We start from the raw sequence: 1,036,837 nt of genomic DNA on the forward strand, positions 1-1,036,837 counted from the left end.
ATGGCATGACATATTCTTCCACTCACATTGTGTTCTTGAGTGCCTGATTCAATGAAGTGAGAAACTTGTTTTAAATAAAAGTCTGTTTTGAAACCAAGTTTGCAACAGATGTGAATGTCACTTAGAGAGTCATGTGGATTTAAAAAGTCATTTCAAGTTGAACACATTGGCACAAACCTCTATTCCAGCTACTCAAGGGTTTGAGGGAGTATGACTTCAAGTTGGAAGACAACCTCAGCAACTTAGCAAGACCCTGTCTCAACACGAAATAAAAAAGGTTCTTGGGGTGTAGGTCAGTGGTAGAGCACTTGTTTGTACTAGGCCCTGAATTCAATCTCGAGTACTATGAAACAAAACAAAACAAATTATTTGCAGCAAAATATTGTGATGTGAAACAATTTTTAAAAAGATATATTTTCATTATTTTCTCCAATATCTTCCTGTTTGGTTATCTATTTCTTGGTATGTGTAAAAGTGCTGAAAGTTTGTAAGGTTTACATTTGGTAGTATGGCCATTTTGACAATATTAATTCTGACTAAATATCCAAGAACATGAAAGATGTTTCCATCTTCTAAGGTTTTATTTAATACCTTTCTTTAGTGTTTTGTATTTTTCATTATACAGGACTTTCACCTCTTTTGTTAGATCAACTCTTCAGTATTTTATTTTATTTTTTTCTCTTTCAGAGAATTCATCACGTATGAATGGAAATGCATTAGGTTTATGATTGTTGATTTTATATCCTTCAACTTTGCTGTATTCATTATGAATTCTAGAAGTTTTCTGGTGCCATTTTGTGGATCCTCTAAATAAAGAATCATGTCGTGGGCACATATTGATAGTTTGAGTTCTTCTTTTCCCTTTAAATCCTTTTAACTTCTTTGGTGTGTCTAATTGCTGTGACTAGAGTTTCCTGGACAGTGTTGAATGGAAGTGGTGAAAGAGGACATCACCATTGTGTTCCAGTCTTTAGAGGGAATGCATTCAATTTTTCTCCTTTTCATATCATGTTGGCTGTGGGCTTAGCATTGATATGCTTACAATGTTGAGGTACTTTCCTAGTATCTGTACTTTTTTCTTGTGTTTTCAGCATGAAGGGGTGCTGCATTTAATTTAATGCTTTCTTTGGCATCTATTGAGATGATCATATGATTCTCAACTTTAAATCTGTTGATGTGATAAATTACATTTATTGATTTTCAGATGTTAAACCAACATTATATCCCCAAGATGAAACCCAGATGTTTATTGTGCACTGTGTTTTTAATGTTTTTGTATGTGATTTGCCAGAATATTGTTAAGAATTTTTCATGTATGTTCATCAGGGCTATTGGGTCTGAAGTTTTCATTCCTTGATGAGTCTTTACTGGTTTTAGTGTCAGGGTGATAATCACTTCATAGAATGAGTTTGGAAAGGTTCCCTCCATTTCTTGTTTCATGGAATACTTCGTGGTGTATTGGAAGTAGTTCTTCTTTGAAGTCTTGTAGATCTTGGTTGAGAATTCTTCTGGTCCCAAGCTTTTCTTGGTTGCTAGGTTTCTTATGTCCTCTTCTATTTGATTGCTTCAAACTGATTTGTTTAAATTGTGTCTGTCCCCCTGATTTAATTTGGGTGGATCAAATATCTCTAGAAATGTGTTTATGTCTTTGGGTTTTTCTATTTTGTTGGAGTATAGATTTTCAAAGTTGCTACTAATTATGTTTTTTATTTCAATAAGTATCTGTTGTGATATTTTCTTCTTTATGACAGGTGAGAGTAATTTGATTTTTTTCTCTCCTCTTTTTTGGTAATGCTATGTTTTATCAATTTTGTTAATTTTTTGAAAGAACTGTTTGTGTTGTCAATTTTTCTATTGTTTATTTCAATTTCACTGATTTTATGTCTGATTGCAATTATTTCTTGTCTTCTCTTACTTTGTGTATTGATTTGTTCTTTTCTTTCTAGTGCTTAGGGTATAATGTTAGGTCATTTATTTGTTGACTCTTTATTCTTTTTTTGAGTGAGCTCAATGCAGTGAATTTTCCTCTTAGTTCTGCTTTCATAGTGTTCCAGAAATTTTGATATATTGCATCTGTGTTGTCCTTTACCTCTAAGAATTTTTTTTTTTTTTATCTCCGCTCTGATGTCTTCTGCCATCCATGTATCATTCAGTAGTGTATTATTTAGTCTTTGTGTGTTGGAGTAGTTTCTACTGTTTATTTTATTATTGATTTCTAATTTCATTCCAGTATAATCTGATAGAATACAAGATAGCATCTCTATTTTTTGGTATTTGGAAAGAGTTGCTTTGTTCCATGACATGTGGCATATTTTAGAGAAGGTTCCATGTGCCATGTATTCGCTCATTGATGGATAGAATATTGTATGTATGTCTGTTATGTCTAAATTACTTATTGTGTTATTAGGTTGTATCTTTTCTTTGTTCAGTTTTTGTTTAGAACATCTATCCAGTGGTGAGAAAGGTGTGTTAAAAACACCCAGTGTTATTGTGTTGTTTTCTGTTCGATTCCTAAAATTGAGACAGGTTTGTTTGATATACATACATGCTCCCTTGTTTGGGGCATAAATATTCACAATTGTTATGTGTTGTTGATTTAAGTTTTCCTTAAGGAGTATGAAATATCCATCCTTATTCCTTCTGACTAACGTTGCCTTGAAGTTCTCTTTATCTGATATGAGGATGGAATCCTCTGCTTTTTACTGACTCTCTGTGCATGATATATGTTTTCCCATCCTTTTACATTCAGTCTGTGGATGTCTTTTTCTATGAGATGAGTCTCTTTTTGGCCATTTTTTAAAGTCCAATCTGCCAGTCTGTGTCTTCTGATTAATGAGTTTAGGCCATTAACATGCAGGGTTATGATTGAGGTAAGATTTGTATCCCAGTACATTTTGTCCAATTTTTGGTTTTTAACTTATTCCATTTCTCCTTGATTGACTTTTTCTTTAGTGCACTTCCTCCCCTTTCTGACTTTACCTGTTGTTTTTCAGTTCCTCCTCATGGAATATTGTGCATAGAATGTTCTGTAGTGCAGACTATTTGTAAATTCTTTTAACTTTTGTTTCTCATGGAAGGTTTTTATTTTGTCATCAAATCTGATGGCTAGTTTGGCTAGAAATAAGATTCTTGGTTTATATCCATGTTCTTCCAGAACTTGTTATATGTTTTTCCAGGGCCTCCTAGCTTTTAGAGACTGTGCTGAGATATCTGATGATATCCATGTTGGTTTCCTCATATACATAATCTGATGCTTTTCTCTTGCAGCCTTTAAAATTCTATCTTTATTTTTTTATGATTATATTTTCATTATAATGTGCCTTCACATGGCTCTGTTGCAATTTTTACATTTGGTGTCTGATAAGTCCCTTGCATTTGATTTTCCATTGCATTCTCCAGGATTGGAAATTTTCTAATACAATTACATTGAATACATTGCTATTTCCTTTGGTTTGATATTCTATGCATTCTAAAGGGGACTTCTTGTTAAGAAAATAGAATTAAAGTGTTTTTGTGTCAGCTTTTCTTTTTAGTGAGTGAATTGTGATGGTTTATCATAATGGTTAATCTGAGAAATCCAACATGCTTGACAAATATCTTTAAAATAAACGAGACAAGAAGAATGGATTTCTAATGAGTAATAAGTAATAGGTACTCCCACCAATTGCATTCTTTGAGATTTTCGCTATGGATTATTCTAATATAAATATGAATTAAATGTACAGTTTCCTCAATTCAGATGTTGAAATATTCCTTACAAGTATTTTCATTAGGCTCTGTGGATTAGTGATATATTTTGAGGGATTCTAAACCCTTTGAAGCAATGTGTCCTTTTTTGCCCTTTAATGAATATATAACAGAGATTGACTCTCTGAGTCTCAGGAAATGTGCATCTCTTAGAATTCTTTTCAAAATAAAATCTTTTACTTAGTCCATCAGTTCAAGCTATGTTAACTGAACATTAGTGCTTTTATGTTTTAGAAGTGTATTATATCATTTGAGGGTTTTACTACATTTTTAAAAAGAAAACATTTATAACTCTAAAGGATTAAATATAATCTTTCAAGAAGCTAAAATAAGAATATTGCCAGAAATCTAATTTGCATAAAATCATCCCATGATTCTTTGCTAGTTTCATTTGAAAATAAAGCAGATTCTCCAACTCGATACTATCTGCTATGTGGCAAATACTGTGCTAGTTGGACATCTGTAGTTGGATAGCCCGCTGGGAAGTGGATATGAATACAGATGCCTCTTTGCTGGATTATTTCCTGTGTTGAGTCCATTTGCTACATTTCTTTATTGTGAATCCAAAATGAACAATCATCTTGAATTCAGTTTATTTTTCTAGTAAAGAAAATTTGACATTGATGCACTTGAATTGTCAATAACTGCTGCTAGAAAAATAAGAATATTTCTGTCACTGAAGGTTGACAGCATTTATTGATGTTTCAACTCCTGATTCTCTAAACAGTGGGTCAGAGCTAGGAGTAGTGTAACCTGTAGTGGAAGTAATTTTGCTGGTTTGTGTTTGGAATCTGCACTTCCTTTGTTGAGAGGCAGTGGCATTGCAAAAGAAGTTCCTGAGGTCTTTTTCCAAGCAGAGAACACCATTTGGACGGCCACGTTGACAGTTTCTCAGGGCAGGACAGGGCTGTGGTGTCCCTCTTTTGCTTGTAACTGACTGGTTTTAGATCCACTTGGAAAGAGGATTGGGTATGGAAACTCTGTGGTAAGTGTCTGTGAATGGTCTTTATGTGTGTGGATTCTTTGTGATTTCATGGAAGTGTCTGTGTGGGGAGATCTCTTAAATCTGTGTGAGGTTTCTGTGAAGGTAGGTTTAAGGATACTCTGCAAAAATTTCTGTGAGGTCTCTGTTCTGGTGAGATATCTTTATGGGTTGTGTATGTAGGAGGAGGTACCTGTGGAAGAAGGAGGCCTTTGTAAGTCTTGGAGGAGGAGTTCTCTGTGAATGTAGGAGTTCTCTGTGAATGATTTGTCACATCTCTGCCATAGGGAGAGGTCTTTGTGTATTGTCTCTGGGTGAGTTCTCTATTTAAGAACGGTGTGGAAAACCTATACAATCACTGTGGAAGGTTCTCTGGGTCTGTGGGGCAATATGAGATCCTGTGGGAATTACTCTGAAAATTCCTCCTGAGAGTTCACTATATTTCCAGCTGGTAACTTGTGGGGGGTCACTCTATGGTGCCTCTAAACAAGTTTCTATGTGAGGTCTCTCAATGCATGTTCTGTGCCAGTGGTAACCTGGGGTGAAGTCTCAGTGAACCAGGATGCATGCACATACACAGGGGTAATGCCATCATTGATGTGTACCAAATTTCTGCTTGGAGGGTGTTGCAGCATTTTTTCTCAGAGATTTTTTGCTTGAGCCCATAGATATGTGACTTCTTGAGTCACACTTCCTGGACTCATCAAGTTACTTTCAAAATCCTCCTTTTCATCTTCGAAACCTTTACTGAGGAACTTCTTGAATTCCAGTGTAGATACTCTGGGTCCCTCTCTATGTCTTGTCTGGGGCCTTAGGGGATCTTTCAGAGCATGTGGATGTCACCTTTTGCACACCTTTTCTGCTTTCAGAAACAAGTTCAGCAGGCTGGGCAACCAGGAGGGGTCAAGCTTATCTTCTGTTTGGCACCAACAGCACTAACTCGGGAATTTGCCCTGAGGCTGTGTGAAGTCCTAGAATGCTGGAAATTTGTAGGGAGAGCTTGGATGGTGTTTATCAGTTATGAACCTGTCTTGGCTGTGTTTCTCTGTTTGCTTCTGGATCTTGGTGCTGTAAGAATCCCCAGGAAGTTTGGGGGCAGACTTGGAAGTCAGGGAGAGGCAACTGTCCTGACGATAGTTGAGAGTGGATTGGCTCTTTTCTTCCTGAGACTTTGGAAGTAAAGAGAATAAAACCTTCCTGTGTTTCTGTTTTTTTGCTGGGGCCATTTCATACACTGATTTTCAGTTGGGATGAGAGGCCATACCTCTTCTTGGGATTTATGGGAAAGTGTTCTATGGGTCCTCTTCTGGGGTAAAGAAGAAAGTAGTAGGTTTTGGAGAGAGGATGTAAGGTGGGTGTTGTTCTGGACCTGAGCCACAGATGGGGGCAATGTTTGTGTTTAGAATTGGGTTTAGGCCACACAGTTGGATAAATGCTGGTCCTGTGAAATATGTGGAGATTCTTCAGCCTGAGATTGGACTGGAGAAGGGTCAGAGACTTTGTAAAATGTAACACATTTAGATCATGCAGAGAGAAAAACCTCTTAGAAGTGAGGCAGTAATCACGAGGGACTCAGTGTGCAGAGAGGGGAGGCCCCAGAAGAGCTGCCTGCATTTATGCTGTAAGGGTCCTCTAAGACCTTGTGGTAAGAGAAGTGCTGAGAATCATGAAAGTACTCTGGTTTCCCTTTTGTTCCAGAAGGATTTTGCCATGGTGTCTATTTGCCACCCAGTAACTTCAGCATTTTCATCAGAGAATCCAGGTAGTGGTCTGGGATCATTGGGTTGAAAGAAGATACAGTGTTAGCATTTTTCATCCACATTTTTGTTCTGCTCTTCTGGTGATCAGCATCTCCAGCAGTTTCTGGACATCAGAGTTGATGAACGAGAGGTCCACATCCTCTACTTGCTGGTATATGTGTACTCTGCTGAGAGTGGGGTCTGGTATACATTATAAAATGTATGACAGGCATTATAGGATATTTTAATAGAACTATAGTCCTCTCATTGTGCTGTTAAAACTTAAATGGATTACTTTATCCATTTGAGGACTTAGTGACAATTAACTTTTTTTCTTTTTTTTGTAGAAGGGATTGAACACAGGCATTCTAAACCACTGAACCACATCCACAGACCTTTCCATTATTTTTCATTTGTTTTGAGACAGATTCTCTCTAAGATGCTTAGGACCTCACTGGGTTGCTGAGACTGACTTTGAACTTGCAATTCTCCTGTTTTAGCCTCTCAAACTGCTCGGATTAAGGATCAGTGCCACTGCTGGTGCTGATAATTAACTTTAAAAATATCTTGGAAGAAAAATTGCAACAATTTAAACAATTTAATCCTATTTGTACAATTTTGCCAACTTAATTTTGATTCATTGAATGATATTTTACAGTGTGAAGTTCACTTTAGAACATGGAGACAAGCAGTTTGCTTAATCACGGCCAGATTTTAAGATGTGAATTTGACCTGCAATTTTGAAGGACTCATGTGTGAGCTACATTTTACTTGTGACATTTCCTTTTATGAAAATGTTGTTGATTGCATGTGCAATGTGCCCCAAAGTTTCATGTGTTAGGTACTTGGTTCCCTATTGGTTGGTCTGTCGGGAAGTGGTGGAAATTTTAGGAGGTTGGGCCCACTTGGAGGTCAGTCACTGGAGATGTGCTTTCCCTAAGTTGTTCTTGGGTACTTTATCACAGCAATAGAAAGCTGAATAATTTTGAAAAAACATGTTTGACAGCATGGATTTTTGAGTGAGCTGTGGGGGCAGAAATGTGAATTTCTTGATATATCATAAAATTGATTTAATCCTCCACTATGTAATGTTTGTGTACCATACTTAGTTTAGGAAAAAAGGTAGAGATAATAACAATTTTAATTCATGAAATATTTTTTAAAATTGTGTACTACAGTTATATATATTTTTTGATTCATTGTACACAAATTGGGTATACCAATTGTTTTTCTGTACACTATGTAGAGTCACAGTATTTGTGTAATTATACATGTCCATAGGGTAATGACGTTTATCTATTTCTGTTATTTTTCCTTGCCCTAACCTCCAACCCACCTTTCATTTTCCTGTAAACAATCCATCCTTCCTCTATTCTTACCTCCCTCCTACTTCCCATTAATTCTCATCATCCGCTTATTATAGAAATCATTTGGCCATTTGTTTTTTGGGATTGGCTTATCTCACTTAGCATGATATTCTGCAACTCCATCCATTTACTTTCAAATGCCATTTTATTCTACTTTATGTCTGAATAATATTTCATTGTGTTAATGTTCCACAGGTTCTTTATTCATTCATCTATTGAAGGACATCTAGGTTGATTCCACAATCTAACTATTGTGAATTGAGCTTCTGTAAACATTGATGTGTTTTCATCACTGTAGTATCTGATTTTGAGTATTTTGTGTAGGCCAAGGAGTGGGATAGCTGGGTCAAATGGTGATTCCATTCCAAGTTTCCTAAAGAATCTCCACACTGCTTTACAGAGTGGCTGCACTACTTTGCAAGCCCACCAGCAATGTATGAGTATGCCTTTCTCCCCACATCCTCACCAACACGTATTGTTTTTTGTAATCATTTTTTTTTTTAGATATTGATAGACCTTTATTTTATTCATTTATTTACATGTGGTACTGAGAATCAAACCCAGTGCCTCACACATGCTAGGCAAGTGCGCTACCACTGAGCCACAACCACAGCCTCCAGATTATTCGTTTTTTCTTTTTTTTTAATTTTAATTAAAAACCATAAATTTATATAGGGCAATGTTGTTTGATTCATTTTGTTATTTTTTTCCCTTCCCCCCCTCCAACCCCTCTTTTCCCTCTATACATTCCTTTCTTCCTCATTCTTACCACCCTCCTTATCCCTAACCCTAAACCTAACCCTAACCCTAACACTAACCCCACCTACCCCCCCCCCGTATGTCCTCATCCGCTTATCAGCGAGATCATTCGTCCTTTAGTTTTTTGAGATTGGCTTATCTCACTTAGCATGATATCCTCCAATTTCATCCATTTGCCTGCGAATGCCATAATTTTGTCGTTCCTCATGGTGGAGTAATATTCCATTGTATATATATGCCACAGTTTCTTTATCCATTCATCAACTGAAGGGCATCTGGTTTGGTTCCACAATCTGGCTATAGGGAATTGAGCAGCTATGAACATTGATGTGGCTGTATCTCTGTAGTATGCTGATTTTAACTCCTCTGGGTATAGGCCAAGGAGTGCGATAGCTGGGTCAAATGGTGGTTCCATTCCAAGCTTTCTGAGGAATCTCCATAGTGCTTTCCAGAGTGGCTGCACTAGTTTGCAACCCCACCAGCAATGTATGAGTATACCTTTTTCCCCACATCCTCGCCAACACCTATTGTTGCTTATGTTCTTGATAATCGCCATTCTAATTGGGGTGAGATGAAATTTTAAGGTAGTTTTGATTTGCATTTCTCTTATTACTAGAGATGTTGAACATTTTTTCATATATCTGTTGATTGCTTGTACATCTTCTTCTGTGAAGTGTCTGTTCATTTCCTTAGCCCATTTGTTGATTGGATTATTTGTATTCTTGGTGTAGAGTTTTTTGAGTTCTTTATAGATTCGGGATATCAGCACTCTATCTGAATTATGATTGGCAAAGATATTCTCCCACTCTGTAGGCTCTCTCTTCACATTACTGATAGTTTCCTTTGCTGAGAGAAAGCTTTTTAGTTTGAATCTATCCCAGTTGTTGATTCTGCTTTTATATCTTGGGCTATGGGAGTCCTGTTAAGGAAGTCTACACCTAAGCCAACAAGTTGAAGGTTTGGACCTACTTTTTCTTCTATAAGATGCAGGGTCTCTGGTCTGATTCCAAGGTCCTTGATCCATTGTGAGTTGAGTTTTGTGCAGGGTGAGAGATAGGGTTTTAATTTCATTCTGTTGCATATGGTTTTCCAGTTTTCCCAGCACCATTTGTTGAAGAGGCTATCTTTTCTCCATTGCATATTTTTGGCCCCTTTGTCTAGTATGAGAAAATTGTATTTATTTGGGTTTGTGTCCGTGTCCTCTATTCTGTACCATTGATCTACCAGTCTATATTGGTACCAATACCATGCCGTTTTTGTTACTATTGCTTTGTAATAGAGTTGAAGATCTGGTATTGCGATACCCCCTGCTTCACTCTTTCTACTGAGGATTGCTTTAGCTATTCTGGGTTTCTTATTCTTCCAGAAGAATTTCATAATTTCTTGCTCTATTTCTGTAAGGTACATCATTGGGATTTTAATTGGAATTGCATTGAATCTATATAGCACTTTTGGTAGTATGGCCATTTTGACAATATTTATTCTGCCTCTCAATGAACATGGGAGATCTTTCCAACTTCTACGGTTTTCTTTAATTTCTTTCTTTAGTGTTCTGTAGTTCTCATTGTACAGGTCTTTCACATCTTTTGTGAGATTGATTCCCAAGTATTTTTTTTTTTTTTGATGCTATTGTGAATGGGGTAGTTTTCCTAATTTCTGTTTCTGAAGATTCATCACTTATGTATAAAAATGCATTGGATTTATGAGCATTGATCTTGTAACCTGCTACTTTACTGAATTCACTTATGAGTTCTAAGAGTTTTCTGGTGGAATTTCCAGGTTCCTCTAAATATATAATCATGTCATCAGCGAACAGGAATAGTTTGAGTTCCTCTTTTCCAATTCGTATCCCTTTAATTTCTTTGGTTTGTCTAATTGCTCTGGCTAGAGTCTCAAGAACAATGTTGAATAGAAGTGGTGAAAGATGGCATCCCTGCCTTGTTCCAGTCTTTAGGGGGAATGCTTTCAGTTTTTCACTATTTATAATGATATTAGCCATGGGCTTAGCGTAGATGGCCTTCACAATGTTAAGGAATGTTCCCACTACCCCAATTTTTTCTAGTGTTTTGAGCATGAAGGGATGCTGTATTTTATCGAATGCTTTTTCTGCATGTATTGAAATAATCATGTGATTCTTAACTTTTAGTTCGTTGATATGGTGAATGACATTTATTGATTTCCGGATGTTGAACCAACATTGCATCCCTGGGATAAAATCCACTTGATCTTGGTGCACTATCTTTTTAATATATTTTGTATGCCATTTGCTAAAATTTTGTTGAGAATTTTTGCGTCGATATTCATTAAGGATATTGGTCTGAAATTTTCTTTCCTCGATGTATCTCTGTCTGGTTTAGGTATCAGGGTGATATTGGCTTCATAGAATGAGTTTGGGAGGGTTCCCTCCTCTTCTATTTTATGGAATACTTTGAGAAGTATTGGAATAATCTCTTCTTTAAAGGTTTTGTAGAACTCGGCTGAGAACCCATCTGGCCCTGGACTTCTCTTTGTTGGTAGGCTTTTGATGACCTCTTCTATTTCATTGCTTGAAATTGATTTATTTAAGTTGTGTATGTCTTCCTCGTTTAGTTTAGGTAATTTATATGTCTCTAGAAACTTGTTGATGTCTTCGAGGTTTTCTGTTTTGTTGGAGTAGAGATTTTCAAAATAGCTTCTAATTATATTTTGTATTTCACTTGTGTCTGTTGTGATATTTCCTTGTTCATTCCAAATTTTAGTAATCTGAGTTTTCTGCCTTTTTCTCTTTGTTGGAATGGCTAAGGGTTTATCTATTTTGTTTTTTTTTTTCAAAGAACCAGCTCTTTATTTTGTTAATTTTTCCGATTGCTTCTTTTGTTTCAATTGCGTTGATTTTGGCTCTGATTTTAACTATTTCCTGTCTTCTACTACTTTTGGTGTTGGTCTGCTCTTCTTTTTCTAGGGCATTGAACTGTAGTGTTAAGTCGTTTATTTGTTGATTTCTACTTCTTTTGTTGAATGCTTTCCATGAAATAAATCTTCCTCTAAATAGTTCTTTCATAGTGTCCCAGAGATTTTGATATAATGTGTCTTTGTTTTCATTTACTTCTAAGAATTTTTAAATTTCCCTCCTGATGTCTTCTGTTATCCATTCATCATATAATAGTGTATTATTTAATCTCCAAGTATTGGAGAAATTTCTGTTTTTTATTCTGTCATTTATATCTAATTCCAGTCCATTATGATCTGACAGAGTACAAGGTAGTATCTCTATCTTCTTGTATTTGCTAACAGTAGCTTTCTGGCATAAAACATGTTCTATTTTAGAGAAGGATCCATGTACTGCTGAGAAGAAAGTGTGTTCCTTCTTTGTTGGATGGTATATTCTATATAAGTCGGTTAAGTCTAAATTGTTGATTGTGTTGTTGAGATCTATGGTTTCTTTATTCAATTTTTGTTTGGATGATCTATCCAGCGGTGAGAGAGGTGTGTTAAAATCACCTAGTATTATTGCACTGTCGTCTATTTGATTTCTGGAATTGAGAAGGATTTGTTTGAGGTACATGGATGAGCCAATGTTCAGGACATAGATATTTATGATTGTTATGTCGTGCTGATTTATGCTTCCCTTAAGCAGTATGTAATGTCCTTCTTTATCCCTTCTGACTAGTTTTGGCTTAAAGTCCACATTATCTGAAATGAGGATGGATATTCCAGCTTTTTTGCTGTGTCCGTGTGTATGGTATGTTTTTTCCCATCCTTTCACCTTTAGTCTATGGATATCTCTTTCTATGAGATGGGTCTCTTACAGGCAGCATATTGTTGGACTTTTCTTTTTAATCCAATCTGCCAGTCTATGTCTTTTGATTGATGAGTTCAGGCCATTAACATTCACAGTTATTATTGTGATATGATTTGTATTCCTAGTCATTGGACTCATTTTTGTTTTTTGACATGATTTGGTTTCTTCTTCATTTGGCTATTCCTTTAGGCTAGTTCCTCCCGTTGCTGATTTACATCATTGTTTTTCATCTCTTCCTCATGGAATATTTTGCTGAGAATGTTCTGTAATTCCAGCTTTCTTTTAGTAAATTCCATTAGCTTTTGTTTATCGTGGAAGGATTTTATCTCATCGTCAAATCTGAAAGTAAGTTTTGCTGGGTATAAAATTCTTGGTTGGCATCCATTTTCTTTCAGGGCTTGGTAAATGTTGTTCCAGGCCCTTCTAGCTTTTAGGGTCTGGACTGAAAAATCTGCTAATATTCTTATTGATTTTCCCCTGAATGTAATCTGATTCTTTTCTCTCGCGGCCTTTCAAATTCTGTCTTTATTTTGAATGTTAGGTATTTTCATAATAATGTGCCTTGGTGTAGGTCTGTTGTAATTTTGCATATTTCGAGTCCTATAAGCCTCTTGTACTTGGTTTTCCATTTCATTCTTCAGATTTGGAAAATTTTCTGATATTATTTCATTGAATAGATTGTTCATTCCTTTGGTTTGTTTCTCTAAGCCTTCCTCAATTCTAGTTATTCTTAAATTTGGCCTCTTCATGTTATCCCATAATACTTGTAGATTCTGTTCATAATTTCTTACCATCTTCTCTGTTTGGTCAACCTTGTTTTCAAGATTAAATATTTTATCTTCAATATCTGAGGTTCTGTCTTCCAGGTGATCTATCCTACTGTTTATGCTTTCTATGGCGTTTTTAACTTGGTTTATTGTTTCCTTCATTGCAAGGATTTCCATTTGGTTTTTCTTTTTTTTTTTTAAGTATCTCTAACTCTTTATTGAAATGCTCTTTTGCTTCCATTATTTGCTCTTTTAACTGTTGATTAGTGCGTTTAATGCCCGCATTTGTTCTTTCATCTCCTTGTTTGCTTCCCTGATTGTTTTAATTATGTACATTCTGAACTCCCTTTTGGACATTTCTTCTGCTGTGCTGTCATTGGGTTTTATTGATATAGTATCTAGGTGTGTTTCGGACATTTTCTTCCCTTGTTTTCTCATATTGGTCAGATGTCAATGGGACTCTGTGATATTGTAGATTTCCTCTATTGGCTTATAGTGACCCTGTAGATTTCCAGTGTATCACCTACCAGCCTTCAGTAGTCTCAATTCTTGGATTAACTTGATAATGTAGTGCTTCTGAAGAATGCTGCCCCTTGACCACTACTGGTTCCAGGGAGAGAGACCTGGAGAGATCTCTTGCTGCCCAGCCCTGGTCCCAGAGGCTGCTTGCAGGTCGGAGGTCTCCACTGGCTTGGATACTTGTGGCTGGCTCTGTGTAGATAGGCTCTAACTGGGTGGTCTGCCCCGAGAAGCTAGCCTAGAGAAGCGCTTCCTGCCGGAGAATCTGGGCTGCTTGTGGAAGTCCCTGGCGCCCTGTGCTGGTTTCTGAAGCAACCTGCTGGCGGGCAGGAGCTGGCAGCAGGGCAGGCCGGAGCTGGTCACGCTGCTTCTGTGCAGAAGGGCTCACACTGGGGGGGACTGTTCCGAGATGCTGGAGGATCTGTCCCTGTGGGTGGAGCCCACTGCCAGACTGCACAGAGGTGCCTGGGGGAGACACTATCTGCCCTGTCCTACTCTAATAAGCCACTTGAATCCTGGCCTGCCACCCAGCTGAGCTTCGCTGGGTGGGGGAGACTCACCCCGTGGTTCTATCTTAGTCTGAGTCTCTCAATGCCTCCCATTCTTGATTCCTGAGTTCTGGGGTGACTGGAGAGGCAGTCACCCTCTAGTCTGCCATCTTGGATCACCCTGTGGTAAAAGCCTGCAGCTGGAAGGGGACAATGCTGCCTGGAGAGGTCTCTGGCTGCCCAGCCCTGGTCCCAGAAGCTGCTTGTGTGTCGAAAATCTCCGCTGGCTTGGGGACTTGTGGCTGGCTCTGCATCAAGAGGCTCTCATTGGGCGGTCTGCCCCGGGAAGCTAGCCTAGAGAGGTGCTTCCCACTGGAGGGGGCTGGGCTGCTTGGGGGAGTCCCTGGCGCCCTGTGCTGGTCTCTGAAGCAACCTGTGGGCCGGACTGGCAGTGGGGCGGGACGGAGCTGGCCGCACTGCTTCCTGTTTTTTGTAATCTTGATAATAGACATTCAATCTGTGGTGAGATGAAATATTAGGTTGGTTTTGATTTGCATTTCTGTTGTTACTAGAGATGTTGAACATTTTGTCATATATCTGGTGATTGCTTGGAGATATTCTGTGAAGTGTCTGCTCATTTCCTTTGCCCATTTATTGATTGGGTTCTTTGTATTCTTGGTTTAAAAATTTTTGAGTTCCGTATAAATTCTGAAAGTTAGTGTTCTATCTGGAGTGTGCTAATGATTTTCTCCCACTCTCTAGGCTCTCTCTTCACATTGTTGTTTCCTTTGCTGAGAAAAATATTTATTGCTTCCTGATTTTATGTCTTGTGCTTTGGGAGTCATGTTAAGGACATCTGGTCCTAAGCCAAAATGATGAAGATTCAGGCCTACTTTTTCTTCTTTTAAGTGCAGCTTCTGGAACCTTGATATCCTTTGAGTGGGTTTTTCTCTGTGTCCTCTATTCTGTACCATTGATCTACCTGTCTGTTTTGGTGCCAATAACATACTGTTTTTGTTGCTAGCACTCTATATTATCATTGAAGTTCTGGTATTATGATAACCCCCTGCTTGAAATATTTTTGCAAAAAATTCTTTTCCTAAATTTTTAATGACAGTTTTTTTCTCTAATGATTGAATTTTTTCAATAAAAACAAATTGAAGGACTCATTATATGTTAAAGTAGATGTTGCCATATCAGATGTACAAATAGAAGATCATGTGTGAAAGGAGCATCATAAAAGTTACCAGATACAAACAAAGAAACTCGTTTGGTGCAATGTTTACATATCCACAGTAAATCTGCTCATTTTTTTATCCTTTGGAGCCTCCAAACATTGGCAGTAAGAGAGTTTTTGTAAACACAGCAACAACATAAAGCCAAAGTAGTGTGATATAATTGAACACTATGGAGGTAGAATTATAATGTGGATATTTTAGAGTTGGTTTCTGGAATGTCCTACAAAATCCCAGGAGGAAAATCCATGGTTCCAAGGGTGATGCTCTTGAGATCTGATATAAGCCATGAGTGATGAGGGACTGTGGGAAGTCTTTAGGTTATTAGTGTGTCCTCTGTGGGAATTTTAATACTCCATTCTCTTCCTCTCTCTCTTTCTTCCTGCTTTGAGACTAGTACTCTTGGTTGGCCATCCTTTGTCTCCATGATGAGTTGCCTGCCACAATAGCCTAAAACAATAGATTTGATCAATCGTGGACTCCAAAACTGTGAGCCAGAATCCCCCTTATCTCTTTATTGGTTGATTACACCAGGAATTTATTATAGTGGTAGAACATTGTCTAATTCCCTGGGCACCAATGTTCCCAGGAGATACATAAGTATGCTGCTGTGTTAAAAAGCTTTGTAGTTTGGCTGCAACACTAGAGTTCTGAATTCCGCAAGGGGCTATCACACTGTGGAAGCTGGGACTGCACTTCCAGTTTTAAGTATGTCAAGATTCTTGTCAGTGTGATCCTCGAATTACCCTTTTGTCTTTTGCTACTGTATAGTCTGTGAAGTCTTAGGACAATTCTTTGTAGTGCCCTGAACTTTAAGTATATAGAGCAGTGGCTTTCATTGTGGCATTATGTACATTCAAATAACATGCTTCAACCATATTCACTCCTATGATCATCTAACCCCATTCTCCTTTCCCTTCTCTGGTAAGTCTCCACGCTACTTGCATGTCTTTTTTCACCCCTAGATTTCATAATACTTGTGTTTATATGTCTAGCTTATTTTCCTTAACATTATGATCTCTAGGGCATCTACTTTTCAATGAATGACATGATTTTATTGTTCATTATGGCTTGATAATACTCTGTTCTGTGTGTGTTTGCGTGTGAGTGTGTGTGTGCATCTTTTATGCAAAATAAAAACATTTACATTGAGGTTGATGATCAAATGGTGCATACTTGTTCCTGTCAATTTGATCTTTTCTCTTCTGATGCTTTTGAATATTCCATCTTTTTTTCGTTCTTAGAAGTTTGATGGATTACTATATTGATAATGTATGATTATTTACTTTATCTAATTTTTGTGTCTACTCCTCTAGTGGAATTTGCTTTTACATATTTGCTGATGATTTTCTTTTCCTTATTCTTCTGGATATAGTATTCCTTTTTGTATTATCCTATTTTTTTCATTCCTGTGACACAATACATGAGAAAAAATCTTGAAGTAAGAAAGATTTGTTTTGATTCAAGTTTACAGAGGTTTCATTCTGTGTTTGTCCATCTCCATTACTTTGTGTCTAAGGTAACGCAGAATATCATGGCAGCTGGGTGTGGAAGAGTATAGTTTCTCACCTCCTGGTAGCTGGAAAGCAGAGAAAGTGACGAGAAGGGGCTGGTGACAAGATATACTTGCCAAGGTAGTGCTCCCAAGGACCCACGTCCTTCAACTGGATCCCACTTCCTACAGTTTCCATCACCTCCCAATAGTTCATTTATATTATGAAGTCATCAATCCATGTCAAATGTCAGAGTCCTCATAAATCAATCATTACCTAAATGCCCACCTCGGAACACTACTGCATTGGGGATCAAACTATCCCAGTATGAGCCTTTCAGGGACTTTATGGATCCAAACCATAACAAGCATATTCAGTGAAGATGGTTTAGTGGTCATGTATTCCCTTAATTTACTCTTATCCAAGGTCTTTATGTCTCCTGTTTTCTTGAAGATTAACACTGATTGGGTATAGCAGTCTTGTTTGGCACTTGACTCCTTTACCAGAATACTTTGTTCTTTTTAAATATCACCAGTCAAAATGGATTATGGCCAATAATAAGGACCTAATTTTACCTTAATTACTTCTTTGAAGTCCTGATTTCCTAATAAAAATCACATTGTGAAATATTGGTGGTTTAGACCACATATGAATTAGAGGGCACATGACTTAATCATAATAGGCAGGTATACAAAGTTTGCTTGTCTCTGCTGAGCATCACGGAACTCAGGGCTACCATATTGTTTGTAGCTGTGTGCTCATGGGCATGGTGAGGAGGGTAGGGTAGCACCCTTTGTTACCCCAGTAAGTGATGATATGTGATCTCATGCATTAGTCATTTAGTAAACAGCCCAATGACCACTAAGGACAACTTGTCAAGGGGTTGATTGCTTGATAAAAATGACTGGTCTTGTGTACAGTATTAGTAGTCATACATAACATATAAATGCAAAATCCAAAGTGGATGTGAAGAATGTCCTCCTTGAAGGTAAAAACACTGATTTAATTCATTCACAAGGTCAATCTGATGTTTCTAGTGATGTTGTGAGAGTAGCTGATATTTTAAGTATGTGATTAGTTTGGAGACATGGTCTTAAACACACATTGCCTCTCATCTTGCTACAGTAGGCCACCCCCAGCATCAGTCTTCCTAAAAGGATATGATGAAGTCTCAGTGGGTCTTGTCAACACTATTGAATAAAACAGGGTTATTTTGAATTTTCCTGCTGGTTGGCCAAGATGGAATCCAAGTTCAGTGTAGGTCCATGTCTGTGCGGAAGAAAGCAGGAAGAATAATATGATTGTTTGTCATAAGTAAAATGCTTCTGATTAAAACTTCTTTCCTCAATACTGAGATTGTGGCCTTCTTAAGTTCTGCATGAAACTTTACTTACTATGAAGAAATTGAAGTCATAAAATCAGTTTGAAATTTTTAACTTTTAGTTTTATTTTTGTATATTTTTTACTTGCCCAAGGCAAAACAAAGAAAATACATCACACATTGATTTGGGAATATGAAATGTTTTGTTTATTTGGAGGTTTCATAAAGTATAAATTGAAGGATTGTTCCTATAAAACAGCATCTCCTGGGCACCAGCACAGCTCCAGGAACCATGTGTTATATGCAGCTGACATGACGAAAAAAGTGTTGGAATCTGTGTGTGCATATCAAGCACAAGGAACATCCTTGTCTTCCTCATTGTTAGTGAGCAAGTGGTAGAGGTACCTCCCAGGCCCAGAGAGTCCAGGTCCCTGTGATTCCTGGTCCACAGTGAAGACAAGCAACCTCCATATGATTCTGAAGTCAGGGACTGTGCAGTTATTCTCTCCAAGCATAAAGTGATGACCGCACCTGTGGCTGCTCCTCTATATGACATGTTTAGACATGGTATAGTTGTATTTGAATAACTCAGAATGGCCTGTGACTTAATAAGACTCCTGCCAAGAACTTATAGACTCTGATGGGAACCAGCAGGACCCTGATAGAGTCCTGCTCCTTGTCAGATGACTTCATCTGCCAGGTGACTAGTCATACCAATGTTAAACTAATCACAACCGCAAGAAATGAGACATGGTCATGGGGACCTTTGAAGTAACTTTATTATTGTCCCACTAACAAGGAACTTTCCCTGAGGGTCACAGTAGAGCCATTAGTCACAGAGGCTTTTATTTGTATTAAGTATGTACAGTCCCTTTTGTATAATGTGCTGTGGTTTATACAATGTATATTCTTGACCTTCTTTATCTGGAGTCTTCCTCCATGGATTTGCCTAACTTCAAATGAAAAATTTTAAGAATAATTTGTCTGTATTGAGCACACATAGACTTTTTCCCTTTCTATTATTCCCAAAATGATACCGTATAATTATTATTTATCTGGGCCACAGCCCTTGGGAGAGTTGAGGGGGCAGGGAATGGGCCCTCCTAGAACATCTGAAGTAACATTCCTGTGCAGTGTGACTGTGGGCCTTGAACTGGGAAGTACCCTGATTAGAGGTCTCTTGAGGCAGTAACTGAGGCTAAATTCTGACCTTCTTGGAGGTGCTCTCTCTCTATCATGTGCGGTTCTCGGGGTGCAGTGAATATACTGGGAGAGGGGGCCTGAGGCCACATGTGTAACTGATTACTGGTAGCTTGGGGTCCAAGTGCTAATGGTGGCCCACAGGTGTCATTAACCAAACTCAGTTCCTACCATTTTGCATGAATTAAATTGTCATGTCCTTAGGATTCAGGTATGGGAATAAGAGGCTTGCCCTGAATCACATAGGGGTGTTTGGAGAGCAGGGATATGATGGAGAGTACTTGAGCCTGCCAGCATGGCCTTTTTTCATTATGGACCCTGTGGACTGTAGTCAGGACTCCTGATCATACAGATATGCCCATGAGACCCTTGGCAGGGACTAGTGTTTCCCTAATGACTTTAAATGAAGCAAACACATAAGCCCCTCACACAGGGAGCAGCTCCTGGGGCAGGTGTTGTTATTTGTTCCCCTCCTTCCATGGTATAATCCAGAGTTCCCTGTGGAAGAGAAAAGCCTCCTGTTTGTGGGGACCACGTATGCTTTCAAGATGAGTGATGCCTGACTTCTACTTAGTAAAGCATAAGAAATGTCCCATTGCCCTCACGAACAATAGTCATGAACAAAGAGAAAGAGCCATTTCATACACCCTTTCATCAGCTTCTTGTGAACATCTGAGCATGGAAAGCCCCTCATGCAAAGGAGAACTGTGCAAGGAGTTGCTTCTGCCTTTGAGAGGGAAATGTTTAGTGTGACATCCACACCCAAGGAAGTGCCAGCACTGTGCAGGTGTCCTTGAGGCATCTGCTGTCAGAGGATGGAAGGGAGAAACTAGTGATTCACTGGTCTGTGGTGTTGAACTCTCCTTGGTTGTAGAGGAAAAAGAAACATTTTTCAATAACCCTGAAATCTATGGCAATACTAATAGAGGTGTGAGTGTATGGGGTAGAGAATCTTTTTAAGAAGACAATATGCCTTCCATCTGTATATTTCTGATTGTGAGAATTTTTTATTAGAGAACATGAGTTTGCAATGCATTATTGGGAGAAAATTCTAAGAAATCATCTTCATTACACATAAGTTTAGTAATGTGGTACTAATTATTTCAGGGAATATTTTAGAAAAGTATATATTAATTTAAAATCAAGAGTGAAATCCCATGGACATCATTAGATAAATAATAATAAAGTAGGATAAAGTACATTTATTTTGTTTATATTTTATAATTTTTTATTTTATTCATGAAATTTGGTATGTTTAACAAGACAATGACATAAGAATGTTCATCTTGCTCACACTCCTTGTCACCACCATAATTCAATAAGTTATAGTATTTTAATATTCTTTTGATTAACAAACATAATAACTACAAAGCAAAGCAAGTTAACATTTAATTGTTGGGAAAGACAGTGAACATTCCCAGTTTGGCCTTGGGATATCTACAGAGTCCTATCATCTGTCATGGCAAGGTGACTTGAAACCCCCAGTTCTCATTCTCTACTGATGTTATCTGGTTCCATTATATGAATGTTATTCTGCTAACAGGAGAAGATCATCCTGTGTATAGGATGCAGTAGAACAACTCATTTACATTATAGAATGTGGGCTTTCAACCTCAACAGAATCCAGGGCCCCATGACATCATGGGGCGGTCAGGTCAGGAAAGACCCATATGATTCAGGGCATGGCAAGATATAAAGTGATCACCTTTACCGCCACCCATGATGTGACGAATGTAGAAGGGCCTTAGGCCCCTGGGTTATTGGCAGACTTTCACTCCTCATCCCACTCAATAACCATGGCCACTACTGGGCTGATGAAGAAGGGAGCCAAATGGAACTAGGATGATCCCCAGCAGAGATTATATAAAAAAGCAAATTCAATAGCCCAGGTACAATCTCCGGGCACCTCTCTACCAGTGTGGTTAAATGTCACCTGTCCAGAGATGACATGAAGGACAAGAATTAAAAATGTACTTCAAGAATTTTGTTCAGTGATGTAGAAAGTAGCTGAAACTAGTAGATTCAGCCAGCCCTTTATAACAGCAGTTTTTGGGAGTGTGAAATGACCTACCACAGGTGAGTCCACTGTCTAAAACTTTACTGAACATAAGGTGAACTGGTGAACCTACATAGGTGAGTTGGCGACCTATTTCATCATCATCATTCTCCTATAGCACACAGCCCTAAATGGCATGTGTAGTACAGCAATGCAGAGTTCTCACCAACAGCTTGTTGAACAGGCACCTTTACCTATTCCTCATCATCCCAGGTGGCTCCCCAGTGCCATTGATCTCACAACCCTAAGGAGAAATATCTCCCTACCTGAAAATTGTTGATGTACAGATGGGTTGAACATGGGTGAAGTCAAGTATGTGTACTGATTTAGTAATACAACCTGTTATCCATACTATCGGGCATGAGACAGGAGAAAATTTGAGCAGGCAGAAGACAGAATTATGCAGTATGGCTTGTAGTACCTGTGAGCTGCTCACTGGATATTTGTACTAACAATTGGATGGTTTAGCATGGCCTTACATTGTAGATGGCACATTCGCAATTGGCTTTACTGGAAGAAACTTTCTTAGAAGCCAGCATGTGACAAAAAATGTGACATGAAACTGGAAAAATTGATTGACACCCTCACCTTTGTCCCTATAAATATGAAGCTGGATGCTTTGAGTATGTGCAGGCTCTGGCCAGGACGCAGGCAGTCAACCAGATGAAAAAGGTACAGAAAAAGAAATTTATAAACTGTAAAAATGGAATGGAACAGGCTAAAGGGACAGAATTTTTCTAAAATATCATGAGTTGCTTTTGGTTACATCCCAGTGACAGGTATGTTTCTTCCCCAGACCTGTCCCCTAAGGAACATTCAGGAACAAATACACTGAACTGTCCAACTAGTGTGGGATTGGCAGATTGATCATATTATCCTTTTGCCTGATAATAAAGGACACAAACATGCCTTAACCTGTGTAGCTTTCGCTAGGAATAGAGCTATTCAATCCAGCACTTTCAAAGGTCTTGAGAAGCTAATGTAATGTATGGGTGTCCACACTGTGTTGTCAGTGTCAGAACACGCATTTCCCAGAAAATGGTGTTCAGCATTGGTCCCAAGGACATGATAAGTCATGAAACTTCCATCTTCCATATAACCCTGAGGCAGCAAGCAGGTTTGGTTGAGAGAGAAAGTCTTCTTTAAGCATTAGTTATTGGCCATATTAGGAAAAAACTGTCTGGCCAGCCAGACTGGAATCTTCCTAGAAATATATGTATCATATGCCAAAATTCATTCTACTGTCATATATATTTCAAAAGAACAAACAAAAAAAGAAATGTTATTAAATGTAAATAGTCATAAGTCTGGGATTCTTGTCCTATCAGGACCTGGTAACTGTGGCCCCTGCCCCAACCATGCATGTCCAAGCTTTGCATCCAGATGGTATACTCCCAGAGTTGATATGAAGAAAAATAGCTCTGCTGTTTTGTACCCAGTAAGCATTAAATCCAGGATAGGGGACAATTTATTGGTGGTTCAAGTGATTTGGCCCCCAGACATGGGTTGACTATTTCTTGCCACAGTTTGAGGAATCTTCAGCCCTCTTAACTGGATCCCTGGGAGTCTTGTTAGACTCTGAACCTGTGACCTTGGCCTAATGGGTTTAATAAAATATTCAGGGAAGTGAACTTAGACTCCTAGTGTGGCATGTCATTCACGATTCATTTTTTATTATTATTTTTTTAATTTTTTAAATTTGTATATAGACACTCTGCCTTTACTTTATTTATTTGGAAGAATAACAGACCCAGTATAGGTAAAGAAATCCTTAGCAGATAGAGCAAAGCAGTTGGTATCACAATAACAGACCTTCAATTATGCTACAGAGTAATAGTAACAAAACCAGCATGGTAATGGCATCATTTCCCACGTGAACCAGAACTGATCACATCTTAGATCTTAGATGAAACTTTCACAGATTTGAAAGAATGGAAATCACACAAAACACTTATATGGCCTGATATTAAGTTAGAAATCACCAAGAGAAAGATAACATTGAATTCCTTAAACACTGTTGGGGGTGTTTGCCGGCACCCCCGCCAACATTACTCTCTCCAAGATGGCACCTGGCACGGTGCCACAATGAGTGTGCAGCACAATGCTAATAAACAGGAAGCATGTCTGATTGGCTGTTGATTCCTTTCCTGGTCCGTGCTGAGCTCGTGACCAGTGAATGCATCCATCTCCTTACCTTGAAGCCCATGCATCTTACACATGAACACTCACGTGCATTTACTTTGATTGACTTATGCTTTGCTTCTGCTTATCTGTTTATTTTTACTTAAAACATATATATGAAAGTGAACAAAGAATAAAGAGAGAGACCTTTACTGTGTGTGTGTGTGTGTGTGTGTGTGTGTGTGTGTGTGTGTGTGTGTGTTTATTTATCGTCCCTGGATGATGATAAGTGGTGCTGAAACCCAGGAAACAAAGAAACAAAGCAGAGATAAATCAGGTAAAATTATAAAAGAAAAATTCTGGCCAGATAAAGTTCGCAGGGATTTGCGACCCAGACAAAGTTCACAGGGATTTGTGACTAAAACAAAGTTCACAGGATTGCGACTGAGACTCGTGTCTATTGTAATGTTAGTGTGTGTGCTTTTGCTTTTGCTATTGTTATTAGGGTGATTCATTTTTGGGTGCTGATAGATTTATGTAGCTGTATTTAAAAATAGGTACTGAAATGTCACGGGCACAAATGGAGGGGCCTTCGAGGGATCTTCTTAAATCTAATGGGATGCCCCTAAAAACAAAAACAGCAAGGCTCTTTCCAAGAATGGTAGAGGAAATAGCACCATGGTTTTTTGATGAAGGGCTGTTAAACGTTCCTCAGTGGGATCAATTGGGAGAAGATTTAAAGGCGGCTGATATAACAAGTCCATTACCATCGGGAACATTAGCCATCTGGACTTTAATTAGGGGGTGCTTAACAACTCCACGGCCCTGCTGTAGAGAGGCCCTTAGAGAAGGGGAGGAGGCTCTGGGGAAATTAAAAGAAGAACCATCCAAGGCATCAGAAAGAGGGACTATAGAGAAAGAGGAAGAATCAGAGAAAGGGGAGGATTCAGATGAGGATGAGGACCATAAAGAATTGACAAAAACCTTGCTATCAAAGAATCAATGGGAAAAGATTTAGTAAAAAAAAGAAAAACTCTTACTAAACCCACACCTCATGCTCCCCCGCCTTACAATCCTCAATATCGTGGGAGTATGCCAGTGTGTCATTGCACAAAAACTATATCAAATGAATGGGATACCCTGAGACAAGGGGCAGTTTTCCCAGTTTTTGAAGACCAAAATACCTGTAGGTATCATCAACCATTGGATTTTAAAATAATAAAACAACTTAAGGAGGCCGTTATGTCATATGGCCCCCAAGCAGCTTTTACTCTCTCATTGGTAGAATCTGTAGGAGGAATGAATCTTACCCCAGATGATTGGGGCAATGTAGCAAGAGCTATGCTGTCAGGAGGACAATACTTAGTATGGAAAACAGCATGGCAAGAATATTCCGCTGATACTGCCCATCATAATGCTACGGCAGGTAATCCAGCATAGAATTTAGAAATGCTTATGGGAACAGGACAGTTTACAGGATAGCAGACACAGCTTAATTATGATCCTGCACTATATATGCAAATTGCTGCAACAGCTACTAAAGCATGGAGAACTATTCAAAGAAGTGGGGATGTACAGGGGCAGCTTTCAAAAGTCCTACAAGGAACAAATGAGCCGTATGCTGATTTTGTAGCGCGACTGCTGCAAACAGCAGGTTGCATATTTGGGGATGTGGACCAAGCTATGCCCTTAATAAAACAATTAGCCTATGAACAAGCTAACAAGTGGTGTAAGGAGGCTATTTGCCCCTGGAAAAGTAAGGATTTAAGTACTTATATTAAATGATAGAAATAAATCCTCAATAAAATTTGCTCTTTATGAGTTTAAAATTACCATTACAGACAAGTTTAACCTGGAGAATAGCAGCTTTATAAATTCCCTGCTTTAAAAACTTGTGTACCTGAAAAATATGAACACATTTAATATACAACTAGTGACCATTTCACAATTACCTTGACACTTTTATCTTACCAAATTTAGTTTTTAGAGAAAAATGTAGACTCTGTAACATAGTACAATAATCTAACAGTTGTTTAACCATAATTGTATAAACCCCTAATTTTTAAGACTAATTGTTCTAAAGAATAAAACTTAATGGACATAAATTAATAGTAAATTAGTGTTTCTAAGAAATCCTTGTTATTTTACCATGTAGATTAAACTTTTGTTTATATCAGAACATTAATATTTCACCTTAGGAAAAACCTTAAACAGCTTTAGTTGTCTCACATACATATAACCAACTTAGTTACACACAAACTTGTTGAAACTTGCCCTTTACTTACACAGACTTTCTTAGTACTTACTTAGACCCTCATGTATTTCATCACACAAGAACTTTCTTACCCAGAAACATTTCCTTTTTCCTTTTACTAAATATATTTCCATACCCAGAACCTTTTATTTTCTCTTTCCTATTTGTTGACCCCTTTTTGTTCACATTCTGAAACAACTCTTATGAAAAATTTCTGAATTTAGATAAATTACTTTATTTTAATAAGATTAAATATTTTGTTGTTTATAGTACTCTAATTGAAACACAGTTGAAACTTTTGGGACCCTTTGTATATAGAATTGCACTTGTTAGGACCTTACTCTTAGTAACCTTGTTTTTAGTTTAGTGATGACACAAAGCAAGTTTAAACCCTTTTATTTACCAACCTATGAAAACACCAATAATGTTCAAGTATGATACCCCATGGAATTTAAGGAGTTAAAAGTACTCGATGCTATTTAATAATTAGCATTTTAACTTTGTAAATTAATCCGATGTCTCTACAAACACATTTGAGTAATCCCATACATGTTAACTCTAATTCACTTATTCTGTAAAAACCAAGATATCAGACAAGTGTCCTGAACAGTATTTGCTATCTCTTCCCTGTTGAAGAAAAGTCCTAGAAACAATTGATATTAGACATTTTATTAACATCAATATTTTATTAGCTTGACCACCTAGAGACTTGCGAGTTATTTTCAAAAACATTTTACTTTTATTAGTTTACCCAAGTTGAACCTTTTTAAATCACGTGAATTGAGAGTATCTGGATCCATTTTTAAATTTTAATTTTAGGAGCACTCAGTTTTGATACAGACAAAACATGACATTAGACAGCACGACATACAATAGGGTGTATGTAAAATTTGTTACTTTTTACACTGAGATAAAGAATTTCAAATGTAAATGTATTTCTAAACATTAGAGTCTGACTTGTTTAAAGGTTAATATTGTGAAACATGAATACATTTTACCACTTAAGTTAAAAGCTCTCTCAGTCTTTCTTTAATTCATGTTTTAGATATAATGTTAAATTGTTTTAACTAGGGTTCATATAGACTCAGGAAACAATATATGTAAACTTCTTAAAATGACATTTAAGAAACAAGCAAAGATCAACATCAGAATAGAACACTTAAGATTCGTAAAGAGCCACATCTTACCTGAGATAAGGCTCTGCCTCCCACCTCACTGTGTGTAGAATAGCTCCAAAATAAGCCAGACTTCAGCTTATTTAAAGTTTATAGTCAAAAGATTGGTTTTTGTTGTAAAAGTACTGTGATCTCAAATAGGGGATACAATGTGGTTCTCAGTCAAAATTCAAGATAGCTATTATACAAGCAGAATATATTTTTACTCTTGCTAATTTCATTTTGTAAAACTGTTACCTTTAATGTTTTGCAGAAGTAGCTGCTTCAAGAACACACAACCTAGGTAACTTGTGATAATAAGCCATCACCTATAGAACAGATAGTGGTAACTTCCAGTACTAATACAGACTCCAGTTAGATAAAAGGGTAAATAACTGTAAAGTTATAGACATTGAAGTTAAAGCCCAGTACTCTTACTTTATGACTGTGAGACTGGCTTGCTGGATAATTAAGATCAAACTTAGAGATTGGAGTTAAATACAGAGGTCAAGAAAAGTCCATATTTGGGTCTTGCCCTCAACGTCAGCCTGAACCCAGGGAATAAGAGAACTTCTCTAAGGAGTGTTGCAACTCTGGGTCACACAACTTCCTGATCAAGGAAATTGTTGAGACTAGAGGATGAAAAATCACCCAGTGCATCTGCTGCAGAGGAGGGTCATGGAAAAAGGGAAACATCCCTTAATGCTTCCAAAGGAAGTCACCTCATCAAGAGACCCTGCCTAACCAAAGTCACTGGTGGAACTAGGAAGCCGCTCTTAAGTTCTCTATGAGTGACCCCTGTGGGAACTCAGCTGACTCTTTAACAAGACAGGAACCCGGTCAATTTGACCAGCTTGATCTTAGATACCCAGCAAAACAGTTAAAACCAAAGTATAGCCATTCTTGGGCATTTAAAAGAAATAAAAGTTAAATGTGACTTAAGATGTACACTTGTACTAGCCCACTAGAATAAAGACTGGAAGCTACAAATGAAAGAAAGATTCTTCAGCAAATGTGCCTGATAACTATCAAGAGAAACTGCCAGAATCAGAAGTTTTAGTCAGTTTAAGACCTTCCTAAGCTACACAGGTATGATTATCTAGCCCTAAGTAACAGAAGTATAGAGATCTCTACTAAACACAGGTTATACCAATAAAGGGATATTTTACAAAATCAGGTGACATTAAGTAGCTTAACTATATTTTCTGGGGACATCAATGACATTAAGAGTTAAATGTTGTGTTTACATTCCTGATAACCTGGACAATGTTAAAGTCCCCAAATAAAGGCCTTGTCCTCTCCAGCCTTTGCTAGGCCTAGTTATGGGAACAATTTCTCAGTTCTTCCACCTCCTGGTGAGAGATTGACTTCTGTCATTTTCATGATACTCAGTGGCATGTTTCAGATGCTGCAACATTTACTTTGTACTAATCTCATTTCAGTACTCATGACTTTTTGTTCTTCTATCATAGAAGCACCCACCCCCAAATGACTTTACAACCTGCTCTTCCCCAACCAGGCTTCTTCCTGGGACCCCTCGATTGACCCGATTTTTAGAAAAGGAACTCCAAGCTGCTTGCCCCATACCACCCACTTCCAGCTCGAAGAAGTCGAAGCAGTCATCGACTTCCTTCCCCAGCAGCATGGAGTTCCTAAGATTAGAGGGGGGAATGAAGCCAGAATTGGGGACAGGTAGTTAGTGTAGAAATAGGGAATCGGGACAATTCGAGGAAATGGAGGCCATGAAGCCATCTGCCTCTGGAAGTTGGAGACTGCCCCTGGAAGAATGGAATGTGAAGGATCTCCGGAGGCCATTGATTACCAAATTTACCTGCCCTTATCAAGGACTGCTGGCAAGGAGCTGCTAATTAATGCCCCCTGGGCCCTTGCCTTCCTGAATCACCTTGGCCCTCCCCCTGCCCACGGCTTCTCACTTAATGCAAAACCAGGCCTAGTCACTAGGTAGGAAGGAGAGATAAGCAGGGAGAGAACTGGAGAACAAAAGAGAATTTAACCTATAAAAGATGTAGGGTGCGCTCACTTCTTGGGACTTTAGAACATCAGCCATGGCCCCCTTCTCCCTGCTGGGAGAAGTCTGTATTATTAGCTTTAAATAAAACCTGCTTAATATGCTTAAAAAAATAAGCACTTATATTAAAGTATGTAGAGATATTAATGAAAATGTTATACAGGGCCAAGTTATGGTGGCAGCCATAACTCAGGGATTACAATCTACATTTAAAGGGGGAGGACCCATGGGACCTTGCTTTTATTGTAAACAACAAGGATATTTTAAAAGAGATTGTCCTCAATTACCAAATCCCAATCGGCCCCCTATGAGGCAAAAACCCCAACTATGCCCCAGATGTAAAAAAGGTAACCACTGGGCATCTGAGTGTAGATCCATACTAGATATAGATGGAAATACCCTTCCCCATCAAGGCCAGACAAAAAATGGGAATCGGGGCCCAACTCCCTGGGGCCCAAAACAAATATACCGGGTGATTCAACAATTGGCCAGGACTCATTATCCTCTAATAAGCCAAGAAGGACCACAAAAGGACGCACAGGATTGGACCTCTGTGCCACTGCCAGAGCAATATTAACTTCTGAGATGGGAGTACAACCTCTTCCTACAGACTTAAAGGGCCCTCTACCCCCTGAGATGGTAGGACTTCTATTGGGAAGAAGCTCTAGTGCACTTAAAGGACTTATAGTTGTCCCTGGAGTTATTGATCCAGATTTTACAGGAGAAATTAAAGTTCTTGCATCCTCCCCACAAGGAATAATTACTATAACACTTGGGGATCGCATAGCCCAACTCCTGATTGTCCCCAGCTGCCATAATAATTATCCATCTGCCATGACAATTTGTGGAGATGCAGGCCTAGGATCTACTGGGGTCTATTTAGCTTGCCTTACTATGGATTTAAAACAAAGACCAATGAAGAATTTGTCAATTAAAAATAAAAAATTCTCTGGACTCCTTGATACAGGCGCTGATACTAGTATTATTACTTTTAAAGATTGGCCAAAAGACTGGCCTCTAGATGAAACAGAACAAACATTAAGGGGACTGGGCATTGCTACAAGTCCAAAAAGGAGTAGTGCCCTATTATCCTGGGAAAAATTCAGAAGGCCAACAGGGAACATTTCAACCTTATGTTTTAGAACACCTGCCTGTCAATTTATGGGGCAGGGATGTTCTTACACAAATGGAATTAAAACTTACAACAGAAGGTCATTATGGATCAGGATCTCAGACTATCAAGCTAAAACAGGGACATATATGGGGTAAGGGGCTTGGTCGCCATAATCAGGGAATTATTTAACCCATTAAAATCCAAAGTAATCAAGGTCACAAGGGCCTGGGTTTTTCTTAGGGGCCACTGGACAACAAAAGATTAAAATAACTTGGAAATCTGATTCACCAGTTTGGGCTGCTCAGTGGCCCCTTACCCAGGAAAAACTCAAAGCGGCCCAAGAATTGGTGCAGGAACAATTAGCAGTGGGACACATTAAATCCTCTACCTCTCCATGGAATACTCCTATTTTTGTCATTAAAAAGAAATCAGGGAAATGGCGACTTCTACATGATCTTAGAGCTATTAATGCTATAATGCAACCCATGGGTCCAGTTCAATTGGGCCTTCCAGTTCTCACAGCCTTACCTAGGGGCTGGCCTACTTTAATTGTAGATATCAAAGATTGTTTTTTCTCTATTCCATTACATCCTACTGATAGTGAGAGGTTTGCATTTACTCTTCCATCCTTAAACCATCTGGACATGATCAACGGTTTGAATGGGTAGTATTGCCACAGGGTATGGCTAATAGTCCTACTGTGTGTCAGATCTATGTTGACCAAGCTTTAAAACCAATTCAACAATTGTATTATAAGCTAATTATTTATCACTACATGGATGATATATTGGTATGTCATCCTGAAGACAATAAGTTAAAGAATGTCTATTCTCAGATGGTTAAACAACTTAAATCTTGGGGGCTTATTATTGCTCCAGAAAAGGTACAATTTGGCAATACTCAGGAATTTTTGGAAACTCTGTTAAATAAAACTATATTTAAACCCCTAAAAACAACTATTAGAATAGATCATCTAAAAACTTTAAATGACTTTCAAAAACTGTTAGGAGATATAAATTGGATCCGAACTTACCTACGGCTATCTACAGGGGAGTTACTTCCTCTACTTAATATCCTTCAAGGAGATCCTCATCCTACATCTCCCAGAGTACTTACTCCTGAGGCACACCAAGTTCTAAAGCTATTACAACAAAAACTTGACCTAGCACAGGTGGACAGGATTGATCTAGAAAAGCCATTACAATTTATTGTTATTCCAGATATAAAATTACCTACTGGAGTATTCTGGCAAAAAGGGCCTTTATTTTGGGTTCATTTAGCTTGCTCCCCTGATAAAACATTGTTACCATATCCTGAAGCCGTAGCTCAACTAATATTAAAGGAACTAAAATCCTCTATTAATGTATTTGGATTTCTTCCAACTACCATTATAACTCCTAATGACAAAAAACAGCTTTTGTGGCTTTATAATTCCTCAGATTCATGGACTATTATTAAATGTTCCACCCAAGCTATATTTGATAACCATTTTCCTAAGCATCTATATCTTCAATTTTGTATCAATAATCATATAATCTTTCCAAAAGCTAGTAGACATCAGCCTATTCCGATGGCTCCTGTGGTATTCACTGATGGCTCAAAGACCAGAGCTATTAGCTACCAGGGTAAAGTTCAAACTTTTATTTTCCCAGTCACTTCTGCTCAACATACTGAAATTCTAGTTGCTATTGAGGCTTTTAAATTGTTCTCTGACACCCCAATTAACATATATTCAGACAGTCTTTATGTGGTTCAAGTTCTTTCTAATCTAGAATGTGCAGGACTTATTGCTCTCACCTCTACCATCTCTGGTCCTTTACGGACTTTACAACAATTGATATGGGATCGCAGGGACCCCTTCTTTATTGGATATCTTAGAGCCCATACTAATCTGCCTGGACCCTTAACTGAGGGAAATAGTCTAGCAGATACAGCTACTAGAGATATACATATTTTTTCTGCCGTGGAAGCTGCTCAAAAGTTCCATCAGCAGTTTCATGTTAATTCCACTACTCTAAAACTCAAGTTTAACATTACTAAAGATGCTGCCCAGGCTATTGTTAAATCTTGTGGCCAATATGCGGTCCTCCATCATCCCCCCTCTATAGGTGTTAATCCAAAAGGACTTTTATCTAGTCATTTGTGGCAAATGGATGTTACTCATGTCCCAGAATTTGGTAATCTTAAATTCGTTCATGTGTCTGTGGACACTCACTCAGGAATTATATTTGCATCTCTCCATAGAGGAGAAAAAACTAGAGATGTGATCACCCATTGTCTTCAGGCCTTCTCAAATTGGGGCATACCTAATCAAATCAAAACTGATAATGGCCCAGCATATACCTCAACTTCTTTTAAACAATTCCTTACAAAATTTGACATCACCCTTACTACAGGAATACCTTTTAATCCTCAAGGTCAAGGCATTGTTGAACGTGCCCATCTCACCCTCAAAAACACACTTTATAAACAAAAAGGGGGAATTGGGGACACCTTCCGGTCCCCAAAGGACAAAATTTGTTTCCCTCTTATTATAAATTTTTTAACCTTGGATAATGAGTGTTGGTCTGCTGCAGAGTGGCATGCTAACCCTGTAAAAAGCAATGGGACCACCGTAAAATGGAAAGATGTTCTTGATGGACAATGGCATGGCCCGGATCCAGTTCTTTACTAGAGCCGAGGCTCTGTTTGTGTTTTCCCACAGGATAAGCCAATGCCAATCCGGGTGCCTGAAAGACTGGTGCGAGGGCTAACGACTATACCACAAATGGAAGAAGTAAGGACAGAAGATGAAAAAACATCAGAGACATGTGATCATTTTGACTTGCCTTATTGGTATGGTGACTAGTCAACAGTTTTGGGGGCTATTAAAGACATTCCCCTACCCACTCCCTCTAACTAACACTTCCTCGGTGTACCCAGCCATATTTTCTACCAATGATTCAGCCAGATTGCCCTATGTTCCTTATGATAAGACACAAGCAACTGTGAAATGGATGTTTGTCTTTGAGTTATTATGAACTCTGTATTTTCAGATTTCTGGTTACCTACATAATCCTTGCATTTACCTAGCTAATTATACTGATGGACACTTAATCAGTAAAGATACTAGGACCCCATCACAAATGCCCTCCTTTTTAAAAGGTAAAGGTATAAATGATGGATGAGGAGAAGGAAGCATATTACAAAGTATTGCACCAAGATTGGACTATAATAACTTGTTATCAAATAAATTTTCCTTTTATATGTGAGGATAGGCCACCTCAATGTCCACCTATTTGGCAGTCCTGTGTAGATTGATATTATCCAAAGTGCCTCACCCAAATATCATTTTCTTACTGAGGACCAGGAAAAGAACAAAATAAAACCTGGCATGGAACTAATTTTACAACAACAAATTATGACACCCTAACTGGCCCTTCTAATCCTTTTACTTTGTGGACAGTATGTGGATCATTAGCCTGTTTCAAAATTGCCCCCATGGCATTTCTTTTAAGGGGACAAGTAAGATACTCTAATTATTCATATAATTATACATATTATAGTAATGGCAATACAACATGGGAGGATAATGTAAAAGAAAACTGGAATAATCAAGATGGAAAATATCGTACCTATCCACCTACCCTGGTGTGTGTGTCCCCACCTTTTATGTTTCTTCTCACATCCAATGTAACCAACTCTACAACACTAAATTGTTCATATTATTCTTGTGTTTTAGCTCAATGTTGGAACACGTCTACCCATACCCTGGTGGTGATTTTACGGGTACCAAGATACGTGCCTGTTCTAGTGGATGTCAGTTCCCTCTCTAATACTCTCATAAATAGACAAAAAAGAGATTTTGGTATAACAGCTGCAATTATTACAACAATAGCTATGTCAGCTGCTGCTCCTGCAACTGCTGCTGTTGCCCTTGCCACTACAGTTCCTACAGCTCAAGCTTTAAATACACTCTCTTCTGCTACTTCAGAAGCATTACTTACTCAAGATCAGATAAGTACCCACTTGCATACAGGAATTCTGTTACTAAATCAAAAGATAGATCTACTCCAAGAACAGTTAGATATTGTAGAGCAAATCATTTCTATGTGGTGCTCTTATCATTCTATTGCCCTCTGTGTTACTACAGCTCCTTATAACAATTTATCTCTTGCTGCTAATATTTCCAAACAACTATCTTCTCTATTATTGGGTAATTGGACCCATAAATTTGACAATTTAACCACACAATTACAACACCAAATCACTACAATTAATCGTACAAAAGTAGACATCCCAACCCTGGCATTTACTGTTCATACACTATCCAAACAGGTTCTAGGATGGGTCCAACAAAATTGGCTGCAGACTGCTATCTTAAGAGTGATATTATTAGCAGCAAGTATTTGGATTTACAACATGATTAGACAAACCTTCCAATTACAAAGACGTCAAGCTACTGTGATTAAACAGGCATTTGCAGCTCTAACTACAGAAAATACCCCTCATATATGTCTTAATATGCTGGATCGGTAGTCAAAGATGGATAAGATTGGTGGGAACACATACCAACCTAAGACAGGGTCCTGATGCCTGGAAGTCAGGATTCCGATGATGGGAAAGAATGATGTTCACCAAGGACAACCTAAGACAGGCACGATCCCAAGCCATGTAATTAAATAAATAAGGGGGAGATGATGGGGGTGTTTGCCGGCACCCCCGCAACATTGCTCTCTCCAAGATGGTGCCTCGCATGGTGCCACAATGAGTCTGCAGCACAATGCTAATAAACAGGAAGTGCATCTGATTGGCTGTTGATTCCTTTCCTGATCCATGCTGAGCTCGTGACCAGTGCATGCATCCATCTCCTTTCCTTGAAGCCCATGCATCTTACACATGAACACTCACGTGCACTTACTTTGATTGACTTATGCTTTGCTTCTGCTTATCAGTTTATTTTTACTTAAAAGATATATATGAAAGCGAACAAAGAATAAAGAGAGAGACCTTTACTGTGTGTGTGTGTGTGTGTGTGTGTGTGTGTGTGTGTGTGTGTGTGTGTTTCTTTATCATCACTGGATGGCAATAAAACACATTAACCAGTTACAAAGATAACTCAAGAAAGATAACCGAATTAATAAAAAGACAACTCAAAAATTATTACAAGAGGTGTTCAAGAAAACAATGAAGACCAAAAAAATTAAGCCCAATGCAAGCAGAAAGAAAGAAACAGATAAGAACAGATACATAAAATTGAAAACAGTAGAGAAATATCAATACAACCAAGAGGCACTTCTTTTAAAATAGCAATATACTGACAAATCTCTAAAAAGACAAGAAAAAAATACCAGAAAGATGATTTAATTTACCAGTAATGTGAAGGAAAAGCTGTTATGGTTGAGATATAAGGAGTCCTGCAAAACTCATGTGTGAGACAATGAAGAGTTAGAGGAAAATTTTGGATTATAAGAGCCTTAATGTAATCAGTGCATTAATCCCCTGGTAGGGACTCAGGTGGCATCTCCTTAGGAGGACAGATTTAGAAGTGCCAGTCCTTCCTCAAGAATTTCCTATTCCAGTTAGAGAATGAAGGAGATATCTCTGTCTTGTAGCCCTGGCTGGGGCTGTTTGAGGCAGGAGAGGGCATCAGGGACACTCCCCTCTTCAGCCTTGGGTGGGAAGAGTTTGCATGTAAGGTTCTTCCAGTCTTAGAGAAGTGCAGGCTGCCTCTCAGGTTTTGAGAGATGCTAAGGCTTGGACATATGTCATGTGTCAGTACTCAGATTTCAGGGTGGTGAAATAACTAAGAAACATTCTGCAGGTGGGATGCAATCATGCTTGTCATGGCACCTCAATGTCCATGGCCACCTGTCTCAATATGCCAGCAAGAGACAAGCAATGGTGAAGGGCTGGAAAGGAGTTTTAATCAGTGTGGCCACACCAGGAAGAATAGGGGTAGGGGTACAATGACCAAAGATCTGCTTCAAGGCATTGACAGGAAACTTGAGATTTTACACAAAAGGCTGCAAAGTGTACAAGGGTTGAATGTGGGATTTCAGATCCAGCAAAGTAGTTCATCTTGTCAGGCTATGTTCTGGTTGCTCATTATCTCAGTACTGGTTCTATGTAGTGGAGTAGTCCTTATTAGATAAGGAGAGCCATCAGTACAAATGGGATAATTGCCTCAGCTTAGTGTGGCAGTCTCAGTTCCAATGTGGGGTAATTGCTCCCATTTAGTGGAACGATCTGTCTGTAAGGCCCTGCTGCTCCTAGAACCCAAACTGTCTGCAGGTTTAGGACAGTGACAGGAGTCTTGTAGGAGCCACTGAATGGGTCTGGAATAGGAGGTTATGAAAGCTCACAGTTGAATGTCCCTGCAAATCTTGAAATTTACTCTTATATTGGTGTCCTCAGTTGTCAAGTGTGACAAGACAGGGTAGCTAAATTTAGGACTCTAAAACCTTATAGCTTTTGTACACAACTGAACCAGGATCTTGTCCAAAGTCTAAGATGATAAAAACCAAATTGAAAGCAGAGATGACAGGCTCTATCCTGCTTGAAGTTACTGTTTGGACATTGAAATTGAAAGGCCTGAGTGAAGAGTCTGTGCTTTTAGCAAAAGTGGTTTCTAATTCTCTGTTTTAATTACCCACATACCCATCTTTGTATAAATTCATGCTTTAATTTCTCCATGGTGAATATCTAGGAGTAGGGTAGTGAACAATATGGTAGTTCCATGCTTACATTTTAGAGAAATTGCTGAACTGTTTTTGAAAGTATTTGTACCACTTTAATCTGGCCACAGAGTGTTAGAGTTCTTGTCCCTCCATATTCTTACCATGAATCTTTACTGTCAATTTTTTAAATTAGATCTATTTTAATAAGTATCATACGTGGACATATCTTAGTGTGCTATTCATTTGTGTTTACTTATCGACTGAGTGTGTTTTTATGTGCTTAATTACCATTCATATATTGTCTTCTAAAATTTGTATGTCTACTGAGTTGGGCACAGTGGCATATACGATAGTGCTATCAGTTTGGTTGGCAGAAGTATCATGAGTTCAAATCCAGCCTCAGCAAGGGTGAGGTCTTCAAATGACATACAAAATAGGGCTGGGGATGTGGTCCATGTTCCATTGCCCCTGAGTTCTATCCCAAGTTCCCTCCCCTCCTAAATTTAGGTCTGTTTAAGTAATTTACCTTATTTTTAATTAGAATTTTATTGTTTCTACAAAATGGTAAGTTTTCTTTGTACATTTAGATATGAGTTTATTTTCAGGTATCTGTGTTGTGAGATGTTTCCTCCAGTTCCTGGTGTGCCTTTTACATTCCTAGTAGTGGGGCTTTTGAAATTTTGCATTCTCATGCTGATTTCATTGAATACACTTTCATCACTACATAAAGAAGTACAAACCCAACTTTATCTATAATGCTACTATGTAACACAACTCAGAACAAGTTTATAGTACTGAATGTACAATAAGAGAGAGGAAAAAGCAATGTACAGGTTTCCAAGGTATCCTGCAGGACCACCGGAATGGCAGTCATGATCTTGCAGAGCTGGCTCAAAAGTTACTCACCAATTTCAGGGAATAAGGAAAAAGTGGGTCAGGGGTGTGTAGCAACTAATGGGTGGGGGGCAACCCTAGAGGTGGGAAGAGTATTCAAGAACCAGGGAAAAGACGAGGCTTAACAGGAATGGGGCTTGTTCCCCCTTCCTGTGGACATAGCCCAGCAACAGCAAGGGTATAACGAGGTGGGCCAGACTGGCTCAGGTCATCTGTGAAAAGTCTGGGTCACACTGCCACCTGGAAGCTTGCTGGACCCTGCGGATTCTGCTACTGAACAGACAGTAATGGGTGAGCTTTCTAACCAGAAAACTGCAGGGCACCTCAATGGGCACATCCCTGAACCATCAGCACTTCTGCATACAGAACCTGCCTGTAGATGAAAGGCCACAACTGCTGCTTTTGAAGCCAGCCCAAGGGAAGGGTCCTTTCCTGCCAACCCTCCTTTAGCTAGGAAAGTGACAGCCCTGAGCTGGGTGGAACATTCGATGGGTTTTGGTGGGTCTGTTTATCTGGAGCTGTTAAAATGGAGTGGTTTCTGTGATGGCAGTGTCCTGCTGAGCAGGACTGTCTGCTCATGGGGGACCTGTGTCTTGTAAAGCAGACCTCCTCCCCCTCTGTGGTGGTGACCTATGCCACATAGGAGGTGGCAGCAGCATTCTCCTGGGAGGGCTGAATCCCTTGTGTGGTGGGTGGACTAGACTAGGGGGCCAACACAGCAGTAGCAGTGACCTCCTGGCCATCCATTTATCCTCCATCCATGTGCTTCAATGGCTTCTCAGTTTCATTTGGATTCTCAAACTCCACACATGCATAGCCTTTGTATAGATGAGGATGCACCCTTTCTACAGGCATGTCAATCATTTTAATTTTTCCAAAGGTGGAAAATATCTCCATGTTGTTATCCTTGGTCATATTCCTAGTGAGATTTCCAACATGCATTTTGAGTTTAGGAGAAGTTTAAAAGACAGCCTTTTGCTGTCCTTTTCATCTTTTAGGTGGTTTGACTTTTGGAGCAGGATCACCACCTTTGACATGTCTGCACCCAGAAGGGCTGGGAGATATAGAGGAGCTCCTGGAATGGGAGCTGCAGGTTGTGCTAGAGATTCCAGAACCTGGATGCAGAGGAGGCGCTGGAGACATTGTTGGAGTCTGTGCTGCTTCTGGATCCTGAGCTGGAGGTGAAACTCCACTGAGACATGTTACTGCTACTGCTTCCACTGGAAGCACTATGCCTCTTCCTAGGCTTATCCCTGCCAAGGTCCTTCACACTCATGTTCTTGGTGGTTCCTTTGTCTTTAAAGTGGTCCTTGCTTTCGGTAGGAGGGGAATCCCTAGTGCTGGACCTTTTATTATTTTTTTGACTCCTATCAAGATCTTCTATTTCATTACTGATAAATCCATTCTCCCCTTGAGGAGTTCATAGCAGCAATGGTGGCCTCACTTTCTTCAACTCTCACTTCTAACTTGAGTCTGAGAAAGGATTCCTGATGGGTTGCCAATTACACTGAAGAGCAGCAACTTCTAGCTGACACCACCTCCTCCAGCTCTCCTCAGCTGCTCCCTTATGGTGTATTCTTAAAATAATTTGATTTAATTTCTTTTAATTTCTTTTTATTTATTGCTAATGGATAGCATTCATTTTTTTCTCTGACAAAAATAGTCACTCCCTACCTCAACCAAGGTCATGAGGACTTTTTCCTGTTTCATCATGTGAACTTTATAGTTCTAGATTAGATAAATGTCCTAGATTAAACTTAGGCCTGTCACATATTTGAAATAATTTTTGTATGTTCTGTTATTTTTCTGCTGATGCTGTAGCACGTGATCACACACAAGTTGGGTCCTTACAACAGACATTTTCACCCTCAGAGTTCCAGAGGAGCAAAGCCTAAATCAAGGTGTTGTCAGGTCCCTGCTTTCTCAGCCAGCTCTGAGGGAGAGTCCTCTCCAGCCTATTTCAGCTGCTGGGCTGAAGGTTTTCTGGTCTTCTGGGAGCATAACCCTAGGCTTCCCTCACTTCTTTCCTTGGCTATCTCCTGTGTTCCTCCTCTCTCATATGTATCTTCCTCTCATCTTGTAAAGACACATGTCATTGAATACAGAGCCTGCTCAATTAATCCACTAAAATCTCATTTGAAATCCTCAAATTTATTACCTTGTGGTGGTCTTTTAACCAAGAACATGGTCTTTTCTTACAGATACTTGTACATGTTAATTGGGGTCCAGCTATAAGGCTTAAGGGCAGAGCTAATAAAGAGGCAAGCATATAAGATGGGAAAGAGTGAAAAGTGGCTTCTGTGGGAAACAAGTCCAGTTTATTATATCTTTCAGGTTCATATCATGTTACCTAGGTTACATATTACAGTTACCTTCTTGCATGTGCAGGTCACATATCTTTCTTAGACCTCAGATTCCACTAGTCTTAAAAGTCATTATTAAAAAATAATTTCTTCAGGCCTCAAGGACAGAGGATTTGCAGAGTATCTCTAAGCCATTCAAGCAGAGTACCTGTTATCCTGAGGAGTGTGCTCAACTTGAAGGATATTTGTTCCTCTGTACATTGACTGACCTGAAATCCATGCAGATGCTGAAGCCTATGACTTAGATGTCCATCTTGGCAGATCACAATCCAACATCTTACACATGATGTGAGATGAAATTTGTAGAATATTATTTTCCACTTGGATAGTCACTTCCATTGTTCTGTTGAAAAACCATTCATTCCCCATTGAATCATCTTAGAAAATCATCTTTTTGAAAATCAGATGACCATTTGTATGTGGATCTGTTTCTGAGCTGTCTCTTTAGTTGCACTGGTCTGTATGCCAACCTCAATGCTGATATCCTAAGACTGATTACTCTAACTTTTGTTATCCTTTCATCCCTGAGATCAGGTAATATAAATAAATCCTTAGGTCTTCCACAAAAATTATTTTGGCCATTCTAGGTCATTTGAAGTCCCATGTACATTTTACAATCAGCTTGTTAATTTCCACAAAAAAGTCTGCTGGGATTTTGATCAAGATTGTATTAGTTTTATAAGTCCATTTGGGTACAAAGGACAGAAAGATGTTCTTGGTCTCAGGAATTTCAGTTTAAGAGTAACTACTAATGAATCTTTTCCCTCTAGTTGTAAGAAATTAGTGATATGAAGATTAAATGAAATCAACCAATACACTGTTGTGGGTCAGGTGAGAATTCAGTTGTAGAACATCCTGGCTGCAGACAGAGAAGTGTTTTTCCCAGTCTGTTTCCAGGGAAGGGTAAAGAAGGCTGCATCCTGGCTGGTTGTGTAACCCAAGATGGCTGATTCTTGGAGAACAGAGTCTCCAGGCAGTGGGAAATCTTCTAGAAGATGACAGATAAGGGAGAGTTTTCTTATGTGAGCTGGTTCACATGAGAAGGAGCAGGTTCACGGGTTGATGGGACATGAGTCACATGAGAGGATGAGTGGACTTTGCTCTTCACAGAGAAGTTGAAAGACCAGGTCCTTGTGGATTCTGGGAGGCTCCAGGAAAGAGATGTCTCCCACAAGAAAGGCAGTGGGTAGGCTGTCTATCAATTATTTTTTCTTAGCATATAGAATATATAAAAACTCAAAAGAGCACATAAAAAAACAAACCAATAAAGTGGGAAAATAATCTGAAAAAATACTTTTTTGAAGAAATACAAATGACCAATAAACATATGAAAAAATGCTCAATATCATTTGTCATCATGAAAACACAAGTCAAAATTATGATTTTTGATTTTTTTCAGGTTAGAATAGCTATCATATCAAAATTAATACCGACTAAGATATGGATAAAAAGGAATACATATACACTGCTTTTGAGAATGTAATTTAGTATATTTTCTTTGGAAATAGATAGAATGCTTGTCAAAAACTGAAAATAGAACTTTCCTATGACTCAGCTGTCCCAGATCTAAGTGTTTATCTGAGGGAAATTAAGTCTGCCTTTAGAGATGTTTGCATACCTATGATGATTGTGACACTGTTCACAAAGCTAAGGTACAGAATCAACCTAGGTGTCCATAAGCAGGGGAATGGAGAAAAAAATATGGTTATGCATATCCGGGTGTGTGTTAGCATGTACACATGTATACATATACATGTATATAGGTGTATGTCTATGTATGTATGCATATATACTTTATATATGTATATATGTTTATACATGCATACTTTATATACATATGTACATATTTTCAATGTTATTTATAAGTACATATATATTCTTCATATATATAAATATATATATATAGATGTATACATACATATATATGACAGACTATTATTGGACCATAAAGAAGAAGGAAGTCCTATCATTTCCAGGAAAGTGGATGGAACTGAGGTTATTGTGTTAAATGAAATGACACAGAGAGACATGAAGACAAGGGCTGCATGTTCTCTCTCAAATGTGGAAACTTAAAAGAAAGATTTGAAAGTAGAAGAAGGTTGCTAGGGATTGGAAAAGGTGCTGGGGGAGGTGGTGTGAGGGCCATGTATGCATGTGTGGAAATATCCCACTGAGTTCCCTTTCTCTATACAATTATTATTTTGTAGTAATTACAATAAAAATAAATAGAGGAAATGTGACTCCTCCAAAGAATGTTAAAATAAAATCTCAGCTCAGGGAGAAACTAAAGCATCCTTTCTACACTGTATGTCCTTATGAACTATATTCATGAACAAAGAGAAATAGAACAAGTTTCTAGAGTCTGAATACATGAGAGACTTTCAGGAGCTTGCTGTTAACCATTTAACACAAAAAGCCCCTCATGCCAATGAGAACTGTGCAGGGACTCCTCCTGCTCTTTTTCAGATGGTGAAAGTCACCACACCCTGGGAGGTGCCAGCACTCTGAAGGTGTCCTTGGCTGAATTTGATGAAAGACATTAGGTGACATAAAAGAGATGTTACCACATAACAGAGGGGACAGGTGTGTGTGAAATATCACTCCCCACAATGGAAAAGGAAAACACTTTGATGAACCTGAAATCTTTGGCTGCATTCCAAAGGTCAGTAGAGTACAGAGAAAATGTTCATCAAATGTATTTTCTCCTAACTGCACCACTGGGAACCACTTGGGGGAGCTACAGTTGCAGCACTACTGACTGTATCCTAGGGTCACCTTGCCCCTTCAGTTTGCTCTTTCTGCCTTTTAAAACTACTGTGAGTAGATGACCCCAGTGTCAGCTGTGTCACTTCTCCTGCTGGTTTTATGCCCTTAATTGGATTTCCACCTGCACCTATTCTTCTAGGATCAAAGTTTGGAGTTTCTGATCTGCTAACAATATCATATTGCACCCTGTTGGACAATTTTCATTGTATTTTGTGAACTAGAGAGGTAAACAGAGCCAGGAGCTCCTAGGAGTTCAAGTCCACAAGAACAAAGACAAAATTTATGAAGGGTTCATATGCCATAATTTACATACAGTTTAAGCATCCCCAATCTGAAAACCAAAATAGAAAATGATCCCAAATCTGATATTTTGTGAACATCATAGCAGTGCTCAAATACTTTTTGATTTTGGTACTTTTAACTTTTACCTTTTTGAATTAGGGATACTCAACCAGTAAAATGTGTTTTAGTATTTCAAAATTGAAAATTATGAACTGTGAAACAATTCTTGTCTCAAGCATTTCTAGTAAGTTACTCCACTATGCATTTTTGCCAAACAATTATTGTTTTACATTAATGTCTGTGTCATTTATTTTGTTTTTAGTGAATTAAAAGCTAAAAGTGATTTTGTTTTAAAAGAGAACAATTGAGCAAATGAATGTGATTTTTAAAATAAAAGTTCAATTTTATTAATTTTATTTGTTATGTGTTTTTTTTATTTTTAAATCATAGGCATTAAAAAGAGAATCAGAATTCTGTGATGTAAAAGAATGGATTTTACATGATGATTACAGAATTGGAGGCTCAGGGCCACCCGTGAATGGGTTGTGTCACATTTCCTTGTAATAATGAGAGGAATGCACAACCATCCCCAGGCTGTGGAGGACACTGCATTGTGAACTCATTTCAAACAGTCATGCACTGCTTTCCTGGAATATCCCTGGACTTGACAAGGTAGGCATAAAAGCTATAAGACATCTAACTTCCTTTTTGGGGCAGTGGCATTACCAGCGATTGAACCTTGGGCTGGCTTGCCACAGAGCCACATATCCATTTTTTTTTTTTTTTTTTACTTTTTTATTCTTTATATTTTATTTTCATTAGGGTCTAAAAATTTGTTTCTCATCCTGAAATTCCAGAGACTGGCCGTGAATTTGTGATCCTCCTGTCTCAGTTTCCTGATTGGTCAAATATAGCCATGCTTCAGAATGCCTAGCTCATCTAAATAACTTTACACTGGGAAATTACAAAGTCTATATTGAATTCAAGCAGTTTGATTTTGATGATTGTAGAAGATAGTGTCGGTATCTACATTAAAATTTTTGGTCACTGTCTCAAAGATTTGAAAATATGAACAGGCGCTGGGGAGAGAGCTCAGTCAGTAGAGTGGTTGCCTTCTAAGCACAAAGCCCTGGGTTCTATCCCCAGCACCCCCCCAAAAAATATGAATAAATGGTGCTAATTGTTAAACTGATATAAATTTGCCCCAAGCCAGCCTCCATACTTGTGTCATAAAATTTGTCCCAAAGTGGCTTCCATATAGGTGAACTGTAATCTATCTTGATATGCAAATAAGGTGTAAACTATCTAACTATAAGAATTCCCTTGTAATCAAGCAACTATTTCTTAGCCAATCACAGCAGGACAGCTTCAGGCAATCCTGTGCTGACGACTGATCTGACCATGTGCCTTGTGGTCAAACGTGCTGACTGCAGCCAATTAGATGGTTTCCAGATGGAGTTTCCTCTTTTCTGACTGAGTGTAATCTGCAGAGGTGAGGTGGTTAATGGTCTTTAGTCCCATGTGCAACCTAGTACTAGAACCATTTCTTTTTTTTTTTTTTAACTGCAAGCTTTTCCTAATCATCTGATTTAGTTTTTCTTAAAACAATTCCAATCTATGAACCAACTGTGAGAACCTGCCTAAGTTCCGTCTGATATTTGGGGATCAGAGACCATTTTCTTACCATCTTTGAGCCATCTAGGAGAAAGCTGAAGTCCCCAGTAACACTGAAGAGGTTGACTTGGGAATAAGTGCTTTCTCACCACAGAGTATAAAGGTAGAATATAGCTCAAGAGCCCTGAGGTTTAGAAAGAAATGGTGACAGCAAGGGTTCTACCCAATGAGAGCTGAAAACTGTGATGACAAGCCAGGAGAGTTACAGGAGCAGGACCCTGGAAAATGCAGGAAATGCCTATGAAATATTCCCTCTGATCACATGTCCATTCCAGAGAGCATCCTTGTGGGTTCAGGGAAGAACAGCATCCATCAAGTGATATTTTCTTGCTCTTTGAATCTCAGGGTAGCTGCTGGACTTGAAGTAGTCAGAAGACATGATCATTAGGCTGGTAGGGTTGAGAAGATAGATAAATCAAGTGGCGATTGAAAATTCTACATCCTGCTTGCTGGCCTGGCTGTACAAGATTTCAGCAAGCCTGGCTGTTCCTGGGAGAAAGTTCATGTTTAAATGCAATGTCCTGTTTTGACTATTAACCTGATATTGGCAATGTAATTACTGTAACCAGGCTTCATTTGAGTCTGGAGTGAACCAGTGGATTTTTCTTATTTAAACATAAGATGGTAAGCTATAGGGACCCTGGATTTCACCCCAGGGTTGGAGAGACAGCACCAAGTAGCAGGTGTGCATAGGCAGTGTGGAGAGAACAGACACAGTTTGAAGAACTGCATGAGTGCAACTCATTAACCATGAGAGTAGCAGTAACTGGGAGTAGAGAAGACAGTTCTTTAACACCAAATTAAATTGGTAGATACCCACTAAATATCATGTTCAAAGAAGGGACTAGAAAAATTGCTTGAAAGAATATTCATTTTCTTCTCAGAATTGTAAGTCTCTAGTAGATATTAAACATTAACTTTTGTCCTAGAAAAGTAATTGGTTAATTCTGGAAACAATATATGACAATTTTGTGTAGTTTTAGGTGGGAAGTAAGAGTTAAGTTGTTCAAACATGTAGTAAAAATAAAAACCGTGGTAACATCAAAATCATCATGTTTTTGGTAATAATAAGGAAACAAAAATAAAAATAATGATAAAATCATTCAGTAGGAATTATGTAGTGTTGTAATATTGTAACTCATTTTCCCTTCACTACAGCATTATTAGCATTCATTCTAATTTTAGGAATTAATGTTTGGACATACTGAGTGAATTGCCTATGTCATAGACTTGGAATGTGGAAAGTTTCTCTCACTCCAGGGACCACAGTGTACAAAATAAATTCATACATCCCTTGAAGTTTTTCTTGATGTTTCACATAGGTATGTAAAGTGTCTGTAGCAACAGATTATCCATGCATATAAATAGGTGTTGGAATGGTCTTCCTTGAAGTGTTTCTGTGGGTCACTGAACTAATAGATGTCTCTCACTTAAGATGTTGTTGATAAAATTTGTAGTGATTGTGACAACATCAGGGAGCAGATGGCAGCAATTTCAAGTATTGGAAAAAAGGGGAAGAAGAGCTGCAGACATAATGAGAGTGGATGAGGGTGGGAAATCTAAACTACAAACCTGTTCAGGACTTCAGGGCTGTGCCAGCCATGATTCCTAGTTTAGCATTTTCTAATCCCCATTCACTGTGGCTGCCACAGCATTTTATTACTTTCTGGATGTTAGTTTCACCTGTGTGGTTTGCATAACTGTGGTTCCATGTGTGTGAGAAACATGGGCCACATGTTTATGGGGAGATGGTCTGTTCTGGGTATGACAGCTCAGTCTAGGGATGGGCACTCTGATAAACCTCTGAGTAATCACAGAGACCTCCACCTGTTTGCAAAACACAGCAATCCACATTTGCCCTTGAAATAATTACAATTGATTGTGTAACAGTAGCATGATTATGAATGTGATTGACCTTAGGGAACACAGGGAGAAGCCATTGGGACTGTCGGGAGTGTGATGTGTCACTGCTAATGTGATGAGAAGGACAGATAGTGTAGCTGTGTCTGGGGAAGCTTGGAGCCATTCTTTTCTGTGACAATTCTTTACAAGTAAAAATGCTTAGAATTGTCAATCACATTATCATCTACAAAGGGAATTTTTCTTACAGATAACATTGTAGAATGCTTCCTGGTTTTTGGTCTGTTTTGAGTTTTTTTCATTTGCAATAGTGCTTTTTCCCTTGGAGAATGAAGATAACATCATATATTTGGAACACAGTCACATTGGATTGGTGTCTATTCAATGTCCTCATATTAACCTGAATGTCTTTAAAATCTGTTTCGTTATGGGTTCATATATGTTGGTGCTGGGTTAAGATGTCAAAAACTTTTGTGGTACCCATTTCAACCCACAACAAATCACAAATTTCTCTATTCTTTAAATGTTTTCAAATATTACAGAGTTCACTCTTGCTGGTTGCTTTAATGACTAAGTTACTATTTGTTCTAATTGTTCTTGCAGTTAGTAAGAATCTTTTTCTTTCCTGTATTTCTTCTATTTTTTCTTTTTAATTTTCCATCAATGAGTTTGCTAAGAAATAATTGCCCATTTTGTTCTTAATCTTCTTGGTCTCTGTAATGTGTACTTTTCTTCTTTTTTCCCTTTGCATTTTCATAAACTTTCAATGTTTCCACATTGAGATACTACATCTCTATCCTGGGAGTTCATGTTGTTGATTTTTATCTTTTCCATCTCACAAATCCCCTAAACCATTATTTGATCTTGGCAACACTCTAAACACATAAATAGAGAAACATGAGTGAAGTGTCACAGTGAAACGATAGACAAATCAGCACTGAAAGTCATGCAGCATGTTCTTTATTATCATCTCCTCTTGTGATGTTGATTAAGTAAGAAGCATTTTAAAACTCTCAGATCATCAATGCAGATACATATACATATATGTATCAAATACATAGAAATATATGACATTCACAACTGCACTATTTAGTTTTTTTTTTTTTTTTTTTTTTTTTTTTTGCATGTCACCTCTCAGCAGCATCTTGTTTGCATGCCATCCTGCATCAACCTGTCTTCTTGGACCTCTGGAAATGATTCATCTTCACCTAATAAGAGACACTTCTGAGGAGAGACAAGCTAGAGGCAGAAGAGGCCAGGGTGCTCATTCCCTGAGCTCTGTGGTATTGTTTGGAGACAACCCTGGCAGGGACAGATTTCTGAGCCCACAGCTGAGGTGGCAGTATTTCTTCCATGGTGGCCTCATGCCAAGATCCAGGAGCATGTCTCTCCCTGTCACACCTGGATGTGCAGCCTCCGTATAGGTGGTCCATCATTGTACTCCTCATCTTTGCCCACAGCTCTGTGTGAGGTCCCTGCCTCAAAAACCTTTCATCACCTGCCCTGTGCATGCCATGTATGCCAAGGTGGGGAATTTCTAACTTAAAATTTGGATAGAGCCCTCCTTTTTTCCCCCTAAGATCCTTGGAAGGAAAATAGATAGTCTGTGAGAAAGCACTCACCATTCAGCCAAATGTGAAAATGGCTCATCAAAAATGATGTCCATTCAGAAAGTAGTTCTCCATGGGTCATTCTACACATTTCTACGATGTTCAACTTACATGGAGATAAAAATGTTTTATTTGTTCAGTTAGAGCACCAGCATTTATTGAGCAATTCAAAAGGTGAGGCATTGAGACTTATGGCAAGAATGCACGATGACTTCTGTACCGAGGTGACTTTGCAAACCTAGCGAATGCACAGCCTGGGTTTGGGCTCAAGGGTGAGAAAAGGCAATGATTTCTCAGACCTCAGCAATTTCTCAGCAATTCAGATGGGAATTGCTACTGAAGGAATTAATGGGACAGTTGGTGGAAGCAAATTGACCACCAGACTCTATGTAAAAGCCATGCTTTCTTGTCCATTATTTAAGGATTATCTTTGTAAGGAAGATTTTTAACACCAGCAGAGGAGGAGCTCACTGTTTTCCAGAATTGCATGTCAGTGTATTTGAAGAAATCATGCCAATGATTTCTGCAGAGGCAGGTCCTCAGAGAAAAACCTGGGAGAGACTCTCGACATGGTGGCCTTTGCCCTTTTCATCAAAACCAAACAAGTTCCTGCAGCTCCTTATGAATGTGAAGAAAAATGGTGGAAATGCTGCCAGCAGCTATTCATGAACCAGACCAGCATCCGTAGACATGTGGCAACAAAACCTGCTGATGAAATTTATCACCAGACTACTTTAATTTTAAAGCAACTGGCTACAACATTGAGTACCTCAAACAGTATCACATCTGTGGACAAAGAGAACCCTCTAAAAGAGTACCTTACTCATAGCCACAAGGTGGCTGCTTGGCTCCCTGATGCAAGCTGCTTTAGCCCTGCTGAGCTGGAAAGTGACCTGCACAGTGAAGAAAGGGAGATACTACTTTATTACTGCTACTGTGACCTAGAGGATACCCAGTGGATCTGTGCCTGGCAGACAACTCTGTGTCAGCACTTGCACCACACATGCAAGATGGGAATTGCTACTGAAGGAATCAATGGGACAGTTGGTGGAAGCAATTTGACCACCAGACTCTATGTAGAAGCCACGCTTTCTTGTCCATTATTTAAGGATTATCTTTGTAAGGAAGATTTTTAACACCAGCAGAGGAGGAGCTCACTGTTTTCCAGAATTGCATGTCAGTGTATTTGAAGAAATCATGCCCATGTGGTTCAGCCCCAATAAGATCTCCTACAAGAAGCCTGGAATCCATTTATCCCCAGGTGAATTTCATAAAGAAGTAGAAAAGTTTTTATCTCAGCCAGATCTAAAACAAAGTGATACTTTTCTACTAGACTGCAGAAACTTCTATGAAAGCAAAATAGGTCTAATGCAGGGCTGCTTAGCCCCAGACATCAGGAAATTCAGTTACTTTCCTAGCTTTGTTGACAAAAATGTAGAACTTTTCAGAGAGAAGAGGGTGCTGATGTACTGAACTGGGGGCATCATTTGTGAGCATGGTTCAGCCTACCTGAAGGCCAAGGGAGTGTGTAAGGATGTGATCTAGCACAAGGCTAGTATCCAGAAGTACCTGGAAGAGTTTCCCAATTGTTTTTATAAGGGCAAGTCACTTTTTTTTTACAAGGGTTATGCCCTGTGCTACAACAGTGATGTGTTATCAGAATGTTCATACTGTGGAGCACAGTGGGACCAGCATAAATTCTGCCCCGCTTCCAAGTGCCACCATCTTGTTTTTACCTGTCCTGCATGTCAAGGACAAGGATTCACAGCCTGTTGTGTCACATGTCAAGACAAAGGGGACAGACAGGCTTCAGGACCTACACAGGACACTTTTAAAGAGGAATGTGAGTGCACAGCCTGACGGCCATGCATCCCGAGGGAACTTTCACAGCATGAACAGCTCTCTGTGAACCCTGCACCAAAGCCCAGTGTTGGAGAGGATGGGCCTTTGCTTTTGTAAGTGGAGCCTTTTTCATTACCCAAGTCTTCTCAGAGTCAGTGGGTGCCATGTATAAGAGAAGGTCAAGGCTGCAGAAAAGAAAATCAGAAACTTCATTGTCAGTCATTGCCATCATGGCAAACTGGTCACCATGTTGACCACTTACATTTCACATTTTGATCAATTACTGAAGTATTCTAATTCAGGAGATGAAAGAGCATGGTAAAATGTATGCCCCAAAGTTTTTGAGGGATAGAGTCTTGAGCCTGGTGATTGTGTCACTCATGCCTTCTCTCACTGTGCCACAGGCTATTAGTAGTCATTGCCCTTGTCAGCAAACCTGTCTATCCTGGTGCAAATCTATGAATTGTGGCCCTCAATATGGATTCCTAAATCAGGCCACTTAGGTCATCTGCCACTTTCCCCTCCCCCTTCCCCTGCTTCTGTCTCTTCTCTGACTGCCTGAGAAGCTCTGTATACTGGGATTTGGCCCACCTCCTGCTTTTGTAAAATTTAATGGAAAAAGACCTGCCCATTTCTTCTCAGGAACTGTGGCACAATTGAGTAGTTTCAGCAGAGTCCATGTGGCCCACACAGTCTAAAATACTTATTGTCTGGCCCTTTAAAGGAAAGTTTTCCATTCCATGGTCTACAGCAGCAGCTTATCTGATAGAGAATGCCCTTATACACGTGGCCCACCTTCATATTTTTCTGATTTGATTTCTCCCTCATTGGCCTCTTCCCTCCAACACTTACTCCTCTAGCTTTTAAGTGTTCTCTCTGAGAGATCCAAATAAGCTCAATGACACTGTAAAACTTGCTTCTTAAAAAGTTCATTTGGCAGTACCACTGTGGCTGTCCAGGCTTCTGGTCAGCATATCAGGCACTCGTCCCTGTCACATGAGTCCCAAGAAACACAGAGCCACACATCAACCAACTGATTTAATATTATGTTGCAGTTTCTAGTGATACAGAATGCAGCTGCAATTGTGTTTCAAGGAGAAGCCAAGTGGGGATGGCCATCCCTGCAGCATGGTGCTGCTCCTGGCCCCATTTACAGCCCCAGTAGATGCTCTTTATAGTGGTGAGGCCCTGGCTCCAACTCTGGTTTCCCTGCACTGCCACATCATTACATTTTAGTGCACAGATTTTTCCTTCTTCATCAGAACCCTCCTAGTCTGTGTTCATTAGCTCTTTGGGTTTCTCCTTCATCACAAGATTTGCTGAATACTTAATGAAAATAACTCCCCAAAGCAACAAACAAAAATACAAGTTTAACTGGCACTGTGGCTTAACCTTTTTGCCAACTCCCAAAGATGCCATGTAAAAAAGAGTCGTAGGGTCCAGTAGAAATACTGGATGATTATTTTAAGAATAATCATCTTTGTATAGCTTGGCCAGGGTTTCCCAGTTCTTTAATATCTATGTTTTCTGCACTGTTATCCTTCAGAGACTTCATTGCATGAGAGCAGCAGTGATTTGTCTAATAAGTGATGAGACAGGTAGTTTAAGACTGTAAGATTGTCCATGATAAACATCATATCCACATCCACAGTGGACTGGAAAGTCATCCCCCCCCCATTGTTCACCCTCACATGAGCCAATTGCCCACTATTCTGTAGAGAAAGGTGTTTTCAAGTATTTAGCCATAAATTTTCACATCTGTTATAAGATTGGCCTTCGAAAAGGAAAAATTTATTTCTGCTCCAGTATTCAATTTTACATACATCTCAAATGTTCATAAGTAACTCAGGAATATGCCCAGGTTTCTGAAGCTTCAAATTTCACCATTGCCCTTCCCCCCATATCCAGCAACAGGGATTAATGTTTTTTTGTTTCCTGGAAGAGCTCTGTATTTTCAGTCTGTATTTCTTAATGGGAATATTGTGTCTCTGATTCAGTAATCAATTTTTCAACTTTCCTCTTGAGGTTTTTAAAATTTAAAAAAATGTTAATAGTTTTTAACTGTTCTTTTTGCTAAATAACTAAGATGAAATTTGTAATAAAGTATTTTATAATGCTTGCAAAAAAAACAATGAATGGAAAGGCAAATGTTATGTGGACTTATCCTCCAGGATGCCTTATCTATATAAGGTCCATACCTTTATTCAAACCTAAGTATCACCTCTGTCAGAGTGCTCTTCATTGACTTATTCCACTTGTAGTCATGGGCTGAATTTCATGGCTCTAGCTAGTGTGGCTTTGTGGATTATTACAGAATGAAATACTTCCGTACTTGTTAGTAAGGAGTCCTGAGAATCCCCTTGCTGCCTGCCTGTCCTTGCTTCTCCTGTGACACTATCTACACCTCTCTATTTTCCCAGCAGTAGAAGACTTTTTGGTCGACTCCAGCTATATGAACAGAGGATCCATTGTTCTTGGCTGCACTCTGTCCTGTTCTGGTGTTTACATTTTTTAATATCATCTAATGGATCCTGCTCTTATTTAAGGTTTTGACATTTTGGAGTTCATCATAGAGTTTTCTTGATAATTTGAATTTTGGAAAAGTGTACATTCATTATCTTTATTACTACTTTTTGACATCCCTTAAGTTTTCATTCAATCTTCAATTTCTTTTAATGTGGAACTGTCCCTTCTGTACACATTCTGGAATTCAGTTTTCAAACTGTTAAAGCTGTTTTGTCATCAAACATTAAAATAATGAGAATGGTGTCAGGTGCTGCTGGATAGCATGACAGACTTACATGATGGCCCTGTCTTCCAGGGAGATGACCAAGGTTGCCATGAGGGATGGCAGAGTCCATCTTCTCTTCTTCTCTGCAGAAAGGTGTGTTCCATGGCTCAAATCAGTGTGGCTATGTGGATTATTAGAATATTGAAATACTTCCATACTTAATACTGAGGAGTTCTGAGTAGCCCCCTGCTGTCATCCTGTCCCTGCTTCTCTTCTCACACTTGTGCTGTCATAACAAAGCGCCCTGACAGATGTGCTTGAATAATAGAATTTTATTGTTTCACAGTTCTGAGGATTGTAAGGCTGACAATTCAGATGTCATTAGGAAGTGTTCTTCTGAGAGTCCTCTCCCTGGTTTGTGTATACTGTCTTCTCCTATGTCCTCACATGGTTCTTCCTGTTATGTACCTTTTTCCTAATCTCCTTTTTTTCATGTGCATATAGATAGTGAGTATATATATATATATATATATATATATATATATATATATATAGTCACATATTAGTTGTATAAATTAATGGGTTTCTTTGTGTCTATTCCATACATGCATGCATCATGCTTTGACCTTTCTTTCCTTTCTACCCTTGGTTACCTCCCCTCACCACACTACCAGCTTTCTTGTCCCTAATGGTCCTTCTTTTTGGATTTATTTTGAGGTTTATATTTTCCACATAAGAGAGAAATCATGCAATACTTTCCTTACTGTTTCTGAATTATTTCATTTTACACAATCCAGTTCTATCTGTTTTCCTGCAAATGACAGAATTTCATTTTTCCTTTCCTGATCATTACCCCATCATGTATACCTACTATATTTGCCTTATTTATGCAACTGTTAGCTGGCCCCTCAACTGAGTTCATATCTTACCTATTGTGAATAGTGTCATAAAAAACATGGTCATTCGAGTGTCTTTAGTTTTTGGTGATTTCACTTCATTTGAAAAAATACCCAGTACTGGTACACCTGGGCCATATTCTAGTGCTATTTTAATTTTTGGATGAACATTCTTACTGTTTTCTATAGATTTTGTACTATTACACCTTCTTACCAAAATTGCATGTGGTTCAATTTACTCCACATCCGTATCAGTGATTGTTTGTTACTTTCTGTTTTTATAATAACCATTTCAACTGGACTAACCATTTTACCCAAGTGGGTAAGGTGTAATCTCAGTGTACATTTGATTTGCATTTCCATGATAGCTAAAGATGTTGAGCATTTTCACATATATTTACTGGCATTTTGCTTTTCTTTTTTTGAGAAATGTCTGTTCAGGTCATTTATCCACTTTTTTATTATATTGCTTTTTTTTGGTTGTAAAAGTTTTCCTATATTCTGGATATTCATCCTCTGCCAGATGAATAGATGGCAAAAATTATCTCTCCCATTTTCTTTCTTTTCTCTTTATTCATCTGATTGTATTCTTAGATGTGCAGAGGTTTTTAATTTAATGCAATCATGCTTGCTCATTCTTGTTTTGATTTCCTGAGCTGTTGGAGTACTAACTTGGAAATCATTGCTTTCTCCAGGATCTTGAAGTGTTTCCCTGTGTTCTCTCTTGTAGTTCTAAAGGATTCTGTCTTACATTAAGGTCTCTTTAATCTTGAGTTAATTTTTGTACAGTGAAAGTTAGGGATTTAGTTTCAATGTTCTCTATTGGAATATCCTGTATTTCCAGCACCGTTGATTGAAGATGGCTGTTATTTTTACAATAATTCAGCACCTTTGTTGATAATCATTTTCAGTGTGAATTTATTTTGGGTTCTCTGTTTTGTTCTATTAATCTACTCGCCTCTCTTTAAGACAATATTATACAGTTTTTATAACTGTGGCTCTCAGGTATAATTTGAAATCAGATATTGTGGTGCTCCTAGCATTGTTCTTTCTTTTGCTGAAAATTGCTTTAGGTAGTCTGGGTACTTTTTCATATTCACTTTCTCTTGCCTAATTTCCTAAAATTTCTGGTACTATGTTGATAAGTGTGGTGAGAGTGGGAATCTTTGTCTTGTTCCTGATGTTATAGGAATTGCTTTCACCTTTTCTCAGTTTATTATGATGTATCACCTTCACTATGTTGAGACATGGTTCTATTATATGTAATTCATTCCGGCTTTTCATCATAAAGAGATGCTGACTTGTATGGGTGCCAGGAGGGTACTGGGGATTGAACTCAGGGGCACTCAACCACTGAGCCACATCCCCAGGCCTATTTTGTATTTTATTTGAGACAGTGTTTCACTGAGTTGCTTAGCACCTTACTTTTGCTGAAGCTGGTTTGAACTCTGCATCCTCCTGCCTTGGCCTCTGGAGATGCTGGGATTCCAGGTGTGCACCACCATGCCTGGCTGAGATGCTGATTTTTATCAAATGATTTTTTGCATCTACTGCAATAATCATGGGATTTTTATCTTTGATTTTATTTATAGGCTTATTACATTTATTGATTTATCTTTTTGAACCATTCTTGCATCCTTGGAAGGCAACAAACTTGGTCATTGCATATCATTCTTTTAATATGCTCTTAATTAAATATGAAAGCATTTTATCAAAGATTTTTATATATATGTTTATCAGAGATATTGATCTATAGCTCTTCTTGTGTTGTGCCTTTCCAGATTTTGTTAGCAAGGTAATGCCATTTTCACAGAATGAGTTTAAAATCTTCTTTTCCCTATTTTTGAATTAGTTTTAGCAGCACTGGTGTTGGTGTTTAAAAATGTGGTAAAATTCAGTAATGATTCCATGTGGTCCTAGGATTATGCTTCTTGTTCTTCTTTTTTAATCAGAAGACTTTTTATTACTGTTTCAAGCTCAATAATTGACTTTGATTTATTATTTATTTTGTATCCTCTTGTTTCAATTTTGGTAAGTGATATGTATCCAGAAACTTTTCCATTTCTTCTAGATTTTTTAATTTATTTGGCATAGGGTGTTTCAAAATTTTCCCTAATGATCCTTTAAATTTTATTGTTTCTGGCTTAAGACTTCTTTTTTAAGTCTCCTTTTGTTTATTTGGGCCTTCTCTTTCTTTCTTTTTAACAGTTTAGCTAAGGATTTGTCATTATCATTTTTTCAAAAACCCAACTCTTGAAGACACCAATATGGTGGAGAGTGACTATATCTCATGTTGCTCCAGAGCTCAGGATTCAAGAAGAGGAGGTATTGAGAGACTTGGGACCAACTCAGAGCCACTGGGTCTCTCCCACTGGGCAAGGATCAGCTTGGAACACAGACAACTTCTTGGAGCAGAGCCAGGCAGCAAGAGACTTCTGCAAACAGCCAGACTCTTCCTTCTGTTCACAGCCAGGGTCTCTCTGACTGCAGGACCAGTCTCCTGGCAGCTTCTCAGACCAGGACCACCTAGTGAGAGACTGCCACACACAACAAGGCTACCTGGCCTGGGCGGCAGGCCGGACACACACCCAGACCAGCCATGCCCCAGGCTGCAGTCTAGTTTCCCATGGGCAGATAATGGGTCAACAAGTGGAGGCACCTCTGCCTGCTAACAGGGAATATACCTCACCAGATAGCCACCACCCTTAGAGGGACAGCTTTCTTGTAGAGCCCTGCATTATCAAGTTCCTTCAGCAAGAATTCAGTCTACTGAAGGCTAGGAGGTGTTATATAGAAAATCTACAGGGATGCTATAAGCCAATAGAGAAGATCTGCAATATATCAGAGTTCCACTGATACCTGACCAATATGAGAAAACAAGGGAAGAAAATGTCCCAAATAAACCTAGATGCTATATCAATAAAACACAGTGAGAGCATGAAGAAGAAATGTCAGAAAGGGAGTTCAGAATGTACATAATTAAAATGATCAGGGAAGCAAACGAGGACATGAAAGAGAAAATGCAGCATTGAAGGGTGAGATGAAAGAGCTAATGCAGGCATTGAATGATCACACCAATTGAAGTTAAAAGAGCAAATATGGGAAGCAAAAGATCATTTCAATAAAGAGTTAGAGATACTGAAAAAAAACAAGCAGAAATCCTTGAAATGAAGGAAACAATAAACCAAATAAAAAACTCCATAGAAAGCATAACCAATAGCATAGAACAACTGGAATACAGAATCTCAGACATTGAAGACAAAATATTTAATCTTGAAAACAAAGTTGACCAAACAGAGACGATGGTAAGAAATCATGAATAGAATCTACAAGAATTATGGGATATCATGAAAAGACCAAATTTAAGGATTACTTGGATTGAGGAAGGCTTAGAGAAACAAACCAAAGGAATGAACAATCTATTCAATAAAAGAATATTAGGAAATTTCCCTTACCTGAAGAACGAAATGGAAAATCAAGTGCGAGAGGCTTATAGGATTCCAAATATACAAAAATACAACAGACCCACACCAAAGCACATTATAATGAAAATACCTAACATACAAAATAAAACAGAATTTTAAAGGCTGTGAGAGAAAAGAATCAAATTACATTCCAGGAGAAACCAATACGAATATCAGCAGAATTTTCAATCCAGAACCTAAAATTTGGAAAGGCCTGGAACAATATTTACCATTCCCTGAAAGAAAACACATGCCAACCAAGAATCTTATTTCCAGCAAAACTTACCTTCAGATTTGCCAACAAAATAAATTCCTTCCATGATAAACAAAAGGTAAAAGATTTACAAAAAGAAAGCCAGGATTACAGAACATTCTCAGCAAAATATTTCATGAGGAAGAGATGAAAAACATGATGCAAATCAGCAAAGGGAGGAACTAGCCTAAAGGAATAGTCAAATAAAGGAGAAACCAAGTCATGTAAAAAATGAGCCAAGTGACTGGGAGTATAAATCATATCTCAATAATAACTCTGAATGTTAATGGCCTGAAGTCATCAATCTAAAGACATAGACTGGCAGATTGGATTAAAAAGAAAGATCCAACAATATGCTGCCTGCAAGAGATTCATTTCATAGAAAGAGAAACCCACAGACTAAAGGTGAAAGAATGGGAAAAAACATACCATGCAAATGGACACAGCAAAAAAGCCATAGTATCCATCCTCATTCAGATAATGTGAACTTCAAGCCAAAGTTAGTCAGAAAGGATAATAAAGGATATTTCATACTGCTTCAGGGAAGCATAAATCAGCAAGACAGAACAATCATGAATATCTATGCCCCAAACAGTTGCTCATCCATGTATGTCAAACAAATACTTCTCAATTCCAGAAATCAAATAGACCACAACACAATAATACTAGGGAATTTTAACACACCTCTCTCACCACTGGATAGATCTTCCAAACAAAAATTGAACAAAGTAACCATATATCTTAATAACACAATCAATAATATAGACTTAACATACATATATGGAATATACCATCCAACAAAGTGCGAATAAACATTCTTCTCAGCAGCACATGGAGCCTTCTCTAAATTAGACCATATTTTATGCTACAAAGCTACTGTTAGCAAATACAAGAAGATAGAGACACTACCTTGTATTCTATCAGATCATTATGGATCAGAATTAGAAATAAATGATAGAATAAAAAACAGAAACTACTCCAAGACCTGGAGTCAAATAATACACTATTTTATCATAAATGGATAACAGAAGACATCAGGAGGGAAACAAAAAAATTCTAAAAAGTAAATGAGAACAAAGACACATCATATCAAAATATCTGGGACACTATGAAAGCAGAGGAAAATTTATTTCATGAAGTGTAATCAATAAAAGAAGGAAAAGTCTACAAAAATGTGACTTAACACTATAGCTCAAAGCCCTAAAAAAAGAGCAGAGCAACACCAAAAGTAGTAAAAGAGAGGAAACAGTTAAAATCAGAGCTGAAATCAATGAAATTGAAACAAAAGAAACAATTCAAAAAATTGACAAAACAAAAAGTTGGTTCTTTGAAAAAATAAACAAAATTGATAAACCCTTAGCCACATTTACAAAGAGAAAGAGGGACAAAACTCAAATTACTAAAATTCGGAATGAACAAGGAAATATCACAACAGACATGAGTGAAATATAAAACAATTAGAAGCTATTTTGAAAATCTATACTCCAACAAAATAGAAAATCTCAAAGACATTAAGAGGTTTCTAGAGACATATGAATTACCTAAACTGAACCAGGAGGACTTGCACAATTTAAATAGATCAATTTCAAGTAATGAAATAGAAGAAGTCATCAAAAGCCTACCAACAAAGAAAAGTCCAGGACCAGATGGGTTCTCAGTCAGGTTCTATAAAACCTTTAAAGAAGAGCTCATTCCAATACTCCTCAAAGTATTACATGAAACACAAGAGGAGGGGACCTACCCAAACTCATTCTATGAAGCCAATATCACACTGAAACCTGAACCAGACAGAGACACATCGAGGAAAGAAAATTTCAGACCAATATCCTTAATCAACATTGATGCAAAAAGTCTCAAGTGCGTTTTCTCCCAGCGATACAAGGTTGGTTCAACATCCAGAAATCAATAAATGTAATTCACCATTTCAACAGACATAAAGTTAAGAATTACATGATTATTTTGATAGATGCAGAAAAAGTATTTGATAAAACACAGCATCCCTTCATGCTCAAAACACTAGAAAAAAAAAGGAATATGGGAATATTCCTTAACTTTGTAAAGGCTATCTATGCTGAACCCAATGCCAATATCATTCTAAATGGTGAAAAACTGAAATCATTCCCCCTAAAAACTGGAACAAGACAGTGATGCCCTCTTTCACCAGTTCTATTCACCGATGTCTTTGAAACTCTTTCCAGAGCAATTAGACAGACCAAGGAAATTAAAGGGATATGAATAGGAAAGAAGAACTCAAACTATCCCTATTTGCTGATGACATGATTCTATATTTACAGGAACGAGTAATTTCACCAGAAAGCTTTTAGAACTCATAAGTGAATTCAGTAAAGTATCAGGATACAAGATCAATGTTCATAAATCTAATACAATTTTATACATAAGTGATGAAACTTCAGAAAGAGAAGATAGGAAAACTACCCCCTTCACAATAGACTTGAAAAAAAACAAAATACTTGGGAATCAATCTAACAAAAGAGGTGAAAGACCTCTATAATGATAAGTACAGAATGCTAATAAAAGAAATTAAAGAAAACCTTAGACGATGGAAAGATCTCCCATGTTCTTGGATAGGCAGAATTAATATTGTCAAAATGGCCATACTACCAAATGCGCTATACAGCTTCAGTGCAATTCCAATTAAAATCCCAATGATGTATCTCACAGATAGAGCAAGCAATCATGAATTTAATTTGGAAGAATAGGAAACCCAGAATAGGTAAAGCAATCCTCAGCAGGAAGAGTGAAGCAGGGAGTATCACAATACCAGAACTGCAACTGTACTACAAAGCAATACTAACAAAATGGCATGGTATTGGTACCAAAACAGACTGGTAGATCAATGGCACAGAATAGCAGACATGGACACACACCCAAATAAATACAATTTTCTCATACTAGAAAAAGGTGCCAAAAATATGCAATAGAGGAAAGATAGCCTCTTCAACAAATGGTGCTGGGAAAACTGGAAATCCATTATGCAACAGAATGATGCTAAAACCCTATCTCTCACCCCTGCACAAAACTCAATTCAAAGTGGATCAAAGATATCAGAATCAGACCAGAGACACTTTATTTTATAGAAGGAAAAGTAGGCCCAAATCTTCAACATGTCGGCTTAGGATCAGACTTACATGACAGGACTCCCATAGCACAAGAAATAAAAGCAAGAATCAATAACTGGGATGGATTCAAACTAAAAACCTTTCTCTCAGGAAAGGACACTATTAGCAAAGTGAAGAGAGAGCCTACCAAGTGGGAGAAAATCTTTGTCACTCACACTTCAGATAGAGCACTAATTTCCAGAATATTTAAAGAACTCAAAGAAATCTACAAAAGGATACAAATATTCCAATCAAAAAATATTCTAAGGAAATGAACAGACACTTCACAGAAGATGATCAACAAGCAATCAACAGATATTTGAAAACATGTTCAACATCTCTAGTAATAGGAGAAATGCAAATCAAAACTAACCTAAGATACCATCTCACACCAATTAGAATGGCGATCATCAACAATACAAGCATCAATAGGTGATGGTGAGGATGTGGGGAAAAGGTACACTCATATATTCCTGGTGGGGTTGCAAATTAGTGCTGCCAATCTGGAAAGCAGTATGGAGATTCCTCAGAAATCTTGGAATGGACCCACCATTTGACCCAGCTATCCCACTCCTTGGCCTATGCCCAGAGGACTTAAAATAAGCATACTACAGTGATACAGCCATATCAATGTCTATGGCTGCTCAATTCACAATAGTCAGATTGTGGAACCAACTTAGATGTCTTTCAACTGATGAATGGATAAAGAAACTGTGGTATAGATATATAATGGAATATTACTCAGCCATAAATAATAATAAAATTATGGCATTTGCAGGCAAATGGATGAAATTGGAGAACATCATGCTAAGTGAGATAAGCCAATCTCAAAAAACCAAAGGACGAATAATCTCACTGATATGTGGATGATGACATGTAATGGGGGGTCAGAGGGGTGCAAGAATGGAGGAAGGAGGGACTGTATAGATGGAAAAGAGGGGTGAGAGGGGTGGGGGGAAGGAAAAATAACAGAATGGATCAAACACCATTACCCTATGTCAATGTATGATTACACAAATAGTACACATTTACTTCATGTACAACCAGAGAAACAAGATGTATTCCATTTGTTTATAAGAAAAATAAATTTAAAAAATAAATAAATGGGGATAAAAAACAAAAATAAATTCCAACTCTTTGTTTTATGGATGCTTTGTATTAGTCTTTATTTTATTTTATTTTTTGTGATTTAAAAATTTTTTTATTTTGATTCATTGTACACAAATGGAGCACAACTGTTGTTTCTCTGTACATGAAGTAGAGTTGCACCATTTGTGTAATCATACATGTACATAGGGTAATGACATTTGTCTCATTCGGTTGTTTTTCCTTTTCCCACTCCCTCCCACCCTGTGTTTTTGTCTGATATTCCCCAACTGCATCCATTTACTTGGTAATGCCGTAATTTTATTTTTCCTAATGGTTGAGTAATATTCCATTGTATATGTATTATACAGTTTCTTATCCTATTCATCAACTCAAGGGCATCTACATTGATTCCACAATCTATTGATTGTGAATTGAGCAGCTATTAACATTGTTGTGGCTGTATCTCTGTAGTATGCTGATTTTAAGTCCTTTGAGTATTGACCATGGAGTGGGTTAGCTTGGTCAAATGGTGGTTCCATTTACAAGTTCTTTAAGGACTCTCCATATAGCTTTCCAGAGTGGCAGCACTAATTTGCAACTCGACTAGCAATATATTAGTGTACTTTTCCCCCACATCCTCACCAACACCTATTGTTGCTTGTATTGTTGATGATCACCATTCTAATTGGGGTGAGATGGAATCTTAGAGTAGTTTTGATTTGAATTTCTCTTATTACTAGAGATGTTGAAATTTCTTTCATATATCTGTTATTGCTTATAGATCTTCTGTGAAGTGTCTGCTCATTTCTTTGTCTCATATATTGATTTTTTTTGTATTATTTGTGTAAAGTTTTGTGTTTTTTATACATTGTAAAGATTAGTGTTCAATTAAAAAAAAAAGAAAAAAAAAGATTAGTGCTCTATCTGAAGTATGTATTTCAAAGTTTTTCTCCCATTCTGGAGGTTCTCTCCTCACATTGTTGATCATTGCCCTTCCTGAGAAAAGACTTATTAATGTGAATCTATCCCAATTATTGATTCCTGCTTTCATTTCTTGTGCTTTGGAAGTCATTTTAAGGAAGTCTGGTCCTAAGTCAACATGATGCAGATTTGGACCTAATTTTCCTTCTATAAGTTGCAGAATCTCTGGTCTGAATACAAGGTCCTCAATGTTTTTTGAGTTGAGTTTTGTGCAGGGTGAGAGATCAGATTTTATTTTCATTTTGCTGCATATGTATTTCCAGTTTTCCCAGTACCAGTTGTTGAAGAGGCTATCTTTTCTCCATTGTATGTTTTTGGCACCTTTATATAGTATGAGAAGTGTATTTATATGGGTTTGTCTCTGTGTCCTCTATTCTGTACCTCTGATCCACCTGCCTATTTTGGTGCCAGTACCATGCTGTTTTTATTTTCTATTGCTCTGTATTATTGTTGAAGTTCTAGTATTGTGATAGCCCCCTCTTCATTCTTCCTGCTAAGGATTTCTTTAGGAATTCTGGGTCTCTTATTCTTCCAAATGAATTTCATGATCGCTTGCTCTATTTGTATGAGTTACAACATTGAGATTTTAATTGGAATTGCATTGAATTTGTATAGTACTTTTGGTAGCGTGACCATTTTGACAATATTAATTCTGCTTATCCAAGAACATGGGAGATCTTTCCATCTTCTAAGGTTTCCTTTAATTTGTTTTTTAGTGTTCTTTCATTCTCATTGTAGAGGTCTTTCACCTTTTCTGTTAGATTGATTCCTAAGTTTTTATTTTTTGTTTTTTGAGGTTAATGTGAATGGCATAGTTTTCCTAATTTCTCTTTCAATGGATTCTTCACATATGAATAAAATATGCTTTCAATTTATGAGAATTGATTTTAAATCCTGCAACTTTACTGAATTCATTTATGAGTTCTAGAAATTTTCTGGTGGAATTTTTCAGCTCCTCTAAATATAGAATCATGTCATCAGCAAATAGGTATAGTTTGAGTTCTTCTTTTCCTCTTTGTATCCTTTTAAATTATTTGGTCTGTCTAATTGCTCTGGCTAGAATTTCAAGGGCAGTGTTGAACAGAAGTGGTGAAAGAGGGCATTCCTGCCTTTTTCCTGTTTCTAGGAATAATGTTTTCAGTTTTTCTCCATTTAGAATGATGTTGGCCATGGACTTACTATTGATAGCCATTACAATGTTGAGGAATGTTCCTACTATCACTATTTTTTCTAGTGATTTGAGCATGAAGGGTGCTTTATTTTTTCAAATACTTTTTCTGCTACTATTGAAATAATCATGTGATTCTTTACTTTAATTCTATTGATGCAGTGAATTTCATTTATTATTTCTGGATGTTGACCCCACCTTTTATCCCTGGAATAAAACCCACTTGATGGTGGTGCACTATGTTTTTAATATGTTTTTGTATGCAATTTGCTAAAATTGCTAAGAATATTTGCATGCATGTTTAGTATTTTTATTAGGCCCAATGGATTAGGAATATATTTTGAAAGGATTCTAAACCCTTTAAAGCAATGTGTCCTTTTTCGCCCTTTAATGAATATATAACAGAGCTTGACTGTCTGAGTATTAGGAAATGTGCATCTCTTAGAATTCTTTTCAAAATTAAATCTTCTATTTAGTCCATCAATTTAAGATATGTTAACTGAAAATTAATGTATTTATGTTTTCAATGTGTGTATTATCATTTGAGAGCTTTACCACATTTTTAAGAAAACATTATAATATAAAGGATTAGATATAGTCTTCCATGAGGCTAACATAAGAATAACGCCAGAAATCTCATTTGCAAAAAATCTTCGCATGATTCTTTGCTAGTTTCATTTGAAAATAAAACAGATTCTCCAACTTGATACTATCTCCTATGTGGTGAATACTGTGCTAGTTGGACATTCATAGTTGGCTAGTCCCCGGGGAAGTGGATGTGAGTACAAATGCCTCTTTTCTGGTTTATTTCCTGAGTTGAGTCCATTTCCTACATTTCTTTATTGTGGATCCAAAGTGGACAACCATCTTGAATTCAGTTCTTTTTTCTAGGAAAAGAAAATGTGACATTGATGCATTTGATTTGTCAACAACTGATGCTGGAAAAATAAGAATATTTCTTTCACTGAAGGTTTGCAGCATTTATTGATGTTTCAACTCCTGATTCTCTAAACAGTGGGTCAGAGCTAGGAGTAGTGTAACCTGTAGAGGAAGCAATTTTGCTGGTCTGTGTTTGGAATCTGCATTTCTTTTGTTGAGAGACAGTGGTATTGCAAAAGAAGTTCCTGAGGTCATTTTCCAAGCAGAGAACACCATTTGGAAGGCCATGTTGACAGTGTCTCAGGGTTTAGGGGGAAGAACAGGGCTGTGGTGTCCCTCTTTTTCTTGTAATTGACTGGTTTTAGATCCACTTGGGAAAAAGAATGGGTATAGAATCTCTGTGGGAAGTCTGTTAATGGTCTTTATGTGTGTGGATTCTTTGTGAATTCTTGGAAGTGTCTGTGTGGGGGATCTCTTAAATCTGTGTGAGGTCTCTGAAGCTAGGTTTAAGGATTATCTGCAAGAATCTTCTGTGTGGTCTCTGATCTGGTGAGATATCTTTGTGTACTGTCTTTGTAAGTTGTGTATGTAGGAGGAGGTCCATGTGGAAGAAGGAGGCCTTTGTAAGTCTTGGAGGAGGAGTTTTCTGTGAATGATTTGTCACATCTCTGCCGTAGGGGGAGGTCTTTGTGTGTTGTCTCTGGGTGAGTTTTCTATTTAAGAATGGTGTGGAAAACCTATACAATCTCTGTGGGAGGTTCTCTGGGTCTGTGGGGCAATATGAGGTCCTGTGGGAATGACTCTGTAAGGTCCTACTGAGAGATCACTATACTGCACCTGGTAACTTGTGGGAGGTCACTCTATGGTGCCTCTGCACAAGTTTCTAAGTGAGGTCTCTTAATGCATGTTCTGTGCCAGTGGTAAATTGGGGAGAAGTCTCAGTGAGCCAGGATGCATGCACATACACAGGGGTAATGCCATCATTCATGTGTACCAAATTTCTGCTTAGAGCGTGTTGTAGCATTTTTTCCCAGAGGTTTTTTGCTTGAGCCCATAGATATGTCACTTCCTGAGTCACACTTCCTGGACTTATCAAGTCATTTTCAAAATCCTCCTTTTCATCTTCAGAACTTTTACTGAGGATCTTCTTGAATTCCAGTGTAGATACTCTGGGTCCCTCTCTAAGTCTTGCTCTGGGGCCTTAGGGGATCTTTCAGAGCATGTGGATGTCACCTTTTGCACACCTTTTCTGCTTTCAGAAGCAATTTCAGCAGGCTGGGCAATCAGGAAGGACCAAGCTTATCTTCTGTTTGGCACCCACACACTAACTTGGGAATTTGCCCTGAGGCTGTGTGAAGTCCTGGGATGCTGGAAATCTGCAGGGAGAGCTTGGCTGGTGCTTATCAGTTATGAACCTGTCTTGGCTGTGTTTCTCTGTTTGCTTCTGGATCTTGGTGCTGTAAGAATCTCCAGGAAGTTTGGGGGCAGACTTGGAAGTCAGGGAGAGGCAACTGCCCTGAGGATACTTGAGAGTGGATTGGCTCTTTTCTTCCTGAGACTTTTGAAGTGAAGAGGGTAAAACCTTCCTGTGTTTCTGTTTTTTTGCTGGGGCTATTTCATACACTGATTTTCAGTTTGGATGAGACGCCATACCTCCTCCTGGGATGTATGGAAAAGTGTTCTATGGGTCCTATCCTGGAGTGGAGTAGAAAGTGGTAGGTTTTGGAGAGAGGATGTAAGGTGGGTGTTGTTCTGGACCTGAGCCAAAGATGGGGGCAATGTTTGTGTTTAGAATTGGGATTAGGCCAAACAGTTGGATAAGTGCTGGTCCTGTGAAATCTTTGGAGATTCTTCAGCCTGAGAATTAACTGGTGAGGTGTCAGAGGTATCAGAGACTTTGTTAAATGTAAAAGGATTAGATCATGCAGAGGAAGACTTCTTAGAAGCCCAGGCAGTACTTGCGAGGGACCTGGTGTGTAGAGGGCAGACCCCAGAACAGCTGCCTGCATTTATACTTTAAGGCTCCTCCAAGACCTTGTGGTAAGAGAAGTGCTGAGAATCATGAAGCTACTCTGGTTTCCCTTTTGTTCAAGAAGGGTTTTACCATGGTGTCTCTCTTACCACCCAGTAACTTCAGCATTTTCATCAGATAATCCAGGTAGTGGTCTGGGGTCATTGGGTAGAAAGAGGATACATTCTCAGCACTTTATGTCCACATTTTTTTCTGCTTTTTGGTGATTAGCATTTCTGGACATCAGGGTTGATGAATCCTCTACTTGCTGGTATATGGGGCTCTGCTGAGAGTGGGGTCTGGTCTACTTTATAAAATGTATGACAGGCATTATAGGCTATTTTAATAAAACTATAATCCCCTCATTGTGCTGTTAAAACTTAAATAGATTACTTTATATATTTGGGTATCTAGTGACAATTAACTTTTTTTTTTTTGTAGAAAGGATTGAACACAGGCATTCTTAACCACCGAACCACATTCACAGCCCTTTACATTATTTTTCTTTTGTTTTGAAACAGATTCTCTCTAAGATGCTTAGGACCTCACTGGGATGCTGAGACTGACTTTGAACTTGCAATTCTACTGTCTTAGCCTCTCAAACTGCTTGGATTAAGGATGAGTGGCAATGCTCGTGGTGACAATGAACTTTAAAAATACCTTGGAAGAAAAATTGCAATGATTTAAACAATTTAAACCTATTTGTACAATTTTGCCAACTTAATTTTGATTCATTGAATGATATTTTACAGTGTACAGTTCACTTTGGAACATGGAGACAAGCAGTTTGCTTAATCAAGGCCAGATTTTAAGATGTGAAGTTGACCTGCAATTTTGAAGGACTCATGTGTGAGCTACATTTTACTTGTGACATTTCCTTTTATGAAAATGTTATTGATTACATGTGCAATGTCCCCCAAAGATTCATGTATTGGGTACTTGGTTCCCTATTGATGGGTCTGTTGGGAAATGGTGGAGATTTTAGGAGGTTGGGTCCACTTGGAGCTCGGTCACTGGGGATGTGCTTTTCCTAAGTTGTGCTTGGGTACTTTATCACAGCAATAGAAAGCTGAATAATTAAAAAAAAAAAAAAAACATGTTTGACAGCATGGATTTTTGGGTGAGCTATGAGGGCAGAAAGAGAATTTCTTGATATATCATAAAATTGATTTAATCCTCCACTATGTAATGTTTGTGTACCATACCTAGTTTAGGAAAAAAGGTAGAGATAATAACAATTTTAATTCTTGAAATACTTTTTAAAAATTGTATACTACAGTTATATATATATTTTTATTCATTGTACACAAATTGGTATACCAATTGTTTTTCTGTACACCAAGTAGAGTCACAATATTTATGTAATCATACATGTCCATAGGGTAATGACGTTTATCTATTTCTGTTATTTTTCCTTCCCCTAACCACCAACCCACCTTTCATTTTCCTCTGCACAATCCATCCTTCCTCTATTCTTACCTCCCTCCTACTTCCCATTAATTCTCATCATCCGCTTATTATAGAAATCATTTGGCCATTTGTTTTTTGGGATTGGCTTATCTCACTTAGCATGATATTTTGCAACTCCATCCATTTACTTTCAAAAGGCATTTTATTCTTCTTTATGTCTGAATAATACTCCATTGTGGTAATATGCCGCAGGTTCTTTATCCATTCATCTATTGAAGGGCATCTTGGTTGATTCCACAATCTAACTATTGTGAATTGAGCTTCTGTAAACATTGATGTGGTTTCATCACTGTAGTATGCTGATTTTGAGTAATTTGTGTAGGCCAAGGAGTGGGATAGCTGGGTCAAATGGTGGTTCCATTCCAAGTTTTCTAAGGAATCTCCGCATTGCTTTCCAGAGTGGCTGCACTACTTTGCAAGCCCACCAGCAATGTATGAGTGTGCCTTTCTCCCCACATCCTCACTAACACCTATTGTTTATTGTAATCTAGATAATAGACATTCAAATTGTGGTGAGATTAAATATTAGGTTGGTTTTGATTTGCATTTCTCTTGTTACTAGAGATGTTGAACATTTTGTCATATATCTGTTGATTGCTTGGAGATATTCTGTGAAGTGTCTGCTCATTTCCTTTGTCCTTTTATTGATTGGGTTCTTTGTATTCTTGATGTAAAGGTTTTTGAGTTCTTTATAGATTCTGGAAGTTAGTGCTCTATCTGGAGTGTGTGCTAAAGATTTTCTCCCACTCTATGGCTCTCTCTTCACATTGTTGTTTCCTTTGCTGAGAAAAATATTTATTGGTTCCTGCTTTTATTTCTTGTGCTTTGGGAGTCATGTTATGGACATCTGGTCCTAACCAACATGATGAAGATTCAGGCCTACTTTTTCTTCTTTTAGGTGCAGGTTCTGGATCCTTGATATCCTTTGAGTTGAGTTTTGTGCAGGATAAAAGATAGGAGTTTAGTTTCATTTTGCTGCTAATGAATCTCCAGTTTTCCCAACACAATTTGTTGAAGAGCCTATATTTTCTCTATTGCATGTTTTTGGCACCCTAGTGTAGTATGAGAAAACTGTATTTATGTGGGTTTGTCTCTGTGTCCTCTATTCTGTACCATTGATCTACCTGTCTATTTTGGTGCCAATAACATGCTGTTTTTGTTACGAGCACTCTGTATTATCATTGAAGGTCTGTTATATATGATACCCCCCGCTTGAAATATTTTTGCAAGAAATTCTTTCCATGAATTTTTAATGGCAGGTTTTTTTTTTCTATAATGATCAAATTTTTTCAATAAAAACAAATTGAAGAGCTCATTATATGTTAAAGTAGATGTTGCCAGATACAGATGTAGAAATAGAAGCTCATGTGTAAAAGGAGCATCATAAAAGAGACCAGAAACAAAGAAACTAGTTTGTCACAAAGTTCACACATCCATGATGAATCTGCTTATTTTTCATCCTTTGAAGCCCTCAAACATTGGCAGTAAGAAGGTTTTTGTAATCACAGCAATAGCATTAAGCCAAAGTAGTGTGATATAATTGTACACTATGGAGGTACAATTATAATTTGGATATTTTAGAGTTGGTTTCTGGAATGTCCTACAAAACCCCAGGAGGAAAATCCATGGTTTCAAGGGTGGTGCTCTTGGGATCTGATATAAGCCATGAACGATCAGGGACAATGGGAAGTCTTTAGATTATTAATGTGTCCTCTTGGTGGGAATTTTAATACCCCATTCTCTGCCTCTCTCTCTTTCTTCCTGCTTTGAGACTAGTACTTTTGGTTGGCCATCCTTTCTATCCATGATGAGTTGCCTGCCCAATGGGCCTAAAACAATAGGTTGATCAATCATGGACTTCAAAACTGTGATCCAGAATCCCCCTTATCTCTTTATTGGTTGATTACACCAGGAATTTATTACAGTGGTAGAACGTTGTCTAATTCTCTGGGCACCAGTATTCCCAGGAGATACATCAATATGCTGCTGTGTTAAAAAGCTTTGTAGTTTGGCTGCAACACTAGAGTTCTGAATTCTGCAAGGGGCTCTCACAGTGTGGAAGATGGGACTGCACTTCTAGTTCTAAGTATGTCAAGAATGATTCTTATCAGTGTGATACTTGAATTACCCTTGTGGCTTTTGATACTGCATAGTCTGTGAAGTTTTAGAACAATTCTTTGTAGTACACTGCACTTTAAATATATAGAGCAGTGGCTTTCATTGTGGCATTATGTGCATTCAAATAACATGCTTCAACCATATTCACTCCTATGATCCTCTAACCCCATTCTCCTTTCCATTCTCTGGTAAGTCTCCATGCTACTTGCATGTCTTTTTTCACCCCTAGATTTCATGATACTTGTGTTTATATGTCTAGCTTATTTTCCTTAACATTATGATTTCTAGTACATTTACTTTTCAAAGAATGACATGATTTTATTGTTATTTGTGGCTTGATAATACTCTGCATTGTGTGTGTTTGTGTGTGTGTGTGTGTGTGTCTATTTTTTTGTCTTTATATATTCATCATTGTCTTTTTCTATTCATCCATGAACATACATACCTGGTCTGATCCCATAACTTGTGTATTGTGAATTTTGTTGCAGTTCATAAGAAACAATAAATTCGTAGAGAGTATCTGACTTTAACTCTTTGATGGAATGGTATATCTGGATCATAAGTAGTAGTATATTTAGTATCCTAAGGAACCATTATCCTGATTTCCATATGGCTGTACTAATTTAAATTCCCACAATAGTGTGAGTCTTCCATTTCCCCCGCATTCTCACCAACATTCATTTCTTTTTTTCTTTTCTTTCTTTTGTATTCTTGATGATTGCCTTTCTGACTGAATGAGATGGAATCTCACTTAGCTTTGATTTCCATTTCCCTGATGGCTAAATTTGTTGAACCTTTTTTCATGTAATTATTATTCATTTGTACTTCTTTTGAGAAGTATCTGTTCAGTTAATTTGCCCAATTAGTGATTGGGTTGTTTGATTAATTTGGTGTTAAATTTTTGAGTTCTTTATATATTCTGGATATTCATTCTCTTCTCAATAGTGGCTGGCAATGATTCTTTTCCACTTCTATATACTGTCTGTGGAAAGCGCTTCCTTGTCTGTGCAGAAGCTTTTTAAATCAAAGCAGTCTCCTTTGTTGATTCTTGTTTTATTTCTTGAGCAAAAACTAGAGTTCTATTTGGGAGGACATTGACTGTTTCAATGTCTCAAAGTATTTCCCCCATTTGTTCTTCTAGTCATTTCAAAGTTTCTGGTATTTTGTTAAGGTTTTGATCCATTTTGAGTTGACAGGTGAGAGATAAGGATGTAGTTTCCCTCTTCTACATGCAGATATTTAGTTTTCCCAGCAGATTTTGTTAAAGGGGCTACCTTTTCTCCCACATGTGTTTTTGTCATTTTTGTCAGAAATCAGATGACTGTAGTTGTGTAGGTTAGGTTCTGTGTCATCTATTCCACTCTGTTGGTCTACCTGTCTTATTTTATGCTAGGAACATGCTGTTTTTGTTACTATGTCTCTGAAGTATATTTTGAATTGAGTATTGTGAAGTCTCCAGCATTGCTCTGTGTGCTTCGGATTGCTTTTGCTGTCCTGCATCTTTTGGTCTTCCATTTGAGGATTTTTTGTAATTCTGTAAAGAATGTTGTTAGTTGGATGAAGCCTTAATTTAACTCAGTCATGAATTATTAATAACAATGATATTTCTGAAAGTTCAATTCATAAAAGAATGAAGAGAGATGTGCTACTTCAGCACTCTGGCTTCAGGGTCTGCTCCCACATTCACTTTTTCCAGGAGTTTTGGGCTTGAGTGCAATCCCGATCCATGGACCCCTGGGCTCCAGCTGAATATTCCCTTCCTGCTTACCCAATCTGGCCTTGGGCCTCTGAGCTGTATGGCTCACCCTGTTAGGGCCCACCACATTCCTTCCAGTCCCCCACCAACAGCAAATGTCCTGAACTCACCACCCACATGCTCTGTGTCTTGGCATGGGTGCTGTTCTGGAAGTTGGGGAGAAGAGGACTGGTGTTCACCAACACCATGGCCCAGCTGGACTGATGTCATGGTGAGGTCATGTGGTTCATGTTGATGTCACTCTTCATTATGGACTTAGTCACAGTAGTCCTGCAGCTGATGCAATGTGTTCTGGTCAGAACTTGACTCCTATGCCACAGCTGGTCAACCCTGAAAAGGAGCAGTCCCTGGAGTTGGAAGCTCTGCTTTCTTGGATCCTGAGTCTGAACAGACAGAGGAACCAGTGGTCAGTGGTCTGAGTTATCTCCCTGATACATGAGGCCACAAGGAGAGGGGTTCCTCTGAAGCTCTCCTTCCAGCAGGACCTGAAGCTGCAACTCCAGGTGCTTGCATATGGAGAAGTGTTCCATGTGGTCCCATCAGTGTAGAAGAATTTGGCATGTCACATGGTGGACAAGACCCATCATTTTCTGGTCAGTGTAGTGTCCTAATCAGTGGGCTCTGGACAATGACTGTATAATGTGCAGGTCACCCTACTTCATGTATAGCTAGAGATATACATAGAAGAAAGAGAAGATATCCAGATGAGGTGGTCCATCTTCCACATCCCAAAAATGACCACCAAGATCTGAGCACCAAACCCATGGACATAAAGGAAGCAGAATCTATAGATGAACAAATGGTTCATTTTTATGGGCTCTTCAGATTTCTGCTATGAATGGTGCTTCTGGTTACATTTTGGGGCATCCTGGCTTTGGTATCCAGTGGGAAAAATAATAAGTTTGGTACACACTTTTGCACCACTGCATACCTAGCAAACTGCTTCCCTCTTCAGTACACCTATACCTTGGGTCATTCAGTTTCCATGTTGCTCCAATCCTCTTGAATGTGTAATGTCAGCAGACATGCTTGTTAAAGAGTGACTGTCACTAGAGTGACATGTTTTGACACTTTAATGAGATTGGTATTCTTCCAGTAATATTGGAAAGGCTTTTGTGACACTGATCTCTGGCACATGGGTGAGTGGGTGCATGCCCTCCAGAGGCCTCATTAACCCTTCAATGTGTATGTCAGGGTAATAGAACCATCAGGAGCAAGACCCTATGGGGAAGCCAAAACCAAAGGACATTTTTTCCTTTGCAAATTTTGAGGAAGAGGTTCAAAAACTACATGTTGAATTTCACTTTCAAATGCACATTAAAAAATTATTAGGTGTTCCAGGAATCAAAAAGAAATTTTAAAATGACTTTTTAGCCATGCTATTTTTTTGTGGGTGTGGTATCAATGATTGAGCTCAGAGGCACTCAAGCACTGAGCCACATCTCCTATTTTGTATTTTATTTAGAGACAGGCTCTCACTGAGTTGCTTTGTGTCTTACAAGTGCTGAGGCTGACTTTGAAGACTTGATCTTGCTGCCTGAGCCTTTTGAGCCACTGGGATTACAGACATGCACCACCATGCCAGAATTGCATTTGAATGTGAACCATTGTAAAGTTTCAACCTTTGTTTTAGCAATGTAGTCCACCTGCCAAAAATAAGAAAGAATGAAGAACATGTGGCAAAAATACTGTACTAATACAGAATTCATTGTGCTGATTTTAGTTGAGTTTTAGGCAAAGTTATCAAGAAAAGCCAGTTTACAACATTCTCAAAGACTTATTTAATACTAATTGGAATAGTAACATAGTGTATGACCTACAAGGAATAGAAATTTACAAAGAGTTCATTTGACTTTGACTTAGTCAATGAAGTGGTAGATTACTTTATTAGAAATATTTCCAGTCACTATTAAATAAGAGGATATTGTCAACACTTTCCACAGTGTCCTTATATTTTACTGTAACTAATTTCTAAGGATATAAATTAGTCACAAACTAAACCTTCAGAGATGAATTTCTGAAGCACAAAATGCACTTGTAGTCCTATGTACCACACGCAGGGAGACCATGGATATAACACAATAACCTATTTGCTGTGTACATTTAGCTAATTAAAATCCAATCTCTGCTTTAGTCTCCTTGGTCTGTGAAACAGGCACAAAAGCTGCTGCTGATTCATGGATTTTCGTTTTTGTTTTTTTACTGAATGTATGTGCTCAGAAGAGCAAGTGACATAGGATAATTGTGCAATAAAAATGAGCTCTCATTGTTATTGTCATTTCTGTTTTAATAACTACTGATTATTTTGGTATATTGTGTGTAAATACCCAGGATTTTGTATTTAAAGAATTCACAAGCATTATCAATTTGTTAATCATAATATAGCTGATCTCTAGCTAAATAAATATGTACCTTTTACCCCAAACTATTTCAAAAAATCTTCAGCTGCACATGAAATGATTTTCTTTTGAAATAGTTGTGTATCCTGTATACTCTAATATATGTGTGCCTTTTAAGTGCTCATATATGTACATTGAATTCCAACATTTTTTTTTTTATTTGAAAGGAAAACTGTGATGTCATGGTAAATACCTTCAGCTTAAATGTGCATCTGGAAGTGGACTAATGTTAATACTACAATCAAGTAGTTGAGTAAATCTCAATAATATTCCTAGAAAGTGACGTAGTGTTACTCCAGGCACAGACCACACAGACACAGATGTATGTTGCATCCATTAAACCCGTATGCCAATGTCACAAATGAATGTAGATAGTGATTGGTGCTCAAGCAGTGGTTCACTGGCCAAGATAAAATCAATCATCTGCTTTGAAGAGTGGTCTTCATGTATGGAGACCCCTACCTGGCTTCTTTGGAGAAGTTAAAATATTGTTTATAATTTTGAGGTAACCATGGTCTCCTACTCTCCATTGTGGCTCCCTTAAAAGAGCATGAACCATGGTGACAAGCCCTGGTTGAGAAGAGTATTAGAGACCATGGACAGGAGTGCTGGACACATGCATGGCACCATTTAGAAGGGCTCTGGTAGATGAGGTAGGGCATTGCAGTGTGTGGACCAGGGGAATAAGCCAATCAGATCATACATTAGGCACAAGTTAGTCCTCTTTAGCAATGCTTAGAATGTACTGAGGAGCTAGAAATATTGGGATGAATTGACAGATTACTGGAGGAGTCTGATTGAAAGATTGAAGTGGGACACAGTATGAGTGCAGAGGAAGAGATTGACAGAGAAGGATTTACAAGGAAATGGATGAAGAAGGAAGAAGTAAATAGATGCAGTGAGTGAGAATTATTTGAGGAAGACCCCAAAATTTAGAGACTGAAAAAATAGCAGAAAGAAGCCTGAGTCAGCCACTGATTACAGAGAAAGGTGAGTACATAGCTCCAGGGCAAAACCCTGTGCATTGTTCTGTGGTTTTGACCTCACCAAGAGAGAAACTCCATTAGGACCTAGATCAAAGAGCTTGTCTGGGGCTCCAAATATTTGATATGATGGAGTTGACCCACAGTTGGGTTTTCCTTCCCCTCCGATGAGGGCTAAGACTTGCCCAACCATTTACATTTGAACAGTCTTGGAGCACTCTGGAGGTACCAAAGGCCTCTTGGAGGAAGAGGCTGTGTAAGGCCTGAAGGAGGTGATCCCTGCAAACCATGTTCCTGTCCCCTGCATTCTTAACTCAGGAAATCATCATCTGGTTAACCTCCTCTCCTACTCCCTCTCTGAGTATCTCCATGCCTTAGAACCCCATGGTCTCAGGCTCAGTCTTCTTTGACATTATCCTCAAGCAGTTAGTCTTTGATTTGTTCTGCTTGTCCCATGGCTTAGTCAGCTCAGGATGCTATGTTATGAGTGACTTAAGCAACAGTCATTTAATTCTCATCTTGATAGATGTTTTAAGTGAAGATTAGAGGACTAGTATGGCTGGGTTCTGTTGAAGACTCTCATTCTGAATTTTAGATGGCAGCATTTTTCTTTTATCTTCACATAGTGAAGAGAGTGGGGAAGAAATTTACCTTGTTTATAAGGGCTCATCACATTCCTGAGATCTCCACTTTCATGACTGAAGCCCCAATGTCCTAACACCATCACAGTAGGGATTAAGTGTTCAGTATTTAAAGTTATGGTCAAGACTTTTATTCCATAGCACTCCAGCTACTAGGAATATAAGTAGACAATCCCATAGATGAAGGGCTGAGGAATGGATAACACTCAAAATTCTAAAGATTGATGTTACAATTTATACTTGGTTCAGCCTTTCCTGACTTGTATCTTGGAAACAAGGACTCAAAGGAAGACGTGGACGATGACTTGAGTGAGTGACATGTCCTGCACACACCACACCTAGCACCATGGAGCTACACAAAGACAGATGGATGCTAGCAAGAGGCTTTTAAATGAAATTGTTTCAAGATTACAAATGTATCTCTACAGTTTTGTTCAGAATCCTGTGTGTTCAGGAGTTTTCCTGTTTTTTGCTTCAGATGACCCCCAAATTGTTAAGTGTTGACTTTTCTATTGGTTCATACAAATTACACAGAATAATGGGCTTCCTTGTGGTATATGTATGTCACATAATTTGATAAGTTTAAATTATGAGTACCGCATTTTCCTCTCTTCCCCTCATTCCCTTCCTCTACCTTACTGCTCTCCATTCTATTTTTATGAGATCCCTATTTTTCTTAGTAAGTTCTGCCTTTGAGTCAAAACATGATTCTTGACTTTCTGACTATACCTCATTTTGTCTAACACTATGTTGTCTAGTTCCATCCATTTTCCTGCACATGACATACTTACGTGATTCTGTATGACTGAGTAAAACTCCATCATGTCAATATATCACATTTTGTTTATCCATTCATCTATATTGACTGATATCTACTGGTTCCATGATTTGGTAATTCATACAATAATTCACAATTCACAATAATGAATTGTGTTGTTAAGCATGGACAAGCATGAGTCACTGTTATATGCTGACCTTAGTTCTTTGGATAAATGCTGAGGAGTCAGTGGCATAGCTGGATCACATGGTTGTTTCATTCCTAGTCTTGTGAAAAATCTCCATAATGATTTTCCTTGTGGCCCTATTATTTATATTCACACAGCATATGAATGTCCCCCATTCTGCCAGCACTTTTTGTTATTTGTAATTTTGATGACTGTCTTTATAAGTGTAGTGAAATGAAATCTCAGTGTAGTTTTTATTTACATTTCCCTGAGGACTATAGTTGTCAAACATTTCTTAAATAAATTTTTTTACCATTTTTACTTCTTTTTGAGAAATGTGTGTTTAACTTTTTTTGCCCTTTAGTGGATGGGTTTTTTGATAGGGATTTTTTTGAGTTCTTTATATATTCTAAATATAAATCATCTGCCAGAAGAACAGCTGGCAAAGATTTTCTTCCATTCAGTAGATGCTGTTCTTGTGCTGTGACTTGTTTCCTTTGCTGTGAAGAACCTTTTAATTTTGATGCCATCTAACTCATTGCTATTGCTTATTGAACTATGGAAGTCCTATTAAGGAAGTCATTGCCTACAGTATATGTTGGAGCTTTTCCTTTTTTTCTCTTCTACCATTTGCAGATTTTCTGATGTTATTCTTTGGTGTAGAGTGAGAGATAGGAATCTATTTTCAATCTTTTATATATATGCAATTTCCCCAGCATCTCTTGTTAAAGAGGCTGTCCAATGTAACTTTTAGGTACCTCTATCAACCAGACAGCTGTAGTTGTGCATTTGCTTCTGTGTGCTCTGTTCTGTTCTATTGGTCTACATGTGTATATTTTGCCAGTACAAAACTGATTTCATTAGTATGACTCTAAAGTATAATTGAAAGTCAGGCATTGTGATACCTCCAGTTTTCAACTTTTTGCTCAGATTTGCTTTGAACATCCAGAGTCTTTTTTCCTTCTGTATAAATGTAAGTATTATTTTTCTGGTTTTGAAAAAATTAGCATTGGTATTTTGATGGCAATTGCATTGTAACTGCAGATTAATTTTGATAATATGACCATTTTGTCAATATTAAATCACTCTAACCATGAACATGGGAGATCTCTTTGTCTGTTGGTGTGTTCTTCAATTTGATTTATCTTTTCAGTGTCTTGTAAATTTTCCTCATAAAAGTCTTCCAACTTTTTCATTGAAATTTGTTGCTAACTCTTTTGTGTTCTTCGCTATTGTGAATAAAACACTTTTTCTTAATTTATTTCTCAGCATATTTGCTTTTCCTATACTAGTATACAGGAAAGTAATTGATTTGTACATGTTGATTTTGAATGCTTGTACTCTGATGAAGTTGTTAATCATCTTTTGAAGTTCATCAGTGGAGCTTTTTGGATATTCTATGTTTAGAATAATATCATCTGAAGACAGAGGCAATTTGACTTCTTTCATTTTATTTGAATCCTTTTATTTCTCTTTCTTGGCTAATTGCTGTGGCTAAAGTTTCAAGGACAATATTGAACAGGAGTGGTGAGATTAAGCATACTTGCCTAGTTCCTTATTTTAGAGAAAATCTTTTCAGGTTTTCACTGTTCCTTTCAATGTTGGCCTGGGGTTTCTCATATATGGCTTTTATTACGTTAAGGCAAGTTCCTTCTATGCCTGGTTCCTTCTATGCCTGGTTCCTTCAGCATTTTTATCATGGATAGCCATTAAAATTTATCAGAGGATTATTTTGCATCCATTGAAATTCATCCATGAGTATCTTTATGTGGTGGATTATGTTTATTGATTTGCATATGTTGAATAATCCTTGCACCCTTGAATTGAAACTATCTTGATCACAACATACACTCTTAATATGTTGATGAATTTGGCTTGCTGATATTTTAAGGATCTAAAATAGAGAGAAATAACACAAAGACCTCAACATACGCTACTCCCATGTTTGCTTTGGTTACTAAAGAGCACCAAAATGTTAGAAGAGTAAATGAACTTCAAAATCCACTTGGAAGTATATTCAACATTTCACAACAACCTGATATCCCAGAACAATTGGTCAAAAGAAGGCAGTGCTGTAAGTATACACTCATGTAAAGGTGGAAGAGAAACTCATTCCAATAGATATGCCAATCTCAATATGAGTATAAGTGATATCAAAGAAGAGTTCATGTCCATGGAGGTTTGTAGTTTCATTGTCTTGAAGTATTCTTATTTGTGTTATGTATGAAGGTAATTATAATGGGTTCATAAAATGAGTTTGGAAGTCCTTTTTAACTTTTTGTTTCATGTAATAATTTTAGAAATGTTGACATTTGTTTTTTAATGCCAGGTAGGATTCAATTGAGAATCTGTCTGGTTCCAGGCTTCTCATTGTTGGAAGTCTTTCTTTTATTGTGCCATACTCATTGCTTGTTATTTCACTGCTTAGGTTTTTCTGTATCCTCCTGGTTCAATTCTGGTATGTTGAATGTGACAATATGTATTTTTCCTGCATTTTTTAATTTACTTTCCATTTATTGGAATATGTGCATTCAAATTAATCTCTAATGATACTCTGAATTTCTCAATTGTCTTCCTTAATATCTCCATTTCTGTCCCTCATTTTATTCATTTGTGTCTTCTTTCTCTTTCTTTTGTCATATTGACTAAGAAATTATTGAACTTATATATCTTTCTCAGGTAATCAATTCTTCATTATATCGTTTCTTTGTATGATTTTTTATTCTCCATTTTTTAAATCATATATTTCTTTGATTGCAGCTCTGAAATTTAAGAATGGTTTGTTCTTATTCATAGAAGAGCTCAAGATACATGAGTAGCTAATTTATTTGGAATCTTCCCAATTTTTAAATGTGGGTAGTCATAGCTATAAACTTTCCATTTATAACTGCCTTCACTGTGTCCTAGAGATTTTGGTACATTGTATTTATAGTCTCTTTAATTCTTATAAATTTTCAGTTTCTTCTCAGAATCCTTTGTTGATCCACTCATCATTAAAATGTGTATTGTTCAATCGGCATGTCTTTGTGTATTTTCCGTGGTTTATTTTTCCTTGCTGTTTATTTTTAATTTCATCCCATTATCATAGAAATAGGAGACATAATTATTTTACATTTTTCAGTGTTTCTTACACTTGCTTTGTTTCCTAAAATATCTACTTTTGAGAAAGCTGAAAGGAATGTGTATTCAGCTGTTGTTGGATGAAATATCCAAAGACCACTAAGGACAACTTGTCAAGGTGCTGATTGCTTCATAAAAATGACTGGTCTTGGGTACAGTGTTAGTAGTCATACATAAAGTACAAATCCAAAATCCAAAGTGGATGTACAGAATGTCCTTCCTCGAAGGTAAAACACTGATTTAATTCATCCACGAGGCCAATCTGATATTTCTAGTGATATTGTGAGAATAATTGATATTTTAAGTATATGATCAGCTTGGAGACATAGTATAAGCTTAAACACACATTGCCTCTCATCTTGCTACAGTAGGCCACCCCCACCATCAATCTTCCTAAAAGGATGTTGGTGAAGTCTCAGTGGGTCTTGTCAACACTGTTGAATAAAATGGGGTCAATTTGCATTTTCTGACTGGTTGGCTAAGATGGAATCCATGTTCAGTGTAGGTCCAGGACTGTGGGGAATGAGAGCAGCAAAAATGATGTGATAGGTTTGTCTTAAGTAAAATGTGTCTGATTAAAACTTCTTCCCTCAATAATGAGATTGTGGCCTTCTTATATTCTGCATTAAAATTTACTTACTATTAAGAAATTGAAGTCATAAAATCAGTTAGAAGCTTTTCACTTTTTGTTTTATTTCTGAATATTTTTACTTTTTACTTGCCCAAGGCAAAACAAAGACAATACATCACATATTTATTTTGGAATATCAAATGTTTTGTTTAATTAGAGGCTCCATAAAGTATAAAATTGAACGTTGTTCCTATAAAACAGCATCTCCTGGGCACCAGTGCAGCTCGCAGAACCATGTGGTACAGGCAGCTGATATGAAGAAGAAAGTGTTGAAATCTGTGTGTGCATATCAAGCACAAGGAGCATCCTTGTCTTCCTCATTGTTAGTGAGCAAGTGGTAGAGGTACCTCCCAGGCCCAGAGAGTCCAGGTCCCTGTGGATCCTGGTCCACAGTGAAGATGAGAATCCTCCATACAGAAGGTCTGAAGTGTGGGACTCTGCAGTTATTCCATCCAAGCATCAAGTGATGACCACAGCTGTGTCTGCCCCTCTATAGGACTTGCTTTCGACATGGTCTCGTTGTATTGAACAACTCAGAATGGCCTGTGACTTAAGAAGATTCCTGCCAAGAACTTATAGAATCTGATGGGAACAATGAGGACCCTGATAGAATCTGCTCCATGTCATGGGACTTCAACTTCCAGGTGACTAGTCATCTCAATGGTAAACTAATCACAACTGCAAGAAATGAGGCATTGCCATGGGGACATTTGAAGTACCTTTATTATTATCCCACTAACAAGGAATTTTCCCTGAGGGTCACAATAGAGCCATTAGGCACAGAGGCTTTTATTTGTATTAAGTATGAGCAGTCCCTTTTGTATAAAGTGCTGTGGTTTATACAATATATATTCTTGACATTCTTTATCTGGAGTCTTCATCCATGGATTCAACTAATCTCAAATGAAAAATTTTAAGAATAATTTGTCTGTATTGAATACACATAGACTTTTTCCCTTTCTATTATTCCCTAAATGGTACCGCATAATTATTTTTTATCTGGGCCCACAGCCCTTGGGAGACTTGAGGGGGCAGGGCATGGGGCCTCCTAGAACATCTGAAGTAACATTCCTCCTGTGCAGTGTGACTGTGGGCCTTGGACTTGGGAGGATCCTGATTTGGGGTCTCTTGAGGCAGTGAATGTGACTAAATTCTAACCTTCTTGGAGGTGCCCTTTCTCTGTCATGTGGGGTGCTCAGGGTGCAGTGACTATACTGGGAGAGGGGGCCTGAGGCCACATGTGTAACTGATTTACTGGTAACCTGGAGTCCAGGTGCTAAAGGTGGCCCACAGGTATCACTAACCAGACTCAGTTCCCACCATTTTGCATGAATTAAATTGTTATGTCCTTAGGATTCAGGTATGGGAATAAGAGGCTGGCCCTGAAACATAGGGGTGTTTGGATAGCGGGGAGATGATGGGGAGTGCTTGAGCCTGCCAGCATAGCCTTTTTTTCATTATGGACCCTATGGCATGTAGTCAGGACTCCTAATCCTGCAGATTTGCCCATGGGACCCTTGGCAGGGACTAGTGTTTCCCTACTGACTTTAAATGCAGCAAACACAAGCACCTCACACAGGGAGCAGCTCCTGGGGCAGGTGTTGTTATTTGTTCCCCACCTTCCATGCTATAATCCAGAGCTCCCTGTGTAAGAGAAAAACTTCCTGTTTGTGGGGACCACATATGCTTTCAAGATGAGTGATGCCTGACTTCTACTTAGTAAAGCATAAGAAATGTCCCATTGCCTTCATGAACAATAGTCATGAACAAAGAGAAGGAGCCATCTCATGCACCCTTTTATCAGCTTCTTGTGAACACCTGAGCATGGAAAGCCACTCATGCAAAGGAGAACTGTGCAAGGACTCCTTTCTGCCCTTGGGAGGGAAATGTTGAATGTGTCATCCACACCCAGGGAAGTGCCAGCACTGTGCAGGTGTCCATGGGGGCATCTGATGTCAGAGGATGGAAGGGAGAAACTGCTGTTCCACTGGGCTGTGGTGTTCAGCTCTTCTTTGTTGTAGAGGTAAAAGAAACACTTTTCAATAACCCTGAAATCTATGGCAATATTAAAAGTGGTGTGAGTGTACAGGGTAGAGAATCTTTTTAAGAAGACAATATGCCTTCCATCTGTATAATTCTGATTGTGAGAAATTTTCTTCAGAGAACCTGAGCCTGCAATATATTATTGGAAGAAAATTCTAAGAAATTATGTTCATTACACATATAAGTTTAGTAATGTGTGACTAATTAATAATATTTCAGGGAATATTTATAAAAGTATGTAGTAATTTGAAATCCCATTTCCTCTCTCTCCCAGAAGACTGTGATGAGCTCCAGGCCCGAAACTTGGAGCTCTGTTCTGAGGGATGAGAGCACAAGAGCAGAGTTTTGGTGCAGAGAGGGTCTGACAGTTCCCTTGCTGAAGCCAGGGCTTATGGGCCCTGACTGTACTTCCACCTTAATGGCTGAGGGATTCTTGGTAATTGTGTGTTTTCTGCCCTGCACTGTACAATTCCTAGCAGCAGAAAGCTATTTCTCTTTTAAATTAATACTTATTCCAATTTAACCACAGTGCCTGGTGCGTAGCACTTCCACAACATGGGTATATTAGTGTTCGTGTGTGTGTGTGTGTATGTGTGCATGCATGAATGTGTGACAGAGAGGGAAAAGAGAAAGAGAGAAAGGTGGTCCCAAGTTTGAGACCAGTCTCAACATCTTACTGTGAGACCCTGTTTCAAAGTAAAAAACTAATAGCCCTGGGGGAATACCCTATCGCTCTGTGGTAAAGAGTCATCAAGTTGAATCCCCAGCCCCCCACAGATATATGAGGGGTTATACTCTCCCAACTCTGAACTCAGGGCCAGCACACTAGGCCTCTCCCCAACTTTCCTGAGCTCATCTTCTCCGTGAAGCCACTATGACCCATGGTGCTTCTATACACTACTCTCCCCAGCTGCCCAAATTTCAAGGGAGGGGGAAAGAAAGGGGAAGGCAAGTTGAGAAAACTTCAGGAATGGCTTGTGTAGGGTGACCCCATACTGGCAAGTCTTGAGAGTTTTCTATTATTTGTGTATGTGATAACCAAATGATAAATACATAATACAATGAGGAATTGGGTGAGGGTGCTACTCATGTCAGTTTTACCTCTCTGCCTGTCTAGAATACACTGTGAGGAAGAGCATAAGCTGACCCCTTCCCAATGCCCCACCATGGGAAATACAGAAGACCATACCTCAGATTAGAAAGATCCTGTGTTCAGAAGCAATAGACATCTCAGTAAGAAGATGCTCTTAGCACACAACGATATGGTCATGACGAAATCTTTTCCTCCATGTGGAATGAGATGTTTTTTGGGGAAAAGATTGCCAAGAGGAAAGAAATGAGAAGCATGATGGTATTCATCAGACAACAAATTTCTCTGAAGACAACAGTGTGACAGTGAAATGGTGTCCTGATGTCCTAGGCCTATGCTGGTAGGGGCACGTGAGTGGTGTAGACACCCTAGGAGGCAAACTCTGATTGCTATCCCTGTCGCTCATCCATCTCTTCTTGATAGGAAGGCTGAGTCCCTTGGGGTGAGCTCGGTGACCACAGGCCAAAATTACGCAGCACTCTCCTTTGCTCTAGGGGGAGCAACTCTTGTGGCAACAGGAATAACTACCAACCAGGGTCAGGAGTTTCTGTTTATGCAAATTATCCTTGGAGGGAGAAGTTTCATGCTGAAGCCCCACTTTCTGTTCTTGGATCCATTAAACAATGGTTATGTGTATCTGGGCATCAGCAGTTACCCTCACCCCCGACTGCTGTCTGTAAACTTTATGCTTGCTACTGACATAAGGATTGGGAAATGACTAATGACAATTTACATTTTTCTAGTAATGTGCCTTCCCTTTATCTTTATTGGGGAATATACTCTTCAAAAAAGTTACTTATCCTGTTCCTAACGCGCCTCTGACAGAAACTGTCTAGAGTGAGCCTAGGTGGACATGTCCCCATAATGTCTCCTGTGCAGGGGGTACATCCACCAGCATGGCAAGGCTTCCCTCCTGAAAACCATCTTTCTTGGATGCCTGACCTGGGCCACACACAGTCCTCTCTCTTGTCAGTTGGAACAAACCTTTTGCTATTGTTCTTCTATGGGTTCTGCAAGTTTGGGATCTTGGGCTTCTGAAGTTCCTGGCTGCTCTTTTTGATGTTTGAGAGATCACACATTGCCTGAGGTGTTGATGGGCTGCTGCTGGTTATGTACAGGATGGTGGACAGAGTTTCTGGGAAGCCAGGATGTCAGGGATGCAGTCCTGAAGGAACACATCAGTGGCAAAGCTTTGAAGGATGATGCCAGTGGCCATATCTTGAGGTTGGCTTTCTGACTCAGCTTCTGTTCTTAGGCAGGAGTATTCTGGGAGGGGGATGGGGATTTTACTTTTCCCAGAACTTCTGAGATTCACATGAACGATTTGAGAGTTGGACATTCTGCTGGTTCTCATAGTGACTACCTTGTCAGGGGCTTCTCATCTGTCTCTCCCTGTTGTCTTCAGCCTTTGAAGTTTGGAAGTTTTCATTGTCCTAGTGTTGTCATGCTGTGATATGGTTCTTGTGAGCCCACACCCTACTCTCCAATTGCTTGTGCCTCCCTTTTCTGGGCTTGGATTTGATTCCCAGGTGCCCCTTCAAGATCCCAGGACAATATTGCTGTGCCAGATTTTACCCACAAGGACTTATGTGGGGGCCCTGAAAGGGCAGGCTACCCACTTATCCATTTGGAAGACCTCTGTGGGCCCACAGTTTTCATGAATTGGAATCCTGCTGAGGGACTCAAGTGAGGGGCCAGGGAGAGGATTCTGCATGGTGATACCTTTCTGAGTGTGTTCTCACAGGACACTGATGTTGTGGACAAAGGAGTTAGCACTGGAATAACAGGAGGCTGATAAGGGAAAGGAAGACTATGGAAGGACTGAGGCTTAGACTTCCTCAACACGAAGAGATTTATGTACTTGAGGACCTTGAGATTTAGGTCCCACCTGTGCCTCATACAGAGACTTTTCATATGTGCTATTGGCACCTGCTGAGTTTCAGCATCCAGGAGGTAGAGCTCCTGGGAGGTGTTCCTGCAGGTTTCCCAATTTTCATAGATGGTCCTTCCCCAGGTTCCATGTGTTTGAATTTTCAGGTAGAACAGACAGATGGTATGTTGCAAGTCTTTAATTACAACTACTGACAGGAATCATGCCCTCTTTGTTCTCCTCCAACTTCCTTCTTAAATGTACATGCAAGATATGTATATGTGTCTTGTCTGGTTCTTTTGATGAATCATTTCCTGTGTATTTCTTGAAGGTCTCATCAAGTCCCTTCCTATTTTTTTTCTCAGAGATGACCTTTAGAAACTTCATTGGGAAACTCTTCTAGGATCATCTCAGACTGTACTCCAGATCGTAGCCTGAGTATTTCCTCATCTGGAGAATTTCTGGGTTCCCCATCCTTCTGGCTGCTGTCATCTGGATGTGGGGCTCTAGAAAGATCCATAATTGTCCTTTGCCATATCAGTGCTTGGCAGTTTTATCCTGGGCTCCCCTGGGTCTGAAGAGAGCTGGATCTTGTGGAATACTCCACACTAGTGCAGAGTGATCCTCTTCTCATGGGTGTTACTTCAGATTTTTCCATTGTTCATTGCTGATAAAATGCCTTGGCAGTCTGGCAGTGGACTTGTTTCTGGGAGGCCATGTGCTGGCTGTGAGTTATCTAAAGATTTCTTGGGTTATTTTGATCACACAGGGAAAAATTCCCATGATTTTTAATTGATTTTTCAAAAGGTGGTATTCTAAGTGTTAAAAAGTAGTTAGTACAGAACATTGTATCTCCATCTTGGGTTGTAGGACATAAATGGAACAGATACTATCCAGAGGGGAATGGCTGACATTATGTAAATAGTGTTTGATGACCCTGGTTCTGAATCTGAGCCAGTGTTGGGGACTGAGACCAGGATAAGGTTGGAGTCAAAGATTGAGGTTTGAGGACATGGTGGAGCAAGGACTGGGAGAAAAGTGTCATGCATTTTAGTCTGAGCTTGTACTGGTATGGAATTAGAGAGTCCATTGCATAAAATAGCATGCCTAGTGGGGATCCCTATAGAAGGCTCCAGAGCATTGCTGTTTAGAAGGCCCCACAAAAGCAGGCTACATTTTACTGTAAGCGGTCTTCCAAGACTTTAGTTTTTTTTTTTTTTTTTTTTTTTTTTTTTTTAAGAAAGCTGCTGAGGAACAGAAAGCTCTTGGTGCTTGCCTTTTTTGTTCTAGAAGGCTTGTGGGGTGGACATGTCCTGCTCCCTGCCCAATGACTTTTCTGTGGTCCCCAGTGAATTAAGGGGTCATCTGATTTCTTTTTTATTCTCAAATTACAAATTTTCAGTTCTGCTCTCTTGCTGACCAGAGTCTATAGCAGTTTCTGGACTGCAGAGTTAATGAAAGAGGTACCTTCAGCCTCTACCTGCAATTGTGTATTTTTTACACAGAATGAGTCCTTTGGTGGTGGGGAACATGATGCCTCTTGGATTCACTGTGTGAGGAGTTGGAGAGAGATGAGACTTTGGTAGCCATCTTCCAGTAGGAGAGAAATGAATTGGGATAGGTGGAGAACATGGCCTGAGATTGCTGTGAGAGGATAAGGCAATGGGACAGAGGATGGCAATGGACCAGAAGAAGGTGATGAAACTGGAGAAAGTTATGCTACTGGAGAATGCTGATAGGATAGGAGAAGGTGAAAGGACAAAAGATGGTGATAGGAAAATGTTATGGTTTGCATGTGAGGTGTCCCCCAAATCTCCTGAGTGAGCCAGTGCAAGACAGTTCAGAGGAGAAATGATTGGGTTGTGAGATTCCTATCCCAATCAGTGAATTAATCCCCTGATAGGGTCTAACTGAATAAATGATAAATGAAATGGTAGGGTGTGGCTATAGGTGTGGTTCATTGGTGGCATGGCTATGGAGTATATATTTTATATCTAAAGAATAGACTCTGCTTCCTTCTCACTATGTGAGCTGCTTCCCTCTTCCACCATGATTGTCTGCCTCACCTCAAGCCTTGAGGAATGGAGCAGACCTTCCATGGACTAAGACCTCTGAAACTATGAGCCCTGAAATAAACTTTTTTCTTGTTCACAGTTGTTCTGGATGGTTCCTTTAGGCAAAACATTGAGAAATCAGACTAAAATAGTAACTCTTGTATTTTAAAAAATATCTTAAAAACTTCTAGTTAAGTCTTCAATTAGTTCAGTATTTTTTCCATTCCATTTAGTTTTTTTTCTGATTATTTTAATCTCAATGTTTTTATCCATAATTCCATGGAACTGACTTTTTTAATGATGGAAAGGGCAGTGATGAAAGAAACAGAAATTGTTACAGCATTTATTTCTGACATTAAATGAAACAGACACTATGCACACCACTGTAATTTCATGATTCTCATACATGTTAAACTGTACTCCTAGTTTTAGTTGCTAAAATGCATAAGAATCACCTGCAAAATGAACTTCTCATGAGGTGGTTTATGTGCTCAGTTGCAGCAGAGCAGAATGTCTGAGATTTTAAAGAACTTGTCCTGGTCATGAATCACAGCTCATCTCTGTGAACTACTTTTGAAATGAAGACTGTGCTTGGAAGACTAGCACCTGCTGTGGACATGATTCTAAAACTGGTTTCCTTGAAGTACTCCATTAGATGGAAGGAAGTAGGAAACAAGCTCAATGAAGCATGAGTTACTGGTGGTTAGGTACTTAATTTCAGCTTCTTCTCCTGAGCTCTATAAGGGAACAAGATGCATGCTCCAGAGGAAAAGCTCTGGCACAGACCTCTGCTCTTGGGGCCTGAGGCTCATGATGTGGGTTTGGGTCAACTGAACACTTGGCTCATGGTCATATGCTCAGGTCCCCACTGCCCCTGACTCATGAGGCAAGGACAGAATCTGGAGAGGATTCTGAGTAAATAATAGGGAAAAGAGTAGCTGGAATACACAGGCATTCTCTGGATGTGAGAATAGTAATGGGATAGTCATTGAGGGTGCATCTCTGAAGGCACTGGATTTCTAGTATTACAACAATGGAATGGAAATAAAGTGAAATGACAGTAAGGAATAGGGTCAAGTTAACTGACCCAAGATGCAGTGGTGTATCACAAACCCCTTTGGAAACCAGGAACTCTCTGAGATGAGCTAGAAAGAAACCCATGGAAACCATGCACAACCTTCCCCACAGCATGGATCTGCCAATCCTTTGTGGTGTCCTCTTAATGAGCAGGAGCCCTACCAAGTCACCCTTCCACTTCGTGGATCTGTATCCTTGTTACAAACCTTTGGGGGCTGACTTTGAAGTCTCAGGCCCCTGGGGAAAGAACATTGCAGTTAGAACCTACTGAGCCCCTAGTAGATTATGGGTGATAGTTAATATTGTATATATTATGGCAGGGTTGGTGTAAGAGAAAGAGGACTCAGGGCACAGAAAAATCCAGGTCATCACTGTACATTTGACCCCTGACTGGGGACAGGGAAGGAGGAGTTAGTTGGGCAGTGGTCTAGTGCATGGGCTGCCTGGAGGTGGCTCTCAGGGTGCATCAAATTCCTGTGTCTGGTTTCACTGCCTTACCCTGACCTCTGAGGCCTCAGTGCTGTGGCTCCCAGCCATGCCCACTGCCACAGGTCCTCTGCATGTGGTCTCTGCCAGCCTGAGCAGCCTGAACAGAGATGACCAGTACCTCATTGGAGTAGCTCAAATCCTCTTGGAATCTCTGGCCACAGAAAGCAAGAATGGTCACCACAGCCTCCAATGGCCCAGATGTTTGAGGTGAAAATGGCTGATAGGAAGTGGTCTCAGTCAGCAAAGCTGGGCTCTGCCAGAACACTAGGATCAGGCCCTAATGAACTTGATGGCAAACCAGATGCACAGTTCCTTCACTCCCCAGGCCTCTCCACCCATGCTCTGTAGCTACTCAATGGAGTAAAACAGGATCCCACAAGCTCAGCAGCCTCTGCCCATTAGCCCCTCCAAATCTGCTGAAGACATCATTCTCTTGCCTCCAGAACCCAGCACCAGGCCAGGCTGATTCTCTACTCAGGCTACAATTGCCTTCAAAGGAGAAGTACAGGTCATCTGTGGCTCCTCAGTTTCCAATTCCCATAGAATCCATTCATGTACTCATTAGTACTTGTGGGCATGTTCCCAGACCACCCTTTAGGCCTTTGTGGGTCCCCACCTTCCACTGAAGTTGTCATGGGAGGACTATGTTTATGTATAAATATCACTAAACTGGGAGTCAAAGCTAGAATTCCCTAGTCCTGGCTACTTCACCAATTGTTAACTCATCTCTTCTGTAATTAAAGAGGTAAAGACAGGCAGCCTCATTCAACATAATGTCAGGAAGTGAATCTTTCCTACCAAAGGGTTACATCCTCTCTAGCCTGTGTCATTACTAAAGAGGCTTCTCCAGGCCTGTGACCTGGGAGCCAGTGCAGGGTGTGCAGGACTGGAGCCAGGGTGAAATCATGATGTTTTCTCCCCCGAGTTTGGTCGCTGGTACTGGGAGTTCAAGGACTTCCCATTGAGGACAACATTTGTGGTATCACCTTGTTACTCTGCCTCTTTCTTTGGAACTACTTCAATCCTCCACATCCCTAGCTATTCCCACTGTCCCCCAAATGTCAGATGGATATTGTATGCATATTTGTGCCATCAATGTTGGTGGAAGACAGGGTTGATGGGTGGTGTGCTGCATGTGACACAGCCTTGAGAGGCCATCTTGCAGTTCCCTTGCAGTCTGAACTGCAATTCCATTCTGGCCACTGGTGTAGTAATTTTTATCCCAGCTCTAGATGAAGAAGGCAGGAGCAAAAGAAGATGACATGCCCAAGTCATTCAGCCTGAGTTAAAAGGAGCTGGTAAGGCCCATCTCCATGTTAGCATCTGTAAGGCAGGGTTTCAAAGTACCTCTGTTGCTACCAAGGTATCTAGCAACCAAGACTCTTTGACCACCTATAATTCAAGGCCAGGAAACCTCCCATCTCCCCAATCTCCCTGGGCCCTTTTTGTGTCATGAGAAGCTAGTAAGTCCCGTGGTAACCCTGTACACCAGTCCCTACATCCCACAAAGGTAAGTGTGGAGGGAAAAGCTGATTCAGACGTTAGGAGGAGGGTCCTCGTGGGATTGTCCCATCTTTTAGAATCCCAAGACCAGTATATTATTTCTGTAATGAATAATGAAGTCATGAATTTATAATGTATAATGAAGGAATGTGGTGTAGGGGTAGGTACTCAATGCTTCTGTTACCTCCCTGCATGTCCAGTCTCTTCTAGAATCCATTGTCATGAAAAACAGATATGACCTCATTCCCTATGATACACCACAACAGACAGAAGCCTCTCTAATTATTCCAAGCAATATAATAAAGCAGTTGTCATCTCACTTAGGAAGAAGTCATTATTAAACAAAGAACAGGCTCACATGGGGACAGTTTTTCTCAGTATGGTCTCAGTTATGGAGAAAACTTTGTCCCAGCAGGGCAGGAGTGAGAAACATGTTGATTTTGACCAGAGAACAAAAGTATCAGAAGAGCATAGTATCTTGGATAGTAGATATTGTGGCCAGGGATACCTGATTACCCTGAACCTGCTCTGGCCAGAGCTGCAGACACTTATGGTGGTTTTTTCTGTTCATTGTATGGTGGTGGCCCCTGGAGCTTACCTGGTGACCACACGCCATAGCTTCCATTACTCTCCTTTGGTCCAGGCAGGGAGGAAACCTGGAATAACGGGATTGCCTCCCACAGGTGCCTGGGGTTCCTCTTAGAGTACATTTTTCTTGGAGGCAGAAATGTCATGATGAAACTTCATTTTCTGTTCTATGATCCTTCCAAATGTGGTCATGAGTGCCTGGGATTCTGATGCCCTTTTGTCTGTAAAGAGTCAGCTTGTGACTGACCCTTGACTTTGGGTAGAAATTGATGGTGTCATGATTTTGGGTAGGAAGTTGGCCTGCCCTTTGCATTTCCTGGGGAAAACACACTGCATAAAGTTCTTTATTCTGTCCCAAAATGCCTGTTTGAAGTAGCCTTGGAGGACTTGTCCCACACAGTGTCTATGACTTTTGTTACAGGGACAGAGAGGCTCATTTCTCCAGCACAGGAGGGCCACTCTCCTGAAAACCTTTGTTTCTGGGATTGTGACCTGGGCCATGCACTCTCCCCTCTCTGGCCAGTTGGCCTAACCTATTTCCCTTGCACCTCTCTGAGTCCTGGGGTTGAAGGATCTGGGGCTCCTGCAGGGCCTGGCTGCTCTCTTCCCTGGTTAACAGTCTGTATAGCCCCTGGGATGTTGATACACTGCTAGTGGACATGCAGAGGGAGCTGGAGAGTCTCTCCTGGGAAGCTAGGATGTCTGTAGCCAAGAGTACCTCAGAGGCACTGTCCTCACGAAACATGTGAGTGGCATAGTCTTGCAGGATAACACCAGTCGCCAGAGCCTGAGGCTGGTTCTGTGGCTCAGTGTGTGCTTTCAGGAATGAGTATCCCTGGTCCTGGGAAATAGAAATTCTAAAGGGGGAGGGGCTCTTACTGGTTCCCCAAGATTCTAAATTCCCTAGATTAATATGAACATTTGGGGATTTTGATGTCTTCCTTATTTCCATGGAGACTGCCCAGTCAGAACACTCTTCATCATCCTCAAGTTCTCTGATTTCTTCAGTTTTTAAAAACTGGGATCCTACCCCAACTGATGTCAGACTGTGGCATGATCCTTGTGAACTCACCCCTCTAGTCTGCAATGGCTCTTGTCTGCCTTTTTCAAGGTTGAGACTTGGTTCCAGTGTGTCTCTTCCAGAATTGAGAAGAGCATCACTGTTCCAATTTCTTCCCACAAGAATTTAACTCTGAGGCTGAGAGATCAGGCTGCCCTTATGTGTAGGTGATGGAGATTCTGAAAGCCCACAGATGTCACCAAATGGATTTGTGCTCAGGGACTCAAGTGAGGTGCCAGAGAGAGGTGGGAACTGAAGGTTTTGCAACCTTCTGGAATCCTGGACCTTTGTGAATGGGTTTTCCCAGGACATTGGTATCATGGGCAATGGAGTCATCCCTGGAGTTACAGGAGGCTGAGGAGGGAAGGGGAGGATATGGAAGTGGTGAAGCCTCACAGTGTTTCATCTTGAATCGATTCATGTTCTTGAGGACCTTGAGGGGTATGCCCTACCTGTGCATCACTCTTAAACTTGTAACATGTCCCTCCAGCACATACCAAGTGTCAGCATCAAAGAGGGAGAGCTCCTGGGAGGTTTTTGTGTAGGCTTCCTTACCTTTTAAGGATGGTCCATCCCCAGTTTCCTTGTGGGTATTTGAATTTCCAGGTGGGGCAGAGACATGATAAGTTCTACACCTGGAAAGACCAAACTGCACAAGAATCATGCCCCCTTGAAACGTTTCTGGCCTCTCTGAATCATATCCCTGTATAACACAGCTGCTGTCATCTGTAAACATGGAGTTCCAGGAAGACCCACAATTATTCTTTGCCTGACCTCTTTATGGGACTCTGTCCCAGGACTCCTTCAGATTCAGATATGGGTAGACATTGGGTGGTTGTCCAAATGGATGTTGCATGAAGCTCCTTTGAAGATGCTGCTCCAGTTTCTCCTCAGTTCAAGGCTGAGGAAATCCACTGGGGTCTTTTTCATGGGCTTATGGTTACAGGATGTCCTGTTCTCAAAAGTGAGATGACTGAAGGTCTTCTGAGACTTTTGGACCAAATAAGGTAAAGGCTGTCTCTGTTGTAGTTGTTTACTCAAAAGGTGATATTTTAGGTGTTGACAAGAAGAACGGCAAAGCAGATGGGTACCCTCTTGACTTGTAGGACCTGAAAATTCATGGGCAGTGTTCAGGGGAAAGTGGGATGGCATGCTTGGGAGAGAGGATGTGAGTTGGTCCTGATTCTTGATCTGAGCCAGTGATGGGGACTGGGACCAGATCAATGTTGGAGTCACAGGCTGGAATTGGACAGCAGAGTGGACAAGAATTGGGAGAAATAGAGTCATCTGGGCGGATCCAGCACCTAAACTGAAATGGAATTAGAAAGTTTGCAGGAAAAGTCTTCAGAGGTTCCAGACATGCTGACAGCAGCCACAAGGGACTTGCTATGAAGAAAGGGAAGGACCCTAAAGAACTGGTTGCATTTCTTCTGCAAGTGGTCCCCCAGGCCTTTGTTGTAAAAGGTGCTGAGGAAAAGAAAGCTGCTCTGGATTGTCTGTTGTGTCCTAGGGTTGTGGGATAGTGATGTCCTGTTCCTTTCCCAGTGACTTTACTGTACTTCCTGGAGAATTCAGGGGGTGGTCTGTTTCATCTTTTGTCTTTCCATTACCAGTGTTCTGTTCTTATGTCTTGCTGATCAGTATTTCCAGCAGTTTGGGGATATCAGGTTTACTGAAAGAGGTAACTTCAGCTGCTGCCTGTGAGAGTAGGTGATTTTCCCAGGATGTGTCTTCGGGTGGGTGTGAAACATGGTCTCTCTGGGCTCAGTTTTTGGATCAGTGGAGAGACACCAGACTGTGGTAGCCATCTGCCACCATGAGAGAGATGAGATGGGATAGGTGGAGGTGACATGGCTTGACATTGCAGGGACAGGAGAAGGCAATGTGACAGGAGAAGGTGATGGGACAGGAGAAGGGAAGGGAACAGGGAAAAGGGGATGGGAAGTAGAAGGGGATATGACAGGAGAAGGCAGTGTAACAGGAGATGGCATTGGCTCAGAAGCAGGCAACAAGCAGTTGGGTGATGAGGAGCTCTGTGGTGTGGTTTCCCATGAGAGTGTCATTGAGTCACATTGAGGAGGAGTCAGGCTTTGATCCAGCAGACATAGAGGGCAGGCCATGGGATCAGAATGGTGAGATGGTAGATAGAAATTCATGAGGTTGTGGTGAATTTTGTTCCAGAGGAATCACAGACTCTGGTGACTGAGAGGCACTCAGGTATGAGTGTGACCCAACAGACACAGAGGAAGTCATTAGGTCTGATGAGGAGGTGGCAGGCAGAAGCAGAGATTGTCTGCTCAGTGAAGCAAGGGAAGCCAAGGGGAGGAAGGCAGTCTACAGCATCCTGCACAGGCAGTGTTCATGATTGGTGGGCTGTAGCTGACTCTGGTTTGTACTTTTCATCTGCGTCATGTCCTTGTAAGACATTGTGAAAGGTACTGTCTTCACAAAGATTGCCTAGGTGGCTGTATGACATAAGAGGCCCAGGCTGTAGCTGGATCAGATGGGGCCAGGAAGTAGGGCAGGTGGGGAAAGGGTAGACACCTATGGTCCATGGCCCCTCACTGCCCCATGCCCCGAGTTTACAAAGCCTTTACTCTCCCATATCCCAGAGGTTTACCCACATCCTGCTCAAACTGAGGGCTTCCTCTGACCCATGAGGTTTTTTTGATGCTGGATCATATCATAGGCAGCAGTCAGAAGAATACAGGAAGTGGAAAGTTACTTATCTTTGTAAAAGTAAAACCAGAGCTTCAGTCTATTCCACTTCCTTCCAGCAACGAGTGTAACCTGAAAATGGAGATCTGGTTATTGTGGAGAGTGATGGTTAGTGGAATGTACACAGGGGGAAGAATGTGGGAGAGTAGTTTCTGGAGGGCAAGCACCAGTGTTCAAAACTTCCTGACGTGTGATACATATTGGAAGGCACGCAGAAAGGTAGTTCTTGGTCATTTGCTTCCACTTCCACTAGTGCCACTGTACTCATAACCACTCTGTGGGGAGAAAAATTGGACCATCTCAAAGAGGAATTAGTGTTAGGGAAGTGAGAGCTTGTCCACACTTTGACCAGGAAGTTCCACCTTCAAATCCAGACAGCATGGCTCCATGATGGCCCATATTGTCATAATGGACATCACCCTTCCCTGGCCTACCACAGCTTCATTCTGAGAACAGAACCTGAGAAGTGTCTCTGATATGATGATTTCCTTCTCAGCATCCTTCATCTCTTGTCTCTTCAGCTGACATTCTCTGGGATATGGCTCTGGATTCTTGGGATAGGGGACAGCAAGACACCTCTCGGTTGAAAGAGCAGGGACTTACCTTTCACAATGCCACTCTTCTTCCTGTTCCTGCTCTGCCCCTTCTTCACCTTTGGATGCTGACCAACAAGAATGAAAAAGAGGCTGGTGCCCTATTGTTCCTCTGCTTTCCTAGTCCAGCTGTAGACATTCCATGTTTCTGAACAGCATAATTTTCTACAGTGAGCTAATGAAGACTCTTTTATCCACTCAGCTTTAATAAAGTGGCAAAATACTTCATTTTTCTTCTTTTGAAAATAAAGGGGTACTTTCTCCTTTATCTGAACCAGGGATGTCCTCAGTCACTGCTCCTCCACTCAGGATCAGACTCATTTCCACAGGCTCTTCTAGGCTGCCAGGCACGGTTCTCTTCCCTGAGGCCAGAGTTGACTCCAACTAGTGATGGAGGCCCTCAGGGCTCAGCAAAGCCCTCACATCAGTCAAACTCAGAGGAAAGAGTTGTTTCTGAAGACACCTTCCAGAAGAAGGTGACCAATGGGCCAGTCCTTAAGCCTGACCTTCTTTACAGGTTCCCAACTCTCAGGAGTCCAGACCTCAGAAACTGAGGCCCAATGTGTGTTCTTCTCTTGATCCTGCAGCTCACCACTTGGATGGTCTGAGAACTTCTGATAGAAGACCTAGTGCAAACTCCCTCCCTGCCCTGCCCCACCTGTCCCAGAATGATGCTCTGATCTGTCTTGAGATTTCTGTTTTCTGAAGTGTCTCTATTTATTTTGGAAAAGTGGAAAGAAGAGTACAGAAGAGAGAATCTATTTTTCTGTTGGGTCTGGCCTGAGGGTTTCTTGACTTGGGTTTTTCCCTTTTCCTTGGTATTGGGAAAGATGGATTACCCTGGAGGCAGGGTAACAGGAGGATAAAGAGCCCCAGTCCACACACAAAGCCAAGGATCATATCCATTGCCCAGGTGGTGAATCTGGGGTTCAGCCATGAGGCACTAATGGTATTCAGAGGAAAGAGAGAATTCTCCATAAACTAAATTGCACTGTCCATTATGGACAAATGAGTCCTGACAGCTCTCTTCAGCAAAGGGGAATAGGGCCCAGTCCTGTATCACAGGGCTCTGCTCTCTCATCACAAAGGGATCCTGACAGCAGGGAGGGTCAAGAAGAAGAGGCTTCACCACACCACACCACACCCTCCAATCCAGCATGTCCTCCACCCTCCTGGGTCTTCAAGGTCCCTACTTCCAACTCTACCCATTCACCTTGCCCTAGGAGACCTTAATTCATTTCCTGTTGTTTCTGCCTAGCACCCAATTGGCTAAACTGATGTGGGCCTGTTTCTGGGTAATACTTGCTAATACTTCATTGCATTCCTTATCTACTTTAATGACAGGTTTAGGTCTGTAGTTGTCTCCTAATTTTTGTCTGTTTTTTGTTATTTCTTTAGTGCTGGCTGAAACAATGAGTCAGAAAATAGTTTTTTAGCTTTTATCTTTTGGAAGAGATTAACCAGGAACGTATCTTGAGCTGGTGGGATAACATTAGTGGTTCAGAATCTTTGATAAATTGCAGTTCTATTGAGATTGATCATTTTTTGTGTGTTAAATCTGGCATATTTGTTTTGCAAGAAATCAATAGATTCCATGCAGTTTCTTGAATTTAAGAACATTGAGTTGTTTGTGAGTTTCCTCGACTATCTTTTAAGGTCTATGCTATTAGTATTGATGCTACACTTTTAATTTCCAATCTTCATCATTTATATATTTTTTCTTTGATATGTTGTCTAGAGAGTCATAGATTGTAGTGTTTTTGAAAATATTTTTCTTTTATTCATTTTTATGCAATGCTGAGCATCAAATCCAATACCTCACACTTGTTAGGCAAGTGTTCTACCACTGAGGTACATCCACAGCCCTTATATTAATTTTTATTTGGCAAAAATCACATTTATATGGCATAATAGGCCTAATGTAATGTTTTGATACATTATTTCACAGAAATTACTATATGCTATCTATTGCTTCACATACTTATTTTTTGTTAGAAAATTTCAGTCTACATTTTAGCAATTTTGAAATATACAATATTTATAATTATCCACATACACATCTTTGTGTAAATTCATGCTTTCATTTCTCCATGGTAAATATCTAAGAGTAGGATAGAGAACAAAATGGTAGTTCCATGCTTATATTTTAGAGAAATTGCTGTTTTTGAAAGTGTTTGTATCATTTTAATCAGACAGTAGAGTGTGAGAGTTCTAGACTTTCCATATTCTTACCATGAATCTTTACTGTCAACTCTTATTAATTAGATCTATTTTAATAAGTATCATATGTGGACATATCTTAGTGTGCTATTCATTTGTGTTTATTTATTGACTGAGTGTGTTTTTAATGTGCTTAGTGACCATTCATATATTGTCTTTTAAATTTTGTATGTCTACTGAGTTGAGCACAGTGGCATATGCTATAGTGCCAGCAGTTTGGTAGGCAGGAGTATCATAAGTTTAAACCTAGCCTCAGCAAGAGCCAGGAACTAATGAACTTAGTGAGAATCTGTCTTCAAATAAAATACAAAATAGGGCTGGGGATGTGGTTCATGTTCCATTGCCCCTGAGTTCCATCCCAAGTACCCTCCCCTCCTAAATTCAGGTCTGTTTTACCTAATTTTTAAGTAGAGTTTTATTGTATCTACAAAATGGTAAGTATGCTTTGTGCATTTAGACATGAGTATATTGTCAGGTATCTGTATTGTGAGATGTTTCCTCCAGTTACAGTTTTGCCTTTTACATTCCTAGCAGTGGTTTTTTTCTTAAATTTTGCATTCTCATGCTAGTTTCATTGGATACATTTTCATCACTACATAAAAAAGTACAATCCCAAATTTATCTAAAATGATACTATGTAACACAACTCAAAACAAGTTTATAGTACTGAATGTACAATAAGAGAGAGGAAAAAGCAATGTACACATCTCCAAGGTATCCTGCAGGACCACCATGATGGCAGTCATGATCATGCAGAGCTGGCTCAAAACTTGCTCATCAATTTCAGAGAAGAAGGGAAATGTCAGGCAGGGATGCATAGCAACTAACAGGTGGGCGACAACCCTAGAGGGTGGAAGAGTATTCAAGAACCAGGGAAAATACTAGGCTTAACAGGAATGGGGCTTGGTCCCCTTCCTGTGGATATAGCCCAGCAAGAGCAAGGGTATAACCAGGTGTTCCAGACTGGCTCAGGTCATCTCTGAATAGTCTGGGACACACTGCCACCTGGAAGCTTGCTGGACCCTTATGGCTCTGCCACTGAACAGACAGTAATAGGTGATCTTTCTAACCAGAAAACTGCAGGGCACCTCAATGGGCTCATTCCTGGACCATCAGCACTTCTGCAGCCAGAACCTGCCTGTAGATGAAAGGCCACAACTGCTGCCTTTGAAGCCAACCCAAGTGAGGGGTCCTTTCCTGCAAACACCCTTTAGCTAGGAAAGTGACAGCCCTGACCTGGGTGGAAAATAAGGTATAGATGAGTTTTGGTGGGTCTGTTTATCTGGAACAGTTAGAATGGAGTGGTTTTCTTGATGGCAGTGTCCTGCAGAGCAGGACTGTCTGCTCATGAGGGACCTCTGTCTTGTAAAGTGAATATTCTCCTCTTTGGGGGTGACCTATGCCACATAGGAGGAGGCAGCCACATTCTCCTGGGAGGGATGAATCACTGGGGTGGTGGGTGGCCTAGATCAGGGGGCCAAGACAGCAGTAGCAGTGACCTCCTGGCCATCTATTTGTCCTCCATCCATGTGCTTCTCAGCTTCATCTGGATTCTCAAACTCCACACATGCATAGCCTTTGTATAGATGAGGATGCACCCTTTCTACAGGCATGTCAATCATTTTAATTTTTCCGACGGTAGAAAATATCTCCATGTTGTTATTTTTGGTCACATTCTTGGTGAGGCTTCCAACATGCACTTTGGATTTAGGGGAAGGACTCTGCCTTTTGCTGTCCTTTTCATCTTTTATGTGGTTTGACTTTTGGAGGAGGATTGCAACCCCTGCCCTGTCAGCACCCAGAAGGACTGGGGAATCTAGAGGAGCTGCTGGAATGGGAGTTTCAGGATGTGCTGGAGCTTCCCCAGCTACTGGATGCAGAGGAGGTTCTGGAGACACTGCTGGAGCCTGTGATGCTTCTGGATCCTGAGCTGGAGGTGGATCTGCACAGAGTATTGGTGCTACTACTGCTTCCAATGGAAGCACTACACCTCTTCCTAGACTTATCCCTGCCATGGTCCTTCTCACTCATGTCCTTGGTGGTCCCTTTGTCTTTAGAGTGGTCCTTGCTTTTGGTAGGAGGGGGATCTCTAGTGCTGGACCTTTTATTATTATTTTTTTTACTGCTATGAAACTCTTCTTTTTCACTCCTGATAAATCCATTCTCCCCTTGAGGACTTCAGAACAGAAATGGTGGCCTCAGTTATCTCAACTCTCACTTCTAACTTGAGTCTGAGAAAGGTCCCCTGGTGGGTTGCCAATTACACTAAAGAGCAGCAACTTCTAGCTGACACCACCTCCTCCTGCTCTCTTCAGGTGCTCCCTCATGGTGTATTCTTAAAATAATTTGTTTTAATTTCTTTTTATTTATTTTGATTTATTGCTAATGAATAGCATTCATTTTTTCTCTCACAAAAAAATGTCACTCCCTAACTCAACCAAGGTCATGAGGACTTTTTTCTGTTTCATCATGTGGACTTTATAGTTCTAGATTAGATAACTGTCCTAGGTTAAACTTAGGCCTGTCACACATTTGAATTAATTTTTGAGTGTTCTGTTATTTTTCTGCTGATGTTCACACACAAGTTTGCTCCTTACAACAGACATTTTCAACCTCAAGTTTCCAGGGGACCAAAGCCCAAATCAAGGTGTTGTCAGGTCCCTACTTCCCCAGCCAGCTCTGAGGGAGAGTCCTCTCAACCTCTTTCAGCTGTTGGGCTGCAGGTGTTCTGGGCTTATGGCAGCATAACCATAGGCTTCCCTCACTTCTTTCCTTGGCTATGTCCTGTGTTTCTCCTTTCTCATCTGTATCTCCCTTTCATCTTGTAAAGACACTCATCAATAAATATAGAGCCTGTCCAAATAATCCACTACAATATCATTTGAAATCCTTGAATTTAATACCTTGTGATGGCCCCTTAATCAAGCACAAGGTCTTTTCTTACAGATGTTGTACAGGTTAATTGGAGTTCAGCTATAAGGCTTAAGGGCGGAGCTAATAAAGAGGCAAGCATAAAAGATGGCAAAGAGCAAAAAGTGGCTTCCATGGGAAAACAGTCCATTTTATTATCTATTCCATGGTCATATCGTGTTACCTAGGTAACATGTTATAGTTAGCTTCATGCATGTGCAAATCACATATCTTGCTTACACCACAGATTTCACTACTCCCAAAGGTTATTATTAAAAAATAATGTCTCCAGGCCTCAAGGACAGAGGATTTGCAGAATATTTCTAAGCCATTCAACTGAGTACCTTTTGTCCTGAGGAGTGTGCTCTATTTGAAGGATTTTCACTCCTCTGTACATTGACTGACCTGAAATCCATGCAGCTGCTGAAACCTAATACTTAGATGTCATTTAGGCAGATCAGAATCCAACCTCTTACACATGATGGGAGATGAAATGTGTAGGTCATTATTTTTTCTATTTGGACTGTCACTTCTATTGTTCTGTTGAAAAACTATTCATTCCCCATTGAATCATCTTAGAATCTTTTTTGAAAATCAGATGACCATTTGTATGTGGATCTGATCTGAGCTGTCTCTTTATTTCCACTGGCCTGTATGCCAACCTTCATGCTGATATCCTATGACTGATTACTCTAACTTTTGTTATTCTTTCATCCCTGTGATCAGGTAATATAAATTCTCAGGTCTTCCACAAAACTTATTTTGGCCATTCTAGGTCATTTGAAGTCCCACATACATTTTATAATCAGTTTGTTAATTTCTAAAAAAAAAATTCTGCTGGGATTTTGATCAAGATTGTATTAGATTTCTAAGTCCATTTGTGTAGAAAGGATAGAAAGATATCCTTGGTCTCAGGAATTTCAGTTTAACAGTAACCACTGACCAATCTTTTTCCTCTGGCTGTATGAAATTAGTGATATAAATGAAATCAACCAATATGCTGTTGGGGTCAGGTGAGGATTCATTTGTAGAACATCCTGGCTGCAGACAGAGAAGGGTTGCTCCCAGTCTGTGTCCAAGGAAGGGTGAAGAAAGGCTGCATCCTGGCTGGTGGTTGATTCTTAGAGAACAGGGTCTCCAGGCAATGGAAAATCTTCTAGAAGATGAGAGGTAGGGAGATTTTCCTCATGTGTGCTGGTTCACATGAGAAGGAGCAGGTTCACAGGTTGATGGGACATGAGTCACATGAGAGGATGAGTGGACTTGGTTCTTCACAGCGAAGTTGAAAGACCAGGTCCTTGATGATTCTGGGGAGGTTCCAGGAAAGAGGTGTCTCCCAGAAGAGAGGCTGTGGGTAGGCTGTCTATCAATTATTTTTTCTCATCATATAAAATATATAAAAACTCAAACCACTTAAAAAAAACAAATAAACCAGTAAAGTGGGAAAACGATCTGAATAAACACTTTCTTGAAGAAATACAAATAACCAATAAACATATGAAAAATGCTCAATATCATTATCCATCAAGAAAACACAAATTAAAATTATGAGATTTGATTGTATTCAGTTGAGAATAGCTAACACATCAAAATTAATGAATACTGACTGAGATATGGATAAAAAGGAACACGTATACATTGTGGGAGTGTAATTTAGTATATTTAATTTGGGAATAGGTTGGAGGCTTGTCAAAAACCTGAAAATATAACTTTCCTATGACTCAGCTGTCCCAGATCTAAGTGTTGATCTGAGGGAAATTAAGCCTGCCCATAGAGATGTCTGAATACCTATGATGATTGTGGCACTGTTCACAATAGCTAAGGTACAGAATCAAATTAGGTGTCCATCAGCAGGGGAATGGAGAAAAAAATATGGTTACACATATGTGGGTGTGAGTGAGCATGTATATATGTATACATATAAACATATATAGGTGTATGTCTATGTATGTATGCATATATACTTTATAAATTTATATACATGTATACTTTATATACATATGTACATATTTTCAATGTTATTTATGTGTACATGTATCTTATTCATATACATAAATATATATATATGTATACATACATATATATGACAGATTATTATTGGACCATAAAGAAGAATGAAGTTCTATTATTTCCAGGAAAGTGGATGGAACTGAGGTTATTGTGTTAAATGAAATGACACAGAGAGACATGAAGACAAGAGCTGCATGTTCTCCATCAAATGTGGAAACAAAGAGAAAGATTTGAAAGTAGAAGAAGGTTGCTAGGGTTTGGAAAATGTGCTGGGAGAGGGGGTGTGAGGGCCACATATGCATGTGTGGAAATATCCCAGTGAGTTTCCTTTCTTTATACAATTATTATGTGATAGTAATTACCATAAAAATAAATAGAGGAAATGTGATTCCTCTAAAAAATATTAAAATAAAATCTTGGCTCAGGAAGAAGCTAAAACATCCTTTCTACACTATATGTCCTTATGAACTGTATTAATGAACAAAGAGAAATAGACCACTTTTCTAGAGTCCAGATACTGATAGCACTTTCAGGAGCTTGCTGTTAACCCTTTACCACAAAAAGCCCCTCATGCCAATGAGAACTGTGCAGGGACTCCTCCTGCCCTTTAGGAGATGGTGAAAGTCACCCACACCCAGGGAGGTGCCAGCACTCTGAAGGTGTCCTTGGCTGAATTTGATGAAAGACATTGGGTGACATAAAAGTTACTTCTTAAGAGAGGCAAGGGGTGTGTGTGAAATGCCCCTACCTGCAATGGAAAAGGAAAATGCTTTGATAAAGCTGAAATCTTTGGCTGCATTCAAAAGGTCAGTAGGGTACAGAGAAAATGTTTGTCAAATATATTTTCTGCCAACTGCCACCACTGAGAACCACCTGAGGGAGCTACAGTTGGAGCATTGCTGACTGTACCCTGGGGTAACCTTTCCCCTCTGGCTTGCTCTTACTGCCTTTTAAAGCTACTGTGAGTAGATGATCCCACTCTCAGTTGTGTCTCTTATCCTGCTGGTTTATGCCCTTCATTGGATTTCCATCTGCACCTATTCCTCTAGGATCCAAGTTTGGAGTTTTTGATCTGCTAACAATATCATATATTGCATCCTGTTGGACAATTCTTATTATATTTTATGAACAAGAGGAAAACAGAGCCAGGAGCTCCTAGGAGTTCAAGTCCACAAGAATGAAGACTAAAACTATGAACTGTTCATATGCCATAATTTACATACAGTTTAAGCATACCCATTCTGAAAACAAAAATAGAAAATGATTCCAAACCTGATATTTTGTGAACATCATACCAGTGCTCAAAAACTTTTAGATTTTGAACTTTTTAACTTTTACCTTTCTGAATTAGGAATGTTCAAATGGTAAAATGTGTTTAAGTATTCCAAAATTAAAAATTCTGAAGTGTGAAATGATTCTTGTCTCAAGCATTTCTAAAAAGTTACTCCACTATGCATTTTTGCCAAAATAGTTATTTGTTTCACATTAATGACTGTGTCACTTATTTTCTGTTTTAGTGAATTAAAAGCTAAAAGTGATTTTGTTTCAAAAGAGAAAAATCAAGCAAATGAATGCAATTTTTAAAATAGAAGTTTGATTTTATTAATTTTATTTGTTATGAGTTTTTTATTTTTAAATCATAGGCATAAAACAGAGAATCAGAAGTTAATTCTGTGATGTAAAAGAATGGATTTTGCATGATGATTACAGAATTGGAGGCCCAGGCCCAGGGCCACCTGTGAATGGGTTGTGTCACATTTCCTTGTAATGATGAGAGGAATGCATGACTTTCCCCAGGCTAGGGAGGACACTGCATCATGTACTCAGTCATGCACTGCTGTCCTGGCATATCCCATGGACTTGTCACGGTAGGCATAAAACCTAGAAGATATTTAACTTCCTTTGTGGGGCAGTGTCATTACCAGAGATTGAACATTGGGGTGCTTTGCCACTGAGCCACATCTACAGTTTTTAAATTTTTTATATTTTATTTTTATTAGGGTCTCCCAAATTTATTTCTGGTCCTGAAGTTCCGGAGACTGGCCTTGAATTCATGATCCTCCTGTCACAGTTTCCTGATTGGTCGAATATAGCCATGCTCCAGAATGCTCAGCTCCTCTAAATAACTTTACACTGAGAAATTACGAAGTCTATATTGAATTCAAGCAATTCGATTTTGCTGATTGTAGAAGATAATGTCAGTGTCTACATTTTGGTCACTTTCTCAAACATTTAAAAATATGAAGAAATGGTGCTGATTGTTAAACTGAAATAAATTGCCCCAAGCCAGTCTCCATACTTGGGTGATAATGTTTGTCCCAAAGTAGTCTCCAACTATGGTGAATTGTAATCTCTCTTGATATGTAAATAAGGTGTAAACAATCTAACTATAAGAATTCCCTTGTAATCAAGCAACTATGTCTTAGCCAATCACAGCAGGACAGCTTCAGGCAATCCTGTGCTGAGGACTGATCTGACCATGTACCTGTGGTCAAACATGCTGACTGCAGCCAATCAGATGGTTTCTAGATGTAGCTTCCTCTTTTCTGACTAAGTGTAATCTGCAGTGGTGAGGTGGTTAATGGTCTTTAGTCCCAAGTGCAACCTGGTACTGGAAACGTTTCTTTCTTTCTTTTTTTTCACTGCAAGCTTTTCCTAATCATCTGTTTTAGTTTTTCTTAAAACAGTTCCAATCTATGAAACAACTGTGAGAACCTGCCTATGTTCTTTCTGATATTTGGGGATCAGAGACCATTTTCTTACCATCTTTGAGCCATCTAGGAGAAAACTGAAGTCCCCTGTAACACTGAAGTGGCTGACTTGGTGTCTCGTCCAGCGAGTACAATGAAGACTTGGCTCTCAGATGAAATTTTAAGGTCTTTATTTTTATGGGAGAGCTTCTGAGTCAAGTGCCTGGTTCTTCTTCCTCCTCCACCACCGCCATCTTCTTCTTCTTCTTCCTCTCACCGCACAGCTCTCTCTCTCCTTCTGTTCTCTCGTGCAGCTGCTGCTTCTCTCTTCTTCTTCTCTCGTCACGCTGCCGCTGCCTCTCTTCTTCTTCTCTCATCATGCAGCTACTGCTTGCCTGCCTCTGCCGCGCAAAGTACACAGCTTTATGGGATATAACAGCCAATCACCTTAATGGGTCAGGCGTTTGGCTCGTGGAGACTTAATGGTGGGTAATGAGGACATGTACTGATCACGAGCTAAGCACAGATGCGGAGGAGATCAGTCAGCCAATAGAATACACTTCCTTAAAGTTGTTTTTCTTTGCAGTTGAGCTTCTTGGTACCATCTTAGGGTGAGGCCAGCTACCACTGCGAGCCCTAGAGGACAGCAGTCTCCAACATCTCCCCCTTTCTGTTTTATTAATGGACTTAGGATCAGGTCATCATGATAGCTCATGTGGCGAGCACCATCCTTACCCGTCATCGGAATTCTGACCTCCAGGCATCAGAACCCTGTCTTAGGTTGGTATGGGCCTCCATGAGCCTATCTGTGACTCTGGATCCCCGGGATTGTGCCTGTCTTAGGTTGCATACCAGCAGAACATATTCTTACCCGTCATTGGTATCTCACCCATCTTGGGATGAGGACCTGTCTTAAGTTGATATATGTCTCTATTTGCTTACCCGTCATTGGCTACCGATCCAGCATATTTAGCCACACCTGGGGAGATGTGTCAGTTTCAAGCGCCATAAGTGCCATTTTGATGGTCTGACATTCTCCCTGTTGTTGGCATCTTACATGCATAAGACATCAGATCATTAGTCCAAATCCCAGTACCATAAGTATTCCAAGAGCCATGATGCCTGCCCATGCTTTGGTCTCTAATCCTAATTGAGTGGTAAGGTTATCAAGAGTATAAGACCAGGTATGCCAGCCTTTAAGTGGGCATCGATAACCTTTTGTGTTTGTAAGGCTGAGATGGCTCTTTCAGCTATATTATTGACAGCTTGGGCTATTGGTATTGTAGTAGCTAATGCTGTCACTGCTGCCGCAGCTGCAGCAGCAGACACAGCCACTGCTGTAACCACTGCTGCTGTATGCCAAAGTCTCTTTTGTTTCTAGATAAAATCATAGGCAGCTCTTCATCAGTTATGGTGACTGGTAGAAGCAAGAAAGTAGGAACACACATAATCACTGCAACAGAAAACTGGGAGGCATTCCAACATTGTGAAAGGAAACAAGTTATGTTAGCATCAGAACAATTTAGGATGGTAGTACCATGGTTAGTTAATAGAAACATGAAAGGGGGTGACACACAAACTGGAGTGGGAGGAAAGGTTATGTTTCTATTACAGGTAAGAGACTGAGTAGCAGATAGAAAAGAAGAATTGTCCCAATTAGAGGAGTTCCACTGGCACAATTTATGTTCCACTCCCAGAAGGCTGAAAAATGACTGTATATTAGTATATCCTTTTGTGTTAGAAAGCAGAAGCCAGTTATCATAAGGATTGACACGTTTCATTACTAACTGAACATCATTCTGGTAAAGAAAAAGATATAGCATTAAAAGAATGGTCCGTGAATCAAAGGGAATTGCAGGCAATCCTGTCGAAGCATTGGTACTAAAAATAGGTGGAAGAATAGAAGAGGTATTAGTTAATGGTAAAGGATGATGACGTCTTAGATGTAGGTCTTGTTAATCTCTCTGGGATCCAGACTGGTGTTTTTTCACCCTGCGGGAAAACACATAAGGAGCCTCAACTTCAGAATAACACTGGATTCGGGCCTCTCCATTGTCCATTGAGTACATCCTTCCATTGTACAAGGACCTTTGGAGCCGCTGTAGGATTTTTGTGTCTATCTGTGGCTCTTTTTCCATCTTTGTCCAAATTTAGAAAATTTAAAGTAAATAATGCTATGTTTAGTTTATCTTTAGGAGACCTGTATGTGTCTCCTATTCCCCCTTTTTGTTTATTTAAAACAGCCTTTAGTGTTTGATTGGCTCTTTCAATGATTCCTTGTCCCATAGGATTGTATGGAATTCCAGTGGAATGGGAAATATCAAAGGTACTTAAGAAATTTTTAAATGATGCAGAAATCTATGCAGGCCCATTGTTTGTCTTATATTGTTTGGGCCTTCCCTAAGTCGCAAAGGCCTGTAAGCAATGTGATCTTACGTCTTTTATTTTTTCTCCACTATGTAATGAAGCAAATATAACCTCTGAGTAGGTATCAATAGTTACATGAACAAATTTGAGATTTCCAAACTCTGGAATATGTGTTACATCCATTTGCCATAGATGGTTGGGCAATAGGCCTGTTGGATTAATGCTATTATTAGGTGAATTTATGTATGTTACACAATTATTACAATTTTTTACAATGGTTCAGGCTTGTTCTTTGGTTATATTGAATTTTATTTGTAAGGTTTTAGAATTTACATGAAACTTACTATGGAAGTTTTGTGCTTCTTCTATTATAGAAAAAACATGAGGATCCCTTGTGGCTAGATCAGCTATATTATTGTCCTGTGTTAATGGACCTGGCAAGTCTGTGTGAGCTCTTAAATGTTCTATGTAGAATGACTCTGTTCTACTCCAAATGAGTTTTTGTAATGCTAAGAGTATGTTGGATATGGTGGAATTTTTGTTGATTAAACAGGCATCTTCCTGTTGTTGAACTGCATTAACAGCGTAATGGCTATCCGACAGAATATTTACAGGAACTTTATGAAAATCTTTTAATGTTTGTTCTACTGTTAATAATTCTATTTGCTGTGCAGAAGCCTTTGGAAAAAGAAATGTTTGTACCTTGTCTTTATGATAATATGCTCCAGTACCATTATTGGAACCATCAGTAAATACTACCACTGCTTGTCTTATAGGTTCCCTTTTTGTAATTTTTATTTGAATCACTGGATTTCTTAGATAAAATTGTATATATGGATGTTTTGGATAATGATTGTCAAATTGGGCAGCAGTTGTGAACATAAGAATTGCCCAATCATTGTTATTATTGCTTAAGTAAGAAATTTGTTCTGAATTATATGGGGTTATTATCTTGTCTGGAGTTTTTCCAAATACTATGATGGCTGATTTTAATGCCTTGAATATTATTTGTGCCATTGCTTCAGAATAAGAAACTATTGTTTTTCCTGGAGAGTAGGATAAATGTATCCACATTAAAGGTCCTTGTTGCCAGAGAATTCCTGTAGGGACTAATTTATTTGGAAGTACTATGAGTGATAGAGATGCTGACAGATCTATACGATCAAACTGTGCCTCGTTTAGTCTTTTTTTTTACTACATCTAGGGTTTTTCTAGCTTCCTCTGTAAGTTTTCTAGGTGAAGAAGGATGGGCATCTCCCTTTAAGATATTAAATAATGGTCCTAAATCTTGAGTAGTTAATCTAAGGTAAGGCCTTATCCAATTAATATCACCTAATAACTTTTGAAAATCATTTAAGGTATTAAGATGGTCAAGTCTAAGAGAAGTTTTTAGGGGTATAATGATTGTGCTGTTTATTTTAGCACCTAAAAATTCTTGAACTTGTTGTCTTTGTATCTTTTCAGGTGCTATAATAAGTCCTCTTGTCTTTAAATGACTGATTAGATCAGTAAATACCTTATCTAGTATTGTTTGTTCTGGGTGGCAAATTAATACATCATCCATATAATGGTATATAATTATATCTGGGTACTTATTTCTGATTTGTATTAAAGCACTATTTATGTAAATTTGACATATGGTTGGACTATTGGCCATCCCTTGGGGTAGGACTTTCCATTCATATCTGGCATCAGGCTGTCCATGATTAATGGAGGGGACCATAAAAGCAAACTTTTATATGTCGTCAGGGTGGAGAGGAATAGAGAAAAAACAATCCTTTATATCTAATATTATTGATTTCCAGTCCTTTGGTAATATTGGTAAGACTGGTAGGCCCAATTGAATTGGCCCCATGGATTGCTTATGGCATTGATGGCTCTTAGGTCATGTAATAATCTCCATTTACCTGATTTCTTTTTTATAACAAATATGGGGGTATTCCAAGGTGATGTGGAGGGCCTTATATGCCCTGCCTCTAATTGTTCTTGTACTAATTCCTGGGCCGCTTCAAGTTTTTCTGTATTTAGGGGCCACTGAGGGACCCAGACTGGTTTTTCTATATTCCACTTTATTTTAATTATTTCATCAGTGGCCCCGAGGAAAAACCCAATCCCTGTCTATCTCCTTTTTGTTTAATTGATATTGGTTCCGTTATGCCTTGTTCATTGATTCCTAAGCCCTTTCCCCACTTGTGCCCTTGTTTTTTCATTATGTTTTGTGCTTGTTCACTGTATTTTCCTTCTGTGGTTATTTTCATCCCCATTTGATTTAAAATATCTCTACCCCACAGTGTCAATGGGATTTGTTCTAAGACATGGTTGGAAAAGTCCTTGACCTTCTGGGCTTTTCCATTGTAGCCACATGGAGCTCTTTTTTGGTTCTGTGGCAATACCTAATCCTCTCAATGTTTGATTTGCCTTTTGTGTGGGCCAATCCTTTGGCCAGTCTTTTTCTGCTATGATACTTGTGTCTGCTCCTGTATCTAAAAATCCATTTATAATTTTTCCTTTTACAATTAATTCTAACATAGGTCTGTTTTTTAATTCCATAGTAAGGCAGGCCAAATTGATACCTGTAGATCCCATATCCTTATCTCCCCTAAAACGTTGTTGTGACAGGAATGAGCCATGAAGACTTGGTAGTATACAAAGCTGAACTATTCGGTCTCCCGGAGAAATGGAAATAATGCCCTGAGGTGATGAAGCAAGCACTTTAATTTCTCCTGTATAAACTTGATCTATGACTCATGGAACTATCATTAATCCTTTGAGTGCACTGGAGCTTCTGCCTAATAATAGTCCCATGGTGTTTTCAGGTAGGGGACCTTTAAAGTCAACAGGTATGACTTGTACTCCCATTTCTGGCATTAGTATTGCTCTGGTGGTAGAACAGAGGTCCAGTCCTGCACTTCCTGGTGTGGCTCTCCTTGGTCTGTTACTGGATAATGTGTCCTGGCCACTTTTTGAATCACCCCATATATTTGTGCCGGGCCCTGGGGTTGTGAGCCCCATCCCTCGTTTTTTGAGCTTCCACGAGGAGGGATAGGGTTACCATCTACATCTATCATAGATCTACATTCACTAGCCCAATGATATCCCTTTCTACATCTTGGGCATATTCCAGGTTTAGGCCTTCTCTGGGGTCTGTCTTGCTGTTTTAACTGGGGACATTGTTTTTCAAAGTGTACTTGTTGTTTACAATAGAAACATGATTCTGGAGGTACTCCTCTCTTAAAGTTTGGCTTTTGCATTCCTTGTGTTCTTTTTTCCTGTTCCTCTTTTATCTCCTCTAAAATGTCTTCTCATTTTTCTAGTGTATCTTTAAACGTTGGCCTCGGGTTAGTTAAGCACCCACGAATCAATGTCCAAATTGCGCTTGTGCCCACCGGCAATGGTTCTACTTTCTCCCTCTTTCTTAGATCCTCTCCTAAGTGATCCCACTGTGGTATATTTAAGAATCCCTCATCTAAAAACCATGGTGCAGCTTTCTCTATTGTTCTGAGGAAAAGCCTCGCAGTCTTTGTTTTTAGAGGTGTTCCATTTGCTTTTAATATGTCTCTAAGCGGACCCTCCATTCTGATCCATAATGTTTCACCACCCATTTTCTAAAGCTTTAAATCCTAACCACACTACAATGCTAAGCCACACTAAAACAACTAAAAACAATAGTGCTCTGCAACAATACAATACAACCAAAGACATGAACTCTTGACAAACAACATACACACAAAATCTTATTATTTTAATACCTGGCCAGTCCGCCGGGGGTTACTTTACCCAGCTCCCTGTCCACCGGGAGTTACTTTACCCAGTTCCCTGTACTTAGGCCCTCTCTGCCTGGGGTTACTTTACACAGCTCCCTGTATCTGGGGTTACTTTACCCAGCTTCCTGTACCTGGGGGTTACTTTACCCAGCTTCCTGTATACTGCTTTAACCTTTCTTAACTTATTTTACTTGACTTGTTTAGTTTTAACAGCTGTTTTACCTGGATATTACTTACCTCTTTTGTGACGGTGCGAGGGGTCCCGGGTTTCGGCACCACTCATCTCATCCAGCGAGTACAATGAAGACGGCTCTCAGATGAAGTTTTAAGGTCTTTATTTTCATGGGAGAGCTTCTGAGCTGAGTGCCTTGGTCTTCTTCCTCCTCCACTGCTGCTGTCTTCTTCTTCTTCTTCCTCTCACCGTGCAGCTCTCTCTCTCCTTTTCTCTCATGCAGCTGCTGCTTCTCTCTTCTTCTCTCATTGCGCCACCGCTGCCTCTCTTCTTCTTCTCTCATCATGCAGCTGCTGCCTGCCTGCCTCTGCCGTGCAAAGTACACAGCTTTATGGGATATAACAGCCAATCACTTTAATGGGTCAGGCGTTTGGCTCGTGGAGACTTAATGGTGGGTAATGAGGTCATGTACTGATCATGAGCTAAGCACAGACACGGAGGAGATCAGTCAGCCAATAGAAAGCACTTCCTTGGAGTTGTTTTTCTTTGCAGTTGGGCTTCTCAGCGCCATCTTAGTGCGAGGCCAGCTACCACTGCGGGCCCTACAGGGCAGCGGTCTCCAACACTTGGGAATAAGTGCTTTCCCACCAGAGGGTCCAAAGTTAGACTATAGCTCAAAAGCTCTGAGTTTGGGAAAGAGATGGTGACAGCAAGAGTCTCACCCATGAGAGTTGAAAACTGTGAGGACAAGCCAGGAGATGTACAGGAGCAGGGCCCTGGAAAATGCAGGGAATGTCCATGAAATGTCCCCTCTGATCACATGTCCATTCCAGAGATCATCCTTGTGGACTCATGGAAGAGCAGCATCCATCATGTGATATTTTCTTGCTCTTTTAATCTCAGGGTAGCTGCTGGACTTGAAGTGGTCAGAAGATAGATCACTAGGCTAGTCTGGTTGAAGATATATATCAAATGCCAATCAAAAAGCCTACATCCTGCTTGCTGGCCTGGCTGTATAGGATTTCAGCAAGCCTGGCTGTTACTGGGAGAAAGTTCATGTCTCAGTGCTGTGTCCTGTTTTGACTGTTAACCTAGGATTGGCAATGTAATTACTCTAACCCGTCTTCATTTGGTGTCTGGAGAGAACCAGTGGATTTTTCTTATTTAAATATAAGATGGTAAGCTAAAGGAACCCTGGATTTCACCCAAGGCCTGGAGAGACAGCACCAAGGAGCACGGGTGCATAGACAGTTTGGAGAGAAGAGAGTCAGTTTGAAAAACTGCATGAGGGCAGCTCATTACCCATGAATGCAGCAGTAATTGGACATAGAGAAGACAGTTCTTTAACAACAAATTAAATTGGTAGAAACCCACTAAATATCATGTTCAAAGAAGGGAGTAGTAGAAAAATTATTTGAAAGAATATTCATTTTCTTCTCAGAACTGTAATTCTCTAGTAGGTATTAAACATGATCTTTTGTCCTAGAAAATTAATTGGTTAATTCTGGAAACAATATATGACAATTGTGTGTAGTTTTAGGTAGCAAGTAAAAGTTGAGTTGGCAATCATACAGTAAAAATATAAAGTGGTAACAACAAAATCATCATATTTTTGGTAATAAGAAGGAAGCAAAAACAAAAACAATGATAAAATCATTCAGTAGGAATTATGCAATGTTGTAATATTGTAACTCATTTTCCCTTCACTACAACATTAGTAGAATTCATTCTCATTTTAAGGATTAACATTTGGAGATCCTGAGTGAATTGCCTATGTCATAGACCTGGAATGTGGAAAGTTTCTCTCACTCCCGGGACCACATTGTACAAAATAAATTCATACACCTTTTGAAGTTTTTCTTGATGTTAGACATATGTATGTAAAGTGTTTGTAGCAATAGATTATCCAGGAATATAAAGAGGTGGTGGAATGGTCTTCCTTGCAGTGTTTCAAGAAGATCCCTGAACTGATAGATGTCTGTCACTTAAGATGTTGTTGATAAAATTTGTAGTGATTGTGACAATATCAGGGAGCAGATGGCAGCAATTTCAAGTACTGGACAAAGGAGGAAGGAAGAGCTGCAGACATAATGAGGGTGGATGAGGGTGGGAAATCTAAAACACAAACCTGTTCAGGACTGCGGTGCTGTGCCAGCCATGATTCCTAGAGGAGAGTTTAGCATTTTCTAATCCCCATTCACTGTGACTGGCACAGCATTTTATCACTTTCTGGTTGGTAGTTTCACCTGTGTGGTTTGCATAAGTGTGGTTCCATGTGTGTGAGAAGCATGGGTCACATGTTTATGGGGAGATGGGCTGTTCTGGGTATGACAGCTCAGTCTAGGGAGGAGCACACTGGGAAACCTCTGAGTAACCACAGAGACCTCCACCTGTTTGCAAAACACAGCAATCCACATTGGCCCTGGAAATAATTACAATTTATTGTATAACAGAAGCATGATTATGAATGTGGCTGACATTAGCGAACACCAGGGGAAGCCATTGGGACTGTCTGGAGTGTGATGTGTCACTGTTAATATGATGAGAAGGACAGATAGTGTAGCTGTGTCTGGGGAAGCTTGGAGTAATTTTTTTTTTCTGTGACAATTCTTTAGGAGTAAGAGTGTTTAAAATTGTCAATCACTTTATAGTCTATGAAGGAGATTATTCTTACAGATAACATTGTAGAATTCTTCCCTATTTTTGGTCTGTTTTGAGTTTTTTTTTCATTTGCAACAGTGCTTTTTCCCTTGGAGTATGACAAATGTATCACATAGTTGGAGCACAGTCCATTGAATTGGGATCTATTCAATGTCTTCATATTAACTTGAATGTTTTCAAAATCTGTTTCTTTATGGGTTCATATATGTTGGTACTGGGTTAAGATGTCACAGTCTTTTGGGGGATGCATTTCAACCCATAACGAATCACAAATTTGTCTATGCTTTAAATGTTTTCAAATATTACAGAGATCCCTCTTGCTGGTTGCTCTAATGACTAAGTAACTACTTTTTTCTGATTGTTCCTGATGTCAGTAAGAATCTTTTTCTTTCCTGTATTTCTTCTTTTTTTTTTTCTTTTTAATTTTCATCAGTGAGTTTGCTAAGAAATAATTGCTTATTTCAGTTCTTAATCTTCTTGGTCCCTGCAATGTATACTTTTCTTCTTTTTTAGCTTTTCATTTTCATAAGCTTTCAATGTTCCACACTAGATACTACTCAGTCCTGGTAGTTCATGTTGTTGATTTTTATCTTTTCGACCTCACGATTCCTCTTAACCATTATCTCACCTTGGCAACACTCTAAACACATAAATAGAGAAACATAAGTAATGTGTTCAACTAAAGAGATAGACAAATCATCACTGAATGTTATGCAGCATGCTCTTTATTAACATCTTCTCTTCTGATATTGGTTAAGTGAGAAGCATTTTAAAACTCTCAGATCTTCAATGCAGATACATATACATATATGTATCAGATACATATACATATATGACATTCACAACTCTGCACTATTTAGTTCTTTTTGCATGTCATCCCTCAGCAGCATCCTGTATGCATGCCATTCTGCATCAGCATGTCTTCTTGGACTTCTGGCAATGATTCACCTTTACCCAATGAGAGACACTTCTGGGGGAAGGCAAGCTAGAGGGGGAAAAGTCTAGGTTGCTCATTCCCTGAGCTCTGTGCTATTGCTTGGAGACAACCCCAGCAAGGACTGATTTCTGAGCCCATGGCTGAGGTGGGAGCAGTTCTTCAATGATGGCCTCATGCCAAGATCCAGGAGTATTTCTCTCCCTGTCACACCTGGATGTGCAGCCTCCTTTTAGGTGGTCCATCAGTGGACTCCTCATCTTTGCCCACAGCTCTGTGTGAGGTCCCTGCCTCAAAAACCCTTCATCAACCACCCTGTGTGTGTCATGTATTCCAAGGTGAGGGATTTCCTGACCTAAATTTTGAAAAGTCCTCCTTTTTTCCCCCTATGAACCTTCGAATGAAAATAGACTGTCTGTGAGAAAGCACTCACCTTTCAGTCAAATGTGAAAATGACTCATCAAAAATATTAATTTCCCTTCAGATAATAGTTCTTCATGGTCATTCTACACTTTTCTAGGATGTTCAAGTTACATGGAGATAAAGATGTTCAGTTAGAGCAGCAGCATTTATTGAGCACTCCAGAAGGCAAGGCATTCAGACATATGGTAACAATGCAGGATGACTTCCAGAGCGAGGTGATGTCGCAAGCCTAGTGAACACGCAGCATGGGTGTTGGCTTAAGGGAGGGGAAAGGCAAACATTGCCAGGCAGAGGCAGGTCCTCACAGAAAAACCTGGAAAAGACTTTGGACAGGTGGGACTTCCCCCTTTTCATCAAAACCAAACAAGTTTCTTCATCTCCTTATGAATGTAAAAAAAAATGGTGGAAATGCTGTCATCAGCTATTCATGAACAAAACCAGCATCCATAGACATGTAGCAACAAAACCTGCTGATGAAATTTGTCACCAGACTTTTTATTTTAAAGGAAATGGCCACAATATTGAGTACCTCAAAGAGTATCACATCTGTGGACAAAGAGAACCCTCTAAGAGAGTACCTTACTTGTAGCCACAAGGTGTCTGCTTGGCTTCCTGATACAAGCTGCTTTAGCCCTGATGAGCTGGAAAGTGGCCTGGGCAGTGAAGAAGGGGAGATGCTACTTTATTACTGCTACTGTGATCTAGAGAATCCCCAGTGGATCTGTGCCTTGCAGACAACTCTGGGTCAGCACTTGCACCTCACAGGCAAGATTGGAATTGCTACTGAAGGAATCAATGGGACAGTTGGTGGAAGCAAATGGACCACCAGACTCTATGTAGAAGCCATGCTTTCTTGTCCATTACTTAAGGATAATCTTTATAAGGAAGATTTTAACACCAGCAAAGGAGGAGCTTGCTGTTTTCCAAAATTGCATGTTGGTGTATTTGAAGAAACCATGCCCATGTGGATCAGCCCCAATAAGATCTCCTACAAAAAGCCTGGAATCCATTTATCCCCAGGTGAATTTCAAAAAGAAGTAGAAAAGTTTTTATCTCAGCAAGATATAAAACAAAGATATAAAACTACTGGAATGCAGAAACTCCTATGAAAGCAAAATAAGTCTATGTCAAGGCTGCTTAGACCAAGACATCAGGAAATCCAGTTACTTTCCTAGTTATGTTGATGAAAATCTAGAACTTTTCAGAGAGAAGAGGGTGCTGATGTACTGCACTGGGGACATCCATTGTGAGCGTGGCTCAGCCTACCTGAAGGCCAAGGGAGTGTGTAAGAAAGTGTTCCAGCTCAAGGGTAGTATCCAGAAGTACCTGGAAAAGTTTCCCAATGGTTTTTTATAAGGGTAAGTTCTTTGTTTTGGACAAGGATTATGCCCTGTGCTACAACAGTGACATGTTATCAGAATGTTGATACTGTAGAGCACAGTGGGACCAGTATAAATTCTGCTGTACTCCCCAGTGCCACCATCTTGTTTTGAACTGTCCTGCATGTCAAGGACAAGGATTCACAGCCTGTTGTGTCACATGTCAAGACAAAGGGGAAGACAGGCTCCAGGACCTACACAGGATGGTTTTAAAGAGGAATGTGAGTGCACAGCCTGACGGTCATGCATCCGGAGAGAATTTTCTCAGCATGTGCAACTCTCTGTGAATCCCACACCAAAGCCCAGTGTTGGAGAGATTGAGCCTTTTCTTGTGTAAGTTGTGACTTTAGCATTCCCCAAGCCTTCTCAGAGTCAGTGGGTGCCATGTATAAGAGAAGATCAAGGCTGCAGAAAAGAAAATCAGAAACTTCATTGTCAGTCATTGCCATCATGGCAAACTGGTCACCAATTTGACCACCTAAACTTCATAGGGGGAGGACATAGAGAGTCAAATTTTGATCAATTACTGAAGTACTCTAATTCAGGACATGATAGAGCATGGTAAAATGTATGGCATCCCAATGTTTTTGAGGGATAGAGTCTTGAGCCTGGTGATTGTGTCACTCATGCCTTCTCTCACTGCCACAGGCTATTAGTAGTCATTGCCCTTGTCAGCAAACTTGACCATCCTGGTGCAACTCTGTGAATTGTGGCCCTCAATATAGATTCATAAACCAGGCCACTTCGGTCATCTGCCACTTTCCCCTTCCCATTCCCCTGCATCTGTCTCTTTTCTGGCTGCCTGAGAAGTTCTGTATACTGAGATTTGGTCCACCTCATGCTTTTGTAAAATTTAGTGGAAAAAGACCTACCCATTTCTTCCCATAGGATCTTTGGCACAATTGAGTAGTTTCAGCAGAGTCCATGTGGCCCACACAGTCTAAAATACTTATTGCCTGGTTCTTTACAGGAAAGTTTACCATTCCATGGTCTAGAGCAGCAGCTCATCTGATATAGGACGCCCTTATACACGTGGTCCACCTTCATATTTTTCTGATTTGGTTTCTGTAAGAGATTTCTCCCTCCTAGGCCTGTTCCCTCCAACACTTAATCTTCTAGCTTTTAAGTGTTCTCTCTGAGAGATCCAAATAAGCTCAATGGCCCTTTACAACTTGCTTTCTTAAGAAGATCATTTGGCAGTATAACTGTGGCTGTCCAGGCTTCTGGTCAGCATGCTAGGCACTTGTCCCTGTCACATGGGTCCCAAGAAACACAGAGCCACACATCATACAACAGATTTAGTATTATGTTGCAGTTTCCAGTGATGCAGAATGCAGCTGCAATTGTGTTTCAAGGAGAAGCCAAGTGGGGATGGCCATCCCTGCAGCATGGTGCCATTCATGGGCCCATTGCACCACTACTCTTCACAGTGGTGAGGCTCTGACTCCACTTCTAGTTCCCCTGCACTGTCCACATCATTACAGTTTAGTGCCCAGATTTTTCCTTCTTCATCAGAACCCTCCTAATCTGTGTTCATTAGCTCTTTGGGCTTGTCCGTTATCACAAGATTTGCTGAATTCCTAGAAAATAACTCTCCAAAGCAACTAACAAAAATACAAGTTTAACTGGCACTGTGGTATGTTAAAAGACACAAGGGCACTGTGGCTTATCCTTTTTGCCAACTCCCAAATATGCCATGTTTGGCATTGGCAGGGTCCAGTGGAAATACCAAAGTTACATTTTAAAGGTAATCATCTTTGCATAGCTTGGCCAGAATTTCCCAGTTCTTTCATATCTAGGTTTTCTACACTGTTGTCCTTCAGAGCCTTCATTTCCATGCATAAGAGCAGCAGTGATTTGTCTAATAAGTGATGAGACAGTTAGTTTAAGTCTGTAAGCATGACCATGATAAACATCATATCCACAGTGGACTGGAAAGTCACCCCTCCAGTGTTTGGCCTCATACGAGCCATATGCCCACTATTCTGTATAGAAAGGTGTTTTCAAGTATTTAGCCATAAGTTTTCACATCTGCCATATGATTGGCCTTTGAAGAGGAAAAACTTACTTCTGCTCCAGTATTCAATTGTACATACATCTCAAATGTTCATAAGTAATTCAGGCATATGTTTGTTGCCCAGGAGGGTGTTTTAAAGCTTGAAATTTCATCATTTCCCTCCCCCCATATCCCACAAAATAAATTTAGTGGTTTTTTTTGTTTGTTTGTTTGTTTGTTTGTTTTTTTGTTTGTTTTTTTTTTTTTTTTTTTTTTTTGATTCCTGGAAGAGCTCTGTGGCTTCAGTCTCTATTTCTTAAGGGGAATATTGTGGCTCTGATGCAGTAATCAATTTGGCAACTTTACTCTTGAGGTTTTTAAATTTTAAAGGAGGGTTAATAGTGCTTATCTGTTCTTTTTTCCAAATAGCTAAGATGATGTTAGTAATAAAGTACTTTATAATACTTGCATTAGAAAAAAAAAAAAAACGAAGAATAAAAAAGAAAGCAAAAAGAATTGAAAGGCAAATGTTATGTGGACTTATCCTCCGGGATGCCATATCTATACAGGACCTGTACTTTTATTCAAACCTAAGCATCACCTCTGTCAAAGTGCTCTGGAGTGACTTATTCCTCCTATAGTCATGGGCTGGGTTCCCTGGCTCCAACAAGTGTGGCTTTTTTGCTTATTATAGAATTGAAGTAGTTCCATACGTGTTGGTGAGGAGTCCAGAGAATCCCCTTGCTGCCTGCCTGTCCCTGCTTCTCCTCTGACACCATCTACACCTCTCTGTTCTCCTAGCAATTGAAGCCTTCTTGGTAAATTCCAGCTCCATGAACAGAGGATCCATTGTTATTGGCTGCAGTCTGTGCTCTTCTGGTGTTTACAATTTTTAATATCATCTAATGGATCCTGCTCTTATTATGGTTTTGACATTTTGGAGTTCATCATAGAGTTTTCTTGTTAATTTGGATTTTGGACAGTTGTACATTCATTATCTTGATTACTATTTTTTGCAAACCCTTAAGTTTTCATTCAATCTTCACTTTCTTTGATGTGGAACTGTCCCTTCTGTACCCATTCTGGCATTCAGTTTTCAAACTGTTAAGACTGTTTTGTCATCAAACATTAAAATATTGAGAATGGTGTCACGTGATGCTGGATAGTGTAGACTTACATGAGGGCCCCGTCTTCTAGGGAAAGAACATAGGTTGCCATGAGGGATGGCAGAGTCCACTTTCTCTTCTTCTCTGCATAGTGGTGTGTTCCATGGCTCAAATTGGTTTGGCTGTGTAGATTATTAGAATATTGAAATACTTCCATACTGAATACTGAGGAGTCCTGTGTAGCCCCCTGCTCTCATCCTGTCCCTGCTTCTCCTCTCACACTTGGGCTATCATAACAAAGTGCCCTGACAGATTTGCTTGAACAACAGAATTTTATTGTTTCACAGTTCTGAGGATTGTAAGGCTGACAATTCAGATGTGATTAGAAAGTGTTCTTCTGAGAGTTCTCTCCCTGGATTGTGCATGCTGTCTTCTCCTATGTCCTCACATGGTTCTTCTTGTTGTGTACCTTTTTCCTAATCTCCTTTTTCATGTGCATATATATAGAGTGAGTATATAAATAGTCACATATTACTTGTATAAATTAATGGGTTTCCTTGTGTCTATTCCATACATGCATGTATCATGCATTGACCTTCCTTTACTTTCTACCCTTGGTTACTCTCCCCTCACCCCACTACCTGCTTTGTCCTCCCTAATGGTCCTTCTTTCTGTATTTCTTTTGAGGTTTTTATTTTCCACATAAGAGAGAAAACATGCAATAATTGCCTTACTGTTTCTGAATTATTTCATTTTACACAATCCAGTTCTATCTGTTTTCCTGCAAATGACAGAATTTCATTTTTTCTTTCCTGAACATTATCCCATCATGTACACATACTATATTTTCCTTATTGATGCATCTGTTAGCTGGCCCCTCAACTGAGTTCATATCTTACCTGTTTTGAATAGTGTCATAAAAAACATGGTCATTCAAATGTCTTTATTTTTTGGTGATTTTATTTCATTTGAATAAATACCCACTAGGGGTATACCTGGGTCATATACTAGTGCTACTTTAATTTTTGGATGAACATTCTTACTGTTTTCTATAGATTTTGTACTATTACACCTTTTTACCAAAATTGCCTTTGGTTCCATTTACTCTACATCCTTATCAGTGTTCCTTTATTGGTTACTTTCTGTTTTTATAATATCCACTCCAACTGGATCAATCATTTTACCCAAGTGGGTAAGGTGTAATCTCAGCATAGATCTGGTTTGCATTTCTGTGATAGCTAAAGATGCTGAGCATTTTCACATATATTTACTGGCGTTCTACATTTATTCTTTTTCTGGGGGGAAATGTCTGTTCAGGTCATTTATCCACTTTTTTATTATATTGCTCCTTTCTGGTTGTAAAGTTTTTCCTATATTCTGGATATTCATCCTCTGTCAGATGAATAGAGGGCAAAAATTGTCGCCCTTTCTTTTTCTTTTCTCTTTAGTTATCTGATTGTATTCTTAGATATGCAGAAGGTTTTTAATTTGATGCAATCGTGCTTGTTCATTCCTGTTTTGATTTTCTGAGCTGTTGGAGTACTAACTTGGAAATCATTGCTTTCACCATGATCTTGAAGTGTTTCCCTGTGTTCTCTCTTCTAATTCTAAAGGATTCTGTCTTACATTAATTTCTCTTTAATCTTGAGTTAATTTTTGTACAGTGAAAGTTAGGGATTTAGTTTCAATGTTCTCTATTGGAATATCCTGTATTTCCAGCACTGTTGATTGAAGATGGCTGTTCTTTTTACAATATTTTGGCACTTTTGTTGATAGTCATTTTCAGTGTGTATTTATTTTGGGTTCTCTGTTTTGTTCTATTAATCTACCTGCCTCTCTTTATGACAAAATTATACAATTTTTATAACTGTGGCTTTCAGGTATAATTTGAAATCAGATATTGTGGTGCTCCTAGCATTGTTCTTTCTTTTGCTGAAAATTGCTTTAGGTAGTCTGGGTACTTTTTCATATTCACTTTCTCTTGCCTAATTTCCTAAAATTTCTGGTACTATGTTGATAAGTGTGGTGAGAGTGGGGATTTTTGTCTTGTTCCTGATGTTATAGGAATTGCTTTCAGCTTTTCTCAGTTTATTATGACGGATAGCCTTCACTATGTTGAGACATGGTTCTATTATATGTAATTTATTCAGGCTTTTCATCATAAAGAGATGCTGATTTGTATGGGTGCCAGGAGGGTACTGGGGATTGAACTCAGGGGCACTCAACCACTGAGTCACATCCCCAGGCCTATTTTGTATTTTATTTGAGACAGGGCTTCACTGAGTTGCTTAGCACCTTACTTTTGCTGAAGCTGGTTTGAACTCTGCATCCTCCTGCCTTGGCCTCTGAAGATGCTGGGGTTACAGTTGTGCACCACTATGCCTAGCCGAGATGCTGATTTTTATGAAAGGATTTTTTGCATCTATTGTGATAAACATGTGATTTTTATCTTTGATTTTATTTATATGCTTGTTACATTTATTCATTTGTATTTGTTGAACCATTCTTGCATCCTTCAAAGGCAACAAACCTGGTCATTGCATATTATTATTTTAATGTGCTTTTAAATTTCATCTGAAAGCGTTTTCTCAAAGATTTTTATACATATGCTTATTAGAGATATTGATCTATAGCTCTTTTTGTATTGTGCCCTTACAGGATTTTTTTAGCAAGGTAATACCATTTTCACAGTACGAGTTTGAAGTCTTGTTTTCCCTGTTTTATGAATTAGTTTGAGCAGCATTAGTTCTTTTAAAATTTGGTAAAATTCAACAATGATTTCATGTGGTCCTAGGACCATGCTTCTTCTTTTTCTTTTTTTAATCAGAAGACCTTTTTTTTACTCCTTCAATCTCAATATTTGACTTTGATCTATTAAGGTCTATTAAAGTAATTTTGTATCCTCTTGTTTCAATTTTGGTAAGTGATATGTATCCAGAAACTTTTCCATTTCTTCTAGATTTTCTAATTTATTTTGCATAGGGTGTTTCAAAATTTTCCTTAATGATTCTTTGAATTTCATTGTTTCTGGCTTAAAACTTATTTTTTAAGTCTTATTTTGTTTAATTGGGCCTTCTGTCTTTTGGCTTTTTCCAGTTTAGCTACGGATTTGTCATTATTATTGTTTCAAAAATCCAACTCTTGGAGAGACCAAGCTGATGGACTAAAGAGTGACTGTAACTCATGTTGCTCCAGAACTCAGGATTCATGAAAAGGAGGCATTGAGAGACTCAGGACCAACTCAGAGTCACTGAGTAAGCCTCTCCCACTGGGTAAGGATCGGCTCAGACTTCAGGCAGCTTCTCAGAGCAGGGTGGGGCAGTGAGACGCTTCCATGAATAGCCAGTCTCCCCTATCCTTGCATAGCCAGGCTCCCTCTGGTCGCAGGCTGGTCCACAGGCAGCTTCTCAGAGCAGGACAGCCCAGTGAGAGGCTTCTGCATGCAACTAGGCTCCCATGGCCTTGGTGACAGGCCAGACATAGGCCAAGACAAGCCATGCCCCAGCCCATAGTCTAGTTCCCCTTTGGCAGATCATAGATCAACATGTGGAGGTGCCTCTGTCTTTTAGCAGGGCATATACCCCACCTGAAGGACACCACTCCTAGAGGGGCAGCATACTTGTGGAGCACTGCATTATCAACTTCCTCCAAGACTTCAGGCTACTGAAGGCTAGGAGGTGATATGCTGGAAATCTACAGGGATAATATTAGTCAATAGAGGAAATATGCACTATCTCAGAGTTCCAATGATACCTGACCAACATGAGAAAACAAGGGAAGAAAATGGACCAAACAAACCTAAATGCTATATCAATAAAGCCCAATGACAGCATGGCAGAAGAAATGTCAGAAAGGTAGCTCAGAATGCACATAATGAAAATGATCAGGGGAGCAAATGAGGACCTGAAAGAGCAAATGCAGGCATTGAATGATGAGATGAAAGAGCAAATGCAGGCATTTGCTCTCACTCCAGGGACCACAGTGTACAAAAAAAAAATTCATACACCTCTTGAAGTTTATTTGATGTTGGACATAGGTATATAAAGTGTTCCTAGCAAAAGATCATGACAGGAATATGAAAGGGTGGTGGGATGGTCATGCTTGCAATGTTTCTTGAGGATTCCTGAGCTGATAGATGTCTGTTTGGTCAAGTGGTTGTTGGCAAGAAATGGTAGAGGTTGTGAATGCATCAGGGAGCAGGTGGCAGCAATTTCAAGTACTGACCAAAATGGGGAAGGAAGAAATGCAGACATAATGAGAGTGAATGAGGGTGAGAAAAGCTAGTGCACAAAAATGTTCAGGACTGCAGGGCTGTGCCAGCTATGTTTCCTAAAGGAAGGCTTAGCATTTTCTAATCCCCATTCACAGTGGTTGGCACAGCAGCATTATTTGAGACCTTTCTGAATGTTAATTTCACCTGTGTGGTTTGCATAACTGTGGTACCATGGGTGTGAAAAGCATGGACCACATGTTTACAGGGAGACGGGCTGTTCTGCATATGACAACTCAGCCCAGGCACCCTACCAAATTTGAGTAATCACAGAGTCCTCCACCTCTTTGTAAAATGCAGCAATCCACATTGGCCCCAGAAATAATTACAGCAATTGATCCCATTACAAGAATGTGACCAACCTTAGGGAACACAGGGGAAGCCATTGGGACTGTCTGGAGCAGAATGTGTCATACTGTTAAGGTGGTGAGGACAAAAATTGTAACTGGTGAAGCTTGGAGGAATTTCTTTCTGGGGAAGTTCTTCAGAAGTTCCAATGCTTAAGATTTTCAACAGCATTGTAGTCTATGAATGGGAATTGTTCTTAGAGATAACATTGTAGAAGGCCTCATTGTTTTTGTTCCTTTTTGATTTTCCTTATTTGCAAAAGTACTTTTTCCCTTGGAATATGAAGATGGAATCACATATTTTACCACTCTACAATGTGTTCTGGTGTGTCTGATTTCAGTAAAGTGATTTCAAAACCTGTGTTAAATAAAAGTCTGTTTCAAAACCAGATTTGCAATAGATTCTCAAATCACTTGGAGAGTCTTTCATCTGTGGATTTAAAGAGTCACTTCAAGCAGGGCAGGGGGATACAAATGCTTAATCCCAACTACTTAGGAGTCTGAGGGAGGATGACTGCAAGTTGGAAGCCAGACTCAGCAACTTAGCAGATCTGTTGCAAAATGAAACAAAGAAGGGGCTTTGGGTGTGGCTCAGTGGTAGAACACTTGCTTCTACTAGGCCCCAGATTGAATCTCTAGTACTGTGAAACAAAATAGAACAAATTACTTCATTTTCAGCAAAATGCTTTGATGTGAAAAATTTTAAAAACAAAGGAGATGTATTTTTTGTTTTTCTCTATGTTTTATTTTGTGGTTATCTATTTCTTGATATGTATAAAATGTTGAAATATTTATAAGATTTACAGTAGGGAAAGATCTTTAGTAACACAGCAACATCAATGTTTATAGCAGCTCAGTTCACAATAGCTAGATTGTGGAACCAACCTAGAGGCCCTTCAACAGATGAATGGATAAAGAAACTCTGGTATATATATATACACAATGGAATACTATTCAGCCATAAAGAGGAAGAATATTATGGCATTTGCAAATGAATGGATGGAATTGGGGAATATAATGCTAAGTGAACTAAGCCAAGCCCAAAATACCAAAGGCTGAAGGTTTTCCCTGATAAGTGGAGAATGTGAAAATGATGGGGGAACTTTAGAATATGTAGAACGAAATGAGAGGGAGGGGGTATGAAAAATTGTGGAATGAGACAGACATCATTACCCCATGTACATGTATGATTACACAAATGGTATGAATCTACATTGTGTACAACCATAGAAATGAAATGATGTACCCCATATGTGTACAATGAATCAAAATTCAGTCTGTAAAAAATTAAAAGCTAAATAAAAAAAATACAGGTGGCCAATATCTGTAATGTAAATATTTTTGTTATGGATTGAACCCCCTCGATTACTTCTTCTGGTTTAATTTCTGGGTTTCTGCCTTGAAAACTGGACACAGAAATCACCTTGGTGACATGTGATGGATGAATGTGCAATTACTGATGGGAATGTTGCTTAAATGCAAACTGTTCATTTGTTTTGCACAGTTTATTGAACTATGAATTGCTACTAGGGACAAAGTGTTCAGCATGTCATAGTAATGAACTGTTTGTTTATGAACATTTCTCTGATTTTAGACTTTACAACTACCTGTAATGTTTGAGGAGTAATCACTTAATTTATCATTTTAAAAATGAATTTGAAAAGGATACACTATTCTCAGTAAATCATTTTCTGTATAGGAGTTTTCTTAATTTGTTTCCTGTTGCATTGATGACCTGAACTAACAATGTGTAAGTTCCACTATAAACAACCGTATAGTCCAATGGAGAGTAGTAGAGGACATTCATGATCGTATTGCTTCATTTTTTTATTTGATAACATTATAAGGGCTTAGGGTATAAATAATAATAGGTATAAATTTGTAACTATGTTGAAGGTGACTTCTTTTTGGTCAAAGTTTGCATGCATTTTTTTATGGTTTGTTCTGTTTAGTTATCCATGACAGCACAATGCATTTTGATTCATTGTACATCAATGGAGTAAAACTTTTTATTTCTCTGGTAAATATGTAGAGTCACACCGTGGTGTAATCATACATGTACATAGGTTAATAATGTTTGTCTCATTCCACATGTTTCTTTTCCCCTGTTCCCTCTCTTCCCCTCATTTCCCTTTACACATCCAAATTCCTCCTTTCTTCCCTTACCTCCCTGCTCCCCCATTATATATTGCCATCCACTTACCAGAGAAAACATTTGATCTTTGGGTTTTGGTGACTGGTTTATCTCACTTCCATGATATTCTCCAACTCCATCCATTTACCTGAAAATGCCATAATTTTATTCTTTATGAATGAGTAATATTCCACTGTGTGTATAAACCACAGTTTCTTTATCCATTCATCTATTGAAGGACATGTAGGTTGGTTCCACAATCTAGGTATTGTGAATTGAGCTGCTATAAACATTGATGTGGCTGCATGATTGTAGTATGTAGTATATTTTAAGCTTTTTGGGTATAGGTTTAGGAGTGGGATAACTGGGTCAAATGATGGTTTCATTCCATGTTTTCTAGGAAAACTCCATAATGCTTTCCAGAATGACTGCACCAATTTGCAATCCCACCTCCAATATGTGAGTATACTTTTCTCCCCACATCCTTGCCAATACCTTTTGTTGTTTGTATTCTTGATGATAGCCAGTATAATTGGAGTGAGATGAAATCTTAGGGTAGTTTAATTGGCATTCTCTAATTACTAGAGATGTTGAACATTTTTTCAAATATTTGTTGACCAATTGTGTATCTTCTGTGAAATGTCTGCTCAGTTCCTTAGTTCATTTATTAATTGGGTTATTTGTATATTTGCTGTTAAGTTTTTTGAGTTTTTATAATTTTGGAGCTTAGTGCTGTATCTGAAGTGCATTGGTAAAGATTTTCTCTCACTCTGTAGGGTCTCTTTCACATTTTTGGTTGTCTTCTTTGCTGAGACAAAGCTTTTTAGCTTGAACCTATCCTATTTATTGATTCCTGCTTTCATTTCTTGTGCTTTGGGAGTCTTGTTAAGGAAGTCTGGACCTTGCGGACATGATGAAGATTTGGGCCTACTTTTTCTTCTATTAGGTGCAGTCTCAAGTGTCTAATTCCTAGGTCTTTGATCCCTTTTGCGTTTTGTGCAGGGTGAGAGATAGGAGTTTAATTTCATTTTATTGCATAAATATTTACAGTTTTCCCATCACTATTTGTTGAAGAGGCTATTTTTTTCTCCATTGTATGATTTTGTCTCCTTTGTCAAGTATGAGATAACTTTATTTATGTGGGTTTGTCTCTGTTTTTTATGTTCTGTACCATTGGTCTACCTGCCTATTTTGGTGCAAATACCATGCTGTTTTTATTACTATTGCTCTATAGTATAGTTTAATCTGGTATTGTGATACCTCCTGCTTCACTCTGCCTGCTATGGATTTCTTTGAGTATTCTGGGTCTCTTATTATTCCAAATGAATTCGTAATTGCTTTCTCTATATCTATGAGGTTCATCATTGGAATTTTAATTGAAATTGAATTGAATCTGTACAGTGTCTTTGATAGTACGACTGTTTTAACAGTATTAATTCTGCCTATCCAAGAATATGGGAGATATTTCCCTCTTCTAAGGTTTTATTTAATTTCTTTTCTTTTTTTTTTTTTTTTAGTGTTCTGTAGTTTTCTTTGTACAGATCTTTCATCTATTTTGTTAGATCAATTCTCAAGATTTTTTTTTTGATGCTATTATGAATGGAGTAGTTTTCCTAATTTCTCTTTCAGGGGACTCATCACTTATGAATAGAAATCCATTCAATTTGTGAATGTTGATTTTATATCCTGCTACTCTGCTGAATTCATTTATTAGTTCAAGAAGCTTTCTGGTGCAATTTTTGGATCCTCTAATTATAGAATCATGTCATTGGCAAATACTGATAGTTTAAGTTCTTCTTTTGCTATTTGTAACCCTTTGATTTCTTTGGTGTGTCTAATTTCTTTGGCTAGTTTTTCCAGTATGATCTTGAATAGAAGTGGTGAAAGAGGGCATCCCTGCTTGTTCTAGTTTTTAGAGGCAATGCTTTCAGATTTTCTCCATTTAGAATGATGTTGGCCAGGGGCTTAGCATAGATAACCCTTACAATGGTGACGTATGTTCTTACTATCTCTATTTTTTCCCAGTGTGTTGAGCATGAATCGGTGCTGTATTTTATCAAATGCTTTTTCTGCAACTGCTGAAATAATCCCATTTCTTTAGTCTATTACTGTGGTGAATTACATTTATTGATTTCTGAATGTTGCATCCCTGGGATGAAACCCATTGTTCATGCTGCACTACCTTTTTAATGTGTTTTTTGTATGTGGAATCCTGCTTGTTCATTCTCATTCTGATTTCCTGATCTGTTGGAGTACTTACTTGGAAATCATTGCTTTTGCCATGATCTTGAAGTGTTTCCCTATGTTCTCTCTAGTACTTCTAAAGGACCTTGTCTTAAATTAAGTTCTCTTTAATCTTGAGTTGATTTTTGTACAGTGAGAGATAGGGATCTAGTTTCAATGTTCTCCATGGGAATATCCAGTTTTTCTAGCACCGTTTATTGAAGACGGCCGTTCTTTTTCCAATACTTTGGCACCCTTGTTGATAGTTGCGGTATGTATTTATTTTGGGTTCTCAGTTCTGTTCTATTAGTCTACCAGCCTCTCTTTATGACAATATTATACTTTTTTTATAACTCTGGCTCTCAGGTATAATTTGAAATCAAGTATTGTGGTGCTCCTAGCATTGTTCTTTTTGGTAAAAATTGCTTTAACTCTTCTCAGTCATTTTTCTTATTCACTTTCTCTTGCCTAATTACTCTTGCTAAAATTTCTGATACTATGTTGATTAGGGTGGTGACAGTGGGGATCTTTGTCTTATTTCTGATGTTATAGGAATTGCTTTCAGCTTTTCTCAGTTTAGTATGATGTATAGCCTTCACTATGTTGAGACATGGTTCTACTATATGTAATTTGTTCAGGCTTTTCATCATAAAGAGATGCTGATTTTTATGATGAGGTAGGATGGTACTGGATATTGAACTCAGGGGCACTCAATCACTGAGCCACATCGCCAGGCCTATTTTGTATTTGATTTGAGACAGGTCTTCACGGAGTTGCTTAGTGCCTTACTTTTGCTGAAATTGGTTTGAACTCTGAATTCTACTGCCTCAGCCTCTGAAGATGTGGGGATTACAGTTGTGCACCACCACACCTGGCTGAGATGCTGATTTTTTTTATTGTAAACAAATGGGATACATGGTATTTCTCTGTATATGTAGTAAAGGCATAAGATTTGTGCAATCATAAATTTACATAGGGTAATGTTGTTTGATTCATTCTGTTATTTTTCCTTTTCCCCCACCCCTCTTTTCCTTCTCTACAGTCCTTCCTTCCTCCATTCTGTCCCCCCTCCCTAACCCTAAACCTAACCCTAACCCTAACACTAAACCCTCTCGCACCCCATTATGTGTCATCATCCACTTATCAGCGAGATCATTCATCCTTTGGTTTTTTGAGATTGGCTTATCTCACTTAGCATGATATTCTCCAATTTCATCCATTTGCCTGCAGATGCCATAATTTTATCATTCCTTCTGGCTGAGTAATATTCCATTGTTTATATATATATATATATATATATATATATATATATATATATCACTTTTTTTAATCCATTCATCAATTGAAGGACATCTAGGTTAGTTCCACAGTCTAGCTATTGTGATTTGAGCAGCTATTATCATTGATGTGGCTATATCTCTGTAGTATGCCTTTTTTAAGTCCTTTGGGTATAGGCCACGGTGTAGGATAGCTGGGTCTAATGGTGGTTCCATTCCAAGCTTTCTGAGTAATCTCCACACTGCTTTCCAGAGTGGCTACACTAATTTGCAACCCCACCAGCAATGTATGAGTGTATCTTTTTCCCCTCATCCTCACCAACACCTATTGTTGCTTGTGTTCTTGATAATCGCCATTCTAATTGGGGTGAAATGGAATCTTAGGGTAGTTTTGATTTGCATTTCTCTTATTACTAGAGATGTTGAACATTTTTTCATATATCTGTTAATTGCTTGTAGATCATCTGTGAAGTGTCTGTTCATTTCCTTATCCCATTTGTTGATTGGATTATTTGTATTCTTGGTATATAGTTTTTGAGTTCTTTATATATTCTGGAAATTATTTCTCTTCCAGAAGTATGAGTGGCAAAGATTTTCTCCCACTCTGTAGGCTATGAGATGCTGATTTTTATGAAAGAAGTTCTTGCATCTATTGTGGTAATCATGGGATTTTTATCATTTATTTTATTTATATGCTTATTACATTCATTTGTATTTGTTGAACCATTCGTCCATCCTTGGATTGCAACAGACTTGATCATGTCATTTTATCTTTTGTGTTTGTTACATTTATTGATTTGTCTTTTTTGAACCATTCTTACATCTTTGGAAGGCAACATACTTGGTCATTGCCTATAGTCCCTTTAATGTGTTACTAAATTAAATTTGAAAGCATTTCATTGAAGATTTTTATACCTATGTTTATCAGAGATATTGATCTATGCCTTTTTTTCTGTTGTGCCCTTTACAGGTTTTGTTAGCAGGGTAATACCATTTTCACAGAATGAGTTTGAATGCTTGTTTTCTCTGTTTTATGAATTAGTTTGAGCAACATAGGTGTTAGTCCTTTAAAAATTTGGTAAACTTCAGCAGTGATTCAATGTGGTCCTAGGATCATGCTTCTTCTCCTTCTTTTTTTTTTAAATCAGAAGACTTTTTATTACTGCTTCAATACCAATACTTTTCTTGATCTACTAAGGTATTTTGTATCATCTTCGTTCAATTTTGGTAATTCATATGTAATCAGAAACTTTTCCATTTCTTCTAGATTTTCTAATGTAATTGGTAGAGAATGTTTCAAAATTTATCCTAATGATCTTTGAATTTCACAGTATGTGGCTTAAGACTACTTTTTAAAGTCTAATTTTGATTTTTTGGGCCTTCTCTCTTTTCCTTTTTGTTAGGTTAGCTAAGGATTGTCAATATTATTATTTGAAAAACCCAACTCTTTGGTTTTTGGATGCATGTATTATTATTTACTTTATTTTATTTTTTGGGATTTTTTTTATTTTTTATTTTGATTCATTGTATACAAATGGAGCACAACTGTTGATTCTCTGGTTGTACATGAAATAGAGTAGCATCATTTGTGTAATCACACATGTATGTAGGGTAATGATGTTTTCTCCTTCTGTTATTTTTCCTTCCCCATCCCCTCACACCCTCATTTTTCTCTGTACAATCCATCCTTCCTCCATTCTTGCCTTCCTCCCACCCCCCCCATCATGTATCATCATCCAGTTATCAGAAGTATCATTTGGACTTTCAGTTTTTGGGATTGGCTTATCTCACTTAGCATGATATTCTCCAACTCCATCCATTTACCAGCAGATGCCATAATTTTATTCTTCTTTATGACTGAGTAATATTCCATTGTGTATATATACCACATTTTCTATATGCATTCATCAACTGAAGGGAATCTATGTTTGTTCCACAATCTAGCTATTTTGAATTCAGCAGCTGTGAACATTGATGTGGTTGCATCACTATAATATGCTGATTTTAAGTTCTTCTAGTATTGACCATGGAGTGGGATAACTTGTCAAATGGTGGTTCCATTCCAAGTTTTCTAAGGAATCTCTACACTGCTTCCCAGAGTGGCTGCACTAATTTGCAACCCCATTAACAATGTATGAGTGTACCCTTTCCCCCACATCCTCGCCAACACCTATTGTTGCTTGTATTCTTGATAATAGACATTCTAACTGCGGTGAGATGGAATCTTAGTACAGTTTTGGTATGCATTTCTCTTATTACTAGAGATGTTGAACATTTTTTCACATATCAGTTGATTTCCAGTAGATCTTCTGTGAAGTGTCTGCTCATTTCCTTGACCCACTTATTGATTGGATTATTTGTATTCTTGGTGTAAAGTTTTTGTGTTCTTACAGATTCTGGACATTAGTGGTCTAATTGAAAAATGTGTGGCAAACATTTCCTCCCACTCTTTCTCCTCTCTTTATTGATTGTTTCCTTTGCTTAGAAAAACCTGTTTAGTTTGAATCTACCCAATTATTGATTCTTGCTTTTATTTCTTGTGCTTTGGGAGTCATGTTAGGGAAGTCTCATACTAAGCCAACATGATGCGGATTTGGACCTACTTTTTCTTCTATAAGGTGCAGGTTCTCTGGTCTGATTCTGAGGTCCTTGTTCCCTTTTGAGTGGAGTTTTGTGTAGGGTGAGAGATAGGAGTTAATTTCATTTTGCTGCTATGAATTTCCAGTTTTCCAAGTATCATTTGTTGAAAAGGCCATCTTTTTTCCTTTGTATGTTTTTGGCATCTTTGTGTAGTTTCAGAAAACTGTATTTATGTGAGTTTGTCTCTGTGTCCTCTATTCTGTGCCACTGATCTACCTATTTTGATGCCAATACCATGACATTTTTATTACTATTACTCTAGTATCTGTAGTATCGTTGAAGTTCTGTTATTGTGATAGCCCCTGATTCACTCTTCTTCCTAAGGATTTCTTTAGGTATTCTGGGTATCTTATTATTCCAAATTAATTTCATAATTGCTTTCTCTATTTCTGTGAGGTACATCATTGGGATTTTAATTGGAATTGCATTGAATTTGTATAGCACTTTTGGTAGTATGTCCATTTTGGCAATATTAATTCTGCCTATCCAAGACCATGGGAGATCTTTCCTTCTTCTAAAGTTTTCTTTAATTTCTTTCTTTATTGTTCTGTAGTTCTCATTATAGAGGTCTTTCACCTCTTTTGTTAGATTGATTCCCAAGTCCTTTTTTTTTTGAGGCTAATATGAATGGGGTAGTTTTCCTACTTTCTCTTCCTGAGGATTCATGAATTATGAATAAAAAATGCTTTAAATTTATGAGAATTGATTTTATATCCTGCTACTTTACTGAATTCATTTATTAGTTCTAAAAGTTTTCTGGTGGAATTTTTCAGCTCCTCTAAATATAGAATCATGTCATCAGCAAATAGGGATATTTTGAGTTCTTATTTTCCTCTTTGTATCCCTTTAAATTCTTTGATCTGTCTAATTGCTCTGGCTAGAGTTTCGAGAACAGTGTTGAAAAGAAGTGGTGAAAGAGGGCATTCTTGCCTTGTTCCAGTTTTTAGGGGTAATGTTTTCAGTTTTTCTCCATTTAGAATAATGATGGCCATGGGCTTAGCATAGATAGCCATTACAATGTTGAGGAATATTCCTCCTCGTTGTATTTTTTCTAGTGTTTTGAGCATGAAGGGGTGCTGTATTTTATCAAGTACCTTTTCTGCATCTGTTCAAATAATCATGTGATTCTTAACTTTAAGTCTGTTGTTGTAGTGAATTACATTGATTGATTTTTCAGGTGTTGAACCAACCTTACATTCTTGGGATAACACCCACTTTATCCAGGTGCACTATCTTTTTAATATTTTTTTATGTGATTTGCTAAAATTGTTAAGAAGTTTTTCATTTATGGTCATTAAGGATATAGTCTGAAATTTTTTTTTCCTTGATGTGTCTTTGTCTGGTTTTGGTATGAGGGTTGTATTATTCTTTTATTCTGTACTTTATTTCTCTCTGATCTTTACTATTTCTTTCCTTCCAATTATTTTGGATATCGTTTGTTCTTGGTTTTATAAGACATTATGATGAATCATGATATTATTGATCTGAATTCTTTTTGTTTATATAGGCATTTATCCCTACAAACTTGCCTCTTAGCACTGCTTTCCCTGTTCTGGTATGTTGTGGTTCCATTTCTTTGAAATTGTATGCTGGGTGCAGTGCTGCATGCCTGTAATGCCAGTGGCTCAGGAGGTTGAAACTGGATTATCACCAGTTCACAGCCAGCCTCAGCAAAAGCAAGGACCTAAGCTACTCCATGTGATCCTTCTCAGAAAAATACATAATAGGGTTGGGGTTGAGTCTCATGGTCCATTGTCCCTCAGTTCAATCCTTGGTACACACACAAAAAAAGACAAGAACAAATTTTAATATTTTCCCTCTAATTTTATCCATGATTTAGAAGAAAGTAGTTTGTCCACTGTTGATTTAGTAGTGTGTTGCTCCGGTTCCATGTGTTTGGAAATTTCTGCAGCTATTTCTAGCTTCTTTTCATTGTCATCAGATAAAATACAAGATATTATTTCATTTCAAAAAATTTGTTAGTGGTCGGGTTGTGGCTCAGTGGTGGAGCACTTTCCTAGCATGTGTGAGGAACTCTGTTCAATACTCAGCACCACATAAAAAAATAAAGATCTTTTCTCTATCTATAAATAATAAAATATACTAAAATTTTAAAAATTGTGAGGAATTGCTCAATTGCCTAATATATGGTCCATTGTGGAAAAAACTATTTTTTATGCTGAAGAAAATAATATGTATTTTCAACTGTTGGATGGAATGATTTATAGATGTTCATGTTCATTTTTATGTCCATTTGATCTGTAGTGTAATGTAAATCTGATGTTTCTGTGTTGATTTTTTGGGGGTGTCTAGATTATGTATTTCTTGTGTCCTCTCTTTCCATTTGTCTCTAATCATGTTTGTTTTTTAAAATTGGGTCCTTCAAGACTCATTGCTTATGCATTTTAAAAAATTATATGTTTGTGATGAATTGTTCCCTTGATCAATATATAGTGACCATATTTTTCCTTCTGATTTTGTTTGTTTTATTTTTCCCTCTGTTTTGCAATTATAAGTATATCTTCTCCTTTTTGCTTTTGGATTCTCTTTGCTTGGAACATAACTTTCAATCTGTTTGCTTTAATTGTGTGTATGTCTTTGCACATAGGTTAAGTTTCTTGGTCAGCTATTCTTGGATCCTGCTTTTAATCCATTTAGTCAATCTACCTCTTTCATATGGAAAACTAAAAACATTTACACTCAGGGTGATTCTTTAAAGGTATGTTGTTCTTCCTGTCATCTTGGTTTTTTTCCTTGTATTGGTTTTGAATATTCCATGTTATTTTTTTCTTTTTCTTTTATTCATCTTAGAAGTTTGATGGTTTACTATATTGATAATTATGATCCTTTAGTCTTTCCCATTTGCATGTTTACTCCACTAGGGAAGTTTACTTTTTCACATTTACTGATGATTTGATCTTTCATTGTCTTCTGGATTCCCTTTTGCATTATTGTGGCTTTTCATCACTGTGACAAAATACCTGAGGAAAACAAAGAAATGTTTATTTTGCCTCATGGTTACAGAGGTTTCCTTTGTGGTTGGCCAGCTCCATTACTTTGTGCCTAAGATGAAGCAGAACATCATTGGAGATGGACTTGGCAGATGAAAGTTGATTAACTCCTGTCAACTGGGAAACAGAGAAAGGGACAGAAAGGGACTGATGACAAGATATAGTCCCCAAGGTAGTGCCCCCAAGGACCCACTCCCTTCAACTAGATCCCATTTTCTACAGTTGCTACCACCTCTGAGTAATACATTCATATTATGAAGCAATCAGTGGATTAATACACTTAGGAGGTCAGAGTCCCCATGATTTAATCACTTCCTAAAAGCCACACCCCCGAATAACACTGCATTGAGGATCAAGCTGTCAGAGTATAAGCCTTTCTGGAGTATGCTAGATCCAAACCTTAACAAGTGTGTTCAGTGGTGCTGATCAAGTGGTCATGCATTACTTTAGTTTATTCTCATCCAAGGTCTTTATCTCTCCTCCTTTTCTTAAAGACTAACACTGCTAGGTATAACAGACTTCTCTGACACTCCACTCCTTTACCAAGACTACTTTCTTCTTTTTAAAGATCACCAGTCAGAATGGACTATAGTCAGTCATAAGGACCTCATTTTACTTATTTCCTTTCTCTAAAATACTTTTTTAGTTGTAGGTGGACACAATACCTTTATTTTACTCATTTATTTTTTTGTGGTGCTGAGAATTTAACACAGTGCCTCACTCATGCCAGGCAGGTTCTCTACCACAGAACCACAACCCCAGTCCCCTTAATTATTTCTTTAAAAGACCACTTACCAAATAAAGTCACATTCTTGAGTAATGGTAGTTGAGACCACATATGAATTTTGGGGCACATAACTCAACCATAATAGGAAGGCATGGAGAGTTTGGTTGTCTCTGGTGAGAAGCAGGGACCTCAGAGTCACCACAGTGTTTGTAGCAGGGGTCTTCATGGGGCCCGTGGATGAGGGTGGGGTGGCATGTCTGGAAAATCTCTGCTTTTATTTCCCTGGAAAATGACAATAAGTGACCTCATTCATCAATCAGTTAGTAAACTGCCCAAGGACAACCAGGGTCTTGGAGACTTGTCAAGTGTGTTTGCTTGCTTGATAAAAGTGAGTGGTGTTCTGTACATTATTAGTAGTCATATGTAGTGTATAAATTCAGAAACCAAAGTGGTTGTGCAAAATATTATGAATTATGAATGCATGTGATATAACCTACAAAACAGATCTATTGTGATGACTTTCTTTGAAGGAAAAAACTGATTTAATTCATGTATGGCGCCAATCTGATGTTTATAGTGATATTGTGATAGTAACCAATACTTCAAATACGTGATCAGCTTGGAGACATTGCTAGAAGGTAAAACATGCATTGCTTCCCATCTCTCTACATTAGGCCACCCCACCAACATCAGTTATCCCAAAAGGATGTGGTGAAGCCTCAGTGGGTCTTTTCAACACTGTAGCATAAAATGGGTTCATTTTGCATTTTCCTACCAGATGGCCAAGACAGAATCCAAGGTCACTGTGGGTCCAGGTCTGTGGGGAATGAGAGCAGCAATAATGATGTGTTTGTCTTAAGAAGCATGTGTCTGATTAAAAGTTCTGTCCTCAGTTCTGAGACTGTGCCCTTCTTAAATTTGCCTTAAAATATACTTACTTTTAGGAAATTGAAGGCATAAAATCAGTTTTTTTTAATTTTTTTATTCATTTATTTTTTTAATTGTAAACAAATGGGATACATGTTGTTTCTCTGTTTGTACATGGAGTAAAGGCATACCATTTGTGTAATCATAAATTTACATACGGTAATGTTGTTTGATTCATTCTGTTTGATATTTTTAACTTCTGGCTTTATTTTAAATATTTTTACTTCTTTACTTGACCAAGGCAAAACAAAGAAAATACATCACACCTTGATTTGGGAATATCAAGTGTTTTGTTTATTTAGAGGTTCCATAAAAGTATCAAGTTAAAGATTGTTCCTATAAAGCAAAGTCTCCTGGGCCCCAGGGAAGCTCCAGAAACTAGGCGGTACAGGCAGGAGGCATGAGGGAGAAAGTGTTGGAAGCTATGTGTGCATATCAAGCAGAAGGGGCATCCTTGTATTCCTCATTGTTAGTGAGCCGGTGGTAGAGATACCTTCCTGGGCATTGGCAGTCCAGGTCCCTGTGGATCCTGGGGTCCACAGTTAGAGGATTATCCTTCATGCAGAAGGTCTGAAGGGATGTTCTCAGTCAGGGTTTCCTTCTAAGCAGAGGGGTGATGACTCCAGCTGTGAGTGCCCCTCAATTGTGGGGGCACATTGTTTAGTTATAATTGAAGAAGCCAGAATGGCCTTGTGGTTAGTAAGGTTCCTGCCAAGAACCTACAGACTGTGATGGGAACAAGAAGGACTCTGATAGAATCCTGCACCATGTAGGAGGACTTCATCTGCTAATTGCCTAGTGACACCAATTGTAAACTAATTACAACTGCAGCAAATGAGGCATTGCTGAGAGGACCTTGGAAACACATTTATTATCATGCCAGTAGCAAGAAACTTGCCCTGAAGGTCATAGTAGAGCCATTAGAAACAGAAGCTTTTATTTGAATTAAATATGAGAATTACCTTTTATACAATGTGCTGTGGTTTATATAATATAGAGTTAACCTTTTCTATCTGCCATCCTCATTCATGGGTTGAACTAACCTGATATAAAAAATATTGAGAAAGAATAATGTGTCTACATTGAAGACATATGCAGATATTCCCCCTCGCCATTATTCCCTAAACTGTATTGTGTAATAATTACATGTAACACAGCCCATGGGTGTCATGAGGTGGCAGGGCACAAGGCCTCCCAGAGCATCTGCAGTTCCACACACTGGAAATACTCCTGTGCAGTGTGACTGTGGCCCTTGGGCTGGGGAGCATCCTGATTTGGGGTCTCTTGAGGCAGTGAACTGAGACTAAATTCCAACATGCTTGAAGTTTCCCTCTCTCTGTCAGGTGGGGTGCTCAGGGTGCAGTAAATATAACTGGGAGAGGGGTCCTGACTGGCACAGCTGTAACTGATTCACTGATAGTGAGCCTGGGGCCGAGGTGCTAATGGCAGCCCACAGGTATCATTTGCCAGACAAAGTTCCCACCATTTTGCATGAATGAAGTAAATTGCCATGTCCTTTTTATTCAGGTATGGAAATAAGAGGCTTGCTCTGAATCCCACGTGGTGTTGTTGGGGGTGGTGTGGGGGTGATAGTGCTTGAACCTGTCAGCATGTCCTGTCTTCCAGACTTACTATGGGTTTATGGACCATCTGGAGTGTGTCAGTACTCCTGATCCTCCAGATATGCTTATGATATGCTTATTCATGAATTTTAGTAAGTTTAAGAAGATAAAGACACCAGAATGTTCACCTTGCTCACACTCATGGTCATCATCACATTTCAGTAAGTTATGGAAATTTAATATTATTTTGATTAATGAGCATAACAACTTCATGTGGATTTGTTATCTTATTAGCAACTGCAGACAGAAAATGTTGTATTTTATAATGTTTTCAATGTTCCTAATTAGATCTTTCATTCTTTCAGGTTTGTATTTTTTCATTCAAGTTATTACTTGACTCCTTGTCTCATCCTCATAACCACTGTTCATAATTCCATGGAAACTGCTTTAGTTCCTTGTGAAAATGACAAGTGAGAAGTGCTGGTTGCTGGTGGTTCTCAGTCAGCAAACCTGAGCTCTCACAGGACACTAGGTTCAGCTGGTCCTGATGACAAAGCAGGTTCCCATGTCTTTCACTCCCCAGGACTCTCCATCCACCTCTGTGGCTACTCAGTAGAGTAAAATAGGATCCCAGAGGTCAGTATTCTCTGTACAGTGGCCTGTTGAAATCTGCTGGATACATCACCCTCCTGCCTCCAGAGGCAGCACTAGCCCAATGTACCAGGGGGGTTCTGGGTTCAGGGAAATGGCCTCTTAAGAGTGGGTCCTGCTGCTTGCATCTGTGGCCCTATTTTCCCACTCTGCTTAGAAATCATTCGTGTACTCACCAGTACTTGTGGGCATATTCCAAGTGCCTGATTATGGCCCACAGCTTCCCATGACCCTGTACTTGGTTGAAGGGGGAGTGACAATAAACAAATACTTAAATACCATAGATAGCAGTGAGCAAGGTAGGTGCATGAACTAGGAAGAAAGACCTTGTCCTTCTGGGGCTCATGGGAGATCTTTGGGATGGGCATTAAAGGAGAAGTCCATTGGGAAGGAAAGGATCCCTGTAGATTTGGGGTGTGGGCATTCCAAGCACAGGGAAGTCAAGCAGGATTTCTGGGAAGGAACAGCATGCAGAATGGCTCAAGGAAACCCATAGCTTGGATGGAGTGCCATGGAGGAGGGACGTAGATTGAGGCCCCAGAGGCCCCATGAACCACACCTTGTAGTATTTGGGGCACTGAGTGTGGACCTGAGTTTATTATAAAAAAGGTGGACTGTGTAAGAGGATTTTGAGGAATTACTGGCTCACATTGCTTTCTCTGTTAGGATATGGGGTCTCATTGAACAGGAAAATAATCATGGGGTAGTCCAGGGAAAGATGCTGACTTATTGATGAGGAGGGTGTTGCAGGGTGTCCATGGAATGTCTCACCCACTTTTGTTCCTGACATTCCAAACTGCTTCCAGATATGGGAGACTGAGCCATTTCCTCTGTCTCCCCAGAAGACTGTAATGTGCTCCAGGCCTGCACCTGTGGAGCAATGTCCTGAAGGATTAGGACAGAGGGCAGAGTCTCACTGCAGAGAGAGTCTGACTATTTTCTTGTTGAAGTCCAGGATTATGAGCCCTTATATTTGCAGTTGGATGGCTGAGGGGTTATTAATAATTTTGTGTTTTCTGCACTGCAATGTGTAGTTCATAGTGACAGAAAATTATTTACCTTTCAATAAAAACTTATTCCACTCTACTGTGTGTGTTGTGTAGCAGTTTCTCAAATTATGTTTTTTTCTTTGTATGTGTGTGAGAAAGAGGGAGGAATGGTGAGGGAAGAGAGACAGAGAGACAGACTAACTTCATACTTTATCTTAGTGGAAACTTCTCTTTTTCTTTCCAGTTTCTCACTTTACACTTGTAATTCCATAAATTCCTCACCTCATAAATTCCTCATAAATTTCTGCATATTTTGTTTGTGTGGATGGCTAGGATAATGGTTGCGTGCACAACACCTGGGAGGTACAGTGAGTCTAGATGCCTCTTTGCTAGTTTATTTCATTCCTAGTGTCCATTTGCTATAGGTATTTATCATGTTTCCAATGTAGTCAACCATCCTGCATTCAGTTCTTGTCTCCAAGGAATGTCTTTTTAAAAAATGACATTCATACATTTGACAAGATAATAACTAAAATTGGACAAATGGGTAATTTCTCTCACTGGAGGCTGGCAGCATTTTACTTGAGTTGTAGTTTGTAATTCTGTAAATGTGGGTGAGAACTGAGTGTGGTGTAAACATGTATAAAAAGTAATTTTGCAGGTCTTCACTTGGAATCTGCTAGTTTTCTGTTTAGAGGCAGTGACATTACAAAAGTGCAGAAGTTCCTGAGGATTTTTCCTAAGCTGGAAACACCATTTGGGAGGTCATGTTGACAGTGTCTCAGTTTCTCAGATTTTTGTTGGCAGGAAAAGGCTGGTTGTGTCCTTCTTGTACTTCTAGGGGGCTAGGTGGTTTCAGGTCCCCTTGGAAGGAGGAATAGATAGATGTAGGGTCTCTGTGGGATGTAAGTCTCTGTGTGTCAAGTCTCCATGGGAACTTTGTGAGGTGTCTGTTTGACATCTGTGTGATCTCTCAAAATCTATGTGAAGTGTGTATGAGGTCTCTTTTTGAAGACTGTTTGTGAGGTCTCTGTTTCTGTGTGGTGTCTGTGTACTATGTCTTAGTCTCTGTGAAAAGTTCTTTGTGAGGAATCTGTTGTACATCTTTGTGGAGATTGTTTCTCCAATATCTGGAACACTTTGGGAAGTCTCAGGTGTCACTGCATGAGGATCATGTGGCAGTGATAGGTTGTAGTAGTGTTAGGTGTCTCTCTGTACAAGTCAGTTTCAGAGTTCTCTGTGGGAAGTCTATGTCAGGGGTTCTTTGAGGACCCTGAAGTTGTATTGTATCTGAGGGAGGTTCTTGTGTTTCTGTGACTACTGTGTTGGAGGTTCTGTGCTGGTCTCTGGGACAGTCACCACTCTGGGTCCTCAAAGCTCTCCGTGGATTGGTCTCACTTGTGTCTGACAGAGAATTCTGTGAGAATCTGTTGTGAGGGGTTTCATTGTGTTTCTGTGGGGTGTCCTGGTTGTTGACAATACTGCCCCTTGTAGATGACAGGAATTAGAAAGCAGAGGGCACAATGTCTTCTTCCCTAATGCTTCTGGCTGTCCATCACTGTCGCTATGTGTGTCATTATCTCCTCCAGATCCCTGTGTCCATGTTTAGTTCTTCTGCACCAGAAATCTGCCACTTTGTGTCTTGGAGGACACAGCAGGGTCAGATTCAAGGACCCAACTCTCTTGTAGTCCACTTGGTTTCTGGGCCTATTCTTGATGCTAGGCCCACACTGGGGTCTTCTCTTGTTAATGAAGGGACAGGACCTCATTCAGGAATGACCTATAGTACCTGATACTGCACCAGGAGTGGGTGTCTGAACCCAAATATGCATTATTGTCTGGCATGAGAGCAGTTTCTCACCCATGTTATCTGCCTTGGTGGCACCTCCTGCCTGAGACTCTCCATCAGGGAACAAACAGGGAAGAGGGGGTGGTGTCATCATGAGTGGCCCATCCCTTATGTTTCCTTTGTCATTTTCCAGGCTGGTGTTCTTCCCATTCACCAGAGCTGTATGTGAAACTCATGCTACTCTGCCTGCTTTCCTGTCTCCATACTTTCCATTTCTCCACATCCTACTTGCTGCATACAGTGCCACACTGTGTAGATGGTTATGTCTTTATTTTCAGTGATTGAACCAGGGGAACTGAACCACTGATTTACAACTCCAGCCCTGTATTATATTTTTATTTAGAGGCATGGTCTCTGTAAACTGCTTAGGGCCCCAATAACTTTCTGAGGATGACTTTGAACTTGTACTCCTACTACCTCAACTGGGATTGATTACATGTGTGCACCCACCACCTTGCTAATATGGAGATCGTGATTGCATGCATACATGTGCCCACAGACACCAAGTCTCTCTAACCATCTCTAAATTCAAGGCCAGGAAACCACCTTCTATCCAACTTTCATGGGCCCATTTTGTGGCATGGGAAGGTACTAAGTCCCATGGTAACCCTGCACACCAGTCCCTAAACCCACAAAGTTGAGGGTGGAGGGAAAGTCTGATTCAGACCTTAGGGGGTGGGATCCTCATAGGATTGTCCCATTTTGAAGAATCCCAAATGCATTGTATTATTTCTGTAATGATAAAATATCATGAATCCTTAAGGTATAATGAGAGGATCTGATAAATACATAGGTACTCAATGCTCCTGTGACCTCTGTGCATGTTCAGGGTCTTCTAGAATCCATTTTAATTTATAACAATCATGACCTTATTACGTATGACTCAGCACAACAGAAGCCTTTCTGGTAATAAAAAACAGTATTGTTATAAAGCAATTGTCACCTCATTTAGGGCAAAGCCATTATCGCAAAAGGATGGGCTCACACAGGGACAATTTTATCAGTATGATCACAGTTATGGGGACTTTGCCCCAGCAGGACAGGAGTAAGAAACATGTTGATGTTGAATAGACAAGGAACGTCTCTGCAGAGCACAGTGTCTTGGACAGTGGATATTGTGGCCCAAGATACACACCATCCTGTGCCTATGCTGGCAGGAGCTGGCCAGAGTTGCAGAGTCCTTCTGCAGAAAAGCCTGATTGTTGTCCTTTCTGATCCACCTGTTCATAGGATGGCTGTGGACCCTGTGGCTGGCCTGGTGACCAGAGTCAAAGTGCCTATCACTCTCATTTTGTCCAGGGAGGCAAGACCCCTGGAATAATGGGACTGCTTACCTTCAGGGGGGCCTGAGTTTTCTCTTTGAGCATGTTTTTCTTTGAGGCAGAAGGGTCGTAATGAAAGCCCATTTTCTGCTCTATGAGCCATCCAACAGTGTTCTTGAGTACTTGTGCTTCTGATGCCCTGTTTTCTGTAAAGAGTCAGCTTGGGACTGAACGTCGACTTTGGGTAGAAGTTGATGGGGTCATGATTTTAGGTAGGGAGTTGTCCTGTCCTTTGCCTTTCCAAGGGAATACATACTGAAGAAAGTTATTTATTTTGTTCCCACAGTGCGTCTTTGAAGGAGTCTGAGAGGACTTCTCCCCCATAGTATTTTGTACATGCATTACAGTGTCAGAGGGACCAATTTCCCCAGCACAAGAGGGCCTCTCTACTGCAAACCTCTGTTTATGGCCTTGTGACCTGGGCCATACACTCTCTGCTCTCTGGGCAGTTGCTCTAAAGTTACTTGTCTTGCACTTCCGTGGATCCTAGAATTGAGAGCTCTGGGGCTCCTGCAGGCCCTGGCTGCTCTCTTCACTGGTTACAAGTCCATACAGCTCCTGTGAAGTTAGTACTCTGCTACTGGACATGCAGAGGGAGCTGGACAGTCTCTTCTGGGAGGCTAGGATGTCTGCAGCCAAGAGTAAATCAGAGGCACAGTCCTCATGAAACATTTCAGTGGCATAGACTTGTAGGATGACACCAATAACTAGAACTTGAGTCTTGATCTGTGGCTCAGAGTGTGCTTTCAGGAATGAATATCTTTGGTCCTGGGAAATAGATTTACTAAAGGGGAGGAGCTCTTACTGGTTCCCCAAGATTCTGAATTCCTCCGATTAATGTGAACATTTGGGGAGTTTGATGTCTCCCTGATTTCCATGGAGACTGCCCAGTTAGATCTCTCCTCATCATCCTCTAGCTCTCTGATTTCTGAGAGGTCAGGCTGCCCTCCTATGTAGTTGATGGAGCATCTGAGAAACCACAGATATCACCAAATGGATTTGTGCTCAGGGACTCAAGTGAGGGGCCAGGGTGGAAAATGAAATTTTTGCAACCTCCTTGATCCTGGACCTTTGTGTGTATCATGGGCATTGGAGACAACTCTGGAGTTACAGGAGGCTGAGAAGCAAAGGGGAGACTGTGGAAGTGATCAGGCCTCAGAGTGTTTCATCTTCAACAGATTCATGTGTTTGAGTACCTTGAGTGGTAGGCCTCACTTGTGCCTCACTCTTTGACTTATAACATGTGCCTCCAGCATCTGCCAAATGTCAGCATCAAGAAGGACAATCTCCTGGGAGGTGTTCCTGAAGGCTTCCATCCTCACCTTTTAAGGATGGTCTGTACACAGTTTCCTCAATGATGCATGAATTTCCAGATGGGGCCAAGACATAATTTCCATGCCTGGAATGACCAAACCCCACAGGAGTCATGCCCTCTTGGAACATTTCTGCAATCTGTGAACTATTCAGGGCTGTTGTCATCTGTAAACATGGAGGTCCAGGAAGACCCACAATTATTCTTTGCCTGACCTGTTTTTGGGACTCTGTCCCAGGACTCCTTCATATTCAGATATGCATAGATGTTGTATGGTAGTCCAAATGGGCATTTCATGAAGCTACTTTGAAGGTACAACTCCAAATTCCCCTGGGGTCTTGTTGATGGGCTTATGGTTACAGGAAGCCATTCTAAAAAGTGAGATGACTGAACGTGTTCTGTGACTTTTGAAGCAAATAAGGAAAGACCTCTCTATGTTGTAGTTGTTTCCTCAAAAAGTGATATTCTATGGCCATACTACCAAAAGTGCTATACAGATTCAATGCAATTCCAATTAAAATCCCAATGACATACTTTACAGAAATTGAGCAAGCAATCAGGAAATTCATCTGGAAGAATAAGAAACCCAGAATAGCTAAAGCAATCCTCAGTAGAAAGAGCAAAGCAGGGGGTATCGCAATACCAGATCTCTAACACTACTACAAAGCAATAGTAATAAAAACAGTATTGGTACCAAAATAGACAGGTATATCAATGGTACAGAATAGAGGACACTGACACAAACCCAAATAAATACAATTTTCTCATATTAGACAAAGGTGCCAAAAATATGCAATGGAGAAATGATAGCATTTTCAACAAATGGTGCTGGGAAAACTGGAAAACCATGTGCAACAGAATGAAACTAAACCCCTATCACTTGCTTCACAAAACTCAAATCAAAATGGATCAAGGACCTTGGAATCAGACCAGAGACCCTGCATCTTATAGAAGACAAAGTAGGTCCAAATCTTCAACTTGTTGGCTTAGAATCAGACTTCATTAACAGGACTCCCATAGCAGAAGAAATAAAAGCAAGAATCAATAACCGGGACAGATTCAAACTAAACAGCTTTCTCTCAGCAAAAGAAACTATCATCAATGCAAAGAGAGAGCCTACAGAGTGGGAGAATATCTTTGCCACTCATATTTCAGGTAGAGCAGATAGTTATTTATACTTCAGATAGTTACTCATACTTCAGATAGTTATTTATATATATCCAGAATATATAAATAACTCAAAAAACTCTACATGAAGAATACAAATAACCCAATCACCAAATGGGCTAAGGATATAACAGACACTTCACAGAAAAAGATCTACAAGCAATCAACAAACATATGAAAAAATGTTCACATCTTTAGTAATAAGAGAAATGCAATTCAAAACTACCTAAGATTTCATCTCACCCCAATTAGAATGGTGATTATCAAGAACACAAGCAGCAATAGGTTTTGGAGAGGATGTGGGGAGAAAGGTATACTCACACATTGCTGGTGGGGCTGCAAATTAGTGCAGCCACTCTGGAAAGCAGTGTGGAGATTCCTTAGAAAACTTGGAATGGACCCACCATTTGACCAGCTATACCACTCCTCAACCTATACCCAAAGGACTTAAAATCAGCGTACTACAGAGATACAGCCACATCAATGTTCATAGCTGCTCAAATCACAATAGACAGACTGTGGAACCAACCTAGATGTCCTTCAATTGATGAATGGATAAAGAAACTGTGGTATATACATATACAATGGAATATTACTCAGCTATTAAGAATAATAAAATTATAGCATTTGCAGGTAAATGGATGAAATTGGAGAACATCATGCTAAGTGAGATAAGCTAATCTCCAAAATCCAAATGATGAATGATCTCACTGTTAAATGGATGATGACACATTATGGGGGGTGGAAGGGGTGCAAGAATGGAGGAAGGAGAGACTGTATAGAGGGAAAGGAGGGGTGGGGGGAGAAAAAATAACAGAATGATGCAGACATCATTACCCTATGTAAATGTATGATTACACAAATGGTAAGTTGTTACTCCATATACAAACAGAAACAACACGTATCCCATTTGTTTACAATAAAAATAAATTTTAAAAAAGTAATATTCTAGTATTGATAAGAAAAAGAGGAAAGCAAATATTTCCCTTGTTGACTTGTAGTGCCTGAAAATTCGCAATCGGTGTTCAGGGGCAGGTGGAATGGCATGTTTGGGAGAGAGGATGTCAGATGGTCCAGATTCTGGGTTTGAGCCAGTTATGGGGACTGGGACCAGGTCAATGTTGAAGTTACCAGCTGGAATCGGACAGCAGGTTGGAGCAAGTACTGGGAGAAATAGAGTTGTTTGGGTGGAGCCAGCAAATAAACTGGAATGGAATTAGGAAGTTTGCAGGAAAAGTCTGCAGAGGGTCCAGATATGTTGAGAGTAGCCACATGGGACTTGCTGAGCAGAACGGAGAGGCCCCCAAAAAACTGGCTGCATTTCTCCTGTAAATGGTCCCCCCAGGCCCTTGGTGTAAAAGGTTGAAAGGAAAAGAAATTTGCTCTGGATTGCCTTGTGTGTCACAGGGTTGTGGGATGGGATGTCCTGTTCCCTGTCCAGTGACTTTACTGTGACTCCCAGAGAATTCAAGGGGTGGTATGATTCATATTTTGTCTTCCCATTACAAATGTTCTGTTCTTCTGTCTTGCAATCAGGATTTCCAGCCATTTTCAGATATCAGGTTTAATAAAACATGTACCTTTATCCTCTGCTTGTGATTGTAGGTGGTTTGCAAGGATGAATCCTCTGGTGGGTGGGAAACATGGTCTCTCTGGGCTCAGTTTTTGGGTCATGGGAGAGACACCAGACTGTGGCAGCCATCTGCCACCATGAGAGGGATGTGATGGGATAGGTGGAAGAACCATTCCCTGAGATTGCAGGGACAGGAGAAGGCAATGGGACAGGAGAAAGGGGATGGGATGTAGAAGGGGATGTTGCAGGAGAGGGCAGTGGAACAGGAAATGATATTGTCTCAGAAGCAGGCAACAAGCAATGGGGTGATGAAGAGCTCTTTGGGGTGTTTCCCCATGAGAGTGTCATTGAATCACATTGAGAAGGATTCATACTGTGGTCTGGCAGAGATGGGGGGCAAGCCATGGGATCAGAAGGATGAGATGAGAGAGAGGAGTTCAGTAGGCTGTAGTAAATTTCATTCCAGAGGAAACAGACTCTGGTGACTGAGAGGCATCAGGGGTGAGTGTGACCCAACAGACACGGAGCATGTCATTATGTTTGGTGAGGAAATGGAAGTCAGAAGTCGAGGGTGCTTGCACAAAAAAGCTGGGGAATTCAAAGGGAAGAACACAGTGTCCAGAGCATCCTTCATAGACAGTGACCATGTTTGGTGGACTATAGCTGACCTTAATTTGCAATTTCATCTGGGTCATTTCCTCGTAAGACATGGTGAAAGCTGCTGTCCTCATGAAGCTTCCCTAGGTGGCTGCAAGAGACAAAAGGCATAGGCAGGCTATAGCCAGGAGTAGTTGGGGCCAGAAAGTAGGGTAGGTTGGTCAGGGGTGGGAAACTGTTGTCCGTGGCACATCACTGTACCACACCCTGAGTTTATAAAGCCTTTACTCTCCCATATCCAAGAGCTGTAGTAGCCACAACCTGGCCAAACTGAGGACTTTCCCTAACCCATGAGGGCTTTGTGATGTTGGATTATATCATAGGCAGCTGTCAGAAGGATACAGGAAGAAGTGGAAAGTTACTTACCTTTGTAAAAGTGAAACCAGAGCTTCTGTCTCTTCCACTACCTTCCAGCAATCCCTGTAACCTGAAAATGGAGACTGGGTTATTGTGAGTTAGGGTGAGTGGAATGTCTATGTGATGCAGACTGTGTGAGAGGTAATCTCTGGAGGGCAAGCACCACTGTTCAAGGCCTCCTGACATGTGACAGAGATCACATGGCACAAATAATGGCAGCTCTTGGTCATTTTCTTCCGCTTCCACTAGCCCCACTGTACTCACAGACACTCTGTGGGGAGAAATATTGGACCATCTCAAAGAGCAATGGGTCTTAAGAAAGTGAGAGCTTGTATTACACTTTGATCAGGAAGTTCCACCTCCAAGTTCAGACAGCATGACTCCAGAACAGCCCACACCATCCTACTAGACATCACCCATTCCTGGCCCACCACAACTTCATTCTGAGCACAGAATCTAAGAAGTGTCTCTGGTGTGATGATTTCCTTCCCAGTATCCTTCCTCTCTTATCTCTGCAGCTGACATTTTCTGGGACATGGCTCCAGTCTCATGGGACAGATTACAACAAGTCACTTCTGAGTTTGAAGGGCAGGGTCTTACCTTTCTGAATGCCACTCTTCTTCCTGTTCTTGCTCTGTCCCTTCTTCACCTTTGGATGCTGACCAACAAGAATGAAAAAGGCTGGTGCCCTATTGTCCCTCTGCTTTCCTAGTCCATCTGTAGACTTTTCATGTTTCTGAACAGCGTAACTTTCTACAGTTAAATGGTGAAGACCCTTTTATTCATAGAATGTTAATAAAGTGGCAAATTACTTCTTTTTTCTTCTTTGGAAAACACAAAAGGGGATTTTTCTCTCTAAACTGCATCATGGATGTAATCAGTCACTGCTCCTCCACTCAGGATCAGACTCATTTCCACAGGCTCTTCTAGGCTGTCAGGCAGGGTTCTGCTCCCTGAGGCCAGAGGTGACTCCAACCTGTGATGGAGGCCCTCAGGGCTCAGCACAGTCCTCACATCAGTCAAACACAAAGGTGAGACTTTTTTCCCAAGACACCTTCCAGGAGAAGCTGACTGATGGACCAGTCCTCAAGCCTGTCCTTCTCCACAGGTTCCCAACTCTCTCAGGAATCCAGACCTTAAACAATGAATTACAATGTATGGTTTTCTCTGGGACCTGCAGTTCCACTTTGATGGTTTGAGAGCTTCAGATAGGAGAAGACCTTGTGCAGACTTCCAGCCCTGCCCTGCCCAGTATGATGCTCTGTTCTGTCCTGAGATTTCTATTTTTTGAATTGTCTGTACTTATTTTGGTAAAGTGGAAAGAAGAGTAGACAATAGAGAATCTATTTTTCTAGTGGGTCTGGCCTGAGGGTTTCTTACTTTGGATTTTTCCTTTTTCCTTGGTGGTGGAAAGGATAGATTACCCTGGAGGTAGGGCAATAGAAGAGAAAGAGCCCCAGTACACACACAAAGCCAAGAATTATATCAATTAACCAGTTGGTGAAACTGGGCTTCAGCCATGAAGCACTAATGCTATTCAGAGGAAAGAGAGGATTCTCCATACTCTAAATTGCACTGTCTGGTTTGGACAAATGAGTCCTGAGAAGTCTATTAAGAAATGGGGAGTAGGGCCCAGGCCTGCATCACAGGGCTGTGCTGTCTCATCACAAAGGGATCCTGAGAGCAGGGTAGGAGCAAGAAGAAGAGGCTTCACCACACCCCTACCCCACCCTCAAGTCCAGCATGTCCTTCACCCTCCTGGGCCTTCAAGATCCCTCCTTCCATCTGCACCTGCCTGCCCTGCCCCAGGAGGCCTTAATTCATATCCTGTTGTTTCTGCCTGGCACCCAGACATGATCTGCTTCCTTGTAGATCTCTGCTTAGTTCCATGAATACCACACTTTTTGGATATTGGGTTGTTCCTGTAATTGTTATTTTATAGGGATTATTATTTTCAGGTTCTCCTCTCTCTGCATTTCCTGATTTCTCACATATTTTCTTTCCTTCACTCAACTCAGACATAGAACTGAATCTGTTCTCTCTTACTTAGTTTTGTGCATTTTGAATAAAATTTCTTAATGATTTTTTTCTAGTAAATTTTATTATCTTCATGTCTCTGGGTCTTGAACAATACAAGAAAAAACCAAATTAAATATACCATTATTCCAAATCCAGAAGAACAGGTATAGAAAATGAAAGAAACCTTCAAGAAAAATTTTGTATGATCTAGTATATTTTCTTCAACATCACTGATTATACAATTGGAGAAGAATTTTTTCAGATTTTCTGTATACACACACACAAGCAGACATAAATCCATTTATCCATGTATGATACTCATATGAAATATGGATCCTATGATGTGTGTAGGAATGACTGTTTGTTTTGATTTATTAAAGGGGAAACATTGAATCTGGTGGTTTGTTTTATGTCAAATTTTGTAATTTCCTATCACTTGTTTTTCAAGAGCTTTTTTCCCCCTTCTTCCTTTATCTCTGAGTCTCTTCTTCCACATATTAGGTAGCCTTGCTGATGGGGAAGTCCAGGTGAAGAGTACCACTTACTGGAAAGCTCTCTGCTCTGAACTTCTGTGTTGGCTCTGTTCCTCTACTATATGCCAATTGGCTAAACTGATGTAGGTATGTTTTTGGGTAATATTTGGTAATACTTCATTGCATTTCTTTTCTACTTTCCTGAGAGATTTAAGTTTGTAGTTGTTTTGTAATCTTTGTTTGTTTTTGTTATTTCTTTAGTACTGGTCCAAAATAATGAGCTAGAAAGTAGTTCTTTTGCTTTTATCTTTTGGAGGATATTAACTAGGACCCTTTCTTGAACTGGTGGGCTGGACATATCAGTTTATTATCTTTGAAACATTACAGTTCTATTTAGATTGATGATTTTTTGTGTTAAATCTGCCATGTTTGTTTTGCAAGAAATCAATAGGTTTCATGCAGTTTCTTGAATGTAAGAATGTCAAATTGTTTGTGGTATTCCTTGGCTATCTTTGTAATGTCTATGGAGTCAGTATTGATGCCATCCTTTTAATTTCCAATCTTCATCATTTATATGTATTTTTGATATATTGTCTAGAGAGTCATGGATGATAGTGTTTTTGAAAAAAGTTTTAATGTGTTCTTTTTTGTGCAGTGCAGAGCATCAAACCCAGTGCCTCACATTTGCTAGGCAAGTGTTCTACCACTGAGCTACATTCACATCCATCATTTTTACTTGACAAATAATCAAACATATTTATATGCCATAATAGGCCTAATGTAATGTTTTGATACATTATGTCAGGTTGATTTCTATTTGCTATCTATTGCTTCACATACTTATTTGTTAGAAAATTTAAGTCTATGTTGTAGCAATTTTGAAATATACAATACAACATTAACTATCATCCCTATATTAATCAACATTTTGTCTCTGTGAATGAATTACGTGACAAGAACAATTTAGAGGGAGAAAGTTTATTTTAGATTCTACCATCTCCATGCTGGGCCCAGGTGAGGTAGAACATCACTGGAAGGACATGGCAGAGGAAAGCTCCTCAGTTAATGGTTGACAAATATCATAGACAGGCAAAGTGGCACACACCTGCAATTCTAGTGGCTCCACATGATGAGGCAGTAGGATAGAAGGAGTGCAAGATCAAAGCCAGCATCAGAAACTTAGCAGTACCCTAAGTAGCTTAGCAAAAACTTTTCTCAAAATAAAACATAGAAGTGCTAAGGATGCAGTTCAGTGGTTAAGTGCCTCTGGGTTCAATCCCTGCTAAAAAAAAATACACATAAAAATAAATGCAGAGAGTGGGAGACAGAGAGACAGAAAGAGAGAGAGAGACACACGTACCTACACACCCACAGCCAGACACAAATCTTTTTTAATTTTACATTATGCTCTCAAAAGGTACACCTCCAGTGACCTACTTTCTGCAGCCACATCCACCTGTCTGTATTTAGAGACTGTGCTCCATTATAATTACTAATTCATCTAAAAGAGTAGTCCATATATGTTTGCATATCTCATAATGCAGTCTTCTCACCCCTCAATATATCTGCATTACCTAACACATGTGCTTCTGGAGGGGCATTCCTAGATCCAGACCACAATAACCACCATTGTATACTGGACTTTAAAAAATGACTTCCCCATCCTGTTATTTCCTCCATTTGAATATAATATGTGCATGTTCCTTGTTAGTGCTCCTTAGTTTATTTTGCATTTACCCTGCAAAATAGTCTTTTATAGTTTCCATTATAGGGGCTTTCATCTCTTTTGGTAGATTGATTCCCAATAATTTTATTTTTTTGAGGCCATGGTGAATGGCGTAATGTTCCTAATTTCTCTTTCAGAGGATTCATCACTTATGAATAGAAATGCATTAGATTTAATACTGTTGATTTTATATCCCGCTGCTTTTCTGAATTAATTTATGAATTCTAGAAGTTTTCTGATGGAATTTTTTGGAACCTCGAAATACAGAATCATGTAATTGATAAATAGTGATAGTTTGGGTTTTTCTTTTCCCTTAGTATCCCTTTAATTTCTTTGGTGTGTCTATTTACTTTGGCTACAGTTTCCCAGACACTTTTGAATAGAAGTGGTGAAAGAGGACATCCCTGTCTTATTCCAGTTTTTGAGGGTATGCTTTCAGTTTTTCTCCATTTCATGTGCTGTTGACTGTGGGCTTATCATAGATAGTCTTTACAATGTTGAGGTATGTTACTAGTATCCATATTTATTCTAGTGTTTTGAGTATGAAGGGGCACTGTTTTTTTTTTTTTTTTAACTTTTCCTGTATCTATTGAGTTGATCATATGATTATAGGGCTATTGGGTCTGAAGTTTTGTTTCCTTGATGTATCTTTGACTGTTTTTGGTATCAGTGTGATAGTCGCTTCATAGAATGAATTTGGAAGGATCCCTCCTTTTGTATTTCATGGAATACTTTGTGGAGTATTGGAATAAGGTCTTCTTTGAAGTCTTGTAGATGTCATTTGAGAATCCTTCTGGTCCCAGGCTTTTCTTGTTCTGGTAGGCCTTGATGGCTTCTTCTATTTCATTGCTTGAAATTGATCTGCTTAAATTGTGTATGCCCCTGATTTAGTTTGGGTGAATTGTATGTATGTGTCTAGAAATCTGTTGATGTCTTTTAGATTTTCTATATTGTTGGAGTATAGATTTTCAAAATAGCTTCTAATTTTGTTTTTCAGTAGTGTCTGTCATGATGTTTTCTTTTTTATCATGATTTTAGTCATTTGAGTTTTCTCTATCCTCTTTGTTGGTGTGGCTAAAGTTTTATTAATCTTTTTTATTTTTTCTAAGAACTAACTTTTTGTTTTGTTAAGTTTTCCAATTGTTTCTTTGTTTCAATTTCACTGATTTCAGCTCTGATTTTAATTATTTTCTGTCTTCTATTACTTTGTATGTTGATCTGTTCTTCTCTTTCTAGGGTTTGAGATGTAATGTTAGGTCATTTATTTGTTGATTCTTTATTCTTTTTTTGAATGAGTTCAGTGCAATGAATTTTCCTCTTACCCCTGCTTTCATAGTGTACCAGAGATTTTGATATGTTGCATCAGTTCTGTCTTTTATCTCTAAGGATTGTTCTTATCTACTCCCTGATGTCTTCTGCTATTCTTGAATCATTCAGCAGTGTATTATTTAGTCTCCAGGCACTGGAGTAGTTTCTAATATGCAGGGGTCCAGCCCCAGCAGGGGTCATTGTCTTCACAGGTGATGGAGTAGGCATCAGTGAGGTGGAGAACAAAGCAACACAAACTCAAGGAATGGATGCTAAGTTCTAAATTTTATTTTTCCCAGCCAGCTTTTTATACATTAAAAGGTTGACAGTTACACATGTTTTTCCAGAACAGAAAAATGTTATGAGGAAAAATAACAAAAATATCTTGTATAATCATTACTAGACCAGTCAATGAAGTATTCTAATTATTTTTAGTAATTGCTTACACATGATAACCTATAACTAAGCAATAAGACATATTAATATTGCTTAACTAATCATAAAGTTTAAAGCAAGTTCAGCAGGGTTGAGTAAATGTCAGTTGTGTGGCTACTGCTGTGGTTAATAAGTGCTAGGCAGTTTAAGCTAGCAATAATGTGACATCATCTTCTACTGTGTGAACTTAACATTGAGGAACTTTTTTTCTCCGGGGGATAGGTGGCCAATAATATTTACAGCATTTAGTAAGTCCTAATCTTTAAGAAATGGAATATCTTGCACTCTTGTATGTATACTTTCAAGCCAGATTATAACATTATTTACATCTAAATATCCCATGTGAGGTATAGGAGGGTCTAAATCGAGGGGCTTAAGAGGCATCCCTCTGTAAGGATGTCATGGCTTTCCATTAATTAAATAAGCATTGTCATAAGGTATTTTAATGGTAGGAACTCTATTTTCTTTATTTCTTCTGTCCCTGTTAATCATTCCTGATGGGGTTGGAGTTATTTGCCTACATACTTCAGGTCATCTGAGAGTAGTAAACAGGGGGATTGGTGGCTAGAATCCATTTCTGTATTTTCTCATAACATTCTTGGTTACACAAATTTTCATTACAAAGGACTAAATCTGAAATCACTGGTCCATTAGAAGTCTGTTTCTTATGTTTAAACTCTGGTTCTGTTAAGACCCTGTTTTCAGGGAAAACACATAAAATATTTATAGTAAACATACACATATTAAGCAAACAAGGAAGGAAAGTCCGCAACCCCATTCCCAACATGATGAGACTTTGCAAACACCTTTATTACTCAGCAGAATCCTTGTCAATCACTAAGGGGAATTGTAGGTGGTGTAACACTAATATTTATTTTATCATTGATTTCTAATTTCTTTCCAGAGAATGAGATGAAACTCCTGACACTGAAAACATTTATAACATCAAATCGACCTGACTAGAGAAGAACTTCTTCAATCTTACCATAATTACACTGACAAAAATTCATTTCAAAAAGGGATTCTAAAAGCTTCTAGAATTTTAAAGGCATGTTCATGTTCACAGAAAAAATAATCAGATTAACATCCCATTTCTCAACAGAAACCCAAATGTCTGAGAGGGCTTGAAACAATGTATTTATAGTATTGAATAAAATAACAGCCAAACAAGACCCATTGTACCAAATAAACAATCAGAATTGTACTATCAGAATTGAAGAAAAAATAAAAACCTTTCAAGGTGAGCATAAATGAAAGGAATTTATTATTACTATGCCAGCATTGCAGAAGACACTTAGAAGAATGTTACACATAGAAGAAGATCAAAAACAACCAAGAGATATTGGATGAATATGCAATAATTAGCATAGAAGCAAACATTAAATGTAAATCAAAATGAAAAAAAGTAACACATTTCTCTGTATAATAACATTGAATATAAAAGGTCTCATTTCTCCAAATAATAGGCATAGATCATAAGACTGGACTAAAATAGGAAGACCCAATTATTGTTGTCTGCAAGAAACCCACCTATGGTCAAAGATATTCGTAAGTAAAAGAATGAAACTAATACTTCAAGTTGAGTTTTGCTCAGGGTAAGAGATAGGGGTTTAGTTTCATTCTGTTGCATATGAATTTCTAGTTTTCCCAGCACATTGGTTGAAGAGGCTATCTTTTCTCTTTTGCATTTTTTTGGCACCTTTATCTAGTATGAGAAAATTGTATTTATTTGGTTATGTGTCTGTGTCCTCTATTCTGTACCATTGATTGACCTGTCTATTTTGGTACCAATACCATGCCATTTTTGTTACTATTGTTTTGTAGTATAGTTGAAGTTCTGGTATTGCAATAACCCATGCTTCACTCTTCCCGCTAAGGATTTCTTTAGCTATTTTGGCTTTCTTATTCTTCCAGATGAATTTCATGATTGCTTGCTCTATTTCTGTAAGGTACGTCATTGGGATTTTAATTGGAATTGCATTGAATCTGTATAGCACTTTTGGCAATATGGCCATTTTAGCAATATTAATTCTGACATAGGTGACAAAAACTTGAGCAGGAGAAAAGACAGCCCCTTTAACAAACAATGCTGGGAAAACTAAATATCCACACATAGAAGATGACAGCTAGATCCCTATCTCTCACCTGTCAACTCAAAATGAAACAATAAAATGACCTCCTAATTAGAACTCCAGTTTTTGCTGAGGAAATAAAAGCAAGAATCAACTAATGAGGCTGCATTGATTTAAAAAGCTCCTGCACATACAAGGAAGTAATTTCCACAGACGGGCTAGAAAAGTGGAAAAATTATTGCCAGCCAAACTTGAACAGAGAATGAATATCCAGAATATATATAGAACTCAAAAAAATTAACACCAGAAAATCAAAGCAACTCAATTAATAAATGGGCAAATCAACTGAACAGATACTTCTTGAAAGAAATACAAATGGACAATAATTATATAAAAAACAGTTCAACAAATGAATCCATCAGGGAAATGCAAATCAAAACTATACTGAGATTCCATATCACCCAGTCAGAATGGCAATCATCAGGAATACAAAAGAAAAATAAAAAACAAAAAATAATCCTGGTGAGGATATGAAGGAAATGGAACACTTGCACACTGTTGTTGTGTATTTAAGTTAGTACAGCCATATGAAAACCCAGATATTGGTTCCTTAGAATACTAAATATAATACTATTTATGATACAGGAGTACCATTCCTTGAGAGAATTGAAGTCAGATACAATCCTAGAGTTTATTATTTTTTTATGAACTGCAGCACAATTCACAATAGATGAGTTATGGAATCAGACCTGGTATTTCTCTTCATGGATGAATGCATAAAGACAATATCACATGTGCACACACAGAGATACACAAACACATAGAGTGGAGTATTATCCAGCCATACAGAACAAAATATCATGTCATTCATAGGAAAGTAGATGGATTGGAGAACATAATGGTAAGCAAAATAAGTAGACACATGAATCCAACTATTATAAAATCTAGGAGTGAAAAAATTACATTCAAGTAGCAAGAAGACTTATTAGAGAATACAAAGGAGAATGGGGATGGAAAATCATGGGGGTGAATATGATTAAAGTATGGTATTTGCATGTACAAATATGCCACAATGAAAGCCACTGCTCAACATTAAAATGCAGTGGTGATTCTTTCAAACAAGAATGCACTTCTAAGAATCACCCTAAGACTTCACAGACTATACAGGACCAAAAGCCACAATGACAGGAGTAAACTCTGGGTAATTCAAGGATCACATTGCATATCACCCTTGACATACTTAGATTTGGAAGTACAGTTCCAGCTCGCACACTTGCTGAATACAGTACTCTGGTGTTGCAGCTGAACTACAGAGCTATTTAGCTTATTAGCATATTGATGTAACTTTTGAGAACACTGGAGTCCAAGGTATTAGTCAATGTTCCAACACTATAACAAACACCTGATTTAGTGAACCAATAAAGAGAAAAGCGGGGTTCTGGCTCACAGTGTTGGCGTTCATGACTGATCAGATCTATTGTTTTTAGATCCCTGGTGGCAGACAACTCATCATAGAAAAAGGCTATAACTAAGCAAAACTACTTGTATCAAAGTCAGAAGAAAAGAGAGGCAGGAATGAGGTATTAAAATTCCCATTTAAAGGGCACCTTCATAAACCAAAAGTCTTCTCACTGGCCCCAATCTCTCATGGGTTACATCAGATGCCAACAGCACCACCTGGGGAAACACAGCATAACCTCATGGGGTTTTGAAGGACATTCCAGATCCCAACTCTAAAATATCCAAAATATAATTCTACCTGATAGTGTACAATTAATTATAGCATACTACTTTTGGTTAATGTTGTTGCAGTGTTTACAAAAACCCTCTTCTTACCAATGTTTGGGTCGTGAAAGGAAGTAAAATGAGTAGATTTATTGTGAATATGTGAGCTTTGTGCCAACCCCATTTGCTTGATAGGTTTTGGTCCCTTTTATGCTGTCCCTTTTTCATATAAGCTTCCATTTCTATATCTTTATCTGACAGCATCTACTTTAATATGTAATGAGCACTTCCATTTGTTTTTATTGAAATAATGTGAGCATTGTAGAAACAAATGTATCTGCCATTAAAAATTCAGGGAAAGAATGTCTTTTAAAAATCTTTCAAGAATTAAAATGGTATGTCTTTACGCCATGTACAAACAGAGAAACAACATGTATCCCATTTGTTTACAATAAAAAAAAAAGAATTAAAATTGTTGTAGTCTCCACCTTTTTTCTTAAATTAGATATGGTACACACACATTACACAATGGATACTGAAATCAAGTTTATTATATATCCAGAAACTCACATTTCTGCAATTGGAACTCACCTGCTAATCCAAACTGTCAAACATGATTCTTTTCTGAATTATTCAGCTTTCTATTGCTGTGATAACATACCTGAAAACAACTTAGGAAAGGTACAACGCCAGTGACTCACATCCAAGTGGGTCCAACCTCCTAAATTCCCCCTCCCCAAAGAGCCACCAATTGGGAACTAAGAACCCAATACATGAATCTTTTGGGGACATTCAACATGCAATCTATAACATTTTCCTAAAAAAAAATGCCACATATAAAATGTAGCTCACACATGAGTTCTTCAAAATATCAAGTCAACTTCATACCTTAAAATCTGGCCCTGATTTAGAAAACTGCTTGTCCTCAGGTTCCTAAGTGAACTACACACTTTGTAAAACATCAAGCAATGCATCTGAATAAAGTTGGCAAAATTGTACCAATAGGTTTAAATTTTTTAAATCTTGGCACTTTTTCTTCCAAGATTGTTTCTTTGTAAAAATAATTGTCCCCAGGAACAGTAGCACTCACATTTAATCTCAGCTGCTTGGGAGGCTAAGACAGAAGAATTACAAGTTCAAAGCCAGCCTCAGCAATACAGTGAGGTCCTAAGCATCATAGTGAGAATCTGTGTCAAAACAAAAATAAATAAGTAGAAAGGGCTTGGGATATAGCTCAGTAGTTAAGAACGTGATATTCAATCTCTTCTTTCAAAAAAAATTACTTTTCAATGGGTACCTAAATAAAATAATCAATTTAAGTACTTTATGGCATAGTGAGGGAACTATAGTTCTATTAAAATAGCCTATCATACATTTTATAAAATAGACCAGCCCCCACACTCAGCAGAGTCCCCACAAAGCAGCTAATAGCAGCTGTGTGCCTCTCATCAACTCCCATGTCCAGATACTACTGGAGATGCATATCACCAAAAGAGCAGGACTAAAAGTGGGGAAGGAAAATGCTAAGAATGTGTCCTCTTTCAAACTAATGACCCCAGACCACCACCCAGATTCTCTGGGCAAAATGTTGAAGTAACTAGGTGGCAAGAGAGACACCATGGCAGTAACCTTCTGGAACACAAAAAGCTGACTCTCCTTGCCAATTTCCTGCATCCCAGGAATTGAAACCATCTCAGGGAAAACTCTCAAGGAAGTGCTATTGGTCCCAGACAAAAGATAAGCATGGTCCCTTTCTGGCCACCCAGCCTGCTGGACTTCCTATGAAAGCAGAAAATGTGTGCAGAAGGTGACCTCCAGATGCTCTGATAGTTCCCCTAAGGAAGGACCCAGAAGATCCACTTCAGAATTAAAAATGCACCTTACTAATGATTCTGGAAGATAAAATGGATGATTCAGAATGTGATGATGAGTACAGGAAGTGTGACACAAGAACTGACATATCTACGGGCTCAAACAAGAAACTTCTGGAAAAAATATCTTATAAGTCCATCTAAGCAGACAGTTGGTACAGAACAAAGATGGCATTACCCCTGTGTATATTTGTGAATCCTGGTTTGCTGAGACATTTCCAAAAAAACCTCTGGAACAGAACATACATTGAGAGATCTCACGTAGAAACTTGTGTAGAGGCACCATACAGTGACTTCCCACCAGTAACCAGGTAGCAGTACAGTGAACTCTCAGGGAAACCTTACACAGTAATTCCCACAAGACCTCATATTGTCCAGCAGACCCAGAGAACCTCCCACAGGGATTTTATACATTTTCCACAGTTCTTGCATAGATAACTCACCCAGAGACAATACACAAAGACCTCCCTCCATGACAGAGATGTGACAGAGTCCATTCACAGAGAACTCCTACAGTGCCTCCAAGGCTTACAAAGGCCTCAGTCTTCCGCAGAGACCTCCTCCTACATACACAATCCACAAAGAAAGTACATAAAGATATTTCACCACAACAGAGACCTCACAGAGATTTTTTGTAGAGAATCCTTAAACTTAGCTTCACAGAGACATCACACAGATTTCAACACACCCCCACACAAGGACTTCATAGAATTCCCAATAGATATACTGCACCCATTTCTCTTTCCTTGTGGATCTGAAACCACTTATTCAACTTGAAGCACAAGAGTGACACCACCAACCTTGTCTTGCCCCCAGAACCAAATGGTCTTCCAAATGGTGGTCTCTGCTTGGGAAAGGTCCTTGGGTACTTCTGTTGTGTTGCAGTGTCTCTGCCTCTGAACAAAAGAAATGTAGATTCCAAATACAGACCAGCAAAATTCCTTCCTCTACGGGTTTACCAAACTCTTATCTCTGACCCACAGTTTAGAGAATCACAAGTTTTAAATGTGAATAAGTGCTGCCAACCTTCAGTGACAGAAATCAACTTATTTGTCCAGCTTTAGTCATTGAAAAATTAAATGTACCAATGTCACATTTTCTTTCTCTGGAAAAAAGAACTGATTTCAAGGTGGTTGTCCACTTTGGAACCACAATAAAGACCTGTAGATAATGGACCCTAGGAATGAAATAAACCAGCAAAGAGGCATCTGGACTCACATCCACCTCCAGGGGACTGTCCAATAAGCACATCATCCTGCATTTAGCACATAGTGTCAAGTTTGGAGAATCTGCTTTATTTACTAATGCAACTGGCTAAGAATCATGGGAAGATTTCATACAAATGAGATTTCTGGCAATATTCTTATTTTGGCCTCTTGGAAGACTATATTTAATCCTTCATACTTATGAGGTTTTATTCTTAAAAATGTGGTAAAGCCCTCAACAGACTTCCAAAACATAAAAACATTAATGTTCAGTTAACATAGCTTAACTATGGAATAATTAGAAGATTTCATTTTGAAATGAATTCTAGGAGATGCACATTTTCTAATACTCAGACAATCAAGCTCTGTTATATATTCCATATAGAGCAAAAAAGGACATGTTGCTTCAAAGGGTTTAGAATCCTTCAAAATATATCACTAAACCATAGAGCTTAATGAAACTACTAGTAAGGAATATTTCACTATCTGAATTGAGAAAACTATACATTTAATTCATATTTATATTAGAATAATCAATAATGAAAATCTCAAAGGATGCAATTGATGGGACTACACATTTCTTATCACTCATAAGCAATCCGTTGTTCTTGTCACATTTATATTAAAGGCATCTGTGAAGCATGTAATCACTGGTTGGGTCTCTCAGATTATCCATTATGATAAAAGCACCACAATTCTCTCACTAAAAAGAAAGGCTAAAACAAGATCTCTTTCAGTCTATTTGCTTCAACAAGAAATCCCCATCAGAAGTCACAGAGATATAAACCAAAGGAATGACAATACAATAATTAAAGTCAACAAAGGGAGGAATGTTACTAAAGGAAAAGTCAATCAATGGAGACACCAAGTCAAGTTAAAAACCAAAAATAAGCAAAAATCAAAGGGAACACAAATCATATCTCAAAAATAACTCTTAAATTTAATGGCCTAAACTCATCAATCAAAAGACACAGACACACAGATTGGATTTTAAAAACACAACCCAACAATATGCTGCATTCAAGAGACTCATCTCATAGAAAAAGATTTTCACAAACAAAAAGTAAAATGATTGGGGAAAAAAACATATCATTCACATAGACTCAGTGAAAAAGCAGGGGTTTCCATTGTTGTGTCAGATAAAGATAACTTCAAGTCAAAGTTAATCTGAAGGGATAAGGAAGGACATTTCATGCTGCTTAAGAGAACCATAAATCAACAACACATAACACTTGTAGATATATATGCCCCCCAAAATGGAACATGTGTGTACATCAAAAAAACCTGTCTCAATTTCAGAAATTGAACACACCACAACACAATAATATGGGGGGAATTTAACATACCTTTCTCACCACTGCATAGATCTTCCGAACAAAAACCAAAGAAGCCACAGAACCTAATAACACAATTAATAATTTAGAATTAACAATCATATATAGATTATTCTATCCATCAATGGGTGAATATGGAGCACATGGATCCTTCTGTGAAAAAGACTATATGTTATGGCACAAAGCAAATCTTTGTAAATACAAAAAGATAGAGATACTATCTTGTATCTATCAGATCTTAATGCAAGGCTTCAGGCATTTTTCTGCTATTACATCACTTCCATAATCTTGTATCTCTGATCCTTCTTCAATATCTGTGAGCATCAATTTTCCCCCAGTTCTGGAAAGTTATGATTATAGTTTCTCATTTTTTTCTTTAATACTGTCTGAATGTTCAAGGGTGTCCAAATGATGTTCAAGCTCAGACATTCTTTCCTCTACTTAATCTAATTGTATTGGAGACACTTTCAATTTAATTTTTTTTAATAAAAAGTGTCCCACGGCATTTATATTCATCTGGTAATAACATAAGGGTAATCAAAACAATATGAACAAATGTTTTAGAACTATATTCCCAGCAAAGGACACAAAAAAATTGTAGCCTTCTCTGTAACTTCTCACTTCATTCATCATTTCTAGTTGGAGAGACTTTGTAGCAGAGTAATATTATCTCCTTTTAGCATGATCTGACCCAGTTGTTTTCTTGACTTCGTTTTAGAATGAATCTCTTCTTCATCATCTAATACAAGGTTCATGTATTCATCAAAACCAGTAATACAGTCCTCTATCCACATATTCACTTGCTCATAGAGCCACACCTGAATCCAGGATCTATTTTGCAGGTATCTGAAGATGAGGTTGATGGGCTGCACCATCACCTTCTGGACCTTCTGGCCTTGGCCTCGGTACACCATGGTGGAATCTCACAAAGACCACACCAACCAGCACATTACCTCAGATAGCAACTTCCAGAATTGAGAACCGGAAGCCTAATTTTTTTATTTTATTGATTTTGTCTGTCATTTCTAAGATTTCTGTTTAGTTCTTTTTCAATTTCTCTATATGTTCATTGAATTTGTCATTTATATCCCGTACTGACTTCCTTAATTCATAGCTATTTTATTGAATCATCTTATAATCCATTAATTTTTCCAAAATCTTTGTTTTGACTATTTCATCATCTTTCATATTTTTGGAATAACAAACCTTAAGAGTTTTCTGATTACACTGTTTTTTGATACCTTTTATATTCTTACATTGGGATGGGTTTCTATTCCACCTTTATATGTGTGTATTCTTAGGGCACAGCCTTCTTTTGGCCAAGCATTCTGGGATATAAGGTTGTTGTGAAATGTTGAATACATTTCCAAGTGGATTTTGTAGTATATTTACTCTGCTAACTTTCTGGGGCTGATTAGTAACCAAAGTGAACATTCAAAGTGGTGTCACATGTCACTTGAGGATTCCACTTTCTCTGTAGACTTCATTGGATCTTTCAAGTATATCAGACCATTTTCTTCCTAGTAAGTGTCCATGATTGCTCTTCTAGATTTGGTCACTCTGTGTATTCCAAGAGTGTATGGGAGTAACCTATGTTGAGGTCTTCATGTTATTTCTCTCTGCTCTTGCTGTAGGAGCAGATGTCCAGGGGTGAGTTGAGCCTTCTTCCCAGCTGTTCCTACTTGGGCCATGGCTGTCAATTTGGGGTTCCCTTCCCATTTCTTTGTGTTGAAGTATTGCTGAAGTTTGAGCATAATTATGTGTGGAACACAGTTCACAATCTCTTAGGTGGTTTGGTGTGTAACTCAGCCACAGAGCATAGCTCCACCAATTTGAAGTATCACATTTGATACAGAACAAGTACATAAAAGGGAGAAAAAATAACAGCAAGAATTAGAGTAACAATCTGAAACATTCAAGTATATACCAGGTGTCGATTATAATATGTACAATACTAATAATCAGAAAATGAGAAATGGTGTCAGAAATTGAAACAGCATCAAAAAAATCAGTGAACTATATTTAGCATTAAGGCAAACATTAAATGTCAGCTCCAAAATCCACAGTACTAATAACTGCAAAATCATGAATGGTGGAAGCAAGATTATATAAACCAAATATTTTAAAAGGTACCAAAATACAATTCATTAAGAAGGAATGAAATGGAAAAGGAAGGCAAAAGCAAGGTCAGAATATTCCAAAGGTGAAACAGATAAAGAGGAGAGTTAGAAAGTGAAGGCCACAATAAAGGGTGGCTTTACAAAAGTTTGAAAGTGAAACAAAATACATTGGCAGAGAACTAGAGTATTTAACTGTTAGAGGCAGAAGTTGTGAAAATTAAGCAGGGAGTAAAAATTAATAAGCCACTAACCCTCAAAATACAAAAAAAAGTAAATGAATAATAAAATGAGAAAAATGACAGAAAAGACAAAAATCTCTTAAATATACATAACATGCACCAATCAACATATAAAATTTTAAAAAACTTAAAATTTATAATAAAAATGAAACATTTAAATATTTCTCACCTTTTCTGTGCACCTCTATAAGGTAGCATGGAATGGGAAGTACTGTTGTCTGCTGGAGTGTGGTTGGGACAGACTAGATTGATGCATCCCCAGGTTGGGACTGACATGGAGTTCTAAACAGAAAGCTATGGTGATTGAGATCTACCTCTGTGTAATTTTGGGGTGGAGTCTCCTACATAGATATTAGCTCAACACATGCCTAGGGTCCTAGCTGATTATCATCTTTGGTGCCACCTGGATCTCATGTGACTCCTGAGAATTATAATAGCCAGGAAGGGTAACCAACTGTCCTGGGTGGAGTAAGCACAAAAGAACTCATGCACTCCACAACCAGCTATGACCTTCCAAGTTTCAGTCCTTAAATGCAAGCATGTTCCCCTTGTTTGACTTCCAAACCCATCCTCAGGTGACTGTGCAAGCCAACAGACTTAAAGAAAAGCTAGTTGCACTCCACTGCATATCTCAATCCCCTAAGATGCAGTCTTCTTTGTGCATGTTTCAATGGCTTTCTGCCAGGTGCACCTTCCTTTATTGCAACAAATGGAATTTTTTAATTTAATGACTAGAATGTATTACAAGAAATGTCTTCTTAAAGAATCATGCTACCTTGCTATATTAATGCTTGTACCACCAAGTCCACCCAGAGTGCAAAAATAGAAAACAATGAAAATTTTGCATTAAAATACAGAAAAAAGTGACACAAATATACCCAAACATATTTGACTTTTGGCATTTTGTGAAAAAAATCTCTAATAAAACTTAAGAGTATAAACTTGATCCCTCATTGTGCTACAGCCATAACGTGCCTTATCCCTTAGATAAAGGAGGTCTGCAGTGTGCAGACAAGTGGAAAACCTGGCCTCATATATAGCCTTACCTAATACTTTCTGTTTGCTTCTTAAATGAACTTTTTTGTGAATGAGTTTAAATTTTATTTCAGTCTTTGATGTCTTGTTCCACTACCATGAACAACACAGCACTCAGCTTAGTTGTGGCATATAGTAGCTTATCTATACGTATCTGTATTGAATTTGTTAGAAAAATTCTTTTAGATGTGTAGAGAAGTACATATTTGCTCATATTAATGATTTTTCTACAAATTAAAAAATATTAGGGGATTAAGTACTTTTAAAGGTCAATTGACCTCTTCAAAAAATGATAGAATTTGACAGTAATGTGGATTTATTACTTTATGCATCAGACCAGTGAAAACACAATCTATATTCTATACTCTCCAAAAAAGAACAAATATCATCATGATCAAATGGAATGTAACTAAAAAGACACACAATCTCATAATGGACTATGTGTTTAGAAACACTAGTGGCAAGTTAGTGAAGATATAACTGAGGTCACTAGAGTCATATGAAATACTCTGGTTCAAGTTTGTCCATAGCACTGTGCTTTTAAGGAGGGTTTCTTGGACTGAACATAAGCATCAACTAAGAAAAAGATTGGGCAGTTACCTGCTCCAGCCCCAAACAAATCCAAACAAATTTCTACAAGGAAACCTTGGGTACAAGTTTGTCTGTCTCAGATATCAAAAGCAGAATCTCCAAATGTGTTGATAGAGTAAAAGAGATTTTACCATTCAGTTTCACATGTCCTAGAGAAATGTCTAAATCATTTTCAATTTGCTTATTCCTTTGAAGGTGCCAGGGGCTGATTAGTTTCTGATTATTATTCTATTAAAGAGCTTTCTTTGTTCATTATTTCTTTATTATTATTTGTGTTTCTGCCCCCATGATGACATTTACTATTGTTCATATTCTGAATACTGTATGCAGTCTAACAGGTGAAGAGAATTAAAGTGAGTGTAGTTTTAATCGTCATGATCAAAGTTATCTCACTAATGATCTCTAAGGCATTGTTTCCCTTGAAACATTCCCTCATGTAAGGGCTTTCTAATAGAAATGATGTCATTGCATGGCTCATTCAGAACACTCTCAGCTTTATTCATTCTGCACAATATCAACATGGTGTCATTATAGTGTGTTGGCATTATATTAATATTCTACTCTCTCTCCTCTGCTATGCTTTTAAATGACAGACTTGCAGACTGCATGGTATCAGATTACATGTTTTTGTAGCACTTTATATGAAGCTTTCCAGAATTTGAAAATAAAATTAGCAATTATTTTAAAGCACAAGAGTATCTGTAAGCTTGTACTAGAAAAAATACTTATAATAATAAAAAGAATACAAAGATAGTAATCCAGATCGCCCATGGCATGTTGGTAAAATTCAGCAATGATTCCATGTTGTCCTAGGATCATGCATCTTTTTCTTTATTATTTCAGAAGACTTTTTATTACTGCTTCAAACTCAATATTTGTCTTTGATCTATTAAGGTATTTTGTATCCTCTTGGTTCAATTTGGTATGTCATATGGATCCAGAAACTTTTTCATTCCTTGTAGATTTTGTAATTTATTCAGTATAGAGTAATTCAAAATTTTTCTTAATGATCTTTTGAATTTCATTGTATCTGGCTTAAGACTTCCTTTTTACGTCTAATTTTGTTTATTTGGACCTTTTCTCTTTTTCTTTTTGTCAGTTTTGCTAAGGATTTGTCAGTAATATTGTTTCAAGAAACCAACTCTTTGTTTTATGGATGCTTTGTATTAGTCTTTTTTTCATTTTATTTTGAATGAATTAAAAATTATTTTGATTCTTTGTACACAAATGCGGGATAACTCTTGTTTCTCTGTACATGAAGTACAGTTGCACGACTTGTGTAATCATACATGTACATTGGGTAATGATGTTTGTCTCATTCAGTTATTTTTCCTTCCCCCACCCACTTCCACTCCTTTTTTTCCTTTGATAATCCCAAACTGCATCCATTTACCAGCTAATGCCATAATTTAATTTTTCTTTATGGCTGCATAATCGTCCATTGTGTATATATACCAGTTTCTTATTCCATCCATCAACTAAAGGGCATCTGCATTGGTTCCACAATTTATCTATTGTGAATTAAGCAGCTGTGAACATTGATGTGGCTGCATCATTCTAGTATGCTGATTTTTAGTCCTTCAAGTATTGGCCATTGAGTGGGATAGCTTGGTCAAATGGTTGTTCAATTCCAAGTTTAGTAAGGAAATCCCACACTGCTTTCCAGAATGGCTGCACTAATTTGCAACCCCACCACCAAGGTATGAGTGTATTTTTCCCTCCACATCCTCACCAACACCTATTGTTGCTTGTGTTCTTGATAATTGCCATTCTAATTGGGGTGAGATGGAATCTTAGAGTAGTTTTGATTTGCATTTCTCTTATTGCTACAGATGTTGAACATTCTTTCATATATCTGTTGATTGCTTAAAGATCTTCTTCTGTGAAGTATCTGCTCATTCCTTGGCCCATTTATTGATTGTTTCTTGTACTCTTGGTGTAAATTTTGTGTTCTTTATAGATTCAGAAGATTAGTGCTGTATCTGAAGTATATATGGCAAACAATTTCCCCACTCTGGAGGCTCTTTCCTCTCATTGTTGATAGTTGGCTTTCCTGAGAAAAGACTTTTTAGTTTGAATCTATCCCAATTATTGATTCCTGCTTTCATTTCGTGTGCTTTGGGAGTCATTTTTAAAAAGTCTGGTCCTAAGACAACATGATGCAGATTTGGTCCTACATTTTTCCTGTATAAGTTGCAAGATCTCTAATCTGAATCCAAGGTCCTTGATCCTTTTTGATTTGAGTTTTGTGCAGGGTGAGAGATCAGAGTTTATTTTCATTTTGCTGCATAAGGATTTCCAGTTTTCCCAGCACCATTTGTTGAAGAAGCTATGTTTTTTCCATTGTATGTTTTTGGCACCTTTGTATAGTATGAGAAAAGTGTATTTATGTGGGTTTGTCTCAGTGTCCTCTATTCTGTACCATTGATTGACCTGTCTATTTTGGTACCAGTACCATTTCTATTACTCTGTAGAATTGTTGACGTTCTGGTATTATGATACTCCCTGTTTCACTCTCCCTACTAAGGATTTCTTTAGGTATTCTGGGTCTCTTATTCATTCAAATGAATTTCATGATTGCTTGTTCTATTTCTAAAAGATTCATCATTGGGATTGTAATTGGAATTGCATAGAATTTGTATAGCACTTTAGCAGTATGGCCATTTTGACAATATCAATTCTGCCTATCCAAGAACATGGAAGATCGTCCCATCTTCTGAAGTTTTCTTTAATTACTTTTTTTTTTTTTTTTTTTTTTTTTTTGGTGGTGCTGGGGATTGAACCCAGGGCCTTATACTTGCAAGGCAAGCATTCTAACTGAGCTATATCCCTAGCCCAAGTTTTCTTTAATTTCTTTCCTTAGTGTTCTGTAGTTCTCACTGTAGAGGTCTTTCACCTCTTTTGTTAGATTGATACCTAAGTATCTTTTTTGAGGCTACTGTGAATGGGGTAGTTTTCCTAATTTCTCTCTCAGTGGATTCATCACTTATGAATAAAAATGCTTTAGATTTATGAGCATTGATTTTATATCCTGCTACTCTACTGAATTTATTGATGAGTTCTAGAAGTTTTCTGGTGGAATTTTTCAGCTCCTCTAAATATAGAATCATGTCATCAGCAAATAGGGATAGTTTGAGTTCTTATTTTCCTATTTGTATCCCTTTAAATTATTTGGTCTGTCTAATTATTCTGGCTAGAGTTTCAAGGACAGTGTTGAATAGAAGTGGTGAAAGAGGGCATCCCTAACTTCTTCCAGATTTTAGGGGTAATATTTTCAGTTTTTCTCCATTTAGAATCCTATTGTTCATGGGCTTAGCATAGATAGTCATTACAAAGTTGAGGAATGTTCCTATTATCTCTATTTTTTTCTAGTGCTTTGTGAATGAAGTGGGCTATATTTTTTCAAATACTTTTTCTGTATCTACTCAAATAATCATATGATACTCAACTTTAAGTCTGATGATGTAGTGAATTACATTTATTGATTTCTGGATGTTGAACCATCCTTGCATCCCTTGGATAAAACCCAATTGATTGTGCTGTACTATATTTTCCCACCCCTCTTTTCCCTCTATACAGTCCTTCCTTCCTCCATTCTTGCCACCCTCCTTAACCCCAATCCTAAACCTAACCCTAACCCTAATGCTAACTCCTCCCACCCCCCATTATGTGTCCTCTTCTGCTTATCAGTGAGATCATTCATCCTTTAGTTTTTTGAGACTGGCTAATCTCGCTTAGCATGAAATTCTCCAGTTTCATCCATTTGCCTGCAAATGCCATAATTTATCATTCTTTATGGTGGAGTAATATTCCATTGTATATATATGCCACAGTTTCTTTATCTTTTCATCAACTGAAGGACATCTAGGTTGGTTCCACAATCTGGCTATGGTGAATTGAGCAGCTATAAACATTGGTGTGGCTGTATCTCTGTAGTATGCTGATTTTAAGTGTTCTGGGTATGGGCCAAAGAGTGAAATAGCTTGGTCAAATGGTGGTTCCATTCCCAGCATTCTGAGGAATCTCCATACTGCTTTCCAGAGTGGATTAATTTACAAACCCACCAGCAATGGATGAATGTACCTTTTTCCCCATATCCTCACCAACACCTATTGTTGCTCGTATTCTTGATAATCACCATTCTAATTGGGGTGAGATGGAATATTAGAGTAGTTTTGATTTGCATTTACCTTATTACTAGAGAGGTTGAACACTTTTTTTTCAAATATCTGTTGATTGCTTGTAGATCTTCTTCTGTGAAGTCTCTGTTCATTTCCTTGGCCCATTTGTTGATTGGATAATTTGTATTCCAAGTGTAGTTTTTTGAGTTCTAAATATGTTCTGGAAATTAGCACTCTATCTGAAGTATGAGTGGCAAAGATATTCTCCCAAACTCTAGGCTCTCACTTCACATTACTGATAGTTTCCTTTGCTAAGAGAAAGCTTTCTAGTTTGAATCTATCCCAGTTGTTGATTCTTGCTTTTATTTCTTGTGCTATGGGAGTCCTGATAAGGAAGTCTGATCCTAAGCCAACAAGGTGAAGATTTGGACCTACTTTTTCTTCTGTAAGATGCAGGGTCTCTGGTCTGATTCTGAGGTCCTTGATCCATTGTGAGTTGAGTTTTGTTCAGGGTGAGAGATAGGGGTTTAATTTCATTCTGTTGCATATGGTTTTCCAGTTTTCCCATTACCATTTGTTGAAGAGGCTATCATTTCTCCATTGCATATTTTTGCCCCTTTAGTCTAGTATGAGAAAATTGTATTTACTTGGGTCGGAGTCCATGTCCTCTATTCTGTACCATTCATCTACCTGTCTATTTTGGTACCAATACCATGTCATTTTTGTTACTATTGCTTTGTAGTATAGTTGATGATCTGGTACTGCGATACCCTCTGCTTTGCTCTTTCTACTGAGGATTGTTTTAGCTATTCTGAGTTTCTTATTCTTCCACATGAATTTCAAAATTGCTTCCTTATTTCTGTGAGGTACATCTTTGGGATTTTAATTGGAATTGCATTGAATCTGTATAGCACTTTAGGTAGTATGGCCATTTTGACAATATTAATTCTCCCTATCCAAGTACATGGGAGATCTTTCCATCTTCCAAGGTTTTCTTTAATTTCTTTCTTTAGTGTTCTGTAGTTCCCATCGTAGAGGTCTTTCACCTCTTTTGTGAGATTGATTCCCAAGTATTTTATTTTTTTTTTTTGATGTTATTGTAAATGGGGTAGTTTTCCTAATTTCTCTTTCTGAAGATTTATCACTTATGTATAAAAATGCATTCAATTTATGAGCATTGATCTTGTAACCTGCTACTTTACTGAATTCAATTATGAGCTCTAAAAGTTTTCTGGTGGATTTTCCAGGTTCCTCTAAATATATAATCATGTCATCAGTGAATGGGTATAGTTTGAGTTCTTCTTTTCCAATTCATATCCCTTTAATTTCCTTGGCCTGTCTAATTGCTCTGGCTAGAGTTTCAAGGACGATGTTGAATAGAAGTGGTGAAAGAGGGCATCCCTGCCTTGTTCCAGTTTTTTGGGGGAATGCTTTCAGGTTTTCACCATTTAGAATGCTGATGGCCATGGGCTTACCATACATGACCTTTACAATGTTAAGGAATATTCCCACTACCCCAATTTTTTTCTAGTGTTTTGAGCATGAAGGGATGCTGTATTTTATCAAATACTTTTCTGCATCTATTGAAATAATCATGTGATTCTTAATTTTAAGTCTGTTGATATGGTGAATGACGTTTATTGATTTCCAGATGTTGAACCAACCTTGCATCCTGGGATAAAACCCACTTGATCGTGATGCATTATCATTTTAATATATTTTTGTATGCAATTTGCTAAAATTTTCTTGAGAATTTTTGTTTCGATGCTCATGAAGGATGTTGGTCTGAAATTTTCTTTCCTTGATGTGGTTCTCTCTGGTTTAGGTATCAGGGTGATATTGGATTCATAGAATGAGTTTGCGAGGGTTCCCTCCTCTTCTATTTCATGGAATACTTTGAGGAGTATTGGAATGAGCTCTTCTTTAAATGTTTTGTAGAACTTGGCTGAGAACCCATCTGGATCCAGACTATTATTTGTATATTTTGTATTTCAGTCGTGTGTGTTGTGAACGTTTCTTGTTCGCTCCGAATTTTAGTAATTTTGAGTTTTCTCCTTCTTTCTCTTTGTTAGTGTGACTAAGGGTTCCTCAATTTTGTTTATTTTTTCAAACAACCAACTATTTTGTAAATTTTTTCGATTGTTTCATTTGTTTCAATTTTGTTGACTCAGCTCTGATTTTAACTATTTACTGTCTTCTACTACTTTTGGTGTTGGTCTGCTCTTCGTTTTCTAGGGCTTTCAGCTGTAGTGTTAAGTCGTTTATTTGTTGATTTCCACTTCTTTTGTTGAATGCACCCCATGAAATAAATTTTCCTCTAATTACTGCTTTCATAGTGTCCCAGAGATTTTGGTATGATGTACTTTTCTTCTCGTTTACTTCTAAGAATTTTTTTAATTCCCTCCTGGTGTCTTCTGTTATCCATTCATCATATAATAGTGTATTATTTAATCTTCAGGTATTTGAGAAGTTTCTGTTTTTTATTTTGTCATTTATTTCTAATTTCAATCCATTATGATCTGATAAAATACAAGGTTTCTCTATCTTCTTGTATTTGCTACCGTTAGCTTTGTGGCATAAAATATGGTCTATTTTAGAGAAGGATCCATGTGCTGCTGAGAAGAAAGTGTACTCATTCTTTGTTGGATGGTATATTCTATATATGTCCTTTAAGTGTAAATTGTTGATTGTGTTATTGAGATCTATGGTTTCTTTATTCAGTTTTTGTTTGGAAGGTCTATTCAGTGGTGAGAGAGGTGTGCTAAATCACATAGTATTATTGTGTTGTGGTCTATTTGATTTCTGGAATTAAGAAAAATTTGTTTGACATACATGGATGAGCATGTTCAGGGCATAGATATTTATGACTGTTATGTCTTGTTGATTTTGCTTCCCTTAAGCAGAATGTAATGTCCTTCTTTATCGCTTCTGACAAGTTTTGGCTCGAAGTCCACATTATCTGAAATGAGGATGGATACTCCAGCTTTTTTGCTGTGTCCATGCCATGTGCATGGTATGTTTTTCCCCATCCTTTCACCTTTAGTCTATTTGTATCTCTTTCTATGAGATGAGTCTCCTGCAGGCAGCATATTGTTGGATTTTTCTTTTTAATTCGATCTGCCAGTCTATGTCTTGATTGCTGAGTTCAGGCCTTTAACATTCAGCGTTATTATTGTGATATGATTTGTAATCCCAGTCATTTGACTCATTTTTGGTTTTTGACATGATTTGGTTTCTCCTTTATTTGGCTATTCCTTTAGGCTAGTTCTTCCCGTTGCTGATTTGCATCATTGTTTTTCATCTCTTCTTCATGGAATATTTTGCTGAGAATGTTCTGTAATGCTGGCTCTCTTTTTTTATATTCCTTTAGCTTTTGTTTATCATGGAAGGATCTTATTTTGTCGTCAAATCTGAAAGTAAGTTTTTCTGGGTATAAGATTCTTTGTTGGCATCCATTTTCTTTCAGGGCTTGGTAAATGTGTTCCAGGCCCCTCTAACTTTTAGGGTCTGGATTGAAAAATCTGCTGATATTCTTATTGGTTTCCCCCTGAATGTAATTTGATTCTTTTCTCTCGCGGCCTTTAAAATTCTGCATTTATTTTGTATGTTAGGTATTTTCATACTAATGTGACTTGTTGTTGTTCTGTTGTAATTTTGTGTATTTGGAGTCCTATAGGCCTCTTGTACTTGGTTTTCCATTTCATTCTTCAGATTTGGAAAATTTTCTGATATTATTTCATTAAATAAATTGTTCATTCCTTTGGTTTGTTTCTCTAAGCCTTCCTCAATCCCAATATTTCTTAAATTTGGCCTTTTCATGATTTTCCATAATTCTTGTAGATTCTGTTCATGATTTCTTACCATCTTCTCAGTTTGTTCAACTTTGGTTTCAAGGTTAAATATTTTTGTCGTCACTGTCTGAGCTTCTGTCTTCCAGGTGTTCTATCCTATTGGTTTTGCTTTCTATAGAGTTTTTAAGTTGGTTTATTGTTTTCTTCATTTCAAGTATTTCTGTTTGTTTTTTCTCAGTATCTCTAACTCTTTATTGAAATGATCTCTTGCTTCCTGTATTTGCTCTTTTAACTGTTGATTGGTGTGATCATTTAATCCCTGCATTTGCTCTTTCATCTCCTCCTTCAATGCCTGCATTTGCTCTTTCATCTCCTCATTTGCTTCCTTGATTGTTTTAATTATGTACAATCTGAACTCCCTTTCTGACATTTCTTCTGCTGTGCTGTCATTGGGTTTTATTGATATTGCATCTAGGTTTTTTGGGACATTTTCTTCCCTTGTTTTCACATATTGGTCAGATATCAGTGGTACTCTGAGATATTGCAGATTTCTTCTATTGCTTATAATGTCCCTGTAGATTTCCAGTATGTCACCTCCCAGCCTTCAGTAGCCTGAAATCTTGGAGGGACTTGATGATGCAGTGTTTCTGAAGAAAGCTGCCCCTAGCCCGTTACTGGTTCCAGGGCATGGAGCTGGCTCTGTATGGACAGGTTCTCACTGGGCTGTCTGCTCCAAGAAGCTGGCCTTGGAAGGACCCTGCCATTGGAGGGAGCAGGACTGCTTGAAGAAGTCTCTGGCTGCCCTGCCCTGGTCCCAGAGGCTGTCTGTGGGACAGATCTCACCGCTGGCTCTGGGACTTGGAGCTGGCTCTGTGCATAAAAGCTCTCCCTGGGTGGCATGCTCCAAGAAGCAGGTCATGGAAGTAGCCCACTGCCAGAGGGAGAAGGGCTGCCTGGGAAAGACTCTAGCTGTCCTGCCCTGCTCTGAGAAGCTGCCCCTTTCCAGGCCTGCCACCCGGGCTGAGTTTCACCAGGTGTGGGAGACTCACCCTGAGGTTCTATGTTAGTCTGAGTCTCTCAATGCCTCCCCTTCTTGAATACTGGGTTCTGGAGTGACAGGAGATGCAGTCACCCTCTAGTCCACCATCTTGGATCATGCCTGCACTATGTTTTTAGTATGCTTTTGTATGTAGTTTGCTAAAATAGTTAAGAATTTTTGCATCTATCTTGATTAAGGATATTGGTCTGAAATTTTCTTTCCTTGATATGTCTTTATCTGGTTTTGGTATCAGGGTTGCATTATTCTTTTAGTCTCTAATTTATTTATTTTTTCTCTGAATTTTACTATTTCTTTCCTTCCAAGAATTTTGGATATGGTTTGTTCTTGTTTTTGTAAGACATTATGATAAATCATGATATTATAGCTTTGTATTCTTTTTGTTTATACCGGCATTTATTTTTGCAAACTTGCCTCTCCGCATTGCTTTCCCCTTTCTGGTATTCCATTTCTTTGAAATTTTAATCTGGGCACAGTGGTGCATGCCTATAACACCAGCGGTTCAGGAGGCTGAAACTGAATGATCACATGTTCAAAGCCAGTCTCAGCAAAAGCAAAGTCCTAAGCTTCTCTGTGAGACCATTATCAGAAAAATACAGAATAGGGTTGGGGTGTGACTCAGTGGTACACTGTACCTCAGTTAAATCCTTGGTACCAAAAAAAAAAAAAAGAAAGAATGAATTTTAATATTTCCCCCATAATTTCATTCATGACATGGAGGAAAGTAGTGTGTACACTGTTCATTTAGTAGTGTGTTGCTCAGGTTCCACATGTTTGTGAAATTTCTGCCATTATTTCTAGCTTCTTTTCATTGTGATCAGATAAAATACAAGGTATCATTTTATTTCAAAAATTTTGTCAGTGTTTGGTTGTGGCTCAATGATGGAGCACTTGCCTAGCATGTGTGAAGCAATCAGTTCAATACTCAGCACCACATTAAAAATATAAATAAAGGCATTTTGTGTATCTACAACCAACAAAATGTATTGAAATTTAAAAAATGTTATGAATTGCTCAATTGCTTAATATATGGTCTATTTTGCAAAATATTTTCTATACTGAATGAAATAACATGTAATTTCAACTGCTGTGTGGAATACTTTGTAGATTTTGTTATGTCCATTTGATCTGTAGTACAATGTAAATATGATGCTTGTTTATTTTGGGGGGGGGTGCTTGGATTATGTATTTATTGTGGCCTATCTATTTATATTTAATCATGTTTGTTTTTTAAAATTGGGTGCTTCAAGACTTATTGCTTGTGCACTTTTAAAACATATCTTTGTGATGAATTGTCTCCTTGATCAATATGTAGTGACCTTCTTTTTCCTTCTGATTTTATTTTAAAGTCTATTTTGCGATTATATCTATTCCTCTTTGCTTTTGGATTCCCTTTGCTTAGAACATAACTTTCTATCTGTTTGCTTTCAGTGTGTGTATGTCTTTGCACATGTTAAGTTTCTTGGGGAAGCTATTGTTGGATCTTATTTTTTAATCCACTTAGCCAATCTGCCTCTTTCATATGGAAAATTAAAAACATTTACATTCAGTGTGATTCTTGAAAGGTATGTTGTTATTCCTGTCATTGTGCTTTTTATTCTTGTAGTGGTTTTGAATATTCCATGTTTTTTCTTTGTTTTATTCATCTTAAAAATTTGATTGTTTACTATATTGATAATTAAGATTCTTTACTCTTTCTTATTTGCATGTTTATGTCACTAGTGAGATTTACTTTTTCATGTTTACAGATGATTTGATCTTTCTTCCTCTTCTGGATATTTCCTTTTTCAATATTTTGGCTTTTCATCACTGTGACAATATACCTGAGAAAAAACAAAGAAAGATTTATTTTGTCTCATGGTTACAGAGGTTTCCTTCAGTGTTTGGTGAACTCCATTACTTTGTGCATAAGCTGAAGTCGAGCATCATGGGAGATGAACTTGGCAGAGGAAAGTTGCTTACCTCCTGTGAGCTGAGAAGCAGAGAATGGGAAAGAAAGGAACTTGTGACAAGATTCAGAACCCAAGGTATTGCCCCCAAGGTCCTTCTCCCTTCAGCTGTATCCCACTTCCAACAGTTTCCACCACCTCTGAGTAATACATTCATATTATAAAGCCATCAATTGATAAATCCTCTTAGGAGGTCAGAGTCCTCATGATTTATTTTTTTCCTAGGAGCCCCACCTCTGAATACTACTGCACTGGGGATCAAGATTTCAGAGTATGAGTCTTTCTGGGGCATACTTTATCCAAACCATAACAAGGGTCTTCAGTGATGCTGATCAAGTGTTCATGCATTCCTTTAATTTATTCTCATCCAAGGTATTTATCTCTCCTTCTTTTCTTGAAGACTATCATTGCTGGGTATAACACTCCACTCCACTCTTTGACACTCCACTCCCTTACCCAGACTACTTTCTTCTTTATAAAGATCACCAGTCAGAATGGACTATGGTCAGTCATAAGGACCTCTAAAATGAGGTCCTTCTTTTTCTTAAATCCATTTTTAGTTGTAGGTGGACATGATACCTTTATTTAATTAATTTATTTTTTTGTAGTGCTGAGCATTGAACACAGTGCCTCACACATGCCAGTCAGGCTATCTGCCATTGAGCCACAACTCCAGACCCCTTAATTAATTCTTAAATGGCCCAATTACCACATAAAGTCACATTCTTGAGTAGTGATTGTTGAGACCACGTATGAATTTTGGGGCACATAACCATAGTAGGCAGGTGTGGAGAGTTTGGTTGTCTCTGGTGAGCAGCAGTGACATCAGGGTCACCACTATGTTTGTAGCAGGGGTGGTCCTGGGGCCTGTGTATGAGGGTGGGGTGGCATGGCTGGAGAATCTCTGTTTTTGTTTCCCCAGAAAATGTCAATAAGTGGCCTCCTTCATGAGTCAGTTAGTAAGCAACCTGAGAACTACCAATGTCTCTGAGACTTGTCAAGTGTTTGACTGCTTGATAAAAATGATGATGCTGTGTACATTATTAGTAATCATATGTAGAGTATAAATTCAAAATCCAAGGGGTTGTGCAAAATATTATGAATTTGAATCCCTGTGATATAACCTAGAAAACAGAACTAGTGTGATGACCCTCCTTGAAGGTAAGATACTGATTTAATCCATCCATGAGGCTAATATGATGTTTAAAGTGATGTTGTGAGAGTAATCAATACTTTAAATATGTGATCTGCTTGGCAACATTGCTAGAATGTAAATACGCATTGCTGCACATCACTCTATATTAGTGGGATTGTCAACAATGTTCTATAGGGAATGAGAACAGCAAGAATGATGTGATATGTTTGTCTTAATTAAAATGTGTCTGATTAAAATTCTGTCCTCAGTTCGGAGACTGCCCGTCCTAAATTTTGCATTAAAATTCACTTACTTTTAAGAAGTTGAATGCATAACATCAGTTTGAATGTTTTAACATTCTGCTTATTTTAAATATCTTTACTTCTTTACTTGGCCAAGGCAAAACAAAGAAAATATATCACACCTTGATTTGGGAATATCAAGTGTTTTGTTTGTTTAGAGGTTCCATAAAAGTATCAAGTTGAAGATTGTTCCTATAAAGTTGTATCTCCTGGGCCCCAGGGAAGCTCCAGGAATCATGCAGTATAGGCAGGTGGCATGAGGAAGAAAATGTTTGAATCTTTGTGTGAAAATTGAGCAGAAGGGGCATCCTTTCCTTCCTCATTGTTAGTGAGCATGTTATAGAGATACCTCCCTAGCCGTTGGCAGTCCAGTCTCTGTGGATCCTGGGATTCAGAGTAAGGGGAGCATCCTTCATGCAGAAGGTCTGAAGCATCATTCTCTGTCAGGTATTCCCTCTAAGCAGAGTGTGATGACCCCAGCTGTGGGTGCCCCTCAACAGTGGGGGCACATTTTCTAGTTATAATTGAAGAAGCTAAAATGGCCTTGTGGTTTTTAAGGTTCCTGCCAACAACCTACAGACTATGGTGGGAATTAGCTGAATCCTGTTAGAATCCTGCTCCATGTAGGAGGACTTCATCTGCTAATTGACTAGTGAAACAAATGGTAAACTATTTACAACTGCATCAAATGAGGCAGTGCTGAGAGGACCTTGGAAACAAAGTTATTATCACACCAGTAGCTAGGAACTTGCCCTTACGGTCATAGCAGAGACATTAGGAACAGAAGCTTTTATTTGAATTAAATACAAAACGTCCCATTTGTACAACATCTGTGGTTTATATAATATAGAGTTAAACTTCTTTATCTGCAGTCCTCATCCACAGTTTAACTAACCTCAAATCAAAAATATTGAGAAAGAATAAGGTGTCTATATTGAACACATATACAGAATTTTCTCCTTGCTAATATTCCCTAAAGAGTACTGTGTAATAACTACTTACCTGGCCCATGGGCAACATGCAGGGGCAGGGCACAAGGCCTCCAAGAGCATCTGCAGTTCCACACACTGGGAATACTCCTGTGAAGTGTGATTGTGGCCCTTGGGCTGGGGACCATCCTGATTTGGGGTCTCTTGAGACAGTGACCTAAGACTAATTTCCAATATGCTTGAAGTTTCCCTCTCTCTGTCCCGGTGGGGTGCTCAGGGTGCAGTGAATATACCTGGGAGAGGGGTCCTGACTGGCACAACTGTAGCTGATTCACTGATAGTGAGCCTGGGGCCCAGGTGCTAATGGCAGCCCACAGGTATCCTTTGCCAGACACAGTTCCCACCATTTTGCATGAATGAAGTAAATTGTTATGTCCTTAGGATTCAGGTATGGAAATAAGAGGCTTGCTCTGAATCACACAGTGGTGTTGCTTGGGGTGGGGTGGGGAATGATAGGGAGTGCTTGAACCTGTCAGCATGTCCTGTTTTCCAGACTCACTATGGGTTTATGGACCAACTGGAGTGTGGTCAGTACTCCTGATCCTCCAGATATGCTCATGATGCCCTAGGAAGGGACTAGTGTTTCCCTATTGACTTTAAAAGCAGCAAAGTCTTAAGCCCTTCACACAGTAGTCATTTCAAGCACCATTTCATCAGGTTACTATGAACACCTGAGCATGGAAAACCCCTCATGCAAAAAGAACATGCAACTACTACTCCTGCCCTTGGGAGGAAAATGTTGAGTGTGTCATCCACAGCCAGGGAGGTGCCAGCACTGTGCAGGTGTCCTTGTGGGAGTCTGACATCAGAGGACAGAAGGGAGAATCTGCTGTTCCACTGGGCTGTGGTGTTGAACTCTCCTTTATTGTAAAGGAATAAGAAATATTTTTCAATAAACCTGAACTCTATGGTAATATTAAAAGAGGTGGAAGTGTGCAGGGTAGAGAATCTTTTTCAGAAGACAATATGCCTTCCCTCTGTACAATTCTGATTATGAGAATTTTTTATTAGAGAACCTGAACCCACAATGCATTATTGGAAGAAACTTAGAATAAATCATTTTCATTACACATATAAGATAAGTAATACGTTACTAATATTATTTCAGCTAATATTTTGGAAAGTACACAGGAAATTTAAGTCAAGAGTTGAATCCCATTGGCATTATTAGGTAAATGTTAATAAAATAGGATAAAATGTATTTAGATTGTTTGCATTTTCCCATGATCATTTTATTCATGAATTTTAGTAAGGTTAATAAGATGAAGACATCAGAATGTTCACCTTGCTCACACTCATGGTCGTCATCATATTTCAGTAAGTTATGGAAATTTAATATTATTTTGATTAATGAGCATAACAACTTCACGTGGGTTTCTTATCTTATTAGCAACTGCAGATAGAAAATGTTGTGTTTTGTAATGTTTTAAATGTTCCTAATTAGGTCTTTCATTCTTTCAGGTTTGTATTTTTTCATTCAAGTTATTACTTGACTCCTTGTCTCATCCTCAAAACCACTGTTCATAATTCCATTGAAACTGCTTTCCTTCCTCATGAAAATGACAAGTGAGAAGTGCTGGTTGCTGGCGGTTCTCAGTCAGCAAAGCTGGGCTCTGGCAGGCTCAGCTTGTCCTGATGACAAAGCAGGTTCCCATGTCTTTCACTCTCCAGGCCTCTCCATCCATCTCTGGCTGCTCAGTGGAGTAAAATGAGATCCCACAAGTTCAGCAACCTCTGTAAAGTGGTCCCTTCAAATCTGCTGCAGACATCACTCTTCTGCCTCCAGAGCCAGCACTAGCCCAAGGTGCCATGGGGGTTCTGGATTTAGGGAAATAACCTCTTAGAGTGGCTCATTCTGCTTGCATCTGTGGCCTATGTTCCCACACCCCATAGAATTTATTCATGTACTCACCAGTACTTGTGGGCATATCCCAAGTGCCTGATTATGGCCCACAACTTCCCATGACATTGTACTTGGAGGAAGGGGAAGTGACAATGAATACATACTTAAATACCATAGATAGCAGTGGGCCAGGCAGGCGCATGGACTAGGAAGAACAGACTTGTTCCTCCTGGGGACCATTGGAGATCTTTGGGATGGGCATTCAAGGAGAAGTCCTTTGAGAATGAAAGGATCCCTGTAGATTTGGGGTGTGCAAATTCAAAGCACAGGGAAGTCAAGCAGGATTTCTGGGAAGAAACAGCATGCAGAATGATCCAAGGAAACCCACAGCATAGATGGAGTTCCATGGGCAAGGGGCATAGTGAGATTGAGGCTGAGAGGCCCCATGACCACACCTTTTTAAACTTTGGGCACTGAGTGTGAACCTGAGGTTACTATAACAAGGTGGACTGCTTCGGAGAATTTTGAGGTCAGTGGCTCACATTCCTTTCTCTGTTGGGATATGGAGTCTCTGTGAACAGGAAAAAAGCATGGGGAAGTTCAGGGAAAGTTGCTGGGCTATTGATGAGGAGGGTGTTGCAGGGTGTCCGTGAGGTTTGTCACCCACTGTGTTTCTTACATTCCAATATGCTTCCAGATATGGGAGACTGAGCCACTTCCTCTGTCTCCCCAGAAGACTGTAATGTGCTCCAGTTCTGCACCTGAGGAGCACTGTTCTGAAGAATGAGGACAGAGGGTAGAGTCTCAGTGCAGTGAGAGTCTGACTGTTCCCTTTTTATAGCCTGGGATTATGAGCCCTCATATATTTAGCTGGATGGCTGAGGGGTTACTAATAATTTTGTGTTTTCTGCTGTGCACTGTAGAATTCATAGTGACAGAAAATTATTTCTCTTTTAAATAAAAACTTATTCCACTCTTACTGTGTGTGGTGTGTAGCAGTCTATCAAATTATGGGGTTTTTTTTTTTTTTTTTTTTTTTTGGTATGTGCATGTGAGAGAGAAAGAGGAAGGAATGGGGAGGGAAGAGAGACAGATAGACTAACTTCATACCTTATCTTACTGGAACCTTCTCTTTTTCTATTGCAGTTTCTCACTTTACACTTGTAATTCCATAAACTCCTCACCATCTTTTCGGCTTATTTTGTTTGTGTGGATGGCTAGGATAATGGTTGTGTGCACAATCCCTTGGAGATACAGTGATTCTAGATGCCTCTTTGCTGGTTAATTTCATTCCTAGTGTCCATTTGCTATAGGTCTTTATCATGTTTCCAAAGTAGTCAACCATTCTGAGTTCAGTTCTTGTCTCCAAGGAATTTTTTTTAAATGACATTCATACATTTGTCAAGATAATAACTAAAATTGGACAAATAGTAAATCTCTCTCACTGGAGGCTGGCAGAATTTATTCAAGTTATAAATTGTGATTCTCTAACTGTGGGTGAGAACTGAGTGTAGTGTAAACCTGTATGAAAAGGAATTTTGCAGGTCTTCACTTGGAATCTGTTAGTTTTCTGTTCAGAGGGAGTGGCTTTACAAAAGTGCAGAAGTTCCTGAGAATTTTTCCAAGCTGAAAACACCATTTGGGAGGTTATCTTAACAGTGTATCAGTGTCTCAGGTTTTTAGTGGCAGGGAAAAGCTGGTGTACTTATCTACCAAGAAGTACACATTATTTTACTTCAAGGTAGCTAAGAGGTTTCAGGTCCACTGGGAAGGAGGAATAAATGTAGGGTATCTGTGGGATGTAAGACTCTGTGTGTCCAGTCTCCATGGGAACTTTGTGAGGTGTCTGTGTGACATCTGTGTGATCTTTAAAAATCTATGTGAAGTGTTTTTGAGGTCTCTTTTTACAGACTATCTGTGAGGTCTGTGTGTTTCTTTGTGGTGTCTGTGTACTATGTCTTACTATCTGTGATGAGTTCTTTGTGAGGAATCTGTTTTACATCTTTGTGGAGATTGTTTCTCCAATATCTGGAACTCTGTGGGAGGTCTCTGTGAGGGATCACTGCATGAGGACCATGTGGCAGCGATAGGTTGTGGTAGTGTTAGGTGTATCTTTGTAAGTGTCTGTGTTAGAATTCTCTGTGGGAAGTCTGTGTCAGGGGTTCCTTGAGGACCCTGAACTTGTGTTATATCTGAGGGAGTTTCTTATTTTTCTATGACTACTGTGTTGGAGAATCTTTACTGGTATCTGGGGCAGTCATGTAGTTGGGTCTTTGGAGAGCTATGTGGGAGGGTCTCACTTGTGTCTGACATAGGAGTCTGTGAGAATCCGTTGTGAGGGGGGTCTCATGTTTCTGTGGAGTCTCCTTGTTGTTGACATTACTGCCCCTCATAGATGACAGGGGTTAGAAAGCAGAGGCACAATGTCTTCTTCCCTAATGCTTCTGGCTGTCCATTACTGTCACTATGTGTGTCATTATCTCCTCCAGATCCCTGGGTCCATGTTTAGCTCTTCTGCACCAGAAATCTGCCACTTTGTGTCTTGGAGTACACAGATTCAAGGACCCAACTCTCTTGCAGTCCATCTGATTTCTGGGCTTATTCTTGATGCTAGGGACACCCTGGGGTCTTCTCAGATTAATGAAGGGACAGGATCTGGTTCAGGAGAGACCTATAGGCCCTGCTTCTCCACCAGGGGTGGCTGTCTGAACCCACATATTCATTACTGTCTGGAATGAGAGCAGTTCCTTGCCCATGTCATCTGCCTTGATGGCACCTCCTGCCTAAGACTCTCCATCAGGGAACAAACAGGGCAGAGGGGGCGTTGTCATCATGAGTGGCACATCCCCTTATGTTTTCTATGTAATTTTCCAGGCTGGTGTTCTTACCATTCACCACAGCCTGTATGTGAAGCTCATGCTCCTCTGTCTGCTTTCCTTGCACCATCCTTTCAGTTCTCCACATCCCACTCTCTGCCCAGAGTGCCCCACTGTAAAGTTTTATCTTTATTTTCAGTGATTGACACAGGGGAAATTAACCACTGATTCACAACTCCAGCCCTGTATTATAGTTTTATTTAGAGACATGGTTCCCTAAACTGTTTAGGACCCCAATAATTTTCTGAAGATGACTTTGAACTTCTAGTTGTCCTGCCTCAGCTGGGATTGATTATGTGTGTGCACCACCTTGCAAATATGGAGATTGTGATTGCATGCATACATATGCCCACAGACAACAAGTCTCTTTAACCACCTCTAAATTCAAGGCCAGGAAACCACCATCTCTCCAACTTTCATGGGCCCATTTTGGGGCATGGGAATCTACTAAGTCCCATGCTAACCCTGTACATCAGTCCCTATAACCAACAAAGTTGAGGGTGGAGGGAAAGTCTGATTCTGACCTTAGGGAATGGGGTCCTCATGGGATTGTCCAATCTTGAAGAATCCCATATGCAACATACTATTTTTGTAATGACAAAATATCATGAATTCTTAAGATATAATTAGGGGATGTGACAAAAGTGTAGGTACTCAATCCTCCTGTAACCTCCTTGCATATCTAGTGCTTTCTAGAATCCATTTTAATTTAGAACAAACATGACCTCATTTCCTATGACCCAGCACAACATAGAGAACACTTTCTGGTAATAAAAAGCAGTATTATTATAAAGCAGTTGTCACCACATTTATGACAAAACCATGATCATCAAAGGGTGGGCTCACACGGGGATAATTATTTTTGGTATGGTCTCAGTATGTGGAAAACTTTGTCCCAGCAGGACAGGAGTAAGAAACATGTTGATATTGACCAGACAAGAAATGTCTCTGCAGAGCACAGTGTCTTGGAGAGTGGACATTGTGGCCTGAGGTACCTGCCACCCTGTGCCTATGCTGGCAGGGGCTGGCCAGTGTTGCAGTCTCTTTTAGCAGCAAGACCTGATTGTTGTCATTTCTGATCCACCTGTTCATAGGATGGCTGTGGCCCCAGGGGCTGTCCCCATGACCAGAAGTGATAGCTTCCATCACTCTTGTTTTGTCCAGGGAGGTGAAACCCCTGGAATAATGGGACTGCCTACTTTCAGGGGCCTGGGTTTCCTCTTTGAGCATGTTTTTCTTTGGAGGCAGAAGGGCCATGATGAAAGCCCCTTTTCTGCTCATTGAGCCATCCAACAGTGTTCATGAGTACTTGTGCTTCTGATGCCATGTTCTCTGTAAAAAGCCGGCTGTGACTGACCATTGACTTTGGGTAGAAGTTTGTGGGGTCATGATTTTGGGTAGGGAGTTGTCCTGTCCTTTGCCTTTCCAGGGGAGTATATACTGAAGAGAGTTCTTCATTTTGTCCCCAAAGTGCATCTTTGAAGGAGCCTGAGAGGACTTCTCCCCCACAGTATCTTTTACCTCCATTACAGGGACAGAGGAGCCAATTTCCCCAACACAGGAGGGCCCCTCTTCTGCAAAACTCTGCTTCTGGCCTTGTGACCTGTGCCATACACTCTCCCCTCTCTGGGCAGTTGACATAAACTTATTTGTCTTGCATTTCCTTGGATTCTAGAATTGAGGGCTCTGGGGCTCCTGCAGGTCTTGGCTGCTCTTTTGTTGAAGAAGACAAAAGTCAAAGGCCAGAACTAATCAAGGTGGGAAGGAGTTCTCATAAGAAACTACCGACCCCCCATTAAGCTGGAACCCCTCAAAGGACCTCAAAGGAGTTGTTTTCAGCTTCCATGCACACATACTCACACTACTCTTCTACTCCTGCTACGCCCCTGGGTTCTGCTCAAACTGCCCACAGGATCATTCATGTGCTTCCATCTGCCAAACACCTCCATGACAAACCTGCTGCCACCCACCTGGCTCTCTCTTCAGTTCTAGGAGCTGGAGTCTCAGGCCCCTTCTCCCCAGTTGCTGAGATGGCTTCCAGTGGCCTCTAGGACTTTGATGTCTCCCACTCCTGCCCCCACTCTTCTTTTTGATACCAGGGTTTGAACCTAGGGAACACTTAACTACTGTCACATCTCCTGCTCTTTTTTGTACTTTATGCCGGGATGGGGTCTTGCTGAGTTGCTTAGTGCCTCCGTAAGTTGCTGAGGCTGGCTTTGAAATCGTGATCCTTCTGCCTCAGCCTTTCAAGCCACTGGGATTTACAGGTGTACACCATGGTGTGCCCAGCTCTGTTTTCCCCTTCCTTTCCCCCAGCTCTCTCTCCTGCCACCCTCATTGGCTCCTGTAGCTTCACTTGTCATTTTTTTCCTTCAAGATAATTTATTATAAAGAATCAAGTAGATAAGCAGTAGGTCTTCATCAGGGGTGCACGTCATAATAAACTGTGGGTGCTATCAAAATTCACAAATAGTTGGTTTGCCCCAAGGAAGTCCAGGATGTAATTTAGATGCATATTTTTATGCAGCTCTAAATGTGATTCCACTTATTGTTCATGTTGATAATTACTCCAGAGAATCAAAAGGTTCATTTTAAGTGTCAGATCCAATATCACTTACCTTATATCTTTGAATGTATTATTTAAACTTGCATTTTCCTCAACTGTAAGATAGGAGTAAAGGACACCTACTTAAAATTTTTAAATTTACTTTTATTTTTTTATTCATTTTACACAAATGGGTACAACTTTTCATTTCTCTGGTTGTACATGAAGTAGAGTTACACCATTTGTGTAATGATACATATACATAGGGTAATAATGTTTCCCCAGAATGTAAATTCAAACCATTCACTCTCTGTGAATTTCATCTCAATTAAAAAAATAATTGTTTTTCACCCTCATCTCCAGAGTCATTGTGGCTGCTCCTTCACATGAGGTGTCCTTATGCTCTGGAACCTTCCTCCCTACCTGCAGGGGGAGCTGAGTCAGTGGTTTCCTTCCCTCTGCTCCCAGTGCCTTCTAAATGGGGAAATATTGTCCCTGGGGGTGCTGGTGAATGGGTCCTTACAGAACAAGAAATCCTACTGTTTTAGCATGCAAAACACAGATCTACATGCATTATGTGGACAGGCCATTTCATGGGGGCAGGACAATTAGGAAGAAAGGTTATCAAAAAAGACTCCTTGAGGGAAGATAATAAAACCTGAGAAACCCTGCTCTCCATGTTTCCACTGGGATGAGAACACTTGCCAGAGCATTTGTCCAAAACCAAATGTGCTCCCCCTCCTCAAGGTGCTCCCTATCACCAAACCCACGTATCCCATGTTCTTGTGTTATCTTTCAAAAAATGTTTTTTAGATATTGATAGACCTTTATTTTTTTATTTATTTTATTCATTTATTTTTACCTGGTGTTGAGGATCATGCTAGGTTTACCAAGTGCTCTGCCACTGAACCACAACCCCAGCCTCATGTTCTTGTGTTCTTGTCACAACCAATGTCACTGTCAGTTCCCCAACACCCAGGCTAATCCATCAGCTTTACTGGCATATTTCTTGACCTTTCTCTATTTCTCTCAAGTTGTGTCCACCCCTCTCCCTGGTATGGCTCCAGCTACCCAGCCTGTGTTGGGGTCTTGCTGTGTCCCACCTGGACTCCTGCAGTGACCTTCTAGCTCCATTTCACACTCTTCTCATCTAGTTCCCACTCTGCTGCTGTAGAGAATGTGTTAAAATGCAAACTGATTATTTCATTTTCATATTTTCCAAGTTCTATTATTGTTTTCTTAAAATATAAGTTGTCTAGAACACAATACATGTATTCAATTGTGGTTTTTTTTTTTTTTTTCAGATTAGTTTCCTGCATACATCTACAGTGCTGTTCTACCCCAACACAAGGAACTCTATGCTTTCTCTGAAATTCACCCTATGCTTTCATAAATATCTGTCTTTTTTTGGTACTAAGCATTTTTCTCAAAATCCCCTTTTATAACTCTTTTCACATGAACTCTTAACCTCACTTGAAGGTGCAAATGTTACCCTTCTGTTGAGTATTTCCTCATGTGATTCCTGTGCCTCTATAGCACAATGGACATGTCTCTAACAATGAAAGTATCCACCTGCCTGGTGTTCAGCTGCCTACATCTAGTCTGAATTTGAAGGGCCAGGATACTTATCAAACCCACACAGGCTTTAAGAAAAATAGTTTATTTGCAAGGCATCATGCTGGTGCTTGAAGCATCAGTAGTGAAGGAACAAGGGTTGCCTTGATGAAGTATAAAACCTGGTGAAGACAACAGTTGTTCAAAGATTGTTTTGGTAATTGCTACAAAGGAAAAGTAGGGGATGCTGAACAAGATCAGGGAAATACAACTGCACTCAAGGGATGGAGAACTTCCCTGGAAAGAAGAGCTTTAGATAAAAGCCAGAGGGAAATAGCCAAGTGAAGGACAAGAAATGTATTTAAAGTGGAGGGAATGTGAGGTAAGGATGTTCTGTGATAACAGAGTAAGATAGGGACTAGCATAACAAAGCAAACAAGACAATACACAAACAAGATAGTGGGCCTGCAGGTGAGAGGAGACAGTGTGAGATGACACTACTGAACATGTATATGAGAAGCCACTCAGTTCATCTGAAGGGGAATTGTCATGTTGCTCCTCTGCATACTCCCTAGGCTGCACAGATAGACTACTGACTGGGTATGTCTATGTAGCAATGCTTTTGCACTTTTGGTCTTATCACCTGAAATAGAGACTCAGAAGTTTTTCCCCCCTGTAATAAAAGGGGGACCAGAAATTTCAATAAAAATAGATGGAGGGTTCCCTCCTCTTCTATTTTATGGAATACTTTGAGAAGTATTGGAATGAGCTCTTCTTTAAAGGTTTTGTAGAACTCGGCTGGGAACCCATCTGGTCCCGGACTTTTCTTTGTTGGTAGGCTTTTGATGACTTCTTCTATTTCAGAACTTGAAATTGGTCTATTTAAATTGTGTATGTCCTCCTCGTTCAGTTTAGGCAATTCATATGTCTCTGGAAACCTGTTGATGTCTTTGAAATTTTCTATTTTGTTGGAGTATAGATTTTCAAAATAGCTTCTAATTATGTTTTGTATTTCAATCTGTGTTGTGATATTTCCTTGTTAATTCCGAATTTTAGTGATTTTGGTTTTCTCTCATCTTCTCTTTGTTAGTGTGGCTAAAAGTTTATCAATTTTGTTTATTTTTTCGAAGAACCAACTATTTACTTTGTCAATTTTTTGTATTGTTTCTTTTGTTTCAATTTTATTGATTTCAGCTCTGAGTTTAACTATTTCCTGTCTTCTACTACTTTTGGTGCTGTTCTGTTCTTCTTTTTCTAGGGCTTTGAGCTGTAGTGTTAGGTCATTTATTTGTTGAGTTTTACTTCTTTTATTAAATGCACTCCATGAAATAAATTTCCCTCTAAGTACTGCTTTCATAGTGTCCCAGATATTTTGATATGATATTTCTTTCTTCTCATTTACCTCTAAGAATTTTTTTAATTTCCTTCCTAATATCTTCTGATATCCATTCATCATACAATAGCATATTGTTTCATCTCCAGATGTTGGAATAGTTTCTATGTTTTACTCTTTCATTTATTTCTAACTTCAATCCATTATGATCTGATGGAATACAAGGTAGTGTCTCTATCTTCTTGCATTTGCTAACATTAGCTTTGTGGCATAATATATGGTCTATTTTAGAGAAGGATCCATGTGCTGCTGAGAAGAAAGTGTATTCGCTTTTGGTTGGATGGTATATTCTATAAATATCCGTTAAGTCTAAATTATTGATTGTGTTATTGAGATCTATGGTTTCTTTGTTCAATTGTTGTCTGGAAGATCTGTCCACTGGTGAGAGAGGCGTGTTAAAATCACCTAGTATTATTGTGTTATGGTCTATTTGGTTTCTGAAATTGAGAAGGATTTGTTTGACATACATGGATGAGCCACTGTTTGGAGCATAGATGTTTATGATTGTTATATCTTGCTGATTTATGCTTCCCTTAAGCAGTATGAAATGACCTTCTTTATCCCTTCTGACTAACTTTGGCTTGAAGTCCACATTGTCTGAAATGAGGATGGATACTCCAGCATTTTTGCTAAGTCCATGTGCATGGTATTTTTCCCCATCCTTTCACTTTTAGTCTATGGCTATCTTTTTCTATGAGGTGAGTCTCTTGTAGGCAACATATTGTTGGATCTTTCTTTTTAATCCAATCTGCCAGTCTATGTCTTTTGATTGATGAATTCAGGCCATTAACATTCAGGGTTATTATTGAGCTATGATTTGGTTTCCTGGTCATTTGGTTCATTTTTTAAATTTTATTTATTTATTTATTTGACACAACTTGGTTCCTCCTTTATTTGTCAATTCCTTTAGGATAATTCCTCCCTTTGCTTATTTGCTTCTTTGTTTTTCATCCCTTCCTCATGGAATATTTTGCTGAGAATGTTCTGTAATGCTGGCTTTCTTTTTGTAAATTCTTTTAGCTTTTGTTTATCATGGAAGGATTTTATTTCATCGTCAAATTTGAAGGTAAGTTTTGCTAGGTATAAGATTCTTGGTTGGCATCCATTTTCTTTCAGGGCTTGAAAAATGTTGTTCCAGCTTCTAGCTTTTAGGGTTTGGATTGAAAAATCTGCTGATATCCGTATTGGTTTCCCCCTGAATGTAATTTGGTTCTTTTCTCTTACAGCCTTTAAAATTCTGTCTTTATTTTGTATGTCAGGTATTTTCATTATAATGTGCCTTGGTGTGGGTCTGTTGTAATTTTGTGTATTTGGAGTCCTATAAGCCTCTTGAACTTGATTTTTCATTTCATTCTTCAGATTTGGGAAATTTTCTGATATTATTTCATTGAATAGATTGCTCATTCCTTTGGTTTGTTTCTCTAGGCCTTCCTCAATCCCAATAATTCTTAAATTTGGCCTTTTCATGATATCCCATAGTTCTTGTAGATTCTGTTCATAATTTCTTATCATCTTCTCTGTTTGTTCAACTTTGTTTTCAAGGTTAAATACTTTGTCTTCAATGTCTGTGGTTCTGTCCTCCAGGTGTTCTATCCTACTGGATATGCTTTCTATGGAGTTCTTAATTTGGTTTATTGTTTCCTTCATGTCAAGGATTTCTGTTTCTTTTTTTTTTTTTCAATATCTCTTACTCTTTATTGAAATGATCTTTTGCTTCCCATATTTGCTCTTTTTATTGTCGATTGGTACGATCATTCAATGCCTGCATTTGCTCTTTCATCTCATCATTCAGTGTGTACATTTGCTCTTTCATCTCCTCATTTGCTCCCCTGATCATTTTAATTATGTACATTCTGAACTCCTTTTCTGTCATTTCTTCTGCCATGCTGTCATTGGGATTTATTGATGTAACATCTAGATTTGTTTGCGTCATTTTCTTTCTTTGTTTTCTCATATTGTTCAGGTATCAGTGGACCTCAGAGATATTGCAGATTTCCTCTATTGACTTACAATGTCCCTGAAGATTTCTATATATATCCCCTTTTAGCCTTCAGTAGGCTGAAGTCTTGGAGGATGTTGATAATGCGGTGCTCCACAAGGAAGCTGCCTCTCTTGGAGTGGTGGCCTTCTGGTGGGGTATATTCCCTGCTAGTGGGCAGAGGTGCCTCCACTTGTTGACCAATGGTCATCCAAAGGGGAACTAGGCTGCGGGCTAAGGCAAGGCCTGTTTGGGCCTGTGTCTCTGGTTTTACCGTCCTTTTCTAACAAAGAAAAAATGGATCAGAAAGTCCAAAATATGTACTATTTGGTTTTTAAAGAAAACTTTTTGCCAAGTACACATTTATTTAGAATGAAAGAAAGTATATGTACAGTCATGACTAGGTGTATAACCTAATCAGTAACAATGACGTTTTGTCCTAGTTCATATGACAAAAGTGTCAATGAGGAGAACTTTTGATCCTTCTTAGGTGGAGGATCCTTGACAGCACATGATAGTCATGTCATAAAGAGGTCAAGTTAAGCACCCTGTACTATGTGCTCTTCACTGCTCAAAGGAAGGCAAGTGTGTGAGTGTGTGAACTGGAATAAAACCTGATGTAGTTCTGTTTTTTTTTTTTTTTTTTTTTTTTTGAACCAGAAGTATTGAACCAAGGGGTACTTAACCAACTGAGTTAAGTATCCAGTTCTTTTTATTTTTTTATTTTGAGACAGGATCTTGCTAAATTACTTAGAGCTAAGTTGCTGAGGTTGCCTTTGAACTTGGGTTCTCCTGCCTGGACTCCAAGACCACTGAAGATAATTCTTAAAGTTGTTGATGAATCTAAAATTTCTGATTTTTTGCATCAGAGAAATGTATTTATTGTCCAGACAGTAATTGGGTGATGGGAGTAAGAGGCTCTGCTCCTCACAGTCATTCAGGAACCTGGGCTGAAGGTGGTTCCTCTGTGCTCAGCTTCCCAGTTCATCCAGGATGTCAGCATCTCACTGGGAAAAGGAGGAGAGAGACTGGCAAGTCAACTATGGGAGATTTTTATGGGCCAGGGCTGGAAGTGATACTTATCACTTCCACTTCCATGTCAGTGGCTAGAACTCAGTCACATTGGCACAGCTAACTGTAAGGAAGCCTGGGTAATGTAGTCTACCTGTGGGTCAAGAAAGAGGAAGGAAGGACACAAGACACCCACCAGCTCAGGGGTCCTGGATAAGCCACATCTTCTGAACACTAATCAAATGAATTAGTTGGACCATTCTTTTACATATAGCATCTAAGAGTAGAGAACCAGGAGATCCCTCAGGTGACTACCAACAACATCTACACTAGAAAGATTTCTATCCTGGGTCAGATATCGTCTGTCTCCATGGAGTGCAGCCCCTAGCCTACATCAATACTCATGCCTGGATAATCAAGGATGAGACACAGGTGGTTTACTTGATAGAAGACAGATTGGAAACAATTTAAAGTCAATGTGATGGAGGTTGCTAAGTGGAGGTGGGTATGCAAAGAGGCCAAGTCCAGGGAGGCTTCCAGGGAAGGGGACATTGGACTGCATGGTGACTGCATTAGCTAAGAGAGGTATGCAGTCAGAAAAAGAGAACAGGCAGGGTCCGGTGCTCCAGTATTTCAAATAAAGTCTGGAAGCACTGACAGGCTGGGAGTTGAAGTCCAGATTTGAGGAGCTAGAGAAGTGGCCAAAAGTTCTCAGGGCCTTCTGACTCCCACTAGGGACCTGATTTTATTCCATAGGCAAAAGGGAGTCACTGTGTGGATTAGTTTTTAGAAGTAAACGTGTTAAGTATTGAGTGAATCATATTCCCTTTTATATTAGAACAGTGCTAAAGCTGTATTTTGAGAAAATGAATTTTTACATTTTTTCAACTATAAAACTAACACATGCAAAAGAATAATTTTAAAAAATTACACATAAGGAAACTGGAAATGTGGCTCAGTGTTAGAGCACTGGCCTTGGCATGTGTGAGGCACTGGGTTCAATTCTCAGCACCACACATAAATAGATAAATAAAATAACGGTCCATTGACAGTTTGAAAAATATATTTTTTAAATCACACATAAACTCATGCAGAGATAATTGTTAACATGTTGGAATACATTCTTCTGTATTTTTTTGTAACCATATTTTAAAATAGCTAAGATTGCATGGTACATAGTACTTTTTAAAAACTTTTACTTAAAACTTTGCTGATGCCAAAATTTATTAAAATAAAATGTGTATTTTATTAAAATCTATATTAATTAAATACATACTATGCCCATTTCCCATTTCTCTGAAATGAAGCCAATAAGAAGCTTCTTACCTGGTTACATTCTTCTGCCCTCCCCTACCCTGGTCTGTTTTCAACACAGAAGCCAAAGTAATTCTGTGAAAGCATACAGAAAAGTATAAGTAACAATAGGAAAAAAAGTTCCTCCAGGCATAGTTTTGCACGCCTATCATCTCAGAAGCTCAGCAGGCTGAGGTAGGAGGATCACAATTTCAAGAATAGCTTTGGCAACTTAGAAGACCTTGTTTCAAAATAAAATATTTTTTTAAATGTTGGAAATATGGCTCAGTAGTAAAATGTTCCCAGGTTCAATCCCTGGTACAAAAAAAAAAAAAAAAAAAAAATGAGAGCAGGGGGTGTTACCAGCATACTCATCACCTAGAATCCCACATTTTGGTGTATTATGTTTCTAGTTTTTTTGTTCTTTTCCTGTGAATATTTTAAATACCTTAGGTAAGAATAAATAGAGTATTTTTTTCATTTTCCTTTAGCATAGGCCCCAATATGTTAGTCAGTTTTTCATTGTTGAAACAAATACCCAAGATAATCAACTAGTAAAGAGGATACATTCATTATGTCGCATAGTTTCAAAAGTTTCAGTCCATGGTCAGTTGGTCTCATAACTTTGGGGCTTGTGGGAAAAGCACATAGCAAAACAAAGCTGGTCACCTCACAGTTGGATGTGAAAGAGAAAGAGGCCAAGGTCCCTCAATCCCCTCCCAGGGCATACCCCACACTGATCAAAGACCTCCTATTGGACCCCACCTCTTGAAGGTTCCATCATCTCCCAATAGTACCAAACTGGGGACTAAGCCTTTAACTCACTTTTGGGGTAACATTTAAGACCTAAACCTTTGGGAGAACAATTAAGACCCAAACTATAGCACCCAACTTTTATCAGGATTCATTTATATAAATAAAGTATTTCCTAAAGCATATGTTATTCATAGTCATGCAAATAACTTTGTGTCTCCCACTCCAGGTCAACAGACACCATTGGAGAACAGTGGAATTGGTCTAAATTGCTTAAATGCTGTTGTATTTTGAACTGTATTTTGTTGTTATGTGTTAAACTTGTATTAAGATATAGCATTTTAAATATAATATTTGTTGTCATGTTTGCTCTACGGATGTTACTGAAGTCTCATCCATTAAGTCAAGCAATGCCTTCTTGAAGAAATCTCAAGAGAAACATTCTCTTATTGCTAAAAATGTTTTGCTTCCCCTTATAGAGAACACAATTCTTTAAAAAAGAATCTTATTGTCAAACACACTTCCTTCTTTTTGTTAAACACTAGGAAATTAGAGTTGAAGTTACAGGTTCCTTCTAGCCATGTAGAACTTACCAGGACACATATTTGTAGCCTAGATTTTTATTTGGGCTTCTCTTAGTCTATTCTTATTTTTCTCTTCTCCCTAATCTTTTAGTATATAGATGCACCCTTTGTGTGTGTGTGTGTGTGTGTGTGTGTGTGTGTGTGTGCATGTGCATGCATGCACAGTACCCACCCCGTCCTTTCCAAGACCCCCAACAGATGCCCAAAAGCACAGATAGCACCAAACACTATGTATACTATATTGTATCCCCATGCACCCTGCAACATTACCACATGGTACCAGAGTTCATTTGAAGGTGATTTCTTTGCCTAATTACTCTTATGCTTTAGGGTCACTAATAAGTAAGGCAAATTTACTTGAAAACAAGCCCTGGGATACCTCAATAGTTGATCTGTTAATCAATAAGGCTACTAAGCCTGCTAAGTGACTAATGGGTTGGTGTGCTGGACAAAGGGATGAGTCACATTGTAGGTAGAATGGAGCAAGATGTTGTGTGATTTCAACACAGTACTCAGAAGGGTGTGCAATTTAAAACTTATCTATTATTTACTTTTAGAATTTTCCATTGCATATTTTCAGACAGGTTGACTGTAAGTGAAATTGCAGAAAATATAGTCATAAATTATTATATATATGTATAGATGAGTACATATGTTTGTACATATAATTAAAGAATGCTATATTTATAAGTACATACATAATTTAAGCAATTATGATCATTAAGCAATTATGTCATTGCTATATATACATATATATGCACACATATATTTATATTCACAGGTTTATATAAAATAATAAACATGCATCTATTTCTACAATACTCTTTTACATGGCATTGTAATTTTTATATGAGTTTTTTTCTTTGTCTTTGTTCTAATTAGTTATATGTGACACTAGAATGCATTATGAAATATCATACATAAACGAAGTATAACCTCTCATTCGGTGGTACATGTTACAAAGGTCATATAATCATAAATGACCATACGGTAATAATGTCTGAATCATTCTACTGTCATTCCTACCCCATGCCTCCTCCCCTCTCTTCACTCCTCATTGTTTAGTCAAAAATATCTCTATTCCCACCAACACTGTGAATTAGCATTCACATATCAGAGAAAACATTCAGTGAATGAGAAGTTATACTCCATTTATGTATAATGTGTCAAAATGCATACCATTGGTATGTACAACAAATTAGAACAAAAAAAAATTATATTTAAAAAATTTTTCAATATATGCATTTGAAACCGGTGGGAGGGGTGGGGGGGAGGGGAAAAATAACAGAATGAATCAAACAACATTGCCCTATGTAAATTTATGATTACACAAATGGTATGCCTTGACTCTATGTACAAATAGAGAAACAAGTATCCCATTTGTGTACAATAATAAAAAAAATAAAAAAAGATTATTTGAATAAGATACTTCCACTTCTTTTTGCAACTTATATTCTATTGTTTTCCAGAAGAAGGAATAATACAAGCTTTTCAGAGGAGGGATCATAATAGGTAAAAATGTATCCATTTTTAAATTTGATAATTTGTTACTCTTCAAAAAGTAAAAGGCATGCTGTAATCATTTAGGTACTGAATTACTAAAAAGCCATCAAAGTGTTTAGAAAACAATATGAATAATTTTCTTAATTTTTATCTGAGCAAACATGGACATTTAATTAATGTGACTCAAACTTTACTCTTCAAAAGTTTCTATCAAAAAACAAGGAGCTGAGCAACTAGTTCTATCACAACTAATATCTTAGAATGTGACTTCATATAGGCATTTTCTGAAAAGGAAGGATCACAATCATAGCTGGGCTGAAAAATTAAGTTACCTCTATTTTTGGTGAACTTAAGGAACAACTTTACTCCCTATTGCACTTTTTTATTTCTTAATACATATGATTATACCATGTATTTTAATTATTTGATTTATCAATTTGACATAAGTTATTAAAATAACACATAAGATAAGAAAAGAAAAAAATATTTTTTTAAAATATGCATTTGAATCCAGAGTGGAGGCTTATTATCAAAAAAGATAATTATCTCTACTTTGGCAGCTTTTGCAGGCAACTGAAATGTCTTTTAGGTGTTATTCAATTACATTCACCCCTTTTAATTCTTGCTTTATCATGTTCATCTTGCTACTGAGTGCCCAGCTGTGTAACTTGTAGTTTATGTAAGGTCAGTTCTCTTTCTTTGATCAGAGCAAATAAATTTCAGAGAAACTGGTAAATTCACAAATCACCACTCCCTTCTTCTTTCCAACACTATAATATAATTTGCTGAACTAAAATCGAGATGTTTCTATGAAAAGAAGTGAACAAATATATGTTCTGAAGAAACAGCTATTGTTCTGTTTCTATTTTTACCTCTTTAGTAGAATTTTTCCTAAAAATAATTTTTATTTTTAAATTTTCTTCTAGAAATAATAATATCTATTTGTAAATCATTATTGAGCCCCAAATAATTTTTTTAAGTAATTAACATTTAAAACTGTATTGTTAGAAATAAAATAATAAATTGTTAGTATTCATTTTTTTCCATTTTTATGATTAGTTTTGATTACACTCAGGATTTTAAAAATTCTATGCACATTGAGGTTAATACAAAGGTATAATGAAAAACATTTTTTAAAAAAGTAATGAAAATAAAGTAGCATGCCTTTGAGACTATATGCTCACACACAAGACAATTGAAAGTTTGGCTTAGTGGATTCACACATTGTAATGAGCAGCAACTCATTAACAAGATGTCTTTTGATCTCATTATTTTCCCCAAACTGCACAAATTCTCATCTTCTCTTTGTGGATAATGATTCTGCCAAGGGCCACATGGCCATCTTGTGGGGATCAAATAAGATGCTTGGAGAAGTTCAAAATAGAATTTCCAGATTGTTAAAAATTAAGTCCCATTTAAATAAATAAATGATCCAAGAGGCTACAATCATGTGTCAGCTTGTTTATTTGATGGTTTTAAACAGGAACTTTAAGAGGATGAAAAGCTGTGAATACAAGTGACTCTGAAGAGGTAAATTCTACATTACCTGTGGCCTTTTATTTTAAAATAAAAAAGGAAGGATTCACAAGCAAGTTACCAAAAAATATTATTTAAATCTATATGAATTTTGTATCTTGTAAACAAAACACTGACTTCATATCTGTTTACTTAAAAGAATAAAGAGTTTTCTTTTATTGAAATATTTGTTAAAGTTGTTCCTAGGACTACTAGTTAGAACCTTGAGTCTAGCATATTTGTCAGAGAGAACCATGACAGAGAAGAGTGTGTTTACCTATGCGAAGGTGATTTTCTTTAGTAACCTGGTGCTTCCCTGCTAATGACACCCTCACAGATTGTTCCAGTACTAATACAAAAATAGTAAATGCCTATGCAGATTGTCTTAAACTCAGGAGCATATCTGATGCCCCCCAAAATGTATCTTTCAAATGAAAATAAAAGGTAGACTGTACTAACACTACAAAGTAAAACAGAAGTTCAACTTTCCACAACATGTATGTTCTGACTAACTGGCCCTCAAAATTTCTTAGATAAGTACTGGGGATATAGCTCAGTTGGTAGACCGAATGCCTCACATGCACAAGGCCTTGTGTTCAATCTCCAGCACCAGGAGGGAAATTCCTGAGATACCTGATTTATAAAGATGAAATAATAAATCACTTATAGAATAAAAGGTTGTTTTTTGTTTGTTTGTTTGTTTTGGCTCAGAGTTTTGGAGGTTCCAGTCCATGAAAAATTGGCCCTATTATTTTGGGCCTGGGGTGAGGCACTACATCATGGTAAGAGTACATGGTAGAGCAAAATCAGTTATATCCCAAGGCAGGGAGCAAAGAGGAAGAGGAAGAAGTGGGGTCCTGTAATTCCCTTCAGAGTAACACCCCATGACCTTAGTACTTCTCACTATGCTCCTCCTTCTAAAGATTCATAGCACCTCCCAATAGCACCATCCTGGGGACCAAGTTTATAACACAAGGGCCTTTGGGAAATATTCCAGATCCAAACCATAGCACTATACTAAATGTGAAAACTTTTATGAAGTATAAGAAGTGTAGAAGTGGAAGCTATCACTTTTTTAAAATAGGTAGAAAATAAGATATTTTAAATAAGTGGAAAATGTTAATTCCAAAAGACAAATATTTTAAGATGATCTTGTAAGATATTACATATAGATATTAATGAATGTCACATTATTGGAGAAGCAATATTAATCTTCAAGTCCACTGGTTGCCCCTTTAGGCCTACCCTATTCATTTTCCCCATACCACCCTTCCTCTCTCCTGATTCATCCCCATTTCTCCTTTTCTAACCATTCCAGAGGCCAGAGATCCTACCCACAGGAAGAAACTGAAATATGCTTGTTCTTAATTATGCAGAATAATCTACCTTTTTAATTCAAGTACCTTCTCCAAGGCAACACACACATACACACACAGAAATCAACCTGTGGTCAGTGGGCCCACCTCCACACTGTTAGTGCTGCAAGAAGAAAGAGGATGGTCTGGCCCATGTGTTTTCTGTAATATGGTGGCTTGCATCAATTGATGGTCTACTATTGCTTCTTATGTTTTGGTTACAAATAACCAAATGACAGAAGTTTCAGTGCCCTCTCTGGAGAGTGCTAAGGATGATCTGGTCATAAGCAGAGCCATAAAGACCATTCAGAGGGGAAGCAGGGCACAGTGTCACCTAGTGTGTGTTATCAGTTGTGTGCCCTTCACTGTGTGTCACTTGGAGGAAAAGAGCAGGCCCTCTGCCAGTGCTGAGTGGCACTGGAGCAAGGACCTTCACAATTGATCTTCACTGACAGATCTAACGACAGGTCTCCAAATCAGCTCTGTGTGTGTCAGGCAGGATGGACAAACACAGGAGATGATATGAATCTGTATGCAGATATGTACAGCAGGCTCTATGAGTGGGGATGCCCAAGCCATTGTATACATCAGAGCAGATAAGAGTGGGCCCTGATGGGAGAAATATCAGAAGTATTATACAAGTACATAAAGAAAACCCTTACATGAGTGCCTACTGTATGCAAGAACTAGCTCTTTCAATATTCGATAGTTCTCAGGAAAGAATGTAAATGTGGATTCATACACCATAATCTAAATATTTGAAAGTTCTAAATCAAGCTAATAGCTAGAAAATAAAACATGCTTTGTCCCTCTATCTTGATGAATTATTTTTCCTAACAACCTAAGTTCAGTTTCACATGCCCAAGACATTTTGTATTTCTGACAATCCTTTTTTCTTCCACCATCAGCTCTATTCTGCACCAGAAGTCAACTTGTGGGTGCTCTGTCTAAATGTCCCAGTCTGCATACCCAGTCTTTGCACTGGCTCCCTGTCTTCAGCTTGGGAATACGTGTTCTAGGGATGCCTCTGACCCTAAACTGGGGAGACTGGTACAGAATATAGATGCAGAATCAGGGGCTGTTTGGGGAAGAAATGTCCATATTCTGGGCATGGTTTAGAGAGTTATGAACCCCCTGTGGGTACTTTCCCTGACCACCGTACACCACCCACATGGAAGGTATGGCTGGAGGAGTGGTGGAATGGGGGCTGTAAATCCCCAGGCAGGGAAGAATCCCTAATGCCTGGGTTCATGAGTGATACTGCTAAGGACAGACACAGTAAAGCTACAATAAGAGGAGTCAATTTATCTGAGAAGCTTTCAATCACAAACTGGTTTCTGTTCCTTCCAGATAATATAAGCCATATTAATAGGTACAAAATTTACCTTAATATTCCAGAGTGACACACTGTGCCACAGTAAGTGATGGAATTTATCTTCTAGACCATGGAATGATAAGTGGCAAAAAAGTTGACATTTTATAGAGATGGACAGTACATTAAATGTATGTTGGGGCTCTTCCTCTTCTCTTCCTTTCCTTTCTAAACAATAAACTCCAACTTCCCTTAGGTAGAGTCAAGCAAAGTAAGCAAAGTCTGCCTGAGTGGGGAAGAGGGAGTAAAATGTGGTGTCCTCACAGCCCATGTACTGAGGAGGGTGAGAATATTCCCACAGGGATCTGGCCTGGCTTGGGCTTCAGGGCCTGTGTGGACCAGGAAAGCATTTCCACAGGGAGCTGGCAGGGCAGTGGGAGCAATGGAATGCTGGGTACAGCTTGGGGAATTGATCCAAAGTGTCAGTATGCTAAGGATAATGGAAACCAGAATTCTCACCACTAGAGATGTGGAGAGGGGGAAAAAGGACTGAATGAACAATGTTGTTTGTTTGCAATTAAAGATATCAATATTTTCAACACAGAGAGATAGTTATAGAAATAAAGATGTAACATATGATTACACAATGGGTGTGATTCTAGATCATATACATCCAGATGAATGAGAAGTCATACTCCATTAATATATGATGTGTCAAAATGCATTCTACTGTCATATATAATTAGAACAAAAATGTTTTCATCAGAAAAAATAGTTGGGAATAAAGGTCAATAACAAAATGTAAAAAAAAATCAATAAATCAAAATGAAAGATGTAAATGTAGAGGTGTATACATGTGTATGGATGTTCTGTATGGGGGACAGCAATAACCCCAATAACAATGAGCACACTTGGGGCCCATATCTTGATTTCTAAATCCCATTTTCTATTATGAAGAAGCAAGACACCTTGGAACCATGGCTTATTCCAGAGTTGAGGCAGGAAATGTACAAAATGATCCTGGGATCTCTTCTTGTGCCAGAAGGCTGGAAAGTGCTCAAAGAATGAGAGGAACTGCCAAAGGGAGAGAGCCAGCTTGATGGGGTTCTTACTGACCAGATCTTGGACATTTTCCAGTGTTCACATAAATCATGATAGTAACATTATATAACCCATAGTGTAAAATTGCAATCTACAGGAATGTCTTGTTGCAAATTAGAAAATAAGAGAGTAATTTTAAAGTTTCATGGAATAGGATACTTACATAGTATGAAAGATTTTCCTCCCCATATATTAATTATTAACTAAATGAGAAAAAAATAACTTTAGAGCAGAGAAGTTGGCAGGTACCACATTAATCAAGTAACTATAGTAAACATAACCAGTATCAAGACTAACTGAAACATACCCCATAAAAAATAAAGAAATATAGCATAACTTTTACATTCCTGTGAAGAGTCATGGTTGAAGTTAAACCATTAGGAAACATAAGACCAACCTAAACTGGAGGACATTCTACTAAAAAGCCCATAATCTCCAAAGTCAAGGTTATGAGAATCAAGGCAAAACTGTGAAATTATTCAAGACTGAAGAAACCTTAATAGATGAACAGCTGCTATCAATGCAAGACATTAGGCTGATTTATTTTGCTAAAGAACATCTTTAAGACAATCAGCAAAAGGTAAAGGAGGGTTGAGAATGAGATGGTAGTCATGGGAGGGACAACATGTGGGCAAATCCCTTGCAAATGACTGAGGAAAAAATAGTAGTGTGCTGTACCTAGTTTTCCTTTAAGTGAAATTGTCTCACATTTTTAAACCAAACTAAGAGAAATACATTACAAAAGAGTGACAGCAATGTGGCACACTTAAAACAATGGGAAAGAATAAGTGGATCAAAGCTCCCAAAGATGGTGAAAGGATAGTATTTCTAGATATGTCAGCATAGTTAACAGCACATCTCCTCATGGGAAAAGGGACAGGGACTGTTCATATTTTACATAGTTTTAAATAGGGAATTATAATAGTAGGGCTTATCACTACTTTTCTTTTAAAAGGGAGAAATACAGTTATAATATAAAAGAAGTGGACAAAGGTGAACAGACAGGGAAAATAATAAATCATTTTCATCTCATAGGGAAAAGCAAGCAAGAGGCAGAGGATGATATATATGGAATAGATGGTAAGTGGGCAGTATTCACTGGAGGACAAATCTAACAAAGGAAGAAGAAGTCCTCAGGATTAGGAGTAGAAATAAAAAGAACTCTTTCAGTACTCAGGAGAGACTCCATGGGTCAGCCAGAGTTTGGATGGGGGAGGGCAGGCAGGGGATATAACCTGGCAGGACAGAGGGGTGGTTTGCACTCTTGTGCCCACAGAAGTAAGATGAGCCAAGGGCAGAGGCAACCAAATTTGATCCAATCAAATGAGTGAGTCAGAGTCACATTGGAACCTATTCCTCCCCTGGTTGCTAGTCTGTGGGACTCTCTCATTGTGTTAATGGACTGTCATGAGGTGAACCACCGGAAATGGAAGTAAACAGTAATTACAGGCAGGACCACAGTGGGATCCTGGGAGAAACTCAGTAACAATTTGTCTGTCAGGTGAAGGAAGAAAAGGGAAGGCTTTGACTACTTGATCCCATGTGCTTCAGAGAGCTAGTGGGTTCTATTGGTGTGCTCTTCACAGACTGATGAGGCATGGAGTTGCCAATGCAGATGATTCCATATGTTCTAATTCCTGGACTCAAGATCTCTACAGAAGTCAAAATAAAGCTGCTCCTGGGACCCAAGTGAGGTTGTCCTGAGTTTTGAGCAATGCAGGAAACACTGCTTAAGTGGCTGCCCTCCCTCCTAATCCCAGAGTGTGAGGCCAACAGAGGACAGAGTTGACTCCTGGACATGTTGCTCAGTGGTGGAAGTGGCTGAATTACTTCACCTTTTTAGTCACACCCTATTCATTGCAGCTGTGTGTATAATCTTGATATGCACAGCTTCTATTTGTAGCTTTAATCTGAACTTCCAGAAGTTCCCTAAGCTGATGTTTTCAGTGAGGCATGCCATTACCATTAGAATAAGTAAAGCTGCCTTTCTCAAACAGGAAAATCTTCTGTTTTTCCTAAATTAGAAAACTATTTACACCTCATTTATGGTGTGGAAAGAGATCCCACAAAGCAAGAGCAATTTTCTACTAAACATCTACCATTATCTGTGAAAATTCTGACCTGCTGGGATACACACAAATTTATTCACAGATCCCATCTTAACACTAAGAAAATTGAGAAGTGTGCCAAGATCTCTCAAATGTATCTCTCTTCTGTCAACATTTTTGACCTGGAATATTAGCCATTTACACGTGATTTTGTGTAACTGAAAAGTTCAAAGCACACTGGCAATCGTGACCCACTGTATATCTATGCAGTATCAGCGTAGAATGGTCAGGGTTCTCTCCACATTTGCACACAGTATTTGTTAGCTGCAAAGAGCATTCATGCAAAACCTCCTAAGAGAGAGGGAGAAAGTTGTTTTGAAAGCATTTATAAAGCTATATTCCATTTTACACAGACATGAGCACACATTTACTGGTTAGAACTGATAAGTGAATTCAGCAAAATTTCAGGATACAAAATCAACATGCAAAAATCAGTTGTCAATATATACTAATAATAACCTGTCAAAATTAAGAAAACAATACCATTTACAACAACATTGAGAAAAATTAAATTCTTAGCAATAAATTTAACCAAGGATATGAAAATCCTTTACACTAAACTATAAAATATTGCTGAAAGAAATTTAAAAAAAACACTAGTAAGTGGAAAGACAGCCTTGCTGATGACCTGAAAGATTTAATATTCTTACGATATCAATGCAGCCCAAAGTTGTTTACAGATTTTTTTCAGTCTCTACCAAAATCCCACTGACATTTATTTTTGCAGGCAAAAACATAAATTCACCCCAAAATTTAGAAGAAATATCAAGGGACCCTGAAAATTACCAAAACAATCATGAAAAAAAGGGCTAAGTCAGAGGCCTCATACTTCCTGATTTCAAAATCTACAACAAAGTTAGTGTAATCAAAACAATGTAGTTTTGCTGACTTAAGACATCTTGACTCATGGAACAAACAAACTAACAAAAAAAAAAAGATTCAGAAATAAATTCCAACATACACAGTCAAATGATTTTCTACAAAGGTGCTTATATGTTTCAATGAGGAAAGGACCTTTTTAATCCAACAAATATCTACATGAAAAAGAATGAAGTTGGACCTTTACCTTTTACCATATTGATTAATAATTAATTGGTAATTAATAACTCAAAATCACAGACATAAACTTTATCACACTGAATTTTACAATTTTCCTCCAGAGCACTGTTGAACAATTTAACAACTATTTTTTTAACATGACACTGAAAATACAGGCAATACAGAAAAATATTGGTGAACTGTGTTATATCAAAATTTAAAACTTCTGTGCATCAAAGGACACAATGAACAGAATGAAAAGGAAGCCCACAGAATGAGAGAAATTATTTGTAAATCATGGATCTGATAAGGGATTAATATCCAGAATATTTAAATATCTTCTACAACAACAACAAAAACTAGCCCAGCTAGGCAAAGAACTTGAGTAAACGTTTCTCCAGAGAATATACATGAATCACCAACAAGCACATAAAGAGAGGGTCAACATCTCTAATCATTAAGAAGATGTGAATCAAAACCATAAGGAGATTCTACCTCAAATAAATTAGGAAGACTACTAAATTTTTTTAAAAATATTAAATAAAAAAGCAGAACAGAAAATAACCAGTGCTGGTGAAGATATGGAGTAATTGGGAGTCTTAGGTTCTTTGGATGGGAATGTAAAATGGCACAGTCTCTATGGAAAGAGTATGATGGTTCCAAAAAAATTAAAAACACAATTATCACATGATCCAGAAATTCTACTTCTGGATAAATACCGAAAATAAGTGAACGTAGTCTCAAAGAGATATTTGAACTTCCATGCTTATAACAGCATTATTTACAATAGGCAAGATGTAGAAGCACACAAGTATCCATCAACAGATGAATGAATAAGGAAAATTTGGCATATGTATCCAATGGAGTAGAATTCAATCTTTGAAGGGAAGGAAATTCTGACACATGCTGCCATATGAAAAGGTTTTGAGGACATTGTGCTAAATGAAGAAGCCATATACAAATGGACAAGAACTAGATGGTTCTCCTTGTATGGGGTATCTAGAACAGTCAAATTCATAGAGACAGAAAGTGGGGAAGGGAGAATTCTTGCTGAATGGACACAGATTGAGTTTGGGATGATAAAAAAGTTCTGGAATTGAATAGAAGTTATGGTTGCACCATGTGAACATGATCAATGCCACTGAACTTACACACTTAACAGTGGGTAAGGTAGCAAATTTTGTTATGTGTATTTGATCACACTAAAAATTAAATTAAAATAAAAATTGTATTCCTTTTTAGCTAGGATTCCTTAACATGATTTTGTCTGAGGTTGGTGTGAATAACAAAACCAATGACCAGCAACGTGACACCCAAAGTTCCCATCTTAATTAACCCTTGAATTGAGACTAAGCAGAACAACTCTTACTCTTCTACTTCTGCATTTTTGAAACTACAGGAAAGGAGATTTTGACTCAATTGGAACCATTAACATACCAAAACCAAAATCTAAATCCACACAAAGATTGATGGAACAAAAGATGAGATACATCAAAACAAAGTAAATAAAGGCAAAACACTTAAGAAATCCGACAATGAATAAAGCTAAATGGCAAGTAGCCAGAAGAGTATAAAGAAGGCTTGGAATTCCCCTAGGTTTCTCTAGCACTGGGCCTCAGTCCCCAGGGGTGATAGAGACCTCCCACATGGATTCCCACCTTGGTAAGCAGGTTGGTTTGTAGCCCTTAAAATCAGGTCCACATAAGGGTGGATTCCAGGCGGAAAGTGGAGACCTTGGGTGCAGTCCACCACCCGCCTGCCAGGACGCTCAGGCAGTGTGCATGCAAGTAGGAGGAGAGTGCAGGCTGGCTCAGCAGGGTGCAGCCTATAAGGACGCAGCAGCACTTCCTGTGCTAGCAGCGGCCTGACCCTAACTGCCACCTGTTCCCACCTCTCTCTCTAAACCCTCCCATCATGGGTAGGTCACTCAGCGATCACCGCTCCCTCTGCTGGCCACCACCTCCAGCAAGATAGGGCCGCCATTGTCAGGAAACATTAAGGAGGAGGTGGCAGCCACCGCAAGAGGGACTGGTGTTTAGGCTTCTGCACAGTTAGAAGGAGCACCAAACCGATGGGAGGTTTTGTCAGCCAAAAGGCTGGTAATCTAGTACAGATTCCAAGAACTGCTACTTCAAGTGGGCAGTATGTCCTTCCCCTTCAAAATTTGCAAAATCACCAAATACTTTCAGTTGCACCAGGATCAGATTCATCAAATGGAGCAATGTCCAATGTTCAATATCAAGTAATTCCACAGATTTGTCTGTTGTAATTTTGTATATTTGGAGTACTATAAGCCTCTTGTACTTGGTTTTCCATTTCATTCTTCAGATTTGGAGAATTTTCTGATATTATTTCATTGAATAGATTGTTCATTCCTTTGGTTTGTTTCTCTAAGCCTTCCTCAATCAAAATAATTCTTAAATTTGGCCTTTTCATGATTTCCCATAATTCTTGTAGATTCTGTTCATGATTTCTTACCATCTTCTCTGTTTGGTCAACTTTGTTTTCAAGATTAAATATTTTGTCTTCAATGTCTGAGGTTCTGTCTTCCAGATGTTCTACCCTATTGGTTATGCTTTCTATGAAGTTTTTAACTTGATTTATTGTTTCCTTCATTTCAAGGATTTCTGTTTTTTTTTTTTCAGTATCTCTAACTCTTTATTGAAATGATCTCTTGCTTCCTGTATTTGCTCTTTTAACTGTTGATTGGTGTGATCATTTAATGCCTGCATTTGCTCTTTCATCTCCTCATTTGCTGCCATGATTGTTTTAATTATGTACATGCTGAACTCCCTTTCTGGCATTTCTTCTGCTGTGCTGTCATTGGGTTTTATTGATATAGTATCTAGGTTTGTTTGGGACATTTTCTTCCCTTGTTTTCTCATATTGGTCAGATGTCAGTGGGACTCTGAGATATTGCAGATTTCCTCTATTGGCTTATAGGGTCCCTGTAGATTTCTAGTGTATCACCTCCCAGCCTTCAGTAGCCTGAAGTCTTTTAGGAACTTGATAATGCAGTGCTTCTGAAGAAAGCTGCCCTTAGCCCACTACTGGTTCCAGGGCTTGGAGCTAGCTTTGTGTGGAAAGGCTCTCACTGGGGGGCCTGCTCCAAGAAGCTGGCCCTGTGGGAGGAGCCCATCCCCAGAGTGAGCAGGGCAACCTGGGGAAGCCTCTAGCTGCCCTGCCCTGCTCTGATAAGCCGCCCCTATCCAGGCCTGCTGCCCAGGCCAAGCTTCACCCAGTGGGGGAGACTCACCCCGTGGCTCTATTTTAGTCTGAGTTTCGCAATGCCTCCCCTTCTTTAATCCTGGGTTCTGGAGTGATTGGAGATGCAGTCACCCTCTAGTCCACCATCTTGGATCACCCTGTGGAAAGAGCCTGTGGCTGGAGGGGGCAGGACCACCTAGAGAAGTCTCTGGCTGCCCTGCCCTAGTCCCAGAGGCTGCCTACAGGTTGGAGCACTTCGTTGGCTTGGGGACTTGTGGCTGGCTCTGTGTAGAAAGGCTCTCACTGGGCAGTCTGCTCCACGAAGTTAGACTTGAAAGGTGCCTCCCACCGGAGGGGGCCGGGCTGCTTGGGGAGGTCCCTGGCTGCCCTGTCCTGGTCCCTGAAGCGGCCTGTGAGCAGAGCTCACTGTGCTGGCTCCAGGACTCGGAGCTGGTTCTGTGCAGAAAGGCTCTCAGTGGGGGGCCTGCTCTGAGAAGCTGGAGAAGCTGGCCATGTGGCTCCACACATTTGTCAACACGTGGTCAGCAGGTTGAGATTGGTTTCACAGGCTTTTCAGATAATGGTGGTATAAATCAAGAAAGCAGTCAAATTCAGATCATTCCTGGCTCCAATCAAACCTTACTTGCCTCTGGAACACCTCCTGCTAATATCCAGAATCTCATACCACAGAATGGTCAGGTTCAGGTTCTGAGAGTTGCAATTGCTGGTTCATCTTTCCCTGACCAAAGTCAAGTAGTTGCAAATGTGCCTCTTGGTCTTCCAGGAAGTATTACCTTGGTACCAATCAATGTTGTCAATCTAGATCCTTTGGGACTCTGGGAAGTTCTCAGACAGTGACTGCAGGCATTAGTGCTGATGGATATTTGGTAAACACAGGACAAGCTGTGGATATTTCAGACAATTCAGAAAGGACTGGTTAGCAGGTTTCTCCTGATATTAATGAAACTAATACTGACACAGATTTATTTGTGCCAAAATCCTCTTCATCATTGTTGCCTGTTACAATAGAGAGTACAGGTTTATTACAACAAAACACAAACAGCTTGACTACTTCTAGTGAAGTCCATTCTTCAGATCTTCAGGGAAATTATGTCCAGTCAACTTTTTCTGAAGAGTTTCACGCTCAGAATATTTAGTCCAGGCTGCAGATGTTACACAGGCCATGCACTTAAAGGAACCCAAACTTGCCAATTCTGTACCTCCTTGTGATATCTTGGAATTCAACCAGTCTGATGTAACATTGTGTACCTGTACCTCCCATTAAGTTCTCTCTGAGAAAACTGAAATGTGAAGTACCCAGCCAGGCTCTGATGCCTGTGGCAAGACTCAGTGTTTACAAATCAAATCTGAAAATATTGGTTCTAAATTGCCTTGGAGCATGACTTTGAAGGAACCACTAAAAAAAAAATTTACAGATCAAATTTTAGACTGCAACTCTTCCTCCTGGTTTGCCTTTTTTCTTCTTTGGATGCCACCAAAGTCTTCTGTTGTCTATATTTTATTTCATGCCCTGGAAGCTGAGCATTTATCATATAGTACAGACAAGCTTTTACTCAAGTGCTGTTTAGCAATGCATATTTTTAACCGTTAGTTTTTAATTTGGGGTGAGAGGGGAGGAACACCAATGTCCTAGCTGTTACAATTCTTCAGTGAAGATATTGCAAGTTGTTTTCACTACTGTACACTTGACCTGCACATGTAAGAAAAAGGTGGAATGTTTTAAACACCATATTCAACTCAGGGTACTTGCCAATCTGAAATAAAGTGGGATGGGGAAGTGTGTCCTTCAGATCCAGGATACTAAAGTCCCTTTCATTGCAGTGAGTGAAAGGCAGATCCTCTTGAGAAGCCAAAAAGAAGAGCCAGTTAACTTGGTGAGCATGGATTCTGAGCAAGGGAAGCAAGTTGCTTCATGCATACATCTCCCTGTGGAGATATTCCTGCTGATATTCATGTTTGTGGGCTAGGGTGCACTCTTCCCCTGGATGAGGCTAGAAATTATCTGCCTGTAGTTACTTCCCCACATTAGTTTCTGATTGACAATTCCATTAGATGTCTTTGCCTTCAGTCTTGTTTCAGTTGAGTTTACCTAAACTCCATTCTACCTCTGTGGGCTTACTTCTACTCTGATCAATTATGTTTGCCTAATAGTTTAATACTCAACAGATTAGCTTACAGTTTTCATATTCTCAGCGGGGGACATCTTGGTGTTGCTTCTGTTTTCCTATTAGTGTAATAAATCCATTGAAAAGTCATGTTTTGTTACGTATATGTGGGAATCACCTTTTATAGCGTTGCTTTTTAAATGGAACCTATGTTCCTTGAACTTTGAATTTTGTAGAAAAACTTGAGGATACAAATATTAAGATCACATTTTTAAAAAAATAAGCAAATATGGAACAATGTAAAATCCACGTGTATTTTTAAGATAAAATAGGAGGTTTAAAAGAATTATTGAGCGTGTAACAGCCTTTTGGTGCTCTTGGCCCAACTTGACTGGTGAGGGAGTCTCTTCTTTATTAAGGTTAATGTCCATGGAGAGAAAATCTTGACAAATTCTTGCTTAATAACAAAAATGGGTTCCTTATTAATATTTGTACTCATTGTAAATGTAATAGTGTGTAATGATTCTCTTTTTATAAACAGTAAAAATTACATTTTATGTCCTTTGCAAACATGGGAAATATCCTTGTACCTGAGGTACAGATTGGATGTGCTAGTAACTCCCTCAAGATTTCAAAAAGGGTTTCTTTTTCTCACAAAGCTTTCTTGACTTTTATTAAGCTTTCTATCTTCTTCAAACTTTAAAATTTTCACATCAGAAATATCCAGTGTCTTCAAACACATATAAGTATTTTAATGTAATAACTTTGCTTAAATTCCCTGACAGTACCTGCTGATTGAGAAAACACACAATGACCAATATTAACTAAAATGAATTCATACTGCTTTTAAGGATATATACACACTAGTTCCTACAGCATCAACATCCATTTAAAACATAGAATACACATGTGCAAGACAGTTGCAGCCATATCCTGCTAAGTTTCTAAAGATGACCTGTAATTTTGGAAACCACAAAGGGTCCATGGTCTACAGGTGGGAAGATCCCTACTCTGCCATGGGGGAGAGTTGGCAAAGGACACATAATGGGTCATCCCACAGGAATAGGCTGTCCCATTTCAGAACCTAGCAGATGTCTTCAGGGAGAAGTACAGGGGAAGCAGAGAAAGGAGCACGAAGTACAAGCTCCAGGGGCACTCACATTGCTAAAATGCACCAGCGTTAGCTCTCTGGGAAAATGGCTGCAGCTGCTACTTTATAGGCTACCAATTGTTGAGCATTAACACAGCCCCATCATCTTCACATAATAACACTCTTTCCTATCTCTATCAGCTAGCTTTAGATGCACAACTAACCATCACAGAATTTAGTAGCTTAAAACAACAACCATGTTGGGCACTACCAGTAGTACATACCTGTAATCCCACTTTCTCAGGAGGCTGAGGCAGGTGGATGCAAGTTCAAACCAGCCTCAGCATCTTAGTGAGACCCTAAGCAACTTAATGAGACCTTATCTCAAAATAAATTTTAAGGGCTGGGGATAGACCAAGTGGCAACGTGCTTCTGGGTTCAATACCCAATACAAAAGAAAAAATGTATTTCGTTATCAGTCCATGGATTCCTGTTTTGAGCTAAGCTCACAGAGGCAGCTGGTCTCTATTTCACATGATGGTAGGGACACTTGCTTGTGTATTTGCAATCAACATTCAATGGTCTCATTCATGTCTGGTAGGTGGCAGAGCCAATGGGGAAAACCAGGTCATGTCACTGTCATCTAGCATGGTTGGTGTGGATCCTTCATGGGAATGAAGCAGTGAGAGGCAATAGCCAATTTACACTTACTTCTCAAGCCTCTGCTTAATTCACATTTACCAATACCACACTGGCCAAGTCACATGTCCACACCCAGATTCAAGGGGGAGAATGCATAGACCTCCTTTTCTTTATCTTGGTACTAGGATTGAACTCAGGGGCCCTTCACCACTTAGCCTCATCATCAGCCCTATTTTTTGTATTTTATTTAGAGACAGGGTCTCACTGAGTTTCTTAGCACCTTGCCTTTGCTGAGGCTGACTTTGAAGTCATAATCCTCCTGTCGCAGCCTCCCCTAGAGTTCATTTCTTGACCATGAAGTTGCAAAACTTACATTGCAAGGAGTATCAACATGAATGCAAAGACTGTTTCAAAGCTTGCAATCTACCAAAGTGCCTATCTCAGCACAATGCCACATCCAAAAGAAACATAATCCTAACCCTCAAAGAAACACTTTAAACTACAAAACATGGCAAGAACATCTCCTAGAACCTCTTTCATCCATTTATATCCCTGAAGTCCCTAACTTCAAGGCAATTGCAAGAGCCTTCATTCCATCTTATCCCAAATTCACAGTCCCTAAGGACTCCCTTATTCCATGTCCCATCCCAATTCCCACTTGCCTCCTACCTTTCACATTGCTTTCTGATTTTACCCTTCTTCCCCACTGACAACTCCCTTCCATTCATGAACCTAATCAGAATCACAAATAGCCAGCAGCAGAGAAATGTAGACAAAATCCTTCAGAGGGCTCAGGAGGACTGGATGTGTAACCATATTGGTTTGCATATAGCCAGTGAATTCAGAAATTCTAAATGACAAATCAACCCCTCTCTTTCTCCCTCTCTACATCTCTCCTTGTCCCTCTCTGTATTTTCTCCTCTGTCTCACTCACTCTCCTCCTCACTCTATATTTCTCCATATATATATATATATATATATATATATATATATATATATATATAACTCACTTCTCCCTTCTTCTCATTTGAGCATTGTCTTCTTAAGTATTTGTTACATTAATAAAAAATATACAGCTGTAATCTGAGCATTTGTAATTTTGAGTATGTTACAAAAAGATGTTTACATTGATTAACAAGAATGAAAATACCTAAAGGAGAAAGGAAACAGGGGTAGCAGAAACCATCCAACTGCACAGTCCCACCTACATATGAGGTTGCCTGAGGTCTCTGAAGTTGGTGGAGTCCTTGAGGCCACTGGAACTGCACATTGCCCTCTCCTTCCCAAGGGTTCTACTGGTTCATTTTCTTACTCATTTTTTAGTAAATGTAGCCCAAAACCATGCTCTCTAGAGAAAGTGTGACTTTGTCCCCTTTCATCTCTCTTTTTCTAAATTATTCAGCAACTGTTCACTGTAGTCCTGGACACTCAGGAATAGTGCAGGGTTTGTAGCATCTCTGACTTCATTAACTTCATTCTTCCTTAGATTGCCATGAGACAAGAGCTCTGTAAATTGCCTAGGCAAACATAATTCTCCCTGTATGTGCATGCATGCAGCAGATTGAACTCATGGTCTTCCATGTGTGAGGGAGCTCTCTACCAGTGAATCTTGCATTTTATCATTGTATAAGGGCTATCATTCCTTGGGTGCTCACCTTGTTCCAAGCACTGACACTTTGCTTGGTCAAGAAATTTGCCAAGGCCACACAATTCAGATGTCTTTTGATGAAGTCTGTTTCAAATAATTTTAGAAAAACACAAATTCAAATGAGTTACTAAATATTTAACCTTTAAAAAGAGAGAGATTCTGCAGTGCCTACATATATTTTAGAAATTTTACAAATGCAACTTGAGTTTTCTTTCCTGATTATAAATTAATGATACTTCATTAATAAAATTTGGAAAATCAAGAAAAGCACAAAGATAAACTTTAAATTCTGGAGTCAATCCATTTAGTTTTTCATTCTCCTTACTTCACTAAGTATTCTTCCTTAAAGACCTTCCTTTGTCTTCCAAAGCATAGGGTTTTATTTCTTTTTTAAGTAACTGTGTTTTGTTTCATTCTTAATCCATTTTGTTGATCTTTAGGACTTTTCATTTGATGCCATTTTAAGTATAGCTTACTTTTTAATCATTTCCTTAAGACAGAATCTTCGGAATGTTAAATCAAAGACCAAGAGCATGGGGGTTCTTAAGTCTATTTCTAAAATCTGTGAGCCCTGTTCATTGCCAGTCCTGCCTGGGGTCCAGGTGACACTCACAGATGGTGGAAGGGAATGCAATTTATGAAAAGAAAGTAAGATGCAGAATGTGGGAATGATGGCTTCTCTGGGGATCCTCATTCTCTTACCTTTTCACCTTGCTGGCTAGTGATTTCTCTGTCCCTTTCACAATCCTCCTCATTTCCATCTAACAGAAGTTCAATGTCTTCTGAAGCATGCTGTGGAATTTCAAAGGTGTGTTCCATCACACACTAGCAAAGCTAGGGTAAACCAGCACAATATTTGTCACTTATTGACTCCTGTGCTCAGAGGTTTTAGTTCATAGAAGGTTGACTCCATTTCTCAGGGCTCAAGGTGAGACTGATATTTTTGGATGTCAGAAGTTTTGCTATAGCAGAAATCCAGTATTTATTGGTAATATATTTTATTCTATTTTTAGAGTTCTTAATTCAAGTTTCAAGAGATTTGTGATCTTACTTTTTATTGACCACTATTAAAATGTACCTTCCAGTCAAACTGTAAATGCAATTCTGTTTAGACTTTGAAACTGAAAACCATTTTGCCAGGGAAGAAGCACTATTTGACAGTCATTATTCTAAGACTTTATTGCTTCCCATTCTGTATGCTAAATTCTCAATGTTCAGCTTTTGGTTTTTAACTTCACAGCTTCTAAAACTCAGCAGGCAATTTTATGTTAGAATCCTAATTTGGAGATGGAAAATTAAATTAAGATTGGTTCTGTTACATCACACTCAAAATAAACTAAGCTTTTATATTTGAGTCTTTTCTACAAATGCAATTTGTCAGTTAAATGACAATATTTTTTATAAGGAACAAAAAATTTAAAGTTTCCTTTTACAATGCAAGCAGACAAAACAGAACAAACAACACCAGTGATATACTAGTAAAACACACTAAGTACAACAAAAGATGAAGAAACTACAAGGAGAAACTAGAATGGAAAATAGACTACAGGGATGATATGGGTCAATTAACATGAAGAACTTTTTATTCTGGCCTAAATAATTAGTTGCTTTTGACATCATTTTGCTTTCCCTTTGCTAAACTTCATTTTTTTCTCAAAGTCAGCAATACCTTCTCTATCTGTCCTGTCTAGGAGACTGGAAGATAAAGGTCTGTAAAAGAATGGAAAGAGCTAGAAAGATCAGAATGTTCAGAAAAAAAGAGGACTGAATTTTTAAAAAGTGACTAAATTCAGACTCATTTGTCCATCTTAAGATTAACATGTTATATATAAAAGCCATCAAACCTCCCCATCCTCACACCTCTACCTCCACCCCCAGATATCATTTCATTTTTAGGCAGATTCCTGCCTGCCTCTTAAACCTCCCTCAAATCCCACCGACATCCCAGCTTAAATCCTCCTCTCCCAAGATCCCAATGTTACACAGTAAACCACTTTTCTATCCAAACAGAATAGATAAAAATACATTCAGAGCAACTGTTTCTTCTCTTTGAGGATCTGGTAGATCTTTGTGTCTACATATTGAGGTTTTGGGAATTAAACTGGTCACTTACTTGCATCACTGGAAATGTGTGACTGTTGAACCAATGTATTAAAATCTTTTATTTCTAATGAGCACCTAGATAAATCCACATTGATTTATAAAAGATCTATCTTAATTATATTCAGGGTGGTTTTTAAATGATGAATGCTACTTCTGAAGTATTGCTTAGATTTTTAAGAATATAATAATCATTACTTTTCATCAATCATGTTATTCAGAATTTTAATTCATAAGTTTTTGCTTCATAGTAAATTATAATACATTTGGTAAGAGATTAATTAGCTTATACTTTTGCTCTCAAATAATTTGGGATTAATCTATGGAATTATAATTCTTGATAGATTCTAACTAGTTGAAGTAAAATAAAAATAAAAAATACATGATAAGAGGTGATCCAAGATGGCAGAATAGAGGGTGACTGCATCTCCTGTTGCTCCAGAACCCAGGATTGAAGAAAGGAATGCTTTGACAGACTCAGACTAAAATAGAGCCAGGGGGTGAGTCTCCCCCACTAGGTGAAGCTTGGCCCGGGCACCAGAGCAGTGTCTCAGAGCAGGGCAGGTAAGCTAGATTCTTCCCCAGGTAGCCTGCTCCCTCCAGACACTGGCTCTTTTCATGGGGTGATCCAAGATGGCAAAGTAGAGGTTGACTGCATCTCCTGTAACTCCAGAACCCAGGATTCAAATGGGGAGGCATTGAGAGACTCAGGCTAAAATAGAGTCATGGGGTGAGTCTCCCCCACAAGGTGAAGCTCGGCCCAGGCAACAGGCCTGGATAGGGGCTATATCTCAGAGCAGGGCAGGGCAGCTAGAGTCTGCAAAGGTAGCCCTGCTCCCTCTGGCAGTGGGCTCCTCCCACATGGCCAGCTTCTCGGAGCAGGCTCCCCAGTGAAAGCCTTTCTTCACAGAAACAGCTCCAAGTCCTGGAGCCAGTGGTGAGCTCCAGCCTGCAGGCAGCTTCACAGAATGGGACAAGGCAGTCAGGGCTTCCCCAAGCAGCCCTGCTCCCTCAGGTGGCAGGCTCCATTCACGGCCACTTTTTCAGAGCAGACCACCCAGTGAGAGTCTTTCCACACAGAGCCAGCTCCATGCCCTGGAAGCAATAGCAGGCTAGGGGCAGCTTTCTTTGAAAACACTGCATTATCATGTTCCTCCAAGACTTCAGGCTACTGAAGGTTGAGAGGTGATACACTGGAAATGCACAGGGACACTATAAGCCAATAGAGGAAATCTGCAATATCTCAGAGTCCCACTGACATCTGACCAATATGAGAAAACAAGGGAAGAAAATGTCCCGAACAAACCTAGATACTATATCAATAAAACCCAGTGAGAGCACAGCCAAAGACATGTCAGAAAGGGAATTCAGAATGTACATAACTAAAACAATCAGGGAAGCAAATGAGGAGATGAAAGAGCAAATGCAGGCATTGAAGGAGGAGATGAAAGAGCAAATGCAGGCATTAAATGATCACACCAATCAACAGTTAAAAGAGCAAATATGGAAAGCAAGAGATCATTTCAATAAAGAGTTAGAGACATTGAAAAAAAACAAACAAACAGAAATCCTTCAAATGAAGGAAACAATAAACCAAGTTAAAAACTCCATAGAATGCATAACCTATATGATAGAACACCTGGAAGTCAGAACCTCAGATATTGATGACAAAATATTTAATCTTGAAAACAAAGTTGACCAAAGAGAGAAGATGGTAAGAAATCATGAACAGAATCTACAAGAATTATGGGATATCATAAAAAGGCCAAATTTAAGAATTATCGGGATTGAGGAAGGCTTAGAGAAACAAACCAAAGGAATGAACAATCTATTCAATGAAATAATATCAGAAAATTTCCCAAATCTGAAGAATGAAATGGAAAGCCAAGTACAAGAGGCTTATAGGACTCCAAATACACAAAATTACAACAGACCCACACCAAGGCACATTATTATGAAAACACCTAACATACAAAATAAATGCAGAATTTTAAAGGCCGCAAGAGAAAAGAATCAAATTACATTCAGGGGGAAATCAATAAGAATACCAGCAGATGTTTCAATCCACACCCTAAAAGCTAGAAGGGCTCGGAACAACATTTACCAAGCCCTGAAAGAAAACAGATGCCAACAAAGAATCTTATACCCAGAAAAACTTACTTTCAGATTTGTCGATGAAATAAGATCCTTCCATGATAAACAAATCTAAAGGAATTTACAAAAAGAAAGCTGGCATTACAGAACATTCTCAGCAAAATATTCCATGAAGAAGCGATGAAAAACAATGATGCAAATCAGCAATGGGAGCAACTAGCCTAAAGGAATAGCCAAATAAAGGAGAAACCAAATCTTGACAAAAAACAAAAATGAGTCAAATGACTGGGAATACAAATCATATCACAATAATAAACCTGGAAGTTAATGGCCTGAACTCAGCAATCAAAAGACATATACTGACAGATTGGATTAAAAAGAAAAATCCAACAATATGCTGCCTGCAAGAGACTCATCTCATAGAAAGTGATACCCATAGACTAAACTTGAAAGGATGGGAAAAAACATACCATGCACATGGACACAGCAAAAAAGCTGGAGAATCCATCCTCATTTCAGATAATGTGGACTTCAAGCCAAAACTAGTCAGAAGGGATAAAGAAGGATAATTCATACTGCTTAAGGGAAGCAAAATCAGCAAGACTTAACAATCATGAATATCTATGCCCGAAATTTGGCTCATCCATGTATGTCAAACAAATCCTTCTTAATTCCAGAAATCAAATACACCACAGCACAATAATACTAGGCAATTTTAACACACATCTCTCATCATTGGATAGATCCTCCAAAAAAAAAAATTTAATAATGAAACCATAGATCTCGATAACACAATCAACAATTTAGACTTAACGTACATATATAGAATATACCATCCAACAAAGAACGAATACACTTTCTTCTCAGCAGCACATGGATCCTTCCCTAAAATAGACCATATTTTATGCCACAAAGCTACTGTGAGCAAACAGAGGAAGTTAGAGATACCACCTGGTATTCTATCAGATCATAATGGACTGAAATTAGAAATAAATGACAGAATAAAAAAACAGAAACTTCTCCAATACCTGGAGATTAAATAATATGCTATTTTATGATGAATAGATAACAGAAGACATGAGGAGGGAATTAAAAAATTCTTATAAGTAAACGAGAACAAAGACACATGATATCAAAATCTCTGGGACACTGTGAAAGCAGTTGAGGAAGAATTATTTCATTGAGTGCATTCAACAAAAGAAGTAGAAATCAACAAACGACTTAACACTACAGCTCAAAGCCCTAGAAAATGAAGAGCAGACCAAAACCAAAAGTAGTAGAAGACAGGAAATAGTTAAAATCAGAGCTGAAATCAATGAAATAGAAACAAATGAAACAATCAAAAAAATTAACAAAATAAATAGTTGGTTCTTTGAAAAAGTAAACAAAATTGAAAAACCCTTAGCCACACTAACGAAGAGAAAGAGAGAGAAAACTCAAATTACTAAAATTCGGAATGAACAAGGCAACTTCACAACAGACACAAGTGAAATACAAAATATAATTAGAAGCTATTTTGAAAATCTATACTCCAAGAAGACAGAAAACCTCGAAGACTTCAACAAGTTTCTAGAGACATATGAATTACCTAAACTGAATGAGGAGGGTATACACAACTTAAATAAATCAATTTCAAGCGATGAAATAGAAGAGATCATCAAAATCCTACTAACAAAGAAATGCCCAGGACCAGATGGGTTCTCAGCCGAGTCCTACAAAAACTTTAAAGAAGATGTCATTCCAATACTCCTCAAAGCATTCCATGAAATAGAAGAGGAGGGAACCCTCCCAAACACATTCTATGAATCCAATATCACCCTGATACCTAAACCAGACAGAGCCACATCAAGGAAAGAAAATTTCAGACCAATATCCTTCATGAACATCAACGGAAAAATTCTCAACAAAATTTTAACAAATTGCATACAAAAATATATTAAAAAGATAGTGTACCACGATCAAGTGAGTTTTATCCCAGGGATGCAAAGTTGGTTCAATATCTGGAAATCAGTGAATGTCATTCACCATATCAACAGACTTACAGTTAAGAATCACATGATTATTTCAATAGATGCAGAAAAAGCACTCAATAAAATACAGCATCCCCTCATGCTCAAAACACTAGAAAAAAAATGGGGTAGTGGGAATATTCCTTAACATTGTAAAGGCCATCTATGCTAAGCCCATGGCCAATATCATTCTAAATGGTGAAAAACTGAGAGCATTCCCCCTGGAATAGGCAGGGATGCCCTCTTTCACCACTTCTATTCAACATCGTCCTTGAAACTCTAGCCAGAGCAATAAGACAGACCAAGGAAATTAAAGGCATATGAATTGGAAAAGAAGAACTCAAACTATCCCTGTTTGCTGATGACATGATTATATATTTAAAGGAACCTGGAAATTCCACCAGAAAACTCTAAGAACTCATAAGTGAATTAAGTAAAGTAGCAGGTTTCAAGACCAAAGCTCATAAATCCAATGCATTTTTATACATAAGTGATGAATCTTCAGAAAGAGAAATTAGGAAAACTACCCCATTCACAATAGTATCGAAAAAAATAAAATACTTGGGAATCAATCTCACAAAAGAGGTGTAAGACTACTACAATGAGAACTAAAGAACACTAAAGAAAGAAATTAAAGAAAACCTTAGAAGATGGAAAGATCTCCCATGTTCTTGGATAGGCAGAATTAATATTGTCAAAATGGCCACACTACCAAAAGTGCTATACAGATTCAATGCAATTCCAATTAAAATCCCAATGATGTACCTTACAGAAATAGAGCAAGCAATTATGAAATTCATCTGCAAGAATAAGAAACCCAAAATAGCTAAAACAATCCTCAGTAGAAAGAGCGAAGCGGGGGGTATCATAATGCCAGATCATCAACTCTATTACAAAGCAATAGTAACAAAAACAGCATGGTATTGGTACCAAAGTACACAGGTAGATCAATGGTACAGAATAGAGGACATAGACACAAACCCAAATCAATACAATTTTCTCATACTAGACATAGGGGCCAAAAATATGCAATGAAGAAAAGATAGCCTCTTCGACAAATGGTGCTGGGAAAACTGGAAAACCATATGCAACAGAAAGAAATTAAACCCCTATCTCTCACCCTGCACAAAACTCAACTCAAAATGGATCAAGGACCTTGAAATCAGACCAGAGATCCTGCATCGTATAGATGGAAATGTAGGTACAAATCTTCACCTTGTTGGCTTAGCATCAGTCTTCCTTAACAGGACTCCCATAGCTCAAGAAATAAAAGCAAGAATCAACAACTGGGATAGATTCAAACTAAAAAGCTTTCTCTCAGCAAAGGAAACTATCAGTAATGTGAAGAGAGAGCCTACAGAGTGGGAGAATATCTTTGCCACTCATACTTCAGATAGAGCGATAATTTCCAGAATCTATAAAGAACTCAAAAAACTCTACACCAAGAATATAAACAATCCAATCAACAAATGGGCTAAGGAAATGAACAGACACTTTGCAGAAGAAGATGTACAAACAATCAACAGATATATGAAAAAATATTCAACATTTCTAATAATAAGGGAAATACAAATCAAAACTACCCTAAGATTCCATCTCACCCCAATTAGCATGGTGATTATCAAGAACACAAGCAACAATAGGTGTTGACGAGAAGTGGGGAAAAAGGTACACTCATATATTGCTGGTGGGGTTGCAAATTAGTGCAGCCACTCTGCAAAGCAGTATGGAGATTCCTCAGAAACTTGGAATGGAACCACCATTTGACTCAGCTATCCCACTCCTTGGCCTATACCCAAAGGACTTAAAATCAGTATACTACAGAGATACAGCACATCAATGTTCATTGCTGCTCAATTCATCATAGCCAGTTTGTGGAACCAACCTAGATTTCTTTCTATTGATGAAAGGATAAGGAAACTGTGGCATATATATACAATGGAATATTACTCTGCCTTAAAGAATGATAAAATTATGGCATTTACAGGCAAATGGATGAAATTGGAGAATATCATGCTAAGTGAGATAAGAAAATCTCAAAAAACTAAAGGATGAATGATGTTGCTGATAAGTGGATGAGGACATATAATGGGGGGTGGGAGCGGTTAGCATTAGGGTTAGGGTTAGGTTTAGGATCAGGGTTAAGAAGGGTGGTAAGAATGGAGGAAGTAAGGACTGTATAGAGGGAAAAGAGAGGTGGGAGGGGTGGGGGGAAGGGGAAAATAACAGAATGTATCAAGCAACAGTACCCTATGTAAATTTATGATTACACAAATGGTATGCCTTGATTCCATGTACAAATAGAGAAACCACATGTATCCCATTTGTTTACAATAAATAAAAAAGTCAAAAAAAATACGTGTTAACTTTTCTCATTTCAATGTGCCTGGAATAAAGCTCACAGCCATCTAACATACTTAAATTATACAAAACTTGCTGGAAAATTATATGAAGTCAATATATTTGTCAACACTATTTCTTAATATATAATCAGGACGGAATGATCTCAGTTTGACACAAAAAATGTATTTTATCATTAAAATATTAGCAGATACTTTATGTACAGTAACACTTGATAAATGTCTAAATTTTGGTTTATTATCATATTTAAAACATACCTTCTAAAGCACAAAAAGAAAAACTACTGTGGTAAAAGATATCAACTGGTTATATGTGTTAGAATAGTATCAGTGCATAAATAACAGAAGCATTCACCAGTATTCTATTTAAATAGTACTGTTTCTGTGAAATAATTTTTTTTAATTTTACAGGTATGTTATAACCATAATATTACCATCAAAACATGTAAACTGCAGTTTACTGCTGTTTATAGACAAGAAAAACTATCTTAATAATATAGTTTTAATGTTGTTCTCTAACTTCATCTGTTTATCAGAAAATGTCATAATTTCATTCTTTAAATCTGTGTAATATTCTATCACATGTACCTCATTTTCTTAATCAATTCATCTGTTGAAGGGCATCCATGTTGGTTCCACATTTTAGCTTTTTATAAGCAGGTAGAGGGGAGTGAAGGGAAGGGGAGTGTGGGGGTAGGAAGGATAGTAGAGTAAAACAGATATTGTTACCTCATGTACATATATGACTGCATGACTGATGTGATCCTACAATATGTATAATCAGAAAAATGAGAAATTACAGTCATGTATGAGCTATCAAAATGTATAAATGCATTCTACTATCAGGTAAAACAAAGTAGAACAAAAATTTAAAAATTGTTTTAGTGGAGAATCAAAAAGTAAATACCTATGATACATTTATTACAGGCCCTTGATGGCTTTTATAAAAAACTATACATAGCTAACACTAAGGAGCAAATATCTGGGCCTCTTCTGGAGACATTGTACTTGTTGGTTTTAACAGTGAACTTTCCCCAGCTTGTGCAGCATCTGCATCCTGCATCCTTTCTCTTGAATGGTTCTGTCCTTTGCTGCATCTCTGCACTGAGTTGTCTCAATGGTGCGACTTAACTACCTGCAGACAGCCATGGTCTGCACTCACAATGCCTAATGTGTTGCTGTGATGAATTATTTATTGCAACCAGGGTCTAAAAGAATTGCTGGGGCCAGGCAACCAAAGAAGGAATGGAGCAGAAAAATGAGAAAAAAGATGTTCGTAAATGGAGTCACTCCATCTGTGGGGCATCCAAAGGATGTTGATGTCGCAGGCAACCAAAAAAACATATGTGTATTTATAAATTCAGATGACAGGACTGGCATTGAAAGTTTTGAACCTCAGATCTAGGGGTAGATCCTGGAGCTCATGGTTCTCCTGAAATCACAACTAAATGTGTATCTGTGGATGTTTTTCTGGGGTGAGTTCATAGCCTCCATGTGGCTTATTTCTTGAATGACATTGTCAAAATTATATGCCATATTTGTAGCATTAGATGTGCTTGCAGGTTAACCTTTGTGCAAACTGGTGGAAAAAAATACATGCATTTCTAAACAGTTTAGGGGCTGGGACTGTAACTCAGTGGTAGAGTGCTTGCCTGGCATGTGTGAGGCACTGGGTTCAGTTCTCAGCACATATAAAAAGATAAAATAAAGGTCCATTGACAACTTTAAAAAAATTATAAAAAACAGTTTAAAGGGATATTTGAGTTTCTTGATATTAGAATTCCATTATGCATATGCAAAAATTCACATATAACATAATATGCATATTATATATTTGGCAAATATTATTTGTGGCATTCTAAAGTTGGAAATACAAATCATGGTCTCCTATAAATCAAGAAATGTATTTTTTAAGACATCAAGGTATACTGTCAGTCAATGCCAGTTTTGCCTCCATGCTCAGTGGCTATTTAAAGCCAGGAATTTACCCACTGTATTGGATCATATGTTTGAAATGCTCTTCACTGACTTTGTCTTCATTGACTGAAGTTCTAGCAGTGCTTTGCAGGCATGCACATGAACCAAGGATACTAGGTCTTCAGTATCCGGAAGCTCCCCTTCCTTTGGGTTTTTCATGGAACAAAACCCACATGCAAGAAGAAGCCCAAGCTCAGGAAGGAAACAGAACAATTTATGTATATGTAAATATTCTAACATCTGAAAATATCTGAAATTATTCTGCTCTTAAGTATTTCAGATAATGAATATTCAACCTATATGCATTCCTGAAGCCCTGTTGGCACATAGTGGCATTGTTTGGTATTGGCACTGAGTATAGCTGCTACTTGATGCTCACCTGAGTAAGTACCATGAGGCATACCAGGCAGAGTTCTGTAGGGCCTGCTGCTCTCCCTGGTTCCTGGAGCTCTGTCACAATGGTCAGGTCTCCCCAGTTCAGATTATCCCTCACGAGTTCTTAGCTGGGACTTACAGAAGTCAACAAAAGGATTTGTTGAGAATGACTAATCCCACACCCTGGAATGCAAACTATGCATGGTTTATGACACATAATTATGTATAATAAACTATAAATGACATACAGTGGTTTTTGATATCAGGTTCCAATTCCTCCTCACTAAAGAACTTTTAAAACCCCTTCATCAGTGTGGCTAAGGAAGTAACTCAGACCCTCCTATCTGATTCAATTTCTATGTGTCCACACTGCTTTTCCCCCATCCATCTCACTGGAGATATCTGCTTGACACACAGGGTCAGAAGCCTAAAGAGAGAAGCCACATTATGTCCCTATTATCAAGAATCCAACTATCATTATGGAAGAGGGAAAATGTATGACCATCAAAAACATGAATGAATATGGTAAGCTTCTATTTGATGAGTAGTATAGACTAGCAATAACCGTATGACACAGGAGACTGCGCATTTTATTCTGGCACATGAAAATTTCTTATTTTTCATCAAGAAGGAAAGTTTAACAAAGGAAAGTTGGGAGTGCTTTCATGATAGATTTCAGCCTGTTCTCCTTCCACCTCCACCATTTTAGTTTTGTTTTAATTATAGGGAGATGTAGTCTATGCTTCTCACTCACTCATCTCTCTGAAGAATTAATTGTCTTTTGATGCAGAGATGTAATCTCTGAAGGAGAAAAGTTTAACTTATTTAGCCAGAAGCCTTTTTCTCCTGGAATATCAGACTAAACTTGGAACCACTCTTCATAAGGCATCATGACACTTCCTGTATTATATTTTTAAATGTCTCCTTCTCAGAAAGTTCTAGGTCCATCCTTGGGTCACCAAGTGCTCCATTTTGTATAAAATATATTATCCAGTGATAGTAAACAATACTCTGTCAGGTGTACCCACAAAATAGGAAACTTTTGCCTCTATTTCTACAATTATTTCAAAGATTCAGGAGGTATTCTTCATGTTTGACTAAGCAACTTCAGGACTGTGGTGCCTGACTAACTTGAAGTAAAATAGTACAATAAAAATGAGTAGAGTCATGTTTTGTCTCTTCAGTCTGTTATCTGTTTTGTGTTTCTTGCAGGCAGACTGAGGGAAGGGAGATGAGATTGAAGAAGACCTCAGAAATAAATGCCTGTACAAAGAGGAATACCTTCATTGTCCAAACCTCCACATTCCTGAGTTGGGGAGGATGTAGGACATGAGGGTAGAGCTGCCATATTTGGATCACAGTTTTGGTGCTGCAAGAAGAGACTTGGGTGTGGATGTAATGTGAGCTCAAGTCCAGGCCCTTTTTGCCCACCAAGGACACAGATGTGCAACCTTCATGTTGGAAGTAAATCAGTCATTTCAGAAATATGAATATTTACAGTGGAGACTAATTGATACTCACTTCTTTCCCTGATGCACATTGCTGACTTTGCCCTAGATTCCACATATTTCATATAATGTTAGTTTCCCTTTCACTCTTTGGAACTTGTTCTTTATTACTAAAAATATTGTCCCTTTGGTCTCCAGGTTCCAGTGAGTGAAGCACACATCCTCTACCTCAGGGTTTCCAGCTCCTTAGGATAAGAAATACCCAACAGTAGGGACATTCTCCATGTCTTCCATAAACCTGTTACATTTCCCACTGTCACATCTCTCCCTATCTCCTAGTCTGTCTAAATAATCACAAGTCTTTGCTCTTTTCCTTCAGGGGTTGGAGGAATAGTTTCATTGCCCTACTCTGTGATCCTGCTCACCCTCACCTGGGTTCTTGCAGCAGAAACCTTTGATAAAAAGAGCCTCCCCTTAGGCCTGGGACTACCTGGAGCCATGATTTCTCCAGTTCTGCTTGGATAAACATTTCTCTTACATGATTTATGCTCAGCTGTGGTGTGTGTCTGGGAAATAAGCAAGAGGGAAACAGATGGATCTTCCACAAAGCTCAAAACCATGAAAATGAACTTTTGTATCATAGTCCTATGGAGAAAATTTAATAAATATGCAATCCCCACCATTTGGATCTCTATACCCTAATAAATTAGTACTTCTAATTTTTTTGAGAAACTGGTGTTAATTTTTCATACCCTTATTTCCATTTTGCTTATGTGTCTGCAGAACAGCTCAAGACTACTTGGTGGTTGTTCCTAATAGATATGGAAAATAAAAAATTCTCAAGATAATGTGGCCTGGGGAAGGAAATGAAAAAGAAGGTCATGCACTGACAGCCTTCATCTCTCAAGGCAAATGTTTCCCAATGCCAACCAGGAGGTGATTTATCACCACTAAAGTGACAGTCTCTAGGAGGCATTAATCTCCTTTGAAGTAGGCCTTTTCAAGATGCTGCCCACAAACAGCATCCCTGTGAGCATCCACAAAAAAAAAAAAAAAAAAAAACATGAATATTCATATAAAACATTAACCATGGATGTCCCTAGATGGTAACACAATTACACGTGGTTTTTATTTTTTTGTACATTTCCATATTGTTCCATTTTTATTTTACAATGAGCATGTAACATATCTTCCACTCCAATTGATAAAGCTACCCAAATTATTTCTATTAGACTGATAAATTTTGTATAACATGATATTATGATTTGCAATAGGCTAATGTTAGATAAATGCTATGCAATGAAAGTTAAATGTTATGTTTTAAAATTCTCAACTATTTGCATGAGAATTACACTGTAATATGTACTCATTTCTGAGACTATTGGAAGGTCTGATAAGCCTCATTCTGGAGATGGAGACTATGTATCACTATGATGAACATAAAGCAACCAAATTGTTTTTGAACATTGAATAACAGCAGAATTTATTAAAGTCTGGAAAAAAATCCCAATTTTAAATCTTCATTTCTCACAGTCACAAGTGATTAGTTAATTCTCATAGTTTGAGGACTTTTCTGGTCTGGAAGCTACTGGGTTATGTTTTTTTTTTAGAAACACATAATTTGAAAATAAAAATGACCCTGTTGATTTTCATTTAGGTAGCAGTTTTGGAATCTAAATAGTTTAAGATGAAAATTTATCCATAAACACTATGTCTTAATTTTAATATGATTATAACTTCCAAATTTACTTTTAATATACAAAGAAGCTGAATACTAGCTTGATACCAAATGGAGCAGAAAATTTGCTCATCTTGACAAGAAAAAAGAGTTGGGGAACCTACTCAATTTTATATTGTAAAAAATGACAGCAAATTGCCTCTTGTATGAATTACTTAATTTGGACGTGTTGAGCCCTATTGTTTGGGCTCATTGGTTTGATATACATTCTGGACTTTTAGTTGTATGTGGGCAAACTTGCCATGTGTTTGGGACAACCTGAAGAGTTATGGAGCCACACATAGCCTCCTCCAATTCCTCCCTTCAAAAAAATTATGTTTTCCATCAGTGAACTATTAAATAACTATCAAATCACAGATAATTATATCTTCAGTTTCCAAAGTTATTTTTAAATTAAAATATATTTTGATAGTTATGTCTTAATTGTAGATATTAAGGACAGTAAGATAATTCAATACATGTACGCACATGCAATGATCAAATACAGCCTCCTTTACCCTCTCCACCACATCCCAATGTCTAGTAAAGGAGAGTGTATTTCTTTAACAAACCTTATCCTTTGGATTTAGAGTGACTCTCTCAATGTCATGGGCTCACTGTCCTCACAGACAATAATTACCTGATTGAATTCAGACTCAATATTTGAATTCAGAATTAAATATTTCCTTTCTTTTTCTCCTAGCAGATATGCTTCACAACTAGAGAGAACACTTAAGTCATTTAAGCCTTAACAGGTTTTTGTTACTTTGTCCATCATCCTTGAGAAGTGCTCAAAGGACAGAAGAATCAGGGTCTGTCTTCTCTCCCAAACTGCCTTCTGTTGGGGCTCCTCAAGGATCAGGCAGACAGAAACCATCTTATCTTTTCTTCCCATATCTTCTTCCCAGATGATTGTTTAAGTTCCCCCAAAATCCTTCGTGCTGCTGTCTCCCAAATGCATGCCTTCACTGAGATCTTTCCACTGAGAAATAAATCAACAGGTCCAACTTCTATAGAGACATCATCCTAGACCACTGTGCTTGTGTTTTAGTTAGATTTTTGCAGCTGTGACTAAAAAAACCCTGACAAGAACAATTTTAAAGGGGGAAAAGTTTATTTGGGGGCTCACTGTTTCAGATGTATCAATCCAAAGAAATCCAGCTCCATTCCTCAGGGTTTCAGATAAGACAGAACATTGTGGCAGAAGAGTGTGTGGGAAGGACACACTCATGAATTTCCAAGGCAGATGAGATTTTCCTGGTCTCCCATAACCCATTTGACTATTTTATAGACAAAAGCTCTTTATCCTGTGCACTTGAGCAGATCCCATCATAAGCCTCTTTCCAGTTTTCCCTGTGCCCTATAGAGGAAAGGACTCTTGCTCTCTTGATATTTTTCTAGCATTTTATTCATAATATCTATGAATTGCTAACTATATGTAATGTACTATAATAAAAACTTAGATTTTAGAACCTGATAGAACCTTGTTTCCATCTTCTCTCCAGTGTGGTAGGAGGCTTGATACAAAACTTGACAAAGATGCATTAGAAGCAACAGTCACATATCTTTTGGAGTTGCATAGGGACAAGGCTAGGATTCAGGATCTCTCCTCAGCTCCATCTGCTGACTCAAGTGCACAGGCAGGTAGTCCCACTTGCTAGCCCTGGGGAGGCTTGACCTCGCCAGCACCACAGCACTGCTCCAGGGGCACAGATGGCTGTACAGAGCCTTCCTGTGTACAGAACCTTAGAAATGCAATGCTCACTCTTCCTGACATTGACCAAAAGTAGAGGAAGGAACTTCCAGAGCCACAGGGAAACTCTCTTTTGTCATGTGTACTGAGGTTGCCAGTAGCAGCAGTCATTATGCGCCTCCAGCATGGCCAGGATCAAAGGGTGAGCCCATTCCCAAGGGCCTTGTGAGTGGTAGTGCTGGGAGGAAATGACAACAGTTGCAGACATTGCCTTGCAGCTCAGTGGACTGGTCTTGTCACTCTTTGCCTGGGTTTGGCTTTGGGAAAACTCTGTTTATATTTGTTTAAATTCCCAGTCTGTAAAATGGAGATAATAATGTAACTGCATCTGGGGTTGCTGTGAGGGTTGAAAGACTGAATTCATAGAGTGGTGTGAAGATCAGCCCAGGCCTGGACAGGTACTCCATCCCTGAGACATGGGAGATAGAGGGACCAGCATACTACAGCTACAACACTACTGCAGTGCCTATGGTACTGTTGCTTTGGCAACTCCTTCGTGGCAAAAACACAGAATGCTATTATACAAGTTCTGGGCAGCTTGCTATTAAAAAATTTGGTGAAAAAAATTTCAGATGAACATTGTCAGAATATATTGTTGGCATATAGTAAATCAAGTGCATCTACCAAGTCCAGTCATTGATTGAAACTCCTGGGCTCCATGTTAAATTCTTAGCTGTGATCATGTCAGTGGATGGGTATACCTCCTTTCCCTGAAGAGGGAATGCTGAGGTCAGCTCTGCTTAGTGGTGACACTGAGCATGTATGACATCAGCAGTGTCTTCGTCCTCTCTCAACGCTGATGTTCTTTGACATAGGAGTGACCAGTCAGGAACCGGGCCTGATAGATTCTGAAGGACTTAAGTAGAGACTGCCAGCTGTACTTCTCTTCAGGTCCCCAGCAGTTTCCAGTTCCCCACAGAAGGCTTCTCTACCCAAGAAGATCCTGGTGTTTTCAAGGTGGAAAAATTTCTGTACTTAATTTTATTCTTTCCCACAAAAAGTACTAAATGGAGAAGGTTGTCGCTAAACTAACTTCTGCATGCTAATCATTTCCAGCATTGAAAGGATGCCACGCTGTCCTCCAGGGACCTTCAACTGTGCCACTTGGAGGGGAAAGACAGTCTCTTGGGAGATGTATGTGCAAGGGTGCTGAAGGAGTAGTGGGAATCATGGGCAAAGCGGGGCTTCCCTGGATAGGGGGCAGGATGACAAGTGTTAGTACTCTCTAGACTCTCAGGTATTTGCCAGGTGAATGAACAAACACTGACCACAGGGAGTGTACTGAGTAGAAGCACTTAGTGGGTGTTCAGAAGAGTTCTTCCTATATTGCTCAATCCTGTAGTAAGGGGTTTAGAAAAGGGAAGAGAAATGGGACTAGGAGGGTTCTGATTCCTGCTATGAAGTTGCCTTGGTGAAGCTTGGAGAAGGAAGGACAGTGGTCACCATGGATTAGTGAGTAGGGGACCAAGCCACAGATCTCCCTCTTGGTGAATGGTCCTTTAGGGGAAGATGAACTTCTGGCCAGTTAGCAGAGGAGGCCTGTGGGTGGGAGAGGTATACCTTGGCCTTGAACACGGAACAGAAAGAAGGGAGGGCATTCCAGGCTGGAGCAAAATCTGGAAGCTGGAGTGAATGTGATCTTGCAGAGTGCAGAAGACCTTGACCAATTTGGAACCAGAAGGAACTATTAAGGAAAGAAAATGGAAGTTCTTACAGAAGAGGATGGTTAGGGTCAGGCTGAGGTTGCTCCCCAAGTGGGTCACTGCCTCAGCAAGCCAGAACATGTGCATCATTCTTTGCTGATGCTGATAAAAGTCAAGTCATGCTCTTGGTGGGGAAGAAAAAGCAGAATTTAGCGTGCATCATTACAAGTCAGGCAGACTGCCCAGGCATCACACATGCTGATGATAGGCCAGTAACACTGATGAGTGAGTGCACTGACATGTGTCCCCAAGGTCATAGGACAGAGCAGGGCAGGGCCAGGACCCAGGTTGAGTCCCAAGCCAAAGGGATCTCTGTAGAATCAACACTTCATTTAACCAGTTCCTCAGGAGCATGTGTGAGCCTCACACACACAGAGACAGGAAAGGTGAAGGAAGTAGACCCTCTCAGTTCAAGCATGCCTCTTCACTGTCTGGAGGTCATGGTTCTAAATGTCAGATACAGAGTAGCTCAGCTTTTGCCTGGAAAGAATTTAACCCTTCAGGTTTGGGTTGTGAATAAACCTATCTTCTGAAGATGAATTTTTGTCTTCCCCTTGGATTTCAGTGATGTGGGTGTAAATTTTTATGCTTTTGGAGACACATTTTCCTTTCTGCTCAGTAAAGGATCTAATGAGACTGGCAACCTGGCTCTATGGGACTATGATGGTTTGAACCAACAGGTGGGGGTGGACTGAGGTGCTGTGTATGGTTCAGCAGGGATGGGAAATGGCAATGGAAGTCAGGAAGCAAAGAGGAATTCTAATGTAGGGGTCCTGGACAGGGTGGAGGTGGACCAAGTTCAGGGGGAAATCCCTGGGAAGGTTCAGGGGCTGGTGTTCCTGGAGGAACTGCAACTCCCCCTTCTCCCAGCAGGTGATTCACCACCAGGTTTTTTTGGCTTGGTACCTGAGGGATTGATGTGATTTAGGATGTCCTTAGAATAGACTATCAGGAACATTTTCTTCTGATGACTGGTGTGTCATGACTGGCTCACTCTGAACTTTTCTCAGGAGGGTGTAGAAGGGCACCTTTGCTTTCAGGGTCAAGTGTCAAGGGCGTGGCCATTTGGAGGGTAAAATCCAGGGCATCGTGGCAAGTGTTCCCAGTAGTGTACAGGACTGGGGTTCCTGGGATAGACCTGGACAGCATACATCAGAAAGAGAAATGACACTGGGCTACTGTGATTCAGGTCTACATCCTCTCTGATATTGGCCTGATGGGGCCATTACAGGAAGTTTCTGCCTCTTTCTGGCTGAAGAGTCTTTGGTGACTGTATATTTTCAAACCTGTTTCCTTTTCTGTACTCATGAGGCACTCATATTACTCACTGACTGGGATTGTTATAATATGTTATGGGGTGACACAGGTAGAGCTGTAGGCAGCCTGCCTGGCAAAACTCAGCAATACTATATTTTGATGTGGCTGATGATGACACAATTTGTGGCACATGTTGTCAAAAGGCTTTTAGTCCTGCTGAGGACTATGGTGTGGAGGGTTTGATTTAGCTTCGACAGAAGCTGTGACTATGGGATCTTGTTTTGGATGGGCTGAAGTGGCCCCCAAAATGGTGAGGAGGATCTTATGTGGGGTGTGGAAAAGTTTCACCTGCCTACCAGTCACCCTGTAGGGCAATACCCTTGGTGGTCTGGTATGAATTGGTGCAACATTCCCCAAAAGAGAGACAACCAGCTGGCCTCCAAATTCTGGAAGAGAGAACTTGGCAGAGGCAAGTCCCTCATTCCCATTCTGTTTTTCCCACTCATAATGACTCCCCTCCTCCCTTCTAATATTTTGGATTTTATTGGCAACTGACCTTGTAAATGGCATCCCTGTTTAATCTACATGATGTCACATCCCATGCCATCCTGATTCTGTTCAACTTATTATGTGTCCACCCAGGCCTGTACATCCTTGTACCACTGTAGTGCTGGGCCACAAAGTAAAATGTGCTCTACCCAGGGCACAGCCTCTTGCCTTCCCTGGAACACAAGATAGTATCTCTGTGGGGATAGAAGTCTGCAGCAAAATAGCTATGTGGTCATAGGCCCCATGTGGTCTTACTGACCTAACTGCCACCTGGTTGGTGATAGGAAGACTTTCTCCTGTTTTCCACCAATCCTTACAGTGAGGCCTTCCTATTCACCTATACTCCACACTACGCATTTCCCACTCTCCAGGGTTGGCCAGTCTCTAGGGACAAAGAGCCACCTATGCCCTAAAATTGCAAGTTAATATTCTTTGCCAAACCTCCTTTAATGACTGTTTCTCCTGTAGATACATAGGACATACTGGAAGATTCCAGATAATGGTCCTTTGTCAGTTTAAGACAACGTCAATGGGGGACAGTATTCAGTCTCTCAACTGTCCAAGGTGTCACATTCTCAATACAGATTCTTTTTTTTTTTTTTCAATACAGATTCTTAATGTTTGATGTAATAAAGTGTGTGCACGTACATTGATAGAAGTGAACACATGATGTCACCTTCAATGGGTTGAAAATATGCTGGCTTTGGCTTTCAAAAGAAGGCTGCTGAAGGACAGAGTGAGAGCTCAGGCTCAACCCCTGTGTTCTGATGAACTGCTGAACTGTCAGCCTTGCTGAGGTGTCCCTGCTGGGCCACACCTGGGTTGGAGTGGATCTGTGAAGGAAATAACTTCTGACAGGGTCCCAGAGCTGTCCCACAGTTTAGTAAGCAACTGGAAATCACCCAGACTTTGGAAAAGGCTTCCAGGCCAATTGTCTTCAGAGGTCTGTGGATTTTCAGCTGGATTCTGGGTCCCACAGGAGGGTGTCATCAAGGACTGTCCAGAACTCTGGTCTCAGGGATAGCTCTTTGATTCTTTGGGCCCCGTATTGTCCCTGGCCCTTCTTCTGGGCCTGTGTTTGTCCCTTCTTATGGTGTCACCACTGCTACTTTGCCTTCTTGTTAGACTTTCCCAGAGTGCTCCTCCTCACCTGGCTGACTCAGCACAGGGTAAAACACAGGTGTGGCACAATTCATGTCACCAAGAGGACTGTGCCCTTTTATACAAAAGCAGGTGCAAGTCCATCTGTTCTCTAGGAGCGTCCAGCTGGCTCTAAACAAAAAATCCCAGATGATCAGCTGGATAGAGACTGTTAGAAAAGTCATTATTGACAAGAGGTTGGCTAAGAGTTTGAAGACAGAGGACAAGGAAAATATGACAGATCCTTTTTATGACCTACTTCCTGTGTGTGCTCCAGTGTCCACTGCATTGGATACTTTCACATCAGTCAAAGGAAGATTTTCAAACATCAACCATTAACAACTTCTCAATTATCCTTCTATTGTTTATCATTAAGAAGAGCTAGGTTCTCCTTTCATGGCACAAATAAGTAGTCAAAGCTTATGCCTCCCCTGATAAAGCTAAGAGTCTGAGCTCTGCCACTGAGACTCTTCTACCCGGAACCACTTGTGTTGTCTTCAACTCCAGCCCAGCCCCTGTGGCTGCAGGATTATGGCAGACTCTAACTATTCTATGCCATTCATGCTTCATCTGTGGAACTGCTGTTATCACTACTAGGTAGTGAGTGGCAATATTTGGAAGTATGAGACACTTAGCTTGAGGCCTGGTACATTGTAGATGCCCAATAAGGGGGAAATAACATTTATTGCAGTGATTTGGGAGTAATAATTCAGTATGTAATGACCTCCAAGAAGAAAGCTTTACTTAGATGTCACCTAATCTGAGAAGCTGTCCCTGGCCCCCTGGTCTGTGTGAGAGGCCCTCTAGGGCATCCTCAGGTTTGTACTTTGCTGGTCCACTTCCCTGCTTGTCTCAAGGGTATTTTTCTGCTTAGGACTTGGCCTTGGATGCCCAGAGAAGCTCTGTTTTACTGACCTGTATGTTCTTGTTGGTAATAAAAACAGGGAGACACATCAGATAGCAACAAAGGGTATTTTTCAACTGTGACCTCAGGGTAAGCAGGAAGGACCTGGTTGGCTTAGGGGCCATTGTTGGGGTGAGAGTGAAGATAAAAATTTCTGATTCACCAGAAATTTTACCTCATTCAGGCCAAGTGGGTTGACACAGAAGAGCACGAACACATAAGCGAGGTTTTAATGGACTTGGGGGAGGGGTTACATTGATGAGAAAGGGAACAGCCCTGAATGAGAGAGACAGAATGAGCCAGGCTTCCAGTGAGTGGCTGGTTGGAAGGGCTGGCATTTTCATGTAATGCTTTAAAGGAGATTCCTCCATGTGGACAGTTCTTGTGATATCTCCTGGGTCATCCTAAGTCCAGTTGATCAACACCTATTTATGGTTGATCTGATGAAGAATGGAAGGCTATAAAATGACATATTCCATGCATTTTTAAGGTAGAAGAGTTGGAAAAGATTTATAGTAACATTATAAATTAAGGCTTTAGAGTTTATCTGCCATTTTGTTTCCCATTCTGCTCTCTTACACTCTCATTCCTCCTAAGAGATTTTATCCTTATCATTATTAAGGGGAAAACTTGAGAGTTAATGGGTTAAAGAGACATACAAGGCAGCCAAGTGTTGCCTGTTTTACATGAAATGGCTCATTGTGACAACTTCATCTTTCTTGCTCTTTGACAACAGTAGGATTTCTCATGTTAAATCTGATATCATATTGAACAATAGTAGGTTCAGGAGTATTACACTTTCTTTCTCCCAGTAGTTTCTCATTGCTTTGTTCTAGGTAGGCTAAGTAGATGTCTCTTTTGAAATCCTACCAATTTATTTTTTTGTTCCCAAGTTTGTGAATAATCTCTGCATTTACAATATCCATGCCAGTTATATGAGTGAACAAAGTTAATACCCTTTGGAAACCAACCAATCATGTTTATCCACAGTACCACTGAGATTATTGTAAGTACCCACTACTTCTGGTTGAAGAATGTTGGTTCCACTCCTTTTATTGATGCTGAGATGCTGCCAGGTTATTCCACTCTCTCATAGTTTTATGGACCAAGAAAGCATTTATAATCTTACCACTTTACAAAGACAATTTTATTATTTGCATCAAATCTAATCATATGCCTTTGTATTATCACCATTATTGTCATTTCAGATAATACTTGTGTGGCCACTTTTTTTGCTTATGTACAAAATCCTCCCCAAAACTACTATCTGGAAGTTATATAAACAAGTCATAACCAGTGTACACTGGATTCTCTACCATTTAAAGCATTTGGAGTACTACCTTACCTTGCTAAAGATTATTGTTAGAAATTTCCTGGGTGCTTTTCCCACAATCAAACACAAGGAGCAACCTGTTAGACATTGCCAGACAGCAGTGTGTCACATTCCACATTTCTAAGAAATATACCTAATCCCAGTGTCCTGTTTATACGACAGTTATTTTCAAACATCAACAATTTGAAATGTAACCCATTCCTAAATAAAAAATGACAAACTACTTCAAGAAAATACTTTCATGAATGTGTTTCTTATATTACATGCCCCTTATGTACATACTGGTGTTTCATTGAACATTTAGGAAAAGTGACTTTTGCAGTAGTTTGTCATTTTCACAATAAAGTTTTAAATATTTCAAATGATCTAATTGCTCACCAATTACCTTTCTCAAAAGAATAACACTGTACAAATATAATATTTACTTCAAAATTAACCACAAGTGGTCAATTATTTGCTCAATTTAATGTACAAAACACCTCTACAAAATAATACGTAGGACATACTGACATACTCCGCTAATATCAACCACTACTTATCTTGAGGAGTATACCCCAGGGCAACTGGTGGAGTTTAAGTGTGCACAAACTCCTCCCTGCTTAGATCATAAGAAATCAAATGCCCTTCTATTTTCACAGTATTAGTGTTACCACATGGTAGGTATAGCTGTTTGTTATGATGGTTTAGATATTGGGCATTCCTCACAAGTTCATATATGAGACCATGCAAGAAAATTTATAGGTGAAATGATTTGGTTATATGATAATCAAGGATTTATTCCCTTGCTAGGGATAAACTGGGCTAACTGTAGGCAGATAGGGTATGGCTCGAGGAGGTGGTTCATTGGGGGTGTACCTTGAGAAGTGGAGCTCTTTCTGCTTCCTGGTTGTCATGATCTGAGCTGCCTTCCTCCATCACATCTTTCCACCCTGATATTCTGCCTCTCCTGAGTTAATATAGGAGTCTATCTATGAACTGAGACCTCTAAAATCATAGCATCAAGTAAAATTGATAATCCGCCTCTAAAATTGTTGTCAGTTCTTTTGGTCACAGTGATAGAAAATCTTAATGACACACTAATCCAGGGAACAAGAGATCTTACTACACCTATTACTTCCATGGGAATTCATCCTCTAGCACGTTTATGCCAATGTGTCCTGAGGTCATGCTTTTTTCTAAAAGATTGTCATTTGTTCAGGGCCAACATGTCAAAAGACAAACCAGTTCCCTGCAAAGTGTTTTGGTTATAAATGCACTCCCAGTTTAATGCACCATATTAAGCCCTGTCTATGTTTCTGGGAAGAACCCCAAACATTTGTTCCTTGGATAGAAGTTAAAGCCCTGTAAGATCCTGGGAAGCAAAGAGCAATTTTGTGATAGAAGACCCAGAGGGTATGTTTATCTCTTTATATCTTTCTTTCCTTCTGAATAGCAGCAGGAAGTATAAAAAACCATATGAGGAATCTGTATGGAATTTATTTTGTTTGTTTTAACGGTAAGATCTGAATAAAAATGATAAGTTTGCTTTGGGACACAAGTGTGAGTGGGGAGAAATTTGCTTCTATGATATTATATCAGTAACTGTTGCATTCTCTGCTTTTATGGCATATGTTTTATAAAACTGCTTCCACCTGTGAATCATTTAGCCACAGGGTTATCTACAGGCACATTCTTTAGTTTTAGCTGGCTATAAAGTTTGTTCAATAATGTCCACACATTGGTATTTTAGAGGGGCTCAGTTCAGGAATAACGTAGCTAGATTTAGAGTTTGACATCCCTGCAAATGTTTGATGTCAGGAGTGTCTAACAATGATGATTATGAACCAGTGATGATTCCTGACTTCTAAAATCATCTGGAGTTGGTGGAAGGACCTGGACCTCCACATGCTGTCCCAAGGTTAATTGGTAGGTCTTGTTCTCTACCAAAGGAATCATGGCCATTGTTTTTAAATAGTTTGGTAACCCCTGACACATAGGATCTAGTTGTTTGGAGAAATGAGTTACTAGTCTTGGGATGGACTCCACATTTGGGGTTTAGACCCCTAACGTTAAACCCAGTCTTTTGCATATGACTTCATTTACCCATATGATGGCACATTTGTCTTTGGGTATACTTTCCTTTTGGACATTCAAGGCTGAGCAGATGGTGCTTTTCTACCATGAAGTTCAGTCAAGGCTCCTCAGCAGTTACTTTTTAGGGTCTCCAATTACAAATAAATAAGATTTTAATTCTTAGTAATCTTATATTTGAATGAACACCCAGGAAGGAGACTATCCTTTTAACTTTTTCACATATAAATTTTTTACTCCTTTTTACATAAAATAATTTATAAAAACACATTTAAGTAACTCAAATATATTGTCTTTTATAGACTGTAAGAAGTCAAGAATACTTGAATTTATAATTAGCAATGAATGTTTCAATATTTTAACTTACAAGCTGGGCTGAGGTCTGCAAGGCCAGTGTTGCAGCAAGTGGTGGGGCTGCTGGGCATGAAGGGGCCATGCTACTGGGTCTCAGCCTCTGGTTTTGCTCCACTCTCTGGCTGCAGCACCCACCTCAACCAGGATGGTGAAACTGGCTGCCATGGTGTGGCGCTGCCTCCTGGAGAAGGGTTCCATGCTGCTCCTTTTCTTTGGGCTCTGGCTGGTCTGCATTCTCAGAAGCACCTTGAAGCAGGAGGAGAGTACAGTGAGAGATAACAATCTCCTCCAGACTCAGGACCACAACCAGTCCATTCCATGGAAAGTACAATTTAACTTGGGCAATAGCAGCCAACCAAGCATTCAGTTCCAGAACTTCTTTCAAAGGAAGGACCTCATCATGGATGATCTAGGGTTTGTCTGTGAAAGGAAGAATCTACTGACCCATGGCTGCTGTGATGTCAAGCATCCCCAGCACAAAGCAGTACTGCTGCAATAGCTACCTGGCCAATGGCTGCTGCAGCACCTATGATTACTGCATGTCCTGGGCCAGCAGCCCAGCAGGAACTCTTCCTGAAGCATGACTCAACAAGGCCCTTGTGGCATTCCAGAACCTCTTCATGGCTGTGGAAGATCACTTCCAATTGTGCTTGGCTAAGACCAGGAAGTCTTCCCAGAGTGTGCAGTGTGAGAATACCTAATGGAACCTCATAGCCAAGTCCTGCTAGGGAGAGAGTCTACTCAAGCTCTTCCCCATATGATGGCCTGCTGCAGCCTGAGCACTGAGTCACTGCCAGAAGATGCACCACCTGGAACCAGACTTAAGGGTCCAGGCCAGTCCTGGACAAGTTGGTGTGGGGACAAATTGCCTGTTACAACTTCCATGCTGTCCACTGGCTTCACCCACCACCTGGGCTGTAACTCTTCTATAAAGTGGACTGGAACCTCTGACTGGGCCCAGGCAGGAAAGATCTGCAGGCTGAGCTGGGAGTGTTGTTGTCATCCCTGGGAGAGTCAGTCCCAGCACCCACACATGGACCAGGAACTTGTGTTTGTTAGGTGCCATGTGTTCACTGCTATTTTGATCTGGGCTCTTCTGTGTAAAATGGCTTTTTAGATTCCTTTGGAATAGTAGGAAAAACAATGTGTATGCAGGAAAATGCTTTACCATTCTAGGTGAATATATTCAAGGAAATTTTGAAGACATATTTTAACTTACAAATGACTCAGTTGTTTACCCCTTACATAGTTGTCAGATTTTAAACTATATGATAAGTACTATTACAAATATTTATCTTACTTACATTTAATGTATTTTTAATAGTTGATTGTAGATTACCCATGGAAATCAAGATATCAGTCATTTTCAGTTACTTCATTGAGAGAATATAGTAAGAGTCATCATACCTAAAATACAGAAAACTATAGACATTGCATCTCTCAAACACCCAACAAAGAAAAATACAGCTTTGGTTGGCCAGTCACCCAGGCAAAAATGTGTGCTACCAATTCTGAAAATACCTTTATTTTTAGTACAAGTGGAGATTCAGAAGAGAAAAAAATACAAAAACCTGTAGGCACTCCCTATAATTGCAAGTGGAGGATTATTTTAAAATTCTTTATAAGAATTATAAAGAATTATATTATTATTTTAAAATTCATTTTAAGAAATTCTTTAAAGTAGGCATGTGAATCACCCACCATGCCACACATGACATATCACTCCTCCAGTGTGATAACAATCTGGGTTCCTGGACCCCTGTGGACATTTGGACCCTGTCACTTCATGAAGAAATTATGTTCCAGGTAGTACAAGAGGAGCCCAGTTCTTCTAAAGTAGAGACAATCAGTCTTCTCATTGCCAGTGTGGCCATGGAGTCTGACATATTTTTGTAATCTTATGTATCCTGACTGAGGGCCATAATATCCTCCAAATAAGGGCCTTTTGTCCATTTTCTTTGTTTTTGCAGTAGAGATCTAGTTGTGAATGGTGAGGAAGAGCCAGGTGTGCCAGAACCAGAAAGGAGAAAGAAAAGATGAGCATATTCCAAGGAAGAAAGAACCCATGAGCTTGTATGGTGAAGAGTTCAACTCCATCAGGTGTCAGGGACATCAACAATCACCCTACTGCCAATGAATCTGCATGGTTCAGAAATTTCCCAGCAGCTGTTAAGGGAATAAGCTGGTGAACTGGGCTTCTGCCTTTTATCCTTGTCAGTGAGGGAGGTTAAGTGAGTGAGCAGAGCAAATATAGGATGCATTGCCAGCAGTGTGGGTAAAACTAGTGTGGTCTGTGTAGACCAGAGGCTAACCCCGTCCTCCTGAGTCTGGATGAAATAATCAAGTTGGTGTGGTTAGTGTTAGACTTTGCCTAAAGTAGGCTTTCACAAATATGATGGGAGCCTCAAGGAGCACTAGACCAAGAAGCTGAAAGAGGCACCCCCATCTTGAAAGAGGCTTCCTGGCCTGGTCTGTCCTACTGGCCACCACACTGGTAGAGCTCCCTCCCACACTTCCAGGAACTCCTACTGCTGCCATCCACAGCTGGTACTCCATGTCTGTAGCTTCATTTGGCTGACATTTACTCAGGGCCATAACAGTGACTGCTTTCATGTGCACTCTTTAGATTTAGCCCTTCCTTACCAATTCACAGGCTTGGAAACAGAAGCAGAACTGCACATGGGGTAGAGCCCAAAATTCCAGCACTCTTCTAACAATATTTTCCTTAACTTGGATATTGTCTACTAGTGACAGGTCCCTTTGCACAGTTGAAAAGGATTGATATCAGTATGTTCTTGTTTGGCTTTTTCTCCCAAATTTTCAACTGGTACTGGTACTACTTTTTCTGAGAGTAGAACCCAAAGTCATTAAGTCTATTCAGGTCCTGGATAGCCTGAGGTGGTCACCAGCCACCATGGATGGATGAATCCAGCATTTCCCAGGCCAGATGTGCCGTGCCTCAGGACAGGTTTATGCTGATGCCTTTCTTAGGTTCTTATCCTTGCTGCCAGATTGCCCATTGACCTCTCAGTGGCCCCAAGTGACACAGAATCTGTGTTATCCTGTGTTCTTTCCTGGTCTTGGTCCCACAATGCCTAAATTAAGGCAGTGGTCCAGACTGATCAGGGCAATGGCAGAAGTCTATTACTGTTGTCCATCTGGCAGAATCATTGAGAAATGAATTGCAGGTCAAGATTTTGTAATAGAAGATTACAGTCCTCTCTTGGTCTAGCAACAAAATCATTTACTATGACCTAAAATGGAGCATCAAAGCAGCTCATGCAGTGGAGGACCTGAGGTGGTGCTGCACCAATCATGGGCCAGACATAACCATGAACTGGCTGCAGTTTGGCTCTATGGGGCCACAGAGGGTGGAGCCTTTCTGAGTGCACGTGACCCTAGAGGAGACAGGCAGCTTCTCCATACCTGGAATGGCATACTGGGACAAGCCATGCTGAAGTGGTCTTGGGCACTGCTGGAATTTCATCCCTCAGTGGTGTTTTCTCCCTTTAGAGTGGCACAGGACACGTGACAAGTTCCCTTGGGTTTCACTGAGGTGCCTGCAAACACTGAGAGAGGGTAACAATGGGGATGAATATCTGAGAGTCTGTCTCATTGGAGGGGGTGTCTTGGCCAGAGCCCATTGTTGGTTGTGGGTGGCTCCTGGCTGGAAATGAGGACCTGTGTGTTCCTTGTGTACACACTTGCTGTTGGTACAGACTGAATAATACCTGACTGTGTTGATGGTAATTTGTTTTACTTTTCCATGTCATAAGGAAAAGCAAGTCTCGTTTTATGTCTAATTCATGGATTGCCCAGTTGCCTGCTGTGTGTCTTCAGTACACACAACTGTATGTGCAGTGGTCCCCCACTCCCACTCTGTGCTCTGCAGTGGAGTATCTGATACATCTCTTTGTGAGGGTTATTAACCATGGGCTCTTCTTTCCCAAATTGCTTGATGCTGATCTCATTGGCTCTTGAAAGCCACCAATGTGCTACTGAATGCCTTCCTGTAGGGATTTCCCAAAGGTCTCTGTGCAATGCATAGTAACAGACACCATTGTCCAACCCCAGGGAGTTTCCACCCCCACGAGCACTACCTGCAGAGAGGGATGAGGTGGGACCAAGCAGAGGAAGCTTCCAGAGTGGCTGCCAGGCCCCTGCAGGCATCTTTAACTCTGCAGTGAGACTGAAGTACTAGGCTAGGCCAGGCCTAATAGGTGGGTAGCCAAGCCCCTCTTAGCTCCTCTGTCTTGACAGCAGGCTGGAGTTATCCCATTTTACAGAAATAGAAGCAAATTCAGAAACTACCAAGGGCTTCAGTGAGTTCCTCATGGCTCCATGAGAAAAATCTGGATGAAGACCTAGGTCTTGAGGACAGGTCTCCACTTGTCACCCTTCATATGGGGAATGAAGAGAAGTGGGAAGGAGGCTGGAATGCTTAGGATCTGGGAGAATTATTCTCTACTCTGAGAGGCCCTTTCTTATAGCCCCTCAACCCTACAGAGGCACTGGCTCCTTATGGCACACCCAACCCCTTTTGTTCTTCCCCACAATCTGGGACTCAGTTTTCCAGGGAGGAGAAATGACTGCCTCCCCATTTGGATGTTTAGGGCAAGGGACAAGTGCACACATGCTCAGAAGGTAATCACTATCATGATTATGAGGACACCTGGGTCAGAGGCAGGGCTCTTCTGCCATCCTTGGCTGTCCCAACCTAGACCACCTCATCTTCTTGGTTCCTCCTTTCTCCATCTCCACAGCCACTGTGTTGAGTCACTGAGGACACCAACCCTCCTTGATGATCCCCAGAGCCCCTAGCTGACTCTACGTGCAGTGTCAGTGAGTCCTGGGCCTTCCTCTGAGGACGATTTCAGTGTCTCCTCATGGCAAATGCAAGCTGGTCCAGTGATCCAGGCAGCCATCTGGCTGTGCCACAGCTATGTCTTCAGAAGACACTGCAGGCAGATGACAGGGCTGCTTCTGCATCCCTGCCATTGCTTCCAGGCCTGAGTCTAGCACACTCGAGACCTCTTTCCACCTGACCTTGCCTTCACTGGGCAGCTTCAGTTTTCCTGTGTCTATGGAATAGCATACAGCTTTTTTCCATTACTAAAAGTAGGTTGGGGTTGGTGACTAAGACCTCTTGCACAAAGGTGGACTGGAGGGGCTGTTCATAAATTGTGGTGACAAAGATGAAGGACATGCTTACAATCTGTAGTGACAGAGATGATGGAGATTGAGAAAGGCCCTGTGAACACCTTACCTGACCCAATTCATGGGGAAAATATACTCTTTGTCATTGCTGATTTGCCTACCTGCAGGAACCTCTTGTTCTGAGATTGGGACTGCATCTTTTTCTGGCTCCAGTGTTCCTAGAAGAAAACAAAAAAGAAACAAGGAGATAACTTTGAGCCCATCCAATGAAACAGGATTATATGTTTTAGGACTCTTCAAATTCTTTGTGGAAAGGGCTAGGAACAGAAGGAAGAAATGAACAAAGAAACTAAACAAGTAGCTTGTCTCTTTCTAAGAATGATTACCTAACACCAGTGGTCAGTGTGCCAACACTGGAACGTCCTGTCCTGCTACCCTCATGAGAAGGCTGTGAGATGTCCTTGCCATGGAAGCAGATGGCAGGCAGAAGTGTTGAGACAAGTGATGTGCACATGGGAGCCTCCATTCTTAGAAAGGTGTTATGAAAACATTAATGCTCAATATATTTCATCTCCATTAGGACTGATATTCTGCATAGAAAACCCAATCTTGACCTTGGTTAGGGATTGCATATCAAACACAGAGTCCTGCTCAGAGAGGAGAATCCAGGCGGCATTGTGAGAGCCAGACTTGTTTTTCTAGGCTGCCTTTGGACCTCCACAGGCCCCAGTCCACTCTATAAATGCTTCACCTCCTGTTCTTGTCCAGTGAGTGAGAGCCTACTTTGTGCGAGGCTCAGTGCTAAGCGCAGAGGAACAACATGGGCATGGCCCCTGTACCCCTGCCACTGCACTCTAGCAATGCCTCAGCTTCCTTTCTGGGTTAGGGGATGCTGGACCTGCCCTGCTGGAAACACACCGGTGCCTTCTTTTGACAGCCTTGCTACCACTTCAGGGTGATCTCACACTTGCCTTCTCCAGGCTGTATACACCTAATCTCTGAGTCACGTCCTATAAGAGGGTCATTTCTTGCTGTCTTTTAACACTCTTTTCTTGTGTAGATCCTGTTCTTCAGACCTGAACTGCCTCTTTGACCCCATCAAGAAAACCTTTGCACCCCATCCTTATTCTCTAAGATCCGATCACATGACTCATTGTCTTGCTGGCTACACCATGGGCTCTATGTGGCAGATTTGTCTTGAACCACCTGAGTGTTCACTTTGTGTGTTCCAGAGACAGTGTTGGATAGCCAGTGCACAGCATCTGTCAGTTGAGTGAGCATGTGAGGGGTCACAGTCAGCCTCTTGAGGAAGTGCTTCTTTCAGTGGTCAGTCACACTGTTCTGTGTCCCACAGATGAGGCTCTTTATTCAAATGGCTGTGACCTCAGGATGGTTTTGCATTCATGTCTGTTTCTCTCACTGCATAGTGAGCTCTGCAATGGGCCTGGCAGGAAGCAGGCTTTGTGTGTCTGTGGAATCTGTTATGCTATCTGCTCATTTGTACCTCAGCACCTGTCAGGGTATCTGGCACACAGCAGGCAGGCAGCAGACACTGAAGTGAGTCGATTAGGCCCTTTTCATGCCTGTAGTCAGCACACACACACACACACACACACACACACACACACACACACAAACACACCATTTGAGCTTCTCACAGTGACAGACTTAAGAAATGGCACTCATGTTTTCTCTCCTGTACTGCCTTCAAAAGGACAGAAGCCAGATCTTTCTTGATGAATGTAATTTGGACACCCTTTACTTAGGTAACTCTGCCTTATAAAGTATATTAAAATTTATATATTTCCCTGGAAAAGATAAAAATTCTCCTTGTTGTAGAATTCCAACTATAGTTGTTCTGATTTTTAATTCACTGTAAGTATTAATTTGCATGACAACAATCGTGCATCTTAACATATTGCTATACTCAGATTATCAGATGAAGAATGTTTGATCAATGTCATTATTAAAGGGGTGAGTGATAATTTTGAAATGACAATGAGTTTTGAAGGTTGTTTACTTGATCAACAAAACCTACTGAGTGCTCCCTATGAGCAAAGCATAATTTTTCAGGCTCTGGGGAAGAAACAAATACCCAGATCTAAGCAAACACTTATGGAACATTTACTGAGGGCAGGCTCTCTGCTAGTAGAGAAAGAGAGCCTGGTGACAGGGGAAGGCCACAGCCTCCTAGGAGCTCTCAGAGACCTTAGTGGGAAGAGTCCTTAGTGAGCAGAGGACACATTTTTGGTTATGAGCTGCATGCCTGAGAATTGTCAAAGTGACATGGACAGAGTGGAAAGGGCACATGGATGGTAGAGCAGAGCCTTCCACAGATGGCATCACTGTATATTAGTCATCTATTGCTTTGTGTCCATTTACTGACCAACTTAACTGCTTAGAACAAGATTTCAGTCAGCAGGCACCAAAGCAGAAACAGCACAGAAGGGCATATCAGAAGAAAGCTGCTCAGCTCATGGCTGCCAGGAAGCAGAAAAAGAGAAGTAGGAACAGGTGACAAGGATACCTTCCAGGGCTCACCCCCAGTGACTTATTCCTCCAGCAAAGTCCCACCAACTCCCAGTAGTTCATTCAGCTCTGTATTGATTAATCCATTGATGAGATTGGGCCTTCATGATTCAATCGCTTTCCAAAAACCCCACCTCTGATTACTGCTGGACTGGGGACAAGACTTCAACACAAGAGACTTTGGGGACATGCCAGATCCAAATCACAAGTAACCAACATGTTCATTCACACCTGAGGGTCAGGAATAGTGGTGGCCTACCTGGCTGATTCTGCCCCAGATTTTCTCATGAGGCTGAGGTCAATTGAACCCTCCCTTGAGTTGTGTGGTCAGGTTTCCACTGCCCACTGGCCTCTCCTCAGGGTTGGCTGAGTATCCTCAAGACACTGTAACTGGCAAAACACAGAGGTAATGATCCAATTGTGCGGAAAAGGGGTGGATCACAGTGTCCTTTATAACCTGATCTGGAAAGTGACATAGTCAATTTACCATGTGCTATATTGTATTGGTCACACTGACCATCTTAGTAAAACAAGGGTGAAGATTACACAGAGGTGAGACAGACTCCAGGAGATAGGAACTATTGAATCAGTGTGGCTCTCTGGCTATCACACCCTCCTCTGACTGAGGAGAGAAGAAATGCAGAAGGGCCCACCATGTGGGATACAGTCACTGCCCAGTGATAGTGAGATCTGGCCACATCCCTGGGCAGCGCTCATTTACATGGCTGCAGTATCCTTGCCTAGGCTTCCTGGATAACTAATCATTCAGATGGCTTACAAACCTGTGTTCACTACCTGAGATTCATAATGTTACAATACATACAGTATAATATAATATAGTAATATATAATAATATTAATATAGTTACATTAAACATATTATTATCATAATAAATTGAAATTTGAGAGCTTTAAAAGCCAGTATGACCCAACCACTTCTCAGTATTTATTCAAGAGAATTAAGTACTGCAGGCCCACATTTAGCACCACAATTCACAATAGCCAAGTTATGCAATCAGCCTGTGTCCATCAACAGATGAATGGTTAAAGAAAATATGGTGTATATACACAATGGAATTTTATTCAGCCATCAAGAATGAAATTGCAGCATTTTCAGGAAAATGGATGGAATGTGAGAGCATATGTTGAGTAAAATAAGCCAGAGTCAGAAAATGTAGTGTTCTATATTTATTCTGGGCACCAGGGGAAGGACAGGGAGTGCAAGAGGAAGAACCAGGGAATAAAATTGTCCAATTTTTGTGTTGTTCTGTCATGCACATGTACACATAGGTAAGGAAGAATCATTATATAATGTCCCAGTTTAAAAAAAGAGGGGGGGGGATCCTCGAGGTCACTTATTTATTACCCATGATTCTTTCTCTTTTCTCTCTCCTCCAGGCCCCCAGGAGAGCGCAAAAGTACAATGCCAAGTGTGGCCCAGCACCTGATGTGGTGAAGAGGCCTAAAGCTGCCCAACAAGGAGTGGGGGTTGTGCACACTGGTCACCCGAGGCCTGCAGGGTCTGGAGGGGCTGCAACATATTGTGCCAAGCTCCACAGGAACCAGCAGGTCCAGGGCTGGTGACTAAGACTGACGTGGTCCAACAAATCCAAAGAAAGGACAAGGAGGACACAGGTGGGCAGGAGCACTGATGGCAGCTGAGTCCCTAGTTGCTGTACCATTCCAAAAGCCCAGGACAGTCCTTCTGTGAAGTCTGAGTCTGGCCCCCACCCACTAGCCCCGTGGGTTGTTGTCTGGGTGGATTTAAACAATCAAGTCACTCAAACTGGGGAATCATGGCAGAAGGTGGATTTGATCCCAGTGAATGTGTTTGCTGTCATGAACATGCAAGGAGAAGACTGGTCAATGTGTACCATGATTCTGGTGATAGTGGCATTAGCATTACTATGATCTTCAAGGCCTGACAGGTTATTGTGGTTATCTTGTTCTTGTTGAGACATCCTGACTGAAAAGGATTCAATTTCTTTGGAAAGCTAACCAGTCCTCTTAATGGGCAGGATCCACCAGCTCCTCCTGTGGACTAACTCTGTGACACAGGAAGTGGAAATAGTTAGCAACTTGCAAGGCCAAAATAACTTTTAACCTCATTAGAATTATTTCTCATTTTGCATCTGCAATATGGGATGGTACTGTTTTCACAAACTTCTAGAAGTTTTACTTGCAAACTTATTTTTGCTTCCTGTCTTATCACCATCCCCATTTACAGTATATTTGAGTAAATGATTATATTTAAAAAGGTACATAGGGCTTCTTTGGTTGTCCTAAACATTTAACATTCCACTCATTCTGTTTGTGTGACCACAATTTTTGGGTGATTTGTGAACTTGTTGAAAGAAATTTGAGTTTTCTGCATTTAAAATTATAAATGGTTTCCACAGGTTTTTAAGGTGTTTGTTTTCATAAGATATTTATGAAGTTATTTGGGGTTATCTGGGATTATATGAAAGAAGATGAGAATCACACTGTGTTTACATTTACTTTGGTAGTTTATTAGTGGGTGGCAGCTTTCTCTAGTTCTTGGGACTTTAGCAAATCTTGGAATATTTTACAAATTAGAGCTGAAATCTGTATCATTTATTGCAGTCAACTTATGTGGCTAGAATAGGAGAAGTGAATTTGTTATTTTAATATTATTTTTTACTTCCATTAAAAATGTCTAATGCTAAGAATGTTGTGCTTTTTGCAGTGCTGTGCATTGAACCCAGGGCCACTGAGCTATCTCCCCAGCTGATCATACTTTACATAAACATGACTAATCAATGTGGTAGGTGATTTATGACATTTGCCATCCACTACACCTTAGTCATACAAGGTTCATGAAAGGAGGGTTCATTCTTTCCATTTTTGCCAGGAATAATCTATCCAGGAATAACAAGATATAATTTATATATAATCCAGTATTGACTTCTTGCATTCCTCCTTGTGCTTCTGGGTTTTGTGCTCAATTTTTTGAAATAATATAACCTACTTTTAATTACTTTTGCTGACAAGGGGTAATGTTAACACAGGTAAGTTAAATCTTGGATAAATGAACACCACAGAGTAAAGATTTGTCTTGCAGTGGCCCACTGGAAGCCTTCCCAGCTCTATCCACAGCTAGTAAAGTATTTAAAGCAGAAAAGTCTGGAATGGTAAATATGAGCTAACTGCCTGTTGCATTCCTTTATCTGTCCATACTCCTTGAACATTGGAGGCTCACCCACATATCCTAAGGTCTCTTACCTAACTTTCTAGAAAACCATTCCTGGGGGAGATGCATGTATATCCACTGAGTCTGTAGTTCACAAATGAGAATTGGCTTCTGTTGAAGAAGTGGCCAAATTATGGTCAAAATAGTCTAATATTAGAGACCTGAAAAATGTGAATTTGTAATCCTCATTTTTTTTTATTTTTGCCACATACACTTAATTGGCATTGTATCTAAATACATTAGCCTTTTCTATATAAATCTTCTATTAAGTTAGTAATAGAAGTTCTTAGTGAAATATTTAGTCTTGTGTTTATTATGGGCCACGTTATATGGACAATGACAAAAGAGATTCCATTTTACCCTAAGACTCCATGTCATGTAGGAAATGCTTTTCCCATGAGAAAACTCCACCTCTGTACCCATCAACAATTGCCTAGCATAGCATGTTTGGCAACACAAAATGACAATTCTTATACAATGCAATAATTTTCTCCTCCTGGGGTTCCATTTTTCTTGGGCAGTATACCCTAACATTAGTTGAAATGTTAGTAATCATTTTCTGATTGTCATAGCAACAGTCACTTATGATTAATGTTCTGATATGCTTTAGTTATGGTATTAAAGGTGTACTCTAATCCTTGGAGGGGGTCAAAAGGTGCAGATTTGCAGCCTGCCCCTCTGTTCCACCAGCTGGTGAATCCAGACCACCAGTTGCTGAATAAATATGGTTCCATCTCCACCTTTAAGATCAACTCAGTGATTTATTGTGATCTCACCATAACAGGTTTTTGCTTTCAAAATTTCTCTGCACTACTGAAAAGTGAGTGTACTGCACATAAAACATTCTTGTTAACCTAACTTATTAGTGATTTATATTATTATATTTAATTCTTAAGGCATCAACATGTGACCTTTAAATTGAGCACATTCTCAAATCATTACTTACCTTGTAAATAGTCATTTGAATTATGACTATAATCCTTTTATAATAATCTGCATAAAAATATGAAGCTTACATTTTCATTACTTTGGACTCTTTTTTTTAATTTTTATTGTAAACAAATGGAATACATGTTGTTTCTCTGTTTGCACATGGCATAAAGGCATACCATTTGTGTAATCATAAATTTACATAGAGTAATGTTGTTTGATTCATTCTGTTATTTTTCCCTTCCCCCCACCCCTCCCACCCCTCCTTTCCCTCTATACAGAGCTTCCTTCCTCCATACTTGCCCCCCTCCCTAACCCTAACTCTAACCCGAACACTAACCCTTCCCTCCCCCCATTATGTGTCATCATCCACTTATTAGTGATATCAAGAATGATAAAATTATGGCATTTGCAGGCAAATGGATGAAATTGGAGAATATCATGCTAAGTGAGATAAGCCAATCTCAAAAAGCCAAAGGACGAATGATATCGCTAATAAGTGGATGATACTTTGGACTCTTAATCTGCAAATGCTATTAAGAGTTTATTTTGAGGGTTGGGGAAGTAAGTCAGTGGTAGAATGCTTGCCAAACATGTACAAGGTCCTGAGTTTAATTCTCAGCACCATCAAAAGAAAAAAAAAGAGTGTATTGTGTTTTAGAGTCATTTAATGATCATTTTGATTTTGATTTTCATGGCACTGTTTATAGTAAAAGATTTTATCATATCTATCTAAGCATTGTGAGTCATATTTTACAACTTGCAGAGACTTTCTATAATATAGCCATGGAATAACTGTACTCCATGGTTACTGTTATAACCTCTGTGTTATGTGATATGATACTATATATGGAATTACAAACATTTTAAAATTTCAAAGAAACATTGAAAATCTATTGCTCCAAATGAAAGTCTGTCACTCTAAATGAATATGTGCTCAAATTTGTCCAGTTCAGTTTAAGACATGGAATAGCAACTTGAAGAAGGTAAAATGAAGATATTTTACAATTAATGGGTTAAACTTTGTTATTGTAATCTTAGGATTAGTCTTACGATATTTCTAAATGAAAAATTTTATGTATTTGTTACCATGTCTGATGATTACTTTACTAAAAGCAAAAGTAGTCATGTGATGTAGTAAATGTAAATTGTTGTTTTTAAATGTTTAAATCATGTCAAACAAATTATGTATGTGCCATCCAGGGTTTATTGTTAATCTTTTAGTGAGTACTTGGACTGGGATAAAGAGCTTGTACTGTGCACATTTTATTGATGAATAAATAGAAAATGTTAGTCATACACACACACACACACACACAGTATAGAATATCTGCATTGGACAGGACATTTAGCCTCACAGGGACCTTACTCACTTTGTAAAATGGACCCACTATATCTGGCTGCAGCAGCAAACAGCTATTCTCTATAAGCAGCTGAATGTACTTCACAATTAATTAGTTCAGCCAGTCCTTCAACCACCAAACAGTCACCCAGTTGCTTAAGCTTGTCAACAAATGCAGACCAGAGATGAGCAGAAGAAACAGAGACTGTTGTCCTGGGCTGAGAAGAAAGCTGCTGGCAAAGGGGATGTCCCCATGAAGAGACTGTCCTTCGAGCAGAGGTCAATACTGTCACCACTTTGGTGGAAAAACAAGAAGTCTCAGCTGGTGGTGACTGAACATGATGTGGATCCAATCAAGCTGGTTGTCTTCCTGCCTGCCCTGTGTCACAAGATGTGAGTCCCTTTACTGCATCATCGAGGAGAAGGCCAGGCTGGGATGTATGGTTCACTGGAAGACATACATCATGGTTGCCTTCACACAGGGTAACTCAGAAGACAAAGGAGCTCTGGCTCAGCTGGTAGAAGCTATCAGAACCAACTCCTATGACATGTGATGAGAGCCTTCACCACTGGGAAGGCAGCATCCCGGGTCCAAAATCCATGATTCACTTTGCCAAGTTGGAAAATGCAAAGAACTCACATGTATGCTGTTGGGTTTCTGTATATAAAATGAACAAATTGTCCTTCATCCAGTGGGTGAGGGAAGCTATTTCCTAATAACTGATGTTTAAATTGTGAAGGTTATGCAGCATTTGAGTTAATCATTTGCTGTATCCTATTGGGTGACACACTTCGCTAATATAAATTAACTAATAACTGAATTTAACATTTTTCTTTCAAGTGGATTTGATTGTGGTGGGAAACAATAACCTATGGGGTGTTTCCTTGCATTAATTGCTCAGAGTCATGCTGGCCACTTGGTGTTTGCTTGGGTTTCATCTGTAAATGAATCTTTCCTCCCTGGATAAGAGAGAATTCACTATTACACAGGGTCCTTCTCCTTTATCTTGGCTTTGCATCACATCATGGTCAGATAAGAGTAAATTGTGGAGACTGAAATATTAGATCTCTAAGTAAACAGGGAAGATAAGTTGTTTCTAATCAGATACTATCTACAGTAAGAGAGCTCATCAGAGATGAGAGGCAGTGACGTTGAGGACAGAGTCAGAGTGGAGGTTGTAAGGTGGTGTTTCCTTCCCTTCAGCATCATCTTATCAGCACAAAGTACATAGTCTCAGGAGAAAGTGGTTCAGGTATTATGGGCCCCTCCTCCACCACATGCCAGGTGGAGAATTCATGTAAATTGTAGGGAAAATGTTCATTAGTTGTTCATCATGGTGACCAAAATACCTTAGAGTAGGAAAACTTTTTCTTGGCTCATGGTTTCAGAGGTTTTAGTGCCTGGTCAGCTGATTCCATAGCTCTCGGCCCAAGGTGAGGTGGCACATTATGGGAGAAGGGTGTAACAGAGAAAAGTACCTTAGCTCATGGCAGCCAGAAAGCAGAGTGACACAAAATACTAACTATAAATGCCTCCCCCAGTGTCCTAATTCCTCCAGCTACAACTTAACCTGCCTATAATTACTACCCAGTAGAGCAATCCTTTTGAACTAATTATCTATCAAAAGGATTAATCCATGCGTGAGGTTATACCTCTTATAATGTAATCATTTCCCCTCTGAACACTCCTGCATTACATCACATGAGTTTTTGGGGGGAACCTCATATTCAAATCCTAACAGAAGCCTTTCTTGTATCAGGGTGTCACTTCCTACATAATCCTCCAGCTCTGGCTCCCAAGGACACTATTATCACAAAGCCCCAGTAAATGATTTGTTTGATCTTTAGTGGCAATTTCAAATGTTTATAAAATAAAGGTCTGTTTACCTGTAACTTGGGCTCCAGTGGTGCATCTGGCCAGTAAGCCATTTTCCACTTCTCACACCGTGGCAGTAGCCTCTTGGGGCCTTTGTCTGCACCAAAGAAAGACAACCCCTCTGACCAGACAGCCCATTGTGGGAGGTGGAAAGGGCCTTTCTATGAAGTAAAATACAAATAATAAATAATAAAAGGATCCCCAGGTAGGCTCAGGACTTGGAAGCAAGCAAGGTCTACATGTCACCTGCCACAGCCCTCACCAGGCCCCCTGTGCAGGGTCCACTAAGTAGCCATGGCTCAAACCTCTAGTGTTGCTGCATCCTCAACCCAGCTCACCTATTTCCCTGCCACTCATTTTTCTGAGGAAGGAAAACTATTTGATATTTAGGAGTTCTATATATTTTCTGGATATTAATCTCTTGATCACATATATGGTTTGCAAATATTTTCCCTGTTCTTTGGGTTGCCTTTTGACTTTGTCAACAAGTTTTGTTTTGTTTTGATGTGAGGGATTCAACCCAGGGACACTTGATTAACTAGCTGGTTTTAACCAGCAAACTGGGGGAAGGGAGGTTAGGAGAGTACAGAAATGGTCAGCTGCTTTGGGAGTTGATCACTTCCAAAGTGGACCTAATTGGACTGGCCCCTGGTCCACCAACTTCAAGGGCTGGAACTCTTCACCTGCATTGCTGGGAGGCTCATGAGAGAGTCAGCTGAAGAAGTGAAGTGGCCAGCCTAACTCACAGCAATGTGAAGTCCACTGGTCAGTACATGACACACACTGGCATGCACAGAGAACCTGAAGACCTCTTTTAGAGACTCACCCTTAACAAAGGTAGCCAAGGACCCCCCAGGCACTTTAGGAAATCTGCCTTAATATGAAAGACAGAAACCAGACAAATAAATTTAGGAATTCAAAAAAGACAGGGACTAGAATATAATTTTTTTTAAAAAATCATATCTTTAGTGTTTCATGAGACAAGAACACTCTACATTTATCTTTCACTAATAGATATTAAAACTGAGAACAGAAATTAAAAAGTTGAATGGAAGAGTCAGATAATAAAGTGATGATATCCCAAAATGTATGACAATGACAAAAGATGTAGGAGAAAAATAGTAAGAGAATTCAATGATTATTCCAGAGGGTCCAATAAGAAAATAATAAACATTTAAGAAATTTAGAGTAGAGAAAATATAGGGGAGAAAATGATGAGACAATTTCAAGATTTAACAGGATGGAAAGTTTCCAATTGGAAAGGACTCATTCAGTGTTCAATCCAGTAAGTGAAAAGGGCTCTGGGAAGGCACATGAGCATGAACTTTCAGAAAACAGAGAAAGAATAGGTATTTGTTTGGTTTTGGAGTGCTGGGGATGAATCCATGGACTGCATATCAGTAAATGCTCCACCACTGAGCTGCACCCCAAATTCAAGAATAAATTTTTAAATCCACTAAATAAATAACAGGTAACAAAAAGGATTTTAAAAAAGTAGAATAGCAACAACAGATGTTACAAAAACAATGGCACAGTCCTATAAAATTCAGATGGAACATAATCCCCAAAATAAATGCTATCATTTGTTCTAAGCATTGTGTTCCCTCCAACTTCTAATGTTTCCTTCATTCCCAAAGTGATAATGTTAGGAGGTGAGGAATTTGGAAGGTGGTTAGGTCATGAGGGTGGGATCTTCTTCTCATAACCCTGATTCTTTGCACAAAATGCATGATTTACTACTGTTTGTCATAAGCCTTATACAACATCCAGCTTTTGAAAGTATTTACATACATAAAACAGAATGGAGGAGGAAAGAAGAAAGAAAAGGAGGAGAGAGGGTATGATAGATAATCTTGGTTTTCAACTTAACTGGATTGAGAGACACCTAGAACATTAGGAAAACACACTTCTGGCCATTCCTGTGAGGGTATCTCCAGAGATGATTTGCATGTGGGTAAGCAAATGGGAGGGAGATCTAGCCTGAATTTGGGCAGCCCCTACCAATATGCTAGGGAACCAGATGTCATGAAATGCAAAAGGGGAAGCCTGCCATTGTGCACAAGCCTGATTCTTCTTGAGCAGGTGCATCAGGCCTCAGCTTCATCAAATGCTTAATGTGAACTCATAACAACAATTCTCCAGGAACTTTATAGGAAGGCCTTCAGGCTCAAACATGGGCTTCACCATTGTCCCTCTTGTTCTGAGGCTTGGACTGAGCAGCTTCTGTCTTCTCTGGCTCTCTACCTACAGATGGCCGCTGTGCAACAACCCAGTCTCAGACCGCATGAGTCAATAATAAACACTTTTTTATAATTACACAGACATTTTATGGTCCTGTTGCTCTAGTGAATCCTGATTAATATAGAGAGAAAAGGGGAAGAAAAGGAGGAGAGAGAGGGACCTGATTAATGAGCTCATATTAGGCTATTTATGTTCCTAATAGTTTAGTGAATTCCCTTTCTCAAGAGCATTCACATTTTAAAAGGTGTCAAGAAACACCATTTATACTTTAGCCCACAGAAATGAATCAGGCCTGTAATGAGTAAATGGGGTCTATATGTGGTACCACATAATCTGGGAAGATTACCCAACATTGAAAGTCACAAGCAGAATGTAAAGATGCTGGCTAACTGGAGAAGAGAAAGTGAGAGAATAGCACAGTAAAGATTGCTTTCTTGGAGCAGAAGATGTAACTTGGTAGTAGAGTGTTTACCTGGTGTGTGCAAGGCCCCAGGTTAAAACCCCATTACTGCAGGAGAGAGAGAGAGAGAGAGAGAGAGAGAGAGAGAGAGAGAGAGAGAGAGAGAGAGAGAGAGAGAGAGAGAAATTGTTTTGTTAACCACAGATCCCTAGAGACTCTGAGTCTGCTGTAGATAAGATTGAGATAATGTGTCTGAGCACGAGCTTGAGAAGAACCTAGCCTGGCCAGGGAAGAGATGAGGTGCAAGCAGGAATAAAGTTGGAAACTATGTCTTGTGTTTTATTAGTTTTGGTGTGGTAGGTACCTATCAGGAAAGATGGGGACATTCAAACTGAGAAGACCAGCTCAAACATGGAACCCTGCCTGAGGATAATTCTGAGTCCTTGGCGAATATGCATCTTCTGCAAAGGACCAGGGTATGAGAAGTATGCTCAGATGTTGTTTGTGGCAGTGTTTATGGGTATCTCCTCATGGAAAGTAACAGTGACTAAGCCTGTTTATACTGCAGTTGTTTCACTTCTGGTACTGTCTCTTAGAGCAATAAATTTGAAATATAGAGAGATTTACCCATGGCATCATTATTTATAATGTGAAGGAATAAGAAAATCCCTGCTTTACATATTGGCTTCTCTTCCTGTGGGCATTTTATATCACATTGTAACTATAAATAAATAAATAATTATATATATATATATATAGACATAATTTTTGTTTATGAGAAATTTTATATGGTATAAAAATATTTATAAAGACTATGTCAACATGGAAATATTGTGTTATAATTTTAGTGCAAAAGTAAAACTTTACCTGTTATTATCACAACCTAAATTTTAAAAACTACAGCAATTTCTCCTTATCTATGGAAGTCAGGATCTAAGACTCCCAGTGGTTGACTGAAAACAGTAACTGTATCAATCACTTTTGTATTCCTATAACAAAACACCAGAGATAATCAACTTAAAAAGAGGAAACATTTATTTTGTTTCACAGTTTTGAGGGTTTTAGTCCCTGGTCAATGGGTCTATTGGTTTTAGGCCTGTGGTGGGCAGGACACCAAGGTGGGAGTGCATGGCAGAGAAGGGTGCTCACTTCATGGTTATGGGGAAAGAGAGGGAGAGGGAGGGAGAGAAAAGAAGGATCCAGGGTCCTGATATTCCCTACAAAGGCACACCCCTATAATCAAAATTCTTTCCCCTAAGATCTACCACCTAAATAGTGTCACTATGGTGACTAAGTCTGCAACAGGTGGCCTTTGGAACACATTCAAAATCCAAATTAGAGTAATAACTAATAAGAAAATAAAACAATTATAACAATATACTATAATAAAAATCACATGAATGTGATCTCACCTTTAAAATATCTTTTTTTAAAAATTTCACCACTTCACTTAAGGACACACTTAATGGCTTCTTTATAGCATATCCAAATTGTTAGCATGACTAATCTTGCCCTTTGGGGCTATTAAGTCAAAAATGGTTATATGAACATACACTGATACTATGACTGGTCATCCATATAGCATCTAAGTGATTAACAGGCAGGTAGCATGGTTGTTCTGGACAAAGGGTGATTCCTGCCCCAAGTAGGGATGGAGCAGCTGGAGCAAGAATTCATCACATTGTTCAGAATGGCATGCAATTTAAAACTTAGGAATTGATTATTTCTAGAATTTTCCATGTAATAGTTTTGGCCCATGGTTGGCTGTATGTAATTGTAACAAAAGCAATCTAGGCAAAGGGAGGAATATGATACATAACATGATAAAAAAGAAAACTGAAAACAATACATGAAATATTAACAGCAGTAGGAATATAAATAACATATCACCTTTTTATATTTATTTTGTTCCAATTTTATGTAATGAATATTTATTGCTTTTGTGGTAGATAAAATAAATGCTTGCAAAACAAATGTCTATAGCATCAATAGATTTGTATCTTTAAAATCAAGTCAGGAATATACACCCTCTTTAAAGGTATCCCGCAATTTTAAGGGCCTTTTAATATTTTTAACTATTTTGGTTTCCTAGCACCTATATCAAATATTGAATTTTTTTTAAAAATTGGTTAAAAAATTCAATGATTATACCTTCCTACAGAGTGATTGTAGGTCTCAAGTTAAAGTATGAATTCTCTGCTAGAGGTCTCAAGTATATTCCAAGTGTTTCAAGAAGTCAGGATACCATTTTTTAAAGTGATTTGATAAAGATTTTTATTGGATTTCCTCCAAAGTACATATCAGTCATAAACAACAAACCCAGCTGTCATTCAAACCAAAATACATCAAACCCAAAGGTCACACAGTATATTATTTATGTATTTTTCACTCCCACCTATGCAGATGAGTTCAAAAAACACTTATACCCTGCCTTGCAAACACAGGAATTTCACTGATTATCAGGAAGGATTTTGAAAGCTGATATTTTGAGAAAAGCTCAAAGCCATTCAATTTCTGGTAACTAATACTGTCCAGAAACACAAGATGGTGCTTTAGCTACAGCAAAAGTGGTTAAATACCATGGATGTTGGGGAACTGTGGATTGGTGGGAAAGAATCAGCCACACCCATGTTTGGCATTATTGATAGAAATAATAGCTCCCACCCTGATTCTATGCTATTTAAAAAAATAGGTTCTTAATTTATTACTAGGTGGCTTTAATATGGTAACAAATAGAACATCAAAATTATATAAAAGTAAATCTGCAAACAGGTATTTTTACACTGCTGTTCTGGTCAACATTATTTTCTCCTTATGAACATTGTTTAAAAGGAGGGGAATAAGTCATGTCTTAAATCATAGAAAAAGTTTTGTACTATAAATCCCAAAGAAGATATTTCTCACTGCACTTTTTTGAATGGTTTGATTTGTCTCATTCATGGGCAAGAAACACATGGTTCCTTATAGACTGATTCAATTGAAAAATACTTAATTCAAGATCTCAAGGGTGAAGGTAATTTAGAGGTGCTCAAGCAGCACTCTTGTTTTCACTGTTGGAAAACAATTTTCCTGAACAAACTTAGTACAGTGATGTGGTAACTTATGTAGCAATGTTCAGGTGGGCATTGGCTGGATTGTTCTTGGCAAAGATTCCTTTTCTCTTGACACAACACTGAGGTCTAGCACATGTTAACTTGGTCCTGGAGAAACCCAGCAATTAGCAGAGTATGGAGCAGGCCTCAAGGAAACTTCCAGATGGGGAAAGGAGCATGTGGTCACCTCTCCATGTAAGTGGGACAGCAGAAGTCCGGCAAGACCTGGACCTACTTTCTTTTCCTGCCACCATGACCAGGCACCAGAAGGTATCTGGGGGAGCTACTTCAGGACCCTATAATGCCCTGTAGACTGCCGGTGAACTCCTTTAGGACCTCAGCACCCCCATCCCACTTGATGCCTGCACTGCAGCTCCCCATCTACCAATGCATTCAAGAGCCAGTGCAACCATCTTGTATTATCCCTGAAGTGGAAGCCACCATCTGTACGTGGGGCAGCTCCTATCCTGAGACACTAGGAGACTAAAAGCTCATTGTCAGGTAAGGTATTAAAAACCTGAAGGGTCACTATAAGTCTTAATGGGGGGCACTTCAATACCTCAAATCCATACTGCTAGAGGGGAAGTTACATGAACAACATGAAAAAACAAGGGAAGATAGTGTCCCAAACAAACCAAGATGCTATATTAATAGAATCCAGTGACAGCATGGTAGAGGAAATGTTAGAAAAAGAGTTCAGGATGTACATAATTAAAATGCACTGCCAAGCAAAATATGAGATAAGAGAGCAAATGCTGGCAATGAATGATCACTCCACCTGTTTACAGTTAAGAGCAAAAGCAGAAAGCAAAAGATCATTGCAATAAAGAAATAGAGATTCTGAAAAAAAAAAAAAACAGAAATCCTAGAAATGAAGAAAACAATAAACCAAATTAAAAACTCGATAGAAAGCATCACCAATAGACTAGATCATTTGGAAAACTGAACCTCAGACAAAGAAGACAAAATATTTAATCTTGAAAATAAAGTTGACCAAACAGATAAGATGGTAAGAATCATAAATGGAACTGCCAAAAATTATGGAATATCATGAAAAAAATAAATTTAAGAATTATTGGGATTGTGGAAGACACAGAGTTACAGACCAAAGGGATAAACACTCTATTCAAAAAAATAATATCAAAATTTCCCAAACCTGAAGAATTAAATGGAAAATAAAATACAAGAGGTTTATAGGAAAAAAAATGTACAAAATTACAACAGAGCCACAGGAAGGCACATTATAATGAAAATGCCTAACACAAAATAAAGATAGAATTTTAAAGGAAGCAAGAGAAAAGCAACAGATTACATATGGGGGAAACCAATACAGATATCAGCAGATTTCTCAGACCAGACCATAAAAGTTAGAAGGACATGGAACAACATATTTCAAGCTCTGAAAGAACATGAATGCCAAACAAAAATCTTAATAGAATCTTAACAGCAAAACTTACCTTCAAATTTGATGATGAAATAAAATCCTTCCATTATAAACAAAATTTAAAAGAATTTACAAATAGAAAGCCTGCACCACAGAACATTCTCAGCAAAATATTCTATGAGGAGCAAGTGAAAAACAACAATGCAGGTCAGCAAAGGAACTACCCTTAAGGAAAAGCCAATCAAAGGAGAAACCAAGTCAAGTTAAAAATCAAAAATAAGCCAAAATGACCAGGAATATAAATCATATCTCAACAATAAGTTAAAAACAAAAATAAGCCAAAATGACCAGAAATACAAATCATATCTCAATAATAACCCTAAATGTTAATTGTCTAAACTCATCAATCAAAAGGCATAGACTGGCAGATTGGATTAAAAAACAAGACCTAAAAATATGTTGCCTTCAAGAGAATCATCTCATAGAAAAAGACACCCACAAACTAAAAGTGAAAGGATGGGGGAAAATATACCACACACACATAGTCAGGAAAAGTCGGGATTTCCATCCTTATATCAAATAAAGTGAATTTCAAGTCAACGTTAGTCAGAAGGGATAAAGAAGGACATTTCATATTTCTTAAGGGAAGCATAAATCAGCAACATAAATAATTATGCCCCAAACAACAGCACATTCATGTATATCAAACAAATCCTTCTCAATTCCTTGAACCACATAGACCACAAATCAATAATACTGGGTGACTTTAACACACCTCTGTCACCACTGGATAGGTCTTCCAAACAAAACTGAATATAGAAACCATAGAACTCAATAATGCAATGAATAATTTAGACTTAACAGATACATATAGAATATTCCATCCATCAACAAGTGAATACACTTTCTTCTCAGCAGCACATGCATCCTTCTCTAAAACAGACCATATGTTATGCCACAAAGCAGCCTTTAGTAAATAAAAAATAAACTAGAGACACTACCTTGTATTCTATCAGATCATCATAGAATGAAGTCAGAAATCAATGATAAAATAAAAAAGAGAAACTACTCCAATACCTGGGAACTAAATAATACACTATTGAATGACGCACGGATAACAGAAGACACCAGGGAGGAGATTTAAAAATTCATAGTGGTAAACAAGAACAATGATACAACATATCAAAATCTCTGGGACACTATGAAAGCAGTACTAAGACAAAAATTCATTGTACAGAGTGCATTCAGTAAAAGAATAAGAAGTCAACAATAAATGACCTAGCATTACATTTCAAAGTCCTAGTAAAAGAATAACAGATAAAACAGTAAAAAAAGTAGCAGAAGACAGGAAGTAATTAAAATATGAGCCAAAATTAATTAAATTGAAACAAAATTCAAAAAATTGACAAAATAAAAAGTTGGTTCTTTGAAAAATTAAACAAAATTGATAAACCCTTAGCCACACTAATGAAGAGGAGAGAAAAAACTCACATTACTAAAATTCATGACAAAAAAGGAAATATCATGAGAAACACAATTGAAATATATAAAATAAATAGAAGCTATTTTGAAAATCTGTACTCCAACAAGATAGAAAATCTCAAAGATGTCAACAAATTTCTAGACACATATGATCCTCCCAAACTGAATCAGGAAGACATATACAATTTAAGTAGATCAATTTCAAGCAGTGAAATAGAACCAGACATCAAAAGCCTACCAACAAAGAAAACCCCAGGATCAGATGGATTCTCAGTTGAGTTCTACAAGACTTTCAAAGAAGAACTAATACCAATACTCCTCAAAGTATTTCATAAAATAGAAAAGGAGAGAAACCTTCCATATTTGTTCTATGAGGCTAGTATCACCCTGGTATCAAAGCCAGACAAAGAAGTTTCAGGAAAGAAATTTCAGACCTGTATCCCTGATGATCATAGACACAAAAATCATTGACAAAATTCTGACAAATTACATACAAAAACATATTAAAAAGATAGTGCACCATGATCAAGTAGGGTTCATCCCAGGGATGCAAGATTGGTTTAACATCTGGAAATCAATAAACGTAATCCATCACCTCAATAAAGTTAAAGTTAAGAATCATATGATTATTTCAATAGATGCAGGAAAAGCATTTGATAAAATATAGCACCCCTTCATGCTCAAAATGTGAGAACAAACAGGGATAGTAGGAACATACCTCAACATTGTAAAGGCTATGCAAAGCCCACAGTCAACATCATTCTAAATGGAGGAAAACGGAAAGCATTCCCCCTGAAAACTGGAACATGGCAGGGATTCCCTCTTTCACCACTTCTATTCGACATCACCCTTGAAACACTAGCCAGAGCAATTAGACAGAATAAAGAAATTAAAGGAATACAAATAGGAAAAGAGGAATTCAAGGTGTCACTACTTGCCAATGACATAATTCTATATTTAAAGGTTCCAAAAAACTCCACCAGAAAACTTCTAGAATTAACAAATAAATTACATAAGGTAGCAGGATATAAAATCAATATGAATAAATCTAATGAAAGTGATGAATCTTCTGAAAGAGAAATTAGGAAAACTACTCCACTCAAAATAGCCTCAAAAATATCAATTTAATGAAAGAGGTGAAAGACCTTTACAATGAGAACTACAGAACACTAAAGAAAGAAATTAAAGAAAACCTTAGAAGATGGAAAGATCACCCATGTTCTTGGGTGGGCAGAATTAATATTGTCAAAATGGTAATACTATCAAAGGTGCTATACAGATTCAATGCAATTCCAATTAAAATCCCAATGATGTTTCTCATAGAAATAGAGAAAGCAATCATGATATTCATTTGGAAGAATAAGAAACCCAGAATAGCCAAAGCAATCCTTAGCAGGAAGAGTGATGCAAGAGGTATCACAATACCAGACCTTCAACTATACTACAGAGCAATAGTAGCAAAAATGTCATGGTATTGGCACCAAAATAGACAGGAAGACTGATGGTACAGAAGACACAGAATCAAACCCACATAAATACAGTTTTCTCATACCAGACAAAGGTGCAAAAAACATACAATGGGGAAAAGACAGCCTGTTCAACAAATGGTGCTGGGAAAACTGGAATTCCATATGCAGCAGAATGAAACTTAACCCCTATCTCTCACCCTACACAAAACTCAACTCAAAATGGATCAAGGATCTTGGGATCAGACCAGAGACCCTGCACCTTATAGAAGAAAAATTAGGGCCAAATCTTCATCATATCAATTTAGGGTCAGACTTCCTTAATATGACTCCCAAAGCACAACAAATAAAAGAAGGAATCAATAATTGGGATATATTCAAACTAAAAAGCTTTTTCTCAGTAAAGGAAACTATCAGCAATATGAAGAGAGAGCCTAAAGAGTGGGAGAAAATCTTTGCCACACATACTTCAGAGAGAGCACTAATCTCCAGAATCTATAAGGGACTCAAAAAAGTACACCAAAAATTACAAATAACCCAATCAATAAATGGGCTAAGGAACTGGGAAGACAGTTAACAGAAGATATATAAGTTATCAACAAATATATAAAAAAGTGTCTAACATCTCTATTAATCAGAGAGAAGCAAATCAAAAACACTCTAATATTTCCTCTTGCTCAAATTAGAATGACTATTATCAAGAATACAAGCAACAATAGGTGTTGGCATGGATGTGGGGAAAAAGGCACACTCATACATTGCTGGTGGAGTTGCAAATTGGTGTAGCCACTCTGGAAAGCAGTATGGAGATTCCTCAGAAAACTTGGAATGGACCTACCATTTGAGCCAGTTATCCCACTCCTGATTTATACCCAAAGGACTTAAAATCATCATAGTACAGTAACACAGCCACATCAATGTTTATAGCAGGTCAATTCACAATAGCTACAATGTGGAACCAATATAGATGCCTTTCAGTTGATGACTGGATAGGGAAACTGTGGTATATATACACAATGGAATATTATTCAGTCAAAAAGAAAAACATAATTATGGCATTTGCAGGTAAATGGATGAGTTGGAGATTATCATGCTAAGTGAAATAAGCCAATCCCCAAAACCAAAGGCCAAATATTTTCTCTGGATGACCATATTTGAACAAACTTGAAGCACAAATATCATTTAAAATGGAGGCCTATTTCCTAAATTTCTATAGAAAACTACGGTTTTAAAATTAGAATAAAGTTCAATTTTTATTTTAGTTTTAATTGATAAATAATAATTATGTGTAATTACAGAGTACAGTATAACATTTTGATCTACTTGTATGTTATAGAAGATTAAATCAAGCTAGTTAACATTTCTATCACCTCACTAAATTGTCCTTTTGGACTGAGAGGTTTAAAATTTTTTAAATCTATTTTAGCAATTCTGAAATACAGAAGACATTATCATTACCTGTGGTCAACATGAAGTAAAACACATCACTAAAGTTATTTCTACAATTCAACTGAAACTTTGCACCCTTTGATCAACATCTCTTCTTTGCTATTCTTTCTACCTCCCCACAGCATCTGGTAAACACCTTTCTGTTTTCGACTTCTATGAGTTCAACTGTTTTAGAATCCACATATAAGTGAGATCATATAATATTTGTCTTTCTATTCCTGGTTTACCTCACTTAACATAATGTTTTTCAGTTGCAAGTGACAGAATTCCCTTTCTAAGTCTATAGAGTATTCCATCACATATATGTACTACATTTTCTACATGCACTTATAGATTGATGGACACTTAGGTTGCTTTCACATATTGATTGTTGTCAACAGTAATAAGGAATAAAATATAAATTTTAGCATTAAAATGAATAGAAGTCTTCCTCACATATAAGAACAGTCTAGGACACAGGACTTCAACAACAAAAATGAGTATCCCCTCTAAGAATCTTAAAATTTGTTCATAATATTTGTCAACTAGCAGTACCACAGAGAATTGTGGCACTTTTGTACCATCAAAAGCTGCACAGAAGTCAAAGAGTAGAGAGTGGTGGGCACACACACATATACTTTGTCTGAGGAGGGCATCAGATGAGTGGAGACCAGGCCAACGTTGTATAAAAGGGCACATTACAGGTTTTCCTGTTTACCAGTCAGCCTCTCAGTAGTGACTGAGATTCCTCGGTCTTCAAAGTGGCTGTGACTCATTGGATCTTTCAGTCCTTCTGGTGGGAACCATCAGGATGCCATCCTCAGTCATGGGAATTATCCCTGTGGTTTTCTGAGATATGGTAAAATACTTTGAGTTTGGCAACTTCTAGGAGATGACAGGAATTCACTACAATAATGGTATTTTTCCTTCTGGAAAGAATGGACCTTTTGAAAATCATTGGCCTCTGAATCTATCTTCTTTAGAACATGGGAAAGAGCATTTCCCTTTATCAACACAAACCAAGAGTTCTCCCTTTTATTGAGAACTTCCCATGTGCTGGTCACATATCACACACTTGCCATGAATTTTCTCACTTAATCCTCCCAACCTGCCTGGGAAACTAGTATCATTATCTAGATGAGCAGATGGGAAAACTGAGGCCTTGAGAAATGAAGTGGTCAAACCAGTGATGTGTTGGTAAACTGGCACATGAAATAAGATAACCCTGAAGAGCAGAGTATGAGAATTTTCTTGGTATACTACTTCCTTCCTGGCTGGTCTGAAGGTACTAAGCTCTCACCACTGGCTCACAAAATTCATACATATTTAACCATTTGCTCTCTCAGGCTGAGAGTCAGCTCTAGGATGACCCTTACTAGGATATGAAGGTACTTCTGAATAATCACCGGTCCATACCTATTTCCAAAAGTGAAGTTCATTGAGGGCAAAGTCAGTTTTTAGAGCAGTTCTCCGCTGATGTAGGCTTAGATTCATCAGTTCATATAACAAATACATATTCTGCTCACCTGAGAACCAAGGCCAATAGGATTTTATTTCCTAAGAAAGATTTTGCCTAATGAAAGAGTGATGAATTCCCCTGCCTCATGGACAGCATCCCATGGCCAGGTGTAAAGATGTAGGTATCTGCAAAGTACAGGAGCAGAGCATACCCCTAAGAAGACCTTTGTCCTCACATGTGCCTATTCCACCTAAAAACCTACCTTCAAGGTAGTCTTTTCCACTGCACCCTCTTAGTGTCATCTCCCAGTGTCTCTAGATAATCACAAGTTCCTTGAGAGGACACAAAATCAACCCTCTAAGCCCCAGCTCAGCGCCTTGCACAAACTACATCCTCACAAAACAAAGTTCAAACACTCACCAAAGGTCCCTCAAAGTGCATACACTCATTTTAACAAACACATTTTCAGTTTTGACAGGACCCCAGATGGTCTAACTTTTCTAGCTAAGAAGTACCACACACATAAAAATGTCACTTTATTGTAATTAGAGGCTGATCAAAGCCTATGGAGACAATCCTGGCCATAAGAGAGTTTGGGTAGAGGTGATTTTTACCAGTGTCTTCAATTTCCTTGCCCAGGGTGACCCTGGGGCCCAGATATTCTTTCCTGAGAACTACCTCACAGTCATTGTTAATCCTCTGATCAAAGTCAAAATATTCCTCATTGCATAAATTGGAAGTTGTTCTGGGACTTGGAAGAAGGCCAGTTCAATAAGGACAAAAACGTTGGGAGAAGAGTAGAACTCTAGATCCTGTGCCAGTCATTAGTTTTTATGAGCTTTCTATAAGGACTGCTCTGCACTTTAAGAGCCTTCACTGTTGTCTGTAGAGCTCATGCGGAAGCTGTGCTGATGTTCAGAAGAGAACCTGGGTGAAGCACTGGGTGGATGGAACCACAATGCCCCATATTGACTCGAACCTTAGTGTGCCTGTTTCTACAGCAGTGCCTGGCTTGTTGGATATTGGGGGCCAATCTATTTCACATCTTGTCCTACAGAGATATCACATTCCTTCTCTTGCTCAAATGACACAGCTGAGTCCTCTGTGTTCTGGTGACAGTATCTACAGTAGAGTCCAAGGGTGCAGAGCTGAGCTTACAGAAACCAAAGGATATGATTTGGGAAAAGTCAATGAAGCCCACATACCACGTGGACTCTATTGTCTGGTAAGAGTGACAGTACTTCCAGATGGAAACTGGCCATAGCTCCAGCCATGCTAACTGCCCCAACCCCCCATCATTTCATTTGCCTTATAATTTAGCAGGCAGAAATATGAGAAAGACAGTTATTAGAAGCATCCTCCATATTAAGTCTTCCTGGGATTTAGCAAATAGAATGGAGCAAAAGGTGTGGCTGACACTTCCTCAGGAAAGTGCCAGACTGGATGAAGAGACATGCCAAATCAGGCAGGAAGGAAAACATAGCTCGGATTGAGTCATTTGTCACAAGAAAAACCCTTTATCAAGGCCTGTTCCTGTCAGGAAAACCAATAGGGTACACAACTGGCCACAGGTTTTCCTGGTGCAGGCCAACAGACCCTAGACCCCAGTGGTTATTTCAAGTAATTTTATGGGCATTTGGTTTCCTGTCCCCAAAGTATCCAAAGGAATATCATTCCCCCCACATCCCAACCTACACCAACCATGCTGTGGCTTCATTAAAGGTGGCACCGTGGAGACAACCTACCTGCCCCACAGGACCAGTCTGCTAGCCCTGTGTAGCCTCCAAACCAGCCCAAGTGAGGGGCTGAAATATCTGTGCCCTTCAACTCCCATTCCACCATTCTCTCACCCACACAACCCATGGAAGTGTAGGCTGGCCTGTCCTTCTGAACTGAACTTCTTCACAATCAGCCCCTTCCTCTCTAACATCACTTACTTGCCTTCATTCTTCCTCCAGGCTCTCCTCAACCTCAAAGGCTGGGGATGATGCAATATGCAGGTTCATCCACTGCTCTTCCTGGAATCCCATCCTTGCTCAGCACTTGTAGGCTAACCATCACTGCCTTCTCTGGCCTGAGGGTGGTGCCTGTTCAAGGGAACTTCAGTGCTCAATCCAGGAATGCTGCCACACTTACTCACACTGGAACAGGTTGGTCACTCTACCTCCAGAATCCCTATTACAACACAACCTTGTCCTTGTAAGCTGAGACAATGACAGGCCTAACATTCAAAGCATACATTTTGGCACCTACCTCAATGCCATCACTGGTTGGTCGCAGTCACGGAGCGAGCTGGCGGGTGAGCCAGGCCACCTACATCATGGAGGTAGGCAGCGGGCAGCTAACCCGCCCAGCCAGCAGGCCAAGGACAGACATCATTACTGAGTGACCCCACCTGACCCCTGCACCTAGGTTAGTGCCATCACTGGTTGGTCGCAGTCACCGAGTGAGCAGGCTGGTGAACCAGGCTGCTTGCATTGCTGAGGTAGCAGGTGGACACCGATCCCACCTGCCTTGCGGAGCTAGGTGGTGGGTAGCCAACCCCCCCAACCACCAGGCCAAAGACAGATGCCATCACTGAACAACCCTGCCCAACCACCACTCAGAGGTTTGTCGTCATCATGGAGTTAGCCAGAGGCTTCTTTATATGCTGGTGCAGGCATTTTGAATTACTCCTGAGGGTGTCGTCATCATCAATGGAAGGGCAACTCCCTTCCTGAGACACCTACAGGAGGCTAGAAGACCTTTGACAAGACCCAGGAGCCAAGAAGAGGAGGTATTGAGAGACTTGGGACCAACTCAGAGCCATCGGGAAATATACCCCACCTGAAGGCCACCCCATAGGCCAGCTTCCTAGTGGAACACCGCATTATCAAGCTTTTCCAAGACTTCAAGCTACTGAAGGCTAAGAGATGAGTTGTTGGAAATCTATAGAGACAATATTAGTCAATAGAGGAAATATGCAATATCCCAGAGTTTCAGTACTAGAGGGGTAGGTATCTGAACAATATGAGAAAACAAGGGAAGAAAATGTCCCAAACAAACCTAGATAGTATAGCAAAAAAAAATCCAATGACAGCATGACAGAAGAAATGTCAGAAAGGGAGTTCAGAATGTACATAATCAAAACAATCAGAGAAGCAAACGAGGAGTTGAAAGAGAAATGCAGTCATTGAAGGATGAGATGAAAGGGCAAATGCAGGCATTGAATGATCACACCAATCGACAGTTAAAAGAGCAAATACAGGAAGCAAGAGATCATTTCAATAAAGAGTTAGAGATATCAAAAAAAAAAAAACAGAAATCATTGAAATGAAGGAAATAATAAACCAAATTAAAAACTCCATAAAAAGCATAACCAGTAGGATAGAACACCTGGAAGACAGAACCTCAGATATGGAAGACAAAAGCATACCTTTCAGATGCCAGCCCCCTACCTTTGCACTTTTAATAGACTTACTTATTTTTGTTTGTTTGTTTGTTTTTCCTGTCCCATGAAGCTTCCTAATAGTAGCCTGACCAAACTCTTGGAGTAATAAGAATTAAAGGAGAGAAATACAGTTGAGTCATCATGTTGACAGGCTCCATAGCACAGATTCCATATCAGCAGATTCAAACAACCTAGGGCAAAAACATTTGGGAAAAAAATTGGATCTGTAGTGAACATGAACAGAATTTTTTTATTCTGTTATTCCCTAAACTATTTGTACTGTATTTGGTAGTGTAAGTAATCTTTTTTGGGGGGAAGTGGGTGCTGGGGATTGAACACAGGGACACTAAATCACTGAGCCATATCCTAGCCCATTTTATATTTTATTTAGAGACATGATCTTTCTAAGTTGCTTATAGCCTTTCTACGTTGCTGAGGCTGCTTTGAACTCATGATACTCCTGCCTCAGCCTCCCAAGTCACTGGGATTAAGGCATGTGCCACCATGCTCAATGGTAAGTAATCTAGATATGATACACTGAAAGTACACAGAAAAATGTACATAGATCATACGAAAATGTTACCCTATGTTATAGAGGAGAATGAAGCTTCTGGAGCTATTTGTATGGGGGTGGTTCTCACATTGAGGGATGATTCTATTTAGAAAGTCTTATATGTTGGAAGGTATTCAAAACTCCCTATCATAGACTTTGTGTTGTTCAAAATGTAGGTATGATTTTAACCATCTTGTTGAACTTACCCATTTTCTGTTATGCTAAGGAAAAAAATGCTACACACTGAAACTAGCAAGAGAACAGTGTGGATGCTTTTCCAACTTATTTGCTGTGGATTGAGCACCGTGTTCTGTCCCACAGTTCTAATACCCACTCATAGCAGAATGGTCACATCATGTGAGTAAGTGTCCTTTAACTCACCCCAAAATATATGCTGATGTGGGTGACCCATGTCTGAGACACTGGTCTATTATAAAGTGCCAGTACTGGGAAAAGAAAATACAAGAACATATATCACATGTTGCTTCACACAGAAATTTCCTCTTAAATTTTAATATCAAACATACAACCAAAAATCAGGGCAGAGCAGGGAAAAAAGAAAGGGTGGTAGAGTTCAGATCTTCAATGTCCCCCAAAGGCCCACAGGTTAAAGGTATTGGCCTCAGTTTGTTGCTATTGGTAGGTGGTAGCACCTTTAAGATGTGGACCTAATGGAAGAAAATTAGTTTGATTTGAGGTATACCTTTGTAAGGGTTATTGGGACCTTGAAAATTTATCTCATTGCTTCTTGGTTGCCATGATATGACCAGACTTTCTCTAACATATACTCAAGTCATGAGGTCAAGCAGTCATGAACTGAAATCTCTGCAACTGTAAGTCAAAAAAATCTTTTCTCATTTTTTTTAATTTATTTATTTTGATTCATTGTAACCAAATGAGGTAAGTCAATTTCTGGTTGTACATGAGGAAGTCATACCATTTGTGTAATTATACATGCTCATAGGGTTATGATGTTTGTCTCTATCTATTATTTTTCCCCTCCCATCACCCCTTCCACCACTCTTTTCTTTATACAATCCATCCTTCCTCCAGTCTTGTCTTCCTCCCATGCCCCATTATGTATCATCATCCACTTATCAGTGAGATCATTCGGCCTGTGGTTTGTTGGGATTGGCTTATCTCACTTAGCATAAAATCTCCAACTCCATCCATTTACCTGCAAATGACATAATTTTATTCTTCTTTATGGTTGAATAATATTTCATTGGGTATATATGCCACAGTTTCTTTATCCATTCATCAATTGAAGAGCATCAAGGTTGGTTCCACAATATAGCTACTGTGAATTGAGCAGCTATGAACATTGATGTGGCTGCATCACTGTAGTATGCTGATTTTAAGTCCTTAGGGCATAAACCGAGGAGTGGAATAGCTGGGTCAAATGATGGTTCCATTCCAAGTTTTCTAAGGAATCTCCACTCTGCTTTCCCGAGTGGCTGCACTAGTTTGCATCCCCACCAGCAATGAATGAGTGTATCTTTTTTCTCACATCCTCTCCAACACCTATTGTTGCTCGTATTGTTGATAATCGCCATTCTAATTGGGGTGAGATGAAATCTTAGGGTAGTTTTGATTTGCATTTCTTTTATTACTAGATATGTTGAACATTATTTCATATATCTGTTGATTGCTTGTAGATCTTCTGTGAAGTGTCTGCTCATTTCCTTAGCCCATTTTTTGATGGGGTTATTTGTATTCTTGGTGTAAAGTTTTTGAGTACTTTGTAGATTCTGGAGATTAGTGCTCTCTCTAAAGTATGTGTGGCAAAGATTTTCTCCCACTCTGTAGGCTCTCTCTTCACATTGCTGATAGTTTCTTTGGCTTAGAGAAGATTTTTTAGTTTTAATCTATCCCAATTATTGATTCCTTCTTTTATTTCTTGTGCTTTGGGAGTCATGTTAAGGAAGTCTGAACCTAAGCTGACATGATGAAGGTTTGGACCTATTTTTCTTCTATAAGGTGCAGGGTCTGTGCTCTTATTCCAAGGTCCTTGATTCATTTTGAGTTGAGTTTTGTGCAGGGTGAGATATAGGAGCTTAATTTCATTCTGCTGCATATGGATTTACAGTTTTCCAACCTCATTTGTTGAACAGACTATCTTTTCTCCATTGTATATTTTTGGCACCTTTGTCTCATATGAGAAAACTGTAATTATTTGGGTTTGTGTCCGTGTCCTCTATTCTGTACCATTGAACTACCTGCCTATTTTGGTTGCAATACCATGCTGTTTTTGTTACTATTACTCTGTAGTATGAGAAATGCAAATTAAAACTACCCTAAGATTCCATCTCACTCCAAATAGAATGGTGATTATCAAGAATACAAGCAAACATAGGTGTTGGCAAGGATGTGAGGAAAAGGTACACACATACATTGCTGGTGGTGTTGCAAAGTAGTGCAGCCACTCTGGAAAGCAAGGTGGAGATTCCTTAGAAAACTTGGAATGGAACCACCATTTGACCCAGCTGCCCCACTCCTTGGTTTATGCCCTAAGGACTTAAAATCAGCATACTACAGTGATGCAGCCACATCAAGGTTCATAGTTGCTCAATTCACAGTAGCTATATTGTGGAACCAACCTTGATGCTCTTCAATTGATGAATGGATAAAGAAACTGTGGTATATTACTCAGACATAAAGATGGAATGTTACTCAGTCATAAAAAAGAATAAAATTGTGGCATTTGCAGGTCAATGGATGGAATTGGAGAATATCATGCTAAGTGAGATAAGCTAATCCCAACAAACCAAAGGCCAAATGATCTCTCTGATAAGTAGCTGATGATACATAATATGGGGTGGGAGGATGATAAGAATGGAGGAAGGATGGAATGAATAGAAGAAAAAGAGGGGTGGGGATCGGGGGAATGAAAAATAACAGAATAAGACAAACAACATTACCCTATGCATATGTATGATTACACAAATGGTGCAACTCTACTTCATGTACAACCAGAGAAGATTTGTACCCCATTTGTGTACAATGAATCAAAATAAATAAATGAAACAAAAAACAAAAAAAAATCCCAAAAAATGAAAAAGAAGATGAACTTTTTAATCTGATCCATAAGTAATTATGAGTACAACTATCAACAGGGCTTTCAAATGAAGAATATTATTCAACTCTACATGGATTTACAGGACTGAGAGAATTGCATTCTACTGTAGTAATTGTTCTTTACTAAGACTGACTTCCCTTTCAAAAAGTGACTGACCTTGAAATTTGTTTTCCCTGTGTGATTGTTGGTGCTGTGGAAAATCTGAGCAAAATCCTTAATGTAACCACTGGGTGTGCTGTAGCAAATGTTCACATGACCTTTCTTTCATCAGTCATTTGGACATTCAAAATAAGTGACAAATTATTATCCCATTGGTTCCCTTTATTAACAGAGAGCTCTTTGGGGTACAACCAATGATCAATAGCAATGTTCTACATAATGGGAGTACTAAATCCTAGACACATATCTTTTTTTCAAACAGTGAACTTCTGAATAAAGAAAAGTCACATAATTTTTGTTTACTGTTTAACTATGGGAATTAAAGAAGTGGAAAGAACTGCAGAAGTGCCAGATCCAAATAGATTCAACTCCCTGCCTCCAGGCACATCACTGAAATCACTGAGGATAGATGCTTATTCGACCTATTTTTAGAGAATGAAACAGACACAGAATACACAGGCTCCCTTGTTAGCTTGCTTAGAAAAAAAAATTCTAGGTTAAGTCTAGATTAAGTCTTTCTCTCTTCATTATACTTCCATACAATAAGCAATTATTAGTTGCTCAAAATACTGAATGAGTTTCCCCTCAGGAAACTCTTAACAATGAAAGCTGATAAATTTATGAATTTCCCAATTTGTCCCTGGATGAACTAAATCTTTATTTTTAATACTTTGTGAATATTGCTTCTCTTAATTAACTTGCAAAGCCCTTAATATTTAAAATGCTGCCTCCCCCCTTTTATAGTCATAGGAATGCTTGTTTGTCCTCTAGTCTTCAGCATCTAAGGAATGAGAAACAAGTAAGAAAACAGAAGAGAAAGGCATGGACCACTCACAAATAAGTCTATTTTACATCTTCACTAAGAAAACCCAATTCTTTGCCTGAGAGACAATCTCCCTGCTAAAACCTATACTAGTTTCAAAGTAGAAATCCTTGCAATTCTAATTCTTCACTATGTGCAACCAACATAGTTACCTTTGAGATTCTCACTTGACTCAGGATGCAAAGCTAGGCCACCATCCTGAAGGCACTTTCCTTCACAGGAGCTGAATATTAACAGTTGGAATTCATGGCACTAAAACTTGGCCTAAGACATTCATAGGTAAAAATTTAAAACATGGAAATTATATATTGGCTATTTAAATTCCAGGTTGTAAATGCTGGAAGCTGGGAAGTGGTTATTTATAGATTGTCAGTGTGATTTACTATAGCAATGTTTATTAAACATCTGCATCTTCTGGAAACAAAACAAAAATAAAACCAAAGTTATTACACACTAAAGTTTCTATAGGAATTTGACAGTTCCATCTCAATTTTTCTCCAAGGCTTCAAATATACAGCTTTATCTTGAATTCCTTCCGGTTGTAGAATATTGATTAACTTCAGTTGTAGGAGTCTGTTTTAAAGCACAAACATCACTTCTTTAGACTCCTATGGGTCAGAGAAAAGTCAAATAATGTTAAAAATTAATTTTCTTGACTATGGTATAGGAACCATAATTAGCAGTAAATCCTTTGCTCTATTTGCATTTGCTAAAATTTCCTTACTTACTCTGCATTCTAATTATAGAGCTTAATCTACAGAATTCACAAAAAGTAGTGAGGCAGAAAGCAGAAGACAATGCCTTCCACTGCCTGAATTTACTGCTCTGGAGTTCTATAGCGAAGCAGTTGGAACAGAGTCTATTTGTGAGGGCATTAGCAAGTAAACAGTGTCTGAGAGAAGACACATGGAGCCAAACAGCCATGTTAATGGAAAGTGATATTGAGTTCACTAACTCAGATAAGGGGATGTTTTCTACAAAGCACAGGGACTATAAGAGAAATAAATGCATGATAGCCCATGTTAAAATTAATTATAGAGCTGTACTTGTGAATTTAATTAAAACTTTCATACACTGGGCACATTCAGGAAGGATGTGATTTTAATGGCTTCATTTGAATGAAAGCAGCAGTAGAAGAAGGTATGATTCAAACAGTATCAGACAATCATAAGAGAAATATTTTTAATAAGAAAGTGTGTTCATTCTCAGGTAGCAAGTCATTTTTTAGTTTAATAAAAGACAACAAATTGCCCTTTCCCTGGAGGTATTTCATCTCTCTACTTATTGCATTATGATTTCTGACTCAAATACTCCTCTCCACTCTGCTACATTGTACTTATACTACTTAATTTATAATTTCTTTCATCAAATTAATATCAGATCCATTTTCTCTCTCTCTCTCTCTCTCTCTCTCTCTCTCTCTCTCTCTCTCTGTGTGTGTGTGTGTGTGTGTGTGTGTGTGTGCGTGTGTGTGTGTGTGTGTGTGAGACACTGGGATTTAAACCCCATGGTGCTCTACCACTGAGTTCATCCCCATCTATTTTATTCTTTTAGATAGGATCTCACTAAATTGTTGAGGCTGACCTCAACTTGTGATCCTACTGCTGCTCTTCTGAGTCCTAGAATTAAAAGTGTGTGCCACCATGCTCAACTCCTATCTATTTTATGTCATAAGATCCAAAGTCCATTTGTCTTTGCTTTGGTCTTTAGGTTTACTTTCAAAATCATAATTAATTATTTTATTTGCTTTATAAATGCACTAATATCCTTTGTTGGAAAACAGTACTTTCCTGACCTGACCTGTTTGTGTCACTCAGCACAAGCACTAATAAGAAATTAACAAAGCTGGGGGCACCTCTGTTTATTTCAAATGTAATGAAATATCAAGAAAATATTGACTATTAATAATGATGATATTTACTTGAGTAGCACAGATATCATTGTCATTCATTTTGCATTTTTCATAGATAAGAACTTCAGCACAATTGCCACTTCCTCCTTGGGGATTTCCTGATTCTTCCAGATAAAATCACGTTTTCCTTCTGAGTTGACAGAGCCTTTACATGTACATGCTTCAGTGTTTTTTTTTTTTTTTTTTTTTAATTTTCACCCTCAAATCATTTTTATGGAATGCTTGTGTCCTACTACACTATAATAAGTTTGAAATTCAGTCTGATATTTGTCATACTGCAGCACAGGGCATAAACATTCATTGAATGAATCAATATTTCTCTACTCCTAATCCCTAACCTGGACAAAGCTCCTTTTAAAAAGAATGTAAACTTAAATATATCACAAATGGAAAAGATGTATGTGAGTGAATACATAAATAAGTGTACACACATGCATGTTAAGCTTGGTTTTATGTATCATCACAGTCTGGTACAAGTAATGACAGTGCTGGATTAGTTAGTTTGACTACCATCCATTTAAGAATACACCAAAAGGTGTTTGCTGTACTTGTGGGATGGTCTCCAAGCACTAGTGGAAATGAATCAGCACCACAGAATTAGATTCCCTTGAAATCTTTCTCTTGCTTCAGATGTTCTCATCCTGAGATGAAGTAAAAATATTTTGTTTTTGTGTTTAATCCAACATTTTATGGTTCAGAAGCTTCCTCACAGCTTGGATTCTGAAATACATGGGAATGTCTGTGGCTGGTCTGACCATCTTGACAGTGGTTCTTAAATATTTGTAAGGACCACTATCCGTAAGGAACACTGTCACATAGGGAACTTGTGCCAACCTTCTCTGCCCCACATTCTGTCCCAATGTGACTGAAAGTATGACCAAGAAACAGTCACTACTGTAAGAATCTCAGATGATTTTAAAGCAGAGGGTTCCAGAACACTATGAGGAAAATACTGCTGTGTCTTGGAACAGCTCTCTCTTGCACATTGAATTTCCTAATGCACTGGGTACACAGCTGTTAATGGACAACGAATAGCAGCAGACCATAAAACAAAGCTGGAAAGATCATACCTCCAATATACTGCAGGGAGTGGGTCAGTCTATAGGACAAATAGGTCAAAACTTGAAATGTTACACAGGAAAAGCCATGTTAACTTATAGCACTTATCCTCTTTCATCCATCATATAAATCTTGGTGACAAGAGAGCATGGGTCTAAAAATATATTGACCAATCCTTCATTTATTAATTCATGCTTTTCCTTTAAGGTGATGAAATGATGGGCATTATCTAGGGGCAATATTAAGCCCTTATTACTGTAAAGAGAGTAGCTGAGGGCCAAGTTGGATGCTTTGGAGATACAATGAATAGATTTCAAACTGCATTTGTAGCCATCATGTGCAATACAATGTAAGAAAAAATGAGTTTAATTAATTTAAGGCTATCCATCTGGCAGGCTGGAATGCATGTCATAGAAATGAACAAATCAAATAATTGAACAAGAAGTTTCACAGAAGGAATCAAAGTATTAGTTTATCTTACTTATTCATTTGTTGTAAAGATCATAGCTGGTAATGATGAAATCATAAATTAGCAGTGCTACGAATGTAAAGTGGTCTTTGAGTTGATTAATCATGAGCATCCAGGGACTTTCCAAAGGACTGATATAGTGGTCCTGCTAAAGTAAACACCAGGTCCCTAGTCATAACCCAAGGTCTGTTCTCCCAAAGTAGGATAAGCTTAATAATTCTTTCAGAAGCATCTTAACATTTTTCTTTCACCAGCATTCTCTTGCAGTTAACTGTTGCTGTATAAAATGGTCACAAAATAAAATGCACAGAGCAGTCATCAGGGTTTTGACTAGGAACTTGATAAGAGGATCTATCTACTTTGCTTTAGTTTTCAAAACCTTTCTTTTCTATTATGAGCTGCAAAGGGTTGGCCCAGGACCAAATGGGGCTATATAAGTAAGGCTTTCAACTGCTGCTATTGAATGAAATGTTGTCCACTTCTGTCCAAAAGTACTTGGAAAAACTGACAACTTTCAGTTTCACATAGTTAAGAGCTAATCCAGGGGACATCAGAGATTCAGTTATCTAGAGAGAATCTTCTTATGGACATGAATCCTTCTATACCAAACTTTATACCCACAAGTTTTGCTTTATGTGTAAAAAAAATAAAGCACATAAAGAAAAGATCCATGCTGCATCCTTCTCATTGTTTCTCGCATGTGACCTTCTGCTGAGTGCTCTTGGATACTGGTGAGAAGTGAAAAAAAATGGGTTTTTTTATAAAAAAAAAAAAAAAACAGAGGTACATTTAAAAAAATCAACATTTAAAAAATCTTAAGCTAAACAAACAGGGGATCAAAGATTGGGCAATAGAACAGAGATCCTGAGCATAATAGAAAAAAAAGTAGGCTAAATCTTTATCATGTCAGCTTAGGACCTGACTTCCTTAACAAGACTCCTAAATGGCAAGAAGTCAAATCAAGAATCAATAAATGGGATGGATTCAAACTAAAAAGCTTCTCCTCAGCAAAGGAAACAATCAATAATGTGAAAAGATGGCCTACAGAATGGGTGCAAATCTTTACTCACCCACTTCAAATACAGCACTAATCTCTGGAATATATAAAGAACTCCAAAAAAACTTAACACCAAAATAATAAATAAATAAATAACCCAATCCATGATTGGCTAAGGAACTTAACAGACATTTTGCAGAAGAAGAAATACATTGGTCAGAAAACATATGAAAAAACTTTCATCATCTCTAACAATTAGAAAAATGAAAATCAAAACTATTCTAAGATTTTGTCTTATTCAAGTCAGAATGGCAAATATCAGAATAAAAGAAATAAGTGTTGGTGAGGATGTGGGGGAAAAGGTACATTCATACATTGCTGGTGGTACTGCAAATTAGTGCACCCACTCTGGAAAAGATTGTGGAGATTCTTCAGAAAACTTGGAATGGAATCACCATTCAACCCAACTATCCCATTTTTTCTGTTTGTACACAACAGACTTAAAATCAGCATACTACAGTGAGGCAGTCATGTCAATGTTCATAGCAGCTCAATTCATAATAACTAAACTATGGAAAAAAAACCAGATGCCCTTCAACAAAGGAATGCATAAAAAATGTGGTACATATACACAATGGAATATTACTCAGCTTTAAAGAATGAAATTGTAGCATTTCCAGTAAAATGGATAGAGTCAAAGAATATCACCCTAGGTGAAATAAGTCAAGCCCCAAAAAGCAAAGGTCAAATGTTTTGTCTGATAAGTGAATGCTAATCCATAATGGGGGATGGGGTATGGAAGAATGAAGAAACTTTGGATTGTGGCAGAGGGAAGTGAGGGGAGTTGAGGGGAGAGGGTTTGTGGATGGGAAGGATGGGGGAATGAGGTGGACATTATGACCCTATGTACATGTATGATTACACTATTGGTATGAATCAGCACCATGAGCAGCCACAGCAAGAAGTTGTGCTCCATTTGTGTACAATGCGTGAAAATGTCATGTATGATTAATTAGAACAAGCTAAAAAGTAAAAAATATATAGTTGTCACTTATGAGTACTCAAAGCCAGACACCTTTGATGGCAATCAAGAACGGAAGGAAACGTGAGGGTTCCATGCCCTACTACTCAGTTACAATCATAATGACAGACACAATTAAAGCACCTGGATAGACAGAGACTGAATCTTTAAGAATTTCCCTGTAATTTGCTGCTTAATGAGTAATTTGCTCCTACTCCAGGATATAAATATAAACTTATAGTTGTAATTATAATGAGAAAGGAAGGTAAATATTTGTATGTTAATTATAAGGGCTCCAAAGAGATTAATTGTATGTATAAGACTGCCTAAAGGTAACTTGAAGGCTGTTTTTTTTTCTCTTCTTGAGTGAATACAATGTTAAATGTTTGTTGCACAGAAAATAGTAAAATGAAGCTTTTAGCAACAAATGCTCAGCTACTTTACTAATTCACTGCTTGGTAGTTTGATGGAGCAGACTGTAATGACTGTAACTGTGGAACGGGCATGGCATTCCATCACACAGGCCATTTCTGGGTCTAGCACTTTCCCCAGGCACCTGGGGTCTCTCATGGATGAAGACTTTCACTAAAGAAGTATAACATTCTCCAATTAATTGTGCGGCCTGTGAATTGCCACTGACATGGCATGAAATTAGCAGAGCTGACATCACTCAATTAAGCAGCCAACAGAAAATCACATGAAAGCAATGTATGCAGAAACTGTAAATTAGGATTCATAAACTAAACTCAAAATGGATTAAGGACCTCGGAATCAGACCAGAGACCCTGCATATTACAGAAGAAAAAGTAGGTCCAGATCTTCAACATGTTAGCTTAGGACCAGGCTTCCTCAACAGGACTCCCATAGCACAAGAAATAAAGAAGGATTCAATAACTGGGATAAATTCAAACTAAAAAGCTTTCTCTCAGCAAAGGAAACTATCAACAATGCGAACAGAGAGTCTACAGAGTGGGAGAAAATCTTTGCCACTCATACTTCAGATAGAGCACTAATTTCCAGAATGTATAAGGAACTCAAAAACTCTACACCAAGAATGCAAATAATCCAATCGACAAATGGGCTAAGGAAATGAACAGACACTTCACAGAAGAAGATCTACAAGCAATCAACAAACATATGGAAAAATGTTCAACATCTCTAGTAATAAGAGAATTGCAAATCAAAACCACCCTAAGATTCCATCTCACCTCAATTAGAATGGCAATTATCAAGAAAACAAGCAACAATAGGTGTTGGAGAGGATGTGGGGAGAAAGGTACATTCATACATTGCTGGTGGGGCTGCAAATTAGTGCAGCCACTCTGGAAAGCAGTGTGGAGATTCCTTAGAAAACTTGGAATGGAGCCACCATTTGACCCAGCTATCCCACTCCTTGACCTATACCCAAAGGACTTAAAATCAGCATACTACAGAGGTACAGCCACATCAATGTTCATAGCTGCTCAATTCACAATAGCCAGTTTGTGGAACCAAACTAGATGTCCTTCAATTGATGAATGGATAAAGAAACTGTGATATATATATACAATGGAATATTACTCCACCATAAAGAATGATAAAATTATGGCATTTGCAGGCAAATGGATGAAATTGGAGAATATCATGCTAAGTGAGATAAGCCAATCTCAAAAAACCAAAGGACGAATGATATCGCTAATAAGTAGATGATGACACAGAATGGGGGGTGGGAGGGTATAGTGTTAGGGTTAGAGTTAGGATTAGGGAGGGGGGCAACAATGGAGGAAGGAAGGACTGTATAGAGGGAAAAGAGGGGTGGGAGGGGTGGGGGGAAGGGAAAAATAACAGAATAAATCAAACAACATTACCCTATGAAATTTATGATTACACTAATGGTATGCCGTTATGCCATGTACAAACAGAGAAACAACATGTATCCCATTTGTTTACAATAAAATAAATAAATAAACGAATAAAAAATAAAAATTAGCCATAAATTTAAGTGAGAAAAAAAAAAACAAAAAACTAGGATTCATAGCTGTGTAGTTCCCCTCCTCCATAGAAGCATTTTAACTTACCTGGGATTTTTTTTAACCTTTAAAATGAGAGGTTAAGAAGGGATGAACTCTAAGATTCTTCGCAATTCTTGAAATTGTTTACACTCTTCAGTTTGAACAATCTTGTGCATCAAATCCATTCAAAGAGATAGGAACAGAAAGTGAATACTTACATACTAAATCATGTTTCTAAATTACTCACAATTTTGTTTAAGAAATAAGTGCTTAGAGAAAAAAAAATGGACTCAATATAGAAAAACAAAAATCTCCAGTTTGGGAACTAGTAAATTTGTTAGAGGAGGAGGAAAAAAATTCAAAGCAAAGAGTACTACAGGGTCTAAGTGTAGTGTATACATTTATTTTTGCTAGCTTAATTTGACATATTTATGATGATACTTAAAAGTATATTTTGTCAGAATTACAAAATATGTTATAAAGACTTTATTGTATCTTTTCTATTACTTAGTCTTGTTTGAAAAGTGGCCAGGAGCTGCAAGGTTTAATTTGAAAACCAAATTGTTTACCACAAAAGTGTGATTAGCTGTGCTCAAATATAAAAATATGTCCTTGTCAAAGTTATTTTAAAATATTTAATAACTCTCAGGATACACCTGCCCAACTAATACTACTACTGTTGAAATACATGGCAAAAAACATATTCATTCCAGTAAATATTTTTAACTGAGTGCTAGAAATACATTCTGTGTTATCCAGACTTGAGAAGAAGAGAACATTTTCTACTTGTCAGAAGACAATGCTAATGGAAAATATTTACAGCTGGGAATAACCAAGCAAGAGCAGGAAGCCGGCATGGAAATTGGTGCAGAGACCTAGCAGTCGCCAAAATGGAGAAGCGTAATTCACTACAAAGGTTTATAATATGCCATTTCTGTACATCACTGGAAGATAATAGTATCACTGTTATCAGATGCCATACTATGTCATCAGGGGAAAAATCTAAGTGCTGCTGTATCACTTTCAGCTCATCCAGTTTTTCATATACCAGAGCCACAAACTAAACTAGGGTTCAGTTAGTTAGGACCTAAGCAACTTAGTTAAACCCTGTTTAAAATTTTCAGAAAGGGCTTGGGATGTGGCTCACTGGTTAAGGAACCCAGGATCAATCCCTAGTACAAAATTACACACAATGTAAAATTTAGTATTTCAACCATTTTAAGTATAAAATTCAGTGGCACTAAGTATACTCAAATAATTGTAGAACCATTACCAACTTCTATCTCCAGAAATTTTCATCATTCTAAATTTCAACCATTCTAATTCTGTATCCATTAAATACTAACTCCTCATTTCCTCCAGCCCATGTCCTGTAAACACATTTCTGCTCTCTGTCTGTGAATGTGAACACTCCAGGTACCTTACATAAACAGAATCACACAGTCTTTAACTTTTTGTGACTGGTTTACTTCAGTTATCATAATGTTCTAAAGGTTTGTCTATGCTGCAGCAAGTGTCAGAATATCCATCCTTTCCATTGGGTGAAAACCATAATGTGTTCATCTATCAAAGGACACACAGTTCACGTTATATTTTGACTGCAGTGATTAATGCAGCTATGAACATGTGTGTACAAATAGCTCTTCAAGTCCCTGCTTTTATTTCTTTAGGACATATACCTGAAAAGACATTTCTGTAATTAAAAAAAGCAGTCTATATTGGTAGGCCCTAGTGTAGAACTTTTTTCATCATGTGCACACCTGAAAATCAGATTTCATGCTGCCAGAGTAATAAGTTCAATAGATTGTGTTAGCCAAATCACAAAATTAACCAAGAGACTTCTTGGCTAATGGCCTCATCCAGTGTAGTCCTCAAGTCATGAGAGAAAACAACATTTTAGAATCCAAAAATCTGTTTTGATTTGTTTCTCTATATTCTGCTTAGTTTCTCTCTTAATTTATGGATATTTCATTAGGGCTAATTCATTTACCTTAGTTTAATTTGATTTGTTATTTGTTCAGAGCTCCAGTTAAATTGTTCTAAGTTCTTCACGTACTATCCCTAAAATTAGTGGTGCAACATCTGAAAGAGAAATGATTGCTGAGCACCCTTGATTGAACTAAACAATGTAAAAGTCAATCCAGTGGTCAGTAATTAAAGACATTTTTGAGAATTTACAATTTTATAAATCATAGAACACATGGCATTTTAAAAATCATGAGCAGTGTCCTTTATGTCTTGTGTTGGGAAAAGTACCTGAAAATCAATGAAGAGTGCTATAGTGTACATAAACAGATCTAAAATTTTGACCTTTTAAACTGTGAACTTGTTAGTGGTGCTCATTAACCATTCACACTTTCCCAGTAATGAATTTCTTTCTCCACATAATACATTATACTTTTACTTATATAACTATGTTTAACTTCATCTAAATTTAGGTGCTGCTGTTCTTTATGTCAACTATAAAATGAAAATGTCCACAGGAAAAGAACTGTTTATTTATGTTGCATTCCTTTGGTAAAATCTTGTCTGTAATGGCAGAATTTCCTTGAGGGTACAATACCATGACTGTGGAGGGCATCGGACATTTCAGACTAACTACAAGGTTATAGAAACTCAGCCTCACCACTGGCAAGTTCAGGCATGGTGAGTGTCCTTCCTTGAGGGGACATCAACAAACTTGACTTAATATAGTTTAGAGAACCAGGACTGTACCCTGAAGTTCCAGTTAGAAAAATATAACAATTTTGAGTTTTAGGGAGAAGTTGTGAGACAAGAGTTAGATGTTGTTTGGAAATTCAAATGAATAAGGTCACTGAAGTCTAAACACCTTCCAGCAATTAGGACATCCAGAAGCTAAGCCTGTTCCCCCTCAGGATCCCAAGCAGGTGTGTGTAATCTGGCCTCAGGTGTGGGCTGGGGCAGCACTCAGGTGCTGCAACTCTGTGAGGGAGGGTGACAGGCCTGTGGTACTATGTGGGTTAGATGTACTGTGATGGCCCCTGGTGTGCTTCAGCCAAAAGCAGCAGAGGACCAAGTAGGGGCACAAAGCTGTGGATGGGATGGACACTGGACAACTCATAAATTTCACAGCCCTGGAGATTGTTTCAATTATATTCTTTAAAAACAGGTCCTAAAGATGGGGTTGGGTACAGTTTCCCATTGGTATTTATGGTGCTTGGTTCCATAAATCTCTGGGATGTTCAAGTCATTTATGTAAAATAGCATAGTACTTGCATATAATATACATCTTAGTGTATATTTTAAATTATCTCAGATGATTTACAACACTAATACAATGCAAATGCTGTGTGACTAGTTGTTACTAGTTTATTTAGAAAATATTGACAAGAAAAAATTCTGTACTTTTTTGGGACAGATGCAATATTTTCCTAATGTTTTTGGTCTTCAGTTGGTTGAATTCATAAATTTGGATGCTGTGGAAATGAAGAGATGACTGCATAGGGAAACAGACTATTTCCTTAGTCTCAGGTGATAGCAGCTTGATAACTCTTACTCCTTATCAAATACAAGGAAAAAAAGAGTACATGAAGAAACTCATACCCAAGTGTTACCAACAGTCTTGCTATTACATGACTCCCAGGATTCCTGCATTCTCACATGGGCTGGATGAGGCAGCAGGTGCCCCTGGACACTTGGGTCTCTGAATAATCCCTTAGGAAGGAGAATGTGAATGGGTGCTTTCCCCTGGAACCATCCACAGAAACTAGTACAATGAGGGGCAGCCCATCACTCTATCCTTGACTAGGGGGTTATTGCCAAAGACCATAAAGATTATTCAAGGGAACAGAATTTAAGAAATCTAACCCTCTAAGAGAAAGTTGTGTAACAGGACTATCTGAGGCTCCAAAGTTCTAAGGATTCCAGCTTGGACCAGAGAGAGATTCAGGAGTCAGGAGCGATTTGAACTGCAGAATAGGAGATTGTACTCTGATGGTAAATGGGAGGTATGCTCCTTCACAACCACCTGACCACATCATCCACAAGATAACTGTAGCATAAAGTTCTTTGTGTTTTCAAGTAGGAATCACTTATTCACAGAGGAGGTTGCAGGCCAGTTGAGCTACCTGTGGGCATTACAGAGCAGTAGCAAGTAGTAAGGAGGAAACATGAATGAGGAAAGGGCCTACCACCTTCTCCTGGATTAAGACACCAGCTATCGCCAGAAACATAGGTAAAAAGATTTTAAAAATGTGGTCAAGTATATGTCTTGGTTCAGCTTTTCTTAAAATAGAATTAGAATCACAAACTGGTGACTGAATACTAGTTGGTCAACATTATATTAAAATTAATTTACAACAAATAAAATTCAAAGATTTAATCAAAGAAATCAAGATTTTTTTTCCTTTTAGAGAGGAAAGGAAGATACAAGACCTTGTTATATGTAACTGAAACTGGTATGGGAATGCCTTCTGGACATATGCTCTGTGCCAGGACTCACCTGTACTCACCTGGGTGATCCTTAGGGGCCCCATGTGGGCAGTTATTTCTGAGACATTCAGGACCAGACCCCTCCCTTAACAAATCATAAAAGAAAAATCTTGGCCTTTTTTGAGAGCAGATTGCTCACTGTCAGGCATCTATCATCCGCCATTTGCCTGCCTCTTGCCTGTCCATCGTCTGCCTTACTCCTATCCATCACCCAACGCTCGAGGTTCACGTCCGGATCATCCGACAACAGTCAGCAAACTGATCGCCTACTGCCAGTGGAGCACCAGCTGCCTGCTGTTGCCTGGAAGTTCACTGTTACAGTACCTGCAGGTTTGATTACACGTGGCTGCCACCATTTTGGACAACAGCCAGGCCCTGTAGGACTCCTAGCTGGACTGACGGAGCCCCGTCTCCAGGATCACTCAGCCCAACCTGTCATTTCCTGCCTCTGGGGCCCTCACATCGACTGACTGCTCCCTGCCATAAGGACCCCCAGACCAACTGACTGCGCCCTATCACCGGAACCCCAGACTGACTGATTGCACCCGACCTCCAGGATCCCACAACCACACCAAATTCACTGGACTCCCAGGACCCCAGCCAGACCAAACGCACCCCGTCTCCAGGACTTCCAGCTGACCACGTCCACCCCTGAGCTGCAGTTCCCCATTTGCCAACACATTTCGAAGCCAGAGCAGCCATTTTGGACAATCCTGGAAGCCATAGCTCTGATCTTGGGAGGGGCAAATCCCATCCTGCGATGCCTGCTGGAGGCTTGAAGCTCATTGTCAGGTACCTCTCATACATCAGGCTACTGAACACTGGGAGGTTTCATAAGTATATGACTGTTATACAGTAGATTTTCTTTTTTCTCCTTTTTAAAAAAAATTAAGCTTTTATTTCTTTACTTTTCTTGCTCTCTTTTCCTTTTGTTTACCTGTTCCCTCAGAGTCTCTTTCTCCCTTTTTCCCATGCTAACATCTGATTTCTTTTGATTACACTCTCACCCTTTCTATTTTCTAGATCTTTTGTATATGCTTTTCTTATCCCATTAACAGCCACACTCTGCATCCCTCTGCATCCTCTTTGTCCACCATTAGAAACTGCAGACCTTATTGCAAATCTGTTTGTTTTACCGAAGATAATATTTGAATACATTTTGTTTATTATGACAATTTTGTTATTGTCCTCATAGGGGCTATTTGGTCTAGGACTGCATAGTGTCTGATTTGGGCACTACTAATATTGATCTCCCCTTAAAGAAAGGGTTTTGGAAACCTATAGGGCCACTATAAGCCTATCGGGGGAAATCTGCAATACCCCAGATCTGCACTGCTAGAGGGGAAGATACATGAACAACATGAAAAAACAAGGGAAGAAAATGATCCAAACAAATCTAGATTCTATAGTAATAGAATCCAGTGACAGTATGTTAGAAGAAATATCAGAAAAGGACTTCAGATTATACATGATTAAGGTGATTCATGAAGAACAGAATGAGATAAGAGAGCAAATAAAGGCAATGAATGATAATACCAATAAACTGAAAGAGCACCTGCAGGAAGCAAAAGATCATTTCAACAAAGAGATAGAGATTCTCAAAAAAAAATGGAAATCCTTGAAATGAAGGAAACAATAAACCAAATAAAAAAGTCAATGGAAAGCATCACCAATAGACTAGACCACTTGGAAGACAGAACCTCAGACAATGAAGACAAAATATTTAATCTTAAAAATAAAGTTGCCCAAACAGAGAAGATGATAAGAAATCATGAACAGAATCTCCAAGAACTATGGGACATCATGAAAAGACCAAATTTAAGAATTATTGGGATCAAGGAAGGCACAGAGATACAAACCAAAGGAATGAACAACCTATTCAATGTAATAATATCAGAAATTTCCCAAACCTGAAGAATGAAATGGAAAATCAAACAAGAGGCTTACAGAACACCAAATGCACAGAATCACAACAGATCCACACCAAGACACATTATAATGAAAATTCCTAACATTCAAAATAAAGATAGGATTTTGAAGGCTGCAAGAGAAAAGCATCAGATTACATATAGGGGGAGGCCAATACAAATAGCAACCAACTTCTCAACCCAGACTCTAAAAGCTAGAAGTGCCAGGACCAACATATTTCAAGCTCTGAAAGAACATGGTTGACAACCAAGAATCCTATACCCAGCAAAACTAACCTTCAGATTTGAAGATGAAATAAAATCCTTCCATAATAAACAAAAGTTAAAAAAATTTACAAATAGAAAGCCTGTGCTACAGAATGTTCTCAACAAAATATTCCATGAGGAGGAAATGAAAAACAACAATGTACATCAGCAAAGGGTGGAACTACCTTAGAGAAAAAGCACTCAAAGGAGAAACCAAGCCAATATAAAAATCAAAAATAAGACAAATGACTGGGAATACAAATCATTTCTCAATAATAACCCTGAATGTTAATGGCCTAAACTCATCAATCAAAAGTCATAGACTGGTAGAATGGATTAAAAATAAAGACCCAAAAATATGCTGCCTGCAAGAGACTCATCTCATAGAAAAAGACATCCACAGACTAAAGGTGAAAGGATGGGAAAAAACCTACCATGCACATGGACTCAGTAAAAAAGCAGGGGTTTCCATCCTTGTATCAGATAAAGTGGACTTCAAGCCAAAGTTAGTCAGAAGGGATAAAAAGGACATTGCATACTGCTTAAGGGAACCATAAATCAGGAAGACATAATGATAGTAAATATTTATGCCCCAAACAATGGTGCATCCCTGTACATCAAGCAAATCCTTCTCAATTTCAAGAATCACGTAGACCACAAGACAATAATTCTGGGTGACTTTAACACACACGCTGTCACCACTAGATAGATCTTCCAAACAAAATCCAACCAAAGAACCATAGAAATCAATAACACAATCAATAACCTAGACTTAATAAAAATTTATAGAATATTCCATCCATCAACAAGGGGATACACTTTCTTCTCAGCAGCACATGGAACCTTCTCGAAAATAGACCATGTGTTATGCCACAAAGCAGCCATTAGGAAATGAAAAAAAAATAGAGATAATGCCTTGTGTTCTATCAGATCATAATGGACTGAGAGTAGAAATCAATGACAAAATAAAAAAGGGAAATTACTCCAACACTTGGAGACTAAATAATATGCTATTGAATGAAACATGGATAACAAAAAACATCAGGGAGGTGATTAAAAAATTCTTAGAGGTCAATGAGAACGATGATACAACATATCAAAATCTCTGGGACACTATGAAAGCAGTGCTAAGAGGGAAATTCATTGCATGGAGCACATTCCAGAAAAGTATGAAAAGTCAACAACTAAATGACCTAACATTAAAGCGCAAAGCCCTAGAAAAAGAAGAACAGAATAACAGCAAAAGTAGTAAAGACAGGAAATAATTAAAATCAGAGCTGAAATCAATGAAATTGAAACAAAAGAAACTATTCAAAAAATTGACAAAACAAAAAGAAAAATCTTGAGGGTTGTGACTCTAATACTATGGCATGCTGGCAGCATTTCAAATACTGCAGTCTTAAAGCAATGGTGAAATGTGACAAGCTGATGGTGGTACTGTGTTTTCAGTCAATGAGCACAGAGCAACAGAGCAAGGGAACCTGTAAATTTTACTCCCAGGAGTCCGTGCAACAGGGTGGTAAGGACTCAGACACATTTGTACTTGATTCAGCCTCTGCCAACTCTGCCACTACTGCATATGTGCCCTGGGACAAGTTTCTGAGTTTCTGAATCCTTAAGCTATGATTTATCAAGCACCGACAATGTACATACATTAACTACTTTAACCCTTACTTCTTCCCCATGAAATACACTTTATCCACATATTCCCATTTCACAGATGCAAATTAGTGCATAGAGGTAAAAAAAAAAACTTATTTAAATTTGTACTTCTTCAAAGTAGAAACCTGGAAGGTGAGAATCTAAAGGTATGTCCCTTAGTATTCTCTGACTGCTTCCTCCATCAAATGGCGTTTTTCTCCACCGTCTTCTAAAATAAAATCCTTTTTATACATATTTCCAAAAGAATCCCCAAATAAACCATTAGACTCAATTAAATAAACTATTAGAAATGGGGGTTAATGCAGAAGCTAGAGTAATCACATGAAGTCCAGGTTAGGAGATCTATTTATTCAACCTACCCTTAACTGCCAGTCTATTCAGTTATCATGTAGAAACCTGAAGGACAGAAGTTAATTGGTAAGTGGAAATGACATGCCCATTATACATCTGTGTGCATATATATCCTGTTTCAAACATGACAGAGCATGTGCCAGGTTAGAAGATGTCAGGATGTAGTTCTTATATAAGACAAATGTAAAATTCACATATTTAAATAATATTCAGGAAGAAATATCAGTATGACTTCCTCCTTGTAGTTTCAAGAACTGTGACTTTGAAACAGGACTTTGAATTATGCATTCAGAACTTAAAATGTTTTCTTCAAACAAGTCACACTTTGCCATAGTGGGGGAAATTCTATCTCCTACATAAACTGGCAAAGGTGGGGACCTAGAGTTAATGTCAACTTGCCTCCAACCCCATACCATAGGCACCTCTTAGAAAATAGGGCTTTCAACAATCTTTCCCTCTTTTTGTTTCATGATGACTTCAGAAATATTTCCCATCTTTATTACCATTTTCTTCTTGATAATACTAAAATTGTTTAAATATAACAGAATGGCTACAAAATGATACTTTATGCTTCATTTGTAAAATGTATTTTAGTTAAAATGAGTTATGGAGACGGGGTCACAGTGTTTCAGGATTAAAACAATTATATTTCCCTATAACTAGTATTTAATAATAGAAAACCTACCATTTGCTATTTTGCCCAGTTATTCATAACTCTTTAATTATTTTCCAATAATCACAACTTCTGTACTTTCAATGTATCACAATGGCTGAGACAGAAATATTATTATGATTAATACAGTTGTTCTCAAACTTATGAAAGATTTATAGCAATTTTAGGAACAATAGTAATATAATTAATCATGGTAAAACCGATGGTGCTTATATACTAATTTCTGCCTAACATGTAACTGAGATAAATTATTCCTTTGAGAAGTGATGAAAATGCAGGTATTTTCATTTATATAAATGAATTTATCATGAGTAAGATATGGTGAGAAATGTCTACTACTCAAGTTAATATACATTAACTTGAGAGTATATTGCCATGGGGCTCTGTATGAAACCTAATATTACAGATCTTTAGCACCCATCCTTTCTTAATAGATGCTGCATCAAAATGTTTCACTCTCAAAAGAGTGTGTATTTTAGGATAGGGAAAATAAGAAGTTGCTTTGCTTTTAGAATAAAATAAATGTGCAAAATTACATAAGGTAGCAGGATATAAAATCAATATGAATAAATCTAATGAAAGTGATGAATCTTCTGAAAGAGAAATTAGGAAAACTACTCCACTCAAAATAGCCTCAAAAATATCAATTTAATGAAAGAGGTGAAAGACCTTTACAATGAGAACTACAGAACACTAAAGAAAGAAATTAAAGAAAACCTTAGAAGATGGAAAGATCACCCATGTTCTTGGGTGGGCAGAATTAATATTGTCAAAATGGTAATACTATCAAAGGTGCTATACAGATTCAATGCAATTCCAATTAAAATCCCAATGATGTTTCTCATAGAAATAGAGAAAGCAATCATGATATTCATTTGGAAGAATAAGAAACCCAGAATAGCCAAAGCAATCCTTAGCAGGAAGAGTGATGCAAGAGGTATCACAATACCAGACCTTCAACTATACTACAGAGCAATAGTAGCAAAAATGTCATGGTATTGGCACCAAAATAGACAGGAAGACTGATGGTACAGAAGACACAGAATCAAACCCACATAAATACAGTTTTCTCATACCAGACAAAGGTGCAAAAAACATACAATGGGGAAAAGACAGCCTGTTCAACAAATGGTGCTGGGAAAACTGGAATTCCATATGCAGCAGAATGAAACTTAACCCCTATCTCTCACCCTACACAAACTCAACTCAAAATGGATCAAGGATCTTGGGATCAGACCAGAGACCCTGCACCTTATAGAAGAAAAATTAGGGCCAAATCTTCATCATATCAATTTAGGGTCAGACTTCCTTAATATGACTCCCAAAGCACAACAAATAAAAGAAGGAATCAATAATTGGGATATATTCAAACTAAAAAGCTTTTTCTCAGTAAAGGAAACTATCAGCAATATGAAGAGAGAGCCTAAAGAGTGGGAGAAAATCTTTGCCACACATACTTCAGAGAGAGCACTAATCTCCAGAATCTATAAGGGACTCAAAAAAGTACACCAAAAATTACAAATAACCCAATCAATAAATGGGCTAAGGAACTGGGAAGACAGTTAACAGAAGATATATAAGTTATCAACAAATATATAAAAAAGTGTCTAACATCTCTATTAATCAGAGAGAAGCAAATCAAAACACTCTAATATTTCCTCTTGCTCAAATTAGAATGACTATTATCAAGAATACAAGCAACAATAGGTGTTGGCATGGATGTGGGGAAAAAGGCACACTCATACATTGCTGGTGGAGTTGCAAATTGGTGTAGCCACTCTGGAAAGCAGTATGGAGATTCCTCAGAAAACTTGGAATGGACCTACCATTTGAGCCAGTTATCCCACTCCTGATTTATACCCAAAGGACTTAAAATCATCATAGTACAGTAACACAGCCACATCAATGTTTATAGCAGGTCAATTCACAATAGCTACAATGTGGAACCAATATAGATGCCTTTCAGTTGATGACTGGATAGGGAAACTGTGGTATATATACACAATGGAATATTATTCAGTCAAAAAGAAAACATAATTATGGCATTTGCAGGTAAATGGATGAGTTGGAGATATCATGCTAAGTGAAATAAGCCAATCCCCAAAACCAAAGGCCAAATATTTTCTCTGGATGACCATATTTGAACAAACTTGAAGCACAAATATCATTTAAAATGGAGGCCTATTCCTAAATTTCTATAGAAAACTACGGTTTTAAATTAGAATAAAGTTCAATTTTTATTTTAGTTTTAATTGATAAATAATAATTATGTGTAATTACAGAGTACAGTATAACATTTTGATCTACTTGTATGTTTAGAAGATTAAATCAAGCTAGTTAACATTTCTATCACCTCACTAAATTGTCCTTTTGGACTGAGAGGTTTAAAATTTTTTAAATCTATTTTAGCAATTCTGAAATACAGAAGACATTATCATTACCTGTGGTCAACATGAAGTAAAACACATCACTAAAGTTATTTCTACAATTCAACTGAAACTTTGCACCCTTTGATCAACATCTCTTCTTTGCTATTCTTCTACCTCCCCACAGCATCTGGTAACACCTTTCTGTTTTCGACTCTATGAGTCACTGTTTTTAGAATCCACATATAAGTGAGATCATATAATATTTGTCTTTCTAGTCCTGTTTACCTCACTTAACATAATGTTTTTCAGTTGCAGTGACAGAATTCCCTTTCTAAGTCTATAGAGTATTCCATCACATATATGTACTACATTTCTACATGCACTTATAGATTGATGGACACTTAGGTTTGCTTTCACATATTGATTGTTGTCAACAGTAATAGGAATAACAATATAAATTTTAGCATTAAAATGATAGAGTCTCCTCACATATAAGAACAGTCTAGGACACAGGACTTCACAACAAAAATGAGTATCCCCTCTAAGAATCTTAAATTTGTTCATATCTTTGTCAACTAAGCAGTACCACAGAGAATTGTGGCACTTTTTGTACCATCAAAAGCTGCACAGAAGTCAAGAGTAGAGAGTGGTGGGCACACACACATATACTTTGTCTGAGGAGGGCATCAGATGAGTGGAGACCAGGCCAACGTTGTATAAAGGGCACATTACAGGTTTTTCCTGTTTACCAGTCAGCCTCTCAGTAGTGACTGAGATTCCTCGGTCTTCAAAGTGGCTGTGACTCATTGGATCTTTCAGTCCTTCTGGTGGGAACCATCAGGATGCCATCCTCAGTCATGGGAATTATCCCTGTGGTTTTCTGAGATATGGTAAAATACTTTGAGTTTGGCAACTTCTAGGAGATGACAGGAATTCACTACAATAATGGTATTTTCCTTCTGGAAAGAATGGACCTTTGAAATCATTGGCCTCTGAATCTATCTTCTTAGAACATGGGAAAGAGCATTTCCCTTTATCAACACAAACCAAGAGTTCTCCCTTTTATTGAGAACTTCCCATGTGCTGGTCACATATCACACACTTGCCATGAATTTTCTCACTTAATCCTCCCAACCTGCCTGGGAACCTAGTATCATTATCTAGATGAGCAGATGGGAAAACTGAGGCCTTGAGAAATGAAGTGGTCAAACCAGTGATGTGTTGGTAAACTGGCACATGAAAATAAGATAACCCTGAAGAGCAGAGTATGAAATTTTCTTGGTATACTACTTCCTTCCTGGCTGGTCTGAAGGTACTAAGCTCTCACCACTGGCTCACAAAATCATACATATTTAACCATTTGCTCTCTCAGGCTGAGAGTCAGCTCTAGGATGACCCTTACTAGATATGAAGGTACTTCTGAATAATCACCGGTCCATACCTATTTCCAAAAGTGAAGTTCATTGAGGGCAAAGTCAGTTTTTAGAGCAGTTCTCCGCTGATGGTAGGCTTAGATTCATCAGTTCATATAACAAATACATATTCTGCTCACCTGAGAACCAAGGCCAATAGGATTTTATTTCCTAAGAAAGATTTTGCCTAATGAAAGAGTGATGAATTCCCCTGCCTCATGGACAGCATCCCATGGCCAGGTGTAAAGATGTAGGTATCTGCAAAGTACAGGAGCAGAGCATACCCCTAAGAAGACCTTTGTCCTCACATGTGCCTATTCCACCTAAAAACCTACCTTCAGGTAGTCTTTTCCACTGCACCCTCTTAGTGTCATCTCCCAGTGTCTCTAGATAATCACAAGTTCCTTGAGAGGACACAAAAATCAACCCTCTAAGCCCCAGCTCAGCGCCTTGCACAAACTACATCCTCACAAAACAAAGTTCAACACTCCACCAAAGGTCCCTCAAAGTGCATACACTCATTTTAACAAACACATTTTCAGTTTTGACAGGACCCCAGATGGTCTAACTTTTCTAGCTAAGAAGTAACCACACACATAAAAATGTCACTTTATTGTAATTAGAGGCTGATCAAAGCCTATGGAGACATCCTGGCCATAAGAGAGTTTGGGTAGAGGTGATTTTTACCAGTGTCTTCAATTTCCTTGCCCAGGGTGACCTGGGGCCCAGATATTCTTTCCTGAGAACTACCTCACAGTCATTGTTAATCCTCTGATCAAAGTCAAAATATTCCTCATTGCATAATTGGAAGTTGTTCTGGGACTTGGAAGAAGGCCAGTTCAATAAGGACAAAAACGTTGGGAGAAGAGTAGAACTCTAGATCCTGTGCCAGTCATTAGTTTTTATGAGCTTTCTATAAGGACTGCTCTGCACTTTAAGAGCCTTCACTGTTGTCTGTAGAGCTCATGCGGAAGCTGTGCTGATGTTCAGAAGAGAACCTGGGTGAAGCACTGGGTGGATGGAACCACAATGCCCCATATTGACTCGAACCTTAGTGTGCCTGTTTCTACAGCAGTGCCTGGCTTGTTGGATATTGGGGGCCAATCTATTTCACATCTTGTCCTACAGAGATATCACATTCCTTCTCTTGCTCAAATGACACAGCTGAGTCCTCTGTGTTCTGGTGACAGTATCTACAGTAGAGTCCAAGGGTGCAGAGCTGAGCTTACAGAAACCAAAGGATATGATTTGGGAAAAGTCAATGAAGCCCACATACCACGTGGACTCTATTGTCTGGTAAGAGTGACAGTACTTCCAGATGGAAACTGGCCATAGCTCCAGCCATGCTAACTGCCCCAACCCCCCATCATTTCATTTGCCTTATAATTTAGCAGGCAGAAATATGAGAAAGACAGTTATTAGAAGCATCCTCCATATTAAGTCTTCCTGGGATTTAGCAAATAGAATGGAGCAAAGGTGTGGCTGACACTTCCTCAGGAAGTGCCAGACTGGATGAAGAGACATGCCAAATCAGGCAGGAAGGAAAACATAGCTCGGATTGAGTCATTTGTCACAAGAAAAACCCTTTATCAAGGCCTGTTCCTGTCAGGAAAACCAATAGGGTACACACTGGCCACAGGTTTTCCTGGTGCAGGCCAACAGACCCTAGACCCAGTGGTTATTTCAAGTAATTTTATGGGCATTTGGTTTCCTGTCCCCAAAGTATCCAAAGGAATATCATTCCCCCCACATCCCAACCTACCCAACCATGCTGTGGCTTCATTAAAGGTGGCACCGTGGAGACAACCTACCTGCCCCACAGGACCAGTCTGCTAGCCCTGTGTAGCCTCCAAACCAGCCCAAGTGAGGGGCTGAAATATCTGTGCCCTTCAACTCCCATTCCACCATTCTCTCACCCACACAACCCATGGAAGTGTAGGCTGGCCTGTCCTTCTGAACTGAACTTCTTCACAATCAGCCCCTTCCTCTCTAACATCACTTACTTGCCTTCATTCTTCCTCCAGGCTCTCCTCAACCTCAAAGGCTGGGGATGATGCAATATGCAGGTTCATCCACTGCTCTTCCTGGAATCCCATCCTTGCTCAGCACTTGTAGGCTAACCATCACTGCCTTCTCTGGCCTGAGGGTGGTGCCTGTTCAAGGGAACTCAGTGCTCAATCCAGGAATGCTGCCACACTTACTCACACTGGAACAGGTTGGTCACTCTACCTCCAGAATCCCTATTACAACACAACCTTGTCCTTGTAAGCTGAGACAATGACAGGCCTAACATTCAAAGCATACATTTTGGCACCTACCTCAATGCCATCACTGGTTGGTCGCAGTCACGGAGCGAGCTGGGCGGGTGAGCCAGGCCACCTACATCATGGAGGTAGGCAGCGGGCAGCTAACCCGCCCAGCCAGCAGGCCAAGGACAGACATCATTACTGAGTGACCCCACCTGACCCCTGCACCTAGGTTAGTGCCATCACTGGTTGGTCGCAGTCACCGAGTGAGCAGGCTGGTGAACCAGGCTGCTTGCATTGCTGAGGTAGCAGGTGGACACCGATCCCACCTGCCTTGCGGAGCTAGGTGGTGGGTAGCCAACCCCCCCAACCACCAGGCCAAAGACAGATGCCATCACTGAACAACCCTGCCCAACCACCACTCAGAGGTTTGTCGTCATCATGGAGTTAGCCAGAGGCTTCTTTATATGCTGGTGCAGGCATTTTGAATTACTCCTGAGGGTGTCGTCATCATCAATGGAAGGGCAACTCCCTTCCTGAGACACCTACAGGAGGCTAGAAGACCTTTGACAAGACCCAGGAGCCAAGAAGAGGAGGTATTGAGAGACTTGGGACCAACTCAGAGCCATCGGGAAATATACCCCACCTGAAGGCCACCCCATAGGCCAGCTTCCTAGTGGAACACCGCATTATCAAGCTTTTCCAAGACTTCAAGCTACTGAAGGCTAAGAGATGAGTTGTTGGAAATCTATAGAGACAATATTAGTCAATAGAGGAAATATGCAATATCCCAGAGTTTCAGTACTAGAGGGGTAGGTATCTGAACAATATGAGAAAACAAGGGAAGAAAATGTCCCAAACAAACCTAGATAGTATAGCAAAAAAAAATCCAATGACAGCATGACAGAAGAAATGTCAGAAAGGGAGTTCAGAATGTACATAATCAAAACAATCAGAGAAGCAAACGAGGAGTTGAAAGAGAAATGCAGTCATTGAAGGATGAGATGAAAGGGCAAATGCAGGCATTGAATGATCACACCAATCGACAGTTAAAAGAGCAAATACAGGAAGCAAGAGATCATTTCAATAAAGAGTTAGAGATATCAAAAAAAAAAAAACAGAAATCATTGAAATGAAGGAAATAATAAACCAAATTAAAAACTCCATAAAAAGCATAACCAGTAGGATAGAACACCTGGAAGACAGAACCTCAGATATGGAAGACAAAAGCATACCTTTCAGATGCCAGCCCCCTACCTTTGCACTTTTAATAGACTTACTTATTTTTGTTTGTTTGTTGTTTTTCCTGTCCCATGAAGCTTCCTATAGTAGCCTGACAAACTCTTGGAGTAATAAGAATTAAAGGAGAGAAATACAGTTGAGTCATCATGTTGACAGGCTCCATAGCACAGATTCCATATCAGCAGATTCAAACAACCTAGGGCAAAACATTTGGGAAAAAAATTGGATCTGTAGTGAACATGAACAGAATTTTTTTATTCTGTTATTCCCTAAACTATTTGTACTGTATTTGGTAGTGTAAGTAATCTTTTTTGGGGGGAAGTGGGTGCTGGGGATTGAACACAGGGACACTAAATCACTGAGCCATATCCTAGCCCATTTTATATTTTATTTAGAGACATGATCTTTCTAAGTTGCTTATAGCCTTTCTACGTTGCTGAGGCTGCTTTGAACTCATGATACTCCTGCCTCAGCCTCCCAAGTCACTGGGATTAAGGCATGTGCCACCATGCTCAATGGTAAGTAATCTAGATATGATACACTGAAAGTACACAGAAAAATGTACATAGATCATACGAAAATGTTACCCTATGTTATAGAGGAGAATGAAGCTTCTGGAGCTATTTGTATGGGGGTGGTTCTCACATTGAGGGATGATTCTATTTAGAAAGTCTTATATGTTGGAAGGTATTCAAAACTCCCTATCATAGACTTTGTGTTGTTCAAAATGTAGGTATGATTTTAACCATCTTGTTGAACTTACCCATTTTCTGTTATGCTAAGGAAAAAAATGCTACACACTGAAACTAGCAAGAGAACAGTGTGGATGCTTTTCCAACTTATTTGCTGTGGATTGAGCACCGTGTTCTGTCCCACAGTTCTAATACCCACTCATAGCAGAATGGTCACATCATGTGAGTAAGTGTCCTTTAACTCACCCCAAAATATATGCTGATGTGGGTGACCCATGTCTGAGACACTGGTCTATTATAAAGTGCCAGTACTGGGAAAAGAAAATACAAGAACATATATCACATGTTGCTTCACACAGAAATTTCCTCTTAAATTTTAATATCAAACATACAACCAAAAATCAGGGCAGAGCAGGGAAAAAAGAAAGGGTGGTAGAGTTCAGATCTTCAATGTCCCCCAAAGGCCCACAGGTTAAAGGTATTGGCCTCAGTTTGTTGCTATTGGTAGGTGGTAGCACCTTTAAGATGTGGACCTAATGGAAGAAAATTAGTTTGATTTGAGGTATACCTTTGTAAGGGTTATTGGGACCTTGAAAATTTATCTCATTGCTTCTTGGTTGCCATGATATGACCAGACTTTCTCTAACATATACTCAAGTCATGAGGTCAAGCAGTCATGAACTGAAATCTCTGCAACTGTAAGTCAAAAAAATCTTTTCTCATTTTTTTTTAATTTATTTATTTTGATTCATTGTAACCAAATGAGGTAAGTCAATTTCTGGTTGTACATGAGGAAGTCATACCATTTGTGTAATTATACATGCTCATAGGGTTATGATGTTTGTCTCTATCTATTATTTTTCCCCTCCCATCACCCCTTCCACCACTCTTTTCTTTATACAATCCATCCTTCCTCCAGTCTTGTCTTCCTCCCATGCCCCATTATGTATCATCATCCACTTATCAGTGAGATCATTCGGCCTGTGGTTTGTTGGGATTGGCTTATCTCACTTAGCATAAAATCTCCAACTCCATCCATTTACCTGCAAATGACATAATTTTATTCTTCTTTATGGTTGAATAATATTTCATTGGGTATATATGCCACAGTTTCTTTATCCATTCATCAATTGAAGAGCATCAAGGTTGGTTCCACAATATAGCTACTGTGAATTGAGCAGCTATGAACATTGATGTGGCTGCATCACTGTAGTATGCTGATTTTAAGTCCTTAGGGCATAAACCGAGGAGTGGAATAGCTGGGTCAAATGATGGTTCCATTCCAAGTTTTCTAAGGAATCTCCACTCTGCTTTCCCGAGTGGCTGCACTAGTTTGCATCCCCACCAGCAATGAATGAGTGTATCTTTTTTCTCACATCCTCTCCAACACCTATTGTTGCTCGTATTGTTGATAATCGCCATTCTAATTGGGGTGAGATGAAATCTTAGGGTAGTTTTGATTTGCATTTCTTTTATTACTAGATATGTTGAACATTATTTCATATATCTGTTGATTGCTTGTAGATCTTCTGTGAAGTGTCTGCTCATTTCCTTAGCCCATTTTTTGATGGGGTTATTTGTATTCTTGGTGTAAAGTTTTTTGAGTACTTTGTAGATTCTGGAGATTAGTGCTCTCTCTAAAGTATGTGTGGCAAAGATTTTCTCCCACTCTGTAGGCTCTCTCTTCACATTGCTGATAGTTTCTTTGGCTTAGAGAAGATTTTTTAGTTTTAATCTATCCCAATTATTGATTCCTTCTTTTATTTCTTGTGCTTTGGGAGTCATGTTAAGGAAGTCTGAACCTAAGCTGACATGATGAAGGTTTGGACCTATTTTTCTTCTATAAGGTGCAGGGTCTGTGCTCTTATTCCAAGGTCCTTGATTCATTTTGAGTTGAGTTTTGTGCAGGGTGAGATATAGGAGCTTAATTTCATTCTGCTGCATATGGATTTACAGTTTTCCAACCTCATTTGTTGAACAGACTATCTTTTCTCCATTGTATATTTTTGGCACCTTTGTCTCATATGAGAAAACTGTAATTATTTGGGTTTGTGTCCGTGTCCTCTATTCTGTACCATTGAACTACCTGCCTATTTTGGTTGCAATACCATGCTGTTTTTGTTACTATTACTCTGTAGTATGAGAAATGCAAATTAAAACTACCCTAAGATTCCATCTCACTCCAAATAGAATGGTGATTATCAAGAATACAAGCAAACATAGGTGTTGGCAAGGATGTGAGGAAAAAGGTACACACATACATTGCTGGTGGTGTTGCAAAGTAGTGCAGCCACTCTGGAAAGCAAGGTGGAGATTCCTTAGAAAACTTGGAATGGAACCACCATTTGACCCAGCTGCCCCACTCCTTGGTTTATGCCCTAAGGACTTAAAATCAGCATACTACAGTGATGCAGCCACATCAAGGTTCATAGTTGCTCAATTCACAGTAGCTATATTGTGGAACCAACCTTGATGCTCTTCAATTGATGAATGGATAAAGAAACTGTGGTATATTACTCAGACATAAAGATGGAATGTTACTCAGTCATAAAAAAGAATAAAATTGTGGCATTTGCAGGTCAATGGATGGAATTGGAGAATATCATGCTAAGTGAGATAAGCTAATCCCAACAAACCAAAGGCCAAATGATCTCTCTGATAAGTAGCTGATGATACATAATATGGGGTGGGAGGATGATAAGAATGGAGGAAGGATGGAATGAATAGAAGAAAAAGAGGGGTGGGGATCGGGGGAATGAAAAATAACAGAATAAGACAAACAACATTACCCTATGCATATGTATGATTACACAAATGGTGCAACTCTACTTCATGTACAACCAGAGAAGATTTGTACCCCATTTGTGTACAATGAATCAAAATAAATAAATGAAACAAAAAACAAAAAAAAATCCCAAAAAATGAAAAAGAAGATGAACTTTTTAATCTGATCCATAAGTAATTATGAGTACAACTATCAACAGGGCTTTCAAATGAAGAATATTATTCAACTCTACATGGATTTACAGGACTGAGAGAATTGCATTCTACTGTAGTAATTGTTCTTTACTAAGACTGACTTCCCTTTCAAAAAGTGACTGACCTTGAAATTTGTTTTCCCTGTGTGATTGTTGGTGTTGTGGAAAATCTGAGCAAAATCCTTAATGTAACCACTGGGTATGCTGTAGCAAATGTTCACATGACCTTTCTTTCATCAGTCATTTGGACATTCAAAATAAGTGACAAATTATTATCCCATTGGTTCCCTTTATTAACAGAGAGCTCTTTGGGGTACAACCAATGATCAATAGCAATGTTCTACATAATGGGAGTACTAAATCCTAGACACATATCTTTTTTTCAAACAGTGAACTTCTGAATAAAGAAAAGTCACATAATTTTTGTTTACTGTTTAACTATGGGAATTAAAGAAGTGGAAAGAACTGCAGAAGTGCCAGATCCAAATAGATTCAACTCCCTGCCTCCAGGCACATCACTGAAATCACTGAGGATAGATGCTTATTCGACCTATTTTTAGAGAATGAAACAGACACAGAATACACAGGCTCCCTTGTTAGCTTGCTTAGAAAAAAAAATTCTAGGTTAAGTCTAGATTAAGTCTTTCTCTCTTCATTATACTTCCATACAATAAGCAATTATTAGTTGCTCAAAATACTGAATGAGTTTCCCCTCAGGAAACTCTTAACAATGAAAGCTGATAAATTTATGAATTTCCCAATTTGTCCCTGGATGAACTAAATCTTTATTTTTTAATACTTTGTGAATATTGCTTCTCTTAATTAACTTGCAAAGCCCTTAATATTTAAAATGCTGCCTCCCCCCTTTTATAGTCATAGGAATGCTTGTTTGTCCTCTAGTCTTCAGCATCTAAGGAATGAGAAACAAGTAAGAAAACAGAAGAGAAAGGCATGGACCACTCACAAATAAGTCTATTTTACATCTTCACTAAGAAAACCCAATTCTTTGCCTGAGAGACAATCTCCCTGCTAAAACCTATACTAGTTTCAAAGTAGAAATCCTTGCAATTCTAATTCTTCACTATGTGCAAACCAACATAGTTACCTTTGAGATTCTCACTTGACTCAGGATGCAAAGCTAGGCCACCATCCTGAAGGCACTTTCCTTCACAGGAGCTGAATATTAACAGTTGGAATTCATGGCACTAAAACTTGGCCTAAGACATTCATAGGTAAAAATTTAAAACATGGAAATTATATATTGGCTATTTAAATTCCAGGTTGTAAATGCTGGAAGCTGGGAAGTGGTTATTTATAGATTGTCAGTGTGATTTACTATAGCAATGTTTTATTAAACATCTGCATCTTCTGGAAACAAAACAAAAATAAAACCAAAGTTATTACACACTAAAGTTTCTATAGGAATTTGACAGTTCCATCTCAATTTTTCTCCAAGGCTTCAAATATACAGCTTTTATCTTGAATTCCTTCCGGTTGTAGAATATTGATTAACTTCAGTTGTAGGAGTCTGTTTTAAAGCACAAACATCACTTCTTTAGACTCCTATGGGTCAGAGAAAAGTCAAATAATGTTAAAAATTAATTTTCTTGACTATGGTATAGGAACCATAATTAGCAGTAAATCCTTTTGCTCTATTTGCATTTGCTAAAATTTCCTTACTTACTCTGCATTCTAATTATAGAGCTTAATCTACAGAATTCACAAAAAGTAGTGAGGCAGAAAGCAGAAGACAATGCCTTCCACTGCCTGAATTTACTGCTCTGGAGTTCTATAGCGAAGCAGTTGGAACAGAGTCTATTTGTGAGGGCATTAGCAAGTAAACAGTGTCTGAGAGAAGACACATGGAGCCAACAGCCATGTTAATGGAAAGTGATATTGAGTTCACTAACTCAGATAAGGGGATGTTTTCTACAAAGCACAGGGACTATAAGAGAAATAAATGCATGATAGCCCATGTTAAAATTAATTATAGAGCTGTACTTGTGAATTTAATTAAAACTTTCATACACTGGGCACATTCAGGAAGGATGTGATTTTAATGGCTTCATTTGAATGAAAGCAGCAGTAGAAGAAGGTATGATTCAAACAGTATCAGACAATCATAAGAGAAATATTTTAATAAGAAAGTGTGTTCATTCTCAGGTAGCAAGTCATTTTTTAGTTTAATAAAGACAACAAATTGCCCTTTCCCTGGAGGTATTTCATCTCTCTACTTATTGCATTATGATTTCTGACTCAAATACTCCTCTCCACTCTGCTACATTGTACTTATACTACTTAATTTATAATTTCTTTCATCAAATTAATATCAGATCCATTTCTCTCTCTCTCTCTCTCTCTCTCTCTCTCTCTCTCTCTCTCTCTCTGTGTGTGTGTGTGTGTGTGTGTGTGTGTGTGCGTGTGTGTGTGTGTGTGTGTGAGACACTGGGATTTAAACCCCATGGTGCTCTACCACTGAGTTCATCCCCATCTATTTTATTCTTTTAGATAGGATCTCACTAAATTGTTGAGGCTGACCTCAACTTGTGATCCTACTGCTGCTCTTCTGAGTCCCTAGAATTAAAAGTGTGTGCCACCATGCTCAACTCCTATCTATTTTATGTCATAAGATCCAAAGTCCATTTGTCTTTGCTTTGGTCTTTAGGTTTACTTTCAAAATCATAATTAATTATTTTTATTTGCTTTATAAATGCACTAATATCCTTTGTTGGAAAACAGTACTTTCCTGACCTGACCTGTTTGTGTCACTCAGCACAAGCACTAATAAGAAATTAACAAAGCTGGGGGCACCTCTGTTTATTTCAAATGTAATGAAATATCAAGAAAATATTGACTATTAATAATGATGATATTTACTTGAGTAGCACAGATATCATTGTCATTCATTTTGCATTTTTCATAGATAAGAACTTCAGCACAATTGCCACTTCCTCCTTGGGGATTTCCTGATTCTTCCAGATAAATCACCGTTTTCCTTCTGAGTTGACAGAGCCTTTACATGTACATGCTTCAGTGTTTTTTTTTTTTTTTTTTTTTTAATTTTCACCCTCAAATCATTTTATGGAATGCTTGTGTCCTACTACACTATAATAAGTTTGAAATTCAGTCTGATATTTGTCATACTGCAGCACAGGGCATAAACATTCATTGAATGAATCATATTTCTCTACTCCTAATCCCTAACCTGGACAAAGCTCCTTTAAAAGAATGTAAACTTAAATATATCACAAATGGAAAAGATGTATGTGAGTGAATACATAAATAAGTGTACACACATGCATGTTAAGCTTGGTTTTATGTATCATCACAGTCTGGTACAAGTAATGACAGTGCTGGATTAGTTAGTTTGACTACCATCCATTTAAGAATACACCAAAAGGTGTTTGCTGTACTTGTGGGATGGTCTCCAAGCACTAGTGGAAATGAATCAGCACCACAGAATTAGATTCCCTTGAAATCTTTCTCTTGCTTCAGATGTTCTCTCCTGAGATGAAGTAAAAATATTTTTGTTTTTGTGTTTAATCCAACATTTTATGGTTCAGAAGCTTCCTCACAGCTTGGATTCTGAAATACATGGGAATGTCTGTGGCTGGTCTGACCATCTTGACAGTGGTTCTTAAATATTTGTAAGGACCACTATCCGTAAGGAACACTGTCACATAGGGAACTTGTGCCAACCTTCTCTGCCCCACATTCTGTCCCAATGTGACTGAAAGTATGACCAAGAAACAGTCACTACTGTAAGAATCTCAGATGATTTTAAAGCAGAGGGTTCCAGAACACTATGAGGAAAATACTGCTGTGTCTTGGAACAGCTCTCTCTTGCACATTGAATTTCCTAATGCACTGGGTACACAGCTGTTAATGGACAACGAATAGCAGCAGACCATAAAACAAAGCTGGAAAGATCATACCTCCAATATACTGCAGGGAGTGGGTCAGTCTATAGGACAAATAGGTCAAAACTTGAAATGTTACACAGGAAAAGCCATGTTAACTTATAGCACTTATCCTCTTTCATCCATCATATAAATCTTGGTGACAAGAGAGCATGGGTCTAAAAATATATTGACCAATCCTTCATTTATTAATTCATGCTTTTCCTTTAAGGTGATGAAATGATGGGCATTATCTAGGGGCAATATTAAGCCCTTATTACTGTAAAGAGAGTAGCTGAGGGCCAAGTTGGATGCTTTGGAGAATACAATGAATAGATTTCAAACTGCATTTGTAGCCATCATGTGCAATACAATGTAAGAAAAAATGAGTTTAATTAATTTAAGGCTATCCATCTGGCAGGCTGGAATGCATGTCATAGAAATGAACAAATCAAATAATTGAACAAGAAGTTTCACAGAAGGAATCAAAGTATTAGTTTATCTTACTTATTCATTTGTTGTAAAGATCATAGCTGGTAATGATGAAATCATAAATTAGCAGTGCTACAGAATGTAAAGTGGTCTTTGAGTTGATTAATCATGAGCATCCAGGGACTTTCCAAAGGACTGATATAGTGGTCCTGCTAAAGTAAACACCAGGTCCCTAGTCATAACCCAAGGTCTGTTCTCCCAAAGTAGGATAAGCTTAATAATTCTTTCAGAAGCATCTTAACATTTTTCTTTCACCAGCATTCTCTTGCAGTTAACTGTTGCTGTATAAAATGGTCACAAAATAAAATGCACAGAGCAGTCATCAGGGTTTTGACTAGGAACTTGATAAGAGGATCTATCTACTTTGCTTTAGTTTTCAAAACCTTTCTTTTCTATTATGAGCTGCAAAGGGTTGGCCCAGGACCAAATGGGGCTATATAAGTAAGGCTTTCAACTGCTGCTATTGAATGAAATGTTGTCCACTTCTGTCCAAAAGTACTTGGAAAAACTGACAACTTTCAGTTTCACATAGTTAAGAGCTAATCCAGGGGACATCAGAGATTCAGTTATCTAGAGAGAATCTTCTTATGGACATGAATCCTTCTATACCAAACTTTATACCCACAAGTTTTGCTTTATGTGTAAAAAAAATAAAGCACATAAAGAAAAGATCCATGCTGCATCCTTCTCATTGTTTCTCGCATGTGACCTTCTGCTGAGTGCTCTTGGATACTGGTGAGAAGTGACAAAAATGGGTTTTTTTATAAAAAAAAAAAAAACAGAGGTACATTTAAAAAAATCAACATTTAAAAAATCTTAAGCTAAACAAACAGGGGATCAAAGATTGGGCAATAGAACAGAGATCCTGAGCATAATAGAAAAAAAAGTAGGCTAAATCTTTATCATGTCAGCTTAGGACCTGACTTCCTTAACAAGACTCCTAAATGGCAAGAAGTCAAATCAAGAATCAATAAATGGGATGGATTCAAACTAAAAAGCTTCTCCTCAGCAAAGGAAACAATCAATAATGTGAAAAGATGGCCTACAGAATGGGTGCAAATCTTTACTCACCCACTTCAAATACAGCACTAATCTCTGGAATATATAAAGAACTCAAAAAACTTAACACCAAAATAAATAAATAAATAAATAACCCAATCCATGATTTGGCTAAGGAACTTAACAGACATTTTGCAGAAGAAGAAATACAATTGGTCAGAAAACATATGAAAAAACTTTCATCATCTCTAACAATTAGAAAAATGAAAATCAAAACTATTCTAAGATTTTGTCTTATTCAAGTCAGAATGGCAAATATCAAGAATAAAAGAAATAAGTGTTGGTGAGGATGTGGGGGAAAAGGTACATTCATACATTGCTGGTGGTACTGCAAATTAGTGCACCCACTCTGGAAAAGATTGTGGAGATTCTTCAGAAAACTTGGAATGGAATCACCATTCAACCCAACTATCCCATTTTTCTGTTTGTACACAACAGACTTAAAATCAGCATACTACAGTGAGGCAGTCATGTCAATGTTCATAGCAGCTCAATTCATAATAACTAAACTATGGAAAAAAACCAGATGCCCTTCAACAAAGGAATGCATAAAAAATGTGGTACATATACACAATGGAATATTACTCAGCTTTAAAGAATGAAATTGTAGCATTTCCAGTAAAATGGATAGAGTCAAAGAATATCACCCTAGGTGAAATAAGTCAAGCCCCAAAAAGCAAAGGTCAAATGTTTTGTCTGATAAGTGAATGCTAATCCATAATGGGGGATGGGGTATGGAAGAATGAAGAAACTTTGGATTGTGCAGAGGGAAGTGAGGGGAGTTGAGGGGAGAGGGTTTGTGGATGGGAAGGATGGGGGAATGAGGTGGACATTATGACCCTATGTACATGTATGATTACACTATTGGTATGAATCAGCACCATGAGCAGCCACAGCAAGAAGTTGTGCTCCATTTGTGTACAATGCGTGAAAATGTCATGTATGATTAATTAGAACAAGCTAAAAAGTAAAAAATATATAGTTGTCACTTTATGAGTACTCAAAGCCAGACACCTTTGATGGCAATCAAGAACGGAAGGAAACGTGAGGTTCCATGCCCTACTACTCAGTTACAATCATAATGACAGACACAATTAAAGCACCTGGATAGACAGAGACTGAATCTTTAAGAATTTCCCTGTAATTTGCTGCTTAATGAGTAATTTGCTCCTACTCCAGGATATAAATATAAACTTATATTTGTAATTATAATGAGAAAGGAAGGTAAATATTTGTATGTTAATTATAAGGGCTCCAAAGAGATTAATTGTATGTATAAGACTGCCTAAAGGTAACTTGAAGGCTGTTTTTTTTCTTCTTCTTGAGTGAATACAATGTTAAATGTTTGTTGCACAGAAAATAGTAAAATGAAGCTTTTAGCAACAAATGCTCAGCTACTTTACTAATTCACTGCTTGGTAGTTTGATGGAGCAGACTGTAATGACTGTAACTGTGGAACGGGCATGGCATTCCATCACACAGGCCATTTCTGGGTCTAGCACTTTCCCCAGGCACCTGGGGTCTCTCATGGATGAAGACTTTCACTAAAGAAGTATAACATTCTCCAATTAATTGTGCGGCCTGTGAATTGCCACTGACATGGCATGAAATTAGCAGAGCTGACATCACTCAATTAAGCAGCCAACAGAAAATCACATGAAAGCAATGTATGCAGAAACTGTAAATTAGGATTCATAAACTAAACTCAAAATGGATTAAGGACCTCGGAATCAGACCAGAGACCCTGCATATTACAGAAGAAAAAGTAGGTCCAGATCTTCAACATGTTAGCTTAGGACCAGGCTTCCTCAACAGGACTCCCATAGCACAAGAAATAAAAGAAGGATTCAATAACTGGGATAAATTCAAACTAAAAAGCTTTCTCTCAGCAAAGGAAACTATCAACAATGCGAACAGAGAGTCTACAGAGTGGGAGAAAATCTTTGCCACTCATACTTCAGATAGAGCACTAATTTCCAGAATGTATAAGGAACTCAAAAACTCTACACCAAGAATGCAAATAATCCAATCGACAAATGGGCTAAGGAAATGAACAGACACTTCACAGAAGAAGATCTACAAGCAATCAACAAACATATGGAAAAATGTTCAACATCTCTAGTAATAAGAGAATTGCAAATCAAAACCACCCTAAGATTCCATCTCACCTCAATTAGAATGGCAATTATCAAGAAAACAAGCAACAATAGGTGTTGGAGAGGATGTGGGGAGAAAGGTACATTCATACATTGCTGGTGGGGCTGCAAATTAGTGCAGCCACTCTGGAAAGCAGTGTGGAGATTCCTTAGAAAACTTGGAATGGAGCCACCATTTGACCCAGCTATCCCACTCCTTGACCTATACCCAAAGGACTTAAAATCAGCATACTACAGAGGTACAGCCACATCAATGTTCATAGCTGCTCAATTCACAATAGCCAGTTTGTGGAACCAAACTAGATGTCCTTCAATTGATGAATGGATAAAGAAACTGTGATATATATACAATGGAATATTACTCCACCATAAAGAATGATAAAATTATGGCATTTGCAGGCAAATGGATGAAATTGGAGAATATCATGCTAAGTGAGATAAGCCAATCTCAAAAAACCAAAGGACGAATGATATCGCTAATAAGTAGATGATGACACAGAATGGGGGGTGGGAGGGTATAGTGTTAGGGTTAGAGTTAGGATTAGGGAGGGGGGCAACAATGGAGGAAGGAAGGACTGTATAGAGGGAAAAGAGGGGTGGGAGGGGTGGGGGGAAGGGAAAAATAACAGAATAAATCAAACAACATTACCCTATGAAATTTATGATTACACTAATGGTATGCCGTTATGCCATGTACAAACAGAGAAACAACATGTATCCCATTTGTTTACAATAAAATAAATAAATAAACGAATAAAAAATAAAAATATAGCCATAAATTTAAGTGAGAAAAAAAAAAACAAAAAACTAGGATTCATAGCTGTGTAGTTCCCCTCCTCCATAGAAGCATTTTAACTTACCTGGGATTTTTTTTAACCTTTAAAATGAGAGGTTAAGAAGGGATGAACTCTAAGATTCTTCGCAATTCTTGAAATTGTTTACACTCTTCAGTTTGAACAATCTTGTGCATCAAATCCATTCAAAGAGATAGGAACAGAAAGTGAATACTTACATACTAAATCATGTTTCTAAATTACTCACAATTTTGTTTAAGAAATAAGTGCTTAGAGAAAAAAAAATGGACTCAATATAGAAAAACAAAAATCTCCAGTTTGGGAACTAGTAAATTTGTTAGAGGAGGAGGAAAAAAATTCAAAGCAAAGAGTACTACAGGGTCTAAGTGTAGTGTATACATTTATTTTTGCTAGCTTAATTTGACATATTTATGATGATACTTAAAAGTATATTTTGTCAGAATTACAAAATATGTTATAAAGACTTTATTGTATCTTTTCTATTACTTAGTCTTGTTTGAAAAGTGGCCAGGAGCTGCAAGGTTTAATTTGAAAACCAAATTGTTTACCACAAAAGTGTGATTAGCTGTGCTCAAATATAAAAATATGTCCTTGTCAAAGTTATTTTAAAATATTTAATAACTCTCAGGATACACCTGCCCAACTAATACTACTACTGTTGAAATACATGGCAAAAAACATATTCATTCCAGTAAATATTTTTAACTGAGTGCTAGAAATACATTCTGTGTTATCCAGACTTGAGAAGAAGAGAACATTTTCTACTTGTCAGAAGACAATGCTAATGGAAAATATTTACAGCTGGGAATAACCAAGCAAGAGCAGGAAGCCGGCATGGAAATTGGTGCAGAGACCTAGCAGTCGCCAAAATGGAGAAGCGTAATTCACTACAAAGGTTTATAATATGCCATTTCTGTACATCACTGGAAGATAATAGTATCACTGTTATCAGATGCCATACTATGTCATCAGGGGAAAAATCTAAGTGCTGCTGTATCACTTTCAGCTCATCCAGTTTTTCATATACCAGAGCCACAAACTAAACTAGGGTTCAGTTAGTTAGGACCTAAGCAACTTAGTTAAACCCTGTTTAAAATTTTCAGAAAGGGCTTGGGATGTGGCTCACTGGTTAAGGAACCCAGGATCAATCCCTAGTACAAAATTACACACAATGTAAAATTTAGTATTTCAACCATTTTAAGTATAAAATTCAGTGGCACTAAGTATACTCAAATAATTGTAGAACCATTACCAACTTCTATCTCCAGAAATTTTCATCATTCTAAATTTCAACCATTCTAATTCTGTATCCATTAAATACTAACTCCTCATTTCCTCCAGCCCATGTCCTGTAAACACATTTCTGCTCTCTGTCTGTGAATGTGAACACTCCAGGTACCTTACATAAACAGAATCACACAGTCTTTAACTTTTTGTGACTGGTTTACTTCAGTTATCATAATGTTCTAAAGGTTTGTCTATGCTGCAGCAAGTGTCAGAATATCCATCCTTTCCATTGGGTGAAAACCATAATGTGTTCATCTATCAAAGGACACACAGTTCACGTTATATTTTGACTGCAGTGATTAATGCAGCTATGAACATGTGTGTACAAATAGCTCTTCAAGTCCCTGCTTTTATTTCTTTAGGACATATACCTGAAAAGACATTTCTGTAATTAAAAAAAGCAGGTCTATATTGGTAGGCCCTAGTGTAGAACTTTTTTCATCATGTGCACACCTGAAAATCAGATTTCATGCTGCCAGAGTAATAAGTTCAATAGATTGTGTTAGCCAAATCACAAAATTAACCAAGAGACTTCTTGGCTAATGGCCTCATCCAGTGTAGTCCTCAAGTCATGAGAGAAAACAACATTTTAGAATCCAAAAATCTGTTTTGATTTGTTTCTCTATATTCTGCTTAGTTTCTCTCTTAATTTATGGATATTTCATTAGGGCTAATTCATTTACCTTAGTTTAATTTGATTTGTTATTTGTTCAGAGCTCCAGTTAAATTGTTCTAAGTTCTTCACGTACTATCCCTAAAATTAGTGGTGCAACATCTGAAAGAGAAATGATTGCTGAGCACCCTTGATTGAACTAAACAATGTAAAAGTCAATCCAGTGGTCAGTAATTAAAGACATTTTTGAGAATTTACAATTTTATAAATCATAGAACACATGGCATTTTAAAAATCATGAGCAGTGTCCTTTATGTCTTGTGTTGGGAAAAGTACCTGAAAATCAATGAAGAGTGCTATAGTGTACATAAACAGATCTAAAATTTTGACCTTTTAAACTGTGAACTTGTTAGTGGTGCTCATTAACCATTCACACTTTCCCAGTAATGAATTTCTTTCTCCACATAATACATTATACTTTTACTTATATATGTTTAACTTCATCTAAATTTAGGTGCTGCTGTTCTTTATGTCAACTATAAAATGAAAATGTCCACAGGAAAAGAACTGTTTATTTATGTTGCATTCCTTTGGTAAAATCTTGTCTGTAATGGCAGAATTTCCTTGAGGGTACAATACCATGACTGTGGAGGGCATCGGACATTTCAGACTAACTACAAGGTTATAGAAACTCAGCCTCACCACTGGCAAGTTCAGGCATGGTGAGTGTCCTTCCTTGAGGGGACATCAACAAACTTGACTTAATATAGTTTAGAGAACCAGGACTGTACCCTGAAGTTCCAGTTAGAAAAATATAACAATTTTGAGTTTTAGGGAGAAGTTGTGAGACAAGAGTTAGATGTTGTTTGGAAATTCAAATGAATAAGGTCACTGAAGTCTAAACACCTTCCAGCAATTAGGACATCCAGAAGCTAAGCCTGTTCCCCCTCAGGATCCCAAGCAGGTGTGTGTTAATCTGGCCTCAGGTGTGGGCTGGGGCAGCACTCAGGTGCTGCAACTCTGTGAGGGAGGGTGACAGGCCTGTGGTACTATGTGGGTTAGATGTACTGTGATGGCCCCTGGTGTGCTTCAGCCAAAAGCAGCAGAGGACCAAGTAGGGGCACAAAGCTGTGGATGGGATGGACACTGGACAACTCATAAATTTCACAGCCCTGGAGATTGTTTCAATTATATTCTTTAAAAACAGGTCCTAAAGATGGGGTTGGGTACAGTTTCCCATTGGTATTTATGGTGCTTGGTTCCATAAATCTCTGGGATGTTCAAGTCATTTATGTAAAATAGCATAGTACTTGCATATAATATACATCTTAGTGTATATTTTAAATTATCTCAGATGATTTACAACACTAATACAATGCAAATGCTGTGTGACTAGTTGTTACTAGTTTATTTAGAAAATATTGACAAGAAAAAATTCTGTACTTTTTTGGGACAGATGCAATATTTTCCTAATGTTTTTGGTCTTCAGTTGGTTGAATTCATAAATTTGGATGCTGTGGAAATGAAGAGATGACTGCATAGGGAAACAGACTATTTCCTTAGTCTCAGGTGATAGCAGCTTGATAACTCTTACTCCTTATCAAATACAAGGAAAAAAAGAGTACATGAAGAAACTCATACCCAAGTGTTACCAACAGTCTTGCTATTACATGACTCCCAGGATTCCTGCATTCTCACATGGGCTGGATGAGGCAGCAGGTGCCCCTGGACACTTGGGTCTCTGAATAATCCCTTAGGAAGGAGAATGTGAATGGGTGCTTTCCCCCTGGAACCATCCACAGAAACTAGTACAATGAGGGGCAGCCCATCACTCTATCCTTGACTAGGGGGTTATTGCCAAAGACCATAAAGATTATTCAAGGGAACAGAATTTAAGAAATCTAACCCTCTAAGAGAAAGTTGTGTAACAGGACTATCTGAGGCTCCAAAGTTCTAAGGATTCCAGCTTGGACCAGAGAGAGATTCAGGAGTCAGGAGCGATTTGAACTGCAGAATAGGAGATTGTACTCTGATGGTAAATGGGAGGTATGCTCCTTCACAACCACCTGACCACATCATCCACAAGATAACTGTAGCATAAAGTTCTTTGTGTTTTCAAGTAGGAATCACTTATTCACAGAGGAGGTTGCAGGCCAGTTGAGCTACCTGTGGGCATTACAGAGCAGTAGCAAGTATGTAGTAAGGAGGAAACATGAATGAGGAAAGGGCCTACCACCTTCTCCTGGATTAAGACACCAGCTATCGCCAGAAACATAGGTAAAAAGATTTTAAAAATGTGGTCAAGTATATGTCTTGGTTCAGCTTTTCTTAAAATAGAATTAGAATCACAAACTGGTGACTGAATACTAGTTGGTCAACATTATATTAAAATTAATTTACAACAAATAAATTCAAAGATTTAATCAAAGAAATCAAGATTTTTTTTCCTTTTAGAGAGGAAAGGAAGATACAAGACCTTGTTATATGTAACTGAAACTGGTATGGGAATGCCTTCTGGACATATGCTCTGTGCCAGGACTCACCTGTACTCACCTGGGTGATCCTTAGGGGCCCCATGTGGGCAGTTATTTCTGAGACATTCAGGACCAGACCCCTCCCTTAACAAATCATAAAAGAAAAATCTTGGCCTTTTTTGAGAGCAGATTGCTCACTGTCAGGCATCTATCATCCGCCATTTGCCTGCCTCTTGCCTGTCCATCGTCTGCCTTACTCCTATCCATCACCCAACGCTCGAGGTTCACGTCCGGATCATCCGACAACAGTCAGCAAACTGATCGCCTACTGCCAGTGGAGCACCAGCTGCCTGCTGTTGCCTGGAAGTTCACTGTTACAGTACCTGCAGGTTTGATTACACGTGGCTGCCACCATTTTGGACAACAGCCAGGCCCTGTAGGACTCCTAGCTGGACTGACGGAGCCCCGTCTCCAGGATCACTCAGCCCAACCTGTCATTTCCTGCCTCTGGGGCCCTCACATCGACTGACTGCTCCCTGCCATAAGGACCCCCAGACCAACTGACTGCGCCCTATCACCGGAACCCCAGACTGACTGATTGCACCCGACCTCCAGGATCCCACAACCACACCAAATTCACTGGACTCCCAGGACCCCAGCCAGACCAAACGCACCCCGTCTCCAGGACTTCCAGCTGACCACGTCCACCCCTGAGCTGCAGTTCCCCATTTGCCAACACATTTCGAAGCCAGAGCAGCCATTTTGGACAATCCTGGAAGCCATAGCTCTGATCTTGGGAGGGGCAAATCCCATCCTGCGATGCCTGCTGGAGGCTTGAAGCTCATTGTCAGGTACCTCTCATACATCAGGCTACTGAACACTGGGAGGTTTCATAAGTATATGACTGTTATACAGTAGATTTTCTTTTTTCTCCTTTTTAAAAAAAAATTAAGCTTTTATTTCTTTACTTTTCTTGCTCTCTTTTCCTTTTGTTTACCTGTTCCCTCAGAGTCTCTTTCTCCCTTTTTCCCATGCTAACATCTGATTTCTTTTGATTACACTCTCACCCTTTCTATTTTCTAGATCTTTTGTATATGCTTTTCTTATCCCATTAACAGCCACACTCTGCATCCCTCTGCATCCTCTTTGTCCACCATTAGAAACTGCAGACCTTATTGCAAATCTGTTTGTTTTACCGAAGATAATATTTGAATACATTTTGTTTATTATGACAATTTTGTTATTGTCCTCATAGGGGCTATTTGGTCTAGGACTGCATAGTGTCTGATTTGGGCACTACTAATATTGATCTCCCCTTAAAGAAAGGGTTTTGGAAACCTATAGGGCCACTATAAGCCTATCGGGGGAAATCTGCAATACCCCAGATCTGCACTGCTAGAGGGGAAGATACATGAACAACATGAAAAAACAAGGGAAGAAAATGATCCAAACAAATCTAGATTCTATAGTAATAGAATCCAGTGACAGTATGTTAGAAGAAATATCAGAAAAGGACTTCAGATTATACATGATTAAGGTGATTCATGAAGAACAGAATGAGATAAGAGAGCAAATAAAGGCAATGAATGATAATACCAATAAACTGAAAGAGCACCTGCAGGAAGCAAAAGATCATTTCAACAAAGAGATAGAGATTCTCAAAAAAAAATGGAAATCCTTGAAATGAAGGAAACAATAAACCAAATAAAAAAGTCAATGGAAAGCATCACCAATAGACTAGACCACTTGGAAGACAGAACCTCAGACAATGAAGACAAAATATTTAATCTTAAAAATAAAGTTGCCCAAACAGAGAAGATGATAAGAAATCATGAACAGAATCTCCAAGAACTATGGGACATCATGAAAAGACCAAATTTAAGAATTATTGGGATCAAGGAAGGCACAGAGATACAAACCAAAGGAATGAACAACCTATTCAATGTAATAATATCAGAAATTTCCCAAACCTGAAGAATGAAATGGAAAATCAAATACAAGAGGCTTACAGAACACCAAATGCACAGAATCACAACAGATCCACACCAAGACACATTATAATGAAAATTCCTAACATTCAAAATAAAGATAGGATTTTGAAGGCTGCAAGAGAAAAGCATCAGATTACATATAGGGGGAGGCCAATACAAATAGCAACCAACTTCTCAACCCAGACTCTAAAAGCTAGAAGTGCCAGGACCAACATATTTCAAGCTCTGAAAGAACATGGTTGACAACCAAGAATCCTATACCCAGCAAAACTAACCTTCAGATTTGAAGATGAAATAAAATCCTTCCATAATAAACAAAAGTTAAAAAAATTTACAAATAGAAAGCCTGTGCTACAGAATGTTCTCAACAAAATATTCCATGAGGAGGAAATGAAAAACAACAATGTACATCAGCAAAGGGTGGAACTACCTTAGAGAAAAAGCACTCAAAGGAGAAACCAAGCCAATATAAAAATCAAAAATAAGACAAATGACTGGGAATACAAATCATTTCTCAATAATAACCCTGAATGTTAATGGCCTAAACTCATCAATCAAAAGTCATAGACTGGTAGAATGGATTAAAAATAAAGACCCAAAAATATGCTGCCTGCAAGAGACTCATCTCATAGAAAAAGACATCCACAGACTAAAGGTGAAAGGATGGGAAAAAACCTACCATGCACATGGACTCAGTAAAAAAGCAGGGGTTTCCATCCTTGTATCAGATAAAGTGGACTTCAAGCCAAAGTTAGTCAGAAGGGATAAAAAAAGGACATTGCATACTGCTTAAGGGAACCATAAATCAGGAAGACATAATGATAGTAAATATTTATGCCCCAAACAATGGTGCATCCCTGTACATCAAGCAAATCCTTCTCAATTTCAAGAATCACGTAGACCACAAGACAATAATTCTGGGTGACTTTAACACACCGCTGTCACCACTAGATAGATCTTCCAAACAAAATCCAACCAAAGAAACCATAGAAATCAATAACACAATCAATAACCTAGACTTAATAAAAATTTATAGAATATTCCATCCATCAACAAGGGGATACACTTTCTTCTCAGCAGCACATGGAACCTTCTCGAAAATAGACCATGTGTTATGCCACAAAGCAGCCATTAGGAAATGAAAAAAAAAATAGAGATAATGCCTTGTGTTCTATCAGATCATAATGGACTGAGAGTAGAAATCAATGACAAAATAAAAAAGGGAAATTACTCCAACACTTGGAGACTAAATAATATGCTATTGAATGAAACATGGATAACAAAAAACATCAGGGAGGTGATTAAAAAATTCTTAGAGGTCAATGAGAACGATGATACAACATATCAAAATCTCTGGGACACTATGAAAGCAGTGCTAAGAGGGAAATTCATTGCATGGAGCACATTCCAGAAAAGTATGAAAAGTCAACAACTAAATGACCTAACATTAAAGCGCAAAGCCCTAGAAAAAGAAGAACAGAATAACAGCAAAAGTAGTAAAAGACAGGAAATAATTAAAATCAGAGCTGAAATCAATGAAATTGAAACAAAAGAAACTATTCAAAAAATTGACAAAACAAAAAGAAAAATCTTGAGGGTTGTGACTCTAATACTATGGCATGCTGGCAGCATTTCAAATACTGCAGTCTTAAAGCAATGGTGAAATGTGACAAGCTGATGGTGGTACTGTGTTTTCAGTCAATGAGCACAGAGCAAGGGGAACCTGTAAATTTTACTCCCAGGAGTCCGTGCAACAGGGTGGTAAGGACTCAGACACATTTGTACTTGATTCAGCCTCTGCCAACTACTGCATATGTGCCCTGGGACAAGTTTCTGAGTTTCTGAATCCTTAAGCTATGATTTATCAAGCACCGACAATGTACATACATTAACTACTTTAACCCTTACTTCTTCCCCATGAAATACACTTTATCCACATATTCCCATTTCACAGATGCAAATTAGTGCATAGAGGTAAAAAAAAAACTTATTTAAATTTGTACTTCTTCAAAGTAGAAACCTGGAAGGTGAGAATCTAAAGGTATGTCCCTTAGTATTCTCTGACTGCTTCCTCCATCAAATGGCGTTTTTCTCCACCGTCTTCTAAAATAAAATCCTTTTTATACATATTTCCAAAAGAATCCCCAAATAAACCATTAGACTCAATTAAATAAACTATTAGAAATGGGGGTTAATGCAGAAGCTAGAGTAATCACATGAAGTCCAGGTTAGGAGATCTATTTATTCAACCTACCCTTAACTGCCAGTCTATTCAGTTATCATGTAGAAACCTGAAGGACAGAAGTTAATTGGTAAGTGGAAATGACATGCCCATTATACATCTGTGTGCATATATATCCTGTTTCAAACATGACAGAGCATGTGCCAGGTTAGAAGATGTCAGGATGTAGTTCTTATATAAGACAAATGTAAAATTCACATATTTAAAATAATATTCAGGAAGAAATATCAGTATGACTTCCTCCTTGTAGTTTCAAGAACTGTGACTTTGAAACAGGACTTTGAATTATGCATTCAGAACTTAAAATGTTTTCTTCAAACAAGTCACACTTTGCCATAGTGGGGGAAATTCTATCTCCTACATAAACTGGCAAAGGTGGGGACCTAGAGTTAATGTCAACTTGCCTCCAACCCCATACCATAGGCACCTCTTAGAAAATAGGGCTTTCAACAATCTTTCCCTCTTTTTGTTTCATGATGACTTCAGAAATATTTCCCATCTTTATTACAATTTTCTTCTTGATAATACTAAAATTGTTTAAATATAACAGAATGGCTACAAAATGATACTTTATGCTTCATTTGTAAAATGTATTTTAGTTAAAATGAGTTATGGAGACGGGGTCACAGTGTTTCAGGATTAAAACAATTATATTTCCCTATAACTAGTATTTAAATAATAGAAAACCTACCATTTGCTATTTTGCCCAGTTATTCATAACTCTTTAATTATTTTCCAATAATCACAACTTCTGTACTTTCAATGTATCACAATGGCTGAGACAGAAATATTATTATGATTAATACAGTTGTTCTCAAACTTATGAAAGATTTATAGCAATTTTAGGAACAATAGTAAATATAATTAATCATGGTAAAACCGATGGTGCTTATATACTAATTTCTGCCTAACATGTAACTGAGATAAATTATTCCTTTGAGAAGTGATGAAAATGCAGGTATTTTCATTTATATAAATGAATTTATCCATGAGTAAGATATGGTGAGAAATGTCTACTACTCAAGTTAATATACATTAACTTGAGAGTATATTGCCATGGGGCTCTGTATGAAACCTAATATTACAGATCTTTAGCACCCATCCTTTCTTAATAGATGCTGCATCAAAATGTTTCACTCTCAAAAGAGTGTGTATTTTAGGATAGGGAAAATAAGAAGTTGCTTTGCTTTTAGAATAAAATAAATGTGCAGGCTTTATAAAACTTTTTAAAGAAAAGAAGTTTTCATATTTTTTATAGTCCAGACAAGGGCCAAATGATTTAATACTCAGAAATAAAAAAACTATTAGTCAATGATTTGTGAGACATTTATAGGACATTAAAACTGAAGATCATGTCAGTTTTTAGTCATTATTTCCTATATGCAAAAGAATTCCAGGAATTAGTATGAGCTGAACAGATTTTACTTTTCCACCTTCTCCAACTATTTTTGAAGAAGGACACACTCTCTCTCTCTCTCAGGCCTTGATAGTCTTTATGACCAATGCATGAATTTGAGTTGGCTGACTCAGATTGCTGTGGGTAGAGGAAAAGAAGGCTAACAAGCCTATACAGGAGCGAGTTCACAATTTGGTTGAATTAGGTTCTACCAGTAAAAAATAAGTAATTACATCTAGAAATCCACACCTGAGGCTGTGCTTGCCTTTCCCTCTCTCATTCCTTTTTTCACTTCTCCACTGTTTCTCCTTTTAAATTGAGGGCCTCCTGTGGGACATGGGGAGGCACAACTGAAAGATCAACTACTCACCAATGAACATTTCTGGGCCTGAAATGACTGAGAAAAGGGAGCATCTGACAGACCTACTGGGCAGGCTTAAATAATGAAACATGCTTACCACACATCAGTAACACTCCAGCAACTTATCTGTGAAAATATCATGTTTTAGCTATTCTGTTTAAAAGCACTACTTTTAAAATATAGACTTGAATTTGGGTGTGAAGACCTGAATTATTAAAAGTTTTAAGAATTTCTGATAAATATGACAGTTTGTAACACATGATTACTCAGGCCTAAATTTTAAAGGTGTTATTTATTCTAAGAATGAGATATTGGCAAGTTTGCCTTATGGCAAATATAATCTATATTTAAAAAAAAGCAAAGACAAAAGTGTTGCATACTGTGAAGTTAGCCCTTTGAAGAAGATTGTGTAGTAAATAATCATGTAAAATCTGACAGTACTTATGGATATTTAGCCTATACTTATATCAAGGCCATATGATATTGTAGATAATCACTTCGACTGCATAATTTTTTAACCTCTGTGACTATCTAAGAGATATAAGTAGAAAAATATGAATTAATCCATCAGAAATAGACCTTTAGAGGATAAATTTACATTTAACTAAAGTCACAAAAATAACTGGATTACTAACTTTAAACAATTCCTCACAGACTGCTTGCTACATGACACAGAGATCCAATACATTCCCAGAATTTATAATAAATCACTCTAAAATCTTCAGTTTGAATATTCTGTCATGGGGGACCTTATTTTTGCTTAGGTTTAGATTTTAATTGAGTTATATTACTATCATAATAAAAAGACAGACCATTGGTACCAAAAAAATCAGTTATCTACATAAACATCAATGTGAAGAACATCTAGGGAAAAATTATGAGTTGAGAGAAAGAAAGTGGAGAGAAAAAATTAAAATATAGGAAACATGGAGGAAGAAAAGAGAGAAAGGGGTCTTACAAAAAGTAAAGAAAGGTATAGAGAACTAGAATGAAAGGGAAAAGAGCATTCAGAATGATGAGAGCAATTAAATGAAGAGTGAAAAAAGAAAAAAGGATAAAGAACATGTGACAAGGTATAAAGAAGATGAAATGTTGAAGACTGCAAACCAGTGGTGTGTACAGTTATGAAAGGGACACACTTCATTCTGGAGCTGAACTGGAAGAAAAAATATGTGGAGGAAGAAGAAATCAGCATATGTGCACATATTTGGATATCGATTTGCCTCTTCTATATTGCTATCACCCCAGGTTTTATCTTCATTCTCGATGCTGCTGCTTCTCACTCTATAACTCCCAGTAGCCTCATTTGAACCCACAGCTTTTGTTCCAGAAGTGTTGAAGACATATGGAATGTGGAATTAAGATTCCTCCACAGGAGCATGCCCACCTACCAGGGCACACCTCCCTTAATGGAGCCCTGAACTTGGCATGTGCACAGTTGAACTCACTGTCTTTACTCCTTACATGGGCTCCAGTTCCTCCTCCACTCCACATTTTGGTGAAAGGTGCTGTCTTCACTAACTTGCCCACCCCAGGAGCCAGGCTCTCTCTCTATTGTTTGTTCTTCCTCCAAATGTCTAATAAAATTTACTTTTCAAGTGTTTCTCAGATTTCCCCCTCTCTTCACTCAACTGGTCTTCCTGAATAGAGGACTTCCTCACCTCACTCAGCTCAACTTCCTACCATAAAATCTGGAACATGTTCCTACCTGCTTAAAGGACACCAGCAGATTTCAGGACCCAGTCCAGCCTCCTCTCATGACAAGGTATGACTTTCAAGACCTTCCTGGGCAATCTCTCCTCCTTCACTACCTACCATGACCTCCCTCCCACTTCATGAAAGTATTTGTTTCAAAACCACAGAGAAAAGTAACAAGACCCATGTATTTCCTCTGTTTTGCAGATTATCCTATCATTTTTGTACCATCTGTATTTTTAAGTTGGTCATTTTTATATAGATTGAAGATTTTGTTGCTAAGTATGGTTTTACTTGTTTTTACAGAACAAAAATTTTTAAGTATGGAAAGTAAGAATTGCTTAGTATAGCCAGATCTGTTTATCAATCCCCTCAAATGACCCCTTGGGTAGACAGGTTCATATTATAACATTTAACTTGAACTCTAACTTGTCCTTGTGTTGATGCTCTGCTGTTTTTCTTTGGGGCTGTTCTTTGAGATTCTCTGTTTTCAAGGGGTAATGTGCTGATTAGCCAACACTCTGTCATGAGGCCTGCACAAGACATGGGTTCATCTTCCTTATAAAATAATAAAGAAAGTGCTTTCTTATACCTTTTGGAACCCCAAATATACTAGCATGTTGTAATAATTACTACAAATTCCCCAGCAGGAAAATTACTTCTAAGATTTTTAGAGTTTTTTTTTTTTTTTTTGTATTATAAGGCATATAATTCTTATACTATTTTGACATAATATATTTTATATATTTATACAAACCAAAGGCATTTACTCCTAAATTTCTGTCCCAAAACCTTGAATACTACATTATGAAAAATATTAACAATTACACGGTCACAGATGTGTCCTGGTCATCAACACCAACTCAGTAACTGAATATTTTCCCACATAAATCAACCTGGCAAACAATGGAAGAAAACTACATTTTTGGCAACAGCTGGGGACTCACCTTTTCTTCATTAGCAACACAACTCCAAGAAATATAACAATGGACAGCAAGGTGCTGGCAATTTTAACCATGTGGTCTATTTGTTTCTCATGTTCTGGGACTGGTTTTGGAGTGGTAGCTCCTAAAGGTGAAAGAAAATGAAACAGGAGAGAGAGTGGGTAAGGGAAAGAAGATGTTGCATTTAACTTTTTTTCTATATTTAACAGAGTAATAAGATTTATCAGAGCCAGCAGAGGAATGAGTTTGATTTTTAAAAAATACAGCTTTCATATGCACTGAAAGGACTGTAATTGTTCACATTGTTATTCAATATTTTACTAAATCACAGCTCACCCATGTCTGATCCTTTTATAACAGACTTTTCTCAAACATACTTTTCAAATATTTTTATTATTTTTCTTGAATCCTGCTTTTTCATTTAAAAACTTGCTAACAACACAATAGCTATTCCTAAGTCTTTATCCACATTTGATTTGCTGGAATTTTTTGCTCAATTATTTTTCATAAATGAAGCAATAATTCCATAATATATTAGCCCAAATGTGTGGAAAAGAAAGATGAGCTCATTTACCATACATTTTACCAGCAATAATTTCCCCCTTGCCTTTGGAAATCAAAATCTACATCACATCTTGTAGGCAAAAGACTCCTTCTGAGCAATTTATTCACAAAGTGGGAAGCAGTTGTTGATCACACCATGGAGACCCACATTTCATATCCGTTTCAATGAGATAACCAAGTACTTAAGAGTGGCAGCCACATCTCAGCTCTCCTGGCTTCTCATTTCCAACACATCATTTGTCCTGTTTTAGGTACAATATGATGGAATGTTAAATCCATGTTTGACAAAACATCCATTTCCTCTGCTAAATGAGTTCACCATGAAAATATTAGGAACGCAATGTTGAATTTACTAAACAGAAATCATTTTTTCAGGGCTTCTCCTTTTTGAACCATGATGGGACAGTGCTTGGTGCCTGAGTTACTATGCTACCTCATACTAGGTAGACAAAAGTATTTCATGTACAAACTTCTCACCTTAGGATTTTCTTTGGGATTTTGTTGGTAAAGAAAAATGATTAAGAATGAATGAGGGGAAAGATCTCCCATGTTCTTGAATAGGCAGAATTAATATTGTCAAAATGGCCATACTATCAAAAGTGCTATACAGATTCAAAGCAATTCCAATTAAAAATCCCAATGATGTACCTTACAGAAATAGAGCAAGCAATCATGAAATTCATCTGGAAAAATAAGAAACCCAGAATAGCTAAAGCAATCCTTAGCAGGAAGACTGAAGCAGGGGGTATCGCAATACCAGATCTTCAACTCTACTACAAAGCAATAGTAAGAAAAGCGGCAGGGTATTGGCACCAAAATACACAGGTAGATCAATGGTACAGAATAGAAGACATGGACACAAACCCAAATAATACAATTTTCTAATACTAGACAAAGGGACTAAAAATATGCAATGGAGAAAAGACAGCCTGTTCAACAAATGGTGCTGGAAAAACTGGAAATCCATATGCAACAGAATGAAACTAAACCCCTATCTCTCACCCTGCACAAAAATCAACTCACAATTGATCAAATATCTTGAAATCAGACCAGAGACCCTGCATCTTATAGAAGAAAGAGTAGGTCCAAATCTTCAACTTGTTGGCTTAGGATCAGACTTCCTTAACAGGAATCCCATAGCCCAAGAAATAAAAGCAAGAATCAACAACTGGGATAGATTCAAACTAAAAAACTTTCTCTCAGAAAAGGAAACTATCAGCAATGTGAAGAGAGATCCTACAGAGTGGGGGAATATCTTTGTCACTCATACTTCAGATACAGCACTAATTTCCAGAATATATAAAGAACTCAAAAAACTCTACATGAAGCATACAATTAACCCAGTCAACAAATGGGCTAAGAATGTGAACAGACACTTCACAGAAGAAGATCTACAAGCAATCAACAAACATATGAAAAAATGTTCAACATCTTTAGTAATAAGAAAAATGCAAATCAAAACTACACTAAAATTCCATCTCACCCCAATTAAAATGGCGATTATCAAGAATACAAGCAACAATAGGTGTTGGAGAGGATGTGGGGAAAAAGGCACACTCATACATTACTGGTGGGGCTACAAGTTAGTCCAGCCACTCTAGAAACAGTGTGGAGATTCCTTAGAAAACTTGGAATGGACCAACCATTTGACCCAGCTATCTCACTCCTCGGCCTATAGCCAAAGGACTTAAAATCAGCATACTACAGAGATACAGCCACATCAATGTTCATAGCTGCTCAATTCACAATAGCCAGATTGTGGAAACAACCTAGATGTCCTTCAATTGATGAATGGATAAGGAAACTGTGATATATATATTACTCAGCTATAAAGAATAATAAAATTTGCAGACATTTGGCATTTGCAGACAAATGGATGAAATTGGAGAATATCAAGCTAAGTGAGATAAGCCAATCTCAAAAATCCAAAAGACAAATGATCTCACTGATAAGGGGATGATGACACATAATGTGTGGTGGGAGGGGGCAAAGAATGGAGGAAGGAGGGACTGTAAAGAGGGAAAAGAGGGGTGTGGGGGGAGGAAAAATAATAGAATTAATCAAACATTATCCTATGTAAATGTATGATTATACAAATGGTATGCTGTTACTCCATGTACAAACAGAAACAACATGTATCCCATTTGTTTACAATAAAAATAAATTAAAGAAAAAAGAATGAATCAGGGGCTGTGATTGTGGTTCAGTGGTAGGGCAATTGCCAAGCATGTGTGAGGCACTGGGTTTGATTCTCAGCACCACATATAGATAAAGGTCCATCAACAAGTAAAAATATATAGAATTTTTTTTAAATCAGTTTTTTTTTAATCAGTTTTTCCTCTCCTTCTATTGGGGTTTCCACTTAGGAATTCTTCATTTCTGACAACTGAATTCTCACCACATCTATGCCTTCATGCACAGCAAACTGGACAAATTCTAATGTGAGTCATGGCTGAGAAATAGGGAGTGTCTAGCTACAACTGTCCATGTGGGCCTTCATTCCTTTGGGAACATGCAGATCACACTTCTTCCAGAAAACTCTCATATTAAGATTTTTTTCAAGAAATCTTGCATCCTAAACATGGCTATGGCCTGACCTGAGAAAACTGGTCAAGATCAGGTGAGAGACCTTCCACGTGAAAGATCCAAGGCCATGTTTATCTGAAATTCTACCACAGAGGCACACTTTAAAGAAGGGATAGTCATAATGACAGCACACCTTAAGTAAAAACACTTCTGGATAAACTTTCAGGTAATTTTTATTGCTGATGAGGTCAAGAGATGTCCTGCTATTTTGGTTGAATAAATATCCCTTAACTAGTTGTCTAGTTAGATGTTGAAAATATTAAAGTTAATTATTTTTATGGCCATTATACACCTGAAATATCAAAAAAAAAAAAAAGAAAAGAAAAAACCATGGGAATATACGAACAGATGGCCATCCTGGATTAAACAATTATGTTAAATAAATTGCTAAGAAAAATCTAAAAGTGAAATGAGTATGTGATCAAAAAAGAATTAAAAATTTAAAGGAATCTGGTAAAGGAAATACTTTGAATTCTGAAATGGAAAAAGTCAAATGATTTTCAAGTTTGATTTTGCATCCAATTTAAGAGCATACATTTTTGTAAAAATAGCATAGGTTTTATTCTTCCAAATGTTCACATACTGGAAATCATTTCATTTATCTCACTAAGTTAGCATTTACCAGTTATCCAAACATATTTTTTAATACATAAATTATTTATGATTTTTTTATTTCCTTTTCATTTTTCTGATAACTAAATTATTTTAGGAAATGCAAAGGTTGGGAAAGAAAATGTTTAGAAAAGCTTTAGTTAAAAATTTTTAAACATTAAAAAATAGTAAGATACAACCTCTACATCATAAATACCTAGTAACAGTGAGTATGTACTGTTAATAGTCACATTTGCTACTGTTCAGTGAATAACTGGTTATCTCTATTGAGCATTGTACCTATGCTCATGATTCTTCTACTTTGGGAAAAAGAGGGGTGGATACCCTTGCCTTTTTTTCCCTGTTGGGACACAAGAAAGCATATTATTATGCAGCCATTGTAAGCTCCATATTATCATTCTTTAGGACTTACTATTAACTCATTTTCATTTGCAAGTCAAGAAAATAAGATGTTCTCTCTCTGCATTGCTCAATTTCAACATGGTTAATAGCAATCATTTGCAAAATGGCACACTGATTCAAAAAAATGAGGAAGCTCACTTGTGACCACCTTCTGGTGGGTTTGGGTGTTTCAGATTAGGCTTTCTCTGGAAAAAGAACAACATAACCTCAAAGTGGAGATGAAATAAGACACATGTCTCAGACAATTGGGTGAGCATGTCCTTGGCTCTGGGCTCCCATTGGATACAAACAGTGCTTGCCTTTCGCATGTGAGCTCTATAACTCTTGCCCTTCCTAAATTGGTCATGTCCTTCATTTCTTTGGAAACATGTGCCTCTGGTTAGGAGCTGTCAATAAACTTTAAACAATGTGTGACAAAGTACAATTGTAACTGATAATCATTCCTTTTCTTTTTTATCTCTCCTCACCCCCATCCACATCTATGAATTTAACAGCACAATTTACAAACTGTTTGGCAAAAGAGTTGTTTTGTGGGCTGGAGATGTAGCTCAGTAGGTAGAGTGCTTGCCTTGCATGCACAAGTCCTTAGGTTCAATCCCTAGCACCACAAAAAAAGAGTTGTTTTGTAATATTTTCCCTCTACCTTGTTATTTTCTTGCTAGGTTTCTAATGGAGTAAACTTTTATACTTTTTTCTGTATAAATTCTAATTTTTTATTCAAAGGCAATTTTTCCTTTTGCGTGTGTTTTATTTAGAGAATACTGTGCATAATTTCATTTATAGTGAATAAACCTTAATATGTGCATTTAAGAGTAAGCATTGACTAATAAGCTTGACCATATTAACAAAGATGATGTACGTGTTAAAATATTACAGAGACTAGAGATGAGGCTTTTGAGATATGGTGCACACTCCTTGCAGATGCCCAATATTGACTTATAGTACCAGCTCTGGGTACTTGTTTTAATGACCAAGCAATGGAGTTCAATCAACTCTCTCATTTAAAGTTTCAGTTATGACATCTGGTATGAATTTAAAAAGTTCAGAAGAAAGGGAATTATTATCCAATGTAGAATTTTGTTGGTTTTCAAAATGGCTGGAAACAAGTCAGTTTTGGCCCAGTGCTCAATGTTAAACAAGGGCAGCAAGCTGGGCCTAGAACAAGATGTACTCAGGAACTAATTTGAAGTCTAGACCTGATGTTGACTACACAACACACACAAATTCTCCAAGAAGTCTGAACAGGACAAGTCCAGAAGGCCATAAGGGGCATGACTGGTGCCTGGAACTGCTGACAATGTGGCCCATATTATTCTGAGTGGTCTTACCTGGAGAGAGCAGACATATTCTCAGAGGCCATGTCAGAAGAGTCAAGTGGACATCTGGCATCAAGGTACCATTGGGAACCCTTGCATAACAATGATTAATGCCAGTCTGACCCTGAATGTGGAAGAAAACTTCAGCAATGATATTCATTTATTTGGCAAGTGTTTTCTGAGGACCTAACAATGTGTCATGCATGATTTTGGGAATATAGCAGTGAGCAAATGGACAAAACAAAGCCCTGTATCCTCCTGGAACTCATGTTCTTATGGAGAAAGACAGACATGAATATAAACAAATAGTGTAGACAGTATGTGAACCGATGCTCTGCACTCTCCTTGACTGAAGAGAGGCACTGGGAGAACTGGGATGTGGTGGTTGGTAAGATGAGAATCAGAGAAGGAATCACTGAGAAAAAATCACTGGATTGAGACCTGAAAGAGGAAAAGGGTGACTCAGGATGAAGCCTCAGAGGGAATGGTAAGAAATACTTCTGAGGTGCAAGATGAGGCTGAAACACTGAGAAGGACTGTAGTGGAGAGATCTGGGAAAGTGGTGGAACATGATGTTGGGGGTAACCTCTGGAGATTGCAGCAAGAATTCTGCTTTTTCTCTGCTTGAGATGGGAGCTACAGGAAAATTCTCAGTAGAGGAAGAAGGTGATCTGGCTTATATTTAAGAGGTTCACCCTGGCACCAGGTGGCACAGCAGACTATATGGGATCCATGGTGGTAAAATGGACATTAATTTTAAGAATATCACAATAACTCAAGCACAAATCTAGGATGGCTGGAACATAATGGTGGCAGTTGTGTTGGGGAGATGAGGTCCAACTTGAGATATCTTTTGATGATGGAGCCACAGCTCACTGACCTAGATGAAGAGAGCTTCAGAGTAATATCCACTTGTACTTGGTAGTAGCTGAATGAGAGACAAAGGTACCATTTACTGAAGCAATTAGCGAGTGTAGGAAGAACAGGTTTGGATGGTGGGTGGGGAAATCAGGAATTTAGTTTTTAGACCATTCAAGTTTGAGATATTGACATCCAAAGGAGATATTAAATAGGTAGTTGAATATACAGGGGAGAGATCTGAGTTTGGGACAAATTTTTAAGTTGCCATAAAATACAAGAAGATGGTGTTTAAAGCCATGAGCCTGCATGAGGACAATTAGGAAGTGAACAAAGAACAAAAGGGTGAGTCATGAGGAGGGGCCAGTCAGCTGAGGGAGGAGGGAAACTGGCCAGGAGGAGGAGGTGAACATAGACAAAGAGGGGCCCTCCCTGGGGAGCAGCCAGGAGGCATGCAAGGGATTGATGGAGATTTTTAAATTAAGATGGAAGAAGTAACAGCATATTTGAATGTAAATTCTAAGGATCCAGCAGATCAAAGATTGGTCATACAGGAGAAAAAAGTACATGACTATGGGAGCAAGGTCCTAGAAGGGGCAGGAAGCTAGACCACAGCATTCCAGCAGGTAGAGAAAATGCCCTGGACCAGGGGCAGATGGATCATGTAGATGAGCAACAGCAATGACAGCTGACAGGCACCAGAATTTGCAGGCAACTTGACACAGTTGTCTGGGAACAGAACATTCCAATGATCCCTTGTGATGCTTTTATTGTTCTACTGGAAAAAGTAGCAAGAGCATGAGGGGAAATGGGAGGTGAAGAAGTGGAGGAAATTCAAGGTGGGAGGAGAAGTCTGAACAGCCAGGTGTGAATACACAAGGCTGGACTCTGGGATCTATGGAATTTCAAGTAGCTGAACTTGAATACAAAGCACATAGAAGGACACAGAAAGGAGTAGGAGTTTATAGGTGGTAAGGAAACAGACAGATGGCAGAAAATAAGAGCTGAGCTATTGGGCTATTGGCTCTTAAGGATGCAGTGAGGTCTGTCTTGAGGTCTTCAAAGTTGACAATGAGAGGGAGATATAAGGGTTGGGGACAGGGGCCCTGGCTTGTCCAGGAAGCTCTTTGACATATATTCATGACTCATAGCAAGGGTGAAGGAGAGAATGAAGAGAGAAAAAAAGGCAGAGTGTGAGACCTACTTGAAGTTGCATTCTTGTGGTGAGAGGGATTTGACCAGTGGCCATTTCCTGAAACATCCAGATGTTACCCATTACCACCTACATACATTGGTCACAGTACTGAACTTATGCAGAAAGATCCTGTTCATATGACTCAGCCTTCAAAGGAACACCCTCTATTAAGTTCCTTGCATGCTCAAGGTATTACAACTAGGCTCTGCAGGGCTATTAGGGAGAAAGAAGACTACACCACTTATCCTGCAGGCAGCTTGCCACCAAACACAATATAAGAAGCCATGCAAGTGTCAAAGGTGAGCTACAGAGCCAGACTGGGGAAACATGAAAGAAAATTTGGAAAGGCTTCTTTTCAGAGGTTGCAATGAGCTGACCTGAAGGATTTCCAAAGAATGGTGGAAAAGATGCCCCATAAGACCAGAGAGAGAAGTGTTTGTAATTATATACTAGCTTTGCTTTCTGGAACCTGGGCACAGGTCTGGGAGTAGTGGAGAAGCAGACTTGGAACTTGGACTTAGTGGTGTGATGGCTTTTACCCACTTGATAGAACAGTCCATATTAAATTTAATAAATGAGGAACCACAAAAAGTAATGGGGTCATGACTTGAGGAGAATTCACAGGCTCACTGAGGAAGCATAAGAAGGGAATTCAGGAAGTACTGGGAAGGAAACTGCCCTGTCAGGCTGGGAGCCTCTAAATTCTAAGGAGAGAGAGTGCCTGAGACTACAAGGACACAGACTTCCTGGGGCACAAACAGCTATATATAGATAGTGACACCCACACATGCTACTTGGGTCTTACATTTCAGGGACTCAGGGAAAGGTAGTGCTGTCTGTGGGACCATGTGCCTGGCCTCATCCTGGGAATAAGCATGTTTGGGTTCAGTGTTTGAATTGAACCCAAGCAACAAATTATGCAGTTCTCACTATATGCCTAAGGAATGACAAACCAGGTGTCATACTACCACTCCTGGTGTTTGAGGGAGAAATACAGAAAGAGTTGGGGTAAGAGAAAGGGAACCACTGGAAAAAAAAACAACTGAGACTGAGAAACATGGTGAGAGGATGAAAGAACAGATAAAAGCAGAGAATAAAATGGAAACTGTGGACATATGGAAGAATTCAGATTCACCAGGCATTTTTCAAATAGTACTGGCCCCTACAGATACTCTAAAATTTAACTGAGCAGACCTCAGTCACTTGTAACAGCATTTTTATGAAATTATGGGTTTGGTCATCTATTTTAATTAATTTTCATAATTTTACTTTTATCCTTTACCTTTGCAGAGGTCTTTCTCTTATTTATCTTATAAACAGCAGTCATATGGTTTTAGAGATTATGAGACAATTCATTCACATCTTGTTACTTAGAGATGTGGAATTCCTTACAGTCTTATTTAGTTTTATTCAGCTGTACCTTAACATTACACATAATCACAGATGATTGCCAAGATTTTAAATTACACATCACTGTTTTTCTTCCTGGGAATGTAAATTTAATCACTACTCCTGGAATAATCTGCATTCACACTTTATGTATTATTTGTAACTTGATTATACTTTTAAATTTATAACTCTTCCTTTGTCTCCCATTTCCACTATAGGACATACAGAGCCATGTTTGGCTTATAAGTACTTATCAGAAATATAGCTACACATGTAACACTGAAAGACTGAATTGTTTGAGGTATATAAACATATTATCTCTAAAAATGAATCTAATTTTTTGTTTTTGTTCTGATTTCTTATAATTCATTGTTCTTATTTATTGATTTGGTTGATACCCATGAATAAGATGATCTAGCAAAGACTTATCACTTGCTATTTAGACATTAAAATTCCAAGGGAATTATTACTGCTATTACTATACTGATGAAAGATTTTCTTTTCCATTTGAGTTTCTCAATCATGGTCAAGTAATAAAATGAGTAAAGAAGTTGTCAATACTAAGTTATAAACTGTGTGTACCTTTCCTATAAAACAGATAATCAGTAAGGGGGATCTGGGCAGTTGCTTCTAAAATTGTTGATTTTTGAGAATGAGTTAGTTAAGAGTGGACATTTCCAACAATTTATCTGAAACTAAACTTTGAAGCATTAAAATCACTATCCACTGTCCCTCAAATTTTCTTCCAGAATTTGTGCTTTAGAGCACAGTCTAGTGCATGCTTAGCTTCTAAAAACTAATTGTGTGGGAGAAAGGATATGACAACTGAAGAAAGTACTAACTGCTTGAAAACCTCCTTGGAATCTTTTCTATGCCCTCAAATTTGTCATTCATTCTCTTATCAAGAAGTAAGAACACATAATAAATTCCACATGCTTGCTAGAAGTGTAAATATTTCTAAGGCTCCAATAATGTGCAAGGAGTCCAGCAAACTGCATTTGGATATGGGAGATAATGTTCATGTGGCCTAAGAGCTATACACATGTGGCCCCTGATATGTAATGAAGATTGGGGGAGGGGGCTTAAGAGAGAGTAGGGATCCTGATATCTTCAGGTTCTCATTTAGTAAACATGCAATATTTCCTCAATGAAGTGCTTTAATAAATAAACCTTACATGAATTGAGGCAATCTGTTTAATCTATTTTGGGATATAGAGTTGCTGATTATAAGAATCGTTTGGGAAGGTACTGAAGCACACACATGGGTAGCTTTCCTACAAATTCCAGATCAAAGATCTGGGTTAGGTGTGAGGAATTTATATTTAACATCTTAGGTGATTCCCTACACAACATGAAGAGAAACACAAACATAGAGGCATTGCTCCTAAATATCTCTGTTGACGTTTTTCAGACTATGGCAAAAAAAGGGGGATAAATTTTCTCAACTATTACTTTTAAAAGACCTCTTGATATAATAATATTGTGATTTGTCAGTTACGTAATTTCTACCATTGCACTATTTGAACAGGCCATTATTTACAGTTAAGAAGCAAACCTGGTGGAATCAAAGTCTAGTTTATGATTAGACTCAGTATATACTGATTAAATGATACTATCATTTTATCAGTATACTAGCTTTAAAGTATGCTGATCAATTTTCTAAATGATTACTTAGGAAGGAAGAAAGTTTTTTGAACAACTATCATATGCTAAGAATCTCATGGAACTTTCATTTAATATACCATGAAGTATGTAAATACTGGTTTATAAATAAGGAAACTGAAGTCAGAAGATGTCAGGGTCAAAAGCTCATCCTAAATTGCTAGGAAGTAATACGGGTACTTTCTCCATCCCACAGGTCTCACTATGAAACCAAATCCTACTCAAGTTTCATTTTAACAGTACCTTTTTAGATTAATTAGGAAAACTGGAAATACATCTTTATGAACTTTGAAATCCTGTCAACTGATGTCATTGCTATTGCAAGTCCAGCAAATTTCACTTCCATATCACATTAGGCTAGAAAGGAGCATACAAACAGACCAAACATACAATGAAAATATGCAGTGGAGTTGTACTTAATGCATGAATATAAAGGCCAACCAACGATATCAATTAATTTAATATAAGCACAGGTCTGTATCAAAGGTCTGAAACATCATAAACAGGCCTTAAGCAAAGGTGGAAATGTAGAGGGGAAACAAAGCTGATAAAAATAAGCAGGAAGTGGGCATGATGATGCATCTATAGTTCATCTGACCTGTTAGTTGGTTGACAGACTGCAGCAGGGATGATGTGAACATAAAGTGTAAGCTGAGCCATGATTATCACAGCTAAGGCAAAGGAGAATTTCCAGGTCAGCATGCATGAAGGGCAAAAGAAAGCCAAGAAGAATCCTCATCAATATATCATATCACCTCAACTTTGTTCAAACAACAATAAAATGAAAAGAAAAAAGACAAGGAAAAAATCATAGCAAGGTGTTGCATATTTTGAATTCTTTTAAACAAGTGATAGGCAGTAGGATTTCTAACTGATACAGTTCCAAATTTTGGCTGAGATCTTTGATAGATCAACTGAAGAAAAAAGTAAAACAAATAGTCTTATACTAAGCTGAATACTAAACTGTTTCCAACTGCAATCCACTGTGATGTAGAGAGATTTGCTGCTAATTCTGATGACAAAACATCAGGCTTTTAATTTATGAGGTTATTTAAAATGTGTGGCTTAAGTCGTAATATTTTCTCTTCTTGCTAAAATCACCTTTGTGAAGACTATTTTCCAATTTCACTAAAAATGATTTTATGTAAAGAAAATTTTCTGATAACTACATTGTATGCAAATTTCAATTTAGGAACATTTGTTTTTTCACATTAAGAGAATAAAGAATGTTTCTCAAAGCATTAGTTAAAGACAGAATAGAAATTCATAATTGCCTTTGCTATAACTGTCATGGTTAACATGAGACTGAAGAAATGATTAAGATTTTCCAAGTGGACTTGTGCTGGCTTCTTGATTTGCCTGCACACCTCTATAGTTGTGTATAAGTGGTTAACATTTATGACACACAGATACTGAAAATATAGGAAATTAAACTGTTAATTCTAACATGATACAGCTGGAAAAGGATGCAAAGAAAAAATATTGGGAAATTATGGACAAGCTTACATGAAAGATTACTCATTTACATGGGAATGCCTGGGCACTATTAAAAATGTGGCAGCAATTAAGGAAAATAGATCAGCTACCATCTGCAGACAATTAAACCCAAAATTGCTGCTGTATAATTTTTTGAAGTATCCCTCTGCATCATCCAAACAGTGTTGCTTCTTATAACTACACAAGTGCAGCAATTGAGTTAAAAAAATGGTGAAACCGTGAGATAAGTCTTTTGCTTGTTATTAGTGAATTCATTCTAGTTTTGCTAAGTGAGATGAACAAACTGTTTCATCATAGAATAAAGAGCTCCAAATGCATTACCAAGATATTTTCTAGAAATGATATATGCTGCAATTTTGCATATGGATATACTTTGCACATGGAAAAATGTGTTTTCTAAGACTTGTTACAAAGTTGGGAGCAATTCCAAGGTCTGTATCTGTAATATTTTCTCTTGGTCACAGATTATTGTTGTTAAACTCATACGCCTCCTGTATGTATTACTTATAGGAAGATCTGATCTATTCTACTTTTGAGAAAAATGATATTTTATTGAAAAACAGAGCTCTTTTCTATCATCCGAAAAGGTAAATGATATGAACAAAAAGTTTTTTGAAAATCACTATAGTGGTCGGCCAGGCGTCCACAAATCATAAAGAACTTAAACCACAATCCAAGGCTAAACATTACAATGTGTGTTAGGAAGAATTTTTATGTAATCTCTACATTCCTCTTTGTAAAGTGTTTATTTGCAAATATTGTTTTTAGTTCAACCAAAATGCTTGATTGCATTACAAATTAATTTAAAATGATTCAGTAGGCCCAACTCTTGCTTTTACAAATGAAGTTTTATTGGGTCAGGTGCAGCAATAAATGCCTGTAATTCCAAAAAACTGAAAGGCTCAGGCCATCGAATCTAAAGTTTGAGTCAGTTAGCAAGACTCTATCTCAAAATAAAAATAAAAAGAGCTGGGGATGTGGCTCTATGGTAAAGTGCCCCTGGACTCCATCACCAGTCTGGAGGAAAAAAAATATTAAAACAATTCTAGAGTTAATTATTTAGTTGTTGCTTATGACTGCTTTGTTTAGTAAGGCAGAACTCAGTAGTTCTGACAAGGAGTCTATGAATATGACATCTTATTTATTTATTTATTTACTTATTTTTGATGTGCTGGATAGTCACCCTCAGGCTTTGTACATCCCTAGTAAAAAATAGTTATTATCTGGTCATTGACATAAAAATGTACTAATTTCTTCCTAGAAATATCAATAAGAATGTATTATAAAAGAGAATAGCATAAATTTGAAAATGAAGTCAGACATTTCAGTCTTATATTTTGAAGACAACATTTGATGGTGATACATTTAGGGTCTTCTTAGGTATGGTACTCTGCATGGAAGAGTAAATAATGCATTCAACAGGTCACATATCTGAAGTTCCATTTCAGTTGCATGTGGTGGGATCTTTTGGAATTAACTGAGTTGGCATTTACCAAACTCTGTTTTGCAAGACCCTGGTATTCTTTGAAAAACATGTTTGGGTCAAACATGTGGGTGGCATAGAACTTTTTAGGTTTCTTCTTTTTAGGAACCTCTCAGGGGTCTTACTATACTCCTGATATACATTATGCCAACTATTTAAGGAAAGAAAACATTTTTTCTCCATGAAATTCTGAATGCTGCATGTACCTGTTTCCATTTCTAAATTTACAAACTAAGCAATACCAGAGCAGCATATATGAGTGGCCTCACTATATAATTTGTTTCCTTGGGCATTGAATATGAGTAATTAAAAGAAATCTTAATTAGCTTTCATTTCAACATTCTTCTCAGTTCTTTTATTGGTACTCTTTTATTCTGTAGCATTATGGCCTAGAAATGATGTCCTTAGAACAAAAGCATGAAAAGGAAAACAATCTGGAGAAGCATCTCCAAGAGACTAGTGATTAAAAAAAAGAAATATTCAGATTTCTGAATATGAGTAGAAATTTTATCAGAACAGTAGAAATCCTTCAAAATTTCCTCAAGGTTTCCAGGATAGTATATACCCCCTCAGTACAAATTTGAGTGAAATAAAATACTAAGCTTAGAGTAAAGCTTTTTTTTTTTTTTTTTCATAAAATTTATCCTAAAGTAAATAAAACATGGAAAGAGTAGCCTGTTTCCATGGTAAGGTTTGTAATCTGACATCTATTATTTTTTTTAAATGTAGCATGTGTTTACATGTAGATTTTCTTCTGACTTCTAGCTACACTGCTGCTAGCCAAATCATAGCAAGAAAAGAACAAATTGAAGATAGAATCCCTTCCCTCTGCATATCAAAAACAACAAATGAACAAGCAAACGAAAAAACTCCAAGCTTTCATCAACTCAAAATCTTCAAAAGTTGAGATTTTATATATACATACTTGAAATTTGTACAGATTAGTCTATACCTAACCAATAGTAAGCATTTAAATAAATTTAAATTAAGCAGGTAAGAGGAAAGCATCAATGGTTACTGTCAAGGAGAGACATAGGTGGCACATTATGGAAAATATTATCTAATAGAAGATTAATGTATATAGTTTAAATTGTCATTATTATTAGAATGAATATGCCCCACAATACAAAGGATCTAATTTACTAATAAGACTGACTTTGATTTTTACACATACCCTGTCAGTTTAGAGTTGGCCATCCATAAAAACTTTCCAAAATTCAAATAAAAAGAGTTTCCACCCAACCACTTACTGTAAGGTAGCCATAATTTATATAAAAGTTAAAGAAAGCGTATACAGTTATTACTAAGAAAGAGTTGCACTCAATGGTCATTAAAGTTATTCAACTATAAAAATGTGAACTTAATTTTTAAAAATTTTTGGAGAACCTAAGAATAGTTAAAAGCTTTTGTAGCCACTCCACGGTATGAATTAGGCTGGGAGGATGACATCCAAACACTCATACCCTATTGTATAACATCTTCATCTTTTAACTCCAAAGAGAACATTCTGTTATGACTTTGTCTATAGTCAACAAACTGTGGTCAGATGTATCAAATCTAGACATACAAATTAAAGGAGCATACATAAAATCATAGTCAATCCTCCAAACATGAAGATATGTAATAACACATAGTTTTTCCATGAGACTATGTTTGAGATGATGAGTGTCAAAATGTGTCTTTGGAATATGATTAAAATAGTCATAATTTTAAAATTATAAATATTGTGAGATATATTTTTGACAGACCCTTACTTGAAATTACAAACTATTTCTTTATGAAAGCAAATCCACCTCCATACTTTCTCTATAAAGTTATTTGTTTCATGAGAACACTGAAATATTTGTGCACTTTAGGAAAAGTGGTTTAAGAAAGCGGTTCAATATCTGAAAACTCAGTTAAGCCACCATGCTGTCAGCAATATATGGCAAAACACACAGAATGTGTTAAATCTTAAATTTCAAACATTTTTATTTCATGGTACTAATAGAGTTAGTAAAGCTACCTATTTCAATGTTTACACTAAAGAGTCAAGATGGACAGCCTCCTGTGCTGCAAAAACAATTTTTAGTATAAAGAAGGGAAAATTTTCTCATTTTAAAGGTTGTGAAGCATTATGCTGTGCTGCAAAGGGGGAAATGCTAAATCTGTTCATGTTGAACTTCACAAAATAGCACAAAATGGGTTGTTTTACCTGGAGGGAGATTATCTCCCAAGGTTTCCTACTGTATTATGACTTTATGAAACAGAAATGACAGCATTAGGCAGCAAATCTTAAAATCTCCTTCCCTATTTCCCTCAAAGATGGTATGTGGATAGAGTCTGTTCCTGTGTAAATGTTTGAAAATGACTCAGAAAATATGAGTGGGGAATATTTAGTCAATCAGGTCATTTGACTGCCTAATCATTCTTTGTTGAATTGAAAAACAAATTACAATATTGATGAAATCTAGCTGATGGAAAAAAATGATCCAAATCATCATCTAATTCAATGTATTGTGGAAACAGCAAACTTGCCAGGTTTCCATATTTACTAGTGTGCTATTTATATAATTACTTAACTATCTGAATCAGCATGATAATAAATAGTTCATTGTTTTCACAGTATATTGGGAAATGACTCAATTCTAATAAAGGGGAGGTCAGAAGCACAAACTACATGATAGTATAACTGGTCAGAGTTTCTACTGGGTGAAAAACCATAAAATACAGTGAAAGTAACCGTGGGGTAGGAGTTGGAATGCTTGGTATCAAGCTTTGACCCACAGACTATTAGCTGAGTGACCCGGTAAGTCCACTCATCTCCAAATACAGACATTTTCTTCATCTTAATAATAAGAGTAGAACTACCTGTCTCCTTTTGTGCATTAGTGGTGAATAAATAAATGAGAATGCATGTATGAAGGTGATTTCAAAACTTCCCACTGTAATGTTAAACACAAAGCATTATAAATTAGGCACCTTGGGACTAGATTTATATTTCAGATTGTAAGTTTAAGAGGAATAAAATAATGCAATATTTCAAAAGTACTGATCTCAAGCACAGGTTATGAGTTGCAGTCCTAAGATCCTAGATGGATATCTGGTTCAAGGGTTTTTCTAACACTATGACACCTAAGAGCAGCTCATGAAGCATACTAACTATAGTTTCATTTACTACTAATTTATTCCTATAAATAAAGGTATTCATCAATATGATATACAAAATTGAAATGATATATCAATATGATATACAATATGATATACAGAATTGAAAATTTTAAGAGCAACAAAAATAGATTCTCAAAAATAGACAATTTAGTCCATGAGGACAAATTACTAATGAGATGAATAGCTTCCATAATGCCTGCACATAACATGCCAACAATAAACATTTGTTAACACTAAATGCAAAAGTCATGTATATTCATGAAGCAAGAATGCAATGAAGATTGGATGTCCATGGCACATTCAAACTGTTTCCTGACAGTTAAACAATAACAAAATTGATAATTTTATCCAACAGCACTTATCCAGCATGAGCTGATGTGGATCTTGTGCCACAGACTCAGTGATGCCTTCTTCTCATTATTTCTAAGTTAAATCAAACAGAACATTTTCATACTCATGGTTACTCTGGTGATCTGAAAAAGAATATTTAACTATAAGGGTTAATTTCTAGTGCCTCACTTTAATATGACAATTTATATTTCTCAAACCATTTTCTCATGCAATTCCAAATGTAATATTTATCACCTTAATATTGATGAGAGATTAATGCTCATGTCCAAGTACATGCATCTGTACCTTCTTCTTTAGGAGGTGTTGTGTGGGCAGCACATGGTGACTCCCCCTGTCTATAATTCATCCTTGATCACATTTCTCAGAATTTTCACCAGGCCCTGGAAACAGAAGTTCTAGGATAACATCACCTGGCTACTGGTACTCAAGCATCATGAGTGAAAAAAGTCCATGCAGACTTGACTTTATAGTGCTATTATAATCAAATCACTGCTGAAAAATAGCAGGTGTTTCGTGATGGCATGCACATGCAGCTGTTTGGGAGGTGAGGAACAAGGAATTTGGAGACAGGCTGGACAACACAGCAAGAATTCATCTCATTAAAGAAGGGGGTAGCAGAAAAGATTCCACGTGCTTCAAGCCTGTAGCAAGGGCAGCAAATGGCAGGAAAAAGTCTATCCCAGATTCTGCTCCTCTCTTTCTCCTTAAGAACTAAATGCTTAAGCTGCTAGGAATGCAGAATATCTTATAACTCTCTGGGCACAAAGTGAGCTGGGAAAAGGAGAATGGAAAAACATCTGGAAATCCAAGATGGCAGACTAGAGGGTGACTGCATCTCCCATTACTCCAGAACTCAGGATTAAAGAAGGTGAGGTAGTGAGAGACTCAGACCACATAGAGTGGCGGGGTGCATCTCTCCCACTGGGTGAAGCTCAGCCCGGGGAGCAGGCCTGGACAGGGGGCAGCTTCTCAGAGCAGGGCAGGGCAGCAAGAGTCTTCCCCAAGCAGCCCTGCTCTTTCTGGCAGTATGTGTGATCCACAGACAGCTTCTAGGAGCAGGCCCACCAGGTGAGAGCTTTTCCACACGGAGCCAATCCCAAGCCCCAGACCCAGCAGCTGGCCTGGCATGCAGGTGACTTCTTGGACCAGGGCAGGTCAGCGAGAGACTACCCCAAGCAGCCCTGCTCTTTCTGGCAGTAGGTGTGATCCACAGACAGCTTCTAGGAGCAGGCCCACCAGGTGAGAGCTTTTCCACACAGAGCCAATCCCAAGCCCCAGACCCAGCAGCTGGCCCTGGCATGCAGGTGGCTTCTTGGACCAGGGCAGGTCAGTGAGAAACTACCCCAAGCAGCTCTGCTCCCTCCCATGGCAGGCGGGTCCACAGTCAGCTTCTGGGAGCAGGCCCACCCAGTGGGAGCTTATCCACACAGAACCAACCCCAATCCCTGGACCTAGCGGTGGGCCCCGGCCCGGCCCACAGTCGGCTTCAGGGACCAAGACAGGACAGGGAGAGGCTTTCCCCAAGCAGCCTGGCTCCCTCAGGCAGGGGCAGGCCCGGTCTATAGCCAGCTTCTAGGAGCAGGACCGCCCAGTGAGAGGATTTCCATGCAGAATCTGCCCCCAGCCGTGGACCTAGTAGCAGGCTAGTGGCAGTTTTCTTCAGAAGCACTGCATTATCAAGTTCCTCCAAGACTTCAGGCTACTGAAGGCTGAGAGGTGATATACTGGAAATCTACAGGAACACTATAAGCCAATAGAGGAAATCTGCAATATCTCAGAGTCCCACTAATATCTGACCAATATGAGAAAAGAAGGGAAGAAAATGTCCCAAACAAACCTAGATACTATATCAATAAAACCCAATGACAGCACAGCAGAAGAAATGCCAGAAAGGGAGTTCAGAATGTACATAATTAAAACAATTAGGGAAACAAACGGGGAGATGGAAGAGCAAATGCAGGCATTAAATGATTGCACCAATCAACAGTTAAAAGAGCAAATATGGGAAGCGAAAGATCATGTCAATAAAGAGTAAGAGATACTGAAAAAAAAAAAAAACAGAAATCGTTGAAATGAAGGAAACAATAAACCAAGTTAAAAGCTCCATAGAAAGCATAACCAATAGGATAGAACACCTGGAAGACAGAACCTCAGACATCGAAGATGAAATATTTAATCTTGAAAACAAAATTGACCAAACAGAAAAGATGGTAAGAAATCATGAACAGAATCTGCAAGAATTATGGGATATCATAAAAAGGCCAAATTTAAGAATTATTGGGATTGAGGAAGGCTTAGAGAAACAAACCAAAGGAATGAACATTCTATTCAATAAAATAATATCAGAAAATTCTCCAAATCTGAAGAATGAAATGGAAAACCAGGTACAAGAGGCTTATAGGACTGCAAATATACAAAATTAAAACAGACCCACACCAAGGCACATTATTATGAAAATAACTAACATATAAAATAAATGCAGAATTTTAAAGGCCGCAAGAGAAAAGAATCAAATTACATTCAGGGGGAAACCAATAAGGATATCAGCAGATTTTTCAATCCATACCCTAAAAGGTAGAAGGGCCTGGAACAACAATTACCAAGCCCTGAAAGAAAACACATGCCAACCAACACTTATGCCCAGCAAAACTTACTTTCAGATTTGATGACAAAATAAAATTCTTCCATGACAAAAAAAAGCTAAAAGTATTTGCAAAAGAAAGCCAGAATTACAGAACATTCTGAGCAAAATATTCCATGAGAAAGAGATGAAAAACAATGATGCAAATCAGGAATGGGGGGAACTAGCCTAAAGGAATGGCCAAATAAAGGAGAAACAAAAATGAGTCAAATGACTGGGAATACAAATCATATCATAATAATAAACCTGAATGTTAATGGCCTGAACTCATCAATCAAAAGACATAGACTGGCAGATTGGAATAAAAAGAAAAATCCAACAATATGCTGCCTGCAAGAGACTCATCTCATAGAAAGAGATACCCACAGACTAAAGGTGAAAGGATGGGAAAAAACATACCATGCACACGGACACAGCAAAAAAGCTGGAGTATCCATCCTCATTTCAGATAATGTGGACTTCAAGCCAAAACTAGTCAGAAGGGATAAAGAAGGACATTACATACTGCTTAAGGGAAGCATAAATCAGCAAGACATAACAATCATAAATATCTATGCCCCAAACATTGGCTCATCCATGTACGTCAGATAAATCCTTCTCAATTCCATAAATCAAATAGACCAAAACACAATAATACTAGGTGATTTTAACACACCTCTCTCACCACTGGATAGATCTTCCAAACAAAAACATAACAAAGAAAACATAGTCCTCAATAGTACAATAAATAATTTAGACTTAATGAACATATATAGAATGTACCATCCAACGAAGAACGAATACACTTTCTTCTCAGCAGCACATGGATCCTTCCCCAAAATAGACCATATTTTATGCCACAAAGCTACTGTTAGCAAATACAAGAAGATAGAGATACTGCATTGTATTCATTCAGATCATAATGGATTGAAATTAGAAATAAATGACAGAATAAAAAACAGAAAATTCTCCAATACGTGGAGATTAAATAATATGCTACTATATGATGAAAGGATAATAGAAGGGATCAGGAGGGAAATAAAAAAATTCTTAGAAATAAATGAAAACAAAGACACATTATATCAAAATCTCTGGGACACTATGAAAGAACTACTTAGAGGAAGATTTATTTCATGGAAAGCATTCAACAAAAGAAGTAGAAATCAACAAATAAATGACTTAACACTACAGCTCAAAGCCCTAGAAAAAGAAGAGCAGACCAAAACCAAAAGTAGTAGAAGACAGGAAATAGTTAAAATCAGAGCTGAAATCAACGAAATTGAAACAAACAAAAAAAAAAACAAATAAAAAATTAACAAAATAAATAGTTTGTTCTTTCAAAAAATAAACAAAATTGATAAACCCATAGCCACACTAGTAAAGAGAAAGAGAGAAAACTCAAATTACTAAAATCTGGAATGAACAAGGAAATATCACTATAGACACGAGTGAAATACAAAACCTAATTACAAGCTATTTTAAAAATCTATACTCCAACAAAACAGAAAACCTCAAAGACATCAACAAGTTTCTAGAGACAAATGAATTACCTAAACTGAACCAGGAGGACATACACAACTTAAATAAATCAATTTCAAGCAATGAAATAGAAGAGGTCATCAAAAGCCTACCAACAAAGAAAAGTCCAGGACCAGATGGGTTCTCAGTCAAGTTCTACAAAATCTTTAAAGAAGAGCTCATTCCAATACTCCTCAAAGTTTCCATGAAATAGAAGAGGAGGGAACCCTCCCAAACTCATTCTATGAATCCAATATCCCCCTGATACCTAAATGAGACAGAGACATATTGAGCAAATAATATTTCAGATCAATATCCTTAATGAACCTCTACGCAAAAATTCTCAACAAAATTTTAGCAAATAGCATACAAAAATATATTAAAAAGATAGTTTACAATGATCAAGTGGGATTTATCCCAGGGATGCAAGGTTGGTTCAACATCCAGAAATCAATAAATATCATTCACCATATCAATAGACTTAAAGTTAAGAATCACATGATTAATTCAATAGATAAAGAAAAAGCATTCGATAAAATGCAGCATCCTTTCCTGCTCAAAAGTCTAGAAAAAATAGGGATAGTGGGAAAATTCATTAACATTGTAAAGGCCATCTTTGCTAAGCCCATGGCCAATACGATTCTAAAAGGTGAAAAACTGAAAGCATTTCCCCTAGAAAGTGGAACAAGGCCAGGGATGCCCTCTTTCTCCACTTCTATTCAACATTATCCTTGAAACTCTAGCCAGAGCAATTAGAAAAACCAAAGAAATTAAAGGGATACGAATTGGAAAAGAAGAACTCAAACTATACCTGTTCGCTGATGACATGATTATATATTTAGAGGAACCTGTAAATTCCACCAGGAAACTTTTAGAACTCATAAGTGAATTCAGTAAAGTGGCAGGTTCCAAGATCAATGCTCATAAATCCACTGCATTTTCATACATAAGTGATGAATCTTCAGAAAGAGAAGTTAGGAGAACTACCCCATTCACAATAGCCTCAAAAAAATTAAATATGTGGGAATCAGAGCTCCGGGTCCGCTTGGCCACTTGGTTCCCTGCCATCTCTACCTCTGCCGCCGCCGCCACCATGCTCTTGGTCCGCGTCCCGCTGGCCACCATCGCAGACCAGCAGCAGCTGCAGCTCTCGCCGCTGAAGGGGCTCAGCCTGGCCGACAAGGAGAACACCCCTCCACCCCCACCCCCACCCACCCCCGGCCCTCAGCGGGACCCGCGTCCTGGCCAGCAAGACTGCGCGGAGAATCTTCCAGGAGCCCATGGAGCCCAAAACTAAAGTACCTGCCCCCAGCGTGGAGGATGAACCACTACTAAGAGAGAACCCCCACCGCTTTGTCATCTTTCCTATCGAATACCATGATATTTGGCAGATGTACAAGAAAGCTGAGGCTTCCTTTTGGACAGCCGAGGAGGTGGATCTTTCCAAGGACATTCAGCATTGGGAAGCCCTGAAGCCTGAGGAACGATATTTTATATCGCATGTTCTGGCTTTCTTTGCAGCAAGTGATGGCATAGTAAATGAAAATTTGGTGGAGCGATTTAGCCAAGAAGTTCAAATTACAGAAGCCCGCTGTTTCTATGGCTTCCAAATTGCCATGGAAAACATACATTCTGAAATGTATAGTCTCCTTATTGACACTTACATTAAAGATCCTAAAGAAAGGGAATTTCTCTTCAATGCTATTGAAACTCTGCCTTGTGTGAAGAAGAAAGCGGACTGGGCCTTGCGTTGGATTGGGGACAAAGAGGCTACCTACGGAGAACGGGTTGTAGCCTTTGCCGCTGTGGAAGGAATCTTCTTTTCTGGTTCTTTTGCGTCAATATTCTGGCTCAAGAAACGAGGACTGATGCCTGGCCTCACATTTTCCAATGAACTTATTAGCAGAGATGAGGGTTTACACTGTGACTTCGCCTGCCTGATGTTCAAACACCTGGTACACAAACCATCAGAGCAGAGGGTGAAAGAAATAATCATCAATGCTGTCAGGATAGAACAGGAGTTCCTTACAGAGGCCTTGCCTGTGAAGCTCATCGGGATGAATTGCACTTTGATGAAGCAATACATTGAATTCGTGGCGGACAGGCTCATGCTGGAGCTGGGTTTCAACAAGGTTTTCAGAGTAGAAAATCCATTTGACTTTATGGAGAATATTTCACTGGACGGGAAGACTAACTTCTTTGAAAAAAGAGTAGGCGAGTATCAGAGGATGGGAGCGATGTCAAATCCAACAGAGAATTCTTTCACCTTGGATGCTGACTTCTAAATGAACGGAAGATGTGCTTTTATTTGGCTGGTTTTTTTTTTTTTTTTTTTTTTTCTTATTACCCCTAACCCTGCAAAAAAAATCAGCTAAAATGCATCGGCCAGCTACACCATTGTCCACGTGTTCCTTAATGGCATCTAAAAACTGTGTAGCTACCTCAGATGATCCCAGCTTCAAAGTGAGGGAACCCTCAAGCAAGCCTGACCCAGTAGAATTAAGCATCAGTTACAATCATCAGGCATTTAAAAGAACAATATCACTGCTACAAAGCAGAATTAAGTATATTTAACTTGTTTGTAAATAAAACTGGCACTTTACACACAAATGAACATTATACTGTCAAGGGGGAAGCCTGATTTGTTTGGTTTGCACCAAATGCAAAGTGTTGTATTTACCACTCATGAGGGCCAATTCAAAATTCAGTAAGCAACTAGAGTTAAACTTCTGTTGACTAAGCATGTAATTTGTTTTGTTTTGTTTAATGAATTGAAATATTTAATCAATTTTTAAGTCAGTTCCTGTGCATACCTAGACTTTAGTCTGCTGGTGCCAATAGAAGACAATTTGTATTTTACTCTGTACTTCAGGTAAGGTGTCGTGGCAATTGCTGCTCAACTGAGATATATCTTTCAGGGCAAGGAGCTTCTAACTTAAGTCCCTGGGAACAGGCATGTTGTGGGTGAGTGCTAGTGACCAAGTGACTTGTGAGAAGCGGTATCGTTTCTCAAAATTGTACTTTCTTCAATTTATAGTTGGTGTGGAAAGACTTAAAAGGTGTGTGTAGGTGGGATTTAAGATAGTATTATGACTTTTCAGATCTTCCTTAGACAAAGTGACCTGCCTCAGCTTTCTTAAGTGGTGAAACCAGAACTGAAATTGACTCTCCTAAAAGTTCTGTTTATTCTAACTTTGTAAGTAGGTACTGTTGAGACTTCATTTTAACACGTCTCTTATTTAGAAAATATTTTTTACTCTGTGTCCCTTTAGGTTTTACTTATTTGTATTTGGGGAAAAAAATCATCCAGTATTATCTTGAAAGTTAATAATTGTAAGACATTGCTCACTAATTCTAACATTTGCCTAAATATGAGCATAACCTGGTGAATTCCTTAACCAGTAGAAAATTGGTGATATGATCTTATTAATGCATCTTCCATTTAAATGTTAATTTTAGTTAGAGGTGTAAATAAACTAACAGCCAGTTTAGACTGATCTACCTTTTGTGTGAAAAAAAAGCCAAGATGTTACACAGAAGATGGTGCATGACTTGTGTTGATCTCTGGCCCTGTTTGTTAACTGGTTGGATTGTATATTGGCTGACCATTCATCTGTTTCCTTCCTTTGTTGTACAGTCTTTTTCAATTCTTATAATATGGGACTTGTGTCTTGTAAATTATTGTTGCCTAAGGTTATGTGGTCCTTACCCCTTGTGCGACACTAAAGTGAACCCTTTGCTTTGCACTGCCAGGTACAGATATAAGTTGGGAACTGATTTTAGGATTCTACCTCCCATCAGCTCAGTAATGTGAGAATTCACTTCTTTCAGCTCAGACTGTTTCCTAATCTGTTTAAAGGGAAACTAGCATAAAGCATTTCAGTGTTGACTACCACTGAATACTTCACAGATGTTAAATGATTGAAACGAAACTGTTCTGTCAGTTCCTTGATTGGCAAAATTCGCGTTTTAGCTGAGGAAGAAAAAGCATTTTTCATAAAGGCTTGCGAGTTTGTTTGCTTTGTATCTGTTCTGGGGAAGACACCTCCCTTGTGCTCACTCGGGCACAGGGGGCATAGGAGGCACAAGTACACCTGAGAGTTGATGCCAGCTGCAGCTGCACCGTGTGTGGGATTTGGGAACCAGGACTGAGTATTACTTTCTGACAGCTGTGGGCTGGCCACTTCTGGGTCCCTGCCTTCCCATCTCAACAGTGGGGCTGGCTCTGCTCCCCATCATTCAGCTGACCTGTGTGGGCTTCTGTGGGGATTCTGGTCTGTACCTGACAGTTCTACCCACCTTCCTGAAGCCTTTGAGAACAAACACCTCCTGTCTGTTCCCGAAATAAAAACCAGTCCTTACTTGCATACTGCAAAAAAAAAAAAATGTAGGAATCAATCTATCAAAAGAGGTGAAAGAACTCTTCAATGAGAACTATAGAACACTAAAGAAAGAAATTAAAGAAAATCTTAGATGGAAAGATCTCCCATGTTCTTGAATATGCAGAATTAATATTGTGAAAATGGCCATACTACCTAAAGTGCTATACAGATTCAATGCAATTGCAATTAAAATCCCAGAAATAGAGCAAGCAATTATGAAAATCATCTGGAAGAGTAAGAAATCCAGAATAGCTAAAGCAATCCTTAGCAGGAAGACTGAAGCAGGGTTATCGCAATACCAGATCATCAACTCTACTACAAAGCAATAGTAACAAAAATGGCATGGTATTGGTACCAAAATACACAGGTAGATCAATGATACTGAATAGAGCACATGGACACAAACCCAAATAAATACAATTTTCTAATAATAGACAAAGGGGCCAAAAATATGCAATGGAGAAAAGACAGCCTGTTCAACAAATGGTGCTGGGAAAACTGGAAATCCATATGGAACAGAATGCAATTAAACCCCTATTTCTCACCCTGCACAAAAGTCAATTCACAATGGATCAAGGACCTTGAAATCAGATCAGAGACCCTTCATCTTATAGAAGAAAATGTAGGTACAAATCTTCAAAATGTCGGCTTAGGATCAGACTTCCTCAACAGGACTTCCATAGCACAAGAAATAAAAGCAAGAATCAACAACTGGGATAGATTCAAAATAAAAAGCTTTCTCTCAGCAAAGGAAAGTATCAGTAATGTGAAGAGAGAGCCTACAGAGTGGGAGAAAATCTTTGCCACTCATACTTCAGATAGAGCACTAATTTCCAGAATGTATAAAGAACTCAAAACACTCTACACCAAGAATGCAAATAATCCAATCAACAAATGGGCTAAGGAAATTAACAGACACTTCATAGAAGAAGATGAATAAGCAATCAACAAACATATGAAAAAATGTTCAACATCTTCAGTAATAAGAAAAATGCAAATCAAAACTACACTAAGATTCCATCTCACCCCAATTAGAATGGTGATTATCAAGAACACAAGCAACAATAGGTGTTGGGGAGGATGTGGTATTTGCTGGTGGGGCTGCAAATTAGTGCAGCCACTCTGGAAAGCAGTGTGGAGATTCCTCAGAAACCTTCAATAGAACCACCATTTGACCCAGCTCTCCCACTCCTTGGCCTATACCCAAAGGACTTACAGAGATTCAGCCACATCAATGTTCATAGCTGCTCAATTCACAATAGCCAGATTGTGGAACCAACCTAAATGTCCTTTAATTGATGAATGGATAAAGAAACTGTGGTATATATATATATATATATATATATATATATATATATATATATATATATATATATATACACACACACACACACACACAATGGAATATTGCTCCACCATAAAGAACGATAAAATTATGGCATTTGCAGGCAAATGGATGAAATTGAAGAATATCTTGCTAAGTGAGATAAGCCAATCTCAAAAAACCAAGGGACAAATGATCTCGCTGATAAGTGGATGATGACACATAATGGGTGGCGGGAGGGGTTAGTCTTAGGGTTAGGCTTAGGGTTAGGCTTAGGTTTATGGTTAGGGAGGGGGGCAAGAGTGGAGGAAGGAAGGTCTGTATAGAGTAAAAAGAGGGGTGGGAGGGGTGGGGGAACTGAAAAATAACAGAATGAATCAAACAACTTTACCCTATGTAAATTTATGATTACACAAATGGTATGCCTTACTCCATGTACAAACAGAGAAGCAACATGTATCCTATTTGTTTACAATTAAAAAAAGAAGGGGGGAGCATACATAAATATTTTACTCCCTCATATATGAAGACTCTCTAAACAGACTTTTACTAGGTATGGTGCACTTTGGTCTAAACAGATATGATATATACAGACTTCATGTAAAAATTAATATTGTAGAACAATTTTTAAAAAGATAAGCATTGAAACTGCTTGGAACACATCAATATGGATTGTAATTATAAAAAGTATCTACATGAAATAGTGTTAACTGACATAAATCCTAAAACTTCTGTACATATATATGCATGCATATACATATGATGCAGATATACGCACAGAATTATTTCAATGAAGTTATATTGCAAAAAGTTTTGAAACATAGTCTAAGGTAAATTTTAAGAGACGTAAGTCAGAAGATATTCCCACAATTTCAACCTACCTTTAGTGGCCACTCGGAAACAGTCAATTTTAGCTTCCTGTATTAAAAAAAGAGGGGGGAAATTATTATTCATGCTTTATTTAAAACAACAGAATTATCTGCAGTTGGAGTTGAATGACACCAATTAGCAAAGACCTCACTATTTCAGGTATGGCTTTTATCACACTTACTCAGTGAACCATGCTCATATACATTTTCTGGCTCCAGTGCAGATGGTGTTGGGGAACACTGCAGCACTGCAGGGAGGATTCTATACCCAAGATTTTTCCTTTCACTGGCAAAAGTTAGGTGGCCAGTGGTACCTAGACCTGGTGTGCCATGAGGGAGGGCATCAACGGAAGAATCTGGAAAATGTTTCCTTCTGTCTAATGAGACATAAAATTTTATCAGAGCTCTAGATGGTTGGAACATGAAAGGGAATGAATTTCAGATGTGGAACTCAATGATAGTTTTTACTTTGTTCCATCTCATATTCCTAAAGTTTTTTTTATCTTAAAGACAAAAAGACATTTAATTTAGTCATAGGGGTAGGAAGCATAAAGTCTTGTGGAATTAAATAAATGGGACAGAATATGCTGAAAAGACAGATGTTGTGGAGCTCACAAAACTTCAAATGAGCTGGATCCACATGTTGTAGTTACACTGTTTTCCTGTAAAATAGCAAGATAAGCAGAATGTCTAGCCAACTTTTGGTAATAAGAAAATCTGAAAATAAAATCCATCATTGTAGGAACTACACTTTACAAAATAAAAACAAAAAAGAATGAATATATTAATATATTCATTTCTTGCCATAAATTTCTCTAGATGAAAATTTTAAAGAAGGAAAAAAATTGTTTACAATAAAAGCACACAAACACATGACTTCATTTATTTACTACCATCTTACTTAACTTATATTCACATTAATAAACTAAAATAACACTGGTAAAAATGATCTATAAGATTTACCCCACTGGCTCTACTAGAAGCTTGGAAATAAATTTTGTAGCTTTTATGGGGGAAGAGGAGAGTGTTCCAGTATCTATTGCATGTCTTGTAACCAACAGTAAAAGGCTGAGCAGCTTGGAGACTGTCTGCTAGAAATTCTACACCAAAGTAGCACTGTGAGTTCAGCATGGATGCATTCTGGAAGTGAATTGGCACTGGGCACCATTTCAACACCTCTGTTGTCTTTTTAGTTCTTCGAGGACACTTTTCTTCAACTATTTGATAGACACTAGAAAAAAAAAAGGGAGTATCATAAGTAATATCTTTAAACTAATCTAATCTGGTCTGCCTTCAACTGTAGGGAAGAACACAACATATCTAAAATAAGAAACACACTAAACACAGTCAATAATAAGTGCTCAGTACTTAAGGGCCACTCACTTGATGCTCATTCATTAAAAGAGAGAGGAAGAGTGCTTGTACTCTCTCTCAGAACTCTCTTACCCCAAATAACCCAAAATAATTTACTGAGAGAAGCAAAACTCACCATAATTTAAAACATTTAGAAACTGCTGTTTGTAAGCAAGACACTATTGTAATCCATTTCTCACACAGACCTCATGGTGATTTCTAAGCTTATTAATAATAAAATTATATTAACAGTAGGTTTATAAGAAAGATAATGCATTATTCTCTTCAGTGGCATCTGTATGACCACAAGTGAAGGTTTAACAAATCACAAATGAAATTCACAGTGATTCATTCATCTTTGCTAAGGTTTATGGCTTAGCATTCCTTTGTCCTTGACCATATTCAGTCAGTTGGAAAGAGATGATGTGAGAAAAAGAATGAGGGGCTGGAATTTCAAAAGTCAAGCTTTAAAGTTCCATGTGTCTTGAGAGAGGAAACCATGAGCAGGTCACTTGAATCACATATAAAGAATTGATGGGAAAGCACCCTTCAACAATATCTGCAAGGATGATGTTCCCCTGAAAAGCAGAACCCTTGTGCCTTTTTCTTACAGTACAGAAAAGCACCCTGATTCCCTACAAAAGTGATGTGATTCAAGAGTTGCCGAGTACAGTCAACCATTAATGCCAAGAGAGAAACTTAGGAGTGGGAGCTCATTCCCACCTCCCTGGGGAAAACCTCATTGTGGCTTGCGCTTCCCACACCCACACATGTGGTGCTCCAATTTCCATCATGGCCACTGTTCTTAAGTATGAAGGATCCAGAGGCAGAGGTAGGTTACATGGTATGTCATAAGTACTGAACTGAGAGGCACTTGTGTGGCCCATGCCCATGCCAACCTCCATCAGGCAAAGCAGGGGCTCTAAATCAGGGATCCTCTCTTCCCCCTCAAGACATCCAGGCAGATCTTTGATCTCAAATCCTCAGGAGGCTGAGGCAGGATGGTCCCAAGTTTGAGGCCAGTCTCAGCATCTTTGTGAGACCATGTTTCAAAGTAAACAACTAACAGCCCTGGTGTAATACCCTATACCACCATGGTAAAGAGTTATTGGTTCAATCCCCATCAACCCCCCAGAGATATGAGGGATTACTCTCCAACCTCTGAACTGAGGACCAGCACACTAAGCTCCTCCCCAAATTTCTGTGCCCATCTTCTTTTATGTGAATCCACCAGGTCCAACAGTGCTTCTATACACCTGTCTCTGAAGCTGCTGAAATTTCAAGGGAGAGGGAAAGAAATGGGAAGGCAGGCTGAGACAGATATTGCAATGTAGTCTTTCTAGGGTGGCCTCATACTGCCACTTCTCAAGAGTTTTCTATTATTTGTATAGGTGATGACCAAATGATGAATACATAATACATTGAGGGAATCTGGGGTGAGGGTGGTCTTCAATGTCACTTTCATCTCTCAGCCTGTCCTCTCCCTTCTAGACACCACTGTGAGGAATAGCAGATGCCAACCCCTTCCCAAAGTCTCAACACGGCACAGACAGAAAACAGTACCTCAGATGAGAAAGAGCATGTGTTCAGAACAAACAGACGTCTCAGTAGCACAGCACGATATGGTTATGACAAAATTTTTTCCTCCATGTGGAATGAGATGTTTGTTTTGGGGAAAAGATTGCCAAATGGAAAGAAATGAGAAACATGATGTATTCATCAGACAACAAACTTCTCTGAAGGAAACAGTGTCTGTGACAGTGAGATGGTGGCCTGCTCTCCTAGGCCTATGCTGGCAGGGGCTGTGAGTGGTATAGACACCATAGGAGGCAACGTCTGATTGCTGTCCCTGACACTCATTCATCTCATCTTGATAGGAAGGCTGTGTCCCTTGGGGTCAGCTCAGTGATCACAGGCCAAAATTACACATCACTCTTCTATGCTCTAGGGATAGGAACTCTTGTGGTAATAGGAATATCTACCAACCAGGGTCTGGATTTCCTGTTTGAGCAAATTATCCTTGGAGGTAGAAAGTTCATGCTGAAACTCCTCTTTCTGCTCTTGGATCCATGCAACAATGGTTATGAGTATCTGGACATCAACAATTACCCCCACCCCCACTGCCTTCTATAAACTTTGTGCTTGCTACTGACATGAGGATTGGAAAATGGCCAAAGATAAATTAACTTTTTCTAGTGATGTCTCTTCCCTTTACCTTTATTGGGGAATTTACTCTTCAAAAATTTACTTATCCTGTTTCTAAAGTGCCTCTGAAGGTGCCTGTTCTTTGTCTAGAGGGAGCCTTGGAGGGCATGTCCCCATAGTATCTGCTATTTCCCTACCTGTGTAGGGGGGAAAATCCACCAGCATGGTAAGGCTTCCCTCCTGAAAACCATCCTTCTTTGATGCCTGATCTGGGCTACACACAAAGTCAGTTGGACCAAAGTTTTTGCTATTGTTCTTCTATGGGTCCTGCAAGTTTGGAATCTTGGGCTTCTACAGTTCCTGGCTGCTGCTTTTGATGGTTAAGATATCACACATCCCCTGGGATGTTGACAAGATGCTGCTGGATGTTCAGGATGATGGACAGAGTTTCCTGGGAAGCCAGGATGTCAGGGGTACAGTCCTGAAGGAACACATCAGTGGCACAACCTTGAAGGATGATGCCAGTGGCCATATCTTGAGACTGGTTGTCTGACTCCAAATCTGTTCTCAAGCAGGAGTTTTCTGCTAAGGGGGAGGGGATTTTACTTTTCCCAGAACTTCCCAGATTCCCATGAACAGTTTGAGAATTGGACATCCTGCTGGTTCTCATAGGGACTACATTGTCAAGGGCTTCTCAGCTTTCTTTATCTCCCTGGTGTCTTCTTGCTTTGAAGTTTGGAAGTCTTCATTGACCTAGTGTTGTCATGCTGTGACATGGGTCTTGTGAGCCCACACTCTACTCTCCAGTTGCTCATGCCTCCCTCTTCTGCACCTGGATTTGGCTCCCAGGTGCCCCTCCCAGATCCCAGGACAATATTGCTCTGCTAGGTTTTGCCCACAAGGACCTATGTGGGGACACTGAAAGGGCAGGCTACCCCCCTATGCTGTTGGAAGACCTCTGAGGGCCCACAGTTTTCACCAGATGTAGTCTTGCTGAGGGACTTAAGTGAGGAACCAAGGAGAGGATACTGCAGGGAGATACCTTTCAGAGTGTGTTTTCACAGGACACTGATATTGTGGACAATGGAGTTAGCCCTGGAATTACAGGAGGCTGATGAGGGAAGGGCAGACTATGGAAGGACTAAAGGCTTAGTCTTTCTCAACTTGAAGAGGTTTATGTACATGAGGACCTTGAGATTTAGGTCCCGCCTGTGCCTCAAACAGAGACTTTTAATTTGTGGCTTTGGCACCTGCTGAGTTTCAGCATCCCTGAGGGAGAGCTCCTGGGAGGTGTTCCTGCAGATTTCCCAAATTTTCATAGATGGTCCATCCCCAGGCTCCATGTGTTTGAATTTTCAGGCAGGACAGACAGATGGTATGTTGCAAGACTGGAATTACAACACCCCACAGAATTATGTCCTCTTTGGTCTGCTCCAACTTCCTTCTTGAATGTACATGCAAGATATGTGTATGTTTCTTGTCTGGATATCTTGGTGAATCATTTCCTATGTATTTCTTGAGGGTCTCATCAAGTCCCTTCTGACTTTGTCTCAGGGATGACTTGTAGAATCTTCTTTGGGAAAGTCTTCTAGGATCATCCTTAGACTGCCCCAGATCATTGCCTGAGTATTTCCCCACCTGGCAAATTTCTGGGTTCCCTGTCCTTCTGGCTGCTGTCATCTGGATTGTAGAGCTCTAGAAAGATCCAAAATTGTCCTTTGTCATATCAGTGCTTGGCAGTTTTATCCTGGGCTCTCTTGGGTCTTAAGATAGCTGGATCTTGTGGAATTCTCCACACTAGTGCTGAGGGATCCTCTTCTCATGGGTGTTACTTCAGTTTCTTCCATTGTTCATGGCTGATAAAATGCCCTTTCAGTCTGGAAGTGGACTTGTCTTTCTGGGAGGCCATGTGCTGGCTGTGAGTTATCTAAAGATTTCCTGGGTTAAACCCTCATTCTTTTTAGTTGATTTTTCAAATGGTGATGTCCTAAGTGTTAAAAAGCAGTTAGAACAGAACATTGTATTCCCATCTTGGGTTTAAGGGCACAAAATGCAACAGATACTATTCAGAGGTGAATGGCTGACAGTATGTGAAGAGACAGTGTTTGATGGCCCTGCTTCTGAATCTGAGCCAGTGCTGGGGACTGAGACCAGGATAAAGTTGGAGTCAAAGGTTGAGGTTTGACAACATGGTGGTAGCAAGGGCTGGGAGAAAAGTGTCATGCACTTTAGTCTGAGCTTGTACTGGTATAGAATTAGAGAGTCCATTGCATAAAATGGGATGCCTGGTGGTGATTCCTATAGAAGGCTCCAGAGCATTGCTCTTCAAAAGGCCCCACAAAAGCTGGCTACATTTTTTCGTGGTGTTCCAAGACCTTGTTTTTTCTTTTTTCTTTTTTTCTTTTTTTTTCCTTTTAAGAAAGCTGCTGAGGAACAATGCTGCTGTTACTTGCCTCTTTTGTTCTAGAAGGCTTGTGGGGTGGTCGTGTCCTGCTCCCTGCCAAATGACTTTTCTGTGCCCTCCAGTGAATGAGGGGGTCATCTGATCCCTTTTTTATTCTCAATTTACAAATTTTAAGTTCTCCTCTCTTGCTGACCAGTGCCTACAGCAGTTTCAGGACAGCAGAGTTAATGAAAGAGGTACCTTCAGCCTCTATTTTCAATCATGGTTTGTTTACCCAGAATGAGTCCTTTGTTGGTGGGGAACATGATCTCTCTTGGATTCACTGTGTGAGGAGTTGGAGAGGGATGAGACTTTGGCAGGCATATTCCACTAGAAGAGGGATGAAATGGTATAGATGGAGAGAACATGGCCTGAGATTTCTGGGAGAGAAGGCAATGGGACAGAAGATGGCAATGGAACAGAAGAAGGTGATGAATCAGGTGCAATTTATGGAACAGCAGAATGATGGGATCAGAGAAGGTGATGGGACAAAAGATGGTGATAGGAAAATATTATCATTTGTATGTGAGGTGTCTCACAAAAGCTCATGTGTGAGCCATTTCAAGAAGGTTCAGAGAATGATTGGGTTGTGAGATTCCTATTCCAATCAGTGAATTCATCCCCTGATAGGGACTAACTGAATAAATGATAAATGAAGGGGTAGGGTGTGACTAGAGGGAGTGATTCATTGGTGGAATGGCTATGGAGTATATATTAGTATCTGAATAATAGACTCGCTACTTCCTGCTCACCATGTGAGATGCATCCCTCTGGCAAACTCTTCCACCATGATTGTCTGCTTCACCTCAAGCCTTGTGGAATGGAGCAGGCCTTCTATGGACTAAGACCTCTGAAACTATGAGCCCTGAAATAAACTTTTTTCTTCTTCGCAATTGTTCCAGTTTGTTCGTTTAGGCACAGCAATGAGAAATCAAACTAAAATAGTAACCTTGTATTTTATAAAATATCTTAAAAGCTTATTAAGTCTTCAATTATTTCAGCATTTTTTCCATTCCAGTTAGTTTTTTCTGATTATTTTAATCTCAATTATTTTATCCATAATTCCATGGAAATGACTTTCTTTAAAGATGGAAAGGACAGAGGAAAGAAACAGAAATTGTTACAATATTTACTTCTGATATTAAATGAAACAGACACTATGCACACCATTGGAATGATTCTTTTACATGATTCTTATACATGTTAACCTGTACTCCTAGTTTTGGTTGCTCAAATGCATAAGAATCACCTGAAAATGAACTTCCCATCAGATAGTATGTGTGCTCAGTTGCAGTGGAGCACCTTGGCTGATATTTTAAAGAACTTGTCCTGATCATGAATCACAGCTTAACTCCATTGTCCATGATCTTCCTTTGAAATGAAGCCTTTGCTTGGAAGGCTAGTACCTGCTGCAGCTATGACTCTGAAGTGGTTTCCTTGAAATACTCCATTAGATGGAAGGAAGTTGGAAACAAGTTCAATGAAGCATGAGTTATTGGTGGTAGTTACTTAATTACAGCTTCTTCTACTGTGTTCTGTAAGGCATCAGGATGCACATACCAGAGAAAATGCTCTGTCACAGAGCTACCAGGAGGGGCCTGAGGCTTATGATGGTGGGCCTCGGTCAGCTGGACACTCGTGCCTCATGATCACATACTCAGGTTTACTGCTTCTGGCTCATAAGGCAAGGACAGAGTCTGGGGAGGAGGCTGAGTAAATAATATGTAAATCAATAGCTGGAATACATAGGCATTCTCTGGAGGGAAATGGTAATGGTAGAGTCACTGATGATGCATCTCTGAAGGCACTGGATTTCTAGTACTATAAAAATGGAATGCTAATAAAGTGAAATGACAGTAAGAATAAGGTAAAATTAACTGGCACAAGATGCAGAAGTGTATCAAAAACCCCTGAAGAAACCAGGAACTCTTCAAGGTGAGATAGAAAGAAACCCAAGGAAACCATCACAACCATCCCAACAGGAGGCGTCTGTCAGCCCTTTGTGTTGTCTACTTCTAAAAGAGCAGGAGCTCTACTAAGTCCTGCACATCCTGTGTCTGTGTCCTCATTCACAATCCCTTGGGTACTGACTTTTGACTCTCAGGCCCCTGAGGAAAGAAAAGTGCAGTTGAATGTACTGAGTCCCTGATAGATTACATGCTATGGCAAAGCTGGTGTCAGAGAAAGAGAACTCAAGGCACAGAAGAATCCATGTCACCACAACATTTTGTCTCCTGACTGGAGCAGGACAGAGAAGGAGGAGCACCTGTACAGTGGCCTATGATATGGACTACCAGGAGGTGGTTGGTACACTGCTATTGCACATGCATAGGGAGGTGGACAGTCTCTCCTGGGAATCTAGGATGTTTGCAGTTAAGGGCACTTCAGAGGCATAGTCCTGATAAAACATGTGAGTGGCATAGTCTTGCAGAATGACACCAGTAGCCAGAACTTGAGGCTGGTTCTGTGACTCAGTGTGTGCTTTCAGGAATGAGTATCCCTGGCCTTGGGAAATAGAACTTCTAAAGGGGAAGGGACTCTTACTGGTCCCCCAAGATTATAAATTCCCCAGATTAATATTAACATTTGGGGAGTTTGATGTCTTCCTGATTTCCATGGAGACTGCCCAGTCAGAACACTCCTCATCATCCTCTATCTTTCTGATATCTTCATCTTTTAAAAACTGGGACTCTACCCCAAGTGATGGCAGACCATGGCCTAAGCCTTGGGAGCTCACACCTCCACTCAACAGTGGCTCATGTCTGCCCATTTCTAGGCTGAGTCTTGGTTCCAGGGTATCTCTTCCAGAACCCAGGAGAGCATCCCTGTGCCAGCTTCTTCCCACAAGAATGTAACTATGGGGCTGAGAGGTCAGGATGCACTCTTGTATAGTTGATTGAGCATCTGAGAACACACAAATATCACCAAATGGATTGGTTCTCAGGGACTCAAGTGAGGTGCCAGGGTGGGAACTGATGTTTTTGCAACTTCCTGGAATCCTGAATCTTTCTGAATTGATTTTCCCATGGCATTGGTATCATGAGCAATGGAGGCACCCTGGAGTTACAGGAGGCTGAGGAGGAAAGGGGAGACTGGAAGTGGTGAAGCCTCAGAATATTTCATCTTGAACAGATTCATGTGCTTGAGTACCTCAAGTGGTAGGCCTAACCGGTGCCTCACTCTTTGACTTGTAACACGTGCCTCCAGCATCTGCCAAGTGTCAGCATCTAGAGCTCCTGGGAGGTGTTCCTGAAGGCTTCCTTCCTCACCTTTTAAGGATGGTCCATCCCCAGTTTCCTTGTGGGTGCTTGAATTTCCAGTTGGGGCAGAGACATGATAATTTCCATACCTGGAATGACCAAACCCCACAGGAATCATGCCCTCTTGAAACATTTATAGCCTCTGTGAACCATTCTCCTGGACAGCATGGCTGCTATTATCTGTAAACTCAGAGGTGTGGGAAGACCCAAAATTATTCTTTGCATGACCTGTTTTTGGGACTCTGTCTGAGGATTCCTTCAGAATCAGATATGCATAGATGTGTGGTAGTCCAAATGGGCACTGCATGAAGTTCCTTTGAAGGTGCTACTCCAGTTTCTCTTGGAGCTTGGGGCTCATGAGTTACCCTATGGTCTTGTTGATGGGTTTATGGTTACAGGAGGCCATTCTAAAAAGTGAGATGACTGAAGGTGTTCTGAGACTTTAGAACCAAATAAGGAAAACCTCCCTATTTTGAAGTTGTTTCCTTAAAAAGTGATATTCTAGAGTTGACAAGAAAAAGTGGAAAGCAAATGGGTCCTCTGTTGACTTGCAGGTCCTGAAAATTCACAGGCAGTGTTCAGGGAAAGGTGGAATGGCACATTTGGGAGAGAGGATATAAGATGGTCCTGGTTCTGGATCTGAGCCAGTGATGGGTACTGGGACCAGGTCAATGTTAGAGTCACAGGCTGGAATTGGATAGCAGGGTGGAGCAAAAACTGGGAGGAATAGATTAATCTGGGTGGAGCCAGCAACTAAACTGGAATGGAATTAAGAAGTCTGCAGGAAAAGTCTGCAGAGGGTCTGGACATGCTGAGAGTAGCCACATTGGACATGCTGTACAGAATGGGGAGGCCCTTAAAGAGTTGGCTGCACCTTTTCTGTAAATAGTCCCCCAGGCCCTTGGTTTAAAAGGTTCTAAGGAAAATAAAGTTGCTTTGGATTGACTTGTGTGTCCCAGGGTTGTGGGATGGTGATGTCCTGCTCCCTGTCCAGTGACTTTACTGTGCCTCCCTGAGAATTCAGGGGGTGACCTGATTCATCATTTGTGTTCCCATTACAAATGTTCTGTTCTTCTGTCTTGCTAATCAGTATTTCCGGCCATTTTCGGATATCAGGTTTAATGAAAGATGTACCTTTATTCTCTGATTGTGATTGTAGGTGGTTTGCAAGAATGAGTCCTCTGGTGGGTGGGAAACATGATCTCTCTGGGCTCAGTTTTTGTGTCATGGGAGAGACACCAGACTGTGGCAGCCATCTACCACCATGAGAGGGATGAGAAGGGATAGGTAGAGGAAGCATGGCCTGAGATTTCAGGGACAGGAGAAGGCAATGTGACAGGAGAAGGCATTGGGACAGGAGGAAGCCATGGGACAGGAGGAGATGATGTGACAAGAGGACACCATTGGGCAGGAGAAGGGAATGGGCCAGGAGAAAGGGGATAAGAAGTAGAAGGCAAGGTAACAGGAGAATAAAATTTCTTCATGATTTTTTCTAGTAAATTTTATTATCTTTGTGTCTCTGGGTCTTAAACAACACAACAAAAATAACTAAATTAAATATACCATTATTTCAAATCCAGAGGAACAGGTATAGAAAATGAAAGAAGCCTTCAAGGAAAATTGTGAATATTTCTAGCACATTTTCTTCAACATCACTGATTTTACAATTGGCGAAGAAATTTTTGGATTTTCTGTATACACACACATATACAGATATAAACTCATTTATTCATGTATGATATGTATATCTAATATGCATCCTATGATGTGTGTAGGAATTACTTTTTGTTTTGATTTAACAAAGGGAAACATTGAATCTGACAGTTTCTGTTTTATGTCAAATTTTGTAATTTCCTATCCCTTATTTTCCAAGAGGTTTTCTTTCCCCTTCTCCTTCCTTTCTCTCTGAGTCTCTTCTTCAATGTGTTAGGTAGCCTTGTTGATGGGGATACCCAGGTCAAGAGCACCACTTACTGGAAAGATCTCTGCTCCATGCTGCTGTTTTGGCTCTATTCCTTTACTATATGCCTGTTAGCTAAACTAATGCAGGTATGTTTCTGGGTAATATTTGGTAGTACTTTATTGCATTTCTTGTCTACTTTCCTGACAGATTTACATTTGTTGTTGTCTTGTAATCCTTGTTCATTTTTGTTAAGTTTTTAGTGCTGGCTGAAAACAATGAGTTAGAAATTAGCTCCTTTGCTTTTATCCTTTGGAAGTGATTAACCAGGATTCATTCTTGAACTGATGAGATGGACATATTGTTTCACTATCTTTGTTATGTTACAGTTTTATCCAGATTGATTTTTTTGTGTTAAATCTTCCATATTTGTTTTGCAAGAAATCAATAGATTTCATGCAGTTTCTTAAATTTAATAACATAAAATTGTTTGTGGTATTCCTTGACTATCTTTGTAATATCTATGGAATCAGTATTGATGACACCCTTTTATTTTCCAATCTTCATCATTTATATATGCTTTTTGATATATTGTCTTGAGTCATGGATTATAGTGTTTTTGAAAGTACTCATATTTTATTCATTTATGCAGTGCTGAGCATTAAACCCAGTGCCTCACACTTGCTAGGCAAATGTTCTACCACTGAGCTACATCCACATCCATAATTTTTAATTGACAAATAATCTATGATATTTATATGCCATAATAGGCCTAATGTAATGTTTTGATACATTATGTCAGATCAATCACTACATGCTACCTATTGCTTAACATACTTTTTTCTTTGTTAGAAAATTTGTCTACATTTTAGCAATTTTGAAATATACAATACAATATTAACTATCATCCATATTTATCAGCATTTTGTCTCTGTGAATGGAACACCTGACAAGAACAACTTTGAGGAAGAAGGATTTTTTTAGGTTCTGTCATGTCCATGCTGGGTCCAGGTGAGGTAGAACATCATTGGAAGGGCATCACAAAGGAAAGCTGCTCAATCATGGCAGACAAATGTCATAGAAAGACAGGCAAGGTGGCACACACCTGTAATTCCAGTGGCTCCACAGGATGAAGCAGTAGGGTAGAAGGACTGCAAGTTCCAAGCCAGCCTCAGAAACTTACCAGGGCTCTAAGTAATGTAGTGAGACCCTGTCTCAAAAATAATACATAGAAGTCCTGAAGATGTAGTTCAGTGATTAAGTGCCCCTGGTTTCAATCCCCACTACAAAAATATACACATAAAAATAAATGCAGAGAGAGGGAGACACAGAGGAGAGAGATAGAGAGACAGAGAGAAAAAGAGAGAACGAGAGAGACACACTAACTACACACCCACAGCCAGACGCAATGTTTTTTAATGTTACATTATGCCCACAAAAGGTACACCTCCAGTGACCTACTTTCTCTAGCCACATCCACCTGTCTGCAGTTAGATGTGGTCCATTCAAATTACTAATTCATCTAAAAGAGTAGTCCAAATGTAAGTTTGCATATGTCATAATCCGGTCTTCTCACCCCTCAATATATCTGCATTACCAAACACATGTGATTTTGGAGGGACATTCTTAGATCCAGACCACAATAACCATCATTCTATACTGGACTTTTAAAAATGACTTCTCCATCCTGTTATTTCCTCCATTTGAATATAATATGTGTATGTTCTTTGTTAGTGCTGCTTAGTGTAGTTTGCATTTACCATGCTTGGTGAAGGAAGATGTCACTCGCCCTTTGAATAGAACTCAGTGTTTTAGTGAATCTGGGCTCTGAAAAGATAAATCACCAGTTTCCTCATTTTCCCCACTCTGGTGGGACAGGAGTCTGGAGGCAGCTATAAGTGGATATTTTTTGCTCTCATGTGGAAGAGTAGTAGGTGCTGGTGTTAGTGTGTGTCCCTCCTTCCTTTCTGAAGGCTAGAGCAGGCTTTAGTCTGGTATTTCATTTATGTTGGGTCTTTTAGGATGTGACAAAATTTCAGCAGGTTATGCTCTTGTAAAATAGTTTCTCCTAAGGTTGAAACTTTTCAAGAAGATCAGAATGCTTTGGTTACCCTGGGAGAACCTGATTGAGATCCTGGAGGTAAAACTCACCAATGTATGAGAAGCCCTGTGTGACTGGGTCAGCTCATCCACTCTGTGCTTCCATCTATTGTTCAATTTTAATTCAGGTGTTTCTAGTTCAATACTGCTTCCCAAAGATGTTTCTGCTAGTGGGTTTCCACTCCAAGAAGGTATAAATCTCTGTATGCCTTTCTTTTGCACCAATTCGAGGGAATAGTGGGTTTCTCCTGGGAATTAGTTTTTTGATAAATCCAAGAATTGTTGATTTTTCAGTTTGTTTAGCTTTTTATACAGTATGGGGACAGAGTGACTTCTAAGATGCTTACATGGTGGACCTGAAGGAGGTCCCCCAACCTGATTTGTGCATTGTTTATTCCATCTTCTGATGCTTTTAGGCATATCTGGTACATATGAGGGTAGTGTAGTACATTGCCACACTGATGACGCAAATGAACTGTCCCAAAATATATCCAGACCATTGTGTGTGTCCTTGTTGCAATGGGTTCAAGCTTGGCAATATGATTTGTTTTCTCAAATGGGCCTTTATTGAGTTAATATAATAGAGGATAGAATGGAGTTTGCACATTGACCTTGATCTTCTTGAAATAGCTATCATCTATGGAAGCTCCTTCTGATGCAGTGAAGGATGAATGATCCTCAGGTCTCTACCTTCCAAGACCCCACTCTACTCACCCTTGGAAAGCCATACATATGTGTGTGAAGCTATTCTAGACCCTCCAGGTTCAGTAAACTTATCAACTGTAGATTCATGTATCGCTCAAGAAAAACTAGCTCCAGAAACAACAACCAAATCCAAGAACCAGGAGTTTTAAAATATGGTGTTAGTTATGCAGCAACAGTCAACTAATACCTCCAATATTGACAATTTCAGTAGGATTTAAAATAGTCATGTGTAGTACTAAAATACTTATGATTGTTCATGTATTCTCATGTTAAGATTTTACTCTACTTAAATTCTTTTGAAAAAGAAGTTGCATTATTTGCATTGTTTTATATCTAAATATTAGATTTCCATGTAAATTATGGAGATCATTTTTATCATAAATTAACATTTATGTTTCAGTAAGTAGAACATCTTCCAACTCCTTTTACCCTGCTCTGGAATTACTAGGAACCTCAGTATTGAGAGCAAGGGATGGATACAGAGCTCTACAGGCTCCTCTTGGGCACCATGAGGAGCCCAGTACAGAAGAAGCAGCCCCATCCCCACCATGTTGATAGGTATGTCCCAAATCCATCTGCTGTTATTCCAAGAGCCATCTATTTCAGTAGGAAGGAATGGTGGTAAGAACTAATAAGAACTTACTGTATATGTTATCCTAGGTGATGAATAGTCATTTGCTATATAGAGGTATAGGATATAGGATACACATATGTGAATTTTCATTATTATGTAAACTTCAGGTACTAATAACATTCACTTCAGAAAGTCAAAATGGATCTTTCTTAATAGCCCACAGTGTTCACCCTCAGATGTCAGTGTCCTATGATAGTTCTTCCTCATGCACTAGAGTTGGTTGTCCTACGTTCTTAACTGAAGATAGCTCTATTCTAGGTGCTTTGGCTTGTTTTTTCCCCTCTGTCTTTCTGTATTTTTCATTTTGGCTTTGTCTTTTTGTCTGTTTCTTTCTTTTCCTGCTCCTCATGTCTACTGCATTCACTGCTAAAGGTATGAATATTCTGAGTTCTGAATGAGAATTTTCACTAGTGAGTTCCTGATATATAACACTTTCACCAATATGTTTTCCATGTCTCCTGCTTTTATAAGAGTGTCACTCATTTTAGCCCAGCTTGGCTACAGTCATTCCTTCCCTTTCTCCATACCTGTCTGCCAGCTCTTTAATGCCTTAATGATGGAGCATGGGAAATAGTATTTTAAGAGACCTCCTAAAAATGTCATATATTGACACAATGAACTTTTACTCAGCCATAAAAAAATAATGAAATTATGTCATTTGCTGGTAAATGGATTAAACTGTAGATTATCATGCTAGGTGAAACAATCCTAAAAAACCAAAGGTCAAATGTTCTCTCTTATATGTGAATACTACTAACACATGATAAGGGGAGGGGAGAGAAGTTCTTTGGATTAGACAAAAGGGAATGAAAGGAAGTGAGAAGGGATGGGAATGGTAAAGACAGTAAATTAATTGGACATTACTTTCTTATATTAATTTGTGAATACATGAGCAGTATAACTCTATACCATGTACAACCACAAGAATAATATGTCAAAATTCATTCTACTGTCATGTATAACTAAAAAGAACATTTGTTTCTTAAATAAATGGTCTTCTGAGAGCCCTGAAAAACAATCTCTCCTAATTCTTCTTCACTGATCTCCTGCAAATTCTTTGTCATTCAGGATCATTTTTCTGGTTTAATTGTCTTTGTATATGACTGAGTTTCTCCTAGATGGTGAATTTTGGGGGATTTAAAAAATATGTTATATATTTATATATAAGTCTAAACAAATGTGTACAAACACACAAAAACTCACACACATGCATATATATATATATATATATATATATATATATTTATGATTGGCATATTGAACCACTTACAGTTGACCTGTTGAACCACATGCTCTGTTCTTTCTAGTACTTTTTATATTTTTATTGAGAAATGTCCTACTGAATTCCTGAGGGCCTTGATACTTTTCTGAGACTGACTTCAAACTTGTGATCCCCTAGCCTTATTCTATGTAGTGCTCCACCACCAGTGCACCTGGCTGAAATCATATGTTTTAATCATTCAGCTCAGTTCTGTGCACACCAGGGTCATTTCTCACATGGGACATCTACCTTGTGTGCCTGAATGCAATTATTCTTAATACTATCAAATTAATGTTCAATAATTTTCTCTTGAACTGTTTCAAGTATATCACAATTGGATTTTTATTGCAACATGTATGTAAAATAAAACATCCTTTTAACTGTCCATAGTATATAATTAAATGGCATTAAATAGTTTCACAATGTTGTGCACTATGAATATTCTCCATTTCCTGAACTTTTACAGTTTGCCCAACAGAACTCGCATACTGTTAAACAAGAATATCCCATTCCTCCTCTTCTCGAACTGTTGATAACCTCTCCTCCACTTACTGTCTCTATTGAATTGCCTGCTGTAAGGAACTGATATGTGAAATCATAACTTTTTTTCTGGTTTAACACTTGGAATATTTTTCCTATTCACCCACATTATTGCAGTTTTAAGAGCTTCATTAATTTTCAAGAGTGAATGAACCAATTGGCATGGATGTGCAACATATTGCATAATTTTTCATCTGTTTATCTAGGGAATTTCAGGTTGTTTACACTACTTGGCTAATGTGAATAAAGGTGCCATGAACATCGGTGTGCATGTGTTGGTTTTAGTCTCTCCTTCCAGTTCTCTTGGGAATATACCTAGAAGTGGATTTCACCAATCATGTAATAATTCCACATTCAACGTTGGGAGGAACTATCATACTGTTTTGCATAGTAGTTGCATAAATTCCCACCAAAAAATGTTTAGGGTTTCATTTTCTCCATATCAATATTTATTTCCCATTTATCTTAAAAATATCTGTTGTAATGCATGTAAGGTGATATCACCGAGGGGATGATTTGCTTTTCCTCATGACAGTGCTGTTTTTCCTATGATTATTGAATGTTTGTACATCTTCTTTGGGAAAATGTCTATTACTTGTTCTTTGTCCATTTTCAAATTAGAATGCTTCCTTTTTGAGATATAGAAACTCAATAATAATTCCTCATCAAATTTGAATTGCAAATATTTTCTCTCATTCTGTTGATTTCCTCATTATTTATTTAATTTTAATTTTAACTGGTTCATTAGGAACATTTGACTTGCCATAAACTGAACATGCTGAACATATTTGTTATTAAATCTGTTTTTTTTTATTTTTTTATATTACCTCTGAAGCACTTCTCAATATACAGTTCTACCATGTTAAGTATATTAAAAATGTGTAATGGATCTCCTGAACATTTTCATCTTGAAAATTAAAATCTTTCTCATGAAATACACCCTCCCTTGTCTCTGTGCATGGTTTTCTTTACTTAGCTAATACTTTTTTCTACAACCTTTTGAAACTGGGCTTGCAAAGCAAGTTCACATTCAATTTTGGGGAAAGGCAGTGGACATTCCAGGTTTGGCCTCTGGGATATCTACACAGTCATGGTGACATGGAACCATGAACTGTTCTCCTTCTCTACAAATGTTATCTGGTTCCATTATATCAATGATATTCTGCTAAAAGGAGAAGATCATTCTGTGTATAGGATGCAGTGTAACAACTCATTTACATACTAGGAGATGGATTTCCAACCTCAGCAGAATTCAGGGCCCCCTGAAATTTGTCGGACGGTCAGGTCAGGTAAGAAACATTTGATTCCACACATGTCAATAGATAAAGTGAACAACTTTACCATCACCATGATGTGAAGAATGTAGAAGGGTCTTCAGGCCTCTGGATTATTAGCAGCCTTTCACTCCTAATCCCACTCAGTATCCATGCCCACTAATTGACTGCTGAAGAAGGGAGCCAAAAGGAGCAAGGATGCTCCCAAGCAGAGTATATTTGAAAAAGCTGATTCGATAGCCCAGGTACAATCTCTGTGAACCTCTCTACTAGGGCTTCCAATGTGGAAAAATGTCACCTGTCCAGCAATGACATGCTGAAAAGAAGAACAAGAATGTAAAAAGCACTTTGAGAATTTTTTCCATAGGTATGGAAAGGAACTGAAACTAGTAGATACAGCCCTTTATAACATCAGTTCTTAGGAGTGTGAAATGACCTACCATAGGTGAGCCACTGCCCAAAACTTTGCTAAACATAAGGTGAACTGGCTTACCTACATAGGTGAGTTGACGACCTTTTTCACCACCATCAGTTTCTATAGCACAGAGTCCTAAATAAATGGCATGTGTATTACAGCAATGCAGAGTTCTCATCAACAGCTTGTTGAACAGGTTCCTTTATATATTCCTCATCAGCCCAGGAGGCTGCCCCAGTGCCATTGATCTCACAAGCCTAAGGAGGAATATCTCCCTACCTGAAAATTGGTGTGAGAGATGAGTTGAGCATAGGTGAAGCCAAGTATATGTACTCATTTTGCAATACAATCTGTTATCAATATTATCTGGCATGAGACAGAAGAAAATATGAGCAGAGAGAAGACAGAATTATGCAGTATGGCTTGTAATACCTGTGAGCTGGTCACTGGATATTTGTGCTAACAATTGGATGTTTTACCATGGCCTTACATTGTAGATGGCACAGTCACAAGTGGAATTGGTCTTTACTGGGAGAACCTTCCTTGGAAGCCAACATGTGACAAAAACTGTGACATGAAACTGGAAAAAATGATTGATACCCTCACCTTTGTCCCTGGAAACATGAAGCTGGATGCTTTGACTATGTGCAGGCTCTGACATGGATGCAGGTAGTGAACCAGATCAAAAACGTACAGAAAAAGCAATTTATAAAGTGTAAAAATAAAATGGAACAGGGCTAAAGGGACAGAATTTTTTCTAAAATATCATGACTTGCTCTTGGTCACACCCCAGTGACAGGTGTGCTCCTGCCCCCAGCTTTGTCCTCTAAGAGGCATTCAGGAACAAATACACTGAACTGTCCAACTAGTGTGGGATTGGTAGGTAGATCATATTTTCCTTTTGCTTGATAATAAAGGACACAAATATGCCTTAACCTGTGTATCTTTCCCTAGAAAGAGAGCTATTCAATCCGCCACTTTAAAAGATCTTGAGATGCTAATGTAATGTATGGGTATGAACATTGTGTTGTCAGTGTCAGGACCCCCATTTCCCACACCATGCGATCAGCATTGGTTCCAAGGACATGATACATCATGAAACTTCCATCTGCCATATAACCCTAAGGTAGCAACCAGGATTGGTAGAGAGAGAAAGTCTTCTTTAAGCATTAGATATTGGCCATATTAGGAAAACCCACATTGGCCAGCTGGACTGGATTTTTTAGAGAACTATATGTATAATATGCCAAAATACACTTTACTGTCATGTATATCTCAAAAGAACAAATAACAAAAGAAACATTATTAAATGTAAATGGTCATAAGTCTTGGATGCTTATCCTATGAGCACCTGGGAAATGTGGTCCCTGCCCCAAGCATCCATGTCCAAAATATGCATCCAGATGTTAGTCTCCCAGAGTTGATACAAAGACAAAGAGCTTTGCTGTTTTGCACTCAGTAAGCATTAAATCCAAGATAGGGGACATTTATTGCAAGTTCAGGTGATTTGGACCCCAGAGACAAATTGGCTATTTCTTGCCACAGTTTGAGGAAACTTCAGCCCTCCTAACTGGATCCCTGTGGGTCTTGTTAGGCTCTGGACTTGTGATCATGCCCTAATGGGTTAATTAAAACATTCAAGGAAGTGAACTTAACCTCCTAGTATGGCATCTCATTCATGATTCCTTTTTATTTTTATTTTTATTTTTTTGTTGTTGTTGTGTATTGACACACTGCCTTTACTGCATTTATTTGATAGAATAACGGACACAGCGAAGCTAAAGCAATCATTAGCAGATAGAGCAAAGCAGTTGATATCACAATACCAGGCCTTAAATTATACTACAGAGCAATAGTACCAAAAACAGCATGGTAATGGCACCATTACCCAAGTAAACCAGAACAGATAACATCTTAGGTCTTAGATCAAATGTATGCAAATTTGAAAGAATGGAAATTATGTAAAACACTTATATGGCTTGATAAAAAGGTAGAAAACACCAAGAGAAAGATAGCATTGAATTCCTTAAACACATTAACCAATTCAATTCCCATAGTCCATGAGTCTAAGAGAAATGCTCATGGATATTTAGAAAATATTTTGAAGTAAATATAATATCAAACTCTGGATTATAGATGAAAGCAGTACATAGAAGAAAATTTGTAGCACTGAAATGCCCACATTACAAAAAAGAAAATCAACTAATATAAAGATAACTCAAGAAAGATATCTGAATTAATTAATAAAATGTTAACTCAAAAAAGATCACTACAGGTAAACAGACAAGGAAGACCAAAAAAAAAGCCCAATACAAGCAGAAAGAAAGAAACAGATAAGAACAAATATGTAAAATTGGAAAGAGAAGAGAAATATCAATGCAACCAAGAGGCACTTCTTTTAAAATAGCAATATACTCATACATCTCTCTAAAGACAAGAAAAAATACTAGAAAGATGATTTAATTTACCAATAATGTGAAGGAAAAACTGGTATGTTGAGATATGAGGAGTCCTGCAAAACTCATGTGTGAGACAATGAAGATTTAGAGGAAAAGTTTGGGTTATGAGAGCCTTAATGTAATCAGTGCATTAATCCCCTGATAGGGACTCAGGTGGCATCTCCTCTGAAGGACAGACTTAGAAGTGTCAGTCCTTCCTCAGGAATTTTCTATTCCAGTTAGAGAATGAAGGCTCCATCTCTCTCTTGCAGCCCTGGATGAGACTGAGGCAGGAGAGGGCATCAGGGACCCTCCCCTCTTCAACCTCGAGTTGGAAGAGGTTGCATCTAAGGTGCTTCCTGTTCTAGAGAAGTGCAGGCTGCCTCTCAGGTTTTGAGAGATGCTCAGGCTTGGACATATGTCATTTATCAGTATTCAGATTTCAGGGTGGTGAGATAACTGAGAAGCATCCTGCAGGTGGGATGCAGTGATGCTTGTCATTGGCATCTCAATGACCATGGCCACCTGTCCCAATATACCAATAAAAGAGACAAGCAATGGTGAAGGGCTGGAAAGGAGTTTCAATCAGTGTGGCCACACCAGGAAGAACAGGGGTAGGGGTTCAGTGACCAAAGATCTGCTTCAAGGCATTGACAGAAACCTTGAGGTTTTAGAGTAAAGGTTGCAATGTCAAGTGTGCAGGGTTTGAATCGGTGTTTTCATACCTGGAAAAGTAGTTCATCTTGTCAGGCTATGTTCTGATTGCTCATTGTCTCAGAACTGGTTCTATGAGGTGCCTCTGGAGAAGTCCTTATCACATAAGGTAAACCATCAGTACACACGGCATAATTGCTCCAGCTTATTGTGGCAGCCTCAGTTCCAATGGGGGGGGGGCGGTAATTGTTCTCATTTAATGGAATGATCTGTCTGTGTGGCCCTGCTGCTCCTAGAACCTAAACTGAGTGCAGGTTTAGGAGAGTGACAGTAGACTTGTAGCAGCCACTTAATGGGTCTGGAACAGGAGGTTATAAAAGCTGGAGTTGAATGTCCCTGCAAATCTTGAAACTTACTCTTATATTGGTGTCCTCAGTTGTCAAATGGGACAAGACACGTTAGCTAAATTTAAGAATGAGGACTTGGTCCAAAGTCTTAGATGATAAAAACCTAATTGAAAGTAGAGATGGCAAACTTTATCCTGCTTGAAGTTCTTCTTTAGATATTGAAAGTCCTGTGTGAAGAGTCCATGCTTTTAGCAAAAGTGGTATCTAATTCTCTGTTATAATTACCCACATACCCATCTTTGTATAAATGTATGCTTTCATTTCTCCATGGTAAATATCTAGGAGTAGGACAGTGAATAATATGGTAGTTCCATGCTTACATTTTAGAGAAATGGCTGAAATGTTTTTGAAAGTATTTGTACCATTATAATCTGGCTGCAGTGTGTGAGTTCTATTTCCTCTGTATTCTTATGATGTGTCTGTATTGTTAGGTCTTTTTAATTTGATCTATTTTAATAAGTACCATATATGGACATCTTTTATCATGCTATTCATTTGCATTTCCTTATTGACTGAATGTGCTTTTCTGTGCTTAATGATCATTCATATGTTGTCTTTTAAAATTTGTATTTCTATTTAGTTGGGCACAGTGTCATATGCTATAATGCCAGCAGTTTGGGAGGCAGGAGAATCATGAGTTCAAAGCCAGCCTCAGCAAGAGCCAGGCACACTAATTAAGTCAATAAGACCCTTTCATCAAATAAAATATAAAATAGGGCTGGGGATGTGGTCCATGTTCATGTGTCCCAGAGTTCTATCCCAAGTACCCTCCCCTCCTAAATTTAGGTCTGTTTAAATAATTTACCTAATTTTTAATCAGAATTTTTTTTCTTCAAAATGGTAAATTTGTTTTGTACATGTAGGTATGAGTTCACTCTCAGGTATCTGTATTGTGAGATGTTTCCTCCAGTTACTGACTTGCCTTTTACATTCCTAGTATTGGCTTTTTTTTAAATGTGCATTCTCTTGTTAGATTTATTCAATACATTTTCATTACTACATAACAAAGTGCAAACACAACCTCATCTAAACTGCTACTATGTAACAGAACTCAAAACAAAGTTTATAATACTGACTGTACAATAAGAAAGAGGAAAAAGTAATGTACATATCTCCAATGTATCCTGCAGGACCACCATGATGGCAGTCATGATCTTGCAGAGCTGGGTCAAAACTTGCTCACCATTTTCACAGAATAAGAGAAATGTGGGGCAGGGGTGTGTGGGAGAGTGTAGAAAGAAAGAAACATTTTTAGCATCTACCAGGTGGGGAAACATCCTTAGAGGTTGGAATAGTATTCAAGGAGCAGGGAAAAGGCCAGGCTTCACCAGAATGGGGCTTTTGGTTCTGTATAGTCTGTGAAGTCTTATGATGATTCTTAGAAGTGCCTTCTTTTTTTGAAAGAATCATCACTGCATTTTAATTATGTTAAGCAGTGGCTTTCATTGTGGTGTATTTGTACATTCAAATAACATACTTTTATCATATTCACCATCATGATTTCCCATCCTCATTCTCCTTTGTGGTCTCTAATAAGTCTTCCCGCTACTTGCATGTCTTTTTTAACCCATAAATTTCATAATACTTGTTTTCATGTGTCTAGGTTATTTTGCTTAACATTATGATCTCCAATCCATCTACTACCCTATGAATGACATGATATTTTGTCCTGTGTGGCTGGATAATATGCCACTCAATGTGTGTTCCAATGTCTTGAAATATTTTCCTCAGGTTTTCTTCTAGTCATTCAAAGTTTCAGGTATTTTGTTAAGTTATTCATCCATTTTGAGTTGGCAGGTGAAAGATAGGGATCTAGTTTCCATCTTCTACATGCAGGTATTTAGTTATCCCAGCATTGTTTGTTAAAGGGCTGTCTTTTCTCCTGCTTGAGTTTTTGTCACCTTTGTCAGAAATCAGATGGCTGCAGTTGTTTAGGTTATGCTCTGTGTCATCTATTCCACTCCATTGGCCTACTTGTTTGCTTTTATGCTAGGACCATGCTGCTTTTGTTACTATTGCTCTGCAGTGCATTTTGAATTGAGTATTGTGAAGTCTCTGGCATTGCTCTGTTTACTCAGGGTTATTTTGCTGTCCGGGGTCTTTTGATCTTCCTTTTGAGAATTTTTTTTTTTGTAGTTCTGTAAGAATGTTGTTAGTTTGATGATACATTCATTGAACTCAGTTATGAATTATTAATAACAATTATATTGCAGAAATTTTGATCAATGAAAGAAGGAAGGGAGATGTGCTAGTCAGCCACTCTGGCAATAGGGTGTGCTCCTGTCTTTGCTTTTCCCAGGAGTGCAGGGCTTGGGGTGCATTCCTGGTCTATGGTTGCCTGGCTCAAGCTGGGTATTACCTTCCTGTTCACCCAACCTGGCCTTGGGCCTCTGAAATCTGTGCCTCAACCTGTTTGGGCCCACCACATTCCCTCCAGCCCACGGCTACCAGCAGATGTCCTGAGCTTGCCACCCCCAAGCTCTGTGTCCTGGCATGGGAGCTACTCCAGAAAGTTAGGTCAAAGTGGGCCAGTTATGCACCACCACCATGTCCCAGCTGGACTGGTGGCTTGGTGAGGTCCAGTGGTTCATGTTGATGTCACTCTTCATCATGTCGCTAGTCATGTTGGGCCTGTACCTGTCACAATGGGCACTGGCCAGGATGTGACTCCTGCAGCCATGACCAGTCAAGCCTGAAGAGGAGCAGTGCCTGGAGTTAGAAGCTCTGCTTTCTTAGATCCTGAGTCTGAAGAGCTGCAGAAATGTATGGCAGGTGGTTTGGGTAATCTCCCTGAACAATGTGGCCAAAAGAAGTGGGTTCCTTCCGATGTCTCAGCTCCTGGTACTTGGAGTTGGTGAGGTCTCCAGCATAGTCCAGTCAGCCTAGGAGAAGGTGGTGGCCTGTCACATGGTGGGCAAGACAATTCAGTTTGTGGTCAGTGCAATGTCCTCAAGCTGTGGGCTCTGGACACAATCTGTATGATGTACAGCTCTCATTGGTTCATCTATAGCTGGATTTTCACATGAAAGCAAAAAGAGAAGACATCCAGATTAAGTGGTCCTAAATCCACAGGCCAAAAAATACCATCAATATCTGAGCACCTAGCCCATGGATATAAAGGAAGCCGAGTCTACAAAGCACTTCATCTACTGCTCAGGAATCTGATTCTCCTAACACTCCAAGGGCTCATGAACTAAAATAACTGGTGAAGAACATCCCTGCCTGATTGATATATGATCCTGGTGCTTTAGGCAGTATTAACCCCATGTGCGTTGCCCAGCTGAATGATCCTGCCCTGAGGTTCACTAGCACCCTAACCAAAAGCACTACTCAACTCACTTGGGAGGAAGAGTTCACCTTCGAGCTGAACACCAAGGACTAGCAGTTCTCAGAAAATCTGCTGGCATGACCACTATCTCTCTGGACTTGTTCAAGAAGCAGCCTTCTGGGCTACAGAGCTTCTCACTGTTCAGTGGGCTCACCATCATGAGTGTGAAGTTCAGCTGAGTCATAGCAGAGTTTCTTACATAGAACCCAGTGAATTGAAATTCAGGGAAACCCCTCCCCCTGTTGCTGCTCTCAAGATAGAAAAGGACTGCATAGTCATGCCATGTGGTACTGTGGCCAACACTGTCACTGCTGTGAAGACCAAGACTCTCTATGAAATGGGGAGGTGCCCCAGCTAAGCTCTGAGGCTCCCTTAAAGATGCCCATCTAGGTGAAAGTCATTGAGAAGGACATCTCTATCCAGGCCATCTCATGCCACGGTACACCTGTCAGCAAGACGTTCTCTTCTTCAGGTACGGAATTTCTCATGCTGAATGCCTTTGATCAGGTCACTGAAATTGCCATCTGGTAACTCACTGAATCTTCAAAGCTGAAACTCAAGTCACCATGGAATAAGAGCACTATCATCACTTCAGGGATCTCCAAGACCTCATGCTCTGGACCATAATGCTGCCCTCATGCAGAAGTATGCACCCTCCACGGACAATGCCTCCCAGGATGCTCTGTCTGGCCTGTGTTCCAGAGAGGCAACTGTGCTCTCGGTCCCACCAGTGGGAGATGAGCCAGCCTGCGTCCCATCTGCCCTGGAAACCCAGGAGAATAAACTGGACCCCAAGGAATTGGAGAAGCATCCCCTGGCCACAGCATGTGGTGGGCCAACCCTGCTTGAGATCAATGGGGATGAGCTGTCTGAGAGCTCCCTGAGCATCTCACAGCATGGGTTTTCCGAAAAGCTGCAGGAGTAATTTTAAAGAGGGTTGCCATGATACTTTTCTGCTGTTGACATCCTCATGAAACCCAGGTGTGAGTCAGTCACCCATTGACCTTGTGTTCCTGCAGCAACACCAGCGCACCTGGAAGAATGGGGCCACCCTCACTGCTGCTGAACAAGAAAATGCTGTCCAGGCATTGGGGCAAAGAGTGTCATGAGTGCCAAGAACGGGGCCCCTCTGGACTCCTGCACATAGGCCACCTCCTTCCTGTGGAAGAGGGGAACACAGGAATGCACCTCACCAGGATTGGAGCAGGAGTGCAGCTGCTCCCATATGCCCAATCTTCCAGTTTGGTTTTCCCTCAAAAGTGTTTTGATGGGAAAGAACGATGTGAGTCTCCACCAGGAAGCATTCACCAAAGAGAACTGACAAAGCCCAGTTTGCCACCAGAATCCCAGCGGGACCTTTATCCCCTCACTAAACATTGAGGCAATGGTTAGGAGAAGAGTTCCTTGAAAGAGAACTACCCTAATCAATGGGCCTAGGAAAGAGAGTTGGAGATTCTATTTTACCCATGCATCCTCTAGCATAGTTGTTTGGGGCCCAGCCCTGCACCATGTCCATAGGAGGCATGCCCCTCTGAACTGTCACTGTTGAAAAGAATGGAGGGGGACACCTCCTAATTTGTGACTTAGAATTAAAAAGTACACCTGGCCTTGAGGACAGGGAGGTGGAACACAGCTTGATTTTTGGTAAAGAATTATGATAGAAGTGATGAAAGCTTTGAGAAATGCTGATGTGGACCTTTCATCTCCTCTGCACACATCAGAAGCTCAGAACAACAGGGAACTGTTGATGTGCATTTCCTCTCCATGTGGTGCACTTACTAGTCTACACTGGGAACCAGTCCCAGGAAATTGGGTGCAATTAGTGACAGTGGTAAACACACACACACACACACACACACAAACGCATAAGTTTTTTGCCAAATATTGTCTACAGCCAAAAGAAAGTGCTTGTAGGGGTGCTGGAAGAAATTATTTTGCATCTCAGGTACCTGTTTTTGGAATAGGCATTTATTAACAAATTGTTCAAACATGGGAAATTCTATTAATTCGCTCTTTAGATTTCCGCTGTGACTGGTGCTCCTGGGCACATTTTGGGGCATCCTGGTTTTGGTTTCTAGTGGGAAAAATAATAAACTTGGCACACATTTTTAAACCCCTGATTACCTAGAAAACTGCTTCCTTCATCAGTATGCCTATACCTGGGTCATTCAGTTTCCTTGTTCTTTCACTCCTCTTGAATGTGTAATGCCAGCAGACATGCTTGTTAAACAGTGACTGTCACTGTAATGACATGTTTTTACCCTTTAATGAGATTGGTATTCTTCCAGTATGATTGGAAAGGCAGTTGTGACCCTGATCTCTGGCAGATGGGTGAGTGGGTTCATGTCTTCCAGAGGCTTCATTAACCCTTCAATGTTTATTTCAGGGTAAAAGAGTCATCAAGGGGCAAGACCCCTTGGGAAAGCCAAAACTGAAGAACATTTTTTCATTCCTATATTTGAGGAAGAGATTCAAAAACTAAAGAGGGAATTTCACTTTCAAATGCACATTACAAAATTCCTAGGTCTTCCAGGGAATTATCAAGTGATTTTAAAATGAATTTTAGCCACACAATTTTTGGGGCCTGGTATCAAAGTTTGAACTCAGGGGCACTCAACCACTGAACCACATCACCAGCCCTATTTTTTATTTTATGTAGAGACAGGATCTCACTGAGTTGCTTAGGGACCTCACTCACCCTGAGGCTGATATTGAATTCTCAATCCTCCTGCCTCAGACTCCTGATTAACTGGGATTACAGGCCTACACCACCAGTGCCTAGATTGCAGTTTGAATGGGAACCATTGTAATGTTCTGTGATATATTAATATCAAGTTAGTCCTCCCTTTAAAAACTAAGAAAGAATGAGGGACATGTGGCAAAAATACTGTACTGAAGCAGAATTCCTTATAGTGACTTGAGTTTTAGGGAAAGGTATCACAACATCTCTGAATTTAATTATCATTAATAGGAATAGTAACATAGTCTATGACCTAAATGGAATGGAAATTTACAAAGATATCATTGACTTTAACTCAATCACTCAAGTGGTGTTTAACTATGTTAGAAATGTTTCCAGTCACTGTTAAATAAGAGGTTATTGTCAAAATTTTCCAGCATGTCCTTGAGTCTTACTATAACTCATTTCTAAGTATATAATAAGTCAAAACTAAGACTTAAGAGATGAATTTAAGAAGCACAAAGGGCATGTGTAGTACTACTACCTCCACTGGGAGACCCTGAAGATAACATTATAACCTATTACTGTGTATATTTAGCTAATTAAAATCCAATCTCTGCTTAGTCTCCTGTATTGTGAAACAGGCAGAAAAGCTGCCCTTGATTCATGGCTTCTTTTTTTTCTGAGTGTATATACATAGAATAGCAACTGACACATGATAATTGCTCAATAAAAATGAGCTCTGATTGTTATTGTCATTTGCTATTATAATAACTACTTATTATTTTGGTATACTCTGTATAAATGCCCACGATTTTGTGCTCAAAGAAGTCATAAGCAATATCAAACATTTGTTAATCAAAATACAGCCAATGTCTGGCAAATTATATACATAACTTTAACTCCAAACTATTTAAAAAATTCTTTATCTGCACATTAAATGATTTGTTTTTGAAATCAGAGATGTATCTTATATACTCTAACATCTTTGTGTGTTTTAAGTTCTAATATTTGTATATTGAATTCCAACTTTTTTATTTGAAAGGGAACCAATGATGTCATGGTAAAGACCTTCATCTTAAATGTGAACCTGGAAGTGGACTGATTTTAAAAATACATTTGAGTAGTTGAGTGAATCTCAATACTATTCCTAGAAAGTGTTATGGAGTTCCCTCAGGCATAGAGCACACAGACAGAGATGTATGTCTCATCTGTTAAACCTTTATGCCATTGCCACAAATAAAAGTAAGTAGTGGATTGGTGCTCAACAGTGGTTCATGGCAAAGATAAAATCAAACCATCTGCTTAGGAGAGTGATTTTCCATGAATGGAGAAACGTCTAACGGGCTACCTTTGGAGAATGAGCTTGCTCATTAGCTTTCTGTCCTGGCCCCCAAGTATAGAATTACTAGTTTGCAGGAAGGAAAACGCAATTCAGTATGAAGGCACCACTGAGTACAGATCTCATAAAGTTTGGAAACACCTTGAGGGTAAATTTTTAACACTTTCTTCTTTGTTTATATCTTCAACTCATTCCTAATTAAAATAATAACCTGAGAGGAAGTAAAGAATTATAAATATTTGTTTATAACACAGATATGTACTTGCGACCCTCAGTACCCCCCCACAACTTGTGTAACTGGGAAAAAGAATAGAGATGACAACAACCAGGATTGACACATCTGATTAAGATTTTTTACAGGAACTTAATGAAGCTCAAAAACATAAAAGAAAATACATATGGACTCACTCTTTTTGAATGAGGCAATATTCTGTATTCATTCACTCCCCTACAATACTCATGGCATGCTTCAGGGTTCAGTCTAAAAACCCTGACTGAGAAAATATGTTGAGAAAAAAAGAAAAGATTGATAGGGAGAGATAGAAGTTGTTCTCTACCTTAGTCTCGTGTTAGTCAGCTTTCCATTTCTAATTCCAATATCAAGATAGAACTTATGAAGAGCACAAATTTTTTAGCTCTCAGTTTTAGAGATTCCATTGCTTTGGGACTTTTGAAGAGGTAGGAGCAAGCAGTAGAACAAAATTATTTACCTCCTGGCTGAAAATAAAAGAGATAGGACAGACCAGAATCTCACAGTGTCTTTGAGCACACCCCAATGAGAAGAAGAGTCCAGTATGCCACCCACCCTGTCTTTCAGGGCACATTCAATGCCCAAAACTTCATGCTAGGCTCCAGCTTTTCAGAATGTACCACCTGGGGGACCAGATTTTAACACCTGGACCTTTGGATGACTTTTAAGATCCAAACTGTAGCAGTCACCAAGTCATCTTTATCTCTATATAGATTGTGTCACACCTTACACAGTGCCCTACACACTTCCTTGTGTCTCCCTGTGCTTTTTTTTCATACCTCTATCCTGGTACCTATCTTGTAACACTACTTGCTTAACATTTCTGCAGACATTGTGGTAGTAATCTGTGAATTTCTTGTTATAGGAAAGCCTTGTATGGGTCAGTCATTTTCTCACTGCATGAACTTTCTCTAAACCTGATGTTCTGTTCCCCAGATATACACCCATGTACTTCCAACCCATTGTCCACCATGCTTCAGGTCATTGTTGCTCCCCTGGTTGCCTTAATGCAAGAAGTTGAGTTGTTTGAGTATGTAGTGAACAGACAAACTTACGTGGGAGTATTATTTGATATCAGGCAATGCACAAGGCATTAGAGAACCATTTGAAAACTTCTCCCAGGAGTGAAAACAAAGAAAAATGAAACAAACTAAAACAGAAACTGAGAAAGAGTTTTAAAAAAAATGTATATATTTTTGAGGTAGCTATGGCCTCCTACTCTTCATTGTGACACTCTTAAATGACCATGAACCAAGGTGAGAAGAGCATTAGAGGCCATGGACAGGAAGTAAAGGACACATGCACAGAGGCATTTAGAAGGGCTCTGTAGATGGGTTGGGCATTTCAGTGTGTGAACCAGGGGAATAAGTCAATCAAACCATACGTTAGACAGAAGTTAGTCTGCTTTAGCAATGCTTAGGATGTACTGAGGAGCCTGGAAGTGCTGGGATGAATTGACAGATTACTGCAGGAGTCTGGTTGAATGACTGAAGTGGGACACACAGTAGGAATGCCAAGGAAGAGATGCATTTCACCATGAAGAATTACAAATAATGAATGAGGAAGGAAGAAGTAATGGATACAATGACTGAAAATCATCTGAGGAAGTTCCCAAAATTTGGATGATGAAAAAATAGCAGAAAGAAGCCTGCAGCAGCAACTGATTACAGAGAAAGGTGACTACAGAGCTCCAGGGTAAAACTATCTGCATTGGTCTGTGGTTTTTGACCCTACCAAAAGAGAAACTCCAGTAGGACCGAGATCAAAGAGCTCTGGCACTCCAAATCTTTGATATGATGGAGGTGACCCACATTTGGGTTTCCCTTCCCCTCTTTGGAGGACTAAGTCTTGCCCAATCATTACATTTGAAGAGTCCTGAGTGCCTTGTTACCAAAGGCTTCTTGAAGGGAGAGGTTGGGTAAGGCCTGAATTAGGGGGTCACTGCAGATCATATTTCTGCCCCTTGCATTGATAACACAGGAAATCAGCACCTTGCTAACATCCTCTTCTCCCTCTCTGAGTATGTCGATACTTTAGAACCAGGTGGGCTCAAGCTGAGGCTTTTTGATGTTATCTTCTAGCAGTTAGTCTTTGATTTGGTGTGCTTACCTTATGACTTATTCAGCTCAGGATGCTATGTCATGAGTGACTTAAGCAACAGACAGTTCTTTCTCACCTTCTAGAGGCTGTATGTGGAAGATGAGGGCTAGCCTGACTACATTCTTGTGAGGGACTCTCATCCTAAATTTTAAGATGGGCAGCTTTTTCCTCATATGTCACAGAGTAAAGTGAGAGGGGAAGAAATTTTCCTTGCTCATAAGGGTTCAGTACATTGAATCCATACCACCCCAAGATATTTAATCCATAGCACCCAAGTTAATAGGAATGGAAGTAGACAATCCCACAAAGGGATGAGGAATGGATAATACTGAAAATTCTGAAGATTCATGTTTCAATTTGTACTTGGTTCAGGTTTTTCCTGACTGATATCTTGGAAAAAAGGACTCAAGGAAACATTTGGATGATGATTTGTGTGACTGACATGTCCTGAACACATCTTTCACCAAGGGTCAGCACACAGGCAGATGTATGCTAGCAATAGTCTTTAAAGTGAAATTGTTTCAAGATAACAGAAAGCATCTTTGTAGGTATGTTCAGGATCCTGTGTGCTCAGGAGTTTTCCTGTGTTTTGTATTAGATGACACCAATTTGGTTAAGTGTTGACTTTTTTTATTGGTACATGAAAATTACACAGAATAATTGGCTTCATTGTGGGATATTTGTATGTGTACATTGCATAATTTGACAAGTTTAAATTCTCAGTAACTTCATTTCCTACCTTCCACCCATTCCCTTCCTCTACTTTATTGCTCTACATTCTATTTTCATAAGATCTCTTTTTTTCTTGCTATGTTCCTCATTTGAGACAAAACATGGTTCTGGACTTTCTGAGTCTACCTTATTTTCTCTAACACAATGTTCTCTGGTTCCATACATTTTCCTGCACATTACATAATTGTGTGATTCTTTATGGCTGAATAATTATCCATCGTATCTGTTAGTCACATTTTCTTTATCCGTTCATCTATTGAATGACACCTATACTGGTTCCATGACTTGGTAATTCATACAATAATTCAAAATTCACAATAGTGAATTGTGCTACTAATCGTGGACAGGCATGTGTCACTCTTATATGCTGAACTTAGTTCTTTGGATAAATACTGAGGAGTCAGTGGTATAACTGAATCATATTGTGGTCTTGTGAGGAATCTCCATAATGATTTTCCTAGTGACTATACTAATTTCCTTTTCTACCAACAGTGTCTGAGTATTCTTTTGTCTCCCGTTATTTCAGCATTTATTGTTACTTGTATTTTTGATGACTGTCTATGTGTAGTGAAATGAAATCTCAGTGTAGGTTTGATTTACATTTCCCTGAGGACTATAGTTGTCAAACCTTTCTTAAATAGAATTTTTGACCATTTGTACATCTTATTTTCAGAAATTTGTGTTTAATATTTTTCGCCCATTCATTGAATGGGTTTTTTGATATGGAGGTTTTGAGTTCATTATATATTCTAGACATAAATCCTCTGCCAGAAGAATAGCTGGCACAGATCTAATCCATTGTGTAGATTTGTCCTCATGCTATGAATAGTTTCCTTGAAGAAGCTTTTTAGTTTGATGCCATCTAACTTATTGCTATTGTTTACTGAATTGTAGAAGTTCTATTAAGGAAGTCATTGCCTACACTGTATATTGGAGCTTTTCCTTTTTTTCTCTTCTACCAGTTGAAGAGTCTGATCTTATTCCTAGGTTTTTGGTTCAATTGAATTGACTTTTGTGCATAGTGAGAGATAGGTATCTATTTTCAATCTTTTATATATGTCCAATTTTCCCAGCATTCCTTATTAAGGAGGTTGTCCAATATAACTTTTTGGCACCTATGTCAACAACATAACTGTACCTGTGGATTTGTTTCTGTGTCTTTTATTCTGTTTCATTTGTCTACATGTCTATATTTATGCCAGTATATCAGCTCTATTCATTAATTTTTTTTTCTGTTATCACCTTCTTTTTTAAATTTTTTTTATTGTAAACAAATGGGATACATGTTGTTTCTCTGTTTGTACATGGCGTAAAGGCATACCATTTGTGTAATCATAAATTTACATAGAGTAATGTTGTTTGATTCATTCTGTTATTTTTTCCCTTCCCCCCACCCCTCCCACCCCTCTTTACCCTCTATACAGTCCTTCCTTCCTCCATACTTGCCCCCCTCCCTAACCCTAACTCTAACCCTAACACTAACCCTTCCCTCCCCCCCATTATGTGTCATCCTCCACTATTAGCGATATCATTTGTCCTTTGGCTTTTTGAGATTGGCTTATCTCACTTAGCATGATATTCTCCAATTTCATCCATTTGCCTGCAAATGCCATAATTTTATCATTCTTTATGGCTGAGTAATATTCCATTGTATATATATACCACAGTTTCTTTATCCACTCATCAATTGAAGGGCATCTAGATTGGTTCCACAGTCTGGCTATTGTGAATTGAGCAGCTATGAACATTGATGTGGCTGTATTTCTGTAGTATGCAGATTTTAAGTCCTTTGGGTATAGGCCAAGGAGTGGGATAGCTGGGTCAAATGGAGGGTCCATTCGGAGTTTTCTAAGGAATCTCCACACTGCTTTCCAGAGTGGCTGCACTAATTTGCAGCCCCACCAGCAATGTATGAGTGTACCTTTCTCCCCACATCCTCGCCAACACCTGTTGTTGCTCGTATTCTTGATAATCGCCATTCTAATTGGGGTGAGATGGAATCTTAGGGTGGTTTTGATTTGCATTTCTCTTATTACTAGAGATGTTGAACATTTTTCCATATGTTTGTTGATTGCTTGTAGATCTTCTTCTGTGAAGTGTCTATTCATTTCCTTAGCCCATTTGTCGACTGGATTATTTGAATTCTTGGAGTAGAGTTTTTTGAGTTCTTTATAGATTCTGAAGATTAGTGCTCTATCTGAAGTATGATTGGCAAAGATATTCTCCCACTCTGTAGGCTCTTTCTTCGCATTGCTGATAGTTTCCTTTGCTGAGAGAAAGCTTTTTAGTTTGAATCTATCCCAGTGGTTGATTCTAGCTTTTATTTCTTGTGCTATGGGAGTCCTGTTAAGGAAGTCTGATCCTAGACCAACAAGGTGAAGATTTGGACCTACTTTTTCTTCTATAATCTGCAGGGTCTCTGGTCTGATTCCGAGGTCCTTAATCCATTTTGAGTTTAGTTTCGTGCATGGTGAGAGATATGGGTTTAGTTTCATTCTGTTGCATATGGATTTCCAATTCTCCCAGCACCATTTGTTGAAGAGGCTATCTTTTCTCCATTGCATATTTTTGGCACCTTTGTCTAGTATGAGAAAATTGTATTTATTTGGGTTTGTGTCCATGTCCTCTATTCTGTACCATTAATCTACCTTTCTATTTTGGTACCAATACCATGCCGTTTTTGTTACTATTGCTTTGTAGTAGAGTTGAAGATCTGGTATTGCAATACCCCCTGTTTCACTCTTCCTGCTAAGGATTGCTTTAGCTATTCTGGGTTTCTTATTCTTCCAGATGAATTTCATAATTGCTTGCTCTATTTCTGTAAGGTACGTCATTGGGATTTTAATTGGAATTGCATTGAATTTGTATAGCACTTTAGGTAGTATGGCCATTTTGACAATATTAATTCTTCCTATCCAAGAACATGGAAGATCTTTCCATCTTCTAAGGTGTTCTTTAATTTCTTTCTTTAGTGTTGTAAGTTCTCATTGTAGAGGTCTTTCACCTCTTTTGTGAGATTGATTCCCAAGTATTTTATTTTTTTCGAGGCTATAGTGAATGGGGTAGTTTTCCTAATTTCTCTTTCTGAAGATTCATCACTTATGTATAAAAATGTGTTGGATTTATGGGCATTGATCTTGTAACCTGCTACTTTACTGAATTCACTTATGAGTTCTAAGAGTTTTCTGGTGGAATTTCCAGGTTCCTCTAAATATATAATCATGTCATCAGGGAACAGGGATAGTTTGAGTTCTTCTTTTCCAATTCGTATCCCTTTAATTTCTTTGGTTTGTCTAATTGCTCTGGCCAGAGTCTCAAGAACGATGTTGAATAGAAGTGGTGAAAGAGGGCATCCCTGCCTTGTTCCAGTTTTTAGGGGGAATGCTTTCAGTTTTTCACCATTTAGAATGATATACCCCTTCATGCTCAAAACACTAGAAAATAGGGATAGTGGGAACATTCCTTAACATTGTAAAGGCCATTTATGCTAAGCCCATGGCTAATATTCATTTCATTAATTTGACTGTAGTATAATTGACAGTCAGGCATTGTGGATACCTCTAGCTATCATCTTTTTACTCAGATTTGCTTTGACCATCCAGGGCCTTTTTTCCTTCTGTATAAATGTTAGTATTTTTTTTCTGTTTTTGAAAAGAATATCATTGGTATTTTGATGGCAATTGCATTGGATCCTCAGACTTATTTTTATAATATGACCATTATATAATATTAAATCTCCCTAACCATGGACATGGGAGATCTCTCCATCTGTTACTGTCTTCTTCAATTTGATTTATTTTTTGTGTTTTGTAAATTTTCCTGATGATCATCTTTCATCTTTTTGGTTAAATTTGTTGCTAGATATTTTTGTTCTAGGAAGCTATTGTTATTACAAATTTTTTTCCTAATTTCTTTCTGAGCAAAACCACTCTAGTTATAGGAAAGTGATTGATGTCTATAAGTGGATTTTGCATCCTGATACTGTGCTGAAATTTTTAATTGTCTTTAGAAGTTTACTGGTGGAACTGTTTGGATCTTCTAAGTTCAGAATAATATCATCTGCAGATAGAGGCAATTCAACTTTTTTTTCATTTCTATTTGATTCCTTTTGTTTCTTTTTCTTGGCTAATTGCTGTGGCTAATGTTTGAGGAAAAATATTGAATAGGAGTGATGAGAGTAGACAGACTTGCCTAGCTCCTGATTTTAGAGAAAATCTCTTTAGGTATTCGCTGTTCCTTTCAATGTTGGCATTGGGTTTCTCATACTTGACCTTTATTATGTTTAGGCAAGTTTCTTCTACGCCTGGTACCTTCAGTAATTTTATCAAGAATGCATATTAAATGTTGTCAAAGGATTTTTTTTGCATGTGTTGAGATTTATCCTTGAGTCTTTTTAAGTGGTGGATTATGTTTCTTGATTTCCATAAGTTGAAACATCCTTGGACCCTTGAATTGAAACCATCTTGATCACAATGTACAATGTTCTTAGTGTGTTGATGAATTTGATTTGACTTGCTGATATTTTAAGGATTTTTGAATCCATATTCATCGAGGTTTGTAGTTTATTTGCCTTGAAGTGTTCTTATTTGGGTTTCACATCAGGTTTATTATAGTGGCTTCATAAAATGAGTTTGGAAGTGTTTTCTCTCTTTCTGTTTAATGTAATAATTTTAGGAATGTTGGCATTTGTTCCTTTAAGCACAGGTGGGATTCAACTGAGAATCTATCTGGTCCCAGGCTTTTCACTGTTGGAAGTCTTTTTATTACTCTGCCAAACTCATTGCTTGCCATTTTTCTGCTTAGGTTTTCCTGTATCCTCTTGGTTCAATTGTGGTAGGCTGTAGGTGATGAAAATGTCTACTTTTCCTGGATTTTTTCAATTTATTTCGATTTATTGGAATATATGCTTTCAAATTAATCTCCAATGATACTCTGAATGTCTTGAGTGTCTTCCTTAATAACTCCATTTCTATGTCCCATTTTATTGATTTGAGACTTCCTTTTCTTTTAATATATTAGCTAAGAAATCACAATCTTACATATTAGTTTGAGAGAATCAATTCTGCATTCTAAAATATCTATTTTGGAGAAAGCTGAAAAATGTGTATTCAACTATTGTTGGATGAAAGATTCTGTAATATCTGTTAAATCCATTTGAGTTAGTTTGATTTAGCTCTGTAGTACCTTTGTTGATTTTGTGTGTGGATGACCTATGTATTGCTGAGAGACTTATATTGAAATCACCTGACCAAATTGTATTGTGGACTATGAACCTTTATGTTGCATAGTGTTTTATGAGATTAGGTGCACCAGAGTTTGGGGCATACATATTAATCATCCTTTTGTTTCTTGTTGGATTTCTCCCTTCATCAGGATGTGGTGACCTTTTCGTCCTCTAACTAATTTTGCTTGAAATTGGTTTGTTAGGTATAAATAAGCATTCATCTGGCTTTCAGGTTTAATTTACATGAAATGTCAGTTTTCATTCTTTTACTTGTGAATACCTTTGACCATGTGTGGATTTCTTGCAGGTAACAATAATTGGGTCTTGTTTTTTAGTCCAGTCTTCTGATCTATGTCTATTATTTGGAGAAATGAGACATTTTATATTCAATGTTATTATAGAGAGAAATGTGTTCCTTCTTGTCATATTGATCTATATTTAATGATTGCTTCTATACTAATTGTCACGTGTTCATCCACACTTCTAATGTAATTTCTTCTCATCCAATATCTCTTGGTGTTTTTTAATGTTCTTCTATGAGTAGAATTCTTCTAAGTGTCTTTTGCAATGCTGGCATAGTAATAATGAATTCATTTCATTTATGCTCAAATTGAAAGGTTTTTTATTTCTTCTTCAAATCTGGTAGTACAATTCTGATGGTTCATTGAGTACAATGGTCTTGGTTGGCTGTTATTGTTTTGCAAGACTTGGAATACATTGTTGCAAGCCCTCCTGGACATTAGGGTTTCTGTTGAGAAATGGGATGTTAATCTGATTGTGTTTTCTGTAAACGTGAACTGGCTTTTAAAATTCTAGAAGCTTTTCAAATCCCTTCTTTGAACTGAATTTTTTTCATTGTAATTATAGTAGAATTTGAAGAAGTTGTTTTCTAGTCAGGTCTATTTGATGTTCTGAATGTTTGCAGTGTCAGGAAGTTCATCTCATTCCAAAGATTTCAGGCATTTTTGTGCTCTTATATCACTGTCATAATCCTGTATCTCTGATCCTACATTAATGTCTGTGAGCATTAATTTTGTCTCAGAGTTCTTGTAAATTATTATTATAGTTTCCCATGTTTCTCTTTAATGCACTCTGAGTGTTCAAGGATGTCCAACTGATGTTGAAGCTCAGAAATTCTGCCTTCTACTTAATCGAATGTATTGGAAACACTTTCAACTTAATTTTTTTTTATTGTACACAAATGGGATACATGTTTCTCTGTTTGTACATGGAGTCAAGACATACCGTTTGTGTAAACATAAATTTACATAGGGTAATGTTGTTTGATTCATTCTTTTAATTTTTTCCTTCCTCCCACCCCTCTTCTCCCTCTATACAGTCCTTCCTTCCTCCATTCTTCCACCGACCTTAACCCTAACGCTAAACCTAACCCTAACCCTAACACTAACCCCTCCCACCCCTCATTATATGTCCTTATCTGCTTATCAGTGAGATAATTCATCCTTTAGTTTTTTGAGATTGGCTTATCTCACTTAGCATGATATTCTCCAATTTCATCCATTTGCATGCAAATGCCATAATTTTATTATTCTTTATGGTGGAGTGATATTCCATTGTATATATATGCCACAGTTTCTTTATCCATTCATCAATTGAAGGACATCTAGGTTGGTTCCACAATCTGGCTATGGTGAATTGAGCAGCAATGAACACTGATGTGGCTGTATCTCTGTAGTATGCTGATTTTAAGTCCTTTGGTCAAATGGTGTTTCCATTCCAAGCTTTCTGAGGAATCTCCATACTGCTTTCCAGAGTGACTGCACTAATTTGCAACCCAACCAGTAATGTATGAGTGTACCTTTTTTCTCACATCCTCGCCAACACCTATTGTTGCTTGTGTTCTTCATGATCGCCATTCTAATCGGGGTGAGATGGAATCTTAGGGTAGTTTTGATCTGCATTTCTCTTATTACAAGAGATGTTGAACATTTTTTCATATATCTGTTGATTGCTTGTACATCTTCTACTGTGAAGTGTCTGCTCATTTCCTTAGCCCATTTCTTGATTGGATTATTTGTATTCTTGATGTAGAGTTTTTTGAGTTTTTTATACATTCTGGAAATTAGTGCTCTATCTGAAGTATGAGCGGCAAATATTTTCTCCCACTCTGTATGCTCTCTCTTCACATTACTGATAGTTTCCTTTGCTGCGAGAAAGCTTTTTAGTTTGAATCTATCAGAGTCACTGATTTTGCTTTTATTTCTCGTGCTTTGGGAGTCCTCTTAAGGAAGTCTGATCCTAAGCCAACAAGTTGAAGATTTGGATGTATCCATCTTATGGATTTTTCTTCCATAAGTTGCAGGGTCTCCGGTCTGATTCCGAGATCTCTAATCCATTTTGAGTTTCATTTTGTGCAGGGTGAGAGATAGGAGTTTAATTTCATTCTGTTGCATATGGATTTCCAGTTTTCCCAGCACCATTTGTTGAAGAGGCTATCTTTTCTCCATTGCATGTTTTTGGCACCTTTGTCTAGTATGAGAAAATTTTATTTATTTGGGTTTGTGTCCATGTCCTCTATTCTGTATCATTGATCTACCTGTCTATTTTGGTACCAATACCATGCCATTTTTGTTACTATTGCTTTGTAGTAGAGTTGAAGATCTGGTATTGCAATACCCCCTGCTTCGCTCTTTCTACTGAGAAAGAGCTATTCTGGGTTTTTTATTCTTCCAGATGAATTTCATGATTGCTTGCTCTATTTCTGTGAGGTACATCATTGGGATTTTAATTGGGATTGCATTGAATCTGTATAGAACTTTAGGTAGTATGGCCATTTTGACAATATTAATTCTGTCTATCCAAGAACATGGGAGATCTTTCCATCTTCTAATGTTTTCTTTAATTTCTTTCTTTAGTGTTCTGTAGTTCTCATTGTAAAGGTCTTTCACCTCTTTTGTGAGATTGATTCCCAAGTATTTTATTTTTTTCAATGCTATTGTGAATGGGGTAGTTTTCCTAATTTCTCTTTCTGAAGATTCATCGCTTATGTATAAAAATGCATTGGACTGAATTCACTTATGAGTTCTAAAAGTTTTCTGGTGGAATTTCCAGGTTCCTCTAAATATATAATCATGTCATCAGCAAACAGGGATAGTTTGTCAACTCAATTTTTGATTTGATTGATTTTTGTCTGTCATTTCCCAGATTTCTGTTTTGTTCTTTTACAATTTGTCTATATGTTCATTGAATTTGTCATTTATATCCTGTACTGACTTCCTTAATTCATAGCTATTTTATTGACACATCTTAGAATCCATTAATTTTCAAAAAATTTTGTTTTCAATATTTTTACCCAGTATTTCATCCTCTGATATCTTTGCGATCTTCTGTTGGTGAATTGCAGACTTTAAGAGTTTTCTGATTACACTTTGTTTTTATATCTCTTATATTCTTATATTGAGATTGGCATATCCATTGTGATGGGTTTCTATTCCACATTTATATGAGTGAATTCTTAGGGCACAGTCTTCTTTTGGCCAAGCATTCTGGGATATTGGTTTGTTGTGAAATATTGAATACATTTCCAAGTGGATTTTGTAGTATATTTGCTCTGCTAACTTCCTAGTGCTGATTAGTAACCAAAGCAAACATTCAAAGTGGTGTTGTATGTCACAGCTTAAGGATTCCACTTTCTCTGTAGATTTCATTGGATCTTTATAATAGATCAGACAATTTTGTTCCTTGTAACTGTCCATGATTGCTCTTCTAGATTTTGTCACTCTGTATATTCCAAGAGTTTATGGGAGTAACCTATGTTGAGCTCTTTGTGTTATTTCTCTTTGCTGTTGCTGTAGTAGCAGAGGTCCAGGGTTGAGTTGAGCCTTCTTCCCATGGGCCATGGTTGTCAGTTTGGGGTTCCCTTCCCATTTCTTTGTGTTAAACTAGTTTGAGCATAATTATGTGTGGAACAAGGTTCAAAACCTCTTAGGTGGTTTGGTGTGTAACTCAGCCACAGAGCCTAGTTCCACCAATTTGGACTGTCACATTTGATACCCAGGAACTACAGAAAATGGGGAATAAATAACAGCAACAATAAGAGTGAACATTCTGCAACATTCAAGTAAATGCCAAGTGTCAATTATGATATGTACAATATTAATAATCAGAAAATGAGAAATGATGGTGTCTGAAATTGAAACAGCAACAAAAAACAACAGTGACCTATATTTAGCATTAAAGTAATCACTAAGTGTCAGCTGCAAAATCCACAGTACTAATAACTGCAAAATCATGAATGGTGGGAGCGAGATTATATAAACTAAATATTTTTAAGAGATGGTAAAATATGACTCATTAAAAAGGAATAAAATGAGAAAGGAAGGCAAAAGAAATGTTAGAATATTCCAAAGATGAAACAGATAAAGAGGGTTAGAAAGTGAAGGTCACAATAAAGGGGGGCTTTAAAAAAATTTGAAGTGAAACAAAATACATTGGCAGAGAACCAGAATACTTAACTGTTGGAGAAGCTGTGAAAATTATGTAGAGAGTAAAAAGAAATAAAACACTAACCCTCAAAAAAATTAGTAAATGGATAATAAAATGAGAGAAATGACAGAAAAGACAAAAATCTCTTTAAACATGCATAACATGAACCAATCAGCATATACAAGCAAAACAAAAACTAAAAATTCATAATGCAAAATGAAACATTTTAAATGTCTCTCACATTCTCTATGCCCCTGCATAAGATACTATGGAATGGTAAGTACTGTTGTCTGCTACAGTGTGGTTGGAACAGACTAAAATGATGCATCCTCATGTTGGGGATGACATGGAATTCTAATGGAAAGCTTTGGTGGCTTATATCTAACTCTGTGTGTAAGTTTTGGGTGGAGTGTACTACATAGATATGAGCTCAACACACCCCTAGGGGCCTGGCCGATTGTCATCTCTGGTGCCCATCTGAATCTCATGTGACTCCTGAGAATTCTACTTGGCAGGCAGGGTAACAAACTGTCCTGTGTGGAGGAAACACAGCAGTTCTCATGCACTCCACAATGAGCTATGACCTTCCAAGTTTCAGTCCTTGAACGCAATCATTTTCCCCTTGTTTGGCTTCCAAACCCACCCTCAGCTGATTGTGCAAGTCAACAGACTTAAAGCAAAGCTAGTTGCATTCCACTACATATCTCAATCCCCTCAGATGCAGTCTTCCTTGTGCATGTTTCAATGACTTTCTGCCAGGTGCACCTTCCATTACTGCTACAAGTGGAATTTTTAATTTAATGCCTAGAATGTATTATAAGAAATATCCTCTTAAAGAATCATGCTACCTTGTTATATTAATGCTTCTACCACCACATCCACCCACAGGGCAAACACAGAAAACATGAAAAGGTTGCATTAAAATACAGAAAACTAAATAGTGACACAAATACACCCAAACACATTTGACTTTTGACATTTTGGGACAAACATCTCTAATAAAACATAAGAATATAACGTTGATCCCTCAATGTGCTACAGCCATAACATGCTTTATCTCTTAGATAGAGGAGCTTTAGGAGGTGTGTGGTGTGCAGAAAAGTGGAAAACCAGGCTTCTTATATAGCCTTACTTAATACTTTCTGTTTGCTTCTTAAATGAGCTTTGTCTGTTTCTTTCATATACCTGTGTTTTCATTTTAAAATGGACACGAGCAAAATTGGTCAAATTCTCAAGTTGATACACATGAATAGGATTAAGACAGAAATATCAATAAAGCTATGGAGCAAACTCCCTAATTTGGTCTTACTCTAATCAACTGAGGAGATGTCTTTAGCTCAGAGTTGCCTAGGTTATTACAGTTTTTATTCTCCATGAAACGAATAATCTAAATGAGATTTGTGGATGAGTTGAAATTTTATTTCAGTCTCTGATGTCCTGTTCAACTACCACTAACAACACAGCACTCAGCTTAGTTGTGGCATATAGTAGCTGATCTATACATATCTGTATTAAATTACTTAAAAAACTTTTAGATGTGTAGAGAAGTACATATTTGCTCATATTAATAATTTTTCTATAAATTAAAAAATATTAGGGGATTAGGTCCCTTTATAGGTCAATTGATCTCTTCAAAAAATGATAGAATTCCACAGTACCATAGATTTATTACTTTATGCATCAGACCAGTGAAAACACAATCTATATTCTACACTCTCCAAAACAGAACAAATATCATTATGAACAAATGGAATGTAACTAAAAAGGCACACCATCTCATAATGGACCATGTGTTCAGAAACACTAGTGACAATTTAGTGGAGATATAACTGAGGTCAGTATAGCCATGTGAAATACTCTGGTTCAAGTTTGTCCATAGATCTGTGCTTTTAAGGAGGGTTTCTTGGACTGAACATAAGCATCAACTAAGGAAAAGATTGGGCAGTTTCCTGCTCCAGCCCCAAACAAATCCAAACAAATGTCTATAAGGAAACCTCGGGTACAAGTTTGTCTGTCTCAGATATCAAAAGCAGAATCTCCAAATGTGTTGATATAGTGAAAGAGATTTTACCACTCAGTTTCTCATGTCCTACAGAAATGTCTAAATCATTTTCAATTTGCTTATTCCTTTGAAGGTGCTGGGGGCTGATTAGTTTCTGATTATCATTCTCTTAAATAGCTTCCAGTGTTCATTATTTCTTTATTGCTATTTGTTTTTCTGCCCCCATGATGACTTTTCTATTGTTCATATTCTGAATACTGTGTGCAGTCTAACAGGTGAAGAGAATTAAAGTGAGTGTAGTTTTAATCCTCATGACCAAAGTTATATTGCTAATGATCTCTAAGGCATTGTTTACCATGAAACATTCCCTCATATAAGGGCTTTCAAATAAAAACAATGTCACTGCATGGCTCTTTCAGAACACTCAGCTTTATTCATTCTGTGCAATATCAACACGGTAGCATTATAGTGTGTTGACCTTATATTAACATTCTACTCTCTCCTTTGCCATGGTTTTAAATGACACACTTGCATTTTTATGTTAAGTCAGCACACCGCATGGTATCAGATTACATGTTTTCGTACCACTTTATATGAAGCCTTCCAGAATTTGAATATAAAATCTTGTTTTGTTCCATTTTGTTTTTGCAGTGCTGGGGATTGAACCTAGGGCCTTGTGCTTGACATGCAAGCACTCCATGAACTGTGCTATATTGCCAGCCCCTGAATATAAAATCTTAATTAACAAGTATTTTACCAGCACTAGAATATTTTATGCTTGTAAATGAAAAAATACTTATAATAATAAAGAGAACACAAATATAGTAATCCAGATATCCCATGGCATGTTCTTGAAGGGAATCTTTTAAAACTATCAAGTTATACTTTATACAAGTTTGTAATTCACAGTTTCTGCCACCAGATCATGTGTACTAATGAGTCTGTAAGGATGTCCTAAGCCCCAGTGTAACACTTCTTTGTGATGGCTGACTCTTAAACAGCAATTAAATTATTTTCCAACTTCCTTGAGTCTTTCCCTGGCATCCAGCTTCACCTGGACAGCCTTCTCTGGCCACTCAACTGTGCCAGAGGCCACACAGTATAAAATCACACCTGCTGAAGGTGTCTGGTGATGCAGACAATATGCAGTGGATCAAAGAGCGCACAGTCTTCCTTCCAGATAGATTAATCATAGTGCAAATGATTAATTTTGGCATCAAAATCTAGTCCTCTGTCTGGGTTTGTTCTTAACACATGGACCCTCATTGTGCAAGTGACAGCTGAAGACAGAGCTTTTATCAATAACTTGAGTATGGATTAAACAGTTCTATCCTGGAGAGAATCCTTACTCCCTCCATCAGGATATAATGGCAGAAAATTTGATTCAGATCTAACAAGCTTAAGTGGAAAATGAGAATTACTTTACGTATTAGTTATGGCTCTTTTTCAATAAGAGCAGTGTACTAGTTTCCTTGGGTGGTCATAGCAAAGTACCACAGACTGAGGGCTTATGCCACAGAAGTTTTTGTCTCAAATTTCCCCTTATTGTAAGGAACACAATCACGTTGGATTAAGGCCTATTCAATGTCCTTATATTAACTTGAATGTCTTCAAGATCTGTTTCTTTATGGCATCATATATGTTGGTTCTGGGATAAGATATCACAATATTTTGGGGAACACATTTCAACCCAAAACAAATCACAAATTTCTCTAATCTTTAAATGTTGTCAAATATTACAAAGTTCCTTCTTGACAGTTGCTCTAATGACTAATTAACTATTTGTTCTAGTTGATCTTGCTGACAACATAAGTAAGAATCTTTTTCTTTCCTGTATTTCTTCTTTCTTTTCTTTTTCATTTTCCATCAATGAGTTTGCTAAGAAATAATTGACCATTTCTGTTCTTAATCTTCTTGGTATCTGTAATGTGTACTTTCCTTCTTTTTTTCCTGTTGCATTTCCATAAACTGTCAATGTTTCCACACTAGATACTACTTCTCAGTCCTGAGAGTTCATGTTGTTGATTTTTATCTTTTCCATCTCACAAATCCTCTTAACAATTATCTGACTGTGGCAACACTCTAAACACATAAATAGTGAAATGGAAGTAAAATTTCACAGTAAAAAGATAGACAAATCAGCACTGAATGTCATGCAGAATGTTCTTTACTAACATCTCCTGTTGTGATGTTGGTTAAATGAGAAGCATTTTAAAACTCTCAGATCATTAATGCAGATACATATACATATATGTATAAGATACATATACATATATGACATTCACAACATTTTGCAATATTTTGTCTTTTTTTGCATGTCACCTCTCAGCAGCATCTTGTGTGCATGCCATCCTGCATCATCCTGTCTTCTTGGATCTCTGACAATGATTCACCTTCACCTAATGAGAGACACTTCTGAGGGGAAGAAAGCTAGAGGGGGAAGAGGCCACAGTGCTCATTCCCTCAGTTCTGTGGTATTACTTGGAGACAGCCCTGGCAGGGACTGAGTCTGAGCCCACTGCTGTGGTGGCAGCAGTTCTTCCATCATGGCCTCACGCCAAGGTCCAGGAGCATGTCTGTCCCTGTCACACTTGGATGTGCAGCCTCCTTTTAGGTGGTCCATCAGTGGACTCCTCATCTTTACCTTCAACTCATTGTGAGGTCCCTGCCTCAAAAGCCCTTCATCAACCCTCTGTGTGTGCCATGTCTTCCAATGTTGGGGACTTCTGACTTAAAATTTGAATATAGTCCTCCTTTTTTTTCCCTACGAACCTTGGAAGAAAAATAGTCTGTGAGAAAGCACTCACCTATTAGCCAAATCTGAAAATGGCTCATCAAAAATGATTTCATTCAGAAAATAGTTCTTCATGGGTCATTCTACACTTTTCTAGGATGTTCAAGTTACATGGAGATAAAGATGTTTTATTTGTTCAGTTAGAGCACCAACATTTATTGAGCAACCCGGAAGGTGAGGCTTTGAGACCTATGGTAAGAATGCAGAATGACTTCTGTAGCAAGGTGACTTCACAAACCTAGCAAACACACAGCCTGGGTGTGGCCTCAAGGGTGAGGAAAGGCAACCATTGTCAGGCAGAGACAGGTCCTCAAAGAAAAACCTGGGAAAGACTCTGGACTGGCGGGCCTTTGCCCTCTTTGTCAAAACCAAACAAGTTCCTGCATCTCCTTATGAATGTAAAAAACATGGTGGAAATGCTGTCAGCAGCTATTCATGAACCAGACCAGCATCCATAGAAATGTGGCAACACAACATGCTGATGAAATTTATCACCAGACTGCTTTTATTTTAAAGCAAATGGCTGCAACATTGAGTACCTCAAAGAGTATCACATCTGTGGACAAAAAGAACCCTCTAAAAAAGTACATTATTCATAGCCACAAGGTGTCTGCTTGGCTCCCTGATACAAGCTGTTTTAGCCCTGATGAGTTGAAAAGTGATCTGGGCAGTGATGAAGGGGAGGTGCTACTTTATTACTGCTACTGTGACCTGGAGAATCCTCAGTGGATCTGTGCCTGGCAGACAACTGTGTGTTAGCACTTGCACCTCACAGGCAACATTGGAATTGCTACTGAAGGAATCAATGAGACAGTTGGTGGAAACAAATCGATCACCAGTCTCTATGTAGAAATCATACTTCCTTGTCCATTATATAAGGATTATCTTTGTAAGGAAGATTTTAAGACCAGCAGAGGAGGAGCTCACTGTTTTCCAGAATTGTGTATTAGTGTATTTGAAGAAATCATGCCCATGGAGATCAGCCCCAATAAGATCTCCTACAAGAAGCCTGTAAACCATTTATCCCCAGGTGAATTTCATAAAGAAGTAGAAAAGTTTTTATCTCAGCAAGATCAAAAACAAAGTGATACTATTCTACTGGACTGCAGAAACTCCTATGAAAGCAAAATAAGTCTATTGCAGGGCTGCTTAGCCCAAGATATCAGGAAATTCAGTTACTTTTCTAGCTATGTTGATGAAAATCTAGAAATTTTCAGAGAGAAGAGGATGCTGATATACTGCACTGGTGACATTCATTGTGAGCGTGACTCAGCCTACCTGAAGGCCAAGGGAGTGTGTAAGAAAGTGTTCCAGCTCAAGGGTAGTATCCACAAGTACCTGGAAGAGTTTTCCAATGGTTTTTTATAAGGGGAAGTTGTTTGGTTTTGACAAGGATTATGCCCTGTGCTACAACAGCGACATGTTATCAGAATGTTCATACTGTGGAGCACAGTGGGACCAGTATAAACTCTGCTCCTCTCCCAAGTGCCACCATTTTGTTTTGACCTGTCCTGCATGTCAAGGACAAGGATTCACAACCTTCTGTGTCACATGTCAAGACAAAGGGGGCAGACAGGCTTTAGGACCTGCACAGGAGAGTTTTAAAGAGGAACATGAGTGCATAGCTCAATGGCAATGCATCCCAAGGGAAATTTCACAGCACGCACAGCTCTCTGTGAACCCTGCACCAAAGCCCAGTGTTGGAGAGGATGGGCCTTTGCTTGTGTAAGTGGTGACTTTAGCATTCCCAAGCCTTCTCAGTGTCAGTGGGCACCATGTATAAGAGAAGGTCAAGGCTGCAGAAAAGGAAATCAGAAATGTCATTGTCAGTCATAACGATCATGGCAAACTTGTCACCATGTTGACTGCCTATACTTCACAGGGGGAGGAGAGAGAGAGTCAAATTTTGATCAATTACTGAAGTATTCTAATTTAGAAAATGATAGAGCATGGTAAACTGTATGGAATCCCAAAGCTTTTGAGGGACAGAGTCTTGAGCCTGGTGATTGTGTCACTCATGCCTTCTCTTTGCTGGACCACAGGCTATTAGTAGTCATTGCCCTTGTCAGCAAACCTGTCCATCCTGGTGCAAATCTGTGAATTGTGGCCCTCAATATGGATTCCTAAACCAGGCCACTTAGGTTATCCACCACTTTTCACTTCCCCTTCCCCTTCCCCTTCCCCTGCCTCTGTCTCTTCTCTGACTGCCTGAGAAGCTCTGTATACTGGGATTTGGCCCACCTCCTGCTTGTGTAAAATTTGGTGGAAAAGACTTACCCATTTCTTCCCACACAATCTGTGGCACAATTAAGTAGTTTCAGCAGAGTCCATGTGGCCCACACAGTCTAAAATACTTATTGCCTGGCCCTTTACAGGAAAGTTTACCATCCCCTGGTCTAGAGCAGCAGCTTATCTGATAGAGAATGCCCTTAAAGTCATGGCCCTCCTTCATATTTTACTGATTTGGTTTCTGTAAGAGATTTCCACCTCATAGGCTTGTTCCCTCCAACACTTACTCTTCTAGCTTTTAAGTGTTTTCTCTGGGAGATCCAAATAAGCTCAATGGCCCTGTACAACTTGCTTTCTTAAGAAGATCATTTGGCAGTACCACTGTGCCTGCCCAGTCTTCAGGTCAGCATGCCAGGCATTTGTCCCTGTCACATGGGACAGAGCCACATATTGACCAACAGATTTAATATTATGTTGCAGTTTCCAGTGATGCAGAATGCAGCTGCAATTGTGTTTCAAGGAGAAGCCGAGTGGGGTGGCCATCCCTGCAGCATGGTGCCACTCCTGGGTCCATTTACAGCCCCAGTAGATGCTCTTCATAGTGGTGAGGCCCTGGATCCACCTCTAGTTACACTGTATTGTCCAGATCATTACAGTTTAATGCACAGATTTTTCCTTCTTCATCAGAAGCCTCCTAGTCTGTGTTCATTAGCTCTTTGGTCTTGTCCTTCATCACAAGATTTGCTGAATCCCTAATGAAAATAACTCCCCAAAGCAACAAACAAAAATACAAGTTTAAATGGCACTGTGGTATGTTAAAAGGCACAAGGGCACTGTGGCTTTGCATTTTTATCAACTCCCAAAGATGCCATGTTGTTAAAAAGGAGGGGTGGGGTCCAGTAGAAATACCAAAATTATGTTTTAAGAATAATCATCTTTGCATAGCTTGGCCAGGATTTCCCAGTTCTTTCATATCTAGGTTTTCTGCACTGTTGTCCTTCAGAGGCTTCATTTCCATGCATGAGAGCAGCAGTGATTTGCCTAATAAGTGATGAGACAGGTAGTTTATGTCTGTAAGCTTGGCCATGATAAGCATCATATCCACAGTGGACTGGAAAGTCACCTCTCCAGGGTTAGGCCTCACATGAGCCATTTACCCACTATACAGTATATGAAGGTGTTTTCAAATATTTAGCCATAAGTTTTCACATCTGTCATAAGATTGGCCTTCAAAGAGGAAAAACTTATTTCTGGTCCAGTATTCAATTGTATATACAACTCAAATGTTCATAAGTAATTCAGGAATATGTTTGTTGCCCAGGAGGTTTTCTGAAGCTTGAAATTTCACCATTACCCTTCACCCCAATACCCAGCAAAAGGAATTTAGTTTTTTTTTTTTTTTTTTTGTTTCCTGGCAGAGCTCTGTAGCTTCAGTCTATATTTCTTAAGGGGAATATTGTGGCTCTGATCCAGTAATCAAATTGGCAACTTTATTCTTGAAGTTTTTAAAATTTAAAGGAGGCTAATAGTTTTTTCCTGTTCTTTTGCTAAATAGCTAAGATGAAATTTGTAATAAAGGATTTTATAATACTTGCAAAAAAAAAGAATGGAAAGGCAAATGTTATGTGGACTTATCCTCCAGGATGTCTTATCTATACAGAGCCCATACCTTTATTCAAACCTAAGCATCACCTCTGTCAGAGTGCTCTGGAATGACTTATTCCACCTGTAGTCATGGGCTGGATTCCATGGCTCCAGCCAGTGTGGCTTTGTGGATTATTACAGTATTGAATTGTTGGGGGCTGTGCCATGTTGACAGCACCAGAATGGCACCTGATCACATTGGCAGCGAGGAGGTTAATTGACATAAGCACACTCAGGTGATTTATCATTCATGCACACAATGTATGTGCATGTGTTCTCAAGCACTCCTAATTGTGCCTGCTCGGACATCTAGCATCTTGCTTAATCTTTGCATAAGAGGCATGGCCCTGCTCTCCACCTCCTGGAGGTGATATAAGCATAGGCAGAGTGAGACAGCACAACACAGCAGCTAGCAGTAATAGGGCAAGAAGAAAGAAAAGACAACACGCAGCAGCAACTAGCAGAAAGAAGCAGTGCAGCAGCTAGTAGGGAAAAGCAGCAGCTAGTAGAAAGAAGCACAGCAGCAGCTAGCAGAAGACACAGCAGCTAGTAGAAAGAAGCGGCACAGCAGCTAGCAATACAGCAGCTAGCAGATAGAAGAAGCACAGCAGCTAGCAGATAGAAACAGCAGCTAGCAGAAAGCGAAGGAAGGCAGATCGCAGAGCGGAGAACAGAGACGCATCACTAAAGCACCTTAGGTAGACACACACTTAGTTCACAGGATGCAGGATGCACCAGTAAGAAGCAGCAGACCTTAAGTAAGGCATAGCAAGTCTCTCTTCCTCTAAGCAAAGCCTGTCCTTCTCTCAAAGTCTCTCTCTTAAGCAAAGTCTCTTTCTCTCTGATAAGCAAAAGTCTCTTTCTCTCTCCTCTCAAAGTAAGTAAACCTCATTTCCTCTATCCTCTATAAACAAGCAAGCAAGGAAGCAGCCCAGAGATAGAAGTGGCTCAGTTTCCAGTCCACCACCCATAAGACCTGTGCAAATTGTTGCTGCAAGTGGTGACAAATTTGGTACCACAAAGAGCCAGTGACATTGAATTACTTCCATACTTGTTGATAAGGAGTCCTGAGAATCCCCTTGCTGCCTGCCTGTCCCTGCTTCTCCTCTAACAATATCTACACCTCCCTATTCTCCTAGCAGCTGAAGCATTTTCAGTCAACTACACCTCCATGAACAGAGGGTCCATAGTTATTGGCTGCAGTCTGTGCTGTTCTGGTGTTTACATTTTTTAATGTCATCTAATGGATCCTGTTCCTATTTAAGGTTTTGACATTTTGGAGTTCATCATAGAGTTTTCTTGTTAATTTGGATTTTTGACAGTTGTACATTCATTATCTTAATTACTATTTTTTGGCATCCCTTAAGTTTTCATCCAATCTTCATCTTCTTTTATGTAGAACTGTCCCTTCTGTACCCATTCTGGCATTCAGTTTACAAGCTGTCAAAGCTGTTTTGTCATCAAACATTAAAATATATAGAATGGTGTCAGGTGCTGCTGGATAGTGTGACACACTTACATGAGGGCCCTGTCTTCCAGATACAGGACAAATGTAGCCATTAAGGACGGCAGAGTCCAACTTCTCTTCTTCTCTGCAGAAAGGTGTTTTCCATGGCTCAAATCAGTGTGGCTGTGTGGATTGTTACAATATTGAAAAACTTCCATGTTGAATGCTGAGGAGTCCTGAGTAGCCCCCTGCTGTCATCCTGTCCCTGCTTCTCCTCTCACACTTGTGCTGTCAATACAAAGTGCCCAGACAGATTTGCTTGAACAATAGAAATTTATTGTTTCACAGTTCTGAGGATTGTAAAGCTGACAATTCAGATGTCATTAGGAAGTGTTCTTCTGAGAGTTCTCCCACTAGATTGTGTATGCTGTCTTCTCCTATGTCCTCACATGGTTCTTCCTGTTTTGTACCTTTTTTCTAATCTCCTGTTTTCCATGTGCATATATAGAGAGTATATATATTGTTACACATTAGTTGTATAAATTAATGGGTTTCTTTGTGTCTATTCCATACATTCATGTATCATGCATTGACCTTCCTTTCCTTTGTACCCTCACCCCACTACCTGTTTTATTGTCCCTAATGGTCCTTCTTTCGGATTTCTTTTGTGGTTTTTATTTTCCACATAAGAGAGAAATTATGTAATACATTCCTTACTGTTTCTGATTTATTTCATTTTACACAATCCAGTTCTATCCATTTTCCTGCAAATGACAGGATTTCATTTTTCCTTTCCTGATCATTACCCCATCATGTATACATACTATATTTGCCTTATTCATGCATCTGTTATCTGGTCCCTCAACTGAGTTCTTATCTTACCTAATTTGAATAGTGTCATAAAAAACATGGTCATTCAAGTGTCTTTATTTTTTGGTGATTTCACTTCATTTGAATAAATACCCAGTAGTGGTATACCTGGGTCGTATTCTAGTGCTATTTTAATTTTTGAATGAACATTCTTACTGTTTTCTCTTGATTTTGTACTATTACACCTTCTTACCAAAATTGCCTTTGGTTCCATTTACTCCACATCCTTATCACTGTTTTGTGGGTTACTTTCTGGTTTTATAATAGCCACTCCAACTGGACTATCCATTTTACCCAAGTGGGTAAGGTGCAATCTCATTGTAGATTTGATTTGCATTTCTGTGATCTCTAGAGACATTCAGCATTTTCACATATATTTACTGGCATTTTGCATTTCTTTTTTTGAGAAATATCTGTTCAGGTCATTTATCCAGTTTTTTATTATATTGCTTCTTTCTGGTTGTATAGGTTTTCCTATATTCTGGATATTTATCCTCTGTCAGATGAATATATGGCAAAAATTGTCTCCCCTTCTCTTTCTTTTCTCTTTATTCATCTGATTGTATTCTTAGATGTGCAGAATGTTTTTAATTTGATGCTATCGTGATTGTTCATTCTTGTTTGGATTTCCTGAGCTGTTGGATTACTAACTTGGAAATCATTGCTTTCACCATGATCTTGAACTGTTTCCCTTTGTTCTCTCTAGTACTTCTAAAGGATCCTGTCTTACATTAAGGTCTCTTTAATCTTGAGTTGATTTTTGCACAGTGAGAGATAGGGATATCGTTTCAATGTTCTCCATTGGAATATCCTGTTTTTCCAGTGCCATTTATTGAAGGTGGCTATTCCTATCCCAATGCTTTGGTACCTTTGTTGATAGTCATTTTCAGTGTGTATTTATTTTGGTTTCTCTGTTCTGTTCTGATTGCCTACCTGCCTGTCTTTATGACAATATTATGCTGTTTTTATAACTGTGGCTCTCAGGTATAATTTGAAATTAGATATTATGGTGCTCCTAGCATTGTTCTTTTTTTTCCTGTAAATTGCTTTAGCTATTCTGGGTCCTTTTTCATATTCACTTTCTCTTGCCTAATGTGCTAAAATTTCTAGTACTATGTTGATAAGTGTGGTGAGAGTGGGGATATTTATCTTGTTTCTGATCTCATAGGAATTACTTTCAGCTTTTCTCAGTTTAGTATGATGTATACACTTCACTATGTTGAGATATGGTTCTATTATATGTAATTTATTCAGGCCTTTCATCATAAAGAGATGCTGATTTGTAGGGGGCCAGGAGGGTACTGGGGATTGAACTCAGGGGCACTCAACAACTGAGCCACATCCCCAGGCATGTTTTGTATTTTATTTGAGACAGAGTTTCATTGAGTTGCTTAGCTCCTTGCTTTTGCTGAAGCTTGTTTAAACTCTGCATCCTCCTGCATCAGCCTCCCAAAATGCTGATATTGCAGTTGTGCACCACAATGCCTGGCCAAAATGTTGATTTTTATCAAAGAATTTTTTGCATCTATTGTGATAAGAATTTTTAATGCAATTCCAATTAAAATCCCAATGATGTACCTCACAGAAATAGAGCAAGCAATCATGAAATTCATCTGGAAGAATAAAAAACCCAGAATAGCTCTTTCTCAGTAGAAAGAGCGAAGCAGGGGGTATTGCAATACCAGATCTTCAACTCTACTACAAAGCAATACTAAAGAAAATGGCAAGGTATTGGTACCAAAATAGACAGGTAGATCAATGGTACAGAATAAAGGACATGGACACAAACCCAAATAAATACAATTTTCTCATAATAGACAAAGGTGCCAAAAATATGCAATGGAGAAAAGATAGCCTCTTCAACAAATGGTGCTGGGAAAACTGGAAATCCATATGCAGCAGAATGAAACTAAACCCCTATCTCTCACCCTGCAAAACTCAACTCAAAATGCATCAAAGACCTCAGAAACACACTAGAAGAAAAGTAGAAGAAAAAGTAGGTCCAAATCTTCCACATGTCAGCTTAGGATCAGACTTCCTTAACAGGACTCCCATAGCACAAGACATAAAAGCAAGAATCAATGACTGTGATAGATTCAAACTAAAAAGCTTTCTCTCAGCAAAGGAAACTATCAGCAATGCGAAGAAAGAGCCTACAGAGTGGGAGAATATCTTTGCCACTCATACTTCAGATAGAGCGCTAATTTCCAGAATCTATAAAGAACTCAAAAAACTCTACACCAAGAATACAAATAATCCAATAAACAAATGGTCTAAGGAAATGAACAGACACTTCACAGAGGATGATCTACCAGCAATCAACAGATATATGAAAAAATGTTCAACATCTCTAGTAATAAGAGAAATGAAAATCAAAACTCCAGTAAGATTCCATCTCATACCAATTAGAATGGTGATTATCAATAATACAAGCAACAATAGGTGTTGGTGAGGATATGGGGAAAAAGGTACACTCATACATTGCTGGTGGGGTTGCAAATTAGTGCAGCCACTCTGGAAAGCAGTATGGAGATTCCTCAGAAACCTTGGAATGAAACCACCATTTGACCCAACTCTCCCACTCCTTGGATTATACCCAAAGGCCTTAAAATCAGCATACTATAGAGATGCAGCCACATCAATATTCAATTCACAATAGCCAGATTGTGGAAACACCCTAGATGTCCTTCAATTGATGAATGGATAAAGAAACTGTGATATATATATATCATATATATATATATATCTATATATATATATATCACAATTGGATATTACTCAGTCATAAAGAAAAATAAAATTATGGCATTTGCAGGCAAATGGATGAAATTGGAGAATATCATGCTAAGTGAGATAAGCCAATCTCAAAAAACCAAAGGAAGAATGATCTCGCTGATAAGCGGATGATGACACATAATGGGGGGGTGGGAGGTGGGCAAGAACAGAGGAAGGAAGGACTGTATAGCAAGAAGAGAGGTGTGGAAGGGGTGTGGGGGGAGGAAAAAATAACAGAATGAATCAAACACCATTACCCTATGTAAATGTATGATTACACATATGGTATGCCATTACTTCATGTACAACCAGACCAACAACATGTATCCCATTTGTTTACAATAAAAATAAATTTAAAAAAATAAATGGGGATAAAAAAAGACAAATAAACATCCAACTCTTTGTTTTATGGATGCTTTGTATTAGTCTTCATTTTATTTTACTTTTTATGATTTTAAAAATTTTTTATTTTGATTCATTGTACACAAATTGAGCACAACTGTTGTTTCTCTGATTGTATGTGAAGAGTTTGCAACATTTGTGTAATCATACATGTACATAGGGTAATGATGTTTGTGTCATTCAGTTATTTTTCCCTCTCCCACTCCCTCCCACCCCTTTTTTTCCTCTGATATTTCCCAACTGCATCCATTTAAGAGATAATTCCATAATTTTATTTTTCCTTATGGTTGAGTAATATTCCTTTGTGTATGTATAACACAGTTTCTTATTCCATTCATCAACTGAAGGGCATCTACATTGGTTCCACAAATATCTATTGTGAATTGGGCAGCTATGAACATTGATGTGGCTGCATCACTGTAGTATGCTGATTTTAAGTCCTTCAAGTATTGATCATGGAGTTGGATAACTTGGTCAAATTGTGGGTCCATGCCAAGTTTTCTAAGCAATTCCACACTTCTTTCCAGAGTGGCTGCACTAATTTGCAACCCCATCAGCAATGTATGAGTGTACTTTTTCCCCCACATTCTCAACCAACACCTATTTTTGCTTTTATTCTTGATAATCGCCATTCTATTTGGGGTGAGATGCAAACTTAGAGTTGTTTTGATTTGCATTTCTCTTATTACTAGAGATGTTGAACATTATTCATATATCTGTTGATTGCTTATAGATCTTCTTCTGTGAAGTCTCTGCTGATTTCCTTGGTCTATTTATTGATTGGTTTTGTTGTATTCTTGGTGTAAAGTTTTGTGTTCTTTATAGGTTCTAAAGATTAGTGCTCTATCTGAAGTATGTGTGCCAAAGATTTTCTCCCACTCTGGAGGCTCTTTCCTCACATTGTTGATAGCTGCATTTCCTGAGAAAAGTCTTTTAGTGTGAATCTATCCCATTATTGATTCTTGCTTTCATTTCTTGTGCTTTGGGAGTCATTTTAAAGAAGTCTGGTCCTAAGTGAACATGATGCAGATTTGGACCTATTTTTTTTCTGTAAATTATAGGATCTCTCATCTGAATCCAAGGTCCTCAATCCTTTTTGAGTTGAGTTTTGCACAGGGTGAGAGATCAGAGTTCATTTTCATTTTGCTACATATGGATTTCCAGTTTTCCCAGCACCATTTGTTGAAGAGGCTATCTTTACTCCATTGTATGTTTTTGGCATCTTTGTATAGTATGAGAAAAGTGTATTTTTGTGGGTTTGTCTCTGTGTCCTCTATTCTGTACCATTGATTGACCTGTCTATTTTGGTGCCAATACCATTTCTATTGCTCTGTAGAATTGTTGAAGTTCTGGTATTGTTATACCCCCTGTTTCACTCTTCCTGCTAAGGATTTCTTTATGTGTTCTGGGTCTCTTCTTCTTTTTTTTTTTTTATTGTAAACAAATGGGATACATGTTGTTTCTTTATTTGTACATGGCATAAAAGCGTACCATTTGTGTAATCATAAGTTTACATAGGGTAATGTTGTATGATTCATTCTGTTATTTTTCCCTTCCCCCCACCCCTCCCATTCCTCTTCTCCCTCTCTATAGTCCTTCCTTCCTCCATTCTTGCCCCCTCCCTAACCCTAACTCTAACCCTAACACTAACCCCTCCCTCCCCCCATTATGTGTCATCTCCACTTATTAGCGATATCATTTCTCCTTTGGTTTTTTGAGATTGGCTTATCTCACTTAGCATGATATTCTCCAATTTCATCCATTTGCCTGCAAGTCAAGTGGTGGTTCCATTCAAAGTTTTCTAAGGAATCTCCACACTCCTTTCCAGAGTGGCTGCACTAATTTGCAAACCCACCAGCAATGTATGAGTGTACATTTCTCCCAACATCCTTGCCAACACCTGCTGTTGCTTGTATTCTTGATAATCGTCATTCTAATTGGAGTGAGATGGAATCTTAGGGTGGTTTTGATTTGCATTTCTCTTATTACTAGAGATGTTGAACATTTTTCCATATGTTTGTTGATTCCTTGTAGATCTTCTTCTTTGAAGTGTCTGTTCATTTTCTTAGCCCATTTGCCAATTGGTTTATTTGTATTCTTGGTGTGGAGTTTTTTGAGTTCTTTATAGATTCTGGAGATTAGTGCTCTATCTGAAGTATGATTGGCAAAGATATTCTCCCACTCTGTAGGCTCTTTCTTCGCATTGCTGATAGTTTCCTTGGCTGAGAGAAACATTTTTAGTTTGAATCTATCTCAGTTATTGATTCTTGCTTTTACTTCTTATGCTATGGGAGTCCTGTTGAGGAAGTCTGGTCACAAGCCAACATGTCGAAGGTCTGGTCTTACTTTCTCTTCTATAATCTGCAGGGTCTCTAGTCTGATTCTGAGGTCCTTAATCCATTTTGAGTTTAGTTTCATGCATGGTGAGAGATATGGTTTTAGTTTCATTCTGTTGCATATGGATTTCCAATTCTCCCAGCACCATTTGTTGAAGAGGCTATCTTTTCACCATTGCATATATTTGGCCCCTTTGTCTAGTATGAGAAAATTGTATTTATTTGGATTTGTGTCCATGTCCTCCATTCTGTACCATTGATCTACCTCCTGATTTTGGTACCAATACCATGCCATTTTTGTTACTATTGCTTTGTAATAGAGTTGAAGATCTGATATTGCGATACCCCCTGCTGCACTCTTTCTGCTAAGGATTGCTTTAGCTATTCTGGGTTTCTTATTCTTCCACATGAATTTCATAATTGCTTGCTCTATTTCTGTAAGGTATGTCATTGGGATTTTAATTTGAATTGCATTGAATCTGTATAGAACTTTAGGTAGTATGGCCATTTTGACAATATTAATTCTTCCTATCCAAGAACATGGGAGATCTTTCCATCTTCTAAGATTTTCTTCAATTTCTTTCTTTAGTGTTCTATAGTTCTCATTGCAGAGGTCTTTCACCTCTTTTGTGAGATTGATTCCCAAGTATTTTATTTTTTTGGATGCTATTGTGAATGGGGTAGTTTTCCTAATTATTCTTTCCAAAGATTCATCACTTATGTATAAAAAGGCATTAGATTTATGTGCATTGATATTATATCCTGCTACTTTACTTAATTCACTTATGAGTTCTTAAAGTTTTCTGGTGGAATTTCCTGGTTCCTCTAAGTATATAATCATATCATCAGCGAACAGGGATAGTTTGAGTTCTTCTTTTCCTATTTGTATCCCTTAAATTTCCTTGGTCTGTCTAATTGCTCTGGCTAGAGTTTTGAGGATAATGTTGAATAGAAGTGGTGAAAGAGGGCATCCCTGCCTTGCTCCAGTTTTTAGGGGGAATGCTTTCAGTTTTTCACCATTTAGAATGATATTAGCCATGGGCTTAGCATAGATGGCCTTTACAATGTTAAGGAATGTTCCCACTATCCCTATTTTGTCTAGTGTTTTGAGCATGAAGGGGTGCTGTATTTTATCAAATGCTTTTTCTGCATCTATTGAAATAATCCTGTGATTCTTGACTTTAAGTCTATAGATATGGTGAATTACATTTATTGATTTCCTGATGCTGAACCAACCTTGAATCCCTGGGATGAAACCCACTTGATCATGGTGCACTATCTTTTTAATATGTTTTTGTATGCGATTTGCTAAAGTTTTGTTGAGAATTTTTGCATCCATGTTCATTAAGGATATTGGTCTGAAATTTTCTTTCCTTGATGTGCCTCTGTCTGGTTTAGCTATCAGGGTGATATTGGCTTCATAAAATGAGTTTGGGAGGGTTCCCTCCTCTTGTATTTTATGGAATACTTTGAGAAGTATTGGAATGAGCTCTTCTTTAAAGGTTTTGTAGAACTCGGCTGAGAACCCATCTGGTCCCGGACTTTTCTTTGTTGGTAGGCTTTTGATGACTTCTTCTACTTCATTACTTGAAATTGGTGTATTTAAATTTTGTATGTCCTCCTTGTTCAGTTTAGGCAATTTATGAATGGTCTCTAGAAACCTGTTGATGTCTTCAAAATTTTCTACTTTTTGGAATATAGATTTTCAAAATACCTTCTAATTATGCTTCGTATTTCAATTGTATCTGTTGTGATATTTCCTTGTTCATTCCGAATTTTAGTGATTTCGGTTTTCTTTCGTCTTCTCTTTGTTAGTGTGGCTAAAGGTTTATCAATTTTGTTTATTTTTTTGAAGAACCACCTATTTATTTTGTCAATTTTTTTATTGTTTCTTTTCTTTCAATGTCGTTGATTTCAGCTTGGAGTTAACTATTTCCTGTCTTCTACTACTTTTGGTGCTGGTCTGTTCTTCGTTTTCTAGGGCTTTGAGCTGTAGGATTGGTCATTTATTTGTTGAGTTTTACTTCTTTTATTAAATGTGCTCCATCAAATAAATTTTCCTCTAAGTACTGCTTTCATAGTGTCCCAGAGATTTTGATATGACGTTTCTTTGTTCTCATTTACCTGTAAGCATTTTTTAATCTCCTTCCTAATATCTTCTGTTATCCATTCATTGTATAATAGCATATTGTTTAATCTCCAGGTGTTGGAGTAGTTTCTGTTTTTTACTCTTTCATTTATTTCTAACTTCAATCCATTATGATCTGATCAAATACAAGATAGCGTCTCTATCTTCTTGTATTTGCTAACATTAGCTTTGTGGCATAATATATGGTCTATTTTAGAGAAGGATTCTTATTCTTCCAAATGAATTTCATGACTTCTTGTTCTATTTCTTTCTTTCTTTCTTTCTTTCTTTTTCTTTTTTTAACAGTGTTGGGGATCAAACCCAGGGCTTTGTGCATGCAAGGCAAGCACTCTACCAACTGAGCTATCTCCCCAACCCTGCTTGCTCTATTCCTATGAGTTACATCATTTGGATTTTAATTGGAATTGCATTGAATTTGTATAGCACTTTTGGTAGTATGGCCATTTTGACAATATCAATTCTGCCTATCCAAGAACATGGGAGATCTTTCCATCTTCTAAGGTTTACTTTAATTTCTTTTTTTAGTGTTCTGTAGTACTCATTTACTTGTGGAGGTCTTTCACCTCTTTGTTAGATTGATTCCTAAGTTGTTTTTTTTTTTGTTTGTTTGTTTGTTTGTTTGTTTTTGAAGCTAATGTGAATGGGGTAGTTTTCCTAATTTCTCTTTCAGTGCATTCATAACATATGAATAAAATTGCTTTAGATTTATGAGAATTGATTTTAAATCCTGCTATTTTACTGAATTCATTTATGAGTTCTAGAAGTTTTCTGGTGGAATATTTCAGCTCCTCTAAATATAGAATCATGTCATCAGCAAATAGGTAAAGTTTGAGTTCTTCTTTCCTCTTTGTAGCCCTTTAAATTCTTTGCTCTGTCTAATTGTTCTGGCTAGATTTTCAAGGAAAGTGTTGAACAGAAGTGGTGAAAGAGGGCATCCTTGCTTGTTTCAGGTTTTAGGGATTAATTTTCAGGTTTTTTTTTTTCCATTTAGAATGATGTTGGCCATGGACTTAGCTGAGATAGCCATTACAATGTTGAGGGATGTTCCTATTATCCCTATTTTTTCCAGTGATTTGAGCCTGAAGGGTGCTGTATTTTTCCAAATACTTTTTCTGCATCTATTGAAATAATCATATGATTCTTAACTTTAAGCCTGTTGATGTGGTGAATTACATTTATTCATTTCCAGATGTTGAACCAACATTTCATCCCTGGGATAAAACCCACTTGATCATGGTGCACCATCTTTTCAATATGGTTTTGTATGCAATTTGCTAAAATTGTTAAAAACATTTGCATGCATGTTGATTAAGGATATTAGTCTGAAGTTTTCTTTCGATGACATGTCTATGTCTGGTTTTGTTGTCAGGGTTGTATTATTCTTTTTTTCTCTAATTTATTTATTTTTTCACTGAATTTTACTATTTATTTCCTTCCAAGAATTTTGGATTTGGTTTGTTCTTCTTTTTGTAAGACATTATGATGAATCATGATATTGTTCATTTGAATTCTTTTTGTTTAGGCATTTATTGCTAAAAACTTGCCTCTTCTCATTGCTTTCCCCTTTCTGGTATGTTGTTACATTTCTTTGAAATTTTAATCTGGACACAGTGGTGCATGCCTGTAACACCAGTGACTAAGCAGGCTGAAACTGAAGGATCACATGTTCAAAGCCAACCTCAGGAAAAGCAAGGCCCAAGCTTCTCTGTGAGACCCTCTCAGAAAAATGCAGAACAGTTTTGGGGGTGGGACTCAGTGGTCCATTGTCCCTCAGTTCAATCAATCCTTGGTACCAAAAAAAAAAAAAAAAAAAAAAAAAAAAAAAAAAAAAAAAAAAAGCATGCACGATACATGCATATATGGATGGAATGGACACAAGGAAACCCATTAATTTATACAACTAATATGTGACTGTATATATACTCACTCTCTCCATATATGCACTTGAGAAAAAGGAGATTAGGAAAAAGGTACACAACAGGAAGAATGATGTGAGGACAAAGGAGAAGACAGCATACACAATCCAGGGAGATAATTCTCAGAAGAACACTTCCTAATGACATCTTAATTGTCAAACTTACAATCCTCAGAACAGTGAAACAATAAAATTCTGTTTTTCAAGCAAATCTGTCAAGGTGCTTTGTTATGACAGCCCAAGTGTGAGAGGAGAAACAGGGACAGGATAATAGCAGGGACTCCTACTCAGGACTCCTCAGTATTCAGTAGGGAAGTATTTCAATATTCTAATAATCCACATAGCCACACTGATTTGAGCCATGGAATACACATTTCTGAGAGTAGGAAGAATGATGTGATAGGTTTGTCTTAAGTAAAATGTGTCTGATTAAAATTCTGCCCTCAGTTCTGAGACTGTGCCCTTCTTAATTTTTGCATTAAAATTTACTTACTTTTAAGAAGTTGAATACATCAAATCCATTTGAATGTTTTTATCCTGACCTACATCCTCTGTTCTGGAGCAGTCACAATCAAGGAGTCATGTATTACAGGCAGAATGGGGATCGAAGAAGTCCTGCATGCTGTGTGAACAGGTTCCTGTACATGTCTCATCTACCTTCTATCCCTTCCACCTGTCCACCTGTGGCAACTCCCTTTCTTACCCTCTTGTGTCCTTTATTCTTCTAGCCTTCCAGGTATCTCTCTCTGCCATTTTCACTTGGTGTCTGTCCCCAAGCCCCAGTAAACCTGGTATCTTTAACTCTGTAGATCTACCTGGTGCTCCTTTCTCCTGGTCTACCTTTTGTTTCTCACTAACCCCTTGTGTTCCTGGTGTCCCTGCACTTGTTTATCAGGTATTCTTGCTTCTGTGGTATAGACAGTGTATGACCAGCCCCTGATCTGGGAGACCCTCCTTCCCCTTTACATCTGGTTGGGGGGTGAATCCTTCCTCCTGCTACTGCTCTTTTTTTAAGGCCAAGATATTTGTATATGGTTCAGAGAAAAGGAGTTCCTCAAGGAAGCAGAGGCAAATCATAGTCTATACCTGGGAAGAGAAGAAAGAGAGTGTGAGTGACCTTAGGAGGAAATGACTCCAAGTCTGAAAGACTTCTAGAATAAATAGGAAATAGGGATGATCCCATCCTGGTCTGCACCATGGAGTTGTTAAATCCCAACCACCAGCTTCACACAGGTTTACAAATGTATGTCTGTGTGTGTACGCACACACACACACACACACACACACACACACACACACACACACACAAACACACAAACACACACACACACAATGCTAAGAATCTAAACTATGAAGCTACAACAAGATTGTAGACCCAGCCCACCTTGTTGACAAAGTGCTCATTAATGCAGCTCAGGAGACGGATCTGGGTATAAATCATCCTTTCTTGGCTGCTGCTCCAGTCCTTCCTCTCCCAAGTTGGCAGAAGACTGTCCAGTGGACAAGTGGGAGGGATTCCATGTGGCAAAGTTTGTAGACCCCAAGCTGTACATATGGATGGCTTCAGGTGTGATCTCATTGGGTGACTAAGTCTTGGGCACCTTGATCTCTGGCACCTTAGGTTTGCCTGCTAAAAATCAGGCAGGTCATGCCTTAGGCATTGTCTTTCTGGAGGTGCACACCGGGACAGGGAAGACAAGAGCAGTGCATGAATGGGGGATCCAACTTCATTTCAAACAAATGGTAGAAGGCAGGGTTCAGGGACCTAGACTTGTCTGCCCAAATCCAGGACAACCCGACATGAGGACCCAAGGAAGGTGACAGTGCATGAGGTGGAACATCTAGTACAGTCATGTGGGAGGACATTTGGAGACACTGGTGGTCCATGCACTATCCCCAAGGACCCAAGTCCTGCAAAACTGGTGTATTGGTTCTTTGGAAAGGTAGGGAAAGAAAGGAGCCAAGTACTTGGCCACATCACTACACAGTTAAAAAAAATTTAGGAGGGACCTTAGGTCCTAAGGGGCCCTTCTGCTTGAAAGATTGAATTCTCCATACTGAAGGAAAAGTTCTTATTTCGGACAGCAACCTCCCTTGGCCCTTGACACCCCTTGGTGTCAAGTCTCAATTTCCACAAATCTTGGTAGGGTTTGGGTAAGAGAGGCACACGCTGAGATGAGAATCATGTTAGGCATACCAGGCAGGTGCTAGCTCAATTCCAAGGAGGAGCTGGTGGCAGGGATATGGAGTTGTATCCTGCAGTGGACTGGGCCAGCCCAAGGAGGGAGCTACTATAAAGGAAGAACCACATTTCTGGGGAAACACTATATCAAGTAGCACCTGAGGAAAATCAGATCTGAGTCACCAGGCAGGACCCCTAGGTGACTCTTGTTCCAGTTCTCTCCTGTTCTTGCCAGAAACTGCACAGATCAGGGAACTGCCAGAAGCTGGTCAGGGATTTGAGACATATCAGGGAACACCATGACAAATTCAGGGATATTGATGCTGGTGCTATGAGCCCTGGGATAATCACCCAAAAGACAGAGGCACAGGAGAAATCATGTGAACATGGAAGCTTAATTGAGAACATTAGGTTGCTTCCACTGAGGGCTGTTTCTTTTACTTCATTTTACTTGTTAGAATTAGAATGGCAGGGATTACTTAGAGCCATGCTGATATACACCGGAGATGTGGTGCTAAACTGCTCCATGCCCTCCCCACTGCCATCCTCTTCTGAAATATCAGGTTAAAGTAGTGACCATTTTCATGACCTTTGATAGTTCTCACTCCAAAGAAGTGACTGTTTCCAGGCAGGTGTGAGGCTAGTGGCCTCTGCAGAGCCCACAAACAGAAGGAGAACTTGAGGCTGAACTGGTTACTCCTACCCAAACTGACCCTGAACCTCAAGGCAGAGTTGGAATCAGGAACATTGAGGTTGGAGTTTGTGGTACAGTTGCAGAGAGAATGCCTGGACCTCAAGCTAGAGGGAGCTGCAATTGAGAAAGCTAGATGCCTCAGAATCAACACACAGATAGGCGACAGAACCTAACAGATCCCACTGTGCAATACATAATCCTGCACCACTTGGATCTGGGCCCTGAAACTCACATTTCTGGAGTCTCATCGATGATCAAAGATGCTTGTGCACTGCCATTCCTGGAAACTCTTTCAAAGGCTCTCCTCTGTGGGGGGTCTTTCAGTCATGTCCCACATGGATGAGAAAAGGGTTAACTGATGGAGGAGGATGTTGGCTGCATATCACTCCATTACCCCCAAACTTATCTACTCAATAAACTCACAAGAGCCAATACTCTTTTTAAATGAGAGGGGGCATGACAGGTCTGGCCATGCCAGCTCTGGCCTCTAACAACAACAACTTGGAGTAGTTCAACTCCCTTTTATTTATAGACACTCAGGTAAAGGGAGAAAGACCAGGAGGAGATTCTTCTGTGATGGACAGGATAGGGTGGAGTTAGGGGAGCCATTTTCTTAGGGGGGATATTCCATAAGGAGACAGGCAACCACTCCCACACAGTGCCACATGCTTCCTGGATATCCGGGACAGGTTTCTGTGGCTGTTAGTTCCTGGAAGACAGGCCTCTGCATCCCATGACTCAACTTATTCTGATACTGCTAAATAAGAATGGCTTCCCACACTCCTCCAGGATATGGTGGGCTCCAGCTGGTACTGGCACCAAACCAGTGTACTGGAATTCATCATGAGTAATCGGGGACCACAACATCACACTGTGTTCTCAACTTACCTGGACCAATACACTCTCCTACCTTTGTTGCATCTGCACCATCATGTTCAAGTCAAAAGTATTGGCACTGGGGCCCTGGGACAATATACCTTATACCGAATATTAACATTAAGGGCTTCATTGGACTGTATGATTTTACTTGAATTATTCAATGGTGCGGGTTTTATGTGGTGAATGTCTTTATTCTCCAAAGTTCTAACCTCCAATGTGATGGCATTTAGAGATTGGTTTTAGTTTTTAGGAGGGTTAGACAAGATCCTAGGGTGAGGCTTTATGAGGGCATTAGTGGTCTTGGTAGGAGATGAAGAACACCCTGAAGGGACGCTGGTGATGTGAGGACACAGGCCTGCCTTCTTCTGGGACTCCTGACTCCAGAACAGTGAGAAATGAATATCTGGGGTTTCATCCACTGAGTCTATAGCATCTGGTATGGCAGCCCAAGTTAACTGAGATGGTACACAAAATGGCCTGGGAGCATGATTACAGAGTGGGGCAAAGATGAACATACCCATCCAGAATCCAAAGACAGTGAACTTCTCCATGAGTGCCCCTTTACCACAGGGGTTCAGGACAATGTGTGTGGGTATCTGTAGAGCTTTTGTCTTGGGGCCAGCATCACCAAGATGTCTTCTGTGCCATGAACAATCAGGTTGATGCTGGAATCTGAAATGACTGGGGGAGGGACCATAATATGTAGTCAGACAGCGAACTCCAAATCCTGCCTTACTTTATCTCAGATACCTGATCTGACCTTGAAATAGTGGGGTCTAGGTGGGCAAATTGTGGAGATTCTGGAGGGGCAAGGCCTTGGTGCCAGGCCTTGGTGGCCCCAATAGTTCCAGGTTGCCCCACTGACTGAGGCAGGCACAGTAGTCCTCAGGACAAAAGCTGCTGTGAGGAAGGGGCAGGATGCTCCACACCCCCACAGAAGACCCCTAGGACCCGCCAGATGAGAGGTCCCTGAGTGTGGCCAATATTCTGAATATGAGGAGGCTCTCCTGGCCTCAGTTCTGGCCCACATGTTTCAAAGGTGAACAGATCAGCCACACACAGTTTTCCAGGTTAAGCAGACAGCACCAGAGGTTTATGCTGGTAGATGGGTGCGGTTGCCCATGGTGGCAGGGGCACATCCCTGAGCAGTTGGTGTGTTGGCACAGGGGCAGAGGGAAAAAGGGGCAAGCCTCTGAAGAGAGACATGGGAGCACCAGGATTGAAATTCATGTCTGCTTTTGCGATGCAGATGCTGTGGATGCAAAGCCAAAAGGAGAATGGAGGAGGGGAAATGTCAGCAGGATTGAGGCCCCCTAGTTCCTTAGTTAGTGGGAATCTTAGGACAAATGGGAATAGATCAGGGCTCTGTGTGCAAGGATATCGGGTAATTTGCAAATGTTCTTGAGTGAATTTCATGCCATGTTACTCTTGTCATAGGAATACCAAGAGAAAGAAACTGTGGTATATATGTACAATGGAATATTACTCAGCCATAAAGAATGATAAAATTATGGCATTTGCAGGCAAATGGATGAAATTGGAGAATATCATGCTGAGATAAGCTAATCTCAAAAAACCAAAGGTCGAATGATATCACTAATAAGTGGATGAGGACACATAAAGGGGAGAGGGAGGGATTAGTGTTAGGGTTAGAGTTAGGGTTAGGGAGGGGGGCAAGAATGGAGGAAGGAAGGACTGTATAGAGAGAAAAGAGGGGTGGGAGGGGTGGGGGGAAGGAAAAAAATAACAGAATGAATCAAACAACATTACCCTATGTAAATTTATGATTACACAAATGGTATGCCTTTATGCCATGTACAGAGAAACAAGATGTATCCCCATTTGTTTACAATAAAAATAAACAAATAAAATTTAAAAAAGAGAGAAAATTTGTTTCCAGTACACTAGGATTACCTGAACACTTTCTGTTGAATGTAACACCTCAGCTTTCTCTGCCTCAGAGACTCCCCTTGAACAGCATTTACAGACAATCCATCAGCATCCTATGTGACTCCCTAGAAATGGATCAATTTGAGTGTGCTCAGTGGCACCGTGCCCCTCGGCACGCTCTCCAGGATAGTTGTGGGCATTCCAAGGTCATTTTTGAAGGTGACAGTTTCCAAAGATTATTGATCCATCACTTCCTCAGCCTTCCTTTTGCTGACACCTCCTTGTATACCCCTCCATTTCTTTCCTAGGCTCACACAAACAATAAAGCACCTGAATAAACTCTCTCCCTGGCTAGGGCCTGAGGAACCCTGAAGTTTATCATTCCTAGAATGTGGTGCTTCTCCCAGCACTTCCTGCAGCACTCCCTAATAGAGGGACAGAATCTGTCCAGCCCTATCCCCAGTGTTCACTGGTTCCTACCATGCATGACACAAGAAGCTCTGTTCCCAGGGGAAAGGGCTGTGTGATAGTCATTGAGTTCCCAGAGATCCTGCCATGATCTGCAAAGGCTGCTGAGGCTTATGAAAGGTGATGTTATGATGAGTGACACAGCTTTCAGAGATTTTCACAGCCACTGGTCATATTATTGGGCCTGGGTATTGGAGTCATTCTGAGGTCCTTTTCCTTTGAGCTCCCAATGATGGGAAGGAAAGTGTCACAGAGAACCAGGTATGAGCCAACTGACACTTGTGGCAAGGTTGTCTGGAGGCCATCCCTGTTCAGTAGGATGTCATACATAGTGTAAGTCAAGGATTTCAAGGACCACAACACTTCATCACTTGAATATATTATTCAGGACACTTGCCTAACTCAAATCAGAATACAAATAGGGACCCTTCCTAACTGTGTGCTATTCTCCTTTTTCACTTGAAAAGAACACAGTTGTCTTCATATCTGATTCTGAAACTGAGGGATACCCCACATATGTTCATTTCTCATGGATTACCGATTAAGGAAGATGAGTAGAGTCTTCCTGCCAACATAAAATGAAGGATTGAGGCTATACCACAGTGAGTGGCCAACACCAAGCAGCTCTGAGAGTCCTGTTCTTTCCTTGAAAGTAATAATAATTCAGAAGATCTCATGGAGGTCCAAATATAGGTTGGTTGAGTTTCCCTGGTTCCCTGCCCTTCAGGAATCAAGGACACCTACTCTCTGTACTGAAGGAGTTTTCCTGGGCAGGGGTTTGGTGAGAGCCCTGGGCTGTGGCACTTGGAGTGCCCTGCAGCCTCTCCCACAGTGTATCACATTGCAGATGCAGTCAGTAATGACCCTACTAGGCAGTTTACTAGCCGAGAACATTTTGCTCCACTTCCCACTTATAATCTGAGACCTTAGAGTCAAACCCCTCAGAATGATATCACAGGCAGATTCCAGCTGTCTGAAGAATGGGCACAGGCTCATCCTCTATTTTCCTGGGAGCCCTAACTGATCACCACACTGACCCTGTCTCTGACTCCCTAAAAATACCTCGAAACTACCTGTGTCCATTCTACAAGGAATCAATCCCTTGACCTCTCTCCTTCTGCTGACCCAGTGTACTTCCCTCGAGCTGTCTGATCTGGGTATTAGGAACTGTCTTCCCCACGAGCAATATCAGTCTTCCCTGGGCTTCCACAGTCACATCAAGTGTGTCATCTAGTGGTCTTTCCTTCCTCTACTTCTCTCACACAGAGGATTGCTCCTTTCAAATTCCCAAGGATTTTCAGGGTGAATGGCAGTCAGAGAACAAGTCCCTGACCCTCCAAGCTCCTCTTCTTCTAAAGGCCAGGACACTGGAAGCAGAGTCTCACAGTCTCCTAAGTGGGAAATTTCAACAACAGGACCCAGACAGTGACCTGGATGTAGCAGATTCTCAGGGTACTGGGCAGAGTTTAAATGTAAACCCCAGCGGAATGATGGGTCAATACATTATTCATGGGGAGAAGGAAAAGTGGTAGCAGGCCTGGGTGGGACTGGGCAGATATTCAATGAAGAGCTTTGACTGGTAGGGAGGAACTTCAAGTTCCCTTCAAATAATATAGTGGTGCCACAAGTGGTGTGTGACGCTGGAACATTTTTAAATAATTTCTCAGATTCACAGAGGGTGGGTGACAAATGCCACTCTATTGCAATACCTCATCAATTGTCTTTGCTTCCCCTGCTGAGCATGAGTAGTGAGCTGTGGCTCTCACCAGTCACACAATCATGAGTATAAACAGTCATCACTCTGAACTGTAGGATGTGGCTTGCATTTTATGGATATAGTGCTTTTTCATCCAATCATATCTCAAAAACACACACTTGGGTGTTCATGATATATTTACCACCTTATTAAAAACCTTTTTAAAGTAATGGGACAAAACAGGATACTCAGATACTGAAAATAGGCTTCTTTGGCTCTTTCACTTGTCATATCAGCTTATTATTTCCTACAGTCTTCATTCATGTCACTGGTATTAGACCTAGAGGGTTTCTCTCTTTCTTATTTTTTTCTTGACCTAGTGATATGAAATACAATGTGGTAAACTGTCTTCTCCTATTTCCACATTTTTTTTTAAAATAATGGTTAACTATAATAAATGGCAGAGACCATACTTTCAAAGCAAGCTTTATGTGCTAGACCAAGATTGAATTTGAGGCCCTTGCATACTCTTAGGCAGCACTTTACCACTGAAATTCATCTCTAAGCCCATATAATCAGATTCACAGAAGAATGACAGAAACAAGCCTATTCATCAATGACTTGGTAGATGAAACCCTAATCCAACACCATCAATCATCTTTGTTTGCTTCCCTGCTGGGCAGAACAGGTGAGCCATGGCTCTCAACTACCATATTAATTATAAACAATAATGAGTATAAACAACCTCTACTCTAAACTATAGGGTGTGGCTTGCATTTTATGTATATAGTGGTTTTTGCACCTCATCACATCTGCAAAACTCACACTTGAGTGTTCATGAGATATTCAGCACCTTATTATAAAACTTTTTAAATGAATGGTCTGGGAAAACATGCTATCCAGACACTAAAAATGGGATTCTTTGGTTCTTCTTCTTTCACTTTTCATGAGAGCTGATTATTTCCCACAGATTTCATTCGTGTAATTGTTATTAATTAGAATTGTTAGGTTTATGTTTTTGAACAAGTGATATAAAATGGATATAAAATGTGCAGTGTGGAAAAACTGTCTTTTCTCTTAATTCCACAATTGTTTCTTTCTTCTTTTTCTTTAAATAATACTTTACTGTAATGAATGATGAAGACAAGATGTCCAATGCAAAATTCTTTTGGTAGGCCAATATCCAATTCAGGTCCATTGCATACTCTCTGTAAGTACCTTACCACTGAGCTACACTCCTAATCCTATGCAATCAGTTTTGTACCAATTCACAAGGCAGATGCACACATAATCTTACTAGCCCAAATTCAATTTGTATAGAATTGCCATGGAAAGGAGCTGTTAAATGGCCTTGTGCCCTATCATCTGTCCATTGCTGTTGTAAAGTCCACTGCTAACATTGTTCACAGATATATGTATGTACACACACACACTCACCCCCCCCACACACACACACACACATTTCTGAACATGAATGTTTACCTAATCAGGGAACTTTGGAAGAATGGTAAAGGCCCTGTCTGCCTCCTGCATACAGGTTAGATCTGCACATTGGGGGCAATTAGCAGTGTCATATATGACACAATATCTACCCCATTATTCTTTGGAAGGAAGTGATACTAATTACCCAAGTCCCAGAAAGAGCATCCAGGGATTTTTTTCCCCATATATTGCAAGGTTCAATGAATCCATGGTACAATTTTAAAAGTTCCAACTAAAATCATGCCATGTAGTAGAAAAGGAAGAACATTAACTCGCTCTGTCTACAGAAATTGGTCCACATTGGAAAGTCCTCAAGAACATATAAGGAAAGTTTTCAAAGAAAGCAGTTGAGCTTCCGTATTTATTGGAGGTCTCTACGTATGTAATAATAGCTGAGTACTGTAAATCCAGCAGGCAAATTCAAGGAATGGGGGATTTAGAGTGTTACCCAGACCTAATTCTTTGCCAGAATAGAACCTATCAATGGATGGAGTATGAGAAAGGCACACACTGATGTTTGGACCAGTGAACAAGAATCAAAGGGACGAGGGGCAAAGGGGGTCAAAACAATGGTCCTAAATAAGGAGCCTCAGCTTCAGGGTAGAGAGCTTGCAACGCTGCAGCCAGGGCAGGCTCCAGGGCAGGCACGGCAGGTTTGTAATAGTGAACATCATGGAGGTCATTTCAGGTAAAGTCACTGGAAGAAGGAGCAGCCTGAGGCTCCCCCAGGAGGAGCTGCCTTGCAGAGGATACTTCACAGACGCCAGCGCACTTCCATCCTGTCCTGCAGGCGCTCCGCGCTTCCAGCCAGCAGGCCCCCCACATGCGCTCGCCCAACACCAGAGGCGCTATGGCGCTAGCAGGCCGCTGTCCAACTATCTAGATTCCCTTGCGACCGGCAGGTGCGAGCGCTGATGGAGGTTTCCCAATGGCGGGAGCGGCTCCCTTGGCGGCTCCCTTGGTGGTAGCCCAGAGGTACTGAACCCACATGGCTCTCCCGTCCTGAGTCTGTCGCTGGTCTTCCATCTCCGCGGCGGGCCTCCCCGCTGTGTGTTCGCACCAGCGACACAGCCTGTGGCCTGTTCTCACCTGAAAGTGGGCGGCGCCCAAACCAGGCCCTGCGAGGCCCCGCTGGCCTCCTGTCCTGGAAGCGAGCATATTTGGAGTGTGTGAACTTGCATGTGAAGGTAATATAAGATTTTTTGTATACTGGGGGATATTTGCCTATTCCTATGTAGTGGGTAACTGTAGAGATGAGATGCGTATTGAGAGTTACTGGTATATTAAGTTTGTGTTGGCTGCCACACCACAGGGGTGTGTATATGTGTGTGTGTTTTTGCACACATGTGCGCGTGTTTGTATTTGTGTTGCATGTACTAGCAATAGTTATGAGAAGAAAGAATATTTAGGTGTCACTTAGTATGTGTATTCAAGGGACATGGAAGTTGATATCTGTATTAAGTAGAAAGTTATTTGTATGTAAGTGTGCTTTTAAACAGGGGCTGTGGAAATTGTTTTAGAGATAAATGATACAGTTTTTTGTTAATATTTGTTAGAAAAATAGTTTGTTCTAGTAGGGTGTGAAATTTTGGGATTTGTAAGTAAGCTTATGTGTAGCTGGAGATAGTTTTGTGTCTTGGGCATGCAGATTGGTTTCTGGATTCTAACATGAGTACTTGAATTCTGTAAGTTACTTCATTGGGAATAAAGTTGCCAGGAGTATTGAAAATGTATTTCTTCAGAGAATGTGTGACATTTCTAGGTCCATATGGGAATGTTTCACTGAAGACCTTGGCAGTTTGCTTGCTGGAGATGTGGAATGCTGCAGTTTTAGGGAATCTTTGTATTCATGTTTGAAAATGTTTGTGTCTGTCTATTTCTGTGTGGAAAGTATGTATATATTGATCCATATTTAGAGATTAACAGGTGCATGGTTTTTCGTGTGTGCTGGTTTTGAACTCTGTCTCATGCATGCAAGATTATCATTTTTGTGTTTTGTGTGTAGGCACACAAGTGATTAGGTGTATGTTCATGGATCTGTGGATGTGGTATATAGAATCTGTTTGTATACAAATGCTCAGGAATTTTGTTTGTGTTTATTGTGGCACTTAATTCTTGAAGATATTGGTGACATTAGTAGATTATGTGGTCCTGGTGTATAATTATGGTTCGTCTCATGCATTTGAGAAGTCTAGGTTGTAGGCTGCTGAGTGTGTCTTGAATTCATGGGGCTCTTGGTCTGTGTTCTCTGGCAGTTGTGAGAGGTTCATTGTGTACTTGGGGTTCAACTGAGTCTTTGGGTATTGTGGAATGAATATATTTTAAGAACTGTGGGCTTTCACTGATAATTCTGAGGAAAAGCTTGCAGCCAAGAAAGGTATGTCACAGTAAGAGTCCAAGTCCTTAGCTCCAGAAAGAGTGACTTATCAAACTCTGAGAGTGAAGCCAGTGTTATAGTGGAGACTTAAGTTATTGGTACCAGGCTAATGAAATGGCTGTGGCTGCCAAGGGAATTCACAAGCAGTGAGCACACCCAGCTCCAGGGAGTGGCCCAGCAGGAGACAAGGCTGGAGGGACAAACTTGTCCAAGCTCTTGGTGGATCCATATCACACCATCACATGCCCTAGTTCCCCACTTGGAAAACTAGACTGAATGTTTGCCCTGCTTGCTATTTTTTCCTTGCTAGTTTCCTGTTCTTCCCTTTTGGGCTAGTTGTGTTTCCCCTTGTGCCATTGTATCTTGGAAATATGCTTACTTTCTTTTTGATTATTAGAGAGGATTATAGCTAACATAACTGCAAAAGGTTTGATTGTGGTGCTTTGCTTTCACCTGAGTCAGCCAGTACCTGAAGAGGCAGAGAGGTGGGAGAAGAAAAGAGTTCATTTTGCAGTAATTCAACATGAATGAGTAGCTGCTGGTTTCATCATGCTTAATGCTGCTGACTGAAAGTGTATATACTGTGTTGTGAGGGATTTTTCTCTCAGTGTTGGACTGGTGGGCACAAGGGGGTAGTTCACTATTCTTGACAGATGTGCATTTTCAGGAGCTGGGATATGTGGGTCTTATCTGGGTCCAGTGGACACTGAACCATCCCAGACTTTTGAATCTAAATTTACATTATTCTTTAGAGGCTTGCTACATTCTGAATGTGTGGGCATCTGGTTTCCACCCTAGTCTGTCTCTTTTCTATACTTCTGCCAATGCATTTGAATTTGTACATTTCCTGTGACCTAGAAAGGGGGAGTTCCTAGTCCAAAGGATATTAATTTAACTAACTTTGTGGTTAGTCATTAAGAGAAAGGTGGAGGAGGAACATGGCAGGTCACTTGGACTCAGAGTGACTGCACAAGGAACACGGGAGGCTGTCTGGAGGAGGAGGTGCAGTGAGTTGCTTGGACTTGTAGCGACTGCACTGGAACTTCAGTTCGTTGCCTGGAGGAGGAGAAGGTAAGAGGTGGGTCACTCGGACTCAGAGTGACGACATGGAACACCGGGTGGCTGCCCAGAAGAAGATGCATGCGGCAGGTTGCTGGGACTCAGAGTGTCTGTAAGGGGAACCAGGTGGCTGCTCAAAAGAGGGGCCGCAGAGTCAGGCAATTAGGTGCAGAGCAGGGTTCCAGGAACTAGGCAGCTTCTTGCTGGAAGAGTCACCCAAAGACAAGCTGAGGGGCGGAGCAAAGGTTCCAGGACTATGGGCAGCTTCTCTGAGGAGGGACAGCCTAAGGAGACTCCTCTGTGAAGGGCAAGGCTTCCAGGCCCAGAAGGTAAGTCCAGGCCCTGGGAACATTGCAGAAGAAGGCTGTCCAGCCCAGGTGGTACTTGTGGATTCAGGGGAATCTCTAGGAGGGGAAATGACCAGCGAGACCTCCCCACTGGGTGAGTCTTCCCCGCTCACTGGGTGCGGTTTTCCCACAAGGATGGTAAAACCAGTGACACAGGCCCAAACAGGCCTTGCCTCACCCTGTAGCCTAGTTCCCCTTTGGATGACCATTGGTCAACAAGTGAAGGCATCTCTGCACACTAGCAGGGAATATACCCCACCTGAAGGCCTCCACCCCTAGAGAGGCAGCTTCCTTGTGGAGCACAGCATTATCTACTTTCTCCAAGATTTCAGGCTACTGAAGGCTAAGAGGGGATATACTAGAAATATTCAGGGATATTATAAGTCAATAGAGGAAATTTGCAACATCTCAGTGATCCACTGATAACCTGAAGTATTATGAACAAACAAGGGGAAAAAATGCCCCAAACTAATCTAGATGGTACATCAATGAAATCCAATGACAGCATGGCAGAAGCAATGACAGAAAGGGAGTTCAAAATGTACATAATTAAAATGATCAGGGAAGCAAATGATGAGATGAAACAGCGAATGCAGGCATTGAATGATCACACCAATCGACAGTTAAAAGGGTAAATATAGGAAGCAAATGATCATTTCAATAAAGAGTTAGAGATATTGAAAAAAAAAACAGAAATCCTTGAAAAGTAGGAAACAATAAACCAAATTAAGAACTCCATAGAAAGCATAACCAATAGAATAGAACATCTGGAAGACAGAACCTGACATATTGAAGACAAAATATTTAACCTTGAAAACAAAGTTGAACAAACAGAGAAGATGGTAAGAAATCATGAACAGAATCTCCAAGAACTATTGGATGTCATGAAAAGGAAAATTTAAGAATTATTGGGATTGAGGAAGGCTTAGAGAAACAAACCAAAGGAATGAAAAATCTATTAAATGAAATAATATCAGAAATTTTCCCAAATCTGAAGAATGAAATGGAAAATCAAGTTCAAGAGGCTTATAAGACTCCAAATACACAAAATTACAACAGAACCACACCAAGGCACATTATAATGAAAATGCCTAACATACAAAATAAAGAAAGAATTTTAAAGGCTGTGAGAGAAAAGAACCAAATTACATTCAGGGGAAAACCAATATGGATATCAACAGATTTTTCAATACAGACCCTAAAATCTAGAAGTGCCTGGAACAATATTTTTCAAGACCTGAAAGAAAATGGATGCCAACCAAGAATCTTATACCCAGTAAAACTTACCTTCAAATTTGAAAATGAAATAAAATATTTCCATGATAAACAAAAGCTAAAAGAATTTACAAAAAGAAAGCCAGCTTTACAGAACATTCTCAGCAAAATATTCCATGAGGAAGAGATGAAAAACAAAGAAACAAATCAACAAAGGGAGGAATTATGCTAAAGGAATTGTCAAATAGAGAAGGAACCAAGTCGTGTCAAAAAATAAATAAATAAAATGAGCCAAATGACTGGGAATACAAATCATATCTCAATAATAACCCTGAATGTTAATGGCCTGAACTCATCAATCAAAAGACATAGACTGGCAGATTGGATTAAAAAGAAACATCCAACAATATGTTGCCTGCAAGAGACTCACTCATAGAAAGAGATACCCATAGAATAAGGTGACATGATGGAGAAAAATATACCATGCACATGCACTCAGCAAAAAAGCTGGGGTATCCATCATCATTTCAGATAATGTGGACTTCATTAGAAGTAAATGAGAATAAAGAAACCTCATATCAAAATCTCTGTGACACTATGAAGGCAGTACTTAGAGGAAAATTTATTTCATGGAGCACATTCAATAAAAGAAGTAAAACTCAACAAATAAATGACCTAACACTACAGCTTAAAGCCCTAGAAAAAGAAGAACAGACCAACAGCAAAAGTTGTAGAAGACAGGAAATAGTTAAACTCAGAGCTGAAATCAATGAAATTGAAACAAAAGAAACAATACAAAAAATTGACAAAATAAATAGGTGGTTCTTTGAAAAAATAAACAAAATTGATAAACCCTTAGCCAAATAAACAAAGAGAAGATGAGAGAAAACCCAAATCTTTAAAATTTGGAATGAACAAGGAAATATCACAACAGACATGATTGAAATACAAAGCATAATTAGAAGGTATTTTGAAAATCTATACTCCATCAAAATAGAAAATTTCAAAGACATCAGCGCAGGTTTCTAAGACATATGAATTGCCTAAACTGAACAAGGAGGACATACAAAATTTAAATAGACCAATTTCAAGTAATGAAATAGAAGATGTCATTAAAAGTCTACCAACAAAGAAAAGTCCAGGACCAGATGGGTTCTCAGCTGAGTTCTACAAAACCTTTAAAGAATAGCTCATTCCAATACTTCTCAAAATATTCCATAAAATAGAAGAGGAGGGAACCCTCCCACACTCATTATATGAAGCCAATTTTACCCTGACACCTAAACCAGAGAGAGACATATTGAGGAAAGAAAATTTCAGACCAATACCTTGATGAACATTGACGCAAAAATTATCAACAAAACTTTAGCAAATCACATACAAAAACATATTAAAAAGATAGTGCACCATAATCAAGTGGGTTTCATCCCAGGGATGCAAGGTTGGTTCAACATCAGGAAATCAATAGACTTAAAGTTAAGAATCACAAAATTATTTCAATAGATGCAGGAAAAGCATTTGATAAAATATAGCACCCCTTCATGCTCAAAACACTAGAAAAAATAGGGATAATGGGAACATTCCTTAACATTATAAAGGCCATCTATGCTATGCCCATGGCTAATATCATTCTAAATGGTGAAAAACTGAAAGCATTGACCCTAAATACAGGAACGAGGCAGTGATGCCCACTTTCACCACTTCTATTCAATATCGTCCTTGAAACTCTAGCCAGAGCAATTAGACAGACCAAAGAAATTAAATTGATATGAATTGGAAAAGAAGAACTCAAACTACCCCTATTTCCTGATGATATGATTATATACTTAGAGGAACCCGGAAATTCCACCAGAAAACTTTTAGAACTCATAAGTGAATTCAGTAAAGTAGCAGGATATAAGATCAATGCTCATAAATCTAATGCATAAGTGATGAGTCTTTGGAAAGAAAAATTAGGAAAACTACCCAATTCACAATAGCATCAAAAAAAAAAAAAATACTTGGGAAAAAATCTGAAAAAGAGGTGAAGGACCTATACAATGAGAACTACAGAACAGTAAAGAAAGAAATTCAAGAAAACCTTAGAAGATGGAAAAATCTCCCATGTTCTTGGATAGGAAGAATTAATATTGTCAAAATGCCCATACTACCAAAAGTGCTATACAGATTCAATGTAATTCCAATTCAAATCTCAATGACGTACCTTACAGAAATAGAGCAAGCAATTATTAAATTCATCTGGAAGAATAAGAAACCCAGAATAGCTAAAGCAATCCTTAGCAGAAAAAATGAATCTGTGGGTATCACAAAACCAGAACTTCAACTATCCTACAAAGCAATAGTAACAAAAATGGCATGGTATTGGTACCAAAATAGACAGGTAGGTCAATGGTACAGAATAGAGGACATGGACACAAACCCAAATTAATACAATTTTCTCATACTAGACAAAGTGGCCAAAAATAGGCAATGGAGAAAAGATAGCCCGTCAACAAATGGTGCTGGGAAAATAGGAAATCCATATGCAACAGAATGAAACTAAACTCATATCTGTCACCGTGTATGAAACCAAACTCAAAATGGATTAAAGACCTCAAAATCAGACCAGAGAGAGACCTTGCAGATTATAGAAGAAAAAGTAGGTCCAGATCTTCAACATGTCGGCTTAGGATCAGACTTCCTCAACAGGACTCCCATAGCACAGGAAATAAAAGCAAAATCAGTGACTCTGATATATTCAAACGAAAAAGCTTGCTCTCAGCCAAGGAAACTATCAGCAATGCAAAGAAAGAGCCTACAGAGTGGGAGAAAATCTTTGCCAATCATCCTTCAGATAGAGCACTAACCTGCAGAATCTATAAAGAACTCAAAAAACTCTACACCAAGAATACAAATAACCCAATTGGCCAATGGACTAAGGAAATGAACAAACACTTCACAGAAGAAGATCTACAAGCAATCAACAAACATATGAAAAAACGTTCAACATCTCTAGTAATAAGAGAAATGCAAATCAAAACCACCCTAAGATTCCATCTCACCCCAATTAGAATGGCGAATATCAAGAATACAAGCAAAAACAGGTGTTGGCAAGGATGTGGGGAGAAGGGTACACTCATACATTGCTGATGGGTATGCAAATTAGTGCAGCCACTCTGGAAAGCAGTGTGGAGATTCCTTAGAAAACTCCGAATGGAACCACCATTTGACCCAGCTATCCCACTCCTTGGCCTATACCCAAAGGACTTAAAATCAGCATACTACAGAGATACAGCCACATCAATGTTCATAGCTGCTCAATTCATAATAGCCAGACTGTGGAACCAAACTAGATGTCTTTCAATTGATGAATGGATAAAGAAACAGTGGTATATATATACAATGGAATATTACTCAGCCATAAAGAATGATAAAATTATGGCATTTGCATGCAAATGGATGAAATTGGAGAATATCATAAGAAGTGAGATAAGCCAATCTGAAAAAAGCAAAGGACGAATGATCTCACTGATAAGTGAATGATGACACATAATGGGGGGTGGGAGGGGTTAGTGTTAGGTTTAGAGTTAGGGTTAGGGATGGGGGCAAGAATGGAGAAAGAAGGACTGTATAGAGGGACAAGAGGGGTGGGAGGAGTGGAGGGAAGGGAAAATAACAGAATGAATCAAACAAGATTACCATATGTAAATTTATGATTACACCAATAGTATGCCTTTACTCCATATACAAACAGAGATACAACATGTATCCCATTTGTTTACAATAAAAAAAAATTTAACGGAAAAAAACAACAGAAAGGTGGAGTGCTCTGTCCAAAGGATAGCATTTAACTAACTCTGTGGTTAGTCATTAAGAGAGGGATGAGGGTGTGGGGAGTAAAGAAAGTTATTCTCATGAATCCAAAAGAAGAAAGAGTGGAGGAAAAAGCCTTTTAATTCAGGGATCAGCATGATTGTGTTCCCTTGAGTCTCAGAGGAGACTTTGGAGGACTATTGAGAAATGCAGGCACTGTTGATTTTTGTGGACTCTTGGAGATGGACTGAATGCATTTATTTTTCCTGAGACAGACGAGCTTTTAGGGACAAGGGTAGATATTCTGGTACTGATCTTTAATGGCCCCCAAAGGCTTACCTGTTAAACCTCTGGTTCCTAGCTGATGGCACTATGGGGAGGTGGTGGAACATTTTGGAAAGTGGGGCCCAGTTGACGGAAATTAGTTCATTTGGGATGTGCCCGTGAATGGGTACTGGGACTCTTGTACAATTCTGGCTCTGTTTCTCTTTGCTTTCCAGGTGCCATGAGGTGGGCAGTTTCCTCTGCCACACAGGCTCTGCCAATGTTTTGCCTTTCCACAGGTCCAGATGCAAGAGTGGCAAATGACCATAGATCTGAAATGATGAGCCAAAATAGATCTCTGCTCCATTGAAGGGTATGATCTCAGGTACTTGTCACAGGGTTGGAAAAGTGATCAGGACAGCTCCTGTCCAAAATACAAGAGGCCCCCCGCCCCTTCCTCTAACAAAGTCACCTCCTCTGTAAGTAGCAGGAAACAGCTGATATTTCACTCACTCATCTTTTGAGCCACAAACATGCCAGTAATGTCCCCACATCAGAATTGCGGCATGTAAGGATGCCCAAGGCCTCTTGTGTGAGAACACTTCAGACTCCATTCAGGAATTGGGGCCAATGTGACTGAAGGGAGCCCAGGTGGACAAGCCCAGGCCTTTCGTGGGAATAGACACATCACAACATTGTGGCTTGGCAGTTAGGAGTCTTCTGTCTGTGCTGACAGTGGATACTCAAAAGGGTCTATTTTGGGTGATCCTCTCCTTGAGTTCCCCTTCGGTAACCCAGAGTAACTATATCCCAGACGGGTTATCTGAGAGGGCTTTATTTCTATGTGAAGTGTTTTCTCTATATTGAGTACTTGAGTGACTCGAATGCACCTTTAAGTGATTTGCACTTTAATATTTGTTCCATTTTCAACACCAAGGCATGTGCCTGAAATCTTCATTTTCACCCCTCTACTTCTCACTGCCATAGTAGGCAGAAAACCTTCTTTTGTTGAAGGGGAAGGGGGAGCCATACTAGAGAGTAAACCCAGGGGTGCTTAATCACTGAACCACATCTGCAGTCCTTTTGATTTTTTATTTTGTTTTTATCTTTATTTTATTAGGGTCTCCTGAAGTTGATTCCAGTCTCTAAGTTGCTGAGGCTGGCCTCCAACTTGTGATCCTCCTGTCTCAGCTTCCTGACTGGTTAGAATTATGGGTAAGTGCCACAATGCCCAGCTCATTTAACTAATTTGACATTGTGAAATTGTGAAGTCTGTATTGAAATCAAACAGATCCATTTTGACAATTGTAGAAGATAGTGTCACTGTCTTTGTTCATATTTTTTTCACTTTCTGGAGATTTAAAAATGTGACCAAAATGGGGCTAATTGTTAACTAAAGTAAGATTGTCTTAAACTGGTCTTTGTATTTGGGTAATAATGTTTGTCCCTATGTGGCCATGGTATATGGTGAACTATAACCTAACTTAATACACAGATATGCTGTAACCTATCTTAACTGTAGGAATTTGCTTGTAACCAAACAACTAAATCTCAGCCAATCATAACAGTGAATCTTCAGACAATCACATGCTCTTGACTGACCTGACCACTGGCTTTTGGTCAGACTGCAGCTAATCAGATTCTTTCCAGATGGCTATTCATTTTCTCTGATGGTGTATGTAATGTGCAGATGTGATGCAGTTAAACCATCTTTGGTCCCAAGTGCCCCCTGGTCCCAGAACCTTTTTTGTTTTTTCTTTTTTTTTTTTAACACAAGCTTTTCTAAATCAAGTTGTTCTCAGTTTTTCTAAAAACAATTCCAATGTAGGAACCACCATGAGAATCTACAAGTTTGTTCCTTGTGGCATATGGGGGAATTCAGAGACTTTTTTTCTGACCATTTTTGAGCCATATAGGAGTAGAGTGAGCTGAAATCCCCAGTAACACAGAAGAGGCTGACTTGGGAATAACTGTTTTTCACCACAGGGTCAAAAGTTAGATTACAGGTTGAGTGCCCTGAGGTTGGGAGAGAGATTGTGACAGCAAGAGTAGTACCCAGTGAGGGTGTCAAGGGGAAAACTGTGAGGATCAGCCAGGAGTCCTACAGGAGTGAGGCCCTGAAAAATGCAGGGATGCCCATGAAATGTCCCCTCTGAATGCATGTCCAGTCCATACAGCATCCTTGTGGGTTTAGGGAAGTGCAGCACCTATCAAGTAATATTTTCTTTCATTTTCACTTCCAGGGTAGCTGCTGGACTTGAAGTGGTCAGAAGACATGACCACTAGACTTGTGTGCCAGGAGAAGTAGCTGTACCAAATACCAATAGAGAATTCTACCTGCTGCTTGCTGGCCAGACTTTGTAGGATTTCAGTAAGCCTGACTGTTCCTGAGAGCAAATATGTAGTTTGAATGCAGTGTCCTGTATTGACTATTAACCTGGGACTGAGAGTGTAATTACTGTAAGCAGACTTCATTTTATCTCTGGAGAGAACCATGGATTTTTCCTTATTTGAAAATATCAGGTAAGCCATGGGTACCCTAGATTTCACCCAAGTACTGGAGACACCAGCACCAAAGAGCTGGTGTGCATATTCAGTGTGGAGAGAATAAAGTCAGTTGGAAGAACTTCATGAGTGCAGCTTGTTCACAGTCAAAGCAGCAGTAACTGGGATTAGAGAAAACAGTCCTTTAACACCAAACTAAATTAGTAGAAACCTGCTAAATATCATATTCAAAAAAGTGAATTGAAAAATTACTTGAAAGAATATTCATTTGCTTCTCAGAACTGTAATTCTCTAGTATGTATTAAGCATTAGCTTTTGTGCTAGAAAATTAATAGGTTAATTCTGGAAACACTATATCACAATTGTTTGTACTTTTATTTAGCAAGTAAAAATTAAGTTGGCAATCATGCAGTAAAAATAAAAACAATGACAATATCAAAATCATCTAATAGGAATTATGCAGTGTTCAAATATTGTATGTTATTTTCTCTTCACTACAATATTATTAACATTCATTTTAATTTTAGGAAGTGATGTTTGCAGATACAGAGTGGCTTGCCAAGTCATATACTTGGAATATGGAAAGTTTCTCTCACTCCAGGGACCCCAGTGTACCAAAGAAATTTGTACACATCTTGAAGTTCTTCTTGATGTTGTACATAGGTATGTAAAGTGTTCCTAGCAACAGATTATGGCAGGAATATACAAGGGTGGTGGGGTGTTCTTGCTTGCAAAGTTTCAGAAGGATTCCTGATAGATGTCTGTCTGGTCAAGAGTTGTTGGAAAGAAATGGTAGAGGAGAAGGCAATGAGTCCAGAGATGGGAATGCGACAGGAGCAGCAATGTGACAGAAGGCAGTGGAACGGAGATGGCACTGGTACAGAAGCAGGAAATAAGCAGTTCAGAAATGAGGAGCTCTGTGAGGTGGTTACCCATGAGAGTGTCCTTGAGTCACAATGAAAAGTCAGGCTGGGGCCTGGCAAAGATGGAGGGAAGGCCATAGGTTCTGGAGGATGAATTGGGGGAGAAGAAAGTTCATGTGATTGAGGTGATTGTAGTTTCAGAGGAATCACAGACTGTGGTGACTGAGAGGCACTCAGTTATGAGTGTGACCCCTCAGACAAGGAGGAAGACATTAATTCTGGTGAGGAGGTTGAAGCCAGAAGCAGAGGGTGCTTGTACACAGAAGGCAGGGAAGGCAAGGGGAAGAAGGCAGTGGTCAGAGCATCGTGCACAGGCAGTGATCGTGATGGGTGGACTGCATCTGACTCTGGTTTGCACTTTTCATCTGGGTCATTCCCATGGAAGACATGGTGAAAGCTGCTGTCTTCATGAGGCTTCCCTAGGTGGCTGCAAGAGATAGGAGGCACAGGTTGTAGCTGGAGCAGATGGGGCCAGGGGGTAGTGTACATGGAAAGGGGCAGGTACCTGAGGTTTATAGCCTCTCGCTGCCACATATTCCATGTGTACAAAGTCCTTATTCTTTCATACCGCAGAGCTTTAGTGAGATCCTGCCCCATGACAACTTTGTGTTTTAGGATCATATCATAGACAGCAGCTGGAAGAATACAGGAAGAAGCGGAATGTTAACTTACCTCTGTAGAAGGGAGACCAGAACTTCAGTCTCTTCCACTTCCCTCCAGCAATCCCTGTAACTTGAAAATGGAGACTGGGTTATTGTGGATAGGAAGGATGAGTAGAATGTCCACATGGGGAATATTGTGTGAGAGTAGTTTCTGGAGAGCAAGCACCAGTGTTCAAGGCCACATGGCAGGTGATAGAGATAGCAAAGCAAACAGAAGTGTTGCACTTTGTTATTTCCTTCCACCTCCACTAGCCCCACTGTACTCATAATCACCCTGTGGGGAGAATGATTGGACCATCTCAAAGATGAATTGATATTAGGAAAGTGAGAGCTTATCTGCACTTTGACCAGGAAGTCCCAATTCCAAATACAGACAGCATGGCTCCATGATGGCCCACATGTCCTACTGGACATCACTCATCCCTGGCCCACCACAGCTTCATTGTGAGCACAGAACCTGAGAAGTGTCTATGGGATGATCATTTCCTTCCTGAATCTTCCCTCTCTTGTCTCTGCTACTGAGATTCTCTGGAATGTGTCTTCAGTCTCTTGGGTCAGGGGACAGCAAGTCACCTCTGGGCTGGGAGTGCAGTTACTTACCTTTCAGAATGCCACTCTTCTTCCTGTTCTTGCTCTGTGCCTTCTTCACCTTTGGATGCTGACCAACAAGAAAGGAAAAGAGGCTGGTGCCCCATTAATTCTCTACTCTCCAAGACCAGTTGTAGACATTCCATGTTTCTGAACAGCATAAGTGTGTATAGTTAGCTAGTGAGGACCACTTAAAGAAAGTTTTTAAAGTGGCGAAATATTTTATTTTTGTTCTTTGGAAAACATAAAAAGGGAATTTTCTCTCTAAACTGCACCATGGATGTCCTCAATCACTGCTCCTCCACTCAGGATAGGACTCATTTCTATAGGCTCTTCTAGGCTGCAGGCAAGAATGTGCTTCCTGAGGCCAGAGGTGACTCCAGCCTGTGATGGAGGTCCTCAGGGCTCAGCACAGCCCTCACATCAGTCAAGCATGGAGGAAAGATTTTTTTTCTGAGACTCCTTCCAGGAGAAGGTGATGGATGGCCCAGTCCTTAAACCTGTTTTTCTTCACAGGTTCCCAACTCAGGAATCCAGACCTTTGACACTGAGTCACAATGTGTGTTTTTCTCATGACTGTGCAGCTCACCACTTGGATAGTCTGGGAGCTTCAGAAAGAGAAGAACTAGTGCAGACCCCCTCCCTGCCCTGCCCCACCTGTCCCAGAATGATGCTCTGTTCTGCCCTGAGATTTCTATATTTGAAGTGTCTCTAGTTATTTTGGAAAAGTGGAAAGAAGAGTAGACAATAGAGAATCTATTTTTCTGGTGAGTCTGGCCTGAGGGTTTCTTACCTTGGGTTTTCTTTTTTCTTGGTGTTGGGAAAGATGGATCACTCCGGAGACAGGTTAACAGGAGGATAAAGAGCCCCAGTCCACACACAAAGCCAAAGGTCATATCCATTGCCCCGGTGGTGAAGCTGGGGTTCAGCCATGAGGCACTAATGCTATTCAGAGGAAAGAGAGTATTCTCCATCATCTAAATGGCACCGTCCATTTTGGACAAATGAGTCCTGAGAGGTCTCTGCAGCAATGGGGAGTAGGGCCCAGGCATGTATCAGAGGACTGTGCTGTCTCATCACAAAGGGATCCTAAGAGCAGAGGAGGGTCAAGAAAAAGAGACTGCAGCACACCCATGCCCCACCCTCCAGTCCAGCATGTCCTCCACCCTCCTGGGCCTTCAAGATCCCTACTTCAAACTCTACCTGCTTGCCCTGCCCCAGGAGGCCTTAAATCATTTCCTGTTGTTTTTGCCTAGCACCCAGACATGATCAACTTCCTTTTAGATCTCTTCTTAGTTTCCTCAGTAGTACATTGTTCACATATCGGGTTGTTTCTGTAGTTGTTATTTTGTAGGGATTATTACTTTCATGTTCTTCTCTCTCTGCTGTGTCAGCTTTTTCAATCAATATTTTCTTTCTTTGAATCAACACAGATGTAGAACTGAAATCTGTTCTTTACTTACTTAGTTTTGTGCATTTTAAATAAAATTTCTTTGTGATTGTTTTCCTAGTAATTTTATTATCTTCATGTAGAGGGTCTTGAACAACACAACAAAAAGCTAAGTTAAATATATGTTATTCCAAATCCAGAAGAACAGGTACAGAAAATGAACAAAAACCTTCAAGGAAATTTTTGAATGTTTCTCATATATTTTCTTCAACTTCAGTGATTGTTCTTCAAATTTGCTGATGAAATTTTTGGGATTTTCTGTATACACACACACTCACCCAGACACAAACCCAGTTATTCATGTGTGATATGCATATCAAATATGCATCATATAATGTGTGTAGGAATGGCTGTTTGTTTTGATTTTACAAAGGGGAAATATTGAATCTGGAGGACTGCATTTTATGTCAAATTTGGTAAGTTTCTAGCCCTTGTTTTCCAAGATGTTTTCTTTCCCCTTTTCCCTCCTTTCTCTCTGAGTCTCTCTTTGCATGAGTGTAGATAGCATTGCTGATGGGGATGTCCAGGTCATGAGCACCACTTGCTGGAAAGATCTCTACCCTTTGCTGCTGTGTTGGCTCTGCTCCTTTACTATACACCAACTCACTAAAGTAATCTGGGTCTGTTTCTGGGTTATGTTTGCTAATACTTCATTGCATATCTTTTCTACTTTTATGACAGATTTAAGTCTATAGTTGTCTTGTAATCTTACACATGTGTTAGAATGTAGCTCTTTGTCTTTTGTGTTCTGAAGTGATTAAATATAAACCTATCTTGAACTGACGTAATGGCCTTATAAGTTATAGTTCTATTCAGATTGATAATTCTTTTTGAGTACATCTAGCATATTTTTTTGCACAAAATCAATTTATTTCATGCAGTTTCTTGAATTTAATAATATCATGTTCTTTGTGATATTCCTTGACTATCTTTGTAATGTCTAAGAAATCAGTATTGATGCCACCTTATGAATTTCTGATCATCGTTTATATATTTTTTCTTTGATATACTGCCTAGAGGCTCATGGACTTTATGATTTTTAAAATACAGTTATATTTTCAATGCAGTGCGGAGCACCAAACCCAGTGCTTCATACTTAGTAGGCAAATGGTTGATCTACAACTGAGCTACAGCCACAACCCCTTATGTAATTTTTACTTGACACATAATCACACATTTATAGGACTTAATAGGCTGAATATAATGTTGTGATACATTATGTCAGATCCATTAGTGTATGCTATCCATTGCTTCACAAACTTATTTCTTTGGTGTGAGAAAATTTAAACTCTACTTTTTAGCAATTTTAAAATATACAATACAATATTAACTATCATCCCTATACTAATCAGAATTTTGGCTCTGTGAGTGAAATATGTGACAAGAATAACTTAGAGAAAGAAAGATTATTTTGGGTTCTACCATCTCCATGCTGGGCCCAGGTGAGCTAGACATCAGTGCATGGGCATGGAAGAGGAAAGCTTCTCAGTTAATGGCAGACAAATATCATAGAGAGACAGGCATGGTAGCACACACCTGTAATCCCAGTGCCTCCAGAGGCTGAGGCAGTAGGGTAGAAGGTTTTCAAGTTTAAAGCCAGCCTCAGAAACTTAGCAGGGCCCTAAGTAGCTTATCAAGGCCCTGTCTCAAAACATATCATAAAAGTGCTGAGGTTGTAGTTCAGTGGTTAAGCATAGCTTGGTTAAATCCATGGTACATAAATTTCAAATAAAAGCACAGAAAGGGAGACAGGAGAGAGAGAGGAAGAGAGAGAGAAAGACACACACACACACACACACACACACACACACACACACACACACCCAAGGCCAAACACAATGTTTTCTAATTTTACATTCTACTTTCAAAAGGCATACCTCCAGTGACCTAATTTCTCCAGCCACACCCACCTGTCTGTGATAAGAGACTGTGGTCCTTTCCAATTATTAATTCACATAAAAGAGTAGTCCGCATATAAGGTTGCAGATCTCATAATCCATTCTTTTCTCCTCTGAATATTTCTGCCTTACCTAACACATGTACATTGTGGGGGACACTCCTAGATCCAGATCCACAATAATCACCATTCTGTATTGGACTTTTAAAATGAGTTCCCCACCCTTTGATTTCCTGCCATTTTCATATAATGTGCATGTGTGCTCTTTGTTAGTGCTGCTTTCTTTGTTTTGCATTTACTCTGCTTGGTGAAGGAAGATGTATCTATACTTATGATGAGATCTCAGTCTTTTAGTGAGTCTGGGGTCCTGAAAGACTCATTTTTCCAATTTCCTCATTTTCTCATTTCCTCATTTTCCCCACTCTGATGGGACAGGATGTTTGGAGGGAGCAGGTCAGCGTGTTGCTGGGACATGAGTCAAGTGAGTTTGAGAAGATGAGTGGACTTGATTCTTCACATAGAAGCTGGAAGACCCAGTCCTTGTGGATCCTGGGGGTCCCTAGGAAATAGATGTCTCCCACACAGAAGAGCTATGGGAAGGCTGTCTGTCAATCATCCTCTTTCAGCCTATGGTGATAAGTCCTGGCTATGGGTGCCCCATATGATAACCTGCTAATGACTTGCCGAGCTAAAGCCAAATAACTCTCACAGAGTGGGCTTGTGGCTTCACAAGGAACCTGCGAAGGACCTGCTGTCTAAAGGTGCTAGTATCACAATGCAGGGTCAGGTAGCAATGAGGATATGGTGGTTCCTTAAGTCTTGCTTCTTGCACAGCACTTCATCTGCCAATAGACTCATACATCCAAGGGTTAACTAACTACACCCTTGAGAATTTAGACATTGCTGACAAGATGTCTGAAATACAGATTTATAATCCTGTCAGGAGCAATGCATCTTGCCATAGGAAGGAGGTATTCAAAGATGTTACAAGAGGCATAGTGACCTGAATCCTGGCATTGGATTTAGTAGACAAACAAACCCATGAAACAGAATAGGCAAAACAGAAATAAACACATGCATGTATAGTCACTTGCTTCTCAACAAAGGTGCCAAAAACGTATCTTGGAGAAATGAAATCTTGTTCAACACAGTGTGTTGTAAAAAAAAATGAATGATCACGTGCAGAAGATTGAAATTTGACTCCTATTTCTCATCCGTACCAAAAAAACCAACTCATAAGCCATCAAAGACTTTAATGTAGGACCTAAAACTAAAACTATCAGGGGAAATATTATGGAAATTTTTAAGATTTTTAAGATTTTGACATTCACAGTAGTTTCCTGGTTAGGATCCCAAGGCACAGGCAACAAAAGAAAAAAAATTGACAAATGGTATTTCATCAAGCAACCAAAAAACTTCTGCACAGCAATGGTAGCAATCAACAAAGTGAAGATATGATCATCAAAGAGAGGAAAGCTTTGCCAGCTGTACATCTGACAAAACTCAAAACCACTTAACAAAAAACAAATCAACCAATAAAAATGGGAAAATCATCTGAAATGACACTTTTTTGAAAAAACACAAATGAACAATAAACACACGAAAAATATGCTCAACCATCAGGAAAACACAATTCAAAATTATGAGATTCTATTTTATTCATCTTAGTATAGTTATCATATCAAAATTAATGAATACTAAGATATGAATAAAATAGAACACTTAAAAATTCTTTGTGGAAATGTAATTTAGTATATCCACTTTGGAAACGGGTGGAGGGTTTTCAAAAAATTGAAAATAGAAGTTTCTTATGACCCAGCTGTCCCACACCTAAGTGTTTATCTGAGGGAAATTAAGATGTCTGCATACCTATGATGATTGTGGCACTGTTCACAATAGCTGAGGTAAAGAATCAACCCAGTGTCCGTCAGAAGGGGAATCAAAAAAAAAAAAAAAAACATATGTATACAGATGTGTGGGTGTGTGCGCATGTGTGTATGTATACATAAAGACATGTATAGGTGTATGTCTACATATGTATGCTTATGTACTTTATTTATGTGTATATGTGTATATATGTATATTTTACATGCATATGTATATATGTTTAATCTTATTTACTTGTACACATATTTTTTCATATATATACATATACTGTTATATATACATTTGCATATACATATATATATATATATATATGCCAGATTATTATTGGACCATAAAGAAGGAGGAAGTCCTGTTACTCACAGGAAAGTGCATGGAACTGGGGATATTGTCTTAAATGAAATGATACCAAAAAAGAAGAAGATAAGTGCTGCATGTTCTCTCTCAAATATGGAAATTTAAAAAGAAAGATTTGAAAGTAGAAAATAGATTGCTAGGGATTAGAAAAGGTGCTGGGGGATGTGGTGTGAGGGCCATGTATGCATGTGTGGAAATATTCCAGTGAGTTCCATTTCTTTCTTCAATTATTATGTGATACCAATTATAATAAAAATAAATATAGAACATTTGGTACCTCCAAAAAATAATAAAATAAATCTTGACTTGGGGAGATACTAAAGCATCTTTTCTATACTATATGTCCTTGTGAACTATATTAACGAACAAAGAGAAATAGACCACATTTCTACAGTCTGGATACCTGAGAGCACTAACAGAAGCTTGCTCTAACCACTTAACACAAAAAGTCCCTCAAACCAATGAGAACTGTTCAGGGACTCCTCCTGCCCTTTAGGTGATTGTATCACCCACACATAGGGAGGTGCCAGCACTCTGCATATGCCCTTGGTTGTGTTTGATTAAAGATAGTGGGACACAAAAGAGAAGCTACTGCTTCACAGGGGGTGGGATTGTGTGAAATGTCCCTCCCTGGAAAGAAAAAGGACAACACTTTTTTAAAATTTAATTTTATTGTAAACAAATGGGATACATGTTGTTTCTCTGTTTGTACATGGAGTAAAGGCACACCACTTGTGTAAACATACATAGGGTAATGTTGGTTGATTCATTGTTATTTTTCCCTTCCCTCCCTCCCCTTCCCACCCCTCTTTTCTCTCTACACAGTCCCTCCTTCCTCCATTCTTGCCCCCTCCCACCCCCATTATGTGTCATCATCCACTTATCAGCAAGATCATTTGTCCTTTGTTTTTTTGAGATTGGTTTATGATATTCTCCAATTTCACCCATTTGCCTAAAAATGCCATAATTTTATTATTATTTATGGCTGAGTAATATTCCATTATATATATATATATATATATATATATATATATATATATATATTACCCTAAGATTCCAACTCACCCCAATTAGAATGGTATTTATCAAGAACACAAGCAACAATAGGTGTTGGTGAGGATGTGGGGAAGAAGGTACATTCATACATTGCTGGTGAGGTTGCAAATTAGCACAGCAACTCTGGAAATCAATGCTAAGATTCCTCAAAGCCTATAATGGAACCACCATTTGACCCAGCTCTCCCACTCCTTGGCCTATACCCAAAGGAAAACACTTTGATAAAGCTGAAATCTCTGGCTGCATTCCAAAGGTTAGTAGGGTACAGAGACTATGTTAGTCAGATGTGATTTCTGTCAACCGCCACCACTGAGAAACACCTTCTGGGGGAGCTGCAGTTGTAGCATTGATGTCTGTACACTGGGGTCACCTTGCCCCTCAGGTTTGCTCTTACTGCCTTTTAAAACTACTGTGAGTAGATGACCCCAGTGACAGCTGTGTCCCTTCTCCCGCTGGTTTTATGCCCTTCATTGGATTTCCACCTGCACATATTCCTCTAAGATCCAAGTATGGAGTTTTTGATTTGCTAACAATATCACATATTGCATTCTGTTGGACAATTCTAATTTTATTTTGTGAACTAGAGAGACAAACAGAGCCAGGAGCTCCGAGGAGTTCAAGTCCACAAGAATGAAGACAAAATTTATGAAGGGTTCATATGCCATAACATGCATACAGGTGAAGCATCCCCAATCTGAAAATGAAAATAGAAAATGATCCCAAATCTCATATTTTGTGAATATCATAGCAGTGTTCAAAAACTTTTAGATTTTGGAACTTTTTAACTTTTATCTTTTTGAATTAAGGATGTTCAACTGGTAAATTGTGTGGAAATATTCCACAGTCTGAAAATTCTGAAGCATTTTTGGTAAGTTACTTACTCCATAATATGTTTTGGCCAAAACAACTATTTTCTCATATTAATATCTGTGTCATTTATTTTCTGTTTTTAGTGAATTAAAAGCTAAAAGTGATGTTGTATCAAAAGAGAAAAATTGAACAAATCAGGAGATTTTAAAAATACAAGTTCAATTTTATTAATTTTATTTGTTTTTTTTTTTTTCATTTTAAATCATGGGCACATAACAGAATTAGAAAATAATTTTGTGATGTAAATGGCTGGATTTTACATAATGGTTTCAGAATTCCAGTCCCTGTGCTAAGCATGAATGTGCTGTGTCACATTTCCTTGTAATGAGGAAATGAACGCATGACCTTCTGCAGGCTGCCCAGGACACTGTATCTTGCAGTCACTTCAAACAGTCATGCAGTGCTGTCCTGGCATATCCCATTGACTTGTCATCATAGGCATAAGACTTACAAGACATCTAACTTCTTTTCTTTGGAGAGTGGGTTGTAGTACCACAGATTGAACCCAGGGTGCTTTACTACTGAGCCACTTCTCCACTCCTTTTATTTTGTTTTATGTTTACTAGGGTCTCCAAGTTGCTGAGGTTTGCCTGGAACTTGGGATACTTCTGCCTCCATTTCCTGACTGACTAGGATCATAGGCATGCACCACTATTCCTGGTTCATCTAACTTTACACTGTGAAATTGTGAAGTCTGTATTGAAATCAAGCATATCCGTTTTGACAATTGTGAATGACATTGTCACTGTCCATATTTGTGGTTTTGATCACTCCCTCAAAGATTTAAGACTATGAATAAAATGGTGATAATTGTTAAACTGAAATACATTTGGCCTAAACGTTCTCCATACTTGGGTGATAGTTTGTCCAAAAGTGGCCTCCATACATGGTGAACTGTAACCAATCTTGCTATGCAAAACAGGTGTAGGCTATCTTAACTGTAGGAATTTGCCTGTAACCAAGCAACTATTTCTCAACCAATCACAACAGGGCAGCTTCAGGCAATCACGTGCTGAGGACTGATCTGACCATATGCATATATTCAAATGTGCTGACTGCAGCCAATCAGATGGTTTCCAGATAGCACTTCCACTTCGCTGATCCTGAGTGTATTCTATGGAGGTGAGGCGGTTAACTGTCTTTGGCCCCAAGAACCACCTAATGCTAGAACAGTTTTTATTCTTTTTCTTTACACAAAGTTTCTACATCAAGTGTTCTCAGTTTTTGTTAAAACAGTTCCAATCCAGGAACCCACTGTGAGAACCTGCCTATGTTCCTTTTGACATTTGGGGCAATTCAGAGACTTTTCTGAACATCTTTGAGCCATGTAGGAGTAAAGTGAGCTAAAGTCCCCTGTAACACAGAGGAGGCTGACTTGGGAATAATAGCATTCCCACCACAGGGTCCAAAGTTAGATTACAGATTGAGAGCCCTGAGGTTGGGAAAGAGATGGTGACATCAAGAGTTCTACCCAATGATGGGGTTGAGGGGAAAACTGTGAGGACCAGCCAGGAGACTTACAGGAGAGGAAAGAGGCCCTGGAAACCACAGAGAATGTCCGTGAAGGAGTCCCCTCTGAACACATGTGCAGTCCAGACAGCTTCTTTGTGGGCTCAGGGAAGAGCAGCATCCATGAAGTATAATTTCTCACTCTTTTACTCCCAGTGTAGTTGCTGGAATTGAAGTGGTCAGAAGACATGATCACTAGGCCTGTCTGTTGGAGGAGGCAGATTATCAAATGTAAATGGAGAAGTCTACTTGCTGCTTGCTGGTGGGGCTGAGCATGATTCCAGCAAGCCTCGCTGTTCCTGAGAGAAACTTTGTATTTCAATGCAGTGTCCTTTTTTGACTGTTAACCTGGGATTGTAATTACTGTAAAGAGACCTCATTCTGGGTCTGCAGAGAACCAGTGCATTTTTCCTTATTTGAACATAAGCAGGTAAACTATAGAGACCCTGAATTTCATCCAAGGAGTGGAGACTAAGCAGTAAGTAGCAGGTGTGCACAGGCAGTGTGGAGAGAAGAGTCAGTTTGAGGAACTGCATGCATGCAGCTTGTTAATCATGAAAGTAGCAGTAACTGGGAGTAGAGAAGACACTTTTTTGACACCACAGTGAATTAGTAGAAACCTACTAAATATTATGTTCAAAAAAGCCAATTGAAAAATTACTTGAAAGAATATTCATTTGCTTCTCACAACTGTAAGTCCCTAGTATAGCTTTTTTCCTAGAAAATTAATTGGTTAGTTCTGGAAACAAAATACAACAATCATGTGTAGTTTTATGTAGAGAGGAAATGTTAAGTTGACAATTATCAGTAAAAAATATAAATGATAAAATCAAGATCATCCCATAGAAATTATGCAGTGTTCTAATATTTTAACTATTTTCTACTTCAGTACAACATCATTAATTTCAATTCCCATTTTAGGAAGTGCTGTTGGAAGACCCTGAGTGATTTGCTTATGTGATAGACCTGGAATGTGGAAAGTTTCTCTCACTGCAGGGACCACAGTGTACAAAAGAAATTCATGCACCTCGTGAAGTTTATCTTGATGTTGGACATAGGTATGTAAAGTGTTCATAGCAACAGATTTTGGCACGAATCTAAAAGTATGGTGGCATGGTCTTTTTGCAATTTTTCTAGAGGATCCCTGAGCTGAAAGATGTCTGTCTGGTCATTTGCTTGTTGGCAAAAATGGTAGAGATTGTGACATCATCAGGGAGCAGGTGACCACAATTTCAAGTACTGGACAAAAGGGGAAAGAAGACCTGTAGACAATGAGAGTGGATAAGGTTGAGGAAAGCTAAAACACAAAACCATTCAGGACTTCAGGGCTGTGCCAGCCATGTTTCCTAGAGGAGAGCTTAGCATTTTCTCATCCCCATTCACTGTGGCTGCCACGGCATTATTTTATAGCTTTCTGAACAATAGTTTCACCTGTGCGGTTTGTGTACCTGTGGTACCATGGGTGTGAGAAGCATGGGCCACAAGTTTATGGGGAGATGGAGTGTTCTGGGTATGACAGCGCAGTCTAGGGATGGACACTCTAGCAAAACACGTTTGTAAAATGCAGCAATCCACAATGGCTCCTGAAGTAATTTCAATTGATTGTATTCCAGTAGCATGGTTATGAATGTGACTGATCTTAGAAAACACAGGGGAAGCCATTGGGACTGTCTGGAGTGTGATGTGTCACTGTTAATGTGGTGAGAAAGACTGAAAGTGTACCTGTGTTGGGGGAGACTGAAAGTGTACCTGTGTTGGGGGAATCTCAGAGGAATTTCTTCCATGGAAGTTCATTAGAAGTAAAAGTGCTTGAAGTTATCAACAGTGTTGTAGTCTATGAACAGAAATTGAAGATGGCGTGACATATTCTTCCAATCACATTGTGTTCTTGAGTTCCTGATTCAATGAAGTGAGTGCGAAACCTGTTTTAAATAAAAGTCTGTTTCAAAACCAAGTTTGCAACAGATGTGAATGTCACTTAGAGAGTCATGTGGATTTAAAAAGTCATTTCAAGTTGAACACAGTGACACTATTCCAGCTACTCAAGGGTCTGAGGGAGAGTGACTTCAAGTTGGAAGCCAACCTCACCAACTTAGCAAGACCCTATCTCAACATGAAATAAAAAAATGTCTTGGGTTGTAGGTCAGTGGTAGAGCACTTGCTTGTACTAGGCCCTGAATTCAATCTCGAGTACTATGAAACAAAACAAAACAAATTATTTGCAGCAAAATATTGTGATGTGAAAAAATTTTTTAAAAGATGTATTTTTATTATTTTCTCCAATATCTTCCTGTTTGATTATCCATTTCTTGGTATGTGTAAAAGTGCTGAAATATTTGTAAGGTTTACATTAGGTAGTATGGCCATTTTGACAATATTAATTCTGTCTATCCAAGAACATGGAAGATGTTTCCATCTTCTATAGTTTTCTTTAATATCTTTTTTTAGTGTTTTCTAGTTTTCATTGTAGATGTCTTTCACCTCTTTTGTTAGATCGACTCCCAAGTATTTTATTTTAATTTTTCTCTTTCAGAGAATTCATCATTTATGAATGGAAATGCATTAGGTTTATGATTGTTGATTTCATATCCTGCAATTTTGCTGTATTCATTATAGAATTCTAGAAGTTTTCTGGTGGCATTTTGTGGATCCTATAAATAAAGAATCATGTTGTGGGCAAATAGTGATAGTTTGAGTTCCTCTTTTCCCTTTAAATCCTCTTAACTTCTTTGGTGTGTCTAATTGCTGTGGCTAGAGTTTCCTGGACAGTATTGAATAGAAGTGGTGAAAGAGGACATCACTGTTGTGTTCCAGTCTTATAGAGGGAATGCTTTCAATTTTTTTCCATTTCATATGATGTTGGCTGTGGGCTTAGCTTAGATAGCCATACAATGTTGTTACTTTCCTAGTATCTGTATTTTTTCTTGTGTTTTGAGCATGAAGAGGAGCTGTGTTTTATTTAATGCTTTCTTCAGCATCTATTGAAATGATCATATGATTCTCAACTTTAAATCTATTGATGTGATAAATTACATTTATTGATTTTCAGATGTTAAACCAACCTTGTATCCCCAGGATGAAACCCAGGTGTTTGTTGTGCACTGTGTTTTTAATGTGTTTTTGAATGCAATTTGCCAGAATATTGTTAAGAATTTTTCATGTATGTTCATCCGGGCTGTTGGGCCTGAAGTTTTCTTTCCTTGATGAGTCTTTACTGGTTGTAGTATCAGGGTGATAATCACTTCATAGAATGAGTTTGGGACGGTTCCCTCCATTTCTTGTTTCATGGAATACTTTGCGGAGTACTGGAAGTAGTTTTTGAAGTCTTGTAGATCGTGGTTGAGAATCTTTCTGGTCCCAAGCTTTTTTTGGTTGCTAGGTTTCTGATGTCTTCTTCTATTTCATTTCTTGAAATTGATTTATTTAAATTGTGTATGTCCCCCTGATTTAGTTTGGATGGATCAAATATCCCTAGAAATCTGTTTATGTCTTTGGGTTTTTCTATTTTGTTGAGTATAGATTTTCAAAGTTGCTTCTAATTATATTTTGTATTTCAATAGTATCTGTTGTGATATTTGCTCCTTTATGACAAATTTTAGTAATTTGGTTTTTTTCTCTCCTCTTCTTTGGTAAGGCTATGGTTTTATCAATTTTGTTAAGTTTTTGAAAGAACTGTTTGTTTTTTGATTTTTCAATTGTTTGTTTCAAGTTCACTGATTTTAGGTCTGATTTTAATTACTTCTTGTCTTCTCTTACTTTGTGTATTGATTTGTTCTTCTCTTTCTAGCACTTAAGGTATAATGCTAGGTCATTTATTTGTTGACTTTTTATTCTTTTTTTGAATGAGCTCAATGCAGTGAATTTTCCTCTTAGTTCGGCTTTCATAGTGTTCCAGAAATTTTGATATGTTGCATCAGTGTTGTCCTTTACCTCTAAGAATTTTTTTTATCTCCTCCCTGATGTCTTCTTCTATCCATGCATCATTCAGCAGTGTATTATTTAGTCTTCGTGTGTTGGAGTAGTTTCTCCTGTGTATTTTATTATTGATTTCTAATTTCATTCCATTATGATCTGATAGAATACAAGATAGTATCTGTATTTCTTGGTATTTGCAAAGAGTTGCTTTGCTCCTTCTCATGTGGTGTATTTTAGAGAAGGATCCATGTGCCATGTATTCGCTCATTGATGGATAGAATATCATATGTATGTCTGTTAAGTCTAAAACACTGATTGTGTTATAAGGTTGTATCTTTTCTTTGTTCAGTTTTTGTTTGGAAGATCTATCCAGTGGTGAGAAAGGTGTGTTAAAATCACCCAGTATTATTGTATTATTGTCTGTTTGATTTTTGAAATTGAGACAGGTTTATTTGATGTACATACATGCTCCCTTGTTTGGGGCCTAAATATTCACAATTGTTATGTGTTGTTGATTTATGGTTCCCTTAAGGAGTATGAAATGTCCATCCTCATACCTTCTGACTAACTTTGCCTTGAAGTTCTCTTTATCTGACATGAGGATGGAATCCTCTGCTTTGTACTGACTCTCCGGGCATGATATGTGTTTTCCCATCCTTTTACATTCAGTCTGTGGATATCTTTTTCTATGAGATGAGACTCTTGTTGGGCCATTTTTTAAAGTCCTATCTGTCAGTCTGTGTCTTTTGATTAATGAGTTTAGGCCATTAACATGCAGGGTTATTATTGAGATATGGTTTGTATTCCTGATCATTTTGTCCAATTTTTGGTTTTTAACTTGACTCCATTTCTCCACTGACTGACTTTTCCTTTAGTGCAGTTCCTCCCCTTTCTGACTTTAACTGTTGTTTTTCAGTTCCTCCTCATGGAATATTGTGCTGAGAATGTTCTGTAGTGCAGACTTATTTGTAAATTCTTTTAACTTTTGTTTCTCATGGAAGGTTTTTATTTTGTCATCAAATCTGAAGGTTAGTTTGGCTGGATATAAGATTCTTGGTTTATATCCATGTTCTTTCAGTCCTTGTTATATGCTTTTCCAGGCCCTCCTAGCTTTTAGAGTCTGTGCTGAGATATCTGCTGATATCCATGTTGGTTTCCTCATTCACATAATCTGATGCTTTTCTCTTGCAGCCTTTAAAATTCTATCTTTATTTTTTATGAGCCTTCACATGGCTCTGTTGCAATTTTTACATTTTGTGTCTGATAAATCCCTTGCATTTGATTTTCCATTTCATTCTCCAGGATTGGGATATTTTCTGATATCATTACATTGAATACGTTGTTCATTCCTTTGGTTTGATATCTCTATGCATTATGAAGGGGACTTCTTGCTATGACAAATAGACTTAAAGTGTTTTTGTATCAGCTGCACTTTTTAGTGAGAGAATTGTCATGGTTTTATCATAATGGATGATCTGAGAGACCCAACATGCTTGACAAATATCTTTAAAGTAAATGAAACAAGAAGAATGAATTTCTTATGAGTTTTAAGAAATATGTAGTCCCACCAATTGCATCCTTTGAGATTTTTCACTATGGATTATTCTAATATAAATATGAATTATATGTACAGTTTTCTCAATTCATATGTTGAAATCTTCCATGCTAGTATTTTATTAGGCTCTGTGGATTAGTGATATATTTGAGGGATTCTAAACCCTTTGAAGCATGTGTCCTTTTATGCCCTATATTGAATATATAACAGAGCTTGACTGTCTGAGTCTTAGGAAATGTGCATCTCTTAGAATTCTTTTCAAAATGGAATCTTTTACTTAGTCCATAGTTCAAGCTATGTTAACTGAACATTAGTGATTTTATGTTTTAGAAGTGTATTATATCATTTGAGGGTTTTTCCACATTTTTAAAAGAAAACATTATAACTAAAGGATTAAATATCATCTTTCATGAGGCTAAAATAAGAATATTGCCAGAAATCTAATTTGCATAAAATCTTCCCATGATTCTTGGCTAGTTTCATTTGAAAATAAAGCAGATTCTCCAACTTGATATTATCTGCTGTGTGGCAAATACTGTGCTCGTTGGACATCCGTAGTTGGATAGGCCCCTGGGAATTGGATATGAGTGCAGATGCCTCTTCACTGCATTATTGCCTGCCTAGATTCCATTTGCTATATTTCTTTATTGTGGTTCCAAAGTGGACAACCATTTTGAATTCAGTTCATTTTTCCAGTAAAGAAAATGTGACATTGATGCATTTGATTTGGCAATAACTAAAGCTGGAAACATAAGAATATTTCTGTCACTGAAGGTTGACAGCATTTATTGATGTTTGAACTCCTGATTCTCTAAACAGTGGGTCAGAGCTAGGAGTAGTGTAAACCTGTAGAGGAAGTAATTTTGCTGGTCTTTGTTTGGAATCTGCACTTCTTTTTTTGAGAGGCAGTGGCATTGCAACAGAAGTTCCTGAGGTCTTTTTCCAAGCAGAGAACACCATTTGGACGGCCATGTTGACAGTGTCTCAGGGTTTAGGGGGCAGGACACGTCTGTGGTGTTCCTCTTTTTCTTCCAATTGACTGGTTTTAGATCCACTTGGAAAGAGGAATGGGTGTGGAATCTCTGTGGGAAGTCTCAGTGAAATATCTTCACGTGTGCAGATTCTTTGGGAGTTCTTGGAAGTGTCTGTGTGGGGGATCTCTTAAATCTATGTGAGGTCTCTGTGAAGATAGGTTTAAGGACTCTCTGCAAGAATCTTCTGTGAAGTCTCTGTTGTGGGGAGATATCTTTATGTACTGTCTTTGTTGATTATGTATGTAGGAGGAGGTCCCTGTGGAAGAAGAAGGCGTTTGTAAGTCTTGGAGGAGGAGTTCTCTGTGAATATTGGAGTTCACTGTGAATGATTTGTCACATCTCTGCCATAGGGGGAGGTCTTTGTGTGTTGTCTCTGGGTGAGTTCTCTATTTAAGAACTGTATGGGAAACCTATATAATCTCTGTAGGAGGTTCTCTGGGTCTGTGGGGCAATATGAGGTCCTGTGGGAATTACTCTGTAAGGTCCTCCTGAGAGTTCACTATACTGCCAGCTGATAACTTGTGGGAGGTCACTCTATGGTGCCTCTGCACAAGTTTCTATGTGAGGTCTCAGAATGCATGTTCTGTGCCAGAGATAACTTGGGGAGAAGTCTCAGTGAGCCAAGATGCATGCACATACACAGGGGTAATGCCATCATTGATGTGTACCAACTTTCTACTTAGAGGGCATTTTTTCCCAGAGGTTTTTTGCTTGAACATTTTTTTCCAGAGGTTTTTTTCTTGAGCCTGTAGATATGTCACTTCCTGAGTCATACTCCCTGGACTCATCAAGTCACTTTCAAAATCCTACTTTTCATCTTCAGAACCTTTACTGAGGCACTTCTTGAATTCCAGTGTAGATATTCTGGGTCCCTCTCTATGTCTTGCTCTGGGGCCTTAGGGGATCTTTCAGAGCATGTGGACATCACCTTTTGCACACCTTTTCTGCCTTCACAAGCAAGTTCAGCAGGCTGGGCAACCAGGAAGAGCCAAGCTTATCTTCTCTTTGGCACCCACAGCACTAACTTGGGAATTTTCCCTGAGGCTGTGTGAAGTCCTGGGATGCTGGAAATCTTCAGGGAGAGCTTGCCTGGTGTTTATCAGTTATGAATCTGTCTTGACTGTGTTTCTCTGTTTGCTTCTGGATCTTGGTGCTGTAAGAATCCCCAGGAAGTTTGGGGGCAGACTTGGGAGTCAGGGAGAGGCAACTGTCCTGACATAGTTGAGAGTGGATTGGCTCTTTGCTTCCTGAGACTTTTGAAGTGAAGAGGGTAAAACCTTCCTGTGTTTCTACTTTTTTGCAGGGGACATTTCACACACTGATTTTTACTTGGGATGAGAAGCCATACCTCCTGCTGGGATGTACAGGAAAGTGTTCTATTCTGGGATTGAGAAGAAGGTGGTAGGTTTTGGAGAGAGGATGTAAGGTGGCTGTTGTTCTGGACCTGAGCCACATATGAGGGCAATGTTTGTGTTTAAAATTGGGATTAGGCCACACAATTGGATAAGTGCCAGTCCTGGGAAATCTGTGGCGATTCTTCATGGTCAGAGATGTTGTTAAATGTAATGGGTTTAGATCATGCAGAGAAAGACCTCTTAAGGACCCAGGCAGTAGCCACCAGGGACTCACTGTGCAGAGAGGGCAGGCCCCAAACAGCTGACTGAATTTATGCTCTAAAGGGTCCCCCAAGGCCTTGTGGTAAGAGAAGTCCTGAGAATCGTAAAACTACTCTGTTTTCCCTTTTGTTCCAGAAGGGTTTTGCCATGGTGTCTCTTTTGCCACCCAGTAACTTCAGCATTTTCATCAAAGAATCCAGGTAGTGGTCTGGGGTCCTGGGGTTGAAAGAGGATATAGCCTTAGTATTTTCCATCCACATTTTTAGTTCTGCTCTTTTGGTGATTAGCATCTTAGCAGTTTCTGGACATCAGGGTTGATGAATGAGAGGCTCACATCCTCTACTTGCTGGTATATGGGGTCTCTGCAAGAGTGGGGTCTGGTCTACTTTATAAAATGTATGACAGGCATTATAGGCTATTTTAATAGAACTATAGTCCCCTCATTGTGCTGTTAAAACTTAAATGGATTACTTTATCTATTTGGGTACCTAGTGACAATTAACTTTTTTTTTTTTTTTTTTTTTTTTTTTTGTAGAAGGGATTGAACACAGGCAATCTTAACCACTGAACCACATCCACAGCCCTTTCCATTTTTTTTTTTTTTTCTGTTGTTTTGAGACAGATTCTCTCTAAGATGCTTAGGACCTCACTGGGTTGCTGAAACTGACTTTGAACTTGCAATTCTCCTGCCTTAGCCTCTCAAACTGCGGATTAAAGATGAGTGCCACTGCTCCTGCTGACAATTAATTTTTAAAAAAATCTTGGAAGAAAAATTGCAACAATTTAAACAATTTAAACCTATTTTTACAATTTTGCCAACTTAATTTTGATTCATTGCTTGATATTTCACAGTGTGCAGTTCACTTTGGAACATGGAGACAAGCAGTTTGCTTAATCAAGGCCAGATTTTAAGATGTGAAGTTGACCTGCAATTTTAAAGGTCTTATGTGTGAGCTACATTTTACTTGTGACATTTCCTTTTATGAAAATGTTATCAATTGCATGTGCAATGTCCCCCAAAGATTTATGTGTTGGGTACTTGGTTCCCTATTGGTGGGTCTGTTGGAAAGTGGTGGAGATTTTAGGAGGTTGGGCCCACTTGGAGGTCAGTCACTGGGGATGTGCTTTCCCTAAGTTGTTCTCGGGTACTTTATCACAGCAATAGAAAGCTGAATAATTTTGAAGAAACATGTTTGACAGCATGGATTTTTGGGTGATCTGTGAGTGCAGAAATGTGAATTTCTGGATATATCATAAAATTGATTTAATCCTCCACTATGTAATATTTGTGTACCATACCTAGTTTAGGAAAAAAGGTAGAGATGATAACAATTATAATTCTTGAAATACTTTTAAAAAATTGTATAATACAGTTATATATATTTTTTGATTCATTGTACACAAATTGGATATAACTATTGTTTTTCTGTACACCAAGTAGAGTCACAGTATTTGTATAATCATACATGTCCATAGGGTAATGACATTTGTCTCTTTCTGTTATTTTTCCTTCCCCTAACTTCCAACCCAGCTTTCATTTTCCTCTATACAATCCATACTTCCTCTATTCTTACCTCCCTCCTACTTCCCATTATGTATCATCATCCACTTATACAAATCATTCAGCATTCATTTTTTTTTTGGATTGTCTTATCTCACTTAGCTTAATATTCATCAACTCCATCCATTTACTTTCAAATGCCATTTTATTCTACTTTATGCCTGAATAATATTTCATTGTGGCAATATGCCACACGTTCTTTATTCATTCATCTATTGAAGAGCATCTAGGTTGATTCCAAAATCTAGCTATTGTGAATTGAACTGCTGTAAACATTGATGTGGTTTCATCACTGTGGTATGCTGATTTTGAGTAATTTGTATAGGCCAAGGAGTGGGATAGCTGGGTCAAATGGTGGTTCCATTCCAAGTTTCCTAAGGAATCTCCACACTGCTTTCTAGAGTGGCTGCTCTACTTTGCAAGCCCACCAGCAATGTATGAGAGTACCTTTCTCCCCAAATCCTCACCAACACCTATTGGTTTTTGTAATCTTGATAATAGACATTCAAATTGTGGTGAGATGAAATCTTAGGGTGGATTTGGTTTGCATTTCTGTTGTTACTAAAGATGTTGAACATTTTTTCATATATCTATTGATTGCTTGGAGATATTCTGTGAAGTGTCTGCTCATTTCCTTTGCCCATTTATTGATTGGGTTCTTTGTATTCTTGGTGTAAAGATTTTTGAGTTCTTTACAGATTCTGGAAGTTAGTGCTCTATCTGGAGTGTGTGCTAAAGATTTTCTCCCACTCTGTAGGCTCTCTCTTCACATTGTTGTTTCCTTTGCTGAGAAAAAATGTTTTAGTTTGACTCTGTCCCAATTATTGGTTCCTGCTTTTATTTCTTGTGCTTTGGGAGTCATGTTAAGGACATCTGGTCCTAAGCCGACATAATGAAGATTCAGGCCTACTTTTTCTTCTTTTAGGTGCAAGTTCTGGATCCTTGATACCCTTTGATTTCAGTTTTGTGCAGGGTGAAAGATAGGAGTTTAGTTTCATTTTGCTGCTAATGAATCTCCAGTTTTCCCAAAACAATTTGTTGAACAGGCTATCTTTTCTCCATTGTACGTCTTTGGCACCCTAGTGTAGTATGAGAAAACTATATTTATGTGGGTTTGTCTCTGTGTCCTCTATTCTATACCATTGATCTACCAGTCTATTTTGGTGCCAATAACATGCTGTTTTTTTTACTAGCATTCTGTATTATCATTGAAGCTCTAGTATTGAGATACTCCCTACTTGAAATATTTTTGCAAAAAATTCTTTCCCTGAATTTTTAATGGTAGGTTTTTTTTTTCTATAGTGCTCAAATTTTTTCAATAAAAACAAATCAAGGGCTCATTATATATTAAAGTAGATTTTCCAGATACAGATGTAGAAATAGAAGCTCATGTCTAAAAGGAGCATCATAAAAGAGACCAGAAACAAACAAAGAAAGTAGTTTGGCACAAAGTTCACATGTCCACAATAAATCTGCTCATTTTTCATCCTTTGAAGCCCCAAACATTTGTAGTAAGAGGGTTTTTGTAAACGTAGCAACAACAATAAGCCAAAGTAGTGTGATATAATTGTACACTATGGAGGTAGAATTATAATTTGGATATTTTAGAGTTGGTTTCTGGAATGTCCTGCAAAACCCCAGGAGGAAAATTCATGGTTTCAAGGGTGGTACTCTTGGGATCTGATATAAGCTATGAGCGATCAGGGACAGTGGGAAGTCTTTAGGTTATTAGTGTGTCCTCTTTGTGGGAATTTTAATACCCCATTCTCTGCCTCTCTCTCTCTCTTCCTGCTTTGAGACTAGTACTTTAGGTTGGCCATCCTCTCTATCCATGATGCGTTGCGTGCCACAAGAGGTCTAAAACAATAGGTTTGATCAATCGTGGGCTCCAAAACTGTGAGCAAGAATCCCCCTTTTCTCTTTATTGGTTGATTACACCACGAATTTATTATAGTGGTAGAATGTTGTCTAATTCCCTGGGCACCTGTGTTCCCAGGAGATACATCAATATGCTGCTGTGTTAAAAAACTTTGTAGTTTGGCTGCAACACCAGAGTTCTGAATTCAACAAGGGGCTATCACACTGTGGAAGCTGGGACTGCACTTCCAGTTCTAAGTATGTCAGGAGTGATCCTTGTTAGTGTGATCCTTGAATTACCCTTGTGGCTTTTGGTACTGTATAGTCTGTGAAGTCTTAGGACAATTCTTTGTAGTGCACTGCACTTTAAGCATATGGAGCAGTGGCTTTCATTGTGGCATTTTGTACATTCAAATAACATGCTTCAACCATATTCACTCCTATGACCCTACAACCCCATTCTCCTTTGCTTTCTCTAGTAAGACTCCACACTACTTGCATGTCTTTTTTCACCCCTAGATTTCATAATACTTGTGTTTATCTGTCTAGCTTATTTTCCTTAACATTATGATCTCTAACGCATCTACTTTTCAATGAATGACATGATTTTATTGTTCATTATGGCTTGATAATACTCTGCTCTGTGTGTGTTTGTGTGTGGGGGGGGGTATCTATTTTTTTGTCTTTATCTATTCATTATTGTCTTTTTCTATTCATCCATGAACAGACATACCTGGTCTGATTCCATAACTTGTGTATTGGGAATTGTGTTGCAGTTCATAAGAAACAATAAATTCTTAGGGAGTATCTGACTTTAATTCTTTGAAGGAATGGATCATAAGTAGTAGTATATTTAGTATCCTAAGGAACCACTATCCTGATTTCCATATGGCTGTACTAATTTAAATTCCCACAATAGTGTGAGTCTTCCATTTCTCCCACATTCTCACCAACATTCATTTTTTCTTCTTTGTTTTTTTTTCTCTTTTAGATTTTTGATTATTGCCTTCATGACTGAATGAGATGGAATATCACTTAGTTTTGATTTCCCTGATGGCTAAATTTGTTGAACCTTTTTTCATATAATTATTATTTGTTTGTACTTCTTTTGAGAAGTATCTGTTCAGTTCATTTGCACAATCATTGATTGGGTTGTTTGATTTTTTTGCTGTTAAATTTTTTGACTTTTCCATATATTCTGGATATTCATTCTCTTCTCAATAGTGGCTGGCAATGATTCTTTTCGCCTTCTATAGCCTGTCTGTGAAAATTGCTTCCTTGTCTGTGCAAAAGCTTTTTAAATCAATGCAATATCATTTGTTGATTCTTGCTTTTATTTCTTGAGCAAAAATTAGAGTTCTATTGGAGAGGACATTGACTGTTTCAATGTCTCAAAGTATTTCCCTGATTTGTTCTTCTAGTCATTTCAAAGTTTCTGGTATTTTGTTAAGGTTTTGATCCATTTTGAGTTGACAGGTGAGAGATAGGGATGTCATTTCCACCTTCTACATGCAGATATTTAGTTTTCCCAGCACTGTTTGTTAAAGGGGCTATCTTTTCGCCCATATGTGTTTTTGTCATCTTTTTCAGAAATCAGATGACTGTAGTTGTGTAGGTTAGGTTCTGTGTCATCTATTCCACTCTGTTGGTCTACCTGTCTTATTTTATGCTAGGAACATTCTGTTTTTGTTACTATGTTTCCGAAGTATATTTTGTTTTTTGTTTTTTTGGGTTTTTTTTATTGTAAACAAATGGGATACATGTTGTTTCTCTGTTGGTACATGACGTAAAGGCATACCATTTGTGTAATCATAAATTTACATAGAGTAATATTGTTTGATTCATTCTGTTATTTTTTCCCTTCCCCCCACTCCTCCCACCCCTCTTTACCCTCTATACAGTGCTTTCTTCCTCCATATTTGCCCCCGTCCCTAACCCTAACTCTAACCCTAACACTTCCCTCCCCCCAATTATGTGTCATCCTCCACTTATTAGCGATATCATTCATCCTTTGGCTTTTTGAGATTGGCTTATCTCACGTAGCATGATATGCTCCAATTTCATCCTTTTGCCTGCAAATGCCATAGTTTTATCATTCTTTATGGCTGAGTAATATTCCATTGTATATATATATACCACAGTTTCTTTATCCACTCATCAATTGAAGGGCATCTAGTTGGTTCCACAGTCTGGCTATTGTGAATTGAGCAGCTATGAACATTGATGTGGCTGTATCTCTGTAGTATGCTGATTTTAAGTCCTTTGGGTATAGGCCAAGGAGTGGGATAGCTGGGTCAAATGGAGGTTCCATTCCAAGTTTTCTAAGGAATCTCCACACTGCTTTCCAGAGTGGCTGCACTAATTTGCAGCCCCACCAGCAATGTATGAGTGTACCTTTCTCCCCACATCCTCGCCAACACCTGTTGTTGCTCGCATTCTTGATAATCGCCATTCTAATTGGGGTGAGATGGAATCTTAGGGTGGTTTTGATTTGCATTTCTCTTATTACTAGAGATGTTGAACATTTTTCCATATGTTTGTTGATTGCTTGCAGATCTTCATCTGTGAAGTGTCTATTCATTTCCTTAGCCCATTTGTCGACTGGATTATTTGAATTCTTGGAGTAGAGATTTTTGAGTTCTTTATAGATTCTGGAGATTAGTGCTCTATCTGAAGTATGATTGGCAAAGATATTCTCCCACTCTGTAGGCTCTCTTTTCACATTACTGATAGTTTTCTTTGCTGAGAGAAAGCTTTTTAGTTTGAATCTATCCCAGTGGTTGATTTTAGCTTTTATTTCTTGTGCTATGGGAGTTCTGTTAAGGAAGTCTGATCCTAGACCAACAAAGTGAAGATCTGGACCTACTTTTTCTTCTATAATCTGCAGGGTCTCTGGTCTGATTCCGAGGTCCTTAATCCATTTTGAGTTTAGTTTCATGCATGGTGAGAGACATGAGTTTAGTTTCATTCTGTTGCATACGGATTTCCAATTCTCCCAGCACCATTTGTTGAAGAGGCTATCTTTTCTCCATTGCATATTTTTGGCACCTTTGTCTAGTATGAGAAAATTGTATTTATTTGGGTTTGTGTCCGTGTCCTCTATTCTGTACCATTGATCTACCTTTCTATTTTGGTACCAATACCATGCCATTTTTGTTACTATTGCTTTGTAGTAGAGTTGAAGATCTGGTATTGCAATACCCCCTGTTTCACTCTTCCTGCTAAGGATTGCTTTAGCTATTCTGGGTTTCTTATTCTTCCAGATGAATTTCATAATTCCTTGCTCTACTTCTGTAAGGTACGTCATTGGGATTTTAATTGGAATTGCATTGAATCTATATAGCACTTTTGGTAGTATGGCCATTGTGACAATATTAATTCTTCCTATCCAAGAACATGGAAGATCTTTCCATCCTCTAAGGTTTCCTTTAATTTCTTTCTTTACTGTTGTATAGTTCTCATTGTAGAGGTCTTTCACCTCTTTTGTGAGATTGATTCCCAAGTATTTTATTTTTTTCGAGGCTATTGTGAATGGGGTAGTTTTCCTAATTTCTCTTTCTGAAGATTCATCACTTATGTATAAAAATGCGTTGGATTTATGAGCATTGATCTTGTAACCTGCTTTACTTTACTGAATTCACTTATGAGTTCTAAGAGTTTTCTGGTGGAATTTCCAGGTTCCTCTAAATATATAATCATGTCATCAGCGAACAGGGATAGTTTGAGTTCTTCTTTTCCAATTCGTATCCCTTTAATTTCTTTGGTTTGTCTAATTGCTCTGGCAGAGTCTCAAGAACGATGTTGAATAGAAGTGATGAAAGAGGGCATCCCTGCCTTGTTCCAGTTTTTAGGGGGAATGCTTTCAGTTTTTCACCATTTAGAATGATATTAGCCATGGGCTTAGCATAAATGTCCTTTACAATGTTAAGGAGTGTTCCCACTATACCTATTTTTTCTAGTGTTTTGAGCATGAAAGAGTGTTGTATTTTATCAAATGCTTTTTCTGCATCTATTGAAATAATCATGTGATTATTGACTTTAAGTCTATTAATATGGTGAATTACATTTATTGATTTCCTGATGTTGAACCAACATTGCGTCCCTGGGATGAAACCCACTTGATCATGGTGCACTATCTTTTTAATATGTTTTTGTATGCTATTTGCTAAAATTTTGTTGAGAATTTTTGCATCGATGTTCATTAAGGATATTGGTCTGAAATTTTCTTTCCTTGATGAGTCTCTGTCTGGTTTAGGTACCAGTGTGATATTGGCTTCATAGAACGAGTTTGGGAGGGTTCCCTCCTCTTCTATTTTATGGAATACTTTGAGAAGTATTGGAATGAGCTCTTCTTTAAAGGTTTTGTAGAACTCGGCTGAGAACCCATCTGGTCCCGGACTTTTCTTTGTTGGTAGGCTTTTGATGACTTCTTCTATTTCAGTACTTGAAATTGGTCTATTTAAATTGTTTATGTCCTCCTCATTCAGTTTAGGCAATTCATATGTCTCCAGAAACCTGTTGATGTCTTCGAAATTTTCTATTTTGTTGGAGTATAGATTTTCAAAATAGCTTCTAATTATGTTTTGTTTTTCAATCCTGTCTGTTGTGATATTTCCTTGTTCATTATGAATTTTAGTGATTTGGGTTTTCTCTCGTCTTCTCTTTGTTTGTGTGGCTAAAGGTTTATCAATTTTGTTTATTTTTTCAAAGAACCAACTATTTATTTTGTCAATTTTTTGTATTGTTTCTTTTGTTTCAATTTCATTGATTTCAGCTTGAGTTTAACTATTTCCTGTCATCTACTACTTTTAGTGCTGTTCTGTTCTTCTTTTTCTAGGGCTTTGAGCTGTAGTGTTAGGTCGTTTATTTGTTGAGTTTTACTTCTTTTATTAAACGCGCTCCATGAAATAAATTTCCCTCTAAGTACTGCTTTCATAGTGTCCCAGAGATTTAGATATGATGTTTCTTTGTTCTCATTTACCCCTAAGAATTTTTTAATTTCCTTCCTAATATCTTCTGTTATCCATTCATCATACAATAGCATATTGTTTCATCTCCAGATGTTGGAATAGTTTCTGTGTTTTACTCTTTCATTTATTTCTAACTTCAATCCATTATGATCTGATAGAATACATGGTAGTGTCTCTATCTTCTTGTATTTGCTCTTATTAGCTTTGTGGCATAATATATGGTCTATTTTAGAGAAGGATCCATGTGCTGCTGAGAAGAAAGTGTATTCGCTCTTGGTTGGATGGTATATTCTACAAATGTCCGTTAATTCTAAATTATTGATTGTGTTATTGAGATCTATGGTTTCTTTGTTCAATTGTTGTCTGGAAGATCTGTCCAGTGGTGAGAGAGGCGTGTTAAAATCACCTAGTATTATTGTGTTGTGGTCTATTTGGTTTCTGAAATTGAGAAAGATTTGTTTGACATACATGGATGAGCCACTGTTTGGGGCATAGATGTTTATGATTGTTATATCTTGCTGATTTATGCTTCCCTTAAGCAGTATCAAATGACCTTCTTTATCCCTTCTGACTAACTTTGGCTTGAAGTCCACATTATCGGAAATAAGGATGGATACTCCAGCTTTTTTGCTGAGTCCATATGCATGGAATGTTTTTCCCCATCCTTTCACCTTTAGTCTATGGGTATCTTTTTGTATGAGGTGAGTCTCTTACAGGCAACATATTGTTGGATCTTTCTTTTTAATCGAATCTGCCAGTCTATGTCTTTTGATTGATGAATTCAGGCCATTAACATTCAGGGTTATTATAGAGATATGATTTGGTTTCCCGGTCATTTGGTTCATTTTTTAAATTTTATTTATTTATTTGTTTGACACAACTTGGTTCCTCCTTTATTTGACAATTCCTTTAGGATAATTCCTCCCTTTGCTGATTTGCTTCTTTGTTTTTCATCTCTTCCACATGGAATATTTTGCTGAGAATGTTCTGTAATGCTGGCTTTCTTTTTGTAAATTCTTTTAGCTTTTGTTTATCATGGAAGGATTTTATTTCATCGTCAAATTTGAAGGTAAGTTTTGCTGGGTATAAGATTCTTGGTTGGCATCCATTTTCTTTCAGGGCTTGAAAAATGTTGTTCCAGGCCCTTCTAGCTTTTAGGGTATGGATTGAAAAATCTGCTGATATCAGTATTGGTTTCCCCCTGAATGTAATTTGGGTCTTTTCTCTCACAGCCTTTAAAATTCTGTCTTTATTTTGTATATTAGGTATTTTCATTACAATGTGCCTTGGTGTGGGTCTGTTGTAATTTTGTGTATTTGGAGTCCCATAAGCCTCTTGAACTTGATTTGCCATTTCATTCTTCAGATTTGGGAAATTTTCTGATATTATTTCATTGAATAAATTGTTCATTCCTTTGGCTTGTTTCTCTAGGCCTTCCTCAATCCCAATAATTCTTAAATTTGGCCTTTTCATGATATCCCATAGTTCTTGTAGATTCTTTTCATGATTTCTTACCATCTTCTCTGTTTGTTCAACTTTGTTTTCAAGGTTAAATATTTTGTCTTCAATGTCCGAGGTTCTGTCTTCCAGGTGTTCTATCCTATTGGATATGCTTTCTATGGAGTTCTTAATTTGGTTTATTGTTTCCTTCATGTCAAGGATTTCTTTTTGGTTTTTTTTCAATATCTCTAACTCTTTCTTGAAATGATCTTTTGCTTCCTGTATTTGCTCTTTTAAGTGTCGATTGGTGCGATCATTCAATGCTTGCATTTGCTCTTTCATCCCATCATTCAGTGTGTGCATTTGCTCTTTCACCTCATCGTTTGCTTCTCTGATCATTTTAATTATGTACATTCTGAACTCCTTTTCTGTCATTTCTTCTGCCATGCTGTCATTGGGTTTTATTGATGTAACATCTAGATTTGTTTGCAGCATTTTCTTTCCTTGTTTTCTCATATTGTTCAGTTATCAGTGGACTGCTAAGATATTGCATATTTCCTCTATTGACTTACAATGTCCCTGAAGATTTCTATATATATCCCCCCATAGCCTTCAGTAGGCTGAAGTCTTGGAGGAAGTTGATAATGCGGTGCTCCACAAGGAAGCTGCCTCTCTAGGAGTGGTGGCCTTCAGGTGGGGTATAATCCCTGCTAGTGGGCAGAGGTGCCTCCACTTGTTGACTAATGGTCATCCAAATGGGACCTAGGCTGCGGGCTGAGGCAAGGCCTGTTTGGGCCTGAGTCTCTGGTTTTACTGTCCTTGTGGGGAAACCTCACCCGGCAGGGAAGACTCACCCGGTGGGGAGGTCTCGCTGGTCAGTTCCCTCCTAGAGATTCCCCTCAATTTACAGCTACCGCCTGGGCTGGGCTGCCTTCCTCTGCAAAGTTCCGAGGGGCCTGGCCTACCTCCTGGGCCTGGGAGCCTCACCCTTCGCAGATGAATCTCCTTAGGCTGCCGCTCCTCAGAGAATCTGCCCGCAGGCCTGGAACCTTCGCTTCGCCCTAAGCCTGTCTCTGTGCGGCTCTTCCACCAAGAAGCCTCCTAGATCCTGGGGCCCTGCTCTGCACCTAATCGCCTGGCTATGCGGCCCCTCCTCTGAGCAGCCACCTGGGGCCCCGTACAATCCCTCTGAGTCCCAGAGACCCGCCACACGCCTCTTCTTCCAGACAGCAGCCCAGTATTCCGGTGCGGTCACTAGGAGTCCAAGAAACTCACTGCGTGCCTCTACCTCCCACCAACCACCCATTGCCCTGGGCAATCAATCACTCTGAGTCGAAGCGACCGTCCCCGTTCCTCCTCCTTCTCCAGATAACCCCCCGGGTGTTCAGGAGCAGTCGCTCTGAGTGTCTCTGAATCCACGTGACCCGCTGCACTGGTCCATTGGGAAACTGCCCAGAGTTCTGGTGCGGCCACTAAGACCAAGCGACCCACCACGCTTCTCCTCCAGGCAGCCCCCCCTGTGTTCAGGAGCTGTCACTTTAAGTCCAAACAACTCACCACTCGCCTTCTCCTCTGAGCAGCCGCCTGGAGTGCTAATGAAGTCACTGCGAGTCCAAACGACCCGCTGCGCTCCTCTTCCTCCTCCTCCTACTCCTCCAGGCTGGCCCCGGTGTTCAGAAGTGGTCTGAGTCCAAACAGCTCACCACGCAGCCCCTCCTCTGGCAACCGCCTGTAGCTCTGGTGTAGTCACTCTGAATCCAAGCAGCCGCGCTCCTCTTCCTCCTCCTCGTCCTCAGGGCAGGCCCCGGTGTTCAGAAGCAGTCGTTCTGAGTCCAAACAGCTGGCCGCGGAGCTTGTCCTCTGGCAACCGCCTGTAGCTCTGGTGCAGTCACTCCGAATCCAAGCAGCCACGTTCCTCCTCCTCCTCCTCAGGGCAGGCCCCAGTGTTCTGAGTCCACATAGCTCTCCTTGCCACTCCTCCCCTGGGCAGCTGCCGGAGCCCCAGTGGTTGCTCCGAGTCCCAGCGCTGTGCTGAGCGGCCTCCTTTACGGCGCTCCCAGTTGTCCGAGTTCACTGCTCCAGCGGGGGAGGGGTGTCTCGCTGGCAGCTCTACTTCACAAAGTTTCCTGCGTTCCGGGACCACCGTCCCATCCGGGACACCTTCCCAACGGGTGAGAGTCACCCGGCTGCTTTGAGTTGGTCCCAAGTGTCTCAATATCTCCTCTTTTGAATCCTGAGTCCTGGAGCAACACGAAATGCAGCCACCCTCTAGGCCGCCATCTTGAAACCTCCCTCCCTCAACAGCAGTGGCGGCAAGTCTCCCGAAGTATATTTTGAATTCACTATTGTGAAGTCTCCAGCATTGCTCTGTGTGCTCAGGGTTGCTTTTGCTGTCCTACATATTTTGATCTTCCATTTGAGGACTTTTTGTAATTCTTTAAAGAATGTTGTTAGTTGGATGATGCCTTCATTGAACTCAGTTATGAATTATTAATAACAATGTATTTCCAAAAGTTCAATTCATGAAAGAGTGAAGAGAGATGTGCTAGTTCAGCACTCTGGCTTCAGGGTCTGCTCCCACATTCACTTTTTCCAGGAGTACTGGGCTTGGGTGCAATCCCGATCCATGAACCCCTAGGCTCCAGCTGAATATTCCCTTCCTGCTCACCCAGTCTGGCCTTGGGACTCTGAGCTGTATGGCTCATCCTGTTAGGGCCCACCACATTCCCTCCAGTCCCCCACCAACAGAAAAAGTCCTGAACTCACCACCCACATGATCTGTGTCCTACCATGGTTGCTGTTCTGGAAGTTGTGGAGAAGAGGACTGGTGTGCACCAACACCATGGCCCAGCTGGACTGGTGTCTTGGTGAGGTCCTGTGGTTCATGTTGATGTCACTCTTCATTATGGATTTAGTCACAGTAGGCCTCTAACTGATGCAATGTGTGCTGGTCAGGACTTGACTCCTATACCACAGCTGGTCAACCCTGAAAAGGAGCAGTCCCTGGAGTTGGAAGCTTTTCTTTCTTGGATCCTGACTCTGAACAGCTAGAGGAACCAGTGGTCATTGGTCAGAGTTATCTCCCTGATCCATGAGGCAGTGAGGAGAGGGGTCCCTCTGAAGCTCTCCTTCCAGCAGGACCTGTAGCTGCAGCTCCAGGTGCTTGCATATGAAGAAGTGTTCCACATGGTCCCAACAGAGTAGGAGAAGAATTTGGCATGTCACATGGTGGACAAGATCCATCATTTTCTGGTCAGTGCAGTGTCTTAATCAGTGGGCTCTGGACAATGACTGTATGATGTGCAGGTCTCCCTACTTCATGTATAACTAGAGATATACATAAAAGAAAGAGAGAAGATACCCAGATGAGGTGGTCCAAATTTCACATCCCAAAAATGACCACCAAGATCTGAGCACCAAACCCGTGGACATAAAGGAAGCAGAATCTACAGATGAACAAATGGCTCATTTTTATGGGCTCTTCAGATTTCTGCTATGAATGGTGCTCCTGGTCACATTTTGGGCCATTCTGGTTTTGGTTTCCAGTGGGAAAAATAATAAGTTTGATACACACTTTTTTTTTAAACCACTGCATACCTAGCATCTGCTTCCCTCTTCAGTACGCCTACACCTTGAGTCATTCAGTTTCCATGTTGCTCCAATCCTCTTGAATGTGTAATGCCAGCAGACAAGCTTGTTAAAGAGTGACTGTCACTAGAGTGACATTTTTTGACCCTTTAATGAGATTGGTATTCTTCCAGTAATATTGGGAAGGCTGTTGTGACCCTGATCTCTGGCACATGGGTGAGTGGGTGCATGCCCTCCAGAGGCCTCATTAACCCTTCAATGTGTATGTCGGTAATAGAGCCATCAAGGAGCAAGACCCTTTGGGAAAGCCAAAACCAAAAGACTTTTTTTCTCTTGCTATTGTTGAGGAAGAGTTTCAAAAACTTCAGGGTGAATTTCACTTTCAAATGCACATTAAAAAATTATTAGGTGTTCCAGGAATCATAAAGGGATTTTAAAATGACTTTTTAGCCATGCTATTTTTGTTGTGGGTGTGGTATCAGTGATTGTGCTCAGGGGCACTCAAGCACTGACCCACATCTCCTATTTTGTATTTTATTTATAGACAGGTTCTCACTGAGTTGCTTTGTGTCTTACAAGTGCTGAGGCTGGCTTTGAAGTCTTGATCCTCCTGCCTGAATCTCTTAAGCCACTGGGATTGCAGATATGCACCACCATGCCAGGATTGCATTTGAATGTGAACCATTGTAAAGTCTCAACCTTTGTTTTAGCAAGGTAGTCCAACCGCCAAAAACAAGAAAGAATGAAGAACATGTGGCAAAAGTACTGTACTGGTACAGAATTCATTGTGCTGATTTTAATTGAGTTTTAGGGAAAGTTATCAAGATAAGCCTGTTTAGAGCATTCTCTAAGATTTATTTAATACTAATTGGAATAGTAACATAGTGTATGACCTACATGGAATAGAAATTTACAAAGACTTCATTTGACTTTGACTCAGTCAATCAAGTGGTGGTTTACTTTATTAGAAATGTTTTCAGTCACTGTTAAATAAGAGGATATTGTCAACACTTTCCACAGTGTCCTTGAATTTTACTATAACTAATTTCTAAGGATATAACTTAGTCACAAACTAAACCTTAAGTGATGGATTTCTGAAGCACAAAATGCACTTGTAGTACTACCTATCACATGCTGAGAGACCCTGAATATAACATAATAACCTATTTGCTGTGTACATTTAGCTAATTAAAATCCAATCTCTGCTTTAGTCTCCTTGGTCTGTGAAACAGGCAAAAAAGCTGCTGCTGATTCATGGATTTTTTTTTTTTTTTTTTTTTTTTTTACTGAGTGTATGTGCTCAGAACAGCAAGTGACATAGGATAATTGCACAATAAAAATGAGCTCTCATTGTTATTGTCATTTTTGTTTTAATAACTACTGATTATTTTGGTATATTCTGTATAAATACCCAGGATTTTGTGTTTAAAGAATTCATAAGCATTATCAACCTTTGTTAATCATAATATAGCTCATCTCTGGCTAATTAAGTATGTACCATTTACCCCAAACTATTTCAAAAAATCTTCAGCTGCACATGAAATGATTTTCTTTTGAAATAGTTGTGTATCCTGTATACTCTAATATGTGTGTGTCTTTTAAGTGCTCATATATGTACATCGAATTCCAAAATTTTTTTATTTGAAAGGGATCCTGTGATGTCATGGTAAATACCGTCATCTTAAATGTGCATCTGGAAGTGGACTAATGTTAAAACTACATTCAAGTAGTTGAGCAAATCTCAATAATATTCCTAGGAAGTGATGTAGTGTTACCCCAAGCACAGACCACACAGACACAGATGTATGTCTCATCCATTAAACCTGTATGCCAATGTCACAAATGAATGTAGATAGTGATTGGTGCTCAAGCAGTGGTTCACTGGTCAAGATAAAATCAACAATCTGCTTTGAAGAGTGGTCTTCATGCATGGAGACCCCAACCTGGCTTCTTTGGAGAAGTTAAAATATTGTTTATAATTTTGAGGTAACCATGGCCTCCTACTCTCCATTGTGGCTCCCTTAAATGAGCATGAACCATGGTGACAAGCCCTAGTTGAGAAGAGCATGAGAGACCATGGACAGGAGTGCTGAACACATGCATGGAAGCATTGAGAAGGGCTCTGGTAGATAGGGTGTGGCATTACAGTGTGTGGACCAAAGAATATGCCAATCAGACCATACATTAGGCAGAAGTTAGTCTGCTTTAGCAATGCTTAGGATGCACTGAGGAGCTAGAAGTACTGGGATGAATTGACAGATTACTGCAGGAATCTGATTGAAAGATTGAAGTGGGACACAGTAGGGAGGCTGTGTAAGGCCTCAAGGAGGTGATCCCTGCAGACCATGTTCCTGTCCCCTGCATTCTTAACATAGGAAATAAGCTCCTGTTTAACCTCCTCTCCTACTCCCTCTGAGTATCTCCGTGCCTTAGAACCCCATGGTCTCAGGCTCAGTCTTCTTTGACATTATCCTCAAGCAGTTAGTCTTTGATTTGCTCTGCATTCCCCATGGCTTAGTCAGCTCAGGATGCTATGTTATGAGTGACTTAAGCAACAGACACTTCTTTTTCATCTTGATAGAGGTTTTAAGTGAAGATTAGAGGGCTAGTATGGCTGGGTTCTGTTGACAAGTTTCATTCTGAATTTTAGATTGCAGCCTTTTTCTTTTATCTTCACATAGTGAACAGAGTGAGGAAGAAATTTCACTTGTTTATAAGGGCTCATCACATTCTTAAGATCTTCACTTTCATGACTGAGGCCTCAACGTCCTAACACCATTTCAGTAGGGATTAAGTGTTCAGTATTTAAAGTTATTGTCAAGACTTTTAATCCATAGCATTCCACCTACTAGGAATAAAAGTAGACAATCCCATAGATGAAGGGCTGAGGAATGGATAAAACTCAAAATTCTAAAGATTGATGTTTCAGTTTGTACTTGGTTCAGCTTTTCCTGACTTGTATTTTGGAAACAAGGACTCAAAGAAGACTTGGACGATGACTTGAGTGAGTGACATGTCCTGCACATACCTAGCATCATGGAGCTACACACAGGCAGATGGATGCTAGCAAGCGGCTTTTAAATGAAATTGTTTCAAGATTACATCTCTACAGTTTTGTTCAGAATCCTGTGTGTTCAGGAGTTTTCCCCTGTGTTTTGCTTCAGATGACCCCCAATTTGTTAAGCATTGATTTTTCTATTGGTACATAAAAATTACACAGAGTAATGGGTTTCCTTGTGGTATATTTGTATATGTATGTCACATAATTTGGTAAGTTTAAATTATCAGTACCTCTTTTTCCTCCTTTCCCCCTCATTCCCTTCCTCTACCTTACTACTCTCCATTCTATTTTTATGAGATCCCTATTTTTCTTAGTAAGTTCTGCCTTTGAGACAAAACATGATCCTTGACTTTCTGACTCTACCTTATTTTGTCTAACACAATGTTGTCTAGTTCCATCCATTTTCCTGCAAATGACATAGTTTATGTGATTCTGTATGACTGAGTAAAACTCCATCATGTCTATATATCAGATTTTGTTTATCTACTCATCTATTGACTGATATCTAGACTGGTTCTATGACTTGGTAATTCATACAGTAATTCACAATTCACAATAACTAATTTTGCTGCTAAGCATGGACAGGCATGTGACACTGTTGTATGCTGACCTTAGTTCTTTGGATAAATACTGAGGAGCCAGTGGCATAGCTGGATCACATGGTTGTTCCATTCCTAGTCTTCTGAGGAATCTCCATAATGATTTCCCTAGTGGTCCTATAATTTACATTCGTACAGCATGTGAGTGTTCTTTCTTCCCCCATTCTGCCAGCACTTTTTGTTTATTTGTATTTTGATGACTGTCTTATAAGTGTAGTGAAATGAAATCTCAGAGTAGTTTTATTTACATTTCCCTGAGGACTATAGTTGTCAAACATTTCTTAACTAAAATATTTTACCATTTTTACTTCTTCTTTTGAGAAATGTGTGCTTAACATTTTTTGCCCATTAGTGGATTGGTTTTTTGATATGGATTTTTTTTAGTTCTTTATATATTCTAAATATAAATCATCTGCCAGAAGAACAGATGGCAAAGATTTTCTTCCATTCAGTAGATACTGTCCTTGTGCTGTGATTTGTTTCCTTTGCTGTGAAGAACCTTTTCATTTTGATGCCAACTAACTTATTACTATTGCTATTGAACTATGGAAGTCCTAGTAAGGAAGTCATTGCCTACAGTATAGTTGGAGATTTCCTTTTTTTCTCTCAACCATTTGCAGATTTTCTGATGTTATTCCTTGGTGCAGAGTGAGAGATAGGAATCTATTTTCAATCTTTTATGTATATCCAATTTTCCCAGCATCCCTTGTTAAAGAGGCTGTCCAATGTAACTTTTAGGTACCTTTATCAACCAGACAGCTGTAGTTGTGCATTTGCTTCTGTGTGCTCTGTTCTGTTCTGTTGGTCTACATGTCTGTATTTTTGCCAGTACAAAACTGATTTCATTATTATGACTCTAAAGTATAATTGAAAGTCAGGCATTGTGATACCTCCAGTTTTCATCTTTTTCCTCAGATTTGCTTTGACCATCCAGGGTCTTTTTCCTTCTGTATAAATGTTAGTATTATTTTTCTTTTTGAAAAACAAATGTCATTGGTATTTTGATGGCAATTGTATTGTATCTGCAGATTGATTTTGATAATATGACCATTTTATCAATATTAAATCACCCTAACCATGCACATGGGAGATTTCTCCATCTGTTGGTGTCGTCTTCAATTTGATTTATCTTTTCATTGTTTTGTAAATTTTTTTTATTGAAGTCTTCCAACTTTTTGGTTGAAATTTGTTGCTAGCTCTTTTGTGTTCTTGGCTATTGTGAATAAAACACTTTTTCATAATTTATTTCTCAGCAGATTTGTTTTTCCTATACTAGTATATAGGAAAGTACATGATTTGTACATGCTGATTTTCAGTGCTGGTACTCTGCTGAATTTTTTAATCATCTTTTGAAGTTCACCAGTGGAGCTTTTTGGATATTCTATGTTTAGGAATAATATCATCTGCAGACAGAGGCAATTTGACTTCTTTCATTTCTATTTGAATCATTTTATTTCTCTTTCTTGGCTAATTGCTGTGGCTAAAGTTTCAAGGACAATATTGAATAGGAGTGGTGAGATTAGACATACTTGCCTAGTTCCTTATTTTAGAGGAAATCTTTTCAGGTTTTCACTGTTCCTTTCAATGTTGGCCTGGGGTTTCTCATATATGGCTTTTATTATGTTAAGGCAAGTTCCTTCTATGCCTGATTCCTTCAGCATTTTTATCATGGATACACATTAAAATTTATCAGAGGATTATTTTGCATCCATTCAGATTCATCCATGAGTCTTTTTATGTGGTGGATTATGTTTATTGATTTGTGTATGTTGAATAATCCTTGCACCCTTGAAATGAAACTATCTTGATCACAATGTACACCCTTCTTAATATGTTGATGAATTTGGCTTGTTGATATTTTAAGGATTTAAAATAGAGAGAAATAACACAAAGACCTCAACATAGGCTACTCCCATACACTCTTGGAATACACAGACTGGCCAAATCTAGAAGAGTAATCACGGACAGTTACATGCAACAGAATTATCTGATCTACTAGAAAGTTTCTATGAAATTTACAGAGATACTGGAATCCACAAGCTTTGACATACTACACCACTTTGAATGATTGCTTTGGTTACTAAATAGCACCAGAATGTTAGAAGAGTAAATATACTTCAAAATCCACTTGGAAGTATATTCAACATTTCACAACAACCTGATATCCCAGAATGCTTGGCCAAAAGAAGGCAGTGCCCTAAGAATATCCTCATGTAAAGGTGGAAGATAAACTCATTCTAATAGATATGCCAATTTCAATATAAGAGTATAAGTGATATCAAAGAACATTCCATGTTCAAGGAGGTTTGTAGTTTCATTGCCTTGAAGTGTTCTTATTTGTGTTATGTATGAAGGTAATTATACTAGGTTCATGAAATGAGTTTGGAAGTGCTTTTTCCCTTTTTGTTTCATGTAATAATTTTAGGAATGTTGACATTTGTTTTTTAATGCTCAGGTAGGATTCAACTGAGAATCCATCTGGTTCCAGACTTTTCATTGTTGGAAGTCTTTCTATTACTGTGAAAAACTCATTGCTTGTTATTTTACTGCTTAGGTTTTTCTGTATCCTCTTAGTTCAATTCTAGTATGTTGAACGTGACAAACAATGTGCATTTTTCCTGTATCTTTCAATTTATTTTCCATTTATTGTAATATGTGCATTCAAAGTAATCTCTAATGATACTCTGAATTTCTCAATTGTCTTCCTCAATATTTCCATTTCTCTTTCATTTTATTCATTTATGTCTTCTTTCTCTTTCTTTTGTCATATTGACTAAGAAATTATTGATCTTATATATCTTTCTCAGGTAATCAATTCTTCATTATATTGTTTCTTTGTAAGAATTTTTATTCTCCATTTTTAATTATATATTTCTTTGCAGCTCTGAAATTTAACAATGGTTTGTTCTTATTCATAGAAGAGCTCAAGACACATGAGTAGCTAATTTATTTGGAATCTTCCCAATTTTTAAATGTGGGCAGTCATAGCTATAAACTATCCAATTATAACTGCCTTCACTGTGTCCTAGAGATTTTGATATGCTGTATTTATAGTCTTTTTAATTCTTATAAATTTTCAGTTTCTTCTCAGAATCCTTTCTTCACCCACTCATCATTAAAATGTGTACTGTTCAATCTGCATGTCTTTATATACTTTCTGTGTTTTTTTTCTTGCTGTTGACTTTTAATTTCATCCCATTATCATTGGAATAGGAGACATAGAATTATTTTAACTTTTTCAGTGTTGCTTACACTTGCTTTGTTTCCTAAAATATCTACTTTTGAGAAAGCTGAAAGGAAAGTGTATTCAGCTATTTTTGGATGAAATATTGTGTAATATCTCTTAAATCTATGTGATTTACTGCTTGATTTAGTTCTGTAGTATCTTTGTTGATTTTGTGGCTGAATGACCTATGTATTACTGTGAGAGTGGTATATTGGAATCACTTGGTATTTTTATATTGGGGCGTATATGAACCGGTATGTTTCATAGTGTTTGTGTCATTAGGTGCACCAGTGTTTGGGGCATAAATATTTATTATCTTTATATTTTCTTGTTTGATTGTTCCCTTTATCAGAGTGTGGTGATGTTTTTCTCCTCCAACTAATTTTTCTTGAAATCTGCTTAGTTAGGTATGAATAGGTATTCTTGTTTACTTTCAGGTTTCCCTAATGTGAATTTTTTTTTATTCTTTTACTTCTGAATATAGGAGTGTTTCTTGCAGGAAACAATGATTGTGTCTTGTTTTGTTTTTTTTTTTTTTTTTTTTTTTTTTTTTTTTTTTTTTTTTTTTTTTTTTTAGTCCAGTCTTACAATCTATGTCTACTATTTGGAGAAATGAGAACTTTTATATTGAGTATAATTACAGAGAGAAATGTAACACTTTTGTCATTTTCATTTACATTTAATGTTTGCTTCTATCTTAATTGTTACATATTCATCCACACTTCTAATGTAATTTCTTCTCATCCAATATCTCTTGGTTGTTTTTAGTCTTCTTCTATGTGTAGCATTCTTCTAAGTGTCTTCTACAATGCTGGCATAGTAACAATGATTCCCTTTCATTATGCTCATCTTGATAGGTTTTTATTTCTTCTCCCATTTTGATAGTACAATTTTGATGGTTTATCGGATACACTGGTCTTGGTTAGCTGTTATTTTCTTTCAAGACTTGGAATATATTGTTCCAAGCCCATCCAGACATTTTGGTTTCTATTGAGAAATGCAATGTTTTGTTTTGTTTTGTTTTTGTTTGTTTTTTTTTTTTTTATTTTTTGGTTTAAAAGGATTTTTTTTTATTTTAAACAAATGGGATACATGTTGTTTCTATATTTGTACATGGAGTCAAGACATACCATTTGTGTAATCATAAATTTACATAGGGTGATGTTTGATTCATTCTGTAATTTTTCCCTTCCCCCTACCCCTCCCACCCCTCTTTTCCCTCTATACAGTCCTTCCTTCCTCCATTCTTACCACCCTCCTTAACCCTAACCCTAAACCTAACCTTAACCCTAACACTAACCCCTCCCACCCTCCATTATCAGCGAGATCATTTGTCCTTTAGTTTTTTGAGATTGGCTTATCTCACTTAGCATGATATTCTCCAATTTATCCATTTGCCAGCGAATGCCATAATTTTATCATTCTTTATGGCGGAGTAATATTCCATTGTATATATGTGCCACAGTTTCTTTATCCATTCATCAACTGAAGGGCATCTAGGTTGGTTCCACAATCTGGCTATGGTGAATTGAGCAGCTATGAACATTGATGTGGCTGTATCTCTGTAGTATGCTGATTTTAAGTCCTTTGGGTATAGGCCAAGGAGTGGGATAGCTGGGTCAAATGGTGGTTCCATTCCAAGCTTTCTGAGGAATCTCCATACTGCTTTCCTGAGTGGCTGCACTAATTTGCAGCCCCACCAGCAATGTATGAGTGTACCTTTTTCCCCACATTCTCGCCAACACCTATTGTTGCTTGTGTTCTTGATAATCGCCATTCTAATTGGGGTGAGATAGAATCTTAGGGTAGTTTTGATTTGCATGAGGAATGCAATGTTAATCGTATTGTTTTCTGTAATTGTGAACTGACTTTTAAAATTCTAGAAGCTTTTAAACTCCTTTCTTTGAACTGAAATTTTGTCTTTGTAATTATAGTAGGATTGAAGAAGTTCTTTTCTACTAGGTTCTTTTTGATGTTCTAAATGTTTTCAGTGTCAGGAGGTTCATCTCATTCTCAAGGCTTCAGGCATTTTTCTGCTATTACATCACTGCTATAATCATGTATCTCTGATCTTTTGTTAATGTCTGTGAATGTTAATTTTGCCTCAGAATTCTTCTAAATTATGATTCTGGTTTCTTATTTTTTTTCTTTAATACTGTCTGAATGTTCAAGAATATCTAACTGATGTTCAGGCTCAGAAATTCTGTCTTCAACTTAATCAAACATATTGGAAACACTTTCAATTCAATTTTTGATTTGATTGATTTTTTTCTGTCATTTCCAAGATTTCTGTTTAGTTCTTTTTCAGTATTTCTATATCTTCATTGAATTTGTCATTTATATTCTGTACTGACTTCCTTAATCATAGATTTTTTGAATGATCTTAGAATTCATTAATTATTCAAATAATTTTTTAAATATTTTTACCCAGTATTTCATCTTTTTGATATTTGTAGAGTCTGTTGTTGGTAAATTATGGACATTAAGAATTTTCTTATTACACTGTTTTTTGATATCACTTATATTCTTATATTGAGATTGGCATATGTATTCAGATGAGTTTCTCTTCCACATTTATGTGAGTGTATTCTTAGGGCACAGCCTTCTTTTGGCCAAGTGCTCTGGGATATCAGGTTGTTTTGAAATGTTGAATATATTTCCAAATATGTTTTGAAGTATATTTGGTCTTCTAACTTTTTGGTGCTGATTAGTAACCAAAGTAAATATTCAAAGTATTGTAATATGTCACAGCTTGAGGATTCCACTTTCTTAGTAAATTTCATTGGATCTTTATAGTAAACCAGACAATTCTAATCCTTGTAACTGTCCATGTTTGCTCTTCTAGATTTGGCAACTCTGTATATTCCAAGAGTGTATGGGAGAAACCTATGTAGAAGTTTTTGTGTTATTTCTCTCTGGCGTTGCTGTAGGAGCAGTTGTCCAGGGGCGAGTTGAGCCTTCTTCCCATCTGTTCCTACTTTGGCCATGGTTGTCAGCTTGGGGTTCCACTCCTCATTCTTTCTGTTATTGTATTGCAGAAGTTTGAACATAATTATATATGAAACTAGGTTCACAATCTCTTCGCTGATTTGGGGTAATCGTCAGCCACAGAGCATATTCTCCACCAATTTGAATGTCATATTTGATACCCAACAACTACAGAAAAGGGGGAATAAGCAACAGCAAGAGTAAGAGTGAACAATCTGCAACATTCAAGTAAATACCAGGTGTCAATTATGATATATACAATACTAATAATCAAAAACCCAGAAATGATTGTGTCAGAAACTGAAACAGCAACAATAGTGAACTACATTTAGCATTAGCTTCAACATCCACATTACTAATAACTGCCAAATCATGAATGGTGGGAGCAAGATTATATAAACTAAATAGTTTTAAAGGATGGCAAAATATAATTCATCAAGAAAAATAAAATGGGAAAGGAAGGCAAAAGCAAGGTCAGAATATTCCAAAAGTGAATATAAAGATGAAGAGTAGAGTTTCAAAGTGGAGGCCATAATAAAGGGGGGAATAAAAAAAATTGAAAGTGAATCAAAATAGATTGACACAATATGAGAGTATTGACTTACTATAGGGTGAAACTGAGAAAATTAAGCAGACTGCAAAAAGAAAAAAACACTCAAAAATGAAAACATAGTAAATGGATAATAAAATGATAAAATGAAAAGACAAAAATTTATTTAACTATGTATAACATGAACCAACCAACTTATTCAATAAAAGGAAAACAAAAAACTCTAATTGCAAAATGAAAGAACTGTATGTACTGAGGTGGTCAAAGCTGTGAACAAGCACAGATATTTACTGCCTATTCCAGAGTATCCTTCCTTCCATCTTTTTTGGGTTTTTTTGAGATATGTATCCCTTAGGGAGAGCAAGGGCTGGGGGTGCATCATCCTTTACTCTTATGTTTGCTAACAGGCTGCTGGCTGGAATGGCCTAGGTTCAAAGCTGGTTTAGATTATCTCGCACCTTCTCTACTCACCCACATGGGGTAGATGAATGGGAAGTACTGTTGTCTGCTAGAGTTTGGGTTAGACAATCTAGACTCATGTATCCCCAGGTTGGGACTGACATGGAGTTCTAAACAGGAATCTCTGGTGGCTGACATCTAACTCTGTGTGTAACTTTTTGGGTGGCATCTACTACATAGAAATTAGGTCAACACACCACTAGGGGCCTGGTGGATTTTCATCTCTGCTGGGCATGTGGATCTCAGGTGACTCCTGAAAATTGTACTTGTAGGGCAGGATAGCCAACTGTCCTGGGTGGAGGGAGCACAGCAGTTCTTATGCACTCCACAACCAGCTATGAACTTCCAAGTTTCAGTCCTTGAATGCAATCATATCCCCCTCTTTGGCTTCCAAACCCCTCCTTAGCTGATGGTGCAAGACATCAGATTTTTTGCACACCACTGCAAATCTCAGTCCCTCTGATGTGCTCTTCTTCGTGCCTGTTTCTATGGCTTTCTGCCAGATGCACCTTCCATTATTGCAACATGGAATTTTTAATTTAATACCTAGAATGTATCACAAGAAATGTCCTCTTAAAGAATCATGCTACCTTGCTATATTAATGCTTGTACCACCAAATCCACCCAGAGGGCAAACACAGAAAACAATGAAAAGATTGCATTGAAATACAGAAAACAAAATAATGACACAAATTCACCCAAACATATTTGACATTCAGCATTTTGTGACAAACATCCCTAATAAAACATAAGAGTATAAACTTGATCCCTTAATGTGCTTCAGCCATAATGTGCTTTATCCTTTAGATAAAGGACTTAGGAGGTCTGCAGGTTTTAGACAAGTGGGAATCCAGGCATCCTATGTAGGCTTCCCTAATACTTTCTGTTTGCCACCTAAATGAGGTTTGTTTTCCTGTTTCTTTCATATACCTCGGCTTTTCATTTTAAAATTGACACTGGTAAAATTGGTTAGGTACTCAAAATAGTATGATACACCTGAGTAGAATTAAGACACAAATATCAACAAAACTAGGGAGCAAAGTTCCTAATTTGGTCTTACTCTAATCAACTGAGGAGATGTCCTTAGCTCAGAATTGCTTAGGTTAATTATAGTTTTCTTTCTCCATGAAAGCAATACTCTAAATGAGCTGTCTTGGATGAGTTTAAATGTTATTTCAGTTTGTGATGTTGTGTCTTACTACCATGGAGAACACAGCACTCAACTTAGGTGTGGCACATAGTAACTCTTCAATATATTTCTATGTTGAATGAGCTGGAAGAAGCCTCTAAGAAGGCAAGCGAAGCACAAAATTGCTCATATGAATAATTTTTCAACAAATTAAATATTATTAGAGCTTTTGTTTCCTTTATAGGTCCATTGAACACTTCTAAAATGAAAAAATATGACAGTAACATGGATTTATTATCAATTTATACATCAGATATGATCAAATGAAATGTAACTAAAATGACACACAATCTCATAATTGGCATATGTTCAGAAAGAGTTATGAGAAGTGAATCGAGATATAACTGAGGTTATTAGAGCCATGTGAGTTACTCTGGTTCAAGTTTGTCCATAGAACTGCACTTTGAAGTAGGTTTTCTGGGACTGAACATAAGCATCAACTAAGAAAAAGTTTGGGCAATTACCTGCTGCAGCCCCAAACAAATCCAAACAAATAGATGGCTGCAAGGAAAACTCGGGTATCTGTTTGTCTGTCTCAAATATCAGAAGCAGAATATCAAAATGTGTTGGTAGAGTAAAAGAGGTTTTACCAATCTGACAATCAGTTTCTCATGTCCTAGTGAAATCTCTAAGTTCTTTTCAATTTGTTTAGTCACTTGAAGGTGAAGGGGCTGATTAGTTTCTGATAATTATTCTCTTAAATATCTTACTGTGTTCATTCTTTCATTATTACTGTTTGTTTTTGTGTCCCCATATTGACTTTTATTTTGTTCATGTTCTGGATACTGTGAACAGTCTAACAAGTGAAGAGAATTAAAGTGAGTATACTTTTAATTATCATGAGCAGAGTTACCTGACTAATGATCTGGAAGGCATTCTTTACAATGGAATATTACCACATATAAGGGCTTTCTAACAGTCTTTACTCATTTATGAACAGTATCAACTTGGTGGCATTATACTGGGATGGATTTATATTATATTATCTACTTTCTCTCATCTGCTAACTTTTTAGTACAGACTTGAATTTGTATGCTACACAGTCAGCACACTGCATGCTATCAGATTACATGTTTTCCAACTATCAAAACACTTTATATGAAGCCTTCAAGAATTTGAATATAAAATCTTAGTTAACAAGTGTTTTAGTAGGCCTAGAGTATCTGTATGCTTATGAATGAAGAATAGTTATAAAAATAAAAAGAATACAAAGAGAGTAATCCAGATCACCCGTGACATGTTCTTGAAGGGATTCTTTTAAAACTATCAGGTTACACTTTATACACGTTTGTGTATAAAGCTTATGTTTACTAATGAGTCAGTGAGGATGTCATAGGCTGCAGTGTAATTCTTGCTTTGTGATGACTGCATGTTAGAGAGCAAGTTAAATGATTTGTACAACTTCCTTGAGTCTTTTCCTGGCATCCAGCTTCACTTTCACAGTTTTCACTGGCCACTCAACTGTGCCAGAGGCCACAGAGTGTGAAATGACAGCTGCTGGAGGTGACTGGCGATGCAGACAATATGCAGTGTACCAAAGAGTACATAGTCTTCCTTCCAACTAGATTAATCTTTATGTAAAAGTTTAATTTTGGCATCAAAATCTAAGTCCTCCAGGCTTGTTCTCAACACATGGTCCCTCATTGTGCAAGTGAGAGCTGAAGACACATCTGTCACCAGTAACTTGAGTGTGGATTAGAAAGTTCTGTGCTGAGGAGAATCCTTACTCCCTCCATCAGGATATAATGGCAGAAAAGGTGTTTCAGATCTACAAGCTTAAGTGGGAAATGAGTATTACTTTGCATGTTAGCTATGGCTTGTTTTCCATGAGAGCAGTGTACTAGTTTCCTTGGGTGGCCATAGCAAAGTACCACAAACTGGGCACTCATGCCACAGAAATTGTTTTCTCAAATTTCCCCTTTTTGTAAGGGATACAGTCATATTGGATTGGTGTCTACCAAATGTCCTCATCTTAACTTCAATGTCTTCAACTTCTCTGTTTCTTTATGAGGTCGTATATGTTGGTACAGGGTTAAGATATCACAATCTTTTGGGGGACACACTTTGACCAATAAAAAGTCAAAAATTTCTCTAATCTTTAAATGTTGTCAAATATTACAAATACCCTTCTTGCTGGTTGCTCTAGTGACTAAGTAAGTATTTGTTCTAATTGATCTTGTTATAATGACTATTTGTTCTAATTGATGTTGCTGACTCTGTAAGAATTATTTTCTTTCCTGTATTTCTTGTTTTTGTTTTTCCTTTTTTAATTTACATCAATGAGTTTGCTAAGAAATAATTACCCATTTCTGTTCTTAATCTTTGTGGTCTCTCTAAAGTATTCATTTCTTCCTTTTTAACTTTGCTTTTCAAAAGCTTATAATGTTTCCACTCTAGATACTACTTCTCAGTCCTCAGATTCTTGTTGTTGATTTTTAACTTTTCCCTCTCACAAATCTTCTTAATGATTGTCTTAACTTGGAACACTGTAAACACATAAATTGAGAAATGTGAGTAAAGTGTTGCACTAAAAAAAAGATAGACAAATCATCACTGAGAGTCATGCAGCACGTTCTTTATTTTATTTTTCTTTTTTTTTATTGTAAACAAATGGGATACATGTTGTTTCTCTGTACATGGCGTAAAGGCATACCATTTGTGTAATCATAAATTTACATAGAGCAATGTTGTTTGATTCATTCTGTTATTTTTTCCCTTCCCCCCACCCCTCCCACCCCTCTTTACCCTCTATACAGTAGTTCCTTCCTCCATACTTGCCCCCCTCCCTAACCCTAACTCTAACCCTTCCCTCCCCCCCATTATGTGTCATCACACATCTTTTATGATGTAGGTTAAATGAGAAGAATTTTAAAACTCTCAGATCATCAATACAGATACATTTATATATATGACATTCACAACTCTGCACTATTTGGCTCTTTTCTGCATGTCATCCCTCAGCAGTATCCTGTGTCCATGCCACTGTGCACCAACCTGTCTCTCTCCCTCTACCTCTGGCAGTTGTTCACCTTCAGTCAATGAGAGACACTTCTGGGATGGGGAGTGAGTTGGATGGGGAATAGGCCAGGTGCTCATTCCCTGAGCTCTGTGGTCTTGCTTAGAGACACTCCTGGCAGGGACTGAGTTCTGAGCCCACTGCTGAGGTGACAGCTCCATGACAGCACCAGGTCAAGGTCCAGGAGCATGTCTCTCCCTGTCACTCACTTCTAGATGTGCAGCCTCCTTTGGAATCCTCATCCTTGCCCAGAGCTCTGTGTGAGGTCCCTGCCTCAAAAGCCCTTCATCAAGCTCTCTGTGTGTGCCATGCATTCAAAGGTGGGGGGATTCTGACTTAAAATGTGAATACACTGTCAGCTTTGGGAGGACAACAGTCTCTAAGAATGTGCTCCACTTTTCAGCCAATTGTGAAAATGTCCTATGAAAACTAATTGCTTTCAGAGAAAATTTCTTCATGGGTTATTTTATACTTTTCCAGAATGTTTGAGTTACATGGAGATAAAGATGTTTTCTTTAGTTCAGTTAGGGCACCAGCATTTATCAATTACCCTGGAAGGTGAGGCAGTGAGCCCTAGGGTAAGAATGCAAAGGCAAATATTATGTGGACTTAGTCCTCAGGATGCCTTATCTATCCTGGGGTCAGACCTTTATTCAGACATAAACATCACCTCTGTCAGAGTGCTCTGGAGTGACTGATACCACCTGTACTCATAGGCTGGGATTCCATGGCCCTAACCATTGTGTTTGTGTGTATTATTAAAGTAATCTTTGTTACTCTCCCCTCACTCTGATACCTGTTTCCTGGTCCCTAATGGTCTTTCTTTAGGAATATCTTTTTGGATTTAGGTATTCACATATGAGAGAAAACATGCAGTACTTGCTTGTGTCTAAATTATTTCATTTAACAAGATCCAATTTTATCCCTTTCCCTGCAAATGACAGGAATCCAGTTTTCTTTGACTGAAAAATACTCCAACATGTATATACACTATATTTGCTTTTTCCACAGATCTGTTTTGGGGCACCCTGAATCCATGTCATCCTTATTGTGAAAGGTGTTTCAAAAGACATTGTCATTCAAGTGTCCTTTCTATTTTCTGATTTAATTTCCTTTGAGTAAAGACCCAGCAGTGGTCATATGGTAGTTCTATTTTAATGTTCTGAGGGCCATCCATATTGTTTTCTATAGATGTGGTACTAATTTACCTTCTTACCAACATTGTATATGGATCATTTACTCCACATCCTCAGCAGGGTCTGTTTGTTACTTCTTTTTTATAATAATTAGTCCATTGGACTAATCATCTTACCCAAGTGGGTGAGATGTAATCTCCTTGTTGATTTGTTTTTTCATTTCTGTATGGCTAAAGATGTTGTACATTTTCCTCTCTTTCCCCCTCCTTCATCTCCCCCTTCTTCATTGCTGTGAATAAGATCATTTTCCTGATTACTTTCTTAGAGAATTCAGTATTGTTGTATACAAAAGCAACTGATTTTTGCATGATGTTATTGAATCCTACTTCATGGAATTAGTTTATCAGTTCTAAAAGTCTTTTGATGGATTTTTTTCAGCTTTTTAGGTACATACATAATCATATCATCAGCCAACTGAGATAATTGGTCTTCGTTCTTTAATGCTGGTAAACCATTCACTTTCTCTTGCCTAATTATTCTGGCTATGGTGAATAAGGGTGGTGAGAGTGAGCATCTTTGTCTTGTTCCTCATCTTCCAGGAAGTGCTTTCAGTTTTCTCAGTTTAGTATGATATATAGCCTTCACAGTGTTGAGTCATGATCATACTTTGTGGAATTTATTCAGGGTTTTCATTATAATGAGAATGCTGAATTTTATCAGAGGATTTTTGCATCTATTGAGATAATTTTGTGATTTTTATTCCTTGATTTTATTTATGTGCTATATTATATTTATTGTTTTGTGTCTATCTTTGGTGCATCCTTGGAATGAAATAAATGCAATCATTGCATATTATCTTTTTAATATGCTATTAAATTAAATCTGAAAGTATTTATTAGATTTTTATGTATATGTTTATCAGTGATATTGCTCTATAGCTTTTATTCCACTTTATCCTTTATAGGTTTTGTTAGCAGGGTAATACAGATTTTATAGAATGAGTTGGAAAACTTTTTTTCCAGGTTTTATAAATAAGTTAGTTCAGCACATGTGTTAGTCCTTTAAAATTTTGGTAAAATTCAGCAATGATTCCATCTGGTCCTAGGATCTTTTCTTTCTTTTTCCTTTTAATCAGAAAACTTTCTATTACTGCTTCAATCTCAATACTTATCAATACTTGTCATTGATCTATTTAGTTATTTTATATCCTTTTGGTTCACTATTGGTAAGTCATATGTGTCCAGAAATTTTTTCCATTTCTTCTAGACTTTCTTATTTATTAGCCATTTAGTTTTGCAAAATTTTTCCTAATGATCCTTTAAATTTCACTGTATCTTGCTTAAAACTCCATTTTTAATTCTTGTTTTATTCATTTGGGATTTCTTTTTCTTCTTGTCAGTTTAACTAATGATTTGTTAATGTGATTGTTTCCAAGAACCAACCCTTTGTTTCATTGATCCTTTGTAGTATTCTTTTCGTTTCTAAATTATTTATTTCTTCTCTAATCTTTATTCTCTCTTTTCTTCCATGAATTTTGTATATGGTTTGTTTTTGCTTTTGAAGACATTATGATAAAACATGATAATATTGATCTCCATTTTTTTTAGTTTAATATTTTTTAAATTTAATTAAAAATCATAAATTTACATGAGGCAATGTTGTTTGATTCATTTTGTTATTTTTTTCCCTTCCCCCATCCCCTTGACCCCTCTTTTCCCTCTATACATTCCTTTCTTCCTCATTCTTACCACCCTCCTTATCCCTAACCCTAAACCTAACCCTAACCCTAACACTAACCCCTCCTACCCCGCCCATATGTCCTCATCCGCTTATCAGTGAGATCATTCGTCCTTTAGTTTTTTGAGATTGGCTTATCTCACTTAGCATGATATCCTCCAATTTCATCCATTTGCCTGCAAATGCCATACTTTTGTCATTCCTTGTTGCAGAGTAATATTCCATTGTATATATATGCAACAGTTTCTTTATCCATTCATCAACTGAAAGGCATCTGGGTTGGTTCCACAATCTGGCTATAGTGAATTGAGCAGCTACGAACATTGATGTGGTTCTATCTCTGTAGTATGCTGATTTTAAGTCCTTGGAGTATAGGCCAAGGAGTGGGATAGCTGGGTCAAATGATGGTTCCATTCCAAGCTTCCTGAGGAATCTCCATACTGCTTTCCAGAGTGGCTGCACTAGTTTGCAACCCCACCAGCAATGTATGAGTGTACCTCTTTCCCCACATCCTTGCCAACACCTATTGTTGCTTATGTTCTTGATAATCGCCATTCTAATTGGGGTGAGATGAAATCTTAGGGTAGTTTTGATTTGCCTTTCTCTTATTACTAGAGATGTTGAACATTTTTTAATATATCTGTTGATTGCTTGTATATCTTCTTCTGTGAAGTGTCTGTTCATTTCCTTAGCCCATTTGTTGATTGGATTATTTGTATTCTTGGTGTAGAGTTTTTGAGTTCTTTATTGATTCAGGATATTAGCGCTCTATCTGAAGTATGATTGGCAAAGATATTCTCCCACTCTGTAGGCTCTCTCTTCACATTACTGATAGTTTCCTTCACTGAGAGAAAGCTTTTTAGTTTGAATCTATCCCAGTTGTTGATTCTTGCTTTTATTTCTTGGGCTATGGGAGTCCTGTTAAGGAAGTCTGATCCTAAGCCAACAAGTTGAAAGTTTGGGCCTACTTTTTCTTCTATAAGATGCAGGGTCTCTGGTCTGATTCCGAGGTCCTTGATCCATTGTGAGTTGAGTTTTGTGCAGGGTGAGAGACAGGGGTTTAATTTCATTCTGTTGCATATGGTTTTCCAGTTTTCCCAGCACCATTTGTTGAAGAGGCTATCTTTTCTCCATTGCATATTTTTGGCAACTTTGTCTAGTATGAGAAAATTGTATTTATTTGGGTTTGTGTCCATGTCCTCTATTCTGTACCATTGATCTACCTGTCTATTTTGGTCCCAATACCACGCCGTTTTTGTTACTATTGCTTTGTAATAGAGTTGAAGATCTGGTGTTGCGATACCCCCTGCTTCGCTCTTTCTACTGAGGATTGTTTTAGCTATTCTGGGTTTCTTATTCTTCCAGATGAATTTTATAATTGCTTGCACTATTTCTGTAAGGTACATCATTGGGATTTTAACTGGAATTGCATTGAATCTATATAGCACTTTTGGTAGTATGGCCATTTTGACAATATTAATTCTTCCTATCCATGAACATGGGAGATCTTTCCATCTTCTAAAGTTTTTTTTAATTTCTTTCTTTAGTGTTCTGTAGTTCTCATTGTAGAGGTCTTTCACCTCTTTTGTGAGATTGATTCCCAAGTATTTTATTTTTTTGATGCTATTGTGAATGGGGTAGTTTTCCTAATTTCTCTTACTGAAGATTCATCACTTATGTATAAAAATGCATTGGATTTTTGAGCATTGATCTTGTAACCTGCTACTTTACTGAATTCACTTATGAGTTCTTAAAGTTTTCTGGTGGAATTTCCAGGTTGCTCTAAATATATAATCATGTCATCAGCGAACAGGGATAGTTTGAGTTCCTCTTTTCCAATTCGTATCCCTTTAATTTCTTTGGTTTGTCTAATTGCTCTGACTAGAGTCTCAAGAACAATGTTGAATAGAAGTGGTGAAAGAGGGCATCCCTGCCTTGTTCCAGTCTTTAGGGGGAATGCTTTCAGTTTTTCACCATTTAGAATGATATTAGCCATGGGCTTAGCGTAGATGGCCTTCACAATGTTAAGGAATGTTCCCACTACCCCAATTTTTTCTAGTGTTTTGAGCATGAAGGGGTGCTGTATTTTATCAAATGCTTTTTCTGCATCTATTGAAATAATCATGTGATTCTTAACTTTTAGTTCGTTGATATGGTGAATGACATTTATTGATTTCCGGATGTTGAACCAACCTTGCATCCCTGGGATAAAACCCACTTGATCATGGTGCACTATCTTTTTAATATATTTTTGTATGCCATTTGCTAAAATTTTGTTGAGAATTTTTGTGTCGATGTTCATTAAGGATATTGGTCTGAAATTTTCTTTCCTCGATGTATCTCTGTCTGGTTTAGGTTCGCTCCTCTTCTATTTTATGGAATACTTTGAGAAGTATTGGAATGAGCTCTTCTTTAAAGGTTTTGTAGAACTCGGCTGAGAACCCATCTGGCCCCGGACTTTTCTTTGTTGGTAGGCTTTTGATGACCTCGTCTATTTCATTGCTTGAAATTGATTTATTTAAGTTGTGTATATCTTCCTCGTTCAGTTTAGGTAATTCATATGTCTCTAGAATCTTGTTGATGTCTTCGAGGTTTTCTGTTTGGTTGGAGTATAGATTTTCAAAATAGCTTCTAATTATGTTTTATATTTCACTCCTGTCTGTTGTGATATTTTCTTGTTCATTCCGAATTTTAGTAATTTGAGTTTTCTCCCTTTTTCTCTTTGTTAGCGTGGCTAACGGTTTATCAATTTTGTTTATTTTTTCAAAGAACCAACTATTTATTTTGTCCATTTTTCCAATTGTTTCTTTTGTTTCAATTTCGTTGATTTCAGCTCTGATTTTAACTATTTCCTGTCTTCTACTACTTTTGGTGTTTGTCTGCTCTTCATTTTCTAGGGCTTTGAGCTGTAGTGTTAAGTCGTTTGTTTGTTGATTTCTACTTCTTTTGTTGAGTGCGCCCCATGAAATAAATCTTCCTCTCAGTACTGCTTTCATAGTGTCCCAGAGATTTTGATATGATGTGTCTTTGTTCTCATTTACTTCTAAGAATTTTTTTAATTTCCCTCCTGATGTCTTCTGTTGTCCATTCATCATATAATAGTGTATTATTTAATCTCCAAGTATTGGAGAAGTTTCTGATTTTTATTCTGTCATTTATTTCTAATTTCAGTCCATTATGATCTGATAGAGTACAAGGTAGTATCTCTATCTTCTTCTATTTGCTAACAGTACCTTTGTGGCATAAAACATGGTCTATTTTAGAGAAGGATCCATGTGCTGCTGAGAAGAAAGTGTATTTGTTCTTTATTGGATGGTATATTCTATATAAGTCGGTTAAGTCTAAATTGTTGATTGTGTTGTTGAGATCTATGGTTTCTTTATTCAATTTTTGTTTGGATGATCTATCCAGCGGTGAGAGAGGTGTGTTAAAATCACCTAGTATTATTGCATTGTGGTCTATTTGATTTCTGGAACTGAGAAGGATTTGTTTGACGTACATGGATGAGCCAATGTTCGGGGCATAGATATTTATGATTGTTATGTCTTGCTGATTTATGCTTCCCTTGAGCAGTATGTAATGTCCTTCTTTATCCCTTCTGACTAGTTTTGGCTTAAAGTCCACATTATCTGAAATGAGGATGGATACTCCAGCTTTTTTGCTGTGTCCCTGTGCATGGTATGTTTTTTCCCATCCTTTCACCTTTAGTCTTTGGGTATCTCTTTCTCTGAGATGGGTCTCTTACAGGCAGCATATTGTTGGATTTTTCTTTTTAATCCAATCTGCCAGTCTATGTCTTTTGATTGATGAGTTCAGGCCATTAACATTCACAGTTATTATTGTGATATGATTTGTATTCCTAGTCATTGGACTTTTTTTTTTTTTTGACATGATTTGGTTTCTCCTTTATTTGGCTATTCCTTTAGGCTAGTTCCTCCCTTTGCTGATTTACATCGTTTTTTTTTCATCTCTTCCACATGGAATATTTTGCTGAGAATGTTCTGTAATGCCGGCTTTCTTTTAGTAAATTCCTTTAGCTTTTGTTTATCGTGGAAGGATTTTATCTCATCGTCAAATCTGAAAGTAATTTTGCTGGGTATAAAATTCTTGGTTGGCATCCATTTTCTTTCAGGGCTTGGTAAATGTTGTTCCCGGCTCTTCTAGCTTTTATGGTCTGGACTGAAAAATCTGCTGATATTCTTATTGGTTTCCCCCTGAATGTATTCTGATTCTTTTCTCTCGTGGCCTTTAAAATTCTGTCTTTATTTTGAATGTTAGGTATTTTCATAATAATGTGCCTTGGTGTAGGTCTGTTGTAATTTTGCATATTTGGAATCCTATAAGCCTCTTGTACTTGGTTTTCCATTTCATTCTTGAGATTTGGGAAATTTTCTGATATTATTTCATTGAATAGATTGTTCATTCCTTTGGATTGTTTTTCTAAGCCTTCCTCAATCCCAATTATTCTTAAATTTGGCCTCTTCATGATATCCCATAATTTTTGTAGATTCTGTTCATGATTTCTTACCATCTTCTCTGTTTGGTCAACCTTGTTTTCAAGATTAAATATTTTGTCTTCAATATCTGAGGTTCTGTCTTCCAGGTGTTCTATTCTATTGTTTATGCTTTCTATGGCGTTTCTACCTTGGTTTATTGTTTCCTTCACTTCAAGGATTTCCGTTTGGTTTTTTTTCAGTATCTCTAACTCTTTATTGAAATGCTCTTTTGCTTCCATTATTTGCTCTTTTAACTGTTGATTAGTGCATTCATTTAATGCCTGCATTTGTTCTTTCATCTCCTCATTTGCTTCCCTGATTGTTTTAATTATGTACATTCTGAACTTCCTTTCGGACCTTTCTTCTGCTGTGCTGTCATTGGGTTTTATTGATATAGTATCTAGGTTTGTTTGGGACATTTTCTTCCCTTGTTTTCTCATATTGGTCAGATGTCAATGGGACTCTGTGATATTGTAGATTTCCTCTATTGGCTTATAGTGACCCTGTAGATTTCCAGTGTATCACCTACCAGCCTTCAGTAGCCAGAAGTCTTGGATTAATTTGATAATGCAGTGCTTCTGAAGAAAGCTGCCCCTAGCCCGCTACTGGTTCCAGGGAGAGAGATCTGGAGAGGTCTCTTGTTGCACAGCCCTGGTTCCAGAGGCTGGTTGTAGGTCGGAGGTCTCCACTGGCTTGGGGACTTGTGGCTGGCTCTGTGTAGACAGGCTCTCACTGGGCGATTTGCCCCGGGAAGCTAGCCTAAAGAGGTGCTTCCCACCGGAGGGGGGCTGGGCTGCTTTGGGGAAGTCCCTGGCGCCCTGTTCTGGTCACTGAAGCAACCTGCAGGTGGGCTGGAGCTGGCAGCAGGGCAGGCCAGAGCTGGCCGCGCTGCTTCTGTGCAGAAGGGCTCTCACTGGGGGGCCTGTTCCGAGAGGCTGGAGGATCTGTCCCTGTGGGCGGAGCCCACCGCCAGACTTCACCGAGCTGTCTGGGGGAGATGCTATCTGCCCTGTCCCACTCTAATAAGCCACTCGAATCCGGGCCTGCCGCCCAGCTGAGCTTCGCTGGGTGGGAGAGACTCACCCCATGGTTCTATTTTAGTCCGAGACTCTCAATGCCTCCCCTTCTTGAATCCTGGGTTCTGAGGCAACTGGAGATGCAGTCACCCTCTAGTCCGCCATCTTGGATCCTCCATTTTTTTTTATATACATAATCATTACTATAAACTTGCCTATCAGCAGAACTTTCCCTGTCTGGTATGTTATGCCTCCATTTAATTTGATTATAGGAGTTTTAAAATTTCCTCTATGATTACTTGTATAGTCTTCTGTTCACATATTATTGTGTTGCTCAATCTCCATGTCTTTGTGTAATTTCCACAGTTATTTCTGAAGTCTTTTAACTGTGATCAGATAAAATACAAGAAATTATTTGTTTTAAAAAATTTGGTAGTGGTTACTCCATGGCCTAATATATCATCTATTTTAGAAGACTTTTTTTTTTTTTTTTGTTTATGCTAAAGACAATAATTTGTCTTTTGCAACTGTTGGATGGAATATTTTGTAAATGATTGTAAATTCCATTCAATCATTGATATAATATAAATATGATGTCTCTGATTTTTTGGTGGGATCTGGATGATGTATTTTCATGGCCTATATTTCCAGTAATTTATAATCATGTTTATAAAATTGTGTGCTATAAGACTTATCATTTATATGTTTATAATAATTATATCTTTGTGAGGAATTGTTGCCTTGATCAATGTAAAATGACCTTCTTTTCTCTTCTGATTTTGTTTTAAAGTCTGTTTGTGAATTATAAATGTAGCTACTCCTTTTTACTTTTGGATTCCCTTTGTTGTGAATATCATTTTCTATCCTTTCACTCTTTCTGTGTGTATGGCTTTACACATGAGGTTAAGGTTAAGTTTTTTGTAGGCAGCTAATCATTAGGTCTTATTTTTTAATCCATTTAACCAGTCTGCATCTTTTATGCAAAATAAAAACATTTACATTGAAGGTGATCAAATGGTGCATACTTGTTCAGGTCAGTTTGATCTTTTCTGATGTTTTGAATATTCCATCTTTTTTTCTTTCTTAGAAGTTTGATGGTTTACTATATTGATCATGTATGATTCTTTACTTTATCTCATTTTTGTGTCTACTCCTCTAGTGGGATTTGCTTTTTCATATTTGCTGGTGTTATCTTCCTTCTTCTTCTGGGTATAGTATTCCTTTTTGTATTATACTATTTTTTTCATTCCTGTGACACAATACCTGAGAAAATCTCTTGAAGTAAGAAAGGTTTGTTTTGACTCATGTTTATAGAGGTTTCATTCTGTGGTTGACCAGCTCCATTACTTTGTGTCTAAGGTGAGGCAGAATTTCATGGCAGGTGGGTGTGGAAGAGTATAGTTTCTCACCTCCTGGTAGCTGGAAAGCAGAGAAAGTGACAAGAAGGGGCTGGTGACAAGATATATTTGCCAAGGTAGTAACCCCAATGACCCATGCCCTTCAACTAGATCCCACTTCCTACAGTTTCCATCACCTCCCAATAGTCCATTTATATTATGAAGTCATCAATCCATGTCAAATATCAGAGTCCTCATAAATCAATCATTACCTAAAAGCCCACCTCGGAATACTACTGCATTGGGGATCAAGCTATCCCATTTATGAGCCTTTTGGGGATTTTATGGATCCAAGCCATAACAAGCATCTTCAGTGAAGATGGTTTAGTGGTCATACATTCCCTTAATTTACTCTTATCCAAGGTCTTTATGTCTCCTGTTTTCTTGAAGATTAACACTGCTTGGATATAGGAGTCTTGTTTGGCACTTCACTCCTTTACCAGAATACTATGTTCTTTTTGAAGATCACCAGTCCAAATGGGTTATGGCCAATAATAAGAACCTAATTTTACCTTAATTACTTCTTTGAAGGCCTGATTTCCTAATAAAAATCACATTGTGAAATATTGGTGGTTGAGACCACATATGAATTAAAGGGCACAAGATTCAATCATAATAGGCAGGTGTAGAAAATTTTCTTGTCTCTGCTGTGCATCATGGACCTCAGGGCTACCATATTGTTTGTAGTTGGGGTGCTCATGGGGCATGGTGAGGAGGGTGAGGTAGCACCCTTTGTTATCCCAGGAAGTGATGATAAGTGATCTCATGCATTAGTCATTTAGTAAACAGACCAAAAACCACTAAGGCCAACTTGTCAAGTGGTTGATTGTTTGATAAAAATGAGTGGTCTTGTGTACAGTATTAGTAGTCATACATAACATATAAATGCAAAATCCAAAGTGGATGTGAAGAATGGCCTCCTTGAAGGTAAAAACACTGATTTAATTCATTCACAAGGCCAATCTGATGTTTCTAGTGATGTTGTGAGAGTAATTGATTTTAAGTATATGATCAGTTTGGAGACATGGTATAAGCTTAAACACACATTGCCTCTCATCTTGCTACAGTAGGCCACCCCCACCATCAGTCTTCCTAAAAGAATGTGATGAAGTCTCAGTGGGTCTTGTCAACACTGTTGAATAAGACAGGGTCATTTTGCATTTTCCTACTGGTTGTCCAAGATGGAATCCAAGTTCAGTGTAGGTCCAGGACTATGAAGAAGGAGAGCAGCAAGCATGATGTGATAGGTTTGTCTTAAGTAAAATGTTTCTGATTAAAACTTCTGCCCTCAATACTGAGATTGTGGCCTTTTTAAATTCTGCATTAAACTTTACTTACTATTAAGAAATTGAAGTCATAAAATCAGTTTGTAATTTTTAACTTTTAGTTTTATTTTTGAATATTTTTTACTTGCCCAAGGCAAAACAAAGAAAATACATCATACATTGATTTGGGAATATCAAATGGTTTGTTTATTTAGAGGCTCCATAAAGTATAAAATTAAAGATTGTTCCTATAAAGCAGCATCTCCTGGGCACCAGCACAGCTCCAGGAACCATGTGGTATAGGCAGCTGACATAAGGAAAGTGTTGGAATCTGTGTGTGCATATCAAGCAGAAGGGGCATCCTTGTCTTCCTCATTGTTAGTGAGCAAGTGGTAGAGATACCTCCCTGGCCCAGAGAGTACAGGTCCCTGTGGATCCTCACCCATAGTGAAGATGAGTATCCTCCATACAGGTCTGAAGTGGGGGATTCTGCAGTTATTCTCTCCAAGCACAGAGTGATGACCACAGCTGTGGCTGCCCCTCTATAGGACTTGCTTTAGACATGGTCCAGTTGTATTTGAACAAATAAGAATGGCCTGTGACTTAAGAAGATTCTTGCCAAGAACTTATAGGCTCTGATGGGAACAAGCAGGACCCGGATAGAGTTCTGCTCCTTGCCATAGGACTTCATCTGCCAGGTGACTAGTCATACCAATGGTAAACTAATCACAACCGCAAGAAATGAGGCATTGCCACAGGGACATTTGAAGTACCTTTATTATTGTCCCACTAACAAGGAACTTTCCCTGAGGGTCACAGTAGAGACATTGGGCACAGAGGCTTTTATTTGTATTAAGTATGAGCAGTCCCTTTTGTATTATGTGCTGTGGTTTATACAATGTATATCCTTGACCTTCTTTATCTGGAGTCTTCAACCATGGATTCACCTAAATTCAAATGAAAAATTATAAGAATAATTTGTCTGTATTGAGCACACATAGACTTTTTCCCTTTCTATTATTCCTGAAATGATACTGTATAATTATTATTTATCTGGGCCACAGCTGTTGGGAGACTTGAGGGGACAGGGAATGGGCCCTCATAGAATATCTGAAGTAATATTCCTGTGCAGTGTGACTGTGGGCCTTGGACTGGGGAGCATCCCGATTAGAGCTCTCTTGTAGCAGTAAATGAGGCTAAATTCTGACCTTCTTGAAGTTGCCCTCTCTCTGTCAGGTGGGATTCTCAGGGTGCAGTGAATATACCTGGGAGAGGGACCTGAGGCCACATGTGTAACTGATTCACTGGTAGCTGGGGGTCCAGTTGCTAAGTGTGGTCCACAGGTGTCACTAACCAGACTCACTTCCCACCATTTTGCATGAATTAAATTGTCATGTCCTTAGGATTCAAGTATGGGAATAAGAGGCTTTCCTTGCATCACATAGGGGTGTTTGGAGAGCAGGGGGGTGATGGAGAGTGCTTGAGCCTGCCAGCATGGCCTTTTTTCATTATGGACCCTGTGGAGTGTAGTCAGGACTCCTGATCATACAGATATGCCCATGAGACACTTGGCAGGGACTAAGTGTTTCCCTACTGCCTTTAAATGAAGCAAACACATAAGCCCCTCACACAGGGAGCAGCTCCTGGGGCAGGTGTTGTTATTTGTTCCCCTCCTTCCATGGTATAATCCAGAGTTCCCTGTGGAAGAGAAAAGCCTCCTGTTTGTGGGGACCACATATGCTTTCAAGATGAGTGATGCCTGACTTCTACTTAGTAAAGCATAAGAAATTTCCCATTGCCCTCATGAACAATAGTCATGAAAAAAGAGAAGCAGCCACTTCATGCACCCTTTCATCAGCTTCTTCTGAACACCTGAGCATGGAAAGCCCCTCATGCAAAGGAGAAATATGCAAGAAGTTGCTTCTGCCCTTGGGTGGGAAATGTTGAGTGTGTTATCAATACCCAGGGAGGTGCCAGCACTGTGCAGGTATCCTTGGGGGCATCTGATGTCAGAGTATGGAAGGGAGAAACTGCTGTTTCACTGGGCTGTGTTGTTGAACTCTTCTTTTTTGTAGAGGAAAAAGAAACATTTTTCAATAACCCTGAAATCTATGGCAATACTAAAAGAGGTGGGAGTGTACAGGGTAGAGAATCTTTTTAAGAAGACAATATGCGGGGGATTCAAGATGGCGGACTAGAGGGTGGCTGCGTTTCGTGTTGCTCCAGGACTCAGGACTCAAGAAGAGGAGATATAGAGAGCCTTGGGACCAACTCAAAGCAGCCGGGCGAGAGTCTCCCACTGGGCAGGCGTCCTGGACGGGGCAGGCGTCCCGGGCGGGCGGTAGCCCCGAAAGCAGGGATCTTTGCAAAGTAGAGCTGCCGGCGAGACACCCCTCCCCCTGCCGGAGCAGTGATCACAGACAACCGAGAGCATTGGAGAGGTGGCTGTTCACCACAGCGCTTGGACTTGGCGCAACCCACCCAGGCTCTGGGAGGCTGCCCAAAGGAGAAGGTGCTTGGTGAGCTGTTTGGACTGAAAGCGACCACCCCTGAACACAGGGGGCTGCCCAGAGGAGAAGGAGAAATACGGGCTCGGCACGTTGCTTGGAATTGGAGCAGCTGCGCCAGGGCTCTGGGCGGCTATCCGGTGGATCAGCATGGTGAGTGGTTTGGTCCCAGAGCATCCGCTCCTGAACACAGGGGGGTTGTCTGGAGAAGGAGGAGGAGCGCGGCGGGGTGCTTGGGCTCGAAGTGACTGCACCAGGGCTACGGGAGGCAGTCGGGACAAGAAGGTGCACAGTGAGTTCTTGGGACTCGTGACGCACCAGATCTCTGGGTGACTGCCTGGTGGAGAAAGAGGTGCGTGGTGGGTCACTTGGTCTTAGAGCGACTGCACGGAACAACAGATGGCTGCCGGAGGAAAAGGCATGTGGCGGGTCACTGGGACTTGGAGCGATTGTAAGGGGCTCCAGGTGGCTGCTCAGAGGAGGGGCCGCATAGCGAGGCGAAAAGTGCAGAGCAGGGTCCTAGACGGCTTCTTGGTGGAAGGGCCCCACAGACAAACTGAGGGGCGGAGCGAAGGCTCCAGGACTGCAGGCAGCTTCTCTGAGGAGAGGCAGCCTAAGGAGATTTGTTTGCGAAGGGTGAGGCTTCCAGGCCCAGGAGGTAGGTCTGGGTCCCTGGGAACATTGCAGAAGAAGGCTGCCCAGCCCAGGCGGTAGTTGTGAATTGAACGGAACCTCTGGGAGGACAACCGACCAGCGAGACCTCCCCACCGGGTGACTCCTCTCTGTTGGGTGAGGTTCTCCCAGAAGGACTGTAAAATCAGAGACACAGGCCCAAACTGGTCTTGCATCAGCCCACATCCTACTTCCCTTCTGGATGACCATTCATCAGCAAGTGAAGGTACCTCTGCCCACTAGCAGGGAATATACCCCACCGGAAGGCCACCACCCCTAGGGAGTCAGCTCCCTTGTGGAGCACTACATTATCAACTTCCTCCAAGATTTCAGGCTACTGAAGACTAAGAGGGGATATAATAGAAATCTTCAGGGATATTATAAGACAATAGAGGAAATCTGCAACATCACAGCGGTCAACTGATATCTGAACAATATGAGAAAACAAGGAAAGAAAATGCTGCAAACAAATCTAGATGTTACATCAATGAAACCCAATGACAGCATGGCAGAAGAAATGACAGAAAGGGAGTTCAGAATGTACATAATTAAAATGCTCAGGGAAGCAAATGACGAGATGCAAGAGCAAATGCAGGCACTGAATGATCGCACCAATCAACAGTTAAAGGAGCAAATACAGGAAGCAAAAGATCACTTCAATAAAGAGTTAGAGATATTGAAAAAAAAAACAAACAGAAATCCTTGAAATGAAGGAAACAATAAACCAAATTAAGAACTCCATAGAAAGCATAACCAATAGAATAGAACACCTGGAAGACAGAACATCAGACATTGAAGATAAAATATTTATTTAACCTTGAAAACAAAGTTGAACAAACAGAGAAGATGGTAAGAAATCATGAACAGAATCTACAAGAACTATGGGATATCATGAAGAGGCCAAATTTAAGAATTATTGGAATTCAGGAAGGCTTAGAGAAACAGACCAAAGGAATGAACAATCTATTCAATGAAATACTATCAGAAAATTTCCCAAATCTGAAGAATGAAATGGAAGATCAAGTACAAGAGGCTTATAGGACTCCAAATATACAAAATTACAACAGACCCACACCAAGGCACATTATAATGAAAATGCCCAACATACAAAATAAAGACAGAATTTTAAAGGCCGCAAGAGAGAGGAATCAAATTACATTCAGGGGGAAACCAATACGGATATCAGCAGATTTTTCAATCCAGACCCTAAAAGCTAGAAGGGCCTGGAACAACATTTTTCAAGCCCTGAAAGAAAATGGATGCCAACCAAGAATCTTATACCCAGCAAAACTTACCTTCAAATTTGATGATGAAATAAAATCCTTCCATGATAAACAAAAGCTAAAAGAATTTACAAAAAGAAAGCCAGCATTACAGAACATTCTCAGCAAAATATTCCACGAGGAAGAGATGAAAAACAAAGAAACAAATCAGCAATGGGAGGAACTATCCTAAAGGAATTGTCAAATAAAGGAAGAACCAAGTCGTCTCAAAATAAACAAATAAATAAATAAATAAATAAATAAATAAATAAATAAATAAATAAAATGAACCAAATGACCGGGAATACTAACCATATCTCAATAATAACCCTGAATATTAATGGCTTGAACTCATCAATCAAAAGACATAGACTGGCAGATTGAATCAAAAAGAAAGATCCAACAATATGTTGCCTGCAAGAGACTCACCTCGTAGAAAGAGATACACATAGACTAAAGGTGAAAGGATGGGGGAAAACATATCATGCACATGGACTCAGCAAAAAAGCTGGGGTATCCATCCTCATTTCAGATAAGGTGGACTTCAAGTCAAAACTAGTCAGAAGGGATAAAGAAGGACATTACATACTGCTTAAGGGAACCATAAATCAGCAAGACATAACAATCATAAACATCTATGCCCCAAACAGTGGCTCATCCATGTATGTCAAACAAATCCTTCTCAATGTCAGAAACCAAATAGACCATAACACAATAATACTAGGTGATTTTAACACGCCTCTCTCACCACTGGACAGATCTTCCAAACAAAAATTGAACAAAGAAACCATAGATCTCAATAACACAATCAATAATTTAGACTTAACAGACATTTATAGAATATACCATCCAACCAAGAGCGAATACACTTTCTTCTCAGCAGCACATGGATCCTTCTCTAAAATAGACCATATATTATGCCACAAAGCTAATGTAAGCAAATACAAGAAGATAGAGACACTACCTTGTCTATCAGATCATAATGGATTGAAGTTAGAAATAAATGAAAGAGTAAAAAACAGAAGCTACTCCAACACCTGGAGATTAAACAATATGCTATTACATGATGAATGGATAACAGAAGATATTAGGAAGGAAATTAAAAAATTCTTAGAGATAAATGAGAACAAAGAAACATCATATCAAAATCTTTGGGACACTATGAAAGCAGTATTTAGAGGAAAATTTATTTCATGGAGCGCATTCAATAAAAGAAGTAAAAATCAACAAATAAACAACCTAACACTTCAGCTCAAAGTCCTAGAAAAAGAAGAACAGACCAACACCAAAAGTAGTAGAAGACAGGAAATAGTTAAACTCAGAGCTGAAATCAATGAAATTGAAACAAAAGAAACTATACAAAAAATTGACAAAATAAATAGTTGGTTCTTTGAAAAAATAAACAAAATTGATAAACCCTTAGCCACTCTAACAAAGAGAAGACGAGAGAAAACCCAAATCACCAAAATTCGGAATGAACAAGGAAATATCACAACAGACACGATTGAAATGCAGAACATAATTAGAAGCTATTTTGAAAATCTATATTCTAACCAAATAGAAAATTTCGAAGACATCAACAGGTTTCTAGAGACATATGAATTGCCTAAATTGAACGAGGAGGACATACACAATTTAAATAGAACAATTTCAAGTAATGAAGTAGAAGAGGTCATCAAAAGCCTACCAACAAAGAAAAGTCCAAGACCAGATGGGTTCTCAGCCGAGTTCTACAAAATCTTTAAAGAAGAGCTCATTCCAATACTTCTCAAAGTATTCCATGAAATAGAAGAGGAGGGTACCCTCCCAAACTCATTCTATGAAACCAATATTACCCTGATACCCAAGCCAGACAGAGATAAATCGAGGAAAGAAAATTTCAGACCGATATCATTAATGAACATTGACGCAAAAATTCTCAATAAAATTTTAGCAAATTGTATACAAAAATATATTAAAAAGATAGTGCACCACGATCAAGTGGGTTTTATCCCAGGGACGCAAGGTTGGTTCAACATCTGGAAATCAATAAATGTAATTCACCATATCAATAGACTTAAAGTCAAGAATCACATGATTATTTCAATAGATGCAGAAAAAGCATTTGATAAAATACAACACCCCTTCATGCTCAAAGCACTAGACAAAATAGGGATAGTGGGAACATTCCTTAACATTGTAAAAGCCATCTATGCTAAGCCCATGGCTAATATCATTCTAAATGGTGAAAAACTGAAAGCATTCCCCCTAAAAACTGGAACAAGACAGGGATGCCCTCTTTCACCACTCCTATTCAATATCGTTCTTGAGACTCTAGCCAGAGCAATTAGACAGACCAAGGAAATTAAAGGAATACGAATAGGAAAAGAAGAACTCAAACTATCCCTATTTGCGGATGATATGATTATATACTTAGAGGAACCAGGAAATTCCACCAGAAAACTATTAGAACTCATAAGTGAATTCAGTAAAGTGGCAGGTTACAAGATCAATGCTCATAAATCCAATGCATTTTTATGCATAAGTGAGGAATCCTCAGAAAGAGAAATTATGAAAACTACCCCATTCACCATAGCATCGAAAAAAATAAAATACTTGGGAATCAATCTCACAAAAGAGGTAAAAGACCTCTACAATGAGAACTACAGAACACTAAAGAAAGAAATCGAAGAAAACCTTAGAAGATGGAAAGATCTCCCATGTTCTTGGATAGGCCGAATTAATATTGTCAAAATGGCCATACTACCAAAAGTGCTATACAGATTCAATGCAATCCCAATTAAAATCCCAATGACGTACCTTACAGAAATAGAGCAAGCAGTCATGAAATTCATCTGGAAGAATAAGAAACCCAGAATAGCTAAAGCAATCCTTTGCAGGAAAAATGAAGCAGGGGGTATCGCAATACCCGAACTTCAACTTTATTACCAAGCAATAGAAACAAAGACGGCATGGTACTGGTACCAAAATAGACAGGTAGATCAATGGTACAGAATAGAGGACACGGACACAAACCCAAATAAATACAATTTTCTAATACTAGACAAAGGCGCCAAAAATATGCAATGGAGAAAAGATAGCCTCTTCAACAAATGATGCTGGGAGAATTGGAAATCCATATGCAACAGAATGAAACTAAACCCATATCTCTCACCCTGCACAAAACTCAACTCAAAATGGATTAAGGACCTTGGAATCAGACCAGAGACTCTGCAGATTATAGAAGAAAAAGTAGGTCCCGATCTTCAACATGTCAGCCTAGGACCAGACTTTCTCAACAGGACTCCCATAGCACAAGAAATAAAAGCAAGAATCAATAACTGGGATAGATTCAAACTAAAAAGCTTTCTCTCAGCAAAGGAAACTATCAGTAATGTGAAGAAAGAGCCTACAGAGTGGGAGAATATCTTTGCCAATCATACTTCAGATAGAGCACTGATATCCAGAATCTATAAAGAACTCAAAAAACTCTACACCAAGAATACAAATAATCCAATTGACAAATGGGCTAAGGAAATGAACAGACACTTCACAGAAGAAGATGTACAGGCAATCAATAAACATATGAAAAAATGTTCAACATCTCTAGTAATAAGAGAAATGTAAATCAAAACCACCCTAAGATTCCATCTCACCCCAATTAGAATGGCGATTATCAAAAATACAAGCAACAGGTGTTGGCAAGGATGTGGGGAGAAAGGTACACTCATACATTGCTGGTGGGGCTGCAAATTAGTGCAGCCACTCTGGAAAGCAGTGTGGAGATTCCTTAGAAAACTTGGAATGGACCCTCCATTTGACCCAGCTATCCCACTCCTTGGCCTATACCCAAAGGATCTAAAATCAGCATACTACAGAGATACAGCCACATCAATGTTCATAGCTGCTCAATTCACAATAGCCAGACTATGGAACCAACCTAGATGCCCTTCAATTGATGAGTGGATAAAGAAACTGTGGTATATATACACAATGGAATATTACTCAGCCATAAAGAATGACAAAATTATGGCATTGCAGGCAAATGGATGAAATTGTAGAATATCATGCTAAGTGAGATGAGCCAATCTCAAAAAGCCAAGGGACGAATGATATCGCTAATAAGTGGATGATGACACATAAAGGGGGGAGGGAAGGGTTAATGTTAGGGTTAGAGTTAGGGTTAGGGAGGGGGGCAAGTATGGAGTAAGAAAGTACTGTATAGAGGGTAAAGAGGGGTGGAAGGGGTGGGGGGAAGGGAAAAATAACAGAATGAATCAAACAACATTACTGTATGTGGATTTATGATTACACAAATGGTATGCCTTTGCGCCATGTACAAACAGAGAGGCAACATGTATCCCATTTGTTTACAATAAAATAAAATAGAAAAAAAAGAAGACAACATGCCTTCCATATATATATTTCTCATTGTGAGAATTTTTTTTCATTAGTTCAGGTTTGTGTTTTTCCATTCAAGGTATTTCTTAACTCCTGTCTCAGTCTCTTAACCATTGTTCATAATTCCATGTAAACTGCTTTCTTTCATAGTGGAAATGACAATGAGAAGTGTGGTGTGCGGTGGGTCTCAGTCAGCAATGTTGGGCTCTGCCAGGACACTAGGATCAGGCTCCACTGATCTTGATGACAAACCAGATGCACAGTTCCTTCACTCACCAGGCCTCTCCACCCATGCTCTATAGCTACTCACTGGAGTAAAACAGGATCCCACAAGGCCAGCAGCCTCTGCACAGCAGCCCCTCCAAATCTACTGCTGAAGACACCATTCTCTTGCCTCCAGAGCCCAACACCAGCTCAGGAGAGGAGGTTTCTGGGCCCAGGGAAATGATCTCTCAGAGTGTCTCCTACTGCTTTCAAAGGAGAAATCCAGGTCGTCTGTGGCCCTAAGTTCCCAATTCCCATAGAATCCATTCATGCACTCATCAGTACTTGTGGGCATACTCCAAGTGCCTGATTCTGGCACACAGCTTCCTGTGACTTTGTACTTGGAGGAAGAGGGTGTGACATTGAATAAATACTTAAAAATCATAGATAGCAGTGGGCCAGGCAGGTGCAGGAACAAGAAAGAACAGACAACACCTACATGGGGACCATGGGATATCTTTGGGATGGACACTCAGAGAGAAGTCCATTGAGAAGGGAATGAGCCCTGTCTCTTTGGGGGTGGACATTTCATGCACAGGGAAATCACGCAGGGTTCCTGGGAAAGAACAGCATCAAGAATGGTTCAGGGAAACCCCAGATTGGGTGGAGTGTCCTGGGGAAAGGACTTGGTGAGAGCAAGGCCACAGAGGCCCCCAGGAGCCACACCCTGCAGGACTTGGGGCAGTGAATGAGACACTAAGGTTATATTAATCAGGTAAGGTCACGCAAGAGGATTTTGAGGAAAGCATGGCTCATGTGGCTTTCACTGTAGGAATTTTGGTGGCTCTGTGAATAGGAAATAAGGAAAGGGAGGGCTGGGAAAGATACTGGTCTCTTGAGAAGGGCTATTGGGGGGGTCTAAGGGGGTTCTCCCATTTGTGTTCCTAACATTTCTATTGGTTTCCAGAAGTGGGAGACTGAGTCATTTCCTCTGTCTCCCAGAAGACTGTGATGTGCTCCAGGCCTGCACCTATGGAACACTGTTGTGAGGGATGAGGGCAGAAGTCAGAGTCTTGGTGCAGAGAGGGTCTGACGGTTCCCTTGCTGAATCCTGGGGTTATGGGCCCTAACTGTAGTTCCACCTTAATGGCTGAGTGTTTCTTGGTAATTGTGTGTTTTCTGCCCTGCACTGTACAATTCCTAGAAGCAGAAAACTATTTCTCTTTTAAATCAATACTTATTCCAATTTAACTACAGTGGCTGGTGTGTAGCACTTCCACAACATGTGGTATATTGGTGTTCATGGGTGTTTGTGTGTGTGTGTGTGTGTGTGTGTGTGTGTGTGTGTGTGTGTGTGAATGCATGCATGTGTGACAGAGAGAGAAGAGAGAGAGAAAGGTGGTCCCAAGTTTGAGACCAGACTCAGCATCTTAATGTGAGACACTGTTTCAAATTAAAAAAACTAACAGCCTTGGGGGAATACCCTATAGCTCTGTGGTAAAGAGTCATCAGTTCAACCCCAGCCCCCACAGATATATGAGGGGTTAGACTCTCCCAACTCTGAACTAAGGGCCAGCACACTAAGCCCCTCCCCAAATTTCCTGAGCTCATCTTCTCGTATGTGAAGCCACTATGAACCATGATGCTTCTATACACTTCTCTCCGCAGCTGCCCAAATTTCAAGGGAGGGAAAAAGAAAGGGGAAGACAGGTTGAGAGATCTTCAGGAATGGTTTGTGTAGGGTGACCCCATACTTGCAAGTCTTGAGAGTTTTCTATTATTTGTGTATATGATAACCAAATGATAAATACATAACACAATGAGGAATCGTATGAGGGTGGTACTCAATGTCACTTTTACCTCTCTGCCTGTCTTCTCTCTCCTAGAATACACTGTGAGGAAGAGCATAAGCTGACCCCTTCCCAATGTACCACCATGGGAAATACAGAAGACCCTACTTCAGATGAGAAAGATCCTGTGTTCAGAAGCAATAGACATCTCAATGGGAAGATGCTCTCGGCAACCACGATATGGTCATGACAAAATTTTTTCCTCCATGTGGAATGAGATGATTTTTGGGGTAAAGATTGCCAAGAGGAAAGAAATGAGAAGCATGATGGTATTCATCAGTCAACAAATTTCTATGAAGATGACAGTGTCTGTGACAGTGAAATGGTGGCCTTCTCTCCTATGCCTATGCTGGCAGGGGCTGGTGAGTGGTGTAGACACCCTAGGAAGCATGGTCTGATTGCTATCCCTGTCACTCATCCATCTCTTATTGATAGGAAGGCTGTGCCCCTTGGGGTGAGCTCAGTGACCACAGGCCAAAATTACACATCACTCTCCTTTGCTCTAGGGGGAGGAACTCTTATAGCAACAGGAATATCTACCAACCAGGGTCTGGAGTTCCTGTCTATACAAATTATCCTCGGAGGGAGAAGGTTCATGCTGAAGCCCCACTTTCTGCTCTTGGATCCCTGCAACAATGGTTATGAGTATCTGGGCATCAGCAGTTACCCCTACACCTGACTGTCATCTGTAAACTTTATGCTTGCTACTGACATGAGGATTGGGAAATGGCTAATGACAATTCACATTTGTTTAGTAATGTGACTGCCCTTTACCTTTATTGGGGAATATACTCTTCAAAAAGTTACTTATCCTATTCCTAATTTGCCTCTGATGGAGACTGTCCTTTGTCTAGAAGGAGACTTGGAGGACATGTCCCCATAGTGTCTCCTATTTCCCTACCTGTGCAGCGGGTACATCCACCAGCATGGCAAGGCTTCCCTCCCTCCTGAAAACCATCCTTCTTGGTTGCCTGACCTGGGCCACACAGAGCCCTCTCTCCTGTCAGTTGGACCAAACCTTTTGCTATTTTTCTTTTATGGTTCTTGCAAGTTTGGGATCTTGGGCTTCTGCAGTTCCTGGCTGCTCTTTTTGATGTTTGAGAGATCACATATTCCCTGGGGTGTTGATGGGCTGCTGATGGATATGTTCAGGATGGTGGACAGAGGTTTCTGGGAGGCCAGGATGTCAGGGGTACCATCCTGAAGGGACACATCAGTAACAGAGCCTTGAAGGATGATGCCAGTGGCCATATCATGAGGCTGGTTGTCTGGATCAGCCTCTGTTCTCAGGCAGAAGTATTCTGCTAGGGGTGAGGGGATTTTACTTTTCCCAGAACTTCCCAGATTTACAGAGTTAGAACAGAGTTAGACATCCTGCAGCTTCTCATAGTGACTACCTTGTCAGGGGCTTCTCAGCTTTCTCTCCCTGTTGTCTTTAGCCTTTGAAGGTTGAAAGTCTTAATTGACCTAGTGTTGGCATGCTGTGATATGGGTCTTGTGAGCCCACCTCTACTTTCCAAATTGCTCATGCCGCCCTCTTCTGGGCTTGGATTTGACTCCCAGGTGCCGCTTCAAGATCCCAGGACAATATTGCTGTGCCAGGTTTTACCCACAGGACCTATGTGGGGGCCCTGAAAGGAAGACCTCTGAGGGTCCACAGGTTTCATGAGATGGAGTCCTGCTGTGGGACTCAAGTGAGAGGCCAGGGAGAGGATTCAGTAGGGTGAGACCTTTTTGAGTGTGTTTTCACAGGACACTGACATTGTGGACAAATGTGTTAGCCCTGGAATCATAGGAGGCTGATAATAGAAAGGCAGACAATGGAAGGACTAAGGCTTAGACTTCCTCAACTTGAAGAGGTTTATGTACTTGAGGACCTTGAGATTTAGGTCCCACCTGTGCCTCACACAGAGATTTTTAATATGTGCTATTGGCACCTGCTGAGTTTCAGCATCCAGGAGATAGAGCTACTGGGAGGTCTTCTGCAAGTTTCCCAAATTTTTATAGATGGTCCATCCCCAGGTTCCATGTGTTTGAATTTTCAGGCAGGACACACAGATGGTATGTTGCAAACCTTTAATTACAACTACCGGCAGGATTCATGCCTTTTTTGGTCTGCTCCAACTTCCTTCTTGAAAGTACATGCAAGATATGTATATGTTTCTTGTCCGGGTCTCTTGGTGAATCATTTCCTGCATATTTCGTCAGGGTCTTGTCAAGTCCCTTCCTGATTTTTTCTCAGAGATGACCCTTGGAAAGTTCATTGGGAAACTCTTCTAGGATCATCTCAGACTGTACCCCAGATTGTTGCCTAAGTATTTCCCCACATGGAGTATTTCTGGGTTCCCTGTACTTCTGGCTGCTGTCATCTGGAATGTGGAGCTCTAGAAAGATCCATAAGTGTCCTTTGTCATATCAGTGGTCGGCAGTTTTATCCTGGGCTCCCCTGGATCTGAAGATAGCTAGATCTTGTGGCATACTCCATTCTAGTGCTGAGTGATCCTCTTCTCATGGGTGTTACTTCAGTTTTTACTATTGTTCATTGCTGATAAAATGCCTTGGCAGTATGGCAGTGGGCTTGTTTCCGGGAGGCCATGTGCTGGATGTGAGTTATCTGAAGATTTCCTGGGTTGTTTTGATCACATAGGGGAAAATCCCTCATGCTTTTTAGTTGATTTTTCAAAAGGAGGTGTTCTAAGTGTTAAAAAGCAGTTAGAATGAAAAATGTTCTATCCCCATCTTGGGTTGTAGGGCATAAAATGCAACAGGTACTATCCAGGGGGAATGGCTGACAGTATGTAAAGAGACAGTGTTTGATGACCCTGGTTCTGAATCTGAGCCAGTCCTGGGGACTGAGAACAGGATAAGGTAGGAGTCAAAGATTGAGGTTTGAGAACATGGTGAAGCAAGGGCTGGGATAAAAGTGTCATGCACTTTAATCTGAGTTTGTACTGATATGGAATTAGAGAGTCCATTGCATAAAATGGGATGCCTAGTGGGGATCCCTATAGAAGACTCCAGAGCATTGCTGTTTAGAAGGCCCCACAAAAGCTGGCTACATTTTTCTGTAAGTGATCTTCCAAGACTTTGGCTTGTTTGTTTGTTTGTTTGTTTGTTTGTTTGTTTGTTTAAGAAAACTGCTGAGGAACAGAAAGCTGTTGGTGCTTGCCTTTTTTTCCTAGAAGCCTTGTGGGTTGGTAGTGTCCTGTTCCCTACCCAATGACGTTTATGTGCTCCCCAATGAGGAGGTCATCTGATTTCTTTTTTATTCTCAAATTACAAATTTTCAGTTTGCTTTCTTGCTGACCAGTGCCTACAGCAGTTTATGGATAGCAGAGTTAATGAAAGAGGTACCTTAAGCCTCTACCTGTAATAGTGGTTTGTTTACTCCAAATGAGTCCTCTGGTGGTGGGAAACATGATCTCTCTTGGATTACTGTGTGAGGAACTGGAGAGGAATGAGACTTTGGCAACCATCTTCCACTAGGAGAGGGATGAAATGGGATAGGTGGAGAACATGTCCTGAAATTGCAGTGAGAGGATAAGGCAATGGGACAGAAGATGGCAATGGAACAGAAAAAGGTGATGAAACTGGATAAAGTTATGGGCCTGGAGAGTGGTAATAGGATAGGGGAAGGTGATGGGACAAAAGATGGTGATAAGAAAATGTTATGGTTTGGATGTGAGGTGTACCCCAAAACCTTATGTGTGAGCCAGTTCAAGAAGTTTCAGAGGAGAAATGATTGGGTTGTGAGATTCCTATCCCAATCAGTGAATTAATCCCCTGATAGGGATGAACTGAGTAAATGATAAATAAAGGGGTAGGGTGTGGCTGTAGGGAGTGATTCATTGGTGGAAAGGCTATGGAGTATATATTTTGTATCTAAAGTATAGACTCTGCTTCCAGCTCACCATGTGAGCTGCTTCCCTCTGGCAAACTCTTCCACCATGACTGTCTGCCTCACCTCAAGCCTTGAGGAATGGAGAAGACCTTCTGTGGACTAAGACCTCTGAAACCATGAGTCCTGAAATAAACTTTTTTTCTTCTTCACAATTGTTCTGGATGGTTGCTTTAGGCAGAGCAGTGAGAAATGAGACTAAAATAGTAACCCTTGTATTTTATAAAATATCTGAAAACCTTCTAGTTAAGTCTTTAATTAGTTCAGCATTTTTTCCATTCCAGTTAGTTTTTTTCTGATTATTTAAATCTCAATGTTTTTATCCATAATTCCATGGAAATGACTTTCTTTAATGATGAAAAGGACAGTGATGAAAGAAACAGAAATTGTTACAGCACTTACTTCTAATATTAAATTAAACAGACACTATGCACACCACTGTAATTTCATAATTCTCATACATGTTAAATTGTACTCCTAGTTTTGGTTGCTCAAATTCATAAGAATCACCTGAAAAATGAACTTCCCATCACGTGGTTTCTGTGCTCAGTTGCAGTGGAGCAGCATGGCTGAGATTTTAAAGAACTTGTCCTGGTCATGAATCACAGCTCATCTCCATAAACTTTCTTTGAAATGAAGCCTTTGCTTGGAGGGTTAGCACCTGCTGTAGCCATGCCTCTAAAGTGGTTTCCTTGAAATACTCCTTTAGATGGAAGGAAGTTGGAAACAAGCTCAATGAAGCATGAGTTACTGGTGGTAGGTACTTAATTTCAGCTTCTTCTGCAGAGCTCTGTGAGGGAACAAGATGCACACTCCAGAGAAAATGCTCCAGCATAGGCCTCTGCTCTTGGGGCCTGAGGCTCATGATCATGGGTCTGGGTCAGCTGGACACTCATGGCTCATGGTCACATGCTCAGGTCCCACTGCCCCTGACTCAGAGTCTGGGGAGGATGCTGAGTAAATAATAGGGAAAACAGTAGCTGGAATACACAGGCATTCTCTGGAGGGGAGAATGGTAATGGTAGAGTTATTGAGGGTGCATCTCTGAAGGCACTGGATTTCTAGTACTTTAAAAATGGAATGCTAATAAAGTTAAATGACAGTAAGGAATAGGGTAGAGTTAACTGGCACAAGATGCAGAGGTGTATCAAAACCCCCTGTAGAAACCAGGAACTCTCTGAGGTGAGCTAGAAAAAAAAAACAAAAAACAAACAAAAAAAAACAGGGAAACCATGCACAACTTTCCCCACAGGAGGGGTCTGCCAATCCTTTGTGGTGACTCTTATAGAGCAGGAGCCCTATCGAGTCACTCTTCCACTTTGTGGGTCTGTGTCCTTATTCACAATCCCTTGGGGGCTGACTATTGAGTCTCAGGCCCCTGGGAAAAGAACAATGCAGTTAGAATATACTGAGCCCCTAGCAGATGATATGCTATGGCAGGGCTGGTGTCAAAGAAAGAGGACTCAGGGCACAGAAGAATCCAGGTCATCACCATACCTTTGTCCCCTGACCAGAGCAGGACAGGGAAGGAGAACGAGCTGGGTAGTGGTCTAGCACATGGGCTGCCTGGAGATGGCTCTCAGGATACATCAAATTCCTGTGCCATGTCTGGTTTCACTGTCTTACCCTGACCTCTGAGGCCTCAGTGTTGTGGCTCCCAGCCATGCCCACTGCCACAGGTCCTCTGCATGTGGTCTCAGCCACCCTGAGCAGCCTGAACAGGGATTACAAGTACCTCATGGGAGTAGCTCACATACTCTTGGGTTCACTGGACACAGAAAGCAAGAATGGTCACCACAGCCTCCAATGGTCCAGATGTTCAAGGTGAAAATGACTGATGGGAAGTGGTCTCAATCAACAAAGCTGGGCTCTGCCAGGACACTAGGATCAGGTCCTACTCATCTTGATGACAAACTAGATGCACAGTTCCTTCACTCACCAGGCCTCTCCACCCCTGCACTGTAGCTACTCACTGGGGTAAAACAGGATCCCACAAGGTCAGCAGCCTCTGCACACTAGCCCCTCCAAATCTACTGCTGAAGACACCATTCTCTTGCCTCCAGAGCCCAGCACCAGCCCAGACTGAGAGGTTATTTCTATGCTCAGGGAAATGACCTCTTAGAGTGGCTACTATTGTCCTCAAAGGAGAAATCCAGGTCATCTGTGGCCCTATGTTCCCACTTCCCATGGAATACATTCATGCACTCATCAGTACTTGTGGGCATGTTCCCAGACCACCCCTTTGGCCACCTTTCCACTGTAGATGACATGGGAGGACCATGTTTATGTCTAAATGTCACTAAACTGGGAGTCATAGCTAGAATCCCCTAGTCATGGCTACTTCACCAATTGTAACTCATCCCTTCTGTAATTAAAGAGGCAAAGACATTCGCCCTTATTCAAAATAATGTCAGAAAGTGAATCTTCCCTACCAAAGGGGTTACATCATCTCTAGCCTGTGTCATTGCTGAAGAGGCTTCTCCAGGCCTGTGACCTGGGAGCCAGAGCAGGGTGTGCAGGACTAGAGCCAGGGTAAAATCATGATGTCTCCTCCTCCATGTTGGTCACTGGTACTGGGAGTTCAAGGGCTTCCCATTGAGGACACAATTTGTGGTATCACCATGTTACTCTGCCTCTCTCTTTGGCACCATTTCAATCCTCCACATCCCTAGCTATGCCCACTGTCCCCCAACTGTCAGATGGATATTGCATGCATATTTGTGCCATCAATGGTGGTGAGGGACAGGGTTGACAGGTGGTGTGCTGCATGTGACACAGCCCTGAGAGGCCGGCTTGCAGTTCCCTCACACACTGAGTTGCAATTCCATTCTGGCCACTGGTCTAGTAATTTTCATCTTGGCTGTAGATGAAGAAGGCAGGAGCAAAAGCAGGTGACATGGCCTTGTCATTCAGCCTGAGCTAAAAGGAGTTGGCAAGGCCCATCTCCATGTTAGCCTCTATAAGGCTGGGTTTCCAAGCACCTCTGTTGCTACCAAGGTATCTAGCAGCCAAGACACTTTGACCACCTCTAACTCAAGGCCATGAAATCTCCCTTCTCCTCAATCTCCCTGGGCCCATTTTGTGTCTTGGGAAGCAAGTAAGTCCCATGGTAAGCCTGTACATCACAACCCAAAAAGGTGAGGGTGGAGGGAAAAGCTGATTCAGATATTAGGAGGAGCGGTCCTCATGGGATTGTCCCATCTTTTTAATGAGGGGATGTAGTGTAGGTGTAGGTACTCAGTGCTCTTGTCACCTCCCTGCATGTCCAGTCTCTTCTAGAATCCATTGTAATGAAGAACAGACATGACCTCATCCCCTATGATACACCAAAACAAACAGAAGTCTCTCAAATTATTCAAAACAGTATTATTATAAAGCAGTTTTCACCTCAATTACGAAGAAGCCATTATTAAACAAAGAATGGGGTACCTCTCATGCATCAGGCTACTGAACACTGGGAGGTTTCATTAGTATATGATTGTTATACAGTACATTTTTCTTTTGCTCCTTTTTAAAAATTTTAAGTTTTTATTTCTTTACTTTTCTTCCTCTCTTTTCCTTTTGTTTACCTGTTCCCGCAGAGTCTCTTTCTCCCTTTTTTGCATGCTAACATCCGATTTCTTTTGATTACACTCTCACCCTTTCTATTTTCTAGAACTTCTGTATATTCTTTTCTTATCCCATTAACAGCCACATTCTACATCCCTCTGCATCCTCTTTGACCTCCATGAGAAAATGCCACCTTATTGCAAATCTGTTTGTCTTACCGAAGATAATATTTGAACTCATTCTGTTTACTATGACAATTTTGTTATTGTCCCCATAGGGGCTATGTGGTCTAGAATTGCACAGTGTCTGACTTGGGCACTGCTAATATTGATCTCCCCTTAAAGAAAGGGTTTTGGAAACCTATAGGGCCACTATAAGCCTATAGGGGGAAATCTGCAATACCCCAGATCTGCACTGCTAGAGGGGAAGATACATGAACAACATGAAAAAACAAGAGAAGAAAATGATCCAAACAAATCTAGATTCTATATTAATAGATTCCAATGACAGCATGTTAGAAGAAATGTCAGAAAAGGACTTCACATTATACATGAATAAGATGACTTGCGAAGCAAAAAATGAGATAAGAGAGCAAATGCAGGCAATGAATGATAATACCAATAAGCTGAAAGAGCACCTGCAGGAAGCAAAAGATCATTTCAACAAAGAGATAGAGATTCTCAAAAAAAAAAAAAAAAAACCCAAACGGAAATGCTTGAAATGAAGGAGACAATAAACCAAATTAAAAAAAAAAAAACTCAATGGAAAGCATCACCAAAAGACTAGAGCACTTGGAAGACAGAACCTCAGACAATGAAGACAAAATATTTAATCTTGAAGATAAAATTGCCCAAACAGAGAAGATGGTAAGAAATCATGAACAGAATCTCCAAGAACTATGGGACATCATGAAAAGACCAAATTTAAGAATTATTGGGATCAAGGAAGGCACAGAGATACAAACCAAAGGAATGAACAACCTATTCAATGAAATAATATCAGAAAATTTCCCAAACCTGAAGAATGAAATGGAAAATCAAATACAAGAGGCTTACAGAACACCAAATGCACAAAATCGCAACAGATCCACAAAAAGGCACATTATAATGAAAATGCCTAACATTCAAAATAAAGATAGAATTTTGAAGGCCGTGAGAGAAAAGCATCAAATTACATATAGGGGGAGACCAATACGGATAGCAGCTGACTTCACAACCCAGACTGTAAAAGCTAGAAGGGCCGGGACCAACATATTTCAAGCTCTGAAAGAACATGATTGACAACCAAGAATCCTATACCCAGCAAAACTAACCTTCAGATTTGAAGATGAAATAAAATCCTTCCATGATAAACAAAATTTAAAAGAATTTAGAAATAGAAAGCCTGCACTACAGAATGTTCTCAACAAAATATTCCATGAGGAGGAAATGAAAAACAACAAGGTAGGTCAGCAAAGGGAGGAACTACCTTAGAGAAAAACCACTCAAAGGAGAAACAAGCCAACTTAAAAACCAAAAATTAGACAAATGACTGGGAACATAAATCAGATCTCAATAATAACCCTGAATGTTAATGGCCTAAACTCATAAATCAAAAGACATAGACTGGCAGAATGGATTAAAAATGAAGACCCAAAAATATGCTGCCTGCAAAAGACTCATATCATAGAAAAAGACACCCACAGACTAAAGGTGAAAGGATGGGAAAAAAACCTACCATGCACATGGACTCAGTAAAAAAGCGGGGGTTTCCATCTTTATATCAGATAAAGTGTACTTTAAGCCAAAGTTAGTCAGAAGGGATAAAGAAGGACATTTCATACTGCTTAAGGGAACCATAAATCAGGAAGACATAACGATAGTAAATATTTATGCCCCAAACAATGGTGCATTCCTGTACATCAAACAAATCCTTCTCAATTTCAGGAATCACATAGAACACAACACAATAATTCTGGGTGACTTTAACACACCGCTGTCACCACTTGATAGATCTTCCAAACAAAATCCAACCAAAGAAACCATAGAACTCATTAACACAATCAGTAACCTAGACTTAATAGACATATATAGAATAATCCATCCATCAACGAGCAGATTCACTTTCTTCTCAGCAGCACATGGAACCTTCTTGAAAATAGACCATATTTTATGCCACAAAGCAGCCCTTAGGAAATGCAAAAAAATAGAGATACTGCCTTGTGTTCTATCAGATCATAATGGACTGAGAATAGAAATCAATGACAAAATAAAAAAGAGATATTACTCCAACACCTGGAGACTAAATAATATGCTATTGAATGAAACATGGATAACAAAAAACATAACAGAGGAGGTTAAAAAATTCTTAGAGGTCAATGAGAATGACAAGACAACATATCAAAATCTCTGGGACACTATGAAAGTGGTACTAAGAGGAAAATTCATTGCATGGAGCACATTCCAGAAAAGAATGAAAAGTCAACAATGAAATGACCTAACATTACAGCTCAAAGCCCTAGAAAAATAAGAACAGAATGACAGCAAAAGTAGTAGAAGACAGGAAATAATTAAAATCAGAGCTGAAATCAATGGAATCGAAACAAAAGAAACAATTCAAAAAATTGACAAAACAAAAAGTCGGTTCTTTGAGAAAGTAAACAAAATAGACAAAGTGTTAAAGAACAGGTTACAGCTGTGTTCAGCTAGGCATATCTGGGACACATTCAGACCTCTCCTTCCCTCAGGGCAAGGAAGAAAAGACATTGATCACCTTATTCCCCTTGAATATTGACTGTGGGTTACTCGAGGGACATCACCCCCTGGGCACTACCAGTCTTGCCCACATGCACACACATAAGATTCTCTGAACTAGAAAAGGTCTCAAGGTGGAGATGTCAGAGCCGTGGTGAGGGTCGCTAGTGATCCAGGCACTGGTGGGCACCTGCAAAGAACTTGCAGGGTTGCCACTGGTTTCCTTCCTCCCTCCTTTTCTCACTTTTCTCTTTCATTCTTTTCTTCTTTCCTTCCTTCCTTTATTTGTATAAGTAAATCAGTTGACAGGAGTTAGAGAGATATGTACAAATTTGCCCCACAAATGGAAGCCACATGGAGAAGTCTAGGGGAAAACAGCAACAGTGGGAATAAGGAGATAGAAATGAAGGGTCCAACTCAGCTTATTTCTCTGACAATGTCTCCAGACTTCTTTTCCCACTACCTGCTCTGCAGCCTCTTCTATGGCTCCACTAACACATGGAGGGCACCCCCCACCCCCATCACCCTTCACCCTGAATTGTTACAAATCAAGGCATTCTTCCCTTATTTAGAGTCTGCATTCTCAGAACTAACATTTTTGCCCACTGATAGGTGTTTAATTAATCTCTAGGGAATGAATGCAAGATGACATTGAATTATTTCATCATAATCTCTGCTAAAAGCTTATAGATTTTATATTTATCAAAAGAAGCTCCCAAAGATGAAGCTTTGTTGATTGAGTTTCTGAGATCTTGGAGCAGCTCTGTTGAGCCAGGTTCTAGCCCCTTGCAGTGATGTTCCAGCATCAGGATTCTTCCTATGGAGAAGAAAGACTCCTGAGGAGGAGTCTGAGGTTCAAGGAAGTGGAAAGATCAGATATGCAGTCTGAAAACCATCCCTGAAAGTAGTAGCTCATTAAACATGTTTCCATTTTTGCAAAGAGAAAAATGGAGGGCAACTTTCTTATTTATCATTTTTCAAAGCTAAGGTAAAAGTCCACAACATAGTAGACTCAGGTCACCATTTATGACCAAGCTTTTCTTCTCCCCATCTCCATAATTTGGGCATGCAAATGGATTTCCATGGTAAAAGGTGTCTATCCTTCCATAGGTCATTAGATGACACCATGGTAACCTTTGTCTCTACCTTCCCTGTGGTGCATGCCACTTACTGGCACTCAAACCCACCCCTTCCTTGGAGGGTGCCCAAGCTGAGTTTCCTAGAGGCTAGCCAAAAATTGGAGTTGTTTAATATGGGACTTCCCTGGGCTGGGTCATGGCCAGGCAACCCTGCTGCTCCCCATCAGAGGTACCTAGAGTCTCTTCTCATGAGCACTGGAAAGAACCCATGTGACTCCCAGGGTTTTTTCTACTTATTCATTGCTGCTGACATTTTGGAAGGGATTGATTGTTGCTGTAGGGGGCTGTCCTATTCATTGTAGGAGGCTTAGCAGTGTTCCTTACCTCTACCCACTAGATAACACTAGCATCCCTCCAATCATAGTGATCAAAAATATCTCCAGATATTTCCACGTGTTTCATGGGGTATAAGATCACCCCTGGTTAAGACCCACTGCTCTAGACCAAGCCTGGTGAAGATCAGTAATATTCTGACCTAAATGCTGCCTTTTGAGGGTCTCTGGAGGCCTGTTCAAACAGGAGGCAGTAGTCACCAGGAATAATATCTTTATTATCCTTGCTATCTTTTGAACACCTGTTATATGGAAAACATTGTTTTAGTCCCTTGAGATGGAGCTATTGAATGGATTAAAATATCCCCCTTACTCAGATAGAGAAATATCCCTGCCAAGGCATTCCAATGTACTATCCATAATAAATGGTAGGGCCAGGATTCAAACTTAGGACCTTTTTTGTTATTAATTCCAAAGTCTGTTTTCTGTCACCTATTCCTCCTTTTCTCCCTGTGGTAACCAGATTTCCATCACTGTAACAAAGTACCCAAGATAAATCAACTTAATGGAGGAAAGTTTTAATTTAATTCATGGTTGCTTGACCCATCAGTTTGGGCCTGTGGCAAGGCAGAAGATCAAGGCAGGGAGCATGTGGTGGAGCAAAGTGGCTTGCCTCCTAGCAAAGAGGAAGGGACAGCATTCCTTCAGGGGCACCCCAGTGACCTAACCTCCTTCCACTAGGTCTTACTCTTAAAGGTTCCACCAACAATGCCACAAGTTGGTGAACAAGCTTCAAAACATGGACTTGGGGGACATTTAACTTCAAAAGCATAATACTCCCTGATGTTAATATATATGGTCCAATCTCTGAGGACTGCCTGGAGGTAGAAGTTCAGTAGATCCTTCATGCTTCCTATAAGTACCGCCTTTGTCACACATAAATTTTGAGGGACTAAAAATAGTTTCTATAACACAGATACACAAATATATACCTATTTATTCAGCAAAATTTCTCAAGAGCATTCTTTCTATAGGTTTCTGCTATGGCCTTTGGGACAGAGATGAATGCCTGTGTTTGAGGGGGTGCTAGGAGTGGAGGAGCTACACCTGAGAAGCTCCATGCACTATATATTATGGAGAACACTTTCTTTATGAGGACCTAGGAGGGGCATTGTAGTATGAGGTTTCTTGCCTTCATAGGACAGGGGGCCCTGTGGGCCAAATCTGGCCTGAAGCCTATGAACCACAAACCATGACACCCAGGCTGAATCTACCTGACAACCTGTTTTTATAAGACCTATGAGCTAAAAATCATTTCTATATTTATAAAGAATTGTTAACAACAACAATCTAATGAAGAAGAAATGGATCAGAAAGTCCAAAATATGTACTATTTGGTCTTTAAAGAAAACTTTTTGCCAAGTACAAATTTAGAATGAAGGAAAGTACATGTACAGTCATGACTAGGTGTATAACCTAGCCAGTAACAATGACATTTTGTCCTAGGTTCATATGACAATAGTGTCAATGAGGAGAATTTGTGATCCTTCTTCCTTGGAGGAGACTTGACAGTACATGATGATCATGTCATAAAGAGGTCAAGATAAGCACCCAGTACTATGCGCTCTTCACTGCTCAGAGGAAGGCAAGTGTTTGTGTGTGTGTGAACTGGAATAAAACCTAAAGTATTTCTTTTTTTTTTTTTTGAACCAGGGGTATTGAACCAAGGGGTACTTAACCAACTGAGTTAAGTCCCCAATCCTTTTTATTTTTTATTTTGAGACAGGATCTTGCTAAATTACTTAGAGCTAAGTTGCTGAATTTACCTTTGAACTTGGGTTCTCCTGCCTGGACTCCCAAACCACTGAAGATAATCCTAAAGTTATTGAGGAATCTAAAATTTCTGAGTTTTTACACAAGAGAAGTCATGGTATCCATCAGAGCAGATAAGAGTGGGCCCCGATGGACGAAATATCAGAAGTACTATACAAGTACTTAAGGAAAACTCTCACGTGAGTGCCTACTGTATGCAAGAGCTAACTTTTTCAATATTTGATAGTTCTCAGGAAAGAATGTAAATGTGGATTCATACACCATAATCTAAATACTTGAAAGTTCCAAATCAAGCTAATAGCTAGAAAATAAAACATGCTTTGTCCCTCTACCTTGATGAATATTTTTTCCTAACAACCTAAGGTCAGTTCCACATGCTCAAGACCTTTGGGATTCCTGCTAACCCTTTTTATTCCACCCTTGGCTCTACTCTGCACCAGAAGTCACCTTGTGGGTGCTCTGTCCAAATGCCCCAGTCTGCATACCCAGCCTTTTCACTGTCTCCATGTCCTCAGCTCAGGGATACATGTTCTAGGGATGCCTCTGACCCTGAACTGGTGAGACTGGTACAGACCTAGATGCAGAATCAGGGGCTGTTTGGGGAAGAAATGTCCATATTCTGGGCATGGTTTACAGGAGAGAATTATGGACCCCACGTGGGTACTCTCCCTGACCCCATTATGCCACCCACATGGAAAATATGGCTGGAGGAATGGCAGAACGGGGGCTGTAAAACTCCAGGCAGGGAAGAATACCTAATGCCTGGGTTTGTGGGTGATGCTGCTAAGGACAGACAGAGTAAAGCTACAAGAAGAGGAGTCAATTTATCTTAGAAGCTTTCAACCACAGGTGGTTTCTGTTCCTTCCAGATAACACAAGCCATATTAATAGGTACAAAATTTACCTTAATACTCCAGAGTGACCCACTGTGCCACAGTAAGTGATGGAATTTGTCTTCTAGACCATGGGATGATAAGTGGCAAGAAAGTTGACATTTTGTAGAGATGGACAGTACACTAAATGTATGTTGGGGCTTTCCTCTTCTCTTCCCTCCCTTTCTGAACAATAAAGTACAACTTCCTTTAGGTAGAGCTAGGCAAAGTAAGCAAAGTCTACCTGAGTGGGGAAGAGGGAGTAAACTGTGGTGTCCTCAGAGCCCAAGCACTGAGGAGGGTGAGAATATTCCCACAGGGAGCTGGCCTGGCTTGGGCTCCAGGGCCTGTGTGGGCCAGGAAAGCATTTGCACAGGGAGTTGGCAGGGCACTGGGAGCAATGGAAGGCTGTGTACAGCTTGGGAAATTGATCCAAAATGTCAGTATGCTAAGGATAATGGAAACCAGAATTCTCACCACTGGAGAAGTGGAGGGGTGGAGGAAGACTTAATGAACAATGCTGTTTGTTTGCAATGAGAGATATCAATATTTTCAACACAGAGATAGTTATAGAAATAAAGATGTAACATATGATTACACAATGGGTGTGATTCTACATCATATACAACCAGACAAATGAGAAGTTATACTTCATTAATATGTGTCAAAGTGCATTCTACTGTCATATATAATTAGAACAAAAAAGTTTTCAAGAGAAAAAATAGTAGGGAATAAAGGTCAATAACAAAATGTAAAATAATAAAGTAAATAAAAAATAAAGATGTAAATGTAGAGGTGTATACATGTGTACAGATGTTCTGTATGGGGGACAGCAATAACCTCAACAGCAATGAGCACACTTGGTGCCCACATCTTGATTTCTAAATTCCATTTTCTATTATGAAGAAGCAAGGCACCTAGGAACCGTGGCTTATTCCAGGGTTGGAGCAGGAAATGTACAAAATGATCCTGGGATCTCTTCTTGTGCCAGAAGGCTGGAAAGTGCTCAAAGAATGAAAGTATCTGCCAAAGGGATAGAACCAGCTTGAAGGGGTTCTAACTGACCAGATCTGGGACATTTTGGAGTGCTCAGATAGATCATGATAGTAACATTATATAACCCATAGTGCACAATTGCAGTCTACAGGAATGTCTTGCTACAAATTAGAAAATAAGAGAGTAATTTTAAAGTTTCATGGAACAGGATACTTACATAGTGTGAAAGACTTTCCTCCCCAAATACTTATTATTAACTAAGGGAGAAAAAAATACCTTGAGAGCAGAGAAGTTGGCAGGTACCACATTAATCAAGTTACCATAGTAAACATAACCAGTATCAAGACTAACTGAAACATACCCCATAAAAATGAAGAAATATAGCATAACTATTACATTCCTGTGAAGAGTCATGGTTGAAGTTAAGCCATGAGGAAACATAAGACCAACCTAAACTAGAGTACATTCTACTAAAAAGCCCATAATCTCCAAAAGTCAAGGTTATGAGAGTCAGGGCAAAACTGTGAAATTATTCAAGACTGAAGAAAACGTAATAGATGAACAGCTGCTTTTAATGCAAGACTTTAGGCTGATTTAAGGACATCTTTAAGACAACCAGCAAAAGGTAAAGGAGGGTTGAGAATGAGATGGTAGTAATGGGAGGGACATAATCTGGACAAATCTCTTGCAAATGACTAAGGAAAATATAGTTGTGTGCTGTACTTACAGTTTTCCTTTAATTGAAATTGTTTCACATTTTTTCACCTGAGTAATTTTTTTATTAAAAATCATAAATTTACATAGGGCAATGTTGTTTGATTCATTCTGTTATTTTTTTCCATTTCCCCCCACCCCTCCCACCCCTCTTTTCCCTCCATATCGTCCTTCCTTCCTCCATTCCTACCACCCTCCTTACCCCTAACACTAAACCTAACCCTAACCCTAATGCTAACCCTTCCTACCCCCCATTATATGTCCTCATCTGCTTATCAGCAAGATCATTTGTCCTTTAGTTTTCTCAGATTGGCTTATCTCACTTAGCATGATATCCTCCAATTTCATCCATTTGCCTGCAAATGCCATAATTTTATCATTCTTCATGGCAGAGTAATATCCCATTATATATATATGCCACGATTTCTTTATCCATTCATCAACTGAAGGGCATCTAGGTTGGTTCCAACATAGATGATATCCTCCAATTTCATCCATTTGCCTGCAAATGCCATAATTTTATCATTTTTCATGGCAGAGTAATATTCCATTGTATATATATGCCACAGTTTCTTTATCCATTCATCAACTGAAGAGCATCAAGGTTGGTTCCACAATCTGGCTATGGTGCAATGAGCATCTATTGATGTGGCTGTATCTCTGTAGTATGCTGATTTTAAGTTCTTTGGGTATAGGCCAAGGAGTGGGATAGCTGGGTCAAATGGTGGTTCCATTCCAAGTTTCTGAGGAATCTCCATACTGCTTTCCAGAGTGGCTGCACTAATTTGCAACTCGACCAGCAATGTATGAGTGTACCTCTTTCCCCGCATCCTCGCCAACACCTATTGTTGCTTGTGTTCTTGATAATCGCCATTCTAATTGGGGTGAGATAAAATCTTAGGGTAGTTTTGATTTGCCTTTCTCTTATTACTAGAGATGTTGAACATTTTTTCATATATCTGTTGATTGCTTGTACATCTTCTTCTGTGAAGTGTCTGTTCATTTCCTTAGCCCATTTGTCAATTGGATTATTTGTATTCTTGGTGTAGAGATTTTTGAGTTCTTTATAGATTCTGGAGATTAGTGCTCTATCTGAAGTATGAGTGGCAAAGATATTCTCCCACCCTATAGGCTCTCTCTTCACATTACTGATAGCTTCCTTTGCTGAGAGAAAGCTTTTTAGTTTGAATCTATCCCAGTTGTTGATTCTTGCTTTTATTTCTTGGGCTATGGGATTCCTGTTAAGGAAGTCTGATCCTAAGCCAACAAGTTGAAGGTTTGGACCTACTTTTTCTTCTATAATCTGCAGGGTCTCTGGTTTGATTCCGAGATCCTTGATTCATTTTGAGTTCAGTTTTGTGCAGGTGAGAGATAGGGATTTAGTTTCATTCTGTTGCATATGGATTTCCAGTTTTCCCAGCACCATTTGTTGAAGAGGCTATCTTTTCTCCATTGCATATTTTTGGCAACTTTGTCTAGTATGAGAAAATTGTATTTATTTGGATTTGTGTCCATGTCCTCTATTCTGTACCATTGATCTACCTGTCTATTTTGGTACCAATACCATGCCGTTTTTGTTACTATTGCTTTGTAATAGAGTTGAAGATCTGGTATTTCGATACCCCTGCTTCGCTGTTTCTACTGAGGATTGCTTTAGCTATTCTGGGTTTCTTATTCTTCCAGATGAATTTTATAATTGCTTGCTCTATTTCTGTAAGGTATATCATTGGGATTTTAATTGGAATTGCATTGAATCTGTATAGCACTTTTGGTAGTATGGCCATTTTGACAATATTAATTCTGCCTATCCAAGAACATGGAAGATCTTTCCATCTTCTAAGGTTTTCTTTAATTTCTTTCTTTGGTGTTCTGTAGTTCTCATTGTAGAGGTCTTTCACCTCTTTTGTGAGATTGATTCCCAAGTATTTTATTTTTTTTTGAAGCTATTGTGAATGGGATAGTTTTCCTAATTTCTCTTTCTGAAGGTTCATCACTTACATATAAAAATGCATTGGATTTATGAGCATTGATCTTGTAACCTGCTACTTTACTGAATTCACTTATGAGTTTTAAAAGTTTTCTGGTGGAATTTCCAGGTTCCTCTAAATATATAATCATGTCATCAGCGAACAGGGATAGTTTGAGTTCTTCTTTTCACATTTTTAAACCAAAATAAAAGAAATACATTACAAAATAATGACAGAGATGTGGCACACTTAAAACAATGGGAAAAAATAAGTGGATCAAAGCTTCCAAACATGTGAAAAGATAGTATTTCTAGATATGTCAGCATAGTTAACAGCACTTCTCCTCTTGAGAAAAGGGACAGGGATGGTTCATATTTTAATAGTTGTAAATAGGGAATTATAATAGTAGGGCTTATCACTACTTTTTTTTTGAAAGGGTGAAATAAAACTATATTATAAAAGAAGTGGACCAAGGTGAACAGACAGAGAAAATAATAAATCATTGTCATCTCATAGGAAAAAGCAAGCAAAAGGCAGAGGATGATATGTGTGGAATAGATGGTAAGTGGGCAGTATTCACTGGAGGACAAATCTACAGCACGAAGGAAGGAGAAGTCCTCAGGATTAGGAGTAGAAATAAAAAGAGCTCTTTCAGTACACAGTAGAGACTCCCTGGGTCAGCCAGAGTTTGGATAGGGGAGGGCGGGCAGGGGGTATAACCTGCTGGACAGAGGGGTGGTTTGCACACTTTTGCCCATAGAAGCAAGATGAGCCAAGGGCAGAGGCAACCAAAATTTGACCCAATCAAATGAGTGAGTCAGAGTCTCATTGGAACCTATTCCACCCCTGGTAGCCAGGCTGTGGGACCCTCTCATTATTGTAATGGACTGCCATGAAGTGAACCACCAGAAATGGAAGTAAAGAGTAATTATAGGCAGGACCACGTGGGATCCTGGAAGAAACTCAGTAACAATTTGTCTGTCAGGTGAAGGAAGAAAAGGGAAGGCTTTGGCTACTTGATCCCATGTGCTTCAGAAAGCTAGTGGGTTCCATCAGTGTGCTCTTTACAGACTGATGAGCGATGGAGTTGCCAATGCAGATGATTCCATATGTTCTAATTCCTGGACTCAAGATCTCTACAGAAGTCTAAATAAAGCTGCTCCTGGGACCCAAGTGAGGTTGTCTTGAGTTTTGAGCAATGCAGGAAACACTGCTTAAGTGGCTGCCCTCCCTCCTAATTCCAGAGTGTGAGGCAAACAGAGGACAGAGTTGACTCCTGGACGTGTTGCTCAATGGTGGAAGTGGCTGAATACTTCACCTTTTTAGTCACACCCTATTCTTTACAGCTGTGTGTATAATCATGATATGCACACCTTCTATTTGTAGCTTTAATCTGAACTTCCAGAAGTTCCCTAAGCTGATGTTTTCAGTGAGGCATGCCATTACCATTAGAGTAAGTAAAGCTTCCTTTCTCTAACAGGAAAATCTTCTGTTTTTCCTAAATTAGAAAACTATTTACACCTCATTTATGGTGTGAAAAGAGATCCCACAAAGCAAGAGCAATTTTGTATTAAGCATCTACCATTATCTGTGAAAATTCTGACATGCTGGGATACACACAAATTTATTCACAGGTCCCATCTTAACAATAAGAAAATTGAAAACATGTGCAAAGATCGCTCAAATGTTTCCCTCTTCTGCCAAATTTTTGACCTGGAATATTAGCCATTTACACTTGATTTTGTGTAACTGACAAGATCAAAGCACACTGGCAATTGTGATCTGCTATGTCTATCTATACAGTATCAGTGTAGAATGGTCAGGGTTCTCTCCACATCTGCACTCAGTATTTGTTAGCTGCAAAGAGCATTCATGCACAGCCTCCTAATAGAGAGGGAGAAAGTGGTTTTGAAAGCATTTAGAAACTTATATTCATTTTACCCAGATATGCACACACATTTACTAGTTAAAACTAATAAGAGAATTCAGCAAAATTTCAGGATACAAAATCAACATGCAAAAATCACTTGTCAATATATAATAATAATGACCTGTCAAAATTAAGAAAACAATACCATTTACAACACTGAGAAAAATTAAATGCTTAGCAATAAATTTAACCAAGAACATGAAAGCCCAGTACACAAAACTATAAAATGTTGCTGAAAGAAATTTAAAAAGCACTAGTAAGTGGAAAGACAGCCTTCTGATGACCTGAAAGACTTAATATTCTTAAGATGTCAATGCAGCCAAGGTTGTTTACAGATTTATTTCAGTCTCTACCAAAATCTATTTATTTTTTCCAGGCAAAAACATAAATTCATCCCAAAATTTAGAAGAAGTATCAAGGAACCCTGAAAATTACCAAAACAATCTTGAAAAAAAGGGCTAAGTCAGAGGTCTCATACTTCCTGATTTCAAAACCTACTAAAAAGTTAGAGTAATCAAAACAACGTAGTTTTGATGACTAAAAAAAGACATCTTGACTAATGGAACAACAACAACAAAAAAAAAGATCCAGAAATAAATTCCAACATACACAGTCAAATGATTTTCTACAAAGGTGCTAAGATGTTTCAATGGGGGAAGGACTTTTCAACAAATATCCACATGCAAAAGAATGAAGGTGGACCTTTACCTTTTACCATAATTGATTAACAAATAATTGGTAATTAATAACTCAAAATTAAGGACATAAACTTCATTGAACCGAAGTTTATAATTTGCCTCCATAGCACTATTGAACAATTTAACAACTATTTTTTGAACATGACACTGAAAATATAGGCAACACAGAAAAAAATTGGTGAACTGTGTTATATCAAAATTAAAAACGTCTGTGTATCAAACAACACAATGAACAGAATGAAAGGCAGCCCACAGAATGAGAGAAATTATTTGTAAGTCATAGATCTGATAAGGGATTAATATCCAGAATAAAGACCTTCTACAACAACAACAACAACAAAACCTAGCTCAACTAGACAAAGAACTTGAGTAAACATTTCTCCAAAGCATATACATGAATCACCAGCAAGCACATAAAGAAAGGGTCAACATCTCTAATCATTAAGAAATGCAAATCAAAACCACAGTGAGATTCTACCTCAAGTAAATTAGGATGACTACTAAAAAATTTTTAAATATTTAAAAAAGGAGAACAGAAAATAACCAGTGCTGGTGAAGATATGGAGAAATAGGAAGTTTTAGGCACTGTGGATGCAAAGGTAAAATGGCACAGTCTCTATGGAAAAAGTATGATGTTTCCTCAAAAAAATTAAAATTACAATTATCATATGATCCATAAATTCTACTTCTGGATAAATACCCAAAATAATTGAAAGTAGTCTCAAAGAGATATTTGAACCTCCATGCCTATGACAGCATTATTTACAATAGGCAAGATGTAGAAGCACACAAGTATCCATCAACAGATGAATGAATAAGGAAAATTTGGCATATGCATACAATGAAGTAGAATTCAGTCTTCAAAGGGAAGGAAATTCTGATACATGCTGCCATATGGAAAGGCTTTGTGCTAAGTGGAAGAAGGCAGATACGAATGGACGAGAACTAGATGGTTTTCCTTGTATGAGGTATCTAGAACAGTAAAATTCATAGAGACAAAGTGGGGAAGGGAGAATTCTTGCTTAATGGACACAATTTGAGTTTGGGATGATGAAAATGTTCTGGAATTGAATAGAAGTTATGGTTGCACCATGTGAACATGATTAATGCCACTGAACTATACACTTAACAGTGGTTAAAATGGTAACATTTATATTTTGAGTATTTGGCCACACTAAAAATTAAATTAAAATAAAAATTTTATTCCTTTTAAGCTAGGGTTCCTTAACCTGATTTTGTCTGAGGTTGGTGCGAATAACAAAACCAATGACCAGTAACATGACACCCAAAGTTCCCATGGTAACCCTTGGATTGAGGACACTAAGGCAGAACGACTCTTACTTTTCTATTTCTGCACTTTTGAAACTACAGGAAAGCAGATTTTGACTCAATGGAATCATTAATATACCAAAAACAAAGTCTAAATCAACACACAAATATTAATGGAACAAAAGATGAGATACATCAAAACAAAGTAAATAAAGGCAAGACACTTAAGAAACCCTATAATGAAGAAAGGTAAATGGCAGGTAGCTAGAAGAAGATAAGTAGGCTTCGAATTCCCCTAAGTTTCTCTAGCACTGTACCTCAGTCCCCAGGGGTGATAGAGACCTCCCACATGGATTCCCGCCTTGGTAAGCAGGTTGGTTTGTAACCCTTGAAATCAGGTCCACATAAGGGTGGGTTCCAGGCGGAAGGTGGAGGCCCAGAGTGCAGTTGGCAGCCCGCCTGCCAGGACGCGGCCCCTGTGCCTGCAAGCAGGAGGAGAGCGCAGGCTGGCTCGCCCAGGGCAGGCTGGCTCGCCCGGGCGCATCCTGCAAGGACCTGTCTGCACTTCCTGTGCGAGCAGCGGCCTGACCCTAACCGCCACCCGCTCCTGTCTCTCTCTCTGAACCCGCCCATCGTGGGTAGGACACTCAGCCATCACCGCTCACTCTGCTGGCAACTACCTACAGCAAGATAGGGCCACCATAGTTGGGCGACGTTAAGGAGGGGCGCCTCACCAGCTGGGGAACCAGCCGCCGCCGCCGCCGCCGCCGCAGGAGGGACTGGTGATTAGGCTTCTGCACAGTTAGAAGGAGCACCAAACCCATGGGAGGTTTTGTCAGCCACAAAGCCTGTAATCTAGTACAGATTCCAAGAGTTGCTACTTCCAGTAGGCAGTATGTCCTTCCCCTTCAAAATTTGCAGAATCAGCAAATACTTTCAGTTGCACCAGGATCAGATTCATCAAATGGAGCAGTGTCCAATGTTCGATATGAAGTAATTCCACAGATTTACTCAACACAGGGTCAGCAGGTTCAGATTGTTTTCACAGGCTCTTCAGATAATGGCGGTATAAATCAAGAAAGCAGTCAAATTCAGATCATTCCTGGCTCCAATCAAAACTTACTTGCCTCTGGAACACCTCCTGCTGATATCCACAATCTCATACCACAGGAAGGTCAAGTTCAGGTTCAGGAAGTTGCAATTGGTGGTTCATCTTTCCCTGATCAAAGTCAAGTAGTTGCTAAAGTGTCTCTTGGTCTGCCAGAAGTATTACCTTGGTACCAATCAATGTTGTCAATCTAGATCCTTTGGGACTCTGGGCAGTTCTCAGACAGTGACTGCAGGCATTAGTGCTGATGGATATTTGGTAAACATAGGACAAGCTGTGGACAGTCCAGACAATTCAGAAAGGACTGGTGAGCAGATTTCTCCTGATACTGATGAAACTAATACTGACACAGATTTATTTGTGCCAAAATCCTCTTCATCATTGTTGCCTGTTACAATAGAGAGTACAGGTTTATTACAACAAAACACAAATAGCTTGACTACTTCTATTGGGCAAGTCCATTCTTCAGATCGTCAAGGAAATTATATCCAATCAACTGTTTCTCAAGAGACACAGGCTCAGAATATTCAGTCCAGGCTGCAGATGTTACTCAGGCCATGCAATTAAAGGAACCCACTTGCCAATTCTGTAAATCCTTGTGATATCTTGGAATTCAACTAGTCTGATGTAACTTTGTGTATCTGTACCTTCCATTAAGTTCTCTCTGAGAAAACTGAAATGTGAAGTGCCCAGCCAGCCTCTGCTGCCTGTGGCAAGACAGTGTTTACAAATCAGCTCTGAAAATATTGGTTCTAAATTGCCTTGGATCATGACTGTGAAGGAACCACTAAAAAAAAAAAAAAAAAAAAAAAAAATTAAAAAAATTACAGATCAAACTTCGGACTGCAGTTCTTCCTCCTGGTTTGCCTTTTTTCTTCTTTGGTTGCCACCAAAGCCTTCTGTTTGCTGTATTTTATTTCATGCCCTGGAAGCTGAGCATTTATCATATAGTACTGCCAAGCTTTTACTCCAGTGCTGTTTGGTGATGCACTTTTTTTTAACTATTAGTTTTTAATTTGGGGTGGGAGGGGAAGAACATCAATGTCCTAGCTGTTATGATTCTTCGGTGAGGACATTGCATGTTGTTTTCACTACTGTACACTTGACCTGCACATGCAAGAAAAAGGTGGAATGTTTAAAACACCATAATCAGCTCAGGGTACTTACCAATCTGAAATAAAGTGGGATGGGGAGGTGTGTCCTTCAGATCCAGGGTACTAAATTCCCTTTCACTGCAGTGAGTGAAAGGCAGATCTTCTTGAGAAGCCAAATATGAACAGCCAGTTCACTTTGTGAGCATGGATTCTGAGCAAGGGAAGCAAGTTGCCTCATGCATTCATCTCTCTGTGGAGATATTCCTGCTGATATTCATGTTTGTGGGCCAGGGTGCACTCTTCCCCTGGATGAGGCTAGAGATTCTCTGCCAGTAGTTAATTCCTCACATTAGCTTCTGATTGACAATTTCCATTACATGTCATTGCCCTCAGTCTTGTTTCAGTTGAGTTTACCTAGGCTCCATTCCACCTGTGTGGGCTTACTTCTGCTCTGATCAATTATGTTTGTCTAATAGTTTAATACTCAACAAATTAGCTTACAGTTTCCACATTCTCGGGGGGACATCTTGATGTTGCTTCTATTTTTCTATTAGTATAATAAATCCATTGAAAAGTCATGTTTTGTTACATATATGTGGGATTCACCTTTTATAGCCCTGCTTTTTAAATGGAACCTATGTTCCTTGAACTTTGAATTTTGTAGAAAAACTTGAGGATACAAATATTAAGATCACATTTTTTAAAAATAAGCAAATATGGAACAATGTAAAATCCATGTGGATTTTTAAGATAAAATAGGAGGTTTAAAAGAATTATTGAGCATGTAACAGCCCTTTGGTGCTCTTGGCCCAACACTTGACTGGTGAGGGAGTCTATTCTTTATTAAGGTTAAGGTCCATGGAGAGAAAAATCTGGACAAATCCTTGCTTAACAACAAAAATGGGTTCCTGATTAATATTTGTACTCACTGTAAATGTGATCATGTGTAATGATCCTCTTTTTATAAACAGTAAAATTTACATTTTATGTCCTTTGCAAACATGGGAAATATCCTTGTACCTGAGGTACAGGTTAGACGTGCTACTAACTCCTTCAAGATGTCAAAAAGGGTTTCTTTTTCTCACAATGCTTTCTTGACTTTTATTAAGCTTTCTATTTTCTTGAAACCTTAAAATTTTCACATCAGAAGTTTCCAGCGTCTTCAAACATATGTAAGTATTTTAATGTATAAACTTGCTTAAATTCCTTATCAGTACCTGCTGATGAGAAAACACACAATGACCAATATTAACTAATATGAATTCATACTGCTTTTAAGGATATATGCATACTAGTTCCTACAGCATCAAAATGCATTTAAATCATAGAATACACATGTGCAAGACATTTGCAGCCATTTCCTGCTAAGGTTCTAAAGATGACCTGTAATTTCAAAAACTGCAAAGGATCCATGGTCTACAGGTGGTAAGATCCCTACTGTGCAGTGGTGGGTGAGTTGGCAAAGAACATAATGTGTCTCTATCTTCCTGGTTCCTGTGATTAACATAGGGATGGTGTAAATTGGACTATCAATAAATATTTGTTGAACAAATTAATGTTGAATTAATGTGTTCCCTTTTGACCTATCAAACTATCACTAAGAGAAATTATACTGAAACTAATCTGTTTGTGCTGAAGTCATGTGGTAGGCAATATCTGTGTTCCTGTTGTATACAGAGCATGGCACTGAATGTAATAAAACAGGTATTAAAATTTTATAAAATCCTGTTGAAAAGTCATGTTTAAGATTTAATTTGCCAAAATAATGTCTTGTTAATATTCTTTCAAAAATGATGTTGGGTTATATAACCAGTGTTTTAAAAAATTTTTAAATGCAGATTGAGGCATGTGGGTGGTAAGTAAATGTTATGGTGTGTTATCCCTTTTCTTGAATGCTGGAGGACCAAAAAAATAAGGTGTATTGCATCTTAGCAGTTATTTTTATCCAATCTTGTTTCCCAAAACCATATGCCTGCCAGGGTCTTAAGCCATAATGTAAATTATTATTAAAGGATATCATGCAAACAACAAAGTTACTTCTATAGTAATGATAATCAAACCATACGGATATTAGTCATAGAAAACTGGAGGTTTTAAGATATTTATAAAGCTTTTTTTTAATGTCTAGGAAGTCAGTCTGCATGTAAATACCAATCATTTTAATTTTGCTTCTTCCCTTAAAATTAATGTGTATCCAACATATTTAATTGAGAAACATGTTTTTAATTTTTCTGTATTTTCTTTTTATTTTTTAATTATTTTTTATATTTTCAATTACAATGTACAAAATAAAGTTACACTGCTGGTCTTGTAAGAGATAAAAAATTTTCCTAATTGTATACCTATAACTGCAGCAGTTCACCTATTTCAAAAATTTGGAAGTCTGTTCATTTCCTAAGACCACCTCATATTTAAAGGCTACCTTATTGTACATTGAAAGTGTATTATAACAGTGGTGTAGTTAATAAACACTATTTATAAAGAAAAGAAATGAGGTCCACAGTTGCTTCCTACATCAGGCCAAGACACAACTGACTAATAATAAAGGTATAGCATGATCACCATTTCTCAAACTTCACTGTGGTTAAGGGGCAACTGTACACTCATGGGTATTGCTTAGTCCTCAATATACATCAGCACTTCACAGAGTGGCACAGAACAGATCCTCAAAAGTAGTTATTTCACAATGTGATGAATTATGTTGTATGGATGGTTGTTGTCACCAATTTATGGACAAGAACACTGAGACTCAGAAAAGTTCATATACATGCCAATGTCAGCCAGTGGTGGAGCCACTGTTGGAGTATCCATCTTTCCAGGGCTCCCTCAGAGTATTCTCTTCCTCTACAACAGGCAGAAGATCCCTTAAGGATGAAAATCAAATCAAGTTACTCCCTTGCCCTCCATCTTTAAAGCCATCCCAGGAAACTTCACATAACCCAAAGGAAAGTTATTTTCATAACCTATGAGGCCTAGCATACAATACGCAGGTTTCCAACCTCCTCCCCAGTTCCAGCCCTCAACCAACCTCATCACATCCTGACTACATACTCCACCCAACCTTGTGACCCCAGGGCATGTGCACTTCCTGTGCACTTTGCCTGGAGTGGTTTCTTCCAGAAATCATAGCCCCCTTTCTGCACTAATTCATGATTCCTTTCAAACCTCATCTCTTCAGCAAGGCCTTTGCTGATGACTGTATCTCAAAACATCACATCTCACCATCTTCATGCATCCAAAATATGTTATATAACCAATTGTTCACTTGGTATTTTCCCCTCTGAAGAGAAGCTCCATGAATTCACATACTCTTCCTATTTTAGTCACTGTATCCTGAGACTATTTGGAAAATACTTGATGAAAGAATGAATGAATGATAAAACTCTTGATTTGATTTCATGAATAGTAGTTGACTCCACCCAAAACTTGTACAAATTGTCCTTTGAGCATAGAAAATCAGGTTCACAGAGAATGGCATCCCTCCTCTGCACCCAACATTGTATGTCACACTATCCCATATACCTACCACATACATCCCATCTTGTACACCCAGCACAATGCCTATTCTCTTCCTTGTCCTGTGCCGTGACTTTGTCCTTTCTTCCTCAGCCCCCCGGATTCCCTAACACCATTGGATAGGTGATAGGCGAACCATCCCAACCAGGTAACTGGGTCCTCACACAGGAACAGGCTGTCACATTTCAGAACCTAGCAGATGTCTTCAGGCAGAAGTACAGGGGAAGTGCAAAAGACTATTGGTCTCTCTCCTTCACCTCTCATCTCCCCTGAACCCAAGATTTCTCTAAATATAAAATGCCATTCTCATTTGCAAAGCTGCTGCCTTTGGCTAAATGTAAGAAAGAACATGTCACTAACCCAAACTCTCTGAGTGAGATGGATCACCAAGGAGAGCTGGGGGATTCTCTGCCCTAGGAAACCACGAGGCAGAGTGGTGTCAAGGGATTCCTGCATGAGGTTAGTTGCAAACCACAAGCTCCAGAGGCACTCATGTTGCTAAAATGCACCAGTGTTAGCTCTCTGGGGAACTGGCTGCAGCTATAAAGTAGGCTACTAATTGTTGAGCATTAACACAGCCCCATCATCATCATATAATAACGAACTCTTTCCTGCCTCTATCAGCTAGCTTTCGATGCACAACTAACCATCCCAGAATTTAGTAGCTTAAAACAACAACCATGCTGGGCACCATCAGTGGTACAAGCCTGTAATCCCACTGGCTCAGGAGGCTGAGGCAGGTGGATGCAAGTTCAAACCAGCCTCAGCATCTTAGTGAGACCCTAACAACTTAATGAGACCCTATCTCAAAATAAAATTTAAGGGCTAATGGTATGTCTTTATGCCATGTACAAACAGAGAAACAACATGTATCCCATTTGTTTACAATAAAAAAAAAAATTTAAGGGCTGGGGATAGACCATGTGGTTAAGTGCTTCTGGGTTCAATCCTCAATACAAAAGAAAAATTGTATTTCTTTATCAGGCCATGGATTCCTGTTTTGAGCTAAGCTTGCAGAGGCAGATGGTCTCTATTCCATATGATGGTAGGGACACTTGCTTGTGTATTTGCAATCAGCTGTCAGTGGTCTCATTCATGTCTGGTAGGTGGCAGAGCCAAAGGGGAAAACCAGGTCATGTCACTCTCATCTAGCATGGTTGGTGTGAATCCTTCATGGTAGTGAAGCAGCAAGAGGCAAGTGCCAATTTCCACTTACTTCTCAAGCCTCTGCTTGATTCACATTTACCTACACCACACTGGCCAAGTCACATGGCCACACCCAAATTCAAGAGGGAAAATGCATAGATCTCTCTCTTTTTTTTTTTTTTTTTTTTTTTCTTGGTACTAGGGATTGGACTCAGGGACCCTTCACCACTTAGCCTCATCATCAGCCCTATTTTTTGTTTTTTATTTAGAGACAGGTTCTCACTGAGTTTCTTAGCACCTTGCCTTTGCTGAGGCTGGCTTTGAAGTCATAATCCTCCTGTCACAGCCTTCCATAGACTTCATTTCTTGACAAGGAAGTTGCAAAACTTACGTTGCAAGGGGTTTCAACATGAATGCAAAGAATCTGTTACAAAGCTTGCAGTCTACCAAAGTGCCTGTCTCAGCACAATGCTACATCCAAAAGAAACATAAGCCTAACCCTCAAAGGAAAACTTTAAACTACAAAACATGGCAGGAACAACTCCTAGAAACCTTTTTACCCATTCATATCCCTAAACTCCCAAACTTCAAGGCAACTTCCAGAACCTTCATTCCATCTTGTCCCAAATTCTCAGTCTCTAAGGACTCCCTTATTCCATGTCCCCTCCCACTTCCCACCTGCCTCCTGCCTTTCACATCGCTTTCTGATTTTACCCTTCTTCCCCACTGACAACTCCTTCCATTCACCAACCTAAACAGAATCACAAATAGCCCACAGCAGAGAAATGCAGACAAAATCCTTCAGAGGGCTCAGGAGAACTGGATGTCTGACCATATTGGTTTGCATATAGCCAGCGAATTCAGAAATTCTAAATGATAAATCAACCCCTTCCTTTCTCCCTCTCTACATCTTTCCTTGTCCCTCTCTGTATTTTCTCCTCTGTCTCACTCTCCTCCTCACTCTATATTTCTCCCTTTGTGTGTGTGTGTGTGTGTGTGTGTGTGTGTGTGTGTATCCCTCACTCACTTCCCCTCCCTTCTTCTCATTTGAGCATTCTTCTTAAGTATTTTTTATGTTAATTAAAAATATACAGCTATAATCTGAGCATTTGTAATTTTGAGTATGTTACAAAAAGATGTTTACATTGATTAACAAGAATAAAAGTACCTAAAGGAGAAAGGAAACAAGGGGTAGCAGAAGCCATCCAACTGCACAGTCCCACCTACAGATGAGGTTGCTTGAGGTCTCTGAGGTTGGTGGAGTCCTTGAGGCCACTGGAGCTGCACATCTCCTTCCCAAGGGTTCTGCTTGTTCATTTTCCTACTTGTTTGTTAGTTTATGTAGCCCAAAACCATGCTCTCTAGAGAAAGTATGTATTTGTCCCCTTTTATCTCTCTTTTTCTAATTTATCCAGCAACTATTTACTGTAGTCCTGAACACTCAAGCACAGTGCAGGGTTTGTAGGGTCTCCGACTTCCTTTACTCCATTCTTCCTTAGATTGTCATGAGACGAGAGCTCTGCAAATCGCCTAGGCAACCATAAGTCTTCCTGTGTGTGCACGCATACTGCGGATTGAACTCATGGTCTTGCATGTGTGAGGCAGCTCTCTACCAGTGAATCTTACATTTTATCATTGTATAAGGGTTATCATTCCTTGGGTGCTTACCTTGTGCCAAGCACTGACACCTTGCTTTGCCAAGCAATTTGCCAAGGCCACACAATTCAGATGTCTTTTGATGAAGTTTGTATCAAATAATTTTAGAAAAACAGAAATTCAAATGAGTTACTAAATATTTAACCTTTTAAAAAAGAGATATTCTGCAGTGCCTACATATATTTTACAAATTTTACAAATGTGACTTGAGTTTTCTTTCCTGATTATACAATTAATGATACCTCATTAATAAAATTTGGAAAATCAAGAAAAACACAAAGATAAACTTAAAATTCTGGAGTCAACCCATTTAGTTTTACATTCTCCTTATTTCACCAAGTATTCTTTCTTGAAGAAGTTCCTTTGTCTTCCAAAGCATACAGTTTTATTTCTTTTTTAAGTAACTGCGGGTTTTTTTTTTTTAATTTTAATCCTTTTTTTCATACTTTAGACCTTTACATTTGATGCCATTTTAAGTATATCCTACTTTTTTAATCATTTCCTTAAGATAGAATCTTGGGAATATTAAGTCAAAGACCAAGAACATGGGGGTTCTTAAATCTATTACCAAAGTTCTTTCTAAAATCTGTGAGCCCTGTTCATTGCCAGTCCTGTCTGGGGCCCAGGTGACACTCACAGATGGTGGAAGGGAATGCAATTTATGAAAAGACAGTAAGATGCAGAATGTGGGAACCATGGCTTCTCTGGGGATCCTCATTTTCTTACCTTTTCACCTTGCTGTCTAGTGATTTCTCTGTCCCTGTCACAGTCCTCCTCATTTCCATCTAACAGAAGTTCAAAGTCTTCTGAAGCAGGCTGTGGAATTTCAAAGGTGGGCTCCGTCATACACTAACAAAGCAAGGGTAAACCAGCACAATAGTTGTCACTTTTTGACTCCTGTGCTCAGAGGTCTTAGTCCATAGAAGGTTGACTCCATTTCTCAGGGCTCAAGGTGAGGCTGATTATCATGGCAGAAGAGTATGACAGAAGGAAACCGCTCACATGATGATCAGAAAGCAGAGAGATAGAGGTCTCCACTTGCCCGATAAAAATGTTTACCCCAAAGTTACTCCCCCTATTCCCACCTCCTCCAGCCACACCCTACCACATTAGTTTCTACTCAGTTAATCCTTATAAGGGGATTAATTCACTGCTTTTGTTAAGACTCTCAGAACTCCATCATTTCTCCTCTAAACCTTCTTACATTTTTTCACACATGAGCTTTTGGGGGGGACACCTCGTATCCAAACCAAAACAATGAATTTCCATTTCATACATTTTTTAGTTTGACATTTTGAACATTTTGATTGAAGATGTATTACTGAATTATCTTTGAGGCTGATGAATCTGGGGTATGTGTAATTACACTATCAAAGAGCAAGGGATGCCTTTGCAGGTTACAGAGCCTCATTTTCTTCCCGTTCCTGCTTGGCTAACATCAGATTTAGGACAGGATGGGACAGTCAATGTGGCAGGAACTGAATGACTGGAACTGGAAGCTGAGTGAGACCCTGAGAAGTGGCAGATGTTGTGCTGGGTTAGGCTAGCCCAGAGCTTGCAGATGAACTCCAGGATGTTGGAAACTGAGGCTGTAGATAAAACAATGGCAGTAGCAGCAGGTGAGGAATGCCAGCCTCTGACTCTCCAGGGGCCCATTATGTTTTCCTGTCTTTATGCACACATGACAGATTTCACCAGTCCAAGATCAGTTGTTGTCCTTCTTTGGAAGGAAGATTTAGAACTGGGGTGGGGATGGCCATTAAGAAAGTTGTCTGAGATGGGGACCCTGTGCTTACAGCAGTGGACACTCTCCAAGGATACAGAGGATACAATTGTGAGAGATAGTGGTGCTGCAGGGCCCATTCTGAGGAGAAGAGACTCAGTCCTGAGCCCTCCTGGCCTGTCTGGGACATGGGTAGACTTGGGAATAAACTAACTCAGCCCTGAACTTCACCAGAAGTTTTGTAGGATACAGCTAGGGGTCAAAGAGTTCCCACTGGTCTTTGCCTAGTCTATGCACCAATCATATGATAGAAGAGGATGAAGTTGCTCATCCGCTTGCCATGGAGTCACTGTGAGGATATATTGAGAGTTGTTTCTTTGGAACTATTTGTGGGTAGAGTAGATGTGACTCACTGAATAAAAAGCTTGAAAAATAGAGACCACAGGTTATTTTGTTGTCTGTGCCTCTGGACTCTCAGCAACTCCTCAGTCCCCTCCTCTTCATGTGGAGTAGGAATCCCAGCTCCCAGCACATTTGGGATCTGGGTGGATGTTCTAAAGTCTCCTGTGTGTGCTAGCATGGATAATGGTGAAGAATAAAGGCACAATTCTCAGCCTCAAAATTTATTATATTGGAAAATTTTATTGTGTGGCAGCAGAGTCCTCTCAAGTTTACCAAGGTGAGATGGACTGCAGGAGAAAGCTCCACAGAGGGGAGGTATTCTATGAAGCTCAGGCTTCTCAGCTCCAGATAAGTGTGTTACTTACCTGGACATAAGTCCCAGGAGGGGAGTACCAGTTTGTTCAGCATTACATCCCTGTGCCTCACATACCCTTGGTACATAGCAGGTGTTTATTGAGTATTCATAAGTGGTAGGAAGGTATTGCTGGACCCTCAGAGATTGAGAGTTAGGAAAGTTTCAGTGGGGTACAGGCCAGTTGGCAGTGCTGTCAGAGGCATTTCAGCTTCAGATTCTGGAACTGTGAAGGATGTTTGAAGGTTATCTAAGCCTCTCTCTCTCCCTCTTTGCATGGAAAAGGTGAAGAATAGCCAGCAAGATGTAGGAATCTTGTCAAGTGATGGCCAAGAGCTTGTTGATGGGGAAGCAGCCTGGCTTGCAGTGCAAGTCCACCATACTCAGTGTATGTGACTTTTAAATGCTTGGCTTTGTTCCCCACCTTACAGTTGAAGGGACAGAAATGTGCAGACAAGAGACTTGTATGAGGTCCCATATATTTGGTTCAGAGTCATTTCTGTGCAGTTCCTCTTGTAGAGCCAGTGGTCTGGGATGCCCCATGGATTTGAATGATACATCAGAATCTCATTTAAACCCATTTCATTGCATCTGCAGGACTGTAATTAAGTAATCTCAAAAGGATCATCTTTCATCCTCCTGATATAGAGGTGTTGGAGCTTCTGGCCTCCTTTATCAGCTTTGGATAAAATTGAGTGTTTGGGTTTGTCATAAAGGACACTGCCAGGAATCCTTCCTTCTGCTGGCTGGTGTGGCTTGTTTGGGCTCATTCTTAACATTTCTCAGGATGATTTAAAGGGGCATGTGTGAGCTTTTTGCCATTGGGGTCAAGGGTCAAGGACCTGGCTATTCCGAGGGCAAAATGAAGGGCATTGTGGCAAGTGGTCTCGGTAGTGTACAGGTCTGGGGTTCCTGGAATGGACCTGGTCAGCATACAGCAGAAATGGAGAAATGGAGCCAGGACACTATGGTTTAACTCTACATCCTCTCTGATCTTGGCCTGATAGGGCCATTGCAGGTGGGCTCTGTCTCTTTCCAGTGCATAGTCATTGGTGACTGAACCTTTTCAAACCTGTTTCCTTTTTGCAAAACAGAGACCCCCATGTTGCTCATTGGCTGGGATTGTCATAATAAGATATAGGTGACACAGCTGTAGGCACCCTGCCTGGCAAAATTCAGCAATGCTCTATTATGATATGACTGATGATGACACACTGTGTGGCACCTGCTGCAAAAAGGCTTTCAGTCTAGCTGAGTATTACAGGTTGCAGGGTTTGAATTAGCTTTGAATAAAGCTGTGACTATGGGAGCTCTTTGTAGAATGGTTCAAGTGGCTCCAAGATGGGAGAGCGATGTGGATTTCAAGTGGGGTTTGGAAAAGTTCCGCCTGCCTACCAGTCCCCCTGAAGGGGAACACCCTTGGTGGTCTGGTGTGAATGTGTGCAACCACCTTCATAAGAGAGACAACTGGCTGGTCTCCAAATTCTGGAAGAGAGAACATGGCAGAGGCAAGTCCCTCTCTCCCATTCTGTACTACCCATCCATGCCTACTCCCCTCCTCCCTTCTAATATTTAGGATTTTATTAGCACCTGTCCTTGTAAATGGCATCCCTGTTTAACCTACATGATGTTGCATCCCATGCCATCCTGTTTCTGTTCAGCTTGCCCTATGTCCTCACAGGCCTACATATCCTTGTACCACTGCAGTAGTGGGCCACAGAGTGAAATGTGCTTTCCCCATTGTAGTCCCATACCTTTCCTGCGATACAAGATAACATTTCTGAGGCAATAGAAGTCCCCAGAAAAATTGCTAGGTGGTCATAGGGCCCATGTGGGCTTCCTGACCTAACTGCCACCTGGTTGTTTTCCACCAATGCGTACAGTGAGGGCTATCTGTTCACCTGTGCCCCACACTAGGCATTTCCCACACTTGAGGATTTGCCAGTCTCCAGGGACAAAGAGCTACCCAAGTCCTAAAATTACAAGTTGATGTTCTTTTATCAAACCTCCTGCAGAGCCCTGTCATTCTCCTGTGGATGTATAGGACTTATAGGGAAATTCCAGATTTCAGTCTTTTGTGGGTTTTAGACAAAGTCAACTGGCAGACAGTATTCACAGTAGCCCAACTGTCCAAGGTGTCACATTCTCAACAGAAATCCTTAATATTTGATGTAATAATGTGTGTGCATGTACATTGTTAGAAATGAGCACCTTGTCACTTTCAGTGGGCTGAGAATATGTAGGCTATGGCCTTCAAAAGAAGGCTGCTGAAGGACAGTCAAAGCTCAGGCTCAGCCCCTGTGTTCTGATGAACTGCTGAGCTTCCAGCCTTGCTGAGGGGTCCCTTCTGGGACACACCTGGGCTGGAGTAGGTCTGTGGTGGAAATAACTGCTGACAGGGTCCCAGAGCTGTCCCACATTTTAGTAAGCAGACTGGAAATCACCCAAACTTTGGAAAAGGCTTCCAGGTCAATTACCCTCAGAGGTCTGTGGATGTTCAGCTGGATTCTGGGTCCCACAGGAGGGGGTCATCTCAGCCTGTCCAGAACTCTGGCCTCAGGGACAGCTCTTCAGTGCTATAGGCCCCCTCTTGGCCCTTGCCTTTCTCATGCAGGGCCTATGTGTGTTTGTCCCTTTTCAATGTGTCACCACTGCTATTTTTGCCTTCTTGTCATACCTCCCCACAGTGCTCCTCCTCACCTGGCTGACTCAGCTCAAGGCAAGAAAGACTCGATGTGCCATAATCCATGACACCAAGAGGATTATGTCCTTTTCTGCAGAAGCAGATGCTGAGAAATGTTTTAAAGTAGACTTGTCAATCACATGCCATGTCAAATGTGACTCTTGGCTCCTCTGATATGATTACAATTTGGGTTCCTGGACCCCTGTGGACATTTGGACCCTGTCACTTCATAGAAAAATTATTTTTCAGTGAGAGCAAGAGGGCACAGGTCTTCCCAAGTGGTAACAATCAAGCTATTCCCATTGCCAGCGTGGCCATAGGAGTCTGACTTGCATATTTTTGTAATCTTTTTGTATCTTGACTGCGGTCCATAAGGCCTGCACATATGGGATTTCTATTTTCTTTGTCTTTTGCAGTAGAGATCTAGTTGTGAATGGTGTTGAAACAAGGAAGTCATCCCTCTTGACTACAAGGACATATACAGGCCAAGGAGTGATGCAGAAAAAAAAAAAACATTTTTCTTCAGATCATCTAGTTTGAATTTTTTTTCAGTTATACAATACATGCCCTAGAAGGGACTCTTTGGAAATGCTGTCAGTGTTTCCTGTATCTAAGACCACTGTAAATTTGGTGTCCACAATGAGTGGTCCTAGGGAGAGATGCCAATCCCTGGAACAAGTGTCCATATATAGAGAGAAGTAACATTCATTCTATGGGCTCTGATAATGGATGTGTCATAGTAAGACAAGAGCAGCCTGCCATACCAGAGGCTGGGTCAAAGAAGGTTCTAGTCATGGTGTCATATTTGAAAAAAATCAATCAAGTTCCCCTTCTGGACATTAAAACAGTGGTTTTACAGTGGCTTATATTTTGAAAGCACCTTTAAATTTTTTATTTTCTTGTTGCAAATGCATCTATGAGTTAACTTGTAAATATTACATTCTAGCTAGGATTGTTTGAAATAACAGATGTATCAAATGACCCTGAACAAGAAATTACCTTAGTAAAGGTAGCAGAGAGAGAGGGGAAAAACAAGAGAGAGAGAGAAAGGTGGACAGTTGCTAACAGACTCTATTGTGCCTAAGATATATTCAAAAACTGTTTACAAGAAATGCTAACTTAAAGATGCCAGACAAACCAAATATCAACCTACATATGCAGAAAAGAAAGCTTATAAGATAAAAATGGATGAGCCCATAGGAGAAAAAAGCCTGAATGCCATGTTCCAAGAGCAAGGAAAAGACCAAAAAGACAGGTTACAGTACATATGTGTTCCTATCAAGTACTCCTGATCCAGTCGTTCAGTTACAGGAATTCTCTCAATTTCTCAGATTCTGGAATCACAGCAGTAGAGCTACTGGAAATCGCTGCTAGTGGGCTGTGGGAGTTTATGTCAACTCCCCTTAAACCAGAACCAGAGTCAGGCATTCCTGGATATCTGGTGAAGAGCTGAGTCTCCTCAAGCATGAAGCAGGTTTTGGTGACCCAACTACAGAAATTTCTTTCAGTTCTCCAGAAGCTGGAGCCACTGTTAGTGGGCTATGAGAGTTTTTACCTTCTAGAACCCAGAACTGGTTTTCCAGCACCTGAGCCACGGGTGCTACTTTCAACTTCCCAGAAACTGTATCCAAATTTCATTCTCCTTTTAAGTCTCTAAAGAAGAAGGGGAGCAAGGTAGGCCAGAATCAGAGAGAAGAAAGAAAAGATGAGCATATTCCAAGGAAGAGAAGACCCAAACGCTTGTATGGTGAACAGTTCTACCCACTGACATATAAATCTACATGGCTTAGAAATTTGCCAGCCAACTGTTAAAGGGACAAGCTGATGAACTGGGCTTCTTCCTTTTGTCCTTGACAGTGAGGAAGGTTAAGCAGGTGAGCAGAGCAAGAGTATAGGAGGCATTGCCAGCAGCTTGGGTAAAACTAGTGTGGACTGGGTAGACCTGAGGTATATCCTGTCCCAGTGAGTCTGGAGGAAAGAATTGGGGTGGGAGGTGGGAATAATTACTGGTGGGAATTATGTCTAGAAACCCTGACCCTGTCATTTTTTCTACCCTTATGTTCCCTGACTGTCTTACCAGAAGGGACTGGCAGGTGGACTGCCACCCTGAAACCCTGCCTCACCTTGGGGCTCAGTCCCCTAGGTTGGGAATGACAAGAATTACAAGTAGATCCAGTTGATCTGTTTTCTGTACAGTGACCTCAGTAGCTGCCTTCAGGTGCAGGCATCCACGGGGCGTAGTACATGCAGCAGCTCACCTTGTGGTTCTCATGCTAGAAGCACTTTGTGGAGAAGGGGATGGAGGCTGTGGCACAGGCATCTGCTACTCACTGGACAAGGATTCTCAGTAAATTGTTTACCTTTTCTAGGTCAGTTTATTTTAAGACCCAGGCAGAACATCTCACAGTTCTGGGAGCTGTGATTTTTATGGGGATCAGCAGGTTGCTCACCACCCAGCAAGCACAGGCTGCATGAGCTGTCATCCTCTTGGGTACACTGGACTGCTCTTTGCAAACAACCCCTGAGTCTCCTCTTCTAGACCTTGTCATCTGCAGGACACAGGCTCCCTGACTTAATTCAGAATTCAGTTCTTCTTCAATACCAGGGTCACAGCACAGAACTGTGGAGCTCATTTGGGTGGATACCAGACCTCAGGTGGAGATGATGAGCTTGTTGCACCAGGAAGGGAAAGCCTTGCTGATAAATGAGTTTAGTGAAGATGAAGACCTGGCCCAAAGAAGGCTTTCACAAGCAGATGATGGGAGCCTTCAAGGAGCACTTGACCAAGAAACTGAAAGAGGCAACTCCCTCTTACAGGATGCTTCCTGGCCTGGTCTATCCTGCTGGTCACCTCACGGGTAGAGCTCCCTCCCACACTCCCAGGAACTCCTGCTGCTACCATTCACTAGTACTCCAAGTCTCTAGCTCCATGTGGCTGACATTTACTCAGGGCCATACCAGTGACTGGTCTTTAGATTTTGCCCTTACTTAATCATTCACAGGCTTAGAAACAGGAGCAGGACTGCACCTCAGGGGTAGAGCTCAAAATTCCAGCATTTCCTGTAACAACATTTCCCTTAACTTGAAATTGTCTACTAGCAACAAGTCCCTTATTGATTTCAATTTGTTCTTTGACTTTTTCTCCCAAATTTGCAACTGTTAATGGTACACCTTTTTCTAAGAGTAACACCCCAAATCATCCTTGGCTGGATGAATCCATCATTTCCCAGGCCATGCCTCAGGACAGGCTTATGTTAATGCCCTTTATGAGGTTCTTATCCTTGCTGCCAGATTGCCCATTAACCTCTAGGCAGGAAAAACAAAAAACAAAAACAAAAACAAAAACAACAACAACAACAAAAAAAACCTCTAGGCAGTTCCAGGCAATAGGAACTGTACTATTCTATGCTCTTTTCTAGTCTTTGGTCCCAAGGTCCCTGAATTAAGTCAGTGGTCCAGGCTGATTGGGGCATTAGTGGAAGTCTATTACTGTGGTCCATCTGGCAGAACCATTGAGAAATTAATTGCAGGTCAAAGTTTGTTAATAGGAGATTATAATCTCTTTGTCTTCTCTATAGAAAAAATGAAACAATTATTGCATAACTACTGTGCCACCATTCAATTTATCTTCATGAAAGACTTATAAATAGGTAGGATCTTACTGATGAGGAAACTGAGGCTAGGTTAGATTAAATAACCAGCCCAGTGCTGCAAGGCTGGCCAGGGCCAGGGCTGGATCCAGCTCACGTCTGTGAGGAGTGACTTCTGCTGTACATTTCCAAGGATCCCTGTTCCCCTTTATTGATTATTTATATTTAGAATCCAAGATCTGGCTGGGTGCAGTTTCATATGCCTGTAATACCAGCAACTTGGGAGGCTGAGGCAGGAGGATCATGAATTCAAAACCAGCCTCAGCAATTTAGCAAGGCCTTGAACAACTCAGGGAGATCCTGTCTCTAAATAAAATGCAAAAAGTTCTGGGGATGTAGTTCAGTGGTTAAGCACCCCTGGGTTCAATCCCTGGTACCACCACCACCAACAACAACAAAAAAGAACAGTGTGTACAGAACCCAAGATCTGAGTGTATGTCTTCATTGCCTTTAGGTATGGTACTTCTTTCCTTGTCCTATATTTAGACCCTTTCAACCAATGGAGTAAAGAAATATATGTGTGTATACTAATTGGTATATATACACACATATATAAATACTTCTATATTTATCCAGCTGTAGTATATTAAGATAAATATGAAATATCAATAATGTCTCCAATTTGAATCCATTATCACCTATTTTGTAGAAATTGCAACTATGGAGAAAAAAGAATACAACTAGATTTTCCCCTGTTCTACACAAGTGACTTTTCCTAACCATGCTGCTTATTTTGGAATTCAGTGACTTCATCAGTTCATATATTGAGTTGCCCCCAGAGCCTTATGGAGTTTTTCACTCCTTTTTCTCTTTCCTTCTTTCCTCCCTCCCTCCCTGTCTCCCTTCCTTTTTGTCTCTTGTGAAATACACTCATTTTTTTCTTTCATTTCTCTTTCGAGTTTTGAAGGTCTTTTTTCTTATATTCTTTAAATATTACTCTCTATACCTTTTGACTTATCTTTGTAGGGAAATTATCCTGTATAACATATATTTGAAACTATACAGTTCTTTGATTAATTTCTGCTTGTCTCTGAGTGCATTTTGTTTTGTTCCTCTCTCACCCACTTTTGTAGTATTATCTATGTATTTATGTAACATGGTATTTCTTAATAATCACTTGTGGGGGTCCCTCTGCAACATCCTGCATGGATGAGAAAAGGGGTAAGTGCCAGAGGATGATGTTGATTTTTTTTAATCTATTACCCAAAAACTTATCTGCTTAATAAACATACAAGAGCCAATACTCTTTTTAAATGAAATGGGGTGTGACAGGTCTGATCATACCAGCTCTGGTCCCTAACAACAACATGGAGTAGCCTAACTCTCTTTTATTTATAGACACAGAGGTGAAGGGGGTCAAGACTGGGAGGAGCTTCTTCTGTGATGAACAGGATAGGGTGGTGCTAGGAGAGCCATTCTCTTAGGGGAAATAGACAGGGAATTATCTTATTCTGCTAAGATAAGGATGGCTTATTACAGTCATTACTTTCTATTAAATGGGGTTAAAAAAAAAAAAAAAAACAGGGTTAAGTTGGGTGAAGTGAACAAAGCCCTAAGCTTTGTTTCAGATTAATGGTGTCAGTGATCACATCTCTTATTTCTTTTATTCTGGAAGCATATCTAGTTTGGTAGCATTCAAGAGGCAATATGGCAGCCAAGGCTTTAAGTCCAAGGCTTTCTGTACTGATAGTATCTGAAGTAGTGTCTCTGAACACATGCAGTCTTCCCAGACTCGGAGGCCTGAAGTGCATGGGGGTGGCACATAGACAAAACCCTCCTTCAACCCCACTTCCCTGCTGTTCTGAGGATAGGGAACTGTCTCTAGGGAGATACCCTTCTTCTTTCCTGGGTCATCTACATTCTTAGGTTGACCACACTAAGGTTTTATTTCCTTTTATTCAATTTGTCCGCAATGTAAAAGTTTCCTTTCAGGGAAATGTTTCCAATTAAAGATCTTAGTAGGTAGGTTTAACTTTCACTTTTCTTCTTCACTTTGATTTCACACTACTTTCAAGTATGTTCAGAATTTGTGGTTTGAACTTGAAACCATTTTTTAAATTTTATTCAAGATGGAATGATTGGTTACATTTGGAGGATTATTTGGTTATATTTTATTTTATTGAATATAGAATGGTTATTTGGTTATATTTTGGGTGTGGTCTTTTTGTTACTGTCCATTATTAGATTTTTCAGTGAGTTTTGAGAACAGTGGAGTAAAAAAAAATACTTTCTTCAATTATGTTTAACTGGAACACTTGATGATTTCTTAAGTGTTTCTTTCCTGAACCATTTTCCAAATTGGCAAAGCAAGATAATTCAAACACTGGTTGAATGTGCATGCATCAACACAGGAGACTGTCAATGCATTTAAAAACTTCCAGGGAATAATATTAGAACTTCTTAGCCTAGTTTTTAAGGTCTGGTTTACTTTTCATATATTACACCCACTACTCCCTCTCTGCAACTTCACACTACTAAAAGCCAAATCTTTTCTTCCTTCAATAGGACAGTCCATTTCTGTTCCTGTTCTCTTGTTCACCTGCCAGATGTGATAATATATGAGTGGCTTTGAAGAACCCTAATACAGTATGAAAATAGAAGTGGCCCAAAGTAAGACTATATGCAGAATCACAGACAATGGTTAATATCTTGACTATTTAGTCAAAAAAGATCAGAAAGATTAGAAACAAGGACATTTAGGGAAGAGGCATGCAGATGAACCTATGGGATTAGCATGAAAATATTAAGAGCTTAGTGTTATTGAAAAATTTTTAGTCATATGCTATCAATTAGAGAGATTCTATTGCAGAATAAGGAACTTTCAATTGAATAGGCTTTGCTTTTTAATTATTTTCTTATTTCACTTCACAGAAGTGGATAAAACAAAGAAAAAAAAGCTATTGTAAAACAATTTACCAACAAATTGTTTCACTGGAAACTTTGATTCTGATAGGGATTAAGTGGGTGATAACTGAAGGCAGGTAGAGTGTGGCTGGAGGAGGTGGGCATTGAGGGCATACCTTTGGGGTATATATTTTGCCCCTAGTCTGCAATCTGTCTCTCTGCTTCCTGGTGTCCTGTCCCCTTCTGCTTTCCTCTGCCACATGTTTCTGCCATGATGTCCTGTCTCATCTCAGGCCCTGAGGAATGAAGTTGGCCATCTGTAGATGAAGACCTCTGAAACCATGAGCCCCCAAATAAACTGTTATTCCTCTGAATGTTCTTGTCAGGTCTTTTTGGTCATAGTGGTGAAAAAATTGACTACAACACTAGTTAGGTCAACTAAACATTTTAAAGTCCTTTGATAGGGATGTTGGCAGAAGCCACACAGCTAGGAAGGATAAACTTGTACCCAGAATAAGTATTGGTTCCAGTCAGGATTAATTTAATTTCCTTTCCAAGATGAAAAGAAAGGAAATCAAAATGACTGCTTATCTTCACAGTGCCAGAGGTTTTAACCTTGGTCTGTATGTGGTAGATGGGGTATTTGACAGAAGCAGTAGCTAGGTTAGTCTTAATGAGTAGGATCCTTTGCTATTAAGCTCATGTTTAGCCTTCATCCCTGATTCTATGGCTACTCCAAGTTCCCACTGTGCCAGCACTAGTGGCCAGTAACAAAGACAGAGTAATACTTCACTAAGTCATTTTGCCTATTCAATTGTAAGTGCCCTATTCTGTGATAGAATTTCTGTAATTGATAACATATGACTAAAAATTTTTCAGATACAAGTTCTTCATATTTCAATGCTAATCCCATAGGTCCTCTGCATGCCTCTTCCCTAAATGTCCTTGTTTCTAATCTTTCTGATCCTTTTAACTAAATAGTCAAGATATTAACCATTGTCTGTGATTCTGCATATAGTCTTGCCTTGGGCCACTTCTATTTTCATACTGTAATAGGGTTCTCCAGAGAAAGAGAATGAATAGAATATATTCATTTGTTAGAATGATTCACAATCACAGAAGGTAGAGAAGTTCCCTAAAGGCCATCTGCAAACTGGAAACCACAGGACATTGGTAGTGCATCTTAGATGAAGAACTAAAATCCTTCCATGATAAACAAAAGCTAAAAGAATTTACAAAAAGAAAGCTGGTATTACAGAACATTCTCAGCAAAATATTCCATGAGGAAGAGATGCAAAACAATGATGCAAATCAGCATCGGGAGGAACTACCTTAAAGAAATAGCCAAATAAAGGACAAACAAAATCATGTCAAAAAAAAGAAAAAAGTCAAATGACTGGGAATACAAATCATATCACAGTAATAACCCTGAATATAATGGCCTGAAATCATCAATCATTAGAAATAAAAATCCAACAATATGCTTCCTGGAAGAAACTAATCTCATAGAAAGAGATACACACAGACTAAAGGTGAAAGGATGGGAAAAAAATGTACCATGCAATGGACAAGCAAAAAGCTGGAGTATCCATTCTCATTTCAGATAATGTGGACTTCAAGCCAAGTTAGTCCAAAGGGATAAAGAAGGACATTACATACTGCTTAAGGGAAGCATAAATCAGCAAGACATAACAATCATAAATATCTATGCCCTGAACTTTGGCTCATCAATGTATGTCAAACAAATCCTTCTCAATTCCGGAAATCAAACAGATCACAACACAATAATACTAGGTGATTTTAACACACCTCTCTCACCACTGGATAGATCTTCCAAACAAAAATTGAATAAAGAAACCATAGATCTCAATAACACAATCAACAATTTAGACTTAACCGACATATATAGAATATACCATCCAACAAAGAGTGAATACACTTTATTCTCAGCAGCACATGGATCCTTCTCTAAAATAGACCATATTTTATGCCACAAAGCTACTGTTAGCAAACACAAGATAGAGATACTACCTTGTACTCTATCAGATCATAATTGATTGAAATCAGAAATAAATAACAGAATAAAAAACAGAAACTTCTCCAATACCTAGAGATTAAATAATACACTATTATATGATGAATAGATAACAGAAGACATCAGGAGGGAAATAAAAAAATTCTTAGAAGTAAACAAGAAAAAAGACACATCATATCAAAATCTCTGGGACACTGTGAAAGCAGTACTTAGAGGAAGATTTATTTCATGGGGTGCATTCAACAAAAGAAGTAGAAATCAACAAATAAACTACTTAACACTACAGCTCAAAGCCCTAGAAAAAGAACAGCAGACCAACACCAAAAGTAGTAGAAGACAGGAAATAGTTAAAATCAGAGCCCAAATCAACAAAATTGAAACAAAAGAAACAATCAGAAAAATTAACAAAATAAATAGTTGGTTCTTGGAAAAAATAAACAAAATTGATAAACCCTTAGCTACACTAACAAAGAGAAAGAGGGAGAAAACTCAAATTACTAAAATTCGGAATGAACAAGGAAAAATCACAACAGACACGAGTGAAATACAAAACATAATTAGAAGCTATTTTGAAAATCTATATGCCAACAAAACAGAAAACCTCGAAGACATCAACAAGTTTCTAGAGACATATGAATTACCTAAACTGAACAAGGAGGACATACACAACTTAAATAAAACAATTCCAAGCAATGAAATAGAAGAGGTCATCAAAAGCCTACCAACAAAGAAAAATCCAGTACCAGATGGGTTCTCAGCCGAGTTCTACAAAACCTTTAAATAAGAGCTCATTCCAATACTTCTCAAAGTATTCCATAAAATAGAAGAGGAGGGAACCCTCCCAAACTCATTCTATGAAGCCAATATCACCCTGATACCTAAACCACACAGAGACACATCAAGGAAAGAAAATTTCAGACCAATATCCTTAATGAACATCAATGCAAAAATTCTCAACAAAATTTTAGCAAATTGCATCCAAAAATATATTAAAAAGATAGTGCACCACGATCAAGTGGGTTTTATCCCAGGGATGCAAAGTTGGTTCAATATCTGGAAATCAGTGAATGTCATTCACCATATCAACAGACATACACTTAAGAATCACATGATTATTTCAATAGATGCAGAAAAAGCATTCGATACAATACAGCATCCCTTCATGCTCAAAACACTAGAAAAAATTGGGGTAGTGGGAATATTCCTTAACATTGTAAAGGTCATCTTCGCTAAGCCCATGGCCAATGTCATTCTAAATGGTGAAAAACTGAAAGCATTCCCCCTAAAAACTGGAACAAGGTAGGAATGCACTCTTTCACCACTACTATTCAACATTGTCCTTGAGACTCTAGTCAGAGCAATTAGACAAACCAAAGTAATTAAAGGGATACGAATTGGAAAAGAAGAACTCAAACTATCCCTCTTCACTGATGACACAATTATATATTTAGAGGAACCTGTAAATTCCACCAGAAAACTTTTAGAACTCATAAGTGAATTCAGTAAAGTAGCAGGTTACAAGATCAATGCTCAAAAATCCAATGCATTTTTATACATAAGTGATGAATCTTCAGAAAGAGAAATTAGGAAAACTACCCCATTAACAATAGCATTGAAAAAAATAAAATACTTGGGAATCAATCTCACAAAAGAGGTGAAAGACCTCTACAATGAGAACTACAGAACACCAAAGAAAGAAATTAAAGAAAACCTTAGAAGATGGAAAGATCTCCCATGTTCTTGGATAGGAAGAATTAATATTGTCAAAATGGCCATACTACCAAAAGTGCTGTACAGATTCCATGCAATTCCAATTAAAATCGCAATGATGTATCTTACAGAAATAAAGCAAGCAATCATGAAATTCATCTGGAAGAATAAAAAACCCAGAATAGCTAAAGCAATCCTCAGTAGAAAGAGCGAAGCAGGGGGTATCACAATACCAGATCTTCAACTCTATTACAAAGAAATAGTAACAAAAACGGCATGGTATTGGTACCAAAATAGACAGGTAGATCAATGGTACAGAATAGAGGACATGGACACAAACCCAAATAAATACAATTTTCTCATACTAGACAAAGGTGCCAAAAATATGCAATGGAGAAAAGATAGCCTCTTCAACAAATGGTGCTGGGAAAACTGGAAATCCATATGCAACAGAATGAAACTAAACTGGAAATCCATATGAAACTAAACCCTGCACAAAACTCAACTCAAAATGGATCAAGGATCTCGGAATCAAACCAGACACCCTGCATCTTATAGAAGAAAAAGTACGTCCAAACCTTCAACTTGTTGGCTTAGGATCAGATTTCCTTAACAAGACTCCCATTGCACAAGAAATAAAAGCAAGAATCAACAATGGGATAGATTCAAACTAAAAAGCTTTCTGTCAGCAAAGGAAACTATCAGCAATGCAAAGAGAGAGCCTAGAGAGTGGGAGAAAATCTTTGCCACTCATACTTCAGATAGAGCACTAATTTCCATAATATATAAAGAACTCAAAAAACACTACATCAAGAATACAAATAACCCAATCAACAAATGGGCTAAGGAAATGAACAGACACTTCACAGAAGAAGATCTACAAGCAATCAACAGGTATATGAAAAAATGTTCAACATCTCTAGTAATAAGAGAAAGGCAAATCAAAACTACCCTAAGATTTCATCTCACCCCAATTAGAATGGCGATTATCAAGAACACAAGCAACAATAGGTGTTGGCGAGGATTTTGGGAAAAAGGTACACTCATACATTGCTGGTGGAGTTGCAAATTAGTGCAGCAGTATGAAGATTCCTCAGAAAGCTTGGAATGGAACCACCATTTGACCCAGCTATCCCACCTCTCGGCCTATACCCAAAGGACTGAAAATCAGCATACTACAGAGATACAGCCACATCAATATTCATAGCTGCTCAATTCACCATAGCCAGATTGTGGAACCAACCTAGATGTCCTTCAATTGATGAATGGATAAAGAAACTGTGAGATTATACAATACATATATATAATGGACTACTACTCAGTCATGAAGAATGATAAAATTATGGTATTTGCAGGCAAATGGATGAAATTGGAGAATATCATGCTAAGTGAGATAAGCCAATCTCAAAAAATCTTGCTGATAAGTGGATGATGACACATAATGGGGGGTGGGAGGGGTTAGTATTAGGGTTAGGGTTAGGGTTAGGGAGGGGGCAAGAATGGAGGAAAGAAGGACTGTATAGAGGGATAAGAGGGGTGGGAGGGGTGGGGGAAGGGAAAAAATAGCAGAACGAATCAATCAATATTATCCTATATAAATTTATAATTACACAAATGGTATGCCTTTACTCCATGTACATACAGAGAAACAACATGTATCCCATTTGTTTACAATAAAAAAAATTCTCAAGTAAATTCTCAAGATACTTCTGAAGAAATTTCTAGTATAGTATTGAATGAGTTGTCATGACACATTATCTTTTTCTACTTTGGCTAATATAAAATAGCACCAAAATAATGTGAATATGAGTGGCCTAGCCACAGATGTTCTAGTTTTTCAGGAAAAACTAGTTTTTCAGCCTAGTTTTTGAGGAAATAGTCACTAAATTTCTAAATATAAGGTTATACAATACTGAAGTGTAAATGACTATTTAACCTAAATGTCTCCAATCCATGGATTTACTTGGGTCATGAAAACATTTTTTAATTGGCAGGCTTGCTGATGTATTTGGTGAAGGTAGGAAGCAAACAGAGTGCCAACTGCCATTTCAGATTCACGCAGGTCTGAAAGTAAACACTCTCTGGCTTCTACAGACCCCATTCCCCACCTCCCACTCCCGAGGCTGGACCATCCTCGGATTTTGAGCTTGTTCCAGAAAGAATGGGTTTCTGCCTCGCTTCTGTCCCAGGACTTCAGAAGCAGAGCCAGGGCAATGAGTGCACAGAACAAGGAATCAGATCTAGATTGGGAGGTCAAGAGTGTTAAGTGTTGCTGAGAAAAGAAAAATAGGAAAGGGAGGTGGAGAACAGGGCTCAGGGATTGCATTTTTCAAAAGAATAATCAGGGAAGGCCTTTCTGAGAAGATGCTATTTGAGTATAAATCTGAAAAAAATGAGGGGGAAAACCATGAGGGTGTGAAGGGAAGAATCCAGTTCTAGACAGAGGGTAGCATAAGTGCAAAAGCCCTGGGGCAACCTGTCTGACTGTTTCAAGGTGCAGTATGGCTGGAATAGAAGTTGTGAGGATTAAGTAGGTAAGGTCAAAGTCAGAAGGAGGCAGTTTAGAACCACATGGATTTCAGCTCTTTCTCTCAGTGAGATGGAAAACTCCCTGAGAAGCCTCAGCAGAAGAGGAAATTGGTCAAAATGAAGCCAGATGTGAGAAAGGACCCTCTGGATTCATTCACTACAGTTGCTCCTCTTGCTGTTTGTTCCCACAAGCACAGTTGCAAACCTTTTGAGACTATTAAGTGGGACATTTCTTAGTGGGACATCTGGGCCTTCACTGGAGACACTGTCCTTGTTGATTTTAACAGTGAACTTTCTCCAGTTTGCCCAGCATCTGCATCCTGCATCCTTTCTCTTGAATGGTTCTGTCCTTTGCTGCATCTCTGCACTGAGTTGTCTCAATGGTGCTGCTTAACTGGCTGCATAGATAGCCGTGGTCTGCACTCACAATGCCTAATATGTTGCTATGATGAATTAGTTACTGGAACCAGGGTCTAAAAGAATTGCTGGAGCCAGGCAACCAAAGAAGAAATGGGGCAGAAGGATGAGGAAAGAGATGTTTGTAAATGGAGTCACTCCATCTGTGGGGCATCCTAAGGATGTTGGTGTCACAGGCAACCAGAAAACATATTAGCATTTATAAATTCAGATGAGGGGCTGGGGAGATAGCTCAGTCAGTAGAGTGTTTGCCTTGTAAGCACAAGGCCCTGGGTTCAATCACCAACACCCTCCCCCCCAAAAAAATTCAGATGAGAGGACTAGCATTGAAAGTTCTGAACCTCAGCTCTAGGGGTAGATCCTGGAGCTCATAGTTCTCCTGAAATCACATCCAAATGTGTATCTGTGGGTGTTTTTCTGGGGTGAGATCATAGCCTCCATGTGGCTTATTTCTTGAATGACTTTATCAAAATTATAGGCCATGTTTGTAGCATTAGATATGCTCACAGGTTAACCTTTGTGCAAACTTGTGGAAAAAATACATGCATTTCAAAACAGTTTAGGGGCTGGGATTGTAACTCAGTGGTAAAGTGCTTGCGTAGCATGTGTGAGGCACTGGGTTCCATTCTCAGCACATATAAATAGATAAAATAAGGGTCCATTGACAACTTTAAAAAACTTATTAAAAAACAGTTTAAAGGGATATTTCAGTTCCTTAATATTAGGATTCCAATATGTATATGCAAAAATCCACTTATAATATAATATGCATATTATATATTTGACAAATATTATTTCTGGCATTCCTAAGATGGAAAGACAAATCATGGTCTCCTAGAAATCATGGAATATATTTTTTAAGACGTCAAGGTGTATCATCAATCAAGGCCTGTTTTGCCTCCCTGCTCAGTGGCTATTTAAAGCCAGGAATTTACCCACTGTATTAGACCATATATTTGTAAATGCTCTTCATTGACTTTGACTTCATTAACTCAAGTTCTTGCAGTGCTTTCCAGGCATGCACATGAGCCAAGGATACTAGGTCTTCAGTATCTGGAAGCTCCCCTTCCTTTGGGTCCTTCATGGAACAAGACCCACATGCAAGAAGAAGCCCAAGCTCAGGAAGGAAACAGAACAATTTGTGTATATGTAAATATTCTAACATCTGAAAATATCTGAAATTCTTCTGCTCTTGAGTATTTCGGATAAGGAGTATTCAACCTATATGCATTCCTAAAGCCCTGTTGGCACATAGTGGCATTGTTTGGTATTGGCACTGAGTATAGCTGCTACCTGATGCTCACCTGAGTAAGTACCATGAGATGTACCAGGCAGAGTTCTGTAGGGCCTGATGCTATCCCTGGTTCCTGGAGCTCTGTCACAATGGTCAGGTGTCCCCAGTTCAGATCAGCCCTAAGGGGGCTCTTAGCTGGGACTTACAGAAGTCAAGAAATGGATTTGTTGAGAATGACTAATCCCACATCCTGGAATGCAAACCATGCACGGTTTATGGTACATAATTATGTACAATAAACTATAAAGGACATACAGTGGGTTTTGATATCACATTCAAGTTCCTCCTCACTAAAGAACTTTTAAAACCCTTTCATCAGTGTGGATAAGGAAGTAGCTCAGATCCTCCTATCTGATTCAGTTTCCATGTCCCCACACTGCTTTTCCCCCACCCATCTCACTGGAGATATCTGCTTGACACACAGGTTCAGAAATCTAAAGAGAGAAGCCACAATATGCCCCTAATATCAAGAATCTACCTATCACTATGGAAGAGGGAAAATGTATGACCATCAAAAACATGATCGAATATGGTAAGCTTCTATTTGATGAGTAGTGTAGACTAGCAATAACCTTATGACACAGGAGACTGTGGATTTTATTCTAGCACATGAAAATTTCATATTTTTCATCAAGAAGGAAAGTTTAACAGAGGAAATTTGTGAGTGCTTTCATGATAGATTTCACCCTGATCTCCTTCCGCCTCCACAATTTTAGTTTCGTCCTGATTATAGGGAGCTGAAGTCTATGCTCCTCACTCACTCATCTCTCTGAAGAATTAATTGTCTTTTGATGCAGAGATGTAATCTCTGATGGAGCAAGGTTTAGCTTATTTGGCCAGAAGCATTTTTCTCCTGGAATGAGTATCAGACTAAAAATGGAACCACTATTCATAAGGCATCATGACACTTCCTGTATTATATCTTTAAATGTCTCCTTTTCAGAAAGTTCTAGGTCCATCCTTGAGTCACCAAGTGCTCCATTTGGGTGAAATATATTATCCAGTGTTAGTAAATAATACTCTGTCAGGAGTACCCACAAGATAGCCTCTACTTCTACATCTATTTCAAAGATTTAGGTGGTATGCTTCAGGTTTTGGCTAAGCAACTTCAGGACTGTGGTGCCTGACTAACTTGAAATGAAATAGTACAATAAAAATGAGTGGAGTCATCTTTTGTCTCTTCAGTCTATTATCTGTTTTGTGTTTCTTGCAGGCAGACTGAGGGAGGAGAATTGAGATTGAAGAAGACCTCAGAAATAAATTCCTGTGCAAAGAGGAATACCTTCATTGTCCAAACCTTCACATTCCCTGAGCAGGGGGATGTAGGACATGAGGGTGGGGCTGCCATGTTTGGATCACAGTTTTGGTACTGCAGGAAGGTACTTGGGTGTGGAATGTAAAGGGAGCTGGAGTCCAGTCCCTTTTTGCCCACCACGGACACAGTTGTGCACGCTTCATGTTGGAAGCCAATCTGTCATTTCAGAAATATGAACCTTTACAGTGGAGACTAATTGATACTCACTTCTTTCACTGATGCACTTTGTTGACTTTGCCCTAGATTCCACATACTCTCATATAGTGTTAGTTTACCTTTCACTCTTTGGAACTTGTTCTTTATTACTAACAAAAATTGTCCCTGTGGTCTCCAGGTTCCAGTAAGTAAAGCACACATCCTCTACCTCAGGGTTTCCAGCTTCTTAGGATAAAAAATACCCAACAGCAGGGACATTCTCCATGACTTCCATAAACCTATTACATTTCCCACTGTCACATCTCCCTATCTCCTAGTCTGTCTAGATAATCACAATTCTTTGCTCTTTTCCTTCGGGGGTCGGAGGAATAGTTTCATTGCCCTACTCTGTGATCCTGCCCACCCTACCCTGGGTCCCTGCAGCAGAAACCTTTGAAAAAAAGGAGCCTCCCCTTAGGCCTGGGACCACCTGGAGCCTTGACTTCTCCAGCTCTTCTTGGATAAACATTTCTCTTACATGATTTGTGCCCAGCTGTGGTGTGTGTCTGGGAAATATGAAAGAGTGGAAACAGATGGATCTTCCATGTAACTCAAAGCCATGAAAATGAACTTTTGTGTCATAGTCCTTTGGACAAAATTTAATAAATATACAATCTCAACCATTTGGTTCTCTGTACCCTAATAAATTAGTACTTCTAATTTTTCTAAGAATCTGGTGTTAATTTTTCATACCCTTATTTCCATTTTGCTTACATGTCTGCAGAACAGCTCAAGACCACTTGGTGGTTCTTCCCAATAGATATGGAAAATAAAAAGTCCCCAAGATAATGTGGCCTGGGAAAGGGAGTGAAAAAGAAGGTCATGCACTGACAGCCTTCATCTCCCAAGACAAATGTTTCCCAATGCTGACCAGTAGGTGTTTTATCACCACTAAAGTGACAGTCTCTAGGAGGCATTAATCTCCTTCAAAGTAGGTCCTCTCAAGATGCTGCCCACAAACAGCATCCCTGTGAGCATCCAGAGAGAAAAAGACCATGAGTATGCATATAAAACATTAACCATGGCTGTCCCTAGTTGGTAACACAATTACACGTGTTTTTTATTTTTTGTACATTTCCATATTGCTCAAATTTTATTTTAACAATGAGCATGTAACATATCTTCCACTCCAATTGATAAAGCTATCCAAATTATTTCTATTAGACTAATAATTTTTGTATAACATGATATTCTGATTTGCAATAGGCTAATGACAGAAAAATGTTATGCAATGAAAGTTGAATATTATGTTTTCAAAATCTCAACTATTTGCATGAAAAATACACTGTAATATGTACTAATTTCTGAGACTACTGGAAGGTCTGATAAGCCTCATTCTGGAGAAGGAGACTATGTATCACTATGATGAACATAATGCAACCAACATTGTTTTTGAACAATGAATAATAGCAGACTTTATTAGAGTCTGGGGGAAAAAATCCCAATTTTAAAGCTTCATTTCTCACAGTCACAAGTGATTAGTTAATTCTCATAGTTTGAGGACTTTACTGGTCCAGAAGGTACTGGTTTGTGTTTTGTAGAAACATGTAATTTAAAAATAAAAATGACCCTATTCCTTTTCATTTAGGTAGCAGTTTTTGGAAACTAAATAGTTTAAGATGAAAATGTATGAGTAAAAACTATGTCTTCATTTTAATATGAATATAGCTTCCAAATTTACTTTTAATATACAAAGAAGCTGGTATTAGCCTGATACCAAATGGGGTAGAAAACTTCTTATCATGACTAGAAAAAAGAGTTGGGGAATCTGCTCAATTTTATATTTTAAAAAATGACAGCAAATTGCCTCTTGTATGAATTACTTAATTTGAGTGTGTTGAGCCCTATTGTTTGGACTCATTGCTTTGATCTACACTCTGGACTTTTAGTTGTATGTGTGCAAACTTGCCATGAGCTTGTGCTTGAGACCACCTGAAGAGTTATGGAGCCACAGGTAGCCTCCTCTAATTCCTCCTTTCAAAAAAGTATGTTTTCCATCATTGAAATATTTCTTCCTGCTAAAAAAGCACACTGTGCCATGAAAATAACTATAAAACCATAGATAATTATATCTTCAGTTTCCAAAGTTATTTTTAAATTAAAAAATATTTTTGATTGTTATGTCTTAATTATAGATATTAAGGGGGTACAGTAGGATAATTCAATACATGTTCATACATGCAATGATCAAATCCAGCCTCCTTTACCCTCCCCACCACATCCCAATGTCTAGTAAAAAGAGAGTGTATTTCTAGAAAAAACCTTATCCTTTGGATTTAGAGTGATTCTCTCAATGTCACAGGGTCACTATCCTTACAGACAATAATTACCTGATTGAATTCAGATTGGCTTTTCACCAATATTTGCTGTCTTTTTCTCCTAGGAGATATGCTTCACACCTAGAGGGAAAACTTAAGTCATTTAAGCCTTAACAGGTTTTTTGTGGCTTTGTCCATCATCCTTGGGAAGTGCTAAAATGACAGACGGATCAGGGTCTGTCTTCTCTCCCCAACTGTCTTATGTTGGGGCTCCTCAAGGATCAGGCAGTCTGAAACCATATTCTCTTTTTTTCCCTTATCTTCTTCCCAGATGATTGTTTAAGTTCCCCCAAAATCCTTCATGCTGCTGTCTCTCAAATGCATGTCTTCACTGAGATCTTTCCATTGAGAAATAAATCAACAGGTCCAACTTCTATAGACACCATCTTAGACCATTGTGTTTGTGTTTGAGCCAGATTTTTGCTGCTGTGACTAAAAAAAACCGGACAAGAACAATTTTAAAGGAGAAAAAGTTTATTTGGGGGCTCACTGCTTCAGAGGTATCAATCAACAGAAATCCAGCTCCATTCCTCAGGGTTTCAGGTAACACAGAACATTATGGCAGAAGAGTGTGCTAGAGGGACATACTCATGGATTTCCAGAGGCAGATGTGATTTCCACGGTCTCCTGTAACCCATTTGACTATTTTATAGACAAAAGCTCTTCATCCTGCGCTCTTGAACAGATCCCATTATAAGCCCATTTCCAGCTTTCCCTGGGCCCTACAGAGGAAAGGACTCTTGCTCTCTTGATATTTTTCTAGCATTTTATTCACAATATCTATGAATTGCTAACTATATGTAATGTACTATAATAAGAACTTGCATTTTAGAACCAGATAGGACTTGGTTTCCATCTTCTCTACAGTGTGGTAGGAGGCTTGATGCAAAATTGACAAAGATACATTAGAAGCAACAGTCACAAAGTATCTTTTGGAGTTGCACAGGGACAAGTCTAGGACTCAGGATCTCTCTTCAGCCCCATCTGCTGGCACAGCAGTCCCACATGCTGGCTCTGGGGAGGCTTGGCCTCTCCAGCACCACAGCACTGCTCCAGGGTCACAGATGGCTGTGCAGAGCCTTCCTGTGTACCAACCTTTAGAAACGCAATGCTCGTTCTTCCTGACATTGACCAAAAGTAGAGGAACTTCCAGAGCCACAGGGAAATTCTCTGTCATATGTATACTGAGTTTGACAGTAGAAGCGGTCAGTATGTGCCTCCAGCATGGCCAGGATCAAAGGGTGAGCCCATTCCAGAGGGCCTTGTGAGTGATTGTGCTGGTGGGGAAATGACGACAGATGCAGACATTGCCTTGCAGCCGAGGGGCCTGACCTTGGCACTCTTTGCCTGAGTTTGGCTTTGGGCAAGCTCCAAATTTATTTTTGTTTAAATTTCCAGTCTGTTAAATGGAGATAATAATGTACCCACATCTGGGATTGCTGTGAGGGTTGAAAGATTGAATTCATGGAGTGGAGTGGCGGTCAGCACAGGTCTGGCCAGGTGCTCCATCCCTAGACATGAGAGTCAGAGGGACCAGCACACCACAGCTACAACACTCCTGCAGTGCCTCTGGTACTGTTGCTTTGGCAACTCCTTGGTGGTAGAAACCACTGGGAAATTTTGTAGCTACAAGAGTGCTATTACACAAGTGTTGGGCAGTTTGGTATTAAAAAAAATTAGGTGAAAAACTTTCAGATGAACATTGTCAGAATATATTATTGGCATACAGCCAATCAAGTGCATCTACCAAGTCCAGTCACTGATTGAAACTCCTGGGCTCCATGTTAAATTCTTAGCTATGATCATGTCAGTAGATGGGAGCACCTCTTTTCCCTGAAGAGGGAATGCTGAGGTCAGCTCTACCTAGTGGTGACACTGTCCATCTTGAGCATGTATGACATCAGCAGTGTCTTTGTCCTCTCTCAACACAGGTATTCTTTGACAAAGGAGTGACCAGTCAGGAATTGGGCCTGCTAGATTCTGAGTGACTTAAGCAGAGACTGCCAGCTGTACTTCTGTTCAGGTCCCTAGCAGGTTCCAGTTCCCCACAGAAGGCTACTCTACCCAAAAACATCTGGTGTTTTCTAGGTGGAAAATTTTCTGTGCCTAATTTTATTCTTTCCCACAAAAGGTACTAAATGGAGAAGGTTGTCTCTACTTTATTATGCATGCTAATTGTTTGCCTGCATAGGAAGGATGCCACCCTGTCCTCCAGGAGACTTTGACTGTGTCACTTGGAGGGAAAAGACAGTCTCTGGGGAGATGTATGTGCAAGGGTGCTGAAGGAGTAGTGGGGCTCATGGGCAAAGCAGGGCTTCCCTGGATAAGGGGCAGGATGAGAAGTATTAGTACTCTGTATACTCTTAGGTATTTGCCAGATGAATGAAAAAACACTGACCACAGGGCACATACCGAGTAGAAGCACTTAGTAGGTATTCAGAGGGGTCCTTCCTATATTGCTCAATCCTGTAGTAAAGGGTTTACAAAAGGGAAGAGGAACAGGACTAGGAAGGTTCTGATTCCTACTATGAAGGTGCCTTGGTGAAGCTTGGAGAAGGAAGGACAGTGGCCCCCATGGATTAGTGAGTAAGCGAGCCAAACCACAGTTCTCCCTCTTGGTGAATGCTCCTTTAGGAGAATATGGACTTCTGGCCAGTTAGCAGAAGAGGCCTGTGGGTGGAAGGAGGTGGACCTTGAACTTGGAAGAGAAAGAAGGGAGGGCATTCCAGGCTGGAGGAAAGTCTGGAGGCTGGAGTGAATGTGATCTTGCAGAGGGCAGAGGACTTTGACCTCTTTGGAGCCAGAAGGAACTATTAGGGAAAGAAACTGGAAGTCCTGACAGATGAGAATGGTTAGGGTCAGGCTGAGGCTGTTCCCCAAGTGCGTCACTGCCTCAGCAAGCCAGAACCTGTGCATTCATTCCTTGCTGATGCTGAGACAGTCAAGTAGTGCTCCTGGGGGGGAGGAAAAGCAGAATTTAGGGTGCATCATTACAAGTCAAACAGGCTGCCCAGGCATCACACATGCTGGTGCTAGGCCAGTGACACTGATGAGTGAGTGCACTGACATGTGTCCCCAAGGTCATAGGACAGTGCAGGGCAGGGCCAGGACCCAGGTTGAGTCCCAAGCCCAAGGGATCTCTGCAGAGGCAACTCTTAACTAGTTCCTAAGAGCATGTGTGAGCTTCATAAACACAGGGACAGGAAAGGAGGAGGAAGTAGACCCTCTCGGTTCAAGCATGCCTCTTCACTGTCTGGAGGTCATGGTTCTAAGCCAGATAAAGAATAGCTCAGCTTTTGACCAGAAAGAATTTAATACTTCAGGGTTTGGGTTGTAAAGAATCCTATCTTCTAAAGATGAATTTTTGTTTTCCCCTTGAATTTCAGTGATGTGGAAGTAAATTTTTTTATGATTTTGGAGACACATTGTCCTTTCTGCTCAGTAAAGGATCTAATGAGACTGGCAACCTGGCTCTATGGGACTATGTTGGTTTGGACCAACAGTTGGGGGTGAAGTGAGGTGCTTTGTATGGTTCAGCAGGGATGGGAAATGGCAATGGAAGTCAGGAAGCAAAGAGGAATTCTAATGCAGGGGTCTGGGACAGGGTGGAAGTGGACCAAGGTCAGGGGGCAATCCCTGGCAAGGTTCAGGGGCTAGGATTCCTGGAGGAACTGCAACTCTCCCTCCTCCCAGCAGGTGATTCCCACAAGGTCATTTTGGCTTGGTACCTGAGGGGTTGATGTGATTTAGGATGTCCCTTGAAATGTCCCTGCCTCCTTTTGCTGTAAAGTCAGGGGAGAGCCTCTGGGCTGTTGCTGAGAGATACTGATCTTCAGTGAGCATTTATGAACTTGGGAAGAGGATCTCACCATCCCACTTTCAGCAAGGAGCCTGCTGTTCATTGGGTGCCTCCCTGCAGCCCAGCAGCATGGTAAGGGAAGGGCTGGGCTTGCAGCAGCCCTGGGTCAAGCTCCTGCCAGGTGCTGGGAAGTTGCCTGAAGAATGTGTGAGGTGTGCACTTCTGACCTGATGCTCCTGGAGGGATCTTGGGGGCAGGTGCATGCTGGCCTGGCCTTTGAGCATCCATGTGGGGCATTGCTGGGCCTTTCTCAGCTTACAGCACACAAACCTTCACTGAGGGCCTTGGGCAAAAAAAACCTGGCCAATAGCCTCAGGGAGTTTAGATCAAAATAACTTTGTTTAAACACACCTTCCTCTGACCATCATTTACTTCATGTGTTCTCCTTTGAACTAGAATTCAATAATTGAAGTTTCTGGGTATTTTACACAGTGTTTTTTTTGTTGTTGTTTGTTTGTTTGTTTGTTTTTTATTTGTTTGTTTGTTTTGTCAGAGCAGAAAAACTTTATTTGGGGGCTCAGTTTCAGAGGTCTTTGGCCATAGAAGGCTGGCTACATTGCTTGGGGCTCAAGGGGAGTTTCAACATCATGGCAGAAGAGAATGGCAGAAGGAAGCAGCCCATGTGATGATCAGGAAGCAGAGAAAGAGAGGTCTCCACTTGCCAGATATAAATATATACCCCAGAGCCACACCCCCAGTTCCCACCTCTTCCTGCCACACCCTACCACTTTAGTTACCACTCAGTTATCCATAGCAGGGGATTAATTCACTGCTTGGTTTAAGACTCTCACAACTCCATCATTTTCCCTCTGAACTTTCTTGCCCTGTCTCACACAAAGTTTTGGAGGACACCTCACATTCAAAGCATAAAACTCAGTGTCCATTTCATACATTTTTTGTTTGACACTTTGAACATTTTGATTGAAAATGGATAATTGGATTATCTTTGAAGTTGTTGAATCTGAGATTTATGCTATTACACTATCAAACAAAGGATGCCTTTGCAGGTTACAGAGCCTCATTTTCTTCCCCCTTCCTACTTGGTTAACACAGATCTAGGACAGAATGGGGATAGTCAGTGTGGCAGGAACTGAACAAGTAGAACTGGAATCTGAGTGAGACCCTGAGAAGTGGCAGGCATTGTTCTGGGTTAGGCTAGCCCAGAGCTTGCAGATGAACTCCAGGATGTTGGAAACTGAGGCTGTAAGTAAAACAATGATAGTAGCAGCAGGTGAGGAGTGCCAGACTCTGACCCTCCAGGGACCCATTATGCTCTGCTGTCATTATACAAATATAACGGACTTCACAACCCAAGATCAGGGGTCACCCCTGTTTGGAAAGAAAGATTTAAAATAGGGGTGGGGATGGGTGGTAAGAAAGTTGCCTGAGATGGGGACCCTGTGCTTACAGCAGGGGACACTCTCCAAGGGTACAGAGGATACAACTGTGAGAGATAGTGGTGATGCAGGGAACACACTGAGGAGAAGTGACTCAGTCCTGAGCCCTCCTGGCCTGTCTGGGATGGGTTGACTTTGGAATAAACTAACTCAGGCCTGAATTTCACCAGAAGTTTTGTAGGCTGCAGCTAGGGGTCAAAGAGGTCCCACTGGTCTTTGCTTAGTCTATACACAATCATATGATAGAAGGGGATAATGTTGCTCATTTGCTTGCCATGGAGTCACTATGTGAGGATATACTGAGAGTTGATTCTTTTGTACTATTTGTGGGAAGAGTAGGTGTGACTCACTGGATAAAAAGTTTGAAAAATAAAGACCACAGCTTATTTTGTCGTCTGTGCCTCTGGACTCTCAGCAACTCCTCAGTCCCCTCCTCTTCATGAGGAGTAGAAATCCCAGCTCCCAGCACATTTGGGATCTGGGTGGATGTTCTGAAGTCCCCTGGGTTTTCTAGGATGGAGAATGGCAAAGAGTAAAGGCACAATTCTCAGCCTCAAAATCTATTATATTGGAACACTTTATTGTGAGGCAGCAGAGTCCACTTGAGGTGACCAGGGTGGAATGGACTGCAGAGGAAGGTTCCACAGAGGGGAGGCATTGTATGGAGCTCAGGCTGCTCAGCTCCAGATGTTACTTACCTGGCCAAAAATCTCAGGAGGGGAGTATCAGTTTGTTCAGCATTATGTCCCTACCTCACATACCCTTGGTACACAGCAGTATTCATAAGTGGTAGGAAGGTGTTGCTGGACCCTAAGAGGTTGAGAGTTAGGGAAGTTTCAGCGGGAAAGGCCAGCTGGCAGGCAACTCAGTTTCAGATCCTGGATCTGTTAAGGACATTTGAAGATTCATCTAAGCCTCTCTCCTTCCCTCTTTGCATGGAACAGATGAAGAAATAGCCAGCAAGATGTAGGATCTTGTCAAGTGATGGCCAAGAGCTTCCTGATAGGGAAGTCACCTGGCCTGCAGTGCAAGTCCACCATACTGAGTGTAGGTGGCTTTTAAATGCTCATCTTTGGTCCCCATCTTACAACTGAAGAGACAGAAATGTGCAGACAAGAGACTTGTATGAGGTCCGACATATTTGGTTCAGAGTCATTTCTGTGCAACTTTTCTTGTGAGAGTCAGTGGTGGGCATCCTCATTAAAGAAGTCTTGGATGCCCCATGGATTTAATGAGATATTAGAATCTCATTTCACCCATTTCAATGCATCTGCAGGACTGTAATTCATAAATCTCAAAAGAGTGATCCTTTATTCTTTTCTTCCAAGCTGTTGGTGAAGGTGTTGTTGCTACTTGGCATCCTTTATCAGCTTTGGGTAAAACATTAGATTGAGTGTGTGGGCTTGTTAGAAAAGACACTGTCAGGAACCTTTTCTTTTGCTGGCTGGTGTGGGGTGACTGGCTCACTCTGAACTTTTCTCAGGAGGGTGTAGGAGGGCACCTTTGTTTTCAGGGTCAAGGGTCAAGGACATGGTCATTCTGAGGGTAAAATCCAGGGCATCTTGGCAAGTGGTCCCATAGTGTACAGGACTGGGGTTCCTTGGATGGACCTGGTGAGCATACAGCAGAAAGAGAAATGAGACTGGGCACTGTAATTTAGCTCTGCATCCTCTCTGATATTGGCCTGATGGGGCCACTGCAGGAGGGTTCTGCCTCTTTCTGGCTGAAGAGTCATTGGTGACTGTATATTTTCAAACCTGTTTCTTTTTCTACAAAATAGAGGCACCCATGTTACTCACTGGCTGGGATTGTCATAATATGATATGGGGTGACACAGGTGGAGCTGTAGGTAGCCTGCCTGGCAGAACTCAGCAATACTCTATTATGATGCAGCTTATGATGACACACTGTGTGGCACCTGTTGCCAAGAGGCTTTTAGTCTAGCTGAGGACTACGGTGTGGAGAGTTTGATTTAGCTTTGAAGGAAGCTGTGACTATGGGAACTTGTTTTGGACGGGCCGAAGTGGCCCCCAAAATGGAGTCTGAGGAGGATCTCATGTGGGGTGTGGAAAAGTTCCACCTGCCTACCAATCCACTTGAAGGGAAATACCCTTGGTGGTCTGGTATGAATGGGTACAACATTCCCCGAAAGAGAGACAACCGACTGGCCTCCAAATTCTGGAAGAGAGAACTTGGCAGAGGCAAGTTCCACTTTCCCATTCTGTTTTTCCCATTCATAAATACTCTTCTCCTCCCTTCTAATATTTTGGATTTTATTGGCAACTGTCCCTGTTAATGGCATCCCTATTTAATCTACATGTCGCATCCCATGCCATCCTGATTCTGTTCAGCTTGCAATGTGTCCACCCAGGCCTGCACATCCTTGTACCACTGTAATTCTGGGCCACAAAGTAAAATGTGCTTTACCCAGGGCACAGTCACTTGCCTTCCCTGGAACACAAACTAATATCTCTGTGGGGATACAAGTCAGCAGCATAATAGCTATGTGGTCATAGGGCCCATGTGGGCTTACTGACCTAACTGCTATCTGATTGGTGGTAGGAAGACTGTCTCCTGTTTTCCACCAATGCTTACAGTGAGGCCTACTTGTTCACCTATATTCCACACTAGGCATTTCCCACTCTCCAGGGTTTGCCAGTCTCTAAAGACAAAGAGCTACCTAAGTCCTAAAATTTCAAGTTAATATCCTTTCCCGAACCTCCTGCAAGGCCTGTGTTTCTCCTGTAGATACATAAGACACGCTGGAAGATTCCAGATATCGGTCCTTTGTCAGTTTTACACAATGTCAACTGGAGGACAGTATTCGGTCTCTCAACTGTCCAAAGTGTCATGTTCACAATAGAGATCCTTAATGTTTGATGTAATAATGGGTGTGCATGCACATTGATAGAAGTGAACACATGATGCCATCTTCAATGGGATGAAAATATGCTGGCTTTGGCTTTCAAAAGAAGGCTGCTGAAAGAACAAGAGTCAGAACTTCAGGCTTAGCCCCTAGTGTTCTGATGAACTGTTGAACAGCCAGCCTTGCTGAGGAGTCCCTCCTGATCCACACGTAGGTTGGAGTGGGTCTGTGGAGGAAATAACTTCTGACAGGGTCCCAGAGCTGTCCAGCACTTTAGTAAGCAACTGGAAATCACCAGACTTTGGACAATTCTTCCAGGACAATTACCTTCAGAGGTCTATGGATGTTTGGCTGGATTCTGGCTCCCACAGGAGGGTGTCATCAAGGCATGTCCAGAACTCTGGCCTCAGGGATAGCTCTTGGTGCTGCTGTGTGCCCCCTCTTAGTCCCTTACCCTTCTTCCTGCAGATCCTGTGTGTTTGTCCTATTTTCAAGGTATCACCATTGGTATCTTTGCCTTCTTGTCATACCTCCCCACAGTGCTCATCCTCACCTGGCTGACTCATCTCAGGGTAAGAGAGACTCAGGTGTGGCATAGTGCATGCCACCAAGAGGACTGTGCCCTTTTATGGAAAAGCAAGTGCAAGTCCATCTGTTCTCTAGGAGATTCCAGCTGGCTCTAAATAGAAAATCTCAAATGATCAGCTGGGTAGAGACTGTGAGAAAAGTCATTATTCACAAGAGGTTGGTTGAGAGTTTGAAGACAGAGGACAAGGAGAATATGATAGATCCCTGTTATGACCCACTTCCTGTGTATGGTCCAGTGTCCACTGCCTTGGACACTTTAACATCAGTCAAAGGAAGATTTTCAACCATTAACCATTAACACTTTCTCAATTATCCTTTTATTTATCATTAAGAAGTGCTAGTTTCTCCTTTCATGGTGCAAATAAATAGTCAAAGCTTATGCCTCTCCTGATAAAGCTAAGAGTCTGAGCTCTGCCATTGAGACTCTTCTACCCGGAACAATTTGTGATATCTTCAACTCCAGCCCAGCCACTGTGGCTGCAGGATCCTGGCAGACTTTAACTATTCTACTCCACTCATGCTTCATCTGTGGAACTGTTGTTATCACTACTAGTTAGTGGGTGGCAATATTTGGAAGTATGAGACAATTAGCTTGAGGCCTGGTACACTGTAGGTGCCCAATAAGGGGGAAATAGTGTTTATTGCAGTGATTTGGAAATAATAATTCAGCATGTGATGACCAACAAGCAGGAAGCTTTACTTAGATGTCACCTAGTCTTAGAAGCTCTCCCTGGCCCCCTGGTCTGTGTGAGAGGTCATCCAAGGCATCCTCTGTTCTGTATTTTGCTGGTCCACTTCCCTGCTTGACTCATGGGAATTTTCTGCTTAGTACTTGGACTTGGATACCCAAAGAAGCTCTGTTTTACTGACCTGTATGTTCTTGTTGGTAATAAAAACAGGGAGACACATCAGATAGCAACAAAGGGTATTTTTCAACTGTGAACTCAGGGTAAGCAGGAAGGACCTGGTTGGCTTAGAGGCCTTTGTTGTGGTGAGAGTGAAGATGAGAATTTCTGATTCACCAGAAATTTTACCTCATTCAGGCCAAAGGGGTTTAATCAGAAGAGCATGGATATATTAGCAAGGCTTTAATGGATTGGAGCGGGGGGACTTTACATTGATGAGAAAGGGAACAGCCCTGATTGAGAGAGACAGAATGAGCCAGGCTTCCAGTAACTGGCTGGTTGGAAGGACTAGCATTTTCATTTTAATGCTTCAAAGGAGTTTCCTTCGTGTGGAAGGTTTTTGTGATATCTTCTGAGCCATCCTAAGCCCAGTTGATCAACACCTATTTATGGTTGATCTGATGAAGAATGGAAGGTTATAAAATGACATAATCCATGAATTGTTAAGGTAAAAGAGTAGGAAAAGATTTGTAGTAATATTATAAATTAAGGCTTAGCATTTATGTGCCATTTTGTTGCCCATTCTGGTCTCTTACACTCTCATTCCCCCTGAGAGATTTTATCCTTATCATTAGTAAGGGAAAAACTTGAGACTTAATGGGTTAAGGAGACATACAAGGAAGCCACATGTTGCCTGTTTTATATAAAATGGCTCATTGTAACACCTTCATCTTTCTTGGTGTTTTAAAGATGAAGTAGGATTTCTCATGTCAAATCTGATATCATCATACACAGTAGTACGTTCAGGAGTATTATACTTTCTTCCTCCTAGTGTTTTCTCATTGCTTTGTTCTAGGTAGGCTAAGTAGATGTCTCTTTTGAAATCCTACCAATTTATGAGATTTTTTTTTTGTTGTTCCCAAGTTTGTGAACAGTCTCTGCATTTACAATACCCATGCCAGTTATATGAGTGAACAAAGGTTAATACCCTTTGGAAACCAACCAATCATGTTTATCCATAGTACCATTCAGATTATTACAAGTACCCACTACTTCTGGTTGAATCATGTTTGTTCCACTCCTTTTATTCATGCTGAGATGTTGCCAGGTTGTTCCTCTCTATCATAGTTTTATGCACCAATAAAATATTTCTAATCTTACAATTTTACAAGAACAATTTCATTATTTGCATCCAATCTAATCATATGCCTTTGTATTATCATCATTATTGTCATTTCAGATAATACCTGTATGGCCTCTTTTGTCACTTACGTACAAAATCCTCCCCGAAAGTGCTATCTGAAAGGTATGTAAACAAGTCATAACCAGTGAACAGTGGATTCTCTACCACTTAAAGCATTTGGAGTACTACCTTACCATGATAAAGATCATTGTTTGAAATTTCTTGGGTGCTTTTGCCACAATCCAACACAAGGGGCAACATGTTAGACATTGCCAGGCAGCAGTGTGACACACTCCACATTTCTAAGCACTATACATAGTCCCAGTGTCCTGTTCAGGGGACAGTTATTTTCAAACATCAATAATTTGAAATATAGCACATTCCTAGATATAAAATGACCAACTACTTAAAGAAAATACTTTCATGAATGCATTTCTTATGTTACATCCCTCTTAAGTACATACATATGGTGTTCCATTGAACTTTTAGTAAAAGTGACTTTTGCAGTAGTTCGTTGTTTTCACAATAAATTTTTAAATATTTCAAATGATCTCATCACCAATTACCTTTCTCCAAAGAATAACACTCTACAAATATAATATTTACTTCAAAAGTAACCATAAGTGGTCAATTAGTTGCTCAGTTTAATGTATAAGACACCTCTAAAAACTAATACATAGGACAACTGACATACTGGGCTAATATGAACCACTACTTATCTTGAGGAGTTTACCCCAGTGCAACAGGTGGAGTTTAAGTGTGCACAAACTCCTCCATGCTCAGATCAAAAGAAATTGAATGCCCTTCTATTTTTACCGTATTAGTGTTACCTCAAGGTAGGTAAAGCTGTTTGTTATGATGGTTCAGATATTAGGTATTCCCCAAAAGTTCATATGTGAGATAACACAAGAAAATTTATAGGTGACATGATTTGGTTATAAGATAATCAAGGATTTATTCCCTTGGTAGGGTTGAACTGGGCTAACTATAGGCAGGTAAGGTATGGCTTGAGGCAGTGGATCATTGGGGGTGTGCCTTGACAACTGTAGCTCTTTCTGCTTCCTGGTTGTCATGGTCTGAGCTGCTTTCCTCCATCACATCTTTCCACCCTGATATTCTGCCTTTCCTTAGACCCTGAGTTAATATAGGAGGCTGTCTATGAACTGAGACCTCTAAAACCATCAGTATCAAGTAAACTTGATGATCCTACTCTAAAATTGTTCTTGTCAGTTCTTTTAGTCACAGTGATGGAAAATCTTACTAAAACACTAATCCAGGGAACAAAAGATGTGACTGCACCTATTATTCCTATGGGAATTCATCCTCTAGCATGTTTGTGCCAATGTGTCCTGAGGTCATTGTTTTTCTAAAAGATTGTCATTTGTTCAGGGACAACACATGTCAAAAGAGAAACCAGTCCTCTCCCAAGTGTTTTGGTTATAAATGCACTCCCACTTTAATATACCATCTTAAGCCCTGTCTATGTATCTGGGAAGAACCCCAAACATTTGTTCCTTGGATAGAAGTCAAAGCCCGCAAGATGCTGGGAAGCAAAGAGAAATTTGGTGATAGAAGATGCAGAGGGTATGTTTAGCTCTTAATATCTTTCTTTCCTTCTGAATAGCAGAAGGAAGTAACAGAAACTCATATGAGTAATCTGTATGGATGTTTTTTCTTGTTTTAACTGTAAGGTCTGAATAAAACTGATGAGTTTTGCTTTGGGACACAAGTGTAAGTGGGGAGAACATTTGCTTCTATAATATTATCACAGTAACTATTGCATTCCCTGCTTTTACGGCTCATTTTTATAAAACTGCTTCCACCTGTGAATCATTTAGTCACAGAGTTATCTATAGGCACATCCTTTAGTTTTAACTGGCTATAAAGTTTGTTCAATAATGTCCACACATTGGTATTGTATAGGGGCTCATTTAAGGAATAAAGTAGCTAGATTTAAAGTTTGACATCCTGCAAATGTTTGATGTCAGGAGTGTCTAACAGTGATGATTATGAACCAGTGATGATTCTTTACTTCTAAACTTGTCTGGACTTGGTAGGAGGACCTGGAACTTCACATGCTGTCCCAAGGTTAATTGGGAGGTCTTGTTAGCTACCAAAGGAGTCATGGCCATTGTTTTAAAACAGTTTGGTAACCACTAACTCATAGAATCTAGTTGTTTGGAGAAGTGAGGAGTTACTAGTCTTGGGATGGCCCCCACATTTGGGGTTTAGATCCCTAAAGTTAAACCCAGTCTTTTGCATATGACTTTACATTTACCCATATGATGGCATGTTTGTCTTTGGGTATACTTTCCTTTTGGACATTCAAGGCTGAGCAGATGGTGCATTTCTACCATGAAGGTCAGTCAAGGCTCCTCAGGGGTTACTTTTTAGGGTCTTCAATTACAAGTGAATAAGATTTTAATTCTTAGTAATCCTATATTTGAATGAACACCCAGGAAGTAGACTATCATTTTTACTTTTTCACATATAAATTTTTTACTCCTTTTTACATAAAATAATTTATAAAATCACATTTAAAATACCCAAATATATTGTCTTTTATAGTCTGTAAGAAGCAAAGAATATTTGAATTTATAATTAGCAATGAATGTTTCAATATTTTAACTTACAAGCTGGGCTGCAGACTGCAAGGCCAGCATTGCAGCAAGTGGTGGGGCTGCTGGGCATGAAGGGGCTATGCTACTGGGTCTCAGCCTCTGGTGTTGCTCCACTTTCTGGCTGCAGCACACCCATCTCAACCAGGATGGTAAACCTGGCTGCCATGGTGTGGCACTGCCTCCTGGAGAAGAGGTCCATGCTGGTCCTGGCCTTCAGGCTCTGGCTGGTCTTCATCCTCAGCAGCACCTTGAAGCAGGAGGAGAGGACAGTGAGAGACAGAAATCTCCTCCAGTCTCAGGACCACAACCAATCCATTCCATAGAAAGTACAATTTAACATGGGCAATAGCAGCCAGCAAAGCATTCAGTGCCAGAATTCCTTTCAAGGGAAGCACCTCATCATGGATGATCTAGGGTTTGTCTGCAAAAGAAATCCAATGACTGCTGTGATGTCAAGCATCCCCAGCACAAAGCAGTACTGCTGCAATAGCTGCCTGGCCAATGGCTGCTGCAACACCTACGAGTAATGCATGTCCTGGGCCAGCAACCCAACAAGAACTCTTCCTGAAGCGCTCCTCAACAGGGCAGTTGTGGCATTCCAGAACCTCTTCATGGCTGTGGAAGATCACTTCCAATTGTGCTTGGCTAAGTGCAGAAAGTCTTCCCAGAGTGTGCAGCATGAGAAAACCTAATGGGACCTCATAGTCAAGTACTATTAGGGAGAAAGCTCACTCAAGCTCTTCCCCATGTGATGGCCTGCTGCAGGTTAAGCACTGAGACATTGCCAGAGGGTCCAGGCCAGTCCTGGACAAGGTGGTGTGGGGACACTTTGCCTGTGACCACTTCTGTGCTGTCCACTGGCTTCACCCACAACCTGGGCTGCAACTGGTGAAACTCTTCTATAAAGTGGACTGGAACTTCTGGCTGGGCCCAGGCAGGAAAGAACTGCAGGCTGAGCTGGGAGTATTGTCATCGTCCCTGGGAGACTCAGTCTCGGCACGCACACAGGGACCAGGAACTTGTGTTTGTTAGGGGCTAGTGTTCACTGCTATTTTGATCTGGGCTCTTCCGTGTAAAATAATTTTTAAGAATCCTTTGGAATAGTAGGAAAAACATAATGTTGTATGTAGGAAAGTACCATACCATTCTACTTGGGTATATTCAAGGAAATTTTGAAAACATTTTAACTTACAAATGACTCAGGTGTTTTACCTCCCATATAGTTTTCAGATTTTAAACTATATGATAAGTAGTTTTATAAATATTTAATGTATTTTAATAGTTGATTGTAGATTACCCATGGAAATCAAGATATCAGTCATTTTCAGTTGCTTCATTGTCAGAGAATACAGTAAGAGTCATCATACCTGAAATAGAGAAAACAATAGACATTGCATCCCTCAAACACCCAACAAAGAAAAAATACAGCTTTGGTCGGCTAGTCGCCTAGGCAAAAATGTACGCTAACAATTCTGAAAACACCTTTATTTTTAGTACAAGTGGAGATTCAGAAGAGAGAAAATTATCAAAACCTGTAGGTGCTCCCTGTAATTGCAAGTGGAGGATTATTTTAAAGTTCTTCATAAGAAATTCTTTAAAGTAGGCATGTCAAAGTAGGGACAATCAGTCTTCCTATTGCCAGTGTGGCCATAGGAGTCTGGCATATTTTTGTAATCTTTTATGTATCCTGACTGAGGGCCAAAATGACCTCCAAATAAGGGCCTTTTGTCCATTTTCTTTGTTTTTGCAGTAGAGATCTAGTTGTGAATGGTGTTGAAACAAGAAAATCATCCTCTTAACCATCAAGCATATATAGAGGCCAAGCAGTGTTGCAGAAAAAAATCTTTCTTTATATCATCTAGTTTGAATTTTTTCCAATTACACAATACATAACCTAAAAGGGACTCTTGAGTGTCTGTCAGGGTTCCCTGTATCTAAGACCACTGTAAATTTGGTGTCCCATAATGAGTGGTGCTAGGGAGGGGTGTCAAACCTTGGAACAAGTGTCCATATAAAGAGAGTAGTAACATTCATTCTATGGACTCTGATTATGGACAAGAGCAGCCTGCCATACCAGAGGCTGGGCCCCAGAGGGAGCTATTCAGGGTGTCAGGTTTGAAAGAAATCAATCAAATTTCCCCTCTGGACATTAAAACAGTGATTTTACAATGGCTTATTTTTAGAGGCAACTTTAAAAATTATATTTTGTTCAAATGAACCTATGAGTTAACTTCTAAGTATTACAACTACCTAGGATGGTTTGAGATAATGGATCTATCAAGTAAACCTGCATTACCTTATTAAAAGTAGTAGGGGGCAGGGGGAAAGAGATGGAGAGCTGCTAACAGCCTCCACAATTAACCCTATGATTATAGCCTAAAAGTTATTCAGAAACTGTTTACAAGAAATGCTGAATTAAATATGCCAAACACAATACCAACTTACATATGCAGGGCCAGAAGGAAAGGTATGAGATGAAATGGATGAGCCTATTGGAGTAAAGAGCCTGGATGGCACACTCCAAGTGCAAGGAAAATACCAAAAACACAGGTTACAGTGTGTGGGTTCCAACTAAGTACTCCTGATCCAGTGGTTCAGCTACAGGAATTCTCTCAATTTCCCAGATGCTGGAATCACAGTAGAGCTACTGGAAATTGCTGCTAGTGGGTTATGGAAGTTTCTCTCAACTCCCCAGAAGCCAGAATGAGGGTCAGACATCCCTGGATAGCTGCTGAAGAGATGAGAGTCCTCACACATGAAGCAGGTTTTGGTGATCCAACTATAGAAATTTCATTCAGTTCTCCAGAAGCTGGAGCCACTGTTGGTGGGCTATGGTGGTTTCAACTTTCAGAAGCCAGAACTGGCTTTCAGACACCTGAGCCACGAATGCTACTTTCAACTCCACAGAAACTGGAGCCAAATTTCAGTCTTTCAAGCCTCTAAAGCAGAGGTAGAGCCAAGTGGGCCAGAACCAGAGAGGAGAAAGATGAGCATATTCCAAGGAAGAAAGAACCCATGAGTTTGTATGGTGAAGAGTTCGACTCCATCAGGTGTCAAGGACATCAACCATCACCCTACTGCCATGTGAATCTGCATGGTTCAGAAATTTCCCAGCAACTGTTAAGGGAACAAGATGGTGAACTGGGCTTCTGCCTTTTATCCTTGTCAGGGAGGGAGGATAAGCGAGTGAGCAGAGCAAAAGAATAGGATACCTTGCCAGCAGTGTGTGTAAAACTAGTGTGGTCTGGGTAGACCAGAGGCTTATCCTGTCTTAGTGAGTCTGGAGGAAATAATCAGGTTGGGGTGGTTAGGGTTAGACTTGGCCTAAAGAAGGCTTTCACAAGCAGATGATGGGAGCCTTCAAGGAGCACTGGGCCAAGAAGCTGAAAGAGGCACCTCCATCTTGAAAGAGGCTTCCTGGCCTGGTCTGTCCTGCTGGCCACCTCACTGGTAGAGCTCCCTCCCACACTCCCAGGAACTCCTGCTGCTGCCATCCACAGCTTGTACCCCATGTCTCTAGATCCACGTGGCTGACATTTACTCAAGGCCATACCAGTGACTGCTTTCATGTGCACTCTTTAGAATTAGCCCTTCCTTAACCATTCACAGGCTTGGAAACAGGAGCAGGACTGCACATCAGGGGTAGAGCTCAAAATTCCAACACTCCTCTAACAATATTTCCCTTAACTTGGATACTGTCTACTAGCAACAGATCCCTTTGCACAACTGAAAAGGATTGATTTCAGTTTGTTCTTGTTTGGTTTTATCTCCCAAACTTGCAACTGGTACTGGTACTGCATTTTCTAAGAGTAGCACCCAAAGTCATTGAGTCTCTTCAGGCCTTGGATAGACTGAGGTGGTCATCAGCCACCATGGCTGAATGAATCCGGCAATTCCCAGGCCAGATGTGCCCTGCTTCAGAACAGGTTTATGTGATACCTTTATTAGGTTCTTATCCTTGCTGCCAGATTGCCCATTGACATCTGGGTGGCTCCAAATGACACAGGAACTGTGCTATTCTGTGTTCTTTCCTGGTCTTTGGTCCTACAATGCCTGAATTAAGGCAGTGATCAAGACTGATCAGGGCAATGGCAGAAGCCTATTTACTGTTGTTCATCTGGCAGAACCATTGAGAAATGAATTGCAGGTCAAGGTTTTGTAATAGATTACAGTCCTCTCTTGATTTAGCTACAATATCATTTACCATGACCTAGAATGGAGCATCAAAGCAGCTCATGCAGTGGAGGACCTCAGGTGGTGCTGTACCAATCATGGGCCAGACATAACCATGAACTGGCTGCAGTTTGGCTCTATGGGGCCATTGAGGGTGGAGCCTTTCTGAGTGCAAGTGGCCCTAGAGGAGGCAGGCAACTTCTCCATACCTGTAATGGCATATTGGAACAAGCTCTGCTGGGTGGTCTTGGGCACTGCTGGGATTTTATTCCTCAGTGGTGTTTTCTGTCTTTAGAGTGGCACAGGACAATGTGACAAGTTCCCTTGCATTTCTCATAGGTGCCTGCTAACACCCAGAGAGGGTAACAATGGGGAGGAATATCTGACAGGCTGTCTCATTGGAAGGGGTGCCTTGGCCAGAGCTCACTGGTGGTTATGGATGGTTCCTGGCTGGAAACCAGCATCTGTGTGTTCCTTATGTACATACTTGCCTTTGGTACAGACTGAATCATAACTGACTGTGTTGTTGTTGTTTTGTTTTTCTTTTCCACACCATAGAAAAAAGCAAGTCTCTGTTTTATGTCTAACTCATGGGTTGCTCAGTTTCCTGCTGTGTGTGTGGCTTCAGTATACACAACTGTATGTGTGTGGTCCCCCACTCCCACTCCCAGCTCTACAGTGGAGCATCTGATGCATCTCTTTGTGAGGGTTGTTAACCATGGGCTCTTCTTTCCCAAGTTGCTTGATGCTGATCCCATTGGCTCTTGAAAGCCACCAATGTGCTATAGAATGCCTTCCTGTAGGAATTTCCCAAAGGTCTCTGTGCAATGCATAGTAACAGACACGAGTGACCAACCCCAGGGAGTTTCCACCTCCACCAGCACTACACTGCAGAGAGGGAGGAGGTGAGACCAGGCAGAGACAGCTTCGAGAGTGGCTGCCAGGCCCCTGCAGGCATCTTCAACTCTGCAGTGAGACTGAAGTTCTAGGCTAGGCCCGGCCTGATGGGTGGGTAGCCAAGCCCCTCTGAGCAGCACTGTCTGACCCCAGGCTGGAGCTATCCCATTTAACAGAAATAGAAACAAATCCAGAAACTACCAAGAGCCTCATTGAGTTGCTCAAGGCTCCATGAGAAAAACCTAGATAAAGACCTAGGTCTTGAGGGCAGGTCTCCTCTTGTCACCCTAAATAGGGGGAATGAAGAGAAGTGGGAAAGAGGTTGGAATGCTTAGGATCTGGGAGAACTATTCTCTACTCTGAGAGGCTCTTTCTTATAGCCCCTCAACCTCAATGGAGTACTGGCTACTTATGGCATACCCGACTCCTTTTGTTCTTTGCCCACACACTGGGACTCAGTTTCCCCAGGGAGGAGAAATGACTGGCTCCCCAGTTGGAGGGTTAGGGTAAGGGACAAGTGCACACGTGCTCAGAAGGTAATCACTATCATGATTATGAGGACACCTGGGTCGGAGGCAGGGCCCTTCTGCCATCCTTGGCTGTCCCAACACAATCTCCATGCTGGAACACCTCATCTTCTTGGTTCCTCCTTTATCCATCTCCCACAGTCACTGTGTTTCATCACTGAGGCCACCAACCCTCCTTGATGATCTCCAGAGTCCCTCAGCTGGCTCTATGGACAGTGTCAGTGAGTCCTAGGTCTTCCTCTAAGGAAGACCTCAGCCAGGGTTCCAGGGAGATACTTCATCGACCCTCTCTGAGCCCCTCCTCACTGCAAAATGCAAGCTGGCCCAGAAACCCAGGCAGTCATCTGGCTCTGCCACAGCTAGGTCTTCAGAGGTCCCTGCAGGCAGATGACAGGGCTGCCTCTGCATCCCTGACTTTGCTGTCAGGCCTGAGTCTGGTAAATGTGAGACCTCTCTCCACCTGGCCTGGCCTTCCCTGGGCAGCCTCAGGTTTTGTATGGTGCTTGCAATAGCTTCCAGCTTTTTTCTGTTACTAAAAGAGGGGTGGGATCAGTGGTTAAGGCCCCTTGCACAGGGGTGGACCTGGAGGGGTTGTTCACAACCTGTGGTGACAGAGATGATGAGGGACATGCTCACAACCTGTAGTGACAGAGATGATGGAGGTTGAGAAAGGCCCTGTGAACACTTACCTGAATCAATTCACGAGGAAAATACACTCTTTGTCACTGCTGGTTTGCCAACCTGCAGGAACCTCTTGTTCTGAGATTGGGACTACATCTTTTTCTGGCTCCAGTGTTCCTAGAAGAAAACAAAAAAGAAACAATGAGGTAACTTTGGGCCCATACCATGAAACAGAATTATGTTTTGGTCTCTTCAAATCCTTTGTGGAAAGGTCTACGAAAAGAAGGAAGAAATGAACAAAGGATCTAAATAAGTAGCTTAACTCTTTCTAAGAAAGGTTACCTAACACCATCAGTCAGTGGGTCAACACTGGAACGTCTTGTCTACTACTCTCATGAGAAGGCTGTAAGATGTCCTTGCCATGGAAGCAGATGGCAGGTGGAACTGTTGGGCCACGTGATGTGCACATGGGAGACTCCTTCCTCACAGAGGTGTTATGCAAACATTAATGCTCAATATTTTTCATCTCCATTAGGACTGATATTCTGCATAGAAAACCCAATCTTGACTTTGGTTAGGGATTGCATATCAAACACAGAGTCCTGCTCAGAGAGGAGAATCCAGGTGGCAGTGAGAGCCAGACCTGTTTTTCTAGACTTCCTTTGGACCACCACAGGTCCCAGTCTACTCTATAAACTCTTCACCTCCTGTGCTTGTCCAGTGAGTGAGTACGTACTTTGTGTGAGGCTCAGTGGTAAGCTCAGAGGAACAACATGGGCATGGCACCAGCACCCCTGCTGCTAAACTCTAGCAATGTCTCAGCTTCCTTGCTGGCTCTTGGGATGCTGAACCTGCACTGTTGTAAACACACTGCTGCCTTCTTGTGGCAGCCTTGCTACCACTTCAGAGGTGATCTCAGACTTGTTTCTGGCTGTATACACCTAATCTCTTCTGTCACCTCCTTTGACAGGCCATTTCTTGCTGTCTTTTACCACTCGTTGCTTTTTTAGATCCTGTTCTTGAGAACCAAAATGCCTCTTTGACCCCATCTAGAAAACCTTTGCACCCCATCCTTATTCTCTAAGATCCAATCACATGACTCATTGTCTTGCTGGCTACACCATGGGCTCTATGTGGGCAGATTTGTCTTGAACCACCTCCTAGTATCCTCTTTGTGTGTGCCAGGGACAGTGTTGGATAGCCAGTGCACAGCATCTGTCAGTTGAGTGAGCATGTGAGGGGTCACAGTCAGCCTCTGGAAGAAGTGCTTCTTTCAGTGGTCAGTCACAGTGATCAGTGTCCCACATATGAGGCTCCTTACTCAAATGGCTGTGACCTCAGGATGGTTTTGCATCCATGTCTGTTTCTACCACTGCATAGTGAGCTTTGCAAATACCAGCATAGGACCTGGCAGGAAGCAGGCTTAGTGTGTCTGTGGAATCTGTTATGCTATCTGCTCCTCTGTACCTCAGCACCTGTCAGGGCACGTGGCACAAGCAGGCAGGCAGCAGACACTGAAGTGAGTTGATTAGACCCTTTCCATGCCTGTAGTCACTACACACACACACACAAATGACCATCACTTGAGCTTCTCACAGTGACAGACTTTAGAAATGGCACTTATGTTTTTTCTCATACTGCTCTCAAAAGGACAGAAGCCAGATCTTTCTTGATGACTGTAATTTGGAAACCCTTCACTTAGGTGACTCTGCCTTATAAAGTATATTAAAATTTGTATAATTACCTGGACAAGATAAAGTTCTCCTTGTAGAATTCCAACTATAAATGTTCTGATTTTTAATTCACTATAAGTATTAATTTGCATGACAAGTGTACATTTTAAAGTGCTTTTATACTCAGATTATCAGATGAAGAATGTTTGATCAATGTCAGTATTGAAGGGGTGAGTGATAATTTTGAAATGGCAATAAGTTTTGTAGGTTGTTTACTTGATCAACAATAGCCTACCGGGTACTCACTATGAGCAAAGCATAATTTTTCAGGCTCTGGGGAAGAAACAAATACCCAGATCTACTAAGCAAACAATAATTGAACATTTACTGAGGGCAGGCTCTAAGCTAGTAGAGAAAGAGAGCCTGGTGACAGGGGAAGGCCACAGCCTCGTAGGAGCTGTCAGAGACCTTAGTTAGAAGAGTCCTTAGTGAGCAAAGGACGCATTTTGGGTTATGAGTGTGTGTCTGAGAATGCTCAAAGTGACTGGACAGAGTGGAGAAGGCACATGGAGGGAAGGGCAGAGTTTTTCACAGATGAACATCACTCTGTATTAGTCATCTATTGCTTTGTGTTCAGACACTGCCTGACTTAACTGTTTAGAACAAGATTTCAGTCAGCAGGCACCAAAACAGAAACAGCATCACAGAAGGGCATATCAGGGGAAAGCTGCTCAGCTCACAGCTGCCAGGAAGCAGAAAGAGAGAAGTAGGAACAGGTGACAAGGAATACCTTCCAGGGTTCACCCCCAGTGACCTACTTCCTCCAGCAAAGTCCCACCACCTCCCAGTAGTTCATTCAGCTCTGGATTGATTAATCTATTGATGAGATGGGGGCCTTCATGATTCAATCACTTTTCAAAAACCCCACTTCTGAACACTGCTGCACTGGGGACAAGACTTCAATAAAGAGACTTTGGGGACATGCCAGATCCAAACCACAACAAGCAACCAACATGTTCATTCACACAGTTGCCTGAGGGTCAGAAACAGGGGTAGTGAAGCTGGCTGATTCTGCCCCAAATTTTCTCATGAGGCTGCAGTCAACTGAGCCCTCTCTTGAGTGGTGTGGGCAGGTCTCCACTGCCCACTGGCCTCTCCACAGGGTGGGCTGAGTATCCTCAAGACACTCTGGCTAAACACAGAACTAATGACCCAATTGTGGGGCAAACAGGTGGGATGGAACATGAGAGCATATATTGAGAAAAATAAGCCAGAGTCAGAAAAGGAAGTGTCCTATGTTTACCCTGAACACCAAGGGGAGGACAGGGAGGGAAAGAGGACAAACTAGAGAACAAAATTGTCCAATTTTTTATGTTGTTCTGTCATGCACATGTACACATAGGTAAGGAGGAATCCCAGTATTATAGTATTATATATAATATAATGTCCCAATAATTTTTAAAAAATGTGACCCTGAGGCCGCTTACTTATTACACATCATTCTTTCTCTTTTCTCTCTCCTCCAGACCCCCAGGATTGTACAGAAGGACAATGCAAAGTGTGGCCCAGTACCTGATGTGGTGAAGAGGCCTAAAGCTGCCCACCACAGTAGTGGGGGTGCATGCACTGGGCAGCTGAGGCCTGAAGGGTCTCGAGGGGCTGAAACATGTTACGCCAAGCTCCACAGGAGCCAGCAGGTCAGGGTCTGGTGACTAAGACTGACGTAGTCCAACAAATTCAAAGAGAGGACGGGAGGACCCAGGTGGCCAGGAGTACTGTTGGAAGCTGAGTCCCAAGTAGCCGCAGCATTCTGGAAGCCCAGGGTGGTCCTTCTGCAGAGTCCGGATCTGGCCCCCACCCTCCAGCCACATGGGTTGTTGTCTGGGTGGATTTAAACAATCAAGTCACTCAAACTGGGGAACCACGGCAGAAGGTGGATTTGATCCTAGTAAATGTGTTTGACGTCACAAACATGCAAGGAGAAGACTGGTCAATGTGTACAATGATTCTGGTGACAGTGGCATCAGCATTACTATGATCTTGGAGGCCTGAATTGTTATTGTGGTTATCTTGTTCATGTTGAGACGTCCTGACTGAAAAGGATTCAATTTATTTGGAAAGTCAACCAGTCCTCATAATGGACGGGATCCACCAGCTCCTCCTGTGGATTAATTTTCTGACACAGGAGGTGGAAGTAGTTAGCACCTTGCAAGACCAAGAGAACTTTTAACCCCATTAGAACTGTTTCTCATTTTGCATCTGCAATATGGGATGGTACTGTTTTCATGAACTTCCAGAAATTTTACTTGTAAACTTATTTTTGCTTCCTGTGTTATCACCATTCCCATTTACAGTATATTTGAGTAAATGATTATATTTAAAAAGTTATGTGGGGCTTCTTTGGTTGTCCTAAACTTTAAACCTTCCACTCATTCTGTTTGTGTGACCACAATTTTGGGGTGATTTGTGACCTTGTTGAAAGAAATTTGAGCTTTCTGCATTTAAATATTATAAATGATTTTGATAGGTTTTTAAGGTTTTTATCTTCATAAGATATTTATAAAGTTATATGGGTTATCTGGGATTATATGAAAGAAATGAGAACCACATTGTGTTTACATTTACTTTGGTAGTTTATTAGTTGGTGGCAGCTTTCTATAGTTCTTGGGATGTTAGCAACTCTTGGAATATTTTACAAATTAGGGCTGAAATCTGTATCATTTACTGCAGCCAACTTACATGGCTAGAATAGGAGAAGTGAAAGTTATTTTAATATTTTTTTTTTACTTCCATTAAAAATATCTAATGCTAAGAATGTTTTGCTGTTTAAAGTGCTAGGCATTGAACCCAGGGCCTAGTACATGCTAGGCAAATGCTCTATTGCTGAGCTATCTCCCCAGCTGAGAATATTTTAAATAAGCATGACTAATCAATATGGCAGATGATTGACAGTCCAATATATGACTTTTGCCAGCCACTATACCCTATTCTTACAAGGTTCATGAAAGGAGGGGAAAGGTTCATTCTATCCATTTTTGCTAGGAATAATCTACCCAGGAATAACTTATTTTATTATAAAAATAAAATTTTATTATAAAAATATCCAGGAATAATTTATTTTATCATAAAATAAAATTTTTATTATAAAAATAAAAACAATTTATTTTGTAAATGATTGCATCTCAGGAAGCCTCTCTTCTGGTCCAACACTTCCCTGTTAAAGTGAAACTATCTTACTTCTATATTGGGGATTACTAGCTTACTGACATTTGAATGCCTATTATTTACTTCATTTTATTTGAAGAAAATTTTGAGACTTTTGTTATCCTTCCAACTTCAAAAAAAATTAATGAAGTCTTGATTTATTCCAAGGGAAAGGGGGGGAAATGAGAAACAAGAATGCTTTTCTCACCTCTTACCTCATTCTTGTTTGGTAATGGGATGGAATGGGGTGGAAAGGAACACTGATATAAGTGAATTCTGAAATGCATAAAAAGGGAAAAGATTACATTGTTTTTGGCCAGTTTGGAAAAAAGTAATACAAATGGCATTAAAAAAGTCTGCATAACCCACACATAACCATACTATGGTTATGGAATATTTTACCTTAACAATTGATATATATGATTTATGGGACTATAAGATATTTTGTTATCAATGTAACGATTTTTACCCCTAGGTCTAGCTTTTCACTGTACAGATCTGAGAAACTATTTGTGTGAACTAAATAAAATTCTCCATATTATTGTACTGTTTAATAGTCTGACACAATTGTGTCACACTCATAGGGTGTCCCCCCTTTATTGTGATGACATTATAGGACATAAACATTGTAAAGGCATCATCTCATTATATAATCCAATATTGACTGCTTGCATTCCTCCTTGTGCTTCTTGGTTTCATGCTCAACTGCTTAAAATAATATAACCAACTCTTAATTACTTTTGCTGACAAAGGGGTAATGTTAACACAGGTAAGTTAGATCTTGGATAAATGAATACCACAGAGTAAATATTTATCTTGCAGTGTCCCACTGTAAGCCTTCCCAGCTCTATCCATAGGTAGTAAAGTATTTAAAGCAGAAAGGTCTGGAATATAAAATAGGAGCTAACTGCCTGTTGCAGTCCTTTATCTGCCCATGCCACTTGAACACTGAAGACTCATCCATATATCCTGAGGTCTCTTCCCTAACTTGCTAGAAAACCAGTCCTGGGAGAGAGACTGGTATATTCACTAAGTCTGGCTCACAATTGAGAATTGGCATCTATTGAAGAAGTGGCCAAAATATGGATAAAAATGTCTAATATTAGAGACCTGAAAAACTGGAATTTTTAATCTTCATTTTTCAATTTTGCCACATACACTGAATTGACATTGTATCTAAATGCATTATCCTTTTCTATATAAATCTTCTATTAAGTTAGTAATACAAGTTCTTAGTGAAGTATTTAGTCCTGAGTTTTTTACTTTTAAAATTTCTCTGCATTCCTAAAATGTCGGTGTACTGCACATAAACTGTTCTTTTTATCCTAACTAGTGCTTTATATTACTATATTTAATTCTTCAAATTTCAACACATCCTTTAAATTGAGCATGTTCTTAAATCATTATTTACCTTGTAAACATTCTTTTGAAATAGGGCTATAATCCTTTTAAAATAATCTGCATAAAAGAAACATGAAGCTTACATTTTTATTACTTTGAACTCTTAAACATAACACAAATACTATTAAGAGTTTATTTTAAGGGTTGGCAATGTAACTTAGTAGTAGAATACTTGCCCTGCATGTGCAAGGGCCTGGGTTTAGTCTTCACCACTATGAAAAGAAAAAAAGAAGAGGAACACTAGGTGATTGAGGTTGAATGGTGGGTGGGTGGGGGTCACCCATAAAGAAGTTCAAAGGGGCTGAGCATAAGGGTTTTTTGGGGTAGTGCTTGGATCCAGAGGAGGACCAAAGGTTGGAGCTTAATCCAATCTAAGTGAGTATCTATAGATAATTTGGTTTAACTTGCCTTCAGGGTCCTGTTTGTTCTCTCAACTTTTCCTGAAGATTGTGGATGGTAGGAAACGTGGAAATTTATATTTAAAATTTTAGCCAATTCTTGGGTAATAGATGAATTAAACTTGGGACCATTATCAGACTGGAGAAAGGCAGGCAAGCCAAAGTATGGAATTTCCTGGGAAAGTAAGACTGCAACTATGGAGGCCTTTATTGTTAGTTGGAAAGACTTCAATCCATCCACTAAAGGTGTCTATTAAGACTAGAACATATTTTGTCCTTCATACAGAAGGCATGTGGGTGAAGTTATATCACCAGTCCATGGTTGGAAGAACTACTCTAGCCTGGTGTGTAGAAAATGTTGGTGGTCTCACATTAGAGTTGTATTTAGCCTTGAGAACATCTGTGCATGATTGGAAAATTTGCTGAGATACTGTAAATCTGAAGGAGACGGGTTTAGTGAATTCTTAAGAATATCTGGAGAGAACAATTATCTAGGTGAAATAAATTATGGAGGTAAGACAAGAGGGTGTTGGTCTCATCAGGGGGAAATTGGAGTTTTGTTGGCATGGAATATAAAATGCTTTGTGGTTGGTGGTTAGACTGAGAAATTTTCATAGCAAGCCTGTCTGCCTCCTGGTTCCCCAAGGAAATGTAATTTTTATCTGCATGATGGCCTTTACAGGTAAAATTGCTACCCTATGGGGTAAAAGTGCAGCTTCAAGCAACTCTGTAATGTAAGTAGCATTAAGAATTGGGGTTCCTGCTTGAGTTAGGAAGCCTATCTCTCCAGATTAAGATGTTTAAATGAATAATATTGTATGTATACTTAGAATCAGTAAAAAATATTGACTGATTTGTCCCTTGCTAATGATAAAGCTCAGGTGAGGGCCATTAACTAAGCTTGCTGGGATGTGTCCCCTGGATGGTAAGGGAGATAAGTCTAATATCTGGGAGAGGATTAAAGAAGAATTTGTTGTAGCTTCCCCTTGAATTATAGCATAACCTGCAAGGTAAGAGGACTGTTTTGTGGAGCTTCCTTCTATGAACCAGTAGGGGGAGTCAGGTCAATGTTGATCTGTTATATGAGAAAATGGACTCATCATAAAGTCCAGAATGTCAGGACAAGAGTGAGAAATGACAGGGACAGAGGGTATTTTTTTGGAGAGGATTGGCAGGGTTTAGTGAGGAGTCTTGCTGAAAGTTAGGGATTCAGGAATTGTGCATGCAATATTTTTACTCTGGTTGGGGGGAAGGGATAAAAATTAATGATGACTGAGAAGATCTGGGAGGGAGTGTGTTGTAACAACTGTAAAGAGTTGATACAATGCAAATTTTCTCACCTGAGGGATCAGGAGAACTGCTGTTGTAACACCTTGTGGCACTGTGGCCAGCCTAGATAAACTAAGTCTAATTGTTTGGATAGGAATGCAAAGGGGTGAGGGGTATTTCCTGCCTTCTGGTAAAGAGCTCCCAAGGCTTGTCCATGTTCTGAGTAGTGACAGGAAAAAAAGGCTTGTTAGGGCTTGGTAAGTATAGAGTTGAGGATGTGAGAAGAGAATTCTGGAGAGTAGAAATAGTCAAGGAAACAGAAGGGGAAAATGGAAGAGGATCTGAAAGGTTCCCATTGAAAGCTTCATGGAGGGATTTGACTATGAGGGAGAATTTTAGAATCCAGATGTGAGAATAATTAAAAAGGCCTAAGAGAGACAGCATGTCTTATGGATGGGAATGTCTTTTAAAGCCTGGAGTCTTTCTGGGGGTATGGTGCAGGAAGTGGGGCAAAAAGAATGCCTAAATATTATACCTGAGGGGTTCAGAACTGGGCCTTAGACTGAGAAACCCAGTAATCCCAGAAGGCCAGGGAGTTAATCAGGATGCTAGTGTGACAGGTGAATATATGAGAGGGCTACAGAGCAGGAGGTCATCCACAGCTGTATAAGGGGGATAGGGGACACATTTAGGGTGGGCCAGGTCACGCTGGAGAGTCCTGGCCAAAGTAGTGGGGGCTATCTTGGAAGCCCTGTGGGAGAACAGTCCAGGTAAACTGTCTGAGTAGTGTGTGCCTGGGTCTGTGCAGGAAAAGGTAAAAGTGTGTGTGAGGCAGGATGGAGGGAAATAGTAAGTAGGCGCCCTTCAGGTCTAATACTGAGAAATGTGTGGTGGAGGCTGGATACAAGATAAAAGTGGTGAAGGCTTGGGCACTACAGGGTATGGTGGGGAAAATTGCCTCATTGATTTTTTCTGAGGTCCTGCACTAGTTGAAACTGACTGTTGGATTTCTTTACTCTGAGGATGGGGGAGTCATGAGGCGAGAGGGTTAGTGTGGGGACCATCCTTATTTAGCAGAATCAAACTAGGTTGAGCGATGTGAATGCAGATTCTGACTTCTAGGAACTGAGTACCATGGAGGAATGTCCCAGATTGCCAGGAAGCATGTGGTGCTGTGGTGAGAGTGTTCCCTGTCTACTGTGTGGTAGTCCCCTAAGAATGTAGCTCCCCTAACTCCACCTCATCTGTTCATCATGGAAGAAATCCCTCCTTTTCTGGGCCCTTTTACCTGTGTGACTATAAAATAAAGTACAGTTGGGTTACTGCATGTTGTTAGAGGCCAGAGCTGGCATGGCCAGACCTCACATGCTCCCTCTCATTTGTTGATTAGATAAGTTTATGGATTTACTGATTGATTTATAGCCAATATCATCCTCCAGCAGTTAACCCTTTTCTCATCCACACAGTAGTGGCTGAGACCCCCCCACAGGTTGATATGAGGAATTTGGACTGTAATAAATGAAGAGATGATGGCTTCAACCTTTGAGGGTTGAGGGGGTTAAAGGATACTGGGGGGAGGGTTACATAATGGGGTGGGGTCTCTCAGTTGGGTAAGAATGGGTGTTTGTGCTATTTTGGGTTGAGAAGTATACCAGACCGTGTGTTAATCCCAGGAAGTAAAGGACAATACATAGCCTTAGGGGGTTCAGGGACCAGGTCCAGGCCATATGTATTAAAAAGATAGTGGACTTTAAATTGGGAATGATAATTGAGGCTTTTAATTTGTGAAGGAGATCTTGAATAGGGGGACAGGCAACATGGCATAACTATAAAGGAATGTGATAACAAAAGGATCCAAAATGTACAAAGATGGGGGATGTTTGAGTGGAGATGTAGGGGTACCTGAAGACTCCCATAATTGGGGGTATTTGATTTAAAGTATATCCATGCCATTCATTCAAGAGTGAAAGGCTTGCCCCACTACTGACCACAAATGAGACTGCATGGCTGTGACCCAGAGCGGTGGACCCTCGATGTGCCATCTGAGATGGCAGGGACAATGGAGCCCATGCCCTGTCATTCCAACTCGATGAGTGGGACTTGGTAATCGGGTATATGTACGGGGGGAAGGGGTGTCTTCCCTGGGAACAATCTACCATCCAAAGTCCCCATTGTCCACACTTGGAATAGGGTTTGGAGGGGTTCCTAGGGTTAGGGCAGGCTTTTGCCCAGTGTCCCTTTTGCCCACATTGGAAGCAGGGTCCTAGAGATATACTGGTGGGGTCATGAGTTGTGAAGATATTAGGAGGTGTGGTGGAACCATGAGCCATAGGGGCTTTCCTTGGACTCTGGATGGCAGAGGCCAGGAGCAGATATTTAGCTTTAAGATGCTGCTTTTTCTCCTTTTTGGTCTCATCTTCCTAATTGTTAAAAACTTTGAAAACTGCATCTAAGAGTAACTGCTGAGGAGATGTAGGACCCTTCTCTAACTGTCTGAGTTTCTTGTAGATGTCAGGTACAGACCTGCTGATAAAGTTAAAATGAAGAAAAAGACTGCCACCAGGACTGTTGATGTCCAAATTTGTATACTTGGTGCTGGCCTCAGTAAGTCAAGCCAAAAACAGAGTGAAATTTTCATCAGGTCCCTGTGTAATTTCCTTTTTTCCCAATTAACTAAGTGTGAGATATTTTTTGTCATTCCTTCAAGGAGGCAAGTAATCATGTGCTGGAGTCTGAGGACCCCAGGGTCTTGTGACAAGGTTTTCATAATGGGGTTGAGTGAAGGACAACTAAGGTTTTGAAGTAGGAGACCTCACTCCAATTTGCCATTTGCAATAAATGATTTTTTAATTTTTGGAAAATTTCTTGATCAAAGGTTCCATATTTGGGCCATTGATGCAATTTACCTAATTTTTAGTGTGGCCAAATTCAAGTGCTGAGCTCATTAGGCATTTGATTTCGAGGTCAGTTTGGGAGTAAGGGATCTTAAAATTGCCAATGAGACAACCGAAAGGGGAGTCTTGTGGATTGCCTACTGATTTCCTACGTTTTAGAGGGGATGATCACGGTGTCACATTAAAACCAAAGCATCCCCTGGATTCTTTCTGACACTGAGGTAGACAGTGCCACCAGAAATGGGGGAACATCTTCACCCCAATTTCAATGGTGGAGGGACTCCTGGTACACCAAGGTCCAAAAGGTGGGGTCTCAGGACCAGGGCACTTATCTGCTGGAGACCAGACAACAATGATGCGGGAACCTTCAGGGTCCCATGGGCCAAAAGGCAGAGGTCTCAGGGCAGGGTGCCCATCTTCTAGAGACTTGATGGATGGAAGAGATGGAGTTCTACCTTTCTGGAAAATTTAAACACTGGTGTTGGATGCAGGAACAAAATGGCAAAGGGACCTCTGATCTGGAGATCAGCAGGGTATCAGGAAGGGAAGGATCAGGGAGAGGGTGGCAAGGGTGTGGGAAGGGGGTCAGAAAGAGAAGCCTCCAGCACCAAAAAAGGACTCAATACAAATCCTTGCACTATCCATGTAGCAAAAGCTGCAAAACCTAGCCCAGGGTTGGGGTCAGTTATGGATTGCGTACCAGTAGCTATTAAGCCAAAATGGAGGGTCTCTTTCCACAGAGTAGGGTGTACACAGTCACTTTGAGGATTCAGCCATATTGCAAGTGGTGGCTGGGGGACTCCCAACTTCAGAGGAACATAGGGGTGTCAGAGTCTCAACAGTCACTCCCAAAGGTCTCATCAGCTGCTTAACTTCGGGAGAAGGAGGAAAGGAAAGGGGAAGAGTCCATTTTACCTTACAAACATTTTCAGTCAGGGACCAAAATGTAAGCACAAAGGACGGGAAGCAGACCTCAACGGATTCAGAGAACCCTTTATTCCTTCACTGACTTGGGCGCCATTGAGGTCCACTTTCCAGATGGGAAATGGCCATTAGTTAGAGAGGATTTTGGTTTTATAGGGTGCACAATGTAATCATTGAGTCTAGGAAGTCACTATCTCCCGAAATTAATAAGTGAATGTTAACACACCATCAGGGTGAACAGGACACACCTGGCCTTTGGATAGCTCCTTTAAAATTCCCCTGTTCTTCCTGATGGGCAGAATCACAGGCTCTGGGACAGAAGTCCCCTGTGCTGCTTCTTTGCTAGCAAAGCAATAATAATTTTACCATGTCCTCGTATTGGATTGGCATGAGGGACAAGGACTCAGTTTTCAGTTACAAATTTGGTACTCCAGGTGGAACCCTAGAGCAGCCCCTGCTCCACTTTCTTGGGCAGGCCTGGCACTCCAAACAACTGCACTTCCATGCTGAGATGTAGTGAATGTTTTGAAAACTGACAAGTGGAAATTTTAGAAGGTGGGCCTTGGGTCAAATCAGAGGAAGCTATTCCTGTAAGTAAAGGGAGGAACCAAGGGATTCCAGCAGCTGCCAAAGCACCTTTTGCTTCAGGGAACTCCTGCCTTCCTTCCCTCCACTTCCTTCCCTGGATCACTCCATCTTGGTCTACTTTGAGAAAAAGGAAACTGAATGCAGTAAATTGGAGACACCTGGGCCATTCAGCAAGCTCCCCTGGTGTTCACAACAAGATTCTTGATTCTAACACATCTGGTTTCCCCTTTGGGGGGAACATCTGGTCCCTATTCATCTGTGGCCCACTGGTGTAGAGTCACAGTTGAGGGGAGCTGGAACTTGGGAGAATTTCTCTTCATCTAGTCTGTATTAAAGATTTCCATCTGTTGGCCATGGTTTGAGGATTTTCTCTGTCTCTGTTCTTTGTTTGCATTCACTTCTGGCCCCTAAAGACATGGGCAAAACTGTGTTGATCCTATAGATAGTATCTTGGGGAAAGATCTTCACTGAATGGCCACCTGCAGATGTAATCATGTCTCAGAAAAAAAAAAAATGTTTTACTGTAACAATTGGGTCTTTGAATGTTTTTTTTCTGAATTATTGTACAATCTCACAGTTGGGAGTTGGTCTGTCAGAAACAAAATAAGTAAAATATTCTGTATGTACAGGAATGTAGGCAATTACATAATGAATCTTAACAGGCAAAAACTAAGTTAGATGCAAAAAGGTGCTCCCTCTAGTATGTGAGTATAGTAAGCAAATGAGGATTTTTTTTTTTTTTTCTTTTCAACCCAGTGCTAACAGTCTGAGTACTACTTCTCAGCCTGGTCCTAGGCAGCTGCAAATCATCCTGCTGTGGGTCAGGGACACCAGTCCTAAGATAAAGGAGAAAAAAAAAATCATAGGAAAACTACCTGGTCTATATAGAGATATGGGCAAAGAGGACCTGGCTTCTACACTGCTTTCCAGCCACTCTGTGCCATGGGGAATAAAATCAGAGTTTGAGAACAGAGCTCAGTTGCTGCTTCTGCAAATAAATGAAATCTATTTATTGGCATCAGATCTGCCATTTAAGGTCAGACGCCATTTTTCATAGGGTGCTAAGTTTTGATTCTGACCAATGCCTCTTAGCTTCCTGTAAAATGTGACTACTACTAAGAGGGCAACCAACCCCACCCCAGCCCATGATGCAAACACTAAGCATGCATAAAAATTCCTATTGCAGGCTATAAAACTGCTCTGCAAGAACCAATACATTGTTGTTCTCCCCTGGGGGGACAGCCTTGTTGGTTAGCCTGTGTGCTACTGACAATAAATCCCTTGTGTGAGATTCCAGTGTGTGGCATGGTGCTTGGACTCTGGATTTTGAATGTGTCCTGTCATATGTGAGCTATAGGCCTCACTGATTTTCTTTCTGGGTTCTGGTCTCATGGGTTCCAAGAATGAAATCCACGGATGTTGGCAGAGGACCAAAGTAAAAGAAATAAAATTAGCTTTGAATGAGAGGGAAAAGGTGGAATGCACTGTGATGTGAGGGGGAAACTGGTGAAAAACTTTTCCACTTGAGTATACCAGTTCAGGGACGTTGGCTTCTGGATAAAAATATTGATCAGAGTCCATGCTAAAGAATATTAAAAGAAGGCCAGTTGTTGGAATCTATGTTGTACAGATTTGGGGAATGTACAAAGGCTCTTGGCTTGTCCCATGACTTTATTTGGCTGTGTACTTTTAGTCCTTAAGTCTGAATTTTTCATAACCTGCATTTGAGTTCACCCCCATTTCCATTTTCCCTGCCACTCTGGGACAACAGCATGGATTGGAATGCTTAATCTCATAGGGTTATCTTTATGTTTGAAAAAAAAAAAACCTATCTGGAGCCCATTACATTCATGTCTGCTGTAATTAAGTAGCCTATCTTAATGGGGATGGAATATAAAAGTTGCCAATCATGAAGAATGAAACAATGGGTTCCAATATTAATTTATAACCTGGGGACAAAATAGTCTCCTCTTATTAAGATCTGCCCTATTTGACCAGGGGACACTTCTGGGTGCAGCCCTGCCTGTTGCCCACAGAGCTAAAATATAAAGACCTACCTGAGTCCCCATGCATTCAAGCACCTGTGTCTTGGCTCTGCTGATTTCTGAGTGAGGTCACTAACAATCTCTGTATAGGTCAATGTGACATCACTTCACTAGACAGAGTGCCTTAGATACATAGGTGTATAAAGACAGAGTCTCTGGGTATAACTGACAGTGGGAAACTCACTTAAATTTGATGGCATTATGATGATAAGGAAGACTGGTAAAAAATAACCTATGCTCCAATACCTTGAGTGCAAACTGGAAGAAAAAAAGATTTAAGGCACAGATTTTTTAAATATGCCAGATTGTCTGATCCCTCTCCTGGGATAAAATTTATTGTGTAAATTAAATACACAGATAACATACTCACCCCCAAATTTACAACTTCATTGTAAGTGCCTTCCAGAAAAGAAAACAGAACCTGCTCTGCTGGTGGTCTACTAGAAGTGAGTAAGGCCTTTAAAGCCAAAGGGACCTTGAGAAAGGTGATCAATGTTATCTTAACCAAGATTTGTTTTAGGAGGAAATAACTTGCCCCAGGGGGGAAAAAAACATGACCCCTTAAGACACAGGAATTCATTCTCTTCTGGACAGATGTTTAAATTGTATAATGAATCAGCTTTGCCAGATATCCTAGTCTGCCTCGTCTGCCTATTAAAAAAATTCCACACTGATGAGCACCAATTTGTGCAGGATTTGAGAGCTATAAAATATTAAAATGTGATGTGCATTGATGTGGATTTTTCTTTGTCAGAGAAACAGATGACTTAAGATCTTGACCAAGCTTGATTTTCATGAATAACCTAAATATACATGACTAGAGATATAGATAGATCTGAAACTGTTTGTCAGAGTCTTATCTAAATGTTCTGTAAAAGTTTCTAAAATGAAAGTTCATTTCAGTTTAAGCAATAAGTGCTGCCTTTTATACATTTCATCTGGCATAAAAGGGCAACACTGTCATTTAAAAACCTGACTTGTATCTGTCTTCTTTGACTTAGTCTAATTCTGATTATTAACACTATTCCCTAAGTGTATAAGAGGTTTAAGGCTCTCCTTGATTTTGCTAGTACTGCTAAATTCTGCAAGTCTGTAAATATCTGTGGATTCTGGATTTTACTGTGAAAATTAACCTAGTTAATAAAAGGACATCTGTGTATTGGTGACACTAAGTTTTTTGTTTAGTAAGTATACTCATGTTCTTCTAGTATACAAATTTTAAGATATAAAGCTTGGAAGCGCACTTTACAGAGACCTAGCAGCAGTCAAAGGGAGAGGTGCAACTCACTGCATTTCTGTACATCACTGAAAGATAATCATATGGCTGTTATCAGATGCCATACTGTCATCCAGGCAAAAACCTAAGAGCTGCTATACCACTTTCAGCTCACCTGGCTTTTCATGTAACAGCCACATACTAACCCTCTGTGCCTCTCAAAGAAGGGCTCCCAAACCCACATTAGGAACTTGTATCTGGCTTGCTGAAGTTCAGCCCTCACCCTGCATGACAACTTTTCATTACAGACAGGAGACTTCTTGCCTCTGGACCACAGATGTTGCCATCCACTCAGGTGGGCAACTCCTCATTAGTCTGTGGAGGAGCAGAGATGATGGAAGCAGTGCTGGAGTTGACTCCATGTTGTGACTGGCAGCATTCCCCTTTTCCTCCCAGAAGCCATCAAGTGACCATGTAGGGAATAAGACAACACAGTAGCAACTTCCAGTTCTGGTCTGTTTTGAGTCAGCAAGGTGAGCCAGGCTAGTAAGGGCAATGCTGGGAAGCATCAAGCCAGGTCCCCTTGGACAATGCAGTGTACCCTGGGCAGAACAGGCTTTGTTTGAGGAATCTCTGGCCTAATCCCATATAGTGCTAGAAAGGAGGAGGAGAGCTGCTGTCATGAATTCCAGGTACCTAGGATTTGTAATATTGGCTAACAGGGGCTACTGGACCAATTTGGAATTTATGTTGTGAACATCATGGGACTTGAAAACTACTTATGCATCTAAAATGAAAAGGCTAGGATTGCAAACATCAACTGTATCTTTTTTCCATTAATTTGTGCCAATATTTCAAGCCTACTTATACGCCTGATATGTCCTAGGCTTTTAAAAGATCCAGAGGTACCCAGGTATCCTCTCTGTGTTCTGACCTTCAGTGAGTAGGGTCCTTGAACTGGGCCATCATCAAGCAAGACAGTGCACCAGGATCTGGGGTATAATTTGTTCTTTCTCTAAATGCCTGTGGTGAGAAACATGGAATACTAGTCACCATTCAGGTCATGGACATTTCTGGTGGTTTCTTTCCAGTTCACTAGTCAGATACTGCATCTATCTTTTTCTATGGCTATTTCATTTTAACCAAAAGACCATAATGGGTCAGAATGGAGGCTCTGGAGAAAGGGGACACAGATTTAACTCTTGTTTCTGTCACTTACTGACCATGTGACCTCAAACTCCTCCCTCTCCTTCTTGGATTCCTTGGAGTTAAGAGAGCAACTGGACATATGTCACAGAGTTGTTACAAGGCCTGAGTTTGAAAATTCTCATTAAAGAATTTAACAGTTCTGCCCTGTATGAGGCAGACACTTAACACTTAATACATATTGGCTGCTGCCATTGTTATCTTCAAAGAAGTAATAAATAATAGAAATGGAAAGACTATTTTTAAAAAGTCTATTCATGTTCATTCATAAATGTGTTATAACTAAAATTACTCAAGGTAAATATTGTTTTAATATTTTTGGTGATCATGCAGTCAATAAACTTGTTTGAAAAAATGATGGGCTCTGTAAAAAGATTTGTTCTGGTGTCATATGTAACATCACACAGTATCCCACAATAGAGAAGGCAGAAGAAATCTTATCGCAAGGCTGTCTTCTTCACAGAAGACTTGAGTCCAGGGAAGAGAGATTTCATGAAGTAGACAGGGGAAGCAAGAATTGGAATTGTGGGCTGAGAATATAATCAGTGGTGGAGGACTAGCCTAACAAACACAGTATGTGCAAGGCCCTGGGGTCAGTCCCCAGCAACACACACACACACACACACACACACACACAAATTACCTCAGTAATGAGATGAAGCAAATAGGTCAGAGTCAGTCAGGCCTCTCTGTGTAGCTGGGGAGAGGGACCTCTCAATGGGCGGAACATGAGCACCCGCTAGTTCACTCTTTAATACAAGAGATCAAATGTTTATCAAGTGCCCAGTCTGTGTTAGGAATGGAAGAACCAAAGATGATTAAGACATAGATTGTCCTCAAAGAGTGTCTAGTCAACTGAGAGCCACCAAGTCTAGTCTGCAGAGAAAGGCACCAGAAACAAGGCAACTAGAGAATAATTTGAGATCAACAACAAGTACTTCATTTAAATGAGAGGAGCAGCAGCCCTAAGTTTTAGGCAGCATGTACTGAATTTATTTTCTTTCTTTTGATCAAACTCATAAAACTGAAACTTCACAATGTTAGAGCCTGCATGTGGGAGCTCTGGGGATTTGACTTGAAGTACAGTGAGACTTTAGAATGCTGACACATTCGTATTCTGTTTGTGGATTATCTATGCCATTGTCACTGTTACTAGTAAAGAACACAAAAAATTGACAGCTGTGCAAGTCATCAGTTTAACAGTACCTGTATTTTACTCTCTAGCATTGAAAAATAATGCAGGAGAACATACTGTTTTCTTCACTTGGGATTGTAATAATCAAGGCATCATCACCATAATCTGAGCACAAGTTCTGACTAGTTACAGGTCAATGGCCATCCTGCCTACCTCCAGGGTATGATGCTAACAATGCAGGAGGTGCTTTTCCAAGGCAGTTTTGTTTTCTCACTATTACCACTAACAGCAGCAATTCTACAAGACTCCAGGTGGCATGGCTCAAATGCAGCACAGTACACTCCATTGCCTCAGGTATTACATAAATATTTTCTTGCTGTCAGCTGAACAACATAACTCTCCCATCCATGCCAGACCTATCAGTCCAATGAGAAAACACTTGGTGACAAGTCTGCTGTTCAATGACCATGGAGTGGTCCAGCACTCTGAGGCTGACCACCGATTATGACAGACAGGGCAGTACCCAGAGCTCAAAACCTGTCCAGGTACCTTCTGCCCACATATACCTAGATATTTTTTATTTGATAAAGTAAATATAGTGCTGGGAACTGTGTTCTATGCTTTTAATCTCAATTGATCATATAAATAAGGTCAGTGAAGTCTAAGCACCAGTAAGCAATTAGGACATCCAGAAACTAAGCCTGTCCCCTCAGGCTCCCAGGCAGGTGTTGGCCTGGCCTCAGGAGAAGGCTAGGGCAGCACTCAGGCAGCTGGAAGGTGCTGCAACTCTCTGAGGAGGGTGGCAGGATTGTGGTACTATGTGTGGTTCATGTACCGTGCTGGCCCCTGGTGTGCTTCAGCCAAAAGCAGCAGAAGACCAAGTAGGGTCACAATGCTGTGGATGGGACAGACACTGGACAACTCAGAAATTTCACAGCCCCGGAGTCTGTTTTAATTATCTTCTTTAAAATGGGTCATAAAGATGGAGTTGGGCAACAGTTTTCCCTTGGTATTTATGGGGATTGATTCCAGAAGTCTTGGTGTATGTTGCAGTCCTTTATGTATCCATTGCATAGTACTAGCATATAATATACATCTTCCTGTATATTTAAATTATCTTGGATGACTTAGAATACCTAATATACTGCAAATGCTGTGTGGCTAGTTGTTACTAGTTTGTTAAGGGAATAATGACAAGGAAATTGTCTGTACATATTTTGGACAGATGCAATCTTTTTCCTAATGGTTTTGGTCTTTGGTTGGTGGAATTCATAAAATTGGAAACTGTGGAAATGAAAAGGTGACTGAATAGGGAAACAGACTATTGCCTTAGTCTCAGGTGATAGGAGTATAATAAATCTTACTCCTTCACAAAGGCAGCAAAAAAGAGTACAGGAAGAAATTCATACCTAGGTGTTAGCAACAGTCCTGCTATTGCATGAGTCCCAGGTTTGCTGCCTTCTTACATGGGCTGGATGAGGCAGCAGGTGGCCCTGGGCACTAGGGTCTCTAAATAATCTCTCAGGAATGACAGTCTGGATGGATGTTTTCCTTTCTAGAACCATTCACAGAAACTAGCACAATGAGGGGCAGCTCACCACTCTATCCTTCACTATGGGGTTATTTTCAAAGATCATAAAGATGATTCAAGGGAACAGGATTTAAGAAATTTAACTTTTGGAGAGAAAGTGGCCTAACAGAAATATCTGAGGATGAAGAATCCAAAGGATTCCAGCTTGGACCAGAGAGAGATTCAGGAGTCAACATCAATTTGAACTGCAGAATAGGAGATTGTACTCTGATGGTAAATGTGAGGTATGCTCATTCACAACCACCTGGCCACATCACCCACAAGAAAACTGGAGCACAAATATCCTTGTGTTTCCAAGTAGGAACCACCCATTCAAAAAGTGCAGGTCTGTTGAGCTACCTGAGGGCAATTACAGAGCACTAGCAAGTGTGTGATAAGGAGGAAATGTGGATGAGGAAAGGGCCTACCACCGTCACCTAGTTAAGACACCAGCTATGGCCAGATACATAGGTAAAAAGAGATTTTAAAATGTAGTCACTTATATGTCCTGGCTCAGCTTATCTTAAAATAGAATGAGAATCACAAACTGGTGACTGAATACCTATTTGGTCAATACTGTATTAAAATTGGTTAATTTCCAACAAATAAATTTGAAGATTCAATCAAAGAAATTGAGATTTCTTCCCTCTTTTTGTGGGGACAGGAAGATGTGTGACATTGCTGTATGTGACTGAAAGTGGAATGGAAATGTCTTCTAGACACATGCTTTGTGCCAGGAGCTCACATATACTCACCTGGGTCATTCTTATGGGACTCATGTGGGCAGTTATTTCTGATACATTCAGGACCAGAATCCTCCCTTAAGAAATCATAAAAGAAAAATGTTGACTGTTGTGATTCTAATACTATGGTATGCAGGAAGAATTTCAATACTGCAGTCTTAAAGCAATGGTAAACCATGACAAGCTGATGATGGTACTGTGCTTTCAGTCAAGGAGCACAGAAAGATCCTGAGTTTTACAAAGCAAGGGGCACCTGTGATTTTTACACCCAGGAGTCACTGCGACAGGGTGGTAAGGACTCAGATACATTTTTATTTAATCCAGCTTCAACCACGTACTACTTATGTGCCCTGGGACCAGTTCTTGAGCTTCTAAATCATTAAGCTATTATTTATCAATTATGTACATACATCAACTACTTTAATCCTCACTGCTCCCAATAAAATACACTTTATCCACATCATCACATTTCACAGATGCAAATTAGTACTTAGATGTAAAACCTCATTTGTATTCATACTTCTTCCAAGTAGAAAACTGGGAGGTGAGATTCTAAAGGTATGTCCCCTAGCATTCTCTGACAGTTTCCTCCATCAAACAGAAGCTTGGTACTTATATTTCCCACCCCACATTTAAAACACAATCATTTTTATAAAGAATTACAAAACGGTCCCCAATAAAGCATAGTTAAATAAACCATTAGGCCCAGAAATGGGGATTAATGCAGGAACTAGAGTAAGCACATAAAGTTCAGGTTAGGAGAGGATTTTATACAGATCTATTTGTTCAACCTACCCTTAACTACCAACATATTCACTTATCATGTAGAAACCTGAAGGACAGAGTTAATTGATAGGTGAATACAACAAGCCCATTATACATCTGTGCGCACACAGGTCCTGTTTCAAGCATGCCAGAGCATGTGCCAGGGTAGAAAGGTGTCAGGATCTGGTTCATATATATGATTCTGTGTTAAATTCACATATTTAAAATAATATTCAGGAAGAAATGTCTGCATGACTTCCTCCTTGTAGTTTCAAGAACTGTGATTTTGAAACAGGACTTAAAAGATGTTTTCTGCAAACAAGTCACACTTAGCCATAGTGGGTGAAATTCTGTCTCCTTTGTAAACAGGCAAGAGGGGAACTAGAGTTAATGTCAACTTGCCTCTAGTCACACACCACAGGCATCTCTTTGAAAATAATGCTTTCATCAAATTTTCCCTATTATCTTTTTGTTTCATGATAACTTCAGAAATATATCCCATCTTTAGTGCAATTTTCTTCATGATAACACTAGTACTGTTTAAATATATTGTAATAGGCACTAAATATTCAATAATTTACGCTTCACTTGTAAAATGTATGTTGGTTAATGAGTTGAGATGGGGGCACAGTGTTTCAGGATTTAAAAAAAGTAGTATATTTACCTGTAACCAGGGGTTTAGTAACACAAGCTACCATTTGCTATTTTGCCTAAAAATTCATATCTCTTTAATTATTTCCCAATAATCACAACTTCTGCAATTTCAAGGTATCAAAATGGCTGATAGGCATATTATTATAATACAAATGTTCTCAAACTTATGAAAGATTTATAGCAATTTTAGAAACAATAGTAAATACAATTAATCATGGTAATATTGATGGTGCTTATATCCTAATTTCTGTGGAACATATAATTGAGATAAATTATTCCTTTGAAAAGTGTTGAAAATGCAGGTATTTTCATTTATATAAGTATATTTAATTATCCATGAGTAAAATATGGTGAGAAATGTCTACTACTCAAGTTAATATGCATTAATTTGAGAGTATATTGCCACAGGGCTCTGCATGAAACCTTAATATTACAGATCTTTATCTCCCATCCTTTCTTAATAGTTGCTGCATCAAAATGTTTCACTCACAAAGAGTGCATATTTTAGGATAGGGAAAATAAGAAATTGCTTTACTTATAGAATAAAATAAATGTACAGGCCTTATAAAACTTTTTAAAGAAAAAGAGGTTTTCAGATTTTATTAGTCCAGGCAAGGGTCAAATGAGTTAATACTCAGAAAACAAAAAACTATTAGTCATTGATTTGTGAGAGTTTTATAGGACACTAAAACTGAAGATCATGTCAGTTTTTAGTCATTATTGCCTATATGCAAAAGAATTCCAGGAATTAGTATGAGCTGAACAGATTTTACTTTTCTACTTCTCCAACTATTTTTGAAGAAGGAACCCCCCCACTTCTCTCTCTCTCTCTCTTTCTCTCTCTGTCTGTCTCTGTCCTTGAGTGTCTGTATGATCAATGCATATATTTGAGTTGGCTGACTCAGAATGCTGTGGGTAGAGGAAAAGAAGGCCCACACAGGAATGAGCTCAGTTTGGTAGAAATAGGTTCTACCAGCAAAAATGATTAATTATGTCTAGAAATCTAACCTGAGGCTGTGCTTCCCTTTCCCTCTCATTCCCTTTTTTCACTTCTCCACTGCTTCTCCTTTTTAATTGAGGGCCTCCTGTGGGACAGAGCTGAAAGATCAACTACTCACCAATGAATATTTCTGGGTCTGAAGTGACTGAACAAAGAGCATTTGACAGACCTACTGGGCAGGCTTAAATAATGAAACATGCTTGCTACCCATCAGTAACACTCCAGCAACTTATCTGTGAACAATGTCATGTTTTAACTATTCTGTTTAAAAGCATACTTTTAACATATACACGTGAATTTGGGTGAGAAGTCCTCAACTATTAGAAGTTTTAAGAATTTCTGTTAAATATGATAATTTCTACCACATGATTATTCAGGCTTGAATTTTATATATTCTAAGGTATTATATATTCTAAGAATGAGATATTAGTTAATTTGCCTTATGGAAAATATAGTCTATATTTTTTAAAAAAGCAAATACAGAAATGGTGCATGCTGTGAAGACAGCCCTTTAAAGAATACTGAGTAGTAAATAATTAAGTAAAATCTGACAGGACTTAGGGGTACTAAGCCTAAAGTTATATCAAGACCATACGTTACTGTAGGTAATCCCTTCAAATGTCTAATTTATCAGATGACCTCTGTGACTACCTAGTAGACCTAGGTATAAAAGATGAATTAATCCATCAGAACAGACCCTTAGAGGATTAGCTAACATTTAGCTAAAGTCACAAGGGCACTGGATTTACTAGCTTCAAGCAATTCCTCACAGAGAGCTTGCTACATGACACAAAGATCCAGTACATTCCCAGAATTTACAATAAATCACTCTAAAAATTTTCAGTTGAATATCCAGGCATGGGAGACCTTATTGTTTCTTAGGTTTAGGTTTTAAGATATACTACTACTACAAAAATAAAGACAGATCATTGGTACCAAAATCAGGTATCTACATAAAACATCAAGATGAAGAACATCTAGGGAAAAATTCATAAGAGGTGAGAGATAAGGAAGAAGAAAGAAAAAATTAAATATAAGAAATATGGAGGAAGAAAAGAGAAAAGGTTATGAAAAGTTCAAGAGAGGTACAGAGAACTAGAATGAAAAAAAAAAGCATTGAAAGTGATGAGAGCAATTAAATGAAGGGTGAAAATGAGAAAAAAAAGGATAAAGGGCATATGACAAGGTATAAAGAACATGAAATGACAAAGATCCTAAACCAGCGGTGTATACAGCTATCAAAGGTCCACACTTCATTCTGGAGCTGAACTTGAAGAAAATACACATGGAGGAAGAAGAAATCAGCACATGTGCACATATTTGGATATCAATTCACCCAAGGAGTCCCTCGACTAGACAAGGCCAGATTATAACATTTAACTAGCACACTAACTTATCCTTAATATGTGTTGATGTTCTGCTATTTTTCTTTGGAGCAAACACCATGGCATGGGGCTGCACATAACATGGGCTCATCTTCCTTATAAAATAATGAGGAAAAGTCCTTTCTCATACTCTTGAAAGTCTCAAACATACTAGCGTGTTAGTAACAATTACTACTAATTCCCTAGCAGGGAAATAGCTTTAAGATTTTCAGGGCTTTATGCAGTATAAGGCACATAACTCTTATACTATTTTGGCATGATATGTTTTGTATATTCAAACAAAACCACAGTCATTTACTCTAAATTTCTTTCCCATAGCTGTGAATATTACATAATGAAAAATGTAGGCAATCATAGAGTCACAGATGTGTCCTGGTCATCAATGCCAACTCAGTAATCAAATACTTTCATACATGAAGCAACCTGACAATGAGAAATAATTACATTTTTGGCAACAGCTGGGGACTCACCTTTTCTTCATTACCAACACAACTCCAAGATATATAACATGAATGGCAAGGTGCCGGCTATGACGCCAGCAATTTTAACCATGTGGTCTCTTTCTCAGGTTCTGGGACTATTTTTGGAGTGGTAACTCCTAAAGGTGAAAGGAAATGAAACAGGAGAGAGAGGAGAGGGGGATAAGGTGATGAAGATGTTACATTAAGTTTTGTTTTCTTCTGCCTTTAACAGAGTAGTAAGACTTATCCAACCAGCAGACAGATGAGCTTTGATTTAAAAAAAAAAAAAAAAAAGCTTTCATATGCACTGAAAGGACTATAATTGTTCAAATTGTTCATCAATGTTAACTAAATCACAGCATACCCATGTCTCACCCTTTGATCAGAGACTCATCTCAAATACAGTTTTAAAATAATTTTATTTTTTGTCTTTGCTGCTGGTCTGTCTACCATTTAAACACTTGCTAACAACACAATAGCTTTCCCTAAGCCTTTATCTAAGTTCAGTTTGTTGGAATATTTTCCTCAATCATTTTTCATAAATGGAGCAATAATTCCATAATGTAGCCCAAACACACATAAAAGTAAGATTAGTTCATTTACCATGCATTTTATCAGCAATCATTTTTTAACACAAGTTTTTTTCTCCTTGCCTTTGGAAATCAAAATCTAGGTCACACTTGGTATGCAAAAGACTCCTTCTAAGCAATTTATTCACAAAGTGGGAAGCAGCTGGTGATCACACCACTGGGATGCACATTTAATATCTGTTTAAATGAGATAACCAAGGACATAAGAGTGGCAGCCATGTCTCAGCTCTCCTGGCTTCCCATTTCCAGCACACTGTCCTGTTTAAGGTATAATGTGATGCAATGTCAAACCCATGTTTCCCAAACATTGCTTCTTCTGCTAAATGAATTCACAATGAAAATATTAGGGATGTAATGTTCAGTTCACTAAACACAAATCATTTTTTCAGGGCCAGGATGGAACAGTGCTTGGTGTCTGAGCTACCATGTCAATCCATACTAGATAAACAAAAGTATTTTATGTACAAACGTCTCCCTTAGACTTTCATTGTAATTCTGTTGGTAAAAACAATTACGATTGAATCAGGAGCTGGGTTTATGGCTCAGTTTGAATGTAAATGGTTTTATTCAGAAACAGATAGATACCTGTTTGCATTATTGAATATAAAACTCGGTTTATACTCTATAAAAAATAACCAATATCCAAATTTAAGAGACTAGCACTCACAGAACACATACTGTTGGGTGTGCAGCTACTGTTCACCAGCCTCAGGCTTGATTTAAAACAAACGCCCCCCCCAAAAAAGAACGCAAAAAAAACTATCCCCCCAACAAACCCCACAAAACACTCCAAGGAGTTCACAAGATGAAAACACAATGCTCGCTGTGAGTCCCCACATCCAAAAGGTGCCATCCTAGCAGTCATGCACTTGGTTGCTAAGTGCATGACTTTCATGCCACACCTGTGCTCTCTGCAACTAATGAACCTTGAAGCTCATAAAGATCATATTGTGCCCTATCTAAGCTAGGGTGGTGGCATTTCTTATTAGCTCTTGTCTTAATAAAACGGGAATCTGGAGGTGGAGAATGTTCATTATCCTATACTGGGGTTAAATGTAAAGAGTGGATCCTCTATCAAGACCTTGATGCAAAGGGTGAAGTTACCACACTAAGCAGCTCACCTCAACAGGATTGTGGAAGACAAAAGCATATACCTAGTTTCAGACATAATCATCACCCAGCACCACCTGAATGTATTATCCAGAGATATAGGAAATAATAAAGATTTTATGTGTGTGTGACTGTGTGTATTTATCTTAGTAACATGAGGGTTAAAGATTTGGAATACAATAGTTCTTCTCAGAAGAGGTCCATAAGTAGAAATGGACTAAAATGGACAGATCATTACATAAAATATGGTTAAATTGGAGTTGGCAAGAGGGTGGTTTCTTCAACCCTTCTGTAGAGTTCTTATCTTTTATAACAATAGAATACCTGCTGATCCAGGATAAACCTTTTTTATTTTTTGTTTTTTTTGGTTTTTTTTTGTTTTTTGGTTTTTGTGGGTTTTTTTTGGCAGCAGAGGAGGAGAGGGAACGGGGTGTGATGGTCAAAGGCAGGAAGAGTGAGCAATGGTCCTCAAACCAGAGTCCTCTATCTGTAAGGTCTCCTACCCCTGCATCTGAGCTCAAGCTCTAGGGTGAACACCAACTTAGTAGTGAGTGGTTTGCATTCTGAGGTATGATGATCCCTGGTAAAGTCAGCAACACCTGGTTTTTAGAACCAGCCCACAAAGTAAGAACACTGCAACCAAGCTTGTAACTAATCCTGCTATTTAACTACCATCTGAAGAGAAAAACAGGGGAAATCCCCACTATATTATTAGGTTTTAAGCTTTCATATAAGATGATCTAAATAATTTCTTCATTTGATCTTAGGGTCCTTAAGCAATTCCCATTCAATGATCATGCCTCTTGTTAAAGGCACTTTTGATGAAAGATTGGAAAGGAGTAAATTTTTTTTTAATACCAGAAATTGGACCCAGGATTCTCTACCACTGAGTTATCTTGGGCTTTGTATTATATTTATTTTAAAGACACGGTGTTGCTAAATTGCTGAGGCTGGGCCTCAAACTTGAGATCTTCTTGCCTCAGTCTCCCAAGGTGCTGGATTACAGGCATGTGCCACCATGCCAGCAAGGAGTGAATTTTAACTGCAGTGACATCAAGATTAATTCCTGGAAATTATCCTCATGGAGCAATTCCGTGATTTCAACAGGCAAATAATTATGTTGGAGCACTTAACCAGATGTACACCCCAGAAATAAATGTATGACTGTTCACACTTGTATTCTTCCTTTAGTTTTCCAGCTCTTTCCTACCTGGAAACTGGCCTATAAAAAGCTAGAAAAAAACTCTGTAAAGAGATCACACTCACTACTTGATTGATTTCATGACCTAGCCCTACTTCCCTATCACAGCTGTGCGTGACAAAAATAGCAAATAGTTAGTTCTACAGGGGAAAAAAGAAAGAAGTCAAGTTGAACCAAACTTTCTAGAGCACAGGGATTCTGTCCCTGACCAGATCATCTCAGGACCAGTTACTGGACCCATAGAAACTGAATGTGATATAAATGTCAGACTTTTCATAGGCAATATTAAGTGTTATCTTGTAAATATAAATCATGGAGCAATGTAATTTTTCTTTCTCTCAACATTTCTAATTGAATCTCAGGTTTAAAATATGTGAGAATCACAAAATTACATAAGAGGTTGAGACAGATTAAGAGCTAATTTTTGCCTATAAGTGTGGGTTAAGGATCTTGATCCTTCATATCATACTCCCAACTAGAGAACAAATACAAAAACAAACAACACCATGTTATACATTATACAAAGTGTAAATCTACTAACACAAGTGTACTAATTAGAGTTGTTCCTCAAAAGGCAGTTCCCCTCCAGTCCCTTAGAGAAGAGGAGGAATGTGGATGGGATGATTTTCATTATTTCATATGCCTTTTCATGTCTTAAAAAGTCTGTAATAACAGCCTCTGTAGTGCAATTTCATGTGAAAACAAACACTGTAAAAATAAATTACTTTTGAAGAAACATGGGTTCCTCTGTCTGCAGCTCAGAATTACCATGACATACTAAAGTCTCCTGAAAATCTGTGGCCTGGCTGCCCAAAAAACACGTCATACTTGTCAACAATCTCCTCCTTAGTAAGCTTGCCATCCTTGTTTTGATCCCACTCATAGACTAGTTGCCTAGCTTCTGCCTCTGTATGGTCATAGTCTGAGGGGAGTATCCAGTCTTTGGTTTCTTTCTTGTCCATCTTCCAATCATGGTTCTTATCTCAAAATGAACAAACTGCTCTTGCTCTGTCTTCACCCATTTTGGCTCATTCGCATTTCAATCATGGCTGTACATGTCACCAATATACTCTCTAGATCAATGAAACCATAAGCATTCTAAGCTATATCCTCCACTGTTTCCTGCACTACTGAGTCCTTCATATGATCATATCCCTCAGGGTGCAGGAAAGCTGTGAATTCTTCCTTTGAGGCATAAGGTCTCCATCTTTGCCTGCTATCTTAACTCTGTTCATCTGTTACCATCATTTTTATACTTAAATCCACCATCAGTTCTGGATCATTAAAATGTAGCCATAGGTGACATTTTTATACTCTTTCCGGAAATGAGGCCATCCTCATTGGGGATCATGCCCTTCCACTGTTGCTCTACATCCTTGTAATTCAGCACTTTTGTGCAAATTTAATCCAGTCTCTTGAGCTCATCCACAGTGACAACCTCTCCTTGTTGCCCTCTATTTTACTTACAATCTTTCCAAGCCGTTCCATGCTCTCTTCTGGTGTCAGCTGATCAAGGTCTCTGCTTCTTCAGCACCCAAGGCATCAGGATCACAATCTCCCTCTAGCATCATTGTGAACTTTGGCACTGAGTTGAGGCTCATGATGCACATGGTTCTTCTTTTCTGCAGGCTTGCTCAAGTTTAAAGGCTGTGCACAGGGACAAGCACATATGGAACTGTCACAGGTCCATGACAATCAGATCTTTCTCTGCAGCCTCACAGCCAGTTACCTACCCTGGTTCACCCACTGGCTCAACTCACATGCTCAGGCCATCATTTTGATTTCTAACAAAGTCAAGAGATGTAATGCTATTTTGTTTGAATTAATATCCCTTAACTGGTTGTCTAGTTAGATACTGAAAGTATTAATGTTAATTATTTTTATGGCCATTAGGAAATATCCACCAACCACTGGAATATACAACCAGATGGCTATCTTGAGGAAACTGTTATGTTAAATAAATTGTTAGAAGAAGTCGAAAAGTGGAATAGGTATGTGATTTAAAAAAAAGAATAAAATAGGGTTGGCAGTCATGGAGCAAGCTGGGGGGTGAACCAGGCGCCTACATCATGGAGGTAAGCAGCTAGCAGATAACCCACCCAGCCAGCAAGCCAAGGACAGATTCATACCTGAGCGACCCTGCATGACACCTGCACCTAGGTCGGTGCATCACTGTTGGTCGCAGTCGCAGAGCGAGCTGACGGGTAAGTCAGGTCACTTGCATCTTGAAGGTAGCAGGCGGGCACCCAACCCACCTGCCTTGTGGAGCTGGGTGGAGGTAGCCAACCCACCCAACCAGGAGGCCAAAGACAGACACAATCACTGAACAGCCCTGCCCGATCACCACACAGAGGTTTGTCGCCATCACGGAGTTAGCCAGAGGCTTCTTTATAATGCTGGTGCAGGCATTTTGAAATTACTCCCGAGGGGTGTCGCCATCATCAATGGAAGGGCAACTCCCTTCCTGAGACACCTACAAGAGGCTAGAGAACTTGACAAGACCCAGAGCCAAGAAAGGAGGTATTGAGAAGACTTGGGACCAACTCAGAGCCATCAGGAAATATACCCCACCTGAAGGCCACCACCCATAGAAGCCCAGCTTCCTAGTGCAGCACTGCATTATCAAGTTCCTCCAAGACTTCAGTAATACTGAAGGCTAAGAGGTGAGTTATAGGAAATCTACAGAGACAATATTAGTCGAATAGAGGAAATCTGCAACATGCCAGAGATTCACTAATAGAGGGGTATATACCTGAACAATACGAGAAAACAAGGGAAGAAAAATGTCCCAAACAAACCCAGATGGTATAGAAATAAATTCCAATGACAGCATGGCAGAAGGAATGTCAGAAAGGGAGTTCAGAATATACATAATCAAAACACTCAGGGAAGCAAATGAGGAGATGAAAGAGCAAATGCAGGCATTAAAGGATGAGAATGAAAGGGCAAATGCAGGCATTCAATGATCGTACCAATCGAAAATTAAAAAGAGCAAATACAGGAAGCAAAAGATACATTTAAATAAAGAGTTAGAGATATTGAAAAAAAACAAACAGAAATCCTTGAAAATGAAGGAAACAATGAACCAAATTGAAAACTCCATAGAAAGCATAACCAATAGGATAGAACACCTGGAAGACAGAACTTCAGGTATTGAAGACAAAATATTTAATCTTTTTTTTTAGTTATTATTATTATTTTTAATTTTTAATTATTTTTATTGGCTTTTAATTTTTTACAGACTGGCACTTTGATTCATTGTACACAAATGGGGTACATAATTTCATTTCTATGGATGTAACACATGTAGATTCATACCATTCATGTAATCATAAACATACATAGGGCAATGATGTCCAAATATTTAATCTTGAAAAGAAAGTTGACCAGAAGAAGATGGTAAGAAATCATGAACAGAATCTACAAGAACTATGGGATATCATGAAAAGCCCAAATTTAAGAATTATGGAGATTGTGGAAGGCTTATAGAAATAAACCAAGGAATGAACAATCTGTTCAATGAAATAATATCAGAAAATTTCCCAAATCTGAAACATGAAATTTAAAATCAAGTACAACAGGCTTATAGGACTCCAAATACAACAAAATTACAATAGACCCACACCAAGGCACATTATAATGAAAATACCTAACATACAAATAAGAGAGAATTTTAAAGTCTGCGAGAGAAAGAATCAAATTACATTCAGGGGGAAACCAATACAGATATCAGCAGATTTTTGAGTCCAGACCCTAAAAACTAGAAGGGTCTGGAACAACATTTCTCAAGCTATGAAAGAAAAATAGATGCCAACCAAGAATCTTATACCCAGAAAATGTACCTTCAGATTTCACGATGAAGTAAAATCCATCCATGATAAACAAAAGCTAAAACAACTTACAAAAGGAAAGCTGGCATTACAGAACATTCTCAGCAAAATATTCCATGAGGAAGATAGGAAAAAACAACGATGTAAAATCAGCAAAGGGAGGAACCAAAGGAACAACCAAATAAAGGAGAAATCAAGTGTGTAAAAAAAAAAAAAGAAAAAAAAAAACAGCCAAATGACTGGGAATATAAATCAAATCTCAATGATAACTCTGAATATTAATGGCCTGAACTCATCAATAAAAGACAGAGACAAGCAGCATTGGATTAAAAACCAAGATCAAAAAATTTGCTGCCTGCAAGAGATTCATCTCATAGAAAGCATATTCCCAGAGAATAAAGGTGAAAGGATGGGGAAAAACATACCATGCACATGCACATAGCAAAAAAGCCAGAGTATCCATCCTCATATCAGATAATGTGGACTTCAAGCCAAAACTAGTCAGAAGGGATAAAGAAGGACATTATATACTGCTTAGGGAAGCATAAATCAGCATTAAATAACAATCATAAATATCTATGCCCCAATAGTGGCTCACCATATATGTCAAACAAATCCTCAATGCCAGAAATCAAATAGACCACAACAAAATAATACTAGGTGATTTTAACATACCTCTCTCACCACTGGACAGATCCTCCAAAAAAAAAATTGAACAAAGAAACCACAGATCTCAAAAACACAATATTTAGACTTAACAGACATTTATAGAAAATACCATCCAACAAAGTGTGAATATACTTTCTTCTCAGCAGCCACATGGATCCTTCTCTAAAATAGACCGTATTTATGCCACAGAGCTATGTTAGCAAATACAAGAAGATGGAGATAGTGCCTTGTATTTCTATCAGATCATAATTGATTGAAATTAGAAATAAGAGTAAAAAACAGAAACTACTCCAACATCTAGAGATTAAATGATACATTATTGTATGATGAATGGATAACAGAAGATATTAGGAAGGAAATAAAAAAAAATTCTTAGAGGTAAATGAGAACAAAGAAACAACATATCAAAATCTCTGGGACACTAGGAAAGCAGTTCTTGGAGGAAAATTTATTTCATGGAGCGCATTCAATAAAAGAAGAAAAAAACAGCAAATAAACAACCTAACACTATGGCTCAAAGCCCTAGAAAAAGAACAGAGCAACACCAAAATTAGAAGACAGGAAATAGTTAAAAGCAGAGCTGAAATCAATGAATCGAAACAAAACAATCAAAAAAATCGACAAAATAAATAGTTGGTTCTATGAAAAATAAACAAAATTGATAAACCCTTAGCCACATTAACAAAGAGAAGAGAGAAAATCCAAATTACTAAAATTCAGAAAAAACAAGGAAATATCATAACAGTCATGATTGAAATACAAAACATAATTAGAAGCTATTTTGAAAATCTATACTCCAATGAAATAGAAAATCTTGAGACATCAACAGGTTTCTAGAGACATATATATTACCTAAACTGAACAAGGAAGACATACACAATTAAATAGATTAATTTCAAGTAATGAAATAGAAGAAGTGATCAAACGCTTACAACAAAGAAAAGTCGCAGACCAAATGGGTTCTCAGCTGAGTTCTACAAAACCTTTAAAGAGCTCATTCCAATACTTCTCAAAGTATTGCATGAAACAGAAGAGGAGGGAACCCTCCCAATCTCGTTCTATGAAGCCAATATCACCCTGATACCTTAACCCAGACACAAATGGAGGAAAGAAAATTTCAGACCGATATCCTTAATGAACATTGATGCAAAATTCTCAACAAAATCTTAGCAAGCCCATACCCACATATAAAAATATTAAAAATATAGTGCACCCATGATCAAGTGGGTTTTATCCCAGGGAGGCAGGTTGGTTCAACATGCGGAAGTCAATAAATGTAATTCACACATATCAATAGACTTAAGTCAAAATCACATGATTATTGCATAGATGCAGAAAAAGCATTTGAAAAAATACAGCATCCCTCCATGCTCAAAACACTGGAGAAAATAGGGATAGTTGGACATTCCTTAACATTGTAAGCCCATGGCCAATATCATTCTAAATGGTGAAAAACTGAAAGCATTCCCCCTAAACACTGGAACAAGTCAGGGATGCCTTCTTTTACCACATCTATTCAAATTGTCCTTGAAAACCTAGCCAGATCAATTAGACAGACCAAGGAAATTAAAGGGATATGAATAGGAAAAGAAGAACTCAAACTATCTCTATTTGCTGATGACATGATTATTTTTAAAGGAACGCAGAAAATTCCACAGAAAACTTTTAGAAACTCATATGTGAACTCAGAAAAGTAGCAGGATATAAGATTAATGCTCACAAATCCAATGCATTTTATACATAAGTGTTGAATCTTCAGAAAGATAAGTTAGGAAAACTACCCCATTCACAAATAGCTTCAAAAAAAATATAAAGTACTTGGGAATCAATCTACAAAAGAGGTGAAAGACCTCCACAATGAGAACTACAGAACACTAAAGAAAGAAATTAAAGAAACCTTAATCCCATGTTCTTGGATAGGCAGAACTAATATCATCAAAATGGCCATACTACGAAAAGTGCTATAGCGATTCACAATTCCAATTAAAATCCCACTGACATACCTTACAGAAATAAAGCAAGCAATCATGAAATTCATCTGGAAGAATAAGAAACCCAGAATAGATAAAACAATCCTTAGCAGGAAGAGTGAAGCCGGGGGTACAGCAATACCAGACCTTCAACTATACTACAAAGCAGTGGTAACAAAATGTCATGGTATTGGCACCAAAATAGACAGGACGATCAATGGTACAGAATAGAGGACATGAACACAAACCCAAATAAATACAATTTTCTCATACTACACAAAGGTGCCAAAAATATGCAATGGAGAAAAGATAGCCTCTTCAACAAATGGTGCTGGAAAACTGGAAATCCATATTCAACAGAATGAAAATAAACCCCTATCTCTCACCTGCACAAAAATCAACTCACAATGAATCAGAGACCTTGAAAACAGACCAGAGACCCTGCAGATTATAGACGAAAAAGTAGGTCCAAATCTTCAACTTTTGGCTTAGGATCAGACTTCCTTAACAGGACTCCATAGCACAAGAAATAAAAGCAAGCATCAATAAGTGGGGACAGATTCAAACTAAATAGCTTTCTCTCAGCAAAGGAAACTATCAACAATGCAAAGAGAGAGCCTAGAGAGTGGGAGAATGTATTTGCCACTCATACTTCAGAGTAAAGCACTAATTTCCAGAATATATAAAGAACTCAAAAAAACTCTACACCAAGAATACAAATAACCCAATCAAAAATGGGCTAAGGAAATGAATAGATACTTCACAGAAGATCCACAAGCAATCAACAAACATATGTAAAAATGTTCAACATCTCTAGTAATAAGAGAAATGCAAATCAAAACTACACTAAGATTCCATCTCACACCCAATTAGAATGGCGATTATCAAGAATACAAGGAACAGTAGATGTTGGAGAGGATGTGGGGAAAAAGGTACACTCATACATTGCTGGCAGGGCTGCAAATTAGGCCAGTCACTCTGGAAAGCAGTGTGGATATTCCTTAGAAAACTTGGGAATGGAACCATCATTTGACCCAGCTATCCCACTCCTTGGCCTATACCCAAAGGACTTAAAATCAACATATTACAGAGATACAGCCACAACAATTTTCATAGCTGCTCAATTCACAATAGCCAGATTGTGGAACCAAACTAGATGCCCCTAAATTGATGAATAGATAAGAAACTGTGGTAGATATATACCATGGAATATTACTCAGCCATAAAGAATAATAAAATTATGGTATTTGCAGGCCAATGGATGCAGTTGGAGAATATCATGCTAAGTGAGATAAGCCAATCTCAAAAAAACAAAGGATGAATGATCTCACTGATAAGCGGGTGATGACACGTATAAGGGGTGGGAAGGGGGCAGGAATGGAGGAAGGAGGGACTCTATAGAGGGATAAGAGGGGTGGGAAGGGTGGGGGGGGAAATAACAGAATGAATCAAAAACTATTACCCTATGTAAATGTATTATTCCACAAATGGTATATCTCTACTTCATGTACAAAAAGAGAAAACAAGATGTATCCCATTTGTTTACAATAAAAATGAAAAAAAAAAAAAAAAAAGTTGGGCTGGCCTTTCCAAAGGAAGAGGTCCAAATGGTCAGTAGACATCAAAACAAGACATTCAACTTCACTCGTTTTCAGTCAGGAAAACCACATGGCCTTACCACTACATACCCAGCACTTTTTACAGTCTGACAAAACCATGTATTAAGAAGAAAGTGGAACAATTGGAACTTGCAGAAACTCTTGCTGAGTCTCACAACTGCCTCAGCCATTGTGAAAACCCATGGTAACTGCTTCTGTGGACTCACATACTGTGTGACCCACCAGCTGTTCTCCTGGGAATAAACCCAATAGAAATACAACCGTATGAACACAAAGTGACAAGGGCAAGAAGGCTCGAAGCATCACTACTCATGAGAGCAACAGAAGGACTGGACACAAACAAGTGGTATGTTCATGCACTGGAACTATTTAATACAAATTAATTTTCCTTTTTAACAAAAAAAGAATAATTAAAAATAAGGGAAAAATATTTTGAATTCAGAAACTGAAAAAGTCAGGTGATTTTCAAATGTGATTTTGTGTCCAGTTTGAGAGCATACATTTTTATTAAAATAACATGGGTTTTATCTTTTCAAATGTTGTTTTAGTTAAAAAAAACAACTTAAACATTAAAAAATAGTAAGATACAACCCATACATTGTAAATACTCAGTGACAGATGATTGTGTTCCATTAATAGTCACATTTGCTTGAGTCAATAACTGCCTATATTTACTAGGCTTATGTGACACAGCCTTCAAAGGAGCTCCCTGTATTAAGTTCCTCATATGCATCAGGTATCATAACTAGGCTTTGTGGGACAATTAGGGAGAAAGAAGTCTGCACTTTCATGCTGCAAGGAGCAGGCCACCAAATGCAACAGAAGAAGTCATCAAAGTGTCAGAGGTGAGCTACAGAGCCAGACTGGTGAAACATGAGAGAAAATTTGGAAAGGCTTCTTGTCAGAGGTTGTAATGAGTGAGTTTGTAGGATTTCCACAAAATGGTGGAAAGGATGCCCAATAAGACCAGACAGAGAGTCTCTGTAGTTATACACTAGCTTTGCTTTGTGAAGCCTGGGTACAGGTCTGGGAGTAGTGGAGTAGACTTGGAACTTAGGCTTAATGGTGAGATGGGCTTTGCCCACTGGAAAGAACAGTCTGTATTAAATTTAATAAATGAGGAACCTTTTGAGGTTCAATGGGGTTATGCCTTGAGGAGAATCCACAGGATCCACGGGCTCACTGAGGAAGGGTAAGAAGGGAATTCAGGAAGTAGTGGAATGTCACTGCCCCGTTCAGACCAGAAGCTTACAACTTCTAAGGTGAGAGGGTGCCTGGGACTAAAAGGACACAAGGGATTCCTTGGGTTCACACAAGTGGGGACACCCACAAATGGTGCCTGGGTCCCACCATGTCAGGGACTGGGAGATGTGTAGTGTTGTCTCTGGGATCAAGTGACTGGCTTCCTCCTGGGAACAAGCGTGTCTGGGTTCAGTGTTTGAACTGAACCCAAGCAACAAATTACATGGTTCTCACTACATGCCTAAGGAATGACAGACCAGGGGTCATAATGCCACTCTTGGTGTGTGAGAGAGAAAGAAAGAGGAGGTGGAGCAGGAACAAAGGAACTACTAAAAAGAGAAACAGACTGAGAAACCTGATGAGAGGAAGGAAGAAGAGAAGAAAACAGAATAAAATGGAATCTGTGGACACATGGAAGGATGCAGCTTCTCCAGCTGTTTCAAACACCACTGGCCCCTACAGATACTCTGACATTTCAACTGAGCAGTCCTCCACCAATTTGTAGCAGTATTTTTAAGAAGTTATGCCGTTGGTCATCTATTTTAATTTTCATAATTTTACTTTTACCTTTTCTCTTTGCAGAGGTCTTTCTCTTCTTTATTTTAAAAACAGCAGCCTTCTGGTTTTAGACATTATGAAACATTTCATTCATGTCATGTTACTCAGAGAAGTGAAATTCCTTAAAGTTTTTTATTTCAGCTGTACCTTAGCATTACACATAATCACAGATGATGTTCAAGATTTTTCATTTAAATTACACATCACTGTTTTTCTTCCTGAGAATGTAAAGTCAATCACAACTCCTGGAATAATCTATATTCACACATCATGTACTATTTGTAACCTGTTCATATTTCTGAATTTATAACTCTTCCTTTCTCCCTTATTTCCCTATAGGGCATAGTCAAGTATGGCTTATAAGTAATTATCAGAAATATACCTTCTCACATAACACTGAAAGAATGAATTGTTTGATATAAATATCCTCTCTAAAAATTGATCTTTTGTTTTTGTTCTAATTTAATGACAGTCATTATTTTCATTTACTGATGTGGCTGACACCCTGTGAATAAGATGATCCATCAAAGGCTTATCACTTGCTATCTGGACATTCAAAGCTCCAAGAGAATTATTAATGTTATTACTATTCTGATATAACACTTTCTTTTCCATTTGAATTTCTCACATCGTGGTCAAGAAATTAAATGAGGAAACAATTTGTAAATACTAAGCTATCAACTGTGTGTACCTTTTCTATCAAGTGAATAATCAGTTAAGGGAATCTGAGCACCTGCTTCTGAAATTAATGACTTTTGAGAATGATCTAGTTAAGAGTGGACATTACCAACAATTTGCTTTGAAGCATTAAAATCACTACCTACTTTGTCCTTTAAATTTTCTTCTAGACTTTGTGCTTTCGGTCACAGTTTAGCTCATGCTTAGCTTCTAAAAACTGTGTGGGAGAAAGGATACGACATCTTCCTAAAGAAAGTACTAACTGATTAAAAACCTCCTTAGGGCCTTTTCTATGCCCTTAAATTTGCCATTCACTATCTTATCAAAAAGTAAGAATACAAAATAAATTTCACATGCTTTCTAGAAGTGTCAATATTTCTAAGGTTTCAACAATGTACAAAGAATGCAGTAAACTGAATGTGGATATGGGAGGTGATATTTATGTGGCCCTTGAAATGTAATGAAGACTGCGGGAGGGGGCTTAAGAGAGAGTAGGGATCCTGACATCCTCAGGTTCTCATTTAGTAAACATACAATTTTTCCTGAATGAAGTGGTTTAATAAATAAAACATACTAATTGTGGCATTCTGTTTAATCTATTCTGGGATATGGAGTTTAAGAATCATTTGGGGAGATTTTGAAAAATGTACATGGCTAAGTTCCCTACCGATTTCAGATCAAAGATCCGGGTGAGATCTGAGGAACTCATATCTAACATCTTAGGTGATTCCTTCAGCAACATGAGGAGAGATCCAAACAAAGAGGCATTGCTCCTAAATATCTCTGATGAAGTTTTTCAGACTATGGCAAAAAAGGGGGGGATTTACTCAGCTATTATTTTTCAAAGATCTCTTGATGTAATATCTCACTTTGTCAGTTAGGTAATTTCTACCATTGCACTATTTGGAAAGACTCTTCTTCATACTTAAGAGGTAAACCTGATGAAATCATAGCCTAGCTTATGATTAGACTAAGTATGCACTGATTGGATGATACTCTCAATTAAGAAGGCATCTATAGTATGCTGATCATTTTTCCAACTGGTTATGTAGGAAGGAAGAAGGCTAGGCTTTTTGAATACCTATTATATGCTAGGAATCTTACCAAACTTTCATTTAATATATGATGAGGTATGTTAATACTGCTTTACAAAGGGGAAACTAAAGTTAGAAGCTATCAGGGCCAATAGCTCATCCTCCTACATTGCTGAGAAACAAGGTCATGGGGCTACATTCTCCATTCCACTGGTCTGACTATGAAACCAAAGCCCACTGTAGTTCATCATATCACAGTGTTCCCCAGTATACAACAGACCTGGGAGATGATTGAAAACATTGTAAGATTGAAATTTTAAAGTTTCTTCATCACTTGTAAAGACAAGAATGAAAAATGAAAAGGGCAGAATGATACAATAAGAAAATAAAATCCTGAAATAAAATAGGATGAATATCTAAGAGCTTTCCTGGCAAAGGACAGAAAAGAAAGATCTGGTAATAGTGTCAATTTGATTTGATTCCAGTGTGTACATGAGGAATGGAATGCATGGAATCCTTCCAGAGAATAATCTGCTGGCCAGAGTAGAGACCCTGAAAAGGAATCAAAGAAAAGAAATAGGAGTGACTATCACGGGAAGGGCTGTCAAGAAGGAGAAAGCAATTAGGGTCACTTCTCTAACCAAGGAGAGAATGAGCAGGTGTCTTGACACTGTCTCCCACTGGAACTTTCCAAGAGTAAGGGTACTTTTTATCACCTTTGACTCTAGAGATCCACACAATGTCTTTAATGTACTGGTCACTTGACAAGTCCTTGCTGAACAAATGTCATGAAATGCACAGAAGGCATTTATAAATTGAACAACAGCACCCCATGTGGTGCATGGTGGTAAAGAAATACATTTTTTTTTCCTGTGCTGGGGATGGAAACCAGGGCCTTATGCACTCTACCACTGAGTTACACCCCTAATGCAGAAAAATGCTTTTGAACACGTAAGCATAAAAGCAGGAATTCCAGTTCATTACAGAGAAAGATTGAGAGAGGCTTCTCCCTCTCTATGCATAGAATTTAGTAGGTACTCAATAAACATCAGAGCAAGTACATGAACTATAGTTGTATGTAAATATTTTGAGCCTCAGCATATAAAACTGAAACAAATTGTAAAGGAGGTATATTATAACTTTGGGTTGAAGAACAATCACTTGGTATAGGTCATTTTCCAATATCATGCCCAATCTCAACAAACCTAAGAATGCTGGATTTTTCTTACGTCACTGTTTCCCCTTTTCTACTCCCTAAGCCTGGTTTATCTCCTTTCTGGACTTTCACTCTTGACTTCCAAGCAGACATCCTTTCTAGATTCTCTTATAGATTGTAGTCCTATGGGGCTTCCTAAGTAACAGCTCTAATCAGTGGGCTCTTCCATTTAAAAGGAAAACCAAAACCCAAATCAAGAATTATGCTTATTTCAAAGGCAATCAAGGCCTCCCCTGAGCTGTTTCCAACCTCTTTTCCTAACTTTATGCCTCTCCTTTTTCTTTGTTCTTTTATCCACCTATGTACCAAAAAAAAGAAAATTTTCCCTATATGCCTAACATCTCCTCGTCTTGGGGTCTTATTCCTGTTATTCCTTTTCTAGGAAACTTCCCCTAGAAAAAACTTCAATTTTTTTCTTGCTCCAAATCCTACCCATCCTTCAAAGGCCACATGGCCCAGTGGCTGTGTAGGAAGCAGCCATCCTCCTGTGGAACTTCTGTTGCACATTGCTCCACTCTCCTGCATAGAATTTCCTACTTTTAAGCTTCAATTCAGTTATTCTGGTAAATTCATTATAACATATATGAAACCATAAAATCCTCAGAACAAATTGGTGACACACCTTTGTGCCCCTCCTATGACTTGATCCCTTATATTACGTTCAAGGATGTGTTTGCTGAATCAAAACTTTCTCAGAGTAAGCCTCACTTAGTCTTCCTGTCTCCCTCATTTGCACTCTTTTCATAGCCTACCTATTCTTTTTTTCTACTTACCATCAAAGTCCTCAGATATTGGGCAATGAGCATAAAAGGAAATAGGAAGGAAGAAAATACAGAAGTGGAAAGTAAAGGCAATAACAAGTCCTATTTCCTTGTGTTCCCCACAGATCCCCAGTAGTGATCAAGAAGAGAGGCATGTGCAGGCAGCTTGGAATCACATTCCACAGGCATCAAGACGACATGCTGAACCAAAAAAAAAGAAAGAAAGAAAAACAAACAACTCAATCAATAATGGACTAATGAACTGAACAGACACCTCACAGAAGACAAAAATATATGAAAAAATGATCAACATCTCTAGTGATTAGAGAAATGCAAATCAAAACTACCCTAAGATTTTATCTCACTCCAATAAGAATGGCAATGATCAAGATATAAACAACAATAAATGTTGGTTGCCATTCCACATTGCTGGTGGAATGGCAAATTGGTGCAGCCACTCTGGAAGCAATATGGAGTAAGTTCCCTTAGAAAATGTGTAATGGAACCACAATTTGACAGCTATCCCACTCCTCCGTCTATATCAAAAGGACTTAAAATCAGCATAGTACAATGACACAGCCACATCACCTATTGTGAATTGCAGCTCAATTCACAATAGGTAAACTCTGGAACCAACCTAGATGCCCTTCAACAGATGAATGGGTAAAGAAACTATGGTGTATACATACAATGGAATATTACTTAGCCTTAAAGGAGAAAAATGTGGCATTTACAGATAAATAGATGGCATTGGAGAATATCATGCTAGGCAAAATAAGCCAATCCCAAAAAAACAAAGGCCAAATGTTTTCTCCAATATGTGGATGCTGATCCATAATAGGAGGGGGCAAGGGAAAAATGAAAGAACTTTGGATGGGGCATAGGGAGTAAGGGGAGGGGTGGGGGCACTGGGGTTGGAAAGATGGTGGAATGAGATGAACATCATTACCCTAGTTACATGTATGATTGCGTGAACAGTATGACTCTACAGCGTGTACAGAGAAATAAATATTGTGCTCATTTGTCTACAATAAAAAAAAAAAAGACGACATGCTGAGAGAGGACAATTTCAACCAAGGGCTCTAATGAGGATGCTGGGGGTGGCCAGAGAAGGAGGTGTCTTCTCAATACACTGATGACAGATGAAAGTCCTTACCAGAAAATTTACTGACCAAACTTCCACCAATGATAAAATGAGATTAACAGAAAGAAAAAGCATGGAAATAAATACCAATGGCAAATACCAGCCCCCAAGCAGTGAAATATATATCCAACAATGAGAAAGTTAGCTGGGTACACATCAGAGAGACAAGAAGTGAGTAGCTGTCAAGAATAAAGTACTATGAGCTCAATACTCTTAACGATTAAGTGGATACAGACCATTTTTCACACTATATATGGAATTTGTTTTTGAGATCTTTAAACTAGCCAAAATTTCTGCCTAAGAGTAATTATAATGGTATGGGGTCTGCTGGAAAGAAAAAAAAAAAACACAGAAATAAGATTCACACTAGTAAGAATAATTTTATTTCATTAAATGGTTGGTTATCTCATTCCTATGATCCCAACAAGGGAGTATTTTCTTACTCCTTTATTAGTCATGGAAGAAGTAAATACTAATAATTCCCTTTACTAGGAAATTTGCTGGCGAATGGAAACATATAAATCACTCTGATGAGGTCTTCCCTGTGTGCATGTGTAACATTTGTACCTGGACATATACCAATAGCTAAAGAAATTGTTCAGACATATGAGGGCAATCCACCATATTGATAATTCAACAAGATAACATTCTTTTTCATCATGTTTACTGTGAAGCTATATATGTATAGTCAAGCAAAATAAAAGACACATCAATATAAGGACAACACATATACCAATCACAGACAAAATGTGATGTGCCAATGTGTTTTGACCAAGAGCTCCAACTTGAATAATCCACAATTAAAAACCATAATTAATAATTGCATCATTAGCAATACTAAGAAGGAAATTACACACAGTCAAGTGAATATCAATTACATTGGTTGAGTGATGTGTTGCTTGCCTATTTACTAGACTCACCAGGAAAACTCATCAGAGATACTGATACATGTGCTGAGCAGATGTCATTTATTAACTCTACGGCAGGTGCCAGACTTTCTTTTTTTATTTTTCCTTTTGGAATTTTCTCCTATTCAATTATTTTTATATTTTGGCACATAATAATTGTATGCATTCATAGGATACAGTGTGACACTTTAACATATGTATACAATGTATGAAAAGCAATTCAGAGTAATTAGAATTTTCATTTATCATCGCTTTATGTTGTAAACCTTCTAACTCCTCCTTTCAATTTCCCTTTAAGTATATAGTACATTGCTGTAAACTTACTTTGATGTAAAATGCTAGAACTTACTCCTCCTAGTTGTATTTCAGGACTTGCCATCCAACATCCCTGGGTCCTTCCTCCCACCTGCACTCCCTAACCTCCATTAACGACACTATCTTCTGCTTTGAGATCAACAATTTTAGCTTCCATGTAAGAGTGAGAATGTTCAGCGTTTGTTTTTTGGTGCCTGGCATTTTGCACTTAGCAAAGTTCTCCAGTATTATCCATGTTATTTGATTTTCTAATAACATTTTACAATTTTCCTTAAATAGTATTTTTCAGAATCGTAAATTCAAAATAATTGACCATTTGCTTCTCGAGTGTCTTTTGCCCCATTCACAAATATAAATTTGAATACAAGTGAGTCCTACTGAGGAAGAGAGAATGTATTAAAACTCTTCTGAGAGATCTGTAGTGGAGACATATTTTAACTATTTACCTATATGCTCAAGCCATGGAAATTGACTTTTTTTTAATATTAATATGATTTTTATAAAATTTGTGTATCTTTAAGCATATGTACAGAAAACAGTTTAGTAATTTGTGTGTTAATTTTTTTATTGTAAACAAATGGGATACATGTTGTTTCTCTGTACATGGAGTAAAGGCATACCATTTGTGTAATCATAAATTTACATAGGATAATGTAGTTTGATTCATTGTTATTTTTTCCCTTCCCCCCACCTCTCCCTCCCCTCTTTTCCCTCTATACAGTCCTTCCTTCCTCCAGTCTTGCCCCCCTCCCACCCCCACTATGTGTCATCATCCGCTTATCAGTGAGATCATTCGTCCTTTGGTTTTTTGAGATTGGCTTATCTCACTTAGCATGATATTCTCCAATTTCATCCATTTGCCTGCAAATGCCATAATATTATCATTCTTTATGGCTGAGTAATATTCCATTGTATATATATACCACAGTTTCTTTATCCATTCATTAATTGAAGGACATCTAGGTTGGTTCCACAATCTGGTTATTGTGAATTGAGCAGCTATGAACATTGATGTGGCTGTATCTCTGTAGTATGCTGATTTTAAGTCCTTTGGGTATAGGCCAAGGAGTGGGATAGCTGGGTCAAATGGTGGTTCCATTCTTTGCCACTCATACTTCAGATAAAGCACTAATTTCCAGAATATATAAAGAACTCAAAAAACACTACACCAAGAATACAAATAATCCAATCAATAAATGGGCTAAGGATATGAACAGACACTTCACCGAAGAAGATCTACAAGCAATCAACAGATATATGAAAAAAAGTTCAACATCTCTAGTAATAAGAGAATGCAAATCAAAACTACACTAAGATTCCATCTCACCCCAATTAGAATGGCTATTATCAAGAACACAAGCAACAACAGTTGTTGGCAAGGATGTGGGGAAAAACGTACACTCATACATTGCTGGTGGGAAATTGACTTCTTGATTAGCAAAGGACCATCAAAGATTTGAAGCAAGTAAGTAAATTCATCCAGGTTCCACCCTCTACTTTTGATTTCATTCTGAAAACACTGCTGAAAGGACTGTATTTAACTGACAATAAAAATTGAGATTAACTTGCAAAAAATTATAGGTATCCCAATAATAGGAAATCTACTTTAGAACATCAAAGATTTTTTTAAATTTATTTTGTTGCAAACAAAAGGGGCTGGGGATAGGGCTCAGTGGTCAAGTGCCCCTAAGTTCAATCCCCAGTACCCCCCAAAATAAATGAATGAATAAATAAAGCATGTCAAAGTTACATCTTTACTCCATAATATATCATTTTTTAATGAAAATAATGTTCTACATTATTGATCATCACAGAAAGGGATGCTTCCAGAAACTGCACCATGCTTTGTCCTGCAGTGCCATGAAGTCCTGGCTTTCCAGCTAACAGAGCGTTTGAGATAGGCCAGGGCTGGACAAATGGTACAGTTCAACAATGGAGAGAGACCTCTCTCCTCTTCCCTTTCCTTTAAGACAACCCTGAAGATAATGAAAGGTGATTTGATGAAGAATATATGATAACTACGCTAGAAAAGTCACAGCTTCAGAAAGATGAGACATCTCATCCTCTTCCAGTAAAAACAATCTTTGACAATTATAAATTAAAGTAGTGTCTGTTTTGCAGACTCAGCAGGGACATGCTTTTCACACAATAGAATGGTAGAAGTCAAATCTTAAAGACTTTGGGTCTTTAAGCCCACTGGAGATACCAGTGAACACCTTTTCACTCTAACAGCACTGAAAGGGCAAATGAAGTCCTGGGAAAAGGACTAAAATTATCTCCCTTTCATTCATCAGGCCTGGTTTCCCCTGATTCTTTGTAAGTTTATTAAGATATTTAAAATAGCTTACTTCAAAACAAGTATTATTTATTCTAGATTCATCCTTGATATTTTCTTGATTCATGGCCTCCTCTACATCTTACTGTCTGAAGATGATAAAGGAAATTCTGACTTGCTTTCTATTTGGAATAAATATATTGGATTATGCCCCCAAAATATTTCCAAAGAACTCTCACAAATAAAAGGCATATTACACTAATTTCAAGATATTTATTTACAAGACAGACTAGTCTGAAGTCAACCAAAAGTTAAACCACAGAGCAGTACAACATGACCCTTTGCTTATTAATTCTGAGTGAAATTCAATGGGATTCTCAGGCATAAAAATGTCACAATTCATGCTGAAGTCTTATATTTTAAATTATAGTAAATGCTTTTCTAAGGTATCTGTAGGGATGAAATCAAAGTTAAGACAATTGATAACTATGTTGATAGCAGTTGATAAGTGGAAGACATGTTAGCCATTAAAAGAAAGAGAAAGAACAAGAAAAAGTAATGTTGTCTCTCAGTTTTTGTTTTTGTTTTAGTTTCTGGGAATTGAACTTTGAACTCCTGCTTTCCTGCATGTGAGGCAAGCACGCTACCACTGAGCCATACCTCCAGCCCATCACTCTGCTTTGATCAATATTTTAAAAATATCTAGGCCTTTCCCATTTTGTACTAATATCAAGGATGCATTCATTTAATTTTACTATGTTGGAAATAAAATATTTCTTTGTAGAGAAAGCATAGAATAATTTATCAATACAGAATGTTGAATGGAAAAACTTCAACTCTTTTCTGAACTGTAAACACTTTCTTTTTTAATATCATTTTTCATCTTTTACCGAACTTGGCATACACTGAGCTCAAAATTTCCCTTTCAGTATCTTTTGGATGTGTACAACACACCAGATTAATATCAAAATGAAAAGGTAGGTTTCCCAAATTACAGAATTTCAATTTATGCTTTCAAGCCAGAAAACTCTATGCATTAAGCAAATAAACGTTAAATGTATTGTTTACTTTTTATCATACTGCTGATAGAAAGGAAAAACACAAAATGATACTGAAAAATTGAATTGTCTGTCTCTATTGAAAGTCTTCTATATGTATTAAAAATGGAAAATAACATTCTCTTTCAGTTCAATTTGCAGCTTTAAAATACATTATCTCTAAAATCAAATACTTGATATTTGGTACAGTGTTTCATTTCCAAAAATGATAAGAAAAAAGGAATATAGCCTCCCATGGCATTGCCAGATCCTCTCGCCATTTTCTTGTAACTATGCTGTTTTATAGATGAAACTACAAAATGACAAATATAACATCTGAAAGAATAAAAAAGGCAATAAATCAACAGTTGACACTATAGCCTATTAAAATACACTCAACTAGTATTGCAAAAAAATAAAAATTTCTTCACACTTTACATTCTTTGTAGCTGGGAAGAAAATTTCACACTCCTCAAGCAAACCGTGAGCTGCTAAAATGCCAACCAAATTCCCCTCATACTCTCTTCCTGCACTGGTTTTCCCATGACCAAAATACACAGCACAAATATCCCTTGTGTCATTTAATCCAAAATGCCCAGAAGGATGTATGAGGATTACTAATCACCCATATTTATATGACATTGCATTGGAAAAGAAAATAAGATACCTAGTCTTATTTTCCAACTGCAAAATGATAGTTTTAATCAGTCACTATTTCCAATCTGTTGATTCCCAATGTAATGAAGAGTGTGACCATTTTTATTTATAAAGGAAGCCTAAAAAACATTTTCTTCCCTCAATGTTTAACCAAAGTTTCTTCGAAGCATCTGGTGTCAAAAATGACTGCAGTATAGATATTTTTATGGTTTCCAGTATAACTGAATATGTTAGCTTATTTTGTTACCCATTAATCATTATTACAAGGTATTAGTGAATCTAGTGAAGTTACTTTATTAAACTGTTTAGGTTGGTCTTAACAAAGGCCTCAAGAAAGTTCCTTGAGAGCAAAGAGCACATTACAGTTCTCTGTAAGTTATACCGCAAATTCTTCATGGGGATGAGCAGCTCATCAATGAAAGGATGAAGAATGAATAAAATTCCCTAAATGCAGAGAACAGCACTCAAAGTACAGTTAAATACAGTTAAATATTTCAGGGACTGAAAGGCTCAACTTTGACTTTGTCAAAATTCAATGGCAGGCACTTCATACATCTGTCTGAGGGAACTTGGAAAGGTGGCCTACATAACACCCTTGGTCTACTGTACTTTTTGAAACACCACACATTTTTACTACAATCAGAGTTGAAAGCACTTCTCTTACAGGAATGTTATTTTTAAAAAGTGGCTTGGAAATGAGTTCATGGCTTCAAGGGAATTTTATCATTCACGAATGACTTCATTCCATCAGAAACTAATAGTGAGTCTTTGTCTTTCAAGTGCTAAACACTGAGTGACAGAATATGACCCCTGTAATAGCAGATACAAATATTTCTATGTATTTGTATAAATATTAATATGAATGCAATCAATAATCTCTTGAAACTCTTCATGGGTCTACTGGCCAAACTCTTGAGAGGTCAGAACATAACTGTCTGCAGTTAAAGAAGGAGGAATATAATTTCCATACCAGTATATTCAAACATACAGATGAGTTTTATTATCCTTAATTAGTTTTGATTTACACACAAGTGAATCTCAATTCAAGCAGATCATCACAGTCAGTGGGTTGAAGAAACCATTCTGACTGTCCATTAGCCATAGACTGGCTGAATAGACCATAATATATCCTGACAGAGGAAAAATAGCAAATATTAAAAGAGTGTCTTTGATTAGTATGTGGTGGTTTGAAGATCAATGTGTGACATGTTAAGTACAAAATCCAAGTGACAGTGTCCTATTTATAAATGGTAGTAAAAAAAATTGGTGTGTGTTTATATGTTCTCACACATGGAAAGGTGTGGGAAATTTCCAAAGTTATTAACTAATACACAGACTGGGGATAAGTTTATTGTAGACAGAAAGTAAGTTTTTTCAGTGTATCTGAGTTTTAGATCCTTTGGTCCCTGAAATTTCTCAAAAGCCTCATATAGTATCTAATATGCACTAGGCACTCAGGAAATGGGTGTTCAATGAAGTAATGGAAAGAGTCTGCATTCTTCCCATAATCAAATAAAGAATGTGTTAAGGTAGAAAGGTACCAGACAATGACTTTATGAACAGAAACCACTATAATTCCCACTTTACAGTTCAGCAAACTTGTAAGGTTCAGAGAGTGGTAGTAACTTGCCCAAGGTCAGTCTGCTGGTGGCAGAGCTGTGATTTCAACTCAGGTAGCTTAGTTCCAGAGCCTATGCTCTGCCCACCTCAGAAACTAGGGAAGTCACTGCTCAGATCAGAGCCCTGTTGCAAGGCAATTCCTGAGGTATTTCCATGGAACTCCACAGAACAGTATGAGAACTACTGGACCAGTTTATAGGTTGAAGGCTCTGGAGGGCTTTCATCTGGAAATTGATAAAGGCATGTGTGAAATGGAAGGTTTGAGATTCTCATTTTCCCCAACATACCAGCTCCCCTCCCTTCACATACTACATTTAAAGTCGTCAACAAATTTAAAGGTCGTACTTGAGGCTTGGCCTGCCTAGCTTTAGTTCTTGCCTAGGGACATAATCCATGAACTTGGAGACATATCAGACCTGGTACTCTGCTACATCCTTTGTAAAGATGGCAGGATAAACTTAGAGGTGTAATGTGTATAGGCTTTAGGACACAGCGAAAATTTTATATTTGATAAGGGACATGTGCATTGGCAAGAGGCCCAGAAACTTCATCAGACTACTGCTATTGAATTTCATTCATGATTTTTGTTCCTTAGGAAAAGTATTCCTTCTCTGTGACCCAATGGCTTCTACCACAAAGGCATTAGAAAGGTCACTGTTCCAGTCTGCCCCAGGACACCAGAGAGAGGGTGCCCTATAGAAAAGGAAGGAAGAAAAATCCTGACCAAGTCACCTTAGGCACTGGCACATGTGTCTGAGAGGGGAGCCTGGGTGGGGTGGAGGGCAGTAGGGTACTCCTACAGAGGAAAGGACATTTAGGGATTAGAAGGAAAGACTCATGGCAGAGGATCCATAGCACACATCTGTCATTTCTCCAGCCACATGGAAGGATAGAAAAGGGCAGAGAAAGCAGGTAAGGGATTTCCTCAGGGCTGGGGATATCATAAGGTATTGCAGAAGGCAAGGTGGCCAGGAGCCCAGGAGACTGGGACATTGGTGGAAACCCAAATGAGGCCTGGAGGGTCCAGGAGAAGCTGAGAATGTTGAGGCATGGCATCAAACATATGGTGCAGTGAGAAGAACCCAAGGCTCCAATCAGAAAGCCTGGGATACAACTAATTCCCCAGTCTTGACTGAACAGGGGACTTCTGGTGACCAAGCTTGAATGTCATGTCATTGAGCTTCTTTTTCCCAATGGTAAGATGTAAGGCTAGTTCTCCCTCATGAGACTGTGGAGAGGCTTTGGAGAAAAATGCATGTGGAAGACTCCAGCACAGGCTCAAAATGTAGATGGTTCTATATACTTTTCCCTTCTTGTTATGTACTTTATATGTACATACATAAACACATACATATTTATTAGATTTTTAAGGAACCTCTCATATTTTTAAAAAGCCACCAATAGGGGTACAAGTAAATCCCTTAGGATTTATTTCACAATGCATTTGCCTCTGTCCTGACAAAGTTCTCTCCCTGTGGGCCTCCCTTCTCTATAAGGCCTCAGCTACGAAGTAGAACAAGCACTAACAGGGTTTCCAACTGCTCTAGCCCTATCCCTAGAATGAGCCTAGCCTGCCTTAAAATGCCTGCCTGAGAAATCTCAAAGTGGCCCAAAAATTTTTAGCGTGGTCCTGCCAGCACTTCAGGATGGGACCTCCGTTTCCAGCCTCTGGAGTGAGTGCAGCAGCCCTGACTTCCTTAAGCACCAGTCCACAAACCCAGATGGGTTTCTCCTGGACCAACTTTTCTGGCTTTTTATGTTTCACTTCTTTACTCAGCCCCCACTCACCCCTCTCCTTACTCCCTCACTGTCTCTTAAAGGGCCCAATTACCTCCTTACAAATCAGAATGGAACTCAGCTCCTTCACCTACTGTCAGCAGTTGTTGAATACAATCTCCTTTCACTCCTCTAATGCGTGTCTGCATTTAATCTTTGCCAATACAGATAATATGCGGCATGCATATTTCTTAAAAACTTGAAATTGTGGGAGTAATACTGGCTAGTTCTCCCTTTCTTGAAAGTACTAAATTTTTATATCTATCAAGTAACTCTTCATATTGATAGATCACGCTTATATCTGAAGACCAGAATCACTCTATAAGTATTTTGTTAAGTATTTATAATATTCTAGTCTATAGATCTTACTATTATATATATGAGTTAAACAAACTGATCATAAAAACTCTTTAAGGAAATCACCCTCCATAGCATCTCAGAATTGGCTGGTTTATTAAACAGAAAACATCTTAATATAAATGGCCTAAACATTAATTAGACAATTCTTAAAGACAATTTTCTAGTCTTTTATACTTTTCATTTTATTCCCAAGGCAATTCTAGATTATGCAACAGTGAATCACAAATAAAGGGAACAAAGTAGAGAACAGATGCATTTTCTGCTTCTAGAATATAGTGTGCACTCTCCAGAGTAGTTCCGAGTGCGTGTGCATGTGTACACGTATGCGCCCACACACACACAGAAGCCCCACAATGGAAGTAAAAGAATGTCACTCCAATTGGACATTTTGCTCCTTTTCATTCTCTCCTAAATCTACTGCTTTGGTAATATATTTTTAAAAACTGTGGGTTACAACCCATTAGTGAAAAATAAATCAATTTAGTAGGTAGCAAAAGAATTTGTTCATAAATGAAATAGTATGATAAACAGAAGAGAAAACATCAAAGTACCTTTTAGGCAGTGGGTAGTGCTGATAGAAGGATCTGTAAAGTTTCAGTTAAACCTCCACGTGTTCGAGTTGCGTCATGATGTTTTCTCACTTTTGACCAAAAACAACAGTTTAAGAACAATCCCAAGTTCAACATCAGGACCTCCTATGAAACATGCTTGCATTCTATACCTGGCACTCCTTCTTTGGAACCCTCCTGGCATCTGGGCCACTCACTCAAAAATTCAATCACATAGTGCTTTATTTGTGGTGGGCAAGCAAGGATGTTCCAAGCACAGTGAGGCAAGCCTAGCCAGCATGCAGTGTCTGCTAGTATGAGAGGAACAGTGATGTCAAGGACTCACAATCCCATAGAAGCTGCTGAGTGGAAGGGCAGTGCTGAACAGGATTCTTCAGAATACATCCCTCCTATATCACCTCCTGGCTTCGGAAAGGGAGGGTTGATCTAGTAAACAAAACTACAAAATGTTAAAGGTGTCACTGATGTGTAAGTTCAGAGCTGACTTACTGGCCATTTCCTAGGCTGTTCAACATGAGGGAAAGGTTCTTGAAACATGCACTGAATTTTCCCCCAACAGTTCTAAAACCACTGTCTCTTCTTATCTTTGCTAAATGACAAGAAGGATATGATTTTTTTCATTCATAAACAGTATGTGTGTACAGAAGTTACTGATGCTAATAAACCTGACATCAAGATGTCTGGGCAACCACATGAAGCAAGACTTTGTAAGAACTGTTGATCCATACCATGATACAGAAGATGCTCAATAACTGTCAAAACTGATTGAATTAACTGAGTCTCAGGCTTTCATTTTAGACTAGGGAATAAATCTACTAAAAAGACAGTGTTACTGCTATCAAAGTTGATGGCTTGTACAGATGGAAAATGCAAAAGATATATTGCATCTCTCTTGTAAGATACGCCATCATGAAAACCAGCAGCATATATATAGAAGTAAGAACAGGAGTAGTTTTTTCACCTGTTTTTGGCCCTTCATCATTTTAATCCCTCATAAAACAAAGTAAGCTGTACACTGTGCCGACAGTGTGTATCTTCACAGACTAGTTGAAAATAACAACATACGCTGGGTCTGAAAGTCTTGAGGGTGTGTCTGTTTTCTGAAGTAGCCTCATACAATAGTCAACGCTTCACTTGCTTCCTACCTAGTAAACACCAAGTTTCATTTGATGATGAGATTATAGGAAATGTCTAAGAAGAGAATTATTTAATTAAGTACACCCTTTATGACATGGGGCCAGCCAGTTTTAATGAATTTCTGGGCAAGACTGGTGCCAGCTTAGAGATAATGGGAAAGGAAGGGGTCAGACTTGCTAGACCATCTCAAATAACCCTCAAGATGGACACCAAAGCCTACACACAGTGCCATGAGTCAATCTTTAAATGTCAAGGGGTAGAGAGGAAGATTTCTATTAAGGACAGAAATCATGCCTTAGGTACCATTCCTGGTGGAAGATACATATCAGAAGTTCAGGATAAGGAAGAGTCTATAATGAGAACTTCATTTATTACAAGAAAATATGCTTAACAGAAATTGGAAAGCAAGAGATACCACATGTCAGAAAACTTAGAGATTTAGGCCTGAAATACAGAACTAAAAATAGGTATAGAATTCTTGTGGAGAGGAAGAATTATTCTATATTTCTTTAACTTATCAGATCAGTCTATACTTTTTCCTCAGTCTCAGTGCTTACTTTTCCAAAATAATGAGCTCACAGAATGACCCTAAACATTTATGATTTCTTATCCTAAATTAAGTTTCACAATTTGCTTAATGTTGGGGGATTTTGCCTAGTTTCTTATACAAAAACACAACTGCTGGGTTGGAAATTATATGGAAAGCAGTTGTGTGTTTCCTACTTGGGTTTTAATCAGGTCTAACTACATGCAATAGCCTACACTATCACCAGTTCCTTCTGAAACCAGAATTTGGAGTCCCAGTCATGTGATTAGATTAGAAATCTTAGTGATGACTTGCTAAATTGCAGGACAAAAGTCTTCTGGAGTCTACTACCTACTCACCTGGGATTTGGAGCAACTTACTGGATGAATAGAGAGATGTCCAAACATCTTCAGAGGAAGTAAGAGTGAATGAGCTAATTCTTAGAATACATAAGCACCAGTTCAGCTCCATGAATGTAAGTCATTCAACTTTACTAAACTTGTTAATCAGTACATTTGATGTGCATAGTAATATTGCTCTTATATAAGCTCTTTACTTTGAAACAAGGATCAATGAGCTCTGCCACAATTGTACATATACAAAAAGCAGTTTGGACGGTGTCACTCTAAAAGGTTTTGGGGTGGCTTATTTAATAATACTGCAAGACAGCATTGTGCATTGCTAATAAATGTGCAAGCTAGACACTGTAGTATGAAATAAACCTCTCCTCACTCTCAAGTCTCAATGCCTTTTTAGATTAATTTGGAAAAACTGAGACTACATCTTTATGAATTTTGATATCATGCCAATTGATGTCATTGTTATTGCAAGACCACCAAATTTTATCTTGATCTCACATTAGGCTAGAAAGGGTACATATCAGCAGACCAAACACACAAGGAAAAGATGCAGTAGAGTGGTACTTAATGCACAGATATAAATGTGCACAGGGAAGAGGCCCAGCTTATCACTTGATACAAGCAAAGGTCTGAACCAAAGGTGAAACATTATAAACAGGCCTTAAGTTAAAAGAGGAAATGTAGAGGGGTGTGGCAGGCGGAACCGGGGCCCAGGGTTACGCCACGTGCATCCAAAGATGGCGACTGGCAGACAGCAAACGGCATTCTGAATATGCATGGAGAAAGGCAGAACGCTTTTACAATTGGCTGTATGATAATCCGTTCAGCTGCCTAGCATGTGGACAGATATACTTTGTATGTATGCTCGAGCTAGTGACTGCTTGACCTTTAACAGGATTGGATGGACATAATCTGGTTACAATTGTTATGCATGAGACTGTTTATATATGATGGGTGTTATTGGAATAAATTGAGAAGCTGCTTCATGAACTTCTAAAGAGTATGTGTCTTCTGTCCAGATGGTCGGGCCATAAGCGCGAGGAGCAGCGGTTTTCCCTAAGCGGAGCCGCTTGGAGCAGCCGGGCAAGAAGCCGCGGTCTTTCGTAAGAGCGGCGCGAGCCGCTTGAAGCAGCCCATCGGCAAACAACAGCAGTTTTCTGCAGAGGGGGAAAGATGACTCATTTATTGTTGAACATCTAACCTATTGGTTGGCTGTTCTCTGCAGCAGGGAGGATGTGAATGTAAAGTATTCTAAGCTGAGTCACAATTATTGTAGCTAAGGCAAAGAAGAATTTCCAGGTCGCATGCATGAGGGAAAACAAAGCCAGACTAAGCTAGGTTAACAAGAGGACTCCCCATCACTATATCAATCCTCTCAACCTTAGTCCAACAATAAAAAGGCGGGGGGAGGGGGGGCAAGGAAAAAAACCACATAGCAAGGTGTTGAATCTTCTGAATTCTTTTTTTCTTAAATAAATGCTAGTCAGACAGTAGATTTCGAACTCTGACACGGTTGCAAGTTTGGCCGAGATCTTGCAGAGATAAATTGAAGAAAAAATAAGGTAAACAACAACAAGTTAGTCCTATATTAAGCTGAAGACTAAACTGTTTCCAGTTGCAATTCAGTGTGATGCAGAGAGATTTGCTGCTAATTTACGAGGTTATTTAAAATGTGTTGTGTTTAAGTCACAATATTTTCTCTTCTTGCTAAAATAACCTTGAAGAATATTATCCTCTTTCACTAAAAACAATTTAAGTAGAGCAATTTCTCTGATAAACTACACTGCATGAAGATTTCAATTTAGAAACTGTAGGGATTTCAGGTCAGTCAATGTTCAGAGGAGCGAAATCCTTAGAGATGAGAACACTCCTCAGGATAAAGGTACTCTTGTTTGAAAGGTTAAGAGATGCTCTGTAACTTCTCTGTCCTTCAGGCCTGGAGACATTATCTTGTCATAATAACTTTGGGGAGTAGTGGACTCTGAGAAGCAAGGTAGTTATGTGAGCTGCACATGCGCAAAGCTAACTGTACTATGTAACCTAGGTAATTTGATATGACCCTGGAATAGATAATAAACTGGACAGGCTTTCCCACAGAAATCACTTCTTGCTCTTTGCCATGCTGTGTGCTTCCCTCTTTATTAGCTCTCCCCTTAACCCTTACAGCTGGACCCAATTAACCTTTACAAGGAATTCTTTACACATTAATATAATAAAAAACGTGTCTCAAAGTATTAGTTAAGAATAGAACAGAAACTACTAATTGCCTTTGCTATATCTGTCATGGTGAACATGGTGACTGAAGAAATGATTAAGATTCTCCAAGTGGACTGGGCTGGCTTCTTGATTTGTCTGCACACCTCTATGGTTATGTGCAAGTGGTTAACATTATGACAGATACTGAAAAAGAAGGAAATTAAACATCAGTTCTAACATGATACAACTGGAAAATGATGCAAGAAAAATATTGGGAAAACTAAGGACAGGCTTACATGAAAGGTTACTAATTTTACATGGAACAGCCTGGGCACTATTAGAAATGTGGCAGTGAGTAAGGAAAATAGATCATCTTCCATTTGCAAACAAGTAAACTCCAAACAGATGCTGCATGATGTTTTGAAATATCCCTCTGCATCCATCAAACACTATTGCTTCTTGCAACTACGTAAATGCAGTAATTGAGTTTAAAAATGCTGAGAGTTTTTTCGCATGTTATTAATGAATCCATTCTAGTTTTGCTAAGTAAGATGAACAAACTGGTCAGAGAATAGACCAATGCACTACCAAGACAATTTTCTAGAGCTGACATATTACCCAATTTTGCACTGGATATACTTTGTACATGGAAAATGTTATTTCTAAGACTTCTTACAAAGTTCAGAGCAATTCCAAGGTCTATATACATAATAACTTTGCTTGGTCATAGATTACAGTTGTTCAACTCATACTCCTCCTTGCATTGTTATGTATTACTTACAGGATGATCTCATCCACTGTACTTTTGAGAAAAATGATATTTTATTGAAAAACAGGTCCTCTTTTCTATCATCCAAAACGGTAAATGATATGAACAAAAAGTTATTTGAAAATCACTATGGCAGTCACCCAGGCATTCAAAAAGTAATAAAGAACTCAAACAACAATCCAATGCTAAACATTACAATGTATGTTTACATACATTTATGTAGTGTCTACGTTCCTCTTTAGTCTCTAAGTTTCTCTTTGTAATTGTTTATTTGTAACTATCATTTTTAGTTTCAACCCAAAATGCTTGATGTATTACCAATTACCTTTAAATGAGTCAGTGGCACAATCTCTTGCTTTTACAAATAGTTTTATTGGGCCAGCTGCACTAATAAATGCCTGTAAATCTCAGTGACTTAGAAAGTTGAGGCCAAAGGATCTAAAGTTTCAGATTAGTTAGCAAGACTCTGTCTCAAAATAAAAACAAAAAGAGCTGCAAGATGTAGTTGTGTGGTAGAGGACCCTGGCTCAATCACCAGTCTGTAAAAACAATTTTGAAACATGTCCAGAATCAATTATTTAGGTGTTGCTGATGACTGCTTTGTGTAGCCAGGCAGAGCTCAGGTAGTTTTGACAAATAGGTCCCACAAAGCCCAAAATAAATACAAATTGATATTTATTTATTTACTTACTTACTTATGCTGGGTGTGAACCCAAGGCTTCCTACATCCCTAGTCCCAAAATATTTATTATCTGATCTCTGACATAAAAATTTGCTAATTTCTGCCTTCAAATATCAATAAATATGTTACTGTAAGAGTGTGGCACTCAACGTGGCAAAAATAAAGTCAGAAATTTCAATCCTACACATCAAAGACATATGTTGGCGACGCATTTAGGGGTTCCTGATGTATGGAGCTACATACAGAAGAGTAAATAATGCATTGAACACATCACATATCCAAAGTGGCATTTCAGTTGCATGCAGGGGAATATTTTGGAATTAATGAGCTGGTGTTTACCAACTGTTTTGGCCATGATCCCAGTATCTTTGAAAAACAATTTTGGGTCAATAAATGTGGATACCATATACTTTTTTAGGTTTCTTTTTTTTAGGGACCTCTTGGCGGTCTTAATATTCTTCTAATATACAGTATGTAGACCATTTGAAGACAAGAAAAAAATTTCTTAATGAAATTCTGAATACTGCATGAACCTTTCCTATTTCATTTCTTTATTTTTATTGTAAACAAATGGGATACATGTTGTTTCTGTTGTACATGGAATAACAGCCATACCATTTGCATAATCATACATTTACACAGGGGTAATGATGTTTGATTCATTCCATTAATTTTTCTTCCCCCCAACCCCTCCCACCTCTCTTTTCCCTCTACACAATCCCTCCTTCCTCCATTCTTTCCCCCTCCCACCCCTCATTATGTGTCATCATCCGCTTATCAATGAGATCATTGTCTTTTGGATTTTTGAGATTGGCTTATCTCACTTAGCATGATATTCTCCCAATTTCATCCATTTGCCTGCAAATGCCATAATTTTATCATTCTTTATAGCTAAGTAATATTCCATTGTATATATGTACCTTAGTTTCTTTATCCATTCATCAATTGAACGGCATCTAGGTTGGTTCCAGAGTTTTGGCTTATTGTGAATGAGCAGCTATGAACATTGATGTGGCTGTATCTCTGTAGTATGCTGATTTTAAGTCCTTTGGGTATAGGCAGAGGAGTGGGATAGCTGGGTCAAATGGTAGGTCTATTCCAAATTTTCTAAGGAATCTCCACAGTGCTTTCCAGAGTAGCTGCAGTAATTTGCAGCCCACCAACAATGTATGAGTGTACCATTGTCCCCCACATCCTCTCCACACCTACTGTCCTTGTATTCTTGATAATCACCATTCTAATTGGGGTGAGATGGAATCTTAGGGTGGTTTTGATTGCATTTCTCTTACTACTAGAGATGGTGAACATTTTTTCATGATGTTGATTGCTTGTAGATCTTCTTCTGTGAAGTGTCTGTTCATATTCTTAGCCCATTTGTTGATTGGGTTATTTGTATTCTTTATGTACAGTTTTCTGAGTTCCTTTATAGATTCTGGAAATTAGTGTTCTATCTGAAGTATGAGTGGCAAAGATATTCTCCCATTCTGTAGGCTCTCTCTTCGGCATTGCTGATAGCTTCCTTTGCTGATAGAAAGATTTGTAGTTTGAATCTATCCCAGTTATTGATTCTTGCTTTTATTTCTTGTGCTATGGGAGTACTGTTAAGGAAGTCTGATTCTAAGCCGACAAGTTGAAGTGTGGACCTACTTTTTCTTCTATAAGATGCAGGGTCTCTGGTCTGATTTTAAGGTCCTTGATCCATTGTGAGTTGATTTTTGTGCAGGGTGAGAGATAGGGGTTTATTTTCATTCTGTTTGCATACGGATTTCCAGTTTTCCCAGCGCAATTTGTTGAAGAGGCTATCTTTTCTCCATTGCATATTTTTGGCACCTTTGTCTACTATTAGAAAATTGTACTTATTTGGGTTTGTGTCTGTGTCCTCTATTCTGTACCATTGATCTACCTGTCTATTTTGGTGCCAATACTATGCTGTTTTTGTTACTATTGCTTTGTAGTATAGTTGAAGTTCTTGTATTGCAATACCCCATTTCATTCTTCCTGCTACGGATTGCTTTAGCTATTCTGGGTTTCTTATTCTTCCAAATGAATTTCATGATTGCTTGCTCTATTTCTGTGAGGTACGTCATTGGGATTTTAATTGAAATTGCATTGAATCTGTATAGCACTTTTGGTAGTATGGCCATTTTGACAATATTAATTCTGCTATCCAAGAACATGGAGATCTTTCCATCTTCTAGGATCTTCCTCAATTTCTTTCTTCAATGTTTTGTAGTTTTCATTGTAGAGATCGTTTACCTCTTTGGTTAGATTGATTCCCAAGTTTTTTTTTTTTTTTTTTTTTTTTTTGAGGCTATTGCAAAAGGGGTTGTTTTCCTCATTTCCTTTCAGCTGTTTCATCGCTTGCGTATAAAAATGCTTCAGAATTATGCGTGTTGATTTTATTTTTATTGCTATTTTCCTGAATTCATTGATGAGGTCTAGAAGTTTTCTGGAGCAGGTTTTTGGATCCTCTATATATATAATCATGTCATCTGCAAATAGTGACAGCTTAAGTTCCTCTTTTCCTATTCGTATCCCTTTAATTTCTTTGGTCTGCCTAATTGCTCTGTCTAGAGTTTCGAGGACAATGTTGAATAGAAGTGGTGAAACAGGACATCCCTATCTTGTTCCTGTTTTTAAAGGGAATGGTTTCAGTTTTACTCTATTAAGAATGATGTTGGCTCCAGGGATGAACCCCACTTGATCATGGTGCACTATTTTCTTAATATGTTTTTGGATACAGTTTGCCAATATTTTGTTAGGATCTCTGCATCTATATTCATCAAGAATATTGGTCTTAAATTTTCTTTCCTTGATGTGTCTTTTCCTGGTTTGGGTATGAGGGTGATATTAGCTTCATAGAATGAGTTCGGTGGGGTACTCTTCTTTTCTATTTCCTGGAATACTTTGAGAAGTATTGGAATGAGTTCTTCTTTGAAGGTCTTGTAGAACTCGGCTGAGAATCCGTCTGGCCCTGGGCTTTTCTTGGATGGTAGACTTTTTAATGGCTTCTTCTATTTCATTGCTTGATATTAATCTGTTTAAATTGTGTATGTCCTCCTGGTTCAGTTTGGGAGGAGCATATGTCTCCAGAAATTTGTCAATGTCTTCAGTAGTTTCTATTTTGTTGGAATACAGATTTTCAAAGTAGCTTCTCATTATGTTCTGTATCTCAGTGGTGTCTGTTGTGATATTTCCTTTTGCATCATGTATTTTAGTAATTTGAGTCTTCTCTCTCCTTCTTTTTGTTAGTATGGCTAGGGGTTTGTCTATTTTGTTTACTTTCTCAATGAACCAACTTTTTGTTATGTCAATTTTTGAATTGTTTCTTGTTGCAATTTCATTGATTTCAGCTCTGATTTAATTATTTCCTGTCTTCTACTACTATTGCTGTTATTCTGTTCTTATTTTTCTAGGGCTTTGAGCTGTAATGTTAGGTCATTTAGTTGTTGACTTTAAATTCTTTTCTGGAATGCGCTCCACGCAATGAATTTTCCTCTTAGTACCGCTTTCATAGTGTCCAGAGATTTTGATATGTTGTATTGTCGTTCTCATTGAACTCTAAGAATTTTTTTATCTCCTCCCTGATGTTTTTTGTTATCCATGTTTCACTCAATAGCATATTATTTAGTCTCCAGGTGTTGGAGTAATTTCTGTTTTTTATTTTGTCATTGATTTCTATTCTCAGTCCATTATGATCTGATAGAACCACAAGGCAGTATATTTTTTTTTGCATTTCCTAAGGGCTGTATTGTGGCATAACATATGGTCTATTTTGAGAAGGTTCGACGTGTTGCTGAGAAGAAAGTGAATCCACTTGTTGATGGATGGAATATGCTATACATGTCTATTAAGTCTAGGTTATTGATTGTGTTATTGAGTTATATGGTTTCTTTGGGTTGGATTTTCTTTGGAAGATCTATCTAGTGGTGACAGTGGTGCGTTAAAGTCACCCAGAATTATTGTGTTGTGGTCTATGTAATTCCTGAAATTGAGAAGGATTGTTTGATGTACAGGGATGCACCATTGTTTGGGGCATAAATATTTACTATCGTTATGTCTTCCTGATTTATGGTTCCCTTAAGCAGTATGAAATGTCCTTCTTTATCCCTTCTAACTTTGACATGAAGTTCACTTTAACTGATACAAGGATGGAAACCCCCACTTTTTTACTGAGTCCATGTGCGTGGTAGGTTTTTTTTCCAATCCTTTCACCTTTAGTCTGTGGGTGTCTTTTTCTATGAGATGAGTCTCTTGCAGGCAGCATATTGTTGGGTCTTTCTTTTTAATCCATTCTGCCAGTCTATATCTTTTGATTGATGAGTTTAGGCCATTAACGTTCAGGGTTATTATTGAGATGATTTGTATTCCCAGTCATTTGGCTTATTTTTGATTTTTAAGTTGGCTTGGTTTCTCCTTTGAGTGGGTTTTCTCTAAGGTAGTTCCTCCCTTTGCTGACCTACATTGTTGTTTTTCATTTCCTCCTCATGGAATATTTTGTTGAGAACATTCTGTAGTGCAGGCTTTCTATTTCTAAATTCTTTTAACTTTTAACATGGAAGGATTTTATTTCATCTTCTCATCTAAAGGTTAGTTTTGCTGGGTATAGGATTCTTGGTTGACAACCATGTTCTTTCAGAGCTTGAAATATGTTGGTCCAGGTCCTTCTAGCTTTTAGAGTTTGAGTTGAGAAGTCGGCTGTTATCCATATTGGTCTCCCCCCATATGTAATCTGATGCTTTTCTCTCGCAGCCTTCAAAATCCTATTTTTATTTTGAATGTTAGGCATTTTCATTATAATGTGCCTTGGTGTGGATCTGTTGCGATTTTGTGCATTTGGTGTTCTGTAAGCCTCTTGTATTTGATTTTCCATTTCATTCTTCAGGTTTGGGAAATTTTCTGATATTATTTCATTGAATAGGTTGTTCATTCCTTTGGTTTGTATCTCTGTGCCTTCCTCAATCCCAATAATTCTTAAATTTGGTCTTTTCATGATGTCCCATCGTTCTTGGAGATTCTGTTCATGATTTTTTACTATCTTCTCTGTTTGGGCAACTTTATTTTCAAGATTAAATATTTTGTCTTCATTCTCTGAGGTTCTGTCTTCCAAGTGGTCTAGTCTTTTGGTGATGCTTTCCATTGAGTTTTTTTATTTGGTTTATTGTTTCCTTCATTTCAAGGATTTCCGTTTGGGTTTTTTTGAGAATCTCTATCTCTTTGTTGAAATGATTTTTGCTTCCTGCAGGTGCTCTTTCTGTTTATTGGTATTAACATTCATAGCCTGCATTTGTTCTCTAATCTCATCCTTTGCTTCACAAATCATCTTAATCACGTATAATCTGAAGTCCTTTTCTGACATTTCTTCTACCATACTGTCACTGGATTCTATTAATATAGAATCTAGATTTGTTTCGATCATTTTCTTCCCTTGTTTTTTTCATGTTGTTCATGTATCTTTCCCTCTAGCAGTGCACATCTGGGGTATTGCAGATTTCCCCCTATAGGCTTTAGTGGCCCTATAGGTTTCCAAAACCCTTTCTTTAAGGGAGATCAATATTAGCAGTGCCCAAATCAGACACTATGCAATCCTAGACCAAATAGCCCCTATGGGGACAATAACAAAATTGTCATAGTAAACAGAATGAGTCCAAATATTATCTTCAGTAAAACAAACAGGTTTGCAATAAGGTCTGAAGTTTCTAATGGAGGACAAAAAGGATGCAAAGGGATGTAGAATGTGGCTGTTTATGGGATAAGAAAAGAATATACATAAGTTCTAGAAAAATAGGGTGAGAGTGTAATCAAAAGAAATTGGATGTTAGCATGCAAAAAAGGGAGAATGAGACTGAGAGAACAGGGTAAACAAAAGGAAAAGAGAGCAGAAAAGTAAAGAATAAAAACTTAAATTTTTTAAAAAGGAGAAAAAAGAAAATCTACAGTGTAACAGTCATATAGTAATGAAACCCTCCCAGTGTTCAGTAGCCTGATGCATGTGAGGTACCTGACAGTGAGCTTCAAGCCTCCAGCAGGCGTCGCAGGATGGGATTTGCCCCACCCAAAGATCCGAGCTATGGCTTCCAGGATTATCCAAGATGGCCGCTGTGGCTTCGAAATGTGTTGGTAAATGGGGAGCTGCAGCTCTGGGGTGGACATGGTCAGCTGGAGGTCCTGGAGGCGGGATGCAGTTGGTCCGTCAGGGGTCCTGGAGTTTCGGTGTGTTTGGTGTGGTTGTGGGATCCTGGATGCCAGGTGCAATCAGTTGGTCTGGGGTCCTGGTTGATAGGGCGCAGTCAGTTGGTCCAGGGGTCCTGGCGGCAGGGAGAAGTCAGTCGATGTGAGGGCCCCAGAGGCAGGGAGTGATCGGTCTGGCTGAGGGATCCTGGAGACGGGGCTCAGTCAGTCCATCCAGGGGTCCTACGGGGCCTGGCTGTTGTCTCAAAATGGTGGCAGCCACATGTAATCAAAATCTGCAGGTACTGTAGCACTGAACTTCCAGGCAACAGCAGGCAGCTGGTGCTCCACTGGCGGTCGGCGATCAGCTTGCTGACTTGTTGGATGATCGGGAGGTGAACCTCGTGCTTTAGGGTTGGATGGATAGGTGTAAGGCAGGCGATGGACAGGTGAGAGGCAGGCAAATGGCGGATGACAGACGCCTGACAGTGAGCAATCTGCACTCAAAAAAGGCGTCAATATGCTCCTCCCATTAATTTTAAAATGCCCCTATTCTAAATTTATAGCATAAATAATAGCATATTAGGATATAGGAATGGACTTACTATATAATTTGTTTTCTTGGGCATTTAATAAAGTAATTAAAAGAAATCTTAATTCACTTTACATCTTGACATTCTTTTCAGTTCTTTTATCAGTACACTTTCATTGTTGTCTTTTTTGTTTGTTTGTTTTGTTTTGTTTTTGTGGTGCTGGGGATTTAACCCAGGCCTTGTGCACATGAGGCAAGCACTTTACCAAACTGAGCTATATCCCCAGTTCCAACACTTTCATTCTGTAGCATTACAGGCTAGAAATGATGTTTCTTGGAACAAAAGTGTGAAAAGGAAAACAGTCTGGAGAAACTTCTCAAGAGACTAGTGATTAAAAAAGGAAACATTCAGGTTTCTGAATATGGGTGGAAAATTCTATCAGAACAACAGAAATCCTTCACAGTTTCCTCAAGTTTTCCAACAAAGCATATTGCCATTCAGTACAAAATTGAGTTTAGATACAATACTAAATAGAGGTGAAGGATTTTTTAAATAAAAAATTGACCTTGAAGTAAATATAACATGGAAAGAGTAGCTTGTTTTCATGGTAAGGTTTGTAATCTGACATCTCTAATACTTTTTGAAAAGAATATAGCATGTATTCACATGTAGATTTCTTCTGGACTTCTGGGTACACTGCTGTTAGCCAAATTATAGCAAGAAAAGAACAAATTAAAGATAGAATCCCTGCCCTCCACTTCTCAAAAACAATAAGCAAACAAAAAACTCAAAATCTCAAAATGATATATTCATGAATCTGGAATTCTTACATAATAGTCTATGCCTAACAACCAGTAGGCATTCAAATAATTTTAAAAATTAAGTGGGTAAGAGGAAAGCATCAGTGTTACACTGTCAAAGAGAGACACAAGTGACATCATAATATGAAAAATATATTACAAAACATTAATGTATACAGTTTAAATTGTCATTATAATTAGAATGAATATACCTCATGATACAAAAGATCTAATTTACTATTAAGACATACTTTTATTTTTAGGTAGACCCTGTCACTTTAGACTTGATCATTCATAAAACCTTCCAAAATTCCAAATAAAGTTTCCCACCCGATCAGTTACTATAAGGTAGCTGTAATGTACATAAAAGTTAAAGAAAACACATACTAATTACTAAGAAAGAGTTGGACCAAATGACCACTAAAAGAATCCAGCTATAAAAATGTGAATTTAATTTTTAAAAATTTTGGAGGATATAAGAATAGGTAATAAGATTTTGCATTCACTTCATGGTACTGATTAAATTGTGAGGATCACATGAAATATCACTCATACCCTACTGTATAGTGGCCTTCATCTTTTCAACTCAAAACAGAATGTTCTGTGAAGAGTTTGTCTATAGTCAACACACTGTGGTCAGATGTATCTATGGGCATCTCATCTAGACATACAAATTAGAGGAGGGATACATAAAAATATAGGCAGTCTTCCAACCATGAAGATATGTAATAATAAACCTTAGGTTTTCAATGAGACTATATTTAAGATGATGAGTGTCAAAATATATCTTTGAATATGACTAAAATAACACAACTTTAAATTTATAAATGCATGAGATATATTTTTGAAAAGACCCTTACTTAAAATTACAATTTCTTGTGAAAACAAATCCACCTCCATATTTTCCCTATAAAGATACCTGTCAATAGTTGTTTTTTGAGAACACTGAAATCTTTCTGCACTTAAGACGCTGCTTAGGAAAGCAGTTCAATATCTGAAAACTCAATTAAGTCACCATGCTGTCAGCAATAGGATGTGTGAACTCTTAGATTTCAAACATTTGATTGCATAGTATTAATACAGTTTATTAAACTACCTATTTCAATGTTTAGACTGTGCTGCAAAAACAATTTTAGTATAAACAAGGGAAAATTTCTCATTATAAAGGTGGCAAAATATTATGCTGTGCTGCAAAGAGGAAATGCTGGATCTGTACATGTAGAACTTCATAAAATAGTACACAATGGTGTTATTTTGCCTGGAGGGAGATTATCTCCCAAGGTTTCCAACTGCACTATGATTTTATGAAACAGAAATGACAAAGTTAGGCAGTAAACATTAAAATGTTTCCCTATTTCCCCCAAAGAGATTATTTGGAATAGAATCTGTTGCTGTGTAATATTTACAAATGACTCAGAAAATATAAGTGGGGAATATTTAGTCAATTAGTCATCTGACTGCCTAATCATCCTTTGGTGAACTGAAAAACAAATTTCAATATTGATGAAATCTAGCTGATAGAAGAAAATGCTCCAAATCAACATCTAATTCAATTTATTGTGGAAACAGCAAACTTGCCAGGTTTCCATATTTACTAGTGTGTTATTTATATAATTACTTAATTATGTGGATCAGCATGATGAGAAATAGTTCATTGTTTTCACAGTAGATTGGGCAGTAACTCAATTATAATAAAGGGGGAGGTCAGAGGCTCAAAGTACACAATGGTATAATTGGTCAGAATTCCTGCTGGGTGAAAAACCATAAGACAAACTGAAAGAAACTTCCTTTGATGGTAATATCCCTGTTAAAGGCTTTTCCTCTTTCCTTCATGGAAAAATTAATTCTTGAAAGAGTTGTCTACACTCTATGCAACCACTTCATCACTTTTCATTTATTCCTCAATCAACTGTAATTCCATCTTTCAACCTTTACCATTCCATAGAAACTTTGAATTTTCTTATTCACAGCAAAAATATGTAGCTATTATATGTGCAAAGAGTAACAAATTAGAAGTGACAGTCAACTATCTAAAATTGAATGTCTCAAGCTGGGCATAATAAACTGCAATTGTAGTTCCAACTGCTGAGGAAGCTGAGGCAGGAGAATCACTTGAGCCTAGGAGTAGCCTGGGCAAACACAGGGAGAATCCTGCCTTAAAAAAAAAAAGAAAAAGAAAAAAACAGAAAAGGAAAGAAAGAAAGAACAAAAAAGGTATAGCTATTTTACCAAAATATAAAATTGGATTAAAAAAAAAAGCTGTTTGGCTATTTTATAGAACTTTACATGTTGGAATTTTAACACAAAAATTTTATTGATGTCTGAGTCATTTGTGAAATGGACCTCACATTGTAGATATGTAGGTAACTGCTCTGCTTTGTATATCACAATGCTTAATCCCATTTGCTAACATACGCATTAAGTAATTCCCCACACACTTTCTACATTGAAAAAAATAGTGACTTGCAATAGACAGGTGGGAAGCTGGGTGCTGGGTACTCTATAAGGGATTCTTCTGCAGTTGGGACTAATTTATGACTCTAATAATAGAGCTGAATTGTCTCCACAGGCCTAGGCAGCACCCATTAACTGTCTTGGGGCCCTTGTTTACCCTTCAGGTGACCCTTATATTAGAGTTGACCAAAATTGGCCCACCCTATGCATGAACTAATAGGTTTCTAAAAAACTACTATAGCTCCTGGGTGTGTGGTGTACATGTGAATCCCAATGATGATGGAGACTGAGGCAGAAGGACTGCAAGTTTGAGGCTAGCCTTGGCAGCTTAGCAAGATCTTGTCTCAAAAAAGGGATGGGGATTGTAGACCAGTCGTAGAACTTCTCTGGGTTCAATCCCTGTGCCCCACATCCCCCAAAGAAACATCAACAACAAAAGCAGTAGTTAATAGTTAGCTATCAAACACTGGATAGAAACTGTTCTAAGTGCTTTATACTATCCACTCTATATAATGTCAACAACTACAGTAATAATAACAAAGTGCCTTAGCAGGCCTTTTCTGATCATCAGCTTACTTAATCCTTTCAATAACTATAGTGAGTAGGTGGCATTACTCTATTTTTAAAGATACTAAAATTGGGTTGTAGGGGAGGTAAAGTAACTTGCCCAAGGAAGTTGGGAAGTACTTTAGTTAAGCCAGGAACTACACTACTTCTACATGTTGCTAATGGGTGTGTTTTGAAATTGGCTTGCTAGGAATACATCTTCCTGTGCAAATATAGCAATTCCCTCTTCATCATCTGTGTGACAGTAATGTAAATTCTTTCAATTAAAACTACTGATAACTTTCATTGCCTCAGGTACCGGGAAGAGTGTTATAGTAAAAGTGGTTTTCTTCATACTTTCCTTTTTTCTCTTCCTCACTGCTTCTAACTAGCATAGTGAAGACATTATTTGGGAAGGTTCAAGGATGTAAGGATGAGAAAAGACACAGTAATAAAGATAGAAGGGAAGAGAAGAGATTATTGTCTCTTCCATTTCATTAAATGTCAGTGTAATACCCACAGGTATCAGGTCTTCAAGTTTAATGGAAGGGGAGAAGCTCCAAAGGTTGCCATTGGTTGGCTTTTTCACATGATGGGGAATTTGCATAAAGTAGGCTATTTAAATGATGTACTATGTGCACACAGTTCCAAAACTCATTGATACGGCCCATTACTGATTTAGGATTTAAGCCAAATATATGAAAGTTACACATAAAACAAATCTGTAAGCAGAATGTCCTTCCTCTTTGTTTATATCCTCACTCCAGTACCTGGTAAATCATTAAGGGATCATCTTCTGCAAATCAATAAATCTTGTGCTTAAAAACTCACCATGTTGTTGGAGCTTCATCATCTCCCATTTCACATTCTTCTATATCCATCCCCTCAACTCTATCCTCGGTGTGCTAAATTTTAAAAAATGGACAGCCTGTCATGAAGTAGTTAACAGGAAGAAGATAAATGCTAGAATAGGTCATGCACATACGGACAGGCAACCATTACTAGAGAATTCTGGTTATAGTAACATCCAGATATATAATCTTTAAGATGATGGGAATTCTATGACAGGAATCCAAAAACTAAGGAGAACTATGATAATGATGTAACACAGGCATAAAGATACAGTGAAAAGATTTAAACCAGTTTTTTTTTCTCAACAGGACAACAGATTCTCTAAAAAAAATTGTTTTATGGCTAAATGTTTTGAAAATACATGCAATGACAAAAACAAAACAATAGTGAAAAGGGCAATTTGAATGAAGAAGTAATTCTTAGAAAAAAATAAATTTGAATCAATATGCAGTAAGTTCAACTCTAATAATAATCAAATAAATGTAAACTAATACAAATAAGACATTTTTTCAGATGTTTATATCAAGTAAGCAAAGATTTTGAAAAACTGAAAATTCCCAGTTTTCCTGGGGCTGGGAAAATGGGAAGGCATTCTCTACCTGCCACTGATGGCAGTATAAAATTGGTATAATCGTTTTGAGAAGTAACTGGTTAATAGCTCCAAAAATTTGAAATGTGTATATATTTTGGCCCAGCAATTTACTTACCTGAGGATACACTTGCATAATTTAGGAATGATATATACAATACTACTCACTGCATTTCTGTTAATAGTTTTTTATAGTATTTGAGATTACCTAAATGTCTTTATCATGTGGGATTATGACATATCCTTTTAAAGACTTATCATGAACCATTTAAATGTACTGATGCAGAAAACACATTAAAAGAAGAAAATGAATTTAAGAGCAGTATGTATTATATAATCTAATTTGGGAAAAAAACAATATAAGTTTGTAAATATATGCAAAATCCTATAAGGTTAGGAGGAGAACATTATAAATGGAAATAATATGTATTCTGTGTAAAATAATTCAAAAAAATATTTACAACAGAAAGTATAGCTACTCCATAATCTACCTTACATTACTACTATTAAGTGTAACTATTGTATAAATTTCCTCCAATAGAAAAATACGTATTTCATAATCTACCTTAAATTACAGATTAGCTATACTTTCTATTTAAATAGTTTTAACTTTTTTAACACAAAAACATATTATTTCTATGAATTAGAAATAAGGTTTTTAAATTTTGAGGACTTAAGAGGCTGATTCATGAGAGTTATTTCAACCTGTGAGGTTTTATATCAGTCCCAACTTCTGATCCCAGGTGCTTTTTTGCACCTTAGTATTGAAAGTAGTGAAAAAAAAAATCTAGGGGCACTGTAAGCCTGAAACGCTGAATCCATAGAATATATCCAGAAAATGTAAGTACTATTTCCAGCTCTACTATGCACTGGTAAGGAATCCAGAATAAACTGACTCTGCAAGTTAAGACCTATTAAAAAGATTTTCAGAACAAATCCACTGACAACTAGACTGTGTAAGATATAACTCATCAAATAAGCAAAACATATAAAATGCTAAATCTATAATTAGATAAAAGATCAAGACAGAAATAAAACCACACTTGATTTTCACATACATACTTTATAAAAAAAAATTTTTTTTTGAGACAGTGTCTCACTGTGGCACACAGGCTAGTCCTGAACTTTTGAGCCCAAGTAATCCTCCCATCTCAGTCTGGGGATATAGGCAGGGTACTATCGTAACAGGCTATCTGAAATTCACATCTTCAAGATTCTTCTAGGGTTCACAGGGAATTTGGTGAGAGAGTATAATGGATATTTAACTGAAAATTCCAAAAAGAGACTCAGAACAAGAGGCATACACAACATCTGAAGCAACATTGGCTAATATTTTCATAAATGGGATAAAAGACAATAATCTACAGATTTAAAGTGCCCACAAATTCCCATGCAGGATAAAGAAAAAAACTCAGACATAGATACATCATAGTAAAACTAAAGAAAACCAAAGAAAAAGAAAATCTTAAGGACAGAGAAAAAAACCTAAATTACCATCAAAAAAAACTAGATATCTGGATTTGTCTATAGAACAATGGAAGACAGGAGATAAAGATTATTTCCCATGGGATGAAATCTTACATCTAGTGCTAATCTAGAATATGAAATTGACTAGAACTATTCTACAAGAATAAAGGAGAGCCAGGAGTGGTAGTACATGCCTATAATTCCAAGAATTCTGGAGACTGAGGAGGAGGATCACAAGTTTGAAGCCAGCTTTAGTAACTTAGCTAGACCCTGTCTCCAAAAAAGGACTGAGGATGTAACATCCTGAGGTTCCTTCATACCAAAAAAGGAAAAGAATACAGACACAATGGTACATATCTACATATTTCAGTGTGATTCAACTGCACATTATTATCAATAATCTTTGAAAATAAAGAATCAATAGCATGGTTTCAGGATAACTTACCCATTAGGACTGGTATAACTGTTACAAGTAAAATAAAACACAGTAACAATTTTTTATACTATTTTTCAATGTTTTAGAACCACTTATTATTATTATTGCAGAATTCAATCCAGTAAAAACTAGAAAATTTTCTGCAAAGAAGTTATTTACTGTATGAAAACTTACCTGATTTTTTAGATAGAAGAAAAATCCTGGTCAAAAAGAATTGAATCAGTCCACAGAAGACTGTACTCTGAGATTTAGATTATCTTCTTAGAAGATCTAACAATACAGAGAAGTGAATGTTACACAGACTGTCTTACAACAATATCTAACTTTCTTAACCAGTTTGAGTGTTTTCCTAAAGAAATGGTTCTCAAAATGGAGGAAGAAACCATTGTCACAACAATTACTATCTGCAACAAAACAAATTCAGCATGGATAAATTTACTACATTTTTCTGACTTTCAAAGTTTGCACTTAGAACAGAGCTTAACATTAATGATCAGTTTTAATAAATCAGATTGTTTCCTAAAAATGAGGATAGTAATGTCTATCTTTAAAACATGCTCACTGAAGGGGAACTGGGAACAAAACTAATCAAATTAAGATGCAAGAACAAATTCTACTATTATATATAATTATAATGCAAAACAGCAACAACAACAAAAAAAAAAAATCATGTTATCATTCGTATGTAATTTGCCCACCTATTCTTGTGTTCACATATACATTTTTAAAAAATAATCATTTTTTCACTGAATTACTTACCATTGCACATCCACAATAATTCTTCACAGCAGAATGAAATGTACTATGGAATTTAGACAGAAATTATTAATATTCTTCAGAAGCTGTCACACCCCTTCAATAATAAGTCACAGGGAGTAAAATATTAGATATTAAGGGCACTGGAAATCTACTGTGCTTTCACTTTTGTCAACCTAATAACATTTTCAAAAAAGTAAAAATATTTTCAGGAATATAACATAACACAACACTGAGTATCTGCTATAAACCACTAAAAGTATGTATCTTCAAGTTACTTTTTACTACTCAATCAAGCTTTGCACTCAAATTTTTCTCCACATGGTTCTTATTTCGGCTCTCCCAAGACAGCACAGTATAAAATTCTTTCATGGGGACAAACATTTTGGCAATCAGCAATATTAGAAATATAATCAAAAACCAAAATTAATCTCAGAACTCAGGATCTATTCAGAGACAATGTTATCAGGAAAAGAAACTAACACAATTACTAATTTCCGTGTAGCAACATTATTTTCCCTAAGTGAATACTGTGTCACATTGATCCAAAAGGAAAACAATCCAAAACGTTTCCCAGCGATACAAAAGGTGTAGATGCAGTACAAATACCTTCAAGAGGAGCACAAACCAATTAAAAAGTTTTAAATACTTGAATAAAATAACCTATGAAAAATAATTCTGAAGTATATCTTAAAAGGTACACTTTGTCACTCACATCAAAGTTTTACAGGGACAAGAAACAGAAGCAACCTAAAGTCCAAAATAGATATACTTAAGTATTTTTTGATATGTGCACTCAATAATAAAGGTAAAATGGTAATTTTTAATAACAGGTACAGAATTTACTATATGTCAGGCACACTAAGAGCTTTAAATATACTTCTTATAACACTATAGATTAATCACATTATTTTCATTTAATAGAATGGAAAAACCAAGACACAACAAGTCAAATAACTTGTTCAGGATCACAGAGTCAATAAATGGCAGAGCTAGGATACAAGCCTAGGGAGTCTGGCTGCAATCTATTCTCTTCATCACTAAGCTTTGTGAGAAAATATAATACAATTATAAACAACGGTTATGATGACTACAATAACTTGGGAAAAATGCTTATGATATAAACTTCAGTGGAAAAGGTAGAATTCAAAACTGTATGTGTATCTCAACATTATATTTCTTTAAAAGATGAGAAAATCTATACCCACATACCAAAATGAATGGTAGTTTTTTAAAGCTGAAGAACTAGGACTAGGAGTTTCCCTTTTTCTCATCTCTGAATGTTTTGTGCTGTTGCTAATTATCTTTGATTTAAAAAGATTATCTTCAAAAACAGATGAAAAGGTTTGATTTGATTTCAACTATGATTTAACATTTGAAATAATAATATTATTTCCGGGAAAAGCATGATTAAAAATGTTAGGTTGTCTCTAAAGAAAATGTTACTAAAGAATAGGACTATATTAAAGATTTTTCTTAAAAGATCATTCAAACTAGCTAAAATACATTTCTATTTCTATTTTTTTTTTCTATTTTAAGGTAATGGTACTAACACTGTGTTTTAAAAGTGTACACTTACACACGGTATAGGGGGAAAAAATCTAGGGGCACTGTAAGCCTGAAACACTGAATCCATAGAATATATCCAGAAAATATAAGTACTATTTCCAGCTCTACTATGCACTGATAAGGCATCAAGAATGCAATGTGAGAATACTGCCTACAACCAGGGGTGGCTTAAGGCAGCATATTTCAACTCATCACAAGGGTTGAAATAAGAACTATCTAATAGGACACCATCCATGGCATTGTCTAGAAGAGGCTAGACAACCACCCATCAAGGAAGTTGTAACAGGGAGGCAGATTGGGTCAGAGATAAGAGATTAGATTAGATGACAATACAGTCCTTAATGAAACTCACATTCTGTGATACTCTATGTCCTGTATATCCAAGAGACATAGTCTCTTCCCTTGTTACACTGTAGTCTGTAACACATGCAATAATTTAAAAACTTAGAAAAATTATCTGTATTCTACTATCAAAAAAATATGAGTTAACAGAACTAAGCAAGGGCCTGGGGAATTTCATTTAAAAACGCAGAATGGCTCATGGTGTCTGATAAGCTGGCAGGAACCACTGGGTTATATGATTTCTGACAACTTTCATAGACTATAACCCAGCTTCCACACTAATCTCTCTGATCTTCTGAACCCTGGCCACAGATACCCCTCTCTAGTTTCTAAACGTTCACATTTCTGTAGTTTGGTCTGGAAACTAGCAAGGTTTCCCTCTGAAATGTGAGTGGGAAAAACTGGAGCTGCTCTTGGGGGATAGTTCTGAAATCCAGGAGGACTCCTGTTGTCCCTAGTGCTTTATATGTAATATATAGGCAAAAGGTCTTAGGACAGAATGAGGAGGACCCAGGACTAGGATGGTGAAGGAGCTGAACAACCCTAGAACAGGGGTTGCCCTTTGTGCATGTCAGTCCTGAAATGATCTGATGGGACTACTGATGGACAGGTTGGGAGCTGAGGAGGGAGGAGGTGGTGGGGTCACAGCAAGTGGCAGAAGGACAGAGGGAAGGAGAGTGGCCCCAGGATGGCCCAGTTGCAGAAAAGTCAGGCACTGGGGCTACAACTGTCATGTTCTTCAGTCTGCAGTTTATTCCATGAGAACTGAAGATATTGGATGTGCAATGTGAATGTGAAAAAAGACAAGCCTGAGATTTATGCATCAATTTTAAAACTCTTGCTACATACATAAAAGTGGCCCTAAATTGTTGATCCATTACTACTACTGTTGCTCTCCTGGCAATAATGTATAATAAGCATTATAAAATCAGTTATTCAACAGTGAGAGAATTGGACATCCCTTCAGCAGTTACTGTATAAGTTTTTATTACAAAACACAAATGGTATGCCTTTACTCCACGTACAAACAGAGAAACAACATGTATCCCATTTGTTTACAATAAAAATAAATTTAAAAAAAGAGCTAACAGAAAAAAAAAAAACTTTATGTGATTTTCCCAATGTGATACTGCCATAACACTTACATCCATAATTCACATTTAGTATATTTACATTTTTGCAGAAGTGAAATGTAAAAGATAAGATCTGCCACTGTGTTTTGCCAACTGAAGCTATAATGGTGACACTGGAAAACAGTGGCTTCCTGCATTAATAATCCTTAAAACCTCACTTATTTGATAGATGCATTTGCTCTTCCCTGAGGCTACTTTAGAACTTAATTATGAATATTTTGGTTTCAGCTGCAAGGAAAAATGAAATTGAGATGTCCAGCTACTTGGAATGTGATCTGCTCATTTTTCTCAAATGGTAAGAATACCCCAAGAAAAATTACCATTTAAAGAAACAATCAAATCAACTAATGAATGAGAAGTAACACACTAGAATTGTTCTATAATGGTGAGAACTTGGGAATATTTTATTTAGCCTACATTCAAAAATAGAACTGGTAGCCTGTTAAAAGAGCAATTTTCTAAGGATAGCTTTCAGGTGAAGGACTTTGGCAGAAATATACAGGGTTGGGAAAGTTCCCCAGTCTACTGGAATTTAATTGGTGACAGTAAAAGAAGAGAAAATTGGCATTAGAAGTCCAACAAAGATACCTTTTTAGAAGGGGTGGCCAAAGTGATGACATAAATGATGACATTAAGTAGTGTTTACTATTAATAAATTTCAGTAGCTCCTATATGATGACACATCCCTTCTTTGGCTGGCATAGGTTTCCCTGCTGCAACAAATCAGTGTCCTTTATCTTGGCTCATTCTGGTAGCAGGTACTGCCATCTTCTAGACTGACTTTACCCCTTCATAGTTTTTATAACTCTTTTTATACTAAAATTAGTGCATAGTCTTCCTTTTGTCCCATGAGCCCCTCTTTCCTCTAGACCAAATGATGTTACATTTCATTTACACCCTTCTGCAACATACTCCTTTTAGATTAAAACAAAAAGGATGCCAACATTTACTGTGCAAATTTGTCCTGTTTCTCTCTACATAATTGGTTTTGTAGATTGGTTGCTAGGTGTATTGCTAAAACATATGAAAACTCTTTTGGACACTGTTATGTGTGGATATGAGGTGTCCCCCCAAAAGTTCATGTGTGAAAAAAATGCAAGAGGGTTCAGAGGACAAATGATTGAGTTGTAAGAGTCTTAATCCAGTACAACTTCTTCAAGCCTAAAATCAACACCAGTCTCCTAAGAGTAACACAGTAAGTTAATAAATAAAGTAAGCACACACTTCGAGCTATTGGACAAAAAATAGGCAAGGACACGGACTGCACTGTGGAGCTTGTTTAAGTATGCCTACCCACGGTGGACTTGCAGGCCTCCAGAAGGTGTCCTCGGTGAAATGCTCCCTCAGGCTGGTCTTCCCACCACGCGGGAGCCCATGATGACCTGCAGCTTGAAGTCCGCCGGCCTGGGGCGCTGCTTCCTCCGATGAGCCTGGCCATCTACACCGCCCGGAGCCCGCGAGTAAGCGCTACCGCTGCCACCGGTCCGGATCCAAGCAAGCAAACGGCTGGTGCTCGGCCAACTGCCCACCCGCGCTGACCCCGGCCGCGCGCCGCGAGCCCCGGAGCTTCCTTGGCCTCCGCCGCGCGCGGGGCCTCGCCCAAGCTGGGCGTCCGCCCATGACGGCGGCCCGGCGTCCTGCGGCCTCCGCGATGCTGCCGCGCGGCAGGCTGATCCCCGCGTCCAGCTCCCTCCGCCTCCTGGAGAGCAGAAAGAAGCCGCGCCACAGTCAACGCCTCAGCTGCGACAGCCGCGGGGCACAGCCAGTAGAAAGGGAAGCAGCTAACGGGCAGTAACTGCAACAGCGTCTCTGAAGAGGAGGGGCAGGAAGCGCATGCGCGGAGGGGAGGGGCGGCGTGAGGAGCACGCGCGCGCCCCCTGCCGGCCAGAGGACTGTAGTCCTACCGCTGCGGGCCGCTCTGAAGACTTCTGGCCATTTATCCACCCTTTCTGCTCTTTTCCTGCTTCCTCTTGGTCGCTAGATTTCGCTTCCCTATTCTTTCTGTCGGCTATTTAGGCTTTTATGTTTCTTCCATCCTCTCTCGTTTCACTCCTTTCCGTACTTTCACTCTGCATAGTCACCAAACACTATGTACTTTTATTCTTTCCCTTCTCCTTCTTCTCCTTCTCCTTTTTTCTATCCCTCTCTCCCTCTAGCTCTCTCCCTCCACAAAGGTCCTGAAGCCAGGCCTCCTGCATCACGCGGTACCAACTCTAGGTTCTTCTCTAGACCCACTTAGGGGAGGAAGCTCCCACAGACTGCTTGGTCTTTCCATGTCTCCTCTGTATTGCACTTTCCACGGAATAACAGGAAATGAGTTATCTTAACTCCACTGCTGACTCTCAAAGTTCAGAAGTTTTTAATCCATTTAAGTTTTAAAATTTTAAGTAATAAGTGGCATGTGCCTTTCGGGAAGCAAATGAGTCAACACTCAAACTGGTGAAGAGATTGAAATTCTGAAAGTGTAGGACTTAAGGAATCAGTAGCATGTTTTGTCATTTGTATGTGAAAGGATTTGTGCATATAAATCATTGCGTTGATGCCTTACCTGGAATTTGTTTAGCAAATACCTTTCCTTGAACTTGAAACACTTCTGAATGGAGGCTTCTAAATATGATAGGAGCTGACACACATGGAGAGAATGATCACACTCCCTGTCAAATTTCAGCTGTGTTTAGAACTACATTTGGTAAGGCATAGTGCCTGTCTGTTTTACTACAAACCTGATCTGTAAAAATCGATCATTGCCCCCAACGTGAGTTAGAAGCAACTTGCATTTATAAAACAAAGATTTGCTTTGCATAAGCAATCATAGTATCACAAATTGAAAAATATTTGAACAGATTACTTGGGGGTAGGGGAGTGCTGCTGGGGATGGAACCCAGAAGCAAATACTCCCAGCACCACAGGACATGAAACTGTTTCTTTTGTGTTCTATAGGAATGAGACTAGTAACCTGCTCTTCATCCAGTTGTCAGGCAAAACCAATCAGTAACCCTTGTAGTCTGTTATTAATCCTAACACATGAAGTGAAAGTAAAGAATTAATTTGATACATGCATGATTTTTCAGGAAAACTGCAATTTCACAAAGGTCATTTTAAGATTTTTAATTTGGTTCATTCTCACTTATAGCATTGTCTGTCCTAATAGGCAGATGAGTATGGCATGGCTTTCAGGGCTGAAGACCCTCTTGCCCCAAATGACATATCATTCCTCCACTAGAATAATTAAAAATTAAATGGTAGACGTTGGGGTAGTGTTCCCTAGGGTACAGTTTCAAGCAAGTTCCCTGCTTTCAACCAATGATGCTCACTCACTCCAGAATGCACTAGCACCTAGAACTCTGCCTGACACACAGAAGTCAGTGAGCATTGCTAGAAACAATGAGAAAGTGAAATTTTCATGGTTATACATATTAATGTTTGGCTCCCTAGAAAAGTTCATGACTTATGCCAAATCTGCAGCTGCATAGATACAAATGGCACACTTTTAAATTACTCTGAAACAAAATGACCTTTTTCCTCATGACACAATGAAGAGAAACATTTCAAATATGAATGCATAAAATATATTTACATTAAAGTAAGAACTCCTCATTTGTACTTGTGAGTTTGGTAATAATTCATGGAAAGAAAAAGTTTGAATATTCTTGAGGGAATAACTGAGAGAGCAAAATCCCAACCTCCTGTCATTGCAGGAGGCTGTGTTCTCAGCTTTGAACAGATGGAGGATTACTCCTCCCACAGAGAAAGAGAATGCTGGGTGATCATTTGTAAGGAGGGAGTAAAACCAGTGTGTCAAGGATGCTCAAAGTCCCTCAATGATTGCCATGTTATTTTGTCTGTGAAGTTCCACGGTGAATCAAGACCTTGAAAAAATATCTCAATTTTCCATGGCTGTGACAAAATACTTGAGATAATCAGCTTAAAACAAGGAAGGATTTTTTTGGCTCAAGGATTTACTCCATAGTTAATTGGCCCATTGCTTGTGATGAAGAAGCATGTCATGGCGGGGAGCAGGTAGTAAAGCAAAACCCTCATGTCATGGCTGCTTAGAAGCAAAAGGGGATAATGGAAAGGGCAGAGGGCGCTGGTGTGCCTTCAAGTCCATGCCCCCTGGTTCACAAGGCCCAACTCTTAAAGGTTCCACCACCTTCCACTAGTGTCATTGACTGGCAACCAAACCTCTAACACATGGGTCTTTGAGGGACAATTCTAAGCCATAACAAGCCCAAAACACTAAATAGTGTGTTCTTCACTACTGCCTCCCCTGCCATGTGTAATTCAAAAGAAAAATCAAATGAAATTAAACAAAAATTCAGGAAGGATGTCACAGTTGAATTTATGTATCCCAGAACAGTATATTGAAATCCAAACCAGAGAGAGCACTTCTGAATGTGGCCTCATTTGAAAGTAGGATCACATTCTCAGCAAAATATTCCATGAGGAAGAGATGAAAAACAATGATGGAAATCAGCAACGGGAGGAACTAGCCTAAAGGAATAGCCAAATAAAGGAGAAACCAAATCATGTCAAAAAAACGAAATTGAGCCAAATGACTGGGAATATAAATCGGATCACAATAATAACCCTGAATGTTAATGGCCTGAACTCATCAATCAAAAGACATAGACTGGCAGATTGGATTAAAAAGAAAAATCCAACAATATGCTGCCTGAAAGAGATTCATCTCATAGAAAGAGATACCCATAAACTAAAGGGGAAAGGATGGGAAAAAACATACCATGAACACAGACACAGCAAAAAAGGTGGAGTATCCATCCTCATTTCAGATAATGTGGACTTCAAGCCAAAACTAGTCAGAAGGGGGGTTTTCAAGATGGCGGCCTAGAGGGTGGCTGCATTTCATGTTGCTCCAGGACTCAGGATTCAAAAGAGGAGATATTGAGACGCTTGGGACCAACTCAAAGCAGCCGGGTGACTCTCACCCCCTGGGGGGGCATCCCGGATGGGACGGGGGGGTCCCGGAACGCAGGAAACTTTGTGAAGTAGAACTGCCGGCGAGACGCCCCTCCCCCCGCTGGAGCAGTGAACTCGGACAGCTGGGAGCGCGTAAAGGAGGCCGCTCGGCACAGCGCTGGGACTCGGAGCAGCCACTGGGGCTCCGGCGGCTGCCCAGGGAAAGAGTGGCGAGGAGGACTGTGTGGACTCAGGACACCTGGGCCTGCCCTGAGGAGGAGGAGAGGAGCGTGGCCACTTGGATTCGGAGAGACTGCACCAGAGCTACAAGCGGTTGCCAGAGGAGAAGCTGCGCGGCGAGCTGTTTGGAATCAGAACGACGCTTCTGAACCCCGGGGCCTGCCCTGAGGACGACGAGGAAGAGGAGCGGCCGCTTGGATTCGAGTGACTACACCAGAGCTGCAGGCGGTTGCCAGAGAAGGGGCTGCGTGGCGAGCTGTTTGGACTCTGACCACTTCTGAACCCCGGGGCCTGCCCGGAGGAGTAGGAGTAGGAGGAGGAGGAGAAGGAGCGCGGTGGGTCGTTTGGACTCGCAGTGACTGCATTAGCGCTCCAGGCGGCTGCTCAGAGGAGAAGGCGAGTGGTGAGTTGTTTGGTCTTAAAGTGACAGCTCCTGAACACAGGGGGGCTGCCTGCAGGAGAAGCGTGGTGGGACGCTTGGTCTTGAGTGGCCGCACCTGAGCTCCGGGCGGTGCCCAGAGGACCCGTGCAGCGGGTCACGTGGATTCAGAGCCACTCAGAGGGACTGCTCCTGAACACCCGGGGGGTTATCTGGAGAAGGAGGAGGAACGGGGAGGGTCACTTCGACTGGGAGTGATTGATTGCCCCGGGCTACGGGTGGTTGGTGGGAGGAGGAGGCACGAAGTGAGTTTCTTGGACTCCTAGTGACCGCACCGGAATACTGGGCAGCTGTCTGGAGGAAGAGGCCTGTGGCGGGTCTCTGGGACTCAGAGCGATTGTTCGGGGCCACAGGTGGCTGCTCAAAGGAGGGGCCACGCAGCCAGGCGATTAGGTGCAGAACAGGGTCCCAGGATCTAGGAGGCTTCTGGGTGGAAGAGCCGCACAGAGATAGGCTTAGGGCGGAGCGAAGGTTCCAGGCCTGTGGGCAAATTCTCTGAGGAGGGGCAGCCTAAGGAGATTCATCTGCGAAGGGTGAGGCTCCCAGGCCCAGGAGGTAGGGCCGGGCCCCTGGAAACTTTGCAGAGGAAGGCAGCCCCAGCCCAGGCAGTAGCATGTAATTGAGGGGAACCTCTAGGAGGAACTGACCAGCGAAGACCTCCCCACTGGGTGAGTCTTCCTTGCCTGGTGAGGTTTCCCCACAAGGATGGTAAAACCAGAGACACAGGCCCAAACAGGCCTTGCCTCAGCCCACAGCCTAGGTCCGCTTTGGATGACCATTGGTCAACAAGTGGAGGCACCTCTGCCCACTAGCAGGGAATATACCCCACCTGAAGGCCACCACTCCTAGAGAGGCAGCTTCCTTGTGGAGCACTGCATTATCAACTTCCTCCAAGACTTCAGCCTACTGAAGGCTAAGAGGGGATATATATAGAAATCTTCAGGGACATTGTAAATCAACAGAGGAAATCTGCAATATCTCAGCAGTCCACTGATATCTGAACAATATGAGAAAACAAGGAAAGAAAATGCTGCAAACAAATCTAGATGTTATATCAATAAAACCCAATGACAGCATGGCAGAAGAATGACAGAAAAGGAGTTCAGAATGTACATAATTAAATGATCAGAGAAGCAAACGATGAGATGAAAGAGCAAATGCACGCACTGAATGATCGCACCAATCGACAGTTAAAAGAGCAAATACAGGAAGCAAAAGATCATTTCAATAAAGAGTTAGAGATATTGAAAAAAAAACAAACAGAATCCTTGACATGAAGGAAACAATAAATCAATTAAGAACTCCATAGAAAGCATATCCAATAGGATAGAACACCTGGAAGACAGAACCTCAGACATTGAAGACAAAATATTTAACCTTGAAAACAAAGTTGAACAAACAGAGAAGATGGTAAGAAATCATGAACAGAATCTACAAGAACTATGGGATATCATGAAAAGGCCAAATTTAAGAATTATTGGGATTGAGGAAGGTCTAGAGAAACAAGCCAAAGGAATGAACAACCTATTCAATGAAATAATATCAGAAAATTTCCCAAATCTGAAGAATGAAATGGAAAATCAAGTTCAAGAGGCTTACAGGACTCCAAATACACAAAATTACAACAAAACTAGTCAGAAGGGATAAAGAAGGACATTATATACTGCTTAAGGGAAGCATAAATCAGCATTAAATAACAATCATAAATATCTGTGCCCCGAACATGGGCTCATCCATGTACGTCAAACAAATCCTCCTCAATTCCGGAAATCAAATAGACCACAACACAATAATACTAGGTGATTTTAACACACCTCTCTCACCGCTGGATAGATCGTCCAAACAAAAATTGAATAAAGAAACCATAGAACTCAATAACACAATCAACAATTTAGACTTAACCAACATATATAGGATATACCATTCAACAAAGAATGAATACACTTTCTTCTCAGCAGCACATGGATCCTTCTGTACAATAGACCATGTTTTATGCCACAGCTACCGTTAGCAAATACAAGAAGATAGAGATACTACCTTGTACTCTATCAGATCATAATGGATTGAAATTAGAAATAAATGACAGAATAAAAACAGAAAATTCTCCAATACTTGGAGATTAAATAACACACTATGATATGATGAATGGAAAACAGAAGACATCAGAAGGGAAATTAAAAAATTCGTAGAGGTCAACGAGAACAAAGACACATCATATCAAAATCTCTGGGACACTATGAAAGCATTACTTAGAGGAAGATTTATTTCATGGGGCACATTCAACAAAACAAGTAGAAATCAACAAATAAACGACTTAACACTGCAGCGCAAAGCCCTACTAAAAGAAGAGCAGACCAACACCAAAAGTAGTAGAACACAGGAAATAGTTAAAATCAGAGCCAAAATCAACAAATTGAAACAAAAGAAACAATCAGAAAAATTATAAAATAAGAGTTGGTTCTTTGAAAAAATAAATAAAATTGATAAACCCTTAGCCACACTAACAAAGAGAAAGAGGGAGAAAACTCAAATTACTAAAGTTCAGAATGAAGAGGGAAATATCACAACAGACACAAGTGAAATAAAAAACTAATTAGAAGCTATTTTGAAAATCTATACACCAACAAACAGAAAACCTCGAAGACATCAACAGGTTTCCAGAGACCTATGAATTACCTAAACTGAATGAGGAGGACATACACAACTTAATAAATCAATTTCAAGCAATGATATAGAAGAGGTCATCAAAAGCCTACCAACAAAGAAAAGTCTGTGACCAGATGGGTTCTCAGCCAAGTTCTACAAAACCTTTAAAGAAGAGCTCATTCCAATCCTCCTCAAAGTATTCCATAAAATAGAAGAGGAGGGAACCCTCATCATTCTATGAAGCCAATATCACACTGATACCTAAAACAGACAGAGACACATTGAGGAAAGAAAAACATATTAAAAAGATAGTGCACCATGATCAAGTGGGTTTTATCCGAGGGATGCAAGGCTGGTTCAACATTGGAAATCAATAAATGTCATTCACCATATCAACATATTGAGAGTTAAGAATCACATGATTATTTCAATAGACCCAGAAAAAGCATTCAATAAAATACAGCATCCCTTCATGCTCAAAACAGTAGAAAAAATTGGGGTACTGGGAATATTCCTTAACATTGTAAGGCCATTTATGCTAAGCCCATGGCTAATATCATTCTAATGGTGAAAAACTGAAAGCATTCCCCCTAAAAACTGGAACAAGGCAGGGATGCCCTCTTTCCACCACTTCTATTCAACATCGTTCTTGAGACTCTGGCCAGAGCAATTAGACAAACCAAAGAAATTAAAGGGATACGAATTGGAAAAGAAGAACTCAAACTATCCCTGTTTGCTGATGACATGATTATATATTTAGAGGAACCTGGAAATTCCACCCGAAAACTCTTAGAACTCATAAGTGAATTCAGTAAAGTAGCAGGTTATAAGATCAATGCTCATAAATCCAATGCATTTTTTACATAAGTGATGATCTTCAGAAAGAGAAATTAGGAAAACTACCCAATTCACAATAGCATAGAAAAAATAAAATACTTGGGAATCAATCTCACAAAGAGGTGAAAGACCTCTACAATGAGAACTACAGAACACTAAAGAAAGAAATTAAAGAAAACCTTAGAAGATGGAAAGATCTCCCATGTTCTTAGATAGGCAGAATTAATATTGTCAAAATGGCCATACTACCAAAAATGCTATACAGATTCTATGCAATTCCAATTAAAATCCCAATGACGTACCTTACAGAAATAGAGCAAGCAATTATGAAATTCATCTGGAAGAATATGAAACCCAGAATGGCTAAAGCAATCCTCAGTAGAAAGAGTGAAGCAGGGGGTATCGCAATACCAGATCTTCAACTCTACTACAAAGCAATTGTAACAAAAACAGCATGGTATTGGTACCAAAATAGAAAGGTAAATCAATTGTACAGAATAGAGGACATGGACACACACCCAAATAAATACAATTTTCTTATACTAGACAGAGTTGCCAAAAATATGCAATGGAGAAAAGATAGCCTCTTCAACAAATGGTGCTGGGAAAACTGGAAATCCATATGCAACAGAATGAAATTAAACCCCTATTTCTCACCCTGCACAAAACTCAACTCACAGTGGATCAAGGACCTTGGAATTGTACCAGAAACCCTGCATCTTATAGAATAAAAAGTAGGTCCAAACCTTCAACTTGTTGGCTTAGGAGCAGACTTCCTTAACAGGACTCCCATAGCCCAAGAAATAAAATCAAGAATCAACAACTGGGATAGATTCAAACTAAAAAGCTTTCTCTCAGCAAAGGAACTATCAGTAATATGAAGAGAGAGCCTACAGAGTGGGAGAATATATTTGCCACTCATACTTCAGATAGAGCGCTAATTTCCAGAATCTATAAAGAACTCAAAAAACTCTACACCAAGAATACAAATAATCCAATAAACAAATGGGCTAAGGAAATGAACAGAAACTTCACAAAAGAAGATGTACAAGCAATCAACAGATATATGAAAAAATGTTCAACATCTCTAGTAATAAGAGAAATGCAAATCAAAACTACCCTAAGATTTCATCTCACCCCAAATCGAATGGCGATTATCAAGAACACAAGCAACAATAGGTGTTGGCGAGGATTTGGGGAAAAAGGTACACTCATACATTGCTGGTTGGGTTGCAAATTAGTGCAGCAACTCTAGAAAGCAGTATGGAGATTCCTCAGAAAGCTTGGAATGGACCCACCATTTGACCCAGCTATCCCACTCCTTGGCCTATACCCAAAGGACTTGAAAACAGCATACTACAGAGATACAGCCACATCAATGTTCATAGCTGCTCAATGCCCCATAGCCAGATTGTGGAACCAACCTAGATGCCTTTCAGTTGATGAATGGATAAAGAAACTGTGGCATATATATACAATGGAATATTACTCTGCCATGAAGAATGATAAAATTATGGCATTTGCAGGCACATGGATGAAATTGGAGGATATCATGCTAAGGGAGATAAGCCAATCTCAAAAAACTAAAGGATGAATGATCTCGCTGATAAGCAGATGAGGACATATAATGGGGGGTAGGAGGGGTTAGCGTTAGGGTTAGGGTTAGGTTTAGGGTTAGGGATAAGGAGGGTGGTAAGAATGGAGGAAGGAAGAACTGTATAGAGGGAAAAGAGGGGTGGAGGGAAAAGGGAAAATAAAATAACAGAATGAATCAAACAACATTGCCCTATGTAAATTTATGATTTTTTTCCTTTTTTTAACTTTTTTATTCTTTTATATTTTTATTTTTTATTTATTTATTTTTTTTATTGTAAACAAATGGGATACATGTTGTTTCTCTTGTTTCTACATGGCATAAAGGCATGCCATTTGTGTAATCATAAATTTACATAGGATAATGTAGTTTGATTCATTGTTATTTTTTCCCTTCCCCCCACCTCTCCCTCCCCTCTTTTCCCTCTATACAGTGCTTCCTTCCTCCATACTTGCCCCCCTCCCTAACCCTAACTCTAACCCTAACACTAACCCTTCCCTCCCCCCATTATGAGACATCATCCACTTATTAGAGATATCATTTGTCCTTTAGCTTTTTGAGATTGGCTTATCTCACTTAGCATGATATTCTCCAATTTCATCCATGTGCCTGCAAATGCCATAATTTTATCATTCTTTATGGCTGAGTAATATTCCATTGTATATATATACTACAGTTTCTTTATCCATTCATCAATTGAAAGACATCTAGTTTGGTTCCACAGTCTGGCTATTATGAATTGAGCAGCTATGAACATTGATGTGGCTGTATCTCTGTAGTATGCTGATTTTAAGTCCTTTGGGTATAGGCCAAGGAGTGGGATAGCTGGGTCAAATGGTGGTTCCATTCCAAGTTTTCTAAGGAATCTCCACACTACTGTGAAGTGTCTGTTCATTTCCTTAGCCCATTTGTCGACTGGATTATTTGAATTCTTGGTGTAGAGTTTTTTGTTCAATATCTCTAACTCTTTATTGAAATGATCTTTTGCTTCCTGTATTTGCTCTTTTAACTGTCGATTGGTGCGATCATTCAATGCCTTCATTTGCTCCTTTATCTCATCCTTCAGTGTGTGCATTTGCTCTTTCATCTCATCGTTTGCTTCCCTGATCATTTTAATTATGTACATTCTGAACTCCTTTTCTGTCATTTCTTCTGCCATGCTGTCATTGGGTTTTATTGATGTAACATCTAGATTTGTTTGCGGCATTTTCTTTCCTTGTTTTCTCATATTGTTCAGGTATCAGTGGATCGCTGAGATATTGCAGATTTCCTCTATTGACTTACAATGTCCCTGAAGATTTCTATATATATATCCCCTCTTAGCCTTCAGTAGGCTGAAGTCTTGGAGGAAGTTCATAATGCGGTGCTCCACAGGAAGCTGCCTCTCTAGGAGTGGTGGCCTTCAGGTGGGGTATATTCCCTGCTAGTGGGCAGAGGTGCCTCCACTTGTTGACCAATGGTCAACTAAAGGGGAACTAGGCTGCGGGCTGAGGCAAGGCCTGTTTGGGCCTGTGTCTCTGATTTTACCGTCCTTGTGGGGAAACCTCACCCAGCAGGGAAGACTCACCCAGTGGGGAGGTCTCACAGGTCAGTTCCCCTCCTAGAGGTTCCCCTCAATTTATAGCTACCGCCTGGGCTGGGCTGTCTTCCTCTGCAAAGTTCCCAGGAGCCCGGCCCTACCTCCTGGGCCTGGGAGCCTCATCCTTCGTAGATGAATCTCCTTAGGCTGCCCCTCCTCAGAGAATCTGCCCGCAGTCCTCCACCCCTAAGCATGTCTCTGTGCGGCTCTTCCACCAAGAAGCCTCCTAGATCCTGGACCCTTCTCTGCACCTAATCGCCTGGCTTTGCGGCCCCTCTGTGAGCAGCCACCTGGGGCCCCGTAGAATCGCTCTGAGTCCCAGAGACCCACCACATGTCTCTTCCTCCAGACAGCCGCCTGGTGTTCCAGTGCGATCACTAGGAGTCCAAGCAACTCACTGCGTGCCTCCTCCTCCCGCCAACCGCCTGTAGCCCTGGCAATCACTCCGAGTCGAAGTGACCCTCCCCATTTTTCCTCCTCCTCCAGGTAACCCCCTGGGTGTTCAGGAGCAGTCACTCTGAGTGACTCTGAATCATCCTGACCCGCTACATGCCTCCTCTGGGCAACCGCCCGGAGCTCTGGTGCGGCCCCTCGAGACCAAGCGACCCACTGCGCTTCTCCTCCAGGCAGCCCCCCTGTGTTCAGGAGCGGTTGCTTTAAGTCCAAACAACTCACCAATCACCTCCTCCTCTGAGCAGCCGCCTGGAGCTCTAATGCAATCACTGTGAGTCCAAACGACCTGCCGTGCTCCTCCTCCTCCTCCTCCTCCTACTCCTCACGGCAGGCCCTGGTGTTCAGAAGTGGTCAGAGTCCAAACAGCTCGCCACAAAGCTCCTCCTCTGGCAACCACCTGTAGCTCTGGTATAGTCACTCCGAATCCAAGGGGCCACGCGCCTCCTCCTCCTCCTACTCAGGGCAGGCCCCAGTGTTCAGAAGCAGTCGCTCTAAGTCCAAACAGCTCTCCTCGCAGCTCCTCCCCTGGGCAGCCACCAGAGCCCCTGTCTAAATTTATGATTTTTAATAAAAAAATACAAGGAAAGTAGGATCTTTGCAGATATAATTAAATTAAGATGAGGTCATACTGAAGAAAGGTGGGCCCTCAATGCCATGTCACAAGTGACCCTATGAGAAGAAGAGAAGGAACATAGAAACACAAAAGGAGAGAGTACCATGTGACCATTAGTCAGAGACTGAAGTGCTATGTCTAGAAGACAAGGAACGCCAGGAACTGCCAGCAAAACATCAGGATCTCGAAGAGGCAAGGAAGATTCCCCCAAAAGGTTTCACAGCAAACATTGCTCAGCTGGCACCTGAATTGCAGATTTCTGGCTTCTAGACCTGAGAATAAATTTCAGTTGTTCTCAGTCAACCAGTGTGGTACTTTGGTGCAGCAGCCCTAGGAAACTTGTAAAGGGCCAAGGAACTCTAATTGTTGTCATGATAATCATCTCATTCCTTTTTTTGATTGTTTGGATCATTTGGGAAATGCAAAATCCATTCTTAAAACTCTTCCCCTGCCCCTCTTTCCTGGTGCCTCTGGTCTCCTGGTGCTCAGGGTACCGTCTTGGTCAGGTCATTGTGTATCTACCACTGTAAAGTTTTGAGTGAGGGGCTATCATCATAAAGCCCCATACAATGTTCTACTGCAGGACCCAGATAAAGCCAGAGAGTTACCATCTTGAATCCCAGAAACCAATCTGGCTAAATCTCCCTCTGCTCCTAAGTATTAGTGCTCTCAAAAACAGGAAGCTTCTGTTGACAGACACTGTAAGTCCAGGAAAGGAAGCCACATAGTGAACCAGAAGAGCTATAGGAGCAGCCAAGGTGACTTGTGAGGGTCAACATGTTGGCTCCCTGCCTCCTGCCTTTATAATCTCCATGCAATCTTTTAGAAAATGGTTTTGATTTTGGATAGAGCAGTTTTAGGTTCACTGCAAAACTGACCAGGAGACACACAGGCTCCTAAATGCACTGTGCACAGCATCCCTCATTATTAGCGTCACGTACCTGAGTGGTACATCTGTCACAGTGGCATAAAATCACCACATTAGGATTCACCCTTGGTGTTGTACCTTCTGTGGGTTTGGACAAATGTATAGTGACATGAACCTCCATTTAGTATCATTTAAAGTAATCTTACTGCCCTAAATATCTTTGCTCATACACATGTTAAAGCAAGTTAAAAGCTACCTAACAGTGAATCAATTCATTTTCTCTTCCATTGTGTGTATGAAAATTTCTGTGCACCTGGATTCTTGTACTACAAAAAATTATTTTTAAAAATCTTTGCCAACTTAGTAGCTGAAGGATGATATCTTATTTTTATTTCATAATGAGTTTTAGCGGTCATTCACTAATAATCCATATATAATTATTCATTATTTGAATTCTCTAAGATGTTACAGAACATAAAATTTTAATGATGTCCAGCTTATCAATTCTTTCTTTCATGAACCATGCCTTTGATATCATAGCTATAAAAACAAAACCAAGGTCATTTGATTTTCCTTCTATGATATCTTCTAGAAGTTTCATAATTTTGCATTGTATATTTGGGTCTGTGATCCATTTTGTACTGATTTTCTTTTCTCATACTGAGAATTGAATGCAGGTGTGCTTTACCACTGAGCAAAGTTCCCAGACTTTTTATTTTTAGTTTTTGTTTTGAGACAGGTTCTTGCTAAGTTGCCAGACTGGTCTTGAACTTGTGCTCCTCCCATCTCAGCCACTCAAGTCACTGGAATGAGAAACATGCACCACCATGCCAGTTTTGTGTTGATTTTCATGAAGGATGTGAAATCTGTGCCTATATTCATTTTTTTTTTTTTGCATGTAGTCTTGCTGTAGAGACATGTAGTCTAGTTGATCCAATACCATTTACTTAAAAGAGCATCTTTTACTATTGTGTGGATGTAGCTCCTTTGTCAAAGATCACCTATTATATTTACATGGGATTACTTTTGATCTGTTTGTCAATTCTTTTGTCAATACCATATGTCTTGATCAATGTAGCTTTCAATACATCTTGAAGTCAGGTTGTCAGTCCTCGAAATTTGTTCTTCTCCCTCAATAATCATGTTGGGTCTTCTGGGTCTTTTACCTCTCCAGGTCAACTTTGGAATCCACTTTGTCAATATCCACAAAGTGACTTGTTGGAATTTTGATTGAGATTGCATTTAATCTATTGAAGAAATTGGAAAGAACAGACATTTTGACAATATTGATATTATTCCAGTTGCCATTACTATAATGAAATACCCAGGCTGGGTAAGACAGAGAGAGCAGTTTATTTCACTCATGGTTCAGTACATTCCAGCTCATGGCACTGGCAAAAGCTCACCATTGATGTTAACCCTATGTTAGATAGCATCACAATCACAGGAGTGTGTGCTAGAGGAACAGATCACATGACAGGAAAACAGAGCCAGTAACAACCTCCCAGTAGGCCCCACTTCTTAAAGGTCCCAGCACTCTTAACATCTCCACTCTGGGGATTGGCACACAAACCCCTGGAGGACAAAGCACATCAAAACCACAGCACTTTGTTTTCATGATCGTGAAACATCTCTTCTTTATTTAGTTCTTTGATTTCTTGCATCCCCTTGGTAGTTTTCCTTATATAGATCTCATTCATATTTTGTTAGATTTTCATTTGGGTAGGGGGAAGTGTGCTAATGTAAAATGGTACTGTTTTAAATTTCAAATTCTACTTGTTCATTGCTGGTAAATAGGAAGGTGACCCAGTTTTGTATATTAACCTCGTGTTCTGCACAATCTTGCTCTCATTGCTTACTAGTTCTGAGATTGTATGTGTGTGCGTGCATGTGTGTGTGCGTGTGTGTGTGTGTGTGTTCTTTTAGATATTCCACATAGATGATCACATATCATTTGTGAGCAGTTTTTATATCTTCTTCTCCAATCGGTATACCTTTTATTTACATCTTTTTTTCCAAAAAGGACTTCCAGCACAATGTTGAAAAGCAGAGGTGACTGACAAGATCCTTACCTCTTCTCTGATCCTGATGGAACATTTTGAACTTATCACCACCATTAAATATAATGTTAGATATAGAGTTATTTTTGCAAACATACTTTATCAAGTCGAGGAAAGTTCTATTCCTAGTTTACTGGAAATTATTTGCTTATTTGCTTATATTGATAAAAATCATGTATTTATAGTATACTACATGTTTTGAAAAATGTATACATGTGTAATTGCTAAATGAAGATAATGAACACATGCATCACCTCTCATACGTTTGTTTTGTTTTGTAGTGAGAACCCTTAAAATCTACTCTATGCAATTTTCAAGACTACATTGTTTAGGGTGAGAGACAGGGATCTTGTTACATTCTTCTGCATATGGATATTCTGTTTTCCAAGCACCATTTGTTAAAAAGGCTATCTCTTCTCCAATGTGCGTTTTTGCTTCCTTTATCAAGTATCAGATGACTATGTGGATTTATTTCTATATCTTCTATTTTATTTCACTGGTCTTCATAATCACCAGTGTATATAATTCACTGAGAGTTTATCATGAATGAATGTTGGATTTTGTCAAAAGTTTTTTCTGTGTCTCTCGATCTTATCATGTAATTTTCTTCTTTAGCTTGTTGATGTGATGGATTGTATTAATTAATTTTTAAATAATTTGTACATGACAGTAGAATACATTTGTGCATTTTGATAAATCATACATAAATGGAATATAATTTCTCATTTTTCTGATTATACATGTTGTAGGATCACATCAATCATGTGTCATTAATTGATTTTTGAATGTTGAAAGAGCCAAACATACTTGGAATAAATTCCATTTTGTTGTGATGTATAGTTCCTTTTTAACATTGTTGGATTTAATTTACTAATATTTTGTTGACAATTTTTACATCGATGTAAGATACAGCCCAGAATTTTCCTTTCTTGTTATGAATTTTTCTGATTTTGATCCTAGTATAATGCTGATCTCATAGAATGAGCTAGAAAGGATTTCCTCGGTTCTTATCCTCTGAAAAAGATTTTACAGAATTCATATGTCCTTCAATGTTGGTAGAATCCATTAGTCAACACATCTGGGTCTGGGTCTTTCTGTTTTGGAAGATTATTATTATTGATTCAATTATTTAATATTATGTGCCTATTTAGATTACTTCTTTTGTGAGTTTTGGCTGATTTATTTGTCTATGAATGAATTGGTCCATTTTATTAGGTTATCAAATTTATAGGTCTAAAGTTCTTCATAGCATCCTTGATTATCCTACTAATGTCTACAGAATTGGTAGTGATTTCACCTCTTTTGTTTCTAAAAGTAGTAGTTTGTATCCTCCTTTCTTCTTAGCCTGCTTTATCAATTTTAGTGGTATTTTTTTTAAAAAAATCTCTTGGTTTCATTCATTTTCTCCATTGATTTTCTGCTTCAATTTCTTGATTTCTAATCCAATTTTATTACTTATTTCCTTCTGCTTACTTTGAATTTACTTTGCTCCTTGTTTTCTAATTTCCAAAGGTGAAAGCTTACATGATTGATTATAGATCTTTTTTCTATAATCTGTATATTCAGTGTTTAAAATTTCTAAGCACTGCTTTGACCGCATCTCACAATTTTTTTAATATTCAGAAACCCACGTTCCATCAGGCTGCAGAATCAATTACAAGAATAAACCTAATTATATTCATGCTATTCTATTTTCTGCTTTCCCAAGACATCTCTCATATTTGCTTTTCTTTCTAATTTAGCAGCCTTATTGTGATCCAACATTATTTCATTGGTCTTGATATGCATGGTGGTGGCTCTAGAACTTTGTCTCTTGGGTGTCCAAGACACATTAGGGGGTATGGTTACTCAAAGACTGAGACCTCCCTACTCAAAGACTGAGACCTCACTGCATTTTTTATAGTACATATGAGTTGTCAAGCTAACTCTCAGACATTTTATGATGTGCACATATGATATCTGGCACTTCACATATGATCAAAAGGGACATCCATGAATTCAGGAGTAGAAAGAAAAGTGGAATGCCTAATCCACCACTCTCCCTGGGATGAAGAATTATTTTAGTTATGGGCTTATTTTTGTGCTGATTTGTATATCTAACTGTTTTTTTTAATTTATTTTATTGTAAACAAATGGGATACATGTTGTTTCTGTTTGTACATGGAGTAACAGCATACCATTTGCATATTCATACATTTACATAGAGTAATGATGTTTGATTCATTCCGTTATTTTTTCCTTCCCCCCCACCCCTCCCACCTCTCTTATCCCTCTATACAGTCCCTCCTTCCTCCATTCTTGCCCCCCTCCCACCCACCATTATGTGTCATCATCCTCTTATTAGTGAGATTATTGTCTTTTGGAATTTTGATGTCATTTTTTTTATCTTCTTTTAGCACAGAATATTTTAAATTTTTTTCTTGAAATTTCTTCTTTGATTCCTCTGCTATTTAAAAGTGTACTGTTTAAGCTCCAAGTATTTGCAGATTTTCTAACTATTTTTCTGCTGTTGGTTCCTAAATTAATCCCACTACGATCTGAGAGCAGATATCTCTGATATCTGTAACCTAATAGTCTATGCTTCATGTTATTTCAAATTTGCAAATGTATGTTTCTTGGTTCAGATGTGGCCTATGATGGTAACTCTTCCATGTGAGCTTGAGAAGAATGTGTGTTCTATTGTTGGACACAGTTGGCTATTATATCCAGTAGAAGGATGGAATGTTGAGTTCAACTATGTACTTAACTGATTTTCTGCCTGATAGGATGGTGCATTTCTTCGATCCAAATATTATATCTATTTTTCCTTGAGAAAGTCAAGTATCTATACAGGAATGTATCTAACACTGCAAAATTCAGAAAGTGGGATCCGAAGGGTGATTCCCAAATGCCCATGAGGATGGGTCTTGTGATGGCAGGAAGCCTAGTGATAGCATTTTGAATTTCAATATGGAGGCCTGAATAGGGATTTCAATTGGGAGATAGTGAAGCTTTGAGAAGGTTGAGCTTAGTTCAGAAAAAAACTTAGATTACCAGAAATTATTAGCATTTCAAATTCATGTATTAAGGTAATTTTAACATTTCTGATCTTCAGTCTGGAGGAATCAGAGAGAAGCTTTTGCTTGAAGTGTAATTCATTAGAAATTGGAAGAAACAGAAATGTACTAAAGCTATCACAAGTCAAAAGCCAGAAGTTGTTACCTCTTACCTCAAGGTTGGGAGTTACAACCAGGCCCTATCAGGAGCTACAATCAGAAAATGGAAAGCCAGAAATGGAGTGTTATGGGTAAGCTATGTCTCTCTTCTCCCAAATTCATATGCTAAATCCTAATCCCTGATATCTCAGAATATGGTTGTATAGGGAAGGAATAAGGTTATAGGTCCACCTCTGAGGAGTCCAGGAACCTTTTCTCTGCCTTTTATTTGCCTCACTTATCTCTATCTACAGACTGACTTTCTCTCATGGTGGTACACATATGACACAAGTGGCCTCTCAGTCTTGATTCTAGGTGACTTCTCCCAGCTTCTCCCAGTGCCTCAGACCAACTATGCAGAGTCTCTCAGCAGAAAGAATCTGACTAACTTTGTTGGGTATAAAGTCCATCCTGCTATAACAACAACAGTGGCTTTTGGAGGAGATAGTAGCAAGAGAGAGACCTGGAGACATGGAAACTTGGAATCCTTTCTTTCACCATAAACATGAGTAGGTAATGACCAACTCAGATAAGGAGGCTGAGGCTAGGGCAGCACCCACTGGGAGACTGACTACAGTTATTCTTAGCCAAACCTTAAAAATAAAAGTATGAATATCAGCCAAAAGCAACACAATATGACTCATTGGCGCTGGATCAAATTTTTTAAAAAAATTCTCCCTCCTTTTAGCTGGTAAGTGGACAGCAAGATGGATTGTAATGATGAAATGTCTCCACCAACTTATTCCACAAAGTCTGGAGACCATTCAACATGTAAGAAGTCAGTGGTGACTTTAACCCCAACCACAGACAGAGTAGGATCAAGTGTCTTACTCACTCATATAAACATATGCATAAAAACATACTCCTCAGTTTTTTATGATTTTTCTTCATTCCTTAATTACCATTATTTTGTTTTAAGCAAATATAAAATATACATACTAGGGAGTTGAATGAAAAGGATACATGTACTCTTTTGTTTTGTTTATTTTGGTCTGTGTCCCCTGAAAGTGTGTCATAATCTATTTTCTGTTGCTAAAACAGAATGTCTTAGACTAAGTGTTCTACAAAGAAAAAAGTTTTATTTTGGCTCATGTTTTTGGAAGCTGGGAAGTCCAAGATTGACCAGCTACATCTGGCAAGTGCCACAGTCTATGTCATACAATGTTGGAAAAAAGTGGAAGGGGAAGAAGGCATGAGTGAAAGAGAGAAAACTCCAGGATACCTAGTCCATTCCCAAAGGAAAGGAATTAATCTATTCATGAGGGCTCTATCACCATGACCCAAACACCTCCCACTTGGCCCTACCTCCCATCCTTGCTGCACTGGGGATTAAGTTTCAACATGTGACCTTATGGGATAAACACTGAAATCACAGCAGAGTTAACACAGTTACACATGTAAATAAAGGTAGTCCCATGTCTCTAGAAAGTTTTAGCCAAGCAAATAAATATGCTCTTTTTTAAAGAAGATATTTGGAAATTATAGTGGTATTAACTAGTATATTTGCAAATTTCATAGAAATTTAATAGTGATGAGCTTTAGCAAAAGGGGTCATTTGTTCTTAGGATATGAGCATATTGCAACAGTCACAGAGAGAAGTGTAAGTGAAGCTGGAGACTCAAACACATTGGGTTTTCTTATCTTCACCTATGCCTCTCATGCTTTTATTTCCTGTGTTCTCTCTGTTTCTCAGTTTCAAGAAGAGGAAAAGGTCGTTATTGACAGCTCTCAGGAAAAAAGAACATAAATGCACATCTCCTTGTTCCATTTGCAAATTCACAGGGCAACCATCTGATTGACCAGGCTTGTTGGTCCTTCTTTAGAACAAAGAAGAGCGGGAAAGAAGCAGTACCTTGTAAGAACATGGCAGCTCTTATGTGGCCAAATTAGTGGAAGTCACTTCCAGAAAAGTGGGGAGAAGTAGTTGAGAGGCATAGGTAGTGAGCTGGGGTGACAAAATTAGAGGTGCTTGTTTCCACATACAGTCGTCCTGTTATACAAGAAGTTTTTAAATCCCTCATATAAAATGACAAACCTCTTATATTAAATGACTATTTACATCAGAACTATGACCATTCACCTGTGTACTTCAAATCATCTCTAGATTGTTTTAAATAATACAGTTCAAGTGCTATGTGAATAGTTATTATGCTGTAGCGCTTGGGGTATAATACAAGAAAAGTTTTTAACTATTCAGTACAGATGTGATTTTTTCCTGAATATTTTCTATCTACAATTGGTTGAATCTGATGTATCAGAGCCTCAGATGCAGAGGGTTGATTGTATAGGCAAAACAGAGAGGAAAAAGCCATAATTACAACATGAAAGATAATACTTAGGATCATTTGAATACCCACCTCAATAGAGGAGAGACATTTTTTTTTATTTATTTTTATTGTAAACAAATGGGATACATGTTGTCTATGTTTGTACATGGAGTAACAGCATACCATTTGCGTAATCATATATTTATATAGGGTAAAGATGTTTGATTCATTCTCTTATTTTTTCCTTCCCCTCACCCCTCCCATCCCTCTTTTCCCTCTATACACTCCCTCCTTCCTCCATTCTTGCCAGCTCCCACCCCCTATTATGTGTCACCATCGGCTTATCAGCAAGATCATTCGTCCTCTGGTTGTTTTTTTCTTTCTTTTTTTTTTTCTTTCTTTCTTTTTTTTTATTGTAAACAAATGGGATACATGTTGTTTCTCTGTTTGTACATGACGCAAAGGCATACCATTGTGTAATCATAAATTTACATACAGTAATGTTGTTTGATTCATTCTGTTATTTTTTCCCTTCCCCCCACCACTCCCACCCCTCTTTACCCTCTATACAGTGCTTCCTTCCTCCATACTTGCCCCCCTCCCTAACCCTAACTCTAACCCTAACACTAACCCTTCCCTCCCCCCCCATTATGTGTCATCCTCCACTTATTAGCGATATTATTCGTCCATTGGCTTTTTGAGATTGGCTTATCTCACTTAGCATGATATTCTCCAATTTCATCCATGTGCCTGCAAATGCCATAATTTTATCATTCTTTATGGCTGAGTAATATTCCATTGTATATATATACCACAGTTTCTTTATCCACTCATCAATTGAAGGGCATCTAGGTTGGTTCCACAGTCTGGCTATTGTGAATTGAGCAGCTATGAACATTGATGTGGCTGTATCTCTGTAGTATGCTGATTTTAAGTCCTTTGGGTATAGGCCAAGGAGTGGGATAGCTGGGTCAAATGGAGGGTCCATTCCGAGTTTTCTAAGGAATCTCCACACTGCTTTCCAGAGTGGCTGCACTAATTTGCAGCCCCACCAGCAATGTATAAGTGTACCTTTCTCCCCACATCCTCGCCAACACCTGTTGTTGTTCGTATTCTTGATAATCGCCATTCTAATTGGGATGGAATGGAATCTTAGGGTGGTTTTGATTTGCATTTCTCTTATTACTAGAGATGTTGAACATTTTTCCATATGCTTGTTGATTGCTTATAGATCTTCTTCTGTGAAGTGTCTATTCATTTCCTTAGCCCATTTGTAGACAGGATTATTTGAATTCTTGGAGTAGAGTTTTTTGAGTTCTTTATAGATTCTGGATATCAGTGCTCTATCTGAAGTATGATTGGCAAAGATATTCTCCCACACTGTAGGCTCTTTCTTCGCATTGCTGATAGTTTCCTTTGCTGAGAGAAAGCTTTTTAGTTTGAATCTATCCCAGTAGTTGATTCTAGCTTTTATTTCTTGTGCTATGGGAGTCATGTTAAGGAAGTCTGATCCTAGACCAACAAGGTGAAGATTTGGACCTACTTTTTCTTCTATAATCTGCAGGGTCTCTGGTCTGATTCCGAGATCCTTAATCCATTTTGAGTTTAGTTTCGTGCATGGTGAGAGATATGGGTTTAGTTTCATTCTGTTGCATATGGATTTCCAGTTTTCCCAGCACCATTTGTTGAAGAGGCTATCATTTCTCCATTGCATATTTTTGGCAACTCTGTCTAGTATGAGAAAATTGTATTTATTTGGGTGTGTGTCCATGTCCTCTATTCTGTACAATTGATCTACCTTTCTATTTTGGTACCAATACCATGCCGTTTTTGTTACTATTGCTTTGTAGTAGAGTTGAAGATCTGGTATTGCAATACCCCCTGTTTCACTCTTCCTGCTAAGGATTGCTTTAGCTATTCTGGGTTTCTTATTCTTCCAGATGAATTTCATAATTGCTTGCTCTATTTCTGTAAGGTACGTCATTGGGATTTTAATTGGAATTGCATTGAATTTGTATAGCACTTTAGGTAGTATGGCCATTTTGACAATATTAATTCTTCCTATCCAAGAACATGGAAGATCTTTCCATCTTCTAAGGTGTTCTTTAATTTCTTTCTTTAGTGTTGTATACTTCTCATTGTAGAGGTCTTTCACCTCTTTTGTGAGATTGATTCCCAAGTATTTTATTTTTTTCCAGGCTATTTTGAATGGGGTAGTTTTCCTAACTTCTCTTTCTGAAGATTCATCACTTATGTATAAAAATGCGTTGGATTTATGGGCATTGATCTTGTAACCTACTACTTTACTGAATTCACTTATGAGTTCTAAGAGTTTTCGGGTGGAATTTCCAGGTTCCTCTAAATATATAATCATGTCATCAGCAAACAGGGATAGTTTGAGTTCTTCTTTTCCAATTCGTATCCCTTTAATCTCTTTGGTTTGTCTAATTGCTCTGGCCAGAGTCTCAAGAACGATGTTGAATAGAAGTGGTGAAAGAGGGCATCCCTGCCTTGTTCCAGTTTTTAGGGGGAATGCTTTCAGTTTTTCACCATTTAGAATGATATTAGCCATGAGCTTAGCATAAATGGCCTTTACAATGTTAAGGAATGTTCCCATTATCCCTATTTTTTCTACTGTTTTGAGCATGAAGGGGTGCTGTATTTTATCAAATGCTTTTTCTGCATCTATTGAAATAATCATGTGATTCTTGACTTTAAGTCTATTGATATGGTGAATTACGTTTATTGATTTCCTGATGTTGAACCAACCTTGCATACCTGGGATGAAGCCCACTTGATCATGGTGCACTATCTTTTTAATATGTTTTTGTATGCGATTTGCTAAAATTTTGTTGAGAATTTTTGCATCGATGTTCATTAAGGATATTGGTCTGAAATTTTCTTTCCTTGATAAGTCTCTGTCTGGTTTAGGTATCAGTGTGATATTGGCTTCATAGAATGAGTTTGGGAGGGTTCCCTCCTCTTCTATTTTATGGAATACTTTGAGAAGTATTGGAATGAGCTCTTCTTTAAAGGTTTTGTAGAACTCGGCTGAGAACCCATCTGGTCCCGGACTTTTCTTTGTTGGTAGGCTTTTGATGACTTCTTCTATTTCAGTACTTGACATTGGTCTATTTAAATTGTTTATGTCCTCCTTGTTCAGTTTAGGCAATTCATATGTCTCTAGAAACCTGTTGATGTCTTCGAAATTTTCTATTTTGTTGGAGTATAGATTTTCAAAATAGCTTCTAATTATGTTTTGTATTTCAATCCTGTCTGTTGTGATATTTCCTTGTTCATTCCGAATTTTAGTGATTTGGGTTTTCTCTCGTCTTCTCTTTGTTAGTGTGGCTAAAGGTTTATCAATTTTGTTTATTTTTTCGAAGAAACAACTATTTATTTTGTCAATTTTTTGTACTGTTTCTTTTGTTTCAATTTCATTGATTTCAGCTCTGAGTTTAACTATTTCCTGTCTTCTACTACTTTTGGTGCTGTTCTGTTCTTCTTTTTCTAGGGCTTTGAGCTGTAGTGTTAGGTCGTTTATTTGTTGAGTTTTACTTCTTTTATTAAATGCGCTCCATGAAATAAATTTCCCTCTAAGTACTGCTTTCATAGTGTCCCAGAGATTTTGATATGATGTTTCTTTGTTCTCATTTACCTCTAAGAATTTTTTAATTTCCTTCCTAATATCTTCTGTTATCCATTCATCATATAATAGCATATTGTTTAATTTCCAGATGTTGGAATAGTTTCTGTGTTTTACTCTTTCATTTATTTCTAACTTCAATCCATTATGATCTGATAGAATACATGGTAGTGTCTCTATCTTCTTGTGTTTGCTAACATTAGCTTTGTGGCATAATATATGGTCTATTTTAGAGAAGGATCCATGTGCTGCTGAGAAGAAAGTGTATTCGCTCTTGGTTGGATGGTATATTTTATAAATGTCTGTTAAGTCTAAATTATTGATTGTGTTATTGAGATCTATGGTTCTTTGTTCAATTTTTGTTTGGAAGATCTGTCCAGTGGTGAGAGAGGTGTGTTAAAATCACCTAGTATTATTGTGTTATGGTCTATTTGGTTTCTGAAATTGAGAAGGATTTGTTTGACATACATGGATGTGCCACTGTTTGGGGCATAGATGTTTATGATTGTTATATCTTGCTGATTTATGCTTCCCTTACAGTATGAAATGACCTTCTTTATCCCTTCTGACTAACTTTGGCTTGAAGTCCACATTATCGGAAATGAGGATGGATACTTCAGCTTTTTTGCTGAGTCCATGTGCATGGTATGTTTTTCCCCATCCTTTCACCTTTAGTCTACGGGTATCTTTTTCTATGAGGTGAGTCTCTTGCAGGCAACATATTGTTGGATCTTTCTTTTTAATCCAATCTGCCAGTCTATGTCTTTTGATTGATGAATTCAGGCCATTAACATTCAGTGTTATTATAGAGATATGATTTCGTTTCCCGGTCATTTGGTTCATTTTTTAAATTTTATTTATTTATTTGTTTGACACAACTTGTTTCCTCCTTTATTTGACAATTCCTTTAGGATAATTCCTCCCTTTGCTGATTTGCTTCTTTGTTTTTCATCTCTTCCTCATGGAATATTTTGCTGAGAATGTTCTGTAATGCTGGCTTTCTTTTTGTAAATTCTTTTAGCTTTTGTTTATCATGGAAGGATTTTATTTCATCGTCCAATTTCAAGGTAAGTTTTGCTGGGTGTAAGATTCTTGGTTGGCATCCATTTTCTTTTAGGGCTTGAAAAATGTTGTTCCAGCCCCTTCTAGCTTTTAGGGTCTGGATTGAAAAGTCTGCTGATATCCGTATTGGTTTTCCCCTGAATGTAATTTGGTTCTTTTCTCTCACAGCCTTTAAAATTCGGTCTTTATTTTGTATGTTAGGTATTTTCATTATAATATGCCTTGGTGTGGGTCTGTTGTAATTTTGTATATTTGGAGTCCTATAAGCCTCTTGAACTTGATTTTCCATTTCATTCTTCAGATTTGGGAAATTTTCTGATATTATTTCATTGAATAAATTGTTCATTCCTTTGGCTTGTTTCTCTAGGCCTTCCTCAATCCCAATAATTCTTAAATTTGGCCTTTTCATGATATCCCATAGTTCTTGTAGATTCTGTTCATGATTTCTTACCATCTTCTCTGTTTGTTCAACTTTGTTTTCAAGGTTAAATATTTTGTCTTCAATGTCTGAGGTTCTGTCTTCCAGGTGTTCTATCCTATTGGATATTCTTTCTATGGAGTTCTTAATTTGATTCATTGTTTCCTTCATGTCAAGGATTTCTGTTTGGTTTTTTTTCAATATCTCTAACTCTTTATTGAAATGATCTTTTGCTTCCTGTATTTGCTCTTTTAACTGTCGATTGGTGTGATCATTCAATGCTTGCATTTGCTCTTTCATCTCATCGTTTGCTTCCCTGATCATTTTAATTATGTACATTCTGAACTCCTTTTCTGTCATTTCTTCTGCCATGCTGTCATTGGGTTTTATTGATATAACATCTAGATTTGTTTGCAGCATTTTCTTTCCTTGTTTTCTCCTATTGTTCAGGTATCAGTGGACCGCTGAGATATTGCAGATTTCCTCTATTGACTTACAATGTCCCTGAAGATTTCTATATATATATCCCCCCTTAGCCTTCAGTAGGCTGAAGTCTTGGAGGAAGTTGATAATGCACTGCTCCACAAGGAAGCTGCCTCTCTAGGAGTGGTGGCCTTCAGGTGGGGTATAATCCCTGCTAGTGGGCAGAGGTGCCTCCACTTGTTGACCAATGGTCATCCAAAGGGGACCTAGGCTGTGGGCTGAGGCAAGGCCTGTTTGGGCCTGAGTCTCTAGTTTTACCGTCCTTGTAGGGAAACCTCACCCAGCAGGGAAGACTCACCCAGTGGGGAGGTCTCGCTGGTCAGTTTCCTCCTAGAGGTTCCCCTCAATTTACAGCTACCGCCTGGGCTGGGCTGCCTTCCTCTGGAAAGTTCCCAGGGGCCCAGCCCTACCTCCTGGGCCTGGGAGCCTCACCCTTCGCAGATGAAACTCCTTAGGCTGCCCCTCCTCAGAGAATCTGCCCGCAGGCCTGGAACCTTCGCTCTGCCCTAAGCCTGTCTCTGTGCGGCTCTTCCACCCAGAAGCCTCCTAGATCCTGGGACCCTGCTCTGCACCTAATCGTCTGGCTATGCGGCCCCTCCTCTGAGCAGCCACCTGGGGCCCCATACAATCACTCTGAGACCCAGAGACCCGCCACACGCCTCTTCCTCCAAACAGCCGCCCAGTATTCCGGTGCGGTCACTAGGAGTCCAAGAAACTCACTGCGTGCCTCCACCTCCCACCACCCACCCATTGCCCTGGGCAATCAATCACTCTGAGTCGAAGTGACCGTCCCCGTTCCTCCTCCTTCTCCAGATAACCCCCCGGGTGTTCAGGAGCGGTCGCTCTGAGTGGCTCTGAATCCACGTGACCCGCTGCACTGGTCCACTGGGAAACTGCCCAGAGTTCTGCTGCGGCCACTTAAGACCAAGCAACCCACCACGCTTCTCCTCCAGGCAGCCCCCCTGTGTTCAGGCGCTGTCACTTTAAGTCCAAACAACTCACCACTCGCCTTCTCCTCTGAGCAGCCGCCTGGAGCGCTAATGCAGTCACTGTGAGTCCAAACGCCCTGCCATGCTCCTCCTCATCCTCCTCCTACTCCTTCGGGCAGGCCCCGGTGTTCAGAAGTGGTCTGAGTCCAAACAGCTTGCTGCACCGCTCCTCCTCTGGCAACCGCCTGTAGCTCTGGTGCAGTCACTCCGAATCCAAGCGGCCACGCTCCTCCTCCTCCTCCTCAGGGCAAGCCCCGGTGTCCTGAGTCCACACAGCTCTCCTCGCCACTCCTCCCCTGGGCAGCCGCCGGATCCCCAGTGGTTGCTCCGAGTCCCAGCGCTGTGCTGAGCGGCCTCCTTTTCGGTGCTCCCAGTTGTCTGAGTTCACTGCTCCAGCGGGGGGAGGGGTGTCTCGCCGGCAGCTCTACTTCACAAAGTTTCCTGCGTTCCGGGACCACTGTCCCATCCGGGATGTCTTCCCAATGGGTGAGAGTCACCCGGCTGCTTTGAGTTGGTCCCAAGTGTCTCAATATCTCCTCTTTTGAATCCTGAGTCCTGGAGCAACATGAAATGCAGCCACCCTCTAGGCCGCCATCTTGAAACCCCGAGTCATTTTGATTTACAGTTTAAGGAAGCAATCATGATAGAATGAAGTATTTTTAAGTTTTCATATATTTATGTATTTCCTAAATTCTCTAATGAATCTGGTTTTATCATTTGGTATAAACCATGTATTTAAAAATGATAATGCAGGTAATTCAGGAGACTTCAAGTTTTTCAGAATTTTATTTTTGTTTTCTGATCTCTCATAACTTGTGCATTGAATAGACACGATACATGGGGTGCCATCATGAAGTCATTTAGTCCTTATCCATCATTGTTCTTTTAAATTGAATCAGTGGGGCTTGTTTTTCCCTCTCCTTGTATTAAACCTTCAGCAGTCCTATACTTTTTCAGATCTCCCTTAATACAAAAGATACAGATATGGGCACTTACAGTCTCCTGCAATATTCCGAACTCAAACTTGGTGGGTGGAAGTAGATGATCTCTCCATCTGTGACTGCAGGGGTAGTTGAGATGCCTGCAGTTGAGAAAGGGGGACTAGAAAATGGGTCCTTCTCTCCAAAGTCTCCTATAACCTCTTCAATTTACTGACATGGTTCCTGGCACCTGCAGGCTTGGCAGTTGCATGGTGGGTTGTAGGAAAAAAGAGAGGGACCAAATATCAGGTTTCACCTGATACTGTCATGAGTTGCCTTCTTGCATCCTGTCCTGGCAGATGTCCAAGGCAGATCTTTCCTCCCAGGAAGCTTTTTGTGGGTTCCTTGGAGACCTTCTCTATCCATCCATGCAAGTGGGCATCTTCTCTGCAAGTTCCTCATGGAAATGATGATTTCTTCTGGCTCCTTGTCTGTGATTTTCCCACAGTCCTGGGAATCCAGCAAAACTGCACCTTTATATCCCTCCAGATGGACCTGTTGGACAAGATAAAAAGGGACCCACAATGGCTTTCTCATAGGTGTGGACCCGAACTGGTCTACAGGAAGCATTCATGGTCCTTTGTCCTGGTGTTCTGGGGTTGCAGGTCTCCTCTGCTCAAACAAGACCTTGTCCACCCTTCATATAGCTCAACTGAGAATCAGATACCAGTTTCCTGGGCCCCTGCTGCAAGGAACTTATACCAGCTTCTGGGAAGCTTGACTTGAGGACAAGAACACTTCTGCTTTCCCTTGGGCAAAGTGGGCACCTGGAATGCATCAATGGCTCTCAGAAGCCCTGTGTACAAACATTGCAGTCACCCCACACTCTGGGCTTTGATGTAGATGAAGATCAAAGTTTGTCACCACTGATTCATCCAGCATGCTTACTTGGGACTTCAGTTGGCACTCACTTGATCTTTCTCATCTTAGGGTCTCAGCCCAAATTTACATTTTTTATATTTCCTTATATACTAAATAATATCCTATTTTTATTTTTGTTTTATTTTTTTTTAAAAAAAGAGTATTGCTTCACCCTTGAGAGCTGGTTTTTCTTGAAAAAATTAAAAAATGTAACTGTACTTTGCTCTTGGTACATCTTTTTTTTTAATAGACATGGGACAGGTTTCAACGCATTTTAGAATTAAAACTAAAAACAATAATACTTTTCATTTATATAGAGCACTTCAGAGTTTAAAATGGAGTGCTTTCACATTGCTTATATCTATACTCAATTTTTCAAAATAGGTGACACAAGAGAAAAATAATGTTAGAAAAATAATGAAGCTATAAGTAAAGTATATCTTTGTGTGTACCTCAAATATATAGGCAAGTAAGAAAGTACATAAAGAATTATAAAACTTTGGATGAAGTTTTAACCTCCATCACAAAATTATAGTTTTATTATTTATTTCAAATATTCTTCTAGATTTCCTCACTGATAGTCATGCTGTTAAAAAAAGTTAAAGATTTTTCTTGTCTTATCCTGAAAAGAGGTATTCGAGGTTGAAGATTAAACACAATAAAGCTGTATTTTCATGCTTCACAAGTTCCCTGGTATTAATTGTGCACAATGGCTGCTCTCCAGGGGATACGATCAATCAGTGAGAGAGAGTCAGGCAGGTAAGTCGGGTGAGGACACTCTAAGCAGTCTTTAGAGCAGTGTTGCAGACGAAGCCATCCATTACCTGGAAAAAATGTGTTTACTACCCTCCACTGGCCTGGTCCTTTTATTTGGAATAAAGACTTATTAATGATGGAACCTTGGTTTTTCTGCCACACACACATACAAAGTCTATTTAAGAAAAATTTGTACTGTGTCCTCCTTTTCCTCTTCCTTCCTCTCCCTCTTTCTATTTTATTCTCTGCATAAAAGACCCACTCAGACTTTAGAGTAGCCCAGCACACATCTTACCATTTGCCTGATGACTGAACCTCTATGCTCCCCCTACTGTAAAGGAGGGAACTAAAAGAATGGACATGGTGAAGGTTGTCCATTTTACCAACTGCCCTTCCTCTTTATGCCTGGGAGAGACATGCAGAGTTCCCTGCAGGCTGCCCAGCACCCCAGCCTCAGTGGTTTCTGCCCACAGGGAGTCATCAATCTTTCTGAGGAAGTGTGCTAGTCTTAGTCTCTAGCTTCTGATGACTTCTTCAGTTTCTTAGCTCTGAATATAATTTAAGAAATCTGACAGGAGAAAAAGCATTTCTTGGTGAGTGACAGGGCCTATTAAATCCCACTCTGCCTGTACTGCCTCCCTTGCCATGCTGTGCAGCTTCCTAAAGTCAGGGTCAGGCTGGACATCACCATCCATCATCTTCTCCAACCCACGTCCAGGCATGCTTGGACTCTCATGATATAACAGGGGCACTTTTCTTCCCCTACATGTGGTAAGGCATGGTAAAATCCATGCTTGCCACACCTTTTGGTGTGATCTGGATCATTCAATACAATGTTGATTAGTCCTTTAATTACTTTTCGAGTTTATGCCTCTAACAAATGTTTACTGATGCTTCTATAGCACAGAGAGTGGGGTTGGTTTCTTTATCTCATGTATTTGAGGAATAAAATCCAAGGACATATGGTGGTAGCAAAGTCACAGGATTTACTAGAGTAATAGAAAGAAAGCAGAGCTCCCAAAGATGGAGGGGTCCCAAGAAAGGAATACAGAGTGGCTATTTTCTAGGGGTTTACATAGATCTGTAGGTTTTAGGAAGTCAACCCCTGCCTACTCCGGGTAAGGCCTTCAGAATGCATGAGGTATTCATGCAGCCTTTAATCCAATCAAAATACCAATCAGACATTTTTCTTCTTTGGAGCATTATGGACTCCAGTTATGTAGGATTTAAAAATAGCCTTTTAATAAGTTTTTTTTAAGCAAATGTTTGCAGATGCTGTTTGTTTTGTACTGCCCAGGAAGTTACCCTCTCTGCCCAGCCTTATCTCTCCCTCCTGACATCACTTCTACATGACAACTCCCGTGCCCTTTGATCAAGAAGGTCCATGAAAGGATTTCTATCTTTAAAGAACTGACAATTCAGTAGAAAGTCTGTTTCTTTCTGTATGTGCTACCCCTTGTGCTAAGAATTTGGGGCATTCAGTGCCTCTGGGATGCTTCAAATCCTCTCAGCCCCAACTACAACTGCAACCACCCACATGGTACAGGCTCTGAATGACTTTGGGAAGTGAGGCCTTGTGGTGCCTTACATCTCCACAGGCCCATGTTAAGAACCTCTCACTTCCTATCCCACAGCACCTCCCACCTCTCTTTCTTCCTCCTACACACCGCCAGACCTTTTCTTCTACTGATCTTCCTTTATTTTTCATGAGATCTCCACTAGCCCCTCCTTTCTTTTTCTGCTCTGGTTTCCATACATGAGAAAAAACATATGCCCCATGACCTTCTGAGTTTGGCTTATTTTACTTAACATAATGGTCTCAAGTTCCATCCATTTTCCTTTAAATTACCTAATTTCATTTTTTTATGAGTCAATAAAATTCCATTTTATATAGATATACCACATTTTCTTTATCCATCTGTCTGTTGGTGGACACCTAGGTTGGTTCCATAGTTTATTGTGAATTGTGCTGTTATAAATATAGGTATGCATGTATCAGTATAGTATGATGACGTTAATTCTTTAGGATAAATACTGAGGAGTGGCATAGGTGGGTCTATGGTGGATCCATTCCTAGTTTTTTGAGAAACTTCCATACTAATTGCCATAATGGTTGTATAAATTTGAATACCTACCAATAGCATAAAATTGGTTTTTTTCTCCACATTCTTTACAGTTTTTACTGCTTGTGTTCTTGATTACTGCCATTCTGATTGGTGCAAGATAAAATCTCAATATAGATTTGATTTGCATTTCCCTAATTGCTAATGATGTTGAACATTTTTTCTTATATTTGTTTGTCATTTGTATTTCTTCGAGAAAGCTCTGTTTAATTCATTTGCCCATTTATTAATTGGGTTATTTGGTGTTTTTTTTAATTCTTCACATATTCTACATATTAATCATCTGTCAAAAGAGAAACGAGCAAAGATTTTCTTCCATTCTGTAGGTTTTCTATTCATTTTGTAATTGTTTCCTTTGCTGTGAAGAAGCTTTTTAATTTGATGCCATCCATTTATACATTGCCTGTACCTACATGATCTCATGTCTAGGTGTCTTGACCCTTTATTTTCTACTAGCAGTTGCATAGTTTTTGTTCTAATTCCTAGGTCTTTAATCCATTTTGAGTTGAGTTTTGTGCAAGGTAAAAGATATGGGTCTACTTTCAGTCTTCTACATGTGGATAACCAGTTATCCCAGCATCATTTGTTAGGAAGGATGTGTTTTTTCCAGTGTATGTTTTTGGTGACTTTGCAAGGATCAGATGGCTGCAGATGTGAGTGATTTTGTCTTTTATTCTGTACCATTGGTATTTTTTTATTGTAAACAAATGGGATACATTTTGATTCTCTGTACATGGAGTAAAGACATACCATTCGTGTAATCATAAATTTACACAGGGCAATATTGTTTGATTCATTCTGCCATTTTCCCCCTTTCCCCACACCCTACCCTGTTGGGGGCTGGGCCATGTTGGCAGCGCCAGGATGGCGCCTGATCACAACGGCAGCGAGGAGGTTAATAGACATAAGCACTCAGGTGATTTTCTCGTCCACGCACCCAACGTATGTGCATGTGTTCTCAAGCACTAATTGCCTGCTCTGAGCCTCTCGCCTAATCTTTGCATAAGAGGCGTGGCCCTGCTCTCCGCCTCCTGGAGGTGATATAAGCGTAGGCTGAGCAAGACAGAGACAGCAGCCATTAGAAGCAGCCAGAGGGAAAAAAACACGTGGCAGTAGCTAGTAGGGACATACGCAACAGCAGCCATTAGCAGAGAAGCAGTAGCAGAAGACACGCGGCGTGGCATTAGCCAGAGAAGAAGACACGCCACAGCAGCCATTAGCAAAAAAGCCAGAAGAAATAATACAGCAGCGAGTAGGGGCAGCGGCAGAAGGCAGATTGCAGAACGGAGAACTGAGATGCATCACTAGGGCACCTTATGCAGGACTTTAAGGCGTGGCAGGCCTCTCTCCTTCTAAGCTCTAAGAAAAGCCTGTCTTTCTTTCAAAGTTTCTCTCTTAAGCAAAGTTTATTTCTCTCTGATAAGCGGGGTCTCTCTCTCCTCTCAAAGCAAGTAAACCTCATTTCCTCTATCCTCTATAAACAAGCAAGAAAGAAGTGCACTAAAGAGAAAGATAGAAGTGCCTCAGTTTCCACTCTACCACCCATAAGACCCGTGCAAGTTGTTGCTGCAGGCGGTGTCAAATATCCATGGATTTTGGAACCACAAAGAGCCAGGGACACTACCCACCCCTCTTTTCCCTCTATACAGTCCTTCCTTCCTCCATTCTAGCCCCCCTCCCTAACCCTAATCCTAACGCTAACCCCTCCTACCCCCCATTATATGTCCTCATCCTCTTATCAGCTAGATCATTTGTCCTTTGGTTTTTTGAGATTGGCTTATCTCACTTAGCATGATATTCTCCAATTTCATCCATGTGCCTGCAAATGCCATAATTTTATCATTCTTTATGGCAGAGTAATATTCCATATATAAATGCCACAATTTCTTTATCCAGTCATCAATTGGAGGACATCTAGGTTGGTTCTACAATCTGGCTATGGTGAATTGAGCAGCTATGAACATTGATGTGGCTGTATCTCTGTAGTATGCTGGTTTTAAGTCCTTTGGGTATAGGCCAAGGAGTGGGTTAGCTGGGTCAAATGGTGGTTCCATTCCAAGCTTTCTGAAGAATATCCATACTGCTTTCCAGAGTGGTTGAACTAATTTGCAACCCCACAAGCAATGTATGAGTGTACCTTTTTCCCCACATCCTCGTGAACACTTCCTCATGGAATATTTTGCTGAGAATGTTCTGTAATGCTAGCTTTCTTTTTGCAAATTATTTTAGCTTTTGTTTATCATGGAAGGATTTTATCGTCAAATCTGAAAGTAAGTTTTGCTGGGTATAAGATTCTTGGATGGCATCCATTTTCTTTAAGGGTTTGGTAAATGTTGCTCCAGGCCCTTCTAAATTTTAGGGTCTGGATTGAAAATCTGCTGATATTTTTATTGGTTTTCCCCTGAATGTAATTTGGTTCTTTTCTCTCGTGGCCTTTAAAATTCTGTCTTTATTTTGTATGTTAGGTATTTTCATTATAATATGCCTTGGTGTGGGTCTGTTGTAATTTTGTGTATTTGGAGTCCTATAAGACTCTTGTATCTGGTTTTCCACTTCTTTCTTCAGATTTGGGAAATTTTCTGATATTATTTCATTGAATAGATTGTTCATTCCTTTGTTTTGTTTCTCTAAGCCTTCCTCAATCCAAATAATTCTTAAATTTGGCCTTTTTTGATATCTCATAGTTCTTGTAGATTCTGTTCATGATTTCTTTCCATCTTCTCTGTTTGGTCAACTTTGTTTTCAAGATTAAATATTTTGTCGTCTTCAATGTCTGAGGTTCTGTCTTCCAGGTGTTCTATCCTATTAGTTATGCTTTCTATGGAGTTTTTAACTTGGTTTATTGTTTCCTTCATTTCAAGGATTTCTGTTTGTTTTTTTCAGTATCTCTAACTTTTTATTGAAATGATCTCTTGCTTCCTGTATTTGCTCTTTTAACTGTTGATTGGTGCAATCATTTAATGCCTGCATTTGCTCTTTCATCTCCTCATTTGATTCCCTGATTGTTTTAATTATGTACATTCTGCACTCCCTTTCTGACATTTCTTCTGTTGTGCTGTCATTGGGTTTTATAGGTTTGTTTGGGACATTTTCTTCCTTTGTTTTCTCATATTGGTCCGATGTCAGTGGGACTCTGAGATATTGCAGATTTCCTCTTTGGCTTATAGTGTCCCTGTAGATTTCCAGTATATCACCTCCCAGCCTTCAGTAGCCTGAAGTCTTGGAGGAACTTGATAATGCAGTGCTTCCAAAGAAAGCTGCCCCTAGCCCACTACTGGTTCCATGGCTGTGGGCTGGCTCTATGTGGAAAGGCTCTCACTGGGCGGCCTGCTCCAAGAAACGGCTGTGGAAGGAACCTGCCACCAGAGGGAGCAGGACTGCTTGGGGAAGTCTCTGGCTGCCCTGCCCTGGTCCCAGAAGCTACCTGCGAGCCTGGGCCCACCACTGAGTCCGTGGATTGGAGTTGGCTCTGTGAAGAAAGGCTCTCTCTGGGTGGCCTGCTCCAAGAAGCTGACTGTGGAAGGAGCCTGCTGCCAGAGGGACAGGGCTGCTTGAGATGTTTCTGGCTGCCTTACCCTGGTCCCAGAAGCCACCTGCGGGCCAGGGCCCGATGCTGGGTCCAGGGCTTGGAGCTGGCTCTATGCGGAAAGGCTCTCACTGGGCAGCATGCTCCAAGAAGCCTGCTGCTGGAGGGAGCAGGGCTACCTGGGGAAGACTCTAGCTGCCCTACCCCGCTACGAGAACCTTCCCCTCTCGTGGCCTGCCGCCTGGGCTGAGCTTCACCCAGTGGGAGAGACTCACCCCGTGGCTCTATGTTAGTCTGAGTCTCTCATTGCTTCCTCTTCTTGAATCCTGGGTTCTGGAGCAATGGGAGTTGCATTCACCCTCTAGTGCACCATCTTGGATCCTCCACCATCGGTCTTTATATCTGTTTTTACATCATGCAGTTTATGTTACTATAGCCCTGTAATATAATCTGAAGTCAGGTATTGTGATGCCTCCAACTTTACTTTTTTGGATTAGGAGTGTTTTACTATTCTGGGTCTTTTATTCTTCCAAATGAATTTTAGGACTATATTTTCTAGTTTTGTCAGGGATGTCATTATTATTTTGATAGGGATTGTATTAAATCTGTATATTGTTTTTGATAGTATGACCATTTTAACAATATTCATTCTGTGTATCCATGAACATGGGGGGGGGGTTCCATCTTTTGAGGTCTTCTTCAATTTCTTTCTTCAATGTTCTATACTTTTCATTGTAGAGGTCTTCCAATTCCTTTTTAGATTTCTTCCTAGGTATTTTCTTAAAGTGTTGTGAATGGAATTGTTTTCCTGATTTCTTTATCAGCAGATTCATTTTTAGTATATAGGAAAGATATTGATTTTTTACTGTTGATTTTGAAACCTGCTACTTCATCAGATTTGTTTATTAGTTTTAGCAGCTTTTTAGTGGAGTTCTTTGGATCTTCTAAGGGTCATATCATCTGCAAACAGTGATAATCTGAATTTTTTCTTTTCTAGTTTTATCCCTTTTATTTCATTCCCTTGACTAATTGCTCTGGCTAGAATTTCCAACACTATATTAATTAAGAGTGATGAGAGTAGGCATGTTTGTCTTGTTCCAGATTTTAAAGAAAATGCTTTCAACTTTTCCCCATTTACTGTGAGGCTGGTTTTAGGTTTTTCATACACAGCCTTTATGATGTGGAGGTAGGTTCTTTATTCTGTATGCTAGGCATTTTAATTATAATGTGTCATGGAGAGATTTTGGTTCTGAATGCATCCCCTATCTGGATATCCATCTCATCCTCAAGATTTGGAAAGTTTACTGTTATTATTTCCCTGAATAGGTTATTCATTTCATTAGCCTGCATCTTATAACTCTCCTCAATTCCAGTGATTCTTAAATTTGATCTCTTGGTATTGTCCCAGAGTTCTTACATATTCTGATCATGATCACTTATTTTCTTTTCTTTAATACTATCTGAATGTTCAGGACTGGGCACTTTGTCCTCCAGTTCTGAGATTCTGTTTTCAATATGGTCTACTCTATTAGGAAGTAAACCGACCAAACATTTGGTTATTGTGTCTTTCATTTCTAAGATTTTGATTTGGTTCTTTTATAATATTTCTACCTCCTTATTGAATTTCTCATTTATGTTCTTCATTGGTTTCCTTAATCCATTCAGTTGTTTTTCTGTGTTCTCTTGGAATTCATTGATCATTTTCATAATCATTCTTTTGAATTATTTGTCTGATAATCCATCCACTTTAATATTTAGAGGGTCAGTTGCTGGTGAGTTATGACCCTTAGGTGGTAGTGTATTACCTTGTTTTTTCATATTTATTTTATTCCTATGTTGGAAGTTTAATGCAACTGTTGGGATGTATTTCTCTTCCACTCTTGTATGTGGGTCTTTTTAGGCATAGCCTTCACTTGCCAAAGTGTCCTAGAGTGATCATTGGTGTGGTATCCACAGACTTTATGTCAATTCTCTCTCTCTCTTTTTCTGTAGTAAAACAGCAACTCCTTGCTGAGATGTTTCCTTTTATCTCTGATAACAGCTACAACCTGCTGGTTTCTGCTTCTGTAATTATGCTTGCTCAGCAGCTGTGGTAGGAACCAGAGCTGCCTGGAGAAAGGGATAGAAAGCAAGGCTACTTGCATGAGAAAGTCTTGAAACCCTGAACTCCATAGTGTATAAAAGATACTAGGAACAAAGGGCTGTACTCAACTGTCAGAGAAGACTGCTGAGCCCACACAGATGCTGAATAAATCTGGATTTTCTGCATCTCCAAGCACCACATGTCTCTTTCCATTGCCATAATGTTCTGTATTTTTCCATATTTTCTGTAACAGCAGCACTGGATATTTATGAGAGGGACTGGAAAGCCCACCATAAATTAGGATTATTTATTCCTAATCATTATTCCTGATCGTTAGTTTTAGTTTTGGTCTCTTCTATTCTTTGTATTAAAGTACAACTGAAAACTGAGTGTTGTTCATTTGTATGGGGACCAGGTGTGCTGCACTTTACCTGAGTTTAGTTTAGTAGCAATCTCTAACCTGTGAACTTTTAGTGTCCCTATAGGTTTCCAGCACCTCACAGAATAAGGAGAAACAAACAATAACAACAACTATCACAAACAATACACAGCATTAAAAATAAATACTTGGTTCCTATTATGACATCTACAACATTAACTACCACACATACACAAACAAACCATCCCAGGAATGGTGTGTCAGCAATTGACAACAGCAAAAACCATGAACTTGATCTGGCATTAAAGAAAAGAAGAGGTGTCAACTATGTAATCTACAGCAGTAAAAGTTGCAACAGGATGGCTTATAGTAACCACTTAGTTCTAAAACATGGTAAAAATAACAGTTTATTAAGAGAAAAGAATATGTGATGCGAAGGTGGAAGAGAGCTTACAACTTTAAAAAGTGAACAGACAGAATGCAGAAGACATATAGTGGGTGATGGTTATAAGGAAGGAGGAAATAAATAGGAAAAACAAAGTAAAGGGGGAGGGGAGAGAGAGTAAGAGAGAGAATATATTTGGCTGTTAGCAGAAGAAGAGAAAAAAATAAAAGAGACAAACAAAAACAAAACAAAACAGACAAACAAAACCCCCCAAAATGCTAATCCTCAAAAGACAAGGCTAGGTAGAATAACTACACTTTAAAAAATGGTAAAATTGAGGAAAAAAGAAAACATATATGCATGTATGAACCAATCAGCAGAACAATAACACACACACACACACACACACACACACACACACACACACACACATCAAAAAAAAAAGAAAAGAAAAAGAAAAAGAAAAAAATTCTTAAAAATGAAGGAAACATCTTCATCAAGGCAGTCAAAATAGTCAATGAGAATGGATGGTCACTGCCTATGCCCGACTGTCCATGCCCAGCTGTCCCACTTTCCATTTTCTTTTTGGATATGTACTGAGATAAACAGATTGAGTGAGTGAGCAAGGCTGGGGATTGTAAAACCCTTCCTCTTTTTTGTGTTGCTCACCAAGCTGCAGCTGGAATGACCTAAGACTGAAGCTGATTAAAATAGCTCTCAACTTCCCTTCTCATCATCACAAGATAGGATGGAATGAGAAGTACAGCTAGTTGGAGTTTGGTCTCCATAAAAGAGATGGATGCACTCCCAGGGTGGGGCCATAGCAGAGTCCCATGAGGAGAGTTCCTGTGACTGGGGCTTATATCTAATCAGGGTTTAGGGCCTTTGTTGGGTGGTATCTGCTCTGGAGATATTAGATCAACACACCCCTATGGGCCAAGAGTTGCCAATTTCTGTCAGCAGTCTGGATCTCAGGAGTCTCCCAATAATTCTACTCATGGGGTAGGGGAGCCAACTCTCCACACACTGTGCTGTCCAGGAGTTCAGCCTCCCTGAGATTATTCCCTGAGTATGTTGACAACCCACCCTGTTTAAATTCCTGTCCCACTCCAGCTGTTCTCATAAGCCTCCAGATTCATAAGAAAAGCAAGTTGGACTCCTCCTTCACCTTTCTGACTTGAATTCCCCTGGGTACAATCTTCTCTGGCCTGTTCCACTCATGTTCTGCTAGGTACATTCTAGGCCACAATTTAGGCATTTGCCAGGACAGTATGGCAATGTCTGCTGTGATCTTCTGGCTACACTGCAGCAGCTGCAGTGTAGCCTCAAGATGGTTCCCCCTTCAACTCTCCACTGCCAGTTGAGAAACACAAAGCACTTTTCAGACACCAGTTCACAGTGCAGTCTCTGGACCCCTAAGTTCAGGTTGCTTTTCTTTTCAAAATATTGATTTGTTCATTTTAGTGATACATGACAACACAATGTATTTCAACATATTACATACATGGACTGTAATTTCCCATTCTTTGTTTATACATGATGTGGAGTTACACTGTTTGTGTATTCATATATGAACATAGGAAAATTATGTCCAAATCATTCTACTATCTTTCCTATTCTCATACTCTCTCCCTTCCCTTCTTTCCCCTTTGTCTAATGCACTGAAATTCTATTCTTCCCTTCCCCACTTATTGTGAGTTACCATCCACATAGCAGAGAACTATTCGGCCCTTGTTTTTTTGAGACTGGCTTATTTCACTTAACAAGATAGTGTCCAGTTATACCCATTTACCAGAAAATGTCATAATTTCATTCTTTTTTGGCTGAGTAATAATCCATTGTGTATATATTCCACATTTTCTTTATACATTATTCTGTTGAAGGGCACCTAGGTTGGTTCCATTCCTTAGCTATTGTGAATTGAGCTGCTATAAACATTGATGTGGTCATGTCACTATAGTATGCTGATTTTAAGTATAGACTGAGGAGTGGAATAACTGGGTCATATGGTGGTTCCATACCAAGTTTTCTGAGGAATCTCCATACTGCTTTTCATAGTGGTCACACCAATTTGCAATCCCATCAGCAATGTATGAGTGTACCTTTTTCCCCACATCCTCGCCAACACTTATGGTTACCTGTATTCTTGATAATTGTTCAGGCTGCTTTTCTAATCTCGGATTTTCTGTACCAAGCCTGTCCATTGTACTTCTCTCTGTGTTCTCCCTCTCTCTGTGGTGAACCAGTACTGCTGCTGTCACAACCAGCATGGCTCCAATGTACTCTTTCTTCTTTGTTCAATGCACCCAAGTTTCTGAGTCTTTAAGACACTCTGTCCAATATTGAATTTTAATGAAATACCTCTTCCACACACCTCATTGAGAAGCAGTACAAGTACACCTGCTGCCTGAATCCTGAGCCACAGAACAACTAGGAATGCAGCCTTCCTCTAACCCACCATCTTGAATCTCCTAAAAGTAGATCCTAATGTCTCACCACATCCACACAGGAAAGGTAACTATGTGAAGAATTGATGCTTCAATGAGCTAGACTGAGTTATGAGTACACTATGTGTGATATAACCAAAACATCACATTGCATACTTAAGTATATATAATTTTTAGTAAGAATATAAAATAAGTTATACAAATCAAATAAATGAACATAAAATAGCATACAATTTAAATTGTCAGCATCAATAATAGGAAAACCAAGGTGTTAGTGTCATTTGAAAATTTCTTCAGTATCCCCAATGCAAAATTACTCCAGAACACCATTTTCTATAAAAATGGAAATTAGACTTTGCAGTGACATTGTAGATCTCGGATAAATCTTTTAAAAATTTAACTTTAAGAAGCTATAGGTTGCTGTAGGCATAGTTAAATATAGTTTGAGGGCAACAAAAATATTTGGAAATGCACCTAGTAAATTGTTGCAAGTATGTTGCGATTCTTCTACAGGTGTTATATCAGTGTTTAAAAGTCACCCAATTTCATTACTTCTTCATGTTGCTATTCCATTAATTTCATGAAACATGCCATGTTTATGAGTCAACTTCAACTATAAATTTAACAGTAGCAGGAATGAGTGCTTACTATAATCTTTAAATTATGGATGCTTTATAAATAATAAAAGGCTATGATTATTTTCAATATTTAAAGTTTTGAAAAAGGATATTATATCTAAAAAGGGAAAAAGAAAAATTAATTTTGTAATTTTATATTAGGCCATATATTCTGAGATGTGTAATCAAAATGAATCTTCTTCCTTCTTTTTCTAGTATTTTACATTTGAGAAGTGGTTTCAGAGTCAGGAAACTGCAATTTGTTTCACCCTAAATACTATAATAAAAATATCAGGACCCCCACACCAAGGTCAGATGCCATCGGGCCGAGCTAGCAAGCCTGCCGACCCCCAAGCTGAGGTCAGACACCATTGCTGAGCCTGCCTGCCTGCCCCCCTACTGCTGAGGGACACTGTCCTGGCCTCTGTGTTGACTTAGTCCATCCTTGCTGGGGCTCCCCAGCTTCTTTGGAGGCTGGTGCAGGCATTTTAAATTATTCCTGAGGGCATGGCCATCATCATCAGAAGGGCAGCTACCTTCCTGAGATACCTACAGGAGACTGGAGGACAGGACTCAGGATTTAAGAAGAGGAGGTATTGAGAGACTTGGGACCAACTCAGAGCAGCTGGATGAGTCTCTTTCACTGGGTGAGGCTCTCTGGACGGGTCAGTAGTCCTGGAATGCAGGGAACTTCATGGAGTATAGTTGCCCACTGAGACTCCCCTGCTGGAGGTGTGAACCCAGATAACCAGAAGCATTGTAGAGGAGGACCATCTAGCAAGAGGTTTCAGTGCAGAGTGAGGATCCCAGGCTGGAGCAGTAGGTCCAGTTACCAGGGAACATCATAGAGGAGGGCCACTTTGAGAGACAGTCTCTCACAGGGCCAGGCCCCCCAGACCCTGATAGTTCTGGGCCCAGCAAATGTCACAGAGGAGAGCTGCCCAGCAAGAGTCTCAATTGCAGAGTGAGGCTCCCTGGCTCAGAGGTAGGTCCAGATATCTGGGGAAATCAGAGGAGGGATGCCTAGCTCAGTTGGTAGTTCTGGGCCAAAGGGAATTTCTCGGAGGAGAGCTTCCCAGTGACATGTCCCCACTGGGTGAGTCTTCCATGCCAGGCAAGGCTTTACCACAAGGGTGGTAGAACCAGAGACACAGGCCCAGACCAGCCACGCCCCTGCCCATAGTCTAGTCCCTCTTTTGACTGACCATCAGTAAACAAGTGGAGGCACCTATTCTCACCAGTAGGAAATACAATGGACCTGAAGGTTACCACACATAGAGAAGCAGCTTCCTTCTGTATCACTGCATTATCAAGTTCCTTCAAGACTTCAGGCTACTGAAGGCTAGGAGGTGAGTTTTTGGAAATCTATAGGGACACTATAAGCCAATAGAGTTTCACTACTGGAGGGGTAGATACCTGAGCAATATGAGAAAACAAGGGAAGAAAATGTCCCAAACAAATCTAGATGATACAGCAATAAAATTGAATGACAGCATGACAGAAGAAATGTCAAAAAGGGAATTCAGAATATACATAATTAAGATGATCAGAGAAGCAAACAATGATATGAAAGAGAAAATGCAGGATTTGAATGATCACACCACTCAACAGTTAAAATAGCAAATGGGGGAAGCAAAAGATCATTTCAATAAAGAGTTAGAGACACTGAAAAAAAACAGACAGAAATTCTTGAAATGAAGGAAACAATAAACCAAGTTAAGAACTCCATAGACAACATAATGAATAGGATAGAACACTTGGAAGACAGAACCTAGACATGGAAGACAAAATATTTAACCTTGAAAACAAAGTTAATCAAACAGAGGAGATGGTAAGAAATCATGAACAGAATCCACAAGATGATGGGATATCATGAAAAGGCCAAATTTAAGAATTATCAGGATTGAGGAAGGCTTAGAGAAACAAACCAAAGGAATGAACAATCTATTCAATGAAATAATATCAGAAAATTTCCCAAATCTGAAGAATGAAATGGAAAATCAAGTATAAGAGGCTTATAGGACTCCCAAATACAAAATTACAACAGACCCACACCAAGGCACATTATTATGAAAATACCTAACTTACAAAATAAAGACAGAATTTTAAAGGCTGTGAGAGAAAAGAACCAAAGTACATTCAGGGGGAAACCAACACAAATATCAGCAGATTTTTCAACCCAGACTCTAAAAGCTAGAAGTGCCTGCAAAACATTTCTCAAACTCTGAAGGAAAACGGATGCCAACCAAGAATCTTATACCCAACAAAAGTTACCTTCAGATTTAACAATGAAATAAAATCCTTCCATGATAAACAAAAGCTAAAAGAATTTACAAAAAGAAAGCTGGCACTACAGACATCCTCAGCAAAATACTCCATGAGGAACAGATGAAAACAATGATGTAAATCAGCAAAGGGAGGAACTACCCTAAAGGAATAACCAAATGAAGAAGAAACAAGTGATGTGAAAAAACAAAAATGAGCCAAATGACCGGGAATACAAATCATATCTCAAAATAACCCTGAATGTTAATGCCTGAACTCAATCAATCAAAGGACATAGACTGCAGATAGGATTAAAAAGAAAGATCCAACAATTTCCTGCCTGTAAGAGACTCATCTTATAGAAGTAGATACCCACAGACTAAAGGTGAAAGGATGGGAAAAAACATACCATGAACATGGACACAGCGAAAAAGCCGGAGTATCCATCCTCATATCAGATGATGTGGACTTCAAGCCAAAGTTAGTCAGACAGGATAAAGAAGGACATTTCATATTGAATAATACTAGGTGATTTTAACACAAATCTATAACCACTGGACAGATCCTCCAAACAAAAATTGAACAAAGAAACCATAGATCTTAATAACACAATCAATAATTTAGACTTAACAGACATTTATAGAAAATACCATCCAACAAACAGTGAATACATTTTCTTCTCAGCAGCACATGGATGCTTCTCTAAAATAGACTATTTTATGCCACAAAGCTAATGTTAGCAAATACAAGAAGATAGAGATGCTACCTTGTATTCCATCAGATCATAATAGACTGAAATTAGAAATAAAAGGCAGAGTGAAAAACAAACTACTCCAACACCTGGAGATTAAATAATACATTATTATATGATGAATGGATAACAGAAGACATCAGGAAGGAAATTAAAAAATTCTTAGAGGTAAGTGAGAACAAAGAAACATCATATCAAAATCTCTGGGACACTATGAAAGCAGTACACAGAGGAAATTTTATTTCATGGAGTGCACTCAATAAAAGAAGAAAAAATCAACAAATAAATGACCTAACACTACAGCTCAAAGCCCTAGAGGAAGAAGAACAGAGGAACACCAAAAGTAGTAGAAGTCAGGAAATGGTTAAAATCAGACCTGAAATCAACGAAATTGAAACAAAAGAAACAATCAAAAAATTGACAAAATAAATAGTTGGTTCTTTGAAAAATAAACAAAATTGATAAACCCTTACACACACTAACAAAGAGAAGGAGAGAGAAAACTCAAATTACTAAAATTCAGAATTAACAAGGAAAAATCACAACAGACACGAGTGAAATACAAAACATAATTAGAAGCTATTTTGAAAATGTATACTCCAAAAAATAGAAAATCTCAAAGACATCAACAGGTTTCCAGAGACATATGAATTACCTAAACTGAACCAGGAGGACATACACAATTTAAATAGATCAATTTCAAATAATGAAATAGAAGAAGTCATCAAAAGCCTACCAACAAAGAAAAGTCCAGGACCAGATGGGTTCTCAGTCGAGTTCTACAAAACTTTTAAAGGAGACCTCATTCCAATACTCCTCAAACTGGAAATCCATATGTAGCAGAATAAAATTAAATTTCTATCTCTTACCCTGCACAAAAAATCAACTCAAAATGGATCAAGGACCTTGAAATCAGACCAGAGACCCTGCATCTTATAGAAGAAAAAGTAGGTCCAAATCTTCAACATGTCAGCTTAGGATCAGACTTCCTTAAAAGGGCTCCCATAGCACAAGAAATAAAAGCAAGAATCAATAACTGGGACAAATTCAAACTAAAAAGCATTCTCTCAGCAAAGGAAACTATCAGCAATGTGAAGAGAGAGCCTACAGAGTGGGAGAATATCTTTGCAACTCATACTTCAGATAGAGCACTAATTTCCAGAATCTATAAAGAACTCAAAAAACTCTACACCAAGAATACAAATAACCCAATCAACGAATGGGCTAAAGAAATGAACAGACACTTCACAAAAGAAGATCTACAAGCAATAAACAGATACATGAAAAAAATGTTCAACATCTCTAGTAATAAGAGAAATGCAAATCAAAACTACTCTAAGATTCCATCTCACCCCAATTAGAATGGTGATTATCAAGAATGTGGAGAAAAAGGCACACTCATACATTGCTTGTGGGGTTGCAATTAGTGTAGCCACTCTGAAAAGCAGAGTGGAGACTCCTTAGAAAACTTGGAATGAATCACCATTGACCCAGTTATCCCACTCCTTGTCTAGACCCAAGGACTTAAATCAGCATACTACAAAGATGCAGCCCACATCAATGTTCATAGCTGCTCAATTTGCAATAGCCAGATTGTGGAGCCAAGCTAGATGCCCTTCAATTGAATAATGGATAAAGAAACTGCGGTATATATATACAAGAAGTATTACTCAGCTATAAAGAATAGTAAAATTATGGCATTTGCAGGCAAATGGATGAAATTGGAGAATATCATGCTAAGTGAGATAAGCCAATCTCAAAAAACCAAAGGACAAATCATCTTGCTGATAAGCAGATGATGACACATAATGGGGGGTTGGAGGGGGGCAAGAATCAAGGAATGAGAAACTGTATAGAGGAAAAAGAGGGGTGGGAGTGGTGGGGGGAAAGGAAAAAAATAACAGAATGAATCAAATCTATTACACTAGGTGAATGTATAATTACACAAATGGTATGCCTCTACTTCATGTACAGAGAAACAAGATGTACCCCATTTGTTCAAAATAAAAATAAATTTAAAAAAAAGAATATCATTGCTTCATTTTTCTTCAAATAATTTCTTAATCACTTTGGTGCTTTCATGTGCACTTTAGCACATTCAATTTTTGTTACTGATTTATAGGTGCACTTCTGAAATCCCAGTAGCCGGTGAGGCTGAGGCAGGAGAATTGCAAGTTCAAAGTCAGCATGTGCAATTTAGTAAGGCCCTCAGCAACTGAGCAAGAATCTGTCACAAAATAAAAAAATAAAAAGAGCTGGGGCTGTTGCTCAGTGAGTACCAAAAAAAGGAAGAAAAAAAGGAAGAATTATTTTCTACTTAAAACCCGATTCCAAATTATTGCTAAGCACATACAGTTCAAAGTAGATATCCAAAAATGATGTCTTTGGCCTGCATTCTAGAATGTGTCTTAATTTATATTTTCCAAATAGGTTAATTTGCGGCCTGATAGCACTAGTCTTACCCTCCCAATGAGATTCAACCACAATTTTAATTGAATGCTTGACAGATATATTCTTAATACACTAATATTTACAGAAGCAGCAACGTAACTGTATCATTCTAGGATATGAAAAAAAGTTCAGAGTTATCAAAAGTGTTTTCTCTTCAGTGTTCACTAGCATATTTGAAAATACAAAACAAGGAAGATAGGATGTCCTATTTTTTTTTTTTTTTTTGCTCTGTTCTTGTAGCCTATTCTATTTCCTAGGCATATATATATAATGACTTCTCAGATATTTTCTGTCTAAATTCTGTTTCAGTATTATTCTGTTAAAAATGTGCATAGATTCTCTTTATTCACATTGTCTTTAGTGCCAAATTCCACTAAATACTCATATATAAAGTATTTGAATCTTGAAATCTAGAAATCAAACAATAATTATCTACTTTATGTGACTCCATTTGGGATTTTATCTGAAACTGTGACAGGTTGACATATTTGACTCCATGGAAATGTTATAGGTCAGGCTAAATGGGCAATGACTAAACAGACTCCATTTTACCTTGAGACTCCATGTTATGTAGGAAATGCTTTTCCCATGGGAACACCCCTCCTCTGTACCCATCAACAGTTGCTTAGCATGACTTGTTTGGCAATACAAAATGACAAAATGGCATTCTTGTATAATGAAAAATTGTCTCTTTTGATTCCTAGTTTCCTAAATGATGTACCATGTAATGGTGAGGTCAACAGTGATCATTTAGATGTGAGTAACCATTCTTTAGTTTGTACCTAAGTAAGGTAATTTTGACCCACTTCCCCCTCTGCTAATGTATTTCAAGATCCCATGATGTTAGTTTGTACTTTTAAATCATAGCAACAAACACTTATGATTGATGTACTGAATATAATATAAAACCCCTGCATCCCTATATTGGTGGCTGTTCTCTCCCATAGCCATTTTTGGGGCATTGGTGTGAGACAGTCAGCAGCCAGCTTATATAAAGACTTAAATTTCAACTTCTCAGTGTTGATCGGTCTGTTCTTAAGTTGTGCCCCATAACCAACACAAGCACATAGTATTCTGCATTTCTTACTTTATTCAAAGTTATTTCAGTCGTTATTTTTATTACACCTTCATATGGTTTCGTTTCATGCCTTACATAATGTAAACATTTTACATTGATTCTTGTCTTCCGTGAAAGTGTTCCATTATGATGTTATTACATTTTACTATTGTTACTGCCAAATGGAGAAAATCCTATCATTTTCATAGTTTTTTAGCTATTGCTCTGTACACTAGACATTGCCCATGGAACATATTATGAACTCAGTGTGCCAGGACATTTTTATGCAGTGTCTGCCCTATTGCCTCTCACATCCTTTTCACATTTTTACTTTTAAATATTTACTATTGCTGAAAACATGCACTTCACTAACTTCATGCTTACCAAGCATGTGTGACAATTGCTGACAATCTTTGTGTACACTCTCATTCTTCAGTGGGCTTATATTTATCCTAGAGAACACATAATGTGAATAGATACATTTTTGAGGTCAAATAAATTAATGAGCATGTGTCGATTTTTCTCTCTCCACTTAGAGAGAAATTGTATATAGCAAGTTTCTAAATCTTTTTACCTGTGGTACTTTAGAATGGTTTCCAGCCAGGGTTTCAATGAGAGAAACTGGCTTTAAACGTTCAGGTCATAAAGACCATGTCCTTGGTTGTACAGAAAATGTATTTGGTTTAATGCATTCTTGAAAAATACTTCCAGTGTTCCCAGAAATATCAGTTATGGTTGACAGAGAATCAAAGCATTTGAACACATGCTGCTTGTCTGAGACAGCTGCATCTTCTCTGGTGTGGCTTTATTTTACTCTCATGTCTTATTTTCTTCAAAGATGTACTTAATGATCAAAATAATTTTAATTATCTGTGGTTTGTTTCTGATCCTGATGATGTAAAAAAATTTTTTTCTGACGCTGAGGAGAAACCATCTACAGATGGTCCCTGACTTACAATGGTATGACTTTGAATTTTTTGGTTGTACAAAAGTGATATTTATTCAGAAGCTACACTTCAAATTTTGAATTTTGATCTTTTCCTGACTAGTAATAAGTGGTCTGATCCTCTCATGGTGCTGTGAGCCATTTGGGGTCCCAGGCAGACCTGTGACCCTTCACCAGGGGAAACAAATATTATTAAGAGTGCTGTGTTGGCTAAGACTAGAATGTTCAGTAGGTTAGATTTATTAAATGCATTTTCAGGTTTAGGATATTTCCAATTTCTGATGGGTTTATTGGGGACATTACCCCATGATAAGTTAGAGAATACCTGCCACATTTAGTGTTTTTCTTAGAAATTTTAACAGTTAAAATATAACAAGTATTTAACAAACCTCTTGATTTTAACCGCACTTTTTACTGACAATTTTTTATAACAGCAAATTATAAACAATTGCAGTATAATAAGACAGATTATTGTGGATTACTAATTGAAAGTGAAAATTTTTTTCTTAGAGATCTGAATTTATCTTTTAAAAGATTTTTATTTGTTCTACTAAGCTATACATGACAAGTGTATAGAAATGTATTATACTCCATTTATCTATGATATATCAATAGTACATAAATGTATTCTACTATCATGTATAATTGTATCTTAATAGAACTATTATAGATTTTAATTGGAAGCTCAGTTATTCAATTCTGTTATAATAAATAATCTGGATGACAGAAATTTCAATATAAACTATAAACTTTAGTCAGTGCTTGATTAGTATCAATGGTAGATTTAATTTTTTTCTAAGATGCTCACTGATTAGTATATCACAGAAAAATAGGTTCTTTACTAAAACCAGAATTATTTAGATAAGTAAAATCAAGGATCTGTGATTATTGACTGATTCCCTTTTCATAAGTTAATGAAGAATCATATTCTACACTATTGGGATAAGTCACTTCTCTGTCTGTTGAAAATTGTTAGTGTATACTGATTTTGCTAAGGAAAGATACATTACTGCCATCTCCTGGAAAATTGTCATAATAATTACACAACTGCCTGTCTTTGAAATGGAGAGAGATTATAATAAAGACCCCAAAATCCACAATAATTAATGTGTCTCTCATGTGAATAATTTCCCTCTTATATGTGTTGTACTTGTATAGTGCACAGCCTGAACAAGTGTATATCCTGTTCTTAGTTATCTTTAGGTCCAATCATAGAGATTTTTCTGGACATTTCCTTGTTACAGAGAGACTCTGGGAAGAAACTTGAGTTTCCCTTTGTCTAATAATAATGAAGGAATGGGGGTGCCTAGGGAAGAATAGAGGAGAGGGAAGGGAGGGAAGAGGGTGTGGGATAGGAAGAATGAATGAATCAGACATTATTACCATAATCTGCCTAGGTAACTGTATGACCACAGGGACTCTATATCATGTACAACCAGAAGAATGAGAAATTATACTCCTTCTATGAATTATATATCAAAGTGGATTCTATGGTCATGTATAACTAATTAGAACAAATAAAATATAGTGATGTTCAGAGACAATCTGGGGCTTCTCTTAAAATATTATCAAGAGAAATAAAACATTTAAAAAATAAAAAAGAAGGAATGGTCAGGTTGCTGCCTGGAGAGCCATTTTGTTACAGTAATGGAAAACTGCAGAACACATGGGCCACTGTGATTATTGTTCACACAAGAAAACATGGGAAGTTTTGAACCACAGGGTGCTCATCAATCTGAAACATGGATACATTTTTTATTATACAGCATAGATAATAATAAACCATTTTTTATATATTTGACTAGTGTATTAGTTTTCTACTGCTACTATAAACAAATTACCATGAAATTAGTGACTTGAGACAACACAATTTATTATTACACTGTTATGAACGTGAGAACTCCAAAAATGGATTTACAAGGCTAAAAGTGTTGGCAGAGTTGTGTTCCCTCTGGAGTCTCCGGGAGAATCCATTTCCCTATTTTCCCCTTCAGAGTCTGCCTTCTTTCTTGGCCTCCTTCCTTGGCCTGTGGCTCCTGCCTCCACCCACACTCCATGTCACTCTGACCTCTATGTCTGTCATTACACCCCCCCCCTCTCTAATGTAGAGCTTTTTACCTCTACATAACAATCCCTGTGATAAGGACATCCACCCAGTTCTTCCAGGGACAATTTCAGCATCTCGGGATCCTTTACTCAAATACGTCTGCCAAGTCCTCTTTGATATGTAGGATCACAGAGTCCCTGTGTGTTTCCAAGGATTATGACATGGACAAGTGGGGGACTGTGATTCTATCAGAGTATTGCTTTCACATTCAATGGTCCCCTCACTTTTAAATAAAATTGTGCATTAGGGAAACCTAGGCTTGTCCACGGAAGCTGAATTGGCAATAAAATGGTGGCAGAGCTTTTCAGGGTCTGTTGGCTTTTGCTCCTTGAAGTTCCAATTGCAGGGACCCAATGGACACTGAGGGAGGAAAGTCCAAGAATAGAGAACAGTAACCCACTCCAAGCAGCTGGGCTCCTGCTCCATGTGTCTGTTGTCCACAGTCAAGCTGCATATGGGTACTTCCTCAAGAATCAGAGGTACCTAGTGATTCTGCCACCCTGGAGATGAAGCCAGCACTGCCTGTAAACCCCAACTGACCAACTGCCTCATTTATGAATTTATTTATATATGGCATCTACTTTTCCTTTCCTTCATTTTCCTTCCCCTCCCTTCCTTTCTTTCCATCCTTTCCCTTTCCTTTCCTTCCCTTCCCTTCCCTTCCCTTCCCTTCCCTCCTTCCCTTCCTTCCCTTTCCCTTCTCTTCTCTCAGACACTAGAGATTGAACCCAGGGCCTATTCTTGCTAAACACGTATGGTATTACCAGGCTACACCCTGAGTCCTACACCCCACCTCTAGAATATTTGGCTCCTAATACCCAGCAATTGGATCTACTTCAACAGGCTGCCTTGGGTCAGACCCCAGAGAGCCTGGGAATTTACACTCCCTGGACAACCTTTGATTCTGGCCAAGAGAAAGATGGATATGAAACCCAGCTCACCCACTTGAAGTAGAACCTGAGACTCTGGGTCTGGGCTCATGCAGGATTTGCCTCTGTTCCTGCCTGCAAATTTGTCCTGGTACCGTCACTGGAACGTAAAACATCCTCTCAGAGTCTACCTAGTGAAACCTTAAAGACAACACAACACAGTTAGAACAGACACACATGTCTCAGAGAGACAGAGTGGTTGCTCGGGCCAGCAAACATGACTGTTGTCTAATGAATGGTACATAATCATGTAACCAGAGAAAGCTGTCCAGGAGAGCAGAAGGCAAGTCTCATGTGCCATTTCCCACCTCCCTAATAAAAAGCTTTAAGAAAATGTAGAAAGGAAGCAGGTGAAACTTATTTAGCAATATATTCCTCTAATATCATATATTCAAAATAGCATTGGTCAATGAATATTTCATGTTGATTTTTCTCACTACAAAGGCTTGTGAAAATACAGTGTGTTTGTGTACTCACAGCACATCTCACTTCAAACTACCACATGTCAAGTGTTCAGGCAGCCACACAGGACTCGTGGCCTACTATATGGAACAGTGCAGCCTCAAAAAGCCTGATTGGTGGCCTAATTAAGAAGAGAGTACATAAAATTAGAGAGGCAAGGGGGGAAGGTCTTCCAGGTGCCTTCCCTGATTGGCTGGCCGATGAGAGGGGGAGTGTGCCCTTGGGCACCGAGCCTCCGGCATGGCTCTTCAACAGCCCACTGGGATGTACAGAGGCCGCCTAGGGTCCCTTGCTCCTGAGCAACCTTCCGATTCCTGATGGGTGTCTGTCAGGTTGTGGCCTCAGGACGACTGAGATGGCTTGGCCTGATCATGACAGATTCAAGGGTATAGGTCCCTAGCCACTATTTCCATGATAGTGAGAAAAGAGCATTTGGGTTTATATATCATTATATTCATTTTTTAAAATTAAAAAGTTATGTAAAGCTGATAATTTATATATATATATATAGTGTTAATGGGTTATCATGTGATGTTTTGATAAATCGTTACAATATGGATGATTAAATGGTCAGCTAATTAACAAATTCTATCATCGCTCATAGATTTTTCAGTGGTGAAAATGTTTAAAATCTATCAGCAATTTTGAAATATTTAATTAATATAATCTATCAGCAATGTTTAAAATCTTTTAGCAATTTTGAAATATATACTACATGTTCATTATAGTCACCTTGCCATGCAGAGATCACTTAGACTTATTTCTCTGACTGAAACTTGTACCCTTTATCAGTATCACCCCTTCTCTGTCCTCCCCCAGTCTCTGGTAAGCAACAAGGGTTTTTTTGTTTTTTTTTTTTTTTTATCCATGGTTCATCAGCGCTTTCTCTTAAGAATTCATCCACAAAGTCAGGCTTCTGATGCTGCATAGAATCAGAATTAGCCACAGACTAAGCTAATCTAAATTATTAAGTATCTTTTTCCTATATAGAAATACATCAAAGCACAGGTCAGCTTTTCCTCTCTGTAGGCTCTGCAGCCAGCACCTGTCCTAGGAGGGAAGGTTTGTACATGTTTGCCGCCCCTGTCCCTGGGTTTAGCATGGCTGCTCAACCAGACTTGGATCCTAGTTTGCTCTGCATGCACATTGGCTTATCTAATCTCTGCTGTGGCTTTGCAGGCTAATGTCCTGCCTGTCCTTGGCCCTTCAGGATCTGGTCTCTGTTTGGTTCTTCAGCCTTTACTTTCTTCTTCCCATTCTTACCTCTGAGCCTTTGCATGTGCTAATTCCTTTGCCTGGAAAACTCTTCTCCCTTTCTCCTGCCCCATGACTCCAAGCCTTTTACTTTCTAAGCATAGATATAAAATTATCTAAATTCTTAAGTGGTGTTCCCACTATTAGAAATAAAAGTAGTCAGCTCTTCATACCAGCAGGTTCTGCAGCCATGGATTTAACCAACCGGGGATCCTTCTTAAATAGCCAGAAAATATCTTATCTGTACTGAACCTGGAATGTTTTCTTCTCCTATTCACTAAATAATGCCAAATAAACTATTTACAATACATTTACATTGTACTAGGGATCATAATGAGACTGAGGCAAAATCCAAATACAGCCTCAAGCTTCACTTGCTTTGGTATGTTGCTTTCAGTTGACTTTTAAAAAAATCACTACTTCTGGAGGTCACGAAACTGAGCTGTAGCACTCTAGGTCTCCCACTAACTTTGCTGCAGGTGACATGTGGCGTGTGATCAGTAGCAGTTGTCTAGGGTTATTTTTCAAGGATTTGAAGCCACTTCTGTTGAAAACTATTGCTTCTTCTTCACTTGGACCTCTGCAGGTGTTCTAGTCTTACTGACTTGGAAGGTTTTAATCTCTATCAGATGAATATTAAAATAAAGGTGCAACGGTGAGAGAAAGAGACTTTTACTGGGACATCCTGCTTGGCAAAAGGTAGATAAAGCATTGACCAGGACGGTGTCAGGGCTGGCCCAAAAAGAGGACAAAGGTGCACAGCTTTGAAGGCATCTTTGGGGTAGTCAGGGATCTGGTCTCTTGATGTCATCGCCTGTGGAGGGGGTTTTAGTTGTGCCTGAGCTCTTCTCCTTCATGCTGCTTCCTGTGTCCCATGGCTCATTACCATCTTAAGGTCCCCACCGAGGCCTGTGCATTTCACTATGCTGATAAGGTCATTCAAGTGTGGGGTCACTTCAGTGATTGTCCTACCCATGCCTTTGCTCCTCACCATCTGAAATTTGCTTCTTACCATTGGGGAGAGTTCCTAATTGGACTTTGGAGCCAGACAAATTATTGTCCTGCCTCAATAGGTGTGACTTAATGATCTTGTTTTCCTTGACTCTAGCTTCTTGGTAATTCTGCTGTTGGTCTTTGAAGGTCACACTGCCTATCCAGCTTCCCAACTCCTGGCATGTAAAGTTAGTTTAGAGCTTTGACGACAGGTGCATGTTTTAGCTCTTAATATGGGGTATGTTTTTCATTGGGGTCCCTAACTGTGTCACCATGGGTGACCTTTACATGCCAGAGGGCCAAAATATCCTCTCTCAGATCATGTCAACACTGCTATTATCTGAACAGGTGTTCAATGAAGAGCCATGAAGATTGTGCATGCACAGAACATGGATTTATTTACCCCTGATTACATTTACCCATGCCACAGACTACTCTGCTTCATTACCCCATAAATATGCCCAAACCAAACTTTCTCCTCAGTGAGGTGATTTTGAGACTCGGGTCTCTTTCTCTGCTTGGCCACCTTTGAAATAAACTCTTCTGCAAAACTCATTTCAGTGATTGGCGTACCACATGGAGGGAACAACAGGCCTGGTTTGGTAACAGTAAGTAATCTAGAGATGGTTTAAAGTATATAGAAAGATGTGAACTGGTTATAAACAAATACTGCACAATTTTATATTATACAAGATCTGAACATTCATGGATTTTGGTATCTTCGGGTTCCTGTGAATACTGACAGAAAACTGCATTTTTATCCTCTTACAGCTTGTGAACAAAGGCCTCTAGCTTCCAACAATTTCTGTAGTGAGGATGTTATTGGTATCCCATAACAAGTTTGGAAACATAATGAAGAGAACTTGTGGAAGTATCCTTGTTAATTCTGAAACATAGAAAAATCTGTTAGCTATATCAAGTAGTTTGAAGACCAAAACATGAAACAGCAGACTATAGCACACATTGAAACACTGACATCAGAGGTGTTTGGATGGCCAAGCTAATTAGCAGAGGGCAATGGGCTGGAGACTGAGAAGAAATTAGACAAGGGGAAGCCCTGCTCTGGGAAAGCAAAACAATGATGGAGAACTAATTACGCCTCCTGCCTGAGCCATAATTAAGTTGTTAGTACCGCCTTTGGAGCCAACTTCCCCGTCCCTGAGCAGGTATCTGCACAGAGCAGGGGAAACTTTTTCAACAAACTTACAGTGTGACCTGAAGGTTTTCGTTTTCAAAAAACATATTTAAAGACCAGGATATAGAAATGAGGTCTCATATTTCCAGAACTGTTACCAAACTAAAAGAGTAATTCTTTTTTAAAAAATAGATATCTGTCTCCATGTATCTATCTTTGTATCTATCATCTATCTAATCAGGTGGTTTTATTGGTTGATTTAGATCTATGACTATCCTACTGTTTCTGCAGAAGTTTTGAGGTAGCCATAATGCTTTAGCTAAAGAAGTTTCCTAAGATTTTGAAGGGAACCTCAGGTCCTCCTAGATTATAGGGACATGTGGTTGGGGCTGGGGTCATAACTCAGTGGTAGAGAGCTGCCTTATTTGTGCAAGGACCTGGGTTCAATTCACAGCACACATACACACAGACACATAGACACACATGTGCATGCACATACACACATGAAGACTTATGATTACCCAGGCAATTTGCAGAGCTCTTGTCTCATGACAATCTAAGGAAGAATGAAGTCAAGGATTCGGAGACCCTACAAAACCCCTATAAACCCTGCACTGTGCCTCAGTGCCCAGGACTACAGTGAACAGTTGCTGAATAAATTAGAAAAAGAGAGATGAAAGGGGACAAAGATATATTTTCTCTACAGAACATGATTTTGGGCTACATCAACTAACAAATGAGTAAGAAAATGAACCAGCAGAACCCTTGGGATGGGGAGAGAAATTTGATGCTCCAGTGGCCTCAAGGACTCCACCAACCTCTGAGACCTCAGGCAACATCATCTGTAGGTGGGGCTGTGCATTTGAATGGTTTCTGCTCCCTATTGTTTCCTTTATCCTTTAGATACTTTCATTCTTGTTAATCAATGTAAACTTTTTTTGTAAACCATATTCAAAATTGCAAATACTCAAATTATCATTTTACATTTTTGGTTAATGTAACAAATACTTAAAGAAACAATGGTCAAAATGAGAAGGGAGGAAGAGTGAGGGAAAGATATATAAAAAGGGAAAAATGTAGAGTGAGGAGGAGAGTGAGACAGAGGAGAAAATACAGACAGGGACAAGGAAAGATGTAGAGAGGGAGAAAAGGAGGGGTTGGTTTGTCATTTAGAATTTCTGAATTCACTGGCTATACACAAACCAGTGTGGTCAGACATCCAGTCCTCCTGAGCCCTCTGAACGATCCGCCTCCTGCATTTCTCTGCTGTTGAGAATTTGGGGTTCTGATTAGGTTTGTGAATGGAAGGGAGTTATCAGTGGGGAAGAAGGGTAAAATCAGAAAGAGATGTGAAATGCAGGAGGTGGGTGAGAAGTGGGAGGGGACATGAAATAAGGGAATTAGTAGGTACTTCGAATTTGGAATTGTAAGGCCCCCCAAAAAGGAAACCCCAACTCTGTCCCATGGATGGACGGCAACCCCAATCAGCCGCAGGAGGCGTCACTTGATGCAAACCGCAAGAAGGTGTTATCCAGCGCGCTGGACCCAACTCGAGGAGTCGAGTCCCTAGCAGAAAATCTTGTATGGTTTATAAAGGCAGAAAACCACACATCGGGAGGGGTCACACATGAAAGGGGGAAGAGGGGGAACAAAGCTGCCAGGAAATTTCAAAGGGGTCTGGGTTTGCTGACAAAATGTTTCACAATGTTTTATAACAGGCTGTAGATTCTGGTCAATAGTTTCTGGTAATCCTTCTGTTTGAGCACTATCTGGCTATCAGGCTCAATTACTCTTTTACTCTCTGTTTGGGGCTGTTCCTGGAACAGCTTTAAGGGCTTTGTTCCCATTACTGGGAGGGAAACCTTAGGGGAGTTGAGATAAAACAGACAGCTTAAAAAAAATGTCCATTCTTTCATTTCCCCATTTTCTTTTCTGTAAGTTCTAATCATGGAACTTCTGTCTCTATATACTCTTCTCCAAAGCTATTTCCTTGGCGGAGGGACTGGTATTGTTGCCTGAGCATTAGTACCTGTACAGCACTTACTCTTTCCCTGATGAAGGTGACTAGGTGATTTCAGGCAGGCAAGAGCCCAGGGGGCGGGCCACCAATTAGCAGCCCCTTGTTTGCAGTCCTTGATAAACAGTCCTTGATAAAGGCAGGTAAATTTGGTAATCATGGAGCTCCGGAGATCCTTGACATTCCATTCTTCCAGGGGCAGTCCTCCCACTTCCAGAGGCAGATGATTTTATGGCCATTTCCTCGATTTGACCCGATCCCCTATTTCTACACTAACTACCTGTTCCCAATTCTGGCTTCATTCCCCCCTCTAATCTCAGGAACTCCATGCTGCTGGGGAAGGAGGTCGATGACCGCTCTAAGCTTCTTCGAGGTGGAAGTGGTGGCGTGGGGCAAGCAGCTTGGAGTTCCTTTTCTAAAAATCGGGTCAATCAAGGGGTCCCAGGAAGAAGCCTGGTTGGGGAAGAGCAGGGTTGTAAAGTCATCTGGGGGCGGCTGCTTCTATGATAGAAGAACAAAAAAGACATGAGTACTGAAATGAGATTAGCACAAAGTAATGTTGCAGCATCTGAAACATGCCACTGAGTATCATGAAAATGGCAGAAGTTAATCTCTCACCAGGAGGTGGAAGAACTGAGAAATTGGTTCCCATAACTAGGCCTAGCAAAGGCTGGAGAGAACAAGGCCTTTATTTGGGGACTTTAACATTGTCATAGATGTCCCCAGAAAATATAGTTAAGCTACTTAATGTCATCTGATTTTGTAAAAATATCCCTCTATTGGTATAACCTGTGTTTACTAGAGATCTCTATACTTCTGTTACTTAGGAATAGATAATCATACTAGCAAAACATAGATTAAGTCTACCTGTGTAGCTTAGGAAGGTCTTAAACTGACTAAAAACTTCTGACTCTGGCAGTTTCTCTTGATAGTTATCAGGCACATTTGCTGAAGAATCTTTCTTTCATTTGTAGCTTCCAGCCTTTATTCTAGTGGGCTAATATAAGTGTACATCTTAAGTTACATTTAATTATTATTTCCTTTAAATGCCCAAGAATGGCTATATTTTGGTTTAACTGTTTTGCTGGGTATCTAAGATCAAGCTGGTCAAATTGACCTGGTTTCTGTCTTGTTAAAGAGTCAGCTGAGTTCCCACAGGGGTCACTCATACAGAACTTAAGAGCGGCTCCTTAGCTCCACCGTGACTTTGATTAGGCAGGGTCTCTTGATGAGGTGACTTCCTTTAGAAGCATCAAGGGATGTTTCCCCTTTTCCATGACCTTCCTCTGCAGCAGATGCACTGGATAATTTTTCATCCTCTAGTCTCAACAATCTCCTTGATCAGGAGGTTGTGTGACCCAGAGTTGCAACGCTCCTTAGAGAAGTTCTCTTACTCCCTGGTTCAGGCTAACGTTGAGGGCAAGACCCAAATATGGACTTTTCTTGACCTCTGTATTTAACTCCAATTTCTAAGTTGGATCTTAATTATCCAGCAAGCCAGTCTCACCAGTCATAAATTAAGAGTAATGGGCTTTAACTTTAATGTCCATAACTTTACAGTTATTTACCCTTTTATCTAACTGGAGTCTGCATTAGTACTGGAAGTTACCACTATCTATTCTATAGGTGATGGCTTATTATCACAAGTTACCTAGGTTGTTTGTTCTTGGAGCAGCTACTTCTGCAAAACATTAACAGGTAACAGTTTTACAAAATGAAATTAGCAAGAGTAAAAATATATTCAGCTTGTATAATAGCTATCTTGAATTTTGATTGAGAACTACATTCTATCCCCTATTTGAGATCACAGTACTTTTAAAACAAGAACCAATCTTTTGACTATAACTTTAAATAAGCTGAAGTCTGGCTTATTTTGGAGCTATTCTACACACAGTGAGGTGGGAGGCAGAGCCTTATCTCAGGTAAGGCGTGGCTCTTTACAGATCTTAAGTGTTCTAATTCTGATGTTGATCTTTGCTTCTTTTCCTTAAATACCATTAAGTAGTTTACATATACTGTTTCCTGAGTCTATATAAACTTTATAATTAACACAATTTAACATAGTATCTAAAGCATGAATCAAAGAAAGGCTGAGAGAGCTTTTAACTTTTCTTTTGTGTGATTAAGTGGCAAAATGTTTTCATGTTTCTTTCATATTTCACAATATTAACCTTAAACAAATCAGACTCTAATGTTTAGAAATACATTTACACTTGAAATTCTTTATCTCAGTGTAAAAAGTAACAAATTTTACACATACCCTATTGATAGCAGGTCCTATAATAGAACATTAAATGATAGAAATAAATCCCCAATAAAATTTACTCTTTATAAGTTAAAGATTACCATTACAGACAAGTTTAATCTGGAGGATAGCACAGCTTAATAAATTCCTTGCTTTAAAAACTTGTGGTCCTGAAAAATATGAACACATTTAATATACAACTAGTGACCATTTCACAATTACCTTGACACTTTTATCTTACCAAATTTAGTTTTTAAAGAAAAATTTAGACTCTGTAACATAGTACAATAATCTAGCAGTTGTTTAACCATAATTGTATAAACCCCAATTTTTAAGACTGATTGTTCTAAAGAATAAACTTAATAGACACAAAGTTAAGAGTAAATTAGTGTTTCAAATCCTTGTCATTTACCATGTCATTCTACCATATAGATTAAACTTTGGTTTATATCAGAACGTTAGTATTTCACCTTAGGAAAAACCTTCAATAGTTTTAGCTGTCTCACATACATATAACCAACTTAGTTACACACAAACTTGTTGAAACTTGCCCTTTACTTACACAGACTTTCTAGCACTTACTTAGACCCTCATGTATTTCATCACACAAGCACTTTCTTACCCAGAAACATTTCCTTTTTCCTTTTACTAAATATATTTCCATACCCAGAACCTTTTATTTTCTCTTTCCTATTCGTTGTCCCCTTTTTGTTCACATTCTGAAACAACTCTTATGAAATTTCTGAATTTAGATAAATTACTCTAGTTTAATAAGATTAAATATTCTGTTGTTTATAGTACTCTAATTGAAACACAGTTGAAACTTTTTGGGACCCTTTGTATATAGAATTGCACTTGTTAGGACATAACTCTTAGTAACCTTGTTTTAGTTTAGTGATGACACAAAGCAAGTTTAAACCCTTTTATTTACCAACCTATGAAAACACCAATAATGTTTAAGTATGATACCCCATGGAATTTAATGAGTTAAAAGTACTCGATGTTATTTAACAATTAGCATTTTAACTTTGTAAATTAATCAGATGTCTCTACAAACACATTAGAGTAATCCCATACATGTTGACTCTATTCACTTATTCTGTTAAAAAACCAAGATATCAGACAAGGTCCTGAACAGTATTTGCTGTCTCTTCCCTGTTGAAGAAAAGTCCTAGAAACAATTGATATTAGACATTTTATTAACATCAATATTTTATTAGCTTGACCACCTAGAGACTTGCAAGTTATTTTCAAAGACATTTTACTCTTATTAGTTTACCCAATTTGAACCTTTTTAAATCACGTGAATTAAAAGTATCTGGATCCATTTTTAAATTTTAATTTTAGGAGTGCTCAGTTTTGATATAGACAAAACATGACATCAGACAGCACAACATACAAATAACACAAAATCAAGCCCTTGTAACTTTATAGGTGAATCTCCATTGCAGTGTAACAGATGTTCAAAAACTCTAGTTGAAATAAAAAATAGAACTGATCAAAAATTCATGAGCTCAAAAAAACATACAATTAAAAATATAGCATTTACTTTGCTGGAGTTTTAAAGACTCTTTTTACCTTTTCTTTCCCTGGGTTTGAGACTGGTCTCCTACTGAGCCTTTAGGCTTCTTTTATTTATATTTCAATGCAAGCCTGGACTGAGATCTGGAAGGATCTAACAGGTTTTAACAGAAACTCTGTGTCTAAGGCATTTTAGCCATCTCATCCAGACAGGTTGGATGTTAAAATTATGAGACCTTATTTTTCATTATTTTGAGACTGAAGCTACTTTGCTAAGTTACCCTTTAGGGCTGTCGGGAGGGGGAGTCCAGAGAAGGAAACTTTGGGGTCCACCTGAGAGTAGCCCGGTCCGAGAACCCCCCAGTTGTTCCAACCCTTCCTCCACTTTGTCCGCCACAAACACACAACAGAACCAGATACAGACGGGCGCCAATCTCTGATCCACCAATTGAACCCCATCAGCGCCCTTACCGACGGAGACTACCAGGCGTCCCTGGCTCTCCTTCCACCCTTAGGGCGTCCCCCAGGGCTGCAACCTGTGGCCCCCCAGGCACATCTGCCGGCCACTGTTCGGCCACTCTCACGAGTCACCGAACGGTTGCCACCGAAACCGAAAGCACGCTCACAGAACCAGACCAACTAACAAAACACAAGACAAAGACAGACAACTTCGGGGTACCCCTTCTTACCTCCAAGGTCGATTCCGCGGATGAGGGGGGGCCATCTTATCCCGGGCGAGCCCCCAAATGTAAGGCCCCCCAAAAAGGAAACCCCAACTCTGTCCCATGGATGGACGGGCAACCCCAATCAACCGCAGGAGGCGTCACTTGATGCAAACCGCAAGAGGTGTTTATTCCAGCGCGCTGGGACCCAACTCGAGGAGTCGAGTCCCTAGCAGAAAATCTTGTAGGTTTATAAGGCAGAAACCACACATCGGGAGGGGTCACACATGAAAGGGGGAAAAGGGGGAACAAAGCTGCCAGGAAATTTCAAAGGGGGTCTGGGTTTGCTGACAAAATGTTCCACAAATGTTTTACAAACAGGCTGTAGATTCTGGTCAATAGTTTCTGGAAATCCTTGTTTGAGCACTATCTGGCTATCAGCTCAATTTACTCTTTTACTCTCTGTTTGGGGCTGTTTCCTGGAACAAGCTTTAAGGGCTTTGTTCCCATTACTGGGAGGGAAAACCTTAGGGAGTTGAGATAAAACAGACAGCTTAAAAAAATGTCCATTCTTTCAGAATAGATGGAAAGAAGTCTCTGGTAGTTACTTGAAGTTTGCGACTTCAGGGATAGGGTTGGTAAAAGGGTTTCTAGGAAATGTTCCTGGCATGTTTTGTAGTTTAAAGTCTTTCTTTGGGGGTTAGGCTTATGTTTCTTTTGGATGTGGCATTGTGCAGAGATAGGCACTTGGTAGATTGCAAACTTTGTAACAGATTCTTTGCATTCATGTTGAAACCTAAGTTTTGCAACTTCCCTATCAAGAAATGAAATCTATGCTTTTTTCCTCTCTTCAATCTGGGCATGGCCATGGGACTTATCCAATGTGGTGTTGGTACGTGTAAGGCAATAGAGGCTTGGGAGTAAGTGGACATTGGCACTTGCCCTCTTGCTGCTCACAAAATCTCTGGAACCATCACAATGAAGGAGCCCACCTACCTACTAAATGAGAGTGACGTGACCTGGTTTTCCCCCATTGACTCTGCTACTTACCAGACATGAATGAGGTCACTAACTGCTGATTGCAAGTATACAAGCAAGTGTTTCCTATCATCACATGGAATAGATACCAGCTGCCTCTGTGAGCTTAACTCAAAACAGAATCCATGGACTGGTAAAGAAATACATTTTTTTTCTTTTGTATTGGGGATTGAACCAGAAGCACTTAACCACTAAGTTCATGTCCAGTCCTTAAATTTTATTATGAGACAGTGCTAAGTTGCTTAGGGCCTCACTAAGATGCTGAGGCAGTTTGAACTTGCATCCCCCTGCTCAGCCTCCTGAGGCCACTGGGATTATGGGCATGTGTCACTGGTAGTGCCTGTCAGGGTTGTTGTTTTAAGCTACTAAATTGTGGAATGGTTATTTGTGCAGCAAAATCTAGCCAAAAGAGGCAGGAAAGAGTTTGTTATTATGTGATGATGGGGCTTTGTTAGTGCTCAACAATTAGTAGTCTATAAAATAGCAGCTGCAGTCAGTTTCCCAGAAAGCTAACACTGGTACATTTTAGCAATGTGAGTGCCTCTGGAGTTTGTGCTTTGCCACCTGCCTGATGCAGGAATCCCTTGACACCACTCTGCCTCATGGATTTCTGGGGCAGAGAATCCCCCAGCTCTCCTTGGTGGTACATCTCGCTCAGAGAGTTTGGGTTAGTGACATGTTCGTTCTTACATTTAGCCAAAGGCAGCAGCATTGCAAGTGAGAAAGGTATTTTATTTTTAGAGAAATCTTGGGTCCAGGGGAGATGAGAGGTGAAGGAGAGAGACAATAGTCCTTTATGCTCCTCTCTCTCCTTCCAATGTACTTTTCCCTGAAGACATCTGCTAGGCTCTCTAAAATGTTACAGCCATTCCTGTAGGATGACCCAGTTACCTGGTTGGGGTGATTCATCTAGCAACCTATCAAAGGGGTAAAGCCTGAGAATCTGGGTTGTTAGGAAGTGCAGAGGGCTGGGGAAGAAAGGACAAAGTCACAGCACAGGACAAGAAAGGGAAGAGGCATTGTGCTGGGTGTACAAGATGGGATGTATGTGGTAGGTATATGGGATAGTGTGGTGTACAATGTTGGGTGCAGAGGAGGGATGCCATTCTCAGTGAAACTGTTATGACGTTATTTTCTATGTTTAAAGGACAATTTGCACAAGTTTTGTGGTAGCAAGGAGTTGACCTGGTAGAGTCCATTACTGTTCTTGAAATCTATTTGAGAGGTTTATCATTCATTCATTCATTCATCAAATACTTTCCAAATACTCAGTCTGGGGATACAGTAACTAAAATATAAAGAGTATGTGAATTCATGGAGCTTCTCTTCAGAGGGGAAAATGCCAAGTGAACAATTTGTTATATAACATAATTTTGGATGCATCAAGATGGTGAGATGTGATATCCTGAGATAAAGTGGTCAGCAAAGGCCTTGTTGAAGAGGTGATGTTTGAACAGAATCGTGAATTTGTGAGGGAAAGAGGCTGTGACTTCTGGAGAAAACCACTCCAAACAGAGTGGACAGGAAGTGCACAGGCCCTGGGGTCACAATACTGGGTGGAGGATGCAGTCAGGATGTGATGAGGTCTGTTGAGGGCTGGAGCTGGGGAGGAGGTTGGAAACCTGCATATTGTATCTGAGTCTCAGTGTTCTTGTCCATGAACTGGTGACAGCAACCATATATACATACATATAAACATACATAATTTATCACATCAATGGATTAACTTAACAACTACGTTTTTAAAAAATATTTTTAGTTGTAGATGGATGCAGTAGCTTTATTTTGCTTATTTAACTTTTTACATGGTGCTGGGGCTCAAACCCAGTGCCTTGACCGTTCTAGGTAAGCACTGTACCACTGAACCATAACCCCAGCCCCAACAACTACTTTTTGAGGATCTGTTCTTTGCCACTCTGTGAGATGCTGAACTCTATCAAGGACTAAGCAGTCTGAGGGGATCCAGGTACCCCTAACCCACAGTGAAGTTTGAGGATTGGTGACCATGCTATACCTTTATTATTAGTCAGTTGGTGTTTTGGCCTGATGGACCTTATTTCAAGGGCTACAAACAAACCTTCGCCCAAGGCAGGAATCCATCTAGGAGGTCTCAATAACCCCTCGATACTGAAGCCAAGTACTGTAGAAACCCAGGAAAATTTCATGCCTGCTTTATCCTCTTCTGGCTACCTGCCATTTAGTTTTTATCATTGTAGAATTTCTTAAGCGTCTTGCCTTTATTTGCTTTGTTCTGACATATCTTATCCTGGGTTCCATTAATCTTTGTGTGTTGATTTAGACTTTGGTTTTGGTATATTAATGATTCCATTGAGTCAAAATCTGCTTCAAACATGCAGAAATATAAAACTTAGAGTTGTTCTGCCTTAGTCGCCTCAATTCAAGGGTTACAATGGGAGCATTGGGAGTCACATTATTGTTTGGTTCTGTTATTTACAATGACCTCTGGTAAAACCATGTTAAGAAAACCTCGCTTAAAAGGACTATAATTTTATTTTAATTTTTAATGTGGTCAAATAAGAAAAACATAAAATTTACCATTTTAATCATTTTTATTTATATAGTTCAGTGGCATTAAGAACTTTGACATGGTACAACCATTACTCCTATTCAATTCTAGAACTTTTTCATGATCCTAAACTCAACCTAATGTGTACATTAAACAACAACTCTCCCTTCCCCACTTTCTGACTCCCTGAATTTGACTATTCTAGATACCTCATCTCATAGGGGGAGAACCATCTAGTATATGTCCATTTGAATCTGGCTTCTTTTACTTAGCATAATGTCTTCAAGGCCTTTACATATTGCAGCATATCAGAATTTCCTTCCTTTTGAAGATTGAATAACATTCCATTGTATACATCTGCCACATGTTGCCTATCCAATCATCTGTTGATGGACATTTGTGTTGCTTCCACATTTTGCCTATTGTAATTAATGCTGTTATGAGCATAGGGGTTCAAATATCTCTTTCAGATCCTACTTTCAATTATTTTGGGTATTTATTCAGAAGTAGAATTTCTGAATCATGTAATAATTGTAATTTTAATTTTTTGAGGAACCACTATACTGTTTCCATAGGGACTGTGCCATTTTACATTCCCATTCACAGTGCCTAAGACTCCCAATTTCTCCATAACTTCACCAACACTGGTTATGTTCTGCATTTTTTAAAGTGTCATTCTAATTTTTGATGTGCATTTCTTTATGATTAGAGATGTTGATCACCTCTTCATGTGTTTGTTGGTGGTTCGTGTATATTCTTTGGAGAAACGCTTACTCAAGTCCTTTGCCTAATTGGGTTAGTTTTTGTTGTTGCAGAAGGCCTTTAAATATGTGGGATATTAATCCCTTATCATATCTGTGATTTACAAATATTTCCTCTCTTTATGTGGGCTGATTTTTCATTCTGCTTATTGTGTCCTTTGATGCACAGAAGTTTTAAATTTTAATATAACACAGTTCACCTGTGATGAACTGTGTTTTTGTGATGCCTGTGTTTTCAGTGTCATGTTAAAAAATAGTTGTTAAGGACCCCGCCTGACCCCAGCACCAAAGACGGGCGTCATCTCTGGACAGTTGCAGTCGCGGAGTGAGCTGGCGGGTGAGTCAAGCCACCTGCATTTTAGAGGTAGCCAGCAGGCACCCAACCAACTGTCTTGTGGAGATAGATGGTGGGCAGCCAACCTGCCCAACCACCAAGCTGAAGATAGATGTCATCAATGAGCCACCCCACCTGAGCACCACGCTGAAGTCTGTCGCCATCGCGGAGCAAGCCAGCAAATGAGTCAGCCTGCCTGCTATCACAGAGCTAGCCAGAGGCTTCTTTATAGGCTGGCGCCGGCATTTTGAATTATTTCTGAGGGCGTGGCCATCATCATTGGAAGGGCAGCACCCTTCCTGAGACACCTACAGGAGGCTAGAGGGACATTTGACAAGACCCAGGAGTCAAGAAGAGGAGGTATTGAGAGACTCAGGACCAACTCAGAGTAACTGAGTGAGTCTCTCCCACTGGTCAGGCTCCCCAGATGGGGCAGTAGTGCCAAATCACAGGGAATTTCATGGAGTAGAGTGGCCAGTGAGACTCCCCTGCTGGAGCCAAAACCCAGTCAGCTGGAAGCATTGCAGAGGAGGGCCACAAAGTGAGAAGCTTTGACGCAGAGTGATGATCTGAGGCCCAGGTGGTAGCTCTGGTCCCCAGGGAACATAGCAGAGGAGGGCCGTGCAGCAAGGGAGTCCCTCGCAGGGACAGGATCCCCAGCCCAGGCAGTAGGTCATGACCCTGGAAACATCGCAAGGACGGCTTCCCAGTCCAGGTGGTAGTTCTGGATTGAAGGGAACTTCTCAGAGGAGAGCTGCCCAGCAAAACTTCACCACTGGGTGAGTCTTCCCTGCTGGGTGAGGCTTTCAGATGGGCAGTAAAATCAGAGACACAGGTCCAGATCAGACATGCCCCAGTCTACAGTCTAGTCCCCCTTTGGCTGACCATCAGTCAACAAGTGGAGGTGCCTCTGCCCAATAACAGGGAATATACCCCACCTGAAGGACACTACTCATAGAAGGCCCACTTCCTAGTAGAGAACCACATCATCAAGTTCGCCCAAGACTTCAGGCTACTGAAGGCTAAGAGGTGAGTTATTGGAAATCTACAGATAAAATATTGGTCAATAGAAGAAATCTGCAATATCCCAGAGTTTCACTACTAGAGGGGTAGATACCTGAACAATATGAGAAAACAAGGGAAGAAAATGTCCCAAACAAACCTAGATGGTATAGCAATAAAATCCAATAACAGCATGGTAGAAGAAAGGTCAGAAAGGGAATTCAGAATGTACATAATCAAAATGATCAGGGAAGAAAACAAGGAGATGAAAGAGCAAATGCAGGCATTAAAAGATGAGATGAAGGCAAATGCAGGCATTGAATAATTGCAAAAATCAACAGTTAAAAGAGCAAATACAGGAAGCAAAAGATCATTTCAATAAAAAGTTAAATGTACTGAAAAAAAAAAACAGAAATCCTTGAAATGAAGGAAACAATAAACCAAATTAAATACTCCATAGAAAGCATAACGAAAAGGATAGAACATCTGGAAGACAGAACCTCAGACATTGAAGACAAAATATTTAATCTAAAAAACAAAGTTGACCAAACAGAGAAGATGGTAAGAAATCATGAACAGAATCTACAAGAATGATGGGATATCATGAAAAGGCCAAATGTAAGAATTATCAGGATTGAGGAAGGCCTAGAGAAACAAATTAAAGGAATGAACAATCTATTCAATGAAATAATATCAGAAAATTTCCCAAATCTGAAGAATGAAATGAAAATCAAGTACAAGAGACTTATAGGACTCCAAATACACAAAATTACAATAGACCCACACCAAGGCACATTATAATGAAAATACCTAACATAGAAAATGTACACTCCAACAAAATAGAAAATCTCGAAGACATCAACTGGTTTCTAGAGACATATGAATTACCTAAACTGAACCAGGAATACATACACAATTTAAATAGATCAATTTCAAGTAATGAAATAGAAGTCATCAAACACCTACCAAAAAAGAAAAGTCCAGGACCAGATGTGTTCTCAGCCAAGTTCTACAAAATCTTTAAAGATGACCTCATTCCAATACTTCTCAAAGTATATCATGACATAGAAGAGGAAGGAATCCTTCCAAACTCATTCTATGAAGCCAATATCATCCTGATACCTAAACCACACAGAGACACATCGAGGAAAGAAAATTTCAGACCAATATCCTTAATAAACATTGATGCAAAAGTTCTCAACAAAATCTTAGCAAATCACATACAAAAATATATCAAAAAGATAGTGCACCACGATCAAGTGGGTTTTATCTCAGGGATGCAAGGTTGATTCAACACTGGAAGTCAATAAATGTAATTCACCATATCAATAGACTTAAAGTCAAGAATCACATGATTATTGCAATAGATGCAGAAAAAGAATTTGATAAAATACAGCATTCGTTCATGCTCAAAACACTGGAAGAAATAGGGATAGTGGGAACATTCCTTAACTTTGTAAAAGACAACTATGCTAAGCCCATGGCCAATATCATTCTAAATGGTGAAAAACCGAAAGCATTCCCCCTAAAAACTGGAACAAGGCAGGGATGCCCTCTTTCTCCATTTCTATTCAACATTATCTTTGAAACTCTAGCCAGAGCAATTTGGCAGACCTAAGAAATTAAAGGGATATGAATAGGAAAAGAAGAACTCAAACTATCCCTATTTGATGATGACATGATTATATATTCAGAGGAACCAGAAATTCACCAGAAAACTTGTAGAACTCATAAGTGAATTCTGTAAAGTAGCAGGATATAAGATCAATGCACATAAATCCAATGCATTTTTATACATAAGTGATGAATCTTCAGAAAGAGAAGTTAGGAAACTACCCATTCACAATAGCATTGAAAAAAATAAATATTGGGAATCAATCTCACAAAAGAGGTGAAAGACCCTCTACAATGAGAACTGCAGAACACTAAAGAAAAAATTAAGAAAACCTTAGAAGATGGAAAGATCTCCCATGTTCTGGATATGCAGAACTAATATTGTCAAAATCGCCATACTACCAAAGTGCTATACAGATTCAATGCCATTCCAATTAAATCCCAATGATGTACCTTACAGAAATAGAGCAAGCAATCATGAATTCATCTGGAAGAATAAGAAAACCCAGAATACCTAAAGCAATCCTTAGCAGGAAGAGTGAATCAGGGTGTATCGCAATACCAGACCTTCAACTCTATTACAAAGCAATAGTAACAAAAATATCATGGTATTGGTACCAAAATAGACAGGTAGATCAATGTACAGAATAGAGGACATGGACACAAACCCAGATGAATACAATTTTCTCATACTAGAACAAAGGGACCAAAAATATGCAATGGAGAAAAGACAGCCTCTTCAACAAATGTTGCTGGGAAAACTGGAAATCCATATGCAGCAAGTGTCACCGCCCATGGCAATTTGTTACTGCTTGCAGCAACAATTGTGTGGATATTTATCAGAGGTGGACTGGAAGTGAGCTACTTCTACTATCTTTCTCTTTAGTGGGCTGCTTTCTTGCTTGTTTGCTTGTTTATAGAGGATAGAGGAAATGAGGCTTACTTGCTTTGAGAGGAGAGGGAGAGAGAAAGAGGCTTTGCATAAAGAAAGAAAGAGAGACTTTGCTTAAGAGAGAGACTACACTTTCGGAGATCTATATATTCTTAGTTCTGCTGCTTCTTCTTAAAGGTGCATCCTACATCCTGCATCCTTCACTCTGCTATCTAGAGGTGTGGCTTACTTCTCCGTTCTGCAATCTGCAACCTGCATTCTGCCATCATTCAGAGGTACTGCTTAACCATTGCTTATCCTCTTTGCTATCTGCTTATCCGGTTAACCCCAGTGCTTCCTATAGTTGTGACTTATATACCTAAGGCAGCCAATCAGCTTAGGATTAGCACAATTGAAGCATGCCCCTCAGTACCAATCAAGAAAGAATGAGGAATATCTGTTGACCACTAGCACAAGGAGACATTATTAACTAATCAGGCAAAAGTAGATCATGCCATGTTAACATTAATTATGCGCCACCTCTTAGCTCAACGCCAGCCGCCATCTTAGGGTTACCCAAACATGTCTTCTGCACAGCAGAATGAAATTAAACCCCTATTCACCCTGCACAAAAATCAACTCACAATGGATCAAGGACCTCAGAATCAGAACAGAGACTCTGCATTTTATAGAAGGAAATGTAGGAGGTTTCAAGATGGCGGCCTAGAGGGTGGCTGCATTTCATGTTGCTCCAGGACTCAGGATTCAAAAGAGGAGATATTGAGACACTTGGGACCAACTCAAAGCAGCCGGGTGAGTCTCTCCCATTGGGGAGGCGTCCCGGATGGAACAGTGGTCCCGGAACACAGGAAACTTTGTGAAGTAGAGCTGCCAGTGAGACGCCCCTCCCCCCGCTGGAGCAGTGAACTCGGACAACTAGGAGCGCCGAAAAGGAGGCCGCTCGGCACAGCGCTGGGACTCGGAGCAACCACTGGGGATCCGGCGGCTGCCCAGGGGAGGAGTGGCGAGGAGAGCTGTGTGGACTCAGGACACCGGGGCCTGCCCTGAGGAGGAGGAGGAGGAGCGTGGCCACTTGGATTCAGAGTGACTGCACCAGAGCTACAGGCAGTTGCCAGAAGAGAAACTCCGCGGCGAGCTGTTTGGACTCAGAACAACGCTTCTGAACCCCGGGGCCTGCCCTGAGGACGAGGAGGAGGAAGAGGAACGCGGCCGCTTGGATTCGGGGTGACTACACCAGAGCTTCAGGCGGTTGCCAGAGGAGAGGCTGCGTGGCGAGCTGTTTGGACTCAGACCACTTCTGAACCCCGGGGCCTGCTCGGAGGAGGAGGAGAAGCGCGGCGGGTCCTTTGGACTCGCAGTGACTGCATTAGCACTCCAGGCGGCTGCTCAGAGGAGAAGGCGAGTGGTGAGTTGTTTGGACTTAAAGGGACAGCGCCTGAACACAGGGGGGCTGCCTGGAGAGGAAGCGTGGTGGGTCGCTTGGTCTTGAGTGGCCGCACCAAGAGCTCCGGGCGGTTGCCCATAGGACCCGTGCAGCGGGTCACGTGGATTCAGAGCCACCCAGAGCGACCACTCCTGAACACTCGGGGGGTTATCTGGAGGAGGAGGAGGAACGGGGAGGGTCACTTCGACTCGGAGTGATTGATTGCCCAGGGCTATGGGTGGTTGGTGGGAGGTGGAGGCACGCAGTGAGTTTCTTGGACTCCTAGTGACCGCACCGGAATACTGGGCAGCTGTCTGGAGGAAGAGGCGTGTGGCGGGTCTCTGGGACTCAGAGAGATTGTACGGGGCCCCAGATGGCTGCTCAGAGGAGGGGCCGCATAGCCAGGCAATTAGGGGCAGAGCAGGGTCCCAGGATCTAGGAGGCTTCTTGGTGGAAGAGCCGCACAGAGACAGGCTTAGGGCGGAGCAAAGGTTCCAGGCCTGAAGGCATATTCTCTGAGGAGGGGCAGCCTAAGGAGATTCATCTGCGAAGGGTGAGGCTCCCAGGCCCAGGAGGTAGGGCCGGGCCCCTGAGAACTTTGCAGAGGAAGGCAGCCCAGCCCAGGCGGTAGCTGTAATTGAGGGGAACCTCTAGGAGGGTACTGACCAGCGAGACCTCCCCACCGGGTGAGTCTTCCCTGCCAGGTGAGGTTTCCCCACAAGGACGGTAAAACTAGAGACTCAGGCCCAAACAGGCCTTGCCTCAGCCCGCAGCCTAGGTCCCCTTTGGATGACCATTGGTCAACAAGTGGAGGCACCTCTGCCCACTAGCAGGGATTATACCCCTCCTGAAGGCCACCACTCCTAGAGAGGCAGCTTCCTTGTGGAGCTCCGCATTATCAACTTCCTCCAAGACTTCAGCCTACTGAAGGCTAAGGGGGGATATATATAGAAATCTTCAGGGACATTGTAAGTCAATAGAGGAAATCTGCAATATCTCAGCGGTCCACTGATAACTGAACAATATGAGAAAACAAGGAAAGAAAATGCTGCAAATAAATCTAGATGTTACATCAATAAAACCCAATGACAGCATGGCAGAAGAAATGACAGAAAAGGAGTTCAGAATGTACATAATTAAAATGATCAGAGAAGCAAACGATGAGATGAAAGAGCAAATGCAAGCATTGAATGATCGCACCAATCGACAGTTAAAAGAGCTAATACAGGAAGCAAAAGATCATTTCAATAAAGAGTTAGAGATACTGAAAAAAAACCAAACAGAAATCCTTGACATGAAAGAAACAATAAACCAAATTAAGAACTCCATAGAAAGCATATCCAATAGGATAGAACACCTGGAAGACAGAACCTCAGACATTGAAGACAAAATATTTAACCTTGAAAACAAAGTTGAACAAACAGAGAAGATGGTAAGAAATCATGAACAGAATCTACAAGAACTATGGGATATCATGAAAAGGCCAAATTTAAGAATTATTGGGATTGAGGAAGGCCTAGAGAAACAAGCCAAAGGAATGAACAATTTATTCAATGAAATAATATCAGAAAATTTCCCAAATCTGAAGAATGAAATGGAAAATCAAGTTCAAGAGGCTTATAGGACTCCAAATACACAAAATTACAACAGACCCACACCAAGGCACATTATAATGAAATTACCTAACATACAAAATAAAGACAGAATTTTAAAGGCTGTGAGAGAAAAGAACCAAATTACATTCAGGGGGAAACCAATAAGAATATCAGCAGACTTTTCAATCCAGACCCTAAAAGCTAGAAGGACCTGGAACAACATTTTTCAAGCCCTGAAAGAAAATGGATGCCAACCAAGAATCTTATACCCAGCAAAACTTACCTTCAAATTTGACGATGAAATAAAATCCTTCCATGATAAACAAAAGCTAAAAGAATTTACAAAAAGAAAGCCAGCATTACAAAACATTCTCAGCAAAATATTCCATGAGGAAGAGATGAAAAACAAAGCAGCAAATCAGCAAAGGGAGGAATTATCCTAAAGGAATTGTCAAATAAAGGAGGAAACAAGTTGTGTCAAAGAAATAAATAAATAGAATTTTTAAAATGAACCAAATGACCGGGAAACCAAATCATATCTCTATAATAACCCTCAATGTTAATGGCCTGAATTCATCAATCAAAAGACATAGACTGGCAGATTGGATTAAAAAGAAAGATCCAACAATATGTTGCCTGCAAGAGACCCACCTCATAGAAAAAGATACCCATAGACTAAAGGTGAAAGGATGGGGAAAAACATACCATGCGCATGGACTCAGCAAAAAAGCTGGAGTATCCATCCTCATTTCCGATAGTGTGGACTTCAAGCCAAAGTTAGTCAGAAGGGATAAAGAAGGTCATTTCATACTGCTTAAGGGAAGCATAAATCAGCAAGATATAACAATCATAAACATCTATGCCCCAAACAGTGGCTCATCCATGTATGTCAAACAAATCCTTCTCAATTTCAGAAACCAAATAGACCATAACACAATAATACTAGGTGATTTTAACACGCCTCTCTCACCACTGGACAGATCTTCCAGACAAAAATTGAACAAAAGAAACCATAGATCTCAATAACACAATCAATAATTTAGACTTAACGGACATTTATAGAATATACCATCCAACCAAGAGCGAATACACTTTCTTCTCAGCAGCCCATGGATCCTTCTCTAAATAGACCATATATTATGCCACAAAGCTAATGTTAGCAAACACAAGAAGATAGAGACACTACCATGTATTCTATCAGATCATAATGGATTGAAGTTAGAAATAAATGAAAGAGTAAAACACAGAAACTATTCCAACATCTGGAGATTAAACAATATGCTATTATATGATGAATGGATAACAGAAGATATTAGGAAGGAAATTAAAAAATTCTTAGAGGTAAATGAGAACAAAGAAACATCATATCGAAATCTCTGGGACACTATGAAAGCAGTACTTAGAGGGAAATTTATTTCATGGAGCGCATTTAATAAAAGAAGGAAAACTCAACAAATAAACGACCTAACGCTACAGCTCAAAGCCCTAGAAAAAGAAGAACAGAACAGCACCAAAAGTAGTAGAAGACAGGAAATAGTTAAACTCAGAGCCGAAATCAATGAAATTGAAACAAAAGAAACAATACAAAAAATTGACAAAATAAATAGTTGGTTCTTCGAAAAAATAAACAAAATTGATAAACCTTTAGCCACACTAACAAAGAGAAGACGAGAGAAAACCCAAATCACTAAAATTCGGAATGAACAAGGAAATATCACAACAGACAGGATTGAAATACAAAACATAATTAGAAGCTATTTTGAAAATCTATACTCCAACAAAATAGAAAATTTCGAAGACATCAACAGGTTTCTAGAGACATATGAATTGCCTAAACTGAACGAGGAGGACATAAACAGTTTAAATAGACCAATTTCAAGTACTGAAATAGAAGAAGTCATCAAAAGCCTTCCAACAAAGAAAAGTCCGGGACCAGATGGGTTCTCAGCCGAGTTCTACAAAATCTTTAAAGAAGAGCTCATTCCAATACTTCTCAAAGTATTCCATAAAATAGAAGAGGAGGGAACCCTCCCAAACTCATTCTATGAAGCCAATATCACACTGATACCTAAACCAGACAGAGACTCATCAAGGAAAGAAAATTTCAGTCCAATATCCTTAATGAACATCGACGCAAAAATTCTCAACAAAATTTTAGCAAATCGCATACAAAAACATATTAAAAAGATAGTGCACCATGATCAAGTGGGCTTCATCCCAGGTATGCAAGGTTGGTTCAACATTAGGAAATCAATAAACGTAATTCACCATATTAATAGACTTAAAGTCAAGAATCACATGATTATTTCAATAGATGCAGAAAAAGCATTTGATAAAATACAGCACCCCTTCATGCTCAAAACACTAGAAAAAATAGGGATAGTGGGAACATTCCTTAACATTGTAAAGGCCATCTATGCTAAGCCCATGGCTAATATCATTCTAAATGGTGAAAAACTGAAAGCATTCCCCCTAAAAACTGGAACAAGGCAGGGATGCCCTCTTTCACCACTTCTATTCAACATCGTTCTTGAGACTCTGGCCAGAGCAATTAGACAAACCAAAGAAATTAAAGGGATACGAATTGGAAAAGAAGAACTCAAACTATCCCTGTTCGCTGATGACATGATTATATATTTAGAGGAACCTGGAAATTCCACCAGAAAACTCTTAGAACTCATAAGTGAATTCAGTGAAGTAGCAGGTTATAAGATCAATGCTCATAAATCCAATGCTTTTTTATATGTAAGTGATGAATCTTCAGAAAGAGAAGTTAGGAAAACTACCCCATTAACAATAGCATCGAAAAAAATAAAATACTTGGGAATCAATCTCACAAAAGAGGTGAAAGACCTCTACAATGAGAACTGTACAACACTAAAGAAAGAAATTAAAGAACACCTTAGAAGATGGAAAGATCTTCCATGTTCTTGGATAGGAAGAATTAATATTGTCAAATGGCCATACTACCTAAAGTGCTATACAAATTCAATGCAATTCCAATTAAAATCCCAATGACGTACCTTACAGAAATAGAGCAAGCAATCATGAAATTCATCTGGAAGAATAAGAAACCCAGAATAGCTAAAGCAATCCTTAGCAGGAAGAGTGAAACAGGGGGTATTGCAATACCAGATCTTCAACTCTACTACAAAGCAATAGTAACAAAAACGGCATGGTATTGGTACCAAAATAGAAAGGTAGATCAATGGTACAGAATAGAGGACACGGACACAAACCCAAATAAATACAATTTTCTCATACTAGACAAAGGTGCCAAAAATATGCAATGGAGAAAAGATAGCCTCTTCAACAAATGGTGCTGGGAGAATTGGAAATCCATATGCAACAGAATGAAACTAAACCCATATCTCTCACCATGCACGAAACTAAACTCAAAATGGATTAAGGACCTCGGAATCAGACCAGAGACCCTGCATCTTATAGAAGAAAAGTAGGTCCAAATCTTCACCTTGTTGGTCTAGGATCAGACTTCCTTAACAGGACTCCCATAGCACAAGAAATAAAAGCTAGAATCAACCACTGGGATAGATTCAAACTAAAAAGCTTTCTCTCAGCAAAGGAAACTATCAGCAATGCGAAGAAAGAGCCTACAGAGTGGGAGAATATCTTTGCCAATCATACTTCAGATAGAGCGCTAATCTCCAGAATCTATAAAGAACTCAAAAAACTCTACACGAAGAATACAAATAACCCAATCAACAAATGGGCTAAGGAAATGAATAGACACTTCACAGAAGACGATCTACAGGCAATCAACAAACATATGGGAAAATGTTCAACATCTCTAGTAATAAGAGAAATGCAAATCAAAACTACCCTAAGATTCCATCTCACCCCAATTAGAATGGCGATTATCAAGAATACAAGCAACAACAGGTGTTGGCGAGGATGTGGGGAGAAAGGTACACTCTTACATTGCTGGTGGGGCTGCAAATTAGTGCAGCCACTCTGGAAAGCAGTGTGGAGATTCCTTAGAAAACTCAGAATGGACCCTCCATTTGACCCAGCTATCCCACTCCTTGGCCTATACCCAAAGGACTTAAAATCAGCATACTACAGAGATACAGCCACATCAATGTTCATAGCTGCTCAATTCACAATAGCCAGACTGTGGAACCAACCTAGATGCCCTTCAATTGATGAGTGGATAAAGAAACTGTGGTATATATATACAATGGAATATTACTCAGCCATAAAGAATGATAAAATTATGGCATTTGCAGGCAAATGGATGAAATTGGAGAATATCATGCTAAGTGAGATAAGCCAATCTCAAAAAGCCAAGGGACGAATGATATCGCTAATAAGTGGAGGATGACACATAATGGGGGGGAGGGAAGGGTTAGTGTTAGGGTTAGAGTTAGGGTTAGGGAGGGGGGCAAGTATGGAGGAAGGAAGGACTGTATAGAGGGCAAAGAGGGGTGGGAGGGGTGGGGGGAAGGGAAAAAATAACAGAATGAATCAAACAACATTACTCTATGTAAATTTATGATTACACAAATGGTATGCCTTTGTGCCATGTACAAACAGAGAAACAACATGTATCCCATTTGTTTACAATAAAAAATAAATAAATAAATAAATAAAAAAAGAAGGAAATGTAGGTCCAAATCCTCAGCATGTCGGTTTAGGATCAGACTTCCTTAACAGGACTACCATAGCAAAAGAAATAAAAGCAAGAATAAATAACTGGGATAGATTCAAACTAAAAAAGCTTTCTCTCAGCAAAGGAAACTATGACCAATATGAAAAGAGAACCTACAGAGTGGGAGAAAACCTTTGCCACTCATACTGCAGATAGAGCACTAATTTCCAGAGTATATAAAGAACTCAAAAAACTCTACACCAAGGGGGCGATCAAGGATGGTGGACTAGAGGGTGACTGCATCTCCTGTCACTCCAGAACCCAGGATTCAAGAAGGGGAGGCATTGAGAGACTCAGACTAAAATAGAGCCACAGGGTGAGTCTCCCCCACCAGGTGAAGCTCAGCCCGGGCAGCAGGCCTAGACAGGGGCATCTTCTCAGTGCAGGGAAGGGCAGCTAGAGTCTCCCCCAGGTAGCCCTGCTCCCTCTGGCAGTGGGCTCCATCCACACAGCCAGCTTCTCGGAGCAGGCCCCCCAGTGAGAGCCTTTCAGCACAGAACCAGCTCCAAGTCCCAGATACGGCGGCGAGCTCTGGCCCGCAGGCAGTTTCAGGGACAAGGACAGGGCAGCCAGGGACTTCCCCAAGCAACCCTGCTCCCTCCGGTGGCAGGCTCCTTTCACAGCCAGATTCTTGGAGCAGAACGCCCAGTGAGAGCCTTTTCGCACAGAGCCAGCTCCAAGCGCTGGAACCAGTAGCCGGCTAGGGGCAGATTTCTATGGAAGCACTGCATTATCAAGTTCCTCCAAGACCTCAGGCTACTGAAGGCTGGGAGGTGATATACTGGAAATCTACAGGGACAACATAAGTCAATAGAGGAAATCTGCAATATCTCAGATTCCACTGACATAGGACCAATATAGAAAACAACGGAAGAAAATGTCCCAAACAAACCTAGATACTATATCAATAAAACCCAATGACAGCACAGGAGAAGAAATGTCAGAAAGGGAGTTCAGAATGTACATAATTAAAACAATCAGGGAATCAAATGAGGAGATGAAAGAGCAAATGCAGGCATTGAAGGAGTAGATGAAAGAGCAAATGCAGGCATTAAATGATCACACCAATCAACAGTTAAAGAGCAAATAAGGGAAGCAAGAGATCATTTCAATAAAGAGTTAGAGCTACTGAAAAGAAACAAACAGAAATCCTTGATATGAAGGAAACAATAAATCAAGTTAAAAACTTCATAGAAAGCATAACCAATAGGATAGAACACCTGGAAGACAGAACCTCAGACATTGAAGACAAAATATTTAACCTTGAAAACAAAGTAGACCAAACAGAGAAGATGGTAAAAAATCATGAACAAAATCCACAAGAATTATGGGATATCATGAAAAGGCCAAATATAAGAATTATTGAGATTGAGGAAGGATTAGAGAAACAAACCAAAGGAATGAACAATCTATTCAATGAAATAATACCAGAAAATTTTCCAAATCTGAACAATGAAATGGTAAACCAAGTACAAGAGGCTTATAGGACTCCAAATATACAAAATTACAATAGACCCACACTAAGGCACATTATTATGAAAATACCTAACATAAAAAATAAAGACAGAATTTTAAAGGCTGCGAGAGAAAAAAATCAAATTACATTCAGGGGGAAACCAATACAAATATCAGCAGATTTTTCAATCTGGATACTAAAAAATAGAACAGCCTGAAACAACATTTACCAAACCCTGAAAGAAAACGGATGCCAACTAAGAATCTTATAACCAGCAAAACTTACTTTCAGATTTGATGATGAAATAAGATCCTTCCATGATAAACGGAAGCTAAAGGAATTTACAAAAAGAAAGCCGGCATTACAGAACATTCTCAGCAAAATATTCCATGAGGAAGAAATGAAAAACAATGATGCAAATCAGCAATGGAGGAACTAGCCTAAAGGAATACCCAAATAAAGGAGAAACCAAATCATGTCAAAAAACAAAAATGAGTCACATGACTGGGAATACAAATCATATCACAATAATAACCCTGAATGCTAATGGCCTGAACTCAGCAATCAAAAGACACAGATTGGCAGGTTGGATTAAATAGAAAAATCCAACAATATGCTGCCTGCAAGAGACTCATCTCATAGAAAGAGATACACACAGCCTAAAGGTGAAAGGATGGGAAAAAAACATACCATGCACACAGACACAGCAAAAAAGCTGGAGTATCCATCCTCATTTCAGATAATGTGGACTTCAAGCCAAAACAAGTCAGAAGGGTTAAAGAAGGACATACTTCTTAAGGGAAGCATAAATCAGCAAGACATAACAATCATAAATATCTATGCCCTGAACATGGGCTCTTCCATGTATGTCAATAAATCCTTCTTAATTCCAGAAATCAAATAAACCACAACACAATAATACTAGGCCATTTTAACAAACCTCTCTCACCACTGGATAGATCCTCCAAACAAAAATTGAATAAAGAAAACATACATCTCAATAACACAATCAAAAATTTAGACTTAACAGACATCTATAGAATCCTACGAAGAACGAATACACTTTCTTCTCAGCAGCACATGGATCCTTCTCTAAAATAGACCATGTTTTATGCCACAAAGCTAATGTTAGCAAGTACAAGAAGATAGAGATACCACCTTGTACTCTATCAGATCATAATGGATTGAAATTAGAAATAAATGACAGAATAAAAAACAGAAACTTCTCCAATACTTGGAGATTAAATAATACGCTATTATATGATGAATGGATAACAGAAGACATCAGGAAGGAAATAAAGAAATTCTTAGAAGTAAACGAGAACAAAGACACATCATATCAAAATCTCTGGGAAAGCAGTACTTAGAGGAAGATTTATTTCATGGGGCACATTCAACAAAAGAAGTAGAAATCAACAAATAAATGACTTAACACTACAGCTCAAAGGCCTAGAAAAAGAAGAGCAGACCAACAACAAAAGTAGTAGAAGACAGGAAACAGTTAAAATTAGAGCCAAAATCAACAAAATTAAAACAAAAGCAACAATTGGAAAAATTAACAAAATAAATAGTTGGTTCTTCGAAAAAAAAAAAAAAACAAAATTGATAAACCCTTAGCCACACTAACAAAGAGAAAAAGGGAGAAAACTCAAATTACTAAAATTCAGAATGAACAAGGAAATATCACAACAGACACAAGTGAAATACAAAACATAATTAGAAGCTATTTTGAAAATCTATACTCCAACAAAACAGAAAACCTTGAAGACATCAACAGGTTTCTAGAGCCATATGAATTACCTAAACTGAATGAGGAGGATATACACAACTTAAATAAATCAATTTCAAGCAATGAAATAGAAGAAGTCATCAAAAGCCTACCAACAAAGAAAAGTCCGGGACCAGATGGGTTCTCAGCCGAAATCTACAAAACCTTTAAAGAAGAGCTCATTCCATTCCTCCTCAAAGTATTTCATGAAATAGAAGAGGAGGGAACCCTCCCAAACTCATTCTATGAAGCCAATATCACCCTGATACCTAAACCACACAGAGACACATCGAGGAAAGAAAATTTCAGTCCAATATCCTTAATGAACATCCATGCAAAAATTCTCAACAAAATTTTAGCAAATCGCATACAAAAATATATCAAAAAGATAGTGCACCACGATCAAGTGGGTTTTATCCCAGGGATGCAAGGTTGGTTCAACATCCGGAAATCAATAAATGTCATTCACCATATCAACAGACTTAAAGTTAAGAATCACATGATTATTGCAATAGATGCAGAAAAGCATTCAATAAAATACAGCATCCCTTCATGCTCAAATCACTAGAAGAAATAGAGGTAGTGGGAACATTTCTTAACATTGTAAAGGCCATCTAGGCTAAGCCCATGGCCAGTATCATTCTAAATGGTGAAAAACTGAAAGCATTCCCCCTAAAAACTGGAACAAGGCAGGGATGCCCTCTTTCACCACTTCTATTCAACACCATCCTTGAAACTCTAGCCAGAGCAATTAGACAAACCAAAGAAATTAAAGGGATATGAATAGGAAAAGAAGAACTCAAACTATCCCTGTTCACTGATGACATGATTATATATTTCGAGGAACCTGGAAATTCCACCAGAAAACTTGTAGAACTCATAAGTGAATTCAGTGAAGTAGCAGGTTATAAGATCAATGCTCATAAATCCAATGCATTTTTATATGTAAGTGATGAATCTTCAGAAAGAGAAGTTAGGAAAACTACCCCATTAACAATAGCATCGAAAAAAATAAAATACTTGGGAATCAATCTCACAAAAGAGGTGAAAGACCTCTACACTGAGAACTACAGAACACTAAAGAAAGAAATTAAAGAAAACTTTAGAAGATGGAAAGATCTCCCATGTTCTTGGATATGCAGAACTAATATTGTCAAAATCGCCATACTACCAAAAGTGCTATACAGATTCAATGCAATTCCAATTAAAATCCCCATGATGTACCTTACAGAAATAGAGCAAGCAATCATGAAATTCATCTGGAAGAATAAAAAACCCAGAATAGCTAAAGCAATTCTCAGTAGAAAGAGTGAAGCAGGGGGTATTGCAATACCAGATCTTCAACTCTATTACAAAGCAATACTAACAAAAACGGCATGGTATTGGCACCAAAATAGACAGGTAGATCAATGGTACAGAATAGAGGACATGGACACAAACCCAGATGAATACAATTTTCTCATACTCACAAAGGGGCCAAGAATATGCAATGGAGAATATATAGTCTCTTCAACAAATGGTTCTGGGAGAATTGGAAATCCATATGCAACAGAATGAAAGTAAACCCCTATCTCTCACCCTGCACAAAATTCAACTCAAAATGGATCAAGGACTTCGGAATCAGACCAAAGACCCTGCATCTTATAGAAGAAAAAGTAGGTCCAAATCTTCAACTTGTTGGCTTAGGATCAGACTTTCTTAACAGGACTCCCATAGCACAAGAAATAAAAGCAAGACTCAACAACCGGGATAGATTCAAACTAAAAAGTTTTCTCTCAGCAAAGGAAATTATCAGTAATATGAAGAGAGAGCCTACAGAGTGGGAGAATATCTTTGCAACTCATACTTCAGATAGAGCGCTAATTTCCAAAATACATAAAGAACTCAAAAAACTCTACACCGAGAATACAAATAACCCAATCAACAAATGGGCTAAAGAAATGAACAGACACTTCACAGAAGAAGATGTACAAGCAATCAACGTACATATGAAAAAATGTTCAACATCTCTAGTAATAAGAGAAATGCAAATCAAAACTACTCTAAGATTCTATCTCACCCCAATTAGAATGGCGATTATCAAGAAAACTAGCAACAATAGATGTTGGCGAGGATGTGGGGGAAAAGGCACACTCATACATTGCTGGTGGGGTTGCAAATTAGTGCAGCCACTCTGGAAAACAGTATGGACTTTCCTCAGAAAGCTTGGAATGGAACCGTTTGACCCAGCTATCCCACTCCTTGGCCTATACCCAAAGGACTTAAGATCAGCATACTACAGAGATACAGCCACATCAATGTTCACTGCCGCTCAATTCTCCATTGCCAGATTGTGGAACCAACCTAGATGTCCTCCAATTGATGAATGGATAAAGAAACTGTGGCATAAATATTCAATGGAATATTACTCTGCCATAAAGAATGATAAAATTATGGCATTTCCAGGCAAATGGATGAAATCAAAGAATAGCATGCTAAGTGAGATAAGCCAATCTCAAAAAACTAAAGGACGAATGATCTGCTGATAAGCAGATGAGGATATATAATGGGGGTGAGAGGGGTTAGCGTTAGGGTTAGGGTTAGGTTTAGGGTTAGGGTTAAGGAGGGTGGTAAGAATGGAGGGAGGAAGGACTGTATAGAGGGAAAAGAGGGTTGGGAGGGGTGGGGGGAAGGGAAAAAATAACAGAGTGAATCAAACAAAAAAATATCTACCCCAAGAATACAAATAACCCAATCAACAAATGGGCTAAGGAAATGAACAAACACTTCACAGAAGAAGATCTACAAGCAGTCAACAGATATATGAAAAAATGTTCAGCATCTTTAGTAATAAGAGAAATGCATATCAAAACTACCATAAGATTCCATCTCACCCCAATTAGAATGGCAATTATCAAGAATACTTGCAACAATAGGTGTTGGAGAGGATGTGGGGAAAAATGCACATTCATACATTGCTGGTAGGGTTGCAAATTAGTGCAGCCACTCTGAAAAGTAATGTGGAGATTTTTTAGAAAACTTGGAATGGAACCACCATTTGACCCAGTTATCCCACTCCTTGGCCTATACCCAAAGGACTTAAAATCAGTATACTACAGAGATACAGCCACAACAATGTTCATAGCTGCTCAATTCACAATACCCAGATTGTGAAATCAACCTAGATGCTCTTCAATTGATGAATGGATAAAGAAACTCTGGTATATATTTACAAAGAAATATTAGCCATGAAGAATAATAAAAATACAGCATTTGCCAGCAAATGGATAAAATTGGAGAATATCATGCTCAGTGATCTAAACCAATCTCAAAAACCAAAGGATGAATGATCTCACTGATAAGCGGATGATGACACATAATGGGGGGTGGGAGAGGGCAAGAATGGAGGAAGAAGGGACTGTATAGAAGGAAAAGAGGGGTGTGAGGGGTGGGGGAAGATAAAAATAACAGAGTGAATCTAAAACAATTACCCTCGGTAATTGTATGATTACACAAATGGTATGTCTCTACTTCATGTACAAAGAGAGGAACAAGGGGTATCACATTTGTTTACAATAAAAATAAATTAAAAAAAAAGAAATTGTTCTTATACAGAATTCAGAATAGGCAGGAGAAAATACAGTGAAATCAGGCAATTATGAGAAAGGTGATGATTAATTAATTTTCTAATACTAAAGGTTTAATTTCAGCAGATAATGGGACCCTATTGTCCTTAGGATCATGGTTCCTACTCAGATTTAGGGAGCACTCTCCATGATTCCCGGAGTGTGGGTCCTTCAGAGCACAGTAAGCATGATTAGCCTTGAAATCATAGTTTCCTGGTGCTTTAATCATTTCCATACTGCTTGACAAATTATGCAAGGTAAGAACAAATAAAATTAACAGTATAGTTATAACTAGTAACCCAGCTACATATGTAGAAAAGTATTTAGAAGGGTTCAGAGAAGAAAATCCTTCAGCTAAACTGTCCCAAACTTCTTTATTATTAAAAGTAGCCACTTTTGCATGGGCCATGGTCAGAACCTGAGATTGTAATTTTAACACATCTAAAGAGGCATTATGAAAAGGATCTAGTCCTATTATGTGATTGCATACATTTTCCCACTGAACCTCAGTATCATTATATGGAACCCTAGTAACACAAAATTGGGTAATGTTATAATGGCACTGGGGTTTCTAAGCCCATTGTAAATCTTGTACTTGTTCACCTACCCATATAACAGAATCTTTTAATTGTTAAATTTCACCTAAAATTTCCCGATCAATATGTACTTGAGTTTGCCAGGTCTCAGTAAAATTCTTTAGAAATGTTGAAGGAAATGAGCTGTTTGTGCCTGCTGGTGCAATGCCACCACTGCAGTAGATGCAGAGGCGATATCCCAGCCAAGATAACAATGCCAGCTGTCAGTCACCAGATGAAACATGTAGTACAGCCTTTTAGGTGTAGTAGCAACACTTGCATGAATGCTACTGAAGGTGTTTCTTGCTATGGTTCTTTTAATTTTACAGGGAGCCAAGAGTCAACTGGTCTTTTGAGTATCATAACAGTTTGTCCTGAACTTTGCCATGTAGTCTGATCAATACATTGTTGTAACATGCAGTTTTCACATTTAACATGATATATATTTTGTGAAGCATCATGTTATAGTTTAATGGGTCTGGACAATAAAACAGATTTAATACACATGCTGTGAGATAGGATTCCATAAGAAAGGAAATATTGAAATGGGTAACATTTTCAGGGTTACAAAATCAAAAATCACCGTTCCAAATACCTGAGTTAGAACGATTTTCCAGATAGTATCCTAAATTGGCCCAAAGTCCATTCTCAAGGCCGTAGATGATAATTCTCCCTTGGACCAATAAATAGTGGAGTTGGAATATAAAACAGCTCTACAGATATGATCTAAGTTGCCCCCATGAGATAATCTCCATCCTAAAACTCTAGTTTTGGCATCAATCAGTTCCCTGTGAAGACTCCAGTCTATAACCTGCTTTCCTGCAACAGAAAGATTTTGGGGATGGGATATAACACATTCAGACCACTGTAACAATTCATGGGAAGGATCCCAGTATTCTTGGTAAGAGTAGAGGGGCCTATTGAATGAATAAGTAACCTTAGCTTTCTGCCACACAGGAAAGTCTCTGCCAGTGAGGAAAATAAGCCTGGCCTTTTGATCCTGTTTCTCAGGGACATAAGCTGTAAGACATGTTTGAGGCCCAGTGTGATAAGAATATGAGTTATTGAGGGAGATTCAAAGTGGGTGTTGGGAGTATAACCCTGAATAATTAAACAAAAACTGTTGGGAAGACCCAGTAGTTAACAAAGGACCAGGCGGAAAAGAGGTGGAATTGATGTAAACTGAAGGGGGAACGTCAATCCAGGTTACTGGGTGAGCAATGGCCGGCTGTGAAATGTAGGACCAGTAAGTTTCTGTGCCATTTGTCATGCTCACAGTTGTACATATTATGAAGATCAGCATGAGGAATCTATTAGTATGAATAATGACCCATTTTTCTCAATTTTTCCTTGATTATTTCTGTTGCTATCTTAACCTATCCCCATGGCATGGGGTGTGTCTTCCAGATTCAAGGCATTAACTTTTTCACCTACAGGGACAGGGTTCTCATTCAGCCATTTTTGTCTCCACTGTTTTGGATCCAGAGTGGCTGCTTATGAAGTAAAGACAATATGCAGAAAACACAGATGAAAGAAATTTGAGTAGGGGTTAAGTCAATAAATGTCCCTTGAAACCAAAGATCCCAAATGAGGTCTAATGCTTGAGGAGAAAGATGAAGGGGGAGTGAATATAATAAATTTAATTCACCTCTGAGTGCTGTTAGGAAAATGTGAAAGGGGGCTAGATAAAAGGACATTAGGAATTTTGGATGTGTGGCTCAGCAGCTTCCTCAGGAGTGGCAGGACGGTGGGTAATGTGGAGTTGGGTGGGGCCTGTAGAAACAGAATGCTAAGGGGCAGTACCAGGAACAAGCTTCAAGTTGCTTAGATGGATCCAGGAGGGGTGGTCTTCTAACTTGGCTGCAGTGGGAGTGGTTAAAATTACCTTGAAGGGGCCTGTCTATTTTTCTTTTAAGGTGGCTACAGCTTGGGAAGGGAGGGGTAAACTAAATCTCCTATGGAAATAGGAGAGGCCCCTGAAGATTGGGACTGGGGAAGATGGATGTGGGCATACTTCCAGAGGGCAGCCCTGGGGTGAGCTAGGAGGGGTTTCAGAACATCAGGAGGAAAACTAGGTAATTGAGTTGAATGTTGGGTGAGGGAAGGGGTCACCAATAAAGAAGTTCAAAGGGACTGAGCATTAGGGTTTTGGGGGGTAGTGCCTGGATCTAGTGGAGGACCAAAGGGAGGAGCTTAATCCAATCTAAGTGAGTATCTATAGATAATTTGGTTAAACTTCTCTTCATGTTCTATTTGTTCTCTCAACTTTTCCTGAAGATTATGGATGGTAGGAAATGTGGAAGTTCCACTTTATATTTAAAATTTTAGCCAATTCCTGGGTAATAGATAAAGTAAACTTGGGACCGTTATCAGACTGGAGGGAGGCAGGCAAGCCAAAGTATGGAATTATTTCCTGGGAAATAAGGCTGTAACTGTAGAGACCCTTATTGTTAGTTGGAAAGATTTCAATCCATCCAGTAAAGGTGTCTGCCAAGACTAGAAGATATTTTGTCCTTCAGACAGAAGGTTTGTGGGTGAAGTCATGTCACCAGTCCATGGTTGGCAGGACTACTCTAGCCTGATGTGTAGGAAATGGTGATGGTCTCACATTAGAGTTGGAGTTAGCCTAGAGATGGGCTGTGCATGATTGGAAAAAATTGTTGGTTTGTCTCAACAGGTGGGGGTGGGCTGAGGTGCTGTGTATGGTTCAGCAGGGATAGGAAATGGCAATGGAAGTCAGGAAGCAGACAGGAATTCTAATGCAGGGGTCAAGGACAGGGTGGAGGTGGACCAAGGTCAGGGGCAAATCCTGGGGAAGGTACAGGGACTGGAGTTCCTGGAGGAACTTCAACTCCCCCTTCTCCCAGCATTTGATTTCCCACTAGGTCATTCTGGCTTTGTACTTGAGGGGTTGAAGTGACTTAGGATGTCCCATGAAATGTCCTTGCCTCCTTTTGCTGTTAGTCAGGGGGGGCCTCTGGGCTGTTGCTGAGAGCTGCTGGTCTTCAGCGAGCATTTGTGAACCTTGGGAAATGGATATCACCATTCCACTTTCAGCAAGGAGCCTGCTGTTCATCAGGTGCCTCTCTGCAGCACAGCAGCATGGTGAGGGCAGGGCTGGGCCTGCAGCAGCCCAGGCCAAGCTCCTGCCAGGTGCTAGGCAGTTGTCTGAAGAATGGGTGAGGTGTGCACTTCTGACCTGATGCTCCTGGAGGGATCTTGGGGGCAGTGGCATGCTGGCCTGGCCTTTGAGCATCCATGTGGGGCATTGCTGGGCCTTTCTCAGCTTACAGCACACAAACCTGCACTGAGGGTGTGGGGCACAACAAACCTGGCCTATAGCCTCAGGGAGAGTTCAGAACAAAACTGCTTTGTATAAACACATACTTCTTCTAAACATCACTTATTTCATGTGATCTCTTTGGAATTAGAATCCAAAAATTGAAGTTTCTAGGTTTTTTAGACAGATTTTTTTTCTGCTGAGACTTAAGGACCCAACCAGAACAATTGCAGAGGAAGAAAAGTTTATTTGAGGGCTCACATTTTCAGAGGTCTTAGTCCATAAAAGGTTGACTCCATTCCTTGGGGCTTAAGGTGAGGCAGAGCATCATGGAAGAAGAGTGTGGCAGAAGGAAGCAGCTCACATGATGATCAGAAAGAGATCTCCACTAGCCAGATACAAACATATACCCCAAAGCCATGTCCCAATTCCCACCTCCTCCTGCCACACCCTACCACTTCAATTACCACTCAGTTAATCCCTATCAGGAGAATAATTCAGTGCTTGGGTTAAGACTCTCACAACCCCATCATTTTTCCTCTGAACCGTCTTGCATTGTCTCACACCTGAGCTTTTGGGGAACAACTCACATCCAAACCATAACACTGGCTTTCATTTTTTAGTTTGATATTTTGGTCAAAGATGAATAATTGAATTATCTTTGAATCTGTTAAATCAGGAATTTTTGCTATTACACTCTCAAAGAGCAAAGGATGCCTTTGCAGGGTAGAGAGTCTCATTTTCTTCCCCCTTCCTACTTGGTTAACATCAGATCCAGGACAGAATGGGGATAGTCAGTGTGGCACAGGAACTGAATGACTGGAACTGGAAGCTGAGTGAGACCCTGAGAAGTGGCAGGCATGGTGCTGGGTTAGGCTAGCCCAGAGCTTGCAGTGAACTCCAGGGGGCTGGAAACTGAGGCTGTAGGTAAAACAATGGCAGTGGCAGCAGGTGAGGAATGCCAGCCTCTGACCCTCCAGGGACCCATTATGCTTTGCTGTTTTATGCACACATGACAGACTTCATACACCAAGATCAGTGGTTATCACTGCTTGGAAAGGAAGATTTAGAATAGGGGTGGTGATGGGTGGTAAGAAAGTTGCCTGAGATGGAGACCCTGTGCTTACAGCAGGGGACACTCTCCAAGTGTACAGAGGGTACCATTGTGAGAGGTAGTGGAGCTGCAGGGCACATTCTGAGGAGAAGAGACTCAGTCCTGTGTCCTGGCCTGTCTGGGACATGGGTGGACTTGGGGATCAACTAACTCAGCCTGAACTTCACCATAAGTTTTGTAGGCTGCAGATAGGGGACAAAGAGGTCCCACTGGTCTGTGCTTAGTTTATGCACAAGTCATGTGACAGAAGGGAATGAAGTTGCTCAACTGCCTGTCATGGAGTCACTATGTGAGGATATACTGAGAGTTGATTCTTTTGAACTATTTGTAGGAAAAGTAGGTGTGACTCACTGGATAAAACACTTGAAAAATAAAGATCACAAGGCATTGTGTTGTCTGTGCCTCTGAACTCTCAGGAAATCCTCAGTCCCTCCTCTTTATGTAGAATAGGAATCCCAGCTCTCAGCACATTTGGGCTCTGGGCAGATGTTCTGAAGTTCCCTTGTGTGCTGAGATGAAGAATGGTGAAGAATAAAGGCACAATTCTCCACCTCAAAACCTATTACTTTAGAATATTTTATTGTGTGACAGCAGAGTCCACTCAAGGTGACCAGGGTGGGATGGACTGCAGGGGAAGACTCCACAGAGGAGAGGCATTGTATGGAGCTCAGGCTTCTCAGTTCCAGATAAGTGTGTTACTTACCTGGCCATAAGTCCCAGGAAGGGAGTATCAGTTTGTTCAGCATTAAGTCCCTTTGCCTCACATACCCTTGGTACACAGCAGGTGTTTATTGAGTATTCATAAGTGGTAGGAAGGTGTTGCTGGACCCTCAGAGGTTTAGAGTTAGGAAAGTTTCAGTGGGGAACAGGCCAACTGGCGGTGCTGACAGAGGCATCTCAGTTTCAGATCCTGGAACTGTGAAAGACCTTTGAAGATTCATCTAGGCCTCTCTCCTTCCCTCTCTGCATGTGCAGACAAGAGACTTGTATGAGGTCCCACATATTTGGTTCAGGGTCATTTCTGTGAATCTCCCCTTGTGAGAGTCAGTGGTGGCAGCCACATGGGGATGGCATGCCCCATGGATTTGGATGAGATATCAGAATCTCATTTAGCCCATTTCATTGCATCTGCAGGACTGTAATTAAGGTATCTCAAAAGGGTCATCTTTCATCCTTGTCTTCGAAGCTGATAGAGAAGGTGACAGAGCTTCTTGGAGTCCTTTATCAACTTTGGGATAAAAAACCCTCAGTTGAGACGGTGGGCTTGCCAGGAAGGACACTGCCAGGAACTGTTCCTTCTGCTGGCTGGTGTGGCATGCTGGCTTACTCTGAACCTTTTTCAGGAGGGCATAAAAGGGCAGGTGTGAGTTTTTGCCTTCAGGCTGAAAGGTAACGGGTTTGGCCATTTCAAGGACAAAATCAAGGGCATCATGGCAAGTGGTTCCAGTAGTGAACACATCTGAGGTTCCTGGGATGGACCTGGTCGGCATACAGCAGAAAGAGAAATGGAGCCTAGGCACTGTTTTAGCTCTACATCCTCTTTGATCTTGGCCTGAGAGGGCCACCCCAGGTAGGCTCTGTCTCTTTCTGGCTGAAGAGTCATTGGTGACTGTACATTTTCAAACCTGTTTCCTTTTGTGTAAAATAGAGACACTCATGTTACTCACTGGCTGGGATTGCCACAATATGATATGGGGTGACAGGTGGGAGGAACTGGACCTCCACATGCTGTTCCAAGGTTAATTGGGAGGCCCTATTAACTACCAAAGGAGTCATGGCTATTGCTTTTAAACAGTTTGGTACTCTCTGACTCACAGTATCTAACTGTTTGGAGAAATGGGTTACTGGACTTGGATGGGCCCCCATGTTGGGGGTTTAAACCCCTATAGTTAAACCCAGTCTTTTGCAAATGATTTGTACTCATAAGTTGGCACAATTGTCTTTGGGTATACTTTCCTCTTGGGCATTCAAGACTAAGAAGATAGTGCATTCCTACTGTTAAGGTCAGTCAAGGCTCCTCAGGTATTACTTTTTAGGATCTTGAATTACATGTGAATTGGTTTTAATTCTTAGTAATTTGAATGAACACCCAGGAAGAAGGTCAACATTTTTACTTTTTCACATATAATTTTTTTTTACTGTGTTTTACGTACAATTTAAGAGACCCAAATATATTGTCTTTTATAGATCTTAAGCCAAGAATACTTGAATTTATGATTAGCAATGGATGTTTCAATATTTTTAACTTACAATATGGGCTGTGGACTGTGAGGCCAGGGTTGCAGCAAGTGGTGGGGCTGCCAGGCATGAAGAGGTCATGCCACTGGGCCTCAGGCTCTGGCTTTGCTCTGCTCCCCAGTGTAGCCCCCAATCACCACGAGGATGGTGAACCTGGCTGCCATGGTGTGGTGCTGTCTGCTGTAGAAGAGGTTGGTGCTGACCCTGGTCTTCAGGCTCTGACTGGTTTATGTCCTCAGCAGCTCTTGAAGCAGGAGAGGAGGGCAGTGAGAGGTCAGAATCTCCTCCAGGCTCAAGACCAAGATCAATCCATTCCATGGAAAGTGTAATTTAACTTGGGCAATAGCAGCCAGCCAAGAATTCAGTGCCAGAACTCCTTTCAAGGGAAGCACCTCATCATGGATGACCAAGGGTATGTCTGTGAAAGGAAGAATCTACTGACCAATGGATGCTGTGATGTCAAGCATCCCCAGCACAAAGCAGTACTGCTGCAATAGCTTCCTGGCCAATGGCTGTTGCAGCACCTGCAGTATACATGTCCTGGGCCAGCAACCCAACAAGCAACTCCTCTTGGAGTCCTTCCTCAACAGGGCAGCTGTGGAATTCAAGAGCCTCTTTATGGCTGTGGAAGATCACTTCCAATTGTGCTTGGCTAAGTGCAGGATCTCTTCCCAGAACGTGCAGCATGAGAACCCCTACCAGGACCCTATAGCCAAGTTCTGCTAGGGAGAGAGCCCGCCCAATCTCCTCCCCATGTGATGGCTCTCTGTAGCCTGGGCACTGAGACACTGCCAGAGAATGCACTGCACAGAGTCAGACTTAAGTGTCCAGGCCAATCCAGTGCAAGGAGACAAGGTGGTGTGGGGATACTCTGACTGTGACCACTCCCTGTGCTGTCCACTGGCTTTATCACCTGGGCTGCACCTGGTATAGCAGACTGGAACCTCTGGCTGGGCCCAGGCAGGAAAGAACTGCAAGCTGAGCTGGGAGTGGTGTTGGCCTTCCTGGGAGACTCAGCCTTAGCACCCACACAGCAATATGGAACTTGTGTTTATCAGACACCAGGAGTTCACTTCTATATTGATCTGAGCTCCTCCCTGTAAAATTATTTCTTAGATTCCTTTGGAATAGTGGGAAACACATGATGTTGTATGTAGGAAAATTCCTTACCATTCTAGTTGAATATATTCAAGGAAATTTTAAGAACATATTTTAACTTACAAATGACTCAGCTGTTTTACCTCTCTCATATAGTTTTCAGATTTTAAATTATATGATCAGCTTTACAATTATTTATTTTAATAAAATAATACACATTTAAGAAATTTAGAGTAGAGAAAATATAGGGGAGAAAATGATCAGACAATTCAAGATTTAACAGGACTAAAAGTTTCCAGTTGGAAAGGACTCATTCAGTGTTCAATCCAATAAGTGAAAAAAGGTTCTGGGAAGGCACATGAGAATGAACTTTGAGAAAACAAAGAAAGAACAGGCATTTGTTTTGTTTTGTTTTGTTTTTCAGTGCTGGGGATAAATCCAGGGACTGTATATCAGTAAATGATCCACCGCTGAGCTTCACCCCAAATTCAAGAATAGATTTTTAAATCCCCTAAATAAATAACAGGTAACAAAAAGGATTTTAAAAAATCAGAATAGCAACAACAGATGTTACAAAAACAATGGCACAGTCCTTTAAAATTGAGATGAAAAATAATCTCCAAAGTAAATGCTATCATTTTTTCTAAGCATTATTCTCTCTCCAACTTCTAATGTTTCCTTCATCCCCAAGGTGATAATGTTAGGAGGTGAGGACTTTGGAACATGGTTAGGTCATGAGGGTGGAACTTTCTTCTCATAACCCTGGCTCTTTGCACAAGGTGCATGATTCACTACTGTTTGTCATAATCCTTAACAACATCCAGCTTTTAAAAGTATTTACAAATGTAGGGATGCCAGGCTAGCTGAGGCACAGGTAAGGTCTGTGGAGTCAAGACCCTCACACTCCGGGAGTTGGGTGGAAGCAGTCTTGTGGCAAGCAGCCTGCAAACTCATTTATTGAGGGAACAAGTATACATTTTATAAGTTTCTTGCCCAATCACAATGTGCCACGGGGATTAGACCACCAGGCTTCTACTCAGGTTCCCTTGGCAACCCTAGGTTAACTTGGGGCAGTTGTTTACATTCCTAGGTGTTCTGAGCAGAATGTTCCTCTCTGCAAGTTTACACACTTGAGAAATTAACTGCTGTGATCCAAGAACTACGATTTCTCCCAACACTAATCTAATCTGGTCTTTGTTGGTTGTGATTCATCCTCCAGTTCCAGCTTCTTCTTCAACCTTATTTCTCAGCATTCTACAAAATATTCTATGCTCCAGGCATGAAGGTTATTTCCCCTATGTACACCAAGCTTTCTAGACTACTTACCTCCAAGAAGAAAGGAAGGAAGGAAGACAAGCAAATGCCCCTTTTATCAATTTATTGAAATTTTATCAACTTGCTGAATTTTTTTTTTGCTTTATTTTCAAAGGTAGTTTTTTTCCCAGCTTTTATTCTTTTAACATCTTAACAAAAGAAGATTCCCCAAAGTTTAAAAAATCTTTGAAAAACATAGTTTCCTATTATTTACACGATATATGAGTACAGGTTCCAATATCATACAAATACTGTGTTAGAAACACAGTTGGAAGTCATGATGTAACTCACTGCTTTTAGATGAAAGGGCTAATGGACTACTTCTCATATTTCAACAGTCTTTGTTACTTGTTATCCTGATATATTAACTATTAGGCACCTGAGAGGCTGGAAGACTACTGAACATGAGCTTCAACACCTCCTATTTTGTTTGATCTGATTTATTTTCAAAACTTACCACATTTATATCTCTTTACAACTTTGCTTCATTCACAGCTAAGCTAACTTTATTCTCACTATCCTAAATGATCAAATATTAACCACATGAACTGTTAATGTCTACACAGATTTAAAAATCAAACATAAAAACGAATAGCCAAGTTGTGTAGGATATATATTTAATCCCAGGGAGCTCACTATGACTTTATAAGCAATCTAGGTTTTAGAGACAGGTGTCCAACACTTCAGTTTCCATGCTCTGAACTATATTTTTAAAAAACATAAAAAAGGACTGACAATACTTGGAGTAATACATCTCTTATAATCAAGAAACCTAAGATTAAGAATTCTAAATTCTAGTTTTATTTTTATATAAATAATATATAAATCATATGCCCATGATCAAGCTTATTTTCAATGCACATTACTTCAATTTTGATGACCTGGTTTGTTCTGACAAGTCCTTTTACAAGCTGAACACCAAAACAGGAAAACTCCTGTAGATTTTCACTGGTATTATCACCAATTATGTATATTGCTTCCTTTCTAATGGTGATGGGTGACTCTCATCTGCCTTTTATCACCTGAACAGTTTTCCCCCACGATAATGATAACTAAGCTGATGCAGTGGTGTAGAAAGCTGTAAAATACCAAAGCATCTGAAGATAAATGCTATCAACATAATTGAAAATCAGAGCTGCCAAAGAAGCTGCCACCAAGATTAACTGAACTGCGGTGTTTACCTTACTGATGAAAGTTGGTTTTCACCTAGCAGAATAACAAAGATTGAAGTACTTAGTGTTCGCAGTGTTGGAAGGGTTCGGTGTCTGACATAAAAAACAGCAGCAATCAACATTACATTTCTTGAAATTATCATATAAGTGGAACAAATCAGTTAGCCCAGCTAAAGCAAAACCTCCTTGTGCAACATTAAAATCTAAAATAAGCAAATATCCCAAAACTGGGTCCAAGACAATTCTTGTCATTGACAACATATTTGGGATTGTCATGGATTTTCATATGTACAGGCTGTGCTCGCCGGGACCCACCCTCCGCCTCGGACCCCCTCAGCGGCGTCCCCTCCTGCCCCAGACCCTGGGGGCCGCCTTGCCCGCCCAGGCGCTATGGGTCCCTGGACCAGCTCTGGGCAGTGGCAGGGCAAGCGCGACCAAGCGCAGCGACCAGCTCTCGGCCTGGCAGGTTAGGTATCAGGGCCCCGCGGGAGCAACCCCTACCGGGCCGCACCTCTAGCATCCAGGCGGCCGCTCTCAGGGTCCCCCCACGGGCCATGAGCCAAGCGCGAGGCGAGGCCACCATGGCCGGGTGGCAGTGCCGCGTAGACAGAAGCGGCGAGAGATCAGCAGCCCGGGTAACCGGCCAACGGCTTCTCCATCCAGACCCCGCAATCCCGGGGAAGCATGGCCACTGCTGCCTTCAACCTAGTGTCAAATCCCAGCACGCTCCGCTAGCTGAAAATTTTCATCAAGACTGAATGATAATTCAATGAAATTTTGGCATTTAGTCAATAATACCATTAGGGAGTGTGTGTGTGTGTGTGTGTGTGTGTGTGTGTGTGTGTGTGTGTGTAAGAGGGAATCAAACAGGCCCTAATTTATATATCAACTATTGAACTAGTTAAGATTTGTTCCTGCAGAAATCAATTTATGTTTTCAACAAAGCCATCCCTTACTTCACACTAAGATATCAAGTCATTCGTATTTTAACAGTTTATTAACCACAAAATTCATCCACAAAGGATGTTCAGTTCCATAGTTTGTAATATATCCAAATAGTTGTGTAAAAATCGCACAATTTAATTTTAGGCTTGACTTCCTTGCATAAACATTTTATATGTATATAATTTAATATTTTTCTTAATATAATTTTCCTTAATATAATAATTTAAATACAGTTCAGTGTGTCCTTATTTTTTCTGTTTCATATTGTCTTTCTGAATGAAGATCTCTGGTTACATAGATATGCATTTAAAATGCATGTTTGTGCAATTCAAGAAATTAAACTGGTTTAAATAAGTAACACATCAACCAAATATCTGTAATTGTTATAAAAATTGAAACAATACTTTGGTCTATATAATTAAATAATGCACCATCAGCTCAGGTACAGCCCTCTGGTCTATCACCAAGTACACACACACACACACACACACACACACACATACACAGACACAACTGCACATATTTTTATACTTATAAGACCAAGAACTGTACTTTAGAGTATATCCTCTATGCAGTGTGTAAAGCAACTACCAAACAAGAACAAATAATGCAGACAATGTTCCATAACACAATAATGCACAATGTCTGTGAACACTCTGGGTTCTGTCAGATATTTTGAATAGAAAAGCTGCCTGCTAGTCTGCAGACACCCCCAGAGAGAACACTCACTGCTTCATTTGATGAGAAGGATCCCAATTCTCACAGAAATCCCTATAGGAAACGGGCATGAAAAGCCAAATTTTTCTGAAAGTTGTTGACATATGCAGTGCACATATTATTCATCTTGACTCAGAGATTATTTTTATTTATTGTAAACAAATGTTGTTACTCTGTTTGTAACATGTTGTTTCTCTGTTTGTACAGGGAGTAAAGGCATACCATTTGTGTAATCATACATTTACATAGGGTAATGTTGTTTGATTCATTCTGTTATTTTTCCCTCCCTCCATCCCTCCCACCCCTCTTTTCCCTCTATATAGTCCTTCCTTCCTCCATTCTTGCCCCCCTCCTTAACCCTAACCCTAACCCTAACACTAACCCCTCCCACCCCCCATTATGTGTCATCATCCGCTTATCAGCAAGATCATTCATCCTTTGGTTTTTTGAGATTGGCTTATCTCACTTAGCATGATATTCTCCAATTTCATCCATTTGCCTGCAAATGCCATAATTTTATCATTCTTTATGGCAGAGTAATATTCCATTATATATATATGCCACAGTTTCTTTATCCATTCATTAATTGAAGGGCATCTAGGTTGGTTCCACAATCTGGCTATTGTGAATTGAGCAGCTGTGAACATTGATATGGCTGTATCTCTGTAGTATGCTGACTTAAAAAAAAACTCTACACCAAGAATACAAATAATCCAATCAACAAATGGGCTAAGGAAATGAACAGACACTTCACAGAAGATCCACAAGCAATCAACAAACATATGAAAAAATGTTCAACGTCTCTAGTAATAAGAGAAATGCAGATCAAAACTACCCTAAGATTCCATCTCACCCCAATTAGAATGGCGATTATCAAGAATACAAGCAACAATAGGTGTTGGCAAGGATGTGGGGGAAAAGGTACACTCATACATTGCTGGTGGAGTTGCAAATTAGTGCAGCCACTCTGGAAAGCAGTGTGGAGATTCCTCAGAAAGCTTGGAATGGGACCACCATTTGACCCAGCTATCCCACTCCTCGGCCTATATCCAAAGGACTTGACTCAGAGATTGTTTTTATAAAACAAAACAGGGGTCGCATGGTGGGAAGTCCATGAGACGAATGAGGACAGGAGCCCTTGGGGTGTGCCAAGGATGGTGGGGAAGGACAGCAGTGCCATCGGGCAAGTGGAGTGGACATTTGCTGACAGAGGGAAGGAGGTCTGTGTGACATCGGGGAGAGTCCCAAGGTGGGTCCTAGGAGGCAGCTATTGGGGAGCCACCAGAAGACATAGGACTTCACTTCCTGCCACCAAGGGTCTCAGGAGAGATAGGCATAAAGGCCTCTGATGAGGAAGCAGAGAGCAAGGTGGGTGCTCAATGCTGGGTACCCAGGGTCATTTCAGCAGTGCTCCGGTAGGCTGCACAGCTGCTCCATCAATACTGGGACAGAGTATTTACAGACTTAATTGTTCACCACCAAAACAGCAGCCTGGTCACCCCTCTTCAGTTAATCAGCAGTAGCTGATCACGAGGGCTTGACCAGAGGAGCGAGGCTGTTCTTGGCAGAGCTGGCCTGGAATGCCCTGCATTCTGAGAGTTGGACAGCCAGGGAGGCAGTGGTGACCATGGTGCTCAGCTGGTCATAGGGAACAGCTGATATTGTGAACTTGCTGGAGAGAGATGATCCCAAGTTTAAACCTACCTTAGTCCTTCAGAAGGACTTGAGGTAAACTGCTTCCCATGTGGGGGGTCAGAGAAAAGGAAGGCTGGTCATGGCCTGAGCCCTTCTCATGATCCTGCCACCTCTTACAGGGAAGCTGCTCTCCCTGCACAAGCTTTGCTTAGGCTGTTTGAGGGAGTGAGGGGAGCTCCTGCTTCAGTGGTCCAGGGTATAAACCAGGGTGCACAGGTTTTCAGGGGTATCTGGTGCCAGGGAAGTGACTACTTTCCTGATCCTAGGAGTGGAACTCTGGCACATCACTCATTTTCTCTAAATGTCAGTGTTCTCCACTGATGTGGTTGAACATGTCCCCCAAAGACTCATGGGATGGAGCCTTGGCCCCCAACATGGCAGTGCTGAGGTGGAGGGCTTTTTGAGACCTGGGGCCTGCTGCTGGCTCCTAACGACACAGGGCGCCACCCTGCAATTGGGTAGATAATGGGCTTACAGAGCCAGGTGCTTCCCACAGGAGAGGTTTGGTGTACAGCGAGGCCCTCATGCCACAGTATGCATCCCTCTGTGTCTGGCTGGCTCCCTTTCTGATTCACTGCCATGTGGTGAGACCATCAGGGAAACCTCACCAGAGGGCAAACAAATGAGGCCACATGATATTGGGTTTTGAGAGAAAAAAAAAAAAAAATAGAACTAAATTAACATTTTTCTCTACAAAGCATCCAGATTCAGACTCAGGTATTTTATTATAGTCCCTCTTCTTTGAACCTCTGCTTTTTCCCATCAAGGCTGCCTGGAGTGTTTAAGAGTACCAAAGGCTGGTGCAGATAGTTCTGAGGGTGGTCTGGACCTCAGAGCATTTTCCTCCCTCTAACTGCAGATGCCCTCAAGAAAATCAGAAAACTGTATTCTGGAACCAAAGGCTGTCTGAAGTCTCACTCCATGTAAGTCCTGGGGAGTTACTGCCTGCTGTCATCTGGAGGACCACCATGAGGCCAGTCAGCTGTGGGAACCAGGATAGGGAGCTCACTACAGAAACATGCCTGCCAAGTCACAAGCCTGGTCACATGCCCCATGTCCCCAGAGTCAGCGGTGTTATACATAGGTGCTGGGAGCCAGTGTGCCTCAGTGGGTGTGTGTGGTAATCCTCCAGGTACCTAGCACAATTCTCAGTAGCAACTTCCACAATAAAAATCAGAACACATTCCCTCCCTGCATGGACTGGGGCCAGCATCATCCCAGCAGTATGTGGTAGGCTTTTTTATCTGCTGTGCCCACTCCACGACTGGATAGACCGTGACAGAGAAGAGTGATGTACGCTGAGGCAAGCTGTTGAGTGAAAGAGCCAGATGTGTGCCTGTGCCCGAAGTCCAGAGTAGATGCTCTAAACTAGAACCTGGAGTTGACATTCAGTCAGTAATGAGTCAATATGTCAGGGGAATCCAGCATTGCCAGGTCTGCTTGGAATGCCCCAGGCTAGAGATGGCCCAAACACTACCCATCTGAGAGTCTCAGAGGTCTCGTAACCCAAGGCAGCTCATGCACATAGGTCTGTGGACATTGCAAAGTACTAGTGTGAAAAGACATTTGAAGCCCATGTGCTTCTGGTCAGATCACATACTCTGAGGCTGGGAGACACCACTTAGGATGAACTTTCATCTGGTGAAGGTCCGACATACTTAAGCCTCTCCAGCACACCACAAATCACCAAATCCCAGTAAGAACTGGGGAGATGCTTCTTGTATTCTGAACATTTAGATGTGAGCCATATTAGCTACACACTACAGACATGACTCCTAAGACTACTAAGACTAAGACTAAGAAGACTGAACTGTTCACTTGACTACTAGCCTGGGGTCTGTCACATTGGTTGCAACACACCCTCAAAGGTGTTGCAGAGAGCCTCCATGTTCAAGAGTGTCTCTCCTTATGACTCACTCCCTCTGTGCTGGTTGGCAAGTGTACGCAGAGGAAACTGACTCACTCAACAAATTCACACACAAGACTGAGAATAAACCAGAGTTCATTATTTCTAATTTTCACCAATTTCAAGTTTGTGGCTAAGGAGGGGTCTATCTAAGAGGAGGTAAGACTCTCCATGACCCTCACAGTGCTAGATGAAGAGTTTGTGGCAGGGAAGGAAGAGGCTCAGTGCTACTGCAGCATCACCAGGCTAGTCCTGATGCTGAGCCAAGCAGACCCCAAGACCACAGAGCCACAGACTTAGCTCCTCAGACAACCAAGCACCAGCCCAATGGACACATCTCTGGTCAACTCACATAGACACTGTGTAGGATGCATCAGTGAAGGGAAGTTCCTTCTCTCAGGACAAATCCTGTGACAGTTGGTTTGGAATGTCCTGAGCTCTGAGCCACTTGGCAGACAAGGGGACCCAGGTCCCCAAGTGTGGTCACCTGGTCTCCCAAACACACTGAGAGACCACTGACAGTGTGAAGATGGTGGGAATGGAAGGTTGCAGGCTTTCCCTTTTCAAAGATCCTCTGAGCACTTCCTTGGTAGGAAACTGTATCAGGTTTGGTGTTTGATTGAAGTCAGAGCCAAAGGAAGGATTTGTGATTTGGGACCTGCTTGCCCTTACCTCCTCCACAGCATGTCTTCTCATGAAGTTTGGGTGGGAGGATTTGAGAAAGGGCATGAGGATACCCAGGGATCAGGATGTGATCTGGAGGCCTCAGTTACTCAGGAGCCTTGTCCTCAGGGTACTGAATGCATCCACCCTTCAAGGGCCATCACTCAACTGAGCTGCAATTCTGCAAGTCAATCATTATCTGTCAAAGTCAATACCCTCAGGAGAAAAACAGGAAGGCACAGCCCTTCCCCATGTCACCTCACTGGACTGCTGTCAAATCTCAGGGGATGAAGCCTGATGTTCTACATAAGCTGTGAATCATTAGACTTGGGTAAGGACTGAAAAGCAAACCCCATTTTCCACCGCCCTGGAGCAGTCCATGCCTGCCTCTTGGTTCAAAACTCCCAAAGGTCTCCCTCAGTCCTTTTACACTTGCTGAACAGGTAGAGTGCCTCTGAAGTATCTGTTCTTTCTCTTAAGGCATCTCTTGCGTTGGTTACTTTTGGTCATACAACCTAATTTGGGTAAGCAGTCAACAGTCAAAATGTAACACAGAAGTAGGGAAAGAAGAGATAAGGATCACATGACCTCCCCAGGTCCTTGGTGCTGAAGGAGGGATCCAGCCCAGGCATCAACCCCAGCACCACCTGTCACTCACTTGGCCCTCTTGAGTGCATGCACATCTTCTCTGCATAAAGGCACTACCCACACAGAATCTCTGGGTGTTTTAAGTCTACCCTGAACTCCATGATCATCCTGAAGCCCAGCTCTGGTACAGCAGGCTCTGCTGAGCAGCTTGTGAATAATGGGTTCAATTTTTTAACTTGGTACTAAGCAGCAATTTCACCTTGGGTTAAGAATTTCCTGATTTCCAGTCAAAATGGACTTGATGGGACATGTCCTCCATGAAAAGCTTCTAACTTCTGCACAAGTGTTACCTATGCTTGATTTGGGACCTCCGAACTGAGCACCGTTTTCCATTCCACATTTTGTCTTCTCCAAGAGAACTGAAGACCCAAGTAACACTGCAGGACATGACCTGCCCCTCACAGGGCTTTCTTCCCTAGTGCTAGATAGACACAGCCAGTGCAAATGGTCTGCACCCTGATCACTCACTGCTTAGGAAAACTAGACAAAAAGGAAGGAGGGACTTCCCTGTTGGCATTCATCCAGAGAGCTTCCCAGGTCCAGCTTTCTGCTGGGACTGGGGACTGGGGTGTGGTGTAAGGAACTCTTTCTCCAGGTAAATATCTAAGGCCTGCTCTACACATGGAAACTGAGGTGATTCATAACTATGAAAGAAATCCTCCTCTTAGAGATTATTTCTCTACTCCTGGACTTAGATCCTCAAAACCCACCATTGCACCCACATTGGGCACTGCTGATGTGTACATGGCACTAAAGACACACAGAACTTTCTAGAAGTTTTAATGGTCCCACCTGCTCTGACCCACTGCCTGCCTGTGGCAGCCCCCTCCTTAGTCTCCAGGTTCCTCCTCATTGCAGAATGGACACCTCTTCTCTCCTCTCACTACCTCTATTTGGGCAGTGATTTAAATGATGAGAAAGGACTCTGGGAAATGTAGTGAGTTAATTCACTGGGACACTGATTCTACTTTCCCTTCCCACTTCTGAACTGCATGTCTAGGCCCAGGCACGGAGCTGTCCCCTAGCCCTCTGATAAGACTCTGTCTGCTGAGGCAAACTGCATGTCACCCCAATGTCTCTCTGCCATTTTCTGTGACCACTCTTAAACCTAGACATAGGTCCAGTCCCCTGGTTGTGGGGTGTACTCAGGGGACCTACAGGGTGAGGCATGCACACATCGTAATGGGCCTTCCATCATGGAATCTGAGGAGAGAATTGTGGGAGGCCTTAGGTCACAGCCTCAGTCACTGGTTTGCCAGTGAATATCTGGAAGTGCCTTCTGTATTGGAATGACATGACCAGGAAGCTTCCCTGAATTGCTACACCCCAGCCCTGGTGCCCTCCTCCTGTGCCTCTGTCCTCCCCTGCTATTACCCATCTCCCTCCCCTGACCTGCCAGGCTGCCAGCCCTTCACCTGCTTCCCAGGGCAAGCCCACCCCTTCTGCCCCACTACTTTCCCTCCTCTCCCTAATAAGGACCCACCCCAACACCCTACCTTGAGTGGCTCCCTGCCCAGCTTTTCCCCTCCTACTCCCAGACCACCCACTCACCACCGCCCTGTTCATCTGGGTCTCCTTTCCTGTCACTCCTCCCTTCACCCCCTTTCTTCCTCCTAGTCCTCCTTTCTAGTTCCCCATTCTCCAGTCCCACCTACAATCCAGCCTCCCCAGCCAGGCAGCCTGGTGGACAAACCTCACCCAGAGGAGACCGTCTCCTTACTATGGGTGCAGGTCACAGTCCCTGGGACTGTCTTCCCAGGAGCCTGAGCAGGTGGACACAGGGAACACAGGGGGATGGTGCCCCGATACTCAACCTGAAGCATTTTTGAGGTCAGTTCCAAGACTCCTGGTTCCACAACCAGATCCTGTTTGTCCTACTACTGTCTGTGCTTTCCCTTCATTCTGTCTTAGTAATTTGGCAGAAATAGCTTCAGTATTTCCAGAGAGTCAGTTACTCCCCTGTCTTGCTGATCAGCCAGCTGCAGGAGCCTGCAGGAGCAGTAGGCACTGAGGCAAGGAGCCCTGGAACAGCTGGCTGCACCCAGAAACCTGCAGAAGCATCCACAGAACCAATGTGTTCAAACTGTGTGTCCCTGACCTAAACACTCCTGGGACACCAAGTGTCACAAATGCATGAGTGGACCAAGGAAAAAGGTCTGCAGTGGGGAGAATTCAGGCTTTAGAGTCAGGGAGAGGTGCTCACTGGGTCAGGGGACTTCTCTGGGCAAGACCACTTTGGTCTCTTTTAAAGTGAACTCTTTTATATAAGGCATCCAGTGGGGTGAATCCAGAAACAGGAAGTGGAGAGCTGGTGGCCAGGGACTGGAGGAGGGGTCAGGGAGAGCAGCACAGGGGTGTGAAGCAGCTCTGGATATGTGCTTCGCAGGGTGTTAACACAGCATCATTCAACTGTGTGCTAAGGAAGGGCCAAGATGGGAAATTTCCTTCCATGTGTATCTTACCACAGTTAAAAATCTGAAGTCCCAGGTACTTCAATAGGGAAAGGGTGGTTATATAATCACACAGAATAGAACGTTGAATGTTTTCTCAGGGAACCTCTGGGGTGTGTGTGTGTGTGTGTGTGTGTGTGTGTGTGTGTGTATGTGAGAGCTAGCCATAGGTCTTGGTTCTGGGTATCTGCTTCAAAGTGCGAGAGGTTCTTGACTCCTCCCCAAATCTTTTTAAGGAAATAACTGGCCATGGTGAGGTTCAGCCATCAGTCCCTTAACTGGGCCTGCCACTGGATGGGCAGCCCTTTCCTGATGACTTCTAAGGGCATCCAGGTTCTGATGGGAGAAGCTGGGATCCTGAGAGGAGGGAGTTGTGGCAGTGGGTGGAGGCAGGTAACTGGGCAGCCCAGGGGCGGGCTAAGCCTGGAGGCTGGTGCATTCCAACCAGGACTCTGTTGCCAGGAGACAGAGCGGGACGCCGTTGCCTGGAGACTGCAGAGGACCAGGCACCGCTCCAGCCAGAGGGCGCCTGGAGAGTCCCACAGCACCCAGCGTGGTCAGGCCATGGCCGGACACCAGAGAGAGAAGGTGATCCAGGACGAGGTTCATCAGAACCAGTTCCTGCGGGAACAGTATCTGCGAGAGCGGCGCACGCAGAAACTCTACACCGAGTACCACGTGAATCCCCTGCGCAAGGGTGAGGACCCCGGGGGCTACAGAGGCGGGCCCCAGAGGCTGTGGGGCCGCCCAGGCGGGTGGAGGCGGGGAGAGCGGGGTGTGGGCGGAGGCCTTCTCTGGTCTCTGGTCCCCAAGAAGGTTGGATTCCAGGGCTGCCAGGCCTCCAGACGCATCTGATACCTTGAAATGCATCCACATCGCGATCGGATCAAACATTTTGCAAGTAAAAAGGAATGTTCGGTTCTTTTGGTTTTGTTTTGTATGTGGTTGTGTGTGTGTGTGTGTGTGTTTTGAATTCAGGGGCACTCAGCCACATCCCTCGCCCTTTTTATTTTCCATTTTGAGACAGGGCCTCGCCATGTTGCTGAGGCTGGCTTTGAACTTAATGATCCTCCTGCCTCAGCCTCCCAAGCCACTGGAATTATAGGTATGCAGCTCCCCGCTCAGCTATGAGTGGCTATGAATAATTTTGCTTTTGAAGTAATACATTTTGCAGGGTGTTTAGGTTTTGTTTCTGTTTATATTTTGGTTTCATTTTCATACACTAAAGGGTATTTAGGTTTTTAACATCGTCATAGCGCTTTCTTTGGAAAGTTCAGGACAGTGAACTCTGGGGGCAGTGCTCCCTGTCCTTCAGGATGAAAGCACCTTCCTCTCCACTCCTCTCACCATGCACATGCCTGTGAGATTCATCTCTTCCTGTAACATCAGCACCCCCTAAATGACACTGAGCCTCAAATGAACTCCAAATCTACAACAATCTACAACCTGACCGCCTCCCAGCTACCTTGTGTGAACCCATCCATAGGGACCTCAAAGCAGCCCACTGGAAAGCTAGGGGCTCTGCAGCCCTTGCCCACCCTCTGCTTCTCCAGGACACCCTGTGGCAGCACAAAGCAGCTGGACCATTTCCCCTCCTCCTCAAAGGTAGAAGCCAAGAGTCAGCCCCCAGCCTCCCTCCCTCAGTCCATACTCCTGGCAGTCACAGGTCCTGCCTGCTCCTTCACATTTTCCAGTCCCTCTCTGTTCCTACCTCAGGGAAAGACTCCATAGTACACTGGGAGGCACCTTCACTCCTCACTTAACTCCACCCTCTGAACAGCTACTGAACCTGCCCCTCTCCAGTCTCACTCCCCAAGCCCCAACAGGGCCATCACTCTTGCCTGCTGGTCTGGTGGGCTCCCAGTCATGCTCCTTCCCCAACAAACCAGCCACCCCAACCCATGTCCTACCCCACTGCTGGCTAGATCTATCCTAACATGCCAGTTTGATTAGTTCATCCCTCTGCAGAACACTTCTGTGCCCTGTGCCACTTCTGAGTTAGCTTAAATCAGTGAGTGCATGAGGCCTCTTTGGATTTGGCACTGGTTCCTCCCTAGCTTCATCCCCATCTGCTCTCCCCCATCCCACCTTCTACAAATACTGTACTGCCTGCTCCCCTGCAGCTCTGAGGCTCCCTACCATGCTCCTCTCTCCTCCACCTCTGAATGCCTCATGCCATAGCCCTTGTGGTACCTGCTCTTCTGCTGCTCCTCCCTGAATTTCTCTCCAACTCTGTGCCTCTGTAATCAGTGCCTCTGCAGTCTGGCTGTCACAGGATGTGTGGTGACTTCATTTTACTTAGAATTCTCCTGGTTTTCTTCTGGAGTCCTGACTACTGATTTCAGGAGAAAAGTTTTGGTCCCTTCTTTTAAAGTTAGTCCATCCCAACAATTTAAATAATCCCCCAGGGCAAGTTCAGGGTTTCTGGGAAAAGTTATTTCTTCTAGTTCTTTCCCTTGGGAACAGGATATATATGGCCATTGGGGTAAAGTGAGGAAATACTGTAGATTGTATATCTATACTTATGCTGTAAAGAAAAATATTATGCTTTACTAATATGCAAATCATATTACATACAGATGACAGAAATACACAATTCAAATCTTAGGAGCACATGCTCAGAAGACTTTTTACTGCTGGGCATGGTGAAGCACACCTGTATCTTGGCAACAGGGAGGCTGGGGCAGGGAGACTGCAAGTTTAAGGATGGCTTCAGCAGGTTAGCGAGAACCTGTCTCAAAAGTAAATAGGGCTGGGGCATAGCTCACTGCAAAAATAAACAAATGAATGAATAAACAAAAATAAATCCTAGTAGCTGCTGTGGCTATAGGCCACAGCCCTGGACAGGCCCAGGCCAGACCCTGAGGTCCTTGAAGGCTTGTGGGTCATTGTTCCCAGTATCCAGCCTAGAACCTTGCAGGACCAGGCACTTAGTGCCTGGCAGAACATTATTCTGGTCTAGGATGAATGGTGGGGAGGGCAGGGGTTGTGCAGTAACCTGAGCTGTGTCTCTTTTCTCTAGTTCACACAATTGCCAGAAAGCCCATGTCGTGGCATGATAACTTGGAGGAACCTGCAGATGGTAAGTTCTGGGGTCGAAGACTGCTGTGAGATAGTGCAGAGAGAGACAGGCGGGCTCAGAGATCACTCAGGCAGTGTCTTCAGGGAAAGCCTCAGGGTCCTCTGCTGTGGCACTGGAGACTGAACTGGACTGAACAGGCTCATGAGAGACTGTCATGCAACCACAACACTAATTGATTACCATCATCCAGCAAAAAAAATGGCCTGAACATCACATTCATTCATTCACAAATATCCAGACCTTACACACAGGTTCTGAAGGCCTACAACCTGGATCCAAGGCCTAGGGCTGCCACTCATTAACTGCCTACTTTTCCAGGTTTTTACTCTCTCAGCCTATTTCTTAGAGTTGTTAGGGGGGCTAAGCAAAATACCACAGGCACCTAGAGCTGTACCCGGCTCATCATGCTCAGTAAACACAGTACTGTTACTCTTTCCATTTTTGCCTCATGACAGGCAGTGGGATGGGCCTGGGGGGCACGGTCTCAGCACAATGAGGCAGAGGCTACAGAGCACCTTGTAAGTACCTAGATGAATGCATGGGGACGGCATCGGTGGGTGACAATGTGTAGAATAGGTGCCTCCATCATACAGAGGATGTGGGACTGTTGGGGCAGGTGGACACAGGTGACGCAGGGCATCAGGTGGGAAGCCTGTGGAAGGACCCTGCATCATGGAGAGGTGCAGATGAGCAGCACCCACATGGTCTGAGAACTGAGGAGTTTGCCTCTGCTCCTGCCTGCCCTGGGCTTCCCCTGCCCCTTCCAGGGCTGACTCCTGCTGGCATTGAAGGTGCTCCCTCACCGCCGGAGCAGCTGCCCTTGCCTTCGTGCCCCCTTGCACACTCCTTCACAGCATGAAGATCAGGTCTATTTATATACTTGCATATTGTGCCCCCATCTCACCTTCTGGGCCACAAGTTCCAGGGGAGCAGGGCCCAGGTCTTATTGCTCAGTGCTCTGCCCGCAGATTCCAGAACGGTGCCTGGCACTGTTTGCTCTTGACACATTTGCTGAGAGACAGCTGAGAACCAGATGACCACATCTCAAGCCCTGGCTGTGCAAAGGATGCTCTGGCCCTAAGGAATGATGTGGCCAAGGAAAAGGACACAGGAATATTGTTGGTCCCCCATTCTGGAAGCTTCTAACTTGAGCCTCCTCTCCCAGACAGGTTTCTGAATCTCGTTCACCATGCTGCTCAGGGACCAAGGAAGAAGTACCCAGAGCCACAGACGGAAAGTCAGGAGATCGGCTGGGAGGCAGAGCCCTTGGTAAGCAAGGCCCCTGCTCCAGGCAGCAGCAGTAGAAATCACAGGGTACTGCAGGCAGTGGCTGAGAGCAGAGTGGATAGTCAGCTGGCCTGGGCCAGAAATAGGGCTTGCCTTGCTAGTGGTGAGACCTGGCATGAGTTACTAATCACAGATGCTGATCATAAACGGGGAAATTACCAAACCTGCCTCACAGGGTTGCTATAAGGAGCAGTGACCGAAACAGTGCCCAGCATGTACTACCTGCTCAGTAAATGTGGCTGGGCTCCTGTGATGCTGATGGGGAAGAGCAGAAAGGAGGCACCGAGCCTAGTGGGACTGTCAGGTGCTGCTCCAGGCAGGGAGAGGTCTCCAGAGGAAGCCCCACCACTCACACAGAGAAAGGCTCACCCCAATAGCAGGAGGGAGGTGTGGCTCAGAACTGGAGAAGCAAGGGCCACGTGGGGGAAAAGGACCTCCAGGGAGGACTAACTTTAAGTGAATGAGGGGACTTAAAGAGGAAATCACTCCAGACGTGGATTGAATGTAAATAATGGATCAGGGGCCCAGTGATTTCTAAAGACCACAGAGAGGTTTTATCCCAGGAGGACTGTAGCTAGGGTAGAGGCACCAGAAGGTTGGGGAGAGCCTGGGCAGCTGGACGAGTGGGGTCTACAGCTAAGGATGGAGCTGAGGGATCGACAGATGGAAAGTCACTGAGGGAAACATCTGGGTGAGGAGTCTTGGCTAAGCTGACCTGGAGAGATTCTTGTTGAAGGCAGGGCAGGAATCAGACATGCTCAGGGGTGGGGGATAGATGACAAAGAGCCCACCAGACACCCAGGGTGGTCAACACACAGGATAGTGGCTCTGGGTACACACTCAGCTGGAGTTTTGCTGAAACTGGACAATGCAGAGATGAGCACAGAAGGCCCTAAGTCAGGCCTGGTAGGAAATGAGCCAAGAACAGCCTGAGTGCTGTTTGGTCCAGGAGAGTCCTTGTGCACTGAGAGGGAGGTGTAAGGAAAGGGAGCCGGGTAAGGATAGTCAACCCAGGGGAGGCTGGGCAACTTAGCCAAGCAACACTTATCTCAGGCTTCTCCACCAATCCCTCCTCCCTAGTTGGCAACTGGCCCCTGGTGCAGTGAGCCTGTGGGAAGATTGCTCCCTGCACCTTAGGGTGTCTCCTGCAATCAGTACATGCAACACGAAGGAGGAGTGTGGGGCCCAGACAGCCCTGCCCTGCTCAGACCCTTCCAGGCCTCAAGGATAGAATGCTGTGTCTGAGTTCCAAGGGGTCTGCCAGCACTCAGCGTCTGTCCATCACACACCAGAACAGTATCATCAGGTGGCACAGGTAGCAAGGTAGGAAGCAAGTCCTCCAAATTAGGTCCAGGTGTTGTGGGAATGTCAAAGGTAAATAAACTGGGGTTTCAGAGTGATGTGCTTGGGGCAGAGGACATGAATGATGTGCTCCATAGGCCCCAATATGAGGAGCCCTGCCCCTGGAAGGACCTCACTCTGTTCAGACAGAGCATGCAACCTCAGCACAGGGACCCCTGGGAAGCAAGGCTCAGTGGGCACCTCTCAGCCTCATGTTCACAGGTAACATTTACTGAAATTATATCCTCACATGGGGTGTTTATCCACACACACACTCACTCTGGCAGTTCTGAGGATGGAATGAAAACGTACTGAGTTACTCACAGTGCAGCTTCTATAAGGTGGATGTGGTGAAGTGCTCACTGTCCCTCAGCTACCTGTGACTGTGTCACCACACTCACCGTTTCATTCAGCAAGCATGTGGTGAACACCTAGTGTGTGTGGATGCTGTTGTGGGACAGACATGGCACTGCCCCCCAGATGTCCCTAGCACACCAGCACAGAGTCCCTGCTGACTTCTGGCAGCTGGATTTGGTTGCCTGCCCACATCAGAAGAAAGAGAAGATGATATAGAAAGGGAAATGAACTTAATCGCAGTTTGGCCATAATTGTGAAAGCAGCTATGTCTCCTCCATTAGCCCTGCAGGATTGTATAATTTATAGAACAAAAGCCAGGAAGTCAGCTTTCCATATGTAGACTTAGCCCAGTGCACTAGCCAGAGATGTGCTGCAATCTGGTTTTCTTGGGCTCATGGGGTGGGGTTGGGGGGCCGCTTCTCAGTTTCCATTTTCCCTGAAGGAAGCTGGGATGGAGAAAAAGCAGTTACCAGGAAATGAGAGGGAAAAAATGGGGGCATTTGATGCAAAGGTACCTATGACCTAGGACTTCTCATGGGGGGACCCACAGGCATGTCCTCCATGTGGGCAGTGGGCAGGGCAGAGTCCCAGCTCCACGAAGGTGATGCACCTTGCTCTCATGACCCTTTAAGTGCTGGCATCACAGTTTCACAAGTGGCGTTGAGCAGGAAAGCCCTGTGGCCACTCGTCCAAGAGACCTGATTGAGTCCCAGGTATTTCCCTTCCTGACCAGCCTCTACTGCCCTTGCCTCCTCCTCTCAGGTCAACCCCGAGCGCCAGGACCACAGGCTGAACCACTTCAGGGTCTACAAGGACATTACTCTGTACAAGGCCAAACTGTGGCTCCTGGGGGAGAAGGATCACCGCAAGTAGCGCTCCGTGGTGAAGTCAGCCTTTGCACTGAGTGCGGGAGTGTGCACTGTCCAGAGAAATAAACATGGTTTTGCTAAAAAACAAAACTGTACCAAATCTTATTTTATAGATCACAATCATCTTTATTTACAATGCTAGGCTAGGCAGCCATCTGGAACAAGAATGGCTCAAAGGCCCTGCTCCACCTCCTGGGTGGTGGTGTTCGCTGCCAGGGAGGGCAGTGCCCACAGGAAAGGAGAGTGAGGACTGAGGCAGCTGCTTGGGTTCGGTGGCTGCCTGTTTGATTTGAACATGGGTGGAAATGGTGGCTACTGGGATTGGCTGAGCCTCCTGCAGCTAGGTGTTCTGAGATAAAGTTCCAGGGTTTACATCACATGTAAACAGGTTAGGTTGCAGCTCACTACACATGCAGAAATCTTTAAGCCGAACTTACCCTGCCCAGGGGCCACTTCAGGCCACACAACACGTGGCCAAAGCCCAAATCTGACTTTGGCTGCCTGACTCCCACTTTCTCATTTCTGCCCAAGTCCACGGGTACACCAGCAGGAGAATCCCAGGTAGAGATGGCAGACTAGGGGCACACAGTGATCTCCTCTGCCTTCCCAGACACTGAGGAAGGGTGAAAAAGGGATTTTATTTTATTTTATTTTATTTTTATTTTTATTTTTATTTTTATTTTTTTTAAATATGGTGCAGTGTGAGTACACAGCACGGAGAACGGGGACACATGGACCATCAGGAAAACTGAAGACATACAGGGCAGGAAGTGTGTCATAGGAGTGTGGAGAAGACCCCAGTGCAAGTTAAAGGGCTTGCCTCTGCATATGGGACCAGGCCTGCCAGGACTCAGAAGGGCTTCAGGGCTCCTGACAGTGGGGAGTGAAGCAGAGAAGCACAGGCTCTGGAAGGGCACAGGCTGGGCCATACTGACTCTCTGACCTGGCTCACAGCCTCTCTCCCACATGGGAGGCTGGAGAGTTGTTCTTGGAGGAGTGGGAGAAGAACAGGGCACCAGGTGTGGGGGGCAGACAGAACACGAGACAGGGTCTTGCCAAGTTGCTTAGGACCTCACCAAGTTACTTACAACCTCACTTAGTGACTGAGGCTGGCTTTGAATTTATGATCCTCCTGCCTCAGCTTCCCAAGCCACTGGGATTACAGATTTGTGCCACCACACCCAGCTTATGCTTTTTTACTTTAGTTTATTTAAAGATATTTTCACAAAAAGAAAGTGACAGAAGGGATCTAATTGTGCTGTGAAATTCTGCCGTCACCCTCTTCCATGGATCTTTGTGTCAAACACCCCATTTTCCTGGTTCTGCTGCTCATTTGGGTTTCACTTTTCATGTCTCTCCATCTGGTCACGCAGCCTTGGCCTTTGCCCCAGATGAGGAGGTGCAGACAGAAGGGGAAAGGGTGGGTTGGGGTTGGGAAGAGGCTGAGCCACTCTCTCAGCTGGGCTCACTCACATTTAATTCTTGCTTTCAAGCCTCCCAAGGCTCTGGCCCTGAACCATCATGCTGGGAAACTGCAGGCAGCCCCGTGGCTCTGGAAAGTGCTCCCCTGGAGCCTTCTGTCTTCCCACAACATCAAGTTTCTGGTTTTTATATCCACATTTACCACTGGGCCTGGAGCAAGTGGCCCTGCAGATCACCATAGCACTGTGAATCTTGATGAACACTGGCCCAAGGACACTTTCAGGGTCCTTCAGTAAAGTCCCTGTAGCATCACTAGACTCTCACCCAGCCCCATGTGTGTCCTCAGCAGATCCCCAGCAAGTTCATCTGTGTATGTTTTACCCTCAGAGCAGGAAAACAAAGAAAGCAAACAGAAAAGGATCCTTGTGCCTTGTGTGGCTGTCCCCACCTCTGGAAATCTTTACATTTTAACCTGACCTTGCTAAGTGCCCTCGATTTCTCCAGTTCCTCTGGAGAACATGTACATTCAGTGAATATCCAAATGTACTATATTTCAACACTCAGAAAGTTCAGCATTTCCACATGGAGTCATCTTGTTCCTGGACTGCTTATGGCTCTACATATATTCCCTGACTAGGGCAGGTGCTCCCTCCATCTGCCAGCTCCCAGCTGGAGGCCTGGAGGCCAGCTGTGAATCCACCTGGTGTCACCCTTATGCCCAATTCCATTATGAGTCCTGCTGATGTAAGCTCTTGAGTGCTTCAGTGCATCTTGCCTCCCACCAAACCTTCAGGGCATTGCCACTGCTTCTCTGGACTTGTATAGTAGTCACTAAGATGTCCCAGTTGCCTCAAGTCCATCAGTTACAGGAGTGCTGCCTTGATCTTTAAAATATGGCATGAGCCCTTTATCATGAGTGAGCCCCCAAGTGTTCCCTGCTGTGACTTGTAAAGTCCCAGCTCTTCTCCAGGCAGCTAAACAGCCCAGCTGCCTGCCCCTCCCTGCCCCTCCCTGCCCCTCCCTGCTCCTTGCTTGGTGCTGATCTTCAATAATGCCATGGTGGCAGGGTCCTCCCTCGGGGACTGCCCTTGCTCTGCTCTGTGCCTCTGCATGGTTTGGTTCTTGCTCCTCCTGAAGCCAGCTTCCCTCCTGCTTTCCAATCAACTCTTACTCATCCTTCACCCTAGGCTTAAATGAGCTTCCTTCAGGAAGCATCCCCAAACTGTGTGAGGATTTCTAAACCACGCCTACAGAGCACTCCCTAAACACCTCAAACAGCACTTGCTGCACGATGTAGGAATCATCGCCTTGACCTCATGTCCAGCTACAGAGAGCGCTGGATAAAAAGGAGGGATGGCAGCCAGCATCCTTCCCTTTAACCTTCACAGGGCTCAGAGGCACACCATTTCCTCTTTTCAGTAGATGAGGTCATTAACAAGTGCATGCTCAAAGCTACCCTGGCTACTGGCATCCTAAGCCAGCAGCCTGACTGGAGGTCCAACCAACAAGGTCCAGTCACTTGCTCCAAAAATCAAGCAGAAAAGGTTCTGGAAACCAGAAAAAATTCCAGTCAACAGGCTGTACTTGGAGGGTCATGCTGGGAGACAGCATCTCAGCCCTGTCGTGGGGTGCCAACAAGGCACTGTAGGACTAAATAGAGGAAGGATAAGGGAGGGCAAGAGGTCTGCCAGATTGAGCATCCTGGTCTCAGTGGCCTGGTGGATAATTATCCCAGTTCCTGTTCTGAGAGGTGCTCCAGAGAAGGGAGGTAATGATTTCTACTTGCTGCTCAGGAACAGGACAGGGCTGAGAACTTCTAGGCGCCACCCCAGGGGCCTGATCCTCTCATTGCTGCTAGTAGGATGTCCCAGCAGATCTTGCCTCAGTCTTGAAGGGGAATGAGATATGTCAGGAAAGTGTAGGGCTAATAAACCTGGCATTACAGGCTTCTGATGAGTGCTCCTTAAATAACTAACAGTTCTGCAGAGCAAGCTAAAGGGATAGAGGAGACAGATTCGACTAGAAGGCCAAGCCCCCAGCCTCATCCTGCTTCCAGTCACCTGTCAGTCATCTGCTGGCCTAAGGGTCAGTGCCTTGAGCACACACAGCTTCTTAAAGTTCCTGTCACTCCACTGAGTTGCAGATCTGAGCCCAGCTCTGTGCTCTTAATCCTTGCTCTGTGTGTTGGGGTCACGCAGCAATTCAGATTCACTCAGAGCAAGTTAAGTACCTTATTCCATCTTCCAAAAGGCTGGGTTCGGATTAGCTCGACTGGCAACCTGCTCCCTGCAGCGCAACCTCCCGACAGCCCTGACATTTCTCAGTGTCATTTGTCACAAATGCTCAGCCCTTGGCCTCTTCTGAGGGAGCTATCTGTACCTGTGATGAGGACCCAGGACAAGTACACCTATTGCAAATCACTACTCCACCTGTTCACATTCTCTCACCAATAACATTGTGATTAACAACCAAACACACATTCATGCATTGTGACTGACACCAATACCATTTGACATTTATGTGGATGTGCCAAAAACCATGCTCAGGGCTAGATACATATTGTCAGATCATCCTCATAACAGTTCAGAGAAGATCAAATTTTTATTATCTGCTAAACTGAAGCACAGAGAGGTTAGATACTTCAAGTTCACAGAAGTGCAGAGCTGAGACTCACACCCAGGCAATGGACTCCAAATCCCTAGCTTTTACCCCACCATGCAATTCTGCCTGGCAAAGCTGCAGCAAATAATGCATCTTAATATGGACATTGCAGATACCATCCCAAGTAAGTGTTTCACAATGCTGATAGCCTCCTAATTACAGGAAATGCAGATCGCATGCCGAGTGAATTCTTAAGCGATGACCTGAAATGAAGTATCTTTGACAAGGCAGTACTGCCTTCAGAAGTTTGGATTTTCCTTGAAGAGAAGAATGCATATAGATTGGAAATGTGAAAAAGGAGAGAAAACTTCCAAAGCATTGCTACCAAAAAAGAAAAAAAGTCAAGGAGAAAAAGTAATTTAGTTTGAATTTCAGGGACTCACAACCCAAATTAAATGGGGGGCAATTTAATCGTAACTCCATGAAAATTGAAAGGTTACATTTTCCTTAATTAAAAGCAAAGTAGGGTGAAGAAACTTGTCACATTTATGTGGGCTGTGTAATTGTAGTCTAAAGACAAAGACACCCACAGGGATCAGTATTCTGATGTCATGTTCCTTCCAGATGGAACCACCCATCCACCACCATGATGCAAGCTCTCCTATTTAAACCCCTTGGTCTCTTTGTGTTTTGCATTCTACATAATGTAGCTGCTATTAACCTCTTCCACAAGACAACTATTGGACATTTAAGACTCAGGCTGTTCTGCCTCTAGGTCATCAATTTGTTTGCCCATCCTTATCTGTTTTAAAGGGTCTCTGAGACCACCCCATACCCTTATGCCAACAAGACATAACTCCATTCTCAAGCCACTGAACCTTTCACTCTGACTACAAGACCACTCCCTACCTGCAGTGTCTCCCCCTTCCTCTCTCCTCCCCACTCTGCTTCACTTCATAGCATGGCAAATCTTCAGTTTGGAAGGTCTGTGTTCTGCCTCTCATTGCTCACATTTACTAGATGAGAAGAAAAGTTAAACAAATCACATGTGCTAGTTTTAAGATTCTTCTCTGAACAGTAGGTACTTGATCTTCAGATTTGGGTCATCAGATTTGAGGAAGCTTCATTGTAAGGTAAATAACTTTGAGGACTCTATATCCATCAATCTCAGACTGCTTTAAATATGAGACTCTGTGCTTAGTGGAAAATTGATTAAAATCAGGGAAGCCCTTGGTAATACTGATGTTGATGTTGCCTTGTTCAACATCCTAATTATAGGTGTTTTATGAAACAGTGTGTCTTATAAATTTTACCGTCTCACCTCATTTCTTGTGTCAGCTGACATGAGGGACTCACTTATATACTGTGGACATCAAAATGTAGATGATTTTCTGCTAAGGAAAACCTCACCAGATTTATTTCAGTGTAAAGACTCGAGAAAGTTTTTGTCATTAGAACAATGTGCTCAACTGTATGATTTTAAAATGTTTATAGGAAGAGGGGTTTGTCTGATTTATCTACACTTTTCCACCTCCTTGAGTCATTCATGTCTCTAAAAATGGTTTAGTTACAAAATCCTCTGCATCTGGCTCCGGGGAATTACTGCACCTCCCTTTCATATCTGATACTCAGGGGGTGGAGGGTGCCAGATCTATGAGAGGCTTGTCAGACATCCAGAAACTTATGAATGATGGGGGTGAATTTTTCTGACCCTCACTCTGTTTAAGGTTCACAGGATTACAGGCCCAAAACCATGGGAAAGCAGACATCCAGGAAAGAAGACAGGGAAGACCTCAGTTCTGGGTTTCTTGAGACTTCACTATGAAGGTAGCCACAACCTTGTTCTGACTTCTGAATGAAAGATGGTCCCTTCAAAATTCCTTCAAAATTCCTTCTCCATTCTAAAGATTCCCAAATGACATTGTTTTCTAAGATTTTTTTGTCAAAAAAATTAAAAGTAGATATTATATAAAAACACTGGGAGGATTATAGGTGGCAAGAGGGTCACTGTTCACTCTGCTTCCCAGGAAATGTCAGCTGTCCTCACATCCTGTCTTCCTGCATTCTCACACACCTTCTGAGTTAGAAGGTCACCAAGGATTGAATCAATTCTCGACAGAGAGCAGTTTTTTCACAAGCAAATGACAACATCCAAAAGAAGAAAAACAAAGAAACCCAGCTCCTTGCTATTGGATCTGCCACTATTGCAGAGGAAAGATGAGGAGAGCTGGGGAGAGATGCCAGCAAGTGGCTGTCACTGCTGGTGCACATTGCCTAAAACCAACCTAAAACTCACGTGTGTCTTGGAACCCACGTCTTCTACCAGATTTCCCACATTCAAGGTGAGTGAGAAGTGACTTCTCCTTATGGCATGTTCCACATTCACAGAGAGACGGGCTGCGCCTCAGGGGGCAGGAGGTTCCCGTATGTCACTCACTTGAACTCTTGCCTGGCAGAACTAGAAGTTAAGTCTCATTGGCATGATCTTAAAGGACAAATATATTATATCCTTGGCCTTACAGAGAACTCAGAGATTCATAGTTCTCAAAGAAGACCAAATAAATTCTCAAGGTTTTAAAATATTGCATATTTTTTAAAGTATGACAGCTGAATTAAAATGGAATTTTGCATATCAATCAAATATCTATATGGGGAATAACTTTCCCAAGAAAACACAGTGAAAAGTGACAAAATAAATGTTTTAACTACCTAAATATTTAGAACTTCTCTGACCTAAAATCAAATAAAGTCAAAATAAAAGCAATGGTTTGGGTAAAGTAGTTACCAAAAAAATTAGACTTAAAATAATGCCCTTATCCTATAAAATAGAGCATACCAATTTTGAGAAATCCCTAATATATAAGAGGCCAAATGTCATGAACAATGAAATCCAAAAGTAAACAGAAAAAATATACACATGAAAATATGCTCGGGTTTCTTAATCAGAAACAAAAATCATATTAATGAACATTTAGATGTTCTTGCTAAGTGCTGGGCAAGCACGAAGCCCTGAGTGTGCTCTGTGGTTGGCCAACATCACTGGTCATCAGCTCTTCTAGAAATTTGGTGATGGGCTTCTAAAATCCAATAACTCACCTTCCATGACTTACCCAGAGGAGCAACCTCATGATACAGTATCTCATAAGCAAACTTAGAAGCAATGTGCTTCTCGACCAACCAAGTATTCTGAACAGACGCTGCACATCTACACAGAAAAGTTATCTTAACTACATATCAGACTGAAAGTATGCTAAAGTTTTAAATTATGCATAGGGGTGTAGTGCAGTGGTAAAGTGCTTGGATAGCATTTCAATCTATAGCACCACCATAAATAAATAATGGAATGGAATAGAATAGCATGAGTTATGAATAGACAGAACAATTTTTATGCAGGGTCATGGAGTATTCCAGATGATTCTTTCCCTTTTTCTTATTTTCCATATATTCCTCAGTGCTATTATACTCCTTTGTAATTGTTTAAATGCAGGAAATGAGACAATACTGACAGAGAGAAAGGAAGATGCTCTTAAAATCTGAGGAACTATGGAGCTCTCAATCTCCTTTCCCTTTGTGAGCAAGGTTGGGAAGTGGGAAGTCTACAGGGTCTCGTTAGCAAGTTCAGCTACAGGAATGTTCATGGTCAGAGCTGGGGACAATGCCCTGATAGGAAGGTGTCTGTGCCATTTACCCTCCTGGGCTTCGACATTCTCCATGAATCAATGGCAGTTGCTGTGCCTAGTCTCCACTGACCACCTGCCATACCCTGGATTTACAATGCAATAATGATCACAGTCCTCTGAAGAGTCTGCTCTCATTAAATTACTGAGAGTCAGCACTAGGAGGCATCTCTCTCTCTCTCTCTCTCTCTCTCTCTCTCTCTCTCTCTCTCTCTCTCTCTCCATCATTTGGATTGCTGCTGAGTGTTTGCCTTTAATTTCCCCTGAGGTTTAGCACAGTGGGACAGTGGGGAGAAAGAAGACAAAATTAGAATGGGGCATACATCAGGAAAACATCTGGAGAGGAGCTCTGCTGGGAAGCTGCAATCATCTCAGGAGTGAGGAAGCTGGACAGTGCACATGGAGTGGTCTCCTCGGTAGAGCAAGCTGAGGTTCACTTTCCATGATTGACATCCATTCTTGGTGTCTGTGGCAAAGTGTACAAATGGTCCTAGTTGGACCTCATGTGTGCAGCCCTGGGTTCCAGCTTGCATTGCCACCGCCCTGTCCTTTCCCTGTCCTGCCCTCTTCTTCTCTCTTGTGCACCAGCCAGAGAGAAGTCGAAATCCTGGAGATTCTGCTCAAAGCCATTCTTGAAGGATACCCCGGCCACACACACTGCAAGGGCTCTTCATGTCTCTCCTCTCTGTGCTCTGTGCAAGAAGAGACAAGGTCTGGCACACTCTTTTAGGTTCACTCAGAACCTAAAGGTTTGACTTAGCCAGGGTGAAGTATTGATGAATTAACTGGTTTAATTCATGTTTAAGTCATGACACTCTCTGACCACTCTGGCTCCATGAAAACCAGCCTAGAGCAGTTAGACTGACCTGCTCCCACAGAGCCCTGTGCCCTGAGGAGTTTCTGACTCTCCTTAAGCCTCACTTTTTTCCTCTGTGGCATGGGTAGAAAGTCCTCCAGTATTTTGTGAGGTGTGGGGGAAAATAATTTAATATTTATGAGTCACCAGACCTCTGTAATTACTGTATAGTTATAGCACATCTTCAGTTTTAAAGTAATGTTTCAGGTGTTCAACAGCATCATGGGACTTCTGGACACCAGGCTGCACAATGTAGGTCTCTATGATGTCAAAATAAACTGACCAAGTGACCCATAGTGTTCATATATTTGGTAAAATATTATTTAACTGAAATGGCTATATGTGAATGATCTAAATTCAAATTTAAGAGTCAGGTACCTTGGGAGATAATAACTTCTAATATTACATAAATCAGTTCACTTTTCCATTTTTTGTATTAAAAACTTACAAATGAATTATTGCATTTATTCACTTCATCAGGTTAGTAAATTGTGTGTTAATAATCCATAGATTTCTGTGGGAAAAAAGTAAGATAAAAGTCCCTGATCCTAAATATTACTTCCCCCTTGGCAGTTTTTTTGCTGCTGATTTCTGGATTTCTCCTCACAGTTGAGAGCTCTGTGGTTCACATTTCAGCAGAGGGTCTTTGCCTTGAAATACCAAGTGACTGATAAATATGTTAAGCATCAAATTTTACAGTGTGCAAACATTCAAGAATGGTGCACATTAGGTGAGGTCATCGTGGTGGTCTCCCTGTAGGCAGACCATGTGCTCTTGACATGTGGTTTTGACTCTGCAGTGTGAGGACCAGAACCTGGTACAAGGGGAGGCCAGGGCCACTCTCTGCCTCACCATCCACTCTACCCTAATCAACAGGATGGCTCCTCTCCAGGCTAGGACTGTGCTTGAGAGAGAGAGAGAGAGATGAATATCCTTGAACAAAAGGAGGTGGACTTGCTGCATCAAGACCTTTAAATTAGCAAGGCAAGGTCATGTCCTGTCCTTGAGTGGATGATGCTGTGGTGGGGTGTGACACCTGCTCAGGCTGTTCTTCCAGGCTTCATGAGCTCAGAACCACAAGTCTTGATCTGTTGAAGGGCCACATTGTGATGCTATAAGCCAATCAGGCACTTTCCAGCTTTGTGTCCCTCCTCTTTTGTGCAACCTGCAACACTGTGGAGTGGGGCACTGTCTCCCTGTACTCTGACTTTGTCCTCTTAGGATTGTTCAGTGGCAGCCACTTTCCCTGACTTCTCTTTGCCCTCATTCTCCTGGTCTTTGTGATCTCCATAGCCAACAACATCACCATGAGCCTACTCATCTGCGTGGACCGCCCCCATTTCACACCCCCATGTAGTTCCTACTCAGTCAGCTCTCCCTCATGAACTTCCTGTACACCTCCACCATTGTGCCCAAGATGCTGCTGGACCAGGCAAAGAACCAGAAGGCCATCTCCTTTGCAGTATGCACCACTTCCCAACACTTCCTCTACCTGACCTTAGCAGGGACAGAGTTCTTCCTCCCAGGACTCTTGTCCTATGACCACTTTGTAGCCATCTGCAACCCTCGCACTACCCTGTCCTGATGAACCACAGTGTCTGCCTGCTGATCCTGTGGAAGCCTGCTGGGGTGGGTCTGCAGATGGTTTCCTGCTCATCCCAGTTACCATGAAGTTCCCCTTATGCACCTCTCAGGAAAGAGACCTCTTTTTCTGTGAGGCCGCTGCCCTCCTGAAGCTCTCCTGCAGGGACACATCAGCCTGAGAGCCAGCCATGTATGCTGCATCCTGATGCTCCTCATCCCCTTCTCTGTCATCTTGGCCTCATACACCAGGATTCTCATTGCTGTTTACAGGATGAGTGAGGCAGAGGGCTGATGCAAGTCAGTAGCCACCTGCTTCTCTCACATGGTGGTGTTCAGCCTCTTCTATGGGGCTGCCAATTACATGGACGTGCTGCCCCACTCTTACCACAACCCTGAGCGGGACAAAGCTGTGTCCAACTTCTACACCATCCTCATGCCCATGTTCAACCCACTCATCTACAGTCTCAGGAACAAGGATGTCACAGGAGCCCTGCAGAGGGCTCTAGGGAAGTGTTTGTCCTTGGGAAAGGTAACCACTTTCTAAAGAAATTGCATTTGCTGCTAACCCTAACCCTCAGCAGTGCCTGGGGCTCCCTGTTGACTGGGATGCCTTTGTAGGCCTGGAGGCCTCTGGCTTCTATAGGTGTGATGAAGTTTTCAGATTAGAGTTTTGGGAAGTCCCTGGTTTCCTAAAATTTGACCCAGAAGGGGACTTTCAAGGGCTCATCTTGCAGAAAATTTTCATTAATTTGAAACTCAAATTTGCAGACTTTGTCTTCCCTCAAAGGGTCCTTGCTGCTTATTATTGAATGAGAACAGATAGTGAGGGCTAGGCAAGCAAGGGTTTTGTAGTAGTGTTTTTATTTTTCAGTTAAAATTAAGTCAAAGTTTACTTTTTTGATTTCTGTTTGCCTATTTCTTGATTATCCTGATTATCAATGAGATCAAACAATCTTTAAAAGATTCTAGAACTTGGATCTGTCCCTGTTCTCTCTGTATTATCGTGGGAATTCCAGGGCCAAAATAATCAGATGGGGTGTCAAAACAGTAATATTAATGAGTGACCTGTCACAAACAAAAAAAAAAAAAAAGACTATTTTAAAGGTAGTTGAAAGTATCTGATTCAAATGCTTTGTAATTTCCACAAGTCATGCTGGGTTGAGGCCCTCCCTCCAGGAATACCATCCACATTTCAGTGATAGTGATTTTCATTTCCCCTCTGATGCAGATACCATGAGAGTTTGGGATGCTAACTCTGCTGGAGAACTGTAGTTTCCTCCACCTTTGATTCTGACTTGAAACCAATTTGTCAGTTAGCCAGCATTAGAGGCACCCAGGTCTTCAGAGACAAGGAAGAGTGCCTCCCTGGGGAAAATTAACCTGAAAACAGCTAAAGGCAAATGGACTTTTCTGCAAAAAATCCAGCCTCTCCTTTCCTTCTGAGAGCAGCCAGAGAAGCTAAGTCTTACTTACCTCTTGCCTGCACCATTGCAGTGGCTTCCTAACTGTTTCCTCTACCACTTTCCAGTTGTATGTTTGTCTCACAGTGAGCTCCTTAATGCATGCCAGGTCCCCTGTCGTGTTCTTATTTGAAAACCTAGCAAGTCTCCCTACAGATCACATTACCACCGGAAGGACTGTGAGATTCAACCTGTGCAATGCAACTAGTATGCAGTAAGTGCCTAATAAAGGTTACTACTGATGACTCTGGTTCTAATGCTAACGCCTGAGATATGATGACAGGACACGTTTGCTTATTGTGTTCTTTCAGTACTGGGGGTAGTTGTTCTTTTGGTGTTGAGGTTAAATGCAAAGCCTTCCACATGCTAAGCATGCACTGTACAGCTGAGCTACACCCACCTCCACCCCTGGAGTACGTTTTATTCTTACCCCTCTGTTAATTAAAAAAAAAAAAAAAAATATCTTCCTTTTGGTGGTGCTCCTTAGAGAACTGTGGATTTTAAAATTCCTCACCTCAAAAATCAGAGCACATAAGCTCTATCAAATGTGATTGAAAGGATAAAGATACTTATATAGAGATGAAAGTCTTGGATATGAATAGTGTAGCAGAAAAAGGAATTTCAATGTGCGATTTGTGACTCTATTTTTGACATGTATTAATTTATAAAATCTCTAGTACAATTCCCAGAGTCTTACTGCAATACCCAAGTGGTGATGATTAAAGGATAATTTTACAATAGAGAATTATTTTAAAATTTAGAAAACAAGGTTAGAAATATCTTTTCAAATAGCTTAGTGAAAAATAATTACATCTCATTTTACTCTGTCAGAAAGTCCAATGTCTCCTCTTATTTTTCACTTTCATTTCATTTTTTTGTGGTGCTGGAGATCAAAACAAGGGCTTCGCAGGTGTGCTACACAATTGCTGTACCACTGAGCTACACCCCAGCCCAATGTGTACTCGTAAAAGCAAATCATTTTATTGAAAATTTTTAACTAAATGGTTTGGGTGGGGGTCACAGAGGCTCTTCTTTCTTGACTGATTTTTATCCAAATGTTCTTTCATATTAAATGTCGTGGCTCCCACCACTTCAGAGTTACTCAGACTGCTTGTCAGGAAAGCATTAGCCTTAGCCTTGACATTCAGCCAGAGTCAATATGTATGAAGAGATGATTCTAAACTAAGCCAAAGAGCAGAGTTCTGGCACAGTGAAAGTTTCCATGACAGGATCACTCAACCATAGAGACAGAGGAAGGGACAGCCTGCCTCGGGAACACTGAATGAACTCACCAATCATGACAGATTCATCATCTTATTGTAGTCCTTGGGTGGAATGCCTCAGTAATTTGAATGCACTCTTTAGAAACTGCAATTCATCTCTTAACATGCAAAGGGGTTGGGAGCTACAGGTAGCTGCAGGGACAAAGGAAACATGAATTCCTGAGGCAAGTCACAGTGACAGGAGGAGTCCAATGCAATTCACAAGGTCTTTACAAATTTAACCCAGCCACTTTCCTGTGAGTTATTTTATGGTTTAAAAACTATTGAGGACTGGAACTGTGGTTTAGAGGTAGAGCACTCACCTAGTATGTGTGAGGCACTGGTTTTAATTCTCAGCACCACATAAAAACATTAAAGATATTGTGTCCATCTACAGTTAAAAATATATTTTTCAAAAAATATTGTATGTTTACCTAGACTTATTTGCAAAGGAAAAGTTGTATCATTATAATAAATGGAAAGCTAGCAACAACAACATCAGACAAAGATAACAGAAAAAAAGTAGATTCAATAAAAACAAAACAACAGTATCAAATTCCAATCCTGGAAGCACCACTGGGTTTTGCAGGGTGAAAGAGATGGAAAAGATTAAAGACCCAAACCAAGGCTCACTGATGAATCCCCAGATAACTGGGGAGGGGATCTCTTCTCACACTACAGATGAGTGCTGCCCATACCTCATGAGGAGATCTCCTCCTTTCCATCACCTGCCATGTCCATTATCGCTTACTGCATCTCACTCGGGGAAAACTGCATCCTCCATCCACCTCTGCTCATGACACAGGGCTGAAGGCACCTAGAACCAGAAGACATGAATTTAAATCTCAGCTGACTGACTTATAACTGTGGTCATGGGGAAGTTACTGCATTTGTCTTTCAGTTTTTGTGATAGGATATATAATAATAAAATGATCCAACAGAAGTGCTTTCTTTGTTAAAACTAATGAATAAACATCAGTGAAAAGACATGTAGAGTTAGTACACATAGACACAGAACTGTAATGTTATTATAGTAGCATAACATGTACATTCATGGAAATGCACAGAGAATTAGTCACAAATATTTACATCCTTCCTAGACTATAAGCTACAAAAGGGGAGAAGCTTGACCTCTCGGCACATAGCACCCTTAGCACCTGGCATCAACCTGATCATATGGGGAACAACTGTCACTATTAGTGAATAAATAACTGGGATTTATATATGTAAGACATATATATACATATATATATTTAAATATATAATCAGAAGAATCATACATCATAAATGCATTTAAATTTAATATATTAATTTTATAATACATCATAAATGCATTTAAATTTAATATATTTAATTTTTGATCTTGCTTCTGAAAAAAAAAATTTTAAATACTCATACTCATATCTAGTTTTAAATAAATTACCATCAAGTTTGAGCCACCAATACAAAAAAGGCACTTTTTACATGGGTGGCAATGTACTCATAATTTTAAAAATTCCTCCAATGTTCTACAGTACAGGTTTTTCTTTCTCTTCAGAATCACAATTTGCTGAAAGGATAATAATTAGTTAAAATGAACCAAGGTCACATGCTAAAAGGAAGTAGCCAAAGTTGTATTTAGAATCTGCTGTTTTTTAAAAAGTGAAGAGTTGGCCCTAATTCAAGTTTCTAGATATTAGATTAAAATGTTGGGGCACAGGATTCAATTTTTTATTTAACTACCAGGTTTGAGATTAAACTAAAACTAAGATGCTTCATGTTATTAAAAGTACCATCTTAGTACATTTTAGAGAAGGCATCAGAGTCAAAAATAAAAGAAGGTAAGCTCAGGGTCAATTTTGAAATGCAAGTTTGGATGCATTACTAGCTCCATCCTAAAAAAGAATGAACTTTCACATGTTTCAACAAAGAAAATTTTTCCAAGAAGGGTAATAAGGAAAAAATCTTTGGCTTAAAAGATTTTCATTACTTAAGAATAGTTTCACTGCAATTGTAATAAGCTATTAATTCATTGGTGTTAATAAAAACAACAGGTAACATTAATAATAGCACAAGTACAGCTGACTTGCTGTGTTCCAAATACCGTGATAAGTGCTTTACCTAAAATTTCTCCAAGAGGTCAGCTTCACTGACATGAATCCTTCACTCTCTCATTATAGCTGTAACTTACGCTCATGAAAAGAGACCCCAGCATATTTTAAAATTAATGTTAATGAATAACTATTACTACCAGTGAGTTAAGACATCATGTTGTAACTAACAACTTTTAAAAAATTTAAATTACACCAAATGATAACTTTAAATTTTTAAGTAAATACAGATTAATAGGAAGTTGTGAAGACAATATGGAGAGGTCTCATGTATTCCTCACCAAAGGACAATATAAAAACCAGGAAATTGAAACTGACACAACCTCTGCATATAACTCCATGCTGTTTTATATCATGTTTGTGTAGCTGCCACCCCAAGCAAATACATTGTCCATTACCACAAAGAAATTCCTTGTGGAATCTCTTCATATTCATCTAACCACTCTTAATTCCCAGCATCCACAAGTCTACTCTTCATCTCTATAATTTCTATAACATTTCTAGAATGTTCTCTAAATGGAATCATGAAGTATTTGCCCTTTTCCCACAGGACAGTGACCTTTAGATCTATCCAAGTTATTGAATGTATCAATAGTTCATTCCTTTTCATGAGTAAGTAAATATTCCATGGTTGGATATATACCAGTTTGTTTACCCATTTACACACTGAAGAACAATTTTACTGTTTCCACCTTTTGGTTATTACAAGAATGTTATTATGGATATTAATTTATAAGACTTTGTGGGGATGTAAGTTTTCATTTCTCTGGGATAAATGCCCAGAGGTGATTCTGCAGGGTCACCTCTGTTTAATTTTTTAAAACTGCCAAACTGTTTTCCAGATTGACTATACCATTTTACATTTCCACCATCAGTTTTTGACAGATGCAGTTTCTCCATATCCTCATCAGCATTTGGTATTGACCCTGTTTTTCATTTTAGCTATTCTGATATGTGTACGATGATACCTCATTAATTTGTGTTTTTACAGTGGTGTATCATGTTGATGATCTTCTCCTGTGTTTATTTTCCACCCAAGCAGCCTCTTTGGTGAAGCAACTTTCATGTCTTTGCCTTTTTCTAATTGGATTGATATTTTGCATAAAGTTTTGTGAGTTCTTTTTATTGTCAGGACACAAGTCCTTTGTCAGATGTGTAGGTTACCATTTTTCCCCAACATGCAGCTTGGTTTTTTCATTATTTTAATGGTGTCTTTCACAGAGCAAAAGTTTTACATTTTGATGAAGTCCAATTTCCTGATTTTTTTCCTTTTATGGTGTGTTTTGGTGTAGTGTCTAAGATTCCCCAAGCCTTAGATCCCAAAAGAATAATTTTTATTTGATTAAAAACACTACAAAAATCTGTAATGTCTGATAATTAGATCTAAATTTAATAGTAGTTAAACAATGAACACTCAATATTGAATCAATAATGGGAATGACTGTATCAATACTTAGTATGTTAGGAGAACCTTCCCTAAACACATCTGTGAACACCACTCAGACAGACTCTCCTAGATGACCCTTATGTGCCCTTCTTTCCCTATTCCCCCTCTAACTGAATGATTGGGATCTGACACCCATTTCCCAGGTTTCTGAACGCTCCCTGCATCTCTTAAGAAAGGATGGAGTTGCTGAAAAGGCTGAGGCCAAAGTCATCACTGATTCTCAATTTATTGCTCAGCCAAGCTTCCTGGACAGCCCGAAGTAGTGTCAGCCTTGCTGCTCAGCTACTGTCTCATCACAGACACTTACTGCTTAAGAGTCACTGGCTGGTGCCATCATATTGAATGGTACAGAGTCCTGTCACTGTAGAGGACCCCTAATTAGGAGCCTCAATAGCCAGCAAGTTAACCTCTACAGCAAGCATCCTGGTATATGTGGAGGAGAAAAGAATAGGAACTAAACAGTTCCAGAGGAAGACTGGAGAATGAAGGAAAGCTTTGTGCATTTTCTGGGATGTGCCAGCGTACAAGACTGTACTGAAAAATGAAAAAGAGAAGCTGAAAAGGAGCAAAAAAAAGCTAAGAGAGAAGGAAAACATCAATGTTACTCTGTGTCTAAGTAAAGGGCAGGAAAACGACTGCCTTCTCTACTGGTGGTGTCCCATCTTTGGTGAGATACACCATTCCTCCAGCAGGGGCCCCCTTCCTTCATTTTCCCTGCTTGCCTCTTGAATGCATTTTCTTCTCTGGTTTGTATTGAGCTTTCTTTTTTCTCCTCCCAAATTCTGTTGTAGCCATTAGCCACTTAAGTTTCTCAATATATCTGACATGCAAGATTTTCATTTAATCACCATAGATCATGTGATGCCTGACAAGAGGACCCATGTCCTCACTTTAAAATTCCACAGCACAGAGCTGGACACAAAGCAGGTAGCTGCAGGATATTTGCTGCCGAGTTACTTTCATATCTCACAAAGCCACTGGGTATGGCTCCTACAGAATGTGAAAGATAAAGGTGTTTCTAAATTGATAGAAATGTCCTACTTCTATACTCTCCAATATGATGGCCATTGGGCCACTTGTGGCTATTAAATACTTGCAGTGAGGCTAGGGTGACTGACAAATGTAATTTTGAATGTAACATAGTTGAATCAATTGGATTTAAATAGACATATGTGCTAGTAGCTACCGTTTTGGACAGCTCAAATTATGATTTATAGGGAACCCTCCAGTGGGGCTGATGGAATGTCTAACCTAAATTTCTTAGGAAAGATCCTTTGGCTGAATTCAAAACTGCAAGATAGCTCAGACTTTCTGAATGAGAAATATGATTTTCTTAGTGTTATGAGCTGAACTGTGTCTTCCCAAAATTCATATGTTGAGGTCTTAACCCACAATACTTTAGAATGAGACCAAATTTGGAGATAAGGTCTTTAAGAGGTAACTAAGTTAAACTGAGGACATACAGGTGGATCTTAATCCAACATAACTGGTGTCCTCAAAATATCAGAGGATTAGCACACAGAGACACTAGGGGTGTGCACACATGAAGGAAGGCTATCTGCAAGTCAAGGTGGCAAGGGAGGAAACCAATCCTGCCACACCTTGATCTTGGACTTCCAAACTCCGAATGGTAAGAAGATAAGTTTCTGTTGTTTAAATTACCCAGGGGCTGGTACTTTGTTTTGGCAGCCCAAGCAAATGAAAACAATGAGCTTTCCTACAGATAACTCTTACCTACTGATGAATCCACACATATTAAAATTGAAGTGACTCTGATGTGAAACCTGGAATGACAATGTACTAATTTAAAAGGGGGAACTTTCCACTGTGGCCTAGGAAACAGCACTACCTAGGAAGTCGGATTTCTTTCTTTTTTTTTTTTTTTAAGCTGAGATTGTTTAGTGAACACTTATTTAAAGTAAGTGAAGCAGAACACTTTTAGGGGATGTCAGCAAAGTGCAGGAAAGAGAACCTGGCTGGGGTGGGCCCGGTTCTCCCACTGTAGCCTGACTCAGTGCGGGCTTCACAGGATTTCTGACTCTTAGAACATCCTTTCCACAGTAGACATTCCTAGCCTTTATTTTTCAGGAGTTGTCATTATTACTGATTTATTATTGAAACCCTGGTTCATGCAGACAGGGAGCCGCTGTCTTTCATGCTACAGTCCTGTAACATATTGATTTAGACAGACACTCCCAGAGGCAGGCTTAGCCCTCCTCCATGGCCTTGAATGTACAGGATCCGGTGAAAGGGAGGGCGGTACAGGGGGTAGCAAGGCTACTTCCCACTTCTCTGGCAGGGCTTATTTTGTAATGATTCAGGGTGGGCTTCTTGGGGTACTAGAATTGATAAAAAAAAAAAAAAAACCCTAAAGAGCCAGCAGCAATCTGCAGGGTCCTGACAGTTAATTAAGAGTCAGAAAAGGGTGCTTCCCCATAGCCAGATTATGGAACCAACCTAGATGCCCTTCAGTTGATGAATGGATAAAGAAACTGTGGCATATATATATGGAATATTATTCCAGTATATGGAATATTATTCCTCCATGAAGAATGATAAAATTATGGCATTTGCAGGCAAATGGATGAAATTGGAGAATATCATGCTAAGTGAGATAAGCCAATCTCAAAAAACTAAAAGACGAATGATCTCGCTGATAAGCGGATGAGAACATATAATGGGGGGGTGAGAGGGGTTAGTGTTAGGGTTAGGGTTAGATTTAGGGTTTGGGATAAGGACGGTGGTAAGAATGGAGGAAGGAAGGACTGTATAGAGGGAAAAGAGGGGTGGGAGGGATAGGGGAAGGAAAAATATAACAGAATGAATCAAACAACATTACCCTATGTAAATTTATGATTACACAAATGGTATGCCTTGACTCCATGTACAAATAGAGAAACAACATGTATCCCATTTGTTTACAATAAAAAATAAAGAAAGAAAGAAAGAAAGAAAGAAAGAAAGAAAGAAAGAAAGAAAGAAAGAAAAGAAAAGGGTGCTTCCTTCTCTAGCCCTACCTGCTATGGCAGGCCTTGGAGCTGTGAAGTCTTGCACAGATGCTGACTTCCTTTTCCTTTTGCCATTCCCAGCTGTGGAAGAGGACCCTAAGAGAAGTCATGGCTGCATCCCATCTTTTCCTAGTGTTCTCACATTCATATCACCCTTGAAAGATGAGAACATTTTCTAGGATATATGATCTTAGAAAAGGGGGATTTTGCAACCCTGTTAAAGAGTTTTTCAAGTCAAGCACACTTTCAAAGAGGCAGTTAAAATCCACTTTGTAAAAGAAGTAATCGCCATGAGTTATGTCCACAGATACAACTCTGGGTAGAAAAACAGGTCAAGAAGAAATGTAAATATTTCAACAGGAGAGTTTGGGTATGATGGGGTTATGCAGATTAATACATTGGCACCAGTGGTGAGCCCCTTCTAGTTCCTGCACCCACACATGCAAGGGTTAGATTCCGAATTCATAAGGACGCTGTGTGTCATGACCATTTCTTATTTTCAGCAGCTGGATGACATTTTTCATGTCCCCAAGAACTTTGAACAAACTGCTAAGTAATTACATTCTGACCAAAATATATAATGCCACCAGGTCTTTCATTTATTATTCATTATTTATTTTGCCTCTGCTCTCACTGACAATGGGAGCAATCCCTCAATCAGAAGTGAAATGTGGGCTGGGGTTGCAGCTCAGTGGTAGAGCACTTGCCTAGCACCTGTGAGGCACTGGGTTCAATCCTCAGCACCACATAAAAATAAACAAAATAAAGGCAGTGTGTCCATTTACAACTAAAAACATCTAAAAAGAAGTGAAGGGTGAGGTTTAATGACTTTATGTATAATTTAGTTTTCTGCATTATACTTCACTTTTTGTTTTGTATGGGTTTAGGAAAGTACAGCAGTTTGTCAGGTCTATGAAGACATCAAAGATTTACACCTGTTTCAGCTCTTCCTTTTTTACCCTACAACTTCTTTCATTAGAACTGTGCACTCAAGTTAAATTAGCTGTTGTAAAATATTATAAAAGTTCATCCTGGGAGACAGCAGAGGCTATTGTAGTTTGCACTGCTTCCCAAATAAAAACTTTTAGGAAACCTTGGTTGTTGCACATGTTGTCTTTATAAAGAAGCCAGGCAGCTCTTTTTTCATTAGATCCACTTGAGATTCATTTAGGCAGTTTCTTAGATTAGTGGGGTATGTACTGAAGAAACAGCTTTTGGAGTTGACCAAAACAAGCTAAAGAAACTATGTGCCACCTATTCAGAATGCTGAAATGAAGAAAAATTATATACCAAAAAACCAAAATCCTATTTTGTAGATGTGCTTATATTCATACCCATTTCCATATCCATGTCCCTCCATCCTACTTCTCCCTCAACTCACCTGGATTTAAGAGCATAATGATGTATTGATTTCTCCATTAAATCATTGTTATTGAAGTCTTTCAGAGTACCTAACTGTACTATAAACAAAAAATATTTCTTAGTTTGCTGCCAAAGTAAGCACCAAAAAATATTTTTAAAGGGTGGCTTTTTTACTAGCATTCCTATGACAATCAGTGCAATATTTCACTATGAAAAGAGAACTCTAAACACAAAAAAATACACATGCACAAAAGCTAAAAAGCTTTAAAGAATCTTGACCACTTTAAACTTTGCTTTTACCCTAGAAGATTTTAGTTTGATTCTTAAAGTTTGTACAATTGGGAGACTGACTTAAAGAAATATTTTCATCTACATATTAAGCACTGGCAAGAAATTGCAGTATCTCATCTCCACTATTCCCTGACCTGAGCACATATGCACTGCTTAATGTAAACAATGGTTTAAATGCAATATGGCTTTACTTTGATTCACAATGCCAAAGGAAAAATGTGCATTAGTCTTGCATGGCCTTCCTCTACAATGCCTCTTCAGTACCAAACAGAGCAAATCTATGCTGAAGTCTGAGAGTCAATGCTTTCAAATAAAGTGAAAGTCATACAAACAAAACAAACTCAACTAGGTCACTGAACATGATAAAAGTTCTCATATTAACATCCTACAGTCAATTTTTCAATTCCCAACATTTTTACCATTTCTATATATTTGGGGAAAATTAAGAATAAAAAGGTTTATATCTTGACAAATCTCTAAACATTGTTTCCTATTCCTGTTACTCCCAATTAGAAGGAAAATGTCATGCTTCCTCCTGCTATCTGACATACCTAGATGCCTGGCTCTTACCATTTCTCTGTTTCCTCTACCCCTACAGGTTTACACGCCCAAAGTACAAGGGAGATGGTGAGGAAGATTCTACTTTGAGGCTGTACCCAAAGTATGGCATTAGCCTTAGAGTTAGCTGTTCTGAGTTTAAGTCCCATCATCCCTCACAGGTTGGAGACATGGAAACCAAACTCTCTAAGCCTCAGTGTCCTCAGGTACATAGTGAGTAGGGCTGTAGTGAGTCTTCAAAGAGAAAATACATGGATCAGCTTAATGCAGTGCCTGGACCATGCCTGATGCTCAACAATGCTAGTTACTATGATGATAAATATGTTGGTTACCCTCACTACCACTATGAAAAAATCTACTACATTGTATTAAAATTTTTCACAATGAAGAGATTTTAACTGGTTGCTAAACTTCTGCATAACTGGCTTGTATTATCACAAGAAGGTTCTACAAGGAACTCCCTGTCCAAAATGGTCAACTCCCAAAGCCTACTGATGTTAAGCACAGGAATACACACTGTGAATTCCACACCAAAGAGTAAAAGTTCTTCTACTTGGAAAAGATGCAGCCCATTCATAACACTCAAGAGATAGATAGCAAATGTTACATAGAAGTACATAAACAGAGGCTAGATTCCACCACAATTGCTCTGATTTGCTGCGATCATTTGGAGAAAGAAGACATCATGGAGGGGCTGAAGGGTTGCATGGTCAAGGCTTCAATGAGGAGGAAGGTCTTGAGCTGGTCTTAGTAGAATTGAGGAGAAGAACTAGGAAAGATGAAAGGGAAAAGAAATGGGCTCCATGCAGGGCAGGGAATTCCAGCAACAAAGACAGGGGCATGGAATGAGGGAAAGTAAGGAGATGTCTGACCTAAGTGAGAGATAGTTCATCACAGAACAAGGGATCCAAGGAGAAGTGGGACAGAGCTCACCAATCAGGGGCCATAAACACCCAGTGCTCTAGGCATTGTGGGCTCCTAAGCACAGGGAAGTGAATACTATCTCAATGAGACTCCAAAATGCTCATGGTACAATAATGGAATCAATCAGATGTTGGTGCAATTTCTCTGGAGGTGATTTTAAAATGAAGAGACCAGTTCTGGACCTCAGCAAAAAGATCTATGTTTATCTTTATGCATACACACAGATGTGCACACATAATATCATTCTCATGATGGCCTCATTAAGTGCACATCAATTCCCTTTCATAGATAAGGAATTGGATGTTTGGAGATGTAAATGAGAAGGGAAAGGGAAACCAAAGGCAACCATAGTGGAGTGTACCTTGGGCAGCAGAAGGAGCTCTCCTGGAAATGTCTTGAGATGTTCAGACTTTCTGATCTCATTCATGCCTCAGTTACACAATAGAATAATTCTTTTACTTGTCTGCCAAGCTCTGCACAAAGAAGAGGCTCTTGGAACCACTGAAGTGTTTACATTTTCATTACTACCCTCCTCATAAATCAAGAAGACATAAGTGAAAGAGGGATGCTTTGATTTTTTATTACATATTTAATCAACATTTTAAAATGTAGTGCTAATTATTATGCACTTTATTACTACACCTCCCCATTGTCAAATGCAGAAGAAACATATTTTGCACCATGACTGCAGGTTAAAGGAGGATCACACATGTCCCATAAATTAAGTGACACTCCCCTAGTGATCCTGCACCCTGTGATGCTAGAATGGCATCCAATGTCAGTCAAAATCCCTCCTTGATTAATTATGTTATGCAAGCTCTTGACAATGACATTGGAAGAACATTCCCCAAAGACAGAAAACTCTGACTCTCACCCACCCTCATTCAAAGTTCTTGAGCTTTGCTTAACAGGGTTCTGGTACTTATAATAGTGCCTGTGTTATGTCTCTAAAGCTCTGAATATCTGACAGTACTTTTGAGAGTCCTTGAGGAAAAAGAGGTTTGAGGTCTAATGATGTAATGAATGCTTAGGAGGATGTCAGTCTGAAAAATGGTCTTCCAAGAGCAACACCTGCACAGTTCAGGCACTAATTAAATCATTCTGATATAACGGCCAGTTCACAAGAATCATGACAGCTACTACTCAAGCAATTTGGGAGGGAAAACTATTGGAAAGAGTCACATGGGAAAAGCGCCAAAATTCAATCATTTATTTTATGGGAACACTGAAGTCAAATATAGACTTAAAAAAACACTAAAGTTATCAGACCAATGCAGTAGTCATAGCTAAAACACAAACACATAAATATAAAAGTTTTTATTTCAGAATATATCCACTTCCTTGTTCAGAGCAGCCTACCCAGAACCCTTTAAAATGGTTAGGAGGTCAATAATATTAATGAGATCTGTGCCAACCTATAAACAAGAAACCCACCATGGAAATTAAACATCAAAATCTAAACAAAGTAAAAGCCACCAAAAACTCCATGAAATATTTACTTTCCACCAACAAAGCATGAAAAAGCATAGCAAGGAATAATTCCAGTCAGTTCTAACTACAGGCATAAGCACCAAACCCACTCATTGCTCTTGAGCACAGCGACAATGGTTTTGAGCATACGGGGAGCACGTCAGCTGCCATCCTCTGCAGAAGAGCTGCAGGATGGAGATGAAAACATTATTATACTGCCTCTGCCAGCCAGCAGTGCCATTAGCAGGAAAAATAAGCAAATTCTATGGTACTTTTTGGCAAAGAACTGTTCTATTATCTTTAGATTATGTGTCCAGCTTCATTGTCTCTTCCTTTCTGCTCATGTTGCTTCTAAATTCTGGCTATCTGGAATTGCAAATGTAACTATTTTTTTGTGGTGCTGGGTATTGAACCCAGGGCCTTGTGCATGCTAGGTAAGCACTCTACCAACTGAGCTATATTGCCAGCCACATAAATGTAACTCTTAAAAGACATACCAAGGATTCCTACTGTACCTGATTAATCCCCCCAACCTCTGATAACTAGGAGGATGTTTCCACAGGGAAGATCTTGTTTATAAGTTAGAGGTTTGAGACAAAGTTCTGAAGGTTCTGAATGGAAGGAGGAGAAGGAAGAGCAGATGCAGAGGGAGGTGCACAGGCCTGAGTGAAGTCCAGGCTGTAGGGCAATGGCAAAAGAGAGAGGAAAAGAGGAGGCAACTGAGCAGAGGGAGTAAAATATAGAACCCTGTCTTTCAGAACCACTGTAATTCATAGAGGACAACCTAGCTGGCCAGAGGCTCACAAAAATGATCAAATTCTAGAGAGATCCATGTAATAGAGGGAAATCAAACAGAAGTCCACTCCATTTTCTATGTACATGAGCCAAGCAGCCAAACTGGAGGACAAACACAGACAAAGGGGTCTGCCATCAGATGAGAAAAATCAACAACCACTACTGTTAGAAAGTATCTCTGATAATGGGAGCAACAGGTGATGGTGCCTGCATGTGACTATGGTTATTAGTAACCAACAGCACAAGGCAGAAAGGACCATGTTCAAGAGAAACAAGGCCATCAATGGTATTGGCCTGCACTCTTGGAGCTGTGTGGAAACCAGGAAGAAGAAAAGGTTTTAGGATGTAAGAAAGACACACAATTTCTGATGGGTTCCTAATTCCTCCTGTGAGAGAGAATGAAAGGGGTGGTCTGGGGATAGAGACCAAGATTTTTTGACCTTTCGAAACCTAGTATTAAATTGAATTAATTCAGATTTTTAAACTTAATTATGTGTGTTAACATTTCTATAGTGACTAGTAAAAGAAAATAGAGTACATAATCTCCAAATCAGTAGAGAGACAAACAGAATGAGAAAAACAAAACTCAGCCAGTAACTAGGCTAGGTGGAGGGAGAAGCATAATAAAGCATAGAGCAAACACAAAATATAATAGTGTGATGAAAATGTATTCAGATATGTCAGGAATCACCACAAACTGTACTGTAAGACTCCACTGAAATACCAGTCCAGTTACAGTAGCCCCCACCTCTTTACCATGGTTTTCCTTTCTGCAGTTTCAATTATCAGCAGTCATCTGGAGTCTAGAAACATTAAATGGAAAATTTCAGAAGGAGATCACACTTGATTCGACACGCAAGCAGCTTCTGGGACCAGGGTTGGGCAGCCAGAGACCTCTCCAGGCAGCATTGTCACCCTCCAGCTGCAGGCTTTTTCCACAGGGCAATCCAAGATGGCGGACTAGAGGGTGACTGCATCGCCAGTCACCCCAGAACCCAGGATTCAAGAAGGGGAGGCATTGAGAGACTCGGACTAAGATAGAACCACGGGGTGAGGCTCCCCCACCCAGCGAAGCTCAGCTGGGTGACAGGCCAGGATTCCAGTGGCTTATTAGAGTAGGACAGGGCAGATAGCATCTCCCCCAGGCAGCTCTGTGCAGTCTGGCGTGGGCTCCTCCCACAGGGACAGATCCTCCAGCCTCTCGGAACAGGCACCCCAGTGAGAGCCCTTCTGCACAGAAGCAGCGCGGCCAGCTCCAGCCCGCGCCAGCCAGCTCCAGCCCACCCAGCTGCCAGCTCTGGCTGGCCCGCAGGTTGCTTCAGTGACCAGCACAGGGAGCCAGGGACTTCCCCAAGCAGCCCAGCCCCCCTCTGGCGGGAAGCGCCTCTCTAGGCTAGCTTCTCAGGGCAAACTGCCCAGTGAGAGCCTGTCTACACAGAGCCAGCCACAAGTCCCCAAGCCAGAGGAGACCTCTGACCTACAACCAGCCTCTGGGACCAGGGCTGGGCAACAAGAGACCTCTCCAGGTCTCTCTCCCTGGAACCAGTAGCGAGCTAGGGGCAGCGTTCTTCAGAAGCACTGCATTATCAAATTAATCCAAGACTTCTGGCTACTGAAGGCTGGTAGGTGATACACTGGAAATCTACAGGGTCACTATAAGCCAATAGAGGAAATCTACAATATCACAGAGTCCCATTGACATCTGACCAATATGAGAAAACAAGGGAAGAAAATGTCCGAAACAAACCTAGATACTATATCAATAAAACGCAATGACAGCACAGCAGAAGAAATGTCCGAAAGGAAGTTCAGAATGTACATAATTAAAACAATCAGGGAAGCAAATGAGGAGATGAAAGAACAAATGCAGGCATTAAATGAACGCACTAATCAACAGTTAAAAGAGCAAATAAGGGAAGCAAAAGAGCATTTCAATAAAGAGTTAGAGATACTGAAAAAAAACCAAATGGAAATCCTTGAAATGAAGGAAACAATAAACCAAGTTAGAAACGCCATAGAAAGCATAAACAATAGGATAGAACACCTGGAAGACAGAACCTCAGATATTGAAGACAAAATATTTAATCTTGTAAACAAGGTTGACCAAACAGAGAAGATGGTAAGAAATCATGAACAGAATCTACAAGAATTATGGGATATCATGAAAAGCCCAAATTTAAGAATTATTGGGATTGAGGAAGGCTTAGAGAAACAAACCAAAGGAATGAACAATCTATTCAATGAAATAATATCAGAAAATTTCCCAAATCTCAAGAATGAAATGGAAAACCAAGTACAAGAGGCTTATAGGACTCCAAATATGCAAAATTACAACAGACCAAAACCAAGGCACATTATTATGAAAATACCTAACATTCAAAATAAACACAGAATTTTAAAGGCCGCGAGAGAAAAGAATCAGATTACATTCAGGGGGAAACCAATAAGAATATCAGCAGATTTTTCAGTCCAGACCCTAAAAGCTAGAAGGGCCTGGAACAACATTTACCAAGCCCTGAAAGAAAATGGATGCCAACCAAGAATTTTATACCCAGCAAATTTACTTTCAGATTTGACGATGAGATAAAATCCTTCCATGATAAACAAAAGCTAAAGGAATTTACTAAAAGAAAGCCGGCATTACAGAACATTCTCAGCAAAATATTCCATGAGGAAGAGATGAAAAACAACGATGTAAATCAGCAACGGGAGGAACTAGCCTAAAGGAATAGCCAAATAAAGGAGAAACCAAATCATGTCAAAAAACAAAAATGAGTCCGATGACTAGGAATACAAATCATATCACAATAATAACTGTGAATGTTAATGGCCTGAACTCATCAATCAAAAGACATAGACTGGCAGATTGGATTAAAAAGAAAAATCCAACAATATGCTGCCTGCAAGAGACCCATCTCAGAGAAAGAGATACCCATAGACTAAAGGTGAAAGGATGGGAAAAAACATACCATGCACACGGACACAGCAAAAAAGCTGGAGTATCCATCCTCATTTCAGATAATGTGGACTTCAAGCCAAAACTAGTCAGAAGGGATAAAGAAGGACATTACATACTGCTTAAGGGAAGCATAAATCAGCAAGACATAACAATCATAAATATCTATGCCCCGAATATTGGCTCATCCATGTACGTCAAACAAATCCTTCTCAAAGAAATCAAATAGACCACAACACAATAATACTAGGTGATTTTAACACACCTCTCTCACCGCTGGATAGATCATCCAAAACAAATCGAATAAAGAAACCATAGATCTCAATAACACAATCAACAATTTAGACTTCACCGACTTATATAGAATATACCATCCAACAAACAACGAATACACTTTCTTCTCAGCAGCACATAGATCCTTCTCTAAAATAGACCATGTTTTATGCCACAAAGCTACTGTTAGCAAATACAAGAAGATAGAGATACTACCTTGTACTCTATCAAATCATAATGGACTGAAATTAGAAATAAATGACAGAATAAAAAACAGAAACTTCTCCAATACTTGGAGATTAAATAATACTCTATTATACGATGAATGGATAACAGAAGGCATCAGGAGGGAAATTAAAAAATTCTTAGGAGTAAATGAGAACAAAGACACATCATATCAAAATCTCTGGGACACTATGAAAACAGTACTGAGAGGAACATTTATTTCATGGGGCGCATTCAACAAAAGAAGTAGAAATCAACAAATAAACGACTTAACACTACAGCTCAAAGCCCTAGAAAAAGAAGGGCAGACCAACACCAAAAGTAGTAGAAGACAGGAAATAGTTAAAATCAGAGCCGAAATCAACAAAATTGAAACAAAAGAAACAATCGGAAAAATTAACAAAATAAATAGTTGGTTCTTTGAAAAAATAAACAAAGTTGATAAACCTTTAGCCATGCTAACAAAGAGAAAGAGGGAGAAAACTGAAATTACTAAAATTCGGAATGAACAAGGAAATATCACGACAGACACGAGTGAAATACAAAACATAATTAGAAGCTATTTTGAAAATCTATACTCCAACAAAACAAAAAACCTCGAAGACATCAACAAGTTTCTAGAGACATATGAATTACCTAAACTGAACGAGGAAGACATACAAAACTTAAATAAATCAATTTCAAGCAATGAAATAGAAGAAGTCATCAAAAGCCTACCAACAAAGAAAAGTCCGGGACCAGATGGGTTCTCAGCCGAGTTCTATAAAACCTTTAAATAAGAGCTCATTCCAATACTTCTCAAAGTATTCCATAAAATAGAAGAGGAGGGAACCCTCTCAAACTCATTCTATGAAGCCAATATCACCCTGGTACCTAAACCAGACAGAGATACATCGAGGAAAGAAAATTTCAGACCAATATCCTTAATGAACATCGACACAAAAATTCTCAACAAAATTTTAGCAAATCGCATACAAAAATATATTAAAAAGATAGTGCACCATGATCAAGTGGGTTTTATCTCAGGGATGCAAGGTTGGTTCAACATCCGGAAATCAATAAATGTCATTAACCATATCAGTAGACTAAAAGTTAAGAATCACATGATTATTTCAATAGATGCAGAAAAAGCATTCGATAAAATACAGCATCCCTTCATGCTCAAAACACTAGAAAAAATTGGGGTAGTGGGAACATTCCTTAACATTGTGAAGGCCATCTACGCTAAGCCCATGGCTAATATCATTCTAAATTGTGAAAAACTGAAAGCATTCCCCCTAAAAACTGGAACAAGGCAGGGATGCCCTCTTTCACCACTTCTATTCAACATTGTTCTTGAGAGTCTAGCTAGAGCAATTAGACAAACCAAAGAAATTAAAATTATTGGAAAAGAGGAACTCAAACTATCCCTGTTCGCTGATGACATGATTATAATTTAGAGGAACCTGGAAATTCCACCAGAAAACTCTTAGAACTCATAAGTGAATTCAGTAAAGTAGCAGGTTACAAGATCAATGCTCATAAATCCAATGCATTTTTATACATAAGTGATGAATCTTCAGAAAGAGAAATTAGGAAAACTACCCCATTCACAATAGCATCAAAAAAAATAAAATACTTGGGAATCAATCTCACAAAAGAGGTGAAAGACCCCTACAATGAGAACTACAGAACACTAAAGAAAGAAATTAAAGAAAACCTTAGAAGATGGAAAGATCTCCCATGTTCATGGATAGGAAGAATTAATATTGTCAAAATGGCCATACTACCAAAAGTGCTATATAGATTCAATGAAATTCCAATCAAAATCCCAATGATGTACCTTACAGAAATAGAGCAAGCAATTATGAAATTCATCTGGAAGAATAAGAAACCCAGAATAGCTAAAGCAATCCTCAGTAGAAAGAGCGAAGCAGGGGGTATCGCAATACCAGATCTTCAACTCTATTATGAAGCAATAGTAACAAAAACGGCATGGTATTGGTACCAAAACAGACAGGTAGATCAATGGTACAGAATAGAGGACACGGACACAAACCCAAATAAATACAATTTTTCTCATACTAGACAAAGGGGTCAAAAATATGCAATGGAGAAAAGATAGCCTCTTCAACAAATGGTGCTGGGAAAACTGGAAAACCATATGCAACAGAATGAAATTAAACCCCCATCTCTCACCCTGCACAAAACTCTATTCATAGTGGATCAAGGACCTCAAATCGGACCGAAACCCTGCATCTTATAGAAGAAAAAGTAGGTGCAAACCTTCAACTTGTTGGCTTGGAATCAGACTTCCTTAACAGGACTCCCATAGCCCAAGAAATAAAAGAAAGAATCAACAACTGGGATAGATTCAAACTAAAAAGCTTTCTCTCAGCAAAGGAAACTATCAGTAATGTGAAGAGAGAGCCTACAGAGTGGGAGAATATCTTTGCCATTCATACTTCAGATAGAGCACTAATTTCCAGAATCTATAAAGAACTCAAAAAACTCTACACCAAGAATACAAATAATCCAATCAACAAATGGGCTAAGGAAATGAACAGACACTTCACAGAAGAAGATGTACAAGCAATCAACAGGTTTATGAAAAAATGTTCAACATCTCTAGTAATAAGAGAAAAGCAAATCAAAACTACCCTAAGATTTCATCTCACCTCAATTAGAATGGCGATTATCAAGAACATAAGCAACAATAGGTGTTGGCGAGGATGTGGGGAAAAAGGTACACTCATACATTGCTGGTGGGGTTGCAAACTAGTGCAACCACTCTGGAAAGCAGTATGGAGGTTCCTCAGAAAGCTTGGAATGGAACCACCATTTGACCCAGCTATCCCACTCCTTGGCCTATACCCAAAGGACTTAAAATCAGCATACTACAGAGATACAGCCACATCAATGTTCATAGCTGCTCAATTCACTATAGCCAGATTGTGGAACCAACCCAGATGCCCTTCAGTTGATGAATGGATAAAGAAACTGTGGCATATATATACAATGGAATATTACTCCGCCATGAGGAATGACAAAATTATGGCATTCGCAGGCAAATGGATGAAATTGGAGGATATGCTAAGTGAGATAAGCCAATCTCAAAAAACTAAAGGATGAATGATCTCGCTGATAAGCGGATGAGGACATATGGGGGGGGTAGGAGGGGTTAGTGTTAGGGTTAGGGTTAGGTTTAGGGTTAGGGATAAGGAGGGTGGTAAGAATGGAGGAAGAAAGGAATGTGTAGAGGGAAAAGAGGGGTGGGAGGGGAGGGGGGAAGGGAAAAAAATAACAAAATGAATCAAACAACATCGCCCTATGTAAATTTATGATTTTTAATTAAAATTTAAAAAAAAAAGAGATCACACTCACCTAAATTTTATTACAGGCAATGGTGTTAGGTACTCTGTGGTTTCAGGCAGCCCCTTGGGGTCTTGTACTACTCCATACACTATTTATTAGAGAAACAAGTTATAGCTAGGTTGAAAATACAATCCATAGAAATAATAATTAGAAGGAAATTGGAAAAGTTATATTGAAATTAGACAATCTATAAAAGAAAAACATTACTAAAGACAGTGTTATCACTATTCAATGACAAAATGTTCAATTCATTCAGAAGAGATAATGATTCTAAACTTGTATTTTCCTAACAATTTAGATTCAAAATATATGACTTAAGACATCTCTTTTAGTAACTGATAGATTAAACACACAAAAGTCAGTAAGTGTACAGAAAATTTACACAGAATATTTAAGAAAACTGAGCATATAAAAAGTTCTAAATAGTGTCCATGTATTTTAATGAATATTCTATGATTATAATTCAATCAAGTTGGAAACAATAGACAAAAAAGAAAAATCCTTCCCATGTTTCTAAACCATCCATGAGTCAAAGAACAGATCACAGTAAAAGAATTAATGAGAATAGAAATACTGTTTATCTAAACTCTTTGGGTGTAGGATGGCTGCTACGTGGAGAAAAAATTAATACTCATATATACATATATTAGAAAAAATAATGAATGAAAATTAGTGTTTAGCACTGCATTTAAACATAGGAAAAGAACAAACTCAAACAACATAATAGAAAATTAATAAAGAGCAGAAATAAAAGAAATTTTTAAAAATAAGAGATTTCACTCCATTTATATATGATCTAACAAAATGCATAAATGCATTCTACAGTCATGTACAGCTAAATAGAACAAAAAATAAAAATTATAATAGCAAAGACAATGTCTAATAAAGCTGACAAACTGCTAAAAGGAATATTTAAGTAAAAAGAAGGCACAAATAAATGATATTAATGATGACAAAGGGGAAAAGGAACATGAGTACAAATTAAGAAGACCAGAAGATTATTAACAAATCCAGGCTTTTAAATAAAAAAGACAAAATATACATATTACTATGAAAATATTAACTGTGAATATAAACCCAAGAAAAACTAGAAATCAAGAATAGTACTGAAAAAATTAGTAATGAATATATTAGCAAAAGGAAAATACCACATCTAGTGAATTTTAGAAGTGACTTATTGCATAAATTCTTTTAGAAGAATAGAAAAAATATAGAATGCAAATTCATTCATTTTAAGCAAATATTTTTATTCTAAAACTGGAAAGTGAAAATTTAAGAATGTTAATAGTTATTGTTTAGATATTAGGTGTCCCCCAAAAGCTCATGTGTGAGACAATGCAAGAATATTCAGAGAACTGATTTGATTATGAGAGCCTTAACCCAATCAATGAATTAATCCCCTAATGGGGATTAACTGGGTGATAACTATAGGCAGGTGGAATGTGGATGAGAAGGTGGGTCATTGGGGGTATATATTTGTTGAGCTGAACTTAGTCTCTCTCTTCTTTCTGATCATCATGTGAGCTGCTTCCCTCCATCACACTCTCTGCCATAATGTTCTGCCTCACCTCCAGCCCCGAGGAATGGAACTGGCTGTCTATAGACTAAGAACTCTGAAACTGCAAGTCCCCAAATAAACTTTTCCTCCTCTAAAATTTTCCTTGTCAGGTCTTTAGTCACAGCACCAAAAGTTCACTAAAACAATAATGAACAGACTAGACCCATAAATGAACTTGAATGAAAATCATTGGCAAAATGCATTTGGCAATGCTTTATGTAGATCATGATCATTAAATATATATTTTTTTCTCTGTCTGAATAATTAACTCACCATGCTGAAATATTAAAGAGGATAAAACAAATAATGATTTTGTATCTTAATAAATGCTGGAAAAGAATTCTGTGAAACACAATATCTGTCCATGGTGAAAAATGTGAATAAATCAGGAATGGAAGGGAATTTTTTTACCCTAATCATAACTCATAGTTAATCAATTAAAGCCTTTCTGTTCTTAAAATCAGAACCTAGTCAAGGGTGCTTGTCAACCTAAGTATTTGGGGATGGGTTTGGTGCTGGGAATGTAACTGAAGACCTCACATGTGCTGAGCATGCACTCTGCCAATGAGATATACCCCGAGTATTTTATTTCATACATATGCATGAACTCACCACCACGGTCAGGTTGGCTAACACATATATCACTGCAGTTATCATTGGGGGGGGTAATATAAGATCTACTCAAGTTTTAGAAAATTTTAAGCATAAAATACATATTAATAACTACAGTCATTTAATATCTCTGAGCTTTGGCTTTCTCCTCTTTCCAAACCCGGGACATTGGTTTACTTCATCTCTTAAAGTTGTGTCAGTGTCACATATATTTTTTACTCATTGGGGACCCACAGGCAGCAATTGTTGGTTCACTTCTCCAGAGGCTAGCAGTTTAGGTGGGAGACAGGCCAAGCAGTGATCTGGTCTCCTCTATTAGGGATGAGGGCTGAGACCAGAGCCCTAAGCAGGAGTGGCCAATACAGAGGAGAGTCAGATTAGGCTTTGGAAAGGAGGTAACTCAGCCAAAAAACTAAATCTTGACAGATAGATATTGTCCGGGGAATGCATGTGATATGGGATGTGTGCAACTTGTTGTCAGAGAGGTCAGTTATGTGATAGGGAATTACAAGGAGAGAGACAGATATTCCAATAGGATAGCTGAAGACTGAGCAGGTGGGCCTGACTTGGAAATGAGAAATGTTTCATAATCAGAGAGGAGAGGATGAAAAAAGAGGAAAGGAAGATTGAGCTACTCTGGATGACCTTGAACTCCATACTGGTGAGTGACCTTAGGAAAGATTTGGTAAGAAGGATTGCAGTCACATAGAAGAGTCTGAGAGGGCCTGGGTCACTGGGAAAGTCAATGTGGAACAGTGGCAGGAGGACAGGATTGAGGAAAAGATGCTCTTCCTTCAGTTCAGTTATGATACTGCTAAACTTCAGGGCATGAAGGATAGGGGTCTTGTACATAACATGTGATGATTTTCATTAGAAATAGGATTTAGAGAAATCAAAAACAGTCCTTTATAGAAGAAGAACAGAGTTCATATGACTAATCAAAGCAATTAATGACAATAACACTGTTTAAATTCTCATTAAAGAAAATTATAGAATACTACAAATTGAAAAATGAATTTAGCATGGAGGGACTCTGACAATTTATTAGAAATATATAATTATATGATTTTAAATCTGTTTTCATAAGCCATACAAATGTGTGGCTTTATAAATCCCTCTTCTTCAGAAGAAGCTTCTGGATCTTTCTCTTCTCTCTGCCTTCCCTACACTGTGTCGCTCTCACCCCTTCACCCAGAGCCTGTGCTGGCCACTTGTGAGATTGTTATATGTTTGGGGGTGTCTGCAGTGCCTGCCAAATGGATGTAGATAATATCTTTGTTTACTGAAACCAGAGTATGAAATGCTTCTCTGAGCTTGGAAAGGAAGGCCAGAAGTCTGCTTAGTGGGTGACTGTGGCTAATTCTTGCCTGGAGCCAGGGAAGACCCAAGTTTTTAACCATTCTGCTTTAAGTTCCTGCTATCCCCAGAGGAACCCATGTTTGTCTCTGAAAAGATAAGTGTCTGAGGTTGGAGCTACAGATTACATGAAAGCCCTTAAGTGTCATTTATAGTGGTATCTACATAAATTACCATGGCTGACTCTCCAGGGAGGGTGGGGTCAGGTCCTGCATTTCCCTCACACTGACCCAAATGCCCAGAAGCCATTCCTCAGGATGGAGGGAAAAAGACTTAAAAGTTGGTCGCATTTTCCATTGGCCATCCTGGAGGTTACAGGCTGATTCTTCCCCCATGTGTCTGACCTTTTCTAAATGCTAACAATGGAAGAAATTAGAAGCAGCTTCAATTACAAATCCAGAGCACCAGGACAATGTATCATCTTAGTTATGAATCTTAGAACCACTTACAGTATTGGCTCTTGGGAACTACTGGTTCTTAATCACAACTGTTGTTTTCAAGAAGTTGAAGGGAGGCATTTCTAGGACTGTTCCAATAAGCCTGAGAGCCTTTGGGAGAGATTATCTTGGAAATTTTGACAAAGACTAAATGGCTTGGCTATATATACCTCACTTTCATTTTTTAAAAGTGTCAAAATATATGCAAGTGAAGAGTCCAAGTTTGTAGAGACTGATAAAATCATAGGGGACAGATAGTGACAGCTAGTGTGATATCCTAGACTTGCAGAGCTACAGTGACCCATAGGCACACCCTGCTTTCCACTTGTCATGGTGGTTCTGGATCCTGTTTTTATTTTAGGGGAGGGGGCTTAGCTATGTAATGAACTCTGCTTTTTATCATTTGCAGAGCATTTCCTCAACCAGCTCTTACAAATATATGCACCATGTAATTATTTATTATGAGAACACTAAAGTATACTAAAATATGTCTTCATATTTTATCCCAAACTGTTTTCTTATGCTTGCATTGGGATTTCATCTACTTAATTAAATTAATATTCAGTTCTTCCACCTGTTAGATAGTACAGAGACTAGGAAGAGGTGTTATTTTTTTCCCCATATCTTCATGGGCTCTTTTGTGTTGTCCTCAGCTATATGTCCAGTTCTTACACTTCTTTATTTTTACCTACTGTTTCCTGTCCAGTATTAACAATTTTTTTGCTCAGTAAGACATAGTAACAGCTCTTTTCAATTACCAGTGTCTAGTTAAAATCCTTGCCCTTAACAACACTGGGAAATGTTACAGGAAATTTTAGGGTTGACAGCTGGCTATTGTTCACTTATTCATTCATAACAGGTGTCTTTAGATCACCAACTATACTCAAGTCTTTGTGCTAGGACTGTGACAAATGTTGTCTAGAAAAGTCCAGGGTAATCTACAAACCTGTGCCAGGAGGGACTTTCTGCAAGGGAACCAGGTTTGTCTTCCTGAGAATGTGATATGGAATCTAAGACCTGAAAGAGAAGTCAGAAATTATGGGCTTCTCAGAGTTCACTAGTACCAAATGGTTTTATAATAAGATAATGTCTCCAGGCCTCAAGGACAGAGGAGTTGCAGAGTGTTTCTCAGTCATTCAAACAGAGGGCTTTATTGTCCTGAAGAGTGTGCTCACTCAAGGACTTATGCTCCTCTGTACTTTGACATGGCCTGAACATCTAAATGAAACTGCACATGAGGTGGGACTACTATACACATGTAGTACTGAGAATATGCTGGAACCAGTTGTTGTGACACATGCCTGAAATCCCATCATATTGGAAAGATATGACCTCCCAAGTTTGAGGTCAGCCTTGGAAATTTAGTGAGACCTTGTCTCAAAATGAAAAAATAAAAAGAGCTGGTGTAGCTCAGTGGTAGAGCACCCCTGAATCAATCCTCAGTATTGAAAAAAAAAATGCTGGGTTCCTCCAAGTCATTTTATTTATTTTGTATTTTGTGTTTCCTAATGGAATCTTCCCTTTTCTCTCTCCTCTTCTTTCCTGCCTCCTGCCCCCAACACAGGCATACCTATACTCTCCCTACTTCTGTCTGTCTCTCTCTCACTCGTTCACTTCCACCGCACTCCACCGCACTCCATCTTCTGGCCGAGAGGACTGCTTCCTTGGGCCTCCCCAGTGCTCGCAGCCTGTCCATGCCCTCCCTGCACCCAGCTCACTTAACACACTGCTCAGTGATGTAGGCCACACTGAGTCCTCAGCCCTTTAGGACAAGGACTGTCCTCTGTGGTTTTACTTCTGTATTTCCAATCCAGGTTCTCTGCCAAGACCTCAATAAGTACTTTTTGTTTGTTTTTAATTCTTCATAAATACAATAAAACTCTAGAAGAATATTTAATGGGGAAAAATAGGACTTGATTTGCACATGAGGTAGATCACTGAGGCTGAGACCCAGTAGATGGGCACTTGTGGCTTAATTCTTAGGAGCAGTATTTTCTTTGTGTTATTTTTTAAGTTATATTTGTTTCAAGCCAAGTACCATCACAAACCTCCTCAGTGTTTAGGCACTAATTTTGAGAACTTAGGTTAGACAAAATTGTTTCAGAGAATTGGATTATTTTAATCAAACTTTTCAGTCCTTCATTGTTGGCATTGATCTTCCTTTTCCTTCGGCCATTTTTAATTGTCCTCAGAGGATCAAGAAAAAAAGTACCAGTTCTTCTGAGATGCTTTTAAGTAGATTTTTACCTAGTGCTTTTTATTGAAGAAATGTGCCCCATTGGAGCATCTTAAACCATTTGGCTTAAATACTGTTCTGTCTCACTTAAGAATCCTTGCTAAAATGTTCTAACCCTTGGTGAAATTGTTTCAGGAAAGGAACTCTTGACTTCGCACCTAGTAATTTTCTTTTTGCATTGAGATATACATAGTCACAAAGATTAAAATGCCATTCAATGGTAAAACTTTAGTTTTTACATTTGGCATTACCTTGATTTATTATTACTGTGGCTAACTTTCTGTTAATACACACTGACCACCTCATCTTCCACCACTTGCTTTTAGGTAAGTTTTATTGTATTAAAAAAGTAAGACACTGCATTCTTTTACTTCCAGGAAACAAAGATCATTTTCATTAATGTTGCTTCTTGAATGACAATGTCAGTCATCTCTTTGAAAATTCATTTTGGAAAGGGAGTTTCTTCCTCAAGCACCCTTAGAAAGAAGCTGTAAAAAATGGCAGAGGAAATATAATAATAACAGAGCACTTATAATAAGGCTAGAGTATTTATACAAGGAAACTTAATTTAACATTCCTTAAGCTCCATTTCAAACTTGCCTTTGTGAATGAAAATATGCTGCATTACTTTCCTTCCCCTATTTCTCAAATTTTCTTTCTTTTTTTATTGTTTTTTATTGTAAACAAATGGGATACATGTTGTTTCTGTTTGTACATGAAGTAAAGGCATACCATTTGTGTAATTATACATCTACATAGGGTAATGGTGTTTGATTCATTCTGTTATTTTTTCCTTCCCCCCACCCCTCGCACCCCTCTTATCTATCCTTCTATACAGTCCCTCCTTCCTCCATTCTTGCCCTACCACCACCCATTATGGGTCATCATCCACTTATCAGCGAGATCCTTTGTCCTTTGGTTTTCTGAGATTGGCTTATCTCACTTAGCATGATATTCTCCAATTTCATCCATTTGCCTACAAATGCCATAATTTTATTCTTCTTTATAGCTGAGTAATATTCCATTGTATATATATATACCACAGTTTCTTTATCCATTCATCAATTGAAGGACATCTAGGTTGGTTCCACAATCTGGCTATTGTGAATTGAGCAGCTATGAACATTGATGTGGCTGCATCTCTGTAGTATGCTGATTTTAAGTCCTTTGGGTATAGGCAGAGGAGTGGGATAGCTGGGTCAAATGGTGGTTCCATTCCAAGCTTTCTGAGGAATCTCCACACTGCTTTCCAGAGTGGCAGCACTAATTTGCAACCCAACCAGCAATGTATGAGTGTACCTTTTCCCCCACATCCTCGCCAACACCTATCGTTGCCTGTATTCTTGATAATCACCATTCTAATTGGAGTGAGAGGGAATCTTAGGGTAGTTTTGATTTGCTTTTCTCTTATTACTAGAAATGTTGAACATTTTTTCATATACCTGTTGATTGCTTGTAGATCTTCTTTTGTGAAGTTTCTGTTCATTTCCTTAGCCCATTTGTTGATTGGATTATTTGTTTTCTTGGTGTAGAGTTTTTTGAGATCTTTATATATTCTGGAAATTAGTGCTCTATCTGAAGTATGAGTGGCAAAGATTTTCTCCCACTCTGTAGGCTCTCTCTTCACATTGCTGATAGTTTCCTTTGCTGAAAGAAAGCTTTTTAGTTTGAATCTATCCCAGTTGTTGATTCTTGCTTTTATTTCTTGGGCTATGGGAGTCCTGTTAAGGAAGTCTGATCCTAAGCTGACATGTTGAAGATTTGGACCTACTTTTTCTTCAGTAAGATGAAGGATCTCTGGTCTGATTTCAAGGTCCTTGATCCATTGTGAGTTGATTTTTGTGCAGGGTGAGAGATAGGGGTTTAGTTTCATTTTGCTGCATATGGATTTCCAGTTTTCCCAGCACCATTTGTTGAAGAGGCTCTTTTCTCCATTGCATATTTTTGGCCCCTTTGTCTAGTATGAGAAAATTGTATTCATCTAGGTTTGTGTCCATGTCCTCTATTCTGTACCATTGATCTACCCGTCTATTTTGGTACCAATACCATGCCGTTATTGTTAATATTGCTTTGTAGTATAGTTGAAGTTCTGGTATTGTGATACCCCCTGTTTCACACTTCCTGCTAAGGATTGCTTTAGCTATTCTGGGTTTCTTATTTTTCCAGATGAATTTCATAATTGCTTGCTCTATTTCTGTAAGGTAGGTCATTGGGATTTTAATTGGAATTGCATTGAATCTGTATAGCACTTTTGGTAGTATGGCCATTTTGACAATATTAATTCTGCCTATCCAAGAACATGAGAGACCTTTCCATCTTCTAAGGTCTTCCTCAATTTCTTTCTTCAATGTTTGGTAGTTTTCATTGTAGAGACCTTTACCTCTTTGGTTAGATTGATTCCCAAGTATTTTTTTTTTTTTGAGGCTATTGCAAATGGAGTTGTTTTCCTCATTTCCCTTTCAGATGCTTCATTGCTTGTGTATAAAAATGCTTTAGATTTATACCTGTTGATTTTATAGCCTGCTATTTTGCTGAATTCATTGATGAGGTCTAGAAGTTTTCTGGAGAAGGTTTTTGGATCCTCTAAATATAGAATCATGTCATCCTCAAATAGTGATAGCTTAAGTTCCTCTTTTCCTATTCATATACCTTTAATTTCTTTGGTCTGCCTAATTGCTCTGGCTGTAGTTTTGAGGACAATGTTGAATAGAAGTGGTGAAAGAGGACATCCCTGTTTTGCTCCCGTTTTTAAAGGGAATGGCTTCAGTTTTTCTCCATTAAGAATGATGTTGGCCATGGGTTTAGTATAAATAGCCTTTACAATGTTCAGGTATGTTCCTACTATCCCTATTTTTCCTAGTGTTTTGAGCATGAAAGGGTGTTGTATTTTGTTGAATGCTTTTTCTGCGTCAATTGAAATAACCATATGATTCTTATCCTTAAGTCTATTGACATGATTGTCTCGTCCAGCAAGTACAATGAAGACTCGGCTCTCAGATGGAGTTTTAAGGTCTTTATTTTTATGGGAGAGCTTCTGAGCCGAGTGCCTGGTTCTTCCTCCTCCACCGCCACCATCTTCTTCTTCTTCCTCCTCTCGCCGCACAGCTCTCTCTCCTTCTTCTCTCGTCGCACTGCTGTGCCTCTCTTCTTCTTCTCTCCGCACGCAGCTGCTGCCTGCCTGCCTCCACCGCGCAAAGTACGCAGCTTTATGGGATATAACAGCCAATCACCTTAACGGGTCAGGCGTTTGGCTCGTGGAGACTTAATGGTGGATAATGAAGACATGTACTGATCACGAGCTAAGCACGGACGCGGAGGAGATCAGTCAGCCAATAGAAAGCACTTCCTTAAACTTGTTTTTCTTTGTGGTTGGGATTCTCAGCACCATCTTAGGGGGAGGCCAGCTAACACTGCGGGCCCTACAGGGCAGCTGTCTCCAACACATGATGGATTACATTTATTGATTTACGTATGTTAAGCCATCCTTCCATTCCAGGGATGAACCCCACTTGATCGTGGTGCACGATTTTCTTAATATGTTTTTGGATATGGTTTGCCAGTATTTTGTTAAGGATCTTTGCATCTATATTCATCAAGGATATTGGTCTAAAATTTTCTTTCCTTGATGTGTCTTTGCCTGGTTTGGGTAGGAGGGTGATTTTAGCTTCATAGAATGAGTTCATTAGGGTACCCTCCTTTTCTATTTCCTGGAATACTTTGAGAAGTATTGGAATGAGTTCTTCTTTGAAGGTCTTGTAGAACTCGGCTGAGAATCCGTCTGGTCCTGGGCTTTTCTTGGATGGTAGGTTTCTAATGGCTTCTTCTATTTCATTGCTCGATATTGATCTGTTTAAATTGTGTATGTCCTCCTGGTTCAGTTTGGGAGGAGCATATGTCTCTAGAAATTTGTCAATGTCTTCAGTAGTTTCTGTTTTGTTGGAATACAGATTTTCAAAGTAGCTTCTCATTATGTTCTGTATCTCAGTGGTGTCTGTTGTGACATTTCCTTTTTCATCACAAAATTTAGTAATTTGAGTTTTCTTTCTCCCCTTTGCCAGTGTGGTTAAAGGGTTTGTCTATTTTGTTTACTTTTTCAAAGAACCACCTTTTTGTTTTGTCAATTTTTTGAATTGTTTCTTTTGTTTCAATTTCATTGATTTCAGCTCTGATTCTAATTATTTCCTGTCTTCTACTACTTTTGCTGTTATTCTGTTCTTCTTTTTCTAGGGCTTTGAGCTGTAATGTTAGGTCATTTAATTGTTGACTTTTCATTCTTTTCTGGAATGCGCTCCATGCAATGAATTTTCCTCTTAGTACTGCTTTCATAGTGTCCCAGAGATTTTGATATGTTGTATTGTCGTTCTCATTGACCACTAAGAATTTTTTTATCTCTTCCCTGATGTTTTCTGTTATCCATGTTTCATTCAATAGCATATTATTTAGTTTCCAGGTGTTGGAGTAATTTCTGTTTTTTATTTTGTCATTGATTTCTATTCTCAGTCCATTATGATCTGATAGAACACAAGGCAGTAACTCTATTTTTTTTTTTTTTTTTTTTGCATTTCCTAAGGGCTGCATTGTGGCATAACATATGGTCTATTTTTGAGAAGGTTCCATGTGCTGCTGAGAAGAAAGTGAATTTGCTCATTGATGGATGGAATATTCTATATATTTCTATTAAGTCTAGGTTATTGATTGTGTTATTGAGTTCTATGGTTTCTTTGGTTGGATTTTGTTTAGAAGATCTACCCAGTGGTGACAGTGGTGTGTTAAATCCACCCAGAATTATTGTGTTGTGGTCTATTTCATTCCTGAAATTGAAAAGGATTTGTTTAATGTACAGGGATCCACCGTTGTTTGAGGCATAAATATTTACTATTGTTATGTCTTCCTGACTTATGGTTCCCTTAAGCAGTGTGAAATGTCCTTCTTTATCCCTTCTGACTAACTTTGGCTTGATGTCCACTTTATCTGATATAAGGATGGAAACCCCCGCTTTTTTACTGAGTCCATGTGCATGGTAGGTTTTTTCCCGTCCTTTCACCTTTAGTATGTGGATGTCTTTTTCTATGAGATGAGTCTCTTGCAGGCATATTGTTGGGTCTTTCTTTTTAATCCATTCTGCCAGTTTATGTCTTTCAATTGATGAGTTTAGGCCATTAACATTCAGGGTTATTATTGAGATATGATTTGTATTCCTATTCATTTGGGCTTATTTTCGGTTTTTATCTTGGCTTGGTTTCTCCTTTGAGTGGGTTTTTCTCTAAGGTAGTTCCTCCCTTTGCTGACCTCCATTGTTGTTTTTCATTTCCTCCTCATGGAATATTTTGTTGAGAACATTCTGTAGTGCAGGCTTTCTATTTGTAAATTCTTTTAACTTTTGTTTATCATGGAAGGATTTTATTTCATCTTCAAATCTGAAGGTTAGTTTTGCTGGGTATAGGATTCTTGGTTGGCAACCATGTTCTTTCAGAGCTTGAAATATGTTGTTCCAGGTCCTTCTAGCTTTTAGAGTCTGGGTTGAGAAGTCTGATGCTATCTGTATTGGTTCCCCCTATATGTAATCTCATGCTTTTCCTCTTGGCCTTCAAAATCCTATTTTTATTTTGAATGTTAGGCATTTTCATTATAACGTGCCTTGGTGTGGATCTGTTGTGATTTTGTGCATTTGGTGTTCTGTTAAGCCTCTTGTATTTGATTTTCCATTTCATTCTTCAGATTTGGGAAATTTTCTGATATTATTTCATTGAATAGGTTGTTCATTCCTTTGGTTTGTATCTCTGTGCCTTCCTCAATCCCAGTAATTCTTAAATTTGGTCTTTTCATGATGTCCCATAGTTCTTGGAGATTCTGTTCATGATTTCTTACCATCTTCTCTGTTTCTGCAACTTTATTTTCAAAATTTAATATTTTGTCTTCATTGTCTGAGGTCTGACTTCCAAGTGGTCTAGTCTTTTGGTGAGCTTTCCATTGAGTTTTTTATTTGGTTTATTGTTTCCTTCATTTCAAGGATTTCCATTTGTTTTTTTGTTTGTTTGTTTTGTTTTGTTTTGTTTGTTTTTTGAGAATCTCTATGTCGAAATGATCTTTTGCTTCCTGCAGTTGCTCTTTCAACTGCATATTGGTATTATCATTCATTGCCTGCATTTGCTCTCTCATCTCATCCTTTGCTTCACGAATCATCTTAATCATGTATAATCTGAAGTCCTTTTCTGACATTTCTTCTTCCATACTGTCAATGGATTCTATTAAAATAGAATCTAGATTTGTTTGGATCATTTTCTTCCCTTGTCTTTTCATGTTGCTCATGTATCTTCCCCTCTAGCAGTGCAGATCTGGGGTACTGCAGATTTCTCCTATAGGCTTATAGTGGCCCTATAGGTTTCCAAAACCTTTTTTTTAAGGGGAGATCAATATTAGCAGTGCCCACTTCAGACACTATGCAATCCTAGACCAAATAGCCCCTATAAGGACAATAACAATATTGTCATAATAAACAGAATGAGTTCAAATATCTTCAGTATAACAAACAGATTTGCAATAAGGTCTGCAGTTTCTAATGGAGGACAAAGAGGACACAGAGGGATGTAGGATGTAGCTGTTAATGGGATAAGAAAAGAATATACAGAAGTTCTAGATAATAGAAAGGGTGAGAGTATAATCAAAAGAAATTGGATATTAGCATGCAAAATGGGAGAAAGAGACTCTGAGGGAACAGGTAAACAAAAGGAAAAGAGAGCAAAAAAAGTAAAGAAATAAAAACTTAAAATTGTTCAATAAGGAGAAAAAGGAAATACTACACTATAACAGTCATATAGTATTCAAACCTCCCAGTCTCCAGTAGCCTGATGCATGAGAGGTACCTGACAATGAGCTTCAGGTCTCCAGCAGGTGTCTCAGGATGGGATTTGCCCCACTTAAAGATTGGAGCTATGGCTTCCAGGCTTATCCAAGATGGCCGCTCTGGCTTCCAAATGTGTTGGCAAATGGGGAGCTGCAGCTCGGGGTGTGGACGTGGTCAGTTGGAGTTCCTGGAGGTCGGGTGTGTTTGGTGTGGTTGCGGGATTCTGGAGGCCAGGTGCAATCAGTCGGGCTGGGGTCCCAGTGATATGGCACAGTCAGTCGGTCTGGGGGTCCTGGTGGCAGGGAGCAGTCAGTCAATGTGAGGGCCCCAGAGGCAGGGAGTGATCGGTCGGGCTGAGGGATCCTGAAGATGGGGCTCAGTCAGTCTGGCCAGGGGTCCTATCAGGCCTGGCTATTGTCTCAAAATGGCAGCAGTCATGTGTAAGCAAACCTGCAGGTACTGTGACAGAGAACTTCCAGGGAACAGCAGGCAGCTGGCGTTCCACTGGTGGTTGGCGATCAGTGTGCTGACTGTTGTTGGACTATCGGGAGGTGAACCTCGGGCTGTGGGTGATGGATAATTGTAAGGCAGGTGATGGACAGGCGAGAGGCAGGCAAATGGCGGATGATAGGCACCTGACAGTGAGCAATCTGCACTCAAAAAAGGCTTCGATATGCTGGCGGACTACAGGTGATCACAGTAGACAAGTGGTGTAAACAGCAGGGGATCGATAAGCAGCAAAAACTGCCTCGCCAAGAAACAGATATCCTCTGCTTGAAACCGGAGTTACAGAGCAACGGGGATGGTTCATTCTTTTTTTTTTTCTTCACAGTCTCCTCTGAAGGGTTCTATGCATTAGATCAGAGCTCCAGTCTTATTACCAGAGCTTCCTGGCCAGGCACACTGGTGAGCCCAGGTCCCTCCCATACTGGGGTCAGCAGCTCAGGCCTCCTGAGGAAGAGGTGGGATGACAGTCTTTCTGGAAGCCCCCCCCCCATATTAATTTTGGGGCCAAATTCTTCCACCTCCACCCTCAACCCCAAATCAGTGAAACACTAATATAATACTTCGAGTTGTCCTTAATAATGAAAACTGATATGCAATGAAATACCAAAATTGAGAAATTATGGATCTTGTAACCTGAGGAATGATTACAGAGGTAGAAAGAGTAGTTAAAAATTGTCCTACAATCATTTAGAGAAAGGAACAGACACCAAGACCATCCAAAACCATTAAACTTATTTCCCTATCTACCCCCAATACCTCCATGCCTGTATTTCATGTCAGGCCCATGGGTGGCTTTGGGAGGCAGGACTGTTCTTTAAGGAGCTGGACAGTATGGAAATTGAGGGAGGAAAATGCTTAAACTCTTAGGATTATTCAGGGTAAGTCAGGGTGGGGGACTCTCAGGGAATGTCTCCAGCAGGGCCCAGCCATTACCTTCCATCTGCTGTGCTACTGACAAAGGGCTTTTGCAAGTGATTGGAGTGAAGGGGCATTTGTTGGAAATCTGAATCTGAAGGCACTAGCTTTTGTTTGTTGCCATGGTATTTGGGTTTTCTGTTTTTTGAGATAAGCCTCTTCCTATGGTTGCCCAAGCTGGTCTTGAACTCCTGGACTCAAGCAGTCCTCCTGCCTCCACCTCCTGAGTTGCTGGGAATGCACCTACGCTTCATGGTACTCTCCTATGTTGTGTTTTGTTTTCAATTTGAGAACACTGGTGACGTGCAGTACAGAATCAGCCTCCAGGTGTCATCAGCATGTGACAGCAATTGGGCACTAGGTCCCAACCAGAAGCCCTCAGTGCAGTAGATGCTGTGGAGATTTTGATGTAGATTGTCGCTCCCTGTGAGTCCTGTAACTTTGTGTTTGTACACACCCTTCCCAGCTCCTTGTCACAACTGTTCTTCATTGGTCTGAGCTATTTCTAACACCCTTCCAATGGGCTCCTCAAGGACAGAGGCAGGCTGTGCCTGATTCTTCCCCTGTGCCTGACACAAGGCCTGATATGTGATGGGTACCTTGGAAATACAGAATGGAAAAAACAAGAAGAAAATTATTTTATTCTCATTTATCGATCTCATATTTGCCCCATCTTTTACTGGGAGTCATACAGTGAAGAGCTTGGAAGACCCTCCATGGCAGCTGATGACTCATTGGTATCTCTGGCACCTGGCACCTCTGGATGGTAACTCTCACTTCAGTGTTCCCTCAGTGGCATTCCTATTGGGTGCACCTGTTTCTTTATGGTCACATCTGTTTTCTATCTCACCTGAACTGCAGCAGTAAAGCTTTTCTGCAATGGATGGAAAAAAAGCATACAAGAACAAAGATACAAGTTGATACCTAATGAGGAGTGGGATAACTGGGTCAAATGGTAGTTCTATTCCTAGTTTTTTGAGGAATTTCCATAATGCTTTCCAGGGTGGTTGCACCAATTTGCAGTCCCACCAGCCATGTATGAGTGTACCCTACTCCCCACATCCTTGCCAACATTTATTATTAATTGTATTCTTGATAATTGCCACTTTGACTACAATGAGGTATAATCAGACAAAGGGAAATGAAGGGAAGAAAGAGCAGATAGGATAGGAAAGAGAGTGGAATGAATCTGAAATAATTTTCCTATGTACGTATATAAATACACCATAGTGAATCTCAAACCGTCATTGTACATCCGTTTAAGAATGGGGTCCTAACTAGACTAACATACATTCCATGCTTGCACAATTATATCAAAATGATGTATAACTAAAGAGAACTGAAAAAACAATACAAGATGAATATCCCATAGCCAAAACATTTATCCCAAAACATTTCAGGTTTTGTTACTTTGTATTTGTACAGCCTTTGCCAGTTGAGCATCCCTAACCCAAAAATTCAAAATATTCTACAATCTAGAACTTTCTGAAAAAATTCTTGGATTAAGGATGTCCTCAATCTTTATTTGGTTTGGTTTTGATTATATTCTATTTCTATTTTATTCCAGTCACTAGGGCTTTTAAAGGGAACATACTTTCATATTAGTAACTGATCTTGAACCATAATTTCTATAAATGTGTTTGTTATGAATATATATGGTTAAATTATGACAAAAAGGTGAAATAGGAAGTGCAAAGGAAAATGTCTTCATTGTCCAAAGCAGGAGAAATCCCCCTTAAAGATATTCTATCTAGGATTAATTTACTTAAAATGGGGTGCCTGTTGTGAAGATTAATGACAGGTGGCCTTTTGCAGAGCTTCTCATCCTGAGTCTAATATGCTAAATTTTTTTTTCATTCCAAATCTCCATAACTAAAGCATTTTTTCACCCTGCCCTTTGTCCACAATATGGGGCTGTAACTGAGTTTATATTTCTCATCCAACCTTTTTAGCTGTAATTAATATTTTATTATAGCAGATTTTATCACTAGCTTGCAGACCAGCCGAGTATTAAACTGCATGCTTGCATGTGCACACATGCACATACAAACACACACACATCCAGAGCAATAGTAACTTACTGATGCCAGGAAAGCTCTTTGTTATGAGATAGGGCTGAGAGAACATAAAACATGCTTGTGGTGGTCTGAAAGTCTTCCACAGGAATTTATGACCAGTCTTAAGATCACAGCAGGACAAAGAGAAAGTTGCTAACACAGACTTCAACCGCACAGGTCTGTTCATGCTGGCAGTGTGTTACCAATGTCTGTGTAACACTAGTTACTAGTCTTCATTCATAATTTAATGACCATGGCAATGTTAGGTCAGCTGCTCTCAGCACCAATGCTTCACGCAGAACTCTAAGGGATGCTAGACACAATGACAGTATGTTGAATTCTCACCTGATTTTAAACTGTTGATGTACTTCTTAAAACTTAGTTAAATCTTACTAGGTTGTTTGGTGTATTTGGTATCATTTCAGTAAGTGTTGATTTAGGAAAGGGCTACATCTGAACAAAAAACAGGGGAAGCAGAAATTGTATGGTTACATGGTGATATACAATGTTTATTTTGCATGTAATTAACACCTTGATTTTCTCACATCTACAAATTATTCTTCAGAAAGATTATCAATACTCATTTCTCTTCTTTTTAATACATTATAGGTCCTTTTTAAAATTGTTTATTACATATCTTTTAAAAACTCTGTATGTTTAATTATCTTTAAAAAAAAACTCCTGAGGCTGGGTTGTTGGTCAGTGGTAGAGTGCCTACCTAGCACATGTGAGGCACTGGGTTAGATTCTCAGCACCACATAAAAATAAATGAATAAAGGTAATGTATACATCTACAACTATTTAAAAAAATAAAAATAAAAAATAAAAACTCATTATATATTATTGTTGTTGTTATTACTATTATCCAATTGTAAGAAAATAATTTATGAGATGCTGACCAGTCCATGGCTTGGTAAAGATTTTAGAGTTAAGACTTGAGAAAAATACAGGCTTTGGGATTAGAACTAGGCTCAGATCCCAATCTCAGCTTGCTCTGTTCATGTGACCTAGGGTAAATGAAGCTGTTTCCTTGTTAATATATATGAACAAAATTGTTGTAAGGAGTTGAAATAACACAAGAAAAAGTGCCTGGTTCATAAAAAGTACCTAAAAAAATTTGGTCATTACTTTTTTTTTTTTTTTTTGGCGGTGCTGGGGATTGAACCCAGGGCATTGTGCTTACAAGGCAAGCACTCTACCAGCCCTGGTCACTACTTAAGACAGTATAACAGTGTAATGAGCACAAAATTTGGCATCAAAACCCCTGCCTAGAATCACTTTTACTGATAACTTTATCAAAAACCCTCTCTAAATTTGCTTCTTTTTGTGTTATATGGGCATAACAGCTATATTATCTAGCTCAAAATATTAGCGCATCTAATAAACGCATTGTGAATTATAAAAATGTATCACATTTTAAATACCAATGTATTTTACTGTGTTTTTCATGGACATCTTTAAAAAAAAAAATTGCTACCTTCTTTCTTTCCTTATTGCATATAACCTTATCTTGAGGTTCAAGATCATACTTGTCTGTGATTATCTTTTCCGTTTTTAGTTACCTAGCCAAAGACTGCTTGTTTTTTTTTTTTCTTTTTTTCTTTTTATTAAAAAAAAAAAAAAAGGTTTTAAATTGTTTATGGTGGTAAGATAAACATAAAATTAAGCATTTTGACCAACTTTAAGTGTCCAATTTAGTGGCATTAGTACATTTGCACTGCTATGTAACCATCACCATCCATCTCTAGAATTTTTAAATTACCCCTTAAACACTCCCTATTACCTGATGATTGCCACTTTTTCCCCTATTTCTTCTGTTTTGTTGCTTCACTCATTTTAGCAGCAAAAAGTTTATTTCTTCTCCTACCATTACATTAACAAAGCATATTTCCAAAATAAATCACTCTAAGTCTCAGTTCATAAGTTTAATTTACATTTTAATTACATGAACTTACAATTAAGCCTCAATAATTCTTTTGAGTCTAAAAAAGGCTGCAATCATCCAGGCAGTTACCATTATTCACATTCACACTTAGTGGTAAGACTGCAGAATTATCTTTTCCTTAGTTCCCTGAATTCTTACTGCATATCAGTGTAGAGAACAGGGTATAGTGTGCGTCTAGCTTTCTTCTTTAGGGACATGTATGGGAGTAAGAGCAAAACTTGCTTCGCTTTTGGGGCAATCCTTTTTCCATAGCACAACTCCAACTGAGGATTGCTGTTGCTTGGGTTCTCCTTGGCCACGCCTCTCCCAGGTAAAAGTGGCAAGGGAAGAAATTGCAAAGGGACGCGATTTTGCAAAGGATCGTTCTACCCAGGATGCGGTACAGCACAGCCGATTTTCTAATCGGCTACGGGGACTGTATTCTTTTTGGGCCGAGAACTACATGCAAATTTAATTGATTCCAGGTTTAAAAAAATATTAATAAATACTACGTATATTGATCTACAATCTTAGGCTTCCGGTCGCCATTTCATTCTCTTCAACCGCCCTGTGACAAGTGTTCGTTTTCATTTTAGAAAAGAGGAAAGAGTTCTCCACGAGCTTCAGGGCCCATTGAGTGACAGGGCTTGATACACATATCCGCAGCGAGTCATCACGCCGAACTTCAAGCTTTGGGGAAGACCGGTCTGGCAGTACCGGCCACAACTTCCCTAGTCCGGAGTTTCCCCAGATAACCCACCTGCCTTGGACTCCCAGGCAGCGTTACCTTCCATTGCGGCCATCTGAGCAGCAAAGGCCGCCCTTCACCCGCTTTCCCCAAACCAGGAAAACCACGAGGATTCGTGTGTGTCCGGACTTACAGAGCGAGGCTGCGCAAATCCCCTCACCCTATGGGTTACCCGAAACTCGGACTAAGCACCGTGTGGCTGACTAGATCCCCACACCCACCTGAACTCAGGCAGCCCCAAGCGCACAGCGGCTGGTTGCTCACAGGCCACTCTAGCCACGCTCAGAGCTGGCAATCTCGTTGCTCCTCGCTTGACGTCATCACTCGGCGCCGCCGTCCTTCGGTTTGTCAGAAGCGCGGATGCGGTTTACAGAGAGCTGGCTGCGGGAGTGTGCGGTCCTGATCCGACCGTGTTCTTTCTTTTCCTCTCTCTGAAATTTTTTTGAATTTTGCCCGGGGGTAAAGCGAGATAGTGGCGTGAAAGCCGCAGCGTCCACTCCCGGCCCTGCCGGGGACTAGGAAGTAGGAAAAAGCGCGCTACCTTCCTCTTCGTGGGTCCTATGCTGTCCGCCTCTGCGTATTCGCCGGCGGGTCCGTAGACCTAGTTTTCTGGACGCCTTAATGCAGCGAAGAGGTCACCTGCACAGTGCTTGCGGTCAAGTTAAGTTTCTCTATTCGCTTAGCCTGCACGTGGTCTTCAGAAAAAGAGCTGCTGAAGGTGGAGTGCGGATTTATACCCAGTGACCGGGTTCCCGCTCTGCCTCCTAAACTACCAGGTGTTCCAGCAGCCTGTTCACCGCTCTTTGACACTTAGTATCTCACCCTGAGAGACGGAAAAGGAGCTCCTAAGCGGGATGGGGCAAACAGATCACCTTTCCTTTGGGAAAGGTTACCAGCGGCTCTTTTATTCTTGCCCGGTGAGCATTTGGAAAACATTCTGCAGAGCACTTTCATGTTACTTCATTTAACTCTTAGGATAACACTCAGATGGACTGTTTTATTATTCCTGGTGTATGATATAAAGACTGAGATCCCCGCAAAACTTTAGTGATGCTCTGGTTTTCTGACTTCAGATCATAGATTCTGTTCTTTTTATGTTGCCCACCACAGAAACATGTATTAAGAACATTGTTCCAGATCATTTAGCTGTATTCGTCTCCACTCCTGTATTTACACCACCCCTGTAATCCCAGCGATTCTGGAGGCGAAGGCAGGAGGATGGCAAATTCAAAGCCAACCTCAGCAACACAGCGACCATATCTCTAAATAACATATAAAAATGGGCTGGGGGTGCAACTCAGTGGTTTAGCAACCCTGGGTTCAATTCCCGGTACCCACCCCCGCCCCCCAAAAAGAAACCTTAAATAACAGAGTACACAGTACCTAACACATAATAGGAGCTAATAATTATTGCTATAATAGTTAAATATATTCAGAAAGAAGTGAAATATAGTTTTAGCATACTTTAACCAATTTAGCTAATATATTCATTTGATGTTTTCAGATAATATATGTGAATACTGGGTTTTAATATCTAGAAAGCATTATACACATCCTGTATTATTTTAATACCTATTTCTACAAAAACTGAAACATGCAAGATCAAAGTGACCTTCCAGTGTTGCAGCAAGCAAGCTATTGTGTTAAGTTTGTAAGTTCTGACTTTACCTGTCAAACTTTTATACAGCTGCCTAAAATTCACTCATTCATTAGGCATACTTAAAGGAGTTCCAGTTTTTTTTTTTTTGTCATACAGTTTGTAGTGTGTACTTAGTTTATTCATTAACCTATTGTATTACTATTAGGAGACGAGTTGCTTTTACACTTGAAGTTGTACAATGCACTTAGAAACTTAATTGGGAAAGGTGAGGACTTATGAACTTAAACTATAGTCTTAAGTGCATTTTTATTTTATTTGAGGGGGACATTTTCTTCTTGAGAGAATATTATTTATTCATGTGACATATTTTAAGATTGTCCATAAATAAATTTAATTCAATTCAGTGGATATTTATTGAGCTTCTAAAGTATCAGACACCTGGTAGTTTAAACATAAAAAAATGCCTACCCCTTAAAAGCTAGGTTTATTGCAAAGGTTATTAGTTAGGATATGCTACAGGAGATTTATGTACAGTGTGCTTCAGAAGCATAGGTGAGGTGATCTGCTTAAAGATATCAGGGAGTCTTTTAGATGAGCTGACATCTGCATGCTTTGAAAGGTAGAGTCAAAATTTGCTGTGTAATAAAGAGAAGAAAGACTAAGCAGAAAAAAATTTATAAACGAAACAATGGAAATGTGAACATTTAGAAACTAGACAAGGGTATCTGTGCCAGAGTTAAGATAATCAGAGAGATTGGTGTGGAAGCTGGGATACAGAATTTGAAAATACTTGAAGATCATATAACCCAGTGGTTTCTGTGGCTGTCAGCTCAGAATCACCATGATCCATCCTTTATTTTTAAGTGAAATCCCCAGGCTGTTGGTTAGTTCTTCTGACTCATATTTTTTGACAGTAGAACACAGATAATTTTCCTAAATTCTATAATTATTGCATGTGTTACAGACTACACTGTGAAAAAGGGAAGAGAATATTTCTCTTGGATCTACAGGACATAGAGTATCACAGAATCTAAGTTTCATTAAGGACTCTAATGTCATCTAATTTTATCTTTGGCCCAGCCTACCTCCCTGCTACAACTTCTCTGATAGGTGGTTGTCTAGCCTCTCCTAGACCGCACTCATTGATGGTGTCCTGTTAGACAATTTTTGTTATTTCAACCCTTATGATGAGTTGAAATATGCTGCCTTAAATCACTCACTGATTCTAGGCAGTATTCCCGCATTGCATTCCTGGTTCCTTACCAGTGCAGAGTAGAGCTGGAAATATTATTTCCTTTTTCTGGATATATTCTATTGATGCAATGTTGCAGGCTTACTGTACCCCTAGATTTTTCCCCTATGTGTTAGTACTACTACCTTAAAATAGAAAAAAGAATGAGTAGGGATATAAAAGTATTTTTAGCTAGTCTGATCTTTTAAAAAATCTTTAATATATTACTCTTATTTAGTAACAGTGTCTTTGGAGAAAGACTAACTTTTTTAATCATTCTTTTCCCTGAAACAATACTGTTGTTTTAAATGTTAAATCATAGTTGAAACCAAATCAAATCTTTTCATCTGTTTTTGAAGATGATCTTTTTAAATCAAAGATAATTTAGCAACATTATGAAACATTCAGAAATGAGAAAAAGGGAAAATCATAATCCTAATTCTTCAACTTTTAAAAACTACCATTCATTTTGATATGTGATTACAGTTTTTCTCATCTTTTAAAAGACATATATTGTTGAATCCTACCTTTTTCATTTAACTTTATGTCATAAGCATTTTCCCCCAAATTTTTGTAGTCATCATAACCACTGTTTTTAATTGCATATATTCTCTCAGATAGCTTAGTAGTGAGGAGAACAGACTGTGGAACCAGACTGCCTGGGTTCATATCCCAGCTCTCCCATTTATTGATTCTGTGATCCTGAACAAGTTATTTGACTTTTTTGTGTCTATGTTTTCCCATTCTATAAAATGAAGATAATGTGATTTATCTCAGAGGGTTGTAAGAATTAAATGTTAGTATATTTAAAGCTCTTAGTGTGCCTGACATATTTTAAATCCTCTACATGTTATTTAAAAACCTGTATAATCTTTATTATTCAATACACATATCAAAAACTACTTAAGTATGTCTACTTTGGACTTTAGGTTGCTTCTATTTCTTGTCCCTATAAAACTTTGATGTGAGTGACAAAGTGTATGTTTTAAGGTATTCTTCAGAATTATTTTTCACAGACTATTTTACTCTAAAATTTTTTAAACTTTTAGTTTGTGCTCCACTTGAAGGTATTTGTACTGCATCTACATCTTTCATATTGCTGGGAGATGTTTTGGATTGTCTTCCTTTGGATCAACAAGACAAATATTCAGTTGTGGAAAACAGTGTTGCTACATGGAAATCAGTAATTGCCTTAGTTTCTTTTCCTGTTAACTTTATATCTGAATAGATCCCGAGTTCTGAAAGTAGTTTTGGTTTTTTGCTTATATTTCTAATATTGTTGATTGCCAAAAAGTTTGTCCCTGTGAAAGAATTATATATTATGTTCTCTTGGGAGAGCCAGTAAGAACCAGGTGGAGAAAAATTTGAGTGCAAAACGTGATTGAGTGGTAAAAATTAATTTGAAGATACATACTTTCAGATGTTTATATTGATACTCAGTGTTGTGTTATGTCATATTTCCTGAAAATACTTTTATTTCTTTGAAAATGTTATTAGGTTGACAAAAGTGAAAGCACAGTAGATTCTCAGTGCACTTAGTGTTCTTTAATGTTTTACTTCCTGTAACTTATTATTGAAGGGGGTGTGACAGCTTCGGAAGAATATTAATAATTTCTGTCTTGATTCCAGAGTATAGTCTATTCTACTGGGAAGAATTATTTATTGCAGATGTGCAATGGTACTTAATTCAGTGAAAAAAAGGATTATTTTTAAAAATATATATGTAACCACAAAAATGGGTGATTGAATTACATACCAGTGGTAATATGTTTCTTTTGTTTTTGTTGTTGTTGTTTTGTTATTAATTGGTGCAGTATAAAATTATACATAGTAGTGGGATTTGTTGTTGCGTATTCATAATTTGGTCAGTTTTGTTCACCAGTTCCTCTTCAATAATAACATTTTAAAGATAGATAGTATCTGCATTTTTAGGAAACAGTCTGATTTATTAAAACTGATCTTTAAGCTCTGTTCTAGGTGCAAACTATGAAAATCAGAAAAATGTAGTAAATTCATTCATGCTGAATTTGTTTTGTTGCTGATAGTAATTTTTGTGACAATGTTTTTTTTCCCCCATTTTGAGAACCATTTCTTTAGGAAAACACTCATACTGGTTAAGAAAGTTAGATATTGTAAGACACATTCTGTGTAACATTCATTTCTCTGTATTGTTAGATCTTCTCAGAAGATAATCTAAATCTCAGCATATAGTCTTCTGGAGAAAAATTCAACTCTTTTTGGCCAGGCTTTTTTCTCTATCTGAGAAATCAGGTAAGTTTTTATACAGTAAATAACTTCTTTGCAAGAAATGTTCTAATTTTAATTGGATTGAATTCTGTGATGATAATAATAGTAATGGTTCTAAAAAGTTAAAAATAGTATAGAAAATTGTTACTATATTTTCTTTTACTTGTAACCAGTTATATCAGTCCTAATATGTAAGTTAGTCTTCTGAAGCAAAGTCATTGATTCTTCAAATTCAAAAGTTATTGATAGTAATGTGCAGTTGAATCACACTGTAATGTAGATATGTACCATGGTGTCTATATTTCTTTCTTTTCCTTTTTTTTTTTTTTTTTTTTTTTTTTTTTTTTTGGTACTAGGGATCCTCAGGATCCTTTACCACTGAGCTACATTCCCTGTTCTTTTTGTTTACTTGGAGATGGTCTAGCTAAGTTACTGAAGCTGAATAACTTATGATTCAAACATTATTCTCCTGTCACAGCCTCTGGAATTTCAGGAATTATAGGCATATACTACCTCTCCTGGCTCTCATTTATTCTTGTAGAATAGTTCTAGTCAATTTCAGATTCTAGGTTAGCACTAGATGTAAGATTTCATCTCAGGGGAAATAATCTTTATTTTATCTCCTCTTTTATATTGTTCTATAGACAAAACAGATATCTAAATTTTCTGATGATAATGTAGATGTTTATCTCTGTCCTTAAGATTTTCTTTTTATTTGATCTTCTTCAGTTTTATTTTAATGTATCTACATCTCAGTTTCCTCTTACTTATCATAACTACATGGGATTTGTGGGCATCTTAAATCTGAATATAGGTGTGTTTTATTCCATTTATAAAGTTTAGCCCATGTTGCTTCAGATACTGTGTATGCCTCTTTCTCAGTGTTTCATTTTGGATTTCCAATTAAATATCTTTTATACTGTTCCACCAAATTCCCTGTGAGCACTAGAGGAATCTTAAGATGTGAATTTCAGACAACTTGGTATGGCAGCACATGCCCATAGTCCTGGACTGAGGGTGGAGGATCACTCAGATTCAGAAGTTCAGGAATAGCCTGTTTGCCACAGGGAGACACTGTTGTCTCCAAAAAAAAAAAAAAAAAAAAAAAGAGAGAACATTTTACAAAGTATATATGTGAAAATCAAGTGTAGTTTTATTTCTGACTTGATCTTTTGTTTAATTGTAGACTTAGCATTTTATATGTTTTGCTTATTTGACATGAGTTATATTCTTACATGAATAGTTGTCAGTGGATTTGCTTTGAAAATCTTTTTAATTGATCTTAACTTGCAGAGTCAGTTTAATTTGGAAAATGTCACTGTTTTCAATACCAATGAGCAAGAAAGCACCCTGGGTCAGAACATGAGACTGATATAGAACCTCACAGAACATCTCTGTAAGTTTGTTACTCAAATAATTCATATGAAGGAGCTTCTAAGTCCTCAAAAATTTAAAAACCCTTATTTCTAATTCATAGAAATAATATATATTTGTGTTAAAAAATTCAAACAATATTTAAAATAGAAAGTATAGCTAATCTGTAATTTAAGGTAGATTATGGAATATCTGTTTTTCTATTGTAGTGGATTTATACTGTAGCTATACTTAATAGTGGTGATCTAAGGTAGATTATGGAGTGGCTATACTTTCTGTTTTAAATATTATTTGAATTTTTTTACACAATCCATATTATTTCTATAACCATTCATAATATTCTCCTGACCTTATGGGATTTTTTTGTATATATTTACAAACTTATGTTGTTTTTTTAAAAATTAGTTTATGTAAGACATATTGCTCTTAAATTCACTTTCTTCTTTTGATGTGTTTCCACAGCAGTACATTTAAATGGTTCATGAGAAGTCTTCAAAAGATATACCTACATCATGAGACATTTAGGTAATTTCAAACATTATAAAAAACTTTGAACAGCATTACAGTGAATAGTATTGTATATATCATTGCTTAAATTGTGCAGGTCTCTCCTCAGTAAGTAAAATTGCTGGGTCAAAATATATATACATTTCAGGCTGGGGTTGTGGCTCAGTGGTAGAGTGCTTGTCTAGCACACATGAGGTCCTGGGTTTCATCCTCAGCACCACATAAAAAAATAAATAAGATATACACATATTTCAAATTTTATAGATATTGCTCAGTTACTTCTCAAAAAGATTATATAAATTTTATACTGCCATCAGTGGTAGGTGGAGAATGCCTTCCACTTTTCCTAACCACACCAACACTGGGAATTTTCAGTTTTTCAAAACTTTGCTTACATGATACAAATATCTGAAAAAGTATCTTCATTGTATTAGTTTACATTTATTTGATTATTATTAGTGTTGAAGAACATACTGCCTATTGATTGGAATTTATTTTTCTTCTAAGAATTGCTTCTTCATGCAACGTGCCCATTTCCCTGCTGAATTGTTTTTGTCGTTGCATGTATTTTCAAAATGTTTAGCCATAAACTATATTTTTCCAGAGATCTGTTGACCCGAGTTGAGAAAAAAAAAAAAAAAAAAACTGGCTTAAATCTTTTCACTATATCTTCATGCCTGTATTATGTCATTGTCATAGTGCTCTTTAGTTTTTGAATTCCTGCCATAGAATTCCCGTTGTCTTAAAGATTATATATCTGGATGTTACTATAACCAGAATTCTCTAAGAATGGTTGTCTGTCATGACCGATTATTCTAGCATTTATTTTCTGCCTGATAACTACTTTATGATAGGCTGTCCATTTTTTTTTTAATTTAGCACACTGAGGATAGAGAACGGATGGATGTAGAAGAAGTTGAAATGGGAGATGATGAAGCTCCAACAACATGGTGAGTTTTTAAGCTCAAGATTTCTTGATTTGCAGAAGATAATCCCTTAATGATTTACCAAGTACTGGAGTGAGGATATAAACAAAGGAAGGACATTATGCTTACAGATTTTTTTATATGTAACTTTCATATATATGGCTTAAGTCCTAAATCAGTAATGGGCTATATCAATGAGTTTTGGAATTGTGAGCAGATAGTACATCATTTACATCATCTGCTTTATGCATATTCCCAGTATTTGAAAAGCCAACCAGTGGCAACCTTTGGAGCTTCTCCCCTCCCATCAAACTTGAAGACCTCATACCTGTGGGTATTTCACTGACATTTAATAAAATGGAAGTGACAGTAACCTCTTCTCTCCCCTTCTGTCTCTTATTACTGTGTTGTTTCTCATCCTCTACATTCTTGAGCCTTCTTTCCAAATAATTTCTTCACTGTGCTAGTTATAAGCAGTGAGGAAGAGAAAAAGGAAGCCAAGAAGGAAAACTTACTTTCACTAGCACTCTTCCTGGAATCTTAGGTTGTGGAAGTCATCAGTAGTTGTAATTGGAAGAATTTGCATTATTATCACCTAGATGGTCAAGAGGAAATTGCTGTATCTGCACAGGAAGATGTGTTCCTGGCATCCCACATTTCAGATTCAAACACAAACCCCCATTAGCAACATGCAGAAGTAGTGTAGTTCCAGGCTTAACTGCAATACTTCCCAACTTCCTTGAGCAAGTTACTTTACCTCCCTACAACCCAATTTCAGTATCTTTGAAATATAGTATAGTTGTTGAGAGGATTAAATAAGCTGATAACCAGAAAAGGTCTTCTAAGGCACTTGGTTATTATTACTGTAGTTGTTGACATTACATAGAGAGGAAAATATAAAGCACTTAGAACAGTTTCTATCCAGTGTTTTGTAGTTAGCTATTAACTACAGTTTTTTGTTGTTGATGTTGTTTGTTTTCGGGGTGATTGAACCCAGGGGTGCTCTACTACTGAGCTACATCCTCAGCCCTTTGAGACAAGGTCTTGCTAAGTTGCCAAGGCTAGCTTCACACTTGCAGTCGTTCTGCCTCAGTCTCCATCATCGCTGAGATTCACATGTACACCACACACCCAGCAGCTATAGTAGTTTTTTTAGAAACCCATTTGTTCATGGATAGGGTGGGCTAGGTGGGCTAACTTTACTTCTAATTTCTTATTCTACCATACTTTGGTGTTTGCCCTTTTTCATATAGTACAATCTAATCTGAGTCAGAAGGAAAAGGAAAAGGCAGATGATAAAGCGTGGCTCAAAAGTTGCCTATGTGACTTCTGCTCCCAACTGATTTTACATGGCCACACCTAGCAGCAAGAGAGGTCAAAAACTGTAGTATTCTGAATACCCATGTGTTCAGCCAAAATTCAGGGGCTCTACCAATATAGATGAAGAGGGTTTATTGGGGTCTGTGTGTCTTCTCAAATTGTAAGTATATATAAACCAAGTATGGTGGCTCATGCTGATAATCCCACCTACTCAAGAGGCTGAAGCAAGTTCAAAGACAACCTCAGCAACTTAATGAGACCCTCCCTCAATATACAAAATACAAAGAATTGCAGATGTAGTTCAGTGGTACAGCACCCCTGGATTCAGTTCCCAGTAACCATCCTCCACAAGGTGTATATAATTATTTGTGAATGTACACTTTTCTGAGGAAAGAGTCCATGGCTTTGATGAGTTTCTGCCTAGAATTTATGACCCAAGGAGATATTAAAAACATTTACATATTTGTAAAATAATTTAAATGATTTAATGTAACATTTATTTTATTATCTTCATTCCAATCAATTATAACCTGCATAGAAAATTCTGCTCACTTTAGGATTACTCCAGGAACCCAGTGCAATGTTATGAGAATATTTCATGGAAAACTTTTTTGAAGGTGAGTTGCTAGTCACAGACTGTCAAAAGCCCATTATTTTACAGCTAGTTGTGTAGCTAAATTTTACACTTGTCTGGTATACTTTTGATTATAGAATCTGCTTCTAATACTTTTATGCCTATTTTATAATATATAGAAGCTAAATTGTAAAATAATATTTGAATTGCTGATTTTGTGGAGTGGTTTAAATGAGACTTGGGAACATAAAAGTAATGAAAACTTTGAGGTTTTTGTATAGTGATTATTGTCAATGTAAATAACATAAATTATTGATTTCTTTTTCAGAATACATTTGGTCTTTGCATAAAATGATTTTACCTATCCTATTAAAAAGGGGTCTTTAAACTATGGCCTAGGGCCAAATCAACCTACTGCTTTGGAAACAACAGTTCATTTGAATGCAGCCATGACTATTGTTTTATCTTTGCTGGTTTTTGTGCTGTAGTAGCAGAGTTGAATAGTTGCAACTGACAGTATAATGGGCCACAAAGGCCTAACATAATTACGGTTCAGTCCTTTACAAAAAAAAGTTTGCCACCAGACTTGTTTTAGAATAATTCTCTGTATTTCTTTATCTTTTTTATTTTTTTTTTCTTTTTCTTTCTTTCTTTTTTTCTTTTTTTTTTTCTTTTTTTTTTTTTTTTTTTGGCTAATGACTAGTTCTTTTTTGTTCTAGAAATAAAATCAAGAATCAATAAATGAGATGAATTCAAATGAAAAAGATTTTTCTCAGCAAGGAGATAATATGAAAAAAGAGCCTACAGAATGGGATAAAATCTTTACCACACTCACTTTAAATAGAGCACTAATCTCCAGAATTTATAAAGAATGTAAAAAGCTTTACACCAAAAATACAAATAACCCAATCAATAAATGGCTAAGGACAGACACATCACAGAAAAAGATGTACAAGCGATCAATAGACAGATATATGAAAAAACGTTCAACATATTAGTAATAAGAAAAATGCAAATCAAAACTACCCTAAGATCTCATCTCACCCCAATTAGAATGGCTATTATCAAGAATACAAGCAACAATAGGTGTTGGTGAGGATGTGGGGGAAAAGGCACACCCATACATTGCTGCTGGGATTGCAAATTGGTGTAGCCACTCTGGAAAGCAGTATAGAGGTTTCTTAGAAAACTTGGAATGGACCTACCATTTGACCCAGCTATCCCACTCCTCAGTTTAAGCCCAAATGACTTAAAATCAGCATACTGCAATGATGGAGCCACATCAATGTTTATAGCAGTTCAATTCACAATTGCTACAATGTGGAACCAACTTAAATGCCTTTCAGTCAATGAATGGATAAAGAAACTGTGGTATATATATATATATAATAGAATATTACTCAGCCATAAAGAATAATAAAATTATGGCATTTGTAGGTAAATGAATGGAGTTGAAGAATATCATGCTAAGTGGTGTAAGCCAATCCCCCCAAAATCAAAGGCTAAATGATTTCTCTGATAAGTGGATGATGATACATAATGCCAGGGGCGAATGGGGAGAGGTAAGGGAAGAATGGAGGAACTTTGGATTGTGTAGAGGAAAATGCCAGGTGGGTAGGGGGTAGGAGAAAGGAAAGATAATGAAATGAGACAAACATCATTATCTGTTTGCATGTATGATTACACAAACTCTGTGACTCTACATTGTGTACAATCAGAGAAATGAAAAATTGTATCCCATTTGTGTACAATGAATAAAAAAATTAATTTTTAAATCCAGAATAAGTAAGTAGCTCATAAAGTATGTTGTTATTTTTAATACTTTTAAAAAATATCTTTTATTTTTTTATGCAATTTAGAGGGGACAGTACCATCCAAATTCAGTTTAAGTGGATAGCTTGAAATCGTTAAGGAACTGTCTTCTAGCTGGACAGAATTTGACATCATTGTTTGATTTGGTCACAGTCTTAGTACAAGAAATGCGTGAGAGTTTCCATAGCTGGTTAATCAATTACTCTCACTGGTAAATTCCTGTGTACAGTGAACCTTTCATATCAGTAGATTCCACATCTATGAATTCAACCAACTGTAGATTGAAAAAACTTGGGAAAAAATTTCACCTGTATTGAACATATACAACATATATGAACTATTTTTCTTGTCATCATTACCTAAACAATATAGCATCATGATTATTTTCATAGCATTCACATTATCTTAGACATTATAAGAAATTTAGACATGATTTAAAGTATGAAAGATGTATGCATAGGTTATATGCCAGTAGTTCACCATTTATATAAGTAACTGGAGCATCCTGAGATTTTAGTTACAGGGCAGGGATGAGGTCCTGGAATCAATCATACATGGGTAGATACCAAGAGACTACTATACTCTGAAAGGATCCTTTCTCTCAAACTGTAATAAATTTTTGTTTTCTCATGAAGAGAAATTTCTTTGCTACTTTGAAAGTACAGTGAAATCGCATACAAAAGTTTTTACCACCAGTTTGCTATCAAATTTTCTTGTAGAGTGTGCCTAACATTATACCTATATGGTGTACTGGAAATAAATTTTAAGTATTTGATACAGAAAAGCAATAAACAAATTTTGGATAACAATGCTTAATAAAACAAAATGATATTTTTACTTTTCAGTATTCTGAAGAAGATTTAGCTATTTTAAGAGTTATAAAGTAGATGATGCTCAGGCCTCCATGAAAAAGTTAGAAGAATTGAAAACAGAAGAACATGCGTATTTTGCAGAATTTTTAACAAGTGAAAAGGTATAAATCTTTTTTTCACTAAGAATAATTATAAATGTTCTTTTTTATTTCTTTTTTTTCTCCTCTAGCTGATAATCTTTTAAGTTCCATAGGACTTCTTACTTTACTTTTAGTTAAAGCTCACAAATGTTAGTTTAAAACTCTCATTTCTAATTTGATTTCAATGATGAAAGAGGTTCTACATTGTCTGTTTTATAGACATATTTTAGAATAAATGAAGCTTACTTTGAAGTGTATGCATTTTGAACCTTAAATTAGTATTTAATATACATTTATAAAAATAATATTTTGTAATTAGTTTTTCTTTGAAGTACAAATAAGAGGTTTTAAAGTTCTCTATCAATTTATTATACTTTTTGAGTAATTTTGTTCAAATACAATGCTAAGGGGTTGTATAACTTTTCTAGTTAAAATGGCATATTGAGTTTGTTTCAACTCACTCCATTTGCTCCAAACACATAGCATCAATAGGTAAAATATTTTTAAAAATGCCAAAAAGACAAAGTGGAGGGGGTTTTCAAGATGGCGGACTAGAGGGTGGCTGTATTTCATGTTGCTCCAGGACTCAGGATTCAAGAAGACAAGGTTTTGAGAGACTTGGAACCAACTCAAAGCCTCCAGGTGACTCTCTCCCGTTGGGGAGGCGTCCCAGATGGGGCGGTAGTCCCGGAACACAGGGAACTCTGTGAAGTAGAGTTACCCAAGGAGACACCTCTCCCCCCACTGGAGCAGTGAACTCGGACAACTGAGAGCACTGTAAAGGAGGGCCGCTCAGCACAACACTTGAACTCGGAGCGACTGTACCAGAGCGCCAGGCAGCTGCCTGGAGGAGGAGGTACGCGGCGGGTCGCTTGGACTAGGAGCGTCGTTTGGACTAGGAGCGACTGCACCATAGCTCCAGGCTGCTGCTCAGAGGAGGGGCCGCACAGCCAATTAGGTGCAGAGCATGATGCCAGGACCTAGGTGGCTTCTTGGTGGAAGAGCTGCACAGAAAGATGCTTAGGGGCGGAGCAAAGGTTCCAGGACTGCGGGCAGCTTCTCTGAAGAGGGGCAGCCTAAGGAGACTCTTTGGCGCAGGGCAAGGCTCCCAGGCCCAGGAGGTAGGTCGGGGCACCTGGGAATGTTGCAGAGGAAGGCTGCCCAGCTCAGGTGGTAGTTGTGGATTGAGGGGAACCTCTAGGAGGGGAACTGACCAGTGAGACCTCCCCACCGGGTGAGTCTTCCCAGCCGGATGAGGTTTTCCCACAAGGACTGTAAAACCAAAGACACAGGCCCAAACAGGCCTTGCCTCAGCCCGCAGCCTAGTTCCCCTTTGGATGACCATTGGTCAACAAGTAGAGGCACCTCTGCCCACTGGCAGGGAATATACCCCACCTGAAGGCCACTATCCCTAGAGAGGCAGCTTCCTTGTGGAGCACTGCATTATCAACTTCCTCCAAGACTTCAGGCTACTGAAGGCTAGGAGGGGATATACTAGAAATCTTCAGGGACATTATAAGTCAATAGAGGAAATCTGCAATATCTCAGTGATCCACTGATACCTGAACAATATGAGAAAACAAGGGAAGAAAATACCCCAAACAAATCTAGATGCTACATCAATAAAATCCAATGACAGAATGGCAGAAGAAATGTCAGAAAGGGAGTTCAGAATGTACATAATTAAAATGATCAGAGAAGCAAACGAGGATATGAAAGAGCAAATGCATGCATTGAATGATCGCACCAATCGACAGTTAAAAGAGCAAATACAGGAAGCAAAAGATCATTTCAATAAAGAGTTAGAGATATTGAAAAAAACCAAACAGAAATCCTTGAAATGAAGGAAACAATAAACCAAATTTAGAACTCCATAGAAAGCATAACCAATAGGATAGAACCCATGGAAGACAGAACCTCAGATATTGAGGAAAAAATATTTAATCTTGAAAACAAAGTTGACCAGAGAAGATAGTAAGAAATCATGAATAGAATATACAAGAACTATGGAATATCATGAAAAGACCAAATTTAAGAATTATTGGGATTGAGGAAGGCTTAGAGAAGTAAACCAAAGGAATGAACAATCTATTCAATGAAATAATACCAGAAAATTTCCCAAATCTGAAGAATGAAATGGAAAATCAAGTACAAGAAGCTTATAGGACTCCAAATACACAAAATTACAACAGACCCACACCAAGGCACATTATAATGACAATACCTAACATAGAAAATAAAGACAGAATTTTAAAGGCTGTGAGAGAAAAGAACCAAATTACATTCGGGGGGAAACCAATATGGATATCAGCAGATTTTTCAATCCAGACCCTAAAAGCTAGAAGGGCCTGGAACAACATTTTTCAGGCCCTGAAAGAAAACGGATGCCAACCAAGAATCTTATACCCAGCAAAACTTACCTTTAGATTTGACGATGAAATAAAATCCTTCCATGATAAACCAAAGCTAAAAGAATTTACAAAAAGAAAGTCAGCATTACAGAACATTCTCAGCAAAATATTCTATGAGGAAGAAATGAAAAACAAAGATGCAAATCAGCAATGGGAGGAACTATCCTAAAGGAATAGTCAAATAAAGGAGTAGCCAAGTCATGTCAAAAAAAAAAAAAATAAGCCAAATGACTGGGAATACAGATCATATCTCAATAATAACCCTGAATATTAATGGCCTGAACTCAGCAATCAAAAGACATAGACTGGCCGATTGGATTAAAAAGAAAGATCCAACAATATGTTGCCTGCAAGACAAAGTGGAGCTTCTAGAAACAGATTAAGTGTCTTCATAGACCAGAAATGCCAAGTAATGAATGAAACCAAAGACTTAGCCTATTGGACTCTATCCAGGCAGATGGTGGCATCAGAAATTTGATTGCAAACAGAGACCAGGAACCAGTGCAAGATTCACTGCTGGAAGCTGGAGGCTGGGGTAGAACTTTATCTACTTTGGAAAGAAATTAAGAAAAAATATCAGCAATCTTAGCCAAGAACTATGGTCTCAGGAAGTTTTCAGCTGTCCATCTACTTGCTTGGTGACTGAATACATGAAACTTCTGAAATTCTATGACTGCTCCAAAAAGTCATTATTAAAACGGTTTCCAGACTTGGTCCTTGGAGCCTTGATAGAAACAAATTCAAAGCCACTGGACAGGAAAGGGTGCACACAGAGGGGAAAGAAGGGAAAGTAAGTGAACAGAAGAAAAACTGCTCATTTCAAATACTTTTATTAACTAGAATTTTAAAATCTATAAAGAATTCAGTGAAAGATCACCAGCAAAATCACCTGTTTGTATGTTTATTCCAAATTAAATATACAAAAACCTGACCAAGACTTTTGACCAAGTTGTTTGCAGAATTAGAGTTAGTGCCTGGACCCATGCACTGACTCATCCCTACAAAAGCAATTTCAAAAAAATGTTCACACTTTCTCAGTGTTGCTTTTAATGACATTTTGAGTAAATTCCTTCCATAACTGTCATCTGTGGTTGTTGCTGAGCAGGTGGCATTTGTATTTTTTCTTTGACCTTGACACTTACTGATGCTATTATATGATCTAATATGCAGATTAGTAGGATTGCCCCTCCCATCTGCAGCAGATAAAATCCAAGAACCCTATGGATGCCCGAAGTCACAGTTAGTACCAAACCTTATATACATTGTTTTTTTGATACACACATATTTATATAAAGATAAATTTGTAAATTGGGCACACTAAGAGATTAAGAACAATAACTAATAAGAATACAGAAAAATTGTAAAAATAAACCATAGTAGTTATATGAATGTGGTCAGTCTCTCTTGAAAGGATTAAAACAAATATTAATATTTTTGGATTGTAATTGAGTGAAACCACAGAAAGAAAAAAAAATTATTTTGGGGTTGACTAAAACCACAGAAAGCAAAACCACAGATAAGGGGGAACTATTTACTGTTTTGGCTGCTGTACCCACCTACTCCAAGGTTTACCAGCTTAAAACAAACCTTTTATTTTGCCATAAGTTTATTTTCTGTTGATGTAAATCAGCAGAGGGTTGGCTAGACAGCTTCTGCTCTGGGTCTCTCAGCACTTTGGTCATCTGCTGGCTTGGCTGGTGACCTTCTGAGGCTATTCATACACATGCCTGCCAGCAATGCTGCCTGTGAGCTGGGAGTCCTACCGACTGCCTATCAGCATGCCAACATATGCCCCGTCCAGCATGGCAGCTTCATGCTATGGGACCATTTACTTGCTTGACTTCTCCAAGAGCAGACTTCCCAAGGGAGCCATGTAGAAGATACATGTACAGTGACCCTTTTACCACATTCTGTTGGTTACACATTAGTCATTAAATATAGCCAAGCCCACCTCTTAACTGAGAAATGTCATGGTCTTTGTAAGTAAATCTTTAAATCACTATATCCAAATATTTGTAGGCGTAAGAAGTCAAGGAGAAGGATGAGAGAAATCAAAGTCTACTTTACTTCTTTATGTATCCTGTGTCCTTAATCTGGGAAGAAGCTCCCTAAATACTTTCATGTTATGTCTATTGTGCAGGAAGAAATCTACCAGATTTGCTGGAGCCTCTTACATGACTACACCCAGTAGCAAGTCCCTTCCTTCCTTCCTTTCCAGTAAAAATGTCAAAATTCATTTTATTGTCACATGATAAGCCTATTGAACTACCTGTGTACTGAGAAATCACCAAGATGTTGAATTGTAGTTACACAGAATTATAAATTGAATGGCAACACTCACTTTGTGGTTCATTTTGTACCAAGTGGTTGTATTCAGAGTAGAAGTTTGCCCGATTGCAGATTCAGAGTTCACACCAAGAGCCACAAAGCGGTGTTCCCTAGGGAGGTGGGAATGGGCTCCCACTCCTAAGCTTCTCTCTTGGCATTAATGGTCAGCTGTACTCAGCAACTCTTGAATCACATCATTTTTGTAGGGAATCAGGGTACTTTTCTGTACTGTAAAAAAAAAGGCACCAGGGTTCTGCTCTTCAGGGGAACATCATCCTTGCAGATATTGTTGAAGGGTGTTTTCCCATCCCTTCTTTATGATTCAAGTGACCTGTTCATGGTTTCCTCTTCCAAGACACATGGAACTTTAAAGCTTGACTTTTGAAATTCCAGTCCCTCATCTTCTTTTTTCTCACATCATCTCTTTTCAACTGACTGAATATGGTCAAAGACAAAGCAATGTAAGAAAAGATGGGAGCCATAAACCTTAGCAAAGATGAATCACTGTGCATTTCTTTTGTGACTTGTTATTAAAACTTCATTTGTGGTCATACAGATGCCATTGAAGAGAATAATGCAATACCTTTCTTACAAACCTACTGTTAATATAATTTCATTATTAATAAGCTTAGAAATCCCATGAGGTCTGTGTGAGAAATGAATTACAGTAGTGTCCTGCTTACAAACAGCAGTTTCTAAATGTTTTAAATTATGGTGAGTTTTGTTTCTCTCAGTAAATTATTTTGGGTTATTTGGGGTAAGAGAGTTCTGAGGGAGAGTATAAGCACTCTCCCTCTCTCTTTTAATGAATGAGCATCAAGTGAGTGGCCCTTAAGTACTGAGCACTTATTATTGACTGTGTTTAGTGTGTTCCTTATTTTAGATGTGCTGTGTGGTTCCCTACAGTTGAAGGCAGAGCAGATTAGATTAAAGATATTACTTATGATTCTCCCTTTTTTTTCTAGTGTCTATCAAATAGTTGAAGAAAAATGTCCTCGAAGAACTAAAAAGATAACAGAGGTCTTAAAATGCTACCCAGTGCAAGTTCACTTCCAGAACGCTTCCATGCTGAACTCACAGTGCTACTTTGGTGTAAAATTTCCAGCAGACAGCCTCCAAGCTGCTCAGCCTTTTACTATTGGTGACATGACTTACAATAGATACTGGAATGCTCTCCTCCTCCCCCATAAAAGCTACGGAATTTATTTCCAAGCTGCTAGTAGAGCCAGTGGGGTAAATTTTATAGATGATTGTTTACCAGTGCTATTTTAGTTTATTAATGTGAACATAACTTCAGTAAGATGGTAGTAAATAAATAAAGTCATGCCTTTGTGTGCTTTTACTTGTAAACATTTTTTTTCCTTCTTTAAAATTTTCATCTAGAGAAATTTATGGCAAGAAATGAATATATTAATATATTCATCCTTTTCTGTTTTTGGTTTGGAAAGTGCAGTGTCAACAATGATGGATTTTATTTTCAGATTTTCTTATTACCAAAAGTTGGCTAGACATTCTGCGTAGCTTGCTATTTTACAGGAAAGCAGTGTAACTACAACACATGCATCCAGCTCATTTGAAGTTTTGTGAGCTCCACAACCTCTGTCTTTTCAGCATATTCTGTCCTATTTAATTCCACAAGACTTTATGCTTCCTACCCCTATGACTAAATTAAATCTTTTTTTTTTCTTTAAGATAAAAAAGCTTTAGGAATATGAGATGGAACAAAGTAAAACTATCATTGAGTCCCACATCTGAAATTCGTCCCCTTTCGTGTTTCAGCCAACTAGAGCTCTGATAAAATTTTATGTCTCATTAGACAAAAAGAAACATTTTCCAGGTTCTTCCATTGATGCCCTCCCTCATGGCACACCAGGTCTAGGTACCACTGGCCACCTAACTTTTGCCATGAAAGGAAAAATCTCAGGTGTATAATCCTCCCCACAGTGCTGTTTTCACAGTGCACAAGGATGGGTCTGGGAAAGCATTCGGCATCCACCAGGTAGAGATCATTTGTGTTTAACTCCACGTCCTCATCGGGTGCAGTGTTCCCCAACACCATCTGCACTGGAGCCAGAAAATGTATATGAGCATGGTTCACTGAGTAAGTGTGATAAAAGCCATACCTGAAACAGTGAAGTCTTTCCTTATTGGTGTCATTCAACTCGAACTACAGATAATTCTGTTGTTTTAAATAAAACATGAATAATAATGCCCCCCTCAGGTGAGAGATAGGAATTTAATTTTATTCTGCTACATATGGATTTCCAGTTTGAGGAGTATTGGAATGAGCTCTTCTTTAAAGGTTTTGTAGAACTCAATACTTTTTATAATTACAATCCGTATTGCTGTGTTCCAATCAGTTTCAATGCTTATCTTTTTAAAAATTGTTCTAAAACATTAGTTTTTACATGAAGTCTATATATATCATACCAGTTTAGACCAAAGTGCACCATAAAAGTCTGTTTAGAGAGTCTTCGTATACAAGGGAGTAAAATATTTATGCTTCCCCCTTCTTTAATGAGATGAAGTCTTACTATGTTGTCCAGCCTGTCTCCAAACTCCTGGTTCCTCATCTCCTAAACAGCTGGGATGACAGGTGCATGCCATCAGGGCACACCTACTATTTTTCATCTGATTATAATAGCACTATAAAGTCAAGTCTGCATGGACTTTTTTTCACTCTTGATGCTTGAGTACCAATAGCCAGGTGATGTTATCCTAGAACTTCTGTTTCCAGGGCCTGATTAAAATTCTGAGAAATGTGATCAAGGATGAGCTATAGATAGGGGGAGTCACCATGTGCTGCCCACACAACACCTCCTAAAGAAGAAGGTGCAGATGCATGTACTTGGACATGAGCAGTAATCTCTCATCAATCTTAAGGTGATAAACATTACATTTGGAAGTGCATGAGAAAATGCTTTGAGAAATATAAATTGTCACATTAAAGTGAGGCACTAGAAATTAACAATTAACCCTTATAGTTAAATATACTCTTTCAGATCATCACAGTAACCATGAGTATGAAGATGCTCTGTGTGATTTAACTTAGAAATAATGAGAACAGGGCATCATTGAGTCTGTGGCACAAGATCCACATCAGCTCATGCTGGATAAGTACTGTTGGAAAAAATTATCATCTTGTTGTTGTTTAACTGTCAGGAAACCGTTTGAATATGCCATGGACATCAAATCTTCATTACATTCCTGCTTCATGAATATACATGACTTTTGCATTTAGTGTTAACAAATGTTTATTGTTGCATGTTATGTGCAGGCATTATGGAAGCTACTCACTTCATTAGTAATTTGTCCTCATAGGCTTATTGGTCTATTTTTGAGAATTTATTTTTGTTGCTTTTAAAACCTTCAATTCTGAATATCATATTGTACCTGATGAATACCTTTATTTATAGGAGTAAGTTAGTAGTAAATGAAACTATAGTTGGTATGCATCATGAGCTGCTTTTAGGTGTCATAGTGTTACAAAGCCCTTGAACCAGATATCCATCTAGGATCTTAGAACTGCAGCTCATAGCCTGTGCTTGAGAACAGGACTTTTGAAATATTGCATTATTTTATTCCACTTAAACTTACAGTCTGAAATATAAATCTAGTCCCAAGGTACCTAATTTATAATGCTTTTTGTTTAACATTAAAGTGGAAACTTTTGAAATCACCTTCATACATGTGTTCTCATTTATTTATTCACCACTAATGCAAAAAAGGAGACAGTTCTACTCTTGTTAATTAGATGAAGAAACTGTGTGTATTTGGAGATGAGTGGACTTACCGGGGTCACTCAGCTAATAGTCTGTGGGTCAAAACTTGATCTCAAGCATTCCATCTCCTACCCCAGGGTTTCTTTCATTGTGTTTTCATGGTTTTTCACCCAGTAGAAACTCTGACAAGTTATACTATAGTGTAGTTTGAGCTTCTGACCTCTCCTTTATTAGAATTAAGTCATTGCCCAATCTACTTTGAAAACAACAAACTATTTCTTATCATGCTGATTCACATAGTTAAGTAGTTATATAAATAACACACTAGTAAATATGGAAACCTGACAAGTTTGCTCCTTCCACAATAAATTGAATTAGATGATGATTTGGATCATTTTTTTCCATCAGCTAGATTTCATCAATATTGTAATTTGTTTTTCAATTCACCAAAGAATGATTAGACAGTCAAATGACCTGATTGACTATGTAAGGCAGCTTGGGACCCATGGTGATTCTAGCTGCAGCTGAGCACTCCCGCTGAACTGCTGCCCGCTCGCTCATCTCAGTTGCGGCTCACCAATATCTCCGGGGCTGTAAGGAACCAGTAGCGGAGGAGAATACTTGCAAGCTGACAGATGAACCAATAGCTATTTAGCATGTTAGGACATAATGTGGGAAGCAGGAAAATGGCGGCAGCATAAGCCCAAAATTCCTCTAACGTAAGAGGCCGGCAGAGCGCAGATTGACAGGTGGTTGGGAGGCCGGAAATTCCTGAAACGCAGGAGGTGGGCAGAGCGCAGATTGACAAGTGGTTGGGAGGCAGAGTATCGGCTTTATATTACAGACTAAATATTCCCCACTCATATTTTCTGAGTCATTTGCAAACATTTATACAGCAACAGACTCTATCCACATAACCTCTTTGAGGGAAATAGGGAAACAGATTTTAAGATTTGCTGCCTAATGCTGTCATTTCTGTTTCATAAAATCATAATACAGTAGGAAACCTTGGGAGATAATCTCCCTCCAGGTTAAAAAAAAAAAAAAAAAAAAAACAAACATTTTGTGCTATTTTGTGAAGTTCTACATGAATAGATCCAGCATTTCCCCCTTTGCAGCACAGCATAATGTTTCATCCCCTTTATAATGAGAAAAAATTCCCTTCTTTATACTAAAAATTGTTTTTGCAGCACAAAAGACTGTCCATCTTGACTCTTTAGTCTAAACATTGAAATGGGTAGGTTTAATAACTATTAGTACCACACATGGCCTCTGAGAATATGTCTGCTCTCTCCAGGTAAGGCCGCTCAGAGTAACATGGGCCACAATTTCAGCAGTTCCAGGCACCAGTCATGCCCTTTATGGCCTTCTGGACTTGTCCCATTCAGACTTCTGGGAGAATTTGTGCAGATAGTTCAGTAGTCAACATCAGGTCTAGACTTCAAGTCAGTGCCTGAGCACATCTTGTTCTAGGCCCAGCTTGCTGCCATTGTTTAACATTGAGCACTGGGCCAAAACTGACTTGTTTCCAGCCATTTTGAAAACCAACCAAATTCTACATTCAATAATCATTCCCTTTCTTCTGAACTTTTAAAATTCATACTAGATATCATAACTGAAACTTTAAATGACAGAGTTGATTGAACTCCATTGCTTGCTCATTAAAACAAGTACCCAGAGCTGGCACTATGAGTCAAGATTGGGCATCTGCAAGGAGTGTGCACCATATCTTAATGGCCTCATCTCTAGTCTCTGTAATATTTTAACATGTTCATCATCTTTGTTAATATGGTCAAGCTTATTAGTCAATGCTTACTCTTAAATGCACATATTGAAGTTTATTCACTATAAATGAAAGAAAGTATGCACAGTATTCTCTAAACAAAACACATGCAAAAGGAAAAATTGCCTTTGCACAAAAAATTAGAATTTATACAGAAAAAAGTATAAAAGTTTACACCATTAGAAACCTAGCAAGAAAATAACAAGGTAGAGGGAAAATATTACAAAACAACTCTTTTGCCAAGCAATTTGTAAATCATGCTGCTCAATTCATAGAAGCGGGTGAGGAAAGAAAAAAAAAAGAACAACTATCAGTTACAATTGTACTTTGTCACATATTGTTCAAAGCTTATTGACAGCTCCTAACCACAGGCACATATTTCGAAAGAAATGAAAGACATGACCATTTTAGGAAGGGCAAGAGGTGCAGAGCACACATGCAAAAGGCAAACACTGTATCTAGAGGGAACCCAGAGCCAAGGACATGCTCACCCAGTTGTCTGAGGCATGTGTCTTATTTCATCTCCACTTTGAGTTATGTTGCTGTTTTTCCAGAGAAAGCCTAACCCCAAACACCCAAACCCACCAGAAGGTTGGTCCCAGGTGAGCTTCCTCATTTTTTTGAATCACTGTGCCATTTTGCAAATGATTGCTACCAACCATGTTGAAATTGTGCAATGCAGAGAGAGAACATCTTATTTTCTTGACTTGCAAAAGAAAAAGTTAAAAGTAAGTCCTAAAGAATGATAATATGGAGCTTACAATGGCTGCATAATAATATGCTTTCCTGTATTCCAACAGGGAACCAAAAGACAAGGGTGACCACCTCTCTTTTTCCCAAAGTAGAAGAGTCATGAGCATAGGTACAATGCTGAATAGAGATAACCAGTTATTCACTCAACAGAAGCAAATGTGACTATTAACAGGACATACTCACTGTTACTGGGCATTTATGATGTACAGGTTGTATCTTACTATTTTTTAATGTTTAAATTTTTTTTAACTAAAGCTTTTCTAAACATTTTCTTTCCCAACCTTTGCATTTCCTAAAATAATTTAGTTATCAGAAAAAAAAGAAAAGAAAGAAATCTTAAATCACTTATGTATTTAAAACTATGTTTGGAGAACTATTAGTGAGATAAATGAAGTGACTTCCAGTATGTGAACAATTGGAAGAATAAAACCCATGTTATTTTTATAAAAATGTATGCTCTTTAATTTAAATTGGATGCAAAATCAAATTTGAAAATCATTTGACTTTTTCCATTTCTGAATTCAAAATATTTCTTTTACCTGATTCCTTTAAATTTTTAATTCTTTTTTGATCACATAGCCATTTCACTTTTAGATTTTCCTTAGCAATTTATTTAACATAATTGTTTCATCCAAGATAGCATCTGGTTGTATATTCCCATGGTTTGTTGGATATTTCAGGTGTATAATGGCCATAAAAATAATTAACATTAATACTTTCAACATCTAACTACACAACTAGTTAAGGGATATTTATTCAACCAAAATAGTAGGACATCTCTTGACCTCATCAGAAATAAAAATGACCTATAAAGCTTTATCCAGAAGGGTTTTTACTTAAGGTGTGCTATCATTATAACTATCCCTTCATTTAAGTGTGTCTCTGTGGTAGAATTTCAGATAAACACGGCCTTGGATCTTTCACTTGGCAGGTGTCTCACCTGATCTTGACCAGTTTTGTCAGGTCAGGCCATAGCCATGTTTAGGATGCAAGGTTTTTGCAAAAAATCTTAATATGAGTGTGTTCAGGAGGAAGTGTGAACTGCATGTTCCCAAAGGAATGAAGGCCCACATGGACAGTTGTAGCTAGACACCCCCTATTTCTCAGCCATTGACTCACATTAGAATTTGTCCAGTTTGCTATGCATTAGATGTGCTGAGAATTCAGTTGTCAGGAATAAAGAATTCCTAAGTGTAAACCCCAACAGAAGGAAAGGAAAAGCTGACTCAATCTTTTTTTTTAATTTGTATATATTTTTACTTGCTGATGGACCTTTATCTATATGTGGTGCTGAGAATCAAACCCAGTGCCTCATACATGCTAGGCAATTGTCCTACCACTGAGCCACAATCCCAGCCCCTGATTCAATCTTAATCATTTTTTTTTACCAACAAAAGCCCAAAGAAAAGTCGAAGGTGAGAAGTTTGTACATGAAATACTTTTGTCTACCTGGTATGAGGTAGCATTGTAGCTCAGACAAGAAGCGCTGTCCCATCCTGGTTCAACAAGGAGAAACCCTGAAAAATGATTTCTGTTTAATACATTGAACATTGCATTCCTAATATTTTCATTGTGAACTGACTTAGCAGAGGAAATGGATGTTTTGTTGAACATGGGTTTGACATTCCATCACATTATACCTTAAACAGGACAAATGATGTGTTGGAAATGGGAAGCCAGGAGAGCTGAGATATGACTGCCTCTCTTATGCCCCTGGTTATCTCATTTAAATGGATATTAAATGTGCATCCCAGTGATGTGATCCCCAACTGCTTCCCACTTGTGAATAAATTGCTTAGAAGGAGATTTTTGCCTACCAGATGTTACCTAGTTTTGATTTCCAAAGGCAAGGGGAAAAAATTATTACTGGTAAAATGCATGGTAAATGAGCCCATCTTACATTTCCACGTGTTTGGGCTAATATGTTATGGAATTATTGCTTCATTTATGAAAAATACTTGAGGGTTTCAAGATGGCAGACTAGAGGGTGGCTGCATTTCATGTTGCTCCAGGATTCAGGATTCAAAAGAGGAGATATTGAGAGACTTGGGACCAACTCAAAGCAGCCGGATGAGTCTCTCCTGTTGGGGAGGCATCCTGGATGGGGCAGTAGTCTCAAAACGCAGGGAACTTTGTGAAGTAGAGCTGCCTGGCGAGAAACCCCTCCCCCCGCTGGAGCAGTGAACTCGGAAAACTGGGAGCATCGTAGAGGAGGCCGCTCAGCACAGTGCTTGGACTCGGAGCAACCACTGGGGCTCCAGATGGCTGCCCAGAGGAGGAGCTGCGAGGAGAGCTGTTTGGACTCAGAGCGACCACTCCTGAACACCGGGGCTTGCCCGGAGGAGGAGCGCGGCGGGTCCCTTGGACTTGGAGTGACTACACCAGAGCTACAGGCGGTTGCCAGAGGAGGAGCTGCGCGGCGAGCTGTTTGGACTCAGAGCAACCACTCCTGAACACCGGGACCTGCCCGGAGGAGGAGGAGGAGGAGGAGGAGGAGGAGGAGGAGGAGTATGGCCACTTGGACTCGGAGTGACTGCACCAGAGCTACAGGCGGTTGCCAGAGGAGGAGCTGGACGGCGAGCTGTTTGGACTCAGAGTGACCCCTTCTGAACACCGGGGACCAGCCTGGAGGAGGAGGAGGAGCGCGATGGGTCGCTTGGACTTAGAGTGACTGCATCAGAGCTCCAGGCGGCTGCTCAGAGGAGGAGGCGAGTGGTGAGTTGTTTGGACTCAAAGTGATGACTCCTGAACACTGGGGGGCTGCCTGGAGGAGGAGCACGGCCAGTAGCTTGGTCTCAAGCAGCCACACCAGAGCTGCCTGGAGGAGGCGAGCAGCAGGTCCCTTGGACTCACAGCAACTCAGAGCAACCGCTCCTGAATACCCGGGGGGCTGCCCAGAGGAGAAGGAGGAATGGGTTGGGTCACTTGGACTCGGAGTGACTGCCCAGGGCTACGGCGGTTGGCGGGAGGAGGAGGCGCGCAGTGAGTTGCTTGGACTCCTAGTGACAGACTGGAACACCGGGCAGCTCTCCAGAGGAAGAGGTGTGCGGCAGGTCACTGGGTCTCAGAGGGACCGTACAGGGCTCCAGGTGGCTGCTCAGAGGAGGGGCCATATAGCCAGACGATTAGGTGTAGAGCAGGGTCCCAGGACCTAGGAGGCTTCTTGGTGGAAGAGCCGCACAGAGACACGCTTAGGGGCGGAGCGAAGGTTCCAGGACTGCGGGCAGATTGTCAGAGGAGAGGCAGCCTAAGGAGACTCATCTGTGAAGGGTGAGGCTCCCAGGCCCTGGAGGTAGTTCTGGGCCCCTGGGAACATTGCAGAGGAAGGCAGCCCAGCCCAGGCAGAAGTTGTAGATTGAGGGGAACCTCTAGGAGGGGAACTGACCAGTGAGACCACCCCACTGGGTGAGTCTTCCCTGCCCGGTTAGGTTTACCCACAAGGACGGTAAAACCAGAGACAGGCCCAAACAGGCCTTGCCTCAACCCACAGCCTGGTTCCCCTTTGGATGACCATTGGTCAACAAGTGGAGGCACCTCTACCCACTAGCAGGGAACATACCCCACCTGAAGGCCACCACCCCTAAAGAGGCAGCTTCCTTGTGGAGCACTACACTATCAACTTCCTCCAAGACTTCAGCCTACTGAAGGCTAAGAGGGGATATACTAGAAATCTTTAGGGACATTATAAGTCAATAGAGGAAATCTGCAATATCTCAGAGGTCCACGGATACCTGAACAAGATGAAAACACAAGGGAAGAAAATGCCCCAAACAAATCTAGATGTTACATCAATAAAACCCAATGACAGCATGGCAGAAGAAATGACAGAAAAGGAGTTCAGAATGTACATAATTAAAATGATCAGGGAAGCAAACGATGAGATGAAAGAGCAAATGCACCCACTGAATGATGACATGAAGGAGCAAATGCAGGCATTGAATGATCGCACCAATCGACAGTTAAAAGAGCAAATACAGGAAGCAGAAGATCATTTCAATAAAGAGTTAGAGATATTGAAAATAAACCAAACAGAAATCCTTGACATGAAGGAAACAATAAACCAAATTAAGAACTCCATAGAAAGCATATCCAGTAGGATAGAATACCTGGAAGACAGAACCTCAGACATTGAAGACAAAATATTTAACCTTGAAAACAAAGTTGAACAAACAGAGAAGATGATAAGAAATCATGAACAGAATCTACAAGAACTATGGGATATCATGAAAAGGCCAAATTTAAGAATTATTGGGATTGAGGAAGGCTTAGAGAAACAAACCAAAGGAATGAACAATCTATTCAATGAAATAATACCAGAAAATTTCCCAAATCTGAAGAATGAAATGGAAAATCAAGTTCAAGAGGCTTATAGGACTCCAAATACACAAAATTACAACGGACCCACACCAAGGCACATTATAATGAAAATACCTAACATACAAAATAAAGACAGAATTTTAAAGGCTGTGAGAGAAAAGAACCAAATTACATTCAGGGGGAAACCAATACGGATATCAGCAGATTTTTCAATCCAGATCCTAAAAGCTAGAAGGGCCTGGAACAACATTTTTCAAGCCCTGAAAGAAAATGGATGCCAACCAAGAATCTTATACCCAGCAAAACTTACCTTCAAATTTGATGATGAAATAAAATCCTTCCATGATAAACAAAAGCTAAAAGAATTTACAAAAAGAAAGCCAGCATTACAGAACATTCTCAGCAAAATATTCCATGAGGAAGAGATGAAAAACAAAGAAGCAAATCAGCAAAGGGAGGAATTATCCTAAAGGAATTGTCAAATAAAGGAGGAACCAAGTCGTGTCAAATAAATAAATAAAATTTAAAAAATGAACCAAATGACCGGGAAACCAAATCATACCTCAATAATAACTCTGAATGTTAATGGCCTGAATTCATCAATCAAAAGATATAGACTGGCAGATTGGATTAAAAAGAAAGATCCAACAATATGTTGCCTACAAGAGACTCACCTCATAGAAAAAGATACCCATAGATTAAAGGTGAAAGGATGGGGAAAAACATACCATGCACATGGACTCAGCAAAAAAACTGGAGTATCCATCCTTATTTCAAATAATGTGGACTTCAAGCCAAAGTTAGTCAGAAGGGATAAAGGACATTTCATACTGCTTAAGGGAAGCATAAATCAGCAAGATATAACAATCATAAACATCTATGCCCCAAACAGTGGCTCATCCATGTATGTCAAATAGATCCTTCTCAATTTCAGAAACCAAATAGACCGTAATACAATAATACTAGGTGATTTTAACACGCCTCTCTCACCACTGGACAGATCTTCCAAACAAAAATTGAACAAAGAAACCATAGATCTCAATAACACAATCAATAATTTAGACTTAACAGACATTTATAGAGTATACCATCCAACCAAGAGCAAATACACTTTCTTCTCAGCAGCACATGGATCCTTCTCCAAAATAGACCATATATTATGCCACAAAGCTAATGTTAGCAAATACAACAAGATAGAGAGACACTACCTTGTATTCTATCAGATCATAATGGATTGAAGTTAGAAATAAATGAAAGAGTAAAACACAGAAACTATTCTAACATCTGGAGATTAAACAATATGCTATTATATGATGAATAGATAACAGAAGATATTAGGAAAGAAATTTAAAAATTCTTAGAGGTAAATGAGAACAAAGAAACATCATATCAAAATCTCTGGGACACTATGAAAGCAGTACTTAGAGGAAAATTTATTTCATGGAGTGCATTTAATAAAAAAAGTAAAACTCAACAAATAAACGACTTAACACTACAGCTCAAAGCCCTAGAAAAAGAAGAACAGACCAGCACCAAAAGTAGTAGAAGACAGAAAATAGTTAAACTCAGAGCTGCAATCAATGAAATTGAAACAAAAGAAACAATACAAAAAATTGACAAAATAGTTGGTTCTTCGAAAAAATAAACAAAATTGATAAACCTTTAGCCATACTAACAAAGAGAAGATGAGAGAAAACCCAAATCACTAAAATTCGAAATGAACAAGGAAATATCACAACAGACACGAGTGAAATACAAAACATAATTAGAAGCTATTTTGAAAACCTATACTCCAACAAAATAGAAAATTTCGAAGACATCAACAGGTTTCTAGAGACATATGAATTGCCTAAACTGAACGATAAGGACATACACAATTTAAATAGACCAATTTCAAGTAATGAAATTGAAGAAGTCATCAAAAGCCTACCAACAAAGAAAAGTCCGGGACCAGATGGGTTCTCAGCCGAGTTCTACAAAACCTTTAAAGAAGAGCTCATTCTAATACTTCTCAAAGTATTCCATGAAATAGAAGAGGAGGGAACCCTCCCAAACTCATTCTATGAAGCCAACATCACCCTGATACCTAAACCAGACAGAGACACATCGAGGAAAGAAAATTTCAGACCAATATCCTTAATGAACATTGATGCAAAAATTCTCAACAAAATTTTAGCAAATCACATACAAAAACATATTTAAAAGATAGTGCACCATGATCAAGTGGGTTTCATCCCAGGGATGCAAGGTTGGTTCAACATCAGGAAATGAATAAATGTAATTCACCATATCAATAGACTTAAAGTCAAGAATCACATGATTATTTCAATAGATGCAGAAAAAGCATTTGATAAAATACAGCACCCCTTCATGCTCAAAACACTAGAAAAAATAGGGATAGTGGGAACATTCCTTAACATTGCAAAGGCCATTTATACTAAGCCCATGGCTAATATCATTCTAAATGGTGAAAAACTGAAAGCATCTCCCCTAAAAACTGGAACAAGGCAAGGATGCCCTCTTTCTCCACTTCTATTCAATATCGTCCTTGAAACTCTAGCCAGAGCAATTAGACAGACCAAAGAAATTAAAGGGATACTAATAGAAAAAAAAAACTATCCCTACTTGCTGATATGATTATATACTTAGAGGAACTAGGAAATTCCACCAGAAAACTTTTAGAACTCATAAGTGAATTTGTTAAAGTAGCAGGATATAAGATCAATGCACATAAATCGAATGCATTTTTATACATAAGTGACGAATCCTTGGAAAGAATAATTAGGAAAACTATCCCATTCACAATAGCCTCAAAAAAAATAAAATACTTGGGAATCAATCTCACCAAAGAGGTGAAAGACCCCTACAATGAGAACTACAGAACACTAAAGAAAGAAATTAATGAAAACCTTAGAAGATGGAAAGATCTCCCATGTTCTTGGATAGGAAGAATTAATATTGTCAAAATGGCCATACTACCTAAAGTGCTATACAGATTCAATGCAATTCCAATTAAAATCCCAATGACATACCTTACAGAAATAGAGCAAGCAATTATGAAATTCATCTGGAAGAATAAGAAACCCAGAATAGCTAAAGCAATCCTTAGCAGGAAGAGTGAAACAGGGGGTATTGCAATACCAGATCTTCAACTCTACTACAAAGCAATAGTAACAAAAACGGCATGGTATTGGTACCAAAATAGAAAGGTAGATCAATGGTACAGAATAGAGGACAAGGACACAAACCCAAATAGATACAATTTTCTCATACTAGACAAAGGTGCCAAAAATATGCAATGGAGAAAAGATAGCCTCTTCAACAAATGGTGCTGGGAGAATTGGAAATCCATATGCAACAGAATGAAACTAAACCCATATCTCTCACCATGCACGAAACTAAACTCAAAATGGATTAAGGACCTCGGAATCAGACCAGAGACCCTGCAGATTATAGAAGAAAAGTAGGTCCAAATCTTCAACATGTCGGCTTAGGACCAGACTTCCTCAATAGGACTCCCATAGCACAAGAAATAAAAGCAAGAATCAATAACTGGGATAGATTCAAACTAAAAAGCTTTCTCTCGGCAAAGGAAACTATCAGCAATGCGAAGAAAGAGCCTACAGAGTGGGAGAATATCTTTGCCACTCATACTTCAGATAGAGCACTAATTTCCAGAATCTATAAAGAACTCAAAAAACTGTACATAAAGAATACAAATAACCCAATCGACAAATGGGCTAAGAATATGAACAGACACTTCACAGAAGAAGATCTACAAGCAATCAACAATCATGAAAAAATGTTCACCATCTCTAGTAGTAAGAGAAATGCAAATCAAAACCACCCTAAGATTCCATCTCACCCCAATTAGAATGGCGATTATCAAGAAAACAAGCAATAACAGGTGTTGGCGAGGATGTGGGGAGAAAGGTACACTCATACATTGCTGGTGGGGCTGCAAATTAGTGCAGCCTCTCTGGAAAGCAGGGTGGAGATTCCTTAGAAAACTTGGAATGGAACCACCATTTGACCCTGCTATCCCACTCCTTGGCCTATACCCAAAGGACTTAAAATAAGCATACTACAGAGATACAGCCACATCAATGTTCATAGCTGCTCAATTCACAATAGCCAGACTGTGGAACCAACCTAGATGTCCTTCAATTGATGATTGGATAAAGAAATTGTGGTATATATATACAATGGAATATTACTCAGCCATAAAGAATGATAAAATTATGGCATTTGCAGGCAAATGGATGAAATTGGAGAATATCATGCTACGTGAGATAAGCCATTCTCAAGCAACCAAAGAACAAATGATATCGCTAATAAGTGGATGATGACACATAATGGGGGGAGGGAGGGGTTAGTGTTAGGGTTAGAGTTAGGGTTAGGGAGGGGGGGCAAGAATGGAGGAAGGAAGGACTGTATAGAGGGAAAAGAGGTGTGGGAGGGGTGAGGGGAAGGGAAAAAATAACAATGAATCAAACAACATTACTCTATGTAAATTTATGATTACACAAATGGTATGCCTTTATGCCATGTACAAACAGAGAAACAACATGTATCCCATTTGTTTACAATAAAAAAAAGCATGAATTAATAAATGAAGAATTGAGCAATGTATTTTTAGGCCCATGCTCTCTTGTCACTAAGACTTATATGATGGATGAAAGATAACAAGTGCTATAAGTTATTGTGGCTTTTCCTGTGTAACATTTCAAGTTTTGACCTATTTGCCCTATAGACTGACCCACTCCCTGCAATACATTGGAGGTGTGATCCTCCCAGCTTCATTTTGTGGTCATAGTCCATTAACAGCTGTGTACCCAATACATTAGGAAATTCAATGTGCAGGAGAGAGCTGCTCCAAGACACAGCAGTGTGTTCCTCATAGTGTTCTGGAAACTGCTGCTTTAAAATCACCTGAGGTGCTTACAATAGTCACTGTTTCTTGGTCATACCTTCAGGCACTGTGGATTAGAATGTGGGGCAGAGAAGGTTGGCACCACAAGTTTCCTGTGTGAAAGTGTTCCTTACAGATAGTGGTTCTTACAAATATTTAAGAACCACTGCCCACAGGGTCAGACCAGCCACAGACATTCCCATGTATTTCAGGATCCAAGCTGTGAGGAAGCTTCGGAACCATAGAATGTTGGCTTAAACAAAAAAAAAAAGTATTTTTTACTTTGTCTCAGGAGAGAACATCCGAAGCAGAAGAAAGATTTTGAGGGAACCTAATTCTGTGGTGCTGATTCATTTCTACTAGTGCTCAGAGACCATCCCATAGCAAATACCTTTTGGTGTAGTCTTAAATGGATGGTAGTTGAACTAACTAATCCAGCAGTGTTATTACTTGTACCAGACTGTGATGATGCATAAAACCAAGTTTGACATGCATGTGTGTACACTTATTTATGTATTCACACACACACCCTTTCCATTTGTGATATATTTAAGTTTTCATTCTTTTTAATAAGGAGCTTTGTTCAGGTGAGGGATTAGGAGTAGAGAAATATTGATTCATTCAATGAATGTTTAAGCCCTGTGCTACAGTATGACAAATATTAGACTGAATTTCAAATGTATTATAGTGTAGTAGGACACAAGCATGTCCATAAAGATGATTTGAGGGTGAAAATGATAAAACACTAAAGGATGTACACATAAAGGCTCTGTCAACTCAGAAGGAAAACTTGATTTTATCTGGAAGAATCCGGAAAACCGCAAGGAGGAAGTGACAATTGTGCTGAAATTCTCAGCTATGAAAAATGCAAAATGGAAGATAATGATATATGTGCTGTTCAAGTAAATATCATCATTATTAATAGTTAATATTTTCATGATATTTCATTACATTTGAAATAAACAGAGCTGCCCCCAGCTTTGTTCATTTCCTATTAGTGCCTGTGCTGAGTGACACAAACAGGTTAGGTCAGGAAATTACTGTTTTTCAACAAAGGATATTAGTCTATTTATAAAGCAAACAAAAAGAATTAATTATGATTTTGAAAGTAAACCTAAAGACCAAAGCAAAGATAGATGGATTTGGGATTTTATAACATAAGAATAGATAGGAGTTGGGCATGGTGGCACACACCTTTAATTCTAGGGACTCAGAAGAGCAGCAGTAGGATCACAAGCTTAAGGTCGGCCTCAACAATTTAGCGAGATCCTGTCTAAAAGAATAAAAGAGATGGGGATGAACTCAGTGGTAGAGCACCCCTGGGTTTAAGTCCCTGTGTCACACACACATGCACACACAAACACAATTGATCTGATATTAATTTGATGAAAGAAATTATAAATTAAGTTGTATAAGTACAATATAACAAAGTGTAGAGAAGTATTTGACTCAGAAATCATAATGCAATAAGTGGAGAGATGAAATACCTCCAGGGAAAGGACAATTTGTTGTCTTATTAAAATAAAAAATGACCTGCTACCTGAGAATGAACACACTTTCTTGTTAAAAATGTTTGTCTTATGATTGCCTGATACTGTTTGAATCATACCTTCTACTGCTGCTTTCATTCAAAAGAAGTCATTAAAATCACATCCTTTCTGAATGTGCCCAGTGTAAGAAAGTTTTAATTAAATTTACAAGTACAGCCTTATAATTAATTTTAACATGGACCATCATGCATTTGTTTCTCTTATAGTCCCTGTGCTTTGTAGAAAAGGTCCCTTTATCTGAATTAGTGAACTCAATATCACTTTCCATTATCATGGCCAGTTGACTCCACGTATCTTCTCTCAGACACTGTTTACATGCCAATGCCCTCACAAATAGACTCTGTTGCAACTGGTTTGCTATAGGACTCCAGAGCAATAAATCCAGGCAGTGGAAGGCACTGTCTGCTGCTTTCCACCTCACTGCCTTTTGTGAATTCTCTAAATTAAGCTCTGTAATTAGACTGCAGAGTAAGTAAGGAAAATTTAACACATGCCAATAGAGCAAAAGGATTTACTGCTAATTGTGGTTCCTGTACCATCGTCAAGAAAAATTAATTTTTAATATTATTTGACTTTTTTCTGAATAGGAGTCTAAAGAAGTGATGTTTATGCTTTAAAAAAAGACTCCTACAACTGAAGTTAATCAGTATTCTACAACCAGAAGGAATTCAAGATAAAAGCTGTGTATTTGAAGCTTTGGAGAAAAATTGGGGAGGGGGGGACTGTCAAATTATTATAGAAACTTTAGTGTGTAATAACTTTGGTTTTATTTTTGTTTTGTTTCCAGAAGATGCAGATGTTTAATACAACATTGCTATAGTATAATCACACTGCCAATCTATAAATAACCACTTCCCAGCTTCCAGCATTTACAACCAGGAATTCAAATAGACAGTATATAATTTCCATGTTTTAAATTTTTACCCATGAATGTCTTAGGCCAAATTTTAATGCCATGAACTCCAACTGTTAATATTCAGCTCCAGTGAAGGAAAGTGCCTTCAGGATGGTGGCCTAGCTTTGCGTCCTGAGTCAAGTGAGGATCTCAAAGGTAACTTTATTGGTTGCACATAGTGAAGAATTAGAATTGCAAGGATTTCTACTTTGAGACTAGTATAGGTTTTAGCAGGGAGATGTCTCTCAGGCAAAGAATTGGGTTTTATTACTGAAGATGGAAAACAGACTTATTTGCAAGTGGTCCATGCCTTTCTCTTCTGTTTTCTTACTTGTTTCTCGTTCCTTAGATGCTGAAAACTAGACGACAAACAAGCATTCCTGTGACTATAAAAGGGGGGAGGCAGCATTTTAAACATTAAGGGCTTTGCAAGTTAATTAAGAGAAGCAATATTCACAAAGTATTAAAAATTAAAGATTTAGTTCATCCAGGGGTAAATTGGGAAATATAAAAAATTTTGAGCTTTCGTTGTTAAGAGTTTCCTGAGGGGAAATCCATTCAGTATTTTGAGCAACTAAGAATTGCTTATTATATGGAAGTATAATGAAGAGAGAAAGAAAGACTTAATCTAGACATAATCTAGAAGTTCTTTTTGTAAGCAAGCTAACAAGGGAGCCTGCGTATTCTGTGTCTGTTTCATTCTCTAAAAATAGGTCAAATAAGCATCTATCCTCAGTGATTTCAGTGATGTGCGTGGAGGCAGGGAGTTGAATCTTTTTGGATCTGGTACTTCTGCAGTTCTTTCCACTTCTTTAATTCCCATAGTTAAACAGTAAACAAAAACTGTGACTTTTCTTTATTCAGAAGTTCACTGTTTAAAAAGAAGTATGTGTCTAGGATTTAGTACTCCCATTATGTAGAACACTGCTATTGATCATTAGTTTTACCCCAAAGAGCTCTCTGTTAATAAAGGGAATCAACAGGATGATAATTTGTGACTTATTTTGAATGTCCAAATGACTGATGAAAGAAAGGTCATGTGAACATTTGCTACAGCATACCCAGTGGTTACATTAAGGATTTTGCTCTGATTTGCAGAGCACCAACAACCAGACAGGGAAAACAGATTTCAAGGTCAGTCACTTTCTGAAAGAGAAGTCAGCCTTAATAAAAAACAATCACTGCAGTAAGATGCAATTCTCTATCAGTCCTGTAAATTCATATAGACTTGATTCATAATATCCTGCACTTGAAAGCCCTGTTGATTGTCGTACTCATAATTACTTAGGGATCAGATTAAAAAGTACATCTTCTTTTTCATTTTTGGGGTTTTTTTGTTTTGTTTTTTGTTTTATTTATTTTGATTCATTGTACACAAATGGGGTACAACTTTTTTCTCTGGTTGTACATGAAGTAGAGTTGCACCATTTGTATAATCATACATGTACATAGGGTAATGTTGTTTGTCTCATTCTGTTATTTTTCCTTCCCCATCCCCACTCCTCTTTTTCCTCTATTCAATCCATCCTTCCTCCATTCTTACCTCCCTCCCACCCCCCATTATGTATCATCAGCCACTTATCACAGAGATCATTTGGCCTTTGGTTTGTTGGGATTGGGTTATCTCACTTAGCAGGATATTCTCCAACTCCATCCATTTACCTGCAAATGCCACAATTTTATTCTTCTTTATGACTGAGTAATATTTCATCATGTATATATACCACATTAATTGAAGGGCATCTAGATTGGTTCCACAGTCTGGCTATTGTGAATAGAGCAGCTATGAACATTGTTGTGGCTGTTTCTCTGTAGTATGCTGATTTTAAGTCCTTAGAGCATAAACTGAGGAGTGGAATAGCTGGGTCAAATGGTGGTTCCATTCCAAGTTTTCTAAGGAATCTCCACACTGCTTTCCAGAGTGGCTGCACTAATTTGCAACCCCACCAGCAATGTGTGAGTGTGCCTTTTTCCTCACATCCTCGCCAACACCTATTATTGCTTGTATTCTTGATAATCACCATTCTAATTAGGGTGAGATGGAATCTTAGGGTAGTTTTGATTTACATTTCTCATACTACAGAGTAATAGTAACAAAAGCAGCATGGTATTGGCACAAAAATAGACAGGAAGACTGATGGTACAGAAGACACAGAGACAAACCCACATAAATACAGTTTTCTCATACCAGACAAAGGTGCCAAAAACATACAATGGAGAAAAGATAGCCTGTTCAACAAATGGGGCTGGGAAAACTGGAAATTCATAAGCAGCAAAATGAAATTAAACCCCTATCTCTCACCCTGCATAAAACTCATCTCAAAATGGATCAAGTACCTTGGAATCAGACCAGAGACCCTGCACCTTATAGCAGAAAAAGTAGAACCAAATCTTCATCATGTCAACTTAGGATCAGACTTCCTTAACAGGACTCCCAAAGCACAAGAAATAAAAGCAAGAATCAATAATTGGGATAGATTCAAACTAAAAAGCTTTTTCTCAGCAAAGGAAACTATCAGCAATGTGAAGAGAGAGCCTACAGAGTGAGAGAAAATCTTTGCCACACTTACTTCAGAGAGAACACTAATCTCCAGAATCTATAAAGAACTCAAAAAACTTTACACCAAGAATACAAATAACCCAATCAATAAATGGGCTAAGGAATTGGGCAGACACTTCACAGAAGATATATAAGTGATCAACAAATATATGGAAAAGTGTTTAACATCTCTAGTAATCAGAGAAATGCAAATCAAAACCACCCTAATATTTAATCTCACTCCAATTAGAATGGTGATTATCAAGAATACAAGAAACAATATGTGTTGGCATGGATGTGGGGAAAAAGGCACACTGATACATTTCTGGTGGAGTTGCAAATTAGTGCAGCCACTCTGGAAAGCAGTGTGGAGATTCCTTAAAAACTTGGAATGGAACCACAATTTGACCCAGCTATTTAAAGAAATTGTGATTGATACATACATACATATATATATATATATATATGGTTTTGTTTTTTTGGTTTTTTTTTTTTTTTTTTTGGTTGTTGTTGTTGTTTTGTTTTTTGTTTTTTTGGTATGTGGGTTTCATTGACTTTTCCCAAATCATAGTCTTTGGTTTCTGTAAGCTCAGCTCTACACCCTTGGACTCTACTGTGGATGCTGTCACCAGAACACAGAGGACTCAGCAGTGTCATTTGAGCAAGAGAAGGAATGTGATACCTCTGTAGGATGAGATGTGAAATAGATTGGCCCCCAATATCCAACAAGCCAGGCTCTGCTGTAGAAACAGGCACACTAAGGCTCAAGACAACATGGGGCATTGTGGTTCCATTCACCCAGCCCTTCACCCAGGTTCTCTTCTGAATATCAGCAAAGCTCCCGCATGAGCTCTGCAGACAACAGTGCAGGCTCTTACAGTGTACAGCAGTCTCCCCTCTATAGAAAGCTCATAAAAACTAGTGACTGGCACAGGATCTAGAATTCTGCTCTTCTCCCAACTCTTCTGTCCTTATTGTGCCAGCCTTCATCCAAGTTCCAGAACCACTTCCAGCTTTTGCAGTGAGGAATACTTTGACTTTGATCAGAGGATTAACAATGACTGTGAGGTAGTTCTCAGGAAAGAATATCTGGGCCCCAGGGTCAGCCTGGGCAAGGAAATTGAAGACACTGGTAAATATCACCTCTACCCAAACTCTCTTATGGCCAGGATTGTCTCCATAGGCTTTGATCTGCCTCTAATTACAATAAAGTGACATCTTTCTGTGTATAGTACTTCTTAGCTAGAAAAGCTAGACCATCTGGGGACCTGTAAAAATTGAAAACGTGTTTGTTGAAATGAGTATATGTACTTTGAGGGTCCTTTGATGAGTGTACGAACTTTGTTTTGTGAGGTTGTAGTTTGTGCAAGGTGCTGAGCTGGGGCTCAGAGGGTTGATTTTGTGTCCTCTCAAGGAACTTGTGATCATCTAGAGGCACTGGGACATGACACTAAGAGGGTGCAGGGAAAGGACTACCTTGAAGATAGGTTGGTAGGTGGAATAGGCACATGTGAGGACAAAGGTCTTCTTAGGGGTATGCTCTGCTCCTGTACTTTGCAGATACCTACATCTTTACACCTGGCCATGGGATGCTGCCCATGAGGCAGGGGAATCCATCACTCTTCCATTAGACAAAATCCTTTCTTAGGAAATAAAATCCTATTGGCCTTGGTTCTCAGGTGAGCAGAATACGTATTTGTTATATGAACTGATGAATCTAAGCCTTCACCAGCAGAGAACTGCTCTAAATACTGACTTTGCCCTCAATGAACTTAACTTTTGGAAATAGGTTAGACCAGTGATTATTCAGAAGTACCTTCATATCCTAGTGAGGGTCATCCTGGAGCTGGCTCTCAGCCTGAGAGAGCAAAAGGTTAAATATGTATGAATTTTGTGAGCCAGTGGTAAGCCCTTGGTACCTTCAGACCAGCCAGGAAGGAAGTAGTACACCAAGAAAATTCTCATACACTGCTCTTCAGGTTGTCTTATTTCATGTGCCAGTTTACCAACACATCACTGGTTTGACCACTGCATTTCTCAAGGCCTCAGTTTTCCCATCTGCTCATCTAGATAATGACACTAGTTTCCCAGGCAGGTTTGGAGGATTAAGTGAGAAAATTCATGGCAAGTGTGTGAAAAGTGACCAGCACATGGGAAGTTCTCAATACAAGGGAGGACACTTGGTTTGTGTTTATAAAGGGAAATGCCCTTTCCCATGGTCTAAAGAAGTTTAATTCAGAGGCCAATGATTTTCAAAAGGTCCATTTTTTCCAGAAGGAAAAGTACCATTATTATAGTGAATTTCTGTCATCTCCTAGAAGTTACCAAGCTCAAAATGTATTCCCGTATCTCAGAAAACCACAGAGATAATTCCCATGACTGAGGCTGGCATCCTGATGGTTCCCACCAGAAGGACTGAAAGATCCAATGAGTCACAGCCACTTTGAAGACCCAGGAATCTCAGTCACTACTGAGAGACTGACTGGTCAACAGGAAAAACCTGTAATGTGCCCTTTTATACAACGTTGTCCTGGTCTCCACTCAGCTGATCCCGTCCTCAGACCAGGTGCATGTGCATGTGCCCACCACTCTTTACTCTTTGACCTCTGTGCAGCTTTTGCTGGTACAAAACTGCCATAGTTCTCTGTGGTACTGCTATTTGACCAATATTATGACAAATTTTAAGATTCTTAAAGGGGATAGTCATTTTTGTTATTGAAGTCATGTGTCCTAGACTGTTCTTATATATCAGGAAGACTTCTATTAATTTTAATGCTAAAATTTACATTTAATTCCTTATCACTGTTGACAACAATCAATATGTGGAAGCAACCCAAGTGTCCATCAATCTATAAGTGCATCCAGAAAGTACATATATGCAATGGAATACTACAAAGCCTTAGAAAGGAAATGCTGTCATTTGCAACTGAAGAACATTATGTTAAGTGAAGTAAACCAGGAATAGAAAGACAAATATTATATGATCTCACTTATATGTGGATTCTAAAAAAGTTGAATACATAGAAGTCGAAAACAGGAAGGTGGTTACCAGATGCTGGAGGGAGGTAGAAAGAACAGCAGAGATGTTGATCAAAGGGTGCAAAGTTTCAGATGAATTGCAGAAATAACTTTAGTGATGTGTTTTACTGCATGTTGACCACAGGTAATGATAATGTCTTGTGTATTTCAGAATTGCTAAAATAGATTTTAAAAATTTTTACCCTCTCAATCCAAAAAGACAAATTAGGGAGGTGATAGAAATGTTCATTAGCTTGATTTAATCTTCTATTACATATATGTAGATCAAAATGTTATGCTGTACTCCATAATTACACATAATTATTATTTATCAATTAAAACTAAAATAAAAATTGAATTTTATTCTAATTATAAAAGCCATAGTTTTCTATAGAAATTTAGGAAAAAGGCCTTCATTTTAAATGATATGGATGCTTCAAGTTTGTTCAAATATGGCCATCTAGGTCTATTTTGGTGATGGGATAAGTAGGAAAGAGATGTAGGCCACATACCTCCTGTTCAGGAGCCTTTCTGGGAGGGGGCAGGAATGAACTAGAAATTTTCAGGGCACTTCTTTTCAGGGTAGGGCTATGCGTTGAATTATTTGATTATTCTTGAATTAAGTGATTTTCAATTGAATCAGTCTATAAGGAACCATGTGTTTCTTTCCCATTAATGATACAAACCAAACCATTTTAAAATGTACAGTGAGAAATATCTTCTTTGGGATTTATAAAACAAAAATTGTTCCATGATTTAAAACATGACTTATTCCCCTCCATTTAAACAATGTTCATAAGGAAAAAATGTCGACCAGAACAGCCGTGTAAAAAAATACCTGTTTGCAGATTTACTTTTATGTAATTTTGGTGTCCTATTTGTTACCATATTAAAGTCACCTAGTATTAAATTAAGAACCTATTTTTTAAAATAGCATGGAATCAGGGTGGGGGCTATTATTTCTATCAATAATGCCAAACATGGGCCTGGCTGAGTCTTTCCCACCAATCCACATTTCCCCATTATCCATGGTATTTAACCACCTTTGCTGTAGCTAAAGCACCATCTTGTGGTTCTGGACAGTATTAGTTACCAAAATTGAACTGCTTTGAGCCTTCCTCAGAATATCAGCATTCAAAATCCTTCCTGATAATCAGTGAAATCCCTGTGTTTGCAAGGCATGGTATAAATGTTTTTAGAACTCATCTGCATAGGTGGGAGTGAAAAATACATAAATAACATACCCTGTGACCTTTGGGTTTGATGTATTTTGTTTTGAATGACAGCTGGGTTTGTTGTTTATGACTGCTGTGTACCTTGGAGGAAATTCAATAAAGATCTTTATCAAATCACTTAAAAGAAATGGTATCCTGACTTCTAGAAATACTTGGAATAAACTTGAGACCTCTAGCAGAGAATTCATACTTTAACTTGAGACCTACAATCTGTAGGTTGATATAATCATTGAATTTTTTAACTAATATTTTTAAAAATTCAATAGTTGATATAGGTACTAGGAAATCAAAGTAGCTAAAAATATTAAAAGGCCCTTAGAATTCTGGGATATCTTTAAAGAGGGTGTATATTCCTGACTTGATTTTAAAGATTACAAGTTTATTGATGCTATAGGAACTTTTTTTGCAAGTATTTATTTTATCTACCACAAAAGGCAATAATTTTTCATTACATAAAATTGGAACAAAATAAATATAAAAAGGTGATACATTATTTATATTCCTACTGCTGTTAATATTTCATGAATTGTTTTCAGTTTTCCTTTTTATCATCTTATGTACCATAGTCCTCCCTTTGCCTAGATTGCTTTTCTTACAATTACCTACAGCCAACCATGGGCTAAAACTACTAAATGGAAAATTCTAGAAATAAACAATTCCTAAGTTTTAAATTGCATGCCATTCTGAATAGTGTGAAGAATTCTTGCTCCAGCTGCTCCATCCCTGCTCAGGGCAAGAATAACCCTTTATCCAGAACATCCACTCTACCTGCCTGTTAATCACTTAGATGCTATATGGATGACCAGCTAAGATATCATAGTATCAGTGTACATGTTCATATAAATTTTTTTACTTAATGGCCCCAAAGGGCAAGAGTAGTGATACTAACAATTTAGATATGCTAAAAAGAAGCCATTAAGTGTATCCTTTAAGTGAAATGGTGAAATTTAAAAAAAAAGATATTTTAAAGGCAAGATCACATTCATATAACATTTATTATAGTATATTGTTATAATTATTTTATTTTCTTATTAGTTATTACTCTAATTTGGATTTTGAATGTCTTCCAAAGGCCACCTGTTGCAGACTTAGTCACCATAGTGACACTATTTAGGTGATAGAGCCTAGGGGAAAGAAGTTTGATTATAGGAGTGTGCCCTTGAAGGGAATATTGGGGCCCTGATCCTTCTTTTGCTTGTGGCTTTCAGTGCTGGGTAATCTCCCCAGATTATGTGGCACCACATATAGCCCCCATTTACTCATTACAGGGCCTGATTCATTTCTGTGGGCTAAAGTGTAAATGGTGTTTCTTGATACCTTTTAGAATGTGAATGCTCTTGGGAAAGGGAATTCACTAAACTATTAGGAACATAAATAGCCTAATATGAACTAATTTATCAGGTCCCTCTCTCTCCTCTTTTTCTTCCACTTTTCTCTCTGTATTAATCAGGATTCACTAGAGCAACAGGACCATAGGATGTCTGTGTAATTATAAAAAGGATTTATTATTGACTCACGTGGTCTGAGACTGGGTTGTTGCATAGCAGCCATCTGTAGGCAGAGAACCAGAGAAGATTGTAGTTGCTCAGTCCAAGCCTCAAAACAAGAGGGATAATGGCACAGCCCCTGAAGGCCTTCCTAGAAGGTCCCTGGAGAGTTGTTATGAGTTCACATTAAGCATTTGAAGAAGCTAAGGCCTAATGCACCTGCTCAAGAAGAATCAGTCTTGTTCACAATGGCAGGCTTCTCATTTTGCTTTTTATGACATCTGGTTCCCTAGCCTACTGGTAGGGGCTGCCCAAATTTAGAGTAGGTCTCCCTCCCATTTGACCTACTCACATGCAAATCATCTCTGGAGACACCCTCTCAGGCATGCCCAGATGTGTGCTTTCCAAATGTTCTGTGTGTCTCTCAATCCAGTTAAATTGACAACAAAGATTATCATACCCTCTCTCCCTCCTTTTCTCTCTTCTTTTCTCCTCCATTGTTTTATGTATGTAAATGCTTTCAAAAGCTGGGTGTTGTATAAGGATTATGACAAACAGTAGTAAATCATGCATCTTGTGTCAAGAACCAGGGTTATGAGAAGAAGATTCCACTCTCATGACCTAACCACCTCCCAAAGTTCTCACTTCCTAACATTATTACCTTGGAAATGAAGGAAACATTATCAGTTGGATGGAACACAATGCTTAGAATAAATGATAGCATTTACTTTGGAGAGTGTCTTCCATCTCAATTTTAAAGGACTGTGCCATTGTTTTTGTAACATCAGTTATTGCTTATTCTAATTTTTTAAATCCTTTTTGTTACCTATTATTTATTTAGGGGATTTAAAAATCTATTCTTCAATTTGGGGTGCAGCTCAGAGGTGGAGAACTTACTGATATGCAGACCCTGGATTTATCCCCAGCACTCAAAAAACAAAACAAATACCTATTCTTTCTTTGTTTTCTGAGTGTTCACACTCATGTGCCTTTCCAGAGTCTTTTTTCACTTATTAGATTGAACTGGAAACTTTCAGTCCTGTTAAATCTTGAATTGTCTGATCATTTTCTCCCCTATATTTTCTCTACTCTAAATTTCTTAAATGTGTATTATTTTCTTATTGGACCCTCTGGAATAATCATTGAATTTTCTTACTATTTTTCTCCTACATCTTTTGTCATTGTTGTACATTTTGGGATATCATCACTTTATTATCTGACTCTTCCATTCAACTTTTTAATTTCTGTTCTCAGTTTTAATATCTATTAGGGAAAGATAAATGTAGAGTGTTCTTGTCTCATGAAACACTGAAGACATGATTTTTAAAAACTTGTATTCTAGTCCCTGTCTTTTTCTGAGTCCCTAAGTTTATTTGTCTGGTTTCTGTCTTTCAAGTTAAGGCAGATTTCCTCAAGTGCCTGGGGGTCCTTGGCTATCTTTGTTAAGGGTGAGTCTCTAAAAGAGGTTTTCAGGAGCTCTGTGCATGCAAGTGTGTGTCATGTAGTGACCAGTGGGCTTCACATTGCCGTGAGTTAGGCTGGCCACTTCACTTCTTCAGCTAACTCTCTCATGGGCCTCCCAGCAATGCAGGTGAAGAGTCCCAGCCCTTGAAGCTGGTGGGCCAGGGGCCAGTCCAATTCGGTCCACTTTGGAAGTGATCAACTCCCAAAGCAGCTGACCATTTCTGTACTCTCCTAACCTGCCTTCCCCTAGTTCGCTGGTTAAAACCATAGTTAATCAAGTGCCCGGGGTTAAATCCCTGGCACCAAAACAAAACAAAACGTGTCAAGAGGCCCCAAGAGGCTACTGCCATGGTGTGAGAAGTGGAAGATGGCTTACTGGTCAGAGGCACCAGTGGAGCCCAAGTCCCAGGTAAACAGACCTTTACTTTATAAACATTTGCAATTGCCACAAAAGATCAAACAAATCATTTACTGGGGCTTTGCGATAATAGTGTCCTTGGGAGCCAGAGCTGGAGAATTATGTGGGAAGTGACACCCTGATACAAGGAAGGCTTCTGTTAGGATTTGGATATGAGGTGTCCCCAAAAAACTCATGTGATGCAATGCAGGAGTGTTCAGAGGGGAAATGATTAGATTATAAGAGGTATAACCTCATCCATGGATTAATCCTTTTGATAAATAGTTCAAAAGGATTGCTCTACTGGGTGGTAACTGTAGACAGGGTAGGGTGTGGCTGGAGAAATTAGGTCACTGGTGGATGCCTTTAGAGTTAGTATTTTGTGCCACTCTGCTTTCTGGCTGCCATGAGCTAAGGTACTTTTCTCTGCTACACCCTTCTCCCATAATGTGCCACCTCACCTTGGGACCAGAGCCATGGAGTCAGCAGACCAGGGACTAAAACCTCTGAAACCATGAGCCAAAATAAACTTTTCCTCCTCTAAGGTGTTCTTCTCAGGTATTTTGGTCACCATAATGAACAGCTAATGAACATATTTTTCCTACCATTTACATGAATTCTCCACTTTGTATGGGGTGAAGGGGGGGCCCATAATACCTGAACCACTTTCTCCTGTGACTGTGTACTTTGTGCTGATAAGATGCCGAAGGGAAGGAAACACCACCTTACAACCTCCACTCTGTCCTCAATGTCACTGCCTCTCATCTCTGATGAGCTCTCTTACTGTAGATAGTATCTGAATAGAAATAACTCATCTTCCCTGTTTACTTAGAGGACTAATATTTCAGCCTCCACAATTTACAATTATCTGATCATTTGATGTGATGCAAAGCCAACACAAAGAAGAAGGTCCCTGTGTGTAAGTGGATTCTCTCTTACCCAGTGAGGGAAGATTCATTTACAGATTAAACCCAAACAAACACCAAGGGGCCAGCATGAGTCTGAGCAATTAATGCAAAGAAACACCCCATGGGTTATTGTTCCCCACCACAATCAAAGCCACTTGAAAGAAAAATGTTAAATTCAGTTATCAGTTAATTTATATCAGCCAAGTGTGTCACCCAATAGGATACAACACAAGACTAACTCAAATGCTGCATAACCTTCAGAATTTAAACTTCAATTATTAGGAAATATCTCAGCTTCCCTCACCCACTGCATGAAGGACAATTTGTTCATTTTATATACAGAAACCCAACAGCATACATGCAAGTTCTTTAGCCTTTGCCTTTTCCATCTTGGCAATGTGAACCATGGATTTTGGACCCAGGATGCTGCCCTCCCAGTGGTGAAGACTCTCATCACATGTCATAGGAGTTGGTTCCGATAGCTTCCACCAGCTGAGCCAGAGCTCCTTTGTCTTCTGAGTTACCCTGTGTGAAGGCAACCGTATCTTCCAGTGAACCATACATCCCAGCCTGGCCTTCTCCTCGATGATGCAGTAAAGGGACTCCCATCTTGTGACACAGGGCAGGCAGGAAGACAACCAGCTTGATTGGACCCACGTCATGTTCTGTCACCACCAGCTGAGACTTCTTGTTCTCCACCAAAGTGATGACAGTATTGACCTCTGCTCAAAGGACAGTCTCTTCATGGGGACATCCCCTTTGCCAGCAGCTTTCTTCTCAGCCCAGGCCAACAGCCTCTGCTTCTTCTGCTCATCTCTGGTCTGTACTTGTTGGCAAGCTTAAGCACCTGGGTGACTGTTTGGGTCAAAGGGCTGGGTGAACTAATTAATTGTGAAGGACTTTCAGCTGCTTATAGAGAATAGCCATTTGCTGCTGCAGCCAGATATAGCACGGCCAATTTACAAAGTGGGTAAGGTCCCTTTGCAGCTAAATGTTCTGTCCAATGCGGATGTTCTGTGTCATGTGTGTTTGTGTGTGTGTGTGTGTGTGTGTATGACTAACATTTTCTATTTATTCATTAATAAAAAGTGCACAGTACAAGCCCTTTATCCCAGTCCAGTACTCAGTAAAAGATTAACAATAAATTGGATGGCACATACATAATTTGCTTGGCATGATTTATACATTTAAAAACAACAATTTTTATTTAGCACATTACTTTTGCTTTTAACAAAGTAATCATCAGACATGGTAACAAATACATATAATTTTTCATTTAGAAATATTATAAGACTAACCCTAAGATAACAAAGTGTAACCCATTAATTGTAAACTATCTTCATTTTTCCTTCTTCAAGTTGCTGTTTCGTGTCTTAAACTGAACTGGTCAAATTTGAACACATTTCCATTTAGAGTGACAGACTTTCATTCAGAGCAATAGATTTTCAATGTTTCTTTGAAATTTTAAAACAGTAATTCCATATACAGTATCATATCACATAACACAGAGGTACTGACAGTAACCATGGAGTAAATGTACTTCAGTACACTGACTTTTCAGGAGTGCAGAGAATTTTTAAAAGCAAAAACCTGTTATGGCAAGATCACAATAAATCACTGAGTTGATCTTAAGGCAGGAGATGGAACGATCTTTATTCACCAACTGGCAGTCTGGATTCACCAGCCGGTGGGGCAGAAAGGCAGGCTGCAAGTCTGCACCTTTTGACCCCCTCCAAGGGTTAGAGTACACCTTTAATACCATAACTAAAGGATGTCAGAACATTAATCATAATTGACTATTGCTATGACAATCAGAAAATGGTTACTAACATTTAAACTAATGTTAGGGTACACTGCCCAAGAAAAGTGGAACCCAGAGGGAGAATATTATTACATTGTATAAGAATTGTCATTTTGTGTTGCCAAACATGCTATGCTAGGCAACTGTTGGGGTACAGAGGTGGAGTTTTCCCATGGGAGAAGCATTTCCTACATGACATGGAGTCTTAGGGTAAAATGGAATCTGTTTGGTCATTGTCCATATAGCCTGGCCCATAACAAACCCAGGACTACATATTTCACTAAGAACTTCTATTACTAACTTAATAGAAGATTTATATAGAAAAGGCTAATGTATTTAGATACAATGCCAATTAAGTGTATGTGGCAAAAATGAAAAATGAGAATTATGAATTCAAATTTTTCAGGTCTCTAATATTAGACATTTTTATCCATATTTTGGCCACTTCTTCAACAGAAGCCAGTTCTCAATTGTGAGTCACAGACTCAGTGAATATACCTGCATCTCTCCCAGGATTGGTTTTCTAGCATGTTAGGGAAGAGACCTTAGGATATATGGGTGAGTCTTCAATATCCAAGGAGTATGGGCAGATAAAGGACTGCAACAGGCAGTTAGCTCATATTTGCCATTCCAGACCTTTCTGCTTTAAATACTTTACTAGCTGTGGATAGAGGTGGAAAGGCTTCCAGTGGGCCACTGCAAGACAAATCTTTACTCTGTGGTGTTCATTTATCCAAGATTTAACTTACCTGTGTTAACATTACCCCTTAATCAGCACAAGTAATTAAGAGTTGGTTATATTATTTTAAGCAGTTAAGCATGAAACCAAGAAGCACAAGGAGGAATGCAAGCAGTCAATATTGGATTATATAATGAGATGATGCCTTTAAAATGTTTATGGCCTATAATGTCATCCTAATAAAGGGGGGAAACACCCTGTGAGTGTCACACAATAGTAACAGACTATTAAATAGTACAATAATATAGTGAAGCTTATTTAGTTCACACAAATAGTTTCTCAGATCTGTACAGTGAAAAGCTAGACTGACCTAGGAGTAAAAATCCTTACACTGATAACAAGATATCTTTTACTCCCATAAATCATATGTAATCAATTGTGAGGAAAAAATATTCCATAATCATGTGTGTTGTGCAGACACTATTTAATGCCATATGTATTTACTTTTTTGCCAAACTGAGCAAAAACAAAGTAAGCTTTTGCTTTTTATGCATTTCACAATTCACTTATATCAATGTTCCTTTCCACCCCAATTCATTCCATTACCCAACAGGAATAAGATAAAGGGTAAGAAAAGCATTCTTGTTTCTCATTTTCCCCCATTTTCCTTTGGAATAAACCAGGACTTCATTAATTTTTTTTTTTTGAAGTTGGAAGATAACAAAAGTCTCAAAATTTTCTTCAAATAAAATGAAGTAAATAAATAAATAGGCATTCAAATGTCACTAAGCTAGTAATCCCCAATATAGATATAAGATAGTTTCACTTTAACAGGGAAGTGTTGGAACAGAAGAGAGGCTTCCTGAGATGCAATCATTTACAAAATAAATTATATCTTCAGTTATTCCTGGATAGATTACTCCTGGCAAAAATGGAAAGAATGAACCTTTTCCCTCTTTTCATGAACCTTGTAAGACTAGGGTATAGTGACTGGCAAATGTCATATATTGGACTGTAAATCATCTACCATATTGATTAGTCATGTTTATTTAAAGTGTTCTCAGCTGGGGAGATAAGTCAGCAGTAGAGCATTTGCCTAGAATGCACTAGGCCTGGGGTTCAATGCCCAGACTGTAAAAAGCAAAACATTCTTAGCATTAGACTTTTTTTTTTTTTTTTTTTTTTTGCGGTACTGGGGATCAAACTCAGGGCCTTGTCCTTGCAAGGCAAGCACTCTACCAGCTGAGCTATCTCCCCAGCCCGCATTAGACATTTTTAATGGAAGTAAAAAAATTATTAAAATAACAAATTCACTTCTCCTATTCTAGCCACATAAGTTGGCTGCAATAAATGATATATATTTCAGTTCTAATTTGTAAAATATTCCAAGAATAACTAAAGTCCCAAGAACTAGAGAAAGCTGCCACCCACTAATAAACTACCAAAATAAATGTAAACACAGTGTGGTTCTCATCTTCTTTCATATAATCCCAGATAACCCCAAATAACTTTATAAATATCTTATGAAGACAAAAACTTTTAAAACCTATGAAAACCATTTATAATATTTAAATGCAGAAAACTCAAATTTCTTTCAACAAGGTCACAAATCACCCCAAAATTGTGGTCACACAAACAGAATGATTGGAATGTATAAAGTTTAGGACAACCAAAGAAGCCCCACATAACTTTTTAAATATAATCATTTACTCAAATATACTGTAAATGGGAATGGTGATAACACAGGAAGCAAAAATAAGTTTACAAGTAAAATTTCTAGAAGTTTATGAAAACAGTACCATCCCATATTGCAGATGCAAAATGAGAAACAGTTCTAATGGGGTTAAAAGTTCTCTTGGTTTTGCAAGGTGCTAACTGTTTCCACTTCCTACGTCACAAAGTTAGTCCCACAAGAGGAGCTGGTGGATCCTGTCCATTATGAGGACTGGTTGACTTTCCAAATAAATTGGATCCTTTTCAGTCAGGACGTCTCAACAAGAACAAGATAACCGCAATAACCTTTCAGGCTTTCAATATCATACTAATGCTGATGCCACTGTCACCAGAATCATGGTACACATTGACCTTCTCCTTGCGTGTTCATGACAGCAAACACATTCACTGGGATCAAATCCACCTTCTGCCATGATTCCCCAGTTTGAGTTACTTGATTGTTTAAATCCACCCAGACAACAACCCATGGGGCTGGAGGGTAGGGGCCAGACCCAGACTCTGCAGAAGGACCACGCTGGGCTTTCAGAATGCTGCGGCTACTCAGGACTCAGCTGCCACCAGTGCTCCTGGCCACCTGTGTCCTCCTCATCCTCTCTTTGGATTTGTTGGACCATGTCAGTCTTAGTCACCAGATCTGGACTTGCGGGTTCCTGTGGAGCTTGGCGCAACATGTTGCAGCCCCTTGGGACCCTGCAGGCCTCAACTGCCCAGTGCGCATGCCCCCCCTCCTGTGGTGGGTGGCTTTAGGCCTCTTCACCACATTAGGTGCTCAGCCACACTTGGCATTGTCCTTCTGCGTTGTCCCAGGGAGCTGGAGGAGAGAGAAAAGAGAAAGAATGGTGGGTAATAAGTAAGCGACCTCAGAGATCACTTTTTGTTTAATTGGGACATTATATTTATATATAATACTATAATACTGGGGTTCCTCCTTACCTACGTGTACATGTGCACAACAGAAAAACAAAAATTTGGCAATTTTTTTTTCCTAGCTCCTCCTCTTGCCCTCCCTTTCCTCCCCCTGGTGCCCAGAGTAAACACAGGATACTTCATTTTCTGATTCTGGCTTATTTTACTCAATATATGCTCTCTTGTTCCATCCATTTTCCTGCAAATGCTGTAATTTCATTCTTGATGGCTGAATAAAATTCCATTGTGTATATATACACCATATTTTCTTTAACCATTCATCTGTTCATGAACACAGATGGTTCCATAACTTGGCTATTGTGAATTGTGGTGGTAAATGTGGGCCTGCAGTACTGCTGTAGTAATTTTAATTCTCTTGAATAAATACTGAGAAATAGCTGGGTCATACTGGCTTTTAAAGCTCTCAAATTTCAAATTTATTATGATAATAATAATATGTTTAATGTAACTATATTAATATATTACTATATTATATTATACTCTATGTATTATAGTATTATGAATCTCAGGTAGTGAACTCAGGTTTGTAAGCCATCTGAATGATTAGTTATCCAGGAAGCCTATGCAAGGATCCTGCAGTCATGTAAATGAGCACTGCCCAGGGATGTGGCCAGCTCTCACTATCACCTGGACAGTTACCGTATCCCACATGGTAGGCCCTTCTGCATTTCTTCTCTCCTCAGTCAGAGGAGGGTGTAATAGCCAGATGGCCACAGTGATTCAATGATTTCATCTCCTGGAATCTGTCTCCCCTTTGTGTAATCTCCACCCTCTTTACCAAGATGGTCAGTGTGACCAATACAATATAGCATATGACAAACTACCTATGTTACTTTTCAGATCAAGTTATAAAGGACACTGTGATCCATCCCTTGCCCCACAATTTGGTCATTAGCTCTGTGTTTAGCCAGTTACAGTGTCCTGAGGACACTCAGCCAACCCCATGGAGAAGCCAGTGGGCAGTGGAGACCTGCCCACACCACTCAAGGGAGGGTTCAGTTGATGGCAGCCTCATGAGAAAATTTGGGGCAGAATAATTCAGCTACACCACCCCTATTCCTGACCCACAGGTAACTGTGTGAATGAACATGTTGGTTGCTTGTTGTGGTTTGGATCTGGCATGTCCCCAAAGTCTGTTGTGTTGAAGTCTTGTCCCCAGTGCAGCGGTGTTCAGAGGTGGGGTTTTTGAAAAGTGATTGAATCATGAAGGCTCCCATCTCATCAATGGATCAATCAATCCACAGCTGAACTACTGGGAGGTGGTGGGACTTTGCTGGAGGAAGTAGGTCACTGGGGGTGAGCCCTGGAAGGTATTCCTTGTCACCTCTTCCTACTTTTCTCTTTCTGCTTCCTGGCACACATGAGCTGAGCAGCTTTCCTCTGATATGCCCTTCTATGATGCTGTTTCTGCTTTGGTGCCTGCTGACCGAAGTCTTATTCTAAGCAGTTAAGTTGGGCAGTAAATGGACACAAAGCAATAGATAACTAATACAGAGTGATGTTCATCTGTGAAAGGCTCTGCCCTTCCCTCCGTGTGCCCTCTCCACTCTGTCCATGTCACTTTGAGCATTCTCAGGCACACAGCTCATAATCAAAAATGTGTCCTCTGCTCACTAAGTACTGTTCCCACTAAGGTCTCTGAGAGCTCCTAGGAGGCTGTAGCCTTCTCCTGTCACCAGGCTCTCTTTCTCTACTAGCTCAGAGCCCGCCCTCAGTAAATGTTTGATAAGTGTTTGCTTAGTAGATCTGGGTATTTGTTTCTTCCCCAGAGCCTAAAAAATTATGTGTTGCTCATATTGAATACTCAGTAGGTCTTTGTTGATCAAGTGAACAACCTACAAAACTTATTGCCAGTTCAAAATTATCACTCACCCCTTCAATACTGACATTGATCAAACATTCTTCATCTGATAATCTGAGTATAAAAGTACTTTAAAATGCACACTTGTTGTTATGCAATTTTATACTTATAGTTAATTAAAAATCAGAACAACTATAGTTGGAATTCTACAACAAAGAGAACTTTTATCTTTTCCAGGGAAATATGTAAATTTTAATATGCTTTATAAGGCAGAGTCACCTAAGCACAGGGTGTCCAAATTACAATCATCAAGAAAGATCTGGCTTCTGTCCTTTTGAGGGCAGTATGAGAAAAAATATGAGTGCCATTTCTAAAGTCTGTCACCATGAGAAGCTCAAATGATGATCGTGTGTGTGTGTGCAGTGACTACAGGCATGGAAAGGGTCTAATCAACTCACTTTAGTGTCTGCTGCCTGCCTGCTATGTTCCAGGTGCCCTGACAGGTGCTGAGGCACAGAGGAGCAGATAGCATGACAGATTCCACAGACACTAAGCCTGCTTCCTATCAGGCCCTGTGCTGGTGTTTGCAGAGCTCACTATGCAGTGGGAGAAACATACATGGATGCAAAACCATCCTGAGGTCACAGCCATTTGAGTAAGGAGCCTCTTTTGTGGGACACTGAACAGTGTGACTGACCTCTGAAAGAAGCACTTCCTCCAGAGGTTGACTGTGACCCCTCACATGCTCACTCAACTGACAGTTGCTGTGCACTGGCTATCCAACACCATCCCTGGCGCACACAAAGTGAACATTCAGAGGTGGTTCAAGACAAATCTACCCACATGGAGCCCATGGTGTAACCAGCAAGACAATGAGTCATGTGATTGGATCTTAGAGAATAAGGATGGGATGCAAAGGTTTTCTAGATGGGGCCAAAGAGGCATTTTGGGTCTCAGGAAGAGGATCTAAACAAGCAATGAGTGGCAAAAGACAGCAAGAAATGGCCCTGTTAAAGGAGGTGACAGCAGAGATTAGGTGAATACAGCCTGGAGAAGGCAAGTTTGAGATCACCTCTGAAGTGGTAGCAAGGCTGCCACAAGAAGGCAGCAGTGTATTTCCAACAGGGCAGGTTCAGCATCCCCTGACCCAGCAAGGAAGCTGAGGCAAGTGCAGTGGCAGGGGTGCCGGGGCCATGCCCATGTTTTTCCTCTGATCTTAGCAGTGAGCCTTGAACAAAAGGCACTCACAAACTGGACAAGCATAGGAGGTGAAGAGTTTATAGAGTGGTCTGGGGCCTGTGAAGGTCCAAAGACAGTCTAGAAAAATAGGTCTGGCTCTCACAATGCTGCCTGGATTCTCCTCTCTCAGCAGGACTCTGTGTTTGATATGCAATCCCTAACCAAAGTCAAGATTGTGTTTTCTATGCAGAATATCAGTCCTAATGGAGGTGAAATATATTGAGCATTAATGTCTTCATAAATAACACCTCTCTAAGGAAGGAGGCTCCCACATGCACATCACTTGGCCCAACAGTTCCGCCTGCCATCTGCTTCCATGGCAAGGACATCTCAGAGCCTTCTCATGAGGGTAGCAGGGAGGTTGTTTCAATGTTGGTCCACTGATAGATGGTGTTAGGTAACCTTTCTTAGAAAGAGTTAAGCTACTTATTTAGGTCCTTTGTTCATTTCTTCCTTCTTTTCCTAGCCCTTTCCACAAAGGATTTGAAGAGACCTAAACATATAATCCAGTTTTATGGGAAGGGCCCAAAGTTATCTCATTGTTTCTTTTCTGTTTTCTTCTAGGAACACTGGAGCCAGAAAAAGATGCAGTCCCAATCTCAGAACAAGAGGTTCCTGCAGGTTGGCAAACCAGCAGTGACAAATAGTATATTTTCCCCATGAATTGGTTCATGTAGGTGTTCACAGGTTGTGAACAGCCCCTCCAGGCCACCCTTGTGCAAGGGGCCTTAGTCACTGGCCCCACCCCACTTTTAGTAACAGAAAAAAGCTGGAAGCTATTCCAAAGCCACAGGAAACCTGAGGCTGCCCGTGGAAGGCCAGGCCAGGTGGAGAGAAGTCTTGCATGTGCTAGACTCAGGCCAGGAAGCAAAGGCAGGGATCCAAAGGCAGCCCTGTCATCTGCCTGCAGAGACCTCAGAAGACCTAGCTGTGGCAGAACCAGATGGCTGCCTGGGTCACTGGGCCAGCTTACATTTTGCAATGGGGAGGCACTCGTAGAGGGTTGATGAAGTATCTTCCGGGTATCCTGGCTGAGCTCTTCCTTAGATGAAGGCCCAGGACTCACTGACACTTCCCATAGAGTCAGCTGAGGGACTCTGGGGATCACCAAGGAGGGTTGGTGGCATCAGTGATTCAACACAGTAACTGTGGGAGATGGAGAAAGGAAGAACCAAGAGGATGTGGTGGTCTAGCATGGAGACTGTGTTGGGACAGCCAAGGATGGCAAAAGGGCCCTGTCTCATAATCACAATAGTGATTACCTCCTGAGCATCTGTGCATTTGTCCCTTGCCCTATCCTCCAACTGGGGAGGCAGTCATCTCTCCTCCCCAGGGAAACTGAGTTCCAGAGTGTGGGCAAAGAACAAAAGGGGTTGGGTGTGCCATGAGGAGCCAGTGCCTCATTGGGGTTGAGGGGCTATAAGAAAGGGCCTCTCAGAGTAGAGAATAGTTCTCCCAGATCCTAAGCATTCCAGCCTCCTTCTCACTTCTCTTCATTCCCCCTATGGAGGGTAACAAGAGGAGACCTGCCCTCAAGACCTAGGTCTTCATCTAGGTTTTTCTCATGGAGCCTTGAGCAAGTCACTGAAGCCCTTGGTAGTTTCTGGATTTGTTTCCATTGCTGTAAAATGGGATAACTCTAACCTGCTCCATGGCTGTCAGGACAGAGGGGCTTGGCTACCCACCCATAAGGCCTGGCGTAGCCTAGAACTTCACTCTCACTTCAGAGTTGAAGATGCCTGCAGGGGCCTGGTAGCCACTCTGGAAGCTGTCTCTGCCTGGTTCCACCTCATTCCTCTCTGCAGTGTAGTGCTGGTGGAGGTGGAAACTCCCTGGGGTTGGTCACTGGTGTCTGTTACTACGCATCACACAGAGACCTTTCAGAAATCCCTACAGGTAGGCATTCTATAGCACATTGGTGGCTTTCAAGAGCCAATGGGATCAGCATCAAGCAACTTGGGAAAGAAGAGCCCATGGTTTTTAAATCTCACAAAGAGATGCATCAGATGCTCCACTGCAGAGCGGGGAGTGGGAATGGGGGACCACTACACATACAGTTGTGTTTACTGAAGATACACAGCAGGCAACCGGACAATCCATGAGTTAGACATAAAACAGAGACTCGCTTTTCCTTCTGGCATGGAAAAAAAAATATCAACAACACAAAGTCAGGTATGATTCAGTATGTACCAATGGCAAATGTGTACACAGGAACACAAAGGTCCTGGTTTCCATCCAGGAGCCATCCACAACCACCAATGGGCTCTGGCCAAGACACTCCCTCCAATGAGACAGCCTGTCAGATATTCGTCCCCATTGTTACCCTCTCTAGGTGTTAGAAGGCACCTCTGAGAAACCCAAGGGACCTTGTCACAGTGTCCTGTGCCACTCTAAAGGCAGAAAATACCACTGAGGAATGAAATTCCAGCAGTGCCCAAGGCCACTTCAGCATGGCTTGTCCCCATATGCCATTCCAGGAATGGAGAAGCTGCCTGTCTCCTCTAGGGCCACTTGCACTCAGAAAGGCTCCACCCTCAATGGCCCCATAGAGCCAAACTGCAGTTCATGGCTATGTCTGGCCCATGATTGGCGCAGCACCAACTCAGGTCCTCCACTGCATGAGCTGCTTTGATGCTCCATTCTAAGTCATGGTAAATGATTTTGTAGCTAAATCAAGAGAGGACTGTAATCTTCTGTTACAAAACCTTGACCTGCAATTCATTTCTCAATGGTTCTGCCAGATGAACAACAGTAATAGACTTCTGCCATTGCCCTGATCAGTCTGGACCATGGCTTTAATGCAGGCATTGTGGGACCAAAGACCAGGAAAGAACACAGAATAGCACAGTTCCTGTGCCACTTGGAGCCACTGAGAGGTCAATGGGCAATCGGCAGCAAGGATAAGAACCTAAGAAAGGCATCAGCATAAACCTGTCCTGAGGCACAGCACATCTGGCCTGGGAAATGCTGGATTCATCCAGCCAAGGTGACTGATGACCACCTCAGGCTATACAAGGCCTGAGTAGATTCAGTGACTTTGGGTGCTACTCTCAGAAAAAGTAGTACCAGTTGCAAATTTGGGAGAAAAAGCCAAACAAGAACAAACTGAAATCAATCCTTTTCAGTTGTGCAAAGGGACCTGTCGCTAGTAAACAATATCCAAGTTAAGGGAAATATTGTTAGAGGAGTGCTGGAATTTTGAGCTCTACCCCTGAAGTGCAGTCCTGCTCCTGTTTCCAAGCCTGTGAATGGTCAAGTAAGGGCTAAATCTAAAGAGTGCACATGAAAGTAGTCACTGGTATGGCCATGAGTAAATGTCAGCCAATGGAGCTAGAGACTTGGGGTACCAGCTGTGGATGGCAGCAGCAGGAGTTCCTGGGAGCATGGCAGGGAGCTCTACCAGTGAGGTGACCAGCAGGACAGACCAGGCCAGGAAGCATCCTGCAAGATGGAGGTGCCTCTTACAGCTTCTTGGCCCAGTGCTCCTTGAAGGCTCCCATCATCTGCTTGTGAAAGCCTTCTTTAGGCCAAGTCTAACCCTAACCACCCCAACCTGATTATTTCCTCCAGACTCACTAGGACAGGGTAAGCCTCTGCTCTACCCAAAACACACTAGTTTTACCCACACTGCTGGCAATGCATCCTATTCTTGTGCTCTGCTCACCTCCCTCCCTGACAAGGATAAAAGGCAGAAGCCCAGTTCACCAGCTTGTTCCCTTAATAGTTGCTGGGAAATTTCTGAACCATGCAGATTCACATGGCAGTAGGGTGATGGTTGATGTCCTTGACACCTGATGAAGTTGAACTCTTCACCATAAAAGCTCATGGGTTCTTTCTTCCTTGGAATATGTTCATCTTTTCTTTCTCCTCTCTCCACCAGGCTTTCCCTCTGCTTTAGAGGCTTAAAAGGAAACTGAAATTTGGCTCCAGTTTCTGGGGGGTTGAAAGTAGCATCCATGGCTCAGGTGTCAGAAAGCCAGTTCTGACTTCTGAAAGTTGAAACTACCATAGTCCACCAACATGGCTCCAGCTTCTGGAGAACTGAAAGAAATTTCTATAGTTGGGTCACCAAAACCTGCTTCATGTGTGAGAGCTCTCATCTCGTCAGCAGCTATCCAGGGATGCCTGACCCTGGTTCTGGCTTCTGGGGAGTTGAGAGAAACTCCCATAGCCCACTAGCAGTCATTTCCAGCAGTTCTACTGCTGTGATTCCAGCATCTGGGAAACTGAGAGAATTCCTACAGCTGAACCACTGGATCAGGAGTACTTAGTTGGAGCCCACATGCTGTAACCTGTCTTTTTTGTCTTTTCCTTGCACTTGGGGTGTGCCATCCAGGCTCTTTACTCCAATAGGCTCATCCATTTCATCTTATAACCTTTCCTTCTGACCCCTGCATAAGTAAATTGGTATTTTGTTTGTTTGGCATATTTAATTCAGCATTTCTTGTAAACAGTTCCTGAATAACTCTTAGGCTATAATCATCGGGTTAATTGTGGAGGCAGTTACCAGCTTCCCACCTCTTTCCCCCTCACCCCCTGCTACTTTTACTAAGGTAATGCAGGGTCACTTGATAGATCCATTATCTCAAATCATCCTAGGTAGTTGCAATATTTACAAGTTAACTCATAGATTCATTTGAAACAAGAAAATATAATTTTTAAAGGTGCCTTTAAAAATAAGCCACTGTAAAACACTGTTTTAGTGTCCAGAGGGGAAACTTGATTAATTTCTTTCAAACCTGACACCCTGAATAGATTCCTCTGGGGCCCAGCCTCTGGTATGGCAGGCTGCTCTTATCCAAAATCAGAGCCCATGGAATGTTACCACTTTCTTTATATGGACACTTGTTCCAGGAATTGACACCCCTCCCCAGCACCCCTCATTATGGGATATCAAATTTAGAGTGGTCTTAGATACAGGGAACACTGACAGCAATTCAAAAGAGTCCCTTTTAGGGTATGTATTGAATAATTGGAAAAAAAATCAAACTAGATTATCTAAAGAAATTTTTTTTTTCTGCAGCACTTCTTGGCTTCTATATGTGCTGGATGGTCAACAGGCATGACTTTCTTGTTTCAACACCATTCACAACTAGATCTCTACTGCAAAAACAAAGAAAATGGATAGAAGACCCTTATGCACAGGCCTTTATGGTCCTCAGTCAGGATACATAAAAGATTACAAAAATACATCAGTCAGACTCCTATGGCCACACTGGCAATGGGAAGACTGTCCCTACTTGAGAAGACCTGGGCCTCTCTTGTACTACATGGAAAATAACTCCTCCATGAAGTGACAGGGTCCCAATGCCCACAGGAGTCCAGGAACCCAGATTGTTATCACACTGGAAGAGTCATATGTCATGTGTGAAAGGCAGGTGATTGACATGCCTACTTTAAAGCATTTCTTAAAAAGAATTTTAAAATAATCCTCCGCTTGGAATTACAGGGAGCACCTATGGGTTTTGGTAATTTTCTCTCTTCTGAATCTCCACTTGTACTAAAAATAAAGGTGTTTCAGAATTATTAGCACACATTTTTGCCTGGGTGGTTGGCCAACCAAGGCTATTTTTATCTTTGTTGGATGTTTAAGGGATGCAATGACTATTGTTTTCTGTATTTCAGGTATGATGACTTTTACTGTATTCTCTGACAATGAAGTAACTGAAAATGACTGATATCTTGATTTCCATGGGTTATCTACAATCAACTATTAAAAATACATTAAATGTAAGTAAGATAAATATTTGTAAAACTACTTCTCATATAGTTAATATCTGAAAAATATGAGAGGTAAAACAACTGAGTCATTTGTAAGTTAAAATATGTTTTTAAAATTTCCTTGAATATATTCAACTAGAATGGTAAGGCATTTTCCTGCATACAACATTATGTTTTTTCTACTATTCCAAAGGAATCTAACAAATCATTTTACATGGAAGAGCCCAGATCAAAATAGCAGGGAACACATGGCACCTAACAAACACAAGTTCCTGGTCCCTACGTGGGTGCTGAGACTGAGTCTCCCAGGGACAACAATACCACTCCCAGCTCAGCTTGCAGTTCTTTCCTGCCTATCCAGAGGTTCCAGTCCACTTTTAGAAGAGCTCCACCAGTTGCAGCCCAGGTGGTGGGCAAAGACAGAGGACAACACAGAAGTGGTCACAAAGTGTCCCCAAACCACCTTGTCCAGGACTGACTTGGACCCTTAAGTCTGGTTCCAGGTGGTGTATCCTCTGGCAGTATCTCAGTGCCCAGGCTACAGCAGGCCATCACATGGGGAAGAGCTTGGGTGGACTCTCTTCTTAGCAGAACTTGGCTATGGAGTTCTGGTAGGGGTTCTCATGCTGCATACTCTGGGAAGAGATCCTGCACTTAGCCAAGCACAATTGGAAGTGATATTCCACTGCCATGAAGAGGTTCTGGAATGCCACAACTGCCCTGTTGAGGAAGTGCTCCAGAAAGAGTTGCTTGTTGGGCTGCAGGCAGCAGGACACGTAGTACTCATAGGTGCTGCAGGCAGCTATTTCAGCAGTACTGCTTTGTGCTGGGGATGCTTGACATCACAGCAGCCATTAGTCAATAGATTCTTCCTTTCACAGATAAACCCTAGGTCATCTATGATGAGGGGCTTCCCATGAAAGGAGTTCTGGCACTGAATGCTTGGCTGGCTGCTATTGCCCAAGTTAAATTTTACTTTCCATGGAATGGGTTGGTTGTGGTCCTGAGCCTAGAGGAGATTTCTATCTCTCACTGTCCTCTCCTCCTGCTTCAAGGTGCTGCTGAGGATGTAGACCAGCCAGAGCCTGAAGACCAGGACCAGCATGGACCTCTTCTCTAGGAGTCAGCGCCTCACCATGGCAGCCAGGTTCACCATCCTGGTTGAGATGGAGGTGTTACAGCCCGAGAGTAGAGCAAAACCAGAGCCTGAGACCCAGTAGCATGGCCCCTTCATGCCAGCAGCCCCTGTAGTCTGCAGCCCAGCTTGTAAGTTAAAATATTGAAACATCCATTGCTAATTATAAATTCAAGTATTCTTGGATTCTTGAGGTCTATAAAACACATTGTATTTGGGTCTCTTAAATGTGTTTTCATAAATTGTTGTATGTAAAAAGCAGTAAAAAACTTATATGTGAAAAAGTAGAAAAGATAGTCTTCTTCTGGGTGTTCATTCAAATATAAGATTTCTAAGAATTAAAATCTTATTCACATGTAATTTAAGACCCTAAAAAGTAACCCCTTAGGAGCCTTGACTGACCTTCATAATAGAAACGTACCATCTGCTCAGTCTTGACTGCCCAAAAGGAAAGTATACTCAAAGACAAATGTGCCATCATATGGGTAAATGAAAAGTCATATGCAAAAGACTGGGTTTAACTTTAGGGGTCTAAACCCCAAAAGTGGGGACCATCCCAAGACTAGTAACTCATTTCTTCAAACAGCTAGATCCTATGAGTCAGGGGTTACCAAACTGTTTAAAAACAATGGCCATGACTCCTTTGGTAGCTAACAAGACCTCCCAATTAACCTTGGGACAGCATATGGAGGTCCTCCCACCAAATTCAGACAATTTTAGAAGTCAAGAATCATCACTGGTTCATAACAATCACTGTTAGACACTCCTGACATCAAATATTTGCAGGGATGTCAAACTTTAAATCTAGCTACTCTGTTCCTGAACTGAGCCCCTCTAAAATACAATGTGTGGACATTATTGAACAAACTTTATAGCCAGCTAAAACTAAAAGATGTGCCTGTAGATAACCCTGTGACTAAATAATTCACAGGTGGAAGCAGTTTTATAAAAAAGATATCATAAAAGCAGGGAATGCAATGGTTACTGTTATAATATCATAGAAATGTTCTCCCCACTCACACTTGTGTCCCAAAGCAAAACTCATCATTTTTGTTCAGACCTTACAGGTAAAACAAGAAAAAACATCCATACAGATTCCACATATGGGTTTCTATTACTTCCTGCTGTTATTCAGAAGGAAAGAAAGATATTAAAAGCTAAACATACCCTCTGTGTCTTCTATCACCAAATTGCTCTTTGCTTCCTAGCATCTTGCAGGGCTTTAACTTCTATCCAATGAACAAATGTGTGGGGTTCTTCCCGGATACATAGACAGGGCTTTAGATGGTATATTAAATTTGGAGTGCATTTATAACCAAAACACTTTGGAGGGGACTGGTTTCTCTTTTGACATGTTGTCCCTGCACAAATGACAATGTATTAGAAAAACAAGGACCTCAGGACACACTGGCATAAGCATGCTAGAGGATGAATTCCCATGGGAGTCATAGGGACAGTCACATCTCTTGTTCCCTGGATTAGTGTTTTAGTAAGATTTTCCATCACTGTGACCAAAAGAACTGACAAGAATAATTTTAGAGGAGGATCATCACAAGTTTACTTGATGCTGATGTTTTTAGAGGTCTCAATTCATAGATAGCCTACTACACAAACTCAAGGCCCAAGGAGAGGCAAAACATCAGGGTGGAAAGATGTGATGGAGGAAGGCAGCTCAGATCATGACAACCAGGAAGCAAAAAGAGCTCCACTTGTCAAGGCACACCCTCAATGAACTACCTCCTCCAGCCATACCCTACCTGCCTAGTTAGTCCAGTTCATCCCTAGCAAGGGAATAAATCCTTGATTATCTTATAACCAATACATGTTGCCTGTAAATTTTTTGCATTGTCTCACACATGAACTTTTGGGGAATACCTAATATCTAAACCATCATAACAAACAGCTTAACCTACCTTGAGGTAACACTAATACTGCGAAAATAGAAGGGCATTTGATTTCTTATGACCTGAGCAGGGAGGAGTTTGTGCACACTTAAACTCTACCAGTTGTACTGGGGTAAACTCCTCAAGATAAGTAGTGGTTAATATTAACCCAGATGTCAGTTGTCCTATGTATAAGTTTTTAGAGGTGCTTTATACATTAAACTGAGCAACTAATTGATCACTTGTGGTTAATTTTGAAGTAAATATTGTATTTTTAGAGTGTTATTCTTTTGAGAAAGGTGATTGTTGAGTGATGAGGTCATTCAAAATATTTAAAAATTTATTGTGAAATCGACAAACTACTGCAAAAGTCACTTTTACTAAATGTTCAATGGAACACCAGTATGTACATAACAGGCATGTAATATAAGAAATGCATTCATGAAAGTATTTTCTTGAAGTAATTTGACATTTTATATCTAGAAATGTGCTGTATTTCAAATTATTGATGTTTGAAAATAATTGTCCTATAAACAGGACACTGGGACTATGTATATTGCTTAGAAATGTGGAGTGTGCATACTTCAGATAGAGCACTAATTTCCAGAATATATAAAGAACTCAAAAAACTCTACATGAAGAATACAAATAACCCAATCAACAAATGGGCTAAGGATATGTACAGACACTTCACAGAAGAAGATCTACAAGCAATCAACAAACATATTAAAAAATGTTCAACATCTCTAGTAATAAGAGAAATGCAAATCAAAACCACCCTAAGATTCTATCTCAACCCAATTAGAGTGTCAATTATAAAGAATGCAAGCAACAATAGGTGTTGGCAAGGATGTGGGGGAAAAGGTATACTCATACATTGCTGTTGGGGCTGCAAATTAGTGCAGACACTCTGGAAAGCAGTGTGGAGATTCCTTAGAAAACTTGGAATGGAACCACCATTTGACCCAGCTATCCCACTCCTTGGCCTATACCCAAAGGACTTAAAATCAGCATACTACAGAGATACAGCCACAACAATGTTCATAGTTGCTTAATTCACAATAGCCAGATTGTGGAACCAACCTAGATGCCACTCAATTGATGAGTGGATAAAGAAACTGTGGTATATATATACAATGGAATATTACTCAGCCATAAAAAATGATAAAATTATGGCATTTGCAGGCAAATGGATGCAGTTGGAGAATATCATGCTAAGTGAGGTAAGCCAATCTCAAAAAACCAAAGGAAGAATGATCTCACTGATAAGCGGATGATGACACATATAGGGGGTGGAAGGGGGCAAGGATGGAGGAAGGAGGAACTCTATAGAGGGATAAGAGGGGTGGGAGGGGTGGGGGGAGAAAAAAACAGAATGAATCAAAAACTATTACTCTGTGTAAATGTATGATTACACAAATTGTAAGCCTCTACTTCATGTTCAAACAGAGAAACAAGATATATCCCATTTGTTTACAATAAAAATGAATTAAAAGAAAAAAAAAAAGAAATGTGGAGTGTGTCACACTGCTGCCTGGCCCTAACATATTGTCCTTGTGTTGGATTGTGGCAAAAGCACTCAAGAAAGCTCTAACAATGATCTTTATCATGGTAAGGTAGTTCTCCAAATGCTTTAAGTGGTAGAGAATCCACTGTTCAATGGTTATGACTTGTTTACATACCTTCCAGATAGTACTTTGGGGGAAGATTTTGTTCGTAAGAGACAAAAGAGGCCAAACACGTATTATCTGAAATGACAATAATGATGATAATACAAAGGCATATGATTAGATTTGATGCAAATAATGAAATTATCTTTGTAAAATGGTAAGATTATAAATACTTCCTGGGTGCAAAAAACTATGATACAGTAGAACAACCTGGCAACATCTCAGCATGAATAAAAGGAGTTGAACTAACATGCTTCAACCAGAAGTAGTGGTTACTTGTAATAATCTTAATGGTGCTATGGGTAAACATGATTGGTTGGTTTCCAAAGGGTGTTAACCTTTGTTCACTCATATAACTGGCATAGGTATTGTAAATGCAGAGATTGTTCACAAACTTGGGAACAAAAACAAATATCTCATAAATTGGTAGGATTTCAAAAGAGACATCTACTTAGCCTACCTAGAACAAAGCAGTGAGAAACCACTGGGAGGAAGAAAGTGTAATACTCCTGAACCTATTACTGTGCAAGATGATATCAGATTTGACATGAGAAATCTTACTGCAAGAAATCAAACAGCAAGACAGATGAAGATGTCACAATGAGCCATTTCATGTAAAGCACACAACATGTGGCTTCCTTGTATGTCTCCTTAACCCATTAACTCTCAAGTTTTCTCCTAAGAATAAGGATAAAATCTCTCAGGGGGAATGAGACTGTAAGAGACCAGAATGGGGAACAAAATGGCAGATAAACTCTAAAGCCTTACTTTATAATGTTACTATAAATCTTTTCCTACTTTTCTACCCTAACAATGCATGGAATATGCCATTTTATACCTTTCCCTTCTTCATCAGAGCAACCATAAATAGGCGTTGATCAACTGGGCTTAGGATGACCCAGGAGATATCACAAGAACCGTCCACATGGAGGAAACTCCTTTAAAGCATTACCATGAAAATGCCGGCCCTTCCAACCAGCCACTCACTGGAAGCCTGGCTCATTCTGTATCTCAATCAGGGCTGTTCCCTTTCTCATCAATGTAACCCCCCTCCCCCCCGTCCATTAAAACCTTGCATATATGCTTGTGCTCTTCTGAGTCAACCCATTTGGCCTGAATGAGGTAAAATTTATGGTGAATCAGAAATTCTCTTCACTCTCACCACAGCAAAGGCCCCTAAGCCAACCAGGTCCTTTCTGCTTACCCTGAGGTCACAATTAAAAATACCATTTGTTGCTAGCTGATGTGTCTCCCTATTTTTATTACCAACAAGAACATACAAGTCAGTAAAACAGAGCTTCTGTGGGTATCCAAGTCCAAGTACTAAGCAGAAAAATACCCATGCATCAAGCAGGGAAGTGCACCAGCAAAGTACAGAGCTGAGGATGCCCTGGAGGGCCTCTCACACAGACCAAGGGGCCAGGGACAGCTTCTCAGACTAGGTGACATCTAAGAGAAGCTTTCTGTTTGGAGGTCATCACATGCTGAATTATTTCTTCCAAATCACTGCAATAAACACGATTTCCCCCTTTTGGTGCACCTACCATGTACCAGGTCTCATGCCAAGTGTCTCATACTTCCAAATATTGCCACTCACTACCTAGTAGTGATAACAGCATTTCCACAGATGAAGCAAGAGGGGCTTAGAATAATTAAGAGTCTGCCAGGATCCTGCAGCCACAGTGACTGGGCTGCAGTTGAAGGCAACACAAATGGTTCCAGGTAAAAGAGTCTCAATGGCAGAGCTCAGACTATTATCTTTATCAGAAGAGTCATAAGCTTTGACTACTTGTTTGCAGCATGAAAGGAGAAACTAGCTCATCTTAATGATAAACAATAAAAGGATAATTGAGAAAGTGTAAATGGTTAATCTATGTTGAAAATCTTCCTTTGACTGATGTGAAAGTGTCCAAGACAGTGGACACTGGAGCACACACAGGAAGTGGGTCATAAAAGGGATCTATCGTTCTCCTTGTCCTCTATCTTCAAACTCACAGCCAACCTCTTGCCAATAAAGGATTTTCTAACAATCTCTACCCAGCTGATCATCTGGGATTTCCTATGTAGAGCCAACTGGAAGCTCCTAGAGAACAGATGAATTTGTACCTGCTTTGCATAAAAGGGCAAAGTCCTCTTGATGGCATTGACTGTGCCACACCTGAGTCTCTTTTACCCTGTGCTGAGTCAATCAGGTGAGGAGAAGCACTGTGGGGAGGCCTGACAAGAAGGCAAAGATACCAGTGGTGACACCTTTAAAAGAGACAAAAACACACAGGCCCTGCAGAAGAAGGGCAAGGGACAAGAGGGGGCCACAGCACCAAAGAGCTATCCCTGAGGCCAGATTTCTGGACAAGCTGAGATGATTCTGTGGGACCCAGAATCCAACTGAACATCTATAGACCTCTGAAGAAAATTGGCCTGGCAGCCTTTTCCAAAATCTGGGTGATTTCCAGTCTGCTTACTAAAGTGTGGGACAGCTCTGGGATCCTGTCAGCAGTTATTTCCTCCACAGGCCCACTCCAGCCCAGGTGTGGCCCAGCAGGGACTCCTCAGCAAGGCTGACAGTTCAGCAGTTCATCAGAACACACGGGCTGAGCCTGAGCTCTGCCTCTGTCCTTCAGCAGCCTTCTTTTGAAAGCCAAAACCAGCATATTTTCAACTCATTGAAGGTGACATCATGTGTTCACTTCTATCAATGTACATGCACACACATTATTACATCAAACATTAAGAATCTCTATTGAGAACATGACACGTGACACCTTGGGCAGTTAAGAGACTGAATACTGACCCCCAGTTGACATTGTCTAAAACTGACAAAGGACCAATATCTGGGTAAAGCACATTTCACTTTGTGGCCCAGCACTACAGCGGTACAAGGATGTGCAGGCCTGGGTGGACACATTGCAAGTTGAACAGAATCAGGATGGCAAGGGATGTGACATCATATAGATTAAATAGGGATGTCATTTACAAGGACAGTGCCAATATAATCCAAAATATTAGAAGGGAGGAGGGGAGTAGTTATGAATGGGAAAAACAGAATGGGAATGAGGGACTTGCCTCTGCCAAGTTCTCTCTTCCAGAATTTGGAGGCCAGCCGGTTGTCTCTCTTTCGGGGAATGTTGTACCCATTCATACCAGACCACCAAGGGTATTCCCCTTCAGGGGGATTGGTAGGCAGGCGGAACTTCTCCACACCCCACAGGAGATCCTCCTCACACTCCATTTTGGGGGCCACTTCGGTCCGTCCAAAACAAGATCCCATAGTCACAGCTTCCTTCGAAGCTAAATCAAACCCTCCACACCGCAGTCCTCAGCTAAACTAAAAGCCTTTTGGCAACAGGTGCCACACAGTGTATCATCATCAGCCGCATCATAATAGGGCATTGCTGAGTTTTGCCAGGCCGGGTACCTACAGCTCTACCTGTGTCACCCCATATCATATTATGACAATCCCAGCCAGTGAGTAACATGAGTGCCTCTATTGTGCAAAAGAGGAAACAGGTTTGAAAATAGTCACCAATGACTCTGCAGCCAGAAAAATGCAGAACCCCCCTGTGGTGGCCCATCAGGCCAAATTCAGAGAGGATGCAGAGCTAAATCACAGTGCCCAGGCTCCATTTCTCTTTCTGCTGACGCTGACCAGGCCCATCCCAGGAACCCCAGTCCTGTACACTACCGGGACCTCTTGTCACGATGCCCTAGATTTTACCCTCAGGATGGTCAGGTCCTTGAACCTTGACCCTGAAGGGAAAGGTGCCCTTTTACACCCTCCTGAGAAAAGTTCAGAGTGAGCTAGTCATGCCACACCAGCCAGCAGAAGGAATGGTTCCTGACAGTGTCCTTTCTGACAAGCCCATGCACTTAATCTAATATTTTATCCAAAGATGATAAAGGATGCCAAGAAGGTCCAACACCTTCTCCATCAACTTGGAAGACAAGAATAAAGGATGACCCTTTTGAAATTTCTCAATTACAGTCCTGAAGATGCAATGAAATGGGCTAAATGAGATTCTGACATTCCAGACCTCTGAACAAGGATGCCCACCACTGGCTCCCCAAGAGGAGCTGCACAGAAATGACTCTGAACCAAATATGTGGGACCTCATACAAGTCTCCTGTCTGCACATTTCTGTCCCTTCAGCTGTAAGGTGGGGATCAAAGCCGAGAATTTAAAAGCCACATACACTAAGTATGGTGGACTTGCACTGCAGGCCAGGCCTCTTACCCATCAGCAAGCTCTTGGCCATCACTTGACAAGATCCTACATCTTGCTGGCTATTTCCTCATCTTTTCCATGCAAAGAGGGAAAGAGAGAGGCTTAGAAGAATCTTCAAAGGTCCTTCACAGTTCCAGGATCTGAAACTGAGATGCCTCTGACAGCACTGCCAGCTGGCCTGTTCCCCACTGAAGCTTTCCTAGTTCTCAACTTCTGAGGGTCCAGCAACACCTTCCTACCTCTTATGAATACTCAATAAACACCTGTTGTTAATCCAAGGGTATGTGAGGCACAGGGACTTAATGCTGAACAAACTGATACTCCCCTCCTGGGACTTATGGCCAGGTAAGTAACACACTTATCTGGAACTGAGAAGCCTGAGCTCCATACAATGCCTTCCCTCTGTGAAGCCTTCCCCTGGAGTCCATCCCACCCTGGTCACCTCGAGAGGAATCTGTTGTAACACAATAAAATGTTCCAATATAATAGATTTTGAGGATGAGAATTGTGCCTTTTATTCTTTGCCATTCTCCATCCTAGAACACACAGGGGACTTCAAAACATCCACCCAGATCCCAAATGTGCTGGGAGCTGGGATTCCTATTCCACATGAAGAGGAGAGGACTGAGGAATTGCTGAGAGTCCGGAGGCACAGACAACAAAATAACTTCTGGTCTTTATTTTTCAAATTTTTTATCCAGTGAGTCACACCTACTGATCCCACAAATACTTCCAAAGAACCAACTTTCAGTATATCCTCACATAGTGACTCCATGGTGGGCAGATGAGCAACTCTCTCCTTCTATCACATGACTGGTGCAGAGAATAAGTACAGACCAGTGGGACCTCTTTATCCCCTAGCTGCAGCCTACAAAATTTCTGGTGAAGATCAGGTCTGAGTTAGTTTATCCCCAAGTCCACCCATGTCCCAGACAGGCCAGGAGGACACAGGACTGAGTCTCTTCTCCTCAGAATGTGCCCTGCAACACCACTACCTCTCACAATGGTATCCTCTGTGCACCTGGAGAATGTCCCCTGCTATAAGCACAGGGTACCCATCTCAGGCAACTTTCTTACCACCCATCCCCACCTCTATTGTAAATATTCATTTCCAAACAAGGGTGACCACTGATCTTGAGGTGTGAAGTCTGTCATGTGTGTGTAAAGACAGCAAAGCATAATGGGCCCCTGGAGGGTCAGAGGCTGGCATTCCTCACCTGCTGCTACTGCCATTGTTTTACCTACAACCTCAGTTTCCCCTGGAGTTCATCTGCAAGCTCTGGGCTAGCCTAACCCAGCACAATACCTGCCACTTCTCAGGGTCTCACCCAGTTTCCAGTTCCAGTCATTCACTTCCTGCAACACTGACTATCCCCATTCTGTCCTGGATCTGATGTTAACCAAATAGAAAGGAGGAAGAAAATGAGACTCTCTACCCTATAAAGGCATCCCTTCTTTGATAGGGTAATAACACAAATCTCAGATTCAACAGCTTCAAAGTTAATTCAATTATCCATCTTTAATCAAAATGTTCAAAATGTCAAAGGGCTGAGGAGATAGCTCAGTCGGTAGAGCGCTTGCCTTGCAAGCACAAGGCCCTGTGTTCAATCCCCAGCACCGCAAAAAAAAAAAAAGTATGAAATGAAAACTCAGTTTTATGGTTTGGATGTGAAAAGTCCTCCAAAATTTTACCTGTGAGAGAATGCAAGAAGGTTCAGAGGAGAAATGATGGGGATGTGAGAGTCTAAAACCAAGCACTGAATTAATCCCCTGATAGGGATAAATGAGTGGTAACTGAAGTGGTAGGGTGAGGCAGGAGGAGGTGGGAACTGGGGGTGTGACTCTGGGGTATATAATTCTATCTGGCAAGTGGAGACCTCTCTCTCTCTCTGCTTCCTGATCAACACATGAGCTTTCCTTCTGCCATACTCTTCTGCCATGATGTTGAGACTCCCCTTGAGCCCCAAGCAATAGCCAGCCTTCTATGGCCAAAGACCTCTGAAACTGAGCCCTCAAATAAACTTTTTATCCTGTGCAGTTTTTCTGGTTGGGTTCTTAAGTCACAGCAGGAAAAAAAAATCTGTCTAAAACACCCAGAAACTTCAATTATTGAATTCTAGTTCAAAAGAGAACACTGAAATAAATGACATTCAGAGGAAGGATGTGTTTAAACAGTTATTTTTATCTGAACTCTCCCTGAGGCTATAGGTCAGGTTTGTTGTGCCCAAGGCTCTCAGCATATGTTTGTGTGCTATAAGCTGAGAAAGGCCCAGCAATGCCCCACATGGATGCTCAAAGGCCAGGCCAGCATGCCACTGCCCCCAAGATTCCTCCAGGAGCATCAGGTCAGAAGCACACACCTCACACATTCTTCAGGCAACTGCCCAGCACCTGGCAGGAGCTTGACCCAGGGCTGCTGCGGGCCCTGCCCTGCCCTCATCACGGTGCTGTGCTGCAGAGAGGCACCCAATGAACAGCAGGCTCCTTGCTGAAAGTGGGATGGTGAGATCCTCTTCCCAAGGTTCATAAATGCTCACTGAAGATCAGTATCTCTCAGCAACAGCCCAGAGGCTCTCCCCTAACAGTTAAAGGAGGCAGGGATATTTCAAGGGACATCCTAAGTCACTTCAACCCCTCAGGTACCAAGCCAAAATGACCTTGTGGGGAATCACCTGCTGGGAGAAGGGGGAGTTGCAGTTCCTCCAGGAACTCCAGTCCCTGAACCTTCCCAGGGATTTCCCCCTGACCTTGGTCCACCTCCACCCTGTCCCGAATCCCTGCATTAGAATTCCTCTTTGCTTCCTGACTTCCATTGCCATTTCCCATCCCTGCTGAACCATACACAGCACCTCAGTCCACCCCCACCTTTTGGTCCAAACCAACATAGTCTCATGGAGCCAGGTTTACAGTCTCATTAGATTCTTTACTGAGCAGAAAGGAAAATGTGTCTCCAAAAGCATAAAAATTTACTCCCACATCACTGAAATCCAAGAGGAAATAAAATTCATCTTCAGAGGATAGGTTTCTTTACAACCCAAACCCTGAAGGGTTAAATTCTTTCTGGTCAAAAGCTGAGTTACTCTGTATCTGGCATTTAGAACCATGACCTCCAGACAGTGAAGAGGCATGCTTGAACCGAGAGGGTCTACTTCCTCCACCTTTCCTGTCCCTGTGTGTGTGAGGCTCATACATGCTTCTGAGGAACTGGTTAAATGAAGGGTTGACACTGCAGAGACCCCCTTGGGTTTGGGACACAACTTGGGTCCTGGCCCTGCCCTGCACTGTCCTGTGACCTTGGGGACACATGTCAGTGCATTCACTCATCAGTGTCACTGGCCTAGCACCAGCATGTATGATGCCTGGGTAGCCTGCCTGTCTTATAATGATGCACCCTGAATTCTGCTTTTCCTTCCCCTGCAAAGAGCATGACTTGACTGTTTCCAGCATCTGCAAAGAGTGAGTGCACAGGTTCTGGCTTGCTGAGGCAGTGACCCACTTGGGGAACAGCCTCAGCCTGACCCTAACCATCCTCATCTGTCAGGACTTCCAGTTTCTTTCCCTAATAGTTCCTTCTGGCTCCAAAGAGGTCAAGGTCCTCTGCCCTCTGCAAGATCACATTCACTCCAGCCTCCAGACTTTGCTCCAGCCTGGAATGCACTCCTTTCTCCCTGTTCTGTGTTCAAGGCCAAGGCCAACCTCCTCCCACCCACAGGCCTCCTCTGCTAACTGGCCAGCAGCCCACCTTCCCCTAAAGGACCATTCACCAAGAGGCAGATCTGTGGCTTGGCTCCCCTACTCACTAATCCATGGGGGCCACTGTCCCTCCTCCGAGCTTCACTGAGGCACCTTTATAGCAGGAATCACAACCCTCCTAGTCCCATTTCTCTTGCCTTTTCTAAACCCCTTACTACAGGATTGAGCAATATAGGAAAGACCCCTCTGAATACCCACTAAGTGCCTCTACTCGGTACTATGTCCCTGTGGTCAGTGTTTGTTCATTCATCTGGCAAATTCCTGAGAGCCTAAGGGGGCACTAACACCCCTCATTCTGTGCTTTCCTCAGGGAAGCCCCACATCCCCCATGATCCCCAGCAAATCCTTGAGCACCTTACACAAACACCTTTCCCAAGACTCTCTTTTCCCTCAAAGTGACACAGTCAAAGATTCCTGGAGGATAGGGCTGCATCCTTCGTATGCAAGCACATGACCAGCATGCACAAGACAGTTTAAAGGCACTCTTCTCCATTTAGTAACTTTGGGTGGGATAGAATAAAATTAAGCAGAGAATTCTTTTCAACTTGGAATACACCAGGATTTGGGGGGTAGAGTAGCCTTCTGTGGGGAACTGAAACCCGCTGGGAACCTGGAGAGAAGCTCAGATGACAGTCTGTACCTAAGTCACTCTGAGTCTAGCAGTCCCGGCTCCTGTCTGGTCACTCCTTTGTCAAAGAACATCTGTGTTGGGAGAGGACAAAAACATTCCTGATGTCATACAATCTCAAGATCATTTCACGGACAGTGTCACCACGGAGCAGAGCCCACCTGTTCAGGGCAAAGGAGGTGCTCCCATCCACTGGCATGAACACAGCTAAGAATTTAACAGGGAGCCCAGGAGGCTCAATAAATGACTGGATTTGGTAGACCCACTTGATTGCTGTATGCCAACAATACATTCTGACAATGTTCATCTAAAATTTTTTCACCAATTTTTTTTTTTAATAGCAAGCTGCCCAACACTTGTATGATAGCACTCTGTTTGGCCACTAAAATTTCCCAGTGGTTTCTGCCACCAAGTGGTAGCCAAAGCAACACTACCAGAGGCACTGCAGGAGTGTTGTAGCTGTGCATGTGCTGGTCCCACCAGTTCCCATGTCTCAGAAATGGAGCACCTTGGCCAGGCCTGTGCTGACTTCTGCACCTCTCCTTGAATTCAATTTTTCACCCCTTGAATTCAATTTTTCACCCCTCACAGCAACCCCTGGTGCCGATGCGGGTACATTATTATCTCCATTTTACAGACTGGGAATTTAAACAAAGATAAATCGGGAGCTTGCCCAAAGCCAAACCCAGGCAAAGAGTGACAAGGCCAGGCCCCTCCACTGCAAAGCAATGTCTGTCTTCCTCCTGGCTTTATCACTCACAAGGCCCTCTGGAATGGGCTCACCCTTTGATCCTGGTCATGCTGGAGGTGCATACTGACTGCTGCTACTGGCAACCTCAGTACATGTGATGACAGAGTTTCCCTGTGGCTCTAGAAGTTCCTACCTTTAGTTTTGGTCAATGTCAAGAAGAGAGAGGACTTGTGTTTCTAAAGGTCAGTACACAGGAAGGCTCTGCACAGCCATCTCTGCCCCTGGAGCAGTACTGTGGTGCTGGCAAGGCCAAGCCTCACCAGGGCCAGCATGTGGGACTGCCTGCCTGTGCACCTGAGCCAGCAGGTGGTGCTGAGGAAAGATCCTGAATCCTAGCCTTGTCCCAGTGCAATGCCAAAAGATGTTTTGTGACTGCTGCTTCTAGTGCATCTTTGTCAAGTTTTACATCAAGCCTCCTACCACACTGGACAGAAGATGGAAAATCAGGTTCTATCTTATACCTGTTATGAATACAATGTTACAAAAATATCAAGAGAACAAGAGGCTTTTCCTCCATAGGGTACAGGGAAAGCTGGAAAGGGGCTTATTATGGATCTGTTCAAGTGCACGGGAAGAAGAGCTTTTGTCTAAATAGTCAAATGGGTCAAGGGAGACCAGGGAAATCTCATCTGCCCCTGGAAATCAGCTATATCCTTGAGGGCACAGGATTGCACTGGTCTTCATGAGGTTTCTGGAAATACTGAACACCTCTGCCAAATTTGGTAACATTTCTCTACTCAAATAGATGTCCTGTTTGGATTTTTCACTGGTCAGCAATCTACTTGCCCAGTGTGACTCCTACCAGTACCTGCAGGATGCTCATCCTGTGATCATCAGGTGGGGGGGGACCTGCCCAACACCTGCTGAGAGAGGAGGAATCACAAGATTCCATGCTCCTGAAGGCTAGCACCCCTGTCCTCACCACACCTTAAGCCCCACTATGTCCTGTGTAAGAACAAATATGAGAAAGGAAAGGCAGCAAAGGAGACCCAACAATACGGGATTAACTGCCGTGCAATATCTGACCAGTGCACCAATGCAATGTCTTTATACTGAGACCACAGAGTAAAGCAAAGAGCAAAGCCATCCCAGTATTTCACAGTAGCCCACCCACACCAACTGTAAAGGAATGTGGATGTTTTAGAAGGGGTGTAGTAGAACACACTTTACAAAATGTGCAGTGGAAAGGAAAGAGGCTTCTGATACACTGGAAAGGCCCTGTCATGCTACCCTTCCAGTTACTAATTAATATGCCTGTTGATATTGATTACCCTTTATAAATGTTAAGAAGTTATTTTGAAGCTGAAGGCTAACAAGATTAATATTGATACTAATATATAATAACAAATTCGCTTCCTGGTCATGTAGAAAAAGTAGAAATACATTATAAGAAATAGATTCCCAACAGATGATAACAAAACAAAACAAAATCCACCTTCATTTAAAATCTCTGGCCACCAAGCAAGATGACCAAATGCTGTATTCTCTTCTTCTTTTTTATTTATTTATTTTTATTTTTAAGATGTTGCTAGACCTCTACTTTATTCATTTATTTTTATGTGGTGCTGAGAATCAAACCCAGTGCCTCACACATGCCAGACAAGTGTTTTACCACTGAGCCACAACCCCAGCCCCTGTGTCTTCTTTTTAGCAAGCAATTAGTTCTGAAATCCTCTCTGCAAAATCTCGCTTAGGCACCACCTTTTCAGGAATACCTCTGCTTATGTGCCATCCTCACCTTCTCTGAGACAGGGTAGCAGCTGAGCATGAAGGCTCTGGAGATTAAGACAGTGATTGAGAGAGTGAAAACCTCAGCTCTGCCACTACTAGCTCTATGACCTTGCAAAGAGACTTTACCTTTCAGTGCCTTCTTTCCCTCATCTGTGAAGTATGGATAATTATAGAATTGCTTATTTTGCTCTTACAGAAACTCCATAAGCTAATATCTGAAAAGTGCATTGAACATTGCCTGGTTCCTGGTAAACATCAGCAGCTGGTCTCATCCACACCATCATCGTGTATCCCTGACATGCAAGGTTGTACTGAAATTGCTCACACAACTAAGCAGCAGTCTCCAGGAAGCAGGGGTGTCTCATATTTCCCCTCATGCTCCTTAACACACATAATAGTTATCTAAATATGGGCTGTCTTCAAATATGTCCTAAATTGAAATCCTACTCAGACTTGCTCAGCTGACTTACAACTTTCAGTTCTGAACTATCTTTACAAATATTAAAACAAAATTTTTTCTAAGCATGTCTTAGGAATGAAGGCAAAAGCCAAGGATGAATTGTTTTTGAACTAAGCTGAGGGAATTCTTTGGATGGGAGCTTTGGACTTGCATATCAAAGGCTCTCATGATGACAGCTCTGAACACAGTCACAGGAGCCTTGAGAAGAAACGTGAGCTTATCAGCACCGGCTCATTCCCAAGTGAGGTGATGACACCCTGTATGACCTTATCTTTAACTTAGATTAAGAGAGATGTAAAAGATGAGAGTGCTAAGAGAAAAGTAAAGCAGAGAAGGTAGGAAAAACTGCAGAATTAGCATCACTACCTGCCATGAACCAACAAAGCAAACTGAGGTGACAGGTTTTTCACAACCCGAGCAATTCTTCTGAGTCAAAACATAACTTCCCTAAATATTGCATGCATTAGCTCCAATAATGGTTGCCTAAGTCAGAGATTTTTTTTTGTAGGTAGAGGATAATTCTAAATAGATTTCAGAAATTAGGAAATCATGAGTCTTGCAAAGTCAACAAAGTTTTCATGTAATCAAAATTTAAAATGGAGTAAGCCTTTAGCACAATTAATCTATATTTCTACTCATAGACAAACTCAGGAATAGCTTCTGGGCTGCTTCATACAAGGTCTCAGAGAGTGTCTACACTAAAATCATGAGAAGGGTCACCTCTCATTTCCACTGAGCAGGCACCCAGGCAACTCTGACCTGGTCATCACCAATGTGTTCTAGGGATCTGCCAGATGTTGGGCTTTACATGAACCCAGAAGTGAGGAGCAGCCCAGGGCTAGTGAGGCATGGCCCTCCAGCAGCCAGTTCCAGCAGCCTTACCATTAACCTTTCTGAAGGCTGCCTCCTGCTCTGCCCAGGCCACCAGCCTGCCCACATGCATCACCCAAGAGGGCCTCAGGAATTAAGTATAAGGTCCCAGCCTGGAAGTTAATAAAACCCTCCACAACCTCACCCAGAAATTCCTCCTTTGATCCTTATTTCTCCTCATTTCCTTCAGCATATAAACAGTAGCTAGGAAGTATTTCACTTTTCCTACCTCCCCATCTTTACTGAAAGCCACCGTGCTGACCACCATGTTCCCTGCCTTTTCTCCATGCCCAATCTCACCAAACCTTTGAAGTCCATTGCAAAGTTCACCTCCCTTTTTAAATGTTGACTTTCCAACCACAAGTGGGTGCACTGCTTACTTTCCATCTCTTTTGCAGAAACTTACAGTCTATCTTCTTATGCATGGCATATTTAAGCCTGTCCCTAACCCCAATCCAACAAGATCAGTGTGGAGATGTCTTTCACATTGACAAAGCTCATGAAATACTTAAAATTGAACTTGAGAAGAAACAGCTGGAAACTGAGCCTCAATCTTCATCATCCTTCAGCATTTTCTCTTGGCAAGGGGTCCCGTAAGAGGAATCCCAGGAAAGGTCAGCTTGACTGTGAACATCCTTGGGGCCAAGTGGTGGTGGAGTTTGTGTTCTTGTCAATTAGAAATATCAAGTGGGCAAGGTAAAATTTACCCCTGCCATCTAATGTGGCTAGCAAGTGCACTTGGGCAGGTGGTTCACCTTCTTTTATCCCTAACACATTACTGCCCTTTTGCCCCGATTGGAGGAGATTGGGGTTACAATCTATTCCATTTGCTAATTTTTAAATTGGGGTGAGCAAGGGAAGGAATATAATTAAAATGATTACAATTAGATCCAATTAAATGCAAATGCTATATTCTGAAAATGGTCCACCTAACTTTCTATTTCTCACATTTACTCACTCTCTTTTTAGTACTACGCCGCTGAGTTCAGCTGTGCCTGGTGTCTGCAAGTCCATATTTCCTCTAGTTCCATTTGTCTGCAAGGTTTCCACTGAGGTTGCAGAGAGGGGGGTCACCAGAGGGGTGCAGGTGTGTGGGGCTGGGCACATCATTTCCTGCAGAGTTTCAAACAGCCCTGCTATTGACTCTATTTGTACCTGTTTCCCAAGGTCCTGGTACTAACAAAGTCTGAGAGCTCCCTACTGCTTCTGCACACCCCTGATGATAACAGAGTGCTCTGTTCCCTCTGGCCTGCTATGTTTGTTACCCCTTTTCCATCTATTTCCTAACTTCTAAAAATTTTTTGTCATCTCCACTCCTGATTTGTTTTTCCTTGAAGATTTCTGGTGAGGAATACTCTTTTGTTTGGTTACTTGTTCTGTTATCCACACATACACTGGAGAGTCAGTCTTGTTCTTCATCATTCCAAAAAGTCAGAGTTTTAATGGAGGCAAGAGGAGAGGAGACACTGATATTATTTCTTGTCCACAGAAGTTGTGGGGAGGAGTGTCTGAAATCAGGGGTCCCTGATATCCAAGAAGCATCCTGAACACTCCAGTTTTACTAAGGATAAGGACTGTCAAGAGGGAAGAAACAGGCAGAGGAGGAAGGTGAGAGAGTACAAAGAGAAACTGTTACTTCAACAGACTGTGTTAGGCCAACCAGGGCCTCAGTAATGCAAGACATTAATTCACAGATGCTCTAGCCACCAGGAAAGGCTCTGGTTTTGAAGTGCACAAAAATACAGTCAGAGTCTTGTCTAGAGTCACAGAATAACAGAGTGACAGAGCTGGAAAGGACATTGGTAGCCATTCATACCATTCTTTCATTCCTGGGCACAGGGATTCAGGGTTATCTGTGTTCTCAGAACTACTGAACAACCCAGTGCTGGCTGTGACCTAGATAAGCATAACACCTCATAATACCACAGTATTCATGCCATTTGCAGAGGGACATCACCTCCTGACCATCACTCTGGCACAAGATAGCTGGTGACTTACTTGGCAGTAACTGCATCCCATCAGCTCCTTGTTGTACATTCTTCACCACCCTAGGGTCACTTTGATCTGCAACTCACCATCATTTATACTATTCTGAGTCTTAAAGGTGCTTAGGTCTTATTGGGCTCCAAATTACATTTTAGTATGGTCACTGTCTTACTCTGCTTTTGCTTGCTATCACAAAATACTTCAGACTGGGTAATTTATAAGGAATTGAGGTTTATTTAGCTCACAGTTCTAGAATATGGGAAGTCTAGAGCATGACACCAGTATCTGGTGAAGACCTTCTTGCTGTATCACAACATGACAGAGGGTATCATGTGTTGAGACAGAGCAAGTGTGTTCACTCTAGTCTCTCTTCCTCTTCTTATAAAACTGCTAATGCTATTATGGTGGTTCCATCCTCCTGACACTATCTAATCCTAGTTACTTCCCAAAGGTTCCACCTCTAAATGCCATTAGCATACAATTTGAGGATTAAGTTTCCTAAACATGAACATGTGGAAGAAACAGTCAAACCATAACCATTACTTTTGCAGGTTTTTAGTGAAAAAGTTAGAGCAATGCAAGACAAGTGGTCCAAGCAGTTGATGATGGTGGCCTGGACAAGGTAGAGAGTGTGGCCATTGAGAGAAGTGGACAAACTTAAGACAGAGTTTACAAGGAGACCTGGTAGGACTTGCCGAGGAATTTACTAATGAAACTGATAAATCAAGTCTGATTTCCTACTTTCTGGCTTAAGAATAGTGGGGAAACCATGGTGTCATTTAATGTCAAAGGACAAGCTGGGGAGGAGATAACTGGCTGGGGAGAAAATGAAGAGATTTTGGGGGACATGTTAATTTTGCAGTGTTTCTGACAAATGTAACAAACTGGTGGTGGTCTGAAAATACCAAGCAGACTTATCCCTGAACCATTATAGGTCTCAGATTCCTCCTCTGTGAAGTGAAAAGAATTGGGCAAAAAATCTCAGTGATGCCCATCATTGTCCACATCAGCCTTCCTTCCAACTGTTATGGTTTGGATGTGAGGTGTTCCCCAAAAGCTTACAAGTGAGACAACTGAAGAAGGCTCAGAGGAGAAATGACTGAGATCATAAGAGCCAGAGAATTAATTCCTTGATGAGATTATTTGATTAATTGAGTAGCTGGTAGGGTGTGGCTGAAGGAGATGGGTCATTGGGGGCATGACACTGGGGTACATATTTGGTATCTGATGATTAGAGTCTCTCTCTCTGCTTCCCTCCAGCACACTTTTCTGCATTATGTTCTGCCTCACCTCGAACCAGATGGCTGGCTATAGTATCAACCTCTGAAACAGTGAGCCCTTAAATAAACTTTTCCTCCTTTAAAATTGTTCTTGTTAGGTTTTGTATTTTTGTTTTTTTGGTTTTTTTTTTAATCATAGCAGAAAAAACTGACTAAAACACCAACACACTGGTCTAGGATGGTGACTCTATAGAAGTTGGACCTGTTGGTTTATTCTCGGGGAAATATCTCAGTGAAGACATGCATTTGGGAGACAGCAACATAAAGATGATCCTTTAGGGGAACTTAGACGATCATCTGGGAAGAAGATATGGGAAGAAAAGAGAAGATGGTTTCAGACTTATCCTTGAGGAGTCCCAACATAAGGCAGTTGGGGAGAGAAGACAGACTTTGATCCTTCTGTCTTTTTAGCACTTCCCAAGGATGATGGGCAAAGCAACAGAAAACCTGTTAAGGGTTAAATGACTCAAGTTTTCCTTCTAGTTGTGAAGCATATCTGCTAGGAAAAAAAGACAACAAATATTAGCTAAAAGTCAGTCTGAATTCAACTAGGCAATTATTCTGTCTGTGAGGACAGTGACCCTTTGACATCCACAGAGTCACTCTAAATCCAAAGGAAAGAGTTTTCTAAAGAAAGACACTCTCTATTTACTAGAGATTTGGAAGTGATCATTGCATGTGTGAACATGTATTGAATTATCCTACTTTACCCCATTAATATGTACAATTAAGACCTGTCAATCAAAAACATTCTTTAATTTTAAAGAACCTTTGGAAATGAAGATATGATTTCCTATAGTTTGACAGTTGTTTCCACGGCACAGTGTGTTCACTAACAGGAAGAAATAGTTTATGATGGCAAACATAATTTTTTTTTTGAAGGGAGGAATTGGAGGAGGCTACTTGTGCCTATGTAACTCTTCAGGTGGTCCCCAAAACAAGCTCACAGCGTTTGCCCCCGTACAACTAAAGTTCAGAATTTAGATCAAAGCAATGAGTCCAAACAATAGGGCTCAACACATCCAAATTAAGTAATTCATGCAAAAAGCAATTTGCTGTCATTTTTTAAAATATAAAATTGAGTAGATTCCCCAACTCTTTTTCTCATCAAGATAAGTAAGTTTTCTATCCCCTTGAGTATTAGGCTAATATTCAGCTTCTTTGTATATTAAAAGTAAATTTAGAGACTACAATTGGATTAAAATGAAGACATGGTGCTTACTCATACACTTTTCATCTTAAACTATTTAACTTCCAAAACTGTTACCTAAACAAAAATGAACAAGATCATTTTTATTTTCAAATTACATGTTTCTAAAAAACACAACCCAGTAGCTTCCAGACCAGGAAAGTCCTCAAACTTTGAGACTTAACTAATCATTTGTGACTGTGAGAAATGATGCTTTAAAATTGAGATTCTTTTCAGACTCTACTAAATTCTGCTCTTATTCATTGTTCAAAAACATCTTTGGTTCCATTATGTCCATCAGAATGATACATAATCTCCAACTCCAGAATGAGGCTTATCAGACCTTCCAATAATCTATCAGAAACAAGTATATATTACAGTGTACTTGTCATGCAAATAATTGAGATTTTGAAAAGATAACATTTGATTTTCTTTGCATAGCATTTTTTCTAGCATTAGCCTATTGCAAGTTAGAATATCATGTTATACAAAAATTATTAATCTAATAGAAATACTTTAGATAGCTTTATTGATTGGAGGTGAAGATATGTTACATGCTCACTGTAAAATAAAATTTGAGCAATATGGAAATGTACAAAAAATAAACACCATGTGAGGTTGTGTCACCATCTAGGGATAGCCAGTTGGTTAATGTTTTGTATACATATTCATGGTCTTTTTCTCTGTGGGTGCTCACATCCTCCATGCCACTTTCACACTGCATCCTAGACATACAATTGAGATTGTATTGCACTACTTTGTGATCTTTTTGTCTTTAGTATATCATGAACAACTTCCATTATGAATTCATAATCTGCTCATGATTATTAAAGTCTATATGAAGATTTTATGGATGTATTCCATCCATCATATAACCATACCAACACTGAACGTTCTCAAATTATCAAACACCAAATGTATATTAATCCAGTTGTAAATAAGGGTGCAGTGAATAATCTTCATAATGTTCCACATTATCAACTCCCCAAGCAGAGTGGTGCATTAGTTGCAATTAGTAAATCTACAAGGACACATCATTACTTTCCAAAGTCTACCATTCACATAAGGGTTCCCACTGTGCATGCTGTGAGTGTGAACAGATGTGTAATGACATGTGTCCACCACACCACGCAAGTATCATCCAGGGCAGTTTCACTTCCTAAAAATCCTGGGTTATGGACGTTTTTAAGTTAGGTTGCTCACCTCCAAGGCTTCTCAGTCTCGCTGCTGCTCCTGATTTTCCTCATACCTCTGCCTTTGGCTCCTTCACTGGTGGGAGGCTGGGAAGAGGCTCCAGCAGGCTACTCAGGAGCCCAGAATTGTAGCCTCTGCTTCCCCGTGGAACCACATCGACAGGAACTACTGGGTATCACCATCACTTCTGCTGCAAATTCTGACCCCAAACTCAACCATCTCCCAAGAGGCCAGCACCCAGTCCTCATCAGCCACCTGGACCAGCCAAGGCTATGTTTTACTGGAAGACAAAATCATGCCAAACATTGTTTTTGTTAGTGGAATTGATGTTAGAGTGGATGAAACTAAAATCAGAAGTTTCTTTGCCAGATATGGATTAGTAAAAAAAAAAAAAAGTGAAGATAATCATGGATCAAACTGGTGTGCCCAAAGGCTATGGATTTGTTTCATTTCATAATGACATGGATGTAGAGAAGATAGTATAATCACAGATAAATTTCCATGGTAAAAAGCTGAAACTGGGCCCTGCCATCAGGAAATGAAATTTATGTGCTTATCATGAGCAACCACATCCCCTGATTATTTTAAAATATTTTTTACTTTGTCAATGTTTCTTTTCTTTTATTTATCTATCTATCTATTTATTTATTTATTTATATGAAGTGCTGAGGATGGAACCCAGGGCCTCACTCATGCCATGCAAGTGTTTTACCACTAAGCCACAAATCCAGCCCACATCTTTTGATTTTTAACCTTCCTCCTCCACCACAGTTTCAGAGTGTTAAGAGTAATCCAAACACCAAAACTTACATGCAGCCTCCAACCATGATGAATCCTATAACACAATATGTTCGGGCATATCCTCCTTATCCAAGTTCACCAGTTCAGGTCATTCCTGGATATCAGCTCCCTGTTTATAATTATCAGATGCCACCTCAGTGGTCTGCTGGGGAACAAAGGAGTAATGTCATACCTCCTGCTTATACAACTGTTAACTACCACTTGTAATGAAGTTGATCCAGGATCTGGAGTTTTGCCAAATGAATGCTCAGTTCATGAAGTTATTCTGACTTCTGAAAATGGCCCACAAAAGAAATCTGTGGACCAAAGTATACAGACAGTGGTATCTTGTCTATTTCATCCAGAGAACAGACTGAGAAACACTCTTGCTACTCGAGATGACTACTTCAAGGATTAAAGAGTGCATCCCTTTAGAAGTCAGGCAGGGCTTAAATCTCTTTCATCTTCTCTGCTAACTTTCTAGTCTCAGGAGAAGTTGCTTGTTTTGAATATTCAGAAGTTCACTACTGAAAGTTGTTCACTACTATGGAAATTTAATTCTAAGTTTTGATATTGCACTCAGACTTTCTGTATAAGTTACATTAGATTATTTAGTTTTACTCTACATTGAAACTGTTATGTTTATTTAGAAATTGGTTCCTTGTTTAATATATAGTTAAAAGTAAAAGATAATTGAAAATAAATAAGTATAAAAACAATTATAACAATTATAAGTATAAAACAATTACTTATACTTATAAATTATACTTATACTTATAAACTTATACTTATAAACAATTACTTATATACTTATAAACAATTATAAGTATAAAAACAAAAAATAAGTATAAAAACAATTTTCAAATAATAGAAAACTAGTTGGAATAACTCAAGATTTATCTGTAAGGGTTTTTTTGGAATTGGCATTTTAAGAGCTTCAAAGCAAATGCTAATATTCAAACAATTGCTTTAAAAAACATTTTGAAAGGTCATAATTGTGATAGTTTGAATACAAGCATTTCACTTCCCCAACAAGTACCTTAGAACAGTACAATATTTACATTATTGTGCTTTACATTTATGATTTGCCTAAAAATCACCAAAAATGGCATTTCAAAATTGCATTTTTCATCAGTAGAACTCAAAATAAAGTTAGTTTTATTCAAGTTTTCTTATCTAAACCCAGTCAAACAGAGTCTAAACAAGCAGTCCAATAGAAAAATAAATAAATAAAGGCAAGTTAAAAATTACCAAAGAAGCGTGTATGAAAGTGTCTGTCTCTGAATTCTTGTAACATTAAGAATTTTAAGAAAGAAATCCTTGCCTATTTGATAGATGAAGGATGATATCACATTTTTATTTTTTTAGTGAGTTTTAGTGAGCCATTCAATTATTGGTTATTTTCATCCTAGTTAGTGCCTGTTTAAGCCCTTTGCCTGTTTTTAAATAGTATTTATCATTTTCTTTTTGACTTATATGAGCCATTTATCATCTATTTTCAGTTATATTACCAACATTTTCCCCCAGTTTAGAGATGGCATTTTGTCTTTTTGTATTTAATGGTAGTATTTTCTTAGATTTTTGACATATAGATGTTTAATTCTTATATAGTTAAATCCATAGAAAATTAGTTGGTTCTGATTACTTGAAACTAGAATTTCTAAACAGTGATTTTTAAAAGTTAAGTAAGATCATCAACACACATCAAAAATGCATACCCTCACAACCAAGGAAATAAAATATAAAACAATAATGTGCCATTTTAACCTATATGTTTAGTAAACAATTAAAAGGTACAATATGACTTATTGATGAAAATAGTACTCTTACACATTGTTATAGAGGTGTACACTCAACAACTTCTTTGAAGAACAATTTCTTGATACCCATTTTTATGTAAAATGCATATAACTTTAGAACCATTCTTCTGCTAGTCATGTAACCTGTAATTATTCTTGCAGAAATTCCCAATGATTTATGGTGAGAAGTTTATGACAGCATTACTTGTAACAGAAAAAAGGCTGAAACCAATCTGTATTTTATTTGTTTATTTGACATAGTTGACTTAGTGCTTAGTATGTGTTAAGCATCACCCTAAGCATTTCATAACTATAAATGGATTAAATTCTAACAACATGTGTCTATTAATATACTGAAGTTTCAGAGACTGTAATTCCAACCAGCTTTAAAAAGAAAGAAAGTTTCTCATGAAATTGAAATTCCAGAGGTTAGAAGCCGAGTAGTGGTGTGAGAAACAAGTCAAAGATGTCATCAATGATCTGTCTTTCCTCACTCAGCTCTGCCATTTCTTGGATCAGCTGAGTCTTCTCACAGTTGCAAGATGACTATGTCTCCTTGAGCCTGTCCAGAGGGAAAATAAAGACAGAAGGCAGAATTTAACTTTTCTCCACCGGGTCTGAACTCCATGTCCCAACCTCCAATCTGATGGATCAGCTTAGGTTATGTGCATATTCCTGACCAACAATCATCACCAGGATAAAGTCAAGTTCTGATGGGCTTCTGTGAATCAGTATTCCCTTCTGGAACCAGGGTAGAGGGCATAAATAACCGAACGGACTTGTGATTGTGTTAAGGTGAAGAGGGGAGAAATGATGTTAAGAAGGCTACCAACAGTGCCCACCAGACAAACTGAATATCCACTAATAAGAAATTGGCTAAATACATTCATGGTGCATCCTTGAAATGAAAATTTGTATGTCAACAAAAGGAACAAAGTAATCTATATGTGGTGACATGGAAAACTCTAAGATATATTACATTTTTTAAAGTAAAAGGGTAGATATCATATCATATCTATTCGGTAGAAATAGATAAATTGGTTATCCTTGGATATACACCAGAAGAAAACTTTTAAAGATTGAGATTAAATGGAAAAGAAAAAGGAAGACAATGATATGTAAATGCTGATTTGAGAACACTTTTGAGGTTTCTTTGGTTTTGTTTTTGTGGTGCTCAGGGTCTCACACATGCCAAGCATGCACTCTACCACTCAGTTACATTCCCAATCCCTAAAAAAGCATTTTGGATTTCATAAAAGGTTTTCTTTGTAGCTGTGGTTGGTAGAATAATGACTAAGATATCCAGTCCTAATCCCTGGAACCTGTGAATATATTAACTTTAATGGCAAGAGGGATTTTATAAATGTGATTAAATTAAGAATCTTGAGATAGGGAGAGTATGCTGGATAACACATGTGGATCCAATATAATCATAGGAGGTCCTTATAAAAAGGCAGGAAGACTAGGGTGAAAGAAGAGGTGACAAGGGAAACAGGGGTCAGAGTCAGAAAGAGAGCCTAGAAGATGCTACACTGTTGACTTTGAAGATGGAGGAAGGGGTCTCAAGCCCCAGAATGCTGGTGTTCTCTCAAAGCTGGAAGAAAAAGGAAATGAATACTTTTCCTTGATTTTATCCCAGGAAAATCCATTCTAAGACTCCTGACCTCTAAACTGTAGTTATTTTAAACCACTAATTTTGTGGTAATTTGTTATAGCAGCAATAAGAAACTGATACAGAAGGGAATATTTCATTCTTACTCTATTGAATTAATTTCAAGTTGAAGATAAAAGACTTGAGAAAATACATTACTTGCCTCTGAATTCCTGCTATCAAATACACATAAACACTTTTAATACTCACATAAAGCACATTAACCCAGTATTGCCTTGTCTTCAGTGTACAATAATGGTTGTTGAAAAGTATTGGCTTTGGAGTTAGACAAGATTCCCATTGTAAGTTCAGATGTAGTGTTCCTGTGACCATTTGAGAGCTCCCCATTCTCATTTAGGATGATGGGCAGAATAATGCTTCCTTTGCAAGACTGCTATGAGAATTTAATGAACTTTTGTTTTATTCAAGTATGATAAGACCAACAGATCGGAAGACAGTCACTGAAAAGATGATTTTTATTATATTTCTAAGAGGAAGGGGCACAGACATCATTAAGGAACACATGGGGAAATACCAGCCTCGGTTGGAGGAAGGGAAAAAGAACAAGGGAACTGCTAGAAATACTTGATTGGGTTTTTGTTTTTCTGTTGGTTTTTTTTTTTTTTTTTTTTTTTTTTTTTTTTTTTGTGTGTGTGTGTGTGTGGTTTTTTTTGGGGGGGCGGGGGTTTTTGGAAGGAATGGTATGGGGACATGGAAAGGGGGCTGCCTGTGTTAGGACTGGCTAATTTGACTAGTCTTAGTAGGCTCTAGGGTCTAGGGGTTTGCCCTGCTTCTCTGATTCAGAAGGGAATTTTTCATTTCTAGCCTTGGGATGATTAGGGTAGAATATGAGGATGGACTAGTGCATCACAAAAGTAAGAGCCAGATAAGCAGGTGGGCAGGGGATATGGGCTCTGGATTAGCTGGTTTATATACAAAGACATGCCATTGGGCACAATTTTTGGTTGCCTCTTGAAATTAGGAGAGGAAGGCTCTTCCATCAGTAGGTCTCCAGATGTCAAAACATCAGATACAAGCTGGATGTGGTGGTGCCTGCCTGTAATCTGAGCAGATAAGGAGGCTGAGGCAGGAGGATTCCAAATTCAAAGCCAGTCTCAGCAATTTAGCAAAGCCCTATGTAACTTAGTGAGACCCTGTCTCAAAATAAAAAATTAAAAATGACTGCAGAGGTGGGTCAGTGGTTAAGCACCTCTGGGTTCAATCACTGGTACCAAAAAAAAAAAAAAATGGGTACAGAAATTAGAAAATGTGGCTAATACACATATGAAAACATATCTAGTACTTTTTTGGCACAGAAAAAATGTGTTGTCCCTGCCCTGTGTCCCATCAACCAATTACATTTTTAGCATATATAAAATAATATTTATAATCTACCAGTAAAACTTGAGTCATGTAGTGTATATTAAATATATAATAATAAAGCCCTATGTATCAAGTATCTGCCATATATAAAGCACTATATAGTCACTCCTTGATATCTCTAAATTTCAAACCTAAGGATTCAGCCAACCAAGGATTTAAAATATTTGGAAGAAAAATTTCATCTGTTCTGAACGTATTGTGGACTTTTTTTTTTATATGATTTCTAGGGTATTCGAGATTATTCATTTATTCAAGATAATCAGATATTAAGATTATTAAATTATTCAAACTAGAAATAATTTCCCAGGGACTTTGAAAACATCCATGCTTTGAAAGGAAAAGGAGAAAGAGGTGTCATCTTGGGCTCATTTTCTAAGAAGCAGGGCCTGAGTTACATAGAGAACGTTCTCAGGAGCAAATTGGTAAGGGCAGGACTGGGAATGATCCACATAAGAATGTGATTTCAAAAGAAGACTGGTTTCATCTTGATCCTGAAGGATCTCTGGAGAGTGAGTCCCAAGAGAAGCTTGAGGCAAATGAGTGGACCGTTTAATTTTGAACTATGGACTGCTTGGGGGCAGAAGTGATTGCACAAAGAGAGGTGTCTTTGATTGCTGAGGGGCAAGTCTTGGGAAAGGTCACAGGTGGGAGGGGACACCAATTCACTGGTCACAGAACCCCAAGCATCTGACAGAGCACATTACCTGGTACAAGCCTTGTCCCACCCAATCCCTCTTACTTTTCATCTTAGTTTCCTTCCATCCAGCTACAACTCCAGGATGCTGATTGCACCCACACTCAGGAAACTTAGAAGATGTGAGATAAGGAGCAAGCTCGGATCCCCCATGGTGCAATTGGTCCCGGGCTATCATTGACAGTCATCATGGCTAACTTCTACTGCCCATTCTCAACTTTCCTTGTCTCTTGCCCTCATGACCACTTGTGAATTAGTTTCTCCAATCTCTTTTTCCCATCATTAACCCTGGCTGACAGCTGAAAGACCTCACTGAACTTCTCAACAGCAACAACTATCTCCTCCCCAGTACTGTCATTGTATTGTATTGCTCCAAAGTTACCACAAACTTAAGAGCTTGCAATATACAGTCTTGTTTAGGAAGTCAATTCCTCAGTGGACATGATGAAGAATTGGGTCTACTTTTTCTTCTATTTGGTGCAGGGTCTCTGGTCTAATGCCTAGGTCCTTGATCCACTTCAACTTGAGTTTTGTGCAGGGTGAGAAGCATTTGTTGAAGAGGTTATCATTTCTCCAATGATTGTTGATATGATTATTCTGAAGTTTAATTCAATCATTCCACTGCCAAAATTATAGCCTATGGTAACAACAGGAAATTAAGGCAAAATGTTCAATTCAGTGGTTAATTATGAAAATTTTAGGAAAACTAAAATGTTTATAATCAAATGTTCAGTGACCAAATATTTGATACCTTATTTTATTCCAAAAAGTGCATGACTAAATTCTAGTAATTTATTGGTATATTAAATGTTAATAGTAATACATGATCCTGTTATATTACAGAGGAGTGTACTGCCTTATTTGCTTTCCATTACTGTAACAAACATCTGAAATGATCAACTTATAAAAAGGAAAGTTTATTTTGGTTCACAGTTTCAGAGATTCAGTCTGTGACTGATTCACTCATTGCTTTGGAGCCTATGGAATGGTAGCATGTCAAGGCAGGGAGCATGTGGTGCAATTGTTTGTCTTGTGTTCTGGAAAAGAAAGAGAGAAATAAGGGATTGGGATCTCAATATCCCCTTTAAGGGCACTCCTGATGACCAGAATATCTCTCATTATCCCCTACCACCTCCCAATGGCACCATGAGCTGTGGACCAAGTCTTCAGCACATAGGCTTTCAAGGACACTTATCCAAACCATAGTAAGAACTTATCCATAAACCATGGGAGGAAAGGAGGTTAGAGATGTCCATTTACTATATCCTTAAGTGAAATTAAATCCAAATCCAGTCTTCATCTCCCAGGATTAGAGGAAGTTTCATCCCAGACATTTTCAATTTCCCCCTCAGTTTTTCTCAGATCAGTAAATTACATGCCCACCCACACAGTTGCTTAAATCTATGCCCAAGTTATATTCCTTGATTCCTGTCTCTTCTTAACCCTCCCACATTACATCCAAGATCATCCAGGGCCGGTCCTCAAAACCCACCACAAAGCTGTTCAGACCCCACATGACCACCTGATGTGTGGTCATCACCCTTGACCACTGGTTTCCTTGTTCCATGTATTGTCCTTCAACCCCTACAAAGCCTTCAGAGAGCATCCAGAGCATTTTTAAAGGATAAGAGTGGTTATGCCCATTTCTGTGATAATCCCTCCCATGATTTCCCATACCCTTGGGATGACATCTCGTCTCTTACCCCCAGTTTATCCTGGCTCTGGCTCTGTCATCTCTTAGCTGCCCCCTCTCACTGCCCTCTCCGTGGAAGCCTCTTTTTCATCCCTGAAGCTTGGGCACATCCAAGTTTGGTCATCCTAAGGCTTGGTCCCAGGTGTTCCTCTGCCTGGGATAACCTACCTCAGGGTCATCCCCCGGCCAGCACTTGAGCATGGGAGTCATTTCTTCCAAGGCCATGCCTGTTACTTCATCTGAGTTTCATTCTTGGCAGATGAAAATCTGTCTGAGCACTTGAGTGTAAGCTTGATGCATGAAGGGACTTTGTCCATCTTATTCATCCCTGAATGTCCCACACGCAGTACTGCCTCTTGAATAAATGTTTAATGTTTCCCTCCAGTGTTCTCAGGATCCCAGCCTGCTTGATTCCTTCTAACTCAGCCTCTATGCCACTTATGGGACTCAGAAGACACAGAGGAATCAGGGAGGCTTCTTACCATCCCCCAGTCTCCCTAAGTGTCCTGGGTGGAAAGACTCCTGCAGTACCATCATCTCCCCAGGAATTGCCACTGAGCAGGATGCAGTCCTCCTCTCCCCTACCCCAGCAGGATTGGACCCTCCTCACTTCTAGCTGAGCCTGACCCTTCAGACTGAGCTGGGTTCAGGCTGATCAGGCCCAAGGGTGGGATAGCCAGAGCCCGGCTCAGTCTTCCCTGCCTCCTTAGCATTCCCAGTTCTTTGCTGAAGCTCCTCAAAACAGTCCACTGGGAGAGAGTTGTTTGTTTTAGCGGAAGGCAGATCGCAGAACAGAGAACTGAGACGCATCACTAGGGCACCTTGGGTGGACGTACCCTTAGCTCACAGGATGCAGGACTTTAAGGTGTAGCAAGTCTCTTCCTCTAAGCTCTAAGCAAAGCCTGTCCTTCTCTCAAAGTTTCTCTCTTAAGCAAAGTCTCTTTCTCTCTGATAAGCGGGGTCTCTCTCTCTCTCTCTCCTCTCAAAGCAAGTAAACCTCATTTCCTCTATCCTCTATAAACAAGCAAGAAAGCAGTGCACTAAAGAGAAAGATAGAAGTGCCTCAGTTTCCACTCCACCACCCATAAGACCCGAGCAAGTTGTTGCTGCAGGCGGTGACAAATATCCACGGATTTTGGAACCGCAAAGAGCCAGCGACAGTTTTAAATACCCATAGCTTTTAAGTAGCTCTCTTTTTTCCTCTGGGAAAATGCTTAAGGTTAAAAATAGGAATACACAAAGAATGAGGGGAAATATTGAGCAAACATGAGTTATTGCACCAAGAAATGCTAAATGAAAACTACTGAACACAAAATTATATGAAGTGGTTGATTGTGCTTTTTTATGCATAGACAAAACACAGGAAGAAAGTGAAACATTATCAGTGGTTGTTTTAGAAGAGATGTCACTAGGTGTAATCACAACTCTTGACTTTTACATATTTTCTACATTTTATGCAATGACAGTATGGCATTTTTATAATTTTTAAAGATTTTAAACTGTATCTTTTAAAATGTTTTTGTGATTAGATTTCTATACCTGGCAATTTATCATTTGAAAATATTTAAATGGGGATATAAATTTTATTACAAGAATGTTTATTAAATAATTTTTCACAATCTTGAAAAAGGAAAATCAAACTAAACATAAAGTAACCCAGGATATTACCAATAATGATTAATTATAGCCATACCTTAAAAATCATGGTTTTCAAGAGTACTTCATATTATAGGCAAAAGTTCACTAAGTAGATGGCTTGAAAAAATTTTAAAACAAAATGTGAGCACATTTATTCAACTATATAAAAATACAAAAAATAATATGAGAATAAAGCTAAAGTTAGTTTTAATTATTTCTCAGGTGTAATAGGCAACATTATTTTTTTTTCTTTGTATCTAACTTTAAAAATAGATATTATGTATTACTTATACTGCAAGGAAAATTCACTATGGAAACTGAGGGAGAGTTGTACCAGGTGCCAAGTGCTGTGTGTGGATTTTAGACTGACAAGACACTGAAGAAGAGGTCCAACCCACAGGACATGGAGAGCCAGAGAGGGGTGGCAGGGCAAGCAGTCCTGTGTCAAGGTGTAGGCCAGCACAGCAGGAGAAAGCCAGGTAGACAGGTCTCAAGACAGAGAGAACTGACTTCTCATCTCCATACTTGGATCTTGTATGAATGTGGGGATGAAGTAAAGCCCATGCTTCTGCCCTATCCTGTTTGGGAGGAGGTCAGAGTCCAGGTTTTGCACAGAGAGGCCAGAGTCAGCTGCACACAGCTCTGAGGCTCGGCCATGTTGCTTGATTTCTGTGCATTCTCAGTTTCTAGGGAACCAGGACATCCACTTCAGAGCTATTTCTGTTAACTGAGTAGCTCCTGGGATGCGTTGGTGGCTCTATTATTTATGGAGGGCCACAAGAGAGTGATAATGGCATGATCCTCTGGGGACATTCCCAGGGACCCTGTCCCAGCACAAGTCTATGACTGCATAGGAGTCACAACAGTTCTCAGCCCAGCCAGCTCCACCAGCTGGAAACAGAAAGGACAATTTCTCCTCAGGTCTCTAAGGTCACCTTGAATGTGACATCCTGGAGAGACAGCAGATAGTGCCTCAAAAGAGCTGCAGGGCAGCCGGACTGGCCAGGGGACAGAGCAGGAAGTCTCACCCTCCCCAGGACTGGTTAACTGATAGCCTGGGTACATGACATGCTGACATCAGTCTGTGCTGCCTTCAATTCAGGCATTCTGAACTCTTCTGTGAATTATGGCCTTCTGAGTTGCTGAGCCCTAGAGATAAGACCAGCAGCTGCCTCAGCCACTCCGCAGCTCACTGTGGAGATTTTCCCCAGCTCAGGGGCATCCCTGGCTCACAGGCCACCAGCTGCAGTCTTGCATGCTCTGACCTTGTCCTTATCTTTGTGTCTCAGGCTACTGACCCCTGGTCATAGTGTGAACCATGCACTGCAGGTGTGGGTATCAAGAGAATTCACATATCATTACCTGGGAGTTTGCCAAATGGTGGTCTATGGATACCACCTTTGGCACCTCATTTTTCACTAGCTGTAATTTCTCACACTGCACTTCACCAGATTTTCAATGTGTGGTGTCATACAATATAGGCTTTGGGAAGGCCAAACCCAGATTTGAACTTGCACTTTGCTGTGTGACCCAAGGTGACTAGCACATTGCTTACTTCACCCCAGGGTTTCACATTCCCCAACTTCAAAGAAGCAAAATATTTCACAAGAGAGAATTAAATGAGATGATAGGAACACACTTAGGGTGGTGACTGGCATTCAGTGGGTGTTTAAAAATGCTTTTTACTTCCCAGTGAGCTTTGCAAGACCCTCTAGAAGTTGTTATCTAGGATTTTACCTGGACCAACCAGTCTGTTAAGAAAAGTTGCCTTTTCCTAATAACTTAGATGCCCTTCAAAACATAAATGGATAAAGAAATTGTGGTATAATACACAATGGAATATTATTCAGCCATAAAGAAAAATAAAATTATGGCATTTGCAGGTAAATGGATGAAGTTGAGAATATCATGCTAAGTGAAATAAACCAATCCCCAAAAACCAAAGGCCGAATGATTATTCTGATAAATGGATGATGATACATAACTGGAGGGAAGAGGGGATAAGAGAAGAATGGAGGAAGGATGGATTATGTACAGGAAAATGAGAGGTGGGGAGAGGGCAAGGGGAAGGAACAATAATAGAATGTACATGTACCCTATGTACATGTACGATTATACAAATTGTGTGACTCTACTTCATGTACAACCCAAAAAATGAAAGTTGTACCCCATTTGTATACAATAAATCTACAATAAATCAAAAAATAATAAGAAAAAATTATAAGAAAAAAAGTTTTAATGTAACTGAAAAAGAAATGAGTGATGGAGCCAGGCAATACCTGGTCATGCCCAGGGCTAAGTCAGTGTCCAGCTTTCCACACCTCCCTTTGGAGAGAGGGGTCATAGTGACTCTCTGAGTCTGAGGTAATCCTAGCTTTGATGGTATAGACAAACAGAATCTGTTGTGGCATTTGGGCATTCTTCACACTAGCTGAGCTGAATAATCCCCTCTGGTGACATGCATGGCAATGGCAAGTAAACAACTTCAGGGATCCAGACCAAATGACTTACACATGATCCTACGCAGCTGCCTGCCCATTGAAGTGATTCCTACCAAACTTCCAATTAGCATTCACTAAAGTGTGTTCTATGGAACCTGAGTTCAGAGGGATCTAAGGCACAACTTTGTGGAAGAGGGAAGGATGCCTCTTAATGCACTGGGGAAAAAGGTGGAAGGTTAGAATGAGCACCTTTCTTGACACCCTGTCTTTTTAGACTTAGATGTTCTCGTGTGGCTGGTCAATCTCCCTGTGGAAGATGGACAGTGTTTCCAAAACACACTGGACCACACAGCTCCTCTGTTGAGGAACTCCTATTAGCACATTATAGGAGTAGAATTATTCTGAGAAATATTTTTAGATAAACTGTTGGGTTTATTTTTTACAATTTATTGAATTATATTTTCCATATCATATCCAGCTGTGTGATCATTAACATTTTCGGACTTTTCATCCAACCCATGAAATAGGACTTTCATCCAACCCATGAGATAGATCCTCCTGCCCATTAATTGTCAATCCCTGTTTCCACCCATCTAGGCAAGCACTAATTTACTTTCTGTTTCTATAGATTCCCTTGAGAAACATTGTTATTTGGGGGAGGGTGGTAAAAAATATATGACATTAAATTTACCATTTTAGCCACTTCAAATGTACAATTCAGTGGTGTCAAGTACATTCACACTGTTGTACAAACACCACCATCATCCATCTCCAGAACATTTTCAATACCCCAAACTAAAACTAAATCCACTAAATTAAAAAAAAAAAAAAATCCCCCTCCCTGAGGCCCTGGTAACCTCTGTTTTACCTTTCATCTCCATAAATTGGACTATTCTGTTTACCTCACATAAGTACAATCATGTAGTATTTTTCTATTTGTTCTCTGGGTTATTCTGCTTAGCCCTCAAGGTTCATTTATATTGTAGCATGTATCAGAATTTCATTCTTTTTTAAGACTGAATAACATACCATTGTATATATACATTGTGTTTTGTTGATCCATTCTTCTGTAGATGTATACTTAGATTGCTTCCACTTCTTAGCTATTTTCAATAATGCTGCCATGAATATTGATGTACAAATGTCTTTTTGCACCCCTGCTTTCAACTCCTTGGGGTACATCCCCAAGCAGTAGAATTTCTGGATGACATGGTAATTTCATGTTTCACTTTTTGAAGAACCACTATATCTTTTTCCATAGTGGCTGCATTGTTTTACATCCTCAGAAGGAATACACAGGGTTCTAACTCCTCATCAATACTTGGTATTTACTATTTGGTTTTTGGTTTTGTCCCTTTTTTTATGATTGCCAATCTAATGAGTATGAAGTAGTATCTGACTGTGGCTTGGATTTGCATTTATCTAATGACTAATTTGGAGCATCTTTTCATGTGCTTGTTGGCCATCTGCTTATCTGCTTAGATAACTATCTTAATCCTTTGCCTGTTTTTTTAATCACATAGTTTTGTTGTCATTATTAAGCCATGGGTATTCCTTTATACAGTCTAAATATTCATCCCTTATCACTTACATGATTTGCAAATATTTCCTCCCATTCTATTGGTTTTCACTTTCTATATTGTGTTATTTGATGCACAAATGTTTTTAATTTTGGTGAAGTTCAATATATCAATTTTTTCTTTTGTGCTCTGTGCTTTTGGTGGGAAAAACATTGGTTTTTTTGCTTTTAAAAGATCAAACAGAAGAAAAGAGCCTGCCCATGAAAACTAAAAAGGAAAACAAAATTGCCTGCTATCCTAACAGGTACTATTATTCCTCTAGAAATAGTTTTTTCTTTCTACATTAAAAACTCCCAAATATTCAAGTCTCAACTATGTTTCTTGGCATATGTTTAAACAGTAGTTGTTGTTCCTACTGAATATTCATTATGCACATCAGAAAATCAGCAACTGAAATATCAGCCATTGTCAGTTCCAGAGCTGCCTTTCTGAGTTGAGCGGCATATTTATTATTAAAGACCAAGTTGCTAGTGACAGGAAACTGATTTGAAATGGCCTAGATGGAAAGGGAAATATCCTGACTCATGTAGCCTAAATGTCAAGGAGTATAGTGGTTTTTAACTGGGTCTAGAAAGTATATCTTAACTATTTCTCTTTTATTCTTCCCTCCTTCCTTTTCTCTCTCCCTGCCTGATGTGGCAAGGGAGTATGTGAATACTTCCAGTCTCTTTGTTCAAGATCACCTTAGTGATCATCTAGTTTTGCAACCCTACTTCTCAGTGATGGTCTTCTTGCCACCTTGAGCAAGGCAAAATAGTTTGGAGAGTATATTAGTCTTTTTTCTGTTGATATAGCAAAATACCTAAGGCTGGAAAACTTACAAAAAAGAGGCTTATTTAACTCAGTTTTAGAGTCTGAAAGTCCACATAGCATGGCATCAGTTCTGGTAAGGACTACATGGGAGATGACATCATGGCAGGGTTCATGCGTGAAAGATAACATGGTAATTCAGGAAGCTAATGCACAGAGTAACCTTGCTCTTTTATTACACCCTCTAAACAATTGTCATTCAAGGAGAATGATTTGAATCCTTCTAAGGTCAGCAAGTCCAAAAACCTAAAGGCCTCCCACAAGATTCTGCCTCTTAAAGGTTCTACCTCCTATTAATGTCAACACACTAGGGAACTGGCTTCCAACACATGAAACCAGGGGGGACAATGTCAAACTGTATCCAAATCACAGGCAGTGCTGGAAAGACAGCTAAGGCTGAGCAAACCAGGTCCACCAGTATGGAGCCATACTGAGGGTTCAGCATGCTTGGCCACATCTACTATGAAGTGTCCATCCAGAATTCTTACTCTGGACCCAACCAAATGTGTCCAGATTTCTTTTCAGGGATCCAGGCCTTACCTCTTCTGGATACAAATAGCCTCTCTAGGGCATAGAAGCTCCTTAGTCAGGAACTGGAGTTAGTGAAACTGTTGTAGCCACCAATATGACATCTCCAAACTGGTCTTAAGTGGACAGTAAGCCTCCACTTCTTTTCAATTTAAGAACTATGTGTTTGATGCTGAAAACATTCCTGAGCCACATATGATCACAGGAAACCTTCCATGCACCCTTGGAACCACACCCAATTCTGTAAGCCCTCAGGTAATGGGAATTTCAGATTTGCAATGTATATTTCTACACCTCCTCAGGAAAATATTTTGAGTTAAGCAAAAATAATCTTATTTTTGTAAACCTAAACAATTTGCATATAACACTCTCACATCCATGACTTCATTTGACATTCACAACTATTAATGAACAACAACAAAAATGCAAATATTCTCATTTCATTGATAAGAACAAATTGGGTTAATCAAATGTCTTGCCTGAGACTTACAGATAGGATGTGGCAGGTCAGATCTTTAGAACTCACCCACCTTACTCTCCCACCCTGGAGATTTCACTCTCCTTAGGCTGGTCTTCACTTCCCAGTGTATCCCTTCAACCTCAAATTGTATATTTTTGTTTCAATGGCTCAATCATGAGATCGTGTATCTGAACTGTAGTATCCCATGTTTTCTTATTTCCCCCATTTTTTAAGTGAAGTGCATGTCTTAGTTGTTACTCTTCAAAGCTTCTACTTTTGTTTTCTTTTGCATTTTGAGATGTGGTCTCATTATGTTGTCTAGGCCAGTGTCCAACTCATGGGCTCAAGTGATCCTCCTGCCTCAGCCTTCCCAGTAGCTAGAAATGTAAGTATGCACCACCATGGCTCTTTGAGTTTTACTAAGGAAATTCTCATTTCTCAGCTTTTTATGGAGCCTAAATGACCATGACCAGATTCTCTTAAAACCATTGACAGTCAGCATAGTTGATCTGGTTCTAACAATTTCTTCAAAGTCATTTGTAGCACATGCTCATATATAGGAATTCCTTAAAACTGAATGTAGCTTCAGTTTTGGTTTTCTGGGATCAGTCAAGATTCCCAATATCTTGCTTTAGGGTAAATCCTTCTCCCCAGTTATGATGAGGTCTGAAGCACAGCATTGACCTCTACCTCATTACATCCTTACATCTTCTGGAAGTCTGAGTGTCTGTGTAAATCTGTATTCTTCAGGCAAAATTCCAACTAATGGAAAGTTATTGCTTCAGTTGGTCATAAAATTGATACATAAGTTAACCTTCCTCGTAAACATTTTAAAATTTTATGTTTTTAATGGAAACCTAAAAAGAAAAGATGGAGACATGATGGAGAGTTGTCTACTCATCATACTATATAAATGATCAATCTCTTCATCACTTGCTCAAAACCATTTTCCATCTAGAATTCTTGACACTTAAGAGACCATGTAGACATACTCCTAAAACCACCACCTTAGCAGTAATGCATTTTAATTTTCAATTTTAATTTTTAATTTAATTTAAGGAAGAGAAATCTCTGCAGTCACATTCACATTCTGATGGGCTCTTTGACTCCTCCATACAGTGGTGCAGACGTGCATGTCTGCACCTTCCTATCTCAGACTCAAGCATATCACATAACCCATCCCTGCAGGACTGTACATTTGTCCCAGTCCCTCTCTGCAACACCCCATCCTGCTCTGTGTCCACAGAGACTCAGACTGACTTGTGAGGATGTCATTGACCTCCCTTCCTGACTGGCTTAGGTTCAACCAAGAAGCAAGTTCCTCAGAGGTCAGAGGACCTAGGAGAGGGAGAACAGATATGGATTCCCAACCAGATTGCCTTGGGTGACTGCATCCTTCTGTAGAAAGCTCCTGTGTTACAGCCCTGAGTTCTGCTTCTCTTTGAGGCTTCAGACCAGGAAAGGGTAACTGTTCCTTATGTTGCTTCCCTCATCCTGCCGTGTGTTTAAAAATAGTGCCTTTGTGTTTGCTGCCTGGGAGACTTTGGGCCCAAGTACCAGCCCCTTCCCACCAGGTTCCCCTCAGTCTGGGGCCTCGCACTACAAGCTGGCCTTGATCCTGAAAGCCATGCAGTGGCCAGAGACTGCTGCTGCTTTGAAACAGACAATGGAAGCCCTGAGGACCTTGGAAAACCTGGGTAAGCGAGCACTTCAGCACAGCAGAGGGGGAACTCGTCCATTTTCAATGTGGTCTCTACTGCTTTCTGGGAGAATTGCACCATTCATACCAGCACCACCATCGTGGAAGAGTTTCCCCAGACCTGCAGTATTTCTTGGTGGATTTTTATGCACCAACAACAGCGTTGAAAGCATAAGGGAGCACTTGTCTTGAGATGTGATCAGACCAAATGTTGTAAAACACCCTCGGACCCAAGAAGTAAAATAGTGTGAAGGTATTGTTCCAGTCCCACTTGAGGAAAATATATATTCTGCAAAGAAGAGGAAGTGAGAAGATTGACCAGATTTTAGCCTTCTACTGAATCGTCTGGGGCCTGGCAGCATGGGTGAATAGTGAGAAGCTTGGCTTTTTCTGGGAGTGTGTGCAGGGGCCCTGGCTTTCTCTCGATTTCCTTTGCTGCAAGAGGCTGAAGAAGTGCTCCCTGAGAGCTGCTCTCTAACCTGTGGCACCCACAGTAGGTCATGCTTGACTTCATTTGCATTATGTAATTTCTTGGTCAGTGAGAACTTTCTCCTTAAAACAATAACACAACTTTGAAGAGCAAAACTTAGAACCGACTTGGATTGTGAGCTAGTAATTAGACTGAATAACCACACAAAAATAAAAACTGAAGACCCATGTATTATGTGCACAACCTTTGATCAGAGTAATAAACATTTTACAAACTAAAAAAGAAAATAGCACCTCTATTAAATTCTCCTTGTTATCACCCAGTTGGAGTGTGCTACTTGATTCTTCCAAGAGCTATCTCATCCTTGATTTTCTTCTCCATAGATGGAGTGTGGTTAGAGGTCCCATTGCTGCTTTGAGGTCAAAGTGAGGATCAGTGAGGATTATGGATGTGAAAGTGTTGGATGAACTGTAACAAGTTTTAACTTGTTCAATTGTTTGAATTGTTGTCAATCAACCCAGAAAACTTCTTTCTCAAATATGTACCCTGAAACCTTTATGTCCTTTAAGAACTCCTTGTAAGGAATGCTATATCCAGCACTTCCATTTTACCTTTCAGCACTGTCCTCATGAAATGATGTAGCAAAGGAGGGCTTGAATAATACTGTCACTAGGTTATTTAACTTTGGCATTTCATGACTTTTGTTCTTTTATTGTTTTGTGTACTACTGGAGATTGAACCCAAGGCCTCACACATGCTAGGCAAGCACTCTACCACTGAGCTACATCCCCAACACCTTTATATTTTGAAACAGAGTCTTGTTCAAGTCTCCCAAGCTGACCTATAATTTGCAATCCTTCTGACTCAGCCTCCTGAGTATCTGGATCATGAAAATTTGTCTCAGTTTACACCTTGTGATTATCTGCTACTTGTTGTGACAGGGGAATCAAATATGAGTTCATTATCTGTGCTTCATTTCAAACTGACTCCTTTCTCAAAGATGCCCCTGTTCCCCTGTTGCTGCTTCCCCATGACTGCTATCCTCTCTGATTTGGACTCACATGTTACTGATATTATGGGCTTTCATGACAATGAGACAAATATACTATATGGGCCACTGGAAATTAATAAGTGTGGGCCTAGCAGAGAACAAACCAGGCACAAGAAATTGCTTACAGTTGAAGAGAAGGCAGATCTTAGCCATGCTTGGGACTGAGGAAGTAAAAAAGTTCATCACTGTGGAGACTTCCTAAGAAAGAGCAGCTTTTCTCATCCCATACACCTATCAGGCACAGTCTTTAGGAGAGATTGGTGTTTTAACTCAGTTTCTGATGTTGCTGCAGCTGTGCTGTGTGGACAGCTGTTTCCTGTGCTCCAGGGACTAAATCTCCTATGTGGAGCCATTTGCATTGTTCATAGCCAAGTGCTCCCTGGCTCTGAAGAAGAAAGTGGTTTCTGCTGAAATTCAAGGTGAACTATGCAGAAATGAGGTCCTCAAGTGCCAGAATGTTACCAACAAAGTCCAAGTCAAACTTCTTCTATTGAAAAGGAAATTTGCTGGAATTGGTTGAGAATTCTGCACCAGGGAACCTGCCAAGTCACAAGATTTACATTCCACATCAGGGTGATCAATCCAGATCCTTCCATGACCAGAGAAACTTTTATGGAACTGATGATCTGAGAGTTGAAAATGTCCTTTTTCAGCACATTTGAAAGAATCCAGCAGTGAAGAGCAGAGGATGAAAGACATCAGGAAGGAGACCAGTGTGGCTCTCTAGGACATAGAAGAGGTCACTGAAGAGGAGTCACTGATGCTTAGCAATTATTTGATTGTTCCCTGCTCACTGCTCACTGCTTGGGGGTTTCCCAAGGCCCAGAAATTTGTTTTAAAATGGAAAATGTGACCATTCATCCTGGCTCCTCTCCAAGGAACAGCAATCTGCATTCTCAGAACCCAAGTATCTTGGGGTTGCTGGGAAATGGAAGTAATGGGTCATGCAACTGATTAGATGATGAAATCTGAGAAAAAGAATCAGAAATGTTTAAATTACTTGTCATTTCCTTCAGTCTTACACATTTGCCAGAAGTTGTGTTAGTCAGTTTTCTGTCTCTGTGACAAAATACCTGAGAGAATCAACTTAATAAAGAGGAAAGTTTGTTTTGGCTCAGTTTCAGAGTTTGCAGTCCATGGTCATTTGGCCCCATTGTCTTTGGTCCTGTGGCAACATGGCACATCATAGTGGGAAGGTGTGGTGGAGCAACCTGCTCACCTCATGTCAGTTGGGAAGCAAAGAGAGAGGGTCTGGGTCCCAATGTCCCCTTAAAGGACACACACCCCAGTGACCTAACTTCCCCCAAAAGGCCATTACCTCCCAAAGGGTCCACCACCTCCCAATAGTCCACAGACTGTGGACCAAGACTGTAACACATGGATCATCTCTTAATGATAGTAGGATTCTTCAATTATTGGGAACTACTATGTGCAGCAGTTTCATTTAGGAGACAGATGTGTGTGTATATAAATCGTGACCACAGTATTCTTCTTTCAATTAAAGTGAAATACATTCATTCAGCAGAAAAATTTATTTGTTCTAGACTTCTGGGTGATCAGATCCATGGGTGATCAGACCATTCATCATTCCATATAACTCCAGACATAGAATCACACTTCTCCAGTCGACGACACACTGAACACTGCCTGGTATATAGTACATACTCAAGAAAAAAATATTTAGGATGAATGAACAAATGAATGCTTTGGTCTTCTAGTACATATGCTGTTGTCTTGTCTTCCTGCTTACTCCTCCTCTGCTGGGGTAGAAACCCAGACAACTCTCCCCTTGCCCATCTAATCAATCAATCATCACATCCTGCCAAGTCCCCCTCTTTTCTCCTCATCTTTCATTTTTCTCAGTCCTCACTGTCATGCCCCTTGTTGAGCCCAACACCTTTCCCTTCTCATCTTATCCCTTAAAAATATCATTTACATTTATGGAAAACATAAATAAGACTATGCTTTATATGGGAACAAATAAATGTATGTAAATACAGAGACATATCTGATGTGGATCAAGTAAAGAACAGTGTTGACATTTGGGTGGAATGGAGAAATAAATCAGAATTGGGGAAGGTAATCAGAAGAATTAGCTTTATCAAGAATGCTTTCATTTTTACAACATGAATATTTACATATGAATTGTGTAATAAGTAACATAAACCCCAACATGGCACTCCAGAACTGGGAGACCAGCAGCAGAGAAGGTCCTTGGTTGGACCTCTGGTTCCAAAGTCTTGCGAACATCTTTCAGAGTCACCTACTGACCTGTTCCACCTGCCTTCTCCAAGTATGCGCTTGTTCTTTTCCCAGAACCTGTGAGTGTTACCTTATACAGCAAGAGGGACTTTGCAGATGTGATTAAGTATCCTGAGATTTGAATATTATCCTGGATTATCTGTGTGTGCATGATTTAATCACAGCATTCTTATAAGAGAAGGCAGGGTCAGAGGAGAAGGAACATGACAATGGAAGCAGAGGCTAGAGTGATGCACTTTGGAAATGGATGAAAGGGACCAGCTAAAGAACAAAGGTGCTCATGCACAACTGGAAAAGTCAAGGAAACTGATCCTCCCTAAGGATCTTCTGAAGGAATCAGCATGCCAATAACCTTATTTTAGGCCAATGAAACAGATTCTAGACTTCTGACTTCAAAACTGAAAGAGAATAAATTTATGTTGTTTTAATTTTTTGTAGCAGCAACAAGAAATGAATACACTTCTCTGTCCTTATGATCAATGCCTGCTAACCACAGCAAACCTTTTTTGAAGAAAGAGTTCTAAACTTTGGGGGCATATACTTTAAGTAATATGTATTTATCTTTGCTGTTAGAACAAAATACCACAGAATGGATAATTTGTAAATAATAGAAGTTTGTTTTTCACAGTTTCAGTGGCTGGGAGTTCATAATCAAAGCTCCAACAGGTGAGGCTCTGTCTCTGCTTCCAAGATGGTGTCTTGTTGCTGTGTCTACTGGGAGGGATGAAAATTGTGTTCTCACATGGCAGAGGACAGAAAGGGCCCAGCTAGTTCCCTCCAGTCCTATAGGGTTGTTCATCACTCTCAAAATCTCTACTTCTTATTACTATCACCCTGTGGATTCAGTTCTATCCTATACATTCTGGAGGGATACATCCATTCAAACCATAGCAGTATTTATCTGAACTACTGAACTGCAGCATGCTTGCTTCCAACACTGACCTTATTAGAGACAGGTTAGCTTACATAACCAGGTTTAGTCATTATTCAACTAGTGTTATGGCTTAGATGTGAGGTGTCCCCCAAAAGCTCATGTGTGAGACAATGGAAGAAGGTTCAGAGGAGAAATTATTGGGTTGTGAGAATATAACCTAATCAGTGAGTCAATCCCTGCTGGGATTACCTGAGTGGTGACTAAGGCAGGTGGGGTGTGGCTGGAGGGAGTGGTTCATTGGGGTGTGGCTATGGGCTATACATTTTGTATCTGGAGAGTAGAGTCTCTCTATCTCTACTTCCTGTGTATAAAACCAGGACTCTGCTCTGTCTCCCCTGACACTATCTACCTACATTACAAACTTCTTAGAAGCCAAGCTATTACCTACACAGGATAAGAGAGTCTCTGAATTTCTAAATTTTTCCTGATGATTCTTGAGATATTGGTTACAGTGAGAATAAAGACTTTCCTTCTTCTAAATTTGAGTTCTAAATGTGTTCAGCTATTTGAGCTCTGCTCTGGAAACCACAACAAGCCAAAGATGAAATCGAAATAATCAGTTTTACCCCAAGTGATATGAGAGCCAAATTAGAAATTATAAAGCCCAGCAATGATGAATGATTGCTTTAAAACTCAGACTCAAATGTCTAAGGAACTCTCTCCTCATAAACAGAAACTCCATTCTAGGTATGGCCTCCCTCATTACCAAGACATTCCATTGGATGAGAATCCTTACTGGGAGAAAAGGCGACTTCTCCTTGCAGGCTGCCCTGATGTGCTGGCTGAATAGAAGTTGGTCAAGTGCTGTCCACTCGTGAAAACTCATGTCAGAGCTGCTCCCAGAATATAGAAGAAGATTCCACTGCAGAAGCAGGAAGATTATTTTGTCTTTACAAATTATTATCTTGACCCTAAAAACAACTTTCCATAGAAGACAGAGGAAGACAAAATGAAAAAAAAATCTCTCATCTAAAGTTCTTGCAACTTCTTGTGCAGGAATTCTATGGATTTGTCTCTCTGATGCCTTGCTGGTTATGAAAAATAGGGATATAGTAACATTGCCACTCTGGGCATCATTTTTTCCTCTAAGAATGTGTGGAAAGAAGTAAAAGATATAGAGAACTTGAATGTGATGAACCGTTATCAAAACGTTTGGAAGCATTGAAACAGACAAATTTTAAGTACAAAGTGCAGACTTATTTTTTGCCTGCACCAAGCAAGTCTCCAGAAGAAAGTCAAAGCTTCCAGATGAACTTACAGAGGAATAATGTGCTTCAATGGAGCACCTCCTTGACCCTCTTCTCTCTCTGAGATGTTGAACATTCTGAATAAAGAGGATTCTCTCAGGTTCACCTCTACACATAGGTTGTCTTCTTGTTCAGAGAATAAAAAGGTCATCTTCAAGGCAGAGGGTGTTTTTGTTACCTTCTATTGCTTTGAGCCTACCCTCAACACATGGAATTCATGAGAAGATGTTGCTTCTCAAGTTCCAGACTGAAAACCTATTGCTGCACACTCTACTCCACCATGAGGTATGGCTTTCACTGAAGATCAGGACACCAGCCTCATGACCCATGGAAATCATCTAGTCACTGGACAGGCTTCATTCCTGATGGGAGAACTCATAGCATTTTTCCATGTGCCTAGCCACTACTCCATTTCCTGATGCTTAGAAGGTCTCAGCTCTGAGAGATGACACATGAGTTAATCAGCTTTCCCCTGCTATACGAACACCTGAAATACTCATAATTTAAAAGAGGAAGACTTATTTTCACTTACGATTTTGTAGGTTTCATTCCATGTTTGGTTGGCCTGTTGCTTTTGGGTCTGTGGCAAGGCAGTGCATCATGGTGGGAGCAAATAGCAGAGGAAACAGTTCACTCCTATAAACCAAGAATCAAAGAGAGAGGAAGGGACTGGAGTTCCAATATCCCTTTCTAGGGCATGTCTCCAATGTTCTAACTATCTCTACTTAGGTCCCACCTCTTCTAGGTTCCACCAGCTTCCAATTGTGCCACAGACTGGGGACAGAGCCCTTAACACTTGGCCTTTGGGGAATATTTCAGTTACAAACCACAATAATAGAACAAAAGGTCCAGGGCTCTTTGGTTTTTGGAGAGAAACCGAGGAGGTGAACATGTTGACCCTTCTCTGACTGACTCCTCTTGTCAACCAGCTTGATCAAGTCCATCATCATTTCCATTAGAGTTAATTCAATTGCAGGGTAAAGTGGATCATGTTAAGAACAACTTATCTATTTGGTTTTCCCAACCACACTTTTTTTTTTCACTGTCCCCTCTCACTTGGTCAGGATGAGCAGCTTTTCAAGACTACTGACTCCAGAAGGAGGAAGCATTGATTTAGATAACTCTAGAATGAGGCAAATATCCAAAAGGTAGCAACTTCTATTCTTCTAGACTGTTCCAAATGTTACACAAGTGTGTGTACACATCTGTATGAAGTCTGTGAACACACATGACTGCTAACCTTCGGATGTTGGATGTCCCCCAAAGGTTTATGTGTTAAAGCCTTTCTCCCTAGAGTGGTGCTGTTTGGAGGTGGTGGAGTCTTAGGAGAAGCCCAGTGGAAGGTCTTTAGGACATTGGGGGTGTGCCCTCCAAAGGGCTAGTGGAACCCAGTTGCTTCTTTATTCTTTTTGGCCTCCTGAGATGAGCTATTTTTCTTTGACACATTTTCTTGCCGTGATGTGATGTTTTGCCACAGGCCCAAAGCAATAGGGTCAATTAATAATGAACTTGAATCTCTAAAACTGTGAAACAAAAATAAACCTTTTCTCTTTGTCAGTTAATTGCTTCAGATATTTTGTTACAGTGATGGAAAACTGACTAACACAATAACCATGCACATTTTAATCATACATGTATCCTCAAATCAGCATATGTGTCTACATGAGCCCACTCCAAGGAAAAAAAAAGTGAACAAGTATACAAACATACCTTCAGGGAGGTCAGGGATGAATGAGGAGGGAACGACTTTCACTTTGCCAAATCCTTTCTCTGCTATAATATGCCAAAGCATACACATGTACTACCATGTGCCAGTGCAAAATGTATAGGTGACACTGCCATCTGTGACAAATGTGTTTTGGATGATGTATCTAAGAGTGGAAGTGATCTACCTCAGCTGCCGTCCAGTGTCTGTGTAAAGTCAGTGATTTTTTTCCCCTATTGTTGCACTTGGAAGTTGTGTAACAAGTGTTCTCAGCAGCTCCAGGTGTCTGAGTGCCCTCTTGTGGGAGAGGTTCAGAGGCAAGTGGAAGAAAATCTGTGACTAAAATAAGTTTATGAGAGCAGATTGTACTTGGCCACTCCAACAGTAGATATCCAAGCATCAATAGGTATCACTGTGTTTCTTAAGTTTCTCACTTCTCTGGGATGTTGCCAAATGTATATGAAAGAGGTCTACTCCCTTGCTGAACATCATTCAGTGAGGAGCAGAGGAAATGACACTTGTAGTTTTTAGTACCTTTCTTTCCCCACCCACAAGGGAGTGTTTTTGGTTTTAAATGGTAAGTCAGCATCTTCTCAAAATAGGGTCTCTGGTTGGTCTGTGCCATGGGAGAGGGAGACATGTTCCCAGGATTCCTAGCTCTTCTCAGAGTGCAATGCGTGACAATCTCCTCTATCTAGAAGACAGGAAGGGTGTTGGTATTTGGTCTTTGAAATTGGTAACATGAGATCTCAAGAAAACTGGTTGTCTTTTTGTATAAATGTGGTACTGCGAATTGAACGCAGGGCCTCGCACATGCTATGCAAGCTCTTTACCTCTGAGTTACGTCCCCTCTTCTCAGTCATCCTTCTGAGTGAACATTCTCCTGGCTGAAGAGAGCATTGCATTTCTCAACTGAAGTGATTTCTCTAGTATATATTTCTATTCTCGGTCACTTATTTCAATCATTTATTTTATTGAAACCTAGTTGTGATATTTAAAAAAAAAAGATAACTATGTTCTGGCAATAATTTTTTTTTAAATGTTAAATTTTGTTTGATTTTTTGCATACTTTAATGTTTTCTTTTTTCTTTTAAGTTTTCAAAGTAACAATACAGTAAAAACTCTTCAGCTGCTGGCCCCTTGCCATGTCCTCATCTCTACTCTCTGCATACACATCTCCTTCTTGTGGAATCATGGGGAGGTGGGCACAGATGACAGGACAGGCCCCTGGATACAGCCCCACAACCCCTGTGCCCTGAGGAAGCCAATATGAATTCTATAATAGTTTTTTTTTTCCCCTGTTATCTCAGAAAGGAATTGAAAGTTCACACATTTGCATCTGGCTCTTATGTCTTCATCTCCTCCCCTCCCGAGGAACAGTCCTGTCACCTCACTCTGTTCTTCATGACAAGTTTTTTGAAGAGCACTTGCAAAACATCCTACATTCTATATTTGTCTGATTATTTCCTCATGATTTTATTCAGGTCAAAGATTCCCAGCAAGAACACTATTTGGTGAATTTGTGAATTTCTCACCACTTCACCACAGGAACACAGAACAGTAGGTGTTTAAAGTCAGAGTAACAAATCAGTAATACAACTTCCCAACTTCCCACACGCTGTTTTCCACAGAGAAAATTCTGCCTCCCAAAACTTAGATAGTTGACCCTCCATACTTTTTGGATTCCACATTGCAAATTCAACCAACCATGGATGGAAAATATTCAGAAAACAATTGCATCTGTATTAAACTTGTACAAGCTTTTTTCTTCCTTTTATTCCCTAAACAATAGGGTTTTTTTTCTAAACAACTATTTACATTGTACTAGATATTAAAAATAATCTAAAAATGGTGGAAAGCATATGAAAAGAAGTACACAACTTCTATGTAAATACCATGACATTTTATATAAGAGATTTGGGCATCCAAGAATTTTGATGGGGTCCGGTAATCAATCCCCCACAGCTGCCAAGGGATGACTGTATTTACTCACGTGTTCTAATCTACAGTCCACATGCAAAGTTTTAGGCTTAAAATATCAATAACATTAAAAAGAACACATCCAATACCAGTTCAGAATCCTTTGCCCTGTGTTGTATGTGTGCTTGGAATATATTCCACTGAACTTATGCACTCACAGATTGGTTTTTCAAGTTACTTTATGTAATTATTTATCTTCACACTAAACACTATGGATAATGCTAAAGAACTATAAATAATTAGTATATTATTAACAGTACATGTAAAAATGTTGTGATTAACTCCACTTCCTAGCAAAATAAGGAAGGAAAATAAGAAAACAAAATGCACACAGAGCCCAGCAACTTCAGCAGATTCTTAGAAGAGAAGTGGTGACTGATTTGGGAGAGAAGAGGAAGCCACAACTCTAAGTGTGTGTCCCAGACTCACAAGGTACAAAGGAAGTGGCTCACACTCCCTTCCCTGGACATAGGAGACTCTGGGCCCACAGGTGCAGTGGAGCACAGGGCTGAGGCATGGGGAGAACACACGGGGCAGAGGGAGTCTTCATAAGGAGAGTTGGCCTCACAGCTCCCCCTATTTGTACATGCCCCAGAAGACTGTCAGAGCACTCTCCTTGGGGACCCTACACTGTCCCCTAGGAAAAGACCCCTGGCCTGGACCTTTTCTCCTGAGCCCTTCAGGATGTATTCCTGATCCTTCTCTCCTGTGTTCCAGGAGGTAAGCCACACACAGTGTCCCTTGGACATTCTCCTTCTGGCTTTTACGTAGGTTCTGCTGGGTTGGTGATCACTGGTGTAATCCTGGATTGCAGGGGACAGAGGCTGTCATACTTATTGCTCCTTTTCTTCATGCCAGACTGTAGTTTGACAATAATTTCATTCCCCTGCCTATGGCAATGGTTCCTGTTAAGGAGTTCCTCTCCTGGGAGCTTTTAGGAGAGTCCCACACTTATTACCTCACAATGAGAATGAAATTTCAACTCATGAACCCTTAGAAGAGACACTCCAGCCATATCCAAACCAGAGCTCTCCCAGAGCCCAGCGCATCCAGTGCATAAATCCATGGCCTGTGAGCTGTGTCTCCTTTTGGTTCACAGGGAGCATCATCCAACACAGCAAGTCTTCCCCCCGCTTCACATGGTTCCTCTCCTCTTGAACCTCCCAAATAAAATGTCCCCCCCTCAATTTTTGCTGCATCTCTGCTCTCCAGAGGATCTGGCTGAGAGATCATGCTATCAAATCTCAAAACTGTTTGGGGCCTGGGGTTGTAACTCTGTGGTAGAGTGCTTGCCTAGCACATGTGAGGCACTGGATTCGAGCCTCAGTACCACATAAAATAAATAAATAAAGGTATTGTGTCCATCTACAACTAAAACAATTTTAAAAACTGAGTTTGCTGGTGCCTTGGGGCACATCCTTCTTGCCTTTCTTGCCCATGAATTCTCATCTTGGTGGGCTTCTGGGAAATAAATCTGAAATATCATTTAGTTGCTAAGCATTTTTTAATTACTGAGCACTTATAGCCCTCCCAATCCTCCTTCCCTGCCTTATTTTCTATGTGGCACTTATTACCATATAAATTATTTTGTTCATTCTCCCTGCCCCCAACCCCATGCCCTCCCAGCAGAATGTAAGCTCCTGGGTTTTGTTCACTGCTGTTTCCTCAGCACAGTGAGCAGTTCCTGCCACTTTATTTGTTGAATGAATAAATGTTACGCACCAAATATGAGAAAATTAACAGGAAAGAAATGGGCCCAAGCCCCAGGAAACTTTCAGTCTACAAGGAAAAATCAACAAAACAGGCCGTCCTCCTTGGACTCTTTAACAGAAGAGCCAGCTGCCTTGTGCCATGGCCTCTACCCTGGTTCTCCCTTCAGCATCTGGCTCTGGGGCTTCTCATTCTAAATGGATTCATTCCAGGGTGTTCTGCTCATGTCATCTGCTTGCACCAAGGATGGACTTTCCTGACCCTATAGCTCTCTTTAAACAACCTTTCCCCCAGCCCATGTTTGCTCCTGTCTTGTCAGAAATGTGTTCTTTTCCTTCTGGAATCATGGGGCAGGTGTTCCTAATCCTACTTCTGGTCAGAATAGTTACTTCCTATTTGAGGCCTGTGGCTGAGACTGTTGGTTGTCTCCCCACCATTCATTCTACCCATAGTGACAAAACAGATAATATTTGCAGGCCAGTGATCCACAAGGGCCAACTGTTAGATTTTAAGGAATTTTTAAACTATTGTTAACCATTGGCAGCCTGAAATTGACATCAGCGGTAATATTTACACCACATAAAATAGCAAATACTACAATTAGGACCTTCCTTTCTCTCTATCTATCTATCTATCTCTATCTCTTGAAGTTGTGGGGTGGGGTAGATAAATCTGGCTGGCCAGCACACCAGGGTGAATACACTACACCCAGTTCAAAGATATTTCCCAGCCTCTTTTGCAGTAAGAAATGGCTGAAGAGTTAATGAGAGAAATGTTATACGGGATTCCAGGTTTTCTTAGGAGAGTTCCCCTTTCTCAATATTATTGCCTGAAACTTGAATACAATGGAATTCCAGAATTCAAGGAGAACTAGATGGAGCCTAGTCCCTAATGACTTAAAAATATCTTAGCTCTCTAACTCCAGAGCACAAATAAACTACCCTTTCTAAGCCACTGTTTTTATTTGGGAGTTTTCTATTAAGTAGTGACACCAAATCCTAACGGACACAGGTCCCAGCTGAAAGTGAATTTCTCATCAAGCAGATACCTATTTGCCATGCAATGCTATTAATGCATTAGTAGTGTTAATGCAATACCATTAATGGATCACAGATTACTGTTCATGCTCTTGATCTGTGGGCTACAGTTGTCATCTGCCTTACCTTCAGACTTACCCCATCTCTTGAAGTAGCCACTGCTGTCCTCTTTCTTAATTTTGACATTTGGTGTGTGATTAAAGTCTACCACAAGTCCTGAATCCTCTTAGAAATGTCTGTTTTTCAGTTCAGTCACCTTTTTCACATGCTGCAGCCACTGGCTGGTGCCTTCTGCCATTGTTATCCTCATGATTTGAGCTGAGCTGAGGCTGCTCCCCAGGAGTCTGCATGAATAAGAAGGAGGATTTGGCAGGGGTGATCAGCTCCAGCTAAAAAAGACCAAGGAAGGACAATGTTTTTATTAAATGAGTGTAAATAATCACGTGAATGATCCACTTTTCCTATGGAATTTAAAAGCCTGTACTTTTGGGGTACCAAATATTGTACTGTGTTCCTACTGTTAAACAATAGTTTGGTGTAAAAGAAATTTAATTTATTTATAGGGTGATTGACAGATTGATTTGTTTATCCTGAATTAACTTAATTAACCAGCTGTTTGGCATCATCTCTGTAATCTCTAAATTAACAAAATAAGTCCTACGAAACAAAATTTGCCATTTTCATTACTGAATAAAGACACACATTTGGTGGCGGCGGGGGTGCGGCCGAGGCCGGAGCCCTGCCCTGGGCCGGGCGGCGGGGCGGGGAGGCAAGCAGCGGGCGAGGCCGCGTCTGCATGTGCGGAGCAGCCCGGGCATAGCCCGGGGTTGCCGGCTCCGACCGCGCCATTGTTGGGGGAGGGGGCGGCCACTGAGCGCGGCAGAGTCGGGGGCGAGTGAAGGCGCAGGCTGCGGCGGCGAGGAGCGGAGGTGCCCCATTTGGAACACGCTGACCTGTTGCGTGTCCCCCAATGCCAGCCCAAAGCTGGGCCGTCGCACAGGGCCGGCAGAGCCGGACTACGAGTCTGAGCTCTATGAGGCGGCGGCTGGGGACGCAGTGGCGGTGGCCGTAGCGCCGGCGCCCGCTGCCGTGGAGCCCGCCGAGTTAGAGTCGGAGCCGCTAGGGCCACCACCTGCAGCACATCAGTGACCTCGAGATGCTTGAAGATCTAGCTTTGGAATCAAACCCTTCTGACCATCCAAGGGCAAGCACAATTTTCCTGAGCAAATCTCAGACAGATGTGCGTGAAAAGAGGAAGAGCAACCATTTAAACCATGTATCTCCAGGGCAGCTTACTAAAAAGTATAGCTCATGCTCAACAATATTTCTAGATGACAGCACAGTCAGCCAGCCTAATCTTAGAATCACAATAAAATGTGTGACCTTAGCAATATATTACCACATAAAGAACAGAGATGCAAATAGATCCCTGGATATATTTGATGAGAGATCACATCCATTCACACGAGAAAAGGTTCCAGAGGAGTACTTTAAGCATGACCCTGAACACTAATTTATTTACAGATTTGTTCGTACTCTTTTTAGTGCTGCACAGCTAACAGCTGAATGTGCAATAGTAACTTTGGTCTACTTAGAAAGGCTTTTAACTTATGCTGAGATCGACATTTGTCCCACTACTGGAAAAGAATTGTTTTGGGAGCCATTCTTCTTGCCTCCAAGGTTTGGGACGATCAGGCTGTATGGAATGTGGACTACTGCCAGATCCTCAAGGACATTACAGTTGAGGACATGAATGAGATGGAAAGGCACTTCTTGGAGCTACTCCAGTTTAATATTAATGTTCCTGCCATTGTTTATGCCAAATACTACTTTGACCTTCGCTCCTTAGCCGATGACAACAACCAGAATTTTCTGTTTGCTCCTCTCAGCAAAGAAAAAGCACAAAACCTAGAGGCCATTTCAAGACTGTGTGAAGACAAATACAAAGACTTATGTAGAGCTGCTATGAGAAGGTCTTTCAGCGCTGATAATTTCATTGATATTCAGCACTCTAATGCTATCCTCTCTTAAAAGGGAGAATTGAGGAGTAATAACATTACAAGCCCCTCATCTACAAAGACTGGATGAAATATCACCGCTCTTGCTCAAAAACCAGCAAAGTTAATATTTTCATCAGAAGGAAAGACCTCGAATTCAAGAAACTCATGGACAATGACAGTAGCACTCCATAGGAAAGAATGGGACCTTGTCAAAGCAACAAACACACTTTCTGTCCTTTTTAATGTAAACAGAGTTAACAAAAACCACTCCAAAGCAAAAGCTCTCAATCCACATGCAGATATTTGCTTACTGTGTAGGCCAATAGCTGTGAACTATGTGAGGTTTTTTAATTAATCATTTGAATGTTTAGACTTTAAAAGACACTCACCATATAATTTTTGTTTTTCCTGTTTTTCTTCCCCTTCCCCATTGCTGCATATGCCTTTAGAATTGATGCAGTATTACCCTTAAAACATGGTACTTTCATTTTTACATTTTTTTTGTGATGTTGGGGCTCAAAGCCAGGGCCCAGCATGTGCTAAACATGTGCTGGCTCTCCCCCAGCCCACAGTTAACATTCATTAAGCCACTTAGGAGCAACTGTAGCATTTTTCTTCCTTCCCACTGTATCATATCATTGAAACTGCTAGTCATTATTGGCAGTCAGTTTAAACCAAAAAGTTACTGGATAACACCTGCCATTCATATATTTTGCAGGCACTACTTATTAGCATTTTGGCATGTTTTGGGTCATAAAGAGAATGTATCACCTATTGACTGCTTACTTCTGTGGGTCCGCATTGCATTTTTTGTGAACTGTTAATGGTACTTCTCACTTTCTGATAATTTTCCTTTTTAAAGTAAATTTATTAAAAGATATTTTCATAATGCTTGCCAACATGGTGGTCCAGTGATAACTGAGCAGATAAAGACCAGGTGTCCTGAAAGTTTTAGTGCAATTTTAAGTTTTGGTAACTATGCCCTGCTGTAAAAGTGTAAACACTACAAACTCTTACAAAACATTTGAAAGTTAAATTATATTTCCTTAAAACTTAATAAATTTGGAATATTAAGCTTTCAGTTTTCTATTACCAGTCCCTGTTGAAGATGGCAAACATTGACTGGAATAAAAAATTGAAAGCTCAACATTTTTTCAAAATTAAGTTTAAAAGAAATGTAATTTAATTTTCAAATGATGAATTGAAGTTTGCAGCATTTATACTTCTACAGGTAGTAAGCTTAAAATTGCACTGAGATTTATGGAGGTAAATAATACTAAAGGTTAAAAAAGTTTAAAAAAAAAAAGCACCCTCCTTTTTAAAGTAGTTTTATGCAGAATTGTGTTGTATCTGCTTTGATCACCTAAATTTCTATAGATTTGGTAAAGGAAGACTATGAAAGAGGAGTGTTTATTCACATGTAATAAATGAAAAGGAATTGGACCCTAATAGCAGCAGGTGATATGAAAGTTTTTCTTTCTTTTCTTTCTTCTTTTTGTTTTATCATAAGCGTTAACCTGATAGTAGGTATCTCATTTTAAGTCCTGCTATATAAGAGAGAACTTACATGAACTTTAGGAATCCTTACTTCAGGTTTTAAAAGGCAAGGAGTAAATAATTTAAGAAATTGATAACAATGTCACCTACATTTGAAATATAAAAAGATAAGTGTTCTAAACTATGTGAAATGAATTTCTCTTATCTTAAAAGTAATCCTAGGAATCTTGCACTTATGAGCCAGGAATACTCTTTCTCAATATAGTGATGCTTCTCATTATACTGAGTGCTGCAGGTTCCATCATTTTTAAAGGACAGACAAGTGATAAATAATGGTGTCTGAAATATTACAATCTACCACCTCAAGGAAAAAAAAAAAAAACATTGTTTATGGAGTTCAGAGCTTGGAGATTCAAGTATTGATTGCAGTTTTATTTTGAAAAGAATGCTACAACTTATGTGGTTTTTATTTCTCATGTTTATATTAAAAGAAAAGCTAATAAATCTATTTTAATTAAAATATGAAAAAAAGACACACTTATGAAGCATGACAATGTGTCATTCCCAGAAAGCAGTCTCTGAAGATTCATATTTAATGCCTTTGTATTAGTTATTCTGCTAGAAATAACAGGGACTCATGGCTCTTCTGTTCTTGTTGATTAGGCTAATTTAATCTTCTGTTTAGTTATACATTTTTTAATATTTTAATGAAAAGAAAATAAAGATCTATGTGTGTAAATCTAAGTAGAAATGGCAATACTGTGTTTCAAATATAGTATATTAAAAAATATGCATTTGAAACCAGAGTGGAGGATTATTATCCAAAAAAAAAAAAAATTTTTTTTTAACTTCACTTTGGCAGCTTTTACAGGCAACTGAAATGTCTTTTACATGCTACTCAATTACATTCACCCCTCTTAGGTCCTGCTTTATCACGTTCATCTTATATATGCCTTGCTCTGGAGTACCCAGCTGTGTAACTTACAGTTTGATTAAGGTCAGTTCTCAGGGCACATAAATCTCAAAAAAACTGGCAAGTTCAGAAATCACCACTCCCTTCTTTTCTCCAACACTATAATATAATTTACTGAGCTAAATGTGAAATGTCTTTGTAAAAAGATATGAACAAATATATGTTCTGAAGAAACAACTGTTTTTCTATTTCTATATTTACTTCTTTAGCAGAATTTTGCATGGACATTTTTCTTTTTAAGCTTTCTTCTAGAAATAATAATATCTGCTTGTAAATCATTATTTGGGCTCTGAAGTTTTTTTTTTTTTTTTCAAAAGTAATTAACATCTAAAACTGTATCATTAGAAACAAAATTATGAATTGTTAGTGTTCAATTTTTTTCTGTTTTTATGATTTCTTTCAATTATACTTAGGATTCTAAAAGTTCTATGGATATTGAGTTTAATATAAAGGTGTAATGGAAAAACATTTTTAGAAATTAATCAAAATAAAGTAGCAACCTTTTGAGACAATAACTAACTTATGCTCATACTCAACAAGACTGGAAGTTTGGCTTGTGGATTCACTTACTGTAAGGAGTAGCAACTCATTAGCAAGATGTGTTTTGATCTCATTATTTTGCCCAAACTGAACAAATTCTCCCCTTATCTTTCTGGGTAATGATTCTGCAAAAGGCCACCTGGCCCTGTTGTGGGAATCAAATGAGATACTTGGAAAAGTTCAAAACAGAATTTCCAGATTTTTTTTTTCTTTTTTTTTTTTTTTTTTATTAAACCTGGTTTAAATAGGTAACTGATCCAAGAGGCTACAATCATGTGTCGGCTTGTTTTTTTGATTGTTTTAAGCAGGAACTTTAAGAGGATGAAAAGGTATAGATTCAAGTGATTCTGAAAAGGCAGAGTCTACATTACCTGTTGCCTTTTATTTTAAAATAAAGAAAAGGTTAGGAAGTATTCACAAGCAAGTTACCAAAAAATACAATTTAAATCTATATGAATTTTGTATCTTACAGCAAAATATTGAGTTTATACTGTTTACTTAAAAGAATAAAGAGTTTTCCTATTTTTTTTGAAACATTTGTTACAATTGTTCCTAGGACTATTAGTTAGAACATTGAGTCTAGGGTATTTGTTAGAATCATGATAGAGAAGAATGTGTTTACCTACATGAAGGTGATGATGTATAGTAACCTGGTGCTGCTCTGCTAATGAAACCCTCACAGATCATGCCAAGATTAACACAACAATAGGAAATGATCATGCAAATTTTCTTAAACTCAGGAGCATATCTTTATGCCCCACAAATGTATTTTTTGAGTGAAAATAAAAGCCACACTGTATTAACACTAAAAGGTAAAACAGAAGTTCAAATTTTTTAAATTTATTTATTTGTTTTTTTATTTTTACAGGCTGCATTTTGATTCATTGTACACAAACGGGGTACAATTTTTCATTTCTATAGTTAGACACAATGTAGATTCATACCATTCGTGAAATCATACATGTACAGAGGGTAATGGTGTCTGACTCATTCTACCATCTTTCATACCCCCACCCCCTCCCCATCTCATTTCCCTCTATGTGAAGTTCCTCCATTCTTCTCTTACCCCAACTCCCATTGTGTATCATCATTCACTTATCAAAGAAAACACTGGCAAAAAAAAAAAAAAACTACCCCCTAACAACTTCCTAAACTAATAACAGAATGCATACAGATATGCCTGATGGGCCTATGCTAATGAGGGCTACTGTGAATCATCTGGGGGTTGAACAGATACCAGAAACAAAATCAGAGCTCTGAGAGCATTTAGGCAGTGGGAAATGGCTTTTGAGTTGACAATCTAAGCTGTAAGCTCTAACAGTCAATAAGGGCTTGTTGAATGAATGAAGTACAGTGAAATATTTAAGATTTTGAATAACTGATGCCCCTGAAGAAATGGGGAAAATGAGCAGAAATAAAGATGTAAGCTAAAAAAAAAAAAAAAAAAAAAGCTCAACTTTCCACAACATGTACTTTCTGACTAACAATCAAAATTTCTGAGATAACTAACTTATAAAGATAAAAGTTAAAGATAAAATGATAACTCACTTATAAAAATAAAAGTTTATTTTTGGCTCAGAGTTTTAAAGGTTCCAATCCATGACCAATAGGTCCCATTGTTTTGGTCTTGGGGTGAGGCAGCACATCATGGTAAGAGTACATGGTAGAGCAAAATCAGTTATATCACAAGCCAGGGAGCAAAGAGGAAGAGGAAGGAGTGGGGTACTGCAATCCCCTTCAGGAGCACACCTCCATGACCTCAGGACCTCAGGACCTCCCACTATGCTCCTCTTCCTAAAGACTCATAGCACCTCCCAATTGCACCATCCTGTGGACCAAGCCTTTAATACATGGGCCTTTGGGGAACATTCCAGATATAAACCATAGCACTATGCTAAATGTTTAAATGTTTAAATGGAAGCTATCACTTTTTAAAAATAGGTAGAAAAGAAGATATTTTAAATAACACTACATATGTTAATGCAAAAAGACAAGTATTTTAAGATAATCTTGACAACATTTACCTGTGAGGTATTACATATAGATATTAATGAATGTCACATTATTGGAGAAGCATTATTAATCTTCAAATCCACTGGTTGCCCCTTTTAGGCCTACCTTATCCATTTCCTCCATACCACACTTTCTCTCTCCTGATTCATCCCTGTTTCTCCTCTTCTCCATATTCCAGGGTCCCCAGACCCTACCCACAAGAGGAAACTGAAGTATTCTGGTTCTTAATTATGCAGGATAATCGAGCTTTTTAACTCAACTACCTTCTCCCAGGCAACACACACACACACACACACACACACACACACACACACACACACAGAAAGCAACCTGCAGTCGGTGGGCCCACCTCCCCACTACCAGTGCTGCAGGAACAAAGAGGATGGTCTGGCCCATGTGTTTTCTGTAACATGGTGGTTTTCTGTAACATTGATGGTGTACTATGGCTTCTTATGTCTTCATTACCCAAATGACAAAAGTTTGAGAGCTCTCTCTGGAGAGTGCTAAGGATGATCTGGTCATCAGCAGAGCCATAAAGACCATTTAGAGGGGGAGCAGGGCACAGTGCCACCTAGTGTAAGTGTGTTATCAGTTGTGTGCCCTTCACTGTGTCACTTGGAGATAAAGAGCAGGCCCTCTGCCAGTGCTAGGTGGCACTGGAGCAAGGACCTTCACAATGGATCTTCACCGACAGATCTAACAATAGGTCTCCAAATCAGCTTTGTGGGGGTCAGGCAGGATGAACATACACACAGGGGATAATATGAATCTGTCTGAAGATGTGTAGAGCAGGCTCTTTGAGTGGGGATGCCCGAGTCATGGTATACATCAGAGCAGATGAGAGTGGAAGTATGGACTCCAAGTGGGTACTTTCCCCAACCCAGTTATTCTACCCATGTGGGAGGCAAGGCTGGAAGAGTGGTGGAATGGGGGCTGAAAAGCCCCAGGCAGGGAAGTATGCCTATTGGCTGGGAGGTGGGTAATGCTGGCAAGGACAGGCAGGTTAAAGCTATGATAAGAGGAGTCAATTTATCTTAGCTTCCAACCACAGGTGGTTTCTGTTCCTTCCGGATAATACAAGCCATATCAATAGTTATAAATTTTACCTTAATACTCCAGAGTGACCCACTGTGCCACAGTAAGTGATGGAATTTGTCTTCTAGACCACGAGAAGATAAGTAGGAAAAAGTTGACATTTTGAGGTGGATACTGCATTGAATGTACATTGGGACTCTTCCTCTTCTCTTCCTTCCCTTTCTGAACAATAAAGTCCAACTCACTTTAGGTAGAGTCAAGCAAAATAAGCAAGTCTACCTGAGTGGGGAAGAGGGAGTCAACCGTGGTGTCCTCAGAGCCTGAACCTGGGGAGATTGAGAATTTCCCACAGGGAGCTGGCTTGGGTATCAGGGCCCAAGTGGGCGAGGAAGGCATCTGCACAGGAAGGGGTAGGGTACTGGCAGTAATGGAAGGCTGGGTACAGCTTCGAAAATTGACCAAAGGCATCATATGTTAAGGATAATGGGAGCCAGAATTCTCACCATTGGAGAAGTGGAAGTGGAAGTGGGGGGAGGACTGCAAGAACAATGCTGTTTGTTTGGAATTGGAGATATCAAGGCTTTCAACACAGAGAGAGACAGGTATAGAAAAAAGATGTAAATATGGATGTGTATATGTGTGTGTGTGTGTGTGTGTGTGTGTGTGTGTGTGTGTGTGTGTGTGTGTATTCTCTGTGTTAAGAGACCAGGGGACATTAAATACCCAATAGCAATGAGCATACTTCATGTCCACATCTTGATTTCTAAATCCCATTTTCCAATATGAAGAAGCAAGGCACCTGGAACAGTGTCTGATTCCACAGCTGGAGTAGGGAATGTAGAAATGATCCTGGAATCTCTTCAGTGCTCACAGAATAAGAGGATGGTGCCAGCATAAAGGGGCTCCTACTGATCAGATCTGGGACATTTTTAAACATTTAGATACATTATGATAGTAACAGATTCTATACCCCATAGTGCATAATTGCAATCCATAGGAACATGTTGCTACAAATAAGAAAATAAGAGAGTAACTTGAAAGTTTCATGAAGAACAGAATATTTACATAGTGTGAAAGGCTTTCCTCCCCAAATACTTGTTACTTACTAAGGGAGTAAAAGAATAACTTTAGAGCAGGGAAGTTGGCAGGTGCCACCTTAAGTAATGAGAGTAAATATGACCAGTATTGAGACTAACTGAAACATAACCCCATAAAAAAACATTTTAAAATACAGTATCACTATTACATTTCTGCAAAGAGTCATAGTTGCAGTTAAGTCATGAGGAAGCATCACACCAACCCAAACTGGAGGACATTCTACTAAAAAGTCCATAATCCCCAAAAGTCAAGATCATGAGAGTCAAGAAAAAACTGTGAAATTATTCAAGATTGAAGAAACCTTAAGAGATGACCAGTTGCTTTCAATGCAAGACTTTAGGCTGATTTGTTTTGCTAAAGAACATCTTTAGGACAACCAGCAAAAGGTAAAGGAGGGTTGAGAATGAGATGGTAGTAATGGGAGGGACATCATGTGGGCAAGTCCCTTGCAAATGACTGAGGAAAAACTAATTGTGTGCAGTACTTACAGTTTTCCTTTAAGTGAAATTGTTTCACATTTTTAAACCAAAATAAAAGAAATACATTACAAAATAGTGATAGCAATGTAGCACACTTAGAACAATGGAAAAAAATTAGTGAATCAAAGCTCTAAAAGATGGTGAAAAGATAATATTTCTAAATATGTTAGCATAGTTAAAAGCACATCTCCTATATTTTACATAGTTTTAAATAGAGAAGTATAATAGTAGGGTGTATCAATACTTTTCTTTTGAAAGGGGGAAATAAAATTATAATATAAAAGAAGTGGACCAAGGTGAACAGACAGGGAAAATAATAAATCATTTTCATCTCACAGGGGAAAGCAAGCAAGAGGCAGAGGATGATGTGTGTGAAATAGATGTTAAGTGAGCAGTATTCACTGGAGAACAAATCCATAGCACAAAGGAAGGAGAAGTCCTCAGGGTTAAGACTAGAAATATAAAGAGCTCGTTCAGTACTCAGGAGAGACTCCATGGGTCAGCCAGAGTTTGGATGGGGGAGGGCAGGCAGGGGGTATAACCTGGCAGGACAGAGGGGTGGCTTGCATTCTCGTGCCCATAGAAGTGAGCTAAGCCAAGTGCAGAGGCAACCGAAGTTTGACCCAATCAAATGAGTGAGTCAGAGTCTCATTGGAACCTGTTCCACCCCTGGTTGCCAGGCTGTGGGACCCTCTCATTATGTTAATGAACTGTCATGAAGTGAACCACCAGAAATGGAAGTAAACAGTAATTATAGGAAGGACCATGTGGGATCCTGGGAGACACTCAGTGACAATTTGTCTGTCAGGTGAAGGAGGAAAGAGGAAGACTAACTACTTGATCCCATGTTCTGCAGAGAGCTAGTGAGTTCCACCAGTGTGCTCTTCACAGACAGATGAGCCATGGAGTTGCCAATTCAGATGATCCCATCCGTTCTAATTCCTGGACTCACCACTTCTATGGAAGCCAAGATGAAGCTGCTCCTGGGACCCAAGGAAGGTTGTCATGAGTTCTGAGCAATGCAGGAAGCTATCGTGTAGGTGTCTGCCCTCCTTCCTAATCCCAGAGTTCTAGGCCAACAGAGGACAGGGTTGATTCCTGGATATGCTGCTAAATGGTGGAAGCAGCTGAGCTACTTCACCTTTTTAGTCACACCCTATTCTTGTATAATCTCAATATGCACAGCATCTATTTGTAGCTTTAATTTGACCTTCCAGAAGTTCCCTGACTTCTGTATTCTCCTGTGCTGATGTTTTCAGTGAGGCATGCCATTATTTAGAGTAAGTAAAGTTGCCTTTCTCAAGCAGAAAAATCTTCTGTATTTCCTAAATTAGAAAACTATTTACACCTCATTTATGGTGTGAAAAGAGATCCCACAAAGCAAAGCAATTTTCTACTAAACATCTACCATTATCTGTGAAAATTCTGACACGCTGGGATAAACACAGATTTATTCAGAGGTCGCATCTTAACACTAAGAAAATTCAAACGTATGCAAAGATCTCTCAAATGTTTCTCTTTTCTGCCAACATACTTGACCTGGAATATTAGCCATTTACACTTGATTTTGTGTAACTGACAAGTTCAAAGCACATGGCTATTATGATCTTTTTCAATCTGTATCAGCTTCAGCACAGAATAGTCTGGATTCTCTCCACATCTGCACCCAGTATTTTTTAGCTGCAAAGAGCATTCATGCATGTTAGGAGAAGATGGTTTTGAAAGAACTTTAAAAGTTACATTCCATTTTAAAAATACAAAAACACTGGGTAAAAACTAATAAAAGAATTCAGCAAAATTGCAGAATACAAAACCAACATGCAAAAATCAGTTATGTCTATATATACTAATAATGACCTGCCAAAATTAAGAAAACAATCCCATTTACAATAGCATTGAGAAAATTTAAATGCTTAGCAATAAATTTAACCAAGGACATGAAAATCTTGTACACAGAAAACTATAAAATTTTGCTGAAAGAAGGCAGTATTAAGTGGAAAGACGCCTTGCTGATGGTCTGGAAGACTTAATATTCTTATTAAGTCTTAATATTCTTATGATGTCAATACAGTCCCAAGTTGTCTACAGATATATTTCAATCCCTAACAAAATCCCAATGACATTTATTTTTTGCAGAAAAAAACATAAATTTATCCTGAAATTCAGATGAAATATCAAGGGACCTTGAAAATTACCAAAACAATCTTGAAAAAGAAGGACCAACTCAGAGGTCTCATACTTCCTGATTTCAAAATCTATTACAAAGTTAGAGTAATCAAAACGGTACAGTTTTGCTAACTTAAAAATGACATATGAACCAGTGAAACACCAATAAAGGACCCAGAAATAAATTCACACATACAGAGTCAAATGATTTTCTACAAAGGTGCTAAGATGTTTCAATGGGGGGGGGGGATTTTATTCAACAAATATTCACAAGCAAAAGAATGACATTGGATCTTTACCTTTTACCATAATTGATTAACAATTAATTAGTAATTAATAATTAACTCAAAAGTGATCAATCCCATAAACTTCATTGCACTGAATTTTACAATTTGCCTCCAGAGCAATGTTGAACAATTTAACAACTATTTTTTAACATGACACTGAAAACACAGCAACACAGAAAAAAATAGGTGAACTGTGTTACATCAAAATTTAAAACTTCTGTGCATCAAAGGACACAATGAACAGAATGAAAAATCAGCCCACAGAATGAGAGAGAATATTTGTAAATCATACATATGATAAGGGATTAATATCCAGAATATTTAAAGACCTTCTGCAACAACAACAAAAACTAACCCAATTAGGCAAAGGAATTGAGTAAGCATTTCTGCAAAGAATATACCTGAACCACCAACAAGCACATAAAGAGAGGGTCAACATCTCTAATCATTAAGAAATGCAAATCAAAACCATAGTGAGATTCTACCTCAAATAAATTAGGATGACTACTTAAAAAAAATGCAGAACATAACCAGTACTGGTGAAGGTATGGAGAAATTGGGAGTATTAGGCCCTGTGAATGGGAATGTAAAATGCCACAGTCCCTATGGAAACAGTATGGTGGGTCCTCAAAAAATTAAAACTACAATTATCACATGATCCAGAAATTCTACCTCTGGATAAATATCCAAAATAATTGAAAGTAAGTTCTCAAAGAGATATTTGAACCCCTATGTTCATAACAGCTTTATTTACAACAGGCAATATGTGGAAGCAACACAAATGTCCAACAACAGATGATTGGATAGGCAAAATCTGGCACATGTATACAGTGGAATATTATTCAATCTTCAAAAGGAAGGAAATTCTGATATGCTGCCATATGGATAGGCCTTGAAGACATTATGCTAAGTAAAAGAAGCCAGATTCATAGGGACAAGTACTAGATGGTTCCCTCCTATGAGATGAGGTATCTAGAATAGTTGAATTCATGGAGTCAGAAAGTGGAGAAGGGAGAGTTATTGTTTAATGGAGACATTAGGTGGAGTTTGGGATAATGAAAAAGTTCTAAAATTGAATAAAAGTTATGGTTGTACCATGTCAAAGTTCTTAATGCCGCTGAACTATAAACATAAAAATGATTAAAACGGTAAATTTTGTTTTGTGTATTTGACCACATTAAAAATTAAAATAAAATTGTATTCCTTTTAAGTGAGGTTTCCTTAACATGGTTTTACCAGAGGTCATTGTAAATAACAGAACCACACAATAATGTGACTCCCAATGTTCCCATTGTAACCCTTGAATTAAGGAGATTAAGGCAGAACAACTCTAAGTTTTATATTGCTGCACATTTGAAGGAGATTTTGATTCAATGGAATCATTAATATATCAAAACCAAAGTCTAAATCAACACACAAAGATTAATGGAACCCAGGATAAGGTATGTCAGAACAGAGCAAATAAAGGCAAGACACTTAAGAAATCCTACAATGAAAAAAGCTAAATGTCAGGTAGCCAGAAGAGGATAAAGCAGGCTTGGAATTTTCCTGGGTTTCTATAGTACTTGGCTTCAGTCTCCAGGGGTGATTGAGACCTCCTAGATGGATTCCTGCCTTGGGAGAAGGTTTGTTTGTAGCCCTTGAAATAAGGTCCATCAGGCCAAAACACCAACTGACTAAAGGTATAGCATGGTCACCAACTCTCAAACTTCACTGTGCTTTAGGGGCACCTGGATCCCCTCAGACTGCTTAGTCCTTGATACAGTTCAGCACCTCACAGAGTGGCACAGAACAGATCCTCAAAAAGTAGTTGTTAAGTTAGTCCATGATGTGATGAATTATGTGTTTGTTTGTATGTATGTATGTATGGTTCCTGTCACCAATTTATGGACAAGAACACTGAGACTCAGAAAGGTTAAGATACATGCCAAGGTCAACCAGTGGTAGAGCCACTGTTGGAGCATCTCTCTTTCCAGGGCTCCCTCAAAGTCTTCTGTTCCTCTACAATAGGCAGATGATCCCTTAAAAATAAAAATCAGATCAAGTTACTTCCATGCCCTCCATCTTTAAAAGTTTCCCAGGCAACTCAACATAACTCAAATGAGAGGTCTCCCCTTGAACTATGAGGTCCAGCATACAATATGCAGGTTTCTAACCTCCTCCTCAGCTCCAGCCCTCAACAGACCTCATCACATCCTGACTGCATCCTCCACCCAGCAATGTGACCCCAGGGCCTGTGTACCTCCTGTCCACTCTGCCTGGAGTGGTTTCCTCCAGAAGTCGCAGCCTCCTTCCCTCACAAATTCACGATTCTGTTCAAACATCACTTCTTCAACAAGGCCTTTGCTGACCACTTTATCTCAGGACAACACATCTCACCATCTTGATGCATCCAAAATTATGTTATATAACAAATTGTTCACTTGGCATTTTCCCCTCTGAAGAGAAGCTCCACGAATTCACATGCTCTTCATATTTTAGTTACTGTATCCCCAGACTGAGTATTTGGAAAGTATTCAATGAATGAATGAATAAATTTTATTTCAAGAACAGTAATTGACTCTATCAGGTCAACTCCTTGTTACCACAAAACTTGTGCAAATTGTCCCTTAAATATAGAAAATCATGTCATAACAGTTTCACTGAGAATGGCAACCCTCCTCTGCACCCAACATCGTATGTCACACTGTCCCATATACCTACCACATACATCCCATCTTGCACACGCGCACAATGCCTGTTCCCTTCCTTGTCCTGTGCTGTGACTTTGTCCTTTCTTCCTCAGGCCCTTGGACTTCCTAACAACCCAGATTCCAGGTTTTACACCCTTGGATAGGTGCTAGATGAATCACCCCAACCAGGTAACTGGGTCATCCCACAGGAATGGGCTGTAACATATTAGAACCTAGCAGATGTCTTCAGGGAGAGGTACAGGGGAAGCAGAGAGAGGAGTGCAAAGGACTATTGGTCTCTCGCTCCTTCATCTCTCAACATTGATCTCTCTCCTTCACCTCTCATCTCCCCTGGACCCAAGATTTCTCTAAAAATAAAATACCATTCTCATTTGCAAAGCTGCTGCCTTTGGCTAAATATAAGAAAGAACATGTCACTAACCCAAACTCTCTGAGTGAGATGGACCGCCAAGGAGAGCTGGGGGATTCTCTGCCCCAGGAAGCCATGAGGCAGAGTGGTGTCAAGGGATTCCTGCATCAGGCAGGTGGCAAAGCATGAACTCCAGAGGCACTCACATTGCTAAAATGCACCAGCATTAGCTCTCTGGAAACTGGCTGCAGCTGCTATTTTATAGGCTACTAATTGTTGAACACTAACAATCCCATAATTTAGTAGCTTAGAACAACAACCATGCCAGGCACTACCAGTGGCAAATGCCTATAATCCCAGTGGTTCAGGAGGCTGAGGCAGGTGGATGCAAGTTCAAACCTACCTCAGCATCTTAGTGAGGCCCTAAGCAACTTAGCACAGTCTCAAGATAAAATTTAAGAACTGGAGATGAACCTAATGATTAAGTGCTTCTGGGTTCAATCCCCAATATAAAAGAAAAAATGCATTTCTTTACCAGTCCATGGATTCCTGTTTTGAGCTAAACTCACAGAGGCAGCTGCTGGTCTCTATTCCATGTGATGGTAGGGTCACTTGCTTGTGTATCTGCAATCAGCAGTCAGTGGCCTCATTCATGTCTGGTAAGTAGCAGAGTCAATGGGGAAAACCAGGTCATGTCACTCTCATCTAGTAGGTAGGTGGGCTCCTTCGTGGTGATGGTTTCGGAGATTTTATGAGCAGCAAGAGGGCAAGTGCCAATGTCCACTTACTTCCCAAGCCTCTATTTGCCTCACATGTACCAACACCACATTAGTCAGTTCCATGGCCATGCCAGGATTCAAGAGAGGAAAAAAGCATAGATTTCATTTCTTGACAGGGAAGTTGCAAAACTTATGTTTCAAAGAGTTTCAACAAGAATGCAAAGAATCTGTTACAAAGTTTGCAATCTACCAAAGTGCCTATCTCTGCACAATGCCACATCCAAAAGAAACATAAGCCTAACCCCCAAAGAAAGACTTTAAAGTAGAAAACATGACAGGAACATTTCCTAGAAACCCTTTTACCCATCCATATCCCTGAAGTCGCAAACTTCAAGGCAACTGCCAGAGCCTTCATTCCATCTTATCCTCAAATTTGCTGTCCCTACTGACTCCCTTACTGACTTCCATGTCCCCTCCCACTTCCCACCTGCCTCCTGCATTTCACATCTCTTTCTGATTTCACCCTTCCTCCCCACTGATAACTCCTTTGCATTTACGAACCTAATCAGAACCACAAATAGCCAGCAGCAGAGAAATGCAGACAAAATCCTTCAGAGGGCTCAGAAGGATTGGATGTCTGACCATTCTGCTTTGTGTATAGTCAGTTAGTTTAGAAATTCTAAATGATAAATCAACTCCTCCTTTTCTCCCTCTCTACATCTTTCCTTGTGCCTCTCTGCATTTTCTCCTCTGTCTTACTCTCCTCCTCACTCTATATTTCTCCCGTTTTATACATCTCTCCCTCACTCTTCCTCCCTTCTCATTTTGACCATTGTCTATTTAAATATTTGTTATGTTAATCAAAAATATAAAACTAGAGGGCTGGGGATATAGCTCAGTTGGTAGAGTGCTTGCCTTGCAAACACAAGGCCGTGGGTTCAATCCCCAGCACTACAAAAAAAAAAGAGAGAGAGAGAGACAGGATTTAAAAATATAAAACTATATTTTGAGTATTTGCAATTTTGAGTGCGTGTTACAAAAAGATGTTTACATTGATTAACAAGAATGAAAGTACCTAAAGGAGAAAGGAAATAAGGGGGAGCAAAAATCATCAAACTGCCCAGCCCCACCTACAGATGAGGTTGCCTGAGGTCTTGGAGGTTGGTGGAGTCCTTGAGGCCACTGGAGCAGCAAATTTCCCTCCCCTTCCCAAGGATTCTGCTGGTTCATTTTCTTTCTCATTTGTTAGTTGATGTAGCCCAAAATCATGCTCTCTAAAGAAAACATGTCTTTGTCCCCTTTCATCTCTCTTTTTCTAATTTATTCAGCACCTATTCACTGTAGTCCTGGGCACTCAGGCACAGTGCAGGGTTTGTAGGGGGTTTGTAGGGTCTCCGATTTCCTTGATTTCATTCTTCCTTAGATTGTGATGAGACAAGAGATCTGCAAATTGCCTAGGTAATCATAAGTCTTCATGTGTGTATGTGCATGCATACACATGTGTGTCTGTGTGTCTGTGTGTGTGGTGGGAACTTAACCCAGTTCCTTGCACATGTAAGGCAGCTATCTACCACTGAGTTATGACCCCAGCCCCAACCACATGTCCCTATAATCTAGGAGGACCTGAGGTTCCCTTGAAAATCTTAGGAAGCTTCCTTAGCTAAAGCATTATGGCTACCTCAAAACTTTTGCAGAAATAGTAGGATAGTCATAGATCTAAATCAACCAATACAAACCACCTGATTAGATAGATGATAGATAGGTAGATAGATACATAGAGACAGATACCTATTTTTTAAAAGAGAATCACCCTTTTAGTTTGGCAACAGTTCTGGAAATATGAGACCTCATTTCTATATCCTAGCCTTTAAACAGAAAAGAAAACCTTCAGGTCACACTGTAAGTTTGTTCAAAAAGTTTTCCCTGCAATGTGCAGATACCTGCTCAGGTGATGGGAAAGCTGGCTCCAAAGGTGGGTACTAACAGCTTAATTATGGCTCAGGCAGGGGACGTACTTAGTTCCTCCTCATTATTTTTACTTTTCCAGAGCAGGGCTTCCCCTGGCCTAATTTCTTCTGGGCCTCCAGCCCATTGCCCTCTGCTAATTAGCTTGGCCATCCAAAGGCCTTTGATGTCAGTGTTTCAGTGTGTGCTATAGTCTGCTGTTTCATGTTTTGGTCTTCAAACTACTTGATATAGCTAACAGATTTTTCTGTATTTCAGAATTAACAAGAATACTTCCACAAGTTCTCCTCATTATATTTCCGAAACCTGTTTTGGGATACCAAGAACACCCTCACTACAGAAATTATTGGAAGCTAGAGGCCTTTGTTCACAAAGCTGTAAAATGATAAAAATGTAGTTGTCTGCCGATATTCACAGGAACCCGAAGATATCAAAATCCATGGATATTCAGATCTCGTATAATATAAAATTGTGGAGTATTTGTGTATAACTAGTTCACATCTTTCTGTATACTTTAAACCATCTCTAGATTACTTACCGTTACTGTTACCAAACCAGGCCTGTTGTTCCCTCCACGTGGTATGCCAATCACTGAAATGAGTTTTGCAGAAGAGTTTATTTCAAAGGTGGCCAAGCAGAGAAAGAGACCCGAGTCTCAAAATCACCTCACTGAGAGAAAGTTTGGTTTGGGCATATTTATGGGGTAATGAAGCAGAGTAGTCTGTGGCATGGGTAAATGTAATCAGGGGTAAATAAATCCATGTTCTGTGCATGCATAATCTTCATGGCTCTTCATTGAACACCTGTTCAGATAATAGCAGTGTTGACATGATCTGAGAGAGGACGTTTTGGCCCTCTGGCATGTAAAGGTCACCCATGGTGACACAGTTAGGGACCCCCATGAAAAACATACCCCATATTAAGAGCTAAAACATGCACCTGTCTTCAAAGCTCTAAACTAACTTTACATGCCAGGAGATGGGAAGCTGGATAGGCAGTGTGACCTTCAAAGACCAACAGCAGAATTACCAAGAGGCTAGAGTCAAGGAAAACAAGATCATTAAGTCACACCTATTGAGGCAGGACAATAATTTGTCTGGCTCCAAAGTCCGATTAGGAACTTTCCCCAATGGTAAGAAGCAAATTTCAGATGGTGAGGAGCAAAGGCATGGGTAGGACAATCACTGAAGTGACCCACACTTGAATTGACCTTATCAGCATAGTGAAATGCACAGCCCTAGGTGAGGACTTAAGATGGTGATGAGCCATGGGACACAGGAAGCAGCATGAAGGAGAAGAGCTCAGGCACAACTAAAACCCCCTCCACAGGCGATGACATCAAGAGACCAGGTCCCTGCCTACCCCAAAGATGCCTTAAAAGCTGTACACCTTTGTCCTCTATTTGAGCCAGCCTGACACTGTCCTGGTCAACACTTTATCTCCCTTTTGCCCAAGCAGGACATCCCAGTAAAAAGTCTTATTTCTCTCACAGTTGCACCTGTATTTTATTCTTCTGATAGAGATTAGAATCTACCATGTCAGTAAGAATAGAACACCTGCACAGACCCAAGTGAAGAGGTGATAGTTTCAGCAAAGGTGGCCTTCAAGTCCTTGAAAAATAACCTAGACAACTGCTATGATCACAAGCCACATGTCACCTGCAGCAAAGCTAGTGGGAGACCCATAGTGTATAGCTCAGTTGCAAGACCTCCAGAACTAGTGATTTTTAAAAAGTCAACTGAAAACAAATAACAAAGCAAGTGAAGCTTAAGGCTGTATTTGGATTTTGCCTCGGTCTCATTATGATTCCTAGTACAATGTAAATGCTATGTAAATAGTTATTCAGCATTGTTTAGTGAATAGGAGAAGAAAACAGTCCAGGTTCAGTACAGATAAGATATTTTCTGGCTATTTAAGATGGATCCATGGTTGGTTGAATCCATGGCTGTAGAACCTGCTGGTATGAAGAGCTGACTACTTTTATTTCTAATAGTGGGAACACCACTTAAGAATTTAGATAATTTTATATCCATGCTTAAAAAGTAAAAGACTTGGAGTCATGGGGCAGGAAAAAGGGAGAAGAGTTTTCCAGGCAAAGGAATTAGCACGTGCAAAGGCTCAGAGGTAAGAATGGGAAGAAGAAAGAAAAGGCTGAAGAATCAAACAGAGACCAGATCCTGAAGGGCCAAGGACAGGCAGGACATTAGCCTGCAAAGCCACAGCAGAGATTAGATAAGCCAATGTGCATGCAGAGCAAACTAGGATCCAAGTCTGGTTGAGCAGCCATGCTAACCCAGGGACAGGGGCGGCAACCCTTTACAAACCTCCCCTCCTAGGACAGGTGCTGGCTGCAGAGCCTACAGAGAGGAAAAGCTGACTGTACTTTGATTTTATTTCTATATAGGAAAAAGATAATTAATAATTTAGATTAGCTTATGTTTGTGCTAATTCTGATTCTATGCAGCATCAGAAGCCTGACTTTGTGGATGAGCTCTTAAGAGAAGGCTCAGATGGACCATGGATAAAACCAAATCCTTGGTGCTTACCAGAGACTGGGGGAGGACAGGGAAAGGGGTGATACTGATAAAAGGGTACAAAGTTTCAGTCAGAGAAATAAGTCTAAGTGATCTCTTGCATGGCAAGGTGACGATAATGAACAATGTAGTATATATTTCAAAATTGCTAAAAGAATAGATTTTAAACATTTTCACTACAGAAAAATCTATGAGAGATGAAGAATTTGTTAATTAGCCTGATTTAATCATTCCATATTATAAACATTCATCAAAAGATCACATGATAACCCATAAACATATATAATTATTATTTATCAGTTTAATAACTTTTTAATTTAAAAAATGAAACTGATATATAAAACCAATATGCTGTTTACTCACTATCATGGAAATAGTGGTAGGGGTCTATACCTGAATCTGTCATAATCAGAACAGCCTCTCAGTCTCTCCTGGAGCACACATGAATAGGAAGTCCATTAGGAATGGGAAGGTTGCTAGGAGCAGGGACCCTAGGAGCTCTGTACATCCCAGTGGGATGTGAAGAGCATGGGAGGCCGGTGCCCAAGGCACACTCCCCTTCAGCCAGCACTCAGGGAGGCACCTGAAAGCCCTTCTTGCCTCTCTAAATTTTATGTACTCTCTTCTAACTAGCACAATCAGGTTTTTGAGCTGCACCATTCCATATAGTAGCCACGAGTCCTGTGTGGCTGCTGAACACTTGACATGTGGTTAGTTTGAAGTGAGATGTGCTGTGAGTACAATAACACTGTATTTCAAAGCCTTTGTAGGAGAAAAATCAAACATGAAATATTCATTTGAACCAATGCTATTTTGAATATATGATATTACAGAAAATATATTGCTAAAATAAGTTTCACCTGCTTCTTTTTATATTTCTTAAAGGTTTTAATAGGGAGGTGGAAAAGGCATATGAGACTTGCCTTCTGCTCTCCTGGACAGTCCTGCTCTGGTTACATGATTATATACCATTCATTAGACAAAGACACATTTGCTGGCCTGAGCACCACTGTCTCTCTGAGATGCATGTGTCTGTTCTGACCTGTTGTTGTGTTGTCTTTAAGGTTTCACTCAGCAGACTCTGAGAGGATGCTTCATGTTCAAGTGAGGTACCAGGGACAGACTTGCAGGCAGAAACAGAGGCAAACCCTGCATGAGCCTAGACCCAGAGACTTAGGTTCTGCTCAGGTGGGTGAGCTGGGTTTCACATCCACCTGTCTCTTGAGCAGTAATCAAGGTTGTCCAGGGAGTGTGTAAATTCCCAGGCTCTCTGGGGTCTGCCCCAAGGCAGCCTGTTGAAGTAGGGCCAATTGCTGGGTTTTAGGAGCCAAATATTCTAGAGGGGGGGTGTAGGGGCTGAGGGTGTAACTAGGTAATACCATAAGTGTTTAGCAAGAATAGGCCCTGGGTTCAGTCTCTAGTGTCTGAGAGAAGGGAAGGGAAGGAAATGGAAGAGAGGGGAGGGAAGGGAAGGGAAGTAAAAGTAGATGCCATATATAAATAAATTATAAAAGAGACAATTGGGCAGTTGGGGTTTACAGGGAGTGCTGGCTTCATCTCCAGGGTGGCAGGAATCACCAGGTCCCTCCTGTTTCTTGAGGAAGTACCCATGTGCAGCTTAATTGTGGACAACAGACACACAGAGCAGGAGCGCAGCTGCTTGGAGTGGGTTGCTGGTTTCTATTCTTGGACTTTCCTCCCTCAGGGTCCATTGGGCCCCTGCAGTCACTGGAACTTCAAGGAGGAAAAGCCAACATACCCTGAAAAGCTCTGCCACGTCATAATCCTTAGAAACTACAGGGACTCTGTGATCCTACATATCAAAGAGGACTTGGCAGATGTAGTTCAGTAAAGGATCCTGAGATGGGAAAATTGTCCCCAGAAGATCTGGTTGGATGTCCTTATCACAGGGATTCTTATGTAGAGGCAAAAAGCTCAACATTAGAGAGGGGAGGTGTAATGACAGACACAGAAGTGAGAGTGACATGGAGTGCGGGTGGAGGCAGGAGCCACAGGCCAAGGAAGGAGGCCAAGAAAGAAGGCAGTCTCTAGAAAGTGGAAAATAGGGAAAAGGATTCTCCCCTGGAGACTCCAGAGAGAACACAACTCTGCCAACACTTTTAGCCCTATAAATCCATTTTGGAGTTCTCACGTTCGTAACAGTGTGATAATAAATTTGTGTTGTCTCAAGTCACTAAGTTCATGGTAATTTGTTTACAGTAGCGGTAGAAAACTAATACAATAGTCAATTATATAAAAATGGTTTATTATTATCCTATGCTGTATAATAAAACAAAGTTATCTATGTTTCCAGATTCGATGAGCACCCTGGGGTATGAAACTTCCATGGTTTTCTGCTGAACAAATAAATCAGAGTGGTCCATATGTTCCGCAGTTTTCCATTACTGTAACAAAATGGCTCTCCAGGCAGCAACCTGACCATTCCTTCTTTTTATTTTTTTGAATGTTTTATTTCTCTTGATATTATTTAAGAGAAGCCCCAGATTGTCTCTGAAATCACTAAATCATATTTTATTTGTTCTAATTAGTTATACATGACCATAGAATCCACTTTGATACATCATACACAGAAGGAGTATAATTTCTCATTCTTCTGGTTGTACATGATATAGAGTCCCAGCGGTCATACAGTTACATAGGCAGATACAGTAATAATGTCTGATTCATTCTTCTTCCTATCCCCACACCCCCTTCCCTCCCTTTACTCCCCTCTACTCTCTTCTTCCCTAACCCCCCATTCCTTCTACTATTATTAGACAAAGGGACACTCAAGTTTCTTCCCAGAGTCTCCCTATAACAAAGAAAATGTCCAGAAAAATCTCTATAATTGGACCCAAAAGGTAACTAAGAGCAGGATATACACTTGTTCAGGCTGTGCACTATACAAATACGTCACCTATAAGAGGGAAATTATTCACATGAGAGACACATTAATTACTGTGGATTTGGGAGTCTTTATTATATCTTCGTCCACTTCAAAGATGGTCAATTGTATAATTATTATGACAATTTTCCAGGAGATGGCGGTAATGTATCTTATCTTAGCAAAGTCAGTATACACTAACAATTTTCAACAGAAAGAAAAGTGACTTATTCCAATAGTGTAGAATATGATTCTTCATTAACTTATGAAAAAGGAATCAGTCAATAATCACAGATCCTTGATCCTACTTATCTAAATAATTGTTTTTAGTAAAGAAACTATTTTTCTATGTGATATACTAATCAGTAAGCATCTTAGAAAAAATCAAACCCACCACTGATACTAATCAAGCACTGACTAAAGTTTATAGTTTATATTGAAATTTCTGTCATCCAGATTGTTTATTATACCAGAATCAAATAACTGAGCTTCCAATTAAAATCTACAATTATTCTATTAAGATACAAGTTGTACATGACAGTAGAATACATTTATGTACCTTGATACATCATACAAAATTGGAGTATAATACATTTTTTTATTGTAAACAAATGGGGTACAACTTGTTTCTCTGTACATGAAGTAGAGGTATACATTTCTAATACACTGTCATGTATAGCGTATTAGAACAAATAAAAAATATTTTAAAAGATAAAAGTCAAATCTCTGAGAAAAAACTTTCACTTTCAATTAATAATCCACAAATAATATGTCTTATAGTACTTCAATTGTTTAATTTGCTGTTATAAAAAATTTTGTCAGTAAAAAGTGCTGTTAAAATCAAGAGGTTTGTTTAATACTTGTTATATTTTAATGTTAAAATTTCTAAGAAAAACACTAAACATGGCAGGTATTTTCTGACTTATCATGGGGCTATGTCCCTATAAACCCATCATATATTTGAAATATCTTAAGCTGAAAATGCATTTAATAAACCTAACCCACTGAACATTCTAGCTTAGCAACACAGCACTCTGGAGAATGTTGGTTTCCACTTGTGACAGATCCCAGGCTGCCTGGGACCCAAAGCTTACAGCCCCACACAGCATCATGAGAGGATCAGACCTCTTATTTCTAGTTCAGGAAAAGATCAAACTTTAAAGTATACCTTCTGAATACATATCACTTTTGTACAACCAAAAATTCAAAGTCATACCATTGTATGTCAGGGACCATCTGTAGATGGTTTCTCATCAGATGGCAGGAAAAAAAAATTTTTTTAATTATCAGGATCAGAAACAAAACCACAGATAATTAAAATTATTTTGATCATTAAGTAAATCTTTGAAGAAAATAAGACATAAGAGTAAAATGAAGCCACACCAGAGAAGATGCAGCTGTCTCAGACAAGCGGCATGTGTTCAAATGCTTTGATTCTCTGTCAATCTTAACTGATGAATTTCTGGGAACACTGGAAGTATTTTTCAAGAATGCATTAAACCAAATTCGTTTTCTGTACAACCAAAGACAGGGTCATATGACCTGAACTCTTAATGTTAACTCTCAATTTCTCTCATTGAAAACCCTGGCTGGAACCATTCTAAAAGTACCACAGGTAAAAAGATTTAGAAACTTGTTACACACAATTTCTTCCCAAATGGAGAGAAAAAAAATCAACACATGCTCATTAATTTATTTGACCTCAAAAATTTATCTATTCACATTATGTGTTCTCTAGGATAAATATAAACCCATTGAAGAATGAGAGTGTACACAAAGATTGTCAGCAATTGTCACACATGCTTGGTAAGCATGAAGTTAGTGAAATGAATGTTTTCAGCAATAGTAAATATTTAAAAGTAAAAATGTGAAAAGGATGTGAGAGGCAATATGGCAGACACTGCATAAAAATGTCACTGAGTTCAGTGACATATTATGACACTGAGTTCATAATATGCTCCATGGGCAATGTCTAGTGTACAGAGCGATAGCTAAAAAAACTATGAAAATGATAGGATTTTCTCCATTTGACAGAAACAATAGTAAAATGTAATAAGATCATAATGGAACACTTTCACAGAAGACAAGAATCAATGTGAAATGTTCATAATATGTAAGGAGTAAAACACAAAACCATATGAAGGTGTAATAAAAATAATGACTGAAATAACTTTGAATGAAGTAAGAAATGCGGAATACTATGTGCTTGTTTTGTTATGGGGCACAACTTAAGAACAGACTGATCAACACTGAGAAGCCAAAATTTAAGTCTTTATTATGCTGGCCAGCTGATTGTCTCACACAATGCTCCAAAAATGGCTATTGGGAGAACAGCCCCAATCATAGGGTTGCAGGGGTTTTTATACTATAAATCAGTACATCAATCATAAGTGTCTGTTGCTATGATTTAAAATTACAAACTAACATCATGGGATCTGAAATCATTAGCAGAGGGGGAAGTGGGTCAAAATGACCTTACTTAGGTAAAAACTAAAGAATGGTTACTAATATCTAAATGATCACTGTTGACCTCACCGTTAACATGGCACATTGTTTAGGAAAGTAGGAATCAAAAAGAGAACAGTTTTTCATTATACAAGTCTTGCCATTTTGTTATTTTGTATTGCCAGACAAGTCATGCTAAGCAACTGTTGATGGGTACAGAGGTGGGGCGTTCCCATGGGAGAAGTATTTCCTACATAACATGGAGTCTCAAGGTAAAATGGAATCTGTTTAGTCATTGCCCATTTAGCCTGACCTATAACATTTCCATGGAGTCATATATGTCAACCTGTCACAGTTTTAGATAAAATTCCAAATGGAGTCACATAAAGCAGATAATTATTGTTGGATTTCTAGATTTTCAAGATTCAAATACTCCATATGTGAATATTTACTGGGATATGGCCCTGAAGACAATGTGAATAAAGAGAATCTATGCACATTTTTAACAGAATAATACCAAAACAGAATTTAGACAGAAAATACCTGACAAGTCATTTTATATGCCTAGGAAATAAAATAGGCTGCAAGAGCAGAGCAAAAAAAAAAAAGTCTAGGGCATCTTATCTTCCTTGTTTTGCATTTTCAAATATGCTAGTGAACAAGGCAGAGAGAACACTTTTGATGACACTGAACTTTTTGTTCATATCCTAGAATGATACAGTTACGTTGCTGTTTCAATAAATATTAAAGTGTATTAAGAACATATCTGCCAAGCATTCAATTAAAATTGTGGTTGAGTCTCATTGGGAAGGTAAGATTAGTGCCATCGGGCCTCAAATTAACCTATCTGGAAAATATAAATTAAGACACATTCTAGAATGCAGGCCAAAGATATCATTTTTGGATATCTACTTTGAACTGTATGTGCTCAGTAATAATTTGGAATCAGGTTTTAAGTAGAAAATAATGCACTAACAATTTTTTCTTCCTTTTTCTTTGGTACCCGCTGAGCAACATCCCCAGCCCATTTTATTTTTTTATTTTAAGACAGGTTCTTGCTCAGATGCCGAGGGCCTCACTAAATTGCACATGCTGACTTTGAACTTGCAATTCTCCTCCTCAGCCTCACCAGCTACTGGGTTTTCAGGAGTACACTTATAATCAGTAACGAAAATTGAATGTGCTAAAGTGCACATGAAAGCACTAAAGGGATTAAAAAATTATTTGAAGAAAAATGAAGCAATGATATTATAGTATTTAGGGTAAAACAAATTGCAGTTTCCTGACACTGAAACCAACTTCTCAAATGTAAAAATACTAGAAAAAGAAGGAAGAAGATTCATTTTGATTACACATCTCAGAATACATGGCCAAATATCAACTTTCAAAATTAATTTTTCTTTTTCCATTTTTAGATATAATATCCTTTTTCAAAGTTTTAAATATTGAAAAAAATCATAGCCTTTTATTATTTATAAAGCATCCATAATTTAAAGATTGTAGTAAGCACTCATTCCCACTACTAAGTTAAATTTATAGTTGAAGTTGGTTGATAAACATGGCATGTTTCGTGAATTTAATGGGATAGCAACATGAAGAAGTAATGAATTTGGGTGACTTTTAAACACTAATATAACTCCTATAGAAGAATGGCAACATATTTGCAACAACAATTTAACAGGTGCATTTCTAAATATTTTTGTAGCCCTCAAACTATATTTCACTATGCCATTTACAGCCACCTATAGCTTCTTAAAATTAATTTTTTTAAAGATTTATTCAAGATCTACAATGTCACTACATAGTCTAATCTCCATTTTTACAGAAAATGGTGTTCTGGAGTAATTTTGTATTGGGGCTGCTGCAGAAACTTTCAACCAACACTAACACCTTGGTGTTCCTAATTATTGATGCTGACAATTTAAATTGTATGCTATTTTATGTTCATTTATTTGATTTGTATAACTTTATATTTTAATTAAAAATTATATATATTTAAGTATGCAATGTGATGTTCAGGTATATATCACACATAATGTACTCATAACTCAGTCTAGCTCATTGAAGCATCAATCTCTTCACAGAGTCACCTTTCCTGTGTGTATGTGGTGAGTCATTAAGATGTACTTTTAGGAGATTCAAGATGGTGAGTTAGAGGAAGGCTGCATTCCTAGTTGTTCTGTGGCTCAGGATTCAGGCAGCAGGTGTATTACTTCTCAGTGAGGTGGGTGAAAGAGGGATTTTATTAAAGTTCAATATTGGACAATCAGAGTGTCTTATAGGCTCAGAAATTTGGGTGCATTGAACAAAGAACAAAGAGTACATTGGAGCCACACTGGTTGTGACAGCAGCAGTACTGGTTTACCACAGAGAGAGGAAGAACACAGAAATATAATGGACAGATTCGGTACAGAAAAACTGAGATCAGAAAAGCAGCCGGAACAATTATCAAGAATACAAGTAACCATAAGTGTTGGCGAGGATGTGGGGGAAAAAGGTACACTTATACATTGCTGGTAGGATTGCAAATTGGTGCGACCACTATGAAAAGCAGTATGGAGATTCCTCAGAAAACTTGGTATGGAATCACCATTTGACCCAGTTATTCCACTCCTCGGTCTATACTTAAAATCAGCATACTATAGTGAATGGCCACATTAATGTTTATAGCAGCTCAATTTACAATAGCTAAGCTATGGAACCAACCTAAGTGACCTTCAACAGAATAATGTATAAAGAAAATGTGGTATATATACACAATGCAATAGTACTCAGCCATAAAGAAGAATGGAATTATGACATTTGCTGGTAAATGGATATAACTGGACACTATCTTGCTAAGTGAAATAAGCCAATCCCCAAAAAAACAGAGGCCAGATATTTCTCTCTGCTATGTGGATGCTAACTCATGATAAATGGGGAAGGGAAGAATAGAATTTCAGTGGATTAGACAAAGGGAAATGAAGGGAAGTGAGGGAGTATGGGAATAGGAAAGATAGTAGAATGATTTGGATATAACTTTCCTATTTTCATATATGAATACACAAACAATGTAACTCTACATCATGTATAACCAAAGAATGGGAAGTTACACTCCATATATGTATAATATGTCAAAATACATTCTGCTGTCATGTATCACTAAAAAGAACAAATAAATATTTTAAAAAGAAAAGCAACCTGAACTTCAGGGTCCAGAGACTGCACTGTGAACTGGTGTCTGAAAAGTGCTTTGTGTTTCTCAACTGGCAGTGGAGAGTTGAAGGGGGAGCCATCTTGAGGCTACACTGCAACTGCCGCAGTGTAGCCAGAAGATCACAGCAGACACTACCATACTGTCCTGGGAAGTGCCTAAATTGTGGCCTAGAATGTACCTAGCAGAACATGAGTGGAACAGGCCAGAGAAGATTGTACCCAGGGGAATTCAAGTCAGAAAGGTGAAGAGGAATCCAACTTGCTTTTCCTTTGAGTCTGGAGGCTTATGAGACCAGCTGGAGTGGGACAGGAATTTGAACAGGTGGGTGTGAACACACTCAGGGAATAGTCTCAGGGAGGCTGAGCTCCTGGATAGCACAGTGTGTGGAGAGTTGGCTCCCCTGCCCCATGAGTAGAATTCTTGGGAGACTCCTGAGATCCAGACTGCTGACAGAAATTGGCAACTCTTGGCCCCTAGGGGTGTGTTGATCTAATCTCTCTAGAGCAGATACCACCCAACAAAGGCCCTAAACCCTGATTAGATGTAAGCCCCAGTCACAGGAACTCTCCTCATAGGACTCTGCTATGGCCCCACCCTGGGAGTGCATCCATCTCTTTTATGGAGACCAAACTCCAACTGGCTGTACTTCTCATTCCATCCTATCTTGTGCTAATGAGAAGGGAAGCTGAGAGCTATTTCAATCAGCTTCAGTCTTAGGTCACTCCAGCTGCAGCTTGGTGAGCAACACAAAAAGAAGAAGGGTTTAACAATCCCCAGCCTTGCTCACTCACTCAATCTGTTTATCTCAGTACTTATCCAAAAAGAAAATGGAAAGTGGGACAGCTGGGCATGGACAGTCGGGCATAGGCAGTGACCATCCATTCTCATTGACTATTTTGACCACCTCAATGGAGACGGTTCCTTCATTTTTAATTTTGTTTTTGTTTTTGTTTGCCTCTTTTATTTTTTCTCTTCTCCTGCTAACAGCCAAATATATTCTTTCTCTCTCTCTCTCTCTCTCTCTCTCTCTCTCTCTCTCTCTCTCTCCTTCCCTCCCTCCCCTTTTACTTTGTTTTTCCTATTTTTTCCTCCTTTCTTATAACCATCCCTCTTCTGCATTCTGTCTGTTCACTTTTTAAAGTTGTAAGCTCTCTTCTACCTTCCCATCACATATTCTTTTAATGTACTGTATTTTTACCATCTTTTGAACTAAGTGGTTACTATAACCCATACTGTTGCAATTTTTACTGCTGTAGATTACATAGTTGACACCTCTTGTTTTCTTTAATGCCAGATCAAGTTCATGGTTACTTATTGTTTTTGCTGTCATAAATTGCTGACACACCATTCCTGGGAGGGTTTGTTTGTGTATGTGTGGTAGTTAATGTTGTAGATGTCATAATAGGAACCAAGTATTTATTTTTAATGCTGTGTATTGTTTGTGTTGGTTGTAGCTATTGTTTGCTTCTCCCTATTCTGTGAAGGGTTGGAAACCTACAGGGATACTAAAAGTTCACAGGTTAGAGATTGCTGCTGAACTAAACTCAGCTAAAATACAGCACACCTTGCTCCCCATACAAATTAACAACACTCAGTCTTCAGTTGTACTTTAATACAAAGAATAGAAGAGACCAAAACTAAAACTAATGGTCAGGAATAATGATTAGGAATAAATAGGGTGGGTTTTCCAGTCCCTCTCATAAACATCCAGTGCTACTGTTATAGAAAATATGGAAAAATACAGAACATTATGGCAATGGAAAGAGACAAGTGGTGCATGGAGATGCAGAAAAGCAAGGTTTATTCAGCACCAGTGTGGGCTCTGACAGTTGAGCACAGCCCTTTGTTCCCAGTATCTTTTATATAGTATGGAGTTCAGGGTTTCAAGACTTTCTCATGCAAGTAGCCTTGATTTCTATCCCTTTCTCCAGGCAGCTCTGGTTCCTACTACAGCTGCTGAGCAAGTATAATTACAGAAGTTGGGAACTAGCAGGTTGCAACTATTAACAGATAAAAGGAGGAAGCATCTCAGCAAGGAGTTGCTGCTTCACTATAGAAAAAAGAGAGAGAGAGAATTGACATAAAGGCTATGGATACCACACCTATGATCACTCTAGGACACTTTGGCAAGTGAAGGTTGTGCCTAAAAAGACCCACACACAAGAGTGGAAGAGAAATACCTCCGCATTACACTTCCCAACATAGGAATACAAGAAATATGAAAAAGCAAGGTAATACATTACTACCTAAGGGTCATAACTCACCAGCAACTGACCCCTAAATATTAAAGTGGATGGATTATCAGACAAATAATTCAAAAGAATGATTATGAAAATGATCAATGAATTCCAAGAGAACACAGAAAAACAACTGAATGGATTAAGGAAGTCAATGCAGAACATAAATGAGAAATTCAATAAGGAGGTAGAGATATTATAAAAGAACCAAATCAAAGTCTTAGAAATGAAAGACACAATAAATAAGAATCATTGGGATTGAGGAGAGTTATAAGATGCAGGTTAATGAAATGAACAAACTATTCAGAGAAATAATAACAGTAAACTTTCCACATCTTGAGAATGAGATGGATATCCAAATAGGGGACACATTCAGAACCAAAATCTCTCCATGACACATTATAATTAAAATGCCTAGCATACAGAATAAAAAACCTACCTCAACATCATAAAGGCTGTGTATGAAAAACCTAAAACCAGCCTCACAGTAAATGGGGAAAAGTTGAAAGCATTTTCTTTAAAATCTGGAACAAGACAAACATGCCTACTCTCATCACTCTTAATTAATATAGTGTTGGAAATTCTAGCCAGAGCAATTAGTAAAGGAAATGAAATAAAAGGGATAAAACTAGAAAAGAAAAAAGTCAGATTATCACTGTTTGCAGATGATATGACCCTTAGACGATCCAAGAACTCCACTAAAAAGCTGCTAAAGCTAATAAACAAATCTGATTAAGTAGCAGGTTTCAAAATCAACATTAAAAAATCAATAGCTTTCCTATATACCAGAAATGAATCTGCTGATAAAGAAATCAGGAAAACAATTCCATTCACAATAGCTTTAAAAAAATACCTAGGAAGAAATCTAAAAAGGAAGTGTAAGACCTCTACAATGAAAAGTATAGAACATTGAAGAAAGAAATTAAAGATCTCAAAAGATGGAAAGAACACCCATGTTCATGGATAGGCAGAACTAATATTGTTGAAATGCTCATATTATCAAAAACAATATACAGATTTAATACAATCCCCATCCAAATAACAATGACATTCCTGACAAAACTAGAAAACATAGTCCTAAAATTCATTTGGAAGAATAAAAGACCCAGAATAGTAAAACACTCCTAAGCCAAAAAAGTAAAGTTGGAGGCATCACAATACCTGACTTCAAATTATATTACAGGGCTATAGTAACATAAACTGCATGACATAAAAACAGATATAAAGACCAATGGTACAGAATAAAAGACAAACTCACTCACATCTACAGCCATCTGATCCTTGACAAAGTCACCAAAAACATACACTGGAGAAAAGAGAGCCTTCTTAACAAATGATGCTGGAACAACTGGTTATCCACATGTAGAAGACTGAAACTAGACCCTTATGTTTTACCTTGCACAAAACTCAACTCAAAATGGATCAAAGACCTAGGAATTAGAACAAAAACTATGCAACTCCTAAAAGAAAATAAGGGGTCAAGACTCCTAGGCACGAGATCATGTAGGCACAGGCATTGGCTTTCTCAATAGGATTCCTAAAGCTCAGGCAATAATGCTAAGAGTTGATAAATGGGATGGCATCAAATTAAAAAGCTTCTGCACAGCAAAGGAAACAATTAGGAATGTGAATGGAGAACCTACAGAATGGAAGAAAATCTTTGATAGCTTCTCTTCTGACAGACGATTAATATCTAGAATATGTAGAGAAATTAAAAAAAAAAAACACCAAATAACCCAATTAATAAGTGGGCAAATAAATTAAACAGAGGTTTCTTGAAGAAATACCAATGACCAACAAATATAAGAAAAAATTTTCAACATCATTCGCAATTAGGGAAATGCAAATCAAAACTACATTATGACAGAGAATCAGACAAGTTAACATAGGCCAGCTCAAGAAAGCCCTGGTGTACTTACCTGTAAAAGCAAGCTTTTAAAAATTTTTTTTCATTGACAACCACTGGGAAAAAGTCATTGCCAGATCAATAACTACATACCAAGTACCAAAAGGGAGCACAATCTATGCCAAAAAAATTCATACCCAGAAGAGCCATTGCAACTTATCTTTTCTTTACATTTTCATAATCCATTTGGCATCTACCATGATCTATCTGGACCATGTAGGAGCTATACTAGGAATTGAATGGATTATGATGGGTCCACGCTCCCTATATCCTTTGCCTTGATGGTAGTGCTAATCACTGCAAGATCTTCCAGAATGTGGAATTGCTTCTGATTTGCTCTCTCAGTCAAGCAATGAAAATGGGAAGAACTTATCACCTTCTGGTCCAGGTATCCCACCGAAGTTACTCCTGAACATCCAGGTTACTTACACCTACATGCTAAGCAGACACCCTGGGGAGACCCAGGCCATAGCATCTGAGAAGCCCTGGGATAGGAAGTGAGAAGTTCTTAACATGGGCTTGTGGAGATATAAGGCACCACAAGGCCTCACTTCCCAAAGTCATTCAGAGCCTGCACCATGTGGGTGGTTGCAGTTGTAGTTGGAGCTGAGAGGATTTGAAGCAGCCCAGAGGCACTGAATACCCCAAATTCTTAGCACAAGGGGTAGCACATCCAGAAAGAAACACAGACTTTCTACTGAATTGTCAGTTCTTTAAAGATAGGAATCCTTTCATGGACCTCCTTGATCAAAGGGCACAAGAGTTGTCATGTAGAAGTGCTGTCAGGAAGGAGAGAGAAAGCTGGGCAGAGAGGGTAACTTCCTGGGCAGTAGAGCACAAACAGCACCTGCAGACATTTGCTTAAAAAACTTATTAAAAGTCTATTTTTAAATCAGGACCTACGTGACTGGAGTCCATAATGCTCCAAAGAAGAAAAATGTCTGATTGATATTTTGATTGGACTAAAGGTTGCATGAATACCTCATGCATACTGAAGGCCTTACCCAGGAGTAGGCAGGGGGTTGACTTCCTAAAACCTATAGATCTATGTAAACCCCTAGACAATAGCCACTCTATATTCCTTTCTTGGAGCCCTTCCCTCTTTGGGAGCTCTGCTTTCTTTCTATTACTCTAGTAAATCCTGTGACTTTGTTACCAACCTGTGTCCTTGGATTTTATTCTTCAAATACATGAGACAAAGAAACCAACCCCACTCTCTGTGCTACAGAAGCATCAGTAAACATTTGTTAGAGGCATAAACTTGAAAAGTAATTAAAAGATGAATCAACATTGTATTGGATGATCCAGGTCACACCGAAAGGTGTAGCAAGCATGGATTTCACCATGCCTTACCACATCTAAGGGAAGGAAAGTGCCCCTGTTAAATCATGAGAGCCCAAGCATGCCTGGACGTGGGTTGGAGAAGGTGATAGACGGTGATGTCCAGCCTGACCTCACTTTAGGAAGCTGCACAGCATGGCAAGGGAGGCAGTCCAGGCAGAGGGATTTGATATGCCCTATCACTCACTAAGAAATGCTTTTTCTCCTGTCAGATTTCCTAAATTATATTCAGAGCTAAGAAATTGAAGAAGTCATCAGAAGCTAGAGACTAAGACTAGTCCACTTCCTCAGAAAGGTTGGTGACTCCCTGTGGGCAGAAACCACTGAGGCTGGAGTGCTGGGCAGCCTGCAGGGAACTCTGCATGTGTCTCCCAGGCATGAAGAGGAAGGGCAGTTGGTAAAATGGACAACCTTCACCTCTGTCCATTATTTTAGTAACCTCCTTTTCGGCAAGGGGAAGCATAGAGGTTCAGTCATCAGGCAAATGCTAAGATGTGTGCTGTGCTACTCTGAAGTCTGAGTGGGCCTTTTATGCAAAGAATAAAATAGAAAGAGAGGAAGGAGGAGGAAAAGCAGGACACAGTACATATTTTTCTTAAATAGTCTTTGTGTGTGTGTGTGTGTGGCTGAAAAACCAAGGTTCCATCATTAATAAGTCTTTTTTTCCAAATAAAGGGACCAGTCCAGTGGGGGGCAGTAAACACATATTGCCCAGGTAATGGATGGCTTGGTCTGTAACACTGCACTAAAGGCTGCTTAGAGTGTCCTCACCCGACTCACCTGCCGGACTCTCTCTCTCTGAGTGATTGCATCCCCTGGAGAGCAGCCAGTGTACACAATCAACACCAGGGAACTTGTGAAGCATGAAAATACAGCTTTGTTGGGTTTAGTCATCAAGCTTGAATACCCCCTTTCGGGATAAGACAAGAAAAATCTTTAATTGTTTTTAACAGCATGACTGCCAGTGAGGAAATCCAGAAGAATATTTGAAATAAATAATAAAACTATAATTTTGTGATGGAGGTTAAAACTTCTTCCAAAGTTTTAAAATTCTTTATGTACTTTCTTACTTGCCTATATATTTAAGGTAGACACAAAGATGTACCTTACTTATAGCTTCATTATTTTTCTAATGTTATTTTTCTTCTGTGTCACCTTATTTTGAAAAATTATCTAAAGTATAGATATAAGCAATGTGAAAGCACTCCATTTTAAACTCTAAAATGCTATATAAATGAAGAGTATTATTGTTTTCAGTTTTAACTCTAAAATAGTCCCATGTCTAGTTAACAACAACAACAAAAAAAAAAGCCACATGGACCAAGAACAAAGTATAGTTAATTTTTTTAATTTTTTCAAGAAAACCCAGCTCTCAAGGGTTCAGCAATACTCTTTTAAAAAAAAATTAAAACAAAAACAAACTAGGATATTATTTAGTATATAAGGAGATATAAAAAATGGAAATTTGGGCTGAGAACCTAAGATGAGAAAGATCAAGTGAGTGCCAATTGAAGTCCCAAATAAGCATGCTGGATGAATCAGTGGTGACAAACTTCGATCTTCATCCTCATCAAAGGCCAGAGTGTGGGGTGGCTGCAGTGTTTGTTCACAGGGCTTTTGAGAGCCATTGATGCATTCCAGGTGCCCACTTTGCCCAAGGGAAAGCAGAAGTGTTCTTGTCCTCAAGTCAAGCTTCCCAGAAGCTGGTATAAGTTCCTTGCAGCAGGGGCCCAGGAAACTGGTATCTGATTCTCAGTTGAGCTATATGAAGGGTGAACAAGGTTGTGGTTGAGCAGAGGAGGCCTGCAGCCCCAGAACACCAGGGCAAAGAGCCACGAATGTTTCCTGTGGACTAGTTCAGGTCCACACCTATGAGAAAGCCATTGTGGGTCCCTTTATATCTTGTCCAACAGGGCCATCTGGAGGGATATCAAGATGCAGTTTTGCTGGATTCCCAGGACTGTGGGCAAATCACAGACAAGGAGCCAGAAGAAATCATCATTCCCAATGAGCAACTTTCAGAGAAGATGCCCACTTGCACAGGTGGCTGGAGAAAGCCTCCAAGGAACCCACACAAAGCTTTTTGGCAGAAAAGATCTGCCTTGAACATCTGCCAGAACAGCATGCAAGAAGGCAACTCATGACAGGATCAGGTGAAACCTGATATTTGGTCCCTCTCTTTTTTCCCATGACCCACCATGCAACTGCCAAGCTGCAGGTGCCAGTAATCATGTCAGTAAATTGAAGAGGTTAGGGGAGACTTTGGAGAGAAGGATCCATTTTCTAGTCCCCCTTCCTCAACTGCAGGCATCCCAACTGCCCCCGCAGTCACAGATGGAGAGACCCTCTACTTCCACCCATCAAGTTTGAGTTTGGAATATTGCAGGAGATTGCAAGTGCCCATATCTGTATCTTTTGTATTAAGAAAGATCTGAAAAATTATAGGACTGCCCAAGGTTTAATACAAGGAGAGGGAAAACCAAGCCCCACTGATTCAATGTAAAAGAACAATGATGGATAAAGCTAAATGACTTCATGATGGCACCCCATGTATCATGTCTATTCAATGCACAAGTTATAAGAGATCAGAAAACAAAAATAAAACTCTGAAAAACTTGAAATCTTCGGAATTACCTCCATTATCATTTTTAAATACATGGTTTATAGCAAATGATAAAATCAGATTCATTTTAGAGAATTTAGGAAATACATAAATATATGAAAATAAAACTTCAAAATACTTCATTCTATCATGATTCCTTCCTTAAACTGTAAATCAAAATGTCTCTCCTCCATGGAGGTTGGTATTCAAATGGTCCCAAGTATTACCTTTAATGATGTAATTATGACTTTTTTCTCTCTGTTTTGCCTATAAAATCAACCCTCTGCATCTGAGGCTCTGAAACGTCAGATTCAACCAATTGTAGATAGTAAATATTCAGGAAAAAATTGCATCTGTACTAAATAGGTAAAGACCTTTCTTGTATTATACCCCAAACACTACAGCATAATAACTATTTACATAGCACTTGAATTGTGTTAAGTATTCAAAATAATCTAGAGATGATTTGAAGTATACAGGTGAATGTGCATAGTTCTAATGTAAATACTGTCATTTAATATAAGAGGTTTGTCATTTTATATGAGGGTTTAAAAACTTCTTGTATAAAGGGACCACTGTATGTGGAAACAGGCACCTCTAATTTTGTCTCCCCAGCTCACTGCCTATGCCTCTCAACTACTACTCCCCACTTTTCTGGAAGTGACTTCTATTAATTTGGCCACATAAGAACTGCCATGTTCTTACAAGGTGCTGCTTCTTTGCCACTCTTCATTGTTCTGAAGAAGGATCAACAAGCCAGGTCAATCAGATGGTTGCCCTGTGAATTTGCAAATGGAACAAAGAGATGTGTATTTATGTTCGTTTTTCCTGAGAGCTGTCAATGATGACCTTTTCTTCTTCTTGAAACTGGGAAGCAGAAAACAGGAAATAAAAGCATGAGAGGCATAGGTGAAGATAAGAAAAACCCAATGTGTTTGAGTCTCCAGCTTCACTTACATTTCTCTCTGTGACTGTACAATATGCCCATATCTTAAAAACAAATGACCCCTTTTGCTAAAGCTCATCACTATTAAATTTCTATGAAATTTGCAAATATACTAGTTAATACTGTTATAATCTCCAAGTATCTTTTTTTAAATAGAGCATATTTATTTGCTTGGCTGAAACTTTCTAGAGACATGGGAAAACCTTTATTACATGTGTAACTGTGTTAACTCTGCTGTGATTTCAGTGTTTATCCCATAAATTCACATGTTGAAACTTAATCCCCAGTGCAGCAAGGATAGAAGGTAGGGCCAAGTGGGAGGTGTTAGAACATGGTGATAGATCCCTCACAAATGGATTAATACCTTTCCCTTGGGAATGGATTAGTTATCCTAGAGTTTTCTCTCTTTCACTCATGCCTTCTTCCTCTTCCACTTTTTTCCAACATTGTATGACATAGTTTGTGGCCCTTGCCAGATGTAGCTGGTCAATCTTGGACTTCCCAGCTTCCAAAAACATGAGCCAAAATAAAACTTTTTTCTTTGTAAAACATTTAGTCTAAGGCATTCTTTTATAGCAACAGAAAATAGATTGTGACAAACTTTCAGGGCACACAGACCAAAACAAACAAAACAAAACAGTACATGTATCCTTTTCATTCAATTCCCAAGTATGTATATTTTCTATTCGCTTAAAACAAAATAATAGAATTTAAGAATGAAGAAAAAAATCACGAAAAAACTGAGAAGTATGTTTTTATGCATATGTTTATATGAGTGAGCAAGACATGTGGTCCTACTCTGTCCATGGTTGGGGTGAAAGTCATCACTGACTTCTTACATGTTGAATGGTCTCCAGACTTTCTGGAATAAGTTTATGGAGACATTTTCTCCTTACAATCCATCTTGCTGTCCACTTACCAGTTAAAAGGAGGGAGTTTTTTGTTTGTTTTTTTTTAATTGATCCAGCCCCAATGAGCCATACTGTGTTGCTTTTGATTAATATTCATACTTTTATCTTTAAGGTTTGGCTAAGAATAACTGTAGTCAATCTCCCTGTAGGTGCTGCCCTAGCCTCAGCCTCCTTATCTGAGTTGGTCATTACCTACTCAAGTTTATGGTGAAAGAAAGGATTCCAAGTTTCCATGTCTCCAGATCTCTGTCTTGTACTGTCTCCACAAACCACAGCTGTTGTTATGCCAGGATGAACTTTACACCCAACCAAGTTAGTCAGATTCTTTCTGCTGAGAGACTCTGCATAGTTGGTCTGAGGCACTGGGAGAAGCTGGGAGAAGTCACCTAGAATCAAGACTGAGAGGCCACTTGTGTCATATGTGTACCACCATGAGAGAAAGTCAGTCTGTAGATAGAGATAAGTGAGGCAAATAAAAGGCAGAGAAAAGGTTCCTGGGCTCCTCAGAGGTGGACCTATAACCTTATTCCCTCCCTATACAACCATATTCTGAGATATCAGGGATTAGGATTTAGCATATGAATTTGGGAGAAGAGAGACATAGCTTACCCATAACACTCCATTTCTGGCTTTCCATTTTCTGATTGTAGCTTCTGATAGGGCCTGGTTGTAACTCCCAACCTTGAGGTAAGAGGTAGCAACTTCGGGCTTTCGACTGGTGATATCTTTACTACATTTCTGTTTCTTTCAATTTCTGATAAATTACACTTCTAGCAAAAGCTTCTCTTGATTTTTCCAGAATGAAGAACAGAAATGTTAAAATTATCTTAATAACATGAATTTTAAATAACCAATAATTTCCAGTAATCTAAGTTTTCATCTGAACTAAGCTCAACCTTCTCAAAGCTTTATTATCTCCCAGTTGAAATCCATATTCAGGTCTCCATATCCAAATTCAAAATGCTATCACTAGGCTTCCTGCCATCACAAGACCCATCCTCATGGGCATTTGGGAATCTCCCTATGGCTCCCACTTTCTGAATTTTGCAGTTAGATGCACTCCAGATAGATACTTGACTTTCTCAAGGAAAAATAGAGTATAATATTTGAATTAAAGAAATGCACCATCCCAGCAGGCAGAAAATCAGTTAGGTACATAGTTGAACTCAACATTCCATCATTCTACTGGATATAATAGACAACTGTATCCAACAATAGAACACACATTCATCTCAAGCTCACATGGAAGAGTTACCAATACAGGTCACATCTGAACCATGAAACATACATTTGCGAATTTGAAATAACAGAAATCATAAAATACCAGGTCACAGATATCAGAGATATCTGCTCTCAGATCACAGTTGGATTAATCTAGAAATCAATAACAGAAAAATATTTAGAAAATCTGCAAATACTTGGAAAGTAAAAAATACACTTTTAAATAGTAGAGGAATTGAAGAAGAAATTTCAAGAAAAAATTTTAAATATTCTATGCTAAAAGAAGAAAAAAAAATTACTTATCAAAATTTGTGGGTGCAGTGAAAGCAGTGCTTAGAAATTTTAAACACTGAATATACAGATTATAGAAAAAAGAACTATAATCAATCATGTAAGCTTCCATCTTTGGAAATTAGAAAACAAGGAGCAAAGTAAATCCAATGTAAGCAGAAGGAAATAGGTAAGGAGCAGAAATCAAGAAATTGAAGCAGAAAATCAATGGAGAAAATGAATGAAACCAAAAGCTGGTTTTTAAAAATACCACTAAAATTGATAAGCAGGCTAAGAAAAATAGAGGACAAAAATTACTAGTTTTAGAAATGAAAGAGGTGAAATCACTACCAATTCCATAGATATTAGTAGGATAATCAAGGATGCTATGAAGAACTTTGGTAACCTAATGAAATGGACCAAATCATTTGTAGACACAATCTGCCAAAACCCACAAAAGAAATAATCAAAATAGGCACATAATATTAAATAATTGAATCAATAATTAATAATCTTCCAAAACAGAAAGCACCAGACCCAGTGTGTTGACCAATGGATTCTACCAACATTGAAGAACATATATGAATTCTGTACAATTTTTTTCAGAAGATAAAAACCAAGGGTATCCTTCCTAGCTCATTCTATGAGATCGGCATTATACTAGGATCAAAACCAGAAAAATTCATAACAAGAAAGGAAAACTCTGGACCATATCTTACATAGATGTAAAAATTCTCAACAAAATATTAGTAAATTAAATCCAACAATGTTAAAAAGGAACCATATATCACAACTAAGTGGAATTTATTCCAGGTATGTTTGGCTCTTTCAACATTCAAAAATTAATTAATGCCACATGACTGATGTGATTCTACAACATGTACAATCAGAAAAATGAGAAATTATATTTCATTTATGTATGTTTATCAAAATGCATAAATGTATTCTATTGTCATGTATAAAAATTTAATTCAAAAAATCAATTAATGCAATCATTACATCAACATGCTAAAGAAGAAAATTACATGATAACATCAAGAGATTCAGAAAAAACATTTGACAAAATCCAACATTCATTCATGATAAACTCTCAGTGAACTATATACACTGGTGATTATGAAGACCAGTGGAATAAAATAGAAGATACAGAAATAAATCCACACAGATAGTCATCTGATACTTGATAAAGGAAGCAAAAACATACATTGGAGAAGAGATAGCCTATTTAACAAATAGTGCTGGGAAAACAGAATATCCATATGTGGAAGAATGTAACAAGAACCCTGTCTCTCACCCTGAACAACGTACTCTTGAAAATTGCATAGAGTAGATTTTAAGGGTTCTCACTACAAAGCAAAACAAATGTATGAGAGGTGATGCATGTGTTCATTATCTTCATTTAGCAGTTACACATGTATACATGTTCCAAACATGTAGTACACTATAAATACATAATTTTTATCAATATAAGCAAATAAGTAAATAATTTCCAGTAAACTAGGAATAGAACTTTCCTCGACTTGTAAAGTATGTTTGCAAAAATAACCCTATGTCTAACATTATACTTAATGGTGGTGATAAGCTCAAAATGATTTCTTCAGTATCAGAAAAAAGGTAAGGAACTTGTAAGTCACCTCTGCTTTTCAACATTGTGCTGGAAGTCCTATTTGGAAAAAAAAAAGTGTAAATAAAAAGTATACCGATTGGAAAAGAAGATATAAAAACTGCTCACAAATGATATGTGATCATCTATGAGGAATATCTGAAAGAACACACACACACACACACAATCTCAAAACTAACAAGCAATGAGAGCAAAATTGTGCAGAACATGAGGTTAATATACAAAACTGAGTCGCCTTCCTATAAACCAGCAGTGAACAAGTAGAATTTGAAATTTAAAACAGTACCATTTTACATTAGCACACTTCCCCCTACCCAAATGAAAATCTAACAAAATATGAATGAGATCTATATGAATAAAACTACCAAGGGGATGCAAGAAATCAAAGAACTAAATAAATAAGCAATATTTCATGATCATGGAAACAAAGTGCTGTGGTTTAGATGTGCTTTGTCCTCCAGGGATTTGTGTGTTGTTCCCGAGTGGAGATGTTAAGAGTGCTGGAATCTTTAAGACGTGGGGCCTACTGGAAGGTTGTTACTGGCTCTGTTTTCCTGTCATGTGATCTCTTCCTGTAGCACACACTCCTGTGATTGTCATGTTATCTAACATAGGGTTAACATCAATGGTGAGCTTTTGCCAGTGCCATGAGCTTGAATGTACTGAACCATGAGTTAAATAAACCTCTATGTCTTACTCAGCCTGGGTATTTCATTATGGTAATGGAAACTGAAATAACACAAGAAGACTCAATATTGTTAAGATGTCAGTTCTTTCCAATTTCTTCTATAGATTCAATGCAATCTCAATCAAAATTCCAACAAATTACTTTGTGGATATTGACAAAGTGGATTCCAAAATTGACCTGGAGAAGACCCAGAAGACTCAACATAATTATTGAGGGAGAAGAACAAAGTTGGAGGCCTGACAACCTGACCTCAAGATGTATGGAAAGCTACATTGATCAAGACATATGGTATTGACAAAAGAATTGACAAAAAGATCAAAAGTAGTCCCATGTAAACACAATAGGTGATCTTTGACAAAGGAGCAACATCCACACAATAGTAAAAGATGTTCTTTTAAACAAGGGCCTTGTGAACCAGGGGCCATGGCCTTGAAGGGACACCAGGGCCCTCTGCCCTATCCATTCCCTACTTTTGCTTCTCAGCAGCCATGAGATGAGAGTTTTGCTTCACCACCTGCTCCCTGCCATGACATGCTTCTTCATCACAAGCAATGGGCCAATTAACTATGGAGTGAAACCATGAGCCCCCAAAAAAATCCTTCTTTTAAGCTGAATATCTCAATTATTTTGTCACAGCCATGGAAAGTTGACAGATATTTTTTCAAGGTCTTGATTCACCCTGGAACTTCACAGACAAAATAACATGACAATTGTTGAGTGACTTTGAGCATCCTTGACACACTGGTTTTACTCCCTCGTTACTGATGATCACCCAGCATTCTCTTTCTCTGTGGGAGGAGTAATCCTCCATCTGTTCAAAGCTGAGAACACAGCCTCCTGCAATGACAAGAGGTTGGGATTTTGCTCTCTCAGTTATTCCCTCAAGAGGATTCAAACTTTTTCTTTCCATGAATTATTACCAAACTCACAAGTACAGATCAGGTGTTCTTACCATAATGTAAATACATTTTATGCAATCATATTTGAAATATTTCTCTTCATTGTGTCATGAGGAAAAAGGTCATTTTGTTTTAGAGTAATTTAAAAGTGTGACATTTGGATCTATGCAGCTGCAGATTTGGCATAAGTCATGCCACTTTTCTAGGGAGCCAACAGTTAATACGTATATATCTATGAAAATTTCACTTTCTCATTGTTTCCAGCAATACTCACTGACTTCTATGTACAAGGCACAGTTGTAGGTGCTAGTGCATTCTGGGGTGAACTTAATCATTGGTTTAAAGCAGGGAACATGCTTTAAACTGTACCCTAGGGAACACTACCCCAACTCTGCTATTTAATCTTTTATTATTCTAGTGGAGGAATGATATGTCATTTGGAGCAAGAAGGTCTTCAGCCCTGAAAGCCATGCCACACTCATCTGCCTATTAGGACAGGCAATACTATAAGTCAGAATGAATCAAATTAAAAATCTTAAAATGACCTTTGTGAAATTGCAGTTTTCCTGAAAAATCATGCATGTATCAAATTAATTCTTTACTTCTATTTCATGTATTAGGATTCATAACAGACTACAAGGGTTACTGGTTGGTTTTGCCTGACAACTAGATGAAGAGCAGGTTACTAGTCTCATTCCTATAGACCACAAAAGAAACAGTTCCATGTCCTGTGGTGCTGGGAGTGGTAGAGTATTTGCTTCTGGGTTCCATCCCCAGCAGCACTCCACTACCCCCAAAAAATCTGTTAAAACATTTTTTCCATTTGTCATACTGTGATTGCTTTTGCAAAGCAAAAATCTTTCCCTTACAAATGTAAACTTCTTCCAACTCACCTTGGGGGCAATGATCGATTTTTACAGATCAGGTTTATAGTGAAACAGACACGCACTATGCGTTACCAAATCTAGTTCTAAATACAGCTGAAATTTGGTGGGCAGCGTGATAGTTCTCGGCAAGTGTGCCAGCTCCTATCATATTTAGAACCCTGTGTTCCGAAGTGCTCAAGTTCACGCTGAGGAATTTGCTAAACAAATCCCTGGCAAGGCACCAACATTGATGTTGTATGTACAAATCCTTTCAAATACAAATGGCAAAACACACCACCAAGTCCTTAATTCCTAAACTTTCAGAATTTCAATCTCTTAACCTGTTTGAGTGTTGACTCACTTGCTTCTCGAAAGGCGCATGCCATTTATTACTTAAAATTTTTAAAATTAAACGGAATAAAAACTTCTGCGCTTTGAGATTCAGCAATGGAGTTAAGATAACCCATTTCCTGTGTTTGCGTGGAAAGTGCAATACAGAGGAGACACGGAAAGACCAAGCAGTAACACGGTACTCGGAGGCTTCCACTCCTAAGCGGTGTTTATGCACGAAAGCGGGTCTAGACAAGAAACTAGCGTTTCTGGACCTTTGTGGGACTCCGCAAGACCTTGAGTTTAGGGGAGTGATTCAAGAGACTATCTAGAAAGTGTAGGGAAAGAAAGCTAATAAAAGTGCACTGTGTTTTGGGACTGTGCACAGTGAAAGTAGGGACAGAAGTGAAAAGAGGATGGAAGAAACAGAAAAGACAAAACAGCCCACAGCACGAAACAGAGGGAAGGGAGAGCTGGCGAAAGAGAAGAAGCAGGAAAAGAGCAGAAGAGGATAGGAGAAAGCCTAAAGGCAGCAGAGCCGCCTGCAGCCGTAGGACTGCAGTCCTCCCGGAGGCAGGGGGCGCCCGTGCGCCCCCTCGCGGCCCCGCCCCTCCGCGCCTGCGCTTCCTGCCCCTCCTCGTCCGGGATGCTGTTGCCGCTGCTGCGGAGTAGCTGCTTCCCTTCCTCCTCTCCCAGCGGCGGCGGCGGCGGCGGGGAGCGGGACGCGGGGATCGGGCCGGCGGCGCAGTTGCAGCTCGGAGCCCGCGGGCCGCCGGGGCCGCTCGAGTGGACGGACGCAGAACTCGGGGCCGAGGCCCCGCGCGCGGCGGAGGCCGAGGGGTCGTCGGGGCCCGGGGCGCGCGGCCGGGGGGCGGGCGGGCGGCGCGATCCGTATGCTTGCATGGATCCGGGCGCCGCGCTGCAGAGGCGGGCCGGGGGCGGCGGCGGCGGCGGCCTGGGCGCGGGCTCCCCCGCGCTGTCCGGGGCCCAGGCGCGTCGGAGGAAACAGCCCCCCAGGCCGGCGGACTTCAAGCTGCAGGTCATCATCATCGGCTCCCGCGGGGTGGGAAAGACCAGCCTGATGGAGCGTTTCACGGACGACACCTTCTGCGAGGCCTGCAAGTCCACCGTGGGTAAGGGAGCTGCGGCGGGTCGCCTGTGGGCCTGGTTTCTCCTCGCGCCTGTGGGCCTTTTTTCAGCATTAGGGCCCCTGTTAGCCTTGCATCTGGAGGATGGGCCTCTCGTTGAACTCTGGGATCTTCGTGGAAGCCTCTGATTCCATTCCCTAAGCCAGACAGATTTTCGTTGGGTCTCTTCACGCAGATTCATCCCTGGCCCCCGCCCCTCGCGTCCCGGGTCGGAAGCGGGGTCCTGACTACCAGCTCCTGGGGCGACCTCCTGCGCTCTCCACGGGCCCAGGCAGGAGGAGGTCAGAGGGATGCATCCGTCTCTCCGCGGAAACTCCCAGCCCTTCCCAGACTCACCCAAGGAATACTGAGTTGCCAGGGAGGGAATTAAGCAGTGGAAAGAAGTTAAAGCTGAAGGACCCTCACCGACGGGATGCTCCTTGGTCAATGCTCCTAGGTCACTGATAGAGGGTTTTAACCTCTTAGGTCTGCCTTGTGAAGGGGAATAAACCAGGGTTTATTTTCTCATTTTGAGCCCTTTTTCTTGAATGCATTGAAATGAAGTTTAAAATTCCTTGCAGAGACTACTAAGACAAAAACTACACTTAATTTTCTTGTTTTAACTACAAATGCCTGGCAGAGGGACTTCTGTATTTATCCCTGACCTCAGATAACCCGGTGACTGGGAACGATTCCTTCAATACAGTGAACAGTACAGTAAGGCTCCAGGTTAATATCCTCAGACCCTAAACCTGAAACTACAAGGGAAATGTTTTTAATGAACTCAGACTTACAGGACTTGACATTGAAGTTTGTCATGTGGGTGTGGACAACAGTTGTTTCTGTGTAAAATCCCTTAAAAACTGCCAAAGGCAGGGGTTGTCTTTTCAGAATAAGGAACAATCATATTTAATGGTAGGCAGAAGAGATGTCGGGGGTGTCTAAGAAAAATTGAACAGTATGGAGATTTGGTATACAGAATAACAAGTATCATTCCACATACTGATACATATATTTAGACTTGTAACTAGAGGTATTTCCAGTTTTGAGATGAATTGGATTTAAATTTGCCATGTATCACAACAGTATTGCATTTAAACTGTCTCACTGGAAAGTTAAACCTCCAATTTTTGCATTTTTTGTTTTGTTTTTGAGAACTTACTGTAATAGTTTTTTAGAATCGATCATTTTGGAAATATTTTGCTGTCAACATCCTGTTTGTTTTAAAATTTTAGTCTTGGGGACATTACTTTAAAATTCAGTAGTATAATTATAGCTTTTTCAAATACCCAATCTTGGATCATAAGAGTACAGGAAATGAAATTTTTGTTATTTTCATATCTGGCATAAAGTTAAGAGCAATTCAGAATTATTCATTTTTAATAGCTGCACATATAAGCTTGAGATGAGTTGCATCGTGTACTGAAGAGAAATGAATGCAGGTGCTAACGGGTGGATCACTGTGAAAATGTGGGTGCATGTGGGTGAACTGGGAGATGAGTGAAATTTGCTTTAGAATGGTGAGAAGTGAGATAATGAATGGTTTTCTCACCTACGTCCAGTGGAGCTGCACCCTCACTTCTGGGAAAGGTTCCTTAGGACCTTAGGAGGGGACATGGGTATGGATGCTTGGAGGCTTAGACTGCTATCCAGAGGAGCATACGCCTGTCCTGTAGGTAATCTGGCACAGTAAAGTTCTCTTAAGGCATTGGCATGAAGACAGTGAAACTAATTTGGTGTTACATAGAATATTTGGGAATAAGCAAGAAACCAGAGGCAAGGAGACCAAAAGTTTGTTTCTATATTCCCTTAATAAACATAAATACACACACAGATCCCAGTATCTATGTTCCCACACTGGGTGTGGTTGAATTTTCCTCTTGCCGATTTTTGTTTCCTCATGTATAGCCTATGGTGCTTGATTCAGTAAATGTCTCTAATTATGGAAAGTTCAGAGAAAGAAGATAATCCATGGCCCAGTCCAGAACATGAGCACATTTTAAGAAAGTTAACTAGTTCCCTCAAGTTTTCTGCCTCTCAGTCACTTTTCTCTTCCAGTGATTAGGTTGTTTGTTGAGCACCTACTGTGTGCTGTGTGTTATTCTGCTCACTGGGGATTCAGTGGTAAACAGGACATGGGCTTTGCCTGGAAGAGAGTCCAAGCTCAGGGGGAGTAATTATAGGCGAGTAAGGGAAATATTATAGATGTCCATGGGATGGTTAAGGAACCTCCTTATTAAATGCACCTCCTATCTGGGACTAAGGGTAAGGACTGGTCAGAGAAGCCTTTCTCATTGGAACCTTGTGAAAAAAAAAACTCATTCCTCACGTTCCTTTAGAAAAATGTTATTTAAATATAGTGTTGGGTGTGGTGTAGAATCGTAACTACCTTTTAAGCAGTTAGCTCATAGGGTCCTTCTGAGTCTGGTTTTTCCAGTTTCATCTCCATGCACTAGAGTGAACTCCACTTAAAAAAGATTCTATTTGGTGGTGGCAGTTTTGCCTTACCACTGTCAGGGCTTGTAGATGTCTGCTGCTCATGATAGCACAGCCTGGAAACAACCAAGTCCCTATGCATGTCCAGACTCATGTTGCTGAAGCAATGGCATATGAAATTCAGAAGCTAGATGAGTATCTCCTTAAGTGCCATTTGAAAGTGAATGTGTGTTTCTTGGGCATTCTGTAACAGGTAATTGTGAAAGTCCTTAGGGATTTGAGAATGATGGACTATTGTGTAAAATGACAAATGAGCTGTTTTTTTTTTTTGGTATTCTCAATCAAATCAGAAACTGATTTGGTTTGAAAGATACCCTAAATTCACAAGGGTATGAAAAACTACAAAGATTATTTTTAATCACTGTTCTATTTAATGGAAATAATCTAAACTGTGTGATTTTCAAATGGATTTTGTATCCATGGAATTGAATTACTTAGTCTGATACAACTAGCATAACTTGACAGGTTATTTTTAAAAAAATAAGATGAAAAAAAAATTAGTTTGCTGTAGAAATTTACAAGTATCTAACTTACCCAACTTATTCTTCATTTAGCAATACCTGTATTGTAAGCATACTTAACTGTTACTACTGTGAACCTGGGTACATGTGTGCATATGTACATCCATGCCATTACTTTCTGGGTAGAATGTGCAGAAGCCATTTCTATCTAGCAATTCTGAATTCTTGGTCTTTCTTTTTCCTATTTGACTCTATTAGATTTAGCATAAATAAGCTTTTTAAAAAGTATATTTCAAAATAAGGCATAAAAATGTTTTTTTTTTTTTTTAATTTCTACATAACTATTAGAAGCTGTCAATTTTTTTTTAGAGTGAAATGGTTTTACCAGGTAGAATCCCAGCTTGTTCCAACAATATTGCATTCTAAAAGAAACAAATAAGACTGAAGAACCTTGGCTCTTGCTTTTAGGCTCTACCATTTACTAGTTTGTGACTTGGGAAAAGTAATTTGGTCATCTGTGAATATAAAATATTACACTCTATTGTAGTCTTTGCTGTTTGATGAGCATTTACTACGTACGGGCAAAAGACCTCACAGCAGTCCTGAAAGGCATCCCCAGCTCACAAATAAGGACACAAAGTCTCAGGGAGATAAAATCTACCCCACATCACAGCTGGTCAGCAAGTAGGCAGGGCTGCAACTGAGTTCTTTCTGTCTCTTCCTTAGATCACTTTAGGATTTAAATTGACTTTCCTTTGTTGAAAATACTGATGCTTCACACACATAAAGTAAGACATTCAAGCCCTTTTTAGTTTTCTAATTTGGTCCTTGCCCTTGAAGATAGTGATGTAATTGTTCTGTAGTATCAGTTGACCTATATTAACAACACCCCTATCATCATTTGTCACTTGCCTTTTGCATGGCAGAATAATGCTCTAAGAATTGCATTTTTTATCTAAGCAGGTTGAGCATCCTAATTTGAAAATCCAAAAGTTTTGAGTACCAGCATGATGCCACAAATGGAAACATCTCCACTTGACTTCATGTTATGAATCACAGTCATAAACACAGGCACATCAAAAATATACTATAAAATTGCCTTCAGGCTCTATTGTAAGGTACATGTGAAGCATAAATGAATTTTGTGTTGTCTGTAATTTCCATATCTCATTTGTATATGCAGATATTCCAAAATCCAAAACATTTGGATAGGGGATACTAAACTTATATATTCTATCATTCAAATATAAGCCTTTCACATATTTATAAAAGTTTCCCCAAATTTTCCAAAGCAAGTATATTAAAATATAGGAAAAGTTGCTATAAAGCTGTCTTAACCAGAATTTTTAGCAGAAAAATTTCCTAAATGCTAGAATTGCCATTTTTACTTTGCCCAAGAAGCAATATTGAGGAAAAAATAAAAATTGACTGTCACCAACTTTCTAAAAATGACAACTTGAATGAAGAACAACAGAAATATGTGTAACTGGGCATGATAGCTTATACCTGTAACCTCAGCAACTCAGAAGACTCAGGCAGGAGAATTACAAATTCAAGGCCACTTAGCAATTTTGCAGGAACCTGTCACAAAAAGACTGAGGATGTAACTCAGCACCCCTGGATTCAGCCCCTAGTACCAAAATAAATATAAATAACACATACATGGCACGCGCGCAAAAGATGAGATACTACAATTAAAACATTTTTTAACTTTTCCTCTGAGACTATTCTTCCTCTTTTGTCACTTACAACAGAACATTAAATTTCCTTACATGGCCCCTGAGAATACCTAGTTTTAGAAGATAACACTACTTTATAGAGTGCTGTTTAACTAAGTTACTGGCCATAGACCCTGCAGTATCCTTACCTGTCTGTCCCATTTGGTCTCTACAGAGATGAGGGTGCCTGTTCTGAGAGCGGGGGGGCCTCTGTGGGTGGTATGCCTGCTGGGGAAGAGGTGGGTGCAGGTCATTTCCTTTCAACCGAGTCAACAATTGATCTGACAGAATTGAGGGGATTCAAGAAACAGGTGAATGTTAAGTCTGCTTTGGAAATGGCCATCTGTGGGTCTGCCCTAGAATGTTAGGTGACGTGATGGATAAAATATTGTTACATGTTTCTTTACCTGGAAGGAGTAGAATGACTGTTAAGGGAAATTGCTTTTACTTCATTCTGGAAACCTAGGGCAGAGATTTGTGTTAGAAACCTCAGAATGAATGTCTAATTCTTGACTGTATTTTATTTTGCTCTTCTAAATTTATGTACAGTCTTCCAAGCCATGACCAGTCTGCCCAAGAGTTTCACTTAAGAGAGAATTTTCACATAGAGAAAATTGTCCAGAATTCCCACTCCAAAAGCCAGACACCACAGTCTTCCAGTATCATTGTTCCACCCCTTCTGGAGAGAACCTCACAGACTCCCCTGCCAGAATGATGTAATGGGATGCCTCAGGGAGGAGTGAGCTTGAGCATTGTGTGACTGGGTTTGTTTAATGAACTTAATGCAGACTCAGACTTGTGCAGTGTCCCCTTTTGTGGAATTAAGTAACTGCCAGGGAAAGTTTGAAGATTTAGTTGGTGTGGCTTGTTTATGTTGAATGGGAATCTAAAGTCCTGCCTCCAAGTGCATTGTGCCTTCTCCAGGCCCTGTTTCCCAGTGAAGAGGAGAGGCTTCCTCATGCTTGATAGAGATCCACATTCTTAGAGATGGCCCTTCTCTCCAGTTTGTGAATCCTGCCAGAAGCAATCTGTTGGTAGATCCTGGAACCTGCTGTAGAAGGGAAATAGATTCCTTTGAGAATGATAGATCCAAATTACTCTCTAGCCTGGGTGCCAGATACATTGTTCCAATTGAGTATTGGTTTGAACTAGTAAAGAAAACATGGCTTTCTCCAGTAGTTACTCAGATATTTTTTAAGAGGTTCTTATATTTACGTAAGACACCATTCTGCTAGCCATTTTTTAAGGTGTCCCAGTTTATAGTCTTGTCCCTTTTAAGAAGGGAAGTGAGTCACAAAGGGAGACATAATGAAATGTTGGAAAAGAGGTGAACACTATTGTACTTCAACAGAGGAAGAAACCGATTATTCTCCTTTTTTTCTTCTGTTACACAGTTTTGACATTTGGAAAGTATTTCGAAGACCAAAAGTATGGACCAAAAATACTACCCTTAACTGAGTGTGATTATTATTATTATTTTTAATCTTTATCCTTTAAACCCAAGAAGCACAATGCAGGTTTAATACACACTATGTATTTCACAGAAAACCTTTTTTCCTTTTTCTCCCCCAAATCTGATAGATTCCACTATTCATGGTTTGCTGTGGTTATGTAATACCTTCTTTGTTTACAAAACAAAACAAACTACCTCAGGCAGGTCTGTTAGGAAGGAACTGACAGGGAAGGCCTGTTCCCAGTCCTTAGTGAGGAAGCCTGTTTGCTGCAGGCCTGGATGGGGTGAAGGTACAGGCCCCTGTCAGTGAGGAGCTATACTATTTTTCACTAGCTTTGTCTCCCTTCCGCAAGCCCAACCCTCTATTGATTGACTAAAGAATCACACACTCACAATCAAACATTCACATCTAATTTTTCATTCTGAAAGTAAAACACAACTTTCTCCTTGGCCACCACAGTCTTTCCTGTCCTGGGTAGTGTGGGTAAGAAGCATAGGTGCTGGAGGCAGGCAGGCTATAGTTCTAGCCCCTGCACAAGTTGTCAGTATACCCTTAGGTGATTTAACTCAGGATCCTCATTCATAGAGGATGGGGGAGTGAGGCTTACGCTGCTCTCCTTTCTCATGGTACAGGAATAAATGGGGATACAGTGTCGGAGATGCCTGGCCCAGAAAATGTTATTTATCATTCTCCTCATTTGTACTGTAAATGTAGAAACTCTGAAACATCCCTTCCTAAAACTCTATCCTTTAAATATACATACTGATGTATGCAGGTGAATATGAAATAGCAAAAGTGAAGCTCATGACCTTGTATATTTTGTTGAAATATACAAATTTACAGTCTTCCTGCCAGCTCCTGTGTTGCTGTGGACCCATTCTGAGTGGTACTAAAATTAGTATTTTTTGCGTATGAAGAATATGTTCATGATCCACTGTTTGAGCATCTATCTCCCACCCCTCATAGACACCTTTCCCCTCTTCTAATATTTTCTTTCCTTCCTGATCAAGAGCTGGAAATGATGGATGGTAGCCTTTCAGATAGAATCTTTCTCTAGCCAAGGTGAGAAGAAGGCTTCCTGGTGCAGAGACTGAATCTGGCTTTCCAGATTCAGAACTGTGTGTGTGTGTGTGTGTGTGTGTGTGTGTGTGTGTGTGTGTGTGTGTGTGTGTTTATATATATAAAAATACACACACACATATACACTGTATATTATACTTGCTTAGCAAAGCAAAGTTTTTTTCGGGCATTAAATATGTATCCATGTCCATGTCCCTTCTCTGCTCCTTTCTTATCTGTGTGGTGAATGTGATGAGTGCATCCTAGAGGCAGATAACTCTGGTTCAAATCCTCACTTTAAAGATTTATCAGGGCCACAATCTTGGGCAGCCTGCCAATCTCTCTGACTTTGAACTTTTCATCTATAAAATGGGGACAGTCATAACCTCTACCTCATAAAGTAGTTCAGAGAATGCACTGCAATGAGATAATGCACACTAATTTCTTAGAATAACACCAAAAAAGTTAATGCTTTTTTTTTATTTATGAAGGCAACAAACACCTTTCTCTGAAATTCTGTCATACACGTATACTTCCAAGAAAATGTAACTGTCCTTGAGATGTGATGGTCTCCAGGTGGAGCAGGTGCTCAGAGCTCCCAACCTCACCCTGCCTGATGCAGTCCAACTGTGCTGTGTATGTGTTCAGATCAAGTGCAAGACTGTCCATTTTCTTGTGCCTCTGCATCTCGGAGACAGACCCAGGTAGTCTATATTTGCCTGACTTGGAATGAAAGGGGTAGATCTTATTAAACTTTGATGAACATGTGATATCCTGGCCTATTTAGCATTTGAAATGACACATAGTGATTTTACTATTTCAATAGTACCTGCCTGTGAGACGATTGCAATATGTCATAATTATAATACTAAACTAGCTTCCGTTTCATTGAATAGTAAGTTTCTGTTTCATTTAATTCTCACAGTTTATGTAGGAAAAGCCAGATAATAAAAACATATTACATATGTATTTATCATTCATTAGGGCACTTCGTGGGGGGTGGTAAGGAATTGAAGGATAGGTCTGGAAGCAGTACGTTGGCATTGCCTTTTCCTTTATAAGGAACACTTTCAATCTGCATTCTTCTAGGTAGTACAGATTGGGCAGATCACTGGCCTCAGGTTCAGTCCACTTGTTTCATAATGTTAGATTCACCTCTGTCTGTATGACCTTGACTCATTTCTTAATTTAGTTTCTCATTGTCAACTCACTTAAAATGCTTAAAATTCTCTCCTTAAGAAATATTATGTCCCAAACTGGATAACATTATATAAGATACATCCTTGGAAGAAAGGCCACTGTACCAACAGAATGATTACTGTAGATGATTACTGAAAATTGGCAGTAATTTCATAACCACTGTTGGAGTGAAGACCTACTTGAATCTGAGAATCCTGCTGTTTGAAAGTGTTAAGTCTATGGTCTGGTACAGACTCCAGGTCTTTGGTGAGGGAGAAGGGAAATGGGCCTAGAAGAAAAGAAGGAGGCTGTACATTCCACTGTATTCACAGACATGGGCCATAGCATTGTTTTTGCTAGAAAGGATTATATATTTAAAAAAAAGTGTTTTCTATTTTCATTTTTGTAACTTCTTATGGCCCAGAGAAAAGAAACTAATGTTTTAGAAATGTTTGTCTTGAGGATGACTGAGTAGTCCTGTCACTACTAAGTATACCAGTTCCTCATGCTATTGCAAGATTTATGAAAGACAACTAAGAGGAAGGCACAACTTTCTCTTTAGGAGCTATTATGATCATGGGCCATTTGCAGAATATTTCACATTTCTTTTTTTTTTTTCTTAAACCCATCTGACTTTTGCTATAACAATCTTTCATTGTGAGCAGTGGTATAAACTTGAATCTTGATTCTACTGTTCTGCTAGTATTCGCTTTAACTGTAGGCAAATTACCTTGTGTAGTCTCTGCCCTAGTGTCTTCTTCCTCTGTTGGCGTGATAGTGCCCATCTTGTTGGGCTGCTGGGAGTATTGACTGGGTTGGATGCAAGACAGAGTGCTTAACAGATATCCATTGTCCTATTGCTTAAGGAAATTAGGGTCAAAGATAAGTCAAACTGACTCAAATACAGTGGTCTAAGTCCATTGATAACAGGGATGATAACACCATAACCTGGGTCCTTTATGGAAGCCTCATTAAAATATAAGAAAGGCTTCCATAAAATTGGTGAGTTTAAAGAAGGATAAGTTTCTGTTACCAGAATAATCTATTTAGTGGACCACTGTTCCATCTAAGTGATGGAATAGTAATCCACTGGGATAAGGGTACATAGGGAGAGGATAAGCCTATAAATTAAGACAGCCCATTTAAAGAGTTATGAGAAGTGAAATAATGTCTGTACACAACAACATTGCTGCAATCACTCTTCATTCCACCTGTGTCTGCCCTGTCTCCTGATCATGCCTTTTTAAAAAAAAATTAATCAGCCCTGAAGTTTCTTAATTTTTCCAAAAATACTCTGCATTTCTCCATGCATATATAGCGTTTGATGGAGAGTACAGTGCTGGGGCAGGGGTTGGGGTCCAGTCATCCAATTCATTGGGTTGCTATTGAATCCAGGCAATGGCCTAGATTTCAGGGGGCCAAAGATCCCTGATCCTTAGGGTGCACATATTCTTTGGGGGAGACCAATGAAGGATCTATGCAGTAAGGCCTAGAAGAGTTCAGGTCCACAAGCTGGAGACATAGATGAAGAATTAGGGTTTATGGAGTGGGCATGGTTGGAGAAGGGTTCCAGTGGGAAATCTAGGGTTTAAAAGGTTTGTGGGCAGACACAGAGGTGCCCTAAAAAGAGAACAGAAAAGAAAGACAGTTAATGGCCAAGTGCATGGTGTATTCATTTAGGTCAGTATGACTAAGCTTTTTGGGACAAAGGGCTGTTCCCATTGACTGGTAGGATGGCAAAGACTACTTGCTTCCCTGTTAGTCAAGAGGCTTGTGGGACAATGGTTTTCAACAAGATTATAGATAGAAATAAAGGTGATACCCTTTTTGTCCCTTTTTGTCTTTTTCTTGCAACTGGAGGGTTGTTGGGATTGAACTCAGTGACTCCTACTGAGCCCCACCCTTGATCCCCTAAACTTCATAGGAGTTGCTCCCCAATGAGAGTCTGTTCTGTGCTGACCTTTCCTAAAGCTGGTGTTTTTGAGGTCATTTCCATGATACTCTAGTATTACAAATAGGCAACACTGAAATATTTTTGATGTAAGAAGATTTTTAGAACTGTTTTGCTGTGATACAAAGGTATGTTTCCAAGCCATAATTGGATCGAGTTTCCAGTCATTACACACTATTAGGGGCAATTAGATGTGATACTGGGTATTGCATTTAAGAACATTTTAATATGTTCTCTTCTTTTATGGAATTTTATACTTAGCCACTGTTGTTGGTAGTGATGTTATTGTCTTTAACCTATTCACTTAAACTAGATCGTCTTTGTGCTGGATAAAGAGATCCATAATTCTATTTACTATTAGGTGACCTTTGTTTATTTTCTGATTTTGAACATTAATGTCCTGTCATTTTATTTTTATTCACAATACTTGGTGGTTTCAAAAATAATCCTCTTATAGGACTGCTGAAAATTGATAATTGGTCATGTTGGTTGAGAGTGTCCCACACATTCAGATTCAACAACTCTTAGCTGAGAAAAAGGCATAATTAAAACCCCATGGATCCACTCCGGAGGTCTCCAGGGATTCTGTTGGTTGATTGGAGGCCAGCCCAGCTCAAAGAGGTATCACCTGCCAGTTCTTTTCAGTAAGATAGCAGCCACTGTGACAAATTTTTAAAACGTCACAGTTCTCTTAACTGAAATTTTAAAAACCAACCTATTTGAAGTATCTGGAAATAAAGGAGCAATAGGATAATAGTTGTAGTAATATGAATTTTGTCCGTAAATTCTATTGCAAAGTAACAGAGCAGCAAAGAAATTTTAACTTAGGTTAATAACATGCTGGCAGCATTTTGTCATTCAGCTGTTCCTTTTTTAAAAGCAGAACATAACAGTTGTCTCCTCACTGTTACTTGGGTCTGAGAGACATCACTTTAAGGTTTGCTGTTCCCTTGTAGTGAGGGTTAAGGAACTCTGTTCAAGGATATTAGTTGTATACAGATCCACTCCAAGGGTTCAAGGCAATCTCTCTTTTGACTTTGTAAAGCAAATCAGCTCCAGAAATGTGAAATTGAGTGAACCAGCTTTCGTCCAGTGACATTTGAAATTGTGTCTGGCATGGGGGATTAAGAATTGAAATCAAGTTTTCTGGCTTTGCTGTCTTGTATTGTTTTTATTTGTGCAACTTTTCTTTATTGTACAGACTAGGGCCTCCCCTTCACCCACAGGGCTATAAACATGTCTTTGGCACTAGTGTCTATAGTGTGTTACTAATTATAAAACCAGTCACATGGCTTTCTTCACCCAGAAATCTGACTACTGCTGCCTCATGTCTCAGATGAAGGGTCAAGGGGACAGGCATGGTCCCCATGCTTGCTGCTGCCATCATACCACTGACACATGGGCCCCCTCCTGTCAGTGGCTGTGGTCATCCCCTTAGGAAGCAGTTAGGAAGTAGAACCTGTGGGGAATCTGCTTCTAGTGCTCACAATCAGTCAGCATCCCCTTTGTTGTTCTTAGTTGTGAAAATTTTGTTTAAAAAAAAAATTATCTTGGGGCTGGGGAGATAGCTCAGTTGGTAGAGTGCTTGCCTTGTAAGCATAAGGCCCTGGGTTCAATCCCCAGCACCCAAAAAAAAAATTATCTTGAAATATTTAAGTTTTCTATAACCAAAAGACATATAAGGGAATATACACAAATAAAAAATCAGTTTTAAACAATGTGTCTGAAGCTTTATGGGCCAAATTAAAAAGGGAAGATGATGCACGATGACTTTATTAATAACATTAAAATGAATAAAAATTAAACTTGATATGTTAATCTGTATAAGTAAATTTAATGAGAATTTCTCCCTCTTTCTATGGCTAGTATATAAATAACTCATTTATATTCATCAAAGTTTTTGTGAGTGCTGAACATTTTAATTTGTTAATTTCCAAATTCAGGTGAAGGCAGTTTGAAATCAAGGTTGTTTCTAGTGTTCCCTCTAGGAAATTTCCCCAAGAGAGCATCATTTGCTTATGCAGTTATTAAGTGTAATTTTTAAATGACTTTTGTGCTGAATTGTGGTAGTCATAAATTATATTGTGAACAGATGCTAGATAGATGGTTCAGGAGAAACGCAACAGGTGTCGACTTTGCCAGTTGTGTGTGAAACGTGAGGATGACCCGGAGTTGTAGATCCTCATGCACTTCAGCCCTGACCTTGAACTTTGTGATGCTGGTTCTTTTATTTTTGTGGTAATGTACCAAAACAAAAAGGATTTTTTAAATGACCAATTGTATCTTTCTTGTTTTTCTTCATATTTATTTGTTTTATTTCCAGGTGTTGACTTTAAAATCAAAACTGTAGAGCTAAGAGGAAAGAAAATTCGATTACAGATCTGGTAAGTGGCAGAGTATGCCCCAGTAGTGTGACGTGTGTGTTTAACAGTCCCTATGCTTGTCTACTAAAATGAACTGTGTGAGCTGGCCCACCTCCCCTACTTTCTGCTCCTTGGCTCATTGTCAGATCAGATGAACAGCACTTCCTCCATGGGAGAATTTAGCAGCATCTCCTTATTTGAGACTGTATTTGCACACGAGGTATTATATTGCTCTCGTGAGAGCTAGTTGGGAGCCTTTACACCTCTGTTTTTAAATCATTTGACATAATCTCAAAACTGCCGTCACTAACATGGTGGCTGAAATGCATGTCTCCATGTCTTTAAAGTTATTTTGTGTGGTAATAATCAAAGAGAGCCCACTGTGTTCACAACCAGATTGGCAGGAGGCGAAGGCACACCACCTGGGGACAGTTCAGGGTGGCGCTGTGGGCAGGCACACCACACCCCTTCTAGGTGTTCTGCAGGTGCCCCCTCTGCCTGCCAGAAGTGAATCCAAAGGCTCCTTCCTGAAAAGAAGCTCCTTTCTCGACTCAAATCAGAAAGAGAAACCAAACCAGCTGCATTTAACCGAGTTCAGTGCTCACCACTTTCCCTTCTTTATTAACAGCCCAAGGGTAACCTTCAGAAGTATATAAGGTTGCTAGAGATCTCTCAGGAAGAAAGGATAGGCTCTGGTCTGCTGGAGCTTGAGAAATGGCACAGCCGAGCTGTGCTGAGGATGCTGTTGTGTTTTCCATGATGCCGGTGCAGTGCACTCAGCCTACTAACTCCTCTCGGCAGGTCACCCTCAGCTCTGACTGTCTGTCCACCATCTGTGTGTGTTTGCTTTCATCTTCGTTAATCGCTGCTTCATCTGTGGCATCGCCGGTCATCTAACGCTTGAATGTTAGTGCCATGTCTCCATCCTTCATCTGTGTCCCTGTCTGGGGCACCACTGGAGCTGAGCCAGCATTGCTCGCCTTCTGAGGTGTCTGAGGTAATATCTTCATTTGGCCATCTGCAACTCCATAACCCACACTGAGGGGCTTCAGGGTTTAATTTTGTATTGTGTTTTGTTTTAGACTTGATTACACAACATTAAAGTCAAATCTAAATAGTGAATAACATAAAGTAGATATTTCTTACACTAACCCCTGAAAAGGCAGCAAAGTTCTTTTTGTACATTGCTACTCATCAAAATATGTGTAAATGTGCAGGTGCTTCCCTGGAACTCTGACCACCAAGACTGTGCTGGTGGCACTGGATACATCTGGAGTTTGACTGCAGTGCCTTTGACTGATGCAGGCGGGCCCTCCTTCCGAATTCCAGTCCACAGAGAAGGGGTTCCAAGACCACCTAGTTCACTCAGACTACTTTCCCCTTGAATGTAAAAGCATTCTTCAAAACAACAACTCTCCTGCTTCCTTCTTGAGTTTTCACTCCTCTAGCTTTATCAACTGTCAACATGACATTGGTAAAGAATAATGAAGGGAGGAACAGTGAGATGATGCATTCGATTTATTGCAAGGTCAATTTGCAAGTTTTCTGCATGGAATATTCCAGTGATTCAATTAGGAAGTAGGACTTGTCTTTTCCTAAAGGGATTTTCAACAGTGAATCATATATCCACAATATTCCGACCACTTTGTTAATCATATAATTACTCAAAATAAGATTTTTTATCTTCTGAAATATTTTATTTAAAAGATAAAAAAAATTGCTAGGGTGTAGATTGGTGGTATAGAACTTACCTAGCATGGGCAAGGTTCTGGCACTGCAAAAAAGAACAAAGGAAAAAAAAAGATGAAAGACCTTTCTCTTCATTTTTGCTATGCAGTAGATAAAGGGACATATGAAATCTTGGTTTTTATTACTTATTTAAAATGTGGATTGATTGTCCCTTATTCAGAATGCTTGGGACCAAAAATGTTTTGGATCTCATAATATTTGCATAAACATAATGAGATACTTTGGAGGTGGGATCCACATTCTGAACATGGAATTCATTTATTTTTCATATATACCTTAACCATATAGACTGAAGGTCATTTTAAGTACTATTTTTAGTGTGCCTACATTTTGACTACAACTTGTCACTTGAGGTCAGGTGTGGAATTTTAGATTTGGGAGCATTTTAGGTTTTGGCTCATGGATACTCGACCTGTATGCATGGCTTGTTTTAGAGAAAAGAGCCATCCTTGTGCTATTGTAAAGTGTTTTGTCGCAGTCATATGGTTGTGTTTCACTGTCATTGGTTGAGGGTGTGGGAGCAGACAGTGGAGTCAGAAACAGCTCTTCAGGAGGACATAGAACTGTGCTGGGCTGATAGCAGCCAATCTCTTTCCCACTCAGTCCACCCACAGACACAACACCTGTCAGTTTTAAGAGGTTTGTTAAACAAATGCATTATTTTTCTTGGTAAGTTCTGTTTATAGTCAATCTAATCAAATATTCACTCTAGAGAGAGTCCTAAAAGTTTAAATACCAAAAGCTGCCATTGTCTTTGTCATAGTTCTGTATTACATTTTGTCATTTCCACATTTTTCAGTTTCTCAAATATTTATGGTCAAAAAAGAGCCATTTTTCTCTTCATGTAGTTCTATATGAGTGTACATAAGAACTTGAATATAAGTGTTGCTAAAATGTATTGACTTGCATATAGTTTCATGAATTTACATCCAAATGCTGTCTTAGAAATTATTCACAGTGAACTTGGAGTCATGGTATTTAAATGGACTGAAGCCATGAACTATATCTTCTTCCTTGAAGCATAGGATTAAAATGCTTCATTCTATCAGCCCAGTTTTTACTGCTGAGGAGTTTTGTTTCAACTGGTGTTCTCAGTTAATTCTCTGCTTGAAAGAAGTGGAACATTTAATATGCTAAAATTGGTCTTTGCCCTGCAAATTAGTAACTATCATTTAAATGAACATATTAGATACAGCAAAAAAGATCTTTGCATTGTTCAAGCATTGTTATATACCCAGCTGGCAAAACAGAATTGCAGGAGTTTTTAACTTGGAAAATGCTGGCTGCAGTGAACAATGATTTAGCTGACATCTATAAACTGCAAATTTTTATAAATCAGCCTTTTATTATTACAGTGAAAATTCAAGTTCATGGAGATAACACAAATATTAAGATTCTGTATCTTCACAGAATGTCAGACATAATTAGTGTTTTACCTTGTTCTTAAATTTTTTGAAATTTAAATTTAATGTGGAATTTTTATAGTGCAACAAATAATTGTCGAATGGAAGCATTTCATTTACCCTATCCTTTGGCCTTATATGGTAACATATAATTTAGTGTATAAGAAAAATAAGTTAAAGGTGCTTTTCAGAGGAATAGAAAATAAAGAGTTTCTCAACCCAGATATTTTGGGAATATGGAATAGTTTCTCAAAGGAGCATGCTTTTCCACTGCCAATATTCAAAGTCAAGCACAAAAAGATGGAATTTAGGGTATGGTCTTAAATGGGGAAAAGAGCTATTCGGAATTGCTTTGGAAATGCCATATTTAAAAAGCTCATTTCTGTTTTACTTTGAAAAAACAAATGATCACATATTTTGATAGTGGTGTTAACATTCCTGTGACTGATTCTCTGCCTTTTCAGAGAAGGTTATTCTGGGTAGTTTGTTGATCCCTCTTTATAATCCAGCGCAATGCATCCAATTTAGTTGGTAATGCACGGGCAAAGACACCTTGTATCTCATATAGTTAAGTCAGCCTGAATTTTTCCTAATGGTTAAGGGGGAGGAGAATAGGTGTGTTACTCATATGTCCTCATAGAGAAAAAGCAACAGAATACATATTTGCCCTGGAATGTGGAGTTGCTTGCTTTGACTGTTGTTTGGGAACTGATTTTTGCTGCTATTTCCTAGGGACACAGCAGGTCAGGAGAGATTCAACAGCATTACCTCAGCTTATTACAGAAGTGCCAAGGGGATCATATTAGTGTATGATATAACTAAGAAGGAGACATTTGATGATTTGCCAAAATGGATGAAGATGATTGATAAGGTATATGTCACCTTTTTCTGTCCAATGTGAACTCTATTTTTGGGTATCAATCATTATGAAAGGAAGAAGAGGGAAACGCAAGGAGGGGGCCTGATTTTGCAAAATAAACATCATTTGATTAACGTCACAACCCTCGAGGTAGGTATTTAGTTCTGTGTGATAAATGAGTTAGTGAACATCTAAATCATCCAGAATCAGCTGAATAATAATAAAACTGGTACACTGAACTCTGATTTTTAAAGCCTGAACATGCTCATTCTACTATATCCAGTTGCTTCCATGGCCTTGGATACAGGATTCTCATGTTTCTGCAGAAAGGCTACTTGGATGCTCATTCGTGCTGCTTGAGGAGATGGCCATGTTCGTGGTGCCTGTGCACTGTCCTGGGGTCTCAGCTGGACATCTGCCCTTGACATCATAGATGTCTTTTGGATCCTCTTTTTGAACAAGATAATTTTTTCCTTTAATTCATGATTGACTTTATACAGAAAACCTGTGTCCGCACAATTGAAGTAAACTGTGTTTTCCTCTAAGAGATGTATACCCCAAATGCTCATTTAGAAGGCAGAGCAATTTGGGGTAAGATGTGTTAGTATAGAACTGACCATAATTTGAGAGTTTTCTTCCCCTTATGAAATAATTTGATGTTTAATTCCTTTATTTAACAAGCATACTTAAATACAAATTTGGGTTTTATCTACAGAGTGTATGGAAACCCACTTGTATTTTGTCTGTAGTTGTACTGATGATGTTGAAGAAGTTTCTTTTCCAGTGTTTTCATGTGTATCTCTTTGAAATATGTTAAGAACTAGACTTAAAAACATGAAGCAAAAAACCCACTCTCAGCTGTTCAGTAGACTGTAGCGGGAGAATTATGAGTTCAAAGCTAGCCTCAGCAATGGCGAGGCACTAAGCACTCAGTGAGACCCTGTCTCTAAATAAAATACAAAATAGGACTGCACCTGAGTTCAATCCCTGGTACCCCAAAAAGGGAAAGAAAAAAAAAAACCATGAAGGAGACCCAGGTGAGGTGCCTGCCCTCAGCTCAGTCCACACTTGACCTAGGTCCCTGGATACCGAGTCTCCTTATGCCCAGGTATTACCTAACTAGTCCCATTTTGCCAGCTGCACAGCATGCTGATCGCTAAGACAAGTTTTGTGAAAGAACAAGCATGAAGGAGACCCTAGTCTCAATCACCTTCCTGAGGATATGGCTTGGGAATATTTGGGAGGTAAAGCAGCAGAGTGATTTAAGGCATGGAGGTGAGGTCATCAATGGACTACATGTGCATAAGGAAATTTCATGGCTCTTCAGGGGATAGGTGTTCATAAAATGGATGCATTAGCACTGTCAAAGCATAGAATTGTCAGCCTCCTGACATCAAAAGGTCATCTATCAGACACCTGTGCAAGCCCAAATGAAGGGTTGGTGGTTTTAATAAAAGTCCTTCAAGTTCTGAAAAAGTAAACTAGGCAAAACTTGAGCATCATAACCTAAATGTCAGACGTATCTACAGCAAAGCTAGCAGGAGACTAATAATGTATAGCCCTACCTAACTTTCAGAATTAGTGATTTTCAAAGCCAGTGTAAAATGTAAATAAAGGGGAGTAGGAGTCTTATAGTCAAAAGAAAAAATCCAAAGAGTTGCATAATACAAATTGGTCTAGGCCAGTTGTGTTTGTTGGATGGCAGTTATCAAAGATAGGATTCTGTCCCTTAAGTGTTGGAGACTGATGGTTACATTCCTGAGAATGGCCCTCAGGTCCTTGAGAGATACTCTGAACTGCAGAAAATCATATTTACAATTGTAGGCTCTTTTTGTAGTAAATGTTGAGCAGATGGTTGTGGCCCACTGAGCAAGGGAGTGGTTTTAGAAACCTCAGAGTGTTTTCCTAAGGAAAGTAGAAAGGGACAGTCCTCACTGTAGTGTAAAATTTAACATACTGATGTGATGAATATGAAACCAAAGGAAGTCGAGCATGACATCTATAATCCTAGCTACTTAGGAGGCTAACGCAAGAGGATTGCAAGTTTGAGGCTAGTCTGGGCAATGTGATGAAACCCTATCTCAAAATAAAAAACCCTGGGTATATAGCTCAGTGATAGAGCATTTGCTGAGCTAGCATGCACAAAGCTCTGGGTTCAATTCCCAGTATAGCCACAAAGTTAAAAAAAGAAAGAAATACAAAGGAAGAAATTCCCTAAATCGTAAGGGCCCCTTTAGGTACTGGAGATTGTGAATCTGCCAAGGATGTGTGCTCCAAAGCTTACCTCCCTTTGGTTCTTGAGTCTTGTCTTTTACCATTGTATAAGAGCTATCATTCCTTGGGTGCTCACCATGTGCCAAGCATTGACACCTTTCTTGGCCACACAACTCACCGAGGCCACACAATTCAGATGTCTTTTGATGGAGTCTGTTTCAAATAATTTTAGAAACACAAATTCAAATGAGTTACTCAATACTTTAAACTTTTTAAAGAGAAATTCTGTTGTGCCTACATATTTTTACAAATTTTACAAATGTGGCTTGACTTTTTTCCTGATTATCAATTAATGATAACTTCATTAATAAATTTTGGAAAATCAAGAAAACCACAAAGATAAACTTAAAATCCTGGACTCAATCCATTTAGTTTTACATTCTGCTTATTTCACAAATGTTCTGTCTTAAGGACCTACCTTTGTCATTAATTGCTCTTCCAAAGCATAGGGTTTTATTTTATTTTTTTTAATGGCTGTGTTTTGTTTCATTCTTAATCCATATTGTTGAACTTTTTCAATTGATGACCATTTTAAGTAGGCCTACTTTTCAAATCATTTCCTTAAGACAGAGTCTTGGGAAATGTTAGGTCAAAGGCCAAGAGCATAGTGGTTCTTAAGCCTATCACCAAGGTACTTTCTAAAATGCTATGAACCCTGTCCATCACCGGTTCTGCCTGGGGCCCAGGTGACGCTCACAGATGGTGGAAGATAGTGAGCACAGGAGTCAATGAGTGACAAATATTGTACTGGTTTACCCTTGCTTTGTTAGTGTATGACAGTGCCCGCCTTTGAAATTCCACAGTATGCTTCAGAAGATGCTGAACTTCTCTTAGTTGGAAATAAGTTGGACTGTGAAACAGACAGAGAAATCACCAGACAGCAAGGTGAAAAGGTGAGAGAATGGGAATCCCCAGAGAAGCCATGGCTCCCACATTCTGCATCTTACTGTCTTTGCATAAATTGCATATTCTTCTAAATTTCAAAATAATTGTCAAGTAATGGTCACTGAATCATATCCTTCTCATTTGTTTGCTTTTTTCTTCTATCTGCTCCTTTAAATTCACTTTGAATTGGAGGGGAAAAGAAAGCATGTTGTCATGTACTTGCAGTATTATCAAAGCAAGCATCTTATTCCAAAAAGCTTTTTTTTTTTAAGTTATAAAGTTATAAAATTGCTCTCATGATTTTCTTGGTACTCTAATGTATTTTCACCTTCTTTGACTTTTGCTAAGGATTCAATCATAGAGAAGAAAAGATATTCACATTTTAAATGTCAGAAACATTATATTTTTAGAAACCTAGGCATGTAATTCAACTTAAAGATCCTAATGTCATCCCAGGGATTTTATGTTTGATATAATATCAAACATATTATATATATATGTGTGTGTATACATACACACACACACATACACACGAGTGTGTGTGTGTTGTAATGTAGGAATTCGCTGTACTTGTGATCTTAATATCTGAGCATAAATGGGTCTTTACAGACCTTTAGTCCCCACTTCCCTTAAAGCTGAAGCCCAAAGGCCATGGCTCCCCATCAGAAGCCAGACCTAATGCACAAACACTGGTCTGTATTGTGCTTCACACAGAGAAAACAGGTATGTGTGTCTTCTCAGTTTGCACAGCAGATAACTGGGATGCGATTCTGTGAAGCAAGTGCCAAGGACAACTTCAACGTGGATGAGATATTTCTGAAACTTGTTGACGATATTCTGAAAAAGGTAAGGAAAAGAATCTGTATCATGGAAGGATTTCATCTAAAACGTTTTTTTCCTTTATTACTATTAATTTGTTGAGAATTTTTCATTTCAAAACCAAAGTACGGTGGTTTTACTTAGGTTCAGGAACTGAGTGTAATTGTTAACTGCATAGACAACTTGCCACATAGCTGTTTCTTATCCAGGGGTTTTTGGTGTCCTTAATGAGGGGGAGGGACTGCAGCTCAGTAGAAGAGAATTTGCCTCACCTGCATGACACCCTGGGGGGCCTTCCTTAGCACTGCAAAAATGAATAAAAATAAGTTGAGATAAAGAACGAAGGGCTGGGGTGTAGCTCAGTGGTAAGAGGACTTGCCTAGCATGCACAAAGCCCCCGGTGTCATTCCCAGCACTGCAAGAGAATGAATTAAGTACCATGTTTGCTTGATATTTGCTTTTCTTTTTTCCTGTTTTCCGACAAGATTAAGTTCAATATAAACAGTGGAGACCTAGGAAAATATGCAGACTTGCTCACTGAGGCGAGCCCCTAGGCACTCGCCTTGGCACCCTACTCCCTATAGGAGCCTCTGTCCTTTACAGAGACTTTGGTAATGCTCAATTGCAAGGAAATTGTTAGATAACTTTACTGAGCAGCAGTACATTCTTCAGGCATCTGTAGGCCTGCATTTAAAATTTTTTAGTAAGTACTTAAATTTATTTATACAGTTTACACCTTGGTATCTGCTATTGATTGGTTCCAGGGCCCCTGAAGATACCAGACTCCATGGTTATATAAGTCCTTTATATGAAAGAGCTTGGTATTTGCATAGAACCTACACATAGCCTCTCATATACTTTAAATCATCTCTAGATTATTATGCTATTATGATTCTTAATACAGTGTTAGTGCCATGCAAATACTTGCTAGGCTGTATTGTTTAGAGAAAAATGACAAGAAAAATAAAGTCTGCATGTTCAATGTAGGTGCAGTTTTTTTTTCCAAATATTTTCAGTCCAAGTTTCCTTGTATTGCAGATGCCAACAATTATAATTTTTTTTAAATATTTTCATTAGCCATTGGTAACTTTTATTTATTCGTATGTAGTGCTGAGAACCAAGCTCAGTGCCTCACACATGCTAGGCAAGCACTCTAGCACGTGTGAGGCCACTGAGCCACAACCCCAGCCCCAACAATTATAATTTTTCAGTTCGAACAATTCAGAAATTTCTAATACAATAGTTTTTATATAATTGCCAACAGAGGTTATTACTTTCTTTAGTAAGCATATAACTCTTTAGAATGCAAACCATTTCTTTCATTTATTAAAAAACGTAAAGCAAGTTATCATAATACTCTGGGTTCTGCGAAAATAAATGTTGAGGAAGTTGATCTGGTCTCTTCTGCCACATGGTGTTCATATTGTGAGTTGGAGTGCCATGAACTATGTTGTTCATTTCATTTGTCTAACCAACCTCTGATGATCATAGAGCTTTATACTAGTTTTATTTTTTATTATTTATTTATTTTTGTAGTGCTAGGAATCGAACCCAGGACCTCTACCATAGAAGCACACCTCTTTCAGAGAGCTTTATAAAACACTTTTTTATATATATAATTGTGCAGTTTATAAAGAGATTGTAAAACTCTTATAAGGTTAAAGTGTATTTGTTTTCTCATTACCCTTCAGATGCCTCTGGATATTTTAAGGAATGAGCTGTCCAATAGCATTCTCTCATTACAACCAGAACCTGAAATCCCACCGGAATTGCCTCCACCAAGACCGCATGTCAGATGCTGTTGATTTGCTACTTTGGAGACAAGGTGGAAATGATTCCTGAAGAGGGGAAAAAACATTCTATTCTGCACTACAATCATTTTGACAATTTCCTTTCGCACTTTGTAATCCAAGTCAGAGCTATACACTAACTTGTAAATATGCAAATATGCAATCCTGGGTAAGTTTGGATTATAAATTACATATTTCCCTCCAAATTATATTTCTTTCATCCCTAGTGTACATACACTGGGAAACATAGTACTTCTAATATGAAGAATGGGAGAGATGAAAGGTATAATGTTTCTTAAATAATATAATTGTCCTTGTTAATTATACTATGAGGACAGAAGATATTCTGATAAGAAGAGAGAATGTGGTGCTTTGCTTACTGTTTTAAAGAAAATTTGTAAAACTTAAAGACTTTTGAGGAAAAAATAAACTATGTTAAGTGCTTTTTTCTTTATTTACAAGACATTTCCTCAGCTGTAGCATCTTTGGAGTGTTTCTGCCATAAAGCAAATTTCCATTCATAGCTGTTGTTGAAGGTTATTTATTAATGTTCTGTAATGATAGGATATTCCTAGTTAGAGGTTGGATTTGACTTGGTCCTGAGGCCACAGAATCTCTCATGGTTTCCTGATAGATGTACCCTATGCTTTTAAGAACAACAAGATTCAAGAAAGAAGTGTTTTTGAAACTATAGAAAAAAGATTTTAAAACAACGCTGCTGTCCTAAACAAATCCTGTTTAAAGGAATTTTAAAGAGATACATTTTATTATATCAAAGAACATACATGTATTTGCCTAAACATTCTGTATCTTTGTAATGATAAAACTTTTCCCCTTTATGGTGAAGCCTATTCCTATTAAGCATAGACTGTGTTCAATATTTGTTTTTGTTTTTGATATTTTTTTCCCTTTTTTTTTTTTTTTTGTCTGATAATGAATTTGTGAACTCTATCTTTGGTATATCTTTTATTAAACTGCACTGTTTTGTTTAGTCAAGGTAAATAAGTAAGTATGTATTTGAATAACTTGGCGTGTCTTGAGTGTTGTGGTATGAGCAGCATTGTGGTCTTTCTACACTAATGAAGTGCAAATAAAATTTTGTATTTATGAATGACAGTTGGTTACCACATTTATTTGTAATTTAATTTTAAAGCATATGTTAATTTTCTTCACAAACTCCACATATGTATCTTTTTGAAAGTTTTAAGTGAGAAAAGCGTGGCATCCTCCACTGTGGAAAACAGTCAGGCAGCAAGAATGGATACATGAAATGTGATTTATACAAATATTGGATTATTTAACCCAAAAAGAAAGGCCTGTCGCATGGTACAATGTGACTGAATCTTGAAGACATGGGAAGTGAAATAAACCAATAATCATAGAACAAATACCATGCAATTTCCCTTTTGTGAAGTATGGAGTGTAGTCATATTCATAGAGACAGGAAGAGGAATGGTTGCCTGGGGCTCAGGGAGGGAGGGGCTGCAAGTGTGTCTAATAGGAAAGATGGAAACGTTTGGGGAGATGGGTGGTTGTGGTGGGAGCACAACAGTGTGAATGGACTAATGCCACCAAATCGTGCACTTAAATTGGTGTGCCTGTATGTGTGCTGTGTCCTCAAGAAAAGATTTTTTTTAAATGTATGTACCTTTATTATCAACAACTGGTGATTGATTGTGCCAGTTATTTATTATCTCATCTCCATCCCTACCTTCTCCCTCCTGCTCTGTGATGTTGAGGCTGTGACATTAACCATATTTGCCAAGTCCTGTTGTTCTTTCTGTTAAAATCCACTGGTGGGAGAAATTTGGGAGGGTAAAAGGAACTTGCTTGCCATATGGGACCTAACATCTAGCTTCTTGTGGAACCCCCAGCTCCACTCTTGCTAAGCAGTTTGGCTCCTCACCATCTCACCTGCTGGGCCATCCCAGCACCTCCAGACTGTCCCCTTCTTAGGGGTCTGCCCTGCCCTCTCAGTCTAAGCCCGCCTCTTCATTTTGTTCCCTGAGCCATGGTGAAGTAACCGCTGCCTTCAGTTATTAATGTCACCTTGGCATTCCCTTTTTGTCGACTTAGCATTTTGACAACTGTGCAACTAGTTCCCTGTATTGAATCCCTCTGTTTAAAAATACCTCACTGTGCCTGTCTTCCTGGCACTTAGCAGAAGTGGCCTTGGGAAACAGATCCTTTAAAGAAGAGTTCAGGAAAAAAGTTTTTTTCCCATGGGAATTTGAGGCTGATTCAGTAATCTAGCATGTATTTTATGTTTACTGCTCAATCTTTGTTGCTGCATTTATGTCTGTTTACTATTTCATTTTTGGGGGGAGATGGAACACAAGACCTTGTACGTGCTAAGTGCCTGTTGTACCACTTAGTTACACCCCAGCTAAAAGTTTTGGTGTTAAAAGCAGGACTTTGTAAGAAGTGTTGATGTGTTGTATAACTTTTAAGTTTGATTAAATTTCTGTTCTTGGTTGGCTTTGGATTTTTTCTCCAATGAGTACCTCAGTTTTGTGACAGTAGGACTAGGGCTTTGAGTTTTCTGTATTTTCCTGTTTTAGGGATTGATTATTCAGTATGCATTTTACCAGCAGGCCTCTTCCCCTCATGATGGACCATCCATCATGTGATAAACTGACATTTAGCTTAGTCTCTTGATCTTTTGTATTTGTTCTTTTCAGATGTACATGACAGTAGAGTGTATTTTGATATATTATACCTAGAATATAACTTATTCTAATTAATATAACTTATTCTAATTATAACTTATTCTAACCCATTCTTGTGGTTAGTCATGATGTGGAATTTCACTAGTTGTGTATTCATATATGAACATAGGAAAGTTATGTCTGACTCATTCCACTGTATTTCCTGTTCCCATCCCTTCTCCTTTCCCTTCATTTCCCTTTGTCTAATCCAATGAACTTCTGTTCTTCCCTCCCCCACCTTATTGTGTGTTGCATATCAGAGAGAATATTTGGTCTTTGGTTTTTTGGTATTGGTTTTTTTCACTTAGCATGATAGTCTTCAGTTCTATCTATTTTATGACAAATGCCATAATTTCATTCTTTATGGCTGAGTAATATTCCATTGTGTATATATACCACATTTTCTTTATTCATTTATCTGTTGAAGGGCACCTAGGTTGGTTTCATAGCTTAGCTATTGTGAATTGAGCTGCTGTAAACATTGATATGACTGCATCACTGTACTATGTTGACTTTAAGTCCTTTGGGTATATACCAAGGAAGGAATAACTGGGTCAGATGGTGGTTCCTTTCCCAAGTTTTCTGAGGAATCTCCATACTGCTTTCCAGAGTGGTTGCACCAATTTGCATTCCCACCAGCAATGTATGAGTGAAACTTTTTAGTCTTTTGATTTTTAACTGTCCTTTTAAAAAGCTTATCTTGCAGGCTGGGGTTGTGGCTCTGAGGTGGAACGCTTACCTAGCACATGTGAGGCATTGGGTTAGATTCTCAGCACTGCGTATGAGTGAATGAGCAAAATAAAGGTCCATCAATAACTAAAAATATATACTAAAACTTTTTTAAAGAATATCTTGCATTTTTATAGCTCATCGCCTTAGTATCTCATTTGATTCTCACAGAAATATCTCACTGAAGTAAAGTAAAGCCAGATAGAAAATAAATTTTCAGTCATCCATGCAGGTGAAAAGGAATGCAATCCAACAAAGTACAAATAAGAATCACCTAATATCACAAGATCTGTAGAGGGCTAGGGCCACAAAGTCATACTTATGATTCATGAACTAGACATTGAACAGAGTTGGAGTTGAACTTTTTTGTGGACATTTGTGAATTTCTTATAAAGCAGCAGGGCATTGACAGGTTTATCTCTATGTGCTCATCCTATCTCTTCCTCTTTTCCACCTCCTGGATCTCAGAAGTGCTGTTTTAAGTTGGCAGACAGCTTTATTTAACAAATCGCTTGAACTTTTGAAACGTGAGGGAGGCATATTAGTTGGTGACACACAAAATGAGGTTAGTCTTACTTTCGTCTAGCTATAGAACAGGCTACCCAAAACTAATTTTGTTTTGCTTTAAATTTTTCACAGATAACTTACATTCCAGGGAGAAAGAAGGTTCTTTGTTTTATTTTTTGTTTGTTTGTTTGTTTGGCACCAGGCATTGAACGCAGAGGCACTTTTAACCACTGAGCCACATCCCCAGCCCTTTTCATATTTTTATTTTTTAAGACATGTCTCACTAAGTTACTGAGGCTGACTTTGAACTTGTGATGCCTCTGAGCTGCTGCATTACAGGCACGCATCAATGTGCCAGTGAAAGATCTTATCTTCTGGATTATTTGTTGCCTAGAATTTATAAATTAGGCCAACAAACTGCAGTTAAGAGTAGGTCAAAGGTTGTGGGTGTAGCTCAGTAGTAGAACCAAGTGCTTAGCATGCACAAGTCCTGGGTTCCACCCTCTATCCAGCACTGCAAAAAAAAGAAAAGAAAAGAAAGAAGTGTCACAATACGATCTATATCATCACACTATTCAACAGAGTTGAAATTTACTGTGTGGTTGTGCTACCCAGGAAGCACTGAGCTTGAGCTTGGGTGCTGTAGGAGATGTAGATTAAGATAAATATGATAATCCTTAAGGAAATCATCAAGTGCAAAGGACAGAGTTTCCATTATTCGTGGAAGAATACACAGTCTTGAGGATGCGCAGAGGAGGGAGAAGTCAACCAGTGGGGAGGTCAGGGAGCATTTCTCATTAATCTTCAGGATGAACAGACTACCAACCAGTGACAAGACAGATGCCAAGGATGGTGTACTGAAAATCTGTTCGTTTGGAACCTGAGGGAACGTTTGGAAAAAGAATGTACATAGTAAAACACACATTGCTCTATCGGTTATAATTTCCTAAACATTTGGTTGCCTCTTATAAATGATTAAACCTGTTTCCATGATAGAAATCAGGTAATTACTAGAAATGTAGCTGAACTGTCTGCACACACACACACACACACACACACACACACACACACACACACACACACACACACACATACCCAGCATCTCATTCCGGTAAATCAACAACTATCACTGCAAAGTGTTCTGCAATTCTGCCTTGGTATTTTTAGTAAGAGCAAGCTGATGGACTTAATCCACCTGTGGACCCTTAGGTGCAAATCATAACCCTGTCTAGACAAACTGGGAAGAGGGTAAACCAGCCCAAATCCACCTGCTGTTAGCAAAAAACACCATATGTGCATGCCCAGTAAGGTGGGAATTTTCCCCACCATGGCCCAGCAGAGCCAGCAATAGCTCCCAGAGCACTGGGGACTAAGTCACTAACTACTATTGACTATTGAGGGGCAGGGTTTAAATCTTGACGAGCAAGACAAAAGAATCTTTATAGTCTTACCAGATTCATTTCTTTTAAAAATAACAAACCTTCCTGGGGTTAGTTCAAGTACCATTCCACAAATGCTTGTGATTAAATGTACATTTCATTGTACTAAAAAAAACAATGACTTTTATTAGCTGGGCATGGTGGTGCACACCTGTAATCCCAGTGACTTGGGAGGCTGAGGCAGGAGTATGGAAAGTTCAAGGCCAGATTCAGCAGATTAGTGAGGCCCTAAGCAACTTAGCAAGACTCTGTGTCAAAAAGGGCTGGGGATGCAGCTCAGTGGTTAAGTGTCTTTGGTTTCATTCTCTGGTACCAAAAATAAAAAAAAAAGACCTTTATTAAGAAAGGTACTAGACTCCTGCAGTCTTCAGGTACCTTCAGCTTTATATTCAGGTCTTCAGACCCTTAAGGATCTCAACCCCAAAATGCCCTTTAACTCAGAAAATTGTGAAATCAGCGTAAAATACGAGTTCAGTTCATAACCCTATACAAATGTCAATTTCCTGATTTTGATCATTGCACCCTAGTTGTATACCAGAGAAACAGGAAAGGGAACATGGCATTTCTCTCTGTTTTTGCAGTTTTCCTGTGGCTCTAAAATTACCTTAATGTGAGTTTTATAGTTACACCGGTGATAGCAATAGCTAGTTACTGGGTATTTGCTGTGTGGCAGGCAGAAGTTTAGATGCCAGTTCAATCCTCACAACCACCAGGCAGGTAGCTACTAGCATTAATATCCCCATTTCTCAGATGAGGAAATCAACTTCCAAAAGATCACAACATGGTTAAGTGGTCAAGATTGAAACCTATACCATCTGATTGTAGAGACCACATTCCTGACCACTGTACTTCACTATACTCATGAAATAGTCTTACTGTGAGCTAGCTAGGAACTGAGGACTATTTCAGGGGTCCTAGACCCAGAAGGCTGTCGAGACAGCAAACATGTTAAAGCTTGTCCCCTGGTCTTAGCACCAACAAGTTGTTGGTGACTTTGACCAAAATATTTTCTAGAGTTGTGGTTGGGTGTCATACTGCAGTGAATCGTGAGAAATGAATTTGAAGTGTAGGAGCCAGTGTGAATGGGCTGCCAAAGAAGGAGGTCAGGGCTCCCGCTAGGGGCAGCTTTGCCGACTTGTAGCAGACTGAACTAATATAGGTCAAGGGGAAAGGACCAGCAGAAGAGGAGAACTTGAACATGCAGGATAGGGTGAGATTGGGTGGGCCAGAGCCCTCAAGTTTGTGAGAGGGGATCTCCATTCAGTGGACACAGGACAGATGTTCTCATACGATGTTCCACTATTCATTGCAGTGAAAGGCAGGTCATCTGAGCATCTGCTTGTCTTTTATGCTCCCGAGGACGGGGAATTTTGCTGGCTTCTAATCAACAGTCATTTCCTGGCTTCCTTTGTTTTGCTTAAGTTTCCCTGTTTGCCCAGGCGCTTCTGGGAGGCTGTACCTTCCTACAACCTAAGGGTGCTGGTGATAGTTGTGCACCACCATGATAACTCCACCCCTTTTCCTGTGATAGTTTATTGATTGGGGGGGTCATGTGACCACTTGTCACCAATAAGCATGCGTTCAAGCCTGCTGGGAGTTTTGGAAAATGCTTTTCCTCTTAAAAGGTACACCTGTGAGGTTGGAGTTGTGGCTCAGTGGTAGAGCATTTGCCTGGCATGTATGAGGCCCTGGGTTCGATACTCAGCACCACATAAGTGAATAAAATAAAAGATTCATTGGCAACTAAAAAAATTTTTTCAAAAAAAAAAAAAGATACACATGTCCTTTTCTTTGCTGCCTCTGGAATTGAGTCACAGGCTGCTTGAAATGCAGCAGCCATCTTAGAACTATCAAGGAATTCTGCCTTAAAAGTCAAAATATAGAGGAAAATAGATGAGAAAAATTGAACAGATCCAGGCCTTCCGTTTTAGAGACACCAAGTTAGCCAGTTCTGAGTCTTTGGTTTACTTTCTTTCCTTCCCCCGGGGTCCCCACTTTGGTACTGGGGATCGAACCCAAGGGTGCTTTACTACAGAGCAAGCTACCCCAGTCCTTTTTCATTTTGAGACAGAACCTTGCTAAGTTGTTTAGGGCCTCTCTAAATTGTTGAGGCTGGCCTTGAACTTGCAATCCTCCTGACTGAGTCTCCCAAGTCACTGGGATTACAGGTGTGCACCACCATGCCTGACCAAGCTTTTGGTTTTCAAACTAGGTGAGATGATAGCCATTTATACTGCTTTGATTGGGAGTGTTCCTCATTAACAGATGAAAGCATCGCTGCTACCATCCCAGGATTCCGTCCTCAGCCCAGAGCTCAGTGTAGTCACTCAACGTTATATATGACCCAACAACCTCCACATATATGCCAGTAACTTCCAATCTCTAGCATAGACCACTCCTGAGCTCCAATATGCAGATCAAGCTACCTACTGGCCTCTTCACCTTGATTTGTCACAGACACCATAACATCACCTTCCACTTGATGAATCATCTCTCTCCAGCTTGTCCTTCTGTATTTCACATCTCATGAAAGGAACCATCATCCTCCCAGTTTCCCAAAACTGAAACTTGAAAACGATCTTAGACCTGTCCCTCTCTGTTCTCTATATCCAGCTGTTCTTCAAGCCCCACTAAATAAAATCCTCTTCTCTCCAACTTTGTGCATTAGTCAAAGCCCTGTTGTTCCTCGTTTGCATTCTTGCAAGTCACTGATTTGAGCATGTATTCTGTTCTCCCTGACTACATAAATGTTCCTAAGCTTACTGTGACTATTAAATCTCTTTTTCTCATCCAAACACAGTCAGAAATCAAGAGATTTTTCTCCCAACTCTACCCAGGATTTGGAAATAGCCCTTCTAAATACTTAGAGAATACTTAGAGCAAGAATTATTTTATCTATTTAACTGAGTCTGGGAGACTAGAGAACTTCTCCAAATCTGCACTAGCAAGGAGTAGAACTAAGACAGCACTCCAAGTCTTTAGAGCCCTTATTGTCTACTCTCAGTCTCTGAAAAGATTTACTAGCCCTTGACTTAACTATATGGTAACACATTTCTTGTGATAATTATTCAGTAGGCCCAAATCTTGTGCTCTTAATAGCTAAAATCACTACCATGCTTATAACATGAGCACTGCCTTTAATTGTCTTTGGAAAGGAGAAAACAACTGGCAAGAAGGAGTTTAAGCCAACCATGTCAAGAATTACTTAAGTATAAACAACTTAAACTTATAATTAAAAGACAGAGATTCATGTATTAAAAAAAAAAGACCTAACTATATGCTATGTACCACAAACCCACTTAAATATAAGGAGAAAACTAAGTTGTAAAATGATGGAAAAGAGGTATAATAAAAACACTGATAAAAAGAAAGCTGGAAGAATGGAGGAAGGAAGGACTGTATAGAGGGAAAAGAGGGATGGGAGGGGTGGGGGGGAAGGGAAAAAAATAAGAGAATGAATCAAACAACATTGCCCTATGTAAATTTATGATTACACAAATGGTATGCCTTGACTACATGTACAAATAGAGAAACAACATGTATCCCATTTGTTTAAATAATAAAAAAAAAAAAAAGCTGGAGTGGTTATACTATTATCAAATGAAGTCAATTTCAGAACAAGAAATTGCAGGAAAAAAGAAGAGTGGTATACAATAATATGAGCCAATTTACTAGGAAGAAACATTCTTAAATGTACATGCATCTAACAACAGAGCTTCAAAACACATAAAGCAAAACTTGATGAAACTGAAAGGAGAAATAGATCCACAATGAGAGTTAGGAAATTTCAATGCTCCTTTCTCAGTCATCAATAGAACAAGTAACTAGACAATCAGTGAGGCTATAGGAGATCTAATTGGCTTAACTGACCTATCTGAATCCTATCCAAGGGCAGAATATACTTCCTTATAAATTACAATAAAGCATTCATCAAGGTAGTAGATCGTATTCTGGGCCATAAAACAGACTAACAAATTTAAAAGGAATGAAATCATAAATTATTTTATTATACCACAACTGAATTAAAATACAATAATAACAAAAAATCAGAAAAATCTCCAAATGTGGTAAATAAGCAATACACTTTTAAATAATCCATGTGTCATAGAAGAAAATTTAAAATATTTGAATGGAATGAAAATGCAAATAAAACATCAAAATTTGTGGATTTAGCTATAGTACACAGAAGAAAATATATATAGCATTGAGTGCTTATATTAGAAAAGGAAAAAAGATAAGTGGTAGAAGTTTTCACTTTAAGAAAGTAGGAAATGAATTGTAAATTAAACTCAGTGCAGCAGAAAGGATATAATAAAGATGAAGTATAAATCAATGAAATTAAGAAAATAAAAATAATAGATGAAAACCAATAAACCAAAATTTGTATACATGCAACTCAACAACAAAAGGAAAACCCAATTAACAAATGGGTGAAGAACTGGAATAGATATTCCTCCAAAGAAAACATACCAATGTCCAAAAAGCACATGAAAAGATGCTCAAGATCAAGCATTAGAGAAATGCTAGTCAAAATCTGCGGTGCCTGGGGTTGTGGCTCAGTGCTAAAAACGCTCACCTGGCACGTGTGAGGCGCTGGGATCAACCCTCACAATAAAGGTATTGTATCCACCTAGGATTAAAAAAAAAAAAAAAAAGTTTTTAAAAAACCACAGTGGGATACCACTTCATACCCGTCAGGGTAGCTATTATCAAAAGCTACCGAAAATAAATAAATAAAACAAAATAGCAAGTGATGAGGATGTGGAGAAATTGGAGTCCTTATGCATCTCTGGTAGGAATGTAAAATAATGCAGCCATTGTGGAAAATGGCATGGTGATCCCTCAAAAAATTAAACTTAGACTGACCATATTATTCAAACTTTAAAAGGAAGGAAACTCTGTCACATATTCTAACATGGATGGATTTCACATTATGTTAAATGAAACAAACCAGTCACAAAAGGACAAATAATGTATGATTCCACCTCTATGAGAACTTAGGGTAGTCGAATTCAAAGATTTAGAAAATTCTGCCAGGTGCTGGGGAGAAAGTGAATGGGCAGTCACAGAACACAAGGTCAACATACAAAAATTAATTGTATTATTATATACTGGTAATAAACATTTAAAGATTTTCTTTAAAGTGACATTTAAACTGCACCTCCTTTGAAGGCCCTCAAAGTTCTTAGTACAAATCTAATTAAATACAGGCAAGAACTGTATACTGAAAACTATAAATCTTGATGTGAGAAAACAAAAACCTCAAAAAAGGAGAGATATATTGTTTTCATGAATTGTAAGGCTCAGGTTTATTAAGGTGTCCATGCCCTCAAGTCTTTTTTTCTAAAGATTCACTGCCAATCCTATCAAAACTTCTACAGAATTTTTTGTAGCAATTGATAAGCTGATTCTAAAGTTTATATGTAAAAGCAAATGAACTAGCATAACTGCAGTGATTTTGAAAGGCAAAGTTTGAAGAACTCCACTATTGCCCCTGATTTCAACACTTAACTCTAAGTCCACAGTAATGAAGACATAGTGGAGAAGAAATAACACAAGTATAAACAAGTTGAACCGAAGAGAGTCAAGAAATAGACCCACACATACATGGTGAATTGATTTTTAACAAAAGTGAAAAGAGGCAGTTCAGTGGAGAAAGGATAGTTTTTTCAGTGACTGATGCTGGAATAATAATATATTCATATACAAAAAAAGTGACCTGCAATCCATATTTCTTACACTACACAAAAACTATTTCAATGTCACATGATGCCACACAGATATGTGTAATTTTTATGTTTTTATGTATACATTAAGAAAGACAAATTTAAAAAACTAACACAAAATAGATCATAAACCCAACGTGATACCTAAAACTAGTCTTCTAGAAGAAAACATACCAGGAAATTTGTAGCCGGCTCCTAACCCCTCAGATCTCTGAGGTAGATTATGGAATTATTGTAAGAAGAAATGAGATAGCTCAATGAAGGTGGCTAACATTAACAGTCCCTGCTCATCTTGTAAATATTGGTTGCTTTGTCACTGCCTTCTTTCCGAACTCATGATGGATCCCAAAATAATTCGTTACAGCTAAATTTACAAAAGCCAATTAAAGTATTAAGTGTTCATAAATAAATTGAACACCAAGACCTGGGTGGTCATCCATTCAGTCTAGCATTTTCATTAGGTTTCTCATTTCCCACCACAAATGAAGGCAGCCCTGCCATCTGCTCAGGGCTTTTGAAACACACTGGACTGCTCTTAATTAGTGACTGAGATTGCTTACATTGCAAGTCACAGAAACTGAATACAGGCTTCAGAACTCGACTGCTTGATTTTATCAGAAACTCTGTGACACATAGTTCAAAGTCATTTTCTGAACCTTTCTTTAGCATTATTTCCCAGGATAAAGAACCTCTGGTCTTGTCTCCCAGGAATTGTCTTCACTGGGCTGTTGACACATGCCTTCATCTGAATAGAGCAACCTCTGGAAACCTCTTGTAGAATCTATCATTAAATTTAGTGAAAGTGTGTTGTTGAATACACTATAAACCTGAATTTAAATGAATACACTGTAAACCTGAATTTAAATTTATTTAAACTATACAGACCCTAAAAAATCAAGTACCTTCAACTGCCACCATCTCTTCTGAAGAACTGCTGCAATAATGCAAAATTTCCACTAAGAGGAGCCAGAGCACCAATGACAATGTTGTCAATTTGCCTCCTTTCTAAATTATAAAACATTCCAGTATGTATAAAAGACACATGCAACTAAAAGCTATCGGTTGAATATTTGTTATAAATTAGAATGGGAATATAAAATTTTAAAATTACACCCTACATTTTGATCATAATTTGAAACCTGATGAATTCAGTTTGAGCTCAGGGGAGTTTTCATAAATAGAAAACTGACATGGCCGGTGGTGCATGCTTATAATCCCAGTGACTCGGGACACTGAGGCAGGAGGATCACAAGTTCAAAGCCAGCCTCAGCAAAAGCAAAGCACTAAACAACTCGGGGAGACCATGTCTCTAAATAAAATACAAAGTAGGACTGGACTGGGGATATAGCTCAGTGGTGGAGTGCCCCTGATCAATCCTCAGTACCTACCCCGGCTCAAAAGAAAGGCTGACATGAAGAAGTGTTAGAAGTGGAAAGTGTGCAAGAATTCATTTGGGGTTTTTGTTGTTGTTCTTTTTAGTCCTTCCCTATGCTTTCCAAGCTAGTTTCAAATTCCTGGACTTGAATGATCTTCCTGCCTCAACCCTTGAGTGCTGGAACATGCACACCACCACAGGTTTGTTTGTTGTTGTTGTTGTTGTTTTGTTTTGTTTTGTTTTTGGTACCAGTGATTGAACCCAGGGACACATAACCACTGAGGCACACCCCAGCCCATTTTATTATTTACTTTGAGACAGGGTCTCGCTAAATTGCTTAGGGCCTCGCTAATTGCTGAGGCTGGCTTTGAACTTTCAGTCCTCCTGCCTAAGCCTCCTGAACCACTGGGATTACAGGCATGCACCACTGTACCTGGCATGCCTGGCAGATTTTAAAGATAATTCTTTGGGGACAACAGATAAAACTCAAGCATTCTTTGTGATTTTCTCCCTGAGACTCTTTCTGCATAAAACCATTGTTGCATGCATGAGACCTTGGGTTCAATCCCCAGTACTGCAAAATATAATTCTTTGGGTAAAATATACTGTTTGCTTGTGCCGAGGAAGACAAAGTTGTATTTTATTCACTAAATCTACCATGTATTTATTTGCCTTTTTTTTTTTTTTTTTTTTTTTTTTTTTTTTTAGTGGTACTGGGGATCAGTACTCAGGGCCTTATGCTTGCGAGGCAAGCACTCTACCAACTGAGCTATCTCCCCAGCCCCAACTTTCCTTTTAAATGTTAGTCATAAACCGCACTCAAAGACCAGGATTTTTACCCTGCATATGTTGCAGGAGCAAGACAGGAAGGCGGTGGAGTCCTGATAGTGATGCCACAGGGAGGGAGGTGGTAAGTCCCAGAAGCCAGAACTGAGAGGAAGCAAGGAACTGAGTGGCAAGGAGCAACCCTGGGGAAGGAGTTTAATGAGGAAACAACACCCTCAGTGCAGTGTGAGAAACAAAGAAGTTGGGAGCAAAAAGCTTCTCTGAGAAGAAAAACTGGAGGGGGAGAATCAGATGCTGTAGATTTTGTAATTGTGAAACCTGGGCAAGGACACTGAAGAGTTATGATCCTACTTACACCAACTAGAAGCAAAGCATGATTTCCTTTGCTATATGGTTTTAGTTAGGTAATGATTAGGTTTAGGATGTAAGAAAAGGGTACTTTGTCCTGGTTTCTCTCCTGGGCAGTTGGGGTTAAGTAGAAACAGAGTTTGGAGAGGCCATTGTGGAGTTAACAGGAGCAATAGATGAGAAATAGGAGTTGATAAGGACAAGTCATTTTCTCCTGGCCTCTTAGATAAGGAACTATCAGCAGGGGCAGCCTGTCCTGAAGGACGTTTGGTTTGGTTCTGTTCTATTTTGGTGATAGAATAGCATACTAAAGAAAAGGACACTAATCGTGAATTGTACAGGTTCAGTTTTTCTCAGAGTGAGCAGATCTGTTCCCCCAATAAGAAAGAGTAGCATTAAAAATCTCACAAGTTTCCTCCTACACGCTCTCTTAATTTCTCACTCCGCAGATGATCTTATTGGGATTTTAACTTCAAATCAATGAAACACACCTAAAGTGCTCTTCTGTGCCTGCTTCTTTGATTTGACATGGTGTTTGTGAGCTTTATCCAGGTTGTTGAGGGAGGTTGAGGTTCTACCTTGTTGTGCATGGTATTTCAGCGTAGCTGATCCATTTTTTGTACTCTCCATTCTGTGTTGAGGTTGTTTGTGGATGATATGAACATTCTGCTTCTTTCTTTTGGTGATCATAGGTATGCATTTTTGTTGGGTATTTTCTGGGAGTAGAGCTCTAGGTCCTAGACTATGTAGATTCAGGTTTAATAGACACTGACAAGTAAGTTTCCCACTGAAAGCACCCAGAAACCACTCTGAACACGGGAACTGACACAAGAGATTTTATTAAGCAAACAGGCAGAGTGTCTGCCTGCAGGGTGTGAGAGAGAGAGAGAGAGAGAGAAAGTGAGAGAAAGAGAGAGAGAGAGAGAAAGTGAGAGAAAGAGAGAGAAAGTGAGAGAGAGAGAGAGAGAGAGAAAGTGAGAGAAAGAGAGAGAGAGAAAGAGAGAGAGAGAGAGAAAGTGAGAGAGAGAGAGAGAGAGAGAGAAAGTGAGGAGGAAGAGAGGGAAAGAACGAGAGAGAAAATGGTGGGGGAGCTATTCTAAAGTAGTGGAATTTCATGGGCTAATAACAATGGACCAATGACTTGACTAGGAAATTCGTGGGCTAGCAATCTAGGTTGTAAAATGGTGTGGGGAAGGGAGAATAATAGTGGCAGCAAAATGGCAGATCTGATGCCAATACTCACAATATTGGTATCAGTGTACATTGCATATATATACTGGTAGTTCTATAATTAAGCTGAAACTATTTCATATTTAAAATAATAATTTATTATTCCATAATAAAATAATAATTATTCAAATACTGAATATTTAAATTGTTAAAATAATCCAATAAATATTTAAATTTATTCTAGATTATCTAAATATTCAAATTGCCATTTAAATACTTAAAGAATATTTGAAATGTTTGGATAATTAAGTAAATATAATTATTTGTTATAATTACATTAATGTAATTTCTTAACAACTTGAAACTTCCCATATTTTTCCTTTTTTCCACTCTATGGGTATGCAGTGATATTTCATTGTTAATATTATCTTCTCATCCTTTGCTCATATTCCTATTGAGTTGCCTGCCTTTTCCTTATTGATTTGTAGGAGCTCTTCACATATACTAGACACTATCCTGAAACATTCTTATAGAGCTATAAATGCTAGTGCATGATGCCAGGAGAACCTGAAGGTTTTGTGCAGACAGAATCTCAGGGAGAAAATAATAGAGAATGAGCCCTCAGTCAATGGCAGCTGGGCTTCCCTGGACTGTGGCTGGAAAAGACCAGCAGATACCAAGACCATTGATAGGATGAAGTCCAAGAAGCAAGGCATAAATTAAACTCAATCCAAAGAATACCTGACTTAGTGCTTTACTGCACAACGTTTTGAAGCATCTTCCAAAGAAAGTTTTGGAGAGCAAGTTCTAGAATGGAGCATTTCTTCAAATTGAATTGGTATTCAAATTAATATTTAAAGAATTTGAATGTTTAGATAATTCAGATACATTTAAATATTGTATTAGTTCAATAATTTAAATATTCAGTCATTTGAAAATTATAATTATTTTATTATAGAATAATAAATTATTATTTTAATATTAAATAAATTCAGCTTATTTATAGAACTACCAGTATACACATACACTGGTACCAATATCATGGGACACTTACTGGTCAGTATCTATTAAACCTGAATGTACATATTCTATGACCCAGAGCTCTACTCCTAGAAAATATCCAACATGATTGATAAGCTTAGCAAGAAAGGTTCAGATGTGGCTAACAACTTCCTATAAAATGAGCCCCACCTGGCACTCAACAGGATCTTGGCACTGCTTCTGTGTTGGAAACAATCTCTGTGATTCAGCTCACTTTTCATGCTGGTGAATTTATAAAGTAAGTAAGTATTAGTCATTATTGCCAAGAGTTAGGGCTTTTCCATTTAGCCTGTGTGAGATACTCAGGAAAGCTGGAGACTTTAAGTTGTGACCCCTCTGACTCAGGTTTCAAGGCCTGTGTTTGCAGCTCCTGGCAAACTGTCCCACGAGTCCTATTTCTTACTGCCACAGTAGAGCCAAGGATAGGGTGATTACTTACCTGAGTGGTCCCTGGAAGATTTCTTCCCAGGTGGGTAAGACAGCAGTTTGGAGAACAGATTTCATGAGACACTGGAACCCACAGATCAGTCTAACCTAACAATAAGGGATGCCTACTCCAAACTAGCCCAGCACAAACTAGCTTTGCATTTTGTGTCTGGCATAGTTTGTGATGACTATGTGAAACTGCCACATAAATTACATCCATGTCACATTCCAGGAAAGGTCTGATTTCATAGGAAGAAATACTTTAAATTAAAAACAGTGCAAAATCTCTGGACATCCCCCAGCCCTGGATATGAAACTGTTGGTGTGCTCCAGGCTGCTGGGTGCTAAGTTAACTATGCTGTCTCCAATACAAGCCTGGCTTTGTGATCCACAAGGTCACTCCCTGTGCCTCCCTGGTCACTCTCTGCCCCAAGCTACAGTCAGAGGCAGCCAGCGCTGTCTCTTTCATTTCCTTTCTCTCCTTGACTCCCAACATCCAGGTTGCTCCTTTCTTTTTTCACCTTTCCTTCTTGGGCAGGATTTCAAAGTCCACAAGGATATTATTTTCTTCCCACCCATGCCTTTATTTTTAATGTCCAGCAGTTCCTTTCAGATTTTTACAATTACCTTTCTTTGTCTCCACCTTCATGTGTTTTCATCATCATCATTATCATCATGATTTTGCCTTCATTTTTAGAAAAAACAAATTCTGTAAGTCCTGCATATGCGGAAGTTGCCTCCTGAACCCTGAGCCCACCACACCTCCCCCCATGCAAGTTTAGCAGCTGCTTGGCCTTCCTCCTCTTCAGGCCCCCACCCTGCCTGTCCCTGGAGGCTGTCATGTTACCATGGCAACTAGCAACCTGCCAAATCAGGGAGCTGGGGCATGCTTGCTGGGGCTTTGGGAGTTGGTCCAGCCAGTCAATCTCCCTTAGCCCTACGTGAACCTGTCCCATCAGGTGACCTCTTAGTCCTGGAAGGATCCTGCCAGCTCTCTGCCTTCATTTGTCTTGCCAGTTACTTGCGGGGGATGTGGGGGTGGTGAAGTTCATGCCCAGATGAGGGTCAACAGAAAGCTCTATTTTTTCTGTGGAAAACACAGTATCATTCTGTCCTCAGTGTAGCTGAATTTGAAAGCCGAGAATACATATCTTTTCAGCTGAAATGATGGTTCCCACTTGGTCTTGGTGTCTTAATGAGGAATCTGACTGGCAGCAGAGACCAGAGAAGGACTCCAAGAAATTGGAGGGGAAAAAAACCTAGACAGATTTTATACCTCAGTTGCTAAGGCATCTTTTATTGTCACATCTTTCCTTCTTCACCTATACGGAGTAGCTCCTTGTCCTAGGAAGGGTTTCTATGGTGCCCCTGTGGAATTTCTCTCTCAAATGTGTCTCCATAAAGCAGCTTGAACTCAACACCATGGACACACAATCATTTATAAGCTACTTTGTAACAAAGGTTTTTAGGCACCAAGACAGCTCCCACAGGGAGGGTGGGGCAGGAGGGAGAGCTCAGTTAGGGGTGGGGACACACCACCAGCAGCCAGACTGCACTTGTCCTTAATGACTCAGCTTCAGAGCAGCTCCCAGCAGCCTGGCCTCAAGGACATATCTCCATTGACTAGTTAGTGGTCTGGGCACCTACAGATCACCAAGTTCAAAAGAATGGTAAAACCCAGTGTGATGACTCTTGCTTGCAATCCCAGCTACTTGGGAGGCTGAGACACGAGGATCACAAGTTCAAGGCCAGCCAGGGTAAGTTAGCAAGACCCTGATTCCAAATAACAAAAAAAGTGCTGGGGATATAGCTCAGTGGTAGTGTGCTCCTGAGTTCAATCCCTAGTACTAAAAAAATAAAAAATTAAAAAAAAAAAAAAGTAAAACCAGTAGCACCCAGAATGGCAGAATATCCAGAGAGATTTCTATTTCATTTTTAAGTTTGCCATGTACTGTGAATTTGAAAATTTCTCTGAATTCCTGAGGCCTTCCTTTTTTCTCATCTATAAAATGAGATCCTGAGGATGATGAGAGAGCCTGCCTGTCAAGTTCCCAGAACAAAAACTGGTCAATAACGTTCTGATTTCCGTCATTTGGTGCCAAAGAAAGTCCCATACCTGGGATCCAGGCTGACTGCAGGACGAACCTGCAGAGTGGTCAGGGTAATTTTGGCACCCAGCTTTCCACACACTCACATCCCTACTTCAGCATCTTCCCTGCCCTCCTCAGGTAACCAGCAGGCTCCTTTCTCAGAAAAATTGGAGTAGGCCTTGGCTTTCAAGGGCTTGTTATTGGACTTTTGAAGTTCTTCTGAGAAGACTCAAGTGTCGAGGAAGGACAATGTGTGACTGTTGGATTGTAACTGGAGCCTGATGCAGACTCTGGTGCTCCTGGGAGTGCCTTGCAGCCCTTCACCGCCTAAGAGCTCACTGTGAGTCTGGCAGGTGCCACTAGTCCTTAAGAGCCCTGTGGGGAGGAGGCATTACCCCACTTTACAGAGGACACTAAGAATGAACTTGACCAGGGCCACCTGGTGACAGAAAGCCCTGATCCTTTCCTCCCTCCTCCCTCCAGCCTCTGAGAGCTGGCATATTCCTTTAAGTCCCAGCTCAAATGACGTTCTCTATGACGCTTTTCTTGTTTTATTTTTGTAGTGCCAAGATCAAACCCAGGGCCTCCCTCATGCTAAGCAAACACTGTACCACTGAGTTACAATTCCAGTCCACTTTCCTCATTTTAACTTTTATATTATTTCCTGTCCAGCTTTTGGCTTTAGCACTTAGCACTTCTGTCAAAGCATCTTATCATGTTCTCCTTTGAACAGTCCTTCCTTTCCTTCCAGATTTCTCTTACCACCTGATTTATCTTGCCAGAATACTTAAGCAGTTTCTAAGTATTTTACATATGGACACCCAAGGTATCCTGTTGTGGGGTATTTACAAAACACTTGCCAGCTATGTTTCTATCTGTTCCTGTGCTGTGAGCCTGTGAGCTGCCCATTCAGAACCTAATCTTCCTGTAGCCTCTGGTCCAGAGCAACTTCTGTAAAAAGAAGGATCTTCTTAAAAAAGCTTGGGGATGTAGCTCAGTGGTAGAGCACTCACCTAGCATGCCTGTAGACTCTATGTTAAATTCCCAGCACAAAAGGAAAAAAATAGTTTTGTCTGACTGGGAACTTTGGCATATTCAGATGGTTCTCTCTAACCTTGACTTCCAGTTGTCTGAGATTCTACATGGCTTCTTGGATGATTTTTTTTTTTTTTTTTTAATATTATGAGATCTGTATGCCAAGAAAAAAATCCATATGTGAAAATTCATACCATATAAAGTTGGTTAATCATGGTCATTAAAAAATGATAGCAATTTCCTTGCTTTGCAAAATCACTATCAAATTGCTTTAAACAGTTAGCTTCTTTCTGTATTTTAAAATATGTGACCTAAATGGATTGAACAAATTTTCAGAACATATTCATAACTGTATTGATGTATACAGATAGGAACATATTTGTGTTTTCTCTCATTCATTTATTTGTCCATCCTATTTTCAGCACAGCAGGGGAAAGAACTCTGGGGAAGGAGGCTTTCTGTTATTGTGATCTTCTTGACTCAGTCGGCTGGTAAAGAAGTTTGCTTGGTACTTGAGTTATAATTACTTCTTGGTCTGTCTCCCCAACTAGACTGGGAAATGCTTTGAGGGCAAGACATTTGGTCTTTTTAAAAGAGGGACTAACCCAGGGCAAACATGCAATGAATGAATTTTGGCAAACGAATGTGTCTGCCAAGGAAAGAAGGAAAGAAGGGAGAAGGGAGGAAGGACAAAAAGAAGAATAATTTTATTTATCAGTGATGTGACCACAAGCACATGGATGGATGCATTCAAACCTCTTACAGAGTTTATTCAGGAATTGCTACTTCTCTATAATTCTAATACAAAGAGAAGTCTTTACATTCATAGAAACTTCGTTGGCATGTTATAAAGTACATTTAACATTAATTGCTATCTAAGAAGCAAATGTAACTCTTGTGAAAACATAAATTAAACTATTGTCCCTTCTTTTGCTTATCAATACAAATTGAATAAATGGTGAACAATCAAACTTGCAATTACTGTATCATTGACTGGAAGAAGAATTAGGAAGCTAGAGAACAGGTAGACCAGAATTTGGTCCACAATTCTCCGAGGACGCTAAAAGTCAGTCTTTAATAGTTAAGAGAATTAGTTGGTTTAAGGCTGAGGCTTATTTTAATTTTTTCCCTCCCTTGTCTATTTGAATTTTACCCAAGAAAACAGCACAGCCTGTTGCCTAGGTAACAGGCTGTCCCGCTGCCTGGCAGAGATTGAAAACCACACCCTCTCTCCTTACAAATTTGCATTTGCAGCTGGCTCTGTGTGACCTTGTAGGACTGAAAGCTAATCGGATCTGTGATGAATGAGGGTGTTGGGGCCCTCCCTATCCACCTGATATGCTGAGAATAGGGCTCCAGGAGGCCCGCATCTGTTTCTACTAGGAGCTTGTTAAAGCTGTTACTCACGCCCACTTCTTCCCTTAAGAAGAAGGCTGGAAAGTGTTTTTGTTTTGAAAGCGATAATAGTAGCAATAACACTGCACTCTGGATTGTCACTTTTTGCAAGGTCCTTCGGATACTAACTTTGACAACCTTTTCTTTTTACCATGTTCCCAAAGAAACTGTAGGTTAGCATTGAACTTGAGACTGACTGAGATGAAGACAAAGACCTTGGGCTCCCAGTTTCGTTATGTTAATTTAAATTAAAAATGGAAAAGGGGGGAGGTGAAGAGAGTATCCTGGACAATAGGGATCCTAGGCATTTGTCCACAGGATAAGTCTTTATTCTGTGGCTTTGGCAACAGCCGCTCCTTTCTTTGCCCCATTGTGTGCCAGTTGGCTCAGTGACTTCTGAGAGGGACAAGGCGCCAGCTGTATGCTAAGTGCAGAGTCGGGGAGTGGGGGTTGCTGGGGGAGAAGGGCCTTGTGTGATTACTGTATTTCTGTATCACTAGTTTCCTCTTCTTCTTTATGTCATATAACAGTTAACACCTGTAGTTATTTATTAGTTGCTATTCTAAGCACTTTGCATGTATGAATGACTTCATTCTTACACTAACCTATGTGACAAGCACTGTTTTTATGCCAATATTGGAAATAGAAAAGAGATGTGAAGCAACTTGTCCAGGCCTCATATATACTAACTGGCAGAGTGAGGTACCATCTGACTTTCAAGACTGTCCCCCAACTTTTCCACAGGTGTGGCCTGAGTGACCAGCCCAACAAAAGGGAGGAAGGCAAAGCTCTTGAAAGCAGGTGCTGGAGCTTCTGTCACAATGACTCATCTCCAGTGTCTCCACTCACCCTCTGGCTTGGCAAGCTCATGATAAACTCTCCATCTGTCCACTCCCACCCCATGCTCCTTGTCCTTGTAGGGTCAATGGGGCAGCTTCCCTCTTAACCCTCTGAAGGTTTTCTGAAATGAACTGACAATAGACAGATTAACAGGAGAAAAGGCATACAAATTTATTGAGGGGGTGTCTCAGGAGATAAATTATCCAACAGTTCAGTGAAGCTCAAGTTTATGTGGTCTTCTTTAAGGGGGAGAAGGAGATAGGGAGTGTAGGCAATTTGAAGGGATAGCAAATGATTTTTAGGGAGAATGAACAGGCCAAGAGGGAAGATAATAGTTCATAAATGATTCTCTTTGAAAGAAGGAATAGACTCAGGAAGGGAACAATTGTTTGTGACATCTATCCAAGTGTGATGACATTCTTCCATCTCCCTTTCTACCACAGAAGTTTAGTTAATGAGAGGAGACCAAAGGCAATTTTTCCCTCTTGGACCAGTCTGTTTTAGGCAGATAAGGGAATATCAGAGTAAACCTCTTCCAGCATTTGCTGCTCTCCAAGAGCCTTTAATTGAAAATAATCAGCATACCAGGGTGTCATGTTTTGGGATGAAATTCCCTGGACTCCTTTATCTTCCCTTCCTGAAGTACCACAGGACTGCACAGTCAGGACAGCACCAATGCAGTATCCCTACAGGACAGTGAGTATTGAGAGGAAAAGAAAAGAGACTATGCGAATATCAAAATACCTAGGAAAACAGGTATTAATTCTCAATTTTAAGCAACCTTTTCTGAGCACCTGCCAAGTGCAGTCCTGGCTTGGAACAGGGTGATGCACTGCCAAGAAAGCAGGCAGGGGCTCTGCCCTCCTGCTGGGTGAGGAGCAAAAACAGGAGGCACCAAGAAGCAGCAAGGTAAGAGGGAATGCTCCCGTGGCAGGGAGACAGAGTGAAGGAGTAGAGGTGAGGGAATGCTTTCAGTACCATGCTCAGAGAATGCCCCACAGGCAGGGGCAAGTCTGCAGAGAGGCAAGGGATCTGTGCAGCTTCCAGAAAACCTGGGACTCAGAAGCACTCTGGAGCAGGAATGGGCAGGATGTGCTTGGCAAGCAATGGGCAGTGGGCAGGAGGTGAGGTCAATGGCTCACCAGGTCCTCAGGCTTGAAGAAGAATCTGCACCCTATTCTTACTATAAACGTTCACCTAGGGAAAAGGAAGGCAGCCTGAGGCAGGGACTGATCCAGTGGGCAGTATGTTTTGAGATTTAGATGACATTGTGCATGTATACATGCTGACACATAGCAGCAATTTAAAAATGGTGGTTGTTGCTATTGAGTGCTTCCCGTGGGTGAGAAATCTTGTCTGCATCACCCCTTGACCATGAGTTTGCCCAGCCCCTTGCACCCCTGCGCTCCTCTGCCCCATGCTACCTCAAAAGGTGGGAATATTGAGGGCATGGAGTATTTACTATTCCCAACAGACCAGGTATTGCTAAGAGAGACATATCACAACATGTCTTAAGTAAATAAATACCAACTGTGAGTGGTTTAAAGAGGGTTAAATTTGAATTTGTATTGAACTTGATAAAATCATTTCAACAGATGTGGTGGATCTCTTCCAATCCTCCCTTTCATTCATGAGACTTGACATGGATGTTACTCCCCCAGGGCTGCACATCTAGTACTGGCAGAGCCTGAACTTGAAGTCAATTGATCTGGTGGTTATTCTGGTTATACATAAAAAGATGTGTGAAACACGAGAGTACGATGAAATTAGGCCCATTTGTCCTGGCTTCACCTAAGGCATAAAAAGGAAACCAAGGGATAAATGGGAGAAAAGGATTCGTCATTATGTGTGTATTCTAGCACTTTAATGTGCTTGCAATATTACAGTATGATAAGTAGAAAAAAAGGGGGAATGAAGAAAAGGTAAGGATTTGGGGAGTTAAATATTTTGAGAGAGAATAAAAAATAGAAAAAGAGAAAATATTTAACAAGAGATTAGAGTTTTGTTTTCACTATGAGGAATAGTCACTTTTTTTTTTTTGCCTGTTTCAAAGATAATGGTTCCAAGTTCCTGTGTTGAAATTCAAAAGTATAGTTGTCAAAAATATAAACATTCTGCATTTAATAATAGATACTCAAATCTTGGGTAAAGATGAGGTGTCCAGAATGAAGTTGAACCTCCTACCTAATGATATACATGAAAACAAACTCACAATGGATCAGAGGGGCTGAGATTATAGCTCAGTGGTAGAGCGCTTGCTTGGCACATGTGAGACTGTGAGTTCAATCCTCAGCACCACATAAAAATAAAATTAAAGAACTGTGTAAAAAAAAAAAAATGGATCAGAGGCCTAAATGTAAGAACCAAAACTTTAAGAACAAAACAAAAAAAACTCCTAGAATAAAACTTATGAGTAAATATTCATGACTTTTTTTTTTGGTATGGGGGATTCATGGGCACTCAACCACTGAGCCACATCCCCAGTCCTATTTTGTATTTTATTTAGAGACAGGGTCTCACTGAGTTGCTTACTTTTGCCTCACTTTTGCTGAGGCTGGCTTTGAACTTGGGACCCTCATATCTCATCCTTCTGAGTCACTGGGATTACAGGCGTGGACCACCTGGCTCATGACTTTGGATAATGATTTCTGAAATATCACACCAACTGTACAAGCAACAAAAGAAAAAGTGGATAAAGTACACTTCATCCAAATTAAATTTTAGGACTGGGGATGTGACTCAGTGGTCAAGTGCCCCTGAGTTCAATCCCTGGCACCCCTCACCAAAAAAAAAATAAAATTTTTTTGATAAGAACAATATCAAAAAGAAAGTGAAAAAGAAACTGACAATAAGGTTATCTGTATTAAAATATTTACAAATCAGGCATTTGGTAATTAACTTATATCCAGAATATATAAAAAAACTCTTATAATCCAATAATGAAAAGGCAACCCAATTAAAAAATGAACAAATGATTTACATAGACATTTATCCAAAGCTGATCTACAAATGGCCAAAAAGCACATGGAAACATGCTAACATCATCAGTCAATAAGGCAAAGAAAATCAAAATCACAATGAAATATCACTTTACATACATGAAAATGGATATTATCAAAACACAATATCAAGGGTTGGTGGACACATGGTGAAATTGGAATCCTTTTATTAATGGTGGAAATGTTAAATTTTGTTGCCCCTGTGGAAAATAATCTGAAAGTTCTCAGAAAAAGCTAAACAGTGTTATCCTATGACTCAGAGTTACCATATGACTGTGAGATATATAGCTATATATCTCTATAAGAAATGAAAACATGTCACATAAAAACTTACACATGATACATAGATGTTCACAGCATTATTTATTATAACCAAAAAGGAACGACCCAAATGTCCATCAACCAATGAATAGGTAAGTATAATGTGGTAGATCCATATAATAGAATATTATTTGGCAATAAAAAGGAACAAAATGCTTATCCATGGATATGGAACAAAATGCTACAACTCAAACAAACCTCAGAAACATTAAATGATAAAAGCCAGTCACAAAAAGAGCATATATTGTGTGATTCCATTTATGTGAAATGTCCGGAACAGGCAAATCCATAGAGACAGAAGGCAGATTCATGGTTGTCAGAACTAGGAATGAGGGCGGAGACTGCAGATTAGCTGCTTACGGCAAGAACATTCTTTTGGAACTGATGAAAATGTTCCAAACTTGAGGTTGTGGTGATAATTGTGCAGCTCTGTGAATATACTTAATAATTGAATTTTATATTTAAATGCTGAATTTTGGGTATGTGAATTAGCTGTTTTTTAAAAGGTGGAATGTCCTAACTAAAGAAAGCATCTAAGAAGAAAGACTGTGAAATGTGAAGTGCCTGGTGTGGACAGGGCGCTCCTTGTCCAGCTCCCTGTTTGCACACTCCTCACCTCTGCCTGCATATTCATCTGTAGTTCCGCCCCTGCAGTCACACTGGCATCCTCACCACTCCTGAGTGTGGTGACATGCCACCCCGTTGTCAACACCTTATTTCTCATGTTCCCTTGGACGGGAGACCCCCATACCTCCTTCAAAGACCCCTGTCAACCAGGAGGTGTACTGGTCTCGCTCTATTCCCCCAGCGTGTAAAGTTCTAAAGTAGTACTCATCAACCTATAGGTAGGTCAGAAGCAGCTGGAGACAACAATGGACATCTCCTTGAGGTGGAAAGTTATCAGAAAAGTGACAGGTCCTTGTGCAGATGTGTCTTTCCCTGATGAGCAGAGATAAGGGTCTCTCACAGGAATGAGTGCAAAATTTACAGAGTTCAGGAGGAAGGAAATGGATGAACAGATGGGGAATTGATGCTTTTTTCTGTTTGTCTTTATTTTAATTTTATTTTTTTAAGAGACAGGGTCTTGCTCTATTGCCCAGGCTGGTCCTGAACTCGTGGGCTCAAGAGAAACTTCTGCCTCAGCCTCTGGACTATCTGGGACTTCAGTTGTGCACCACCGTGTCTGGTTTGGCAGATACTTTTGCATGCTCATCATGCCCCATGCTCTGTGCTGTGAACTACATTCATGTACCTTCACAGGCCTGTTGGGATCAAATACATTGCTACTTTTACAGTGTCTATGACAGTGTCTGACAATCCTATGTGCTTTATAATTGTTTGTTGAATCAAATGGAAAAAAAGACAAGCATCATCATTATCCCCATTTTACAATGGAAGAAGTCAGGCTCGGAGGGACAAAGAAGGTTAATAAATTGCCCCAAAGTTTGTGCTAGTAGGAGAAAAAGATAAATAGTCTAATCCTATGCTAGGAAAATGGGAGAAAAGAACAAAAATGATAAAATGAGAGCCTAGTGACCATTGTTAGCAAAATGGTGTTTTGCACTCAAAAACTCAGGAGGGGAGTTCTCATGCTGAGAGAGAGAGAGAGAAAGGGAGAGAGAGAGAATGAGGAAGGGAGGGAGAAAAGAAGCAAGGGGAGACAAGAAATCTTGGAGGCGATGGATATGTTTATTATCTTGTTGATAATGATGGTATTATGGGTGTATACATTTAAAATTGAAACAGTTTAAAATAATACTTTTCAGGTTATATAATAGCCAGGAAAACTACTTATGTTAGAATTTAAGGGAGAAGCCCAAAACTTAATGTGATAATAACTACATTCTAAAAAAACAGAAAGAAAGCAAGTCACAAGAACAAAGAATCAATGGAAGGGAACTGTGCTTAACAGTAGCATTTCTTTCAGTAGATCTTTCAGTTTCTTTGTTATTTTAAGTGGTGCAGAGTAATGTATATTGAAAAAGTTCCTCTTTGTGAAATGTGCATTATTTTCATGATTATTAAATCATTATTAAGGATTCAATTTTTGAAAGGGATAAAAAAGGATGAGAACCTCATTTTTTGTCTGATTTCTGACTTGAAGGGAGTTTGGATGGAGTGGGGCAGGACTTAATTGCCCCAAGTACCTTTCATTCCCTTATACTTTTTCACATATAGATGGTTCTTCTAGGCTGAGTGCAGTGGCATGCACTTGTAATCCCAGCAGTTCAGGAGACTGAGGTAGGAGGATAGCAAGTTCAAAACCAGCCTCAGCAAATTACTGAGGTCCTAAGCAACTTAGCAACTTAGCAAGAACCTGTCTCAAAAAAAAAAAAAGAGAGAAAGAAAGAAAGAAAAAAAAAAAGGGCTGGGCTGGGGACTTAACTCGGGGGTTAAGCCCCTTTGGATTCAATTCCCAGTACAAAATATGAAAGAGGGAGAGAGGAAAGAAGGGGCAGAGAGAGAGAGAGAGAGAGAAACGACTCAGCTCAGATGGCTGTCCAACCAGCATACATGAGCTGACATTTTTGTCCTTGAAGTGAATACAGTTATCGATATATGATGCTTCTACTTAGGAGTTTTTGACTTTATGATGGTACAAAAGTGATTGATGTTCAGTAGAACCATACTTTGAATTTTGAGCTTGGCTCTTTCCCTGGCTAGCAATATATAGTCTGATCCTCTTTGATGGACTGCAGGGAGACAACAGGCTCTCTACAAGTGTATGAGTGCCGTGCATTTTGGGGGGATATTGTGTTTTGTGCTTTCACATCTCATCATGTCTAAAAAATGCCCATTTGTGTGTGTACAGGAAATATCCAATGCTTCATTATAAATAATAAATAGTCTGTGTGTCGAATCATTTTGCCCTACTGTAGGCTAATGTAAGCTTTCTGAGCACATTTAAGGGAAGCTAGGCTAAGGTAGGATGTTCTGTAGCTTAGGGGTATTAAATACATTTTAAATTTATAATATTTTCAACTTTTGATGTGTTAATCAGGACATAGCCCATTGTAGGTCAAAGAGCAGCTATATAACTTCCAAAGGCAGAAGCTGGAACTTACTCTACTGCAAACAAGAAAGAAAATCAAAAGGCAGGAAATAGAGCTGTAAGGTCTCTTGGGACGTGCTTGCTCTGCTGGGCCTGAGCTTTATGAAGGAGTCCTTGACTGGGGCTCTGTGAACTAGTAGGCTTTGGGTTTGTGTGTCTTCTTAGTAGCTCAGGTAGAATTTTGTAGGCATTTCTGCATAAACTCATGTAATAGAGGGGACTCTGTTTTATTCTTAAAGGCATCCATGAGACTGATAATTAGAAAAGACTGCCCTATAAGAATAAAAAATTTCAGAATATTTATCTTTCCAAATATAGGTAAGGGTTTAAATTTTAAAAAAAGTAAATACTATATTAAGGAGAGAGAAAAAGAGTGAGGAGAGAGAACAGTATGTTTAGTGCAAATTCTAAACATTGTATATATATTTTGTGTGTATTTATTGGAACTTGGACTGGTTTTAAAATTTATATGGAAAAATAATGCTGTAGGTTGGAAGAAATAATTCCCACACAATGTAGTAGGAGTATAATTTGGTACAGTTTTTGAAAACCAATTTTGTATTATCTACTAAAATTATAGACAACAGAACTACATGCACTTGCATACTAAGCAATGTTGACAACAGCATTATTCTTTATTTCTAACTGATAAACAATAATTGTGTATATTTGTGGGAATGACATGATTGTTACTAGCCCCCCAGTGTAAACAATCTAAATAATGGTAAGCAATGAAATGGACAAATGAACTGTGACAGTCATAAATGTAATTTTACAATGCAATGAAAATAAATGAAATATAGTTATCTAGAACAATGTGTATGAGCCAGGTGCAGTGGCTTGTACCTGTCATCCTAGTCATTCAGGGGGCTAAAGTAAGAGGATTGAGAGTTCTAGGCCAGCCCAGGCAACTTAGCAAGACTCCTGGAACAAACAAGCAAAAAAGAATGATTCCACACACTGAACGACTCCATTTATACAAAGTTTAAAACAGGCGAATCTAACTCATGTGTTAGAAGTTAAGAGAGTAACTGCCTCTAGCAGGGGCACAAAGAGGCTTGGGATTCTAGTAATGTTCTCTTGGTTGATTGGTACTTTATGGGACCATTCCTTTTGTGATAATTCATACACCTTTACAGTTTGTGTATTTTATCTCTAAATATTATACTCTGGGGGTTTCTCAGTCACATCCTGTGTGGATGAGAAAAGGGTTAACTGCTGGAGGACGATATTGGCTATAAATCAATCAATTAACCATAAACTTATCTAATCAATAAACATACAAGAGCCAATACTCCTTTTAAATGAGAGGGCGCAAGATGGATCAGGACATTCCAGATCTGGCCTCTAACAAGATGGAGTAGCCCACCACTCCTTTATTTATAATCACACAGGTAAAGGGGCCTGGACCAGGAGGGGCTTCTATGATGAACAGGATGGGGTGGAGTTAAGGGAGCCATTTGCTCAGGGAAACTATCATGGAACCAGACAGGGAACCACTCCCACACAGCACCACATACTCCCTATTGTTCTGGGACAGTCCTCTGTGGCTACCAGTTCCTAGGAGTCAGGCCTTTGTGTCCCATGGCTCAACCACGTCTGATTCTGCTAGATAAGGATGGCTCCCCACAATACTCTAAAACAGTTCTGTTTATTATGTACAAACACATATATACTACAGTACATTTAAGTGTTGAAGGACTCGTATGCAAAACATAGACAGGATCACTACAAATTAAAAATATGGAAACTTAGTGAAATTAATGAAAAGGGATCTCCCGAGAGTGACAAGGAATCAGACAGGTCCTAGACAGCATCCTGGGAGCTGCTGGCCCATCCGCCACCTCTCCATAGATTTGATCAGTAAAAACTCAATGGTCCCTATGAAAATCGACAATTTGTTGCAAATTGGTTCCTCCTTCCTCTTCGTCTCCAAATCCCAGAGTTCTACGGAGGCCATCATGGGGGAGGCCGCACAGGCAGGATTGGCCAAGGACGCCCAATCTCAAAAGGGACTGCTGGTCAACTACCCATTCACCCCCCACCCCCAACCCCTAAGAGATCTTAATGGATCGTAAGCAAATTTGTGGAGAGAATTTTTACTCTCTATTTTAAATTTAAAAGTAGATGATGACTGGGCACCTCTAAGCCCAGAGACATAGAAGTCTGAGGCAGGAGGATCACAAGTTTAAGACCAACCTCATAATTTAACAAGAACTTCAGCAATTTAGTGAGACCCTGCCTCAAAATTAAAAATAAATAAATAAATTAAAAGGGCTGGGGATATAGTTAGTGGTAAAGTGCTCATGGGTTCAATTCCCGGTACAAAAAAAAAATTTTTTTTTTGGTTTAAACAAACTCAAGAAAGGCATTTTCACTTATACATTATTCTACTGACTTTTCTTCTATGCATTTGTAATCCATGGTAGAAAATGATTGCCTCACTCCCTCTTCCATCTTCCATTTCTGAGCTAAAGAAATTTTTAATGTTGTAATTTTTCACTGGTTAATTAATCATTTCATCTTTAGTGGTTACAGTTTTAATCTAGAAGGTGTTAGTGATAAAGTTCTCAACTTTAATAAGGTTAAGAAAAGAGTAATTTTTGATCCCAGGGCCTCACACATTCTAGGCAAGTGCTCTGTCACTGAGCTTACACACCCAGCCCACATTCTGCACTGATAATTGAAAAATGCATTTTAGCAATTTCTTCAGTTGTTATAAAATCAGATGTGAAGTGTTTCCTAAAATCACCAGCTGACTAGATTTCATTTGGTTGAGAAAATATTTAAGTTATGAAATATTTTTAGTCATTCAGGCTCACAATTACCATTATCCTGTTTCTAAAATGGAAAAGGAAATTTGCAAGAGTAATCTCAATTCTTGAGGTCAAACCTATAGTTTTCATTCCTTCTCAAAATTCTCATCCAGAGTTACTTGACCATTCAGTGGTAAAGTCAGCAGGACTCAGTAGCTCAAGCTTCACTTTTTCTTCAGGAATCTTTCAATGCTTAAAAAAAGAGAACACCTTAAAGTGAGACTTACTTTTGTAAATAAATGGGACCTAGCAAGATGTTACTGAAAAGAAAATTGCACAGAGGCTAGGAGACTTGCTGGGAGGATTTTGAATAACAAAACCTATATAGGAGGCACAACATGATGTACAAAATCTCTTTCTATTTTTTCCTATAATGGAATGTCTGTAAACCATTGAATGGGGGTTTATAGAAATTTGTTTACCTTTTTATGTATATTAAATAAAACTTACAGAAGTTCACTGTTTTGGATTAGACTCCTGCATGGGGCCCCAAAAAATCAAAATGGAGTCACTCATGCTAAAGTTCCATATCACTCAACCAAAATTAATTTATTAACTGATCTTCTGAGAACCCAAGAGAATCAGAGAGAGCTAAATTTCCCAAACAGTCCAGTGGGCATGATAGTGAGGTTTCCTCTATCTTAATCCTCTAATCCTTACAAAAAGCAGCCAGAAGTTAGCCATTCATGTATTTTCCTATTGCTCTGTCTCCCGCCTTACAAGCAAAGTAACTTTGAAATAACCAATCTGTTCTTTTATCTTTGTTTCTGCTTTTTCCCCCAACCCTTTTCTGTTTGTAAATCCAACCCTCTCTTTTCACCTCATTGGAATGCTTAGTGTTTTTTGGAATATAATGTCTCCTGATTCTAGAATGGCAAAATAAAGCCAACCAAGAACATGAACTAAATTGTTGTAGCTTTGTGTTTTGATTGTGGTTGGAAGGTGCTGCTCACCTTCCCTAGCATCCCCCACCTCTGAGCCTAGTAGGCACTGGGGATGGGAAGCAGGCAGGAAGGAGCCAGGGGGGGCCACCCAGAGGTTCCTCGGAGTGTGGCTCTTGGGTCAGTAGCAATCACAGATCTTGTTAGGAAAGCAAGTTCTTCCAGATCTGGTGAGTCAGATCAGTATAAATCCTCTGGGTGGTTCTGAGTCACACTCATGTTTGAGAACCTCTACACTCTATTTCCAAAGAAAAGATTTATTTCCAAGTTCGGAAGACTCCATGAATACCTCAGATGTTAGTTCAAAGCAAGAAAACAAAACCTAATGGGAAACAATTCTTGACAAAAAGTTTTTCTTCCTAAAGAAGATGGGAACTGATAATGGGGGGCAGGCAGGGGAATGTCACAGCGAAGGCACACATGTTCTTTCTAACTAGTGGAGAAAATACCAGTTTACACAATTGATTAAATGATTTAAAATATTATAACTAATCTAAAGGAGAAAGCACTAATTTTTAGTTAGAATTTTTCACTTTGCAGTTTCCTTATCTAAATTCTTCTGGTGGGAAGGGGTTAGGAATGTGGTCAGTAGTACAGCAGGTACTTAGCATGCTTGAGGTCCTGGGTTCAATCCCTAGCACCAAACAAATAAATAAATAAATAATTCTAAGAATGAGTGGTATAAATACAGGAAACTATTTTATAAGCATAAACACAGTGAAATATATCCTTAGAATTTTCATTCCTTCTGACACAAACATTTTTAAATATAAGAGAATTCTCAAAGGAGATAATTTCAATATGTTCTTGTATATAGTGCCTAATTATGGATTTGACATGTGGCAAATAGTAATAATTGACTCATAGATAAACAATCTGCAGATTTTTTTTTGACCTTCAAGGTATAATAAATGCTAAACCATTTTATGGCTAATGGTCTTCCAGGTAGAAATGCAAATATTTTGAAATGTAACTAAACCAGGCATCTCATTCCAACGGTGAAGCCAGGGGCACAGTGAAACTTGTGGGTGCTCTCTTATCTAGCTGACACCGACATACTGGACCCTGGAATGAGGGGCTGCAGAAAGATCAGAATGTCCTTTGTGAACATTTACTGCAACGCTAGATTCCCACCTTAGTCCCAGCCTAACAATGTGCTGAGTCAAAAACACTACCAATAAAAATGTGACTTCTGGGCTGGGGAGATAGCTCAGTTGGTAGAGTGCTTGCCTTGCAAGCACAAGACCCTGGGTTCAATACCCAGCAACACACACACACACACACACACACACACACACACACACACACAAATTGACTTCTACTGACAGAAAGTCCCAGAAATATTGGTAGGATTTAAATTTTAAAACAAGAAAACGAAAATATTGGAGGAAGGAAAGGGAGTTGAGGGGAGGAAAAGAAAGAAGTCTCCCTGAAGTGAACAGGCCTCAACCAGGATTGAATTAAGTGGAACATCTTTGTAGACCCTATAGGAAGTTTCAAAAGCCATCGTTTCCATTGGGATTGTGTTTCCTTTGTACACAAATTGGCACAGAACGCACAAGCTATTAAAGACACATATTTAAGCATTTAGATTATAGTTAAGGACATGGTTTAGACCTTTGAGATCAAGATGCAATCTTACACATCCACAATTTTTCTATCACCTCTTCTGTTAAAAGAAAATATTTGATGATATAGTCACACTTGTTAGAAGTGTGAACAAGGGGAAGTGTGTCACTGTTCCCTGATGTCCTGAGCTGCAGACATGACGATCCCACCTGTTCTGTGAAGCAGAGAAGTGTGACACATGTGCGGAGCCCTGAGTCTATGCTAATTGTGCAGCCAGGACTGGTTCAGAGAGTGCCCTCTACAGACTGCATTGCTGAAGAGAACATTACCCAGAACTCCCTACCAGGTTCCCTAAACTCCTGAGGAATTTGAGGGGAAAGAAATGAGGTGGAGGAGTGACAAAGATTCTTTGCCTTTACCTGGCCAAACTTTACCCAGGCTCCTGAACCATCTCCTGGCCCCATCTCTTCACTTCTTTGGAAAATCCAGCTTTAGCAAAGAACCCTGCTGAGTGGGTTTGGCTAGAACTCACCATCACTGATATCTGATCTTCCTCCAGTCCCCAGATGATGTTTGGTCATCCTGGCCTCTCTTCAGCAGGAATTCCTTTAGGAGAGTTTAGTCAGAATCCCCTCATTCTTCTGTATTTGTCTAGTTTCTGTTACTATAATGAAACACCTGTAGTCAGGTAACTTTTTAAAAAAGAGATTTGCCTAGCTGAGTTCTGGATATCTAAGGACATGACACCAGCATTGGCTTGGCTCTGGTGAGGGCCCAATGGCAGATGGCTTTATAACAAGAGTATATATAGATGGAAGTAGTAGATCATATCTTGGAACAAAAAACCAGAGAGCAATCCAGGGTCAGATTGCTCTTAGAGGATGTTGCTCTTGCCAGAGTTCAGGGATTCCGGGGGCTGGGGAGATAGCTCAGTCGGTAGAGTGCTTGCCTTGTAAGCACAAGGCCCTGGGTTCGATCCCCAGCATCCCAAAAAAAAAAAAATTCAGGGATTCCGTAAGAACTACTTTAATCCTTTCCATGGTCATATCCCCAGTGACCTAAAGACTCTCTACTCAGCCCCACTTCTTAAAGGTCCTCTCACCTCCCAATACAGCCACACTAAGAATCAGGTCTCCAACATGTGAACCTTTGGGGAACACACTCAAACCATATCCAAATTATAGGCCTCTCTTACCCCTGATGTTTTCTCTTAGTAATTTTCCATCTACTGTCTGCCCTGACTCTAAGTCCTTGGCCATCAATCTCCACTTGCCCTGCCGTATTTATAGTTAAGCTGAACCTCTCTCCCCAACCGCAAGACCCTGTACATTGGTCCCTGTAACTGTCCTGATGTTCCTGAGAAAGTCTTCCTTCCCATGTTTTAACAAGCATCATTGGATAATTTTTTCTTCAATGGAAGAAAATATTTTTTTCTTTTTTTTGGTACCAGGAATTGAACCCAGGGATGCTTAACCACTGAGCAACATCCCAAGCCCTTTTTTATATTTTATTTAGGGACAGGGTCTCACTGAGTTGCTTAGGTCCTCGCTAAGTTGCTGAGGTTGGCTTTGAACTCAGGATCCTTCTGTTTCTGCCTCCAGAACCACTGGGATTACAGGGGTACACTACTGTACCCAGCTGAAAGAAAATCATCTTGACCAAATGATATGGTCTGGATGTGAGGTATCCCTAAAAAACTCTTGTGTAAGACAATGCGAGAGGATTCAGAGGGGAAATGATTGGGTTGTGAAAGCCTTAACGCAATCAGTGTATTAATCCCCTGATGGGATTAACTGAGTGGTAACTGGAGGTAAGTGGGGTGTGGCTGAAGGAGGTGGGTCATTGGGGGCATGGTTTTGGGGTATATATATGTATTAGGCAAGTGGAATCTCCTTCTGCTTTCTGATCATCATGTGAACTGCTTCCCTCTGCCAGACTCTTCCACCATGAAGTCCTGCCTCATCTTGAGCCCCAGGGAATGGAGCCTGCTGTCTATGGACTGAGACCTCTGACACCGTGAGACCCCAGATAAACTTTTCCTCCACTATAACTATGCTGGTCAGATCTTTTAGTCACAGTGGGAAAAAAAAGCTGATAAAAACACCAAGTGTCTATTTTACATCCTGAAATGTGCCCAATGCCTTGCATATGTAGTCCTATGCATGAAAAAAGTCCAGTGACACACAGTTACCACTGTCTCCAGTCCAGATGCCTCTCTACAGAGATTGTGCTGGCCATTACCCCTAAGATGGCCATTGTCACTGGGAAGATCAAGGGCAGACAACTCCCCCAAGCTGGATCAATCAGATTTTCTCTGGGGAGTCTTGGAACACAAGAACTGAGAAAAGGAACCAGTTAGTTGTGTTAGCTGTGGGGAATAACAGAGGTGCAATGCCATGCATGGTTGTAGTTCAAGTCTTCATTGCAGGAGACCAAAGGCAGGAGAAAGTAGAGGTAAGAAGCCACAAGTGGGTCAGCAGACATAGCTTGTAGGAAGAAGTGGAGTAAGAAACTTCATTCTGCACAGAAGTGTCATGCGCAAGTATGTATGCCATTAACATACACCAAACATAAAGTTTATGTCTTTCCACAATGTTATTCAATAAATCCACAAGCTAAAAGCTACATTTTCATTAGTTGCAATTCATAGAGTATTTGGGGGCGGGGGTCACCTCATAATCATAAACAGGTCAATCCAGTCTCCAAACTTAATTTCTAAAACCTATAACACTCAATTTACACATCATACTTCACACAAAAAGAAAGACTAAGGTAGGGTTAAGGCAGTCTCAGGGTTACAGATGCTGTGTCAAAAGCAAAGACAGAGAGTAGACACCTATGCAAAGAGTCACTGTAGGTCAAGTAAGGGTTTTGATCAATCAGTTCTGCAGATCTGTCAGGGTTCTGACAGCCCTTTTAGCATTGACTTGAAGCTTGAAATGGACTATGCATAGTCTCACAGGCAAGAGAAGCTGCTCTGAGCTGAAGCCGAGGGACAGAGAATAGGAGTTTATCACTGTAGCAATTTTCCTGGACAAAATTCATGATGAGTGACCAGGTGACAAGGTCATGGGCTGCTGTATCTAGTCCTGGGTGGGGTGGGGAGGGGGCTCCTTTATGAGTGTAGATGAACAGGTTATGTCTGTGAGATTGATGAGCTCCTGGGTCTGGCATTTCTGATGTGATTTGGGATGCCCAACATCCAGGCACTCCTGATTTAGTTTAATAAGTTGGCACAAATAGGTTATTTATCAATTTGTGCCTTATAATTGTGTTGGGCAGGGCTAGGGTTGTGGCTCAGTGTTAGAGCACTTGCCTAGCATGTGTGAGGCACTAGGTTAATTCTCAGTACCACATATAAATAAATAAAATAAAAGTCCATTGACAACTAAAAAATATTTTAAAAAATAATTGTGCTGTGCAGTTGGTGGCTTTTTACTTGTACAAACAAGGTGTAGTTTTTCTATGCTGGCACTTGTTTTCAGAATAGAGTAACTCATGGTAAACTACTGCTTTATAAAATGGAGTAACTCAGGATTAGTCACAGCCTAAAGTCTACTGTTCCATACAACATGGAACTCACCATTTCATCTCTTAGAGGCTCAAGGGAATAACTGCTGTATCCTTCATAAAACCATCTTTTACCTAAGATTAACTTGAGTGGGCCTGTGTTCTTGTGTTCTCCCAAGCCTAATCTGGAACAGAACCTAATTTGTATGATGTAATTCCCAATCTTCTTCTGGGAAGATATAATTAACTTTTTTTGTATGTGCTGGAAATTGAACTGAGGGACACTTTACCACTGAGCTACATCCCCAGTCCTTTTTATATTTTAATTTTGAGACAGGGTCTCTCTAGATTGCTGAGGGTCTCACTATATTGCCAAGGCTGGCCTTGAACTTGCAGCCCTCCTTCCTCAGCCTCCCAAATTTCTGGGATATGGGCACATGCCACTACTACTCCCAGGTAACATTCTTGATTTAAAAAAAATTAAAGCAATTCAAAGACAAATTTTGAAATTAGTTAAGACTGGGTCTGAGAAACTTATCAGCTACCCAGTCAAGCAAGACAAAGGTGATCTTTAATTAAACCACCTTTTCTAATTGTATTTAGTCTTCATCATCTAATAACCATTTTCTTTTTCTGAAAAATGTTCTACCAAGAGTAAACTACATTGTTCTCCCAGGGACCTTTTCCTTTGGATGTAAGGTTGTACTAAATTTCATACCTTAATTATCTGCAAAGTTGGTTTCAGCAAGGAGAATCAGTCATTCTTTGAGGCAGTAGTTGTCAAATGTGATCTTCATCAATAGCCTTTCCTAGTGTTATGGTTTGGATATAAGGTGGGCCTCAAAAGCTTCTGTGTTAATGCAGGAATATTTAGAAGTGCAGTGATTAGATTATGAGAGCTGTAACCTAATCAGTCCATCCTAGTTTGAATTAACTGGGTTGTAACTGTAGGCAGATGGGGCATGGCTGGAGGACATAGATAGGTCACTGGGGTGTGCCCTCGAAGGATTCATTTATCTTGCAGCCCTCCCCTTTCTCTCTCTGCTTCCTGGCCACCATAAGCTTTCCCCCACCGCG

General features: G+C 39.4%; 3 protein-coding genes, 3 long non-coding RNA genes and 17 pseudogenes across 26 annotated transcripts; 15 read left to right on the forward strand and 8 right to left on the reverse strand.

Annotated features, from left to right (window-relative positions):
• Positions 1–38,417: 38,417 nt before the first annotated feature.
• LOC306642605 lies at positions 38,418–48,290 on the reverse strand (annotated as a pseudogene). The gene is made up of 2 exons: positions 48,247–48,290; positions 38,418–38,992 (listed from the first exon to the last, which is right to left on the reverse strand). The product of its transcript is annotated as an uncharacterized misc_RNA (transcript).
• A 513-nt stretch (positions 48,291–48,803) lies between these two features.
• LOC306642606 (thiosulfate sulfurtransferase/rhodanese-like domain-containing protein 2) lies at positions 48,804–117,582 on the forward strand (annotated as a pseudogene). Its single transcript has 2 exons — positions 48,804–49,070; positions 116,562–117,582. The product of its transcript is annotated as a thiosulfate sulfurtransferase/rhodanese-like domain-containing protein 2 (transcript).
• LOC306642607 (thiosulfate sulfurtransferase/rhodanese-like domain-containing protein 2) lies at positions 49,113–50,219 on the forward strand (annotated as a pseudogene). The gene has a single exon. The product of its transcript is annotated as a thiosulfate sulfurtransferase/rhodanese-like domain-containing protein 2 (transcript).
• Positions 99,504–100,196, reverse strand: LOC306642708 (annotated as a pseudogene). The gene has a single exon. The product of its transcript is annotated as an uncharacterized misc_RNA (transcript).
• Positions 117,583–164,107: 46,525 nt separating the features above from the next.
• On the reverse strand, positions 164,108–164,588 carry LOC306642684 (small nuclear ribonucleoprotein E-like). The gene has a single exon (XM_079108426.1). It carries the CDS (start codon positions 164,521–164,523, stop codon positions 164,245–164,247), a length of 279 nt encoding a protein of 92 aa, XP_078964552.1. The 5' UTR covers positions 164,524–164,588; the 3' UTR covers positions 164,108–164,244.
• A 75,127-nt stretch (positions 164,589–239,715) lies between these two features.
• Positions 239,716–241,296, forward strand: LOC306642719 (SREBP regulating gene protein-like; annotated as a pseudogene). The gene has a single exon. The product of its transcript is annotated as an SREBP regulating gene protein-like (transcript).
• Positions 241,297–249,337: 8,041 nt separating this feature from the next.
• LOC306642608 (large ribosomal subunit protein eL8-like) lies at positions 249,338–254,291 on the forward strand (annotated as a pseudogene). Its single transcript has 3 exons — positions 249,338–249,373; positions 249,640–249,821; positions 253,743–254,291. The product of its transcript is annotated as a large ribosomal subunit protein eL8-like (transcript).
• Positions 254,292–255,359: 1,068 nt separating this feature from the next.
• LOC306642732 lies at positions 255,360–818,541 on the reverse strand. 3 transcript variants are annotated; one of them, XR_013758633.1, is made up of 4 exons: positions 818,430–818,541; positions 815,882–815,989; positions 780,960–781,078; positions 255,360–255,761 (listed from the first exon to the last, which is right to left on the reverse strand). It is a non-coding gene; the product is annotated as an uncharacterized lncRNA (long non-coding RNA). The 3 variants fall into 3 exon arrangements; XR_013758634.1 differs by lacking the exon at positions 255,360–255,761 and having other exon boundaries at positions 780,945–781,078; positions 818,221–818,487; XR_013758635.1 differs by lacking the exon at positions 255,360–255,761 and having other exon boundaries at positions 780,946–781,078.
• On the forward strand, positions 347,972–349,390 carry LOC306642476 (ribonucleoside-diphosphate reductase subunit M2-like; annotated as a pseudogene). The gene has a single exon. The product of its transcript is annotated as a ribonucleoside-diphosphate reductase subunit M2-like (transcript).
• Positions 378,993–403,231, forward strand: LOC306642609 (thiosulfate sulfurtransferase/rhodanese-like domain-containing protein 2; annotated as a pseudogene). The gene is made up of 4 exons: positions 378,993–379,276; positions 379,375–379,637; positions 400,168–401,622; positions 402,635–403,231. The product of its transcript is annotated as a thiosulfate sulfurtransferase/rhodanese-like domain-containing protein 2 (transcript).
• LOC306642706 (SREBP regulating gene protein-like) lies at positions 569,200–574,865 on the forward strand (annotated as a pseudogene). The gene has a single exon. The product of its transcript is annotated as an SREBP regulating gene protein-like (transcript).
• On the reverse strand, positions 578,332–651,638 carry LOC306642734. The gene is made up of 5 exons (XR_013758637.1): positions 651,079–651,638; positions 648,392–648,488; positions 604,258–604,385; positions 579,736–579,894; positions 578,332–579,698 (listed from the first exon to the last, which is right to left on the reverse strand). It is a non-coding gene; the product is annotated as an uncharacterized lncRNA (long non-coding RNA).
• On the reverse strand, positions 607,753–608,397 carry LOC306642720 (calumenin-like; annotated as a pseudogene). Its single transcript has one exon. The product of its transcript is annotated as a calumenin-like (transcript).
• LOC306642610 (SREBP regulating gene protein-like) lies at positions 747,788–748,614 on the forward strand (annotated as a pseudogene). The gene has a single exon. The product of its transcript is annotated as an SREBP regulating gene protein-like (transcript).
• On the forward strand, positions 760,433–767,489 carry CFAP144 (cilia and flagella associated protein 144). The gene is made up of 4 exons (XM_079109219.1): positions 760,433–761,160; positions 763,486–763,545; positions 764,711–764,814; positions 767,293–767,489. Exons 1-4 carry the CDS (start codon positions 760,713–760,715, stop codon positions 767,401–767,403), a joined length of 723 nt encoding a protein of 240 aa, XP_078965345.1. The 5' UTR covers positions 760,433–760,712; the 3' UTR covers positions 767,404–767,489.
• On the forward strand, positions 769,835–779,527 carry LOC306642703 (olfactory receptor 2T27-like; annotated as a pseudogene). The gene is made up of 2 exons (XR_013766862.1): positions 769,835–773,764; positions 776,832–779,527. The product of XR_013766862.1 is annotated as an olfactory receptor 2T27-like (transcript).
• Positions 818,542–818,718: 177 nt separating the features above from the next.
• On the forward strand, positions 818,719–828,558 carry LOC306642746. Its single transcript, XR_013758661.1, has 4 exons — positions 818,719–819,125; positions 822,107–822,222; positions 823,215–823,310; positions 826,047–828,558. It is a non-coding gene; the product is annotated as an uncharacterized lncRNA (long non-coding RNA).
• A 35,772-nt stretch (positions 828,559–864,330) lies between these two features.
• LOC306642611 (large ribosomal subunit protein eL8-like) lies at positions 864,331–867,032 on the reverse strand (annotated as a pseudogene). Its single transcript has 2 exons — positions 867,021–867,032; positions 864,331–865,457 (listed from the first exon to the last, which is right to left on the reverse strand). The product of its transcript is annotated as a large ribosomal subunit protein eL8-like (transcript).
• Positions 867,033–878,902: 11,870 nt separating this feature from the next.
• Positions 878,903–881,217, reverse strand: LOC306642705 (SREBP regulating gene protein-like; annotated as a pseudogene). The gene has a single exon. The product of its transcript is annotated as an SREBP regulating gene protein-like (transcript).
• Positions 881,218–892,269: 11,052 nt separating this feature from the next.
• LOC306642612 (deleted in azoospermia-like) lies at positions 892,270–902,388 on the forward strand (annotated as a pseudogene). The gene is made up of 3 exons: positions 892,270–892,275; positions 901,210–901,695; positions 901,856–902,388. The product of its transcript is annotated as a deleted in azoospermia-like (transcript).
• A 15,670-nt stretch (positions 902,389–918,058) lies between these two features.
• Positions 918,059–918,624, forward strand: LOC306643103 (small ribosomal subunit protein bS6m-like; annotated as a pseudogene). Its single transcript has one exon. The product of its transcript is annotated as a small ribosomal subunit protein bS6m-like (transcript).
• A 13,152-nt stretch (positions 918,625–931,776) lies between these two features.
• LOC306642722 (cyclin-Y-like protein 1) lies at positions 931,777–932,974 on the forward strand (annotated as a pseudogene). The gene has a single exon. The product of its transcript is annotated as a cyclin-Y-like protein 1 (transcript).
• A 42,561-nt stretch (positions 932,975–975,535) lies between these two features.
• Positions 975,536–1,000,053, forward strand: RAB12 (RAB12, member RAS oncogene family). 2 transcript variants are annotated; one of them, XM_079108451.1, is made up of 6 exons: positions 975,536–976,483; positions 989,119–989,179; positions 993,043–993,181; positions 996,214–996,336; positions 997,070–997,174; positions 998,839–1,000,053. In XM_079108451.1, exons 1-6 carry the CDS (start codon positions 975,997–975,999, stop codon positions 998,950–998,952), a joined length of 1,029 nt encoding a protein of 342 aa, XP_078964577.1. In that variant the 5' UTR covers positions 975,536–975,996; the 3' UTR covers positions 998,953–1,000,053. The 2 variants fall into 2 exon arrangements, with proteins under 2 accessions (XP_078964577.1, XP_078964578.1); XM_079108452.1 differs by having other exon boundaries at positions 975,964–976,483; positions 996,247–996,336.
• Positions 1,000,054–1,036,837: the final 36,784 nt, after the last annotated feature.

The sequence above is a fragment of the Sciurus vulgaris genome (genome assembly GCF_902686455.1).
Source record: "Sciurus vulgaris genome assembly, chromosome: 13".
In the NCBI taxonomy this organism is placed as follows: Eukaryota; Metazoa; Chordata; class Mammalia; order Rodentia; family Sciuridae; genus Sciurus; species Sciurus vulgaris.

Bases quoted from the DNA above. Each gene is read 5' to 3' on its own strand.
- LOC306642684 (XM_079108426.1), bottom strand. From the start codon at position 164,523: ATGGTGTACCGAGGCCAAGGCCAGAAGGTCCAGAAGGTGATGGTGCAG.
- RAB12 (XM_079108451.1), top strand. From the start codon at position 975,997: ATGCTGTTGCCGCTGCTGCGGAGTAGCTGCTTCCCTTCCTCCTCTCCC. The intron at 976,484-989,118 runs GTAAGGGAGCTG...TTTTATTTCCAG, and splicing joins GGCCTGCAAGTCCACCGTGG to GTGTTGACTTTAAAATCAAA. The intron at 996,337-997,069 runs GTGAGAGAATGG...GTGTCTTCTCAG, and splicing joins CCAGACAGCAAGGTGAAAAG to TTTGCACAGCAGATAACTGG.
- CFAP144 (XM_079109219.1), top strand. From the start codon at position 760,713: ATGGTGAGGTTCAGCCATCAGTCCCTTAACTGGGCCTGCCACTGGATG. The intron at 761,161-763,485 runs GTGAGGACCCCG...TCTTTTCTCTAG, and splicing joins CGTGAATCCCCTGCGCAAGG to TTCACACAATTGCCAGAAAG. The intron at 764,815-767,292 runs GTAAGCAAGGCC...TCCTCCTCTCAG, and splicing joins GCTGGGAGGCAGAGCCCTTG to GTCAACCCCGAGCGCCAGGA.